Below are 1,153,433 nucleotides of genomic sequence, written 5' to 3'. Positions count from 1 at the left end.
AGAGGATTTATACATATATAATTACAGTATACCACTGCTGCTATATGCACTATACACAGACCAATATTACCAAAATTACTACTATCCAAGGCCAAAATGATCCTGCTACACAATGTCCTCTACCATCACCACCACACAGTGAGTCCATATATGAGAGAAAACCCCGCAGGGTAAAAGACCATCAAAGGAGTCCAGGGAGTATAAAATCTATCATATTTATTCAGCAATAGAAGAATAGGATGATGGGGGAAGGGACACAACACATATGTGATTGTTAGACATGTAAGCGAAAAAAAGCAAGGCACGCAAGAAAGGGGCCATTCCAGGTATAATGGCTGTCTATAGTATCATCATGGGTGTACTAAAATATCCCAAAATAGACACCGCATATATTCCACTGGGGGCAACAGTCATCATATGCAGGTGCATCTCACTAAATTAGAATATCATCCAAAAGTTAATTTATTTGAGTTCTTCAATACAAAAAGTGAAACTCCTATATTATATAGAGTCATTACAAACAGAGAGATCTATTTCACGTGTTTATTTCTGTTATTGTTGACGATTATGGCTTACAGCCAATGAAAACACTAAAGTCATTATCTCAGTAAATTAGAATAATTACCAAAAACACCTGCAACGGCTTCCTAAGTGTTTAAAAATGTCCCATAGTCTGTTTCAGTAGGCTCCACAATCATGGGGAAGACTGCTGACTTGACACATGCCAAGAAGGCAGTCATTGACACCATCCACAAGGTCCCAGAGTTCCAATTTTCCTTTGGAATTCAAGGTCCCAGAGTCTGGAGGAAGAGTGAATAGGCCACAATCCAAGCTGCTTGAGGTCTAGTGTGAAGTTTCCACAATCAGTGATGGTTTGGGGGGCCATGTCATCTGCTGGTGTAGGTCCACTGTGCTTTATCAAGACCAAAGTCAGCGCAGCTGTCTACCAGGAAATTTTACAGCACTTCATGCTTCCCTCTGCCGACAAGCTTTTTGGAGATGGAAATTTCATTCTCCAGCAGGACTTGGCACCTGTCCACACTGCCAAAAGTACCAATACCTGGTTTACACAACAGTATCACTGTGCTTGATTGGCCAGCAAATTCACCTGAACTTAACCCCATAGAGAAACTATGGGGTATTGTCAAGAGGAAGATGAGAGACACCAGACCCAACAATGCTGTCGAGCTGAAGGCTGCTATCAAAGCAACCTGGGCTTCCATAACACCTCAGCAGTGCCACAGGCTGATCGCCTCCATGCCACATTGCCGCATTGATGCAGAAATTGATGCAAAAGGAGCCCCAACCAAGTATTGAGTGCATTTACTGAACAAACATTTCAGTATGCCAACATTTCGGATTTTAAAAACATTTTTTAAGCTGATGTTATAAAGTATTTTAATTTACTGAGATAATGACTTTTGTGATTTCATTGGCTGTAAGCCATAATCAGTGGCGTACCGCCAATGGTGGCAGGCCACACCACTGCTATGGGGCCCATGAGCCTCGGGGGAGCGAGGAGGATAGGTGAGTATTGGTGGGGTGGGAGGTTGCGGTGGCGGAGGAGCGGGCACATGCAGTAGCGGCTGCTGTAGCTACCACGTGTGCCCGCTGCTAAAGGGACATGAATATTCCCTCTTCTCCACTTCCATGGGCGTGGAGAAGAGGGAATATTCATTCTCTTTAGTAGCGGACACGGAGGAGCGCTGAGCCGTGGCTCCAGCTTACAGTGCCCGCTACTAAAGAGAATGCATATTCACGCTTGTCAACGCTCATAGTCCCGACGTGGAGAGGAGTGAATATGCCGGCAGCAGCACCAGCTCACCTCGGCAACTGGGAGCGCGCGCTGCTCAGATACCAACATGAGCTGCTGGCAGACAGAAGACAGCAGCTCTGGAGCAGAGGTGAGGAAGGAAGGTGAGTATAAGTGTTTATTTTTTTTGTGTGCAGTGATGGGGCCACACATACTAGGACTGAGGGATGAGGAGGCCATACATACCAGGATTGGGGGATGAGGGGGCCACACATACCAGGATTGGAGGATGAGGGAGCCACACATACCAGGATTGGGGGATGAGGGGGCCACACATACCATTCCTGACCCCATTTCTGGCGATCGGATATTTCCCTGGATCTCGTGTATCCTGCTGCATATTGCTGTATATAACATAGGCTTACGTTATGTGAACAATGGCCAAATAGCTGTTGGCTGAGAACTCGTCCTAAAAGATAAAATCTGCGATGGAGGTTCCTAATACGGCTTCCAACGAAGATGTGAAATCATCCAAATGTGTATAAGAACTAGCGAGTGATAAAGGAGACAATGGCTGGTAGGTAATAAGTCATTACCTGTCTGCCAATATCTTCTTCTGGAAGACTTCAAGATATCATGTATTACATATTACATATTATTTTGAAAGCGAACCATGTAATACCACATGTGTCCTGGAGAGGCCACTACGTCCAGCCAAAAACACCTGATTGCTGAGGGTGTTCACTGCCAGACCCCCGACTATCAACTGATCGCCTGCAAGTCCTCATTTGGGGACAGGAGTTGTTCACACTTGGCATATTTTGTGATTCATGAGGGGAGGACAGTAGCCGGATATAGACTTTTTCTATAAAGTCAGATTAAAGGGGTTTTCAGGAATGTTTTTATGTAATATATAGGAGGTTCCCAGTGGTAGAGAAAACACACAGAGCTTTACTTTCTCCTGCTGCTCCAGCTCTGGATCTTCAGCGCTTCCTGTGGTCTATTGTGACAGGCTGCAGGGCTGATAGCTCAACTTCAGCACACATCATGGCTGCAAGCCAATCACTGAGCTTAGAAGCTCTGTCAGCATGGCCACTGAGCCAAGTGATTGGCTGCAGAGCTGCAGTCATGATGTCACCCTTGAAGCCAGTGACTAAAGATCAGCGGCAGCGGTGAAGTGCTGGAGCTGGAGCAGGAGGTAGTAAAGCTTCATCTGTTCTACTTAAGTGACGATTTATAGGATTTATATTTAAGTGATGAAAAGAAAAATTCAGAAATTTGTAAAAAAAACTTGCTCGTGTCGCCACTTTCCGAGATCCGAAAGCCGCGGCGTTTTCATGTTTCGGGAATGGGGCTGCGTGAGTTCTGTTTTTTGCACCACAAATTGATGGTTATATTGATATCATTTTGGGATATATACAATATTTTGATTGCCTATTATTATTTATTTTTTTCTTGTTGCAACGACTGAAAATCTGTAATTCTGGCATTTTATGTAATGTTCTAGTTACGCCGTTTACTAAATGGATTAATTTATTTTTTATTTTGATGGATCTGACTTTTACAAACGCAGCGATACCAAATATGTGTATTTTTTAAATGTTTTATATTTCTTAATTTTTAATGGGAAAACTGGGATGATTTGAACTTTTATACTTTTTTCATTTTTTTTTTACTTTTCACTGTATTTGTTAGTCTCTTTAGGGGGCTTGAACCTGCAATCATCTGATTGCTTGTGCTATATATAGCAGAAATCACGGTCTCCTATGAACACTAGCAACAGGCTGGCTGTCACAGGAATACAGTGATGACAGACAGTGTGCAGTGATGGGGCCCCACATACCAGGATTGGGGGGTGAGGAGGCCCCACATACCAGGATTGGGGGATGAGGGGGCAATGCATACCAGGATTAGGGGTTGAGGGGGCCACACATACCAGGATTGGGGGATGAGAAGGCCACACATACCAGGATTGGGGGATGAGGAGGCCACACATACCAGGATTGGGGGATGAGGAGGCCACACATACCAGGATTGGGGGATGAGGAGGCCACACATACCAGGATTGGGGGATGAGGAGGCCACACATACCAGGATTGGGGGATGAGGAGGCCACACATACCAAGATTGGGGGATGAGGAGGCCACAGATACCAAGATTGGGGGATGAGGAGGCCACAGATACCAAGATTGGGGGATGAGGAGGCCACACATACCAGGATTGGGGGATGAGGAGGCCACACATACCAGGATTGGGGGATGAGGAGGTCACACATACCAGGATTGGGGGATGAGGAGGCCACACATACCAGGATTGGGGGATGAGGGGGCCACGCTTACCAGGATTGGGGGATGAGGGGGGGCACGCATATCAGGATTGGGGGATGAGGGGTGCCATGCATACCAGGATTGGGGATGAGGGGGGCCATATATACCAGGAATGGGGGATGAAGAGGCCATGCATACCAAGATTGGTGGATGAAAAGGCCATACATACCAGGATTGGGGGATGAGGAGACCATTCATATTAGGATTGGGGGATGAGGAGACCATGCATACCAGGATTAGGGTATGAGGGGGGTCCATGCATGCCAGGATTGGGGGATGAGGGGTGCTATGCATACCAGGACTGATGGATGAGGGGTGGCCATGCATACCAGGATTGGGGGATGAGGGGGGCCATGCATACCAGGATTGGGGGATGAGGGGGGCCATATGTACCAGGATTGGGGGATGAGGGGTGCCATACATACCAGGATTGGTGATGAGGGAGCCATACATACCAGGATGGTGAAATTTTCCAGTAGCTGCTGCATTTCCCACCCTAGGCTTATACTCAACTCAATACGTTTTCCCAGTTTTTTTGTGGTAAAATTAGGGGCCTCGGCTTATACTCGAGTCGTCTTATTTAAAACATACGGTATTTTAAAATCAGTGAGTACGTGGTGCCCATAATACTGCAGGACTGTGTGGTGCATTATACTATATGGGGGCTGCATTTTACCCTTTGGGGTGTGAAATATACTGTATGGAGGACTATGGGGAGTGCATTATATTCTATCGAGGACCATGGGAAGTTCATTATACTATATGGAGGATTATGGGGGGTGCATTATACTATATGGAGGATTATGGGGGGTGCATTATACTGTATGGAGGATTTTGGAGGGTGCATTATACTATATGGAGGATTATGGGTAGCATATTATACTATATGGAAGTCTATGTGGGGCCATTATGATATTTCGAGGGCTATGTGGGGGGCCGTTATACTGTATGAAAGCAATTATACGGTGTGAAGGTTTGTGTGGGGTCCATCGTACTGTTTGGAGGGCTGTGTGGGGCCATTATACTGTTTGGAGGGCTAGTGTGGGCCATTATACTGTATGTAGGCCCATTATACTGTATGGAGGGCTGTGTGGGAGTCACAGTTGGGGGAATCATACTGTGTTAGGGTCACCATACTTTGCCTTGGGAGTTGAAGTGAGGTACAATAAGGTCATTATACTGTTCATGTAGAGGCTAATGTGGAGGAATGCACCATGGGGGTATCATACTGTGTTTGGGGGGCACTTTTATTGGCATCATACTTCATGGGGGCAATGAAAGAGGGATCTAGGACTTCAGTAGGAGGAAAATGAGAAAAACGAAGTAAAGGCTGGAAAGTTGTGAGATCGGCTCTTCTGTGACACAGACAAATATTTATTTATTTTTTTGGTGGGGGGGGTCCAATTAGAGCTTCTGCTATGGGGCCTCATGATTTCTATGTGCGCCCCTGGCCATAATCATCAATATTAACAGAAATAAACACTTGAAATAGATCACTTTGATTGTAATGACTTTATATAATATGAGTTTCATTTTCAGCATTGAAGAACTAAAATAAATAAACTTTTTGATGATATTCTAATTTAGTGAGATGCACCTGTATATATAAGGGGTGTGGGTGCCATCATACTATAAGGGGCTATGGGAGTCATCATGCTATATATAAGGGGCAGTGGGGCCATCATATTATATAAAATGGGGAGTGGGTGCCAGAATACAGTTTATAAGGGGCTGTGGGGCCATCATACAGTATAAAGGGAGCTGTAAGGGCCATAATATAGTGTACAAGTGGGTATGGGGGCCATCATACAGTATATATTGGGCTGCGGGGGCCATCATACAGTATAAAGGGAGCTGTAGGGGCCATAATATAGTGTACAAGTGGGTGTGGGGGCCATCATACAGTATATATTGGGCTGCGGGGGCCATCATACAGTATAAAGGGAGCTGTAAGGGCCATAATATAGTGTACAAGTGGGTATGGGGGCCATCATACAGTTTATAAGGGGCTGTGGGGCCATCATACAGTATAAAGGGAGCTGTAAGGGCCATAATATAGTGTACAAGTGGGTATGGGGGCCATCATACAGTATATATTGGGCTGTGGGGGCCATCATACAGTATAAAGGGAGCTGTAAGGGCCATAATATAGTGTACAAGTGGGTATGGGGGCCATCATACAGTATATATTGGGCTGCGGGGGCCATCATACAGTATAAAGGGAGCTGTAAGGGCCATAATATAGTGTACAAGTGGGTATGGGGGCCATCATACAGTTTATAAGGGGCTGTGGGGCCATCATACAGTATAAAGGGAGCTGTAGGGGCCATAATATAGTGTACAAGTGGGTGTGGGGGCCATCATACAGTATATATTGGGCTGCGGGGGCCATCATACAGTACTGTATATATGGGGCTGTGAGGGCCATTTTACAGGATATAGGGAGTTGTAGGAACCATTATGCCAGTTATAAGGAGTTGTAGAGACCATCATACAGTGCATAGGGAGCTGTGGGGACCATTATGCAGTGCATAGGGAGCTATGGGGACCATCAGACAATGCATATGGAGCTGTGGGTACCATCATACAGTGCATAGGGAGCTGTGAGGACCATTATGCAGTGCATAGGGAGCTGTGGAGACCATCATACAGTGCATAGGGAGCTGTGGGGACATTATGCCGTGCATAGGGAGCTGTGGGGACCATTATGCAGTGCATAGGGAGCTGTGGGGACCATTATGCAGTGCACAGGGAGCTGTGGGGACATTATGCAATGCATAGGGAGCTGTGGAGACCATCATACAGTGCATAGGGAGCTGTGGGGACCATTATGCAGTGCATAGTGAGCTGTGAGGACCATTATGCAGTGCATAGGGAGCTGTAGGGACATTATGCCGTGCATAGGGAGCTGTGGGGACCATTATGCAGTGCATAGGGAGCTGTGGGGACCATTATGCAGTGCATAGGGAGCTGTGGGGACCATCATATAGTGCATAGGGAGCTGTGGGGACCATCATACAGTGCATAAGGAGCTGTGGGGACCATTATGCAGTGCATAGGGAGCTGTGGGGACCATCATATAGTGCATAGGGAGCTGTGGGGACCATCATACAGTGCATAGGGAGCTGTGGGGACATTATGCCGTGCATAGGGAGCTGTGGGGACCATTATGCAGTGCATAGGCAGCTGTGGGGACCATTATGCAGTGCATAGGGAGCTGTGGGGACATTATGCCGTGCATAGGGAGCTGTGGGGACCATTATGCAGTGCATAGGGAGCTGTGGAGACCATCATACAGTGCATAGGGAGCTGTGGGGACCATTATGCAGTGCATAGGGAGCTGTGAGGACCATTATGCAGTGCATAGGGAGCTGTGGGGACATTATGCCGTGCATAGGGAGCTGTGGGGACCATTATGCAGTGCATAGGGAGCTGTGGGGACCATTACGGAGTGCATAGGGAGCTGTGGGGACCATTATGCAGTGCATAGGGAGTTGTGGGGACCATCATACAGAGTGTAGGGAGCTGTGGGGACTATCATACAGTACATAAGGAGCTGTGAGGACCATCATACAGTGTATAAGGAGCTGCGGGGACCATCATACAGTGCGTAGAGAGCTGTGGGGACCATCAGACAATGCATAGGGAGCTGTGGAGACCATCATACAGTGCCTAATGAGCTGTGGGGACCATCATACAGTGCATAGGGAGATGTGGGGACCATCATACAGGGCATAGGGAGCTGTGGGGACCATTATGCAGTGCATAGGGAGCTGTGGGGACCATCATACCGAGCGTAGGGAGCTGCGGGGACCATCATACAGTACATAAGGAGCCGTGGGGACCATCATACTGTGTATAAGGAGCCGTGGGGACCATCATTCAGTGCATAAGGAGCTGCGGGGACCATCATACAATGCATAGGGAGCTGTGGAGACCATCATACAATGCATATGGAGCTGTGAAGACCATCATACAGTGCATAGGGCACTGTGGGGACCATCATACAGAGTGTAGAGAGCTGTGGGGACCATCATACAGAGCATAGGGAGCTGTGGGGACCATCATACAGAGCATAGGGAGCTGTGGGGACCATCATACAGTGTCTAGGGAGCTGTGGGGACCCTCATACAGTATCTATGGAGCTGTGGGGACAATCATACAGTGTGTAGGAAGCTGTGGGGACCATCATACAGTGTCTAAGGAGCTGTGGGGACCATCGGACAGTATCTAAGGAGCTGTGGGGACCATCATACAGTGTGTAGGGAGCTGTGGGGACCATCATACAGAACGTAGGGAGCTGTGGGGACCATGATACCAGTGCATATGGAGCTGTCTGTACCATCATACAGTGCATAGAGAGCTGTGGGGACCATCATACAGTGCATAGGGAGCTGTGGGGACCATCATACAGGGCATAGGGAGCTGTGGGGACCATCATACAGGGTATAGGGACCTATGGGGATCATCATACAGTGCGTAGGGAGCTGTGGGGATCATCATGCAGTGTCTAGGGAACTGTGGGGACCCTCATACAGTATCTATGGACCTGTGGGGACAATCATACTGTGTGTAGGAAGCTGTGGGGACCATCATACAGTGTCTAAGGAGCTGTGGGGACCATCGTACGGTATCTAAGGAGCTGTGGGGACCATCATACAGTGCGTAGGGAGCTGTGGGGATCATCATACAGTGCGTAGGGAGCTGTGGGGACAATCATACAGTGTCTAGGGAGCTGTGGGGACCATCATGCAGTGTATAGAGATCTGTGGGGAACATCATACAGTGCATAGGGAGCTGTGGGGACCATCATACAGTGTGTAGTGAGCTGTGGGACTATCATACAATATACAGGGTGCTATGGGGGCACTCAGGACATTATTTCTTTTAAATGGGTGCATCATCAGAAATTTCTTCTTTCACCTCCCAGAAATCATCGTCCATAGTCTTGAAGAAGAACTTTGTAGTTGGGTGTAGTTTGATTGTGGCTTTAAGGGGGCATTATTACTTAAAGGGGATACTCAACGGTATTTGTTGCTTGGAGGGAACACTTCAGATATTGAAACTTTCATAAGAGCATATCTGGCATTATTACTTGCAAGGTAGCACAGTGGGGTCTTTACTACTTTCTATGGGACGCTATTATTTTTATAGGTCCCCTCTATCTGGCACACAGTCTTTGTAGCATTATTTGGTGGAGGGTAATCATAGTAATGACATAATTTTTGAAGTATTGAGGTTCCTATTCCACGTCGGAAGAGCAGGCAGCATGGGGAGGTTGTGCAGGGTGGGAATAGATGGGGACGGTGCTGGAAATGTGAGAAGTCAGATGGTCTTTGTACAGTGTGTTTTTTATGTAGAGGCAATGGTCATATCATAATACTATGTACTCACTGTGTAGTGTTGATGGTAGAGGACATTGTGTAGCGGGATTATTATTGCCTTGTATAGAAGTAATTTTGGGAATATTGGTCTTTCAGTTGTGTATTTTAGGTTAGCAACAATGGTGTACTGTAATTATATATGTATAGGTCCTCTTTTAAGTGGCGGGGAGGTTGTATGGGGAAACACCTACTTTGGGGCTTTGGCCCCTGATCTTTTAGGACCCTAGCAACGTCCCGGCATACAAGGGATATCGGGCACAAAGTGTCCTGGACGTTTCCTTTACAGTATGAAGCATTTTCCACACAGTATCCTTCCTCTGTAATATACTCCAGGACTGGTGAGGCGCACTGTCGCTCCCTATTTCACCATAACTCGGCCTCAGCACTGCAGTGCTGATCAGCAGGTCTGCTTACTTGTTCTCCGGTTTCGCGCACTATGTCTTCCACTACTGGCGCCCTTGAACCCTTGCACTCGTGACTCCCACTAGTACATCATATTCAGTGCTGCTTTGGGGTCCGTAACTCGGCGTCTAATCCAAGGACCCTTCTCTGTAAGGCCACTCTGTCGCATCGGTCCAAAATAGTCAGGCGCACTTCATGGCCGCCTCATATAGAATGAATGGAGCAGCATTTTAGCATGCGGACCACCGTTCCAATCTAAAGGGGATGAAGGTTCCTGTAGATTGGAGCTTGTTTTCATTGGACAACCCCTTTAATTTTTCACACTGTTTCTGCATTTAAGTCTATTTTTTGGTAAATATTCGATGACCTGGTGTAATTTGTGATGTGTTGATGTTCACCTGAGGTTGTATTGACCTCATTTTATAACTTCTAAGGACCAGACTTTTTTAATATATCCTGAATAGAACACAATAGAATAGTATGGAAAACATTATTGTGTTCTTCACAATTCAAGGCAACGTGTCCTTATGAGATCTTTTTCTTGAAGGTATATGGCCCTCAGGTTCTTTATCACCATGCAATCTGAAGAGCCAACTTAGACTAAGAGTGGCCGCCACTGGGCATACACCATGGTGCAGCAAGGGCTAGCAATCTGTCCCTCCAATTGTGTGGGTACTTATTGCTTAGGGAATGTCAGTCCAATTCTTCTTTTTAAGAGGGTTCACTGTCTGTGCATCTCTGTGCCCGAAGAATATTAACCTGGTGTTACTGTATTACTGCTGTTCCAAGTGGCCTGCACATGGTTCTCTTAGAGACAGGACCCTCGTTTAAACCCAAGTAGACTTGAATTGGAAAGGCCACTGGTCTGGACCAGGACTCTGGTTGTGGACGGTGATGGCGGCATGCACGGTTTCTATGTACGTGTCTGTGTGTGGTCAGAAAAGAATTTCGGTGGTGGCCTAATAACTGCAAGGAGCGACGGAGGTGTTGGACAAAGGTAAACGAGTGGCTGCAGAACGGTTGGTAAATGTGGCCACTTCATGGGAATATTGGCCACTGATGACTGAGGCCTCCCTCCTGGTTTGGTCCTGGAGCCCCCCGGCCACTTGTTGAACATCTTTCCTGTTTTTTACTGTTACACAAGACCCTGTGTCTCCTGTATTCTGCGGCTGCGTCCCGTTCTTCAGTCTTCTTTCTGTAGCATGGTGTGTACGACGTCCTGGATACAATGTTACTGCTCCATCACAGACTGAACCCCAGAACAATTGTCATGGAATTTGGTACCAGAGTTCTCTCTGTGTATGGAGCCCCCATATTTTGTGATTACTCTTATCATTCTCACTGTGTAAGATGAAATCCAGGAAAAAAACACAAAACAATATATATATAATTAATTTTTTTATTGAAATAGCAATAAGCAACATTGTAATGAAAATATTACTGGCCCTTTAAGAAATTAAACTATGGTCACAGTCACTCTCAGATTGGCCCCGGTGGAGACCACAAAACGAGCTGCGGTCATTGGGGACCACCTGAGAGTCATTGGGACCCAAAGATCCAGAAGAAGGCAAAGAAACCCCCCAAAAGAATTCTGATTCAGGGGGGAAAAAAATTCCTTCCTGACCCCATTTCTGGCGATCGGATATTTCCCTGGATCTCGTGTATCCTGCTGCATATTGCTGTATATAACATAGGCTTACGTCATGTGAACAATGGCCAAATAGCTGTTGGCTGAGAACTCGTCCTGTATGATAAAATCTGCGATGGAGGTTCCTAATACGGCTTCCAACGAAGATGTGACATCATCCAAATGTGTATAAGAACTAGCGAGTGATAAAGGAGACAATGGCTGGTAGGTAATAAGTCATTACCTGTCTGCCAATATCTTCTTCTGGAAGACTTCAAGATATCATGTATTACATATTACATATTATTCTGAAAGAGCACCATGTAATACCACATGTGTCCTGGAGAGGCCGCTACGTCCAGCAAAACACAGCTGATTGCTGAGGGGGTTCACTGCCAGACCCCCGACTATCAACTGATCGCCTGCAAGTCCTCATTTGGGGGCAGGAGTTGTTCACACTTGGCATATTTTGTGATTCATGAGGGGAGGACAGTAGCCGGATATAGACTTTTTCTATAAAGTCAGATTAAAGGGGTTTTCAGGAATGTTTTTATGTAATATATAGGAGGTTCCCAGTGGTAGAGAAAACACACAGAGCTTTACTTTCTCCTGCTGCTCCAGCTCTGGATCTTCAGCGCTGCCTGTGCTCTATTGTGACAGGCTGCAGGGGTGATGGCTCAACTTCAGCACACATCATTGCTGCAGCCAATCACTGAGCTTAGAAGCTCTGTCAGCGTGGCCCACTGAGCCAAGTGATTGGCTGCAGAGCTGCAGTCATGATGTCACCCTTGAAACCAGTGACTAAAGATCAGCGGCAGCGGTGAAGTGCTGGAGCTGGAGCAGGAGGTAGTAAAGCTTCATCTGTTCTACTTAAGTGACGATTTATAGGATTTATATTTAAGTGATGAAAAAAAATTCAGAAATTTGTAAAAATAATTTGCTTGTGTCGCCACTTTCCGAGATCTGAAAGCCGCGGCGTTTTCATGTTTCGGGAATGGGGCTGCGTGAGGGCTGGTGTTTTGCACCACAAACTGATGGTTATATTGATATCATTTTGGGGTATATACAATGTTTTGATTGTCTGTTATTATATATTTTTTCTTGTTGCAACGACTGAAAATCTGTAATTCTGGCATTTTATGTAATGTTCTAGTTACGCCGTTTACTAAATGGATTAATTTATTTTATATTTTGATGGATCTGACTTTTACAGATGCAGCGATACCAAATATGTGTATTGTTTAAATGTTTTATATTTCTTAATTTTTAATGGGGGGAAAACTGGGATGATTTGAACTTTTATACTTTTTTAATTTTTTGTTACTTTTCACTGTATTTGTTCGTCTCTTTAGGGGGCTTGAACCTGCGATCATCTGATTGCTTGTGCTATATACAGCATTGCTATATATAGCAGAGATCACGGTCTCCTATGAACACTAGCAACAGGCTGGCTGTCACAGGAATCCAGTGATGACAGACACAGGGATCTTCAGTGATCAAGTCACGGGTGCGCCAATGAAGAGATGGAATGGTACACCCCCTGCTGGCGCACATTAAATGCCGCTGTCACACACTGATAGCAAGATTTAATAGGCTAACTGTCGTGGGCAGAGCTCCGCTCAACCTGCGACTGTTAGAGGCATATGATTGCTGAATAACACAGCCATCATCTGCCGAGAAAGATGCAGACTCGGCGTGTGAGCCTGCAAGAAATGCGGGGAGCAGAATTATGACGGATATAGTCCTTCATAAGTTAAGATGCATTTCTTAGTTAAAGAGTGACCGTCATTAACTGTATTTTCTAGACTATATGACGCACTTAACAACAAAAAATCTTGCTCAGTATTGTGTGCGTCCTATAGACCAGAAGCAGCGTCCTATCAAGTATGCTTATCATGTGTCTGGCACCTGCCGGAGCAGATTTCAGCTGATCGTGGGGGTGCCAGGTGTCAGACCCTCCGATCTCATACTGATCAGCTATCTTACAGATAGGTCATCAATTCTTAAGTCCCAAATAACCCTTTAAGGGGACTGGGAATGAAATCACCACCAAGGCACCAACAGAATAATAAATATGTCCTTGTATAAACTGTTGGTTCATTATAAGCTCATTGTCTACACAATGCAGAAATGAATGATTTATACAGGGGCATCTTTATAAACTCATTACACAGTGGTATTTCACAATGGTGGTGGTTTAGGGGCCTGAAATGAAGTGATGGGTTACCTTTAATACATACATGAACATTCACACACATACACACTCACTTCAACACACACATACATACACACACAGACACAAATACACACTCACCTCTATACACATACAATAAACACACGTGCACACACCCCTTCAGTGCTGCAGTGCTCAGTACACAAACACACAGACCGTTAGTCCAGGGACACACAAACCATCACACAGCCACCCCTTTATTGAAGGGGTCACAGATACACATCCCTTTGGTACTGAGGTCACACAAACAGACACCAACACACACCTTCAGTGCTGGAGCCACACACACAGCCCTTCAGTGCTGCATTTCAGGGGACATGTACACATGTGCCAAACACACGTGCACACACACCTTCAGTGCTGCAGTGTTGAAGACAGAAACACACTCCCCATTAGAGCAGGGACACACAAACCATCACACAGCCACCCCTTTATTGATGGGGCCATAGAGACACACCCCTTCATTGCTGGGTTCACAGACACACATCCCTTTGGTGCTGAGGTCACACAAACAGACACAGACACACACCTTCAGTGCTGGGGCCACAGACACAGCCCTTCAGTGCTGCATTTCAGGGGACATCTACACGTGTGCCAAACACACGTGCGTACACCCCTTCAGTGCTGCAGTGTTGAGGAAACAAGCACACACCCCATTAGTGCAGGGACACGCAAACCATCACACAGCCTCCCGGTTATTGATGGGGCCATAGAGACACACATCTTTATTGCTGGGGTCACAGACACACATCCCTTTGGTGCTGAGGTCACACAAACAGACACATGCACACACCTTCAGTGCTGGGGCCACACACACAGCCCTTCAGTGCTGCATTTCAGGGGACATGTACACGTGTGCCAAACACACGTGCACACACCCCTTCAGTGCTGCCGTGTTGAGGAAACAAGCACACACCCCATTAATGCAGGGACACGCAAACCATCACACAGCCTCCCGGTTATTGATGGGGCCATAGAGACACACATCTTTATTGCTGGGGTCACAGACACACATCCCTTTGGTGCTGAGGTCACACAAACAGACACAGACACACACTTTCAGTGCTGGGGCCACACACACAGCCCTTCAGTGCTACATTTCTGGAGACATGTACATGTGTGCCAAACACACGTGCACACTCCCCTTCAGTGCTGCAGTGTTGAGGACACAAACACACACCCCATTAGTGCAGGGACACACAAACCATCACACAGCCACCCCTTTATTAATGGGGCCATAGAGACACAGCCCTTCATTGCTGGGGTCACAGACACACATCCCTTTGATGCTGAGGTCACACAAACAGACACAGACACACACCTTCAGTGCTGGGGCCACACACACAGCCCTTCAGTGCTGCATTTCAGGGAACATGTACACGTGTGCCAAACACACGTGCACACACCCCTTCAGTGTTGCAGTGTTGAGGAAACAAGCACACACCCCATTAGTGCAGGGACACGCAAACCATCACACAGCCACCCCTTTATTGATGGGGCCATAGAGACACACATCTTTATTGCTGGGGTCACAGACACACATCCTTTGGTGCTGAGGTCACATAAACAGACACACACTTTCAGTGCTGGGGCCACACACACAGCCCTTAAGTGCTGCATTTCTGGAGACATGTACATGTGTGCCAAACACACGTGCACACTCCCCTTCAGTGCTGCAGTGTTGAGGACACAAACACACACCCCATTAGTGCAGGGACACACAAACCATCACACAGCCACCCCTTTATTGATGGGGCCGTAGAGACACAACCCCTTCATTGCTGGGGTCACAGACACACATCCCTTTGGTGCTGAGGTCACACAAACAGACACACACCTTCAGTGCTGGGGCCACCCACACAGTCCTTCAGTGCTGCATTTCAGGGGATATGTACACGTGTGCCAAACACACGTGCACACACCCCTTTAGTGCTGCGGTGTTGAGGAAACAAGCACACACCTCATTAGTGCAGGGACACGCAAACCATCACACAGCCTCCCCGTTATTGGTGGGGCCATAGAGACACACATCTTTATTGCTGGGGTAACAGACACGCATCCCTTTGGTGCTGAGGTCACACAAACAGACACAGACACACACCTTCAGTGCTGGGGCCACATACACAGCCCTTCAGTGCTGCATTTCAGGGGACATTTACACGTGTGCCAAACACACGTGCACACACCCCTTCAGTGCTGCAGTGTTGAGGACACAAACACACACCCCATTAGTGCAGGGACACACAAACCATCACATATCCACCCCTTTATTGATGGGGTCACAGAGACACCCCTTCATTTCTGGGGTCACAGACACGCATCCTTTTGGTGCTGAGGTCACACAAACAGACACAGACACACACCTTCCGTGCTGGGGCCACACACACAGCCCTTAAGTGCTGCATTTCTGGAGACATGTACATGTGTGCCAAACACACGTGCACATACCCCTTCAGTGCTCCAGTGTTGAGGACACAAACACACACCCCATTAGTGCAGTGACACACAAACCATCACACAGCCTCCCCTTTATTGATGGGGCCATAGAGACACAAACCCTTCATTGCTGGGGTCGCAGACACACACCCCTTTGGTGCTGAGGTCACACAAACAGACACACACCTTCAGTGCTGGGGCCACCCACACAGTCCTTCAGTGCTGCATTTCAGGGGACATGTACACGTGTGCCAAACACACGTGCACACACCCCTTTAGTGCTGCGGTGTTGAGGAAACAAGCACACACCTCAGTAGTGCAGGGACATGCAAACCATCACACAGCCTCCCCGTTATTGATGGGGCCATAGAGACACACATCTTTATTGCTGGGGTCACAGACACACATCCCTTTGGTGCTGAGGTCACACAAACAGACACAGACACACACCTTCAGTGCTGGGCCACATGCACAGCCCTTCAGTGCTGCATTTCAGGGAACATGTACACGTGTGCCAAACACACGTGCACACACCCCTTCAGTGCGGCAGTGTTGAGGACACAAACACACACCCCATTAGTGCAGGGACACACAAACCATCACATATCCACCCCTTTATTGATGGGGTCACAGAGACACCCCTTCATTTCTGGGGTCACAGACACACATCCTTTTGGTGCTGAGGTCACACAAACAGACACAGACACACACCTTCCGTGCTGGGGCCACACACACAGCCCTTCAGTGCTGCATTTCTGGAGACATGTACATGTGTGCCAAACACACGTGCACACAACCCTTCAGTGCTGCAGTGTTGAGGACACAATACACACCCCATTAGTGCAGGGGCACACAAAACATCACACAGCCACCCCTTTATTAATGGGGCCATAGAGACACAGCCCTTCATTGCTGGGGTCACAGACACACATCCCTTTGGTGCTGAGGTCACACAAACAGACACAGACACACACCTTCAGTGCTGGGGCCACACACACAGCCCTTCAGTGCTGCATTTCAGGGAACATGTACACGTGTGCCAAACACACGTGCACACACCCCTTCAGTGTTGCAGTGATGAGGAAACAAGCACACACCCCATTAGTGCAGGGACACATAAACCATCACACAGCCACCCTGTTATTGATGGGGCCATAAAGACACACATCTTTATTGCTGGGGTCACAGACACACATCCCTTTGGTGCTGATGTCACACAAACAGACACAGACACAGACTTTCAGTGCTGGGGCCACACACACAGCCCTTAAGTGCTGCATTTCTGGAGACATGTACATGTGTGCCAAACACACGTGCACACACCCCTTCAGTGCTGCAGTGTTGAGGACACAAGCACACACCCCATTAGTGCAGGGACACACAAACCATCACACATCCACCCCTTTATTGATGGGGTCACAGAGACACCCCTTCATTTCTGGGGTCACAGACACACATCCCTTTGGTGCTGAGGTCACACAAACAGACACACACCTTCAGTGCTGGGGCCACCCACACAGTCCTTCAGTGCTGCATTTCAGGGGACATGTACACGTGTGCCAAACACACGTGCACACACCCCTTTAGTGCTGCGGTGTTGAGGAAACAAGCACACACCTCCTTAGTGCAGGGACACGCAAACCATCACACAGCCTCCCCTTTATTGATGGGGCTATAGAGACACACATCTTTATTGCTGGGGTCACAGACACACATCCCTTTGGTGCTGAGGTCACACAAACAGACACAGACACACACCTTCAGTGCTGGGGCCACATGCACAGCCCTTCAGTGCTGCATTTCAGGGAACATGTACACGTGTGCCAAACACACGTGCACACACCCCTTCAGTGCTGCAGTGTTGAGGACACAAACACACACCCCATTAGTGCAGGGACACACAAACCATCACACATCCACCCCTTTATTGATGGGGTCACAGAGACACCCCTTCATTTCTGGGGTCACAGACACACATCCCTTTGGTGCTGAGGTCACACAAACAGACACAAACACACACCTTCAGTGCTGGGGCCACACACACAGCCCTTCAGTGCTACATTTCTGGAGACATATACATGTGTGCCAAACACACGTGCACACTCCCCTTCAGTGCTGCAGTGTTGAGGACACAAACACACACCCCATTAGTGCAGGGACACACAAACCATCACACAGCCACCCCTTTATTAATGGGGCCATAGAGACACAGCCCTTCATTGCTGGGGTCACAGACACACATCCCTTTGGTGCTGAGGTCACACAAACAGACACAGACACACACCTTCAGTGCTGGGGCCACCCACACAGTCCTTCAGTGCTGCATTTCAGGGGATATGTACACTTGTGCCAAACACACGTGCACACACCCCTTTAGTGCTGCGGTGTTGAGGAAACAAGCACACACCTATTAGTGCAGGGACACGCAAACCATCACACAGCCTCCCCGTTATTGATGGGGCTATAGAGACACACATCTTTATTGCTGGGGTCACAGACACACATCCCTTTGGTGCTGAGGTCACACAAACAGACACAGACACACACCTTCAGTGCTGGGGCCACATGCACAGCCCTTCAGTGCTGCATTTCAGGGAACATGTACACGTGTGCCAAACACACGTGCACACACCCCTTCAGTGCTGCAGTGTTGAGGACACAAACACACACCCCATTAGTGCAGGGACACACAAACCATCACACAGCCACCCCTTTATTAATGGGGCCATAGAGACACAGCCCTTCATTGCTGGGGTCACAGACACACATCCCTTTGGTGCTGAGGTCACACAAACAGACACAGACACACACCTTCAGTGCTGGGGCCACACACACAGCCCTTCAGTGCTGCATTTCAGGGGACATATACACGTGTGCCAAACACACGTGCACACACCCCTTTAGTGCTGCGGTGTTGAGTAAACAAGCACACACCCCATTAGTGCAGGGACACACAAACCATCACACAGCCACCCCGTTATTGATGGGGCCATAGAGACACACATCTTTATTGCTGGGGTCACAGACACACATCCCTTTGGTGCTGAGGTCACACAAACAGACACAGACACACACCTTCAGTGCTGGGGCCACACACACAGCCCTTAAGTGCTGCATTTCTGGAGACATGTACATGTGTGCCAAACACACGTGCACACACCCCTTCAGTGCTGCAGTGCTGAGGACACAAACACACACCCCATTAGTGCAGGGACACACAAACCATCACACAGCCACCCCTTTATTGATGGGGCCATAGAGACACAACCCCTCCATTGCTGGGGTCACAGACACACATCCCTTTGGTGCGGAGGTCACACAAACAGACACACACCTTCAGTGCTGGGGCCACCCACACAGTCCTTCAGTGCTGCATTTCAGGGGATATGTACACGTGTGCCAAACACACGTGCACACACCCCTTTAGTGCTGCGGTGTTGAGTAAACAAGCACACACCCCATTAGTGCAGGGACACACAAACCATCACACAGCCACCCCGTTATTGATGGAGCCATAGAGACACACATCTTTATTGCTGGGGTCACAGACACACATCCCTTTGGTGCTGAGGTCACACAAACAGACACAGACACACACCTTCAGTGCTGGGGCCACACACACAGCCCTTCAGTGCTGCATTTCAGGGGACAAGTACACGTGTGCCAAACACACGTGCACACACCCCTTTAGTGCTGCGGTGTTGAGTAAACAAGCACACACCCCATTAGTGCAGGGACACACAAACCATCACACAGCCACCCCGTTATTGATGGGGCCATAGACACACACATCTTTATTGCTGGGGTCACAGACACACATCCCTTTGGTGCTGAGGTCACACAAACAGACACAGACACACACCTTCAGTGCTGGGGCCACACACACAGCCCTTAAGTGCTGCATTTCTGGAGACATGTACATGTGTGCCAAACACACGTGCACACACCCCTTCAGTGCTGCAGTGCTGAAGACACAAACAAACACCCCATTAGTGCAGGGACACACAAACCATCACACAGCCACCCCTTTATTGATGGGGCCATAGAGACACAACCCCTCCATTGCTGGGGTCACAGACACACATCCCTTTGGTGCGGAGGTCACACAAACAGACACACACCTTCAGTGCTGGGACCACACACACAGTCCTTCAGTGCTGCATTTCAGGGGATATGTACACGTGTGCCAAACACACGTGCACACACCCCTTTAGTGCTGCGGTGTTGAGTAAACAAGCACACACCCCATTAGTGCAGGGACACACAAACCATCACACATGCACCCCTTTATTGATGGGGTCACAGAGACACCCCTTCATTTCTGGGGTCACAGACACACATCCCTTTGGTGCTGAGATCACACAAACAGACACAGACACACACCTTCAGTGCTGGGGCCACACACACAGCCCTTCAGTGCTACATTTCTGAAGACATGTACATGTGTGCCAAACACACGTGCACACTCCCCTTCAGTGCTGCAGTGTTGAGGACACAAACACACACCCCATTAGTGCAGGGACACACAAACCATCACACAGCCACCCCTTTATTAATGGGGCCATAGAGACACAGCCCTTCATTGCTGGGGTCACAGACACACATCCCTTTGGTGCTGAGGTCACACAAACAGAAACAGACACACACCTTCAGTGCTGGAGCCACACACACAGCCCTTCAGTGCTGCATTTCAGGGGAGATTTACACGTGTACCAAACACACGTGCACACACCCCTTCAGTGTTGCAGTGTTGAGGAAACAACCACACACCCCATTAGTGCAGGGACACGCAAACCATCACACAGCCTCCCCGTTATTGATGGGGCCATAGAGACGCACATCTTTATTGCTGGGGTCACAGACACACATCCCTTTAGTGCTGAGGTCAAACAAACAGACACACACCTTCAGTGCTGGGCCACACACACAGCCCTTAAGTGCTGCATTTCAGGGGAAATGTACACATGTGCCAAACACACGTGCACACACCCCTTCAGTGCTGCAGTGTTGAGGACACAAACACGCACCCCATTAGTGCAGGGACACACAAACCATCACACATGCACCCCTTTATTGATGGGGTCACAGAGACACCCCTTCATTTCTGGGGTCACAGACACACATCCCTTTGGTGCTGAGATCACACAAACAGACACAGACACACACCTTCAGTGCTGGGGCCACACACACAGCCCTTCAGTGCTACATTTCAGGGGAAATGTACACGTGTGCCAAACACACGTGCACACACCCCTTCAGTGCTGCAATGTTGAGGACACAAACACACACCCCATTAGTGCAGGGACACACAAACCATCACACAGCCACCCCTTTATTGATGGGGCCATAGAGACACAACCCCTTCATTGCTGGGGTCACAGACACACATCCCTTTGGTGCTGAGGTCACACAAACAGACACACACCTTCAGTGCTGGGGCCACCCACACAGCCCTTCAGTGCTGCATTTCAGGGGAGATGTACACGTGTGCCAAACACACTTGCACACACCCCTTCAGTGTTGCAGTGTTGAGGACACAAGCACACACCCCATTAGTGCAGGGACACACAAACCATCACACATGCACCCCTTTATTGATGGGGTCACAGAGACACCCCTTCATTTCTGGGGTCACAGACACACATCCCTTTGGTGCTGAGATCACACAAACAGACACAGACACACACCTTCAGTGCTGGGGCCACACACACAGCCCTTCAGTGCTACATTTCTGAAGACATGTACATGTGTGCCAAACACACGTGCACACTCCCCTTCAGTGCTGCAGTGTTGAGGACACAAACACACACCCCATTAGTGCAGGGACACACAAACCATCACACAGCCACCCCTTTATTAATGGGGCCATAGAGACACAGCCCTTCATTGCTGCGGTCGCAGACACACATCCCTTTGGTGCTGAGGTCACACAAACAGACACAGACACACACCTTCAGTGCTGGAGCCACACACACAGCCCTTCAGTGCTGCATTTCAGGGGAGATGTACACGTGTGCCAAACACACGTGCACACACCCCTTCAGTGTTGCAGTGTTGAGGAAACAAGCACACACCCCATTAGTGCAGGGACACGCAAACCATCACACAGCCTCCCCGTTATTGATGGGGCCCTAGAGACGCACATCTTTATTGCTGGGGTCACAGACACACATCCCTTTAGTGCTGAGGTCAAACAAACAGACACAGACACACACCTTCAGTGCTGGGCCACACACACAGCCCTTCAGTGCTGCATTTCAGGGGACATGTACACATGTGCCAAACACACGTGCACACACCCGTTCAGTGCTGCAGTGTTGAGGACACAAACACACACCCCATTAGTGCAGGGACACACAAACCATCACACAGCCACCCCTTTATTAATGGGGCCATAGAGACACAACCCTTTCATTGCTGGGGTCACGGACACACATCCCTTTGGTGCTGAGGTCACACAAACAGACACACACCTTCAGTGCTGGGGCCACCCACACAGCCCTTCAGTGCTGCATTTCAGGGGACATGTACACATGTGCCAACACACGTGCACACACCCCTTCAGTGCTGCAATGTTGAGGAAACAAGCACACACCCCATTAGTGCAGGGACACGCAAACCATCACACAGCCTCCCCGTTATTGATGGGGCCATAGAGACACACATCTTTATTGCTGGGGTCACAGACACACATCCCTTTGGTGCTGAGGTCACACAAACAGACACAGTCACACACCTTCAGTGCTGGGGCCACACACACATCCCTTCAGTGCTGCATTTCAGGGACATGTACACATGTGCCAAACACACGTGCACACACCCCTTTAGTGCTGCGGTGTTGAGAAAACAAGCACACACCCCATTAGTGCAGGGACACAAACCATCACACATGCACCCCTTTATTGATGGGGTCACAGAGACACCCCTTCATTTCTGGGGTCACAGACACACATCCCTTTGGTGCTGAGGTCACACAAGCAGACACAGACACTCACCTTCAGTGCTGGGGCTACACACACAGCTCTTCAGTGCTACATTTCTGGAGACATGTACATGTGTGCCAAACACACGTGCACACTCCCCTTCAGTGCTGCAGTGTTGAGGACACAAACACACACCCCATTAGTGCAGGGACACACAAACCATCACACAGCCACCCCTTTATTAATGGGGCCATAGAGACACAGCCCTTCATTGCTGGGGTCACAGACACACATCCCTTTGGTGCTGAGGTCACACAAACAGACACAGACACACACCTTCAGTGCTGGAGCCACACACACAGCCCTTCAGTGCTGCATTTCAGGGGAGATGTACACGTGTGCCAAACACACGTGCACACACCCCTTCAGTGCTGCAGTGTTGAGGAAACAAGCACACACCCCATTAGTGCAGGGACACGCAAACCATCACACAGCCTCCCCGTTATTGATGGGGCCATAGAGACACACATCTTTATTGCTGGGGTCACAGACACACATCCCTTTGGTGCTGAGGTCACACAAACAGACACAGTCACACACCTTCAGTGCTGGGGCCACACACACATCCCTTCAGTGCTGCATTTCAGGGACATGTACACATGTGCCAAACACACGTGCACACACCCCTTCAGTGCTGCAGTGTTGAGGACACAAACACACACCCCATTAGTGCAGGGACACACAAACCATCACACAGCCACCCCTTTATTGGTGGGGTCATAGGCACACATCCCTTTATTGGTGGGGTCAGAGACACACATCCCTTTATTGGTGGGATCACAGACACACATCCTTTTAGTGCTGGGGTCACAGACACACTTCCCTTTAGATCTGGGGTCACACAAACCTTCAATGCTGTGCCTACACACACAGTCACATGCACGCACACCTACCTTCTTGCTGAATCCCAAAAAGTCTACTCACTTGATAATTGCCAGACGTATGATAGTTACTCCACAGATCTCAGAACAGCCTTGAGGAAGGTCAGGAAGAAAGAAAACAATGCAGCTAATAATCATCTGGAAATATCATGGGGATGAGGACACAGTCCATACAGCACACACTGCAGATCTCTTCCTGATCCTACTCTGCTGTTTGTGCTGTGACACAATGCTGTGCAGCCAGTCCTCCTCCCTTTCCGATGTCACCCGATCCCCAGCGTTCAGTGATGAGCTACTTACCTGGACTGGTCCTCTTCAAGCTGTGACACAAGATGGCTCAGGAATAGAACTTTGTACATTCTGTAGCAGTTATGATGTCATGTGAGGTCTATGATGTCATGTTCTCGGTGCTGTCATGTGCTTTGTGATGTCATCATAACGGACACTGCTGTTTTATGTATCAAGTTTACACTTCAGGAAATAAATTACTAAACAAAAAAGTCACAGACTGCAAATATCCCACAGCCCCATGTTATAATTCATGACAGCTATTTAAAAGAACCTTTATTTTAATCCATATAATCTACTGCTATATGAAAAACACTCGAGACCTGAACTGGAATTTTAATTGTCGTGCATGCAGCATGTAAGAGCATGTTCACACATGGCCACAAGCCAGAAAAAAAACGAAGACAGAAATACAATACACAAACACCCTGCAGTAAATAAATAAATCGCAATAGTGCATGAAAATAATAAAGCGTACTTAGTTAACATAATTTTGATTGAAATAATGCGAAAGCCATCCCGCCTCGTCACGGCGACCCTTATGGGACAGTCCTAACTCTAATATTTAAAACTTTACCGATGGCTTTCACATTATTTTGATCACAATTCTGTTAACTAAGTCCCCTTTGTTATTTTCATGCACTATTGCGGTTTATTTTACTGCAGGGGATTTGTGTATTGTGTTTCTGTCTTTGTCTTCTACTGCTATGTGAGTTACAGGAAAACACTGGACTAAAATCACTGACTGCGGTGGAATCCCCAATAAAATGTACATTTTATTTCCTTAAATAACATTTTCCTATACACACCTTACCTAATAACCGTGACATTTTGTGGAGCGTGCCAAATATTACCCTCCATTTAAAGTCTGCCAGCTGTGTTTTCTTGAACCTATTCACACTTGGTCGCAGACCAATACCACACTACAAGGCCCGTGCCTAAAACCGTGGTCATCAGACGTGATCCCATATTACTGCCGTAAACATCCTGAAATTTTTGGGAACTGTCAAATATTATACTCCATTTAACCCCTTTAAAGCATGGGGCGTAATAGTACGCACTAGGCTATCACCCCCGGTTCAGTGAGGGCTCCGGCGCTGAGCCCCCACTGAACCGGGCACATGTCGGCTGATTTATACAGCCGACATGTGCCCCCAACAGCCGCGGGTGGAATCGCAATCCACCCGCGGCTGTTAACATGTTAAATGCCGCTGTCAATCTCTGACAGCGGCATTTAACAGCGCTGCGCCGGAAGCGCATCACTTACCCCGCCCATCGGTGACCCCGTCACGTAATCGCGGGTCACTGATGGGTGGGCATGACAACTCTGGGTCTGCAGCAGACCCCAGTGATTGTCATGTACTGACGCCATGAGCGCCACCTAGTGGTCGGCGCTCATAGCACAGGAGCATTTCTGCTACATAGAGCTGATCTGCTCATCACCTCTATGTAGCAGAGGTGATTGGACAGTTGCTGCTTCTAGTCTCCTAATGAGACTATAGAAGCAAGCAAAAAGTGTAAAAAAAAAATGTTTTTGAAAATATTAAAAAAAAATAAAAAATATATAAAAGTTTAAATCACCCCCCTTTCGTCCCATTCAAAATAAAATTCTAAAAATACCACCCACATACACATATTTGGTATCGCCGTGTTCAGAATCGCCCGATCTATCAATATAAAAAAGAATTAATCCGATCGGTAAACGGCGTAACGAGAAAAAAATTCTAAACGCCAGAATTATGTTTTTTGGTCGCCGCAACATTGCAATAAAATGCAATAACGGGTGATCAAAACATCGGATCTACCCCAAAATGGTATCAATAAAAACTTCAGCTCGGTGTGCAAAAAATAAACCCGGTCCCAGATCCCGAAAAATGGAGACGCTACGGGTCTTGTAAAATTGCGCCATTTTATTTTTTTAATTATGGCACTTTGCAAAGCACTTCATTAGTTTCTTTGGCGTCATATCCATAAAATGATGATATTAAAGTGGCCTCCAGACCCTGCTTTTCCCCAGTGCAGGAGCGTTGCTGGGGTCCTAAGAGATCAGGGACCCCAGCCCCAAAGTACATGTTTCCCCATATAACCTCCCTGCCACTTAAAAGAGGATTTATACATATATAATTACAGTACACCACTGTTACTAATCTAAAATACACTATACAAAGACCAATATTCCCAAAATTACTACTATACAAGGCCAAAATGATCCTGCTACACAATGTCCTCTACCATCACCACCACACAGTGACTCCATATATGAAAGAAAACCCCGCAGGGTAAAAGACCATCAAAGGAGTCCAGGGAGTATAAAATCTATCATATCTATTCAGCAATAGAAGAATAGGATGATGGGGGAAGGGACACAACACATATGTGATTGTTAGACATGTAAGCAAAAAAGGCAAGGCACGCAAGGAAGGGGCCATTCCAGGTATAATGGCTGTCTATAGTATCATCATGGGTATACTAAAATATCCCAAAATAGACACCGCACATATTCCACTGGGGGCAACAGTCATCATATGCAGGTGCATCTCACTAAATTAGAATATCATCAAAAAGTTAATTTATTTGAGTTCTTCAATACAAAAAGTGAAACTCCTATATTATATAGAGTCATTACAGACACAGAGATCTATTTCAAGTGTTTATTTCTTTTAATGTTGACGATTATGGCTTACAGCCAATGAAAACACAAAAGTCATTATCTCAGTAAATTAGAATAATTAACATAAAACACCTGCAACGGCTTCCTAAGTGTTTAAAAATGTCCCATAGTCTGTTTCAGTAGGCTCCACAATCATGGGGAAAACTGCTGACTTGACAAATGCCAAGAAGGCAGTCATTGACACCATCCACAAGGTCCCAGAGTTCCAATTTTCCTTTGGAAATCAAGGTCCCAGAGTCTGGAGGAAGAGTGGAGAGGCCACAATCCAAGCTGCTTGAGGTCTAGATTGAAGTTTCCACAATCACTGATGGTTTGGGGAGCCATGTCATCTGCTGGTGTAGGTCCACTGTGTTTTATCAACACCAAAGTCAGCGCAGCTGTCTACCAGGAAATTTTACAGCACTTCATGCTTCCCTCTGCTGACAAGCTTTTTGTAGATGGAAATGTCATTCTCCAGCAGGACTTGGCACCTGTCCACACGGCCAAAAGTACCAATACCTGGTTTACACACAACAGTATCACTGTGCTTGATTGGCAGCAAACTCGCCTGACCTTAACCCCATAGAGAATCTATTATAGAGAAACTATGGGGTATTGTCAAGAGGAAGATAAGAGACACCAAACCAACAAAGCAGACAAGCTGAAGGCTGTCATCAAAACAACCTGGGCTTCCATAACACCTCAGCAGTGCCACAGGCTGATCGCCTCCATGCCACGCCGCATTGATGCAGTAATTGATGCAAAAGGAGCCTGACCAAGTATTGAGTGCATTTACTAAACACACATTTCAGTAGGCCAACATTTCGGATTTTAAAAACATTTTTCAAGCTGATGTTATAAAGTATTTTAATTTACTGAGATAATGACTTTTGTGATTTCATTGGCTATAAGCCATAATGAGTGGCGTACCGCCAATGATGGCAGGCCACACCACTGCTATGGGGCCCGTGAGCCTCGGGGGAGCGAGGAGGATAGGTGAGTATTGGGGGGTGGGAGGTTCCTGCGGCGGAGGAGCAGGCACACTCAGTAGCGGCTGCTGTAGCTACCACGTGTGCCCGCTGCTAAAGGGACATGAATATTACCTCTTCTCCACTTCCATGGGCGTGGAGAAGAGGGAATATTCATTCTCTTTAGTAGCGGGCACGGAGGAGCGCTGAGCCGTTCACCTGTTGGCATATTCACTCCTCTCCACGCCGGGACTATGAGCATTGACAAGCGTGAATATGCATTCTCTTTAGTAGCAGGCACTGTAAGCAGGAGCCACGGCTCAGCGCTCCTCCGTGCCCGCTACTAAAGAGAATGAATATTCCCTCTTCTCCACGCCCATGGAAGTGGAGAAGAGGTAATATTCATGTCCCTTTAGCAGCGGGCACACGTGGTAGCTACAGCAGCCGCTACTGAGTGTGCCCGCTCCTCCGCCGCCGCAACCTCCCACCCCCCAATACTCACCTATCCTCCTCGCTCCCCCGAGGCTCACGTGCTACATAGCAGTGGTGGGGCCTGAGGGTGTTCACTGCCAGATCCCCGACTATCAACTGATCGCCTGCAAGTCCTCATTTGGGGACAGAAGTTGTTCACACTTGGCATATTTTGTGATTCATGAGGGGAGGACAGTAGCCGGATATAGACTTTTTCTATAAAGTCAGATTAAAGGGGTTTTCAGGAATGAGGGGTGCCATATGTACCAGGATTGGGGGATGAGGGGTGCCATACACACCAGGATTGGTGATGAGGGAGCCATACATACCAGGATAGGGGGATGAGGGGGCCACACATAACAGGATTGGGGGATGAGGGGTACCATATGTACCAGGATTGAGGGATGAGGGGTGCCATACATACCAGGATTGGTGATGATGGAGCCATACATACCAGGATGGTGACATTTTACAGTAGCTGCTGCATTTCCTACCCTTGGCTTATACTCCACTCAATACGTTTTCCCAGTTTTTTTGTGGTAAAATTAGGGGCCTCAGCTTATACTCGGGTTGTCTTATTTAAAACATACGGTATTTTAAAATCAGTGAGTATGTGGTGCCCATAATACTGCCGGACTGTGTGGTGCATTATACTATAGGAGTGCTGCATTTTACCCTTTGGGGTGTGAAATATACTGTATGGAGGACTATGGGGAGTGCATTATACTATATGGAGGATTATGGGGGGTGCATTATACTATATGGAGGATTTTGGAGGGTGCATTATACTATATGGAGGATTATGGGTGGCATATTATACTATATGGAAGTCTATGTGGGGTCATTATGATATTTTGAGGGCTATGTGGGGGGCCGTTATACTGTATGAAAGCAATTATACGGTGTGAAGGTTTGTGTGGGGTCCATCATACTGTTTGGAGGGCTAGTGTGGGCCATTATACTGTATGTAGGCCCATTATACTGTATGGAGGGCTGTGTGGGAGTTACAGTTGGGGGAATCATACTGTGTTAGGGTCACCATACTTTGCCTTGGGAGTTGAAGTGGGGTACAATAAGGTCATTATACTGTTCATGTAGAGGCTAATGTGGAGGAATGCACCATGGGGTATCATACTGTGTTTGGGGGGCACTTTTATTGGCATCATACTTCATGGGGGCAATGAAAGAGGGATCTAGGACTTCAGTAGGAGGAAAATTAGAAAAACGAAGTAAAGGCTGGAAAGTTGTGAGATCGGCTCTTCTGTGACACAGACAAATATTTCTTTATTTTTTTGGTGGGGGGGTCCAATTAGAGCTTCTGCTATGGGGCGTCATGATTTCTATGTGCGCCCCTGGCCATAATCATCAACATTAACAGAAATAAACACTTGAAATAGATCACTTTGATTGTAATGACTTTATAGAATATATGAGTTTCATTTTCACCATTGAAGAACTAAAATAAATAAACTTTTTAATGATATTCTAATTTAGTGAGATGCACCTGTATATATAAGGGGTGTGAGTGTCATCATACTATAAGGGGCTATGAGAGTCATCATGCTATATATAAGGGGCAGTGGGGCCAGCATATTATATAAAATGGGGAGTGGGTGCCAGAATACAGTTTATAAGGGGCTGTGGGGCCATCATACAGTATAAAGGGAGCTGTAAGGGCCATAATATAGTGTACAAGTGGGTGTGGGGGCCATCATACAGTATATATTGGGCTGCGGGGGCCATCATACAGTACTGTATATATGGGGCTGTGAGGGCCATTATACAGGATATAGGTAGTTGTAGGGACAATCATGCCAGTTATAAGGAGTTATAGAGACCATCATACAGTGCATAGGGAGCTGTGGGGACCATCAGACAATGCATAGGGAGCTGTGGAGACCATCATACAGTGCATAGGTAGCTTTGGGGACCATTATGCAGTGCATAGGGAGCGTGGGGACCATTATGCAGTGCATAGGGAGATGTGGGGACCTTTATACAGGGCAAAGGGAGCTGTGGGGACCATTATGCAGTGCATAGGGAGCTGTGGGGACCATTATGCAGTGCATAGGGAGCTGTGGGGACCATTATGCAGTGCATAGGGAGCTGTGGGGACCATTATGCAGTGCGTAGGCAGCTGTGGGGACCATTATGCAGTGCATATGGAGCTGTGGGGACCATTATGCAGTGCATAGGGAGTTGTAGGGACCATCATACAGAGCGTAGGGAGCTGTGGGGAGTATCATACAGTACTTAAGGAGCCGTGGGGACCATCATACAGTGTATAAGGAGCCGTGGGGACCATCATACAGTGTATAAGGAGCCGTGGGGACCATCATACAGTGTATAAGGAGCCGTGAGGACCATCATACAGTGCATAAGGAGCTGCAGGGACCATCATACAATGCGTAGAGAGCTGTGGGGACCATCAGAAAATGCATAGGGAGCTGTGGAAACCATCATACAGTGCCTGAGGAGCTGTGGGGACCATCATACAGTGCATAGGGAGATGTGGGGACCATCATACCGAGCGTAGGGAGCTGCGGGGACCATCATACAGTACATAAGGAGCCATGGGGACCATCATACAGTGTATAAGGAGCCATGGGAACCATCATTCAGTGCATGAGGAGCTGCAGGGACCATCATACAGTGCGTAGAGAGCTATGAGGACAATCATACAATGCATAGGGAGCTGTGGAGACCATCATACAATGCATAGGGAGCTGTGGAGACCATCATACAGTGCATAGGGCACTGTGGGGACCATCATACAGAGCATAGGGAGCTGTGGGGACCATCATACAGAGCATAGGGAGCTGTGGGGACCATCATACAGTGTCTAGGGAGCTGTGGGGACACTCATACAGTATCTAAGGAGCTGTGGGGACCATCATACAGTGTGTAGGGAGCTGTGGGGACCATCATACAGTGTATAGGGAAGTATGAGGACCATCATACAGTATCTAAGGAGCAAGGAGCTGTGGGGACCATCATACAGTGCATAGTGAGCTGTGGGGACCATCATACAGAGCGTAGATAGCTGTGGGGACCATCATACAGTGCATAGGGAGCTGTGGGTTCCATAATACAGAGCTTAGATAGCTGTGGGGACCATCATACAGTGCATAGGGAGCTGTGGGTTCCATCATACAGAGCATAGGGAGCTGTGGGGACCCTCATACAGAGCATAGAGAGCTGTGGGGACCATTATGCAATGCATAGGGAGCTGTGGGGACCATCATACAGTGCATGGGGGAGCTGTGGGGATCATCATACAGTGTCTAGGGAGCTGTGGGGACCATCGTACAGTGTCTAAGGAGCTGTGGGGACCATCATACAGTGTCTAGGGAGCTGTGGGGACCATCATACAGTGTATAGGGAGCTGTGGGGACCATCATACAGAGCGTAGGGAGCTGTGGGGACCATGATACAGTGCATATGGAACTGTGGGTACCATCATACAGGGCATAGGGAGCTGTGGGGACCATTATGCAGTGCATACGGAGCTGTGGGGACCATCATACAGGGCATAGGGAGCTGTGGGGACCATTATGCAGTGCATACGGAGCTGTGGGGACCAATATGCAGTGCATACGGAGCTGTGGGGACCATCATTCAGTGCGTAGGGAGCTGTGGGGACCATCATACCGTGCATAGGGAGCTGTGGGGACCATCATACAGTGTGTAGTGAGCTGTTGGACTATCATACAATATACAGGGTGCTATGGGGGCACTAAGGACATTATTTATTTTAAATGGGTGCATCATCAGAAATTTCTTCTTTCACCTCCCAGAAATCATCGTCCATAGACTTGAAGAAGAACTTTGTAGTTGGGTGTAGTTTGATTGTGGATTTAAGGGGGCATTATTACTTAAAGGGGATACTCAACGGTATTTGTTGCTTGGAGGGAACACTTCAGATATTGAAACTTTCATAAGAGCATATCTGGCATTATTACTTGCTAGGCAGCACAGTGGGGTCTTTACTACTTTCTATGGGACGCTATTATTTTTATAGGTCCCCTCTATCTGGCACACAGTCTTTGTAGCATTAATTGGTGGAGGGTAATCATAGTAATGACATAATTTTTGAAGTATTGAGGTTCCTATTCCACGTGGGAAGAGCTGGCAGCATGGGGAGGTTGTGCAGGGTGGGAATAGATGGGGATGGTGCTGGAAATGTGAGAAGCCAGATGGTCTTTGTACAGTGTGTTTTTTTATGTAGAGGCAATGGTCATATCATAATACTATGTACTCACTGTGTAGTGTTGATGGTAGAGGGCATTGTGTAGCAGGATTATTATTGCCTTGTGTAGAAGTAATTTTGGGAATATTGGTCTTTCAGTTGTGTATTTTAAGTTAGCAACAATGGTGTACTGTAATTATATATGTATAGGTCCTCTTTTAAGTGGCGGGGAGGTTGTATGGGGAAACACCTACTTTGGGGCTTTGGCCCTTGATCTTTTAGGACCCTAGCAACGTCCCGGCATACAAGGGATATCGGGGGGCACAAAGTGTTCTGGACGTTTCCTTTACAGTATGAAGCATTTTCCACACAGTATCCTTCCTCTGTAATATACTCCAGGACTGGTGAGGCGCACTGTCGCTCCCTGTTTCGCCATAACTCGGCCTCAGCACTGCAGTGCTGATCAGCAGGTCTGCTTACTTGTTCTTCGGTTTCGCGCACTATGTCTTCCACTACTGGCGCCCATGAACCCTTGCACTCGTGACTTCCACTAGTACATGGGTCTCAAACTCGATAGAGTAAATGGGCCGCACTTAAAAAAAATTGTAAGCTGGCGGGCCGCATTCCTTTCAAATTTAATACAGTACAAAATTATTGTTAAACAATTATCTATTTGAACTACTATAACAATTCTCCATTACGTTACTATAATACTGCTAGGTTTAAACTTAACGGAAATTTGCCGGCTTACTCCACCTGCTTATTTTAACAATCCAGTTTTCCACTTCAAGTGTCGCAGAATTCAATCTGGCTGCTCAGTTGGCAGCATTTGCCAGATACGAGAATGTCAAGATTGGGCTTGAAATCATTAGTGTCGGCCAATCGCAATGTTGCACGAAGATGTTCATCTGTAAGTCTTGACCATAATGCTGATTTGTTAAGCTTCATTGAAGAGAAAAACTGTTCTTATACAGTACAGACCAAAAGTTTGGACACACCTTCTCATTTAAAGATTTTTCTATATTTTCATGACTATGAAAATTGTACATTCACACTGAAGGCATCTAAACTATGAATTAACACATGTGGAATTATATACTTAACAAAAAAGTGTGAAACAACTGAAAATATGTCTTATATTCTAGGTTCTTCTAAGTAGCCACCTTTTGCTTTGATGACTGCTTTGCACACTCTTGGCATTCTCTTGATGAGCTTCAAGAGGTAGTCACCGGAAATGGTTTTCACTTCACAGGTGTGCCCTGTCAGGTTTAATAAGTGGGATTTCTTGCCTTATAAATGGGGTTGGGACCATCAGTTGTGTTGTGCAGAAGTCTGGTGGATACACAGCTGATAGTCCTACTGAATAAACTGTTAGAATTTGTATTATGGCAAGAAAAAAGCAGCTAAGTAAAGAAAAACGAGTGGCCATCATTACTTTAAGAAATGAAGATCAGACAGTCCGAAAAATTGGGAAAACTTTGAAAGTGTCCCCGAGTGCAGTTGCTAAAACCATCAAGCGCTACAAAGAAACTGGCTCACATGAGGACCGCCCCAGGAAAGGAAGACCAAGAGTTACCTCTGCTTCTGAGGATAAGTTTATCCGAGTCACCAGCCTCAGAAATCGCAGGTTAACAGCAGCTCAGATTAGAGACCAGGTCAATGCCACACAGAGTTCTAGCAGCAGACACATCTCTACAACAACTGTTAAGGGCAGACTTTGTGCAGCAGGCCTTCATGGTAAAATAGCTGCTAGGAACCCACTGCTAAGGACAGGCAACAAGCAGAAGAGACTTGTTTGGGCTAAAGTACACAAGGAATGGATATTAGACCAGTAGAAATCTGTGCTTTGGTCTGATGAGTCCAAATTTGAGATCTTTGGTTCCAACCACCGTGTCTTTGTGCGACTCAGAAAAGGTGAACGGATGGACTCTACATGCTTGGTTCCCACCGTGAAGCATGGAGGAGGAGGTGTGATGGTGTGGGGGTGCTTTGCTGGTGAGACTGTTGGGGATTTATTCAAAATTGAAGGCATACTGAACCAGCATGGCTACGACAGCATCTTGCAGCGGCATGCTATTCCATGCAGTTTGCGTTTAGTTGGACCATCATTTATTTTTCAACAGGACAATGACCCCAAACACACCTCCAGGCGGTCTAAGGGCTATTTGACCAAGAAGGAGAGTGATGGGGTGCTACGTCAGATCACCTGGCCTCCACAGTCACCAGACCTGAACCCAATTGAGATGGTTTGGGGTGAGCTGGACCACAGAGTGAAGGCAAAAGGGCCAACAAGTGCTAAGCATCTCTGGGAACTCCTTCAAGATTGTTGGAAGACCATTTCCGGTGACTACCTCTTGAAGCTCATCAAGAGAATGCCAAGAGTGTGCAAAGCGGTCATCAAAGCAAAAGGTGGCTACTTTGAAGAACCTAGAATATAAGACATATTTTCAGTTGTTTCACACTTTTTTGTTAAGTATATAATTCCACATGTGTTAATTCATAGTTTTGATGCCTTCAGTGTGAATGTACAATTTTCAAAGTCATGAAAATACAGAAAAATCTTTAAATGAGAAGGTGTGTCCAAACTTTTCGTCTGTACTGTACGTATGTACTTCCGAACATGGCCATGATCCTGGCAGCGGCTTTAAGAAGATTTGGAAATTTTTCTCGTGCGACAAACCTATAGCTATCTGGAACAGCAATGTCCATATACTTCTGTTTAAGAACAGCGTCGCATTGCAAGTCCACAATCTCCATCTGCAGATCTTCTGAAACACAAGCAATGTCTACCGCAAACGGAGTGGCAAAGAGTGTAAATTCAGCTTCAAGATCCTGAAACCCATGAAAACGTCTATCAAACTCTTGTAGTAACTGAGAAATTATATTGGAAGAGTAGTTCAAGCGTTCTGGTTCAGCTCGTACCAGCGACTGCATAGCTGAGAAATGAGGCAAATTGCCTGACTGCAGCTGCTGGGCCACAAAGACAGCTACATCTGATTGCTTTTATACCAGCAATCATCATTGTAATCATCTGCTTTGGGCCCTGGAGCTTCAGGTTGAGTGCGTTGAGGTGTTCTGTGACATCTGTTAGAAACACTAAGTCAGATAGAAAAGCTGGGAAGGAAAGTTGGAAAGCGTCTTTATCTTTCAGCGCCATAAAAATCTATCTCCTGTCTCAAAGCAAAAAATCTTTCCAACCCTCTTCACCGACTCAACCATCTGACCTCGGTATGCTACAGCAAGTCTCCATATTCACTGTCCAGATCAGACAGGAATGAAGTGAACGGCCTATGGTTAAGACCTCTTGCCCGTATAAAGTTACCAGTCTTAAGCACAAAGTCCATAACTTCTTTCATTTGTACACTTTTTCCGCACAGCGCCCCCTGATGCAGAATGCAGTGTATAGCACTGAAAGGACCTGACAATGAACGCTGGCCTCGTTTTGCTTTCAATAATCTGACAACACCAATGTTTTCAGGACACATTGCTGGTGCCCCATCCGCTACCACAGACACCAGTTTATCCCATGGCGGTCCTGCTGGGTTAATACAACCTTCAAGCTCTTTAAAAATGTCCCGACCGGTCGTTGTCCCTTTCATTGGTAATAAATCCAATAATTCCTCGGTTATGTTTAGGTTTTCATCAACCCCACGAATGAACACAGCACAGTATGGAGTATCTGTTACCTTCAGTAAATGGTCGTGAATGATTTGCTCTCATGTTACTGAGTAACTCGCTTCTCCAGAAGCTTCACTTGACCCGTTAATACTTGGGAAGAAGTTTGGCTGTTTTTGAAGAGACGCTTTCAGCTGCTGAAGCTTTTCCTCTCTGTTTGCCAGACATTGCTCCATACTGTCCTCCATGCTACGTCATGTAATGACGATGCACATTGTAGTCCTTAAGCTGCGACAAACTGAAGACAAATCAGACTCTGGGCTCTCTCTCCGACCTCTGTGACAAAATATAAGTTTTCCCACTTTTCCTGAAATATTCGTTTTTCCTCAGCAATCTTGCGCTTTTTTGATGACGATGCCATTTATGATGTTAAACAGGTGCTCTGTGTATTGAAAAATATGTCTGTTAGCAACTCCGTCCTGCTCCCATAGAAATGCATCATAGTCCGTGGGCGTATGCAGAGTACGGACTATAATGGTGCTGGCAGAGCGAACATGTGCTCTGTCGTGCATCGTCTACTTGAGGCCGACACTCGGACATAGTAGACTGTGTCCAGTAGGTGTATACACCCGAAAATGATGCAGGACAGAGCACACGTTGACTCTGTCAGCACCATTATATATTCTATGGCCTCGTCGGCACATACGTCCAAATCCCATTTTATATTGGTTCGGACATAAGCCCCGACGGGACCGACGAACATGGGGAAGAACACACTGTGAAAGGGGCCTCAGCAATATATGAGGCTGCTGTGTTCTGCCCATACATTGCTTAGTTCACTGCCAGAGCAGTTTTCAGCTGATAAAGGGGTGTGCCGGGCGCCCGCACCCCACTGATCTCATATCACTGGTTTATTCAATGAAGTGGCCATTTAATCATTAAAGGGGTTGTCAGACAATTTTATTTTGATGGCCTATCATTAGGACAGGTGATGGATATCTGATCAGTGGGATGCAACATCCAGCTCCCCCCACTGATCAGCAGTTCCCGGTGCCCGTGGTATGTGCTCACTTGCGGAGCGGAACTACACAGCTCTATCAACTGCTTAGTGGCCACGGCTGGGCCCTTCATATCCACTCTTATTGAATAGGCGTAGATTTGCATTACCCAGTTGCAGCCATTATAAAGGATAGCCCATCAATATAAAAGCAATGGACAATCCCTTTAAGTCCTGCAGAATCTCTTTATGTAGTTTCTCACCATAGCAATGCCATACATGTCAATATTAAAGAGAACCTGTAATGTCAGAAAACGCTATTTACCTGGAGATATAGAGTCAATCTGCAGGTAAATATCTTTACAATGCTACATGGCCGTCTTACTGTAAGTGCAGCTACCAGGATAGAATTAACTTATTTCCTCCCGGGAGCTATGGGCTTTCAGTCATAGGAGAAGTTACATTCATGGCTCACAGCACTGCTCACTATACTGTAAGCACGCCCCAGAACTTTTGATTTTCTCCGCACAGATGCGCTGCACACTGAGCTGGCAACCCAAGTGCTAGAGCGTGCTTACAGCAACTACTCATAGTGTAGTAAGCCGGCTTAAGCAACTCCTTGCATGACTGAAAGCCGATGGCTCTTGAAAGAAATATAGTTCAGTTTCCCAGTAGCTGAACTTTTAGTAAAGCTGCCAGGAAACGTTGTAACACTATTTACCTGCAGATTATTCCTTTATCTGACGTTTTCAGCTATACCATTTTTGGTATATGGCTTTTTGATAATTTTTTATTCTACTTTCTGTCAGTATGATGGAAAAGCTACATTTTTCACATGTCAGTATCTCCAGTGCTGGAGACATTGATACACGTAGACCCATTCAAATGAATTGGTCTGTGCACATCTCAGTGTGTTTCCACAGACCGTGTGTCCATGTGCTCCACATACTGATATGGTAGTTTTTTTGCAGATGCACGGTCCGCAAAATGTACCACACGAATGACATCCGTGTGACACATACCGATGCCTGGGAATCAGCGCTACAGTTAGCGCTGTTCCCAAATGCTGGGTGCTGAATGCTGCCCTCATCATGGTTCCCTGCTGGCGCTGCGATCAGCACTAGCAGGGACAATGATGACGGTAGTAGTGTCTGATCTCGCAGTGTCCACCTATAAAAATAATAAAATCCATATACTCACCTCTCCTAGGTGTCCCCCGCTGTAATCCTCTGACCGATGCTGCCAAGGAGCAGGAGAGAATGAGCTGCGCTCAGTGAGTGACAGGACACGGTTTCTGAGCTCAGCTCTGGAGCCACACATTCTCCCCGGCTCCTCGGTATCAGAGGATTACAGCGGGGGACACCTAGGAGAGGTGAGTATATGGATTTTATTGTTTTATTCTTAGTTTTACACAGGGACACAGTGGGAGCAGACACTACCACTACCCTCATCCTTGTCCCTGCTGGTGCTGATTGCAGCGCAGACAAGGAATCATGATGAGGGCAGCATTCAGCACCCGGCGCTTGGGAACAGCACTAGCTGTACGCTGATTCCCTGATGCCGGTATGCGTGATCCTGATGCAGCAAATGGGCCGCACACGGATGCAACATGTAAAACGGATATCTCCAGTAACGGAAATATATTTGAAACCGGCCTAAAAAACAGGTTTTGTGGCGTTTTTTGGTGGAGATTATAGGAATCTACAGTACGTTTACTAAAGTCAGTTTTATTCACCAAAAAAACTGCAAAATCAGTGTTTTCCCACTTTCATATTGCTATGGGTGAAAAACGCTGCAAAAACGCTTTTGTTCAATGTCCCCGTTGGGGCATACGTTCAAACCCTACAAGAAAACGGGATACGGATATTTGTGCCTACAGGGCCATAGACTGTAATGATGCCGGCAGAGCAAACGTGTGCTCTGCATAATTTTTTAGGGAGTGCACGCCTACAGGAGGCGGACACTCAGACATAATAGACACTTTCGAAAATGATGCCAGCAGAACGCACGTTCGCTCTGTCGGCACCATTACAGTATATGGCCCCATAGGCACATATGTCTGAATCCCGTTTTGTGGGGGGGTCCGGACGTATGCCCCGACGGGGACATTGAGTATAATGTGAAAGCACAGTAAGCCAGGGATATGGTACAGATTTATACCACAAATGTGTACTTTTTTTTTTCACTTTCAAGTTTAGTAGCAGAATATTTTTATTTCATATTTTATTTAGATTTTTTTTATGTAGCTTTTAACTTTTACTTTATAGTCACTAATCTAATATCCTGCAATACTTCTGTACTGCAGAATATTAGGTCTGTCTGTCTTATATTGACAGTTCGCATGTAGGACCCTGCATATTCCTGGCCCCAAAGATGGCTGACCTAAAGCCATTACTTGGCCTCAGGTTACCATAGGATTAAGAGTAAGCCCCTCCCCTGAAATAGCCATCTAAATTCCGCTGTCACAATTGATGGCGGTATCTAAAGGGTTAAACGGCCGCGATCGGTGTTAATACCAATCGTGGCCGTTAAAGTAGGTTGTCAGCTGTGATGTACAGCTTACCTCAGCGGATGATAGTGTCGGCTCTGCATGTGAGCCGGCGCTATCATCTTGCTGTATACGTACAACCACAGCGTATGTCACCTGCAACATCCAGCAATGGGGGGGAAAGTCACGCCTCCCCTCTCTGTCCACTGGCGTGATGTCATTGTAGCACCCCGAGGACTCGGCTGCTACAGGAGTGTTGCACCTCGAACCAGAGGTGTGATATTCCACTCCCGGGTAAGGATGGAGTGTGGAGCGGGGCTCAGTTAGCTGCATACACTACACTCACCCCATTTCCGGGGGACAGATCAACGGTACTCCCACCAGATAGATGTGCAGGTACGACAGCGTCTGTCCCTGGCTGGAGTGGGGAGGGGGGAGGAATATCCCAGTGGTGTAGGAGCAGACAGGGGAGGGACTCTGGGCATAGGTAGGAGCCCATTGGGTGATGGTCACCTGGGCTCGGGTGTCAGAAGGGAGTATAATAGGTGGGCACCATCTTAGATCAGGGTCCAGTCCGAGTCAGTTCAGAGAGGAGCTCAGCCAGAGAGGGCTGACAGGGAGCTGTGGCTCAGTCCGGGCACAGCTCCAGAACCAGGCCTGAAGTGGAAGCCTGAAGCCGAGAGAGAGAGAAGTAAGAGGGAGAAGGAACAGAAACACCAGGAAAGGCCCAGAGACGCAAGAGAGGAGGGAACCCTAAGATCCCACGAGATAACGGGTGAAGGGTTGGCAGAGCAGGGTACCGGAACCCGAATTGGTGGAGGCGACTAATCCTCAGCCAAAACCGGAGGTCGTGGTCAAGTCTTGGCGCGACCCCTCACCATATCCACCAGGAAGGCATACCATATAGGGTCAGGGAAACCGGGAAAGGTTTCGCCACCAGAAGGCCCGAGGGAGCTGGACAAAGGTGGGTCCCTGGTGGGGACGGCCAGAGAAAGGAAAGAGAGGGGAGCCCTGAACCACACTCCGGAATTGCCTGGGAGTTGACCGAGTCCCTCCCCTGGTGAACGCAGCACGGCTCGGGTGGTCACTCTTGGCCGAAGTGACCGGAGCAACAACTGTGAGTAAAGCTTTGGAAACTGCACTTCAAGCCTCTGTGTTTCATCGCCGCACCTGCACCATCAGTACTGGGACACCCACACCATCACTCCCATCATCATCTCCACAATAGCTGCCCTGAGGCAATACTCCTCCCGTGGGGAGTCATCCCACTCTCAGCTGCACAAATAACATCAGCCTCAACGGTCTGCAGTGCAGCGGCGGTCCCCACTGACCGCAATCCACGGGTGGCGTAGTCGAACTCTATAACATCTTATCCTAAGTTCTGCCACTTGGTTTGACACCCTGGGCACGGACCGGGTCACCGCCACGAGGACTACTACCCCTATCAGATCCGGCTCCGGGTATTCCCCGCATGCGCAACGCTGCCCAACATGGCCCAGGGGGCGCGTCAACTTTGGCGTAGTCGGCAGGATTCCGTGCCCGCAACCACCGGGTACTGCGTGCCTGAAGAAAAGTTCACATGTACCGTAAGAAGAAGCCTCCCGCCAATTCCAGAGGATTCCCGCCATCGGGCGCCAGGTCGGGTCGTTTCCCGCCGTTTACCCGCCATCTGCAGCCTTTGCCCGCCATCCGCGGAGTTTCCCGCCATCAGGAGACGATTCCCGCCATCTGAGACGGTTTCCCGGCCTGGCAGAGCGGACGCCATTATGGGCGTGCCAGAGGGCGGCAAGAGACCACCTCCCATCGTGGGCATGGCCCCAGAATGGCGCCAAAAGCGGAGACCGCCCCCATCAGCCGAGACTATAACAATGGAGATGTCCATCAGAGTGGGGGGACTGCCCCTGAAACTGACTGTCACTAAGTTGCCCCGGGACCACTCCCAATGGGGGCGGATAGGGAACAAAACTGAGGGGCTGGGTGCGGCCTGGAGGAGTCTGGACGGACCGCACCCGGGAATGGAGGAAGCGTCCAGCAGTGCCAACACCGTGGTCCGGAGCCTGCTGCAGGCCGCACCGCCAGCCAGCCTAGTGGAGATCCTGGCACAGCTCCCCAGAGATCCGGAGCGTGCGCAGGCTGCGCTGGAGGACTTGGACCGGAGGATGGTCCGGGCACAGCAGGATGCGCTGGCCGAGTGGAGAAGGGAGATGGCCCGGCAGGCTGGGATCCGCCAGCAGGAGGCGCCACCTGCAACAAGGAGCATGTCCGCCTCTGAGGATGGTACAGGAAGGACGAAGGCCGGAGACGACGCCGCGGAGGGAGCTGCAAGGATGGAAGCAGGTAATGGGGACGTCATTACCCCGAGCCCAGTAGCCGTAAGCCTGCCCCAGCTCCCCGTCGCAGAGCCCGAAGTCCTACTCACCGCGCCCGTTGCCGCACCGCCACTGCTCCCAACTAGGCCTCAAGCGGCAGGAGCCGCGGTCACGCCCTCTTCCGCGCCACGCCCCTTGACCCTGAGCGCGGCGAAGCAGGAAGTGCCACCGGCCTGGTCGCAAGGCCGAGTACCCCCGGGCGCCGCGGTCCCCACCGCGCCCTCTGCCTCCACAGTGCCACCCCTGGGCGCAGATCTCTTCGCGCAGCATACTAGCCCGGACGGGCTGCCCTTCGAGTGGCCACTGGAGTACGTCAACCCCCGGCTCTGGAGAGAACGGCCCCTGTGTGAGCCCCTGATTCCGGCTCCGGCGCCCGCCAAAATTGTTCCGCTCCCGTTAGAGGACGCCCAATTTGAATGGGATCCGACCGGTGAGAACCTCATGGGGTTCACCCAGGAGACCCGGGCGGACGCAGCCCGGCGTGAGGAGTTCTGCCGTCAACAGCTGGAGGTCTTTGGAAAAGAACGGCGAGAGAGGCGGATCCGCGAGGAACAGCTGCAGGCCCGAAGCGCGGAACAGAAGCGCAGGGCCCGACAAGACCCCCGAACAGCCCACGGTCCCCGCACCGACGGGACCGTAATAAAGTTCCAGTTAGAGCATGGCTGGGGTTTTATCCGGGACCACCGAACTCCCGGCGACGTCTTTGTTACCCGCAGGGATGTCGAGAGCCACCTACCTGAAGGACACCGTGGACGTGATCTCTACCCAGGTGACGTGGTCACCTTCACCCGGCATGAGTGTGCCAAAGGACCGTACGCCCTTCACGTACACCGGCTAACTGAGGAGGAGTTGCAGTATGAGGAAAGCCAAGAGGACCCGGACGGGTCTGAAGACTACCCTCAGGAGGGAGCACGGAGAGGACATAGCTACTGAAGGGAAGTAGCGTGAACGAAGGACTGTATATAGTTACCCGTTAGGGTACCCGACCTGCTGCCAATTGAACTGTGGTCCCCGTTGGGACTGTTTTGAAACTGTTGACTGGTTTGCCCTAATCCCTAACCAGGCTGAGGACTGTGAGCAGCCATTCCCCTATCCCCACTGGCCGAGGACTGAGAGCGGCCATCCTGTAAATAGTTGCGCTTCCTTAAGCGCCCCTTACTGGTTTTATAAGAACTGTTTTTCTACCGTGGAATTAGTGACTGTTGCACTTTACCTGGTCACAAGTTGCACCGTGGCCAGAGATGCAGAATATGTTTTGAAAATGTTTACTTGAAAATGTCTTATATGTGAGTGCACTTTAAAAATTTTGTATGTCTAAATTGCTTTATTCTTTTCCAGCCCGAGGACGTGCTGTGATTTACCAGGGGGGAATGTAGCACCCCGAGGACTCGGCTGCTACAGGAGTGTTGCACCTCGAACCAGAGGTGTGACATTCCACTCCCGAGTAAGGATGGAGTGTGGAGCGGGGCTCAGTTAGCTGCATACACTACACTCACCCCATTTCCGGGGGACAGATCAACGGTACTCCCACCAGATAGATGTGCAGGTACGACAGCGTCTGTCCCTGGCTGGAGTGGGGAGGGGGGAGGAATATCCCAGTGGTGTAGGAGCAGACAGGGGAGGGACTCTGGGCATAGGTAGGAGCCCATTGGGTGCTGGTCACCTGGGCTCGGGTGTCAGAAGGGAGTATAATAGGTGGGCACCATCTTAGATCAGGGTCCAGTCCGAGTCAGTTCAGAGAGGAGCTCAGCCAGAGAGGGCTGACAGGGAGCTGTGGCTCAGTCCAATGTTTTACGTGCACCCATACAAGTCTATGGGTGCACGTAAAACATTGGACTGCACTCGGATGTCATCCAAGTGCAGTCCGATGAACACTCACAGAGACTATGGAGAAGATGGAGAAATTAAGTTCTCCATCTTCTCCATATCTGTGCTGCGAGAGAATCGGATCACACTCAGTTGAAGCTCTGACAGAGTTTGAGCCGAGTGTCATTAGCATAATTGGCCCTATTCTCTTGCATGAGAGAATATATGGCTTAGTGAGTGGACCCTAAAACTGAATAGTAGTGACGGACAGGCACCTCACAAGCGGGATCCATGTAGCTCTCAGATGTCATGTAGGTAGGGCTTCATTCCATGGGGTAGGGCTTAATTTCAAGGTATATAAAAAAATGGACTTCAAATAAAAATTAAATGAACACAAAAAACACTAATTGAATTATTTTTTTCGTATTTATGTTTGCAGCCCCTTTAAAAACCCTTTGAGGACCAAGGCACATATATGTCCCATAGTTTTAAACTGGAAAAAAATTTGATTGAATAAAATTTAAGGTCCTCAAAGGTTTAAGTAGGTCATAAATTCATATGGATACTTGCTCATACAATTGCACATGCCAAAAGATGAAGAAGAACAGAATCAAAAATATGACATTAAGTGGAGCACTTACAGGTATTCAAGGTGAAAGACACCAGCAAAGGCATCGTCTCGAATGACAGTAAATGAGTTAGAATTCAGCAAGCTGAAAATGAAGACAGCAGGTTAGAAGCGAACCAGAGTTTATGGTGCTCAGAATTAGTCAAGCAGAATTTATTGACTGCTCTTGCAAAGCACTGAGACTCCCGCAGTGTATAGATGGCGCCGTGCGGCCTCCCGCTGTGTATAGATGGCGCCGTGCGGCCTCCCGCTGTGTATAGATGGCGCCGTGCGGCCTCCCGCTGTGTATAGATAGCACTGTATAGATGGCTACGTGCGGCCTCCTGCTGAGTATACGTGTATAGATGGCTACGTGCGGCCTCCTGCTGAGTATAGATGCCGCATGGCGCTCCCCCCAGAGACAGCAGGAGACCGCACAGCGCCATCTATACTCAGCGGGAGACCGCACGTAGCCATCTATACACAGCAGAAGGCCGCACGGCGACATCTATACTCAGCGGGGGGCCGCACGTAGCCATCTATACACAGCGGGGGGCGCACGTAGCCATCTATACACAGCGGGGGGCCGCACGTAGCCATCTATACACAGCGGGGGGGCGCACGTAGCCATCTATACACAGCAGGAGGCTGCACGGCGCCGTCTATAAACAGCGGAGGGCCGCATGCAGTCATACACACACACAAACATATACAGACACGCATAAACACATTTGAAACACAAAAATACATACAAACAGACATCACACAATGACATCTGCCCACACACACACACACACAAACAGACAGACATCACACACACACACACCTGCCCACACACACAGGCCAGCACAGGGAAGTTAACTGCTGCAGTGCTGGCCTGGCCGATGAAGTAGCGGCGGCCGCTGCTGGGGGAGCGGTCCAGGCCCCCCCCTCCCGCCACTGCTACCGCTATGTGCCACGGCGGCCCGCACACATAATAAGGGCAATCCGGCATTAGACACCACGCCTGGAGCCGCGGGCCCCCTGCAGGCTCGGGGCCCCGGGCGGTCTCCCTCCAGGCTCGGGGCCCCGGGCGGTCTCCCTGATTGCCCTCATTATAATCCGCCTATGCAGCCACCAGTGAGCGGGGGCGCCATTATCGTCCCCTAGGGTGCCAACCTCCGCAGCTAGGCAGTATAAGCTTTGTTTAGGTAGGGGATCGGGTAAGGTAGTGACTATCAATTATTCAGCAGCATTATTGTTTACATCTGTTTATATACATCCACAGAAAGCCATTGAGCTTGTAATTTTGCTAGTATATATATATATATATATATATATATATATATATATATATAATAATGTTGTTAGTCCAGTTTTCAATGCATATATGTAAAAAAGGTTTAAGATTTCATTTTAGAGGGGTTTTCCCACAGTATTGTCCCCTACACACACACCCCACCGACTACCCCACAGCTAATGAATAAATACTCACTTAGCCCCATTCTTGGTGCAGATACTAATGAACCCAGGACCTATGAGATATTTGCCACACAATAGGTAGCAGGGCTGTATCATCCATAGTGGCAGCCCTTGTGGCCGCTATGGTGCCCATGAATTGAGACGGCTCAGCACCGAGCATGCTCTCCCTACCCATCATCACAATTTCAGTGATATCCACTTTCCCATGGTGGGGATACCAGTGAATAGAATAGTAAATCAGGGAGTTGAAAGCTCGCCGATTCGCCATTCAGCCTTCACCTGTGAGTCCGAGATGTAGTGATGGCGTCACTACATCACACCTGTAGTACGAAGCCTCAGTACTACTCACACTGCACAGACTGGAGAAGCGCAGCTCAGGAACAGAGTTGGTTGAGTAGTGTGTGTTGTTTTTGTTTTGTTTTTTTATACCAGTAATTGTGGGGGCATCATTCTGTCTGGGAGCCCTCATTCTGGGCTAGATTGGCACACATGAGAACAATTTCCTGGTGAGGAGTCAGATCAGGGATAAGTAAGTGAGTTCAGTCAGTTCATTCAGTCCATCTGGTTGCAGACTTGAATTGATATGGTGTTGTGTGCAGGAGGGAGACATCAAATAGTATGTTCTGAAGGAAAGCAAAGATATAATGGCAGTGTGAATCTGGATTCCAGGCAGGGAGCATAGTGGAGGCAAAGAGCCAGATAAGGTCCTTAACTCGGGCCAGGAGGCCTACTTAGATGGTACAGAACTTTGCCCTGAGTGGACAGTAGGACTAATTGAAGGAGATTAAGTTAAGGAAGGATTCCATATCTTAAGCAAACAATTGTCTATACTAGAGAGGAAGCCACAGTATGGAGAACTGAAGATCCAGTGACCTAGAAAGGAGTGTGTGGCCCTCATCGAATGGACTTTCACATTACTAGTGAGGAGTCGTACCGATGCACCTCAGCCAGCGAGGTCCTCACAAATCAACTGGGAGCTGAGAGTAGGTCTGAGGGCCTATAGCGACACATCTCAACCTGTATGGTCCCCACAAGGGATGATGGGCCTTCCCATAATAGTTTACTGGACTGTTGTAGCTTGTAACAAAGTTATGTACCGCTACATGTAACCGTAAATTTCCTGACTCTGCATAATGCAGAAGAAGCATTCATAAAGTGTTGAAAAGTTTAGTTTTGAACTTTGGTCTCCCTCATTCATCTCCATACTGTCTGGTCAGTGCCTGCCAAGTACAAAAGCAGCATGCGGTCTGCAGAGTTGGAGATATGACAAATATATATGTGTGTGTGTGTCTGTGTATATACACTGCTCAAAAAAATAAAGGGAACACTCAAATAACACATCTAAGATCTGAATGAATGAAATATTCTCATTGAATACTTTGTTCTGTATAAAGTTGAATGTGCTGACAACAAAATCACACAAAAATCATCAATGGAAATCAAATTTATTAACCAATGGAGGCCTGGATTTGGAGTCACCCCCAAAATTAATGTGAAAAAACACACTACAGGCTGATCCAACTTTGATGTAATGTCCTTAAAACAAGTCAAAATGAGGCTCAGTATTGTGTGTGGCCTCCACGTGCCTGTATGACCTCCCTACAACGCCTGGGCATGCTCCTGATGAGGTTGCGGATGGTGGGATTTCCTCCCAGAGCTGGACTAAAGCATCCGCCAACTCCTGTACAGTCTGTGGTGCAACGTGACGTTGGTGGATGGAGCGAGACATGATGTCCCAGATATGCACAATCGGATTCAGGTCTGGGGAACGGGCGGGCCAGTCCATAGCTTCAATGCCTTCATCTTGCAGGAACTGCTGACACACTCCAGCCACATGAGGTCTAGCATTGTCCTGCATTAGGAGGAACCCAGGGCCAACCGCACCAGCATATGGTCTCACAAGGGGTCTGAGGATCTCATCTCGGTACCTAATGGCAGTCAGGCTACCTCTGGCGAGCATATGGAGGGCTGTGCGGCCCTCCAAAGAAATGCCACCCCCACACCATTACTGACCCACTGCCAAAACGGTCATGCTGAAGGATGTTGCAGGCAGCAGATCGCTCTCCACGGCGTCTCCAGACTCTGTCACGTCTGTCACATGTACTCAGTGTGAACCTGCTTTCATCTGTGAAGAGCGCCAGTGGCGACTTTGCCAATCCTGGTGTTCTGTGGCAAATGCCAAGTGTCCTGCACGGTTTTGGGCTGTGAGCACAATCCCCATCTGTGGACGTCGGGCCCTCATACCACCCTCATGGAGTCAGTTTCTAACCGTTTGTGCAGACACATGCACATTTGTGGCCTGCTGGAGGTCATTTTGCAGGGCTCTGGCAGTGCTCCTCCTGTTCCTCCTTGCACAAAGGCGGGGGTACTGGTCCTGCTGCTGGGTTGTTGCCCTCCTACGGCCCCCTCCATGTCTCCTGGTGAACTGGCCGGGCTCCTTTATTGAGGGTGTCTTGATAGAACATTTTTCAAGATGATAATGCATCCTGCCATAGAGCAAAAACTGTGAAAACATTCCTTGAAAGAAGACACATAAGGTCAATGTCATATCCTGCAAATAGTCCGGATCTCAATCCAATTGAAAATCTTTGGTGGAAGTTGAAGAAAATGGTCCATGACAAGGCTCCAACCTGCAAAGCTGATCTGGCAAGAGCAATCAGAGAAAGTTGGAGCCAGATTGATGAAGAGTACTGTTTGTCACTCATTAAGTCCATGCCTCAGAGACTGCAAGCTGTTATTAAAGCCAGAGGTGGTGCAACAAAATACTAGTGATGTATTGGAGTGTTCTTTTGTGTGTTTGTTTTTCATGATTCCATAATTTTTTCCTCAGAATTGAGTGATTCCATAATTTTTTTTCCCTCTGCTTGGTCTGACAACATCCGGGTCACCAGACAGCAGGAAGATTTTTTGGTCATGCTCAGTACATGACCAAACTATCTTCTCACTGTGCAGCGCTGACAGCCTGTATAGAACAGGGATGGTGCTCCATTCCTGTGCTATGCTGGCGATCAGAATAAAAAAAGTGAAAGTCTCATAGTGGGGCAAAGTAAACAAATAAAAAACTGTCAGAAAGTGAAAAAATTTTTTTAAAAAATTGTAAAAATATAAGAAAAAAAAAAATAATAATCCACCAAAAATAAAAAATAGAATGTACCCATCAATAAATATTATTATGAAAATAAAAAAAAACAATAAAAGTACACATATTTTGTATCGCCGCGTCCGGAACGACCTGACCTATAAAATTGTCCCACTAGTTAACCCCTTCAGTGAACACGGTAAAAAAAATAAATAAAGCATTGTTTTTTGCTTCATTTTTTATTATCATACCGCCAAACAAAAAATGGAATAACACGCGATCAAAAAGACGAATATAAATAAAAATGGTACCGCTGAAAACGTCATCTTGTCCTGCAAAAAACAAGCCGCCATACAGCTCCATCATCCGAAAAATCAAAAAGTTATGGCTCTCAGAATAAAGCGATGCAAAAAAATATTTTTTTTCTATAAAATAGCTTTTATTGTGTAAAAGCACCAAAACATAGAAAAACGATATAAATGTGGTACCGCTGTAAACGTACTGACCCGAAGAATAAAGCTACCTCATCAATTTTACCACACGCGGCGTAGAATAAAAAAAAAAAAAAAAAAAACAATTCCTGAATTGTTGGTTTTTGTTTATTCTGCCTCCCAAAAGCTGGAATAGAAAGCGATCAAAACATGTCACGTGCCTGAAAATGATACCAATAACAACGTCAAGTCATCCCGCAAAAATCAAGCTGTTACATGACTGTCTGCCAAAATATGGAAAAATTATAGCTCTCAAAATATGGCGATGCAAATACTAGATTTTACAAAATATGTGTCTTTTAGTGTGTGACAGCTGTCAATCATAAAAACCCGATATGATTCTGGTATCTCTATAGTCGCACCGACCCGAAGAATAAGGTTGTCTAATCACTTATACCGCACTAGGAACGGCGTAAAAAATAAACGCTAGGGCTGGGGTTGGGGTTAGGGTTGTTTTTTTAAAAAAAAAAAAAAAAAAAAAGAGATGATGATATGGTTACTAGTGTTGAACGCAAGTGCTCGCTACTTGAGTTTGCATCGGGTGCTCGGGTATGGATTGAGTATTGCGGGTGCTCGAGTCTCCGCCCCATATGCTTCGCGGCCAAAAAAACCTCGCGGGGATTGCCTGCCATGCACGAGCGATCCCCGCATGTTTTTTTTGGAGTGTCTAATAACCGTGAAGCATGCGAGCGGGGACTCGAGCATGTCACTCGAGCATGCACGATACATGGTGCATACCCATGTACCTGATGTAGACTCAAGTAGTGAGCACTTGCGCTCAAGACTAATGACAACTTATTCAATATGATGACCTAATGTCATCAAATTCTGTGTTGTACCTCTGGGTTCAAAATGTTCACTATACCCCTTGATAAAATCCTTGAGGGGTGTAGTTTCCAAAATGGGGTCACTTGTTGGGTGTTTCCACTATTTAGGCACATCAGGGGCTCTCCAAACGCGACATGGCGTCCGCTCTCGATTCCAGCCGATTTTGCGTTCAAAAAGTCACACAGTGCTCCTTCCCTTCTGAACTCTGCCGTGCGCCCAAACACTGTATTTTCCCCACATATGGGGTATTGGCGTACTCAGGAGAAATTGCACAAAAGTTTTTGGGGTCTATTTTTTCCTGTTACCCTTGTGAAAATAAAAAAATTGGGGCTAAAACATCATTTTTGCGGAAAAATTTTTTTTTATTTTCACGGCTCCATGTTATAAACTTCTGTGAAGCACCTGGGGGTTCAAGGTGCTCACCACACATCTAGATAAGTTCCCTGAGGGGTCTAGTTTCCAAAATGGTGTCACTTGCGGGGGGTTTCCACTGTTTAGGCACATCAGGGGCACTTCCGCTAATTATTCAAGCAAATTTTACAATCAAAAAGTCAAATGGCGCTCCTTCCCTTCCGAACCCTGCCGCGCGCCCAAACAGTGGTTTTCCCCAACATATGGGGGTATTTTCTAACTCAGGAGAAATTGCACAACAAACTGCATGGTGCAATTTCTCCTGTTACCCTTATGAAAATGCAAAAGTGGGGGCTGAAAAAACATTTTTGTGGAAAGAATGTGAAAATTTTATTTTCACGGCTCCATATTATAAACTTCTGTGAAGCACCTGGGGGTTCAAGGTGCTCACCACACATCTAGATAAGTTCCCTGAGGGGTCTAGTTTCCAAAATGCTGTCACTTGCGGGGGGTTTCCACTGTTTAGGCACATCAGGGGCTCCCCAAACACAACATGGCGTCCGCTAATTATTCAAGCAAATTTTACATTCAAAAAGTCAAATGACGCTCCTTCCCTTCCGAACCCTGCTATGCGCCCAAACAGTGGTTTTTCCCCACATATGGGGTATCTGCATGCTCAGGGTAAATTGCACAACAAATTTTGGGGTCCATTTTTTCCTGTTACCCCTGCAAAAATAAAAAAAAAATGGGTCTAAAGTAACATTTTTGAGAAAAAAGTTAAATATTCCTGTGAAGCACCTGAAGGGATAATAAAGTTTTTGAATGTGGTTTTGAGCACCTTGAGGGGTGCAGTTTTTAGAATGGTGTCACTTTTGGGTATTTTCTGTCATAAAGACCCCTCAAAGTGACTTTACATATGATGTGGTCCCTAAAAAAATGGTTTTGTAAATTTTGTTGGAAAAATCAGAAATCTCTGGTCAACTTTTAACCCTTCTTTTTGGTTCCAAAATTGTGCTGATGTAAAGTAGACATGTGGGAAATGTTATTTATTAATTATTTTGTGTGACATATCTCTCTTATTTAAGGGCATAAAAATTCAAATTTTGAAAATTGCAAAATTTTCTAAATTTTCGCCAAATTTCCGTTTTTTTCACAAATAAACACAAGTGATATCGAAGAAATTTTTACCACAATCATGAAGTACAATATGTCACGAAAAAATAATCTCAGAATCAGGGGGATCCTTTGAAGCGTTCCAGAGTAATTACCTCATAAAGTGACAGTGGTCCGAATTGTAAAAATTGGCCTGGTCATTAACGTGCAAACCACCTCGGGTTGTAAAGGGGTTAAAAATGATGATAATCCTAATTGACCTAAAACTGGAAAGGTTTATTCTGATTTCATGTCAGATATTGAGTAAAACATGCAGATGTGTCTTTTTACATAGTGTCTGGAAACTTCTGGTTTCAAATGTATAAATCCAGGGGTGGGTTAAGGATAGCCAGACCCCGGGCAGTTCAGACTGTGTGGACCCCCGACGGGTCACGTGACGGGTCATCATATACCTGAAACAGATTATTTCTGAAAAAAATAGCTGCTGAGTGAAACTATAACCAAAAAAAACATCAATTAATATAAAATTTACCTACAGTTAAAAGATAGTTTAAGCCATAGTATTGAACAGACCAATTGTAATATGTAACAAGTCTCTTTCCAATTGTCACAAGCTTTTCATATCGATAGTGCAGCACAAACACAGAATACTGTAGAAAACATTTACAGTATCACATTTCCATTACAATAGAAACATCAGTCATTATACCAATAATAAAGTGTCAAATGTATAATGTAAAATAAATCTATATATATTTCATAAAGCTGCCAGGACCATAAACTGTAGAAAGTGTCCTCTCACTAAGCCTAAGCTCAAGCACACCAGATTGTTTGGGGTTTGTTGCTTGTTACATTTTATAGGTTAATTTGACCTTCAACCAAGGGGACTTCGTAGAGATTTGTCTCTGGAAGCGTTACCCTTTTCCCCTGTATGATGCTGACCAATCATAAACTGGAGGCAACATGGAGGGAAAAGAAGAAAACACCCCCAGATTAGGTAAGACCTGACCTTTTCTGTGTAATAGAAGACTTGTGTTTGAAGCACCACTCCAGGAACTTCGTTTAGTTGCACCATTCCAGCACTGAAATAATAAAAAACCAAAACACTAGACCGTAGCTTTAACCAGGTCACAAAACTCTCACTAGCGGTGATTACTGTGCAGGGGAGGAGAGCGGAGGTGTGTGATTCCATGTACTGCTCTGTATCTATCCCAGGCTGTGTGGAATAATGTCCTGGGACCTGGGGTAAACGCTGAGCGCTGTATGTGACACGTGCTGATCGGACACTGCAGCTCTCATCTCAGTCCTGTCCTGCTGCTGTGAGACTAGAGCTGTAGTGTGCGATCAGCATTTATCCCAGGTACCGGGAAGTTATTCCCCAAAGCCTGGGACGGATGCAGAGCAGTATATGGAATCTCACATCTCTGCATAGTAATCACTGGAAGTGAGATTTTTTTTAACTAGTTAGTAGTGTTGAGCCACCCCCGTAGTGTTCGGGTTCGGTTCGGTTCGTCGAACACCGGGATGTTCGAGGAACTGTTCGTCGAACTGTTCGTCGAACACCTTAGAACACCGTCGAACACCGTTAAAACCAATGGCAGGCAAACAAAAACACATAGAAACACATAGAAAACACCTGCAAAGGTGTCCAAAAGCTGACAAACTGCTCAGAAGACACTCTCTTTAAAAAAGCCGGCCGGCAAATTCAGCAGCGGCATACACCGGTACCCGACAATTTAGACAAGAAGGAATAGAGCATCACACATAGATTAGATAGATAGAAACATGTCAGTCACACATATAAGAAGCACAGTGACAGTGTTGGTTACTGCACTTGTCATTTAGTGTAAAGGATTTATTAAAAAAAATATTAGTGTTTTCATGCACCGTCTCTTTAAAAAAGCCGGCCGGCAATTCAGCATCTGTACCCGACAATTTAGAACAGAAAGAATAGAGCTTCACACATAGATTAGATAGATAGAAACATGTCAGTCACATATATAATAAGTACAGTGACAGTGTTGCTTACTGTACTTGTCATTTAGTGTAAAGGATTTATTTAAAAAAATAATAGTGTTTTCATGCACTGTCTCTTTAAAAAAGCCGGCCGGCAATTCAGCAGCGGTACCCGACAATTTAGAACAGAAAGATAGAGCATCACACATAGATTAGATAGATAGAAACATGTCAGTCACATATATATGAAGTACAGTGATAGTGTTGGTTACTGTACTTGTCATTTAGTATTAAAATAAAGGATTTATTATTAAAAAAATTGGCGTGGGGTTCCCCTTAATTTTAGGCTCTAGCGGAGGTTAAGCAGACGGCTGGGGCAGATGTTTGAAGCCTGGGAAGGGGGTAATACCCACGGAGCTTCCCAGGCTACTAATATCAGCCCCCAGCTGAATACATAGCCTTTACTAGCTATTAAAATGGGGGACCCCCCCAAAAAAATGACGTGGGGTCCCCCCTAATTTAATAGCTAGCAAAGGCTAGGCAGACAGCTGGGGGCTGATATTAATAGCCCAGGAAGGGAGCCATGAATATTGGCCCCCTCCCAGGCTAGAAACACCAGCCGTCAGCCGCCCCAGAAATGGCGCATTCATAGGATGCGCCAATTCTGGCACTTAGCCTCGCTCTTCCACGCTGCCCTGGTGCGGTGGCAGGGGGTAATAGGGTTGGGGTTGATGTCAGCTTATAATGCCAGCTGACATCAAGCCCAGGTTAGTAATGGAGAGGCGTCTATAAGACACCCCCATTACTAACCCCATAGTCAAAGTTAAAAAAAACACAAACACCCAGAATAAAGTCCTTTAATTGAAATAAAGACACAGTCCTTTATTGTTCTAAATTAAACCATACTTACCGTCACGCCCATTCCAGCTGAAGCCAACGATCTCCTGCAATAAAAGAAAAATAATAAAGCAACCTCATCCTTACCTTTCCATGGTTCCCACGACAGCTTCAGCTCTGCTACATCGAGATGACAGGCTGGACCGCAGCAGAACGCTGCCATCCAGCCTGTCATCCCGCAGACACTGAGAAGCGCAGGCTTGCTTGCGCTGCTCAGCGTCTCTCTGTGACGACATCCAGATGAGCCGAGTTCATGTCCAATGAACTCGGCTCACCTCATTCACGTCACTGACAGCGTGGGAAAATTCTCACGCTGAAGCGCTGATTGCAGGAGAATTTTCCCACGCTGTCAGTGACGTGCAGGAGGTGAGCTGAGTTCATTGGACATGAGCTCACCTCATGCACATCACTGACAGCGTGGGAGAATTCTCCTGCACTCAGCACTTCAGCGTGAGAATTTTCCCACGCTGTCAGTGACGTGCATGAGGTGAGCCGAGTTCATTGGACATGACCTCGGCTCATCTGGATGCCGTCACAGCGAGACAGTGAGGAGCGCAAGCATGCCTGCGCTTCTCAGTGTCTGCGGGATGACAGACTGGATGGCAGCGTTCTGCTGCGGTCCAGCCAGTCATCTCGATGTAGCAGAGCTGAAGCTGTCGTGGGAACCATGGAAAGGTAAGGATGAGGTTGGTTTATTATTTTTCTTTTATTGCAGGAGATCGTTGGCTTCAGCTGGAATGGGTGTGATGGTAAGTATGGTTTAATTTAGAACAATAAAGAATTGTGTCTTTATTTCAATTAAAGGACTTTATTCTGGGTGTTGTGTTTTTTTTAAATACTTTACTAGAAATTCATGGCGGTCATGTCTAATACTGGCGTGACCCCATGAATTTTGGGCTTGGGGCCAGCTGATAATACCAAGCTGGCCCTAACCCCTTTATTACCCAGTGAGCCACCGCACCAGGGCCCTGGATGAGTTGGGTACAGCGCCAGAAGATGGCGCTTCTATGAACGCGCCATTTTCCGGGGTGGCTGCGGACTGCAATTTGTAGCGGGGGGGGGCCCAGAAAGCTTGGGCCTCCCTGCGCTGCAGATTCCAGCCCCCAGCTGCCTAGTTGTACCTGGCTGGACACAAAAATAGGGCGAAGCCCCACGTACTTTTTTTTTAATTATTTCATGAAATTCATGAAATAATTAAGAAAAAAAGGCCTTCCCTATATTGTTGTGTCCGGCCAGGTACAAATAGGCAGCTGGTGGTTGGGGGCAGCCCGTTCCTGCCTGCTGTACCTGGCTGGACACAAATATTGTGCGAAGCCCCACTTCAATTTTTTTTAATTATTTCATGAAATTCATGAAATAATTAAGAAAAAAAGGGCTTCCCTATATTGTTGTGTCCGGCCAGGTACAAATAGGCAGCTGGTGGATGGGGGCAGCCCGTTCCTGCCTGCTGTACCTGGCTGGACACAAATATAGTGCGAAGCCCCACTTAAATTTTTTTAAATTATTTCAGGAAATTCATGAAATAATTTTAAAAAAATTGATGTGGGGCTTCGCACTATATTTGTGTCCAGCCAGGTACAGCAGGCAGGAACGGGCTGCCCCCAACCACCAGCTGCCTATTTGTACCTGGCCGGACACAACAATATAGGGAAGCCCTTTTTTCTTAATTATTTCATGAAATAATTTAAAGAAAATTGACGTGGGGCTTCGCCCTGTTTTTGTGTCCAGCCAGGTACAACTAGGCAGCTGGGGGCTGGAATCCGCAGCGCAGGGAGGCCCAAGCTTTCTGGGCCACCCCCGCTGCAAATTGCAGTCCGCAGCCACCCCGGAAAATGGCGCGTTCATAGAAGCGCCATCTTCTGGCGCTGTACCCAACTCATCCAGGGCCCTGATGCGGTGGCTCACTGGGTAATAAAGGGGTTAGGGCCAGCTTGGCATTATCAGCTGGCCCTAAGCCCGAAATTCATGGGGTCACGCCAATATTAGACATGACCACCATGAATTTCTAGTAAAGAATTTAAAAAAAACACAACACCCAGAAAAAAGTCCTTTAATTGAAATAAACACACAATTCTTTATTGTTCTAAATTAAACCATACTTACCATCACGCCCATTCCAGCTGAAGCCAACGATCTCCTGAAATAAAAGAAAAATAATAAAGCAACATCATCCTTACCTTTCCATGGTTCCCATGACAGCTTCAGCTCTGCTACATCGAGATGACAGGCTGGACCGCAGCAGAACGCTGCCATCCAGTCTGTCATCCCGCAGACACTGAGAAGCGCAGGCTTGCTTGCGCTCCACAGTGTCTCTCTGTGAGGGCATCCAGATGAGCCGAGTTAATGTCCAATGAACTCGGCTCACCTCATGCACGTCACTGACAGCGTGGGAAAATTCTCCTGCACTCAGCGCTTCAGCGTGGGAGAATTCTCACACTGAAGCGCTGAGTGCAGGAGAATTCTCCCACGCTGTCAGTGACGTGCAGGAGGTGAGCTGAGTTCATTGGACATGAGCTCACCTTATGCACGTCACTGACAGCGTGGGAAAATTCTCCTGCACTCAGCGCTTCAGCTTGAGAATTTTCCCACGCTGTCAGTGACGTGCATGAGGTGAGCCGAGTTCATTGGACATGAACTCGGCTCATCTGGATGTCGTCACAGAGAGACGCTGAGCAGCGCAAGCAAGCCTGCGCTTCTCAGTGTCTGCGGGATGAGAGGCTGGATGGCAGCGTTCTGCTGCGGTCCAGCCTGTCATCTCGATGTAGCAGAGCTGAAGCTGTCGTGGGAACCATGGAAAGGTAAGGATGAGGTTGCTTTATTATTTTTCTTTTATTGCAGGAGATCGTTGGCTTCAGCTGGAATGGGCGTGACGGTAAGTATGGTTTAATTTAGAACAATAAAGGACTGTGTCTTTATTTCAATTAAAGGACTTTATTCTGGGTGTTTGTGTTTTTTTTAACTTTGACTATGGGGTTAGTAATGGGGGTGTCTTATAGACGCCTCTCCATTACTAACCTGGGCTTGATGTCAGCTGGCATTATAAGCTGACATCAACCCCAACCCTATTACCCCCTGCCACCGCACCAGGGCAGCGTGGAAGAGCGAGGCTAAGTGCCAGAATTGGCGCATCCTATGAATGCGCCATTTCTGGGGCGGCTGACGGCTGGTGTTTCTAGCCTGGGAGGGGGCCAATATTCATGGCTCCCTTCCTGGGCTATTAATATCAGCCCCCAGCTGTCTGCCTAGCCTTTGCTAGCTATTAAATTAGGGGGGACCCCACGTCATTTTTTTTGGGGGGTCCCCCATTTTAATAGCTAGTAAAGGCTATGTATTCAGCTGGGGGCTGATATTAGTAGCCTGGGAAGCTCCGTGGGTATTACCCCCTTCCCAGGCTTCAAACATCTGCCCCAGCCGTCTGCTTAACCTCCGCTAGAGCCTAAAATTAAGGGGAACCCCACGCCAATTTTTTTAATAATAAATCCTTTATTTTAATACTAAATGACAAGTACAGTAACCAACACTATCACTGTACTTCATATATATGTGACTGACATGTTTCTATCTATCTAATCTATGTGTGAAGCTCTATTCTGTCTGTTATAAATTGTCGGGTACAGATGCTGAATTGCCGGCCGGCTTTCTTAAAGAGACGGTGCATGAAAACACTATTATTTTTTTTGATAAATCCTTTACGCTAAATGACAAGTACAGTAAGCAACACTGTCACTGTACTTCGTATATATGTGGCTGACATGTTTATATCTATCTAATCTATGTGTGAAGCTCTATTCTTTCGGTTCTAAATTGTCGGGTACAGGTGTATGCCGCTGCTGAATTGCCGGCTTTTCATGTTTCACTGTTGGCACTGTTCCCATCGATTTGGGCAATCACTGTAATGCCACAACCACCATGGCTGTGGCATTACAGTGAGTGGCAAACAATCCATGCAGGACACGCTTTTGGTGTACGAACAGTTATCGAACATAACCTCGAACAGCCGAATTTTTTGCAAATCGTTCGGGTTCGTCGAACAACTCGAACACCGCCCAAAACAGCTCGAATTTGAGATTGGCGAACAGTTCTAGTCGAACACCGCTCATCTCTACTAGTTAGACATGTGTATTATATCAGATACAGAGAAAGCCAGTTCTGATATTCTCTGGGGGTGTGCTCCTTATCCTCTGCATGACACCTCCTGCATATTATTGGACAACGTCATCCAGGGGAAAAGTAAACGCCCCCTTAGTTGAAGGGGAAATTGGCATAAAGTTTACAAGTTAATATCTCTGCAATGGAGATGAGAAATGAAAGAAACCATGTATTATTCATATCTTCAGACACTTGAATGTAAAGTAACTAGTTCCTCTTTAACCCCTTAAGCCCCGCGGGTGGTTTGCACGTTAATGACCGGGCCAATTTTTACAATTCTGACCACTGTCACTTTATGAGGTAATTACTCTGGAACGCTTCAACGGATCCCCCTGATTCTGAGATTGTTTTTTCGTGACATATTGTACTTCATGATTGTGGAAAAATTTCTTCGATATCACTTGCGTTTATTTGTGAAAAAAACGGAAATTTGGCGAAAATTTTGAAAATTTTGCAATTTTCAAAATTTGAATTTTTAAGCCCTGAAATCAGAGCGATACGTCACACAAAAGAGTTAATAAATAACATTTCCCACATGTCTACTTTACATCAGCACAATTTTGGAACCAAAATTTTTTTTGGTTAGGGAGCTATAAGGGTTAAAAGTTGACCAGCGATTTCTCATTTTTCCAACAAAATTTACAAAACCATTTTTTTAGGGACCACATCACATTTGAAGTCACTTTGAGAGGTCTTTATGACAGAAAATACCCAAAAGTGACACCATTCTAAAAACTGCACCCCTCAAGGTGCTCAAAACCACATTCAAGAACTTTATTAACCCTTCAGGTGCTTCATAGGAATTTTTTGAATGTGGAAGAAAAAAATGAACATTTAACTTTTTTCACAAAAATGTTACTTTAGACCCAATTTTTTTTATTTTCACAGGGGTAACAAGAAAAAATGGACCGCAAAATTTGTTGTGCAATTTCCCCTGGGCATGCAGATACCCAATATTTGGGGAAAAAACACTGTTTGGGCGCACTGTAGGGCTCAGAAGGGAAGGAGCGCCATTTGACTTTTTGATTGTAAAATTTGCTTGAATAATTAGCAGACACCATGTTGCGTTTAGAGAGCCCCTGTGTGCCCAAGCATTGGAGCTCCCCCACAAGTGACCCCATTTTGGAAACTAGACCCCCCAAGGCACCTATCTAGATGCATAGTGAGCAGTTGCAACCCCCAGGTGCTTCACAAATTGATTCGTAAAAATGAAAAAGTGAAAAAAAAAAAACACTTTTTCATTGTTACGAATCAATTTGTGAAGCACCTAGGGGTTCCAAGTGCTCACTATGCATCTAGATAGGTGCCTTGGGTGGTCTAGTTTCCAAAATGGGGTCACTTGTGGGGGAGCTCCAATGTTTGGGCACACAGGGACTCTCTAAATGCAACATGGTATCCGCTAACAAATTGAATGGAAAATCGGCTCAAATTGTTAGCGGACACCACATTGCGTTTGGAGAGCCCCTCTGTGCCCAAACTTTGGAGCTCCCCCACAAGTGACCCCATTTTGGAAACTAGACCCCCCAAGGCACCTTTCTAGATGCAGTGAGCACTTGGAACCCCCAGGTGCTTCACAAATTGATTCATAAAAATGAAAAAGTGTTTTTTTTTTCACTTTTTCATTTTTACTAATCAATTTGTGAAGCACCTGGGGGTTCCAAGTGCTCACTATGCATCTAGATAGGTGCCTTGGGGGGTCTAGTTTCCAAAATGGGGTCACTTGTGGGGGAGCTCCAATGTTTGGGCACACAGGGGCTCTCCAAACGCAACATGGCGTCCGCTAACAATTTGAGCCGATTTTCCATTCAATTTGTTAGCGGACACCATGTCGCGTTTGGAGAGCCCGTGATGTGCCTAAACAGTGGAGCTCCCCCACAAGTGTCCCCATTTTGGAAACTATACCCCTCAAGGATTTTATTAAGGTGTATAGTGAACATTTTGAACCCAGAGGTACGGCACAGAATTTGTTTACATTAGGTCATCATATTGAATAAGTTGTCATTATTCTTGAGCGCAAGTGCTCGCTACTTGAGTTTGCATCAGGTACTCAGGTATGCACCATGTACAGCGTGTGCTCGAGTGACATGCTAGAGTCCCTGCTCCGCATGTTTCACGGTTATTAGACACCCAAAAAAAAACATGCGGGGATCGCTCGTGCATGGCAGGCAATCCCCGTAAAGTTTTTTGGCCGCGAAGCATATGGGGCAGAGACTCGAGCATGTCACTCAAATACCCACGATACTCAATGCATACCAGAGCACCCGATGCAAACTCAAGTAGCGAGCACTTGCTCTCAACACTAGTCGCCATATCGTCATCTTTTTTTCTTACTTTTGAAAAAAATCCCAACCCCAGCCCTAGCCCCAGCACAACCCTAGCCCCAGCACAACCCTAGCCCTAACCCTAGCCCAATCCTAACCCAAGAGTTTATTTTTGACGCCGTTCCTTGTGCGGTATAAGTGATTAGACGACTTTATTCTTCGGGTCGGTGTGATTACAGCAATGCCAGAATCATATGGGGTTTTTATGACTGACAGCTGTCACACACTAAAAGACGCATTTTTTGTAAAATCTAGTTTTTTCATCGCCATATTTTGAGAGCTATAATTTTTCCAGATTTTGGCAGACAGTCATGTGACGGCTCGTTTTTTGCGGGATGACTGGACGTTGTTATTGGTGCCATTTTCACGCACGTGACATTTTTTGATCGCTTTCTATTCCGATTTTTGGGAGGCAGAATAAACAAAAACCAACAATTCAGGAATTGTTGTTTTTTTTTTGTTTTTATTCTGTTCCGCGTGTGGTAAAATTGATGAGGTAGCTTTATTCTTCGGGTCAGTACGTTTACAGTGGTACCACATTTGTATCATTTTTGTATGTTTTGGCGCTTATACACAATAAAAGCTATTTTATAGAAAAAAATATTTTTTAGTATCGCTTTATTCTGAGAGCTATAACTTTTTTATTTTTCGGCTGATGGAGCTGTATGGCGGCTTGTTTTTTGCGGGACGAGATGATGTTTTCAGCGGTATCATTTTTATTTATATGCGTCTTTTTGATCGCGTGTTATTCCACTTTTTGTTTGGCGGTATGGTGATAAAGCATTGTTTTTTGCTTCGGTTTTTTTTTTTTTTACCGTGTTCACTGAAGGGGTTAACTAGTAGGACAGTTTTATAGGTCAGGTTGTTCCGGACGCGGCGATACCAAATATGTGTACTTTTATTGTTTTTTTTTTATAATAATATTTATTGATGGGTACATTATATTTTTATTTTTGGTGTATTATTTTTTTTATTTTTTTTATAATATTTTTGCACATTTTTTTTTTTTTTTTTCCACTTTCACACAGTTTATACACTTTATTACTTTGTCCCACTCTGGGACTTTCACTTTTTCGCTCTCCTAGGAGCACCTGCTTGCTTTCTGCCAGCCTGCCTGGAGATCCTGCCGTCACTTGCCGTGACCTCCTGCCTGTCTACCCAGAGACTGTCCCCGTCACTTGCCGTGACTACCTGCCTGTCTACCCAGAGACTGTCCCCGTCACTTGCCGTGACCACCTGCCTGTCTACCCAGAGACTGTCCCCGTCACTTGTCGTGACCACCTGCCTGTCTACCCAGAGACTGTCCCCGTCACTTGTCGTGACCACCTGCCTGTCTACCCAGAGACTGTCCCCGTCACTTGCCGTGACCACCTGCCTGCTTACCCAGAGACTGTCCCCGTCACTTGCTATGGCTACCTGCCTGCCTTCCCTGGGAGTCACCCGCTTCCTTACAAGGACTTCCCCTTCGTATTACAGCTCAGAGGTTCCACCTCACGGCCCCGTTACAACAACTTTATATCTTTTATCTGTTGCAGCATACTCAAGAAATCAGTTTTGTAACTGGGCAATATGATAACTAGTGGGTGAGTGGTCTGGTGGGCGTTGTTTTCCTTAGACTAATTGTTGCACAGTTCCACTAATCATGTCATCATGCCATGTGGGTTTGAGTGACATTATTTGCAAGAGCGGTGCCACTAACAGCTCTTTGTAAATGTCAGCATCCCTGATAATGCACAATAAGCCAGGTGTCTACCTTGGCTTCATGGGAACACTGAGCATGCCGGGTATGCAGCACGGACGCAGGACACAGCCAGCTGCGGAATTTGCAGAGAACCGTCTTTGAAGGCTGGTTGTGTCCTGTCATCATTGCCTGCAGTTAATACACTGTGCCCCGATAAAGTTGGGGTGCATACGCCTGGCTGACTGCGCAATGTCAAAGAGCCAGTGCTAACAACGCTCTTCTAAATAATGTGACTCATGCTCACAGGGGTACAACGTGATTAGTGGGACAATTAGTCTGGGAAAACAACACCCCCACAACTAGTCCCCCACTACTTATCAAATTGCAAGCCCTGTTAAAAAACTGATTTTATGCATAGGCAGCAATTAATAAGCCCCAAAAAAAGCCTTGTAAGAAAGGTATAAAGGTATCAATAAATACGTGGTTACAGATTGGAGATCCTGACCGATTCCCTTTAAAGTTAAAATTTCTTGGAAATTAATAGACATGAATAATAGTGATGGGCGAGCACTAAAATGCTCGGGTACTCGTTGCTCGGGTCGAGCACATTGGAATACTCGGGTGCTCGACCCGAGCAATGAGCCCAATGTAAGTCTATGGGAAACTTGAGCATTTTTTAGGCGGCTCCCCCCAGCGCTCTGCAGAGGGCCTAAAAATTGCCCAAATCGATGGGAACAGTGCTCAAATAACAAGGGAACAGCATGGAGAAGACCCCTGGAAGCATTTCTGACTCCCATGTCACTGCTGTCAACAATGTTGTCAGAAGGTATTACGCCACTTTTACGGACTCACAATAAAACATATAAAAACGAAACCAAAATGGATTTTCCTGGGAAATATGTTAAGGAACATCCTTTCCAGGGTAATGACTTGTATATAAGGCAAAATAAATAACCATAAACAAAAATACTCCTCCACACCATAGGCTATGTTCACACGTAGCGTTTTTGATGCGTTTTTGCACTTTTGTATTGCTTTCAACCTTGACATATGCATTCACCAGTAAATGTCATTTTAACATTTTACAACATTATCTGGCCATGTGGTGTGTGAGACATGATCAGACACATCCTGTTTCATTTATGAAGGAGGGACTCTGAAAGTCACAAAGCCTATTTTTATAGGGCCATCAGGCGGCCTTTACTATTCTTAAAGGGCCAGCAGTCGGCCCTCACTATTCTTAGAGAGCCATCAGCCGGCTATGCTTTGTTTTTCCCATTACTAAAGAGTGGGTCTCCTATAATGTTATTGCATATGCAGTGAGTGGCAGGGCTGCCTAAAATTTGGACGCACACCAATACCCCTTTGAAAATTTGGATGCACCCCAATACCCCTTTGAAGCAACTTAGAGGAGGGCCTCCTGAAAACAATGTTCCCATTATTAGGAAGTGTGTCTCCCATACTGTTTACCTATGCAATGAATGCAAGGGTTGTCAAAAATTTGGAGGCAATCCAATGCCCCTTGGAAGAGACATGGAGGTCAGAGGGCCTCCTCAAAACAATGTTCCCATTATTAGGAAGTGGGTTTCCCATTGTGTTTGCCTATGCAGTGAATGCAAGGGCTGCCAAAAATTGGGAAGCACTCCAATGCCTCTTGAAAGAGACGCGGAGGAGGGCCTCATACAAAATGTTCCCATTAGAATGGAGCGGGTCTCCTATACTTGTAATGCCCATGCACTAAGTGTATGAGTGTATGGGCTGACAAACATTTACCCCTGGGGGGTATACATGAACATACTGTATAAAAAAAATTTTTTTACAGGCATCATAAACACCCTTTAAAAAAATTGGGTGGGTGTTGCATCACGGACCACGGTCACCCAGGTGATATGTGGTGGAGAAGGAGGAGAACAAGAGCAAATAGCCAAAATCAGGAAGCGTATACCCATGTGTGGGTGTGAAAAGGTGCATGGGAATCCACCTACCAAAAAAAGACACTGGATTTGAGTTTATGTTACGCTGCTATCATTCGGTGATGTTGAGAAGTCTGGTCCAATCCAGCCCTTGTTCATTTTTATAAGAGTCAGCCTGTCAGCATTTTCAGTTGACAGGCGGATGCGCTTATCAGTTATAATTCCACCAGAGGCACTAAAAACACACTCTGATAAAACGCTAGCGGCAGGCAGGCCAGGACCTCCAAGGCGTAGAGAGCCAGTTCATTCCACGTGTCCAGCTTGGATACTCAATAATTATAAGGCACAGAGGAATCACGGAGGACGTTGGTACAGTCGGCAAGGTACTTCCTCAGCATCTTCCCAAACTTTGCACTCCTTCTGATAGTAACCAGCGCCTCAGGGCCTGTGCGATGGGAGGGGCTGAGAAAACTCTCCCAGAACTTTGAAAGTGTTCCCCTGCCTCTGTTGGAGTTGTGTCTCTCTCGACTGTACTCCTTGGTTGTCCAACGAACTGTGACCTCTGCCGCAAGCGTTTTCAGATCGGAATTTTTTTAATAGTTCCGCAACAAGGGCCTTCTGGTACTGTCCCATTTTTGTAGACCTGTCCGCCTCAGGAATAAGAGATATAAAGTTCTCCTTGTAGCGTGGGTCTAGAAGTGTCACCCACCAGTAATCACTGTCACCAAAAATTTTGAGAACGCGAGGGTTACGGGAAAGGCAGCATAACATAAACTCAGCCATGCGTGCCAGATTGCTAACAGGCAAGACTTCCATGTCCTCACCAAGAGGACAACTGACCATGCTCTCCTCCTCCTCCTCCCTGTCCTCAGGCCATCCACGCTGAACAGACGGTATGACAGTTGTAAAGGTAGTACCGTCTATAGCGCATGAAACTAGCTCCTGTTCTTCCTCCTCCTTTTCCTCATTGTCACCCAATCGACGTTGGGACGAGATGAGGCTGGGCTGTGTGTAATCACCCTGTATGGTTCCTTGCTCCATCTTATCGTGCTTCGCCTGCAATGCATCCTCTTTGATTGTGAGCAGAGAGCGTTTCAGAAGACAGAGAAGTGGGATGGTGAAGCTAATTATGGCATCATTGCGCTCACCATCTTGGTGGAGTCCTCAAAGTTTTGGAGGATGGTACAGATGTCTGACATCCTTGTCCACTCCTGAGGTCTTATGCGTGGAGTCTGAACTGAATACCGACGGCCTTGTTGATGCAGGTAGTCAACAACTGCCCTCTTTTCCTCACAAATCTTTCCCAACATCTGCAGTGTAGAGTTCCAATGCGTTAGGACATCACACACCAATAAGTGAGCCGGAAGCTGCAAACACTGCTGAAGCACAGCAAGGGTGGCGGAAGCTGTAGCCGACTTTCTAAAATGGGCACACAGGCGGCGTACTTTGACAAGCAGATCCGGCAGCTCCGGGTAGCTTTTGAGAAACCGCTGAAACACGAGGTTAAGCACATGGGCCAGGAATGGTACATTGCCTCGCCTCAGAGCCGCCACCAGGTTCCGGCCATTGTCACATACGACCATGCCTGGCTGTAGGTTCAGCGGTGTCAGCCACAGATCTGCCTGCTCTTTCAGAGCTGTCCACAACTCTTCAGCATTGTGCGGTTTGTCACCTAAGCATATTAGCTTCAGCACAGCCTGTTGCTGCTTGGCCGAGGCAGTGCTTCCAGCTTGTGACTGATGTGGTCATTTCGGAGATGGAGGCTGAAGAGTAGGAGGAGGCTGAGGTGCAGGAGCAGTAGACTGTGGGGGCAACCCTGATTGACCTAGGGCCCACAATCCTCGGTGTCGGATGTGTTCCCTCCCAAGGTCTGGCTGGGTCCTGGCTTCCACTATGTTAACCCAGTGTGCCGTCAGCGACATGTACTGTCCCTGCCCACAAGCACTTTTCCACGTGTCCGTGGTTAGGTGGACTTTCCCTGTATCTGCATTGTTGAGGGCACTGCTAATGTTGTGGGACACATGCTTGTGGGGACTGCACACTGGGAAAAATAGTGGCGGCTGGGGACTGAGTACCGAGGGACTGCCACTGCAATCAGGTTGCGGAAAGCTTCCATCTCCATGAGCCTAAAAGGCAACATTTCGAGCGCAAGCAATCATGAAATGTGGGAATTTAGTTGGCTGCGTATTTGCGCTTACATACCAAGGACTGGGGTATGGACAACTGAACGCTGCGCTGGGACAAGGACATACTTGCTGATGGTGCTAGTTGAGAGTGTGCAACGACAGGTGCAGCGCAGGAGGCATCTTCGCATGGCATGCGCCATGGGCAGGGGATAGGCTTGCACGCACAACAGCAGAAGCAGTGGTGTCACCTGCAGACACTGTTCCTGGACCCTGGGATTCGGTCCACAATGTCGGGTGCTTTGCTGCCATGTGCCTGATCATGCTGGTGGTGGTCAGGCTGGTAGTTTTGCTACCCCTGCTGATGCTGGCCAGGCAGGTGGTGCAAATGGCCTTTTTGGGGTTATCGGCAGAGTATTTAAAAAACAACCAGTCTCGGGAAGACTTAACAGTTGTACTGGCAACTTCAGTCGTGTTGGTGTTACGGGGAACGGTTGCTCGCCTTCTGTCTGTGGTCACCACACTGCTGTTTCCTGCCTGTTGGGGTGCTCTGCCTCCCTCCTCCTGTGTGCTGCTGTCCTTGCTCTGCATGTCCTCCTGCCAGGTTAGGTCAGTTACTATATCATTCACCACCTTGTCTTCCTCTTCCGCACCCTGGTCTTCCTCCTGACTTTCTGGCAATTGTGTCTCATCATCATCCACCTCTTGTGACACTTTCCCACCGTCACCTTCGTATGACCGTGGCTGCTCAAATATTTGGGCATTGCTACATGCGATCTCCTTTTGCCCCGCTTAAAGAGGACCAGATGAGACGTCCGAATCTATAAATGGAAAAGTGAACAGCTCTTCGGCGTGTCCAAGTGTGGGATCAGTTGTCTCTGGGCACTCGGCATGGTGGGAGGAAGGAGGTTCAGGGTGAGGAATATGCGGTCCAGACTCACAGCTACTGAGACTTGACCGTGTGGAAGACAGGGTGGTGATGGTGGTGGTGGCTTAGTGAAGGAAGCATTATTTGCTATCCAACCAATAGCCTTTTCACACTGCTCTGTGTTCAATAGTGGTGTATTGCGGTCCCCTATTAATTGGGACAGGAAGGTCGAGCGAGAAGATGTGGGTGTTTGTTGTGGCACAATTTCACGTTGCCCATGGCCTCGGCATGCACCATCACGTCCAGTTCCCCGTCCCTTCTCACGTGCCTTGCCCATTTTAAATGGAGGACAATATCTTCCACGCTCACTACAAATGGCTGAATTTGGAACAAACTTATATGTGATCTGTGTGATGAACAAACCACAGTTTTAAATTGCTGGCCTGTAGGTAACTATTTTTAACAGCGTCGACCTCGTGTCAATAAGTTCACTGACACACTGCAACAAAATTTCAATGGAGGCCAAATATGGCAGTATTTTCAGCACAATTATATGTGATCCATGTGACGGACAAACTACAGTTTTAAATAGCTGGATTTTTAGCGCTTTAATATGGAAAGGACCTGGCTGTATTCTGCAGTGCCAACAAGCAAATGGCGCAGATAAACGGTGTTCTCTGGATTGCTTTTTAAGCAAATAATCAGGATTAAGATAAAAAATAAATTATTCCTGGCCCCTGATACCTGGGCCTATTTCTACAAATATCTGTAAAAGCACCAGCAGACAGAACTGGAACTCTTTTTTATTATAAAATTACAAAAACACAGATACACAACACAAATACAAACATTATACAATAAGAAACAAAAGCCCCAGCAAAACACAGCCCCAAATCCCCAAAATTATGTAGAGTCCAATAAATTAACGTACGACACAGAAATGTCCACACAAAAATGTCTCTGTAGGAGACCCCCCAGCAAGGGAAGACCCTAACACACCCTCTTCCTGCCCTGAAGTATACTAGACCCCCAACACTCTTCCACTCACACTTGCACATTTACACCTAACCCCCTAAAAAGGAAAACTAAAAAACTGGCCCATCGCCCAAAATCAAAATATAGGCCACCTGGCCAAAACTTAACCCACTCTACAACACACATTTTTTTTTTTTTTTTTTTTTTTTAACACCCAAGGTCCCACGAAAGTCTGTGGCCTTATCACAGCAAGGTAACCACGAAAGTTTGTGGCCTACACAAAAAGGTCCTTTTGCCTTTTCTGGCATCCCGCAGGACGTCCAAATTTCCACACAAAAACACCCCAACACCTACCCCCCACCCAACCTAAACTAACCCCCCCACACGCACAATACACATACATAATTTATATACAGTACACAACACAACACTAACAATAATACACAACATAATAACAATATAACAAAGACTAACCATATACCTACATGACATAACAACTTAACCATAAGACCTCTAACCATGTACCAAAAGATCAGACCCAAGTTCAGTGCTTCCAAGCCCTATATTCACATTCTGATACTGTAAAACAAAAAACTACAAATGTGAGGGGAGCAGCCCACCACCAGGAAACTGGAGACTACCGAGGCTCTCACCCTAATCTAACACACAAACAGCCTGTCCCTCCCTATTAAAGAAAAAGAAAAACCTGTCCCTACCGCCCTACCAATCTTTCCCTACCTGTCCCTACCTGTCCCTCTCTGACCCTCACTACCAACCTAATGCTAACTACCTATCCCTAAAGACTGTCCCTGTCTGTCCCTCCCTGACCCTACACATCTATCTGACCCTACAAATAAATATAAAATATAGAAAGGGACTAAACTAACCCTATCACAGACACACAATCCCTAACTCTCTCTAGGGCACATTAAATGAGAACCCCCTCCATAGAAGGGAAGCCCTCCCTGCACCCAGCCTCTCGTACTCCAGCGAGCGCACTTTTGCCAGGTCACCCAGGATGTTCCTAATCACCTCTTCCCGTGGGAGGACTTTCTGCTGGGTGGACACTAAACACCGTGCGTTCCACGTGTAAAACCTAGTCACTAAGCTAACTAAGAAAACAGTGCCCCGATCTCGGCCACCAAGGGATCTGAATGCCCCATAGGCCCACTCCGCATAGGAAAGGCCTGCCAGCCTGGGCCAGCCAATGGAAGCACCCACCCCCTTGCAGACCTCTGTATTAAAAGGACACTGAAGCAGAAAGTGCTCCATGCTTTCAAGCATGCCGCCACACTCCTCGCGGGGACAATCCCGGTCATCAGAGTTCCTGTACTTCAGGTTGTCCCTCACATACAGTCTCCCATGGAAGCAGCGCCAAGCCAAGTCCCAAAACTTCAAGGGGATCCGCTTAGAGTTTAATAACCCGAGCCCCACCTCCAGATCCCGGCTTGGGCAATCCTTGAGGGCCAGGGGCTTCCGGAAGTGGGACAACAGAACCCTATTGTCAAGTAACCTCCTTGACAAGGTCCTGATCTCCCACACTCCCAGACCCCACCGGCGGATCACCTTCACAACCAGGGTAGCATAAGCCGGAAGATGCCCATGAGGCGTGCGAAGGTCCTTCACCCGTCCTCCTGTCTCCCATTGCTGGAAGAAAGGCCGAAACCACCCCCTACAGGAGAATACCCATGGAGGAGCTCTCTAACCAGAGGTTGGCGATGTTTGCCTTAAGAAAGGTGTTTACTAGAAACACCACTGGGTTGACCATACCCAACCCTCCTAGTCTCCTCGTGCGGTACGTGACCTCCCTCTTGATCAGGTTCAGCCTATTCCCCCATAATAGTTGGAAGAACAGGCTGTAGACCCGTGTCCAAAGAGGTTCTGGCAAGATGCAGACGCTGCCCAGGTATATTAATAAAGGGAGCAAATACCCCTTGGCCAGGTTAACCCTTTCCCTCAGGGTCAAGGACCAACCTTTCCACTGATCCACCTTCTGGGCGGCAATCTTTAGTCTGCCCTCCCAGTTTTGCTGGGGATAGTCCCCCGGGCCGAAACTGATGCCTAAAATTTTTGCTGTGGCCTGAGGCCCTGGAAGGGTGTCCGGGAGATCAAAACTTGGATCTCCCCCTCCCAGCCAGAGACTCTCACACTTATCCCGGTTGATCATGGACCCAGATGCCACAGAGTAGCGCTCAACGTCAGACATGACCCAGTCTGCCTCCTCTCTCGAGGATACAAAAAGGGAAACGTCGTCGGCGTACGCCACTACCCTCAAGGTGGCCTCTGGCTCCGCCTGGTCCATCCCGACTCCCACCAACAGTCCGCGCTCCACTCTCCTTAAAAAGGGGTCGATTGCGAACACGTATAACAGTGGGCTCAGAGGACAGCCCTGGCGGATACCAGACTTCACCGCAAAAGGGTGTCCGACCCAACCGTTCACGAGCGGAAAAGTCTCTGCCCCATTGTATAACACTCTCAACCAATCAACAAACCTCCCGGGCAGACCGTACCTCAGAAGGACGGACCAGAGGTACTCATGGTTAACCCGGTCAAAGGCCTTCGCATGATCTAAGGACAGCAAGTACCCCTTCCAGTGACCTGCCCTGCCCTGCTCCACTGCCTCCCGGACACCGAGCACAGCACTAAAAGTACTGCGGCCTGGAACAGAGCAGTGCTGGGCCCCCGAAAGGAGCCGGGGTGCAAACTTCACCAACCGATTAAAAAGTACCTTTGCCAGAACCTTTCGGTCCGTATTGAGAAGCGCTATGGGACGCCAATTCTCAATACGGGACGAGTCTTTACCCTTCGACAGAATAATCAGGGCGGACTTCCTCATTGAACCGGGCAGAATGTCCGAGGAGAGACATTTATTAAAAACCTCAGTCATGAGGGGGACCAAAGAGTCCTTAAAAGTCCTGTAAAACTCGGATGTTAAGCCATCCGGACCGGGCGATTTTTTGGGCCGGAGCCCATCAATGCCTCGTCTCACTTCCTCTTCCCTGATTGCTTCTGCCAAAACATGAAGAGAGGGGTCATCCCCTGGCTCAGGGATGGTTTCAGCCAGGAAAGCCGACATCTCATCCCGATCTGGATCCCTCCTTCCCAAGAGGTGCGAGTAGAAGGATCTGACCACCTCCAGGATCCCTGATTTGGATCTGTTCAGGGAACCCGTACTGTCGATCAGTCCTGTTACCATCTTGCGACTCACTGACATCCTGCAGTTCCTGTAGGGGTCGGGCGAGCGGTACCTCCCGAAATCCCTCTCAAAAACTAAGGATGTGTGCCTATCATACTGGCACCCCTTGAGCAAGGCCTTCACCCTGGAGATTTCCTCACGGTCCCCTCCAGTCGAGACGAGCTGCTCGAGTTTCCTCCCCAGCTCCCGATACAGGCGGTACCTGTTCAGGCCTCTGAGGCTCGAGAGCTGACGGAAGAACCCCGCAACCCTTCTTTTGAAGATCTCCCACCACTCAGACTTACTGCTACAGAGACCCAAGAGAGGTACCTGGCTCTGAAGAAATTCCTCAAAGGATTGTCTTACATCCGCTTCTTCCAACAGGGACGAATTCAGCTTCCATAGGCCTCTCCCTATCCGGGGAGTCTCTGTAACATTCAAGGAAAAGAAAAGAAAACAGTGATCGGAGAATTCCACCTCAACAGCGGACACTGCAGAAGAGACGGCTTCCTCCTTTAAAAAAAACCTATCTATCCTAGACCTACAACTACCCCTATGAAAGGTGAAACCCCCGTGACCTGGGGTGTGCCGGATGTGGACATCCACCAGGCGAGCTTCGCTTGCTGTGCTATTAAGAGTATTACTATCAAAAGCCAGCCTTCGGTCTCCGGGGCCTCCCCTATCACGGGATCTAGTTATAGTATTAAAGTCCCCACCGAAGACCACCTGCCGGCTGGTAAAAAGATAGGGCTTGATCTTCAGGAAGAGACATTTACGGTCCCACCTTGACTGTGGACCATAGATGTTAATGAGCCGGAGCTCCTGTCCCCCCATGAAGACGTCAAGGACCAAGCACCTCCCCATTTCTACCTCGATCACCCGTCTGCATTCCACCGAAGCGGCCTTAAAAAGGACCGCTACCCCGCTATACGGCTCGGCCGCAAGAGACCAGTATGAGGGCCCGCACCTCCACTCCCTCCTTGCTTTGTAAATGGCCCCCATGTCCGTTAGTCTGGTCTCCTGCAAAAATAAAATGTCAGCCTCAACTCGGTTGAAAAAATCAAAGGCCATAAATCTGGCCGTATCTGACTTTATACTGGCGACATTAATCAACGCCAGAGTCAACGGGGTAGGTTCCGCCATCATGGGTGATTGAGTTAGACGGCCTTCTTTTTCACCGCACCCCTCGATTTACTTTTTTCACCCTCAGAGGAGGAGCCAGACTCTCCCCTCCTCTTTAGTGACACCGAGGTGTCCATAGCACCCGTCACCACCTTCCCAGTACCGGGTTCCTCACCCATGGACCCCAGAGCAGTCCCCCCCCCAGAGGAAAGTGAGCCCTCCGGAGGACGGACCCCGCCGCTCCCTGAAGGCACCTCAGATGTTACCGCCGGTCCCTCACCCCCGACCTCCGACACAGCAGAGTCATCGAGGGCATGGAACCGGTTGGAGAGGGGGATCAGAGGGGAGCCAGTGAGCCCTTCCGTAGGCACCTTAGTGGCCAGGGGGGGGCCTTAGATGTTTTTGCCCCCTTTCGGTTCCTCCTCCGACTCTTACTGGTCTTACTGTCACCTTTTGTTTTAGGCTGCTCCACCACCTCCTCGTCCAGACTTTCATACTGGGAGGAGTCATCAGAAGCAGCCACCTCCTCCCTCTCCATCCTCCTGATCTCCTCGTTCACCGCCTCCTCCCCCAGGGCCTCAGGGGCACCGGCTGCCGCTTCCGAGGAGGGTACAGACATCACCCCAGTCGCCTGGGGCTTATCCTGCCCCCTACCCCCACGGCGCCTCACCTGATGCCACTGGCGGGCAGATGTATTGGCCACGCCTTCCTTCACTGGCCCCTCAGCCCCTCTCCCGCCCCCACCTCCAGCATCAGCAGAAGATGAACCGCCAGGGACTCCCCCATGGCTCACCCCTGCCTGACCAGAGATGGCGTTAGAAAAGGAGCGGGGGCAGCGGCTGTACGGGTGACCTAGGTCACCACACAGGTGACACCTAATGTCACCACAGGCCGCGGCAAGATGACCTACCCCGCCACACAAGGCACATTTCTGTACCTTGCAGCCCGCGCTGAAGTGGCGGGGATCACCGCACCTGTGGCAGACCTTCGGCTGCCCCTGGTAAAAGATCAGGATCCTGTCCCTCCCCAGAAATGCTGAGGAGGGGATGTGGGTGACAGTACCGCCTGAGACCTTCAACCTCATCATGAAGGTCCAGCCCCCTGACCAAATGCCAAACTCGTCCCTGTTCTTTTTTGGGACGTCCGTGACCTCCCCATAGCGGGAAAGCCACGTCATAATATCGACCCCAGAGAGTGACTCGTTATTTGTCAAAACGGTCACCCTCTTTACGCCATTTTGGCGAGACACCGCCTGCACGGCAAAGTCTCGCCAGCCGGGCTCCCCCTTCACCAGTTCAAAATTCGACCAGAAAAGCTCTAGGCCCTCCGGCCGAACAAAACTGATGTCGAAGATGGGGGTACCAAAAGGATGAATCAGGGCAAAGATGTCAGTCGCCCTGAAGTTCATCTTCAGGAGGAGCTCCACGACCCTCGATCTTGGCGGGCACGCTTCACTGCCCCTCCACCGAAGACGGACCACATTCCTCCTGGCCACCCCCTGCCCGGCTGTCGGGAGGGACCACACTGTCTCCCCCTCCCTTTTATCTTGGAAGGCGGCCAAGCCATGTCTATCCAGCCAAAAGGCCAAGTCTACCGCTCTTCCCTCTACCTCGATCGTCCGTTCTCCCTTTTTGAGGGCCTCGAGGAAACGGCGCCGCAAGTCACCATCCCTGAGGTCCAGAGGTGAGGAAGGCCGCCCTGAAGATCCCGAGCCCCCAGCTACTACCCCCGCAAAACTCCGGGGACCAGCAACCGGGGGGGCAGATGGACCAGCCCCACCCCCACTACCAACAGACACACCATTCTTACTCCCTTCCACAGACACCTCAACACTTGTATCTTCAATCACAGCCACATCCATACCCACGCTATCCCCATCCACGTCAATAGTCACACCCCTCGCCCCACTCTCACTCACATGCACACTGGGGTCACAGTTTTTTTTTTTTCTGTAAACATTTTTTCCCTGCAGCAGCACTGCCGCCACCTGCTGGCAGCACCTTCCCTGCCGGGGGGTTTTGGGAACCTGGTGCTGCTGCCATTTTTGCCGGCGTCCCTGCCCCAGATAAGCCCGTGGGCACAGAGGACACCGACAGGCAGGCACCTCCTCCGTTGTCTGCCGCAGCCGTGGCACCACTGCTCCCAGCAGTAGCAGCTGCCGGCGCTAAGCCCCGCCCCTTTTCGTGTGGAGCCACGCCCATTTGGGTGGGGTTTGTCCGTGAGGCCACGCCCCCCGCACCAGGCAGCACGGTGGGGGCCCCAGAGGCCACTCCCACCGGTGCCGTGGGTGACTGGGAGACCAAGCCCCCCGCACCAGGCAGCACAGTGGGGGCCTCAGAGGCCACTCCCACCGGTGCATTGGGTGACAGGGAGGCCACGCCCCCCGCACCAGGCAGCACAGTGGGGGCCCCAGAGGCCACTCCCACCGGTGCCGTGGATGACAGGGAGGCCACACCCCCCACACCAGGCAGCACGGTGGGGGCCCCAGAGGCCACTCCCACTGGTGCCGTGGACGGCTGGGAGGCCACGCCCCCCGAAGCCGGCCGCGCCGGGACCCCCGAAGCCGACCCGGAACTGGGTCTACTCACAGGGGACCCTGGACCAGCGGCACCAGCTCTCAGGGGCATAGCACCCCCTACCGTCACACCCTTCACCACAAACAGCCTAGCCACCCCAGCTCCGGCGGCCGGCCCCAGGCTAGGCCACTCCCCCTCGGCACCCACCGGCGGTGGAGCCCCTCGCGCCGACCCATTACTGGGCCCCTGCGCAGGGGGCCCCAACCTCGCGGCGGACTTTGCCAGGGGAGCAAGCCCCACCTTTCCTTTATGAGCCGGCTCTGCCGGAGCCGCAGGCCCTGCGCCCTTCACCTTACCAGGTCTCTGGGTCCCTGAAAGTGATCCAGATTTAGCGGATCCGTGCGTGAGGGACCCAGACACCCCAGCACACGCCGCCGGAGATGCGGCCCCGGCTGTCGGTGCGCCGCCAGCAGAGCAGGAGACAGCGGCAGATGTACAAGCCGCCCCCCGGCACGCCAGCAGGCGCACCAGGTGCCAGGCCAGACCTCCCTTTTACAGGGGATCCAGCCTGAGCACCACCACAGATCACACCCACCGTCGGGCCGCCCTCCGTGCCATGCTCCATATCAGACACCCCTGACGCACTGCCTCCATTACCACAAACAGAGACAGCGCTCTGCGTGCCATGGCCTATAGTCTCCCCGCTCCCTCGCTGTGGACCCACAACAGAGTCCAAGCCGGGGTGGGTAGCGGGTGCCGCACAACGGGACAGGGGGGCCCCAGAGAGGGGGACATACACAAACTTGTGTGCAACAGTTGTTTTCCTCCTCTTTTTTTTTGCTTTCCTCTTCATCCCCCTCACGGGTGCCTCATCATCGCAGATCTCATCCCCGAACGTAAGCTGACCAAAACGTACCGGGGACTCGATCTGCTGGATCTGCTGCATGATAAGGCAGCCCCCCTCACTGCTACTGCTCCCATCCTCCTCATCCTCCCCCTCGCTCCCGCTGCCCTCTGAAGGGCTAGAATCCGACGGGAGAGCCATCTGCTCAGGGGCTATCCCGCTATGCGATGCCTGGAGATCACTTACCAGGCCACCAGGCGGTGGGTAGGGTGCAGCCTCCTCCACGCATACCTCTTCCTCCTCCTCCACCGCCTGGCTGGGGCCCTGCGACCCCTCCAGAGCCCCACCGGTCATGGCTCTGAACCGGTTATCGTTTTCCAGTTTCTCCCGAAAGGGTCCACTGCCCGCCAAGATGGTGCTCCTGCGGTCCTCCAGGTCTTGAATGGCCCGCTTGATCTTCCGGACCGCGGCGGATAACTCAGGCTTCTTACTGCCAGAGGCCCTCACGGACCTCTCCTGAGCCACCCTCAACTCCCCCCAGAGGGAACTTACCTTCTTTGTGGCGTCCTCATACTCGCAGAGGTGCGCATGTATACGGGAGGCATAGGTGACGGTTGCCTCCCTCGACGCCTTGGTACCCCAATCAGGGGGCACCGCTGCAGCACCTCCGCTCGTACTCGACCTACCTCCAGAGGGAGGAGCCGCCGTGGTCGTAGCCTCGGGGGTCCTCCGGGTCCTCATGCTGGAACCCCTGCTGTCTTGGCCAGATCTTGTAGCCTTAGCCGGCTTGGTGTTCCTCCCACCCCCCGCCAGCTTGGACCGGGAGGTGGGAGCCGGGGGTCCAGCCCCGGAGGCCAGTCCCACTATGAGCCTTCTTTCCTGGGAAGGGGGCAGACAAAAAGTCCCAGATGGAAAAAAAAAACCTCCCTTCCCAGGAGCTCTCTCCAAACGCAGCACACAGTCCAGGAAGCACACTGCACACAGCTCACTGCAGGCTCCGCCTCCACCACTTCCTGTAAGAAGCTGCAACAGGCAGAACTGGAGCCCTTTTATTATAAAAATATAAAACAAACCATAAAAACATACTATACAAAGAACCAAGACACAAACCCCAACGAAACACAAACAAGTCCAAAATTATAATGTCCAGTATAAATTATAAAGCAAAGCAAAAATGTCCTACAATGTTCATAGAACATAAAGTCCATTTCCCAAAATCCCCCCAGCAAGGGAAGACCTTAACCTTTTTTTTAAACAAGCAAAATATCCCCTTCCAACATTCACTCACATTCATACCCATACATTTATACTTAACCCTCAAAAAAAAAAAAAACTGGCCCACTGCCATAAAACTAAACAAATAGGCCACCTGGCCGAAAACGTAATACACAGCAACACAGCAAACTATTTTTTTTTTTTTTTTCCAAAATATTTTTAATTTTTTTTTTTTTTTCCTTTTTATCCCTTCTCCCTTTTTTCCCCTTTCCTTTCCCACCACCATTTTAACACCCAAGGTCCCACGAAAGTCTGTGGCCTTATCACAACAAGGTCCCACTAAAGTTTGTGGCCTTTTCACACATCAAAAAGGTCCTTTTGCCTTTACTGGCATCCCGCAGGACGTCCAAAATTTCATACACAAAGAAACCACCACAACCCCTCCCCCCTCCCCCCTAAAGCCCCCCACCCAACCTAAACTAACCCCCCCACACACACACATCATAACACACATACCACATAATATACATACAATAAACGAAATGCATTTTTTTTTTTTTTTAACATAACAGTACAATACACAACATAACAATATATCTACGAAACATAACAATCTTAAACCAAAATCAGACCCAAGTTTGGTGCTTTCAAGCCCCATGCTCCGGTTTCCAATATCTCAAAAACAAAAAACTACACGTGAGGGTAACAGCCCACCACCAGGAAACTGGAGACTACAGAGGCTCTCATCCTAATCTAACACACAACATCCTGTCCCTCCCTATTAAAGAAAAAGAAAAACCTGTCCCTACCACCCTACCAATCTTTCCCTACCTGTCCCTACCTGTCTCTCTCTGACCCTCACTACCAACCTAATACTAACTACCTGTCCCTAAGACTGTCCCTATCTGTCCCTACACATCTATCTGACCCTACAAATAAATATAAATATAAAATATAGAAAGGGACTAAACTAACCCTATCACAGACACACAATCCCTAACTCTCCCTAGGGCACATTAAATGAGAACCCCCTCCATAGAAGGGAAGCCCTCCCTGCACCCAGCCTCTCATACTCCAGCGAGCGCACTTTTGCCAGGTCACCCAGGATATTCCTAATCACCTCTTCCCGGGGGGAGGACTTTCTGCTGGGTGGACACTAAACACCGTGCATTCCACGTGTAAAACCTAGTCACTAAACTAACTAAGAAGACAGTGCCCCGATCTCGGCCACCAAGGGACCTGAATGCCCCATAGGCCCACTCCGCATAGGAAAGGCCTGCCAGCCTAGGCCAGCCAATGGAAGCACCCACCCTACTGTAGACCTCTGTATTAAAGGGACATTGAAGCAGGAAGTGCTCCATGCTTTCAAGCATGCCGCCACACTCCTCGCGGGGACAATCCCGGTCATCAGAGTTCCTGTACTTCAGGTTGCCCCTCACATACAGTCTCCCATGGAAGCAGCGCCAAGTCAAGTCCCAAAACTTCAAGGGGATCCGCTTAGAGTTTAATAACCCGAGCCCCACCTCCAGATCCCGGCTTGGGCAATCCTTGAGGGCCACGGGCTTCTAGAAGTGGGTCAACAGAACCTTATTGTCAAGTAACCTCCTTGACAAGGTCCTGATCTCCCACACTCCCAGACCCCACCGGCGGATCGCCTTCACAACCAGGGTAGCATAAGCCGGAAGATGCCCATGAGGCGTGCGAAGGTCCTTCACCCGCCCTCCTGTCTCCCATTCCTGGAAGAAAGGCCGAAACCACCCCCTACAGGAGAATACCCACGGAGGAGCCCTCTCTAACCAGAGGTTGGCGATGTTTGCCTTAAGAAAGGTGTTTACTAGAAACACCACCGGGTTGACCATACCCAACCCTCCTAGTCTCCTCGTGCGGTACGTGACCTCCCTCTTGATCAGGTTCAGCCTATTCCCCCATAATAGTTGGAAGAACAGGCTGTAGACCCGTGTCCAAAGAGGTTCTGGCAAGATGCAGACGCTGCCCAGGTATATTAATAAAGGGAGCAAATACCCCTTGGCCAGGTTAACCCTTTCCCTCAGGGTCAAGGACCAACCCTTCCACTGATCCACCTTCTGGGCGGCAATCCTAAGTCTGCCCTCCCAGTTTTGCTGGGGATAGTCCCCCGGGCCGAAACTGATGCCTAAAATTTTTGCTGTGGCCTGAGGCCCTGGAAGGGTGTCCGGGAGATCGAAACTTGGATCTCCCCCTCCCAGCCAGAGACTCTCACACTTATCCCGGTTGATCATGGACCCAGAAGCCACCGAGTAGCGCTCAACTTCAGACATGACCCAGTCCGCCTCCTCTCTCGAGGATACAAAGAGGGAAACGTCGTCGGCGTACGCCACTACCCTCAAGGTGGCCTCTGGCTCCGCCCGGTCCATCCCGACTCCCACCAACGGTCCGCGTTCCACTCTCCTTAAAAAGGGGTCGATCGCGAACACGTATAACAGTGGGCTCAGAGGACAGCCCTGGCGGACACCAGACCTCACCTCAAAAGGGGGTCCGACCCAACCGTTCACAAGCGGAAAAGTCTCTGCCCCATTGTATAATACTCTCAACCAATCAACAAACCTCCCGGGCAGACCGTACCTCAGAAGGACGGACCAGAGGTACTCATGGTTAACCCGGTCAAAGGCCTTCGCCTGGTCTAAGGACAGCAAGTACCCCTTCCAGAGACCTGCCCTGCCCTGCTCCACTGCCTCTCGGACACCGAGCACAGCACTAAAAGTACTGCGGCCTGGAACAGAGCAGTGCTGGGCCCCCGAAAGGAGCCGGGGTGCAAACTTCACCAATCGATTGAAAAGCACCTTTGCCAGAACCTTTCGGTCCGTATTGAGAAGCGCTATGGGACGCCAATTCTCAATACGGGACGAGTCTTTACCCTTTGACAGGATAATCAGGGCGGACTTCCTCATTGAACCGGGAAGAATGTCCAAGGAGAGACATTCATTAAAAACCTCAGTCATGAGGGGGACCAAAGAGTCCCTAAAAGTCCTGTAAAACTCGGATGTTAAGCCATCCGGACCGGGCGATTTTTTGGGCCGGAGCCCATCAATGGCCCGTCTCACTTCCTCTTCCCTGATTGCTTCTGCCAAACCATGAAGAGAGGGGTCATCCCCTGGTTCAGGGATGGTTTCAGCCAGGAAAGCCGACATCTCATCCCGATCTGGATCCCTCCTTCCCAAGAGATGCGAGTAGAAGGATCTGACCACCTCCAGGATCCCTGATTTGGATCTGTTCAGGGAACCCGTACTGTCGATCAGTCCTGCTACCATCTTGCAACTCACTGACATCCTGCAGTTCCTGTAGGGGTCGGGCGAGCGGTACCTCCCGAAATCCCTCTCAAAAACTAAGGATGTGTGCCTATCATACTGGCACCCCTTGAGCAAGGCCTTCACCCTGGAGATTTCCTCACGGTCCCCTCCAGTCGAGACGAGCTGCTCGAGTTTCCTCCCCAGCTCCCGATACAGGCGGTACCTGTTCAGGCCTCTGAGGCTCGAAAGCTGACGGAAGAACCCCGCAACCCTTGTTTTGAAGATCTCCCACCACTCAGACTTACTGCTACAGAGACCCAAGAGAGGCACCTGGCTCTGAAGAAATTCCTCAAAGGATTGTCTCACATCCGCTTCTTCCAACAGGGACGAATTCAGCTTCCATAGGCCTCTCCCTATCCGGGGAGTCTCTGCAACATTCAAAGAAAAGGAAATGAAACAGTGATCGGAGAATTCCACCTCAACAGCGGACACTGCAGAAGAGACGGCTTCCTCCTTTAAAAAAAACCTATCTATCCTAGACCTACAACTACCCCTATGAAAGGTGAAACCCCCGTGACCTGGGGTGTGCCGGATGTGGACATCCACCAGGCGAGCTTCGCTTGCTATGCTGTTAAGGGTATTACTATCAAAAGCCAGCCTTCGGTCTCCGGGGCCTCCCCTATCGCGGGATCTGGTTATAGTATTAAAGTCCCCACCGAAGACCACCTGCCGGCTGGTAAAAAGATAGGGCTTGATCTTCAGGAAGAGACATTTACGGTCCCACTCTGACTGTGGACCATAGATGTTAATGAGCCGGAGCTCCTGTCCCCCCATGAAGACGTCAAGGACCAAGCACCTCCCCATTTCTACCTCGATCACCCGTCTGCATTCCACCGAAGCGGCCTTAAAAAGGACCGCTACCCCGCTATACGGCTCGGCCGCAAGAGACCAGTATGAGGGCCCGCACCTCCACTCCCTCCTTGCTTTGTAAATGGCCCCCATGTCCATTAGTCTGGTCTCCTGCAAAAATAAAATGTCAGCCTCAACTCGGTTGAAAAAATCAAAGGCCATAAATCTGGCCGCATCTGACTTTATACTGGCGACATTAATCGACGCCAGAGTCAACGGGGTAGGTTCCGCCATCATGGGTGATTGAGTTAGACGGCCTTCTTTTTAACCGCACCCCTCAATTTACCTTTTTCACCCTCAGAGGAGGAGCCAGACTCTCCCCTCCTCTTTAGTGACACCAAGGTGTCCATAGCACCCGTCACCACCTTCCCAGTCTTACCGGGTTCCTCACCCCTGGACCCCAGGGCAGTCCCCCCCCCCAGAGGAAAGTGAGCCCTCCGGAGGACGGACCCCGCCGCTCCCTGAAGGCACCTCAGATGTTACCGCCGGTCCCTCACCCCCGACCTCCGACACAGCAGAGTCATCGAGGGCATGGAACCGGTTGGAGAGGGGGATCAGAGGGGAGCCGGTGAGCCCTTCCGTAGGCACCTTAGTGGCCAGGGGGGGGGCCTTAGATGTTTTTGCCCCTTTTCGGTTCCTCCTCCGACTCTTACTGGTCTTATTGTCACCTTTTGTTTTAGGCTGCTCCACCACCTCCTCGTCCAGACTTTCATACTGGGAGGAGTCATCAGAAGCAGCCACCTCCTCCCTCTCCATCCTCCTGATCTCCTCGCTCACCGCCTCCTCCCCCAGGGCCTCAGGGGCACCGGCTGCCGCTTCCGAGGAGGGTACAGACATCACCCCAGTCGCCTGGGGCTTATCCTGCCCCCTACCCCCACGGCGCCTCACCTGATGCCACTGGTGGGCAGATGTACTGGCCACGCCTTCCTTCACCGGCCCCTCAGCTCCTCTCCCGCCCCCACCTCCGGCTCCAGCAGAGGATGCACCGCTGGGGACCCCCCCATGGCTCTCCCCCGCCTGACCAGAGATGGTGTTAGAAAAGGAGCGGGGGCAGCGGCTGTACGGGTGACCTAGGTCACCACACAGGTGACACCTAATGTCACCACAGGCCGCGGCAAGATGACCTACCCCGCCACACAAGGCACATTTCTGCACCTTGCAGCCCGCGCTGAAGTGGCGGGGATCACCGCACCTGTGGCAGACCTTTGGTTGCCCCTGGTAGAAGATCAGGATCCTGTCCCTCCCCAGGAATGCTGAGGAGGGGATGTGGGTGACAGTACCGCCTGAGACCTTCAACCTCATCATGAAGGTCCAGCCCCCTGACCAGATGCCAAACTCGTCCCTGTTCTTTTTTGGGACGTCCGTGACCTCCCCATAGCGGGAAAGCCACGTCATAATATCGACCCCAGAGAGCGACTCGTTATTAGTTAAAACGGTCACTCTCTTTACTCCATTTTGGCGAGACACCGCCTGCACGGCAAAGTCTCGCCAGCCGGGCTCCCCCTTCACCAGTTCAAAATTCGACCAAAAAAGCTCTAGGCCCTCCGGCCGAACAAAACTGATGTTGAAGATGGGGGTACCAAAAGGATGGATCAGGGCAAAGATGTCAGTCGCCCTGAAGTTCATCTTCAGGAGGAGCTCCACGACCCTTGCTCTTGGCGGGCACGCTTCACTGCCCCTCCACCGAAGACGAACTACATTCCTCCTGGCCACCCCCTGCCCGGCTGTCGGGAGGGACCACGCTGTCTCCCCCTCCTTTTTATCTTGGAAGGCGGCCAGGCCATGTCTATCTAGCCAAAAGGCCAGGTCCACCTCTCTTCCCTCTACCTGGATCGTCCGTTCTCCCTTCTTGAGGGCCTCCAGGAAACGGCGTCGCAAGTCACCGTCCCTGAGGTCCAGAGGTGAGGAAGCCCCCCGAGAAGACCCCGAGGCCCCGGCTACTACCCCCGCAAAACTCCGGGGACCAGCAGCCGGGGGGGCAGATGGACCAGCCCCACCCCCACTAGCAACAGACACACCAGCACTCGCTTCCTCCACCACAGACACATCCATACCGACAGTCGCCCCACTCCCACTCACATGCACACTGGGGTCACAGTTGTTTTTTTTCTCCACACACTTTCTGCCAGCAGGTTTTCCAACAGCATTACTACTGCTGCCACCTGCTGGCAGCACCTTCCCTGCCGGGGGGTTTTGGGAGCCTGGTGCTGCAGCTATTTTTGCCGGCGCCCCTGCCCCAGATAAGCCCGTGGGCACAGAGGACACTGGCAGGCAGGCACCACCTTCATTTTTAGCCACAGCTGTGGCACTACTGCTCCCAGCAGCTGCCGGCGCTAAGCCCCGCCCCTTTTCGGGTGAAGCCACGCCCACTTGTGCTGGATTTACCCGCGAGGACACGCCCCCTGCACCAGGCAGCACAGTGGGGGGCCCAGAGGCCACTCCCACTGGTGCCGTGGGTGACAGGGAGGCCACGCCCCCTGCACCAGGAAGCACAGTGGGGGCCTCAGAGGCCACTCCCACCGGCGCCTTGGATGACAGAGAGGCCACACCCCCCGCACCAGGCAGCACGGTGGGGGCCCCAGAGGCCACTCCCACCGGTGCCGTGGATGACAGGGAGGCCACGCCCCCCACACCAGGCAGCACGGCGGGGGCCCCAGAGGCCACTCCCACCGGTGCCTTTGGTGACAGGGAGGCCACGCCCCCCGCACCAGGCAGCACGGTGGGGGCCCCAGAGGCCACTCCTACTGGCGCCGTGGACGGCTGGGAGGCCACGCCCCCCGAAGCCGGACGCGCTGGGACCCCCGAAACCGACCCGGAACCGGGTCTACTCACAGGGGCCCCTGGACCAGCGGCACCAGCTCTCAGGGGCATAGCACCCCCTACCGTCACACCCTTTACGACAAAAAGCCTGGCCACCCCAGCTCCGGCGGCCGGCCCCAGGCTAGGCCACTCCCCCTCCGGCACCCAGCGGCGGTGGAGCCCCCCGCGCTGACCCATTACTGGGCCCCTGCGCAGGGGGCCCCGACCTCGCCACGGATTTTGCCAGGGGAGCAAGCCCCACCTTTCCTTTATGAGCCGGCTCTGCCGGAGCGGCAGGCCCCGCGCCCTTCACCTTACCAGGTCTCTGGGTCCCTGAAAGTGATCCAGATTTAGTGGATCCGCGCGTGAGGGACCCAGAAACCCCAGCACACGCCGCCGGAGATGCGGCCCCGGCTGTCGGTGCGCCGCCAGCAGAGCAGGAGGCAGCGGCAGATGTACAAGCCGCCCCCTGCACGCCAGCAGGCGCACCAGGTGCCAGGCCAGACCTCCCTTTTACAGGGGATCCAGCCTGAGCACCACCATAGATCACACCCACCGTCGGGCCGCCCTCCGTGCCATGCTCCATATCAGACACCTCCGCCCCACTGCCTCCATTACCACAAACAGAGACAGCGCTCCGCATGCCATGGCCTATATTCTCCCCGCTCCCTCGCTGTGGACCCACAACAGAGTCCAAGCCGGGGTGGGTAGCGGGTGCCGCACAACGGGACAGGGAGGCCCCAGAGAGGGGGACATACACAAATTTGTGCGCAACAGTTGTTTTTCTCTTTTTTTTTTGCTTTTCTCTTCATCCCCCTCACGGGTGCCTCATCCTCGCAGATCTCATCCCCGAACGTAAGCTGACCAAAACGTACCGGGGACTCGATCTGCTGGATCTGCTGCATGATAAGGCAGCCCCCCTCACTGCTACTGCTCCCATCCTCCTCATCCTCCCCCTCGCTCCCGCTGCCCTCTGAAGGGCTAGAATCCGACGGGAGAGCCATCTGCTCAGGGGCTATCCCGCTATGCGATGCCTGGAGATCACTTACCAGGCCACCAGGCGGCAGGTAGGGTGCAGCCTCCTCCACGCATACCTCTTCCTCCACCACCGCCTGGCTGGGGCCCTGCGACCCCTCCAGAGCCCCACCGGTCATGGCTCTGAACCGGCTATCATTCTGCAACTTTTCCTTAAAGGGTCCGCTGCCCGCCATGATGGTGCTCCTGCGGTCCTCCAGGTCTTGTATGGCCCACTTGATCTTCCGGACCGCGGCGAATAGCTCAGGCTTCTTACTGCCAGAGGCCCTCTCGGACCTCTCCTGAGCCACCCTCAACTCCCCCCAGAGGGAACTTAGCTTTTTTGTAGCGTCCTCATATTCACAGAGGTGCGCATGTATACGGGAGGCATAGGTGACGGTTGCCTCCCTCGCCGCCTTGGTACCCCAATCAGGGGGCACCGCTGCAGCACCTCCGCTAGTACTCGACCTACCTCCGGAGGGAGGAGCCGCCGCGGTCGCAGCCTCGGGGGTCCTCCGGGTCCTCATGCTGGAACCCCTGCTGTCTTGGCCAGATCTTGTCGCCTTAGCCGGCTTGGTGTTCCTCCCACCCCCCGCCAGCTTGGACCGGGAGGTGGGAGCCGGGGGCCCAGCCCCGGAGGCTAGTCCCACTATGAGCCTTTTTTCCTGGGAAGGGGGCAGACAAAAAGTCCCAGATGACAAGAAAAAAAAAACCTCCCTTCCCAGGAGCTCTCTCCACAGCAGCCAAACAGTCCAGGAAGCACACTCAGCACAGCTCGCTGCAGGCTCCACCTCCACCACTTCCTGAAACAAGCTGCAGCAGGCTGAACTGGAGCTCTTTTATTATAAAAGTACAAAAACACATATACAAAACACAAAAACCAAACCACAGATACAATTATACAACAAACAAACAACTAACAACCAACAAAACCCCAGCAAGACATAACCTAAAATCTGAAATTATACAAGTCCAACAAAAAAATAATATGTGACGACACAAAGTCCAAGTCCTCCAGCAGACTCTCTAGGAGACCCCCCAGCAAGGGAAGACCCTACCATACCTCCAGGGTGCGCCCTAAAACGCACCCGACCCCCAGCATACACAACATCCATACCTGCACATTCATACCTAACCCCCTAACAAAAAAGGAAAACTAAATAACTGGCCCATCGCCAAAAATAAAGAAATAGGCCACCTGGCCGAAAATTTAATGCACAACAACCCTATTTTTATTATTTTTTTTTTTTTTTTTTTTTTTCCCACCACCATTTTTTAACACCCAAGGTCCCACGAAAGTCTGTGGCCTTATCACAGCATCTCTTTTTAGGTCCCACGAAAGTTTGTGGCCCACAAATAACGGGTCCTTTTTCCCGCATCCCGTAGGACGTCCATTCTCCCAAAAACCCCTCCCCCTCCCCCCCTGAAACCCCCCACCCAACCAACACTAATCCCCCCGTGCGCAAATTACACATACATACAATACACAAAACTATACATGTATATACAGTACTCAACATAACCAAAGCAAACACAACATAACAATAGCACAATAAACAAATGACCATAACCATGAACAAAAGTCAGACCCAAGTTCAGTACTTGCAAGCCCTATATTCGGGTTTCCAATACCGTAAAACAAAAAACTATAATGTGAGGGGAGCAGCCCACCACCAGGAAACTGGAGACTACCGAGGTTCTCACCCTAATCTAGCACACAAACACCCTGTCCCTCCCTATTAAAGAAAAAGAAAAACCTGTCCCTACCGCCCTACCAATCTATCCCTACCTGTCCCTCTCTGACCCTCACTACCAACCTAATGCTAACTACCTATCCCTAAAGACTGTCCCTACCTGTCCCTCCCTGACCCTACACATCCATCTGACCCTACAAATAAATATAAAATATAGAAAGGACTAAACTAACCCTATCACAGACACACATACCCTAACTCTCCCTAGGGCACATTAAATGAGAACCCCCTCCATAGAAGGGAAGCCCTCCCTGCACCCAGCCTCTCATACTCCAGCGAGCGCACTTTTGCCAGGTCACCCAGGATGTTCCTAATCACCTCTTCCCGGGGGAGGACTTTATGCTGGGTGGACACTAAACACCGTTCATTCCACGTGTAAAACCTAGTCACTAAACTAACTAAGACGACAGTGCCCCGATCTCGGCCACCAAGGGACCTGAATGCCCCATAGGCCCACTCCGCATAGGAAAGGCCTGCCAGCCTAGGCCAGCCAATGGAAGCACCCACCCTATTGTAGACCTCTGTATTAAAGGGACATTGAAGCAGGAAGTGCTCCATGCTTTCAAGCATGCCGCCACACTCCTCGCGGGGACAATCCCGGTCATCAGAGTTCCTGTACTTCAGGTTGCCCCTCACATACAGTCTCCCATGGAAGCAGCGCCAAGTCAAGTCCCAAAACTTCAAGGGGATCCGCTTAGAGTTTAATAACCCGAGCCCCACCTCCAGATCCCGGCTTGGGCAATCCTTGAGGGCCAGGGGCTTCTGGAAGTGGGTCAACAGAACCCTATTGTCAAGTAACCTCCTTGACAAGGTCCTGATCTCCCACACTCCCAGACCCCACCGGCGGATCACCTCCACAACCAGGGTAGCATAAGCCGGAAGATGCCCATGAGGCGTGCGAAGGTCCTTCACCCGCCCTCCTGTCTCCCATTCCTGGAAGAAAGGCCGAAACCACCCCCTACAGGAGAATACCCACGGAGGAGCCCTCTCTAACCAGAGGTTGGCGATGTTTGCCTTAAGAAAGGTGTTTACTAGAAACACCACAGGGTTGACCATACCCAACCCTCCTAGTCTCCTCGTGCGGTACGTGACCTCCCTCTTGATCAGGTTCAGCCTATTCCCCCATAATAGTTGGAAGAACAGGCTGTAGACCCGTGTCCAAAGAGGTTCTGGCAAGATGCAGACGCTGCCCAGGTATATTAATAATGGGAGCAAATACCCTTTGGCCAGGTTAACCCTTTCCCTCAGGGTCAAGGACCAACCCTTCCACTGATCCACCTTCTGGGCGGCAATCTTAAGTCTGCCCTCCCAGTTTTGCTGGGGATAGTCCCCCGGGCCGAAACTGATGCCTAAAATTTTTGCTGTGGCCTGAGGCCCTGGAAGGGTGTCCGGGAGATCGAAACTTGGATCTCCCCCTCCCAGCCAGAGACTCTCACACTTATCCCGGTTGATCATGGACCCAGAAGCCACCGAGTAGCGCTCAATTTCAGACATGACCCAGTCCGCCTCCTCTCTCGAGGATACAAAGAGGGAAACGTCGTCGGCGTACGCCACTACCCTCAAGGTGGCCTCTGGCTCCGCCCGGTCCATCCCGACTCCCACCAACGGTCCGCGTTCCACTCTCCTTAAAAAGGGGTCGATCGCGAACACGTATAACAGTGGGCTCAGAGGACAGCCCTGGCGGACACCAGACCTCACCTCAAAAGGGGGTCCGACCCAACCGTTCACAAGCGGAAAAGTCTCTGCCCCATTGTATAATACTCTCAACCAATCAACAAACCTCCCGGGCAGACCGTACCTCAGAAGGACGGACCAGAGGTACTCATGGTTTACCCGGTCAAAGGCCTTCGCCTGGTCTAAGGACAGCAAGTACCCCTTCCAGAGACCTGCCCTGCCCTGCTCCACTGCCTCTCGGACACCGAGCACAGCACTAAAAGTACTGCGGCCTGGAACAGAGCAGTGCTGGGCCCCCGAAAGGAGCCGGGGTGCAAACTTCACCAACCGATTGAAAAGCACCTTTGCCAGAACCTTTCGGTCCGTATTGAGAAGCGCTATGGGACGCCAATTCTCAATACGGGACGAGTCTTTACCCTTTGACAGGATAATCAGGGCGGACTTCCTCATTGAACCGGGAAGAATGTCCGAGGAGAGACATTCATTAAAAACCTCAGTCATGAGGGGGACCAAAGAGTCCCTAAAAGTCCTGTAAAACTCGGATGTTAAACCATTCGGACCGGGCGATTTTTTGGGCCGGAGCCCATCAATGGCCCGTCTCACTTCCTCTTCCCTGATTGCTTCTGCCAAACCATGAAGAGAGGGGTCATCCCCTGGTTCAGGGATGGTTTCAGCCAGGAAAGCCGACATCTCATCCCGATCTGGATCCCTCCTTCCCAAGAGATGCGAGTAGAAGGATCTGACCACCTCCAGGATCCCTGATTTGGATCTGTTCAGGGAACCCGTACTGTCGATCAGTCCTGCTACCATCTTGCAACTCACTGACATCCTGCAGTTCCTGTAGGGGTCGGGCGAGCGGTACCTCCCGAAATCCCTCTCAAAAACTAAGGATGTGTACCTATCATACTGGCACCCCTTGAGCAAGGCCTTCACCCTGGAGATTTCCTCACGGTCCCCTCCAGTCGAGACGAGCTGCTCGAATTTCCTCCCCAGCTCCCGATACAGGTGGTACCTGTTCAGGCCTCTGAGGCTCGAAAGCTGACGGAAGAACCCCGCAACCCTTGTTTTGAAGATCTCCCACCACTCAGACTTACTGCTACAGAGACCCAAGAGAGGCACCTGGCTCTGAAGAAATTCCTCAAAGGATTGTCTCACATCCGCTTCTTCCAACAGGGACGAATTCAGCTTCCATAGGCCTCTCCCTATCCGGGGAGTCTCTGCAACATTCAAAGAAAAGGAAATGAAACAGTGATCGGAGAATTCCACCTCAACAGCGGACACTGCAGAAGAGACGGCTTCCTCCTTTAAAAAAAACCTATCTTTCCTAGACCTACAACTACCCCTATGAAAGGTGAAACCCCCGTGACCTGGGGTGTGCCGGATGTGGACATCCACCAGGCGAGCTTCGCTTGCTATGCTGTTAAGGGTATTACTATCAAATGCCAGCCTTCGGTCTCCGGGGCCTCCCCTATCACGGGATCTGGTTATAGTATTAAAGTCCCCACCGAAGACCACCTGCCGGCTGGTAAAAAGATAGGGCTTGATCTTCAGGAAGAGACATTTACGGTCCCACTCTGACTGTGGACCATAGATGTTAATGAGCCGGAGCTCCTGTCCCCCCATGAAGACGTCAAGGACCAAGCACCTCCCCATTTCTACCTCGATCACCCGTCTGCATTCCACCAAAGCGGCCTTAAAAAGGACCGCTACCCCGCTATACGGCTCGGCCGCAAGAGACCAGTATGAGGGCCCGCACCTCCACTCCCTCCTTGCTTTGTAAATGGCCCCTATGTCCGTTAGTCTGGTCTCCTGCAAAAATAAAATGTCAGCCTCAACTCGGTTGAAAAAATCAAAGGCCATAAATCTGGCCGCATCTGACTTTATACTGGCGACATTAATCAACGCCAGAGTCAACGGGGTAGGTTCCGCCATCATGGGTGATTGAGTTAGACGGCCTTCTTTTTAACCGCACCCCTCAATTTACCTTTTTCACCCTCAGAGGAGGAGCCAGACTCTCCCCTCCTCTTTAGTGACACCGAGGTGTCCATAGCACCCGTCACCACCTTCCCAGTCTTACCGGGTTCCTCACCCCTGGACCCCAGGGCAGTCCCCCCCCCAGAGGAAAGTGAGCCCTCCGGAGGACGGACCCCGCCGCTCCCTGAAGGCACCTCAGATGTTACCGCCGGTCCCTCACCCCCGACCTCCGACACAGCAGAGTCATCGAGGGCATGGAACCGGTTGGAGAGGGGGATCAGAGGGGAGCCGGTGAGCCCTTCCGTAGGCACCTTAGTGGCCAGGGGGGGGGCCTTAGATGTTTTTGCCCCTTTTCGGTTCCTCCTCCGACTCTTACTGGTCTTATTGTCACCTTTTGTTTTAGGCTGCTCCACCACCTCCTCGTCCAGACTTTCATACTGGGAGGAGTCATCAGAAGCAGCCACCTCCTCCCTCTCCATCCTCCTGATCTCCTCGCTCACCGCCTCCTCCCCCAGGGCCTCAGGGGCACCGGCTGCCGCTTCCGAGGAGGGTACAGACATCACCCCAGTCGCCTGGGGCTTATCCTGCCCCCTACCCCCACGGCGCCTCACCTGATGCCACTGGTGGGCAGATGTACTGGCCACGCCTTCCTTCACCGGCCCCTCAGCTCCTCTCCCGCCCCCACCTCCGGCTCCAGCAGAGGATGCACCGCTGGGGACCCCCCCATGGCTCTCCCCCGCCTGACCAGAGATGGTGTTAGAAAAGGAGCGGGGGCAGCGGCTGTACAGGTGACCTAGGTCACCACACAGGTGACACCTAATGTCACCACAGGCCGCGGCAAGATGACCTACCCCGCCACACAAGGCACATTTCTGCACCTTGCAGCCCGCGCTGAAGTGGCGGGGATCACCGCACCTGTGGCAGACCTTTGGTTGCCCCTGGTAGAAGATCAGGATCCTGTCCCTCCCCAGGAATGCTGAGGAGGGGATGTGGGTGACAGTACCGCCTGAGACCTTCAACCTCATCATGAAGGTCCAGCCCCCTGACCAGATGCCAAACTCGTCCCTGTTCTTTTTTGGGACGTCCGTGACCTCCCCATAGCGGGAAAGCCACGTCATAATATCGACCCCAGAGAGCGACTCGTTATTAGTTAGAACGGTCACTCTCTTTACTCCATTTTGGCGAGACACCGCCTGCACGGCAAAGTCTCGCCAGCCGGGCTCCCCCTTCACCAGTTCAAAATTCGACCAAAAAAGCTCTAGGCCCTCCGGCCGAACAAAACTGATGTCGAAGATGGGGGTACCAAAAGGATGGATCAGGGCAAAGATGTCAGTCGCCCTGAAGTTCATCTTCAGGAGGAGCTCCACGACCCTTGCTCTTGGCGGGCACGCTTCACTGCCCCTCCACCGAAGACGAACTACATTCCTCCTGGCCACCCCCTGCCCGGCTGTCGGGAGGGACCACGCTGTCTCCCCCTCCTTTTTATCTTGGAAGGCGGCCAGGCCATGTCTATCTAGCCAAAAGGCCAGGTCCACCTCTCTTCCCTCTACCTGGATCGTCCGTTCTCCCTTCTTGAGGGCCTCCAGGAAACGGCGTCGCAAGTCACCGTCCCTGAGGTCCAGAGGTGAGGAAGCCCCCCGAGAAGACCCCGAGGCCCCGGCTACTACCCCCGCAAAACTCCGGGGACCAGCAGCCGGGGGGGCAGATGGACCAGCCCCACCCCCACTCCCCCCACTAGCAACAGACACACCAGCACTCGCTTCCTCCACCACAGACACATCCATACCGACAGTCACCCCACTCCCACTCACATGCACACTGGTGTCACAGTTGTTTTTCTTCTCCACACACTTTCTGCCAGCAGGTTTTTCAACAGCATTACTACTGCTGCCACCTGCTGGCAGCACCTTCCCTGCCGGGGGGTTTTGGGAGCCTGGTGCTGCAGCTATTTTTGCCGGCGCCCCTGCCCCAGATAAGCCCGTGGGCACAGAGGACACCGGCAGGCAGGCACCACCTCCATTTTTAGCCACAGCTGTGGCACTACTGCTCCCAGCAGCTGCCGGCGCTAAGCCCCGCCCATTTTCGGGTGAAGCCACGCCCACTTGTGCGGGATTTACCCGTGAGGACACGCCCCCTGCACCAGGCAGCACAGTGGGGGCCCCAGAGGCCACTCCCACTGGTGCCGTGGGTGACAGGGAGGCCACGCCCCCCGCACCAGGCAGCACAGTGGGGGCCCCAGAGGCCACTCCCACCGGTGCCGTGGATGACAGGGAGGCCACGCCCCCCACACCAGGCAGCACAGTGGGGGCCCCGGAGGCCACTCCCACCGGTGCCGTGGGTGACAGGGAGGCCACGCCCCCCGCACCAGGCAGCACAGTGGGGGCCCCAGAGGCCACTCCCACCGGTGCCGTGGATGACAGGGAGGCCACGCCCCCCGCACCAGGCAGCACAGTGGGGGCCCCAGAGGCCACTCCTACTGGCGCCGTGGACAGCTGGGAGGCCACACCCCCCGAAGCCGGCCGCGCAGGGACCCCCGAAGCCGACCCGGAGCCGGGTCTACTCACAGGGGCCCCTGGACCAGCGGCACCAGCTCTCAGGGGCATAGCACCCCCTACCGTCACACCCGTTGCCACAAAAAGCCTGGCCACCCCAGCTCCGGCGGTCGGCCCCAGGCTAGGCCACTCCCCCTCGGCACCCAGCGGCGGTGGAGCCCCCCGCACTGACCCATTACTGGGCCCCTGCGCAGGGGGCCCCGACCTCGCCACGGATTTTGCCAGGGGAGCAAGCTCCACCTTTCCTTTATGAGCCGGCTCTGCCGGAGCGGCAGGCCCCGCGCCCTTCACCTTACCAGGTCTCTGGGTCCCTGAAAGTGATCCAGATTTAGTGGATCCGCGCGTGAGGGACCCAGAAACCCCAGCACACGCCGCCGGAGATGCGGCCCCGGCTGTCGGTGCGCCGCCAGCAGAGCAGGAGGCAGCGGCAGATGTACAAGCCGCCCCCCGCACGCCAGCAGGCGCACCAGGTGCCAGGCCAGACCTCCCTTTTACAGGGGATCCAGCCTGAGCACCACCATAGATCACACCCACCGTCGGGCCGCCCTCCGTGCCATGCTCCATATCAGACATCTTGGACCCACTGCCTCCATTACCACAAACAGGGGCAGCGCTCTGCGTGCCATGGCCTATAGTCTCCCCGCTCCCTCGCTGTGGACCCACAACAGAGTCCAAGCCGGGGTGGGTGGCGGGTGCCGCACAACGGGACAGGGGGGCCCCAGAGAGGGGGACATACACAAACTTGTGCGCAACAGTTGTTTTTCTCTTTTTTTTTGCTTTTCTCTTCATCCCCCTCACGGGTGCCTCATCCTCGCAGATCTCATCCCCGAACGTAAGCTGACCAAAACGTACCGGGGACTCGATCTGCTGGATCTGCTGCATGATAAGGCAGCCCCCCTCACTGCTACTGCTCCCATCCTCCTCATCCTCCCCCTCGCTCCCGCTGCCCTCTGAAGGGCTAGAATCAGACGGGAGAGCCATCTGCTCAGGGGCTATCCCGCTATGCGATGCCTGGAGATCACTTACCAGGCCACCAGGCGGTGGGTAGGGTGCGACCTCCTCCACGCATACCTCTTCTTCCTCCTCCTCCACCGCCTGGCCGGGGCCCTGCGACCCCTCCAGAGCCCCACCGGTCATGGCTCTGAACCGGTCATCATTAAGCAGCTTCTCCATGAAGGGTCCACTTCCTGCCAGTATGGTGCTCCTGCGGTCTTCCAGGTCTTGAATGGCCCGCTTGATCTTCCGGACCGCGGCGGATAGCTCAGGCTTCTTACTGCCAGAGGCCCTCACGGACCTCTCCTGAGCCACCCTCAACTCCCCCCAGAGGGAACTTAGCTTCTTTGTGGCGTCCTCATACTCGCAGAGGTGCGCATGTATACGGGAGGCATAGGTGACGGTTGCCTCCCTCGACGCCTTGGTACCCCAATCAGGGGGCACCGCTGCAGCACCTCCGCTCGTACTCGACCTACCTCCGGAGGGAGGAGCCGCCGCGGTCGTAGCCTCGGGGGTCCTCCGGGTCCTCATGCTGGAACCCCTGCTGCCTTGGCCAGATCTTGTAGCCTTAGCCGGCTTGGTGTTCCTCCCACCCCCCGCCAGCTTGGACCGGGAGGTGGGAGCCGGGGGCCCAGCCCCGGAGGCCAGTCCCACTCTGAGCCCTCTTTCCTGGGAAGGGGGCAGACAAAAAGTCCCAGATAGAAAAAAAAAAAAAACCTCCCTTCCCAGGAGCTCTCTCCAAACACAGCCAAACAGTCCAGGAAGCACACGGCACACAGCTCACTGCAGGCTCCACCTCCACCACTTCCTGAATGAAGCTGCAGCAGGCTGAACTGGAGCTCTTTTATTATAAAAATATAAAACAAACCATAAAAACACACTACACAAATAACCAAGACACAAACCCCAACGAAACACAAACAAATCCAAAATTATAATGTCCAGTATAAATTATAAAGCAAAGCAAAAATGTCCTACAATGTTCATAACATAAAGTCCATTTCCCAAAACCCCCCCAGCAAGGGAAGACCTTAAACCTTTTTTTCCAAAAATATCCCCTTCCAACATTCACTCCACATTCATACCTAAACCCCAAAAACAAAACAACAAACTGGCCCACTGCCAAAAACAAAGAAATAGGCCACCTGGCCGAAACAAAACTTAATACACAGCAAAACCTTTTTTTTGTAGTTTTTTATATTATTTTTTTTTTTTATTTTATTTTTTTTTTTCCCCACCACCATTTTTTAACACCCAAGGTCCCACGAAAGTCTGTGGCCTTATCACAGCATCTCTTTTTAGGTCCCACGAAAGTTTGTGGCCCACAAATAACGGGTCCTTTTTCCCGCATCCCGTAGGACGTCCATTCTCCCAAAAAACCCTCCCCCTCCCCCCCTGAAACCCACCACCCAACCTACACTAACCCCCCCGTGCGCAAATTACACATACATACAATACACAAAACTATACATGTATATACAGTACTCAACATAACCAAAGCAAACACAACATAACAATAGCACAATATAAACAAATGACCATAACCATGAACAAAAGTCAGACCCAAGTTCAGTACTTGCAAGCCCTATATTCGGGTTTCCAATACCGTAAAACAAAAACCTATCGTGTGAGGGGAGCAGCCCACCACCAGGAAACTGGAGACTACCGAGGTTCTCACCCTAATCTAGCACACAAACACCCTGTCCCTCCCTATTAAAGAAAAAGAAAAACCTGTCCCTACCGCCCTACCAATCTATCCCTACCTGTCCCTACCTGTCCCTCTCTGACCCTCACTACCAACCTAATGCTAACTACCTATCCCTAAAGACTGTCCCTACCTGTCCCTCCCTGACCCTACACATCCATCTGACCCTACAAATAAATATAAAATATAGAAAGGACTAAACTAACCCTATCACAGACACACATACCCTAACTCTCCCTAGGGCACATTAAATGAGAACCCCCTCCATAGAAGGGAAGCCCTCCCTGCACCCAGCCTCTCATACCCCAGCGAGCGCACTTTTGCCAGGTCACCCAGGATGTTCCTAATCACCTCTTCCCGGGGGAGGACTTTATGCTGGGTGGACACTAAACACCGTGCATTCCACGTGTAAAACCTAGTCACTAAACTAACTAAGAAGACAGTGCCCCGATCTCGGCCACCAAGGGACCTGAATGCCCCATAGGCCCACTCCGCATAGGAAAGGCCTGCCAGCCTAGGCCAGCCAATGGAAGCACCCACCCTACTGTAGACCTCTGTATTAAAGGGACATTGAAGCAGGAAGTGCTCCATGCTTTCAAGCATGCCGCCACACTCCTCGCGGGGACAATCCCGGTCATCAGAGTTCCTGTACTTCAGGTTGCCCCTCACATACAGTCTCCCATGGAAGCAGCGCCAAGTCAAGTCCCAAAACTTCAAGGGGATCCGCTTAGAGTTTAATAACCCGAGCCCCACCTCCAGATCCCGGCTTGGGCAATCCTTGAGGGCCAGGGGCTTCTGGAAGTGGGTCAACAGAACCCTATTGTCAAGTAACCTCCTTGACAAGGTCCTGATCTCCCACACTCCCAGACCCCACCGGCGGATCGCCTTCACAACCAGGGTAGCATAAGCCGGAAGATGCCCATGAGGCGTGCGAAGGTCCTTCACCCGCCCTCCTGTCTCCCATTCCTGGAAGAAAGGCCGAAACCACCCCCTACAGGAGAATACCCACGGAGGAGCCCTCTCTAACCAGAGGTTGGCGATGTTTGCCTTAAGAAAGGTGTTTACTAGAAACACCACCGGGTTGACCATACCCAACCCTCCTAGTCTCCTCGTGCGGTACGTGACCTCCCTCTTGATCAGGTTCAGCCTATTCCCCCATAATAGTTGGAAGAACAGGCTGTAGACCCGTGTCCAAAGAGGTTCTGGCAAGATGCAGACGCTGCCCAGGTATATTAATAAAGGGAGCAAATACCCCTTGGCCAGGTTAACCCTTTCCCTCAGGGTCAAGGACCAACCCTTCCACTGATCCACCTTCTGGGCGGCAATCTTAAGTCTGCCCTCCCAGTTTTGCTGGGGATAGTCCCCCGGGCCGAAACTGATGCCTAAAATTTTTGCTGTGGCCTGAGGCCCTGGAAGGGTGTCCGGGAGATCGAAACTTGGATCTCCCCCTCCCAGCCAGAGACTCTCACACTTATCCCGGTTGATCATGGACCCAGAAGCCACCGAGTAGCGCTCAACTTCAGACATGACCCAGTCCGCCTCCTCTCTCGAGGATACAAAGAGGGAAACGTCGTCGGCGTACGCCACTACCCTCAAGGTGGCCTCTGGCTCCGCCCGGTCCATCCCGACTCCCACCAACGGTCCGCGTTCCACTCTCCTTAAAAAGGGGTCGATCGCGAACACGTATAACAGTGGGCTCAGAGGACAGCCCTGGCGGACACCAGACCTCACCTCAAAAGGGGGTCCGACCCAACCGTTCACAAGCGGAAAAGTCTCTGCCCCATTGTATAATACTCTCAACCAATCAACAAACCTCCCGGGCAGACCGTACCTCAGAAGGACGGACCAGAGGTACTCATGGTTAACCCGGTCAAAGGCCTTCGCCTGGTCTAAGGACAGCAAGTACCCCTTCCAGAGACCTGCCCTGCCCTGCTCCACTGCCTCTCGGACACCGAGCACAGCACTAAAAGTACTGCGGCCTGGAACAGAGCAGTGCTGGGCCCCCGAAAGGAGCCGGGGTGCAAACTTCACCAACCGATTGAAAAGCACCTTTGCCAGAACCTTTCGGTCCATATTGAGAAGCGCTATGGGACGCCAATTCTCAATACGGGACGAGTCTTTACCCTTTGACAGGATAATCAGGGCGGACTTCCTCATTGAACCGGGAAGAATGTCCGAGGAGAGACATTCATTAAAAACCTCAGTCATGAGGGGGACCAAAGAGTCCCTAAAAGTCCTGTAAAACTCGGATGTTAAGCCATCCGGACCGGGCGATTTTTTGGGCCGGAGCCCATCAATGGCCCGTCTCACTTCCTCTTCCCTGATTGCTTCTGCCAAACCATGAAGAGAGGGGTCATCCCCTGGTTCAGGGATGGTTTCAGCCAGGAAAGCCGACATCTCATCCCGATCTGGATCCCTCCTTCCCAAGAGATGCGAGTAGAAGGATCTGACCACCTCCAGGATCCCTGATTTGGATCTGTTCAGGGAACCTGTACTGTCGATCAGTCCTGTTACCATCTTGCAACTCACTGACATCCTGCAGTTCCTGTAGGGGTCGGGCGAGCGGTACCTCCCGAAATCCCTCTCAAAAACTAAGGATGTGTGCCTATCATACTGGCACCCCTTGAGCAAGGCTTTCACCCTGGAGATTTCCTCACGGTCCCCTCCAGTCGAGACGAGCTGCTCGAGTTTCCTCCCCAGCTCCCGATACAGGCGGTACCTGTTCAGGCCTCTGAGGCTCGAAAGCTGACGGAAGAACCCCGCAACCCTTGTTTTGAAGATCTCCCACCACTCAGACTTACTGCTACAGAGACCCAAGAGAGGTACCTGGCTCTGAAGAAATTCCTCAAAGGATTGTCTTACATCCGCTTCTTCCAACAGGGACGAATTCAGCTTCCATAGGCCTCTCCCTATCCGGGGAGTCTCTGCAACATTCAAAGAAAAGGAAATGAAACAGTGATCGGAGAATTCCACCTCAACAGCGGACACTGCAGAAGAGACGGCTTCCTCCTTTAAAAAAAACCTATCTATCCTAGACCTACAACTACCCCTATGAAAGGTGAAACCCCCGTGACCTGGGGTATGCCGGATGTGGACATCCACCAGGCGAGCTTCGCTTGCTATGCTGTTAAGGGTATTACTATCAAAAGCCAGCCTTTGGTCTCCGGGGCCTCCCCTATCACGGGGTCTAGTTATAGTATTAAAGTCCCCACCGAAGACCACCTGCCGGCTGGTAAAAAGATAGGGCTTGATCTTCAGGAAGAGACATTTACGGTCCCACTCTGACTGTGGACCATAGATGTTAATGAGCCGGAGCTCCTGTCCCCCCATGAAGACGTCAAGGACCAAGCACCTCCCCATTTCTACCTCGATCACCCGTCTGCATTCCACCGAAGCGGCCTTAAAAAGGACCGCTACCCCGCTATACGGCTCGGCCGCAAGAGACCAGTATGAGGGCCCACACCTCCACTCCCTCCTTGCTTTGTAAATGGCCCCCATATCCGTTAGTCTGGTCTCCTGCAAAAATAAAATGTCAGCCTCAACTCGGTTGAAAAAATCAAAGGCCATAAATCTGGCCGCATCTGACTTTATACTGGCGACATTAATCGACGCCAGAGTCAACGGGGTAGGTTCCGCCATCATGGGTGATTGAGTTAGACGGCCTTCTTTTTAACCGCACCCCTCAATTTATCTTTTTCACCCTCAGAGGAGGAGCCAGACTCTCCCCTCCTCTTTAGTGACACCGAGGTGTCCATAGCACCCGTCACCACCTTCCCAGTCTTACCGGGTTCCTCACCCCTGGACCCCAGGGCAGTCCCCCCCCCCAGAGGAAAGTGAGCCCTCCGGAGGACGGACCCCGCCGCTCCCTGAAGGCACCTCAGATGTTACCGCCGGTCCCTCACCCCCGACCTCCGACACAGCAGAGTCATCGAGGGCATGGAACCGGTTGGAGAGGGGGATCAGAGGGGAGCCGGTGAGCCCTTCCGTAGGCACCTTAGTGGCCAGGGGGGGGGCCTTAGATGTTTTTGCCCCTTTTCGGTTCCTCCTCCGACTCTTACTGGTCTTATTGTCACCTTTTGTTTTAGGCTGCTCCACCACCTCCTCGTCCAGACTTTCATACTGGGAGGAGTCATCAGAAGCAGCCACCTCCTCCCTCTCCATCCTCCTGATCTCCTCGCTCACCGCCTCCTCCCCCAGGGCCTCAGGGGCACCGGCTGCCGCTTCCGAGGAGGGTACAGACATCACCCCGGTCGCCTGGGGCTTATCCTGCCCCCTACCCCCACGGCGCCTCACCTGATGCCACTGGTGGGCAGATGTACTGGCCACGCCTTCCTTCACCGGCCCCTCAGCTCCTCTCCCGCCCCCACCTCCGGCTCCAGCAGAGGATGCACCACTGGGGACCCCCCCATGGCTCTCCCCCGCCTGACCAGAGATGGTGTTAGAAAAGGAGCGGGGGCAGCGGCTGTACGGGTGACCTAGGTCACCACACAGGTGACACCTAATGTCACCACAGGCCGCGGCAAGATGACCTACCCCGCCACACAAGGCACATTTCTGCACCTTGCAGCCCGCGCTGAAGTGGCGGGGATCACCGCACCTGTGGCAGACCTTTGGTTGCCCCTGGTAGAAGATCAGGATCCTGTCCCTCCCCAGGAATGCTGAGGAGGGGATGTGGGTGACAGTACCGCCTGAGACCTTCAACCTCATCATGAAGGTCCAGCCCCCTGACCAGATGCCAAACTCGTCCCTGTTCTTTTTTGGGACGTCCGTGACCTCCCCATAGCGGGAAAGCCACGTCATAATATCGACCCCAGAGAGCGACTCGTTATTAGTTAGAACGGTCACTCTCTTTACTCCATTTTGGCGAGACACCGCCTGCACGGCAAAGTCTCGCCAGCCGGGCTCCCCCTTCACCAGTTCAAAATTCGACCAAAAAAGCTCTAGGCCCTCCGGCCGAACAAAACTGATGTCGAAGATGGGGGTACCAAAAGGATGGATCAGGGCAAATATGTCAGTCGCCCTGAAGTTCATCTTCAGGAGGAGCTCCACGACCCTTGCTCTTGGCGGGCACGCTTCACTGCCCCTCCACCGAAGACGAACTACATTCCTCCTGGCCACCCCCTGCCCGGCTGTCGGGAGGGACCACGCTGTCTCCCCCTCCTTTTTATCTTGGAAGGCGGCCAGGCCATGTCTATCTAGCCAAAAGGCCAGGTCCACCTCTCTTCCCTCTACCTGGATCGTCCGTTCTCCCTTCTTGAGGGCCTCCAGGAAACGGCGTCGCAAGTCACCGTCCCTGAGGTCCAGAGGTGAGGAAGCCCCCCGAGAAGACCCCGAGGCCCCGGCTACTACCCCCGCAAAACTCCGGGGACCAGCAGCCGGGGGGGCAGATGGACCAGCCCCACCCCCACTCCCCCCACTAGCAACAGACACACCAGCACTCGCTTCCTCCACCACAGACACATCCATACCGACAGTCACCCCACTTGCCCCACTCCCACTCACATGCACACTGGGGTCACAGTTGTTTTTCTTCTCCACACACTTTCTGCCAGCAGGTTTTTCAACAGCATTACTACTGCTGCCACCTGCTGGCAGCACCTTCCCTGCCGGGGGGTTTTGGGAGCCTGGTGCTGCAGCTATTTTTGCCGGCGCCCCTGCCCCAGATAAGCCCGTGGGCACAGAGGACACCGGCAGGCAGGCACCACCTCCATTTTTAGCCACAGCTGTGGCACTACTGCTCCCAGCAGCTGCCGGCGCTAAGCCCCGCCCATTTTCGGGTGAAGCCACGCCCACTTGTGCGGGATTTACCCGTGAGGACACGCCCCCTGCACCAGGCAGCACAGTGGGGGGCCCAGAGGCCACTCCCACTGGTGCCGTGGGTGACAGGGAGGCCACGCCCCCCGCACCAGGCAGCACAGTGGGGGCCCCAGAGGCCACTCCCACCGGTGCCGTGGATGACAGGGAGGCCACGCCCCCCACACCAGGCAGCACAGTGGGGGCCCCGGAGGCCACTCCCACCGGTGCCGTGGGTGACAGGGAGGCCACGCCCCCCGCACCAGGCAGCACAGTGGGGGCCCCAGAGGCCACTCCCACCGGTGCCGTGGATGACAGGGAGGCCACGCCCCCCGCACCAGGCAGCACAGTGGGGGCCCCAGAGGCCACTCCTACTGGCGCCGTGGACAGCTGGGAGGCCACACCCCCCGAAGCCGGCCGCGCAGGGACCCCCGAAGCCGACCCGGAGCCGGGTCTACTCACAGGGGCCCCTGGACCAGCGGCACCAGCTCTCAGGGGCATAGCACCCCCTACCGTCACACCCGTTGCCACAAAAAGCCTGGCCACCCCAGCTCCGGCGGTCGGCCCCAGGCTAGGCCACTCCCCCTCGGCACCCAGCGGCGGTGGAGCCCCCCGCACTGACCCATTACTGGGCCCCTGCGCAGGGGGCCCCGACCTCGCCACGGATTTTGCCAGGGGAGCAAGCTCCACCTTTCCTTTATGAGCCGGCTCTGCCGGAGCGGCAGGCCCCGCGCCCTTCACCTTACCAGGTCTCTGGGTCCCTGAAAGTGATCCAGATTTAGTGGATCCGCGCGTGAGGGACCCAGAAACCCCAGCACACGCCGCCGGAGATGCGGCCCCGGCTGTCGGTGCGCCGCCAGCAGAGCAGGAGGCAGCGGCAGATGTACAAGCCGCCCCCCGCACGCCAGCAGGCGCACCAGGTGCCAGGCCAGACCTCCCTTTTACAGGGGATCCAGCCTGAGCACCACCATAGATCACACCCACCGTCGGGCCGCCCTCCGTGCCATGCTCCATATCAGACATCTTGGACCCACTGCCTCCATTACCACAAACAGGGGCAGCGCTCTGCGTGCCATGGCCTATAGTCTCCCCGCTCCCTCGCTGTGGACCCACAACAGAGTCCAAGCCGGGGTGGGTGGCGGGTGCCGCACAACGGGACAGGGGGGCCCCAGAGAGGGGGACATACACAAACTTGTGCGCAACAGTTGTTTTTCTCTTTTTTTTTGCTTTTCTCTTCATCCCCCTCACGGGTGCCTCATCCTCGCAGATCTCATCCCCGAACGTAAGCTGACCAAAACGTACCGGGGACTCGATCTGCTGGATCTGCTGCATGATAAGGCAGCCCCCCTCACTGCTACTGCTCCCATCCTCCTCATCCTCCCCCTCGCTCCCGCTGCCCTCTGAAGGGCTAGAATCAGACGGGAGAGCCATCTGCTCAGGGGCTATCCCGCTATGCGATGCCTGGAGATCACTTACCAGGCCACCAGGCGGTGGGTAGGGTGCGACCTCCTCCACGCATACCTCTTCTTCCTCCTCCTCCACCGCCTGGCCGGGGCCCTGCGACCCCTCCAGAGCCCCACCGGTCATGGCTCTGAACCGGTCATCATTAAGCAGCTTCTCCATGAAGGGTCCACTTCCTGCCAGTATGGTGCTCCTGCGGTCTTCCAGGTCTTGAATGGCCCGCTTGATCTTCCGGACCGCGGCGGATAGCTCAGGCTTCTTACTGCCAGAGGCCCTCACGGACCTCTCCTGAGCCACCCTCAACTCCCCCCAGAGGGAACTTAGCTTCTTTGTGGCGTCCTCATACTCGCAGAGGTGCGCATGTATACGGGAGGCATAGGTGACGGTTGCCTCCCTCGACGCCTTGGTACCCCAATCAGGGGGCACCGCTGCAGCACCTCCGCTCGTACTCGACCTACCTCCGGAGGGAGGAGCCGCCGCGGTCGTAGCCTCGGGGGTCCTCCGGGTCCTCATGCTGGAACCCCTGCTGCCTTGGCCAGATCTTGTAGCCTTAGCCGGCTTGGTGTTCCTCCCACCCCCCGCCAGCTTGGACCGGGAGGTGGGAGCCGGGGGCCCAGCCCCGGAGGCCAGTCCCACTCTGAGCCCTCTTTCCTGGGAAGGGGGCAGACAAAAAGTCCCAGATAGAAAAAAAAAAAAAACCTCCCTTCCCAGGAGCTCTCTCCAAACACAGCCAAACAGTCCAGGAAGCACACGGCACACAGCTCACTGCAGGCTCCACCTCCACCACTTCCTGAATGAAGCTGCAGCAGGCTGAACTGGAGCTCTTTTATTATAAAAATATAAAACAAACCATAAAAACACACTACACAAATAACCAAGACACAAACCCCAACGAAACACAAACAAATCCAAAATTATAATGTCCAGTATAAATTATAAAGCAAAGCAAAAATGTCCTACAATGTTCATAACATAAAGTCCATTTCCCAAAACCCCCCCAGCAAGGGAAGACCTTAAACCTTTTTTTCCAAAAATATCCCCTTCCAACATTCACTCCACATTCATACCTAAACCCCAAAAACAAAACAACAAACTGGCCCACTGCCAAAAACAAAGAAATAGGCCACCTGGCCGAAACAAAACTTAATACACAGCAAAACCTTTTTTTTGTAGTTTTTTATATTATTTTTTTTTTTATTTTTTTTTTCCCCACCACCATTTTTTAAAACACCCAAGGTCCCACGAAAGTCTGTGGCCTTATCACAGCATCTCTTTTTAGGTCCCACGAAAGTTTGTGGCCCACAAATAACGGGTCCTTTTTCCCGCATCCCGTAGGACGTCCATTCTCCCAAAAACCCCTCCCCCTCCCCCCCTGAAACCCCCCACCCAACCTACACTAACCCCCCCGTGCGCAAATTACACATACATACAATACACAAAACTATACATGTATATACAGTACTCAACATAATCAAAGCAAACACAACATAACAATAGCACAATATAAACAAATGACCATAACCATGAACAAAAGTCAGACCCAAGTTCAGTACTTGCAAGCCCTATATTCGGGTTTCCAATACCGTAAAACAAAAAACTATAGTGTGAGGGGAGCAGCCCACCACCAGGAAACTGGAGACTACCGAGGTTCTCACCCTAATCTAGCACACAAACACCCTGTCCCTCCCTATTAAAGAAAAAGAAAAACCTGTCCCTACCGCCCTACCAATCTATCCCTACCTGTCCCTCTCTGACCCTCACTACCAACCTAATGCTAACTACCTATCCCTAAAGACTGTCCCTACCTGTCCCTCCCTGACCCTACACATCCATCTGACCCTACAAATAAATATAAAATATAGAAAGGACTAAACTAACCCTATCACAGACACACATACCCTAACTCTCCCTAGGGCACATTAAATGAGAACCCCCTCCATAGAAGGGAAGCCCTCCCTGCACCCAGCCTCTCATACCCCAGCGAGCGCACTTTTGCCAGGTCACCCAGGATGTTCCTAATCACCTCTTCCCGGGGGAGGACTTTATGCTGGGTGGACACTAAACACCGTGCATTCCACGTGTAAAACCTAGTCACTAAACTAACTAAGAAGACAGTGCCCCGATCTCGGCCACCAAGGGACCTGAATGCCCCATAGGCCCACTCCGCATAGGAAAGGCCTGCCAGCCTAGGCCAGCCAATGGAAGCACCCACCCTACTGTAGACCTCTGTATTAAAGGGACATTGAAGCAGGAAGTGCTCCATGCTTTCAAGCATGCCGCCACACTCCTCGCGGGGACAATCCCGGTCATCAGAGTTCCTGTACTTCAGGTTGCCCCTCACATACAGTCTCCCATGGAAGCAGCGCCAAGTCAAGTCCCAAAACTTCAAGGGGATCCGCTTAGAGTTTAATAACCCGAGCCCCACCTCCAGATCCCGGCTTGGGCAATCCTTGAGGGCCAGGGGCTTCTGGAAGTGGGTCAACAGAACCCTATTGTCAAGTAACCTCCTTGACAAGGTCCTGATCTCCCACACTCCCAGACCCCACCGGCGGATCGCCTTCACAACCAGGGTAGCATAAGCCGGAAGATGCCCATGAGGCGTGCGAAGGTCCTTCACCCGCCCTCCTGTCTCCCATTCCTGGAAGAAAGGCCGAAACCACCCCCTACAGGAGAATACCCACGGAGGAGCCCTCTCTAACCAGAGGTTGGCGATGTTTGCCTTAAGAAAGGTGTTTACTAGAAACACCACCGGGTTGACCATACCCAACCCTCCTAGTCTCCTCGTGCGGTACGTGACCTCCCTCTTGATCAGGTTCAGCCTATTCCCCCATAATAGTTGGAAGAACAGGCTGTAGACCCGTGTCCAAAGAGGTTCTGGCAAGATGCAGACGCTGCCCAGGTATATTAATAAAGGGAGCAAATACCCCTTGGCCAGGTTAACCCTTTCCCTCAGGGTCAAGGACCAACCCTTCCACTGATCCACCTTCTGGGCGGCAATCTTAAGTCTGCCCTCCCAGTTTTGCTGGGGATAGTCCCCCGGGCCGAAACTGATGCCTAAAATTTTTGCTGTGGCCTGAGGCCCTGGAAGGGTGTCCGGGAGATCGAAACTTGGATCTCCCCCTCCCAGCCAGAGACTCTCACACTTATCCCGGTTGATCATGGACCCAGAAGCCACCGAGTAGCGCTCAACTTCAGACATGACCCAGTCCGCCTCCTCTCTCGAGGATACAAAGAGGGAAACGTCGTCGGCGTACGCCACTACCCTCAAGGTGGCCTCTGGCTCCGCCCGGTCCATCCCGACTCCCACCAACGGTCCGTGTTCCACTCTCCTTAAAAAGGGGTCGATCGCGAACACGTATAACAGTGGGCTCAGAGGACAGCCCTGGCGGACACCAGACCTCACCTCAAAAGGGGGTCCGACCCAACCGTTCACAAGCGGAAAAGTCTCTGCCCCATTGTATAATACTCTCAACCAATCAACAAACCTCCCGGGCAGACCGTACCTCAGAAGGACGGACCAGAGGTACTCATGGTTAACCCGGTCAAAGGCCTTCGCCTGGTCTAAGGACAGCAAGTACCCCTTCCAGAGACCTGCCCTGCCCTGCTCCACTGCCTCTCGGACACCGAGCACAGCACTAAAAGTACTGCGGCCTGGAACAGAGCAGTGCTGGGCCCCCGAAAGGAGCCGGGGTGCAAACTTCACCAATCGATTGAAAAGCACCTTTGCCAGAACCTTTCGGTCCGTATTGAGAAGCGCTATGGGACGCCAATTCTCAATACGGGACGAGTCTTTACCCTTTGACAGGATAATCAGGGCGGACTTCCTCATTGAACCGGGAAGAATGTCCAAGGAGAGACATTCATTAAAAACCTCAGTCATGAGGGGGACCAAAGAGTCCCTAAAAGTCCTGTAAAACTCGGATGTTAAGCCATCCGGACCGGGCGATTTTTTGGGCCGGAGCCCATCAATGGCCCGTCTCACTTCCTCTTCCCTGATTGCTTCTGCCAAACCATGAAGAGAGGGGTCATCCCCTGGTTCAGGGATGGTTTCAGCCAGGAAAGCCGACATCTCATCCCGATCTGGATCCCTCCTTCCCAAGAGATGCGAGTAGAAGGATCTGACCACCTCCAGGATCCCTGATTTGGATCTGTTCAGGGAACCTGTACTGTCGATCAGTCCTGTTACCATCTTGCAACTCACTGACATCCTGCAGTTCCTGTAGGGGTCGGGCGAGCGGTACCTCCCGAAATCCCTCTCAAAAACTAAGGATGTGTGCCTATCATACTGGCACCCCTTGAGCAAGGCCTTCACCCTGGAGATTTCTTCACGGTCCCCTCCAGTCGAGACGAGCTGCTCGAGTTTCCTCCCCAGCTCCCGATACAGGCGGTACCTGTTCAGGCCTCTGAGGCTCGAAAGCTGACGGAAGAACCCCGCAACCCTTGTTTTGAAGATCTCCCACCACTCAGACTTACTGCTACAGAGACCCAAGAGAGGTACCTGGCTCTGAAGAAATTCCTCAAAGGATTGTCTTACATCCGCTTCTTCCAACAGGGACGAATTCAGCTTCCATAGGCCTCTCCCTATCCGGGGAGTCTCTGCAACATTCAAAGAAAAGGAAATGAAACAGTGATCGGAGAATTCCACCTCAACAGCGGACACTGCAGAAGAGACGGCTTCCTCCTTTAAAAAAAACCTATCTATCCTAGACCTACAACTACCCCTATGAAAGGTGAAACCCCCGTGACCTGGGGTATGCCGGATGTGGACATCCACCAGGCGAGCTTCGCTTGCTATGCTGTTAAGGGTATTACTATCAAAAGCCAGCCTTTGGTCTCCGGGGCCTCCCCTATCACGGGGTCTAGTTATAGTATTAAAGTCCCCACCGAAGACCACCTGCCGGCTGGTAAAAAGATAGGGCTTGATCTTCAGGAAGAGACATTTACGGTCCCACTCTGACTGTGGACCATAGATGTTAATGAGCCGGAGCTCCTGTCCCCCCATGAAGACGTCAAGGACCAAGCACCTCCCCATTTCTACCTCGATCACCCGTCTGCATTCCACCGAAGCGGCCTTAAAAAGGACCGCTACCCCGCTATACGGCTCGGCCGCAAGAGACCAGTATGAGGGCCCACACCTCCACTCCCTCCTTGCTTTGTAAATGGCCCCCATATCCGTTAGTCTGGTCTCCTGCAAAAATAAAATGTCAGCCTCAACTCGGTTGAAAAAATCAAAGGCCATAAATCTGGCCGCATCTGACTTTATACTGGCGACATTAATCGACGCCAGAGTCAACGGGGTAGGTTCCGCCATCATGGGTGATTGAGTTAGACGGCCTTCTTTTTAACCGCACCCCTCAATTTATCTTTTTCACCCTCAGAGGAGGAGCCAGACTCTCCCCTCCTCTTTAGTGACACCGAGGTGTCCATAGCACCCGTCACCACCTTCCCAGTCTTACCGGGTTCCTCACCCCTGGACCCCAGGGCAGTCCCCCCCCCCAGAGGAAAGTGAGCCCTCCGGAGGACGGACCCCGCCGCTCCCTGAAGGCACCTCAGATGTTACCGCCGGTCCCTCACCCCCGACCTCCGACACAGCAGAGTCATCGAGGGCATGGAACCGGTTGGAGAGGGGGATCAGAGGGGAGCCGGTGAGCCCTTCCGTAGGCACCTTAGTGGCCAGGGGGGGGGCCTTAGATGTTTTTTGCCCCTTTTCGGTTCCTCCTCCGACTCTTACTGGTCTTATTGTCACCTTTTGTTTTAGGCTGCTCCACCACCTCCTCGTCCAGACTTTCATACTGGGAGGAGTCATCAGAAGCAGCCACCTCCTCCCTCTCCATCCTCCTGATCTCCTCGCTCACCGCCTCCTCCCCCAGGGCCTCAGGGGCACCGGCTGCCGCTTCCGAGGAGGGTACAGACATCACCCCGGTCGCCTGGGGCTTATCCTGCCCCCTACCCCCACGGCGCCTCACCTGATGCCACTGGTGGGCAGATGTACTGGCCACGCCTTCCTTCACCGGCCCCTCAGCTCCTCTCCCGCCCCCACCTCCGGCTCCAGCAGAGGATGCACCACTGGGGACCCCCCCCATGGCTCTCCCCCGCCTGACCAGAGATGGTGTTAGAAAAGGAGCGGGGGCAGCGGCTGTACGGGTGACCTAGGTCACCACACAGGTGACACCTAATGTCACCACAGGCCGCGGCAAGATGACCTACCCCGCCACACAAGGCACATTTCTGCACCTTGCAGCCCGCGCTGAAGTGGCGGGGATCACCGCACCTGTGGCAGACCTTTGGTTGCCCCTGGTAGAAGATCAGGATCCTGTCCCTCCCCAGGAATGCTGAGGAGGGGATGTGGGTGACAGTACCGCCTGAGACCTTCAACCTCATCATGAAGGTCCAGCCCCCTGACCAGATGCCAAACTCGTCCCTGTTCTTTTTTGGGACGTCCGTGACCTCCCCATAGCGGGAAAGCCACGTCATAATATCGACCCCAGAGAGCGACTCGTTATTAGTTAGAACGGTCACTCTCTTTACTCCATTTTGGCGAGACACCGCCTGCACGGCAAAGTCTCGCCAGCCGGGCTCCCCCTTCACCAGTTCAAAATTCGACCAAAAAAGCTCTAGGCCCTCCGGCCGAACAAAACTGATGTCGAAGATGGGGGTACCAAAAGGATGGATCAGGGCAAATATGTCAGTCGCCCTGAAGTTCATCTTCAGGAGGAGCTCCACGACCCTTGCTCTTGGCGGGCACGCTTCACTGCCCCTCCACCGAAGACGAACTACATTCCTCCTGGCCACCCCCTGCCCGGCTGTCGGGAGGGACCACGCTGTCTCCCCCTCCTTTTTATCTTGGAAGGCGGCCAGGCCATGTCTATCTAGCCAAAAGGCCAGGTCCACCTCTCTTCCCTCTACCTGGATCGTCCGTTCTCCCTTCTTGAGGGCCTCCAGGAAACGGCGTCGCAAGTCACCGTCCCTGAGGTCCAGAGGTGAGGAAGCCCCCCGAGAAGACCCCGAGGCCCCGGCTACTACCCCCGCAAAACTCCGGGGACCAGCAGCCGGGGGGGCAGATGGACCAGCCCCACCCCCACTCCCCCCACTAGCAACAGACACACCAGCACTCGCTTTCTCCACCACAGACACATCCATACCGACAGTCACCCCACTCCCACTCACATGCACACTGGTGTCACAGTTGTTTTTCTTCTCCACACACTTTCTGCCAGCAGGTTTTTCAACAGCATTACTACTGCTGCCACCTGCTGGCAGCACCTTCCCTGCCGGGGGGTTTTGGGAGCCTGGTGCTGCAGCTATTTTTGCCGGCGCCCCTGCCCCAGATAAGCCCGTGGGCACAGAGGACACCGGCAGGCAGGCACCACCTCCATTTTTAGCCACAGCTGTGGCACTACTGCTCCCAGCAGCTGCCGGCGCTAAGCCCCGCCCATTTTCGGGTGAAGCCACGCCCACTTGTGCGGGATTTACCCGTGAGGACACGCCCCCTGCACCAGGCAGCACAGTGGGGGCCCCAGAGGCCACTCCCACTGGTGCCGTGGGTGACAGGGAGGCCACGCCCCCCGCACCAGGCAGCACAGTGGGGGCCCCAGAGGCCACTCCCACCGGTGCCGTGGGTGACAGGGAGGCCACGCCCCCCGCACCAGGCAGCACAGTGGGGGCCCCAGAGGCCACTCCCACCGGTGCCGTGGATGACAGGGAGGCCACGCCCCCCGCACCAGGCAGCACAGTGGGGGCCCCAGAGGCCACTCCTACTGGCGCCGTGGACAGCTGGGAGGCCACACCCCCCGAAGCCGGCCGCGCAGGGACCCCCGAAGCCGACCCGGAGCCGGGTCTACTCACAGGGGCCCCTGGACCAGCGGCACCAGCTCTCAGGGGCATAGCACCCCCTACCGTCACACCCGTTGCCACAAAAAGCCTGGCCACCCCAGCTCCGGCGGTCGGCCCCAGGCTAGGCCACTCCCCCTCGGCACCCAGCGGCGGTGGAGCCCCCCGCGCTGACCCATTACTGGGCCCCTGCGCAGGGGGCCCCGACCTCGCCACGGATTTTGCCAGGGGAGCAAGCTCCACCTTTCCTTTATGAGCCGGCTCTGCCGGAGCGGCAGGCCCCGCGCCCTTCACCTTACCAGGTCTCTGGGTCCCTGAAAGTGATCCAGATTTAGTGGATCCGCGCGTGAGGGACCCAGAAACCCCAGCACACGCCGCCGGAGATGCGGCCCCGGCTGTCGGTGCGCCGCCAGCAGAGCAGGAGGCAGCGGCAGATGTACAAGCCGCCCCCCGCACGCCAGCAGGCGCACCAGGTGCCAGGCCAGACCTCCCTTTTACAGGGGATCCAGCCTGAGCACCACCATAGATCACACCCACCGTCGGGCCGCCCTCCGTGCCATGCTCCATATCAGACATCTTGGACCCACTGCCTCCATTACCACAAACAGGGGCAGCGCTCTGCGTGCCATGGCCTATAGTCTCCCCGCTCCCTCGCTGTGGACCCACAACAGAGTCCAAGCCGGGGTGGGTGGCGGGTGCCGCACAACGGGACAGGGGGGCCCCAGAGAGGGGGACATACACAAACTTGTGCGCAACAGTTGTTTTTCTCTTTTTTTTTGCTTTTCTCTTCATCCCCCTCACGGGTGCCTCATCCTCGCAGATCTCATCCCCGAACGTAAGCTGACCAAAACGTACCGGGGACTCGATCTGCTGGATCTGCTGCATGATAAGGCAGCCCCCCTCACTGCTACTGCTCCCATCCTCCTCATCCTCCCCCTCGCTCCCGCTGCCCTCTGAAGGGCTAGAATCAGACGGGAGAGCCATCTGCTCAGGGGCTATCCCGCTATGCGATGCCTGGAGATCACTTACCAGGCCACCAGGCGGTGGGTAGGGTGCGACCTCCTCCACGCATACCTCTTCTTCCTCCTCCTCCACCGCCTGGCCGGGGCCCTGCGACCCCTCCAGAGCCCCACCGGTCATGGCTCTGAACCGGTCATCATTAAGCAGCTTCTCCATGAAGGGTCCACTTCCTGCCAGTATGGTGCTCCTGCGGTCTTCCAGGTCTTGAATGGCCCGCTTGATCTTCCGGACCGCGGCGGATAGCTCAGGCTTCTTACTGCCAGAGGCCCTCACGGACCTCTCCTGAGCCACCCTCAACTCCCCCCAGAGGGAACTTAGCTTCTTTGTGGCGTCCTCATACTCGCAGAGGTGCGCATGTATACGGGAGGCATAGGTGACGGTTGCCTCCCTCGACGCCTTGGTACCCCAATCAGGGGGCACCGCTGCAGCACCTCCGCTCGTACTCGACCTACCTCCGGAGGGAGGAGCCGCCGCGGTCGTAGCCTCGGGGGTCCTCCGGGTCCTCATGCTGGAACCCCTGCTGCCTTGGCCAGATCTTGTAGCCTTAGCCGGCTTGGTGTTCCTCCCACCCCCCGCCAACTTGGACCGGGAGGTGGGAGCCGGGGGCCCAGCCCCGGAGGCCAGTCCCACTCTGAGCCCTCTTTCCTGGGAAGGGGGCAGACAAAAAGTCCCAGATAGAAAAAAAAAAAAAACCTCCCTTCCCAGGAGCTCTCTCCAAACACAGCCAAACAGTCCAGGAAGCACACGGCACACAGCTCACTGCAGGCTCCACCTCCACCACTTCCTGAATGAAGCTGCAGCAGGCTGAACTGGAGCTCTTTTATTATAAAAATATAAAACAAACCATAAAAACACACACTACACAAAGAACCAAGACACAAACCCCAACGAAACACAAACAAGTCCAAAATTATAATGTCCAGTATAAATTATAAAGCAAAGCAAAAATGTCCTACAATGTTCATAGAACATAAAGTCCATTTCCCAAAATCCCCCCAGCAAGGGAAGACCTTAACCCTTTTTTTCCAAAAATATCCCCTTCCAACATTCACTCCACATTCATACCTAAACCCCCAAAACAAAACAACAAACTGGCCCACTGCCAAAAACAAAGAAATAGGCCACCTGGCCGAAACAAAACTTAATACACAGCAAATCTTTTTTTTGTAGTTTTTTTATATTATTTTTTTTTTTTTTTCCTTTTCTCCCCACCACCATTTTTTAAAACACCCAAGGTCCCACGAAAGTTTGTGGCCTTAACACAGCAAGCCACGAAAGTTTGTGGCCATCAAAATCACAAATAACGGGTCCTTTTTCCCGCATCCCGTAGGACGTCCATTTTCCCAAAACCCCTCCCCCCTCCCCCCTGAAACCCCCCACCCAACCTACACTAAACCCCCCACCCATACAATACACAAAACTATACACGTATATACATTACACAACATAACCAAAGCAAACACAACATAACAATAGCACAATATTAACAACTGACCATAAACATGAACCAAAAGTCAGACCCAAGTTCAGTGCTTGCAAGCCCTATATTCGGGTTTCCAATGCCGTAAAACAAAAAACTATAATGTGAGGGGAGCAGCCCACCACCAGGAAACTGGAGACTACAGAGGCTCTCACCCTAATCTAACACACAAACAGCCTGTCCCTCCCTATTAAAGAAAAAGAAAAACCTGTCCCTACCGCCCTACCAATCTTTCCCTACCTGTCCCTACCTGTCCCTCTCTGACCCTCACTACCAACCTAATGCTAACTACCTATCCCTAAAGACTGTCCCTACCTGTCCCTCCCTGACCCTACACATCCACCTGACCCTACAAATAAATATAAAATATAGAAAGGACTAAACTAACCCTATCACAGACACACATACCCTAACTCTCCCTAGGGCACATTAAATGAGAACCCCCTCCATAGAAGGGAAGCCCTCCCTGCACCCAGCCTCTCATACTCCAGCGAGCGCACTTTTGCCAGGCCACCCAGGATGTTCCTAATCACCTCTTCCCGGGGGAGGACTTTATGCTGGGTGGACACTAAACACCGTGCATTCCACGTGTAAAACCTAGTCACTAAACTAACTAAGAAGACAGTGCCCCGATCTCGGCCACCAAGGGACCTGAATGCCCCATAGGCCCACTCCGCATAGGAAAGGCCTGCCAGCCTAGGCCAGCCAATGGAAGCACCCACCCTACTGTAGACCTCTGTATTAAAGGGACATTGAAGCAGGAAGTGCTCCATGCTTTCAAGCATGCCGCCACACTCCTCGCGGGGACAATCCCGGTCATCAGAGTTCCTGTACTTCAGGTTGCCCCTCACATACAGTCTCCCATGGAAGCAGCGCCAAGTCAAGTCCCAAAACTTCAAGGGGATCCGCTTAGAGTTTAATAACCCGAGCCCCACCTCCAGATCCCGGCTTGGGCAATCCTTGAGGGCCAGGGGCTTCTGGAAGTGGGTCAACAGAACCCTATTGTCAAGTAACCTCCTTGACAAGGTCCTGATCTCCCACACTCCCAGACCCCACCGGCGGATCGCCTTCACAACCAGGGTAGCATAAGCCGGAAGATGCCCATGAGGCGTGCGAAGGTCCTTCACCCGCCCTCCTGTCTCCCATTCCTGGAAGAAAGGCCGAAACCACCCCCTACAGGAGAATACCCACGGAGGAGCCCTCTCTAACCAGAGGTTGGCGATGTTTGCCTTAAGAAAGGTGTTTACTAGAAACACCACCGGGTTGACCATACCCAACCCTCCTAGTCTCCTCGTGCGGTACGTGACCTCCCTCTTGATCAGGTTCAGCCTATTCCCCCATAATAGTTGGAAGAACAGGCTGTAGACCCGTGTCCAAAGAGGTTCTGGCAAGATGCAGACGCTGCCCAGGTATATTAATAAAGGGAGCAAATACCCCTTGGCCAGGTTAACCCTTTCCCTCAGGGTCAAGGACCAACCCTTCCACTGATCCACCTTCTGGGCGGCAATCTTAAGTCTGCCCTCCCAGTTTTGCTGGGGATAGTCCCCCGGGCCGAAACTGATGCCTAAAATTTTTGCTGTGGCCTGAGGCCCTGGAAGGGTGTCCGGGAGATCGAAACTTGGATCTCCCCCTCCCAGCCAGAGACTCTCACACTTATCCCGGTTGATCATGGACCCAGAAGCCACCGAGTAGCGCTCAACTTCAGACATGACCCAGTCCGCCTCCTCTCTCGAGGATACAAAGAGGGAAACGTCGTCGGCGTACGCCACTACCCTCAAGGTGGCCTCTGGCTCCGCCCGGTCCATCCCGACTCCCACCAACGGTCCGCGTTCCACTCTCCTTAAAAAGGGGTCGATCGCGAACACGTATAACAGTGGGCTCAGAGGACAGCCCTGGCGGACACCAGACCTCACCTCAAAAGGGGGTCCGACCCAACCGTTCACAAGCGGAAAAGTCTCTGCCCCATTGTATAATACTCTCAACCAATCAACAAACCTCCCGGGCAGACCGTACCTCAGAAGGACGGACCAGAGGTACTCATGGTTAACCCGGTCAAAGGCCTTCGCCTGGTCTAAGGACAGCAAGTACCCCTTCCAGAGACCTGCCCTGCCCTGCTCCACTGCCTCTCGGACACCGAGCACAGCACTAAAAGTACTGCGGCCTGGAACAGAGCAGTGCTGGGCCCCCGAAAGGAGCCGGGGTGCAAACTTCACCAATCGATTGAAAAGCACCTTTGCCAGAACCTTTCGGTCCGTATTGAGAAGCGCTATGGGACGCCAATTCTCAATACGGGACGAGTCTTTACCCTTTGACAGGATAATCAGGGCGGACTTCCTCATTGAACCGGGAAGAATGTCCGAGGAGAGACATTCATTAAAAACCTCAGTCATGAGGGGGACCAAAGAGTCCCTAAAAGTCCTGTAAAACTCGGATGTTAAGCCATCCGGACCGGGCGATTTTTTGGGCCGGAGCCCATCAATGGCCCGTCTCACTTCCTCTTCCCTGATTGCTTCTGCCAAACCATGAAGAGAGGGGTCATCCCCTGGTTCAGGGATGGTTTCAGCCAGGAAAGCCGACATCTCATCCCGATCTGGATCCCTCCTTCCCAAGAGATGCGAGTAGAAGGATCTGACCACCTCCAGGATCCCTGATTTGGATCTGTTCAGGGAACCTGTACTGTCGATCAGTCCTGTTACCATCTTGCAACTCACTGACATCCTGCAGTTCCTGTATGGGTCGGGCGAGCGGTACCTCCCGAAATCCCTCTCAAAAACTAAGGATGTGTGCCTATCATACTGGCACCCCTTGAGCAAGGCCTTCACCCTGGAGATTTCCTCACGGTCCCCTCCAGTCGAGACGAGCTGCTCGAGTTTCCTCCCCAGCTCCCGATACAGGCGGTACCTGTTCAGGCCTCTGAGGCTCGAAAGCTGACGGAAGAACCCCGCAACCCTTGTTTTGAAGATCTCCCACCACTCAGACTTACTGCTACAGAGACCCAAGAGAGGTACCTGGCTCTGAAGAAATTCCTCAAAGGATTGTCTCACATCCGCTTCTTCCAACAGGGACGAATTCAGCTTCCATAGGCCTCTCCCTATCCGGGGAGTCTCTGCAACATTCAAAGAAAAGGAAATGAAACAGTGATCGGAGAATTCCACCTCAACAGCGGACACTGCAGAAGAGACGGCTTCCTCCTTTAAAAAAAACCTATCTATCCTAGACCTACAACTACCCCTATGAAAGGTGAAACCCCCGTGACCTGGGGTATGCCGGATGTGGACATCCACCAGGCGAGCTTCGCTTGCTATGCTGTTAAGGGTATTACTATCAAAAGCCAGCCTTCGGTCTCCGGGGCCTCCCCTATCACGGGGTCTAGTTATAGTATTAAAGTCCCCACCGAAGACCACCTGCCGGCTGGTAAAAAGATAGGGCTTGATCTTCAGGAAGAGACATTTACGGTCCCACTCTGACTGTGGACCATAGATGTTAATGAGCCGGAGCTCCTGTCCCCCCATGAAGACGTCAAGGACCAAGCACCTCCCCATTTCTACCTCGATCACCCGTCTGCATTCCACCGAAGAGGCCTTAAAAAGCACCGCTACCCCGCTATACGGCTCGGCCGCAAGAGACCAGTATGAGGGCCCACACCTCCACTCCCTCCTTGCTTTGTAAATGGCCCCCATGTCCGTTAGTCTGGTCTCCTGCAAAAATAAAATGTCAGCCTCAACTCGGTTGAAAAAATCAAAGGCCATAAATCTGGCCGCATCTGACTTTATACTGGCGACATTAATCGACGCCAGAGTCAACGGGGTAGGTTCCGCCATCATGGGTGATTGAGTTAGACGGCCTTCTTTTTGACCGTACCCCCAGATTTTTTGTGCTCACCTTCAGAGGAGGAGCCAGACTATCCCCTCCTCTTTAGTGACACCGAGGTGTCCATAGCACCCGTCACCACCTTCCCAGTACCGGGTTCCTCACCCCTGGACCCCAGAGCAGTCCCCCCCCCAGAGGAAAGTGAGCCCTCCGGAGGACGGACCCCGCCGCTCCCTGAAGGCACCTCAGATGTTACCGCCGGTCCCTCACCCCCGACCTCCGACACAGCAGAGTCATCGAGGGCATGGAACCGGTTGGAGAGGGGGATCAGAGGGGAGCCGGTGAGCCCTTCCGTAGGCACCTTAGTGGCCAGGGGGGGGGCCTTAGATGTTTTTGCCCCCTTTCGGTTCCTCCTCCGACTCTTACTGGTCTTATTGTCACCTTTTGTTTTAGGCTGCTCCACCACCTCCTCGTCCAGACTTTCATACTGGGAGGAGTCATCAGAAGCAGCCACCTCCTCCCTCTCCATCCTCCTGATCTCCTCGCTCACCGCCTCCTCCCCCAGGGCCTCAGGGGCACCGGCTGCCGCTTCCGAGGAGGGTACAGACATCACCCCGGTCGCCTGGGGCTTATCCTGCCCCCTACCCCCACGGCGCCTCACCTGATGCCACTGGTGGGCAGATGTACTGGCCACGCCTTCCTTCACCGGCCCCTCAGCTCCTCTCCCGCCCCCACCTCCGGCTCCAGCAGAGGATGCACCGCTGGGGACCCCCCCATGGCTCTCCCCCGCCTGACCAGAGATGGTGTTAGAAAAGGAGCGGGGGCAGCGGCTGTACGGGTGACCTAGGTCACCACACAGGTGACACCTAATGTCACCACAGGCCGCGGCAAGATGACCTACCCCGCCACACAAGGCACATTTCTGCACCTTGCAGCCCGCGCTGAAGTGGCGGGGATCACCGCACCTGTGGCAGACCTTTGGTTGCCCCTGGTAGAAGATCAGGATCCTGTCCCTCCCCAGGAATGCTGAGGAGGGGATGTGGGTGACAGTACCGCCTGAGACCTTCAACCTCATCATGAAGGTCCAGCCCCCTGACCAGATGCCAAACTCGTCCCTGTTCTTTTTTGGGACGTCCGTGACCTCCCCATAGCGGGAAAGCCACGTCATAATATCGACCCCAGAGAGCGACTCGTTATTAGTTAGAACGGTCACTCTCTTTACTCCATTTTGGCGAGACACCGCCTGCACGGCAAAGTCTCGCCAGCCGGGCTCCCCCTTCACCAGTTCAAAATTCGACCAAAAAAGCTCTAGGCCCTCCGGCCGAACAAAACTGATGTCGAAGATGGGGGTACCAAAAGGATGGATCAGGGCAAATATGTCAGTCGCCCTGAAGTTCATCTTCAGGAGGAGCTCCACGACCCTTGCTCTTGGCGGGCACGCTTCACTGCCCCTCCACCGAAGACGAACTACATTCCTCCTGGCCACCCCCTGCCCGGCTGTCGGGAGGGACCACGCTGTCTCCCCCTCCTTTTTATCTTGGAAGGCGGCCAGGCCATGTCTATCTAGCCAAAAGGCCAGGTCCACCCCTCTTCCCTCTACCTGGATCGTCCGTTCTCCCTTCTTGAGGGCCTCCAGGAAACGGCGTCGCAAGTCACCGTCCCTGAGGTCCAGAGGTGAGGAAGCCCCCCGAGAAGACCCCGAGGCCCCGGCTACTACCCCCGCAAAACTCCGGGGACCAGCAGCCGGGGGGGCAGATGGACCAGCCCCACCCCCACTCCCCCCACTAGCAACAGACACACCAGCACTCGCTTCCTCCACCACAGACACATCCATACCGACAGTCACCCCACTTGCCCCACTCCCACTCACATGCACACTGGGGTCACAGTTGTTTTTCTTCTCCACACACTTTCTGCCAGCAGGTTTTTCAACAGCATTACTACTGCTGCCACCTGCTGGCAGCACCTTCCCTGCCGGGGGGTTTTGGGAGCCTGGTGCTGCAGCTATTTTTGCCGGCGCCCCTGCCCCAGATAAGCCCGTGGGCACAGAGGACACCGGCAGGCAGGCACCACCTCCATTTTTAGCCACAGCTGTGGCACTACTGCTCCCAGCAGCTGCCGGCGCTAAGCCCCGCCCATTTTCGGGTGAAGCCACGCCCACTTGTGCGGGATTTACCCGTGAGGACACGCCCCCTGCACCAGGCAGCACAGTGGGGGCCCCAGAGGCCACTCCCACTGGTGCCGTGGGTGACAGGGAGGCCACGCCCCCCGCACCAGGCAGCACAGTGGGGGCCCCAGAGGCCACTCCCACCGGTGCCGTGGATGACAGGGAGGCCACGCCCCCCACACCAGGCAGCACAGTGGGGGCCCCGGAGGCCACTCCCACCGGTGCCGTGGGTGACAGGGAGGCCACGCCCCCCGCACCAGGCAGCACAGTGGGGGCCCCAGAGGCCACTCCCACCGGTGCCGTGGATGACAGGGAGGCCACGCCCCCCACATCAGGCAGCACAGTGGGGGCCACTCCTACTGGCGCCGTGGACAGCTGGGGGGCCACACCCCCCGAAGCCGGCCGCGCAGGGACCCCCGAAGCCGACCCGGGTCTACTCACAGGGGCCCCTGGACCAGCGGCACCAGCTCTCAGGGGCATAGCACCCCCTACCGTCACACCTTTCACCACAAAAAGCCTGGCCACCCCAGCTCCGGCGGTCGGCCCCAGGCTAGGCCACTCCCCCTCGGCACCCAGCGGCGGTGGAGCCCCCCGCGCTGACCCATTACTGGGCCCCTGCGCAGGGGGCCCCGACCTCGCCACGGATTTTGCCAGGGGAGCAAGCCCCACCTTTCCTTTATGAGCCGGCTCTGCCGGAGCGGCAGGCCCCGCGCCCTTCACCTTACCAGGTCTCTGGGTCCCTGAAAGTGATCCAGATTTAGTGGATCCGCGCGTGAGGGACCCAGAAACCCCAGCACACGCCGCCGGAGATGCGGCCCCGGCTGTCGGTGCTCCGCCAGCAGAGCAGGAGGCAGCGGCAGATGTACAAGCCGCCCCCCGCACGCCAGCAGGCGCACCAGGTGCCAGGCCAGACCTCCCTTTTACAGGGGATCCAGCCTGAGCACCACCATAGATCACACCCACCGTCGGGCCGCCCTCCGCGCCATGCTCCATATCAGACACCTTGGACCCACTGCCTCCATTACCACAAACAGGGGCAGCGCTCTGCGTGCCATGGCCTATGTTCTCCCCGCTCCCTCGCTGTGGACCCACAACAGAGTCCAAGCCGGGGTGGGTGGCGGGTGCCGCACAACGGGACAGGGGGGCCCCAGAGAGGGGGACATACACAAACTTGTGCGCAACAGTTGTTTTTCTCTTTTTTTTTGCTTTTCTCTTCATCCCCCTCACGGGTGCCTCATCCTCGCAGATCTCATCCCCGAACGTAAGCTGACCAAAACGTACCGGGGACTCGATCTGCTGGATCTGCTGCATGATAAGGCAGCCCCCCTCACTGCTACTGCTCCCATCCTCCTCATCCTCCCCCTCGCTCCCGCTGCCCTCTGAAGGGCTAGAATCAGACGGGAGAGCCATCTGCTCAGGGGCTATCCCGCTATGCGATGCCTGGAGATCACTTACCAGGCCACCAGGCGGTGGGTAGGGTGCGACCTCCTCCACGCATACCTCTTCTTCCTCCTCCTCCACCGCCTGGCCGGGGCCCTGCGACCCCTCCAGAGCCCCACCGGTCATGGCTCTGAACCGGTCATCATTAAGCAGCTTCTCCATGAAGGGTCCACTTCCTGCCAGTATGGTGCTCCTGCGGTCTTCCAGGTCTTGAATGGCCCGCTTGATCTTCCGGACCGCGGCGGATAGCTCAGGCTTCTTACTGCCAGAGGCCCTCACGGACCTCTCCTGAGCCACCCTCAACTCCCCCCAGAGGGAACTTAGCTTCTTTGTGGCGTCCTCATACTCGCAGAGGTGCGCATGTATACGGGAGGCATAGGTGACGGTTGCCTCCCTCGACGCCTTGGTACCCCAATCAGGGGGCACCGCTGCAGCACCTCCGCTCGTACTCGACCTACCTCCGGAGGGAGGAGCCGCCGCGGTCATAGCCTCGGGGGTCCTCCGGGTCCTCATGCTGGAACCCCTGCTGTCTTGGCCAGATCTTGCAGCCTTAGCCGGCTTGGTGTTCCTCCCACCCCCCGCCAGCTTGGACCGGGAGGTGGGAGCCTGGGGCCCAGCCCCGGAGGCCAGTCCCACTCTGAGCCTTTTTTCCTGGGAAGGGGGCAGACAAAAAGTCCCAGATAGAAAAAAAAACCTCCCTTCCCAGGAGCTCTCTCCACAGCAGCCAAACAGTCCAGGAAGCACACGGCACACAGCTCACTGCAGGCTCCACCTCCACCACTTCCTGAAAGAAGCTGCAGCAGGCTGAACTGGAGCTCTTTTATTATAAAAGTACAAAAACACATATACAAAACACAAAAACCAAACCACAGATACAATTATACAACAAACAAACAACTAACAACCAACAAAACCCCAGCAAGACATAACCTAAAATCTGAAATTATATAGAGTCCAACAAAGAAATATATGACGACACAAAGTTCAAGTCCTCCAGCAGACTCTGTAGGAGACCCCCCAGCAAGGGAAGACCCTACCATAACTCCAGGGTGCGCCCTAAAACGCACCCGACCCCCAGCATACACAACATCCATACCTGCACATTCATACCCAACCCCCTAACAAAAAAGGAAAACTAAATAACTGGCCCACTGCCAAAAACAAAGAAATAGGCCACCTGGCCGAAACAAAACTTAATGCACAGCAAACCTTTTTTTTGTAGTTTTTTATATTTTTTTTTTTTTTTTTTTCCCCCACCACCATTTTTTAACACCCAAGGTCCCACGAGAGTCTGTGGCCTTATCACAACAAGCCCCACTAAAGTTTGTGGCCATTTCACACACAAAAAGGTCCCTTTGCCTCTTCCGGCATCCCGCAGGACGTCCACATTTTTCACAAAACCACCGCAAACCCCTCCCCCCTCCCCCCTAAAGCCCCCCACCCAACCTAAACTAACCCCCCCACACACACAATACACATACATTATTTATATACAACACAACATAACGATGTAACAACAACTAACCAAATCATCATGACATAACAACTTAACCGTAAGACTACTAAACATGAACCAAAGGATCAGACCCAAGTTCAGTGCTTGCAAGCCCTATATTCAGATTCTGAACCGTAAAACAAAAAACTACAAATGTGAGGGGAGCAGCCCACCACCAGGAAACTGGAGACTACAGAGGCTCTCACCCTGCTCTAACACACAAACAGCCTGTCCCTCCCTATTAAAGAAAAAGAAAAACCTGTCCCTACCGCCCTACCAATCTTTCCCTACCTGTCCCTACCTGTCCCTCTCTGACCCTCACTACCAACCTAATGCTAACTACCTATCCCTAAAGACTGTCCCTACCTGTCCCTCCCTGACCCTACACATCCATCTGACCCTACAAATAAATATAAAATATAGAAAGGACTAAACTAACCCTATCACAGACACACATACCCTAACTCTCCCTAGGGCACATTAAATGAGAACCCCCTCCATAGAAGGGAAGCCCTCCCTGCACCCAGCCTCTCATACTCCAGCGAGCGCACTTTTGCCAGGTCACCCAGGATGTTCCTAATCACCTCTTCCCGGGGGAGGACTTTATGCTGGGTGGACACTAAACACCGTGCGTTCCACGTGTAAAACCTAGTCACTAAACTAACTAAGAAGACAGTGCCCCGATCTCGGCCACCAAGGGATCTGAATGCCCCATAGGCCCACTCCGCATAGGAAAGGCCTGCCAGCCTAGGCCAGCCAATGGAAGCACCCACCCTACTGTAGACCTCTGTATTAAAGGGACATTGAAGCAGGAAGTGCTCCATGCTTTCAAGCATGCCGCCACACTCCTCGCGGGGACAATCCCGGTCATCAGAGTTCCTGTACTTCAGGTTGCCCCTCACATACAGTCTCCCATGGAAGCAGCGCCAAGTCAAGTCCCAAAACTTCAAGGGGATCCGCTTAGAGTTTAATAACCCGAGCCCCACCTCCAGATCCCGGCTTGGGCAATCCTTGAGGGCCAGGGGCTTCTGGAAGTGGGTCAACAGAACCCTATTGTCAAGTAACCTCCTTGACAAGGTCCTGATCTCCCACACTCCCAGACCCCACCGGCGGATCGCCTTCACAACCAGGGTAGCATAAGCCGGAAGATGCCCATGAGGCGTGCGAAGGTCCTTCACCCGCCCTCCTGTCTCCCATTCCTGGAAGAAAGGCCGAAACCACCCCCTACAGGAGAATACCCACGGAGGAGCCCTCTCTAACCAGAGGTTGGCGATGTTTGCCTTAAGAAAGGTGTTTACTAGAAACACCACCGGGTTGACCATACCCAACCCTCCTAGTCTCCTCGTGCGGTACGTGACCTCCCTCTTGATCAGGTTCAGCCTATTCCCCCATAATAGTTGGAAGAACAGGCTGTAGACCCGTGTCCAAAGAGGTTCTGGCAAGATGCAGACGCTGCCCAGGTATATTAATAAAGGGAGCAAATACCCCTTGGCCAGGTTAACCCTTTCCCTCAGGGTCAAGGACCAACCCTTCCACTGATCCACCTTCTGGGCGGCAATCTTAAGTCTGCCCTCCCAGTTTTGCTGGGGATAGTCCCCCGGGCCGAAACTGATGCCTAAAATTTTTGCTGTGGCCTGAGGCCCTGGAAGGGTGTCCGGGAGATCGAAACTTGGATCTCCCCCTCCCAGCCAGAGACTCTCACACTTATCCCGGTTGATCATGGACCCAGAAGCCACCGAGTAGCGCTCAACTTCAGACATGACCCAGTCCGCCTCCTCTCTCGAGGATACAAAGAGGGAAACGTCGTCGGCGTACGCCACTACCCTCAAGGTGGCCTCTGGCTCCGCCCGGTCCATCCCGACTCCCACCAACGGTCCGCGTTCCACTCTCCTTAAAAAGGGGTCGATCGCGAACACGTATAACAGTGGGCTCAGAGGACAGCCCTGGCGGACACCAGACCTCACCTCAAAAGGGGGTCCGACCCAACCGTTCACAAGCGGAAAAGTCTCTGCCCCATTGTATAATACTCTCAACCAATCAACAAACCTCCCGGGCAGACCGTACCTCAGAAGGACGGACCAGAGGTACTCATGGTTAACCCGGTCAAAGGCCTTCGCCTGGTCTAAGGACAGCAAGTACCCCTTCCAGAGACCTGCCCTGCCCTGCTCCACTGCCTCTCGGACACCGAGCACAGCACTAAAAGTACTGCGGCCTGGAACAGAGCAGTGCTGGGCCCCCGAAAGGAGCCGGGGTGCAAACTTCACCAATCGATTGAAAAGCACCTTTGCCAGAACCTTTCGGTCCGTATTGAGAAGCGCTATGGGACGCCAATTCTCAATACGGGACGAGTCTTTACCCTTTGACAGGATAATCAGGGCGGACTTCCTCATTGAACCGGGAAGAATGTCCGAGGAGAGACATTCATTAAAAACCTCAGTCATGAGGGGGACCAAAGAGTCCCTAAAAGTCCTGTAAAACTCGGATGTTAAGCCATCCGGACCGGGCGATTTTTTGGGCCGGAGCCCATCAATGGCCCGTCTCACTTCCTCTTCCCTGATTGCTTCTGCCAAACCATGAAGAGAGGGGTCATCCCCTGGTTCAGGGATGGTTTCAGCCAGGAAAGCCGACATCTCATCCCGATCTGGATCCCTCCTTCCCAAGAGATGCGAGTAGAAGGATCTGACCACCTCCAGGATCCCTGATTTGGATCTGTTCAGGGAACCTGTACTGTCGATCAGTCCTGTTACCATCTTGCAACTCACTGACATCCTGCAGTTCCTGTATGGGTCGGGCGAGCGGTACCTCCCGAAATCCCTCTCAAAAACTAAGGATGTGTGCCTATCATACTGGCACCCCTTGAGCAAGGCCTTCACCCTGGAGATTTCCTCACGGTCCCCTCCAGTCGAGACGAGCTGCTCGAGTTTCCTCCCCAGCTCCCGATACAGGCGGTACCTGTTCAGGCCTCTGAGGCTCGAAAGCTGACGGAAGAACCCCGCAACCCTTGTTTTGAAGATCTCCCACCACTCAGACTTACTGCTACAGAGACCCAAGAGAGGTACCTGGCTCTGAAGAAATTCCTCAAAGGATTGTCTCACATCCGCTTCTTCCAACAGGGACGAATTCAGCTTCCATAGGCCTCTCCCTATCCGGGGAGTCTCTGCAACATTCAAAGAAAAGGAAATGAAACAGTGATCGGAGAATTCCACCTCAACAGCGGACACTGCAGAAGAGACGGCTTCCTCCTTTAAAAAAAACCTATCTATCCTAGACCTACAACTACCCCTATGAAAGGTGAAACCCCCGTGACCTGGGGTATGCCGGATGTGGACATCCACCAGGCGAGCTTCGCTTGCTATGCTGTTAAGGGTATTACTATCAAAAGCCAGCCTTCGGTCTCCGGGGCCTCCCCTATCACGGGGTCTAGTTATAGTATTAAAGTCCCCACCGAAGACCACCTGCCGGCTGGTAAAAAGATAGGGCTTGATCTTCAGGAAGAGACATTTACGGTCCCACTCTGACTGTGGACCATAGATGTTAATGAGCCGGAGCTCCTGTCCCCCCATGAAGACGTCAAGGACCAAGCACCTCCCCATTTCTACCTCGATCACCCGTCTGCATTCCACCGAAGAGGCCTTAAAAAGCACCGCTACCCCGCTATACGGCTCGGCCGCAAGAGACCAGTATGAGGGCCCACACCTCCACTCCCTCCTTGCTTTGTAAATGGCCCCCATGTCCGTTAGTCTGGTCTCCTGCAAAAATAAAATGTCAGCCTCAACTCGGTTGAAAAAATCAAAGGCCATAAATCTGGCCGCATCTGACTTTATACTGGCGACATTAATCGACGCCAGAGTCAACGGGGTAGGTTCCGCCATCATGGGTGATTGAGTTAGACGGCCTTCTTTTTGACCGTACCCCCAGATTTTTTGTGCTCACCTTCAGAGGAGGAGCCAGACTCTCCCCTCCTCTTTAGTGACACCGAGGTGTCCATAGCACCCGTCACCACCTTCCCAGTACCGGGTTCCTCACCCCTGGACCCCAGAGCAGTCCCCCCCCCAGAGGAAAGTGAGCCCTCCGGAGGACGGACCCCGCCGCTCCCTGAAGGCACCTCAGATGTTACCGCCGGTCCCTCACCCCCGACCTCCGACACAGCAGAGTCATCGAGGGCATGGAACCGGTTGGAGAGGGGGATCAGAGGGGAGCCGGTGAGCCCTTCCGTAGGCACCTTAGTGGCCAGGGGGGGGGCCTTAGATGTTTTTGCCCCCTTTCGGTTCCTCCTCCGACTCTTACTGGTCTTATTGTCACCTTTTGTTTTAGGCTGCTCCACCACCTCCTCGTCCAGACTTTCATACTGGGAGGAGTCATCAGAAGCAGCCACCTCCTCCCTCTCCATCCTCCTGATCTCCTCGCTCACCGCCTCCTCCCCCAGGGCCTCAGGGGCACCGGCTGCCGCTTCCGAGGAGGGTACAGACATCACCCCGGTCGCCTGGGGCTTATCCTGCCCCCTACCCCCACGGCGCCTCACCTGATGCCACTGGTGGGCAGATGTACTGGCCACGCCTTCCTTCACCGGCCCCTCAGCTCCTCTCCCGCCCCCACCTCCGGCTCCAGCAGAGGATGCACCGCTGGGGACCCCCCCATGGCTCTCCCCCGCCTGACCAGAGATGGTGTTAGAAAAGGAGCGGGGGCAGCGGCTGTACGGGTGACCTAGGTCACCACACAGGTGACACCTAATGTCACCACAGGCCGCGGCAAGATGACCTACCCCGCCACACAAGGCACATTTCTGCACCTTGCAGCCCGCGCTGAAGTGGCGGGGATCACCGCACCTGTGGCAGACCTTTGGTTGCCCCTGGTAGAAGATCAGGATCCTGTCCCTCCCCAGGAATGCTGAGGAGGGGATGTGGGTGACAGTACCGCCTGAGACCTTCAACCTCATCATGAAGGTCCAGCCCCCTGACCAGATGCCAAACTCGTCCCTGTTCTTTTTTGGGACGTCCGTGACCTCCCCATAGCGGGAAAGCCACGTCATAATATCGACCCCAGAGAGCGACTCGTTATTAGTTAGAACGGTCACTCTCTTTACTCCATTTTGGCGAGACACCGCCTGCACGGCAAAGTCTCGCCAGCCGGGCTCCCCCTTCACCAGTTCAAAATTCGACCAAAAAAGCTCTAGGCCCTCCGGCCGAACAAAACTGATGTCGAAGATGGGGGTACCAAAAGGATGGATCAGGGCAAATATGTCAGTCGCCCTGAAGTTCATCTTCAGGAGGAGCTCCACGACCCTTGCTCTTGGCGGGCACGCTTCACTGCCCCTCCACCGAAGACGAACTACATTCCTCCTGGCCACCCCCTGCCCGGCTGTCGGGAGGGACCACGCTGTCTCCCCCTCCTTTTTATCTTGGAAGGCGGCCAGGCCATGTCTATCTAGCCAAAAGGCCAGGTCCACCCCTCTTCCCTCTACCTGGATCGTCCGTTCTCCCTTCTTGAGGGCCTCCAGGAAACGGCGTCGCAAGTCACCGTCCCTGAGGTCCAGAGGTGAGGAAGCCCCCCGAGAAGACCCCGAGGCCCCGGCTACTACCCCCGCAAAACTCCGGGGACCAGCAGCCGGGGGGGCAGATGGACCAGCCCCACCCCCACTCCCCCCACTAGCAACAGACACACCAGCACTCGCTTCCTCCACCACAGACACATCCATACCGACAGTCACCCCACTTGCCCCACTCCCACTCACATGCACACTGGGGTCACAGTTGTTTTTCTTCTCCACACACTTTCTGCCAGCAGGTTTTTCAACAGCATTACTACTGCTGCCACCTGCTGGCAGCACCTTCCCTGCCGGGGGGTTTTGGGAGCCTGGTGCTGCAGCTATTTTTGCCGGCGCCCCTGCCCCAGATAAGCCCGTGGGCACAGAGGACACCGGCAGGCAGGCACCACCTCCATTTTTAGCCACAGCTGTGGCACTACTGCTCCCAGCAGCTGCCGGCGCTAAGCCCCGCCCATTTTCGGGTGAAGCCACGCCCACTTGTGCGGGATTTACCCGTGAGGACACGCCCCCTGCACCAGGCAGCACAGTGGGGGCCCCAGAGGCCACTCCCACTGGTGCCGTGGGTGACAGGGAGGCCACGCCCCCCGCACCAGGCAGCACAGTGGGGGCCCCAGAGGCCACTCCCACCGGTGCCGTGGATGACAGGGAGGCCACGCCCCCCACACCAGGCAGCACAGTGGGGGCCCCGGAGGCCACTCCCACCGGTGCCGTGGGTGACAGGGAGGCCACGCCCCCCGCACCAGGCAGCACAGTGGGGGCCCCAGAGGCCACTCCCACCGGTGCCGTGGATGACAGGGAGGCCACGCCCCCCACATCAGGCAGCACAGTGGGGGCCACTCCTACTGGCGCCGTGGACAGCTGGGGGGCCACACCCCCCGAAGCCGGCCGCGCAGGGACCCCCGAAGCCGACCCGGGTCTACTCACAGGGGCCCCTGGACCAGCGGCACCAGCTCTCAGGGGCATAGCACCCCCTACCGTCACACCTTTCACCACAAAAAGCCTGGCCACCCCAGCTCCGGCGGTCGGCCCCAGGCTAGGCCACTCCCCCTCGGCACCCAGCGGCGGTGGAGCCCCCCGCGCTGACCCATTACTGGGCCCCTGCGCAGGGGGCCCCGACCTCGCCACGGATTTTGCCAGGGGAGCAAGCCCCACCTTTCCTTTATGAGCCGGCTCTGCCGGAGCGGCAGGCCCCGCGCCCTTCACCTTACCAGGTCTCTGGGTCCCTGAAAGTGATCCAGATTTAGTGGATCCGCGCGTGAGGGACCCAGAAACCCCAGCACACGCCGCCGGAGATGCGGCCCCGGCTGTCGGTGCTCCGCCAGCAGAGCAGGAGGCAGCGGCAGATGTACAAGCCGCCCCCCGCACGCCAGCAGGCGCACCAGGTGCCAGGCCAGACCTCCCTTTTACAGGGGATCCAGCCTGAGCACCACCATAGATCACACCCACCGTCGGGCCGCCCTCCGCGCCATGCTCCATATCAGACACCTTGGACCCACTGCCTCCATTACCACAAACAGGGGCAGCGCTCTGCGTGCCATGGCCTATGTTCTCCCCGCTCCCTCGCTGTGGACCCACAACAGAGTCCAAGCCGGGGTGGGTGGCGGGTGCCGCACAACGGGACAGGGGGGCCCCAGAGAGGGGGACATACACAAACTTGTGCGCAACAGTTGTTTTTCTCTTTTTTTTTGCTTTTCTCTTCATCCCCCTCACGGGTGCCTCATCCTCGCAGATCTCATCCCCGAACGTAAGCTGACCAAAACGTACCGGGGACTCGATCTGCTGGATCTGCTGCATGATAAGGCAGCCCCCCTCACTGCTACTGCTCCCATCCTCCTCATCCTCCCCCTCGCTCCCGCTGCCCTCTGAAGGGCTAGAATCAGACGGGAGAGCCATCTGCTCAGGGGCTATCCCGCTATGCGATGCCTGGAGATCACTTACCAGGCCACCAGGCGGTGGGTAGGGTGCGACCTCCTCCACGCATACCTCTTCTTCCTCCTCCTCCACCGCCTGGCCGGGGCCCTGCGACCCCTCCAGAGCCCCACCGGTCATGGCTCTGAACCGGTCATCATTAAGCAGCTTCTCCATGAAGGGTCCACTTCCTGCCAGTATGGTGCTCCTGCGGTCTTCCAGGTCTTGAATGGCCCGCTTGATCTTCCGGACCGCGGCGGATAGCTCAGGCTTCTTACTGCCAGAGGCCCTCACGGACCTCTCCTGAGCCACCCTCAACTCCCCCCAGAGGGAACTTAGCTTCTTTGTGGCGTCCTCATACTCGCAGAGGTGCGCATGTATACGGGAGGCATAGGTGACGGTTGCCTCCCTCGACGCCTTGGTACCCCAATCAGGGGGCACCGCTGCAGCACCTCCGCTCGTACTCGACCTACCTCCGGAGGGAGGAGCCGCCGCGGTCATAGCCTCGGGGGTCCTCCGGGTCCTCATGCTGGAACCCCTGCTGTCTTGGCCAGATCTTGCAGCCTTAGCCGGCTTGGTGTTCCTCCCACCCCCCGCCAGCTTGGACCGGGAGGTGGGAGCCTGGGGCCCAGCCCCGGAGGCCAGTCCCACTCTGAGCCTTTTTTCCTGGGAAGGGGGCAGACAAAAAGTCCCAGATAGAAAAAAAAACCTCCCTTCCCAGGAGCTCTCTCCACAGCAGCCAAACAGTCCAGGAAGCACACGGCACACAGCTCACTGCAGGCTCCACCTCCACCACTTCCTGAAAGAAGCTGCAGCAGGCTGAACTGGAGCTCTTTTATTATAAAAGTACAAAAACACATATACAAAACACAAAAACCAAACCACAGATACAATTATACAACAAACAAACAACTAACAACCAACAAAACCCCAGCAAGACATAACCTAAAATCTGAAATTATATAGAGTCCAACAAAGAAATATATGACGACACAAAGTTCAAGTCCTCCAGCAGACTCTGTAGGAGACCCCCCAGCAAGGGAAGACCCTACCATAACTCCAGGGTGCGCCCTAAAACGCACCCGACCCCCAGCATACACAACATCCATACCTGCACATTCATACCTAACCCCCTAACAAAAAAGGAAAACTAAATAACTGGCCCACTGCCAAAAACAAAGAAATAGGCCACCTGGCCGAAACAAAACTTAATGCACAGCAAACCTTTTTTTTGTAGTTTTTTATTTTTTATTTTTTTTATTTTTTTTTTTTTTCCCCCACCACCATTTTTTAACACCCAAGGTCCCACGAGAGTCTGTGGCCTTATCACAACAAGCCCCACTAAAGTTTGTGGCCATTTCACACACAAAAAGGTCCCTTTGCCTCTTCCGGCATCCCGCAGGACGTCCACATTTTTCACAAAACCACCGCAAACCCCTCCCCCCTCCCCCCTAAAGACCCCCACCCAACCTAAACTAACCCCCCCACACACACAATACACATACATTATTTATATACAACACAACATAACGATGTAACAACAACTAACCAAATCATCATGACATAACAACTTAACCGATTTTTTAAGACTACTAAACATGAACCAAAGGATCAGACCCAAGTTCAGTGCTTGCAAGCCCTATATTCAGATTCTGAACCGTAAAACAAAAAACTACAAATGTGAGGGGAGCAGCCCACCACCAGGAAACTGGAGACTACAGAGGCTCTCACCCTGCTCTAACACACAAACAGCCTGTCCCTCCCTATTAAAGAAAAAGAAAAACCTGTCCCTACCGCCCTACCAATCTTTCCCTACCTGTCCCTACCTGTCCCTCTCTGACCCTCACTACCAACCTAATGCTAACTACCTATCCCTAAAGACTGTCCCTACCTGTCCCTCCCTGACCCTACACATCCATCTGACCCTACAAATAAATATAAAATATAGAAAGGACTAAACTAACCCTATCACAGACACACATACCCTAACTCTCCCTAGGGCACATTAAATGAGAACCCCCTCCATAGAAGGGAAGCCCTCCCTGCACCCAGCCTCTCATACTCCAGCGAGCGCACTTTTGCCAGGTCACCCAGGATGTTCCTAATCACCTCTTCCCGGGGGAGGACTTTATGCTGGGTGGACACTAAACACCGTGCGTTCCACGTGTAAAACCTAGTCACTAAACTAACTAAGAAGACAGTGCCCCGATCTCGGCCACCAAGGGATCTGAATGCCCCATAGGCCCACTCCGCATAGGAAAGGCCTGCCAGCCTAGGCCAGCCAATGGAAGCACCCACCCTACTGTAGACCTCTGTATTAAAGGGACATTGAAGCAGGAAGTGCTCCATGCTTTCAAGCATGCCGCCACACTCCTCGCGGGGACAATCCCGGTCATCAGAGTTCCTGTACTTCAGGTTGCCCCTCACATACAGTCTCCCATGGAAGCAGCGCCAAGTCAAGTCCCAAAACTTCAAGGGGATCCGCTTAGAGTTTAATAACCCGAGCCCCACCTCCAGATCCCGGCTTGGGCAATCCTTGAGGGCCAGGGGCTTCTGGAAGTGGGTCAACAGAACCCTATTGTCAAGTAACCTCCTTGACAAGGTCCTGATCTCCCACACTCCCAGACCCCACCGGCGGATCGCCTTCACAACCAGGGTAGCATAAGCCGGAAGATGCCCATGAGGCGTGCGAAGGTCCTTCACCCGCCCTCCTGTCTCCCATTCCTGGAAGAAAGGCCGAAACCACCCCCTACAGGAGAATACCCACGGAGGAGCCCTCTCTAACCAGAGGTTGGCGATGTTTGCCTTAAGAAAGGTGTTTACTAGAAACACCACCGGGTTGACCATACCCAACCCTCCTAGTCTCCTCGTGCGGTACGTGACCTCCCTCTTGATCAGGTTCAGCCTATTCCCCCATAATAGTTGGAAGAACAGGCTGTAGACCCGTGTCCAAAGAGGTTCTGGCAAGATGCAGACGCTGCCCAGGTATATTAATAAAGGGAGCAAATACCCCTTGGCCAGGTTAACCCTTTCCCTCAGGGTCAAGGACCAACCCTTCCACTGATCCACCTTCTGGGCGGCAATCTTAAGTCTGCCCTCCCAGTTTTGCTGGGGATAGTCCCCCGGGCCGAAACTGATGCCTAAAATTTTTGCTGTGGCCTGAGGCCCTGGAAGGGTGTCCGGGAGATCGAAACTTGGATCTCCCCCTCCCAGCCAGAGACTCTCACACTTATCCCGGTTGATCATGGACCCAGAAGCCACCGAGTAGCGCTCAACTTCAGACATGACCCAGTCCGCCTCCTCTCTCGAGGATACAAAGAGGGAAACGTCGTCGGCGTACGCCACTACCCTCAAGGTGGCCTCTGGCTCCGCCCGGTCCATCCCGACTCCCACCAACGGTCCGCGTTCCACTCTCCTTAAAAAGGGGTCGATCGCGAACACGTATAACAGTGGGCTCAGAGGACAGCCCTGGCGGACACCAGACCTCACCTCAAAAGGGGGTCCGACCCAACCGTTCACAAGCGGAAAAGTCTCTGCCCCATTGTATAATACTCTCAACCAATCAACAAACCTCCCGGGCAGACCGTACCTCAGAAGGACGGACCAGAGGTACTCATGGTTAACCCGGTCAAAGGCCTTCGCTTGGTCTAAGGACAGCAAGTACCCCTTCCAGAGACCTGCCCTGCCCTGCTCCACTGCCTCCCGGACACCGAGCACAGCACTAAAAGTACTGCGGCCTGGAACAGAGCAGTGCTGGGCCCCCGAAAGGAGCCGGGGTGCAAACTTCACCAACCGATTGAAAAGCACCTTTGCCAGAACCTTTCGGTCCGTATTGAGAAGCGCTATGGGACGCCAATTCTCAATACGGGACGAGTCTTTACCCTTTGACAGGATAATCAGGGCGGACTTCCTCATTGAACCGGGAAGAATGTCCGAGGAAAGACATTCATTAAAAACCTCAGTCATGAGGGGGACCAAAGAGTCCCTAAAAGTCCTGTAAAACTCGGATGTTAAGCCATCCGGACCGGGCGATTTTTTGGGCCGGAGCCCATCAATGGCCCGTCTCACTTCCTCTTCCCTGATTGCTTCTGCCAAACCATGAAGAGAGGGGTCATCCCCTGGTTCAGGGATGGTTTCAGCCAGGAAAGCCGACATCTCATCCCGATCTGGATCCCTCCTTCCCAAGAGATGCGAGTAGAAGGATCTGACCACCTCCAGGATCCCTGATTTGGATCTGTTCAGGGAACCCGTACTGTTGATCAGTCCTGTTACCATCTTGCAACTCACTGACATCCTGCAGTTCCTGTAGGGGTCGGGCGAGCGGTACCTCCCGAAATCCCTCTCAAAAACTAAGGATGTGTGCCTATCATACTGGCACCCCCTGAGCAAGGCCTTCACCCTGGAGATTTCCTCACGGTCCCCTCCAGTCGAGACGAGCTGCTCGAGTTTCCTCCCCAGCTCCCGATACAGGCGGTACCTGTTCAGGCCTCTGAGGCTCGAAAGCTGACGGAAGAACCCCGCAACCCTTGTTTTGAAGATCTCCCACCACTCAGACTTACTGCTACAGAGACCCAAGAGAGGTACCTGGCTCTGAAGAAATTCCTCAAAGGATTGTCTCACATCCGCTTCTTCCAACAGGGACGAATTCAGCTTCCATAGGCCTCTCCCTATCCGGGGAGTCTCTGCAACATTCAAAGAAAAGGAAATGAAACAGTGATCGGAGAATTCCACCTCAACAGCGGACACTGCAGAAGAGACGGCTTCCTCCTTTAAAAAAAACCTATCTATCCTAGACCTACAACTACCCCTATGAAAGGTGAAACCCCCGTGACCTGGGGTGTGCCGGATGTGGACATCCACCAGGCGAGCTTCGCTTGCTATGCTGTTGAGGGTATTACTATCAAAAGCCAGCCTTCGGTCTCCGGGGCCTCCCCTATCACGGGGTCTAGTTATAGTATTAAAGTCCCCACCGAAGACCACCTGCCGGCTGGTAAAAAGATAGGGCTTGATCTTCAGGAAGAGACATTTACGGTCCCACTCTGACTGTGGACCATAGATGTTAATGAGCCGGAGCTCCTGTCCCCCCATGAAGACGTCAAGGACCAAGCATCTCCCCATTTCTACCTCGATCACCCGTCTGCATTCCACCGAAGCGGCCTTAAAAAGGACCGCTACCCCGCTATACGGCTCGGCCGCAAGAGACCAGTATGAGGGCCCGCACCTCCACTCCCTCCTTGCTTTGTAAATGGCCCCCATGTCTGTTAGTCTGGTCTCCTGCAAAAATAAAATGTCAGCCTCAACTCGGTTGAAAAAATCAAAGGCCATAAATCTGGCCGCATCTGACTTTATACTGGCGACATTAATCGACGCCAGAGTCAACGGGGTAGGTTCCGCCATCATGGGTGATTGAGTTAGACGGCCTTCTTTTTAACCGCACCCCTCAATTTACCTTTTTCACCCTCAGAGGAGGAGCCAGACTCTCCCCTCCTCTTTAGTGACACCGAGGTGTCCATAGCACCCGTCACCACCTTCCCAGTACCGGGTTCCTCACCCCTGGACCCCAGGGCAGTCCCCCCCCCAGAGGAAAGTGAGCCCTCCGGAGGACGGACCCCGCCGCTCCCTGAAGGCACCTCAGATGTTACTGCCGGTCCCTCACCCCCGACCTCCGACACAGCAGAGTCATCGAGGGCATGGAACCGGTTGGAGAGGGGGATCAGAGGGGAGCCGGTGAGCCCTTCCGTAGGCACCTTAGTGGCCAGGGGGGGGGCCTTAGATGTTTTTGCCCCTTTTCGTTTCCTCCTCCGACTCTTACTGGTCTTATTGTCACCTTTTGTTTTAGGCTGCTCCACCACCTCCTCGTCCAGACTTTCATACTGGGAGGAGTCATCAGAAGCAGCCACCTCCTCCCTCTCCATCTTCCTGATCTCCTCGCTCACCGCCTCCTCCCCCAGGGCCTCAGGGGCACCGGCTGCCGCTTCCGAGGAGGGTACAGACATCACCCCAGTCGCCTGGGGCTTATCCTGCCCCCTACCCCCACGGCGCCTCACCTGATGCCACTGGTGGGCAGATGTACTGGCCACGCCTTCCTTCACCGACCCCTCAGCTCCTCTCCCGCCCCCACCTCCGGCTCCAGCAGAGGATGCACCGCTGGGGACCCCCCCATGGCTCTCCCCCGCCTGACCAGAGATGGTGTTAGAAAAGGAGCGGGGGCAGCGGCTGTACGGGTGACCTAGGTCACCACACAGGTGACACCTAATGTCACCACAGGCCGCGGCAAGATGACCTACCCCGCCACACAAGGCACATTTCTGCACCTTGCAGCCCGCGCTGAAGTGGCGGGGATCACCGCACCTGTGGCAGACCTTTGGTTGCCCCTGGTAGAAGATCAGGATCCTGTCCCTCCCCAGGAATGCTGAGGAGGGGATGTGGGTGACAGTACCGCCTGAGACCTTCAACCTCATCATGAAGGTCCAGCCCCCTGACCAGATGCCAAACTCGTCCCTGTTCTTTTTTGGGACGTCCGTGACCTCCCCATAGCGGGAAAGCCACGTCATAATATCGACCCCAGAGAGTGACTCGTTATTAGTTAGAACGGTCACTCTCTTTACTCCATTTTGGCGAGACACCGCCTGCACGGCAAAGTCTCGCCAGCCGGGCTCCCCCTTCACCAGTTCAAAATTCGACCAAAAAAGCTCTAGGCCCTCCGGCCGAACAAAACTGATGTCGAAGATGGGGGTACCAAAAGGATGGATCAGGGCAAAGATGTCAGTCGCCCTGAAGTTCATCTTCAGGAGGAGCTCCACGACCCTTGCTCTTGGCGGGCACGCTTCACTGCCCCTCCACCGAAGACGAACTACATTCCTCCTGGCCACCCCCTGCCCGGCTGTCGGGAGGGACCACGCTGTCTCCCCCTCCTTTTTATCTTGGAAGGCGGCCAGGCCATGCCTATCTAGCCAAAAGGCCAGGTCCACCTCTCTTCCCTCTACCTGGATCGTCCGTTCTCCCTTCTTGAGGGCCTCCAGGAAACGGCGTCGCAAGTCACCATCCCTGAGGTCCAGAGGTGAGGAAGCCCCCCGAGAAGACCCCGAGGCCCCGGCTACTACCCCCGCAAAACTCCGGGGACCAGCAGCCGGGGGGGCAGATGGACCAGCCCCACCCCCACTCCCCCCACTAGCAACAGACACACCAGCACTCGCTTCCTCCACCACAGACACATCCATACCGACAGTGACCCCACTTGCCCCACTCCCACTCACATGCACACTGGGGTCACAGTTATTTCTTTTCTCCACACACTTTCTGCCAGCAGGTTTTCCACCAGCATTACTACTGCTGCCACCTGCTGGCAGCACCTTCCCTGCCGGGGGGTTTTGGGAGCCTGGTGCTGCAGCTATTTTTGCCGGCGCCCCTGCCCCAGATAAGCCCGTGGGCACAGAGGACACCGGCAGGCAGGCACCACCTCCATTTTTAGCCACAACTGTGGCACCACTGCTCCCAGCAGCTTCCGGCGCTAAGCCCCGCCCCTTTTCGGGTGAAGCCACGCCCACTTGTGCGGGATTTACCCGCGAGGCCACGCCCCCCGCACCAGGCAGCACAGTGGGGGCCCCAGAGGCCACTCCCACCGGTGCCGTGGATGACAGGGAGGCCACGCCCCCCACACCAGGCAGCACGGTGGGGGCCCCGGAGGCCACTCCCACCGGTGCCGTGGGTGACAGGGAGGCCACGCCCCCCGCACCAGGCAGCACAGTGGGGGCCCCAGAGGCCACTCCCACCGGTGCCGTGGATGACAGGGAGGCCACGCCCCCCACACCAGGCAGCACGGCGGGGGCCCCAGAGGCCACTCCCACCGGTGCCTTTGGTGACAGGGAGGCCACGCCCCCCGCACCAGGCAGCACGGTGGGGGCCCCAGAGGCCACTCCCACTGGCGCTGTGGACGGCTGGGAGGCCACACCCCCCGAAGCCGGCCGCGCAGGGACCCCCGAAGCTGACCCGGAGCCGGGTCTACTCACAGGGGCCCCTGGACCAGCGGCACCAGCTCTCAGGGGCATAGCACCCCCTACCGTCACACCCGTTGCCACAAAAAGCCTGGCCACCCCAGCTCCGGTGGCCGGCCCCAGGCTAGGCCACTCCCCCTCGGCACCCAGCGGCGGTGGAGCCCCCCGCGCTGACCCATTACTGGGCCCCTGCGCAGGGGGCCCCGACCTCGCCACGGATTTTGCCAGGGGAGCAAGCCCCACCTTTCGTTTATGAGCCGGCTCTGCCGGAGCCGCAGGCCCCGCGCCCTTCACCTTACCAGGTCTCTGGGTCCCTGAAAGTGATCCAGATTTAGTGGATCCGTGCGTGAGGGACCCAGACACCCCAGCACACGCCGCCGGAGATGCGGCCCCGGCTGTCGGTGCACCGCCGGCAGCGCAGGAGGCAGCGGCGGATGTACACGCCGCCCCCCGCACGCCAGCAGGCGCACCAGGTGCCAGGCCAGACCCCCCTTTTACAGGGGATCCAGCCCGAGCACCTCCACTGATGACTCCCACCATCGGGCCGCCCTCCGCGCCATGCTCCATATCAGACACCTTGGACCCACTGCCTCCATTACCACAAACAGAGGCAGCGCTCTGCGTGCCATGGCCTATGTTCTCCCCGCTCCCTCGCTGTGGACCCACAACAGAGTCCAAGCCGGGGTGGGTAGCGGGTGCCGCACAACGGGACAGGGGGGCCCCAGAGAGGGGGACATACACAAATTTGTGTGCAACAGTTGTTTTTCTCTTTTTTTTTGCTTTTCTCTTCATCCCCCTCACGGGTGCCTCATCCTCGCAGATCTCATCCCCGAACGTAAGCTGACCAAAACGTATCGGGGACTCGATCTGCTGGATCTGCTGCATGATAAGGCAGCCCCCCTCACTGCTACTGCTCCCATCCTCCTCATCCTCCCCCTCGCTCCCGCTGCCCTCTGAAGGGCTAGAATCAGACGGGAGAGCCATCTGCTCAGGGGCTATCCCGCTATGCGATGCCTGGAGATCACTTACCAGGCCACCAGGCGGTGGGTAGGGTGCGACCTCCTCCACGCATACCTCTTCTTCCTCCTCCTCCACCGCCTGGCCGGGGCCCTGCGACCCCTCCAGAGCCCCACCGGTCATGGCTCTGAACCGGCTATCATTCTGCAGCTTTTCCTTAAATGGTCCGCTGCCCGCCATGATGGTGTTCCTGCGGTCCTCCAGGTCCTGTATGGCCCGCTTGATCTTCCGGACCGCGGCGGATAGCTCAGGCTTCTTACTGCCAGAGGCCCTCACGGACCTCTCCTGAGCCACCCTCAACTCCCCCCAGAGGGAACTTAGCTTCTTTGTGGCGTCCTCATACTCGCAGAGGTGTGCATGTATACGGGAGGCATAGGTGACGGTTGCCTCCCTCGACGCCTTGGTACCCCAATCAGGGGGCACCGCTGCAGCACCTCCGCTCATACTCGACCCACCTCCGGAGGGAGGAGCCGCCGCGGTCGCAGCCTCGGGGGTCCTCCGGGTCCTCATGCTGGAACCCCTGCCGTCTTGGCCAGATCTTGTAGCCTTAGCCGGCTTGGTGTTCCTCCCACCCCCCGCCAGCTTGGACCGGGAGGTGGGAGCCGGGGGCCCAGCCCCGGAGGCCAGTCCCACTCTGAGCCCTCTTTCCTGGGAAGGGGGCAGACAAAAAGTCCCAGATAGAAAAAAAAAACCTCCCTTCCCAGGAGCTCTCTCCACAGCAGCCAAACAGTCCAGGAAGCACACGGCACACAGCTCACTGCAGGCTCCACCTCCACCACTTCCTGAAAGAAGCTGCAGCAGGCTGAACTGGAGCTCTTTTATTATAAAAGTACAAAAACACATATACAAAACACAAAAACCAAACCACAGATACAATTATACAACAAACAAACAACTAACAACCAACAAAACCCCAGCAAGACATAACCTAAAATCTGAAATTATATAGAGTCCAACAAAGAAATATAAGACGACACAAAGTTCAAGTCCTCCAGCAGACTCTGTAGGAGACCCCCCAGCAAGGGAAGACCCTACCATAACTCCAGGGTGCGCCCTAAAACGCACCCGACCCCCAGCATACACAACATCCATACCTGCACATTCATACCTAACCCCCTAACAAAAAAGGAAAACTAAATAACTGGCCCACTGCCAAAAACAAAGAAATAGGCCACCTGGCCGAAACAAAACTTAATGCACAGCAAACCTTTTTTTTGTAGTTTTTTATATTTTTTTTTTTTTTTTTTTTTTTTCCCCCACCACCATTTTTTAACACCCAAGGTCCCACGAGAGTCTGTGGCCTTATCACAACAAGCCCCACTAAAGTTTGTGGCCATTTCACACACAAAAAGGTCCCTTTGCCTCTTCCGGCATCCCGCAGGACGTCCACATTTTTCACAAAACCACCGCAAACCCCTCCCCCCTCCCCCCTAAAGCCCCCCACCCAACCTAAACTAACCCCCCCACACACACAATACACATACATTATTTATATACAACACAACATAACGATGTAACAACAACTAACCAAATCATCATGACATAACAACTTAACCGTAAGACTACTAAACATGAACCAAAGGATCAGACCCAAGTTCAGTGCTTGCAAGCCCTATATTCAGATTCTGAACCGTAAAACAAAAAACTACAAATGTGAGGGGAGCAGCCCACCACCAGGAAACTGGAGACTACAGAGGCTCTCACCCTGCTCTAACACACAAACAGCCTGTCCCTCCCTATTAAAGAAAAAGAAAAACCTGTCCCTACCGCCCTACCAATCTTTCCCTACCTGTCCCTACCTGTCCCTCTCTGACCCTCACTACCAACCTAATGCTAACTACCTATCCCTAAAGACTGTCCCTACCTGTCCCTCCCTGACCCTACACATCCATCTGACCCTACAAATAAATATAAAATATAGAAAGGACTAAACTAACCCTATCACAGACACACATACCCTAACTCTCCCTAGGGCACATTAAATGAGAACCCCCTCCATAGAAGGGAAGCCCTCCCTGCACCCAGCCTCTCATACTCCAGCGAGCGCACTTTTGCCAGGTCACCCAGGATGTTCCTAATCACCTCTTCCCGGGGGAGGACTTTATGCTGGGTGGACACTAAACACCGTGCGTTCCACGTGTAAAACCTAGTCACTAAACTAACTAAGAAGACAGTGCCCCGATCTCGGCCACCAAGGGATCTGAATGCCCCATAGGCCCACTCCGCATAGGAAAGGCCTGCCAGCCTAGGCCAGCCAATGGAAGCACCCACCCTACTGTAGACCTCTGTATTAAAGGGACATTGAAGCAGGAAGTGCTCCATGCTTTCAAGCATGCCGCCACACTCCTCGCGGGGACAATCCCGGTCATCAGAGTTCCTGTACTTCAGGTTGCCCCTCACATACAGTCTCCCATGGAAGCAGCGCCAAGTCAAGTCCCAAAACTTCAAGGGGATCCGCTTAGAGTTTAATAACCCGAGCCCCACCTCCAGATCCCGGCTTGGGCAATCCTTGAGGGCCAGGGGCTTCTGGAAGTGGGTCAACAGAACCCTATTGTCAAGTAACCTCCTTGACAAGGTCCTGATCTCCCACACTCCCAGACCCCACCGGCGGATCGCCTTCACAACCAGGGTAGCATAAGCCGGAAGATGCCCATGAGGCGTGCGAAGGTCCTTCACCCGCCCTCCTGTCTCCCATTCCTGGAAGAAAGGCCGAAACCACCCCCTACAGGAGAATACCCACGGAGGAGCCCTCTCTAACCAGAGGTTGGCGATGTTTGCCTTAAGAAAGGTGTTTACTAGAAACACCACCGGGTTGACCATACCCAACCCTCCTAGTCTCCTCGTGCGGTACGTGACCTCCCTCTTGATCAGGTTCAGCCTATTCCCCCATAATAGTTGGAAGAACAGGCTGTAGACCCGTGTCCAAAGAGGTTCTGGCAAGATGCAGACGCTGCCCAGGTATATTAATAAAGGGAGCAAATACCCCTTGGCCAGGTTAACCCTTTCCCTCAGGGTCAAGGACCAACCCTTCCACTGATCCACCTTCTGGGCGGCAATCTTAAGTCTGCCCTCCCAGTTTTGCTGGGGATAGTCCCCCGGGCCGAAACTGATGCCTAAAATTTTTGCTGTGGCCTGAGGCCCTGGAAGGGTGTCCGGGAGATCGAAACTTGGATCTCCCCCTCCCAGCCAGAGACTCTCACACTTATCCCGGTTGATCATGGACCCAGAAGCCACCGAGTAGCGCTCAACTTCAGACATGACCCAGTCCGCCTCCTCTCTCGAGGATACAAAGAGGGAAACGTCGTCGGCGTACGCCACTACCCTCAAGGTGGCCTCTGGCTCCGCCCGGTCCATCCCGACTCCCACCAACGGTCCGCGTTCCACTCTCCTTAAAAAGGGGTCGATCGCGAACACGTATAACAGTGGGCTCAGAGGACAGCCCTGGCGGACACCAGACCTCACCTCAAAAGGGGGTCCGACCCAACCGTTCACAAGCGGAAAAGTCTCTGCCCCATTGTATAATACTCTCAACCAATCAACAAACCTCCCGGGCAGACCGTACCTCAGAAGGACGGACCAGAGGTACTCATGGTTAACCCGGTCAAAGGCCTTCGCTTGGTCTAAGGACAGCAAGTACCCCTTCCAGAGACCTGCCCTGCCCTGCTCCACTGCCTCCCGGACACCGAGCACAGCACTAAAAGTACTGCGGCCTGGAACAGAGCAGTGCTGGGCCCCCGAAAGGAGCCGGGGTGCAAACTTCACCAACCGATTGAAAAGCACCTTTGCCAGAACCTTTCGGTCCGTATTGAGAAGCGCTATGGGACGCCAATTCTCAATACGGGACGAGTCTTTACCCTTTGACAGGATAATCAGGGCGGACTTCCTCATTGAACCGGGAAGAATGTCCGAGGAAAGACATTCATTAAAAACCTCAGTCATGAGGGGGACCAAAGAGTCCCTAAAAGTCCTGTAAAACTCGGATGTTAAGCCATCCGGACCGGGCGATTTTTTGGGCCGGAGCCCATCAATGGCCCGTCTCACTTCCTCTTCCCTGATTGCTTCTGCCAAACCATGAAGAGAGGGGTCATCCCCTGGTTCAGGGATGGTTTCAGCCAGGAAAGCCGACATCTCATCCCGATCTGGATCCCTCCTTCCCAAGAGATGCGAGTAGAAGGATCTGACCACCTCCAGGATCCCTGATTTGGATCTGTTCAGGGAACCCGTACTGTCGATCAGTCCTGTTACCATCTTGCAACTCACTGACATCCTGCAGTTCCTGTAGGGGTCGGGCGAGCGGTACCTCCCGAAATCCCTCTCAAAAACTAAGGATGTGTGCCTATCATACTGGCACCCCTTGAGCAAGGCCTTCACCCTGGAGATTTCCTCACGGTCCCCTCCAGTCGAGACGAGCTGCTCGAGTTTCCTCCCCAGCTCCCGATACAGGCGGTACCTGTTCAGGCCTCTGAGGCTCGAAAGCTGACGGAAGAACCCCGCAACCCTTGTTTTGAAGATCTCCCACCACTCAGACTTACTGCTACAGAGACCCAAGAGAGGTACCTGGCTCTGAAGAAATTCCTCAAAGGATTGTCTCACATCCGCTTCTTCCAACAGGGACGAATTCAGCTTCCATAGGCCTCTCCCTATCCGGGGAGTCTCTGCAACATTCAAAGAAAAGGAAATGAAACAGTGATCGGAGAATTCCACCTCAACAGCGGACACTGCAGAAGAGACGGCTTCCTCCTTTAAAAAAAACCTATCTATCCTAGACCTACAACTACCCCTATGAAAGGTGAAACCCCCGTGACCTGGGGTGTGCCGGATGTGGACATCCACCAGGCGAGCTTCGCTTGCTATGCTGTTGAGGGTATTACTATCAAAAGCCAGCCTTCGGTCTCCGGGGCCTCCCCTATCACGGGGTCTAGTTATAGTATTAAAGTCCCCACCGAAGACCACCTGCCGGCTGGTAAAAAGATAGGGCTTGATCTTCAGGAAGAGACATTTACGGTCCCACTCTGACTGTGGACCATAGATGTTAATGAGCCGGAGCTCCTGTCCCCCCATGAAGACGTCAAGGACCAAGCACCTCCCCATTTCTACCTCGATCACCCGTCTGCATTCCACCGAAGCGGCCTTAAAAAGGACCGCTACCCCGCTATACGGCTCGGCCGCAAGAGACCAGTATGAGGGCCCGCACCTCCACTCCCTCCTTGCTTTGTAAATGGCCCCCATGTCTGTTAGTCTGGTCTCCTGCAAAAATAAAATGTCAGCCTCAACTCGGTTGAAAAAATCAAAGGCCATAAATCTGGCCGCATCTGACTTTATACTGGCGACATTAATCGACGCCAGAGTCAACGGGGTAGGTTCCGCCATCATGGGTGATTGAGTTAGACGGCCTTCTTTTTAACCGCACCCCTCAATTTACCTTTTTCACCCTCAGAGGAGGAGCCAGACTCTCCCCTCCTCTTTAGTGACACCGAGGTGTCCATAGCACCCGTCACCACCTTCCCAGTACCGGGTTCCTCACCCCTGGACCCCAGGGCAGTCCCCCCCCCAGAGGAAAGTGAGCCCTCCGGAGGACGGACCCCGCCGCTCCCTGAAGGCACCTCAGATGTTACTGCCGGTCCCTCACCCCCGACCTCCGACACAGCAGAGTCATCGAGGGCATGGAACCGGTTGGAGAGGGGGATCAGAGGGGAGCCGGTGAGCCCTTCCGTAGGCACCTTAGTGGCCAGGGGGGGGGCCTTAGATGTTTTTGCCCCTTTTCGTTTCCTCCTCCGACTCTTACTGGTCTTATTGTCACCTTTTGTTTTAGGCTGCTCCACCACCTCCTCGTCCAGACTTTCATACTGGGAGGAGTCATCAGAAGCAGCCACCTCCTCCCTCTCCATCCTCCTGATCTCCTCGCTCACCGCCTCCTCCCCCAGGGCCTCAGGGGCACCGGCTGCCGCTTCCGAGGAGGGTACAGACATCACCCCAGTCGCCTGGGGCTTATCCTGCCCCCTACCCCCACGGCGCCTCACCTGATGCCACTGGTGGGCAGATGTACTGGCCACGCCTTCCTTCACCGACCCCTCAGCTCCTCTCCCGCCCCCACCTCCGGCTCCAGCAGAGGATGCACCGCTGGGGACCCCCCCATGGCTCTCCCCCGCCTGACCAGAGATGGTGTTAGAAAAGGAGCGGGGGCAGCGGCTGTACGGGTGACCTAGGTCACCACACAGGTGACACCTAATGTCACCACAGGCCGCGGCAAGATGACCTACCCCGCCACACAAGGCACATTTCTGCACCTTGCAGCCCGCGCTGAAGTGGCGGGGATCACCGCACCTGTGGCAGACCTTTGGTTGCCCCTGGTAGAAGATCAGGATCCTGTCCCTCCCCAGGAATGCTGAGGAGGGGATGTGGGTGACAGTACCGCCTGAGACCTTCAACCTCATCATGAAGGTCCAGCCCCCTGACCAGATGCCAAACTCGTCCCTGTTCTTTTTTGGGACGTCCGTGACCTCCCCATAGCGGGAAAGCCACGTCATAATATCAACCCCAGAGAGTGACTCGTTATTAGTTAGAACGGTCACTCTTTTTACTCCATTTTGGCGAGACACCGCCTGCACGGCAAAGTCTCGCCAGCCGGGCTCCCCCTTCACCAGTTCAAAATTCGACCAAAAAAGCTCTAGGCCCTCCGGCCGAACAAAACTGATGTCGAAGATGGGGGTACCAAAAGGATGGATCAGGGCAAAGATGTCAGTCGCCCTGAAGTTCATCTTCAGGAGGAGCTCCACGACCCTTGCTCTTGGCGGGCACGCTTCACTGCCCCTCCACCGAAGACGAACTACATTCCTCCTGGCCACCCCCTGCCCGGCTGTCGGGAGGGACCACGCTGTCTCCCCCTCCTTTTTATCTTGGAAGGCGGCCAGGCCATGCCTATCTAGCCAAAAGGCCAGGTCCACCTCTCTTCCCTCTACCTGGATCGTCCGTTCTCCCTTCTTGAGGGCCTCCAGGAAACGGCGTCGCAAGTCACCATCCCTGAGGTCCAGAGGTGAGGAAGCCCCCCGAGAAGACCCCGAGGCCCCGGCTACTACCCCCGCAAAACTCCGGGGACCAGCAGCCGGGGGGGCAGATGGACCAGCCCCACCCCCACTCCCCCCACTAGCAACAGACACACCAGCACTCGCTTCCTCCACCACAGACACATCCATACCGACAGTGACCCCACTTGCCCCACTCCCACTCACATGCACACTGGGGTCACAGTTATTTCTTTTCTCCACACACTTTCTGCCAGCAGGTTTTCCACCAGCATTACTACTGCTGCCACCTGCTGGCAGCACCTTCCCTGCCGGGGGGTTTTGGGAGCCTGGTGCTGCAGCTATTTTTGCCGGCGCCCCTGCCCCAGATAAGCCCGTGGGCACAGAGGACACCGGCAGGCAGGCACCACCTCCATTTTTAGCCACAACTGTGGCACCACTGCTCCCAGCAGCTGCCGGCGCTAAGCCCCGCCCCTTTTCGGGTGAAGCCACGCCCACTTGTGCGGGATTTACCCGCGAGGCCACGCCCCCCGCACCAGGCAGCACAGTGGGGGCCCCAGAGGCCACTCCCACCGGTGCCGTGGATGACAGGGAGGCCACGCCCCCCACACCAGGCAGCACGGTGGGGGCCCCGGAGGCCACTCCCACCGGTGCAGTGGGTGACAGGGAGGCCACGCCCCCCGCACCAGGCAGCACAGTGGGGGCCCCAGAGGCCACTCCCACCGGTGCCGTGGATGACAGGGAGGCCACGCCCCCCACACCAGGCAGCACGGCGGGGGCCCCAGAGGCCACTCCCACCGGTGCCTTTGGTGACAGGGAGGCCACGCCCCCCGCACCAGGCAGCACGGTGGGGGCCCCAGAGGCCACTCCCACTGGCGCTGTGGACGGCTGGGAGGCCACACACCCCGAAGCCGGCCGCGCAGGGACCCCCGAAGCTGACCCGGAGCCGGGTCTACTCACAGGGGCCCCTGGACCAGCGGCACCAGCTCTCAGGGGCATAGCACCCCCTACCGTCACACCCGTTGCCACAAAAAGCCTGGCCACCCCAGCTCCGGTGGCCGGCCCCAGGCTAGGCCACTCCCCCTCGGCACCCAGCGGCGGTGGAGCCCCCCGCGCTGACCCATTACTGGGCCCCTGCGCAGGGGGCCCCGACCTCGCCACGGATTTTGCCAGGGGAGCAAGCCCCACCTTTCGTTTATGAGCCGGCTCTGCCGGAGCCGCAGGCCCCGCGCCCTTCACCTTACCAGGTCTCTGGGTCCCTGAAAGTGATCCAGATTTAGTGGATCCGTGCGTGAGGGACCCAGACACCCCAGCACACGCCGCCGGAGATGCGGCCCCGGCTGTCGGTGCGCCGCCAGCAGAGCAGGAGGCAGCGGCAGATGTACAAGCCGCCCCCTGCACGCCAGCAGGCGCACCAGGTGCCAGGCCAGACCTCCCTTTTACAGGGGATCCAGCCTGAGCACCACCACAGATCACACCCACCGTCGGGCCGCCCTCCGCGCCATGCTCCATATCAGACACCTTGGACCCACTGCCTCCATTACCACAAACAGAGGCAGCGCTCTGCGTGCCATGGCCTATGTTCTCCCCGCTCCCTCGCTGTGGACCCACAACAGAGTCCAAGCCGGGGTGGGTGGCGGGTGCCGCACAACGGGACAGGGGGGCCCCAGAGAGGGGGACAAACACAAACTTGTGCGCAACAGTTGTTTTTCTCTTTTTTTTTGCTTTTCTCTTCATCCCCCTCACGGGTGCCTCATCCTCGCAGATCTCATCCCCGAACGTAAGCTGACCAAAACGTACCGGGGACTCGATCTGCTGGATCTGCTGCATGATAAGGCAGCCCCCCTCACTGCTACTGCTCCCATCCTCCTCATCCTCCCCCTCGCTCCCGCTGCCCTCTGAAGGGCTAGAATCAGACGGGAGAGCCATCTGCTCAGGGGCTATCCCGCTATGCGATGCCTGGAGATCACTTACCAGGCCACCAGGCGGTGGGTAGGGTGCAGCCTCCTCCACGCATACCTCTTCTTCCTCCTCCTCCACCGCCTGGCTGGGGCCCTGCGACCCCTCCAGAGCCCCACCGGTCATGGCTCTGAACCGGTCATCATTAAGCAGCTTCTCCATGAAGGGTCCACTTCCTGCCAGTATGGTGCTCCTGCGGTCTTCCAGGTCTTGAATGGCCCGCTTGATCTTCCGGACCGCGGCGGATAGCTCAGGCTTCTTACTGCCAGAGGCCCTCACGGACCTCTCCTGAGCCACCCTCAACTCCCCCCAGAGGGAACTTAGCTTCTTTGTGGCGTCCTCATACTCGCAGAGGTGCGCATGTATACGGGAGGCATAGGTGACGGTTGCCTCCCTCGACGCCTTGGTACCCCAATCAGGGGGCACCGCTGCAGCACCTCCGCTCGTACTCGACCCACCTCCGGAGGGAGGAGCCGCCGCGGTCATAGCCTCGGGGGTCCTCCGGGTCCTCATGCTGGAACCCCTGCTGCCTTGGCCAGATCTTGTTGCCTTAGCCGGCTTGGTGTTTCTCCCACCCCCCGCCAGCTTGGACCGGGAGGTGGGAGCCGGGGGCCCAGCCCCGGAGGCCAGTCCCACCACAAGCTTTCCTTCCTGGGAAGGGGGCAGACAAAAAGTCCCAGATGGAAGAAAAAAAAACCTCCCTTCCCAGGAGCTCTCTCCACAGCAGCCAAACAGTCCAGGAAGCACACTGCACTCAGCTCGCTGCAGGCTCCACCTCCACCACTTCCTGAATGAAGCTGCAGCAGGCTGAACTGGAATGGAGCCTCTTGCTATGTGCACTGCAGTCTGCTATATACCCTGCCTGCCTGCTTAGCATGGCGGTGCCAGGTCTGATATAGACCTGATGACGCTGTGCGGCCAGCCAATCACTGTAATGCAGCAACCAACATGGCTGCGGCATTACAGTGTGTGGCAGAAAATCCCTGCATGTTGATTGGCAATATAAAGAGCGCCAAACATGCAGGGAGGGGACTCGATCTCCCGCCGAGCAACCCCGGAAAGTGTCACAAGAGCAGTGAGATGCTCGGGCATGCACCGAGCAGTAGCGAGCATGCTCGCTCATCACTAGTTACGGTTCATTACAACATTCCACTCTAAAGCGACAGAATTACGTGACTGTCTTATCAAATCATGGCCCATCTTAATGGCTGACCCCATATTGGCAAAATATCTACCAGAGAGACAGCAAATCACCTTCAGAAAGGTAAAAAATCTCAAATGTATGTGTACCATGTGGTAGATGTGTGGCGTGTCCTAATGTCGAACATGCTAACTCTTTCACAGATTCCCAGGGCTCTAGGACCTATTACATCACCAAACCGATAACTTGTACTTCTAAAGTGGTGGTCTATTATGTGACATGCCTGTGTCCTAAAATCTATGTAAGGCTCACAACAAGACAACTTAAGACAACAATACGTGAACACGTCCTAGGTATTGAAGCGGAGGTAAATGAAACTGATATTTCTACGTTAAAAACTATTCCCAAGCATTTTAGAATACACCATAAGTGTGACGCATCTAAACTTAAAGTTCAGGGTATTGACATGATCACCACTAATATTAGGGAAGGTAGAGTGAGTCAACTATTGGCCCAGAAAGAGAGCAGATGGATTTGGACTTTAAAAACACTCCATCCATTGGGCTTGAACGAAAATATTAGTTATGCCCCATTTCTCTGATCACCTATATCCACATTGTTTTAGCTATATTGTCTTACCTTTTTATCTAGTATGGTTGGGTAATTTTTTTGTATTTTAATGTTTTTCTATTTCTTTAGTGTTCCTCCATGAGAGTTCGTCGTCTTTTTCTACCAAATATTCATAAAGGCATTACATGGTGATTGGCATGTTTGTATACGTGATATCTCCATTTCTATCTGTGAATGATGTTGAGGACTTCCATTCTGCTATTGGATAACATGGACATAATTGCTGGCGCTGTATGGTCTCTCAAGATCTGTAACTTTTTTCTGTGTGCGCATTTTTTGTCCATACAGTTATTATTGTATATCTTTCGCTTTATAGATCAATATTTTGAGAGATATTTTCTTATATCTTATTATGCATTTATACTATGATCTCATATAATCATGTTATACTTCATGCTTTTCTTAAAGATATACTTTATTTGTTTTGTCATGGCCAATTAACTTCTCTGACTTATATATAATTGTCTATCGCCTATACCCCTTAGATATATATATACATTTGGGATGTGCAATTATTGACAGTTTACCCCATTATGCTTTTTTTCTCTCCGGTTGTATTTGACTATATATGTCTGTGGACTGGGTGGTACGCATGGCTTCACTGTTCTCTGTGGTGTCCTCACTGGCCGTATCAATATGTGCTCCATGACGCGTGGTCATGTGGTTCCCCACGTGCCTGCGGCGTCATGGATCACATGACACGGTTGCCGTGGATGTAGCGGTGATTGCCATGCGTCATGCCACACCCTCCCTACACCCATTGGCGGAGAGACTACACCCCTCCTTTTCTATTGGCTCAAGGGTTTCTAAACCCTACCCACCTTCATTGACGCCACCCCCTGACGAAGGCAGCCGTGCCGAAACGCGCATTAGGGTGAGTGCCATTGAGGAGCGTGTTCACATCCACTGTGGCTGTAAGTATTCTATAGGATTCATGCTACGCTCTTTTTGCTGCCGTTTTTTAATCTTTTTTCCTACTTAGGTGCATTTTCTAGGCTTTAATATGTATTAGGATATACTTTTACCCTGTAGCCTAAGGGCTCAGGGCACTGATACCACTTATAAAGATCTGCTCGCCCCGGTATGAGCTATCTATATTAGTACCTATATATAGACAGCGGTATGACTAACCTCTTATATAGCAACTGCTTCTGACCTACCTCATAAGCACCTGCACTTTTATGGAATGCTTCACTGCATTTTAACAATATAATCTTATTTTTTGGCAGCCCAATTATGTATTTACATCAGAAAAGAATCATGTTAATTTGTCTCATGCTCCTCATTAGTGCTCCTCCATTGTTTTACTATTAAGTGTTTCTGCAGTTAATATTTTTTCCTGTATAAATTATAATTAATACAATTTTGTAATTTTTTCACTATTATATGGGACTCTGACTTGAAGTTTTTTCCTCTTGTTTCTTATGTATGGAGGACTATGTGAGGCCCATTATACTGTATACTGGATGGTCCACGACTTTGTCAAAGTTTTTCATTTTGTCCCTCTGCATGTTTTGAGCTTTACATCCCTGATGTAAAGTCAGTATGGGTAATGTACATGGAAATGGCAATAATGGAAAGCTGCTAACTGGACTTTGCTACAAGCCTCCTAATATAGCTGAACACGTAGAGGATGATATGCTGCAACATAATAGAAAGGGAACAAAAACAAGTCATGGTCAAAAGTGTTGGATCCCTTGAAATTGTTCCAGAAAATGAAGTAATTCTCCCAGAAAATTATTGAAATTACACGTTTTGTTATACTCGTTTATTTCCTTTGCATGTATTGGAACAACACAAGAAAACAGAGAAAAAAAGGCAAATTGAACATAATTTCACACAAAATAGGCCGGACAAAATTGTTGACACCTTGCCAAAATTGTGGGTAAACAACTTTATTTCAAGCATGTGAAGCTTGTTCAAACACAATTGTGGCAAGTAACAGGTGTGGGCAACATGAAAATCATAACTAAAATCAAATAAAAAAGGGAGAAGCTGACTCAATCTTTGCATTGTGTGCATATGTGTGCCACACTAAGCATGGAGAAAACAGAAAAAATCTCTTCAACAAGGGTAAACTAGATAATTAGTACGCTGTTGTGGCGCTTTCTGGTTAAAACATTTCCCACAATCTGAACATGAAAAAGACTTCGCCCCTGTTTGGGTTCTCTGGAGCTTATCAATATCAGATTTCTGGTTAAGACATTTTCCATATTCTGAACATGGAAAATTCTTCTCCCCTGTGTGAGTTCTCAGATGTTTGATAAGAGTTGATTTCTCTGTAAAACATTTCCCACATTCTGAATTATGTGTGAGTTTTGTGATGTTTAATAAGATTTGATTTTGCTGTAAAATATTTCCCACATTCTGAACATGAAAATGGCTTCTCCCCTGTGTGAGTTCTCTGATGTTGGAAAAGATTTGATTTCTTTGCAAAACATTTCCCACATTCTGAACATGAAAATGGCTTCTCTCCTGTGTGAGTTCTCTGATGGTTGATAAGAGTTGATTTCACTGTAAAACATTTTCCACATTCTGAACATGGAAAAGGCTTCTCCACTGTGTGCGTTCTCTGGTGCTTAAGAAAACTAGATTTCAGGTTAAAACATTTTCCACATTCTGAACATGGAAAAGGCTTTTCCCCTGTGTGAGTTGTCTGATGTTTGATAAGAGTAGATTTCTCAGTAAAACATTTCCCACATTCTGAACATGGAAAAGGCTTGTCCCCTGTGTGAGTTCTCTGATGTTTGATAAGATTTGATTTCACTGTAAAATATTTACCACATTCTGAACATGAAAATGGCTTCTCTCCTGTGTGAGTTCTCTGATGGTTGATAAGAGTTGATTTCTCTGTAAAACATTTCCCACATTCTGAACATGGAAAAGGCTTGTCCCCTGTGTGAGTTCTCTGATGTTGGAAAAGATTTGATTTCTTTGCAAAACATTTCCCACATTCTGAACATGAAAATGGCTTCTCTCCTGTGTGAGTTCTCTGATGGTTGATAAGAGTTGATTTCTCTGTAAAACATTTTCCACATTCCGAACATGGAAAAGGCTTGTCCCCTGTATGGGTTCTCTGATGTTTGAAAAGATTTGATTTCTGTACAAAACATTTCCCACAATCTGAACATGAAAAAGGCTTCTCCATTGTGTGAGTTCGCTGGTGCACAACAAGACATGATTTGTTGTTAAAACATTTCCCACAATCTGAACAGGAAAAAGGCTTCTCGCCTGTGTGGGTTCTCCAGTGGCTATCAAGATGCCATTTCTGGTTAAAACACTTCCCACATTCTGAACATGAATAAGGCTTCTCACCTGTTTGAGTTCTCTGGTGCTTAAAAAAATTTGATTTGTGGTTAAAAAATTTCCCACATTCTGAACATGAAAATGGCTTCTCCCCTGTGTGAGTTCTCTGTTGTTTGATAAGAGTTGATTTCTCTGTAAAACATTTCCCACATTCTGAACAGGAAAAAGGCTTCTCTCCTGTGTGAGTTATCTGGTGCCTAACAATACTTGATTTTTGATTAAAACATCTCCCATACTTGGAGCAGGAAAATCTATTCTTCGCTGTGTGAATTTTTTGATGTTTAAGAAAAGACTTTTTGAGAGGAAAACTATTTCCATATTCTGAACGTGAAAATGTCTTCTTTGCATTAGAAGCAGTTTGTTTTTTAATGCTTATTTTGTGACTTTGATTTTCCTTAGTAGTTGGTAATGTATCAGAAGACAGGACCTGTTTCAAAGGATCAGATGACAGATCTTTGCTGTGAAGGGATGATGGTAAATCTGGAGAAATGTCATTCACTTCAATTTTATCCTGTGGGATCTGAAAATTATCTGATTTGAAAATCGAAGATGTCAGCTGTCCCTCTGATCTCCTGGTACAGTCATCTGTCAAGAATAAAACCAATTATTATTTTTTAATAAAAATTTTTTGAATTTTATATTTTTGAACATTTCTACTTAAACTGTCTGTAAAAAATGCAAACTATATAAAAAAAAATCACTTATTCACCAGGACAATGACTATCTAATGGAAAACCTCATTGCATGAACCAGTGGAGCGTGGTGTTCAACTGTTTGTTCATTCTGCCTCCCAAATATGGAGTTAAAGGCGCAGGCTCTGTCCAGCCACTAAGATTAGAGGGTTGCTGGTACCTGTAGTACCATCGAGTCTGGCAGTATGGGTGTGTGTGCTGTCCAGCTGGAGTAATCTGCTCCTTGCTTCAGCCATTTGGAAAGCACCGCACTCTACTAAAGCTGGAAGCATATTGCCGGAAGCTGCCAGATACAGCCTTGTTCTCCTCTGGTTCAGTCCTCTGTGATCAGCTCCCGGCTTGTGTATTTGTTTCCTGTTGTGACCTCGGCCCGTTTACTGACTACTCTTGTGTCTTCTGATTTTGTATTTTCTCTGCCCTCCTGGTTCTGACCCGGCTACCTGACTATTCTTCTTCCCATGTCACTCCACCGAATAGCAGGTAACACCGTGGCCCAAGCCTCGGGATCTCTGTGTAGGTTCAGATCCATGTAGAGGGGTTAAAGGGTGATGAGCAAAGTAATTTATGAAATCTATAAAAGGGGTAGATAAGACAAGCCTGTTCGTGGTGGCCATCTTTTGAGCTTCCAGGTGACCAAGACCAGCTCCCCCAATACATTGTGTCTGCAAACTATTCCAGCAAAATCTGCATTCCTAATAGCTTAAAGGCGCTTCGTCCCTTCTTATCCTGCCATGTGCCCAGACAGTAGTGTACAACCGTATATAGGGGATTGTCAGATTCAAGAGAAGTTGGAAAATAATTTGTAAGATCCATTTGTTTCCTATTATCCTTTGTGAAGAATTCCAAAGTTATCACCGCATAAAGTGACACACGTCAGATTTAAAAAATGGGGCCTGATTATAAACATAATACTGGCTGCAGGAAGGGGTTAAATCAGAGGATTACTGAAGTCAAAAACTGTGATTATACACAATAAAACATCTACTGAAATGATCAAACTCAACAGTCTTCATCAGAGAAAAATGAGTAACTAGTGGTGAAACCTCTCTGGGGTAATTGGAGTATGGGGCTCGGTGGCTCTTGGCAATCTAAACTATAGTAAGGGACAATATTTTCTGTCAGATGAGTGTCAAGAAGAAATATTAGACATTTAAAGTGAACTTTTTTATAATAGTGCAGAGCTGAGGGGTCTTAAATTTAGATCTCGGGCATTTGGAAGAGGCAATGGAGACCTTTTTGAAAGACTACCAGGGAGTTACAGAGTCAAATAAGTGAGGCAGGCCAATCCCACCACAATCAAACTATCATACAGAATGAACTTGTGAAAAAAAGGAAAGAATATATAAACACTAGATGGTGGCCCGATTCAAACGCATTGGGTATTCTAGAATATGTATGTGGCCGACCGGGCGCGACTAATAAGGGAAGCAGCATTTAAATGGGTTGTGCACTACTTTAAATTAACCCCCAAATGTATCCCTCCAGGGCCCTTAATGAATTTTGTCATTACGTCATGTTGTCAATACTGCTTGTGACAACATCGCTGACCACGCACAGCCAGCACGTAATTCCTCCGGCTGCAGCCGGCTCTTGCTTCCGCTTACATCACGACTATTTGGGGCTGTAGCCAGGGGTCTCCTGTTCCGCGTACCACGGTGAATGATGGGGTGTGGGCGGGGTTGTCCCCCATCGTGTCACACCCAGCATCCACTGCGCGCTTTGTCAATGAATGCGTGTGCGGTGAATGCCGGGTGTGACGGGATGGGGGATAACCCCGGCCACAGCCCATCACTCATCGTGGAACGCGAAACAGGAGACTGCTTGGCGGCAGCTGCAAATAGTCGTGACATAAGCGGAAGCAAGAGCCGGCTGCAGCCGGGGGTCACATGCTGCCTGTGCGCGGTGACCCGAGTATAAGCAGAGACCCCGAATTTTACAACAAAAAACTGGGAAAATTTATTGACTTGAGTATAAGCCTAGGGTGGGAAATGCAGCAGCTACCGATAAATTTCTATATCCCGCGGCCGGACCAATCAGCGACGCGGGATTTCCTGGACAGAAGGACAGACAGACAGGATAAGACGATTATATACATGAGATGTAACATCCCCAACAACAACGTGTGTATGAGGGGAGAAATCCAACACTAAACTGGAGTTGAACTTGTTTATGGCGGACCATTGGAGCTACTGTGAGTCCTGACCAGAGTAGAGAAAGTATTAGCGCCCCCATTTCAGGAGAGATTGTGCAGTTATCTGAATTTCTTAGGATTGAAAACATAATATAGTTTCTGATTAGTGTTGAGCGAATTTGTTCGGCATTTCAAATTCGGGTTCGTGTTCGGGCGCGTCTGATTTTTTGGCGTGAACAGGCCGGAACCCCGAAAACAAACCCAAATTTGAAATGCCGAACAAATTCGCTCAATACTATTTATGATGTGGAGTGAATCCATGAAACCAGGGCTGGAGCCAACACATCTCCTGCAGGCGTGAATAAATGTATATTACAGCCATCAGCCACGCACAGCTTAGAGATATATCATGGCACAGGTGTAATGTTTTTTGTATAGTTTATCACAATCCTGTTTGAAGTTAGTTGGTTTTAAAAGAAACAGAACAGTCAGGATAAAGGGAAACTCTGGTGTTATTGTACAGAAATTCACACTTGGCCCTCACTGCACATTTAATGTTGTAGATCATAAAAGTGAAGTTTGGCCAGAAAGACTGGACCTGGTCTTGTAGGGACCATATGAGGACATTCAGGAGCACAGAAGGGAGAGAAGGTAGATTCATCCAATAAGATATCAGGAATCTAAGAAGCCAACAGCATCATTACCCTCCGCTTTCTCTTACAGACCCATCATAATATTTTTCTTCAACTGATTTTCTTATTTGTCAGCACATTCTACGTACACTGTCATTTGGATTTGTAGTTTACAGATCTGGGCAAGTAACGGTCAGCGTCTCCTAATCCCAGGGGGTAGGTGGATCCTCCAGTTTGTAAATTCTATAGAAAAGGGCTTTCACAATTACACAACGTAATTTGAACATTTTCGCACGGAGGAGAATGTTGTGGTCTAGCGGCAAAATGGTGATCACACGATTGTGATACGGCCGGACTACATGACTGATAAAGCAGCCACAGCCAGTGACCGAGAAGAGTCTGTGACTTCTCAGAATTTAGTGGTTACTACTCACCTGGGTAGTCATATGTAGGAATCTCCTCTTTACACCGCTCATCACCCCTCACATATGTCTCTGTCGTATTAATATGGGTCAGATCTTCACCCTGAAACAAATATTGTAAAAGTCACAGACAGATGGAAAAGTCACCTCTATGATCAGCTCTATCCTGCCATCTCCACCTTTCTCATTACACAAGTATAAAACATATAATACAGGTGGATAAAACAAGACTGAGCACAAGACCTTCACAGCCGTCTACACATCATAGGGGAGATCTCATGACATCTTATCTCCATCTACCTGATGATCCTGAGGAACATTGGGATCTTCTTGTTTACAGTCCTGTGGAAGAAGAGGACGGGGACATCTCTCTGGTGTTGTCCTCTTACTGGATAGATCTGGAGGAAACACATGCAGGGACTGAATTCATTCTTTACATACAGATAATTATAGGCCGTGTGTATTTAGTCCTGTCTATTACCTGGAGATGTGAGGGGCTGGTGAACCTCCATCATGACGTCCTTGTACAGATCTTTGTGTCCTTCTAAATACTCCCACTCCTCCATGGAGAAATAGACGGCGACATCCTGACACCTTATAGGAACCTGACACATACAATGATACCATCATATCCCCGATCCCTTCATAGTGTTACTGTATAATGTCCCAGCAGTGTCACCTCTCCAGTCAGCAGCTCAATCATCTTGTAGGTGAGTTCTAGGATCTTCTGGTCATTGATGTCCTCATGTATGAAGGGATGAGATGGAGGTCCCGTGATTAATCTCTGGTTATGGAGAGACACATTAATAAATCTCACTCCAGACATTTCCAGAGTCCTCACCTCTCCAGTTCTGTCCATCTGATATTCCCATAGATAAGAATGATGTAATGTGACGTCATCAGAATCTCTCACCTCTCCAGTAAGACGGAAGAGGATCTCTAGGGTGAGGTGTAATATAGTCTCCCCAATCTTGTCCATCATTTTCCTGGATAAATCACGATCTTCACTGAGAGGATCCGGTATTTTAGAGATCTGAATAAGAAAAAGATAAGCTGATGGAACATCATAAAAATCCTGTGTAATAATACAATTGCTGGAGATAATAAGGGGAAACATATGAGGAGATTTATTATTTTCCAGCATTTAGTTTTTTCTTTACATCTAATAATAAAACCTTTATATTTTAGGCCACAGACAACAAACAGTTTCTTCCTCGGAGACTGCAGCTGAACACGTTTCTCATAGACTCATCTTCCATAATGCTAATTCTCGTCTCATTTTCCGACACTGGAATTGGAATTAGCAATACTGCAGGAGAAATTTATTTCACGTGACATGAGAAATAACTACTTTATGATGAGGCAACATCTTCTACTACGGATCTAAAACCATATTTGGCCACAGTCCATCACTGACTACATCACCACCGGCCGTCTATATGAATGTTTCCCGTCTTCCCCGAACTGTAATCTTCTATCACGTTAGATCTCATATCTGATTCACACACAGAAGTTTGAGGCTTTTATAAAAGCTGTTTTGTTTGCACAAACACCGCGGACAGAAATGATTTGATACTAAAGTCTACATGTATAGTGTATTATGGGGTTTATTTCTGGCCTTAGGCTTTCCTATATTACAAGAAAACCCCCAGAAAAAAAGCAGATATTAAAATGTTTCAAAAGAAAATTGTCAGAAACAATTCTTGTAAAAAGAAAAAACATGCAAAAAGCAGAAGACCCATGTTGTCATTTTTTTAACAAGTTAAACATTTGTTTTTGGTTTTATGTGAATTCTTTTGGGCACCAGAACATTGATGTACACCGCAGGGATGGCACAGGTGTGGCTGCAATAAAATCCCTGGCAGTTTAACCACTTGCTCCTGCAAAAAGCAAACATGGCATCTAAGAAGGTGTGACAGAGTTCGTCTGAATTCCCCTCCTCCCCCAAGTGCTCAATAGTATGGGGCTGACTCGTTCCTACAATACTTAAATGCCTAATAATGGTTTCTGGGCCTGCAATGTACAAAAGTCTATTAGGCCGGGCCAGAGGCAGCATTCCATAAGTTACCTTTTAACGCCTCCATAAACATTAGACTAAAGTTGCATGGAAGCACAGATTTTTGTCGACTATATAATGTATTTGAGGGCCTCCCTACCGATGCAGTCAGTCATACAAATCACAGGAAAGCTGGAATATTTATGTATGGGGGAGTCTCTGGAGAGATAGCCGTCTGCCAAATGACAGTTCAGCCAACACTTATCTCATGTGTATGGGGCCGTTGGTATTACACTGACAGGCAGGGATAATACACGTCACTACAGTAGTACCGTGCATCACCGGAGCGATCAGAGGCTTCTGTGTTTACAAAAAAGGTTTAAAAAAAAGCTTTAAAGTGAAAATATCACAGTTTTAGCAAAAATAAATATTTGTCACTATAGGGAAAACATCATATAATGGTAAAATGGAGTCGAAGGTCAGCTCACTGTTTATTCAATGTACCTTGTCTGAAGATCACCGCATGGAGCCGACCTGGTCAGGGATTGTGAAGACCCGGGGTCTTCCGTGGGCGTAACGTTACTCAAACAACACAGGGTGAGGGTAAAACAGCGTGGCAATACTTTATTGAACCACAAAGCGGACAATAAAGACACAGAATAGTCCCAGCAAATACCCAAGATGGTACAACATTACATAGTCTCACCCTTAATTCTCCACCCACCTGGGACAGAAGAGCTGTGACTTTGGAGACTTCCAGGCTGACTACCTCCACCAGTGGCCCCCCACTTCTGGCGGGCCCCCACAGAGAGAAGGTAGCGGCAAGCTTAGGAAGCCAACAGTCCATCGAGGTACAAGACCAGGAGACCCGATGGTCCCATCCTGGCCTCTCCGAGAGTTTTTATGGGGCCAGGCGACCGGTGGGTCCCTCCTAGCAACCCCAAAACAACATATCCATGAGGCCAAGTGACTTTTTCGTCCTCTCCTGGACTCCCCAAAAGTATCCATGGTCTCTCTGATGGTTAATGGAGCAGATCTGAATCTTTCTAGTCAGGGCCAATACCCTTAGACTAGAATCATGTAGAATGCAAATCTGTGTCTCTTTAGATGACATGCAATCCATCTACTTTCCTGAAGGATGTCTCCCATTCTCCTTCTGATGTTCCTTGATTCTCTGTCCCAAGTCTCATTCTGTCTACAGCACTACAGACATCTTTGTTTATATTCACATCTGTGTGAGGTCATCAGGCCCAGGTAAAAGAGGTAAAGGTGCAGGGATCACCTATCATTGTTTGAGCTAATCTATTTACATAGTTGGTATCACAGGGGCTGTTGTAACTAAACTTTCAGCTGACTTAGTACAATTTGTCATTAGCATAGTAAACATGATTGTTTCCAAACGAATAGAATTCAGCATTCAGGGTTATACAAATACTATGACCTTTTTTGATCAGCAAGAGAAATACAAATACATTTGTAAGTCAACACAACACGATAGTGTATTTCTCTTGACTTAACAAATCTAATCGTCTGGCTTATTAAGATTTTATTCTGTATCTTCACAGGGACATTTCAAGTAGAGAAAGGAGGAGAGATCGATTCTCCAGCATTGTCTATATTGTTAAAACCTCACATTTTTTTGCAAATTCATAAAAACTGTTGTGATGGCATACCACCAAGTGCCCACATACCAAACCAATGCTTACTCCTGATTTGCAACATGTGAGTCTCTGTGATACTTTTATATCCTTCCATTTGGAACGCCTGAATTTCTGTTGATTACAGAGTACTTCTCAGACAATTTAACCCTGTATTGTATGGAAGAAAATGATAATACATGTGAGGAGCTGCCCACTTACTAAAGACTATGATACTTTTCCAGCACGGACCACCATTTTCGTCAATATTATTATTGTGTGTTATTAGTGATTTACTTGTTATGTTTTATATAGTTCTGCATACTTGTCAGTATATAAGATTCACTTGTAAAATATCCTGGCAAAATGTCCAGCATTTCACTAATCTCAGGAGTCCATTGTTTCAGCAACCAATAATCTCATTAGGTGAGTGTAGATTGTAGACACAGTGGAGCCGTCACCACAGGGGTCTTACAAGCAGTCTCAGATGAAGGCTTCTAGAATATTCTTCATTGCTTTAGCGAACAGTAAATGCTTAAGGGAAAGGGTGTCATCACTTCTGAGCTGGGAGGGGGCTGACCCCAGAGAAGGAGAGGAGAGACATGTTTTAGTTTTGGGAGTTGGTGGAAGGATGCCGGAGGGTTAGGATTTGTGGCTGTGGACCTGGATCTGATGGATGGCTTACGGAGTGTTGAAGATCTGTTATCAACTAAAGTGGATAAACGTGCTTCAGTTGTGGATATGACATTAGGATTTAAACTTCATTGAAGAACTGCTGCTACTGGATATCTGTGCTTTCATCTGTTGTCTAGAGGATCATGGACTGTGGCTACAGACTATACTGGCTGGAGATACGAAATCTGTGGGCCAACCAAAAGATGGGAGACAGTGGGCATCGCCTGATACAAAGCCAGGGGAACTACTGATCCCAGGTTGAGAACTTAAGGACTGAGAGAACTGTATTTTGGGCCATTTACCTGGAATTGCTGCATTACCATGGCTGTGATTAATAAAATATTGTTGCATCGTTAACCTGCCTAGGTGATTACTTACAACCCACAACCTCAGATCTCTACAATACACAAATACAACTCATGCATGAGACATTCAATAAAATCACTGGAAATTAAAGACAAATACAATTAATTGTACTGTAATATTAATCCTGTCTGATGTCCATTCCCTGTGGGGCTCTAGTTTGTAATTTAAATATCCAATATGACTTTCTATTTAAGATTTTTCTTTTCATATCTCCACCTCTTAATGGTTTATAAGACTTTTCTATTCCTAATATCTGAAGGATCTGATATCCCCTTTATGTTTTTGTTAAAAGCATCTTGAAACCACAGACAGGTTTAATGTTGTGGGATTGATTACGTCAGATAAATGTCTTCTAATACATGTTTATACATATAGCGGATCTGACGTGCATCCCACGTATTGTAGTTAACTCTCTATTAAATAGATGACCCCTATAGTGCTACAATTGATGAAATTGTGTATTGCAAATTGCTGTCCCGTTAGGTTTTCTTCAAATATGTCGGCTTTCTTAAGATAGTTGCATGCTTTACAGGATATATATCCACATTTTAAAAAATCCTTAGGCTGTGTACCCACTATGCGTTTTTCAAGCGCTTTTGATGTGGATTTTCGGCAGCGTGAACGCTTGCAAAACACTTGTTAATCCGTGCCCCATGATCCCCAATGAAAATCTGCATGTTTTGTGCCCATGCTGCAGAATTTTCCACAGTGGATTTTCCTTGCGGGCTAATCCGCAGCATGTCCATTATTTGTGCATTTCTGCTTGCGGATTTGATGTCCCAATGCACTTGAAAAACGCAAGTCAAATCCGCATGTAAAAACTCTGCAAAAATGCGTGTAAAATCAGCAAGCATTTTTGACTGCCAAGACCATGCAGAAATGCTGCAGAAATTTTCTGCTTCATTTCTGCATCGTGGGCACATACCCTTTGGCTATGTGCCCACGATGCAGAAAAGCTCCAGATTTTTCCTAAGCGTTTCTGCATCTCCGTGGCAGAAAAAACGCATGAGGATTGTACATGTGTTTTTCCGGCCAGGGACAAGCAGAAGTGAAGCATTTTTGCATGCATTTCTGCATGCGGGTTATCAAGCGCTTTCCAAGCGATTTTAGCATCATTTGGAAAGTGCTTGACAACTTGCAAAGGGCATGGTTTTATATAGTACCGGACATTCAGTGTCTCCCACTCACACACCACCTCTTCATCTCGCCCCCTATCTGTCGGTGTCCCCCAAGGTTCAGTTCTAGGACCCCTGCTCTTCTCCATCTACACCTTAGGCCTAGGACAGCTCATAGAGTCTCATGGGTTTCATTATCACCTCTATGCCGATGACACACAGATCTACCTCTCTGGACCCGATATCACCTCCTTATTAACCAAAATCCCACAATGTCTGTCTGCTATTTCATCCTTCTTCTCTGCCAGATTTCTAAAACTTAACATGGACAAAACAGAATTCATCATCTTTCCGCCATCTCATTCAACCCTCCCAACTGACCTATCTATCAACGTCAATGGCTGCCCACTCTCCCCAGTCCCTCAAGCTCGCTGCCTTGGGGTAACCCTGGACTCGGAACTCTCCTTCAAACCACATATCCAAGCCCTTTCCACTTCCTGCCGACTCCAACTCAAAAATATCTCCCGGATCCGCACATTCCTAAACCATGAATCTGCAAAAACACTAGTGCACGCCCTCATCATCTCCCGCCTTGACTACTGCAACCTCCTGCTCTGTGGCCTCCCCTCTAACACTCTCGCACCCCTCCAATCTATCATAAACTCTGCTGCTCGACTAATCCACCTATCCCCCCGCTATTCCCCGGCCTCTCCTCTCTGTCAATCTCTTCACTGGCTCCCCATTGCTCAGAGACTCCAGTTCAAAACCCTAACCATGACATACAAAGCCATTCACAACCTGTCTCCTCCATATATCTCCGACCTAGTCTCCCGTTACATACCTGCACGCAACCTCCGATCCTCACAAGATCTCCTTCTCTACTCCCCTATTATCTCCTCCTCTCACAACCGTATACAAGATTTCTCCTGTGCTTCCGCCCTACTCTGGAACTCTCTACCCCAGCGTATCAGACTCTGGCCTACCATGGAAACCTTCAAAAGGAACCTGAAGACCCACCTCTTCCGACAAGCCTACCACCTGCAGTAACCACCGCTCCACCATACCGCTGCACGACCAGCTCTACCCTCACCTACTGTATCCTCACCCATCCCTCGTAGATTGTGAGCCCTCGCGGGCAGGGTCCTCGCTCCTCCTGTACCAGTCGCTGTCACATTGTGTTCAAGATTATTGTAATTGTTCTTGTATTATACCCCCTTTTTCACATGTAAAGCGCCATGGAATAAATGGCACTATAATAATAAATAAATAAATAATAATAATAACAGTATGACAGTAAAAGAGTGGTAAAAAATAAATAATATACTTACCTTCTGATGGCCCCCGGTCTCCTTATCCGATCAGTCTTGGCTTGCCGGCAGCTCACGGTGGACTAAAAGGACCTGCCATGACGTCATTTAGTCATGTGACGGGTCACACGTCTGCCGATGTCACATGACTAAATGACGTCATGGCAGGACCTTTTTAGACCATCGCGAGCTGCCGGCAAGCCAGGACGGATTGCTATGGAGACCGGGGGCCATCAGAAGGTAAATATAATGTATATTTTTTATTTTATTCTTTTTTTTACAGGTACTATGGTACCCAGGTCTGGAGGAGAGTCTCCTCTTCTCCAAACACGGGTACCATCCGCACATTGAACCGCATGGTATTCGCATCCGCAGATGCAGTGATGCGGATGTCATGCGGTCCAATGTAAGTCAATGGCGGCGAAAACGCAGCGATTCCGCAAAATAATTGGTAGGGCTGCGGATTTTTCCGCAATGATAATCCGCAGCGGAAATTTCCGCAGCATGTGCACAGCACATGCGGATTATCTTCGGGGAACATGGCAGACCTTATACCAAGCGTTTTTTAAACGTTTCTGCAGCGGAACTGCCGCTACGGAAACGCTAAAAATGCGCATAGTGGGCACATAGCCTTATAGGATAACCAAGTTACATTGCGTTTGATATTTGTTTCTTGAAAAAAACTCAGTGAAAGTTTTCTGCCTAGTGTAGAAGACTTTTGGGATACAAAACTCAAACAAAATATGCAAAAAAAAATCAAAAAAACTAAGTTTGAAAGAGATATCAAAGACTACGAGTCAAATTCAATTTACACATGGAAATTAAACAAACCAAGAGCTACTGTTTTGAAATACAGGTCACACAATAAATTCAAAGGAAATAGAGGAGAGCGGAGGTCAGCTTCACAAATCCCAATGTGTCCATGGGTTCCTCTAATTATAATTCTCTGAGGACTAATCTGATGCATCAGTGGGATCAACTAAAGACACATGGAACAAAAATAAATTCTCAAGTACTCCCCAAAATTCAGCACAAAACAACGGAGAGGGGGGGAAGAAAGCACAAACGTGCCGGGACATGTGCGTTTCATGCTGGAGTGCATCACGGTCTCCTATCTGCGAATGCGCATGTCCGGAAGCATGCGTTCCACACCGGAGCGCATATGGTATTGGATTGCATTTCACCAATGTAACGGGTCTGGGAGGCGGAACCTCTGAGCTACTATACAAGGGGGCGGTCCTTGTAAGGGAGCGGGTGGCGACCAGGGAAGACGGGTAGGCAGTCACAGCAGGTGACCGGGACAGTCTCTGGGTGAACGGGCAGGAGGTCACGGCAAGTGACCGGGACAGTCTCTGGGTAAACGGGCAGCAGGTCACAGCAAGTGACCGGGGCAGTCTCTGGGTGAACGGGCAGGAGGTCACAGCAAGTGACCGGGGCAGTCTCTGGGTGAACGGGCAGGAGGTCACAGCAAGTGACCGGGGCAGTCTCTGGGTGAACGGGCAGGAGGTCACAGCAAGTGACCGGGACAGTCTCTGAGTATAGGGTAGGTACGACCTGTGACGGCTGAGCCTCCAGGTAGGCTAGCAGGCGGATGACAGATGAGTGCTCCCAGGTGAGCAGGCGAGAGTCTCTGGAAAAGCAGGTGGTCACAGCACGTGACGGCAGAGCCTCCAGGTAGGCAGGCAGGCAGGTAGCGGAGGAGCGCTCCCAGGTGAGCGGGCAAGAGTCTCTGGAATAGCAGGTGGTCACAGCACGTGACGGCGGAGCCTCCTGGTAGGCAAGCAGGCAGGTAGCGGAGGAGCGCTCCCAGGTGAGCGGGCAAGAGTCTCTGGAATAGCAGGTGGTCACAGCACGTGACGGCGGAGCCTCCAGGCAGGCTAGCAGGCAGGTAGCAGAGGAGCGCTCCCAGGTGAACGGGCAAGAGTCTCTGGAATAGCAGGTGATCACAGCACGTGACGGCGGAGCCTCCAGGCAGGCTAGCAGGCAGGTAGCAGAGGAGCGCTCCCAGGTGAGCGGGCAAGCTGGTCCATAGACAGACTGACAGGAGTAGGAAGGCAGACCGTCGGACCTCAGGCTAGCAAGCAGGTAGCAGGAATATCAGGCAGGAAACAGACAGCAAACTGGCAGGACTCTGGCAGGAATCAGGCAGGTAACTGGCAGGTAACTGGCAACGGGACCTGAGGGCTGAAGCAGAGTAGTGAACAGTGCAACAACATTGCTCGGGCACCTCCATTTTGGAGGAGGTGCCTTATATATGGTGAAGTCCTCCGGCCATTGGCCGGGGACTCCTTAGGACGGCGCGCGCGGCCCCTTTAAGAGGGAGGGAGAGCGCGCGCGCCCTAAGCACAGTGGCCGGGAAGGAGCGCGCGCTGCCAGCAGAGCGGGAGGAGGACGCCGGGCACGGAGCAGGGAGGTGAGGGGAACAGCATCCCTGCCTAGCAGAGGGCAGGGACGCCGGCGCTACAGTACCCCCCCCTTTAGGCCCCCCCTTTTTTAGGCCAGACAGAAATTTAGCAAGGATAAGAGGGGCATGGATGTTCTCCCGGGGCTCCCACGTTCTCTCCTCAGGACCAAACCCCTTCCAATCTACTAGAAAAAAGGTCTTTCCTCTTACCCTTTTGGTGGCAAGAATGTTCTCTACCTCAAACTCGTCCTCAGCAGAAACCGGAGCAGGAGGCGTACCTGTAGACTTGGAAAAAGAGTTAAGTACCACAGGTTTGAGGAGAGATACATGGAAGGAGTTAGGGATCCGTAAGTTGGCCGGGAGTTTCAATTTATAGGCCACCGGGTTGATCTGGCTGATGACCTCCAGGGGGCCGATGAACCGAGGCCCTAACTTGTAAGAAGGTATCTTGAGTCGGACATATTTAGATGAGAGCCAGACTTTATCTCCGGGACGAAATTGTGGAGGATCCAGGCGTTTTTTGTCAGCGTGTCTTTTCATCCGTTCGGACGACTGAAGGAGTGCGGATCGGGTACTCTCCCAAATGGAGGAAAATTTGCTAACGAGAGATTCCGCAGCCGGGTTATCCACAGAGGTGGAGACAGGAAAAGGAATCCGAGGATGCTGACCGAAGACTACAAAAAACGGGGATTTGGAGGAGGATTCGCTCTCGTGATTGTTATAAGAGAACTCGGCCCATGGTAGGAGATCCACCCAGTCTGAATGATGGGCATTAACGAAGTGCCGGAGGTAACTGGTCAGGTTCTGATTGATCCGCTCCACTTGACCATTGGACTGTGGGTGGTAAGCGGAAGAGAAGTCCAGGGTAACATCTAGCAGTTTACAAATGGCTCTCCAGAAGCGTGAGGTGAACTGTACCCCACGATCCGACACGATATGGAGGGGCAGGCCATGAAGACGAAAGATGTGATGAATAAAGTCTTTAGCTAGCTCGGGAGCAGATGGGAGGGCTGGCAGGGGAACGAAATGAGCCATCTTGGAGAAGCGGTCAGCAACCACCCAAATGACCGTACAACCGGCAGAGACTGGGAGGTCAGTTATAAAGTCCATAGCTATCTGACCGGCATGGCCAGCCAGTTTAGACGAGTGACCCCAGTGAAGGATCTTCTCCCGATCAGGTACTGATACGAACGTCTTTCCGGGAGGGAGACGATTTAGACTCACGGGAGCCACCTGCATTACTCTGGCGGGATCGATGATGTGTTTCGGATCTTCCTCGAGATCAGACACCAGAAAGGATCGAGACAGGGCGTCCGCCTTGACGTTTTTGTCAGCCGGGCGAAAATGAAGAACAAAATCAAAGCGAGCAAAAAACAAGGACCACCGGGCTTGGCGCGGGTTAAGTCTCTGGGCATGCTGGAGGTAAGCCAAGTTCTTGTGGTCAGTGTAAATTATTACCGGGTGAAGAGCCCCCTCGAGCAGGTAACGCCACTCCTCCAATGCCAGTTTGATGGCCAATAACTCTCGGTCTCCTATGGAATAATTGCGCTCTGAGGAGGAAAAGAGTTTAGAGAAGAAGCCGCAAGTTACCATCCTCCCGGAAGATGATTTTTGAGTAAGTACCGCTCCGGCTCCAGAGGAGGAGGCGTCAACTTCCAGGAAGAACTGCTTGTTGCCGTCCGGGCGATGCAGCACCGGGGCGGAAGAGAAGGCCTGTTTTAAGGAAAGAAAGGCCTCCTCTGCTTCGGGCGGCCACTCTTTGGGATTAGTACCCTTACGGGTGAGCGCGGAAATTGGGGCAGTCCGGGAAGAGAAGTGTGGTATGAAGAGGCGGTAGTAGTTGGCGAAGCCCAGGAACCGCTGAATGGCCTTCAACCCCTCCGGTCGAGGCCATTTCTCGATGGCAGACAGTTTCTCTGGATCCATTCGTAGGCCGGTCTGAGAAATAATGTAGCCCAAAAACGGAAGCGAGGTCTGCTCAAAGAGGCACTTCTCGTATTTAGCGAAGAGGTGATTCTGCCTGAGCAGGACCTGACGAACGTCCCTCCGGTGAGTCTGGAGATCCGGAGAGAAGACCAAGATGTCGTCCAGGTACACCACTACGCAGGAGTAGAGAAGGTCCCGGAAGAGGTCATTGACCAACTCTTGAAAGACAGCAGGAGCGTTACAGAGACCAAAGGGCATTACCAGATATTCATAGTGGCCGTCCCGGGTGTTGAATGCCGTCTTCCATTCATCCCCCTAACGGATACGAACCAGGTTGTACGCCCCACGGAGGTCCAGTTTGGTGAAGATTCTAGCCCCTCTCAGACGATCAAATAACTCCGGAATGAGCGGAAGGGGGTACTTATTCTTCACCGTGATCTGGTTAAGGCCTCTATAGTCTATACAGGGACGGAGAGAGCCGTCCTTCTTTTTTACGAAGAAGAAGCCTGCTCCCGCCGGGGAGGTAGATTTCCGGATGAATCCCCTGGCCAGATTCTCCTCAATATATTCGGACATCGACCGGGTCTCAGCAGCGGATAATGGATAAATACGCCCACGGGGAGGAGTAGTACCGGGTAACAAGTCGATAGGGCAGTCGTATGGTCTATGAGGGGGTAGTGTCTCTGCTTCCTTCTTATTAAAGACATCAGCATAAGACCAATAAGGAATCGGAAGTCCAGGTAGATTAGCTGGGGTAGGAGAAGGACGGACGGGATGGACGGGAACCAGACAGGTCTTATGGCAGTCCTGTCCCCAGCGAAGGACTTCTCTGGTCTGCCAGTCAAGCACGGGTGCATGTCTCTGGAGCCAAGGTAGACCTAGCAAGAGGGCATGAGAGAGTCCAGGCAGAACATGAAAGGAGATACTCTCAGAATGCAGCATTCCCACCTGCAGAGTAATGGATTCGGTGATGAGTTGGATGGGGCGTGGTAAGAGGCCCCCATCCACGGCAGCAACAGACAAGGGTACAGCCAGAGGTTTGGTGGGGATGCGGTATTTCTCTACCAGGGACTGTGAAATAAGATTTCCGGCTGCTCCAGAGTCCAGTTGGGCTAGTTCGAAATAACGGTTCTCCCCGCAGACGATTGAAACTGACAGCAGCAGAGATGGAGAGGATTTATTCTTGTCTAGGTCGACCTCTCTGAGCGAACCTAGACACAGGCGTTTCCCGACCTCTCTGGGCAGGCACGGATCCGGTGCTCCTTACTGCCACAGTAGAAGCAGCTCCCCTCGGCACGGCGTAAGTCCTGACGGGTTTTGACCATCTTGGTCTGGTCGACCTGCATAGGCTCAGGAGAATGTACCTGGGGAGAGACGGAGGGAGTGACGGGTTTCTGAAAAGTAGGAGCTAGACGTGGAAACCTCCTCTCTCGGGTGACCTCTTTGGCACGCTCCTGGAACCGTAGGTCAATCCGGGTGGCAAGAGATATTAGGTCATCGAGAGTGGTAGGAACGTCCCGACCGGCAAGTTCATCTTTAATATGGCCGGACAGACCCTCCCAGAAGACGGATACCAGAGCATCGTTATCCCAGGCCAGCTCCGAGGCAAGGGTACGGAACCGTATGGCATATTGGCCCACGGTGAGACTTCCCTGACGGAGGCGTAGCAGAGATGATGCGGATGAGGTCTTCCGTCCGGGTTCGTCGAAGAGTTTCCGGAAAGCCGTGAGGAAGGCAGGCAAGTCGGACACCAGGGGGTCTCCTCTCTCCCATAGAGGATTTAGCCAGGCCAGGGCCTCCCCGGTGAGATGGGACATGATGAAGGCAATTTTGGCCCGGTCGGAGTTAAACTGGTGGGACAATAGTTCAAAGTGCAGGGTGCACTGATTAATGAAGCCCCGAGCCTGGGCGGAGTCGCCTCCGAAGCGAGGAGGTGCAGAAAGCCGGGGTCCGGGGTAGGATACCATGGTATTGGTGGGCAGCGGAGCTGCCGGGTTGCGAGTCATGGCACTGGCGGTGGTTGCTGGTGGAGCAGTCAGAGTGTCCAGGCGAGAATTGACATTCCGTAGGTGACCCAGGATGGACTCCTGTTGGGACCTCTGACGGGACAGTTCATGACAGAGGTCCGAGAGCGAGGGAGCTTGGGTGCCACCGGGTTCCATGGCCCGAGCAAACTGTAACGGGTCTGGGAGGCGTAACCTCTGAGCTACTATACAAGGGGGCGGTCCTTGTAAGGGAGCGGGTGGCGACCAGGGAAGACGGGTAGGCAGTCACAGCAGGTGACCGGGACAGTCTCTGGGTAAACGGGCAGGAGGTCACAGCAAGTGACTGGGGCAGTCTCTGGGTAAACGGGCAGGAGGTCACAGCAAGTGACCGGGGCAGTCTCTGGGTAAACGGGCAGGAGGTCACAGCAAGTGACTGGGGCAGTCTCTGGGTGAACGGGCAGGAGGTCACAGCAAGTGACCGGGGCAGTCTCTGGGTGAACGGGCAGGAGGTCACAGCAAGTGACCGGGACAGTCTCTGAGTATAGGGTAGGTACGACCTGTGACGGCTGAGCCTCCAGGTAGGCTAGCAGGCGGATGACAGATGAGTGCTCCCAGGTGAGCAGGCGAGAGTCTCTGGAAAATCAGGTGGTCACAGCACGTGACGGCAGAGCCTCCAGGTAGGCAGGCAGGCAGGTAGCGGAGGAGCGCTCCCAGGTGAGCGGGCAAGAGTCTCTGGAATAGCAGGTGGTCACAGCACGTGACGGCGGAGCCTCCTGGTAGGCAAGCAGGCAGGTAGCGGAGGAGCGCTCCCAGGTGAGCGGGCAAGAGTCTCTGGAATAGCAGGTGGCCACAGCACGTGACGGCCGAGCCTCCAGGCAGGCTAGCAGGCAGGTAGCAGAGGAGCGCTCCCAGGTGAACGGGCAAGAGTCTCTGGAATAGCAGGTGATCACAGCACGTGACGGCGGAGCCTCCAGGCAGGCTAGCAGGCAGGTAGCAGAGGAGCGCTCCCAGGTGAGCGGGCAAGCTGGTCCATAGACAGACTGACAGGAGTAGGAAGGCAGACCGTCGGACCTCAGGCTAGCAAGCAGGTAGCAGGAATATCAGGCAGGAAACAGACAGCAAACTGGCAGGACTCTGGCAGGAATCAGGCAGGTAACTGGCAGGTAACTGGCAACGGGACCTGAGGGCTGAAGCAGAGTAGTGAACAGTGCAACAACATTGCTCGGGCACCTCCATTTTGGAGGAGGTGCCTTATATATGGTGAAGTCCTCCGGCCATTGGCCGGGGACTCCTTAGGACGGCGCGCGCGGCCCCTTTAAGAGGGAGGGAGAGCGCGCGCGCGCGCCCTAAGCACGGTGGCCGGGAAGGAGCGCGCGCTGCCAGCAGAGCGGGAGGAGGACGCCGGGCACGGAGCAGGGAGGTGAGGGGAACAGCGTCCCTGCCTAGCAGAGGGCAGGGACGCCGGCGCTACAACCAACATAGAAAAATCCTATCTCTGAGATCAGAGTCATGGGAGACTAAAAACAAGTATTGCACATCCTTCAATCATGCAATAGGCATGTAGATGTACTTTATCACTACAAAAAATATGGGATGATGGCCCACAGTATATTCCTAAATGGTCAAATTTGACCTCTATTGCACAATTAGAGATGCACAAGGAACACCACACTTGTTAATTATGAAATAGTATAAGTGGAATAAGCTCAGACACAATATGTGAACCCCATTCACAGTGAACTGACTAGCAATGGGTAGAGTATACAATCTAAAAATATAATCCAGAATGGGACTGTATTCACACTAAACAGGTATAGGAAATTTGCTCATTGATTCCCTTAGGGGCCAGTGAATCAAGCCTAAAAATCCACTTTCTTTTTTGAGGATACATCTATTGATATCACCCTCTCTCACATTGGATTTAACCACCACAATGATACAAAAGGAGATGTCTCCGGTTTCACCACAATATACACTGTTCTTGTATCTCACTAATGGGATCTACCGACCATGGCGTATATCGCCCAAATGCTCCCCTACTCTCCTCCTAGACACCCTCTTGATCTTGTCTACATATTCAAGGGGGCGGGTGCATGTGGCCATATATACAAGTTCTGAGGTTTTACAGTGGGAATAATCCCACTGGAAAAATGTTTTAACCATGGAGGAACTTGAGAAAGATTTACATGGTCTCATCCAATTACATGTTCAACATTCTCCAGATCTAATGAAACCACAGATTCTTCTATCTAGCCAAGTCCCCTTGGGTGCAGGTGTGCAACCCTTTCTGACCAACCCTTTCTGAAAGTTATTGTGGTAGTAGATCCCACTGCACCCCTCAGGTCAGAGTCAACCACAAGTATATCCCAGTGTTTTCTGAGGATATGAAAGATACAGTAACTCTGATTGTCGTAAGTTTTTCTTATTCGTGTTGTCCAATCTTTTTCTTGGTCTCTTGGATTGGTATAGGGGAGTGTCTGTCTCTCCCCTTTTTCTGCAAACGATGATATGGAATCCAAAATGTACCACAAGTACCCTTCATCCCTTAATCTGTTGTTCAGGTCTATTGCCTGTATATTAAAATCTGTGACAATCGAGCAGTACCTTCTCAACCATAAAAATTGGCCCTTGGGTTTTCCTCTTTTTATGGGGATGGGGGTGGTGGTTATCCCACTTCAATAGTTTATTAGTGCTTGAAGGTTATGGTAGATGAGGGTCCCATTACAATCTTTCTTGATCAGTACATACAGGAAAGGCAACTGGTAATAATTGGTGTTGGTCTGCTCCTTTAAACAAAATGTACTTTTCAGGTTATATCCTCAGTACCCTCACTTTTCTTCCCTTCTTTTGAGGCCCACACAGTCAGACTCTACCACCCCTTCTCCCTGCGAGTGGCGGTTGTGTATCGCCCTTCGGGCCCCTCCCGTCAGTTTGTGGATCACTTTGCCACTTGGCTTCCAAACTTTCTATCCTATGACATCCCCACCCTCATCATGGGAGACTTTAACATCCCAATAGGCGATTCCCTCTCCCCATCTGCCACTCATTTTTTATCGCTAACTTGCTTCTTCGGCCTTTCACAGCTTACTAATTCTCCTACACATGAAGATGGAAAAACTCTTGACCTGATCTTCGCCCGGCTCTGTTCAATACATGACTTTACTAACTCTTCTCTTCCGCTCTGTGATCACAACTTTCTTTCATTCTCTGTCAAGAACTGTCACCCTGCTCAAGACACCCCCACTTTCCACACTTATAGAAATATACATGCCATTAACGCCCAGAAATTTATGAAAATGTTGCAATCATCATTGGCCCCAATCTCCTCCCTCTCATGCCCTGACTCAGCACTGAAACATTATAACGAAACATTGCAATGAGCCCTGGATGAAGGCGCACCTCCTACACAGAGAACAACTCGGCACAGACGGCGACAACCCTGGAACACGGTGCAAACACGTTTTCTCCAGTGGGGCTCCAGGTGTGCCGAACGGCTGTGGACAAAATCTAATCTGGCCGAAGATTTCCTCCATTATAAATTTATGCTTAAAACCTATAACTCCGCCCTTCACCTCTCCAAACAAACCTACTTTAACAACCTCATCATCTCATGGTCCAATAATCCTAAACACCTGTTTGACACTTTTCACTCTCTCCTTAATCAAACAGCACAGTCCCCAACCACCAACCTCAGCACTGACGATCTGGCCAATTATTTCAAAGAAAACATTGACCATATCCGATAGGAAATTTTCTGTCAATCCCCAAATGTTATGCATGCTCCTTCCTCCTGTTAGGATCTGCAACATAAACTAAGGAAAGATAGGGGAAAGCTGTCCCTACAGTAAGACTAAGCTGAATCCCTACGATGTAGCGGGTGGGGGCATCATACAAACTGCATAAGGGGCATAATGGGGGCATTACACTGTGTGGGGGCATCATACAAACTGCATAAGGGGCATAATGGGGGCTTTATACTGTGTCGGGGCATCATACATACTGCATAAGGGGCATTACACTGTAGGGGCATCATACATCCTGCATAAGGGGCATAATGGGGGCATTACACTGTGTGGGGGCATCATACATCCTGCATAAGGGGCATAATGGGGGCATTACACTGTGTGGGGGCATCACACATCCTGCATAAGGGGCATAATGGGGGCATTAAACTGTGTGGGGCATCATACATACTGCATAAGGGGCATAATGGGGGCATTACACTGTGTGGGGGCATCATACATACTGCATAAGGGGCATAATGGGGGCATTACACTGTGTGGGGGCATCATACATCCTGCATAAGGGGCATAATGGGGGCATTACACTGTGTGGGGGCATCATACATCCTGCATAAGGGGCATAATGGGGGCATTACACTGTGTGGGGGCATCATACATCCTGCATAAGGGGCATAATGGGGGCATTACACTGTGTGGGGGCATCATACATCCTGCATAAGGGGCATAATGGGGGCATTACACTGTGTGGGGGCATCATACATCCTGCATAAGGGGCATAATGGGGGCATTACACTGTGTGGGGCATCATACATACTACATAAGGGGCATAATGGGGGCATTACACTGTGTGGGGCATCATACATACTGCATAAGGGGCATAATGGGGGCATTACACTGTGTGGGGGCATCATACATCCTGCATAAGGGGCATAATGGGGGCATTACACTGTGGGGTCAGTAAAGGGGTCCTGTACTATGAGAACAATACGTTTCCTCCCTTCCTGTCTCCATAGTTGGGTCGTATGTATCTATTACAGGAAACAGAACAAAAACCTTATGATTCTTATAAAGGGGCAACACAAGAACCCCAAAGAGTCTCCGTGCTGAAGGGGTTAATGCCCCCTGCGCCCAGTAATGGGGGTCTCCACATACCTCCACCTGCAGAGCCGCCACCACATATATGGCTGCTCTGTGCGCACAGGAGCTGTGATGAGGTCACAGGAGGGGAGGAGTCAGGGGTCACATGATCAGGGGCCTCAGTGGATGCAGGACTCTGCTGTGCTGGTTGTCATGGTGCTGGATGAGCTGAAGTTTATGTGTGGGGTCAGGAGGGGTTTACAGTGTGGATGTAGCAGAGCCGCGTGTGTACGAGGTGTACGGAGCAGAGCCGCGTGTGTACGAGGTGTACGGAGCAGAGCCGTGTGTGTACGAGGTGTACGGAGCGGAGCCGCGCGTGTACGAGGTGTACGGAGCAGAGCCGCGTGTGTACGAGGTGTACGGAGCGGAGCCGTGTGTGTACGAGGCGTACGGAGCAGAGCCGCGTGTGTACGAAGTGTACGGAGCGGAGCCGTGTGTGTACGAGGCGTACGGAGCGGAGCCGCGTGTGTACGAGGTGTACGGAGCGGAGCCGCGTGTGTACGAGGTGTACGAAGCGGAGCCGCGTGTGTACGAGGTGTACGAAGCAGAGCCGCGTGTGTACGAGGTGTATGGAGCGGAGCCGCGTGTGTACGAGGGGTACGGAGCGGAGCCGCGTGTGTACGAGGTGTACGGAGCGAAGCCGTGTGTGTACGAAGTGTACGGAGCAGAGCCGCGTGTGTACGAGGCGTACGGAGCAGAGCCGCGTGTGTACGAGGTGTACGGAGCGGAGCCGCGTGTGTACGAGGCGTACGGAGCGGAGCCGCGTGTGTACGAGGTGTACGGAGCAGAGCCGTGCATGTACGAGGTGTACGGAGCGGAGCCGTGCATGTACGAGGTGTACGGAGCGGAGCCGTGCATGTACGAGGTGTACGGAGCGGAGCCGTGTGTCTACGAGGTGTACGGAGCGGAGTCGTGCGTCTACGAGGTGTACGGAGCAGATCCGCGTGTGTACTAGGTGTACGGAGTGGAGCCGTGCGTGTACGAGGTGTACGGAGCAGATCCGCGTGTGTGCAAGGTGTATGGAGCAGAGCCGTGTGTGTACGAGGTGTATGGAGCAGATTCGCGCGTGTACGAGGTGTACGGAGTGGAGCCGTGTGTGCACGAGGTTTTTCCCCTCATATCTTTACCATTTGGCGGTGTGACAATAATATTACATTTGTTCACCCACCATGCCGGCAGGTCCTATATTAGGCAGCTCCACCCACCGCTCAGTGCTGAATGTTGGTTCCTGGGCAGTTCACTCTGCTAGTGTCCAGTTTGTTGCTCCTGTTATACCTCGGACTCGTGTCTCTGACTCTTCCACTAGCTGCTGTGGTCCTGGGGACTACCATTGAGTAGTACCCGATGTCTACCAGCAGCCCATCCTATCCTCTCCACCAGAGGCTCTAGTGAAGACCTGGTAGACACCTAGTTATGCCCCTCCAGGGTAAGCCCGGCCCGTGGCCCTGTGGGTCAACATCCACCAGCGTTACACCAAGTAACCGTGTGTACAATTACGGTGGCACAGCCTAATCATAGGTATAGGGAAACCTCCGCAGATGACCGCGCTGTTACTGAAAATCCCTATACAAAGATTAAGGCCACATTCACATGTTCAGTATTTGGTCAGTATTTTACAATAAAAATTTGTAAGCTAAAACCTATTCTTTATAGTTCATCTCTCTTTGCAAATCCCTTCACTGGCTCCCAATTGCTCAGCGTATCCAGTTCAATCTACTATCACTGACCTACAAAGCCATTCATAACCTTTCTCCTCCGTTCATCTCTGAACTAATCTCCGAATATATTCCCTCACGTAATCTCCGGTCCTCCCAAGACCTCCTTTTCTCCTCCACACTTACTCGTTCCTCACCCAATCGCCTCCAAGACTTCTCCCGAATATCCCCCATCTTCTGGAATTCTGTGCCTCGACACGTCCGATTATCTGCCACATTCGGATCCTTCAGATGGAACCTGAAGACCCATCTCTTCAAGAAATCTTACAACCTGCAATGACCACGCTGCTGCCTCACCACCACTAGAGCTGCTGCAACCCCCCAACCTACTGCCTCCTTCCCCACCATCCTATAAATGTAAGCCTGCAAGGGCAGGGTCCTCTTCCCTCTGTACCAGTCTATCATTGTTAGATCATTTACTGTAAGTGATATCTGTATTTTGTGTGTAACTCTTTCTCATGTACAGCACCTTGGAATCAATGGTGCTATATAAATAAATAATATTTCAGTCTGATTTTCCTGGATATTTAAGACCACTGAAGCGGACCCGTATACACATTAATCTACTTATCCCTCTTATTCTATTGTTTTTTATGCATATAAGAATTGTTCTTGGGTACACACTTAATATATGTTTGCATGTGTAACTTTAGGTACATATTCTATATATATGTGTACAGTTATTATATTTCACATTGCACTTTATTTTTCATGCACCTTATTCATAGACAACTAATTCTGTCATATGTGCTTTTGTGTATATATGTACATTTGTATTCTATATAGAGACAATTCTGAATGCATTTTATTTGTATAGGTATTTCATGTATGTACACTAATCATGTTTTCCATACATTTACACATTCACTCACAAAATTATAACCTTTCACATAACTTTAACACTTTTTTGTTTTACGATTCACTTTCTACACAACGTATGTGTTATTGTATATGTGTATATGGGAATTCTTGTATTTATAATTTTCATAACCTCTGTAAAACAATTGTTCTTAATTCATTATGTCTCCATGTATATATTTGTTGGTTTATTTACCATCCTTTTTCTGACCCCGGACCTTTCTTTATATTATCTGCACGTTCCTGGGACTGTGCGCATGAGTCTTTCGGACCCACTGGCGGTGTCACTTGCATCTATCTGAGCCTGGAGCGGATCACGTGACTGGCTCCCGATCATGTGACTCATCATGAGGTCGTGAACACACTCACGTCATCTACACCAGCCCCTCGGATGACTTGGCCTCGGGGTTTTGGATTGGCTACATGGACCGCTCATGTTCCGGGTTCAATTTAATATATCACTGTCCCCACCTTCACACTAATCGAACATCCCGAGTAAGTCAGAAAGAAGCCGCAGCCCTGGCTTCCTGTTGATGTTCAATCAATTCAAAGATGGGGAGAGTGAAGCTGATTGGGCACAGGGCTCGTGGGATGTAACAAGCCTATGTGAGCCCCGGGAACGTAAGTGCTGACACCACTGGAACAGCAGAGGCATGGAACGTGAGATTGAGTGCTTTTATTTATTTTTTTTAATTTAATTTGTTTTATTAAACAATTTTATAAACAATTACACATTGCATTTGGTAATAGAAAACATCCAGAGACATCACATCAACACAGATTTACATCTCTTACATCGATGAGAACACATTAAAATAAACTGGTCGGATGGGTTATCGCATGCATATAAATAATTTCTTTGCCCTGTGGATGTCGCATCTTCTGGATTTATATAAAAAGGAGAAAAAAAAGGGTATTTTCCTAATTAGGACACAATCCAAACTTTGAACCCTCAACCACAACTTATCAAACTTGTGCTGTCTTTATCCTTTCCCTGCTCAAATTGACTCTCATCATAATATATATGGATCTAAATGTCTGCCCCTATAAGCAACCTCTTTATCACTTATAACTTGTAGTTTTCTATTTGTTCTCACATCCATTTCAAATTTACTCTCCCAGCTCAAACCCTTCGCCTAAGTAGAGACCGTAAGACATGAAGAATTCCAATAGTCCCATATTTTGGAAAATTTTAATGGACAACCTCTGTTTTGGTATACTATCTTTTCGAATGGGATGATGGAGTTAACCAGTGCGATCCAAGATGGCGATGTTGGCTGTGTATTGCCCATCCATCTCAGTGCCAAAAATAAGGCTTCTCTCAAAAAAATCTTACTATAATGATCCCAGGCATCATCCTCCATTACACCCAAAAGGCAAATCAATCAATCACATGGAATTGGGATGGATACTAAGGAAGATAATAAAGAGGTTACTTCCTGCCAGAAGGACCTAATAATGGAGCAATCCCAAATTAAATGAACAAAGTCAGCATCTATGATATGACATCGTAAACATTCTGAATAAGAGGAACGCCCCATTTGATATAGTCTGAGGGGTGTGAGGTATGACTGATGAGTAATATACAGCTGAATCAGCTTCTTATTGACGGGAGACAAAGGACAGGAACTCCAAAACTACCTCCTATTCCTCCTCCCCCATATTCGGAATTAGAAGTCTCCACTTATTTTTTGTAAAGGGTTCTGATCTAAGCCTGTTGATAGCAAGTATGTATACAAGCTGGATATAAGACCTTGTGGACCTTGAGATTTAAGTATTACTATTAAGGGAAATGAGGAAATAGTTTGATTTCTAAATTTTGTAAGTGAGATCTGAGCCCAGTTCTAAGTTATTGGTACCTGAAGAATTGAGATCTTGGAACCTTGAATTTATTTTGCACCTGTTCAAATGACATCAGACCCCACTAGCTTTCCAAAAGGGGGCAGATGGATGTTCCACTAATGTCGCAAAGTACGGATTCACCCATATAGGTATTTCAGCTATAACATGTGTAAAGTCAATTCTTTTCTTTGCCTGTTTCCATACCGTTCTCGCCAATGTATGTGTAACGGGTCTGGGAGGCGGAACCTCTGAGCTACTATACAAGGGGGCGGACCTTGTAAGGGAGCGGGTGGCAACCAGGGATGACGGGCAGGCAGTCACAGCAGGTGACCGGGACAGTCTCTGCGAGAACGGGCTGGAGGTCACGGCAAGTGACCGGGCAGTCTCTAGATGAACGGGCAGGGGGTCACGGCAAGTGATCGGGGCAGTCTCTGGAAGAACGGGCAGGGAGTTACGGCAAGCGACCGGGGCAGTCTCTGGGTAAAGGGTAGGTACGACCTGTGATGGCAGAGCCTCCGGGTAGGCTAGCAGGCAGGTGGTAGATGTGTGCTCCCAGGTGAGCAAGCGAGAGTCTCTGGAATGGTAGGTGGTCACAACACGTGACGGCGAAGCCTCCAGGTAGGCTAGCAGGCAGGTAACAGGTGGGCGCTCCCAGGTGAGCGGGCAGGAGTCTCTGGAAAGGCAGATGGTCACAGCACGTGACGGCGGAGCCTCCAGGTAGGCAAGCAGGCAGGTAACTGATGTGCGCTCCCAGGTGAGCGGGCAAGCTGGTCCATAGACAGACTGACAGGAGTTGGAAGGCAGACCGTCGGACCTCAGGCTAGCAGGCAGGTAGCAGACGTGCGCTCCCGGGTGAGCGGGCAAGCTGGTCCTTAGACAGACTGACTGGAGTTGGAAGGCAGACCGTCGGACCTCAGGCTGGCAGGCAGGTGACTGGATATCAGGCAGGACAAAGACAGCAAGCTGGCAGGAATCTGGCAGGTAACTGGCAACGGGACCTGAGGGCTGAAGCACAGGTGAGACACAGTGCAAACAACATTGCTCGGGCACCTCCATTTTGGAGGAGGTGCCTTTTATATGGGAGGTCCTCCGGCAATTGGCCGGGGACTCCTTAGGACGGCGCGCGCGGTCCCTTTAAGAGAGGGGGAGCGCGCGCACGCGCGCCCTAAGCACACTGCCGGGGAAGGAGCGCGTGCCGGAAGCAGCGGGGAGAGCGGCGCTGGAGGACGCCGTGCCAGGAGCGGGGAGGTGAGAGGGACGGCGTCTCTGCCTAGAACGGGGCAGAGACGCCGATGCTACAGTACCCCCCCCCTTTAGGCCCCCTCTTTTTTTGGCCAGAAAGAAATTTTTCAAGGAGAAGCGGGGCGTTGATGTTCTCCCTGGGTTCCCAAGTTCTCTCCTCAGGACCAAACCCCCTCCAATCTACCAGAAAAAAGGTTTTTCCTCTTACCCTCTTGGAGGCCAGAATACTCTCTACCTCAAAGATGTCATCAGCGGAAACCGGAGCAGGAGGGACACCTGGATTTTTGGAAAAAGAGTTAAAGACAACGGGTTTGAGGAGAGACACGTGGAAGGAGTTGGGGATCCGTAGGGTGGCCGGGAGTTTTAATTTGTAGGCCACAGGGTTAATTTGCCTGAGGACTTCGAAGGGACCGATGAATCGAGGACCCAACTTGTAGGAGGGTATTTTGAGCCGCACATGTTTGGATGAGAGCCAAACCTTGTCTCCCGGACGGAATTGGGGCGGATCCAGACGTCTCTTATCAGCATATCTTTTCATCCGCTCAGAGGAGAGAAGAAGAGCGGACCTGGTGCTCTCCCAAATAGTAGAAAATTCGCTGACTAGAGACTCCGCAGCAGGGTTGTCCACAGAAACGGAGACAGGAAGTGGAATCCGGAGATGTTGGCCACCAACTATAAAGAACGGGGATTTGCAAGAGGACTCGCTCTCATGGTTGTTATAAGAGAACTCGGCCCACGGTAGGAGATCCACCCAGTCCGAGTGGTGAGCATCCACGAAGTGCCGGAGGTAGCTGGACAAGATCTGATTGATCCGCTCCACTTGACCATTGGACTGAGGGTGGTAAGCGGAGGAGAAATCCAGGGTAATGTCCAGCAGCTTACAAGTGGCTCTCCAGAAACGAGAGGTGAACTGAACCCCACGATCCGACACGATGTGGAGGGGCAGACCATGGAGACGGAAGATGTGGCGGATAAAGTCTTTAGCCAACTCGGGTGCAGACGGAAGACCAGGCAGGGGAATAAAGTGGGCCATCTTAGAAAAACGGTCAGCGACAACCCAAATGACGGTACAACCGGCAGAAACTGGAAGATCGGTGATAAAGTCCATAGCGATGTGTTGCCAAGGAGCAGCAGGTACGGGAAGGGGCAGGAGATGGCCGGCAGGTAGATGTCGGGGAACTTTGTTACGGGCACAGGATGAACAGGCCGCGACGAAGTCTACCACGTCCTTACGTAGGGTAGGCCACCAGTAATGCCGGGCAATAAGTTGAAAGGTCTTCTTTTGGCCAGCATGGCCAGCTAGTTTAGAAGAATGTCCCCAGCGAAGAACCCTCTCCCGATCTGGCACAGCTATGAACGTCTTACCGGGTGGAAGACGAGTTAGATCCAAGGGGGCCACATTCATCACCTTGGAGGAGTCGATGATGTGCGTAGGTTCCTCCTCTTGATCGGAGGACAGGAAGGACCGAGACAAGGCATCAGCTTTGACGTTCTTGTCCGCCGGACAGAAATGAAGAGTGAAGTCGAAGCGGGCAAAAAACAACAACCACCGGGCCTGGCGAGGATTGAGCCTCTGGGCATTTTGGAGATATGCCAGGTTTTTGTGATCCGTGTAGATAATTACCGGGTAAAGAGCCCCTTCAAGCAGATAGCGCCACTCTCCTAGTGCCAATTTGATGGCTAGCAATTCCCGGTCTCCAATGGAGTAGTTGCGCTCCGACGAGGAGAAGATTTTGGAGAAGAAGCCGCACGTTACCATTCTCCCGGTAGAAGACTTCTGGGTGAGCACCGCTCCGGCTCCGGAGGAGGAAGCATCAACCTCCAGGTAGAATTGTTTATTACAGTCCGGACGGTGCAGGACGGGAGCAGAGGCGAAGGCTTTTTTTAGGGAAAGGAAGGCCTCCTCGGCTTCAGGCGACCATATCCTGGGGTTAGCCCCCTTACGGGTAAGTGCAGATATGGGAGCAGTCCGAGACGAGAAGTGTGGGATGAAAAGACGATAATAATTAGCGAAGCCCAGGAATCGCTGTATCGCCTTCAAACCTTCAGGACGAGGCCATTTTAGAACGGAAGAGAGCTTCTCGGGATCCATTTGCAGACCTGTTTGGGAGATGACATAGCCCAAGAACGGAAGGGAGGTCTGATCGAAGAGGCACTTCTCGTATTTGGCGTAAAGGTGGTTCTGCCGAAGCCTAAGCAGGACCTGACGAACATCCCTCCGGTGTGTGGGGAGATCCGGAGAGAAGACCAAGATATCGTCCAGGTATACCACTACGCAGGAGTACAGGAGGTCACGGAAGATGTCATTGACTAGTTCCTGAAAGACCGCGGGAGCATTACAGAGACCGAAGGGCATCACAAGGTACTCGTAGTGACCGTCCCGGGTATTGAATGCCGTCTTCCACTCGTCTCCTTGACGGATACGGACCAGATTATACGCTCCTCGAAGATCCAGCTTGGAGAAGATCCTGGCGCCCTTGAGCCGGTCAAACAATTCGGAGATGAGTGGCAGGGGATATTTGTTTTTTACCGTGATGAGATTGAGTCCTCTGTAGTCAATACAGGGACGTAGCGAGCCGTCTTTCTTTTTGGCAAAGAAGAATCCGGCTCCAGCCGGGGAGGTAGATTTTCGGATAAATCCCCTAGCCAGATTCTCTTCAATGTACTCAGACATGGCTCGGGTCTCGGCTGCAGATAACGGGTAGATACGCCCACGGGGAGGAGTGGTGCCAGGTACCAGGTCGATCGGGCAATCGTATGGCCTATGGGGTGGCAACGTCTCAGCTTCCTTCTTACCGAAGACATCCGCATAGGGCCAGTAGGGAGCCGGGAGACCAGGTAAGTTAGCTGGAGTAGGCTGAGGGCGAAGTGGACGGACTGGAACCAGGCAGGTCCTATGGCAGTCAGGGCCCCATCGGAGTACTTCACCGGACCGCCAGTTCAATACGGGTTCATGTGTCTGGAGCCAAGGTAGACCTAGCAACAAGGAGTGAGAAAGTCCGGACAGCACATGGAATGAGATCTCCTCAGAGTGCAGCATTCCCACCTGTAGGGTTATAGGTTCGGTGACGAGCAGGATGGTCTCCGAGAGAAGTCTTCCATCCACGGAGGCAACTGACAATGGCTCAGCCAGGGACTTGGTGGGAATATGGTATCTCTCTACCAGAGACTGGGCGATGAGGTTTCCAGCAGCTCCAGAATCCAGATGGGCGAGTTCAAAGAGACGGTTTTCTCCCCAAGCAATAGAGACCGGTAAGGTCAGAGACGGAGAGGACTTACTTTTGTCTAGGACGACCTCTCCGAGTGGTCCTAGACACTGGCGTTTCCCGGCTTTTCCGGGCAGGAACGGATGAAGTGCTTCTTACTGCCACAATAGAAACAGCTTCCCTCGGCTCGGCGAGATTCTTGGCGAGAACCGACCATCTTGGTCTGGTCGACCTGCATAGGCTCAGGAGAGACGGAGGGAGCGACGGGTTGCTGAAAAGTAGGAGCTAGGCGTGGAAACCTCCTCTCACGGGTGACCTCTTGGGCACGCTCCTGGAACCGCAGGTCAATCCGGGTGGCAAGAGTTATCAGGTCATCGAGGGTGGTAGGAATGTCCCGACCGGCAAGTTCATCTTTAATACGGCCGGACAGACCCTCCCAGAAGACGGAAACCAGAGCGTCATTATCGCAGGCCAGCTCCGAGGCAAGGGTACGGAACCGTATGGCATGTTGGCCCACGGTGAGGCTTCCCTGACGGAGGCGTAGCAGTGACGATGCGGATGAGGTCTTCCGTCCGGGTTCGTCGAAGACTTTCCGGAAAGCCGTGAGAAAAGCAGGCAAGTTGGACACCAGGGGGTCTCCTCTCTCCCATAGAGGATTTAGCCAGGCCAGGGCCTCCCCGGTGAGATGGGACATGATGAATGCAATTTTGGCTCGGTCGGAGTTAAACTGGTGGGACAATAGTTCAAAGTGCAGGGTGCACTGATTTATGAAGGCCCGAGCCTGGGCGGAGTCGCCTCCGAAGCGAGGAGGTGCAGAAAGCCGGGGTCCGGGGTAGGATATCATGGTATTAGTGGGCAGCGGAGCTGCCGGATTGCGAGACATGGCACTGGCGGAGGTTGCTGGTGGAGCAGTCAGAGTGTCCAGGCGAGTATTGACATTCCGCAGGTGACTCCTGTTGGGACCTTTGACGGGACAGTTCATGACACAGGTCCGAGAGCGAGGGGGCTTGGGTGCCACCGGGTTCCATGGCCCGAGCAAACTGTAACGGGTCTGGGAGGCGGAACCTCTGAGCTACTATACAAGGGGGCGGACCTTGTAAGGGAGCGGGTGGCAACCAGGGATGACGGGCAGGCAGTCACAGCAGGTGACCGGGACAGTCTCTGCGAGAACGGGCTGGAGGTCACGGCAAGTGACCGGGCAGTCTCTAGATGAACGGGCAGGGGGTCACGGCAAGTGATCGGGGCAGTCTCTGGAAGAACGGGCAGGGAGTTACGGCAAGCGACCGGGGCAGTCTCTGGGTAAAGGGTAGGTACGACCTGTGATGGCAGAGCCTCCGGGTAGGCTAGCAGGCAGGTGGTAGATGTGTGCTCCCAGGTGAGCAAGCGAGAGTCTCTGGAATGGTAGGTGGTCACAACACGTGACGGCGAAGCCTCCAGGTAGGCTAGCAGGCAGGTAACAGGTGGGCGCTCCCAGGTGAGCGGGCAGGAGTCTCTGGAAAGGCAGATGGTCACAGCACGTGACGGCGGAGCCTCCAGGTAGGCAAGCAGGCAGGTAACTGATGTGCGCTCCCAGGTGAGCGGGCAAGCTGGTCCATAGACAGACTGACAGGAGTTGGAAGGCAGACCGTCGGACCTTAGGCTAGCAGGCAGGTAGCAGACGTGCGCTCCCGGGTGAGCGGGCAAGCTGGTCCTTAGACAGACTGACTGGAGTTGGAAGGCAGACCGTCGGACCTCAGGCTGGCAGGCAGGTGACTGGATCTCAGGCAGGACAAAGACAGCAAGCTGGCAGGAATCTGGCAGGTAACTGGCAACGGGACCTGAGGGCTGAAGCACAGGTGAGACACAGTGCAAACAACATTGCTCGGGCACCTCCATTTTGGAGGAGGTGCCTTTTATATGGGAGGTCCTCCGGCAATTGGCCGGGGACTCCTTAGGACGGCGCGCGCGGTCCCTTTAAGAGAGGGGGAGCGCGCGCGTGCGCGCCCTAAGCACACTGCCGGGGAAGGAGCGCGCGCCGGAAGCAGCGGGGAGAGCGGCGCTGGAGGACGCCGTGCCAGGAGCGGGGAGGTGAGAGGGACGGCGTCTCTGCCTAGAACGGGGCAGAGACGCCGATGCTACAGTATGTAGGGGTAACAACTTAATGGTAGTCGATTTATTAAATTCTAAAAAACCCAGTAAACAACCTGTGCCTAAAACATGTGGCAAGTGGTTCTCAGAATTCGGTAACTGGGAGTCAGGCATCCAACTACGCATCGCTTTTACTTGACCTGCTAAATAATATAGATGGAAGTCAGGCAGAGCTGCACCTCCCATATCTTTAGGCCTTTGAAGGGTAGATAACCTGAGTTTAGGTCTGGAGTTCCCGCAAATAAATGTGGACATCAAAGAGTTAAGAGATGTGAAGAATTTTTTAGGGACCGGTACTGCACTATGTTGTAATATATAATTAAATTTAGGGAGGAAGATCATCTTAATTAAGTTAATCCTTCCTGACACTTATAGAGGTAATCTCCCCCACAAGGAAAATTTACATTTAGCGTATTCTAATAAAGGGAGAGTATTACTCGCGAGGTCCTCTCTATCATTTCTAACAATCATAATTCCCAAGTATTTGAAACATGACACTACAGGTAAAGGAGATAACACTTCCAAATCAGTATTCGGAGTGGGCAACAGAGACATAACAGAAGACTTATCCCAATTTATAAAGAGACCCGAATATTTACTAAATTTATCAATAGTAGATATAACATATGGAAGAGTATCTTTAACCTTGTCCATAAAAATTATCATGTCATCTGCATATAAACCAATTTTATCAGTTCTGTCTGCAATTGTAATTCCACTAATATCTTCAGATGATCGTATTCTAATTGCCAATGCTTCAGTTGCCTGAGCGAATAGAGCCGGAGACAAAGGGCATCCCTGGCGGGTTCCCCTTTCCAATGAAAAAGATGTGGAGGATAAATTATTTATCACTATTTTAGCTTTGGGGGCCGCATACAATATTTGAATCCAGGCCCGAAATTTAGGGCCAAAACCAAATTTCTCTAGACAAGCAATTAAAAATGGCCACTCCAACAAGTCAAAAGCCTTGGTGGCATCCAGTGAAGCCAAGGCCCAATCATTTCCTGGTATCAGAGAGCTATATTGAGTTATTGATTGTACCCTTCTAATGTTAATAGAAGTATTTTTTCCTGGCATAAAGCCTGTTTGGTCTGGGTGGACAACTGATAGTATCACCTTATTAAGTCTCAAAGCTAGAATTTTTGTAAGAATTTTGTAATCCACATTTAATAGTGAAATAGGGCGATATGATCCACACATCAGAGGATCCTTCCCCTCCTTTTTAAGAACAATAATATTGGCATCATAAAAGGATTCAGGCAAGGAACCACGTTGCATCGCCTCTGAGAAAGTCTTTAAAAGGTGCGGCATCAAGACCTTTTGGTATCTATGGTAGAGTTCTAGTGGTAGGCCATCAGGACCCGGAGCTTTACTCAAAGCCATATCTGCCAGGGCTGCATTTATTTCATCTAAAGTGATATCTGGATCTAAAAGGGATTGCTGTGTGACACTTAATTTGGGAAAATCAAGATCTGCCAAATAAGTGAGACATTCCAATTTATTATGGGCACTTTGGGATTTATATAATGATTTATAAAAGTTATGAAAGCCACTTAGAATATCTTCTGCCGCAGTGACTATCTGGCCCCCTAATGTTCAAATCCTAAGAATAGCGCTAGAGTCTTTATGTTTGCGGACCATAAAGGCCAACAACTTACTTGATTGGTTCCCCAATTCAAAATATGATTGTCTAGTGAAGAATAGTTTACATTTAGATTTAGTGTCAACGTTTTGTGTATCCAACCTATAGGAGTGTAGCCAGTTTACTCTATTCACATCAGACAGGTCTGAAACATAAGTCTTTTCAGCTTCCTTTAACCTATGTTCAAACTCGGTATCAACCTGTGAAGTCGTTCTCTTGATGTAAGAGATAGCGGAGGAGAGGCATCCTCTAAGGTATGCCTTCAGTGTATCCCAAAAAATCTTAATGTTCCTTGGCAAAGGATGTACTTCCACCAAACAGTCTATTTGATCCGGTATTCTATCATCAGGACCAATTAATTTTAACCAAAAGGGATTAAGTGCCCATGTGGGTCTGTCTCGTACCTGGTCAAATTTAAGCGTTAGTATCACCAGACTATGGTCTGAGATCCCTTTTACCCCATGCTCAATACTATGTACCCACATTGCGGTATTACTAGAACTGAAAATATAATCTAATCGTGATAACATAGATTTGGTTGAGGGATGACATGTGTATTCTTTAGTTCCGGGGTGATGTAATCTCCACAAGTCTATCCAACCAATACTCTCCATATAGGTTGAAAACAAATTAGAAGATGGTGTTATTGTCGTTCTGGTGTTGTCACCAATTCTCAATCTATGTAAATTTTCGTCCATAATCAGGTTGAAATCCCCCATACACAATACCTGAGCATCCGGGTAGTTTAGTGCGAAGCTTACTGACTTTTGGACAACTATTAGACTAGCAAGAGGTGTGTTTCATATACATAGTATTACATACTCTCTGGAATCAATTATAGGATTTATAAAAACTAATCATCCCTCTGAATCTCTGCGGGCCTCCCTAACCTCCCAACTAATGGCCTTGTGGATTAAAAGCGAAACTCCTTTTGAATAGCTTGTATGGTAAGAGTGTATTGACCATTGCAGCCAGGGTTTATTTAGCCAACTAGCTGACTCTCTAGTGAGGTCTGTTTCGACTAAAGCCAGTATATGTGGCTGGTAATTTTTAATTTGCGAGAATACTTTAACCCTCTTCTTAAGGGATTTAAGACCTCTTATATTCCATGTCATACATTTCAGTTGTGACGCCATGTATCTAATATAAGAAAGATGAAAATAGTTATGAGAGGTAGAAACAAGAGGCCATTGAATTATTACTGCTCATAATCATTATTTCCCTTATGACGTATCTAATCATTTCCACCCAATTTAAATATTTATGGGGCTCACCAGGTTGATTTATCGCCTCTGTAAGAGCCAACAGATCATATTGCATGGAGACAAAGCAAAAAGAACTGATCACTTTGACAGCATTCAACTTGTAAACAACAATCCTAAACACAACCAAAACAAGAAGTAAACTTAAACATTTCTTATGCCGCTTCCTTTCCAGGAATACCAACACTGATCCCAGTGTGAGGTATTATGTTGTCTTTGATGATGCAAAGTCTGAACTCCCTCATATGTAAAAGGTGTATCAAATTACATCAAACCCAATATTCAATATAGGAACAGCGGCACAAAGGGTGTCGGTCACCCTTTTCCAGGCTCTGGGTGCAATTGGAGCCACTCCAACGCTTCCTCCGGGGTAGCAAAGAAAGTAGTAGAGTTTCCAGAAACAATTCGGAGATGAGCAGGATAAGCCATTGCATAGATAATTCCTTTGTCTTTAAAAGTTTCTTCTTTACATCCATAAATTGGGCTCTCTGTTTTTGTAGTTCCACAGAAAATTCAGGGAAAATAGAAATTGCAGAATTGTTGTATTTAATAGAGCCTTTTTGTTATGCTAATCTCAGGATGGTATCTCTGTCCTTAGAATTCAACAGTCTAGCAACAAGGGGTCTAGGAGGGGGAGGGGGAGGTTGCTGGAACTCTGTGGGCCCTTTCCACAGCAAAGACCGGGGAGTATTCATCTCCTAGGGTAGATTTTCCAAATAGATTTCAGGATGCTGACCCTCTGTTCGTTCTGGTAGGCCAATAATTTGTATATTATTTCTTCGCATTCGATTTTCTAGGTCATCAGCTTTTTGGCGCCAGGCGTTTATGGATCCAGCCACTTTGGTCAACTTACTAACAATAGGTGGCAGTTTATCTTTCAGTTCTGATACCCTTGTCCCAGCCTCAGTGACACGTTTCTTCATAGTTTGCATGTCTTGGCGGAGTAGGCCCACATCTGAAAGAACCTCCTCTATCTTTCCGGTCAGAGAGTTCTTGCAAGTGGATATAGCTTCTAAAAGTTGGTCAGCAACTTGCTTCAAAGTCATTTCTTCGTGTCACTCCCTCTCCTCCTCATCAAATACATGACTCTTACGTTGATCCGTTGTTTTATTTGACAAGGATGTTGGCCCCTTCCTCAATCGAGAATTTTCCTGGGGGTCACCTCTGGCAAAGTCTTTCAATTTATCTGCTATACTAGAGTTTTTCCCTCGGATCATTTTGTAACGTTATAGGCAGAATATATTGTATTATGTTTACTCCAGTTGTATATTATGCAGATTTATTATGTAGAGGTCAGCGTCTGGACAATGCTGCCACCTGGTATCTTTACTGCAGCGGGGCCTCAGTAATATCTTTTATAAATTATATGCCGGTTTCAGTAGAAAACATATGTTCTTTCCAATAATAAAAGTTGGAGGAAATAGTGGTTTCTGGTTGCTTTGTATATTGTTTCAGTCACTCTGTGTACCATATATGAATGCAAGGGACTAAATATAGGCTGAGTGTCTCATGCCCCAGGGCTTACGCTTCCCCTTGCAGAGTTACGATGTGGCTGCTGTGTTTCCCTCCTTCAGATATTCCAATGGCCCCTAGACAGGCCGCGGGATCGGGGGTTGTCTGGTACACTCACCGCTGCACCTCTCCAGAAGCCCGTCGCTCCTCAGGCCTTTCAGAGGGAGACCGACTGCCAGCATATATTTTCAGTGGCGCCTGTGAGCTGCACCACGTGCAGAACCCTCAAGATGGCTGCCGCTCCTCAGAGAGTTTACTCTGTCGGGGTCCACAGAGCACGCCGGACCGGAGCCCTCTCTGTAGCAGCTCCTCAGAAGCCCAGTCGCTCCCCGCTTCTCCGGAGCTATGCTGCAGGGCACAGAAATGAAAATCAGGGTCTGGTGAGTATAGGATTATGAGCCGGATAGCGGGAGCTCAGATCTCCTGCGTCCTCTCAGCTCCTCAGCATCGCCACGCCCCGAGTGCTTTTATTTTTAATAAGGACAAACACGAGAAATGACAAGGGGTTGTCCTAGTAGTGCTCAACCTCTTTAACAAGAAAAAAATTTCAACTAAAACATTTCTAACATTCTGAACAAGAAAGAGGCTTCTTCCCTTTGTGAGTTCTCTGATGTTTATTAAGAGTTGATTTCCATGTAAAACATTTCCCACATTCTGAACAGGAAAAAGGCATCTCCTGTGTGTGAGTTCTCTGGTGCTTAACCAAATCTGATTTCTGGTTAAAACATTTCCCACATTCTAAACAGGAAAAAGGCTTCTCCCCTGTGTGAATTCTCTGGTGCTTAACCAGAGCTGATTTCTGGTTAAAACATTTCTCACATTCTGAACATGAAAAAGGCTTCTCCCCTGTGTGAGTTCTTTGGTGACTAACAAGATTCCATTTCAGGCTAAAACTTTTCCCACATTCGGAACAGGGAAAAGGTTTCTCCCCTGTGTGGCTTCTCTGGTGGATAACAAAATCTGATTTCTGGCTAAAACATTTCTCACATTCCAAACAGGAAAAAGGCTTCTCCCCTGTGTGAATTCTCTGGTGCTTAACAAAACTTGATTTCTGTGTGAAATATTTCCTACATTCTGAACAGGAAAATGGCTTCTCCCCTGTGTGAAGTCTCTGGTGACCATCAAGATTAGATTTCTGGTTATAACATTTCCCACACTTGGAACAAGAAAATCCATTCTCTGCTGCGTGAATTTTTTGATATTTAAAAAAAGACTTTTCAAGGGAAAAACTATCTCCATATTCTGAAAGTGAAAATGGCTTCTTTGCTTTAACATCAGTGTGTTTTTTAACGCTTATTTTGTGACTTTGACTTTCCTTAGTAGTCAGTAATGAATCAGAAGACAGGACCTGTTTCAAAGGATCAGATGATAGCTCTTTGCTGTGAAGGGATGATGGTAAATCTGGAGTAATGGCATTCATTTCAGTTGTATCCTGTGGGATCTCAAGATCATCTGATTTAAAAATTGAAGATGTCAGCTGTCCCTCTGATCTCCTGGTACAGGCATCTGTCAAGAATAAAACAAATTATTAGTTTTGAATAAAATATCCTTGAATTTAATTTTTTTTAATTTCTACTTAAACTGTCCGTAAAAATGGAAAGTTATGTAAAATATTGAATTATTCACCAGGACAATGACAGTTCGCAGTCTAATAGTAAACTTAATAGCATGAACCAGAAAAGCGTTTTGTTCAACTGTTTGTTCATTCTGCCTCCGAAATATGGAATAAAAAGCCACAAAACAATGTTATGTAGGCAAAAATAATACCAATAAACACTTCTACTCATCTCACAAAAAGCAAGTCCCTACTCAGGTCCATCATCTGTCAGTGGAAAAACAGAGGTTTCCACATCATTAGTGGCTCCAGGGCTCTTGAAAAGCAACATGGCTTCCATAAACTAATCCAGCACTATCCGCTCTCCCAAAGTTAAATCTCCCCCTCGCTTCTGAGCCTTGCAGTGTGCCGAGACCACATTTAGCATCCATGTGTTTAGCATTACTATAGTGAGAAGACACCACTTAATTTACGGAGTGTGTCTCCTGGAGCACAATCTGGGCACTATGTGTTGGGGAATAAAATGGCAAATGTGCAATTTTCACTCTCCAACATCCATTGCGTGATAATTTCTAGAAAGTGGCTGTGGAGCCGAAATAGTCACTACTCCCATAGATAAATTCACTGTGTCCCATATCCTCTGGGATCTGCTCCTGCGACGTCTGCTTCTGTCACCAGGAGCCACCTTATTCATTCTGCAGGCAGCGCTGGTGATGGAGGAGATGTCAGAACCAGAAGCCCTGGACAGTGCAGGCTCTGTCCAGCCACTAAGATTAGGGTGCCTGGAACCAGTAGTACCATCCAGTCTGGCAGTATGGGTGTTTGTGCTGTCCAGCTGGAGTAATCTGCTCCCTACTTCAGCCAACTGGAGAGCACCGCACCCTACTAAAGGTGGAAGCATATTGACGGGAGCTGGCAGATGCAGCCTTGTTCTCCTCTGGTTCAGTCCTCTGTGCTCAGCTTGAGTATTTGTTTTCTGTTGTGACCGCGGCCTGTTTACTGACTACTTTTGTGTCTTCTGATTTTGTATTTTCTCTCCCCTCCTGGTTCTGGCCCGGCTACCTGACTATTCTTGTTCTCATCTCACACCACTGAACAGCAAGTAACACCGTGGCCCAAGGGTCTCTGTGTAAGTCCAGATCCATGTAGAGGGGTTAAAGGGTGATGAGCAAGGGAATCCCTGGGATCTGGAAAACAGAGTAGATAGTGCCAAGCCTGTTCGTGGTAGCCATCTTTTGAGCTGCCAGGTGACCACGAACAGTGCCCCAATACATTGTGTCTGCCAACTATTTCAGCAAGATCTGCATTCAGATAGTTAAATGTCGCTCCTTCCCTTCTTAACCTGCCATGTGCCCAGACAGTAGTGTATAACCGTATATTGGGTATTGTCAGATTCAAGAGAAGTTAGAAAATAATCTGTAAGGTCCATTTGTTTCATATTATCCTTTGTGAAGTTATCACCTCATAAAAGAGACACAAGTCAGATCTGAAAAATGGGCTGATTAGGAACACAAAATTGGCTGTGGGAAGTGATTAAATCAGAGTATTTTGGGCACTAACCGCTGTAGTCAAAAACTGTGGAGTATAGTCAATAACACATCTACTGAAATAATCAAAATCAACAGTCTTTATCAGTAAAAAATTAGTAACTAGTGGAGAAACCTCTCTGGGGTAATTAGAGTATGTGGCTCGGTGGCTCTTGGCAATCTAAACTATCGTAAGGGCCAATATTTTCTGTCAGCTGAGATTGAAGAAGAAATATTAGAAATTCAAAGAGAACTTTTTCTAATAGTGCAGAGATGAGGTGTCTTAAATTTAGATTTTGAGCATTTGGAAGAGGCAATGGAGACCAGACCTTCTTTTAAATACCAAAAGGGAGTTACAGACTCACAAAAGGGAGGGCGGTCGATCCCACAACAATCAACCTATCATACAGAATAAACCTGTAAAAAAGACATAGAATAAAAAAAATATGTTACATCCTCAACAACAACGTATATATAAGGGAGAGCTCCAACACTAAACCGAAGTTGCATTCGTTTATGGTGGACCATGAGAGCTACTATGAGTCCTGACCAGAAGAGTAGAGAAAGTATTAGTGCTCCCCATTTCAGGAGAGATTGTGCAGTAATCTGAATTCCTTAGGATTGAAAACATAATGTAATTTATGACGTGGAGTGAATCCATGAAACCAGGGCTTGAAAGCTTGTTTGTAAGAACACCAACACAAGAGGTATTTGATGCCAATGTCTCCATTTGCAGTGTTTTTTTCCCTCTGGATATGTTTTTTTTGGGGCCTTTTCCCTTAGGCTTCCATATATTACATGAAAAACACCAAAAAAACCAGATGATAGAATGTTACAAAAACAAAATTAAGAATGGCGGTACTTTGGGAACATTTTACAGTGTGTGGGGGCCAAAAAAAGGGCAGCATACTATGTGGGCAATACGTTTTTCATAGTTGGGTCGTATGTATCTATCAGTGGAACAAAAACAAAACCATTGTGATTCTTATAAAGGTGGCAACACAAAAACACCCTAAATATAAGATTTTTAAAACAACCTCACAATTTGTGAATCTTAAGGGTAAATCGCTATCTAACCATTTGATTATAGCAGATACTATTAAGCTAAAGTATCTAAACAGACTTTCTTTCAAATCCATAAAGGGGCACTTTTTCATGTTTGTCATGCCAGAACTGTTCAAGGATTAAAGGTAATAGTTTTCCCACCAATTAGAAGGGATACCTGTGGATATTGGTGTTTTTTTACCTGCTAAGGTATATGCCCACGATCAGGAAATAGCAGTGTTTTGGAAGTAGCGTATACTCGCTCCATCCAAAACACTGTTGTACTCATGCAGTTAAATCCGCATGTGTTCAGTGAACCATGTGGATTTAACACATCCAATACATTCTGTTGTGAAAATTTCTGTTGCGGAGATGAGAGTTTCTGCAACAGAAATTGACATGCTGATGCTTGTAAACCCGCGCCGTGGGTGAGTTTACGCAGCGTCAAATACATGTAGAACGCAGAGTTTTGGACGCAGCGCAGGTGAGCTGCATCCAAAACGCTATTCCTGATCGTGGGCACATACCTTTACAGTTCTGGTGTGATTTACTCGATAAAGTGCCTTGTGGTAAAGTGGATGTTGGGCAAACAGAACTATTAATTAAAATCAGACTGAACGAACATCGCTCCTCTATTCGGCTCTATGAATCTTGGATGAAATCCACTGTGGCCCCTGCAAGAAAAAGAATGAAGAAGAGCAGAAGTTTCGTGAGACCACTGTGGCCAGACATTTCTCGGAGATGGTGATAAAAGTTCTGATCTCCAATGGTCGGTGTTAGAAGAAATGACCGCAGCAGATTCACAGTCACAACACAGTAAACTTCTACAGAGACGTGTCCTGAATTTACTCCCTGGAATCACTTTCTCCCAAAGGGTTAAATGACATCTGTAACTTCATGGTCTTTCTATGAAGCTTCTTCTCTGAACTTTATTCCTCTGTTCTCTGCTGTATTTATATTACTCTCCGGAATTAGGAATGTATTAAGTCCTATAGAAACTGCTGAGACATAATCATCTCTAATTCTGTGTTCCCAGGATTATTCTTGTGGGAATCGGCTGCGATATCTCCTGTGCAATATATTTCTAGTATTAACAGGTTAGAATCCTGTAAATCAATGGACGGTGGTGGTTGTTTGTTTCTTGTGTCATGTATTATCTTTATGGAACATATGTGTATTGGTTCTGACATTCGGGATCTTCTTGTCATGAGACAATCACTATATAAGGAACACCCAAGGGATAGGACGCCAGCTTTTAAAAGGCGTCCAACCCCGAAACATTGCAACAGGTGCGTTTTCCCACAACTTTCTTTCCATGATGTCTCTATGAAACGTTGCTTATGCCTACAGCTGATGTACAGCTCCCGGTCAGGCTGCACTCAGCGAGACATACGAGACGTCAGTAATTTAACCAAAATCACCGCTCCCACAGAGCGCAGCCTGACCGGGAGCGACCTCTGAAACTTCGTTCTATGATGAGGCTCCATAGCTTGTACTATAGAATCGGTGGACATCGTGGACTACATCGAAACTGCGGGGATAATAATAATAATAACTGGTGAATGAGGGACTGGCTCTTGTCTTTATTGAATTCTCTCTTTTTATGTCGTTCAGGTTGCCATTTGTGGACTATGTCGGAATCCTTGGACTACCTCGGACCAGCAAGGCTTTTTTTTAATTAATAAATTGGTGAACCAGGCAGTGTTTTTCGTGTGTTTTTTTTTTTTTTTAGCTTACTGGGTTAGTAATGGGGGTGTCGGATAGATGTCTCTCCAATACTAACCCCTGGGATTGAGGCCAGCTGACATAAACCCCCAAAAATATTATGCCAAATGCCAATGCACCAGGATAATCGGCAAGAGCCTGGCAAAGTGCTGGGAAGGGCCATCATATTCATGGACCTTCCTAGCCAGATAATATCAGCTCCCAGGTGTCTGTTTTACCTTGGCCGGTTATCAAAAATATGTTTCTAAATTCATTATTTATTTAATAGGTTTAAAAAAAAAGGTTAAAGGGGTTTTCCCACGAACAAAAGCTCATTTAAAAAATTGTCTGTGTCTGACCTTGTACGGAGCATACCACATCTCCTGGGCGGGGGAGGAAGGAAAGACTATACAGACATTATAACAGGGGATCGCAGAGGATTCATTTTGGAAGGTAAAACATTTCACTGCCTGTTTTTAAACAATATTTTACCTCACAAAATGAATCCTCTGCGATCCCCTGCTGTAATGTCTGTATAGTCTTTTCCTTCCTCCCCCGCCCAGGAGATGTGGTATGCTCCATACACGGTCAGACACAGACAATTTTTTAAATGAACTTTCGCTTGTGGGAAAACCCCTTTAAATTCACATGAAAGGCACTAAATGTTACAACTCTATAATATTTAGGGCTGGGGGCCATTAATCTAAGCTCTCCCTCCTATAACAACCGCGTCCCCGGGTCTTCTATAAGATCCAATGCGGCCGGCCAGTCACAGTAATGCCAGTAGCCAACATGGCTACCACATTACCGTGTATGGCGGCCAATCCTTGTGTTTAGTGGCTGACAGCTGTGAAACATATGAGGCTCGAGCACCGGCGATACTCGATCCAGTAATGGAGAGATAATCACTACTATCTACATTACTGTGCTGGGGCTAGGAGATGAATAATGGCGTTGTGTGAGGACTTCTCTGGGCTTCTGTCCTTCATCCTGCAGTCGTCTGAATGGATCTAATGTGGACGGGAACCAGCTAAGCCGCATTCTGTCCACAGCTGTTACCTCACTGTTCACACCACACAGAGACCCCAAAAGAGTCTCCGTGCTGAAGGGGTTAATGCCCCCTGTGCCCAGTAATGGGGGATCTCCACATACCTCCACCTGCAGAGCCGCCACCACATATATGGCTGCTCTGTGCGCACAGGAGCTGTGATGAGGTCACAGGAGGGGAGGAGTCAGGGGTCACATGATCAGGGGCCTCAGTGGATGCAGGACTCTGCTGTGCTGGTTGTCATGGTGCTGGATGAGCTGAAGTTTATGTGTGGGGTCAGGAGGGGTTTACAGTGTGGATGTAGCAGAGCCGCGTGTGTACGAGGTGTACGGAGCAGAGCCGCGTGTGTACGAGGTGTACGGAGCAGAGCCGCGTGTGTACGAGGTGTACGGAGCGGAGCCGCGTGTGTACGAGGTGTACGGAGCGGAGCCGCGTGTGTACGAGGTGTACGGAGCGGAGCCGCGTGTGTACGAGGTGTACGGAGCAGAGCCGCGTGTGTACGAGGTGTACGGAGCAGAGCCGCGTGTGTACGAGGTGTGCGGAGCAGAGCCGCGTGTGTACGAGGTGTGCGGAGCAGAGCCGCGTGTGTACGAGGTGTGCGGAGCAGAGCCACGTGTGCAAGAGGAGCTCTGGAGCGGAGCTGTGTGTGTATACCTGGATGGGGGACCATATATACCAACATGGGAATCATATATATCAGGATGGGGGATATTAGTATAGAATTGGGGTACATTAACCCTATAACAGTGTCAGCAGCAGACCTCCCCCATAACAGGGCATCATATGGTATATCTCAGAGGCACACAGACAATTAATGGATGACTCCACATATGTTCCTTTGCCGGATGATCCTACTAATAAATATAAAATTCAACTCCGTATGTTTTTCAGAAAAAGGTTGAAAAATACTGGTACTATATACTCAAAGTGCACAAATCCTTAACCTCACCTCCTGGCAGTCCGATAATCTCTGGGATTGGTTCTGTAATGGAACCACTGTCAAAATATCTCGACTGGCTGCTGAGACCATTGTTAACAAATATTCCACCATATCTAAAAGACTCTGGTGAATTCCTGAAGACTTTATATGACACTGAATGACAGGAGAATTTTATTTTAACATTGATAGAATTCCCCCCAAAAAAAGGCAATTGAATGTACATTAAAACCCCTCTCTAACATTGTCAGCAATAGTACGTCCCTGTGTCCTGAGCCTATTGGACTACTGCTATTACGCACCATGTGATCACGCACGCACACAAGCTGTGCAGGGCGATCGCTGCCGGTGCTGTGTGCCAGGAGCGGTGCCAACCCGCTCTTGGCACATTAACCCCCGAAATGCTGCGATTGAAGTCGATTACGGCATTCCAGGAGCAAGGGGAGGTAAGCACGTCCCTCTTATCTTCTCTCCGGCATCTCGCGCTGTCTGTGCTGGCTCCCGGTAGTTGCCATGGTGACTTGATGTCTGAGTCACCAGGCATCAGGAACGTACTTTGATCATGCGCAGTGCTCAATCAAAGTAACTTCTGCATGCAGGCTGAGAGCCTGTATAGCATAGAGATGCAGCTGCAGCATCTCTATGTTATACTAGTGATCAGCCTGCAAAAAAGTGAAAGTCCCATAGTGGGACAAAGTGTAAAAGAAAAAGAGTGTCAAAAAGTGGGGAAAAAATAAGTAAAAAAAAATTGTAAAAATATATATGAAAAAATAATCCAAAAATATATATATATACACTGTACCCTTAAATTAAATATTATTATGAAAAAAAGAAAAGCAACAATATAAGCACACGTATTTGGAATTGCCGCGTCCGGAACAACCTGAGCTATAAAACTGTCCCACAAGTTAACCCCTTTAGTGAACACGGGAAAAAAAATAAAATAAAATGAAGCAAAAAACAATGCTTTATCATCATTCCGCCAAACAAAAAATAGAATAAAGCGTGGTCAAAAAGACAAATGTAAATAAAAATGGTACCGCTGACAACTTCATCTTGTCCCACAAAAAAACAAGCAGCCATACAGCTCCATCAGGTGAAAAATAAAAAAGTTATAGCTCTCAGAATAAAGCGATGCAAAAAAAAATATTTTTCTATAAAATTATGTAAAGGCGCCAAAACATAAAAAAATATATATAAATGTAGTATCACTGTAAATGTACTGACCCGAAGAATAAAGCTACCTTATCAATCTTACCACACGCAGAACGGCATAAAAAAAAAATCCTGAATTGTTGGTTTCTGTTTATTCTGCCTCCAAAAAATCGGAATAGAAAGTGAACAAAAAAGGTCATTTAATAAAAACGTCAACTCGTCCTGCAAAAAACAAGCCCTTACATGACTGTCAGCCGAAATATGGAAAAATGATTGCAAAAACTAGTCTTTGCAATAAAAGCTTCTTTTAGTGTGTGACCGCTGCCAAACATAAAAACCCGATATGAATCTGGTATCGCTGTAATCGCACCGACCCGTAAAATAAAGTAGTCTAATTACTTAGACGACTAAATACCGCATGAGAAACAGCATAAAAAATAAACTTTAGGGTTGTACTTGGGTAAAGCTTATATTAGGGTTGGGATTTTTTCAAAAGTAAAGAAAAAAAAATGACGATATGTCGACTAGTGTTGTGCACAAGTGCTCGCTACTTGAGTTTGCATCGGGTGCTCGGGTATGCTCCGAGTATGGTGGGTGCTCGAGTGAGATGCTCCGCAGCTGTTATACAGCCAAAAAAACACGCGGGGATTGCCTGCCATGCACGAGTGATCCTTGCATGTTTTTTTTGGGTGTCCAATAACCGTGAAACATGTGGGGCAGGGACTCGAGCATATCACTTGAGCACCAGCGATACATGGTGCATACCCGATTACCCTATGCAAACTCAAGTAGCAAGCACTTGCACTCAAGACTAATGACAACTAATTCAATATGATGACCTAATGTTATCAAATTCTGTGTCGTACCTCTGGGTTCAAAATGTTCACTATACCCCTTAATAAAAATCCATGAGGGGTGTAGTTTCCAAAATGGGGTCACTTTTGGGGGGTTTCCACTGTTTAGGCATATCAGTGGTTCCCCCAACACGACATGGCGCCTGCTCTTGATTTCAGCCAATTTTGCGTTCAAAAAGTCACACAGTGCTCCTTCCATACTGAACCCTGCCAAGTGCCCAAACACTGTATTTTCCCCACATATGGAGTATCGGCATACTCAGGAGAAATTGCACAACAGTGTTTGGGGTCCATTTTCTCCTCTTACCCTTGTAAAAATAAAAAAATTGTGGCTAAAAGATCATTTTTGTGGAAAAAGTTAGATTTTTTTATTTTCAAGGCTTTACGTTATAAACTTCGGTGAAGCACCTGGGGGTTCAGGGTGCTCACCACACATCTAGAGAAGTTCCCTGAGGTGTCTAGTTTTCAAAATGGGGTCAGTTATTTAGGCACATCAGTGGCTCCCAGGACGCGACATGGCGTCTGCTAATTATTCAAACAAATTTTACATTCAAAAAGTCAAATAGCGCTCCTTCCCTACCGAACCCTGCTGTGTGCCCAAACATTTTTTTTTCCCCACATATGGGGTATCTGCGTGCTCAGGAGAAATTGAACAACAAACTTTGGGGTCCATTTTTGCCTGTTACCGTTGCGAAAAAAAAAAAAAATTGGAGTCTAAAGTAACATTTTTGCGAAAAAAGTTATATGTTCATATTTCTTCCACATTCCAAAAACTCTTGTGAGGCACCTGAAGGGTTAATAAACTTCTTGAATGTGGTTTTGAGCACCTTGAGGGGTGCAGTTTTTAGAATGGTGGCACTTTTGGGTATTTTCTGTCATAAAAGCCCCTTAAAGTCGCTTCAAAAATGATGTGGTCCCTAAAAAAAATGGTTTTGTAAATTTTGCTGCAAAAATGAGAAATCGCTGGTGAAATTTTAACCCTTATAACTTCTTAACAAAAAAAAGTAGACAGTATAAAGTAGACATGTGGGAAATGTTATGTCAAACAAAATAGTTAATAAATATCTCTCTCTAACTTAAGGCCATGATAATTCAAATTTTGAAAATTGCAAAAATTTTTGCCAAAATTCAATTTTTTCACAAATAAAGCAAGAAATTTTAACACTATCATGAAGTACAATATGTCACGAAAAAATAAATCTCAGAATCAGTGAGATCCGTTGAAGCGTTACAGAGCTATTACATCATAAAGTGACAGTGGTCAGAATTGTAAAAATTGGCCTGGTCATTAACGTGCAAACTGCCCTCGGGGGTAAAGGGGTTAAACAATGCAGGTGAAAATAAGGAATATAGTGACTTTGTAAGTGAAGCTTTGGGTTTTGTTTTATCCCATAAAACGTTTAAATTTCTGGACAAGTGGTTCCTTCAGCAGGTTGGAACCGCAATGGGTACCCCTGTGGCATGTGTTTTTGCCAACTTATTCTTGGCTTTTTTTGAAGATAAATATGTCACCACTACCTCAAACCCATATATTAGACCAGTGTTTCCCAAACCCCATCCTCACGGACCCCCACAGGTCATGTTTTCAGGATCTCCTTAGTATTGCACAGGTGAGAGAATTCCTGATGCCTTGATGATACTTCAATCACCTGTGTAATACTAAGGAGATCCTGAAAACATGACCTGTGGGGGGACGTGAGGATTGGGTTTGGGAAACACTGTATTAGACACATTCGTGCGTATCTCCAGTATGTAGATGATGTGTTTATTGGATGGGTGGGCACTAATGCAGGTTTTTTTTCTTTTGTTCCCTATCTGAATTAAAATTAATGTTCAAAACATGAAATTTGCTGCAAATTGTGGGGGAACTCATTAGAATATTTCAATATCAAAATAAACATACAGGAAGGAAAAATAGTTACAGAAATGTATAAAAAAAACACTGCAACAAATTTGCTGTTACATTATAACTGTGCACATCCACAGCACACAAAGAGATGGCTCCTTACAGTCAATTCCTGAGATTAAGAAAGATCAATAACAATGATGACACATTTTCCAGACAAGCAAATGAACTCAAAAATAAATTTTCTTAGTCAATGATATCCATTACCCCTACTAAATGAACAGACAGAGTCAGTAAAAAAAAATCAAAAAGATTTATTAAAACAGAAAGATAAGAAAAAGCAGAGCACAGTAGAGAGGTTAACTTTAACTGTCAAACACAAAGCAATGGATAAGGTGATCCATACAGCTATAAGACAAAACGGACACCTGATAGAAAGCGACAAAGAGCTAAACGAGAAGCCAATAATAAACTCCTATTTTCATGTAGAAGTAGTAAATTGGGAGATTTAATAGTCAGAAACAGAACTGAACACAATACAGGTAACTGGCTAGAGACACTTCAGATGCGGCAGCTGCTCGTTCTGCCACCTGCAGATCAGATAAAAGCTTCTGCTTAGGACCATTGACCTGACATGTGAAGGACTTTGTGTCATGTAGAACTAAGCATGTGGTATACGTCATCTCCCCATGTAAATTCTATAACAAAGGTAAAACTATATGACCTTTTTCCGATTTAGAGAACATTATCGCTCTATAATCACTGGAAAGGGAGCTTCTCCACTTAGAAGACACATGCATGATTATCATAATGCTGATCCGAAGTGTTTTGCTGGAATAAAAAAGGTCAAGGTACCTCCACAATTTGGAAATCTTCATGTGTTATTATTAAAACAAGAAGCAAGGTTGATTCTTAATTCTGCAGCCCAGGGTAAGGTAATAGGACCCCTAACACATCCCCCCACCTAGGTTGGTCAGGTATCATGTTCTGATGACCACTTCCATTAAAATTGTTACCTTTTTCCCCAAAAAATACCAGAACTTAAATATGTGGTGTACTTTAGGGCTGAGGCTTAATAGTGATTGCAATTTCAGAGTTAGAGTCCCTGGGTTACCGCAACAGAGAGGGGCCAGAAGACTGCGGTGCCTGGTTTCATGTACTTCTGCACTGGTTAAAAGTACTTCACCATCATATTCAAAAGTGCAGTTTTTTTCCTTGCTAGCAGTGCAAGGGTTAATCTGTTCAGTTGAAGCACCTGGAGCTTTCCTACCTGGATTGTCTCAGCTGTTCAGTGTTGGCCACTGCTATATAAACTCACCTCTGACACTTAGGTAATGCCAATGTTAGTTCTTACTGCCTTGGTTCTGGAGTTGTCAGTAGTAGTGGATAACTGCTTTAAGAAGATACAATTTTCAGTTAAAACATTTCCAACATTCTGAACATGAAAAAGGCTTCTCCCCTGTGTGAGTTCTCTGATGTTTATTAAAAGTTGATTCCGTGTAAAACATTTCCCACATTAATTACATGAAAAAGGCCTCTTCACTGTGTGGGTTGTCTGGTGACTAAGAAGGCTTGTTTTCTTCACAAAACATTTTCCACATTCTGAACATGAAAATGGCTTCTCCCCTGTGTGAATTCTCTGGTGTCTATTAAGATGCGCTTTCAGTTTAAAACATTTTCCACATTCCAAACATGAAAATGGCTTCTCCCCTGTGTGACTTTTCTGGTGCGTAACAAGATCTGATTTATGGTTAAAACATTTCCCACATTCTGAACATGAAAATGGCTTCTCCCCTGTGTGAATTATTTGGTGACTTAAAAGATATGATTTGTTCACAAAACTTTTTCCACATTCTAAACAGGAAAATGGTTTCTCCCCTGTGTGACTTTTCTGGTGCTTAACCAAAGCTGATTTCTGGTTAAAACATTTACCACATTCTGAACATGAAAATGGCTTCTCCCCTGTGTGAATTATTTGGTGACTTAAAAGATATGATTTTCTCACAAAACTTTTTCCACATTCTAAACAGGAAAATGGTTTCTCCCCTGTGTGAAGTCTCTGGTGTGTAACAAGACTTGATTTATGGTTAAAATATTTCCCACATTCTGAACAGGAAAAAGGCTTCTCCCCTGTGTGAGTTCTCTGGTGCTTAACGAAATCTGATTTCTGGTTAAAACATTTCCCACACTTGGAACATGCAAAGCTATTCTCTGTCGTATGAATTTTTTGATGTTTAAGAATACATTTTTTGAGGGGAAAATTATTTCCACATTCTGAATGTGAAAATGGCTTCTTTGCTTTAGGAGCAGTTTGTTTTTTAATGCTTATTTTGTGACTTTGATTTTCCTTAGTAGTCGGTAATGAATCAGAAGACAGGACATGTTTCAAATGATCAGATGACAGATCTTTGCTGTGAAGGGATGATGGTATATCTGGAGTAATGGCATTCACTTCAATTGTATCCTGTGGGATCTCAAGATCATCTGATTTAAAAATTGAAGATGTCAGCTGTCCCTCTGATCTCCTGGTACAGTCATCTGCCAAGAAAAAAAACAATTATTATTTTAGAATAAAATATCCTTGAATTGTATATTTTTGAACATTTCTACTTAAACTGTCTGTAAAAATGGCAAGTTATGTAAAATATTGAATTATTCATCAAGACAATGACAGTTCACAGTCTAATAGAAAACCTCATAGGATGAACCAGTAGAGCGAGGTGTTCAACTGTTTGTTCATTTTGCCTCCCAAATATGGAATAAAAAGCCATCAAACAATGTTATGTAGGCGAAAATAATACCAATAAAAACTTCTACTCATCTCAAAAAAAAACAAGCCCCCACTCAGGTCCATCATGTGTCAGTGGAAAACCAAAAGGTTTCTACACCATTAGTGGCTCAAAGGCTTTTGAAAGGTAACATGGCTTCCATAACCCAATCCAGCAATATCCGCTCTCCCAAATTGAAATCTCCCCCTCGCTTCTGAGCCTTGCAGTGCGCCCAAACCACATTTATCATCCATGTATTCGGCATTACTATAGTGAGAAGAACCCACTTAATTTACGGTGTGTGTCTCCTGGAGCACAATCTGGGCACTATGTGTTGGGTAATAAAATGGTATATTTGCAATTTTCTTTCTCCAACATCCACTGCGTGCTAATTTCAGGAAAGTGCCTGTGGAGTCAAAATAGTCACTACTCCTATAGATTATATCACTGAGGGTTATAATTTCCAAAATGGAGTCACTTATGTGGATTTCTACTGCTCTCGTTTTCAGCAATTTTGTTATTTTAGGGCTTCTGCAAAAGGCATCTCCCATTTTCTCTGGGATCTGCTCCTGCGACATCTGCCTCTGTCACCTTATTCATTCTGCAGGCGGCGCTGGTAATGGAGGAGACATCAGAACCAGAAGCTCTGGGAGATCGAGGTTCTCTCCAGCCCTTGGCTCTGACCCGGCTACATGACTATTCTTCTTCCCATCTCACACCAAAGAACAGCAGGTAACACCATGGCCCAAGCCTAGGGGTGCAAGTCCAGATCTATGTAGAGGGGTAAAGGGTGATGGGCAAGGCAATCCCTATTTTGGACACTAACTAGTGGAGTCAAAAAGTGTGAGTATAGACAATGACACATCTATTGAAATGATCAAACTCAACAGTCTTCATCAGTAAATAGTAACTAGTGGTGAAACCTCTCAGGGGTAATTAGAGTATGGGGCTTGGTGGCTCTTAGCTATCTAAAGTATCGTAAGGGCATTTGGAAGAGAAAATGGAGACCTTTTTTTTTTTTTAAAGACTACCAGGGAGTTACAGACTCACATAAGTGAGGCAGGCCGATCCCACCACAATCAAACTATCACACAGAATTAAGCTGTAAAGAAAGATATGGGATAAAAAAATGTTACATCTCCAACAAAATTTTATGTATGGGGGGAGAACACCAACACTAAACCGGACTTTATTCATTTATGGTGGACCACTGGAGCTACTATGAGTCCTGACCAGAAGAAAAGAGAAAGTATTAGCGCCCCCATTTCAGGAGAGATTGTGCACTAATCTGAATTCCTTAGGATTGAAAACATAATGGAATTTATGACGTGGAGTGTTGTCCTCTTACTGGATAGATCTGGAGGAAACACATACAGGGACTGAATTCATTCTTTACATACAGATAATTATAGGCCGTGTGTATTTAGTCCTATTACCTGGTGATGTGAGGGGCTGGGGAACCTCCATCTTGATGTCCTTGTACAGATATTTGTGTTCTTCTATATACTCCCACTCCTCCATGGAGAAATAAACAGCGACATCCTGACACCTTATAGGAACCTGACACATACAATGATACCGTCATCCCCCAATCCCTTCATAGCGTTACTGTATAATGTCCCAGCAGTGTCACCTCTCCAGACAGCAGCTCAATCATCTTGTAGGTGAGTTCTAGGATCTTCTGGTCATTGATGTCCTTATGTATCAGGGAGTGTGGTGGAGGCCCCGTGATTGGGCTCAGGGGTCTTCCCCATCCCTCAGACACAGGGTCCTGACAGCGCTCACTAGAGGTCTTCTTTACTACTGTATAATCCTGATTATGGAGAGACACATTAATAAATCTCACTACAGACATTTCCAGAGTCCTCACCTCTCCAGTTCTGTCCATCTGTTATTCCCATAGATAAGAATGATGTAATGTGATGTCATCAGAATCTCTCACCTCTCCAGTAAGTCGGAAGAGGATCTCTAGGGTGAGGTGTAATATCCTCTCCGCCATCTTGTCTCTGTCCATCTCGATCTTTGATGGGAGAATCAGGAAAATTCTCTTACATAGAAGATATTCACTGAGAATATCTGATATTGACCTGACAAGAAGAAAATGAGCCGATGTAATATCATAAAAATCCTGTGTAATATTACAATTACTGGAGATAATAAGGGAAACATGAGGAGATTGATTATTTTACAGTATTTAGTTTTCTGCTTTACATCTAGTAATAAAACCTATATATTTTAGGCCACAGACAACAAGTAGTTTCTTCCTCAGAGTCTGCAGCTGAACACGTTTCTCATAAACTCATCTTCCATAAAGCTAATTCTCGTCCCATTTACCGACACTGGAATCAGCATTAGTAATACTGCAGGAGATATTCATAACATGTAACATAAGAAATAACTACTTCATGAGGAGGACAACAGGTTCATCATCTACTACGGCTCTAGAAAAATATTTGGCCAGAGTCCATCATTGACTACATCTCCACCGGCCGTCTATATGAATGTTTCCCGTCTTCCCCGGACTGTAATCTTATGTCACGTTAGATCTCATGTCTGATTCACACACAGAAGTTTGATGCTTTTATATATAATTTCACAAGCCCCTACATATAATAAACTTGCACCCTTTAGTGCCTTTCATGTGGCACTAAAGGGTGTTTACCCTAATAAATAAATGAAAAAAAAACCACGTGGGGTCCCCCACTATTTTTCGCAACCAGGCAAGGTGAAGCAGACAGCTGCGGGCTGATATCAGGCTCAGAACGATCCTGGTTATTGACCCTATCCAGCCTGAAAATACGCACTTTTCCCACCTCTTCTCTATTGCCCTGGTGCGGTGGCAATTGGGGTAATGATAGTTGAGGTTGATGTCAGCTGTGAATTGTCAAAAAACACATTTGGCATCAAGCCCTGGGGTTAGTAATGGAGAAAAAAATACACAGACATAAAAAAAAATTATTTGAAGAAAGACTCCCCGACACTCTTCCTGGTTCACCAATTTATTTTTGAAAAAAACAATGCAGGTCCGACGTAGTCCATGGCGTTCCCACGCTGATCCCTGAATCCAACATCCAAAGGCTATGGAGCCTTGTTCAGAAGACGACGCTCCATAGGCCGTAGCAGCAGCCACTCTGGGGCCCACTGCGTTCCACAAGACCTGGCGGCTCTGATGAGCAGTGACCTCAGTAACTACACCGCTCTTCAGAGTCACCGAGTCCTCAGTATAATGGCGCCATACAGTGTCCCACACTATAATGTGCCCCACAGTCTAATGCCCCCCCGATACAGTGCCCCACAGTGTAATGGCCCCCCGATACAGTGCTCCACACTATAATGTGCCCCACAGTATCATGACCCCATACAGTGCCCCAGTGTCTAATGGCCCCCCATACAGTGCCCCAGTGTCTAATGGCCCCCCATACAGTGCCCCCGTGTCTAATGCCCCCCCATACAGTGCCCCACTGTCTAATGCCCCCCCATACAGTGCCCCACAGTCTAATGGCCCCATATAATGCCCCACAGTATAATGCCCCCCCATATAGTGCAGCAACCCAGCATAATGGTCCCATATAGTGCACCACAGTATAATGGCCACATACAGTACCCACAGTATAATGGTCCCATATAGTGCATCCTGGTATATGGCCCGTGACATTACAAATATATGGGGGCACACAGGGGACATTACTAATATATGGGGACACACAGGGGACATTACTAATATATGGAGGCACACAGGGAACATTACTATTATATGGGGGCACACAGGGAACATTACTAATATATGGGGGCACACAGGCGACATTACTAATATATGGGGCACACAGGGGACAATAATATATGGGGGCACACAGGCAACATTATTAATATATGGGGGCACACAGGCTACATTACTAATATATGGGGGCTCACAGGGGACATTACTAATATATGGGGGCACACAGGCGACATTACTAATATATGGGGGCACACAGGGGGCAGTAATACTATTTCGGACACATAGAAGGAGTTCTGGCCGCTGCAGGTGAATAGGGGAATATTATCTTGTGGGGTCACAGGGGGAGAAGGGAGAATTATTACAGTGGCCGGTACAGAGGGGAGGACATTACTGTCTGGAGGCAAAGAGGAAACAGCAATCACTGGACAGACACAGATAGGAATCGCAGGTGTGAATAAGGACTATAGTGAGAGCGATAATAATGTGTACAGCGCTGTGGAGTATGGCGGCGATATAGAAGGAAGAGGAATAATCCACAGAGAATAACGCAGAGTCTGCACAGACCTGCACCTGCTGAGCCGCACACCGGAACAGAAGGAGCCACCTGGGAAACAGGCAGGATAGACAGTAAAGCCAAGTCGGCTAAAGGACCTCTGCTGACGTCATACCCATGTGAGCATGCAATCTGATGATGTCACCAGAAGGGGCGGGGCCTCATGCTCCATTGTAGGAGGATTTTGTAGGTTTGGATCTGCCTGGGAAAGGAGGGGATCCTTTTATTTGCATGGGGCTGCGTGCTGGGGGTCTGTGTGGGGAAGGAGGAAGCGCTGTTACTTGCTTGGTGCTCGGGGTCCCGTGTCTTCCCCCTCCCCCTTTGCCGTGTCTCCCCCCCCCTTCTTTGCCATATTTCCACCCCTTCTTTGCCGTGTCTCCCCCCCCTTCTTTGCTGTGTCTACCCCCCTTCTCTGCCGTGTCTGCCCCCCTTGTTTGCCGAGTCTTCCCCCCCTTCTTTGCCGTGTCTCCCCCCCTTCTTTGCCGTGTCTTCCTCCCCTTCTTTTCTGTGTCTCTCCCCCCTTCTTTGCCGTGTCTCCCCCCTTCTTTGCTGTGTCTTCCCCCCTCTTCTTTGCCGTGTCTTCCCCCCTCTTCTTTGCCGTGTCCCCCCCTTCTTTGCCGTGTCCCCCCCCTTCTTTGCCGTGTCTCCCCCCCTTCTTTGCCATGTCTCCCCCCCTCTCTTTCTGTACTCTCTTGATGCTTTTCTATTGATTTTTTCTGCGCCATCCTAGGAGGCGTTATCTGTGTTATGGGGCCCACTCACGTTCCCTTACTTCTGACCAGTTGCCTTTTTTTTTCTAGGCTCTGATCAACCTCCACTGGCTTCTGCTCCAGGGGTGCAGGTAGTTTCCAGGTAGTCTCTCAAAATAAGGCTTTTATCGCAACTACAGAGTGGGCCATTTATAGGGATACACCTAAATTAAATGGGAATGGTTGGTTATATCAACTTCATGTTGTGTTGGATTGTCAATGCAACCCTCTTCTCCCACTCTTGACACAATGATAGCAACACTGCAGAAGAAATGCTACCACAGGCTTCCAGTATCTGTTGTTTCAGATGCTGCACATCTCGTATCTTGATGGTATGGTGTGGTATATGGGGTACAAAGATAGTGGGACCATTCTTCATCAATGTAAACCTCAATGCCATTGGATATCTGAAATTGCTACTTGATGATGTGTTGCCCTCTTTATGCACTGAAGATGGCACGTTCCCTAAGTTTTTCCAACAAGATGGTGCACCACCACATTATGGGTGTCAGGTCCGAGCATTCCTAGATGAACAGTTTCCTAGAAAGTGGATTGGTCATCGTGGGCCAGTTGAATGGCCACCAAGGTCTCCTGATCTGACCCCCTTAGACTTATCTTTGGGGTCATCTGAGGGCAACTGTCTATGCTGTGAGGATACAATATGCAACGGATACTGGAAGCCTGTGCTAGCATTTCTTCTGCGCTGTTGCTATCAGTGTGTCAAGAGTGGGAGAAGAGGGTTGCATTGACAATCCAACACAATGGGCAGCACTTTGAACACATTTTATAAGTGGTCATAAACTTGTAAAAAAAATTAAGGAAAGCCAAGCACACCATTGTTGTTCTTATGAAATTCTCAATAAGTTTTATGTGTCACATGACCCTCTTCCCATTAAAAAAAATAAAGTTGGATCCAAAATGGCCTACTTCAAAATGGCCACCATGGTCACCACCCATCTGGAACAGTTTTCCCCCTCCCATATACTAATGTGCCACAAACAGGAAGTTGATATCACCAACCATTCCCATCTAATTTAGGTGTATCCATATAAATGGCCCACCCTGTAGATTGCAAATTTTGTTCTGCCTATAGGGTGCCATGATACTCCAACCTACCCCACCCAGCTTGGGGTCAGTGGGTGATGGGGGTTGGAGAGTGGGATTTATCTCCCCTCAAGCAGTTTTCACAGTGTTTATTTTCCTGGGCTCCTGCCGGTGCTGGCATTGCTGCGGGCTCTCTTGCAGTCTCTTGTCTCCTATCCTTGCACTATTCCTTTCCTCTGCAAACATCCAGACAGAAGACCCAGGTGCCTTCTGTCGCCATTGCCATTTGGGGACACCGTGTGGTTTCACAGCTCCAGAATCTTTTCTGGTTAGCAATATGCGCCCTCCTGGGCCTATTTTCAGTTTTTCCAGGCACCCTGTCATCTTGCAAAGAGCCCCACAGGCAGCCTCCTGTGGTCATTTCAGCTTAGGGGGGGGGGGCGTCTCTCCTTCAGGGAGATCTGGATGGCTCATAGGGACACCACCGCCCTGATCCTGGTATATCTCGGGGTTACAAGATGGAATGCCCTCTAGTGGCCGGGTGTATACTCACGCTCTTGTGTCGGCTAATATATCCAACCAGAAAGGAATTTTATGGTAAATACAGAAAACACATTTTTCAACAATTTTTACAACTAAAGTGCTGTGGACTCGGGCACAAAAGGTTTTTGTTTTCATTGGCCCTAATGTACAACTTGGCTTTATTCTACGTATTGTTTAGTAAAGTTCATTGTTCTACATTTGTTTGTATAAATATATTTATATCTGTCTCCTTTTTGTTAGAATTATTTATACAAGTGTTTTAATAAAACAGTTTGAAAACGTCCGCGGGCAAAACATGGGGGGCGAAATGTACGGGGGCGAATATTCCTGGGGGCGAAATGTGCGAGGGCGAAATGTACCTGGGGTGAACAGATGGGGCGAACTGCTGGGGGCGAAACTTCCTATAACCGACTTAAATATGAGTGCCTGAGGAAAGGGTCTGAATACTTATAATAATGTGATATTTCAGTTGTCCTTTTTTAATATATTTGCAAAAATTTCTACATTTCTGTTTTCTTTCAGTCAAGATGGGGTGCAGAGTGGACTTTAATGAGAAAAAAATTAACTTTTTAGAATTTACCAACTGGCTGCAATGAAACAAAGAGTGAAAAATTTAAAGGGGTCTGAATACTTTCCGTACCCACTGTAAATACGATTCAGCAGAGGCAGGGGAACACCGTCGAAGGTCTGGAAGAGTTTTCTCAGACCCACTCATCTCACAGGCCTTGATGCGCGGGGTACTCTCACAATGAGGGATAATTTTTCGAAGATGCTGAAGGAGTAACTTGACAACCGTACCAACGTCCTCCGTTATTCCTCCGTGCCTTATAATTATAATTATTATCCAAGCTGGACACGTGGTATGAACTGGCTCTCTACGCCTTGGAGGTCCTGGCCTGCCCTGCCGCTAGCGTTTTTGTCACGCTTCCTAATAATGGGAACATTTTTTTTTACTGAGGCCCTCCTCTATGACTCTTCAAATGGGTATTGGGATGCGTTCAAATTTTTTTTCAGCTCTTGCAGTCACTGCATAGGCAATAACAGTATAGGAAACACACTTCCTAATAATAGGAACATTTTTTTTTACTGAGGCCCTCCTCTATGTGTCTCTAAATTGGTATTGGGGTTTTTCCAAAATTTATGCAGCCGTTGCAGTCACTGCATACGCAATAACTTTAGAGCAGAACCGCTCCTTTGTAATGGGAACATTTTGTTACTGAGGTCTTCCTCTATGTCTTTTCAAAGGGGTATTGGAGTGTGTCTTAATTTTTGGCAGCCCTTGAAGTCACTGCATTTGCCATAACAGTATAGGAGAACCGCTCCTTAATAATGGGAACAACAAAGCATAGGCAGATGCTGGCCCTCTAACATTAGTGAGGGCTGACTGCTGGCCCTTTAACAATAGTAAGGGCCGCCTGATGGCCCTATAAAAAATAGGCTTTGTGACTTTCAGAATCCCTCCTTCATAAATGAAACAGGATGTGTCTGATCATGTGTCACAAACCACAAGGCCAGATAAGGTAGTAAAATGTTAAAATGACTGAAGATATTCAAGGTAATCCCATGTCAATCACTGTGCACTGTTGGCAGGATTACAGAGATCTCCATGTACAGTGAAATTTGACACTGCAGCTTGCAAAGGAGGGGGCCGACAAGCGTGAGAAATCCCCCAGCAACTGCAGGAGGCGGGCCCTTCCCCCCACGCCATGTGATTCTTTGTTCAAGAAACATAAATCAACAGCGAATTATGGGAAGACGATACATCCGAGTGATACACAAAATGGATTTTTGGAAACCTAAAAGAATGGAGAATCTCACCATTCCTTTCTTCACCGCCCAGCAAGCAAGGAAAGGGAGATATGCAGCACAGCCTTTCAGAAGCCCCTAGGACCACTTTGTTTGGTCTCCACGAGTAGCAGAAGCGATTCCTTAAGACCATCCAGTAAAGAGGTTTTGGGAGTCTCTTCGCTAAGAGCAACCAGGGGAGGAGATTTGGGCGTAGCCACAAAGCCGGATTGGGAGTCAGCCAGAGGGGTTAAGTACTCCAGGAACCCTGACATGACATGTGGGAAAAGTCCATCCACTAAGCGAGGGCACACAGCCTTCCATGTGGCAGCCCTCCCACACAAGCCAGGCCATTCCATCTAAACTGGTAATTGACTCAAGTTCTGCTTATACTTGTTGTACCATACTTTTGTACTTGGGCTGTTCTTTTATCTCGATCCACGAACCTTACGTCTGTTGTTCGGTCCAATGAACATGCTACCGGGCTGGTTTCTAGACAGATATAAGTCCGTTACAGAATATCAAATAGAAACTTGTGGCAGCTCTACCAGGCCGACAAGGCTCTACTTCACTGGAGTAGTGAAAGAGCCTCTCAGGGGCTTGAGCGAGTGTGGTGCCATGTCAGTGGCTGAGTGGAACACCTTTTCTCACTCCCTGGTGCCTCTCTGTACCCATGTGTACAGGGGGTGACTGTATAGAACTGTACCAATCTGACCTTAAGCATCCTTGAGGGGGGTGCAGAACGTCATGTAGGTGCAACGGGTAGATCCGTATGACGTGCTCCATCTGGCGTAGTGTGACATCAGGCGGGTGGCGGATCCATTATAAGTGGTGGCAACAGCGAGATTCTGTGGGGTCTCCCTGCTGCCGTTTCTTCACAATAACATTTACCAGTAAATGTATTTTTCACAGTTGAAAGCAATGCAAAAGTGCAAAAACGCTACGTGTGAACATAGCCAAAGGAGTGGAAGAGCATTTTTGTTTTTGGTTATTTATTTTACCTTATATACAAGTCATTACCCTGGAAAAGATGTTCTTTAACATTTTTCCCAAGAAAATCCATTTTGGCTTCGTTTTTGTATGTTTTATTGTGAGCCCGCAAAAGTGGCATTAATATTCTGACAAAATTGTTCACAGCAGTGACCTAGGAGTCAGAGATGCTTCCAGGGTCTTCCCCATGCTATTCTCATGTCATTTCAGCACTTTTTAGGCCCTCTGCAGACCTCCAGGAAGGGGGGAGGGGCGCCGGAAAAATGCTCAAGTTTCCCATAGACTTACATTGGGCTCGTTACTCGGACCGAAAGCTCGAGCATTCCAATTTGCTCGACCCGAGCATTTTAGTGCTCATTCATCACTAATCCGGACGTGTGAAAGAGGCCTAATTCTGTAACAGAGATAAAAATTCCCCATTTTTCCAAGCAGTGTGAGTCGGACATTCACTGATCAGCAAGTTATCACCTGTCTCTTGGATCGGTGATAACTTGTTTTCACTACACAAACTGTTTAAGGCCCATAAACACCCAATCCCTACAATCCTATGGTTGAAAGCTGTCTCATGACTATCATAAGGAGTGCTTAGCCAAATGTTCTTGTGCTCTCTATTAGAGAGCAGGTGTCGAGTTCCACTGGTGGCAGCTTATCTTCAGAGAGAACAAGAAGTTCAACTACTGGAATTCCAACGCGCCGGATCTTTCTCTCCCCTGACATCAATTATCAAGGAAGAGGCGGGAAGCCCCAATACCCGTCAGATTGTTGGCTGATTCTGCCAACTTTAGCTTTATCCCGAAGTGCCTAAGCAAGAAGAAATACGAATATACGGCCAAAAAATATACTAAAAAATATCTTTATTGGAAAAATATATATATAGATAAATAATCACAACATCATTACAGGTTATGGTGGCACGACATATGTCAAAAGACATTACACAGAGATAAATAAAACATACTTAAAAACAACTACCAGGTGTCACCACAGAATACAGATATCGCATGCCTCATATATCATTATGGACTATAGCCATATCAATTAGGGTAATCATATCTGGAAACTGATGAATGGCTACCATAGTTATCACTAACACAACCAAGGGGTTATCCTTGACAAAGGCAGGAGTGCCGAAACGCGCGTCGGGGAGCCACACAGCGTGCAGTCTCGATCCCAATACAAAGGTGAATCATATCTCTGATGTGTTATTTCCTTCTTTTGTTATTTTCTTATAATTTATATATATAATGAAGGTGTATATCTTTAGGTGGTTGTGTTAGTGATAACTATGGTAGCCATTCATCAGTTTCCAGATATGATTACCCTAATTGATATGGCTATAGTCCATAATGATATATGAGGCATGCGATACCTGTATTCTGTGGTGACACCTGGTGGTTGTTTTTAAGTATGTTTTATTTATCTCTGTGTAATGTCTTTTGACATATGTCGTGCCACCATAACCTGTAATGATGTTGTGATTATTTATCTATATATATATTTTTCCAATAAAGATATTTTTTAGTATATTTTTTGGCCGTATATTCGTATTTCTTCTTGCTTAGGCACTTCGGGATATATGTTATTTATACGAATATATATATGTTATTTATATGAATGGCCCTAGATACATAGTCCTCTGAATAGGTTCTAATATGGAGATACTTGTTATCTCCTTTATATATGTGTATGGTAACCTATTTTTCGGTTCTAATCTTTCTCCCAACTTTAGCTTTATGTGTATGGAAGCCTTAGTGTAATCTGTATAAGGACTGATTCAGACGTCCATGCATCTCGGTCTGACCTCAGAATGCAATGCATGGACTTGCCAAGGCTCTGCCACCCAGAGTGTGACAGCCTCATAGAAATACATGAAGCCTCATGCTTGGGTCAGGAGACCCGAGGCCAGTACATGCATTGCATTCCGAGATGTGTATGGATGTCTGAATGAGCCATGATAGACAGTACTGTGTGCACACAAATCATGAACCTCAGTGCAGAAACTCTGAACTAGTCATCTCTGTAGTGAGAACGCTACAATGGACATCCTTATTCTGTTCTGTGTGCCAGAAATCTTGAACCTCAGTGCAGCAACTCCAATCTAGTCATCTCTGTAGTGAGCAAATCTCAATAAAAAAAAAAAACAAGTTGAGCCTATAGTAAGTAAATAATTTGTAATAGCACACTATTTATTTACATACAGCCCCTGGCAAAAATTATGGAATCACCGGGCTCGGAGTATGTTCATTCAGTTGTTTAATGTTGTTGAAAAAAAGCAGATCACAGATATGGCACAAAACTAAAGTCATTTTAAATGGCAACTTTAGGGCTTTAAGAAACACTAAAAGAAATCAAGATAAAAAATGTGGTACTCAGTAAGGGTAATTTTTTTCACAGCAAGCAGAGGGAAAAAATTATGGAATCACCCTGTAAATTTTCATTTCCAAAACTAACACCTACATCAAATTAGATCTGCTCATTAGTCTGCATCTAAAAAGGAGTGATCACACCTTGGAGAGCTGTTGCACCAAGTGGACTGACATGAATCATGGCTCCAACATGAGAGATGTCAATTGAAACAAATAAGAGGATTATCAAACTCTTAAAAGAAGGTAAATCATCACGCAATGTTGCAAAAGATGTTGGTTGTTCACAGTCAGCTGTGTCTAAAATCTGGACCAAATACAAACAACATGGAAAGGTTGTTAAAGGCAAACATACTGGTAGACCAAGGAAGACATCAAAGCGTCAAGACCGGAAACTTAAAGCACTATGTCTCCAAAACAGGAAATGCACAACAAAACAAATGAGGAACGTGTGGGAGGAAACTGGAGTCAATGTCTGTGACCGAACTGTAAGAAACCGCCTAAAGGAAATAGGATTTACATAAAGAAAAGCTAAACAAAAGCCATCATTAACACCTAAACAGAAAAAAACAAGGTTACAATGGGCTAAGGAAAAGCAATCGTGGACTGTGGATGACTGGATGAAAGTCATATTCAGTGATGAATCGCGAATCTGCATTGGGCAAGGTGATGATGCTGGAACTTTTGTTTGGTGCCGTTCCAATGAGATTTATAAAGATGACTGCATGAAGAGAACATGCAAATTTCCACAGTCATTGATGATATGGGGCTGCATGTCAGGTAAAGGCACTGGGGAGATGGTTGTCATTACATCTTCAATAAATGCCCAAGTTTACATTGATATTTTGGATAGTTTTCTTATCCCGTCAATTGAAAGGATGTTTGGGGATGATGACATCATTTTTCAAGATGACAATGCATCCTAGAGCAAATACTGTGAAAACATTCCTTGAAAGAAGACACATAAGGTCAATGTCATGGCCTGCAAATAGTCCGGATCTCAATCCAATTGAAAATCTTTGGTGGAAGTTGAAGAAAATGGTCCATGACAAGGCTCCAACTTGCAAAGCTGATCTGGCAACAGCAATCAGAGAAAGTTGGAGCCAGATTGATGAAGAGTACTGTTTGTCACTCATTAAGTCCATGCCTCAGAGACTGGAAGCTGTTATTAAAGCCAGAGGTGATGCAACAAAATACTAGTGATGTATTTGAGTATTCTTTTGTGTGTTTGTTTTTCATGATTCCATAATTTTTTCCCTCTACTTGGTGTGAAAAAAATTACCCTTACTGAGTACCACATTTTTTATCTTGATTTCTTTTAGTGTTTCTTAAAGCCCTAAAGTTGCCATTTGAAATTTCTTTAGTTTTGTGCCATGTCTGTGATCGGCTTTTTTTCAACAACACTAAACAACTGAATGAACATCCTCCGAGCCCGGTGATTCCACCATTTTTGCCAGGGGTTGTAGTTACATAGGATGATAAAAGACCTAGGTCCATCAAGTCCAACCTTTATCCAAGAATTTAACATTTTTGTCACTAAATACGGTATATGCTTAATTTTTTTTATCTTGTGTTTTCTCTCTGGACTGGCCATAGTGTGAACGTGTTCTTACACTTTCCACATATATCAATTTACACTTCAGCTCATTTACTTGGTTTTCTGTAGTGAGTCAGCTAGAATAGAGTTGTTGCACGGAGGACGTCCTTATACTCCAGTAACCCTGTACATTTCTGTACTAACTTACATTGTTTTTCTGTTGTAAATTCTGATGATTGTCGGCTGCGCTCCGTTACGCTTTTCCCTGTAAAGCTCCGTCTACTATTAAAAACGGTGGTGCTGTCGGTCAGCACTGGTCTACATTCGTAAAAAGTTGAATTTTGGACAAACTGAACAATCAGCACTGAGTGTAATTATTTGTATAATAAAATTGCTAGTTTTATTTATCACAAAAAAATACATTTTGCTAATTTTTTTGGCTGAATCGAAATACATTAAAAATATAAAATGGTATTAGGCGGTGTGCCCACTATGCGTTTTTTAAGTGTTTCCACAGCGGCAAGGCCTGCCATGTTCCCCAATGATAATCCGCATGAGCTGTGCACATGCTGTGGAAATTTCCGCTGCGGATTATCATTGTGGAAAAAAACGCAGCACTACCAATTAATTTGCGGAAGCGTTGCGTTTTTGCCGCCATTGACTTGCATGGGAACGCTTGGATTCCGCATCACTGGATCTGTACATGCGGAACCCAAGCGTTTCAATGTGCGGATGGTACCCGGGTCTGGAGAAGAGGAGACTCTCCTCTGGACGCGGGTACCGTAGAACAGTGGTCCCCAACCTTTTTTGCACCAGGGACCGGCTTGAAGCAAGATCATTTTTCCATGGCCCAGCAAGGAGGGGGTGGGGTGGGCGGGGCTTTGGTCATATAGGGGCGGGGTAATGGAGGGATTTGGAGTTTAGTGCATACTTATCATATAGTGTAGACCAGGTCCCCGCCAGGAGCTATGCCAGGAGCCCCACATAATGTGCTGTGCCAGGAGCCGCATCACTGAGGCCCCATCACGCCCTGCAGCAGGACAGGGCAGCTGTCCTGACAGCTGCTGTTCAGCTGCATTTACTTCATCCCAGGGGCGGACACAGACTGTAGTGGGCCCCTGTGCAAGAAATTTTGGGGGGCCCCCCCCGCCCTTCATAAGGCAACAAAGTTATGTAAACATAACCCCCCCATGTGCAGCTCACCCCCCGTGCATCTCTCATCCCCCTCCGTGCATCTCTCATCCCCCTCCGTGCATCTCTCACCCCCCCGTGCATCTCTCATCCACCCCCCGTGCATCTCTCATCCACCCCCCGTGCACTCGTAGATTGTGAGCCCTCGCGGGCAGGGTCCTCGCTCCGCCTGTACCAGTCGCTGTCACATTGTGTTCAAGATTATTGAAATTGTTCTTGTATTATACCCCCTTTTTCACATGTAAAGCGCCATGGAATAAATAGCGCTATAATAATAAATAATAATAATAATAATAATCTCTCACCCCCTCGTGCATCTCTCATCCACCCCCCGTGCATCTCTCATCCCCTCCGTGCATCTCTCATCCCCCCCGTGCATCTCTCATCCCCCCCGTGCATCTCTCACCCCCCCGTGCATCTCTCCCCTCCCCCCATGTGCATCTCTCATCTCTCCCCTCCCCCCATGTGCATCTCTCATCTCTCCCCTCCCCCCCATGTGCATCTCTCATATCTCCCCTCCCCCCCATGTGCATCTCTCCCCTGCCCCCCATGTGCATCTCTCCCCTGCCCCCCATGTGCATCTCTCATCTCTCCCCTATCCCCATGTGCATCTCTCATCTCTCCCCTCCCCCCCATGTGCATCTCTCATCTCTCTCCTCCCCCATGTGCATCTCTCATCTCTCCCCTCCCCCATGTGCATCTCTCCCCTCCCCCATGTGCATCTCTCATCTCTCCTCTCCCCCCCATGTGCATCTCTCATCTCTCCCCTCCCCCATGTGCATCTCTCATCTCTCCCCTCCCCCATGTGCATCTCTCATCTCTCCCCTCCCCCCCATGTGGATCTCTCATCTCTCCCCTCCCCTCCCCCATGTGCATCTCTCATCTCTCCCCTCCCCCCATGTGCATCTCCCATTCCCCCCACTCCTAGTTAATTGTATTTAAAAAAAAATAAAACTTGTTATACTTACCCCCATGCGATCCCTGCAGAATCCTGGCGCTCGTCCAAATCGCTGACACCAGGTTCTCCTGCCTTCCGGTCATGTGACGGCGCCGTCACATGACCGGAAGTCAGAGGAATTATGAGATGTCCTGGACCCGGCGCTTTGCATGGGGCCGGGGGCCCCATGAGGAGAGAGACGCACAAGAGGGGGCTCCGAGGGGGCTCCTACCGGCCGGGCCCCATACTGGAGTCAGGGCAGTCATGCCCTGATGGCGGCCCTGCCGGAGGCTGGAGGGGCCCCCTCTCCCTCGGGGCCCCCGTTCAATGAACTGGCTGCAAGGGCGGTAGTTCCGCCCCTGCCTAGTCCCTATATCCTAGTTATGTACAGCATAATTCCCTATATCCTAGTCCCTATATCCCAGTTATGTACAGCATAATTCCCTATATCCTAGTCCCTATATCCCAGTTATGTACAGCATAATTCCCTATATCCTAGTTCCTATATCCCAGTTATGTACAGCATAATTCCCTATATCCTAGTCCCTATATCCCAGTTATGTACAGCATAATTCCCTATATCCTAGTTCCTATATCCCAGTTATGTACAGCATAATTCCCTATATCCTAGTCCCTATATCCCAGTTATGTACAGCATAATTCCCTATATCCTAGTCCCTATATCCTAGTTATGTACAGCATAATTCCCTATATCCTAGTCCCTATATCCCAGTTATGTACTGCATAATTCCCTATATCCTAGTCCCTATATCCCAGTTATGTACAGCATAATTCCCTATATCCTAGTCCCTATATCCCAGTTATGTACAGCATAATTCCCTATATCCTAGTCCCTATATCCCAGTTATGTACAGCATAATTCCCTATATCCTAGTCCCTATATCCTAGTTATGTACAGCATAATTCCGTATATCCAAGTCCCTATATCCTAGTTATGTACCACATAATTCCCTGTATCCTAGTCCCTATATCCTAGTTATGTACAGCATAATTCCCTATATCCTAGACCCTATATTCCAGTTATGTACTGCATAATTCCCTATATCCTAGTCCCTATATCCCAGTTATGTACAGCATAATTCCCTATATCCAAGTCCCTATATCCTAGTTATGTACTGCATAATTCCCTATGTCTTAGCCCCTGTATCCTAGTTATGTACAGCATAATTCCCTATATCCTAGTCCCTATATCCCAGTAATGTACAGCATAATTCCCTATATCCTAGTCCCTATATCCCAGTTATGTACTGCATAATTCCCTATATCCTAGTCCCTATATTCCAGTTATGTATAGCATAATTCCCTATATCCTAGCTATGTACTGCATAATTCCCTATATCCTAGTCCCTATATCCCAGTTATGTACAGCATAATTCCCTATATCCTAGTCCCTATATCCTAGTTATGTACTGCATAATTCCCTATATCCTAGTCCCTATATCCCAGTTATGTACTGCATAATTCCCTATATCCTAGACCCTATATCCCAGTTATGTACAGTATATTTCTCTATATATTAGTCCCTATATCCCAGTTATGTACTGCATAAATCCCTATATCCTAGTCCCTATATCCTAGTTATGTACAGCATAATTCCCTACATCCTAGTCCCTATATTCCAGTTATGTACAGCATAATTCCCTATATCCTAGTCCCTATATCCTAGTTATGTACTGCATAATTCCCTATATCCTAGTCCCTATATCCCAGTTATGTACAGCATAATTCCCTATATCCTAGACCCTATATCCCAGTTATGTACAGTATATTTCTCTATATATTAGTCCCTATATCCCAGTTATGTACTGCATAAATCCCTATATCCTAGTCCCTATATCCTAGTTATGTACAGCATAATTCCCTACATCCTAGTCCCTATATTCCAGTTATGTACAGCATAATTCCCTATATCCAAGTCCCTATATCCTAGTTATGTACTGCATAATTCCCTATATCTTAGCCCCTGTATCCTAGTTATGTATTGCATAATTCCCTATAACCTAGTCCCTATATCCCAGTTATGTACTGCATAATTCCCTATATCCTAGTTATGTACAGCATAATTCCCTATATCTTAGCCCCTGTATCCTAGTTATGTATTGCATAATTCCCTATATCCTAGTCCCTATATCCCAGTTATGTACAGCATAATTCCCTATATCCTAGTCCCTATATTCTAGTTATGTACAGCATAATTCCCTATATCCTAGTCCCTATATCCCAGTTATGTACAGCATAATTCCCTATATCCTAGTCCCTATATCCCAGTTATGTACAGCATAATTCCCTATATCCTAGTCCCTATATTCTAGTTATGTACAGCATAATTCCCTATATCCTAGTCCCTATATTCTAGTTATGTACTGCATAATTCCCTATATCCTAGTCCCTATATCCCAGTTATGTACAGCATAATTCCCTATATCCTAGTCCCTATATCCCAGTTATGTACAGCATAATTCCCTATATCCTAGTCCCCATATCCCAGTTATGTACAGCATAATTCCCTATATCCTAGTCCCCATATCCCAGTTATGTACTGCATAATTCCCTATATCCTAGTTCCTATATCCCAGTTATGTACAGCATAATTCCCTATATCCTAGTCACTATATCCCAGTTATGTACAGCATAATTCCCTATATCCTAGTCCCTATATCCCAGTTATGTACAGCATAATTCCCTATATTCTAGTCCCTATATCCCAGTTATGTACAGCATAATTCCCTATATCCTAGTCCCTATATCCCAGTTATGTACAGCATAATTCCCTATATCCTAGCCCCTATATCCTAGTTATGTACAGCATAATCCCCTATATCCTAGTCCCTATATCCCAGTTATGTACAGTATAATTCCCTATATCCTAGTCCCTATATCCCAGTTATGTACAGCATAATTCCCTATATCCTAGTCCCTATATCCCAGTTATGTACAGTATAATTCCCTATATCCTAGTCCCTATATCCCAGTTATGTACAGTATAATTCCCTATATCCTAGTCCCTATATCCCAGTTATGTACAGTATAATTCCCTATATCCTAGTCCCTATATCCCAGTTATGTACTGCATAATTCCCTATATCCTAGTCCCTATATCCGAGTTATGTACAGCATAATTCCCTATATCCTAGTCCCTATATCCCAGTTATGTACAGCATAATTCCCTATATTCTAGTCCCTATATCCCAGTTATGTACAGCATAATTCCCTATATCCTAGTCCCTATATCCCAGTTATGTACAGCATAATTCCCTATATCCTAGCCCCTATATCCTAGTTATGTACAGCATAATCCCCTATATCCTAGTCCCTATATCCCAGTTATGTACAGTATAATTCCCTATATCCTAGTCCCTATATCCCAGTTATGTACAGCATAATTCCCTATATCCTAGTCCCTATATCCCAGTTATGTACAGTATAATTCCCTATATCCTAGTCCCTATATCCCAGTTATGTACAGTATAATTCCCTATATCCTAGTTCCTATATCCCAGTTATGTACAGCATAATTCCCTATATCCTAGTCCCTATATCCCAGTTATGTACAACATAATTCCCTATATCCCAGTCCCTATATCCCAGTTATATACTGCATAATTCCCTATATCCTAGTCCCTATATCCTAGTTATATACAGCATAATTCCCTATATCCTAGTCCCTATATCCTAGTTATGTACAGCATAATTCCCTATATCCTAGTCCCTATATCCCAGTTATGTACAGCATAATTCCCTATATCCTAGTCCCTATATCCCAGTTATGTACTGCATAATTCCCTATATCCTAGTCCCTATATCCCAGTTATGTACAGCATAATTCCCTATATCCTAGTCCCTATATCCCAGTTATGTACAGTATATTTCTCTATATCTTAGTCCCTATATCCCAGTTATGTACTGCATTAATCCCTATATCCTAGTCCCTATATCCTAGTTATGTACAGCATAATTCCCTATATCCTAGTCCCTATATCCTAGTTATGTACAGCATAATTCCCTATATCCTAGTCCCTGTATCCTAGTTATGTACAGCATAATTCCCTATATCCTAGTCCCTATATCCTAGTTATGTACAGCATAATTCCCTACATCCTAGTCCCTATATTCCAGTTATGTACAGCATAATTCCCTATATCCAAGTCCCTATATCCTAGTTATGTACTGCATAATTCCCTATATCTTAGCCCCTGTATCCTAGTTATGTATTGCATAATTCCCTATAACCTAGTCCCTATATCCCAGTTATGTACTGCATAATTCCCTATATCCTAGTTATGTACAGCATAATTCCCTATATCTTAGCCCCTGTATCCTAGTTATGTATTGCATAATTCCCTATATCCTAGTCCCTATATCCCAGTTATGTACAGCATAATTCCCTATATCCTAGTCCCTATATTCTAGTTATGTACAGCATAATTCCCTATATCCTAGTCCCTATATCCCAGTTATGTACAGCATAATTCCCTATATCCTAGTCCCTATATCCCAGTTATGTACAGCATAATTCCCTATATCCTAGTCCCTATATTCTAGTTATGTACAGCATAATTCCCTATATCCTAGTCCCTATATTCTAGTTATGTACTGCATAATTCCCTATATCCTAGTCCCTATATCCCAGTTATGTACAGCATAATTCCCTATATCCTAGTCCCTATATCCCAGTTATGTACAGCATAATTCCCTATATCCTAGTCCCCATATCCCAGTTATGTACAGCATAATTCCCTATATCCTAGTCCCCATATCCCAGTTATGTACTGCATAATTCCCTATATCCTAGTTCCTATATCCCAGTTATGTACAGCATAATTCCCTATATCCTAGTCACTATATCCCAGTTATGTACAGCATAATTCCCTATATCCTAGTCCCTATATCCCAGTTATGTACAGCATAATTCCCTATATTCTAGTCCCTATATCCCAGTTATGTACAGCATAATTCCCTATATCCTAGTCCCTATATCCCAGTTATGTACAGCATAATTCCCTATATCCTAGCCCCTATATCCTAGTTATGTACAGCATAATCCCCTATATCCTAGTCCCTATATCCCAGTTATGTACAGTATAATTCCCTATATCCTAGTCCCTATATCCCAGTTATGTACAGCATAATTCCCTATATCCTAGTCCCTATATCCCAGTTATGTACAGTATAATTCCCTATATCCTAGTCCCTATATCCCAGTTATGTACAGTATAATTCCCTATATCCTAGTCCCTATATCCCAGTTATGTACAGTATAATTCCCTATATCCTAGTCCCTATATCCCAGTTATGTACTGCATAATTCCCTATATCCTAGTCCCTATATCCGAGTTATGTACAGCATAATTCCCTATATCCTAGTCCCTATATCCCAGTTATGTACAGCATAATTCCCTATATTCTAGTCCCTATATCCCAGTTATGTACAGCATAATTCCCTATATCCTAGTCCCTATATCCCAGTTATGTACAGCATAATTCCCTATATCCTAGCCCCTATATCCTAGTTATGTACAGCATAATCCCCTATATCCTAGTCCCTATATCCCAGTTATGTACAGTATAATTCCCTATATCCTAGTCCCTATATCCCAGTTATGTACAGCATAATTCCCTATATCCTAGTCCCTATATCCCAGTTATGTACAGTATAATTCCCTATATCCTAGTCCCTATATCCCAGTTATGTACAGTATAATTCCCTATATCCTAGTTCCTATATCCCAGTTATGTACAGCATAATTCCCTATATCCTAGTCCCTATATCCCAGTTATGTACAACATAATTCCCTATATCCCAGTCCCTATATCCCAGTTATATACTGCATAATTCCCTATATCCTAGTCCCTATATCCTAGTTATATACAGCATAATTCCCTATATCCTAGTCCCTATATCCTAGTTATGTACAGCATAATTCCCTATATCCTAGTCCCTATATCCCAGTTATGTACAGCATAATTCCCTATATCCTAGTCCCTATATCCCAGTTATGTACTGCATAATTCCCTATATCCTAGTCCCTATATCCCAGTTATGTACAGCATAATTCCCTATATCCTAGTCCCTATATCCCAGTTATGTACAGTATATTTCTCTATATCTTAGTCCCTATATCCCAGTTATGTACTGCATTAATCCCTATATCCTAGTCCCTATATCCTAGTTATGTACAGCATAATTCCCTATATCCTAGTCCCTATATCCTAGTTATGTACAGCATAATTCCCTATATCCTAGTCCCTGTATCCTAGTTATGTACAGCATAATTCCCTATATCCTAGTCCCTATATCCCAGTTATGTATTGCATAGTTCCCTATATCCTAGTCCCTATATCCCAGTAATGTACAGCATAATTCCCTATATCCTAGTCCCTATATCCCAGTTATGTACAGCATAATTCCCTATATCCTAGTCCCTATATCCCAGTTATGTATAGCATAATTCCCTATATCCTAGCTATGTACTGCATAATTCCCTATATCCTAGTCCCTATATCCCAGTTATGTACAGCATAATTCCCTGTATCCTAGTCCCTATATCCTAGTTATGTACAGCATAATTCCCTATATCCAAGTCCCTATATCCTAGTTATGTACCACATAATTCCCTATATCCTAGTCCCTATATCCTAGTTATGTACAGCATAATTCCCTATATCCTAGTCCCTATATTCCAGTTATGTACAGCATAATTCCCTATATCCTAGTTCCTATATCCCAGTTATGTACAGCATAATTCCCTATATCCTAGTTCCTATATCCCAGTTATGTACAGCATAATTCCCTATATCCTAGTCCCTATATCCCAGTTATGTACAGCATAATTCCCTATATCCTAGTTCCTATATCCCAGTTATGTACAGCATAATTCCCTATATCCAAGTCCCTATATCCTAGTTATGTACTGCATAATTCCCTATATCCTAGTCCCTATATCCCAGTTATGTACAACATAATTCCCTATATCCTAGTCCCTATATCCCAGTTATGTACTGCATAATTCACTATATCCTAGTCCCTATATCCGAGTTATGTACAGCATAATTCCCTATATCCTAGTCCCTATATCCCAGTTATGTACAGCATAATTCCCTATATCCTAGTCCCTATATCCCAGTTATGTACAGCATAATTCCCTATATCCTAGTCCCTATATCCCAGTTATGTACAGCATAATTCCCTATATCCTAGCCCCTATATCCTAGTTATGTACAGCATAATCCCCTATCTCCTAGTCCCTATATCCCAGTTATGTACAGTATAATTCCCTATATCCTAGTCCCTATATCCCAGTTATGTACAGCATAATTCCCTATATCCTAGTCTCTATATCCCAGTTATGTACAGCATCATAATTCCCTATATCCTAGTTCCTATATCCCAGTTATGTACAGCATAATTCCCTATATCTTAGTCCCTATATCCCAGTTATGTACAGCATAATTCCCTATATCCTAGTCCCTATATCCCAGTTATGTACAGCATAATTCCCTATATCCCAGTCCCTATATCCCAGTTATGTACCGCATAATTCCCTATATCCTAGTCCCTATATCCTAGTTATATACAGCATAATTCCCTATATCCTAGTCCCTATATCCCAGTTATGTACAGCATAATTCCCTATATCCTAGTCCCTATATCCCAGTTATGTACTGCATAATTCCCTATATCCTAGTCCCTATATCCCAGTTATGTACAGCATAATTCCCTATATCCTAGTCCCTATATCCCAGTTATGTACAGCATAATTCCATATATCCCAGTCCCTATATCCCAGTTATGTACTGCATAATTCCCTATATCCTAGTCCCTATATCCTAGTTATGTACAGCAGAATTCCCTATATCCTAGTCCCTATATCCCAGTTATGTACAGCATAATTCACTATATCCTAGTCCCTATATCCCAGTTATGTACAGCATAATTCCCTGTATCCTAGTCCCTATATCCCAGTTATGTACAGCATAATTCCCTATATCCTAGTCCCTATATCCCAGTTATGTACAGCATAATTCCCTATATCACAGTCGCTATATCCCAGTTATGTACAGCATAATTCCCTATATCCTAGTCCCTATATCCCAGTTATGTACAGCATAATTCCCTATATCCTAGTCCCTATATCCCAGTTATGTACAGCATAATTCACTATATCCTAGTCCCTATATCCCAGTTATGTACTGCATAATTCCCTGTATCCTAGTCCCCATATCCCAGTTATGTACAGCATAATTCCCTATATCCTAGTCCCTATATCCCAGTTATGTACAGTATATTTCTCTATATCTTAGTCCCTATATCCCAGTTATGTACTGCATAAATCCCTATATCCTAGTCCCTATATCCTAGTTATATACAGCATAATTCCCTATACCCTAGTCCCTATATCCCAGTTATGTACAGCATAATTCCCTATATCCTAGTCCCTATATTCTAGTTATGTACAGCATAATTCACTATATCCTAGTCCCTATATCCGAGTTATGTACTGCATAATTCCCTATATCCTAGTCCCTATATCCCAGTTATGTACAGCATAATTCCCTATATCCTAGTCCCTATATCCCAGTTATGTACAGCATAATTCCCTATATCCTAGTCCCTATATCCCAGTTATGTACAGCATAATTCCCTATATCCTAGTCCCTATATCCCAGTTATGTACAGCATAATTCCCTATATCCTAGCCCCTATATCCTAGTTATGTACAGCATAATTCCCTATATCCTAGTCCCTATATCCCAGTTATGTACAGCATAATTCCCTATATCCTAGTCCCTATATTCTAGTTATGTACAGCATAATTCACTATATCCTAGTCCCTATATCCGAGTTATGTACAGCATAATTCCCTATATCCTAGTCCCTATATCCCAGTTATGTACAGCATAATTCCCTATATCCTAGTCCCTATATCCCAGTTATGTACAGCATAATTCCCTATATCCTAGTCCCTATATCCCAGTTATGTACAGCATAATTCCCTATATCCTAGTCCCTATATCCCAGTTATGTACAGCATAATTCCCTATATCCTAGCCCCTATATCCTAGTTATGTACAGCATAATTCCCTATATCCTAGTCCCTATATCCCAGTTATGTACAGTATAATTCCCTATATCCTAGTCCCTATATCCCAGTTATGTACAGCATAATTCCCTATATCCTAGTCTCTATATCCCAGTTATGTACAGCATCATAATTCCCTATATCCTAGTTCCTATATCCCAATTATGTACAGCATAATTCCCTATATCCTAGTCCCTATATCCCAGTTATGTACAGCATAATTCCCTATATCCTAGTCCCTATATCCCAGTTATGTACAGCATAATTCCCTATATCCCAGTCCCTATATCCCAGTTATGTACTGCATAATTCCCTATATCCTAGTCCCTATATCCTAGTTATATACAGCATAATTCCCTATATCCTAGTCCCTATATCCCAGTTATGTACAGTATAATTCCCTATATCCTAGTCCCTATATCCCAGTTATGTACAGCATAATTCCCTATATCCTAGTCTCTATATCCCAGTTATGTACAGCATCATAATTCCCTATATCCTAGTTCCTATATCCCAGTTATGTACTGCATAATTCCCTATATCCTAGTCCCTATATCCCAGTTATGTACAGCATAGTTCCCTATATCCTAGTCCCTATATCCCAGTTATGTACAGCATAATTCCCTATATCCTAGTCCCTATATCCCAGTTATGTACAGCATAATTCCCTATATCCCAGTCCCTATATCCCAGTTATGTACAGCATAATTCCCTATATCCTAGTCCCTATATCCTAGTTATATACAGCATAATTCCCTATATCCTAGTCCCTATATCCCAGTTATGTACAGCATAATTCCCTATATCCTAGTCCCTATATCCCAGTTATGTACAGCATAATTCACTATATCCTAGTCCCTATATCCCAGTTATGTACAGCATAATTCCCTATATCCTAGTCCCTATATCCCAGTTATGTACAGCATAATTCCCTATATCCTAGTCCCTATATCCCAGTTATGTACAGCATAATTCCCTATATCCCAGTTATGTACTGCATAATTCCCTATATCCTAGTCCCTATATCCCAGTTATGTACAGTATATTTCTCTATATCTTAGTCCCTATATCCCAGTTATGTACTGCATAAATCCCTATATCCTAGTCCCTATATCCTAGTTATGTACAGCATAATTCCCTATATCCTAGTCCCTATATCCCAGTTATGTACAGCATAATTCCCTATATCCTAGTCCCTATATCCCAGATATGTACAGCATAATTCCCTATATCCTAGTTCCTATATCCCACTTATGTACAGCATAATTGCCTATATCATAGTCCCTATATCCATAGTTATGTACAGCATAATTCCCTATATCCTAGCCCCTGTATCCCAGTTATGAACAGCATAATTCCCTATATCCTAGTTATGTACAGCATAATTCCCTATATCCTAGCCCCTGTATCCCAGTTATGAACAGCATAATTCCCTATATCCTAGTTATGTACAGTATAATTCCCTATATCCTAGTCCCTATATCCTAGTTATGTACTGCATAATTTCCTATATCCTAGTCCCTATATCCTAGTTATGTACTGCATAATTCCCCATATCCTAGTCCCTCTATCCCAGTTATGTACTGCATAATTCCCTATATCCTAGTTATGTACAGTATAATTCCCTATATCCTAGTCCCTATATCCTAGTTATGTACAGTATAATTCCCTATATCCTAGTCCCTATATCCTAGTTATGTACTGCATAATTCCCTATATCCTAGTCCCTATATCCTAGTTATGTACAGCATAATTCCCCATATCCTAGTCCCTATATCCCATTTATGTACAGCATAATTCCCTATATCCTAGTCCCTATATCCCAGTAATGTACTGCATAATTCCCTATATCCTAGCCCCTGTATCCTAGTTATGTACAGCATAATTCCCTATATCCTAGTCCCTATATCCCAGTTATGTATTGCATAGTTCCCTATATCCTAGTCCCTATATCCCAGTAATGTACAGTATAATTCCCTATATCCTAGCCCCTATATCCCAGTAATGTACTGCATAATTCCCTATATCCTAGCCCCTATATCCTAGTTATGTACTGCATAATTCCCTATATCCTAGTCCCTATATCCCAGTTATGAACAGCATAATTCCCTATATCCTAGTTATGTACAGCATAATTCCCTATATCCTAGCCCCTGTATCCCAGTTATGAACAGCATAATTCCCTATATCCTAGTTATGTACAGTATAATTCCCTATATCCTAGTCCCTATATCCTAGTTATGTACTGCATAATTTCCTATATCCTAGTCCCTATATCCTAGTTATGTACAGCATAATTCCCTATATCCTAGCCCCTATATCCTAGTTATGTACTGCATAATTCCCCATATCCTAGTCCCTCTATCCCAGTTATGTACTGCATAATTCCCCATATCCTAGTCCCTATATCCCATTTATGTACAGCATAATTCCCTATATCCTAGTCCCTATATCCCAGTAATGTACTGCATAATTCCCTATATCCTAGCCCCTGTATCCTAGTTATGTACAGCATAATTCCCTATATCCTAGTCCCTATATCCCAGTAATGTACTGCATAATTCCCTATATCCTAGCCCCTGTATCCTAGTTATGTACAGCATAATTCCCTATATCCTAGTCCCTATATCCCAGTTATGTATTGCATAGTTCCCTATATCCTAGTCCCTATATCCCAGTAATGTACAGTATAATTCCCTATATCCTAGCCCCTATATCCCAGTAATGTACTGCATAATTCCCTGTATCCTAGCCCCTATATCCTAGTTATGTACTGCATAATTCCCTATATCCTAGTCCCTATATCCCAGTAATGTACTGCATAATTCCCTATATCCTAGTCCCTATATCCCAGTAATGTACTGCATAATTCCCTATATCCTAGTCCCTATATCCTAGTTATGTACAGCATAATTCCCTGTATCCTAGTCCCTATATCCCAGTTATGTACAGTATAATTCCCTATATCCTAGTCCCTATATCCTAGTTATGTACAGCATAATTCCCTATATCCTAGCTATGTACTGCATAATTCCCTATATCCTAGTCCCTATATCCCAGTTATGTACAGCATAATTCCCTATATCCAAGTCCCTATATCCTAGTTATGTACCGCATAATTCCCTATATCCTAGTCCCTATATCCCAGTTATGTATAGCATAATTCCCTATATCCTAGCCCCTGTATCCCAGTTATGAACAGCATAATTCCCTATATCCTAGTTATGTACAGCATAATTCCCTATATCCTAGTCCCTATATCCCAGTTATGAACAGCATAATTCCCTATATCCTAGTCCCTATATCCCAGTTATGTACAGCATAATTCCCTATATCCTAGTCCCTATATCCTAGTTATGTACAGCATAATTCCCTATATCCTAGTCCCTATATCCTAGTTATGTACTGCATAATTTCCTATATCCTAGTCCCTCTATCCAAGTTATGTACAGCATAATTCCCTATATCCTAGTCCCTATATCCCAGTTATGTACAGCATAATTCCCTATATCCTAGCCCCTGTATCCTAGTTATGTACAGCATAATTCCCTATATCCTAGTCCCTATATCCTAGTTATGTACTGCATAATTTCCTATATCCTAGTCCCTATATCCCAGTTATGTACAGCATAATTCCCTATATCCTAGACCCTATATCCCAGTAATGTACTGCATAATTCCCTATATCCTAGCCCCTGTATCCTAGTTATGTACAGCATAATTCCCTATATCCTAGTCCCTATATCCCAGTTATGTATTGCATAGTTCCCTATATCCGAGTCCCTATATCCCAGTAATGTACTGCATAATTCCCTATATCCTAGCCCCTGTATCCTAGTTATGTACAGCATAATTCCCTATATCCTAGTCCCTATATCCCAGTTATGTACTGCATAATTCCCTATATCCTAGTCCCTTTATCCCAGTAATGTACTGCATAATTCCCTATATTCTAGTCCCTATATCCTAGTTATGTACAGCATAATTCCTTATATCCTAGTCCCTATATCCCAGTTATGTACAGCATAATTACCTATATCCTAGTCCCTATATCCCAGTTATGTACTGCATAATTCCCTATATCCTAGTCCCTATATCCCAGTAATTTACTGCATAATTCCCTATATCCTAGTCCCTATATCCCAGTTATGTACAGCATAATTCCCTATATCCTAGTCCCTATATCCCAGTTATGTACAGCATAATTCCCTATATCCTAGTCCCTATATCCTAGTTATGTACAGCATAATTCCCTATATCCAAGTCCCTATATCCTAGTTATGTACCGCGTAATTCCCTATATCCTAGTCCCTATATCCTAGTTATGTACAGCATAATTCCCTATATCCAAGTCCCTATATCCTAGTTATGTACCGCATAATTCCCTATATCCTAGTCCCTATATCCCAGTTATGTATAGCATAATTCCCTATATCCTAGCCCCTGTATCCCAGTTATGAACAGCATAATTCCCTATATCCTAGTTATGTACAGCATAATTCCCTATATCCTAGTCCCTATATCCCAGTTATGAACAGCATAATTCCCTATATCCTAGTCCCTATATCCCAGTTATGTACAGCATAATTCCCTATATCCTAGTCCCTATATCCTAGTTATGTACAGCATAATTCCCTATATCCTAGTCCCTATATCCTAGTTATGTACTGCATAATTTCCTATATCCTAGTCCCTCTATCCAAGTTATGTACAGCATAATTCCCTATATCGTAGTCCCTATATCCCAGTTATGTACAGCATAATTCCCTATATCCTAGCCCCTGTATCCTAGTTATGTACAGCATAATTCCCTATATCCTAGTCCCTATATCCTAGTTATGTACTGCATAATTTCCTATATCCTAGTCCCTATATCCCAGTTATGTACAGCATAATTCCCTATATCCTAGACCCTATATCCCAGTAATGTACTGCATAATTCCCTATATCCTAGCCCCTGTATCCTAGTTATGTACAGCATAATTCCCTATATCCTAGTCCCTATATCCCAGTTATGTATTGCATAGTTCCCTATATCCGAGTCCCTATATCCCAGTAATGTACTGCATAATTCCCTATATCCTAGCCCCTGTATCCTAGTTATGTACAGCATAATTCCCTATATCCTAGTCCCTATATCCCAGTTATGTACTGCATAATTCCCTATATCCTAGTCCCTATATCCCAGTAATGTACTGCATAATTCCCTATATCCTAGTCCCTATATCCTAGTTATGTACAGCATAATTCCTTATATCCTAGTCCCTATATCCCAGTTATGTACAGCATAATTCCCTATATCCTAGTCCCTATATCCCAGTTATGTACTGCATAATTCCCTATATCCTAGTCCCTATATCCCAGTAATTTACTGCATAATTCCCTATATCCTAGTCCCTATATCCCAGTTATGTACAGCATAATTCCCTATATCCTAGTCCCTATATCCCAGTTATGTACAGCATAATTCCCTATATCCTAGTCCCTATATCCTAGTTATGTACAGCATAATTCCCTATATCCAAGTCCCTATATCCTAGTTATGTACCGCGTAATTCCCTATATCCTAGTCCCTATATCCTAGTTATGTACAGCATAATTCCCTATATCCTAGTCCCTATATCCCAGTTATGTACAGCATAATTCCCTATATCCTAGTCCCTATATCCCAGTTATGTACTGCATAATTCCCTATATCCTAGTCCCTATATCCCAGTTATGTATTGCATAATTCCCTATATCCTAGTTCCTATATCCCAGTTATGTACAGCATAATTCCCTATATCCTAGTCCCTATATCCCAGTTATGTATTGCATAGTTCCCTATATCCTAGTCCCTATATCCCAGTAATGTACTGCATAATTCCCTATATCCTAGCCCCTGTATCCTAGTTATGTACAGCATAATTCCCTATATCCTAGTTCCTATATCCAAGTTATGTACTGCATAATTCCCTATATCCTAGTCCCTATATCCCAGTTATGTACTGCATAATTCCCTATATCCTAGTTCCTATATCCCAGTTATGTACAGTATATTTCCCTATATCCTAGTCCCTATATCCCAGTTATGTACAGCATAATTCCCTATATCCTAGTCCCTATATCCCAGTTATGTATAGAATAATTCCTTATATCCTAGCTATGTAGTGCATAATTCCCTATATCCTAGTCCCTATATCCCAGTTATGTACAGCATAATTCCCTATATCCTAGTCCCTATATCCTAGTTATGTACAGCATAATTCCCTATATCCTAGTCCCTATATCCTAGTTATGTACAGCATAATTTTCTATATCCAAGTCCCTATATCCTAGTTATGTACCGCATAATTCCCTATATCCTAGTCCCTATATCCTAGTTATGTACAGCATAATTCCCTATATCCTAGTCCCTATATCCCAGTTATGTATAGAATAATTCCTTATATCCTAGCTATGTAGTGCATAATTCCCTATATCCTAGTCCCTATATCCCAGTTATGTACAGCATAATTCCCTATATCCTAGTCCCTATATCCTAGTTATGTACAGCATAATTCCCTATATCCTAGTCCCTATATCCTAGTTATGTACAGCATAATTTTCTATATCCAAGTCCCTATATCCTAGTTATGTACCGCATAATTCCCTATATCCTAGTCCCTATATCCTAGTTATGTACAGCATAATTCCCTATATCCTAGTCCCTATATCCCAGTTATGTACAGTATATTTCCCTATATCCTAGTCCCTATATCCCAGTTATGTACAGCATAATTCCCTATATCCTAGTTATGTACAGCATAATTCCCTATATCCTAGTCCCTATATCCCAGTTATGTCCAGCATAATTCCCTATATCCTAGTTCCTATATCCCAGTTATGTACAGTATATTTCCCTATATCCTAGTCCCTATATCCCAGTTATGTACAGCATAATTCCCTATATCCTAGTCCCTATATCCCAGTTATGTACAGCATAATTCCCTATATCCTAGTCCCTATATCCCAGTTATGTACTGCATAATTCCCTATATCCTAGTCCCTATATCCCAGTTATGTACAGCATAATTCCCTATATCCTAGTCCCTATATCCTAGTTATGTGCTGCATAATTCATAATATATCCCAGTTATGTACAGTATAATTTCCTATATCCTAGTCCCAATATTCCAGTTATGTACTGCATAATTCCCTATATCCTAGTTATGTACAGCATAATTCCCTATATCCTAATCCCCATATCCCAGTTATGTAGAGCATAATTCCCTATATCCTAGTTCCTATATTCCAGTTATGTACAGTATATTTCCCTATATCCTAGTCCCTATATCCTAGTTATGTACAGCATAATTCCCTATATCCTAGTCCCTATATCCCAATTATGTACAGCATAATTCCCTATATCCTAGTCCCTATATCCCAGTTATGTACAGCATAATTCCCTATATCCTAGTCCCTATATCCCAGTTATGTACAGCATAATTCCCTATATCCTAGTCCCTATATCCCAGTTATGTACAGCATAATTCCCTATATCCTAGTCCCTATATCCCAATTATGTACAGCATAATTCCCTATATCCTAGTCCCTATATCCTAGTTATGTACAGCATAATTCCCTATATCCTAGTCCCTATATCCCAATTATGTACAGCATAATTCCCTATATCCTAGTCCCTATATCCCAGTTATGTACAGCATAATTCCCTATATCCTAGTCCCTATATCCCAGTTATGTACAGCATAATTCCCTATATCCTAGTCCCTATATCCTAGTTATGTGCTGCATAATTTCCTATATCCCAGTTATGTACAGCATAATACCCTCTATCCCAGTCCCTATATCCCAGTTATGTACAGCATAATTCCCTATATCCTAGTCCCTATATCCCAGTTATGTACAGCATAATTCCCTATATCCTAGTCCCTATATCCTAGCTATGTACAGCATAATTCCCTATATCCTAGTCCCTATATCCCAGTTATGTACAGCATAATTCCCTATATCCTAGTCCCTATATCCTAGCTATGCAGAGCATAATTCCATATATCCTAGTCCCTATATCCTAGTTATGTACAGCATAATTCCCTATATCCTAGTTATGTACAGCATAATTCCCTATATCCTAGTCCCTATATCCCAGTTATGTGCAGCATAATTCCCTATATCCTAGTCCCTATATCCCAGTTATGTGCAGCATAATTCCCTATATCCTAGTCCCTATATCCTTGTTATGTACAGCATAATTCCCTATATCCTAGCCCCTGTATCCTAGTTATGTACAGCATAATTCCCTATATCCTAGTCCCTATATCCCAGTTATGTGCAGCATAATTCCCTATATCCTAGTCCCTATATCCTAGTTATGTACAGCATAATTCCCTATATCCTAGTCCCTATATCCCAGTTATGTACTGCATAATTCCCTATATCCTAGTCCCTATATCCCAGTTATGTACAGCATAATTACCTATATCCTAGTCCCTATATCCCAGTTATGTACAGCATAATTCCCTATATCCTAGTCCCTATATCACAGTTATGTACTGCATAATTCCCTATATCCTAGTCCCTATATCCCAGTTATGTACAGCATAATTCCCTATATCCTAGTCCCTATATCCCAGTTATGTGCAGCATAATTCCCTATATCCTAGTCCCTATATCCCAGTTATGTGCAGCATAATTCCCTATATCCTAGTCCCTATATCCTAGTTATGTACAGCATATTTCCCTATATCCTAATCCCTATATCCTAGTTATGTACAGCATAATTCCCTATATCCTAGTCCCTATATCCTAGTTATGTACTGCATAATTCCCTACATCCTAGTCCCTATATCCCAGTTATGTACTCCATATTTCCCTATATCCTAGTCCCTATATCCCAGTTATGTACAGCATAATTCCCTATATCCTAGTCCCTATATCCTAGTTATGTACAGCATAATTCCCTATATCCTAGTCCCTATATCCCAGTTATGCGCAGCATAATTCCCTATATCCTAGTCCCTATATCCCAGTTATATGCAGCATAATTCCCTATATCCTAGTCCCTATATCCCAGTTATGTACAGCATAATTCCCTATATCCGAGTCCCTATATCCCAGTTATGTACAGCATAATTCCCTATATCCTAGTCCCTATATCCCAGTTATGTACAGCATAATTCCCTATATCTTAGTCCCTATATCCTAGTTATGTACAGCATAGTTCCCTATATCCTAGTCCCTATATCCCAGTTATGTACAGCATAATTCCCTATATCCTAGTCCCTATATCCCAGTTATGTACAGCATAATTCCCTATATCCTAGTCCCTATATCCCAGTTATGTACAGCATAATTCCCTATATCCTAGTCCCTATATCCCAGTTATGTACAGCATAATTCCCTATATCCTAGTCCTTATATCCCAGTTATGTACAGCATAATTCCCTATATCCTAGTCCCTATATCCCAGTTATGTACAGCATAATTCCCTATATCCTAGTCCCTATATCCCAGTTATGTACAGCATAATTCCCTATATCCTAGTCCCTATATCCCAGTTATGTACAGCATAATTCCCTATATCCGAGTCCCTATATCCCAGTTATGTACAGCATAATTCCCTATATCCTAGTCCCTATATCCCAGTTATGTACAGCATAATTCCCTATATCTTAGTCCCTATATCCTAGTTATGTACAGCATAGTTCCCTATATCCTAGTCCCTATATCCCAGTTATGTACAGCATAATTCCCTATATCCTAGTCCCTATATCCCAGTTATGTACAGCATAATTCCCTATATCCTAGTCCCTATATCCCAGTTATGTACAGCATAATTCCCTATATCCTAGTCCCTATATCCCAGTTATGTACAGCATAATTCCCTATATCCTAGTCCTTATATCCCAGTTATGTACAGCATAATTCCCTATATCCTAGTCCCTATATCCCAGTTATGTACAGCATAATTCCCTATATCCTAGTCCCTATATCCCAGTTATGTACAGCATAATTCCCTATATCCTAGTCCCTATATCCTAGTTATGTGCTGCATAATTTCCTATATCCCAGTTATGTACAGCATAATACCCTCTATCCCAGTCCCTATATCCCAGTTATGTACAGCATAATTCCCTATATCCTAGTCCCTATATCCCAGTTATGTACAGCATAATTCCCTATATCCTAGTCCCTATATCCTAGCTATGTACAGCATAATTCCCTATATCCTAGTCCCTATATCCCAGTTATGTACAGCATAATTCCCTATATCCTAGTCCCTATATCCTAGCTATGCAGAGCATAATTCCATATATCCTAGTCCCTATATCCTAGTTATGTACAGCATAATTCCCTATATCCTAGTTATGTACAGCATAATTCCCTATATCCTAGTCCCTATATCCCAGTTATGTGCAGCATAATTCCCTATATCCTAGTCCCTATATCCCAGTTATGTGCAGCATAATTCCCTATATCCTAGTCCCTATATCCTTGTTATGTACAGCATAATTCCCTATATCCTAGCCCCTGTATCCTAGTTATGTACAGCATAATTCCCTATATCCTAGTCCCTATATCCCAGTTATGTGCAGCATAATTCCCTATATCCTAGTCCCTATATCCTAGTTATGTACAGCATAATTCCCTATATCCTAGTCCCTATATCCCAGTTATGTACTGCATAATTCCCTATATCCTAGTCCCTATATCCCAGTTATGTACAGCATAATTCCCTATATCCTAGTCCCTATATCCCAGTTATGTACAGCATAATTCCCTATATCCTAGCTATGTACTGCATAATTCCCTATATCCTAGTCCCTATATCCCAGTTATGTACAGCATAATTCCCTATATCCAAGTCCCTATATCCTTGTTATGTACTGCATAATTCCCTATATCCTAGTCCCTATATCCTAGTTATGTACAGCATAATTCCCTATATGCAAGTCCCTATATCCCAGTTATGTACAGCATAATTCCCTATATCCTAGTCCCTATATCCTAGTTATCTACAGCATAATTCCCTATATCCAAGTCCCTATATCCTAGTTATGTACTGCATAATTCCCTATATCTTAGCCCCTGTATCCTAGTTATGCACTGCATAATTCCCTATATCCTAGTCCCTATATCCCAGTTAAGTACTGCATAATTCCCTATATCCTAGTCCCTATATCCCAGTTATGTACAGCATAATTCCCTATATCCTAGTCCCTATATCCCAGTTATGTACTGCATAATTCCCTATATCCTAGTCCCTATGTCCTAGTTATGTACAGCATAATTCCCTATATCCTAGTCCCTATATGCCAGTTATGTACTGCATAATTCCCTATATCCTAGTCCCTATATCCCAGTTATGTACAGCATAATTCCCTATATCCTAGTCCCTATATCCTAGTTATGTACCGCATAATTCCCTATATCCTAGTCCCTATATCCTAGTTATGTACCGCATAATTCCCTATATCCTAGTCCCTATATCCCAGTTATGTACTGCATAATTCCCCATATCCTAGTCCCTATATCCCAGTTATGTACAGCATAATTCCCTATATCCTAGTCCCTATATCCTAGTTATGTACCGCATAATTCCCTATATCCTAGTCCCTATATCCTAGTTATGTACAGCATAATTCCCTATATCCTAGTCCCTATATTACAGTTATGTACTGCATAATTCCCTATATCCTAGTCCCTATATCCCAGTTATGTACAGCATAATTCCCTATATCCTAGTCCCTATATCCCAGTTATGTACAGCATAATTCACTATATCCTAGTCCCTATATCCCAGTTATGTACTGCATAATTCCCTATATCCTAGTCCCTATATCCCAGTTATGTACAGTATATTTCCCTATATCCTAGTCCCTATATCCCAGTTATGTACTGCATAATTCCCTATATCCTAGTCCCTATATCCTAGTTATGTACAGCATAATTCCCTATATCCTAGTCCCTATATCCCAGTTATGTACAGCATAATTCCCTATATCCTAGTCCCTATATCCCAGTTATGTACAGCATAATTCCCTATATCCCAGTTATGTACTGCATAATTCCCTATATCCTAGTCCCTATATCCCAGTTATGTACAGCATAATTCCCTATATCCTAGTTATGTACAGCATAATTCCCTATATCCTAGTCCCTATATCCCAGTTATGTACAGCATAATTCCCTATATCCTAGTCCCTATATCCCAGTTATGTACAGCATAATTCCCTATATCCTAGTCCCTATATCCCAGTTATGTACAGCATAATTCCCTATATCCCAGTTATGTACTGCATAATTCCCTATATCCTAGTCCCTATATCCCAGTTATGTACAGCATAATTCCCTATATCCTAGTTATGTACAGCATAATTCCCTATATCCTAGTCCCTATATCCCAGTTATGTACAGCATAATTCCCTATATCCTAGTCCCTATATTCCAGTTTTGTACAGCATAATTCCCTATATCCCAGTTATGTACTGCATAATTCCCTATATCCTAGTCCCTATATCCTAGTTATGTACAGCATAATTCCCTATATCCTAGTCCCTATATCCCAGTTATGTACTGCATAATTCCCTATATCCTAGTTCCTATATCCCAGTTATGTACAGCATAATTCCCTATATCCTAGTCCCTATATCCCAGTTATGTACTGCATGATTCCCCATATCCTAGTCCCTATATCCCAGTTATGTACAGCATAATTCCCTATATCCTAGTCCCTATATCCTAGTTATGTACTGCATAATTCCCTGTATCCTAGTCCCTATATCCTAGTTATGTACAGCATAATTCCCTATATCCTAGTCCCTATATCCCAGTTATGTACTGCATAATTCCCTATATCCTAGTCCCTATATCCTAGTTATGTACTGCATAATTCCCTATATCCTAGATCCTATATCCCAGTTATGTACAGCATAATACCCTATATCCTAGTCCCTATATCCCAGTTATGTACTGCATAATTCCCTATATCCTAGTCCCTATATCCTAGTTATGTACAGCATAATTCCCTATATCCTAGTCCCTATATCCTAGTTATGTACTGCATAATTCCCTGTATCCTAGTCCCTATATCCCAGTTATGTACAGCATAATTGCCTATATCCTAGTCCCTATATCCTAGTTATGTACAGCATAATTCCCTATATCCTAGTCCCTATATCCCAGTTATGTACTGCATAATTCCCTATATCCTAGTTCCTATATCCCAGTTATGTACAGCATAATTCCCTATATCCTAGTTCCTATATCCCAGTTATGTACAGCATAATTCCCTATATCCTAGTCCCTATATCCTAGTTATGTACAGCATAATTCCCTATATCCTAGTCCCTATATCCCAGTTATGTACAGCATAATTCCCTATATCCTAGTTCCTATATCCCAGTTATGTACAGCATAATTCCCTATATCCTAGTCCCTATATCCTAGTTATGCACAGCATAATTCCCTATATCCTAGTCCCTATATCCTAGTTATGTACAGCATAATTCCCTATATCCTAGTCCCTATATCCCAGTTATGTACAGCATAATTCCCTATATCCTAGACCCTATATCCCAGTAATGTACAGCATAATTCCCTATATCCTAGCCCCTGTATCCTAGTTATGTACAGCATAATTCCCTATATCCTAGTCCCTATATCCCAATTATGTATTGCATAGTTCCCTATATCCTAGTCCCTATATCCCAGTAATGTACAGCATAATTCCCTATATCCTAGTTCCTATATCCCAGTTATGTACAGCATAATTCCCTATATCCTAGCTATGTACTGCATAATTCCCTATATCCTAGACCCTATATCCTAGTTATGTACAGCATAATTCCCTATATCCTAGTCCCTATATCCTAGTTATGTACTGCATAATTCCCTATATCCTAGTCCCTATATCCCAGTTATGTACAGCATAATTCCCTATATCCTAATCCCTATATCCTAGTTATGTACAGCATAATTCCCTATATCCAAGTCCCTATATCCTAGTTATGTACCGCATAATTCCCTATATCCTAGTCCCTATATCCTAGTTATGTACAGCATAATTCCCTATATCCTAGTCCCTATATTCCAGTTATGTACTGCATAATTCCCTATATCCTAGTCCCTATATCCCAGTTATGTACAGCATAATTCCCTATATCCTAGTTCCTATATCCCAGTTATGTACAGCATAATTCCCTATATCCAAGTCCCTATATCCCAGTTATGTACAGCATAATTCCCTATATCCAAGTCCCTATATCCTAGTTATGTACTGCATAATTCCCTATATCTTAGCCCCTGTATCCTAGTTATATATTGCATAATTCCCTATATCCTAGTCCCTATAGTCCAGTTATGTACTGCATAATTCCCTATATCCTAGTCCCTATATCCCAGTTATGTACAGCATAATTCCCTATATCCTAGTCCCTATATCCCAGTTATGTACTGCATAATTCCCTATATCCTAGTCCCTATATCCCAGTTATGTACAGCATAATTCCCTATATCCTAGTCCCTATATCCCAGTTATGTACAGCATAATTCCCTATATCCTAGTCCCTATATCCCAGTTATGTACAGCATAATTCCCTATATCCTAGTCCCTATATCCTAGTTATGTACAGCATAATTCCCTATATCCTAGTCCCTATATCCCAGTTATGTACTGCATAATTCCCTATATCCTAGTCCCTATATCCCAGTTATGTACAGCATAATTTCCTATATCCTAGTCCCTATATCCCAGTTATGTACTGCATAATTCCCTATATCCTAGCTATGTACTGCATAATTCCCTATATCCTAGTCCCTATATCCCAGTTATGTACAGCATAATTCCCTATATCCAAGTCCCTATATCCTTGTTATGTACAGCATAATTCCCTATATGCAAATCCCTATATCCTAATGCACAGCATAATTCCCTATATCCTAGTCCCTATATCCTAGTTATGTACAGCATAATTCCCTATATGCAAGTCCCTATATCCCAGTTATGTACAGCATAATTCCCTATATCCTAGTCCCTATATCCTAGTTATCTACAGCATAATTCCCTATATCCAAGTCCCTATATCCTAGTTATGTACTGCATAATTCCCTATATCTTAGCCCCTGTATCCTAGTTATGCACTGCATAATTCCCTATATCCTAGTCCCTATATCCCAGTTATGTACAGCATAATTCCCTATATCCTAGTCCCTATATCCCAGTTATGTACTACATAATTCCCTATATCCTAGTTCCTATATCCCAGTTATGTACTGCATAATTCCCTATATCCTAGTCCCTATATCCTAGTTATGTACAGCATAATTCCCTATATCCTAGTCCCTATATGCCAGTTATGTACTGCATAATTCCCTATATCCTAGTCCCTATATCCCAGTTATGTACAGCATAATTCCCTATATCCTAGTCCCTATATCCTAGTTATGTACCGCATAATTCCCTATATCCTAGTCCCTATATCCTAGTTATGTACCGCATAATTCCCTATATCCTAGTCCCTATATCCCAGTTATGTACTGCATAATTCCCTATATCCTAGTCCCTATATCCTAGTTATGTACCGCATAATTCCCTATATCCTAGTCCCTATATCCTAGTTATGTACAGCATAATTCCCTATATCCAAGTCCCTATATCCTAGTTATGTACTGCATAATTCCCTATATCCTAGTCCCTATATCCCAGTTATGTACAGCATAATTCCCTATATCCTAGTCCCTATATTACAGTTATGTACTGCATAATTCCCTATATCCTAGTCCCTATATCCCAGTTATGTACAGCATAATTCCCTATATCCTAGTCCCTATATCCCAGTTATGTACAGCATAATTCCCTATATCTTAATCCCTATATCCTAGTTATGTACAGCATAATTCCCTATATCCAAGTCCCTATATCCTAGTTATGTACCGCATAATTCCCTATATCCTAATCCCTATATCCTAGTTATGTACAGCATAATTCCCTATATCCAAGTCCCTATATCCTAGTTATGTACTGCATAATTCCCTATATCTTAGCCCCTATATCCCAGTTATGTACAGCATAATTCCCTATATCCTAGTCCCTATATCCCAGTTATGTACAGCATAATTCCCTATATCCTAGTCCCTATATCCCAGTTATGTACTGCATAATTCCCTATATCCTAGTCCCTATATCCCAGTTATGTACAGCATAATTCCCTATATCCTAGTCCCTATATCCCAGTTATGTACAGCATAATTCCCTATATCCTAGTCCCTATATCCCAGTTATGTACAGCATAATTCCCTATATCCTAGTCCCTATATCCTAGTTATGTACAGCATAATTCCCTATATCCTAGTCCCTATATCCCAGTTATGTACTGCATAATTCCCTATATCCTAGTCTCTATATCCCAGTTATGTACAGCATAATTTCCTATATCCTAGTCCCTATATCCCAGTTATGTACAGCATAATTCCCTATATCCTAGTCCCTATATCCTAGCTATGTACTGCATAATTCCCTAAATCCTAGTCCCTATATCCTAGTTATGTACTGCATAATTCCCTATATCTTAGCCCCTGTATCCTAGTTATGTATTGCATAATTCCCTATATCCTAGTCCCTATAGTCCAGTTATGTACTGCATAATTCCCTATATCCTAGTCCCTATATCCCAGTTATGTACAGCATAATTCCCTATATCCTAGTCCCTATATCCCAGTTATGTACTGCATAATTCCCTATATCCTAGTCCCTATATCCCAGTTATGTACAGCATAATTTCCTATATCCTAGTCCCTATATCCCAGTTATGTACAGCATAATTCCCTATATCCTAGTCCCTATATCCTAGCTATGTACTGCATAATTCCCTATATCCTAGTCCCTATATCCCAGTTATTTATAGCATAATTCCCTATATCCTAGCTATGTACTGCATAATTCCCTATATCCTAGTCCCTATATCCCAGTTATGTACAGCATAATTCCCTATATCCAAGTCCCTATATCCTTGTTATGTACAGCATAATTCCCTATATGCAAATCCCTATATCCTAATGCACAGCATAATTCCCTATATCCTAGTCCCTATATCCTAGTTATGTGCAGCATAATTCCCTATATGCAAGTCCCTATATCCCAGTTATGTACAGCATAATTCCCTATATCCTAGTCCCTATATCCTAGTTATCTACAGCATAATTCCCTATATCCAAGTCCCTATATCCTAGTTATGTACTGCATAATTCCCTATATCTTAGCCCCTGTATCCTAGTTATGCACTGCATAATTCCCTATATCCTAGTCCCTATATCCCAGTTAAGTACTGCATAATTCCCTATATCCTAGTCCCTATATCCCAGTTATGTACAGCATAATTCCCTATATCCTAGTCCCTATATCCCAGTTATGTACTGCATAATTCCCTATATCCTAGTTCCTATATCCCAGTTATGTACTGCATAATTCCCTATATCCTAGTCCCTATATCCTAGTTATGTACAGCATAATTCCCTATATCCTAGTCCCTATATGCCAGTTATGTACTGCATAATTCCCTATATCCTAGTCCCTATATCCCAGTTATGTACAGCATAATTCCCTATATCCTAGTCCCTATATCCTAGTTATGTACCGCATAATTCCCTATATCCTAGTCCCTATATCCTAGTTATGTACCGCATAATTCCCTATATCCTAGTCCCTATATCCTAGTTATATACCGCATAATTCCCTATATCCTAGTCCCTATATCCCAGTTATGTACAGCATAATTCCCTATATCCTAGTCCCTATATCCTAGTTATGTACCGCATAATTCCCTATATCCTAGTCCCTATATCCTAGTTATGTACAGCATAATTCCCTATATCCTAGTCCCTATATTACAGTTATGTACAGCATAATTCCCTATATCCTAGTCCCTATATCCCAGTTATGTACAGCATAATTCACTATATCCTAGTCCCTATATCCCAGTTATGTACTGCATAATTCCCTATATCCTAGTCCCAATATCCCAATTATGTACAGTATATTTCCCTATATCCTAGTCGATATATCCCAGTTATGTACTGCATAATTCCCTATATCCTAGTCCCTATATCCTAGTTATGTACAGCATAATTCCCTATATCCTAGTCCCTATATCCCAGTTATGTACAGCATAATTCCCTATATCCTAGTCCCTATATCCCAGTTATGTACAGCATAATTCCCTATATCCCAGTTATGTACTGCATAATTCCCTATATCCTAGTCCCTATATCCCAGTTATGTACAGCATAATTCCCTATATCCTAGTCCCTATATCCCAGTTATGTACTGCATAATTCCCTATATCCTAGTCCCTATATCCCAGTTATGTACAGCATAATTCCCTATATCCTATTCCCTATATCCCAGTTATGTACAGCATAATTCCCTATATCCTAGTCCCTATATCCCAGTTATGTACAGCATAATTCCCTATATCCTAGTCCCTATATCCTAGTTATGTACAGCATAATTCCCTATATCCTAGTCCCTATATCCCAGTTATGTACTGCATAATTCCCTATATCCTAGTCTCTATATCCCAGTTATGTACAGCATAATTTCCTATATCCTAGTCCCTATATCCCAGTTATGTACAGCATAATTCCCTATATCCTAGTCCCTATATCCTAGCTATGTACTGCATAATTCCCTAAATCCTAGTCCCTATATCCTAGTTATGTACTGCATAATTCCCTATATCTTAGCCCCTGTATCCTAGTTATGTACAGCATAATTCCCTATATCCTAGTCCCTATAGTCCAGTTATGTACTGCATAATTCCCTATATCCTAGTCCCTATATCCCAGTTATGTACAGCATAATTCCCTATATCCTAGTCCCTATATCCCAGTTATGTACTGCATAATTCCCTATATCCTAGTCCCTATATCCCAGTTATGTACAGCATAATTTCCTATATCCTAGTCCCTATATCCCAGTTATGTACAGCATAATTCCCTATATCCTAGTCCCTATATCCTAGCTATGTACTGCATAATTCCCTATATCCTAGTCCCTATATCCCAGTTATTTATAGCATAATTCCCTATATCCTAGCTATGTACTGCATAATTCCCTATATCCTAGTCCCTATATCCCAGTTATGTACAGCATAATTCCCTATATCCAAGTCCCTATATCCTTGTTATGTACAGCATAATTCCCTATATGCAAATCCCTATATCCTAATGCACAGCATAATTCCCTATATCCTAGTCCCTATATCCTAGTTATGTGCAGCATAATTCCCTATATGCAAGTCCCTATATCCCAGTTATGTACAGCATAATTCCCTATATCCTAGTCCCTATATCCTAGTTATCTACAGCATAATTCCCTATATCCAAGTCCCTATATCCTAGTTATGTACTGCATAATTCCCTATATCTTAGCCCCTGTATCCTAGTTATGCACTGCATAATTCCCTATATCCTAGTCCCTATATCCCAGTTAAGTACTGCATAATTCCCTATATCCTAGTCCCTATATCCCAGTTATGTACAGCATAATTCCCTATATCCTAGTCCCTATATCCCAGTTATGTACTGCATAATTCCCTATATCCTAGTTCCTATATCCCAGTTATGTACTGCATAATTCCCTATATCCTAGTCCCTATATCCTAGTTATGTACAGCATAATTCCCTATATCCTAGTCCCTATATGCCAGTTATGTACTGCATAATTCCCTATATCCTAGTCCCTATATCCCAGTTATGTACAGCATAATTCCCTATATCCTAGTCCCTATATCCTAGTTATGTACCGCATAATTCCCTATATCCTAGTCCCTATATCCTAGTTATGTACCGCATAATTCCCTATATCCTAGTCCCTATATCCTAGTTATATACCGCATAATTCCCTATATCCTAGTCCCTATATCCCAGTTATGTACAGCATAATTCCCTATATCCTAGTCCCTATATCCTAGTTATGTACCGCATAATTCCCTATATCCTAGTCCCTATATCCTAGTTATGTACAGCATAATTCCCTATATCCTAGTCCCTATATTACAGTTATGTACAGCATAATTCCCTATATCCTAGTCCCTATATCCCAGTTATGTACAGCATAATTCACTATATCCTAGTCCCTATATCCCAGTTATGTACTGCATAATTCCCTATATCCTAGTCCCAATATCCCAATTATGTACAGTATATTTCCCTATATCCTAGTCGATATATCCCAGTTATGTACTGCATAATTCCCTATATCCTAGTCCCTATATCCTAGTTATGTACAGCATAATTCCCTATATCCTAGTCCCTATATCCCAGTTATGTACAGCATAATTCCCTATATCCTAGTCCCTATATCCCAGTTATGTACAGCATAATTCCCTATATCCCAGTTATGTACTGCATAATTCCCTATATCCTAGTCCCTATATCCCAGTTATGTACAGCATAATTCCCTATATCCTAGTCCCTATATCCCAGTTATGTACAGCATAACTCCCTATATCCCAGTTATGTACTGCATAATTCCCTATATCCTAGTCCCTATATCCCAGTTATGTACTGCATAATTCCCTATATCCTAGTCCCTATATCCCAGTTATGTACTGCATAATTCCCCATATCCTAGTCCCTATATCACAGTTATGTACAGCATAATTCCCTATATCCTAGTCCCTATATCCTAGTTATGTACAGCATAATTCCCTATATCGTAGTCCCTATATCCTAGTTATGTACTGCATAATTCCCTATATCCTAGTCCCTATATCCTAGTTATGTACAGCATAATTGCCTATATCCTAGTCCCTATATCCTAGTTATGTACAGCATAATTCCCTATATCCTAGTCCCTATATCCCAGTTATGTACAGCATAATTCCCTATATCCTAGTCCCTATATCCTAGTTATGTACAGCATAATTCCCTATATCCTAGTCCCTATATCCTAGTTATGTACAGCATAATTCCCTATATCCTAGTCCCTATATCCCAGTTATGTACTGCATAATTCCCTATATCCTAGTTCCTATATCCCAGTTATGTACAGCATAATTCCCTATATCCTAGTCCCTATATCCTAGTTATGTACAGCATAATTCCCTATATCCTAGTCCTTATATCCCAGTTATGTACAGTATAATTCCCTATATCCTAGTCCCTATATCCTAGTTATGTACAGCATAATTCCCTATATCCTAGTCCCTATATCCCAGTTATGTACAGCATAATTCCCTATATCCTAGTCCCTATATCCCAGTAATGTACAGCATAATTCCCTATATCCTAGCCCCTGTATCCTAGTTATGTACAGCATAATTCCCTATATCCTAGTCCCTATATCCCAATTATGTATTGCATAGTTCCCTATATCCTAGTCCCTATATCCCAGTAATGTACAGCGTAATTCCCTATATCCTAGTTCCTATATCCCAGTTATGTACAGCATAATTCCCTATATCCTAGCTATGTACTGCATAATTCCCTATATCCTAGTCCCTATATCCCAGTCATGTATAGCATAATTCCCTATATCCTAGTCCCTATATCCTAGTTATGTACAGCATAATTCCCTATATCCTAGTCCCTATATCCTAGTTATGTACTGCATAATTCCCTATATCCTAGTCCCTATATCCCAGTTATGTACAGCATAATTCCCTATATCCTAGTCCCTATATCCTAGTTATGTACAGCATAATTCCCTATATCCTAGTCCCTATATTCCAGTTATGTACTGCATAATTCCCTATATCCTAGTCCCTATATCCCAGTTATGTACAGCATAATTCCCTATATCCTAGTTCCTATATCCCAGTTATGTACAGCATAATTCCCTATATCCTAGTCCCTATATCCTAGTTATGTACAGCATAATTCCCTATATCCTAGTCCCTATATCCCAGTTATGTACTGCATAATTCCCTATATCCTAGTTCCTATATCCCAGTTATGTACAGCATAATTCCCTATATCCTAGTCCCTATATCCTAGTTATGTACAGCATAATTCCCTATATCCTAGTCCTTATATCCCAGTTATGTACAGTATAATTCCCTATATCCTAGTCCCTATATCCTAGTTATGTACAGCATAATTCCCTATATCCTAGTCCCTATATCCCAGTTATGTACAGCATAATTCCCTATATCCTAGTCCCTATATCCCAGTAATGTACAGCATAATTCCCTATATCCTAGCCCCTGTATCCTAGTTATGTACAGCATAATTCCCTATATCCTAGTCCCTATATCCCAATTATGTATTGCATAGTTCCCTATATCCTAGTCCCTATATCCCAGTAATGTACAGCGTAATTCCCTATATCCTAGTTCCTATATCCCAGTTATGTACAGCATAATTCCCTATATCCTAGCTATGTACTGCATAATTCCCTATATCCTAGTCCCTATATCCCAGTCATGTATAGCATAATTCCCTATATCCTAGTCCCTATATCCTAGTTATGTACAGCATAATTCCCTATATCCTAGTCCCTATATCCTAGTTATGTACTGCATAATTCCCTATATCCTAGTCCCTATATCCCAGTTATGTACAGCATAATTCCCTATATCCTAGTCCCTATATCCTAGTTATGTACAGCATAATTCCCTATATCCTAGTCCCTATATTCCAGTTATGTACTGCATAATTCCCTATATCCTAGTCCCTATATCCCAGTTATGTACAGCATAATTCCCTATATCCTAGTTCCTATATCCCAGTTATGTACAGCATAATTCCCTATATCCAAGTCCCTATATCCCAGTTATGTACTGCATAATTCCCTATATCCTAGTCCCTATATCCTAGTTATGTACAGCATAATTCCCTATATCCTAGTCCCTATATCCTAGTTATGTACTGCATAATTCCCTATATCTTAGCCCCTGTATCCTAGTTATGTATTGCATAATTCCCTATATCCTAGTCCCTATATCCCAGTTATGTACTGCATAATTCCCTATATCCTAGTCCCTATATCCCAGTTATGTACAGCATAATTCCCTATATCTTAGCCCCTGTATCCTAGTTATGTATTGCATAATTCCCTATATCCTAGTCCCTATATCCCAGTTATGTACTGCATAATTCCCTATATCCTAGTCCCTATATCCCAATTATGTACAGCATAATTCCCTATATCCTTGTCCCTATATCCTAGTTATGTACTGCATAATTCCCTATATCCTAGTTCCTATATCCCAGTTATGTACAGCATAATTCCCTATATCCTAGTCCCTATATCCCAGTTATGTACTGCATAATTCCCTATATCCTAGTCCCTATATCCTAGTTATGTACTGCATAATTCCCTATATCCTAGTTCCTATATCCCAGTTATGTACTGCATAATTCCCTATATCCTAGTCCCTATATCCCAGTTATGTACAGCATAATTCCCTATATCCTAGTCCCTATATCCCAGTTATGTACAGCATAATTCCCTATATCCCAGTTATGTACTGCATAATTCCCTATATCCTAGTCCCTATATCCCAGTTATGTACTGCATAATTCCCTATATCCTAGTTCCTATATTCCAGTTATGTACTGCATAATTCCCTATATCCTAGTCCCTATATCCCAGTTATGTACTGCATAATTCCCCATATCCTAGTCCCTATATCCCAGTTATGTACAGCATAATTCCCTATATCCTAGTCCCTATATCCTAGTTATGTACTGCATAATTCCCTGTATCCTAGTCCCTATATCCTAGTTATGTACAGCATAATTGCCTATATCCTAGTCCCTATATCCTAGTTATGTACAGCATAATTCCCTATATCCTAGTCCCTATATCCCAGTTATGTACTGCATAATTCCCTATATCCTAGTCCCTATATCCTAGTTATGTACTGCATAATTCCCTATATCCTAGTTCCTATATCCCAGTTATGCACAGCATAATTCCCTATATCCTAGTCCCTATATCCCAGTTATGTACTGCATAATTCCCTATATCCTAGTCCCTATATCCTAGTTATGTACAGCATAATTCCCTATATCCTAGTCCCTATATCCTAGTTATGTACAGCATAATTCCCTGTATCCTAGTCCCTATATCCCAGTTATGTACAGCATAATTGCCTATATCCTAGTCCCTATATCCCAGTTATGTACTGCATAATTCCCTGTATCCTAGTCCCTATATCCCAGTTATGTACAGCATAATTGCCTATATCCTAGTCCCTATATCCTAGTTATGTACAGCATAATTCCCTATATCCTAGTCCCTATATCCCAGTTATGTACTGCATAATTCCCTGTATCCTAGTCCCTATATCCTAGTTATGTACAGCATAATTCCCTGTATCCTAGTCCCTATATCCTAGTTATGTACAGCATAATTCCCTGTATCCTAGTCCCTATATCCCAGTTATGTACTGCATAATTCCCTGTATCCTAGTCCCTATATCCCAGTTATGTACAGCATAATTGCCTATATCCTAGTCCCTATATCCTAGTTATGTACAGCATAATTCCCTATATCCTAGTCCCTATATCCTAGTTATGTACTGCATAATTCCCTATATCCTAGTCCCTATATCCCAGTTATGTACTGCATAATTCCCTGTATCCTAGTCCCTATATCCCAGTTATGTACAGCATAATTGCCTATATCCTAGTCCCTATATCCTAGTTATGTACAGCATAATTCCCTATATCCTAGTCCCTATATCCCAGTTATGTACTGCATAATTCCCTGTATCCTAGTCCCTATATCCCAGTTATGTACAGCATAATTCCCTATATCCTAGTCCCTATATCCTAGTTATGTACAGCATAATTCCCTATATCCTAGTCCCTATATCCCAGTTATGTACTGCATAATTCCCTATATCCTAGTTCCTATATCCCAGTTATGTACAGCATAATTCCCTATATCCTAGTTCCTATATCCCAGTTATGTACAGCATAATTCCCTATATCCTAGTCCCTATATCCTAGTTATGCACAGCATAATTCCCTATATCCTAGTCCCTATATCCTAGTTATGTACAGCATAATTCCCTATATCCTAGTCCCTATATCCCAGTTATGTACAGCATAATTCCCTATATCCTAGTTCCTATATCCCAGTTATGTACAGCATAATTCCCTATATCCTAGTCCCTATATCCTAGTTATGCACAGCATAATTCCCTATATCCTAGTCCCTATATCCTAGTTATGTACAGCATAATTCCCTATATCCTAGTTCCTATATCCCAGTTATGTACAGCATAATTCCCTATATCCTAGTCCCTATATCCCAGTAATGTACAGCATAATTCCCTATATCCTAGCCCCTGTATCCTAGTTATGTACAGCATAATTCCCTATATCCTAGTCCTTATATCCCAATTATGTATTGCATAGTTCCCTATATCCTAGTCCCTATATCCCAGTAATGTACAGCATAATTCCCTATATCCTAGTTCCTATATCCCAGTTATGTACAGCATAATTCCCTATATCCTAGCTATGTACTGCATAATTCCCTATATCCTAGTCCCTATATCCTAGTTATGTACTGCATAATTCCCTATATCCTAGACCCTATATCCCAGTCATGTATAGCATAATTCCCTATATCCTAGCCCCTGTATCCTAGTTATGTACAGCATAATTCCCTATATCCTAGACCCTATATCCCAGTCATGTATAGCATAATTCCCTATATCCTAGTCCCTATATCCTAGTTATGTACAGCATAATTCCCTATATCCTAGTCCCTATATCCTAGTTATGTACTGCATAACTCCCTATATCCTAGTCCCTATATCCCAGTTATGTACAGCATAATTCCCTATATCCTAATCCCTATATCCTAGTTATGTACAGCATAATTCCCTATATCCAAGTTCCTATATCCTAGTTATGTACCGCATAATTCCCTATATCCTAGTCCCTATATCCTAGTTATGTACAGCATAATTCCCTATATCCTAGTCCCTATATACTAGTTATGTACAGCATAATTCCCTATATCCTAGTCCCTATATTCCAGTTATGTACTGCATAATTCCCTATATCCTAGTCCCTATATCCCAGTTATGTACAGCATAATTCCCTATATCCTAGTCCCTATATCCCAGTTATGTACAGCATAATTCCCAATATCCTAGTTCCTATATCCCAGTTATGTACAGCATAATTCCCTATATCCAAGTCCCTATATCCCAGTTATGTACAGCATAATTCCCTATATCCAAGTCCCTATATCCTAGTTATGTACTGCATAATTCCCTATATCTTAGCCCCTGTATCCTAGTTATGTATTGCATAATTCCCTATATCCTAGTCCCTATAGTCCAGTTATGTACTGCATAATTCCCTATATCCTAGTCCCTATATCCCAGTTATGTACAGCATAATTCCCTATATCCTAGTCCCTATATCCCAGTTATGTACTGCATAATTCCCTATATCCTATTCCCTATATCCCAGTTATGTATAGCATAATTCCCTATATCCTAGTCCCTATATCCCAGTTATGTACAGCATAATTCCCTATATCCTAGTCCCTATATCCCAGTTATGTACAGCATAATTCCCTATATCCTAGACCCTATATCCTAGTTATGTACAGCATAATTCCCTATATCCTAGTCCCTATATCCCAGTTATGTACTGCATAATTCCCTATATCCTAGTCCCTATATCCTAGCTATGTACTGCATAATTGCCTAAATCCTAGTCCCTATATCCCAGTTATGTACAGCATAATTCCCTATATCCTAGCTATGTACTGCATAATTCCCTATATCCTAGTCCCTATATCCCAGTTATGTACAGCATAATTCCCTATATCCAAGTCCCTATATCCTTGTTATGTACAGCATAATTCCCTATATGCAAATCCCTATATCCTAATGCACAGCATAATTCCCTATATCCTAGTCCCTATATCCTAGTTATGTACAGCATAATTCCCTATATGCAAGTCCCTATATCCCAGTTATGTACAGCATAATTCCCTATATCCTAGACCCTATATCCTAGTTATCTACAGCATAATTCCCTATATCCAAGTCCCTATATCCTAGTTATGTACTGCATAATTCCCTATATCTTAGCCCCTGTATCCTAGTTATGCACTGCATAATTCCCTATATCCTAGTCCCTATATCCCAGTTATGTACAGCATAATTCCCTATATCCTAGTCCCTATATCCCAGTTATGTACTGCATAATTCCCTATATCCTAGTTCCTATATCCCAGTTATGTACTGCATAATTCCCTATATCCTAGTCCCTATATCCTAGTTATGTACAGCATAATTCCCTATATCCTAGTCCCTATATGCCAGTTATGTACTGCATAATTCCCTATATCCTAGTCCCTATATCCCAGTTATGTACAGCATAATTCCCTATATCCTAGTCCCTATATCCTAGTTATGTACCGCATAATTCCCTATATCCTAGTCCCTATATCCTTGTTATGTACCGCATAATTCCCTATATCCTAGTCCCTATATCCCAGTTATGTACTGCATAATTCCCCATATCCTAGTCCCTATATCCCAGTTATGTACAGCATAATTCCCTATATCCTAGTCCCTATATCCTAGTTATGTACCGCATAATTCCCTATATCCTAGTCCCTATATCCCAGTTATGTACAGCATAATTCCCTATATCCTAGTTCCTATATCCCAGTTATGTACAGCATAATTCCCTATATCCTAGTCCCTATATCCTAGTTATGTACCGCATAATTCCCTATATCCTAGTCCCTATATCCTAGTTATGTACAGCATAATTCAATATATCCTAGTCCCTATATTACAGTTATGTACTGCATAATTCCCTATATCCTAGTCCCTATATCCCAGTTATGTACAGCATAATTCCCTATATCCTAGTCCCTATATCCCAGTTATGTACAGCATAATTCCCTATATCCTAATCCCTATATCCTAGTTATGTACAGCATAATTCCCTATATCCTAGTCCTTATATCCCAGTTATGTACAGCATAATTCACTATATCCTAGTCCCTATATCCCAGTTATGTACAGCATAATTCCCTATATCCTAATCCCTATATCCTAGTTATGTACAGCATAATTCCCTATATCCGAGTCCTTATATCCCAGTTATGTACAGCATAATTCACTATATCCTAGTCCCTATATCCCAGTTATGTACAGCATAATTCCCTATATCCTAGTCCCTATATCCTAGTTATGTACAGCATAATTCCCTATATCCAAGTCCCTATATCCTAGTTATGTACCGCATAATTCCCTATATCCTAGTCCCTATATCCTAGTTATGTACAGCATAATTCCCTATATCCTAGTCCCTATATTCCAGTTATGTACTGCATAATTCCCTATATCCTAGTCCCTATATCCCAGTTATGTACAGCATAATTCCCTATATCCTAGTTCCTATATCCCAGTTATGTACAGCATAATTCCCTATATCCAAGTCCCTATATCCCAGTTATGTACAGCATAATTCCCTATATCCAAGTCCCTATATCCTAGTTATGTACTGCATAATTCCCTATATCTTAGCCCCTATATCCTAGTTATGTACAGCATAATTCCCTATATCCTAGTCCCTATATTCCAGTTATGTACTGCATAATTCCCTATATCCTAGTCCCTATATCCCAGTTATGTACAGCATAATTCCCTATATCCTAGTCCCTATATCCCAGTTATGTACAGCATAATTCCCTATATCCTAGTCCCTATATCCCAGTTATGTACTGCATAATTCCCTATATCCTAGTCCCTATATCCCAGTTATGTACAGCATAATTCCCTATATCCTAGTCCCTATATCCCAGTTATGTACAGCATAATTCCCTATATCCTAGTCCCTATATCCCAGTTATGTACAGCATAATTCCCTATATCCTAGTCCCTATATCCTAGTTATGTACAGCATAATTCCCTATATCCTAGTCCCTATATCCCAGTTATGTACTGCATAATTCCCTATATCCTAGTCCCTATATCCCAGTTATGTACAGCATAATTTCCTATATCCTAGTCCCTATATCCAATTTATGTACAGCATAATTCCCTATATCCTAGTCCCTATATCCTAGCTATGTACTGCATAATTCCCTAAATCCTAGTCACTATATCCTAGTTATGTACTGCATAATTCCCTATATCTTAGCCCCTGTATCCTAGTTATGTATTGCATAATTCCCTATATCCTAGTCCCTATAGTCCAGTTATGTACTGCATAATTCCCTATATCCTAGTCCCTATATCCCAGTTATGTACAGCATAATTCCCTATATCCTAGTCCCTATATCCCAGTTATGTACTGCATAATTCCCTATATCCTAGTCCCTATATCCCAGTTATGTACAGCATAATTTCCTATATCCTAGTCCCTATATCCCAGTTATGTACAGCATAATTCCCTATATCCTAGTCCCTATATCCTAGTTATGTACAGCATAATTCCCTATATCCTAGTCCCTATATCCCAGTTATGTACAGCATAATTCCCTATATCCTAGTCCCTATATCCCAGTAATGTACAGCATAATTCCCTATATCCTAGCCCCTGTATCCTAGTTATGTACAGCATAATTCCCTATATCCTAGTCCCTATATCCCAATTATATATTGCATAGTTCCCTATATCCTAGTCCCTATATCCCAGTAATGTACAGCGTAATTCCCTATATCCTAGTTCCTATATCCCAGTTATGTACAGCATAATTCCCTATATCCTAGCTATGTACTGCATAATTCCCTATATCCTAGTCCCTATATCCCAGTCATGTATAGCATAATTCCCTATATCCTAGTCCCTATATGCTAGTTATGTACAGCATAATTCCCTATATCCTAGTCCCTATATCCTAGTTATGTACTGCATAATTCCCTATATCCTAGTTCCTATATCCCAGTTATGTACAGCATAATTCCCTATATCCTAGCTATGTACTGCATAATTCCCTATATCCTAGTCCCTATATCCCAGTCATGTATAGCATAATTCCCTATATCCTAGTCCCTATATGCTAGTTATGTACAGCATAATTCCCTATATCCTAGTCCCTATATCCCAGTTATGTACAGCATAATTCCCTATATCCTAGTCCCTATATCCCAGTTATGTACAGCATAATTCCCTATATCCTAGTCCCTATATCCTAGTTATCTACAGCATAATTCCCTATATCCTAGTCCCTATATGCCAGTTATGTACTGCATAATTCCCTATATCCTAGTCCCTATATCCCAGTTATGTACAGCATAATTCCCTATATCCTAGTCCCTATATCCTAGTTATGTACCGCATAATTCCCTATATCCTAGTCCCTATATCCTAGTTATGTACCGCATAATTCCCTATATCCTAGTCCCTATATCCCAGTTATGTACTGCATAATTCCCCATATCCTAGTCACTATATCCCAGTTATGTACAGCATAATTCCCTATATCCTAGTCCCTATATCCTAGTTATGTACCGCATAATTCCCTATATCCTAGTCCCTATATCCTAGTTATGTACAGCATAATTCCCTATATCCTAGTCCCTATATTACAGTTATGTACTGCATAATTCCCTATATCCTAGTCCCTATATCCCAGTTATGTACAGCATAATTCCCTATATCCTAGTCCCTATATCCCAGTTATGTACAGCATAATTCCCTATATCCTAATCCCTATATCCTAGTTATGTACAGCATAATTCCCTATATCCAAGTCCCTATATCCTAGTTATGTACCGCATAATTCCCTATATCCTAGTCCCTATATCCTAGTTATGTACAGCATAATTCCCTATATCCTAGTCCCTATATTCCAGTTATGTACTGCATAATTCCCTATATCCTAGTCCCTATATCCCAGTTATGTACAGCATAATTCCCTATATCCTAGTTCCTATATCCCAGTTATGTACAGCATAATTCCCTATATCCAAGTCCCTATATCCCAGTTATGTACAGCATAATTCCCTATATCCAAGTCCCTATATCCTAGTTATGTACTGCATAATTCCCTATATCTTAGCCCCTATATCCTAGTTATGTACAGCATAATTCCCTATATCCTAGTCCCTATATTCCACTTATGTACTGCATAATTCCCTATATCCTAGTCCCTATATCCCAGTTATGTACAGCATAATTCCCTATATCCTAGTCCCTATATCCCAGTTATGTACAGCATAATTCCCTATATCCTAGTCCCTATATCCCAGTTATGTACTGCATAATTCCCTATATCCTAGTCCCTATATCCCAGTTATGTACAGCATAATTCCCTATATCCTAGTCCCTATATCCCAGTTATGTACAGCATAATTCCCTATATCCTAGTCCCTATATCCCAGTTATGTACAGCATAATTCCCTATATCCTAGTCCCTATATCCTAGTTATGTACAGCATAATTCCCTATATCCTAGTCCCTATATCCCAGTTATGTACTGCATAATTCCCTATATCCTAGTCCCTATATCCCAGTTATGTACAGCATAATTTCCTATATCCTAGTCCCTATATCCAATTTATGTACAGCATAATTCCCTATATCCTAGTCCCTATATCCCAGTTATGTACAGCATAATTCCCTATATCCTAGTCCCTATATCCTAGTTATGTACTGCATAATTCCCTATATCTTAGCCCCTATATCCTAGTTATGTACTGCATAATTCCCTAAATCCTAGTCCCTATATCCTAGTTATGTACTGCATAATTCCCTATATCTTAGTCCCTATATCCTAGTTATGTACTGCATAATTCCCTAAATCCTAGTCCCTATATCCTAGTTATGTACTGCATAATTCCCTATATCTTAGCCCCTGTATCCTAGTTATGTATTGCATAATTCCCTATATCCTAGTCCCTATAGTCCAGTTATGTACTGCATAATTCCCTATATCCTAGTCCCTATATCCCAGTTATGTAAAGCATAATTCCCTATATCCTAGTCCCTATATCCCAGTTATGTACTGCATAATTCCCTATATCCTAGTCCCTATATCCCAGTTATGTACAGCATAATTTCCTATATCCTAGTCCCTATATCCCAGTTATGTACAGCATAATTCCCTATATCCTAGTCCCTATATCCTAGTTATGTACAGCATAATTCCCTATATCCTAGTCCCTATATCCCAGTTATGTACAGCATAATTCCCTATATCCTAGTCCCTATATCCCAGTAATGTACAGCATAATTCCCTATATCCTAGTCCCTATATCCCAATTATGTATTGCATAGTTCCCTATATCCTAGTCCCTATATCCCAGTAATGTACAGCGTAATTCCCTATATCCTAGTTCCTATATCCCAGTTATGTACAGCATAATTCCCTATATCCTAGCTATGTACTGCATAATTCCCTATATCCTAGTCCCTATATCCCAGTCATGTATAGCATAATTCCCTATATCCTAGTCCCTATATGCTAGTTATGTACAGCATAATTCCCTATATCCTAGTCCCTATATCCTAGTTATGTACAGCATAATTCCCTATATCCTAGTCCCTATATCCCAGTTATGTACAGCATAATTCCCTATATCCTAGTCCCTATATCCTAGTTATGTACAGCATAATTCCCTATATCCTAGTCCCTATATTCCAGTTATGTACTGCATAATTCCCTATATCCTAGTCCCTATATCCCAGTTATGTACAGCATAATTCCCTATATCCTAGTTCCTATATCCCAGTTATGTACAGCATAATTCCCTATATCCAAGTCCCTATATCCCAGTTATGTACTGCATAATTCCCTATATCCTAGTCCCTATATCCTAGTTATGTACAGCATAATTCCCTATATCCTAGTCCCTATATCCTAGTTATGTACTGCATAATTCCCTATATCTTAGCCCCTGTATCCTAGTTATGTATTGCATAATTCCCTATATCCTAGTCCCTATATCCCAGTTATGTACTGCATAATTCCCTATATCCTAGTCCCTATATCCCAGTTATGTACAGCATAATTCCCTATATCCTAGTCCCTATATCCTAGTTATGTACTGCATAATTCCCTATATCTTAGCCCCTGTATCCTAGTTATGTACTGCATAATTCCCTATATCCTAGTCCCTATATCCCAGTTATGTACTGCATAATTCCCTATATCCTAGTCCCTATATCCCAGTTATGTACAGCATAATTCCCTATATCCTAGTCCCTATATCCCAGTTATGTACTGCATAATTCCCTATATCCTAGTCCCTATATCCCAGTTATGTACAGCACAATTCCCTATATCCTAGTTCCTATATCCCAGTTATGTACTGCATAATTTCCTATATCCTAGTCATTATATCCCAGTTATGTACAGCATAATTCCCTATATCCTAGTCCCTATATCCCAGTTATGTACAGTATAATTCCCTATATCCTAGTCCCTATATCCCAGTTATGTACAGCATAATTCCCTATATCCTAGTCCCTATATCCCAGTTATGTACAGCATAATTCCCTATATACCAGTCCCTATATCCTAGTTATGTACAGCATAATTCCCTATATCCTAGTTCCTATATCCCAGTTATGTACTGCATAATTCCCTATATACCAGTCCCTATATCCTAGTTATGTACAGCATAATTCCCTATATCCTAGTCCCTATATCCCAGTTATGTACAGCATAATTTCCTATATCCTAGTCCCTATATCCCAGTTATGTACAGCATAATTCCCTATATCCTAGTCCCTATATCCCAGCTATGTACTGCATAATTCCCTAAATCCTAGTCCCTATATCCCAGTTATGTACAGCATAATTCCCTATATCCTAGCTATGTACTGCATAATTCCCTATATCCTAGTCCCTATATCCCAGTTATGTATAGCATAATTCCCTATATCCTAGCTATGTACTGCATAATTCCCTATATCCTAGTCCCTATATCCCAGTTATGTATAGCATAATTCCCTATATCCTAGCTATGTACTGCATAATTCCCTATATCCAAGTCCCTATATCCTTGTTATGTACAGCATAATTCCCTATATGCAAATCCCTATATCCTAATGCACAGCATAATTCCCTATATCCTAGTCCCTATATCCTAGTTATGTACAGCATAATTCCCTATATGCAAGTCCCTATATCCCAGTTATGTACAGCATAATTCCCTATATCCTAGTCACTGTATCCTAGTTATGTACTGCATAATTCCCTATATCCTAGTTATCTACAGCATAATTCCCTATATCCAAGTCCCTATATCCTAGTTATGTACTGCATAATTCCCTATATCTTAGCCCCTGTATCCTAGTTATGCACTGCATAATTCCCTATATCCTAGTCCCTATATCCCAGTTAAGTACTGCATAATTCCCTATATCCTAGTCCCTATATCCCAGTTATGTACAGCATAATTCCCTATATCCTAGTCCCTATATCCCAGTTATGTACTGCATAATTCCCTATATCCTAGTTCCTATATCCCAGTTATGTACTGCATAATTCCCTATATCCTAGTCCCTATATCCTAGTTATGTACAGCATAATTCCCTATATCCTAGTCCCTATATGCCAGTTATGTACTGCATAATTCCCTATATCCTAGTCCCTATATCCCAGTTATGTACTGCATAATTCCCTATATCCTAGTCCCTATATCCTAGTTATGTACAGCATAATTCCCTATATCCTAGTCCCTATATGCCAGTTATGTACTGCATAATTCCCTATATCCTAGTCCCTATATCCTAGTTATGTACCGCATAATTCCCTATATCCTAGTCCCTATATCCTAGTTATGTACCGCATAATTCCCTATATCCTAGTCCCTATATCCCAGTTATGTACTGCATAATTCCCCATGTCCTAGTCCCTATATCCCAGTTATGTACAGCATAATTCCCTATATCCTAGTCCCTATATCCTAGTTATGTACCGCATAATTCCCTATATCCTAGTCCCTATATCCTAGTTATGTACAGCATAATTCCCTATATCCTAGTCCCTATATTACAGTTATGTACTGCATAATTCCCTATATCCTAGTCCCTATATCCCAGTTATGTACAGCATAATTCCCTATATCCTAGTCCCTATATTCCAGTTATGTACAGCATAATTCACTATATCCTAGTCCCTATATCCCAGTTATGTACTGCATAATTCCCTATATCCTAGTCCCTATATCCCAGTTATGTACAGTATATTTTCCTATATCCTAGTCCCTATATCCCAGTTATGTACAGCATAATTCCCTATATCCTAGTCCCTATATCCCAGTTATGTACTGCATAATTCCCTATATCCTAGTCCCTATATCCCAGTTATGTACAGTATATTTTCCTATATCCTAGTCCCTATATCCCAGTTATGTACAGCATAATTCCCTATATCCTAGTCCCTATATCCCAGTTATGTACAGCATAATTCCCTATATCCTAGTCCCTATATCCCAGTTATGTACTGCATAATTCCCTATATCCTCGTTCCTATATCCCAGTTATGTACAGCATAATTCCCTATATCCTAGTCCCTATATACCAGTTATGTACAGCATAATTCCCCATATCCTAGTCCCTATATCCCAGTTATGTACAGCATAATTCCCTATATCCTAGTCCCTATATCCCAGTTATGTACAGCATAATTCCCTATATCCTAGTCCCTATATCCTAGTTATGTACAGCATAATTGCCTATATCCTAGTCCCTATATCCTAGTTATGTACAGCATAATTCCCTATATCCTAGTCCCTATATCCCAGTTATGTACTGCATAATTCCCTATATCCTAGTTCCTATATCCCAGTTATGTACAGCATAATTCCCTATATTCTAGTCCCTATATCCTAGTTATGTACAGCATAATTCCCTATATCCTAGTTCCTATATCCCAGTTATGTACAGCATAATTCCCTATATTCTAGTCCCTATATCCTAGTTATGTACAGCATAATTCCCTATATCCTAGTCCCTATATCCTAGTTATGTACAGCATAATTCCCTATATCCTAGTTCCTATATCCCAGTTATGTACAGCATAATTCCCTATATCCTAGTCCCTATATCCTAGTTATGTACAGCATAATTCCCTATATCCTAGTCCCTATATCCTAGTTATGTACAGCATAATTCCCTATATCCTAGTTCCTATATCCCAGTTATGTACAGCATAATTCCCTATATCCTAGTCCCTATATCCCAGTTATGTACTGCATAATTCCCTATATCCTAGTCCCTATATCCTAGTTATGTACAGCATAATTCCCTATATCCTAGTTCCTATATCCCAGTTATGTACAGCATAATTCCCTATATCCTAGTCCCTATATCCTAGTTATGTACAGCATAATTCCCTATATCCTAGTCCCTATATCCCAGTTATGTACAGCATAATTCCCTATATCCTAGTCCCTATATCCCAGTAATGTACAGCATAATTCCCTATATCCTAGCCCCTGTATCCTAGTTATGTACAGCATAATTCCCTATATCCTAGTCCCTATATCCCAATTATGTATTGCATAGTTCCCTATATCCTAGTCCCTATATCCCAGTAATGTACAGCATAATTCCCTATATCCTAGTTCCTATATCCCAGTTATGTACAGCATAATTCCCTATATCCTAGTTCCTATATCCCAGTTATGTACAGCATAATTCCCTATATCCTAGTCCCTATATCCCAGTCATGTATAGCATAATTCCCTATATCCTAGTCCCTATATCCCAGTTATGTACAGCATAATTCCCTATATCCTAGTTCCTATATCCCAGTTATGTACTGCATAATTCCCTATATCCTAGTCCCTATATCCCAGTCATGTATAGCATAATTCCCTATATCCTAGTCCCTATATCCTAGTTATGTACAGCATAATTCCCTATATCCTAGTCCCTATATCCTAGTTATGTACTGCATAATTCCCTATATCCTAGTCCCTATATCCCAGTTATGTACAGCATAATTCCCTATATCCTAGTCCCTATATCCTAGTTATGTACAGCATAATTCCCTATATCCTAGTCCCTATATCCCAGTTATGTACAGCATAATTCCCTATATCCTAGTCCCTATATCCTAGTTATGCACTGCATAATTCCCTATATCCTAGTCCCTATATCCCAGTTATGTACAGCATAATTCCCTATATCCTAGTCCCTATATCCTAGTTATGTACTGCATAATTCCCTATATCCAAGTCCCTATATCCTAGTTATGTACCGCATAATTCCCTATATCCTAGTCCCTATATCCTAGTTATGTACAGCATAATTCCCTATATCCTAGTCCCTATATTCCAGTTATGTACTGCATAATTCCCTATATCCTAGTCCCTATATCCCAGTTATGTACAGCATAATTCCCTATATCCTAGTTCCTATATCCAAGTTATGTACAGCATAATTCCCTATATCCAAATCCCTATATCCCAGTTATGTACAGCATAATTCCCTATATCCAAGTCCCTATATCCTAGTTATGTACAGCATAATTCCCTATATCTTAGCCCCTGTATCCTAGTTATGTATTGCATAATTCCCTATATCCTAGTCCCTATATCCCAGTTATGTACTGCATAATTCCCTATATCCAAGTCCCTATATCCTAGTTATGTACTGCATAATTCCCTATATCTTAGTCCCTATATCCTAGTTATGTACAGCATAATTCCCTATATCCTAGTCCCTATATCCCAGTTATGTACAGCATAATTCCCTATATCCTAGTCCCTATATCCTAGTTATGCACTGCATAATTCCCTATATCCTAGTCCCTATATCCCAGTTATGTACAGCATAATTCCCTATATCCTAGTCCCTATATCCTAGTTATGTACAGCATAATTCCCTATATCCAAGTCCCTATATCCTAGTTATGTACCGCATAATTCCCTATATCCTAGTCCCTATATCCTAGTTATGTACAGCATAATTCCCTATATCCTAGTCCCTATATTCCAGTTATGTACTGCATAATTCCCTATATCCTAGTCCCTATATCCCAGTTATGTACAGCATAATTCCCTATATCCTAGTTCCTATATCCAAGTTATGTACAGCATAATTCCCTATATCCAAATCCCTATATCCCAGTTATGTACAGCATAATTCCCTATATCCAAGTCCCTATATCCTAGTTATGTACAGCATAATTCCCTATATCTTAGCCCCTGTATCCTAGTTATGTATTGCATAATTCCCTATATCCTAGTCCCTATATCCCAGTTATGTACTGCATAATTCCCTATATCCAAGTCACTATATCCTAGTTATGTACTGCATAATTCCCTATATCTTAGCCCCTGTATCCTAGTTATGTATTGCATAATTCCCTATATCCTAGTCCCTATATCCCAGTTATGTACTGCATAATTCCCTATATCCTAGTCCCTATATCCCAGTTATGTACAGCATAATTCCCTATATCCTAGTCCCTATATCCCAGTTATGTATTGCATAATTCCCTATATCCTAGTTCCTATATCCCAGTTATGTACTGCATAATTTCCTATATCCTAGTCCCTATATCCCAGTTATGTACAGCATAATTCCCTATATCCTAGTTCCTATATCCCACTTATGTACAGCATAATTCCCTATATCCTAGTCCCTATATCCCAGTTATGTACAGCATAATTCCCTATATCCTAGTCCCTATATCCCAGTTATGTATTGCATAGTTTCATATATCCTAGTCCCTATATCCCAGTAATGTACTGCATAATTCCTTATATCCTAGCCCCTGTATCCTAGTTATGTACAGCATAATTCCCTATATCCTAGTTCCTATATCCCAGTTATGTACTGCATAATTCCCTATATCCTAGTCCCTATATTCCAGTTATGTACTGCATAATTCCCTATATCCTAGTCCCTATATCCCAGTTATGTATTGCATAATTCCCTATATCCTAGTTCCTATATCCCAGTTATGTACAGCATAATTCCCTATATCCTAGTCCCTATATCCTAGTTATGTACAGCATAATTCCCTATATCCAAGTCCCTATATCCTAGTTATGTACCGCGTAATTCCCTATATCCTAGTCCCTATATCCTAGTTATGTACAGCATAATTCCCTATATCCTAGTCCCTATATCCCAGTTATGTACAGCATAATTCCCTATATCCTAGTCCCTATATTCCAGTTATGTACAGCATAATTCCCTATATCCTAGTCCCTATACCCCAGTTATGTACAGCATAATTCCCTATATCCTAGTCCCTATATCCCAGTTATGTACAGCATAATTCCCTATATCCTAGTCCCTATATCCCAGTTATGTATTGCATAATTCCCTATATCCTAGTTCCTATATCCCAGTTATGTACAGCATAATTCCCTATATCCTAGTCCCTATATCCCAGTTATGTACAGCATAATTCCCTATATCCTAGTCCCTATATCCCAGTTATGTATTGCATAGTTTCCTATATCCTAGTCCCTATATCCCAGTAATGTACTGCATAATTCCTTATATCCTAGCCCCTGTATCCTAGTTATGTACAGCATAATTCCCTATATCCTAGTTCCTATATCCCAGTTATGTATTGCATAATTCCCTATATCCTAGTCCCTATATCCCAGTAATGTACTGCATAATTCCTTATATCCTAGCCCCTGTATCCTAGTTATGTACAGCATAATTCCCTATTTCCTAGTCACTATATCCCAGTTATGTATTGCATAATTCCCTATATCCTAGTCCCTATATCCCAGTAATGTACTGCATAATTCCTTATATCCTAGCCCCTGTATCCTAGTTATGTACAGCATAATTCCCTATATCCTAGTCCCTATATCCCAGTTATGTACAGCATAATTCCCTATATCCTAGTCCCTATATTCCAGTTATGTACTGCATAATTCCCTATATCCTAGTCCCTATATCCCAGTTATGTACAGCATAATTCCCTATATCCTAGTTCCTATATCCCACTTATGTACAGCATAAATCCTTATATCCTAGTCCCTATATTCCAGTTATGTACTGCATAATTCCCTATATCCTAGTCCCTATATCCCAGTTATGTATTGCATAATTCCCTATATCCTAGTTCCTATATCCCAGTTATGTACAGCATAATTCCCTATATCCTAGTCCCTATATCCCAGTTATGTACAGCATAATTCCCTATATCCTAGTCCCTATATCCCAGTTATGTATTGCATAATTCCCTATATCCTAGTTCCTATATCCCAGTTATCTACAGCATAATTCCCTATATCCTAGTCCCTATATCCCAGTTATGTACAGCATAATTCCCTATATCCTAGTCCCTATATCCCAGTTATGTATTGCATAGTTCCCTATATCCTAGTCCCTATATCCCAGTAATGTACTGCATAATTCCTTATATCCTAGCCCCTGTATCCTCGTTATGTACTGCATAATTCCCTCTATCCTAGTCCCTATATCCCAGTTATGTACAGCATAATTCCCTATATCCTAGTCCCTATATCCCAGTTATGTATTGCATAATTCCCTATATCCTAGTTCCTATATCCCAGTTATCTACAGCATAATTCCCTATATCCTAGTCCCTATATCCCAGTTATGTACAGCATAATTCCCTATATCCTAGTTCCTATATCCCAGTTATGTATTGCATAATTCCCTATATCCTAGTCCCTATATCCCAGTAATGTACTGCATAATTCCTTATATCCTAGTCCCTATATCCTAGTTATGTACAGCATAATTCCCTATTTCCTAGTCCCTATATCCCAGTTATGTATTGCATAATTCCCTATATCCTAGTCCCTATATCCCAGTAATGTACTGCATAATTCCTTATATCCTAGCCCCTGTATCCTAGTTATGTACAGCATAATTCCCTATATCCTAGTCCCTATATCCCAGTTATGTACAGCATAATTCCCTATATCCTAGTCCCTATATTCCAGTTATGTACTGCATAATTCCCTATATCCTAGTCCCTATATCCCAGTTATGTACAGCATAATTCCCTATATCCTAGTTCCTATATCCCACTTATGTACAGCATAAATCCTTATATCCTAGTCCCTATATTCCAGTTATGTACTGCATAATTCCCTATATCCTAGTCCCTATATCCCAGTTATGTATTGCATAATTCCCTATATCCTAGTTCCTATATCCCAGTTATGTACAGCATAATTCCCCATATCCTAGCTATGTACTGCATAATTCCCTATATCCTAGTCCCTATATCCCAGTTATGTACAGCATAATTCCCTATATCCTAGTCCCTATACCCCAGTTATGTACAGCATAATTCCCTATATCCTAGTCCCTATATCCCAGTTATGTACAGCATAATTCCCTATATCCTAGTCCCTATATCCCAGTTATGTATTGCATAATTCCCTATATCCTAGTTCCTATATCCCAGTTATCTACAGCATAATTCCCTATATCCTAGTCCCTATATCCCAGTTATGTACAGCATAATTCCCTATATCCTAGTCCCTATATCCCAGTTATGTATTGCATAGTTCCCTATATCCTAGTCCCTATATCCCAGTAATGTACTGCATAATTCCTTATATCCTAGCCCCTGTATCCTCGTTATGTACTGCATAATTCCCTATATCCTAGTCCCTATATCCCAGCTATGTACAGCATAATTCCCTATATCCTAGTCCCTATACCCCAGTTATGTACAGCATAATTCCCTATATCCTAGTCCCTATATCCCAGTTATGTACAGCATAATTCCCTATATCCTAGTCCCTATATCCCAGTTATGTACAGCATAATTCCCTATATCCTAGTTCCTATATCCCAGTTATGTACAGCATAATTCCCTATATCCTAGTCCCTATATCCCAGTTATGTACAGCATAATTCCCTATATCCTAGTCCCTATATCCCAGTTATGTATTGCATAGTTCCCTATATCCTAGTCCCTATATCCCAGTAATGTACTGCATAATTCCTTATATCCTAGCCCCTGTATCCTAGTTATGTACAGCATAATTCCCTATATCCTAGTCCCTATATCCCAGTTATGTACAGCATAATTCCCTATATCCTAGTCCCTATATCCCAGTTATGTATTGCATAGTTCCCTATATCCTAGTTCCTATATCCCAGTTATGTACTGCATAATTCCCTATATCCTAGTCCCTATATTCCAATTATGTACTGCATAATTCCCTATATCCTAGTCCCTATATCCCAGTTATGTACTGCATAATTCCCTATATCCTAGTTCCTATATCCCAGTTATGTACAGTATATTTCCCTATATCCTAGTCCCTATATCCCAGTTATGTACAGCATAATTCCCTATATCCTAGTTATGTACAGCATAATTCCCTATATCCTAGTCCCTATATCCCAGTTATGTATAGAATAATTTCTTATATCCTAGTCCCTATATCCTAGTTATGTACAGCATAATTCCCTATATCCAAGTCCCTATATCCTAGTTATGTACCGCATAATTCCCTATATCCTAGTCCCTATATCCTAGTTATATACAGCATAATTCCCTATATCCTAGTCCCTATATTCCAGTTATGTACTGCATAATTCCCTATATCCTAGTCCCTATATCCCAGTTATGTACAGCATAATTCCCTATATCCTAGTCCCTATATTCTAGTTATGTACAGCATAATTCCCTATATCCAAGTCCCTATATCCTAGTTATGTACCGCATAATTCCCTATATCCTAGTCCCTATATCCTAGTTATGTACACCATAATTCCCTATATCCTAGTCCCTATATTCCAGTTATGTACTGCATAATTCCCTATATCCTAGTCCCTATATCCCAGTTATGTACTGCATAATTCCCTATATCCTAGTTCCTATATCCCAGTTATGTACAGTATATTTCCCTATATCCTAGTCCCTATATCCCAGTTATGTACAGCATAATTCCCTATATCCTAGTTATGTACAGCATAATTCCCTATATCCTAGTCTCTATATCCCAGTTATGTCCAGCATAATTCCCTATATCCTAGTTCCTATATCCCAGTTATGTACAGTATATTTCCCTATATCCTAGTCCCTATATCCCAGTTATGTACAGCATAATTCCCTATATCCTAGTCCCTATATCCCAGTTATGTACTGCATAATTCCCTATATCCTAGTCCCTATATCCCAGTTATGTACAGCATAATTCCCTATATCCAAGTCCCTATATCCCAGTTATGTGCTGCATAATTCATAATATATCCCAGTTATGTACAGTATAATTTCCTATATCCTAGTTATGTACAGCATAATTCCCTATATCCTAGTCCCTATATCCCAGTTATGTACTGCATAATTCCCTATATCCTAGTTCCTATATCCCAGTTATGTACAGCATAATTCCCTATATCCTAGTCCCTATATCCTAGTTATGTACAGCATAATTTCCTATATCCTAGTCCCTATACCCCAGTTATGTACAGCATAATTCCCTATATCCTAGTCCCTATATCCCAATTATGTACAGCATAATTCCCTATATCCTAGTCCCTATATCCCAGTTATGTACAGCATAATTCCCTATATCCTAGTCCCTATATCCCAGTTATGTACAGCATAATTCCCTATATCCTAGTCCCTATATCCTAGTTATGTGCTGCATAATTTCCTATATCCCAGTTATGTACAGCATAATACCCTCTATCCCAGTCCCTATATCCCAGTTATGTACAGCATAATTCCCTATATCCTAGTCCCTATATCCCAGTTATGTGCAGCATAATTCCCTATATCCTAGTCCCTATATCCCAGTTATGTACAGCATAATTCCCTATATCCTAGTCCCTATATCTTAGTTATGTACAGCATAATTCCCTATATCCTAGTCCCTATATCCCTGTTATGTACAGCATAATTCCCTATATCCTAGTCCCTATATACTAGCTATGCAGAGCATAATTCCATATATCCTAGTCCCTATATCCTAGTTATGTACAGCATAATTCCCTATATCCTAGTTATGTACAGCATAATTCCCTATATCCTAGTCCCTATATCCCAGTTATGTGCAGCATAATTCCCTATATCCTAGTCCCTATATCCCAGTTATGTACAGCATAATTCCCTATATCATAGTCCCTATATCCCAGTTATATACAGCATAATTCCCTATATCCTAGCCCCGGTATCCTAGTTATGTACAGCATAATTCCCTATATCCTAGTCCCTATATCCCAGTTATGTGCAGCATAATTCCCTATATCCTAGTCCCTATATCCTTGTTATGTACAGCATAATTCCCTATATCCTAGTCCCTATATCCCAGTTATGTACAGCATAATTCCCTATATCCTAGCCCCTGTATCCTAGTTATGTACAGCATAATTCCCTATATCCTAGTCCCTATATCCCAGTTATGTGCAGCATAATTCCCTATATCCTAGTCCCTATATCCTAGTTATGTACAGCATAATTCCCTATATCCTAGTCCCTATATCCCAGTTATGTACTGCATAATTCCCTATATCCTAGTCCCTATATCCCAGTTATGTACAGCATAATTCCCTATATCCTAGTCCCTATATCCCAGTTATGTACTGCATAATTCCCTATATCCTAGTCCCTATATCCCAGTTATGTACAGCATATTTCCCTATATCCTAGTCCCTATATCCCAGTTATGTACAGCATAATTCCCTATATCCTAGTCCCTATATCCCAGTTATGTGCAGCATAATTCCCTATATCCTAGTCCCTATATCCCAGTTATGTGCAGCATAATTCCCTATATCCTAGTCCCTATATCCTAGTTATGTACAGCATAATTCCCTATATCCTAATCCCTATATCCTAGTTATGTACAGCATAATTCCTTATATCCTAGTCCCTATATCCCAGTTATGTACAGCATAATTCCCTATATCCTAGTCCCTATATCCCAGTTATGTACAGCATAATTCCCTATATCCTAGTCCCTATATCCTAGTTATGTACAGCATAATTCCCTATATCCTAGTCCCTATATCCCAGTTATGTGCAGCATAATTCCCTATATCCTAGTCCCTATATCCTAGTTATGTACAGCATAATTCCCTATATCCTAATCCCTATATCCTAGTTATGTACAGCATAATTCCTTATATCCTAGTCCCTATATCCCAGTTATGTACAGCATAATTCCCTATATCCTAGTCCCTATATCCCAGTTATGTACAGCATAATTCCCTATATCCTAGTCCCTATATCCTAGTTATGTACAGCATAATTCCCTATATCCTAGTCCCTATATCGCAGTTATGTACAGCATAATTCCCTATATCCGAGTCCCTATATCCCAGTTATGTACAGCATAATTCCCTATATCCTAGTCCCTATATCCCAGTTATGTACAGCATAATTCCCTATATCCTAGTTATGTACAGCATAATTCCCTATATCCTAGTCTCTATATCCCAGTTATGTCCAGCATAATTCCCTATATCCTAGTTCCTATATCCCAGTTATGTACAGTATATTTCCCTATATCCTAGTCCCTATATCCCAGTTATGTACAGCATAATTCCCTATATCCTAGTCCCTATATCCCAGTTATGTACAGCATAATTCCCTATATCCTAGTCCCTATATCCTAGTTATGTACAGCATAATTCCCTATATCCTAGTCCCTATATCCCAGTTATGTACTGCATAATTCCCTATATCCTAGTTCCTATATCCCAGTTATGTACAGCATAATTCCCTATATCCTAGTCCCTATATCCTAGTTATGTACAGCATAATTTCCTATATCCTAGTCCCTATACCCCAGTTATGTACAGCATAATTCCCTATATCCTAGTCCCTATATCCCAATTATGTACAGCATAATTCCCTATATCCTAGTCCCTATATCCCAGTTATGTACAGCATAATTCCCTATATCCTAGTCCCTATATCCCAGTTATGTACAGCATAATTCCCTATATCCTAGTCCCTATATCCTAGTTATGTGCTGCATAATTTCCTATATCCCAGTTATGGACAGCATAATACCCTCTATCCCAGTCCCTATATCCCAGTTATGTACAGCATAATTCCCTATATCCTAGTCCCTATATCCCAGTTATGTGCAGCATAATTCCCTATATCCTAGTCCCTATATCCCAGTTATGTACAGCATAATTCCCTATATCCTAGTCCCTATATCTTAGTTATGTACAGCATAATTCCCTATATCCTAGTCCCTATATCCCTGTTATGTACAGCATAATTCCCTATATCCTAGTCCCTATATACTAGCTATGCAGAGCATAATTCCATATATCCTAGTCCCTATATCCTAGTTATGTACAGCATAATTCCCTATATCCTAGTTATGTACAGCATAATTCCCTATATCCTAGTCCCTATATCCCAGTTATGTGCAGCATAATTCCCTATATCCTAGTCCCTATATCCCAGTTATGTACAGCATAATTCCCTATATCATAGTCCCTATATCCCAGTTATATACAGCATAATTCCCTATATCCTAGCCCCGGTATCCTAGTTATGTACAGCATAATTCCCTATATCCTAGTCCCTATATCCCAGTTATGTGCAGCATAATTCCCTATATCCTAGTCCCTATATCCTTGTTATGTACAGCATAATTCCCTATATCCTAGTCCCTATATCCCAGTTATGTACAGCATAATTCCCTATATCCTAGTCCCTATATCCTAGTTATGTACAGCATAATTCCCTATATCCTAGTCCCTATATCCCAGTTATGTGCAGCATAATTCCCTATATCCTAGTCCCTATATCCTTGTTATGTACAGCATAATTCCCTATATCCTAATCCCTATATCCTAGTTATGTACAGCATAATTCCTTATATCCTAGTCCCTATATCCCAGTTATGTACAGCATAATTCCCTATATCCTAGTCCCTATATCCCAGTTATGTACAGCATAATTCCCTATATCCTAGTCCCTATATCCTAGTTATGTACAGCATAATTCCCTATATCCTAGTCCCTATATCCCAGTTATGTACAGCATAATTCCCTATATCCGAGTCCCTATATCCCAGTTATGTACAGCATAATTCCCTATATCCTAGTCCCTATATCCCAGTTATGTACAGCATAATTCCCTATATCTTAGTCCCTATATACTAGTTATGTACAGCATAATTCCCTATATCCTAGTCCCTATATCCCAGTTATGTACAGCATAATTCCCTATATCCTAGTCCCTATATCCTAGTTATGTACAGCATAATTCCCTATATCCTAGTCCCTATATCCTAGTTATGTACAGCATAATTCCCTATATCCTAGTCCCTATATCCTAGTTATGTACAGCATAATTCAGTATATCCTAATCCCTATATCCTAGTTATGTACAGCATAATTCCCTATATCCTAGTTCCTATATCCCAGTTATGTACAGCATAATTCCCTATATCCTAGTCCCTATATCCCAGTTATGTACAGCATAATTCCCTATATCCTAGTCCCTATATCCTAGATATGTATAGCATAATTCCCTATATCCTAGTCCCTATATCCCAGTTATGTACAGCATAATTCCCTATATCCGAGTCCCTATATCCCAGTTATGTACAGCATAATTCCCTATATCCTAGTCCCTATATCCCAGTAATGTACAGCATAATTCCCTATATCTTAGTCCCTATATCCTAGTTATGTACAGCATAATTCCCTATATCCTAGTCCCTATATCCCAGTTATGTACAGCATAATTCCCTATACCCTAGCCCCTGTATTCTAGTTATGTACTGCATAATTCCCTATATCCTAGTCCCTATATCCCAGTTATGTACAGCATAATTCCCTATATCCGAGTCCCTATATCCCAGTTATGTACAGCATAATTCCCTATATCCTAGTCCCTATATCCCAGTTATGTACAGCATAATTCCCTATATCCTAGTCCCTATATCCCAGTTATGTACAGCATAATTCCCTATATCCTAGTCCCTATATCCCAGTTATGTACAGCATAATTCCCTATATCCTAGTCCTTATATCCCAGTTATGTACAGCATAATTCCCTATATCCTAGTCCCTATATCCCAGTTATGTACAGCATAATTCCCTATATCCTAGTCCTTATATCCCAGTTATGTACAGCATAATTCCCTATATCCTAGTCCCTATATCCCAGTTATGTACAGCATAATTCCCTATATCCTAGTCCCTATATCCCAGTTATGTACAGCATAATTCCCTATATCCTAGTCCCTATATCCCAGTTATGTACAGCATAATTCCCTATATCCTAGTCCTTATATCCCAGTTATGTACAGCATAATTCCCTATATCCTAGTCCCTATATCCCAGTTATGTACAGCATAATTCCCTATATCCTAGTCCTTATATCCCAGTTATGTACAGCATAATTCCCTATATCCTAGTCCCTATAACCCAGTTATGTACAGCATAATTCCCTATATCCTAGTCCCTATATCCCAGTTATGTACAGCATAATTCCCTATATCCTAGTCCCTATATCCCAGTTATGTACAGCATAATTCCCTATATCCTAGTCCTTATATCCCAGTTATGTACAGCATAATTCCCTATATCCTAGTCCCTATATCCCAGTTATGTACAGCATAATTCCCTATATCCTAGTCCTTATATCCCAGTTATGTACAGCATAATTCCCTATATCCTAGTCCCTATATCCCAGTTATGTACAGCATAATTCCCTATATCCTAGTCCTTATATCCCAGTTATGTACAGCATAATTCCCTATATCCTAGTCCCTATATCCCAGTTATGTACAGCATAATTCCCTATATCCTAGTCCCTATATCCCAGTTATGTACAGCATAATTCCCTATATCCTAGTCCCTATATCCCAGTTATGTACAGCATAATTCCCTATATCCTAGTCCATATATCCCAGTTATGTACTGCATAATTCCCTATATCCTAGTCCCTATATCCCAGTTATGTACAGCATAATTCCCTATATCCTAGTCCCTATATCTCAGTTATGTACAGCATAATTCCCTATATTCTAGTCCCTATATCCCAGTTATGTACAGCATAATTCCCTATATCCTAGTCCTTATATCCCAGTTATGTACAGCATAATTCCCTATATCCTAGTCCCTATATCCCAGTTATGTACAGCATAATTCCCTATATCCTAGTCCCTATATCCTAGTTATGTACTGCATAATTCCCTATATCCTAGTCCCTATATCCCAGTTATGTACAGCATAATTCCCTATATCCTAGTCCCTATATCCCAGTTATGTACTGCATAATTCCCTATATCCTAGTCCCTATATCCCAGTTATGTACAGCATAATTCCCTATATCCTAGTCCCTATATCCTAGTTATGTACAGCATAATTCCCTATATCCTAGTCCCTATATCCCAGTTATGTACAGCATAATTCCCTATATCCTAGTCCCTATATCCCAGTTATGTACAGCATAATTCCCTATATCCTAGTCCCTATATCCCAGTTATGTACAGCATAATTCCCTATATCCTAGTCCCTATATCCCAGTTATGTACTGCATAATTCCTTATATCCTAGTCCCTATATCCTAGTTATGTACAGCATAATTCCCTATATCCTAGTCCCTATATCCCAGTTATGTACAGCATAATTCCCTATATCCTAGTCCCTATATCCCAGTTATGTACAGCATAATTCCCTATATCCTAGTCCCTGTATCCCAGTTATGTACTGCATAATTCCCTATATCCAAGTCCCTATATCCTAGTTATGTACTGCATAATTCCCTATACCCTAGCCCCTGTATCCTAGTTATGTACAGCATAATTCCCTATATCCTAGTCCCTGTATCCCAGTTATGTACTGCATAATTCCCTATATCCAAGTCCCTATATCCTAGTTATGTACTGCATAATTCCCTATATCCTAGTCCCTATATCCTAGTTATGTACTGCATAATTCCCTATATCCTAGCTATGTACTGCATAATTCCCTATATCCTAGTCCCTGTATCCTAGTTATGTACAGCATAATTCCCCATATCCTAGTCCCTGTATCCTAGTTATGTACAGCATAATTCCCTATATCCTAGTCACTGTATCCTAGTTATGTACCGCATAATTCCCTATATCCTAGCTATGTACTGCATAATTCCCTATATCCTAGTCCCTATATCCCAGTTATGTACTGCATAATTCCCTATATCCTAGTCCCTATATCCTAGTTATGTACTGCATAATTCCCTATATCCTAGTCCCTGTATCCCAGTTATGTACTGCATAATTCCCTATATCCTAGTCCCTATATCCTAGTTATGTACTGCATAATTCCCTATATCCTAGCTATGTACTGCATAATTCCCTATATCCTAGTCCCTGTATCCTAGTTATGTACAGCATAATTCCCCATATCCTAGTCCCTGTATCCTAGTTATGTACAGCATAATTCCCTATATCCTAGTCCCTGTATCCCAGTTATGTACAGCATAATTCCCTATATCCTAGTCCCTGTATCCCAGTTATGTACAGCATAATTCCCTATATCCTAGTCCCTATATCCTAGTTATGTATAGCATAATTCCCTATATCCTAGTCCCTGTATCCTAGTTATGTACAGCATAATTCCCTATATCCTAGTCCCTGTATCCTAGTTATGTACAGCATAATTCCCTATATCCTAGTCCCTATATCCTAGTTATGTACAGCATAATTCCCTATATCCTAGTCCCTGTATCCTAGTTATGTACAGCATAATTCCCTATATCCTAGTCCCTGTATCCCAGTTATGTACAGCATAATTCCCTAAATCCTAGTCCCTGTATCCTAGTTATGTACAGCATAATTCCCTATATCCTAGTCCCTGTATCCTAGTTATGTACAGCATAATTCCCTATATCCTAGTCCCTGTATCCTAGTTATGTACAGCATAATTCCCCATATCCTAGTCCCTGTATCCTAGTTATGTACAGCATAATTCCCTATATCCTAGTCCCTGTATCCCAGTTATGTACAGCATAATTCCCTATATCCTAGTCCCTGTATCCCAGTTATGTACAGCATAATTCCCTATATCCTAGTCCCTATATCCTAGTTATGTACAGCATAATTCCCTATATCCTAGTCCCTGTATCCTAGTTATGTACAGCATAATTCCCTATATCCTAGTCCCTGTATCCTAGTTATGTACAGCATAATTCCCTATATCCTAGTCCCTATATCCTAGTTATGTACAGCATAATTCCCTATATCCTAGTCCCTGTATCCTAGTTATGTACAGCATAATTCCCTATATCCTAGTCCCTGTATCCCAGTTATGTACAGCATAATTCCCTATATCCTAGTCCCTGTATCCTAGTTATGTACAGCATAATTCCCTATATCCTAGTCCCTGTATCCTAGTTATGTACAGCATAATTCCCTATATCCTAGTCCCTGTATCCTAGTTATGTACAGCATAATTCCCTATATCCTAGTCCCTGTATCCCAGTTATGTACAGCATAATTCCCTATATCCTAGTCCCTATATCCCAGTTATGTACAGCATAATTCCCTATATCCAAGTCCCTATATCCTTGTTATGTACAGCATAATTCCCTATATGCAAATCCCTATATCCTAATGCACAGCATAATTCCCTATATCCTAGTCCCTATATCCCAGTTATGTACAGCATAATTCCCTATATCCTAGTCCCTATATCCCAGTTATGTACTGCATAATTCCCTATATCCTAGTCCCTATATCCTAGTTATGTACAGCATAATTCCCTATATCCTAGTCCCTATATCCTAGTTATGTACTGCATAATTCCCTATATCCTAGTCCCTATATCCTAGTTATGTACAGCATAATTCCCTATATCCTAGTCCCTGTATCCTAGTTATGTACAGCATAATTCCCTATATCCTAGTCCCTGTATCCTAGTTATGTACAGCATAATTCCCTATATCCTAGTCCCTATATCCTTGTTATGTACAGCATAATTCCCTATATCCTAGTCCCTGTATCCTAGTTATGTACAGCATAATTCCCTATATACTAGTCCCTATATCCTAGTTATGTACAGCATAATTCCCTATATCCTATTCCCTGTATCCCAGTTATGTACAGCATAATTCCCTATATCCTAGTCCCTATATCCCAGTTATGTACAGCATAATTCCCTATATCCAAGTCCCTATATCCTAGTTATGTACAGCATAATTCCCTATATCCTAGTCCCTGTATCCCAGTTATGTACAGCATAATTCCCTATATCCTAGTCACTGTATCCTAGTTATGTACAGCATAATTCCCTATATACTAGTCCCTATATCCTAGTTATGTACAGCATAATTCCCTATATCCTAGTCCCTGTATCCCAGTTATGTACAGCATAATTCCCTATATCCTAGTCCCTATATCCCAGTTATGTACAGCATAATTCCCTATATCCAAGTCCCTATATCCTAGTTATGTACAGCATAATTCCCTATATCCTAGTCCCTATATCCCAGTTATGTACAGCATAATTCCCTATATCCTAGTCCCTATATCCCAGTTATGTACAGCATAATTCCCTATATCCAAGTCCCTATATCCCAGTTATGTACAGCATAATTCCCTATATCCTAGTCCCTATATCCCAGTTATGTACAGCATAATTCCCTATATCCTAGTCCCTATATCCTAGTTATGTACAGCATAATTCCCTATATACTAGTCCCTATATCCTAGTTATGTACAGCATAATTCCCTATATCCTAGTCCCTGTATCCCAGTTATGTACTGCATAATTCCCTATATCCTAGTCCCTATATCCCAGTTATGTACAGCATAATTCCCTATATCCTAGTCCCTATATCCTATTTATGTACAGCATAATTCCCTATATCCAAGTCCCTATATCCTAGTTATGTACCGCATAATTCCCTATATCCTAGTCCCTATATCCTAGTTATGTACAGCATAATTCCCTATATCCTAGTCCCTATATCCTAGTTATGTACAGTATATTTCCCTATATCCTAGTCCCTATATTCCAGTTATGTACTGCATAATTCCCTATATCCTAGTCCCTATATCCCAGTTATGTACAGCATAATTCCCTATATCCTAGTTCCTATATCCCAGTTATGTACAGCATAATTCCCTATATCCAAGTCCCTATATCCCAGTTATGTACTGCATAATTCCCTATATCCTAGTCCCTATATCCTAGTTATGTACAGCATAATTCCCTATATCCTAGTCCCTATATCCTAGTTATGTACTGCATAATTCCCTATATCTTAGCCCCTGTATCCTAGTTATGTACTGCATAATTCCCTATATCCTAGTCCCTATATCCCAGTTATGTACTGCATAATTCCCTATATCCTAGTCCCTATATCCCAGTTATGTACAGCATAATTCCCTATATCCTACTCCCTATATCCCAGTTATGTACAGCATAATTCCCTATATCCTAGTCCCTATATCCTAGTTATGTACAGCATAATTCCCTATATCTTAGCCCCTGTATCCTAGTTATGTATTGTATAATTCCCTATATCCTAGTCCCTATATCCCAGTTATGTACTGCATAATTCCCTATATCCTAGTTCCTATATCCCAGTTATGTACAGCATAATTCCCTATATCCTAGTCCCTATATCCCAGTTATGTACTGCATAATTCCCTATATCCTAGTCCCTATATCCCAGTTATGTACAGCATAATTCCCTATATCCTAGTTCCTATATCCCAGTTATGTACTGCATAATTCCCTATATCCTAGTCCCTATATCCTAGTTATGTACAGCATAATTCCCTATATCCTAGTCCCTATATCCCAGTTATGTACTGCATAATTCCCTATATCCTAGTCCCTATATCCCAGTTATGTACAGCATAATTCCCTATATCCTAGTCCCTATATCCTAGTTATGTACTGCATAATTCCCTATATCCTAGTCCCTATATCCTAGTTATGTACTGCATAATTCCCTATATCCTAGTCCCTATATCCTAGTTATATACTGCATAATTCCCTATATCCTAGTCCCTATATCCCAGTTATGTACTGCATAATTCCCTATATCCTAGTCCCTATATCCCAGTTATGTACAGCATAATTCCCTATATCCTAGTCCCTATATCCCAGTTATGTACAGCATAATTCCCTATATCCTAGTCCCTATATCCCAGTTATGTACTGCATAATTCCCTATATCCTAGTCCCTATATCCCAGTTATGTATAGCATAATTCCCTATATCCTAGCTATGTACTGCATAATTCCCTATATCCTAGTCCCTATATCCCAGTTATGTACAGCATAATTCCCTATATCCAAGTCCCTATATCCTTGTTATGTACAGCATAATTCCCTATATGCAAATCCCTATATCCTAATGCACAGCATAATTCCCTATATCCTAGTCCCTATATCCTAGTTATGTACAGCATAATTCCCTATATGCAAGTCCCTATATCCCAGTTATGTACAGCATAATTCCCTATATCCTAGTCCCTATATCCTAGTTATCTACAGCATAATTCCCTATATCCAAGTCCCTATATCCTAGTTATGTACTGCATAATTGCCTATATCTTAGCCCCTGTATCCTAGTTATGCACTGCATAATTCCCTATATCCTAGTCCCTATATCCTAGTTATGTACAGCATAATTCCCTATATCCTAGTCCCTATATCCCAGTTATGTACAGCATAATTCCCTATATCTTAGTCCCTATATCCCAGTTAAGTACTGCATAATTCCCTATATCCTAGTCCCTATATCCCAGTTATGTACAGCATAATTCCCTATATCCTAGTCCCTATATCCCAGTTATGTACTGCATAATTCCCTATATCCTAGTTCCTATATCCCAGTTATGTACTGCATAATTCCCTATATCCTAGTCCCTATATCCTAGTTATGTACAGCATAATTCCCTATATCCTAGTCCCTATTTGCCAGTTATGTACTGCATAATTCCCTATATCCTAGTCCCTATATCCCAGTTATGTACAGCATAATTCCCTATATCCTAGTCCCTATATGCCAGTTATGTACTGCATAATTCCCTATATCCTAGTCCCTATATCCCAGTTATGTACAGCATAATTCCCTATATCCTAGTCCCTATATCCCAGTTATGTACAGCATAATTCCCTATATCCTAGTCCCTGTATCCCAGTTATGTACTGCATAATTCCCTATATCCAAGTCCCTATATCCTAGTTATGTACAGCATAATTCCCTATATCCTAGTCCCTATATCCCAGTTATGTACAGCATAATTCCCTATATCCTAGTCACTGTATCCTAGTTATGTACAGCATAATTCCCTATATCCTAGTCCGTGTATCCTAGTTATGTACAGCATAATTCCCTATATCCTAGTCCCTATATCCTAGTTATGTACTGCATAATTCCCTATATCCTAGCTATGTACTGCATAATTCCCTATATCCTAGTCCCTGTATCCTAGTTATGTACTGCATAATTCCCTATATCCTAGTCCCTGTATCCCAGTTATGTACAGCATAATTCCCTATATCCTAGTCACTGTATCCTAGTTATGTACAGCATAATTCCCTATATCCTAGTCCCTATATCCTAGTTATGTACAGCATAATTCCCTATATCCTAGTCCCTATATCCTAGTTATGTACTGCATAATTCCCTATATCCTAGTCCCTATATCCTTGTTATGTACAGCATAATTCCCTATATCCTAGTCCCTATATCCTTGTTATGTACAGCATAATTCCCTATATCCTAGTCCCTATATCCTAGTTATGTACAGCATAATTTCCTATATGCAAATCCCTATATCCTAATGCACAGCATAATTCCCTATATCCTAGTCCCTATATCCTAGTTATGTACAGCATAATTCCCTATATGCAAGTCCCTATATCCCAGTTATGTACAGCATAATTCCCTATATCCTAGTCCCTATATCCTAGTTATCTACAGCATAATTCCCTATATCCAAGTCCCTATATCCTAGTTATGTACAGCATAATTCCCTATATCCTAGTCCCTATATCCCAGTTAAGTACTGCATAATTCCCTATATCCTAGTCCCTATATCCTAGTTATGTACAGCATAATTCCCTATATCCTAGTCCCTATATCCTAGTTATGTACTGCATAATTCCCTATATCCTAGTCCCTATATGCCAGTTATGTACTGCATAATTCCCTATATCCTAGTCCCTATATCCCAGTTTTGTACAGCATAATTCCCTATATCCTAGTCCCTATATCCTAGTTATGTACAGCATAATTCCCTATATCCTAGTCCCTATATCCTAGTTATGTACTGCATAATTCCCTATATCCTAGTCCCTATATGCCAGTTATGTACTGCATAATTCCCTATATCCTAGTCCCTATATCCCAGTTATGTACAGCATAATTCCCTATATCCTAGTCCCTATATCCTAGTTATGTACCGCATAATTCCCTATATCCTAGTCCCTATATCCTAGTTATGTACCGCATAATTCCCTATATCCTAGTCCCTATATCCCAGTTATGTACAGCATAATTCCCTATATCCTAGTCCCTATATCCTAGTTATGTACAGCATAATTCCCTATATCCTAGTCCCTATATCCTAGTTATGTACAGCATAATTCCCTATATCCTAGTCCCTATATTACAGTTATGTACTGCATAATTCCCTATATCCTAGTCCCTATATCCCAGTTATGTACTGCATAATTCCCTATATCCTAGTCCCTATATCCCAGTTATGTACAGCATAATTCACTATATCCTAGTCCCTATATCCCAGTTATGTACTGCATAATTCCCTATATCCTAGTCCCTATATCCCAGTTATATACTGCATAATTCCCTATATCCTAGTCCCTATATCCTAGTTATGTACAGCATAATTCCCTATATCCTAGTCCCTATATCCCAGTTATGTACAGCATAATTCCCTATATCCTAGTCCCTATATCCCAGTTATGTACTGCATAATTCCCTATATCCTAGTCCCTATATCCTAGTTATGTACAGCATAATTCCCTATATCCTAGTCCCTATATCCCAGTTATGTACTGCATAATTCCCTATATCCTAGTTCCTATATCCCAGTTATGTACAGCATAATTCCCTATATCCTAGTCCCTATATCCCAGTTATGTACTACATAATTCCCTATATCCTAGTCCCTATATCCCAGTTATGTACAGCATAATTCCCTATATCCTAGTCCCTATATCCTAGTTATGTACTGCATAATTCCCTATATCCTAGTCCCTATATCCTAGTTATGTACAGCATAATTGCCTATATCCTAGTCCCTATATCCTAGTTATGTACAGCATAATTCCCTATATCCTAGTCCCTATATCCCAGTTATATACAGCATAATTCCCTATATCCTAGTCCCTATATCCCAGTTATGTACAGCATAATTCCCTATATCCTAGTTCCTATATCCCAGTTATGTACAGCATAATTCCCTATATCCTAGTCCCTATATCCTAGTTATGTACAGCATAATTCCCTATATCCTAGTTCCTATATCCCAGTTATGTACAGCATAATTCCCTATATCCTAGTCCCTATATCCTAGTTATGTACAGCATAATTCCCTATATCCTAGTCCCTATATCCCAGTTATGTACAGCATAATTCCCTATATCCTATTCCCTATATCCCAGTAATGTACAGCATAATTCCCTATATCCTAGCCCCTGTATCCTAGTTATGTACAGCATAATTCCCTATATCCTAGTCCCTATATCCCAATTATGTATTGCATAGTTCCCTATATCCTAGTCCCTATATCCCAGTAATGTACAGCATAATTCCCTATATCCTAGTTCCTATATCCCAGTTATGTACAGCATAATTCCCTATATCCTAGCTATGTACTGCATAATTCCCTATATCCTAGTCCCTATATCCCAGTCATGTATAGCATAATTCCCTATATCCTAGTCCCTATATCCTAGTTATGTACAGCATAATTCCCTATATCCTAGTCCCTATATCCTAGTTATGTACTGCATAATTCCCTATATCCTAGTCCCTATATCCCAGTTATGTACAGCATAATTCCCTATATCCTAGTCCCTATATCCCAGTTATGTACAGCATAATTCCCTATATCCAAGTCCCTATATCCTAGTTATGTACTGCATAATTCCCTATATCTTAGCCCCTGTATCCTAGTTATGTACAGCATAATTCCCTATATCCTAGTCCCTATATCCCAGTTATGTACTGCATAATTCCCTATATCCTAGTCCCTATATCCCAGTTATGTACTGCATAATTCCCTATATCCTAGTCCCTATATCCCAGTTATGTACAGCATAATTCCCTATATCCTAGTTCCTATATCCCAGTTATGTACTGCATAATTTCCTATATCCTAGTCACTATATCCCAGTTATGTACAGCATAATTCCCTATATCCTAGTCCCTATATCCCAGTTATGTACTGCATAACTCCCTATATCCTAGTCCCTATATCCCAGTTATGTACAGCATAATTCCCTATATCCTAGTCCCTATATCCCAGTTATGTACAGTATAATTCCCTACATCCTAGTCCCTATATCCCAGTTATGTACAGCATAATTCCCTATATCCTAGTCCCTATATCCCAGTTATGTACAGTATAATTCCCTACATCCTAGTCCCTATATCCCAGTTATGTACAGCATAATTCCCTATATCCTAGTCCCTATATCCCAGTTATGTACAGCATAATTCCCTATATCCTAGTCCCTATATCCCAGTTATGTACTGCATAATTCCCTATATCCAAGTCCCTATATCCTAGTTATGTACTGCATAATTCCCTATACCCTAGCCCCTGTATCCTAGTTATGTACTGCATAATTCCCTATATCCTAGTCCCTATATCCTAGTTATGTACTGCATAATTCCCTATATCCTAGTCCCTATATCCCAATTATGTACAGCATAATTCCCTATATCCTAGTTCCTATATCCCAGTTATGTACAGCATAATTCCCTATATCCTAGTCCCTATATCCTAGTTATGTACTGCATAATTCCCTATATCCTAGTCCCTATATCCTAGTTATGTACTGCATAATTCCCTATATCCTAGTCCCTATATCCCAGTTATGTACAGCATAATTCCCTATATCCTAGTCCCTATATCCTAGTTATGTACTGCATAATTCCCTATATCCTAGTCCCTATATTCCAGTTATGTACAGCATAATTCCCTATATCCTAGTCCATATATCCTAGTTATGTACTGCATAATTCCCTATATCCTAGTCCCTATATCCCAGTTATGTACAGCATAATTCCCTATATCCTAGTCCCTATATCCCAGTTATGTACAGCATAATTCCCTATATCCTAGTCCCTATATCCCAGTTATGTACAGCATAATTCCCTATATCCTAGTCCCTATATCCCAGTTATGTACAGCATAATTCCCTATATCCTAGTCCCTATATCCCAGTTATGTACAGCATAATTCCCTATATCCTAGTCCCTATATCCCAGTTATGTACAGCATAATTCCCTATAACCTAGTCCCTATATCCCAGTTATGTACTGCATAATTCCCTATATCCTAGTCCCTATATTCCAGTTATGTACAGCATAATTCCCTATATCCTAGTCCCTATATCCTAGTTATGTACAGCATAATTCCCTATATCCTAGTCCCTATATCCCAGTTATGTACTGCATAATTCCCTATATCCTAGTCCCTATATCCCAGTTATGTACTGCATAATTCCCTATATCCTAGTCCCTATATCCCAGTTATGTACAGCATAATTCCCTATATCCTAGTCCCTATATCCCAGTTATGTACAGCATAATTCCCTATATCCTAGTCCCTATATCCTAGTTATGTACTGCATAATTCCCTATATCCTAGTCCCTATATCCTAGTTATGTACTGCATAATTCCCTATATCCTAGTCCCTATATCCCAGTTATGTACAGCATAATTCCCTATATCCTAGTCCCTATATCCTAGTTATGTACTGCATAATTCCCTATATCCTAGTCCCTATATCCTAGTTATGTACTGCATAATTCCCTATATCCTAGTCCCTATATCCCAGTTATGTACAGCATAATTCCCTATATCCTAGTCCCTATATCCCAGTTATGTACAGCATAATTCCCTATATCCTAGTCCCTATATCCTAGTTATGTACTGCATAATTCCCTATATCCTAGTCCCTATATTCCAGTTATGTACAGCATAATTCCCTATATCCTAGTCCCTATATCCTAGTTATGTACTGCATAATTCCCTATATCCTAGTCCCTATATCCCAGTTATGTACAGCATAATTCCCTATATCCTAGTTCCTATATCCCAGTTATGTACTGCATAATTCCCTATATCCTAGTCACTATATCCCAGTTATGTACAGCATAATTCCCTATATCCTAGTCCCTATATCCCAGTTATGTACAGTATAATTCCCTACATCCTAGTCCCTATATCCCAGTTATGTACAGCATAATTCCCTATATCCTAGTCCCTATATCCCAGTTATGTACAGCATAATTCCCTATATCCTAGCCCCTATATCCTAGTTATGTACAGCATAATCCCCTATATCCTAGTCCCTATATCCCAGTTATGTACAGTATAATTCCCTATATCCTAGTCCCTATATCCCAGTTATGTACAGCATAATTCCCTATATCCTAGTCTCTATATCCCAGTTATGTACAGCATAATTCCCTATATCCTAGTCCCTATATCCTAGTTATATACAGCATAATTCCCTATATCCTAGTCCCTATATCCTAGTTATGTACAGCATAATTCCCTATATCCTAGTTCCTATATCCCAGTTATGTACAGCATAATTCCCTATATCCTAGTCCCTATATCCCAGTTATGTACTACATAATTCCCTATATCCTAGTCCCTATATCCCAGTTATGTACAGCATAATTCCCTATATCCTAGTCCCTATATCCTAGTTATGTACTGCATAATTCCCTATATCCTAGTCCCTATATCCTAGTTATCTACAGCATAATTGCCTATATCCTAGTCCCTATATCCTAGTTATGTACAGCATAATTCCCTATATCCTAGTCCCTATATCCCAGTTATATACAGCATAATTCCCTATATCCTAGTCCCTATATCCCAGTTATGTACAGCATAATTCCCTATATCCTAGTTCCTATATCCCAGTTATGTACAGCATAATTCCCTATATCCTAGTCCCTATATCCTAGTTATGTACAGCATAATTCCCTATATCCTAGTTCCTATATCCCAGTTATGTACAGCATAATTCCCTATATCCTAGTCCCTATATCCTAGTTATGTACAGCATAATTCCCTATATCCTAGTCCCTATATCCCAGTTATGTACAGCATAATTCCCTATATCCTATTCCCTATATCCCAGTAATGTACAGCATAATTCCCTATATCCTAGCCCCTGTATCCTAGTTATGTACAGCATAATTCCCTATATCCTAGTCCCTATATCCCAATTATGTATTGCATAGTTCCCTATATCCTAGTCCCTATATCCCAGTAATGTACAGCATAATTCCCTATATCCTAGTTCCTATATCCCAGTTATGTACAGCATAATTCCCTATATCCTAGCTATGTACTGCATAATTCCCTATATCCTAGTCCCTATATCCCAGTCATGTATAGCATAATTCCCTATATCCTAGTCCCTATATCCTAGTTATGTACAGCATAATTCCCTATATCCTAGTCCCTATATCCTAGTTATGTACTGCATAATTCCCTATATCCTAGTCCCTATATCCCAGTTATGTACAGCATAATTCCCTATATCCTAGTCCCTATATCCCAGTTATGTACAGCATAATTCCCTATATCCAAGTCCCTATATCCTAGTTATGTACTGCATAATTCCCTATATCTTAGCCCCTGTATCCTAGTTATGTACAGCATAATTCCCTATATCCTAGTCCCTATATCCCAGTTATGTACTGCATAATTCCCTATATCCTAGTCCCTATATCCCAGTTATGTACTGCATAATTCCCTATATCCTAGTCCCTATATCCCAGTTATGTACAGCATAATTCCCTATATCCTAGTTCCTATATCCCAGTTATGTACTGCATAATTTCCTATATCCTAGTCACTATATCCCAGTTATGTACAGCATAATTCCCTATATCCTAGTCCCTATATCCCAGTTATGTACTGCATAATTCCCTATATCCTAGTCCCTATATCCCAGTTATGTACAGCATAATTCCCTATATCCTAGTCCCTATATCCCAGTTATGTACAGCATAATTCCCTATATCCTAGCCCCTATATCCTAGTTATGTACAGCATAATCCCCTATATCCTAGTCCCTATATCCCAGTTATGTACAGTATAATTCCCTATATCCTAGTCCCTATATCCCAGTTATGTAGAGCATAATTCCCTATATCCTAGTCTCTATATCCCAGTTATGTACAGCATAATTCCCTATATCCTAGTCCCTATATCCTAGTTATATACAGCATAATTCCCTATATCCTAGTCCCTATATCCTAGTTATGTACAGCATAATTCCCTATATCCTAGTCCCTATATCCCAGTTATGTACTGCATAGTTCCCTATATCCTAGTCCCTATATCCCAGTTATGTACAGCATAATTCCCTATATCCCAGTTATGTACTGCATAATTCCCTATATCCTAGTCCCTATATCCCAGTTATGTACAGTATATTTCCCTATATCCTAGTCCCTATATCCCAGTTATGTACTGCATAATTCCCTATATCCTAGTCCCTATATCCCAGTTATGTACAGCATAATTCCCTATATCCTAGTCCCTATATCCCAGTTATGTACAGCATAATTCCCTATATCCTAGTTCCTATATCCCAGTTATGTACTGCATAATTCCCTATATCCTAGTCCCTATATCCTAGTTATGTACAGCATAATTCCCTCTATCCTAGTCCCTATATCTCAGTTATGTACAGCATAATTCCCTCTATCCTAGTCCCTATATCCCAGTTATGTACAGCATAATTGCCTATATCATAGTCCCTATATCCATAGTTATGTACAGCATAATTCCCTATATCCTAGTCCCTATATCCCAGTTATGTACAGCATAATTCCCTATATCCTAGTCCCTATATCCTAGTTATGTACAGCATAATTCCCTATATCCTAGTCCCTATATCCCAGTTATGTACAGCATAATTCCCTATATCCCAGTCCCTATATCCTAGTTATGTACAGCATAATTCCCTATATCCTAGTCCCTATATCCCAGTTATGTACAGCATAATTCCCTATATCCTAGTCCCTATATCCTAGTTATGTACAGCATAATTCCCTATATCCTAGTCCCTATATCCCAGTTATGTACAGCATAATTCCCTATATCCTAGTTATGTACAGCATAATTCCCTATATCCTAGTCCCTATATCCCAGTTAAGAACAGCATAATTCCCTGTATCCTAGTCCCTATATCCCAGTTATGTACAGCATAATTGCCTATATCCTAGTCCCTATATCCTAGTTATGTACAGCATAATTCCCTATATCCTAGTCCCTATATCCTAGTTATGTACTGCATAATTTCCTATATCCTAGTCCCTCTATCCCAGTTATGAACTGCATAATTCCCCATATCCTAGTCCCTATATCCCAGTAATGTACTGCATAATTCCCTATATCCTAGCCCCTGTATCCTAGTTATGTACAGCATAATTCCCTATATCCTAGTCCCTATATCCTAGTTATGTACAGCATAATTCCCTATATCCTAGTCCCTATATCCCAGTTATGTACAGCATAATTCCCTATATCCCAGTTATGTACTGCATAATTCCCTATATCCTAGTCCCTATATCCCAGTTATGTACAGCATAATTCCCTATATCCTAGTCCCTATATCCCAGTAATGTACTGCATAATTCCCTATATCCTAGTCCCTATATCCCAGTAATGTACTGCATAATTCCCTATATCCTAGTCCCTATATCCCAGTTATGTACTGCATAATTCCCTATATCCTAGCCCCTGTATCCTAGTTATGTACAGCATAATTCCCTATATCCTAGTTCCTATATCCCAGTTATGTACAGTATAATTCCCTATATCCTAGTCCCTATATCCCAGTTATGTACTGCATAATTCCCTATATCCTAGTCCCTATATCCCAGTAATGTACAGCATAATTCCCTATATCCTAGTCCCTATATCCTAGTTATGTACAGCATAATTCCCTATATCCTAGTCCCTATATCCCAGTTATTTATAGCATAATTCCCTATATCCTAGCTATGTACTGCATAATTCCCTATATCCTAGTCCCTATATCCCAGTTATGTGCAGCATAATTCCCTATATCCTAGTCCCTATATCCTTGTTATGTACAGCATAATTCCCTATATCCTAGTCCCTATATCCCAGTTATGTACAGCATAATTCCCTATATCCTAGCCCCTGTATCCTAGTTATGTACAGCATATTCCCTATATCCTAGTCCCTATATCCCAGTTATGTGCAGCATAATTCCCTATATCCTAGTCCCTATATCCTAGTTATGTACAGCATAATTCCCTATATCCTAGTCCCTATATCCCAGTTATGTACTGCATAATTCCCTATATCCTAGTCCCTATATCCCAGTTATGTACAGCATAATTCCCTATATCCTAGTCCCTATATCCCAGTTATGTACAGCATAATTCCCTATATCCTAGTCCCTATATCACAGTTATGTACTGCATAATTCCCTATATCCTAGTCCCTATATCCCAGTTATGTACAGCATAATTCCCTATATCCTAGTCCCTATATCCCAGTTATGTGCAGCATAATTCCCTATATCCTAGTCCCTATATCCCAGTTATGTGCAGCATAATTCCCTATATCCTAGTCCCTATATCCTAGTTATGTACAGCATAATTCCCTATATCCTAATCCCTATATCCTAGTTATGTACAGCATAATTCCCTATATCCTAGTCCCTATATCCCAGTTATGTACAGCATAATTCCCTATATCCTAGTCCCTATATCCCAGTTATGTACAGCATAATTCCCTATATCCTAGTCCCTATATCCTAGTTATGTACAGCATAATTCCCTATATCCTAATCCCTATATCCTAGTTATGTACAGCATAATTCCCTATATCCTAGTCCCTATATCCTAGTTATGTACTGCATAATTCCCTACATCCTAGTCCCTATATCCCAGTTATGTGCAGCATAATTCCCTATATCCTAATCCCTATATCCCAGTTATATGCAGCATAATTCCCTATATCCTAGTCCCTATATCCCAGTTATGTACAGCATAATTCCCTATATCCGAGTCCCTATATCCCAGTTATGTACAGCATAATTCCCTATATCCTAGTCCCTATATCCCAGTTATGTACAGCATAATTCCCTATATCTTAGTCCCTATATCCTAGTTATGTACAGCATAATTCCCTATATCCTAGTCCCTATATCCCAGTTTTGTACAGCATAATTCCCTATATCCTAGTCCCTATATCCTAGTTATGTACAGCATAATTCCCTATACCCTAGCCCCTGTATCCTAGTTATATACAGCATAATTCCCTATATCCGAGTCCCTATATCCCAGTTATGTACAGCATAATTCCCTATATCCTAGTCCCTATATCCCAGTTATGTACAGCATAATTCCCTATATCTTAGTCCCTATATCCTAGTTATGTACAGCATAATTCCCTATATCCTAGTCCCTATATCTCAGTTATGTACAGCATAATTCCCTATATCCTAGTCCCTATATCCCAGTTATGTACAGCATAATTCCCTATATCCTAGTCCCTATATCCCAGTTATGTACAGCATAATTCCCTATATCCTAGTCCCTATATCCCAGTTATGTACAGCATAATTCCCTATATCCTAGTCCCTATATCCCAGTTATGTACAGTATATTTCCCTATATCCTAGTCCCTATATCCCAGTTATGTACTGCATAATTCCCTATATCCTAGTCCCTATATCCCAGTTATGTACAGCATAATTCCCTATATCCTAGTCCCTATATCCCAGTTAAGTACAGCATAATTCCCTATATCCTAGTTCCTATATCCCAGTTATGTACTGCATAATTCCCTATATCCTAGTCCCTATATCCTAGTTATGTACAGCATAATTCCCTATATCCTAGTCCCTATATCCCAGTTATGTACAGCATAATTCCCTATATCCTAGTTCCTATATCCCAGTTATGTACTGCATAATTCCCTATATCCTAGTCCCTATATCCTAGTTATGTACAGCATAATTCCCTATATCCTAGTCCCTATATCCCAGTTATGTACAGCATAATTCCCTATATCCTAGTCCCTATATCCTAGTTATGTACAGCATAATTCCCTATATCCTAGTCCCTATATCCCAGTTATGTACAGCATAATTCCCTATATCCCAGTCCCTATATCCTAGTTATGTACAGCATAATTCCCTATATCCTAGTCCCTATATCCTAGTTATGTACTGCATAATTCCCTATATCCTAGTCCCTATATCCCAGTTATGTACAGCATAATTCCCTATATCCTAGTCCCTATATCCTAGTTATGTACAGCATAATTCCCTTTATCCAAGTCCCTATATCCTAGTTATGTACAGCATAATTCCCTATATCCTAGTCCCTATATCCCAGTTATGTACAGCATAATTCCCTATATCCTAGCCCCTGTATCCCAGTTATGAACAGCATAATTCCCTATATCCTAGTTATGTACAGCATAATTCACTATATCCTAGTCCCTATATCCCAGTTAAGAACAGCATAATTCCCTATATCCTAGTCCCTATATCCCAGTTATGTACAGCATAATTCCCTATATCCTAGTCCCTATATCCTAGTTATGTACAGCATAATTCCCTATATCCTAGTCCCTATATCCTAGTTATGTACTGCATAATTTCCTATATCCTAGTCCCTCTATCCCAGTTATGAACTGCATAATTCCCCATATCCTAGTCCCTATATCCCAGTTATGTACAGCATAATTCCCTATATCCTAGCCCCTGTATCCTAGTTATGTACAGCATAATTCCCTATATCCTAGTCCCTATATCCTAGTTATATACAGCATAATTCCCTATATCCTAGTCCCTATATCCTAGTTATGTACTGCATAATTTCCTATATCCTAGTCCCTATATCCCAGTTATGTACAGCATAATTCCCTATATCCTAGTCCCTATATCCCAGTAATGTACTGCATAATTCCCTATATCCTAATCCCTATATCCCAGTAATGTACTGCATAATTCCCTATATCCTAGTCCCTATATCCCAGTTATGTACTGCATAATTCCCTATATCCTAGCCCCTGTATCCTAGTTATGTACAGCATAATTCCCTATATCCTAGTCCCTATATCCCAGTTATGTACAGCATAATTCCCTATATCCTAGTCCCTATATCCCAGTTATGTACTGCATAATTCCCTATATCCTAGTCCCTATATCCCAGTAATGTACTGCATAATTCCCTATATCCTAGTCCCTATATCCTAGTTATGTACAGCATAATTCCCTATATCCTAGTCCCTATATCCCAGTTATTTATAGCATAATTCCCTATATCCTAGCTATGTACTGCATAATTCCCTATATCCTAGTCCCTATATCCCAGTTATGTGCAGCATAATTCCCTATATCCTAGTCCCTATATCCTTGTTATGTACAGCATAATTCCCTATATCCTAGTCCCTATATACCAGTAATGTACTGCATAATTCCCTATATCCTAGGCCCTGTATCCTAGTTATGTACAGCATAATTCCCTATATCCTAGTCCCTATATCCCAGTTATGTGCAGCATAATTCCCTATATCCTAGTCCCTGTATCCTAGTTATGTACAGCATAATTCCCTATATCCTAGTCCCTATATCCCAGTTATGTGCAGCATAATTCCCTATATCCTAGTCCCTATATCCCAGTTATGTACAGCATAATTCCCTATATCCTAGTCCCTATATCCCAGTTATGTACAGCATAATTCCCTATATCCAAGTCCCTATATCCTAGTTATGTACTGCATAATTCCCTATATCCTAGCCCCGGTATCCTAGTTATGTACTGCATAATTCCCTATATCCTAGTCCCTATATCCCAGTTATGTACTGCATAATTCCCTATATCCAAGTCCCTATATCCTAGTTATGTACTGCATAATTCCCTATATCCTAGCCCCGGTATCCTAGTTATGTATTGCATAATTCTCTATATCCTAGTCCCTATATCCTAGTTATGTACTGCATAATTCCCTATATCCTAGTCCCTATATCCCAGTTATGTATTGCATAATTCCCTATATCCTAGTCCCTATATCCCAGTAATGTACTGCATAATTCCCTATATCCTAGCCCCTGTATCCTAGTTATGTACAGCATAATTCCCTATATCCTAGTCCCTGTATCCTAGTTATGTACAGCATAATTCCCTATATCCTAGTCCTTATATCCTAGTTATGTACAGCATAATTCCCTATATCCTAGTCCCTATATCCCAGTTATGTGCAGCATAATTCCCTATATCCTAGTCCCTGTATCCTAGTTATGTACAGCATAATTCCCTATATCCTAGTCCCTGTATCCTAGTTATGTACAGCATAATTCCCTATATCCTAGTCCCTATTAGAGATGAGCGTTGTTCTACTCGAACTGTTCGCCAATCTCAAATTCGAGCTGTTTTGGGCGGTGTTCGAGCCGTTCGGCGAACACGAACGATTTGAGAAAAATTCGGCTGTTCGAGGTTATGTTCGATAACTGTTCGTGCACCAAAATCATAACTGGATTTTTTCAGTAATGATGAAAATTAATGTTAATACGCAGTTTGAGTGTACAGCGGGGCGGGGGGAGGGGCAGGGGATGGATCTCTGCAGGAACAATGAAGATCTCCATTTTTTTTTCTCTTTCCCGCATTTACAGTGGGGAGGTGCAATCTGTCAGCCTATCAGCAGCGCACACACGGAGCGAAGTGCTTTTTTTCACACAAGCAAGGGCATGTGTCATTGGCAGTGTATGTCACATGTCCTTGCCCTATAAGACCCAGCCATTTTCCCCGTCGCCACCATTTTCTCACTGCTGCAGCTGCAGTTTTTGCCAGGCAGGTCTGTGCCAGTGCTGTGCAAGTTTTTTTCACAGCATTTGGCTGAATCTAGCAAAGCTAATCCATTTTGGCCTATTGCAGAGTGTGTTAGTCAGTGGAGTAGCCTATCTGTGTTGCAAGATATAACACCTGTGTATAGAATACCAATTTTTTTTTTCTGCACCTAGTGAAGTAAAATCTTTTGGGCATAGCATCATTCTATTAGTCCATCTATACTGACCTCCATCAGGCTGCAAATTAAAAATAATATTTATCTGCATCTAGCTCTGAAAAAATATGTGGCCTTCTAGCAGTGTGTGGGACTTGTTCTATTAGTCCATCTATACTGACCTCCATCAGGTTGCAAATTAAAAATAATATTTATCTGCATCTAGCTCTGAAAAAATATTGGGCTTCTAGCTGTGTGTGGGACTTGTTCTATTAGTCCATCTATGCTGACCTCCATCAGGTTGCAAACTGAATATATTTTTTTTCTGCATCTAGCTCTGAAAAAATATTTGGGCTTCTAGCAGTGTGTGGGACTTGTTCTATTAGTCCATCTATACTGACCTCCATCAGGTTGCAAATTAAAAATAATTTTTATCTGCATCTAGCTCTGAAAAAATATTTGGCCTTCTAGCAGTGTGTGGGACTTGTTCTATTAGTCCATCTATACTGACCTGCATCAGGTTGCAAATTAAAAATAATTTATATCTGCATCTAGCTCTGAAAAAATATTTGGGCTTCTAGCAGCGTGTGGGACTTGTTCTATTAGTCCATCTATACTGACCTCCATCAGGTTGCAAATTCAAAATAATTTTTTGTCTGCATCTAGCTCTGAAAAAATATTTGGCCTTCTAGCAGTGTGTGGGACTTTCTCTATTAGTCCATCTATACTGACCTCCATCAGGTTGCAAATTAAAAATAATTTTTATCTGCATCTAGCTCTGAAAAAATATTTGGCCTTCTAGCAGTGTGTGGGACTTGTTCTATTAGTCCATCTATACTGACCTCCATCAGGTTGCAAATTAAAAATAATTTTTTGTCTGCATCTAGCTCTGAAAAAATATTTGGCCTTCTAGCAGTGTGTGGGACTTTCTCTATTAGTCCATCTATACTGACCTACATCAGGTTGCAAACTGAATATATTTTTTTTCTGCATCTACCTCTGAAAAAATATTTGGGCTTCTAGCTGTGTGTGGGACTTGTTCTATTAGTCCATCTATACTGACCTCCATCAGGTTGCAAACTGAATATAATTTTTTTCTGCATCTACCTCTGAAAAAATATTTGGCCTTCTAGCAGTGTGTGGGACTTGTTCTATTAGTCCATCTATACTGACCTCCATCAGGCTGCAAATTAAAAATAATTTTTATCTGCATCTACCTCTGAAAAAATATTTGGCCTTCTAGCTGTGTGTGGGACTTGTTCTATTAGTCCATCTATACTGACCTCCATCAGGTTGCAAACTGAATATAATTTTTTTCAGCATCTACCTCTGAAAAAATATTTGGGCTTCTAGCTGTGTGTAGGACTTGTTCTATTAGTCCATCTATACTGACCTCCATCAGGTTGCAAACTGAATACCATTTTTTCTGCATCTACCTCTGAAAAAATATTTGGGCTTCTAGCTGTGTGTGGGACTTGTTCTATTAGTCCATCTATACTGACCTCCATCAGGTTGCAAATTGAATATATTTTTTTCTGCATCTAACCCAGCCAATAGTTTTGGCCTAATACCACAGTTTGGCCACTCAGCTCTGCTCGGTTCCCATCCATTGTTTTTTTGTGCAAACAACTCCAGAGTTGTGAATTAGTTAACCACCAAAATGAGTGGAAAAAGGCCTGCTGCTGGTGGAAAGGGGAATAGGCATGTTGGGAAGGGGAAAAAAGGTTGTGTCCGTGGGGTAGGTGTTAAAGCAACAGTAACATCTGCAGAAGAAAGACCATCTTCCAGCCAAACTAAAATGTCTACTTCTTTTAGCGGACAATGTGATAAGATCCCTTTCTTACGGCCACGCCAATCGCTACAAATTCCAGATGAGGCACAAAAACAGCAGGTGCTTCAACGGATATCAAGTGCTCCTTTAAGTGGGCTCTCCTCCACATCAACTTCAACATCACAAATACTCCAGTCCTCAAAGGTGTCACCCCAATCGCACTTGCTTCCTCACAGCTCCCAAATCACCAGCTGCCCGTCTGAGTATGAGGTAGAACAGATGGTTGAGTCTGCAGAGCTGTTTACTCATACTATAGCCTGGGAATCAAAGGTCGACTCCAGCGCTTCTGTGAATCCAGACGAGGAAATGATCTGCACTGATGCCCAGAATCTTTATGAGTCGGATCCAGGACCAGACGCAGAAGGTTCTGACCATAATGTAGACCCTCATTCCCAAACTGTAACTCCTGTTGGTGGAGACAATGAGGAAGACGATGATGAGACTCAAATACCTGATTGGAGCGACAACTTTAGTTTTTTGTCAGGGCAGGAACAGGTTGGCTCTGAGGACGACGGGTGTGATAACGCACAGGGTGATGATGATGAGGTTGGAGATCCCACTTACTGTCAACCCACAGTCAGCCAAGAGATGAGGTCAGCAGAGGAGGTGGAGGAAGATGCTAGTGACGACGAGGTCAGGTTGCGCCTTCCTGGACAGAGACGTAGTACTGGAAGCACGTCAACAACTGCATCCTCAAACACAACTCTGCCTCTCACCACAAGTCGTGGTGGCTCTTCAGGTCGCATGGGTGCTAAGCCTTGCATAGCCTGGGCATTTTTTCAGATCGATAAAGATGACCCAACTCGTGTTATCTGTAACATTTGTCAGCAAAAGCTAAGTAGAGGCCAAAAAGTACATAGTTTGAGTACTTCATGCATGAACCGGCACATGGACATGAAGCATAAGTTGCAGTGGGAAGCTCAGTGTGCTACAATGTGGCCTAGCCGGCCGGGCCAACCACCGTCTGCCATATCTTGTGCATCCGCGGCCTCTTCATCCTCTGTGACTGGGGGGACAGCAGTCACACCTGTTTTGGGGCGCAGACCTGCCACCTCTTTACCCGCAACAGCCAGCGTGATTGGCAGGTCATCATTTTCTTTGGAGGTGGTAACACCAGCTGGTGTTGAGCGCTGTCCGACATCGATAGCACCACCTTTGGATCAAGGCAACCTAACATGTTCGCCTGCATCTTCCTCACAGACCGGCAGTTTGCCGGGGACACCCTTATCAACCCCGTCTAAGCACAATAGCCAGCCCTCGGTCCCTCAGATGTGGACAAGTAAAAGACCATTTCCTCCTAGCCATGAGAAAGCTAAGAGGTTGAATTTCACCATCTGCAAGCTCTTGGCTACAGAAATGCTGCCTTTCCGCCTGGTGGACACAGAGGATTTTCGAGACCTTATGTCCGTCGCAGTGCCCCAGTACCAGATGCCCAGTCGGCACTACTTCTCAAAGAAAGGTGTGCCTGCGCTCCACCAGCATGTCGCACACAACATCACCGCTTCTTTGAGAAACTCTGTGTGTGACAGGGTGCATTTCACCACAGACACTTGGACGAGTAGGCATGGACAGGGGCGTTACATGTCGCTGACTGGGCACTGGGTAACTATGGTGACAGCAGGACAAGGGGCTGCTGTCCAAGTCTTGCCGTCCCCACGAGTTGTGCGTCAATCCTCTTTATGTCAAAGTTCCTCCACTGCTTCTGCCTCCTCAACCTCCTCTCAGTCTTCCACCTGCACCCAAAGCCTGTCTGGTCATGCCACAAGCTTTCTAACTGCGCAGAAGGGATCCTGCACACCTCCTTACTATGCTGGCAGTAGGGCTCAACATCATCAGGCGGTTTTTACTTTGAAATGTCTGGGAAATGTGAGTCACACAGCTGAGGAGTTGTGGTCAGCTCTGGAGAACCAATTTCATGAATGGTTGTCTCCACTGGACCTGAAACCAGGGAAGGCCGTGTGCGACAATGCTGCAAACCTGGGTGCGGCCCTTCGCCGGGGCAATGTCACACACGTGCCTTGTATGGCTCACGTGTTGAACCTGGTTGTCCAGCAATTTTTAGCCCACTATCCCAGACTAGATGGCCTTCTGCAGAGGGCACGGTCGCTGTGTGCTCACTTCCGCCGTTCGCATCCCGCAGCTCAGCGACTTACATCTCTACAGAAGTCGTTGGGCCTGCCACTTCACCGGCTAAAATGCGATGTGCCTACCCGTGGAATTCAACTCTGCACATGTTGCAGCGACTGTGGCAGCACCGACAAGCCCTGGTGCAATACGTTCTGATGTATAGCCTGGGCCAACGAGATCCAGAGGTGGGGCAAATCACGCTGGAGGAGTGGTCTCAGATCAGGGACCTATGCACCCTTCTGCACAGTTTTGAAATGGCGACGAAGATGTTTAGTGCTGACGATGCCATTATCAGCATGACTATTCCGGTGATTTACATGCTGGAGCACATGTTAAACAGAATTCGGAGTCAGATGGTGGCACAAGAGGAGGTGGAGGAAGTAGAGGAGGAGGAGTTGTATGCGGAAGGGCTAACATCTGCAAGGTCCAGACGGTCGGCTGCACCAAGGCGGCAGGCATGTGAGGGTGGGGGAGATGGTTTTACCAGGGCGCATGGTAGCAGCCAAACTAGTGAGGAAGGTGCAGGAGCCCAGGAAGAAGTGGAGGACGAACTGATGGAAGACTCATCAGATGAGGGAGACCTTGATCACATTTCTGTTGTGTGAGGTTGGGGGGAGAGGAGAGAGGAAGGAAGCATGATTGTTACCTCGCCACCAACACAACAGGGACTTGGTGCTCCTGGATGTGCAACACACATGAGTGCCTTCTTGCTGCACTACCTGCAACATGACCCTCGAATTGTGAGAATTAGAAATAATCCTGACTACTGGGTTGCCACACTGTTAGATCCCCGGTACAAAAGTAAATTTGCCGAAATTATTCCTGCCATAGAAAGGGATGCACGCATGCAGGAGTATCAGCAGAGACTGTTGCAGAATCTTACATGTGCTTTTCCACAAAACACCAGTGGTGCACGTAGTGAATCTCACAGTTCCAACTTGCCAACCGTGGGACCGTCAAGTGTTCAGCACTCAAACCGTAACAGAACCACAGTATCTGCTGGTAACATCAATTTTGCGGAATCATTTCACCACTTTTTTAGCCCATCCTTTGCAAGGCCACAGGAGACAAGAAGTCTGACACATAGTCAACGCCTAGAGACGATGGTACAGGAGTATCTCCAAGTAAACATTGAAGCCATGACTGTGTCACTGGACCCTTGCTCTTTTTGGGCTTCCAATCTGGATAAATGGCCGGAGCTAGCCACTTACGCCTTGGAGATCTTGTCATGCCCCGCAGCCAGCGTTCTGTCTGAACGTGTGTTCAGCGCTGCTGGTGGTGTGCTGACAGATAAGCGCACGCGGCTCTCCACTGATAATGTAGACAGACTCACGTTCATAAAGATGAACAAATCATGGATCCGAAACGACTTTTCTACCCCTGTGTCATCCTGGGGAGAGTAAAAGCTTGATGATTGGTTAAAATCACCCTACCAACCGTTTTAAGCTTTCAAATTACTAATCATGTTTATCTGTATCTTGGCTGGAAAATAATTTGGGCTTTGTAGCAGTGTGCAGCACTGATTCTATTAGGCCATCTATAATAAGCTCCACCAGATTTAAAATTACTAATCATGTTTATCTGTATCTTGACTGGAAAATAATTTGGGCTTTGTAGCAGTGTGCAGCACTGATCCTATTAGGCCATCTATACTAAGCTCCACCAGATTTAAAATTAATAATAATTTTTAGCTGCATCTAGCCCGGAAAATAATTTTGGGGCTCCGAGATGCGCAAGACACATAAGTGCCTTCTTGCTGCACTACCTGCAACATGACCCTCATATTGTCAGAATTCGAAGTAATCATGACTACTGGGTTGCCACACTCTTAGATCCCCCAAACTTTTCGATCAACCTTTTCATTTTAATAAAGACCAAAAAAATGGTCATTTTTGAAATTATAAGCATTAGCAGGTTATTAGAAACTGAAATCAAACAGTTTTCAACTCAAAACTTTATTCTAGGTGATGTTACATTTTCACATAGGACCCCTTGTTCGAAAGGAGCTTCTGAACTCTCTCGTCCATTGAATTTGTCAGGTTTTGGATGGTTTCTGCTTCAATTGTTTTGCATGAGGACAGAATACCCTCCCAGAGCTGTTGCTTAGATGTGAACTGCCTCCCGCCATCATAGACACTCCTTTTGATGATGCTCCAGAGGTTCTGAATGGGGTAGAGGTCAGGGGAGCATGGGGGTCACACCATAAGTTTGTCCCCTTTTATGCCCATATCAGCCAGAGATGCAGATGTTTTATGTGCAGCATGAGATGGTGCATTATCATGCAAAAAAATGATCTTGCTGTGAAATACACGGTTCTTCTTCTTGAACCATGGCAGGAAGTGCTGTTTGAGAAAATCCGCATACATTATGGAGTTCATCTTTAGCACCTTCAGGGATCCTAAAGGGGCCGACAATCTCTCTCCCCATGATTCCAGCCCAAAACATTACTCCACCTCCTCCTTGTTGGCGCTGTAGCCGTGTTTGCGTGGGGTGTCCATCAACCAGCCATCCTCCACTCCATCCATCTGGACTATCGAGCACTGCACGGCACTCATCCGTGAACAAAACAGTTTTGAAATCAGTCTTCATGTAATGTTTGGCCCACTGGAGCCGTTTCTGCTTGTGTGAAGTGGATAGAGGAGGTCGACAGGATGGCATATGCACAGCTGCAAACCTCTGAAGGACCCTGCATCTTGTTGTTCGGGGGACGTTGGAGCCACCAGCAGCTTCAAAAACTTGTCTGCTGCTATGACAAGGCTTTTTTGCCGCTGCTCTTTTAACCTGACGTAGTTGCCTGTAGGAAAGAGTCCTCAATTTGCCCTTATCAGCACGCACACGTGTGTACTGTGAATCAGCTACATACTTCTTGATTGCCAAGACACTTCATCCTGATCATCGCACAATGTTGATTGTAGTCATGCCTTGACCTACTAAACACTCCACAATTTGTTGCTTCTCAGCAGCCGACACATCCTTTTTCTTTCCCATTTTGGCAGAAAATGTAGGCTGCTTAATAATGTGAGACAGCCTTCTTAAGTAGTCTTGCCTTTCATTGGACACACCTGCCAAACTAATTAGCACAGGTGTCTGCAATTGCTTACAGTGATATAAAGAGCCCTGACACACATCACCATCAATGAGTTTAACTGACAAACAAACAAATTCTTCCCTTATCACTCCTAAACACTTTTTGCATAATAATTTGGAACACAGTGTACATGTGCTTTTCCACAAAACACCAGTGGTTCACGTAGTGAATCTTACAGTTCTAACTTGCCAACCGTGGTCTGTATGGAGTTGTTCAATAAAGGGCCCAAAATTAAGATAACATAGATGGGAGAGGTCTCTATGAATAGGAATTCCTAAGTATTTGATACCCTGTGAGGGCCAGGCAAAGGGAAAGTTGGACTGGATGGAATCCTATATGGATTTGGGGAGGGAGACATCGAGGGCCTCAGACTTCGCTGCATTGATTTTAAAATTTGACCATGTAACAAAGTGATCTATTTCAGCCATAACAGCAGGGATGGATATATGTGATTGAGTGATATATACTAGGACATCATCAGCAAATAGAGAGCACTTGTACTCGGTGCCTCTCACCTCAATCCACCTAATATTGGGGTTATGGCGAATTGATGAGAGCAGGTGCTCCGTCACTAGGATGTATAAGAGAGGGGACAGAGGACATCCCTGCCTTGTCCCATTGGTGATTGTGAAAGGTGATGAAAATGTTCTGATGCACCCCCTGGGCCTTGGGACACCCGGAGCCGGACCCTTTTTGGTGGATGCTGGTGGTTGTAGTCTTCGTGGCGGCGACCCGGTTCCGTGGCTCAGGGTGGTCAAACCAGTGGCGGAACTATTTATGTGGTTTTGATGTTTAAATGTCCGACTACGCCACCCGTGGATTGCGGTCAGAGTGAACCGCCGCTACAGGGCAGACCGCTGAGGCTGGTGTTGTGGGTGCAGCAGAGCGTAGCATAACTCCCCACGGGAGGAGTATAGCCTCAGGGCAGTGTATGCGGAGGATGGGGGTGATGGTGCAGGGCAGCAGCAGTAACGACACGGAGTCAGTGATGCAGTCCAGGGCCTTTACTCACAGTTCTTATTATCCAGACCACATCTGCAGGTAACGGCTGCCCACGTCGTACTGTGCTCACCAGGTGAGGGGCTCAGACAACTCCCAGATAACTTTGGAGCGCTTCACAGGACCCCCTTTGTGTGTCCTTTGTCTGGCCTTTCTTACCAACCCTTCTGTCCGGCTGCCTCGGGCCTTCTCTTGGTAAACTTGGCGCCAGTTTCCCTGACCCTATGTGGTGCCTTCCTAGCGGGTGTAGCGAGGGGCTGCGCCACATAAAATGTCACAGCCTCCGGTTTCTAGCTGAGGGTCGTTTCCTGCCTCCACTAGTTTCGGGGACCGGTCTCCCCCTTTGGCCTGACCCCTCCACGCAGGTGGATTCGGGCGTGCGGTGGTGACTCGCCCGTCCGCACCCCTGGGATCCCTTCATTCCTCGTTCCTGGAGCCTTCTCCGCTCCTCTTCCTTCCTTCTCCCTCTTCCAGGCCTGGGCCTCTGTTACTAGGCCCGCCACCGGAGCAGAGCTCATGCAGAGCCCCTGCTCCCTGCCACTTCTGCTCAGACTTCTCTGCACTGAACTAAGATGGTGCCCACCTTTTATACTCCCTTCTCAATGCACCCAGAAACTACTTCCTCCCTGCTCCTGCACTACAGGGTTCCCCTTCCTCAGTGTTCCCTCCCCCCACTCCAGCCAGGGACAGGGACTGTCGTGCCCATCTCAGAGGCATATTGGTCGCCCTGGCCCACGGCAATGTGGTGTAATGCATGCAGGTGTCGGGTCCTGATCCACACTCCATCCTTACCTGAGAGTGAGATATCACACCTCTGGGTGAGGTGCAATACCTCTGTAGCAACCGAGCCCTCAGGGTGCTACAGTTCCATTTATCTTCAGCCTAGGTGACGTATTGCGATACAGGGCCGTGATTTTGGCTATAAAAGGGTACCCTAGACCCGTACCCCAAGCTTTTTAAGAGAATCATATATGGCGTGCCAGGAGACTCTATGGAATGCTTTCTCAGCATCCAACGAGAGTATCTAATTACAAATTTTTAACTGCATCTAGCCCAGGAAATACTTTGTGCCTAGTAGCAGTGTCTGCTAGTCAGCGGATTATCCCGGCTGTTAAGCAAGCTACACCACCTGTAGTTTGGACACTTAATTTTTTCAAAGGAAATGCTTCGGGACCACGGGATACTCAGTGAAGAGCATCAGGTGGCACCCCAAGGCATAGGGGCTGGGACTGGCAGTAGGATGCCTTGCGGTGGACAGCCGAGCTCGATCCTTATAAAAGCTTTTTAACTGCAGCAGCTTTAGTGGACGCTACTGGAGCTGGAATTACGCGGCTGCTGGCAGGAGACTTGCCCTCCAATAGATCCTTGTAAATGGATTTAAAGTGTATTCATTCAAATTAGAGAGACAATTTAAATTAAAAAGCTTAGAGCTGCCTCCACCACAGGGGGGCTCGCTCGACCCACCAGCGGACAGGCACCAGTATTGGGAGAGGGGGGCTGGCCGTCAGGGTTCACCGCGGCTCTGGCACAAACCCGGCGACACGGAGGTGGCACGGGCAGGAGCGGACTGAACGTGTCGGCTTCTCACTTTTTGGATTTTAGAAGGGCATGACATGCCTATATCTGTGTCTCCCCCTCCTTTTACTCCTCCACCTCTTTTCTTTTCGCATGACTATATGTACTTGTCACTTTTCCATGTGTTAGTTGTGTCTTCTGAGCAGTTTGTCAGCTTTTGGACACCTTTGAAGGTGTTTTCTATGTGTTTCTATGTGTTTTTGTTTGCCTGCCATTGGTTTTAACGGTGTTCGAAGGTGTTCGACGAACAGTTCGACGAACAGTTCGGCGAACACATGGGTGTTCGACGAACCGAACTCGAACACTACGGGGGTGGCTCAACACTAGTCCCTATATCCCAGTAATGTATTGCATAATTCCCTATATCCTAGCCCCTGTATCCTAGTTATGTACAGCATAATTCCCTATATCCTAGTCCCTATATCCCAGTTATGTACTGCATAATTCCCTATATCCTAGTCCCTATATCCCAGTTATGTACAGCATAATTCCCTATATCCTAGTCCCTATATCCTAGTTATGTACAGCATAATTCCCTATATCCTAGTCCCTATATCCCAGTTATGTACTGCATAATTCCCTATATCCTAGTCCCTATATCCCAGTTATGTACAGCATAATTTCCTATATCCTAGTCCCTATATCCCAGTTATGTACAGCATAATTCCCTATATCCTAGTCCCTATATCCTAGCTATGTACTGCATAATTCCCTAAATCCTAGTCCCTATATCCCAGTTATGTACTGCATAATTCCCTATATCCTAGCTATGTACTGCATAATTCCCTATATCCTAGTCCCTATATCCCAGTTATGTACAGCATAATTCCCTATATCCTAGTCCCTATATCCTTGTTATGTACTGCATAATTCCCTATATCCTAGTCCCTATATCCTAGTTATGTACAGCATAATTCCCTATATGCAAGTCCCTATATCCCAGTTATGTACAGCATAATTCCCTATATCCTAGTCCCTATATCCTAGTTATCTACAGCATAATTCCCTATATCCAAGTCCCTATATCCTAGTTATGTACTGCATAATTCCCTATATCTTAGCCCCTGTATCCTAGTTATGCACTGCATAATTCCCTATATCCTAGTCCCTATATCCCAGTTAAGTACTGCATAATTCCCTATATCCTAGTCCCTATATCCCAGTTATGTACAGCATAATTCCCTATATCCTAGTCCCTATATCCCAGTTATGTACTGCATAATTCCCTATATCCTAGTTCCTATATCCCAGTTATGTACTGCATAATTCCCTATATCCTAGTCCCTATATCCTAGTTATGTACAGCATAATTCCCTATATCCTAGTCCCTATATGCCAGTTATGTACTGCATAATTCCCTATATCCTAGTCCCTATATCCCAGTTATGTACAGCATAATTCCCTATATCCTAGTCCCTATATCCTAGTTATGTACCGCATAATTCCCTATATCCTAGTCCCTATATCCTAGTTATGTACCGCATAATTCCCTATATCCTAGTCCCTATATCCCAGTTATGTACTGCATAATTCCCCATATCCTAGTCCCTATATCCCAGTTATGTACAGCATAATTCCCTATATCCTAGTCCCTATATCCTAGTTATGTACCGCATAATTCCCTATATCCTAGTCCCTATATCCTAGTTATGTACAGCATAATTCCCTATATCCTAGTCCCTATATTACAGTTATGTACTGCATAATTCCCTATATCCTAGTCCCTATATCCCAGTTATGTACAGCATAATTCCCTATATCCTAGTCCCTATATCCCAGTTATGTACAGCATAATTCACTATATCCTAGTCCCTATATCCCAGTTATGTACTGGATAATTCCCTATATCCTAGTCCCTATATCCCAGTTATGTACAGTATATTTCCCTATATCCTAGTCCCTATATCCCAGTTATGTACTGCATAATTCCCTATATCCTAGTCCCTATATCCCAGTTATGTACAGCATAATTCCCTATATCCTAGTCCCTATATCCCAGTTATGTACAGCATAATTCCCTATATCCCAGTTATGTACTGCATAATTCCCTATATCCTAGTCCCTATATCCCAGTTATGTACTGCATAATTCCCTATATCCTAGTCCCTATATCCCAGTTATGTACAGCATAATTCCCTATATCCTAGTCCCTATATCCTAGCTATGTACTGCATAATTCCCTAAATCCTAGTCCCTATATCCCAGTTATGTACAGCATAATTCCCTATATCCTAGCTATGTACTGAATAATTCCCTATATCCTAGTCCCTATATCCCAGTTATGTATAGCATAATTCCCTATATCCTAGCTATGTACTGCATAATTCCCTATATCCTAGTCCCTATATCCCAGTTATGTACAGCATAATTCCCTATATCCAAGTCCCTATATCCTAGTTATGTACAGCATAATTCCCTATATCCTAGTCCCTATATCCTAGTTATGTACAGCATAATTCCCTATATGCAAGTCCCTATATCCCAGTTATGTACAGCATAATTCCCTATATCCTAGTCCCTATATCCTAGTTATCTACAGCATAATTCCCTATATCCAAGTCCCTATATCCTAGTTATGTACTGCATAATTCCCTATATCTTAGCCCCTGTATCCTAGTTATGTACAGCATAATTCCCTATATCCTAGTCCCTATATCCCAGTTAAGTACTGCATAATTCCCTATATCCTAGTCCCTATATCCCAGTTATGTACAGCATAATTCCCTATATCCTAGTCCCTATATGCCAGTTATGTACTGCATAATTCCCTATATCCTAGTCCCTATATCCCAGTTATGTACAGCATAATTCCCTATATCCTAGTCCCTATATCCTAGTTATGTACCGCATAATTCCCTATATCCTAGTCCCTATATCCTAGTTATGTACCGCATAATTCCCTATATCCTAGTCCCTATATCCCAGTTATGTACTGCATAATTCCCCATATCCTAGTCCCTATATCCCAGTTATGTACAGCATAATTCCCTATATCCTAGTCCCTATATCCTAGTTATGTACCGCATAATTCCCTATATCCTAGTCCCTATATCCTAGTTATGTACAGCATAATTCCCTATATCCTAGTCCCTATATTACAGTTATGTACTGCATAATTCCCTATATCCTAGTCCCTATATCCCAGTTATGTACAGCATAATTCCCTATATCCTAGTCCCTATATCCCAGTTATGTACAGCATAATTCACTATATCCTAGTCCCTATATCCCAGTTATGTACTGCATAATTCCCTATATCCTAGTCCCTATATCCCAGTTATGTACAGTATATTTCCCTATATCCTAGTCCCTATATCCCAGTTATGTACTGCATAATTCCCTATATCCTAGTCCCTATATCCCAGTTATGTACAGCATAATTCCCTATATCCTAGTCCCTATATCCCAGTTATGTACAGCATAATTCCCTATATCCCAGTTATGTACTGCATAATTCCCTATATCCTAGTCCCTATATCCCAGTTATGTACTGCATAATTCCCTATATCCTAGTTCCTATATCCCAGTTATGTACAGCATAATTCCCTATATCCTAGTCCCTATATCCCAGTTATGTACTGCATAATTCCCCATATCCTAGTCCCTATATCCCAGTTATGTACAGCATAATTCCCTATATCCTAGTCCCTATATCCTAGTTACGTACCGCATAATTCCCTATATCCTAGTCCCTATATCCTAGTTATGTACAGCATAATTCCCTATATCCTAGTCCCTATATTACAGTTATGTACTGCATAATTCCCTATATCCTAGTCCCTATATCCCAGTTATGTACTGCATAATTCCCTATATCCTATTCCCTATATCCCAGTTATGTACAGCATAATTCACTATATCCTAGTCCCTATATCCCAGTTATGTACTGCATAATTCCCTATATCCTAGTCCCTATATCCCAGTTATGTACAGTATATTTCCCTATATCCTAGTCCTTATATACCAGTTATGTACAGCATAATTCCCTATATCCTAGTCCCTATATCCTAGTTATGTACAGCATAATTCCCTATATCCTAGTCCCTATATCCTAGTTATGTACAGCATAATTCCCTATATCCTAGTCCCTATATCCCAGTTATGTACAGCATAATTCCCTATATCCTAGTCCCTATATCCCAGTTATGTACTGCATAATTCCCTATATCCTAGTCCCTATATCCCAGTTATGTACTGCATAATTCCCTATATCCTAGTTCCTATATCCCAGTTATGTTCAGCATAATTCCCTATATCCTAGTCCCTATATCCCAGTTATGTACTGCATAATTCCCCATATCCTAGTCCCTATATCCCAGTTATGTACAGCATAATTCCCTATATCCTAGTCCCTATATCCTAGTTATGTACAGCATAATTCCCTATATCCTAGTCCCTATATCCTAGTTATGTACTGCATAATTCCCTATATCCTAGTCCTTATATCCTAGTTATGTACAGCATAATTGCCTATATCCTAGTCCCTATATCCTAGTTATGTACAGCATAAATCCCTATATCCTAGTCCCTATATCCCAGTTATGTACTGCATAATTCCCTATATCCTAGTTCCTATATCCCAGTTATGTACTGCATAATTCCCTATATCCTAGTCCCTATATCCTAGTTATGTACAGAATAATTCCCTATATCCTAGTCCCTATATCCCAGTTATGTACAGCATAATTCCCTATATCCTAGTTCCTATATCCCAGTTATGTACAGCATAATTCCCTATATCCTAGTCCCTATATCCTAGTTATGTACAGCATAATTCCCTATATCCTAGTCCCTATATCCTAGTTATGTACAGCATAATTCCCTATATCCTAGTTCCTATATCCCAGTTATGTACAGCATAATTCCCTATATCCTAGTCCCTATATCCTAGTTATGTACAGCATAATTCCCTATATCCTAGTCCCTATATCCTAGTTATGTACAGCATAATTCCCTATATCCTAGTCCCTATATCCCAATTATGTACAGCATAATTCCCTATATCCTAGTCCCTATATCCCAGTAATGTACAGCATAATTCCCTATATCCTAGCCCCTGTATCCTAGTTATGTACAGCATAATTCCCTATATCCTAGTCCCTATATCCCAATTATGTATTGCATAGTTCCCTATATCCTAGTCCCTATATCCCAGTAATGTACAGCATAATTCCCTATATCCTAGTCCCTATATCCCAGTCATGTATAGCATAATTCCCTATATCCTAGTCCCTATATCCTAGTTATGTACAGCATAATTCCCTATATCCTAGTCCCTATATCCTAGTTATGTACTGCATAATTCCCTATATCCTAGTCCCTATATCCCAGTTATGTACAGCATAATTCCCTATATCCTAGTCCCTATATCCTAGTTATGTACTGCATAATTCCCTATATCCTAGTGCCTATATCCCAGTTATGTACTGCATAATTCCCTATATCCTAGTCCCTATATCCCAGTTATGTACAGCATAATTCCCTATATCCTAGCTATGTACTGCATAATTCCCTATATCCTAGTCCCTATATCCCAGTTATGTACAGCATAATTCCCTATATACTAGTTCCTATATCCCAGTTATGTACAGCATAATTCCCTATATCCAAGTCCCTATATCCCAGTTATGTACAGCATAATTCCCTATATCCAAGTCCCTATATCCTAGTTATGTACTGCATAATTCCCTATATCTTAGCCCCTGTATCCTAGTTATGTACAGCATAATTCCCTATATCCTAGTCCCTATATCCCAGTTATGTACTGCATAATTCCCTATATCCTAGTCCCTATATCCCAGTTATGTACCGCATAATTCCCTATATCCTAGTCCCTATATCCCAGTTATGTACAGCATAATTCCCTATATCCTAGTCCCTATATCCCAGTTATGTACTGCATAATTCCCTATATCCTAGTCCCTATATCCCAGTTATGTACAGCATAATTACCTATATCCTAGTTCCTATATCCCAGTTATGTACTGCATAATTTCCTATATCCTAGTCACTATATCCCAGTTATGTACAGCATAATTCCCTATATCCTAGTCCCTATATCCCAGTAATGTACAGCATAATTCCCTATATCCTAGTCCCTATATCCCAGTCATGTATAGCATAATTCCCTATATCCTAGTCCCTATATCCTAGTTATGTACAGCATAATTCCCTATATCCTAGTCCCTATATCCTAGTTATGTACTGCATAATTCCCTATATCCTAGTCCCTATATCCCAGTTATGTACAGCATAATTCCCTATATCCTAGTCCCTATATCCTAGTTATGTACTGCATAATTCCCTATATCCTAGTCCCTATATCCTAGTTATGTACAGCATAATTCCCTATATCCTAGTCCCTATATCCTAGTTATGTACTGCATAATTCCCTATATCCTAGTCCCTATATCCCAGTTATGTACAGCATAATTCCCTATATCCTAGTCCCTATATCCTAGTTATGTACTGCATAATTCCCTATATCCTAGTGCCTATATCCCAGTTATGTACAACATAATTCCCTATATCCAAGTCCCTATATCCTAGTTATGTACCGCATAATTCCCTATATCCTAGTCCCTATATCCTAGTTATGTACAGCATAATTCCCTAAATCCTAGTCCCTATATTCCAGTTATGTACTGCATAATTCCCTATATCCTAGTCCCTATATCCCAGTTATGTACAGCATAATTCCCTATATCCTAGCTATGTACTGCATAATTCCCTATATCCTAGTCCCTATATCCCAGTTATGTACAGCATAATTCCCTATATACTAGTTCCTATATCCCAGTTATGTACAGCATAATTCCCTATATCCAAGTCCCTATATCCCAGTTATGTACAGCATAATTCCCTATATCCAAGTCCCTATATCCTAGTTATGTACTGCATAATTCCCTATATCTTAGCCCCTGTATCCTAGTTATGTACAGCATAATTCCCTATATCCTAGTCCCTATATCCCAGTTATGTACTGCATAATTCCCTATATCCTAGTCCCTATATCCCAGTTATGTACCGCATAATTCCCTATATCCTAGTCCCTATATCCCAGTTATGTACAGCATAATTCCCTATATCCTAGTCCCTATATCCCAGTTATGTACTGCATAATTCCCTATATCCTAGTCCCTATATCCCAGTTATGTACAGCATAATTACCTATATCCTAGTTCCTATATCCCAGTTATGTACTGCATAATTTCCTATATCCTAGTCACTATATCCCAGTTATGTACAGCATAATTCCCTATATCCTAGTCCCTATATCCCAGTTATGTACAGTATAATTCCCTATATCCTAGTCCCTATATCCCAGTTATGTACAGCATAATTCCCTATATCCTAGTCCCTATATCCCAGTTATGTACAGCATAATTCCCTATATCCTAGTCCCTATATCCTAGTTATGTGCTGCATAATTTCCTATATCCCAGTTATGTACAGCATAATTCCCTATATCCTAGTCCCTATATCCCAGTTATGTACAGCATAATTCCCTATATCCTAGTCCCTATATCCTAGCTATGTACTGCATAATTCCCTAAATCCTAGTCCCTATATCCCAGTTATGTACAGCATAATTCCCTATATCCTAGCTATGTACTGCATAATTCCCTATATCCTAGTCCCTATATCCTAGTTATGTGCTGCATAATTTCCTATATCCCAGTTATATACAGCATAATTCCCTATATCCTAGTCCCTATATCCCAGTTATGTACAGCATAATTCCCTATATCCTAGTCCCTATATCCTAGCTATGTACTGCATAATTCCCTAAATCCTAGTCCCTATATCCCAGTTATGTACAGCATAATTCCCTATATCCTAGCTATGTACAGCATAATTCCCTATACCCTAGTCCCTATATCCTTGTTATGTACAGCATAATTCCCTATATGCAAATCCCTATATCCTAATGCACAGCATAATTCCCTATATCCTAGTCCCTATATCCTAGTTATGTACTGCATAATTCCCTATATCCTAGTCCCTATATCCTAGTTATGTACAGCATAATTCCCTATATGCAAGTCCCTATATCCCAGTTATGTACAGCATAATTCCCTATATCCTAGTCCCTATATCCTAGTTATGTACAGCATAATTCCCTATATGCAAGTCCCTATATCCCAGTTATGTACAGCATAATTCCCTATATCCTAGTCCCTATATCCTAGTTATCTACAGCATAATTCCCTATATCCAAGTCCCTATATCCTAGTTATGTACTGCATAATTCCCTATATCTTAGCCCCTGTATCCTAGTTATGCACTGCATAATTTCCTATATCTTAGTCCCTATATCCCAGTTAAGTACTGCATTATTCCCTATATCCTAGTCCCTATATCCCAGTTATGTACAGCATAATTCCCTATATCCTAGTCCCTATATCCCAGTTATGTACTGCATAATTCCCTATATCCTAGTTCCTATATCCCAGTTATGTACTGCATAATTCCCTATATCCTAGTCCCTATATCCTAGTTATGTACAGCATAATTCCCTATATCCTAGTCCCTATATGCCAGTTATGTACAGCATAATTCCCTATATCCTAGTCCCTATATCCTAGTTATGTACCGCATAATTCCCTATATCCTAGTCCCTATATCCCAGTTATGTACTGCATAATTCCCCATATCCTAGTCCCTATATCCCAGTTATGTACAGCATAATTCCCTATATCCTAGTCCCTATATCCTAGTTATGTACCGCATAATTCCCTATATCCTAGTCCCTATATCCTAGTTATGTACCGCATAATTCCCTATATCCTAGTCCCTATATTACAGTTATGTACTGCATAATTCCCTATATCCTAGTCCCTATATCCCAGTTATGTACAGCATAATTCACTATATCCTAGTCCCTATATCCTAGTTATGTACCGCATAATTCCCTATATCCTAGTCCCTATATCCTAGTTATGTACCGCATAATTCCCTATATCCTAGTCCCTATATCCCAGTTATGTACAGCATAATTCACTATATCCTAGTCCCTATATCCCAGTTATGTACAGCATAATTCCCTATATCCTAGTCCCTATATTACAGTTATGTACTGCATAATTCCCTATATCCTAGTCCCTATATCCCAGTTATGTACAGCATAATTCACTATATCCTAGTCCCTATATCCTAGTTATGTACCGCATAATTCCCTATATCCTAGTCCCTATATCCTAGTTATGTACCGCATAATTCCCTATATCCTAGTCCCTATATCCCAGTTATGTACAGCATAATTCACTATATCCTAGTCCCTATATCCCAGTTATGTACAGCATAATTCCCTATATCCTAGTCCCTATATTACAGTTATGTACTGCATAATTCCCTATATCCTAGTCCCTATATCCCAGTTATGTACAGCATAATTCCCTATATCCTAGTCCCTATATTACAGTTATGTACTGCATAATTCCCTATATCCTAGTCCCTATATCCCAGTTATGTACAGCATAATTCCCTATATCCTAGTCCCTATATCCCAGTTATGTACAGCATAATTCACTATATCCTAGTCCCTATATCCTAGTTATGTACCGCATAATTCCCTATATCCTAGTCCCTATATCCTAGTTATGTACTGCATAATTCCCTATATCCTAGTCCCTATATCCCAGTTATGTACTGCATAATTCCCTATATCCTAGTCCCTATATCCTAGTTATGTACCGCATAATTCCCTATATCCTAGTCCCTATATCCTAGTTATGTACCGCATAATTCCCTATATCCTAGTCCCTATATCCCAGTTATGTACTGCATAATTCCCCATATCCTAGTCCCTATATCCCAGTTATGTACAGCATAATTCCCTATATCCTAGTCCCTATATCCTAGTTATGTACCGCATAATTCCCTATATCCTAGTCCCTATATCCTAGTTATGTACAGCATAATTCCCTATATCCTAGTCCCTATATCCCAGTTATGTACTGCATAATTCCCTATATCCTAGTCCCTATATCCCAGTTATGTACAGTATATTTCCCTATATCCTAGTCCCTATATCCCAGTTATGTACTGCATAATTCCCTATATCCTAGTCCCTATATCCTAGTTATGTACAGCATAATTCCCTATATCCTAGTCCCTATATCCCAGTTATGTACAGCATAATTCCCTATATCCTAGTCCCTATATCCCAGTTATGTACAGCATAATTCCCTATATCCCAGTTATGTACTGCATAATTCCCTATATCCTAGTCTCTATATCCTAGTTATGTACAGCATAATTTCCTATATCCTAGTCCCTATATCCCAGTTATGTACTGCATAATTCCCTATATCCTAGTTCCTATAACCCAGTTATGTACAGCATAATTCCCTATATCCTAGTCCCTATATCCCAGTTATGTACTGCATAATTCCCCATATCCTAGTCCCTATATCCCAGTTATGTACAGCATAATTCCCTATATCCTAGTCCCTATATCCTAGTTATGTACAGCATAATTCCCTATATCCTAGTCCCTATATCCTAGTTATGTACTGCATAATTCCCTATATCCTAGTCCCTATATCCTAGTTATGTACAGCATAATTCCCTATATCCTAGTCCCTATATCCTAGTTATGTACAGCATAATTCCCTATATCCTAGTCCCTATATCCTAGTTATGTACAGCATAATTCCCTATATCCTAGTCCCTATATCCCAGTTATGTACAGCATAATTCCCTATATCCTAGTCCCTATATCCTAGTTACGTACAGCATAATTCCCTATATCCTAGTCCCTATATCCCAGTTATGTACAGCATAATTCCCTATATCCTAGTTCCTATATCCCAGTTATGTACAGCATAATTCCCTATATCCTAGTCCCTATATCCCAGTTATGTACTGCATAATTCCCTATATCCTAGTTCCTATATCCCAGTTATGTACTGCATAATTCCCTATATCCTAGTTCCTATATCCCAGTTATGTACTGCATAATTCCCTATATCCTAGTCCCTATATCCTAGTTATGTACAGCATAATTCCCTATATCCTAGTCCCTATATCCCAGTTATGTACAGCATAATTCCCTATATCCTAGTCCCTATATCCCAGTTATGTACAGCATAATTCCCTATATCCTAGTCCCTATATCCTAGTTATGTACAGCATAATTCCCTATATCCTAGTCCCTATATCCCAGTTATGTACAGCATAATTCCCTATATCCTAGTCCCTATATCCTAGTTATGTACAGCATAATTCCCTATATCCTAGTCCCTATATCCTAGTTATGTACAGCATAATTCCCTATATCCTAGTCCCTATATCCCAGTTATGTACTGCATAATTCCCTATATCCTAGTTCCTATATCCCAGTTATGTACAGCATAATTCCCTATATCCTAGTCCCTATATCCTAGTTATGTACAGCATAATTCCCTATATCCTAGTCCTTATATCCCAGTTATGTACAGTATAATTCCCTATATCCTAGTCCCTATATCCTAGTTATGTACAGCATAATTCCCTATATCCTAGTCCCTATATCCTAGTTATGTACAGCATAATTCCCTATATCCTAGTTCCTATATCCCAGTTATGTACAGCATAATTCCCTATATCCTAGTCCCTATATCCTAGTTATGTACAGCATAATTCCCTATATCCTAGTACCTATATCCCAGTTATGTACAGCATAATTCCCTATATCCTAGTCCCTATATCCCAGTAATGTACAGCATAATTCCCTATATCCTAGTCCCTATATCCCAGTTATGTACAGCATAATTCCCTATATCCTAGTCCCTATATCCTAGTTATGTACAGCATAATTCCCTATATCCTAGTCCCTATATCCCATTTATGTATTGCATAGTTCCTTATATCCTAGTCCCTATATCCCAGTAATGTACAGCATAATTCCCTATATCCTAGTTCCTATATCCCAGTTATGTACAGCATAATTCCCTATATCCTAGTCCCTATATCCTAGTTATGTACTGCATAATTCCCTATATCCTAGCTATGTACTGCATAATTCCCTATATCCTAGTCCCTATATCCCAGTCATGTATAGCATAATTCCCTATATCCTAGTCCCTATATCCTAGTTATGTACAGCATAATTCCCTATATCCTAGTCCCTATATCCTAGTTATGTACTGCATAATTCCCTATATCCTAGTCCCTATATCCCAGTTATGTACAGCATAATTCCCTATATCCTAGTCCCTATATCCTAGTTATGTACAGCATAATTCCCTATATCCAAGTCCCTATATCCTAGTTATGTACCGCATAATTCCCTATATCCTAGTCCCTATATCCCAGTTATGTACTGCATAATTCCCTATATCCTAGTCCCTATATCCCAGTTATGTACAGCATAATTCCCTATATCCTAGTCCCTATATCCTAGTTATGTACAGCATAATTCCCTATATCCTAGTCCCTATATCCCAGTTATGTACTGCATAATTCCCTATATCCTAGTCCCTATATCCCAGTTATGTACAGCATAATTTCCTATATCCTAGTCCCTATATCCCAGTTATGTACAGCATAATTCCCTATATCCTAGTCCCTATATCCTAGTTATGTACAGCATAATTCCTTATATCCTAGTCCCTATATCCTAGCTATGTACAGCATAATTCCCTAAATCCTAGTCCCTATATCCCAGTTATGTACAGCATAATTCCCTATATCCTAGTCCCTATATCCCAGTTATGTATAGCATAATTCCCTATATCCTAGCTATGTACTGCATAATTCCCTATATACTAGTCCCTATATCCCAGTTATGTAAAGCATGATTCCCTATATCCTAGTCCCTATATCCTAGTTAAGTACAGCATAATTCCCTATATCCTAGTCCCTATATCCTAGCTATGTACAGCATAATTCCCTAAATCCTAGTCCCTATATCCCAGTTATGTACAGCATAATTCCCTATATCCTAGCTATGTACTGCATAATTCCCTATATACTAGTCCCTATATCCCAGTTATGTACAGCATAATTCCCTATATCCTAGTCCCTATATCCTAGTTATCTACAGCATAATTCCCTATATCCTAGCTATGTACTGCATAATTCCCTATATCCTAGTCCCTATATCCCAGTTATGTATAGCATAATTCCCTATATCCTAGCTATGTGCTGCATAATTCCCTATATACTAGTCCCTATATCCCAGTTATGTACAGCATAATTCCCTATATCCTAGTCCATATATCCTAGTTATCTACAGCATAATTCCCTATATCCTAGTCCATATATCCCAGTTAAGTACTGCATAATTCCCTATATCCTAGTCCCTATATCCCAGTTATGTACAGCATAATTCCCTATATCCTAGTCCCTATATCCCAGTTATGTACTGCATAATTCCCTATATCCTAGTTCCTATATCCCAGTTATGTACTGCATAATTCCCTATATCCTAGTCCCTATATCCTAGTTATGTACAGCATAATTCCCTATATCCTAGTCCCTATATGCCAGCTATGTACTGCATAATTCCCTATATCCTAGTCCCTATATCCCAGTTATGTACAGCATAATTCCCTATATCCTAGTCCCTATATCCTAGTTATGTACCGCATAATTCCCTATATCCTAGTCCCTATATCCTAGTTATGTACCGCATAATTCCCTATATCCTAGTCCCTATATCCCAGTTATGTACTGCATAATTCCCCATATCCTAGTCCCTATATCCCAGTTATGTACAGCATAATTCCCTATATCCTAGTCCCTATATCCTAGTTATGTACCGCATAATTCCCTATATCCTAGTCCCTATATCCTAGTTATGTACAGCATAATTCCCTATATCCTAGTCCCTATATTACAGTTATGTACTGCATAATTCCCTATATCCTAGTCCCTATATCCCAGTTATGTACAGCATAATTCCCTATATCCTAGTCCCTATATCCCAGTTATGTACAGCATAATTCACTATATCCTAGTCCCTATATCCCAGTTATGTACTGCATAATTCCCTATATCCTAGTCCCTATATCCCAGTTATGTACAGTATATTTCCCTATATCCTAGTCCCTATATCCCAGTTATGTACAGTATATTTCCCTATATCCTAGTCCCTATATCCCAGTTATGTACTGCATAATTCCCTATATCCTAGTCCCTATATCCCAGTTATGTACAGCATAATTCCCTATATCGTAGTCCCTATATCCCAGTTATGTACAGCATAATTGCCTATATCCCAGTTATGTACTGCATAATTCCCTATATCCTAGTCCCTATATCCCAGTTATGTACTGCATAATTCCCTATATCCTAGTCCCTATATCCCAGTTATGTACTGCATAATTCCCCATATCCTAGTCCCTATATCCCAGTTATGTACAGCATAATTCCCTATATCCTAGTCCCTATATCCTAGTTATGTACAGCATAATTCCCTATATCATAGTCCCTATATCCTAGTTATGTACTGCATAATTCCCTATATCCTAGTCCCTATATCCTAGTTATGTACAGCATAATTACCTATATCCTAGTCCCTATATCCTAGTTATGTACAGCATAATTCCCTATATCCTAGTTCCTATATCCCAGTTATGTACAGCATAATTCCCTATATCCTAGTTCCTATATCCTAGTTATGTACAGCATAATTCCTTATATCCTAGTTCCTATATCCCAGTTATGTACTGCATAATTACCTATATCCTAGTCCCTATATCCTAGTTATGTACAGCATAATTCCCTATATCCTAGTCCCTATATCCCAGTTATGTACAGCATAATTCCCTATATCCTAGTCCCTATATCCTAGTTATGTACAGCATAATTGCCTATATCCTAGTTCCTATATCCCAGTTATGTACAGCATAATTCCCTATATCCTAGTCCCTATATCCTAGTTATGTACAGCATAATTCCCTATATCCTAGTCCCTATATCCCAGTTATGTACAGCATAATTCCCTATATCCTAGTTCCTATATCCCAGTTATGTACAGCATAATTCCCTATATCCTAGTCCCTATATCCTAGTTATGTACAGCATAATTACCTATATCCTAGTCCCTATATCCTAGTTATGTACAGCATAATTCCCTATATCCTAGTCCCTATATCCCAGTTATGTACAGCATAATTACCTATATCCTAGTCCCTATATCCCAGTTATGTACAGCATAATTCCCTATATCCTAGTCCCTATATCCTAGTTATGTACAGCATAATTACCTATATCCTAGTCCCTATATCCTAGTTATGTACAGCATAATTCCCTATATCCTAGTTCCTAAATCCCAGTTATGTACAGCATAATTCCCTATATCCTAGTCCCTATATCCTAGTTATGTACAGCATAATTCCCTATATCCTAGTCCCTATATCCTAGTTATGTACCGCATAATTCCCTATATCCTAGTCCCTATATCCCAGTTATGTACTGCATAATTCCCCATATCCTAGTCCCTATATCCCAGTTATGTACAGCATAATTCCCTATATCCTAGTCCCTATATCCTAGTTATGTACCGCATAATTCCCTATATCCTAGTCCCTATATCCTAGTTATGTACAGCATAATTCCCTATATCCTAGTCCCTATATTACAGTTATGTACTGCATAATTCCCTATATCCTAGTCCCTATATCCCAGTTATGTACAGCATAATTCCCTATATCCTAGTCCCTATATCCCAGTTATATACAGCATAATTCACTATATCCTAGTCCCTATATCCCAGTTATGTACTGCATAATTCCCTATATCCTAGTCCCTATATCCCAGTTATGTACAGTATATTTCCCTATATCCTAGTCCCTATATCCCAGTTATGTACTGCATAATTCCCTATATCCTAGTCCCTATATCCTAGTTATGTACAGCATAATTCCCTATATCCTAGTCCCTATATCCCAGTTATGTACAGCATAATTCCCTATATCGTAGTCCGTATATCCCAGTTATGTACAGCATAATTGCCTATATCCCAGTTATGTACTGCATAATTCCCTATATCCTAGTCCCTATATCCCAGTTATGTACTGCATAATTCCCTATATCCTAGTTCCAATATCCCAGTTATGTACAGCATAATTCCCTATATCCTAGTCCCTATATCCCAGTTATGTACTGCATAATTCCCCATATCCTAGTCCCTATATCCCAGTTATGTACAGCATAATTCCCTATATCCTAGTCCCTATATCCCAGTTATGTACAGCATAATTCCCTATATCCTAGTTCCAATATCCTAGTTATGTACAGCATAATTCCCTATATCCTAGTCCCTATATCCTAGTTATGTACTGCATAATTCCCTATATCCTAGTCCCTATATCCTAGTTATGTACAGCATAATTGCCTATATCCTAGTCCCTATATCCCAGTTATGTACAGCATAATTCCCTATATCCTAGTCCCTATATCCTAGTTATGTACAGCATAATTGCCTATATCCTAGTCCCTATATCCCAGTTATGTACAGCATAATTGCCTATATCCTAGTCCCTATATCCCAGTTATGTACAGCATAATTCCTTATATCCTAGTTCCTATATCCCAGTTATGTACAGCATAATTGCCTATATCCTAGTCCCTATATCCCAGTTATGTACAGCATAATTCCCTATATCCTAGTCCCTATATCCCAGTTATGTACAGCATAATTCCCTATATCCTAGTCCCTATATCCTAGTTATGTACAGCATAATTGCCTATATCCTAGTCCCTATATCCCAGTTATGTACAGCATAATTCCTTATATCCTAGTTCCTATATCCCAGTTATGTACTGCATAATTACCTATATCCTAGTCCCTATATCCTAGTTATGTACAGCATAATTCCCTATATCCTAGTCCCTATATCCCAGTTATGTACAGCATAATTCCCTATATCCTAGTCCCTATATCCTAGTTATGTACAGCATAATTGCCTATATCCTAGTTCCTATATCCCAGTTATGTACAGCATAATTCCCTATATCCTAGTCCCTATATCCTAGTTATGTACAGCATAATTCCCTATATCCTAGTCCCTATATCCCAGTTATGTACAGCATAATTCCCTATATCCTAGTCCCTATATCCTAGTTATGTACTGCATAATTACCTATATCCTAGTCCCTATATCCTAGTTATGTACAGCATAATTCCCTATATCCTAGTCCCTATATCCCAGTTATGTACAGCATAATTCCCTATATCCTAGTCCCTATATCCTAGTTATGTACAGCATAATTGCCTATATCCTAGTCCCTAGATCCCAGTTATGTACAGCATAATTCCTTATATCCTAGTTCCTATATCCCAGTTATGTACTGCATAATTCCCTATATCCTAGTCCCTATATCCTAGTTATGTACAGCATAATTCCCTATATCCTAGTCCCTATATCCTAGTTATGTACAGCATAATTCCCTATATCCTAGTCCCTATATCCCAGTTATGTACAGCATAATTCCCTATATCCTAGTTCCTATATCCCAGTTATGTACAGCATAATTCCCTATATCCTAGTCCCTATATCCTAGTTATGTACAGCATAATTACCTATATCCTAGTCCCTATATCCTAGTTATGTACAGCATAATTCCCTATATCCTAGTCCCTATATCCCAGTTATGTACAGCATAATTACCTATATCCTAGTCCCTATATCCCAGTTATGTACAGCATAATTCCCTATATCCTAGTCCCTATATCCTAGTTATGTACAGCATAATTCCCTATATCCTAGTTCCTATATCCTAGTTATGTACAGCATAATTCCCTATATCCTAGTCCCTATATCTTAGTTATGTACAGCATAATTACCTATATCCTAGTCCCTATATCCCAGTTATGTACTGCATAATTGCCTATATCCTAGTCCCTATATCCCAGTTATGTACTGCATAATTCCCTATATCCTAGTCCCTATATCCCAGTTATGTACAGTATAATTACCTATATCCTAGTCCCTATATCCTAGTTATGTACAGCATAATTCCCTATATCCTAGTCCCTATATCCCAGTTATGTACAGCATAATTCCCTATATCCTAGTCCCTATATCCTAGTTATGTACAGCATAATTGCCTATATCCTAGTTCCTATATTCCAGTTATGTACAGCATAATTCCCTATATCCTAGTCCCTATATCCTAGTTATGTACAGCATAATTCCCTATATCCTAGTCCCTATATCCTAGTTATGTACAGCATAATTCCCTATATCCTAGTCCCTATATCCTAGTTATGTACAGCATAATTCCCTATATCCTAGTCCCTATATCCCAGTTATGTACTGCATAATTTCCTATATCCTAGTCCCTATATCCCAGTTATGTACTGCATAATTCCCTATATCCTAGTCCCTATATCCCAGTTATGTACAGCATAATTCCCTATATCCTAGTCCCTATATCCCAGTTATGAACTGCATATATCCCTATATCCTAGTCCCTATATCCCAGTTATGTACAGCATAATTCCCTATATCCTAGCCCCAATATCCTAGTTATGTACAGCATAATCCCCTATATCCTAGTCCCTATATCCCAGTTATGTACAGCATAATTCCCTATATCCTAGTCCCTATATCCCAGTTATGTACAGCATAATTCCCTATATCCTAGTCTCTATATCCCAGTTATGTACAGCATAATTCCCTATATCCTAGTCTCTATATCCTAGTTATGTACAGCATAATTCCCTATATCCTAGTCCCTATATCCCAGCTATGTACAGTATATTTCCCTATATCCTAGTCCCTATATCCTAGTTATATACAGCATAATTCCCTATATCCTAGTCCCTATATCCTAGTTATGTACAGCATAATTCCCTATATCCTAGTCTCTATATCCTAGTTATATACAGCATAATTCCCTATATCCTAGTCCCTATATCCTAGTTATGTACAGCATAATTCCCTATATCCTAGTCCCTATATCCCAGCTATGTACAGTATATTTCCCTATATCCTAGTCCCTATATCCCAGTTATGTACTGCATAATTCCCTATATCCTAGTCCCTATATCCCAGTTATGTACAGCATAATTCCCTATATCCTAGTCCCTATATCCTAGTTATATACAGCATAATTCCCTATATCCTAGTCCCTATATCCTAGTTATATACAGCATAATTCCCTATATCCTAGTCCCTATATCCCAGTTATGTACAGCATAATTCCCTATATCCTAGTCTCTATATCCCAGTTATGTACAGCATAATTCCCTATATCCTAGTCCCTATATCCTAGTTATATACAGCATAATTCCCTATATCCTAGTCCCTATATCCCAGTTATGTACAGCATAATTCCCTATATCCTAGTCCCTATATCCCAGTTATGTACAGCATAATTCCCTATATCCCAGTTATGTACTGCATAATTCCCTATATCCTAGTCCCTATATCCCAGCTATGTACAGTATATTTCCCTATATCCTAGTCCCTATATCCCAGTTATGTACTGCATAATTCCCTATATCCTAGTCCCTATATCCCAGTTATGTACAGCATAATTCCCTATATCCTAGTCCCTATATCCCAGTTATGTACAGCATAATTCCCTATATCCTAGTCCCTATATCCCAGTTATGTACTGCATAATTCCCTATATCCTAGTCCCTATATCCCAGTTATTTACAGCATAATTCCCTATATCCTAGTTCCTATATCCCAGTTATGTACTGCATAATTCCCTATATCCTAGTCCCTATATCCCAGTTATGTACAGCATAATTCCCTATATCCTAGTACCTATATCCCAGTTATGTACAGCATAATTCCCTATATCCTAGTCCCTATATCCTAGTTATGTACAGCATAATTCCCTATATCCTAGTCCCTATATCTCAGTTATGTACAGCATAATTCCCTATATCCTAGTCCCTATATCCCAGTTATGTACAGCATAATTGCCTATATCCTAGTCCCTATATCCCAGTTATGTACTGCATAATTCCCTATATCCTAGTCCCTATATCCCAGTTATGTACAGCATAATTCCCTATATCCTAGTACCTATATCCCAGTTATGTACAGCATAATTCCCTATATCCTAGTCCCTATATCCTAGTTATGTACAGCATAATTCCCTATATCCTAGTCCCTATATCCCATTTATGTACAGCATAATTCCCTATATCCTAGTCCCTATATCCCAGTAATGTACTGCATAATTCCCTATATCCTAGCCCCTGTATCCTAGTTATGTACAGCATAATTCCCTAAATCCTAGTCCCTATATCCCAGTTATGTATTGCATAATTCCCTATATCCTAGTCCCTATATCTCAGTTATGTACAGCATAATTCCCTGTATCCTAGACCCTATATCCCAGTTATGTACAGCATAATTCCCTATATCCTAGTCCCTATATCCCAGTTAAGTACAGCATAATTCCCTATATCCAAGTCCCTATATCCTAGTTATGTACTGCATAATTCCCTATATCCTAGTCCCTATATCCCAGTTATGTACAGCATAATTCCCTATATCCTAGTCCCTATATCCCAGTTATGTACAGCATAATTCCCTATCTCCTAGTCCCTATATCCTAGTTATGTACAGCATAATTCCATATATCCTAGTCCCTATATCCCAGTTATGTACAGCATAATTCCCTATATCCTAGTCCCTATATCCAAGTTATGTACAGCATAATTGCCTATATCATAGTCCCTATATCCATAGTTATGTACAGCATAATTCCCTATATCCTAGTCCCTATATCCCAGTTATGTACAGCATAATTCCCTATATCCTAGTCCCTATATCCCAGTTATGTACAGCATAATTCCCTACATTCTAGTCCCTATATCCTAGTTATGTACAGCATAATTCCCTATATCCTAGTCCCTATATCCTAGTTATGTACTGCATAATTCCCTACATTCTAGTCCCTATATCCTAGTTATGTACAGCATAATTCCCTACATTCTAGTCCCTATATCCTAGTTATGTACAGCATAATTCCCTATATCCTAGTCCCTATATCCTAGTTATGTACTGCATAATTCCCTATATCCTAGTCCCTATATCCCAGTTATGTACTGCATAATTCCCCATATCCTAGTCCCTATATCCCATTTATGTACAGCATAATTCCCTATATCCTAGTCCCTATATCCCAGAAATGTACTGCATAATTCCCTATATCCTAGCCCCTGTATCCTAGTTATGTACTGCATAATTCCCTAAATCCTGGTCCTTATATCCCAGTTATGTGCAGCATAATTCCCTATATCCTAGTCCCTATATCCCAGTTATTTACAGCATAATTCCCTATATCCTAGTTCCTATATCCCAGTTATGTACTGCATAATTCCCTATATCCTAGTCCCTATATCCCAGTTATGTACAGCATAATTCCCTATATCCTAGTACCTATATCCCAGTTATGTACAGCATAATTCCCTATATCCTAGTCCCTATATCCTAGTTATGTACAGCATAATTCCCTATATCCTAGTCCCTATATCTCAGTTATGTACAGCATAATTCCCTGTATCCTAGTCCCTATATCCCAGTTATGTACAGCATAATTGCCTATATCCTAGTCCCTATATCCCAGTTATGTACTGCATAATTCCCTATATCCTAGTCCCTATATCCCAGTTATGTACAGCATAATTCCCTATATCCTAGTACCTATATCCCAGTTATGTACAGCATAATTCCCTATATCCTAGTCCCTATATCCTAGTTATGTACAGCATAATTCCCTATATCCTAGTCCCTATATCCCATTTATGTACAGCATAATTCCCTATATCCTAGTCCCTATATCCCAGTAATGTACTGCATAATTCCCTATATCCTAGCCCCTGTATCCTAGTTATGTACAGCATAATTCCCTAAATCCTAGTCCCTATATCCCAGTTATGTATTGCATAATTCCCTATATCCTAGTCCCTATATCTCAGTTATGTACAGCATAATTCCCTGTATCCTAGACCCTATATCCCAGTTATGTACAGCATAATTCCCTATATCCTAGTCCCTATATCCCAGTTAAGTACAGCATAATTCCCTATATCCAAGTCCCTATATCCTAGTTATGTACTGCATAATTCCCTATATCCTAGTCCCTATATCCCAGTTATGTACAGCATAATTCCCTATATCCTAGTCCCTATATCCCAGTTATGTACAGCATAATTCCCTATCTCCTAGTCCCTATATCCTAGTTATGTACAGCATAATTCCATATATCCTAGTCCCTATATCCCAGTTATGTACAGCATAATTCCCTATATCCTAGTCCCTATATCCAAGTTATGTACAGCATAATTGCCTATATCATAGTCCCTATATCCATAGTTATGTACAGCATAATTCCCTATATCCTAGTCCCTATATCCCAGTTATGTACAGCATAATTCCCTATATCCTAGTCCCTATATCCCAGTTATGTACAGCATAATTCCCTACATTCTAGTCCCTATATCCTAGTTATGTACAGCATAATTCCCTATATCCTAGTCCCTATATCCCAGTAATGTACTGCATAATTCCCTATATCCTAGCCCCTGTATCCTAGTTATGTACAGCATAATTCCCTAAATCCTGGTCCTTATATCCCAGTTATGTGCAGCATAATTCCCTATATCCTAGTCCCTATATCCTAGTAATGTACTGCATAATTCCCTATATCCTAGTCCCTATATCCCAGTTATGTACAGCATAATTCTCTATATCCTAGTCCCTATATTCCAGTTATGTACTGCATAATTCCCTATATCCTAGTCCCTATATCCCAGTTATGTACAGCATAATTCCCTATATCCTAGTCCCTATATCCTAGTTATGTACAGCATAATTCCCTATATCCTAGTCCCTATATTCCAGTTATGTACTGCATAATTCCCTATATCCTAGTCCCTATATCCCAGTTATGTACAGCATAATTCTCTATATCCTAGTCCCTATATTCCAGTTATGTACTGCATAATTCCCTATATCCTAGTCCCTATATCCCAGTTATGTACAGCATACTTCTCTATATCCTAGTCCCTATATTCCAGTTATGTACTGCATAATTCCCTATATCCTAGTCCCTATATCCTAGTTATGTACAGCATAATTCCCTATACCCTAGCCCCTGTATCCTAGTTATGTACAGCATAATTCCCTATATCCTAGTCCCTTTATCCCAGTTATGTACAGCATAATTCTCTATATCCTAGTCCCTATATCCTAGTTATGTACAGCATAATTCCCTATACCCTAGCCCCTGTATCCTAGTTATGTACAGCACAATTCCCTATATCCTAGTCCCTATATCCCAGTTATGTATAGCATAATTCCCTATATCCTAGTCCCTATATCCCAGTTATGTACAGCATAATTCCCTATATCCTAGTCCCTATATCCCAGTTATGTACAGCATAATTCCCTATATCCAAGTCCCTATATCCTAGTTATGTACTGCATAATTCCCTATATCCTAGTCCCTATATCCCAGTTATGAACAGCATAATTCCCTATATCCTAGTCCCTATATCCCAGTTATGTACAGCATAATTGCCTATATCCTAGCCCCTATATCCCAGTTATGTACAGCATAATTCCCTATATCCTAGTCCCTATATCCATAGTTATGTACAGCATAATTCCCTATATCCTAGTCCCTATATCCTAGTTATGTACAGCATAATTCCCTATATCCTAGTCCCTATATCCCAGTTATGTACAGCTTAATTCCCTATATCCTAGCCCCGGTATCCTAGTTATGTACAGCATAATTCCCTATATCCTAGTCCCTATATCCTAGTTATGTACAGCATAATTCCCTATATCCAAGTCCCTATATCCCAGTTATGTACAGCATAATTCCCTATATCCTAGTCCCTATATCCCAGTAATGTACTGCATAATTCCCTATATCCTAGCCCCTGTATCCTATTTATGTACAGCATAATTCCCTAAATCCTGGTCCTTATATCCCAGTTATGTACAGCATAATTCCCTATATCCTAGTCCCTATATCCCAGTTATGTACAGCATAATTCCCTATATCCTAGTCCCTCTATCCCAGTTATGTACTGCATAATTCCCCATATCCTAGTCCCTATATCCCATTTATTTACAGCATAATTCCCTATATCCTAGTCCCTATATCCCAGTAATGTACTGCATAATTCCCTATATCCTAGCCCCTGTATCCTAGTTATGTACAGCATAATTCCCTAAATCCTGGTCCTTATATCCCAGTTATGTACAAAATAATTCCCTATATCCTAGTCCCTATATCCCAGTTATGTACTGCATAATTCCCTATATCCTAGTCCCTATATCCCAGTTATGTACTGCATAATTCCCTATATCCTAGTTCCTATATCCCAGTTATGTACAGCATAATTCCCTATATCCTAGTCCCTATATCCCAGTAATGTACTGCATAATTCCCTATATCCTAGCCCCTGTATCCTATTTATGTACAGCATAATTCCCTAAATCCTGGTCCTTATATCCCAGTTATGTACAGCATAATTCCCTATATCCTAGTTCCTATATCCCAGTTATGTACAGCATAATTCCCTATATCCTAGTCCCTCTATCTCAGTTATGTACTGCATAATTCCCCATATCCTAGTCCCTATATCCCATTTATTTCCAGCATAATTCCCTATATCCTAGTCCCTATATCCCAGTAATGTACTGCATAATTCCCTATATCCTAGCCCCTGTATCCCAGTTATGTACAGCATAATTCCCTAAATCCTGGTCCTTATATCCCAGTTATGTACAAAATAATTCCCTATATCCTAGTCCCTATATCCCAGTTATGTACAGCATAATTCCCTAAATCCTGGTCCTTATATCCCAGTTATGTACAAAATAATTCCCTATATCCTAGTCCCTATATCCCAGTTATGTACTGCATAATTCCCTATATCCTAGTCCCTATATCCCAGTTATGTACTGCATAATTCCCTATATCCTAGTTCCTATATCCCAGTTATGTACAGCATAATTCCCTATATCCTAGTTCCTATATCCCAGTTATGTACAGCATAATTCCCTATATCCTAGTTCCTATATCCCAGTTATGTACAGCATAATTCCCTATATCCTAGTTCCTATATCCCAGTTATGTACAGCATAATTCCCTATATCCTAGTTCCTATATCCCAGTTATGTACAGCATAATTCCCTATATCCTAGTTTCTATATCCAAGTTATGTACAGCATAATTGCCTATATCATAGTCCCTATATCCATAGTTATGTACAGCATAATTCCCTATATCCTAGTTCCTATATCCCAGTTATGTACAGCATAATTCCCTATATTCTAGTTCCTATATCCAAGTTATGTACAGCATAATTGCCTATATCATAGTCCCTATATCCATAGTTATGTACAGCATAATTCCCTATATCCTAGCCCCTGTATCCTAGTTATGAACAGCATAATTCCCTATATCCTAGTCCCTATATCCCAGTTATGTACAGCATAATTCCCTATATCCTAGTCCCTATATCCCAGTTATGTACAGCATAATTCCCTATATCCTAGTCCCTATATCCTAGTTATGTACAGCATCATTCCCTATATACTAGTCCCTATATCCTAGTTATGTACAGCATAATTCCCTATATCCTAGTCCCTATATCCCAGTTATGTACAGCATAATTCCCTATATCCTAGTCCATATATCCCAGTTATGAACAGCATAATTCCCTATATCCTAGTCCCTATATCCCAGTTATGAACAGCATAATTCCCTATATCCTAGTACCTATATCCCAGTTATGTACAGCATAATTCCCTATATCCTAGTCCCTATATCCCAGTTATGTACTGCATAATTCCCTATATCCTAGTTCCTATATCCCAGTTATGTACAGCATAATTCCCTATAACCTAGTCCCTCTATCCCAGTTATGTACTGCATAATTCCCCATATCCTAGTCCCTATATCCCAGTTATGTACAGCATAATTCCCTATATCCTAGTCCCTATATCCCAGTTATGTACTGCATAATTCCCTATATCCTAGTCCCTATATCCCAGTTATGTACAGCATAATTCCCTATATCCTAGTCCCTATATCCCAGTTATGTACAGCATAATTCCCTATATCCTAGTCCCTATATCCCAGTTATGTACTGCATAATTCCCTATATCCTAGCCCCTGTATCCTAGTTATGTACAGCATAATTCCCTAAATCCTAGTCCCTATATCCCAGTTATGTATTGCATAATTCCCTATATCCTAGTCCCTATATCCTAGTAATGTACTGCATAATTCCCTATATCCTAGCCCCTGTATCCTAGTTATGTACAGCATAATTCCCTATATCCTAGTCCCTATATCCCAGTTATGTACTGCATAATTCCCTATATCCTAGTCCCTATATCCCAGTTATGTACAGCATAATTCCCTATATCCTAGCTATGTACTGCATAATTCCCTATATCCTAGTCCCTATATCCCAGTTATGTATAGCATAATTCCCTATATCCTAGCTATGTACTGCATAATTCCCTATATCCTAGCCCCTGTATCCTAGTTATGTACAGCATAATTCCCTATATCCTAGTCCCTATATCCCAGTTATGTACTGCATAATTCCCTATATCCTAGTCCCTATATCCCAGTTATGTACAGCATAATTCCCTATATCCTAGCTATGTACAGCATAATTCCCTATATCCTAGTCCCTATATCCCAGTTATGTACAGCATAATTCCCTATATCCTAGTCCCTATATCCTAGTTATGTACTGCATAATTCCCTATATCCTAGTCCCTATATCCAAGTTATGTACAGCATAATTGCCTATATCATAGTCCCTATATCCATAGTTATGTACAGCATAATTCCCTATATCCTAGTCCCTATATCCCAGTTATGTACAGCATAATTCCCTATATCCTAGTCCCTATATCCCAGTTATGTACAGCATAATTCCCTATATTCTAGTCTGTAGCGCTGGCGTCCCTGCCCTCTGCTAGGCAGGGACGCTGCTCCCCTCACCGCTCTGCTCCGTGCCCGGCGTCCTCTCCCCGCTCTGCTGTCAGCGCGCGCTCCTTCCCGGCGTCCTCCTCCCGCTCTGCTCTCAGCGCGCGCTCCTTCCCGGCCCCTGTGCTTAGGGCGCGCGCGCGCGCGCTCCCCTCCTCTTAAAGGGGCCGCGCGCGCCGTCCTAAGGAGTCCCCGGCCAATGGCCGGAGGACTTCATCATATATAAGGCACCTCCTCCAAAATGGAGGTGCCCGAGCAATGTTGTTTGCACCTGTGTCTCACCTGTGCTTCAGCCCTCAGGTCCCGTTGCCAGTTACCTGCCAGTTTCCTGCCAGTTTCCTGCTAGTTACCTGCCTGATTCCTGCCTGAATACTTGTTACCTGTCTGCCAGTCTGAGGTCCGACGGTCTGCCTTACTACTCCTGTCAGTCTGTCTAAAGGACCAGCCTGCCCGCTCACCTGGGAGCGCATATCAGCTACCTGCCTGCTTGCCTGAGGTCCGACGGTCTGCCTTACTACTCCGGTCAGTCTGTCTATGGACCAGCTTGCCCGCTCACCTGGGAGCGCTTCTCCGTTATCTGCCTGCTTGCCAGCCCGGAGGCTCCGTTGTCACGTGCTGTGACCACCAGCTATCTCAGAGACTCTTGCCCGCTCACCTGGGAGCGCATCTCCGTTACCTGCCTGCTTGCCAGCCCGGAGGTCCCGTTGTCACGTGCGGTGACCACCAGCTATTCCAGAGACTCTTGCCCGCTCACCTGGGAGCGCTTCTCCGTTACCTACCTGCCTGCCAGCCCGGAGGTTCCGCCGTCACGTGCCGTGACCACCTGCTATTCCAGAGACTCTCGCTTGCTCACCTGGGAGCACACATCTACCATCTGCCTGCTAGCCTACCCGGAGGCTCCGCCATCACAGGTCGTACCTACCCCTTACCCAGAGACTGCCCTGATCACTTGCCGTAACTCCCTGTCCGTTCACCCAGAGACTGCCACCCGCTCCCTTACAAGGGCCGCCCCCTTGTATAGTAGCTCAGAGGTTCCGCCTCCCGGACCCGTTACAGTTTGCTCGGGCCATGGAACCCGGTGGCACCCAAGCTCCCTCGCTCTCGGACCTCTGTCTTGAACTGTCCCGTCAGAGGTCCCAACAGGAGGCCATCCTGGGTCACCTGCGGAATGTTAATACTCGCCTGAACACTCTGTCTGATCCACCAACAACCTCCGCCAGTGCCATATCTTGCAATCCGGCAGCTCCGCTGCCCACTAATACTATGGTATCCTACCCCGGACCCCGGCTTTCTGCACCTCCTCGCTTCGGAGGTGACCCCGTCCAGGCTCGGGGCTTCATAAATCAGTGCACCCTGCACTTTGAACTTTTGTCCCATCAGTTTAATTCCGACCGGGCCAAAATTGCCTTTATCATGTCCCATCTCACCGGGGAGGCCCTGGCCTGGCTAAATCCTCTATGGGAGAGAGGAGACCCCCTGGTGTCCAACTTGCCTGCTTTTCTCTCGGCTTTCCGGAAAGTCTTCGACGAACCCGGACGGAAGACCTCATCCGCATCCTCTCTGCTACGCCTCCGTCAGGAGGGTCTCACTGTGGGCCAATATGCCATACGGTTCCGCACCCTTGCCTCGGAGCTGGCCTGGGATAACGACGCTCTGGTATCCGTCTTCTGGGAGGGTCTGTCCGGTCGTATTAAAGATGAACTTGCTGGTCGGGACATTCCTACCTCTCTCGATGATCTAATAACCCTTGCCACCCGGATTGACCTACGGTTCCAGGAGCGTGCCAAAGAGGTCACCCGTGAGAGAAGGATTCCACGTTTAGCTCCTACTTTCCAGAAACCCGTCATTCCCTCCATCTCTCCCCAGGTACACTCTCCTGAGCCTATGCAGGTCGACCAGACCAAGATGGTCAAAACCCGTCAGGACTCACGCCGTGCCGAGGGGAGCTGCTTCTACTGTGGCAGTAAGGAGCACCGGATCCGTGCCTGCCCGGAGAGGTCGGGAAATGCCTGTGTCTAGGTTCGCTCAGAGAGGTCCACCTAGACAAGAATAAATCCTCTCCATCCCTGCTGTTGTCAGTTTCGATCATCTACGGGGAGAACCGTTATTTCGAACTAGCCCAACTTGACTCTGGAGCAGCCGGGAACCTTATTTCACAGTCCCTGGTTGAGAAATACCGCATCCCCACCAAACCTCTGGCTGTACCCTTGTCTGTCGCTGCCGTGGATGGGGGCCTCTTACCTCGCCCCATTCAACTCATCACCGAATCCATTACCCTGCAGGTGGGAATGCTGCATTCTGAAAGTATCTCCTTTCATGTTCTGCCTGGACTCTCTCACGCCCTCTTGCTAGGTCTGCCCTGGCTCCAGAGACATGCACCCGTGCTAGACTGGCAAACCGGAGAGGTCCTTCGCTGGGGACAAGACTGTCATAAAACCTGCCTGGTTCCCGTCCATCCCGTCCGTCCCTCTCCTACCCCAGCTAATCTACCTGGACTTCCGATTCCTTATTGGTCTTATGCAGATGTCTTTAATAAAAAGGAGGCAGAGACATTACCACCACATAGACCATACGACTGTCCCATCGATCTGCTACCCGGTACTACTCCTCCCCGTGGGCGTATCTATCCTTTATCCGCTGCTGAGACCCGGTCAATGTCCGAATATATTGAGGAGAATCTGGCCAGAGGATTCATCCGGAAATCTACCTCCCCGGCGGGAGCAGGCTTCTTTTTCGTCAAAAAGAAGGACGGCTCTCTCCGTCCCTGTATAGACTATAGAGGCCTAAACCTGATCACGGTGAAGAATAAGTACCCCCTTCCGCTCATTCCAGAATTATTTGATCGCCTGAGGGGGGCTAGGATCTTCACCAAACTGGACCTTCGTGGGGCGTACAACCTGGTTCGTATTCGTCAGGGGGATGAATGGAAGACGGCATTCAACACCTGGGACGGCCACTATGAATACCTGGTAATGCCCTTTGGTCTCTGTAACGCTCCTGCCGTCTTTCAAGAGTTGGTCAATGACATCTTCCGGGACCTTCTCTACTCCTGCGTAGTGGTGTACCTGGACGACATCTTGGTCTTCTCTCCGGATCTCCAGACTCACCGGAGGGACGTTCGTCAGGTCCTGCTCAGGCTAAGGCAGAACCATCTCTACGCTAAATTTGAGAAGTGCCTCTTTGAGCAGACCTCGCTTCCGTTTCTGGGCTACATTATCTCTCAGACCGGCCTACAAATGGATCCTGAGAAACTGTCTGCCATCGAGAAATGGCCCCGACCGGAGGGGTTGAAGGCCATTCAGCGATTCCTGGGCTTCGCCAACTACTACCGCCTCTTCATACCACACTTCTCTTCCCGGACGGCCCCAATTTCTGCGCTCACCCGTAAAGGTACTAATCCCAAAGAGTGGCCACCCGAAGCAGAGGAGGCCTTTCTTTCCCTTAAACAGGCCTTCTCTTCCGCCCCGGTGCTGCATCGCCCAGATGGCAACAAACAGTTCTTCCTGGAAGTTGACGCCTCCTCCTCTGGAGCCGGAGCGGTACTTACTCAAAAATCATCTTCCGGGAGGATGGTAACTTGTGGCTTCTTCTCTAAACTCTTCTCCTCCTCTGAGCGCAACTATTCCATAGGAGACCGAGAGTTATTGGCCATCAAACTGGCATTGGAGGAGTGGCGTTACCTGCTCGAGGGGGCTCTTCACCCGGTAATAATTTACACTGACCACAAGAACTTGGCTTACCTCCAGCATGCCCAGAGACTTAACCCGCGCCAAGCCCGGTGGTCCTTGTTTTTTGCTCGTTTTGATTTTGTCCTTCATTTTCGCCCGGCTGACAAAAACGTCAAGGCGGACGCCTTGTCTCGGTCCTTTCTGGTGTCTGATCTCGAGGAGGATCCGAAACATATCATCGATCCCGCCAGAGTAATGCAGGTGGCTCCCGTGAGTCTAAATCGTCTTCCTCCTGGTAAGACGTTCGTACCAGTACCTGATCGGGAGAAGATCCTACACTGGGGTCATTCGTCTAAACTAGCTGGCCACGCCGGTCAGAAAAAGACCCTCCAGCTTATTACCCGGCACTACTGGTGGCCTAACCTGCACAAGGATGTAATAGACTTTGTTTCTGCCTGTGTGTCCTGCGCCCGCAACAAAGTTCCGAGACACCTGCCGGCCGGCCGCCTCCTACCTCTGCCAGTACCTGCTGCCCCCTGGCAGCATATAGCGATGGACTTCATTACTGATCTACCCGTCTCTGCCGGTTGTACGGTCATTTGGGTGGTCGCTGACCGCTTCTCCAAGATGGCTCACTTCATTCCACTGCCAGGTCTTCCGTCTGCACCCGAGCTGGCTAAAGACTTTATCCGCCACATCTTCCGTCTTCATGGCCTGCCCCGTCACATCGTGTCGGATCGTGGGGTACAGTTCACTTCCCGTTTCTGGAGAGCCACTTGTAAATTGCTGGACGTCACCCTGGACTTCTCCTCCGCTTACCACCCACAGTCTAATGGTCAAGTGGAGCGGATCAATCAGAACCTGACCAGTTACCTTCGGCACTTCGTTAATGCCCACCATTCTGACTGGGTGGATCTCCTGCCATGGGCCGAATTCTCGTACAACAATCACGAGAGCGAGTCTTCCTCCAAATCCCCGTTTTTTGTAGTCTACGGTCAGCATCCTCGGATCCCGTTTCCCGTCTCCACCTCGGCGGACAATCCGGCTGCGGAATCTCTTGTTAACAAATTTTCCTCCATATGGGAGAGTACCCGGTCCGCACTCCTTCTGTCATCCGAGCGTATGAAAAGACACGCTGACAAAAAACGTCTGGACCCTCCTCAATTCCGCCCTGGGGATAAAGTCTGGCTCTCGTCCAAATATGTCCGGCTCAAGATCCCTTCCTATAAGTTAGGGCCTCGGTTCATCGGCCCACTGGAGGTCATCAGTCAGATCAACCCGGTGGCCTATAAATTGAAACTCCCGGCCAACTTACGGATCCCTAACTCCTTCCATGTGTCTCTCCTCAAACCTGTGGTGCTTAACTCTTTTTCCAAGTCTACAGGTACGCCTCCTGCTCCGGTTTCTGCTGAGGACGAGTTTGAGGTAGAGAACATTCTTGCCACCAAAAGGGTAAGAGGAAAGACCTTTTTTCTGGTAGATTGGAAGGGGTTTGGTCCTGAGGAGAGAACGTGGGAGCCCCGGGAGAACATCCATGCCCCTCTCATCCTAGCTAAATTTCTGTCTGGCCTAAAAAAGGGGGGGCCTAAAGGGGGGGGTACTGTAGCGCTGGCGTCCCTGCCCTCTGCTAGGCAGGGACGCTGCTCCCCTCACCGCTCTGCTCCGTGCCCGGCGTCCTCTCCCCGCTCTGCTGTCAGCGCGCGCTCCTTCCCGGCGTCCTCCTCCCGCTCTGCTCTCAGCGCGCGCTCCTTCCCGGCCCCTGTGCTTAGGGCGCGCGCGCGCGCGCTCCCCTCCTCTTAAAGGGGCCGCGCGCGCCGTCCTAAGGAGTCCCCGGCCAATGGCCGGAGGACTTCATCATATATAAGGCACCTCCTCCAAAATGGAGGTGCCCGAGCAATGTTGTTTGCACCTGTGTCTCACCTGTGCTTCAGCCCTCAGGTCCCGTTGCCAGTTACCTGCCAGTTTCCTGCCAGTTTCCTGCTAGTTACCTGCCTGATTCCTGCCTGAATACTTGTTACCTGTCTGCCAGTCTGAGGTCCGACGGTCTGCCTTACTACTCCTGTCAGTCTGTCTAAAGGACCAGCCTGCCCGCTCACCTGGGAGCGCATATCAGCTACCTGCCTGCTTGCCTGAGGTCCGACGGTCTGCCTTACTACTCCGGTCAGTCTGTCTATGGACCAGCTTGCCCGCTCACCTGGGAGCGCTTCTCCGTTATCTGCCTGCTTGCCAGCCCGGAGGCTCCGTTGTCACGTGCTGTGACCACCAGCTATCTCAGAGACTCTTGCCCGCTCACCTGGGAGCGCATCTCCGTTACCTGCCTGCTTGCCAGCCCGGAGGTCCCGTTGTCACGTGCGGTGACCACCAGCTATTCCAGAGACTCTTGCCCGCTCACCTGGGAGCGCTTCTCCGTTACCTACCTGCCTGCCAGCCCGGAGGTTCCGCCGTCACGTGCCGTGACCACCTGCTATTCCAGAGACTCTCGCTTGCTCACCTGGGAGCACACATCTACCATCTGCCTGCTAGCCTACCCGGAGGCTCCGCCATCACAGGTCGTACCTACCCCTTACCCAGAGACTGCCCTGATCACTTGCCGTAACTCCCTGTCCGTTCACCCAGAGACTGCCACCCGCTCCCTTACAAGGGCCGCCCCCTTGTATAGTAGCTCAGAGGTTCCGCCTCCCGGACCCGTTACAGTTTGCTCGGGCCATGGAACCCGGTGGCACCCAAGCTCCCTCGCTCTCGGACCTCTGTCTTGAACTGTCCCGTCAGAGGTCCCAACAGGAGGCCATCCTGGGTCACCTGCGGAATGTTAATACTCGCCTGAACACTCTGTCTGATCCACCAACAACCTCCGCCAGTGCCATATCTTGCAATCCGGCAGCTCCGCTGCCCACTAATACTATGGTATCCTACCCCGGACCCCGGCTTTCTGCACCTCCTCGCTTCGGAGGTGACCCCGTCCAGGCTCGGGGCTTCATAAATCAGTGCACCCTGCACTTTGAACTTTTGTCCCATCAGTTTAATTCCGACCGGGCCAAAATTGCCTTTATCATGTCCCATCTCACCGGGGAGGCCCTGGCCTGGCTAAATCCTCTATGGGAGAGAGGAGACCCCCTGGTGTCCAACTTGCCTGCTTTTCTCTCGGCTTTCCGGAAAGTCTTCGACGAACCCGGACGGAAGACCTCATCCGCATCCTCTCTGCTACGCCTCCGTCAGGAGGGTCTCACTGTGGGCCAATATGCCATACGGTTCCGCACCCTTGCCTCGGAGCTGGCCTGGGATAACGACGCTCTGGTATCCGTCTTCTGGGAGGGTCTGTCCGGTCGTATTAAAGATGAACTTGCTGGTCGGGACATTCCTACCTCTCTCGATGATCTAATAACCCTTGCCACCCGGATTGACCTACGGTTCCAGGAGCGTGCCAAAGAGGTCACCCGTGAGAGAAGGATTCCACGTTTAGCTCCTACTTTCCAGAAACCCGTCATTCCCTCCATCTCTCCCCAGGTACACTCTCCTGAGCCTATGCAGGTCGACCAGACCAAGATGGTCAAAACCCGTCAGGACTCACGCCGTGCCGAGGGGAGCTGCTTCTACTGTGGCAGTAAGGAGCACCGGATCCGTGCCTGCCCGGAGAGGTCGGGAAATGCCTGTGTCTAGGTTCGCTCAGAGAGGTCCACCTAGACAAGAATAAATCCTCTCCATCCCTGCTGTTGTCAGTTTCGATCATCTACGGGGAGAACCGTTATTTCGAACTAGCCCAACTTGACTCTGGAGCAGCCGGGAACCTTATTTCACAGTCCCTGGTTGAGAAATACCGCATCCCCACCAAACCTCTGGCTGTACCCTTGTCTGTCGCTGCCGTGGATGGGGGCCTCTTACCTCGCCCCATTCAACTCATCACCGAATCCATTACCCTGCAGGTGGGAATGCTGCATTCTGAAAGTATCTCCTTTCATGTTCTGCCTGGACTCTCTCACGCCCTCTTGCTAGGTCTGCCCTGGCTCCAGAGACATGCACCCGTGCTAGACTGGCAAACCGGAGAGGTCCTTCGCTGGGGACAAGACTGTCATAAAACCTGCCTGGTTCCCGTCCATCCCGTCCGTCCCTCTCCTACCCCAGCTAATCTACCTGGACTTCCGATTCCTTATTGGTCTTATGCAGATGTCTTTAATAAAAAGGAGGCAGAGACATTACCACCACATAGACCATACGACTGTCCCATCGATCTGCTACCCGGTACTACTCCTCCCCGTGGGCGTATCTATCCTTTATCCGCTGCTGAGACCCGGTCAATGTCCGAATATATTGAGGAGAATCTGGCCAGAGGATTCATCCGGAAATCTACCTCCCCGGCGGGAGCAGGCTTCTTTTTCGTCAAAAAGAAGGACGGCTCTCTCCGTCCCTGTATAGACTATAGAGGCCTAAACCTGATCACGGTGAAGAATAAGTACCCCCTTCCGCTCATTCCAGAATTATTTGATCGCCTGAGGGGGGCTAGGATCTTCACCAAACTGGACCTTCGTGGGGCGTACAACCTGGTTCGTATTCGTCAGGGGGATGAATGGAAGACGGCATTCAACACCTGGGACGGCCACTATGAATACCTGGTAATGCCCTTTGGTCTCTGTAACGCTCCTGCCGTCTTTCAAGAGTTGGTCAATGACATCTTCCGGGACCTTCTCTACTCCTGCGTAGTGGTGTACCTGGACGACATCTTGGTCTTCTCTCCGGATCTCCAGACTCACCGGAGGGACGTTCGTCAGGTCCTGCTCAGGCTAAGGCAGAACCATCTCTACGCTAAATTTGAGAAGTGCCTCTTTGAGCAGACCTCGCTTCCGTTTCTGGGCTACATTATCTCTCAGACCGGCCTACAAATGGATCCTGAGAAACTGTCTGCCATCGAGAAATGGCCCCGACCGGAGGGGTTGAAGGCCATTCAGCGATTCCTGGGCTTCGCCAACTACTACCGCCTCTTCATACCACACTTCTCTTCCCGGACGGCCCCAATTTCTGCGCTCACCCGTAAAGGTACTAATCCCAAAGAGTGGCCACCCGAAGCAGAGGAGGCCTTTCTTTCCCTTAAACAGGCCTTCTCTTCCGCCCCGGTGCTGCATCGCCCAGATGGCAACAAACAGTTCTTCCTGGAAGTTGACGCCTCCTCCTCTGGAGCCGGAGCGGTACTTACTCAAAAATCATCTTCCGGGAGGATGGTAACTTGTGGCTTCTTCTCTAAACTCTTCTCCTCCTCTGAGCGCAACTATTCCATAGGAGACCGAGAGTTATTGGCCATCAAACTGGCATTGGAGGAGTGGCGTTACCTGCTCGAGGGGGCTCTTCACCCGGTAATAATTTACACTGACCACAAGAACTTGGCTTACCTCCAGCATGCCCAGAGACTTAACCCGCGCCAAGCCCGGTGGTCCTTGTTTTTTGCTCGTTTTGATTTTGTCCTTCATTTTCGCCCGGCTGACAAAAACGTCAAGGCGGACGCCTTGTCTCGGTCCTTTCTGGTGTCTGATCTCGAGGAGGATCCGAAACATATCATCGATCCCGCCAGAGTAATGCAGGTGGCTCCCGTGAGTCTAAATCGTCTTCCTCCTGGTAAGACGTTCGTACCAGTACCTGATCGGGAGAAGATCCTACACTGGGGTCATTCGTCTAAACTAGCTGGCCACGCCGGTCAGAAAAAGACCCTCCAGCTTATTACCCGGCACTACTGGTGGCCTAACCTGCACAAGGATGTAATAGACTTTGTTTCTGCCTGTGTGTCCTGCGCCCGCAACAAAGTTCCGAGACACCTGCCGGCCGGCCGCCTCCTACCTCTGCCAGTACCTGCTGCCCCCTGGCAGCATATAGCGATGGACTTCATTACTGATCTACCCGTCTCTGCCGGTTGTACGGTCATTTGGGTGGTCGCTGACCGCTTCTCCAAGATGGCTCACTTCATTCCACTGCCAGGTCTTCCGTCTGCACCCGAGCTGGCTAAAGACTTTATCCGCCACATCTTCCGTCTTCATGGCCTGCCCCGTCACATCGTGTCGGATCGTGGGGTACAGTTCACTTCCCGTTTCTGGAGAGCCACTTGTAAATTGCTGGACGTCACCCTGGACTTCTCCTCCGCTTACCACCCACAGTCTAATGGTCAAGTGGAGCGGATCAATCAGAACCTGACCAGTTACCTTCGGCACTTCGTTAATGCCCACCATTCTGACTGGGTGGATCTCCTGCCATGGGCCGAATTCTCGTACAACAATCACGAGAGCGAGTCTTCCTCCAAATCCCCGTTTTTTGTAGTCTACGGTCAGCATCCTCGGATCCCGTTTCCCGTCTCCACCTCGGCGGACAATCCGGCTGCGGAATCTCTTGTTAACAAATTTTCCTCCATATGGGAGAGTACCCGGTCCGCACTCCTTCTGTCATCCGAGCGTATGAAAAGACACGCTGACAAAAAACGTCTGGACCCTCCTCAATTCCGCCCTGGGGATAAAGTCTGGCTCTCGTCCAAATATGTCCGGCTCAAGATCCCTTCCTATAAGTTAGGGCCTCGGTTCATCGGCCCACTGGAGGTCATCAGTCAGATCAACCCGGTGGCCTATAAATTGAAACTCCCGGCCAACTTACGGATCCCTAACTCCTTCCATGTGTCTCTCCTCAAACCTGTGGTGCTTAACTCTTTTTCCAAGTCTACAGGTACGCCTCCTGCTCCGGTTTCTGCTGAGGACGAGTTTGAGGTAGAGAACATTCTTGCCACCAAAAGGGTAAGAGGAAAGACCTTTTTTCTGGTAGATTGGAAGGGGTTTGGTCCTGAGGAGAGAACGTGGGAGCCCCGGGAGAACATCCATGCCCCTCTCATCCTAGCTAAATTTCTGTCTGGCCTAAAAAAGGGGGGGCCTAAAGGGGGGGGTACTGTAGCGCTGGCGTCCCTGCCCTCTGCTAGGCAGGGACGCTGCTCCCCTCACCGCTCTGCTCCGTGCCCGGCGTCCTCTCCCCGCTCTGCTGTCAGCGCGCGCTCCTTCCCGGCGTCCTCCTCCCGCTCTGCTCTCAGCGCGCGCTCCTTCCCGGCCCCTGTGCTTAGGGCGCGCGCGCGCGCGCTCCCCTCCTCTTAAAGGGGCCGCGCGCGCCGTCCTAAGGAGTCCCCGGCCAATGGCCGGAGGACTTCATCATATATAAGGCACCTCCTCCAAAATGGAGGTGCCCGAGCAATGTTGTTTGCACCTGTGTCTCACCTGTGCTTCAGCCCTCAGGTCCCGTTGCCAGTTACCTGCCAGTTTCCTGCCAGTTTCCTGCTAGTTACCTGCCTGATTCCTGCCTGAATACTTGTTACCTGTCTGCCAGTCTGAGGTCCGACGGTCTGCCTTACTACTCCTGTCAGTCTGTCTAAAGGACCAGCCTGCCCGCTCACCTGGGAGCGCATATCAGCTACCTGCCTGCTTGCCTGAGGTCCGACGGTCTGCCTTACTACTCCGGTCAGTCTGTCTATGGACCAGCTTGCCCGCTCACCTGGGAGCGCTTCTCCGTTATCTGCCTGCTTGCCAGCCCGGAGGCTCCGTTGTCACGTGCTGTGACCACCAGCTATCTCAGAGACTCTTGCCCGCTCACCTGGGAGCGCATCTCCGTTACCTGCCTGCTTGCCAGCCCGGAGGTCCCGTTGTCACGTGCGGTGACCACCAGCTATTCCAGAGACTCTTGCCCGCTCACCTGGGAGCGCTTCTCCGTTACCTACCTGCCTGCCAGCCCGGAGGTTCCGCCGTCACGTGCCGTGACCACCTGCTATTCCAGAGACTCTCGCTTGCTCACCTGGGAGCACACATCTACCATCTGCCTGCTAGCCTACCCGGAGGCTCCGCCATCACAGGTCGTACCTACCCCTTACCCAGAGACTGCCCTGATCACTTGCCGTAACTCCCTGTCCGTTCACCCAGAGACTGCCACCCGCTCCCTTACAAGGGCCGCCCCCTTGTATAGTAGCTCAGAGGTTCCGCCTCCCGGACCCGTTACATAGTCCCTATATCCTAGTTAAGTACAGCATAATTCCCTATATCCTAGTCCCTATATCCTAGTTATGTACTGCATAATTCCCTATATCCTAGTCCCTCTATCCCAGTTATGTACTGCATAATTCCCCATATCCTAGTCCCTATATCCCATTTATGTACAGCATAATTCCCTATATCCTAGTCCCTATATCCCAGTAATGTACTGCATAATTCCCTATATCCTAGCCCCTGTAAACTAGTTATGTACAGCATAATTCCCTAAATCCTGGTCCTTATATCCCAGTTATGTGCAGCATAATTCCCTATATCCTAGTCCCTATATCCTAGTAATGTACTGCATAATTCCCTATATCCTAGCCCCTGTATCCTAGTTATGTACAGCATGATTCCCTATATCCTAGTCCCTATATCCTAGTTATGTACAGCATAATTCCCTATATCCTAGTCCCTATATCCCAGTTATGTACAGCATAATTCCCTATATCCTAGTCCCTATATCCTAGTTATGTACAGCATAATTCCCTATATCCTAGTCCCTATATTCCAGTTATGTACTGCATAATTCCCTATATCCTAGTCCCTATATCCCAGTTATGTACAGCATAATTCCCTATATCCTAGTCCCTATATCCTAGTTATGTACAGCATAATTCCCTATATCCTAGTCCCTATATTCCAGTTATGTACTGCATAATTCCCTATATCCTAGTCCCTATATCCCAGTTATGTACAGCATAATTCTCTATATTCTAGTCCCTATATTCCAGTTATGTACTGCATAATTCCCTATATCCTAGTCCCTATATCCTAGTTATGTACAGCATAATTCCCTATACCCTAGCCCCTGTATCCTAGTTATGTACAGCATAATTCCCTATATCCTAGTCCCTTTATCCCAGTTATGTACAGCATAATTCCCTATATCCTAGTCCCTATATCCTAGTTATGTACAGCATAATTCCCTATACCCTAGCCCCTGTATCCTAGTTATGTACAGCACAATTCCCTATATCCTAGTCCCTATATCCCAGTTATGTATAGCATAATTCCCTATATCCTAGTCCCTATATCCCAGTTATGTACAGCATAATTCCCTATATCCAAGTCCCTATATCCTAGTTATGTACTGCATAATTCCCTATATCCTAGTCCCTATATCCCAGTTATGAACAGCATAATTCCCTATATCCTAGTCCCTATATCCCAGTTATGTACAGCATAATTGCCTATATCCTAGCCCCTATATCTCAGTTATGTACAGCATAATTCCCTATATCCTAGTCCCTATATCCATAGTTATGTACAGCATAATTCCCTATATCCTAGTCCCTATATCCTAGTTATGTACAGCATAATTCCCTATATCCTAGTCCCTATATCCCAGTTATGTACAGCATAATTCCCTATATCCTAGCCCCGGTATCCTAGTTATGTACAGCATAATTCCCTATATCCTAGTCCCTATATCCTAGTTATGTACAGCATAATTCCCTATATCCAAGTCCCTATATCCCAGTTATGTACAGCATAATTCCCTATATCCTAGTCCCTATATCCCAGTAATGTACTGCATAATTCCCTATATCCTAGCCCCTGTATCCTATTTATGTACAGCATAATTCCCTAAATCCTGGTCCTTATATCCCAGTTATGTACAGCATAATTCCCTATATCCTAGTCCCTATATCCCAGTTATGTACAGCATAATTATCTATATCCTAGTCCCTCTATCCCAGTTATGTACTGCATAATTCCCCATATCCTAGTCCCTATATCCCATTTATTTACAGCATAATTCCCTATATCCTAGTCCCTATATCCCAGTAATGTACTGCATAATTCCCTATATCCTAGCCCCTGTATCCTAGTTATGTACAGCATAATTCCCTAAATCCTGGTCCTTATATCCCAGTTATGTACAAAATAATTCCCTATATCCTAGTCCCTATATCCCAGTTATGTACTGCATAATTCCCTATATCCTAGTCCCTATATCCCAGTTATGTACTGCATAATTCCCTATATCCTAGTTCCTATATCCCAGTTATGTACAGCATAATTCCCTATATCCTAGTCCCTATATCCCAGTAATGTACTGCATAATTCCCTATATCCTAGCCCCTGTATCCTATTTATGTACAGCATAATTCCCTAAATCCTGGTCCTTATATCCCAGTTATGTACAAAATAATTCCCTATATCCTAGTCCCTATATCCCAGTTATGTACTGCATAATTCCCTATATCCTAGTCCCTATATCCCAGTTATGTACAGCATAATTCCCTAAATCCTGGTCCTTATATCCCAGTTATGTACAAAATAATTCCCTATATCCTAGTCCCTATATCCCAGTTATGTACTGCATAATTCCCTATATCCTAGTCCCTATATCCCAGTTATGTACAGCATAATTCCCTAAATCCTGGTCCTTATATCCCAGTTATGTACAAAATAATTCCCTATATCCTAGTCCCTATATCCCAGTTATGTACTGCATAATTCCCTATATCCTAGTCCCTATATCCCAGTTATGTACTGCATAATTCCCTATATCCTAGTTCCTATATCCCAGTTATGTACAGCATAATTCCCTATATCCTAGTTCCTATATCCCAGTTATGTACAGCATAATTCCCTATATCCTAGTTCCTATATCCCAGTTATGTACAGCATAATTCCCTATATCCTAGTTCCTATATCCAAGTTATGTACAGCATAATTGCCTATATCATAGTCCCTATATCCATAGTTATGTACAGCATAATTCCCTATATCCTAGTTCCTATATCCCAGTTATGTACAGCATAATTCCCTATATCCTAGTTCCTATATCCAAGTTATGTACAGCATAATTCCCTATATCCTAGTTCCTATATCCAAGTTATGTACAGCATAATTGCCTATATCATAGTCCCTATATCCATAGTTATGTACAGCATAATTCCCTATATCCTAGCCCCTGTATCCTAGTTATGAACAGCATAATTCCCTATATCCTAGTCCCTATATCCCAGTTATGTACGGCATAATTCCCTATATCCTAGTCCCTATATCCCAGTTATGTACAGCATAATTCCCTATATCCTAGTCCCTATATCCTAGTTATGTACAGCATCATTCCCTATATACTAGTCCCTATATCCTAGTTATGTACAGCATAATTCCCTATATCCTAGTCCCTATATCCCAGTTATGTACAGCATAATTCCCTATATCCTAGTCCATATATCCCAGTTATGAACAGCATAATTCCCTATATCCTAGTCCCTATATCCCAGTTATGAACAGCATAATTCCCTATATCCTAGTACCTATATCCCAGTTATGTACAGCATAATTCCCTATATCCTAGTCCCTATATCCCAGTTATGTACTGCATAATTCCCTATATCCTAGTTCCTATATCCCAGTTATGTACAGCATAATTCCCTATAACCTAGTCCCTCTATCCCAGTTATGTACTGCATAATTCCCCATATCCTAGTCCCTATATCCCAGTTATGTACAGCATAATTCCCTATATCCTAGTCCCTATATCCCAGTTATGTACTGCATAATTCCCTATATCCTAGTCCCTATATCCCAGTTATGTACAGCATAATTCCCTATATCCTAGTCCCTATATCCCAGTTATGTACAGCATAATTCCCTATATCCTAGTCCCTATATCCCAGTTATGTACTGCATAATTCCCTATATCCTAGCCCCTGTATCCTAGTTATGTACAGCATAATTCCCTAAATCCTAGTCCCTATATCCCAGTTATGTATTGCATAATTCCCTATATCCTAGTCCCTATATCCTAGTAATGTACTGCATAATTCCCTATATCCTAGCCCCTGTATCCTAGTTATGTACAGCATAATTCCCTATATCCTAGTCCCTATATCCCAGTTATGTACAGCATAATTCCCTATATCCTAGCTATGTACTGCATAATTCCCTATATCCTAGTCCCTATATCCCAGTTATGTATAGCATAATTCCCTATATCCTAGCTATGTACTGCATAATTCCCTATATCCTAGTCCCTATATCCCAGTTATGTACAGCATAATTCCCTATATCCTAGTCCCTATATCCTAGTTATGTACTGCATAATTCCCTATTTCCTAGTCCCTATATCCCAGTTATGTACAGCATAATTCCTTATATCCAAGTCCCTATATCCTAGTTATGTACCGCATAATTCCCTATATCCTAGTCCCTATATCCTAGTTATGTACAGCATAATTCCCTATATCCTAGTCCCTATATTCCAGTTATGTACTGCATAATTCCCTATATCCTAGTCCCTATATCCCAGTTATGTACAGCATAATTCCCTATATCCTAGTCTCTATATCCCAGTTATGTACAGCATAATTCCCTATATCCTAGTCCCTATATCCCAGTTATGTACAGCATAATTCCCTATATCCTAGTCCCTATATCCCAGTTATGTACAGCATAATTCCCTATATCCTAGTCCCTATATCCCAGTTATGTATTGCATAGTTCCCTATATCCTAGTCCCTATATCCCAGTAATGTACAGCATAATTCCCTATATCCTAGTCCCTATATCCCAGTTATGTACTGCATAATTCCCTATATCCTAGCCCCTGTATCCTAGTTATGTACAGCATAATTCCCTATATCCTAGTTCCTATATCCCAGTTATGTACTGCATAATTCCCTATATCCTAGTCCCTATATCCCAGTTATGCACAGCATAATTCCCTATATCCTAGTCCCTATATCCCAGTTATGTACTGCATAATTCCCTATATCCTAGTTCCTATATCCCAGTTATGTACAGCATAATTCCCTATATCCTAGTCCCTATATCCCAGTTATGTACAGCATAATTCCCTATATCCTAGTCCCTATATCCCAGTTATGTATTGCATAGTTCCCTATATCCTAGTCCCTATATCCCAGTAATGTACAGCATAATTCCCTATATCCTAGTCCCTATATCCCAGTTATGTACTGCATAATTCCCTATATCCTAGCCCCTGTATCCTAGTTATGTACAGCATAATTCCCTATATCCTAATCCCTATATCCTAGTTATGTACAGCATAATTCCCTATATCCTAGCTGTGTACTGCATAATTCCCTATATCCTAGTCCCTATATCTCAGTTATGTACAGCATAATTCCCTATATCCTAGTCCCTATATCCTAGTTATGTACTGCATAATTCCCTATTTCCTAGTCCCTATATCCCAGTTATGTACAGCATAATTCCTTATATCCAAGTCCCTATATCCTAGTTATGTACCGCATAATTCCCTATATCCTAGTCCCTATATCCTAGTTATGTACAGCATAATTCCCTATATCCTAGTCCCTATATTCCAGTTATGTACTGCATAATTCCCTATATCCTAGTCCCTATATCCCAGTTATGTACAGCATAATTCCCTATATCCTAGTCCCTATATCCCAGTTATGTATAGCATAATTCCCTATATCCTAGCTATGTACTGCATAATTCCCTATATCCTAGTCCCTATATCCCAGTTATGTACAGCATAATTCCCTATATCCTAGTCCCTATATCCTAGTTATGTACTGCATAATTCCCTATTTCCTAGTCCCTATATCCCATTTATGTACAGCATAATTCCTTATATCCAAGTCCCTATATCCTAGTTATGTACCGCATAATTCCCTATATCCTAGTCCCTATATCCTAGTTATGTACAGCATAATTCCCTATATCCTAGTCCCTATATTCCAGTTATGTACTGCATAATTCCCTATATCCTAGTCCCTATATCCCAGTTATGTACAGCATAATTCCCTATATCCTAGTCCCTATATCCCAGTTATGTACAGCATAATTCCCTATATCCTAGTCCCTATATCCCAGTTATGTACAGCATAATTCCCTATATCCTAGTCCCTATATCCTAGTTATGTACAGCATAATTCCCTATATCCAAGTCCCTATATCCTAGTTATGTACCGCATAATTCCCTATATCCTAGTCCCTATATCCTAGTTATGTACAGCATAATTCCCTATATCCTAGTCCCTATATCCCAGTTATGTACTGCATAATTCCCTATATCTTAGTCCCTATATCCCAGTTATGTACAGCATAATTCCCTATATCCTAGTCCCTATATCCCAGTTATGTACAGCATAATTCCCTATATCCTAGTCCCTATATCCCAGTTATGTACTGCATAATTCCCTATATCCTAGTTCCTATATCCCAGTTATGTACAGCATAATTCCCTATATCCTAGTCCCTATATCCCAGTTATGTACAGCATAATTCCCTATATCCTAGTCCCTATATCCCAGTTATGTATTGCATAGTTCCCTATATCCTAGTCCCTATATCCCAGTAATGTACAGCATAATTCCCTATATCCTAGTCCCTATATCCCAGTTATGTACTGCATAATTCCCTATATCCTAGCCCCTGTATCCTAGTTATGTACAGCATAATTCTCTATATCCTAGTTCCTATATCCCAGTTATGTACTGCATAATTCCCTATATCCTAGTCCCTATATCCCAGTTATGTACAGCATAATTCCCTATATCCTAGTCCCTATATCCCAGTTATGTACTGCATAATTCCCTATATCCTAGTTCCTATATCCCAGTTATGTACAGCATAATTCCCTATATCCTAGTCCCTATATCCCAGTTATGTACAGCATAATTCCCTATATCCTAGTCCCTATATCCCAGTTATGTATTGCATAGTTCCCTATATCCTAGTCCCTATATCCCAGTAATGTACAGCATAATTCCCTATATCCTAGTCCCTATATCCCAGTTATGTACTGCATAATTCCCTATATCCTAGCCCCTGTATCCTAGTTATGTACAGCATAATTTCCTATATCCTAATCCCTATATCCTAGTTATGTACAGCATAATTCCCTATATCCTAGCTATGTACTGCATAATTCCCTTTATCCTAGTCCCTATATCCCAGTTATGTATAGCATAATTCCTTATATCCTAGCTATGTAGTGCATAATTCCCTATATCCTAGTCCCTATATCCCAGTTATGTACAGCATAATTCCCTATATCCTATTCCCTATATCCTAGTTATGTACCGCATAATTCCCTATATCCTAGTCCCTATATCCTAGTTATGTACAGCATAATTCCCTATATCCTAGTCCCTATATTCCAGTTATGTAATGCATAATTCCCTATATCCTAGTTATGTACTGCATAATTCCCTATATCCAAGTCCCTATATCCTAGTTATGTACCGCATAATTCCCTATATCCTAGTCCCTATATCCTAGTTATGTACAGCATAATTCCCTATATCCTAGTCCCTATATTCCAGTTATGTACTGCATAATTCCCTATATCCTAGTCCCTATATCCCAGTTATGTACAGTATAATTCCCTATATCCTAGTCCCTATATCCTAGTTATGTACAGCATAATTCCCTATATCCTAGTCCCTATATTCCAGTTATGTACTGCATAATTCCCTATATCCTAGTCCCTATATCCTAGTTATGTACAGCATAATTCCCTATATCCTAGTCCCTATATCCTAGTTATGTACAGCATAATTCCCTATATCCTAGTCCCTATATCCTAGTTATGTACAGCATAATTCCCTATATCCTAGTCCCTATATTCCAGTTATGTACAGCATAATTGCCTATATCCTAGTCCCTATATCCCAGTTATGTACAGCATAATTGCCTATATCCTAGTCCCTATATCCCAGTTATGTACAGCATAATTCCCTATATCCTAGTCCCTATATCCCAGTTATGTACAGCATAATTCCCTATATCCTAGTCCCTATATCCCAGTTATGTACAGCATAATTCCCTATATCCTAGTCCCTATATCCCAGTTATGTACAGCATAATTCCCTATATCCTAGTCCCTATATCCTAGTTATGTAGAGCATAATTCCCTATATCCAAGTCCCTATATCCTAGTTATGTACCGCATAATTCCCTATATCCTAGTCCCTATATCCTAGTTATGTACAGCATAATTCCCTATATCCTAGTCCCTATATCCCAGTTATGTACTGCATAATTCCCTATATCCTAGTCCCTATATCCCAGTTATGTACAGCATAATTCCCTATATCCTAGTCCCTATATCCCAGTTATGTACAGCATAATTCAATATATCCTAGTCCCTATATCCCAGTTATGTACTGCATAATTCCCTATATCCTAGTTCCTATATCCCAGTTATGTACAGCATAATTCCCTATATCCTAGTCCCTATATCCCAGTTATGTACAGCATAATTCCCTATATCCTAGTCCCTATATCCCAGTTATGTATTGCATAGTTCCCTATATCCTAGTCCCTATATCCCAGTAATGTACAGCATAATTCCCTATATCCTAGTCCCTATATCCCAGTTATGTACTGCATAATTCCCTATATCCTAGCCCCTGTATTCTAGTTATGTACAGCATAATTCCCTATATCCTAGTTCCTATATCCCAGTTATGTACTGCATAATTCCGTATATCCTAGTCCCTATATCCCAGTTATGCACAGCATAATTCCCTATATCCTAGTCCCTATATCCCAGTTATGTACTGCATAATTCCCTATATCCTAGTTCCTATATCCCAGTTATGTACAGCATAATTCCCTTTATCCTAGTCCCTATATCCCAGTTATGTACAGCATAATTCCCTGTATCCTAGTCCCTATATCCCAGTTATGTATTGCATAGTTCCCTATATCCTAGTCCCTATATCCCAGTAATGTACAGCATAATTCCCTATATCCTAGTCCCTATATCCCAGTTATGTACTGCATAATTCCCTATATCCTAGCCCCTGTATCCTAGTTATGTACAGCATAATTCCCTATATCCTAATCCCTATATCCTAGTTATGTACAGCATAATTCCCTATATCCTAGCTATGTACTGCATAATTCCCTATATCCTAGTCCCTATATCCCAGTTATGTACAGCATAATTCCCTATATCCTAGTCCCTATATCCTAGTTATGTACTGCATAATTCCCTATTTCCTAGTCCCTATATCCCAGTTATGTACAGCATAATTCCTTATATCCAAGTCCCTATATCCTAGTTATGTACCGCATAATTCCCTATATCCTAGTCCCTATATCCTAGTTATGTACAGCATAATTCCCTATATCCTAGTCCCTATATTCCAGTTATGTACTGCATAATTCCCTATATCCTAGTCCCTATATCCCAGTTATGTACAGCATAATTCCCTATATCCTAGTCCCTATATCCCAGTTATGTACAGCATAATTCCCTATATCCTAGTCCCTATATCCCAGTTATGTACAGCATAATTCCCTATATCCTAGTCCCTATATCCTAGTTATGTACAGCATAATTCCCTATATCCAAGTCCCTATATCCTAGTTATGTACCGCATAATTCCCTATATCCTAGTCCCTATATCCTAGTTATGTACAGCATAATTCCCTATATCCTAGTCCCTATATCCCAGTTATGTACTGCATAATTCCCTATATCCTAGTCCCTATATCCCAGTTATGTACAGCATAATTCCCTATATCCTAGTCCCTATATCCCAGTTATGTACAGCATAATTCCCTATATCCTAGTCCCTATATCCCAGTTATGTACTGCATAATTCCCTATATCCTAGTTCCTATATCCCAGTTATGTACAGCATAATTCCCTATATCCTAGTCCCTATATCCCAGTTATGTACAGCATAATTCCCTATATCCTAGTCCCTATATCCCAGTTATGTATTGCATAGTTCCCTATATCCTAGTCCCTATATCCCAGTAATGTACAGCATAATTCCCTATATCCTAGTCCCTATATCCCAGTTATGTACTGCATAATTCCCTATATCCTAGCCCCTGTATCCTAGTTATGTACAGCATAATTCTCTATATCCTAGTTCCTATATCCCAGTTATGTACTGCATAATTCCCTATATCCTAGTCCCTATATCCCAGTTATGTACAGCATAATTCCCTATATCCTAGTCCCTATATCCCAGTTATGTACTGCATAATTCCCTATATCCTAGTTCCTATATCCCAGTTATGTACAGCATAATTCCCTATATCCTAGTCCCTATATCCCAGTTATGTACAGCATAATTCCCTATATCCTAGTCCCTATATCCCAGTTATGTATTGCATAGTTCCCTATATCCTAGTCCCTATATCCCAGTAATGTACAGCATAATTCCCTATATCCTAGTCCCTATATCCCAGTTATGTACTGCATAATTCCCTATATCCTAGCCCCTGTATAATAGTTATGTACAGCATAATTCCCTATATCCTAATCCCTATATCCTAGTTATGTACAGCATAATTCCCTATATCCTAGCTATGTACTGCATAATTCCCTATATCCTAGTCCCTATATCCCAGTTATGTATAGCATAATTCCTTATATCCTAGCTATGTAGTGCATAATTCCCTATATCCTAGTCCCTATATCCCAGTTATGTACAGCATAATTCCCTATATCCTAGTCCCTATATCCTAGTTATGTACCGCATAATTCCCTATATCCTAGTCCCTATATCCTAGTTATGTACAGCATAATTCCCTATATCCTAGTCCCTATATTCCAGTTATGTACTGCATAATTCCCTATATCCTAGTCCCTATATCCTAGTTATGTACAGCATAATTCCCTATATCCTAGTCCCTATATCCTAGTTATGTACAGCATAATTCCCTATATCCTAGTCCCTATATCCTAGTTATGTACAGCATAATTCCCTATATCCTAGTCCCTATATTCCAGTTATGTACTGCATAATTCCCTATATCCTAGTCCCTATATCCCAGTTATGTACTGCATAATTCCCTATATCCAAGTCCCTATATCCTAGTTATGTACCGCATAATTCCCTATATCCTAGTCCCTATATCCTAGTTATGTACAGCATAATTCCCTATATCCTAGTCCCTATATTCCAGTTATGTACTGCATAATTCCCTATATCCTAGTCCCTATATCCCAGTTATGTACAGTATAATTCCCTATATCCTAGTCCCTATATCCTAGTTATGTACAGCATAATTCCCTATATCCTAGTCCCTATATTCCAGTTATGTACTGCATAATTCCCTATATCCTAGTCCCTATATCCTAGTTATGTACAGCATAATTCCCTATATCCTAGTCCCTATATCCTAGTTATGTACAGCATAATTCCCTATATCCTAGTCCCTATATCCTAGTTATGTACAGCATAATTCCCTATATCCTAGTCCCTATATTCCAGTTATGTACAGCATAATTGCCTATATCCTAGTCCCTATATCCCAGTTATGTACAGCATAATTCCCTATATCCTAGTCCCTATATCCCAGTTATGTATAGCATAATTCCCTATATCCTAGCTATGTACTGCATAATTCCCTATATCCTAGTCCCTATATCCCAGTTATGTACAGCATAATTCCCTATATCCTAGTCCCTATATCCTAGTTATGTACTGCATAATTCCCTATTTCCTAGTCCCTATATCCCAGTTATGTACAGCATAATTCCTTATATCCAAGTCCCTATATCCTAGTTATGTACCGCATAATTCCCTATATCCTAGTCCCTATATCCTAGTTATGTACAGCATAATTCCCTATATCCTAGTCCCTATATTCCAGTTATGTACTGCATAATTCCCTATATCCTAGTCCCTATATCCCAGTTATGCACAGCATAATTCCCTATATCCTAGTCCCTATATCCCAGTTATGTACAGCATAATTCCCTATATCCTAGTCCCTATATCCTAGTTATGTACAGCATAATTCCCTATATCCTAGTCCCTATATCCCAGTTATGTACTGCATAATTCCCTATATCCTAGTCCCTATATCCCAGTTATGTACAGCATAATTCCCTATATCCTAGTCCCTATATCCCAGTTATGTACAGCATAATTCCCTATATCCTAGTCCCTATATCCCAGTTATGTACTGCATAATTCCCTATATCCTAGTTCCTATATCCCAGTTATGTACAGCATAATTCCCTATATCCTAGTCCCTATATCCCAGTTATGTACAGCATAATTCCCTATATCCTAGTCCCTATATCCCAGTTATGTATTGCATAGTTCCCTATATCCTAGTCCCTATATCCCAGTAATGTACAGCATAATTCCCTATATCCTAGTCCCTATATCCCAGTTATGTACTGCATAATTCCCTATATCCTAGCCCCTGTATCCTAGTTATGTACAGCATAATTCTCTATATCCTAGTTCCTATATCCCAGTTATGTACTGCATAATTCCCTATATCCTAGTCCCTATATCCCAGTTATGTACAGCATAATTCCCTATATCCTAGTCCCTATATCCCAGTTATGTACTGCATAATTCCCTATATCCTAGTTCCTATATCCCAGTTATGTACAGCATAATTCCCTATATCCTAGTCCCTATATCCCAGTTATGTACAGCATAATTCCCTATATCCTAGTCCCTATATCCCAGTTATGTATTGCATAGTTCCCTATATCCTAGTCCCTATATCCCAGTAATGTACAGCATAATTCCCTATATCCTAGTCCCTATATCCCAGTTATGTACTGCATAATTCCCTATATCCTAGCCCCTGTATCCTAGTTATGTACAGCATAATTCCCTATATCCTAATCCCTATATCCTAGTTATGTACAGCATAATTCCCTATATCCTAGCTATGTACTGCATAATTCCCTATATCCTAGTCCCTATATCCCAGTTATGTATAGCATAATTCCTTATATCCTAGCTATGTAGTGCATAATTCCCTATATCCTAGTCCCTATATCCCAGTTATGTACAGCATAATTCCCTATATCCTAGTCCCTATATCCTAGTTATGTACCGCATAATTCCCTATATCCTAGTCCCTATATCCTAGTTATGTACAGCATAATTCCCTATATCCTAGTCCCTATATTCCAGTTATGTACTGCATAATTCCCTATATCCTAGTCCCTATATCCTAGTTATGTACAGCATAATTCCCTATATCCTAGTCCCTATATCCTAGTTATGTACAGCATAATTCCCTATATCCTAGTCCCTATATCCTAGTTATGTACAGCATAATTCCCTATATCCTAGTCCCTATATTCCAGTTATGTACTGCATAATTCCCTATATCCTAGTCCCTATATCCCAGTTATGTACTGCATAATTCCCTATATCCAAGTCCCTATATCCTAGTTATGTACCGCATAATTCCCTATATCCTAGTCCCTATATCCTAGTTATGTACAGCATAATTCCCTATATCCTAGTCCCTATATTCCAGTTATGTACTGCATAATTCCCTATATCCTAGTCCCTATATCCCAGTTATGTACAGTATAATTCCCTATATCCTAGTCCCTATATCCTAGTTATGTACAGCATAATTCCCTATATCCTAGTCCCTATATTCCAGTTATGTACTGCATAATTCCCTATATCCTAGTCCCTATATCCTAGTTATGTACAGCATAATTCCCTATATCCTAGTCCCTATATCCTAGTTATGTACAGCATAATTCCCTATATCCTAGTCCCTATATCCTAGTTATGTACAGCATAATTCCCTATATCCTAGTCCCTATATTCCAGTTATGTACAGCATAATTGCCTATATCCTAGTCCCTATATCCCAGTTATGTACAGCATAATTGCCTATATCCTAGTCCCTATATCCCAGTTATGTACAGCATAATTCCCTATATCCTAGCCCCTGTATCCTAGTTATGAACAGCATAATTCCCTATATCCTAGTCCCTATATCCCAGTTATGTACAGCATAATTCCCTATATCCTAGTCCCTATATCCCAGTTATGTACAGCAGAATTCCCTATATCCTAGTCCCTATATCCTAGTTATGTACAGCATAATTCCCTATATCCTAGTCCCTATATCCTAGTTATGTTCTGCATAATTCCTTATATCCTAATTCCTATATCCCAGTTATGTACAGCATAATTCCCTATATCCTAGTCCCTATATCCCAGTTATGTACAGCATAATTCCCTATATCCTAGTCCCTATATCCTAGTTATGTACAGCATAATTCCCTATATCCTAGTCCCTATATCCCAGTTATGTACAGCATAATTCCCTATATCCTAGTCCCTATATCCCAGTTATGTACAGCATAATTCCCTATATCCTAGTCCCTGTATCCTAGTTATGTACTGCATAATTCCCTATATCCTAGTCCCTATATCCCTGTTATGTACAGCATAATTCCCTATATCCTAGTCCCTATATCCTAGTTATGTACAGCATAATTCCCTATATCCTAGTCCCTATATCCCAGTTATGTACAGCATAATTCCCTATGTCCTAGTCCCTATATCCTAGTTATGTACAGCATAATTCCCTATATCCTAGTCCCTATATTCCAGTTATGTACTGCATAATTCCCTATATCCTAGTCCCTATATCCTAGTTATGTACAGCATAATTCCCTATATCCTAGTCCCTATATCCCAGTTATGTACAGCATAATTCCCTATATCCTAGTCCCTGTATCCCAGTTATGTACAGCATAATTCCCTATATCCTAGTCCCTGTATCCCAGTTATGTACAGCATAATTCCCTATATCCTAGTCCCTGTATCCCAGTTATGTACAGCATAATTCCCTATATCCTAGTCCCTGTATCCCAGTTATGTACAGCATAATTCCCTATATCCTAGTCCCTGTATCCCAGTTATGTACAGCATAATTCCCTATATCCTAGTCCCTATATCCCAGTTATGTACAGCATAATTCCCTATATCCTAGTCCCTATATCCCAGTTATGTACAGCATAATTCCCTATATCCTAGTCCCTATATCCCAGTTATGTACAGCATAATTCCCTATATCCTAGTTCCTATATCCCAGTTATGTACTGCATAATTCCCTATATCCTAGTCCCTATATCCCAGTTATGTACAGCATAATTGCCTATATCCTAGTCCCTATATCCCAGTTATGTACAGCATAATTCCCTATATCCTAGCCCCTGTATCCTAGTTATGAACAGCATAATTCCCTATATCCTAGTCCCTATATCCCAGTTATGTACAGCATAATTCCCTATATCCTAGTCCCTATATCCCAGTTATGTACAGCATAATTCCCTATATCCTAGTCCCTATATCCCAGTTATGTACAGCATAATTCCCTATATCCTAGCTATGTACTGCATAATTCCCTATATCCTAGTCCCTATATCCCAGTTATGTACAGCATAATTCCCTATATCCTAGTCCCTATATCCTAGTTATGTACTGCATAATTCCCTATTTCCTAGTCCCTATATCCCAGTTATGTACAGCATAATTCCTTATATCCAAGTCCCTATATCCTAGTTATGTACCGCATAATTCCCTATATCCTAGTCCCTATACCCTAGTTATGTACAGCATAATTCCCTATATCCTAGTCCCTATATTCCAGTTATGTACTGCATAATTCCCTATATCCTAGTCCCTATATCCCAGTTATGTACAGCATAATTCCCTATATCCTAGTCTCTATATCCCAGTTATGTACAGCATAATTCCCTATATCCTAGTCCCTATATCCCAGTTATGTACAGCATAATTCCCTATATCCTAGTCCCTATATCCCAGTTATGTACAGCATAATTCCCTATATCCTAGTCCCTATATCCCAGTTATGTATTGCATAGTTCCCTATATCCTAGTCCCTATATCCCAGTAATGTACAGCATAATTCCCTATATCCTAGTCCCTATATCCCAGTTATGTACTGCATAATTCCCTATATCCTAGCCCCTGTATCCTAGTTATGTACAGCATAATTCCCTATATCCTAGTCCCTATATCCCAGTTATGCACAGCATAATTCCCTATATCCTAGTCCCTATATCCCAGTTATGTACTGCATAATTCCCTATATCCTAGTTCCTATATCCCAGTTATGTACAGCATAATTCCCTATATCCTAGTCCCTATATCCCAGTTATGTACAGCATAATTCCCTATATCCTAGTCCCTATATCCCAGTTATGTATTGCATAGTTCCCTATATCCTAGTCCCTATATCCCAGTAATGTACAGCATAATTCCCTATATCCTAGTCCCTATATCCCAGTTATGTACTGCATAATTCCCTATATCCTAGCCCCTGTATCCTAGTTATGTACAGCATAATTCCCTATATCCTAATCCCTATATCCTAGTTATGTACAGCATAATTCCCTATATCCTAGCTATGTACTGCATAATTCCCTATATCCTAGTCCCTATATCTCAGTTATGTACAGCATAATTCCCTATATCCTAGTCCCTATATCCTAGTTATGTACTGCATAATTCCCTATTTCCTAGTCCCTATATCCCAGTTATGTACAGCATAATTCCTTATATCCAAGTCCCTATATCCTAGTTATGTACCGCATAATTCCCTATATCCTAGTCCCTATATCCTAGTTATGTACAGCATAATTCCCTATATCCTAGTCCCTATATTCCAGTTATGTACTGCATAATTCCCTATATCCTAGTCCCTATATCCCAGTTATGTACAGCATAATTCCCTATATCCTAGTCCCTATATCCCAGTTATGTATAGCATAATTCCCTATATCCTAGCTATGTACTGCATAATTCCCTATATCCTAGTCCCTATATCCCAGTTATGTACAGCATAATTCCCTATATCCTAGTCCCTATATCCCAGTTATGTATAGCATAATTCCCTATATCCTAGCTATGTACTGCATAATTCCCTATATCCTAGTCCCTATATCCCAGTTATGTACAGCATAATTCCCTATTTCCTAGTCCCTATATCCCAGTTATGTACAGCATAATTCCTTATATCCAAGTCCCTATATCCTAGTTATGTACCGCATAATTCCCTATATCCTAGTCCCTATATCCTAGTTATGTACAGCATAATTCCCTATATCCTAGTCCCTATATTCCAGTTATGTACTGCATAATTCCCTATATCCTAGTCCCTATATCCCAGTTATGTACAGCATAATTCCCTATATCCTAGTCCCTATATCCCAGTTATGTACAGCATAATTCCCTATATCCTAGTCCCTATATCCCAGTTATGTACAGCATAATTCCCTATATCCTAGTCCCTATATCCTAGTTATGTACAGCATAATTCCCTATATCCAAGTCCCTATATCCTAGTTATGTACCGCATAATTCCCTATATCCTAGTCCCTATATCCTAGTTATGTACAGCATAATTCCCTATATCCTAGTCCCTATATCCCAGTTATGTACTGCATAATTCCCTATATCTTAGTCCCTATATCCCAGTTATGTACAGCATAATTCCCTATATCCTAGTCCCTATATCCCAGTTATGTACAGCATAATTCCCTATATCCTAGTCCCTATATCCCAGTTATGTACTGCATAATTCCCTATATCCTAGTTCCTATATCCCAGTTATGTACAGCATAATTCCCTATATCCTAGTCCCTATATCCCAGTTATGTACAGCATAATTCCCTATATCCTAGTCCCTATATCCCAGTTATGTATTGCATAGTTCCCTATATCCTAGTCCCTATATCCCAGTAATGTACAGCATAATTCCCTATATCCTAGTCCCTATATCCCAGTTATGTACTGCATAATTCCCTATATCCTAGCCCCTGTATCCTAGTTATGTACAGCATAATTCTCTATATCCTAGTTCCTATATCCCAGTTATGTACTGCATAATTCCCTATATCCTAGTCCCTATATCCCAGTTATGTACAGCATAATTCCCTATATCCTAGTCCCTATATCCCAGTTATGTACTGCATAATTCCCTATATCCTAGTTCCTATATCCCAGTTATGTATAGCATAATTCCTTATATCCTAGCTATGTAGTGCATAATTCCCTATATCCTAGTCCCTATATCCCAGTTATGTACAGCATAATTCCCTATATCCTAATCCCTATATCCTAGTTATGTACAGCATAATTCCCTATATCCTAGCTATGTACTGCATAATTCCCTTTATCCTAGTCCCTATATCCCAGTTATGTATAGCATAATTCCTTATATCCTAGCTATGTAGTGCATAATTCCCTATATCCTAGTCCCTATATCCCAGTTATGTACTGCATAATTCCCTATATCCTAGTTCCTATATCCCAGTTATGTATAGCATAATTCCTTATATCCTAGCTATGTAGTGCATAATTCCCTATATCCTAGTCCCTATATCCCAGTTATGTACAGCATAATTCCCTATATCCTAATCCCTATATCCTAGTTATGTACAGCATAATTCCCTATATCCTAGCTATGTACTGCATAATTCCCTATATCCTAGTCCCTGTATCCTAGTGATGTACAGCATAATTCCCTATATCCTAATCCCTATATCCTAGTTATGTACAGCATAATTCCCTATATCCTAGCTATGTACTGCATAATTCCCTTTATCCTAGTCCCTATATCCCAGTTATGTATAGCATAATTCCTTATATCCTAGCTATGTAGTGCATAATTCCCTATATCCTAGTCCCTATATCCCAGTTATGTACAGCATAATTCCCTATATCCTAGTGCCTATATCCTAGTTATGTACCGCATAATTCCCTATATCCTAGTCCCTATATCCTAGTTATGTACAGCATAATTCCCTATATCCTAGTCCCTATATTCCAGTTATGTACTGCATAATTCCCTATATCCTAGTCCCTATATCCTAGTTATGTACAGCATAATTCCCTATATCCTAGTCCCTATATCCTAGTTATGTACAGCATAATTCCCTATATCCTAGTCCCTATATCCTAGTTATGTACAGCATAATTCCCTATATCCTAGTCCCTATATTCCAGTTATGTAATGCATAATTCCCTATATCCTAGTCCCTATATCCCAGTTATGTACTGCATAATTCCCTATATCCAAGTCCCTATTTCCTAGTTATGTACCGCATAATTCCCTATATCCTAGTCCCTATATCCTAGTTATGTACAGCATAATTCCCTATATCCTAGTCCCTATATTCCAGTTATGTACTGCATAATTCCCTATATCCTAGTCCCTATATCCCAGTTATGTACAGTATAATTCCCTATATCCTAGTCCCTATATCCTAGTTATGTACAGCATAATTCCCTATATCCTAGTCCCTATATTCCAGTTATGTACTGCATAATTCCCTATATCCTAGTCCCTATATCCTAGTTATGTACAGCATAATTCCCTATATCCTAGTCCCTATATCCTAGTTATGTACAGCATAATTCCCTATATCCTAGTCCCTATATCCTAGTTATGTACAGCATAATTCCCTATATTCTAGTCCCTATATTCCAGTTATGTACAGCATAATTGCCTATATCCTAGTCCCTATATCCCAGTTATGTACAGCATAATTGCCTATATCCTAGTCCCTATATCCCAGTTATGTACAGCATAATTCCCTATATCCTAGTCCCTATATCCCAGTTATGTACAGCATAATTCCCTATATCCTAGTCCCTATATCCCAGTTATGTACTGCATAATTCCCTATATCCTAGTTCCTATATCCCAGTTATGTACAGCATAATTCCCTATATCCTAGTCCCTATATCCCAGTTATGTACAGCATAATTCCCTATATCCTAGTCCCTATATCCCAGTTATGTATTGCATAGTTCCCTATATCCTAGTCCCTATATCCCAGTAATGTACAGCATAATTCAGTATATCCTAGTCCCTATATCCCAGTTATGTACTGCATAATTCCCTATATCCTAGCCCCTGTATCCTAGTTATGTACAGCATAATTCCCTATATCCTAGTTCCTATATCCCAGTTATGTACTGCATAATTCCGTATATCCTAGTCCCTATATCCCAGTTATGCACAGCATAATTCCCTATATCCTAGTCCCTATATCCCAGTTATGTACTGCATAATTCCCTATATCCTAGTTCCTATATCCCAGTTATGTACAGCATAATTCCCTATATCCTAGTCCCTATATCCCAGTTATGTACAGCATAATTCCCTATATCCTAGTCCCTATATCCCAGTTATGTATTGCATAGTTCCCTATATCCTAGTCCCTATATCCCAGTAATGTACAGCATAATTCCCTATATCCTAGTCCCTATATCCCAGTTATGTACTGCATAATTCCCTATATCCTAGTCCCTATATCCCAGTTATGTACAGCATAATTCCCTATATCCTAGTCCCTGTATCCTAGTTATGTACAGCATAATTCCCTATATCCTAATCCCTATATCCTAGTTATGTACAGCATAATTCCCTATATCCTAGCTATGTACTGCATAATTCCCTATATCCTAGTCCCTATATCCCAGTTATGTACAGCATAATTCCCTATATCCTAGTCCCTATATCCTAGTTATGTACTGCATAATTCCCTATTTCCTAGTCCCTATATCCCAGTTATGTACAGCATAATTCCTTATATCCAAGTCCCTATATCCTAGTTATGTACCGCATAATTCCCTATATCCTAGTCCCTATATCCTAGTTATGTACAGCATAATTCCCTATATCCTAGTCCCTATATTCCAGTTATGTACTGCATAATTCCCTATATCCTAGTCCCTATATCCCAGTTATGTACAGCATAATTCCCTATATCCTAGTCCCTATATCCCAGTTATGTATAGCATAATTCCCTATATCCTAGCTATGTACTGCATAATTCCCTATATCCTAGTCCCTATATCCCAGTTATGTACAGCATAATTCCCTATATCCTAGTCCCTATATCCTAGTTATGTACTGCATAATTCCCTATTTCCTAGTCCCTATATCCCAGTTATGTACAGCATAATTCCTTATATCCAAGTCCCTATATCCTAGTTATGTACCGCATAATTCCCTATATCCTAGTCCCTATATCCTAGTTATGTACAGCATAATTCCCTATATCCTAGTCCCTATATTCCAGTTATGTACTGCATAATTCCCTATATCCTAGTCCCTATATCCCAGTTATGTACAGCATAATTCCCTATATCCTAGTCCCTATATCCCAGTTATGTACAGCATAATTCCCTATATCCTAGTCCCTATATCCCAGTTATGTACAGCATAATTCCCTATATCCTAGTCCCTATATCCTAGTTATGTACAGCATAATTCCCTATATCCAAGTCCCTATATCCTAGTTATGTACCGCATAATTCCCTATATCCTAGTCCCTATATCCTAGTTATGTACAGCATAATTCCCTATATCCTAGTCCCTATATCCCAGTTATGTACTGCATAATTCCCTATATCCTAGTCCCTATATCCCAGTTATGTACAGCATAATTCCCTATATCCTAGTCCCTATATCCCAGTTATGTACAGCATAATTCCCTATATCCTAGTCCCTATATCCCAGTTATGTATTGCATAATTCCCTATATCCTAGTTCCTATATCCCAGTTATGTACAGCATAATTCCCTATATCCTAGTCCCTATATCCCAGTTATGTACAGCATAATTCCCTATATCCTAGTCCCTATATCCCAGTTATGTATTGCATAGTTCCCTATATCCTAGTCCCTATATCCCAGTAATGTACAGCATAATTCCCTATATCCTAGTCCCTATATCCCAGTTATGTACTGCATAATTCCCTATATCCTAGCCCCTGTATCCTAGTTATGTACAGCATAATTCTCTATATCCTAGTTCCTATATCCCAGTTATGTACTGCATAATTCCCTATATCCTAGTCCCTATATCCCAGTTATGTACAGCATAATTCCCTATATCCTAGTCCCTATATCCCAGTTATGTACTGCATAATTCCCTATATCCTAGTTCCTATATCCCAGTTATGTACAGCATAATTCCCTATATCCTAGTCCCTATATCCCAGTTATGTACAGCATAATTCCCTATATCCTAGTCCCTATATCCCAGTTATGTATTGCATAGTTCCCTATATCCTAGTCCCTATATCCCAGTAATGTACAGCATAATTCCCTATATCCTAGTCCCTATATCCCAGTTATGTACAGCATAATTCCCTATATCCTAGTCCCTATATCCCAGTTATGTACAGCATAATTCCCTATATCCTAGTCCCTGTATCCCAGTTATGTACAGCATAATTCCCTATATCCTAGTCCCTGTATCCCAGTTATGTACAGCATAATTCCCTATATCCTAGTCCCTGTATCCCAGTTATGTACAGCATAATTCCCTATATCCTAGTCCCTATATCCCAGTTATGTACAGCATAATTCCCTATATCCTAGTCCCTATATCCCAGTTATGTACAGCATAATTCCCTATATCCTAGTCCCTATATCCCAGTTATGTACAGCATAATTCCCTATATCCTAGTTCCTATATCCCAGTTATGTACTGCATAATTCCCTATATCCTAGTCCCTATATCCCAGTTATGTACAGCATAATTGCCTATATCCTAGTCCCTATATCCCAGTTATGTACAGCATAATTCCCTATATCCTAGCCCCTGTATCCTAGTTATGAACAGCATAATTCCCTATATCCTAGTCCCTATATCCCAGTTATGTACAGCATAATTCCCTATATCCTAGTCCCTATATCCCAGTTATGTACAGCATAATTCCCTATATCCTAGTTCCTATATTCCAGTTATGTACTGCATAATTCCCTATATCCTAGTCCCTATATCCCAGTTATGTACAGCATAATTGCCTATATCCTAGTCCCTATATCCCAGTTATGTACAGCATAATTCCCTATATCCTAGTCCCTATATCCTAGTTATGTTCTGCATAATTCCTTATATCCTAGTTCTTATATCCCAGTTATGTTCAGCATAATTCCCTATATCCTAGTCCCTATATCCCAGTTATGTACAGCATAATTCCCTATATCCTAGTCCCTATATCCCAGTTATATACAGCATAATTCCCTATATCCTAGTCCCTATATCCCAGTTATGTACAGCATAATTCCCTATATCCTAGTCCCTATATCCCAGTTATGTACAGCATAATTCCCTATATCCTAGTCCCTATATCCTAGTTATGTACAGCATAATTCCCTATATCCTAGTCCCTCTATCCCAGTTATGTACAGCATAATTCCCTATATCCTAGTCCCTATATCCCAGTTATGTACAGCATAATTCCCTATATCCTAGTCCCTATATCCCAGTTATGTACAGCATAATTCCCTATATCCTAGTCCCTATATCCCTGTTATGTACAGCATAATTCCCTATATCCTAGTCCCTATATCCTAGTTATGTACAGCATAATTCCCTATATCCTAGTCCCTATATCCCAGTTATGTACAGCATAATTCCCTATATCCTAGTTCCTATATCCCAGTTATGTACAGCATAATTCCCTATATCCTAGTCCCTATATCCCAGTTATGTACAGCATAATTCCCTATATCCTAGTCCCTATATCCTAGTTATGTACAGCATAATTCCCTATATCCTAGTCCCTATATCCCAGTCATGTACAGCATAATTCCCTATATCCTAGTCCCTATATCCTAGTTATGTACAGCATAATTCCCTATATCCTAGTCCCTCTATCCCAGTTATGTACAGCATAATTCCCTATATCCTAGTCCCTATATCCCAGTTATGTACAGCATAATTCCCTATATCCTAGTCCCTATATCCCAGTTATGTACAGCATAATTCCCTATATCCTAGTCCCTATATCCCTGTTATGTACAGCATAATTCCCTATATCCTAGTCCCTATATCCTAGTTATGTACAGCATAATTCCCTATATCCTAGTCCCTATATCCCAGTTATGTACAGCATAATTCCCTATATCCTAGTCCCTATATCCCAGTTATGTACAGCATAATTCCCTATATCCTAGTCCCTATATCCCAGTTATGTACAGCATAATTCCCTATATCCTAGTCCCTATATCCCTGTTATGTACAGCATAATTCCCTATATCCTAGTCCCTATATCCTAGTTATGTACAGCATAATTCCCTATATCCTAGTCCCTATATCCCAGTTATGTACAGCATAATTCCCTATATCCTAGTCCCTATATCCTAGTTATGTACAGCATAATTCCCTATATCCTAGTCCCTATATCCCAGTTATGTACAGCATAATTCCCTATATCCTAGTCCCTATATCCCAGTTATGTACAGCATAATTCCCTATATCCTAGTCCCTATATCCCTGTTATGTACAGCATAATTCCCTATATCCTAGTCCCTATATCCTAGTTATGTACAGCATAATTCCCTATATCCTAGTCCCTATATCCCAGTTATGTACAGCATAATTCCCTATATCCTAGTCCCTATATCCCAGTTATGTACAGCATAATTCCCTATATCCTAGTCCCTATATCCCAGTTATGTACAGCATAATTCCCTATATCCTAGTCCCTATATCCCTGTTATGTACAGCATAATTCCCTATATCCTAGTCCCTATATCCTAGTTATGTACAGCATAATTCCCTATATCCTAGTCCCTATATCCCAGTTATGTACAGCATAATTCCCTATATCCTAGTCCCTATATCCCAGTTATGTACAGCATAATTCCCTATATCCTAGTCCCTATGTCCCAGTTATGTACAGCATAATTCCCTATATCCTAGTCCCTATATCCTAGTTATGTACAGCATAATTCCCTATATTCTAGTCCCTATATCCTAGTTATGTACAGCATAATTCCCTATATCCTAGTCCCTATATCCTAGTTATGTACCGCATAATTCCCTATATCCTAGTCATTATATCCTAGTTATGTACAGCATAATTCCCTATATCCTAGTCCCTATATTCCAGTTATGTACAGCATAATTCCCTATATCATAGTCCCTATATTCCAGTTATGTACAGCATAATTCCCTATATCCTAGTCCCTATATCCCAGTTATGTACAGCATAATTCCCTATATCTTAGTCCCTATATCCCAGTTATGTACTGCATAATTCCCTATATCCTAGTCCCTATATCCCAGTTATGTACTGCATAATTCCCTATATCCTAGTCCCTATATCCCAGTTATGTACAGCATAATTCCCTATATCCTAGTCCCTATATCCCAGTTATGTACAGCATAATTCCCTATATCTTAGTCCCTATATCCCAGTTATGTACTGCATAATTCCCTATATCCTAGTCCCTATATTCCAGTTATGTACAGCATAATTCCCTATATCCTAGTCCCTATATCCCAGTTATGTACAGCATAATTCCCTATATCCTAGTCCCTATATCCCAGTTATGTACAGCATAATTCCCTATATCCTAGTCCCTATATCCCAGTTATGTACAGCATAATTCCCTATATCCTAGTCCCTATATCCTAGTTATGTACAGCATAATTCCCTATATTCTAGTCCCTATATCCTAGTTATGTACAGCATAATTCCCTATATCCTAGTCCCTATATCCTAGTTATGTACCGCATAATACCCTATATCCTAGTCATTATATCCTAGTTATGTACAGCATAATTCCCTATATCCTAGTCCCTATATTCCAGTTATGTACAGCATAATTCCCTATATCATAGTCCCTATATTCCAGTTATGTACAGCATAATTCCCTATATCCTAGTCCCTATATCCCAGTTATGTACAGCATAATTCCCTATATCTTAGTCCCTATATCCCAGTTATGTACTGCATAATTCCCTATATCCTAGTCCCTATATCCCAGTTATGTACTGCATAATTCCCTATATCCTAGTCCCTATATCCCAGTTATGTACAGCATAATTCCCTATATCCTAGTCCCTATATCCCAGTTATGTACAGCATAATTCCCTATATCCTAGTCCCTATATCCCAGTTATGTACAGCATAATTCCCTATATCCTAGTCCCTATATCCCAGTTATGTACTGCATAATTCCCTATATCCTAGTCCCTATATCCCAGTTATGTACTGCATAATTCCCTATATCCTAGTTCCTATATCCCAGTTATGTATTGCATAGTTCCCTACATCCTAGTCCCTATATCCCAGTTATGTACTGCATAATTCCCTATATCCTAGTCCCTATATCCCAGTTATGTATTGCATAGTTCCCTATATCCTAGTCCCTATATCCCAGTAATGTACAGCATAATTCCCTATATCCCAGTCCCTATATCCTAGTTATGTATTGCATAGTTCCCTATATCCTAGTCCCTATATCCCAGTTATGTACTGCATAATTCCCTATATCCTAGTCCCTATATCCCAGTAATGTACAGCATAATTCCCTATATCCCAGTCCCTATATCCTAGTTATGTACAGCATAATTCCCTATATCCTAGTCCCTATATCCTAGCTATGTATTGCATAGTTCCCTATATCCTAGTCCCTATATCCCAGTTATGTACTGCATAATTCCCTATATCCTAGTCCCTATATCCCAGTAATGTACAGCATAATTCCCTATATCCCAGTCCCTATATCCTAGTTATGTACAGCATAATTCCCTATATCCTAGTTCCTATATCCCAGTTATGTATTGCATAGTTCCCTATATCCTAGTCCCTATATCCCAGTTATGTACTGCATAATTCCCTATATCCTAGTCCCTATATCCCAGTTATGTACAGCATAATTCCCTATATCCTAGTCCCTATATCCTAGTTATGTACAGCATAATTCCCTATATCCTAGCCCCTGTATCCCAGTTATGTACAGCATAATTCCCTATATCCTAGTCCCTATATCCTAGTTATGTACAGCATAATTCCCTATATCCAAGTCCCTATATCCTAGCTATGTACCGCATAATTCCCTATATCCTAGTCCCTATATCCTAGTTATGTACAGCATAATTCCCTATATCCTAGTCCCTATATTCCAGTTATGTACTGCATAATTCCCTATATCCTAGTTCCTATATCCCAGTTATGTACAGTATATTTCCCTATATCCTAGTCCCTATATCCCAGTTATGTACAGAATAATTCCCGATATCCTAGTCCCTATATCCCAGTTATGTACAGCATAATTTCCTATATCCTAGTCCCTATATTCCAGTTATGTACTGCATAATTCCCTATATCCTAGTCCCTATATCCCAGTTATGTACAGCATAATTCCCTATATCCTAGTCCCTATATCCTAGTTATGTACAGCATAATTCCCTATATCCTAGTTCCTATATCCCAGTTATGTACAGTATATTTCCCTATATCCTAGTCCCTATACCCCAGTTATGTACAGCATAATTCCCTATATCCTAGTCCCTATATCCCAATTATGTACAGCATAATTCCCTATATCCTATTCCCTATATCCCAGTTATGTACAGCATAATTCCCTATATCCTAGTCCCTATATCCCAGTTATGTACAGCATAATTCCCTATATCCCAGTTATGTACAGCATAATTCCCTATATCCTAGTCCCTATATCCTAGTTATGTACAGCATAATTCCCTATATCCTAGTTATGTACAGCATAATTCCCTATATCCTAGTCCCTATATCCCAGTTATGTACAGCATAATTCCCTATATCCTAGTCCCTATATCCCAGTTATGTACAGCATAATTCCCTATATCCTAGTCCCTATATCCCAGTTATGTACAGCATAATTCCCTATATCCTAGTCCCTATATCCCAGTTATGTACAGCATAATTCCCTATATCCCAGTTATGTATAGCATAATTCCCTATATCCCAGTTATGTACAGCATAATTCCCTATATCCTAGTCCCTATATCCTAGTTATGTACAGCATAATTCCCTATATCCTAGTTATGTACAGCATAATTCCCTATATCCTAGTCCCTATATCCCAGTTATGTACAGCATAATTCCCTATATCCTAGTCCCTATATCCCAGTTATGTACAGCATAATTCCCTATATCCTAGTCCCTATATCCCAGTTATGTACAGCATAATTCCCTATATCCTAGTCCCTATATCCCAGTTATGTGCAGCATAATTCCCTATATCCTAGTCCCTATATCCCAGTTATGTACAGCATAATTCCCTAGTCCCTATATCCTAGTTATGTACAGCATAATTCCCTATATCCTAGTCCCTATATCCTAGTTATGTACATCATAATTCCCTACATCCTAGTCCCTATATCCCAGTTATGTGCAGCATAATTCCCTACATCCTAGTCCCTATATCCCAGTTATGTGCAGCATAATTCCCTACATCCTAGTCCCTATATCCCAGTTATGTACAGCATAATTCCCTATATCCTAGTCCCTATATCCCAGTTATGTACAGCATAATTCCCTATATCCTAGCCCCGGTATCCTAGTTATGTACAGCATAATTCCCTATATCCTAGTCCCTATATCCCAGTTATGTGCAGCATAATTCCCTATATCCTAGTCCCTATATCCTAGTTATGTACAGCATAATTCCCTATATCCTAGTCCCTATATCCCAGTTATGTACAGCATAATTCCCTATATCCTAGCCCCTGTATCCTAGTTATGTACAGCATAATTCCCTATATCCTAGTCCCCATATCCCAGTTATGTGCAGCATAATTCCCTATATCCTAGTCCCTATATCCTAGTTATGTACAGCATAATTTCCTATTTCCTAGTCCCTATATCCCAGTTATGTACAGCATAATTCCCTATATCCTAGTCCCTATATCCCAGTTATGTGCAGCATAATTCCCTATATCCTAGTCCCTATATCCCAGTTATGTGCAGCATAATTCCCTATATCCTAGTCCCTATATCCCAGTTATGTACAGCATAATTCCCTATATCCTAGTCCCTATATCCCAGTTATGTACAGCATAATTCCCTTTATCCTAGTCCCTATATCCTAGTTATGTACAGCATAATTCCCTATATCCTAATCCCTATATCCTAGTTATGTACAGCATAATTCCCTACATCCTAGTCCCTATATCCCAGTTATGTACAGCATAATTCCCTATATCCTAGTCCCTATATCCTAGTTATGTACAGCATAATTCCCTTTATCCTAGTCCCTATATCCTAGTTATGTACAGCATAATTCCCTATATCCTAGTCCCTATATCCCAGTTATGTACAGCATAATTCCCTATATCCTAGTCCCTATATCCCAGTTATGTACAGCATAATTCCCTATATCCCAGTTATGTACAGCATAATTTCCTATATCCTAGTCCCTATATCCCAGTTATGTACAGCATAATTCCCTATATCCTAGTCCCTATATCCCAGTTATGTACAGCATAATTCCCTATATCCCAGTTATGTACAGCATAATTCCCTATATCCTAGTCCCTATATCCCAGTTATGTACAGCATAATTCCCTATATCCTAGTCCCTATATCCCAGTTATGTACAGCATAATTCCCTATATCCCAGTTATGTACAGCATAATTCCCTATATCCTAGTCCCTATATCCCAGTTATGTACAGCATAATTCCCTATATCCCAGTTATGTACAGCATAATTCCCTATATCCTAGTCCCTATATCCCAGCTATGTACAGCATAATTCCCTATATCCTAGTCCCTATATCCCAGTTATGTACAGCATAATTCCCTATATCCCAGTTATGTACAGCATAATTCCCTATATCCTAGTCCCTATATCCTAGTTATGTACAGCATAATTCCCTATATCCTAGTCTAGGACAAATAAAAATCTTAATACTGAATGATCAGAACGCACGGAATAAGATTGGACTGAGGACTGGTCCCCAAGAATTATAATAAATAATTGATATACAACCATCAATATAGAAGCACAAGCACTTTAGTAGTTATGGGTTATTTAACCCTTCACTGAAAGAATTCCACTATCCATTACTGTGTGTTTTTAAAGTGTGTGTCCTTCCGTTATATCTAGTAAGTGAAATAAAAGTTCTGTTTTATTTTTAGGTCTATATTCGGGATCTCTATTGGCCTTTGGCAATCTGTGTGTGTATTCAGTAAACCCTAAGCTGACCTCTGAACAGATTTTGTTAGTGTATGGATAAAATCAATGTCAACCCTACAATTCACAGCCACTTCACATAATGTCCGCTTTTATAATGGATATAACTGTTTGTGTCAACTTTTTAAAAAAAGATTTTCGTACATATGGACCATTCCTTAATAAACACATTTATATCCAAAAAATTAATATTTACAAAATCATATAGGGGTGAGAAGGAAATACCCCAATTATTAGAAATTATGTAGCTAATAAAGGATTGCATGTTATTGTTACAATTGTCCCATATAAAGAAAGGGTCATCAATGAAGCTTTTATATAAAGTTATATACTTTTTCCATTTATTATTTTGAATAAAAATCTCCTCAAATACCCCTATGAATAGATTTGCGTAGGTTGGTGCGACCTTTGAACCCATCGCAGTGCCTCGCGTCTGATGGTAATGTTCACCTTCAAATGTAAAATAATTATTTTTTTAAATAAAGGATAGCCCTGTGTAGATGAAGGATTTGTCTACTGGACAATCTGACATCGGTCAAATATTTTTTGAAACATGTCAATCCGATATCATTTAATATATTTGAATATAAAGATGATACATCTAAATGTGAGAAAACCATAATTCGGCTCCCATTGTATCTCTTGTAGAAGTTGAATTAGTTGTGTAGAATCGTTTAGATCGTTAGGTAATTTTGACACATGATCCTGCATTATTTTGTCAATATATTCTGACAGATTGATAGTCAGAGATCCAATGCCTGATATTATAGGTCTTCCAGGGGGATTGGTAAGACTCTAATGGATTTTTGGAAGGTGATAAAAGAAGGGAGTAGTGGGATTTTTGATTAAGAGAAACGTTTTTTCTTTTAGATTTAATATATTTTCCTCCATTGCTCTGTTGATCAAACTATTATTTATTGGCATCACTTTAGGTAAAGGGCCTGAAGGAATTGTCTGATAGGATTCCACATCTGATATCATCCTGTATGCTTCTCTGCAATAATCTGTGCAGTCATTATTACATAAGGATTGTAGGGCTTTTTTTCTCAGATATTGAAATTTTTTTTTTGTGGTGGGCCTCTTCTAATTGTAAGTTCTTTTAATTTATCAAGAATTATATCATGGAAGGTGCTAATGTGATGTTCCTTACTCTCGATCGGATAAAAATGGGATTTTGTTTTTACGTTCACTTGAAATTGTAAATCAGTTTGTAATGAAGATAAAACAGGCAGTTCTCTCACTTTATTTATTGTAAAATGTTTTTTTTTAATCAGTCATTTTCCTCATAAATACCTGAAGATTTAAAAAAAGATCAAAGTCTTTGGGTTTGTTTGTGGGATAAAAGGAAAGTTATTTTGATAACATCATTTGATAAAAGGTAGTCCAACAGATTAAAATATTTGTGGTTATTATTGTTTGGGGCTTGGGGTAGGTTTATTTTCCCTCTTTTCTTCCTCCTCATGTTCCTCTAGTAGGTTTTTTCTTTCCCCAGGTTTGGGGGAGAAGTATTGGTTAATTGCCCTTTCTTGGGAAACACAGCCGGGGTAAAAAAGGTACCAGACCTTTAGTCCCAGTTGTGGTATTGTCCACTATAATAGTATTGCTTGCTTTTTTAGTAGAGGAAACAATGTATTGAGAGGTCCAGAAGTGGAGTAGAAATGGGATCTGAGAATTTGATTAGAGCAAGAGATTCAATTTCATTAGGTGGAATTAGACTTTTATTTAATTTATTGCCCTTGTCTCAGTTTTATTTTTACTTACACAAGCACTTTCCCTTTCTTCATTTATTCTATTTGTAGTCTAATGTTGTCTAGATGTTTTGTTGCATTAAGAACCAAAATGAAGGTAGAGGTTTTCCATTCAGAAGATGGAAGTATTGTATTTGAATTTTGTATAGGAGGAGAGTTTGTCAAATTTGTTCTCCTATTCATAGTACTTTTTTTAGATTCAACTGTTGCAATTGATAGAGGTTCAATTCTATTTGGTAGGCCTTTCTCAATTATTTTGTTATTTGTTATCTTCGGTTCGATCTTATTATTTTCATTTTTTTTAAATATTTTTTTTTTATTTGTATCAATACATTCATTAGCCTTGTCCTTTAGTTGCATAAGTAGATTTATTCATTTTTTGATTTATTCATTATTGGCTCATGTTCCAATTGTAATATGGATGTGATAGTGTTAGAAATTTTTTTATATTATGGATGAGATTCAAACCTTAACAGGTCCTTGTGAAAAAACAGCTTTTTATCTTAATCAGCCAGAAGTCTACATTTGTTAAGCCAAGAAAAATCCACTATTCTGTTTGTGTTGACTTGTCAATGTATGTGTATTTCTGTGGCTGGTCAAGAAGGACATACGATTATTAGTATAAAGCTGAATGTTAATGTCTCTTTTTTTTTTAAACAATGATGTTTGTTACTATGCTAATTGCATATTGTACTAAAGCCATCTAGATGTTGATTTACAAGAGCCCCCTGCTATACCAACTATATAAATTGATTAAATGCTCAAACAATGAGACATGAGCCCTGTGGAATAATACCCTCCCTAATCCTTGACCTGTACATGCGTACGTGAATAGTTACAACTGTAACTATTTAGGGGACATATGCCTCTGTAGCAGTGAGAATTGAAAGAGAGAATCAAAAATCAGTCACAGTCTTCTGGGCATCAGCTTGGTAGCACGGCTCAATCCATAGAGACACAGATTTGGATTCTACACGATTCCGGCCTAAGGATGTACAGCCCTGACTGGAAGGATACGGATCTGCTCCATTGACCATCAGAGAACCCATGAATACATTTGGGGAGACCAGGTTGGGACAATGAAGTCACCTGGCCCCATTGATATGTTATTTGGGGTTGCCAGGTGGGACCTTCTGGTCGCCTGGAACCCATGGAAACTCTCGGAGAGGCCAGGGTGGGACTCTTGGGTCTCCTGGACTTGTACCTCAATGGACTGTCAGCTTCCTAGGCTTGCTGCTACCTCCTTTCTGTGGGCGCCCACCAAAAGTGGTGGCCACTGGTTGAGGTAGTTGACCCTGGAAGTCCCAAAATTACAGTTCTATCCACGACGGGTCAGCGGAAGGAAAGACTGTGTAATGTTGTACCACCTTGGGTATTTGCTTTGACTGTTCTGGTTAATGTCCGTTTGGTGGTTCAATAAAATATTGCCACGCTCATTTACCCTCACACTGTGTTGTCTGAGTAGTATTATGCCAACGGAAGACCCCAGGTCTTCAGTCCTTAGCTAAAGATATAAAACTTTTTCAGTTGCAGTTTCATACAATTGTGTTCTCTTTTTATGTAAACATGTTAACATAATGTGCAGACAATTATTTAAATTAGAGTCCCATTCAAGTGTAAACTTATTGTCATTAGGAAATGTTTGTAGAACTGTCCATGTCCATAATGGATCCTCCTGTTTGTCTAATAATTTGTAACATGAGCCGTTCCCTTGATAATAGAGAAATTTGTGGATAATTAGTGCTGCTGGTTTATTGAAGACGTCAATTCAGAAAGGTTTATTAAATATAATTATTGAATATGGAACGTGCAGATCTCTCAGATGTTTTTGATATCAATGAATCTGGCTCTATGTTTCTGCACTTCTATAGAATAATCTGTAAAGATCTAGATTTTGGACCCACTGATTGTTACATCTGGGTGATGCCTTGCCTGTCGCAGGATAATATCTTTGTCCCGGTAGTGTAAAACTTTAGCCAGCACAGGTCTTCGTGGAAGCCCAGGAGGAAGATGAGCACTCTATGAGCTCGTTCTACAGCTTATAGAGGGTTAAGGTTTCAAGCCTGATTATTAATTTCAGCCAGTTTTCAAAGAATTCAGTAGGAAAGGAGCCTTCTATTTTTTTCAGTCACACCAATAAGTGGTATATCATTGAGCCTTGACCTATTTTCAAGATCATCGGTTTCTGCCAGCAGTGCTGATATTTTCTGTTCTGCAAGCCTGTTCTCATTGCTTGCATCAGCTATCTGGTCCTCAATGGCACCGACTTAGCCTTCCACTGCCCCGGCTCTATTTTCTGCAGTTTCTGTCATATACCTGCTATCTCATCTTTAAGACCACCAAAATGTACATTGAAAGCAGAGAGAGAATTTACAATGTACCACTGCAATGAAAACATCTTTTAAAGTAGGTTCCTCAGGTACCTGTATGTCCCATTGGCGCAGATTAGGCCGTGGGGCAGTGAGTATTGTGCTACATGCAAATTTGTGGTCTTTTCATCCCCTTCAAAGCAGCTGCCTCTCCCATCTCCTGCACACCCAACTCCTTCACTTGGAGCCCATGCACAGGTGTGGGGTAGCTGTTATAAGAAGGCCACTGTCACCTGCTGACACCTGTGTTTCTGTGCAGGCAAATTGCTACAGCCTAGCCACCACTTCCCTCCTCCTAGTCTCCCCTGCTCAATCTGTCTCTAGCGTGACAACCATGGTGTCATCTTGGAGCGGAGAGCCTGCTTCTCCCGAAGTCTTTATGTGGCTTTTCCTGGTCATTTTTTTCCCTTGGAGCAAAGTACTTCCACACTCAGACAGTTAACTAGTAGATGTATGCCGATTTTTAGGATGGTCGTCAAGTATTATATTGGATAAATAGCTAGATGCTCGGCAGGAGTTCCTACATCTGCTTGTTTACATATGTCGTCAGGGTTGTTGCCCAAAAGTACTGCTACTTTCTGTGTGAGTGGGATAGTCGTGCAAGAAAATATTGCTACAAAAAAAGGGACTGGCCTCTCCAACATTCACTTCTGCAAGGGAGTAAACTGTCCTGCATTCAGAAGTTGAGGATCCACCTAGGCAATGGTGGTAACAAAATCTTATCAAGTTGGGCCTAATGAAGAACTTTGTAAAGGCTATGGATAAAAATGTAAAAGCATTAATGCATCTGATTGATAACTTTCCAAGGTTAAGTGAAGCAAATATAAAAGAAGGAGTCTTTACTGGACTTCAGATTCGTACGCTTCTTCAAGATGAGGAGTTTCTTCATTTGTTCCAGGGCAAGAAAAAGGCTGTATGGTTTACATTTGCAGTAACTAACTTTTTGAGAAACTCAAGAGTAGATACAGTAACTATGAAGAGTTGGTGTTATTTCTACTCAAAACATGTAAGGATCTTGGCTTTAACATGTCCTTAATGATTCATTTCTTATATTCTAGACTTTTCTTCTACCAAACTGTGGAGTAGTGAGAGACGAGGATGGTGAGAAATGTAACCAAGATATTGCAGCTATGGAGAAAAGATATAAAGGGAAATTAAATCCATCAATGCTTGCAGATTACTGTTGCATAATTTTAAGAGATGATCTGATACAGGAGTACAAGAAACAAGCAAAAAACAGTTGTCACTGAATAAGGACTAATTTTGTAGTGCAATTTCTGTAACTGTTTAAAATTCGCAATAGGGTTTACACAGGTTTTAGTTATTTGAATTGTTTCTAAGTTTTCTCTAAATAAATATCAGAAAATTGGCATAACAAAATATTCTGCATCTGTATATTTACAAGAATAATAATGTTTCAAAGTACTGGAACCTTTAGTCATTAAATTATATGTAGCAGTAAAAGGAAAACTCGTTGTCCAATTTGAATTCAGGAGGTCAAACTCATTAAGAAATGGCACAGTTCATAACGGAACCTGACAACTTTTAAAAATATGTAAAACAGTGTTACATGATCTGAAAGGTCCATAAGCTAGGTTCTTCAGCTGCTCAGTCAGGACGTCCAGCCTCTGTACAGGTCCCAGTACCTTCCTCTCCTCTTCTGCACCAATCAGTTAGATAAGTGTGGGGCTTGAGAAGAGAGCAGTTCTCTCACTGATCAGGAAGGACACTGTCTCATTGTTCTCAGTCACAGGAAGCTACCTTCAGTCTATAGGACACACTCACATATTAGCACAATTTTTTCTTGCTAAAAGTGTGTCTTTTCAAGTAAAACATTTTCCACATTAAGGATATAAAAAAGACTTCTCCCCGATGTGACTTCTCTGATGTCTATCAAGATAAGCTTTCCGGTGAAAACATTTCCCACATTCTGAACAGGAAAAAGGCTTCTCCCCTGTGTGCATTCTCTGGTGCTTAACAAGACTTGATTTCCTTGTAAAATATTTCTCACATTCTGAACATGAAAAAGGATTTTCCCCTCTGTGAGTTCTTTGATGTGTAACAAAATCTAATTTCTGGTTAAAACATTTCCCACATTCTAAACATGAAAAAGGCTTCTCCCCTGTGTGAGTTCTCTGATGTGTAACAAGATATGATTTCATTGTAAAACATTTCCCACATTCTGAACATGAAAAAGGCTTCTCCCCTGTGTGAGTTCTCTGATGTGTAACAAGATGTGATTTCTGGTTAAAACATTTCCCACATTCTGAACAGGAAAAAGGCTTCTCTCCTGTGTGAGTTCTCTGGTGCGTAACAAGACTTGATTTCCCCGTAAAACATTTCCCACATTCTGAACATGAAAAAGGTTTTTCCCCTGTGTGAGTTCTTTGATGTGTAACAAGACCTAATTTCTGGTTAAAACATTTCCCACATTCTGAACATGAAAAAGGCTTCTCCCCTGTGTGAATTCTCTTGTGCTTAACAAGACTTGATTTCTCTGTAAAATATTTCCCACAATCTGAACATGAAAAAGGCTTCTCTCCTGTGTGAGTTCTCTTGTGCTTAACAAGACTTGATTTCACTGTAAAACATTTCCCACATTCTGAACAGAAAAAAGGCTTCTCCCCTGTGTGAGTTCTCTGATGTGTAACAAGATCTGATTTCTTGATAAAAGATTTCCCACATTCTGAACATGAAAAAGGCATCTTCCCTGTGTGAGTTCTCTGATGTATATCAAGTGTCGCTTTCTGGAAAAAACATTTCCCACATTCTGAACAGGAAAAAGCCTTCTCCCCTGTGTGAATTCTCCAGTGCTTAACGAGATTTGATTTCACTGTAAAACATTTCCCACATTCTGAACATGAAAAAGGCTTCTCTCCTGTGTGAGTTCTCCGGTGATTAACAAGACTTGATTTCACTGTAAAACATTTCCCACATTCTGAACATGAAAAAGGTTTTTCCCCTGTGTGAGTTCTTTGATGTGTAACAAGATGTGATTTCTTGTTAAAACATTTCCCACATTCTGAACATGAAAAACGCATCTTCCCTGTGTGAGTTCTCTGGTGACTAAGAAGACTTGCTTTCATGTTAAAACATTTCATACACTTGAAACAAGAAAATCTATTCTTTGCTGTGTGAATTTTTTGATGTTTAAGAAAAAGCTCTTTGAGGGGAAAACTATTTCCATATTCTGACCATGCAAATGGCTTCTTAGCTTTAGGAGCAGTTCGTTTTTTAATGCTTAGTTTGTGACTTTGATTTTCCTTAGTAGTCGGTAATGAATCAGAAGATAGGACCTGTTTCAAAGGATCAGATGACACATCTTTGCTGTAAAGGGATGATGGTATATTTGGAGTAATAGCATTCCCTTCAATTGTATCCTGTGAGATCTCCAGCTCATCTGATTTGAAAATTGAAGATGTCAGCTGTCCCTCTGATCTCCTAGTACAGTCATCTGCCAAGTAAAAAAAATATATTTGAATAAAATATTCTTGAAATTTATATTTTTGAACATTTCTAAACTGTTGGTACAAATGGCAAGTTATGTAAAAATATTGAATTATTCACCAAGACAATGATAGTTCACAGTCTAATAGAAAACCTCATAGCATGATCCAGTAGAGTTTGGTGTTCAACTGTTTGTTCATTCTGCCTCCCAAATATCAAATATGCGAAAATTATACCAATAAAAATTTCTACTCATATCACAAAAAACAAGCCTCCACTCAGGTCCATCATCTATCAACGGAAAAACAGAGGTTTCCACATCATTAGTGGCTCAAAAACTCTTGAAAAGCAACATGGCTTCCATAAACCAATCCAGCAAAATCCGCTCTTCCAAAGTCAAGTATGCTTCCTACTTAACTCAAATGGAAAGCACCACACCCTACTAAAGCTCATGCATAATGCCGGAAGCTGCCTGATACAGCCTTGTTCTCCGCTGGTTAAGTCTTCTGTGTTCAGCTCCCGTGTTGTGTATTTTCTTCTTCGTTTCTTCTTGTGATCCCAGCCCATTTACTGACTACTATTGTGTCTTCTGATTTTGTATTTTCTCTGCCCTCCTGGTTCTGATCAGGCCACCTGACTATTCTTCTTGTCATCTCACACCACAGAACAGCAGGCAACACCAAGTCCAAGCCTAGGGGTCTTTGTGTAAGTACAGATCCATGTACACTGTGTGCAGAATTATTAGGCAAGTTGTATTTTAGAGGATTATTTTTATTATTGATCAACAACTATGTTCTCAATCAACCCAAAAGACTCAAATATCCAAGCTTAATATTTTTGGAAGATGGAGTGTTTTTTTTTTTTAGATTTGGCTATCTTAGGAGAATATCTGTTTGTGCAGGTAACCATTACTGTGCAGAATTATTAGGCAACTTAATAAAAACCAAATCTAATCCCATCTCACTTGTTTATTTTCACCAGGTAAACCAATATCAGTGCACAAAATTTAGAAATAAACATTTCTGACATGCAAAAACAAAAACCAAAAAAATTAGTGATCAGTATAGCCACTTTTCTTTATGATGACACTCAACAGCCTTCCATCCACAGATTCTGTCAGTTGCTTTATCTGTTTTCGATCAACATTGCGTGCAGCAGCCACCACAGCCTCCCAGACACTGTACTGAGAGATGTACTGTTTTCCCTCCCTGTAGATCTCACATTTTATGATGGACCACAGGTTCTCTATGGGGTTCAGATCAGGTGAACAAGGGGGCCATGTCATTATTTTTTCTTCTTTTAGACCTTTACTGGCCAGCCACGCTGTGGAGTAGTTGGATGCATGTGATGGAGCATTGTCCTGCATGAAAATCATGTTTTTCTTGAACAATACCGACTTCTTCCTGTACCACTGCTTGAAGAAGTTGTCTTCCAGAAGCTGGCAGTAGGTCTGGGAGGTGAGCTTCACTCCATCCTCAACCCGAAAAGGTCCCACAAGTTCATCTTTAATACTAGCCCATACCAGTACCCCACCTCCACCTTGCTGGCATCTGAGTCGGAGTGGAGCTCTCTGCCCTTTATTGGTCAACCCTCTGGCCCATCCATCTGGCCCATCAAGAGTCACCCTCATTTCATCAGTCCATAAAACCTTTGAAAAATCAGTCTTAAGATATTTCTTGGCCCATTCTTGACATTTTATCTTATGTTTCTTGTTCAAAGGTGGTCATTTTTCAGCCTTCCTTATCTTGGCCATGTCCCCGAGTATCGCAAACCTTGTGCTTTTTGATACTCCAGTAACATTGCAGCTCTGATATATGGCAAAACTGGTGGAGAATGGCATCTTGGCAGCTTCACGCTTGATTTTCCTCAATTCATGGGCAGTTATTTTGCGCCTTTTTTGGCCAACACACTTCTTGCGACCCTGTTGGCTATTTGCCATGAAACGCTTGATTGTTCGGTGATCACGCTTCAAAAGTTTTGAAATTTCAAGACTGCTGCATCCCTCTGCAAGACATCTCACAATTTTGGACTTTTTAGAGCCCGTCAAATCTCTCTTCTGATCCATTTTGCCAAAGGAAAGGAAGTTGCCTAATAATTAAGCACACCTTATATATAGGGTGTTGATGTCATTAGACAACACCCCTCTTCATTACAGAGATGCACATCACCAGATTTACTTAATTAGTAGTTGGCTCTCAAGCCTATGCAGCTTGTAGTAGGACAACATGTATAAAAAGTATCATGTGATCAAAATACGCATTTGCTTAATAATTCTGCACACGGTGTAGAGGGGTTAAAGGGTGATGGGCAAAACTTTGACTATAGACAATAACACATCTAATGAGAAGATCAAAAAAAAGAGTAACTAGTGGTGAAACCTCTCCGGGATAATTAGAGTATGCTTCTTGATAGCTCCTGGCAATTTAAACTATAGTAAGGGCCAATATTTTATGTCAAATGAGTCTCAAAAAGAAATATACATTTAATGAGAACTTTTTATAATAGTGCAGAGCTGAGGTGTCTTAAATTTAGATCTCAGGCATTTGGAAGAGACAATAGAGACCTTTTTGGAAAGACTATCAGGGAATTACAGAGTTAAGTGAGGCAGGCCGATCCCACCACAATCAAACTATCATACAGAATGAACCTGTAAAAAAAAAAGACAGAATAAAAAAAAACACATTACATCCCCAACAGGAATGCATGTTTGTGGGGGAGGGGGGGGACTCCAACACTAAACCGGAGTTGCACTTATTTATGGTAGACCGTTGGAGCTACTATGAGTCCTGACCAGAAGAGTAGAGAAAGTATTAGTGCCCCCATTTTAGGATAAATTGTATCTAAATTCTTTAGGATTGATAATATTATTTATGACGTGGAGTGAATCCATGAAACCAGGGCTCGAGTCATGCCAACACATCTCCTGCAGGCGTGAATATATGTATATTACAGCCATCAGCCACGCACAGCTTAGAGATATATCATGGCACAGGTGTAATGTTTTTGTATACTTTATCTATTGGAAGTAATTTGGTTTAAAAAGAAATAGAAAAGTAAGGGTAACGGGAAACTCTGTTATTATACAGAAATTCACACTTGGCCCTCACTGCACATTTAATGTTGTCGATCATAAAAGTGAGGTTTGGTCATAAAGACTGGACCTGGTCTTGTAGGGACCATATGAGCACATTCAGCAGCACAGAAGGGAGAGACGGTAGATTCATCCAATAAGATAACAGGAATCTAGGAAGCCAACAGCATCATTACCCTCCGCTTTCTCTTACAGGCCCATCATAATATTTTTCTTCAAGTGATTTTTGTAACTTGTCAGCACATTCTACGTACACTGTTATTTGGATTGGTAGCTTACAAATCTGGGCAGGTAAGAGTCAGGATCTTCCAATTTCAGTTGGTAGGTGGATCTTCCAGGTTGTAAGCTCTATAGAAAAGGAGATTCAATATCCAAAGTCATTTGAGGAGTTTCAATGTCCAAAGTCATTTGAGGAGTTTCAATGTCCAAAGTCATTTGAGGAGTTTCAATGTCCAAAGTCATTTGAACAGTTTTAGGTGGAGGACAATGTTTTGGTCTAGATGCAAAATGGTGATTACGCAATTGTGATCCAGCTGGACTCTTTGACCGGTAAACCAGCCACAGCCGGTGACGGAGAAGAATCAGTGACTTCTCTGCATTTAGTAGTTACTACTCACCTGGGTAGCCATATGTAGGAATCTCCTCTTTACACCGCTCATCGCCCCTCACATATGTCTCTGTAGTATTAATATGGGTCAGATCTTCACCCTGAAACAAATGTTGTAAAAGTCACAGACAGATGGAGAAGTCACATCTATGATCAGTAGTGAAGAGCGAGTACCGTAATATTCGTAATCGCTATAATCGTAACGAGCACTTTGTAATAATCGCTCCGAATAGCGAGTACAAGGTAAGTCAATGGGAAATGTGAGTAATTTTCTGATAGACCCTAAAAAGTGGTCTGGGGGCCTGAGGAAAAGGCTGATGGATGGGAAAGTGATGAAACAGAATGAGAAGAGCCTGGAGAATGAGCCTGCATGCATTTCTGACTCACATATGGTTTCTGGGAATAAGTTTGTTGCAGTGTTACGCCACTTTTACAGACACACAAGAACAACTAGCAAACCTAACCTAAATTGCATTTAACAGGCCAAAAAGGTTAAGAAACAGTTTTCCTGCACAATCACTTGTATATAAGGCTAAATAAACCAGAGAAACCAAAAAATATCCCTTTTAGCCTTTGTTCACACATACTGTTGCGGCTTTTTTTCACCTTTTACAATTGAGAGGGTCCTGATACATTTTGTAGGTCCCTCTGTCATACATCATTTTTAGTTCACTATTCCCCAGCACTTTACAAGCACAGCAAGAACGTACTAGTAGGTATGTTGATCTTTGACCTGAGAGGCCTCAGGTGGCTCTGTAACATGCGTTTTGGAGGGACAGCTGTTCCTTAGACATTTGGGCGGTCCCTCCATCATTGACACTCAGATAGTGGAATACATATTCAATAGCAGTTTACAATGTGCCCATTGTAGCGTTGGGCTTGACCCTCCTCCTCCTCCACCACCAGCATGTGATACTGTGGCCCTAAATTCAAATGTTCAGAGGCCCTGCAGGAGGCAGGAATTTTGTGAGAGCCCTCGTGTGGCCCTGTAACATACATTTTGAAGTGCCCTCCTGTAGAGATTTTGGAGGTCCCTCGTGTACATCTGAGAGTGCCCTCACTTACTCATATTGTAAGGCCCTCACTGTATTATTTAACTCATTTAGGGGCAGAAACTACAGAGAAAAAGTCAAGAGACATGGAGTACTAGAAGGTAGCAGTGAGTACGGCCTGCGATCCTCAGGTATGGCTGAACTCAGTGAACTGGAAAAATAAAGCTGCACTAGTCAACTGGATGACGAGCTCAAATATATCACTTGTGCAAGTCAATGGACAAAGGATATATTAGTGCCCCAACTCCAGGATGGGTTGGAGAAGCTTCTCCAAATGGCTCAGAGATTTTGATGGTCAATATTTCCCAGATTATATAGGCAGAGAAGACTTCTTGATATTGTACTACTTGGTCCAGTGCAGAATGTGCATTGTATTTCCAAAAATTACTCCTGGGGGCTGTGTCATAAGTGCAGGGAGATTCCTTGACAAGGGCCTCCCTTGTCAAACATTATCTACGATGGAGTACTGTAGTAGTTGTGGCCCTCAATTCAAATTTTCAGAGGGCCATCAGTCGGTCATCAACAGTCAGTGTAAATTTCTATTGAATATGTATCCCCTGTCTCAGTCACAATGTGGCACAAGCCAGGCATGTTTTTTGCCAAATAGGTTGACTGACAGTACATTTCTATTGAATATGTATTATCTACGAAAAAAGACAATTACCCATTAAAAATTTACTTTTAATTTAAACACACTAAAATAATGTACTCAATAGTACAGTTGGGACAAACTAACATATAAGAAAGGAGACATAGAGGGATATAAAGATGAAAAAGGAATAGAAATAGTGTCAGCTAGGCCGTAAATAATACGCTATAAGGGATAATAAACAAATCCCTTTCTGGCAGTGGAGTATATCAGCCCCCAATATTCAAATAGTGCCCCCACTGTACCCACGGCTATCCTTCACCTAGTCCCCAAGGAACCTTAATAATGCTATTCAACGAGTACACATATGAATTTTGCAAACAGCGTCCTCAGTAGCGTATTCAGCAAATATTCAATAATGACATCAATGGCATATAGAAAGCTAAATGTCCACAGTAATACTAACACCCCAAAAAGTCAAAAAAAAATTGAGGCGTATGGAAATGTAGTCCACCAGCATGCAGAGTCATGCAAGACCCCAAAAAAAAAAAAAAAAGGCCAATTAAATCTTGAAAAAAAATATAAAGTCCAGAGATTTTTCAAAAAGCCATATCAGATGACCAGTGTAAAGCAAAATAATAGTCCAGTAATCACCAAAACAGTTACAGGAAATCTAAACGATATTAGAGGTGCTGATGGATACAAAGATGACAATGTCCCAAATAAAGAAAATCCAATGAGAAAAAAACGCTGCTAGTCAGAAAAAAACACGTATACATGTAATAAAAATCAATGACTTATCTTGTTGCATCCAAGAAGTGTTTAGGCTGGTGTAAAGTCAAGTTCCACTTGTTGATCCAAAAATATTCAGTTTGTAGAGATCAAATTCAACGATGCGATCACCAGAGGAAAGAGTTAACATATATCCAAAAAGACATCAGGCTTCACTTCAATATGAAAATATACCAATGGATCAAATGTTCCCATAATCTCTACGCGTTTCGCCCCCCCTCCTTGAATGTGGGGCTCATCAGGGGAAAAAAAGAAAGTTTAAATGAGGGATAGGGTGCATCGATAATAAATGCTACCAAACCGGAATGCAGTCACAGTATTACTGTGGACATTTAGCTTTCTATATGCCATTGATGTCATTATTGGATATTTGCTGAATACGCTACTGAGGACGCTGTTTGTCAAATTCATATGTGTACTCGTTGAATTGCATTAGTAAGGTTCCTTGGGGACTAGGTGAAGGATAGCCGTGGGTACAGTGGGGGCACTATTTGAATATTGGGGGCTGATATACTCCACTGCCAGAAAGGGATTAGTCTATTATCCCTTATAGCGTATTATTTACGGCCTAGCTGACACTATTTCTATTCCTTTTTCACCTTTATATCCCTCTATGTCTCCTTTCTTATATGTTAGTTTGTCCCAACTGTACTATTGAGTACATTATTTTAGTGTGTTTAAATTAAAAGTTAATTTTTAATGGGTAATTGTCTTTTTTGGTAGATAATCTTTACTTACCCTCCTTCCAACGTATGTTGGTTATTTTCTGGTATTTGGTATTGAATATGTATTCCAAATCTCAGTCACAATGTGGCACAACCTGTGACAAGGGCCTCCATCCTCCAATGACAAATATTAGTTTGGTAGGACCACTGTACATTACAGATTTGTCCACTGCACTATGTGCATAGGGTTTGTAAAAATTAGCCCAATGGGCTGAGTCATGGTTGACACAAGAAGCCACCATCCCAAGGGTCTCCAATCACAAATAGTAGTTAGGCTGGAGTAGGAATACTGTCCTGGTTTGTCCACTGTACAATGTGCATAGTATGTAAAAATTAGCCCTATGGGCTGAGTCATGATTGACGATGGAAGGAATCTTGTTTTATGGGAAGGGGGTGACGTTAACAGCAGTAGCATGAATCTGCATTTTTGGTGAATTTAGGTTGGCTAGCTGTCATCTGGAGGGATTACAAAACTGTGGATATATCCAGTCCTTACTGAATTTAATCAGAGTAAGTCTGTCTGCATTTTCCGTGGAGAGGCGTGTGCGCCTATCAGTGATGATTGCCCCAGTGGAACTGAAAACACGCTCAGACACCACACTAGCAGCCGGGCAGGCCAGCACCTCCAAGGCATATAAAGAGAGGTCGGGCCAAGTGTTCAGCTTAGACACCCAATAATTAAAGGGAACTGAAGCGTCAGAAAGGACACACGTATGGTCACTTAAAGTAACCCTTGACCATGTTCTGCAACTTATCCCTCCTAGGCATTTTTATAGGCAGATAGCCCTTGCTGTTTTGCTGGTATATTGAAAATTGCCCAATTTGGGCACATTTTCCCCCCTCCTCCGTTGGAGCTGGTGTTCGTGTCTCTCCCCATTATCCTTTGGTGTTGAAAAGAGCTGGTACCTCTGCTACCAGCATTATCTGAGGGTGATGTTTTCAGCAACTGATCTACAACGGCCCTCTTAAACGATTCCATTGTACAAGCCCTGGCAAAAATTATGGAATCACCGGGCTCGGAGGATGTTCATTCAGTTGTTTAATGTTGTTGAAAAAAAGGAGATCACAGACATGGCACAAAACTAAAGTAATTTCAAATGGCAACTTTAGGGCTTTAAGAAACACTAAAAGAAATCAAGATTAAAAATGTGGTACCCAGTAAGAGTAATTTTTTTCAGACCAAGCAGAGGGAAAAAATTATGAAATCACTCAATTCTGAGGAAAAAAATATGGAATCACCCTGTAAATTATAATTTCCAAAACTAACAACTGCATCAAATTAGATCTGCTCGTTAGTCTGCATCTAAAAAGGAGTGATCACACCTTGGAGAGCTGTTGCACCAAGTGAACTGACATGAATCATGGCTCCAACATGAGAGATGTCAATTGAAACAAATGGGTGGATTGGACAACCTTTCAGGGTAGGATCTGGTGTCCGTCAGGGCTGTCCTCTTAGCCCTTTGCTTTATGCCTTTGCAATTGATCCCTTCCCATCTTGAGGGTAGTGGCCTAAGCAGACGATGTCACCGTCTTTGTTTCTTCGCAAGATGAGGCAATGGTGGTGATGTCAGAAGAGGAGCGCTACTCGGAGGCATCCGGGTCCAAGGTTAACCAGGATAAGTGTGAAAGTCTATGGCTGGGAGGCGGAGATCCCGCGTTTGATCTTCCGGACACCCTCCCCGAACCCCAAGAACACGCCAAAGTCCTGGGCACTGAATTCGGCCAGGGTGATTACCTCATGAAAAACTGGGAAGGCAGAATCAAAGGTGTCGCCCAAAGAGTGGACCAATGGAAGGGTTGGTCTTTGAGCCTGAGGGAAAGGGTTGGCCTGTGCAAAGCTTTCCTGCTCCCCTTGCTAATCTACCTGGGCAGCGTCTGTGTCTTGCCAGAGCCTCTCTGGACACGGGTCTACAGTCTGTTCTTCCAGATGATATAGGGGAATAGACTGAACCTAGTCAAGCGGGAGGTCACTTACCGCACGAGGAGACTAGGGTGGTTGGATATGGTGAACCCGTCGTGTTCCTAGTGAACACCTTCTTGAAAGTTAACGTGGCAAACCTCTGGAAAGAGAGGGCTCCTCCATGGGTATTATCCTGCAAGGGATGGTTTCAGCCATCAATCTTCAGGGGGAAGATTGAAAGATCTTCACACACTGCATGGGCATCTCCCAGCTTATGTTACCCCGGTTCTGAAAATGATCCACCGGTGGGATCTGGGAATGTGGGAGGTGAGGTCCCTCCCGAGGAAACTCCTCGATAGGAGGGTCTTGCTTTCTCATTTCCCACCGTTGGGATCTGGAGGTTGGGGGGAGTTTGTTAAATTCTAGCAGGATCCCCAAGAAGTACTGGAACTTGACTTGGCGCTGCTTCCAAGGTAAGCTGTGTGTAAGGGGCAATTTGAAGTACAGGAGCTCAGAGGACAGGAATTGCCCCCGTGCAGCTTGTGCTAACATGCTGAAAGCATGGAGCACTTCCTTCTTCATTGTCCCTTTAATACAGAGGTGTACAACAGGGTGGGAGCTTCCATTGGTTGGCCATGGCTGGCTACTCTATCCTATGCCAGGTGGGCCTATGGAGCGTTCGGAGACCTTGGGAGAAGGGACCGAACCACTTTATTCATACTAAGTGTAGTGGTCAGGTATTTCACGTGGAAAGCACGAGTTTTAGTTTCGACGCAGAGTAAAATCCTAAGTGCAAATGAAGTTTGTAGGAACATCCTAGGTGACCTGGTGAAGGCACGTTCTCTGGAGTATGAAAGACTGGCTGACGGGAGGGTGGCCCGTCTCTGGAGGGGCTTTTCCTTCAGGGTGCCTTAGTCTGGTAGTACTCCTATATCCAGGTGGTGGGCTGATGTCTTTTGTTTTGTATTTATGTCTCCTGAATAGGTTTGCAAGCATCGAACTTGAGCCTTGGACGGTGAGCATGTAGGTTGCCTTTGTCCTGGCCTCTGCTTAACTTGGCATGGCAGATGCTACAGACTACAATGTTTTTCTCTGAAGGACTTTCAGAAAAAAAAATTCCACACAGCAGCTGAACGCCCCCTTGCCCTGACTTGGCGCACAGCGGCAGTGCTCTTGGGAACAGTTGACCCAGTTCTCACTCTGGGCAAACCACAACTCCTTGGTGCCTGTTTTGGTGCTACATATCCATCTTCCTCTGTGTTGCTGTCATGGCTATGCATGCCAACGGTCCAGGTCGGATCAGTGGACTCATAACCGACTACCTCGTCTTCCATCTCATCCTCCTTCCCAGTTGACATTGTAGGCTGACCTGATAGCAACTGTGTCTCATCATCATCAGCCTCCACCTCTGGAGAAAAAAAATGATGTTCCGCCAAGAGTCTTTCTTCTGGCCATAGGTCCTCAAATACATAAGCATAAACGCACGCCACCTCTTCTTGTCCCTCTTCAATGCTGCACAGTGATAGTTCAGAGCCAACCAAAGGATACGTACTAAACAGATCCTCAGAGTGGCCAAGCTTGGGGTCATATGTCTCCTGTGACTGAAAATTGTTGGAGGAAGGAGAACCAGCTTCAGGATTGGATGGGCCAGCCTTCTGTGTATCCACAGTAGACTGTGTGGTCGTGGAAGATTTGTTGCTGCTTGACAAATGCGTAGAGGCCTTGTCTTCTATCCAAGACAGAATCTGCTCTCGCTCTTCTGGCTTCCACACACGTTTACGTTCCAGACCGGGAAATTTTTCCAGGAACATAGTGGATGCATCAAGATTCTTCTGACCTGAAACAGACTGAGTGCCTTCTTGCGCACCACTGACACGTCCCTTAACAACAGTCTTTTTTGGCATTTTGGGCTTTGTTGACAGATTTTCAGATGTTGATGGCACAAGTCAAGCTAGCTGTCACAGCCAAAATAGTGGTTAAAATGGCCTGGTGCGTGCTTTGTAGCAGGCAGTAGGAAATGTTTGGACTACTGCTTAGTGTAGGGCACAAAACGCTTTTTTAAGTGGACTAATATGGACAGAAAGCAGGCACTGACCCCTAAAACAGCAGGGAAAATAGACCGGTGCTAAAAAAAAAAAAAAGGCAGCACAAAATGCTACTTCTGTGTGTGCTGGAAAAATATTGCTTTGCCTCTGACAAGAGCCGTTTTTATATGGACACTGGAAGAAAGCTACCTATTACACTCCCTACCTAATACACAATCTCTCCCTCCTTGTACTCTGACTTTGTTGTCTGTCTTCAACTCTGAAAAGAGCTCTTTTTTGGTGGTATTATGGAGCTAGTGAGCGGCTCCTTTAAACACAGAACTAGTATACACTGCAGGTAGCATTTAAAAGGGCTTTTGTTTTATCAAGAGGCCTAAACACTCTCCCTAGCAGCTCAGCAATCTCTCCCTATGCTTATCGAATGCAGGCACCAGACGCAATGTGCACAAAATGGCAGCGGCAGGGCTTAAATAGACCCTATGACGCTGGGCGGCCAGCCAATCACAGTAATGCCACAACCAAGATGTCTGAGGCATTACTGTGATTGGTTAAGAAGCCCAGCATGTTTAGTGGCTGCAAAGGAGGCGCCAAAACTACAGGGTGGGACATTCGAATATAGCGAGGCGATTACACAAATACTTGCAGAATAACGAGTAACCCGAATACCGTACTATCCGTACGAATAGTAACAAATACACTCGCTCATCACTAATGATCAGCTCTAATCCTGCCATCTCCACCATTCTCATTACAAAAGTATAAATCATATAATTCTGGTGGATAAAACAAGACCGAACACAAGACCTTCACAGCCGTATACACATCACGGGAGAAATCTCATGACACCTTCTCTCCATGTACCTGATAATCCTGAGGAATATTGGGATCTTCTTGTTTACAGTCCTGTGGAAGAAGAGGACGTGGACATCTCTCTGGTGTTGTCCTCTTACTGGATAGATCTGGAGGAAACACATACAGGGACGGAATTCATTCTCTACATACAGATAATTATAGGCCGTGTGTATTTAGTCCTGTCTATTACCTGGAGATGTGAGGGGCTGGGGAACTTCCATCATGACATCCTTGTACAGATCTTTGTGTCCTTCTAAATACTCCCACTCCTCCATGGAAAAATAGACAGCGACACCCTGACATCTTATAGGAACCTGACACATACAATGATACAGTCATCCCCCAATCCCTTCATAGCGTTACTGTATAATGTCCCAGCATTCCCAGCAGTGTCACCTCTCCAGTCAGCAGCACAATCATCTTGTAGGCGAGTTCTAGGATCTTCTGGTCATTGATGTTCTCATGTACCAAGTGATGAGGTGGAGGCCCCGTGATTGGGCTCAGGGGTCTTCTCCATCTGTCAGACACAGGGGCCTGGCAGCGCTCACTAGAGGTCTTCTTCACTACTGTGTAATCCTGGTTATGGAGAGACACATTAATAAATCTCGCTACAGACATTTCCAGAGTCCTCACCTCTCCAATTCTGTCCATTTGTTATTCCCATAGATAAGAATGATGTAATGTGACGTCATCAGAATCTCTCACCTCTCCAGTAAGCCGGAAGAGGATCTCTAGGGTGAGGTGTAGTATCCTCTCTGTCATCTTGTCTCTGTCCATATCCATCTTTGATGGGTAAATCAGGAAAGTTCTCTTATATAGAAGATCTTCACTGAGAGGATCCGATATTGTAGAGACCTGAATGAGAAGTTGAGCAGATGTAACGTCATAAAAATCCTGTGTAATAATACAATTATTGGAGATAATAAGGGAAACATATGAGGAGATATATTATTTTACAGTATTTAGTTTTCTTCTTTACATCTACTAATAAAGCCTATATATTTTAGGCCACAGACAACAAGCAGTTTCTTCCTCAGAATCTGCAAGTGAATACCTTTCTCATAGACCCACCTTCCATAAAGCTAATTCTCATCTCATTTACCGACACTGGAATCGGCATTATCTATACTGCAGGAGATATTCATTACACGTGACATGAGAAATAACTACTTTATGATGAGGACGAAATTTTCATCGTCTACTACGGCTGTAGAAACATATTTGGCCAGAGTCCGTCACTGACTACATCTCCACCGGCCGTCTATATGAATGTTTCCAGTCTTCCCCGGACTGTAATCTTCTATCATGTTAGATCTCAGGTCTGATTCACACTCAGAAGTTTGAGGCATTAATAAAAGCTTGTTTGTAAGAACACAAAGACAGGAGTTATTTGATACCAAAGTTTCCATGTACAGTGTTTTATAGGGTTTATTTCTGGCCTTAGGTTTTCCTATAATACAAGAAAAACTCCATAAAAAAAGCAGATATTAAAATCAGAAAAAAGGAGGAATGACCCAGTGTATCAGGCTATAAACTTGAATAAAACAAAGCTTTTATTGAGCCATTAAAAAATGCTGCTACCACCATAATAAGTCTTAGTGCACACAAGGATCACAGCTGTCTCGACCTATGCGTTTTGACGCGCAGTCTTAATCATGGTCTGTCTGAACTGTGGACTAGTGAGCATATAAAGGTAGGTTGTAATTAAAGATAATAGTTATGTGCTCACTAGTCTCTGTGGTCAGTATGATTAGCATAGACAGAAGTGAAATAAAAACGTTAGCGACACATTATTACCCTCTAAAATTAATATCATTAACATGTAGAAAAAATGCAAATATTTGTGATTCAAATAGAGAATAAATATAAAAACTAGCGATATACCATGTCCAAGGTGTAAACAAAACTGTCACTAATATTGTAGCATTAGATCCTGCCTGAGATTCAATCCAAAGGGTACTCGGGTTTCTAACATAAAAATCCAATATGGTTCCCTATTTAGCAGTTTGCGTCTATGGTCTCCCCCCCGGATAGGTCTATACACTCTTTCTATGCCTTGAAATTTCAGTGCTGAAACTTCCCATTTATGGAACGTTCGGAAATGTGTTGACGCTGCTGAAATATTTGTGGCCAAAGGATTAACCGCATCAGATATGTGTCCTCTAACCCGTAGTATTAAAGGGCCGGTAGTACAACCAATGTATGGGATCTTACATGTAATACATTCAACAAGGTATATAAGCCAGAGTGTGCTGCAATTAATAAAGTCATGTATTTTGTATATACGATTATTATGCAGTGAGGTAAAAGTATCCTTTGTCACTGTGTGTGAACACGCTGTACAGCGGCTCGCTCCGCATTTGAAAAAAACACTAAGGTTCAACCAGGTAGTAGATTGAGAATGCCTATGCTCCTCACTCAGGAAAAGACTGGGGGACAGGATGGTACCACAGCCACAAACCCAATATCCTTGGTAAGAATTTTATTAAGCCCGGATCCTGGTGTAACATTGTATGTATTTCTTTATAATGGACACCACTTTGTTATACTGCGGACTATAAGTTGTAGAGAATGTTACACTAGAAGTTTCACATCCCAAATCATTTTTCCGCTCCTTATTTTTGAAAAGATCCTTACGTTCTAGGCTCGATACCATTTTGTATGATTTTATAACATTCCAATCAGGATAACCTTTTTTTGCCAATCTGTCATAAACTTCTCTGGCTTCCATATCAAACGCAGTATTATCTGTACAATTTTGTTTCGCCCTAATTAATTCCCCATATGGAATATTGCGCTTGATATGCAGCGGGTGGTAAGAATTGGCCTGCAGAATACTGTTACTGGCAGTCTCCTTTCTATAGGGTGTGATTTTTACTGTATTGAGATATTTGTCACCGTTCAATTTAAAATCCAAAAAAATGTATTTCTCTAGAATCAAAACAATGTGTGAATCTCAAATTGAAATCAATGTTTTTGAGATTTTCTGCAACTTTCATCACCTCCTCCCTGTGTGCCTCCCCACATCAGGAGGTCGTCGATAAATCGACCGTACCATATGATTTTTGGGCTGTAAATATTGCTCTCATTGGAAATGTGTTGCTCCTCCCATTTGGACATTAACCCCTTCACCCCCGAAGGTGGTTTGCACGTTAATGACCAGGCCAGTTTTTACAATTCTGACCACTGTCACTTTATGAGGTAATTACTCTGGAACGCTTCAATGAATCCCCTGATTCTGAGATTGTTTTTTCGTGACATATTGTACTTCATGATTGTGGTAAAATTTCTTCGATATCACTTGCGTTTATTTGTGAAAAAAACAGAAATTTGGCGAAAATTTTGCAATTTTCAAAATTTTAATTTTTATGCCCTTAAAGCAGAGAGATATCTCACACAAAAGAGTTAATAAATAACATTTACCACATGTCTACTTTACATCAGCACAATTTTGGAACCAAAATTTTTTTTTGTTAGGGAGCTATAAGGGTTAAAAGTTGACCAGCGATTTCTCATTTTTCCAACAAAATTTACAAAACCATTTTTTTTTAGGGACCACATCACATTTGAAGTCACTTGGAGAGGTCTTTATGACAGAAAATACCCAAAAGTGATGCCATTCTAAAAACTGCACCCATCAAGGTACTCAAAACCACATTCAAGAACTTTATTAACCCTTCAGGTGCTTCATAGGAATTTTTGGAATGTGGAAGAAAAAAAATGAACATTTAACTTTTTTCACAAAAATGTTACTTTAGACCCAATTTTTTTTATTTTCGCAGGGGTAACAAGAAAAAATGGACCCCAAAATTTGTTGTGCAATTTCCCCTGGGCACGCAGATACCCCATATGTGGGGAAAAACCACTGTTTGGGTGCACGGCTGGGCTCGGAAGGGAAGAGCACCATTTGACTTTTTGATTGTAAAATTTGCTTGAATAATTAGCGGATGCCATGTTGAGTTTGGAGAGCCCTGTGTGCCTAAACATTGGAGCTCCCCCACAAGTGACCCCATTTTGGAAACTAGACCCCCCAATGCACCTATGTAGATGCATAGTGAGCACTTGGAACCCCCAAGTGCTTCACAAATTGATTCGTAAAAATGAAAAAGTGGAGAAAAAAACACTTTATTTTTACGGATTAATTTGTGAAGCACCTGGGGGTTCCAAGTGCTCAATATGCATCTAGATAGGTGCCTTGGGGGGTCTAGTTTCCAAAATGTGGTCACTGGTGGGGGAGCTCCAATGTTTAGGCACACAGGGGCTCTCCAAACGCGAAATGGTGTCTGCTAACAAATTGAATTGGAAAATCGGCTCAAATTGTTAGCGAACACCATGTCGCGTTTGGAGAGCCCCTGTGTGCCTAAACAGTGGAAACCCCCCACAAGTGACCCCATTTTGGAAACTAGACCCCTCAAGGATTTTCAAGGTGTATAGTGAACATTTTGAACCCAGAGGTACGACACAGAATTTGATAACATTAGGTCATCATATTGAATAAGTTGTCATTAGTCTTGAGCTCAAGTGCTCGCTACTTGAGTTTGCATCAGGTACTCGGGTATGCACCATGTACTGCGTGTGCTCGAGTGACATGCTCGAGTCCCTGCCCCGCATGTTTCACGGTTATTAGACACCCAAAAAAAAACATGCGGGGATCGCTCGTGCATGGCAGGCAATCCCCGCAAAAATTTTTTGGCCGCGAAGCATATGGGGCGGAGACTCGAGCATGTCACTCGACCACCAGCGATACTCAATGCATACTCAATGCACCCGATGCAAACTCAAGTAGCGAGCACTTGCGCTCAACACTAGTCGCGATATCGTCATCTTTTTTTCTTACTTTTGAAAAAAATCCCAACCCCATCACAAACCTAACCCCAACCTCAACCCTAGCACAACCCTAACCCGAGAGTTTATTTTTTTACACCGTTGCTCGTGCGGTATAAGTGATTAGACGACTTTATTCTTCGGGTCGGTGCGATTACAGCGATACCAGAATCATATGGGGGTTTTATGATTGACAGCTGTTACACACTAAAAGATGCATTTTTTGTAAAATCTAGTTTTTGCATTGCCATATTTTGAGAGCTATAATTTTTCCATATTTTGGCAGACAGAGTCATGTGATGGCTTGTTTTTTTGTGAGATGAGTTGACGTTTTTATTGGTGCCATTTTCAGGCACGTGACATTTTTTGATCGCTTTCTATTCCGATTTTTGGGAGGCAGAATAAACAAAAAACAACAATTCAGGATTTTTTTTTTTTAATTAATTCTGTTCCGCATGTGGTAAAATTGATAAGGTAGCTTTATTCTTTGGGTCAGTACGTTTACAGCGGTACCACATTTATATAGTTTTTCTATGTTTTGCACTTTTACATAATAAAAGCAATTTTATAGAAAAAATTATTTTTTAGCATCGCTTTATTCTGAGAGCTGTAACTTTTATTTTTCGGCTGATGGAGCTGTATGGCAGCTTGTTTTTTGCGGGACGAGATGACGTTTTCAGCGGTACCATTTTTATTTATATTCGTCTTTTTGATTGCGTGTTATTCCATTTTTTGTTTGGCATTATGGTGATAAAGCATTGTTTTTGCTTAGTTTTTTTTTTTTTTTTTTACCGTGTTCATTGAAGGGGTTAACTAGTGGGACAGTTTTATAGGTCAGGTCGTTCCGGACGCGGCGATACCAAATATGTGTACTTTTATTGTTTTTTTTTCAGAATAATATTTATTGATGGGTACATTATATTTTTATTTTTGGTGGATTATTTTTTTTAAAATATTTTTACAATTTTTTTTTTTTCACTTTGACAGTTTTTTTTTATTTTTTTACTTTGTCCCACTATGGGACTTTCACTTTTTTAACTCTGATCGCCTGCACAGCACAGGGATGGAGCACCATCCCTGTGCCATGCAGGCGGTCAGCGCTGGACAGGGAGAAGATAGTTTGGAAATGCTCTGTGCATGTCCAAAAACTCTTCCTGCTGTCTGGTGACCCGGATGTTGTTATGACGACATCAGGTCGTCAAGGCAACATCCGGCCTCCAGCGCTGTCTGCCGCGGCTTCCAGGAAGAGGAGGTGAGTATACCGATCACCTCCCCTTAGCCACGGCAATGTTGCGATCGACTTCGATCGCAGCATTGCGGGGCTTAATGTGCCGGGAGCGGTACGGGACCGCTCCCTGCACATAGTACTGGGTGTCAGCAGTGACAATCAGCTGACAACCGGCGGCGATCGCGCCCCCACCACTTGTGTGCGGGCGAAATCGCCAGGGCGTATTAATACGTATCTGGTCCATAAGTCCCAGGGCACAGATACGTACTAATACGCCCTATGTCGTAAAGGGGTTAATCCAATGATGACAAAAATTTGCTAACCATACTTACTCCCCTCCTTTGTAAAAAAAAAAAAAAAAAAAAAATTGATTGTCAAAGCAGAAATAATTATGATCCAGAAGAAATTTGACATGATAATGAAATCTTTTATTTCTACTGTATACGTGCTATAGGTATCCAAGTGATAGCTCAGGCTAGTTAATGCTCCACTGTGTGGTATGGATGGATATAGAGCTACACAAGTGGTCAAAATCATTGATACCCCTCGTTTAATGAAAGAAAAACCCACAATGGTCACAGAAATACCTTGAATCTGACAAAAGTAATAATAAATTAAAAATCTTAGAAAATGAACAAATGAAAGTCAGACATTGCATCTCAACCCTGCTTCCACAGAATTAAAAAAAAAATGTAACTCATGAAATAGGCCTGGACAGAAATGATGGTTCTTCTTAACTTACTATTTTGTTGAACAACCTTTTGAGGCAATCACTGCAATCAAACGATTCCTGTAACTGTCAATGAGACTTCTGCACCTCTCGACAGGTATTTTGACCCACTCCTCATGAGCAAACTTCTCCAGTTGTCTCATGGTTGAAGGTTGCCTTTTCCAGACGGCATGTTTCAGCTCTTTCCAAAGATGCTCAATAGGATTTAGGTCAGGGCTCATACAAGGCCACTTCAGAACAGTCCAATGTTTTCCTCTTAGCCATTCTTGGGTGTTTTTAGCTGTCTGTTTTGGGTCATTATCCTGTTGCAAGACCCATGGCCTGCGACTGAGACCAAGCTTTCTGACACTGGGCAGCACATTGCTCTCTAGAATCTCTTGATAGTCTTGAGATATCATTGTACCCTGCACAGATCCAAGACACCCTGTGCTAGATGCAGCAAAGCAGCCCCAGAACACAACAGAGCCTCCACCATGTTTCATAGTAGGGACAGTGTTCTTTTCTTGATATGCTTCATTTTTCTGTCTGTGAACATAGAGCTGATGTGCCTTGGCAAAAACTTCCATTTTTGTCTCATCTGTCCATAGGACATTCTCCCAGAAGCTTTGTCGTTTATCAACATGTAGATTGGCAAATTCCAGTCTGGCTTTTTTATTTTTTTTTTCCAACAATGATGTTCTCCTTGGTCCTCTCCCATGAAGTCCACTTTGGATCAAACAATGACGGATGGTGCGATCTAACACTGATGTTCCTGTAGCATCAGCGTCTCTGCCCCCTGCCAGGCAGAGACGCCGTCCCACTCACCTCCATGCTCCCCGCGCTTCCCGCTCTGCCTTCTCCAGCGCTCCCCGGGCACTGTGCTTAGGGCGTGCACGCGAGCTCCCTCCCTCTTAAAGGGGCCGCGCGCGCCGTCCTAAGGCGTCCCCGGCCAATTGCCGTGGGTCCTCCCATATATTAGGCACATCCTCCAAAATGGAGGTGCCTGAGCAAAGTTGTCGAACAGTGTTTCTGACCTCTGCTTCAGCCCTCAGGTCCCGCTGCTAGCCTGACTTCCTGTCCTGCCTGCCTGTTACCTGCCAGTTATCTGCCTGTTACCTGCCGTGCCTGCCAGCCCGCTCACCTGGGAGCACTGGCCTGTTACCTGCCTGTTACCTGCCGTGCCAGCCAGCCCGCTCACCCGGGAGCACTCGCCTGTTACCTGCCGTGCCTGCTAGCCAGCTCACCTGGGAGCACTGGCCTGTTACCTGCCGTGCCAGCCAGCCCACTCACCTGGGAGCACTCACCTGTTACCTGCCTGTTACCTGACAGCCTACCTAGAGGCTCCTGCCCGTCTCTTGCCATGACCACCTGACAGCCTACCTAGAGGCTCCTGCCTGTCACTTGCCGTGACCACCTGACAGCCTACCTGGAGGCTCCCGCCTGTCACCTGCCGTGTCTGCCAGTCCATCCACCAGGACCACTCATCAGCCTGCGCGCTGTGCCCATCTGCTATATCGGTCAGTCCCAGCCATCTGACACGTGGGAGTCACCTGCTCTCTTACAAGGTTGTCCCCAGAGTAGCACCTGGTCCCTCTGCTCGGTCCCTCCCTGGTCACGGAGTCGTTAGCCGCCGTACAACCTAGGTCGGTCCGAGCTGATACTTAGTCACTCCCCTCTGGGTCCCTTCTTGAACCGCAGCACAGAGGTTCCACCACCCGGACCCGTAACAGTTCCTTGAGCTTGAAGTTCACCTTTAATCTCTTTAGAAGTTATCCTGGGCTCTTTTGTTACCATTCGTATTATCCGTCTCTTTGATTTGATTTTCCTCCTACGGCCATGTCCAGGGAGGTTGGCTACAGTCCCATGGATCTTAAATTTCTGAATAATATGTGCAACTGTAGTCACAGAAACATCAAGCTGCTTGGAGATGGTCTTATAACCTTTACCTTTAAAATGCTTTTCTATAATTTTCTTTCTAATCTCCTGAGACTACTTTTTCTTTTGCTTCCTCCAGTCCATGTTGAGTGTGTTAGAACCCTCCTACGGCCATGTCCAGGGAGGTTGGCTACAGTCCCATGGATCTTAAATTTCTGAATAATATGTGCAATTGTAGTCACAGAAACATCAAGCTGCTTGGAGATGGTCTTATAACCTTTACCTTTAAAATGCTTTTCTATAATTTTCTTTCTAATCTCCTGAGACTACTTTTTCTTTTGCTTCCTCCAGTCCATGTTGAGTGTGTTAGAACCCTCCTGTTAGTTTTGCCATCTTGTGTTTTGCGGTCACGTGACCATCTGCCTATATATTCCAGCTCCGCCCTTCTGGCTTTGCTGGACTTCAGTGTTGTCTTGACTGTCTTTCTAGCCAGGTGCTTCGGTGCCTATCTCTGTCAGTTCGCTTGGTCCTCTGGGACCTCTAGTACTTTTTGTCAGTTTGTCTTTTTGCTCTGCAACAACTTCTGTTAGGAGGTGTCCCATTTTTGTCCCAGTCCTTAGTTCTTTTAGGGACCCCTCCCTTAATTCTATAGGTCTCCGTTCAGACTAGCCGAGGACGAAGGTGGGTCTGTTGCTACATCGTAGGGATTCAGCTTAGTCTTACTGTAGGGACAGCTTTCCCTTATCTTTCCTTAGTTTATGTTGCAGATCATAACAGAGTGTGGTACACACCATGTCACCAAACAGCACAGTGAATATCTGTAGCCCCATATACAGGTCCACTGACTGATTACAAGATTGTAGACACCTGTGATGCTAATTAGTGGACACAACTTGATTTAACATGTCCCTTTTGTCACATTATTTTCTGGGGTACCATATTTTCTGTCCAGGCCTATTTCATGAGTTTATTTTTTTTCAAAATTCTGTGGAAGCAGGGTTGACTTTCATTTGTTCATTTTCATAGGTTTTTAATTTATCATTACTTTTGTCAAATTCAAGTTATTTCTGTGACCATTGTGGGTTTTTCTTTCATTAAACGAGGGGTACCAACAATTTTGACCACGTGTGTATAACATCGCATGATAGCCAGTGATAATTTTCTTGCTATAGAAAAATCTGCAAATACAGTAGCCACAAATTTAGTTGAAGATAGAAATCTATCCACGCACCCAGTCTCTCTCCCATAGAACCTAAGCCCGCTACTATTGGTCTGAGTGGTGGTGAAAATAAGTTTTTGTGGATCTTAGGAAATTAATGATATATAGGTATAATATCCCCATCAATGATCCCCTCTCCCAATCTGCCTCTCATCTACTTTCTCTAACCTCCTCATTTGGCCTCTCACAATTTACTAATTCTCCTACCCATGAAGACGGGAATACTCTGGACCTGTTTTTTTCCCGTCTCTGCTCGCTGCATGACTTTACTAACTCCCCTCTCCCGCTCTCGGACCACAACCTTCTTTCCTTCTCTGTCAAGAACAGTCTCTTCACCCGGGACATCCCCACTTACCACACTTACAATAGAAACACATGTACCATTAATACCCAGCAGCTTATGGGCAATCTCCACACATCTTTAGCCCCCATCTCCTCCCTTTCCTGAAGAGTGCCCTAGATGAAGCAGCACCTTCTACACACAGAAAGACCCAACACAGACACAGACAACGGCAGCTCTGGCACACAATGCAAACACGCTTTCTTCAGCGTTGCTCTAGGTGCGCTGAGCGTCAGTGGAGAAAATCTCTTTTAGCAGAGGACTTCATCCACTATAAATTCATGCTCAAAACCTATAACTCTGCCCTTCATCTGGCCAAACAATCCTACTTCACCACTCTCATCACTTCCCTGTCCAACAATCCAAAATGACTTTTTGAAACCTTAAACTCCCTCCTGAGCCCTAAAGCACAGACCCCCACCACCAACCTCAGCGGGGAGGACCTGGCCACTTATTTCCTAGAAAAAATCAACCACATCCATCAGGATATCTCAGCCCAATCTCCTCAGTGCCTGGATCCCCTTCCCTGCCACACTTCAAGCTCACTAGCCATCTTTGAGCCTGTTACAGAAGAAGAAGTTACCCAGCTCCTCATTTCTTCTCGACCTACAACCTGCAACAGTGACCCCATTCCTTCACATCTCCTGTAGTCTCTCTCACCAGTGGTCACCACTCACCTGACTAAAATATTTAACCTCTCTCTTTCTTCAGGTATCTTTCCCTCCTCATTTAAACATGCCATCATAACCCCTTTACTTAAAAAGCCATTCCTGGACCAGAACTGCACTGCTAACTACAGACCTGTCTCTAATCTTCCTTTCATCTCTAAACTCCTGGAACACTTGGTTCACTCCCGTCTAATCCGCTATCTCTCAGATAACTCTCTCCTCGACCCTCTACAATATGGTTTCCGCTCCTTACACTCCACTGAAACTGCCCTCACTAAAGTCTCTAATGATCTACTAACAGCCAATTCCAAAGGTCACTACTCCCTGCTGATTCTCCTGGATCTCTCCACCGCATTTGACACTTTGGATCACCAGCTCCTCCTCACTATGTTCCGCTCTATAGGCCTCAAAGATAAAGTTCTCTCCTAGTCTCCTCCTACCTCTCTGACCGCTTCTACACTGTATCTTTTGACGGCTCCTCTTCCTCTCCTCGTCCCCCTACTATCGGAGCTCCGCAGGGCTCAGTCCTAGGCCCCCTCCTCTTCTCTCTATACACTGCCCCTATTGGACAAACAATCAGAAGATTTGGGTTCCAGTATCATCTCTATGCTGACGACACCCAACTATACACCTCTTCATCTGACATCACCCCTACCCTAATACAAAATACCAAGGATTGTCTGTTCGCTGTCTCTAACATCATGTCCTCCCTCTATCTTAAACTGAATCTCTCTAAAACTGAACTTCTTGTGTTTCTCCCCTCTACTAACCCAACTCTACCTAACATCGAAATTACCTTGGAGGGTTCAACCATAACTCCCAAGCAGCACGCCCGCTGCCTTGGGGTCATATTCAACACTTTCCTTTACTGCGCCAGTTCTCTGGAATGCACTACCCCAGGCGATCTGATTGATGCCTAGCCCCCATATCTTCAAGCGCGCTTTAAAAACCCATCTCTTTAAACAAGCCTACCACCTTAACTACTCAGTAAATTAACTTTCCCCTGTTCCTTCCTTCTAAATATCATTCAGAATCTGTTCCCTACTCTTCATCTGTCTCCACAGCCTCCATGCACAAGATAACTGCACTCGGTACTCGAGTATTGCACTTAAACATACAGGCTGATGACCGGATCATACAGCTTTATATGAAAATCCCTATTTATTATAATTGCCACATCTGAAATACTGAGCACTTTTCACCTATTGTGTCCCCCCATTTCCTTGTAGAATGTAAGCTTGTGAGCAGGGACCTCACTCCTAATGTAACTGTTTAAACTGTCCTCAAATTGCACTGAATTTATTGTCTGTACATGTCCCCACTTAATTGTAAAGTGCTGCGGAATTTGTTGGCACTATATAAATAAAAAATTATTACTACTACTACTACTACTACTACTACTACTACTACTATTATTATTATTATTATTATTATTATTAAAGGTTGTTCCACAAAGAGCTGTTCCACCAGTTTTTTTTATCCAAGGCTCCTGTACTCAAACCTTCTTGTAGCAATATATATAATTCCATATTGAGGTCTCTGGTTAGTTCCAAATACACATCAGTGTTTCGTGTTTCTTAAATCAATCAAATTGCGCTTGAGCTAAATAGATTTTAATACCACTATTGTGCCCCACTTGTCTGCTTGACGCACTGTCAAATTCATATTAGTTTTGAGTTCCCTCAGGGCAATTTTTTCTTTTCTAGTTAAATTGTTATTTTTATTTCCTTTATGAGTGATTTCATTTTTTTAGAGAAACCAAATCCTTTTCAGTAAGATCCTGAAAGTGGTCTAAAACCATGGAACGTGGTTGAAGTGGATTAAAGGATGGATTTCCCTTATAAAACAGACTATTCAGAGAGGTATCAGATTTCATAGATTCCCTCTCCAATGATTTCAATTATAATAACACCTTTTGTTCTGAAAAAGATTTGTTAGGAGTAATATCAGAATTAACTGTTGCAACATCAGTAATATTTTCAACATCATTATCAGAGCTATCAAAATGACATTTCACAGTAAGGGTCCGCGCCAGTCTATTAACATCCAAAATTGCTCTAAATACATCAAACTCATTGGTAGGGGGAAAACTTAAAAGTGATAATTGTTCCTCTGATAACACAAAACTGGTCAAATTCCAAGTCGGTAGCTCTAATTGCGGTGGTTTCTGTTCCGGGTGGTATATCTGTTTCCTCTTGTGTTTGCGGCCTCCCTTCCTCCATTTTTTGGCATGCTAGTAGATGTATTTTGCTGGATACTTCTGCTGGTCATAAATTGCTGATTTTCACTTGCCGAGCTTACTGAGGAATCTGAATATTCATCTGATGTAGAAAAGGTAGAAGAAAAATCTGTAGAAACAGCCATACCCTTGAAAATGACGTTGGCAGGTTTTGTTGTATGTTTGTAGGGACGTTTTTTTAGAATAGAAAATGGAGCTTTATTCCAATCATACACTTTGTTCTGTAAGTAATCCACACTATCAATTTGAATTTCGTTTTTTTAATGTTCATAATAAAATCTTCCATCATCGCTAAATTAGCTTTCAGTTTGTCATTATGGCTAGTGAAATCCTTGTGCACAAATTTTTCCAATGAAGATTGGATACTTTTTATTACTGTTTTACTTTTTGTAAGTTCGAGCTCCTCATATTTCAGGATTACCGTATTTTTCAGACTATAAGATGCACTTTTTTCCTCCAAAATTTTGGAGGAAAATGGGGGGTGTCTTATAGTCCGAATGTTGGGGGGGGTGTATATATATATATATGGTGGCTATGGTGGGGAGCGGTAGCGGTGGAGGAGCGGGGCACAGGAGGCAGCAGCCACCTGCTGCAGCGTACACTGTCCCCACTGCTAAAGAAAATTAATATTCACTGCTCCCCACGCCCTTCTTAATAGCGGTACACAGCGTAGCCGCGCTGCGGCTCCTGCTGCTGCCAGAATCGCCTGTGCCCGCTGTTAAAGGGCATGAATATTCAACCTCTCTCCACGTCCATGGGGACAGGGTGAATATTTATGCCCTTTAATAAGCGGGCACACGCGATAGCCCGGCAACAGCAGGAGCCGCAGCGCTGCTATGCTGTGTGCTGGCTATGAAGGAGAGTGAAGTCACTGCTCCCCGCGCGGGGAGCAGTGACTTCCGTCAGCTGATCTCTCCTTGTGAGCCGCGCATGGTATTGACGCCATGCGCGGCTCACATGGAGAGATCAGTGCGGGCAGACAGGACGCAGCGCTGGAGGAGAGAAGAGAGGTGAGTAAGAGTGTTTACTTATTTTTTTTTATGTGCAGCATGATGGGGATTAGGGGGACCATGTATACTAGGATAAGGATGAGGGGGCCATGCATACCAGGATAGGGATTAGGGGTGCCATGCATACCAGGATAAGGATGAGGGGTGCCATGCATACCAGGATAAGGATGAGGGGTGCCATGCATACCAGGATAGGGATTAGGGGTGCCATGCGTACCAGGATAAGGATGAGGGGTGTCATGCATACCAGGACAGGGATAAGGTGTGCCATGCATGCCAGGATAAGGATGAGTGGTGCCATGCATGCCAGGATAAGGATGAGGGGTGCTATGCATACCAGGATAAGGATGAGGGGTGCCATGCATACCAGGATGGAGGGGTGCCATGCATACCAGGATGGAGGGGTGCCATGCATACCAGGATGAGAGGTGCCATGCATACCAGGATGAGGGGTGCCATGCATACCAGGATGAGGGGTGCCATGCATACCAGGATGAGGGGTGCCATGCATACCAGGATAAGGGGTGCCATGCATACCAGGATAAGGATGAAGGGTGCCATGCATACCAGGAATGGATGAGGGGTGCCATGCATACCAGGACAGGGATGAGGGGTGCCATGCATACCAGGATGGGGGGGTTCCATGCATACCAGGATGGAGGGACGCCAGGCATACCAAGATGGGGATGGGGACCACGTATAAAAGGAAGGGGGGGGCATATATACCAGGAAGGAGGATATTGTCAGAATTGGGGGACATTACCCCTATACCAGTGTCAGCAGAAGACCCCCTCCCTCTTAAAAGTGCATCATGAGCAAATTTTTTGCTTAATTTTTTTATTATTATTTTCCTCTTCTAAAACGTAGGTGCGTCTTATGGTCCGTTGCGTCTTATAGTCCAAAAAATACGGTAATCCCATCAACTTCAATGAACAATCGCTAAGGATGCAGTTCCACTCTGCTTGAAATGTCTCATCATACCGGCCTGTGGCCACTTATTTTAGCCTTAATCCCCTTGGTATCATCTCCTTTTTCACATACATTTCCAGAGTTGTAAAATCCCAGCAGATTTTTAATTCTTGAGATTTTTAAATCTCAGGCAGGAGATAATGCTACAATATTAATGACAGTTTTGTTTACACCTTGGACATGGTATAGCGCTAGTTTTTATATTTACTCTATATTTGTATCACAAATATTTTTTTTTTCTACAAGTTAATGATATTAATTTTAGAGGGTAATAATATGTGTCACTAACGTTTTTATTTCACTATTGTCTATGCTAATCATACTGACCTTAGAGACTAGTGAGCACATAACTATTATCTTTAATTACAACCTACCTTTATATGCGCACTAGTCCACAGTTCAGACAGACCATGATTAAGACTGCACGTCGAAAAGAGCAGGTCGAGACAGCTGTGATCCTTGTGTGCACTAAGGGTATGTGCACACGATGCAGAAATGCTCAGGATTTTTTCCTGAGCGTTTCTGCATCTCTCTGGCAGGAAAAAACGCATGCGGATTGTACATGCGGTTTCCTGCCAGGGACATGCGGAAATGAAGCGGTCTTCACTTTCATTTCCGCATGCGGGTTGACAAGCGCTTCCCAAGCGATTTTAGCATCACTTGGAAAGTGCTTGTCAACTTCACACTATATAAATCCATGCAGCCGGCATGGATTTATATAGTGTGTGAATGTCAAAAAATAAAAAATAAATCTATACTTTACCCTCTGATGGCCCCCGGTGTCCGGCTTCATCGGTCCCGGCTGCCGGCAGTGAAGACTTTAGGACCTTCCGACGTCAGCGTCACGTGACCCGGTCACATGACTCTGACGTCAGCGAAGGTCCTTCTTCATTCAACCGCGAAGTGCCCGGGAAGCCGGCAGGACGCAGCGCGGGCCGTCAGAAGGTGAGAATATATATATTTTTTATTTTATTCTTTTTTTTTAATGGTACCTGGGTCTGGATGAGAGTCCTCTCATCCACACCCGGGTACCATCCGCACATTAGACCGCATGAAAAGCGCATCAACATATACAGTGATGCGGATTCCCTGCGGTCTAATGCAAGTCAATGGCGGCAAAAGAGCAGCGTTTCCGCAAAATTAATTGACATGCTGCGAATTTTTGACCGCAGCGTTTACGCTGCGGAAAAATCCGCATCATGGGCACAGCACATGCGGATTTCCATTGGGGAACATTGCTTCCCTTCTACCATGCGTTTTTCATGCGTTTCCGCGGCGTTTACGCAACTGCAAAAACGCCGCGGAAACGCATGAAAAACGCATCGTGTGAACTCAGCCTAAGACTTATTATGGTGATAGCAGCATTTTTTAATGGCTCAATAAAAGCTATGTTTAATTCAAGTTCATAGCCTGATACCCTGGATTGTTCCTCCTATTTTCTGATTCATAAACCAGGCTGCCCTGGCTGGATCCGAGCGAGGCTGAGACTGCACCATACCCCAAAGGTCCCACACCGCTCCCGGCACATTAACCCCCTCAATGCTAAAACGCAAAAATATAATGTACCCATCAAAAAATATTATTATGAAAAAAAAAAAAAAAAACAATAAAAGTACACATATTTGGTATCGCCGCGTCTGGAACGACTTGACCTATAGAACTGTCCCACTAGTTAACCCCTTTAGTGAACACGGTAAAAAAAAAAACAAAGCAAAAAACAATGCTTTATCATCATACTGCCAAACAAAAAATGGAATAACATGCGATCAAAAAGACGAATATAAATAAAAATGGTACCGCTGAAAAGGTCCCGCAAAAAACAAGCTGCCATACAGCTCCATCAGCCAAAAAATAAAAAAGTTCTAGCTCTCAGAATAAAGCGATGCAAAAAAATATTTTTTTTTATAAAATAGCTTTTATTGTGTAAAAGCGCCAAAACATAGAAAAACGATATAAATGTGGTATCGCTGCAATGTACTAACCCGAAGAATAAAGCTACCTTATCAATTTTACCAAACGGAACAGCATAAAAAAAAACAAAAAAACATAAAAACAATTCCGGAATTGCTGGTTTTTGTTTATTCTGCCTCCCAACAATCGGAATAGAAAGCAATCAAAAAATGTCAAGTGACTGAAAATGTTACCAATAAAAATGTCAACTCGTCCTGCAAAATACAAGCCGTCACATGACTCTGTCAGGCCAAAATATGGAAAAATGATAGCTCTCAAAATATGGCGATGCAAAAACTAGATTTTACAAAAAAATGCGTCTTTTAGTGTGTGACAGCTGTCAATCAAAAAAACCTGATATGATTCTGGTATCGCTGTAATCGCACCGACCCGAAGAATAAAGTCGTCTAATCACTTATACCACACAAGGAACGGTGAAAAAAAATAAACTCTCGGGTTAGGGTTGGGGTTAGGGTTAGACTAGGCGAGGGTTAGGGTTGGGCTTGGGTTAGGATTTTTTTCAAAAGTAAAAAAAAAGATGACGATATGGCGACTAGTGTTGAGCGCAAGTGCTCGCCCCTTGAGTTTTCATCGGGTGCTCGGGCATGCACTGAGTATTGCGGGTGCTCGAGTGACATGCTCGAGTCTCCGCCCAATATGCTTCGTGGCCAAAAAAAAACTTGCGGGGATTGCCTGCCATGCACGAGCGACCCCCGCATGTTTTTTTTTGGGTGTCTAATGACCGTGAAACATGCGGGCGGGGACTCAAGCATGTCACTCGAGCACCCGTGATACATGGTGAATACCTGAGTACCCGATGCAAACTCAAGTAGCGAGCTCTTGCACTCAAGACTAATGACAACTTATTCAATATGATGACCTAATGTTATCAAATTCTGTGTCGTACCTCTGGGTTCGAAATGTTCACTATACCCCTTGATAAAATCCTTGAGGGGTTTAGTTTCCAAAATGGGGTCACTTGTGGGGGGGTTTCCACTATTTAGGCACATCAGGGGTTCTCCAAACACGACATAAAATCCGCTCTCAATTCCAGCCAATTTTGCGTTCAAAAAGCCACACAGTGCTCCTTCCCTTCTGAACTCTGCCGTGCGCCCAAACACAGTATTTTCCCCACATATGGGGTACTGGCATACTCAGGAGAAATTGCACAACAGTTTTTGGGGTCCATTTTCTCCTCTTACCCTTGTGAAAATAAAAAAATTGAGGCTAAAACATAATTTTTGAGGAAAAAGTTGGATTTTTTTTATTTTCACAACTCCATGTTATGAACTTCAATAAAGCACTTGGGGGTTCAGGGTGCTCACCGCACATCTAGATAAGTTCCCTGAGGGGTCTAGTTTCCAAAATGGTGTCACTTGTGGGGGGTTTCCACTGTTTAGGTACATCAGGGGCTCTCCAATCGCAACATGGTGTCCGCTAATTATTCAAGCAAATTTTACAATCAAAAAGTCAAATGGCGCTCCTTCCCTTCCGAACCCTGCCGTGCTCCCAAACAGTGTTTTTCCCCAAGTATGGGGTATCAGCGTGCTCAGGGGAAATAGCACAACAAATTGTGGGGTCCATTTTTTCCTGTTACCCCTGCGAAAATAAAAAAAAATTGGGTCTAAAGTAACATTTTTGTGAAAAAAGTTAAATGTTCATTTTTTTCTTCCACATTCCAAAAATTCCTGTGAAGCACCTGAAGGGTTAATAAAGTTTTTAGAATGGTATACAGAAGAGAAAAGGGCATAGGGCAAACAAAGACCATGCACTCCCAAATGTAATGCAAAATATGTATAGGATTAGTACCTAGGATAGTCGCAGCCACTGAGTAGGCGGACGCCCCGACGTGCGTTTCGCACCTGCTTCTTCCTGGGGGGCGTGTGTTTTAGTCCAATGTATATGGAGGCATTAAAAAGTAACTTATTGGACGTTGCTTAATAGACTTTCGTACATTGCAGGTCCAGACACCATTATTAGGCATTTAATTATTGTAGTAACTAGGCAGCCCCAGACTATTGAGTACTTGGGGAGGAGGGGAATTGAGCCGAACTCTGTCAAACATTCTTAGATGCCATGTTTGCATTTGACAGCAGCAAGTGGTTAAACTGCCTGGGTTGGTGGTATACCTTAGGCTTTCCTGACGAAGCTGCTGGTGAGCAGCGACACGTGTTGGGTCCACTCACTTTGTAGGTAAACTATATGCATTGATCCTATATATAATGCTTTCATCTGCCAAGGTCACGTTTTTACCGCAAATATTGACTGTTTATTAATATATTGATCCAGTGGTCAGTGACCTAAGGTATTGTTTTCTATCTGGACTCAATAAATACTTGACTTTTCACAGTACCTACAAAGTTTAGAGGTTTTCTGCATTGCTGGGTTATTTTCCCATACCTCTTGTATCTGAATATTTTCTACACAGGTTTTGTTTTAAGTGTTTTTAAAAAAACTTGGTTGTTTGTGTATTGTTGATGTATTATTAATAAAAACTTTTTGATATTTTGCATTACATTTGGGAGTGCATGGTCTTTGTTTGCCCTATGCCCTTTTCTCTTCTGTATACCAATTGATTCCCAGCGTGGGTTTACAGTAGCACCCCTTTGTTAAAAACAAAAAATGTTTTTATAGCTAATCATTGAGCAGTGCCCGCTAAATGTGTTGTGTGTTTTTAGAATGGTGTCACTTTTGGGTATTTTCCGTCATAAAGGCCCCTCAAAGTGACTTCAAATGTGATGTGGTCCCTAAAAAAATGGTTTTATAAATTTTGTTGGAAAAATGAGAAATCGCTGGTCAACTTTTAACCCTTATAGCTCCCTAATAAAAAAAAAATTTGTTTCCAAAATTGTGCTGATGTAAAGTAGACATGTGGGAAATGTTATTTATTAACTATTTTGTGTGACATATCTCTCTGATTTAAGGGCATAAAAATTCAAATTTTGAAAATTGCTAAATTTTCGCCAAATTTCCGTTTTTTTCACAAATAAACGCAAGTGATATAGAAGAAATTTTACCACAATCATGAAGTACAATATGTCACAAAAAAAACAATCTCAGAATCAGGGGGATCCGTTGAAGCGTTCCAGAGTAATTACCTCATAAAGTGACAGTGGTAAGAATTGTAAAAATTGGCCCGGGCATTAACGTGCAAACCACCCTCGGGGGTAAAGGGGTTAAAACAAATGTTTAACATGTTAAAAAGTAACTCTTTTGAGCACCAGAACAGATCTACACCGCAGGGATGGCACAGGTACAGCTGCTACACCAACCCTGGCAGTTTAACCACATGCTTATGTCAAATGCAAACATGGAATCCAAGAATGTTTGGCAGAGTTCGGCTCAATTCCCCTCCTCCCCAAGTACTCAATAGTATGGGGCTGCCTAGTTACTACAATAATTAAATGCCTAATAATGGTGTCTGGGCCTGCAATGCACGAAAGTCTATTAAGCAACGTCCAATAAGTTACTTTTTCCATATACATTTGGACTAAAACACACTCCCCCAGGAAGAAGCAAGTGCGAAACGCGCGTCGGGGGCTTCCGCCTACCCAGTGGCTGCGACTATCCTAGGTACTAATCCTATACATATATCTATGCTCTTATATATTTATATGGTAGTTCTCTTAACCCCTTCAGCTTTTTAGCTGGTACGTCTATTGCACGCAAGGCACTTTATGCATTTATTTATATGCTGTATTATAAGCATTTACTTATTAATATATACATATTCCTTATAGATTTAATTCTGTTTTTTTGTTACTTAAACTACTCTAGTAGTACATGATCTATTGAACTGGTACCATTGTGGGTCTAATTAATTTTTATATATTTCATTGCACTAGGAATATGTTGTAAGAGAACCACGTTATATACTATCCACTTGGTTGGTACACTATGATTATTATTTTTATATCACATGAATTTTTGTAATTGTGACATACTCAGGAGTACCAGTTTTAATTTATTCTGGGTGAGGAGTGACTCTCTCTTGTATCTCCTCTTGAATTTTAATATATTTTTGTCTTTGTAAACTTCGATTAATAAAAATGTAATTTGCCAGTACCCATTTAATGTACTGGTATGTGGTCAAATATAAGCACATTAGACTAAAGTTGCATGAAAGCACTAATTTCGGGGGTTTGGTTGACTATATAATGTATTTGGGGGCCTCCTGACAGATGATGTCAGGGCAGAAAAGGATTTGGCATTCAGAGGCTAATCCGTTTGTTCTTCCTGTAGATAATCCTCCGCTAGAAGAGTCAAAGGGACCCTCATACAGATCACAGGAAAGCTGGAATATTTGTGTGTATGGGGGAGTCGGGAGAGATAGCCGTCTGCCCAATGACCATTCAGCCAACACTTAACTCATGTGTATGGGGCCATTAGTATTACATGACAAGCAGTGATGATACACTGCACTACAATAGTACAGTGCATTATCTGAGCAATTAGAGGCTTGTATGTTTTATGATCGCACAAAGGAGAGTTGTTTAACCCCTTAGAGCCAATTTAGACCTTATTGACCAAGCCAAATTTTACAATTCTGACCAGTGTCACTTTATGAGGCAATATCTCTGGAACGCTTCAACGGATCCTACTAATTCAAAGATTGTTTTTAGCGACATATTGTACTTCACGATAGTGGTAAAATTTATTCAATATGACTTAAATTTATTTGTGAAAAAAAATGGAAATTTGGCGAAAATTTTGCAATTTTCAAACTTTGAATTCTTATGCCCTTAAATCAGAGTTATGTCACATGCTTCACAAGAACTGAAGCAACGTGGAAGGAAAAAATAAACATTTAACTTTTTTCACATAAATTAAACTTCAGACCCAAATTTTTTTATTTTCACAAGGGTAATAATAGAAAATGGACCACAAAATGTGTTGTGCAATTTCTTCTGAGCATGCCGATATCCCATATGTGGGGGAAAACCACTGTCTAGGCACACGGCAGGGCTTGGAAGGGAAGGTCGTCATATGGAAAATTTGAATTTTTTTTTCACGAAAATATTGTTTTAGCCTCAAATTTGTAATTTTCACAATGGATAATAGGTAAAATGGACACCATAATTTGTTACGCAATTTCTCCCGAACGCGATGATACTGCATATGTGGTCAAAAATTTCTGTCTGGGCGCATGACAGGGTTAGGAAAGGAAAGAGAACTATTTGTTTGGAATAAATTGTGAATGTGGCATTTGGAAAGCACCTGACATGAGAAAACAGCAGAAACAATCCCCCAGGTGACCCCATATTTGAAGCTTCACTGCCTAAGGAATTCATCTAGGGGAGTAGTGAGTATTTTGAACTCATAGGTGCCTCACAGAATTTTATAACACTGAAACATGGAAATATGACATTTTAGTGGTAAAAATATAATTATTGTATTTGCTGAAAATTTTCAGGTACACAAGGGTGAATAGGTGAAACTGAACCCCATAATTTATTGCACACTTTCTTCCGAACGCGGTGATGCCCCATATGTCGTCAGAAATTACTTTTAGGCCACACGTCAGGGCTGAAAAGGAAGGAGCGCTATTTGGCTTTTGGAGCACAGATTTTGCTAGAATAGTTTACGGGCGACATTTTTGGAGCTCTGAAGGTGTTAGAACAGCAGAAAAACCCCAAAAGTAACCCCATTGTAGAAATTGCACCTCTCAATGAATTCATCTACGGCTGCAGTGACTATTTTGTAACATCCATGCCAGGCTTTTTTTCTTTAGAATTGCAAAACTGCCAGATTAGTGCCCACACATTGTGCCCACATACAGTGTAGTGCCCCCATATATTGTAGTGCCCCCATACATTGTTCCCAGCTTGTGCTTCTGGCGATACGCAGCCCGTAAACCGTCAAGTGCTCTCTTCCCACTATAACTGTTAGAACCTTGCTGTTAGGTTTTTTTTCCTTTGCTGGTCACATGACCTTGTTGGCCTATTTAATCCTGCTCCGCCCTTCTGGCTTTGCTGGACTTCATTGTATATCTACTTTCTAGCTAGCCTGTGCTCTGTATCTAACTCTGTTAGTTTGCTTGGTCTACGGACCTCTAGGTTCTATCTATTTTGTTTGTTCGTCTGTCTGCTGCTATTTCTGTTAGGAGGTGTCCCATATTCCTCCCAGTCCTTAGTACTTGTAGGGATTCCCTCCCCAAATCTATAGGTCTCCGTACAGACTAGATTAGGACTTTAGCAGGTCTGATCGCAGGATCAGGTTCCCTGTTACATCGTAGGGATTCAGCTGAGTCTTATAGTAGGGACAGATCTCCTCTCTTTCCTTAGCTTTGGTAGCAGAACATAACAGTAAGTCCAGCCTGTAAATTCTCTAAGGAAAGATTTTTTTTTGTTCCATCATGGTGTCGGTTCAGGATTTGGCTAAACACCTGCAGGGACTCTCTCTGGAAGTGGCCGAGCTCCGTCAGCACGTGAGTAACTGTTCTGGAGCATATTTCTTGGAGCCTAAGGTATGTTTGCCGGATTTATTTTTTGGTGAACATCGAGAATTTTTTTCATTTAAAAATGCTTGCTTATTGTATTTTCGTTTGAGACCCAAGTCCTCTGGGGATGAATCCCAGCGCGTAGGGTTCATAATGTCACTTTTGCGCAAAGAGCCTCAGGAGTGGGCCTTTTCTTTGCAACCTAGTGATACATGCTTCAGATCAGTGGATAGTTTTTTTTCTGCTTTAGGACTATTATATGATGATCCTGACCGTGTGGCATCAGCTGAGACTGAGTTGAGACGTTTAAAACAAGGATCAGGTAATATGGAAAAATATTGTACACATTTTCGTCGTTGGTCCACTCAAACAGGGTGGAACGATTCTGCTCTGAAAAGTCTATTTCTTGCTGGGCTCAGTGAAAAGGTTAAAGACCTGCTAATTGCTTATCCTACACCTGAGGATTTGCAACAGGCTATGCAATTAGCTATACGGGTGGACAGAAGACTGCGTGCTAGGGTTAATGAGAGCAAATCCTCTGCTATGTCAGTTTCTGGTTATGATAATGTGTGTACTAACAGTGGTGAACCGATGGAGATTGGATCGGTGGCACCTCGCTCTCAAGAAAAACACCGTCGTTTTTCAGAAGGCTTGTGTTTCTATTGTGGAAAATCTGGTCATTTGATTAAAGGCTGTGAGCTTCGTATGAAGAAAGAAAAAAAAATGGTCAGTCACGCCCGTATTGCCTGTTTAAATTCCAAGGGTATATTTTTAGCTGCTTCCACGATTGCTCAGGAAAAATTAATGGAATTTCGGGTGTTTGTTGATTGCGGGTCTACACTGAATGTTATTGATGGGGGATTCGTGGAAAAACTCAATTTAAAACCTGAACCTTTATCATCCCCCATTGCTGTGGTTTCTGTGGATGGCTCCCCTTTGAAGAATATTACTCTCAAGGTCAGTGAATTTCCTCTCACTATTAATGGTGTTCACCATGAGAAATTGGATTTGGTAGTGTTGAATAACTTGCCTTCTCCAGTAATATTGGGTTTGCCCTGGTTAAAATTTCACAATCCTGTACTGGATTGGTCTACCAGTGAAATTAAATCCTGGAGCCATAAATGTTATGACAAGTGTTGTAACGGGCGTATTGCAGCTTTGGATAGGGGAGAATTGCCTGTTCCTATTCAGGATTTTTGGAGAGTTTTTTCTGAGAAAGAATCGCAGGTTTTGCCTCCCCATAGAGACTATGATTGTTCTATTGAATTTGTCCCTGGAGCGACTCTTCCTAAAAGTCGTTTATTTAACCTTACTATTCCTGAGAGGAAGGCTTTGGAGGAATACATACAGACAAGTTTGGCCGCCGGTCACATTAGGCCCTCTAAGTCTCCTGTGGCGGTTGGATTTTTTTTTGTAAAAAAAAAAGGACGGCGGTTTACGTCCTTGTCTGGATTTTCGTGAGATTAACAAAATTACGGTACGCAATCCTTACCCACTGCCATTGATTCCTGATCTGTTTAACCAGTTATTGGGGGCCAAGTGGTTCTCTAAAATTGACCTTAAGGGGGCATACAATCTGTTGCGCATGAAGGAGGGTGATGAATGGAAGACTGCTTTTAACACTCCTGTGGGTCATTTTGAGAATCTGGTTATGCCTTTTGGTCTTACTAATGCTCCTGCATTTTTTCAGAATCTGATTAATGACATCCTTAGACCTTTGATCGGTAAAAATGTGGTTGTGTATTTGGATGACATTTTGATTTATTCGCCAGATCTGGAGTCTCATTGGCGGAGCGTGCGTGAGGTATTACAGTTATTAATGGACAATTCGCTTTTTGCTAAGCTGGAGAAATGTGAGTTCGCTGTACAGAGAATTAGTTTTTTGGGCTACATTATCTCCAGCAAAGGTTTTGAGATGGATCCGGTTAAGGTTCAGGCTGTGCAGGAATGGCCTAGGCCTATTGGTTTGAAATCAATACAGAGGTTTTTGGGTTTCGCCAATTACTATAGAAAATTCATAAAAAATTTTTCTAGTATTGTCAAACCTCTGACTGATCTCACCAGGAAAGGTGCTGATGCGGTTCAGTGGTCTTCTGAGGCCATTGAAGCTTTTGTGTATCTCAAGGAGAGGTTCACCTCTGCTCCCATCCTTATGCAGCCTGATGTTACTAGGCCGTTTTTGGTTGAGGTTGATGCTTCCTCTGTGGGGGTTGGCGCAGTATTGTCTCAGGATAACGGGGAAGGATTACATCCCTGTGCATTTTTTTCAAAAAAATTTTCGGAGACTGAATTGAATTACGATATTGGTAATCGGGAATTATTGGCTATTAAACTCGCATTTGAACACTGGCGCCACTTCTTGGAAGGTGCGGAATTTCCCGTTCAGGTTCTTACGGATCATAAAAATCTGATATATCTTGACGCTGCCAAGCGCCTGAATGCCCGTCAGGCTAGGTGGGCACTGTTTTTCTCGCGGTTTAATTTCTCCGTTACTTACATCCCTGGTACTAAGAATGTTAAGGCGGATGCCTTGTCTCGCAGTTTTTCTCCCATAGTCGGTGCTGAGAAAGAGGAAAACATTTTACAAGAAGGTGTTGTGATAGCTGCTTTAGACTCCGTTTTGGAAGATGAGATTCTTAAAGCTCAGGAGAATGCCCCATCTAACACTCCTCATGGGAGGTTGTTTGTGCCTGGGACCTTTAGGAGAGATTTGTTTGTTGAGTGTCACGAATCTCGGTTGGCAGGTCATCCCGGAATCTCTGAGACCAAGAGACTGGTGGGTCGCAGTTTTTGGTGGCCTGGATGGCAGAAGGAAGTCATTAAGTGGGTGCGCCAATGTACTATATGTGCTAGATCTAAGTCCTCACATACTCCTGCTGCGGGGTTGCTTTGTCCTTTGGAGGTCCCCAGTGCTCCTTGGACACATTTGGCTATGGACTTTATAACTGACCTTCCCCCCTCTGAGGGTTTTACTGTCATCTGGGTGGTCGTGGACCGTTTTAGCAAGATGTGTCACTTGGTTCCCTTCGTCAAACTGCCCTGCGCTAAAACTCTCGCTAAGGCCTTTGTCAAGGAAATTGTCAGACTTCATGGCGTTCCTACTGACATTGTTTCTGATAGGGGTCCTCAGTTCGTGGCTCGTTTTTGGCGTGCCTTTTGTGACAGGTTGGGAATTCATTTGTCGTTTTCGTCCGGATATCATCCTGAATCTAATGGCCAGACAGAAAGGAAAAACCAGGATGTTGAGCAGTTCTTGCGTTGTTTTGTGGCAGACAATCAAGAGGGGTGGTCTGAGTTTCTGCCACTTGCCGAATTTGCTCTGAACAATCATACATCTTCTTCTGCTGGTTGTTCGCCTTTTTTTTGTTGTTCTGGGAGACATCCGTCGTTTGGGTCGTTCTCCAAGTTGGGATCTGCCGTGCCTGAGGAGGAGAATTTTTCCGGTGATTTGGAAAGAGTTTGGACGGATGTGCGTGGTAATCTTCAGGAGGCCAACAGAAAATCTAAAGACTACTTTGATAGGAAACGACAGGAGGTTTTGTTCGCTGTTGGTGACATGGTTTGGTTGTCCTCTAGGAATCTGCGGTTGAGGATTCCTTCTAAGAAATTGGGTCCCAAGTTTGTAGGGCCCTTTAAGGTGCTTCAGGTTGTCAACCAATCTGCTGTTAGGTTGGAGGTTCCTACCTCCTGGAGAATTAATCCGGTCTTTCATGTCTCTCTGTTAAAAAAAGCTGTTGTGTCGGATGGTGACGCCTCTGCCTCTGTTCCTCCGGTGGTGGAGGACGGGGAATATGAAATTTCTCGCATCCTTGACTCTAGACGGTATAGAGGTAGTTTGCAGTATCTTGTGGCCTGGAAAGGTTTCGGACCCGAGGATAACTCTTGGGTGAGGTCAGATGATGTTTCCGCGTCCAGACTTATCAGAGCGTTTCACAGGAGATTTCCTGATAAGCCTGGTCCTAGGGGATCCGGAGGATCCTCTTAGAAGGGGGGGTACTGTTAGAACCTTGCTGTTAGGTTTTTTTTCCTTTGCTGGTCACATGACCTTGTTGGCCTATTTAATCCTGCTCCGCCCTTCTGGCTTTGCTGGACTTCATTGTATATCTACTTTCTAGCTAGCCTGTGCTCTGTATCTAACTCTGTTAGTTTGCTTGGTCTACGGACCTCTAGGTTCTATCTATTTTGTTTGTTCGTCTGTCTGCTGCTATTTCTGTTAGGAGGTGTCCCATATTCCTCCCAGTCCTTAGTACTTGTAGGGATTCCCTCCCCAAATCTATAGGTCTCCGTACAGACTAGATTAGGACTTTAGCAGGTCTGATCGCAGGATCAGGTTCCCTGTTACATCGTAGGGATTCAGCTGAGTCTTATAGTAGGGACAGATCTCCTCTCTTTCCTTAGCTTTGGTAGCAGAACATAACAATAACAATGCCAAACATATGGCCGCTTATAGTGGTTTAGGCACAATGGGGTTCAGAAGGAGGGACATTTGGATTTGGGAGAGCAGAATTCACTGGATTTAATTCGAGGGGGAAGAGAGACATGTCGCTTTTCAGTTTGTTCTACCAGTAACGTGGGAACCCCATATAGTTTCAGTGACAGATGACGGACCAGAGTCTGTTTTTTTGGGGATAAATTAGGGGGTTTTATTGGTAACATTTTGGGACGCATAATATCTTTTGATCGCTTCCAGAATAAGGCTGGAATCACATTCTTGTGTTAAACGCTGAGAACTTACCGCAGGGTTTCCGTGTAAATTCCACAAAAATGCGATACAGGCGAAACCCCCAATAGACCCACCCACCATAACGACGCAGATGGAGACACTTTGGGCTCCGTTTGGCATCTGCTCCGGTGGTCTCCATCTTTTTAGGCGTGCAAAGATCTGGGGTTGCCCACACTTGTGCGCTAAAAAGACGTCCTAAATAATGGGACACCCTGGATCAGAGACCAGTCCAAAGTGACTCCATCAGCCTCATAAGTAAGTGGGTCCGTCTGGGGTTTTGTCGGAATCACGGTATTCAGGAATTAACACGGAAACCTAGACGTAAGCTCTCAGTGGAGAGCGCAGGATAAATGTGAGTTAAGCTTTATTCCGATTTTTGTAAGGTAGAATGAACAAATAGACAGCAGTACAAGAATAGTCCTTATTTTTATTTTTTCGCCGTTTTCCGTGTGGTAAAAGTGATAAGGCAGATTATTCTTCGGGTCGGTGCGATTACAGCGATACCAGATTTATATATACTGTATATATACTGTATATTTTTTAAGCTTTTGCTGCCATCACACAGTAAAAATGTTTTTTTTTTTTTTTTTTTTATAAAATACTAGGTTTTTTTGTAGCTATGTTATGCGTGATCCCACTGTACCATGAACCGAGGAGTGCCTGGAGGGCCGTAACTAAGTATCAACCCGATCCAACCAAGGTTGCACGGCGGCTAACAACTCCGTGAACCAAGGAGGAACCGAGCAGAGGGACCAGGTGCGACTCCAGGTCAGACCCCGATCACAGCTGTTGACCTACACCGGGGAATGCAGGAATGGGCAGGTTAGGCTGGCATGCAGACAGGCGGGCACTGGCAGGCACGGCTGGAGGGCAGACGGGAAGATACTGACAAGCACGGCTGGTATGCAGACAGGGGGGTACTGGCGAGCACGGCTGGAGTGCAGACAGGGAGGCACTAGCAGGTTGGAGCCCAGGCTGGATAGAGGCCAGTACAGACTGGGAGACTGGAGCAGAGCCAGGTAGAGCAGAGAGGAACTGCCGAAGCCGTGGGCTAGGTAGAGCGGAGAGGAACTGCCGGAGCGGTGAGCTAGGCAGAGCAGAGGGGAACCGCCGGAGCGGTGAGCAAAGCAGAGTAGAGCGAAACCGCAGGAGCGGTGAACAAGGCAGAGCAGAGAGAAGCCGCCGGAGCGGTGGGTAAGTCAGAGAAGAGAAGCCGCCGGAGCGGTGGGCAAGTCAGAGCAGAGAGAAACCGCCGGAGCGGTGGGCAAGTCAGAGCAGAGAGAAACCGCCGGAGCGGTGGGCAAGTCAGAGCGGCGCGAAACCACAAGTGCGGTGGACAAGGCGGAGAGGACAGGGCTATGTTCACGTGGAACAGACTGGAAAATACAGGAAGATACGGAGGAAGGGAAAAGGGACAAGCAGAACCAGATACACACAAGGTACATGCTAGGAAGTAGTGAGTGGACACAAAACTCACAAACAGAAGTACAGAGACAACGAGTAGGAGTTAGGTGCAGGGTTAGACAATGCAGGAAAAGGGAAGGTACGGACATAGAGAAAAACAGATAACAGGCTAAGGTACAGTTCAGACAGGAACTGCTACTGCAAGAGATACAGGAGAAAGTCTGGTATACGGCCCCCAGAATGGCGGACAAACAGGCTAGGGTACAGTTCAGACAGGAACTGCTACTGCAAGAGATACAAGAGCAAGTCTGGGTATATGGCCCCCAGAATGGCGGACAAACAGGCTAGGGTACAGTTCAGACAGGAACTGCTACTGCAAGAGATACAGGAGCGAGTCTGGGAGTACAGCTCCCAGAGTAGCGAAAACAGACTAGAAGACAGAGGTGACAGGACAGGACAGGACCTGGCAATACAGTATGCAAAGACAAACTGAGTGAAGGTGTTGCTCAGGCACCTCCTTCTGGGTGGAGGGGGTTTAAATATCCAGTGACTGACAGCAATAGGCAGGAGACGCATTAGGGGTGTGCCCACAGCAGCTATAAGAATCAGGAAGTAACCGGGGGGGCCGCTGCCCTAAGCAGACAGTCAAGATGTAAGCACACAGCATGATCTGGAACACGGTTTGCAGGCTGGACTGAAGGGTAAGATTGCGGTCTTGCATGGTGGGAGGTGGTGCACCATGCAAGCATGCCGCCAGGGATGTTACAGCTATATTCTGAGAGCTGTAAATTTAATTTTTTTGCCGAATGAGCTATTTTAGGGCTAGTTTTTTGCAGTTTGGCGTTTTCACTTTTACCATTTTTTTACATAACTTTTTGATTGCTTTTAATTCACTTTTTTGTGAGTCAGTATGATGAAAAAGCAAAGTTTTTGGCTTTTTTTTATGGTGTTTGCCAAACGGAATAAATAATGTGCCAGTTTTATAGAGCGGGCCGTTCCGGACGCGGCGATACCAATTTTATGTGTACTTTTTTGTTTACTTTTGTTTTATCACAAACGCTGTGTTTTGAATGGTGAAACAGCTTTTGTGACGTGTGCGTTTTTTTCTTTTTTCACTGTGGGACATGTATAATTTTTATTTTTATCACTGGTCTCATACACTGCAGTACTCGTGTAGTGTAGTCAGCTTATAGCTGGATCTCAAAGGCCACCGTACCCTGGGGTCATCACATGACCTCAGGGTACCATTGTAACCATCGTGATCGGCAATTTTCATCGCGGGGGTCTCATGGTTACAAAGGGGGTCTTGTGACCCCCTTGCAACAACTTAAATACTGCTGTCGCAATTGACAGCTGTATTTAAGGGTTTAATCGGCCCTGAACGGTTGCAAAACCGTCCGGGGCCGATACTTCAGGGTGCCAGCTGTCACATACAGCTGACACCCACGCGAATTGCCACCGCCGGGTGGCAATATTCCTTTATTCCCAATTGCAGTTTTAAAACGGCAATGAGGGAATAAAGCCCCTTAATGACAGCCGTTTTAATGCGTATTGGCGTTCATTAAGGGGTTAAAATAAAAGTTCTAAAAGAGGTGCCTAAACAGTGGAAACATACCACAAGTGACACCATCTTGGAAACAAGACCGCTCAAGGAATATTTAGATGTGTGGTGAACACCTTGAACCCCCAGGTGCTTCACAGAAGTTTATAACGTAGAGCTGTGAAAATGAAATGTCTATTTTTTTCTACAAAAATGATCTTTTAGTCCCAAATTTTTTATTATCACAAGGGTAACATGAAAAAATGGACCTCAAAAGTTGTTGTGCAATTTCTCCTGAGTTCACCAATATACAATGAGTGGTCGAAAACTACCTTTGAGGCACAGTGCAAAACTCAGAAGGGAAGAAGCGCCATTTTGGAGTTCAAATTTTGCTGGAATGGTTTGAGTATGCCATGTCACATTGGCAGAGCCCCTGAGGTGCCAAAACAGCAGAATCCCCCATAAGTGACCCCATTTTACAAACTACACCTCTCAATGAATTCATCTAAGGGTGCAGTTATCATATTGACACCACAGGTATATCACAGAATTTTATACCATTGGGCAGTGAAGGAAAAAATAATTACATTTTTACCACAAATATTTTGTTTTAGCCCCAGATTTTACATTTTCGCATGGGGAAATTGGTAAAAAAAAAAAAAATGGCATCAAAATGTGTCACACAATTTCTGCTGAACGTGGCAATACCTCATATGTGGCTGTACAGTACGGCTTAGCCACACAGTGAGACTTGGGAGGGACAGAGAGCTATTTGCCTGCTGGAGGGCAGATTGCCCTAAAATAGTTTGCGGACTCCATATACAGAGCCCCTAAGTGCTAGAAGGGCAGAATCCCCCCTCAAGTGACCCCATTTTGGAAATCATACCCCTACCAAACATGTGGACGCTAAATGAGGTTAAGACACACGGTGGTACTCAGAAGGGAGGGGGGATTTGGGAGTGCAGAATTTGCTGAATTTCTTTTGGCGAGGGGAAAGGGGCGAGAAGCCATTTTGCTTTTCCAGAGCCTTTGTATTACCAGTAACGTGGAAGCTCCCTATAATTCCATTAACACATGACGTACCTGAGTGGGGGCTTTTTATGTGAAGCTTTAATTGGGAATATTTTACATAACATTTTGGATCACATTTATCCAGCGCTCTACGCTGAGCACTTACTTTGGGGTTTCCATCTAAATCTCAGAATGATGTGATTCAGATGAAATCCCCGAGAGATCCATTCACTATAATGAGATGAGGCAGCAGAGTTACTCTGGACTCCGTCTGGGGAATTACTGTATTTTTTTTCTATTCAGCATTGTCCTTCTTTTCAGAGGTGCACAAAACTGTGACTGACTGTGCTTTTATCTACGGCTAAAAAGAAGGACACCACCGAATCATAGGTCAGACGCCGTCCACAGTGCCGCCATCTGCCTCATTACAGGGAATCTTCCACTGGGGGTTCTGTCTTAATTAGTGTTGAGCGAGTATGTTCTGGTCCGAGTATGCTTGGGCCGAGCTCCGAGTATTTACAGCTGCTCGGTGAAATGGTTGAATCGCTCCCGTGTGCATGATTTGCAACTGTTTGACAGCTTTATTACATGTGAGGAATGTGTAAGAAATAGACATTCCTTACATGTACTAAAACTGTCAAACAGTTGCAAATCATGCACATGGGAGCGATTCAACCATATCACCGAGCAGCTGTAAATACTCGGAGAAAGGGTTAATAGAACATACTAGCTCAACACTAGTCTTAATCATTTATTTCAGAGATTTACACGGAAACCCCGGTGTAAGCGCTCAGCGCAAAGTGCAGGATAAATGTGTGACTGAGCCTTACTGCGATCTTTGGGAGGCAGAATGAACAAATCAACAGCAGGTGCATAATTGGTTTTATTTGTTTTTTACGCTGTTCCTTGTGCACTGTAAGTAGGCGACTTTATTCTTTGGTCGGTGCGATTACAGTGATACCAGACTTATATTGGGTTTTATGATTGGCTGCTGTCACACACTAGAAAAATGTTTTTTTTTTAAAAACTAGTCTTTGCATTGCCATATTTTGATAGCTATAATTTTTCCATATTTCTGCCGACAGAGTCATGTAGGGGCTTGTTTTTTGCGGGGCAAGTTGACGTTTTTATTGGTAAAATTTTCGGTCAAATTACATTTTTTTGATTGCTTTCTATTCTGATTTTTGGGTAGGCAGAATGAACTAAAACCAGCAATTCAGGAATTGTTTTTTTTTGTCATTACTTGTGTGGTAAAATTGATAAGGCAGCTTTATTCTTCGGGTCAGTACGATTATAGAGATACCTCATTTATGTAATTTTTTTATGTTTTTGCGCTTTTACATAATTATTTTTTCTATAAAAGTTTTTATCTTGACATCGCTGTATGCTGAGAGCTGTAACTTTTTAATCTTTCGGCTATATGGAAGCTTGATTTTTACGGGACAAGATGACGTTTTCAGCAATACCATTTTTATTTACATCTGTCTTTTTGATTGCGTTTTATTCCACTTTTTTCCAGCAGTATGATGAAAAGGCATTTACGCTATTCACTCAAGGGGTTAACTAGTGTGACACTGGTCATTCTAGACAAGGCGATACCAAATATGTTTACTTTTTTTTTTTTTTTACATAAAAATGTGTATTTATTAGTGTAATATATTTTACTATTATTTTTTAACATTTTTTTTACAATTTTTTTTTTACTTAGTCCCGATATGGTAATTTTTTCACAGGTATAATGTATTGCCCCTGTGAAATAAGGGGCATAATGGGGGCATTACACTCTGTAGGGGCATCATACATACTGCATAAGGGGCATAATGGGGACATTAAACTGTGTGGGGGGCATCATACATACTGCATAAGAGGTATAATGGGGGCATTACACTGTGGGGGACATCATACATCCTGCATAAGGGGCATAATGGGGGCATTACACTGTGGGGGACATCATACATCCTGCATAAGGGGCATAATGGGGGCATTACACTGTGGGGGACATCATACATTCTGCATAAGGGGCATAATGGGGGCATTACACTGTGTGGGGGGCATCATACATCCTGCATAAGGGGCATAATGGGGGCATTACACTGTGTGGGGGCATCATACATCCTGCATAAGGGGCATTACACTGTGTGGGGGAATAAGACATATTACATAAGGGGCATAATACATACTGCATAAGGGGCATAATGGGAGCATTACACTGTGTGGGGGGCATAATACATACTATATAAGGGGAATAATGGGGGCATTACACTGTGTGGGGGCATCATACATCCTGCATAAGGGGCATAATGGGGGCATTACACTGTGGGGGGGGGCATCATACATACTGCATAAGAGGCATAATGGGGGCATTAGGGGGGCATAATACATACTACATAAGGGGAATAATGGGGGCATTACACTGTGTGGGGGCATCCTACATCCTGCATAAGGGGCATAATGGGGGCATTACACTGGGGGGGGGGCATCATACATACTGCATAAGAGGCATAATGGGGGCATTACACTGTGGGGGACATCATACATTCTGCATAAGGGGCATAATGGGGGCATTACACTGTGTGGGGGGCATCATACATCCTGCATAAGGGGCATAATGGGGGCATTACACTGTGTGGGGGCATCATACATCCTGCATAAGGGGCATAATGGGGGCATTACACTGTGTGGGGGCATCATACATCCTGCATAAGGGGCATAATGGGGGCATTACACTGTGTGGGGGCATCATACATCCTGCATAAGGGGCATAATGGGGGCATTACACTGTGTGGGGGCATCATATATCCTGCATAAGGGGCATAATGGGGGCATTACACAGTGTGGGGGCATCATACATCCTGCATAAGGAGTATAATGGGGGCATTACACTGTGTGGGGGCATCATACATACTGCATAAGGGGCATAATGGGGGTATTACACTGTGTGGGGGCATCATACATCCTGCATAAGGTGTATAATGGGGGCATTACACTGTGTGGGTGGCATCATACATCCTGCATAAGGGGCATAATGGGGGCATTACACTGAGTGGGGGATCATACATACTGCATAAGGGGCATAATGGGGGCATTACACTGAGTGGGGGATCATATATACTGCATAAGGGGCATAATGGGGCATTACACTGTGGGGGCATCATAAATCCTGCATAAGGGGCATAATGGGGGCATCATACATACTGCATAAGGGGCATAATGGGGGCATTACACTGTGTGGGGGCATCATACATCCTGCATAAGGGGCATAATGGGGGCATTACACTGTGTGGGGGCATCATATATCCTGCATAAGGGGCATAATGGGGGCATTACACAGTGTGGGGGCATCATACATCCTGCATAAGGGGTATAATGGGGGCATTACACTGTGTGGGGGCATCATACATACTGCATAAGGGGCATAATGGGGGCATTACACTGTGTGGGGGCATCATACATCCAGCATAAGTGGTATAATGGGGGCATTACACTGTGTGGGTGGCATCATACATCCTGCATAAGGGGCATAATGGGGGCATTACACTGAGTGGGGGATCATACATACTGCATAAGGGGCATAATGGGGCATTACACTGTGGGGGCATCATACATCCTGCATAAGGGGCATAATGGGGGCATTACATTGTGTGGGGGCATCATACATACTGCATAAGGGGCATAATGGGGGCATCATACATCCTGTATAAGGGGCATAATGGGGGCATTACACTGTGGGGGGGCATCATACCTACTGCATAAGGGGCATAATGGGGCATTACACTGTGGGGGCATCATACATCCTGCATAAGGGGCATAATGGGGGCATTACACTGTGTGGGGGGCATCATACATACTGCATAAGGGGCATAATGGGGGCATTACACTGTGTGGGGGCATCATACATCCTGTATAAGGGGCATAATGGGGGCATTACACTGTGTGGGGGCATCATACATCCTGCATAAGGGGCATAATGGGGGCATTACACTGTGGGGCCAGTAAAGGGGTCCTGTACTATGAGAACAATACGTTTCCTCCATTCCTGTCTCCATAGTTGGGTTGTATGTATCTATTACAGGAAACAGAACAAAAACCTTATGATTCTTATAAAGGGGCAACACAAGACCCCAAAAGAGTCTCCGTGCTGAAGGGGTTAATGCCCCCTGCGCCCAGTAATGGGGGCTCCACATACCTCCACCTGCAGAACAGCCACCACATATATGGCTGCTCTGTGCGCACAGGAGCTGTGATGAGGTCACAGGAGGGGAGGAGTCAGTGGTCACATGATCAGGGGCCTCAGTGGATGCAGGACTCTGCTGTGCTGGTTGTCATGGTGCTGGATGAGCTGAAGTTTATGTGTGGGGTCAGGAGGGGTTTACAGTGTGAATGTAGCAGAGCCGTGTGTGTACGAGGTGTACGGAGCAGAGCCGCGTGTGTACGAGGCTTACGGAGCAGAGCCGCGTGTGTACGAGGTGTACGGAGCGGAGCCGCGTGTGTACGAGGTGTACGGAGCTGAGCCGCGTGTGTACGAGGGGTACGGAGCAGAGCCGCATGTGTACAAGGTGTACGGAGCGGAGCCGCGCGTGTACGAGGGGTACGGAGCGGAGCCGCGCGTGTACGAGGCGTACGGAGCGGAGCCGCGCGTATACGAGGCGTACGGAGCGGAGCCTCGCGTGTAAGAGGCGTACGGAGCGGAGCCGCGTGTGTACGAGGTGTACGGAGCAGAGCCGCGTGTGTACGAGGTGTACGGAGCAGAGCCGCGTGTGTACGAGGTGTACGGAGCGGAGCCGCGTGTACGAGGTGTACGGAACAGAGCCGCGTGTGTACGGAGCAGAGCCACATCTGTACGAGGTGTACATAGCGGAGCCGCGTGTACGAGGTGTACGGAGCAGAGCCGCGTGTGTACGGAGCAGAGCCACGTGTGTACGAGGTGTACGGAGCGGAGCCGCGCGTGTACGAGGTGTACGGAGCGGAGCCGCGTGTGTACGAGGTGTACGAAGCGGAGCCGCGTGTGTACGAGGTGTACGGAGCGGAGCCGCGTGTGTACGAGGTGTACGGAGCGGAGCCGCGTGTATACGAGGTGTACGGAGCGGAGCCGCGTGTATACGAGGTGTACGGAGCGGAGCCGCGCGTGTAAGAGGGGTACGGAGCGGAGCCGCGTGTGTACGAGGTGTACGGAGCGGAGCCGCGGGTGTACGGAGTGGAGCCAGGCTTGTACGAGGCGTGAAGAACGGAGCCGTGTATGTACGAGGCATACGGAGTGGAGCCGCTTGTGTACAAGGTGTACGGAGCAGAGCCTCGTGTGTACGACGTGTATGGAGCAGAACTGCGTGTGTACGAGGTGTATGGAGCAGAGCCGCGTGTGTACGAGGTGTATGGAGCAGAGACGCGTGTGTACGGAGTGGAGCCGGGCTTGTACGAGGCGTGAAGAACGGAGCCGTGTATGTACGAGGCGTACGGAGTGGAGCCATGCGTGTACGAGGTATACGGCGCCGTGTGTGTACGAGGTGTACGGAGCAGAGCCGTGTGTGTAGGCCGGGTAAGGAGTGGAGCCGTGTGTGTACAAGGTGTACGGAGCGGAGCCTTGTAAGGCATGTAAGGACCAGTGCTGTGTGTGTACGAGATGTATGTAGCAGAGCCGTGTTTGTACGTAGCGGAGCCGTGTGTGTGCGAGGTGTACGAAGTGGAGCCGCGTGTGTACGATGTGTAAGGAGCAGAGCCGCGTATGTACAACGTGTAAGGAGCAGATCCGCACGTGTACGAGGGGTACGGAGCGGAGCTACACGTGTGCGAGGGGTACGGAGCAGAGTCGCACATGTGCAAGGCATACGCAGCGGAGCCATGTGTGTACGAGGTGTACGTAACGGATTTGTGTGTATATGACATGTACGGAGCAGAGTCATTTGTGTGCGACGTCTACAGAGTGGAGCCGTGTGTGTGCAACGTTTACGGACCCGACCCATGTGTATAGGAGGTGTATGGAGCGGAGTCGTGTGTCTGCGACTTGTACAGAGCGGAGCCGCATGTGTACAACGTGTACAGACCGGAGTTATGTGTATAGGAGGTGCACGGAGCAGAGTTGTGTGTGTACGAGGTGTACAGAGCGGATCCGTGTGTGTGCAACGTTTACGGACCGAACCCATGTGTATATGAGGTATATGGAGCTTAGCCGTGTGTGTGTGACGTGTGTACAGAGCGGAGCTGTGTGTCTGCGACTTGTACAGAGCGGAGCCGCATGTGTACAACGTGTACAGACCGGATCGATGTGTATAGGAGGTGCACAGAGCTGTGTGTGTACGAGGTGTACAGAGCGGAGCCGTGTGTGTGTGACGTGTATGGAGCAGAGCCATGTATGTACAACGTGTACGGAGCGGAGCCTTGTGTGTACGAAGTGTATAGAGCAGAGCTGTTCGTGTACAACGTGTTCAGAGCAAAGGCGTGCTTGTGTGATGACAGCCTTTCTTGTTAATTAAGCCAGACGTGTTTGTTTGGTGGGTCAAGAGACATAGGCCATTGTTATATGAGCCTGAACGTTGACTCTTGAGTTGATGTTGTTGCAGCATATTGTGTTGCTATGTTTGGAGGACAGGGTCGCAGAGTCATTGAATAATTGATGTTTGCTAATATGTTGATTACCCATTGTATAAGTCCATGTAGCTTGTTGACCTGCAAACAGTGAGGCTGCGTGCCCACGATGCAGATTTAATGCGTTTCCGCGGCACCATTTCCACTGTGAAAACGCATTAAAAACGCATGTTAAGTTGTCTGCCATGTTTCCCAATGATAATCCGCATGTGCTGTGCACATGCTGTGGAAATTCCCTCTGCGGATTATCATTGCGGAAAAATCTGCAGCACAACCATTAGTTTTGCGGAATCGCGGGGTTTTAGTCACCATTGACTTGCATTGGACCACATAATATCCGCATGACTACACGTGCACATGCGGATATTATGCGATTCAATGCACGGATGGTACCTGGGTTTGGAGAAGAGGAGATCTTCTGATGGACCCCACTCTGCTCCCGGTGTCGCTGCTGGCTCTGTGGCGGGTACCGGTAATGTAAAAGAACCTTCCATGACGTCAGCGGTCATGTGACGGGTCACGCAACCGCTGACGTCGGCGGTCGCGTGACCTGTCACATGACCACTGATGTCATGGAAGGTCCTTTTACATTACGGGCACCTGCCACAGAGCCAGTAGCGATGCAGGGAGCAGACCGAGGCCGCCGGAAAGGTGAGTATAAGTTTTTTACGTTCTAATTCTTTTTTTTTTTAATATCATGTTGGTCACTGTGAGGAGCTGCCCACTTACTAAAGACTATGATACTTTGTCAGCAATGTACCACCATTTTTGTCAATATTATTATTGTGTTTTATTAGTGATTTACTTGTTATGTTTTATATAGTTCTGCTAACTTGTCAGTATGTGCACTAGTAAAATGTCCAGCATTCCACTAATCTGTATCTCAGGAGTATCTAACCATTGTTCCAACAGCCAATAATCTCATTATGTGCGTGTAGATTGTAGACACAGTGGAACCGTCACCACACATGCAGTCTCAGATGATGGCTCCTAGAATATTCTTCATTGTTTTTAGCGAACAGTAAATGCTTAAGGGGGAGGGTGATCACGTCTGACCTGGGAGGGGACTGATCCCAGTGAAAGAACGGAGAGTCATGTTTTAGGAAGAGTTGGTGGAAGGATGCCGGAGGGTTAGGATTTGTGGCTGTGAACCTGGAGCTGTTGGATGGATGACTTACGGAGTGTTGAAGATCTGTTATCAACTAAAGTGGATAAACGTGCTTCAGTTGTGGATATGTCATTTGGATTTAAACTTTATTGAAGGACTGCTGCTACTGGATACCTGTGCTTTCATTGTTTTATCTGTCATCTGTCATTTATCATCAATAAAAATGAAAAAAGCATATACAGAATGGGAGGAATAGAGCTAAGCAACAGTACATGTGAAAAAGACTTAGGTATACTAATAGATCATAGACTGAACATGAGTCAACAGTGTGATGCAGCAGCAAAAAAGGCAAATACAATTCTGGGATGTATTAACAGAAGCATACAGTCTAGATCACGTGAAGTCATTATCGGTCTTTACTCCTCTTTGGTCAGACCTCATCTGGAATACTGTGTACAGTTTTGGGCACCACATTTTAAAAAAGACATAGACAAACTGGAGCAAGTTCAGAGAAGAGCGACCAGAATGGTGACTGGTCTGCAAACTATGTCCTATGAGGAACGGTTGCAGGATTTGGGAATGTTTAGCTTGCAAAAAAGAAGATTGAGAGGAGACTTAATAGCTATCTACAAATATGTCAAGGGCTGTCACATTGTAGAAGGATCGTCTTTATTCTCATTTGCACAAGGAAAGACTAGAAGCAATGGGATGAAACTAAATGGGAGGAGACACAGATTAGATATTAGAAAAAACTTTTTGACAGTTAGGGTGATTAATGAGTGGAACAGGCTGCCACGAGAGGTGGTGAGTTCCCCTTCAATGGACGTCTTCAAACAGAGGCTGGACAGACATCTGTCTGAGATGATCTAGTGAATCCTGCTTTGAGCAGGGGGTTGGACCAGATGACCCAGGAGGTCCCTTCCAACTCTACCATTCTATGATTCTATGATTCATCTGGAGGATTGTGGACTGTGGTTACAGACTATACTGGCTGGAGATACGAAATCTGTGGGCCAACCAAAAGTTGGGAGACAGTGGGTATCACCTGATGCAAAACAAGTGGAACTACTGATCCCAGGTTGAGAACTTAAGGACTGAGAGAACTGTATTTTGGCCATTTACTTGGAATTGCTGCATTACCATGGAGGTGATTAATAAAATATTGCTACATTGTTAACCTGCCTAGGTGATTACAACCCACAACCTCAGATCTCTACAGTCACACAATATAAATCCATGCCGGTTGCATGGATTTATATTGTGTGACCAACTTTCAAGCACTTATCCAAGTGATGCTAAAAACGCTTGACAAACGCTTGTCCCTGGCAGAAAAAAACACATGTAAAATTCGTATGCGTTTTTTCTGCCGGGGAGATGCAGAAACGCTCAGGAAAAATCCGGAGCATTTCTGCATCGTGGGCACATAGCCTGAAGGACAAACTATGCAGATTGATTAAATACTCAACAATGAGAGATGACCTCATCTCACCTTCCGCCTGACCTGTGGATGATGGCTTGAAGGACAGTTGTGCATTATAAAAGGAGGCTCTGCCTCTGTTGCAGGAAAGACTCCACAGGATTTCAGCTTAGGGAACCACAGCTCCAGCTTGAGGAATACATTGGAGGTGCATTGACCATTGCTGAACCCTCAGAGATGTTTTGAAAAATCCATGTTGGGACAATCCGGTCGCGTGGCCACATACTTCACTGCACTCGGTTAGCTCCCTAAGATTGTCGTTACCTCCTCTCTGTGGGTGCCCACCAAAAGCTATGTGCTGCTGTTGGGGGTAATCGGCCTTGAAGCACCGAAGTCACAGCTGCTCTAATCCCCGCGAGTCAGCAGAAGGGTGAGATTCTGTAATTTGCACCATTTTGTGTATTTGTTCAGACTGTTTTATGTGTTATTGTCTGTTGAAGGTTTTCTAAAGTATTGCCACACTGTTTTACCCTTACCCTGTGTTGTCTGAGTAGTGTTCTGCCAGGGGAAAGGAGAGCGGGCATTGAGTGGGATGAACCCTGGTCCATGCTATCTTGGACCAGCAGACAAGAGCACCCACTTACCCACGTGTCTCCACAACTTGTATGCAGCAGAGCCATGCGTATATGGAGTGGAGCCGTCTGTGTACAACGTGTACAGAGCGGAGCTGTCTGTGTGCAAAATGTACGGAGCAGATACACATGTGTTCAGAGCGGAGCCCAAGTGTATGACGTGTTCAGAGCGGAGCCGCGAGTGTACGACATGTTCGGAACAGAGCCGTGTGTGTGCGACGTGTTCGGAGCTGAGCCATGTGTGTACACAGCAGAGCCATACATGTACGCAGTGGAGCCTTGTGTGTATACAGCAAGGCCCAAAAGAGAAGGAGCATCGTCTGACTTTTTGAACGCAAAATTGGCTGGATTTGAGAGTGGAAGTCATGTCGCCTTTGGAGAGCCCCTGATGTGCCTAAACAGTGAAAAAAAAAACACAAGTTATCTAGATGTGTAGTGAGTACCTTGAACCCCTAGATGCTTTACAGAAATTTATAACATTGAGCCCTGAAAATAAAAAAATTGAATTTTTTCCACAAAAATGTTTTTTAGCCCAAATGTTTTTATTTCAACAAGGGTAAAAAAAAGAAAATGGACAGCAAAAACTATTGTGCAATTTCCCCTGAGTATGCTGATACCCCAAGTGTGGTGGAAAACTACTGTTTGGGCGCAAGGCAGGACTTGGAAGGGAAGGAGTGACGGTTTGGAGCGCAGATTGTGATGGAAAGGTCTACATGCATCATGTCGTGTGGAAAGTCCCTGATGTGCCTAAACAGTGGAAATCCCCCACAAGTGACCCTATTTTGGAAACTACACCCCTCAAGGAATTATCTAGAGCAGGGGTCCTCAAACTTTTTAAACAGGGGGCCAGTTCACTGTCCCTCAGACCATTGGTGGGCCGGAATATAGTTTTTAAAAAAAACTATGAACAAAGTCCTATGCACACTGCACATATCTTATTTTGAAGTAAAAAAACAATACAGGAACAAATACAATATTTAAAATGAAGAACAAGTAAAGTTAAATCAACCTGTCACATAAATGTCCCCAATAGGCAGGTAAATGTCCCCAATAGGCAGCATAGGTCCTCAATAGGCAGGTACATGTCCCCAATAGGCAGCATAGTTCCCCAATAGGCAGGTACATGTCCCCAATAGGCAGCATAGTTCCCCAATAGGCAAGTTAAATGTCCCCAATAGGCAGCATAGGTCCCCAAGGGTAAGGTAAATGTCCCCAATAGGCAGGTAAATGTCCCCAATAGGCAGCATAGGTCCTCAATGGGCAGGTAAATGTCCCCAATAGGCAGCATAGGCCCTCAATAGGCAGGCTGTTCCCCCCCCTTATAATGCCCCATGCAGGCTGTTCCCCCCCTTATAATGCCCCATGCAGGCTGTTCCCCCCTTATAATGCCCCATGCTGGCTGTTCCCCCCCTTATAATGCCCCATGCAGAATGTCCCTTTCTCCCACCATATAATGCCCCATGCAGGATATCACTCCCCTGTCTTTATAATGCCCCATTCAGGATGTCACACCCCCATATAATGCCCTATGCTGGATGTCACTCCCCTGTCATTATAATGCCCCATTCAGGATGTCACCCCCCATATAATGCCCCATGCGGCATGTCACTCCCCCATATAATGCCCCATGCAGCATGTCACTCCCCCATATAATGCCCCATGCAGCATGTCACTCCCCCATATAATGCCCCATGCAGCATGTCACTCCCCCATATAATGCCACATTCAGTATGTCACTACCCCATATAATGCCCCATGCAGCATGTTACTCCCCCATATAATGCCACATTCAGTATGTCACTACCCCATATAATGCCCCATGCAGCATGTCACTCCCCCATATAATGCCCCATGCAGCATGTCACTCCCCCATATAATGCCCCATGCAGCATGTCACTCCCCCATATAATGCCCTATGCAGCATGTCACTCCCCCATATTATGCCCCATGCAGGAGGTCACACCCATATAATGCCCCATGCAGCATGTCACTCCCCCATATAATGCCCCATGCAGCTTGTCACTCCCCCATATAATGCCCCATGCAGGCTGTTCCCCCCATATAATGCCCCATGCAGCATGTCACTCCCCCATATAATGCCCCATGCAGCATGTCACTCCCCCATATTATGCCCCATGCAGGCTGTTCTCCCCATATAATGCCCCATGCAGCATGTCACTCCCCCATATAATGCCCCATGCAGGCTGTTCCCCCCATATAATGCCCCATGCAGCATGTCACTCCCCCATATAATGCCCCATGCAGCATGTCACTCCCCCATATTATGCCCCATGCAGGCTGTTCCCCCCATATAATGCCCCATGCAGCATGTCACTCCCCCATATTATGCCCCATACGGGATGTCACCCACCCCCATATAATGCCCCATGCAGCATGTCACTCCCCCATATTATGCAGCATGTCACTCCCCCATATAATGCCCCATGCAGCATGTCACTCCCCCATATAATGTCCCATGCAGCATGTCACTCCCCCATATTATGCCCCATGCAGGATGTCACCCACCCCCATATAATGCCCCATGCAGGATGTCACTCCCCCATATTATGCCCCATGCAGGATGTCACCCCCCCATATAATGCCCCATGCCTCCATACATAAAAAAAATCCAATACTCACCTCACTTCTCACCTGCTGCCGCTGCTCGGGTCTGGACTCCAGTGTCGCTGGCGTCTTCCCGCTCTGCGCTGCCTGTGACGGCACTCGGGAGGGCGCGGTGTAAAGATGTCACCGCACCCTCTGACCTGAGACGTCACAGGGAGCGCACAGCAGGAAGACAGCGGATCTGCAGAGGCACGGGGAGAGGTAAGTATTCGGCTGCCAGGGCCCTGAGCAAGCGGGGGGAAGGGCAGGCGCTGACACCGGTCTCCTCCTCCCACAGCCCGGCGGGCCAGATAAAAATAGTAGTTTAAGGACCCCTGTAGTTTGAGGACCCCTGATCTAGAGGCATAGTTTTATAATAATTATTTTTTAAATCAAATGCTTTTTATTGATTTTTATTAAGATTTTCACAAAGGTAAAAATAAAATTAGACAAACATTGGAGAAACACAGTTCTCCACCCCCTAACCCTAAGAAGCATTAAACATGAGTTATTTATACATCCTGGCTCTGCAAAACCAGCATAAGTAGATGAACAAATATTTGAACATAGTAACAATAGTCAATCCAATTACATATACCGTATTTTTCAGACTATAAGACGCACCGGACAATAAGACGCACCCCAAATTTTGGGGTGGAAAATAGGAAAAAAATATTTTTTATAAGATGGGGGTCCGTCTTATAGTCTGAATAGGTAGCTTACCTGGGGGGCGTTGGAGCGAGGGTCACAGGAGGCAGGGTCCTTCAGGAAGCCTGGCGGAAGTGGATGAATGCTGCGGACCCTGGATGCGAGAAGTTGGTGCTCCAGCAGCGGGGAGGTGTGGTGGTGGTGGAGCAGGATCGCAGGGCCCTCCGTTCCCTCCCTCAGAAACATGGCGGCTGCAGCAGAAGAGGTGAGATGCTGCGGGGCCGGTGCCTGTAGTGGGGCCTAGGGCCTGTGGTGGGGCCTGGGCCAGTGGTGGGGGCCTGGGGCCTGTGGTGGGGGTTGGGGCCTGTGGTGGGGCCTGTGCTGGGGCTGGAGCTTGGCTGGGGCCTGTAGTATGGGGCCGGGTCCCGGGCCTGTGAGCGGCGTGTGCAGCGGTGCGGCAGAGCAGTGGTGGGTGCTGCGGTGCGGCTTTCCGGTAGCCGTGGCCATCTTCATGAAGCTGTGATCCACAGAAAAATGGTCCCCCGAGTTCCCAGATGGCGCATGCGCCGGCTCGGGCGGCCATTTTCCTGTAGATCACTGTGCTCCCACCGCCACTCTGCCTCGCTGCCGCAGCGCCGCACAACCGCTCTGCCTCGCCGCCGCACCCATCGCTGCTCTGCTGCATCGGCCCTGCTGCCGCACCCACCAACGCAAGTAAATGTTAAGGTTCGGACCATAAGACGCACCCCCCATTTTCCTCCTAAATTTGGGGGGGGGGTGCGACTTATGGTCCGAAAAATACGGTAACTTGGGGAAGTACTAATAACATTTTTTATTAATTTTCAAAGACGTTTAATTTACAGGGCATCATATACAGTGGGTACGGAAAATATTCAGACCCCTTTAAATTTTTCACTCTTTGTTTCATTGCAACCATTTTGTAAATTCTAAACAAGTTCATTTTTTTCTCATTGAAGTACACTCTGCACCCCATATTGACTGAAAAAAAACAGAAATGTACAAATTTTTGCAAATTTATTAAAAAAGAAAGACTGAAATATCACATGTTCATAAGTATTCGGACCCTTTGCTCAGACACTCATATTTAAGTCACATGCTGTCCATTTCCTTGTGATCCTCCTTGAGATGGTTCTACTCCTTCATTGGAGTTTAGCTGTGTTTAATTAAACAGATAGGACTTGATTTTAAAAGGCACACACCTGTCTATATAAGACCTCACAGCTAACAGTGCATGTCAGACCAAATGAGAATCATCAGCTCAAAGGAACTGCCCAAGGAGCTCAGAGACAGAATTGTGGCAAGGCACAGATCTGGCCAAGGTTACAAAGAATTTCTGCATTACTCAAGGTTTCTAAGAGCACAATGGCCTCCATAATCCTTAAATGGAAGAAGTTTGGGACCACCAGAAGTCTTTCTAGACCTGGCCATCCAGCGAAACTGAGCAATCGTGGGAGAAGAGCCTTGGTGAGAGAGGTAAAGAAGAACCCCAAGATCACTGTGGCTGAGATCCAAAAATGCAGTAGGGAGATGGGAGAAATTTCCACAAAATCAACTATCACTGCATCCCTCCACCAGTCTGGCCTTTATGGCAGAGTGGCCCGACGGAAGCCTCTCCTCAGTGCAAGACTTATGAAAGCCTGCATAGAGTTTGCTCAAAAATACATGAAGGACTCCCAGACTATGAGAAATAAGATTCTCTGGTCTGATGAGACAAAGATAGAACTTTTTGGTGATAATTCTAAGTGGTATGTGTGTAGAAAACCAGGCACTGCTCATCACCTGTCCAATACAATCCCAAAAGTGAAACATGATGATGGCAGCATCATGCTATGGGGGTGTTTTCAGCTGCAGGGACAGGACGACTGGTTGCAATTGAAGGAAACATGAATGCAGCCAAGTACAGAGATAAAAAACCAAGCAATGTGAACTGAGGTCTAAGATGGTACACATGCAAGAAATAGGAGCATGTTCACACTAGCAAAAAGAAGCAAAACCTACAAAAGACAAAAAATATATCTCATACCCTACCATCATTATATATAAATGTAAAGCAAAGTTGCATATTAAATATAGGGTACTTAGTGAACTATTTTTGATCAAAAAAAGTATACAAGCCGTCCCACCAGCGACAAGGTGACCCTAAATTGGGACGGTACCTACACTGTCTATATTAAAAACCTTACTGTATATCAAAGTTGAAGTAATGCATATAAAAGGGTAGACAAATAGGACCGGGTCCCAACTCTAGACCACCTAGGCCCGTGATAAGCTACATATATACTAATCAGCTCAACAAAGGGGATGCCACACCCTTAATTTGCAAACAAGACAAAAAAACAAGCAATGTGAACTGAGGTCTAAGATGGTACACATGCAAGAAATAGGAGCAAGTACAGAGATATCCTGGATGAAAACCTCTTCCAGAGTGCTCTGGACCTCAGACTTGGCCGAAGGTTCATCTTCCAACAAGACAATGACCCTAAACACACAGCTAAAATAACAAAGGAGTGGCTTCAGAACAACTCTGTGACCATTCTTGACTGTCCCAGCCAGAGCCCTGACCTAAACCCAATTGAGCATCCCTGGAGAGACCTGAAAATGGCTGTCCACCAACGTTCACCATCCAACCTGACAGAACTGGAGAGGATCTGCAAGGAAGAATGGCAGAGGATCCCCAAATCCAGGTGTGAAAAACTTGTTGCACCATTCCCAAGAAGACTCATGGCTGTACTAGCTTAAAAGGGTGCTTCTACTCAATACTGAGCAGAGGGTCTGAATACTTATGACCACGTGATATTTCAATTTTTCTTTTTTAATAAATTTGCAAAAATTGCTACATTTCTGTTTTTTTTCAGTCAAGATGGGGTGCAGAGTGTAGTTTAATGAGAAAAAAAAATGAACTTTTTAGAATTTACCAAATGGCTGCAATGAAACAAAGAGTGAAAAATTTAAAGGGGTCTGAATACTGTCCGTACCCGCTGTAAATGTGGCGCCCCTGAGGGTGCGGTCGCCACAGAAGTACTGCATCTCTCTAATGAGGTGTGGTATCTCCCTTCGAGGTAAGGATGGTGCTGCTGTCAGGACCCCACCTCTGCATTCACTACTACACTACTCCCACCTGTAGGGGGGGCTAAATTGCACTAGGGTGCTGCCCCAGCCGGGATAAGTGGAGATGGGGGAACCAAAAGATAGGGGGAACCTAGTAGTGGGTGAGGGTGGAGGACACACTTAAGGTTACACGTACTAAATTTATATATAAAGGCCAGCCATCTTAAGTTCAAGGTCTTTGATTGTGATCTTCATCACTGAACGTGGCTTTCCGGGTGGAACCTGCAGTTGATAGGGACATGGTCCTCTTACTCTGGCCTTGAGTCGAGGAGCGGGCGAGAGTTAACGGTTGTCTCTACCCGGTCAAGGTCCTTACTTCAGAAGGCCTGGAGGGGAGCAAAGTAGGAGAGCTCCACATGCAAAAGGATCCCAGGGAATACGGACGGAGCGGCATACGCCACCTGTACTCTCCATTCTGGCCTAGTCAGAGGGACTCCTGCTGCAAGAGGGATACCGGCCCCCGATATCTGACTCTGTCACTTTACGTCTCAGTCAGAGAAGCCCGGAGGCTAAGTGGATCCCATCGGGTGACGGACGGAATGGAGTTGCCGCCGTACCCTAGTTCTGTGCATTGTCCAGAGGGAGACCCGGACTTTCTACACACACGGACAGGAGAGGACTTAGTAAGAAGTCTAGGAACACTCTGGTGCGGGGACCTGGCTAAGTACCTGAGTTACTCGGAGGTTGTCGGACCCCCGGTCCTGGTGGCCGCAGAGCGCCGTGAGGAGCAGGGAGAAGCCTTGCCGCTGTACTCTCTACCGTGAGTAAAGACTTGGAAGACTACCCCTATGGCCTCCGGACTCTTATTATCGCACCTCACCGCACAGCACCAGAACCAGACACTACTACTCCCTCCATCCACATCTTCTGCCCTGAGGCCTAGCTCCGCCTGTGGGGAGTTATACCAACGCCGGCTGCCTATTCATCCAGCCTCAGAGGACTGCTGCAGCGCTGGTGGCTCATCACCAGACACCACAGGTGGCGTAGTCAAAACCACTCGAATCACTGTCCACCCGTCACCGTCCCTCCTAGCCCCCTTATTTTCGTGTGACAACCCTGGGCACGGACCGGGCCTAGGCCGCGACTACCTCCACCTAACACAGTGGCCCGGCTCCGAGTACCCCAACTCTCAGGGTAGGGCTAGCGAGAGGGGAAGGAGAGCCGAAACAACATCCCCGTCTGTCCCTCCATTTCCCCGTGGAGTCGCACATAAAAGTAACTCAAAGCAAGCCGAGGCAAAATCTCCTCAGTTCCCTGGATGTCAAACCAGAGCCATCAATCCATAGTCCCCATATCTTGTCCAATTTAGAGATAGCATCTCTTTTTAGGTATATGTGTTTTTCCAAATTTACTAGCCAGTTAACTTTATCAATAAATTCTGATTTCATAGGCTCCTGATCTGCTATCCATTTTTGGGTAATCAATTTTCTTGCCATATATAACATACGTGCCGCCGCAATTTTGCCATACTCATCAGTAGTCAGATCTTCAACATATCCCAGTATACATACTAATGGTGAAAGCTCTACGTCAATTGAATAAACCCTGTTAATCATTGTTACAGCACTCTTCCAAAAGGACAATTCCACATCATATGAAGCATATCTGCTACGTTAATTTTGCATCTAGGACAGTGGGGACTTGAATAAAATCCTATGTTAAATAAGAATTGAGGTGTCCTGTATACCTGGTGCATCACATATATATGGGATAATCTATGGGATTCACTTAAAGACAGTTGTGGAACTCTTTCCACTATATCTGACCAGTGATTTTCCTCTATGGGTCCCATTGCACTCTCCCATTTCTCTTTTGCTCATATAGGCGGGTTTGTCAATATAATGTATAAAAGAATGTTATAAAGTAATGAGATCAGTCCACGAGAACTGGGTAGGTTAGTTATTCTCTGTATTATTGAGTTTCGGGGTACCCCTCCTTCCAAAACAATGCTTTCTGCCCGATCTGCTTTCCTAAATTGTAAGTATTTATATAATTCAGAGTGAGGTAACCCATATTCGTTTTGCAGCTGTGACAATTCCTTAATCACATCACCTATTAGCGCTTGATTAAGTCTGTTTAAACCCTTGGCGCTCCAGGAGCCAAATCCCACCAGATGATATAGACTTGGAAACCATGGAGTGTTCCATAATGAAGTAAATTGCGAAACACCTATTCCTTGTAATTTTTTCACCGTCCCCCAAAGTTTGTGACATAACAGTGTGGCGCCCCTGAGGGTTCAGCCGCCACAGGGGTACTGCACCTCAGAACGGGGTGTGGTATCTCCTCTCCTAGGTAAGGATGGAGTACCACACAGGACCCCACCACACACTCAACACTACACCACTCCAGTTCTGAAGGGGGCCTAAAGCACCATAGTGCTGCCCCGGGCCTGAATGGAGGAGTTGGGGGGAACCAAAGTTAGAGGGAATCATGTAGTGAGTGAGGGTGGAGGAAGCATTTACCTAAGCACTTTATTAGAATTGTATATAACTGGAGGCCATCTTAAAAACAAGGTCTTTGGTCGTGGGTTTTCGGGACGGCAAGTCAGCACAAGGCTGCGGCCGGCTGAGAGTCCACGGTCCCCGGTCTCAGGCCTCGAGATGGGGGGTCGTGGCCGAGTTGTAACTGGCTCTGTCCCCGGTCAGGGTCCAACCAAGAAGGCCCAGGAGGGGAGCAGAGGAGATAGGCTCCACAGGCAAAAGGATCTCAGGGGGTGCGGACGGAGCGGAGTCGCCACCTGCATACCTTATTCTGGCCCAGCCAGAGAGACCCTGCCGCAAGAGGGGGTACCGGTCCCCGATTATCTGACTTTGCACTTTATGTCTCTGTCGGAAAAGTCCGGAGGCTTATGTGGATCCCAGGGGGACACGGACGGAGCGGAGTCGCCACCTGTATGCCCTAATCTGAGTTTATCCAGAGGGACCCGGCCTTACGTCACGTTCTCACCACAAGTCACCAAAACGGGCACCCAGTCGGTCCGGGAGCTACCCGTTACCCTTAAAGGACATCGCAGTACTCGTACAGGACTCAGTAGGGGACACAAGGCCAGAGAAGTAGTACAAGAGAGGAACACACTAGAGCGGGGGGGTCCTGTCAAGTGCTCCTGAACTACCTGGAGTGTGCTGAACCCCACCCTGGCGGCCGCAGCTCGCCGTGTAACAGCAGAGAGAAGCTCTGAGCTGAGTAACCACCACAGTGAGTAAAGACTTGGATGACTTCAACTACTGCCTCTGTCTGTTATTTCCTCCGCGGCTCTGCGCCCGCCAACGCTCTACTCGACACCCTCTTTTCCTACACTGCCCTGAGGCCCTGCTCCCCCTGTGGGGAGCCGCACCAACTAAGCTGCCTGAACACCGGCCTCAGAGGACTGCCGCAGCGCTGGTGATCCTCACCAGAATCTACAGGTGGCGTCACGAACATTTCCCTACCCCATATAAACTTTCCCCCCTTGCTTCTTTTAAGAGCGACCCCAGGGTACGGGCCCGGGAGCCGACCACCGCGACATCCCCCAAGGTCAGGCAACAACAAGACCTGGGCGCCGAGTCGTCCCCATCCCCTGGGCGCGTCAACAGCATAGTCGGTATTTTGCCTCCAAGTGTCCCATATTTATGCTCCTCCAATACCTCATAGAGTTTATCTTATTGGAAATAATGCTGTAGCAACATACGCTGAGCTCCTCCTCCCCCAGGATCGTCCCATCCCCGAATATGTTGAAGCTGAGATGTCACATAATATTCCCATGGATTAGGAACCCCAAGCCCTCCCATTGTTTTGTTTCTTTGCAATGTTTACAGTTTAATTCTCGGAGTCTGTTTGCCCCATATTAATTTTCTAAACTCCTGACTGACTTTAAAGAAAAACCTCCGATTTATTCATATTGGGGAGTTGTGTAGAACATACAGTAACTGTGGCATCCAGATCATTTTGACCAGGTTAGCACGGCCCACAACCGACAACGGTAACTTAGACCATGCTCCTAGTTTACCTCTAAATTTAATAAAAACTGGATCAAGATTCAACTTCTCATAATCATTTATTTTTGCCGATATATTGATGCCTACATATTTAAACTCCGATACCCCTTGTAAACCAGAGTTAATGTAGTGGGAAGCATTCTCATCTGTATTATCCAATGGAAGTATGACTGATTTGCTTCAGTTTATCTTCAGAGTATTTTCCAAATGTTTCTATCGTTTCCATTGCTATAGGAAGGGACTCAGAAGTTTTAACCAAAAATAATACAGTGTCATCAGCGTATAACGCGACCTTCTCTTCACTATTCCCTCTATGAAACCCAACTATTCCTAGATGCTCCCTGATAACTGATGCCAGGGGTTCAATGGCCAATGCAAAGAACAGGGGCGACAATGGGCATCCCTGCCGCATACCTCTACTCAGTCCAAAAGCCGGGGAGAGGTGTCCATTTACCCGTATTCTAGCCATCGGCCTACCATACAGCAATTTAACCCATGAAATAAAACTAGGTCCTATACCAAACTTTACCAACACCGCCCATAAATATTCCCACTCAACAGAATCGAATGCCTTAGTGGTGTCCAGAGAACATACTGCCCTGTCCCTATCACCATCCACCGGCAACTGAAGATTAAGAAACAATCTCCGGATATTTACAGCTGTGGATCTAGCCCGCATGAAGCCTGACTGGTCAGTATGAATAACTGTAGAAATTACTGTATTCAATCTAGATGCCAGAACCTTCGCAATAATTTTAACATCAGTTGACAATAAAGATATGAGTCTATATGAGTCAGGGATTAAAGGGACCTCGCTTAGGTATGACTACTATCACCTCCTCTTGCATTGAATTGGGTAGGGTTCCCCGCCTCCTCGAAGTTAGCCAGTAAGTGGGGAAGTAGAATATTTCCAAATTTCTTATATATTTCTGTGGGAAGCCCATCTAGTCCTGGCGATTTGTTCTTAGCCATAGAGGCTACTGCCAGTTGTAACTTCTCAAGCTGTAGTGGTCTTTTTAAAAATTCTTGATCTTTACCACTGAATGTCGGTAGTTTGATTTCCCTCAAGTAGGATAAGGTTTGTTCTCTATTAAATTGCAGTTTGGATGTATATAAATCTTTATAAAATTCTAGCAGGTTGTTTGAGATCTGGTAAGTCTGGTTTACTACCACTCCTTCCCTGTCCTTCAAAGCACCAATAAAAGAACTCCCCATCTGGGCTCTTGCTATCATGGCCAGTAAGTGTCCTACCTTCTCCCCCTCCTCAAAGAAGTGTGTCTGGGCAAACAAGCTTTCTTCTTTACATCTAGTAATAAAACCTACATATTTTAGGCCACAGACAACAAGCCGTTTCTTCCTCGGAGTCTGCAGCTGAATACGTTTCTCATAGACTCATTTTCCTTATTGCTAATTCTCGTCTCATTTACTGACACTGGAATCGGCATTAGCAATACTGCAGGAGATATTCATTACACGTGACATGAGAAGTAACTACTTCATGATGAGGATGACATCTTCATCTTCTACTACAGCTCTAGAAACATATTTGATCAGAGTCCGTCACTGACCACATCACCACTGACTATCTGTATGAATGTTTCTGGCCTTAGGCTTTCCTATATTACAAGAGAGAAACACCAGAAAAAAAGCAGAAATTGAAATGTTTCAAAAAAAAATTGGCACCAACAATTTTTGGAAAAAGAAAAAAACATGCAAAAAGCATAAGACACATTCTGTTATTTTTTAAATAACAAAAAAATTAACTCTTTTGGGAACCCTAACATTGATGTAGACCGCAAGGATGGCATAAGTGTGGCTGCAACAAGAACCCTGACAGTCTAACCACTTGCTGCTGTCATCTGCAAGCATGGTATCTAAGAAGGTTTGACAGAGTTCGGCTGTATGCGGCCGTTAGCATTACACTGACAGGCAGTGATAATACATGGCACTACAGTAGTACAGTGCATCATCTGAGCAATCAGAGGCTTGTATGTTGTATGATCGCACTAAGGAGAGTTGTTTCAAAAAGTTTAAAGAAAGGTTTAACATGAACAATAATATCAGTTATTATTAATATCAGTTTTAGCAACAAGAAATATTCGTCACTATAGGGAAAACAGACTCACTGCACAATGTTAGTAAATCATGTCCTTAACAACTTTATTATACTCCATTATCCTATACACAGTGGCATAGATAGAAATCACAGGTTCCTCAGGAACAGCTGAAAAGGGAAAAAAAAAGTATTTATTTATTTATTTTACTCACTTACAGTACAGACCAAAAGTTTGGACACACCTTCTCATTTAAAGATTTTTCTGTATTTTCATGACTTTGAAAATTATACATTCACACTGAAGGCATGAAAACAATGAATTAACACATATGGAATTATATACTTAACAAAAAAGTATGAAACAACTGAAAATATGTCTTATATTCTAGATTCTTCAACGTAGCCACCTTTTGCTTTGATGACTGCTTTGCACACTCTTGGCATTCTCTTGATGAGCTTCAAGAAGTAGTCACCGGAAATGGTTTTCACTTCACAGGTGTGCCCTGTCAGGTTTAATAAGTGGGATTTCTTGCCTTATAAATGGGGTTGGGACCATCAGTTGTGTTGTGCAGAATTCAGGTGGATACACAGCTGATAGTCCTACTGAACAGACTGTTAGAATTTGTATTATGGCAAGAAAAAAGAAGATTAGTAAAGAAAAACAAGTGGCCATCATTACTTTAAGAAATGAAGGTCAGTCAGTCCGAAAAATTGGGCAAACTTTGAATGTGTCCCCAAGTGCAGTTGCAAAAACTATCAAGCGCTACAAAGAAACTGGCTCACATGAGGACCACCCCAGGAAAGGAAGACCAAGAGTCACCTCTGCTTCTGAGGATAAGTTTATCCGAGTCACCAGCCTCAGAAATCACAGGTTAACAGCAGCTCAGATTAGAGACCAGGTCAATGCCACACAGAGTTCTAGCAGCAGACACATCTCTTTAGCAACTGTTAAGAGGAGACTTTGTGCAGCAGGCCTTCATGGTAAAATAGCTGCTAGGAAACTACTGCTAAGGACAGGCAACAAGCAGAAGAGACTTGTTTGGGCTAAAGAACACAAGGAATGGACATTAGACCAGTGGAAATTTGTGCTTTGGTCTGATGAGTCCAAATTTGAGATCTTTGGTTCCAACCACCGTGTCTTTGTGCGACGCAGAAAAGGTGAACGGATGGACTCTACATGCCTGGTTCCCACTGTGAAGCATGGAGGAGGAGGTGTGATGGTGTGGGGTGCTTTTCTGGTGACACTGTTGGGGATTTATTCAAAATTGAAGGCATACTGAACCAGCATGGCTACCACAGCATCTTGCAGCGGCATGCTATTCCATCCGGTTTGCGTTTAGTTGGACCATCATTTATTTTTCAACAGGACAATGACCCCAAACACACCTCCAGGCTGTGTAAGGGCTATGTGACCAAGAAGGAGAGCGATGGGGTGCTACGCCAGATGACCTGGCCTCCACAGTCACCAACCTGAACCCAATCGAGATGGTTTGGGGTGAGCTGAACCGCAGAGTGAGGGCAAAAGGGCCAACAAGTGCTAAGCATCTCTGGGAAATCCTTCAAGATAGTTGGAAGACTATTTCCGGTGACTACCTCTTGAAGCTCATCATGAGAATGCCAAGAATGTGCAAAGCAGTCATCAAAGCAAAAGGTGGCTACTTTGAAGAACCTAGAATATAAGACATATTTTCAGTTGTTTCACACTTTTTTGTTAAGTATATAATTCCACATGTGTTAATTCATAGTTTTGATGCCTTCAGTGTGAATGTACAATTTTCAAAGTCATGAAAATACAGAAAAATCTTTAAATGAGAAGGTGTGTCCAAACTTTTGGTCTGTACTGTATATAGCACCATTAATTCCACAGCGCTTCACAGACAATATCGGCACTCTCATATATACAGGTGCTTCTCTCAAAATTAGAATATCATCAAAATATTAATTTATTTCAGTTCTTCAATACAAAAAGTGAAACTTATATTATATAGTGTCATTACAAACAGAGTGATCTATTTCAAGTGTTTATTTCTGTTAATGTTGATGATTATGGCTTACAGACAATGAAAACACAAAAGTCATTATCTCAGTAAATTAGAATCATTAACAAAAACACCTGTAAATGCTTCCTAAGCATTTTAAAAAGTCCCTTAGTCTGTTTCAATAGGCTCCACAATCATGGGAAAGACTGCTGACTTGACAGATGTCCAGAAGGCAGTCATTGACACACTCTACAAGGAGGGTAAGCCACAAAAGGTCATTGCTAAAGAAGCTGGCTGTTCACAAAGTGCAGTATCCAAGTAAACTAATGGAAAGTTGAGTGGAAGGAAAAAGTGTGGTAGAAAAGGGTTCACAAGCAACCGGGATAATCGCAGCCTTGAAAGGATTGTTAAGAAAAGGCCATTCAAAAATTTGGGGGAGATTCACAAGGAGTGGACTACTGCTGGAGTCATTGCTTCAAGAGCCACCACACACAGACGTATCCAGGACATGGGCTACAAGTGACGCATTCCTTGTGTCAAGCCACTCATGACCAATAGACAATTCCAGAAGCGTCTTACCTGGGCCAAGAAGAAAAAGACCTAGACTGTTGCTCAGTGGTGTTGTTTTCAGATGAAAGTAAATTTTGCATTTCATTTGGAAATCAAGGTCCCAGACAGAGTCTGGAGGAAGAATGGAGAGGCCACAATCCAAGCTGCTTGAGGTCTAGTGTGAAGTTTCCACAATCAGTGATGGTTTGAGGAGCCATGTCATCTGCTGGTGTAGGGCCACTGTGTTTTATCAAGACCAAAGTCAGTGCAGCCGTCTACCAGGAAATTTTAGAGCACTTCATGCTTCCCTCTGCCCACAAGCTTTTTGGAGATGGACATTTCATTCTCCAGCAGGACTTGACACCTGTACACACTGCCAAAAGTACCAATACCTGGTTTAAAAAGAACAGTATCACTGTGCTTGATTGGCCAGCAAACTCGCCTGTCCTTAACATTATAGAGAATCTATTATAGAGAATCTGTGGGGTATTGTCAAGAGGAAGATGAGAGACACCAGACCCAACAATGCAGACGAGCTGAAGGCTGCTATCAAAGCTACCTGGGCTTACATAACACCTCAGCAGTGGCATAGGCTGATCGCCTCCATGCCACATTGCCACATTGATGCAAAAGGAGCCCCGACCAAGTATTGAGTGCATTTACTAAACATACATTTCAGTAGGCCAACATTTCAGATTTTAAAATCATTTTTCAAGCTGTTGTTATAAAGTATTCTAATTTACTGAGATAATGAGTTTTGCGGTTTCATTGTCTGTAAGCCATAATCATCAACATTAACAGAAATAAACACTTGAAATAGATCACTCTGTTTGTAATGACTCTATATAATATATGAGTTTCACTTTTTGTACTGAAGAACTGAAATAAATTAACTTTTTAATGATATTCTAATTTTGTGAGAAGCACCTATATATATTATATATATTGTGAAGCAACAGGCATTACTTTAATGGTCCAGTGTATGTTTTGGCCGACCAGGTACCTCCCCCTCAGCTGACTGGTCACATGACTGTGACATCACACAGGTCCTTCTGCACACAGAAGGCCTGCACACTTGACTGTGACATCAGCTCAGGTCCTATGTGTGTGTGTGTGTATTGGAGGATATAAAAACCCTGGTAATTTGAGACAGGTGTGATAGGCGTGAGGCCTGTTCCCCGTGTGCGGGACACCATTCGTGTGAGGCCTAGTGAGGCCGAGTGAAGCCTGGCAGCCTGAAAGGTCGAGCCTGGATCCTGTGTGTGGATGCTAGTGGCCTTGCAGGGAAAGCCGGCTTGGTGAAGAGTCCTGAAAGGAGCAGGCTGGATGTCAAGTGTGAAAGACATACCAGTAGCCTTTGAGGGTACGAGGACTGGAGACCCCCATCTGGGAAAGCCGGCTTGGTGAAGAGTCCTGAAAGGCAGAGGCTGGATGTTGGCTGTGTAAGCATACCAGTAGCCTTAGAGGGAGCGACGGCTAGAGACCCCCATCTGGGAAGCCGCAAAGCCACAGTGGTGGCAAACCAAATGGACTGAAGCACCTAAAAAACCCGGCAAAGGTAAAATACTGCGTTATATGGACATTGCTATATTATTACCTTGCTGAAGGCTGTACCTGGAGCCAAGTGGGCCTGTCTGCCACTTGGGGCTCGTGGACATTATATGTGTGAACTGCGGTTTATGATAAAATAATAAACTGCTGAATTGAGAAATACCAGAAAGACATTGCATGTATGCTTTAATTGACCCGGTGCAGCGCGTATCCCCCAGTATGATGACTAGCGCTACCTTACAATATATATATCTATAATATAACACTGCAAGCGTCCCTCTGTCTGAAGCCTCTGCATACCAGGATTAGGGATGAGGGGTGCCATGCATACCAGGATTGGGGATGAGGGGTGCCATGCATACAGGATTGGGGATGAGGGTGCCATGCATACCAGGATTAGGGATGAGGAGTGCCATGCATACCAGGATTGGGGATGAGGGCAGCACATAACAGGATGGAGGAACAGGATTGGGGAGCACAAATACCAGGATGGGGGCAGCACATACCAGCATGGGAGACCATATACCAATAAAAATGCTCGGCACCCGGGCGGAGAATGGGCTCAATAGCTTATATATATATATATATATATATATATATATATATATATATATATACTGTTGAGGGAGGGAAATAACCCTTCACGGTTGACCAAGTGAGTGTCAAATTATTATGTTGATTGCGCAATCCACAGAAAACCAAACGGAGGCAATGCTCTGTATGGGAGGATTCAAAGAATCTCTGATCCCGTTTATTTTGCTTAGCATTTTATATTGTTTTGAGTTTATCAATAGTCAATCACAATCCCCTACAGCCTTACTACCATACTACAGTACTACAGGCTAACCAATGTTAGTGCAATTATTACAGAAACACATATATGGTCATATTATCAGCGTTAGTTCGAAGCACGCTGGAAATTTACAAGGTCAATCCTGGCCTAGACTAGTTTGATAACAGGAGCAGGTGTCTGAACAGAATGTTCTCTTGAGAAAAAGTTAGTGTGAGAAAGTTCCAAGTAAAGCATGAGAAAAGATGGAAAGAATGTATGTTATGCAAGGAGTGATAATAACATGATTTTGAAACAAGCTTTCCCAGGGTCATGTTTTGAGCCTGAGGGACATTGGTCTTCACTCAACTAGTGCCCTTGTTACCAATCGAGGCTGTCGCGGCATGTCCATTCCCCCTTGCTAGTTGATATAATCATAAAGTTCTGATCTTCAGATGTGAGGTTGGTTGGGGCATGCGGGTAAAGGTCATCATTCCCTTGTCATCCAGGTCCTCAATGCTGGTTACATGTGGGAGGTCCGTGTACAGTAGCACTGGATGTCGGTTAACAGCGTCCTCCTTGCTCTCTGATGACTGGCAGGTTTTCCTCATGCAAAATGAGATACAAAAAAAGACTAGTTTTAGTAAGACATATATTAACAAGATGCAAGCAGCAATATGCAACACTCCTTGTAGTATTCCAGCAATCCATCCACCAATCCCTTTAAACCAATTAGCAGGATTCAAAAAGGAGAATGTATCAGACCACCAACTGTCTTTGGTCAATTCGTTTTGTTTGTTATATTCTTCCCTGAGTTCCTTAATGTCTTCCATTTTAGTCTTTAACCGTATGGTAGAGTCGGGGTCAATATAGTGACAACAGGCTGGGCCTATAACCTGACACATCCCTCCTTGAGCTGCTGTCAAATAGTCCAGCACTAAAGTATGTTGATTAGCTACTATAATAAGTTGATTCTGCACTGCAACAGTAGTATTAATTACTTCCAAAATATTTCAAATCTGGTCATCTAAGTAGTCAGTGTCTTCCACTAACTTGTCCCACATTTGTGTTACCATAGGGTAGAGGAAGACAGTACTGGCTATCTTATTGGGTATACTCATTTTTACTAAATGAGGTCTTCCTGATGGGCGTGGGGTGTTGTCCTTAGCACGTTTATAGATGGTATGGAGAGGGATGGCTCTCATATCTACTTTACTATGGGGAATAAGATAAGTGGCTTGAGTTAGGCGGGCCAACGTACAAGTCCCCCCTACTCCGACTGGGAGCCATTTATATGCATTATTCCCACAGACCCAATATGTGGCTGATGGCAAATCCCATAAAGCGGAGTGCTGTAATACTAATTTATGTACCAAATCGAAAAAAACGGTGTTATTTGATAACATACACCATGCGGACATTTGTCTCAGGGGCTACAATATCCAACATCCAGATTGCCACATGTTGGATCACTAGGCTTATATTCAGAAAATTCATGTTTTACTGCTGTTGAGGTTGTCAGGAGCACTTGGTATGGCCCGTCATACAATGGTTCTAGTCCGTGCTTCCGAACATGCTTCTTCACATACACGTAATCTCCAGGTTTGAGGGTATGACAACCTTCTGCATCAGCTGGATCTGGAATAGAAGATGATACTAGCGCATGGGTGTTAGTCAAGGCTTTGGCAAGCTGAATCACATATTGCACAACATGATCTGTTTCTTCTGACAACTGTTGTGGGGTAAATCTAGCTATGGCTGGTTGTGACCCAAATAGTATCTCATAGGGTGACAGTTTGTGTTTCCCTATGGGGGTAGTCTGTATGTGATACAGTGCAATGGGAAGGAGCTCAGGCCACTGAGCCGTAGTCTCCTGCATCATTTTGGTTAATTGCCCTTTCAGTGTGCCATTCAATCTCTCCACCAGGCCACTTGACTGTGGATGGAAAGGAGTATGTAACGCTACTGTTGATCCGATCATGGTAAGTATTTCTTGATATACGCATGAGGAAAAGGCTGGTCCTTGATCACTTTCGATGAGTTCTGGGACTCCATACCGGCAAACAACTTCAGAGACCAGCTTCCCCCACTAGAACAAGTGGAGTTGACTCCGCAGTAATTTGTTCCAGACAATCATGCGGTGGAGCCTCTTTCCCCTCTCCTTCAGGTGCAGGCAGGAGGGTGGCTGGGTTGATGGTGGTGCACCGGTGTAATTTAACATTTTCTGGCAAAATCAACGAACACTGCAGCTGCAGGTGTCTCTGTGTGGACAGATGTTTAGGTTGCTGTAAAGCCAGAACAGCCGCAATATCGTGTGGGACATAAATGTGAGTCTCATGTCCAAGGATGATATCCACCGTCTTCTCAAGTAACTGCTGTGTGGCGTGAACCTCTCGTAGACAGCTGGGGGAGGCCCTGGCTACCGGGTCCAGATGCGCTGAGTAATACCCGACTGGGTGCTGCTTTGTACAGTGTCTCTGCGTGAGTACTCTGGCTGCATGTCCTCCTGTCTCAGAGACATACAAATGGAAAGGTTGAGCATAGTCCGGATTTCCAAGGTCAGGGGCTGTCATTATCCTTGATTTTAGTTGCTCAAAGGCTTGTTGCTGTTAGAACCCTTCTGTTAGTCTTTTTTCTATTTTGTTGGTCACATGACTTTCTGCCTATTTAATCCAGCTCCACCCTTCTGGCCTTGCTGGACTTCAGTGTTACATTTATTCTTAAGCTAGCCAGGTGCCTTGTACCTAACTCTGTAGTTTGCTTGGTCCTTGGACCACTAGTACTTTTTGTTTGTTTGTCTTTGCTCTGCTACAATTTCTGCTAGGAGGTGTCCAACTATATCCCAGTCCTTAGTTCTTGTAGGGACCCCTCCCTTGTATCTATAGGTCTGTGTTCAGACTAGCCGAGGACTTAGGCGGGTCTGTTCACAAGGAACAGGTCCCCCGCTGCATCGTAGGAAATCAGCTAAGTCCTATTGTAGGGACAGTCTTCCGATCTTTCCTTAGTGCTTGTAGCAGTTCATAACAGTTGCAGCAGTTCTTGGTGGTCCTAGTTGTTTACATCAGCCAGAGTGTCTTCTTTTAATGCATCATATAGGGACTGTATCAGACGTGAGGCGTCTGGGATCCATTGTCTGCAATATGTACATAGTCCAAGGAACCGTTGCAGCTCTATGGGATCTTTTGGGAATGGTAGCAGGTAGATGGCCGTCTTCCTTTCTTCTGTGAGATGTCTGGCACCCTGAGTAAGGCAGTGACCTAAGAAGACCACTTGACCAAGGCAAAAATGAAGTTTCGAGGCTGAGACTCGACAATTCAGTTTTGCTAGATGCTTGAGGAGGCTAACACCGGCCCTGATGGACATTTTGTCCGTGGGGGCACACAAAAGAAGATCATCCACATATTGTAATAGCACTGCCTCAGAGTTGTCCAGCTGCCACGGCAGCAGACAGCTAGACATGTTCTTTGCAAACTGATTAGAGCTATTCTGCGCACCCTGCGGCATCACTGTTCAAGTCAATTGTCTGACCTGATATGTAAATGCAAACAAAAGCTGACAGTCTTTGTGTAGTGGAATGCTAAAAAAAATCGTTTGCTAAATCAATTACTGTAAACCAGACAACGTGTATGTGCATCTATTAGAAACTTAAGGATATATGACCATCTAGAGAATTAGTTTACATCACCATAATGATCTGTCACACACTGATCATGATGATCTTCCTCATACACATTCTGGGTGTAGTGTGTATTGCGGCCTGTATTCCGGGTGTGCCAAGATGGCCGCCACCAGAAGGAAGCATACCACAGGAAGGGTGCGTTCCACTGGGAAGGAGCACACCCACTGACATCTGGTCAGAGGCCGGAGGTGATGCAATGGGTGTAGCAACATGGCCGCTGCATGGTGAGGATGGGGCACTAGGAGTGGCTTGGGTAGTAGCAAGGGGTGGGCCTCCTGGACGGGGTGCGTGACATGCAACACAATAATCTGCTGACAATGGATTCTGATGGCCACAATTAGAACATTCCCAACAATTCATTGCACCGCTATTATCGGAGAGCAGTATCTTTGTAACACACATAACATAACGTCTTTCCCTTATTATCTGTATTTTCTTCCTCCATTCACCCTTTCCCGACAAATTCTCTGCTGTTCTGTACCAAGCCAAAGCTATTTGCAACAATCCTTTATCTTCTAACTTGCCCTTTCTCTTCTTCATAATTAACCGGCCCTTATCTGGTAGCTTGCATGTTTTAGTTAACTGTTTAAGTTTCTGTACATAACTTTTTTCCCTTCTTTCGATAAACTAAGCGCAGCCTTTTTTCACATCAGCTGCATTTTGTAGCACAAAACAGTCACAGTCACTACTATTACAGTGCTAGATAATTCTCCCTTCTTGACATAAAAATAATTAAAACAACCAGGCTTCGTCTCCTCCTCTGCGAGCGAGACGGCGGATGGCAGGCTGAAGTCTCCCTCTCACAGGAAAATTTAACACCTTAAACACTTTTAGTGCATTCTTAAATGATCTTTTCTCTTTTCGACCGATCGTGATATTCATCACATTCTCCCCCTCCTCTCTCTCTTTTTCCTCCTCTCTCTCTTTTTCCTCCTCTCTCTCTTTCACCTCCTGTCTCTCTCTCACCTCCTGTCTCTCTCACCTGTCGCGACTGAAACTAATGTTCAGTCTCCTAAGGATTTTTGTCAGAAGTTGAGAAAGATTCACACAATATTCACTTGTCAATCCGAGGTGATACTGCTTTAAAAGTAAATAATATCAGACCCTTAATGGGACTACACCCCTTATAGTCTCACCTTTGACTATATCCAACCAAGACGTCCGGAGATACTGCAAACAACCACACACCACGTGGAAACCACGCCAAACGGTCAGTGTCACTAGTAAAGATCTTGTGCACTTACTGTGGCTTTTTGTGGGGGATGATCAGTCCCAATTCCAGTGGGGGAGGCTGAAGGCAAGTCTCTCTTTGTGGACGTCCAGAGGTGGTGGGGCGTCCCTGGTTAGGGATCCGAGTCACGGCACCAGCTGTTGAGGGAGGGCAATAACCCTTCACGGTTGACCAAGTGACCAAGTCAAATTATTATGTTGATTGCGCAATCCACAGAAAACCAAACGAAGGCAATGGGAGGATTCAAAGAATCTCTGATCCCATTTATTTTGCTTAGCATTTTATATTGTTTTGAGTTTATCAATAGCCAATCACAATCCCCTACAGCCATACTACCATACTACAGTACCACAGGCTAACCAATGTTAGCGCAATTATTACGGAAACACATATATGGTCATATTATCATCGTTAGTTCGAAGCACGCTGGAAATTTACAAGGTCAATCCTGGCCTAGACTAGTTTGATAACAGGAGCAGGTGTCTGAACAAAATGTTCTCTTGAGAAAAAGTTAGTGGAAGTCACTGACTACGTAGATGACCAGATTTGGAATATTTTGGAAGTAATGTTGCAGTGCAGAATCAACTTATTATAGTAGTTAATCAACATCCTTTAGTGCTGGACTATTTGACAGCAGCTCAAGGAGGGATGTGTCAGGTTATAGGCCCAGCCTGTTGTCACTATATTGACCCCGACTCTACCATACGGTTAAAGACTAAAATGGAAGACATTAAGGAACTCAGGGAAGAATATAACAAACATAACAAATTGACCAAAGACAGTTGGTGGTCTGATACATTCTCCTTTTTGAATCCTGCTAATTGGTTTAAAGGGATTGGTGGATGGATTGCTGGAATACTACAAGGAGTGTTGCATATTGCTGCTTGCATCTTGGTAATATATGTCTTACTAAAACTAGTCTTTTATTGTATCCCATTTTGCATGAGGAAAACCTGCCAGTCATCAGAGAGCAAGGAGGACGCTGTTAACCGACATCCAGTGCTACTGTACACGGACCTCCCACATGTAACCAGCATTGAGGACCTGGATGACAAGGGAATGATGACCTTTACCCGCATGCCCCAACCAACCTCACGTCTGAAGATCAGAACTTTATGATTATATCAATTAACAAGGGGGGATGGACATGCCGCGACAGCCTCGATTGGTAACAAGGGCACTAGTTGAGTGAAGACTAATGTCCCTCAGGCTCAAAACATGACCCTGGGAAAGCACCTCTATTGTTGATAATAACATAATTTTTAGGGGGGAATGTAAAGGACATATTAATATTCATGCTATCCAAGTGTAAAGGACATATTGGAGTTGCTATAGCATGAATATCATTTTGTCTGCTTGTTTCAAAATCATGTTATTATCACTCCTTGCATAACATACATTCTTTCCATCTTTTCTCATGCTTTACATGGAACTTTCTGACACTAACTTTTTCTCAAGAGAACATTTTGTTCAGACACCTGCTCCTGTTATCAAACTAGTCTAGGCCAGGATTGACCTTGTAAATTTCCAGCGAGCTTCGAACTAACGATGATAATATGACCATATATATGTTTTCGTAATAATTGCACTAACATTGGTTAGCCTGTAGTACTATAGTATGGTAGTATGTCTGTAGGGGATTGTGATTGGCTATTGATAAACTCAAAACAAAATAAAATGCTAAGCAAAATAAACGGGATCAGAGATTCTTTGAATCCTCCCATACAGAGCGTTGCCTCCGTTTGGTTTTCTGTGGATTGCGCAATCAACATAATAATTTGACACTCACTTGGTCAACCGTGAAGGGTTATTGTCCTCCATCGACAATATATATATATATATATATATATATATATATATATATATACAGTACAGACCAAAAGTTTGGACACACCTTCTCATTTAAAGATTTTTCTGTATTTTCATGACTTTGAATATTCTACATTCACACTGAAGGCATCAAAACTATGAATTAACACAAATCTTGTTACATAAGATTTGGTTCAAGAAGCACATTAAGTAGAATGAGGTGTACTTTGGTTGGAATTCAACTGACATTGGAATGGAATGGCTGTCAGAAATGTAGAGATGGGGATTTTTAGAAAACTGTGCAGTGGTCTCTTAATTTTTGCCAGAGCTGTATATCCAGCTGAACTAACAGTACTTCTGAGGACTAATCCAGATGCATATATTCAGTGGTGATAGCAGGAGTTAGGCAGGCAGTGTATGTGGCAGACTACAGTGCAGGATGCAGCACAAGAGGGTCCATTGAACGTTCTGTTAGTATGGGTATTCCACAACATATACAGTACAGACCAAAAGTTTGGACACACCTTCTCATTTCGGTTGCCACCCTCACACATGCCAAAGCTCACACAATCAACAGACAACCCTGGCACACCAGCCTAACTAAAGAACTGCGACGGGCCTCCAGGGTTGCTGAGCATAGATGGAAAAGGTCCCACTCCAATGAGCACTTCATCGCATACAAACAGTCCCTCACTACCTTCAAGTCCACACTCACTGCAGCAAAACAAACATACTTCTCATCTCTCATATCCTCCCTGTCTCACAACCCCAAACAACTATTCAACACCTTCAATTCTCTCCTGCGTCCCCCAGTGCCTCCTCCCTCTCCTCTTATTTCAGCCGAAGACTTTGCCTCATTCTTCAAGCAGAAGATTGACACCATCAGAAAAAGCTTTTGCCTAAAGCCCCCACAGCCCCTTCCCACACCTACTCAATCCTCCTCCTCCAAAACCACCTTCTTCACCATTACAGAAGATCAACTTTCCTCTTTACTCTCCAAATCACACCTCACCACCTGTAAACTTGACCCAATCCCCTCCCACCTCATCCCAAACCTTACCACTATCTTCATCCCACCCCTAGCCCACCTCTTCAACCTGTCACTAACAACTGGTGTCTTCCCCTCATGCTTCAAACATGCCTCAATCACACCCATCCTCAAAAAGCCCTCCCTTGACCCATCCTCTCTGACTAGCTATCGCCCCATATCACTTCTCCCCTATGCCTCAAAACTACTGGAACAACACGTCCATTCTGAGCTGTCCTCCCACCTCTCCTCCTGCTCCCTCTTCGACCGCCTACAATCTGGTTTCCGACCGCACCATTCTACTGAAACTGCACTGACTAAAGTCACCAACGACCTACTAACTGCCAAATCTAAGCGACACTACTCTGTCCTCCTCCTCCTAGACCAGTCATCTGCCTTCAACACAGTCGACCATTCCCTCTTACTACAAACTCTCTCATCTCTCGGCATCACAGACTTGGCCCTATCCTGGATCTCCTCATACCCAACAGACAGGACATTCAGTGTCTCCCACTCACACCACCTCCTCATCTCGCCCCCTATCTGTCGGTGTCCCCCCAGGTTCAGTTCTAGGACCCCTGCTCTTCTCCATCTACACCTTAGACCTGGGACAGCTCATAGAGTCTCATGGCTTTCATTATCACCTCTATGCTGATGACACACAGATCTACCTCTCTGGACCCAATAACACCTCCTTACTAACCAAAATCGCACAATGTCTGTCTGCTATTTCATCCTTCTTCTCTGCTAGATTTCTAAAACTTAACATGGACAAAACAAAATTCATCATCTTTCCACCATCTCATTCACCCCCCCCAACTGACCTATCTATCAACATCAATGGCTGTCCACTCTCCCCAGTCACTCAAGCTCGCTGCCTTGGGGTAACCCTGGACTATAAACTCTCCTTCAAACCACATATCCAAGCCCTTTCCACTTCCTGCCGACTCCAACTTAAAAATATCTCCCGGATCCACACATTCCTCAAACATGAATCTGCATAAAAACTAGTGCACGCCCTCATCATCTTCCGCCTTGACTACTGCAACCTCCTGCTCTGTGGCCTCCCTTCCAATACTCTCACACCGCTCCAATCCATCCTAAACTCTGCTGCCCGACCTAATCCACCTGTCCCCCTGCTATTCCCCGACCTCCCCTCACTGTCAATCTCTTCACTAGCTCCCCATTGCTCAGAGACTCCAGTTCAAAACGCTACCCATGGCATACAAAGCCATTCACAACCTGTCTCCTCCATATATCTCTGACCTAGTCTCCCGCATGCAACCTTTGATCCTCACAAGATCTCCTTCTCTACTCCCCTCTTATCTCCTCCTCCCACAATCACATACAAGAATTCTCCCGTGCTTCCCCCCTACTCTGGAACTCTCTACCCCAACACATCAGACTCTCGTCGACTGTGGAAAGCTTCAAAAGGAGCCTGAAGACCCACCTCTTCAGACAAGCCTACAACCTGCAGTAACCACCACTGCACGACCCACTCTACCCTCACCTACTGTATCCTCACCCATTCCTTGTAGATTGTGAGCCCTCACGGGCAGGGTCCTCTCTCCTCCTGTACCAGTAACTGTCACATTGTGTTCAAGATTATTGTAATTGTTCTTGTATGTATACCCCTTTTTCACATGTAAAGCATCATGGAATAAATGGTGCTATAATAATAAATAATAATAATAATTTAAAGATTTTTATGTATCTTCATGACTATGAAAATTGTACATTCACACTGAAGGCATCAAAACTATGAATTAACACATGTGGAATTATATACTTAACAAAAAAATGTGAAACAACTGAAAAGATGTCTTATATTCTAGGTTCTTCAAAGTAGCCACCTTTTGCTTTGATGATTGCTTTGCACACTCTTGGCATTCTCTTGATGAGCTTCAAGAGGTAGTCACGGGAAATGGTTTTCACTTCACAGGTGTGCCTTGTCAGGTTTAATAAGTGGGATTTCTTGCCTTATAAATGGGGTTGGGACCATCAGTTGTGTTGTGCAGAAGTCTGGTGGATACACAGCTGATAGTCCTACTGAATAGACTGTTAGAATTTGTATTATGGCAAGAAAAAAGCAGCTAAGTAAAGAAAAACGAGTGGCCATCATTACTTTAAGAAATTAAGGTCAGTCAGTCCGAAAAATTGGGAAAACTTTGAAAGTGTCCCCAAGTGCAGTTGCAAAAACCATGAAGTGCTACAAAGAAACTGGCTCACATGAGGACCACCCCAGGAAAGGAAGACCAAGAGTCACCTCTGCTTCTGAGGATAAGTTTATCCGAGTCACCAGCCTCAGAAATCGCAGGTTAACAGCAGCTCAGATTAGAGACCAGGTCAATGCCACACAGAGTTCTAGCAGCAGACACATCTCTTCAACAACTGTCAAGAGGAGACTTTGTGCAGCAGGCCTTCATGGTAAAATAGCTGCTAGGAAACCACTGCTAAGGACAGGCAACAAGCAGAAGAGACTTGTTTGGGCTAAAGAACACAAGGAATGGACATTAGACCAGTGGAAATCTGTGCTTTGGTCTGATGAGTCCAAATTTGAGATCTTTGGTTCCAACCACCGTGTGTTAGAACCTTGCTGTTAGGTTTTTTTTCCTTTGCTGGTCACATGACCTTGTTGGCCTATTTAATCCTGCTCCGCCCTTCTGGCTTTGCTGGACTTCATTGTATATCTACTTTCTAGCTAGCCTGTGCTCTGTATCTAACTCTGTTAGTTTGCTTGGTCTACGGACCTCTAGGTTCTATCTATTTTGTTTGTTCGTCTGTCTGCTACTATTTCTGTTAGGAGGTGTCCCATATTCCTCCCAGTCCTTAGTACTTGTAGGGATTCCCTCCCCAAATCTATAGGTCTCCGTACAGACTAGATTAGGACTTTAGCAGGTCTGATCGCAGGATCAGGTTCCCTGTTACATCGTAGGGATTCAGCTGAGTCCTATAGTAGGGACAGATCTCCTCTCTTTCCTTAGCTTTGGTAGCAGAACATAACAGTAAGTCCAGCCTGTAAATTCTCTAAGGAAAGATTTTTTTTTGTTCCATCATGGTGTCGGTTCAGGATTTGGCTAAACACCTGCAGGGACTCTCTCTGGAAGTGGCCGAGCTCCGTCAGCACGTGAGTAACTGTCCTGGAGCATATTTCTTGGAGCCTAAGGTATGTTTGCCGGATTTATTTTTTGGTGAACATCGAGAATTTTTTTCATTTAAAAATGCTTGCTTATTGTATTTTCGTTTGAGACCCAAGTCCTCTGGGGATGAATCCCAGCGCGTAGGGTTCATAATGTCACTTTTGCGCAAAGAGCCTCAGGAGTGGGCCTTTTCTTTGCAACCTAGTGATACATGCTTCAGATCAGTGGATAGTTTTTTTTCTGCTTTAGGACTATTATATGATGATCCTGACCGTGTGGCATCAGCTGAGACTGAGTTGAGACGTTTAAAACAAGGATCAGGTAATATGGAAAAATATTGTACACATTTTCGTCGTTGGTCCACTCAAACAGGGTGGAACGATTCTGCTCTGAAAAGTCTATTTCTTGCTGGGCTCAGTGAAAAGGTTAAAGACCTGCTAATTGCTTATCCTACACCTGAGGATTTGCAACAGGCTATGCAATTAGCTATATGGGTGGACAGAAGACTGCGTGCTAGGGTTAATGAGAGCAAATCCTCTGCTATGTCAGTTTCTGGTTATGATAATGTGTGTACTAACAGTGGTGAACCGATGGAGATTGGATCGGTGGCACCTCGCTCTCAAGAAAAACACCGTCGTTTTTCAGAAGGCTTGTGTTTCTATTGCGGGAAATCTGGTCATTTGATTAAAGGCTGTGAGCTTCGTATGAAGAAAGAAAAAAAAATGGTCAGTCACGCCCGTATTGCCTGTTTAAATTCCAAGGGTATATTTTTAGCTGCTTCCACGATTGCTCAGGAAAAATTAATGGAATTTCGGGTGTTTGTTGATTGCGGGTCTACACTGAATGTTATTGATGGGGGATTCGTGGAAAAACTCAATTTAAAACCTGAACCTTTATCATCCCCCATTGCTGTGGTTTCTGTGGATGGCTCCCCTTTGAAGAATATTACTCTCAAGGTCAGTGAATTTCCTCTCACTATTAATGGTGTTCACCATGAGAAATTGGATTTGGTAGTGTTGAATAACTTGCCTTCTCCAGTAATATTGGGTTTGCCCTGGTTAAAATTTCACAATCCTGTACTGGATTGGTCTACCAGTGAAATTAAATCCTGGAGCCATAAATGTTATGACAAGTGTTGTAACGGGCGTATTGCAGCTTTGGATAGGGGAGAATTGCCTGTTCCTATTCAGGATTTTTGGAGAGTTTTTTCTGAGAAAGAATCGCAGGTTTTGCCTCCCCATTGAGACTATGATTGTTCTATTGAATTTGTCCCTGGAGCGACTCTTCCTAAAAGTCGTTTATTTAACCTTACTATTCCTGAGAGGAAGGCTTTGGAGGAATACATACAGACAAGTTTGGCCGCCGGTCACATTAGGCCCTCTAAGTCTCCTGTGGCGGTTGGATTTTTTTTTGTAAAAAAAAAGGACGGCGGTTTACGTCCTTGTCTGGATTTTCGTGAGATTAACAAAATTACGGTACGCAATCCTTACCCACTGCCATTGATTCCTGATCTGTTTAACCAGTTATTGGGGGCCAAGTGGTTCTCTAAAATTGACCTTAAGGGGGCATACAATCTGTTGCGCATGAAGGAGGGTGATGAATGGAAGACTGCTTTTAACACTCCTGTGGGTCATTTTGAGAATCTGGTTATGCCTTTTGGTCTTACTAATGCTCCTGCATTTTTTCAGAATCTGATTAATGACATCCTTAGACCTTTGATCGGTAAAAATGTGGTTGTGTATTTGGATGACATTTTGATTTATTCGCCAGATCTGGAGTCTCATTGGCGGAGCGTGCGTGAGGTATTACAGTTATTAATGGACAATTCGCTTTTTGCTAAGCTGGAGAAATGTGAGTTCGCTGTACAGAGAATTAGTTTTTTGGGCTACATTATCTCCAGCAAAGGTTTTGAGATGGATCCGGTTAAGGTTCAGGCTGTGCAGGAATGGCCTAGGCCTATTGGTTTGAAATCAATACAGAGGTTTTTGGGTTTCGCCAATTACTATAGAAAATTCATAAAAAATTTTTCTAGTATTGTCAAACCTCTGACTGATCTCACCAGGAAAGGTGCTGATGCGGTTCAGTGGTCTTCTGAGGCCATTGAAGCTTTTGTGTATCTCAAGGAGAGGTTCACCTCTGCTCCCATCCTTATGCAGCCTGATGTTACTAGGCCGTTTTTGGTTGAGGTTGATGCTTCCTCTGTGGGGGTTGGCGCAGTATTGTCTCAGGATAACGGGGATGGATTACATCCCTGTGCATTTTTTTCAAAAAAATTTTCGGAGACTGAATTGAATTACGATATTGGTAATCGGGAATTATTGGCTATTAAACTCGCATTTGAACACTGGCGCCACTTCTTGGAAGGTGCGGAATTTCCCGTTCAGGTTCTTACGGATCATAAAAATCTGATATATCTTGACGCTGCCAAGCGCCTGAATGCCCGTCAGGCTAGGTGGGCACTGTTTTTCTCGCGGTTTAATTTCTCCGTTACTTACATCCCTGGTACTAAGAATGTTAAGGCGGATGCCTTGTCTCGCAGTTTTTCTCCCATAGTCGGTGCTGAGAAAGAGGAAAACATTTTACAAGAAGGTGTTGTGATAGCTGCTTTAGACTCCGTTTTGGAAGATGAGATTCTTAAAGCTCAGGAGAATGCCCCATCTAACACTCCTCATGGGAGGTTGTTTGTGCCTGGGACCTTTAGGAGAGATTTGTTTGTTGAGTGTCACGAATCTCGGTTGGCAGGTCATCCCGGAATCTCTGAGACCAAGAGACTGGTGGGTCGCAGTTTTTGGTGGCCTGGATGGCAGAAGGAAGTCATTAAGTGGGTGCGCCAATGTACTATATGTGCTAGATCTAAGTCCTCACATACTCCTGCTGCGGGGTTGCTTTGTCCTTTGGAGGTCCCCAGTGCTCCTTGGACACATTTGGCTATGGACTTTATAACTGACCTTCCCCCCTCTGAGGGTTTTACTGTCATCTGGGTGGTCGTGGACCGTTTTAGCAAGATGTGTCACTTGGTTCCCTTCGTCAAACTGCCCTGCGCTAAAACTCTCGCTAAGGCCTTTGTCAAGGAAATTGTCAGACTTCATGGCGTTCCTACTGACATTGTTTCTGATAGGGGTCCTCAGTTCGTGGCTCGTTTTTGGCGTGCCTTTTGTGACAGGTTGGGAATTCATTTGTCGTTTTCGTCCGGATATCATCCTGAATCTAATGGCCAGACAGAAAGGAAAAACCAGGATGTTGAGCAGTTCTTGCGTTGTTTTGTGGCAGACAATCAAGAGGGGTGGTCTGAGTTTCTGCCACTTGCCGAATTTGCTCTGAACAATCATACATCTTCTTCTGCTGGTTGTTCGCCTTTTTTTTGTTGTTCTGGGAGACATCCGTCGTTTGGGTCGTTCTCCAAGTTGGGATCTGCCGTGCCTGAGGAGGAGAATTTTTCCGGTGATTTGGAAAGAGTTTGGACGGATGTGCGTGGTAATCTTCAGGAGGCCAACAGAAAATCTAAAGACTACTTTGATAGGAAACGACAGGAGGTTTTGTTCGCTGTTGGTGACATGGTTTGGTTGTCCTCTAGGAATCTGCGGTTGAGGATTCCTTCTAAGAAATTGGGTCCCAAGTTTGTAGGGCCCTTTAAGGTGCTTCAGGTTGTCAACCAATCTGCTGTTAGGTTGGAGGTTCCTACCTCCTGGAGAATTAATCCGGTCTTTCATGTCTCTCTGTTAAAAAAAGCTGTTGTGTCGGATGGTGACGCCTCTGCCTCTGTTCCTCCGGTGGTGGAGGACGGGGAATATGAAATTTCTCGCATCCTTGACTCTAGACGGTATAGAGGTAGTTTGCAGTATCTTGTGGCCTGGAAAGGTTTCGGACCCGAGGATAACTCTTGGGTGAGGTCAGATGATGTTTCTGCGTCCAGACTTATCAGAGCGTTTCACAGGAGATTTCCTGATAAGCCTGGTCCTAGGGGATCCGGAGGATCCTCTTAGAAGGGGGGGTACTGTTAGAACCTTGCTGTTAGGTTTTTTTTCCTTTGCTGGTCACATGACCTTGTTGGCCTATTTAATCCTGCTCCGCCCTTCTGGCTTTGCTGGACTTCATTGTATATCTACTTTCTAGCTAGCCTGTGCTCTGTATCTAACTCTGTTAGTTTGCTTGGTCTACGGACCTCTAGGTTCTATCTATTTTGTTTGTTCGTCTGTCTGCTACTATTTCTGTTAGGAGGTGTCCCATATTCCTCCCAGTCCTTAGTACTTGTAGGGATTCCCTCCCCAAATCTATAGGTCTCCGTACAGACTAGATTAGGACTTTAGCAGGTCTGATCGCAGGATCAGGTTCCCTGTTACATCGTAGGGATTCAGCTGAGTCCTATAGTAGGGACAGATCTCCTCTCTTTCCTTAGCTTTGGTAGCAGAACATAACACCGTGTCTTTGTGCGACGCAGAAAAGGTGAATCGATGGACTCTACATGCCTGGTTCCCACCGTGAAGCATGGATGAGGAGGTGTTATGGTGTGGGGGTGCTTTGCTGGTGACCCTGTTGGGGATTTATTCAAAATTGAAGGCATACTGAATCAGCATGGCTACTACAGCATCTTGCAGCAGCATGCTATTCAATCTGGTTTGCGTTTAATTGGACCATAATTTATTTTTCAACAGGACAATGACCCCAAACACACCTCCAGGCTGTGTAAGGGCTATTTGACCAAGAAAGAGAGTGATGGGGTGCTATGCCAGATGACCTGGCCTCCACAGTCACCAGACCTGAACCCAATCGAGATGGATTGGGGTGAGCTGGACCACAGAGTGAAGGCAAAAGGGCCAACAAGTGCTAAGCATCTCTGGGAACTCCTTCAAGATAGTTGGAAGACCATTTCCGGTGACTACCTCTTGAAGCTCATCAACAGAATGCCAAGAGTGTGTAAATCAGTCATCAAAGCAAAAAGTGGCTACTTTGAAGAACCTAGAATATAAGACATATTGTAGCATCGGCGTCTCTGCCCCGTACTAGGCAGAGACGCCGTCCCTCTCACCTCCCCGCTCCTGGCGCGGCGTCCTCCAGCGCTTCTCTCCCCGCTGCTTCCGGCACGCGCTCCTTCCGCGGCAGTGTGCTTAGGGCGCGCGCGCGCGCTCCCCCGTTCTTATAGGGACCACGCGCGCCGTCCTAAGGAGTCCCCGGCCAATTGCCGGAGGACTTCCCATTTATAAGGCACCTCCTCCAAAATGGAGGTGCCCGAGCTATGTTGTTTGCACTGTGTCTCACCTGTGCTTCAGCCCTCAGGTTCCGCTGCTAGCCTGACTTCTCGTCCTGCCTGCCAGCCTGTTACTTGCCTTGTCCGTCAGACCGCTCACCTGGGAGCGTCTACTACTTACCTGCCTTGTCTGCCAGTCCGCTCACCTGGGAGCGTCCTTCAGTTACCTGCCTGTTACCTGCCTCGTCAGTCAGACCGCTCACCTGGGAGCGTACACCAGTTACTTGCCTGTTACCTGCCTTGTCTGCTGACTGCTCACCTGGGAGCGTCCACCAGTCACCTGCCTGTCTCCTGCCTCGTCTGTCAGACTGCTCACCTGGGAGCGTCCACCAGTTACCTGCCTGTTTCCTGCTGTCTCCGTCTGCCCGCTCACCTGGGAGCGCCCGCCAGCTACCTGTCAGGTACCCGCCTCGCCTGTCTACCCAGAGACTGCCCCGGTCACTTGCCGTGACCACCTGCCTATCTACCCAGAGACTGCCCCCGTCACTTGCCGTGACCACCTGCCTGTCTACTCAGAGACTGCCCCCGTCACTTGCCGTGACCACCTGCCTGTCTTCCCAGAGACTGTCCCCGTCACCTGCCGAGACCACCTGCCCGCTTACCCAGAGAGTGTCCCCGTCACTTGCTGTGACTACCTGCTTGCCCTCCCTGGGAGTCACCCGCTTCCTTACAAGGACTTCCCCCTTGTATTGCAGCTCAGAAGTTCCACCTCCCGGACCCGTAACAGTTAGCTCGGGCCATGGAACCCGGTGGCACCCAAGCTCCCTCGCTCTCTGACCTATACCATGAAGTCTCCCATCAGAGATCCCAGCAGGAGTCCATCCTGAACCACCTGCGGAATGTCAACTCCCGCCTGGACACACTGACTGCTCCACCAGCAACCACCGCTAGTGTCACGACTCGCACCCCGGCAGCGCCGTTGCCAACCAATACCATGGCATCCTGTCCCGGACCCCAGCTGTCTGCACCTCCTCGCTTCGGAGGCGACCCTGCTCAAGCTCGGGGCTTCATAAACCAGTGCACCCTGCACTTTGAACTCTTGGCTCACCAGTTTATCTCCGACCGGGCCAAAGTGGCATTCATCATGTCCCATCTCACTGGGGAGGCACTGGCATGGCTTAACCCCCTGTGGGAGAGAGGGGATCCCCTGGTGTCCGACCTGTCGTCTTTCCTCACTGCTTTCCGGAGAGTCTTCGATGAACCGGGACGAAAGACCTCATCTGCCTCCTCTTTGCTACGTCTCCGTCAAGGGAGTCTCACTGTGGGCCAATATGCCATACGTTTTCACCCTCGCTTCTGAGCTTGCCTGGGATAATGAGGCCCTGGTGTCCATCTTCTGAGAGGGTCTTTCCGGTCGGATTAAAGATGAGCTCGCCGGTCGGGATACCACCCTGGATGACCTGGTGTCACTGGCTACCCGGATTGACATCCAGTTTCAAGAACGCTCCAAAGAAACCACCCGTGAGAGAAGGTTTCCCCGCCTAGCTCCTACTTTCCAGAAACCTGTCTCCTCTTCTGTCACTCCCCGGGCGCACTCACCCGAGCCCATGCAGATCGACCAGACCAAGATGGTCAAATCTCGCCAAGAGTCTCGCCGAGCCGAGGGGAGCTGCTTCTATTGTGGTAGTAAGGAGCACCTGATTAGTTCCTGCCCGGAGAGGCCGGGAAACTCCAGTGTCTAGGACCGCTCGGAGAGGTCGCCCTAGACAAAAATAAATCCCCTCCAACCCTGACATTGTCTGTATCTATCTCCTGGGGAGAGAACCGTCACTTTGAACTCGCCCACCTGGATTCTGGATCCGCTGGAAACCTCATCTCCCAGTCCCTGGTTGAGAAATACCGTATTCCCACCAAGTCTCTGGCTGAACCTTTGTCGGTCGCCTCTGTGGATGGAAGACTCCTTCCGGTGACCATCCTGCTTGCCACGGAACCCATAACCCTGCAGGTGGGAATGCTGCACTCTGAGGTAATCTCCTTCCATGTGTTGCCCGGACTCTCCCACTCCCTATTGCTAGGTCTACCTTGGCTCCAGACACATGAACCCGTGTTGAACTGGCATTCCGGTGAAGTACTCCAGTGGGGGCCGGACTGCCATAAGACCTGCCTGGTTCCGGTTCGTTCAGTTCGTCCTCCACCTACCCCAGCTAATTTACCCGGTCTTCCGGCTCCTTACTGGACCTATGCTGACGTCTTTGGTAAGAAGGAAGCAGAGACATTGCCACCTCATAGGCCATATGATTGCCCGATCGACTTGGTACCTGGCGCCACTCCACCCCGTGGGCGTATTTATCCGTTGTCTGCGGCCGAAACCCGGGCCATGTCTGAGTACATAGAGGAGAATCTGGCCAGGGGATTCATCTGGAAGTCTACTTCCCCGGCTGGAGCCGGATTCTTCTTTGTCAAAAAAAAGGATGGCTCGCTACGCCCCTGTATTGACTATAGAGGACTCAATCAGATCACGGTTAAAAATAAATACCCCCTTCCGCTCATCTCTGAGTTATTTGATCGCCTTAAAGGCGCCAGGATCTTTTCCAAGCTGGATCTACGTGGAGCGTATAACCTGGTCCGTATCCGTCAGGGAGACGAGTGGAAAACGGCATTTAATACCCGAGACGGACACTATGAGTACCGTGTGATGCCCTTCGGTCTCTGCAATGCTCCCGCCGTCTTCCAAGAACTGGTCAACGACATCTTCCGTGACCTTCTTTACTCCTGCGTGGTGGTATACCTGGACGACATCTTGGTCTTCTCTCTGGATCTTCCCTCACACCGGAGGGATGTTCGTCAGGTCCTGCTGAGGCTCAGGCAGAACCACCTCTATGCTAAATACGAGAAGTGCCTTTTTGAGCAGACCTCTCTTCCATTCCTGGGCTATGTTATCTCCCAGACAGGTTTGCGAATGGATCCCGAGAAGCTCTCTGCTGTCCTAAAGTGGCCCCGTCCGGAGGGCTTGAAGGCGATACAGCGATTCCTGGGCTTCGCTAATTACTATCGTCTCTTCATTCCTCACTTCTCGTCTCGGACTGCGCCCATATCTGCGCTCACCCGTAAGGGAGCAAATCCCAAGGTATGGCCACCCGAAGCTTTTTGGGTGAGAGTCATTATTGATTGGTAACACTTCTAGACCCATGCTACAAGGAGAAATTTCTGTCTCTTATTCCCGCAAAGGACAGACCTAATAAATAGGGCATTACAAGAAGGTCCTTGTTGTGGAATTATTAAAAAAATTCCCATCTGAAAACGCTGGCAGCAGAGGTCACAGTTCGTTGGACAACCAAGAAGTACAGACGAGAGAGACACAAATGCAATCCAGCAGAGGCAGGGGAACACTGTCAAAGTTCTGGGACAGTTTTCTCAGACTCTCCCATCGCACACGACCTGAGGCGCGGAGTTCTCTCCCAAGGAGGGAAAAGTTTCGGAAAATGCTGAGGGAGTACCTTGCCAACCGTACTAATGTCCTCCATGATTCCTCTGTGCCTTATAATTATTGGGTATCCAAGCTGGACACATGGCATGAACTGGCTCTCTACGCCTTGGAGGTCCTGGCCTGCCCTGCCGCTAGCGTTTTGTCAGAGCGGGTTTTTAGTGCCGCTGGTGGGATTATAACTGATAGGCGCATCCGCCTGTCAACTGAAAATGCTGACAGGCTGACTCTTAAGATTGAGCAAGGGCTGGATTGGGCCAGACTTCTCAACACCAAAGAATGATAGCAGCATAACATAAACTCAAATACAGTGTCTTTTTTTGGGGAGGTCTAACTCTATTCCCATGCACTTCTGTCTTCACACCCAGACATGGGTATACGCTTCCTGATTTTGTCTATTTGCTCTTGTCCTCCTCCTTCTCCGCATCCTCATTCTCCACCACCATATGTACCATATCAACATATCTACGTCTTTTGCAAGGGACATTGGAGTTCCTCCAAATTTTGGGCAGCCGTTGCTTCACTGCATAGGCAAACAGTATGAGAGACCCACTTCCTAATAATGGGAACATTGTTTTCAGGAGGTCCTCTGACGTCTACATCTCTTGCAAGGAACTGTGGTCCAGCTCTATGTGTCTTTAAATTGTTAGTAGGGTTTTTCCTAAATTTTGGCAGCCGTTGCACTCACTGCATACCCTATAACTGAATAGCAGACCGTCTCCTTTCTAATGAGAACATGTTGTACTCGTTACTGTGGCCCAGCTGTATGTGTCTTTAAATTGTTAGTGGGGTTTTTCCTAAATTTTGGCAGCCGTTGGACTCACTGCATACCCTATAACTGAATAGCAGACCCTCTCCTTTCTAATAGGAACATGCCATTACTGTGGCTCAGCTCTATGTGTGTTTAAATTGTTAGTATGGCTTTTCCTAAATTTTGGCAGCCGTTGCACTCACTGCATACCCTATAACTGAATAGCAGACCTCTCCTTTCTAATGGGAACATGTCATTACTGTGGCCCAGTTCTATGTGTCTTTAAATTGTTAGTAGGGTTTTTCCTAAATTTTGAAAGCCGTTGGACTTACTGCATACCCTATAACTGAATAGCAGACCCTCTCCTTTCTAATGGGAACATGTCATTATTGTGGCCCAGTTCTATGTGTCTTTAACTTGTTAGTAGGGTTTTTCCTAAATTTTGACAGCCGTTGGACTCACTGTATACCCTATAATTGAATAGCAGACCCTCTCCTTTCTAATGGGAACATGTCATTATTGTAGCCCAGTTCTATGTGTCTTTAAATTGTTAGTAGGGTTTTTCCTAAATTTTGACAGCCATTGGACTCACTGCATACCCTATAACTGATGAACAAACAGTGGCCCACCATATGAAGCTGACCGGACCACGGTATCTGGTCAAGATTGCCAGATACTGGGCCGATTGTTGCCTACTCATATAGCAATTATTTTGAAAAAGGAGAAGCAATGAGTTTTGCGGCATAAAAAACATGATTTTATTAAGTGGAATTTATATGATAACAAATACAGTAATTTTTTAAATCAGATCCCTGAGAGGACCCGCTTCAATTCCACATTCAATCATGAGTGGGGGACTATGAGGTGGATCCTCTCCCGACTCTGGAATATTCTCAACACGGAGCTCTCCCTTAGGGATATGATGGGTGACTACCCATTGATGACGGCTAGACGAGCCAACAATCTTGGGGACCTTCTTGTCTCCAGTCACTATGTCCCTCCTCCATCTAATCCCTTTGGGTCACGCGGTCCCACGGTGGATCCTTTCCCTGCGGTCACTGTGTGGCTTGCGCCAATGTCCTTCGCTGTACGTCTTTCACTTCATCTGACGGTTCCCGCACTTTTAAAATCTCAAAATTAATATCATGTAGCACAACCCATGTGGTGTACTACGCCACATGTGGTTGTAATAAGATATACGTTGGACTAACCACCAGAGAAATGAGAGTTAGAGCGCGGGAACATGTACAGGACATTGATGCAGCCAAATCAGTGATGGACCCACGGGAGCTCAAAACATTACCACGCCACTTTAAAGCAGTTCATAACTGCGATCCACGTACCTTGCGAGTAGGTGGCATAGATGTGGTACATTTGGGTTCCTGAGACGGTAACGTTAAACAATGTCTGGCGCAAAAAGAGGCCAGATGGATCACCATCCTATAATCTGGCTTGTGATGCTCTCCCGCTGCTCCCTTGTCCGGAGTTCCATCTGGTCATGATGATGTTTTAGTTTGTAGTTTTTATTCTCTTTGTTTTTAATTTTTTCACATATTTATCCTTTTTGATTCTTATAGATATAGTGTCTTCACACCAACAAGCTTTGAGTGCCTTACCTTGGCCCATATATGGACTCTGGGATACGCTGCATCCAATCTCGAGGAGATTCTGGAGAAGTCTCACTCTCTGTGACTAATTTGATATACATGTGAAATTGCTGTATTTTTTATATTCTTATCACATGTGTCTACCTCATATGATTACCTCCTGTGTGCCCCTGCGCAGGGTGGCATATTTGGAGACTTTTTGTGGTTGGGGATCATTTATTGATTATGGGGGTGACACGCCTGGGTTCCTTTTGATGTTTACTTAATAGATGTATAGATGTATAGACAAATTGTGCCTTCTGAAAAATCATTTCTACAATAGAACTGGCGTGTCTCACCTGGCCCCCTTTCTCCCCTTCCCTCTTTTTCTCTTGTGCACCTCTGCATTTGATCCCCCTCTCCTGTATACACCATGAATGGGCAGTTGTTATCCCGTATACTTACCATAGAGTTGTGCGCTTGTGCCGTGGTCCCCTGCACTCCCGTGCCCGTGCCCGGCTGTCTCAATGTCCCTGGCCCACCCCTGGGGGCAGGCCAACAGGTGCGCTCCCGTACGTGCGCCTGGGACATGACGGCTTGGGTGCTTGCGTCGGGGGGGCGGGGCTCCGGGCGCACGCGCCATCTTACTCCAATGGGCTTCCCTGCCCCTCGTGATCACATGATGGGTCAGGGGCGTACTTATAGCAGGTCCTTCAGGCGCTCCAATACATGCGCCTCTTGAAAAAGTCTGGCGAAACGCGCGTCGGGGCGCGTCATCTTCATCATCACCTGTGCTGGGGGGTCCAATTGATCTGGGGGCTTTGCGGACAGTGAATTTGGGTGAGTGATATATGTGATTCTGCTCTGACTTATGTGGGGTGGGATGAACTGCGAGTGGGACTGCTCATACACTTTGCTTTAACCCCTTACTATTTGCATCAAGCAGTTTAGTATTCAGTAATGGTTCCTGTTACTATTTCTCTGATGTTTGTCCCTATGCTCACCCCTAACATATGTGTGTAGCTATCTACACCCATGTAGTCCGTTTGCCCCATTACCCATGTGATCCCCTGATACCTGGCACCATGCACTTTATTCCCCTTGTGTTGTGAATTATTTAAAAAAATACTGTATTTGTTATCATGTAAATTCCACTTAATAAAATCATGTTTTTTATGCCACAAAACTCATTGTTTCTCCTTTTTCAAAATACCTTATAACTGAATAGCAGACCCTCTCCTTTCTAATGAGAACATGTCATTACTGTGGCCCAAATCTATGTATATTTAAATTGTTAGTGGGGTTTTTCCCAAATTTTGGCAGTCACAGCATGGGCATTACTACTATAGGAGACCCGCTCTTTTATAACGGGAACATATTTTTTACTGAGACCCTCCTCTATGTCTCTTCAAAGGGGTATTGGGTTGCGTCCAAATTTTTTGCAGCCCTTGCAGTCACTGCATATGCAATAACAGTATAGGAGACCCACTCGTTAATAATGGAAACAACAAAGCATAACCGGCTGATGGCTCTCTAACAATAGCGAGGGCCGACTGCTGGCCCTTTAAGAATGGAAAGGGCCGCCTGATGGCCCTATAAAAATAGGCTTAGCGACTTTCAGAGTCCCTCCATCATAAATGAAACATGATGTGTCTGATGATGTGTCACACACCACATGGCCAGATAAGATTGTAAAATGTTAAAATGACATTTCCTGGTGAATGCATTCGTCTTGGTTGAAAGCAATGCAAAAGTGAAAAAACTCATCAAAAATGCAACGTGTGAACATAGCCCAAGGTGTGGAGGAGCATTTTGGATTTTGTATATTTGTTTCGCCTTATATACAAGTCATTACCCTGGAAAGGATGTTGTGACATGCATAAGTAGAGCTGTTGCTTCAAAAGCATCCAGCAACAATTAGAAGTAATGCAAGAACAGGATACACAAAGTGTTTTTCTCCAGAAGCATCCAGAAACTATAGGGGTTAACACAGCCACAGGAGACAGGGATTGTTTTAGCAGAGCCCCAGGAGGATTGTGGGGAAGTTGTTTACTGTCTGGCTTCAGCCAAAGGGAGAAGTGGTGTGTGTGATCAGTATCTCACAAAAGTGCAGGAAAGAGAACAGGATTCAAGTCCAGGGTGAAGCTCAACACAGGTCAGATACCCTGCACTGTTAGTTCAGGAAGTCTATCATTGGGCAGGAAGATAAGGACTGGAATGAATCCTGTCATAGGGATCATCTCTCTCATCAAACCCTCCCCACCTCCATCTCCATGCAGGATAAAAAATGCTGTGCACTATTGTGTCCTTGTGAAGGAAAAACCTGTGGTTGTGTATCCATAGAAGTGTGCTGTAAAGAGATCTAATCTTTGCTGAATTATGCTACTGAAGAGACTGACGTTGCTGTGCCTGCTTTAATAGACTGTACTGTGGTGAAGCCTCTTCCTTCAAAGAGTTAAATGGTACTGACCGTACTTGATTAAACTCCACTGTTCAACTGTTTATGAAGACTCTTGTCAGATGTGTCTGGTCAGCAATTGAATCTATCGTGTGCCTGAGAGAAACTGCAGCCTATGGTCGCCCTGGGTAACAGTTCCCCCAGGATTCCAACAAATTCATGAAACCTGTCTCGCCCTATCTGAACCTAGTGGCGTGCGTGTAACAATGTTCCTTAACATATTTTCCAGGAAAATCCATTTTGATTTGTTTTTTTATGTTTTATTGTGAGTCCGTAAAAGTGGCGTAATACCTCTGACAACATTGTTGACAGCAGTGACTTGGGAGTCCGAAATGGTTCCAGGGGTCTTCCCCAGGCTGTTCCCATGTCATTTGAGCACTGTTCCCATTGATTTGGGCAATTTTTAGGCCCTGTGCAGATCGCCAGGGGGAGCCGCCGGAAAAATGCTTGAGTTTCCCATAGGCTTACATTAGGCTTGTTACTCGGACTGAGCACTCGAGCATTCCAATTTGCTCGACTCGAACAATGAGTACCCGAGCATTTTTGTGCTCGCTAATCACTAGATTTTATCATTACTTAGAGACCAAACATAGCATAGCTGTTGTCAGTTATCTTTTCACTGTTGATTAATGGCTCATCGGCAGGTATCACAGATAGGAAATAATATGCATATTGTCCCCCAATTTGCCCTGCCGCTAAAAATATATGTCTAGCACAATCAAATTTATAGAAATTCCCATATTCCATATTTTCTTTTGGTGCCTTAGTGTCCAGCAATTATGTGTGGATGAAAGGAATGTGCACCTGTGAAGTACAATGCTATTTCTAAAGAGTGTAAGATATTCCCTCTGATCTTTAACAAGCCGTTTCCTATCTAATCAATAGGTACTCTTGATCTATAAGCAATACACATCCTCGTTCAATCACCTGGCCCATGTATTAAGCCGTGTCTATGCGTCAACACATTTCTCTATGGTTTTCCAAAGCTGTTGCGACTTCAGGGCATACAGGGCCGAATACCCCCACCAGTGGCATCCTGCTTTTGGCAGGCACCCACAGAGAGGAGGTAATGACAAGCTTAGGAAGCTGACAGACCATTGAGATACTTGACCAGGTGACCGGAGGGTCCCAAACTGGCTTCTCCGTACGTATCCATGGATTCCAGGTGACCGGAGGGTCCCAAGCTGTCTACCCAAAGCATCTCCATGGTAACAGGTGACAGGACCCAACCTGGTTTTACCCAAATGTATTCCTGGGGATCAGGTGACCGGAGCGGAACAATCCTAGCTTCCTCAAACGTATCCATGGGTTCAGGGATATCCAATGGAGCAGATCTGTGTTCTTCCAGCTGAGGCCGTGGTCCCCTAAGCTAACATCTTGTAGAAAGTCAAATCTGTGTCCCTCTTGATGGAGCCATGTTGTCCTAGCTGTTGCACTGGCAGTTCACTCTGATTCTTCTTGCAGAATGATAGTAATCCCATTTTATACTTACATCTGTGACTCGGGTCATCATCCATAGGTTAGGGGGGAGGTAGGATGCATTTAACTCTCATTGTTTGTGCATTCAATCAATCTGCATAGTTCCCTCTTCTCTGTTTTGCTGTCAACAAGTCACAGAGCCCACACAATGGTCAATCAACATATTTAGCAAACATCCATTGTTCAATGACCCTGCGTCATTGTCTTGAATAGCAGACAATAAGTTGCAGTAAATATCACCTCAAGTGTCAACATCCGGGCTCATACAAACAATAGTCTATGCTTCTTGACAAAAAAAACCCGCATAAATTCAAAAGACAACATAAAGATAATACCTTATGTCTCCTGGCCTACTGAATTTATGTCTGGATAATTAAGATTAAATGCTGTGTCATCACATACCATATTATGTGTTTAGGGGGCAATACTGTGGGAAAAGCCCTCTAAAGTAAAATCTTAAATCTTTATTAAATATATGTATAAAAAACTGAACAACATACATATATACTTAAAGGGGTACGCCCCCTCACATCCGTCTGCAGTCTGATGTGAGGGGACGTGGCCTGCTCTCAGATTCTAGTAACAGCCCCCTGATGATAATGGCTCCCTGTGTGCAGCACGAGGCGAGGAGGCATGCCCTGCTCCCGGCTAGTAGCCCTACTAGAATCTGCTAGCAGACGCACCCCTCACCTCGTGCTGCAGACAGGGGGCCATTATTAGGGGGCTGGCGTGACAGAAGCTAGTTTTCACTGCACTGCTCACCCCTCATTACATTACAGGGACATTATAGCAAGGTGCAGCTTTGTACTATTATCAGCCAGTCTAACAGCTGTTTCTCTGCAGAGTACAGGGGGCATGCCATGCCTCCTCTCCGCAGGCTGGCTGTTGCTTACAGGGGGGAGCAGCACTTAGCATACGTCCCAACTTTTTAAGAACAGAAAGAGAGATACATTATGTGGTGCGCGTAATGCGTCACTGCAAATCTTGGCCACGCCCCTGGCCACACCCAACCCACGCCCATTTACCATTTCTTTCTCCCCTGGCAGGAGGAGATGTCAGAGGGGCGCTGGTAAAGAGGGGCATTCAGCAGATGTCCCGAGACTGCAGGGCATAGACCCAAATCCAGGACTGTCGGTTGTATCTGTGACAATTGGGACTAGAGATGAGTGAATGGATTCCTGGGTCTCTGGTTCAGCGTGCAGAACAGTGGTACCTGGCAGATGGATAGGAGACTGTGAATCTTTAACCTTCCGGCGTCCTCGGCAGCTTTTGATCACCCAGGGCAGCGCAATATCATCTGTGCGTCCTGCTCTTCTCTAGTTGGGACCTGTGGATTATTTTTTGTTCCCTCATTCACAGTCGGACCCTTCAGAACTTTCTCATCTTTATGTAGCTTCACTATACGACATCCGGCTTTTTGTGTCTGTAAGGCCGTGTTCACATGTTGCAGAAATACTGTGTTTTTTGCTTTCTGCAGGATCTGCACAAAACTCCACAATAAGAATCAAAGCTTTTCTGTACTGTTAAAAAGCGTTAAAACCTCTGCTTCATATCTGCCCCAAAATCGCATCAAACAAAAAGGAAAATGCATAAAAGAAACGCAGCAAAGACGCTGTAATCAGAGAAGATTGTTACTGCGTTGTATGGTGCGGACACCTGCAGAAAAAAAGCAGCAGAAAGAACGCAGAATTTGCGCTACATGTGAACATGGCCTCAGCATTACCGTTTTATTACATTTTTATGGATTTAATAAAGAAAAATATAAATGACGCCATTTTTTTTTACATCCTTCACCGATCCCCGTAAATAATCTGATCACTGTGTTGTGTGGGTCATTACGATTACAGGAACTCCAAATATGTCCTTGTTATTTGCTGATTTGTGATGTTTATTATTTAAAAATAAATGCATTAAAAATAACTTTTTTTTCATTATCAAGTGTTTTTCATTATTATTTTTTTAGTAATTTTATAAGATGAAAAAATCTCTTAGGGTATGTGCACCCTATCAGGAGCTGCCGCGGGTTTGATGCTGCGTGTTTTTGCAGCGTCAAACCCGCAGCATCCGGCTGTTACAGCATAGTGGATGGATTTCTAGAAATCCCATGCCCACTATGCGTCTCTGTACACTCGCAGAAATTGACATGTGGCGCGTTCTTCCAAACCGCAGCATGTCAATGTCTCTTGCAGATCCGCATGCGGGCTTTCTCCATAGATCTAACATCTATGACAAAGGTTCGCAGGTGAAAAAAAAAATAAAAATGGCGTCGCTCATTTGCATATTGAGAGAAGCTGCCGGCGGCTATTCCGCAGTGTCGGGGCCACAGGCTGGTACGCATCGTGGGCACATACCCTGATTCTCCCTGTAGAATAAAAATCCATACATTGTACACAGCAGTGTATTTCTATCAGTTCTATCAGCCTAGTCATAGTCTGCAGTACAGATCAAGTACATGAAATCCTCCTTATTACACCACTGGAGCTTGAGGCTCAGCACAACAAAGCTCCCATCTATCTGTAATATGAAGGTTGTGCGTTCAAGACCTTAGTAGACACTAAAAAAAATTTTTTTAATTGCTTAGTATTTTTAACACTTTTAGGCTACATTACCACAATCAGTGTTATTCTCGCTGCGTCCAAAGCACTGCGTTCTAATCACGCAGGTAAATCCGCAAGTGTTCACTGAACCATGTGGAGTTACCGCATTCAATATGATTCTATTGTGAAAATTTCATAGAATCACCAGTGGCTGCCCCTCAAAAGCCCTAGTTAACCCTGATATATTTGTATATAAAGAAAATACACTGATAAATTAAATAGGACCAGATACGGGTCATGGTATATATAGTGGGGAAAATAACTATTTGATACACTGCCGATTTTGCAAGTTTTCACACTTAAAAAGAATGGAGAGGTCTGTGATTTTTATCATAGGTGCACTTCAACTGTGAGAGACAGAATCTAAAAATAAAAAACAGAAAAATCACACTGTATGATTTTTAAAAAATTAAATTGCATTTTATTGCATGAAATAAGTATTTGATTACCTACCAACTAGCAAGAATTCTTGCTCTCAAAGACCTGTTAGTTTTTCTTTAAGAAGACCTCCTACTCTGCACTCATTACCTATTAATATTAGTATTAATTGCAATTGCACCTGTTTGAGCTCATTACCTGTATAAAAGACACCTGTCCACACACTCAATCACACTCCTACCTCTCCAACATTGCCAAGATCAAAGAGCTGTCTAAGGACACCAGGGACAAAATTGTAAACCTGAACAAGGTTGGGATATGATATCGGATAACAGGCAAGCAGCTTGGTGATGTAACGGGTCCGGGAGGCGGAACCTCTGAGCTATTATACAAGGGGGCGGCCCTTGTAAGGGAGCGGGTGGCAGTCTCTGGGTGAACGGACAGGGAGTTACGGCAAGTGATCAGGGCAGTCTCTGGGTAACGGGTAGGTACGACCTGTGATGGCAGAGCCTCCGGGTAGGCTAGCAGGCAGATGGTAGATGTGTGCTCCCAGGTGAGCAAGCGAGAGTCTCTGGAATAGCAGGTGGTCACGGCACGTGACGGCGGAACCTCCGGGCTGGCAAGTAGGCAGGTAACGGAGATGCGCTCCCAGGTGAGCGGGCAAGAGTCTCTGAGATAGCTGGTGGTCACAGCACGTGACAACGGAGCCTCCGGGCTGGCAAGCAGGCAGATAACGGAGAAGCGCTCCCAGGTGAGCGGGCAAGCTGGTCCATAGACAGACTGACCGGAGTAGTAAGGCAGACCGTCGGACCTCAGACTAGCAGACAGGTAACAAGTATTCAGGCAGGAATCAGGCAGGTAACTAGCAGGAAACTGGCAGGAAACTGGCAGGTAACTGGCAACGGGACCTGAGGGCTGAAGCACAGGTGAGACACAGGTGCAAACAACATTGCTCGGGCACCTCCATTTTGGAGGAGGTGCCTTATATATGATGAAGTCCTCCGGCCATTGGCCGGGGACTCCTTAGGACGGCGCGCGCGGTCCCTTTAAGAGGAGGGGAGCGCGCGCGCGCGCGCCCTAAGCACAGGGGCCGGGAAGGAGCGCGCGCTGAGAGCAGAGCGGGAGGAGGACGCCGGGAAGGAGCGCGCGCTGACAGCAGAGCGGGGAGAGGACGCCGGGCACGGAGCAGAGCGGTGAGGGGAGCAGCGTCCCTGCCTAGCAGAGGGCAGGGACGCCAGCGCTACAGTACCCCCCCCTTTAGGCCCCCCCTTTTTTAGGCCAGACAGAAATTTAGCTAGGATGAGAGGGGCATGGATGTTCTCCCGGGGCTCCCACGTTCTCTCCTCAGGACCAAACCCCTTCCAATCTACCAGAAAAAAGGTCTTTCCTCTTACCCTTTTGGTGGCAAGAATGTTCTCTACCTCAAACTCGTCCTCAGCAGAAACCGGAGCAGGAGGCGTACCTGTAGACTTGGAAAAAGAGTTAAGCACTACAGGTTTGAGGAGAGACACATGGAAGGAGTTAGGGATCCGTAAGTTGGCCGGGAGTTTCAATTTATAGGCCACCGGGTTGATCTGACTGATGACCTCCAGTGGGCCGATGAACCGAGGCCCTAACTTATAGGAAGGGATCTTGAGCCGGACATATTTGGACGAGAGCCAGACTTTATCCCCAGGGCGGAATAGAGGAGGGTCCAGACGTTTTTTGTCAGCGTGTCTTTTCATACGCTCGGATGACAGAAGGAGTGCGGACCGGGTACTCTCCCATATGGAGGAAAATTTGTTAACAAGAGATTCCGCAGCCGGATTGTCCGCCGAGGTGGAGACGGGAAACGGGATCCGAGGATGCTGACCGTAGACTACAAAAAACGGGGATTTGGAGGAAGACTCGCTCTCGTGATTGTTGTACGAGAATTCGGCCCATGGCAGGAGATCCACCCAGTCAGAATGGTGGGCATTAACGAAGTGCCGAAGGTAACTGGTCAGGTTCTGATTGATCCGCTCCACTTGACCATTAGACTGTGGGTGGTAAGCGGAGGAGAAGTCCAGGGTGACGTCCAGCAATTTACAAGTGGCTCTCCAGAAACGGGAAGTGAACTGTACCCCACGATCCGACACGATGTGACGGGGCAGGCCATGAAGACGGAAGATGTGGCGGATAAAGTCTTTAGCCAGCTCGGGTGCAGACGGAAGACCTGGCAGTGGAATGAAGTGAGCCATCTTGGAGAAGCGGTCAGCGACCACCCAAATGACCGTACAACCGGCAGAGACGGGTAGATCAGTAATGAAGTCCATCGCTATATGCTGCCAGGGGGCAGCAGGTACTGGCAGAGGTAGGAGGCGGCCGGCCGGCAGGTGTCTCGGAACTTTGTTGCGGGCGCAGGACACACAGGCAGAAACAAAGTCTATTACATCCTTGTGCAGGTTAGGCCACCAGTAGTGCCGGGTAATAAGCTGGAGGGTCTTTTTCTGACCGGCGTGGCCGGCTAGTTTAGACGAATGACCCCAGTGTAGGATCTTCTCCCGATCAGGTACTGGTACGAACGTCTTACCAGGAGGAAGACGATTTAGACTCACGGGAGCCACCTGCATTACTCTGGCGGGATCGATGATATGTTTCGGATCCTCCTCGAGATCAGACACCAGAAAGGACCGAGACAAGGCGTCCGCCTTGACGTTTTTGTCAGCCGGGCGAAAATGAAGGACAAAATCAAAACGAGCAAAAAACAAGGACCACCGGGCTTGGCGCGGGTTAAGTCTCTGGGCATGCTGGAGGTAAGCCAAGTTCTTGTGGTCAGTGTAAATTATTACCGGGTGAAGAGCCCCCTCGAGCAGGTAACGCCACTCCTCCAATGCCAGTTTGATGGCCAATAACTCTCGGTCTCCTATGGAATAGTTGCGCTCAGAGGAGGAGAAGAGTTTAGAGAAGAAGCCACAAGTTACCATCCTCCCGGAAGATGATTTTTGAGTAAGTACCGCTCCGACTCCAGAGGAGGAGGCGTCAACTTCCAGGAAGAACTGTTTGTTGCCATCTGGGCGATGCAGCACCGGGGCGGAAGAGAAGGCCTGTTTAAGGGAAAGAAAGGCCTCCTCTGCTTCGGGTGGCCACTCTTTGGGATTAGTACCTTTACGGGTGAGCGCAGAAATTGGGGCCGTCCGGGAAGAGAAGTGTGGTATGAAGAGGCGGTAGTAGTTGGCGAAGCCCAGGAATCGCTGAATGGCCTTCAACCCCTCCGGTCGGGGCCATTTCTCGATGGCAGACAGTTTCTCAGGATCCATTTGTAGGCCGGTCTGAGAGATAATGTAGCCCAGAAACGGAAGCGAGGTCTGCTCAAAGAGGCACTTCTCAAATTTAGCGTAGAGATGGTTCTGCCTTAGCCTGAGCAGGACCTGACGAACGTCCCTCCGGTGAGTCTGGAGATCCGGAGAGAAGACCAAGATGTCGTCCAGGTACACCACTACGCAGGAGTAGAGAAGGTCCCGGAAGATGTCATTGACCAACTCTTGAAAGACGGCAGGAGCGTTACAGAGACCAAAGGGCATTACCAGGTATTCATAGTGGCCGTCCCGGGTGTTGAATGCCGTCTTCCATTCATCCCCCTGACGAATACGAACCAGGTTGTACGCCCCACGAAGGTCCAGTTTGGTGAAGATCCTAGCCCCCCTCAGGCGATCAAATAATTCTGGAATGAGCGGAAGGGGGTACTTATTCTTCACCGTGATCAGGTTTAGGCCTCTATAGTCTATACAGGGACGGAGAGAGCCGTCCTTCTTTTTGACGAAAAAGAAGCCTGCTCCCGCCGGGGAGGTAGATTTCCGGATGAATCCTCTGGCCAGATTCTCCTCAATATATTCGGACATTGACCGGGTCTCAGCAGCGGATAAAGGATAGATACGCCCACGGGGAGGAGTAGTACCGGGTAGCAGATCGATGGGACAGTCGTATGGTCTATGTGGTGGTAATGTCTCTGCCTCCTTTTTATTAAAGACATCTGCATAAGACCAATAAGGAATCGGAAGTCCAGGTAGATTAGCTGGGGTAGGAGAGGGACGGACGGGATGGACGGGAACCAGGCAGGTTTTATGACAGTCTTGTCCCCAGCGAAGGACCTCTCCGGTTTGCCAGTCTAGCACGGGTGCATGTCTCTGGAGCCAGGGCAGACCTAGCAAGAGGGCGTGAGAGAGTCCAGGCAGAACATGAAAGGAGATACTTTCAGAATGCAGCATTCCCACCTGCAGGGTAATGGATTCGGTGATGAGTTGAATGGGGCGAGGTAAGAGGCCCCCATCCACGGCAGCGACAGACAAGGGTACAGCCAGAGGTTTGGTAGGGATGCGGTATTTCTCAACCAGGGACTGTGAAATAAAGTTCCCGGCTGCTCCAGAGTCAAGTTGGGCTAGTTCGAAATAACGGTTCTCCCCGTAGATGATCGAAACTGACAACAGCAGGGATGGAGAGGATTTATTCTTGTCTAGGTGGACCTCTCTGAGCGAACCTAGACACAGGCGTTTCCCGACCTCTCCGGGCAGGCACGGATCCGGTGCTCCTTACTGCCACAGTAGAAGCAGCTCCCCTCGGCACGGCGTGAGTCCTGACGGGTTTTGACCATCTTGGTCTGGTCGACCTGCATAGGCTCAGGAGAGTGTACCTGGGGAGAGATGGAGGGAATGACGGGTTTCTGGGAAGTAGGAGCTAAACGTGGAATCCTTTTCTCACGGGTGACCTCTTTGGCACGCTCCTGGAACCGTAGGTCAATCCGGGTGGCAAGGGTTATTAGATCATCGAGAGAGATAGGAATGTCCCGACCAGCAAGTTCATCTTTAATACGATCGGACAGACCCTCCCAGAAGACGGATACCAGAGCGTCGTTATCCCAGGCCAGCTCCGAGGCAAGGGTGCGGAACCGTATGGCATATTGGCCCACGGTGAGACCCTCCTGACGGAGGCGTAGCAGAGAGGATGCGGATGAGGTCTTCCGTCCGGGTTCGTCGAAGACTTTCCGGAAAGCCGAGAGAAAAGCAGGCAAGTTGGACACCAGGGGGTCTCCTCTCTCCCATAGAGGATTTAGCCAGGCCAGGGCCTCCCCGGTGAGATGGGACATGATAAAGGCAATTTTGGCCCGGTCGGAATTAAACTGATGGGACAAAAGTTCAAAGTGCAGGGTGCACTGATTTATGAAGCCCCGAGCCTGGACGGGGTCGCCTCCGAAGCGAGGAGGTGCAGAAAGCCGGGGTCCGGGGTAGGATACCATAGTATTAGTGGGCAGCGGAGCTGCCGGATTGCAAGATATGGCACTGGCGGAGGTTGTTGGTGGATCAGACAGGGTGTTCAGGCGAGTATTAACATTCCGCAGATGACCCAGGATGGCCTCCTGTTGGGACTTCTGACGGGACAGTTCAAGACAGAGGTCCGAGAGCGAGGGAGCTTGGGTGCCACCGGGTTCCATGGCCCGAGCAAACTGTAACGGGTCCGGGAGGCGGAACCTCTGAGCTATTATACAAGGGGGCGGCCCTTGTAAGGGAGCGGGTGGCAGTCTCTGGGTGAACGGACAGGGAGTTACGGCAAGTGATCAGGGCAGTCTCTGGGTAACGGGTAGGTACGACCTGTGATGGCAGAGCCTCCGGGTAGGCTAGCAGGCAGATGGTAGATATGTGCTCCCAGGTGAGCAAGCGAGAGTCTCTGGAATAGCAGGTGGTCACGGCACGTGACGGCGGGACCTCCGGGCTGGCAAGTAGGCAGGTAACGGAGATGCGCTCCCAGGTGAGCGGGCAAGAGTCTCTGAGATAGCTGGTGGTCACAGCACGTGACAACGGAGCCTCCGGGCTGGCAAGCAGGCAGATAACGGAGAAGCGCTCCCAGGTGAGCGGGCAAGCTGGTCCATAGACAGACTGACCGGAGTAGTAAGGCAGACCGTCGGACCTCAGGCAAGCAGGCAGGTAGCTGATATGCGCTCCCAGGTGAGCGGGCAGGCTGGTCCTTTAGACAGACTGACAGGAGTAGTAAGGCAGACCGTCGGACCTCAGACTAGCAGACAGGTAACAAGTATTCAGGCAGGAATCAGGCAGGTAACTAGCAGGAAACTGGCAGGAAACTGGCAGGTAACTGGCAACGGGACCTGAGGGCTGAAGCACAGGTGAGACACAGGTGCAAACAACATTGCTCGGGCACCTCCATTTTGGAGGAGGTGCCTTATATATGATGAAGTCCTCCGGCCATTGGCCGGGGACTCCTTAGGACGGCGCGCGCGGTCCCTTTAAGAGGAGGGGAGCGCGCGCGCGCGCGCCCTAAGCACAGGGGCCGGGAAGGAGCGCGCGCTGAGAGCAGAGCGGGAGGAGGACGCCGGGAAGGAGCGCGCGCTGACAGCAGAGCGGGGAGAGGACGCCGGGCACGGAGCAGAGCGGTGAGGGGAGCAGCGTCCCTGCCTAGCAGAGGGCAGGGACGCCAGCGCTACAGGTGAAAAGGCAACAACTGTTGGCACAATTATTAGAAAATGGAAATAACACAAAATGACTGTCAGTATTCCTCGGTCTGTTGCTCCATCCAAGATCTCGCCTGTGGGGTAAGGCTGATTTTGAGAAAAGTCAGTAATCAGCTCAGAACTACACGGGAGAACCCGGTCAATGACTTAAAGAGAGCTGGGACCACAGTCTCAAACATTACTGTTAGTAACACACTATGCCATCATTAGAATCCTACAGGGCACGTAAAGTCACTTGCTCATGGCAGCATATGTCCAGGCCCTTTTGAAGTTCACCAATGACCATTTGGATGATTCAGGAGAAGGTCATGTCATCAGATGAGACCAAAATAGAACTTTTTGGTATCAACTCCACTTGCCGTGTTTGGAAGAAGGCGTATGGATACAACCCCAAGAACACCATCCCAAACATGAAGCATGGTGGGGGAAACATCATACTTTCAGGGTGTTTTTCTGCAAAGGGTACAGGATGACTGCACCGTATTGAAGGGAGGATGGATGGGATCATACAGTATATCGAGAGATTTTGGCCAACAACCTCCTTCCCTCAGTAAGAGCATTGAAGATGGGTCATAGCTGGGTCTTCCAGCATGACAAACACCCAAAACACACAGCCAGGGCAACTAAGGAGTGGCTATGTAATAATCATTTCAAGGTCCTGGAGTGGCCTAGTCAGTCTCCAGACCTGAACCCAATAGAAAATCTTTGGAGGGAGCTGAAACTCAATATTGCCCAGCGACAGCCCCGAAACCTGAAAAATCTGGAGAAGATCTGTATGGAGAAGTGGGCCAAAATCCCTGCTGCAGTGTGTGCAAACCTGGTCAAGAACTACAGGAAACGTCTGACCTCTGTAACTAAGGTTTCTGTACTAAATATTAAGTTCTGTTTTTCTATTGTATTAAATATTTATTTCATGCAATAAAATGCAAATTAATTATGTAAAAATCATATAATGTGATTTTCTGTTTTTTATTATTAGATTCTGTCTCTCACAGTTGAAGTTTACCTACGATAAAGATTACAGATCTCTCCATTCTTCGTAGGTGGGGAAGCTTGCAAAATCATTAGTGTATCAAATACTAAGTTTCCCCACTGTATAAAGGAAAGGATATGGTACTCATCAGAGAATGTTTCAATAATCTGCCTCAACGAGTTTCCCCAACAGCTTCATCAGGAGCTTTGATACAGGGATGATAATTCATGATGTTCAGCATAGTGTGCCTAATAGCCAGGTGTCCATGTTTAACCTCTTTGCGCCAGAGCCTGTTTTCGCCTTCGTGACCAGGCCAAATTTTTCAATTCTGACCAGTCACTTTATGAGGTAATAGCTCTGGAATGCTTCAACGGATCCCCCTGAATCTGAGACTGTTTTTTTGTGACATCTTGTACTTCATGATAGTGGTAAAATTTCTTCGATATCACTTGCGTTTATTTGTGAAAAAATCAGAAATTTGGTGAAAATTTTGCAATTTTCAAACTTTGAATTTTTATGCCCTTAAATCAGAGAGATATGTCACACAAAATAGTTAATAAATAACATTTCCCACATGTCTACTTTACACCAGCACAATTTTGGAACCAACATTGTTTTTTGTTAGGAAACTATAAGGGTTAAAAGTTGACCAGCGATTTCTCATTTTTCCAACAAAATTTACAAAAACATTTTTTTAGGGACCACATCTTATTTGAAGTGACTTTGAGGGGCCTTTATGACAGAAAATACCCAAAAGTGACACCATTCTAAAAACTGGACTCCTCAAGGTGCTCAAAACCACATTCAAGAAGTTTATTAACCCTTCAGGTGCTTCACGGGAATTTTTGGAATGTCGAATAAAGCAATGAACATTTAACTTTTTTTCACAAAAATGTTACTTTTGACCCAATTTTTTTTATTTTCACAAGGGTAACAGGAAAAAATGGACTACACAATTTGTAGTGCAATTTCTTCTGAGCACGCTGATACCCCATATGTGAGGGAAAACCACTGTTTGGGCGCACGGCAGGGTTCGGAAGGGAAGGAGCGCCATTAGACTTTTTGAATGTAAAATTTGCTTGAATAATTAGCGGATGCCGTGTTGCGTTTGGAGAGCTCCTGATGTGCCTAAACAGTGGAACCCCCCCCCAGGTGACACCATTTTGGAAACTAGACCCCTTAGGGAACTTATCTAGATGTGTGGTGAGCACCTTGCACCCCCAGGTGCTTCACAGAAGTTTATAATATTGAGCCGTAAAAATAAAATTTTTACATTTTTCCCACAAAAATGTTTTTCATCCCTTAATTTTGCATTATCATAAGGATAACAGGAGAAATTGCACCATGAAACTTGTTGTGCAATTTCTCCTGAGTACGCCCATACCCCATATGTGGGGGAAAACCACTGCTTTGGTGTACGGCAGGGTTCGGAAGAGAAAGGAGCGCTATGTTGTCTGGGATAGGTGGCAGACACCATGTCACATTTGAAGAGTCGCTGACATGCCGAAACAGCAGAAACCCCCACAAGTGACCCCATTTTGTAAACTACACCTCTCAAGGAATTCATCTAGGTAGGTAGATATTTTTTTTTAAATTTTAAATTTATACCATTGGGCAGTGAAGAAAACTTAATTGTATTTTTACCACAAAAAAATGTTTTACCCTCAGATTTTACATTTTCACACAGGGCAATGGGTAAAAATGGTGCCAAAATGTGTCACACAATTTCTTCTAAAAGTGGCAATACCCCATATGTGGCTGTATCGTACCGCTCAGCCATACGGCGAGATCTGGGGGGGACGAAGCGCTATTTGACAATTGGAGAACAAATTATTGTAGAATAGGCATTTGGATTTGGGAGCACAACATTTTCTGAATTTCTTTTGGGGGGCAAGGGCCATTTCGCTTTTCCAGAGCCTTTCTGCTACCAGTAACTTGGAAGTCCCTTATATTTTTAACAGATGACAGACCTGAGTGGGGACTAGCTTTTTTTGAGGACTGAGTTGAAGCTTTTATTGGGAACATTTTACGTAACATTTATCCGGCGCTCTAGGCTGAGCACTTACATCGGGGTTTCCATCTAAATTTTCAAGTGATGTAATTCAGATGAAACCCCTGCGGGATCCATTCACTATAATGAGGCAGCAGAGTTACTCTGGACTCCGTCTGGCCTCTGTTTAGCAGTGTCCTTTTTTTCAGAAGTGCACAAAACTGTGGCCAACCGCACTTTTATGCACGCCTAAAACAAATGACACCGTGGGATCCCAGGCCAGACGGCATCCACAGTGGCCTATATCTGCCTCATTACAGGGAATCTTCCGTCATGGGCTCCGTCTGAATCACGTATTTCAGAGATTTACACGGAAACTCTGGTGTAAGTGTTCAGCGCTGAGCGCAGGATAAATGTGAGCAGAGCCTTACAGCGATCTTTGGGAGACATAATAAACAAATCAGTAGCAGGTGAAGAATTGGTTTTATTTATTTTTTACGCCGCTCCTAGTGTGATATAACTGATTAGATTACTTTATTCTTTGGGTCGGTGCGATTACAGAGATACCAGATTTATATCGGGTTTTTATGGCTGACAGCTGTCACACACTAAGAGACGCTTTTTTTTGCAAAATCTAGTTTTCACATCGCCATATTTTGAGAGCTATAATTTTTCCATATTTCGGCCGACAGAGTCATGTGATGGCTTGTTTTTTGCGGGACGAGTTGACGTTTTTATTGGTACCATTTTTGGGTACATGACATTTTTTGATCGCTTGCTATTCCGTTTTTTGGGAGGTAAAATTGACAAAAACCAACAATTCAGGAATTGTTTTTTGAGGTTTGTTTTATGCCGTTCTGCGTGTGGTAAAACTGATAAGTCAGCGTTATTCTTTGGGTCAGTACGTTTACAGTGATACTACACTTACTGTATATTTTTTTATGTTTTGGCGCTTTTACACAATAAAACAATTTTATAGAAAAAAAATTTTTTTGCATCGCTTTATTCTGAGAGCTATAACTTTTTTATTTTTCGGCTGATGGAGCTGTATGGCGGCTTTTTTTTTGCAGAACAAGATGATGTTTTCAGCGGTACCATTTTTGTTTCCATGTTGCTTTTTGATCGCATTTTTTTCCACTTTTTGTTTGGCAATATGATGAAAAAGCATAGTTTTTTGCCCCGTTTTTTATTTATTTTTATAACGGTGTGCACAGAAGGAGTTAATTAGTGTGACAGTTTTATAGATCGGGTTGTTTCAGATGCGGCGATACCAAATATATGTACTTTTTTTGTTTTTGCATAAATATACGGATTTATTGGTTTAATATTTTAGTTATTTATTTTTATTTATTTTGTGATTTTTTTTAACAGTTTGAAAACATTTTTTAGACTTTTTTTTACACTTTTACTTAGTCCCTGTATGGGACATTAATTTGTATTTTTCTAATCACTGTTCTCATGCAATGCAATAGACATGTATTGCATTGCATGAGAACTTTGCTGACAGTTTCACACTGTCTGTCTCCTGCTTGACTCAGCTTCAGGCTGAGCCTAGCAGGACACCATATATGGCAGATACGGAGGCGGTCATGTGACCTCCGGCTGCCATAACAATGGCAGGTCCTGGAAGACATCACCAGAAGATCGTGAGAGGAGAGGGGGTCGTCCACTTACCTCTCCGACGGCCCCCTCTCCTCTCACGATCTTCTAAATGCCGTGATCGCTATAGATCATGGCATATAGAAGATAGCAAAGGGTTAACATCATTGGGACCTGATCCAATCAGGTCCCGATGATGTCCCCTGTCAGAACTGTCGCTCTGAACCGCAACCGCAGTACTTGCAGGACCCTGGGGGTCCTCAGGGCTGTGGGACCACCGACCGTTCATAAACGTCGGCGCTGCACAGAGCCCAGGCATCGCCGACGTTTATGTACAGTGGGCGGTCAGGAAGCGGTTAAGAGATCAGCATCCAGACATCCGGAGTGTTATCTCATGGTCTCAAAGAAAACTCACCATGTCATAGTCTCTGTTCAAACCTTTTGGGTCTAGAGTTTGAAGTAAGAAAATCCAAAATGCCCCACGTTTCTTCAACTGTTTAATTATGTTTTGTCCCCTTCTGAGGGGTGGTGGCACGGGTGTGTCAAGGTTGACAGACAGTCATACGGTGTCCGGCTGTAGAAGGTCGTTGCATTTGGCCTTACAAACATCTCCCTAATCCTTTTAGGATTCCTCTCTCTTTAGAACCCAGAGGTGATCCTCCCCTTGCTTGGGGATTATACCTTTCCCTTTAGGACCCTGAGGTATCCTCACCTTTCTGCTGTTAATCAACACTTTCTTGCCGTGTCCTTAAATACACGCAGAACCTCAGAGAGTTGCTGGTGATAGCGTGTTTTTACATATTCAGTCCTGAGATTCTAGTAGTCGACTAGAATTCCCTTGGAGTTCCTTCGTGGATTGTTGCCGTGCTTTCTTCTGTGTCATCTTGGAGCTAAGTGTATTCCTCTGTTTGTTTCCCCTGTGTGTTCTTTAGTTTGTAGTGGGGCTGACTTAGTGCTCACCCCTCCCACTCCCTACCTAGGGCCTAGCCTTAGGGTCAGCTAGGGACAGGTGTCCTGCTTGGCGATAGATGCAGAAGCAATTTAGGGTCTATAGGGGAGTCACGGTTTGTCGTTAGATCTCCCTTTCTCTATTTGTAGGGCTCCCTCCCATTTTCCCATCGTTATACGCTGGGTTCTCCCCATTCCTGGGGTGACAGATATGCAGGAAAGAGGTTTATTAGTCAACAGTCACAGTGGTTTGTCCTGATGAAGAAGTTTTGAACTTCGAAACGCGTTGACTAATAAACCGCTTACCTGGATATCATTCTATTCTTCAATACCGGCAGTGCAGAATTAACCCTAATATTCTAATTACTTGTTTTCCACGCCTCGTGTCCACAGCAGCCTTGAGCCTTTTAGTGGCTGTGGATACGCAACCACACCAGGTGAGTACCGTTGCCTTTCGTCTCCCCTTTGCTACTCGGATAAAACCCTATTTGTGCTTTATTGTTATTCCAGTTTTCCTATTTATAAAAATCAGACCGGTATTTGATTTGCATGTAATCGATTCACTCATCTTTGCTGACAAGTGACTTGTTCACAGTCACTGCATTTGGGTTAACCACATCTTGGTATCATGTAACATACTGATGACAGATCATGAAATTTACATTTACATTGAACAATTTACTGCCAACAATTTTTTTTCCTCGCATAAATGAAGAGCAATGATCATTTTTATACAAATCCCAAAGGTTTAAGACCTGTTTACACAGTTATGCCTAACAAGTACTCATTAGCAAAGACTCCAAAGACCTACTGATAGGGAATTTAGATTGTGAGTCCCAATGGGGATAGCGATGATAATGTATGTAAAGTGCTGCGGAATATGTTGGCGCTATATAAAAATAAAGATTATTATTCGCATTTGAACTATAATTATTATCTGCACGTCTAAATGGACCATAAATGTGGATATACTGTAGCTAAAAATGAATCGGACTCCTGTTATAGGGAACTTCTATGTGTCTGGAAGTCATGTAGAAATCTTTATTCTCTATTGTTAGTACAATAAAGGTCCATTTTCATTGTCCAACCAGTGGCACAATACAACTGCCGATCAGATAACTTTTACAGATCTGCAGTTATTTGCCGGTTTACACAGACAGACAGCAGTAAATGATGTGCACGGAGCGATCTGTAGTAAATCCCTCAGTGCACATAGTGTGGGCGGCCATAGTTCTCGGCAGTGTGAGCCCTGTCTATACAGGACAATGCACGGCTGAGAATGCGGAAGAAATCATTCCACCCAGTGAATGTTCAGCAAACTGTTTATATGGCAAGATAATAATGAAGAGGGCATTTTTAACAATGCTCATTCATGATTATCTTGCAGTGTAAATGTCCCTTAAAGAGGTTTTCCCACGAACAAAAGTTAATTTTAATCAATAGCTGTGTCTGACCGTGTACGGAACATGGTCTGATCATACCACATCTCCTGGGCAGGGGAGGAAGGAAAAGAGTATACAGACATTACAGCAGGGGAGGACGCAGGAGAGTATACAGACATTACAGCATGGGATTGCAGCTGATTCTTTCTTTGAATAAAACATTGTTTAAAAACAGGCAGGGAAATGTTTTACCTCACAAAAAGAATCAGCTGTGATCCCCTGCTGTAATGTCTGTATACTCTTTTGCTTCCTCCCCTGCCCAGGAGCTGTGGTATGATCAGACCATGTTCTGTACACGGTCAGACACAGCCATTACACAGGGGAACATTTATAAGATTATCTCAGCACAGGAACATTTTTAAACACATACAATTGTGGAACTTATTAGTAGTCCAAGGTCTATTGATTAAAATCAACTTTCCTTCATCGGAAAACCCCTTTAAGTAATTTATTGAATGTATACAATGCATTTAGTTGCAGCTGCACCAATACCTCACTACTTTTTCAGATATCTGTATGAAAAATAGTTTGATTTTCATCCATAAAAAACTACAATTTTTCACGTGTATGTCTATTTTTGTCATCAATATCAAATATATTAATTTACACATCAAAAAGCTAAAAAATTACGCAAGGCCACAGTTTTCTCTGTTAATAAATGCAATGGATTCGTGAACAACAGATGCCATACATATTGTGTCCATATGTCATTTTACACACCCATTGAGTTTAATAGGCAAGCCTGATCCAAAAATGGATCCGAGTATTGCATCTGCAGTGATCAAGGTTACATATGTCTGAACATTAACTTGCAACGGTCTGTGTGTGGTACATTGGTATATTCATTGTGTGCCAAACTGTTTGCAAATGGAAATCCATTTATCTGAACAGACCCTAAGACTCATTCCTTTTACCAAGGCATTTTGTCCTATTACCAAGACTCTGATGAAGTCAGACCAGCAACAGCTTATTAACATTTAAGCCATTTACAACTTGCTGTTCCTTCATGGACAACACTAACAGGTAAGCGTATCACAAACTCAACCTTCTAAAGATTTTATTAATATGGTGCTGTGGCAAGCTCTTTTTTTGTTAAAGTTTTTAGTTCAATCATAGTTGATACTAAATGTGAGCTGTAAAATCAGCATACCCTTTTTTACCGTGAAGAAGCTATATTGTGGTATACTTTATTGTGATATACTTTAAGGATGATTGCATTTTTTAAAATTCAAATTCGCCAGGTTTCATACCCATTTTTACCATGGAAAAGCTATATTGTGACATACATTAGTAGCTATTAAACCCGTTCTATGCACAGATGGGGAGCATTTTTATTGGTATATGCTCATCATAATGTGTGGGGGGCTGTGGTAACCATCATACTATTTAGGGGGCTGAGGTGACCATCATAATGTGAGGGGGGACTATAGTCACGAACATACTGTGTGTGGGGGGCTAGGGTGACCATTACTGTGTGGGGATTGCAAGGCCATCATGCTGTGTAGGTGCAGGAATGTGGGAACATCATTCTGTATGGGGCCATTTTTGTGGGCATTTATCTATGGGGGCTCATAGAAGGGATATCATAATGGACAAGAACCCTTAGGGGCTTCAGTATGGGCGAAATAACTGTAAGTGCCGCAGTACATTGTACAGTGGGTATGGAAAGTATTCAGACCCCTTTAAATTTTTCTCTTTGTTTCATTGCAGCCATTTGATAAATTCTAAAAAGTTCATTTTTTTCTCATTAAAGTACACTCTGCACCCCATCTTGACTGAAAAAAAAGCCCAGAAATGTAGAAATGTTTGCAAATTTATTAAAAAAGAAAAACTGAAATATCACATGGTCATAAGTATTCAGACCCTTTGCTCAGACACTCATATTTAAGTCACATGCTGTCCATTTCCTTCTGATCCCCCTTGAGATGGTTCTACTCCTTTATTGGAGTCCAGCTGTGTTTAATTAAACTGATAGGACTTGATTTGGAAAGACACACACCTGTCTATATAGGACCTCACAGCTCACATGTCAGACCAAATGAGAATCATGAGCTCAAAGGAACTGCCCAAGGAGCTCAGAGACAGAATTGTGGCAAGGAACAGATATGGCCAAGGTTACAAAAGAATTTCTGCATTACTCAAGGTTCCTAAGAGCACAGTGGCCTCCATAATCCTTAAATGGAAGAAGTTTGGGACCACCAGAAGTCTTCCTAGACCTGGCCATCCAGCCAAACTAAGCAATCGTGGGAGAAGAGCCTTGATGAGAGAGGTAAAGAAGAAACCCAAGATCACTGTGGCTGAGCTCCAGAGATGCACTAGGGAGATAGGAGAAAGTTCCACAAAGTCAACTATCACTGCAGCCCTCCACCAGTCGGGCCTTTATGGCAGAGTGGCCAGACGGAAGCCTCTCCTCAATGCAAGACATATGAAAGCCCGCATAGAGTTTGCTCAAAAACATATGAAGGACTCCCAGACTATGAGAAATAAGATTCTCTGGTCTGATGAGACAAAGATAGAACTTTTTGGTGACAATTCTAAGTGGTATGTGTGGAAAAAAACAGGCACTCCTCATCACCTGCCCAATAGAATCTCAACAGTGAAACATAGTGGTGGCAGCATCATGCTATGGGGGTGTTTTTCAGCTGCAGGGACAGGACGACTGGTTGCAATTGAAGGAAACATGAATGCGGCCAAGTACAGAGATATCCTGGATGAAAACCTCTTCCAGAGTGCTCTGGACCTCAGACTTGGCCGAAGGTTCACCTTCCAACAAGACAATGACCCTAAGCACACAGCTAAAATAACAAAGGAGTGGCTTCAGTACAACTCTGTGACCATTCTTGACTGGCCCAGCCAGAGCCCTGACCTAAACCCAATTGAGCATCTTTGGAGAGGCCTGAAAATGGCTGTCCACCATCGTTCACCATCCAACCTGACAGAACTGGAGAGGATCTGCAAGGAAGAATGGCAGAGGACCCCCAAATTCAGGTGTGAAAAACTTGTTACATCATTCCCAAAAAGACTCATGGCTGTACTAACTCAAAAGGGTGCTTCTACTCAATACTGGGCAAAGGGTCTGAATATTTATGACCATGTGATATTTCAGTTTTTCTTTTTTAATAAATTTGCAAAAATTTCTACATTTCTGTTTTTTTCAGTCAAGATGGGGTGCAGAGTGTACTTTAATGAGAAAAAAAATGAACTTTTTAGAATTTACCAAATGGCTGCAATGAAACAAAGAGTGAAAAATTTAAAGGGGTCTGAATACTTTCCATACCCACTGTATGTAACATATACATTCAACCTAAATATGAAATTACACATAGTATCTATAGGTGGTGCTATAACACTGTTGAGGGAGGGCAGCAATGACCCTTCACGGTTGACCAAGTGAATGTCAAATTATTATGTTACAAGGTTGATTGCAATCAGGGGACGGAGACAGAGCTCTGTATGGGAGGATTCGGAGAATCTCTAATCCCGTTTATTTTACTTAGCATTATATATTGTTTTGAGTATATCAATAGCCAATCACCTACAGCCATACTACAGGCTTAAACCAATGTTAGTACAATTATTACGGAAACACACATATGGTCATATTATCGTTAGTTCGGCACATGATGGAAAGTTACAAGGTTATACAACCCGACTCAGACTAGTTAGATAACAGGAGCAGGGTATTTCATAGAATATTCTTGAGAGAAAAGGTTCTTGTGAGAAAATTGCATGTGAAGAAGGAGAAAAGAATAAAAGAATGTATGCTATGCAAGGAGTAATAATAACATGATTTTAGAAGCAAGCAATCAAAAAATGACGTAACTATAAAAGTAACTATAGCATGAATATCGATATGTCCTTTACATTTCCCCCCTAAAAATTATGTTATTATTAACAATAGAAGTGCTTTCCCAGGGTCATGGTTTGAGTCTGAGGGACATTGGTCTTCACTCAATTAGTGCCCTTGTCACCAATTGAGGCCGTCTCGGCATGTCCATTCCCCCTTGTCCTTTGATATAATCATAAAGCTCTGATCTTCAGACGTGAGGTTGGTCGGGGTGTGCGGGTGAGGAGTCCTGAGGAGATAATTTGCATATTTCCACTGCATTTTGGGGTAAGTGAAGAGTCTCCGCGAGCTCAAAGAACACTGGATTTTGGCTGTTGGAGCTGAAAAGAGGACATCGGTAAACCAGGGGAGGAGTCCTGAGGAGATAATTTGCATATTTCCACTGCATTTTGGGGTAAGTGAAGAGTCTCCGCGAGCTCAAAGAACACTGGATTTTGGCTGTTGGAGCTGAAAAGAGGACATCGGTAAACCAGGGGAGGAGTCCTGAGGAGATAATTTGCATTTTGAAGCTTTTTTTTTAAGCTTTTTTCACTGTTTTCAGAACATTAACAATAAGAACATGGAAGAGTCCAGGAGCCATTTGGTGAGCTGCATATCCTGCTACATGTTCACAGACTTGCCAGTGGAAAAGCCAAACTTCACATGCCAGAAATGCAAGCTTGTGTCCCTGTTGGAGGAAAAGTTGCGAAATCTAGAAGAGAGGTTAACTACCTTGAAAATCATTAAGGAAGGTGAAGAGTTCTTAGACAGAGCAGAATTATCTCTTCATGATTCAGAAAGAGAAGAAATTCGAACTGCACCTGACGAAACAGAGGAATGGAAGCATGTGACCCAGAGAAGCAGGAGGATCGAGAGGCAGCCAGCATCCATACTGCTCAGGAACCAGTACCAGGCTCTCACGCAGGAGAACCTTGAAGAAATACAGCAAGATAAGACTTTGCCAGCAATGAATAACCTTGTAAGTCCTCAGAATCCTCCTGGATGGAGAAAGAAGAATGTTGTGAAGAAAAAACGAAGAGTGGTGGTCATGGGGGATTCCCTGTTAAGAGGAACAGAGGCCGCTATCTGCAGACCAGACATAACCTCAAGAGAAATGTGCTGTCTTCCTGGAGCAAAAATTAAAGATGTGTCTGACAGGATATCAAGACTCTTCAGACCTACAGATCACTACCCATTCCTGCTAATACATGTGGGGACAAATGACACCGCAAGAAAGGACCTGGAAACCATCTGCAGTGACTTTGAAGACTTAGGCAAGAAAGTGAAAGAATTGGGAGCGCAGGTGGTCTTCTCATCCATCCTCCCAGTGGATGGCCATGGAACAATGAGGTGGAATAAGATTCTACAGGTGAACAACTGGCTACGTCGATGGTGCCGTCAACAAGGATTTGGATTTCTGGATCATGGGATGAATTACCTATACGATGGACTACTTGCTAGAGATGGGGTGCACCTTACGAAGACTGGAAAACATGTATTTGGAAGTCGCCTTGCTACACTCATCAGGAGAGCTTTAAACTAGAACAATGTGGGAAGGGAAGCAAAAGGCCAGAAAAAGCCATACAGCTGACAAATACTATTGAGATCTCTGCTACTGGAAGTGGAAAGAAAGAACAAAGACAAAAAAATCTAAATAAAAATATGGGAGGAAGAGAAACCAATCACAAACTAAAATGTTTTTATACAAATGCACAAAGCATGGGCAACAAACAAGGAGAATTGGAACTACTAATGCAGGAAAAGAAATATGATGTCATTGGAATCACTGAAACTTGGTGGGACGATACACATGATTGGAATAAAAGGCTAAAAGGATACAACTTATTTGCAAGAAACAGAATTGATAAACGAGGAGGAGGTGTCGCATTGTATGTTAGAAAAGCATATATCTGCACAGAGATTGAAGCTTCAGAGACTGGGAGTTCTGTGGAAACTGTTTGGGTAAGAATACAAGGAGAGAACAACGGAAAGGACACCATTGTAGGCATTTACTACAGGCCACCTGGGCAAGCTGAAGATATGGATGAACTCTTTATGTATCAAATGACCAAGTTCTCAAAAAAATATGACGTAGTGGTCATGGGAGATTTCAACTATCCAGACATTTGTTGGGAATCTCTCTCAACTAAAACTAACAGGTCAAGCAAATTCTTATCCTCTCTTGCTGACAACTTTATCTTCCAAAAGGTAGGGGAGAAAACAAGGGGATCTGCTACTTTGGATCTAATCCTTATAAACAGGGAGGAAATGGTTGAGGAGGTAAAGGTGGCTGGGACCCTAGGAGGCAGCGATCATGCTATTATAGAATTTTGGATAACTAGAGGAGGAAGACATGTGAAGACTCAAACTTCAAGGTTAGATTTTAGAAAGGCAGATTTTAAGAGACTCAGAAAGAGAATAGGAGGGATCCAATGGCTGGATGTCCTTAAGGACAAAAATGTCCAGGAAGGATGGGAAATTTTTAAAAATGAGATTCTCAAAGCACAATCGTTAACAATCCCGAAAAGTAGGAAGAATGGGAAGCATTTAAGGAAACCAGGATGGATGAACACAGAACTTAAACACATGCTAAAAAGAAAGAAAGAAATGTTTATTAAATGGAAAGAGGGAGGCATATCTAAAGAAGATTATAATGCAGTCTGCAGATCCTGCAGGGCACGTATCAGGTTAGCTAAAGCTGACAATGAATTAAGGCTTGCAAGAGATGTCAAAAGCAATAAAAAAGGATTTTGGGGGTATGTCAAAAGTAAAAGAAAAGTCAAAGATGCTATAGGATTTTTACAGGATGAAAATGGAGAAATGGTAAGAGAGGATGTTGAGAAGGCCGAACTTTTTAATTCCTATTTTGCATCTGTTTTCTCTCAGAAAGAAAATGTAACATCAACTGATTTTCACTGTCCTTTTAAAGGAATAGAAGAATCCAAGTTATCTGTAAACAGAAAGATTGTGAGGGAATATTTAGCTAACATAAATGAGTTCAAGTCTCCAGGTCCAGATGAATTACACCCCAGAGTACTGAAGGAGATCGTAGAAGAAATTTTAGAACCACTCTCCATAATCTTTGAAAATTCTTGGAGAACAGGAGAAGTCCCAGAAGACTGGAGAAGAGCAAATGTTGTTCCTATCTTCAAAAAGGGGAAGAAGGTGGACCCAGGGAACTATAGGCCGGTGAGTCTGACTTCTATACCAGGAAAGATCTTTGAACAAATTATTAAACATCATGTATGTAAGTACCTGGATAAGAATGAAGTGATTAACCAGAGTCAGCATGGGTTTGTAACTAACAAGTCATGTCAGACTAACTTAATTTCCTTCTATGACAGAATCACTGACTGGGTGGATCAGGGAAATGCTGTAGATATAGTATATCTTGACTTCAGCAAAGCATTTGACAAAGTATCTCACACCATCCTTATTGAAAAAATGACCAAGTATGCAATGGACCAGGCAACTGTTAGGTGGATTCATAACTGGCTTAGTGATCGGACTCAAAGGGTGGTTGTAAATGGCTTCACATCCAGCTGGATGAATGTCTCAAGTGGGGTACCACAGGGCTCTGTCCTGGGACCTGTATTGTTCAACATCTTCATCAATGATTTAGATGAAGGAATTGAGGGTAAACTGATTAAATTTGCTGATGACACAAAGCTAGGAGGGATAGCTAATACTAGAGAAGAGAGAGAGAGGATTCAAAAAGACCTAAATAAACTGGAGCAGTGGGCAGCAACCAACAGAATGGTTTTTAACAGGGAAAAATGCATAGTACAACATCTGGGCAATAAAAATGAAAAAAGCATATACAGAATGGGAGGAATGGAGCTAAGCAACAGTACATGTGAAAAAGACTTAGGTATACTAATAGATCATAGACTGAACATGAGTCAACAGTGTGATGCAGCAGCAAAAAAGGCAAATACAATTCTGGGATGTATTAACAGAAGCATACAGTCTAGATCACGTGAAGTCATTATCGGTCTTTACTCCTCTTTGGTCAGACCTCATCTGGAATACTGTGTACAGTTTTGGGCACCACATTTTAAAAAAGACATAGACAAACTGGAACAAGTTCAGAGAAGAGCGACCAGAATGGTGACTGGTCTGCAAACCATGTCCTATGAGGAACGGTTGCAGGATTTGGGAATGTTTAGCTTGCAAAAAAGAAGACTGAGAGGAGACTTAATAGCTGTCTACAAATATGTCAAGGGCTGTCACATTGTAGAAGGATCATCTTTATTCTCATTTGCACAGGGAAAGACTAGAAGCAACGGGATGAAACTAAATGGGAGGAGACACAGATTAGATATTAGAAAAAACTTTTTGACAGTTAGGGTGATTAATGAGTGGAACAGGCTGCCACGAGAGGTGGTGAGTTCTCCTTCACTGGACGTCTTCAAACAGAGGCTGGACAGACATCTGTCTGAGATGATTTAGTGAATCCTGCTTTGAGCAGGGGGTTGGACCAGATGACCCAGGAGGTCCCTTCCAACTCTACCATTCTATGATTCTATGATTCTATGGTCATCATTCCCTTGCCGTCCAAGTCCTCAATTCTGGTTACATCTGGAATGTCCGTGTATAGTAGCACTGGATGTTGTTTGACAGCATTCTCCTTGCTCTCTGATGACTGGCAGGTTTTCCTCATGCAAATTGGGATACAAAAAAAGACTAGTTTTAGTAAGACCTACATTAACAAGATGCAAGCAGCAATATGCAACACTCCTTGTAATATTCCAGCAATCCATCCACCAATCCCTTTAAACCAATTAGTAGGATTTAAAAAGGAGAACGTGTCAGACCACCAACTGTCTTTGGTCAATTCGTTATGTTTGTTATATTCTTCCCTGAGTTTCCTAATGTCTTCCATTTTAGTCTTTAACCGTATGGTAGAATCGGGGTCAATATAGTGACAACAGGCTGGGCCTATTGTAATAGTGGGGAAGGGCGTAGCCTTCCCTTGGTACTGAGGTAGTTAAAGGAAGTGTTCCTAAGTCAGACCTCCTCCAACTGTGGTAGACCAAGCTAAGGGGGTTGGCTTTGGTGGTCCAGTTAATAGAGTAAAGGGGGAACTTAGTGCTCTTATCAAGCCTAGAGGGATATAGAGCTTGTTCCTGGTATAGTTCCTTCTGGGCTGTAGTACCTGAAAACAGCCACAAGATGCCACTGTTCTGGTTGCAGACGTCAGGTTGAGTCTCCCAGCAGAGTCATAGACAGTGATGGGTTAAAGTTCTGTGATGACAGCTCACCGAGGGTGGGCATATTAGGAAAGTCTCTGTTTTAATTTCCAGAATCAGGAAGTGATTGAGTAGTACGAGTTGAGACCTCAAGTTGTTCAGACAGCCTGATTATAGTGGCTGCTAGGGTAGACGGGAGCTCCGTACCCTCAGACAGTGGGATCCCAGCGTGCAAGTCTCCCCACACAAGAGCACGAGTCCTGTCCGCCAGCCCGGTGAAACTCATCAAAGTGTAGTGAGGACACGGGGCACTTCTAGTCTGCAGGAAGCAGAGGAAGCTAAATAGGACTCCAGGCTAAGACGTGGGGGAGAGATATCGGATCCAAGTCACTGTCAATACAGAGGAGTCTCTTGGGCCAGGGATTATAGCCACAGAGATGCTCCGCTTAAAGAGGGAACCAGGGCTGAAGCAGTTAACAGCGCCTGTGAGAGAGATGATTGCCTGTCGGGCCTTATCCATTATATCTGACTGTAAATATTCCTCTTCCCCAAGTAAAGTCCAAGTTCTGGTTAAGAACCTCGTGTCCTCTGAAATTATTGCTGCCCTGGTCCCAGAAGAAAATTACCTGGAGACAGCTGCGATCGGATGGCTTGAAATAAGTGAAGAGCACTACATACACAGCCACACTTCAGAGGGAGGACACGTATTGTCTGTAGGGTGCCATAGCGAGAGGGGGCTACAGCTCGCCCACGACTACCTCGCTGGGGCACCTTACATTATAACCTGACACATCCCTCCTTGAGCTGCTGTCAAATAGTCCAGCACTAAAGTATGTTGATTGGCCACTATAATAAGTTTATTCTGCACCGCAACAGTAGTATTAATTACTTCCAATACACTCCAATTCTGGTCATCTAAGTAGTCAATGACTTCCACTAATTTATCCCACATTTGTGTTACCATAGGGTAGAGGAAGACAGTTCTGGCTATCTTATCGGGTATACTCATTTGTACTAAATGAGGTCTTCCTGATGGGCGTGGGGTGTTGTCCTTGGCACGTTTATAAATGGTATGAAGAGGGATGGCTCTCATATCTACTTCACTATGGGGAATAAGATAAGTGGCTGGTGTTAGCCGGGCCAACGTACAAGTCCCCCCTACTCCAACTGGGAGCCATTTATATGCATTATTCCCACAGACCTAATATGTGGCGGATGGCAGATCACATAAAGCAGAGTGCTGTAATACTAATTTATCTACCAAATCGATAAAAACGGTGTTATTTGATAACATACACCATGAAGGCATTTGTCCCAGGGGGCTACAATATCCAACATCCGGATTGCCACATGTTGGATCACTAGGCTTATATTCAGAAGATTCATTGCAAGGGATGTTACCAGATATTTTATAACATTTGTCAGTGGTACCTTTTATAAACAGATTTGCATGTACCCATGAGTGATTATGAATGTATCTTTCCAACAATGACGGTTTAAAAGCATCTGCCGTACTAGAGGTAGCATTAAAACTGATTTGTAGACCTTCAGTTGGTATGAAGCCTAAATTAGTCAAGGAGGACTTGTTTCTGGGAACCCATTTGTTTCCTTTAAGGGCAAGAAATTGTAGGTGTCTACTGGTGGCAGTAAGATTTCCTTGCCACCAGGGGAGATCCACCCACCCAACTACTGGTATACCTACAGTGGTGTTCCATAATCTACTAAACTTAGTAGCGTTATTAGCAAGGGCGTCGCTACAATTGGGCCAGTTTAATAATTCCTGCAGAGTGACTGGGACCGCCAGAAAAGGCATACTAGTGGCTGAAACTGGTGAGTGAGTATATATCCAACAGTCACTGATCTGGTTGTTCTCTAATTGACCCAATTATTGTACCAAAATCTGGTGGTAAGTAATGAACTTGTTATTAAAAGGGTCAGTACTCTGTTGTAGGCTATTCCAGGTATTGACTAGTCTAACCACGCATATTATCATAAAACATCTCAGGATGGTTGACGTTTGCAGTGTGAAGCATGGATCCATGTTGACTTCCCTTCAAGTTTTACTGCTGTTGAGGTTGTAAGGAGCACTTGGTATGGTCCGTCAAACAATGGTTCTAGTCCGTGTTTCCGAACATGCTTCTTCACATACACATAATCTCCGGGCTTGAGGGTATGACAACATTCTGCATCAGCTGGATCTGGAATAGAAGATGATACTAACGCATGGGTGTTAGTTAGTGCTTTGGCAAGCTGAATCACATACTGTACAACATAATCCGTTTCCTCTGACAATTGTTGTGGGGTAAATCGAGCTATAGCTAGTTGCGACCGAAATAGTATCTCATAGGGTGACAATTTATGTTTCCCTATGGGGGTGGTTTGGAACAGCATCCCCCGTGATTCCTCTGTGCCATACAACTATAGGATATGTGGACATGTGGCATCAACTGTTTCTCTACGCCTTGGAGGTGATGGCCTTTCTTGCCACTAGGGTTTTGTCAGGGTTTTTTAGTGCAGCTGGGGCATAATAACTGATAGGTGCATCCTTCTGTCAAATGAAAAGGCTGACAGGTTGACTCTTATCAAAATGAACAAGATCTAGATTGGCCCAGGCTTCTCAACCCCACCGGATGACAGCAGCGGAACATAAATCCAATTAAAATGTTCCTTTTTTTCTGATGTATTCCCATACACCCCTTTTCCACTCAAACAAGTGTATACGGTTCATGGTTTATTATTTTCCGTGTCCTCCTCATCTACCATATCAACAGGGTGTTCGTGAGACCCTCGCTCTTATTTTTTACAGGGTGTGTATGATGCCCTCCATCATCATTTTGAGAAGCCTATCTCTAAAAATCTCTTACACGCACACATATACAGTGCCTACAAGTAGTATTCAACCCCCTGCAGATTTAGCTGGTTGACACATGCGGAATTAACTTGGCATTGTGACATTTGTACTGTAGATCAGCCTGGAAGTGGGAAATGCACTGCAGCAAACTTTTTTTTTTTTTTTTAAACGTTAAAAGTTAATTCAGAGTGTCATTTATTAATCAACCCCTCAAACCACAAGAATTCTGTTTGGTCCCCCTAAAGTATTAAGAAGTAGTTCAGGCACCAAGAATAATGAGCTTCACATGTGTGGATTAAAGATCTCTTTTGCCAGCCTTTTCTGACTATTTAAGACCCTCCCCAAACTTGTGAACAGCACTCAGACATGGTCAACATGGGAAAGACAAAGGAGCATTCCAAGGCCGTCAGAGACAAGTTCGTGGAGGGTCACAAGGCTGGCAAGGGGTACAAAACCCTTTCCAAGGAGTTGGGCCTACCTGTCTCCACTGTTGGGAGCATCATCCGTAAGTGGAAGGCTTATGGAACTACTGTTAGCCTTCCACGGCTTGGACAGCCTTTGAAAGTGTCCTCCCGTGCCGAGGCCAGGCTTGTCTGAAGAGTCAATGTCTAACCCAAGGACAACAAGGAAGGAGCTCCAGGAAGATCTCATGGCAGTGGGGACATTGGTTTCAGTCAATACCATAAGTAACGTACTCCACCGCAATGGTCTCCGTTCCAGACGAGCCCGTAAGGTACCTTTACTATCAAAGCGTCATGTCAAGGCTCGTCTACAGTTTGCTCATGATCACTTGGAGGACTCTGAGACAGACTGGTTCAAGGTTCTATGGTCTGATGAGACCAAGATCGAGATCTTTGGTGCCAACCACACACGTGACGTTTGGAGACTGGATGGCACTGCATACGACCCCAAGAATACCATCCCTACAGTCAAGCATGGTGGTGGCAGCATCATGCTGTGGGGCTGTTTCTCAGCCAAGTGGCCTGGCCATCTGATCCGCATCCATGGGAAGATGGATAGCACGGCCTACCTGGAGATTTTGGCCAAGAACCTCCGCTCCTCCATCATGGATCTTAAGATGGGTCGTAATTTCATCTTCCAACAAGACAACGACCCAAAGCACACAGCCAAGAAAACCAAGGCCTGGTTCAAGAGGGAAAAAGTCAAGGTGCTGGAGTGGCCTAGTCAGTCTCCTGACCTTAACCCAATTGAAAACTTGTGGAAGGTGCTCAAGAATAAAGTCCACATGAGACACCCAAAGATCCTAGATAACTTAGAGAAGATCTGCATGGAGGAGTGGGCCAAGATAACTCCACAGACCTGTGTCGGCCTGATCAGGTCTTATAAAAGACGATTATTAGCTGTAATTGCAAACAAGGGTTATTCCACAAAATATTAAACATAGGGGTTGTATAATAATTGACCCACACTTTTATGTTTAAAATTTAATAAAATTCAACTGAGCAACATAACTTTTTGGTTTGTAAGATTTATGCTTCTGTTCATAAAACCTACTCTCGTTTGCAGTTTGAAGGCTCTAACTTATTTGCATCTTATCAAACCAGCTAAATCTGCAGGGGGTTGAATACTACTTGTAGGCACTGTATGTGTATAATTCCCAGGGGGAAATGTTTTTCAGCCCTTGCACTTAGTGAATAGGCTTTACCAATCTAGGAGTCCCACTCCTTTCAACTGGGAAACAAATGTTTTCTGAGGCCCTCCTCTACGTCTCTTCTAAGGCATATTGAAGTCCCTCCTTCTAATTTTTGACCGCCCTTGCACTTAGTGCATATGCTTTATGACTCGGGAGTCCCACTATCTAACAATTTTAACAGAATGTTCTATGAGCTCTTTTTATGTCTAATACAGGGTGTATCGGAGATCCTTTTCCTTCTTATTTTTGGCAGTTCTTAATAGGGAAAAGAAAATATGTAGCCTGAAAAGGACTTTTGTTTTAGGTTGCTGCAGCAGTAAATATTGTAGTGCGCGGGTGTTCACAATGTGGGGTAATGAGGCAATGACCCAAGGAAAGTTCAACTTAAATGTCTTTATTTGCAAAAACTCACAACTTAAATGCAAATGATATCCTCCGGATTGCAGCTGGGTGGTCCAAACAGCCCGTGTACACTGGTTGACGTGGGCGACTGCAGCGCTCTTTTCCTCTGAGGTGCGCCAGTTACGTTGCCTTCACAGGCCTGTGTTATGCCTTCACACAGGCTTGCAGTGCAAAGAGCCTCCTGCACTGGAACTAGCAAACAAACTACTGACATTCCCAAACCTTTGCTGCAGGTTTTTAAATGAAAACTGTCGACGTGAGCCACTTGAAAGACCAGGATTTAATCAAGGTCTATACTAGAGAAGAAGCCACAGTGTCACTAAAGTGGGACACAAGTTCTCCTACTGAGAGCTGAAGATGCTGTGCCACTGCAAGGTGTGTGTGGCCCTCATCGAATGGACTTTGAGAGCACAAGTAACGAGTCGTACCAATGCACCTCAGCCAATGAGGTCCTCACAAATCAACTGGGAATTGCTCTGAGGGGCCGTAGTGACACATCTCGACCCATATGGTCCCCACAAGGTATGATGGGCCTTCCCACATTTTTTTTTTGCTGGCTGTCGTAGCTTGTAAAAAAAAGTTATGTACCACCACATGTAACCGGAAACTTCCTGACTCTGCATAATGCAGGAGAAGCATTCATAAAGTGTTGTGCCTGCTATCTGAAGTGTATAACTCTCATCAAGTTGTTGTTAAGTAAAGAAAAGTTTATTTTTGGACTTTGGTCTCCCTCATTCGTCTCCACTCCATCCGGTCCGGGCCTGCCAAGTACAACAGCAGCATGTGGTCTGTAGAGTCGGGGAATATGACTCCATTATATATATATATATATAATTTTTTTTTTTCTCCCTTAGAGGTCGGGGGGGGCAATAACAGCTATTGCTGTGGGACCTGTGATTTCTATCTACACCACTGTGTATAGGATAATAGAGTATAATAAAGTTGTTATGGACGAGACTTAAATTACATTTTGCAGTGACTCTGTTTTCCCTATAGTGACGGATATTTCTTGTTGCTAAAACTTTTATATTGTTTTTTCACTTTTAACCTTTAACTAAACTTTTTTAAACAATTCTGATTAGTGCGATCATACAACATACAAGCATTTGATTGCTCCGGTGATGCACTGTACTACTGTAGTGCTGTGTATCATCACTGTGTGGTCACTGCATTCTGAGTCTTCTATCCTTTGGATTACGATATCGGAGAGAGAGTGAGACACAGGACAGGATGTGTGTCAAACAAGCTGTAAACTTTATTACAAAGCATGGGTTTTATATCCACCCTGAAGGCAGGAAACAGATTTACCATATATGGTTTGATTATATAATTTTAGCACACAAAGACTAACTTCTATTCTCGTGCTTGTGTTGAAACATTCAATCGGACACATTGAATTAGACACATTAAATCAGATACATTCTGATGACTGGCAAGGACGCATTATTGATTTAAGAAGGAACATTCATAGCTGGTGTTTTTCTTTTGACCTAAAGTAACTTTCAGACTTATATAGCATAGATGGGGCTTTTGACTTGAGGGGCCTCATCTTCTGCTATAACAACTGCCTGTCAGTGTAATATTAACGACCCCATACACATGAGATAAGTGTTGGCTGAATGGTCATTTGGCAGACGGCTATCTCTCATAACTCCCCTATACACACAAATGTTCAAATTTCCTATGGTCTGTATAATAGAGTCGGCTGCAGACTCCTCTACAGGAAGAGCAAACGGATTAGTCTCTGAAATTCAGGATGCCAAATCCTTCTCTGCCCTGACATCATAGATCGGAAGGCCCCCAAATAAATGATATAGTCGACCAACCCCCCCGAAATCAGTGCTTTCATGCAACTTTAGTCTAATGTGAATAGGGGGCGATAAAAGGTAACTTATTGGAAGCTGTCTCTGGTCCGGCATAGTAGACTTTCATACATTGCAGGCCCAGACACCATTATTAGGCATTTAAGTATCATAGTAACTAAGTAGCCCCATACAATCGAGTACTTGGGGGAGGAGGGGCATTTAGTTGAATTCTGTCAAACCTTATTAGATGCCATGTTTGCATTTGACAGCAGCAAGTGGTTAAACTACCAGGGTTTTTGTTGCTGCCGCACCTGTGCCATCCCTGCAGTGAAAATCTATGTTCTGGTGCCCAAAAGAGTTCATTTTTTTTACAACAAATGTTTAACGTGTTAAAAAATAACAAAATGTGTTCTTTGGTTTTTGCATGTTCTTTTCTTTTTACAAGAATTGTTGATGCCAATAATATCTACTTTTTTCTGGTGTTTCTCTTGTAATATAGGAAAGCCTAAGGCCAGAAATAAACCCCATAAAACACTGTGCATGTAGACTTTGGTATCAAATCATTTCTGCCCTCGGTGTTTGTGCAAACAAATAAGCTTTATAAATGCCTGAAACTTCTGTGTGTGAATCAGACATCAGATCTAAAGTGATAGAAGATTTCAGTCCGGTGAAGACGGGAAACATTCATATAGACGACCGGTGGTGATGTAGTCAGTGACGGACTCTGGCTAACTATGTTTCTAGAGCCGTAGTAGACGATGAAGATGTCGTCCTCATCATGAAGTAATTACTTCTCATGTCGTGTAATGAATATCTCCTGCAGTATTGCTAATCCAGTGTCCATAAAAGAGACGAGATGTAAAGAAGAAAACTAAATACTGTAAAATAATAAATCTCCTCATATGTTTCCCTCATTGTCTCCAGTAATTGTATTATTACACAGGATTTTTATGATGTTACATAGGCTCATCTTCTTCTCATTTAGGTCTCTACCATATCAGATCCTCTCAGTGAAGATCTTCTATATAAGAGAATTTTCCTTATTTACCCATCAAATATGGATATGGACAGAGACAAGATGGCGGAGAGGATATTACACCTCACCCTAGAGATCCTCTTCCGTCTTACTGGAGAGGTGAGAGATTCTGATGACCTCACATTACATCATTCTTATCTATGGGAATAACAGATGGACAGAACTGGAGAGGTGAGGACTCTGGAAATGTCTGTAGTGAGATTTATTAATGTGTCTCTCCATAACCAGGATTACACAGTAGTGAAGAAGACCTCTAGTGGGCGCTGTCAGGACCCTGTGTCTGAGGGAAGGGAGAGACCTCTGAGCCCAATCACGGGGCCTCCATCTCACCCCCTGATACATGAGGACATCAATGACCAGAAGATCCTAGAACTTACCTGCAAGATGATTGAGCTGCTGACTGGAGAGGTGACACAGCTGGGACTGCTGGGACATTATACAGTAACGCTATGAAAGGATCGGGGGATGACGGTATCATTGTATGTGTCAGGTTCCTGTAAGGTGTCAGGATGTCGCTGTCTATTTCTCCATGGAAGTATTTAGAAGGACACAAAGATCTGTACAAGGACGTCATGGAGGTTCCCCAGCCCCTGACATCATCAGGTAATAGACAGGACTAAATACACACGGCCTATAATTATCTGTATGTAAAGAATGAATTCAGCCCCTGTATGTGTTTCCTCCAGTTCTATCCAGTAAGAGGACAACACCAGAGAGATGTCCCCATCCTCTTCTTCCACAGGACTGTAAACAAGAAGATCCCAATGTTCCTCAGGATCATCAGGTAGATGGAGATAAGGTGTCATGAGATCTCCCCTATGATGTGTAGATGGCTGTGAAGGTCTTGTGCTCAGTCTTGTTTTATCCACCAGTATTATATGTTTTATACTTGTGTAATGAGAACGGTGGAGATGGCAGGATTAGAGCTGATCATAGATGGGACTTCTCCATCTGTCTGTGATTCTTACAATATTTGTTTCAGGGTGAAGATCTGACCCATATTAATACTACAGAGACATATGTGAGGGGTGATGAGCGGTGTAAAGAGGAGATTCCTACATATAACCGACCAGGTGAGTAGTAACCACTAAATGCAGAAAAGTCACAGATTCTTCCCAGTCACCGGCTGTGGCTGCTTTATCGGTCGTGTAGACTCATAGAAGAACAAAGCGATCAAGATCACCCAAAAGAATGTTTCTCAATATAAAAAACAAATTTTATTGTATAAATATAAAATGCAAAATGCAATACACATGCTTGACAGAAATTGTGTAAATACATACACTATAAAAAATCCATCGTAATGTAGGACCGACGCGGTCCGTTCTGTGAGAATCACAACAGCTCAGTGGCCATGTGCACTATCATTAAGTGACCCACCTAGCCATACTAGAGTCCAAGTAAATATACGAGCATAGAAGTTAAAGTTGTCCAGGAAAATAATACTGGTCTATGGTAAACAGTTCATTGAATAGTCACCAAATTGTTAGGCATCAAACTATCCACAAGAGATAGATGTATGGACAATTAATTCATACCTGGACACAGGACCTTATGGTGTGAGAGCTCACAGAAGGGCCACGCGTCCACCCCAACGTGCGTTTCGGCGCTGCCTTCTTCAGGGGGCGTAAACCATCTCAGGAGGTGTGTCTCTTTAAATGATAGCCCAGCCAACGAGTGACGATGGGAGGACCATGGGTGACGCATGTAGCGTCGCGGTTGCCAGGTCGACCCGTAACGTCGGCGTCATGCGGCGGATCACGCGGAAGTCACGTGGGCCCATGTGACTCCGCAGGTCCTTGCAGGTGGACACCAAAGACCACAGGGCGCTGTGCCAGCCCGCGAAGCACATGCGTACAGGTCCTATCGGCCCCAAACACTATCCCAGTGCTCAAAGAATGCAATGCATAACCACATAAACGGCATACCCCCCAATGTTACATGTCACCTTTACCACAACTCATACAATGCGATCTGAAGGTCAGTTTAGCAATACTGGGCTCCAGGGTACTGCCATCGGGGCAGCATTTTCCCCGGCTTATGCTAATCTTTTCCTGGGGCTGTGGGAGAGGGACCTCTCCCTGCTGGATCGGCGGGCATCAATGGACTGCGTCCCTCTGTGGACGCGGTACATTGATGACATCCTGCTGATCTGGCAGGGCACTGTTGAAGCTTTATTTGAGTTCATGGAATCCTTCAATAAGAATGATATGAACATTTTTATCACATATACGTGGGATAGAAATGTAATTAATTTCTTAGATGTGACCCTTACCAGGGATCGAAATAATTTCTTACAGACTAGTATCTATAGGAAAGACACTTCCACAAATATGCTACTCCATGCGACATCCTCTCATCCCCCTCATATGATTCAGGCTGTACCAACAGGCCAATTCCTACGTTTGCTTAGGATTTGCTCTGATGACATAGAATTTGTTAGACAGTCAGAACACCTGAAAAATAGATTCTACGAGAGGGGCTACAGCAAACGCATTGTAAAAAGAGCATATCATCGTGCCAAATACTCTAGTCGACATGAATTATTATATAAAAAAAGAGCCCCAAGATGGAGGACAAAGTGAGATTTATAACAAATTACCATGGGCAGTTTGGACGTATGAGGGAATGCTTGACCAAGTCGTGGCCAATTTTATTGACAGATCCCACGCTGTCAAAAATTCTTCCTGATCGTCCATCTATCACTGTACGGCGCTCCAAAAATCTACGGGACCAATTAATACATAGTCATTACCAGACTGAATCCGTGACTACAATTTTGGGTGCCTCAAGTCCTGTGTGTGGAAGTTTTCCTTGCGGTCGATGTGTTGCCTGCCCTAATGTGGAAAGAGTGAATACTTTCACTAATGCAGCTGGCACTAAGACGGATTTTGGTAAGACCTTGCCTGTAAAATCCTTTTCAGCGAAGGAAGGAAGGGAGACACAGTCATTACTAGTGAGGGAGACACAGTCATTACTAGTGGGTAGGCGGAGCCCACATAGGATAGAACACCTCAGATTAAAAAAGAGTGTTGTCCGGCCCCTCCAGCTTGGGCTCCTCCTACTCCAGCTCCCCAGTCCGTACACAAGCTAAGGAAGAGCAAATATCACCAGCGGAGCAACATAACCCCTTCTGAAGAACTTCAGAGAAAAAACAAGAGACAGGTTATGCATATAACAGAAAAACCACACAGTCCCAGGTACTACTCACTGGACCTGACCACTGCGATGAGCTGGCAATGCTGGAACAGAGCCTTAGCGTGCCGACCTCAGCCCAGATAATCGCTATCAGAGAAGGGTCACGCTGCATCTGAAAACACAACAACACACTTCTGCCATGGGAGGGAGCTGTGTCTCCCTTCCTTCCTTCGCTGAAAAGGATTTTACAGGTAAGGTCTTACCAAAATCCGTCTTTCAGCAGCAGATGGAAGGAAGGGAGACACAGTCATTACTAGTGGGACGTCCCAAAGCAGTCCAAAAATTAAGGGTGGGAAAAAACCAACAGAGGCAGAATCCCAACAACCTAGAAAAATGCGCAACTAGCGCTAAATACAAGTTAACGATAACTTAAACTACAGCCGCCTGCAGGACCCTACGTCCTAAGGCTGCATCAGCGGAAGCACTGACGTCCACCTTATAAAACTTTGTAAAAGTGTGGACGGAGCGCCAGGTAGCCGCCCGGCAGAGTTGAGCTGCCGAGGCCCCTTGATGAAAAGCCCACGATGAACCCACAGCTCTCGTGGAGTGAGCTCGAATCTTAATTGGACAAGATTAGCCCTTGAGTCGGTAAGCCTCTAAAATGGCCGACCGAATCCATCGAGCTATAGTGTCCTTGGAAGCTCGTTGACCACGCCGACGACCTGCTGGAATCACAAACAGAGAGTCCGATTTCTGAAAACCTTGAGTAATAGACAAATAGAACTTCAAAGCCCGCACTAAATCCAATGAGTGCAAGGCCCGTTCCTTCGCATTCCTCGGTTCCGGACAGAGCGAGGGCAACATAATATCCTGGTTAACATGAAATTGTGACACCACCTTAGGTAGAAAGTCGCCCCGTGTGCGAAGCACCACGCGATCCGGGAGAAACTCCAGAAAAGGAGGCGAGCAAGAAAGAGCCGCCAGTTCAGAAACCCTTCTCAAAGAGGTGACTGCCACTAAAAAGGCAACCTTCCAAGAAAGCAAAGAAAGGCTAACGGAGTCCATAGGCTCAAAAGGCCCATGTTGAAGAGCCTCCAAGACCAGATTGAGCCGCCAAGGGGACACAAGCGCCTTCCGCGGCGGAAACTGACGGGTTACCCCGCGAAAAAAGGAACGAACGTCCCTACGCGAGGCGATAGCCTTCCGAAACAGCAAGGACAAAGCAGAAACCTGACCCCTCAGAGTGCTAACTGCCAAACCCTTGTCCAGGCCATACTGCAAAAAGGCCAACAAATTGGGAATGGAAAAAATCCTCGGGTTCCTTGAAGAACCCGAACACCATGAAAAGAAGGCCTCCCAAGTCTTGTGATAGATCCTAGTAGTGGCAGGACCCCTGGCAGCTCGCAGAGTGGCAATGACTTCGGCTGAAAAACCTTGACGAGTCAAGATTTCGGTCTCAAGAGCCACGCCGTCAAACGCAGAGACTTCAGGTCCGGATGACGAACGGGCCCTTGGGTTAACAGGTCCGGGCGAAGAGGGAGAGGAAGTGGAGGCACAGCCAGAAGCGACACCAGCGTCGAGAACCACGTCCTCCTTGGCCAGTCTGGGGCTACTAACATAGCCGGGACTCTTTCCAGTCTGATCCGACGCAACACCAGAGGAAGTAAGGATATCGGCGGGAACACATAGATTAGCTCGAATTGGTCCCACGGAGCCACCAGAGCATCCACCGCCACAGCCTTCGGGTCCTTGTACCTGGACATGAACGTCGGTAACTTGGTGTTGAACCTTGATGCCATCAAATCCACTTGAGGAGTTCCCCAACGGGAGCACAGCTGTGCAAAAATTTCTGGGTGAAGACTCCATTCTCCGGGATCCACCTTCTCGCGACTGAGGAGAATGAGCATTTGGAGAGTCCTGGAATGAAATTGGGCAAACGGAAGTGCCTCCATTGACGCCACCATCAAACCCAAAAGGCGCATACACCTTCGAAGGTGCTTGCTTGTCTGGAGGCAGGGACACCACTGCTCGTACCGTGTCGAAATGCATCCCCAAAAACAGGATTGACTGCGACGGTTCCAGAGACGACTTCTTCCAATTGACCAGCCACCCGAAGTCCTCCAGTAGCTGAAGGGATAGATTGCGAGCCGTCACCGCCTCCTCCTTTGAGGACGCCACAATCAAAAGGTCGTCCAGGTAGGGAAGAACCGTAACCCCCTATCTTCGAAGGATCGCCATGAGAGGTGCCAGAATTTTTGTAAAAACTCTGGGCGCCGAGGCCAACCCGAATGGTAGGGCCACAAACTGGAAATGGTCCTGACCTATGGTAAAACGAAGGAAGCGTTGGTGGGCCCTTCCGACGGGAACATGCAAATAAGCGTCGCGAATGTCGATTGACACCAAAAAGTCGTTCTGCGACAGGGCCGCCACAACCGAGCGAAGCGACTCCATGCGGAATTTCCGGGTGCGGACATGCCGATTCAATCTTTTGAGATCCAGAATGGGGCGAAATTTGTCCTCCTTTTTGGGGACCACAAAGAGGTTTGAATAAAACCCTCTTCCCCGGTCCTCCGGCGGAACCGGTACCACCACACCATTCTGCAGAAGGGAATCGACCTCCTGCCGTAGAGCGGCAACTAGCTCGGGCTCTGACGGAATGCGAGATCGGCAAAACCTGTCCGGGGGTCGAGAAAGAAACTCTATGAAGTAGCCTGCTGACACAACCTGCGTCACCCAGGCGTCCGAAACGCGGGACGCCCAAGTCGATTCGAATTGGAGCAGGCGACCCCCCACTCGAGAGCCCTCGAGTGAAAACCTGGCGTCAGTCCGCCTTAGCGGGCTTTTTGTCAGCTTCCCGCTTGTCTTGACGGAAGCTCTGTTTCCAGGGAGTGCGGGATTTCTGAGAAGCCTTTTTTCCTGAAAAAGAGGGACGACCCGATCCCCAAGAGGGCTGACCGGACCGTCCCCTGGACCGAAAGGGCCGCCGACTACTACCGGCACTAGGCCTGCCCGACGCAGAAGCCACAGTTCTTCGCTGTGGTAAGGCCGCTTCTTTTGCCTTTGCCTTGACAATCAGCTCCGTGAGGTCAGATCCAAATAACTGACCACCCTTGTAAGCTAAAGATAGCAAACCTTGCTTGGAAACCGCGTCCCCGGTCCACTGTCTGAGCCACAGTGCTCTTCTGACTGTGACCGCCGAGGATTGCGCCCTGGACAGCAGTGACGCGGTATCCAAACCTGCATCACTGCCATATCGGGCCGCATCCTCCAAAAACTTGAAAAGCCCATCTACCTCGGATAGCGGGGATCCATCCTGCCACGCCGTCCGTAGACGGTCCAACCAGCTTAGGGAAGCTTTACAAGCACACATGGATCCTATCACCGCTCTGAATCCATGACCCGCGGCTTCGTAGATGGATTTCGCCGCCATCTCCGTTTTTCTGTCCAGCGGATCCTGCAGACTCGCCTTCCCTTTAACAGGCAGTAATGAGGATTTGCTAAGCTGGGATAAAGGGACATCCACTTCAGGAGAAGGAATCCAATTATCAATCAACTCCGTGGAACACGGATACAGTGCCTCAAAAAACCGTGTCCCCTGAAAACGTTTATCTGGACACAGGCGTTCCTTCTCCACTGCCCCATTAAGCTCATCCAGAGATGGTAATGCCAAGCGCGACCTATGCGACTCCTGAAACATCCGGGCCGACTTACCAGGACGTCTAGTTACCTCCTCCGGAAACTGTAACGCCTCCCTCATGGCTCCAATAAAAGCCTCTGCACGGCCCAAAAAAGAGGCAGAGTGCCCCTGCCGATCCTCCTTATCCGAATCGGACATCTCCCCATCTGAGCTTGAAGGGGAACCCTCCATAACAGAGATCTCCGAGTCGCTGCGCGGGGAGGGCAGTACCGGCCTGTGGCGCTTCCTGCCATGAGAGGATCTAGCTGACACCCAATAACCTAGAAGGTCATCAATAGAACGAGTGAGGGCCTCCATTTTGACCACTGCCCCATCACCGAAACCCCCGACCGCTGCGCTTGACGCCGTCGAGGACTCCTGCGTGTCAGACACGCGAGACTGATCCTGTAGCGGACCTGGGAGACGGTCTGCACCTCCTGGACCCTGATCTGACATGCCCTCACACAGTATATGGCAGGTTAAACCTGTCAGTAAGTAGGACAGTGTGGTTTCTTAAAAGAAAGCTGAAGGGTTAAAGCTCTTAAAGAGAGAGCTACCCCAGCTGACCCCCAATTAAGGGATAACCGCCTAATAAGGGGTTAATGTCGCAGACTCCCCACAACCTCTGTAAATGAAAAGGATGTGCGAGCCCCAGACAAAAAAAGGAACCTCTATATGAGGTAATAGCTGCAGGACAGCACAGTCTGCCACCTTATTGTGCCTCAGAAAGGTGCCCTGCGCTGAGGGGGTGAGGGGTTAAGCTTCTGCTCTGACAGGCAGAAGCGACTCACCCAGCTGGCCACGGTGCAGTGTTCCTTCGGTCTGTCGGGAGGAGAGGAGAGTGAGGAGCCCGATGGAAGCCGTTTAGTAATGGCCGCCGCGCTGTGAGGAGAGAGAAGCCGGAAGAGGAGGGGCAGGAGAAAGCGCGCGCTCAGAGCGCTTCCTGCCCGCGAAAGACCGGGAAGGCGCGAAGCCACGCCCCCCGCCGGCTTCAAAAAAAGCGCGCGCGACTCCTCCGCTCTCCGCTCCTGCCCCGCTTCCATGTCCTGCAGGCATCCACCTGCGGACAAAAAAACACAAGTCACCACCTGAATACATGTAGCAGCGGCTGCTGCAGCAGCCGCTGAAGCACTCAAAACACATTAACATGCTGAGTACTCACCCAGCTGAGCGCCACAGGGACCCCCAGGAATTTGTGGCGCTGTGCCCAAGCTTCCCCCCAGGGCGGAGAACGCAGTGACCCCAGATGCGCGGTTTGCGTCCCCGCCAGGGAAGCATCCCTCATCCTCCGGGGCCGGCAGGGTTCTGCAGGGACCTCTCTCAAAGGGTAATGCAGATCCGCCAAGGGAGGGGTGGGGGTCCAGCAGCGCTGAGACCCCTGAGACCTCAAGACCACGGGGGTCCAAGTCTCTGTCCGATAAAAATAAAAAAATTTTCTGAGGAGCTGCTTCCAGCAGCGACCATCCTCTGTGACCTCAAATTTTAGACTGGGGAGCTGGAGTAGGAGGAGCCCAAGCTGGAGGGGCCGGACAACACTCTTTTTTAATCTGAGGTGTTCTATCCTATGTGGGCTCCGCCTACCCACTAGTAATGACTGTGTCTCCCTCACTAGTAATGACTGTGTCTCCCTTCCTTCCATCTGCTGCTGAAAGATATATGGAATCAGGAGCCGCATCACCTGTACCTCACGCTATGTCATCTATTATGCCACTTGTCCTTGTGGACTAATTTATATTGGCCTAACTACGCACCAACTGAAAGTGAGAGTAAGGGAAAATGTGTTGGGTATTTTGGCAGCCACCGACTGCGTGGACACTTCCACACTCAGGACAATACCAAGACACTTCAAGCTATGTCATGGCTGTGATAGTTCCCTATTAAATATTAGAGGGATTGATTCACTTAAGTATAGAATTCGTGGAGGAAAACTTAGTCAACGTTTAGCTCAATTAGGGTCACGATGGATTTGGAATTTAGGTACGGTACATCCAAATGGATTGAACGAGAACCTCAATTTTGTCCCTTTTCTCTGATCGCTCTCTGCCTGCAACATACATCTATATTGTTTTTAAATTGTTCTTAATTTTGATTTTATTTTTCACAGCGTGTATCCATCTATATTTGTTGCTAAATCTTCTTGGGATGGATGTGGCCTAGTTACATCTCTTCTGATGCCCTTTATATTCGACCATGGGTGGAGAGGAAAATTCACTTGATCCAGGAATGACAAGTGCCTTACTGTGCATCGATTGGTTTCCTGACCCGTTGATACTGTGATTTTTTTGTACCCATTGTATGAGAGCTTATCCATTGCAGTTTGGCCATGTGTCTTATGTAGTGCAGGGGGTGTCCACGTCGGGTCATGTACGGACTCATTTGGGGTTTTGTAGTGCCCAGCGTGGACACCTCCTGTCCATGATATTTTGTCTATATTGGTGGGTGCACACACGTTCCCCTATAGGGACACTTACATTCTTGTGGGATGTAGTGCAAGCCTATATATATATTTTGGACCCCATAGTGACTGCTTTACATGTATGGATGGTTTAGGTGTGAGGACTGTAGTGGTTGTGATGTATGTCATTTTTATTATATGTGAGCTATTGTCTGTACACTGATATGTTAACTATCTATATTTATGTGAATGAAGACATTATAAAGTATGTACATGTTGTCATTGGGTTGGTTAATGTATGAAACTTTTCTATTAATTATAACATATCTGATATATTGTGTTGTATATGATAATGTATTACTATCCAGATCTAAATGTATTGCTAAACTGACCTTCAGACCGCATTGTATGAGTTGTGGTAAAGGTGACATGTAACATTGGGGGGTATGCCGTTTATGTGGTTATGCATTGCATTCTTTGAGCACTGGGATAGTGTTTGGGGCTGATAGGACCTGTACGCATGCGCTTCGCGGGCTGGCACAGCGCCCCGTGGTCTTCGGCGTCTACCTGCAAGGACCTGCGGAGTCACATGGGCCCACGTGACTTCCGCGTGATCCGCCGCTTGACACCGACGTCACGGGTCGACCCGGCAACCGCGACGCTACATGCGTCACCCATGGTCCTCCCATCTTCACCCATTGGCTGGGCTATCATTTAAAGAGACACACCTCCTGAGATGCTTTACGCCACCTGAAGAAGGCAGCGCGTTGGGGTGGACGTGTGGCCCTTCTTTGTGCTCCCACACCATATGGTTCTGTGTCCAGGTATGAATTAATTGTCCATACATCTATCTCTTGTGGATAGTTTGATGCCTAACTATTTGGTGACTATTCAATGAACTGTTTACCATAGACCAGTATTATTTTCCTGGACAACTTTAACTTCTTTGCTCGTACATTTACTTGGACTCTAGTATGGCTAGGTGGGTCACTTAATGATAGTGCACATGGCCACTGAGCTATTGTGATTCTCACAGAACGGACCGTGTCGGTCCTACATTACGATGGATTTTTTATAGTGTATGTATTTGCACCATTTCTGTCAAGCATGTGTATTGCATTTTGCATTTTATATTTATACAATAAAATTTGCTTTTTATATTGAGAAACATTCTTTTGGGTGATCTTGATCGCTTTGTTCTTCTATGAGTCTTTATGGGTGGCGATTAGTGTTGAGCATTCTGATACTGAAATATCGGGTATCGACCGATATTCGCTGTATCGGAGTTCAGATACTGAGTTCCGATACTTTTACAATATCGAATACCGGAATCGGAAGTTCCCATAATGCCTGCGCTCTGCAGTGTCTCTCAAGGATGACAAGCTGGATGTCAGCGCTCAGTTGCGATCCAGCCTGTCATCAGAAAGCCATCCCAGCGTGGGAGAATTCTGCTGCTCAAGCGCTGTTCACAGTGAAACATGAAAAGCCGGCAATTCAGCAGCGGCATACACCGGTACCCGACAATTTAGAACAGAAAGATAGAGCATCACACATAGATTAGATAGATAGAAACATGTCAGTCACATATATAAGAAGTACAGTCACAGTGTTGGTTACTGTACTTGTCATTTAGTGTTAAAGGATTTATTAAAAAAAATAATAGTGTTTTCATGCACCGTCTCTTTAAAAAAGCCAGCCGGCAATTCAGCATAGGTACCCGACAATTTGGAACAGAAAGATAGTGCATCACACATAGATTAGATAGATAGAAACATGTCAGTCACATATATAATAAGTACAGTGATAGTGTTGGTTACTGTTCTTGTCATTTAGTGTTAAAATAAAGGATTTCTTAAAAAAAAAAATTGGCGTGGGGTTCCCCGTAATTTTAGTCTCTAGCGGAGGTTAAGCAGACGGCTGGGGCAGATGTTTGAAGCCTGGGAAGGGGGTAATACCCACGGAGCTTCCCAGGCTACTAATATCAGCCCCCAGCTGAATACCTAGCCTTTACTAGCTATTAAAATGGGGGACCCCCCCCAAAAAATGACATGGGGTCCCCCCTATTTTAATAGCTAGCAAAGGCTAGGCAGACAGCTGGGGGCTGATATTAACAGCCCAGGAAGGGTGCCATGAATATTGGCCCCCTCCCAGGCTAGAAACACCAGCCGTCAGCTGCCCCAGAAATGGCGCATCCAATTCTGGCACTTAGCCTCGCTCTTCCCACTGCCCTGTAGCGGTGGCAGTGCGGTAATAGGGCTGGGGTTGATGTCAGCTTATAATGTCAGCTGACATCAAGCCCAGATTAGTAATGGAGAGGCGTCTATAAGACACCCCCATTACTAACCCCATAGTCAAAGTTAAAAAAAACCACAGACACCCAGAATAAAGTCCTTTAATTGAAATAAAGACACAATTCTTTATTGTTCTAAATTAAACCATACTTACTGTATCGCCCATTCCAGCTGAAGCCAACGATCTCCTGCAATAAAAGTAAAATAATAAACCAACATCATCCTTACCTTTCCATGGTTCCCAGGACAGCTCCAGCTCTGCTACATCGAGATGACAGGCTGGATCGCTGCAGAAAGCTGCCATCCAGCTTGTCATGCTGCAGACACTGAGAAGAGCAGGCATGCTTGCGCTCCTCAGTGTTTGGCTGTGACGGCATCCAGATGAGCCGAGGTCATGTACAATGAACTCAGCTCACCTCATGCACGTCACTGACAGCGTGGGAAAATTCTCCTGCGCATGTGGTAAGCGTGAGAGAATTCTCCTGCGCTGATGGCAAGCGCAGGATAATTTTCCCATGCTGTCAGTGACGTGCATGAGGTGAGCTGAGTTCATTGTACATGACCTCGGCTCATCTGGATGCCGTCACAGCCTGACACTGAGGAGCGCAAGCAAGCCTGCACTTCTCAGTATCTGCGGGATGACAGGCTGGATGGCAGCTTTCTGCTGCGATCCAGTCTGTCATATGAATGTAGCAGAGCTGGAGCCGTCCTGGGAACCATAGAGAGGTAAGGATGATGTTGCTTTATTATTTTACTTTTATTGCAGGAGATCTTTGGCTTCAGCTGGAATGGGCGTGACGGTAAGTATGGTTTAATTTAGAACATTAAAAAATTGTGTGTTTATTTCAATTAAAGGACTTTATTCTGGGTGTTGTGTTTTTTTAAATACTTTACTAGAAATTCATGGCGGTCATGTCTAATATTGGCGTGACCCCATGAATTTCGGGCTTAGGGCCAGCTGATAATACCAAGCTGGCCCTAACCCCTTTATTACCCAGTGAGCCACCGCACCAGGGCCCTGGATGAGTTGGGTACAGCGCCAGAAGATGGCGCTTCTATGAACGCGCCATTTTCCGGGGTGGCTGCGGAATGAAATTTGCAGCGGGGGGTGGGACCAGAAATCTTGGGCCTCCCTGCGCTGCGGATTCCAGCCCCCAGCTGCCTAATTGTACCTGGCTGGACACTAAAATAGGGCGATGCCCCACGTTTTGTTTTTTTTTAATTATTTCATGAAATTCATGAAATAATTTAAAAAAAAAGGGCTTCCCTATATTGTTGTGTCCGGCCAGGTACAAATAGGCAGCTGGTGGTTGGGGGCAGCACGTTCCTGCCTTCTGTACCTGGCTGGACACAAAAATAGGGCAGAGCCCCACGTCAATTTTTTTTTCATTATTTCATGAATTTCATGAAATAATTAAAAAAAAAAATACGTGGGGCTTCGCCCTATTTTTGTATCCAGCCAGGTACAGCAAGCAGGAACGGGCTGCCCCCAACCACCAGCTGCCTATTTGTACCTGGCTGGAAACAAAAATACAGGGAAGCCCTTTTTTTAATTATTTCATGAATTTCATGAAATATTAATAAAAAAAGGGCTTCCCTATATTGTTGTGTCTGGCCAGGTACAAATAGGCAGCTGAATTTCATGAAATAATTAAAAAAAAAAAATACGTGGGGCTTCTCCCTATTTCTGTGTCCAGCCAGGTACAACTAGGCAGCTGGGGGCTGGAATCCGCAGCGCAGGGAGGCCCAAGCTTTCTGCCCCCCCTGCTGCAAATTGCAGTCCGGAGCCACCCCATAAAATGGCGCTTCTATGAACGCGCCATCTTCTGGCGCTGTACCCAACTCATCCAGGGCCCTGGTGCAGTGGCTCACTGGGTAATAAAGGGGTTAGGGCCAGCTTGGTATTATCAGCTGTCCCTAAGCCCGAAATTCATGGGGTCACGCCAATATTAGACATGACCGCCATGAATTTCTAGTAAAGTATTTAAAAAAACACAACACCCAGAATAAAGTCCTTTAATTGAAATTAAAAAATTGTGTTTATGTTCTAAATTAAACCATACTTACCGTCACGCCCATTCCAGCTGAAGCCAACGATCTCCTGCAATAAAAGTAAAATAATAAACCAACATCATCCTTACCTCTCCATGGTTCCCAGGACGGCTCCAGCTCTGCTACATCGAGATGACAGGCTGGATCGCAGCCGAAAGCTGCCATCCAGCCTGACATGCCGCAGACACTGAGAAGCGCAGGCATGCTTGCGCTCATCCGTGTCTGGATGTGTCTTTATTTCAATTAAAGGACTTTATTCTGGGTGTTGTGTTTTTTTGTAACTTTGACTATGGGGTTAGTAATGGGGGTGTCTTATAGACGCCTCTCCATTACTAACCTGGGCTTGATGTCAGCTGGCATTATAAGCTGACATCAACCCCAGCCCTATTACCGCACTGCCACCGCACCAGGGCAGTGGGAAGAGCGAGGCTAAGTGCCAGAATTGGCGCATCCTATGGATGCGCCATTTCTGGGGCGGCTGACGGCTGGTGTTTCTAGCCTGGGAGGGGGCCAATATTCATAGCACCCTTCCTGGGCTATTAATATCAGCCCCCAGCTGTCTGCCTAGCCTTTGCTAGCTATTAAAATAGGGGGGACCCCACGTCATTTTTTTTGGGGGGTCCCCCATTTTAATAGCTAGTAAAGGCTAGGTATTCAGCTGAGGGCTGATATTAGTAGCCTGGGAAGCTCCGTGGGTATTACCCCCTTCCCAGGCTTCAAATATCTGCCCCAGCCGTCTGCTTAACCTCTGCTAGAGACTAAAATTAGGGGGACCCCCACGCCAATTTTTTTTCTATAAATCCTTTATTTTAACACTAAATGACAAGTACAGTAATCAACACTGTCACTGTACTTCATATATATGTGACTGACATGTTTCTATCTATCTAATCTGTGTGATTCTCTATTCTTTCTATTCTAAATAGTCGGGTACCGCTGCTGAATTGCCGGCCGGCTTTTTTAAAGAGACGGTGCATGAAAACACTAATATTTTTTTTAATAAATCCTTTACACTAAATGACAAGTACAGTAAGCAACACTGTCACTGTACTTCATATATATGTGACTGACATGTTTCTATCTATGTAATCTATGTGTGAAGCTCTATTCTTTCTGTTATAAATTGTCGGGTACCGGTGTATGCCGCTGCTGAATTGCCGGCTTTTCATGTTTCACTGTGCACTGTTCCCATCGATTTGGGCAACCACCTCCCCCAATACATTCTACATTATTGTTAGTTGTTTTCCTTCATGTAGAATTAACCTACAAGGAAAGAAAGGGTTTATTTTCATTCCGATATTTGTGTCCCATTGACTTGCATTGGTTTCCGGTATCGGAATCGGCGATGTCCAATACTTTTTGGGAATCGGCCCGATCCCATCCGATCCGATATTTCCTGATGTCGGAAGGTATCGCTCAACACTACTGGTGAGATCAGTCAAGGACAATCCTCAGACCACCTCCAGAGAGCTCCAGCATCAACTTGCTGCAGATGGTGTCACTGTGCATCGGTCAACTATACAACGCACTTTGCACAAGGAGAAGCTGTATGGGAGAGTGATGCGAAAGAAGCCGTTTCGGCAAGCACGCCACAAGCAGAGTCGGCTGAGGTATGCAAAAGCACATTTGGAGAAGCCAATTTCTTTTTGGAAGAAGGTCCTGTGGACTGATGAAACCAAGATTGAGTTGTTTGGTCATACAAAAAGGCGTTATGCGTGGCGGTAAAAAAACACAGCATTCCAAGAAAAACACTTGCTACCCACAGTAAAATTTGGTGGAGGTTCCATCATGCTTTGGGGCTGTGTGGCAAATGCCGGCACCAGGAATCTTGTTAAAGTTGAGGGACGCATGGATTCCACTCAGTATCAGCAGATTCTTGACAATAATGTTCAAGAATCAGTGACAAAGTTGAAGTTACGCAGGGGATGGATCTTTCAGCAAGACAATGATCCAAAACACCGCTCCAAATCTACTCAGGTATTCATGCAGAGGAACAATTACAATGTTCTGGAATGGCCATCCCAGTCCCAAGACCTGAATATCATTGAACATCTGTGGGATCATTTGAAGAGGGCTGTCCATGCTCGGCGACCATCAAACTTTACTGAACTGGAATTGTTTTGTAAAGAGGAATGGTCAAAAATACCTTCATCCAGGATCCAGGAACTCATTAAAAGCTACAGGAAGCGACTAGAGGCTGTTATTTTTGCAAAAGGAGGATCTACTAAATATTAATGTCACTTTTCTGGTGAGGTGCCCAAACTTATGCACCTGTCAAATTTTGTTTGAATGCAGATTGAACATTTTCTGTTAGTACAATAAACCTCATTTCAAGGCAGAAACATTACTGTGTCCAACAGTTATTACATATATCAAACTGAAATAGCTGTTGCAAAAACACCAATTTTTATAAAACAATAAGCTTAAGATTAATAGGGGTGCCCAAACGTTTTCATATAACTGTACATAGAAATCATGTGGCCCAATAACAGAAGTTCTAATTGAGCCGCCCCACCCAAAAAAAACCTACCTCCCCATGGTCCTCCTCACAATATAATGCACCCCCTTATGGTCCCCTATACCAGTATAATGTGCCCCCCAAGATCCTCTATACAATATAATGCACCCCCATGGTCCCCCACACAATATAATGCGCCCACCATGATCCTCCACCCAGTATAATGCACTCCCCATGGTCCTCCAAACAATATAATGCACCCCCCATGGTCCTCTATACAAGTATAATGCACTCCCCATGGTCCTCCACACAATATAATGCACCCCCCATGGTCCTCTATACAAGTATAATGCACTCCCCATGGTCCTCCACACAATATAATGCACCCCTCATGGTCCTCTATACAAGAATAATGTACCCCCATAGACCTCCATATAGTTTAATGCACCCCCATGGTCCCCCACACAATATAATGCGCCCGCCATGATCCTGCATACAGTATAATGCACCCCCATGGTCCTCCACACAGTATAATGCACTCCCCATGGTCCTCCACATAATATAATGCACCCCCCATACTGTATTATGGCCACTGGTCCCTGATTTTAAAAAAATTAATACAGTACTCACCTCTCCTGGTTCCACCCAGTGCTCCAGTCTCCTCAGCGTGCATTGTGAAGCGCCGGGCATCTCAGGGCAACGGGCACCATGTGTTGGCGTCATCGCAACCGCTGCTCTAAGATGTCAGACGACGAGGAAGAATTATGGGGTGGAAGTGACTGCTGACCCTCCCTCCTCCATCATCATTGCTTGCACTGGTCCCCCCCCTCCGGCCATCAGCGCGAGCAATGATGATGGAGGAGGGAGTGTCAGTTGACGCTTCCACCCCCATCATTCTGTGTGGGCGGTTGGCCAGGAAGTACGGGTGCTGATGGGCGGAGGTGGGGCCCCGTGCGGGGAGGGCCCAGTGTGGTGCGCCCCCCTCCCCGGTTCACGTCCCCATAGCAGTGATGGCCTGCCTCCATTGGCGGTACGCCACTGTGTGTGTATGGGATGTTTGGCTTGAGATGAGAAGGCTATGGGGCTCTCGTGCTGGACATGGGGAGGCTATGGGGGTCTCATGCTGGACATGGGGAGGCTATTGGAGTTTCATGTTGGACAAAACTATATGCCAAAAGAAAGATAAAGAAGGTGGGGTGTAAAGTCAAATAGTAACCAAAGCAAAAAAACCAAACAAACTTAAAATAACTTTTAATAGATAAATCTAAAAGTACCCTTATCAATATACATAAAGACACAACCCAGGCTATCCCTAGAATTCCCTATTGGACTCGTGGCCTTCTTAGCAGCGGAGGTTGACACCCTAGCGAATGGATTTGGTGTCCCCTCTCCACGTCAGCTCTCCCTTAACCCTTTTTACCCTTAAACAGACATACACATACACAAAAAAGTCATCAAAGATTGAAGGATACCGGCAGTCGTGTTACTGCCCACCTCCGCCCATCAGCACCCGTACTGCCTGGCCGACCACATGCACAGAATGATGGAGGTGGATGCGTCTGCTGACGCTCCCTCCTCCAAGCAGTATATAATACATCAGTCAAGCAAAAAAGCAAAAACAAGGGAAATGCAAAAATAAATATAGTGCACTGATATGGACAACTAAGTCAAATGTACCAATAAGTGATTACGTTGATAGGATGTAAAAGTATTAGCTCAAAAAGCCGTTCTAGACAAATAAAGTGCAGCAGTGCTGATAATTCGGGGCAAGGAGAGGACAATAATATGCCCCTACTGTAATGAGAAGCCCATATGTTCAGTCGCAAGAAATAGACAACAATTTTTCATGCTGGACATGGAGAGGCTATGTGGGGCTCATGCTGGACATGGGGAGGCTATGTGGGGGCTTATACTGTATATAGAGAGGCTATGTGGGCCTCATTCTGTAAATGGGAGGCTATGTGGAGCTCATGCTGTATATGGGGAAGCTATGTGGGACTCATGCTGTATATAGAGGCTATGTGGGGCTCATGCTGTATATGTGGAGGCTATGTGGGGCTCATGCTGTATATAGAGGTTATGTGGGGCTCATGCTGTATATGTGGAGGCTATGTGGGCATCATGCTGGACATGGAGAGGCTATGTGGGGCTCATGCTGGACATGGGGAGGCTATGTGGGGGCTTATACTGTATATAGACAGGCTATGTGGAGCTCAAGCTGTATATGGGGAAGCTATGTGGGACTCATGCTGTATATAGAGGTTATGTGGAGCTCATGCTGTATATGGGGAAGCTATGTGGGTCTCATGCTGTATATGTGGAGGCTATGTGGGGCTCATGCTGTATATAGAGAGACTATGTGGGGCTCATGCTCTATATAGGGAAGCTATGTGGGGCTCATGCTGTATATAGGGAGGCTATGTGGGGCTCATGGTGTATATAGGAAGGCTATGTGGGGCTCATGCTATATATAGGGAGCCTATGTGGGGCTCTTAAGGTTTATAGGGGCTGTGTGTGGGCTCTTAGGGTATATAGGGGGCTCATATGTTATATAGAAGGGGAAATATTTATATATATACACGGTATATAGGGGGAAATAAGCATACTTAATTCTGTTCAATATTAAGTGTTACAATTAATATTAATATAAAATAATTAGAATTAATATGTTAATATTAATATTTAGTAAAATCAATTATAAACCCTCCATAGACTTTATTATACATGATTACATTGAATAGCACTGGCTGCAGGGCTTGTCCTAAGCACATTCTAGAATGTTGTGACATCACAAGATCTTCACCATCGTCACCGCTGCCTGGATATTATGACATCATGAGGAATATATAAGCAACCGCTCACCCGGAGCTCCTTTGAGAGTTTATAGTAGGCGTTCAGAGTGAGTAAGTGTTTCTTCTACTCCTGGTCTGTCCGTATTATTTCCCATTTTCTGTCTATATACGTTTCTGATTTCTTATGACAAGCTTCATCTACTCCCCAATTCTCATTTCCCATACATTTTTAATGAGAAAGCCTTATATTTATTAATTAGCTCGTTATGGCAATATTTACTATTGATACAATTGGTTTTTCAGATCAGGCTATTCATAAGGAAACCTCTCTATTTCTTCAATTCAGGATTTTGCAGTTATTTAGATTTGAAAAATATCGAGCAAAAATCGAAGCTCAATTTATGTACCGGTAAGTCCTAAATAAGAAAAGTCATGTAATTCAGAACAGTGATTGTAATGCTGCCTCTATAAGTATATATAATAATGAATTTCTGTTTTCTGATGTCCGTTCTTTACGCACGGCAAATGCCCGGACCAGTCAGGCCAGGACGATTACGACGACACCAAACTTGTATTTTTTCATTTAAAGTGGTGAAAAAAAATTAGCAAAAATTAGCTTGAGTCTGCATTTTTGAATACTCGTAACATTTTAATTTGTTGTGGATGGAGCTGTGTGAGGACTTGTGTTTTGCATGGTGACCTGATGGTTTTATTGATACTATTTTGGGGTAGCTTCAACGCTTTGATCGCTTCTTAATGCATTTTTTGTGGAATTGTAGCAATCAAAAACCTGCAATTTTGCCATTTTGATTTCTTCTTTGCTTTACAGTTTTTACAGATTGGGTCAATTAATTTTATATTTTCATAGATTGGACTTTTCTGAACACGTTGATACCAAATATGTGTATTTTTTCTTTTTTTTCTTTCTTTAATGTTAACTGGAGAAGAGGGGGTGTGATTTGAACTTTTTTTTACTTTTTTAAACACGTTTTTCTTCACTTCTTTCTCTATTTGTTAGTCCTCTTAGGGGACTTGAATCTGCGATTGTCTGATCTCTTATGCCACATACAGCAGTATTCCGGTATATAGTAAAAATCACTGTCTTCTATGACGCCCAACCACAGGCAGAACGTCACAGGAGAGAGAAAAGTTTTTATATTCTATGGAGCTAGTAACCTGTCAGGTTTGGGGTGAATTGTGGATCACACTCACCCATTGACTGACTATTAGGAAAAACTTGGGAAATTTCCATCAGCTTTTTTATTTTTTCATACAAAGATAAATGGATGACATACTGATGGTAAAAATGGACACATGGACCAAAAAAAAAAAAAAAGATGAAAATCGGAAGCTGCACACTAATGAAAATTAGATTGTTTGGTTTTGTGCAGATGAGAAAAAAAATCACGTGTGAATATGGACTAAAAATAAGTCGCCCAACTGAGTGACTTTTATTAAATACTTCAGTAAATCTAATTCTAAACTATTGTTTGTGTTTTCAGATGCAAGTGTAAATCACAGGTAAAAGTCCTTCCTCTCACTGTACAGTGGTGTGGTGCGCACAGGGCCGGTTTTAGACAAAGTGGGCTCTGGGCAAAAGTTTAAAGAGGGACCCCCAATGTTCACATATTGCAGCATCACACAGAAACATTTCAGTTGTATTCACATGTGCTGAGTTCAGGCCGTTAAACGAGCGCGATCAACAATATTGAAGTCGTTCAACCATTGTTTCCCGGCCTCTTTACACCGACTGAGGAAGAACGATGGACACAATCACTGATAGATCAATCTGTCCCCATACAGTATCATGTTATCAGCAGCATATCTGAACTTTTCCCTGAGCGATGTGCTGCAGAGAACAATGATTTTTGTACCGGCATAAACAATCCAGTCACTGAATGAATAGGCAGCATTTTGATTGTTTAGTGTAATGCACAACCCATAGTCCTCCATATAGTATAATGCACAGCCCACAGTCCTCCATATAGTATAATGCACTCCCCATAGTACTCCACATAGTATAATACACTCCATAGTCCTCCATATAGTATAATGCACAGCCCATAGTCCTCCATATAGTATAATGCACAGCCCATAGTCCTCCATATAGTATAATGCACAGCCCATAGTACTCCACATAGTATAATACACCCCATAGTCCTCCGCATAGTATAATACACTCCATAGTCCTCCATATAGTATAATGCACAGCCCATAGTCCTCCATATAGTATAATGCACAGCCCATAGTCCTCCACATAGTATAATACACTCCCCATAGTACTCCACATAGTATAATGCACTCCCCATAGTCCTCCGCATAGTATAATACACTCCATAGTCCTCCGCATAGTATAATGCACAGCCCATAGTACTCCACATAGTATAATACACTCCCCAAAGTCCTCGGCATAGTATAATACACTCCCCATAGTCCTCCTCATAGTATAATACACTCCCCATAGTCCTCAGCATAGTATAATACACTCCCCATAGTCCTCCGCATAGTATAATGCACAGCCCATAGTACTCCACATAGTATAATACACTCCCCATAGTACTACACATAGCATAATGCACTCCCCATAGTCCTCCATATAGTATAATGCACAGCCCATAGTACTCCACATAGTATAATACACTCCCCATAGTCCTCCGCATAGTATAATACACTCCATAGTCCTCCGTATAGTATAATGCACAGCCCATATTCCTCCATATAGTATAATACACCCCATAGTCCTCCGCATAGTATAATACACTCCATAGCCCTCCGTATAGTATAATACATTCCATAGTCCTCCATATAGTATAATACACCCCATAGTCCTCCATATAGTATAATACACTCCATAGTCCTCCATATAGTATAATGCACAGCCCATAGTCCTCCATATAGTATCATACACAGCCCATAGTCCTCCATATAGTATAATGCACAGCCCATAGTACTCCACATAGTATAATACACTCCCCATAGTACTCCACATAGTATAATGCACTCCCCATAGTCCTCCGTATAGTATAATACACCCCATAGTCCTCCGCATAGTATAATACACTCCATAGTCCTCCATATAGTATAATGCACAGCCCATAGTACTCCACATAGTATAATACACTCCCCATAGTACTACACATAGCATAATGCACTCCCCATAGTCCTCCATATAGTATAATGCACAGCCCATAGTACTCCACATAGTATAATACACTCCCCATAGTCCTCCGCATAGTATAATACACTCCATAGTCCTCCGTATAGTATAATGCACAGCCCATATTCCTCCATATAGTATAATACACCCCATAGTCCTCCGCATAGTATAATACACTCCATAGCCCTCCGTATAGTATAATACATTCCATAGTCCTCCATATAGTATAATACACCCCATAGTCCTCCATATAGTATAATACACTCCATAGTCCTCCATATAGTATAATGCACAGCCCATAGTCCTCCATATAGTATCATACACAGCCCATAGTCCTCCATATAGTATAATGCACAGCCCATAGTACTCCACATAGTATAATACACTCCCCATAGTACTCCACATAGTATAATGCACTCCCCATAGTCCTCCGTATAGTATAATACACCCCATAGTCCTCCGCATAGTATAATACACTCCATAGTCCTCCATATAGTATAATGCACAGCCCATAGTACTCCACATAGTATAATACACTCCCCATAGTACTACACATAGCATAATGCACTCCCCATAGTCCTCCATATAGTATAATGCACAGCCCATAGTACTCCACATAGTATAATACACTCCCCATAGTCCTCCGCATAGTATAATACACTCCATAGTCCTCCATATAGTATAATACACCCCATAGTCCTCCATAGAGTATAATACACCCCATAATCCTCCATATAGTATAATACATTCCATAGTCCTCCATATAGTATAATACACTCCATAGTCCTCCATATAGTATAATACACTCCATAGTCCTCCATATAGTATAATGCACAGCCCATAGTCCTCCATATAGTATAATGCACAGCCCATAGTACTCCACATAGTATAATGCACAGCCCATAGTACTCCACATAGTATAATACACTCCCCATAGTACTCCACATAGTATAATGCACCCCATAGTCCTCCATATAGTATAATACACAGCCCATAGTACTCCACATAGTATAATGCACTCCCCATAGTCCTCCATATAGTATAATACACAGCCCATAGGCCTCCATACAGTATAATGCACAACCCATAGTCCTCCATATAGTATAATACACTCCCCATAGTCCTCAATATAGTATAATGCATCCCATAGTCCTCCATATAGTATAATACACTCCCCATAGTCCTCAATATAGTATAATGCATCCCATAGTCCTTCGTATACTATAATGCATTCCACATAGTCCTCCATACAGTATAATGCAGCCCCATATAGTACATATATAGTACACTGCAGCCCAATAGTGTACACTGCAGCCCAGTAGAGTACACTGCTGCCCCACAGAGTACAATGCCGCCCCACAGAGTACAATGCCGCCCCACAGGGTACAATGCCGCCCCACAGGGTACAATGCCGCCCCACAGGGTACAATGCCGCCCCACAGGGTACAATGCCGCCCCACAGGGTACAATGCCGCCCCACAGGGTACAATGCCACCCCACAGGGTACAATGCCACCCCACAGGGTACAATGCCGCCCCATAGAGTTCAGTGCTGCCCCATACAATATAGTACAGCCCCATACAGTATAATGGCGCTCCAAAAAGTATAATGCCATCCCATAGAGTACAATGCCGCCCCATAGAGTACAATGCCGCCCCATAGAGTACAATGTCGCCCCATAGAGTACAATGTCGCCCCATAGAGTACAATGTCGCCCCATAGAGTACAAAGTCGCCCCATAGAGTACAATGCCGCCCCATACAGTACAATGCCGCCCCACACAGTACAATACTGCCCCACCATAGAGTATAATGCCGCCCCATTGAGTATAATGCAGCCCCATAGGGTACAATTCAGCCCCATAGAATATAATACAGCCTCATACAGTACAATGCCACCCCACCATAAAGTATAATGCAGTCACATAGAGTATAATGCTGCCCAATAGAGTATGATGCCGCCACATAGCATAGCATACAATGCAGACCTATAGAGTACAATTCTGCCCCATAAAGTATAAACCAGCCACCCCATAGAGTATAATGCAGCCACTCCAAAGAGTATAATTCAAACCCCCTCAGGGCATAATGCAGCTACCCCATAGAGTATAATGCAGGCCCATAGAGTACAATGCCGCCACATAGAGTACAATGCCACCCCACCTGAAAGCATAATGCAGCCCCATAGAGTAGAATGCTGCCCCAGAGAATACAATGCTGCCCCATAGAGTACAATGCTACCCCATAGAGTACAATGCTGCCCCATAGAGTACAATGCTGCCCCATAGATTATAATGATGCCCCATAGAGTATAATGCCGCTGCATAGCATAAAATGCAGACCCATAGAGAACAATGGCGCCCCATATAGTACAATGCTGCCCCATAGAGTATAATGCTGCTCCATAGAGTACAATGCAGCCCCATAGAATATAATACAGCTTCATACAGTATAATGCCTCCCAACCATAAAGTATAATGCAGCCACAGAGTATGATGCCGCCACATAGAGTATAATGCAGGCCACCCCATAGAGTATAATGCAGGCCACCCCATAGAGTATAATGCAGGCCACCCCATAGAGTATAATGCAGGCCACCCCATAGAGTACAATGCCGCCCCATAGGGTACAATGCCAACCCATAGGGTACAATGCCAACCCATACAATATAATGTTACCCCATAGAATGCCATAGAGTACAATGCAGCCCCATAGAGTACAATGCCGCCCCATAGAGTACAATGCCGCCCCATAGGGTACAATGCCGCCCCATACAATATAATGTTACCCCATAGAATGCCATAGAGTACAATGCAGCCCCATAGAGTACAATGCTGCCCTACAGAGTATAATGCCACCCCATAGAGTATAATGCCGCCCCATAGAGTATAATGCCGCCCCATAGAGTATAATGCCGCCCCATAGGGTACAATGCTGCCCCATAGGGTACAATGCCGCCCTCATAGAGTATAATACAACTAACCGATAGCTAATAATGCAGCCCATCCCATAGAGTACAATGCAGCCCCACAGACTACAATGCTGCCCCAAAGAGTACAATGCTGCCCCACAGAGTACAATGCTGCCCCACAGAGTACAATGCTGCCCCACAGAGTACAATGCTGCCCCACAGAGTACAATGCTGCCGCTTAGCGTATGATGCTTCCGCATAGCATACAATGCAGACTTATAGAGTACAATGCCACCCCATAGTGTATAATTCTACCCCATAGAGTATAATATAGCCACCCCAAAGAGTATAATGCAGCCCCCCCTCATAGAGCAAAAAGCAGCTACCCCATAGCGTATAATTCAGGCCATCCCATAGATTACAGTGCATCCACATAGAGTACAGTGCAGCCCCATAGAGTACAATTCCGCCCCATAGAGTACAATTCCGCCATATAGAGCATAATACAGCCCCATACAGTATAATGCCGCCCCACCATAGAATACAATGCAGCCCCATAGAGTACAATGCAGCCCCATAGAGTACAATGCAGCCCCGTAGAGTACAATGCAGCCCCGTAGAGTACAATGCAGCCCCGTAGAGTACAATGCAGCCCCGTAGAGTACAATGCAGCCCCGTAGAGTACAATGCAGCCCCGTAGAGTACAATGCAGCCCCGTAGAGTACAATGCAGCCCCATAGAGTACAATGCAGCCCCATAGAGTATAATACAGCCCCATAGAGTACAATACCGCCCCATAGAGTACAATACCGCCCCATAGAGTATAATACCGCCCCACAGAGTATAATGTTGCCCCATAGAGTATATTGCCGCCCCATAGAGTACAATGCAGACCTATAGGGTATAATACAGCCCCACACAGTATATTGCCATCCCACCATAAAGTATAATGCAGCCCCATAGTGTATAATCCAGCCCCACAGAGTATAATGCTGCCCCATAGAGTATAATGCCGCCGCATAGTGTACAATGCAGACCCATAGAGTACAATGCCGCCCCACAAAGTATATATCCGTCCCATAGAATACAATGCTGCCCCATAGAGTACAATGCCGCCCCACAGAGTATAATGCCGCCCCAAAGAGTATAATGCCGCCTCATAGAGTATAATGCCGCCTCATAGAGTACAATGCAGCCCCATACAGTATAATGCAGCCCCACAGTGTATAATCCAGCCCCACAGAGTACAATGCAGCCCCAAAGAGTATAATGCAGCCCCCCTCATAGAGCACAATGCAGCTCCTCAAAGAGTATAATGCAGGCCATCCCACAGATTACAGTGCCTCGCCATAGAGTACTGTGCAGCCCCATAGAGAACAATGCAGCCCCATAGAGTACAATTACGCCATATAGAGTATAATACAGCCCCATACAGAATAATGCCGCCCCATAGGGTACAATGCAGCCCCCTAGAGTAAACTGCGGCCCCATAGAGTATAATACAGCCCCATACTATATAATGTCGTTCCACCATAGAGTACAATGCCGCCCCATAGAGTATAATGCCGCCCCATAGAGTACAATGCAGCCCCATAGAGTACAATGCAGCCCCACAGGGTACAATGCAGCCCCACAGGGTATAATACAGCCCCATAGGGTATATTACAGCCCCATAGGGTATAATGCTGCCCCACAGATTATAATGCTGCCCCATAGAGTACAATACTGCCCCATAGAGTAAACTGCGGCCCCATAGAGTATAATACAGCCCCATACTATATAATGTCGTTCCACCATAGAGTACAATGCCGCCCCATAGAGTATAATGCCGCCCCATAGAGTACAATGCAGCCCCATAGAGTACAATGCAGCCCCACAGGGTACAATGCAGCCCCACAGGGTATAATACAGCCCCACAGGGTATAATGCTGCCCCACAGATTATAATGCTGCCCCATAGAGTACAATACTGCCCCATAGAGTACAATGCCGCCCCACAGAGTATAAATCCGTCCCATAGAATACAATGCAGCTCCATAGAGTACAAAGCCGCCCCATAGAGTACAATGCAGCCCCATACAGTATATTGCCATCCCACCATAAAGTATAATGCTGCCCCATAGTGTATAATTCAGCCCCACAGAGTATAATTCCGCCCCACAGAGTACAATGCAGCCCCATAGAAAACAATGCTGCCTCAGAGAGTACAATGCCGCCCCATACAGTATAATGCCGCCGTATATCATACAATGCCGCCCCATAGAGTATAATGCCACCGCATAGAGTATAATGCCGCCCCATAGAGCATAATGCAGCCCCACATAGAGTATAAATCAGCCCCCCTCATAGAGTATAATGCAGCTACCCCATAGAGTATAATGCAGGCCATCCCTTAGAGTAAAACACAGCCACAGAGTATAATGCTGCCCCATAGAGTACAATGCAGCCCCATAGAGTACATTGCAGCCCCATAGAGTATAATACAGCCCCACAGTATATAATGGTTTCGCAGAGCGCACAATTTACCACCCTTTTACCACCTTGCAGCAAGATTTAACCTGTTTACTACCTGGCAGCAAGATTTAACCCTTTTTTTTACCTAGCAGCAAGATTTAACACTTACCACCTGGCAGCAAGATTGAACCCTTTTTTCTACCTGGCAGCAAGATTTAACCCGTTTACCAACTGGCAGCAAGATTTAACCCTTTTACCACCTGGCAGCAAGATTTAACCCTTTTAACACATGGCAGCAAGATTTAACCCTTTTTTCTACCTGGCAGCAAGATTTAACCCGTTTACCACCTGGCAGCAAGATTTAACCCTTTTACCACCTGGCAGCAAGATTTAACCCGCAAACTACCTGGCAGCAAGATTTAAGCTGTTTACCACCTGGCAGCAAGATTTAACCCTTTTACCACCTGGCAGCAAAATTTAACCCGTTTACTACCTGGCAGCAAGATTTAAGCCGTTAACCACCTGGCAGCAAGATTTATCAACTTTTTTCCACTTGGCAACAAGATGTAACCCTTTTTTTTTTTCCACGCGACAGTAAGATTTAACCTTTTTTTCCCACCTGGTAGCAAGATTTAATCCTTTTTTTCCCACCTGGCAGCAAGATTTAACCCCTTTTTTCACCTGGCAGCAAGATTTAACCCTTTTACAACCTGGCAGCAAGACCAGATTTAATGCTTTTAGCACCTGGCAGCAAGATTTAACCCTTTTACCACCTGGCAGCAAGATTTAACCCGTTTACTACCTGGCAGCAAGATTTAAGCCGTTTACCACCTGGCAAGCAAGATTTAACCCCTTTTTTCCACCTGGTAGCAAGATTTAACCCTTTTACCCCCTGACAGCAAGATTTAACCCCTTTTTTCCACCTGGCAGCAAGATGTAACCCTTTTTTTTTTCCACGCGACAGTAAGATTTAACCTTTTTTTCCCACCTGGTAGCAAGATTTAATCCTTTTTTTCCCACCTGGCAGCAAGATTTAACCCCTTTTTTCACCTGGCAGCAAGATTTAACCCTTTTACAACCTGGCAGCAAGACCAGATTTAATGCTTTTAGCACCTGGCAGCAAGATTTAACCCTTTTACCACCTGGCAGCAAGATTTAACCCGTTTACTACCTGGCAGCAAGATTTAAGCCGTTTACCACCTGGCAAGCAAGATTTAACCCCTTTTTTCCACCTGGTAGCAAGATTTAACCCTTTTACCCCCTGGCAGCAAGATTTAACCCTTTTACCACCTGGCAGCAAGATTTATCCCCTTTTTTCCACCTGGCAGCAAGATGTAACCCTTTTTTTTCCCACGAGACAGTAAGATTTAACCCTTTTTTTTTTCCACCTGGCAGCAAGATTTAACCCATTTTCTCCACCTGGCAGCAAGATTTAACCCTTTTACCACCTGGCAGCAAGATTTATCCCCTTTTTTCCACCTGACAGCAAGATGTAACCCTTTTTTTTTCCACGCGACAGTAAGATTTAACCCTTTTACAACCTGGCAGCAAGACAATATTTAATGCTTTTAGTACCTGGCAGCAAGATTTGACCCGTTTACTACCTGGCAGCAAGATTTAACCCTTTTACCCCCTGACAGCAAGATGTAACCCTTTTTCCCACCTGGCAGCAAGATTTAACCCTTTTACCACCTGGCAGCAAGATTTAACCCGTTTACTACCTGGCAGCAAGATTTAACCCATTTACTACCTGGCAGCAAGATTTAAGCTGTTTACCACCTGGCAGCAAGATTTAACCCGCTTACCACCTGGCAGCAAGATTTAACCCGTTTACTATCTGGCAGCAAGATTTAATCCTTTTTTTTCCACCTGGCAGCAAGATTTAACCTCTTTTTTTTCACGTGGCAGCAAGATTTAACCCTTTTACCACCTGGCAGCAAGATTTAGCAACTTTTTTCCACCTGGCAGCAAGATGTAACCCTTTTTTTTTTCACGCGACAGTAAGATTTAACCCTTTTTTTCCCACCTGGTAGCAAGATTTAACCCCTTTTAAAACCTGGCAGCAAGACAAGATTTAATGCTTTTAGCACCTGGCAGCAAGATTTAAGCCTTTTACCACCTGGTAGCAAGATTTAACCCGTTTACTCCCTGGCAGCAAGATTTAAGCCTTTTACCACTTGGCAAGCAAGATTTAACCCCTTTTTTCCACCTGGCAGCAAAATTTAACCCTTTTACCACCTGGCAGCAAGATTTAACCCCTTTTTTCCACCTGGCAGCAAGATTTAACCCTTTTATCACCTGGCAGCAAGATTTATCCCCTTTTTTCCACCTGGCAGCAAGATGTAACCCTTTTTTTTTTTCCACGCGACAGTAAGATTTAACCCCTTTTTTTCCCACCTGGCAGCAAAATTTAACCCTTTTACCACCTGGCAGCAAGATTTAACCCCTTTTTTCCACCTGGCAGCAAGATTTAACCCTTTTATCACCTGGCAGCAAGATTTATCCCCTTTTTTCCACCTGGCAGCAAGATGTAACCCTTTTTTTTTTCCACGCGACAGTAAGATTTAACCCTTTTTTTTCCCACCTGGCAGCAAGATTTAACCCCTTTTTTCCACCTGGCAGCAAGATTTAACCCGTTTACTACCTGGCAGCAAGATTTAAGCCGTTTACCAACGGGCAAGCAAGATTTAACCTATTTACTACCTGGCAGCAAGATTTAAGCCGTGTACTACCTGGCAGCAAGATTTAACCCTTTTACCAAATGGCAGCAAGATTTAACCCGTTTACTACCTGGCAGAAAGATTTAACCCGTTTACCACCTGGCAGCAAGATTTAACCCTTTTTTCTACCTGGCAGCAAGATTTAACCGTTTTACCACCTGGCAGCAAGATTTAACCCTTTTTTCTACGTGGCAGCAAGATTTAAGCCGCTTACCACCTGGCAGCAAGATTTAACCCTTTTACCACCTGGCAGCAAGATTTAACCCTTTTACCACCTGGCAGCAAGATTTAACCCTTTTAACACATGGCAGCAAGATTTAACCCTTTTTTCTACCTGGCAGCAAGATTTAACCCGTTTACCACCTGGCAGCAAGATTTAACCCTTTTACCACCTGGCAGCAAGATTTAACCCGCAAACTACCTGGCAGCAAGATTTAAGCTGTTTACCACCTGGCAGCAAGATTTAACCCGTTTACCACCTGGCAGCAAGATTTAACCCTTTTTTCTACCTGGCAGCAAGATTTAATCCTTTTTTTCCACCTGGCAGCAAGATTTAACCCTTTTTTTCCACCTGGCAGCAAGATTTAACCCCTTTTTCCACCTGGCAGCAAGATTTAACCCCTTTTTTCCACCTGGCAGCAAGATTTAACCCGTTTACTACCTGGCAGCAAGATTTAAGCCGTTTACCAACTGGCAAGCAAGATTTAACCTGTTTACCAACTGGCAAGCAAGATTTAACCTGTTTACTAACTGGCAGCAAGATTTAAGCAGTTTACTACCTGGCAGCAAGATTTAACCCGTTTACCACCTGGCAGCAAGATTTAACCCTTTTACCACCTGGCAGCAAGATTTAACCCTTTTTTCTACCTGGCAGCAAGATTTAAGCCGCTTACCACATGGCAGCAAGATTTAACCCTTTTACCACCTGGCAGCAAGATTTAACCCTTTTACCACCTGGCAGCAAGATTTAACCCGTTTACTACCTGGCAGCAATATTTAAGCTGTTTACCACCTGGCAGCAAGATTTAACCAGCTTACCACCTGGCAGCAAGATTTAACCCGTTTACTACCTGGCAGCAAGATTTAACGCTTTTTTCTACCTGGCAGCAAGATTTAAGCCGCTTACCACCTGGCAGCAAGATTTAACCCGTTTACCACATGGCAGCAAGATTTAACCCTTTTACCACCTGGCAGCAAGATTTAACCCTTTTTTCTACGTGGCAGCAAGATTTAACCCGTTTACCACCTGGCAGCAAGATTTAACCCCTTTTTTCCACCTGGCAGCAAGATGTAACCCTTTTATTCCCACCTGGTAGCAAGATGTAACCCTTTTTTTCCCACCTGGTAGCAAGATTTAATCCTTTTTTTCCACCTGGCAGCAAGATTTAACCCCTTTTTCCACCTGGCAGCAAGATTTAACCCCTTTTTTCCACCTGGCAGCAAGATTTAACCCTTTTTTTCCACCTGGCAGCAAGATTTAACCCTTTTACAACCTGGCAGCAAGACAAGATGTAATGCTTTTAGCACCTGGCAGCAAGATTTAACCCGTTTACTACCTGGCAGCAAGATTTAAGCTGTTTACCACCTGGCAGCAAGATTTAACCCGCTTACCACCTGGCAGCAAGATTTAACCCGTTTACTATCTGGCAGCAAGATTTAATCCTTTTTTTTCCACCTGGCAGCAAGATTTAACCTCTTTTTTTCACGTGGCAGCAAGATTTAACCCTTTTACCACCTGGCAGCAAGATTTAACCCGTTTACTATCTGGCAGCAAGATTTAAGCCGTTTACCACCTGGCAGCAAGATTTAATCCTTTTTTTTCCACCTGGCAGCAAGATTTAACCCTTTTACCACCTGGCAGCAAGATTTAGCAACTTTTTTCCACCTGGCAGCAAGATGTAACCCTTTTTTTTTTTCACGCGACAGTAAGATTTAACCCTTTTTTTCCCACCTGGTAGCAAGATTTAACCCCTTTTTTCCACCTTGCAGCAAGATTTAACCCCTTTTAAAACCTGGCAGTAAGACAAGATTTAATGCTTTTAGCACCTGGCAGCAAGATTTAAGCCTTTTACCACCTGGTAGCAAGATTTAACCCGTTTACTCCCTGGCAGCAAGATTTAAGCCTTTTACCACCTGGCAAGCAAGATTTAACCCCTTTTTTCCACCTGGCAGCAAAATTTAACCCTTTTACCACCTGGCAGCAAGATTTAACCCCTTTTTTCCACCTGGCAGCAAGATTTAACCCTTTTATCACCTGGCAGCAAGATTTATCCCCTTTTTTCCACCTGGCAGCAAGATGTAACCCTTTTTTTTTCCACGCGACAGTAAGATTTAACCCTTTTTTTTCCCACCTGGCAGCAAGATTTAACCCCTTTTTTCCACCTGGCAGCAAGATGTAACCCTTTTTTTTTTTCCACGCGACAGTAAGATTTAACCCTTTTTTTTCCCACCTGGCAGCAAGATTTAACCCGTTTACTACCTGGCAGCAAGATTTAAGCCGTTTATCACCTGGCAAGCAAGATTTCACCCTTTTTTCTACCTGGCAGCAAGATTTAAGCCGTTTACCACCTGGCAGCAAGATTTATCCCGTTTATCACCTGACAAGCAAGATTTAACCCTTTTACCACCTGGCAGCAAGATTTAACCCGTTTACTACCTGGCAGCAAGATTTAAGCCATTTACCAACGGGCAAGCAAGATTTAACCTATTTACTACCTGGCAGCAAGATTTAAGCCGTTTACTACCTGGCAGCAAGATTTAACCCTTTTACCAAATGGCAGCAAGATTTAACCCGTTTACTACCTGGCAGCAAGATTTAGCCCGTTTACCACCTGGCAGCAAGATTTAACCCTTTTTTCTACCTGCGCAGCAAGATTTAACCCTTTTACCACCTGGCAGCAAGATTTAACCCTTTTTTCTACGTGGCAGCAAGATTTAACCCGTTTACCACCTGGCAGCAAGATTTAACCCGTTTATCACCTGGCAAGCAAGATTTCACCCTTTTTTCTACCTGGCAGCAAGATTTAAGCCGTTTACCACCTGGCAGCAAGATTTATCCCGTTTATCACCTGACAAGCAAGATTTAACCATTTTACCACCTGGCAGCAAGATTTAACCCTTTACCACCTGGCAGCAAGATTTAATTCGTTTACTACCTGGCAGCAAGGTTTAAGCCGTTTACCACCTGGCAGCAAGATTTAACTCGTTTACCACCTGGCAAGCAAGATTTAACCCTGTTTTCTACCTGGCAGCAAGATTTAAGCCGTTTACCACTTGGCAGCAAGATTTAACCCTTTTACCACCTGGCAAGCAAGATTTAACCCGTTTACTACCTGTCAGCAAGATTTAAGCCGTTTACCACCTGGCAGCAAGATTTAAGCCGTTTACCACCTGGCAGCAAGATTTAACCCTTTTTTCTACCTGGCAGCAAGATTTAAGCCGTTTACCACCTGGCAGCAAGATTTAATCCTATTTTTTCCACTTGGCAGCAAGATTTAACCCCTTATTTCCACCTGACAGCAAGATTTAACCCGTTTACCACCTGGCAGCAAGCTTTAACCCTTTTACCACCTGGCAGCAAGATTTAACCCTTTTTTTCCACCTGGCAGCAAGATTTAACCTTTTTAGCACCTGGCAACAAACCAAAAGGTTGTTCAACCAATTATATTTTTGTAATTTTGTAAACACCACAATAAATTGATTTTTGACCTTTTGTTACTCTTTAATTTCACTTGGCAGTGCCACCACCGATCACTACACCTTACGCCCTATCCACAATGTTGATAGTCATCACATGTCCCCTACATTACCAAGGGGTAATGTTTACGGTGGCAGAAACTTCTACTGGACCTATGCTGACGCCAGTGCCCACTTCAATTGGATGTGCACCTGGACAGCTGAAGTGTGTTACGGTGCAGAGACACATTGAGTTCCTGCACCGCAATACACATCACCGGCCAATCAGAAGCCTGCAGCTCACAGGCATAGACGTTGCATGGCAGTGACGTTAGCCTACACACACAGTCTAGCCTATGCTGGGGCTACACGATGTTTGGTCACAACATAGGTCAAGCTGCCAAACTTCGGTCTATGCCGCTGCTACATGTTAGCGTGATGCAGGTGAGTAGGGTTACATTACGACCCCTGCGGTGATGTGACAAGTTCTGATTTTTTTTATCTGCTTGCTGCATTATGTAGGGTGGACGTAATGTGACCCTACTCACTTTATTTCTGCTGCCATGTCATGTAGCAGCATTTTACAATGTTTATGGTGCACAACCTGCACTATGACCAAAATCACTGAGTAACCAGCATCAATAAATAATAGTGTAATGTATAGCTGAATAAAAAGAGTCACAGGACTCCATAGGAATCGGATCAGGGTCATGCAAAGATATTCAGCCGTTCAAGAAAGAGTGTGCCCTTGTATTAAGTGCCACATACATTCAAGATGATGAGTCTGAATACCAGCCGAAGAAGGTTGCAAGTTTTCCAATAGATCCTGCTGATCAATTGGTTGAGTTTGTATAATATATGAAGCATGTATGCAGTTATTGTTTTACATATAAAAAACGTAATCATATGAATAAAGATTGTTATAGATAAATATTTATTTATAGTGATATACGGCAATAAAATGGCAGCACTCCAGACGTGAAATAGTGAAGAAAACTGATCATTACTCACCCATGTATGCAGGGCTGCCACCAGGAATTTCAGGGCCCCATACTGGCAAAATTTTCGGGTCCCCTTGAGACTCTGCCCGGGTTCCACCCCAGCTCCACCTCTATCCCTCGAACCTTCTACAGTCCAACTGCCAACTCTTGGAAAAACTCCACTCCACACATTACCAGTTCCCAGTGAACACCAGATCACACACATAGCCATCAGCTTTTGTTTTGGCCAAAAGATTTTTACCACGATAAGGTAGACTCTTCTGGCCGGGCCCTACTCTACTCTAACCTATTTAAAAAAAATTAAAATATCCAATACTCTTTTTAGGTATATTTTTATTTATTTTTCTTTAAGGGAATGTGTCATATACATTTTTTAAAATGACCAAAAATACCTCATACAAGAGACAAATACCACCACACCATGACCACACCACATATAACCACCACATAGTGATCAAATAATACCACATACCAGAAACAAATACCGTCACACCATGACCAGACCACATATTACCACTTCATAGTGGACAAATAATACCACATACAAGGAACAAAAACTGCCACACCATAACCAGACCACATATTACCACCACATTGTCACCGAATAATACCACATACAAGGGACAAATACCGCCACACCACGACTGGATCACATATTACCACCACATAGTGACCGAATACTACAATACTGATCATTAATAAAAAAAAACACAATATTACCATAAGTGCCATTATACACGGGAGCTCTGTACATGGTACAATGTATAATGTAAGTGTACAGGTAATATAGTGATCACCAGTGACATTATACACAGGAGCCCTGTACATGGTATACAGTGTATAGTGTCAGTGTACATGTAATACCCTGTATGTATGTGCGACGGTTTGTCTCTTCACACTGTGAGCCTTTTTCAAGCCATGAACATTCACTGTGCATAAGCAAGGTATATATAGGTTACACCCCATAATCAGTGATTAATCACTATACATCAGGAAAACATAGTGCATATGTATACAGTGTAGTAATATCAATCTCCTCATGTGTCAGTATGTATATAACAATAATTCATTTTTATTCTGTGCCAGTTGACAGGTCATTGCTAAAGAAGCTGGCTGTTCACAGAGTGCTGTATCCAAGCATATTAACGGAAATTTGAGTGGAAGGAAAAAGTGTGGTAGAAAAAGGTGCACAAGCAACCGGGATAACCGCAGCCTTGAAAGGATTGCTAAGAAAAGGCCATTCAAAAATTTGGGGGAGATTCACAAGGAGTGGACTGCTGCTGAAGTAATTGATTCAAGAGCCACCACACACAGACATATACAGGGCATGGGCTACAAGTGTCGCGCTCCTTGTGTCAAGCCACTCATGACCAATAGACAACGGCAGAAGCGTCTTACCTGAGCCAAGGAATAAAGGACCTGGACTGATGCTCAGTGGCCCAAGGTGTTGTTTTCAGATGAAAGTAAATTCTGCATTTCATTTGGAAATCAAGGTCCCAGAGTCTGGAGGAAGAGTGGAGAGGCCACAATCCAAGCTGCTGGAGGTCTAGTGTGAAGTTTCCACAATCAGTGATGGTTTGGGGGGCCATGTCATCTGCTGGTGGAGGTCCACTGTGTTTTATCAAGACCAAAGTCAGTTCAGCCGTCTACCAGGACATTTTAGAGCACTTCATGCTTCCCTCTGACGACAAGCTTTTTGGAGATGGAAATGTCATTCTCCAGCAGGACTTGGCACCTCTCCACACTGCCAAAAGTACCAATGCCTGGTTTAAAAACAACAGTATCACTGGGCTTGATTGGCCAGCAAACTCGCCTGACCTTAACCCCAGCGAATCTATGGGGCATGGTCAAGAGGAAGATGAGAGACACCAGACCCAACAATGCAGACGAGCTGAAGGCTGCTATCAAAGCCACCTGGGCTTCCATAACACCTCAGCAGTGCCACAGGCTGATCGCCTCCATGCCACGCCGCATTGATGCAGTAATTGATGCAAAAGGAGCTCCGACCAAGTATTGAGGGCATTTACTGAACATACATTTCAGTAGGCCAACATTTCGGATTTTAAAAACATTTTTCAAGCTGTTGTTATAAAGTATTCTAATTTACTGAGATAATGACTTTTGTGTTTTCATTGACTGTAAGCCATAATCATCAACATTAACAGAAATAAACACTTGAAATAGATCACTGTTTGTAATGACTCAATATAATATATGAGTTTCACTTTTTGTATTGAAGAACTGAAATTAAGTCTTTGATGATATTCTAATTTTGTGAGAAGCACCTGTATATGTAACATAATATTACATGGTGCACTTTCTTTTCCTTTACATACCAGGTTCTGAACATAACAGGACGCTATATAATAAAGAAAGGAGCCATACATAGCTAGAGAGGGTGCTACGTAATAAGGGACGGCGCCATACATAGCTAGAGAGGGTGCTACGTAATAAGGGACGGCGCCATACATAGCTAGAGAGGATGCTACGTAATAAGGGACGGCGCCATACATAGCTAGAGAGGATGCTACGTAATAAGGCACAGCGCCATACATACCTAGAGAGGGTGCTACATAATAAGAGGCGTTTTTTGTCCACATGGGCATTTGGCACTGAGCACTTTAAACCTCTGCATCCTTGGTAAGATGGCTCCTCTTATAATATTGAGCGAAGGGAACATTTGGGTGGTCTTATTGTCTATGATGATGTGATTCTACATACTGTCTGTTCTGCTACAACTGTTCCTTGAGTCAGCCTCTTGCCTTAAAGGTCCCCACTGCATTATTTTGATACCTGACATCCCCATGTGGGGTTATTATTGTGTCTCTGCATATTATCCTGTGCTACTATCCCCTGGATTCTTTGTGTGTTCCCCATTTTCTAGTGCTATTAATTGCTATGATTACTTTGACATAATCATGTAAAGTTTTGATATGTAATAAAATAATACTCTTGATATGAATCACTCTTTTTCCTCTTTTGTTGTTATATTGTGTTAGGAGTGGAATTTATGCTGACCGTATATTATTGCACACGGTTTATCAGCTATGTTTCTATGTATTTACATAGGGCTTTTGTCTGTTTGATAATAAGGGACGGCACCATACATACCTAGAGAGGATGCTACGTAATAAGGGAAGGCACCATACATAGCTAGAGAGGATGCTACGTAATAAGGGAAGGCACCATACATTGCTAGAGAGGATGCTACGTAATAAGTGACAGCGCCATACATACCTAGAGAGGGTGCTGCGTAATAAGGGACAGCACCATACATACCTAGAGAGGATGCTACGTAATAAGGGAAGGCACCATACATTGCTAGAGAGAATGCTACGTAATAAGGGACAGCACCATACATACCTAGAGAGGATGCTACGTAATAAGGGAAGGCACCATACATTGCTAGAGAGAATGCTACGTAATAAGGGACAGCACCATACATACCTAGAGAGGATGCTACGTAATAAGGGAAGGCACCATACATTGCTAGAGAGAATGCTACGTAATAAGGGACAGCACCATACATAGCTAGAGAGGGTGCTACGTAATAAGGGAAGGCACCATACATAACTAGAGAGGATGCTACATAAGGGAAGGCACCATACATACCTAGAGCGGATGATACGTAATAAGGGAAGGCACCATACATACCTAGAGCGGATGATACGTAATAAGGGACGGCACCATACATACCTAGAGAGGGTGCTACGTAAGAAGGGAAGGCACCACACATACCTAGAGAGGATGCTACGTAAGAAGGGAAGGCACCACACATAGCTAGAGAGGATGCTACGTAATAAGGGAAGGCACCACACATACCTAGAGAGGATGCTACGTAAGAAGGGAAGGCACCACACATACCTAGAGAGGATGCTACGTAAGAAGGGAAGGCACCACACATACCTAGAGAGGATGCTACGTAATAAGGGAAGGCACCATACATAGCTAGAGAGGATGCTACACAATAAGGGACGGCACCATACATAGCTAGAGAGGATGCTACGTAATAAGGGAAGGCGCCACACATTGCTAGAGAGGATGCTACGTAATAAGGGACAGCGCCATACATAACTAGAGAGGATGCTACATAAGGGAAGGCACCATACATACCTAGAGCGGATGATACGTAATAAGGGAAGGCACCATACATACCTAGAGCGGATGATACGTAATAAGGGACGGCACCATACATACCTAGAGAGGATGCTACGTAATAAGGGAAGGCACCATACATAGCTAGAGAGGATGCTACACAATAAGGGACGGCACCATACATAGCTAGAGAGGATGCTACGTAATAAGGGAAGGCGCCACACATTGCTAGAGAGGATGCTACGTAATAAGGGACAGCGCCATACATAACTAGAGAGGATGCTACATAAGGGAAGGCACCATACATACCTAGAGCGGATGATACGTAATAAGGGAAGGCACCATACATAGCTAGAGAGGGTGCTACGTAATAAGGGACAGCACCATACATACTTAGGGAGAGTGCTACCTAATAAGGTACGGCGCCCTAGATAGCTAGAGAGGATGCTACATAAAAACGGGCAGCATCATACATAGCTAGAAAGGATGTTATGTAATAAGGGACGGCACCATACATAGCTAGAGAGGGTGCTACGTAATAAGTGACAGCGCCAAATACACCTAGAGAGGATGGTGTGTAATAAGGGATGGCGCCATACATTGCTAGAGAAGGTGCTACGTAATAAGGCACAGTACCATACATAGCTAGAGCGGATGCTACCTAATAAGGGAAGGCACCATACTTACCTAGAGAGGGTGCTACGTAATAAGGGAAGGCGCCCTACATAGCTAGAGAGGATGCTACGTAATAAGGGACAGCACTATACATAGCTAGAAAGGATGTTACCTAATAAGGGACGACGCCATATGACTCGCCCCCTGGGCCGTGGGGCACTCGGATCCGGGCAATAGGGAGACGATGGGGGTAGTAGTGGCGACCCGGTTCCGTGGCTCAGGGTGGTCAGGCCAATGGTAGTCTGCTATGTTCTGCTGATAATGTCCGACTACGCCACCCGTGGATTTGCGGTTATTAGGAACCGCCGCTGCATGCAGACCGCTGGGGCTGATGAGGTGTGCAGCTAGGGTAATGTGTCTCCCCACGGGAAGAGTGCGGCCCCAGGGCAGTATAGTGGATGGTGGGAGTGATGGTAGTGAGAGTCCCAGTGCTGATAGTGCTGGAGGAGCAAGGAGCACACAGACAACAGGTTGCAGTCCAGGGTCTTTACTAAACAAGAAAACTGACCCACAAACAGTCCCAGCTAAGAGGGGACCTGGATGTCTGAGAGCAACGGGGAAATTGGCCCTGGTCAGGGTGAGGGTGTAGGCCTACCGTGCTTTCTGCGCTCCTTCTGGCTATCTCCTCCTTATAGGGTAACAGCCCATGTTTCCGAGCTTTCCGTGTATTCTCGCCTGTATGGCCTGCGACGTGGGTTCCTTTCTGCTCCCCGCCTTGTACGGCTTTATTGGTCCCTTCGGTTGTGGCAGGGCCTCCAGGCTTCTTAGGCCAAGGAATGTACAGTCCCTTGCGGACTGGTTATCTGCTGGGGGATGTGGAATCCTTCCAGCCTCAGACACCAAAGTCTGGTAAAATTAAGTCTTTTCTCTGCCAAGACAGGCTCACTTCGCCTCTTGTCTCTGGCTTGTGGCTATCCTCCTGCCACACTTCCTCTTAGGTGCAATACAACTGTCCCTCTCTGCTCTGGGACCTGAATCCTCCAATAGGTCGTCCAGTTCTCTCTAACCCTGCCCTCAGTACCAGCTTTTATAGGGGCAGCCAGCTCCCCCTACTGGCCTGAGACAGGAGGCATTGCATACTAATGTTCCCCTGACTAGAGAACCTCCCCCTTGCTCTCAGACACAGCTTTAATTACACTTGTGGCATCCAGGTAGGGTGACACATTCCCCCCTAGTGAAATTTAGTACTCCAGGACTAAACAGTAAACAAAGACAATATTCATAACAATAAAACATTAATAGACAGACGACGCACAAATTGAGTTCTTTAGGTCACGGTGTGGCCTGTGACCGGGTGTCCATATCACCAAAAACAACGGGAGCCTTAACCAGGTGGGGGTCTGTCCTACCCCAAGTCCTTCACAGTCTTAGTTCATTCCTGGGTTAGGCTCAGAACGCAGTCCACACAAGGTCCCGGTTATAAAAGTCCATAACCTTTGAGTCCTTACGGTAGCTGCAAGAAACTGAAACACACTATTAATAAACATGCAGGTAACTTGGCAAACAATTCAACATTTGGCAACAAGGTTATTTACAATTTAGTGCATCCTATATTCTCCAGCGAGCGGGTATCTGTCCCTTTGTGCTCCTGGCTGACCTGCGTAGCCCACTGTCTGGTGGTGGACCAACCTGGCTTTCCCCACTAGCGTTAGGGGTACAGCCAGGGCCGGCTTCAGGTTTTTCTGGGCCCCGGGCAAAAGAGTCTCAGTGGGCCCCTTTAACACATACCACGATTCATGATGCAGAGATATGGGGGAGAATATATATATATATATATATATATATATATATATATATATATATATATATAGTACAATGCAAAGATTTCACTTCTTACATTACATGAGTGATATCTATTGTAAATTCCACAATAGCTCAGAAACCGGTGAATCGCTCCACACAGAAGACTGGCCCCTATATAAGGCCCCATACGGAATACTGGCCCCCATATAACGCTTCATACGGAATACTGGCCCCCATACAAGGCCCCATACGGAATACTGGCCCCCATATAACGCTTCATACGGAATACTGGCCACCATATAAGGCTCCATACGGAATACTGGCCCCCATATAATGCTTCATACGGAATACTGGCCCCCATATAAGGCTCCATACGGAATACTGGTCCCCTTATAAGGCTCCATACGGAATACTGGCCCCCATATAAGGCTCCATACGGAATACTGGCCCCCATATAAGGCTCCATACGGAATACTGGCCCCCATATAAGGCTCCATACGGAATACTGGCCCCCATATAAGGCTCCATACGGAATACTGGGCCCCATATAAGGCTCCATACGGAATACTGGCCCCCATATAAGGCCCCATATGGAATACTGGCCCCCATATAAGGCTCCATACGGAATGCTGGCCCCCATATAAGGCTCCATACAGAATACTGGCCCCCATATAACGCTCCATACAGGATACTGGCCCCCATATAACGCTCCATACAGAATACTGGTCCCCTTATAAAACTCCATACAGGATACTGGCCCCCATATAACTCTCCATACAGGATACCGGTCCCCTTATAACGCTCCATACAGGATACTGGCCCCCATATAATGCTGCATGCAGGCTGTTACCCCCCACATAATGCCCCATACAGGCTGTCCCCCCTTATAATGCTCCATGCAGGCTGTTACCCCCAACATAATGCCCCATACAGCCCCCCCCTTTTAATGCTCCATGCAGGCTCTTACCCCCCACATAATGCCCCATACAGGCTGCCCCCCCCCTTATAATGCTCCATGCAGGCTGTTCCCTCCCCACATAATGCACTATGCAGGCTGCCCCCCCCCCTTTATAATGCCCCATGCAGGCTGTTCCCCACCTTATAATGCCCCATGCAGGATGTCACCCCCCCTTTCTTTATAATGCCCCATGCAGGATGTCCAGTCCCCCCTCTCTTTATAATGCTCCATGGAGGATGCCACCCCCCCCCCCCTTCCCCTTTATACTGCCCCATGCCTCCATACATTAAAAAAAAAAAATCAAATACTCACCTTCCTTCTCCTCACCTGCTGCCGCTGCTCTGGTCTGGACTCCAGCGACGCCGGTATCTTCCCGCTCTGCGCTCCCTGTGACGGCTCAGGGGAGGGCGCGGTGTAAAGACGTCACCGCGCCCTCTGACCTGAGACGTCACAGGGAGCGCAGAGCAGGAAGACAGCTGATCTGCGGAGGCACGGGGAGAGGTAAGTATCCAGCTGCCGGGGCCCTGAGCAAGCGGCGGGGAAGGGCGGGCGCTGACACCGCTCTCCTCCGCCCATAGCCCAGCGGGGTGCGCGACCGCCAGTGGGCCCCTCTGCCTGCTCAGGGCCCCGGCATTTGCCCGGGTGCGCCGGGTGCTGACGCCGGCCCTGGGTACAGCTACCAGCTGGGTGTACAGGTAGGGCAGGCAGCTGTCTGCGGGTTCTTTGGCTTACCGCAGGCATGGCAGGCTCACTGTCAGCAGAGGGTTGACTCTCCTGGGCTGCTGGTACAGGCTCTTCTGCCTCTGGAACCGCTTGCTCCTCTTCACCTTCCAGCTCTGGTGTTGGTTGTTGCTGTGCCGGTTGCAGGAAATGCAGGACAGGTACCACTATGGCATCATTTATGCGAGTCCAGGACTGAGGGAACTCTCCGAGAACGGTGCTGATCATTTCTTCCTTGTCCTCTGCGGGTTCAAGGTCACTCTGATCCTCTTCTGCACTACGGAGTTGCTCGGGGCATCTTTTGAGGTGGTCTCTGGAGACGACACTAGTGGTTTCTCCTCCGTCCTTGGTGATTACGCACACCTTTGGGTTGTCGTGGTCAGACTGCAGTACGGTGTAGGGTTCCCTTTCCCACTGGTCGTCCAACTTATGTAGCCTTCTCTTCCGCTTCAGGACCTGCTCACCAGGTTCTAGGGGACCAGCAGGGGCGTGTTGATTGAAGAGTTTTTCTTGCCTCTCTCTCACCTGGGCCAGGCTCTTCTCCACACTCTCCTGTACCTTCTTGTGCTGCAGTTGCCTTTCCGTATCCCAGTCCGCATCCGGGGAGGTGTCCTCAGGTATTAGGACTCCCATCTCCAGGTCTACGGGCAGCTTACCAGGTCTAGCTCGCATCAGGTAAGCCGGGGTGCAGTTTGTAGCATTCACCGGGATATTGTTGTATAGGTCTATCAGGTCCGGCAGTTTTTCTGGCCACAGGCTGCGTTCCTCCAGGGGCAACGTCTTCAGGAGATCAATGACTATATTGTTCATCTTCTCACACATCCCGTTGGTTTGGGGGTGGTAAGGCGTTGTACGAATCTTCTTACAGCCATAGAGGTTGCAGAACTCCTGGAAGATTTCAGCCTCGAACGCTGGACCCTGGTCTGTCAGGACCTGTTCCGGATACCCGTGTGGATGGCAGAAGTATTGCTGGAAGGCTCTGGCCGCTGTTTGGGCTGTCAAGTCCTTTACCGGGACCACCACTAGAAAACGGGAATAGTGGTCCACGATTGTCAGGGCGTAGATGTATCCGGACCGGCTTGGAGCCAATTTGACGTGGTCCAGAGCTACCAGCTCAATAGGCTGCGTGGTGACGATGGGCCTCAAGGGTGTCTTCTGGCTGGTGCGGTCCTTCCTCCTGAGGTGACAAGGGCCACAGTCTCTGCACCATTTTTCTACAGCTCCTCTCATGCCGACCCAAAAGAACCTTCCTCTTAGTAGGAACTCCAGTTTCTTCCAACCGAAGTGTCCCGCTCTGTCATGGTAAGCCCCCAGGACCATAGCTGCATCTCGCCTTGGGACCACGACTTGCCAGGTCAGCTCGTGCGTCCGGTGGTTGACAATCCTTCTGCACAACTTGCCTTCGTAGAGGAACAGCTTGCTCTTCTCCTTCCATAGCTGCTTGGCTTCCTCTGGGGCATCTGGATCTAGGCGGGCGTCTTCCCGGGTCAGCAGATCTTTCACCAGGCGGACTGCAGGGTCACTATCTTGGGTCTCGGCACAGCTGTGGTGAGGTAGGGGATTCATCATCACAGTTGTTAGATCCTCCTCCTTCACGCGGTGAGAGTGTTGAGCGGCTCCATACCGGTGAAACGCGGGGAGTTCTACCTCCTCCAGCTCTTCTGGGTCTTCGTCACCTTCAGGTAAGTGAGGCATCCTTGATAGGGCGTCCGCGTTGGTTTTGCCTGCCCGGTACTTGATCACGAAGTCATAGTTGGAGAGACGGGCCATCCACCGCTGTTCCAGGGCACCCAGTCTTGCATTGTCCAGGTGTGTCAACGGGTTGTTGTCCGTGTACACGGTGAACTTTGCGGAGGCCAGGTAATGCTTGAAGCGTTCCGTCACGGCCCACACCACCGCCAAGAATTCTAGCTTGAAGGAGCTGTAATTCTCCGGGTTCCTCTCGGTGGGCCTCAGCTTCCGACTGGCGTATGCGATCACCCGTTCTCTGCCCTGTTGGTTTTGGGACAGTACGGCTCCCAGTCCCACATTACTGGCATCTGTGTGGAGAATGAAAGGCTGGCCGTAATCAGGGTAGGCCAGGATCTCATCCCCTGTGAGGGCCATCTTTAGCTGGCGGAAGGACTCCTCTTCCGGTTTATCCCACTTGAAGGGTGGCTTTTGACTCCTGGACTTAGACTGTCCGATCAGGAGGTCCTGCATAGGAGCTGCCATCTTAGTGAACCCGGGGATGAACCTTCGGTAGTAGCCTACCAATCCGAGAAACTGTCTCACCTCTTTGATTTTCGAGGGGCTTGGCCAGCTCTTGATTGCCGTGACCTTGTCAGGGTCTGGGGCCACTCCTGCCGCACTTACCACGTGCCCTAGGTACTGGACCTTTGGTTTCAGCAGGTGACACTTCGATGGTTTTACCTTCAGGCCATAGCCTGCCAGGGCTTCGAACACCTCGGCCAGGTGCTTTAGGTGGTCCTCGTAGGTCTTCGAATAGACGATCACGTCGTCCAGGTAAAGGAGGACCGTCTCGAAGTTTCGGTGCCCTAGACAGCATTCCATCAGCCGCTGGAAGGTCCCTGGTGCGTTGCAGAGCCCGAAAGGCATACAGTTGAACTCACTCAGTCCCATCGGGGTGGTGAAGGCGGTCTTCTCCTTGTCAGCCTCTGCCACAGGAACCTGCCAGTACCCGCTAGTAAGGTCCAAAGTAGAAAAGAAGTTAGCAGATTTTAGTGCGGCTAAAGACTCTTCTATTCTAGGCAGCGGATATGCGTCTTTGTGAGTGATACGGTTGATTTGTCTATAGTCCACGCACATTCTCATGGTGCCGTCTTTCTTTTTCACCAGTACCAAGGGGGCTGCCCAGGGGCTACAGCTATCTCTAATAACCCCAGCTTCTTTCATCTCTCTTAGCATGCCCTTGGCGTTCTGATAATGTGCAGGGGGTACAGGTCGGTGTCTTTCTTTTATCGGTGGGTGGCTCCCTGTGGGGATGTGGTGTTCTATCCCTTTTACTCTGCCGAAGTCTAGCGGGTGCTTACTAAAGACTCTCTCGTACTCCTGTACCACCCGGTAGACTCCTTGTTTTTGGTGCAGGGGAGTGGAGTCAGCACCCACGTGGAGTTTCTGGCACCAGTCCTCCTTTTGTTTCTGGGAGCCATTACCCTCCGCCTGTGGAGATGGAGGCAAGGGTTCCACGGCCCTGATAGCTTTGTGTTCGACGACAAACAGTTTGGCGAGTGTAGCGTACCTGGGTAAGTGTACTTCCCTCTCCCCAATGTTGAGGATGCGGACGGGCACCCTCCCATGACGGACATCAACCACCCCCCGGGCTGTCAAAATGGTGGGCCTGCTGTCTGAGTACACGGGTTCTACCATGGCTTGGTAGTCTCTACCTCTCAACCCGATTGCAGTCCGACACCAGATCATCATTTCACTTTTGGGAGGCATGGAAATGGGGAATGGATCACTGAGTCTTACGCTACCGATCTCACCACCAGACAGTTCTACCTGCTGCCGTCTCATCAGGGCTTTTGTCTCCTTGTTGAGGACCCTCTGTTGGCTGGAACTAGCATTCACCGCCACCTGTTGTAGAATTACAATTACCTCTGAAAGACAATTTTCAATTATGTTAGTACCCACAGTTATTTTAGGGTGACTTTCATGACGGTCAATGTCCACAATAATCACTCCCTGTGCCGGTAGTTCAACTTTACCAATTTTAATGGTCATCTCCTTGAACCCCATCTGCGGCACGGGTAAGCCATTACTGGCGATGATGCTCAAGTTACTGTCTGGATACCGTGTGATATCAGCATCAGTCCAATACTGCTTAAAAAGTACATAAGGGATTGTGGTTACTTGCGACCCAGTATCCAGCAAGGCACTCATGGGGATACCGTCCAGCACCACGGGTAAAACCGGGCGCCCCCCAACGTACTTATCACGCCAATTATAAGGGCCTGGTGATCTTATGCCTGGGGGTCGGCCCTCTGCCCCAGGTTGGACCCGTTTAAATTACAGTACCTGGAAATGTGTCCGGGCTGGTTGCATCGACGGCAAATGGGCTGTCCATCCTCTGCGTAGCGGTCTGTGGGCCTCCCTCGGAACGACGCTTTCCTCCTCTGTCGATGCCACGGGACATCCTCCGGACTTGAAGCCAGCTCGATGGGTCTTGATGGGTCCACTTGCAACGCCTGGACGGTCCTGGTCAACGCCGCGACGCTCCTGGTCAGCTCCTGGACTTGGTGGTGCAGGCCTTTCGATGGGGCTTGGTTCAGGGCCTGTGCATCAGCCTCCATGGAGTCCATAGAGGAGGGCGCCGCCTCCTGGTGGTAGGTGATAGCAGGGCGCCGGGGGTTTATAGCGCCACTGGTTGCAGATTCACGGAGCACCCTTATGGCCCTGTCCTTAAATTGGGCAAAGGTCAGGTCGGGGTTCTGAAAGAACATGAGGCGCAGTTGGGCCCTGTGGGCGCTAGACAGCAGACCCTCTATGAATTGTTCTGTTAGCAGTTTATCCGTTTCCTGCACACTGCCAGGGTCAGTTTGTTGAATAGCCCTCAAGGCTTCCTGCAGATTTAGGGCATAGTCTCTGATGCTGTCCTGTGCCCGCTGCCTACATCCATAGAACCTCATTTTAATCTCAGCGGAGGTACGTGTATCAAAGGTACCCCGCAGCCGGGCCAGAATACCCTTCACAGTCCTTTTCTCCTCAGTGGGCCATGACTTTACCTCCCTTTGGGCTGCGCCAGTTAACTGCCCTGTCAATATGCTGACCTTCTGCTCCTCTGTCAGGGGGTAAACCTGGAACAAACTGTACAGCCTTTCTTTAAAGTCAGTTAGGGCATGGGGCTCCCCTGAGTATTTGGGCAGCCAGGCCACTCCAGGGATGTAGGGCAGGGAAAAGGGCATCACCGCTGCTGCAGCTGCGTTGGTGGTAATGGGCGCCTCTGTGTCCGACATCTTCCTCCCCCCTAGTTAAGCGTGGCCTACCTTCCGACGATCCTCTTCTGTAGGCCGCGGCTCCGCTGCTGCTGCTATGGACGAGGACCTGGCGTCGCGTCCTGATGACGTCAGCGTCGCTCTCTCTCCCTTCCAGGACCTTGCGCAGCGTCTGTGCGTGGGGCGGAGCTTCGGATCTCGCGCGGTTTTGACGTCCACGCCCCTCTTCTTCCCGCGCGGCGTCCTGAACATGGCGTCCGATGGCGGGAAGCAGCTGCGGATGGCGGGAAGACGGCGGGAAACGGTCCAAGATGGCGTCTGATGGCGGGAATCGGCTCCGGATGGCGGGAAACGACTCCACAGGTAAGTTACAAAAGTCTTTTTCAGGCACGCAGTACCCGGTGATTGCGGGCACGAAATCCTGCCGACTACGTCAAAGCTGACTCGCCCCCTGGGCCGTGGGGCACTCGGATCCGGGCAATAGGGAGACGATGGGGGTAGTAGTGGCGACCCGGTTCTGTGGCTCAGGGTGGTCAGGCCAATGGTAGTCTGCTATGTTCTGCTGATAATGTCCGACTACGCCACCCGTGGATTTGCGGTTATTAGGAACCGCCGCTGCATGCAGACCGCTGGGGCTGATGAGGTGTGCAGCTAGGGTAATGTGTCTCCCCACGGGAAGAGTGCGGCCCCAGGGCAGTATAATGGATGGTGGGAGTGATGGTAGTGAGAGTCCCAGTGCTGATAGTGCTGGAGGAGCAAGGAGCACACAGACAACAGGTTGCAGTCCAGGGTCTTTACTAAACAAGAAAACTGACCCACAAACAGTCCCAGCTAGGAGGGGACCTGGATGTCTGAGAGCAACGGGGAAATTGGCCCTGGTCAGGGTGAGGGTGTAGGCCTACTGTGCTTTCTGCGCTCCTTCTGGCTATCTCCTCCTTATAGGGTAACAGCCCACGTTTCCGAGCTTTCCGTGTATTCTCGCCTGTATGGCCTGCGACGTGGGTTCCTTTCTGCTCCCCGCCTTGTACGGCTTTATTGGTCCCTTCGGTTGTGGCAGGGCTTCCAGGCTTCTTAGGTAAGGAATGTACAGTCCCTTGCGGACTGGTTATCTGCTGGGGGATGTGGAATCCTTCCAGCCTCAGACACCAAAGTCTGGTAAAATTAAGTCTTTTCTCTGCCAAGACAGGCTCACTTCGCCTCTTGTCTCTGGCTTGTGGCTCTCCTCCTGCCACACTTCCTCTTAGGTGCAACACAACTGTCCCTCTCTGCTCTGGGACCTGAATCCTCCGATAGGTCGTCCAGTTTTCTCTAACCCTGCCCTCAGTACCAGCTTTTAAAGGGGCAGCCAGCTCCCCCTACTGGCCTGAGACAGGAGGCATTGCATGATAATGTTCCCCTGACTAGAGAACCTCCCCCTTGCTCTCAGACACAGCTTTAATTACACTTGTGGCATCCAGGTCAGGGTGACACACCATACATAGCTAGAGAGGTTGCTACGTAATAAGTGACAGCGCCATACATACTTAGAGAGAATGCTACGTAATTAGGGACGGCGCCATACATAGCTAGAAAGGATGTTATGTAATAAGGAACGGCACCATCCATAGCTAGAGAGGGTGCTACATAATAAGTGACAGCGCCATACATACCTAGAGAGGGTGCTGTGTAATAAGAGAAGGCACCATACATAGCTAGAGAGGGTGCTACGTAATAATTGACAGCGCCAAACATTCCTAGAGAGGGTGCTACATAATAAGTGACAGCGCCATACATACCTAGAGAGGGTGCTGCGTAATAAGAGAGGGCACCATACATAGGTAGTGAGGATGCTATGTAATAAGGGAAGGTGCCATACATAGTGTGACAGGGTCACTGGAATGATATATGAGGGGAGGTATGTGTCGCACAGGTTGCTAGCCAATGTGAACTGAAACCAATGAACTTTCCGCCGGCATGTTATATGCTGGTGGGTTAACTCTCTTAAAGGGCGTGGTTTTAGGGGAATGACAGTGATGGGAGGGATGTCATTCCCCATACCTCCACCTCAGGGTGTGGCTGAGGATCCTTTAAAAGTTCTGTCCTGTTTTTTTTTTCTGTGAGTTGTGTTTGGAGAGGCAAGGTCTCCAGACTGGACAGCCATAGCTCAGGAGGGAGCTGAAGGCTGGACATAACCGGTGTGTGCGACCCGCACACACATATATGGACTGTGCTATAGTTTATCTTTTGTTTTTGTGGTTTAGCCAAGTAAGGCTGTATTTATTTTGCTGGAGTGCAGAGCTTTATGCTGATAATGTGGCACCCCAGGGGTCTGGTTGCCACAGTGATAGAAATATCATGTCTGAGAGCAAGTGGGAGGTTCCCTTGAACATGCAACACCTCCTGTCCCAGACCAGATAGGGGAGGAACCTGCCCTATATAAACTGGATCTGGGGCGGGGTTAGAGCAGAGAAAGCAGAGGGAGAGTAAAGAACAAGCAGACACAGGAAAAGCAACAGCTAGGAGCTCTGTAGGAGCAGGAGCTGAGTGCCAGGGACTGGAAGCAGATATTGCTCATCCTGGCTGAAGACACTACGACCGGACAACGGAGTCCGAGGCTGTGAGGATCTCTAAGTCCAGCAGCAGAAACCAGCCGGCAGAGGATTCCAGGTCCTCTGGCCATAGGAAGCCTGGAGGCTCAGTCACACACACAAGGGACCGGTACCGCCATCGAGGAGCGGAAGCTACCAGAGGGTCCAAGTCACCAGCCATACGGATGAGCACCACACGGTATACTCAGGGACGTGGGCTACTTCCACTCGCTTACAGCAAGGTAGCCAGGAAGAGTGCAGATAGACGGGGAGGCCTACAACTCCAACTGGCCAGGGGAACTCCTGTTTGTTCACAGACTGACCAGGCCCCTTATGCTAGCCAGTACTCCCGGGAGGGTCTGCCTTATCATGATCAGTAAAGACCCTGAACTGCACTGCAAAGACTCTGAGTCGTTCCTGCTTCACCCGTGCACCATCACTCCCATCATCCACACTCACTGCCCTGAGGCTATACTCCTCCCGTGGGGAGTTATCCCATCCTCTGCTGCGCACACCACACCAGCCTCAGCGGTCTGCCTCGCAGCGGCGGTACACCCTGACCGCAATCCACGGGTGGCGTAGTCGGACATTAAATCATAAAAAACGCTATAAAAGACGGCCACTGGTCTGACCACCCTGAGCCACGGGACCGGGTCACCGCCACGGAGACTACAACCCTCAGAGACCCGGCTCCGGGTAACCCACACACGTGCATACACGGCCCAGGGGGCACGTCACTAATAAAGCCTGCAAAGAAAACCCAGGTTCCTGAGTCTACTTCCGGAAGTGGCCGAGCGAGTCGTCCTACCACAGTTGGTGCGAGAGTGCGTGCAAGATTCCAGGAACATGTGTACCTGCCACAGAGACCAGTGGATGTCCTGGGTGAAGGCCGCCAGCCAGCCAGAGAAGTCCGGGAGCATGGAGGAGCTCATTAAGCACCTGGCCCAAAGCCAGCAGAGCATACAGCAGACCCAGCAGAGCATGCAGCAGACCCAGCAGAGCATGCAGCACAGAGAGCAGCTACAGCAGCAACGGGAGCAGCAGCAGGAGACAAATAAACTCCTGATACAGCAAATCCAGCAGCAGGGACAGATGGAGCTCCTAACAGCGGAGATCCTGACTGTTTTTGAAAGGGTGGAGGAATGGGAGAGATTCCCTCAGGAGCAGTGGGCGGAGGTTCTGGCGCCATATTTGACCGGGAAGCCGCAGAAGGCCTATTATAATCTGACTTTACAAGACGCAAAGGAGTACGCAAAATTAAAAAACGAGATATTGGCACGCTCAGGAGCGACTGTCTGTCAGAGCACAATGGGTCCACCACTGGTCGTATGCTGGCGACAAACCTCCACGCTCACAGATGTTCGACTTGTTACATCTAGTCCAGAAATGGCTGCAGCCAGAGTCTTCCACTCCTGCCCAGATGGTTGAGCGTGTGGTGATGGACAGGTTCATCCATTCCCTACCCAGGCCGGTGCAGATCTGGGTTGCCCAGGGCGACCCTCTGAATGCGGACGACCTTGTTGGCCTGGTAGAGAGGTACCAAGTGGTCGAAAAAACCCTAGGGAAACCCGATATAATCACCTCCCCCTCCTGGAGTGCCCAAAAGGGGGCGGGTTCACCACGAAAGGGGGTCAGAGCCACAACTGGGGGGCGTCCCACTTCCACTGAAGGTGCCGCAAGGACTGTTGTTAAGGATGTGATCTGTTGGTGGTGTCGCAATCCGGGACACGTAGCCGCCCAGTGTCATACGTCTGCTGAGCCAATGGACTGCAGCCTAGGCAGACGATGTTCATACTATGCTTACCCAGCCTGCAGTGTGGACTGTCAACCCAGCGAGGGGCCGCAGGCATGTGCCGTATCCGTTAACGGAGTGATGGTCCTGGGGCTGTTGGACTCTGGGAGTCTGGTAACCTTAATCAGTGCCACTGATCCCTACCAAATCTGTGGACATAAGCTGCATACATGGGGACGCCAAGAACTACCCGGTGGCCAGAGTGACAGTTGGAACAGACTGTGGCGCCCAATCCCACGAGGTCGGGGTGGTCAAGGACCTGATACATCCCGTCATTTTGGGGCGCAATTTCCCCTTGTTCTGGGACTTGTGGGGGAAGGGATCCAGACCGAGTCCCGTGGAAAAAAGCCAGGAACCTAGATAAATAACCTGGTCGACATCGGAAGTGGATGAGTTCCCACTATGTGTACTTGTCGGCGACAAGGACGAGACGGTGTCTGAGGTGGCCGACCTCCCTGAATTAGAGGTGCCTGGGTCAGCTCAGGTTCGGGACTTGACCTTGAAAGGGGCATGGGATAATGTTACTGTTTGTAATGGTGTTGCTCAAGAGCCGGGTGCGGACATCAGGTACCCACACTTTGCAGTTCAGGAGGAGCTATTATACCGGGTGACCAAACTAAAAAGTGAAGAGGTAGTGGAACAGCTGTTAGGTTCCAGGCTCATACCGTCAGAGGATATTAAACATGGCACACTCACATATTCTGGGGGGAGCAAGGAGAGAATTATAAGGAGGTTTTATTGGCCAGGATGTCATCGGGAAATCTTAAACTATTGTTGGTCCTGCCCCACCTGCCAGATAACCGCGCCCACCTCCCACTTCCGTAGTCCATTAGTTCCACTACCTATCATAGATGTTCCCTTTGAGAGGATTGCCATGGACCTTGTGGGTCCCTTAGTTAAATCGGCCCGGGGCCACCAATACATCCTGGTGGTCATGGACTATGCGACCCGGTACCCCGAAGCAGTACCCCTAAGGAACTCGTCCAGTAAAGTATAGCCCGAGAGCTAGTTCATATTTTTGCTCGGACAGGTCTGCCAAAAGACATTTTGACAGACCAGTGAATCCACTTCATGAGCAAGGTGATGAAGGAGCTATGCAGAGTCCTTCAGATAAACTGAGGTCTGAATCTAGGCTATCATCCGCAGACGGACGGCTTAGTGGAACGCTTCAATAAGACTTTAAAGGCGATGCTCAGGAAGGTCGTTTAAAAGGATGGGCGAGACTGGGACTACCAGCTCCCATTTCTGCTTTTCTCTGTCAGAGAAGTTCCTCAAGCCTCCACTGGCTTCTCTCCATTTTAGCTTCTGTATGGACGGCATCCAAGAGATCTCCTAGACATCGCCAAGGAAACCTGGGAGGCCGAGGTCACGCCCCACCGGAGCATCATCGAACATGTCGCCCAGTTACAGGAGAGAATGGCGAAGGTGATGCCCATCGTGAAGGAACATCTCCTCCAGGCGCAGGAAGCCCAGGCGAGGGTGTATAACCTGTCGGCAAGGCTGAGACAGTTCTAACCTGGGGATCGCGTCCTGGTTCTTATTCCCACCGTTGAAAGTAAGTTTCTGACCAAGTGGCAAGGCCCATATGAGGTGGTGGAGAAGCTCGGTGAAGTGAACTACAGAGTCCACCAACCTGGCCGAAGAAAGACACACCAGGTGTACTATGTAAACCTGCTCAAGCCGTGGCGAGATCGGGAGCCCGTGGGAACTCCTTGCCTGGGAGCTACTCCCGAAGACCAGGAGGAAGATGTCACGATAGCGGAGACCCTTTCGCCAGCCCAGAAGCAACAGTGTCGAGAACTGCTCCAGCAGAATCGGGACCTGTTCTCAGAGTTGCCGGGGCATACCCAGGTAGTAGAACATGATGTGCTAACAGAGCCGCATATAAGGGTGAACCTGAAGCCATACAGGATTCCTGAAGCATGCCGGTAGGTGATCTTGGCTGAAGTGAAGAGGATGTTAGACCTCCGTGTGATAGAGGAGTCAAAGAGTGGATGGTTGAGCCCCATCGTCCTCGTGTCAAAACCCAACGGAGAGTGGAGGTTTTGTAATGATTACCGCCGGCTGAATGAGGTGTCTAAGTGTGACGCGTACCCGATGCCCCGCGTCGATGAACTCATCGAGAGGCTTGGACCAGCAAGGTATATCACCACTCTGGACCTGACGAAGGGCTACTGGCAGATCCCCATGTCCCAGACGGCCAAAGAGAAGACAGCTTTCTCAACACCTGATCGGTGCTTCCAATACACTCGGATGCCGTTCGGACAACAGGGGGCCCCAGCCACCTTCCAGAGGGCTATGGATCGGATCCTAGCCCCACATAAGAGGTATGCCACAGCCTACCTTGACGACATTGTAGTCTTTAGCCCAGACTGGGAAAGTCATCTACCTAAACTACAGGCCGTTCTGGATGCTCTAAGAAAGGCGGGATTTAAAATAAATCCAAAAAAATGCGCCGTTGGAAAAGAGGAGGCCAAGTACTTGGGCTATGTCATCGGGAGAGGCGAAATAAAGCCGCAAGTTAATAAAGTGGAGGCAATCCAGACCTGGCCGAAACCGCTCTCCCAGAAGCAAGGGAGAGCATTCCTGGGAATGGTGGGATATTACCGGAGGTTTATCCCAAATTTTGCCATGATGGCCGCGTCACTGACGGATCTCCTAAAAGGCACCAGATCAACTATGGTGAAGTGGACGGAGGAAAAAGAGACTGCGTTTCAACAATTGAAGTCAGCACTGTGTAAACAGCCTGTCCTGGTCGCACCAGACTTCAAGAAAGAGTTTGTGGTCCAGACAGACGCTTCAGGGGTTGGTCTAGGAGCCGTACTCTCTCAAGAGATAAATGGAGAAGAACATCCCATTCTCTATCTGAGCCGGAAGCTTTCGTACTGCGAGAAAAACTACGCAATAGTAGTAAAAGAGTGTCTAGCCATAAAATGGGCCGTAGACACACTAAGATATTACCTATTAGGCCGGAAGTTTAAGTTGGCATCAGACCATGCCCCGTTGAGGTGGTTGAGGGAAAAGAGGGGTAAAAATGCCAGGGTAACTAGATGGTTCCTAGCTCTTCAGGACTTCAACTTTCACGTAGAGCATAGGCCTGGGAAGTTACATGGGAACGCTGATGCCCTTTCTAGAATTCCCTGTCTGGTATCGGAAGGTGCCCAAACCCCCGGCTTTGGGCAGAGGGGGGGAATATGTGACAGGGTCACTGGAATGATATATGAGGGGAGGTATGTGTCGCAGAGGTTGCTAGCCTGTGTGAACTGAAACCAATGAACTTTCTGCTGGCATGTTATATGCTGGTGGGTTAACTCTCTTAAAGGGCGTGGTTTTAGGGGAATGACAGTGATGGGAGGGACGTCATTCCCCATACCTCCACCTCAGGGTGTGGCTGAGGATCGTTTAAAAGTTCTGTCCTGTTTTTTTTTTCTGTGAGTTGTGTTTGGAGAGGCAAGGTCTCCAGACTGGACAGCCATAGCTCAGGAGGGAGCTGAAGGCTGGACATAACCGATGTGTGCAACCCGCACACACATATATGGACTGTGCTATAGTTTATCTTTTGTAGCCAAGTAAGGCTGTATTTATTTTGCTGGAGTGCAGAGCTTTATGCTGCTAATAAAGCCTGCAAAGAAAACCTGGGTTCCTGAGTCTACTTCCGGAAGTGACCGAGCGAGTCGTCCTACCACAATAGGTAGAGAGGATGCTACATAATAAGGGACAGCACCATACATAGCCAGAGAGGGTGCTACGCAATAAGTGACAGCGCCATACATAGCTAGAGAGGGTGTTACGTAATAAGGGACGGCGCTATACATAACTAGAGAGGATGCTACATAATAAGGGATGGCACCATACATAGCTAGAGAGGGTGTTGCGTAATAAGGGACGGCGCCATACGCAGTTAGAGCGAATGCTACGTAATATGTGTCAGAACCATACATACCTAGAAAGGGTGCTATGTAATAAGGGATGGCGCCATACATTGCTAGAGAGAATGCTGCGTAATATGGGACAGCACCATACATAGCTAGAAAGGATGTTACGCAATAAGGGAAGGTGCCATACATAGGTAGAGAGGATGCTACATAATAAGGGACGGCACCATACATAGCTAGAGAGGGTACTACTTAATAAGGGACGGCGCCATACATAGAGCGAATGCTACGTAATATGTATCAGCACCATACATACCTAGAGAAGATGCCACTTAATAAGGGAAGACCATACATAGCTAGAGAGGATGCTATGTAATAACGGAAGGCACCATACATAGCTACAGTAGAGAGGGTGCTACGTAATAAGTGACAGCGCCATACATACCTAGAGAGGATGCTACGTAATAAGTGACAGCGCCATACATACCTAGAGAGGATGCTACGTAATAAGGGATGGCGCCATACATAGCTAGAGAGGATGCTATTTAATAAGGGAAGGCACCATACATAGCTAGAGAGGGTGCTACGTAATAAGTGACGGCATCATACATAGCTAGAGAAGGTGCTACGTAATAAGGGAAGGTGCTATACATAACTAGAGAGGATGTTACGTAATAAGGGACGGCGCATAACTAGAGAGGATGCTATATAATAAGGGAAGGCACCATACATAGCTAGACAGGGTGCTACGTAATAAGTGACAGTGCCATACATACCTAGAGATGATGCTACCTGATAAGGGATGGCGCCATACATAGCTAGAAAGGATGTTATATAATAAGGGACGGCACCATCCATAGCTAGAGAGGGTGCTGCGTAATAACAGAAGGCACCATACATAGGTAGAGAGGATGGTATGTAATAAGGGAAGGTGCCATACATAGGTAGAGAGGATGCTACATAATAAGGGACGGCCCCATATATACCTAGAGAGGATGCTACATAATAAGGGACGGCACCATGCATAGCTAGATAGGGTACTATGTAATAAGGGACGGCACCATACATAGAGCGAATGCTACGTAATATGTATCAGCACCATACATACCTAGAGAAGATGCTACGTAATAAGGGAAGGCGCCACACATAGGTAGAGAGGATGCTACATAATAAGGGACGGCCCCATATATACCTAGAGAGGATGCTACATAATAAGGGACGGCACCATGCATAGCTAGATAGGGTACTATGTAATAAGGGACGGCACCATACATAGAGCGAATGCTACGTAATATGTATCAGCACCATACATACCTAGAGAAGATGCTACGTAATAAGGGAAGGCGCCACACATAGGTAGAGAGGATGCTACGTAATAAGGGACAGCGCCATACATAGCCAGAGAGGGTGCTACGTAATAAGTGACAGCGCCATACATACCTAGAGAGGATGCTACGTAATAAGGGACGGCGCTATACATAACTAGAGAGGATGCTACATAATAAGGGATGGCACCATAAATAGCTAGAGAGGATGTTACGTAATAAGGGACGGCACCATACATAGCTAGAGAGGATGCTATGTAATAAGGGAAGGCACCATACATAGCTAGAGAGGGTGCTACGTAATAATTGACAGCGCCATAAATACCTAGAGAGGATACTACGTAATAAGGGATGGCGCCATACATAGCTAGAGAGGATGCTATGTAATAAGGGAAGGCACCATACATAGCTAGAGAGGGTGCTACGTAATAAGGGACGGCGCCATACATAGCTAGAGAGGATGCTACATAATAAGGGATGGTGCCATACATAACTAGAGAGGGTGCTACGTAATAAGTGACAGGGCCAAACATACGTAGAGAGGATGCTACATAATAAGGGATGACGCCATACATAACTAGGGAGGGTGCTGCGTAATAAGGGACGGCGCCATACATAGCTAGAGAGGATGCTACGTAATAAGGGAAGGCGCCCTACATAGCTAGAGAGGATGCTGCGTAATAAGGGACAGCACCATACATACCTAGAGAGAATGATACGTAATAAGGGAAGGCACCATACATAGCTAGAGAGGATGCTACGTAATAAGAGACAGTGCCAAAGATACCTAGAGATGATGCTACGTAATAAGAGACAGTGCCAAAGATACCTAGAGATGATGCTACGTAATAAGGGACAGTGCCAAAGATACCTAGAGATGATGCTACGTAATAAGAGACAGTGCCAAAGATACCTAGAGATGATGCTACGTAATAAGGGATGGAGCCATTCATAGCTAGAGAGGGTGCTACGTAATAAGGGATGGAGCCATTCATAGCTAGAGAGGGTGCTACGTAATAAGGGATGGAGCCATTCATAGCTAGAGAGGGTGCTACGTAATAAGGGAAGGCTCCATACATACCTAGAGAGAGTTCTACCTAATAAGGGACGGCGCCGTAGATAGCTAGAGAGGATGCTACATAAAAACGGACAGCATCATACATAGCTAGAAAGGATGTTATGTAATAAGGGAAGGCACCATACATAGCTAAAGAGGGTGCTACGTAAGAAGTGACAGCGCCAAACATACCTAGAGAGGATGGTACGTAATAAGGGATGGCGCCATTCATAACTAGAGAGCAGGGCCTGCTCCAGGTTTTTCTGGGCCCTGGACGAAAGAGTCTCAGTGGGACCACGATTCATGATGCAGAGATACAGCAGAGAAATAAATATATATAGTACAATGCAAAGATTTCACTTCTTACATTACATGAGTGATATCTATAGTAAATTCCACAATAGCTCAGAAACCGGCAAATCGCGCCACACTGTATACTGGCCCCCATATAACGCCCCACACGGAATACTGGCCCCCATATAAGGCCCCATACGGAAAACTGGCCCCCATATAAGGCCCCATACGGAATACTGGCCCCCATATAAGGCCCCATACGGAATACTGGCCCCCATATAAGGGCCCCATACGGAATACTGGCCCCCATATAAGGCCCCATATGGAATACTGGTCCCCATATAAGGCTCCATACGAAATACTGGCCCCCATATAAGGCTCCATACGGAATACTGGCCCCCATATAAGGCTCCATACGGAATACTGGCCCCCGTATAAGGCTCCATACAGAATACTGGCCCCATATAAGGCTCCATACGGAATACTGGCCCCCATATAAGGCTCCATACAGGATACTGCTCCCCTTATAAAGCTCCATACAGGATACTGGCCCCCATATAATGCTCCATGCAGGCTGTTACCCCCCACACAATGCCCCATACAGGCTGTCCCCCCCCCTTATAATGCTCCATGCAGGCTGTTACCCCCCACATAATGCCCCATACAGGCTGTGCCCCCCCTTATAATGCTCAATGCAGGCTCTTCCCCCCACATAAAGCACTATGCATGCTGTCCCCCCCCCCTTATAATGCCCCATGCAGGCTGTTCCCCCCCTTATAATGCCCCATGCAGGCTGTCACCCCTCCTTTTTATAATGCCCCATGCAGGATGTCACCCCCCCTCTTTATAATGCCTCATGCAGGATGTCACCCCCCTCTCTTTATAATGCCCCATGCAGGATGTCACCCCCTCTCTTTATAATGCCCCATGCAGGATGTCACCACCCTCTCTTTATAATGCCCCATGCAGGATGTCACCACCCTCTCTTTATAATGTCCCATGCTGGATGTCACCCCCTCTCTTTATAATGCCCCATGCAGGATGTCACCCCCCTCTCTTTATAATGCCCCATGCAGGATGTCACCCCCCCCCTCTTTATAATGCCCCATGCAGGATGTACCCCCCCTCTTTATAATGCCCCATGCAGGATGTCACCCCCCCTCTTTATAATGCCCCATGCAGGCTGTCACCCCCTCTCTCTATAATGCCCCATGCAGGATGTCACCCCCTCTCTCTATAATGCCCCATGCAGGCTGTCACCCCCTCTCTCTGTAATGCCCCATGCAGGATGTCACCCCCTCTCTTCATAAGGCCCCATGCAGGATGTCACCCCCCCTCTCTTTATAAGGCCCCATGCAGGATGTCACCCCTAATATAATGCCCCATGCCTCCATACATTAAAAAAAAAAATCAAATACTCACCTCACTCCTTCTCACCTGCTGCAGCTGCTCGGGTCCGGACTCCAGCGTCGCCGGTATCTTCCCGCTCTGCGCTCCCTGTGACGGCTCAGGGGAGAGCGCGGTGGAAAGACGTCACCGCACCCTCTGACCTGAGAAGTCACAGGGAGCGCAGAGCAGGAAGACAGCGGATCTGCGGAGGCACGGGGAGAGGTAAGTATCTGGCTGCCGGGGCCCTGAGCAAGTGGGGGGGAGCAGGCGCTGACACCGCTCTCCTCCGCCCTTAGCCCGGCCGGGTGCACGACCGCCAGTGGGCCCCTCTGCCTGCTCAGGGCCTCGACACTTGCCCGGGTGCGCCGGGTGCTGACGCGGGCCATGCTAGAGAGGGTGATACGTAATAAGGGAAGGCGCCCTACATAGCTAGAGAGGATGCTACGTAATGAGGGACGACGCCATACATAGCTAGAGAGGTTGCTACGTAATAAGTGACAGCGCCATACATACTTAGAGAGGATGCTACGTAATTAGGGACGGCGCCATACATAGCTAGAGAGGGTGCTACATAATAAGTGACAGCGCCATACATACCTAGAGAGGGTGCTGCGTAATAAGAGAAGGCGCCATACATAGCTAGAAAGGATGCTATGTAATAAGGGAAGGTGCCATACATAGGTAGAGAGGATGCTACATAATAAGGGACGGCCCCATACATACCTAGAGAGGATGATACATAATAAGGGACGGCACCATACATAGCTAGAGAGGGTATTATGTAATAAGGGACGGCGCCATACATAGAGCGAATGCTACGTAATATTTATCAGCACCATACATACCTAGAGAAGATGCTACGTAATAAGTGACAGCGCCATACATACCTAGAGAGGATGCTACGTAATAAAGGAAGGCGCCACACATAGGTAGAGAGGATGCTATGTAATAAGGGACGGCCCCATACATAGCCAGAGAGGGTGCTACGTAATAAGCGACAGCGCCATACATAGCTAGAGAGGGTGCTATGTAATAAGGGACGGCACCTTACATAGCTAGAGAGGGTACTATGTAATAAGGGACGGTGCCATACATAGAGCGAATGCTACGTAATATGTATCAGCACCATACATACCTAGAGAAGATGCTACTTAATAAGTGACAGCGCCATACATACCTAGAGAGGATGCTACGTAATAAGGGACGGCGCTATACATAAGTAGAGAGGATGCTACATAATAAGGGACGGCGCCATACATAGCTAGAGAGGATGTTACGTAATAAGGGACGGCACCATACATAGCTAGAGAGGATGCTATGTAATAACGGAAGGCACCATACATAGCTACAGTAGAGAGGGTGCTACGTAATAAGTGACAGCGCCATACATACCTAGAGAGGATGCTACGTAATAAGGGATGGCGCCATACATAGCTAGAGAGGATGCTATTTAATAAGGGAAGGCACAATACATAGCTAGAGAGGGTGCTACGTAATAAGTGACAGCGCCAAACATACCTAGAGAGGGTGCTACGTAATAAGGGATGGCGCCATACATAGCTAGAGAGGGTGCTACGTAATAAGTGACAGCACCAAACATACGTAGAGAGGATGCTACATAATAAGGGATGGCGCCATACATAACTAGAGAGGGTGCTACGTAATAAGGGACGGCGCCATACATAGCTAGAGAGGATGCTACGTAATAAGGGACAGCACCATACATACCTAGAGAGGATGATACGTAATAAGGGAAGGCACCATACATACCTAGAGAGAGTTCTACCTAATAAGGGACGGCGCCGTAGATAGCTAGAGAGGATGCTACATAAAAACGGGCAGCATCATACATAGCTAGAAAGGATGTTATGTAATAAGGGACGGCACCATTCATAGCTAGAGAGGGTGCTACATAATAAGTGACAGCGCCATACATACCTAGAGAGGGTGCTACGTAATAAGGGAAGGCATCATACATAGGTAGAGAGGATGCTACATAATAATGGACGGCGCCATACATACCTAGAGAGGGTACTACGTAATAAGGGAAGGCATCATACATAGGTAGAGAGGGTGCTACGTAATAAGGGACGGAGCCATACATACAGTACCTAGAGAGGATGTTATGTAATAAGGGAAGGCACCATACATAGGTAGAGAGAATGCTACACAATAAGGGACGGCGCCATACATAGCTAGAGAGGGTACTACGTAATAAAGGACGGCGCCATACATAGAGCGAATGCTATGTAATATGTGTAAGCACCATACATACCTAGAGAAGATGCTACGAAATCAGGGACAGCGCCATACGTACCTAGAGAGGATGCTACATAATAAGGGAAGGCGCCATACATAGGTAGAGAGGATGCTACATAATAAGGGAAGGCGCCATACATAGCTAGAGAGGATGCTACGTAATAAGGGACAGCACCATACATACCTAGAGAGGATGATACGTAATAAGGGAAGGCACCATACATACCTAGAGAGAGTTCTACCTAATAAGGGACGGCGCCCTAGATAGCTAGAGAGGATGCTACATAAAAACGGGCAGCATCATACATAGCTAGAAAGGATGTTATGTAATAAGGGACGGCACCATACATAGCTAGAGTGGGTACTACGTAATAAGGGAAGGCACCATACATAGCAAGAGAGGGTGCTACATAATAAGGGACAGCACCATACATAGCTAGAGAGAATGCTACGTAATAAGGGATGGCATCATACATAGCTAGAAAGGATGTTATGTAATAAGGGACGGCACCATACATAGGTAGAGAGGGTGCTACAGAATAATGGACGGCGCCATACATACCTAGAGAGGGTACTACGTAATAAGGGAAGGCATCATACATAGGTAGAGAGGATGCTACACAATAAGGGACGGCGCCATACATAGCTAGAGAGGGTACTACATAATAAGGGACGGCGCCATACATAGAGCGAATGCTATGTAATATGTGTAAGCACCATACATACCTAGAGAAGATGCTAAGTAATCAGTGACAGCGTCATACGTACCTAGAGAGGATGCTACACAATAAGGGACGGCGCCATACATAGCTAGAGAGGGTACTACGTAATAAGGGACGGCGCCATAGAATCATAGAATGGTAGAGTTGGAAGGGACCTCCTGGGTCATCTGGTCCAACCCCCTGCTCAAAGCAGGATTCACTAGATCATCTCAGACAGATGTCTGTCCAGCCTCTGTTTGAAGACGTCCATTGAAGGGGAACTCACCACCTCTCGTGGCAGCCTGTTCCACTCATTAATCACCCTAACTGTCAAAAAGTTTTTTCTAATATCTAATCTGTGTCTCCTCCCATTTAGTTTCATCCCATTGCTTCTAGTCTTTCCTTGTGCAAATGAGAATAAAGATGATCCTTCTACAATGTGACAGCCCTTGACATATTTGTAGACAGCTATTAAGTCTCCTCTCAGTCTTCTTTTTTGCAAGCTAAACATTCCCAAATCCTGCAACCGTTCCTCATAGGACATGGTTTGCAGACCAGTCACCATTCTGGTCGCTCTTCTCTGAACTTGCTCCAGTTTGTCTATGTCTTTTTTAAAATGTGGTGCCCAAAACTGTACACAGTATTCCAGATGAGGTCTGACCAAAGAGGAGTAAAGACCGATAATGACTTCACGTGATCTAGACTGTATGCTTCTGCTAATACATCCCAGAATTGTATTTGCCTTTTTTGCTGCTGCATCACACTGTTGACTCATGTTCAGTCTATGATCTATTAGTATACCTAAGTCTTTTTCACATGTACTGTTGCTTAGCTCTATTCCTCCCATTCTGTATATGCTTTTTTCATTTTTATTGCCCAGATGTAGTACTTTGCATTTTTCCCTGTTAAAAACCATTCTGTTGGTTGCTGCCCACTGCTCCAGTTTATTTAGGTCTTTTTGAATCCTCTCTCTCTCTTCTCTAGTATTAGCTATCCCTCCTAGCTTTGTGTCATCAGCAAATTTAATCAGCTTACCCTCAATTCCTTCATCTAAATCATTGATAAAGATGTTGAACAATACAGGTCCCAGGACGGAGCCCTGTGGTACCCCACTTGAGACATTCATCCAGCTGGATGTGAAGCCATTTACAACCACCCTTTGAGTCCGATCACTAAGCCAGTTATGAATCCACCTAACAGTTGCCTGGTCCATTGCATACTTGGTCATTTTTTCAATAAGGATGGTGTGAGATACTTTGTCAAATGCTTTGCTGAAGTCAAGATATACTATATCTACAGCATTTCCCTGATCCACCCAGTCAGTGATTCTGTCATAGAAGGAAATTAAGTTAGTCTGACATGACTTGTTAGTTACAAACCCATGCTGACTCTGGTTAATCACTTCATTCTTATCCATGTACTTACATACATGTTGTTTAATAATTTGTTCAAAGATCTTTCCTGGTATAGAAGTCAGACTCACCGGCCTATAGTTCCCTGGGTCCACCTTCTTCCCCTTTTTGAAGATAGGAACAACATTTGCTCTTCTCCAGTCTTCTGGGACTTCTCCTGTTCTCCAAGAATTTTCAAAGATTATGGAGAGTGGTTCTAAAATTTCTTCTACGATCTCCTTCAGTACTCTGGGGTGTAATTCATCTGGACCTGGAGACTTGAACTCATTTATGTTAGCTAAATATTCCCTCACAATCTTTCTGTTTACAGATAACTTGGATTCCTCTATTCCTTTAAAAGGACAGTGAAGATCAGTTGATGTTACATTTTCTTTCTGAGAGAAAACAGATGCAAAATAGGAATTAAAAAGTTTGGCCTTCTCAACATCCTCTCTTACCATTTCTCCATTTTCATCCTGTAAAAATCCTATAGCATCTTTGACTTTTCTTTTACTTTTGACATACCCCCAAAATCCTTTTTTATTGCTTTTGACATCTCTTGCAAGCCTTAATTCATTGTCAGCTTTAGCTAACCTGATATGTGCCCTGCAGGATCTGCAGACTGCATTATAATCTTCTTTAGATATGCCTCCCTCTTTCCATTTAATAAACATTTCTTTCTTTCTTTTTAGCATGTGTTTAAGTTCTGTGTTCATCCATCCTGGTTTCCTTAAAAGCTTCCCATTCTTCCTACTTTTCGGGATTGTTAACGATTGTGCTTTGAGAATCTCATTTTTAAAAATTTCCCATCCTTCCTGGACATTTTTGTCCTTAAGGACATCCAGCCATTGGATCCCTCCTATTCTCTTTCTGAGTCTCTTAAAATCTGCCTTTCTAAAATCTAACCTTGAAGTTTGAGTCTTCACATGTCTTCCTCCTCTAGTTATCCAAAATTCTATAATAGCATGATCGCTGCCTCCTAGGGTCCCAGCCACCTTTACCTCCTCAACCATTTCCTCCCTGTTTATAAGGATTAGATCCAAAGTAGCAGATCCCCTTGTTTTCTCCCCTACCTTTTGGAAGATAAAGTTGTCAGCAAGAGAGGATAAGAATTTGCTTGACCTGTTAGTTTTACTTGAGAGAGATTCCCAACAAATGTCTGGATAGTTGAAATCTCCCATGACCACTACGTCATATTTTTTGGAGAACTTGGTCATTTGATACATAAAGAGTTCATCCATATCTTCAGCTTGCCCAGGTGGCCTGTAGTAAATGCCTACAATGGTGTCCTTTCCGTTGTTCTCTCCTTGTATTCTTACCCAAACAGTTTCCACAGAACTCCCAGTCTCTGAAGCTTCAATCTCTGTGCAGATATACGCTTTTCTAACATACAATGCAACACCTCCTCCTCGTTTATCAAGTCTGTTTCTTGCAAATAAGTTGTATCCTTTTAGCCTTTTATTCCAATCATGTGTATCGTCCCACCAAGTTTCAGTGATTCCAATGACATCATATTTCTTTTCCTGCATTAGTAGTTCCAATTCTCCTTGTTTGTTGCCCATGCTTTGTGCATTTGTATAAAAACATTTTAGTTTGTGATTGGTTTCTCTTCCTCCCATATTTTTATTATTTAGATTTTTTTGTCTTTGTTCTTCCATTCCACTTCCAGTAGCAGAGATCTCAATAGTATTTGTCAGCTGTATGGCTTTTTCTGGCCTTTTGCTTCCCTTCCCACATTGTTCTAGTTTAAAGCTCTTCTGATGAGTGTAGCAAGGCGACTTCCAAATACATGTTTTCCAGTCTTCGTAAGGTGCACCCCATCTCTAGCAAGTAGTCCATCGTATAGGTAATTCATTCCATGATACAGAAATCCAAATCCTTGCTGACGGCACCATCGACGTAGCCAGTTGTTCACCTGTAGAATCTTATTCCACCTCATTGTTCCATGGTCATCCACTGGGAGGATGGATGAGAAGACCACCTGCGCTCCCAATTCTTTCACTTTCTTGCCTAAGTCTTCAAAGTTACTGCAGATGGTTTCCAGGTCCTTTCTTGCAGTGTCATTTGTCCCCACATGTATTAGCAGGAATGGGTAGTGATCTGTAGGTCTGATCTGTAGGTTCTGTACTGATCTGTAGTGATCTGTAGGTTCCTTGAGCTTGAAGTTCACCTTTAATCTCTTTAAAAGTTTTCCTGGGCTCTTTTGTTACCATTCGTATTATATCCGTCTCTTTGATTTGTCATAAATTTTCCTCCTGGGGCCACATCCAGGGAGGTTGGCTACAGTCCCATGGATCTTAAATTTCTAAATAATATGTGCAACTCCAGTCACAGGAACATCAAGCTGCTTGGAGATGGTCTTATAACCTTTACCTTTAACATGCTTGTCTATAATTTTCTTTCTAATCTCCTGAGACAACTCGTTCTTTTGCTTCCTCTAGTCCATGTTGAGTGTGGTACACACCATGTCACCAAACAGCGCAGTGATTATCTGTAGCCCTATATACAGGCCCACTGACTGATTACAAGATTGTAGACACCTGTGATGATAATTAGTGGACACAACTTGATTTAACATGTCCCTTTGTCACATTATTTTCAGGGGTGCCATCATTTCTGTCCAGGCCTATTTCATGAGTTTAATTTTTTTTTTAATTCTGTGGAAGCAGAAAAGCAATGACTGACTTTCATTTGTTAGTTTTCAAAGATTTTTAATTTATTATTACTTTTGTCAGATTCAAGTTATTTCTGTGACCGTTGTGGGTTTTTCTTTCATTAAACGAGGGGTACCAACAATTTTGACCACGTGTGTATATTGATACAACAACAATGATAGAATACAAAGCATGTGGCTTGGAAACTGCTGTTCTCATGATTGTGCTGCATTCAAGCAGCATTGTGATTATATCAATAGTGAACATTACACGACGATCATATAGTAAAGTCCCCACACACCAATTGTTTATTTAATTCTCCTAAAAAAACTGATAGGTTATGTGTACATAAGTCTCTGAATCATAATGGGGATAATTTGGGAAGTCTGGGGAACCTGACATGATCGAGAGGAGATGAGTTTAATGACAAACATAGGAAAACATCGTGTCGGCATAACCTGCATTTTCTTACATCATAAGACACAATACGTATATCCACATCATTGGTTTTTTCCTTTAAAAAAATATTCCATATAAACAGCACGTAATTGACAAAGTTGTATCCTTTTTTTGTAGTAGACATAAATATATTTAAAACGCACATATACTGTATGTGCAGACCTTATCATACACTGCTCAAAAAAATAAAGGGAACACTGAAATAACACATCCTAGATCTGAATGAATGAAATATTCTCATTGAATACTTTGTTCTGTACAAAGTTGAATGTGCTGACAACAAAATCACACAAAAATCATCAATGGAAATCAGATTTATTAACCAATGGAGGGCTGGATTTGGAGTCACCCCCAAAATTAAAGTGGACAAACACACTACAGGCTGATCCAACTTTGATGTAATGTCCTTAAAACAAGTCAAAATGAGGTTCAGTATTGTGTGTGGCCTCCACGTGCCTGTATGACCTCCCTACAACGCCTGGGCATGCTCCTGATGAGGCTGAGTATTGTGTGTGGCCTCCACGTGCCTGTATGACCTCCCTACAATGCCTGGGCATGCTCCTGATGAGGCTGAGTATTGTGTGTGGCCTCCACGTGCCTGTATGACCTCCCTACAACGCCTGGGCATGCTCCTGATGAGGTTGCGGATGGTCTCCTGTGGGATCTCCTCCCAGACCTGGACTAAAGCATCCGCCAACTCCTGGACAGTCTGTGGTGCAACATGACGTTGGTGGATGGAGCGAGACATGATGTCCAAGATGTGCTCCATTGGATTCAGGTCTGGGGAACGGGCGGGCCAGTCCATAGCTTCAATGCCTTCATCTTGTAGGAAGTGCTGACACACTCCAGCCACATGAGGTCTGGCATTGTCCTGCATTAGGAGGAACCCAGGGCCAACCGCACCAGCATATGGTCTCACAAGGGGTCTGAGGATCTCATCTCGGTACCTAATGCAGTCAGGCTACCTCTGGCGAGCACATGGAGGGCTGTGTGGCCCTCCAAAGAAATGCCACTCTACCCCATTACTGACCCACTGCCAAACCGATCATGCTGAAGGATGTTGCAGGCAGCAGATCGCTCTCCACGGTGTCTCCAGACTCTGTCACGTCTCTCACATGTGCTCAGTGTGAGCCCTCTTTGATCTGTGAAGAGCACAGGGCGCCAGTGGCGACTTTGCCAATCCTGGTGTTCTGTGGCAAATGCCAAGCGTCCTGCACAGTGTTGGGCTGTGACCACAACCCCCATCTGTGGACGTCGGGCCCTCATACCACCCTCATGGAGTCGGTTTCTAACCGTTTGTGCAGACACATGCACATTTGTGGCCTGCTGGAGGTCATTTTGCAGGGCTCTGGCAGTGTTCCTCCTGTTTCTCCTTGCACAAAGGCGGAGGTAGCGTTCCTGCTGCTGGGTTGTTGCCCTCCTACAGCCCCCTCCATGTCTCCTGGTGTACTGGCCTCTCTCCTGGTAGCGCCTCCAGGCTCTGGACACTACGCTGACAGACACAGCAAACCTTCTTGCCGCAGCTCACATTGATGTGCCATCCTGGATGAGCTGCACTACCTGAGCAACTTCTGTGGGTTGTAGAGTCCGTCTTATGCTACCAAGAGTGTGAAAGCACAATCAACATTCAAAAGTGACCAAAACATCAGCCAGAAAGCATTGGTACTGAGATGTGGTCTGTGGTCCCCACCTGCTGAACCACTCCTTTATTGAGGGTGTCTTGATAATTGCCAATAATTTCCATCTATTGTCTATTCCATTTGCACAACAGCATGTGAAATTGATTGTCAATCAGTGTTGCTTCCTAAGTGGACAGTTTGATTTCACAGAAGTTTGATTTACTTGGAGTTATATTCTGTTGTTTAAGTGTTCCCTTTATTTTTTTGAGCAGTGTATATATATATATATATATATATATATATATATATATATATATAAATCATACATATATGCAGACCTTATCCATACATACACCCACATATAGACAGGCTTACAGTATATGTAACCACACAGAGAGTCAGCACTTGTGAGGTAGCCAACAGGCAGATGCCCCCTTGCTCAGGCAAGCCCTGCGGTAATAGTAATACACCCGCCACCCCCAATTGCCATAGACCATAATAATGCTCAACTTTGTTCCCCTCCAAAGTTATTGTGCTCAATAATACTAAAGGTTCATTTAGATGTCTGTGCAATGTATGGACTGGCCGTGGGTCTCTCCTGACCTGAGCATGACGACTTCATAGAAGTTTATGTAGCTCCATGGTGAAGTCCTGGTGATAAGAAACAGGGAAGGGTCAATGGAATCTTCCCACCTGGTGGAGTTGAGACGGTCAGGCACAACTGTGCAAAGAGAAGTAGCACAATGGTATTCCTCTTATAGACTGCTTCTCCACTGTTCAAGTTGACAGAAGGAGGCAAAAAAATGAGGAAAAAAAAGCTTTATGATGACCCGAGGAAGATATCAGATCGATTTTGAAACACATTGCTATCTTTTAATATGTTTTTTGTTTTTCTACCCTTTCTCATCCTTGTCTTCAGCATAACAGCGCCCACCATAAATCTTCCTAGTCAGGTCACAGTCCAGAGTCAGAATTCCAAGGTCAGCGTGTGTCAAGGCAAAAAGGGTAATACAAACGGGTAGTCAATAGGGAAAGCCAGGGTCTGGCAACAGAATACCAGAATGTCTAAATTCAGAGCACAAAGCACAGAGGGAACAGACCACATTGAGCTGAAAGCTACAACTGGCAGCTATCTGAGACTGACAGCTCAGGTAAGTAGCAGGTTAATCACTAGGAACAGGGAACACTTTACACACCTGAAGGAAACTCAGCATCTCCCAATCTCAGATTGGACGGCTGAGCTGTCAATCAAAGTACTGACAGCTCAGCACGTCCCTGCACTAGATTAGATGACTGAGCTGTCAGTCACTGCGTCCAAGACACATTGAGCGGAGGAATCGTGACAGACACAATATCAAATACACTGCAGGACACAACAGTCCCCATGATAAAGTCGGAGTCAGCACAGGTGCAAAATAGATGAAACAACCACTCACACCGTCGGTTCATGGAGGGGCGGCTGCGCAGTATTATAAGTGTGCATGGATAAGGCCGATATAGGGCGCCAGTCACACAGATAAGTGTGGTATATAGTGTCTGGCCTATAACCTAATAGAGATGCTCACCACACACTAAACACTTGTACACGCTCCATCCTGCCGGGTACAGTGGAGTCCTGCATCCACTGAGGCCCCTGATCATGTGACCCCTGACTCCTCCCCTCCTGTGACCTCATCACAGCTCCTGTGCGCACAGAGCAGCCATATATGTGGTGGCGGCTCTGCAGGTGGAGGTATGTGGAGATTCCCCATTATTCTCTATATAGCCACCATACTCCGCAGCGCTGTACACACATTACTATCACAGTCCCCATTGGGGCTCACACCCTCTATAGACTTTATTCACACATTGCAATTGCATTAATTAAATTAGATTTCTACATTTGTGTGACCTCCCAACTGTTAGAGAAGATAAAGAGGGATAGATTGTACATCATGACATCTTAGGTCACGTCCATAACCATTCCTCTAACCCCTAACACCACCCATTACCATTTGATTCTACCTTGAAAACATAAAGTAAATGGACAACCCCTTTAAGGCCTCACTCTCACTTGCAATTAAATTGGTTGAATGCAATCCGATAAAAAATCAGATTGCATTCGGACCAATTTAATCCCATGTTTCTGTGCTCAGTTGCGTTTTTTCTTACAGCACCGATCAGATTGCGATTGGGCTGGAAAACAATCTCAGCATACTGCGATTGCGTGCTGGAATCGGATCACACGCACCCATATAATCTATGGGTGCGTGTGAAACATCGCACTGCACTCGGATAACACCCGAGTGCAGTGCGATACCCACCGATGCCAGCAGCAGAGGAGATGGAGAAATTGATTTCTACGTCCCCTCCGCAGCTATGCCGTGATCCTCTTCATGAGAGAGGATCGCAGCATGGAGCACTGACATTCGGCTCCCGCTCGCCGCAGAGCAGGAGCCGAATGTCATTAGCATATCACATCCGATGCTCTCGCAACGGATGCCATACGCTAGTGGGACCCCAGACTAAGGCTGTGTTTACTGCTAAATCCGTCCGTTGTTCTGTTACTTTGTAGGAATAGAGCAATGGAAAACAGACTGGAGATGGATTCACCATTAGATGCCCAGGAGTGGAGTTCGACTGTCACCACTGACTATAATGAGCTCCGTCAACTTTCTGTCAAGATTCCTATCATATTTCTCACCTAAGTTGTTCTTGTTCTTATAAATCCACTCTCAGGCCGTCTCCTCGGTGTTCCTCTCTATCCTCAGACCATCTCCTCTGCATTTTCTTGTTGGTCTCCTCAACGCTCCTCTTTACTCTCAGCCCATCTCCTCAGCACTGAGGCCATCTCCTCCATGTTCCTCTCTGCTATCAGGCCATCTCCTTGGGCTCCTCTCTGCACTCAGGCCATCTCCTCCATGTTCCTCTCTGCTATCAGGCCATCTCCTTGGGCTCCTCTCTGCTCTCAGGCCATCTCCTCAGTGCTCCTTTCTGCTCTCAGGTCATCTCCTCAGCGCTCCTCTCTGCTCTCAGGCCATCTAAGCGCTCCTCTCTGCTCTCAGGTCATCTAAGCGCTCCTCTCTGCTCTCAGGCCATCTTCTCAGCGCTCCTTTCTGCTTTCACCCCATCTCCTCAGCTCTCTTCTTTACTCTCAGGCCATCTTCTCAGCGCTCCTCTTTACTCTCAGGCCATCTCCTCAGTTCTCCTCTCTGCTCTCAGGCCATCTCCTCAGCGCTCCTCTTTACTCTCAGGCCATCTCCTCAGTTCTCCTCTCTGCTGTCACTCCATCTCTTCAGCACTGCTCTCAGGCCATCTCCTCAGTTCTCCTCTCTGCTGTCACTCCATCTCTTCAGCACTGCTCTCAGGCCATCTCCTCAGCGATCCTCTCTGCTCTCAGGCCATCTCTTCAGCGCTCCTGTCTGCTCTCAGGCCATCTCTTAGCGCTCCTGTCTGCTCTCGGGCCATCTCCTCAGTGATCCTCTCTGCTCTCAGGCCGTCTCCTCAGTGCTTCCCTCTGCTCCCAGGTTGTCTCCTCAGCGCTCCTGTCTCCTCTCAGGCCATCTCGTCATTGCTCCTCTTTGAAACTCCCCGGCGATCCTCTATCCTCAGGCAATCCCCTCAGTGCTTTTCTCTGCTCTCAGGCCATCTCTTCAGTGATCCCCTCTGCCCTAAGTCTGTCCCCTCATCACTTTTCTATGCTCCCAGGTAGTCTCCTCAGCTCTTCTCTCTAAATAAGCTGTCTCCTCAGTGTCCCTCTCTTCTCTCAGGCTGCCTCATTCGCGCTCCTCTCTACGCTCAGGCTGTCTCTTCAGCGCTACTCTCTACACTCATGCTGTCTCCTCAGCTCTATGCTCAGGCTGTCTCCCCAGTGCTCCTTTCTACCCTCAGGTTGTCTCTTCAGTGCGCCTCTCTGCTCTCAGGCTATCTCCTCAGCGCTCCTCTCTGTATTTGGGCCATCTCCTTTCTTCTCTGCTCTCTAGCTGCCTCCTTAGTGCTCATATCTAACCTCAGGCCATCCCCTCAACATTCCTCTCCACTTTCAGGCTGTCTTCTCAGCCCTCCTTTCTACCCACAGGCTGTCTCCTCAGCTCTCTTCTGTACCCTCAAGACATCTCCTCACCATTCCTCTTTGACGTCAGGCCATCTTATTGGCATTCCTCTCTGCAATCAGGCTGCCTTCTCAGCGTTCCTCTCTTCCCTCAGACCTTCTCCTCAGCGTTCCTCTCTGCTCTCAGGCCATCTCATCATTATTCCTGTGTCCTCAGACTAGGGCTCATTACAACTTTGAACACCACAATGTGCCCTGTACCAGCAGAGAAGAGGTTTCCACTTTTAGTGTTCTGAACACAATCTACGAGCCTGTGTAACAAATACTACAATCAGCATTACTCACCTTCCCCTGCTCCAGTGCCGGCTCTCTGCTGCTGCTCGGGTCTTCTTTATAGGCTGCAGTGGTGATGTCATGTCTTTAGCGTGTGTGACAACCGCAGCCAGTCACTGAGCTCAACGGTTTATACTGAATAAATTGGCATCAGTTCTGAGATCAGTGGTTGACTGCAGCGGTCTAATGCGCTATAGTTATGATGTCACCTGGGCTGAAAATTTAGTATTTTAACAATTTTTTCATGTCGCCATTTTCTGAGACCCGTAACTATTTTCATTCTTCCATCGATGGACTGGTTTCAATAATTATTTCTTGTTTTCTTCGTTTTTGTTGATACAATTTTGGAGGAAATATGACATTTTAATAGCTTTTTATTACATTTTAATGTGGAATTGTGGTGATCAAAACCATTTTTCCTAGTGTTTTGAATTTATACCACATGGGAAAAAATATTTCAAAATTGTATTAATTCAGGCAGTTACGTGCATGGCAATACCGAATAATGTTTTCAATGTATTACATTTTGCTATTTACTTGGCAGGGGTGATATAAACTAAATTATTGTTTGTGTTTTTTTATATTTTGTCGTTTTTATATATATATTTTTCATTACTCTCCTTGTCCTGCCCGAATTTTTCTCCACTTCCACATAGTGCTATAACCATCTATAGTGCCCTATAAAGTAATAGCCCCCCTCTCAGTGCCATATACAGTAATGATCCTCATATTTGTTACCCCCATAGTTTTAGTGCCCCACACCACTAATAGGGTCGTTCTTCTCTTTTGCTGTAATCTATAGGATATGGTTGTAATCATTTATTTTTTGTAACACCAGAACTTAACACCTGAGCATGCACTGCACCCTCCTAGGTGCCACCATACCAGTGTTTCTTTATGTATTACCATATAAAACAGTGCACCCCTAAGACACATTGAAAGAACTGAGAGATTTAAACTTGCTTATAACATATAATGACAATGGAGACAAGCTTCAGAATATTACCCAACTATTTTCACTTTTTGGCTTTGTCAGGGGTGAGATGTGGAGTCCACGTTCTATGGATTGAGGGATGATTCCTGAACATTGCACCCATAGCTTATAGCAGTGGAGAATAAAAAATAGTTTTCTTGATCACTTTGAAACATACACTGTCTGCGCAATTATTAGGCAAGTGAATATTTTGACCATAACGTCATTTTTATGCAGATTTTCCAAATGCAAGCTATATAAACATTTGTTTATTGGATGAAGTAGACCAGGTGTTGTGTAGAATTATTAGGCAGCTTCTTTTCCTCAGGCAAAATGGGCCAAAAAGAGTTTTAACTGATTATAAAATCTCAAAAATGGTTAAAAGTCTTACAGAGGGATGCAGCACTCCTTAACCACTTCGCACCAGAGCCTGTTTTTGCCTTCGTGACCGGGCCAATTTTTTCAATTCTGACCACTGTCACTTTATGAAGTAATTACTCTGGAACGCTTCAACGGATCACCCTGATTCTGAGAATGTTTTTTCGTGACATATTGTACTTCATGATAGTGGTAAAATTTCTTCGATATCACTTGCGTTTATTTTTGAAAAAATCGGAAATTTGGCGAAAATTTAGAAAATTTTGCAATTTTCAAACTTTTAATTTTCATGCCCTTAAATCAGAGAGATATGTCACACAAAATAGTTAATAAATAACATTTCCCCCATGTCTACTTTACATTAGCACAATTTTGGAACCAAAATTTTTTTTTGTCAGGGAGCTATAAGGGTTAAAAGTTGACCAGTGATTTCTCATTTTTCCAACAAAATTTGCAAAAACATTTTTTTAGGGACCACATCATACTTGAAGTCACTTTGAGGGGTCTTTATGACAGAAAATACCCAAAAGTGACACCATTCTAAAAACTGCACCCCTCAAGGTGCTCAAAACCACATTCAAGAACTTTATTAAACCTTCAGGTGCTTCACAGGAAATTTTGGAATGTGGAAGAAAAAAATTAACATTTAACTTTTTTCACAAAAATGTTACTTTAGACCCAATTTTTTTTATTTTCACAGGGGTAACAGGAAAAAATGGACCGCAAAATTTTTTTGTGCAATTTCTCTTGAGCGCGCTGATACCCCATATGTGAGGGAAAACCACTGTTTGGGCGCACTGCAGGGTTCGGAAGGGAAGGAGCGCCATTAGACTTTTTGAATGTAAAATTTGTTTGAATAATTAGCAGACGCCATGTTGCGTTTGGAGAGCCCCTGATGTGCCTAAACAGTGGAAACCCCCCACAAGTGACACCATTTTGGAGACTAGACCCCTTAGGGAACTTATCTAGATGTGTGGTGAGCACCTTGAACCCCAAGGTACTTCACAGAAGTTTATAATATTGAGCTGTAAAAATAAAATTTTCACATTTTTCCCACAAAAACATTTTTCATCCCTTAATTTTGCATTATCATAAGGGTAATAGCATAAATTGCACCATGAAATTTGTTGTGCAATTTCTCCTGAACGCGTTGATACCCCATATGTGGAGGCAAACCACTGTTTGGGCGCACTGCAGGGTTTGAAAGGGAAGGAGCGCCATTTGACTTTTTGAATGTAAAATTTGTTTGAATAATTAGCGGACGCCATGTTGCATTTGGGGAGCCCCTGATGTGCCTAAACAGTGGAAACCCCCCACAAGTGACACCATTTTGGAAACTAGACCCCTTAGGGAACTTATCTAGATGTGTGGTGAGCACCTTGAACCCCAAGGTGCTTCACAGAAGTTTATAATATTGAGCTGTAAAAATAAAATTTTCACATTTTTCCCACAAAAACATTTTTCATCCCTTAATTTTGCATTATCATAAGGGTAATAGCATAAATTGCACCATGAAATTTGTTGTGCAATTTCTCCTGAACACGCCAATACCCCATATGTGGAGGCAAACCACTGTTTGGGCGCACGGCAGGGTTTGAAAGGGAAGGAGCGCCATTTGACTTTTTGAATGTAAAATTTGTTTGAATAATTAGCAGATGCCATGTCGCATTTGGGGAGCCCCTAATGTGCCTAAACAGTGGAAACCCCCCACAAGTGCCACCATTTTGGAAACTAGACCCCTTAGGGAACTTATCTAGATGTGTGGTGAGCACCTTGCACCCCCAGCTGCTTCACAGAAGTTTATAATATTGAGCCATAAAAATAAAATTTTCACATTTTTCCCATAAAAAATGTTTTTCATTCCCTAATTTTGCATTATCATAAGGGTAACAGGATAAATTGCACCATGAAATTTGTTGTGCAATTTCTCCTGAGTACGCCGATACCCCATATGTGGGGGAAAACCACTGATTTGGTGTACGGCAGGGTTCGGAAGAGAAAGGAGCGCTATGTTGGCTGGGATAGGCAGCAGACACCATGTCACATTTGAAGAGTCGCTGACATGCCGAAACAGCAGAAACCCCCACAAGTGACCGCATTTTGTAAACTACACCTCTCAAGGAATTCATCTAGGGAAGTAGTGAGTATTTTTTAATTTTTTAATTTATACCATTGGGCAGTGAAAAAAGCATAATTATATTTTTACCACAAAAAAATGTTTTACCCTCAGATTTTACATTTTCACACCGGGCAATGGGTAAAAATGGTGCCGAAATGTGTCACACAATTTCTTCTAATAGTGGCAATACCCCATATGTGGCTGTATCGTACCGCTCAGCCATACAGCGAGATCTGGGGGGGACGGAGAGCTATTTGACAATTGGAGAACAAATTATTGTAGAATAGGCATTTGGATTTGGGAGCACAAAATTTTCTGAATTACTTTTGGGGGGCAAGGGCCATTTAGCTTTTCCAGAGCCTTTCTGCTACCAGTAACTTGGAAGTCCCTTATATTTTTAACAAATGACGGACCTGAGTGGGGACTAGCTTTTTTTGAGGACTGAGTTGAAGCTTTTATTGGGAACATTTTACGCAACATTTATCCGGCGCTCTAGGCTGAGCACTTACATTGGGGTTTCCATCTAAATTTCCAAGTGATGTAATTCAGATGAAACCCCTGCGGGATCCATTCACTGTAATGAGGCAGCAGAGTTACTCTGGACTCCTTCTGGCCCCTGTTTAGCGGTGTCCTTTTTTTCTGAAGTGCACAAAACTGTGGCCAACCGCACTTTTATGCACGCCTAAAACAAATGACACCGTGGGATCACAGGCCGGACGGCATCCACAGTGGCCTATATCTGCCTCATTACAGGGAATCTTCCGTCATGGCTTCCGTCTGAATCACGTATTTCAGAGATTTACACGGAAACTCTGGTGTAAGTGCTCAGCGCAGAACGCAGGATAAATGTGAGCAGAGCCTTACTGCGATCTTTGGGAGACATAATAAACAAATCTGTAGCTGGTGAAGAATTGGTTTTATTTATTTTTTACGCCGTTCCCCGTGCGGTATAAGTGATGAGATTACTTTATTCTTCGGGTCGGTGCGATTACAGAGATACCAGATTTATATCGTGTTTTTATGACTGACAGCTGTCACACACTAAGAGACGCTTTTTTTTGCAAAATCTAGTTTTTGCATCGCCATATTTTGAGAGCTATAATTTTTCCATATTTCGTCCAACAGAGTCATGTGACAGCTTGTTTTTTGCGGGACGAGTTGACATTTTTATTGGTACCATTTTTGGGTACGTGACATTTTTTGATCGCTTTCTATTCCGTTTTTTGGGAGGTAAAATTAACAAAAACCAACAATTCAGGAATTGTTTTTTGAGGTTTTTTTTTATGCCGTTCTGCGTGTGGTAAAAGTGATCAGGCAGCGTTATTCTTCGGGTCAGTACGTTTACAGGGATACTACACTTACTGTATATTTATCGGTCGACCATGACAGCACCACGAGAGAGGGAATCCGCCCACCAAGGACAGGAAACCTACAGGCTTAAAAGGGGGCGGCCCTCCCTCTCGCCTCAGCTTCCAAAAATACCTTAGAGTGGCCTTGGTCATAGGGGATGAAATCAGATATTTCCAATTTGCGGCCTTGCCATTCGGTCTCGCTATAGCCCCTAGAATATTTACGAAGGTGATAGCGGAGGTGATGGCTCATGTATGGGAACATAATGTGTTAATTATCCCTTACTTAGATGATTTTTTGATCATTGGAGACTCAGCCTCTCAATGTGTCTCCCATCTTAAATTGGTCTCCTCTATTCTGGAAGGCCTGGGCTGGATCCTAAATCTGGAGAAATCCAGGGTAGTCCCTTCGAGAGTACAGCAGTTCCTAGGTATCATGCTAGACTCAGACCTCCAGATGTGTTTCCTTCCAGAAGCCAAAAAACAGAAGGTCATAAGGCTGGTGGAAGGAGCTCTTGCGAACCCGGTCATGTCCCTTAGGGCTGCAATGTCCTTACTTGGTACCCTGATATCTTGTCTGCCGGGGGTAATGTGGGCACAATACCACTCCAGAGTTTTACAGTGGGACGTCCTACAGAATGAGGTCTCGTTACATGGGCACTTGGAGATACTTATGTTCCTATCTCCCCGGTCTATTGACTCTCTACAGTGGTGGGTGAATTTAGAAAGCTTGTCTCGAGGAGTTCCCTGGGTGGTCAGAATATCTGAAATAATTACAACTGACGCAAGTCTACATGGATGGGGAGCTCACTTGGGGGATATGATTGCCCAGGGGTTCTGGTCGGATGCTGAGAGAGCTCTTTCCTCTAATACTAGGGAACTACTGGCAGTTGATAGGGCTGTTAATCATTTCTTACCATTCCTTCACAATAAGAACATTAGGATCCTGTCCGATAATAATATAGCAGTAGCTTATATTAACCATCAGGGGGGTACTCGTGCTGGATCGCTAATGAGAGTGGCGGATCATCTCTTTCAGATCTCGGAACACCATCTCCTCTCTTTAACAGCCCTCCACATCAAAGGGAAAGAAAATTCAAAGGCAGACTTCTTAAGCCGTCATTTTTTAAGGCAAGGCGAATGGGAACTAAAACAGGACATTTTTTCCCTATTAGTCCGGAAATGGAGTCTTCCGGTGGTGGATCTCTTCGCCACAAAGCAAAACCGGAAGACAAAGGTTTTTTGGTCCCTAGATCCGAGAGAAAGGCCCCTGACAGTAGACGCTCTCCAAATCCCTTGGAACTTCAGTCTGGCCTATGCCTTCCCACCGTTAAACCTTCTGCCTATGGTGCTAAGAAAGATCAGAGAGGACAAGGCAAGGGTCCTCTTGATCGCCCCCTTTTGGCCCAAAAGACCCTGGTTCTCATGCCTGAGGAACATGTCCATCTCGGACCCTTGGGTCCTGCCCGACGTTCCAGATCTCCTCAGCCAGGGTCCAGTGCTCCATCCGCGAGCTCCGGGCCTCCACTTGACGGCGTGGAATTTGAGAGGTCCCTGCTAGAACTAAAAGGTTTTTCCCAGAGTCTAGTATCTACTTTATTACGTAGTAGAAAGCCTGTCACTACCAAAATTTATGCAAAAGTTTGGAACAAGTTTTTATCTTTTTCTAAATCTTCAGTGGATAAGGGAGCGCCAATTGGGAAGATTTTAGAGTTCCTACAAAGGGGCTTCGTCTGACCTCACATTTGGGAGAAGGGTGCTCCAAGCCGTGGTCCCTCCCTAGAATCTTCATCTCTGCAATTCTCTCATGGTGCTGTCATGGTCGACCGATAAAGAGATTAGTTACTTACCGGTAACGGGATTTCTCGGAGACCATGACAGCACCCTTATATTCCCTCCCTTCACCCCTTTTTGGGAGCACTTCTTATCTGTTTTCATTCTTTATTCTCACACATTGATGTTGTAAGAAAATGTATATACTGTTTGTTTCATGATTATGTTGCTATGTCTACTAACCGGGCGGTCCTCTCAATGCTCTGTAATTCAAACTGAGGCGAGAAGGAGGGCCGCCCCCTTTTAAGCCTGTAGGTTTCCTGTCCTTGGTGGGCGGATTCCCTCTCTCGTGGTGCTGTCATGGTCTCCGAGAAATCCCGTTACCGGTAAGTAACTAATCTCTTTTTTTTATGTTTTGGCGCTTTTACACAATAAAACAATTTTATAGAAAAAATATTTTTTTTGCATTGCTTTATTCTGAGCGCTATAACTTTTTTATTTTTCGGCTGATGGAGCTGTATGGCGGCTTTTTTTTTGCGGAACAAGAAGACGTTTTCAGCGGTACCATTTTTATTTCCATTTTGCTTTTTGATCGCATTTTTTTCCACTTTTTGTTTGGCGATATGATGAAAAAGCATATTTTTTTGCTCCGTTTTTTATTTATTTTTATTACGGTGTGCACAGAAGGAGTTAATTAGTGTGACAGTTTTATAGATCGGGTTGTTTCGGACGCGGCGATACCAAATATGTGTACTTTTTTTGGTTTTGCATCAATATACGGATTTATTGGTTTAATATTTTTTATTTATTTTTAGTTATTTTGTGATTTTTTTTTAACCGTTTAAAAACATTTTTTTTTTACATTTTTACTTAGTCCCTGTATGAGACATTAATTTTTATTTTTCTGATCACTAATCTCATGTAATGTAATAGACATATATTACATTACATGAGATCTTTGCTGACTGCTTCACAGTCAGTGTGTTCTGCCAGGCTTCAGCTGCAGGCTGAGCCAGGCAGGACACCATATATGGCAGATCTGGAGGTGGTCATGTGACCTACAGCTGCCATAGCAACGCCAGGTCCTGGAAGGTATAAGGGGGCCGTCGGAGAGGTAAGTGGACGACCCCCTCTCCTCCTGCTGTCTTCTATATGCCGCGATCACTATAGATCGCGGCATATAGAAGACAGCAAAGGGTTAACATCACTGGGACCTGATCCAATCAGGTCCCGATGATGTTCCCTGTCAGAGCTAATGCTCTGCACCGGAATCGCAGCGCTTGCAGGACCCTGGGGGTCCTGAGCGCTGCGAGACCACCCACCGTTTTTAAACGTCGGCGCTGCACAGAGCCCAGAAAGCGCCGACGTTTATCTACAGTGGGCCGTCGCGAAGCGGTTAAATTGCTCAGATATTGGGTGTGATCACACAACCTTCAAAAGTCTACAGGGTCACAAAAGAAAAAAAAAATAGCATTAACTGCTAAAGATTTCAGGAGACTCAAACTTGAAGCGACCAGGAAGATATTATCCTCTTGAGCTGTCATATTCCAGAACTGCCGCCTCTCTGGATGCCCAGAAGTACAAGGTGTTCGGTGCTCAGAGACAAGGCCGAGGCTGAATACCGAACACCACTGAACAAGACTCAAGAAAAAACTTGGCCAAGAAATATCTGAAGACAGATTTTTCAAAGGTTTTATGGACTGATGAGAGTGACTCTTGACAGACCAGATGGATGGGCCCGTGGCTGGATAAGTAATGGGCACAGACCTCGACTTCGACTCAGACATTAGCGAGGTGGAGATGGGCACTGCTATAGGCTGGTATTATTACAGGTGAGCTTGTTGGACCTTTTCTTTCCAGAACTTAACGTGGAAATAAATAAACCATTAACATATTTTATTGGCTGTACAAAGACTGTTGCGTTCTTTATATTATTAAATTACCGTATTTTTTGGACTATAAGACGCACTTTATTCCTCAAAAATTTTGGAGGAAAGTGGGGGGTGCGTCTTATAGTCCAACATACATAAATACTGTGGCTGTGTGTGGTGGGGGATGTGGGGGGAGCGACAGCGGCAGAGAAGCAGGGCACTGGATGCAGCAGCCGCCTGCTGTAGCCTACACTGTGCCCGCTACTAAAGAAAATGAATATTCACTGCTCCCCACGCCCATGGGCATGGGGAGTAGTGAATATTTATTTTCCTTAATAGCGGCACACTGTGCCTGCAGTGTGGCTCCTGGTATGTATGGCACCCTTCATCCCTATAAGTATGGTCCCCCTCATCCCTCTTCTTGGTATGTATGGTACCCTTCATCCCTGTATGTATAGCCTCCCCCCTCATCCTGGTATGCTTGGCACCCCCTGATCCCCATCACGCTGCACACAAAAAATAAACAATCACACTCCCCTCCTCTCTCCTCCAGCGCTGCATCCCGCTCTGCTGCCGACAGGATTCTCACTGTGTGAGCTGCACATGGCGTCCCTGACATGCGCCCTCACACAGTGATCTGCTGTGCCGAAATAGTCACTGCTCCCCACGCCAGGACTGTGTGCGTGGTGAGCAATGACCATTCATTCTCCTTAATAGCGTGCACACTGTAACTTCAGCGCATCTCCTGCTGCCGCTCTGCCATGCATGCCAGGATGGTGGATTGGGGTGCCATGCATACTAGGATGGTGGATTAGGGTGCTATGCTTACCAGGATTTTGGATTGGGGTGCTATGCATACCAGGATGGGGATAGGGGCCACTTATTACAGGAAGAAGGGGGCCATATATACCAGGATGGAGGATATTAACAGAATTGGGGGACATTACCCCTATAACAGTGTCAGCAGCAGACCCCCTCCCACTTAACAGAGCATAATGACCACATTTTTTGCTTAATTTGTTTTTTTTTATCTTCCTCCTTTAAAACCTAGGTGCGTCTTATGGTCCAGTGCGTCTTATAGTCCGAAAAATACGGTATCTGACTTATTTTATAACTTTCGTAATCCCAACTGATAACACATAGGTATCTCTATCTGACCTCAACATGTATGAAGTGCTCTACCACATTATTGCTTTATACCAGCATCACAATGCTATTAATTTTTTTATTACACAGAATTTTATATATTTTACACCAACTCATCTTCAATTCACTCAGATTCCCACAATATGAGATACTAACAATTTATCTATATAATTTTCCTAGAGAAGAATGGATAGAGACAAAAAGAAGATGGCGGAGAGGATATTACACCTCACCCTAGAGATCCTCTTCCGGCTTACTGGAGAGGTGAGAGGTTCTGATGACGTCACATTACATCATTCTTATATATGGGAATAACAGATGGACAGAACTGGAGAGGTGAGGACTCTGGAAATGTCTGGAGGGAGATTTATTAATGTGTCTCTCCATAACCAGAGATTAATCATGGGGCCTCCATCTCACCCCCTGATACATGAGGACATCAATGACCAGAAGATCCTAGAACTCACCTACAAGATGATTGAGCTGCTGACTGGAGAGGTGACACTGCTGGGAATGCTGGGACTTTATACAGTAATGCTATGAAGGGATCGAGGGGATGACGGTATCATTGTATGTGTCAGGTTCCTATAAGATGTCAGGATGTCGCCGTCTATTTCTCCATGGAGGAGTGGGAGTATTTAGAAAGACAAAAAGATCTGTACAAGGACGTCATGATGGAGGTTCCCCAGCCCCTCACATCTCCAGGTAATAGACAGGACTAAATACACACGGCCTATAATTATCTGTATGTAAAGAATGAATTCAGCCCCTGTATGTGTTTCCTCCAGATCGATCCAGTAAGAGGACAACACCAGAGAGATGTCCCCATCCTCTTCTTCCACAGGACTGTAAACAAGAAGATCCCAATGTTCCTCAGGTAGATACAGAGAAGATGTCATGAGATGTCTCCTATGATGTGTAGACGGCTGTAAAGGTCTTGTGCTCAGTCTTGTTTTATCCACCAGTATTATGTTTTATATTTGTGTAATGAGAACGGTGGAGATGACAGGATTAGAGCTGATCATAGAGGTGACTTCTCCATCTGTTTTTGACTTTTATAATATTTGTTTCAGGGTGAAGATCTGATCCATATTAATACTACAGAGACATATGTGAGGGGTGATGAGCGGTGTAAAGAGGAGATTCCTACATATGACTACCCAGGTGAGTAGTAACCACTGAATACAGAGAAGTCACAGATTCTTCTCAGTCACCGGCTGTGGCTGCTTTATCGGTGGTGTAGTCCGGCAATATCACAATCGTGTGATCACCATTTTGCCGCTCTACCACAACATTCTCCTCCATCCAAAAATGTTCACATTACTTTGTGTGATTGTGAAAGACATTTTCTGTAGAACTTACAACCTGGAGGATCCACCTACCCCCTGGGATTAAAAGACTCTGTCCGTTACCTGCCCAGATCTGTAAACTGCAAAGCCAAATGTCAGCATACGTAGAATGTGCTGACAAGTGAGAAAATCACTTGAAGAAAAATTATGATGGACCTCTTAGAGGAAGCGAAGGGTAATGATGATGTTGGCTTACTAGGTGCCTGATATCTTATTAGATGAATCCACCTTCTGTGCTGCTGAATGTTCTCATATGGTCTCTACAAGACCAGGTCCAGTCTTTCTGACCAAACTTCACTTTTATGAGATACAACATTAAATGTGCAGTGAGGGCCAAGTGTGAATTTCTGTATAATAACAACAGAGTTTCCCTTTATGCTGAGTTTTCAAACCAACTAACTTCAAACAGAATTGTGATATCCTATACAGAAAACATTACACCTGTGCCATGATATATCTCTAAGCTGTGCATGGCTGATGGGTGTAATATACATTTATTCACGCCTGCAGGAGATGTGTTGGCATGGCTCGAGCCCTGGTTTCATGGATTCACCCCACGTCATAAATTACATTGTTTTTGATCCCAAAGGAGTTCAGATTACTGCACAATCTCTCCTGAAATGGGGGCGCTAATACTTTCTCTACTCTTCTGGTCCGGACTCATAGTAGCTCCAATGGTCCACCATAAATTAATGCGTTTAGTGAGTTTAGAGTTGGAGCTCTCCTTACATATGTTATTGTTGGGGATGTAACATATCTTTTAATCTGTCTTTTTTTTACAGGTTCATTTTGTATGATAGTTTGATTGTGGTGGGATTGGCCTGCCTCACTTATGTGTCTCTGTAACGCCCTGGTAGTCTTTCAAAGAAGGTCTCCATTGCCTCTTCCCAATGCCCGAGGTCTAAATTTAAGACCCCTCAGCTCTGCACTATTTTAAAAAGTTCTCCTTGAAAGTCTAATATTTCTTCTTGAAACTCATCTGACAGAAAATATTGTCCCTTACGATAGTTTAGATTCCCAAGAGCCCCCGAGCCCCATACTCTAATTACCCCAGAGAGGTTTCACCACAAGTTATTCATTTTTCTCTGATGAAGACTGTTGAGTTTGATCATTTCAGTAGATGTGTTATTGTCTATAGTCACAGTTTTTGACTTCAGTAGTTAGTGCCCAAAATTCTCTGATTTAATCTCTTCCTGCAGCCAGTTTTCTGTTCCTAATCAGGACCCATTTTTTAAATCTGACATGTGTCACTTTATCTGGTGATAGCTTTGGAATTCTTCACAAAGGATAATGGGAAACAAATGGACCTTATAAATTATTTTCCAACTTCTTTTGAACCCGACAATACCCTATATTCGTTTGTACACTACTGTCTGGGTACATAGCACGGATAAGGAGGGAAGGAGCGCCATTTAGCTATTTGAATGCAGATCTTGCTGGAATAGTTTGCAGACACAATGTATTGGGGGAACTGTTTATGATCACCTGGCAGCTCAAAACATGGCCACCACGAATAGGCTTGGCTCTATCTACTCCATTTTCCAGATCCCAGGGATTGCCTTTCTCATCACCCTTTAACCCCAAGAAGAATAGTCAGGTAGCCGGGTCATAACCAAGAGGGCAGAGAAAATACAAAATCAGAAGACACAAGAGTAGTCAGTAAACGGGCCGAGGTCACAACAGGAAACAAATACACAAGCTGAGAGCTGAGCACAGAGGACTGAACCAGAGGATAACAAGGCTGTATCTGGCAGCTCCGGCAATATTCTTCAAGCTTTAGTAGGGTGTGGTGCTTTCCAGTTGGCTGAAGCAGGGAGCAGATTACTCCAGCTGGACAGCACACGCACCCATACTGCCAGACTGGATGGTACTACAGGTCCCAGGGACCCTAATCTTAGTGGCTGGACAGAGCCTGTGCCACCCAGAGCTTTTGGTTCCGACATCTCCTCCATCATCAACACCACCTGCAGAATGAATAAGGCGGTGCCTGGTGACAGAAGGAGACATCGGGGGAGCAGATCCCAGAGGAGATGGGACACATCATTTATAGAATCCCTAATATAACAAAATGGCAGAAAACCAGAGCAGTAGAAATCCCCATAAAGTGTCTCCATTTTGGAAATTATAACCCTTAGTAAATTTATCTATAGGCGTAGTGATTATCTTGACTCCACAGGCACTTTCCGGAAATTGGCACGCAATGGATGTTGGAGAGTGAAAATTGCACTTTGGCCATTTTATTACCCAACACATAGTGCCCAGATTGTGCTTCAGGAGACACACACAGTAAATGAAGTGGGTACTTGTCACTATAGTAATGCCAAATACATGGATGCTTGTGACAACACCGCTTTTCTTCTTAATTATGCCAAACATGATTTCTGATTTCCAAGAGCAATATAGCTTTTTATTTTTATGTTGACTTTTTTAACCTGTGTTCTTCTTTGGTTGATTAACACAGACTATTGTTTGAATAATACTGAATGTTAACACTTGAGTTGAGATGTACTGCAACTTGTTGTCTGCAAATCTTGCAAGATAGGGACATGGAGCAATACTGTTTGATAATATACTAATTTCATATTATACCAGCCCAGCGAATTGTTGATTTGTCGAGCAATGGAGGACAAACTATGCAAGTTGATTAAATGCTCAAACAATGAGTCATGAGCTTCTTCCACCTTCATCCCTAACCCTAACCCTTGACCTGTGAATGATGGTTGCAAAGACAATTGTGATCTATAAAAAGGGGGTCTCTGCCTCTATTTGGTGTCATTCTACAGCATGTCAGCTTAGGGGACTTCGGTCCCAGCTGGAGGAATACAGATCGGCTCCATTGACCATTGCTGAACCCTCAGAGACGTATTGAAGAATCCAGGTAGGAACAAACAGTTCACCTGGCCGCAGACCTCACTGCTCTCGGTTAGTTTCCTAAGCTTGTCGTTACCTCCTCTCTTTGGGGGCCAGCCAAAAGCGGGGGACCACTGGTGCCGGTAGTTGGCTCTGGAAGCCCCAAAATCGCAGCTGTTCTATCCCAGGCGTGCCAGCGGAAGGGTGAGGACTCTGTAATTTGCACCATCTTGGGTACTTGCTGGGACTGTTTTACCTGTTTATTGTTAGAACCCTCCTGTTTGTTTTTGTTTCTATCTTGTGTTTTGCGGTCACGTGACCATCTTCCTATATATTCCAGCTCCGCCCTTCTGGCTTTGCTGGACTTCAGTGTTGTTTTGACTGTCTCTCTAGCCAGGTGCTTTTGTGCCTATCTATCTCTAGTTTGCTTGGTCCTCTGGACCTCTAGTACTTTTGTCAGTTTATCTTTTGCTCTGCAACAACTTCTGTTAGGAGGTGTCCCATTTTTGTCCCAGTCCTTAGTTCTTTTAGGGACCCCTCCCTTTCTCTATAGGTCTCCGTTCAGACTAGCCGAGGACGAAGGCGGGTCTGTTCTCAAGGAACAGGTTGCCGCTACAATGTAGGGACTCAGCTTAGTCTTATTGTAGGGACAGCTCTCCCCTTCTTTCCCTAGTTTATGTTGCAGATCATAACAGTAAGTCCAGCCCAAACAAAAACCTTAAGGAAAGAAATCCGGGGATCAGTATGGTTTCTGTTCAAGATTTGGCTCAACGCCTGCAGGGATTGTCTCTGGAGTTGTCCGAGCTCCGGAAACACGGGAGTAGCTGTCCTGGGGCGCATTTTGTCGAACCCAAGGTAGGACTCCCTGATATTTTTTATGATAAACAACAAGATTTTTTTTCCTTTAAAAATGCTTGTTTATTATATTTTCGTTTGAGACCAAGGTCCTCTGGGAATGAATCACAGCGCATTTTGTTTATCATGTCACTTTTGCACAAGGAACCACAGGGGTGGGCCTTTTCTCTCCAACCTAATGATCCGTGTTTTAGGTCAGTGGAGGATTTTTTTTCTGCTATGGGGCTATTGTATGACGATCCTGATCGAGTCTCATCTGCTGAGACAGAACTGAGGCGTTTGAATCAGGGGTCAGGTGATGTTGAAAATTATTGTACACACTTCAGAAGGTGGTCCTCAGAAGTGAAATGGAATGATTCGGTGTTAAAATGTTTTTTTCTTGCTGGTCTAAGTGAAAGGGTTAAGGATCTGCTGATTGCATTTCCCGCACCTGAAACCTTGGAGGAAGCCATGCAATTAGCTATACGTGTGGACAGGAGACTGCGTGCCAGGGTTGATGATGAAAAAATTCCTGCAATGGCAGCTCCTAGTCCCCAGAGGGTCTGCTCGGACGGCGGAGAACCGATGGAGTTTGGGGTGATGTCACTTCGCTCTCAGGAAAGAGACCGCAGGTTTTCCAAGGGATTGTGTTTTTATTGTGGTAAAACTGACCATTTAATTAAGAACTGTGAGCTTTGTTTAAGTAAAGAAAAAAAAAAGGTCAGTTACGCCCGTATTGCTTGTTTGAGCTCTAAGGGAGTATTTCTTTCAGGGAGTACCTCATTGCAGGAAGATTTGATTGAATTTCAGGTATTTGTGGATTGTGGTTCAACACTTAATGTGATTGATAAGGGTTTTTTGGAAAAACTTAAATTGGAATCCAAACCTTTGTCATCACCTATTTCTGTGATTGCAATTGATAACACTCCTTCGAAACGTATTACTCGCAAGGTTGCTGCATTTCCCCTCACTATCAATGGCATTCACCAAGAAAATTTGGATTTGGTGGTATTAAATAATTTACCCTCTCCAGTCGTTTTAGGTTTGCCTTGGTTAAAACTGCACAATCCTTTACTGGACTGGTCTACTAATGAGATTAAGTCTTGGAGTCCTAAGTGCTATGATAAGTGTAATGGTCGCATTGCGGTTGTGGAAAAAGGGGAATTACCTGTACCTATTCAGGATTTTTGGAAGTTTTTTTCAGAGGAGGAGTCGCAAGTTTTACCTCCTCATAGGGACTATGATTGCACCATTGAGTTTGTTCCTGGAGCTACTCTTCCCAAGAGTCTCTTATTTAATCTGACTATCCCTGAAAGAAAGGCCTTGGAGGAATACATACAGACGAGCTTGGCTGCTGGTCATATTAGACCTTCTAAGTCGCCTGGTGCCGTTGGATTTTTCTTTTTGCTAAAAAAAAGGACGGCGGTTTACGTCCATGTCTGGACTTTCGTGAAATTAATAAGATTACCGTACGCAATTCCTACCCATTGCCGTTAATTCCTGACTTGTTTAACCAGTTAGTGGGGGCCAAGTGGTTCTCTAAAATTGATCTCCGGGGGGCATACAATTTGTTACGAATGAAGGAGGGTGATGAATGGAAAACTGATTTTAACACTCCGGTAGGTCATTTTGAGAATCTGGTGATGCCTTTTGGTCTTACCAATGCACCCGCGTTTTTTCAGAACCTTATTAATGACATCCTGAGACCTTTGATTGGTAAGAATGTGGTTGTGTATTTGGATGACATTCTGATTTATTCACCAGATCTGGAGTCTCATTGGCAGAATGTACGTGAAGTTTTGCAGTTATTGAGTGATAATTCACTCTTTGCTAAGCTGGAGAAATGTGAGTTTGCTGTGCAGAGAATTAGTTTTTTGGGCTACATTATCTCCAGCGAGGGCTTTGAGATGGACCCGGTGAAGGTTCAGGCTGTGCAGAATTGGCCTAGACCTATTGGTTTGAAACCAATACAGAGATTTTTGGGTTTCGCCAATTATTACAGGAAATTCATTAAGAATTTTTCTATAATTGTTAAGCCGCTGACCGATCTCACCAGGAAAGGTGCGAATACGGTCCAGTGGACTACTGAGGCCATTGAAGCTTTTGTGTATCTCAAGGAGAGGTTCAGTTCTGCCCCTATCCTTATGCAGCCTGATGAGACCAAGCCTTTTTTGGTCGAGGTGGAGGCTTCTTCGGTGGGGCTCGGTGCAGTTTTGTCGCAGGAGAACAAGGATGGAGTACATCCCTGTGCTTTTTTTTTGAAAAAAATTTCAGAGACCGAACTTAATTACGATGTTGGTAATCAGGAATTGCTGGCTATTAAATTCGCGTTTGAACATTGGTGTCATTTCTTGGAAGGTGCTAGATTTCCTATTCAGGTTTTCACAGATCATAAGAATTTGATCTATCTGGATGCTGCCAAACGCTTGAATGCCCGTCAAGCTAGGTGGGCACTTTTTTTTTCTCGGTTTAATTTTTCTGTTACCTATATCCCTGGTACTAAGAATGTTAAAGGTGATGCTTTTCTCCCATGGTTGGTACCGAGGAGGAGGAGAGCATTTTACAGGAAGGAGTTGTGGTAGCAGCATTGGACTCCGTTTTGGAAGATGGGATTCTGAAAGCCCAAGAGGATGCCCTATCTAACACTCCTCATGGGAGGTTGTTTGTGCCTAGAACCTTTAGGAGAGAGTTGTTTGTGGAGTATTATGAGTCTCGGTTGGCAGGTCATCCAGGAATTTCTGAGACTAAGAGACTTATCAGTCGCAGGTTTTGGTGGCCTGGGTGGCAGAAGGAAGTCATCAAGTGGGTACGTCAATGTACGGTGTGTGCTGGGTCAAAGACTTCACATACCCCTGCTGCGGGGTTGCTTTGCCCTCTGGTGGTTCCTAGTGCGCCTTGGACGCATCTGGCAATGGATTTTATTACTGACCTTCCTGTGTCCGAGGGTTTCACTGTCATCTGGGTGGTCGTGGACCGTTTTAGCAAGATGTGTCATTTGGTTCCATTCATTAAGCTACCCTGCGCTAAGACACTCGCTAAGGCGTTTGTTAAGGAAATTGTCAGGCTCCATGGCGTTCCCACTGACATTGTTTCTGATAGGGGACCTCAGTTTGTGGCTCGCTTTTGGCGTGCTTTTTGTGACAGGTTGGGAGTCCATTTGTCATTTTCGTCTGGTTATCATCCTGAGTCTAATGGACAGACTGAAAGAAAGAACCAGGATGTTGAACAGTTTTTGCGTTGTTTTATGGCGGACAATCAAGAGGGGTGGTCTGAGTTTCTGCCACTCTCAGAATTTGCTCTTAACAACCATACATCCTCCTCTGCTGGGTGTTCTCCTTTTTTTTGTTGTACTGGGAGACATCCGTCTTTTGGTTCGTTCTCCAAATTGGGGTCGGCGGTGCCGGAGGAGGAGAATTTTTCCGGTGATTTGGAGAGAGTTTGGACTAATGTACGTTGTAACCTTCAAGAGGCTAACAAAAAGTCCAAGAAGTATTTTAACAGGAAACGTAAAGAGGTTTTGTTTACTGTGGGTGACATGGTTTGGTTGTCCTCAAAGAATCTGCGTTTGAGGATTCCCTCTAAAAAATTGGGTCCGAAGTTTGTGGGGCCATTTAAGGTGCTTCAGGTGGTTAACCAGTCTGCTGTTAGGTTGGAGGTTCCCACCTCCTGGAAGATTAATCCTGTGTTTCATGTTTCCTTGTTGAAAAAGGCTGATGTATCGGATAGGGAGGCCACTGTCAGAGTTCCTCCGGTGGTGGAAGACGGCGAATATGAAATTTCTCGTATCCTGAATTCCAGAGGGCATAGAGGGAGATTGCAGTATCTCGTCGCTTGGAATGGTTTCGGTCCTGAGGATAACTCCTGGGTAAAGGCAGATGATGTCTCTGCCCCTAGACTTGTCAGAGCTTTCCACAGGAGATTTCCGGATAGGCCTGGAGGATCTGGAGGATCCTCATAAAAGAGGGGGGTACTGTTAGAACCCTCCTGTTTGTTTTTGTTTCTATCTTGTGTTTTGCGGTCACTTGACCATCTTCCTATATATTCCAGCTCCGCCCTTCTGGCTTTGCTGGACTTCAGTGTTGTTTTGACTGTCTCTCTAGCCAAGTGCTTTTGTGCCTATCTATCTCTAGTTTGTTTGGTCCTCTGGGACCTCTAGTACTTTTGTCAGTTTATCTTTTGCTCTGCAACAACTTCTGTTAGGAGGTGTCCCATTTTTGTCCCAGTCCTTAGTTCTTTTAGGGACCCCTCCCTTTCTCTATAGGTCTCCGTTCAGACTAGCCGAGGACGAAGGCGGGTCTGTTCTCAAGGAACAGATTGCCCGCTACAACGTAAGGACTCAGCTTAGTCTTAATGTAGGGACCGCTCTCCCCTTCTTTCCCTAGTTTATGTTGCAGATCATAACATTTATTGTCCGCTTTGTGGTTCAATAAACTATTACCACACTGTTTTACCTGCACCCTGTGTTGTCTGAGTAGTATTACGCCCACGGAAGACCCGGTGTCTTCACAATGTTAAATATGGTTTGGGCACACTGCAAGGCTCAGAAGCGAAGGGAAGATTTGACTTTGGGAGAGCGGATTTTGCTGGATTGGTTTATGGATGAGTAGAAGTTTTTATTGGTATCATTTTTGCCTACATAATAATTTTTGATGGCTTCTTATTCCATATTTTGGAGGCAGAATGAAAAAACAGTTGAACACCACGTTATACTGGTTCATCCTATGAGGTTTTCTATTATACTGTGACTGTCATTCTATCAATAACTTGCCATTTCTACAGACACTTTAAGTAGAAATGTTCAAAAATTACATTTCAAGGATATTTTATTCAAAAATAATTGTTTCTTATTGTTAACAGACAAAGTAGCATTCTGTAATGCTAAGTATGTAAATATGAAGTATGAAATATGACTAGCATTACTGCTGTAGAAAATAGAAATAAATGAGAAATTGTAGCACATAAATTGGCCAATTCATGTGTACCTGACAGCTGCGGTAAGGTGTTTCTTGATGTCAGGACCCTACCAATGTGAATACCTCTCTAAGGGACATCCGTCTGCTTATGTGTGGGAAAGTAAGATTTTCTACAGCAGTAATGCTATTCATATTTCATATGTCATATTTACATACTTAGCGTTACAGAGTGCTACTTTGTTTGTTAATTGTATATGGAGGTAGCTTCTCCTAGTAAGCACCTGTTCACACCTATTTCTTGTATTGGAAGTGCCGTTAGAAACAGAAAAAACTATGTTTAAGCTTTGACTGAGCACTCCACCTCTATGCCGCAGGTGGTTTTAATTGCAGTAAGATCTTGCTTTCCCACACATAAGCAGACGGATGTCCCTTAGAGAGGTATTCACATTGGTAGGATCCTGACATCGAGAAACGCCTTACCGCGCCTGTCAGGTACACATGAATTGGCCAATTTATGCGCTAAGATTTCTCATTTATTTTTATTTTCTACAGCAGTAATGCTACTCATATTTCATACTTCATATTTACATACTTAGCGTTACAAAGTTCTACTTTGTTTGTTAATTGTATATGGAGGTATCTTCTCCTAGTAAGCAACTGTTCACACCTATTTCTTGTATTGGAAGTGCCGTCAGTTTTTTCTGTTTCTATGTTTTTTATTCTTGGCAGATGACTGTACCAGGAGATCAAAGGGACAGCTGACATCTTCAATTTTTAAATCAGATGATCTTCAGATTCCACGGGATACAATTGAAGTGAATGCCATTACTCCAGATATACCATCATCCCTTCACAGCAAAGATCTATCATCTAATCCTATGAAACAGGTCCTGTCTTCTGATTCATTACCGACTACTAAGGAAAATCAAAATAAAAAAATAAGCATTACAAAATGTACTGCTCCTAACACAAAGAAGTCATTTTCATGTTCAGAAAATAGGAATAGTTTTATCCTTGAAAAGTCTATTCTTAAGCATCAAAAATTACACACAGCTTACAACAGATTTTTTTGTTCCAAATGTGGGAGATGTTTTAACCAGAAATCAGACTTTGTCAAGCACCAGAGAATTCACACAGGGGAGAAGCCTTTTTCATGTTCAGAATGTGGGAAATGTTTTAACCAGAAAGTGCATCTTGATCGCCACCAGAGAACCCACACAGGGAAGAAGCCTTTTTCATGTTCAGAATGTGGGAAATGTTTTAACCGGAAATCAGACTTTGTCAGGCACCAGAGAATTCACACAGGGGAGAAGCCTTTTTCATGTTCAGAATGTGGGAAATGTTTTAACCAGAAATCAGACTTTGTCAGGCACCAGAGAATTCACACAGGGGAGAAGCCTTTTTCATGTTCAGAATGTGGGAAATGTTTTAACCAGAAATCAGACTTTGTCAGGCACCAGAGAATTCACACAGGGGAGAAGCCTTTTTCATGTTCAGAATGTGGGAAATGTTTTAACCAGAAATCAGACTTTGTCAAGCACCAGAGAAATCACACAGGGGAGAAGCCTTTTTCATGTTCAGAAAGTGGGAAATGTTTTAACCAGAAATCAGACTTTGTCAAGCACCAGATAAATCACACAGGGGAGAAGCCTTTTTCATGCTCAGAATGTGGGAAATGTTTTAACCAGAAATCAGACTTTGTCAAGCACCAGAGAATTCACACAGGGGAGAAGCCTTTTTCCTGTTCAGAATGTGGGAAATGTTTTAACCAGAAAGCACATCTTGAAAACCACCAGAGAACCCACACAGGGGAGAAGCCTTTTTCATGTTCAGAATGTGGGAAATGTTTTAACCAGAAATCAGATTTTGTCAAGCACCAGAGAATTCACACAGGGGAGAAGCCTTTTTCATGTTCAGAATGCGGGAAATGTTTTAACCGGAAAGACTATCTTGATGGCCACCAGAGAATCCACACAGGGGAGAAGCCTTTTTCCTGCTCAGAATGTGGGAAATATTTTAACCATAGATGGATTTTTGTTGTACACCAAAGAACTCACACAGGGGAGAAACCTTTTTCATGTTCAGAATGTGGGAAATGTTTTAACCATAAATCAGATTTGATTAGGCACCAGAGAATTCACACAGGGAAGAAGCCTTTTTCCTGTTCAGAATGTGAAAAATGTTTTACTTGGAAAGCACATCTTCATAACCACCAGAGAACTCACACAGGGGAGAAGCCTTTTTCATGTTCAGAATGTGGAAAATGTTTTACCCAGAAATCAGTTCTTGTTAGACACCAGAGAATTCACACAGGGGAGAAGCCATTTTCATGTTCAGAATGTGGGAAATGTTTTAACCAAAAATCAGATTTGATTAAGCACCAGGGAACCCACACAGGGGAGAAGCCTTTTTCCCGTTCTTTATATTTTTAATCCAAAAAATTTTCATTGAGCTTTTTTTCATTAGTTTTTTTGATAAAACAAGAAACCAGTACGTACAATAATAAAATAACATACCATAGGGATGACATACATGCATCTCTCCTATATATCCTTTCAGGTGGCCCATTACCGTCTGATAACTTTCAGTTACTATATCTTACAATTAACATTCCACATTCTTGAAATCTCTTATATAGCCATAATATTGTAATAAACATTATAATCCTATACACATATAGGTGGGCTATATTACCCATACCACATGTTAAGGAATTCCAATGAAACATTAGACCTCGCCAATACCCCCATTACCACCCATAAATCAAATAGTCTCTCCAACAATAACCCTCTTGATGGCATTCTAGGTGTATCCAACCATAATCCGATAATATTATTTATCTTATTTTTGAGTTCACTCATTTCTGGAGGTGAGGGAGTAATCCATTTGGATGCTATATGTTTCCTAGCTTGAAATAAAATACGTGAAATCCCTATTGAAATTGGGTCAAATTCCATATCATCTTCTAAAATACCTAATAGGCATTTTTTGGGTCTGGTTGAATATCTATTTTATATACCCTCTTTATAATAGACAAAAAACTCCTTTCCAGTATTTACCTAACTCCCGGCATTCCCATAGTGTATGTAATATTTGAGGTCTACCTATGATGTCAATTACAGGCCTCTCTCATCTTTTTAAATGGGAGAACTTGCACAATTCGTGGCTGATTATCGTATTTTTCGGACCATAAGACGCACTTTTTTTCCCCCCAATATTTGGGAGGAAAATGGGGGGTGCGTCTTATGGTCCGAACCTTACCTGCGGTGGTGGTAAAGTGGGATCGCAGGGCACTCCAGGAACGCGGCGGTGGCGTCGTCGTCAGCGGCAGCAGAGATGAGCGGCTGGGGCAAGCAACTGTGCCTGGCTGGTACTGGGGCTGGCGCCGGTGTCGGGCTGTGAGCGGTGTGCGGCCTGAGAAGATTTTTGATGTGCGTGGCCAACTTCCTAGAGCTGTGATCTACAGGAAAATGGCCACCGGAGCTACCGGTCCGCGCATGCGGCGGCTCGGGCGGCCATTTTCCTGTAGATCACAGCTCTAGGAAGTTGGCCGCGCACACCGGAAACCTGCTCAGGCCGCACGCCGCTCACAGCCCGGCGCCAGCCCCAGTACCAGCCAGGCACAGTTGCTGGCTCCAGCCGCTCACCTCTACTGCCGCTGACGACGCCACCGCCGCTACTTCCACCGCGTTCCTGGAGGGCCCTGCGATCCCACTTTACCACCACCGCAGGTAACGTTCGGACCATAAGACGCACCCCCCATTTTCCTCCCAAATATTGGGGGAAAAAAGTGCGTCTTATGGTCCGAAAAATACGGTAATCAGCCACGAATTGTGCAAGTTCTCCCACTTAAAAAGATGAGAGAGGCCTGTAATTGACATCATAGGTAGACCTCAAATATGAGAGACAAAATGAGGGAACAAATACTGAAAATCACATTGTCTGATTTGGAAAGAAATTTTTTTCAAATTTGGGTGGAAAATAAGTGTATGGTCAATTACAAAAGTTCATCTCCATACTTTGTTATATATCCTTTGTTGGCAATGCCAGAGGTCAAACGTTTTCTGTAAGTCTTCACAATTTTGGCACACACTGTTGATAGTATGTTGGCCCATTCCTCCATGCAGATCTTCTCTAGAGCAGTGATGTTTTGTGGCTGTCGCTGGGCAACAAGGACTTTCAACTCCCTCCAAAGCTTTTTATAAGGTTTAGATCTGGAGACTGGCTAGGCCACTCCAGGACCTTGAAATGCTTCTTACGAAGCCACTCCTTCGTTGCCCTGGCGGTGTGCTTGGAATTATTGTCATGCTGAAAGACCCAGCCCCGTTTCATCTTCAATGCCCTTGCTAATGGAAGGAGGTTTGGACTCAAAATCTCACGATACATGGCCCCATTCATTCTTTCATGTACACGGCCCCAAAGCATGATGTTGCCACCCCCGTGCTCACAGTAGGTATGGTATTCTTTGGATGCAACTCAGCATTCTTTCTCCTCCAAATACGACAAGTTGTGTTTCTACCAAACAGTTCTACTTTGGTTACATCTGACTATATGACATTCTCCCAATACTCTTCTGAATCATCCAAATGTTCTCTAGCAAACTTCAAACGGGCCCGGACATGTAATGACTTAAGCAGGGGGACACGTCTGGCACTGCAGGATCTGAGTCCCTGGCAGCTTAGTGTGTTACTTATGGTAGCCTGTGTAACGTTGGTCCCAGCTCTCTGCAGGTCATTCACTAAGTCCCCCCATGTGGTTCTGGGATTTTTGTTCACCATTCTTGAGATCATTTTGATCCCACGGGGTGAGATCTTGTGTGGAGCCCCCGATCGAGGGAGATTATCAGTGGTCTTGTATGTCTTCCATTTTCTAATTATCGCTCCCACAGTTGATTTCTTCACACCAAGCTTCTTGCCTATTGCAGATTCAGTCTTCCCAGCCTGGTGCAGGGCTACAATTTTGTTTCTGGTGTCCTTCAACAGCTCTTTGGTCTTCACCATAGTGGAGTTTCGAGTGTGACTGTGGACAGGTGTCTTTTAAACTGATAACAGGTTCAAATAGGTGCCAGTACAACAGGTAATGAGTGGAGGACAGAGGAGTCTCTTAAAGAAGAAGTTACAGGTCTGTGAGCCAGAAATCTTGCTTGTTTGTAATTGACCAAATACTTATTTTCCACCAAAATTTGAAAAAAATTTCTTTCTAAATCAGACAATATAATTTTCAAGATTTGTTTTCTCATTTTGTCTCTCATAGTTGAGGTCTACCGATTATGTAAATTACAGGCCTCTCTCATCTTTTTAAGTGGGAGACCTTGCACAATTGGTGGCTGACTAAATACTTTTTTTCCCCACTGTATATTAGTGCATTAGGAATCGCCAAAACACCAGATTCCTTGTGTCACTTTATAGTTATTCAAATTTTATCCTAGCCGATTTCTTTTTCCATATAAGAGAACGAAACTTGGTGTGAATTTTCTGAAAATGGGAGTTATGGATCCAAATAGGGGCATTATGCAGAATGTATAAGAGTTGGGGCATCAATATAATTTTTAATAAGTTCCCTCTTCCTACAGCTGATAATGGTAATCTCCACCACACATCTATTTTCTTTTTATAGTTTTCCAGAAGATATAGATTCAGTACAATGTAATCCTGAGATCTTTTTGTTATACTTATACCAAGGTATTAGAATTTCTCAACTGTTTGTATTCGTGTATGTTCTAATATGCTCGAATTAGGGATATCCTCACATGGTGGAATAACCGACTTATCCCAATTAATGGACAGGCCTGACCATTCACCAAACTCTCCAATAATGTTTAGAATAGGATCAATAGTCTTCTGGATATCACCTACTGTACATATATAACTGTTTGTGTATTATACAATCACTGTATTTTATGTAGTGTGGTCTCCCGCTTCTGAGGTGCCACCATGTAACCAATTGTTTGTGAAATAAAGGTTTTTGACCAAACTCATGTTTGGTGTTTCTGCTTTGGGTTCCTGATTATTCCCAAATGGTCTGTCATTCATATCCTAGTGTAGATATGTCACCATCTTATTGGTACTAGACAATTGTTTGATACGTAGATCCTTTCCTTTGGTTTAATATATATTATTTGCTTCGTTCAATTTTTGTTGTGTTAACCCCTTTACTCCCGAACGTGATTTGCACGTTAATGACCAGGCCAATTTTTACAATTCTGACCACTGTCACTTTATGATGTAATAACTCTGGAACGCTTCAACGGATCTCACTGATTCTGAGATTATTTTTTTGTGACATATTGCACTTCAAGATAGTGTTAAAATTTCTTCGATGAGACTTGCGGTACTTTGTGAAAAAATCTGAAATTTGGCGAAATTTGAATTTTCATGCTCTTAAATCAGATAGAGATGTCACACAAAATAGTTAATAAATAACATTTCCCACATGTCTACTTTACATCAGCACAATTTTTGAACCAAAATTTTTTTTTGTTAAGAAGTTATAAGGGTTAAAAGTTGACCAGCGATTTCTCATTTTTCCAACATAATTTAAAAAAAACTTTTTTTAGGGACTACATCACATTTGAAGTGACTTTGAGGAGCCTTTGTGACCGAAAATACCCAGAAGTGACACCTTTCAGGTGCTTCACAGGACGTTTTGGAATGTGGAAGAAAACAATAAACATTTAACTTTTTTTCACAAAAATGTTACTTTAGAAAAAACATTTTTTTATTTTTGCACTAAGTATCGTGGGTGCTCGAGTGACATGCTCGAGTCCCTGCCCCGCATGTTTCACGGTTGTTAAACACCCAAAAAAAACATGCGGGGATTGCTCGTGTATGGCTGGCATCCCACATGCGGGGTGGAGACTTGAGTATGTCACCCGAGCACCCACGATACTCGGAGCAAACCCAAGCACCCGATGCAAACTCAAGTAGCGAACACTTGCGCTCAACACTAGTCGCCATATCCTCATCATTTTTTTTCTTTACTTTTGAAAAAATACCAACCCTAACACAACCCTAACCTTAACACAACCTCAATCCTAACCCCAACCCTAACCCTACCCCAAGGGATCCATTCACTATAAAGAGGCAGCAGAGTTACTTCAGAAAACTGTGGCTAACGGCACTTTTATGCACATCTAATTAAAAGACAGACACCGTGTGATCACAGGCCAGACTGCATCCACGGTGCCTCCATCTGACTCATTACAGGGAGTCTTCCGCCGGGGGTTCCATCTGAATCACGTATTTCAGAGATTTACAAAGAAACCCCGGTGTAAGCCCTCAGTGCAGAACGCAGGATAAATGTGAGCCAAGCCTTACTTTGATCTTTGGGAGGCAGAATGAACAAATCAGCAGCAGGTGAAGAATTAATTTTATTCATTTTTTTATGTCGTTCCTCATGTGGTATAAGTGATTAGACTACTTTATTCTTTGGGTCGGTGCGATTACAGTGATACCAGATTTATATTGGGTTTTTATGTTTGGCTGCTGTCACACACTAAAATACACTTATTTTTGCAAAGACTAGTTTTTGCATCGCCATATTTTGATAGCTATAATTTTTCCATATTTCGACCGACAAAGTCATGTAAAGGTTTATTTTTTGCAGGACAACTTGACGTTTTTATTGGTGCCATTTTCGGGCACGTGACATTGTTTGATCACTTTCTATTGCAATTTTTGGGAGGCAGAATAAACAAAAACCAACAGTTCAGGAATGATTTTTTTTATGCTGTTCCACATGTAGGGTGACACCACTGAATTTAAATTCTTGGTGATATTGGACGTTTTTTGATATATGAATTATTTCTGTCATTACAGAGTGTCCAAGTAAAAAATGTTTGATTAAATTCAAATGGATCTTAAAGCCAGAGAACTGGTCTGGCAATCTAAGGCTATAGAAATTTTTTAAAAAGGTAGTAAATGTGGTTTTAGTGACACCTCCACCTCAAATAAAGAAACCATACGTCATTACAAAAATCTATTATTCAAGAAAACCAAACTTTGATGGACCAAAACTTCACTTGAGAATTATCTAGATCAAAAAATAATTCCTAGGAGTCTGAGAATCCAGCTTTTTCCCACTTTTGAACTTGAAGATGAAACCCTTGTTAGTAAATGGATCACAGTAGCAACTACATGTTCCATTTTGTTCATTAAGGTCATAGTGGACAAAAATACCTCCCTATTGGTGGAAATAGATAATGAGATTGAAAAAAATAGAAAAAGTCATGCATAAAGATATGTCAATTGAGAATCTTCAAAAATGCCATAAAGATATTGAGAAGGACTTGGAAAAATGTGAACATAATCTAAGTCAAGGCAAATTGAAAAAATTCGCCAGAGATCAGGCGGATTATGAATCCAATAAAGTATACAGATGGCAATTCAAGAAATTGTATAGAAAAACAACCTAGACGCGAAGTATATCCTCAAATTCACATCAACAGCAGAAAGCACATCATCCAATAGGGACCAGGATGGACCGGATGGTGCCAGTTATAGTGGGCAGAAAACGAGATATTTTGATAAGAAAAAGAAATTTGGAGCACCTACTCATGGAGGAGGTTGAAACCAAAGGAATGATAAACTTACGGTGATTAATCTCTTGACCTATATTCTCACTGAGGCACAAATAAATGTGTTAGAAAAATGATTAACCTTTTCTCCGTCTCAACCCTTAGACCCATTTCTAGCAATCAGAGATGTTCATTTCTTCGCCAGAAAACTTATATTGAAAAAACTTCATCATAAAACCAACAATGAAGAAATTTTTACCACTAAAGAAGAAATTGAGGCTTTACAATCCCTAGCAGAAGAAAACACGACTATTGCAGCAGAGGTAAGTACTTTCCCCATACAACTTTTCAATAAATCCGAAACATTTTCAGCTCTAAATTTAGGGTCCAGCAGTTGACATTTTCACCAAACTTGTATCAGCAGAAATTGAGCAACTTAACACTAAAAAAACTTACTCAAATTTGAGCAATGCAGATGGAACAGCATTAAAAGAAATGCAAGATTGGAAAGATGTTGTATTTAAGGGGGCAGATAAAGGTGGTAACTTAGTTATCTGGCCTAATACTGTGCATGAAAAACAGGCATATAAATTGTTGAATGATACCAACAGTTATTGGAAATTACCAGCTAAACCTATGTCGGCCTTTCAGATGGAATTGATCAACTTCTAGAGAGAGCTCAGAAAGAAGAAATGATCCCTAAAAAAATGGTCGATGTGATCAAAGAACTAAATCTCAGATGGCCAACTCTACATCTAATTCCGAAAATTCATAAGGATCCAATGGATCCCCCTGGAAGACCCATTGCAGCGGGCATTGGAGGCCTTTGTGAGGTAATTGGGCAAACCATTGATTATTTTTAAAACCTCTGGTAACCACTTTACCGTCTTATATTAAAGACACCACAGCGGCTTTACGGAGATTAGACAACATGCATCTGACTGAGAACATGATTATGGTAACAGCAGATATTGAATCTCTGTACTCTCCATTAGGCATACCGACGGGCTAACTGCAGTTGCGTGGTTTCTGAGAAGGAGTAACATTGAATCTGACATGGCGGAACTAATTTTGATTCTCCTTGATTTCATTTTAACCCATAACTGTTTCATTTTTAATAATAAAGTGCATTTAACACTACAAGTGTAATGCAGGTGCCGGAATGCAACGCACAGAGACACAAGGCGAGAACAGTCAGAAATGTTTGTAAACAGTTTTATACAACAGGTATACTGAAACAAGGGATTAGCAACAAGGGTAATGAACAGTGGTTTGAAATATCAGAAAAATATGAAATTTCTCAAAATAAGGCGCAGTCTCTTAAAATAAGGCGCAGTCTCTTAAAGTAAGGCGCAGTCTCTTAAAATAAGGCGCAGTCTCTTAAAGTAAGGTGATGCCCTCAAGCATGAGAAGCACCACACAAGTTCTTTAACCGTGAATTTGGCTCTAGCGGGGGTCACCGGTTATTCCCGCTAGGCCGTGAGTCTCTTTCCGGATGAATTCAATTAAATCACATTGTGCTACTTTAGCCCCAACCGTCCCCCTCCCAACCTGAGTACTTAAACCCAATTGTCCCCGATACCGTGGGTGAGCAGTGGAAGTGACGGCCCTGCTCACATATGCAGCTCCTCTCTGCTTGGTTGTTGGGGGCAGTCTCTCGAGCCTTGGATAGGGGGGTCCAGGCCTCATCTGTCGGCGGCCGACGTCGGGTTCCGCGAACTCACTCAGCACAGCGATCAGGTTCCTAGTATCCTCAGCAGGCACAGCACTCGAGTCACAACTGTGAGGGATCCGGAGCTCTTTTACCGGTGCCCGGCTGGAGCACCTCTCAGGCCTCTGGATTTGGCCTGTCACACGGGGTTTCTCAGGACGCAGGGAGCACGTCTGCTCCTCTCTGCTGCTTGGCGCCAAAGACCCCTCAGGTTTGGCGCGCTGGCCTCTTATCTCTCTGAACTCCTTCCTGGAAGTCACCTGATCGGGTCCAGCCTCTGAATCTCTCCTGCCTGCAACTTCCTTTGTGTATTTTGGTTCCGCTTGACTGTCTCTGGCCAGTAGATGGCAGTCTCGCTCCATCTTTGAAACGTCATGTTGAAGTTCTGTTACAAGCTTTTTAGCTCGTTCTACATTCCTCCCTCCTTTTTGCTCGCCAGTCCTCGGGCGAGTGGACTCCTCGCAGAATTGATGTCTCCTTCCAGGCAGTGCAAGCTCAGACAGGAGTTGGGCACACTCCTGCGTTTTATGTTGGATTCGAGACCAGATAAACTCTTCCTGAGCATACCGGTTAGGAGGAATTCCGGCATTAGCCCGCTCAGTTCTGCGGGGCTCTTCTTGCGGAGGAGACTCCGGGAGATCCGAGGAATCAACTACTGGGGATTGCAAATCATTTCCTGACTCATTCTGACTTCCACTCGGGAGTGGCACCAACGGTTCTGACGGGCCCAACTGCATTGTGGCCCACCCTTCTTCATCCCCCAAGGTTCCTGTATGTGGCACTTCAGCCAACACGTCTGAGGGCCCAGCCCTGTTACAGACTTCTGCTTCAGAGGAGCAAGGTCGCAACATATTACGGTGCAACACCCTGGATGTCGCGGTGTCATCCCCTTCGGGCCTAACCTCGTAGACGGGGTTGTCTGGGTGAACCTTCTTCACCACCCGATATGGTATTGCCTCCCAACGATGGTCCAGCTTACTCCCAAATCGTTTAGCCCTCACCAGCACTTGGTCTCCTGGCTGAAGCGATCCACCTGTGGTCGGGGGCCGAACTGCATGCTCTACTTCCTGAAACTTCTGAGCAACCAGTCTTCTCACGGTATGGAGTCGACGCTGGTGTTCTCGAATCCAGGTACTTGGGCCACTGCCCGGACCGGGGTCTTCTGAGTCTAGCTTCAGTTCGGTGATTTCTCGGCCACTTCTTCCAAACAGCAACATGTAGGGGGTGTAGCCGGTGGTTGCATGAACTCGATTATTATACACCCACACCAGCTCGGACACGAATTCGGGCCACTTCATCTTTTTGTCCGCTTCCAGTGTTCGCAACATTTGCAACAGGGTTCGGTTAAAGCGCTCGCAAGCCCCGTTCCCTTGCGGGTGGTAGGGCGTTGTCCGGGAACGGTCGATCCCATAGATGCGGTATAGCTCATCCATCACTCGTCCTTGGAAGCAGGCCCCCTGGTCAGAATGTATTCGCTTCGGGCACCCATAAATCCGGATGAAATCTTGACAGATGGCCTTGGCTGCGGCTTCTGCCGTCTGATCTTTAGTGGGCGTCACTACTGCAAACTTGGTGAAGTGATCAGTCATGACTAAACAGTGTCCATAACCGTTGTATGAAGTTCCTACCATCAAGTAGTCAATCATCAAGACTTCCAAGGGGGCAGAAGTTCGGATGGTCTGAATGGGAGCTCTTTGCTCCGGGGGCTTGTTCAACTCACACTGGCGACATGTTCGGCAGACCCCCTCGACTTCTTGTCGCAGTTGAGGCCAATACACCAGCCGTTGCAACCACCGGAAGGTCTTTTCTACTCCGAAGTGAGCACCTCTTCTATGAGCTTCTTGGGCTAGCTGTGTTACTAGTGCTCCTGGAACTACCACTTGCCAGGTAACATCAAACTCTCGAGGCAGCTGGATTCTTCGGCATAGCAAGCCATCCTTCAGGAGGAGCCTCTCCCACTGGCCTAGGATTTGTAGGGTAGTTGGAAGTGAAGCGGCTCTGGTTTCCTGGTCGGGTCTCTGATTAAGGGCGACCCATTCTCTCAACTTTGCTAGCTCCGGGTCGGATTGCTGCAGATGTATCCATTCGTCTCTTGAACGTCCCAGAATCTGAGTGGGCCTCGGCTCCCCTCTGGTCTCTTGGGCGTCGACCACAGCAGCGGCGAACTGACTGAAATCCGGGATCTCGTCGCCTTCGAGCTCCTCATCTCTGTCCTTCTTCGGCCCCGCCTGAGTGACCCGGGACAGGGCATCTGCATGTGTGTTCAGGGCCTTGGACCGATAGGCGATTTTATACTGGAATTTGGACATCCTTGCGACCCACCGCTGTTCTAACGCGCCCAGTTTGGCGTTCTCCAAGTGGGCCAAAGGGTTGTTATCTGTCCGCACTTGCACTTCTGACCCTGACAGGTACTCAGCAAACTTCTCGGTCATGGCCCACACCAGTGCCAGTAGCTCCAGCTTAAACGAACTGTAGTTGTTCGGATTCTTCTCCGTATCTCGGAGTGACCTGCTGGCATACGCGATCACTCGCTCTTTCCCTCCTTGTACTTGAGCCAGCACTGCTCCCAGCCCATGCAAGCTTCCATCAGTATAGAACATGAACGGCTGTGAAAAGTCAGCGTAGGCCAGAATCGGGGCATCTGTTAGCGCCATTTTCAATGCTCGGAATGCCTCTTCTTGTCGTGGGCCCCACTGAATGGGCTGCCGCTTGGCTCCCCCGGCTGTTCCTCTCAGCAATTCATTGAGCGGGTTCGCAATCTTAGCGAAGTCTTTAATGAATCTGCGGTAGTATCCAGCGAGCCCCAGGAATGCCCTTAGTTCCCTTAGATTGGCGGGCGTGGGCCACTTCTGCACGGCAGCTACTTTCTCCGCAGTGGGGTGCACCCCTGCACTGGACACAGTGTGCCCCAGATATTCAATTTCTCGTTTGAAGAGACGACACTTACGAGGCTTAATTTTCAGGCCGTGCCTTTGTAGCCGTTCTAACACTTGTTCCAATCGGCGGAGATGATCCTCAAACGTTGCGGAATAGATAATTATATCGTCCAGATATATTAAAGTGGCTTCAAAGTTGAGGTCCCCCAAGCATCTCTCCATCAGCCGTTGGAAGGTTCCTGGTGCATTTGTTAGTCCGAACGGCATTCGATTGAACTCAAACAGGCCCATAGGGAGAACAAAAGCTGTCTTCGGACGATCCTTCTCAGCTACTGGGACCTGCCAATAGCCACTGGCCAGGTCGAGGGAGGAGAAGAATTTGGCGCTCCCTAGTGCAGATAGAGACTCTTCGATTCGGGGGAGTGGATAGGAGTCCCGTACTGTACAGGCATTCAGCTTCCGATAGTCTACGCAGAATCTCAGGGTACCGTCCTTCTTTCGGACCAGCACGATCGGAGCCGCCCAGGGGCTCTGGCTTTCACGGATCACACCGTTCCGCAACATGTGGGCCAATAGCTCTTTCACCTCCTGGTACATTTGAGGCGGGATCTGCCGATATCTCTCTCGGATGGGAGCAGTATTTCCGGTGGGTATTTCGTGCTGAATGTCCCGAGTGCACCCGAAATCATCTTCATGCTGTGCAAACACTCCCTGATATCGCTGTAGAAGTTGTTCGATCTGCCTCACTTGTCCAGCAGAAAACTCAGTCAGGTTAGCTTCCATTTCTTCCAGGAGGTGGCGTCCAGCCAACGGTTCTCTTCCATGTTCCTGGCTATTGAGGGACACCTCTAGGGTCCATGGCTTTCCTTCCACAGGTGCCAGCCCTATAGCGTCAGCTCTAGTAAGGGCCTCCGGCATTACGCACACTCGCGCCACCTCTTGTCGGGGCAACAACTGTAAACTGGTGCCACTTAAATTGATGCAGCGCACGGGTACTCGACCGTGCCGCACGGTGGCCAGAGTTCGAGCAATCAGGAGTCCAGAGGGCGCTTCTTCTCCCTCCATTGGTTCAACTTGAATGTCCACGCCCTCTAAGGACACATGTGCCAGCACCGGCAAAGTGAGTACAGTCTGTCCCACCGGCAGTGTTATTGTGGCTTCGGGCGGTATCGATACCTTACCAAGGTACTGGGAGGTAGTGGGCAACTTTTGAATCTGACTGACCCGCACGAGGTGCTGGAACACTCTCTTGTTAGCTGGGTCTCGAGTGGCGCGGGTCCAGTTGTTTTTGCTACAGCCCTCAGCCAGGAACTGTCTGACTTCTTTCAGCACATTCATGCCCAGGGTTACAATGGGCCCATCGCCTCCGGGCCCGGTGGTCAGTACAATCCCTTTTCGACCGAGGTCCTTTCCACATGCCCGCACAGACATCCATACTACTCCCGCTACTGGGATAGGTAGTTGATTAGCCGCCACCAGTTTGACAGTGGGTTCCCGGCAGGAACGAGCGACTTCAGGAAAGTGACTTTGGAAGTACGTCTCAGGCATAGTGGTCACTTGAGACCCGGTGTCCATCAAACAACGGATCCGCTGCCCATTGAATTCAGCCCAGATAATGGGCCTCTCGGAGACAATGTCTTCAGAGCTCCCTCTTCTACTCTCTGAAGCTCGAGACCCCACGGTATGCTCCACAACCGTGGGGCATTTTAGTTTAACAGCTGTCCCCTCCTCCTCCTTTCTCGGTTGGGACAGTCTTTGGAGATATGCCCCCTACCTCCGCAGGTCCAGCACTCCGGTCCTCGTTCTGCCGATAGGTCGGGTACATGTCGTGCTGGGGCCAGATAGGAACGTCTTTCTCGTTCTGGTCTCCGTCCGCGTTGAGCAGTACGGTCCGTCGGCAAGGGGGCAGTAGGAGTCTTCCTAATAGAATTCAGCTCACCCCGAATGTCTCGAATTTCCTGACGTATTTCCCGTACCCAATCAGGCTCTTGGTTGGTGAATCCAGGAGCAATTGCCTCATGACTTCTAACTGTGGCTTTGAGAACAGGAACTTCTCTCTCCAGGACTCTAGCTTCAGCCCCTACCTCCAGGAAGCCCATATCAGGGCTCAATCGCAGCCGCTCCTTCAGGATCTGCCTCAGGGAAGGGTCTTTCAAGCCAGCAATCAGTTGGTCACGCAACACCTCATCCAATGGTCCCAGTCCTCGGTTCCCATCTCGAGTTTTCTTAGTGATATGGGCCGTCACTTCCTGTAATGCATTAACATACTGATTTACTGTCTCATTTTCCCCTTGGACCCGCTGAAACAACCGTAAGCGCAAGTGTCCCAAATCTGTAGTGTCACCGTGCATGTCCTCTAGAATTTTTATCACTTTATCCACGGTGTCACGGTCCCCAGGTGGGCGGTACATCACAGTCTGTCGGGCCTCTCCATCAAGGGTTAGGAGGGCCAACTCCGCCTGGGCTAGAGGGTCAAGGGGATACATACGTAGCATACTTTTCAGTCTTTCTGCCCAGTCCCAAAGTGACATGCCATCCCCTGTAAACTTGGGAAGATGGCTGAGCATAGCCCCCAGGGGTATATGGCTCCGGCCGGACCCAGCCATAGACTGATCCGCCATCTCTGCGTCTGAATGTTGCATCCTGCCAACTACGCCAAATGTAATGCAGGTGCCGGAATGCAACGCACAGAGACACAAGGCGAGAACAGTCAGAAATGTTTGTAAACAGTTGTATACAACAGGTATACTGAAACAAGGGATTAGCAACAAGGGTAATGAACAGTGGTTTGAAATATCAGAAAAATACGAAATTTCTCAAAATAAGGCGCAGTCTCTTAAAATAAGGCGCAGTCTCTTAAAGTAAGGTGATGCCCTCAAGCATGAGAAGCACCACACAAGTTCTTTAACCGTGAATTTGGCCCTAGCGGGGGTCACCGGTTATTCCCGCTAGGCCGTGAGTCTCTTTCCGGATGAATTCAATTAAATCACGTTGTGCTACTTTAGCCCCAACCGTCCCCCTCCCAACCTGAGTACTTAAACCCAATTGTCCCCGGTACCGTGGGTGAGCAGTGGAAGTGACGGCCCTGCTCACGTATGCAGCTCCTCTCTGCTTGGCTGTTGGGGGCAGTCTCTCGAGCCTTGGATAGGGGGGTCCAGGCCTCGTCTGTCGGCGGCCGACGTCGGGTTCCGCGAACTCACTTAGCACAGCGATCAGGTTCCTAGTATCCTCAGCAGGCACAGCACTCGAGTCACAACTGTGAGGGATCCGGAGCTCTTTTACCGGTGCCCGGCTGGAGCACCTCTCAGGCCTCTGGATTTGGCCTGTCACACGGGGTTTCTCAGGACGCAGGGAGCACGTCTGCTCCTCTCTGCTGCTTGGCGCCAAAGACCCCTCAGGTTTGGCGCGCTGGCCTCTTATCTCTCTGAACTCCTTCCTGGAAGTCACCTGATCGGGTCCAGCCTCTGAATCTCTCCTGCCTGCAACTTCCTTTGTGTATTTTGGTTCCGCTTGACTGTCTCTGGCCAGTAGATGGCAGTCTCGCTCCATCCTTGAAACGTCATGTTGAAGTTCTGTTACAAGCTTTTTAGCTCGTTCTACACAAGGAACAGCTACGGGGGTCACATGTGCCACTTCATACGTGAACTTATTTTCAGCAGCAGAAGGGAAGGAAGGGAGACACAGATTCTCTACTTCGTGGGTAGGCGGAGCCCCATAGGATAGTCACCTCAGATTGGAAAATGACGACCGGCCCCTCCAGTATATAGGCTCCTCCTACTCCCATGTTCATCAGTCTTTTTATCTGAGGTCTCAGAGGATAGTCGCTGCTTCGGCAGCTACTCAGAAGAGTTTGTTATTTTATATCCAGCGAGTCCTGGACCCCCCGTGGTCTAGAGGTCTCTAGGGGTCTCGGCGCTGCTGAGACCCCTGACCCTCCCCTGGCAGCTCTGTGTACACCTTGAGGAGGTGCCCACTTATGCCTGCCGGCCCCAGGGGATACAGGGCACTCCCTGGCGGAGGCGCACACCACACATCTGAGAGGGTCCCTGCGTGCTCCGCCATAGGGGGGAGCAAAGGGCCATGGCGCCACACATCCCTGAGGATCCCTGTGGCGTTCAGCCGGGTAAGTGCTCTTTGGTCTAAAGAGTATCTTTGACGGCTACGGCAAGTGTACTGCCTGTGTGTTTCTTGTCTATTTCAGACACTGCCTTGACTGGGGAGCAGAGACGGAGGTTGCTTCCTGCCTTCATTGAGGCAGGAAGCTCCCTGTATTTGCGCGCGTTTCCTTGCTTTTATTGACTTGCTTACTGCCTTCATAGAGGTAGTTTTCTGCCCTCGTTTTTTGAATAAGCGCGGGCTTTGGCGGGGGCGTGGCTTAGCGTCTCCTGGCTTCCTGCCGTCATTACTTAGACAGGAAGTGCTTGGTTGAGCACGCGCTGGCAGTCCCTGCTTCTCCCTCCGGCGTCCAGCGGCACCTCCTGCTCTCTGCTCCCCGTCCGTCCACACACTCAGGAGGAGCGGTCGCCGCAGTACCGGTGAATCCCCTCTGCCTCCGGCAGAGGTTCGTTGTCAATGCTGTCACTTCGGCGACCTATTAGGAGTCCTCGTGAGCACTGCCGCTTTCCCTCCTAAAGCTATTTACTTCACTGACCTTTTTAGGCAGCGTAGTATTATAGTTGCTGTGATGTTAACCCCTTCTGAAAAAGTGGAGCTTTAGGGGAAACACATGGTGTTTAAGGGAGTTTCCCCCTATTGATTTTTTGCTCGGCTTTCTGGGGTAGCTCTTTTCTAAGGGTGAGCTTTAACCCCTCAGAGCCTGACACATATGTGGCACCCCAGGGGTCTGGTTTCCACAGTAATAGCAGTATTACGTCTGTGAGCAGGTGGGAGGTCTCCTGGGCAGGAATCCTAAGCATGCCACACCTCCTGCCCAGTCCTGGGAGGGGAAGAACTTCCCCTACATAAACTGGGGCTGAGGCAGGGTTAGGGAGAGGAGTTCCAGACAGAGACGGAGTCTGGTCTGGACACGCAGAAACAGGGACAGATAGACATCAGGAGCTCTGTAGGAGCCAAGGAGAAGCGCCAGGGGCTGGAGCTGTGCAGAGCTCGCCCTGGGAGAAGGTACTAAAACCGGACACAGGAGTCCGAGGCTGTGGGGACTAAGATATACCCAGCAGCAGAATCCATCCGGCAGGGGATTCCAGGTCCTCTGGCCATAAAAGCCCGGAGGCTCAGTCACAATGAAGGGACCAGCACCGCCATCCCGGAGCGGAGGCTAACAGGAGGCCCCAGGTCACCAGCCATACGGGTGAGCACCACACGGTATACCCAGGGACGTGGGCTACTTGTAACCGCCGAAAGCAGGGTAGCCAGGAAGGGTACAGACTAACGGGAAGGCCTACAACTCCACCTGGCCAGGGGAACTCCGGCTTACTCGCAGACTAACCAGGCCCCAACTACTAGCCAGTACTCCCGGGGGAATTTGCCTTGTACCATCAGTAAAGGCCCTGAACTGTACCCTCGCGTCTCCGTGCTTCCTTGTCGCACCGTTAGTGCTGGGACATCCACACCATCACACCCAACATCACCCACATCCGCTGCCCTGAGGCCATACCTCTCCCGTTGGGGGTTATATCAACATTGCTGCACACCTATACTACCGGCCTCAGCGGTCTGCCCTGCAGCGGCGGTTTCATAACCGCATTCAACGGGTGGCGTAGTCGGACACTAATACCATCATACCAATAACTGCCACTTAGTTTGACCACCCTGGGCGCGGACCGGGTCACCGCCACACGAAGACTACTACCCCCATCGGATCCGGCTCCGGGTATCCCCCGCGCGCACGCGCGCCGCACTACAGCACTGGCCCAGGGGGTGAGTCAACTTTGGCGTAGTTGGCAGGATTACGTGCCCGCAACCACCGGGTACTGCGTGTCTGAAAAAAGAGACTTTTATACTTACCTGTGGTGAAGTTTCCCGCCGTCCGGAGTCGTTTCCCGCCATCTGGAGCCGATTCCCGCCATCCGACGCCATCTTCTGCCTTCTTCCCGCCATCCGTGGAGTTTTCCCGCCATTGGACGCCATCCTGAGGGCGCCGCGCGGGAAGAAGAGGGGCGTGGACTCCGAAAGCCCGCGAGAACTGAAGCCCCGCCTCACGTCCGGACGTTGCGTAAGGTCCTGGAAGGAGCCCAGCAGACGCCGACGTCACAGGAGCGCGACGGAAGGTCCTCAACCCTGACAATCCACTGCGGAGCCGCGGCCTACGGAAGAGGATCATCGCAAGGTAGGCCACGGTCCACTAGGGGGGAGGAGGATGTCGGATACGGAGGAGAGCTTCACCGCCACAGCCGCCGCCAGCGCCACCGCTGCTGCGGTCATGCCTTTCACCATGCCCTATATCCCGGGGGCAGCCTGGCTACCCCAGTACTCAGGGGAGTCACATACCCTAAATGACTTCAGAGAAAGGCTGGATAGCCTCTTCCAGGTGTATCCCCTCAAGGAGGCGCAAAAAGTGAGCATCCTGGTGGCCCAATTAATCGGGGCAGCCCAAAGGGAGGTAAAGTCCTGGCCACCTGGGAGGAAGAGGACTGTCAGAGACATACTAACCCGGCTGAAAGACACATTTGACACCCGCACCTCAGCCGAAATAAAACTAAGATTTTATGGGTGCAAACAACGGGCACATGAGAGTATAAGAGACTATGCTCTAAACCTACAAGAGGCCCTGAGAGCCATTAAGCAGGCAGACCCTGACAGCGTGGGAAATGAAGATAAGCTGTTGACTGAACAATTCATTGAGGGTCTACTGTGCAATGCCCACCGGACCCAGTTGCGGGCAATGGCCTTACAGGACCCTGACCTGGACTTTGCACAGTTCAAGGACAGAGCCATCCGGGTGCTCCGAGAACCGGCACCAGGTGGCGCTGTGACCCACAGGCGCCCTGCTATCACTTATCACCAGGAGACGGCGCCTTTGTCTGCAGGGCCTGTGGGAGCTGATGCGCAGGCTTTAAACAGTGACCCGGCTACAGACCTGCACCATCAGGTCCAAGAGCTAACTAAAAGCGTTGCCGCGCTAACCCGAACTGTGCAGTCTTTACAGGTTTCTACTGCAGGGAAGATCCAGCTGGCATCCGGACCGGAGGACATCCCGTGGCGCCGACCAAGGAGGACCCCACCGGCCAGAGGAAGACCCAGCGATCGATACAACGAGGACGGACGACCTATTTGCCGCCGCTGCAATCAACCCGGACATGTGGCAAGGTACTGTCATTTAAACGGGCACAACCTGGGGTAGAGGGCCAACCCCCAGGCATAAGACCATCAGGCCCATCAAACTGGTGTGATAAATACGTAGGGGGACGTCCAATCTTGCCTGTGGTACTGGATGGCATTCCTATGAGTGCCCTACTAGACACTGGGTCACAGGTCACCACCATCCCGTACGTGCTCTTCAAGCAGTACTGGAATGATTCGGACATAACCCGCTACCCAGACGACGACCTGAGTATCATCGCCAGCAATGGTCAGCCCGTGCCGCAGGTGGGATTCAAGGAGGTGACCATTAAAATCGGTAAAGTCGAACTGGCGGCACAAGGACTGATTATAGTGGACATAGACCGTCATGAGAGTCACCCTAGAATCACCCTGGGAACCAATGTAATTGAAAATGGTCTTGCAGAGGTGATTCTCATTTTACAGCAGGTTGCCAAGAACGCCAGTTCCGGCCAGCAGCGTGTGCTCCAAAAAGAGATCCGGGCACTGATGAAGCGGCAACAGGTGGAACTATCTGGTGGTGAGATAGGTAGCGTGAGAATGTGTGACCCGTTCCCCATTGCCATGCCCCCAAAAAGTGAGATGATGATTTGGTGCCGGGCAGCTATTGGTCTAAGAGGTAGAGACTACCAAGCAATGGTAGAACCCGTCTACTCAGACAGTAGGCCCATCATTTTGACAGCACGGGGGGTGGTCGATGTACGCCATGGGAGGGTGCCCGTTCGCATCATAAATATCGGTGAGAGAGAAGTACACCTGCCCCGGTATGCCACGCTAGCTAAATTGTTCACCATAAACCAGAATTCTGTACAGGCCGTGGAACCCTTGCTTCCATCTCAACCAGAGGAAGGTAACGGCTCTAAGAAACCAGTGGAGGACTGGTGTCAGCAACTACATCTGGGTACTGACTCCACTCCCTCACACCAGAAACAAGGAGTCTATCGGGTGGTTCAAGAGTACGAGAGAGTGTTTAGTAAACACCCGTTAGACTTCGGGCGAGTAAAGGGGGTAGAACACCACATCCCCACGGGAGACCATCCTCCCATAAAGGAGAGATACCGACCCGTACCCCCTGCACACTACCAACACGCCAAGGGGATGCTTAGAGACATGAAGGAGGCTGGGGTAATCAGGGACAGCTGTAGCCCCTGGGCAGCTCCACTAGTCTTAGTGAAAAAGAAGGACAACACTATGAGAATGTGTGTAGACTACAGGAAGGTCAACCGTATCACACACAAAGATGCGTACCCGTTACCAAGGATAGAAGAGTCCTTAGCTGCATTAAAATCTGCTAACTTCTTCTCTACTTTGAATCTCACTAGCGGGTACTGGCAGGTTCCTGTAGCAGAGGCAGACCGAGAGAAGACCGCATTCACCACCCCGATGGGTCTCAGCGAATTTAACTGTATGCCGTTCGGGCTCTGCAACGCACCAGGAACCTTCCAACGGTTGATGGAATGCTGTCTGGGACACCGGAACTTCGAGACGGTCCTGTTATACCTGGACGATGTCATCGTCTATTCCAAGACCTACGAGGACCACCTGAAACACCTGGCAGAAGTGTTCGAAGCTCTGGCAAACTACGGCCTAAAGGTGAAACCCTCCAAGTGTCACCTCCTGAAACCAAAGGTGCAATACCTGGGACACGTGGTGAGTGCTGACGGAGTGGCTCCTGACCCTGATAAGATCACCGTGATTAAGGACTGGCCAAGACCCTCCAGCATAAAGGAAGTGCGGCAGTTCCTCGGGTTGGTAGGCTACTACCGAAGATTCATTCCCGGTTTCACCAAAATGGCAGCCCCTATGCAGGACCTCCTGATAGGTCAATCTCGAAAAGCCAAAAACCAGAAGCCGCCCTTCAGGTGGGAAAAGCTGGAAGAGGAGTCCTTTTGCCAGCTGAAGATGGCCCTCACGGGGGATGAAATCCTGGCATATCCAGACTACAGCCAGCCCTTTATCCTCCACACGGACGCAAGTAACATCGGGCTAGGAGCCGTGCTGTCCCAGATCCAGCAAGGAAAAGAACGAGTAATCGCTTATGCTAGCCGAAAGCTACGACCCACCGAGAGGAACCCTGAGAATTATAGCTCATTCAAGCTGGAGTTCCTGGCAGTAGTGTGGGCAGTGACCGAACGTTTCAAGCATTACCTTGCCTCCTCCAAATTCATCGTGTACACGGATAACAACCCGTTGACACACCTGGACACTGCAAGGCTCGGTGCTCTGGAACAGAGATGGATGGCTCGCCTGTCCAACTTTGAATTCACCATCAAATACCGGGCAGGACGCTCAAATGCCAACGCGGATGCCCTGTCTAGAATGCCGAACTTACCGGACGTAGGGGAAGATCCAGAAGATCTGGAAGAAGTTGAGCTCCCTGCGTTCCACCGTCATGGGATTACCCTGTATTCCCACCGTGTGAAGGACAGACGCTCCGCGACGTTCAATCCCTTGCCCCACTACAACTGGGCGGAGACGCAAGACAGTGATCCTGCAGTCCGTCTGGTGAAGGAAATGCTGACCCAAGCCGATGCCAGTCTGGACCCAGACGCCCCAGAGGAGACTAAGCAACTGTGGAAGGAGAAAAGTAGGCTGTTCCTCTACAGGGAGAAGTTGTGCCGGAGAATGGTTAACTCTCGAACACATGAGTTGACCTGGCAGGTAGTGGTCCCCAGACGAGACGCGGCTATGATTCTGGAGGCGTACCACAACGGAGCAGGACATTTCGGGTGGAAGAAGCTGGAGTTCTTATTGCGTGAACGGTTCTACTGGGTAGGCATGAGAGGAGCCATCGAGAGGTGATGCAGAGACTGTGGACCGTGCCACCTAAGAAGGAAGGACCGTGCCAGTCAGAAGACTCCCTTGCAGCCCATCATCACCCGACAGCCACTGGAACTGGTAGCCCTGGACCATGTGAAACTGGCTCCAAGCAGATCTGGGTATGTCTACGCCCTCACAATCGTAGATCATTACTCCCGGTTCCTGGTGGTGGTCCCGGTCAAGGACTTAACGGCTCAAACAGCAGCTAGAGCCTTCCAGCAGCACTTCTGCCGTCCACACGGGTACCCGGACCAAGTGCTGACAGACCAAGGGCCAGCCTTCGAAGCGGAAGTCTTCCAGGAGTTCTGCAACCTGTATGGCTGCACGAAGATAAGAACAACGCCCTATCACCCACAGACTAATGGACTCTGCGAGAAGATGAACCAGGTGGTGATAGACCTCCTGAAAACATTGCCCCTGGAAGAACGCAGTCTGTGGCCTGAGAAGCTGCCTGATCTGGTGGACCTATACAACCACATCCCTGTAGGTTCTACCAACTGTACCCCGGCTTACCTAATGAGAGCGAGGCCTGGTAAGCTGCCTATCGACCTGGATATGGGAGTCCTGACGCCCGAGGACACCTCGCCAGAGGCAGACTGGGATACAGGACGGCAGCAGCAGTATCGGAAAGTGCAGGAGAGCGTGGAGCGAAGTCTGTCTCAAGCTAGAGAAAGGCAAGAGAGGGCTTATAATCAGTATGCTCCCGCTGTTCCCCTGGTACCTGGAGAGCAGGTCTTGAAGAGGAAAAGACGGCTCCACAAGTTGGACGACCAGTGGGAGAAGGACCCGTACACCGTACTGCCATCAAGCCATGAGAACCCAAAGATTTGCGTGATCAGTAAGGATGGAGGAGAAACCACAGCCGTTGTCTCCAGAGACCACCTGAAGAAGTGTCCCGAGCAGCTGCAAAACCCTGAAGAAGAAGATCAAGAAAACCCTCGACCCGCAGAGGAAAGGGAAGAAATGATCAGGACTGTACTCGGAGACTTCCCCCGGTCTTGGACACAAGTAAACGGTGCTGTCGTGGTACCCGTCCTCACCTTTCTCCAGCCGGTCCCGCAAGTGCCTACAGAGGAACCAGTAGAGCTGGAAAAGCAGCCGGCCCAAGAGGCAGAAGAGTCCACACCAGCAGTACAGAAGGATCAACCCTCTGCTAGTAGTGAGCCTGCCGTGCCCCTAGTGAGCCAAAGAGTGCGCAGAAAGCTGCCCAGCCTGCCCATAACACCTCCTACACCCTGTAGTGCAGGACCAGTTAGTGAGCTCCGTAGGTCCACTAGGGTTACCAGAGGCCAGATGCCCGTATGTTGGAGAATCTAAGTTGGCTAGTTGCTTTAACTATTTTATGTTTACCTGTTTTGTTGTAGCCGTTGCTAATTATGTTTTTCAGTTACAGATTTCTTTATATGGACTGACAGGTTATGGACAGTGAGTAACCGGAACTCTGTTGTAAATATGTTTGGAGCGTAACCCAGGAATGGACTAAAGACTGTTAAAGACTCGGGGCAGGACAGACCCCTACCTGGTTACGGCTCCCTGTTCTTTGGTGAAATGGACACCCTTATTGCTTCCCGGTTACGGACACGCCGTGACCATCTCATGTATTTAATTGCTATTGTTTATACCCTGTTATGTTTTGAAAAAAAAATAAAAAATATGTTTAGTCCGGGAGTACTAAATTTCACTAGGGGGGAATGTGGCACCCCAGGGGTCTGGTTTCCACAGTAATAGCAGTATTACGTCTGTGAGCAGGTGGGAGGTCTCCTGGGCAGGAATCCTAAGCATGCCACACCTCCTGCCCAGTCCTGGGAGGGGAAGAACTTCCCCTACATAAACTGGGGCTGAGGCAGGGTTAGGGAGAGGAGTTCCAGACAGAGACGGAGTCTGGTCTGGACACGCAGAAACAGGGACAGATAGACATCAGGAGCTCTGTAGGAGCCAAGGAGAAGCGCCAGGGGCTGGAGCTGTGCAGAGCTCGCCCTGGGAGAAGGTACTAAAACCGGACACAGGAGTCCGAGGCTGTGGGGACTAAGATATACCCAGCAGCAGAATCCATCCGGCAGGGGATTCCAGGTCCTCTGGCCATAAAAGCCCGGAGGCTCAGTCACAACGAAGGGACCAGCACCGCCATCCCGGAGCGGAGGCTAACAGGAGGCCCCAGGTCACCAGCCATACGGGTGAGCACCACACGGTATACCCAGGGACGTGGGCTACTTGTAACCGCCGAAAGCAGGGTAGCCAGGAAGGGTACAGACTAACGGGAAGGCCTACAACTCCACCTGGCCAGGGGAACTCCGGCTTACTCGCAGACTAACCAGGCCCCAACTACTAGCCAGTACTCCCGGGGGAATTTGCCTTGTACCATCAGTAAAGGCCCTGAACTGTACCCTCGCGTCTCCGTGCTTCCTTGTCGCACCGTTAGTGCTGGGACATCCACACCATCACACCCAACATCACCCACATCCGCTGCCCTGAGGCCATACCTCTCCCGTTGGGGGTTATATCAACATTGCTGCACACCTATACTACCGGCCTCAGCGGTCTGCCCTGCAGCGGCGGTTTCATAACCGCATTCAACAGGTGGCGTAGTCGGACACTAATACCATCATACCAATAACTGCCACTTAGTTTGACCACCCTGGGCGCGGACCGGGTCACCGCCACACGAAGACTACTACCCCCATCGGATCCGGCTCCGGGTATCCCCCGCGCGCACGCGCGCCGCACTACAGCACTGGCCCAGGGGGTGAGTCACATATATATATAAAAAATAAAAAAAAAAGAGTGAGTTTTGAAAACAGGCTGTGCAGCTTTCACACTTTTTTGCCATCCTTGTTGTACATCCTGGCATCTGGTGTGGGTGGTATGTCGGATCAGGGGCCTGGGAGTGCGGATCGGTCTCCTGATCCGTTTCAGGTTCAGTCGCACGCCTCTGATACACTCAGGCCTTCTACTACATCAAGTTCAACGCTCAGTGATGTTAAAGTGGAGACGCTCACTCGCTCCATTGATAGTCTCTCTAGTCTCCTGGGACAGTGGGTGTCAGCTAGATCACACCCAATGCCACGAGGTAAAAAGCGCCGCAAGACTATGGTGGCGTTGTCTCCCTCGCAGAGCGCATCAGAGGCTTCGGATTCACCAACAGATTCGGTTGATGAAATTTCTGAGTCCGAAGAGGAGGATCAACAGGATCGCTCTGTTTCTCTTTCAGGTCGTGTAGATGGGCTTATTAAGGACATGCGGGAAGTATTAGAGCTGTCTGAAGAGCCGACAAGACCGTCTAGGTCGGCCCGTCTGTATCAGAAGACGCGCCGTGTTCGTTCTACATTACCTGCGCATGAGGAACTTAACGAAGCGGTGGAGAAGGAGCGTCAGTGTCCGGATAAACGCTTCTGAGGAACGCGTTTTTTTGATGCCCTATATCCCTGTGCCAAGGAGATGGTTATTAATTGGGTTCCCTCTCCTGAGGTGGATATATCTCTGTCTCAGCTGACCAAGTCTTCCCTGCTTCCTGTTAAAGGGAGAGCCAATCTTCAGGATCCTTTGGACAGAAGATCGGAGTCAGCGGCGAAATCCATCTATGAAGCCGCAGGTCATGGTTTCCAAGCGGCCTTGGGGGCCATGTGGGCCGGTGAGGATTCTCTGCGGTGGTTGGATCAGCTGCGTGCGGCGTGGCAGGATGGGACTTTGCGTTCAGAAGTGGAAAAGCTTTTTCAGCGAATGGAAGAAGCTATGTGTTATGGCAGAGATGCAGTACTGGACACTGCTTCAATTCTGTCCAGGGCTCAGGCTTCGGCAGTCACGATTAGAAGAGCTCTGTGGCTTAAACAGTGGACCGGAGATGCGGTATCCAAACAGGGATTGCTTAGTCTGGCATATAAGGGCGGTCAGCTCTTTGGTTCAGATCTTTCGGAACTAATTGCCAAAGCTAAAGCTAAGGATGTTACTCTGCCTGGGAAAAAGGCAGTGGCATCCACAGCCAGCAGGACAGGGCCCGGCAGAGGTCTTCGGTCCTTTCGGGCCAGGGGACGATTCAGTCAGCCTTCTTGGAGATTGGGTCATCCCTCATCCTCCGGCAGATCCGCCCAGAAATCTCGTACTCCCTGGAAGCAACGGTCCCGTCAGGACAGACGAGAGGTTGATAAAAAGTCCGCTAAGGCTGACTGACGCCAGGGATCCCCCCGAGGGCTTTCGGGTGGGAGGTCGTCTGCTACAATTCGGGTCGATCTGGGCATCCCACATAGCAGATGCCTGGGTGACACGGGTTATGTCGGCAGGCTATTTCATAGAGTTTCATTCTCTACCTCCAGACAGGTTTCGTCTGACGGGCATTCCGTCCGTGCCAAGACTGGCTGCCGCACTGTTTCAGGAGGTCGACTCTCTCCTACAGCAGAGTGTGGTGGTTCAGGTTCCTCCGGAAGACCAGGGAAAGGGTTTTTATTCCAACCTTTTTGTGGTCCCCAAAAAGGAGGACAAGTTTCGTCCGGTGCTGGATCTCAGGGATTTGAATATTTACGTCCAGACACGGAAGTTCCGCATGGAGTCTCTCCGATCGGTGATAGCGACCCTGTCGCAGTACGATTTCTTGGTGTCGATAGACATCCGCGACGCCTATTTGCATATCCCTATCGGCAGGGCTCACCAGTGTTTCTTGCGTTTCGCTATAGGTCAAGCCCATTACCAGTTTGTGGCCCTACCCTTCGGGTTGGCCTCAGCTCCCAGGGTTTTTACAAAAATTCTGGCTCCTCTCATGGCGCTTCTTCGAAGACAGGGGGTTACGATCGTCCCCTACCTGGACGACCTGTTCATAGTGTCACCCACAGCAGAGGAGGCAATAACGGCTCGCGATCTCTCCCTTCAGTGCCTGATGGACGTCAGGTGGCTGATCAATTGGAAGAAATAGTCATTGGAGCCAGCACAGTCCATTCTTTTCCTGGGGATGCAGTTCGATACAGTTCGGGCAGTTGTGTCCCTGCCTCCTGTCAAACAGATGAACCTTCGTCTTCTGGTCCAGGCTATGAGGTCGGCGCTGTCAATGTCCCTTCGGGAATGCATGCGCCTTCTGGGTCAAATGGTGGCAACTATGGAAGCAGTACCGTTTGCACAATTTCATTCCCGGGATCTCCAAGACCTTATTCTGACCCATTAGGATCGATCACTAACTTCTCTGGATCGCTCGGTCATTATCTCCCGCAGGGTGCGAGAGTCTCTTGGATGGTGGTTACGTCCGGAGACTCTATCCGTGGGGAAATCCTTCCTTCCCCCGAGATGGTCGGTGGTGACAACCGATGCCAGCCGGACAGGCTGGGGGGGAGTTTGGAACGACCTCTGGATTCAGGGGGTCTGGTCGCCAAAGGAGTCGTCTCTCCTGATCAACATTTTGGAGTTGAGAGCAATATTTCTCTGCCTCCAACATTGGACGGTCTTATTGAGCGGTCTACCGGTCCGGATCCAGTCGGACAATGCTACGGCTGTCGTGTACATCAACCACCAAGGCGGGACGAGGAGTTCCAGTCTCATGTCGGAGGTCTCTCGGATCCTGGTCTGGGCCGAGTCCAAAGTTCCAGCAATTTCTGCAATTCACATTCCAGGGGTGTTGAATATCTCGGCGGACTTCCTCAGTCGCGAGCAAGTGGACCCTGGGGAATGGAGTCTCCATCCAGAAGTGTTTTCTCTGCTGTGTTCCCGTTGGGGGACTCCTCAGGTGGACTTGATGGCATCCAGGCTGAACGCCAGGGTTCCGACGTTCATGTCCAGGTACAGGGACCCGGAGGCAGTGGCGGTGGATGCTCTAGTGGCCCCGTGGGGTCAGTTCAAGCTGATCTATGCGTTTCCGTCGATATCCTTACTGCCTCTGGTGATCCGACGGATCAAACTCGAAGGGGTATCAATAATTCTGATAGCACCAGACTGGCCGCGGAGGACATGGTATTCGACGCTGGTGTCTCTTCAGGCGGCACCTCCGTTTCCGCTACCCCTTCGCCCGGACTTGCTCACTCAGGGGCCCATTCGTCATCCGGACCTGAGGTCCCTTCGTTTGACGGCGTGGCTCTTGAGACCGAGATCTTGACCCGTCGCGGTTTTTCGCCCGAGGTCATTGCTACCTTGCGGGCGGCCCGGAGTACAGCTACGTCCAGGATTTATCACAGAACTTGGGAGTCTTTCTATTCATGGTGTTCTGGATCCTCAAGAAACCCGAGTGTTTTTTCCATCCCCAACTTCTTGGCTTTTCTGCAATCTAGTCTGGCCAGGGGTTTGGCAGTAAGTACGGTGCGGGGACAGGCTTCTGCTCTTTCCGCACTTTTTAGGAAGGCTATTGCCTCTCGCAGGGATGTGCGTTCTTTTTTTCGCGGAATCGCACGTCAGTTTCCGCCACGGAGGGCAGTTGTGGCTCCATGGCGGCTTAATCTAGTCCTGGAAGCCCTTCAGCATAGGCCTTTTGAGCCTATGGATTCTGCTAAACTTTTACTACTTTCTTGGAAGGTGGCCTTCTTGGTGGCAGTCACCTCTTTGAGAAGGGTATCGGAATTGGCTGCACTTTCTTGCTTACCTCCTTTTCTGGAATTTTTTCCGGATCGCGTGGTGCTTCGTACTCGTGAAGATTTTTTGCCTAAGGTAGTGTCACAATTCCACATTAATCAGGACATTGTGTTGCCTTCGCTTTGTCCAGGACCTAAGAATCCAAGGGAGCGGGCCTTGCACTCGTTGGACTTAGTGCGGGCATTGAAGTTCTATCTTACGATCACTCAAGGTTTTCGGAAGTCGGACTCTCTTTTTGTAATTCCGGCAGGTCGTCGGCGTGGTCAACGTGCTTCCAAAGACACGATAGCTCGGTGGATCCGTTCAGCTATCCTGGAAGCGTACCGGCTCAAGGGCGAGCCTTGTCCGGTTAAGGTTAAAGCTCATTCCACGAGAGCCATTGGCTCATCGTGGGCTTTTCGTCAGGGGGCCTCGGCAGCGCAGCTCTGCCGGGCGGCCACCTGGCGCTCCGTTCACACCTTTACTAAGTTTTATAAGGTGGACATAAGTGCTTCAGCCGATGCGGCCCTGGGACGCAGGGTCCTGCAGGCGGCGGTAATTTAAGTTATCCCTTTACTTAGTTTTCCATTATTTAGCGCGGTTTGCGCTCTTGCCTAGGTTTTGGGGTATGGAAGCTTCTGCCTCTATTTCCCACCCTTAAGTAGGTACTGCTTTAGGACGTCCCACGAAGTAGAGAATCTGTGTCTCCCTTCCTTCCCTTCTGCTGCTGAAAGACGGATTTTGGTAAGAACTTACCTGTAAAATCCTTTTCAGCGAAGGAAGGAAGGGAGACACAGCACCCTCCCAGGGCAGAAGTGTGTTGTTGTGTTTCTAGATGCAGCGCGTCTCCTTCCTGATGTCGATCTTCTGGACTGGGTTTAGCGCTCTACGGCTCTCCTTCCAGTTTCGCCAGCTCTACACAGTTGTCAGGTCCAATGGGGTATGCCTAAGACTGTGTGTTTCTATTACATAACCTGTTTTCTCTCATTTCTGAAATTTCAGAGGGGGATATGTTGTTCTGCTGGTTGGTCTGCTCTTCCTTAGCTTGTGTACGGACTGATGAACATGGGAGTAGGAGGAGCCTATATACTGGAGGGGCCGGTCGCCATTTTCCAATCTGAGGTGACTATCCTATGGGGCTCCGCCTACCCACGAAGTAGAGAATCTGTGTCTCCCTTCCTTCCTTCGCTGAAAAGGATTTTACAGGTAAGTTCTTACAAAAATCCGTCTTTTAGGGGCATGGGGGCATTTTTTTGGACGACTTGATACCGGGCATAGAAAATATACATCACTAGATGTGTTTTATTGACGATGTGTGGTTTATTTGGGAAGGGTCATTGTCCACCCTGAATGAAGTAATGTCCAGACTCAACAACAAGTAATTTAATTTAAAACTTTACTTTTATAACAGGTCGAGATGTGGAGTTTCTTTAAAACAAAATCCACACTGAATCAGAGGGAAATTTGTCAACGGAAGATTACAGAAAGAGTACTGCTAAAAATTCATTACTTCATGCCAGTTCATCTCATCCTAGTTCTACCATTAGGGGAATCCAGTAGGCCAGTTTTTACGGATTAAAAGAATTTGTTCTGGAGAGAAAGCCTTTGAGGAAAAATCAAGAGATCTACGATGTAGATTCCAGGCGAGAGGTTAAAGTCGGAGAAAAATTAACCAAGGCTATTTAAGAGCTAAGAAAATTTCTAGAAACTAACTATTGTACCAAAATCAGAAAGTTAAGGATAGTGACATGGACAAAACCAGGTACGATTGATTGCTAACTATAGTAACCAATGGTTTGAATTTTTAGTAATTATTAAAAAACATTGGGGAGTACTACAAGTTGATCCCGTTCTGAAGTATTGCTTACCTGCAAATCCTGCAATAACAGCACGAGGTTACAAGAACTTGAGAGACCTACTAGTACACAGCCAAAATGAGGGGGATCAGAGGAAAAAGAGTGAGACGTGGATGGCAACCAAAGGCTTTTTTCCTTGTGGCAGATGCAAAGCCTGTCCAATATTGTTAAAACTAAACAATTCCAAAATGCAGATGGCACTAGGGTATATGATATTCGGCACCATCTCACATGTAGTTCTAAATGGGTAATCTGCCATGCTCTCTGTCCCTGCGGAAATTTTTTTTATAGGCCTCACTACGAGAGAACTTTGAACATGTATCAGAAAGCATATAAGAGATATAGAAAAATCAAATATGGAAGAAGACATTGAGAATTTAAAGACATTACACTTCCGCATGTGTCATAACGGGGATGCCAGTTTACTAAAAGTTAAAGGCATTGATCAGGTACATCTGGGTTCGAGAGGGGGCAATATTAAGAGGATACCGGCCAAGTAGAAAGTAAGTGGATTTTTCGACTAGGGACCTTGGCACCATCTGGGTTAAACAAAAGTTTTGGTTTTGGTTCATTTTTGTAAGGGTGGAGGCATTGTAACTTAATGATGTTATTTTTATGGTTTTTAATATGTTTTTAATTATGATTTTAATTATATCTTTTCTATACTACAATAGGATAATAATAATAATTCTTACCTGTCTCCCTGTGCCTCCTCCCTTCTATTCACACCTGGTTTCTTTCATGTGTAATTAGCTAAGAGGTATACATTTAGAGGGCCTTGTCTCTGACCATGCAATGTCTCTGAGCAGTTATCCTAAGTAGCAGTTTCCAAAGTAGCTGACAGAAATGTGCCAGAAATGAGGCCAGAAGTGACCAGAAGGTACAAGTAACTATTTATTAAATGTGCTTAGTTTCTCCTTCTCATTCACACTTAAACCTTCATTATGCTTACATATGCCCTTACTGTCTTTGCACCACTAATCCTTACTCTCCTTCGCTATCCCTAAACCCCAGCACCCTCTAACCAAATAATCATCTTTCCTTCCCTCTTACCTCCCCACATGACCTCATCTGCAGGCCTGCTCCTTAACCTTAGATCTATCCTACCAAAACACAAAACAAGCCGGACACTTTCCTTCTCCCACCTGCTCTCCCTCTCTCTGCTTCTCCTCACTGCAGGTGACATTTCTCCCAAATCCTGGACCCCCACAACTTACATTTCCCACCAATTCCCCCTTGTATCACTTCTAACCAACTGCAAACTACCGCAACCTCTCCTACGTAAAACCCGTGCCCCTGACACCCACCCCCATGCTCCCTCTCTCTGGAGCACTCTGAAACGCCCACTCTGTCTGCAACAAGCTCCATTTTGTCCACGACCTCTTTACCTCTTGTCACCTCTCCTTCCTGGACATCACAGAGATATGGTTGACACCCTCCAACACTGCCTCCCCTGCCGCGCTGTGTTACGGTGTCCTCCATTTCACCCACACTCCTCGCCCTGGTAACAGACATGGTGGAGGAGTGAGTCTTCTCCTTTCTACCAACTGCACCTTTAATCCCATCTCACCACTATCCTCCCTTATTCTCCCTTCTTTTGAAGTCCACTCTGTCCGCATCTACTCTCCCTCCAACCTGTCATATACCAACCTCCGGGCCCGGTCACTGCCTATATTGACCAATTCTCCACCTGGCTTCTTTACTTTCTCTCTGCTGACATTCCCACAATCATCCTGGGCGATTTCAACATCCCCACTGACACTCGCCAGTGAACAGCATCCAAACTCCTGTCGCTTACTTCATCCTTTGGAATTACTTAGTGGTCCCCCTTAGGCACCCACACAGACGGACACACACTAGACCTCATCTTCACCCGACTCTGCTCCCTATCTAACCTCACAACCTCCCCGTATCCCTATCTGACTACCATCTACTCACTTTCTCATCCCTGTCCTTCTCACCTGTCACCCATGTCCAGAAACTAGCACACGTCCGCAGAAACCTTGCACATCTAGACACTCACACTCTCTTACTCTATTCTACCACTGACATCCATATCTTCACTCCACGACACAGAGAACGCCACTGCTTTCTACAATGCCACTCTTGTCGCTTGGTCGCCCCTCTTGTCTATGGCAGAGCGCGACGGGTTAATAGGCAACCCTGGCACAACAACTTCACTAAACAGCTTTGGCAAGGGTCGAGGGTTGCGGAGCAGCGTTGGAAGAAAACACATTCACAAGATGACTTCACTGCATTTAAACAAGCAACATTTGCATTCAAATCAGCCCTCGCCTCTGTTAAAAAGGCCTACTTCACAACCCTCATATCTTTCTTATCCTACAACCGCAATTATTCAACACTTTCAACTCTCTCCTCCGCCCTCCACTGCCCCCTCTGACCTCCATCATCTCTGCTGAGGAGTTTGCCACACACTTCAAAAACAAGATTGACCAAACACGGCAAGACTTTACTGTCCGACCACCACAACCCCTTTGTTTCTTAGACCATTGCCCTTCCCCCATGACCTCCCTTTCCAACATCACGGAAGGAGACCTGATTCATCTCCTCTCCAAATCACACCTCACCACTTGTGCTCTCGACCTCATCCCATCACACCTCCTCCCCAACCTCACCCCCACACTCATCCCATCCCTAACCCATCTCTTCAACCTATCACTAACTTCTGGTACCTTCCCCGCTGCCTTCAAACATGCCACAATCATGCCCATCCTCAAAAAGCCATCCCTAGACCCAACTGCTTTGTCCAGATACCGCCTGATATCGCTGCTCCCATTTGCCTCCAAACTGCTTGAGCAACACGTTGACGCTGAACTTTCCTCTCTCTTCTCATCTAACTCTCCCTTTGACAACCAACAATCTGGCTTCTGACCCCACCGTTAAACCGAAACTGCCCATACCAAAGTTACTAATGACTTACTTACAGCTAAAGCTAACAGACAATTCTCTGTACTCCTTCTTCTTGACCTGTCCTCTGCCTTTGACACAGTTGACCACTGCCTCCTACTACAGATCCTCTCTTCCTTTGGTGTCAAAGGCTTTGCCCTATCTTGGAACTCCTCATACCTTTCTAACCGCACATTTAGCATCTCCCACTCCCACACTACCTCCTCATCCCGCTCCCTCTCTGTTGGAGTCCCTCAAGGCTCTGTCCTAGGACCCCTATTCTTCTCCATCTATACCCTTGGCTTGGGACAGCTCGTAAAATCTCATGGCTTCCAGTACCATCTGTATGCTGATGACACCCAGATCTACCTCTCTGGCCCAGATGTCACATCTCTGCTGTCCAAAATCAAAACATGTCTATCAGCCATATCCTCCTTCTTCTCCTCCCGCTTCCTCAAGCTCAATGTGGACAAAACTGAACTCATCATCTTTCCCCCATCTCGCATATCTTCCCCACCTGATCTTTCTATCACAGTAAATGACATCACACTTTCCCCTGTACCGGCAGTCTGCTACCTCGGAGTAACTCTTGACTCTGCCCTGTCCTTCAAACCCCACAACCAAGATCTCGCCACCTCCTGTCACCTCCAGCTCAAAAATATTTCCAGAATCTGTCCTTTCCTCAACCCTCAATCTACTAAGCATCATCTCCCGCCTAGACTACTGCAACATCCTCCTCTGTGGCCTACCTGCTAACACTCTTGCACCCCTCCAGTCCATCCTTAACTCTGCTGCGCGATTAGTTCATCTCTCACCTCGCTACTCCTCTGCTACCCCCCTTTGCAAATCCCTTCACTGGCTCCCAATTGCCCAGCGTATCCAGTTCAAACTACTAACACTGACATAGAAAGCCATCCATAACCTTTCTCCTCCATACATCTCTGAACTAATCCTCTCGATATATTCCCTTATGTAATCTCTGGTCCTCCCAAGACCTCCTTCTCTCCTTCACACTTATTCGTTCCTCACCCAATCGCCTCCAAGATTTCTTCCGAATATCTCTCATCCTATGAAATTCTGTGCTTCAACACATCCGATTAGCCTCCACATTTGGATCCTTCAGACGAAACCTGAAAAACTCTCTCTTCAAACAAACTTACAGCCTGCCATGACCTTGCTTGCTGCCACCTCAACAACACCGGAGCTACTGCAACCCCCCCAACCTACTGCCTCCTTCCCCGTTCCTGTAGAATGTAAGCCCGCAAGGGCAGGGTCCTCTTCCCTCTGTACCAGTCTATCATTGTTAGTTCATTTACTGTAAGTGATATCTGTATTTGGTATGTAACCCCTTCTTATGGTCAGCACCAAGGAATCAATGGTGCTATATAAATAATAATAATAGTGCCTAGCACTAGGAAGTGACTGCCTTTATGCTGTCTATCCGGTGAGCACGCCGGTATGCTGATAAGTTTAACTCATTAATATTCATTTAACAAACGTAATATGCAGACAACATAGAACACATATATACAGTTATATGAAAAAGTTTGGGCACCCCTATTAATCTTAAGCTTAATGTTTTATAAAAATTGATGTTTTTGCAACAGCTATTTCAGTTTGATATATGTAATAACTGTTGGACACAGTAATGTTTCTGCCTTGAAATGAGGTTTATTGTACTAACAGAAAATGTGCAATCTGCATTCAAACAAAATTTGACAGGTGCATAAGTATGGGCACCCTTATCATTTTCTTGTTTTAAATACTCCTACCTACTTTTTACTGACTTACTAAAGCACTTTTTTTGGTTTTGTAACCTCATTGAGCTTTGAACTTCATAGCCAGGTGTATGCAATCATGAGAAAAGCTACTTAAAGTGGCCACTTGCAAGTTGTTCTCCTGTTTGAATCTCCTCTGAAGAGTGGCATCATGGGCTCCTCAAAACAACTGTCTAATGATCTGAAAACAAAGATTATTCAACATAGCTGTTCAGGGGAAGGATACAAAAAGCTGTCTCAGAGATTTAACCTGTCAGTTTCCACTGTGAGGAACATAGTAAAGAAATGGAAGAACACAGGGACAGTTCTTGTTAAGGCCAGAAGTGGCAGGCCAAGAAAAACATCAGAAAGGCAGAAAAGAAGAATGGTGAGATCAGTCAAGGACAATCCTCAGACCACCTCCAGAGAGCTGCAGCATCAACTTGCTGCAGATGGTGTCACTGTGCATCGGTCAACTATACAATGCACTTTGCACAAGGAGAAGCTGTATGGGAGAGTGATGCGAAAGAAGCCGTTTCTGCAAGCACGCCACAAACAGAGTCGGCTGAGGTATGCAAAAGCACATTTGGAGAAGCCAATTTCTTTTTGGAAGAAGGTCCTGTGGACTGATGAAACCAAGATTGAGTTGTTTGGTCATACAAAAAGGCGTTATGCATGGCGGCAAAAAAACACAGCATTCCAAGAAAAACACTTGCTACCCACAGTAAAATTTGGTGGAGGTTCCATCATGCTTTGGGGCTGTGTGGCCAATGCCGGCACCGGGAATCTTGTTAAAGTTGAGGGACGCATGGATTCCACTCAGTATCAGCAGATTCTTGACAATAATGTTCAAGAATCAGTGACAAAGTTGAAGTTACGCAGGGGATGGATCTTTCATCAAGACAATGATCCAAAACACCGCTCCAAATCTACTCAGGCATTCATGTAGAGGAACAATTACAATGTTCTGGAATGGCCATCCCAGTCCCCAGACCTGAATATCATTGAACATCTGTGGGATCATTAGGGAGGGCTGTCCATGCTCGGCGAACATCAAACTTAACTGAACTGGAATTGTTGTGTAAAGAGGAATGGTCAAAAATACTTTCATCCAGGATCCAGGAAATCATAAAAAGCTACAGGAAGCGACTAGAGGCTGTTATTTTTGCAAAAGCAGGATCTACTAAATATTAATGTCACTTTTCTGGTGAGGTGCCCATACTTATGCACCTGTCAAATTTTGTTTGAATGCAGATTGCACATTTTCTGTTAGTACAATAAACCTCATTTCAAGGCAGAAACATTACTGTGTCCAACAGTTATTACATATATCAAACTGAAATAGCTGTTGCAAAACACCAATTTTTATAAAACATTAAGCTTCAGATTAATAGGGGTGCCCAAACTTTTTCATATAACTGTAAAAGTAAGCAGACATTGGCTAGTTTAAAGTGCACCTGTCAGCAGGATTGTGCAAGCTAAAGTACATACACTGTCAGGTGGGCGACATTACACTGATTGACATGATTCCTTTGCTAAGCAATGTGAACTGAGGTCTAAGATGGTAGACATGCAAGAAATAGGAGCATGTTCACACTAGCAAAAAGAAGCAAAACCTACAAAAGACAAAAATATATCTCATACCCTACCATCATTATATATAAATGTAAAGCAAAGTTGCATAATAAATATAGGGTACTTAGTGAACTATTTTTGATCAAAAAAAGTATACAAGCCGTCCCACCAGCGGCAAGGCGACCCTAAATTGGGACGGTACCTATACTGCCTATATTAAAAACCTTACTGTATATCAAAGTTGAAGTAATGCATATAAAAGGGTAGACAAATAGGACCGGGTCCCAACTCCAGACCACCCAGGCCCGTGGTAAGCTACATATATACTAATCAGCTCAACAAAGGGGATGCCACACCCTTAAATTGCACAGAATGCAAACAAGACAAAAAACCAAGCAATGTGAACTGAGGTCTAAGATGGTAGACATGCAAGAAATAGGAGCATGTTCACACTAGCAAAAAGAAGCAAAACCTACAAAAGACAGAAATATATCTCATACCCTACCATCATTATATATAAATGTAAAGCAAAGTTGCATAATAAATATAGGGTACTTAGTGAACTATTTTTGATCAAAAAAAGTATACAAGCCGTCCCACCAGCGGCAAGGTGACCCTAAATTGGGACGGTACCTATACTGCCTATATTAAAAACCTTACTGTATATCAAAGTTGAAGTAATGCATATAAAAGGGTAGACAAATAGGACCGGGTCCCAACTCCAGACCACCCAGGCCCGTGGTAAGCTACATATATACTAATCAGCTCAACAAAGGGGATGCCACACCCTTAAATTGCACAGAATGCAAACAAGACAAAAAACCAAGCAATGTGAACTGAGGTCTAAGATGGTAGACATGCAAGAAATAGGAGCATGTTCACACTAGCAAAAAGAAGCAAAACCTACAAAAGACAAAAATATATCTCATACCCTACCATCATTATATATAAATGTAAAGCAAAGTTGCATAATAAATATAGGGTACTTAGTGAACTATTTTTGATCAAAAAAAGTATACAAGCCGTCCCACCAGCGGCAAGGTGACCCTAAATTGGGACGGTACCTATACTGCCTATATTAAAAACCTTACTGTATATCAAAGTTGAAGTAATGCATATAAAAGGGTAGACAAATAGGACCGAGTCCCAACTCCAGACCACCCAGGCCCGTGGTAAGCTACATATATACTAATCAGCTCAACAAAGGGGATGCCACACCCTTAAATTGCACAGAATGCAAACAAGACAAAAAACCAAGCAATGTGAACTGAGGTCTAAGATGGTAGACATGCAAGAAATAGGAGCATGTTCACACTAGCAAAAAGAAGCAAAACCTACAAAAGACAAAAATATATCTCATACCCTACCATCATTATATATAAATGTAAAGCAAAGTTGCATAATAAATATAGGGTACTTAGTGAACTATTTTTGATCAAAAAAAGTATACAAGCCGTCCCACCAGCGGCAAGGTGACCCTAAATTGGGACGGTACCTATACTGCCTATATTAAAAACCTTACTGTATATCAAAGTTGAAGTAATGCATATAAAAGGGTAGACAAATAGGACCGGGTCCCAACTCCAGACCACCTAGGCCCGTGGTAAGCTACATATATACTAATCAGCTCAACAAAGGGGATGCCACACCCTTAAATTGCACAGAATGCAAACAAGACAAAAAACCAAGCAATGTGAACTGAGGTCTAAGATGGTAGACATGCAAGAAATAGGAGCATGTTCACACTAGCAAAAAGAAGCAAAACCTACAAAAGACAAAAATATATCTCATACCCTACCATCATTATATATAAATGTAAAGCAAAGTTGCATAATAAATATAGGGTACTTAGTGAACTCTTTTTGATCAAAAAAAGTATACAAGCCGTCCCACCAGCGGCAAGGTGACCCTAAATTGGGACGGTACCTATACTGCCTATATTAAAAACCTTACTGTATATCAAAGTTGAAGTAATGCCAACCAGATTTAAATTAAAAAAATCTGTGTGTGTCAGTTCTTAATGGAAAGTAAACTTTAAGTTAAATGGGTTGCAATTGAAATAATCACATTTTGTACAGCAGATACATCGGAATTCCATATGATGATCATATCATCGATGTATCTGCCGCACCACCATATAAAGTCTCTATATGGATTGTCCACGCAGTACACATACGCCTCCTACCACCAGCTCATAACTAAGTTGGCTAAAGAGGGAGAGAATTTTGCCCCCATTGAAATTCCATTGATTTGCATGTAATATGTTTCATTAAACAAAAAATAATTGTTTCGTATGAGCAAATGTACAACATCCAAAACAAAATTGTAAATCTGTTGAAAAATTACTGTATTTTTTCATGTGAAAATTTAGAGCATAAAGAACTATTTTGTGGGGGATCGATGTATACAGTGAGAAGCTATCCAAGAAAAATTTGGACCACTCCTTCACTGTGTCTTTTACCGGCTCATCTTCCTCTCCCCTTCCCCTTATTGTCGGGGTCCCTCAAGGATCAGTCCTAGGCCCCCCTTCTGTTCTCTTTGTACACCGCTGATGACACCAATTATACACCTCTTCTCCGGACATCACCCCTGCATTATTACAAAATACCAGTGATTGTCTTTCAGCTGTCTCTAACACTATGTTCTCCCTCTATCTAAAATTGAATCTGTCAAAAACTGAACTACTCATATTTCCTCCCTACACTAACCTACCTGTGCCCGATATCGCCATCTCCGTTTGTGGCTCCACCATTACTCCCCAGCAACAAGTCCACTGTCTTGGGGTCACACTCAATTCAGATCTTTCCTTCACTCCTCACATCAAATCAATCACTCGCTTGTGTCATCTACACCTCAAAAACATCTCTAGAATCAGAACTTTTCTTACTTTTGACTTGGCAAAAACTCTTACTGTAGCTCTTATTCATTCTCGTCTGGACTATTGCAACTCTTTACTAATTGGGCTCCCTCTTTCTAAACTTTCCCCTCTCCAATCCATCCTGAATGCAGCAGCCAGGATCATATTCCTCACCAACCGATACACCGATGCCTCTTCCCTGTGCCAGTCATTGCACTGGTTGCCAATCCAATACTGAGTTCAATATAAACTTTTCACTCTTACCCACAAAGCTCTCCACAATTCAGCACCGCCCTACATCTCCTCCCTCATCTCAGTCTACCACCCTCCCCGTGCCCCCTGTTCTGCCAATAACTTAAAGCTAAAATCCTCCTTAATCCGAACCTCCCACTCCTGTCTCCAAGATTTCTCCATTCTTTGGAATGCACTACCCAGGACAATTCGATTAATTCCCAATACCCACAGATTTAAGCGTGCCGTAAAAACCCATTTGTTTAGACTGGCCTATCGCATTAACACACTTGTCTAACTGTCCCAGTTAGGCCAATATCAAAATTTTCTTCAAAATCATGTTCATACCATCCATGCACTGATTAGCCTCTGTCTCTACTAGTGTTGAGCCACCCCCGTAGTGTTCGAGTTCGGTTCGGTTTGTCGAACACCCGTATGTTCGCCGAACTGTTCGTCGAACACCTTCGAACACCGTTAAAACCAATGGCAGGCAAGCAAAAACCCATAGAAACACATAGAAAACACATAGAAAACACTTCAAAGGTGTCCAAAAGCTGAAAAACCGCTCAGAAGACACAACTAACACATGGAAAAGTGACAAGTACCTATAGTCATGCGAAAAGAAAGGAGGTGGAGGAGTAAAAGGAGGGGGAGACACAGATATAGGCATGTCATGCCCTTCTAAACTCAAGAAAGGCTGGAGTAAAAATGTAAAATCAGCCTACCAACACCCAGACGTCGTGACAAGAAAATTAAAAAAAGAAATATCTTTAGGTAGAATGGCGGTTCCATTCAGAACACTTTCCTTACAAGGCGTAGTGGTATCCCCGTTGTGAGTTGTGCAAAAAACGGAACCCAATACATTCGGACTAATCCACCATTTGTCATATCCAAGGGGCAGGTCCGTAAACGACAACATCGATGCGGAACCAAGTACAGTAGTATATACTGTACATCCTTTGACAAGGCAATCAGGCGGATCAAGAAGTTGGGAAGGAGCACCCTAATGGCCAAAACAGACATTGATCCGGTTACTTACTACCTGTGCCTCCGAATAGTGTCCACCTATTGGGCTGCTTCTGGGAAGGAGCATACTATATAGATCGCTGTTTGCCCATGGGGTGCTCCAGATCCTGCTCACTATTTGAGGCATTTAGTTGCTTCCTCGAATGGGTTGTAATGGACGTTTCTAAGGGGGCACATATTATCCATTACCTCGACAACTTCTTATGCCTGGGCCCAAAAGATTCGCCACAGTGTGAATACGCGCGGTAGTCCACCTGTGAGAAGGAGAGAGCTGGAGGGAGAGCGGACACCACAGAGCCGAGGGGTTAGATGGAGAACGGAAGAAGGAAAGAGGGCGAGGGAGGTAAGGGAGTACAGTGGAAGGCCGACCTGAGCTCCCCCACATTCCTGCTGGGCGGGGAACAGCCCTGGGAAGAAAAGCCGCTTGCGCATCCCTTTGAGGTTACGGGCACGAGCGGGCAGAATGACTACGCTGGAGTGCCAAGCCGACACGGCCAGTCCGTTCCTGCCCGTGTGACCTCCGTGTCGCCGGGTTTGTGCCAGAGCCGCGGTGGACCCTGACGGCCAGCCCCCCTCTCCCATTACTGGTGCCTGTCCGCTGGTGGGTCGAGCCCCCCCCCGTGGTGGGGGGATAACATCTGCAGAAGAAAGACCATCTTCCAGCCAAACTAAGATGTCTACTTCTTTTCGTGGACAATGTGATACGATCCCTTTCTTACGGACACGCCCATCGCTACAAATTCCAGATGAGGCACAAAAACAGCAGGTGCTTCAACGGATATCAAGTGCTCCTTCAAGTGGGCTCTCCTCCACCTCAACTTCAACATCACAAATACTCCAGTCCTCAGAGGTGTCACCCCAATAACACTTGCTTCCTCACAGCTCCCAAATCTCCAGCTGCCCTTCTGAATATGGGGTAACACAGATGGTTGAGTCTGCAGAGCTGTTTACTCATACTATAGCCTGGGAAACGGAGGTCTGCTCCAGAGCTTCTGTTAATCCAGACGAGGAAATGATCTGCACTGATGCCCAGAATCTTTATAAGTCGGATCCAGGACCAGATGAAGAAGGTTCTGAGCATAATGTAGACCCTCGTTCCCAAACTGTAACTCCTGTTGGTGGAGACAATGATGAAGACTATGATGAGACTCAAATACCTGATTGGAGCGACAACTTGACTTTTCGGTCAGGGCAGGAAGAGGTTGGCTCTGAGGACGACGGGTGTGAGAACACACAGGGTGATGATGACGAGGTTGGAGATCCCACTTACTGTCAACCCACAGTCAGCCAGTCGATGAGGTCAGCAGAGGAGGTGGAGGAGGATGTGACTAGCCCAGGGGATGGGGATGACTCTGTACCCAGGCCTTTGCCTGGTCTTGGGGATGTCGCGGTGGTCGGCTCCCGGGCCCGTACCCTGGGGTCACTCTTTAAAAGGGTGGATAATTGTTAATTTTATAAGAGTTCGTGACGCCACCTGTGGTATCTGGTGAGAAGCACCAGCTCTGCAGCAGTCCACAGAGGCCGGTGATAAGGCAGCTCGATGGTATAGCTCCCCACAGGTGGAGCTAGGCCTCAGAAAAGCGTATGCAGGGGGAATGCAGGACAGGTGAGACCCAGCTGGGTCAGAGCAAGAACGGGAACGGACACGGTAGTCACTTCAGTACCTTTTACTGGTGGAAATTCAGGCACATCCCGGAGCTGTAGGGTGAAGGGTGTATATCAGGATCCTCCCCAATGAGCGGATGTAGGGCCTCCTGTTTCTTGCCTCTGCGTAGTAAGTTTCTGACCTGCCTGGAGCTAGGCCTAACTTTGTCTCTGTCCTGCGCTGGCTGACCTTGTGGTAGGGCCTTGTCTTGGAGTTCACGCTCCCAGTATGCGGGGCCTAAGCGTCTCCTGGCTCTGTTACGTATCAGCACCTTAGCGATCCTGGGACTTGTAGTTCTCCAGGGATTCCGGTTATGTCTTACTGGGTCATAGAGATCCCGGTAAGCTCGGATCCGGTGTCCGGTAAATGTTTCGGGGTGAGCTGGTTAAGCTCCTCTGCCCCCTATGTACTAACTCTCCACTCGCCTTTGGCCTACTCGGGCCCTCACTAGGCTATACACACTAACTGCAGCTTGCCACGCTTCACCGATCTTATGGCGCCGGCACACCTTAAGCTCTAACCGGGCTCCCTGAATCTAGCTAGCAGGAGCCTCGTGCTCCACTGCTGAATTATTAACTGAGTTCTCTAGACTAGACTGAGCTCCACTGCAGACTGACCTCTCTTAGGCTTCTCTACTGCAGGAACTCTTCAGAGGAACTGAACTGCCTAGCTCCACCTTCCCTATTTATATCCCTAACGGGCTCCCTCTGCTGGTCTGAGGTGAAAGGTGGAGATGTGTGAATGTTTATGGGGGCCTCTTGTGGAGGATTCCATCAATGCACTCTTCTAGGATCAGGGATACCAAGCGCAGCTGGGCGTCACAGATGCTATTGACGACGAGGTTAGGTTGTGCCTTCCTGGACAGAGACGGAGTACTGGAAGCACGTCAACAACTGCATCCTCAACCACAACTCTGCCTCTGACCACAAGTCGTACTGGCTCTTCAGGTCGCATGGGCTCTAAGCCTTGCATAGCCTGGGCATTTTTTCAGATCGATAAGGATGACCCAACTCGTGTTATCTGTAATATTTGTTACCAAAAGCTAAGTAGAGGCCCAAAAATCCATAGTTTGAGTACGTCATGCATGAACCGTCACATGGATATGAAGCATAAGTTGCAGTGGGAAGCTCACTGTGCTACAATGCGGCCTAGTGGGCCGGGCCAACCACCGTCTGCCCCATCTTGTGCATCCGCGGCCTCTTCATCCTCTGTGACTGGGGGGACAGCAGTCACACATGTTTTTGGACGCAGACCTGCCACCTCTTTACCCGCAACAGCCAGTGTGATTGGCAGGTCATCAGTTCATTTGGAAGTGGAAACACCAGCTGGTGTTGAGCCCTCTCCGACATCGAGAGCACCACCTTTGGATCAAGGCAACCTAACATGTCCGCCTGCATCGTCCTCACAGACCGGCAGTTTGCCGGGGACACCCTACTCAACCCCGTCTAATCACAACAGCCAGCCCTCGGTCCCTCAGATGTGGACAAGTAAAAGACCATTTCCTCCTAGCCATGACAAAGCTAAGAGGTTGAATTTCACCATCTGCAAGCTGTTGGCTACAGAAATGCTGCCTTTCCGCCTGGTGGACACAGAGGATTTTCGAGACCTTATGTCCATCGCAGTGCCCCAGTACCAGATGCCCAGTCGGCACTACTTCTCAAAGAAAGGTGTCGCACACAACATCACCGCTTCTTTGAGAAACTCTGTGTGTGATGGGGTGCATTTCACCACAGACACTTGGACGAGTAGGCATGGACAGGGGCGTTACATGTCGCTGACTGGGCACTGGGTAACTATGGTGACAGCAGGACAAGGGGCTGCTGTCCAAGTCTTGCCGTCCCCACGAGTTGTACATCAATCCTCTTTATCTAGAAGTTCCCCCACTGCTTCTGCCTCCTCAACCTCCTCTCGGTCCTCCACCTGCACCCGAAACCTGTCTGGTAATGCCACTCGCTTTCTAACTGCGCAGAAGGAATCCTGCACACTTCCTTACTATGCTGCAGCAGGGCTCAACGGCATCAGGTGGTGTTTACTTTGAAATGTCAGGGAAATGTGAGTCACACAGCTGAGGAGTTGTGGTCTGCTCTGGAGACCCAGTTTCATGAATGGTTGTCTCCACTGGACCTGCAACCAGGGAACGCCGTGTGCGACAATGCTGCAAACCTGGGTGCGGCCCTTCGCCGGGGCAATGTCACACACGTGCCTTCTATGGCTCACGTGTTGAACCTGGTTGTCCAGCAATTTTTAGCCCACTATCCCGGACTAGATGGCCTTCTGCAGAGGGCACGGTCACTGTGTGCTCACTTCCGCCGTTCGCATCCCGCAGCTCAACGACTTACATCTCTACAGAAGTCGTTGGGCCTGCCAGTTCACCGGCTGAAATGCGATGTGCCGACACGGTGGAATTCAACTCTGCACATGTTGCAGCGACTGTGGCAGCACCGACAAGCCCTGGTGCAATACGTTCTGACGTATAGCCTGGGCCAATGAGATCCAGAGGTGGGGCAAATGACGCTGCAGGAGTGGTCTCAGATCAGGGACCTATGAAGTTGACGCGCCCCCTGAGCCGTGGGGTACCCGGAGCCTGGCCGGTAGACGCTGGGGGTTGTAGTCACTGTGGCGGTGACCCGGTCCGTGACTAGGGCGGTCAATCCAAGGGTAATTTGTATATATGGGTTATATAATGTCCGACTACGCCTCTACGCCAAAGGGGCCGCCGCTGCGGAACAGTCCTCTGAAGCTGGTGGTTTTGCAGCAATGGTATTACTACTCCCCACAGGAAGAGTGTAGCTTCAGGGCAGTGTGGGTGGATGATGGTGGTTGTAGTGCAGGGAGTCAGTATGAACACAGAGTCCGTGTGATGCAGTCCCAAGATCTTTACTCACAGTTGTTGCAGTCCAGATTACAGGTACCAGAGCAATCTCCCTCGTCGTGCTGTGCGTACTCAGTGAGGGGCTCAGTCCACCCCCAGATAGCTCCAGAGTACTTAACAGGACCCCCTTCTGTGTGTCCTTTCTCTGGCCTTCTCCCTGCACCTCACACCCAGTGACACTTCTATCCGGTATCCTCGGGCCTTGGCGGGCGACGTGTGTTCCATCCCCTGGGTCCTATGTGGCTACCTTCTTAGTGAGACTGGTGTGGACTTTGGCCTGCAGTACATGAAATGCTGCAGCCTCCAGTTTCTAGTTGAGCCTTGCTGTTTCTCCGCTAGTTGAGGGACCGGTTCCCCTTATCTGGCCTGACCCCTCTACCTCCTGGTAGCAGCGGGCGTACGGGTGGCCTTCTGCACGGCCCATACCCCTAGGGTCACTTCGGTTCCTGGAGCCTTCCTGCTCCCACTCCTCTCTTCTCTCCTTCAGTCCTGGGCCTCCCAGGCTAGGCCCGCCTCCGGGGCAGAGCTCATGCAGAGCCTCTGCTCCTGTCACTTCTTCTCCTCTGACTGGCTTGCTCTTTCTAAGATGGCTTCCTATTTATACTCTCCCTGTCATGTGCTCTCCTAAGCTGCTTTCTCCACCCACACCCACTACATAGGACCCTCCTGCCAGCTAGGGACCTGGGACTGTGCTCTCCCTTAGGAGCAATCTCACCCTACCCCCACTGCGGGTATGTGTTGGATGCAGGTGTTAGGGTCCCGAGCCATTCTCCTTCCTTACCTGAGGGTGAGAAACCACACCTCTGGGTGAGATGCAGTACCTCTGTGGCGACTGAACCCTCAGGGGCGCCACACACCCTTCTGCACAGTTTTGAAATGGCGACGAAGATGTTTAGTGCTGACGATGCCATTATCAGCATGACTATTCCTGTGATTTACATGCTGTAGCACACGTTAAGCAGAATTCAGAGTCAGGTGGTGGGACAAGAGGAGGTGGAGCAAGTAGAGGAGGAGTCGTATGCGGAAGGGATAACATCTCCAAGGTCCAGACGGTCGGCAGCACCAAGGCGGCAGGCATGGGAGGGCGGGGGAGAGGGATTAACCAGGGCGCATGGTAGCAGCCAAACTGTTGAGGAAGGTGCAGGAGCCGAGGAAGAAGTGGAGGACGAACTGGCGATGGGCATGTAAGACTCATCAGATGAGGGAGACCTTGATCACATTTCTGTTGTGTGAGGTTGGGGGGAGAGGGCAGAGGAAGGAAGCATGATTCTTATGTAATGCAGGTGCCGGAATGCAACGCACAGAGACACAAGGCGAGAACAGTCAGAAATGTTTGTAAACAGTTTTATACAACAGGTATACTGAAACAAGGGATTAGCAACAAGGGTAATGAACAGTGGTTTGAAATATCAGAAAAATACGAAATTTCTCAAAATAAGGCGCAGTCTCTTAAAATAAGGCGCAGTCTCTTAAAGTAAGGCACAGTCTCTTAAAGTAAGGCGCAGTCTCTTAAAATAAGGCGCAGTCTCTTAAAGTAAGGTGATGCCCTCAAGCATGAGAAGCACCACACAAGTTCTTTAACCGTGAATTTGGCCCTAGCGGGGGTCACCGGTTATTCCCGCTAGGCCGTGAGTCTCTTTCCGGATGAATTCAATTAAATCACGTTGTGCTACTTTAGCCCCAACCGTCCCCCTCCCAACCTGAGTACTTAAACCCAATTGTCCCCGATACCGTGGGTGAGCAGTGGATGTGACTGCCCTGCTCACGTATGCAGCTCCTCTCTGCTTGGCTGTTGGGGGCAGTCTCTCGAGCCTTGGATAGGGGGGTCCAGGCCTCGTCTGTCGGCGGCCGACGTCGGGTTCCGCGAACTCACTCAGCACAGCGATCAGGTTCCTAGTATCCTCAGCAGGCACAGCACTCGAGTCACAACTGTGAGGGATCCGGAGCTCTTTTACCGGTGCCCGGCTGGAGCACCTCTCAGGCCTCTGGATTTGGCCTATCACACGGGGTTTCTCAGGACGCAGGGAGCACGTCTGCTCCTCTCTGCTGCTTGGCGCCAAAGACCCCTCAGGTTTGGCGCGCTGGCCTCTTATCTCTCTGAACTCCTTCCTGGAAGTCACCTGATCGGGTCCAGCCTCTGAATCTCCCCTGCCTGCAACTTCCTTTGTGTATTTTGGTTCCGCTTGACTGTCTCTGGCCAGTAGATGGCAGTCTCGCTCCATCCTTGAAACGTCATGTTGAAGTTCTGTTACAAGCTTTTTAGCTCGTTCTACATTCCTCCCTCCTTTTTGCTCGCCAGTCCTCGGGCGAGTGGACTCCTCGCAGAATTGATGTCTCCTTCCAGGCAGTGCAAGCTCAGACAGGAGTTGAGCACACTCCTGCGTTTTCTGTTGGATTCGAGACCAGATAAACTCTTCCTGAGCATACCGGTTAGGAGGAATTCCGGCATTAGCCCGCTCAGTTCTGCGGGGCTCTTCTTGCGGAGGAGACTCCGGGAGATCCGAGGAATCAACTACTGGGGATTGCAAATCATTTCCTGACTCATTCTGACTTCCACTCGGGAGTGGCACCAACGGTTCTGACGGGCCCAACTGCATTGTGGCCCACCCTTCTTCATCCCCCAAGGTTCCTGTATGTGGCACTTCAGCCAACACGTCTGAGGGCCCAGCCCTGTTACAGACTTCTGCTTCAGAGGAGCAAGGTCGCAACATATTACGGTGCAACACCCTGGATGTCCCGGTGTCATCCCCTTCGGGCCTAACCTCGTAGACGGGGTTGTCTGGGTGAACCTTCTTCACCACTCGATATGGTATTGCCTCCCAACGATGGTCCAGCTTACTCCCAAATCGTTTAGCCCTCACCAGCACTCGGTCTCCTGGCTGAAGCGATCCACCTTTGGTCGGGGGCCGAACTGCATGCTCTACTTCCTGAAACTTCTGAGCAACCAGTCTTCTCACTGAATGGAGCTGACGCCGGTGTTCTCGAATCCAGGTACTTGGGCTACCGCCCGGGCCGGGGTCTTCTGACTCTAGCTCCAGTTCGGTGATTTCTCGGCCACTTCTTCCAAACAGCAACATGTAGGGGGTGTAGCCGGTGGTTGCATGAACTCGATTATTATACACCCACACCAGCTCGGACACGAATTCGGGCCACTTCATCTTTTTGTCCGCTTCCAGTGTTCGCAACATTTGCAACAGGGTTCGGTGAAAGCGCTCGCAAGCCCCGTTCCCTTGCGGGTGGTAGGGCGTTGTCCGGGAACGGTCGATCTCATAGATGCGGTATAGCTCATCCATCACTCGTCCTTGGAAGCAGGCCCCCTGGTCAGAATGTATTCGCTTCGGGCACCCATAAATCCGGATGAAATCTTGACAGATGGCCTTGGCTGCGGCTTCTGCCGTCTGATCTTTAGTGGGCGTCACTACTGCAAACTTGGTGAAGTGATCAGTCATGACTAAACAGTGTCCATAACCGTTGTATGAAGTTCCTACCATCAAGTAGTCAATCATCAAGACTTCCAAGGGGGCAGAAGTTCGGATGGTCTGAATGGGAGCTCTTTGCTCCGGGGGCTTGTTCAACTCACACTGGCGACATGTTCGGCAGACCCCCTCGACTTCTTGTCGCAGTTGAGGCCAATACACCAGCCGTTGCAACCACCGGAAGGTCTTTTCTACTCCGAAGTGAGCACCTCTTCTATGAGCTTCTTGGGCTAGCTGTGTTACTAGTGCTCCTGGAACTACCACTTGCCAGGTAACATCAAACTCTCGAGGCAGCTGGATTCTTCGGCATAGCAAGCCATCCTTCAGGAGGAGCCTCTCCCACTGGCCTAGGATTTGTAGGGTAGTTGGAAGTGAAGCGGCTCTGGTTTCCTGGTCGGGTCTCTGATTAAGGGCGACCCATTCTCTCAACTTTGCTTGCTCCGGGTCGGATTGCTGCAGATGTATCCATTCGTCTCTTGAACGTCCCAGAATCTGAGTGGGCCTCGGCTCCCCTCTGGTCTCTTGGGCGTCGACCACAGCAGCGGCGAACTGGCTGAAATCCGGGATCTCGTCGCCTTCGAGCTCCTCATCTCTATCCTTCTTCGGCCCCGCCTGAGTGACCCGGGACAGGGCATCTGCATGTGTGTTCAGGGCCTTGGACCGATAGGCGATTTTATACTGGAATTTGGACATCCTTGCGACCCACCGCTGTTCTAACGCGCCCAGTTTGGCGTTCTCCAAGTGGGCCAAAGGGTTGTTATCTGTCCGCACTTGCACTTCTGACCCTGACAGGTACTCAGCAAACTTCTCGGTCATGGCCCACACCAGTGCTAGTAGCTCCAGCTTAAACGAACTGTAGTTGTCCGGATTCTTCTCCGTATCTCGGAGTGACCTGCTGGCATACGCGATCACTCGCTCTTTCCCTCCTTGTACTTGAGCCAGCACTGCTCCCAGCCCATGCAAGCTTCCATCAGTGTACAACATGAACGGCTGCGAAAAGTCAGCGTAGGCCAGAATCGGGGCATCTGTTAGCACCATTTTCAATGCTCGGAATGCCTCTTCTTGTCGTGGGCCCCACTGAATGGGCTGCCGCTTGGCTCCCCCGGCTGTTCCTCTCAGCAATTCATTGAGCGGGTTCGCAATCTTAGCGAAGTCTTTAATGAATCTGCGGTAGTATCCAGCGAGCCCCAGGAATGCCCTTAGTTCCCTTAGATTGGTGGGCGTGGGCCACTTCTGCACGGAAGCTACTTTCTCCGCAGTGGGGTGCACCCCTGCACTGGACACAGTGTGCCCCAGATATTCAATTTCTCATTTGAAGAGACGACACTTACGAGGCTTAATTTTCAGGCCGTGCCTTTGTAGCCGTTCTAACACTTGTTCCAATCGGCGGAGATGATCCTCAAACGTTGCGGAATAGATAATTATATCGTCCAGATATATTAAAGTGGCTTCAAAGTTGAGGTCCCCCAAGCATCTCTCCATCAGCCGTTGGAACGTTCCTGGCGCATTTGTTAGTCCGAACGGCATTCGATTGAACTCAAACAGGCCCATAGGGAGAACAAAAGCTGTCTTCGGACGATCCTTCTCAGCTACTGGGACCTGCCAATAGCCACTGGCCAGGTCGAGGGAGGAGAAGAATTTGGCGCTCCCTAGTGCAGATAGAGACTCTTCGATTCGGGGGAGTGGATAGGAGTCCCGTACTGTACAGGCATTCAGCTTCCGATAGTCTACGCAGAATCTCAGGGTACCGTCCTTCTTTCGGACCAGCACGATCGGAGCCGCCCAGGGGCTCTGGCTTTCACGGATCACACCGTTCCGCAACATGTGGGCCAATAGCTCTTTCACCTCCTGGTACATTTGAGGCGGGATCTGCCGATATCTCTCTCGGATGGGAGCAGTATTTCCAGTGGGTATTTCGTGCTGAATGTCCCGAGTGCACCCGAAATCATCTTCATGCTGTGCAAACACTCCCTGATATCGCTGTAGAAGTTGTTCGATCTGCCTCACTTGTCCAGCAGAAAACTCAGTCAGGTTAGCTTCCATTTCTTCCAGGAGGTGGCGTCCAGCCAACGGTTCTCTTCCATGTTCCTGGCTATTGAGGGACACCTCTAGGGTCCATGGTTTTCCTTCCACAGGTGCCAGCCCTATAGCGTCAGCTCTAGTAAGGGCCTCCGGCATTACGCACACTCGCGCCACCTCTTGTCGGGGCAACAACTGTAAACTGGTGCCACTTAAATTGATGCAGCGCACGGGTACTCGACCGTGCCGCACGGTGGCCAGAGTTCGAGCAATCAGGAGTCCAGAGGGCGCTTCTTCTCCCTCCATTGGTTCAACTTGAATGTCCACGCCCTCTAAGGACACATGTGCCAGCACCGGCAAAGTGAGTACAGTCTGTTCCACCGGCAGTGTTATTGTGGCTTCGGGCGGTATCGATACCTTACCAAGGTACTGGGAGGTAGTGGGCAACTTTTGAATCTGACTGACCCGCACGAGGTGCTGGAACACTCTCTTGTTAGCTGGGTCTCGAGTGGCGCGGGTCCAGTTGTTTTTGCTACAGCCCTCAGCCAGGAACTGTCCGACTTCTTTCAGCACATTCATGCCCAGGGTTACAATGGGCCCATCGCCTCCGGGCCCGGTGGTCAGTACAATCCCTTTTCGACCGAGGTCCTTTCCACATGCCCGCACAGACATCCATACTACTCCCGCTACTGGGATAGGTAGTTGATTAGCCGCCACCAGTTTGACAGTGGGTTCCCGGCAGGAACGAGCGACTTCAGGAAAGTGACTTTGGAAGTACTTCTCAGGCATAGTGGTCACTTGAGACCCGGTGTCCATCAAACAACGGATCCGCTGCCCACTGAATTCAGCCCAGATAATGGGCCTCTCGGAGACAATGTCTTCAGAGCTCCCTCTTCTACTCTCTGAAGCTCGAGACCACACGGTAGGCTCCACAACCGTGGGGCATTTTAGTTTAACGGCTGTCCCCTCCTCCTCCTTTCTCGGTTGGGACAGTCTTTGGAGATATGCCCCCTACCTCCGCAGGTCCAGCACTCCGGTCCTCGTTCTGCCGATAGGTCGGGTACATGTCGTGCTGGGGCCGGATAGGAACGTCTTTCTCGTTCTGGTCTCTGTCCGCGTTGAGCAGTACGGTCCGTCGGCAAGGGGGCAGTAGGAGTCTTCCTAATAGAATTCAGCTCACCCCGAATGTCTCGAATTTCCTGACGTATTTCCCGTACCCAATCAGGCTCTTGGTTGGTGAATCCAGGAGCAATTGCCTCATGACTTCTAACTGTGGCTTTGAGAACAGGAACTTCTCTCTCCAGGACTCTAGCTTCAGCGCCTACCTCCAGGAAGCCCATATCAGGGCTCAATCGCAGCCGCTCCTTCAGGATCTGCCTCAGGGAAGGGTCTTTCAAGCCAGCAATCAGTTGGTCACGCAACACCTCATCCAATGGTCCCAGTCCTCGGTTCCCATCTCGAGTTTTCTTAGTGATATGGGCCGTCACTTCCTGTAATGCATTAACATACTGATTTACTGTCTCATTTTCCCCTTGGACCCGCTGAAACAACCGTAAGCGCAAGTGTCCCAAATCTGTAGTGTCACCGTGCATGTCCTCTAGAATTTTTATCACTTTATCCACGGTGTCACGGTCCCCAGGTGGGCGGTACATCACAGTCTGTCGGGCCTCTCCATCAAGGGTTAGGAGGGCCAACTCCGCCTGGGCTAGAGGGTCAAGGGGATACATACGTAGCATACTTCTCAGTCTTTCTGCCCAGTCCCAAAGTGACATGCCATCCCCTGTAAACTTGGGAAGATGGCTGAGCATAGCCCCCAGGGGTATATGGCTCCGGCCGGACCCAGCCATAGACTGATCCGCCATCTCTGCGTCTGAATGTTGCATCCTGCCGACTACGCCAAATGTAATGCAGGTGCCGGAATGCAACGCACAGAGACACAAGGCGAGAACAGTCAGAAATGTTTGTAAACAGTTTTATACAACAGGTATACTGAAACAAGGGATTAGCAACAAGGGTAATGAACAGTGGTTTGAAATATCAGAAAAATACGAAATTTCTCAAAATAAGGCGCAGTCTCTTAAAATAAGGCGCAGTCTCTTAAAGTAAGGCGCAGTCTCTTAAAGTAAGGCGCAGTCTCTTAAAATAAGGCGCAGTCTCTTAAAGTAAGGTGATGCCCTCAAGCATGAGAAGCACCACACAAGTTCTTTAACCGTGAATTTGGCCCTAGCGGGGGTCACCGGTTATTCCCGCTAGGCCGTGAGTCTCTTTCCGGACGAATTCAATTAAATCACGTTGTGCTACTTTAGCCCCAACCGTCCCCCTCCCAACCTGAGTACTTAAACCCAATTGTCCCCGGTACCGTGGGTGAGCAGTGGATGTGACTGCCCTGCTCACGTATGCAGCTCCTCTCTGCTTGGCTGTTGGGGGCAGTCTCTCGAGCCTTGGATAGGGGGGTCCAGGCCTCGTCTGTCGGCGGCCGACGTCGGGTTCCGCGAACTCACTCAGCACAGCGATCAGGTTCCTAGTATCCTCAGCAGGCACAGCACTCGAGTCACAACTGTGAGGGATCCGGAGCTCTTTTACCGGTGCCCGGCTGGAGCACCTCTCAGGCCTCTGGATTTGGCCTATCACACGGGGTTTCTCAGGACGCAGGGAGCACGTCTGCTCCTCTCTGCTGCTTGGCGCCAAAGACCCCTCAGGTTTGGCGCGCTGGCCTCTTATCTCTCTGAACTCCTTCCTGGAAGTCACCTGATCGGGTCCAGCCTCTGAATCTCCCCTGCCTGCAACTTCCTTTGTGTATTTTGGTTCCGCTTGACTGTCTCTGGCCAGTAGATGGCAGTCTCGCTCCATCCTTGAAACGTCATGTTGAAGTTCTGTTACAAGCTTTTTAGCTCGTTCTACACTTACCTCGCTACCAACACAACAAGGACTTGGACCTCCTGGATGCGCAAGACACATGAGTGCCTTCTTGCTGCACTACCTGCAACATGACCCTTGGATTGTCAGAATTCGAAGTAATCCCGACTACTGGGTTGCCACACTCTTAGATCCCCGGTACAAAAGTAAATTTGCCGAAATAATTCCTGCCATAGAAAGGGATTCACGCATGCAGGAGTATCAGCAGAGGCTGTTGCAGAATCTTACATATTCTTTTCCACAAAACACCAGTGGTGCACGCAGTGAATCTCACAGTTCTAACTTGCAAACCGTGGGACTGTCGAGTCTTCATCACTCAAACCGTAACAGTAACACATTATCTGCTGGTAACAGCAATTTTGTGGAATCGTTTCACCACTTTTTTAGACCATTCTTTGCAAGGCCACAGGAGACAAGAAGTCTGACACATAGTCAACGCCTAGAGAGGATGGTACAGGAGTATCTCCAAGTGAACATCGAAGCCATGACTGTGTCACTGGACCCTTGCTCATTTTGGGATTCCAATCTGGAAAAATGTCCGGAGCTCGCCACTCACGCCTGGGAGATCTTGTCATGCCCTGCAGCCAGCGTTCTCTCTGAACATGTGTTCAGCGCTGCTGGTGGTATGCTGAAAGATAAGCGCACGCGGCTGTCCACTGAGAATGTAGACAGACTCACGTTCATAAAGATGAACAAATCATGGATCCGCAAGGACTTTTCTACCCCTGTGTCATCCTGGGGAGAGTAAAAGCTTGAGGATTTGGTAAAATCACCTCACCAACCGTTTTAAGCAACTCTGGGGCAATTGATGCCACTTAAGTGGTGCCTGTGCCACAATTTTTGGAAAAAATGGAGACTCTTTTTGGAGTCCCCTTGCTGTGTTTTACGTGACGTTGGCATCGTCAATTCCAGGTGGGTTGGGTCGCCCCCCCCTTTTAACTGTAAGAAACTACATACACTATGGCTTGGGGTAACACAGATGGTTGAGTCTGAAGAGCTGTTTACTCAGAGGTCTGATCCAAAGCTTCAGTGTCTGCTAGTCAGCGTAGAATTTTTAACTGCATCTAGCCTAGGCAATACTTTGGGCATAGTAGCCCAGCTGCGAAGCAAGCTGCACCGCCTGTGTATCTAATAAGAATTTTTAAATGCATCTAGCCTAGGCAGACTGTGGGGACCCCCAACCAAACCCAGATGCTCAGCCCCCCTACCGCCCCCCTTTCCTTGACAATACAATAATGTAACTCTTACAACTGGATGGGTGAGGATCGGTCACAGCTTTATTAACCCTGGGTCTCCACACCGGCAAGTTGGCCAACAAGTGTAACTCTCCAACATGTCCTTTCTATTTCCAGGCCACGGAGGATCCTGCGTACTCTGCAGGACTCTGCAGGACTCTGACCCCCATCCATCACTCTTAATGCTTGTTCCACTCCGTCCTGGAGTCCTGACAGGAATATGTCCAGTCCAATATCCATTAAGTGAACACCATCGGGCCATATGAGGCCTGCTTTATCTCCTTCCAGTTGTCGGTGTTTTATCACTACACCGCCTCTGTCTCTTCTAAATTTTGCCATCCGAATATTTATTACCCGCCTTGTCCGTTCAATGGCCGTGATGTCTCGCGCACCTTGCCATACCGCTATCGGCACAATCTCTGACCATACTATAGTTAGTTTTGTGAAAAATTCTCTAAAGCTTTCAGTGTCTAGTTTCATTATTGCCATTAGTTATGCGCTCTTGTGATGACCTAGGTCGTTTCCCCCGGCCTGTATAACTAAGATGACCGGACCTCTTGCCTCTCTCCCTACCTTGATTACCTCCATTAGTACCTGTGGCCATAGCAGGCCTCTAATACCTAATTCGCTTATGCACATCGCCCCGAAGAAGGCGATCGCAAATGCAGTAGACAGTAGTATTGCTTCAAATTGTGAGTGTCATGTTAATGGTGTTAGGGCTATGATATGAGAAATAAGTTTTAGTGACATGGGACGAGACGTCTACACTCCTGACTTGGCTGACCCCTTTTCCACCCTTTTATGGATTGTCTGATGATTAATCTCTTTGTCACATCTCCCCAATTCAGTAGTTGGAAGTGAAATGCTACTCCAGTCAGACACCGCTGCGCTGACGCCCCTGATATGCCCCTCATCATTAGCTGGTGGATAAATTCTATGGTGACTTGTAATCTGGCTTGTTCACATTGGTCAACCCGTCTGCCTGCTACTAGCCGTGTCCACTCTTCCCATGCCTTACCGTATGCCTGCCACATCGACGGGGCAACTGATGCTCTGATTAATGGCATCAACTGTTCGCCACTAGATCCCATAGGGAGGGTGGGCAACTGTTGCCCGATGGGTGGGCATTGGGGAGGAGCTCTGTGAAAATCTGCCAATTGAATTGTTATAAAGCGTTAGCAGCAGCTTTAGACCCCTCAGCATAGTGGCTAGCGCGGACCCATACATTGTGTTTTAGGCACAGGAATGCTAGCCGGCGTAGTAGGCCTAGCACTGGGAGAGACGATGATGCCATCTTATTAATGCAGTGCGCTAGGCTGGTGTTTTTTGTTATGAAGCGTATATTTTTGTTAGCCAGGCGCGCGCCCCATATTTCTATTGCTACCACTATTGGGAAGAAAAACTATTTTCCGGGCTAGATGCAGCTAAAAATTATTATTCATTTCAAAGCTGGTGGAGCTTAGTATAGATGGCCTAATAGAATGAGTACCACACACTGCTATTATGCCCAAAATTATTTTACAGGCAAGATGCAGCTAAAAATTATTATTAATTTCAAAGCTGGTGAAGCTTGGTATAGATGGACTAATACAATGAGTACCACACACTACTACTATGCCCAAAATTATTTTCCAGGCCTGATGCAGCTAAAAATTATTATTAATTTCAAAGCTTGTGGCGCTTGGTATAGATGGCCTAATACAATGAGTACCACACACTACTACTATGCCCAAAATTATTTTCCAGGCAAGATGCAGCTAAAAATTATTATTAATTTTAAAACTGGTGGAGCTTGGTATAGATGGCCTAATACAATGAATCCCACACACTGCTACTATGCCCAAAATTATTTTCCAGGCAAGATGCAGCTAAAAATTATTAGTAATTTGAAAGCTGGTGGAGCTTAGTATAGATGGCCTAAAAGAATGAGTACCACACACTGCTAATATGACCAAAATTATTTTCCAGGAAAGATGCAGCTAAAAATTATTATAAATTTCAAAACTGGTGGAGCTTGGTATAGATGGCCTAACAATGAGTACCACACACTGCTACTATGCCCAAAATTATTTTCCAGGCAAGATGCAGCTAAAAATTATTAGTAAAATGAAAGCTGGTGGAGCTTAGTATAGATGGCCTAATACAATGAGTACCACAAACTGCTGATATGCCCAAAATTATTTTACAGGCAAGATGCAGCTAAAAATTATTATTAATTTCAAAGCTGGTGGAGCTTGGTATAGATGGCCTAATACAATGAGTACCACACACTGCTACTATGCCCAAAATTATTTTACAGCAAGATGCAGCTAAAAATTATTAGTAATTTGAAAGCTGGTGGAGCTTAGTATAGATGGCCTAATAGAATGAGTACCACACACTGCTAATATGCCCAAAATTATATTACAGCCAAGATGCAGCTAAAAATTATTATTAATTTCAAAGCTGGTGGAGCTTGGTATAGATGGCCTAATACAATGAGTACCACACAAAACTACTATGCCCAAAATTATTTTCCATGCAAGATGCAGCTAAAAATTATTATTAATTTCAAAGCTGGTGAAGCTTGGTATAGATGGCCTAATACAATGAGTACCACACACTGCTACTATGCCCAAAATTATTTTCCAGGCCTGATGCAGCTAAAAATTATTAGTAATTTGAAAGCTGGTGGAGCTTAGTATAGATGGCCTAATAGAATGAGTACCACACACTGCTAATATGCCCAAAATTATTTTACAGGCAAGATGCAGCTAAAAATTATTAGTAATTTGAAAGCTGGTGGAGCTTAGTATAGATGGCCTAAAAGAATGAGTACCACACACTGCTAATATGCCCAAAATTATTTTCCAGGCAAGATGCAGCTAAAAATTATTATTAATTTCAAAGCTGATGGCGCTTGGTATAGATGGCCTAATACAATGAGTACCACACACTACTACTATGCCCAAAATTATTTTCCAGGTAAGATGCAGCTAAAAATTATTATTAATTTCAAAACTGGTGGAGCTTGGTATAGATGGCCTAACAATGAGTACCACACACTGCTACTATGCCCAAAATTATTTTCCAGGCAAGATGCAGCTAAAAATTATTAGTAATTTGAAAGCTGGTGGAGCTTAGTATAGATGGCCTAATAGAATGAGTACCACACACTGCTAATATGCCCAAAATTATTTTCCAGGCAAGATGCAGCTAAAAATTATTAGTAATTTGAAAGCTGGTGGAGCTTAGTATAGATGGCCTAATACAATGAGTACCACACACTGCTGATATGCCCAAAATTATTTTACAGGCAAGATGCAGCTAAAAATTATTATTAATATCAAAGCTGGTGGAGCTTGGTATAGATGGCCTAATACAATGAGTACCACACACTGCTACTATGCCCAAAATTATTTTACAGCAAGATGCAGCTAAAAATTATTAGTAATTTGAAAGCTGGTGGAGCTTAGTATAGATGGCCTAATAGAATGAGTACCACACACTGCTAATATGACCAAAATTATATTACAGCCAAGATGCAGCTAAAAATTATTATTCATTTCAAAGCTGGTGGAGCTTGGTATAGATGGCCTAATACAATGAGTACCACACAAAACTACTATGCCCAAAATTATTTTCCAGGCAAGATGCAGCTAAAAATTATTAGTAATTTGAAAGCTGATGGATCTTAGTATAGATGGCCTAATAGAATGAGTACCACACACTGCTAATATGCCCAAAATTATTTTCCAGGCAAAATGCAGCTAAAAATTATTATTAATTTCAAAGCTGGTGGAGCTTGGTATAGATGGCCTAATCCAATGAGTACCACACACTACTACTATGCCCAAAATTATTTTCCAGGCAAGATGCAGCTAAAAATTATTATTAATTTCAAAGCTGGTGGAGCTTGGTATAGATGGCCTAATAGATTGAGTACCACACACTGCTACAGGCCCTAAAGGTTTTATTTGGCTAGGTGCAGTAAAAAATTTGTATTACGTACACAGGTGGTGTAGCTTGCAACACAGGTAGGCTACTCCACTGACTAACACACACTGCAAGAGGCCAAAAAGGATTTGCTTATCTAGATTTAGCCAAATGCTGTGAAAAACACTTGCACAGCACTAAAACAGACCTGCCTGGCAAAAAGTGATAGGAACTGATGTAACCTAGCCCTCAAAAGCCCTGGAATTACAACTAGTCACTACTCCCAACCTATCTGTCGATTTAAGAGCACAGACCTGCCTGCTAAAAGTGCTACGAACTGCTGTAACCTAGCCCTCAAAAGGGCTGCAATTACAAACTAGTCCCTACTCCCTAAACCTTTCTGTCTACTTAAGAGAAAATTTGCTTGCAATTCAGTTACACAATATAGCGCTAACAGCAGCAGCAGTGCCGTCTAACACTCAGCTGCAGCAGTGAGAAAATGGTGGCGACGGGGAAAATGGCTTGGTCTTATAGGGCAAGGACATGTGACATACACTGCCAATGACACATGCCCTTGTTTGTGTGAAAAAAAGCACTTTGCTCCGTGTGTGCGCTGCTGATAGGCTGACAGATTGCACCTCCCCACTGTAAATGCGGGAAAGAGAAAAAAAAATGGAGATCTTCATTATTTATGCAGAGATCCATCCCCTGCCCCTCCCCCCACCCCGCTGTACACTCAAACTGCGTATTAACATTAATTTTCACCATTACTGAGAAAAAATCCAGTTATGATTTTGGTGCACGAACAGTTATCGAACATAACCTCGAACAGCCGGATTTTTTTCAAATCGTTCGGGTTCCTCGAACGGCTCGAACACCGCCCAAAACAGCTCGAATTTGAGATTGGCGAACAGTTCGATTTGAACACTTCTCATCTCTAGTCTCTACTGTACACACACTGGCTGGCGACCAGTTCATGTAGTGTTATATACTTACCCTATTTAGCATATTATGGCTGTATTATACAACATATGTATATGTTACCTTTTGTGTCTCCCCTATTTCCTTATAGACTGTAAGCTTGCGAGCAGGGCCCTCACTCCTTTTAATATCTGAGTTTTGCTTATTTGGTAATGTCTTTTTGTCTGTTCAAGCTCCCCCCCTAAAATTGTAAAATGCTGCGGAATATGTTGGCGCTATAAAATAAATATTATTATTATTATGGTTGTCATATGATGTCACTCATGGCCTGCAACATGTCAGTACTACCCTGAAGGAAACCAGGTGCCCTCTGGATGAGGGGTTGGAGGAGCCGGGTAACCCACTCCCCCAGCCCCTCACCCAGAGAGCCAATGTCAGACACGATTGGTCTCATGGGGCGTGGATTTATTCCTCTATGGGTTTTGGGCATACAATATTGGCATGACAGGAGTTTCTATTTTGAGATACTCCATTTCTTTCTTTGAAAAAAACGTAAACTGAAATCTTGTTCCAACAAAGTAAAAAGTTTAGTTTTAACAGACTGAGTTGGATTACCTGATAAACGCCTGTACACATTATTGTCAAACAGCATATCTTCAACCCAGTTCACATGATCCTTTTATCCGTGACAACCACTGATCCTCCTATGTCTGAGGTTTTGATAAGTTGGTATTGGTTCTGAGTTGTTGTAGGGCGCACTGTAAACTGGGTTGGATATTGCTGGTATAAATTCATCCATCTTGGATTTTTTCAGAAAGCGTCTTCAGCTCTGATTCTCTTATTTTGTAATCGATCCATAGCTGGTTTGCGTTTTTGTACTGGATATAAATTTGGATTTGGTACACTAATGACATCTTGTTGAGATTATCAGCAGTACTGTTATGAGTATTTTCTTTTTTCCAAGCAGAACAGTGAAAGTTGCTCCGTAAAGCGTAAAGACCTGAAGGCGTTTTCTGGATTCAATTCACCACAATGTACATTAATTCAATCGTCAGAATGCTTTCTAAGAGGGATATTCCTGATGGATTTGTTGACATCACAAATTGTGGAAAAAAGGTCGAAATTGTAAGTGGGTACACAGTTCATACCATATGACGAGAGTCTGTGTTAGTCATCAGTTAAGGCTGTAGTAGATAAGTTACAGGGAATCTGTCACCCTCTGGGACTTATCTGACCTCTAAAATGGTGTAAAGGTGATAGAAATTTAAATCTATACCTACCTGTACGCCTCATATTAGCGGTCTTGTTCTAGTAATAAAAAAACATTTCACAGCAAGTTTCTGATGCGTTCCCGTCCCGGGGCCCGCAAGAAATCCTTTCTCCTGCGTGAATTACAATGTCCCCCCCCTGCACGTCCGTGCCCTCTGACGTGCAGTTGCCGCAACCAAATCCAGCGCCTGCGCACTTCTTCTTTCACCCAAGGTGCACTTCTTCCTGCCATCTATGTTCACTGTACTGCAGGGATCTTGTGCGCAGGCGCCATGAAGTCAGAGTGACTCGTTAAATGGCGCCTACGTATTATTACGACATGGCGATCGCGATCGCATAGAGGCTGTGGGGGCGCGATCACGCCCTATGGGAAAAGGTAGTTGAACTGTATAACACAGAAAAGGGATACAAAAAAATATCCAAGGAATTAATAATGCCAGTCAGCAGCGTTCAAAATGTGATTAACAAATGAAAAATCAGGGGCTCTGTAAAAACCAAACCACGGTCTGGTAAACCAACAAAAATTTCGGACACAATTGCCAGGAAAATTGTTCGAGATGCGAAGAAAAACCCACAAATAGCATCAGCTGAAATTCAGGAGTCACTGAAAACTAGCAGTGTGGCTGTTTCAAGATGCACAATAAGGAAGCACTTGAAGAAAAATGGGCTGCATGGTCGAGTCGCCAGAAGAAAGCCATTACTGCACAAATGACACAAAGCATCTCGTCTACAATACGCCAAACTGCACAGAGACAAGCCTCAAAACTTCTGGGACAAGGTAATTTGGAGTGATGAGACCAAAATTGAACTTTTTGGCCACAACCATAAACGTTACATTTGGAGAGAGGTCAACAAGGCCTATGATGAATAGGAACACCATTCCTACAGTAAAGCACGGAGAATGCCAAGAGTGTGCAAAGCAGTCATCAAAGCAAAAGGTGGCTACTTTGAAGAACCTAGAATATAAGACATATTTTCAGTTGTTTCACACTTTTTTGTTAAGTATATAATTCCACATGTGTTAATTCATAGTTTTGATGCCTTCAGTGTGAATGTACAATTTTCATAGTCATGAAAATACAGAAAAATCTTAAAATGAGAAGGTGTGTCCAAACTTTTGGTCTGTACTGTATATTGTACCCATAAATAAATATTTTTTATGAGAAAAAAATATAGAAAAAGTACACACATTTGGAATCGTCGCGTCCAGAACGACCCGACCTATAAAACTGTCCCACTAGTTAACACCTTCAGCGAACATCGTAAAAAAAATACTAAAAAAACAAGGTACGGACTGTGGCCTGAGGCTTTATGTGAGCTCCCACTCATAATCCTGTAATCCCAGCCTGTACCGACTAAAAGATTTATACCGCTAATCCTACCTCCTAACACACTCCGCTACCTGTGAGGAGTTGATATCGGGGGTCCCCGAGGAGACTGACCCGTCAAAAGAGAAGCACTGGCAAGGAGGACAGCCAGTCCAACATGGCGCCGGCCGAAGAAGCACAACAGGGGAGATAAGATGTCGGAGGCCGCATCTCATCTGAGACGCTTTGCCCGTGTGACTAAGGCAGCCGTAGAGGATTCTCTTTTAGGCTGCGTGCACACGATGCGTTTTTCATGCGTTTCCGCTGCGGAATTTCCGCAGCGGAAACACATCAAAAACGCATGGTAATCCGCACCCCATGGTCCCCAATGGCATTCCGCAATGTTAATGCACATGCTGCGGATTTTTCCGCAGCGTTTCTGCAGCGCTCATAAATCCGCAGCATGTTCATTAATTTTGCGGAATTGCCGCCATTGACTTGCATTGAGACGCACAGAATCCGTGTCTGTACATTTGTACAAGCGGATAATATGCGTTTCAATGTGCGGATGGTACCCAGTTCTGGAGGAGAGAAGACTCTCATCCAGACCTGGGTACCATTGTACCTGTAAAAAAAAGAACAAAATAATAAAGTTTATATTCACCTGTCCGGCGGCCCCTGCAGCGCTTCTCATTCCAGGACCTGAGATGACGTCTCGGTCATGTGACCGCAGGCTGTCTCGCGAGATGCCGGCAACCTGGAAGAAGCCAGGAAGGAGCGCGACAGCTCACGCGGCGGGGCATTGGAGGTGAGTATAGCTTTATTTTTTTATTTTTACGGTCACACTGTATAAATCCATGCCGTTTGCATGGATTTATACAGTGTGACCTAGTTGTCAAGCACTTTCCAAGTGATGCTATCGCCTGGAAAGTGCTTGTCAGTCCGCATGCGGAAACACATGCGTTAACGCATGTGGGTACGCATGTGAATCCGCATGTATTCTGCAGGAAAAACACATGCACAATCTGCATGCGTTTTTTCTGCCAGGGAGATGCAGAAATGCTGCAGAAATTTTCTGCTTCATTTCTGCATCGTGGACACATAGCCTAAGGTCAGCCGGGGGAGGAACAGGAGGAGCAGGGAGAACCGTGTGCTCCTGATAAAGAGCAAATGATGCAGCAAAAATATTCAGCAGCAACTGTCCTGGGCATAAAGTGAAGGAATTTACTTGGTGCCGGCAGTAAACCTAGAGCATACCACAGACCAGGAACCCACCATGAGGGATGTGCTAACTGTGGTCAATATGTCCAACAAGTCCCTGCAAAGGGCGTTTGAAAGAATTAAAGAAACAGAGGGCAGAATTAGTAATATTGAGGATCAATTGTCTCCTATGCAAAGGATATGAAAACATACAAGCAAAATCTGATTACCCTGCTTAATAAAACAGATGATTGGAGAAGAGACCCTGTAGAAAAAATCTACTCCTATAAGGAGTCCCAGAAAGAGCTGAAGGCAAAAACCCAGTTGAATATATGGCGACCTGGCTCAGGGATGTGTTTGGAAGAGAGGTTCTGTCTCCCATGTTGGCAATAGAGCGTGCTCATAGGGTGCCTTTCAGACCCCCTCCACCAGGAGCTCCGCCAAGGCCCTTTGTATTGAAGTTACTGCACTATAGAGACACAATCCTTCGCAAAGCACGTGACTGTCCTAACTTATCCATTGAAAAGACCAAGGTGGCCATCTTTCCTGACTTCTCTGCTGAAGTGCAGAAACGCAGAGCACAATTTACACCTGTAAAGAAAAGGCTGCGAGACTTACTACTCCCATATTCTGTGATGTATCCGGCACACCTGAGGATCGTTGTCTCAGGAAAGGTGCTCATCCATGAATCTCCCCGGGAAACTACACAATGGCTGGACATCAGCGAAGCTAAATTTAAAGTGGATAAATCCGGACCTCCATAATCATCAACACTTTTGCTTTGGTGGCTTTTGAATCTTGATGCCATTTGATATGGACAGCGGGAATCTCTAAAAAGGATTTGAAGAAGAGCTTTTCTTTTTAGGTCAGGCTTTGGACTTATAAAAGCTTCCAATCTCTCCTCCGGGGAGAAATGTCTGTGATGTTTGATTGATTGTATTGCAATGTTAGAAGTTATTTATGTTATGTGTTAAAAAGGGGTACATGCAAAAAAAGAAGGGAGGGTGGAGGAACAGCTCAAAACGGTCTACTGGTTATTCTGTTTCCCTGCGCACATATGGCTGAGCTTGTAAATACTATAGCGTGAATTGTGCGGGGCATGGGAGAACCAACTAAGAGGTGGCTGTATATACTTGGTTATATCAATACAAGCCAGCTATTGTCTGCTTGTTAGAAACACATTTGACCCATGAAACAAAACAAATTCATAGGTCGTGGATAGGCCATGTTTTTCATTCAGTATTTTCTTCTCATGCCAGAGCGGTATCTGTTTTGATTTATAAATCAATCCCATTTAAATGTCTTAAAACTGTCATGGATACTGAAGGACGGTATATTGGTATATTAGGCTATATATACGGAAACAAATAATTTTGGTAGCTTTATATAAACCCCCTCCATTTATAAGGATAATTATTAAAAAAAATATTATACTTTACATTGGAATTTCCTACGACTCCAGTTTTGTTGGTTGGAGATTTCAATAATTATTTCCACCCACATTGGGATAGACTACATATGGGTAACATCCCTGACCCGGCCTCCTCTACGGGGATGGCTAGATTATTTTCAGAAATTGGGTATGTGGATATTTGGAGACAGAGAAATCCCTCAATTAGACAATATTCATGCTACTCAATGTCACACCATTCCTTGTCAAGGACTGACTTGGCAATTGGAACAGAATCTCTGAATCCGTTAATTCACAAAGTAAAATATTTTCACAGGGGAATCTTAGACCATTCTCCGATATGTGCGCAATTGAGAACAGGGGGAATAGAGGGGGCAATGAAATGCCCGTGATGATTGAACCATATTGGCTAATGTTGGTGGGTAATTCTTTAAAATAGGATCTGATATAATTTTTTTAAATAAACGAGGGATCAACATCAAAAATCAAGATGGATAAGTGGATTCAGAAATTTCATTTAAGCCCGAATCAGACATTACAATTTGAACACATTAGACGCTCTATCCTGAGTCATCTGAAAGACACCTCCCTAGAAATTACTACTAATGACTTTGATTGCTTAGTGAGGGCCACGAGGACTTCATCATCTATCTCTTCCTTATACAATGCAATGAGGGATGTGATGTTGGGAGTAAATCCTGACATTTTTTTCAAACACTGGGAAAAAATTTTTAAATGATCAAGACATTGGAGTTAAGATAAGAGAAGGTTGGGGAAAAACCTGTAAAGCAATAACTAATGAGATGTGGAGGGAAACCCAATTTAAGATCATTCATAAAGCAAGATACGCCTTTGATCTCCCCAAAATGCCCCTTAAAAGTGATAGAATTACTTATTGTCCTAAATGTAAAACCCCTTCTACGGACTTATCACATGGGCTTTGGCTGTGTCCAAAACTACGCATCTTCTGGGGGCTATTCTAGATTGCATTAAAGAAATGTGGAACTTTAAAACACAACTCCCTCTTACGATGATATTGTTTCACTACTGGCCTAGAGATAAAACAAAAGAAGGAAGGTCTCCATTTAAGATCCCCCCATTATTCTATGTTTTGGTTCTATTGGCAAAGCGTATGTTACTAGGCTGCTGGTTGGAACCTTCAATCCCGACTTTACAGGATTTCATCTCACAATTAAAAAATCCATTATATCTAGAAAGAATAAAAGCAGGAAAAAATAAGAAACTCACGAGCAAATACTTTGTGAAATGGAAAAACTTTTATTGGAAAACACTGTAATCACGAAGAAATCACATATTGTAACGTCGTTTGTTAACTCCGTTTGGTATCACACTGAGACATTGAGAGGGTCCCTAAGAAAACTCCTACAAGACCCAACAGTTGATTCTGCAAATATTGTTTGATACATACGAATCTATTGGGAAAAGTAATAGATATTAGAACTCATAATGAGAAACCAACTTGCATAAAGGTGTGAAATGGTTACAGAAAGATTAATAATGAATAGCATGTAGATCAGGGAAAGGAAGGAGGATGAGAATAAGAACAAATTAGAAAGGAAGGATTGGTCTATGTCACAACGTATGGCTGAAAGCTCAAGAATCAACAGCAAGACCCATCTGGATTGATTTTTTCTTGTGTTTGGATGTGTTTTGATTTATCTTTACAAAAATACTAATAAAATATGTTTAAAAAATAATAATAATACTATGGGATGCCATGAAGGCCTATGGTACAGGAACACTTATAAGAGATATTATTAGATATAAAGCTAAAACTAAAGAATTCACACAAGATTTCCAAAACGGGGTACAACAGGCTGAGGTGCAATACATCCTAAACCCATCAGCTGGTAATGGCCGGGAGTAAGAGGCAGCTCAGAGATTATTTCATGATCATCTTATCTCTAAGGCGGAAAACAAGCAGTTCTTTACAAAGAAAAATATTTTGAACAGGGGGAAAGTGTGAGGCATCTTCTTTCTAGCGTAGATAAATCACAGGAGGGTCCATCTTATGTCGCGGAAAATGGAGACACCACATCAGGAAACAATGTGCTAAATGCCTTTCATACTTACTATTCTAATATTTATGAATCAAGATTTAGAGGAAATGAGGATGAACTTGGATTGTTTCTTGAAAATATAAAATTACCTAAGTTTGAAGAGGAAAGTAGCTCCTAGGAAATCCACTGACAATGTCTGATCTTGAGGATGCATTACAGTCCCTTGGTAATGAAAAGGCACCGGCTCTGATGGACTGCCATGTGAGTTTTTTAAAAAATATAAGGATCTCCTAATCCCTAAACTATTAGATACTTTTAATGAAGCAATAGAATCGGGTCACATGCCAAAATCTACGAATGAGGCAATTGTAGTGGTCCTTTTGAAACCAGGGAAAGACCTGCTGTCATATCGTCCCATTTTTCTTCTATCGGTAGACACTAAAATTATTGCAAAGGCCTGGCAAATAGATTATTTCACATTATTACAGAGATTATTCATCAGGATCAATCAGGCTTTGTGCAAAACTGGTCCACAGCAATGAATTTATTATAAGGCTTTTTTTTTTGAATATTCAGAAATCAGATGTAATAATAGGACATAAAGCTATTCTTTCTCTCTCTATGCGGCTAAAGCATTTGATGGCGTAGAATGGATATACCTGTGGGAGGTTCTGAAAAGGTTTGGGGTGGGTCCCAAATTCCTATCATACATACAGGTTTTGTACTCTGGACCTCAGACTAAAATAAGAACTAACGGTCTCTTATCTGCTACAATCACGTTGGGGAGGGGCACACGACAGGGATGCCCCCTGTCCCCTCCTTCTCGCGATGGCCATTGAACCTTTGGCCTGTATGTTGAGTGCTAGTCCGGATATTGTAGGCTTTAAATATGGTATCTTAGATGAATGATTTTCACTCTATGCTGACGATTTACTGATATATATACAGTTGAAACCAGAAGTATACACTATATAAAAAGACACACATGCATACTTTTCTCAATATCTGACATTAGTGATGAGCGAGCATGCTTGTTTAACTCTTTAAACGAGCATGCTCGGGTACACGCCGAGTAGTTTCGGCGTGCTCGGCATTTCAGTTGAAGCAACCGCGTCTGCATGTGTCGCGGCTGTTACACAGCTGTGACATATGTGGGGATTGCCTGTTTGTTAGGCAATCCCTTGATGTGTCACACACGTATAACAGCAGCGGATGATGGCGGAAGCTGGTAAGATTGTGTCAATATCCACCATGAAACGAGTACTGTATCAACATGGGCTGAAAGGCCACTCTGCCAGGAAGAAGCCATTACTAGAAAAGAAACATAAAAAAGGCAGATTAATGTTTGCAAATGCACACAGGAACACAGACCTTAATTTTTGGAGACATGTCCTGTGGTCTGATGAAACTAAAATTGAACATTTTGGGCACAATGACTATTGTTGCATTTGGAAGAAAAAGGAAGAAGCTTGGATGCCTAAGAACACCATCCCAACTGTGAAACACGGGGGTGTCAGCATCATGTTGTGGGTTTGTTTTGCTGCAGGAGGGACTGATGCACATCACAAAATAGATGGTAGCATGAGAAAAGAAGATTATGTGGCAATACTGAAGCAACATCTGAAGACACCAGCCAGGAAGTTAAAGCTTGGGCGGAAATGGGTCTTCCAAATGGACAATGACCCGAAGCATACTGCCAAAATGGTAACAAAGTGGCTTAAGGATAGCAAAGTCAATGTTTTAGAGTGCCCATCACAAAGCCCTGATCTCAATCCTATTGAAGATTTATGAGCAAAGCTGAAAAAGCAGGTGCGAGCAAGGCGACCTATAAACCTGGATCAGTTACAGCAGTTTTGTCAGGAAGAATGGGCCCAAATTCCGACCAACTATTGTGAGAAGCTTGTGGAAGGATATCCCAAAAGTTTGACCCAAGTCATTCAGTTTAAGGGCAATGGCACCAAATACTAATGAAATGTATGTAAACTTTTGACTTTGCAGTAAATTATAAAAATTCCTTAAAACATTCTTTCTCTCTCATTATTCTGGCATTTGGCAAATATTATAAATTATGGTAATCCTAATTCACCTAAAACGGGAAAGGCTTATTCTGATTTCATGTCAGATATTGAGAAAAACATGCACATGTGTATTTTTATATAGTGTATGGAAACTTCTGGTTTCTACTATAGGTGATATCCAGAAGTCTATTGATCCTATTCTGAACATTATTGGTGAGTTTGGTGAATGGTCAGGACTGTCCATTATTTGGGATAAGTCGGTTATTCTACCATTTGAGGATATCCCTAATTCGAGCATATTAGAACATACACGAATACAAATACAGTTATATGAAAAAGTTTGGGCACCCCTATCAATCTTAAGCTTAATGTTTTATAAAAATTGGTCTTTTTGCAACAGCTATTTCAGTTTGATATATGTAATAACTGTTGGACACAGTAATGTTTCTGCCTTGAAATGAGGTTTATTGTACTAACAGAAAATGTGCAATCTGCATTCAAACAAAATTTGACAGGTGCATAAGTATGGGCACCCTTATCATTTTCTTGTTTTAAATACTCCTACCTACTTTTTACTGACTTACTAAAGCACTTTTTTTGGTTTTGTAACCTCATTGAGCTTTGAACTTCATAGCCAGGTGTATGCAATCATGAGAAAAGCTACTTAAAGTGGCCACTTGCAAGTTGTTCTCCTGTTTGAATCTCCTCTGAAGAGTGGCATCATGGGCTCCTCAAAACAACTGTCAAATGATCTGAAAACAAAGATTATTCAACATAGTTGTTCAGGGGAAGGATACAAAAAGCTGTCTCAGCAATTTAACCTGTCAGTTTCCACTGTGAGGAACATAGTAAGGAAATGGAAGAACACAGGGACAGTTCTTGTTAAGGCCAGAAGTGGCAGGCCAAGAAAAACATCAGAAAGGCAGAGAAGAAGAATGGTGAGATCAGTCAAGGACAATCCTCAGACCACCTCCAGAGAGCTGCAGCATCAACTTGCTGCAGATGGTGTCACTGTGCATCGGTCAACTATACAACGCACTTTGCACAAGGAGAAGCTGTATGGGAGAGTGATGCGAAAGAAGCCGTTTCTGCAAGCACGCCACAAACAGAGTCGGCTGAGGTATGCAAAAGCACATTTGGAGAAGCCAATTTCTTTTTGGAAGAAGGTCCTGTGGACTGATGAAACCAAGATTGAGTTGTTTGGTCATACAAAAAGGCGTTATGCTTGGCGGCAAAAAAACTCAGCATTCCAAGAAAAACACTTGCTACCCACAGTAAAATTTGGTGGAGGTTCCATCATGCTTTGGGGCTGTGTGGCCAATGCCGGCACCGGGAATCTTGTTAAAGTTGAGGAACGCATGGATTCCACTCAGTATCAGCAGATTCTTGACAATAATGTTCAAGAATCAGTGATAAAGTTTAACTTACGCAGGGGATGGATCTTTCAGCAAGACAATGATCCAAAACACCGCTCCAAATCTACTCAGGCATTCATGCAGAGGAACAATTACAATGTTCTGGAATGGCCATCCCAGTCCCCAGACCTAAATATCATTGAACATCTGTGGGATCATTTGAAGAGGGCTGTCCATGCTCGGCGACCATCAAACTTAACTGAACTGGAATTGTTTTGTAAAGAGGAATGGTCAAAAATACCTTCATCCAGGATCCAGGAAATCATTAAAAGCTACAGGAAGCGACTAGAGGCTGTTATTTTTGCAAAAGGAGGATCTACTAAATATTAATGTCACTTTTCTGGTGAGGTGCCCATACTTATGCACCTGTCAAATTTTGTTTGAATGCAGATTGCACATTTTCTGTTAGTACAATAAACCTCATTTCAAGGCAGAAACATTACTGTGTCCAACAGTTATTACACATATCAAACTGAAATAGCTGTTGCAAAAAGACCAATTTTTATAAAACATTAAGCTTAAGATTAATAGGGGTGCCCAAACTTTTTCATATAACTGTAGTTGAGAAATTCTAATACCGAGTATAAATATAACAAAAAGATCTCCGGATTACATTGCACTGATTCTATATCTTCTGGAAAAGCTTAAAAAGAAAATCGATGCGTGGTGGAGATTACCATTATCAGCTGTAGGAAGAGGGAACTTATTAAAAATTATATTGGTACATTCTGCATAATGCCCCTATTTGGATCCATAATTCCCATTTTCAGAAAATTCATAGCAAGTTTCGTTCTCTTATATGGAAAAATAAATCGTCTAGGATAAAATGTGAATATCTACAAAGTGACAAGGAATCTGGTGGATTGGCGATTCCTAATGCACTAATATATTATATGGCAGTGCAATTGGAACATTTGGGTGGGTGGCATAGCGCTGAAAACCCAAATAGTATTAAGGGGTTAATTACCTCAGGACACCGTGGAATATTCCTATTCATATAGCGGAACTGAATGACCTCGCACACAAGAAATCACTATACCCTACACTTGCTCTACTCTACAAGGTCTGGGATAGGGGTAAAGATATAATGGAAATAGGAGACTGCAATGAATCTACACCTATATGGTTTAATAATAAATATGCAGAGGTCTATAAATTAGAGGGATTCCGGAGTTGGGTGGATAAAGGAATATATACGATATAAAACATATATACGATATAAAACACATTGTGTGAAGGGATACTTAAGTCCTTTAATCAATTAAAGGGGGGATTTGGGATGACAAATAAACAATTGTATAAATATCTACAGTTTCGGCATTCATTTAATGCACAATCAAGATGGACGCCCTTTTGGGTAGAAAATAATACTTTTGTTAAGTTGGTATTAGAGAAGGGAAATACTAAGGGTCGTATTTCTGATATTTACTGAATTCTTCTTGATAATTATTTAAAAATATTTCCTTCTCCAGCTAGACAAAAATGGATGGAGATATAGGTCCAATTTCTGAGGATCAATGGGGAGTGGGATTAGAACTGGTACCCCAGTTATCTTTACATGAGGCGCAGAGATTTTCCCAGATCATATTAATACATAGGAAATATAAGACGCCTCGATTCCTATGTAACATAGGATACCGGACTGCTGCTGAATGTCCAAGATGTAACATGGATGCTGCGGGCCTATTACATACGCTATGGGAATGCCGGGAGTTAGGCAAATACTGGAAAGGAGTTCTGTCTATTATAAAGAGGGTATATAAAATAGATATTCAACCAGACCCAAAAAATGCCTATAATAAGAAGCCACCAAACAATGTTATGTAGGCAAAAATGATACCAATAAGAACTTCTACTCATCCCACAAAAAAACAAGCCCCCACTCAAGTCAAACAGAGGATTCCACATTATTAGATTCTTGTAACGGGTCCGGGAGGCGGAACCTCTGAGCTACTATACAAGGGGGCGGCCCTTGTAAGGGAGCGGGTGGCAGTCTCTGGGTGAACGGACAGGGAGTTACGGCAAGTGATCAGGGCAGTCTCTGGGTAAGGGGTAGGTACGACCTGTGATGGCAGAGCCTCCGGGTAGGCTAGCAGGCAGATGGTAGATGTGTGCTCCCAGGTGAGCAAGCGAGAGTCTCTGGAATAGCTGGTGGTCACCGCACGTGACAACGGGACCTCCGGGCTGGCAAGCAGGCAGGTAACGGAGATGCGCTCCCAGGTGAGCGGGCAAGAGTCTCTGAGATAGCTGGTGGTCACAGCACGTGACAACGGAGCCTCCGGGCTGGCAAGCAGGCAGATAACGGAGAAGCGCTCCCAGGTGAGCGGGCAAGCTGGTCCATAGACAGACTGACCGGAGTAGTAAGGCAGACCGTCGGACCTCAGGCAAGCAGGCAGGTAGCTGATATGCGCTCCCAGGTGAGCGGGCAGGCTGGTCCTTTAGACAGACTGACAGGAGTAGTAAGGCAGACCGTCGGACCTCAGGCTGGCAGACAGGTAACAAGTATTCAGGCAGGAATCAAGCAGGTAACTAGCAGGAAACTGGCAGGAAACTGGCAGGTAACTGGCAGGTAACTGGCAACGGGACCTGAGGGCTGAAGCACAGGTGAGACACAGGTGCAAACAACATTGCTCGGGCACCTCCATTTTGGAGGAGGTGCCTTTTATATGATGAAGTCCTCCGGCCATTGGCCGGGGACTCTTTAGGGCGGCACGCGCGACCCCTTTAAGAGGAGGGGAGCGCGCGCGCGCGCGCCCTAAGCACAGGGGCCGGGAAGGAGCGCGCGCCGAGAGCAGAGCAGGAGGAGGACGCCGGGACGGAGCGCGCGCTGACAGCAGAGCGGGGAGAGGACGCCGGACAGGAGCGCGCGCTGACAGCAGAGCGGGGAGAGGACGCCGGGCACGGAGCAGAGCGGTGAGGGGAGCAGCGTCCCTGCCTAGCAGAGGGCAGGGACGCCAGCGCTACAGTACCCCCCCCTTTAGGCCCCCCCTTTTTTAGGCCAGACAGAAATTTAGCTAGGATGAGAGGGGCATGGATGTTCTCCCGGGGCTCCCACGTTCTCTCCTCAGGACCAAACCCCCTCCAATCTACCAGAAAAAAGGTCTTTCCTTTTACCCTTTTGCTGGCAAGAATGTTCTCTACCTCAAACTTGTCCTCAGCAGAAACCAGAGCAGGAGGCGTACCTGTAGACTTAGAAAAAGAGTTAAGTACCACAGGTTTGAGGAGAGATACATGGAAGGAGTTAGGGATCCGTAAGTTGGCCGGGAGTTTCAATTTATAGGCTACCGGGTTGATCTGACCGATGACCACCAGTGGGCCGATGAACCGAGACCCTAACTTATAGGAAGGGATCTTGAGTCGGACATATTTGGACGAGAGCCAGACTTTATCCCCAGGACGGAATTGAGGAGGGTCCATCGCTAAATGCTGCCAGGGGGCAGCAGGTACTGGCAGAGGAAGAAGGCGGCCGGCCGACAGGTGTCTCGGAACTTTGTTGCGGGCGCAGGACACACAGGCAGAAACAAAGTCCATAACATCCTTGTGCAGGTTAGGCCACCAGTAGTGTCGGGTAATAAGCTGGAGGGTCTTTTTCCGACCGGCGTGGTCAGCTAGTTTAGATGAATGACCCCAGTGTAGGATTCTCTCCCGATCAGGTACCGATACGAACGTCTTACCAGGAGGGAGACAATTTAGACTCACGGGAGCCACCTGCATTACTCTGGCGGGATCGATGGGGCAGTCACATGGTCTATGAGGTGGTGATGTCTCTGCCTCCTCCTTAACAAAGACATCAGCACTAGACCAATAAGGAGTCGGAAGTCCAGGTAGATTAGCTGGGATAGGAGAGGGACGGACGGAATGGACGGGAACCAGGCAGGTTTTATGACAGGCCTGTCCCCAGTGAAGGACTTCTCCGGTTTGCCAGTCAAGCACGGGTGCATGTCTCTGGAGCCAAGGCAGACCTAGCAAGAGGGCGTGAGGGAGACCAGGCAGAACGTGAAAGGAGATACTCTCTGAATGCAGCATTCCCACCTGCAGAGTAATGGATTCGGTGATGAATTGGATGGGGCGAGGTAAGAGGCCCCCATCCACGGCAACAACAGACAAGGGTACAGCCAGAGGTTTGGTGGGGATGCGGAACTTCTCCACCAGGGACTGTGAAATAAGATTTCCGGCTGCTCCAGAGTCAAGTTGGGCTAGTTCGGAATAACGATTCTCCCCGCAGATGATTGAGACTGACAACAGCAGGGATGGAGAGGATTTATTTTTGTCTAGATCGACCCCTCTGAGTGAACCTAGATACAGGCGTTCTCCCGACCTCTCCGGGCAGGCACGGATCAGATGCTCCTTACTGCCACAGTAGAAGCAGCTCCCCTCGGCACGGCGGAAATCCTGACGGGATTTGACCATCTTGGTCTGGTCGACCTGCATAGGCTCAGGAGAGTGTACCTGTGGAGAAACGGAAGGAATGACGGGTTCCTGGAAAGTAGGAGCTAGACGTGGAATCCTTCTCTCACGGGTGACCTCTTTGGCACGCTCCTGGAACCGTAGGTCAATCCGGGTGGCAAGGGTTATTAGATCATCGAGAGTGGTAGGAATGTCCCGACCAGCAAGTTCATCTTTAATACGGCCGGACAGACCCTCCCAGAAGACGGATACCAGGGCTTCGTTATCCCAGGCCAGCTCCGAGGCAAGGGTACGGAACCGTATGGCATATTGGCCCACGGTGAGGCTTCCCTGTCGGAGGCGAAGCAGAGAAGATGCGGATGAGGTCCTCCGTCCGGGTTCGTCGAAGGCTTTCCGGAAAGCCATGAGAAAGGCAGGCAAGTCGGACACCAGGGGATCTCCTCTCTCCCATAGAGGATTTAGCCAGGCCAGGGCCTCCCCGGTGAGATGGGACATGATAAAGGCAATTTTGGCTCGGTCGGAGTTAAACTGGTGGGATAATAGTTCAAAATGCAGGGTGCACTGATTTATGAAGCCCCGAGCCAGGACGGAGTCGCCTCCGAAGCGAGGAGGTGCAGAGAGCCGGGGTCCGGAAAAGGATACCATGGTACTGGCGGAGGTTGTTGGTGGATCAGACAGAGTGTTCAGGCGAGTATTAACATTCCGCAGGTGACCCAGGATGGTCTCCTGTTGGGACCTCTGACGGGACAGTTCAAGACAGAGGTCCGAGAGCGAGGGAGCTTGGGTGCCACCTGGTTCCATGGCCCGAGCAAACTGTAACGGGTCCGGGAGGCGGAACCTCTGAGCTACTATACAAGGGGGCGGCCCTTGTAAGGGAGCGGGTGGCAGTCTCTGGGTGAACGGACAGGGAGTTACGGCAAGTGATCAGGGCAGTCTCTGGGTAAGGGGTAGGTACGACCTGTGATGGCAGAGCCTCCGGGTAGGCTAGCAGGCAGATGGTAGATGTGTGCTCCCAGGTGAGCAAGCGAGAGTCTCTGGAATAGCTGGTGGTCACCGCACGTGACAACGGGACCTCCGGGCTGGCAAGCAGGCAGGTAACGGAGATGCGCTCCCAGGTGAGCGGGCAAGAGTCTCTGAGATAGCTGGTGGTCACAGCACGTGACAACGGAGCCTCCGGGCTGGCAAGCAGGCAGATAACGGAGAAGCGCTCCCAGGTGAGCGGGCAAGCTGGTCCATAGACAGACTGACCGGAGTAGTAAGGCAGACCGTCGGACCTCAGGCAAGCAGGCAGGTAGCTGATATGCGCTCCCAGGTGAGCGGGCAGGCTGGTCCTTTAGACAGACTGACAGGAGTAGTAAGGCAGACCGTCGGACCTCAGGCTGGCAGACAGGTAACAAGTATTCAGGCAGGAATCAAGCAGGTAACTAGCAGGAAACTGGCAGGAAACTGGCAGGTAACTGGCAGGTAACTGGCAACGGGACCTGAGGGCTGAAGCACAGGTGAGACACAGGTGCAAACAACATTGCTCGGGCACCTCCATTTTGGAGGAGGTGCCTTTTATATGATGAAGTCCTCCGGCCATTGGCCGGGGACTCTTTAGGGCGGCACGCGCGACCCCTTTAAGAGGAGGGGAGCGCGCGCGCGCGCGCCCTAAGCACAGGGGCCGGGAAGGAGCGCGCGCCGAGAGCAGAGCAGGAGGAGGACGCCGGGACGGAGCGCGCGCTGACAGCAGAGCGGGGAGAGGACGCCGGACAGGAGCGCGCGCTGACAGCAGAGCGGGGAGAGGACGCCGGGCACGGAGCAGAGCGGTGAGGGGAGCAGCGTCCCTGCCTAGCAGAGGGCAGGGACGCCAGCGCTACAATTCTCAAAGGCTCTTAAGAATCAACATGGCTTCCATAAACCAATTCGAGCAAAATCCGCTTTTCCGAAGTTAAATCTGCCCCTCGCTTCTGATCCTTGCAGTGCGCCCAAACCACATTTATCATCCATGTATTTGGCATTACTATAGTGAGAAGAACCCACTTAATTTACGGTGTGGGTCTCCTGGAGCACAATCTGGGCACTATGTGTTGGGTAAAAAAGCGACCAATGTGCAATTTTTACTCTCCAACATCCATTGTGTGATAATTTTCAAAAAGTGCCTGTGGAGTCAAAATAATCACTGCTATGGATTAATTCACTGAGGGTTATAATTTCCAAAATGGAGTCACTTTATGGGGATTTCTACTGCTCTGGTTTTCTGACATTTTGTCATATTAGGGCTTCTCCAAATAGTGGGTCCCATCTCCTCTGGGATCTGCTCCTGCGACGTCTGCTTCTCTCACCAGAAGCCGCTTTATTCATCCTGCAGGTGGCGCTGGTGATGGAGGAGACATCAGAACCAGAAGCTCTGGGCGGCGCAGGCTCTGTCCAGCCACTAAGATTAGGGTTGCTGGGACCAGTAGTACCATCCAGTCTGGCACTATGGGTGTGTCTGCTGTCCAGCTGAACTAATCTGCTCCCTGCTTCAGCCAATTGGAAAGCACCGCACCCTACTAAAGCTGGAAGCATATTGCTGGAAGCTGCCAGATACAGCCTTGTTCTCCTCTGGTTCAGTCCTCTGTGCTCAGCTCCCGGCTTGTGTATTTGTTTCCTGTTGTGACCTCGGCCCGTTTACTGACTACTCTTGTGTCTTCTGATTTTGTATTTTCTCTGCCCTCCTGGTTCTGACCCGGCTACCTGACTATTCTTCTTCTCATGTCACACCACAGAACAGCAGGTAACACCATGGCCCAAGCCTAGGGGTCTCTGTGTAAGTCCAGATCCATGTAGAGGTGTTAAATAAGTGATGAGCAAGGCAAACCCTGGGATCTGGAAAATGGAGTAGATAGCGCCAAACCTGTTTGCGGTAGCCATCTTTTGAGCTGCCAGGTGACCATGAACAGTGTCCCCAATACATTGTGTCTGCAAACTATTCCAGCAAATTCTGCATTCTTAATAGCTAAATGTCGCTCCTTCCCTTCTTAACCTGCCATGTGCCCAGATAGTAGGGTACAACCGTATATAGGGGATTGTCAGATTCAAGAGAAGTTGGAAAACAATTTGTAAGGTGTATTTGTTTCCTATTATCCTTTGTGAAGAATTCCAAAGTTATCACCACATAAAGTGACACGTTAGATTAGAAAAATGGGGCCTGATTAGGAACACAAAACTGGCAGCAGGAAGGGGTTAAATCAGAGTATTTTGGGCACTAACTACTGTAGTCAAAAACTGTGAGTATAGAGAATAACATCTACTGAAATGATCAAACTCAACAGTCTTTTTCAGTAAAAAATGAGTAACTAGTGGTGAAACCTCTCTGGGGTAATTGGAGTATGGGGCTCGGTGGCTCTTGACAATCTAAACTATCGTAAGGGACAATATTTTCTGTCAGATGAGTTTCAAGAAGAAATATTAGACATTTAAAAATAACTTTTTATAGTAGTGCAGAGCTGAGGTGTCTTACATTTAGATCTCTGGCATTTGGAAAAAGCAATGGAGACCTATTTTCAAAGACTATCAGGGAGTTAAGAGTCTCACAAAAGTGAGGCAGGCCGATCCCACCACAGCCTGTCAAAAAAAATATTTTTTTATTCTAGGTTAGATCCCCAACAACAACGTATGTTTGGGGGGAGACCTCCAACACTAAACTGGAGTTTAGAGAAAGTATTAGCGCCCCCATTTCAGGAGAGATTGTGCGGTAATCTGAATTCCTTAGGACTGAAAACATAATGGAATTTATGACGTGGAGTGAATCCATGAAACCAGGGCTCGAGCCATGCCAACACATCTCCTGCAGGAAGCCAACAGCATCATTACCCTCCGCTTTCTCTTACAGGCCCATCATAATATTTTTCTTCAAGTGATTTTCTAATTTGTCAGCACATTCTATATACGCTGTCATTTGGCTTTGTAGTTTAGAGACCTGGGTAGGTAATGGTCAGCATCATCTAATCCCAGGGGGTAGGTGGATCCTCCAGGTTGTACGTTCTATAGAAAAGGGCTTTCACAATTTACAAAGTCACTTGAACATTTTCAGATGGAGGCGAATGTTATACTCCAGTGGCAAAATGGTGATCACACGATTGTGATACGGCCGGACTACACCACCGATAAAGCAGCCACAGCCGGTGACTGAGAAGAATCTGTGACTTCTCTACATTTAGTGGTTACTACTCACCTGGGTAGTCATATGTAGGAATCTCCTCTTTACACCGCTCATCACCCCTCACATACAGTGCCTACAAGTAGTATTCAACCCCCTGCAGATTTAGCTGGTTTGATAAGATGCAAATAAGTTAGAGCCTTCAAACTGCAAACGAGAGTAGGTTTTATGAACAGAAGCATAAATCTTACAAACCAAAAAGTTATGTTGCTCAGTTGAATTTTATTAAATTTTAAACATAAAAGTGTGGGTCAATTATTATACAACCCCTATGTTTAATATTTTGTGGAATAACCCTTGTTTGCAATTACAGCTAATAATCGTCTTTTATAAGACCTGATCAGGCCGGCGCAGGTCTGTGGAGTTATCTTGGCCCACTCCTCCATGCAGATCTTCTCCAAGTTATCTAGGTTCTTTGGGTGTCTCATGTGGACTTTATTCTTGAGCTCCTTCCACAAGTTTTCAATTGGGTTAAGGTCAGGAGACTGACTAGGCCACTCCAACACCTTGACTTTTTCCCTCTTGAACCAGGCCTTGGTTTTCTTGGCTGTGTGCTTTGGGTCGTTGTCTTGTTGGAAGATGAAATTACGACCCATCTTAAGATCCTTGATGGAGGAGGGGAGGTTCTTGGCCAAAATCTCCAGGTAGGCCGTGCTATCCATCTTCCCATGGATGCGGACCAGATGGCCAGGCCCCTTGGCTGAGAAACAGCCCTACAGCATGATGCTGCCACCACCATGCTTGACTGTAGGGATGGTATTCTTGGGGTCGTATGCAGTGCCATCCAGTCTCCAAACGTCACGTGTGTGGTTGGCACCAAAGATCTCGATCTTGGTCTCATCAGACCATAGAACCTTGAACCAGTCTGTCTCAAAGTCCTCCAAGTGATCATGAGCAAACTGTAGACGAGCCTTGACATGACGCTTTGAAAGTAAAGGTACCTTACGGGCTCGTCTGGAACGGAGACCATTGCGGTGGAGTACGTTACTTATGGTATTGACTGAAACCAATGTCCCCACTGCCATGAGATCTTCCCGGAGCTCCTTCCTTGTTGTCCTTGGGTTAGCCTTGACTCTTCGGACAAGCCTGGCCTCGGCACGGGAGGACACTTTCAAAGGCTGTCCAGACCGTGGAAGGCTAACAATAGTTCCATAAGCCTTCCACTTACGGATGATGCTCCCTACAGTGGAGACAGGTAGGTCCAACTCCTTGGAAAGGGTTTTGTACCCCTTGCCAGCCTTGTGACCCTCCATGATCTTGTCTCTGATGGCCTTGGAATGCTCCTTTGTCTTTCCCATGTTGACCATGTCTGAGTGCTGTTCACAAGTTTGGGGAGGGTCTTAAATAGTCAGAAAAGGCTGGCAAAAGAGATCTTTAATCCACACATGTGAAGCTCATTATTCTTGGTGCCTGAACTACTTCTTAATACTTTAGGGGGACCAAACAGAATTCTTGTGGTTTGAGGGGTTGAATAACAAATGACACTCTGAATTAACTTTTAACGTTTTAAAAAAAACAAACAAACAAACAAACAAAAAAAACAATATTTGCAGCAGTGCATTTCCCACTTCCAGGCTGATCTACAGTACAAATGTCACAATGCCAAGTTAATTCCGCATGTGTCAACCAGCTAAATCTGCAGGGGGTTGAATACTACTTGTAGGCACTGTAGGTCTCTGTAGTATTAATATGGGTCAGATCTTCACCCTGAAACAAATATTGTAAAAGTCACAGACAGATGGAGGAGTCACATCTACAACCCCTGGCAAAAATTATGGAATCACCGGGCTCGGAGGATGTTCATTCAGTTGTTTAATGTTGTTGAAAAAAAGCAGATCACAGACACGGCACAAAACTAAAGTTATTTCAAATGGCAACTTTAGGGCTTTAAGAAGCACTAAAAGAAATCAAGATTAAAAATGTGGTGCTCAGTAAGGGTAATTTTTTTCAGACCAAGCAGAGGGAAAAAATTATGGAATCACTCAATTCTGAGAAAAATTATGGAATCATGAAAAACAAATACACAAAAGAACACTCCCATACATCACTAGTATTTTGTTGCACCACCTCTGGCTTTAATAACAGCTTGCAGTCTCTGAGGCATGAACTTAATGAGTGACAAACAGTACTCTTCATCAATCTGACTTCAACTTTCTCTGATTGCTGTTGCCAGATCAGCTTTGCAGGTTGGAGCCTTGTCATGGACCATTTTCTTCAACTTCCACCAAAGATTTTCAATTGGATTGAGATCCGGACTATTTGCAGGCCATGACATTGACCTTATGTGTCTTATTTCATGGAATGTTTTCACAGTTTTTGCTCTATGGCAGGATGCATTATCATCTTGAAAAATGATGTCATCATCCCCAAACATCCTTTCAATTGATGGGATGAGAAAACTGTCCAAAATATCAATGTAAACTTGGGCATTTATTGAAGATGTAATGACAGCCATCTCCCCAGTGCCTTTACATGACATGCAGCCCCATATCATCAATAACTGTGGAAATTTGAATGTTCTCTTCATGCAGTCATCTTTATAAATCTCATTGGAACGGCACAAAACAAAAGTTCCAGTATCATCACCTTGCCCAATGCAGATTCGCGATTCATCACTGAATATGACTTTCATCCAGTCATCCACAGTCCATGATTGCTTTTCCTTAGCCCATTGTAACCTTGTTTTTTTCTGTTTAGGTGTTAATGATGGCTTTTGTTTAGCTTTTCTGTATGTAAATCCCATTACCTTTAGGCGGTTTCTTACAGTTCGGTCACAGACATTGACTCCAGTTTCCTCCCATTCATTCCTCATTTGTTTTGTTGTGCATTTCCTGTTTTGAAGACATATTGCTTTAAGTTTCCGGTCTTGACACTTTGATGTCTTCCTTGGTCTACCAGTATGTTTGCTTTTAACAACCTTCCCATGTTATCTGGACCAAATACAAACTTTAGATACAGCTGACTGTGAACAACCAACATCTTTTGCAACATTGCGCGATGATTTACCTCCTTTTAAGAGTTTGATAATCTTCTCCTTTGTTTCAATTGACATCTCTCGTGTTGGAGCCATGATTCATGTCAGTCCACTTGGTTCAACAGCTCTCCAAGGTGTGATCACTCCTTTTTAGATGCAGACTAACGAGCAGATCTAATTTGATGCAGGTGTTAGTTTGGGAAATTAAAATTGACAGGGTGATTCCATAATTTTTTCCTCAGAATTGAGTGATTCCATAATTTTTTCCCTCTGCTTGGTCTAAAAAAAAATGACCCTTACTGAGTACCACATTTTTAATCTTGATTTCCTTTAGTGTTTCTTAAAGCCCTAAAGTTGCCATTTGAAATGACTTTAGTTTTGTGCCATGTCTGTGATCTGCTTTTTTTCAACAACATTAAACAACTGAGTGAACATCCTCTGAGCCCGGTGATTCCATAATTTTTGCCAGGGGTTGTATGATCAGCTCTAATCCTGCCATATCCACCGTTCTCATTACACAAGTATAAAACATATAATACTGGTTGATAAAACAAGACTGAAAACAAGACCTTCAAAGCCGTCTAAACATCATAGGGGAGATCTCATGACACCTTCTCTCCATCTACCTGATGAGCCTGAGGAAAATTGGGATCTTCTTGTTTACAGTCATGTGGAAGATGACGGGGACATCTCTCTGGTGCTGTCCTCTTACTGGATAGATCTGGTGGAAACACATACAGGACTGAATTCATTCTTTACATACAGATAATTATAGGCCATGTGTATTTAGTCCTGTCTATTACCTGGTGATGTGAGGGGCTGGGGAACCTCCATCATGACGTCCTTGTACAGATCTTTGTGTCCTTCTAAATATACCCACTCTTCCATGGAGAAATAGACAGTGAAGTCTTGACACCTTATAGGGACCTGACACAAACAATGATACCATCATCCCCCCGATCCCTTCATAGCATTACTGTATAAGGTCCCAGCATTCCCAGCAGTGTCACCTCTCCAGTCAGAAGCTCAATCATCTTGTAGGTGAGTTCTAGAATCTTCTGGTCATTGATGTCCTCATGTATCAGGGGGTGAGGTGGAGGACCCATGATTGAGCTCAAGGGTCTTCCCCATCCCTCAGACACAGGGGCCTGACAGCGCTCACTAGAGGTCTTCTTCACTACTTTGTAATCCTGGTTATGGAGAGACACATTAATAAATTTCACTACAGACATTTCCAGAGTCCTCACCTCTCCAGTTCTGTCCATCCGTTATTCCCATAGATAAGAATGATGTAATGTGACGTCATCAGAATCTCTCACCTCTCCAGTAAGCCGGAAGAGGATCTCTAGGGTGAGGTGTAATATCCTCTCCGCCATCTTGTCCCTGTCCATATCCATCCTTGATTGGTAAATGTGGAAAACTCTTTTCTATAGTAGATCTTCACTGAGAGGATCCGATATTGTAGAGACCTTAATGAGAAGAAGATGAGCCTATGTAACATCATAAAAATCCTGTGTAATAATACAATTACTGGAGAAAATAAAGGAAACATATGAGGAGATTTATTATTTTAAAGAATTTAGCTTTCTTCTTTATATATGCTAATAAAACCTATATATTTTAGGCCACAGACAACAAGCAGTTTCTTCCTTGGAGTCTGTAGCTGAATACGTTTCTCATAGACTCATCTTCCGTATTGCCAATTCTCATCTCATTTACCAACACTGGAATCGGCATTAGCAATACTGCAGGAGATATTCATTACACGTGACATGAGAAATAACTACTTCATGATGAGGACGACATCTTCATCTTCTACTACGGCTCTAGAAACATATTCGGCCAGAGTCCGTCACTGACTACATCTCCACCGGCCGTCTATATGAACGTTTCCTGTCTTCCCCGGACTGTAATCTTATATCATGTTACATCTCATTTCTGATTTACACACAGAAGTTTGAGGATTTTATAAAAGATTTTTTATTTGCACAAACAGGGCAGACAGAAATGATTTGATGCCAAAGTCTCCATGTACAGTGTTTTATGGGGTTTATTTCTGGCCTTATATTACAAGAAAAACACCAGAAAAAAAGATATTAAAATGTTTCAAAAGAAAATTGGCACCATCAGTTCATGTAACAATAAAAAAAAACATGCAAAACGCATAAGATACATTTTGTTATTTTTTAATACGTTAAACATTTGTTTTTTAAAAAAATAACTCTTTTGAGCATCAGGACATAGATGTACGTCGCAGGGATCGCACAGGTGTGGCTGCACAAAACCCTGGCAGCTTACCCACTTGCTGCTGTCAAAAGCAAACATGGCATCTAAGAGGGTTTGGTAGAATTCAGCTCAATGCCCCTTCCCCCAAGTACTCGATAGCAGGGGGCTGCCTAGTTACTACGATACTTAAATGCCTAATAATGGTGTCTGGGCCTGTAATGTACGAATGTCTATTAGGCCAGGCCAGAGGCAGCGTCCAATAAGTTACCTTTTAATGCCCCCAGACACATTAGCCTAAAGTTGATGAAAGCACTAATTTCGGTGGTTTGTTCAACAATATAATGTATTTGGGGGCCTCCTGACAGATTATGCCAGGGCAGAGAAGGATTTGGCATACTGAATTTCATAGGCTAATCCGTTTGTTCTTCCTGTAGATAATCCTCCGCTAGAGGAATCTGGAGGCGACCCTCATACAGTTCACAGGAAAGCTGGAATATTTGTGTGTATGGGGGAGTCAGGAGAGATAGCCGTCTGCCAAATGACCGCTCAGCCACCACTTATCTCATGTGTATGGGGCCGTTAGTATTACATGACAAGCAGTGATAGTACACAGCACTACAGTAGTACAGTGCATTACCGGAGCCTTCAGTGGCTTGTATTGCTGTATGATCGCACTAAGCAGAGTTGTTTAAAAAAAAGGTTTAATGTGAAAAAAATAAATAAATCAGTTTTGGCATTTTGGAGTCATATTTCCTGACTCTGCAGACCGCATGCTACCGATGTACTTGACAGGCCAGGTCCAGATGGTATTACTCACTGCACAATGTTAGTTAAGTCACGTCCATAACAACTTCATAATACACTATTATCCTTTACACATCTTGTACACAGTGGTGTAGATAGAAATCACAGGTCCCACAGCAATAGCTGTAATTGGGCCCCTCAACCCCAAAAGGAAAAAAATATATATATGTATTTGGCATATCTCTTGACTCTGCAGATCGCATGCTGTCATTGTACTTGGCAGGCCAGGACCAGATGGTATGGAGATGAATGAGGGAGACCAAAGTCCAAAAATCAAAAAACTTTTCTTTACTTAACAAGAACTTGATGAGAAGCATATACATCAGATAGCAGGCACAACACTTTATGAATGCTTCTTCTACACTATGCAGAGTCAAGATTTTCCGGTTACATGTGGTGGCACATAAGTTTTGTTACAAGCTACAACAGTCCAGAAAATCATTATGGGAAGGCCCATCATCACCTGTGGGGACTATATAGGGCGAGACGTGTCGCTATGGCCCCTCATAGTTAGGGTATGTGCACACGATCAGGAGCCGCTGCGGGTTTGACGCTGCATACTAATGCAGTGTCAAACAAGCAGCGGAGAGATGTTACAGCATAGTGGATGGGATTTGTAGAAATCCCATGTCCACTATGAGTCTCCGTGCACCTGCGGATCACCCGCGGACATGGACATGCGGCACATCTTTCCAGACCGCAGCATATCAATTTCTCATGTGGAGTCGCTAGTCTCCACATGAGAAATTAGATCACTACAATGTATTGAATGCAGTGAATACACATGGTTCAATGAACACATGGGGATTCACCTGCGTTCATATAACGCAGTGCTTTGGATGCATCATAAAGTATACTGCGTCCAAAGAGCTGCCTGTCCGGATCGTGTGCACATTCCTTTACTGTTAGCTCCCTGTTTATTTGTGAGGACCTCACTGGCTGAGGTGCATTGGTACAACTCCTCACTGATACTCTCAAAGTTCATCTGATGAGGGCCACACACTTCTTGTTGAAGCATTGCATCTTCAGCTCTCCGTAGGAGAACTGGTGTCCCAGTTTGGCAACACTGTAGCTTCCTGTCTACTATAGACAATTGTTTCCATAAATTCTATTTGTCTAAGATAAGGAATCCTTCCTTAACTTAATCCCTTTTAATTAGGTCTTCTGCTTCCTCAGTGCAAAGTTCTGTACCGTTTAAGTAGGCCTCCTGGCCTGAGCGAAGGACCTCATCCTGCTGCTCACCTTAGTGAAGTTTTCTTCCCTTAATTAGGCCTATTGGTCTTCTGTTCCCACTCGGCAGAGTTCCGAACCGTTTAAGTAGGCCTCCTGGCCAGAGCTATGCCCCCTGCATGTAATCTGGATTCCCACTGCCAATCTTTGCTTTCCTTCAGAAAGTACTATCTGATGTCTTCCTCCTGGCACACAATATGATATCAATTAAAAAAAAAAAGACAGAAACAATACACAAATACCCTGAAATAAATAAATAAACCGCAATAGTGCATAAAAGTAATAAAGGGTACTTAGTTAACATAATTTTGATCAAAATAATGCGAAAGCCATCCCGTCTCATCACGGCGACCCTTATGAGACAGTCCTAACTCTAATATTAAAAACCTTACCATTTGTTAAGTGACATACATGTGGATAAGGGCTGAGAGACTGAACCACTAATGGACACAGAGACATGGGAAGCAAGATGAAATAGACTTTCCAGCTCAGGCAAAGGGTGACCACACACTTATATGCACTTGTGCACATTAGACTGAAAAAACCTGAAGGACTGAACTGGAATGTAAATTGGTGTGTATGCAGCATGTAAGAGGATGTTCACACATGGCCACCAAACAGACAAAAACAAAGACAGAAACATGTAAGAGAATGAGAAGTCCTAATATTCTGAACAGCCATGTTAAACCTAGCAGCCATCTTGTTCAGAAGTTTGAGCTAATGAGATGCATTTCCTGTGCGTCCTAGTCACAAGGGAATCATAAAATGATGTCAGTGCCATTAGCAGGTATGGTTAGTATACACAAAGGTTAATAGCAACAGCTGCAGGTCAATGTAAGAGTAAATAAGTAGTGTTACATACATAGTTACATAGTTTATAAGGCCGAAAAAAGACAAGCGCCCATCCAGTTCAGCCTATTTCTTGTGCACTGCAGCTATTCCGCAGCGTTGATCCAGGGGAAGGCAACAAAAAACCATGTGGTATAGGCCAATTTACATCATTGAGGAAAAATTCACTTCCCGACACCAATCTGGCAGTCAGATTAAATCCCTGGATTAATTAACTATCACTAAGCATAAGATGTAATTTTATTGCTCTCAAGAAAGGCGTCCTGGCCTCTCTTGAACTCATTAAGTGAGTTGGACATCACCACTTCCTCTCCCAGAGAGTTCCAGAGTCTCACGGCTCTTACCGTAAAGAATCCCCTTCTATGCTGGTGCAGGAACCTCCTTTCCTCCAGACGCATAGTGTGCCCCCTCGTCTTTGTCACCATCCTTGGTATAAACAGGTCATGGGAGAGATCTCTGTACTGCCCCCTGATGTATTTATACATGTTTATGAGGTCTCCCCTAAGCCCTCTCTTTTCCAACGTAAATAGGCCTAATTTTGACAACCTCTCTGGGTATTCTAGTCCCTCCATTCCCTTTATTACCTTAGTCGCCCTCCTTTGTACCCGCTCTAGCTCCAATATGTCTTTCCTGAGCACCGGAGCCCAGAACTGTGCACAATATTCTAAGTGCGGCCTTACCAGCGCTTTATACAGAGGAAGAACAATGTTCTCATCATATGCCCCTATTCCTCTTCTGATGCATGCCATGACTCTATTTGCCTTCGCAGCTGCTGCCTGACACTGAGCACTGCAATTTAATTTGCTATTAACCAAGACGCCCAGGTCCTTCTCCATGTCAGATTTCCCCAAAGGTTTCCCATTTAATATGTATGGGTGACTGCTGTTTTTCTTTCCCATGTGCATGACCTTACATTTATCGGCATTGAACCCCATTTGCCATTTTTTGGCCCAATTCCTTAGGGTAGTAAATAATGTCCTTGTAATTGTGGTATGGAAATTAGGACAATACAGTTGGCAATATGTCGAGAATTATTAGGAAACTGTCATTACTAGTGTTGAGCATTCCGATACTGAAATATCGGGTATCGGCCGATATTCGCGGTATCGGAATTCCGATACTTAATTCCGATACTTTTACAATATCGAATACCGGAATCGGAAGTTCCCATAATGCCTGCGCTCTGCAGTGTCTCTGAACGATGACAAGCTGGATGGCAGCACTCAGCTGAGATCCAGCCTGTCATCAGAATGCCATCCCAGCGTGAGAGAATTCTCCTGATTGTTTAAACAATCACACAGCCCCATACTGCTTCCCCGCAGCCTCCCACCCCGATCCTCCGCTCCCCTCGCCACCTCCCATCCTGATCGTAAGTTAAGACCGGGCGGGGAGCGCAGCACCAAGGAGCGGGGAGCGAAGGACCCGGGCGGGGAAGCCGGCAGTGAAAAGACTTCACCGCCGGCTTTCCCGTTCTGTGCTGCGCTTTCCCGCCGGTTATTTCAAATGAACAGCTGAGGTATCAGGTGATGCCGATCAGCTGTTCATTTGAAGTCGCCGCGGTGCCCTCGGAGGGTTCATGTGAGTTCATGCTTGACTGCATTGCATGAACTCACATGAACTTTCCCACGGCCGCACAGGTCAGCCTCACCTCCCAGACCATCAGCCCGTCATGATTAGTGTGTGTGGGTGTCTGTGCGTGTGTCTGCGAGTGTGTGTGCGATGTCTGCGGGGGTGTGCGCGGTGTCTGTGCGATGTCTGCGAGTGTGTGCGGTGTCTGTGCGATGTCTGCGAGTGTGTGCGGGTGTGCGCGGTGTCTGTGTGATGTCTGCGAGTGTGTGCGGGTGTGCGCGGTGTCTGCGGGTGTGTGTGCGCGGTGTCTGTGCGATGTCTGGGCGTGTGTGCGGGTGTGTGCGGTGTCTGTGCGATGTCTGGGGGTGTGTGCGGGTGTGCGCTGTGTCTGTGCGATGTCTGAGGGTGTGTGCGTGCAGGCAGACATAGGCCGATGTGACACTACTACTCCCATCGGCCTATGTCTGTCCCCCGTCCACTCGTGCCAGCAGGATCAGCTCGATGGGAGCAGTAGTTCCCATCAGCCTGATCCTGCTATTTAAATTGACCCATGGTCCCCAATAAATTTTAAATACATGTCATTGGTGGCCAGTGGTTACCTACAGTAAATTAGTTTATACATTACCTGTCCCTGCCGATCGCCACCTAAAATAAAGTAAAAAATAAAAAACTACACCTATACTCACCTAATTCCCCGAAGCCATCGATCTCCTGTAATAAAATATAAAATAATAAACCACAACCTTATCCTTACCCCTCCGTAGTAGTCCACGAGTGTCCCACGAAGATCTCCAGTTCAGAGGAGCCACATAGAATGTGACCGCTCTGAACAGCCGCCGCCGCTAGAATGACGGGGCCGTAAAGCAGCCCCGTCATTGCATAAGCGGGTTCACCGGAGTTCAGGCAGCGCTGCTCCGGTTAGCTGCTTTACAGCCCTGCTGTATCGTGAGAAATTCCCACGGTACAGCAGTGCCGTAAAGGAGGTCTCCGGAGCTGCGCTGCCTGAATGCACTCCGGTGACCTCAGTCAGTGGCTCCCGCTGCCGGGAGCGGACGTGTTCCCGGCAGCGTGAGCTTACAGCAGCCATGCACAGCTGTCACCATCTCCAGATGTGACAGCTGTGCATGGGAGATCAGCGCAGGAACGTGGACAGGTAACTATTTTTTTTTTTAGTAAACTAAGAATTAAATAAAATGGTGTGTTTTATTTCAAATAAATTATTTTTTTCTGGGTGTAGTGTGTGTTTTTTCTTTTTAACACTTTGTAGGTTAGTAATGGGGGTGTCTTATAGACGCCCATCATTACTAACCTGGGCTTCATGGCAGCTGGCGCTGAAATGAACCCCAGCCCTATTACCCCCTGCCACCGCACCAGGGCAGCGTGGAAGAGCGAGGCTAAGTGCCATTTCTGGGGCGGCTGACGGCTGGTGTTTCTAGCCAGGGAGGGGGTCAATATTCATGGCACCCTTCCTGAGCTATTAATATCAGCCCCCAGCTGTCTGCCTAGCCTTTGCTAGCTATTAAAATAGGGGGGACCCCACGTCATTTTTTTGGGGGGGTCCCCCATTTTAATAGCTAGTAAAGGCTAGGTATTCAGCTGGAGGCTGATATTAGTAGTCTGGGAAGCTCCGTGGGTATTACCCCCTTCCCAGGCTTCAAACATCTGCCCCAGCCGTCTGCTTAACCTCCGCTAGAGACTAAAATTATGGGGGATCCCACGCCAATTTTTTTTTAAATAAATCCTTTATTTTAACACTAAATGACATTTGAGGAGTTAATAAAGATGCAGTCCCTAAATTATTATTTATTTTTTAATTAATTTTTCCCAAAAATGTTGACGTGGGCTTTGCCATATTTTTGTATGCCAGCCAGGTACAGCATCCAGCTTCTATGAACGCGCCATTTTCCGGGGTGGCTGCGGACTGCAATTTGCAGCGGGGGGGGGGGCAGAAAGCTTGGGTCTCCCTGCCCTGCAGATTCCATCCCCCAGCTGCCTAGTTGTACCTGGCTGGACACAAAAATAGGGAGAAGCCCCACGTATTTTTTTTTTAATTATTTCATGAAATTCATGAAATAATAAAGAAAAAAAGGGCTTCCCTATATTGTTGTGTCCGGCCAGGTACAAATAGGCAGCTGGTGGATGGGGGCAGCCCGTTCCTGCCTGCTGTACCTGGCTGGACACAAATATAGTGCGAAGCCCCACGTCAATTTTTTTTTAATTATTTCAGGAAATTCATGAAATAATTAAAAAAAAATTGATGTGGGGCTTCGCCCTATATTTGTGTCCAGCCAGGTACAGCAGGCAGGAACGGGCTGCCCCCAACCACCAGCTGCCTATTTGTACCTGGCCGGACACAACAATATAGGGAAGCCCTTTTTTTCTTAATTATTTCATGAATTTCATGAAATAATTAAAAAAAAAAATACGTGGGGCTTCGCCCTGTTTTTGTGTCCAGCCAGGTACAACTAGGCAGCTGGGGGCTGGAATCTGCAGCGCAGGGAGACCCAAGCTTTCTGGGCCCCACCCGCTGCAAATTGCAGTTCGCAGCCGCCCCGGAAAATGGCGCGTTCATAGAAGCGCCATCTTCTGGCGCTGTACCCAACTCATCCAGGGCCCTGGTGCGGTGGCTCACTGGGTAATAAAGGGGTTAAGGCCAGCTTGGCATTATCAGCTGGCCCTAAGCCCGAAATTCATGGGGTCACGCCAATATTAGACATGACCACCATGAATTTCTAGTAAAGTATTTTAAAAAAACACAACACCCAGAATAAAGTCCTTTAATTGAAATAAAGACACAATTCTTTATTGTTCTAAATTAAACTATACTTACCATCACGCCCATTCCAGCTGAAGCCAACGATCTCCTGCAATAAAAGAAAAATAATAAAGCAACCTTATCCTTACCTTTCCATGGTTCCCAGGACAGCTCCAGCTCTGCTACATCGAGATGACAGGTTGGACCGCAGCAGAACGCTGCCATCCAGCCTGTCATCCCGCGGACACTGAGAAGAGCAGGCTTGCTTGCGCTCCTCAGTGTCTCTCTGTGACGGCATCCAGATGAGCCGAGGTCATGTCCAATGAACTCGGCTCACCTCATGCACGTCACTGACAGCGTGGGAAAATTCTCCTGCACTCAGCGCTTCAGCGTGAGAATTCTCCCACGCTGTCAGTGACGTGCATGAGGTGAGCTGAGTTCATTGGACATGACCTCACCTCATGCACGTCACTGACAGCGTGGGAGAATTTTCCTGCACTCAGCGCTTCAGCGTGAGAATTTTCCCACGCTGTCAGTGACGTGCATGAGGTGAGCTGAGTTCATTGGACATGACCTCACCTCATGCATGTCACTGACAGCGTGGGAAAATTCTCACGCTGAAGCGCTGAGTGCAGGAGAATTCTCCCACGCTGTCAGTGACGTGCCTGAGGTGGGCCGATTTCATTGTCGGCTCATCTGGATGCCGTCACAGAGAGACGCTGAGGAGCGCAAGCATGCCTGGATGCGCCATTTCTGGGGCGGCTGACGGCTGGTGTTTCTAGCCTGGGAGGGGGTCAATATTCATGGCTCCCTTCCTGGGCTATTAATATCAGCCCCCAGCTGTCTGCCTAGCCTTTGCTAGCTATTAAATTAGGGGGGACCCCACGTCATTTTTTTTGGGGGGGTCCCCCATTTTAATAGCTAGTAAAGGCTATGTATTCAGCTGGGGGCTGATATTAGTAGCCTGGGAAGCTCCGTGGGTATTACCCCCTTCCCAGGCTTCAAACATCTGCCCCAGCTGTCTGCTTAACCTCCGCTAGAGACTAAAATTAAGGGGAACCTCACGCCAATTTTTTTTTAAATAAATCCTTTATTTTAACACTAAATGACAAGTACAGTAATCAACACTGTCACTGTACTTCATATATATGTGACTGACATGTTTCTATCTATCTAATCTATGTGTGATTCTCTATTCCTTCTATTCTAAATTGTCGGGTACAGATGCTGAATTGCCGGCCGGCTTTCTTAAAGAGACGGTGCATGAAAACACTATTATTTTTTTAAATAAATCCTTTACACTAAATGACAAGTACAGTAACCAACACTGTCACTGTACTTCATATATATGTGACTGACATGTTTCTATCTATCTAATCTATGTGTGAAGCTCTATTCTGTCTGTCATAAATTGTCGGGTACCGCTGCTGAATTGCCGGCCGGCTTTTTTAAAGAGACGGTGCATGAAAACACTATTATTTTTTTTAATAAATCCTTTACACTAAATGACAAGTACAGTAAGCAACACTGTCACTGTACTTCATATATATGTGACTGACATGTTTCTATCTATCTAATCTATGTGTGGTGCTCTATTCTTTCTGTTGTAAATTGTCGGGTACCGGTGTATGCCGCTGATGAATTGCTGGCTTTTCGCATAATACATTCTACATTATTCTTAGTTGTTTTACTTCATGTAGAATTAACCTACAAGGAAAGAAAGGGTTTATTTTCATTCCGATATTAGTGTCCCATTGACTTGCATTGGTTTCCGGTATCGGAATCGGCGATATCCGATACTTTTTGAGTATCGGTCCGATCCGATACGATATTTCCTGATATCGGAAGGTATCGCTCAACACTAGTCATTACTTAAGTAACGACATGAGAATTTATAGATTCTAATGGAGTTTGGTAAAAATACTCATAAATATTGTCATGTTGCATTATCACATTGGTGTTCTAAAATGCACGTCCTCCCTGCAGTATGATGTTATCATGTATAAGCCTTTTGCCGCAATATGTAGTTCCTTTGTTTAAGCTATGCATAAAAAGGCTCTGATACTGTTGTTCAGGGCCATTCTATCGCCAGTCTACAGGCAGTCCATGAAAGTCCATCGCCAAGGCAGTCCACCGCCAAGGCCACACCATCGCCAGACCGAAGCCACACCATGGCCAGACCATCGCCAGATATCCTAATGCTGTGTCGCTCGTCTAGACACCTGCGCGTGTCAAGTATATTCTCCCTGCCTGCTTTCTGAACTGTTCTGCCACGTACCTCTGAATAAACTTCATTCTCTGCTTTGAAGAAATTGTCTACACTGTTTTCTCGGCTCTTCCAGCTCTCAGTAAGGATTTTCTTACAAAACACAAATACCCTGAAATAAATAAATAAACAAAGAAACAAACCGCAATAGTGCATGAAAATAATAAAGGGTACTCAGTTAACATAATTTTTGACCAAAATAATGTGAAAGCCATCCCGCCTCGTCGTAGCGACCCTTATGGTACAGTCCTTACTCTAATATTAAAAACCTTACCATTTGTCAAGTGACATACATGTAGATAAGGGCTGAGAGACTGAACCAAAACAGTGGACACAGAGACATGGGAAGCAAGGTGAAATAGACTTTCCAGCTCAGGCAAAGAGTGGCCACACCCTTATATGCACTTGTGCACATTACACATAAGGCTTTCGCATTATTTTGATCAAAATTATGTTAACTAAGTACCCTTTATTATTTTCATGCACTATTGTGGTTTATTTATTTATTTCAGGGTATTTGTGTATTGTGTTTCTGTCTTTTTTTCTGGTTAGTGGCCATGTGTGAACATGCTCTTACATGCTGCATGTACACCAATTTACATTCCAGTTCAGTCCTTCAGGTTTTTTCAGTCTAATGTGCACAAGTGCATATAAGGTTGTGGCCACCCTTTGCTTGAGCTGGAAAGTCTATTTCATCTTGCTTCCCATGTCTCTGTGTCCATTAGTGGTTCAGTCTCTCAGCCCTTATCCACATGTATAGCACTTTACTTGGGCTACATCTAGGAAAAGGTCTTAATAACTTTCTGAGTGACTTACCATACTCTGCATCTGGTCCTCTTTTTAATATTTGTGTGAGTCTATTTGTTCTTTGTTGAAATTAATAAAGGTTTACACATTTTATTCTATTGGGCATTGGCGTCCCTGTTTGTAGGTTTTTCCTTCAGAGAGACCAATGGTCTGTATTTCTCACCTACTTACCCCTATCTGACTCATCACAAGGGAATTGTTCTCCTGTGTGCCCATCTAGCTCAGTATGATGGTCTCACACAGTATGATACTATTATTAGTATCAGACTTGGATACTAATAATAAAAATAATAAACAGTATATTATTATTCTATAGGTGAGTATTGCTGTACTTTATTGGGGCACTTTATTAGCTCCTTCCCAGAGCATAGGTAGTCAGAGATCGTTCCAACTTGTACATTCATCTTCATGGCACATGGAAACATTCCCCATGTATAAATCCCACAGACAATCATCCCTTATTTTTGCACTTTGACCTCAATTCCAGCCCTGAACAACTAGCAATCAGCGAGCGTCAGTCACTATTCATGTGGATGACGAGTTCTTGTTGATCTATTGCTTCTTGCCCCTTCAATACATTTTATTATAAATGTCTATTACCTACAGAGGCTCAAGAATCCACACAGAAGGGTTAACTCCTATTCTAGCAATTCCTCACACGGCTGATACGTTGTGCTGCTCTCCTTGTAGCTCCCGGTATATTGTCTCTTTGTTACTCAGCCGCTAAGCTGCATCCGCCAATCACAGATACTGAGATGCAGATATCTCCTGCTGAGCTCCAGGTGAGCACTGTGTCCCCCCATATTGTACTACAGTATTCACATTGGGGTATCCGGGGTCTATGTTACTGAGATACAGATATCTCCTGCTGAGCTCCAGGTGAGCACTGTGTCCCCCCATATTGTACTACATTATTCACATTGAGGTATCCGGGGGTCTATGTTACTGAGATGTAGATATCCCCTGCTGAGCTCCAGGTGAGCACTGTGTCCCCCCCATATTGTACTACATTATTCACATTGAGGTATCCGGGGGTCTATGTTACTGAGATGCAGATATCTCCTGCTGAGCTCCAGGTGATCACTGTGTCCCCCCATATTGTACTACAGTATTCACATTGAGGTATCCGGGGTCTATGTTACAGAGATGCAGATATCTCCTGCTGAGCTCCAGGTGATCACTGTGTCCCCCCATATTGTACTACAGTATTCACATTGGGGTATCCGGGGTCTATGTTACTGAGATGCAGATATCTCCTGCTGAGCTCCAGGTGAGCACTGTGTCCCCCCATATTGTACTACAGTATTCACATTGAGGTATCCGGGGGTCTTTATTACTGAGATGCAGATATCTCCTGCTGAGCTCCAGGTGAGCACTGTGTCCCCCCATATTGTACTACATTATTCACATTGAGGTATCCGGGGGTCTATGTTACTGAGATGCAGATATCTCCTGCTGAGCTCCAGGTGATCACTGTGTCCCCCCATATTGTACTACAGTATTCACATGGAGGTATCCAGGGTCTATGTTACTGAGATGCAGATATCTCCTGCTGAGCTCCAGGTGATCACTGTGTCCCCCATATTGTACTACAGTATTCAGATTGAGGTATCTGGGGGTCTATGTTACTGAGATGCAGATATCTCCTGCTGAGCTCCAGGCGATCACTGTGTCCCCCCATATTGTACTACAGTATTCACATTGGGGTATCCGGGGTCTATGTTACTGAGATGCAGATATCTCCTGCTGAGCTCCAGGTGATCACTGTGTCCCCCATATTGTACTACAGTATTCAGATTGAGGTATCTGGGGGTCTATGTTACTGAGATGCAGATATCTCCTGCTGAGCTCCAGGTGATCACTGTGTCCCCCCATATTGTACTACAGTATTCACATTGAGGTATCCGGGGGTCTATGTTACTGAGATGCAGATATCTCCTGCTGAGCTCCAGGTGATCACTGTGTCCCCCATATTATACTACAGTATTCACATGGAGGTATCCAGGGTCTATGTTACTGAGATGCAGATATCTCCTGCTGAGCTCCAGGTGATCACTGTGACCCCCCATATTGTACTACAGTATTCACATTGAGGTGTCCGGGGGTTTTTATTACTGAGCTCGCTGACCTGTGCTCAGTCTCCTCAGCGTGTTTCACCCATTGTCACATCAGGAGGTTTTTGTTATTACTCAGAAGTCAATAATCTGCTATAACATTATTCATTCAGCACCGAACTCTGACCCCCGGCTACGATGTGAGGGGCGCGGGGGGCACTGACGCCGGACATTTATAGAGAGACCCCCCGCCTCATCTCTGTGAGGAGCATTCACTCCGGCCTCAGGTAACTGCCCTACATCTCCATGGTTTATAGGCTGCGGATTACGGATTCTCCACTGTCCTCTCATCCTGCAGCCATCTGACTGTATCTAATGTGAACGGGAACCAGCTAAGCCGCATTCTGTCCACAGCTGTTACCTCACTGTTCACACCACACAGAGACCCCAAAAGAGTCTCCGTGCTGAAGGGGTTAATGCCCCCTGCGGCCAGTAATGGGGTCTCCACATACCTCCACCTGCAGAGCCGCCACCACATATATGGCTGCTCTGTGCGCCCAGGAGCTGTGATGAGGTCACAGGAGGGGAGGAGTCAGGGGTCACATGATCAGGGGCCTCAGTGGATGCAGGACTCTGCTGTGCTGGTTGTCATGGTGCTGGATGAGCTGAAGTTTATGTGTGGGGTCAGGAGGGGTTTACAGTGTGGATGTAGCAGAGCCGCGTGTGTACGAGGTGTACGGAGCAGAGCCGCGTGTGTACGAGGTGTACGGAGCAGAGCCGCGTGTGTACGAGGTGTACGGAGCAGAGCCGCGTGTGTACGAGGTGTACGGAGCAGAGCCGCGCGTGTACGAGGCGTATGGAGCAGAGCCGCGTGTGTACGAGGTGTACGGAGCGGAGCCGCGCGTGTACGAGGCGTACGGAGCGGAGCCGCGCGTGTACGAGGCGTACGGAGCGGAGCCGCGCGTGTAGGAGGCGTACGGAGCGGAGCCGCGCGTGTAGGAGGCGTACGGAGCGGAGCCGCGCGTGTAGGAGGCGTACGGAGCGGAGCCGCGCGTGTAGGAGGCGTACGGAGCGGAGCCGCGCGTGTAGGAGGCGTACGGAGCGGAGCCGCGCGTGTAGGAGGCGTACGGAGCGCAGCCGCGCGTGTAGGAGGCGTACGGAGCGGAGCCGCGCGTGTAGGAGACGTACGGAGCGGAGCCGCGCGTGTAGGAGGCGTACGGAGCGGAGCCGCGCGTGTAGGAGGCGTACGGAGCGGAGCCGCGCGTGTAGGAGGCGTACGGAGCGGAGCCGCGTGTGTACGGAGCCGCGTGTGGACGAGGCGTACGGAGCGCAGCCGTGTGTACGAGGTGTACGGAGTGGAGCCAGGCGTGTACGAGGTGTACGGAGCGTAGCCACATGTGTACGGAGCGGAATCGCGTGCGTTTGTACAAGGTGTACGGCGTTCAGCTGTGTGTACAGAGCGGAGTCGGGTGTACGGAGCAGAGCCGTGTGTGTACGAGGTGTACGGAGCGGAGCCGTGTGTGTGTACGAGGTGTACGGAGCGGAGCCGCGTGTGTACAAGGTGTATGGAGCGGAGCCGCGCGTGTACGGAGCAGAGCCGCGCGTGTACGAGGTGTACGGAGTGGAGCCGCGCGTGTACGAGGTGTACGGAGCGGAGCCGCACGTGCACGAGGTGTACGGAGCGAAGCGGCGCGTGTACGAGGTGTACGGAGCGAAGCCGCGCGTGTACGAGGTGTACGGAGCGAAGCCGCGCGTGTACGAAGTGTACGGAGCGGAGCCGTGTGTGTACGAGGTGTACGGAGTTCAGCCGTGTATACAGGGCAGAGCCGTGTGTTCAAGGTGTACCGAGTGCAGCCGTGTGTACAGAGCGGAGTCGGGTGTACGGAGCAGAGCCGTGTGTGTACGAGGTGTACGGAGTGGAGCCGTGTGTGTGTGTACGAGGTGTACGGAGCGGAGCCGCATGTGTGTACGGAGCGGAGTCGCATGTGTGTACGGAGCAGAGCCGTGTGTGTGTACGAGGTGTACGGAGCGGATACGCGTATGTGCGAGGCGTGCGGAGCGGAGCCGCGCGTGTATGAAGCGTGCGGAGCCGTGTGTGTATACCTCCCAACTTTTGAAGAATAGAAAGAAGGACGGATGTTGAGGCAAATTTTAGCCATGCCATTTACCATTTCTTTCTCCCCTGGCAGGAGGAGTTGTCATAGGGGCGCTGGTAGTGAGGGACATTCAGCAGAGGAGCCGGGTAGAATGACTCGCTCCAGCGAGCTGTTCCGGAGCTGCGCTCATTGAGTGGCAGGACACCGCTCCTGAGCGCAGCTCCGTGGCCCGTTGGAGTGGCTCATTCTCCTCGGCTCCTCAGCGTCAGCGGTCAGACGATTACAGCGGGGGACATCTCTGGACAGGTGACTATATGAATTTTATTATTTTAATTTTATTTTTACACTGGTGGACACTGGGGGAGCAGACCCTACTACCCTCATCATTGTCCCTGCTGGTGCTGATCCCAGTGTCGGCAGGAACTATGATGAGGGCAGTGTTCAGCACCCGGCGCTTGGGAACAGCACAAACTGTAGCGTTGATTCCCAGGCGCCGATACGTGTTACACTGATAACACACAGATGTCATCCATGTGGGACGTTTTGCGGACCGTGCATGTGCAAAAAATGGACATGTCAGCTTGTGGAGCACACATCCCATGAAAACACACTGACATGTGCGCAGACCCATAGATTTGAATGGGTCTACGTGTGGAAACTGTCACCACACGTACTAGAAACACGGAAGTGTGAAAGAGGCCTTAGATAGCAAAAAATCCCAAACCAGAAAGAGTACAAATATCAAATGCAAATGCATACAGTATAGACCTGACAGGGATAATGCTAAGTGATTAGGATCAGTGTCCGTGTAGTGAACAAGTGAGGCATAGATGCAACATTGGTATGGGAGCCTAGGGATATGAATGGCAAATGCCTATAGGTATAATCAGAGGGTAATCTAGAGGTGACACTTGTATGTAAGGCTGAGCGTAGTAATCCTGGATGGTGGAAGTAGTCACCAGCTGCATCCCCTCACCCCGACGCGCGTTTTACCGCCAGCTTCTTCCGGGGGCGTGTCAGAGTGAGGGATGACTCAAATATTTAAATTCAAAGGTGGCCAATGGGAGTCCCAGAGTGCCCGACTCATGTGAGACTTAATGGATGCATGACGCTGTTGTGCCAGCTTCTCCGAATGGGAATCTTCCTTCCGGCGCCCAATGACCGCAAGCGTGGAACACAAGCGGGTCATGTGATGAGCATCATCAGAAGTCCTGGAGGCATCGAAAGCGGCCCATGCACACTGTCTCTGTGATGCAGATTGATGCGGATTGAAATCAATGGATTACTAAGGGTCGTGTAGATGAAATGATGCAATAATACAAAAAGGAGAACTCAATAGGAAACGATGTAGGTGTATGATGAATTATAGATTATGAAATGATGAGTTATGAATATATTAGAATAATTTAAGGGGGGCCATGTTGCAGGGAAAATGATGCACAATGATACACTGAGGGGATTATATCTAATGAGAAACGTGATGATGTGTAATAAATCACTGTGTAAATATGAAAAATAAAGAATAAATAAAGCTGCCTAGCCTCTCACTGGTGGAAAGTGAATACACTGATGAGTGTGGTGAAAGTGAAGATGCTAATTAACCCCTTAAGCCCCGGAGCATTTTTCGTTTTTGCATTTTCGTTTTTGCTCCCCTTGTTCCCAGAGCCATAGCGTTTTTATTTTTTGGTCAATATGGCCATGTGAGGGCTTATTTTTTGCGGGACGAGTTGTACTTTTCAACGCCATTACTAGTTTTATCATATCCTGTACGGGAAAACAGGAAAAAAATTCCAAGTGCGGTAAAATTGCAAAAAAAGTGCAATACCCCAGTTGTTTTTTATTTATTTTTTTTACCATGTTCACTGAATGCTAAAACTGACCTGCCCTTCTTATTCTACAGGTCATTACGAGTTCATAGACACCAAACATGTATAGGTTCTTTTATATTTAAGTGGTGAAAAAAAATTCCAAAATTTGGTAAAAAAAAAAATAAAAAAATAGCGCCATTTTCTAAGACCCGTAGCGTCTCCATTTTTCGTGATCTGGGGCTGGTTGATGGCTTATTTTTTGCGTGCCAGGCTGACGTTTTTATTGATAACATTTGGGGTAGATCCGATGTTTTGATCGCCCGTTATTGCATTTTATTGCAATTTTGCGGCGACCAAAAAACGTAATTCTGGCGTTTAGAATTTTTTTCTCGCTACGCCGTTTACCGATCGGAATAATTCTTTTTTTATTTTGATAGATCGGGCGATTCTGAACGCGGCGATACCAAATATGTGTATGTGGGTTTTTTTTTTATATATTTTATTTTGAATGGGGCGAAAGGGGGGTGATTTAAACTTTTATATTTTTTTATTTTTTTTTATATTTTTAAAAACTTTTTTTTTTTACTTTTTGCATGCTTCTATAGTCTCCATAGGAGACTAGAAGCAGCAACTGTCCGATCGCCTCTGCTACATACAGGGGACCAGCAGATCCCCTGCATGCAGCAGAAATGGTCCTGTGCTATGAGCGCCGACCACTAGGTGGCGCTCATAGCGACAAGATCATGACAACCACAGGCGTCTGCTGCAGACCCTGGGTTGTCATGCACGCCCATCGGCGACCCGCGATCACGTGACGGGGTCGCCGGTGGGCGGGGCTTATGACGCGCTACCCGGAAGCGCGCGTTAAATGCTGCTGTCGGAGATTGACAGCAGCATTTAACTGGTTAACAGCCGCGGGTGGATCGCGATTCCACCCGCGGCTGTTGCGGGCACATGTCAGCTGTAAGAATCAGCTGACATGTGCTCGGTTCAGTGAGGGCTCAGCGCCGGAGCCCTCACTGAACCGGCGGTACGCAGATATGCGTACTAATACGTCCCCGGTAAGTAAGGGGTTAAAGTTATATGAATGGGCAGGCACCAGTGCCGGTGGCAGGAAAGAGTAGGAAAGGATAAGAATGAAATTATGAAAATGCCCTTTAAAGTTACAGTTATATGAAAAAGTTTGGGCACCCCTATTAATCTTAAGCTTAATGTTTTATAAAAATTGGTGTTTTTGCAACAGCTATTTCAGTTTGATATATGTAATAACTGTTGGACACAGTAATGTTTCTGCCTTGAAATGAGGTTTATTGTACTAACATTCAAACAAAATTTACAAGATAAAGTGACATGTGCTGGGGAACAGCGTATCAATATAAAATAATCAATATAGGGCAAGTGAGCACATAATTGCGGGTATATATGTATCTAATGGACATCATGATTAAAAATATATAAAAAATCATAGTAAGAGATCTAAGATAAACTAATGTTTACATGTCTAAGTCAGTAATATGTAAAAATTAATCATGCCCCAAAAGGGGCAAGAAGGCCTGATATATTAGGCCTAAGATGTTAACAAGACATAATAAAATCATGATGATTGTAGGACAGAAGGTAGCTACCCGCCTAAAAGCTACCTATAAAATGCCCGTCTAGGTGAATTAATTAAGACAATAAGGAAACAATGAGATCAAATGATATACATAAAGTGGGGCCCAACTTCTGGTTTCAACTGTATCTGTGTGAATAAAGTTCTATGTACAGTTGAAACCAGAAGTTTCCATACACTATATAAAAAGACACATATGATGTTTTTCTCAATATCTGACACGAAATCAGAATAAACCTTTCCCGTTTTAAGTCAATTAGGATTGCCATAATTTTTAATATTTGTCAAATGGCAGAAAAATTAGGAAGCGAGAATGTTTTATCGCATTTTTATTACTGCAAAGTTAATTAGAGACACACTTGTGGATGTATTTTAATGCCCACCTGAAACACACTGCTTCTTTGTGTAGCATCATGGGAAAGTCTAAAGAAATAAGCAAAGATACCAGGAAGGGAATTGTGGACTTGCACAAGTCTGGCTCATCCATGGGTACAATTTCAAGATACCTGAAGGTGCTTCGTTCATCTGTACAAACAATTATACACAAGTACAAACAAGATGGGAATGTCCAGCCATCATACCGCTCAGAAAGGAGATGGGTTCTGTGTCCCAGAGATGAACATGCTTTGGTCCGACATGTACATATCAACCCAAGGACCAAAGCAAAAGACCTTGTGAAGATGATGGCGGAAGCTGGTAAGATTGTGTCAATATCCAGAGTGAAATGAGTACTGTATCAACATAGGCTGAAAAGCCACTCTGCCACTCTGCCATGTATCAACATGGCCAGGAAGAAGCCATTACTGCAAAAGAAACATAAAAAAGCCAGATTAATGTTTGCAAATCTGCACAGTAACAAAGACCTTAAAGAAGATGTCCAGTACTTTTTACTATGGCCCAAATGTCCCCCAATGTATTTACCCTGTTCAGATAAAAGTTTTTGTAAATACCTTTCTTTGTCCTTCTGGCCGCTCACGTGACGCCCGGCTGCAGCCAGCTCTGACATCCACTGATGTCACGTCAAATTCTGGCTGCAGCCGGGCGTGACTCAGTGCTGCGTTCCACAGTGAGTGATGGGCTGTGGGCGGGGTTACCCCGCGCGTCACACCCAGCATCCACCGCTCTCTTTCCCTCTCCTCATTGGGAAAGCACGCAGTGGATGCTGGGTGTGACCCGCGGGGTAACCCTGCCCATAGGCCCGGCATCCAAAGCGGGGACCGTGTCACTGATGTCTCGCCTCACTTGACGTGACATCAGTAGAAGGAAGAGCTGGCTGAAGTTGGGGGTCACGCGATGCTTGTGAGCGGCCAGCGATAGCGCCGCTCACAGGCCAGAAGGACAACGAAAGGTATTTACAAAAACCCTTATCTTAACAGGGTAAATACATTTGTGCCATAGTAAAAAGTACTGGACAACTCCTTTAATTTTTGGAAACATGTCCTGTGGTCTGAAGAAACTAAAATAGAACTTTTTGGGCTTAATGACCATCGTTACGTTTGGAGGAAAAAGAGAGAAGCTTGGAAGCATAAGAACACCATCCCAACTGTAAAACGGGGGTGGCAGCATCATGTTGTAGATTTTTTTTGCTGCAGGAGGGACTGGTGAACTTCACAAAATAGATGATATCATGAGAAAAGAAGATTATGTGGCAATACTTGTTACGGATCCGGGTGGTGGAACCTCTGTGCCGCTGTGCAAGGAGGGGCGTAACTAAGTATCAACTCAGACCGACCCTGGTCATACGGCGGCTAACGACTCCGTGACCAGGGAGGGACCGAGCAGAGGGACCAGGTACTACTCTGGGGATGACCTTGTAAGAGAGCAGGTGGCTCCCACGGGTCAGAAGACTGGGGCTGACCGGTATAGCGGATGGACACAACAAGCAGGCAGAAGTCTCTGGATAGTTGACAGGTGGTCACGGCACGTGACGGCAGAGCAGGTTAAAGTCTCTAGGTTAACAGACAGGTAGTCACGGCAAGTGACAGCAGGAGCCTCCAGGTAGGCTACGGCAAGTGACGGCCAAGCAGTCTGAAGTCTCTAGGTTAGCAGGCGGGTGGTCACGGCAAGTGATGGCAGAGCCTCCAGGTAGGCTAGCAGGTAACAGGCCGGTAACAGGCGAGTGCTCCCAGGTAAGCGGGCTAGAAGGCACGGCAGGCAGGTAACTGGCAGGTGCTTCCTGGTAAGCAGGCGGACTTGCCCATAGACAGACTGGCGGGTAGAACGGAAGGCAGTGTAAGGATCTGAGTCATGTGTCTGTTCTGTCCGGTTTCTGCCCTTGTCCAAGATGGAGCTGTATGTACCTGTTCTATTTGGTTCTGCCCTTGTCCAAAATGGAATTGACAGCCTCGGGGTCCATCTTGTTTCCTGTCTGATATCTCCTGCTTCCTGTGTGCTATATATATATAAAGAGACTCCGGCCAACTATACTTTGCTTGTGTATCTTGTATCTTACCTGCTGCCAAGCTTGAAGGACTTGCATCTTGCCTGTTGCTTCTCTACACTGGGATTCCCCACCTGTTACCTGCCTGCCGTTTATCTGGACTTTCATCTGTGTGCAAAGACCCGCTCTGCATCCACCTGCAGTTCAGCCTGCTCCCTGCAAGGAGCCTTATCCGGGCTCAGGATCCTGTGGACTGTGCACCTGGGACATCTAACGGTTTGTACTGACATCACAACCGTTTTCCATAGACTGTTTAACTGATCTCCCACCTGTTACCTGCCTGCCGTTTATCTGGACTTTCATCTGTGTGCAAAGACCCACTCTGCATCCACCTGCAGTTCAGCCTGCTCCCTGCAAGGAGCCTGGTCCGGGCACTGGATCCTGTGGACTGTGCACCTGGGACATCTATCGGTTTGTACTGATATTACAACCGTTTTCCATAGACTGGTTACTGATTGCTTATTGCCTATTCCTGCCTGCTATAACATATGCTTGCCTGCTGCAATATACCCTGTTAATACAAAAATATCGTGTTTGTCTTCATTCCGACCCACGCTATCGATCTCCACAAGTATATAGTTGACAGGCAGACTGTCGGGCTGGAGAGTAGTCAGACTGGCGGACTGGAACAGTAGTCAGGCTGGCAACTGGACCTGAGGGCTGAAGCAGAAGTAAGTATGCTGTGCATCAACTTTTGCCCGGGCACCTCCATTTTGGAGGAGGAGCCTTATATATGGGAGGACCCTCGGCTATTGGCCGGGGACTCTTTAGGACGGCGCGCGTGGCCCTTTTAAGAGAGAGGGAGCGCGTGTTTGTCTTCATTCCGACCCACGCTATCGATCTCCACAAGTATTAAGTATATAGTTGACAGAATACACAAGCCTCAAAAGAATGGAGTTCGCTGGGTCAGATACTGTGGACGTGTGTCTAAAGAAAATATGCTCATATATCACAGGACTTCATGGGGACCTGCAGGCTACTAAAACAAAACTTGCAGCAATAGAGACTCAAATGACTCATAATGCTAATGTGGCCGACTCGTCCATCCACGCATTAGCAAATCGCCTGTCAACTCATGAGACTGCAGCTCCGGTTCCAGTAGCAATGCCAACTCCGGCTCCGGCTTTCCCTAAACTCCCGCCATTCAGGTTTGGTGGAGAAAAATTCCGTGGGTTTTTAAATCAGTGTCAACTGTATTTTTCTTCACAGGCAGCTCACTTCCCAACTGAACGAGCGAAAGTATTAACCATGATAATGCTGTTAACTAACAAAGCTCTTGCCTGGGCAAATCCTCTGATTGAAACTGATGATATGTGTTTAAATTCACTGGAAGACTTTATTTCTGCAATGGGTCAAATGTTTGGTGACCCCAATCGGAGTGCCACAGCAGAAGCCGCATTATTAACACTCCAACAGGGAAAGCGCTCTGTCGTAGAATATGCAATGGAGTTTCGGAGGTGGGTGCTGGACACTACGTGGTGCGATTCGGCAAGACATGCAGTGCTTAGGAGGGGTTTATCCGCTGCAATTAAGGATGAGCTGGCATGGGGGGAGTCACCTGTTGCCCTGGGAGACTTTATCAATCATTGTATTCGGATAGATGTTCGTCTCACAGAACGTCGGCAAGAGAGATGGGCGGATGCTAATCGGAAGAACTTACTATCTTTTTCTCCTCCCTCCAGAGAAACTCAGAATAAGTCCTCTCTTCAGGTGGAGTCGGAACCTATGCAGGTGGATGCAATTCAAAGAACTCGTCCTGACGCACGCAAGGAACATCGTTTCAGAGAAAATTTATGCTTCTATTGCGGAAAATCTGGTCACTTTATTTCAAATTGTCCCAGTAAAATTCGCAGGACTACAGCTGCAGTGATCGAATACGATGTCTCAGACGATGCCTCAGTAATTTCTCATCAAAGTCCTCCTCGGGATAAAGAAACCGACCAGGATTACGATTTCTCCGACTGTGCTTCTGAAACCTCTTCACCCGTGAATGCAGCCGTTCTTTCAGTAGGCTCCACTACTTCGGCCTCGGAGAGCTCTAAGAAAAATTCACACTGTTACATTCCTCTCAAGATAAAGATTCAGTCCGGCTGGGTTACTAGTTCTGCTATGGTTGACTCTGGAGCCAGTGGTAATTTCATGGACATCGCATTCGCTAAAAAACACGGTATACGTTCACAGAGGAGAATCGGACCGGTATTAATGGAGACCGTGGATGGGTCCCCGTTAGCATCTGGGCCTGTTGACCATGAAACAGCAGCATTGAAGGTTCGTATGGGGGCGGACCATGCAGAAAGACTGTCGTTTTTGCTGATCTCTTCTCCCCACTTTCCTGTAATCTTAGGCTTACCGTGGCTACAATTACAAAACCCTACTATCAACTGGGCAACAAAGGAATTGCAGTTTCCAGAACGGCAGATGTCTTCCAGGAAATCAGCTTTAATTGGGTCAGCATGTGTAAGTGATCTAAAACTACCTATGGAATATCAAGATTTTACAGATGTATGTGATAAAAAAAAAACGCGGACAAGCTGCCACCACACCGGCAGTATGATTGCCCCATAGAACTCTTACCTGGCGCCGCGATTCCGTTCGGTAGCATTTATCCTCTGGCCGGACCTGAACTAAAAGCTCTCAAAGAGTATATCGATGAGAATTTAACTAAGGGGTTTATACGACCATCTTCCTCTCCAGCTGGTGCCCCAATCTTCTTCGTGAAATAGAAGGATGGCTCACTTCGACCATGTATCGATTATCGTGAGCTCAACAAAATTACGGTCAGAAATTCTTAACCACTTCCACTAATTCCTGAATTACTTGAGAGGATACGACATGCCAAAATCTTCACAAAATTAGACCTTCGTGGAGCATACAATATAGTACGGATTCGCCCTGGTGACGAATGGAAAACAGCTTTCCAGTCACGTTACGGACATTTTGAGTACCTTGTTATGCCTTTCGGACTTCGTAATGCACCGGCTACCTTTCAACACTTGGCAAATGATATATTTAGAGACATACTCGATATTTTTGTTGTGGTTTATTTGGATGACATTTTAATTTTTTCCAGCAACTTTGAGGATCATCAGCGGCATGTGAGAATGGTGTTGGATCGTCTACGGCAAAATCAGTTGTGCATCAAGTTGGAGAAATGTGAGTTTCACAAGTCGGAAATTCAATTTTTGGGGTATGTTATTTCTCCTCAGGGTCTCAGCATGGATTCAAGCAAGACTCAAGCCATTCAGGAGTGGCCAATTCCCAATACACTAAAGGAGGTGCAACGATTTATTGGATTCGCCAATTTCTACAGACGGTTCATTAAAATTTTTTCGGAGATTGTCTCACCCATTACCCAACTGACAAGGAAAAAGACGCTGTTGGTCTGGTCGCCACAAGCGCAGACAGCATTTGACAGGTTGAAGTCTAAATTCACATCAGCTCCCATTCTCATACATCCGGACCCGGATCGAGCCTTCATAGTGGAAGTAGATGCCTCGGACTGTGCTATAGGGGCTGTACTTTCACAGAGAACAGGTGAGAAAGATCTTTTGCATCCATGTGCTTTTCTTTCACAGAAGTTATCACCTGCAGAGAGAAACTACGACGTTGGAAACAAAGAATTGTTGGCCATTATAACGGCATTTAAAGAATGGAGACATTTGCTACAAGGGGCATCCCAACAAATTGTCGTACTTACGGACCATCGTAACCTTGAATTCATGAGGTCGGCAAGGTGTCTAAAACCCAGACAGGCTCGGTGGAATCTTTTTCTTAATCAGTTTGATTTTATTATTTCCTATAGGCCGGGTTCTCGTAATGGGAAAGCAGATGTATTATCCAGAATTCATTCAGTTGATATAAACCCGGCTGCACCTCCAAGAACCATACTCTCGAAAGACAACTTTATAGGTCTGTTACACAATCAAGATCTATTAACAGCTATCAGGGAGGCGTACGCTGCAGACCCGTTCCTGATTCAACCGTCCAGCCAGGTAAATCTAACCTTGAAAAATAGACTTTGGTTCCAGGGACAACGCCTGTATATTCCGGAAACGGTTACATTAAGGGTGCTAAAATTAATGCATGACTCTAAGATTGCTGGTCATAGAGGAGTTCAGAAGACTCAAGAATTCTTATCTCGCTTCTTCTGGTGGCCAACTTATCGGAAAGACGTTCAGCATTACGTCTCATCTTGCGAGGTATGTGCAAGATCAATGGTTCCTCGCTCCTCACCTACCGGACTGTTGCAACCCCTTTCTATTCCATCCCGTCCCTGGGGGTCTATTTCAATGGATTTTATTGTTGAGTTGCCTATGTCAAAAGGAAAGAACACTATCCTAGTAGTAGTTGACCGCTTAACCAAGGCTGCTCATTTCATTCCCTGTACCGGCTTACCAACAGCGAAACAGACAGCGGATCTTATTTTGCAAGAGGTTTTTCGCCTACATGGAGTTCCTGATGAAGTGATATCAGATCGAGGAGTCCAATTTACTTCAAGATTTTGGCGAAGCTTTTGTGCAGCTCTGGACATTAAGGTAAATCTGTCATCTGCTTTTCATCCGCAGTCTAACGGTCAAACGGAACGGACAAACCAGACATTGGAGCAGTATCTGCGTTGTTACGTGTGTCATCTGCAGGATGATTGGGTAAACTTACTTCCGATGGCCGAATTCACGTATAATAATTCACAGAGTGCGTCCACCAAACAGTCTCTGTTTTTTGCTAACAAGGGGTATCATCCCAGCATTCTTCCACGGTTTCCAACAGATACAGCCGTACCCGCAGTAGCCGATCGGATTACTCTTCTTCGGCAAAATCTAGAGGTCTTAAAAGAAACGCTGGCTACAGCTCAAGAAAGATATAAGAAGGCAGCAGATAAGTTCCGCAAGTCAGCACCAACATACAAGGTAGGAGACATGGTTTGGCTTTCAACAAAGAACTTAAAACTAAGAACTCCAACGTCTAAATTGGGGCAGAAGTATGTTGGGCCATACAAAATCGGTAAATTGGTAAGCCCTGTAGCCTGTCTACTCAAGTTGCCAAAATCTTTGAAAGTACACCCTGTTTTTCATGTCTCTCTGCTCAAACCGGTAGTACCAAATCCTTTTTCCGGACGCATACCTGTTCCACCCGATCCAGTTGTTATTGACGGACAAGAGGAATTCATCGTGGAGGGGATCATCGATTCTCGCATTTATAGAGGACGGCTCCAGTACCTAGTGAAATGGCAAGGCTATCCATCGGAGGAGAATTCTTGGGAACCTCGGGAGAACATCCACGCTACTCGTTTGATTAAACTGTTCCACAGCAGATATCCCAACAAACCGGCTCCAAGGTTGTCCGGAGGACACCCTTTAAGGGGGGTGTAATGTAAGGATCTGAGTCATGTGTCTGTTCTGTCCGGTTTCTGCCCTTGTCCAAGATGGAGCTGTATGTACATGTTCTGTTTGGTTCTGCCCTTGTCCAAAATGGAATTGACAGCCTCGGGGGCCATCTTGTTTCCTGTCTGATATCTCCTGCTTCCTGTGTGCTATATATATAAAGAGACTCCGGCCAATTATACTTTGCTTGTGTATCTTGTATCTTACCTGCTGCCAAGCTTGAAGGACTTGCATCTTGCCTGTTGCTTCTCTACACTGGGATTCCCCACCTGTTACCTGCCTGCCGTTTATCTGGACTTTCATCTGTGTGCAAAGACCCGCTCTGCATCCACCTGCAGTTCAGCCTGCTCCCTGCAAGGAGCCTGGTCCGGGCTCAGGATCCTGTGGACTGTGCACCTGGGACATCTAACGATTTGTACTGACATCACAACCGTTTTCCATAGACTGTTTAACTGATCTCCCACCTGTTACCTGCCTGCCGTTTATCTGGACTTTCATCTGTGTGCAAAGACCCACTCTGCATCCACCTGCAGTTCAGCCTGCTCCCTGCAAGGAGCCTGGTCCGGGCACTGGATCCTGTGGACTGTGCACCTGGGACATCTCTCGGTTTGTACTGATATTACAACCGTTTTCCATAGACTGGTTACTGATTGCTTATTGCCTATTCCTGCCTGCTATAACATATGCTTGTCTGCTGCAATATACCCTGTTAATACAAAAATATCGTGTTTGTCTTCATTCCGACCCACGCTATCGATCTCCACAAGTATATAGTTGACAGGCAGACTGTCGGGCTGGAGAGTAGTCAGACTGGCGGACTGGAACAGTAGTCAGGCTGGCAACTGGACCTGAGGGCTGAAGCAGAGGTAAGTATGCTGTGCATCAACTTTTGCCTGGGCACCTCCATTTTGGAGGAGGAGCCTTATATATGGGAGGACCCTCGGCTATTGGCCGGGGACTCTTTAGGACGGCGCGCGTGGCCCCTTTAAGAGAGAGGGAGTGCGCGCGCACCCTAAGCACAGTGCCCGGGAAGCTGCGCGCGCCGGCAGCAGCAGGAAGAGGAGCGCAGGAGGATGCCGCGCAGTGAGCGGGGAGGTGAGAGGGACGGCGTCTCTGCCTGGCAGGAGGCTGAGACGCCAATGCTACAATACTGAAGCAACATCTTAAGACATCAGCCAGGAAGTTAAAGCTTGGGCGGAAATGGGTCTTCCAAATGGACAATGACCCGAAGCATACTGCCAGAGAGTGGCTTAAGAATAACAAAGTCAATGTTTTGGAGTGGCCATCACAAAGTCCTGATCTAAATCCTATTGAAAATTTATGGGGAAAGCTGAAAAGGCTGCGAGCAAGGCGACCTACAAACCTGGATCAGTTACACCAGTTATGTCAGGAGGAATGGGCCCAAATTCCAACCAACTATTGAGAGAAGCTTGTGGAAGGATATCCCAAACGCTTGACCCAAGTCATTCAGTTTAAGAGCAATGGTACCAAATACTAATGAAATGTATGGAAACTTTTCACTTTGCAGTAAGTAATAAAAATTCCTTAAAACATTCTCTCTCTCTCTCATTATTCTGGCATTTGGCAAATATTAAAATTTATGGTAATCCTAATTGACCTAAAACCGGAAAGGTTTATTCTGATTTCATGTCAGATAGTGAGAAAAACATGCATGTGTGTCTTTTTATATAGTGTATGTAAACTTCTGGTTTCAACTGTACTTGAACTTTATGTCCATATCTATATATAGATATATATGTGTGTGTGTGTGTGTGTGTATATATATACATATATATATATATATATATATATATATACTACAGACCAAAAGTTTGGACACACCTTCTCATTTAAAGATTTTTCTTTACTTTCATGACTATGAAAATTGTATATTCGCACTGAAGGCATCAAAACTATGAATTAACACATGTGGAATTATATACTTAACAAAAAAGTGTGAAACAACTGAAAATATGTCTTATATTCTAGGTTCTTCAAAGTAGCCACCTTTTGCTTTGATGACTGCTTTGCACACTCTTGGCATTCTCTTGATGAGCTTCAAGAGGTAGTCACCGGAAATGGTTTTCACTTCACAGGTGTGCCCTGTCAGGTTTAATAAGTGGGATTTCTTGCCTTATAAATGGGGTTGGGACCATCAGTTGTGTTGTGCAGAAGTCTGGTGGATACACAGCTGATAATCCTACTGAATAGACTGTTAGAATTTGTATTATGGCAAGAAAAAAGCAGCTAAGGAAAGAAAAACGAGTGGCCATCATTACTTTAAGAAATGAAGGTCAGTCAGTGCGAAAAATTGGGAAAACTTTGAAAGTGTCCCCAAGTGCAGTTGCAAAAACCATCAAGTGCTACAAAGAAACTGGCTCACGTGAGGACCGCCCCAAGAAAGGAAGACCAAGAGTCACCTCTGCTTCTTAAGATGTTTATCTGAGTCACCAGCCTCAGAAATGGCAGGTTAACAGCAGCTCAGATTAGAGACCAGGTCAATGCCACACAGAGTTCTAGCAGCAGACACATCTCTTCAACAACTGTTAAGAGGAGACTTTGTGCAGCAGGCCTTCATGGTAAAATAGCTGCTAGGAAACCACTGCTAAGGACAGGCAACAAGTAGAAGAGACTATTTTGGGCTAAAGAACACAAGGAATGGACATTAGACCAGTGGAAATCTGTGCTTTGGTCTGATGAGTCCAAATTTGAGATCTTTGGTTCCAACCACCGTGTCTTTGTGCGACGCAGAAAAGGTGAACGGATGGACTCTACATGCCTGGTTCCCACCGTGAAGCATGGAGGAGGAGGTGTGATGGTGTGGGGGTGCTTTGCTGGTGACACTTTTGGAGATTTATTCAAAATTGAAGGCATACTGAACCAGCATGCAAGTATATAATTCCACATGTGTTAATTCATAGTTTTGATGCCTTCAGTGTGAATGTACAATTTTCATAGTCATGAAAATAGAGAAAAATCTTTAAATGAGAAGGTGTGTCCAAACTTTTGGTCTGTACTGTATATAGTTGAATATTTATATATATATATATCTATGTGAGGACACAGCATTTCTTCTTAATTCTGCCAAATGCAGTTAGTAGTGGGCACAGGGACAGGAGCTATTGTCGCTGACTCTAGTTGTAGATGTAAATAATTGTTGGAATCTTGAATGGCTGCTGTGTACAGATTATAGCGCCCCCTACAGCTTATTGTCCTGCTGTCCTCGTGGAACAAAGGCACAGGATAACTGACAGATTGATCATTGTTAGTTTTGCTGTCTACCTGTTGTATTAGTGAGTTCAAGGTTGTTCTGCAAATATTGAAGGTCAAACTATGAACACTTCGACAATGAGAGATGACTTTCTCCCAATCCTGTAGAAAAAAATGCCTGAATACGAGGTGTGACCTAGAAAAGTAGGATCTGCCTCTTTTCCCACACACTCTACAGCAAGCCACCGACCAGCTGGAGGAACACAGATCTGCTCCACTGACCATCACTGAACCCTCAAAGACGCTGGAGAATCCAGGTTGGGACAATCAGGTCACCTGGCCACGTACCTCACTGCACTCACTCAGCTTCCTAAGCTTGCCACTACCTCGTCTCTGGTTGCCGGCCAATAGATGGGGTAGTCAGCCCTGGATGCTCCAAAGTCACAGCCCTGGATGCTCAGAGCCAGTGGAAAGGTGAGACTATGTCATGTGCACCATCTTTTGTACTTGCTGGGGCTGTACTGTATGTGACTGGCTGGTGTTGGTGCAATAAATTATTGCCGCACTGTGTTACCCTCACTCTGTCTGGTCTGAGTAGTGTCTGGCCCACGGGAAAGGAGATCGGGCGTTCAATGGAATGAGCCCTGGTCCATATGATTTTCTAAAGATGAGACCACCCACTGACCCTCGTGTCTCCACTCTATCTATCTATTAGATTTCAAAATGTTTATGAATTTCTCTAGAAAAATATTTAGATTTGAGAGTCCTCAGTGGTTGATACCTTTTAATGGCTAACTGAAAAGATGGTAACAAATTGCAAGCTTTCAAGACTACTCAGCTCTCTTCATCAGGCTAGTATACCACAAAATCTGAAGAGTCACATATTTATACACAATAAGGGTATGTGCACACGATGCAGAAATGAAGCAGAAAATTTCTGCATCATTTCTGCATCTCCCTGGCAGAAAAAACGCATGCGGATTGTACATGTGTTTTTCCTGCGTAATACATGCGGATTCACATGCGTTTCCGCATGCGGATTGACAAGCGCTTTCCAGGCGATTTTAGCATCACTTGGAAAGTGCTTGACAACTAGGTCACACTATATAAATCCATGCAACCGGCATGGATTTATATAGTGTGACCGTATAAGAATGTTTAAAAATAAAAAAATAAAGGTACACTTATCTTCTGATGCCCCGACGTGTGCTGCCTCATTCGTTCCTGGCTTGTTCCTGGCTGCCGGGATATCGCGAGACACTGCACTGAAGGGCCTGCGGTCACATGACTGTGACGTCACCGAAGGTCCTTCAGTCTTGCACGCGAGCAGAGGGAAGGAGACCGGGGGCCGTCAGAAGGTGAATATATCTTTATTTTTTATTTTATTCTTGTTTTTACAGTTTCTATGGTACCTGGGTGTGGAGGAGGGTCTCCTGTCCTCCACACCCGGGTACCATCCGCACATTAGAACGCGCCAATAACGCAAGTACAAATGCAGTCTTGCGGAATTGGCGCGTTATAATGCAAGTCAATGGCGGCAAAAACGCCGCGTTTCCGCAAAATTAATGGACATGCTGCGGATATTTGAGCGCAGCATAAACGCTGCGGAAAAATCCGCAGCATGGGCACAGCACATGCGGATTATCATTGGGGAACATTGTTGCCCTTCTACCATGCGTTTTTAATGCATTTCCGCAGCCGCAGAAACGCTGTGGAAACGCATAAAAAACGCATCGTGTGCACACAGCCTAAGACACACAAATTATGCAATAGGTAAGACAGGTGATGAAAAGCAGAGTTATTATTAAAGAGATAAACAGTTCTGGCTATAAATATTTTTGTAGATAAGGAGTGTGAAGGTTTTATTGTCCTGTGTCCAGTGTTGTGATGACCTCACAGGTCTGAGTCTGAGGAGCACATTCCTTAGTTGATGTAGAATGACATAAATCCATGCGACACATTCATTCCTGTTCTGAAAGTGTTAAAGGTCACCATCAGTTTATATTCTGAGATTCTTCTTTTTCTTTGAGATTTGAAGTTACCTTTTAATACCAGTAATTTCATGGCTTTTGTGCTGTGATCAGGGGAACAAAAATGCTTGGCTACAGGCAGATCTATTCTTTTTTCTTTTATTGTGTGGCGATGATGATTTTTGCCCTGTCTCCCCTACATACAGACCCCCAGCTGGACATTTGGTACATATAATTAAGTACACTACATTAGATGTGATACAGCTGAACGTACCTGGGATCTTATAGTCCTGATGTGAATTGGGGATCTTCATCTTGTCTGTGGTCGTTATAAAAGGACAGGTTTTGCATTTTTTCTGGTTGCAAGGAAAGGTTCCTGTAGCTGGTGGAGATGACAGGGAGCTTCTGACTTTGTCAGGAAAACTTGGTCAGACCTTGCAGCCCTCTGGCGCCCCCTTATCCTGCTGGTTAAACACAGTATTGACCGAGGATAAGCAACAGGGCGCAGCTGCTCTCATTTATGTCGACTATTGTGGCACGTGATGTGACTGGACGTATATATACCACCAGTTCCTTGAATTTCTCTATAAAATGATCTATGACAATGATTATATAATGTACATTGTGGACCATTCAGCCTCAGATGCAGAGTGTGAACATTGCCAAAAATCTATATTGCACATTTAACTGAAATAAATGATACAATTCATCAGAAATGTTAACCATTTAGACGCTTTTCCAAAGTTCCGGATAAATATGAACAAAATGTAAATGTTGATTCATAAGCCGTGAATTCAGCGGGTCAGTCCTGAGGGAATTTACATCCCATGTAGGAATTCAGAGGATCTGGGAAGGGATTTTGCGACAAATGAACAACACCGGATGGAATGGGCCCAGATAACCCGGCACCCAGGCTGGAATAGATCCATAAGCTGGTTTTCTTCGATGCCGATATGAAAGAAATAAAAACAAATATTTTCTAACACTTTTCTATTTTTTTTATAATTATTTGATATTAACCCCTTTACTACCTTGGGTCAGGCCCCTGTGACGTGCCGGGGAGGAGGGGGGATATGGAAATGAAGCTAATAGGCGGGGATTTCTTCGCGTTCCCCAGACGTGAAGCTTGCCAAAACTAATTTAATAAAAAGCTATTACACAGCAAGTAGACCTCTAATATGGGACATACAGGTGAGTATAGATTCACACTTCTATCACCTGTATCCCCATATTAGAGGTCAGATAGGTCCCAGGGGGTGACAGATTCCCTGTAACATGTTAACTGCCATGGGTGGACTCCACCTGTGGCTGTTAGGGGCACATGACAGCTGTACTGATCAGCTGTCATGTCCCTGGAAAGGTGCGGTGTCATCACCGAAGTCCACACGCTTCGCACACGCGCAGTTCCACATGCGTCGTACACACGCGGCTCCTCTCCGTGCACCTCGTACACGCTTCTCCGTACACCTCGTACACACGCGGCTCCGCTCCCTACACCTCGTACACACGCGGCTCCGCTCCGTACACCTCGTACACACGCGGCTCCGCTCCCTACACCTCGTACACACGCGGCTCCGCTCCCTACACCTCGTACACACGCGGCTCCGCTCCCTACACCTCGTACACACGCGGCTCTGCTCCGTACACACGCGGCTCTGCTCCGTACACCTCGTACACACACGGCTCCGCTCCGTACACCTCGTACACGCACGGCTCCGCTCCGTACACCTCGTACACGCGCGGCTCTGCTCCGTACACCTCGTACACACACGGCTCTGCTCCGTACACCTCGTACACACGCGGCTCTGCTCCGTACACCTCGTACACACGCGGCTCTGCTACATCCACACTGTAAACCCCTCCTGACCCCACACATAAACTTCAGCTCATCCAGCACCATGACAACCAGCACAGCAGAGTCCTGCATCCACGGAGGCCCCTGATCATGTGACCCCTGACTCCTCCCCTCCTGTGACCTCATCACAGCTCCTGTGCGCACAGAGCAGCCATATATGTGGTGGCGGCTCTGCAGGTGGAGGTATGTGGAGACCCCCGTTACTGGGCGCAGGGGGCATTAACCCCTTCTGCACGGAGACTCTTTTGGGGTCTTGTGTTGCCCCTTTATAAGAATCATATGGTTTTTGTTCTGTCTCCTGTAATAGATACATACGACCCAACTATGGAGACAGGAAGGGAGGAAACGTATTGTTCTCATAGTACAGGACCCCTTTACTGGCCCCACAGTGTAATGCCCCCAATATGCCCCTTATGCAGGATGTATGATGCCCCCACACAGTGTAATGCCCCCATTATGCCCCTTATGCAGTATGTATGATGCCCCCACACAGTGTAATGCCCCCATTATGCCCCTTATGCAGGATGTATGATGCCCCCACACAGTGTAATGCCCCCATTATGCCCCTTGTGCAGGATGTATGATGCCCCCACACAGTGTAATGCCCCTATTATGCCCCTTGTGCAAGATGTATGATGCCCCCACACAGTGTAATGCCCCCATTATGCCCCTTATGCTGGATGTATGATGCCCCCCACAGTGTAATGCCCCCATTATGCCCCTTATGCAGGATGTATGATGCCCCCCCACAGTGTAATGCCCCCATTATGCCCCTTATGCAGGATGTATGATGCCTCCACACAGTGTAATGCCCCCATTATGCCCCCTATGCAGGATGTATGATGCCCCCCCACAGTGTAATGCCCCCATTATGCCCCTTATGCAGGATGTATGATGCCCCCCCACAGTGTAATGCCCCCATTTTGCCCCTTATGCAGGATGTATGATGCCCCCACACAGTGTAATGCCCCCATTATGCCCCTTATGCAGTATGTATGATGCCCCCACACAGTGTAATGCCCCCATTATGACTCTTATGCAGTATGGATGATGCCCCCACAGTATAATGTTCCCACAGTACCGCCTGAGATCCTGCAGTTGGAATAAGTCCTGAGGTTTTACTGTTGGAATAAAACCTCTGGAACATGGTTTTCCCTTTTTCTGCTCCCCTACATAAATACTCTTGATATCGAGGCTTTGTACAATAATATACCGCATGAGGATGGTATCAGAGGAGTAAGACATTTCTTGAAATGGAGATCAGTAGAGTGTAGCAGACATAATGACTTCATGGAGGATCTTATAAAATTCACTCTTACACATAACTTCTTTCTTTTTGATAGGAAGTACTTCCCCCGAGCTCAGCGGTACTGTGATGGGGAGCCTCTGTGCCCCCTTGTATGCTAACCTTTTTCCTGGGCTGGTGGGAGGAAACCACAATATGCAGAGATGATCATAAGTGGTGACATCCATATATTGGGGTGTGGTATAGATATATTGACAAAATTTTTATCATCTGATCAGGGACGAGTGAACAGTTTCTTGAATTTGTCAGGAAACTCAACATCAATAGAGTGGGCCTGAGATTTACAACGGAGTTTAGTTATAACCCCTTGCCTTTCCTGGATGTACTAATCAAGAAAGAACTGGATGTGACCCTAGGGACATTCATCTACCATAAACCTACAAGCACTAATAAACTATTGAAGTGGGATAGCCACCACCCCATCTCCCTGAAAAAAAGAATACTCAAGGGCAAATTTTTATGGTCGAGAAGGACGTGTTCAAATGTCACATTTTAATATACAGACAATAGACATGAACACAAGATTAATGCAAAAGGTTACCCACAGTACATTTTGGATTTCGCACGATTGTGTACAGAAAAACGGGAGAGACAGACTCTTCTCCATACCTAACCAAGAGACCAAGAAAAAGATGGGATAACACGAGTAATAGGAACTGAGTAACCAAATCTTTAATATCTTAACAAAACACTAGGATGTACTTGTGGCCGACCTGGACCTGAAGGGAGCTGTGGGACCTATTCCCACAATAACTTCCAGAAAGAGTCGGTCAATTAGGGACTATTTAGTGCATAGTGTCTATAAAAAACCTGCACGCAAGGGGACTTGGCTGGATAGAAGAATCTGTAGTTTTTTTTAGATGTGGAGAATGTTGTACATGTAATTGGATGAGTGCATATAAATCTTTCTCGAGTTCCTCCGCCGGTAAAACCTTTTTCCAGAGGGATTAATCCAACTGTAAAACCTCAGGATGGGTATATATGGCCATATGCACCTGCTCCCTAGATAATGTAGGCAACAAGACCAAGACGGGATCTATGAGGAGGGTGGGGGAGCATTTGACCAATATACGCCATGGTCGGGACACCCCATTATCGAGACACATGAACAGTGTACATGTTACATAGTTACATAGTTTATAAGGCCGAAAAAAGACAAGCGTCCATCCAGTTCAGCCTATTTCTTGTGCACTGCAGCTATTCCGCAGCGTTGATCCAGGGGAAGGCAAAAAAAAACCATGCAGTATAGGCCAATTTACATCATTGAGGAAAAATTCACTTCCCGACTCCAATCTGGCAGTCAGATTAAATCCCTGGATTAATTAACTATCACTAAGCATAAGATGTAATTTTATTGTTCTCAAGAAAGGCGTCCAGGCCTCTCTTGAACTCATTAAGTGAGTTGGACATCACCACTTCCTCTCCCAGAGAGTTCCAGAGTCTCACGGCTCTGACCGTAAAGAATCCCCTTCTATGCTGGTGCAGGAACCTCCTTTCCTCCAGACGCATAGTGTGCCCCCTCGTCTTTGTCACCATCCTTGGTATAAACAGATCATGGGAGAGATCTCTGTACTGCCCCCTGATGTATTTATACATGTTTATGAGGTCTCCCCTAAGCCTTCTCTTTTCCAACGTAAATAGGTCTAATTTTGACAACCTCTCTGGGTATTCTAGTCCCTCCATTCCCTTTATTACCTTAGTCGCCCTCCTTTGTACCCTCTCTAGCTCCAATATGTCTTTCCTGAGCACCGGAGCCAGTGTACAGTGAAACCGAAGACATCTCCAATTGCATCATTGAGGTGGTTAAACCCAATGTAAGAGGAGTTGGTCACAATAGATGTATCCTCAAAAAGGAAAGTGAGTGGGTCTCCTGACTGTATTCACTAGTCCCGAAGGGACTCAATGAGCAAATTTCATATGCCTGTTTTGTGTGAATACAGCCCCATCCTGGATTACATTTTTGGATTTTATACTCTACCCATTGCTACTCAGTTCCCTGTGAATGGGGTTCACATTTTGTTGTACTTTATCGAGATATATTCTACATTTACTATATAGTAATTAACAAGTATGATGATCCTTGTGTATCTCTAATTATGCAATAGGGTTCAAATTTGACCATTTAGGAATATACTGTGGGCCATCATCCAATATTTTTTGTAGTGATGAAGTAGATCTAAAAGCCTATTGCATGATGTGAGGCTGTGCAATATGTGACGCTGAGTCACTTTTCACGGCCAGGCCATGAGAAGGAATAGTCAAGGAGTCCGAAGTCAAAAGCCAGGAGGGTACGTCATAAACCGAGGGAAGAGGCAAAGGCATAGTCAGGTAACAGTCCATTGGTCAGAATACCAGAAGGATAGCGGATCAGAGCAGAAGGGGTCAGGCATCAGAAGATCAATACACAGAACACTAAGGCACAGAGCCACAAACCTCACACTACGTGAATGTATGTCTGGCAGAAAAAGCCCAGTTAAGTAGCCTGGCAGTCACCTGGAATAATGAACACCTGAAGATAGCCGGTGCCTCCCAGTCTCAGATTGGACAGCCGAGCTGTCAATAAACACACTGACTGCTTCAGCACGCCCCTGTACCTGACTGGATGACCGAGCTGTCAATCAAAGTACCGACAGCTTCAGCATGCCCCTGTACATGATTGGACGGCTGAGCTGTCAGTAACTGCATCCCGGACACAGTGAGGGGTGGAACCGTGACCCAATACTTGTTTTTAATCTCCCATGATGCTGATCTCAGAGACAGGACTTTTCTATATTGGTGGAATGCAATACAAATTCATTATGCACTTCGGCGTAGAACATATACTTCTGGACATGGGCAGTCACAGATAGGAGACTGGGATGCTCTTCAGAGTGGAACGCACACATCCAGGCATACGTAATCTCCGACAATGTTCCTAGATATGCTCTGGTGTGTAACACATAACTACGGACATGCGCAGTCACGGATATGAGTGGAGCGGCAGCAATCAGTTTATCTGGAGTTTCAATTAAAGCGCGTCACTTCCGGACATGCACACTAGGGGATGGACATTATCGAACCTCTAGCGCATGAGAATTAACGCAGGCGCAGTACATTATTGTAGACAGACTCCATTCTATATACACTATGTCAATTCACCTCTAGGAATGGGAATGAGCCTCCTAGCCTGGGGAGGGGTTTTGGATGAAGTTGAATATTTAAACATGGACACCTGGCTATTAGGCACACTCCTGAAGATGATGTGTGTTCAGATGTTTTAGCTGCCTTTGATTCAGCCTGTCTCATCTGTTTCCCTTCAAGCCAGGACTTGCGTTTTTTATTTGTCTCAGCTATCTAATAATTGAATCTACACATATAAAGCATACAGTGTATCACTTCCTCACAGTAAGACTCTTCTAGTTGTCCATAGCAACCAATCAGTGCTCAGCTTTCATTTTACCTCAGCAGCTTCATTGTTGAAAGCTACAATCTGGTTGCTATAGCCAACCAAAAAGATCTTACTGTGAGGCAATTCTCAAAAATGAGGCCCCAGTTACCTCTGCAACAGCCGTTGCTATAATTACAGACTTTAGACCAACTTATCAGGTTTCCCCCCCTTGCGACTATATGGTTGCTGCACCTTTAAGAGTGACTCCTTGGATGCAGTCTCTAACTCTTTGAGACCCTTTGGGCAAAAACTGTGGTTTGGCATTTGTGGCACCCCAGTGGTCCAGTTGCCACTGTGGCCTTGCCTCCCTCACAGGGGGTAATGCCATGCCTGGTTTACCAGTATACAACACTTTCCTGGCTCCAAACCAGAAAGGGGAGCTCCTCCCCTTCAAATTGGAATCTGGAGGCGGGGTTAGAAAGAGTTAGTGGAGAGGAGTTGGAGACAGGAGAGCGACGAGGAAGGACCTGGGGAAGGGAGCTGTGTACAAGCTCGCCCCAGAAGAGAGAAGCGCAAAGGAACCGGACACCGGAGTCCGTGGTTGTGGGGCACTGAAGGCCCAGCAGCCGAATCCGGAGGGCAGGAGACTGCAGGTCTCCTGGCCCCACCAGATGCCCGGCGGCACAGCAGCACCATAGGGCACAGCACCGCCACGTGGGAGCGACACTTAAGGAAGGCCCGAGCTGTCTGCCATACGGGTAAGGAAGAGACGTTTTACTCAGGGACAAGGGCCGCAGCATAGCTTCAAGTAGCAGGGCCAAAGAGAATAGCGCAGAGGGAAGGCCTACAACTCTACATGGCGAGGTGGATCCCCAACTTGCTTCCAGGCCGCCTGGACCTCTACTACCAGCTAGTACCCGTGCCCCGGTCTGCCTAACTACCGCAAGTAAAGATAAAAGGAAACCGCCATTAAGCTGTGGACTGGTCATTATCTGCGGTATCACCTGCATTACACCGTATCAACAACATCCACCTCCACAATTCTACATATACTGCCCTGGAGCTTAGCTCTGCCTGTGGAGAGCTGAACCAACTCTGCTGTGTGACCATCAGCTCCAGAGGATCTGCACCGCAGCGGCGGCCCCATATAGCCGCATACCACAGGTGGCGTCACGAACATTATCTCTAAAAACTTTATTTCCCCTTTTACTTTCCCTTTAATTGACCGCCCTGGGTCACGGACCAGGTCACTGCCACCGTGACATCCCCAGCACCAACCGGCCCGTCTACTGAGTACCCCACGGCCCAGGGGGTGCATCACATTAAACACACAGACACCCATTTTTTTCTTTATTTCTATAGAGCCTAAATTCTGGGGACAAATCTTGTCAAGGTGAACAATTTTTAGGTTTCATGTTTGCAGTATTTTTAGTCTGATGTTAAAGACGGCAGCGCAAAATTTCACTCAAACCAGATGAAAAATGTTTTGTATTCTATGGGCTCCACACACAGATTTACTGCTTTATATATGTAGATATAAAGAAGAAAGCTAAATAGTGTAAAATAATAAATCTCATATGTTTCCCTTATTACCTCCAATAATTGTATTATTACACAGGATTTTTATGATGTTACATCTGCTCATCTTCGTCTCATTAGGGTCTTTACAATATTGGATCCTCTCAGCGAAGATCTCCTATATAAGAGAATTTTCCTTTTTGATCCATCAAAGATGGATATGGACAGAGACAAGATGGCGGAGAGGATATTACACCTCACCCTGGAGATCCTCTTCCGGCTTACTGGAGAGGTGAGAGATTCTGATGACGTCACATTACATCATTCTTATCTATGGGAATAACAGATGGACAGAACTGGAGAGGTGAGGACTCTGGAAATGTCTGGAGGGAGATTTATTAATGTGTCTCTCCATAACCAGGATTACACAGTAGTGAAGAAGACCTCTAGTGAGCGCTGTCAGGACCCTGTGTCTGAGGGATGGAGAAGACCCCTGAGCCCAATCACGAGACCTCCACCTCACCCCCTGATACATGAGGACATCAATGACCAGAAGATCCTAGAACTCACCTACAAGATGATTGAGCTGCTGACTGGAGAGGTGACACTGCTGGGAATGCTGGGACATTATACAGTAACACTATGAAGGGATCGGGGGGTGACGGTATCATTTTATATGTCAGGTTCCTATAAGGTGTCAGGATGTCGCTGTCTATTTCTCCATGGAGGAGTGGGAGTATTTAGAAGGACCCAAAGATCTGTACAAGGATGTCATGGAGGTTCCCCAGCCCCTCACATCATCAGGTAATAGACAGGACAAAATACACACGGCCTATAATTATTTGTATGGAAAGAATGAATTCAGTCCCTGTATGTGTTTCCTCCAGATCTATCCAGTAAGAGGACAACACCAGAGAGATGTCCCCGTTCTCTTCTTCCACAGGACTGTAAACAAGAAGATCCCAATGTTCCTCAGGATCATCAGGTAGATGGAGAGAAGGTGTCAGGAGATCTTCCCTATGATGTGTAGACGGCTGTGAAAGTCTTGTTTTATCCACCAGTATTACAGTTATATGAAAAAGTTTGGGCACCCCTATTAATCTTAAGCTTAATGTTTTATAAAAATTAGTGTTTTTGCAACAGCTATTTCAGTTTGATATATGTAATAACTGTTGGACACAGTAATGTTTCTGCCTTGAAATGAGGTTTATTGTACTAACAGAAAATGTGCAATCTGCATTCAAACAAAATTTGACAGGTGCATATAACTGTATATGCTCTATATTTGTGTCATGAGAATGGTGGAGATGGCAGGATTAGAGCTGATCATAGATATGACTTCTTATCTGTTTGTGACTATTACAATATTTGTTTCAGGGTGAAGATCTGACCCATATTAGTACTACAGAGACATATGTAAGGGGTGATGAGTGGTGTAAAGAGGAGATTCCTACATATGACCATCCAGGTGAGTAGTAACCACTAAATACAGAAAATAACAGCGTACGTAGAATGAGCTGAAAAGTTAAAAATCACTTGATAAAAAATTATCATGATGGGCCTTTAAGAGAAAGCGGAGGGTAATGATGCTGTTGGCTTCTTAGAACCCTGATATCTTATTGGATGAATCTACATACTCCATTCTGTGCTGCTGAATAAGCTCATATGGTCCCTACAAGACCAGGTCCGGTCTTTGCGGCCAAACTTGGCTGTAATATACATTTATTCACGCCTGCAGGAGATGTGTTGGCATGGCTTGAGCCCTGGTTTCATGGATTCACTCCACGTCATAAAGTACATTGTTTTCAGTCCCAAGGAATTCGGATTAGCACAATCTCTCCTGAAATGGGGGCACTAATACTTTCTCTACTCTCCTGAACCGAACTTATAGTAGCTCCAATGGTCCATACTACATGAGTGCATCTACGGTTTAGTGTTGTAGTTCTCTGCCGATACATACGTTCTTGATGTGGGTGAAACATGTTTTTTTTTATTCTATGTCTATTTGTTTACAGTTTTTCCTTTTGTATGATTTGTGGTGGGATTTGCCTGCCTCACTTACAGTTAGGTCCATATATATTTGGACAGAGACAACATTTTTCTAATTTTGGTTCTAGACATTACCACATTGAATTTTAAACAAAACAATTCAGATGCAGTTGAAGTTCAGACTTTCAGCTTTCATTTGAGGGTATCCACATCAAAATTGGATGAAGGGTTTAGGAGTTGCAGCTCCTTAACATGTGCCACCCTATTTTTAAAGGGAACAAAAGTAATTGGACAGATTTAATAATTGTAAATAAAATGTTCATTTCTAGTACTTGGTTGAAAACCCTTTGTTGGCAATGACGGCCTGAAGTCTTAAACTCATGGACATCATCAGACGCTGTGTTTCCTCCTTTTTAATGCTCTGCAGGCCTTCACTGCGGTGGTTTTCAGTTGCTGTTTGTTTGTGGGCCTTTCTGTCTGAAGTTTAGTCTTTAACAAGTGAAATGCATGCTAAATTGGGTTGAGATCAGGTGACTGACTTGGCCTTTCAAGAATATTCCACTTCTTTGCTTTAATAAACTCCTGGGTTGCTTTGGCTTTATGTTTTGGGTCATTGGTCGTCGTTTCATACTACAGATGGACAATCAGTTTGGCTGTATTTGGCTGGATCTGAGCACACAGTATGGCTCTGAATACATCAGAATTCATTCGGCTGCTTCTGTCCTGTGTCACATCATCAATAAACACTAGTGACCCAGTGCCACTGGCAGCCATGCATGCCCAAGCCATCACACTGCCTCCGGTGTGTTTTACAGATGATGTGGTATGCTTTGGATCATGAGCTGTACCACGCCTTCGCCATACTTTTCTCTTTCCATCATTCTGGTAGAGGTTGATCTTGGTTTCATCTGTCCAAAGAATGTTCTTCCAGAACTGTGCTGACTTTTTTAGATGTTTTTTAGCAAAGTCCAGTCTAGCCTTTTTATTCTTGATGCTTATGAGTTGCTTGCACCGTGCAGTGAACCCTCTGTATTTACTTTCATGCAGTCTTCTCTTTATGGTAGATTTGGATATTGATATGCCTACCTCCTGGAGAGTGTTGTTCACTTGGTTGGCTGTTGTGAAGGGGTTTCTCTTCACCATGGAATTTTCTGCAATCATCCACCACTCTTGTCTTCCGTGGGCGCCCAGGTCTTTTTGCATTGATGAGTTCACCAGTGCTTTCTGTCTTTCTCAGGATGTACCAAACTGTAGATTTTGCCACTCCTAATATTGTAGCAATTTCTCGGATGGTTTTTTTCTGTTTTTTCAGCTTAAGGATGGCTTGTTTCACCTGCATGGAGAGCTCCTTTGACCACATGTTTACTTCACAGCAAAACCTTCCAAATGCAAGCACCACACCTCAAATCAACTCCAGGCCTTTTATCTGCTTAATTGAGAATGACATAACAAAGGGATTGCCCACACCTGTCCATGAAATAGCCTTGGAGTCAATTGTCCAATTACTTTTGATCCCTTTAAAAACAGGGTGGCACATGTTAAGGAGTTGAAACTCCTAAACCCTTCATCCAGTTTTAATGTGGATACCATCAAATGAAAGCTGAAAGTCTGAACTTCAACTGCATCTGAATTGTTTTGTTTAAAATTCCTTGTGGTAATGTCTAGAACCAAAATTAGAAAAATGTTGTCTCTGTCCAAATATATATGGACCTAACTGTATGTGAGTCTGCAAGTCCCTGATAGTCTTTAAAAAAAGGTCTCCATTGACTCTTCCAAATGCCTGAGATCTAAATTTAAGACACCTCAGCTCTGCACTATTATAAAAAGTTCTATTTAGATGTCTAATATTTCTTCTTGAAACTAATCTGATAGAAAATATTGGCATTTTTTGATAATTTAGATTGCCAAGAGCCCCCGAGCCCCATTACCCCAGAGAGGTTTCACCACTAGTTACTCATCTCAATTTTTTTTTGCTGATGAAGACTGTTGAGTTTTTATTCATTTCAGTAGATGTGTTATTGTCTTTAGTCACAGTTTTGCCCATCAACATTTAATACCTCTACGTGGATATGGACTTACACAGAGACCCCTAGGCTTGGGCCACTGTGTTACCTTCTGTTCTGTGGAGTGAGATGGGAAGAATAGTCAGATAGCCGGGTGAGAATGAGGAGGGCAGAGAAAATACAAAATCAGAAGTCACAAGAGTAGTCATTCAACGTGCCGGGGTCACAACAAGAAACAAATACACAAGCCGGGAGCTGAGCACAGAGGACTGAACCAGAGGAGAACAAGGCTGTATCTGGCAGCTTCCAGCAATATGCTTCCAGCTTTAGTAGGGTGCGGTGCTTTCCAGTTGGCTGAAGCAGGGAGCAGATTACTCCAGCTGGACAGCACACACACCCATACTGCAAGACTGGATGGTACTACTGGTCCCAGGCTCCCAAATCTTAGTGTCTGGACAGATCCTGCGTTGCCCAGAGCTTCTGGTTCTGACGTCTCTTCCATCACCAGCGCCACCTGCAGAATGAATAAGGCGACTCCTGGTGAGAGAAGCAGACGTCGCAGGAGCAGATCCCAGAGGAGATGGGACACACCATTTGCAGAAGCCCTAATATGACAAAATGGTAGTAAATGAGAGCAATAAAAATCCCCATTGTGGAGATTATAACCCTCAATGAATAGTAGTGACTATTATGACTTCACAGCCACTTTACAGAAATTTGTGCACAGTGGATGTTGGAGAGTGAAAATTGCAAATATACCATTTCATTACCCAACACATAGTGCCCAGATTGTGCTCCAGGAGACACACACCGTAAATTAAGTGGGTTCTTCTCACTATAATAATGCCAAATACATGGATGCTAAATGTGGTTTGGGCGCGCTGCAAGGCTCAGAAGTGAGGGGGAGACTATACTTTGGGAGAGTGGATATTTCTGGATTGGTTTATGGGTACATGTTGCTTTTCAAGAGCTTTTGAGCCACTAATAATGGGGAAACCTCTGTTTTTCCATTGACAGATGATGGACCTGAGTGGGGACTTGTTTTTTTTTAGATGAGTAACAGTTTTTATTAGTATTATTTTTGCCTTCATAATATTGTTTGGTGGTTTTTTATTCCATGTTTGGGAGGCAGGATGAACAAACAATTGAACACTACGCTCCACTGGTTCATCCTATGATGTTTTCTATTAGGCCGGAGTCACACCAGCGTATGGTATCTGATACAAGAGCATCAGATGTGATATGCTATTGACCTTCGGCTCCTGCTCTTCAGCGATCAGGAGCCGAGTGTCCTGCTACTGTGCTGCGATTTTCTTGCATGAGATGATCGCAGCACAGGTGCAGAAGAGATGGAGAAAGTATTTTCTCCATCTCCTCCATGGTATGACCCGGCGTATATCGGACTGCACTGGGTTGACATCCGTGTGCAGTCCGTTGTTTCACTTCCACCCATAGACTTGTATGGGTGCGAATGAATCGAGTATCGCTGCTAATCACAGCATACTGCGATTGTCTTCTCATGTCGAATCAGCATGAGTAAATAATCGCTGATCTGAGCTGGCCGATATAATAACACTGGGCCGAGTGCTATGCGATGTTTTATTGCATAGCACTCGGCCATGTTATACAGTAGTGTTACTCCGGCCTTATACTGTGAACTGTCATTGTCTTGGTGAATAATTCAATATTTTTACATAACTTGGCATTTCTACTGACAGTTTAAGTAGAAATGTTCAAAAATATAAAATTCGAGGATATTTTATTCAAAAATAATAATTGGTTTTATTCTTGGCAGATGACTGTACCAGGAGATCAGAGGGACAGCTGACATCTTCAATTTTTAAATTAGTTGAGCTTGAGATCCCACAGGATACAACTAAAGTGAATGCCACTACTGCAGATATACCATCATCCCTTCACAGCAAAGATCTGTCATCTGATCCTATGAAACAGGTCCTGTCTTCTGATTCATTACCGACTACTAAGGAAAATCAAAGTCACAAAATAAGCATTAAAAAACAAACTACTGGTAAAGCTAAGAAGCCATTTTCACAATCAGAATATGGAAATAGTTTTCCCCTCGAAAAGTCTTTTCTTAAACATCCAAAAATTCACACAACGAAGAAAATATTTTCTTGTTCCACGTGTGGAAAATGTTTTAACCACAAATTAGGTCTTGTTAAACACCAGAGAAGTCACACAGAGGAAAAGCCATTTTCATGGTCAGAATGTAGGAAATATTTTAAGCAGAAATGGAATATTGTTATACACCAAAGAATGTACACAGGGGAAAAGCCTTTTTCATGTTCAGAATGTGGTAAATATTTTACATGGAAATCAAATTTGTTTCAGCACCAAAGAATTCACACAGGAGAGAAGCCTTTTTCATGTTCAGAATGTGGGAAATTTTTTACCCGGAAAGCGAATCTTGATATCCACCAGAGAACCCACACAGGGGAGAAGCCATTTTCCTGTTCAGAATGTTTAAAATGTTTTAATTTTAAATCGCTTCTTGATAGACACCAGAGAACCCACACAGGGGAGAAGCCTTTTTCTTGTTCAGAATGTGGAAAATGTTTTAACCAGAAATCAGATCTTGTTATTCACCAGAGAACTCACACAGGGGAGAAGCCATTTTCATGTTCAGAATGTGGGAAATATTTTACATGGAAATCAAATTTGGTTCAGCACCAGAGAACTCACAGAGGAGAGAAGCCTTTTTTCATGTTCAGAATGTGGGAAATGTTTTAACCAAATTTCAACTTTGCTTGACCACCAGAGAACTCACACAAGCAAAAAGCCTTTTTCATGTTCAAAATGTGGGAAATGTTTTATCCATAAATCAGCTTTGGTTAAGCACCAGAGAGCTCATACAGAGGAGACGCCTTTTTCCTGTTCAAAATGTGGAAAATGTTTTACCCGAAAAGCGCATCTTGATATCCACAAAAAAACCCACACAGGAGATAAGCCTTTTTCCTGTTCAGAATGTGGAAAATGTTTTAATTTTAAATCGTTTCTTGATAGACACCAGAGAACCCACACAGGGGAGAAACCTTTTTCCTGTTCAGAATGTGGAAAATGTTTTAATCAGAAATCAGATCTTGTTATTCACCATAGGACTCACACAGGGGAGAAGCCTTTTTCATGTTCAGAATGTGGGCAATATTTTACATGGAAATCAAATTTGGTTCAGCACCAGAGAAGTCACACAGGAGAGAAGCCTTTTTCCTGTTCAGAATGTTGGAAATGTTTTGTAAAGAAATCTTCTCTTCTTAGTCACCAAAGAATTCACACAGGGGAGAAGCCTTTTCCATGTTCGTAATGTGGGGAATGTTTTACACAGAATTCATCTCTTAATAAACTTTAAAGAAATCACACAGGGGAAAAGCCTTTTTCATGTTCAGAATGTTGGAACTGTTTTAACTCTTCTGTTCCTAGGGTACATGTGAAGTTGTTACATCACATGAGCCCTGCGCCCAATCAGCTTCATTCGGCTTCACTGTCCCCTTCTTCGGACGTATTGAACATCAACAAGAAGCCAGGGCTGCTGCTGCTTTCTGATTTCCTCTTATTGTTCGATGTGTCCAAAGGTGGGGACAGTGATGCCAGCGTGAATGGCCGCAGAGCTCAGATGACATAAAAATGTCACATAAGCCTCGGAAACGCAAGTGCTCACACCACTGAAACTGCACAGGCATGGGACGTTTGTATAATTGTTTTCATTTTAACAGGACCAAATATGAGGAATGAGAAGGGGTTGTCTAAGAGTAAAGATGTGCGGTTGTGGATGTTAATAATCACCTAGGCAGGTTATCGATGCAATTAGTTTTATTCCTTCCGGCCATGGTGAACAGCAATTCCAGGTAAATGTCCAACAGGCAATTCTCTTAGTCCTAGAGTTCCAACCTGTGATCAGTAGTTCCACTGCCCCGTACCAGGTGATACCCACTGTCCCCCAAGTTTTGGTTGGCCCACAGCTTTTTGTATCTCCCGCCGGTATATTGGCAGTCACAGCATATGCTCCTTTGGATGATGGATATCACAACCGCAGCCCGTGATTCCACCCAGCTCTCCGTCCGACTAGCAATGAATCTTCCCTTTCTCCTGCACAGGGTTCAGCCCCCTGAATCGGCAGAAGAGCTCACCCCTCCCTCCCCCAGCTAATTGTGCCTTAGTGGAGATATTTTCTCAGGTGGAACCCTCCCCTGGTTTTGCATGTGAGACTACCTGTGGTGACGGAGAGAACAATGGCCCAAGGTCTTGGAGCTATGGTCACTGAATGGAATAGATACCGGAGGTTGAACTGATGAGCAAACAAATCACTAACAAAACACAGCAAGCAAATTTCTAACAAAATACAAAATTAAGATTGATGAAAAGGGGTGCTCAGTGCTGGAAAAGTATTTAGAAAGCGGCCAGGTCCTCACACTAAGTACTGGACAACCTCTTTGAAGATCAAAAATTCCACACAGAGAGAAGCCATTATCGTACCTAAAGTGTGAAAAAAGAATTACCGGAACATCGTATTTTGTTGACCATCAAAAATAACTCAGACGAGGAGAAAATATATGTTATTGACAAATTGTACAAAAACATATAACAGACAAGCATATAATTAGATGAGAAAGGGAAATTACTTTAAAACTTTTTTTTTGACTATAAGACACACTTTTACCAAGAAAAAAATCTTGCTAATAAGTGAGTGCATCTTATCGACAGTGTCCTTCCAGATCACTGAGAGAACTGCTCTTCCACCTCCAGCCCCACACTTATCTAACTGATTGGTGCAGACCAGGAGAGGAAAGTAGCGGGATCTGCACAGAGGCTGCATGTCCTGAGTTAGCAGCTGAAGAACCTTCTACTTGACTAGCTCAAGGACCTTCCAGATCATGTAATCAAATCACATCACCTGGAAGAAACTGCAAAACGGGGTAATGTATATACAGTATATGTGTATGCAAATGTGCATATGTAACAGAGGTGTGTGTGTATATAAATGTGCATATATAGCAGAGCTGAGTGTGCATGTACTGTCCATGCAGCAGTGTTATGTGCTTGCCTGACTGTCTATGCAAATGCTGGAGCTCATCCCATTGATTGCCCGTACTCCTTTCCTGTGGGCATAACACTACTCAGACAATGCAGGGTGAGGGTACCACACTCCGGTAAGAATTTATTAGTCACCAATGGTTAACAGCATATGGTATTAGGTATTCAGTGGCGCTGGTAGGTATGCCTCTTTGAACCTGCTGCAAGTAAGACAACTTACCACAAGTGGTCAGGGAATGTTAGAATAATATGCTTATGAACTTGCGCTCAATGGAGGCATATACAAAAGTGGGGTGACACTCGAGTTAATTAAACATAAGACAATTTATTAAGAAAAAATGATAAAAATAGGTCTTTTTGATAAAATTAGTTAAATAATTTAAAAAGGAGGGATGAGGTGATGCGTCATATGGGGTATAGTTGGATGGGTGGCAGGCGTTCTTCTCTGTTGAGGAAATACTTGGCACGTTGTAGGACGAGTTTGCACCTGGTTAAAAAGCGGATAAGTATTAAGTGAAAGGGAGGGGAGTTTGGTAAACAGTTCTTAGGGAGTGTATTATTGGAAGCTACAAACACGAAACGCGCGTTAGGGGCACTCTGGACCACTTGTCCTGACCTTGGGTAATTATAATTGATTTGATGGTTATTGATGTACTTTAACCAACACATATACTGTTTTGTTAGGTATTTTCTATTCATGTTTATGGCAGGGTTTCCTTTGGTTTAAATCCTATGACAGGATGATAAGCATCTGTTATTAGCATTGGTGATGGTGTGACATTTGTTCACTCTAACACAGTGGAACTATACAGAATTTAGTATTTATATGTGATACATATTTTTTTGATGCCCTGTTGTGTCTACCTGCTGTCTATGCGATATATCAATACTTACCCACTGCAATAAGTATATAGTGTCTGTGATTTCCCAGATATATCTACACTTACCTCTTGTTAAATTTGTCATACAATATATATGCCCCCTAGGTCAGGTTTATATTCTTGGTACAACTTATTTTTCGGTATTTAATATTTTTATTATTTCTGCTCAATACAATTTCTTATATTGTATCTCTATTTGGCTGTATACTCCTAATTTCTTCTATGTAGGATTTATGCTTGATACATAGGAGGGCCTTTGATTTATTGGTCTTATATCGGTACCTTTGCAACCATATTGTTCAAGATATACTGATGGTATTGATTACAGAAAAAATTCCAAACTACTGAAGGTTCCAGTGAGTGCTGTTGCAGCAATAATCTGGTAGTTGAAAGAACATCATTTCACCATAAACCTGACACAGCCAGATTTCAGACCGAAGAGTGAAACAAATTATCCTAAAAATTGTCCAAGAGCCAACTATTATCTGAGGAAAGCTACAGGAGGACCTGGAATCAGGAGGTAAAATTGTTTCAAAGAAAACTATAAGTGATGCACTCTAGCTCCATTTCTGAACAAAAAGCATGTTCAAGCATGTTTAACCCCTTAAGCCCCGAGGGTGGTTGGCACGTTAATGACCAGGCCAATTTTTACAATTCTGACCACTGTCACTTTATGAGGTAATTACTCTGGAACGCTTCAACAGATCCCCCTGATTCTGAGACTGTTTTTTCGTGACATATTGTACTTCATGATTGTGGAAAAATTTCTTCGATATCACTTGCGTTTATCTGAGAAAAAAATGGAAATTTGGCGAAAATGTTGAAAATTTTGCAATTTTCAAAATTAGAATTTTTATGCCCTGAAATCAGAGAGATATGTCACACAAAAGAGTTAATAAATAACATTTCCCACATGTCTACTTTACATCAGCACAATTTTGGAACCAAAATTTTTTTTGTTAGGGAGCTATAAGGGTTAAAAGTTGAGCAGCGATTTCTCATTTTTCCAACAAAATTTACAAAACCATTTTTTTAGGGACCACGTCACATTTGAAGTCACTTTGAGAGGTCTTTATGACAGAAAATACTCAAAAGTGACACCATTCTAAAAACTGCACCCCTCAAGGTGCTCAAAACCACATTCAATACCTTTATTAACCCTTCAGGTGCTTCATAGGAATTTTTTGAATGTGGAAGAAAAAAATGAACATTTAACTTTTTTCACAAAAATGTTTCTTTAGACCCAATTTTTTTTATTTTCACAGGGGTAACAAGAAAAAATGGACCCCAAAATTTGTTGTGCAATTTCCCCTGGGCACGCAGATACCCAATATGTGGGGAAAAAACACTGTTTGGGCGCACGGCAGGGCTCGGAAGGGAAGGAGCGCCATTTGACTTTTTGATTGTAAAATTTGCTTGAATAATTAGCGGATGCCATGTTGTGTTTGGAGAGCCCCTGTGTGCCCAAACTTTGGAGCTCCCCCACAAGTGACCCCATTTTGGAAACTAGACCCCCCCAAGGCACCTATCTAGATGCATAGTGAGCACTTGGAACCCCCAGGTGCTTCACAAATTGATTCGAAAAAATGAAAAAAAAAACCTTTTTCATTTTTATGAATCAATTTGTGAAGCACCTGGGGGTTCCAACTGCTCACTATGCATCTAGATAGGTGCCTTGGGGGGTCTAGTTTCCAAAATGGGGTCACTTGTGGGGGAGCTCCAATGTTTGGGCACACAGACTCTCCAAATGCAACATGGTAACCGCTAACAAATTGAAGGGAAAATCGGCTCAAATTGTTAGCGGACACCATGTTGCGTTTGGAGAGCCCCTCTGTGCCCAAACTTTGGAGCTCCCCCACAAGTGACCCCATTTTGGAAACTAGACCCCCAAGGCACCTTTCTAGATGCATAGTGAGCACTTGGAACCCCCAGGTGCTTCACAAATTGATTCGTAAAAATGAAAAAGTGAAAGAAAAACCACTTTTTCATTTTTATGAATCAATTTGTGAAGCACCTGGGGGTTCCAAGTGCTCATTATGCATCTAGCTAGGTGCCTTGGGGGGTCTAGTTTCCAAAATGGGGTCACTTGTGGGGGAGCTCCAAAGTTTGGGCACAGAGGGGCTCTCCAAACGCAACATGGTGTCCGCTAACAATTTGAGCCGATTTTCCCTTCAATTTGTTAGCTAGGTGCCTTGGGGGGTCTAGTTTCCAAAATGGGGTCACTTGTGGGGGAGCTCCAATGTTTGAGCACACAGGGACTCTCCAAATGCAACATGGTATCCGCTAACAAAGTGAATGGAAAATCGGCTCAAATTGTTAGCGGACACCATGTTGCGTTTGGATAGCCCCTGTGTGCCCAAACTTTGGAGCTCCCCCACAAGTGACCCCATTTTAGAAACTAGACCCCCCACAGCACCTATCTAGATGCATAGTGAGCACTTGGAACCCCCAGGTGCTTCACAAATTGATTCGTAAAAATGAAAAAGTGAAAAAAAAAACACTTTTTTATTTTTATGAATCAATTTGTGAAGCACCTGGGGTTCCAAGTGCTCACTATGCATCTAGATAGGTGCCTTGGGGGTCTAGTTTCCAAAATGGGGTCACTTGTGGGGGAGCTCCAATGTTTGGGCACACAGGGACTCTCCAAATGCAACATGATATCCGCTAACAAATTGCCGGCTCAAATTGTTAGCGGACACCATGTTGCGTTTGGAGAGCCCCTGTGTGCCCAAACTTTGAATCTCCCCCACAAGTGACCCCATTTTGGAAACTAGACCCCCCAAGGCACCTATCAGGATGCAAAGTGAGCACTTGGAACCCCCAGGTGCTTCACAAATTGATTCATAAAAATAAAAAAGTGTTTTTTTTTTCACTTTTTCATTTTTACGAATCAATTTGTGAAGCACCTGGGGGTTCCAAGTGCTCACTATGCATCTAGATAGGTGCCGTGGGGGGTCTAGTTTCTAAAATGGGGTCACTTGTGGGGGAGCTCCAAAGTTTGGGCACACAGGGGCTATCCAAACGCAACATGGTGTCCGCTAACAATTTGAGCCGATTTTCCATTCACTTTGTTAGCGGATACCATGTTGCATTTGGAGAGTCCCTGTGTGCTCAAACATTGGAGCTCCCCCACAAGTGACCCCATTTTGGAAACTAGACCCCCCAAGGCACCTATCTAGATGCATAGTGAGCACTTGGAACCCCCAGGTGCTTCACAAATTGATTCATAAAAATGAAAAAGTGTTTTTTTTTTTCACTTTTTCATTTTTATGAATCAATTTGTGAAGCACCTGGGGGTTCCAAGTGCTCACTATGCATCTAGATAGGTGCCTTGGGGGGTCTAGTTTCCAAAATGGGGTCACTTGTGGGGGAGCTCCAATGTTTGGGCGCACAGGGGCTCTCCAAACGCAACATGGCGTGCGCTAACAATTTGAGCCGATTTTCCATTCAATTTGTTAGTGGACACCATGTCGCGTTTGGAGAGCTCGTGATGTGCCTAAACAGTGGAGCTCCCCCACAAGTGACCCCATTTTGGAAACTATACCCCTCAAGGATTTTATTAAGGTGTATAGTGAACATTTTGAACCCAGAGGTACGACACAGAATTTGTTTACATTACGTCATCATATTGAATAAGTTGTCATTAGTCTTGAGCGCAAGTGCTCGCTACTTGAGTTTGCATCGGGTACTCAGGTATGCACCATGTACAGCGTGTGCTCGAGTGACATGCTCGAGTTCCTGCTCCGCATGTTTCACGGTTATTAGACACCCAAAAAAAAAAACATGCGGGGATCGCTCGTGCATGGCAGGCAATCCCCGTAAAGTTTTTTTGGCCGCGAAGCATATGGGGCAGAGACTCGAGCATGTCACTCAAATACCCACAATACTCAATACATACCAGAGCACCCGATGCAAACTCAAGTAGCGAGCACTTGCGCTCAACACTATTCGCCATATCGTCATCTTTTTTTCTTACTTTTGAAAAAAATCCCAACCCCATCACAACCCTAGCCCTAACCCTAGTATAACCCTAACCATAGCACAACCCTAGCCCCAGCACAACCCTAGCCCCAAACCCAGCCCTAACCCTAGCCCAATCCTAACCCAAGAGTTTATTTTTGACGCCGTTCCTTGTGCGGTATAAGTGATTAGATGACTTTATTCTTCGGGTCGGTGTGATTACAGCAATGCCAGAATCATATGGGGTTTTTATGACTGACAGCTGTCACACACTAAAAGACGCATTTTTTGTAAAATCTAGTTTTTGCATCGCCATATTTTGAGAGCTATAATTTTTCCAGATTTTGGCAGACAGTCATGTGACGGCTCGTTTTTTGCGGGATGACTTGACGTTGTTATTGGTGCCATTTTCAGGCACGTGACATTTTTTGATCGCTTTCTATTCCGATTTTTGGGAGGCAGAATAAACAAAAACCAACAATTCAGGAATTGTTTTTTTTTTTTATTTATTCTGTTCCGCGTGTGGTAAAATTGATGAGGTAGCGTTATTCTTCGGGTCAGTACGTTTACAGCGGTACCACATTTATATTGTTTTTTCTATGTTTTGCACTTTTACATAATAAAAGCAATTTTATAGAAAAAAATATTTTTTAGCATCGCTTTATTCTGAGAGCTATAACTTTTTTATTTTTCGGCTGATGGAGCTGTATGTCGGCTTGTTTTTTGCGGGACGAGATGACGTTTTCAGCGGTACCATTTTTATTTACATGCGTCATTTTGATCACCTTTTATTCCACTTTTTGTTTGGCGGTATGGTGATAAAGCATTGTTTTTTGCTTCGTTTTTTTTTTTTTTTTTTTTACAGTGTTCACTGAAGGGGTTAACTAGTGGGACATTTTATAGGTCAGGTTGTTCCGGACGCGGCGATACCAAATATGTGTACTTTTATTGTTTTTTTTTTTTTTTTAATAATAATATTTATTGATGGGTACATTATATTTTTATTTTTGGTGGATTATTTTTTTTTTATATTTTTGCAATTTTTTTTTTTTTTTTTTCACTTACAGACAGTTTATACACTTTATTACTTTGTCCCACTCTGGGACTTTCACTTTTTTTTCTCTGATCGCCTGCATGGCACAGGAATGCAGCACCATCCCTGAGCCATGCAGGCTGTCAGCGGTGCACATTGAGAAGATTGTTTGGAGATGCACTGCGCATGTCCAAACAATCTTCCTGCTGTCTGGTGACCCGGATGTTGTCATGACGACATCGGGTCGTCATGGCAACACCCGGGAAGCCTTTGCAGACTGCGCTGGAAGCCGGAAGAGGAGGTGAGTATCGCCGATCACCTCCCCTTGCCCCCGCAATGCCGCGATCGACTTCGATAGACTTCGATCGCAGCATCGCGGGGGTTAATGTGCTGGGAGCGGTGCAGGACCGCTCCCTGCACATAGTATCGGGTATCAGCTGTGACAATCAGCTGACACCCGGCGGCGATCGCGCCCGCACAGCCTGTGTGCGCGCGTGATCGCCATGACGTACTAATACGGGTCTGGCTCTTAAGTCCCAGGGCACAGACGCGTATTAGTACGTCAGATGTTGTTAAGGGGTTAAAGTTTGTTCAACAACATGTGGACAAGAATGTGAATTACATAGTCTGATCAGATGAGACCAAAAGTGAACTCTTTGGATGCCATAATACACTTCAAGTTTTGACACTAAAAGGCACTGCATATCACCCCCAAAACAACATACCAACAGTGAAGTTTGGAGGTGGGAGCATCATGGTGTGGGGCAGTTTTTCAGCATACGGCACTAGCAAACTTTGTATAAATGAAGGAAGGATGAATGCACAAATATACAGAAACATTTGTGATAAAAAATCAGCCATCTTCCAGGATGATGAACATGAATCTAGGGTTTACATTTCAGCAAGATAATGATCCCAAACACACAGTCAAGGAAACTCTGAAAAAAAGCTGGTAGAATGACCCCGCCAATCACCTGACCTGAATTCAATAGAAAATGTATGGAAGAAACTAAAGGCCAGAGTTCATAGAAGAAGCCCATGGGACCTTAGGATTTGAAGAGCGTTTGTGTTGAAGAATTGTCCAAAATCACGCTTGAGTAATGCATGCTACTAGTTTCTCCATACAGGAGGCATCTTCAAGCTGTCATCACCAACAAAGGCTTTTGTACGAAGTATTACTTTTATTTTATTTTTCATGATTACACATAATTAAATTTATGGCTATCTATGATTGGATTTCTTTACCTGTGTGGATTAGATGGGTTGTTACCGACAACTGGTGAAAATTTCATGTCAATAGAACGTTTAGATAGTTAGGTCCAAAAAATATTTGGACAGTGACATAAGTTTTGGAATTTTAGCAGTTTACCAAAAGATATTCAAGATAAAATTATATAATCAATCTGGGCTTATAGTGCCAACTTTCAGCTTTAATTTGAAGGTATTAACATCCTAATTGGAGTAAAGGTTTAGAAATTACAGCTCTGTTATATGGAGCCGCCTCTTTTGGTCAATTCTCAAAAGCTCTTTCATTGGCTGTATGGGCTCTTCTCTCATTAATCCATCATCAATGAAGCAAGTAAAAGGTCTTGAGCTGATTCCAGGTGTGGCTTTTGTATTTGGAAGCTGTTGCTATGAACCCATAACACAGAAAGATGCTCTCAATGGAAGTGAAAAGATCAAATCACCAAAGGGATTGCAGAAATGTTAGGAGTGACCAAATCAACAGTTTGATACATTCTGCAAAAAAAAGTGCACTGTTGAGCTTGGAAACTCAAAAAGTTGTGGACGTCCACTGAACAAAAACAGTGGTGGCTGATTGAATAATTCTTTCCATGGTGAAGAAAAGCCCCTTTACAATATCAACCTAAAGCCCCCGTCTCACATAGCGATATCGCTAGCGAGATTGCTGCTGTGTCACGGTTTTGGTGACGCAACAGCGACCTCACCAGCGATGTCGCTATGTGTGACACTTTGCAGCGATCAGGCCCCTGCTGTGAGGTTGCTGATCGCTGCAAAGTATCCTGAACCATTTTTTGGTCGTTGGCCTCCCGCTGGCCAGCACACATCGCTGTGTGTGACCAGCGGGACCAACAATCAGGCTGGTATCCATGGTAAACAGCGGGTTACTAAGTGCGCGCGTGCCCCTAGTAACACGATGTTTACCATGGATACCAGCCTGATCGTTGGTCCCGCTGGTCACACACAGCGATGTGTGCTGGCCAGCGGGACCAACGATCAGGCTGGTATCCATGGTAAACATCGGGTCACTAGGGGCACGCGCGCACTTAGTAACCCGCTGTTTACCATGGATACCACTCTGCTACGGTGCGCGGGAGGTTACCGTTCACCTTAGCAGAGTCGTATCCATGATAAACATCTGGTTACTAAGTGCGCGTATGCCCCTAGTAACCCGATGTTTACCATAGTTACCAGCCTGCTTCTGGACATCGTGGACGATATCGCTGCTTCCCTCATCGCTGGTGAGCCTGTCTGTTTGACAGCTCACCAGCGATGTATTAGCGATGCAGCAACGATCCCTGACAGGTCGTATCGTTGTCGGGATCGCTGCTGCATCGCTTAGTGTGACGGGGCCTTAAGTGATGAACACTGTCCAGGAAGTAGGTGTTTTTTAGTGTCTAGGTCCAACATAAAAGAGAAGACTTCAAGAGAGAGCAAATACAGAGGGTTCACCACAAGGTGCAAAGCATTAATGAGCCTTAAAAATACAAAGGCTAGATTAGACAATATGAGGCGGGTGTGTAGTACCGTGCCACGGCCACTACCAGAAGACAGCTAGCTCCGCAAGTGAGTATTTCTGGACGGCAACAATAAGTGATCGGCAGGGGAGTCGGGTGTTTGACCCCAACCCATCAAACATCGATGACCTATCCTAAGGATAGATCATCAATGAAAAAGTAGTGGACAACCTCTTTTAGTTGCCCCATTACTTTTGAGCCCTCGAAATGAAGAGGCTTTGTAGACCAATGGATGCAATTCCTAAACGTTTCACAGGGTATTTTTGTTCAACCCCTTTTTTTGTATCATTTTAAATCCAAATTAGTGGCTTGCGGAGCTTAAATCACGAATATTCAGTCACATTCCAAATACTTCTGGACCTAACTGTATTCATATATTTTCTAATGATGAGCAAGCATGCTTGCCACTGCTCGATACTTAATAGATCATCGCGGTGCTCGGATTTTCAATCAAATATCTCTGGTGCCATAGTTCCTGCCCCACATGTTTCGCGGATGTTAGACAACCATTAAACACACAGGGATTGCCTGCCTTACACGGTAATGCCGTGTTGCCATGTTGGCTACTTGAATTACTGTGATTGGCCGGCCGCATTCCTTCATCTGGTTTTATACTCGAACAAGTAATGAGCGCACCCCGATGACTGATTAAGTATCGAGCAATGGCGAGCACGCTCGCTCATCACTAATATTTACAATACATGGACAGATATTGCATCTCTCATACACGCGCGGCTCCGCTCCGTACACCTCATACACACGCGGCTCTGCTCTGTACACCACGTACACGTGGCTCCGCTCCGTACACGCGCGGCTCCGCTCCGTACACCTCGTACACGCGCGGCTCCGCTCCGTACACCTCATACACACGCGGCTCCGTTCTGTACACCTTGTACACGTGCGGCTCCACTCCGTACATGTGCGGCTCCGCTCCGTATGCCTCGTACACGCGCGGCTCCGCTCCATACACCTCGTACACACGTTGCTCCGCTCCGACACCTCGTACACGCGGCTCCGCTCCGTACACCTCGTACACACGCGGCTCCGTTCCGTACACCTCTTACACACGCAGCTCTGCTCCGTACACCTCGTACACACGCGGCTCTGCTCCGTACACCTCGTACACGCGCGGCTCCGCTCCGTACACCTCGTACACGCGCGGCTCCGCTCCGTACACCTCGTACACGCGCGGCTCCGCTCCGTACACCTCGTACACGCGCGGCTCCGCTCCGTACACCTCGTACACGCGCGGCTCCGCTCCGTACACCTCGTACACGCGCGGCTCCGCTCCGTACACCTCGTACACGCGCGGCTCCGCTCCGTACACCTCGTACACACGCGGCTCCGCTCCGTACACCTCGTACCCGCGCGGCTCTGCTCCGTACACACGCGGCTCTGCTCCGTACACCTCGTACACACACGGCTCTGCTCCGTACACCTCGTACACACACGGCTCCGCTCCGTACACCTCGTACACACGCGGCTCTGCTCCGTACACCTCGTACACACGCGGCTCTGCTCCGTACACCTCGTACACACACGGCTCTGCTACATCCACACTGTAAACCCCTCCTGACCCCACACATAAACTTCAGCTCATCCAGCACCATGACAACCAGCACAGCAGAGTCCTGCATCCACTGAGGCCCCTGATCATGTGACCCCTGACTCCTCCCCTCCTGTGACCTCATCACAGCTCCTGGGCGCACAGAGCAGCCATATATGTGGTGGCGGCTCTGCAGGTGGAGGTATGTGGAGACCCCATTACTGGGCGCAGGGGGCATTAACCCCTTCAGCACGGAGACTCTTTTGGGGGTCTTGTGTTGCCCCTTTATAAGAATCATAAGGTTTTTGTTCTGTTTCCTGTAATAGATACATACGACCCAACTATGGAGACAGGAAGGTGGAAACGTATTGTTCTCATAGTACAGGACCCCTTTACTGGCCCCACAGTGTAATGCCCCCATTATGCCCCTTATGCAGGATGTATGATGCCCCCACAGTGTAATGCCCCCATTATGCCACTTATGCAGTATGTATGATGCTCCACACAGTGTAATGCCCCCATTATGCCCCTTATGCAGGATGTATGATGCCCCCCACACAGTATAATGCCCCCATTGTGCCCCTTATGCAGGATGTATGATGCCCCCACAGTGTAATGCCCCCATTATACCCCTTATGCAGGATGTATGATGCCCCCACACAGTGTAATGCCCCCATTATGCCCCTTATGCAGTATGTATGATGCCCCCACACAGTGTAATGCCCCCATTATGCCCCTTATGCAAGATGTATGATGCCCCCACACAGTGTAATGCCCCCATTATGCCCCTTATGCAGGATGTATGATGCCCCCACACAGTTTAATGCCCCAATTATGCCCCTTATGCACGATGTATGATGCCCCCCACACAGTTTAATGCCCCAATTATGCCCCTTATTTAGTATGTATGATGCCCCCCACACAATGTAATGTTCCCCCAGTACCGCTTGAGGTTTTACAGTTGGAATAATCCCTCTGGAAAATGGTTTTCCCTCTGCCTGCTCCCCTCCATGTAGACCCTCGAGCATGTATACATGCATGTAGGGGAGCAGGCCTTACTAGATATTGAGGCTTTGTACAGTAATATTCCGCATGAGGATGATATCAGAGGAGTAAGACATTTCTTGAAATCAAGATCAATAGAGTGTAGCAGACATAATGACTTCATCGAGGATCTTCTAAAATTCCCTCTTACTCAAAACTTCTTTCTTTTTGACAGGAAGTACTTCCACCAGCTCAGGGGTACTGCGATGGGGAGCCCCTGTACCTCCTTGTATGCTAACCTATTCCTGGACTGGTGGGAAGAAACCATAATATTCAGGGATGATCATAAAGTGGTGGCATCCATATATTGGGGTACAGTATAGATATATTGACTACATTTTTATCATCTGGTCAGGGACGAGTGAACAGTTTCTTGAATTTGTCAGGGAACTCAACATCAATAGAGTGGGCCTGAGATTTACATCTGATTTTTTTTTACCAGTTTCCTTTCCAGGATGTATTAATTTAGAAATAACAGGATTGGACCCTAGGGACACTCTACCATAAACCTACAAGCACTAATAAACTATTGAAGTGGGATAGCCACCACCTCATCCCCTAAAAAAGGAAAACCCAATGGGTCAATTTTTACGGTTGAGAACTAACTGTACTAATGTCACAGATTCTAATATACAGCGAATATACATGAACACCAGATTCAGGGATAAGGGTTACCCACAGTACATTTTGGATTCCACACAATCGTTTGCAGAAAAACGAGAGAGATAGAAACCCCTCCATACCAGACCATGAGACCAAGAAAAAGATGGTGTTTTAAAACCTCACCTTGCCACCCCGCCTGACGTTACTATTACAAATATCAAAGAAGACTGACCGTCACTATCAAAATAGAAAACTGGTGTGTACAGGTGCTTACTAAGAGTAGCCATCTCCATATATAACAATCAAATAAAGTAGTACTCTGTAACGCTAAGTATGCAAATATGAAAAATATGAAATTTGAATTGCATTACTGCTGTAGAAAGTAGAAATAACTGAGAAATCTTAGTGCTTAAATTGGCCAATTCATGTGTACCCGGCAGCCATGATAAGGAGTTTCTCTTTGCCAGGGCCTAAATAGTGTGAATCCTCTCTTGGGCCGGTTTCACATGTCCTTATATTTCCGGGACCGGAAAAACTGGTACCTGAGATATCCGTGTGTCCGTCTGTGGCAACCGTGTGCCGCCTGTGTGCAGCATCAGGATCACACGGACCGGCGCCTGGGAATCAGCGCTACAGTTAGCACTGTCCCCAAGCGCCGGGTGCTGAACACTGACTCATCCTGGTTCCCTGCACAAAGAAGACTGACCGTCCCTGCACCTCCTCATCTTCCATCTCCAAATTGTCGTCCATATCAGTGACAAACTGGAAGCACTGCCTCAGTGAAGCGGCAACAGGTTCTGTTGAAACTCTTTTCTTAAGGTGACAAACAGCACACCACTGCAGAGTTGTTGAAAGGTCTAACAGACCAGGCAGATCTGTGGCTCTCGCCACTGAACCTACAACCAGGTATGGTTGTGTGTGATAATGGTCTTAACCTGGTGGTGGCTCTGAAACTTGGCAAGCTCGTATACGCTCCATGCCTGGCCCACGTGCTCAACTTAATGGTTCAGCGTTTTCTGAAACCTACCCAGATTTGCCTGAGCTACTTGTGACGGTACACCGCATGTGCGCCCATTTCCGCAAGGCAGCCAAAGCTGTTGCCGGACTGGCAGTGCTGCAGCAGCTTTCAAGTTCGTGCTTACAGACTGTTGTGCAACGTGACCACGCACTGGAACTCCATATTACATGTGTTGGCAAAGCTTTGTGAGCAGAAGAAAGTTGTAGTTGAATACCAGCTACATCATGCTCGGCCTCCGCGCATAACAACCGAGAAGTAGGCATGGATGTCTGACATCTGTGAGATTATACCAAACTTTGAGGAATCGACAAAGAGGGTGAGTGGCAAAGATGCCATAATCAGGGTAACCAATCCGCTTCTGTGTCTACTCAAACACTCGCTGCTCACAATTATAGAGGAAGCTTTGCATGTGAACCAGGAGGAGATGGAGGAAGAATGAAGACAGGGTAATACTACCAAGCCCAGCCTCATGTCAACTTCTCTGGATGGGATGATAATGAGGAGGAGGAACAGGAGATGATTGCCTATGCTACAGAGGGTGCTAGCCACACCAGATTCATCCTATCTGTTTAGCGTGAATGGGGTGAAGAGGAGGAGGAGAGCGAGGAGGAAAAGGAGGAGATGGATAGTAGTCCTCCTGGTGAGGACAGGGAAGTCTGTTGGGAATCTGGCACACATGGCTGACTTTATGTCCCGCTGCTTTCCCGTGACGCTTGCGTTGCACGAAGTTTAGCCAACACTGATTACTGGTTGTTCACTCTTCTTGACCTATTCTACAAGCAGAACTTTCAATCTCTCCTTCCTGCAATGGAGAGGGCTAGTAAAATGGTGCAATACCAGAAGTCCCTAGTTGAACAATTAGTACAAAAATTACCATCTGACAACACTGGCAGCAGAGGTCATAGATCCTTGGACAACCGAGGAGCAGAGATGAAGGAGACTCAAACCAGGTCACACAGAGGCAGGGGGAGACTATCAAAGGTCTGGGACAGTTTCATTAGACCCTCCCAGTGCCCTAATGCACGGGATACTCTAACAAGGAGGAAAACGTTTTGGAACAGCATCCCCCATGATTCCTCTGTGCCATACAACTATAGGATATCCGAACTGGGCATGTGGCATCAACTGTTTCTCTACGCCTTGGAGGTGATGGCCTGTCCTGACACTAGGGTTTTGTCAGAGTGGGTTTTTAGTGCCGCTGGGGCATAATAACTGATAGGTGCATCCTTCTGTCAAATGAAAAGGCTGACAGGTTGACTCATATCAAAATGAACAAGATCTAGATTGGCACAGGCTTTTCAACCCCACCGGATGACACTAGCAGAACATAAATCCAATTAAAATGTTCCTTTTTTTCTGGTGCATTCCCATACACCCCTTTTCCACTCAAACAAGTGTATACGGTTCATGGTTTATTATTTTCCGTGTCCTCCTCCTTATCCACCATATCAACAGGGTGATCGTGAGACCCTCGCTCTTATTTTTTTTACAGGGTGTGTATGATGCCCTTCGTCATCATTTTGAGAGGCCTACCTCTAAAAATCTCTTACACGCACACATATCTATGTGTATAATCCCCAGGGGGAAATGTTTTTCAGCCCTTGCACTTAGTGAATATGCTTTACCAATCTAGGAGTCCCACTCCTTTCAACTGGAATACAAATGTTTTCTGAGGCCCTCCTCTACGTCTCTTCTAAGCCATATTGAAATCCCTCCTTCTAATTTTTGGCTGCCCTTGCACTATCTAACAATTTTAACAGAATGTGTATGAGGACCTTTTTATGTCTAATACAGGGTATATCAGAGATCCTTCTCCTTCTTATTTTTGGCAGTTCTTAATAGGGAAAAGAAAATATGTAGCCTGAAAAGGACTTTTGTTTTAGGTTGTTGCAGCAGTAAATATTGTAGTGCGGCAGTGTTCACAATGTGCGGTAATGAGGCAGTGACCCAAGGAAAGTTCAACTTAAATGTCTTTATTTGCAAAAACTCACAATTTAAATGCAAATGATGTCCTCCGGATTGCAGCTGGGTGGTCCAAACGCCCGTGTAAACTGGTTGACGTGGGCGACTGCAGCGCTGTTTTCCTCTGAGGTGCGCCAGTAACATTGCCTTCACAGGCCTGTGTTATACCTTCACACAGGCTTGCAGTGCACAGAGTCTCCTGCACTGGAGCTAGCAAACAAACCACTGACATTCCCAAACCTTTGCTGCAGGTTTTTAAATGAAAACTGTTGACATGAGCCACTTGTAAGACTCGGGCTGGAGGGAGTGATCCACCCCACTTCCATCCTGTAGATCACTCCAAAAATAAAAGCCCATGTCGGGTTTTCTTAACCCAACTTCTTAAGCTTGACCTAGTCCAAACTTACTTTTATTTTGCACTACAACCATAGCTATGTCTGTGATTGCAATGCACTCTAGCGGGTTCAATAACCTTCTATGAGAATGCTGGGGGATACATACCATCTCTTGCATATGATCCTCCTCACTGCCTCACAATGGACTTTACCAGTCTAGGAGACACACTCCATACAAATGGGAAAAATTTCAGAAATCTCATGCATACTATTCCTTTTTTTTCCTGACATGGAAGACTGCTGCATTTTTGAAACAAGCAACATGTCAATTCTTTTAGCATTTTTCCAGCGTTTGTGCTGCATTTTTTCAAAATTGAAAGCAATGAGAAAGTGCAAAATGCAGTAAAAATGCTACGGGTGAACATAGCCTAAGGAGTGGAGGAGGCGGTTTTTTTTTCTCTTTTTATTTTTGCCGCTATGGTGCCCATAAATTGAGAAGGCTCGTGCGGCTCAGCACCAGACACCATCTCTTTTCCCTTCATCACAATTTCAACGATCTCCACATTCCCACGATAGTGATGCAATTGAAAAAAATAGTAAATCAGGGAGTCGAAAACTCGCTGACACACCAATCAGCCTTTGCCTGTGAGTCTGAGACTCCGTGCACTGCAGGCACAATGACGTCACACCTGTAGGGCCTCAGTACTCACACTGTAAACAGTACTGTGTTGTTTTTTTTAAATATCAGGAATAGTGGGGGCATCATATTACGTGAAGGACTGTGGGGGCTCTCATACTGAGTGGGCGGCTGGTGGGGCTATTATACTGAGTGTGGGTCTGTGGTGGACTGTAAGGGCCTCCATACAGGGTGGGGGTCCTCATTTTGTGTAGCAGGCTGTTGTTGCCATAATACTGTGCGAGGTCCTGTGGGGGCCATCATACTGTGTGGGAGCCCTCATTCTGAGCTACATGGGCACACAGGAGAACAATTTTCTTGGTGATGAGTCAGATAGAGATAAGTAAGTGAGAAATGCAGACCTTTAGTCTATCTGGTTGCAAACTTAAATTTATATGGTGCTGTGTGTCAGGAGGGAGATATCAGATCTGATCCGATCTGAAGGAAAGCAAAGATTTAATGGCAATGTGAATCCAAATTCCAGGCAGGGAGCATAGCCGAGACAAAGAGCAGGGCGAGGTCCTTATCTCAGGCCAGGAGGCCTACTTGAACGGTATGGAAGGTCTAATTAAAGGGGATTAAGTTAAGGAAGGATTCCTTATCTTAGGCCAGGATTTAATCAAGGTCTATACTAGAGAAGAAGCCACAGTGTCTCTAAAGTGGGACGCAAGTTCTCCTACTGAAAGCTGAAGAAGCTGTGCCACTGCAAGGTGTGTGTGGCCCTCATCGAATGGACTTTGAGAGCACAAGTAACGAGTCGTACCAATGCACCTCAACCAATGAGGTCCTCACAAATCAACTGGGAGTTGCTCTGAGGGGCCATAGTGACACATCTCGACCGGTAAGGTCCCCACAGGGTATGAAGTGCCTTCCCACATTTTTTTCTTGCTGGCTGTCATAGCTTGTACAAACAAGTTATGTACCACCACATGTAACTGGAAAGTTCCTGACTCTGCATAATGCAGGAGAAGCATTCATAAAGTGTTGTGCCTGCTATCTGATGTATATAACTCTCATCAGGTTCTTGTTAAAGAAAAGTTTATTTTTAGACTTTGGTCTCCTGCATTCGACTCCACTCCAACTGGTCCGGACCTGCCAAGTACAACAGCAGCATGTGGTCTGTAGAGTCGGGGAATATGACTCGACTAAATATATTATATATAATGTATATACCGTATATATATAATATATATATTGTAATGCAGCTTCTTGCTGCATTGCTAAAATGTCCAGGGGGTGTGTTCTGGCTGACCATTTACCTCCCCCTCAGGTGACTGATCACATGAGTGTGACATCATCACAGGTCCTGTGTGCACAAAAGGATATATAAATCCTGGTGGTTTTGAAACAGTAGAGAGTGAGAGGCCTGGTGATGCCTGGAAGGCAGAGGCTGTATCCCTGTGTCCCGGATACCAGTAGCCTTGGAAGGCAAGAGGCTTGGTAGGCCTGGAGTGATGCCTGGAAGGCAGAGGCTGTATCCCTGTGTCCCAGATACCAGTAGCCTTGGAAGGCAATCGGCTTGGTAGGCAAGAGGCCTGCAAGGCGGAGGCTGGATCCCTGTGTGTGTGGGGGGGATACCGGTAGCCTTGGAAGGCACGCCACCTGGAGACTAAGTCTGGGGAGCCTTAAAGTCACAGCTGTGGCAGAACAGAGCTGATAGAAGCAGCTGAGACGCGGCAAAGGTAAATCGGCGCTATAAATGAATATTGTTGCTGTACCTTGCTGAAGTCTGTATTTGAAGTCAAGCAGGCATAGCTGCCACTGGAAAGGCTCTAGGATACATGTGTAACATTCCTGCGAGCTACTAAGATGGACTGTGTTCTAAGCGGTTTATGATGTGTAATAAACTGCTGAACTTCATATTACCGGAAAATGTTGCATGTGTGCTTTAATTGACCTGGTGAAGTGAGTGCCCCCAGCATGATGAATAGCGCTACCTTACAATATATATACAGTACAGACCAAAAGTTTGGACACACCTTTTCAATTAAAGATTTTTCTTGAAGGAGTTCCCAGAGATGCTTAGAACTTGTTGGCCCTCTTGCCTTCACTCTGCGGTCCAGCTCACCCCTAACCATCTCGATTGGCTTCAGGTCTGGTGACTGTGGAGGCCAGGTCATCTGGCGTAGCACCCCATCACTCTCCTTCTTGTTCAAATAGTCCCCCTTACTCAGCCTGGAGGTGTGTTTGGGGTCATTGTCCTGTTGAAAAATAAATGATGGTCCAACTAAACGCAAATCGGATTGAATAGCAAGCCGCTGCAAGATGCTGTGGTAGCCATGCTGGTTCAGTATGCCTTCAATTTTGAATAAATCCCCAACAGTGTCACCAGCAAAGCACCCCCACACCATCACACCTCCTCCTCCATGCTTCAGATATATATATATATATATATATATATATATATATATATATATATATATATATAAATATTCAACTATATACAGTACAGACCAAAAGTTTGGACACACCTTCTCATTTAAAGATTTTTCTCTATTTTCATGACTATGAAAATTGTACATTCACACTGAAGGCATCAAAACTATGAATTAACACATGTGGAATTATATACTTGCATGCTGGTTCAGTATGCCTTCAATTTTGAATAAATCTCCCAACAGTGTCACCAGCAAAGCACCCCCACACCATCACACCTCCTTCTCCATGCTTCACGGTGGGAACCAGGCATGTTGAGTCTATCCGTTCACCTTTTCTGCGTCGCACAAAGACACGGTGGTTGGAACCAAAGATCTCAAATTTGGACTCATCAGACCAAAGCACAGATTTCCACTGGTCTAATGTCCATTCCTTGTGTTCTTTAGCCCAAACAAGTCTCTTCTGCTTGTTGCCTGTCCTTAGCAGTGGTTTCCTAGCAGCTATTTTACCATGAAGGCCAGCTGCACAAAGTCTCCTCTTAACAGTTGTTGTAGAGATGTGTCTGCTGCTAGAACTCTGTGTGGCATTGACCTGGTCTCTAATCTGAGCTGCTGTTAACCTGCGATTTCTGAGGCTGGTGACCTTGGATAAACTTATCCTCAGAAGCAGAGGTGACTCTTGGTCTTCCTTTCCTGGGGTGGTCCTCATGTGAGCCAGTTTTGTAGCGCTTGATGGTTTTTGCTGCTGCACTTGGGGACACTTTCAAAGTTTTCCCAATTTTTCGCACTGACTGACCCTCATTTCTTAAAGTAATGATGGCCACTCGTTTTTCCTTACTTAGCTGCTTTTTTTTTGCTGTAATACAAATTCTAACAGTGTATTCAGTGGGACTATCAGCTGTGTATCCACCAGACTTCTGCACAACATAACTGATGGTCCCAACCCAATTTATAAGGCAAGAAATCCCACTTATTAAACCTGACAGGGCACACCTGTGAAGTGAAAACCATTTCCGGTGACTACCTCTTGAAGCTCATCAAGAGAATGCCAAGAGTGTGCAAAGCAGTCATCAAAGCAAAAGGTGGCTACTTTGAAGAACCTAGAATATAAGACATATTTTCAGTTGTTTCACACTTTTTTGTTAAGTATATAATTCCACATGTGTTAATTCATAGTTTTGATGCCTTCATTGTGAATGTACAATTTTCATAGTCATGAAAATACAGAAAAATCTTTAAATGAGAAGGTGTGTCCAAACTTTTGGTCTTTACTGTGTATATATATATATATATATATATATATATATATATATATATATATATATATATATATATATATATATATATATATATATATATATATATATATATATATATATATATATATATATATATATAATTTTTTTTTTTTTTTTTTTTTTTTTTTTTTTTTCTCCCTTAGAGGTCGGGGAGCCCAATAACATCTATTGCTGTTTGACCTGTGATTTCTATCTACGCCACTGTGTATAGGATAATAGAGTATATTAAAGTTGTTATGGACGAGACTTAACCACTTCGGACCAGAGCCTGTTTTTGCCTTCGTGACCGGGCCAATTTTTTCAATTCTGACCACTGTCACTTTATGATGTAATTACTCTGGAACGCTTCAACGGATTCCCCTGATTCTGAGATTGTTTTTTCGTGACATCAGGATAGTGGTAAAATGTCTTCGATATCACTTGCGTTTATTTGTGAAAAAATCGGAAATTTGGCGAAAATTTTGAAAATTTTGCAATTTTCAAACTTTGAATTTTCATGCCCTTAAATCAGAGAGATATGTCACACAAAATAGTTAATAAATAACATTTCCCACATGTTTACTTTACATCAGCACAATTTTGGAACCCCAATTTTTTTTTGTTAGGGAGCTATAAGGGTTAAAAGTTGACCAGCGATTTCTCATTTTTCCAACAAAATTTACAAAAACATTTTTTTAGGGACCACATCATATTTGAAGTCACTTTGAGGGGTCTTTATGACAGAAAATACCCAAGTGACACCATTCTAAAAACTGCACCCCTCAAGGTGCTCAAAACCACATTCAAGAACTTTATTAACCCTTCAGGTGCTTCACAGGAATTTTTGGAATGTGGAAGAAAAAAATTAACATTTAACCTTTTTCACAAAAATGTTACTTTAGACCCATTTTTTTTTATTTTCACAGGGGTAACAGGAAAAAATGGACCCCAAAATTTTTGTGCAATTTCTTTTGAGCGCGCTGATACCCCATATGTGGAGGCACACCACTGTTTGGGCGCACGGCAGGGTTTGGAAGGGAAGGAGCGCCATTTGACTTTTTGAATGTAAAATTTGTTTGAATAATTAGCGGACGCCATGTTGCATTTGGGGGGCCCCTAATGTGCCTAAACAGTGGAAACCCCCCACAAGTGACACCATTTTGGAAACTAGACCCCTTAGGGAACTTATCTAGATGTGTGGTGAGCACCTTGCACCCCCAGGTGCTTCACAGAAGTTTATAATATTGAGCCATAAAAATACAATTTTCACATTTTTCCCACAAAAAATGTTTTTCATTCCCTAATTTTGCATTATCATAAGGGTAACAGGAGAAATTGCACCATGAAATTTGTTGTGCAATTTCTCCTGAGTACGCCGATACCCCATATGTGGGGGAAAACCACTGCTTTGGTGTACGGCAGGGTTCGGAAGAGAAAGGAGAGCTATGTTGGCTGGGATAGGTTGCAGACACCATGTCACATTTGAAGAGTCGCTGACATGCCGAAACAGCAGAAACCCCCACAAGTGACCCCATTTTGTAAACTACACCTCTCAAGGAATTCATCTAGGGAAGTAGTGAGTATTTTTAAATTTATACCATTGGGCAGTGAAAAAAGCATAATTATATTTTTACCGCAAAAAAATGTTTTACCCTCAGATTTTACATTTTCACACAGGGCAATGGGTAAAAATGGTGCCGAAATGTGTCACACAATTTCTTCTAAAAGTGGCAATACCCCATATGTGGCTGTATCGTACCGCTCAGCCATACGGCGAGATCTGGGGGGGACGGAGCGCTATTTGACAATTGGAGAACAAATTATTGTAGAATAGGCATTTGGATTTGGGAGCACAAAATTTTATGAATTTCTTTTGGGGGGCAAGCGCCATTTCGCTTTTCCAGAGCCTTTCTGCTACCAGTAACTTGGAAGTCCCTTATATTTTTAACAGATGACGGACCTGAGTGGGGACTAGCTTTTTTTGAGGACTGAGTTGAAGCTTTTATTGGGAACATTTTACCTAACATTTATCCGGCGCTCTAGGCTGAGCACTTACTTCGGGGTTTCCATCTAAATTTCCAAGTGATCTAATTCAGATGAAACCCCTGCGGGATCCATTCACTGTAATGAGGCAGCAGAGTTACTCTGGACTCCGTCTGGCCTCTGTTTAGCGGTGTCCTTTTTTTCAGAAGTGCACAAAACTGTGGCCAACCACACTTTTATGCACGCCTAAAACAAATGACACCGTGGGATCACAGGCCAGACGGCATTCACAGTGACCTATATCTGCCTCATTACAGGGAATCTTCCGTCATGGGTTCCGTCTGAATCACTTATTTCAGAGATTTACACGGAAACTCTGGCGTAAGTGCTCAGCGCAGAGCACAGGATAAATGTGAGCAGAGCATTACTGCGATCTTTGGGAGACATAATAAACAAATCAGTAGCAGGTGAAGAATTGGTTTTATTTATTTTTTACGCCGTTCCTCGTGTAATATAACTGATTAGATTACTTTATTCTTCGGGTCGGTGCGATTACAGAGATACCAGATTTATATCGGGTTTTTATGACTGACAGCTGTCACACACTAAGAGACACTTTTTTTTTTGCAAAATCTAGTTTTTGCATCGCCATATTTTGAGAGCTATAATTTTTCCATATTTCGGCCGACAGAGTCATGTCACGGCTTGTTTTTTGCGGGACGAGTTGACATTTTTATTGGGTACGTGACATCTTTTGATCGCTTTCTATTCCGTTTTTTGGGAGGTAAAATTAACAAAAGCCAATAATTCAGGAATTGTTCTTTGAGGGTTTTTTTTATGCCGTCCTGCATGTGGTAAAAGTGATCAGGCAGCGTTATTCTTCGGGTCAGTACGTTTACAGCGATACTACACTTACTGTATATTTTTTTTTTATGTTTTAGCGCTTTTACACAATAAAACAATTTTATAGAAAAAATATTTTTTTTGCATTGCTTTATTCTGAGCGCTATAACTTTTTTATTTTTCGGCTGATGGAGGTGTATGGCGGCTTTTTTTTTGCGGAACAAGATGACGTTTTCAGCGGTACCATTTTTATTTCCATTTTGCTTTTTGATCGCATTTTTTTCCACTTTTTGTTTGGCGATATGAGGAAAAAGCATAGTTTTTTGCTCCGTTTATTATTTATTTTTATTACGGTGTGCACAGAAGGAGTTAATTAGTGTGACAGGTTTATAGCTCGGGTTGTTTCGGACGCGGCGATACCAAATATGTATACTTTTTTTATTTTTGCATAAACATACGGATTTATCGGTTTAATATTTTATTTATTTATTTTGTTGTTTTTTTTTTAACAGTTTGAAAACATTTTTTTTTATTTTTTTTACATTTTTACTTAGTCCCTGTATGGGACAATAATTTTTATTTTTCTGATCACTGATCTCATGTAATGTAATAGACATATATTACATTACATGAGATCTTCACTGACTGTTTCACAGTCAGAGTCTCCTGCCTGGCTTCAGAAGCAGGCTGAGCCAGGCAGGACACCATATATGGCAGAGCTGGAGGCGGTCATGTGACCTCCAGCTGCCATAGCAACCCAAGGTCCTGGAAGGTATCAGGGGTCTTCGGAGAGGTAAGTATACCACCCCCTCTCCTCCTGCTGTCTTCTATATGTCTCGATCACTATAGATTGTGGCATATAGAAGACAGCAAAGGGTTAACATCACTGGGACCTGATCCAATCAGGTCCCGATGATGTTCCCTGTCAGAGCTATCGCTCTGCACCGCTCCTGCAGCGCTTGCAGGACCCTGGGGGTCCTGAGCGCTGCGGGACCACCCACCGTTTTTAAACGTCCGTGCTGCACGGGTGGTCGGGAAGCGGTTAACTAACATTGTGCAGTGACTCTGTTTTCCGTATAGTGATGGATATTTTTTGTTGCTAAATCTTTTATATTGTTTTTTCACTTTTAACCTTTTACTAAACTTTTTTAAACAATTCTGATTAGTGCGATCATACAACATACAAGCCTCTGATTGCTCTGGTGCTGCACTGTACTACTGTAGTGCTGTGTATCATCACTGCCTGTCAGTGTAATACTAATTACCCCATACACATGAGTTAAGTGTTGGCTGAATGGTCATTTGGCAGATGGCTATCTCTCCTAACTCCCCTATACACACAAATGTTCAAGCTATGGTTGGTATAAGAGAGTCTGCTCCAGACTCCTCTACAGGAAGAGCAAACGGATTAGTCTCTGAAATTCACGATGCCAAATCCTTCTCTGCCCTGACATCATAGGTCAGAAGGCCCCAAATAAATTATATAGTCCACCAAACCTCCCAAAAATCAGTGCTTTCATGCAACTTTAGTCTAATGTGAATAGGGGGCGATAAAAGGTAACTTATTGGAAGCTGTCTCTGGCCCGGCATAGTAGACTTTCATACATTGCAGGCCCAGACACCATTATTAGGCATTTAAGTATTGTAGTAACTAAGTAGCTCCATATAATCGAGTACTTGGGGGAGGAGGGGCATTTAGCCCATCTGTGTCAAACCTTATTAGATGCCATGTTTGCTTTTGACAGCAGCAAGTGGTTAAACTACCAGGGTTTTTATTACAGCCGCACCTGTGCCATCCCTGCGGTGAACATCTATGTTCTGGTGCCCAAAAGAGTTAATTTTTTTTACAACAAATGTTTAACGTGTTAAAAAATAACAAAATATGTTCTTTGGTATTTGCATGTTTTTTTCTTTTTACAAGAATTGTTGGTGCCAATAATATCTACTTTTTTCTGGTGTTTTTCTTGTAATATAGGAAAGCCTAATGCTAGAAATAAACCCCATAATACACTGTACATGGAGACTTTGTTATCAAATCATTTCTGCCCTCGGTGTTTGTGCAAACAAAACAGCTTTATAAATGCCTCAAACTTCTGTGTGTGAATCAGACATGAGATCTAACGTGATAGAAGATTACAGTCCGGGGAAGACGGGAAACATTCATATAGACGGCCGGTGGAGATGTAGTCAGTGACGGACTGTGGCTAACTATGTTTTAGAGCCGTAGTAGAAGATGTTTTCCTTATTATGAAGTAGTTATTTCCATGTCACGTGTAATAAATATCTCCTGCAGTATTGCTAATGCCGATTCCAGTGTCGGTAAATGAGACGAGAATTAGCTTTATGGAAGATGAGTCTATGAGAAACATGTTCAGCTGCAGACTCCGAGGAAGAAACTGCTTGTTGTCTGTGGCCTAAAATATAAAGGTTTTATTACTAGATGTAAAGAAAAAATGAAATACTGTAAAATAATAAATCTCCTCATATGTTTCCCTTATTATCTCCAGTAATTGTATTATTACACAGGATTTTTATGATGTTCCATCGGCTCATCTTCTTCTCATTTAGGTCTCTACAATATTGAATCCTCTCAATGAAGATCTTCTATATAAGAGAATTTTCCTGATTTACCCATCAAGGATGGGTATGGACAGAGACAAGATGGCGGAGAGGATATTACACCTCACCCTAGAGATCCTCTTCCGGCTTACTGGAGAGGTGAGAGATTCTGATGACGTCACATTACATCATTCTTATCTATGGAAATAACAGATGGACAGAACTGGAGAGGTGAGGACTCTGGAAATGTCTGTAGTGAGATTTATTAATGTGTCTCTCTATAACCAGGATTACACAGTAGTGAAGACCTCTAGTGAGCGCTGTCAGGACCCGGTGTCTGAGGGATGGGGAAGACCCCTGAGCCTAATCACTGGGCCTCCACCTCACCCTCTGATACATGAGGACATTAATGACCAGAAGATCCTAGAACTCACCTACAAGATGATTGAGCTGCTGACTGGAGAGGTGACACTGCTGGGAATGCTGGGACATTATACAGTAACGCTATGAAGGGATCGGGGGAATGACGGTATCATTGTATGTGTCAGGTTCCTATAAGGTGTCAGGATGTTTCCGTCTATTTCTCCATGGAGGAGTGGGTGTATTTAGAAGGACACAAAGATCTGTACAAGGACATCATGATGGAGGTTCCCCAGCCCCTCACATCACCAGGTAATAGACAGGACTAAATACACACAACCTATAATTATCTGTATGTAAAGAATGAATTCAGTCCCTGTATGTGTTTCCTCCAGATCTATCCAGTAAGAGGACAACACCAGAGAGATGTCCCCGTCCTCTTCTTCCACAGGACTGTAAACAAGAAGATCCCAATGTTCCTCAGGATCATCAGGTAGATGGAGAGAAGGTGTCATGAGATCTCCCCTATGATGTGTAGACGGCTGTGAAGGTCTTGTGTTCAGTCTTGTTTTATCCACCAGTATTATATGTTTTATACTTGTGTAATGAGAACGGTGGAGATGGCTGGATTAGAGCTGATCATAGATGGGACTTCTCCTTCTGTCTGTGACTTTTACAATATTTGTTTCAGGGTGAAGATCTGACCCATATTAATACTACAGAGACATATGTGAGGGGTGAAGATCAGTGTACAGAGGAGATTCCTACATATGACTACCCAGGTGAGTAGTAACCACTAAATGCAGAGAAGTCACAGATTCTTCCCAGTCACCGGCTGTGGCTGCTTTATTGGTCGTGTAGTCCGGTCATATCACAATCGTGTGATCACCATTTTGCCGCTAGAGCATAGCATTCTCCCCTAGTTACTCATTTTTCTGATGGAGACTGTTGAGTTTGATCATTTCAGTAGATGTGTTATTGTCTATAGTCACAGTTTTTTACTACAGTAGTTAGTGCCCAAAATACTGATTTAACCCCTTCCTGCAGCCAGATTTGTGTTCCTAATCAGGGCCCATTTTTCAAATCGTGTGTCACTTTATGTGGTGATAACTTTGGAATTCTTCACAAAGGATAATAGGAAACAAATGGACCTTACAAATTATTTTCAAACTTCTCTTGAATCCGACAATCCCCTATATACGGTTGTACACTACTGTCTGGGCACATGGCAGGTTAAGAAGGGAAGGAGCGCCATTTAGCTATTTGAATGCAGATCTTGCTGGAATAGTTTACAGACACAATGTATTGGGAGCACTGTTCATGGTCACATGGCAGCTGAAAAGATGGCTACCATCTACTCCGGAGCTATCTACTCCGTTTTCCAGATCCCAGGGATTGTCTTGCTCATCACTTATTTAACCCCTCTACATGGATCTGGAGTTACACAGAGACCCCTAGGCTTGCGCCTCGGTGTTACCTGCTATTCTGTGGAGTGAGATGGAAAGAAGAATAGTCAGGTAGCCGGGTCAGAACCAGGAGGGCAGAGAAAATACAAAATCAGAAGACACAAGAGTAGTCAGTAAACAGGCCGAGGTCACAAGAGGAAACAAATACACAAGCCGGGAGCTGAGCACAGAGGACTGAACCAGAGGAGGACAAGGCTGTATCTGGCAGCTTCCAGCAATATGCTTCCAGCTTTAGTAGGGTGTGGTGCTTTCCAAATGGCTGAAGCAGGGAGCAGATTACTCCAGCTGGACAGCACACACACCCATACTGCCAGACAGGATGGTACTACAGGTCCCAGGCACCCAAATCATAGTGGCTGGACAGAGCCTGTGCCGCCCAGAGCTTCTGGTTCTTACGCCGCCTCCATTACCAGCGCCGCCTGCAGGATGAATAAGTCATTGCCTGATGATAGAAACAGACGTCACAGGAGCAGATCCCAGAGGAGATGGGACCCACCATTTGCAGAAGCCCTTATATGTCACAATGTCAGAAAACCAGGGCTGTAGAAATCCCCATAAAGTGACTCCATTTTGGAAATTATAACCCTCAGTGAATTAATCTATAGGAGTAGTGACTATTTTGACTCCACAGCCAATTTCCTGGAAATTAGCACGCAGTGGATTTTGGTGAGTGAAAATTGCAAATACGAGGGTCAGTCAATAAGTAATGCCTCCTATTTTTTCTCCTTTTAATTGGCAAGAAATTCAAATGCAATTAGATAGGTTGAAAACCACAACATTAACGATTAATTTGTCACTTTTCAATATAAACTCCATCCATTTCCACAGTCTTTGTTTAACAAGGGCATGTATTCCAGCATGGTAAAAAGCATGGTCTTGCTTCCTAAGCCATTGACGCACGGACTTTTTCACGGCCTCCTCAAACTCAAAGTGAATCCCACGGTGAGCTTCTTTTAGCAGCCCGAACAGATGGAAGGTCACCACGAATGATGTCATCGACTCGCTGAATGTTGCTTGGAGTCACTGCAGTTACTGGCCTGCCACTCCGCATTTTGTCAGTCAACGGTGATGGCCCTTCAGCTGTGTTACAGCGACAAACCCATCGTCTAACAGTACTGACATCCACTGTTGCATCACCGTACACATTTTTCAGTCTCTCATGAATTTGAATGAGCGTTTCACCTTCTGCATGCAAGAATTCAATCACAGAACGTTGTCTAATACGAACATCGATGTCAGCCATTTTGCAAGCAGATTCAGTCCTGCCACCTGTTGGTGCAGGAAGTTGCAATTGCTGTGGATTGGAGAAGAAGGTTTGAGGAACTGTGCCAAATTCGAATATTTAACATAACTACCTTATTTAAGGAGAAAAAAAATAAGAGGCATTACTTAATGACTGACCCTCGTATATTAATTTATTACCCAACACATAGTGCCCAGATTGTGCTCCAGGAGACACACACCGTAAATTAAGTGGGTTCTTCTCACTATAGTAATGCCAAATACATGGAGGCTAAATGTGGTTTGGGTGCACTGCAAGGCTCAGAAGCTGAGGGGAGATTTGACTTTGGGAGAGTGGATATTGCTGGATTGGTTTATGGAAGCCATGTTGTTTTTCAAGAGCCTTTGAGCCACTAATAATATGAAAACATCTGTTTTTCCACTGATAGATGATGGACCTGAGTGGAGACTTGTTTTTTGTGAAATGAATTGAAGTTTTTATTGGTATTATTATCACTTACATAACATTGGTATGAAATGGAATGTAAAATTCAAGGATATTATATTAAAAAATAATATTTTTTTTATTCTTAGCAGATGACTGTATCAGGAGATCAGAGGGACAGCTGACATCTTCAATTTTTAAATCAAATGATCTTGAGATTACACAGTATACAATTGAAGTAAATACCATTACTCCAGATATACCATCATCCCTTCACAGCAAAGATCTGTCATCTGATCCTTTGAAACAGGTCCTGTCCTCTGATTCATTACCGACTACTAAGGAAAAAAAGAGTCACAAAATAAGCATTAAAAAACGAACTGCTCCTAAAGCAAAAAAGCCATCTTCACATTCAAAACCTGGAAATAGTTTTCCCCTCAAAAAGTCTCTTCTTAAACATCAAAAAATTCACACAGCAGAGACTAGATTTTCTTGTTCCAAGTGTGGGAAATGTTTTAACCATAAATCATATCTTGTTTGTCATGAGAGAACTCACACACAGGAGAAGCCATTTTCATGTTCAGAATGTGGGAAATGTTTTAACCGGAAATCAGATCTTGTTAGGCACCAAAGAATTCACACAGGGGAGAAGCTTTTTTCATGTTCGGAATGTGGGAAATGTATTAACCAGAAATCAGATTTTGTTAAGCACCAAAGAACCCACACAGGAGAGAAGCCTTTTTCATGTTCAGAATGTGGGAAAAGTTTTAACCGGAAAGCAAATCTTACTAGCCACCTCAGAATTCACACAGGGGAGAAGCCTTTTTCATGTTCAAAATGTGGGAAATGTTTTAACCGGAAAGCGAGTCTAGATATCCACAAGACAACCCACACAGGGGTGATGCCTTTTTCATGTTCAGAATGTGAGAAATGTTTTAACCAGAAATCAGATTTTGTTAGTCACCAGAGAACTCACACAGGGGTGATGCCTTTTTCCTGTTCAGAATGTGGGAAATGTTTTGTGAAGAAATCATCTCTTCTTAGTCACCAAAGAATTCACACAGGGGAGAAGCCTTTTTCATGTTTAGAATGTGGGAAATGTTTTGTAGAGAAATCAAATCTTAATAAACATCAGAGAACCCACAAAGGGGAGAAGCCTTTTTCATGTTCAGAATGTGGGAAATGCTTTAACAGGAAAGCGCATCTTGAAAGCCACCAGAGAACCCACATAGGGGATAAGCCTTTTTCATGTTCAGAATGTGGGAAATGTTTTGTTGAGAAATCAAATTTTAATAAACATCAGAGAAGCCACATAGGGGAGAAGCCTTTTTCATGTTCAGAATGTGGGAAATGCTTTAACCGGAAAGGGCATCTTGATAGCCACCAGAGAACTCACAGAGGGGAGAAGCCTTTTTCATGTCCAGAATGTGGGAAATGCTATAACCAGAAAGAGCATCTTGATAGACACCAGAGAACCCACACAGGGGAGAAGCCTTTTTCCTGTCAAAAGTGTGGCAAATGTTTTGTACAGAAATCATCTCTTCTTAGTCACCAAAGAAATCACACAGGGGAGAAGCCTTTATCATGTTCTTAATGTTGAATATGTTGGAAATCAACTCTTAATAAAAATCAGAGAAGTCACACCGGGGGGAAGCCTTTTTCATATTCAAAATGTTGGATATTTTTAACCGAAAATTATATCTCCTTAAAGGGGTTGTCCACTACTAAAGCAGCCCCTTGTCATTCCTCATGTTTGGCCTGGTTAAAATAGCACTTATACTCACCGTTCCGGCGCTGTTCCTGCGTGGTCATCACTCGCATTTTCGGGGCTTGTTAGGTTGTTACATCACTGGAGCCCTGCGCCCAATCAGCGCCGGATTCACTGTCCCCTTTTTCAGACTTATTGAACATCAACAGGAAGCCAGGAGTGCGGCTGCTCTCTGACTTCCTCTTGATGTTCAATTTGTCCAACTGTGGAGACAGTGACGCCAGTGCTGATTGGGCATAGGGCTCACATGAGCCCAGGGAATGCAAGTGCTGACAATGCTGGAATGGCGCCGGCATGGGAGATTAGTTTGTGTTTTCACAGAAGAAAACCTGTATGTGTTTGAAAATGTGCATATTGCTCCCCCATCTTAATTAAACAGACGTGATAGAATTCTAATAATCCTTCTACACTGATTGGGGACAGTTCATCAGCATTTCTTTACGCGCAGACACTAATGTCTTCCTTGCAAATAAACTCCACATGTAATTGATGAGAACCGACTCATATCCATTGCATCCACACATGTCGTCCTCCACACCCTGTGGTTCCTGTGTTAAATCCAATATAGTGTTGGTGGCTTGGTATTCAATCCGTTGAAGCTGGCACAGTTCCTGTAGTTGCCATTTCTTGTTGCGACTATGCATCCACTCTGGTACTCTTCCCAAGGCGTAGCTTCTGGGGTTGGACATGGTAGCATCTGAAACCTGCTATGTATGCCTCACCTATGGTCTCCTGGGTCTGTCTATATTCCTTCCTGGTTGTGGAACCTTTGAACGGTGTCTACAACCACTAGTCCCCTGCAGCTCCCCTGGATCGGCCGGGCTGAGTAGTATCCCACCGCTGCCACCAAATGTGAAGACACGGGGTCTTCCATGGACATAATACTACTCAGACATCATAGAGTCAAGCAATATGGCAATACTTTATTTAACCAAAAACAATAAACATATAGAACAGTCCCAGCAATGACCCAAGATGGTGCAAAATTACACAGTCTGGCCCCTGCGCTTAGCCTTCCAGGACCAACTACCTCAACCCCGCACCCCGCTTTGGTTGGACACCCACAGAAAGGAAGTAGCTGCAAGCTTAGGAAGCTGATAGTCCATTCAAGTAAGTGGCCAGGAAATCCGAGGATCCTACCCTGGCTTCTCCGAACATATCCATGGAACCAGGTGACTGGATGGTACCAACCTGGCTTTCTCCGAGTGTACCATGGGTTCCAGTTGACCAAAGGGTCCCACCTGGCAACCCCAAGAAACATATCTGTAGCATCGGCGTCTCTGCCTCGTACTAGGCAGAGACGCCGTCCCTCTCACCTCCCCACTCCTGGCGCGGCGCCCTCCAGCGCTTCTCTCCCTGCTGCTTCAGGCACGCGCTCCTTCCCCGGCAGTGTGCTTAGGGCGCGCGCGCTCCCCCGCTCTTAAAGGGACCGCGCGCGCCGTCCTAAGGAGTCCTCGGCCAATTGCCGGAGGACCTCCCATTTATAAGGCACCTCCTCCAAAATGGAGGTACCCGAGCAATGTTGTTTGCACTGTGTCTCACCTGTGCTTCAGCCCTCAGGTTCCGCTGCTAGCCTGACTTCTCGTCCTGCCTGCCAGCCTGTTACTTACCTGCCTTGTCCGTCAGACCGCTCACCTGGGAGCGTCTCCTACTTACCTGCCTTGTCCGTCAGACCGCTCACCTGGGAGCGTCTCCTACTTACCTGCCTTGTCTGCCAGTCCGCTCACCTGGGAGCGTCCTTCAGTTACCTGCCTGTTACCTGCCTCGTCAGTCAGACCGCTCACCTGGGAGCGTACACCAGTTACTTGCCTGTTACCTGCCTTGTCTGCTGACTGCTCACCTCCTGGGAACTGTTAGAACCTTGTTCTTAGGTTTTTTCCTTTGCTGGTCACTTGACCTTGTTGGCCTATTTAATCCTGCTCCGCCCTTCTGGCTTTGCTGGACTTCATTGTTTAACTACTTTCTAGCTAGCCTGTGCTCTGTATCTAACTCTGTTAGTTTGCTTGGTCTACGGACCTCTATGTTCTATATATTTTGTTTGTTCGTCTGTCTGCTACTATTTCTGTTAGGAGGTGTCCCATTTTCCTCCCAGTCCTTAGTACTTGTAGGGATTCCTTCCCCACATCTATAGGTCTCCGTACAGACTAGCTTAGGACTTTAGCAGGTCTGATCGCAGGATCAGGTCCCCTGTTACATCGTAGGGATTAAGCTGAGTTCTATCGTAGGGACAGATCTCCTCTCTTTCCTTAGCGCTGGTAGCAGAACATAACAGTAAGTCCAGCCCAGCAAATGCTCTAAGGAAAGATTTTTTCTGTTCCATCATGGTGTCGGTTCTGGATTTGGCTAAACACCTGCAGGGACACTCTTTGGAGGTGACTGAGCTCCGTCAACACGTGAGTAACTGTCCTGGAGCACATTTCTTGGAGCCTAAGGTACGTTTGCCGGATTTATTTTTTGGTGAACACCGAGAATTTTTTTCATTTAAAAATGCTTGCTTATTGTATTTTCGTTTGAGACCCAAGTCCTCTGGGGATGATTCCCAGCGCATAGGGTTTATAATGTCACTTTTGCGCAAAGAGCCTCAGGAGTGGGCCTTTTCTTTGCAACCTAGTGATACATGCTTCAGTTCAGTGGATAGTTTTTTTTCTGCTTTGGGGCTATTATATGATGATCCTGACCGTGTCTCATCAGCTGAGACTGAGTTAAGACGTTTGAGACAGGGATCAGGTAATGTGGAAAAATATTGTACTCATTTCCGTCGATGGTCTACTCAAACAGGGTGGAACGATTCTGCTCTGAAAAGTCTATTTCTTGCTGGGCTCAGTGAAAGGGTTAAAGACCTGCTAATTGCTTATCCTACACCTGAAGATTTGCAACAGGCTATGCAATTAGCTATACGGGTGGATAGGAGACTGCGTGCAAGGGTTAATGAGAGCAAATCCTCTGCTATGTCAGTTTCTGGTTATGAGAATGTGTGTACTAACAGTGGTGAATCGATGGAGATTGGAGCGATGGCACCTCGCTCTCAAGAAAAAGATCGCAGATTTTCTGAAGGCTTGTGTTTCTATTGCGGAAAATCTGGTCATTTAATTAAAGACTGTGAGCTTCGTATCAAGAAAGAAAAAAAAATGGTCAGTCATGCCCGTATTGCCTGTTTAAATTCCAAGGGTGTATTTTTAGCTGCTTCCACGATTGCTCAGGAAAAATTAATGGAATTTCGGGTGTTTGTTGATTGTGGGTCTACTCTGAATGTTATTGATGGGGGATTCTTGGAAAGACTCAATTTAAAACCCGAACCTTTATCATCCCCCATTGCTGTGGTTTCTGTGGATGGTTCCCCTTTGAAGAATATTACTCTCAAGGTCTGTGAATTTCCTCTCACTATTAATGGTGTTCACCATGAGAAATTGGATTTGGTAGTGTTGAATAACTTGCCTTCTCCAGTAATATTGGGATTGCCCTGGTTAAAATTTCACAATCCTGTACTGGATTGGTCTACCAGTGAAATTAAATCCTGGAGCCATAAATGTTATGACAAGTGTTGTAACGGGCGTATTGCAGCTTTGGATAGGGGGGAATTGCCTGTTCCTATTCAGGATTTTTGGAGAGTTTTTTCTGAGAAGGAATCGCAGGTTTTGCCTCCCCATAGAGACTATGATTGTTCTATTGAATTTGTCCCTGGAGCGACTCTTCCTAAAAGTCGTTTATTTAACCTTACTATTCCTGAGAGAAAGGCTTTGGAGGAATACATACAGACAAGTTTGGCCGCCGGTCACATTAGGCCCTCTAAGTCTCCTGTGGCGGTTGGATTTTTTTTTGGAAAAAAAAAGGACGGCGGTTTACGTCCTTGTCTGGATTTTCGTGAGATTAACAAAATTACTGTACGCAATCCTTACCCACTGCCATTGATTCCTGATCTGTTTAACCAGTTAATGGGGGCCAAGTGGTTCTCTAAAATCGACCTTAAGGGGGCATACAATCTGTTGCGCATGAAGGAGGGTGACGAATGGAAGACTGCTTTTAACACTCCTGTGGGTCATTTTGAGAATCTGGTTATGCCTTTTGGTCTTACTAATGCTCCTGCATTTTTTCAGAATCTTATTAATGACATCCTTAGACCTTTGATCGGCAAAAATGTGGTTGTGTATTTGGATGACATTTTGATTTATTCGCCGGATCTGGAGTCTCATTGGCGGAGCGTACGTGAGGTATTACAGTTATTAATGGACAATTCGCTTTTTGCTAAGCTGGAGAAATGTGAGTTCGCTGTACAGAGAATTAGTTTTTTGGGCTACATTATCTCCAGCGAAGGTTTTGAGATGGACCCGGTTAAAGTTCAAGCTGTACAGGAATGGCCTAGGCCTATTGGTTTGAAATCGATACAGAGGTTTTTGGGTTTCGCCAATTATTACAGAAAATTCATAAAAAATTTTTCTAGTATTGTCAAACCTCTGACCGATCTCACCAGGAAAGGTGCTGATGCGGTTCAGTGGTCTTCTGAGGCCATTGAAGCTTTTGTGTATCTCAAGGAGAGGTTCACCTCTGCTCCCATCTTTATGCAGCCTGATGTGACTAAGCCGTTTTTGGTTGAGGTTGATGCTTCCTCTGTGGGGGTTGGCGCAGTATTGTCTCAGGATAACGGGGATGGATTACATCCCTGTGCCTTTTTTTCAAAAAATTTTTCGGAGACTGAACTGAATTACGATATTGGTAATCGGGAATTATTGGCTATTAAACTCGCATTTGAACACTGGCGCCACTTCTTGGAAGGTGCGGAATTTCCCGTTCAGGTTCTTACGGATCATAAAAATCTGATATATCTTGATGCTGCCAAGCGCCTGAATGCCCGTCAGGCTAGGTGGGCACTGTTTTTCTCGCGGTTTAATTTCTCCGTTACTTACATCCCTGGTACTAAGAATGTTAAGGCGGATGCCTTGTCTCGCAGTTTTTCTCCCATAGTCGGTGCTGAGAAAGAGGAGAACATTTTACAAGAAGGTGTTGTGATAGCTGATTGGACTCTGTTTTGGAAGATGAGATTCTTAAAGCACAGGAGAATGCCCCATCTAACACTCCTCATGGGAGGTTGTTTGTGCCTGGGACCTTTAGGAGAGATTTGTTTGTTGAGTGTCACGAATCTCGGTTGGCAGGTCATCCCGGAATCTCTGAGACCAAGAGACTGGTGGGTCGCAGTTTTTGGTGGCCTGGATGGCAGAAGGAAGTCATTAAGTGGGTACGTCAATGTACTATATGTGCTAGATCTAAGTCCTCACATACTCCTGCTGCGGGGTTGCTTTGTCCTTTGGAGGCTCTCAGTGCTCCTTGGACACATTTGGCTATGGACTTTATAACTGACCTTCCCCCCTCTGAGGGTTTTACTGTCATCTGGGTGGTCGTGGACCGTTTTAGCAAGATGTGTCACTTGGTTCCCTTCGTCAAACTGCCCTGCGCTAAAACTCTCGCTAAGGCCTTTGTCAAGGAAATTGTCAGACTTCATGGCGTTCCTACTGACATTGTTTCTGATAGAGGTCCTCAGTTCGTGGCTCGTTTTTGGCGTGCCTTTTGTGACAGGTTGGGAGTTCATTTGTCGTTCTCGTCAGGATATCATCCTGAATCTAATGGCCAGACAGAAAGGAAAAACCAGGATGTTGAGCAGTTCTTGCGTTGTTTTGTGGCAGACAATCAAGAGGGGTGGTCTGAGTTTCTGCCACTTGCTGAATTTGCTCTGAACAATCATACATCTTCTTCTGCTGGTTGTTCGCCTTTTTTTTGTTGTTCTGGGAGACATCCGTCGTTTGGGTCGTTCTCCAAGTTGGGATCTGCCGTGCCTGAGGAGGAGAATTTTTCCGGTGATTTGGAGAGAGTTTGGACGGATGTGCGTGGTAATCTTCAGGAGGCCAACAGAAAATCTAAAGACTACTTTGATAGGAAACGACAGGAGGTTTTGTTCGCTGTTGGTGACATGGTTTGGTTGTCCTCTAGGAATCTGCGGTTGAGGATTCCTTCTAAGAAATTGGGTCCCAAGTTTGTAGGGCCCTTTAAGGTGCTTCAGGTTGTCAACCAATCTGCTGTTAGGTTGGAGGTTCCTACCTCCTGGAGAATTAATCCGGTATTTCATGTCTCTCTGTTGAAAAAAGCTGTTGTATCGGATTGTGACGCCTCTGCCTCTGTTCCTCCGGTGGTGGAGGACGGGGAATATGAAATTTCTCGCATCCTTAACTCTAGACAGTATAGAGGTAGTTTGCAGTATCTTGTGGCCTGGAAAGGTTTCGGACCCGAGGATAACTCTTGGGTGAGGTCGGATGATGTTTCCGCGTCCAGACTTATCAGAGCGTTTCACAGGAGATTTCCTGATAAGCCTGGTCCTAGGGGATCCGGAGGATCCTCTTAGAAGGGGGGGTACTGTTAGAACCTTGTTCTTAGGTTTTTTCCTTTGCTGGTCACTTGACCTTGTTGGCCTATTTAATCCTGCTCCGCCCTTCTGGCTTTGCTGGACTTCATTGTTTAGCTACTTTCTAGCTAGCCTGTGCTCTGTATCTAACTCTGTTAGTTTGCTTGGTCTACGGACCTCTATGTTCTATATATTTTGTTTGTTCGTCTGTCTGCTACTATTTCTGTTAGGAGGTGTCCCATTTTCCTCCCAGTCCTTAGTACTTGTAGGGATTCCTTCCCCACATCTATAGGTCTACGTACAGACTAGCTTAGGACTTTAGCAGGTCTGATCGCAGGATCAGGTCCCCTGTTACATCGTAGGGATTAAGCTGAGTTCTATCGTAGGGACAGATCTCCTCTCTTTCCTTAGCTCTGGTAGCAGAACATAACAGGAGCGTCCACCAGTCACCTGCCTGTCTCCTGCCTCGTCTGTCAGACTGCTCACCTGGGAGCGTCCACCAGTTACCTGCCTGTTACCTACTGTCTCCGTCCGCCTGCTCACCTGGGAGTGCCCGCCAGCTACCTGTCAGGTACCCGCCTCGCCTGTCTACCCAGAGACTGTCCCGGTCACTTGCTGTGACCACCTGCCTATCTACCCAGAGACTGCCCCGGTTACTTGCCGTGACCACGATGCCCATCTATCCAGAGACTGCCCCCGTCACTTGCCGTGACCAACTGCCTGTCTACCCAGAGACTGCCCCCGTCACTTGCCGTGACCACCTGCCTATCTACCCAGAGACTGCCCCGGTCACTTGCCGTGACCACCTGCCTGTCTTCCCAGAGACTGTCCCTGTCACCTGCTGTGACCACTTGCCCGCTTACCCAGAGACTGTCCCCGTCACTTGCTGTGACTACCTGCTTGCCCTCCCTGGGAGTCACCCGCTTCCTTACAAGGACTTCCCCCTTGTATTGCAGCTCAGAGGTTCCACCTCCCAGACCCGTTACAGTTTGCTCGGGCCATGGAACCCGGTGGCACCCAAGCTCCCTCGCTCTCGGACCTATGTCATGAACTGTCCCGTCAGAGGTCCCAACAGGAGTCCATCCTAAGTCACCTGCGGAATGTCAACTCTCGCCTGGACACTCTGCTCCACCAGCAACCACCGCTAGTGTCATGACTCGCAACCCGGCAGCGCCGCTGCCCACCAATACCATGGCATCCTGTCCCGGACCCCGGCTGTCTGCACCTCCTCGCTTCGGAGGCGACCCCGCTCAAGCTCGGGGCTTCATAAACCAGTGCACCCTGCACTTTGAACTCTTGACTCACCAGTTTATCTCCAACCGGGCCAAAGTGGCATTCATCATGTCCCATCTCACTGGGGAGGCACTGGCATGGCTTAACCCCCTGTGGGAGAGAGGGGATCCCCTGGTGTCCGACCTGTCGTCTTTCCTCATTGCTTTCCGGAGAGTCTTCGATGAACCGGGACGAAAGACCTCACCTGCCTCCTCTTTGCTACGTCTCCGTCAAGGGAGTCTCACCGTGAGCCAATATGCCATACGGTTCCGCACCCTCGCTTCTGAGCTTGCCTGGGATAATGAGGCCCTGGTGTCCGTCTTCTGGGAGGGTCTTTCCGGTCGGATTAAAGATGAGCTCGCCGGTCGGGATATTCCTACCACCCTGGATGACCTGGTGTCGCTGGCTACCCGGATTGACATCCGGTTTCAGGAACGCACCAAAGAGACCACCCGTGAGAGAAGGTTTCCCCGCCTAGCTCCTACTTTCCAGAAACCTGTCTCCTCTTCTGTCACTCCCCGGGCGTACTCACCCGAGCCCATGCAGATCGACCTGACCAAGGTGGTCAAATCTCGCCAAGAGTCTCGCCGAGCCGAGGGGAGCTGCTTCTATTGTGGCAGTAAGGAGCACCTGATTCGTTCCTGCCCGGAGAGGCCGGGAAACTCCAGTGTCTAGGACCGCTCGGAGAGGTCGCCCTAGACAAAAATAAATCCTCTCCAACCCTGACTTTGTCTGTATCTATCTCCTGAGGAGAGAACCGTCACTTTGAACTCGCCCACCTGGATTCTGGATCCGCTGGAAACCTCATCTCCCAGTCTCTGGTTGAGAAATACCGTATTCCCACCAAGTCTCTGGCTGAACCCTTGTCGGTCGCCTCAGTGGATGGAAGACTCCTTCCGGTGACCATCCTGCTCGCCACGGAACCCATAACCCTGCAGGTGGAAATGCTACACTCTGAGGTAATCTCCTTCCATGTGTTGCCCGGACTCTTCCACTCCCTATTGCTAGGTCTACCTTGGCTCCAGACACATGAACCCGTGTTGAACTGGCATTCCGGTGAAGTACTCCGGTGGGGGCCGGACTGCCATAAGACCTGCCTGGTTCCAGTTCGTCCGGTTCGTCCTCCACCTACCCCAGCTAATTTACCCGGTCTTCCGGCTCCTTACTGGACCTATGCTGACGTCTTTGGTAAGAAGGAGGCAGAGACATTGCCACCTCATAGGCCATATGATTGCCCGATCGACCTGGTACCTGGCGCCACTCCACCCCGTGGGCGTATTTATCTGTTGTCTGCGGCCGAAACCCGGGCCATGTCTGAGTACATAGAGGAGAATCTGGCCAGGGGATTCATCCGGAAGTCTACTTCCCCGGCTGGAGCCGGATTCTTCTTTGTCAAGAAAAAGGATGGCTCGCTACGCCCCTGTATTGACTATAGAGGACTCAATCAGATCACGGTTAAAAATAAATACCCCCTTCCGCTCATCTCTGAGTTATTTGATCGCCTTAAAAGCGCCAGGATCTTTTCCAAGCTGGATCTACGTGGAGCGTATAACCTGGTCCGTATCCGTCAGGGAGACGAGTGGAAAACGGCATTTAATACCCGTGACGGACACTGAGTACCGTGTGATGCCCTTCGGTCTCTGCAATGCTCCCGCCGTCTTCCAGGAACTGGTCAACGACATCTTCCGTGACCTTCTTTACTCCTGCGTGGTGGTATACCTGGACGACATCTTGGTCTTCTCTCCGGATCTTCCCTCACACCGGAGGGATGTTCGTCAGGTCCTGCTGAGGCTCAGGCAGAACCACCTCTATGCTAAATACGAGAAGTGCCTTTTTGAGCAGACCTCTCTTCCATTCCTGGGCTATGTTATCTCCCAGACAGGTTTGCGAATGGATCCCGAGAAGCTCTCTGCTGTTCTAAAGTGGCCCCGTCCGGAGGGCTTGAAGGCGATACAGCGATTCCTGGGCTTCGCTAATTACTATCGTCTCTTCATTCCTCACTTCTCGTCTCGGACTGCGCCCATATCTGCGCTCACCCGTAAGGGAGCAAATCCCAAGGTATGGCCACCCGAAGCTGAGGAGGCCTTCCTTTCCCTGAAGCAAGCCTTCTCCTCTGCCCCTGTGCTGCACCGTCCGGACTGCAACAAACAGTTCTACCTGGAGGTTGATGCTTCCTCCTCTGGAGCCGGAGCGGTGCTCACCCAAAAGTCTTCTTCCGGGAGAATGGTAACCTGCGGCTTCTTCTCTAAAATCTTCTCCTCCTCTGAGCGCAATTACTCCATTGGAGACCGAGAACTGTTAGCTGTTAAATTGGCACTGGAGGAGTGGCGTTACCTGCTTGAAGGGGCTCTATACCCGGTGATCATCTACACGGATCACAAAAACCTGGCATATCTCCAAAATGCCCAGAGACTTAATCCACGTCAGGCCCGGTGGTCTTTGTTTTTTGCCCGCTTCGATTTCATTCTTCATTTCCGCCCGGCGGACAAGATTGTCAAAGCTGATGCCTTGTCCCGATCCTTCCTGTCCTCCGACCAAGAGGAGGAGCCTATGCACATTATCGACCCCTCCAAGGTAATGAATGTGGCCCCCCTGGATTTGACTCGTCTTCCACCCGGCAAGACGTTCGTGGCGCCTCCTGACCGTGAGAAGGTTCTTCACTGGGGTCATTCTTCTAAACTTGCTGGCCATGCCGGCCAAAAAAAGACCTTCCTACTCATTTCCCGGCATTACTGGTGGCCTACCCTGCGTAAGGATGTGGTAGACTTCGTCTCTGCTTGTTCATCTTGTGGCCGCAACAAGGTTCCCAGACACTTACCAGCTGGTCATCTCCTGCCGCTTCCCATACCTGTTGCCCCGTGGCAACACATCGCTATGGACTTCATTACCGATCTTCCTGTCTCTGCCGGGTGTACTGTCATTTGGGTGGTCGCGGACTGCTTTTCTAAAATGGCCCACTTCATTCCCCTGCCTGGTCTTCCGTCTGCACCTGAGCTGGCTAAGGACTTTATCCGCCATATCTTCCGTCTTCATGGCCTACCCCTCCACATCGTATCGGATCGAGGGGTTCAGTTTACCTCGCGCTTCTGGAGAGCCACATGTAAACTGCTGGACGTCACCCTGGACTTCTCCTCCGCTTACCACCCTCAGTCCAATGGTCAAGTGGAGCGGATCAATCAGATCCTTACCAGCTATCTCCGGCACTTTGTTAATGCCCACCATTCTGATTGGGTGGACCTCCTCCCTTGGGCCGAGTTCTCTTACAATAACCACGAGAGCGAGTCCTCTTCCAAATCCCCGTTCTTTGTTGTCTATGGCCAGCACCCCCGGATTCCGTTTCCCGTCTCCGCCTCTGTGGACAACCCTGCCGCGCAGTCTCTTGTCAGCGAGTTTTCTACCATTTAGGAGAGTACCAGGTCCGCTCTTCTTCTGTCCTCCGAGCGGATGAAGAGATATGCTGATAAGAGACGTCTGGATCCGCCTCAATTCCGTCCGGGAGACAAGGTTTGGCTCTCCTCCAAACATGTACGGCTCAAGATACCCTCCTACAAGTTATTTCCTCCCTTCATCGGCCCATTCGAAATCCTCAGGCAAATTAATCCAGTGGCCTACAAATTAAATCTCCCGGCCACCTTATGGATTCCTAACTCCTTCCATGTATCTCTCCTCAAACCCGTTGTCTTTAACTCTTTTTCCAATAATCCAGGTGCCTCTCCTGCTCCGGTTTCCGCTGATGACGTCTTTGAGGTAGAGAGTATTCTGGCCTCCAAGAGGGTAAGAGGAAAGACCTTTTTTCTGGTAGATTGGAGGGGGTTTGGTCCTGAGGAGACAATTTGGGAGCCCAGGGAAAACATCAACGCCCCGCTTCTCCCTCTCACCTCCCTCTCACCTCCCCACTCCTGGCGCGGCGTCCTCCAGCGCTTCTCTCCCCGCTGCTTCCGGCACACGCTCCTTCCCCGGCAGTGTGCTTAGGGCGCGCGCGCGGTCCCTTTAAGAGCGGGGGAGCACGCGCGCGCCCTAAGCACACTGCCGGGGAAGGAGCGTGTGCCGGAAGCAGCGGGGAGAGAAGCGCTGGAGGACGCTGCGCCAGGAGTGGGGAGGTGAGAGGGACGGCGTCTCTGCCTAGTACGGGGCAGAGACGCTGATGCTACAGTACCCCCCCCTTTAGGCCCCCTCTTTTTTTGGCCAGAAAGAAATTTTTCAAGGAGAAGCGTCCTAAGGAGTCCCCGGCCAATTGCCGGAGGACCTCCCATTTATAAGGCACCTCCTCCAAAATGGAGATGCCCGAGCAATGTTGTTTGCACTGTGTCTCACCTGTGCTTCAGCCCTCAGGTTCCGCTGCTAGCCTGACTTCTCGTCCTGCCTGCCAGCCTGTTACTTACCTGCCTTGTCCGTCAGACCGCTCACCTGGGAGCGTCTCCTACTTACCTGCCTTGTCCGTCAGACCGCTCACCTGGGAGCGTCTCCTACTTACCTGCCTTGTCTGCCTGTCCGCTCACCTGGGAGCGTCCTTCAGTTACCTGCCTGTTACCTGCCTCGTCAGTCAGACCGCTCACCTGGGAGCGTACACCAGTTACTTGCCTGTTACCTGCCTTGTCTGCTGACTGCTCACCTGGAAGCGTCCACCAGTCACCTGCCTGTCTCCTGCCTCGTCTGTCAGACTGCTCACCTGGGAGCGTCCACCAGTTACCTGCCTGTTACCTACTGTCTCCGTCAGCCAGCTCACCTGGGTGCGCCCGCCAGCTACCTGTCAGGTACCCGCCTCGCCTGTCTACCCAGAGACTGTCCCGGTCACTTGCTGTGACCACCTGCCTATCTCCCCAGAGACTGCCCCGGTCACTTGCCGTGACCACCTGCCCATCTATCCAGAGACTGCCCTCGTCACTTGCCGTGACCAACTGCCTGTCTACCCAGAGACTGCCCCCGTCACTTGCCGTGACCACCTGCCTATCTACCCAGAGACTGCCCCGGTCACTTGCCGTGACCACCTGCCTGTCTTCCCAGAGACTGTCCCTGTTACCTGCTGTGACCACTTGCCCGCTTACCCAGAGACTGTCCCCGTCACTTGCTGTGACTACCTGCTTGCCCTCCCTGGGAGTCACCCGCTTCCTTACAAGGACTTCCCCCTTGTATTGCAGCTCAGAGGTTCCACCTCCCAGACCCGTTACAATATCCATGGGACCAGGTGACCTCATTGTCCCAACCTGCTTTCCCCAAATGTATCCATGGGTTCTGTGATCGTCAATGGCGCAGATCTGTATCCCTTTCAGCTGAGCCGGGGTCCTCCTAAGCTAACATCCTGTATCCCGCTTGATCGAGCCATGTGTCCTGCATGCTGTCCTAAAGAGTCTCTCAATCTACTTGCAGCATGACAGAAATCCCTTTTTATATTTAAATCTGTGGCTCATTCACAGGTATGGGGGGAAGGTGGCAAAGGCTTAGGTTTCATTATTTGAGCATTTAATCGATTTGCATAGTTTGTCCTCTGTTTTGCGAGTCAACAAGCCACAGGGCTCACACAATAGTTAATCAACATATATAGCAAAATTGTTCAAAGACCATACATCTCTGTCTCACAAAATTATCAGGGAATAAGTTGCAGTAAATATCAACTTAAGTGTCAACATTCAGATAATATGACAAAGTCTCCTGACTTACTGAAAATAGACGTCTGAATAATTAAGATTAAACTCTGTGTTACAGCAAATGTGCATATGTAGCAGAGCTGTGTGTGTATGTAAATGTGCTTATGTAGCAAATCTGTGTGTATGTAAATGTGCATATGTTGCAGAGCTTTGAATGTATGTAAATGTGCATATCTAGCCGAGCTGTTAATGTATGTAAATGTGCTTATGTTGCAGAGCTGTGAATGTATGTAAATTTGTGTATATAGCAGAGCTGAGTGCATGCATTGTCTATTCAGCAGTGTTGCGTGTGTATATATGTGCGCTGTAGAGTGTTCATTAATGTTCTTGCTGTGAACCTATATGTGAATAAAACACATGGTGCAGAGAAACACTAACAATAGATCTACTAGTTCCATATTCTACCCTAGTACATTAAAATGTGTAATATTCACCCCTCCACTTTACACCAGCAAGGAAAATTTAATTAGTAGAAAAAATATTTTTCCTTTTTTCTGCAGTCTTAACCTTGGATGTGTCTTATGATTAGGTGTGTTTTATAGTCTGCAAAGTATAGTATATTAGAATTAAAAATATATGCAGTTACTAATATCTTTAATCCAAAAAGCTATATTCAATGTGCATTCAATATTTCACATTGTTATACAGTGGGTGAAATAAGTATTGAACACGTTGTCAAGTACACACTTCTCAACATGTGACGTGGGGTGTGCCTGCAAGGGTTAATTCATCTCCTCACACTCAACCCAACACTCAACCTCTGTTCTAGGCTATAAAATGAGCGTAAATAACACCCCGACTTGGTCCGCACACCCCGGTTACAGAACACGATGCCACCACTCATCAAACCCCAGGTGATAAGTCCCCTAAATACAGTGGGTACGGAAAGTATTCAGACCCCTTTAAATTTTTCACTCTGTTTCATTGCAGCCATTTGGTAAATTCTAAAAAGTTCATTTTTTTCTCATTAAAGTACACTCTGCACCCCATCTTGACTGAAAAAAAACAGAAATGTAGACATTTTTGCAAATTTATTAAAAAAGAAACACTGAAATATCACATGGTCATAAGTATTCAGACCCTTTGCTCAGACACTCATATTTAAGTAACATGCTGTCCATTTCCTTGTGATCCTCCTTGAGATGGTTCTACTCCTTCATTGGAGTCCAGCTGTGTTTAATTAAACTGATAGGACTTGATTTGGAAAGGCACACACCTGTCTATATAAGACCTCACAGCTCACAGTGCATGTCAGACCAAATGAGAATCATGAGCTCAAAGGAACTGCCCAAGGAGCTCAGAGACAGAATTGTGGCAAGGCACAGATCTGGCCAAGGTTACAAAAGAATTTTTGCATCACTCAAGGTTCCTAAGAGCACACTGGCCTCCATAATCCTTAAATGGAAGAAGTTTGGGACCATCAGAAGTCTTCCTAGACGTGGCCATCCAGCCAAACTGAGCAATCATGGAAGAAGAGCCTTGGTGAGAGAGGTAAAGAAGAACCCCAAGATCACTGTGACTGAGCTCCAGAGATGCATTGGGGAGATGGGAGAAAGTTCCACAAAGTCAACTATTACTGCAGCCCTCCACCAGTCGGGCCTTTATGGCAGAGTGGCCCGACGGAAGCCTTTCAATAGTGCAAGACATGAAAGCCCGCATAGAGTTTGCTCAAGAACACATGAAGGACTCCCAGACTATGAGAAATAAGATTCTCTGGTCTGATGAGATGAAGATAGAATTATCACCAAAAAGTTCTAAGCGGTATGCGCGGAGAAAACAAGGCACTGCTCATCACCTGCCCAATAAAATCCCAACAGTGTAACATGGTGGTGGCAGCATCATGCTATGGTGGTGTTTTTTAGCTGCACGGACCAGACGACTGGTTGCAATTGAAGGAAACATGAATGCGGCCAAGTACAGAGATATCCTGAATGAAAACCTCTTCCAGAGTGCTCTGGACCTTAGACTTGGCTAAAGGTTCACCTTCCAACAAGACAATGACCCTAAGCACACAGCTAAAATAACAAAGGAGTGGCTTCAGAACAACTTTTTGACCATTCTTGACTGGCCCAGCCAGAGCCCTGACCTAAACCCAATTGAGGATCTCTGGAGACCTGAAAATGGCTGTCCACCAACGTTCACCATCCAACCTGACGGAACTGGAGAGGATCTGCAAGGAAGAATGGCAGAGGATCCCCAAATCCAGGTGTGAAAAACTTGTTGCATCATTCCCAAGAAGAATCATGGCTGTACTAGCTCAAAAGGGGGCTTCTACGCAATACTGAGCAAAGGGTCTGAATACTTATGACCATGTGATATTTCAGTTTTTCTTTTTTAATAAATTTGCAAAAAATTCTACATTTCTGTTTATTTTCTGTCAAGATGGGGTGCAGAGTATATTTTAATGAGAAAAAATGAACTTTTTAGAATTTACCAAACGGCTGCAATGAAACAAAGAGTGAAAAAATTTAAAGGGGTCTGAATACTTTCCGTACCCACTGTATGTTAGTGTCAGACAATCAAAAAGGCCACACACTCTCTGAAAGGCTATGGATTCTTTAAAGCATACAAGGATCAAACCTATTAAAGATTTTAAGCTTTAATATAAAAATATACAGTGTTTACAAATAAAGGTATAAAAAGGTAAAAATAAAACCACACAAATATGCAAAACAGCTATAAAATAAAAAGGGATAAATAACAGAATGCCTTAATGTTTACATCTACAATTAAGTTCTATTTCCTTGAGGGAAGGGGAATGAATTATGAATCAGACCGGCACATCAGGCCCTCACATGTGAGCAACTTTCTTTTGTGCAACCCATCTTTTATATGCCTGGTCCTGGGCTCATGTTTCCTGGACGGACTGGATTAGAATATTACAATTGCTGGTCTGTGACTGGATCCTGGGCTAATTTAGGGGCAAGCACTTTGCATTTTAAATAGTTTGTGTCTCAGTATTCTTCCAGGAGACCCCACTATGGTTCTGAGTTCCAGCAATAAGAGTAGGCAGACATTGTCTTTGTGTAGAGACGGTCATGTGGATGCTAACTTAACTAGTTATTTTACTGCTGTTCTACATTTCCTTTACAATGATAAGTTTCCTTCACACGCATTTCACCAATTTTGTAACTAAATATATTTCTAAATGTGCTATTGACATGAAATTCTCACCAGAATGTCACACAAGAAAGATCTCATCATGGGTAAAACCAGTGAGCTGTCTCAAGACCTATGCAACTTTATTGTTGCAAAACATACTGATGGCATTGGTTACAGAAGAATTTATAAACTACTGAAGGTCCCAGTGATCACTGTTGCATCAATTATCCGGTAGTTGAAAAAACATAATTTCAGCATAATTGGCCATAACCAGGTTTCAGACAGTTTTAGAAAGAGGAGTGAAAAGAATTATACAAAAATTGTCCAAGAGCCAAGGATTACATGAGGAGAGCAGCAGAAAGACCTGGAATCAGCAGGTACAATTTTTTTCAAAGAAAACTATACTCCTCCTTCATGGCCTGTATGTACGCTCACCACTCAAGACTCCATTGCTCAACAAAAAGTATGTTTAAGCGTGTTTTAAAGTTTGCTGAACAACATTTAGACAAGAATGTGAAATACTGGGAGAAAAAAGTCTGGTCAGATGAGACCAAAATTGAACTCTTTGGATGCCGTATTACACACCATGTTTGGTGACCGAAAGGCACTGCATGTCACCACCAAAACTCCATAGCCACATTGAAGTTTGGAAGTGGGAATATCATGATGTGGGGCTGTTTTTCAGCATACGGCAAACTTTATATCATTGAAGGAAGGATGAATGGACAAATGTACCGAGGCATTCTTGATAAAAATCTGCTGTCATCTACCAACATGATGAAGATGAAATGAGGGTTTACATTTCAGCAAGACAATGATTCCAAACACACAGCCAAGTAAACTTTCAATAGGTTTCAGATTAAAAAAAATAAAGCTGCTACAATGACCATATTAGAGGTCTCAAATCTCCCAGTGGGTGACAGATTCCCTTTAAAGTGGCGAGTCTCAACTTTAATTTAAGGGTAGTCACATCCTAATTGGAGTAAAGGTTTAGGAATCACAGCTCTTTAAAACCCCTTTGCAACCTATGACGTCTTAGTACGTCATAGGCTACCTCCCCCGCTTCAGTGAGGGCTGAGCCCGCACTGAACCGAGCACATGTCAGCTGATTCTTATAGCTGACGTGCCCGCAACAGCCGCGGGTGGAATCGCGATCCACCCGCGGCTGTTAACATGTTAAATGCCGCTGTCAATCTCCAACAGCGGCATTTAACGCGCGCTTCCGGGAAACGCGTCCTAAGCCCCGCCCATCGGCAACCCCGTCATGTGATCGCGGGTCACCGATGGGTGGGCATGACATCCCAGAGTCTGCAGCAGACGCCTGTGGTTGTCATGCGCTGGTCGCTATGAGCGCCACCTAGTGGTCGGCGCTCATAGCACAGGACCAATTCTGCTATATGCAGGGGATCTGCTGATCCACTGTATGTAGCAGAGGCGATCAGATAGTTGCTGCTTCTAGTCTCCTACGGAGACTATAGAAGCATGCATAAAGTGAAAAAAAAAGTTTTTAAAAATATAATTTTTCTTTTAAAAAAATAAAAGTTTAAATCACCCCCCTTTCGCCCCATTCAAAATAAAATATTAAAAAAAAAAACCTACATACACATATTTGGTATCGCCGCGTTCAGAATCGCCCGATCTATCAATATAAAAAAAGAATTAATCCAAACGGTAAACGGCGTAACGAGAAAAAAATTCTAAACGCCAGAATTACGTTTTTTGGTCGCCGCAAAATTGCAATAAAATGCAATAACGGGTGATTAAAACATCGGATCTACCCCAAAATGTTATCAATAAAAACGTCAGCCCGGCGCGCAAAAAATAAGCCCTCACCCGGCCCCAGATCCCGAAAAATGGAGACGCTACAGGTCTTAGAAAATGGTGCTATTTTTTTTTTTTTACCAAATTTTGGAATTTTTTTCACCACTTAAATATAAAAGAACCCATACATGTTTGGTGTCTACGAACTCGTAATGACCTGTAGAATAATAATGGCCGGTCAGTTTTAGCATTCAGTGAACGTGGTAAAAAAAATAAATAAAAAACAACTGTGGTATTGCACTTTTTTTGCAATTTCACCGCACTTGGAATTTTTTTCCCGTTTTCCTGTACATGATATGGTAAAACTAGTAACGGCGTTGAAAAGTACAACTCGTCCCGCAAAAAATAAGCCCTCACATGGCCATATTGACCAAAAAATAAAAACACTATGGCTCTGGGAACAAGGGGAGCAAAAAACGAAAACGCAAAAAAGGAAAATGCTCTGGTCCTTAAGGGGTTAATATGGAGCTGCCTCTTTTTCAAGGGACCAAAAGTAATTGGACAATTATCGCAAAAGCTCTTTGACTGGCTGTATGGGCTCTTCCCTCATTAATCCATCATCAATGAAGCAGATAAAAGGTCTGGAGCTGATTCCAGGTGTAGCTTTTGTATTTGTAAGCTGTTGGTGTGAACCCATAACACAGAATGAAAGGTGTGGACTCACTGAAGAAAACAGTGGTGGATGATTGCAGAATCCTTTCCATGGTGAAGAAAATCCCCTTCACAATATCAACCTAAGTGCAGAACACTTTCCGGGAAGTATGTCTTTCAGTGTCTACATCTGCCATAAAAGATGAGACTTTATGAGAGCAAATAAAGAAGATTCACCACAAGGTACAAACCATTAATCAGGCTTAAAAATACAAATACCAGATTAGACTTTGCTAAAAAAAACATCTAAATAAGTCAGTCCAGTTCTGGAAAAGCATTTTTGGGACAGATGAAACCAAGATCAACCTGTACCAGAATGATGGGAAGAAGAAAGTATGAAGAAGGCTTGGAATGTCTCATAATTCAAAGCACAGCACATCCTCTGTAACATATGGTGGAGGCGGTGTGATGGTGCGGGCTTGCATGGCTTCCAATGGTGCTGGGTCACTAGTGTTTATTGATGATGTGATTGAAGACAGAAGCAGCCGGATGAATTCTGAAGTGTACAAGGTGATACTTTCTGCTTAGATTCAACCAAGTGCAGTAAGGTTGATTGGATGGTGCTTCACAGTACAGATGGACAATGACTCAAAACATAGTGCAAAAGCAAAGAAGTAGAATATTCTGCAATGGCCAAGTCAGTCACCAGAGCTGAACCCCATCGAGCTGCATTTACAGGCTTAAAGAAGTTGTCCACTACTTGGACAACTCCTTGTCATACCCTACACTTGGTCCGGATAAAATAAAAAAAGCTAATACTCGCCTCCGTGATGTCGAGACTCGCAGTCCCAGGGCTCTCGTGCGGTTGTTGTGACACGTGAGCCAGGCCCCGAATCATAGCTGGCGTCACTATCCCTGCCTTTGTACGAATTAAACATGAAGAGGAAGTCAGAGATCAGCTGCAGACCGGACTTTCTCTTTATGTTCAGTTCGACAGAAAGCGGGGGGATAGTGACACCAGCGTGTTTGATGACGTCCACGGCTTCCAGACTTCAGGCAGTAATTACAGCAAAGGATTCTCTACAAAGTATTAAACATGAACATTTTATTTATGGTAACGTTCATTTGTCCAATTACTTTTGAGCTCCTGAAATGAGGAGGCTTTGTAGAAAAATGATTGCAGTAACTAAATGTTTAACAAGATATATTTGTTCAACCCCTTTAATTAAACCTGAAAGTCTCCACTTTAATTGCATCTCAGTTGTTTCATTTTAAATCCAGATTAGTGGCCTGCAGAGCTGAAATCACAAAGATTCACTGTCCAAATATTTCTGGACCTAACTGTATTCATATATTTACACTATATGGACAAATATTGCATCTCTTGCCCCCAAAATAAACCCAAAATGTTCTCCTGCCCCTTTTCCTAACTCACAATCCCAAAATAGACAAGGACATTCGGAGTTGCCAATCCTCCCTCTTGTAGACTTCAGGAGATAAAGCATCTTCAGCCTCGGCTCTTTACTTCTCCTACAACCAACATGGGGAGAAAACGAAACACTTTTTTTTAACCAGTTATTTTTTATTCTAGTTTTTTTTTTATGAAGGGGAATTACAAAAAAATGTCCCCAATCCCCTTTCCCTTCTCCCAATCCATAATGCTGGGGTAAGATTATCTCTCCAGAGACCCCTGTACAGGAATATTAGGGCTCCAGCGACATCACATCTATTATACAGAGAATAGCGCTATCTCCATAGCTCTGTACACAAGGACATAGAGATCAGACAAGGTCCTCATATTCAGGCAGCTTCTATTTTACTCCAACCCTCTTTATAAGAACAAGATCAGAGTCTCATTATACCGAGCAGAGAAGCTCCAGGGACAAAGACCCCGTCTGCTCCTAACACGCCGGGGGCCCGGAGTATCCAGCCACGGGGCCCGGATTCTCTCATTTGTGGCCCCAGCGTTTCTTGTAGAATAAATCCCTTTCTCATCCAGTCCTGTAGTAATGACTTTATCAGGTTTTGTAGGAGGGTTCGTCTGACTCCATCTTATGTCATCAATATCTGTGCGAGAAACAAGAGACGTCCGAGCGCAGTTTTACCGAGTGTCCAGTGTCAGTTCTTCTACAGTCTGATAAAGAGCCGCGGTGTCTCGACCGAACCTGGGAGTATACAGCTGTATACAGCATACACACGGCTCCGCTCCGTACACACGGCTCCGTACACACACGGCTCCGTACACACACGGCTCCGCTCCGTACACACACGACTCTGTACACACACGTCTCCACTCTGTACACCTCATACACGTGCAGCTCCGTAAACCTCGTACACACGTGGCTCCGCTCCACACAGGGCTCCGCTCCATACAAAGATGACTCCACTATGTAGATACATGGCTCTGGTCTGTATACAAACCGCTCTGTACACACGGCTCCAATCTCTGTACACGTACGGCTAAGCTCCGTAAACAGTGTACACACGCGGCTCCGCTCCGTACACCTCGTACACGCGCGGCTCCGCTCCGTACACGCGCGGCTCCGCTCCGTACACCTCGTACACGCGCGGCTCCGCTCCGTACACCTAGTACACGCGCGGCTCCGCTCTGTACGCCTCGTACACACGCGGCTCCGCTCCGTACGCCTCGTACACACGCGGCTCCGCTCCGTACGCCTCGTACACGCGAGGCTCCGCTCCGTACACCTCGTACACGCGCGGCTCCGCTCCGTACACCTCGTACACGCGCGGCTCCCCTCCGTACACCTCGTACACACGCGGCTCCGCTCCGTACACCTCGTACACACGCGGCTCCGCTCCGTACACCTCGTACACACGCGACTCCGCTCCGTACACCTCGTACACACGAGGCTCCGCTCCGTACACCTCGTACACACGCGGCTCTGCTCCGTACACCTCGTACACACGCGGCTCTGCTCCGTACAACTCGTACACACGCGGCTCTGCTCCGTACACCTCGTACACGCGCGGCTCTGCTCCGTACACCTCGTACACGCGCGGCTCTGCTCCGTACACCTCGTACACGCGCGGCTCCGCTCCGTACACCTCGTACACGCGCGGCTCCGTACACCTCGTACACACGAGGCTCTGCTCCGTATACCTCGTACACACGGCTCCGCTCCGTACACCTCGTACACGCGCGGCTCCGCTTCGTACACACGCGGCTCCTCTCCATACACCTCGCACACACGCGGCTCCGCTCCGTACACCTCGTACACACACGGCTCTGCTCCGTACGCCTCGTACACACGCGGCTCTGCTCCGTACACCTCGTACACACGCAGCTCCGCTCCGTACACCTCGTACACACACGGCTCCGCTCCGTACACACGCGGCTCTGCTCCGTACACCTCGTACACACGCGGCTCCGCTCCGTACACCTCGTACACACGCGGCTCTGCTCCGTACACCTCGTACACACGCGGCTCCGCTCCGTACACCTCGTACACACGCGGCTCTGCTCCGTACACCTCGTACACGCGGCTCTGCTCCATACACCTCGTACACACGCGCAGGGCCGGCGTCAGCACCCGGCGCACCCGGGCAAATGCTGGGGCCCACTGGCGGTCGTGCACCCCGCTGGGCTATGGGCGGAGGAGAGCGGTGTCAGCGCCCGCCCTTCTCCGCCGCTTGCTCAGGGCCCCGGCAGCTGGATACTTACCTCTCCCCGTGCCTCCGCAGATCAGCTGTCTTCCTGCTCTGCGCTCCCTGTGACGTCACAGGGAGCGCTGAGCGGGAAGACGCTGACAACGCTGGAGTTCGGACCCGAGCAGCGGGCAGCGGGCAGCAGGTAGCAGGTGAGGAGAAGGGAGGTGAGTATTTGATTTTTTTTTTTTAATGTATGGAGGCATGGGGCAGTATAAAGAGAAGGGGGGGGCATCCTGCATGAGGCATTATAAAGAGGGGGGGTGACATCCTGCATGGGGCATTATAAAGAGAGGGGGGGGGCATCCTGCATGAGGCATTATAAAGAGGGGGGGGGGACAGCCTGTATGGGGCATTATAAGGTGGGGAACAGCCTGCATAGTGAATTATAAGGGGGGGGGGGGGGCAGCCTGTATGGGGCATTATGTGGGGGGTAACAGCCTGCATGGAGCATTATAAGTGGGGGGACAGCCTGTATGGGGCATTATGTGGGGGGTAACAGCCTGCATGCAGCATTATATGGGGGCCAGTATCCTGTATGGAGCGTTAAAAGGGGACCGGTATCCTGTATGGAGCGTTATAAGGGGACCGGTATCCTGTATGGAGCGTTATATGGGGGCCAGTATCCTGTATGGAGTTTTAAAAGGGGACCAGTATCCTGTATGGAGCGTTATATGGGGACCGGTATCCTGTATGGAGTGTTATATGGGGGCCAGTATCCTGTATGGAGTTTTATAAGGGGACCAGTATCCTGTATGGAGCGTTATATGGGGGCCAGTATCCTGTATGGAGCTTTATAAGGGGACCAGTATCCTGTATGGAGCGTTATATGGGGGCTAGTATTCTGTACGGAGCCTTATATGGGGGCCAGTATTCCGTATGGAGCCTTATATGGGGGCCAGTATTCCGTATGGAGCCTTATATGGGGGCCAGTATTCCATATGGAGCCTTATATGGGGGCCAGTATTCCGCATGGAGCCTTATATGGGGGCCAGTATTCTGCATGGAGCCTTATATGGGGGCCAGTATTCCGCATGGAGCCTTATATGGGGGCCAGTATTCCGCATGGGGCCTTATATGGGGGTCAGTATTCCGCATGGAGCCTTATATGGGGGCCAGTATTCCGTATGGGGCCTTATATGGGGGCCAGTATTCCATATGGAGCCTTATATGGGGGTCAGTATTCCGCATGGAGCCTTATATGGGGGCCAGTATTCCGTATGGGGCCTTATATGGGGGCCAGTATTCCTTATGGGGCCTTATATGGGGGCCAGTATTCCGTAAGGGGCCTTATATGGGGGCCAGTATTCCGTACGGAGCCTTATATGGGGGCCAGTATTCTGTACGGAGCCTTATATGGGGGCCAGTATTCCGTATGGAGCCTTATATGGGGGCCAGTATTCCGCATGGAGCCTTATATGGGGGCCAGTATTCCGCATGGAGCCTTATATGGGGGCCAGTATTCCGCATGGAGCCTTATATGGGGGCCAGTATTCCGCATGGAGCCTTATATGGGGGCCAGTATTCCGCATGGAGCCTTATATGGGGGTCAGTATTCCGCATGGAGCCTTATATGGGGGCCAGTATTCCGTATGGGGCCTTATATGGGGGCCAGTATTCCTTATGGGGCCTTATATGGGGGCCAGTATTCCGCATGGAGCCTTATATGGGGGTCAGTATTCCGCATGGAGCCTTATATGGGGGCCAGTATTCCGTATGGGGCCTTATATGGGGGCCAGTATTCCGTATGGGGCCTTATATGGGGGCCAGTATTCCGTATGGGGCCTTATATGGGGGCCAGTATTCCGTATGGGGCCTTATATGGGGGCCAGTATTCTGTATGGAGCGTTATATGGGGGACAGTATTCTGTGTGGAGCGATTCACCGGTTTCTGAGCTATTGTGGAATTTACAATAGATATCGCTCATGTAATGTAAGAAGTGAAATCATTGCATTGTACTATATATATATATTTCTCCGCCGTATCTCTGCATCATGAATCATGGTATGTGTTAAAGGGGCCCACTGAGACTCTTTCGCCCGGGGCCCAGAAAAACCTGGAGCCGGCCCTGCACACGCGGCTCTGCTCCGTACACCTCGTACACACGCGGCTTTGCTCCGTACACCTCGTACACACGCGGCTCCGCTCCGTACACCTCGTACACACGCGGCTCCGCTCCGTACACCTCGTACACACGCGGCTCTGCTCCGTACACCTCGTACACACGCGGCTCTGCTCCGTACACACGCGGCTCCGCTCCGTACACCTCGTACACACGCGGCTCCGCTCCGTACACCTCGTGCACACCCTGCTCCGCTCCGTACACCTCGTACACACGCGGCTCTGCTCCGTACACACGCGGCTCCGCTCCGTACACCTCGTACACACGCGGCTCCGCTCCGTACACCTCGTGCACACCCTGCTCCGCTCCGTACACCTCGTACACACGCGGCTCCGCTCCGTACACCTCGTACACACGCGGCTCCGCTCCGTACACCTCGTACACACGCGACACTGCTCCGTACACCTCGTACACACGCGGCTCCGCTCCGTACACCTCGTACACACGCGGCTCTGCTCCGTACACCTCGTACACACGCGGCTCCGCTCCGTACACCTCGTACACACGCGGCTCCGCTCCGTACACCGGGTACACACGCGGCTCTGCTCCGTACACCTCGTACACACGGCTCCGCTCCGTACACCTCGTACACACGCGGCTCTGCTCCGTACGCCTCGTACACACGCGGCTCCGCTCCGTACACCTCGTACACACGCGGCTCCGCTCCGTACACCTCGTACACGCGCGGATCCGCTCCGTACACCTCGTACACGCGCGGCTCCGCTCCGCACACCTCGTACACGCGCGGCTCCGCTCCGTACACCTCGTACACGCGCGGCTCCGCTCCGTACACCTCGTACATACGCGGCTCTGCTCTGTACACCTCGTACATACGCGGCTCTGCTCCGTACACCTCGTACACATGCGGCTCCGCTCCGTACACCTCGTACACACGCGGCTCTGCTCCGTACACCTCGTACACACGCGGCTCTGCTACATCCACACTGTAAACCCCTCCTGACCCCACACATAAACTTCAGCTCATCCAGCACCATGACAACCAGCACAGCAGAGTCCTGCATCCACTGAGGCCCCTGATCATGTGACTCCTGACTCCTCCCCTCCTGTGACCTCATCACAGCTCCTGTGCGCACAGAGCAGCCATATATGTGGTGGCGGCTCTGCAGGTGGAGGTATGTGGAGACCCCATTACTGGGCGCAGGGGGCATTAACCCCTTCAGCACGGAGACTCTTTTGGGGTCTTGTGTTGCCCCTTTATAAGAATGATAAGGTTTTTGTTCTGTTTCCTGTAATAGATACATACGACCCAACTATGGAGACAGGAAGGGAGGAAACGTATTGTTCTCATAGTACAGGACCCCTTTACTGCCCCCACAGTGTAATGCCCCCATTATGCCCCTTATGCAGGATGTATGATGCCCCCCACAGTGTAATGCCCCCATTATGCCCCTTATACAGTATGTGTGATGCCCCCACACAGTGTAATGCCCCCATTATGCCCCTTATACAGGATGTATGATGCCCCCACACAGTGTAATGCCCCCATTATGCCCCTTATACAGGATGTATGATGCCCCCCACAGTGTAATGCCCCCATTATGCCCCTTATGCAGGATGTATGATGCCCCCCCCCACAGTGTAATGCCCACATTATGCCCCTTATACAGGATGTATGATGCCCCCACACAGTGTAATGCCCCCATTATGCCCCTTATACAGGATGTATGATGCCCCCACACAGTGTAATGCCCCCATTATGCCCCTTATACAGGATGTATGATGCCCCCACACAGTGTAATGCCCCCATTATGCCCCTTATGCCGGATGTATGATGCCCCCCACACAGTGTAATGCCCCCATTATGCCCCTTATACAGGATGTATGATGCCCCCACAGTGTAATGCCCCCATTATGCCCCTTATACAGGATGTATGATGCCCCCACAGTGTAATGCCCCCATTATGCTCCTTATGCAGTATGTATGATGCCCCCCACAGTGTAATGCCCCCATTATGCCCCTTATACAGGATGTATGATGCCCCCACAGTGTAATGCCCCCATTATGCCCCTTATACAGGATGTATGATGCCCCACACAGTGTAATGCCCCCATTATGCCCCTTATGCAGTATGTATGATGCCCCACACAGTGTAATGCCCCCATTATGCCCCTTATGCAGTATGTATGATGCCCCCACAGTGTAATGCCCCTTATGCAGGATGTATGCTGCCCCACACAGTGTAATGCCCCCATTATGCCCCTTATGCAAGATGTATGATGCCCCCACAGTGTAATGCCCCCATTATGCCCCTTATGCAGGATATATGATGCCCCCCACAGTGTAATGCCCCCATTATGCCCCTTATGCAGGATGTATGATGCCCCCACAGTGTAATGCCCCTATTATGCCCCTTATGCAGGATGTATGATGCCCCCCACAGTGTAATGCCCCCATTATGCCCCTTATGCAGGATGTATGATGCCCCCATAGTGTAATGCCCCTTATGCAGGATGTATGATGCCCCACACAGTGTAATGCCCCTTATGCAGGATGTATGATGCCCCCACACAGTGTAATGCCCCCATTATGTCCCTTATGCAGTATGTATGATGCCCCCACACAGTGTAATGCCCCCATTATGCCCCTTATGCAGGATGTATGATGCCCCCACACAGTGTAATGCCCCCATTATGTCCCTTATGCAGTATGTATGATGCCCCCACACAGTGTAATGCCCCCATTATGTCCCTTATGCAGTATGCATGATGGCCCCACAGTGTAATGCCCCTTATGCAGGATGTGTGATGCCCCCACACAGTGTAATGCCCCCATTATGCCCCTTATGCAGGATGTATGATGCCCCACACAGTGTAATGCCCCCATTATGCCCCTTATGCAGGATGTATGATGCCCCCCACACAGTGTAATGCCCCTATTATGCCCCTTATGCAGGATATATGATGCCCAAACACAGTGTAATGCCCCTATTACACCCCTTATGCAGTATGTATGATGCCCCCACACAGTGTAATACCCCCATTATGTCCCTTATGCAGTATGCATGATGCCCTTACACAGTGTAATGCCCCCATTATGCCCCTTATGCAGTAGGTATGATGCCCCCACACAGTGTAATGCCCCCATTATGCTCCCTATGCAGTATGTATGATGCCCCCACACAGTGTAATGCCCCTATTATACCCCTTATGCAGTATGTATGATGCCCCCACACAGTGTAATGCCCCCATTATGTCCCTTATGCAGTATGTATGATGCCCCCACACAGTGTAATGCCCCTATTATACCCCTTATGCAGTATGTATGATGCCCCCACACAGTGTAATGCCCCCATTATGTCCCTTATTCTTTATGCATGATGCCCCCACACAGTGTAATGTTCCCTCAGTACCGCCTGAGGTCCTGCACTTGGAATGATTCCTCTGGAAAATGGTTTTCCCTCTGCCTGCTCCCCTCCATGTAGACCCTCGAGCATGTATACATACATGTAGGGGAGCAGGCCTTACTAGATATTGAGGCTTTGTACAGTAATATACCGCATGAGGATGGTATCAGAGGAGTAAGACGTTTCTTGAAATCAAGATCAATAGAGTGTAGCAGACCTAATGTCTTCATGGAGGATCTTCTAAAATTCACTCTTAGGCTGCGTGCACACGATGCGTTTTTCATGCGTTTATGCTGCGGAATTTCCGCAGCGGAAACGCATCAAAAAAGCATGGTAATCCGCACCCCATGGTCCCCAGTGGCATTCCGCAATGTCAATGCACATGCTGCTGCTTTTTCCGCAGCGTTTCTGCAGCGCAAATAAATCCGCAGCATGTTCATTAATTTTGCGGAAGCGCAGCGGTAGCGCTGCCATTGACTTGCATTGAGACGCATAGAATCCGCGTCTGTACATTTCTACAAGCGAATTCTATGCGTCTCTATGTGCGGATGGTACCCAGGTCTGGAGGAGAGAAGACTCTCGTCCAGACCTGGGTACCATTGTACCTGTAAAAAAAGAATAAAATAAAAAATAAAGTTTATATTCACCTGTCCGGCGGCTTCTCTCTGCTTGCCGGCAGCGCTTCTCCTTCCAGGACCTGAGATGACGTCACGGTCATGTGACCGCAGGCTGTCTCGCGATGTGCCGGCAACCTGGAAGAAGCCAGGACGAGCGTGACAGCACACGCCGGGGCATCGGGGGTGAGTATAGCTTTATTTTTTTTATTTTTACGGTCACACTATATAAATCCATGCCTTTTGCATGGATTTATACAGTGTGACCTAGTTGTCAAGCACTTTCCCAGTGATGCTATCGCCTGGAAAGTGCTTGTCAGTCCGCATGCGGAAACACATGCGTTAACGCATGTGAATCCGCATGTATTCTGCAGGAAAAACGCATGCACAATCTGCATGCGTTTTTTCTGCCAGGGAGATGCAGAAATGCTGCAGAAATTTTCTGCTTCATTTCTGCATCGTGGGCACATAGCCTTACTCATAACTTCTTTCTTTTTGACAGGAAATACTTCCACCAGCTCAGGGGTAGTGCGATGTGGAGCCCCTGTGTCCCCTCGTATGATAACCTCTTCCTGGGCTGGTGGGAGGAAACCACAATATTCAGGGATGATCATAAGTGGTGACATCCATATATTTGGGTACAGTATAGATATATTGACCACATTTTTATCATCTGGTCGGGGACGAGTGAACAATTTTTTTTTAATTTTTCAGGGAGCTCTACATCAATAGCGATGGCCTTAGATTTACATCTGAGTTTAATTATTACCAGTTGCCTTTCTTGGATGTACTAATCTAGAAATAACAGGATGGGACCCTAGGGACACTCAACTACCATAAACCTACAAGCACTAATAAACTATTGAAGTGGGATAGCCACCACCCCATCCCACTGAAAAAGGCAATACCCAATGGCCAATTTTTACAGTTGAGAAGGAACTGTTCTAATGTCACAGATTTTAATATACAGACAATAGACATGAACACCAGATTCATGGAAAAAGGTACCCACAGTACATTTTGGATTCCGCACGATCGTTTACAGAAAAACAGGAGAGACAAACATTCCTCCATACCTAACCAAGAGACCAAGAAAAAGATGGGATAACACTGGTAATAGGAACTGAGTAACTGTATCTTTAATATCCTCCGAAAACACTAGGATGTACTTGTGGCCGACCCGGACCTGAGGGTGCTGTGGGATCTACTCCCACAATAACTTTCAGAATTGGTCAGTCAATTAGGGACCATTTAGTGCATAGTGTCTATAAAAAACCAAGGGGACATGGCTAGATAGAAGAATCTTTGGTTTCTTCAGATGTGGAGAATGTTTTTTCTGTAATTGGATGAGACATATAAATCTTGTTCCTCCACTGGTAAAACCATTGTTCAGAGGGATTATTCCAACTGTAAAACCTCGGGACTTGTATATATGGCCACATGCACCTGCCCCTAGATTATGTAGGCAAGGTCAAGAGGGAATCTAGGAGTAAGGTGGGGTAGCATCTGGGCGATATATGCCATGGTCACGACACCCCATTAGCGAGGCACATGAACAGTGTACATCGAGGTGAAGCCGGAGACATCTCCTTTTGTATTATTGAGGTGGTTAAACCCAATGTGAGAGGAGGTGATCACAATAGATGTATCCTCAAAAAGGAAAGTGAGTGGATTTCCAGATTGGATTCACTAGACCCTAAGGGACTGAATGAGCAAATTTCCTATGCTTGTTTGTGTGAATACAACCCCATTTTGGGTTACATTTTTGGATTTTATACTCTATTCATTGCTACTCTCATTGTTCATTCATTGTTCCCTGTAAATAGGGTTCACATATTGTTTTACTTCATGAAGAGATCTGAGCTTCTATATCAGAATTATTTCTTATCAGTTATATCCCATGTATACTATTTACACTGTGTGCAGAATTATTAGGCAAATGAGTATTTTGATCACATGATACTTTTTATACATGTTGTCCTACTCCAAGCTGCATAGGCTTGAGAGACAACTACCAATTAAGTAAATCTGGTGATGTGCATCTCTGTAATGAGGAGGGGTGTTGACTAATGACATCAACACCCTATATAAGGTGTGCTTAATTATTAGGCAACTTCCTTTCTTTTGGCAAAATGGGTCAGAAGAGAGATTTGACGGGCTCTGAAAAGTCCAAAATTGTGAGATGTCTTGCAGAGGGATGCAGCAGTCTTGAAATTTCCAAACTTTTGAAGCGTGATCAACGAACAATCAAGCGTTTCATGGCAAATAGCCAACAGGGTCCCAAGAAGCGTGTTGGCCAAGAAAGGCGCAAAATAACTGCCCATGAATTGAGGAAAATCAAGCGTGAAGCTGCCAAGATGCCATTCGCCACCAGTTTTGCCATATTTCAGAGCTGCAACGTTACTGGAGTATCGAAAAGCTCAAGGTATTCGATACTAAGGGACATGGCCAAGGTAAGGAAGGCTGAAAAACGACCACCTTTGAACAAGAAACATAAGATAAAACGTCAAGAATGGGCCAAGAAATATCTTAAGACTGATTTTTCAAAGGTTTTATGAACTGATGAAATGAGAGTGACTCTTGATGGGCCAAATGGATGGGCCAGAGGCTGGATCAGTAAAGGGCAGAGAGCTCCACTCCGACTCAGACCCCAGCAAGGTGTAGGTGGGGTAATGGTATGGGCTGGTATCATCAAAGATGAACTTGTGGGACCTTTTCAGGTTGAGGATGGAGTGAAGCTCAACTCCCAGACCTACTGCCAGTTTCTGGAAGACAACTTCTTCAAGCAGTGGTACAGGAAGAAGTCGGTATCGTTCAAGAAAAACATGATTTTCATGCTGGACAATGCTCCATCACATGCATCCAACTACTCCACAGCGTGGCTGGCCAGTAAAGGTCTAAAAGAAGAAAAAATAATGACATGGCCCCCTTGTTCACCTGATCTGAACCCCATAGAGAACCTGTGGTCCATCATAAAATGTGAGATCTACAGGGAGGGAAAACAGTACACCTCTCGGAACAGTGTCTGGGAGGCTGTGGTGGCTGCTGCACGCAATGTTGATTGAAAACAGATCAAGCAACTGACAGAATCTATGGATGGAAGGCTGTTGAGTGTCATCATAAAGAAAGGTGGCTATATTGATCACTAATTTTTGGGGGTTTTGTTTTTGCATGTCAGAAATGTTTATTTCTAAATTTTGTGCACTGATATTGGTTTCCCTGGTGAAAATAAACAAGTGAGATGGGATTATATTTGGTTTTTATTAAGTTGCCTAATAATTCTGCACAGTAATAGTTAACTGCACAAACAAATATCCTCCTAAGATAGCCAAATCTAAAAAAAAAACACTCCAACTTCCAAAAATATTAAGCTTGGATATTTATAAGTCTTTTGGGTTGATTGAGAACATAGTTGTTGATCAATAATAAAAATAATCCTCGAAAATACAACTTGCCTAATAATTCTGCATGCAGTGTAGTAACTAACAAGTGTGGTGATCCTTGTTTATCTCTAATTATGCAATAGGGGTCAAATTTGACCATTTAGGAATATACTGTGGGCCATCATCCCATATTTTTTGTAGTGACAAAGTAGATCTACATGACTATTGCATGATGGGAGGATGTGCAATACTTGTGTATAATCTCCCATGAAGCTAATCTCAGAGACAGGACTTTTCTATATTGGAATGCAATCCAAATTCATTATGCGCTTCAGCGTGCAACTCATACTTATGGACATTCACAGTCTCAGAATGATCCTAGATGTGCTCCGGCGTGTAACACAACTACGGGCATACGCAGTCCCGGGTACTACTGGCACGGTAGGAATCAGTTTATCTGGCTTTTCAGTGTAAAGCGCGTCACTTCCGGACATGCACACTAGGGGATGGACATTATCGGACCTCTAGCTCATGAGAAGTAGCGCAAGCGCAGTACATTATTGTAGACAGACTCCATTCTATATACAGTGAGTACGGAAAGTATTCAGACCCCTTTAAATTTTTCTCACCCTTTGTTTCATTGCAACCATTTAATAAATTCTAAAAAGTTAATTTTTTTTTTCTCATTAAAGTACACTCTGCACCCCATCTTGACTGAAAAAAAACAGAAATGTAGAACGCTTTGCAAATTTATTAAAGAAAAACTGAAATATCACATGGTCATAAGTATTCAGACCCTTTGCTCAGTATTGAGTAGAAGCACCCTTTTGAGCTAGTACAGCCATGAGTCTTCTTGGGATTGATGCAACAAGTTTTTGACACCTGGATTTGGGGATCCTCTGCAATTCTTCCTTGCAGATCCTCTCCAGTTCCGTCAGGTTGGATGGTGAACATGGGTGGACAGCCATTTTCAGGTCTCTCCAGAGATGCTCAATTGGGTTTAGGTCAGGGCTCTGGCTGGGCCAGTCAAGAATGGTCATAGAGTTGTTATGAAGCCACTCCTTTGTTATTTTAGCTGTGTGCTTAGGGTCATTGTCTTGTTGGAAGGTGAACCTTCGGCCAAGTCTGAGGTCCAGAGCACTCTGGAAGAGGTTTTCATCCAGGATATCTCTGTACTTGGCCGCATTCATGTTTCTTTCAATTGCAACCAGTCGTCCTGTCCCTGCAGCTGATAAACACCCCCATAGCATGATGCTGCCACCACCATGTTTCACTGTTGGGATTGTATTGGGTAGGTGATGAGCAGTGCCTAGTTTTCTCCACACATACCGCTTAGAATTATCACCAGAAAGTTCTATCTTCATCTCATCAGACCAGAGTATCTTATTTCTCATAGTCTGGGAGAACTTCATGTGTTTTAGAGCAAACTCTATGCGGGCTTTCATATGTCTTGCACTGAGGAGAGGCTTCCGTTGGGCCACTCTGCCATAAAGGCCCGACTGGTGGAGAGCTGCAGTGATAGTTGACTTTGTGGAAATTTCTCCCATCTCCCTACTGCATCTCTGGAGCTCAGCCACAGTGATTTTGGGGTTATTCTTTACCTCTCTCACCAAGGCTCTTCTCCAGCGATTGCTCAGTTTGGCTGAACGGCCAGGTCTAGGAAGACTTCTGATGGTCCCAAACTTCTTCCATTTAATGATTATGGAGGCCACTGTAAACCTTGAGTAATGCAGAAATTCTTTTGTAACCTTGGCCGGATCTGTGCCTTGCCACAATTCTGTCTCTGAGCTCCTTGGACAGTTCCTTTGAGCTCATGATTCTCATTTGGTCTGACATGCACTGTGATCTGTGAGGTCTTATATAGACAGGTGTGTGCCTTTCCAAATCAAGTCCTATCAGTTCAATTAAACACAGTTGGACTCCAATGAAGGAGTAGAACCATCTCAAGGAGGATCACAAGGAAATGGACAGCATGTGACTTAAATATGATTGTCTGTGCAAAGGGTCTGAATACTTATGACCATGTGATATTTCAGTTTTTCTTTAATAAATTTAAAAAAAAATCTACATTTGTTTTTTTCAGTCAAGAAGGGGTGCAAAGTGTACTTTAATGAGAAAAAAATGAACTTTTTAGAATTTACCAAATGGCTGCAATGAAACAGAGTGAACAATTTAAAGGGGTCTGAATACTTTCCATACCCACTGTAAAGCGGTGCTGCACGTAGTGGCTTAGAGGAATGCGGTGTCCACCGCTAGTTCCTGGTGGTGCTGTGTGCGTTGTTAGGGGCAGGATGGTATCTAAAGGCGGGGGGCGGGAATAGTGAGGGCGGCTGACCAATCGCCGGCAATCCCACAGGGCTGTGTAGTGTGAACTCCGGAAGTGCACGTGTGACGTCACCGGAAGTGACTCGCTGCTCCCAGGAAGCTGTGCGTTCAACAGGCCAGTGTAAATGCGTTTCAGTGAGCCGGAAGTTTGAGGGAGAGAGAACGTGCGTTCCACCAGTATAGAGCATAAGACCCCATGGGCAGGAGCCAGAGCCTTTGATGGAGTGGTGAAGGATCCAGGAGAGGGGACAAGAATGTGCCAGAGAGGAATAATCTTCAATAAAGGAGACAATATATGAGTAGGATATGGAGATCAAAACATGTATATTATTGACCTATTCAAATTGAAGACCACATTTCCAAGCGTAAAATACATTTCAACATAGGGTCACATAAGATCCCTGGGTGACAAGTTTCTTTATACCAATTGTCCAATGAGAACCAAACTCCAAATATAAAAAAACCTTATAGAAAGGCAGTAGGTCATAGTCCCTATTAAGGCTTTTCGGTGAAAAGCACCGTGATGGGTACCAATGTGGCCCCCCCATATGCAAATTGCTTCATGTCATCTTTCGAGAATCAGGTGGTCTACTCTAATCCGCTTTTTCAAGAACATTCCATTCTCTGGGAACGTTTCATAGATGACATCTTTTGCATATGAGAGGGTCCCTTAGAATCCTTAGAGGTTTTTCTCCACACTTAACTCCGCATAGCCAGATTTGAGCTTCACCATGACATATGATTCAAGCAGTGTTAGTTTCCAAGGATCAAGGATACACAGGGCCACCTAACAACTGACCTCTATTCCAAGCCCACCGATCGCAATGGCCTATTACACTTTTCTAACAATCATCCAAGGTCGTTGAAGAAATCTATACCTACATCACAATTTCAGAGGGTCAAACAGATAGTGTCCAGTGACACTATCCGCAATCAGAGGTTACAAGAAATGATGACCAAATTCATTGAACGAGGCTATCCACCTAGCTTCTTGCATCCCCAGGCGTTGAATTCCAGAACTGATCGTCCAAACACTAAGGACAGAATCCCCTTCGTTCACACGTTCCACCCCTTCGCCTACATCTTACATAAAACCATTAGGAAACACTAGAACATCTTACAAACCAGCTATCCCACGATCCCTGCGTTCCAACAACCCCCTTCCTACCGTGTTTTAAGAGAGCAACCAATATTAGAGACTCTCTGGTATGTACCGATTTGGGCACAGCGCACCAATGTCCTAAACAACGGTTCTTCCAGAATCCCAAAATGGATTCAAAGCACAAGTCCACAATTCTGTGCAAAAACCTAATGTTACCCATTCCCCAACACTTTATCACGGCAGGACATAGTATTTCTCAATTCAAATACCAGGTATTGGAACAAGTTTTGACACCACGTCGGAGGGGGCGACCAAGTGAGCCTTCTCAAACGTAGAGAAGCCTTCTGGATTCATGAATTACAGTCCTTAGAGCCGAAAGACCTTAATAGGGACTGTGACCTACTGGCTTTTTATATAAGGTTTTTTTATGTTTGGAGTTTGGTTCTCAATGAACAATTGGTATAGAGAAACTTGTCACCCAGGGATCTTATGTGACCCCATGTTGAAATGTATTTTACGTTTTTAAATGTGGTCTTCAATTTGAATAGGTCAATAATATACATGTTTTGATCTCCATATCCTACTCAAATATTGTCTCCTTTATTGCAGATTATTCCTCTCTGGACACTCTTGGCCCCTCTCCTGGATCCTTCTCAACTCCAACAAAGGCTCTGGCTCATGCCCATTGGGGGCTCTATATTGGTGTAACGCACGTTCTCTCTCCCTGGCACTCAAACTTCCAGCTCACTGGAACGCGTTTACACCGGCCTGTGGAACGCACAGCTTCCTGGGAGCAGCGTGTCACTTCCGGTGACGTCACACGTGCACTTCCGGAGTTCACACTACACAGCACTGCGGGATTGGCCGCGATTGGTCAGCCGCCCTCACTATTCCCGCCCCCCACCTTTAGAAACCATCCTACCCCTGAAAACGCGCACAGTACCAGGAACTAGCGGTGGACACCGCGTTCCTCTAAGCCACTACGTGCAGTACCAACTTATAACCAGGAACTAGGGGTCACAGGTATGCTACATCCAGCTCTATTCTGTCTATCTCTGCCTCCACAGTCCCTCTCAGCTGATAACTCTGAGTCTGCCACTTTCTGCTCTTTTCTGCAGACCCAAGCAACCAGTGTCACTATATCTCCACACTTTTGAATTCCTACCTTTGAATACCATCCAGCAGTCTAGTAGGTGTCAGCTCGCTTCAATTTTTATATATACTTGCTCTATACTATGATGTTGTATCCGTATTAATGAGGTTTGATGAAATATTATACACTGTTTGACAGCATGTTTATTGTTCAGGTTAAGCAAGAGATATTATCATGTTATTGCACAATGATCCATTTGTATATGCTTTTTTAATTTTATTATTTATTATTATTCTTCTATTTATTGTTTTGTTCTTTGTGCTATTTCCAACAGTTACTGATGAAGGTCAGATCGACCTAAACGCTAACTTTTGTTTTTGGACTGCATTAAAAAAATTGAACCATTGAATGCCGAGGTTATTCTCCATTCCAGTGTCAGAAAATGCGACGAGAATTAGCTTTATGGAAGATGAGTCTATGAGAAACGTATTCGGCTGCGTGCCCACGTTGCGTATTACAGGCGTATATGCTGCGGAATTTCCGCAGCGTAACCGCTTGTAAAACGCATGTATATCCGCACCCCATGGTCCCCAATGGCATTCCGCAATGTCAATGCCCATGCTGCGGATTTTTCCGCAGCGTATATGCTGCGGTCAAAAATCCGCAGCATGTTCGTTAATTTTGCGGAAGCGCAGCGGAATCAATGTGCGGATGGTACCCAAGTCTGGATGAGAGGAGACTCTCATCCAGACCTGGGTACCAAAGAACCTGTAAAAAAAAGAAAAAATAAAGTTTATACTTATCTTCTGATGTCTTCCCGGTGTTTTCCCGCCGTCGCGCTGTTGTGTGAAGGACCTGCCACGTCATTGAGTCATGTGACCCATCACATGACTCAATGACGTCACCGCAGGTCCTGCACACAACAGCATGAGCCGCTCAAGACTCCGGACGGGGCAGAGAATGCATCGGAAAGTGAGTATAAACTTTATTTTTTTTATTTTTTACCATTCTGATTCTTTTTTTTTTAACTATTACTTGGTCACACTATATAAATCCATGCCGGTTGCATGGATTTATATAGTGTGAACAAGTTGTCAAGCACTTTTCCAAGTGATGCTTAAATCACTTGGAGAAGTGCTTGATAACCCGCATGCGGAAATGCATGCAAAGACACTGCAAAGACGCCTCACAAACGCTTCTACCTGGCGGGAAAACCGCATGTAAAATCCGCATGCGATTTTCCCGCCTGGGAGAAGCGTAAAAAATATGCTTCAGTTCCGCAACGTGGGCACTTAGCCTTCAGCTGCCGACTCCGAGGAAGAAACTGCTTGTTGTCTGTGGCCTAAAATATAAAGGTTTTATTACTAGATGTAAAGTAAAAAACTAAGTGATGTGAAATAATAAATCTCCTTATATGTTTCCTCTCATTATCTCCAATAGATGTATTATTACACAGGATTTTTATGATGTTCCATCAACTTATCTTCTTCTCATTCAGGTCTCTACAATATCGGATCCTCTCAGTGAAGATCTTCTATATATGAACATTTTCCTGATTTACTCATCAAAGATGGATATGGATAGAGACAAGATGGCAGAGAGGATATTACACCTCACCCTAGAGATCCTCTTCCGGCTTACTGGAGAGGTGAGAGATTCTGATGACGTCACATTACATCATTCTTATCTATGGGAATAACAGATGGACAGAACTGGAGAGGTGAGGACTCTGGAAATGTCTGTAGTGAGATTTATTAATGTGTCTCTCCATAACCAGAGATTAATCACGGGGCCTCCACCTCACCCCCTGATACATGAGGACATCAATGACCAGAAGATCCTAGAACTCACCTACAAGATGATTGAGCTGCTGACTGGAGAGGTGACACTGCTGGGAATGCTGGGACATTATACAGTAACGCTATGGAGGGATCGAGGGGATGATGGTATCATTGTATGTGTCAGGTTCCTATAAGGTGTCAGGATGTCGCCGTCTATTTTTCCATGGAGGAGTGGGAGTATTTAGAAGGACACAAAGATCTGTACAGGGACTTTATGATGGAGGTTCCCCAGCCCCTCACATCACCAGGTAATAGGACTAAATACACACTGCCTATAATTATCTGTATGTAAAGAATGAATACAGTCCCTGTATGTGTTTCCTCCAGATCTATCCAGTAAGAGGAGAACACCAGAGAGATGTCCCCGTCCTCTTCTTCCACAGGACTGTAAACAAGAAGATCCCAATGTTCCTCAGGATCATCAGGTAGATGGAGAGAAGGTGTCATGAGATCTCCCCTATGATGTGTAGACGGCTGTGACGGTTTTGTATTCAGTCTTGTTTTATCCACCATTATTATGTTTTATATTTGTGTAATGAGAACGGTGGAGATGGCAGGATTAGAGCTGATCATAGATGTGACTTCTCCATCTGTCTTTGACTTTTATAATATTTGTTTCAGGGTGAAGATCTGACCAATAGTAATACTACAGAGACATATGTGAGGGGTGATGAGCGGTGTAAAGAGGAGATTCCTACATATGACTACCCAGGTGAGTAGTAACCACTAAATGCACAGAAGTCACAGATTCTTCTCAGTCACCGGCTGTGGCTGCTTTATCAGTGGTGTAGTCCGGCTGTATCACAATTTTGTGAGCACCATTTTGCCTCTAGACCACAACATTCTCCTCCATCTGAAAATGTTCAGATTACTTTGGGAAATTATGAAAGCCCTTTTCTATAGAATTTACAACCCGGAGGATCCACCTACCCCCTGAGATTAGATGATGCTGACCGTTACTTGCCCAGATCTGTAAACTACAAAGCCAAATGACAGCATACGTAGAATGTGCTGACAAGTGAGAAAATCACTTGAAGAAAAATATTATGATGGGCCTGTAAGAGAAAGCGGAGGGTAATGATGCTGTTGGCTTCCTAGAACCCTGATATCTTAATGGATGAATCTACCTTCTCTCCCTTCTGTGCTGCTGAATGTGCTCATATGGTCCCTACAAGACCAGGTCCAGTCTTTCTGGCCAAACTTCACTTTTATGATCGACATTAAATTTGCAGTGAGGGCCAAGTGTGAATTTCTGTACAATAACAGCAGTGTTTCCCTTTATCCTGACTGTTCAATTTATTTTAAAACCGACTAACTTCAAACAGGATTGTGATAAACTATACAGAAAACATTACACCTGTGCCATGATATATCTCTAAGCTGTGCGTGGCTGATGGCTGTAATATACATTTATTCACGCCTGCAGGAGATGTGTTGGCTCCAGCCCTGGTTTCATGGATTCACTCCACGTCATAAATTCCATTATGTTTTCATCCTAAGAAATTCAGATTACTGCACAATCTCTCCTGAAATGGGGGCGCTAATACTTTCTCTACTCTTCTGGTCAGGATTCATAGTAGCTCCAATGGTCCACCATAAATAAGTGCCACTCCAGTTTAGTGTTGGATTTCTCCCTTCATACATACGTTGTTGTTGGGGATGTTACATGTTTTTATATTCTTTCTTTTTTTTTACAGGTTCATTCTCTATGATAGTTTCATTGTAGTGGGATTGGCTTTCCTCATTTATGTGACTCTGTAACTCCCTGGTAGTCTTTCAAAAAGGTCTCCATTACCTCTTCCAAATGCCCGAGATCTAAATTTAAGACGCCTCATCTCTGCAGTATTATAAAAAGTTCTCTTTGAATGTCTAATATTTCTTCTTGAAACTAATCTGACAGAAAATATTGTCCCTTACTATAGTTTAGATTGCCAAGAGCCCCCGAGCCCCATACTTTAATTACTCCCATTACCAGCGCTGCCTGCAGAATGAATAAGGCATCTCCTGGTGACAGAAACAGATTCACAGGATCAGATCCCAGAGGAGATGGGACCCACCATTTGCAGAAGCCCTAATATGACAAAATGTCAGAAAACCAGGGCAGTAGAATTCCCCATAAAGTGACTTCATTTTGGAAATTACAACTCTCAGTGAATTAATCTATAGGAGTAGTGACTATTTTGACTACACAGGCACTTTCCGAAAATTAGTCCTGGATGTTGGAGAGTAAAAATTACAGATTGGCCATTTTATTATCCAACACATAGTGCCCAGATTGTGCTCCAGGAGACACACACCTTAAATTAAGTGGGCTCTTCTCACTATAGTAATGCCAAATACATAGATGCTAAATGTGTTTTGGACGCACTGCAAGGCTCAGAAGCGAGGGGGAGATTTGACTTCGGAAAAGCAGATATTGCTGGATTGGTTTATGGAAGCCATGCTGATTATCAAGAGCCTTTGAGCCACTAATAATGTGGGAACCTCTGTTTTTCCATTGACAGATGATGGACCTGAGTGGGGGCTTGTTTTTTGTGGGATGAGTAGAAGTTTTTATTTGTATCATTTTTGCCTACATAACATTGTTTGATGGCTTCTTATTCCATATTTTGGAGGCAGAATGAACAGTTGGACACCACGCTCTACTGGTTAATCCTATGAGGTTTTCTATTAGACTGTGAACTGTCATTCTGTCAATAACTTCCCATTTCTACAGACATTTTAAGCACAATTAACACAAGAATCCCATAGAAAAATAAATAAAGATTGCATACCACTTCTTAATCAATCTAAACAAACACAAATCTAAAAAATAGAGGAATATTTAAAATATTTTTAATCCTCTATTTTTTAGATTTGTGTCTCATAAAATAGATTTTTAAACTTGAGCATATATCTCTTCATTTCCCTGGATTAGCATGTAGCCCAGTGATCTGTTTGTTTAGACATTTTAAGTAGAAATGTTCAAAAATACAAATTTCAAGGATATTTTATTCAAAATTAATAATTGTTTTTTTTTTCTTGGCAGATGATTGTGCCAGAAGATCAGAGGGACAGGAGATTTTTAAATCTGATGATCTTGAGATCCCACAGGATACAATTGAAGTGAATGCCATTACTCCAGATATACCCTCATCCCTTCACAGCAGACATCAATCATCTGATCCTATGAAACAGGTCCTGTCTTCTGATTCATTACCAACTACTAAGGAAAATCAAAGTCACAAAATAAGCATTAAAAAACGAACTGCTCCTAAAGCAAAGAAGACATTTTCAGGTTCAGAATATGGAAATATTTTTACCCTCTCAAAGTCTATTCTTAAACATCAAAAATTACACACAGCGGACAATAGATTTTCTTGTTCCATATGTGGGAGATGTTTTAACCAGAAATCAGATTTTAATATACACCAGAGAACTCACACAGGGGAGAAGCCTTTTTCATGTTCAGAATGTGGGAAATGTTTCAACCGGAAAGCACGTCTTAATATCCACCAGAGAACCCACACAGGAGAGAAGCCTTTTTCATGTTCAGAATGTGGGTTATGTTTCAACCAGAAAGCACATCTTAATAACCACCAGAGAACCCACACAGGGGAGAAGCCTTTTTCCTGTTCAGAATGTGGGAAATGTTTTAACCAGAGATCAGATTTGATTAATCACCAGAGAATTCACACAGGGGTGAAGCCTTTTTCATGTTCAGAATGTGGGAAATGTTTTAACCAGAAATCACATCTTGTTAAACACCAGAGAACTCACACAGGGGAGAAGCCTTTTTCATGTTCAGAATGTGGGAAATGTTTTAAACAGAAATCGCATCTTATCCTACACCAGAGAAGTCACACAGGGGATAAGCCTTTTTCATGCTCAGAATGTGGGAAATGTTTTAACCAGAGATCAGGTTTGATTAATCACCAGAGAATTCACACAGGGGAGAAGCCTTTTTCATGTTCAGAATGTGGGAAATGTTTTAACCATAAATCACATCTTGTTAAACACCAGAGAACTCACACAGGGGAGAAGCCTTTTTCATGTTCAGAATGTGGGAAATGTTTTATACAGCAATCAAATCTTATCAACCATCACAGAACTCACACAGGGGAGAAGCCTTTTTCATGTTCAGAATGTGGGAAATGTTTTAACTATAAATCAACTTTGGTTAAGCACCAGAGAACCCACACAGAGTAGAAGCCTTTTTCCTATTCTTTTTTTTTTCAATTCAATAAATTTGAGATTTTTTTCATTGGTTTCTTTTTGACAAATCAAGAAACCAGTACATACAATAATAAAATAACATACCATAAGGATGACATACATGCATCTCTCCTGTATATCCTTTCAGCTTGCCCATTACCATCTGATAACTTGCAGTTACTATATCTTACAATTAACATTCCACATTCTTGAAATTTCTTATATAACCATAATATTGTAATAAACATTATAATCCTATACACATATAGGTGTGCTATATTACCAATGTCACATGTTAAGGAATTCCAATACACATTACAATGAAACATTAGACCTCGCCAATACCACCTTCCCCCATAAGTCATTGTCTCTCCAACAATAACCCCCTTGATGGCATTCCAGGTGTATCCAACCAAAAGCCCCATATTTTCTCAAATGTATTCATTGAATTTAATTTTTTACATAACACTTTTTCTAATCTGATAATATTATTTATCCTATTTTTGAGTTCACTCATTTCTGGAGGTGAGGGGTTAATCCATTTGGATGCAATATGTTTCCTAGCTTGAAATAAAATATGTGAAATCCCTTTTGAAATTGGGTCAAATTTCATATCATCCTCTAATATACCTAATAGGCATTTTTTGGGTCTGGTTGAATATCTATTTTATATACCCTCTGTATAATAAACAGAACTCCTTTCCAGTATTTACCTAACTCCCGGCATTCCCATAGCGTATGTAATAGGCCCGCATCATCCATTTTACGTCTTGGACATTCAGCAGCAGTCCGGTATCCTATGTTACATAGGAAATATCAGACACCTAGATTCCTATGTATTAATTAGTGTTGAGCCACCCCCCTAGTGTTCGGGTTCGGTTCGTCGAACACCGGGATGTTTGTGGAACTGTTCGTCGAACACTGTCGAGCACCGTTAAAACCAATGGCAGGCAAATAAACATACATAGAAAACACCTTCAAAGGTGTCCAAAAGCTGACAAACTGCTCAGAAGACACTCTCTTTAAAAAAGCCGGCCGGCAATTCAGCATCGGTACCCGACAATTTAGAACAGAAAGAATAGAGCATCACACATAGATTAGATAGATAGAAACATGTCAGTCACATATATAAGAAGTACAGTGATAGTGTTGATTACTGTACTTGTCATTTAGTGTTAAAATAAAGTCTCTAGTGGAGGTTAAGCAGACGGTTGGGGCAGATGTTTGAAGCCTGGGAAGGGGGTAATACACACGGAGCTTCCCAGGCTACTAATATCAGCCCCCAGCTGAATACCTAGCCTTTACTAGCTATTAAAATGGGGGACCCCCAAAAAAATGACGTGGGGTCCCCCCTATTTTAATAGCTAACAAAGGCTAGGCAGACAGCTGGGGGCTGATATTAATAGCCCAGGAAGGGTGCCATGAATATTGGCCCCCTCCCAGGCTAGAAACACCAGCCGTCAGCCGCCCCAGAAATGGCGCATCCATAGGCAGCTGGTGGTTGGGGGCAGCCCGTTCCTGCCTGCTGTACCTGGCTGGACACAAAAATAGGGCGAAGCCCCACGTCAATTTTTTTTTTTTATTATTTCATGAAATTGACGTGGGGCTTCGCCCTATTTTTGTATGCAGCAGGTAGGAACGGGCTGCCCCCAACCACCAGCTGCCTATTTTTACCTGGCCGGACACAACAATATAGGGAAGCCCTTTTTTTATAATTATTTCATGAAATAATTTAAAAAAAAAAAAAAAAAATACGTGGGGCTTCGCCCTATTTTTGTGTCCAGCCAGGTACAACTAAGCAGCTGGGGGCTGGAATCTGCAGCGCAGGGAGGCCCAAGCTTTCTGCCCCCCCCGCTGCAAATTGCAGTCCGCAGCCACCCCAGAAAATAGCGCGTTCATAGAAGCGCCATCTTCTGGCCCTGTACCCAACTCATCCAGGGCCCTGGTGCGGTGGCTCACTGGGTAATAAAGGGGTTAGGGCCAGCTTGGTATTATCAGCTGGCCCTAAGCCCGAAATTCATGGGGTCACGCCAATATTAGACATGACCGCCTTGAATTTCTAGTAAAGTATTTAAAAAAAACACAACACCCAGAAAAAAAGTCCTTTAATTGAAATAAACACTTAATTTTTTAATGTTCTAAATTAAACCATACTTACCATCACGCCCATTCCAGCTGAAGCCAACGATCTCCTGCAATAAAAGAAAAATAATAAAGCAACATCATCCTTTTTTTAAATCAAATAGGTTTTTATTGAACATATTTCAAATATACAATAATTTCAAAAGCATCGCATTTTTTAAACAAAAAGGTAATGTAAATGGGAAACACAAACCCCTTTATAATCCCTTCCCCCCCCACACCCTTTTCCGACAGCAACCCTTCCCTTATGTTGTATTATATTGAAAGGTAAAGTGAAATATAATGAAGTCCCATGCCACTAAAGAACTCTCCTATTAGACCGTTATGATAAAAAAGACAAAACCCGAAGGTGTATTCCTGAAATGTCCGTTTATACTTCCTTATTCATGTTTGGACTCTGTATTCTTAGATTCCTTTGTATTGTATCCAAGGTTCCCATACTTTTTCAAATGTTTTTTGCTTTCCTCTTTTCCCATATATTCTTCTTTCCATTTGTATGGTGAATTCTATTTGTCTAAAAAATTCTTCCTCGGAGGGAGGATCAGCCCCAATCCAGTTTCTCGCTATATCTTTCCTAGCACAATAAAGTATTCTAGCAATAGCTATTTTTATATTTTTGTCAGCTAATATTTCTTCTACATAACCCAGCAAGCATGTTATAGGGTCTCCTGGGACTTCGCAACTATACGTTTCATCAATTGCAGCAAGGACCCCAGACCAAAACCTTAATAGTCTAGGTCATTCCCGCATCATGTGGAATATGCCCGTCTCCCCTCCCCCACATCTTGGGCATTTTGAGTCGCCCCTTAGTCCCATTTTATGCATAATTAGCAGAGATCTATAGACTCTGTGGATTCCATAAATATGAGACAATCTTGCAGGTTCGCTCATTGAGAGTATAGGTATGTATTCCAGTATGTTTTCCCAAATGTCGTCCCTTATTAGACCAATCTCTTCTTCCCATTTACTTTTAGATCTTATTGGAAACTCCAGTAAATAGGTATGCATCAAGTCCCTATACGTGTTCGAAATTACTCCCCTAGTTGTTCCCTCCTGACAAATATATTCCAAAACTAGATCTGTTTCCACTATCATACGTTTTTTAGTTCCTTGGGACTTGATTGCATGATTAATCTGTCTATAATGATACCATTCTGAGTTTGGCAGCGAAAACTCACTCTGTAGCTGCGAGAAGGGTTTGACACTTTTCCCCTCCATAATTTGATACATGTATTTAATTCCTTTATCTATCCATTCTCTCATGACATCAATCTTTTGCATTTCTGGGAGGTTATTATTATTCCATATAGGGGTAAATTTAGTTAGGCCCTTTATTCCTCTGACTCTCTGTACCATATTCCAGATTTTATATATAAGTTCCACTGTAGGCTCCCCCCCCCCCCCCCCTCTATTCATGTCTCCTCCCTCCAAACCCTCTAGTATTTGTCTTTCTCCCATGGAATATTCCAAGATTCTTTTTGTAGATCCGCCAGATCCAAGACATGACCATCCCCTAAAGTGTTGACTCTGTGCTGCTAGATAATAAATCTCTGGGTTCGGCAGCGCCAGTCCACCCTCCTCCTTAGGTCGTTGGAGAGTTTCCAATTTTATTCTTGCCTGCTTCTTTCCCCATACCAGAGCTCTAATCATTACATTTAGGGATTTAAATCTCTTTTTAGATATCCAGACGGGGGCATTATGCAGGATATATAACAACTTAGGCATCAAAATCATCTTAAATAAATTTATTCTCCCCACCACCGTTAAATGTAATTTATTCTATATATCTATTTTGGTTTTCAATTTTTGAAGCAGTGGCGATAAATTAATGTTGAGATAATCTGATATCGGTATAGATATTTGTATTCCTAAGTATTTAAACTCTTTTTTTTTTAACCTGAAAATTATCAACTTTCCTTTTCCCATTTGTCAGATCCGCTTCTTGATCTACTTTAAACAATACTGATTTGGACCAGTTAATCTTCAGCCCCGATATCTTCCCAAACCTTTCAATTATCTGCATGGCGTGGCTCAATGAGTCATCTGAATCGCTCAAAAATAGCAAAATATCATCTGCATACACAGCAATTTTTTCATCCAGCACTCCATACTTGAATCCCAGGACTTCCCTCGTCTCCCTGATAAGTGCAGCCAAAGGTTCAATTGCCATGGCAAAAAGAAGCGGCGACAGTGGACACCCCTGTCTGGTTCCTCTATCCAAATGGAATGTAGGCGATACTGCTCCGTTAACTCTTATCCTGGCAACAGGTTGGGAATATAATAATTGTACCCATTCAATAAACCTTGGTCCGAGGCCAAATTTTTGCATAACTATCCACAGATATTCCAATTGTACACTATCAAACGCCTTTTGGGCGTCCAGTGAGGTGATTATTCTACGACCTGGATTATCGGGTTTTAATTGGAGGTTAAGATATAATCTTCTTATGTTAGCAGTGGATCTGAGAAAAAAGATTGTTACATCTTTAAAGGGAATGAGGTGTGCAGAGTTCCTCTTTCTCCTTTCTTGGTAATTTTTGTGTACATTTGGAAACAGTTTTATTAAAAGACAACTAGGTGTATCTCTTGTCCTTTGAGTGAAGTTTAGACCATAAAGATATATGAGGGATTTTCTTCTCTCTTTTTTTTTTCCTTTTCCTTTTTTTTTCTGATTATGTTAATCAACTGTGTATTGCAATCCAGAATGGAAACGGAGGAAGAAAGAGAAAAGGAAAAAAAGAAACAAAAAAAACAACTTGTTTTACAGATTCACTTTCACTTCTCAGGGGGATATAAAGAGAGTCAGATCAAGGCGGGAACCCCCTGCAATACCAACCACTCACTGGACTAAGTGGGAGCAAAGTTGTCTCAGTCAAGTAACAGTATTCTTTGGGGACAGATTGTTCTTGTTGGCTGATATGAGGGGGTAGTGGTGTAGCAGAGACAGCCTGCAGTGTCAGGGAAAGGAAAAAAATGGCTGCTGCGTACTCAGCAGTATCCTTCCGCCAAGTTTATACTGGGTCACTCAGCCCCCACTTACGTCCACCTCTCCGGTCCCGGACTCAGATCTCCCACTCCACGGCCCGCTGAGCTCCCTCCTCTCACCGGTGATCTGGGGTAGAGCTGGACATCAAATTGCTGAGGGAAGGAAGGCTGGATGACGAGCTGCCGCCGCGTCTAGATCCCTCCGCCGAGCCTCCACATGTGCGCCTGGCACCCACCGGGGAGTCTCTGGTCTCGACCAACTCACCGGTCCTCGTCAGGCTTCAGATGCCCCCTTGCTCCGGGCCCTCTTCTGAATCCCGAGGTGAGTCGATCGGGGAAGTCTGATGAGGACTTGGAAGCAGGCCGGAGGGAGAGGGAGGGAGGAAAAAAGTCCGCAGCTCCTGTCAGCTCTGGATCTCAGGCCTTCCTCAGGGAATAAAAAGATTTCTCCAGCCTCTGGGCAGTTGGATCTTCCGGGGGAGCGATCAATACGATCTGAGGGGCTTGGGTTTGGCAGATGGGGTATTTTTCTGTGGCAATGAGCACCTACACCTAAAGCCTTAGAAGTAAGGCTATTTCCCAGGAGCTTGTGAGACGTGCGTCCTTTCAGCTCAGGGATCAGGCCATGCCCCCCTAAACACCTCATTGAACGTGCTATCAACAACACGAAAAATAGTGACCAAGAAACCATAATTAATAAAAACATGGAGAATAATTAGAGTGCCAATTTTGAATTTCATTTTATCACCACCTTTAATAACCATCATAAAAACAATGGTGAAATCATCCAAAATCACTGGCACATTTTGCTGAACAACCCAATACTGGGAAAATCATTGCTTAGAAATCCAGCATTTCAGAAACTTTTTATCATCCAAAAAATTAAAGAACAGAGTAAAGATCAATTAAAGAACCATGTTGTCCCAACAGAATCACAAATGTAATGTGAGAAATTGTGTTGCCAGACGATTTGCCATGGTCTCTACTCATTTACCCTCAACCCCACAGGAGAAATATTCCCTATTAAAAGCCCCATGTCATGTTCCACTAGTTTATTTATGTAATCATATGCTCATGTCATAAATTATATGTGGGTAGGATGACCCAACCTCTACACAAAAGACTCAACTCAAACCAATCCAATATCCAAAAAGGTTTTCTTAAACATGGGCTATCACGTCACTGCACCTTTCAACATAATAAAGAATTTAAACATTTTCGGATCTTTCCCATAGAGCAAATTCCTCCATATATTCAAAACTGCATTGAACAATTAAATTGGAAAGAAATGTTTTGGATCTACAAACTTAACACCTTCACCCCTAATGGTCTTAATGAAATCACAGATGTGTTCCTTTAATAATTTTTATTCCGACTTAACAGTTAACTAATTCATCGAGATTTTAACATGATTAATAATATTCCAGGATTAACGAATGACAGATTCTCTTTTAATCAATTATCTAATTTTCATAATTCATATATACAAAAAGCTCATATTCGATTGGCTGCATATTCAACACAATGTTTTGGTATAATTGTATATATTTTAAATATAGATTAAAGATTAGCACATAGCCCTTCACTTAGTACAGTTTGTCGCAAACATGTGACCATAATCTATTACTAACATCTCAGCACACATGAAATGCTTTCCAATACACATTGTAAGCGTTTGATCCATTCTCCTTAGTTTAATGCATCTTATTATATGACGCCGCTCACTCATTTTCCCTTCATTTCTTCTTGTTTTCTCACATCCACCATCCTGTTTTACCTGACAACCTTCTTTGTACTGCTGCTTGCCTCTGACCCGGAGCGCTTGTCGACCGGAATCCTCTGGTGCGGCTTGGGAGATCAGCCGACGTTCCTGTGTGTTATACTATTCATCTTATTTAAACCGAAGTGTGTATCAACTTACTTTAGAGTCCACCTTCTCCCCCTCACTCATCTAATCATCAGGCGTATCTGACATTTCCTTTTGTCAGATATGCCATTCAGCTCCCACACTAGAAGCTCTCCTTTGGTAATGATCACAAGCTCTATTTGGAGCACCAGAAAAGCCACACTCGAAAACCACTAAGCACACACTGATTATTTCTCCCCACCTACTGGTTAACTGTAACGGGTCTGGGAGGCGGAACCTCTGAGCTACTATACAAGGGGGCGGTCCTTGTAAGGGAGCGGGTGGCGACCAGGGAAGACGGGCAGGCAGTCACAGCAGGTGACCGGGACAGTCTCTGAATGAACGGGCAGGAGGTCACGGCAAGTGACCGGGACAGTCTCTGGGTGAACGGGCAGATGGTCACGGCAAATGACCGGGGCAGTCTCTGGGTAAAGGGTTGGTACGATCTGTGGCGGCTGATGGTAGACGTGAGCTCCCAGGTGAGCAGGCGAGAGTCTCTGGATAAACGGGTGGTCACAGCATGTGACGGCGGAGCCTCCAGGAAGACCAACAGACAGGCGGCAGATGAGCGCTCCCAGGTGAGCGGGCAGAAGTCTCTGGACAGGCGGGTGGTCACAGCACGTGACGGCAGAGCCTCCAGGTAGGCTAGCAGACAGGCAGCAGATGAGCGCTCCCAGGTGAGCGGGCAGGAGTCACTGGACAGGCAGGTGGTCACAGCACGTGACGGCAGAGCCTCCAGGTAGGCTAGCAGGCAGGTAGCAGATGTGCGCTCCCAGGTGAGCGGGCAAGCTGGTCCATAGACAGACTGACAAGAGTTGGAAGGCAGACCGTCGGACCTCAGGCAATCAGGCAGGTAGTTGATGTGCGCTCCCAGGTGAGCGGGCAAGCTGGTCCTTAGACAGACTGACAGGAGTAGTAAGGCAGACCGTCGGACCTCAGGCTAGCAGGCAGGTAGCAGGAAAATCAGGCAGGAAACAGACAGCAAACTGGCAGGACTCTGGCAGGAATCAGGCAGGTAACTGGCAACGGGACCTGAGGGCTGAAGCAGAGTAGAACAGTGCAACAACATTGCTCGGGCGCCTCCATTTTGGAGGAGGTGCCTTTTATATGGGAGGTCCTCCGGCAATTGGCCGGGGACTCCTTAGGACGGCGCGCGCGGTCCCTGTAAGAGAGGGGGAGCGCGCGCGCGCGCGCCCTAAGCACACTGCCGGGGAAGGAGCGCGTGCCGGAAGCAGCGGGGAGAGCAGCGCTGGAAGACGCCGCGCCAGGAGCGGGGAGGTGAGAGGGACGGCGTCTCTGCCTAGAACGGCCGATGCTACATTAACATTATATTCTCTTTTTTAAGAATTATTTTTCTAATGTCATATAGAATAATTGTGCCAAATATTGTTAGAGACTAAGTACAAACCATTGGGATATCATTCCCCTTTTTCCCCCTTTCATAATGAACCAATTTTGCAGCTCTATGCTGATCATTGAAACTCTTGGGTGGCCTTCAGCACTGTTAAACCACATTCATACTCCAATAAATCAATTGAGCACCAGTTCCCACCCCATTTATGAATACACTCATAACAATTTTTTTTTTTTTACACTAATGGTATGAAATTAATTTTTTAGTTGTTTTTATTAATACACGATATTATGTTTTAATGCAATTAATATATTCAATATTTTTCTGTCTTTAATACTTCAACCAACCTCTTTTTCATGGACTTACATATGAAATTGACACATCATGTGTCCCTGTTTGGTGTTTTTTTTTCTCCAAAAAGACCGCATATAAAACTGCTCAAGTTACACATGGTACCTATTAAGTTATGTCCTGAGGAAGTTGTGTTTGACTTTGAAAAGCGTTGACTTTTAACTAGTGATGAGCGAACGCGTTCGCCACTACTCGGTACTCGCCCGAGCATCATGGTGCTCGACAAGCTCGGCTCAGGCGGGAACTCGAGGCCTCTCCCTGCATGTTTGGCGCTCTTTAGAGAGCCAATGAACATGCAGGGATTGCCTGCCATGCACTGTAATGCCGTAGCCATGTTGGTTGTGGGCATTACAGTGATTGGCTGGCCGCACAGCGTCATCAGGTGTATATCAGACCTGGCGCCGCCATCATAGTCACTCCGGATCAGACAGTGTAGGGAGCTGCTACTGTGTCAGGGAGAGATTTGCTTGTGTATTAGGTAGTGTAGGGATAAACAACGTACATTACACATATCCATCTCAACAAACAGTCCTCCTGAGGACTAATCCATCTGCAGAGATATCAGGCAGGCAGTGTATACAGGCAGGCAGGCAGTGTATATAGCAGACTGCAGTGCATATAGCACAAGAGGCTCCATTCCAATTCTGCCTTCTGCTGCTGTTAGATTTTTCTATACAGAGGCCCAGGTCTCAGGGGCCAGGAATAATTTTTTTTGCATCCTAATCCTCATTATTTCTTAAAAACCAATCCAGAGAACATGTTTTATCTGCGCCATTTGCTTGTTGGCACTGCAGAATACAGCCAGGTCCTTTCCAAATTACAGCGCTAAAAATCCATCTATTTAAAACTGTGTTTTCTCCGTCACACGGATCACATATACGTTGTCAGAAAATACTGCCATTTCTGGCCTCCATTAAAAAAAAATTTCAGTGTGTCAGTGAAGCAATTGACACCAGATTTCTGTTTAAAATAGTTACCGTATTTTTCAGACTATAAGACGCACCGGACCATAAGACGCACCTAGGTTTTAGAGGAGGAAAAAAAAAAAATGTAAGCAAAAAATGTGGTCATGATGCACTTTTAAGGGGGAGGGGGTCTTCTGCTGACACTGGTATAGGGGTAATGTCCCTAAATTCTGACAATATCCCCCATCCTGGTATATATGCCCCCCCTTCCTTTAATACGTGGTCCCCATCCCCATCCTGGTATGCCTGGCACCCCTCCATCCTGGTATGCATTGCACCCCTTATCCCCAATCCTGGTATGCATGGCACCCCTCATCCCCAATCCTGGTATGCATGGCTCCCTCATCCTTATCCTGGTATGCATGGCACCCCTCATCCCAAATCCTGGTATGCATGGCACAGTAATCCCCATCCTGGTATGCATGGCACCCCTCATCCCTGTCCTGGTATGCATGGCACCCCTCATCCCCAATCCTGGTATGCATGGCACCCCTCATCCCTATCCTGGTATGCATGGCACCCCTCATCCCTGTCCTGGTATGCATGGCACCCCTCATCCCTGTCCTGGTATGCATGGCACCCCTCATCCCTGTCCTGGTATGCATGGTCCCCTCATCTTTATCATGTTATGCATGGCACCCCTCATCCCTGTCCTGATATGCATGGTACCCCTCATCCCTATCCTGGTATACATGGCACCCTCATCCCTGTCCTGGTGTGCATGGCCCCTCAGCTTTATCCTAGTATGCATGGTCCCCCTAATCCCCATGAAGCTGCACATAAAAAAAACACTCATACTTACCTTTCCTCTCTCCTCCAGCGCTGCGTCCTGTCTGCCTGCACTGATCTCTCCATGTGAGTAGCGCATGACGTCACTGCCATAGGCGGCTCACAAGGAGAGATCAGCTGCCGAAAGTCAGTGCTCCCCACACCGGGACTGTGTGCACGGGGAGCAGTGACTTCATGCTGCTTAATAGCCGGCACACAGCGGAGTGCAGCGCGGCTCCTGCTGCCGGGCGAACGCGTGTGCCCGCTTATTAAAGGGCATGAATATTCACCCCTCTCCACTCCCATGGGCGTGGAGAGAGGTTGAATATTCATGCCCTTTAACAGTGGGCACAGGCGATTCCGGCAGCAGCAGGAGCCGCAGCGCGGCTACACTGTGTGCCGCTATTAAAGAGCATGAATATTCACTGCTCCCCATGCCCATTGGGTGAATATTCATTTTCTTAAGCAGCGGGGACAGTGTAGGCTGCAGCGGGTAGCTGCTGCCTCCTGTGCCCCGCTCCTCCACCGATACCGCTCACCCCACACCCCGTATATATATACACCACCCCAACATTCGGACTATAAGACGCACCCCCCATTTTCCTCCAAAATTTTGGAGAAAAAGTGCGTCTTATAGTCCGAAAAATACGGTACCTACAGGCCAGGTATTTAAATCTGTGTTTTCTCCGTCACACGGCTCACATATACCTTGTCAGAAAATACTGCCATTTCTGGCCTCCATTAAAAATTTCCTTTAGTGTGTCATTGAAGCAATTCACCGCAGTTTGCTGTTCAAACTACTTACCTACAGGCCAGGTATTTAAAACTCTGTTTTCTCTATCACACGGATCACATTTAAGTTTGCTCCAAACTCAGTCATATGTAGTGAGCGTGGAAGATACTGTCCTCCATTTAAAATGGGCAAGGCACGTGGCAAGGGACGGGGAACTGGACGTGATGGTAATGGTGCATGCAGAGGCAGAGGACAAGGCCGTGGGCAAGCCGAAATTGTGCCACAACAAACACCCACATCTTCTCGTCTGACCTTCCTGTCCCAATTTCTAGGGGACCGCAGCACACCACTATTGAACCCAGAGCAGTGTCAAAAGGTTGTTGGTTGGATAGCGGATAATGCTTCCAGTCAATTAGCCACCACCACCACCCTGTCTTCCACACGGTCAAGTCTCAGTAGCCGTGAGCCTGGACGGCATATTCCTCACCCTGATCCTCCTTCCTCCCACCATGCCGAGTACCCAGAGACAACTGATCCCACACTTGGACACTCTGAAGAGCTGTTCACTTTTCCATTTATAGATTTGGGCCTCTCGCCCGATCCACTTGAAGCGGGGCAAGAAGAGATCGCGTGTAGCGATGCCCAAATATTTGAGCAGCCACGGTCACACGAAGGCGACAGTGGGAAACTGTCACAAGAGATGGACAATGATGAGACACAATTGCCAGAAAGTCAGGAGGACCAGGGTGCGGAAGTGAAAGACGAGGTGGTGGATGATATAGTAACTGACCCAACTTGGCAGGATGACATGCAGAGCGAGAATAGCAGCACACAGGGGGAGGGAGGCAGAGCACCCCAACAGGCAGGAAGAAGTAGTGTGGTGGCCGCAGACAGAAGGCAGGCAACCGTTCCCCGTAACACCAAAACAAAGGAAGTTGTCAGTACAGCTGTTAGGTCTTCCCGAGTCTGGTTGTTTTTTAAAGACTCTGCCGATAACCCCAAAAAGGCCATTTGCACCACCTCCCAAGCCAGCATCAGCATGGGTGGCAAAACGACCAGCCTGACCTCCACCAGCATGATCAGGCACATGGCAGCAAAGCACCCAACTTTGTGGGCCGAACCCCAGGGTCCAGGAACAGTGTCTGCGGGTGGCACCATTGCTTCTTCCGCTGTTGTGCATGCAAGCCAATCCCCTGTCCGTGGTGCATGCGAAGACGCCTCCTGCCCTGCACCTGTCGTTGCACACTCTCAAGTAGAAGCATCAGGAAACATGTCCATGTCCTTGTCCCAGCGCAGAGTTCAGTTGTCCATACCCCAGTCCTTGGAACGCAAGCGCAAATATGCAGCCAACGCCCCACAGGCCACACTACTAAATTCTCACATTTCACGACTGCTTGCGCTCGAAATGTTGCCTTTTAGGCTGGTGGACACGGAAGCATTCCGCAACCTGATGGCGGCGGCCGTCCCTCGGTACTCGGTCCCCAGCTGCCACCATTTCTCCCGGTGTGTGGTCCCCACATTACACAAGCACGTGTTCCAAAATATTAGCCGTGCTCTCAACAATGCAGTTACCGGTAAAGTCCACCTAACCACGGACACATGGACAAGTGCTTGTGGGCAGGGATGGCATATCTCACTGACGGCATACTGGGTTAACATAGTGGAAGCCGGGACCCAGTCAGACCTTGTGACGGAACACGTCCTCCCGACGCCAAGGATTGCGGGCCCTAGGTCAATCAGGGTTTCCCCCATGGTCTACAGCTCCTGCACCTCATCCTCCTCCTCCTCTTCAGCCTCCATCTCCGAAATTACCACATCAGTCACAAGCTGGAAACACTGCTGCACTGCCTCGGCCAAGCGGCAACAGGCTGTGCTGAAGATAATATGCTTAGGTGAAAAACCGCACAATGCTGAATAGTTGTGGAGAGCTCTGAAAGAGCAGGCATATCTGGGGCTCACACCGCTGAACCTACAGCCAGGCATGGTCGTGTGTGACAATGGCCGGAACCTGGTGGCGGCTCTGAGGGGAGGCGAGCTCACACACGTACCATGCCTGGCCCATGCGCTTAACCTCGTGGTTCAGCGGTTTCTCAAATCCTACCCGGAGCTGCCGGATCTGCTTGTTAAAGTACGCCGCCTGTGTGCCTATTTTAGAAAGTCAGCTACAGCTTCCGCCGCCCTTGCAGTGTTTCAGCAGCGCTTGCAGCTTCCGGCTCACAGACTGGTGTGTGATGTCCCCACGTGTAGGAACTCTACACTGCAGATGTTGGGAAGGATTTGTGAGCAGAAGAGGGCAGTTGTTGAGTACCAGCATCAACAAGGCCATCGGTATTCAGTTCAGACTCTACACATAAGACCTCAGGAGTGGATATGGATGTCATACATATGTACCATCCTCCAAAACTTTGAGGACTCCACCAAGATGGTGAGTGGCGATGACGCCATAATTAGCATCACCATCCCTCTTCTCTGTCTTCTGAAATGCTCTCTGCTCACAATCAAAGAGGATGCATTGCAGGCGGAGCACGATGAGATGGAGCAAGGAACCATACAGGGTGATTACACACAGCCAAGCCTCATCTCATCCCAACGTGGATTGGGTGACAATGAGGAACAGGAGGAGGAGGAGGAAGGACAGGAGCTAGTTTCATGCACTATAGACGCTACTACTTGCACAGCTGTCATACCTTCTGTTCAGCGTGGATGGCCAGAGGACAGAGAGGAGGAGGAGGAGGAGAGCATGGTCAGTCATCCTCTTGGTGAGGACACGGAAGTCTTGCCTGTTAGTAGTCTGGCACATATGGCTGAGTTTATGTTACGCTGCCTTTCCCATGACCCTCACGTTCTCAAAATTTTGGGTGACAGTCATTACTGGTTGGTGACACTTATAGACCCACGCTACAAGGAGAACTTTCTCCTCTCTTATTCCTGAGGCGGACAGGTGTACAAAAATGGGGCACTAACAGAAGGCCCTTGTTGCGGAACTATTAAAAAAATGCCCATCTGAAAACGCTGGCGGCAGAGGGCACACTTAGTTGGACAACCAAGGAGTACAGGCGAGAGAGACACAACTTCAATCCAGCAGAGGCAGGGGAACACTGTCAAAGTTCTGGGCGAGTTTTCTCAGACCCTCCCATTGGACAGCCCCTGAGGCACGGGGTACTCTCACAAGGAGTACAAAGCTTGGGAAGATGGTGAGGGAGTACCTTGCCGACCATACCAACGTCCTCCGTTATTCCGCTGTGCCTTATAATTATTGGGTATCCAAGCTGGATACGTGGAATGAACTGGCTCTCTAAGCGTAGGAGGTCCTGGCCTGTCCTGCCGCCAGCAATTTATCAGAGCGGGTTTTTAGTGCTGCTGGTGGAATTATAACTGATAAGCGCATCCGCCTGTCAACTGAAAATGCTGACAGGCTGACTCTTATAAAAATGAACAAGGGCTGGATTGGGCCAGACTTCTCAACACCACCGAATGATAGCAGCGTAACATAAACTCAAATCCAGTGTCTTTTCTTGGGAGGTGTATTCCCATGCACCTTTTCACACCCACTCATGGGTATACGCTTCCTGATTTTGGCTATTTGCTCTTGTCCTCCTCCTTCTCCTCATCCTCCACCACCATATCACCAGGGTGACCGTGGTCTGTGATGCAACACCCACATAATTTTTTTAAAGGGTTTTTATGATGCCCGTAAATTTTTTTTATATACAGTATGTTCATGTATACCCCCCCCAGGGGTAAATGTTTGTCAGCCCATACACTTAGTGCATGGGCATTACAAGTATAGGAGGCCCGCTCCTTTCTAATGGGAACATTTTTTTATGAGGCCCTCCTCCATGTCTCTTCCAAGGTGCATTGAAGTGCCTCAAAATTTTTGGCAGCCCTTGCATTCACTGCATAGGCCAACACTATAGGAGGCTCTCTCCTTTCTAATGGGAATTTGTCATTACTGTGGCCCTGCTATATGTGTCTTTAAATTCTTAGTGGGGTTTTTCCTGAAATTGGTCAGCCGTTGGACTCACTGCATACCCTATAACTGTATAGCAGACTCTCTCCTTTCTAATGGGAAAATGTCGTACCTTGTTACTGTGGCCCTGCTCTGTGTGTCTTTAAATTCTTAGTGGGGTTTTTCCTAAAATTGGTCAGCCGTTGGACTCACTGCATACCCTATAACTGTATAGCAGACCCTCTCCTTTGTAATGGGAACATGTCGTACCTTGTTACTGTGGCCTTGCTCCATGTGTCTTTAAATTCTTAGTGGGGTTTTTCCTAAAATTGGTCAGCCGTTGGACTCACTGCATACCCTATAACTGTATAGCAGACTCTCTCCTTTCTAATGGGAACATGTCGTACTTGTTACTGTGGCCCTGCTCCTTGTGTCTTTAAATTCTTAGTGGGGTTTTTCCTAAAATTGGTCAGCCGTTGGACTCACTGCATACCCTATAACTGTATAGCAGACTATCTCCTTTCTAATGGGAATTTGTCATCACTGTGGCCCTGCTCCATGTGTCTTTAAATTCTTAGTGGTGTTTTTACTAAAATTGGTCAGACGTTGGACTCACTGCATACCGTATTACTGTATAGCAGACTATCTCCTTTCTAATGGGAATTTGTCATCACTGTGGTCCTGCTCCATGTGTCTTTAAATTCTTAGTGAGGTTTTTCCCAAATTTTGGCAGCCCTTGCAGTCACAGCATGGGCATTACCACTATAGGAGACCCGCTCCTTTATAATGAGAACATTTTTTTTACTGAGACCCTCCTCTATGTCTCTTCAAAGGGGTATTGGGTTGCGTCCAAATTTTTAGCAGCCCTTGCAGTCACTGGATACGCAATAGCAGTATATTAGACCCACTTGTTAATAATGGGAACAACAAAGCATAGCCGGCTGATGTCTCTCTAACAATAGCTAGGGCCGACTGCTGGCCTTTTAAGAATAGTAAGGGCCGTCTGATGTCCCTATAAAAATAGGCTTTATGACTTTCAGAGTCCCTCTATCATAAATAAAACAGGATGTGTCTGATGATGTGTCACACACCACATTGCCAGATAAGGTTGTAAAATGTTAAAATGACATTTCCCGGTGAATAAATTGTCTTAAAAAAAAACGTAAAAAAAACAAAACAATAGGATCTTTCTTTAGTATAAAAAACAGCGTCACCAATTTAACAACAATGTAATCACATTGTTCAGCTCATGCACCTCTTCCTCCATCTCCGAAATGACCACATCCGTCACAAGCTGACAGCACTGCCTTGGCCAAGCGGCAACAAGCTGTGCTGAAGCTAACATGCTTAATTGAGAAACTGCCCAGCGCTGCAGAGTTGTTGAAAGCTGTAACACAGCAGCCTGATCTGTGGCTATCACCGCTGAACATACAGCCAGGCATGGTCGTGTGTGACAATGGGCGGAACCTGGTGACGGAGAAATGACAGCCGGGGTAGATACGGTTTCCCTCTATGCTAGTCCTTTCACCGAGCTAAAGAATATGGCTGTGGTGAAATACAACTCCCACTGAGAAGCTGTTTTAGATTGAAAAACATTGTGCCCACCAGAGGATTTGATTCTGAGGGCTAACCTTTCTCCCCCGCTCAAGAGCCCCATAGCAGCTGCAAAGTTAGCGCTATCATGAACTCTCCTGAGGTAGAAGCCAAAGCATACCAGAGGATTCTCTGGTGGGACCGTCCAACCCAGCCAAGAAGCAGTCCTGGCTTAGAAAAGTGTGTGGAAAGGTTCCTGGACACTCTATGGCTGCTTTTTTACTGAGGAGAAAACACACACAAACACGGGAGAGCATACAAAGTCCTTGCAGATGTTGTCCTTGCTGGGATTTGAACCCATGATCCCAGTGCTGCAAGTCTTCACTGCTAACCACTGATCCAATGTGCTGCCGTTCACCCTCTAATATCTAACAGGCTGGAGAAACTTGAACCTACTGCCACTCTATCTTCAGCTCCTTTGTGAGAAAATGTATTTGGGCAGCCACTCAGTCTACCAAATAAAATTCCTGAAAAGGAAATTGGAGATGGCTTCGCTACTGGTACTGGGGGCAGTGCTAATACCACAGTGTCGTACCATAGTTTGCTGGAAATATTCCAGGCTGGTAGGAGGCAAGCAAATTACCACAGAAAAGTACCAGCAGTAATGTTCAGGGACCAGCGCTTGTAGAAGACGAAGACAACACCGGGAGAAATAGTGACGGCTGGGGACCGAGTATGGACACGAGGCATGTGGTTGTGAAAAGCTTCCGCCTAAAAGGCCACATTTCAAGTGAAAGCAGCTTTACAGGACTTCCTGTGAGAAATGACACGCAGGGTAGATAGGGTTTCCCTCTATGCCAGTCCTTTCACCAAGCTAAATACAACTGTCAGCAAAAAAAGTTGTGGACTGGCTCCGTACCGTCCCTGGCCACATTCACCTGTCCACTTGTTTGTGGTTAGGCGGTCCTTCCTATAAGTGCACTGGGGAGGGCACGGGTAATGTTGTGGGACCCGTGCTAGTGGAAGGCGGAGTCAATACCGGGAAATATAGGGCGGCTGGGGACAGAGTATGGACACCCGGCTGTCGCCAGCATGAGGTTATGAAAAGCTTCCGCCTCCACGAGCCTAAAAGGCCACATTTCAAGTGCCAGCAGCTGTCAAAAATTTGGCAGTATAGTATTGCAGCCTGTGGGTGGGTGGCTGCCTGCATACTTGCACTTGCATTCCAAGGAATGGGGTAGGGACAACTGAACGCTGCAGTGGGACAAGGACGTGGACGGTGATTGTTGCAAGTCCGCAATGACAGGTTCGCATGCGCCAAGGATCACTTATTATGGACACACTTTTAGGCAGTGACCTGGGAGTCAGAGATGCTTCCAGAGATGCTTCCCCATGGTGTTCCCATGTCTTTTCAGCACTGTATGCATGTGTGTGATGATGTGTCACACACCACATGGCCACATAAGGTTGCAAAATGTTAAAATGAAATTTCCTGGTGAATGCATTTGTCTTGGTTGAAAGCAAAAAAGCATCAAAAACGCTACGTGTGAGCATAGCCCAAGGTGTGGAGGAGTATTTTTGTTTTTGGTTATTTATTTTGCCTTCTATACAAGTCATTACCCTGGAAAGGATGTTCCTTAACATATTTCCCAGGAAAATCCATTTTGGTTTTGTTTTTGTATGTTTTATGGTGAGTCCGTAAAAGTGCCTTAATACTCTGACAACGATGTTGACAGCAGTTATCTGGGAGTCAGAAATGCTTCCAGGGGTCTTCCCCATGCTGTCCCCATGTCATTTGAGCACTGTTCCCATCGATTTGGGCAATTTTTAGGCCCTCTGCAGACCGCCGGGGGTAGCAGCCTGAAAAATGCTCGAGTTTCCCATAGACTTACATTGGGCTCATTGCTCGGGAAGAGCACCCGAGTATTCCAATTTGCTCGACCCGAGCAACGAGTACCCGAGCATTTTAGTGCTCGCTCATCACTACCCAACACCCCTGCTTTCCTCACAACGGCCTCTCTTACGTTGAAAAAAATGTATGTGACAGATAATGTCCCTTGGACGCTCAGGATCTGGGCCATGATTGCCTAATGTACGGTGCGCCCTGTCAGTCTTCAGCTCCTTATCAATAGGGTCACCAAGGATATTATTGAATAATGTCTATAGTGTTGGCATGATCGCTTGTGCATTGATGCTTTCAGGTATACACCTTATCCGGATATTATTGTGATTTTCTTGGTCATCAACCATATTAATCAGATCGTTTATTTGCTGCCTGTGAAGATCGAGTGTTTGTTTCTGAGCATTTTGATGGCCCACAACTTGCACGACATCATCCTCTAATCTCTGTACCTTGTCAGTAAGCTGTGACAGGCTAGAAGTGAGGGGACGTATTTCAGTTTTTTATGTGGTCTCCAGCGTTTGTATATATTGCTCTATCTATTGTTTAGTAGGGATAGACGCACAATATGAAATAAAAAATCAATTATAGCGTTCTCCATATCAGAATCCCCTGTGGCTCAGGGTGGGGAGTAAATTTCCCTGTGAAGCAAGCACTGCTCAGTGTGTGGGCTTTGGTGAGAGTACAGGGAGATTTGTGGAGCTGTTTTCCTGTGAGGCCTACATTGAGAGAAGTTGGCGCAGGACTTACAGGCCTGAGCTGTCTGGCATCATGAGGGTTAAGACTGCTTCCTTTTCTAAGCTGAGATGAGGCAGTAATAGCTCCAGAGCAGAATGATAAGACTTTCAATAAGAAACACTGCATACGAGACATGCTGACGGAGGTGGAGGACCTCAGACTAACCTCGGATCTCTTCCTCCTTTCCCATATCGTAAGTCATGTTTGAGGCTGTAAATTGCTTATAATTCCCCCAGGAACACAGTCTGAAGAGAGTGCTCTCAGTGTGTGCATTCTCTCAGTGCTATGTCCATGCCATGGCCTTCCTGTTGATGTTCAATACGTCCAACGGCGGCGTTGATTGGGAGCAGGATTGTGTGATGTAACAACCTTATGTGAGCCCCGGGAACGCGAGTTGTGACACCAATGGAACGGCACCAGAACGGGAGGTGCGTATGAGTGTTTTTATTTTAACAATGCCAAACATGAGGAATGAGAAGGAGTTGTCCTAGTAGTGGACAACCTCTTTATGAAGATACAATTTTCAGTTAAAAATGAAAAAGGCTTCTCCCCTGTGTGACTTCTCTGAAGTTTATTAAGAGTTGATTTCCATGTAAAACATTTCCCACATTAAGAACATGAAAATGGCTTCTCGTCTGTGTGAGCACTTTGGTGACTAAGAAGTGATGATTTCTTCACAAAACATTTCCCACATTCTGAACAGAAAAAAGACTTCTCCCCTGTGTGAGTTCTCTGGTGCTTAATAAAATCTGAATTATCGTTAAAACATTTCCCACATTCTTAACAGGAAAAAGGCTTCTCCCCTGTGTGAGTTCTCTGGTGCTTAATCAAAGCTGATTTCTGGCTAAAACTTTTCCCACATTCTGAACAGGAAAAAGGCTTCTCCCCTGTGTGAGTTCTCTGGTGCTTAATCAAAGCTGATTTCTGGCTAAAACTTTTCCCACATTCTGAACAGGAAAAAGGTTTCTCCCCTGTGTGAGTTCTCTGGTGCTTATCCAAATCTGATTTCTGGCTAAAACATTTTCCACATTCTGAACAGGAAAAAGGCTTCTTCCCTGTGTGAGTTATATAATGTCTGATAAAACTTGACTTCAATGTGAAATATTTTCCACAATCTGAACAAGAAAATGGCTTCTCTCCTGTGTGAATTGTCTGATGGTTATCAAGATGCACTTTCTGTTTAAAACATTTCCCACATTCTGAACAGGAAAAAGGCTTCTCCTCTGTGTGAGTTCGGTGATGTCTGATTAAACTTGAATTATTTGTAAAACATTTTCCACATTCTGAACAAGTAAATGGCTTCTTCTGCTTGTGACTTCTCTGGTGATTAACAAGATTTGATTTCTGGTTAAAACATTTCCCACACTTAAAACAAAAAAATCTATTCTCTGCTGTGTGAATTCTTTGATGTTTAAGAAAAGACTTTTCAAGGAAAAAACTATTTCCACATTCTGAACATGAAAATGGCTTCTTAGCTTTAGGAGCAGCTGGCTTTTTAATGCTTATTTTGTGACTTTGATTTTCCTTAGTAGTCGGTAATGAATCAGAAGACAGGACCTGTTTCATAGGATCAGATGACAGATCTTTGCTGTGAAGGGATGATGGTATATCTGGAGTAATGGCATTCACTTCAATTGTATCCTGTGGGATCTCAAGATCAACAGATTTAAAAATTTAAGATGTCAGCTGTCCCTCTGATCTCCTGGTACAGTCATCTGCCAAGAATAAAACCAATTATTATTTATGAATAAAATATCCTTAAAATTTATATTGTTGAATATTTCTACTTAAACTCTCCGTAAAAATTTACTTTATGTAAAAGTATCATTATTTACCAAGAAAACATATCACAGAAAAAATCAGCCTTAGGGTATGTGCACACGATGCAGAAATGCTCAGGATTTTTTCCTGAGCATTTCTGCATCTCCCTGGCAGGAAAAAACGCATGCGGATTGTACATGCGGTTTCCTGCCAGGGACATGCGGAAATGAAGCGGTCTTCACTTTCATTTCCGCATGCGGGTTGACAAGCGCTTCCCAAGCGATTTTAGCATCACTTGGAAAGTGCTTGTCAACTTCACACTATATAAATCCATGCAGCCGGCATGGATTTATATAGTGTGTGAATGTCAAAAAATAAAAAATAAATATATACTTTACCCTCTGATGGCCCCCGGTGTGCTGCTTCGCTCGGTCCCGGCTACCGGCAGTGAAGACTGAAGGACCTGCCGACGTCAGCGTCACGTGACCCGTCACATGACTCTGACGTCAGCGAAGGTCCTTCTTCATTCAACCGCGAAGTGCGGGGAACCAAGCAGGAGTGCTGCGCGGGCCGTCAGAAGGTAAGTATATATATATTTTTTATTTTATTCTTTTTTTTTTTAATGGTACCTGAGTCTGGATGAGAGTCCTCTCATCCACACCCGGGTACCATCCGCACATTAGACCGCATGAAAAGCACATCAACATATACAGTGATGCGGATTCCATGCGGTCTAATGCAAGTCAATGGCGCCAAAAAAGCAGCTTTTCCGCAAAATTAATTGACATGCTGCGGATTTTTGAGCGCAGCGTTTATGCTGCGGAAAAATCCTCATCATGGGCACAGCACATGCGGATTTCAATTGGGGAACATTGCTGCCCTTCTACTATGCGTTTTTCATGCGTTTCCGCGGCGTTTACGCAACTGCAAAAACGCCGCGGAAACGTATGAAAAACGCATCGTGTGAACTCAGCATCACTTAGCATCACTTGGAAAGTGCTTGTGACAACTAGGTCACACTATATAAATCCATGCAAACTGCATGGATTTATATAGTGTGACCCGAGAGAGTGGTTAAAAATAAAAAAATAAATATATACTTACCCTCCGATGGCCCGCGCTGGCTTGCTTTGCTCGGTGCCGGCAGCGATGGATTGAAAGACCTGCCGACGTCAGCGTCGCGTGACCCGTCACATAACTCTGACGTCAGAGCAGGTCCTTCAATCCACTGCAAAGTGCCGGGAAGCAAGTAGGAGCGCAGCGCGGGCCGCCAGAAGGTAAATATACATTTATTTTTTACTTTACTCTTTTTTTACAGATTTTTTAATGGTACCTGGGTGTGGATGAGACTCTCCTCTCCTCTACACCCGGGTACCATCCGCACATTAGAACGCGCCAATTACGCAAGTACAGATGCAGTCTTGCGGAATTGGCGCGTTCTAATGCAAGTAAATGGCGGCGAAAACGCAGCATTTCCGCAAAATAATTGGTAGTGCTGCGTTTTTTTCCGCAATGATAATCCGCAGCGGAAATTTCCGTAGCATGTGTACAGCACATGTGGATTATCATTGGGGAACATTGCTGCCCTTCTACCATGCGTTTTTAATGCGTTTCCGCAGCTGCAAAAACGCTGCAGAAACGCATTAAAAATGCATCGTGGGCACACAGCCTTACTAACACCAAATCAGATAACAAATGCATTAGCATTTTAGTGTTGGTTGGGTGTGCTGGGGTGTCTGTCCATGTGGGGTGCACTTATATAGTGCTGGGCAGCTCTCCTGATCTAATAGTATGAGCATCATCAATAGGCTACGCCAGACACTGTGCATCACACCTACCTGTGTGACTGGCATCCTAAACAAGCTTCATCTGTGTGCATCTTTAATACTAGGCAACCACCCCCTCCATGAATTGGTAGGTTTGTGAGTGGTTGCTCCACCAGTATTTTGCACCAGCGCTGCCCCCCCCCCCCCCTTTATCATGGGGGTCTGCGGCATCCTGCTAGTGCATTTGTTATATGATTTGGTGTTAGTAAGGCTGTATCTTTTTCTGTGATTTTTTTTTTGTCCTATGTTAGCCGTCATTATTCACCAGGACAATAACAGTTCACAGTCTAATAGAAAACCTCATAGGATGAACCAGTGGATCGTAGTGTTCAACTGTTTGTTACTTCTGTCTCCTAAATATGGAATAAAAAGCCACCAAACAATGTTATGTAGGTGAAAATAATATCAATAAAACTTCTACTAATCTCACAAAAAACAAGTCCCCACTCAGGTCCATCATCTGTCAATGGAAAACCAGAGGCTTCCACATTATTAGTGGCTCAAAGGCTCTTGAAAAGCAACATGGCTTCCATAAACCAATCCAGCAATATCCACTCTCCCAAAGTCAGATCTCCCCCTCACTTCTGAGCCTTGCAGTGTGCCCAAACCACACTCAGCATCCATGTATTTGACATTACTATAGTGAGAAGAACCCACTTAATTGATGGTGTGTGTCTCCTGGAGCACAATCTGGGCACTATGTGTTGGGTAATGAAATTATATATTTGCAATTTTCACTCTCCAACATCCACTGTGTGCTAATTTCCGGAAAGTGCCTGTGGAGTCAAAATAGTCACTACTCCTATAAATTATTTCACTGAGGGTTATAATTTCCAAAATGGAGTCACTTTATGGGGTTTTCTACTGCTCTGGTTTTCTGCAATTTGGTCACATTAGGGATTCTGCAAAAGGTGTGTCCCATCTCCTCTGGGATCTGCTCCTGCAACGTCAGCTTCTCTCGCCAGGAGCCGCCTTATTCATCCTGCAGGCGGCGCTGGTGATGGAGGAGACATAGGAGCCAGAAGCTCTGGGCGGCACAGGCTCTGTCCAGCCACTAAGATTAGGTTGCCTGGGACCTGTAGTACCATCCAGTCTGGCAGTATGGGGGTGTGTGCTGGCCAGCTGGAGTAATCTGCTCCCTACTTCAGCCATTTGGAAAGCACCACACCCTACTAAAGCTGGAAGCATATTGCCGGAAGCTGCCAGATCCAGCCTTGTTCTCCTCTGGTTCAGTCCTCTGTGCTCAGCTCCCGGCTTGTGTATTTGTTTCTGTTGTGACCTCGGCCCGTTTACTGACTACTCTTGTGTCTTCTGATTTTGTATTTTCTCTGCCCTCCTGGTTCTGACCCGGCTACCTGACTATTCTTCTTCCCATCTCACTCCACAGAACACCAGGTAACACCATGTTCCAAGCTTAGGGGGGTCTCTGTCTATGTCCAGATCCATGTAGAGGGGTTAAAGAATGATGAGCCAAGAAATCCTTGGGATCTGGAAAATGGAGTACCGTATATTCCGGCGTATAAGACGACCTGGTGTATAAGACGACCCCCCTACTTTCCTGTTAAAATATAGAGTTTAGGATATATTCACCGTATAAGACTACCCCTTTTCCAACGCATACCAAACACCGGTAAAAATTAAAAAAAAACAGATTTGAATTTAACATGGTCCTTTTTTTAATTTAAATTCTTATGACATGCAGGTATATAGCAGGAAAACTGTCACTCATAAACATATTAAAATAGGGGGGACCCCACGTCATTTTTTGGGGGGGTCCCCCATTCTAATAGCTAGTAAAGGCTAGGTATTCAGCTGGGGGCTGATATTAGTAGCCTGGGAAGCTCCGTGGGTATTACCCCCTTCCCAGACTTCAAACATCTGCCCCAGCCGTCTGCTTAACCTCCGCTAGAGACTATAATGATGGTGGATCCCACGCCAATTTTCTTTTTAAGAAATCCTTTATTTTAACACTAAATGACAATTGAGGGGTTAATAAAGATGCAGTCCCTAAATTATTATTAATTTTGTAATTAATTTTTCCCAAAAATGTTGACGTGGGCTTCGCCATATTTTTGTGTCCAGCCAGGTACAGCAGGCAGGAACGGGCTGCCCCCAACCACCAGCTGCCTATTTGTACCTGGCCGGACACAACAATATAGGGAAGCCCTTTTTTTTTTAATTATTTCATGAAATAATTAAAAAAAAAAAGACGTGGGGCTTCGCCCTATTTTTGTGTCCAGCCAGGTACAACTAAGCAGCTGGGGGCTGGAATCTGCAGCGCAGGGAGGCCCAAGCTTTCTGGCCCCCCCCGCTGCAAATTGCAGTCCGCAGCCACCCCGGAAAATGGCGCGTTCATAGAAGCGCCATCTTCTGGCGCTGTACCCAACTCATCCAGGGCCCTGGTGCGGTGGCTCACTGGGTAATAAAGGGGTTAGGGCCAGCTTGGCATTATCAGCTGGCCCTAAGCCCGAAATTCATGGGGTCACGCCAATATTAGACATGACCGCCATGAATTTCTAGTAAAGTAATTAAAAAAAACACAAACACCCAGAATAAAGTCCTTTAATTGAAATAAAGACACAATTTTTTAATGTTCTAAATTAAACCATACTTACCATCACGCCCATTCCAGCTGAAGCCAACGATCTCCTGCAATAAAAGTAAAATAATAAAGCAACCTCATCCTTACTTCTCCATGGTTCCCAGGACCGGTCCAGCTCTGCTACATTCACATGACAGGCTGCACCGCAGCAGAACGCTGCCGTTCAGCTTGCCATGCGGCAGACACTGAGAAGCGCAGGCATGCTTGTGCTCCTCAGTGTCTGACTGTGACGGCATCCAGATGAGCCGAGATCATGTCCAATGAACTCGGCTCACCTCATGCACGTCACTGACAGCGTGGGAAAATTCTCCTGCTCCCCGCATGCGCAGTAGAAGTTTCCCACGCTGTCAGTGACGGACGTCCAGGAGGTGAGCTGAGTTCATTGTCGGCTCATCTGGATGCCGTCACAGCCAGACACTGCAGAGCGCAAGCATGCCTGCGCTTCTCAGTATCTGTGGGATGACAGGCTGGATGGCAGCGTTCTGCTGCGGTCCAGCCTGTCATGTGAATGTAGCAGAGCTGGATCGATCCTGGGAACCATGGAGAGGTAAGGATGAGGTTGCTTTATTATTTTACTTTTATTGCAGGAGATCGTTTGCTTCAGCTGGAATGGGCGTGATGGTAAGTATGGTTTAATTTAGAACAATAAAGAATTGTGTGTTTATTTCAATTAAAGGACTTTATTCTGGGTGTTTGTGTTTTTTTTAACTTTGACTATGGGGTTAGTAATGGGGGTGTCTTATAGACGCCTCTCCATTACTAACCTGGGCTTGATGTCAGCTGGCATTATAAGCTGACATCAACCCCAGCCCTATTACCCCCTGCCACCGCACCAGGGCAGCGTGGAAGAGCGAGGCTAAGTGCCAGAATTGGCGCATCCTATGGATGCGCCATTTCTGGGGCGGCTGACGGCTGGTGTTTCTAGCCTGGGAGGGGGCCAATATTCATGGCTCCCTTCCTGGGCTATTAATATCAGCCCCCAGCTGTCTGCCTAGCCTTTGCTAGCTATTAAATTAGGGGGGACCCCACGTCATTTTTTTTGGGGGGTCCCCCATTTTAATAGCCAGTAAAGGCTAAGTATTCAGCTGGGGGCTGATATTAGTAGCCTGGGAAGCTCCGTGGGTATTACCCCCTTCCCAGGCTTCAAACATCTGCCCCAGCTGTCTGCTTAACCTCCGCTAGAGACTAAAATTAAGGGGAACCCCACGCCAATTTTTTTTTAAATAAATCCGTTATTTTAACACTAGATGACAAGTACAGTAACCAGCACTGTCACTGTACTTCTTATATATGTGACTGACATGTTTCTATCTATCTAATCTATGTGTGATGCTCTATCTTTCTGTTATAAATTGTCGGGTACAGATGCTGAATTGCCGGCCGGCTTTTTTAAAGAGACGGTGCATGAAAACACTAATATTTGTTTTAATAAATCCTTTACACTAAATGACAAGTACAGTAAGCAATACTGTCACTGTACTTCATATATATGTGACTGACATGTTTCTATCTATCTAATCTATGTGTGATGCTCTATTCTTTCTATTCTAAATTGTCGGGTGCCGGCTTATGCCGCTGCTGAATTGCCGGCTTTTCATATATTGTCACAGAAGCGATGCGAACTTCCCTGCTCCGGACACAGCGCACCGTTTCTGTGACAAGTGAAAACTGTCGGCACAGAAGTCCTGCGCTGTGTCCGGAGCTGGGAATACGCAGCGATGTGTCAGTTTCAGCACAGAAGCGCTGACTGTCTGGACCTACCGCCGCCGTATTTTAACTCCCTCCACCTTATATTAACTCCGACATGGCAGGGATACGGCCACGGCAGCTTATTAACACCCCCAGAGTATCCCCGCATGTCAATTTCTGAAAGTTCAAAAGCATTACCGGCGTATAAGACCCCCCCAGACTAGACAGAAGATTTTTCAGTCTTCAAAAGTCGTCTTATACGCCGGAATATACGGTAGATAGCTACTAGTGTTGAGCCACCCCCGTAGTGTTCGAGTTCGGTTCGTCGAACACCCGTGTGTTCGCCGAACTGTTCGTCGAACTGTTCGTCGAACACCTTCGAACACCGTTAAAACCAATGGCAGGCAAACAAAAACACATAGAAACACACAGAAAACACCTTCAAAGGTGTCCAAAAGCTGACAAACTGCTCAGAAGACACAACTAACACATGGAAAAGTGACAAGTACATATAGTCATGCGAAAAGAAAAGAGGTGGAGGAGTAAAAGGAGGGGGAGACACAGATATAGGCATGTCATGCCCTTCTAAAATCCAAAAAGTGAGAAGCCGACACGTTCAGTCCGCTCCTGCCCGTGCCACCTCCGTGTCGCCGGGTTTGTGCCAGAGCCGCGGTGAACCCTGACGGCCAGCCCCCCTCTCCCAATACTGGTGCCTGTCCGCTGGTGGGTCGAGCGAGCCCCCCTGTGGTGGAGGCAGCTCTAAGCTTTTTAATTTAAATTGTCTCTCTAATTTGAATAAATACACTTTAAATCCATTTACAAGGATCTATTGGAGGGCAAGTCTCATGCCAGCAGCCGTGTAATTCCAGCTCCAGTAGCGTCCACTAAAGCTGCTGCAGTTAAAAAGCTTTTATAAGGATCGAGCTCGACTGTCCACCGCAAGGCATCCTACTGCCAGTCCGAGCCCCTATGCCTTGGGGTGCCTCCTGATGCTCTTCACTGAGTATCCCGTGGTCCCGAAGCATTTCCTTTGAAAAAATGAAGTGTCCAAACTACAGGTGGTGTAGCTTGCTTAACAGCCGGGATAATCTGCTGACTAGCAGACCCTGCTACTAGGCACAAAGTATTTCCTGGGCTAGATGCAGTTAAAAATTTGTAATTAGATACTCTCGTTGGATGCTGAGAAAGCATTCCATAGAGTCTCCTGGCACGCCATATATGATTCTCTTAAAAAGCTTGGGGTAGGGGTCTAGGGGACCCTTTTATAGCCAAAATCACGGCCCTGTATCGCAATACGTCACCTAGGCTGAAGATAAATGGAACTGTAGCACCCTGAGGGCTCGGTTGCTACAGAGGTATTGCACCTCACCCAGAGGTGTGATATCTCACTCTCAGGTAAGGATGTAGTGTGGATCAGGACCCGACACCTGCATGCATTACACCACATTGCCGTGGGGCAGGGCGACCAATATGCCCCTGAGATGGGCACGACAGTCCCTGTCCCTGGCTGGAGTGGGGGGAGGGAACACCGAGGAAGGGGAACCCTGTAGTGCAGGAGCAGGGAGGAAGCAGTTCCTGGGTGCATTGAGAAGGGAGTATAAAAGGTGGGCACCATCTTAGTTCAGTGCAGAGAAGTCTGAGCAGAAGTGGCAGGGAGCAGGGGCTCTGCATGAGCTCTGCTCCGGAGGCGGGCCTAGTAACAGAGGCCCAGGCCTGGAAGAGGGAGAAGGAAGGAAGAGGAGCGGAGAAGGCTCCAGGAACGAGGAACGAAGGGATCTCAGGGGTGCGGACGGGCGAGTCGCCACCGCACGCCCGAATCCACCTGCGTGGAGGGGTCAGGCCAAAGGGGAAGACCGGTCCCTGAAACTAGTGGAGGCAGGAAACGACCCTCAGCTAGAAACAGGAGGCTGTGACATTTTATGTGGCGCAGCCCCTCGCTACACCCGCTAGGAAGGCACCACATAGGGTCAGGGAAACTGGCGCCAAGTTTACCAAGAGGAGGCCCGAGGCAGCCGGACAGAAGGGTTGGTAAGAAAGGCCAGACAAAGGACACACAAAGGGGGTCCTGTGAAGCACTCCAAAGTTATCTGGGAGTTGTCTGAGCCCCTCACCTGGTGAGCACAGTACGACGTGGGCAGCCGTTACCTGCAGACGTGGTCTGGATAATAAGAACTGTGAGTAAAGGCCCTGGACTGCATCACTGACTCTGTGTCATTACTGCTGCTGCCCTGCATCATCAACCCCATCCTCCGCATACACTGCCCTGAGGCTATACTCCTCCCGTGGGGAGTTATGCTGCGCTCTGCTGCACCCACAACACCAGCCTCAGCGGTCTGCCCTGGAGCGGCGGTTCACTCTGACCGCAATCCACGGGTGGCGTAGTCGGACATTTAAACATCAAAACCACATAAATAGTTCCGCCACTGGTTTGACCGCCCTGAGCCACGGAACCGGGTTGCCGCCACGGAGACTACAACCACCAGCATCCACCAAAAAGGGTCCGGCTCCGAGTGTCCCAAGGCCCAGGGGGCGCGTCAGAACATTTTCATCACCTTTCACAATCACCAATGGGACAAGGCAGGGATGTTCTCTGTCCCCTCTCTTATACATCCTAGTGACGGAGCACCTGCTCTCATCAATTCGCCATAACCCCAATATTAGGTGGATTGAGGTGGGAGGCACCGAGTACAAGTGCTCTCTATTTGCTGATGATGTCCTAGTATATATCACTCAATCACATATATCCATCCCTGCTGTTATGGCTGAAATAGATCACTTTGTTACATGGTCAAATTTTAAAATCAATGCAGCGAAGTCTGAGGCCCTCGATGTCTCCCTCCCCAAATCCATATAGGATTCCATCCAGTCCAACTTTCCCTTTGCCTGGCCCTCACAGGGTATCAAATACTTAGGAATTCCTATTCATAGAGACCTCTCCCATCTATGTTATCTTAATTTTGGGCCCTTTATTGAACAACTCCATACAGACCACGGTTGGCAAGTTAGAACTGTAAGATTCACTACGTGAACCACTGGTATTTTGTGGAAAAGCACATGTACACTGTGTTCCAAATTATTATGCAAAAAGTGTTTAGGAGTGATAAGGGAAGAATTTGTTTGTTTGTCAGTTAAACTCATTGATGGTGATGTGTGTCAGGGCTCTTTATATCACTGTAAGCAATTGCAGACACCTGTGCTAATTAGTTTGGCAGGTGTGTCCAATGAAAGGCAAGACTACTTAAGAAGGCTGTCTCACATTATTAAGCAGCCTACATTTTCTGCCAAAATGGGAAAGAAAAAGGATGTGTCGGCTGCTGAGAAGCAACAAATTGTGGAGTGTTTAGGTCAAGGCATGGCTACAATCAACATTGTGCGATGATCAGGATGAAGTGTCTTGGCAATCAAGAAGTATGTAGCTGATTCACAGTACACACGTGTGCGTGCTGATAAGGGCAAATTGAGGACTCTTTCCTACAGGCAATTACGTCAGGCTGAAAGAGCAGCGGCAAAAAAGCCTTGTCATAGCAGCAGACAAGTTTTTGAAGCTGCTTGTGCCTCCAACGTCCCCCGAACAACAAGATGCAGGGTCCTTCAGAGGTTTGCAGCTGTGCATACGCCATCCTGTCGACCTCCTCTATCCACTTCACACAAGCAGAAACGGCTCCAGTGGGCCAAACATTACATGAAGACTGATTTCAAAACTGTTTTGTTCACGGATGAGTGCCGTGCAGCGCTCGATGGTCCAGATGGATGGAGTGGAGGATGGCTGGTTGATGGACACCCCACGCAAACACGGCTACAGCGCCAACAAGGAGGAGGTGGAGTAATGTTTTGGGCTGGAATCATGGGGAGAGAGATTGTCGGCCCCTTTAGGATCCCTGAAGGCGCTAAAGATGAACTCCATAATGTATGTGGATTTTCTCAAACAGCACTTCCTGCCATGGTTCAAGAAGAAGAACCGTGTATTTCACAGCAAGATCATTTTTCTGCATGATAATGCACCATCTCATGCTGCACATAAAACATCTGCATCTCTGGCTGATATGGGCATAAAAGGGGACAAACTTATGGTGTGACCCCCATGCTCCCCTGACCTCTACCCCATTCAGAACCTTTGGAGCATCATTAAAAGGAGTGTCTATGATGGCGGGAGGCAGTTCACATCTAAGCAACAGCTCTGGGAGGGTATTCTGTCCTCATGCAAAACAATTGAAGCAGAAACCATCCAAAACCTGACAAATTCAATGGACGAGAGAGTTCAGAAGCTCCTTTCGAACAAGGGGTCCTATGTGAAAATGTAACATCACCTAGAATAAAGTTTTGAGTTGAAAACTGTTTGATTTCAGTTTCTAACAACCTGCTAATGCTTATAATTTCAAAAATGACCATTTTTTTGGTCTTTATTAAAATGAAAAGGTTGATCGAAAAGTTTGGGGGATCTAAGACTGTGGCAACCCAGTAGTCATGATTACTTCGAATTCTGACAATATGAGGGTCATGCTGCAGGTAGTGCAGCAAGAAGGCACTTATGTGTCTTGCGCATCTCGGAGCCCCAAAATTATTTTCCGGGCTAGATGCAGCTAAAAATTATTATTAATTTTAAATCTGGTGAAGCTTTAGTATAGATGGCCTAATAGGATCAGTGCTGCACACTGCTACAAAGCCCAAATTATTTTCCAGTCAAGATACAGATAAACATGATTAGTAATTTTAAATCTGGTGGAGCTTATTATAGATGGCCTAATAGAATCAGTGCTGCACACTGCTACAAAGCCCAAATTATTTTCCAGCCAAGATACAGATAAACATGATTAGTAATTTGAAAGCTTAAAACGGTTGGTAGGGTGATTTTAACCAATCATCAAGCTTTTACTCTCCCCAGGATGACACAGGGGTAGAAAAGTCGTTTCGGATCCATGATTTGTTCATCTTTATGAACGTGAGTCTGTCTACATTATCAGTGGAGAGCCGCGTGCGCTTATCTGTCAGCACACCACCAGCAGCGCTGAACACACGTTCAGACAGAACGCTGGCTGCGGGGCATGACAAGATCTCCGAGGCGTAAGTGGCTAGCTCCGGCCATTTATCCAGATTGGAAGCCCAAAAAGAGCAAGGGTCCAGTGACACAGTCATGGCTTCAATGTTTACTTGGAGATACTCCTGTACCATCGTCTCTAGGCGTTGACTATGTGTCAGACTTCTTGTCTCCTGTGGCCTTGCAAAGGATGGGCTAAAAAAGTGGTGAAATTATTCCGCAAAATTGATGTTACCAGCAGATACTGTGGTTCTGTTACGGTTTGAGTGCTGAACACTTGACGGTCCCACGGTTGGCAAGTTGGAACTGTGAGATTCACTACGTGCACCACTGGTATTTTGTGGAAAAGCACATGTAAGATTCTGCAACGGTCTCTGCTGATACTCCTGCATGCGTGCATCCCTTTCTATGGCAGGAATAATTTCTGCAAATTTACTTTTGTACCGGGGATCTAACAGTGTGGCAACCCAGTAGTCAGGATTATTTCTAATTCTCACAATTCGAGGGTCATGTTGCAGGTAGTGCAGCAAGAAGGCACTCATGTGTGTTGCGCATCCAGGAGCACCAAGTCCCTGTTGTGTTGGTGGCGAGGTAACAATCATGCTTCCTTCCTCTGTCCTCTCCCCCCAACCTCGCACAACAGAAATGTGATCAAGGTCTCCCTCATCTGATGAGTCTTCCATCAGTTCGTCCTCCACTTCTTCCTGGGCTCCTGCACCTTCCTCACTAGTTTGGCTGCTACCATGCGCCCTGGTAAAACCATCTCCCCCACCCTCACATGCCTGCCGCCTTGGTGCTGCCGACCGTCTGGACCTTGCAGATGTTAGCCCTTCCGCATACAACTCCTCCTCCTCTACTTCCTCCACCTCCTCTTGTGCCACCACCTGACTCCGAATTCTGTTTAACATGTGCTCCAGCATGTAAATCACCGGAATAGTCATACTGATAATGGCATCGTCAGCACTAAACATCTTCGTCGCCATTTCAAAACTGTGCAGAAGGGTGCATAGGTCTCTGATCTGAGACCACTCCTCCAGCGTGATTTGCCCCACCTCTGGATCTCGTTGGCCCAGGCTATACGTCAGAACGTATTGCACCAGGGCTTGTCGGTGCTGCCACAGTCGCTGCAACATGTGCAGAGTTGAATTCCACCGGGTAGGCACATCGCATTTTAGCCGGTGAAGTGGCAGGCCCAATGACTTCTGTAGAGATGTAAGTCGCTGAGCTGCGGGATGCGAACGGCGGAAGTGAGCACACAGCGACCGTGCCCTCTGCAGAAGGCCATCTAGTCTGGGATAGTGGGCTAAAAATTGCTGGACAACCAGGTTCAACACGTGAGCCATACAAGGCACGTGTGTGACATTGCCCCGGCGAAGGGCCGCACCCAGGTTTGCAGCATTGTCGCACACGGCCTTCCCTGGTTTCAGGTCCAGTGGAGACAGCCATTCATGAAATTGGTTCTCCAGAGCTGACCACAACTCCTCAGCTGTGTGACTCACATTTCCCAGACATTTCAATGTAAAAACCGCCTGATGACGTTGAGCCCTACTGCCAGCATAGTAAGGAGGTGTGCAGGATCCCTTCTGCGCAGTTAGAAAGCTTGTGGCATGACCAGACAGGCTTTGGGTGCAGGTGGAAGACCGAGAGGAGGTTGAGGAGGCAGAAGCAGTGGAGGAACTTTGACATAAAGAGGATTGACGCACAACTCGTGGGGGCGGCAAGACTTGGACAGCAGCCCCTTGTCCTGCTGTCACCATAGTTACCCAGTGCCCAGTCAGCGACATGTAACGCCCCTGTCCATGCCTACTCGTCCAAGTGTCTGTGGTGAAATGCACCCTGTCACACACAGAGTTTCTCAAAGAAGCGGTGATGTTGTGTGCGACATGCTGGTGGAGCGCAGGCACACCTTTCTTTGAGAAGTAGTGCCGACTGGGCATCTGGTACTGGGGCACTGCGACGGACATAAGGTCTCGAAAATCCTCTGTGTCCACCAGGCGGAAAGGCAGCATTTCTGTAGCCAAGAGCTTGCAGATGGTGAAATTCAACCTCTTAGCTTTCTCATGGCTAGGAGGAAATGGTCTTTTACTTGTCCACATCTGAGGGACCGAGGGCTGGCTATTGTGCTTAGACGGGGTTGATAAGGGTGTCCCCGGCAAACTGCCGGTCTGTGAGGAAGATGCAGGCGGACATGTTAGGTTGCCTTGATCCAAAGGTGGTGCTATCGATGTCGGACAGCGCTCAACACCAGCTGGTGTTACCACCTCCAAAGAAAATGATGACCTGCCAATCACGCTGGCTGTTGCGGGTAAAGAGGTGGCAGGTCTGTGCCCCAAAACAGGTGTGACTGCTGTCCCCCCAGTCACAGAGGATGAAGAGGCCGCGGATGCACAAGATATGGCAGACGGTGGTTGGCCCGGCCGGCTAGGCCGCATTGTAGCACACTGAGCTTCCCACTGCAACTTATGCTTCATGTCCATGTGCCAGTTCATGCATGAAGTACTCAAACTATGTATTTTTTGGCCTCTACTTAGCTTTTGCTGACAAATGTTACAGATAACACGAGTTGGGTCATCTTTATCGATCTGAAAAAATGCCCAGGCTATGCAAGGCTTAGCACCCATGCGACCTGAAGAGCCACCACGACTTGTGGTGAGAGGCAGAGTTGTGTTTGAGGATGCAGTTGTTGACGTGCTTCCAGTACTACGTCTCTGTCCAGGAAGGCGCAACCTGACCTCGTCGTCACTAGCATCTTCCTCCACCTCCTCTGCTGACCTCATCTCTTGGCTGACTGTGGGTTGACAGTAAGTGGGATCTCCAACCTCATCATCATCACCCTGTGCGTTATCACACCCGTCGTCCTCAGAGCCAACCTGTTCCTGCCCTGACAAAAAACTAAAGTTGTCGCTCCAATCAGGTATTTGAGTCTTATCATCGTCTTCCTCATTGTCTCCACCAACAGGAGTTACAGTTTGGGAATGAGGGTCTACATTATGGTCAGAACCTTCTGCGTCTGGTCCTGGATCTGACTCATAAAGATTCTGGGCATCAGTGCAGATCATTTCCTCGTCTGGATTCACAGAAGCGCTGGAGTCGACCTCTGATTCCCAGGCTATAGTATGAGTAAACAGCTCTGCAGACTCAACCATCTGTTCTACCTCATACTCAGACGGGCAGCTGGAGATTTGGGAGCTGTGAGGAAGCAAGTGCGATTGGGGTGACACCTTTGAGGACTGGAGTATTTGTGATGTTGAAGTTGATGTGGAGGAGAGCCCACTTAAAGGAGCACTTGATATCCGTTGAAGCACCTGCTGTTTTTGTGCCTCATCTGGAATTTGTAGCGATTGGCGTGGCCGTAAGAAAGGGATCTTATCACATTGTCCGCTAAAAGAAGTAGACATTTTAGTGTGGCTGGAAGATGGTCTTTCTTCTGCAGATGTTACTGTTGCTTTAACACCTACCCCACGGACACAACCTTTTTTCCCCTTCCCAACACGCCTATTCCCCTTTCCACCAGCAGCAGGCCTTTTTCCACTCATTTTGGTGGTTAACTAATTAACAACTCTGGAGTTGTTTGCACAAAAAAACAATGGATGGGAACCGAGCAGAGCTGAGTGGCCAAACTGTGGTATTAGGCCAAAACTATTGGCTGGGTTAGATGCAGAAAAAAATTATATTCAATTTGCAACCTGATGGAGGTCAGTATAGATGGACTAATAGAGAAAGTCCCACACACTGCTAGAAGGCCAAATATTTTTTCAGAGCTAGATGCAGATAAAAATTATTTTTAATTTGCAACCTGATGGAGGTCAGTATAGATGGACTAATAGAGAAAGTCCCACACACTGCTAGAAGGCCAAATATTTTTTCAGAGCTAGATGCAGATAAAAATTATTTTTAATTTGCAACCTGATGGAGGTCAGTATAGATGGACTAATAGAGAAAGTCCCACACACTGCTAGAAGGCCAAATATTTTTTCAGAGGTAGATGCAGAAAAAAATATATTCAGTTTGCAACCTGATGGAGGTCAGTATAGATGGACTAATACAACAAGTCCCACACACAGCTAGAAGCCCAATATTTTTTCAGAGGTAGATGCAGAAAAAAATATATTCAGTTTGCAACCTGATGGAGGTCTGTATAGATGGATTAATAGAACAAGTCCCACACACAGCTAGAAGCCCCATAATTTTTCAGAGGTAGATGCAGAAAAAAATATATTCAGTTTGCAACCTGATGGAGGTCAGTATAGATGGACTAATACAACAAGTCCCACACACAGCTAGAAGCCCAATATTTTTTCAGAGGTAGATGCAGAAAAAAATATATTCAGTTTGCAACCTGATGGAGGTCTGTATAGATGGATTAATAGAACAAGTCCCACACACAGCTAGAAGCCCAATATCTTTTCAGAGGTAGATGCAGAAAAAAATATATTCAGTTTGCAACCTGATGGAGGTCTGTATAGATGGATTAATAGAACAAGTCCCACACACAGCTAGAAGCCCAATATTTTTTCAGAGGTAGATGCAGAAAAAAATATATTCAGTTTGCAACCTGATGGAGGTCTGTATAGATGGATTAATAGAACAAGTCCCACACACAGCTAGAAGCCCAATATTTTTTCAGAGGTAGATGCAGAAAAAAATATATTCAGTTTGCAACCTGATGGAGGTCAGTATAGATGGACTAATACAACAAGTCCCACACACAGCTAGAAGCCCAATATTTTTTCAGAGGTAGATGCAGAAAAAAATATATTCAGTTTGCAACCTGATGGAGGTCTGTATAGATGGACTAATACAACAAGTCCCACACACAGCTAGAAGCCCAATATTTTTTCAGAGGTAGATGCAGAAAAAAATATATTCAGTTTGCAACCTGATGGAGGTCAGTATAGATGGATTAATACAACAAGTCCCACACACAGCTAGAAGCCCAATATTTTTTCAGAGGTAGATGCAGAAAAAAATATATTCAGTTTGCAACCTGATGGAGGTCTGTATAGATGGATTAATAGAACAAGTCCCACACACAGCTAGAAGCCCAATATTTTTTCAGAGGTAGATGCAGAAAAAAATATATGCAGTTTGCAACCTGATGGAGGTCAGTATAGATGGACTAATACAACAAGTCCCACACACAGCTAGAAGCCCAATATTTTTTCAGAGCTAGATGCAGAAAAAAATTATATTCAATTTGCAACCTGATGGAGGTCAGTATAGATGGACTAATAGAATGATGCTATGCCCAAAAGATTTTACTTCACTAGGTGCAGTAAAAAAATTGGTATTCTATACACAGGTGGTATATCTTGCAACACAGATAGGCTACTCCACTGACTAACACACTCTGCAATAGGCCAAAAAGGATTAGCTTTGCTAGATTCAGCCAAATGCTGTGAAAAAAACTTGCACAGCACTGGCACAGACCTGCCTGGCAAAAACTGATAGGAACTGATGTAACCTAGTCCTGAAAAGGACTCCAATTACAATTAGTCTTTACTCCCACAATCTATCTATTTAAGAGCACAGACCTGCCTGATAAAAGTCGTAGGAAATGCTGTAACCTAGTCCTTAAAAGGACTGCAATCACAACTATTCCCTACTCCCAAGCTATCTGTAGATTTGTGCGAAAATTGGCTTGAAATTAACAAGGTATAGCGCACACAGCAACAGCGGTGCCGTCTAACACGCAGCTGCAGCAGTGAGAAAATGGTGGCGACGGGGAAAATGGCTTGGTCTTATAGGGCAAGGACATGTGACATACACTGCCAATGACACATGCCCTTGCTTGTGTGAAAAAAAGCACTTCGCTCCGTGTGTGCGCTGCTGATAGGCTGACAGACTGCACCTCCCCACTGTAAATGCGGGAAAGAGAAAAAAAAAATGGAGATCTTCATTGTTCCTGCAGAGATCCATCCCCTGCCCCTCCCCCCACCCCGCTGTACACTCAAACTGCGTATTAACTAGAGATGAGCGTTGTTCTACTCGAACTGTTCGCCAATCTCAAATTCGAGCTGTTTTGGGCGGTGTTCGAGCCGTTCGGCGAACACGAACAATTTGAGAAAAATTCGGCTGTTCGAGGTTATGTTCGATAACTGTTCGTGCACCAAAATCATAACTGGATTTTTTCTCAGTAATGATGAAAATTAATGTTAATACGCAGTTTGAGTTTTTTCAGAGGTACAAAAGTAAATTTGCCGAAATTATTCCTGCCATAGAAAGGGATGCACGCATGCAGGAGTATCAGCAGAGACTGTTGCAGAATCTTACATGTGCTTTTCCACAAAACACCAGTGGTGCACGTAGTGAATCTCACAGTTCCAACTTGCCAACCGTGGGACCGTCAAGTGTTCAGCACTCAAACCGTAACAGAACCACAGTATCTGCTGGTAACATCAATTTTGCGGAATCATTTCACCACTTTTTTAGCCCATCCTTTGCAAGGCCACAGGAGACAAGAAGTCTGACACATAGTCAACGCCTAGAGACGATGGTACAGGAGTATCTCCAAGTAAACATTGAAGCCACGACTGTGTCACTGGAGCCTTGCTCTTTTTGGGCTTCCAATCTGGATAAATGGCCGGAGCTAGCCACTTACGCCTTGGAGATCTTATCATGCCCCGCAGCCAGCGTTCTGTCTGAACGTGTGTTCAGCGATGCTGGTGGTGTGCTGTCAGATAAGCGCACGCGGCTCTCCACTGATAATGTAGACAGACTCACGTTCATAAAGATGAACAAATCATGGATCCGAAACGACTTTTCTACCCCTGTGTCATCCTGGGGAGAGTAAAAGCTTGATGATTGGTTAAAATCACCCTACCAACCGTTTTAAGCTTTCAAATTACTAATCATGTTTATCTGTATCTTGACTGGAAAATAATTTGGGCTTTGTAGCAGTGTGCAGCACTGATCCTATTAGGCCATCTATAATAAGCTCCACCAGATTTAAAATTAAAAATAATTTTTAGCTGCATCTAGCCCGGAAAATAATTTTGGGGCTCCGAGATGCGCAAGACACATAAGTGCCTACTTGCTGCACTACCTGCAGCATGACCCTCATATTGTCAGAATTCGAAGTAATCATGACTACTGGGTTGCCACACTCTTAGATCCCCCAAACTTTTCGATCAACCTTTTCATTTTAATAAAGACCAAAAAAATGGTCATTTTTGAAATTATAAGCATTAGCAGGTTGTTAGAAACTGAAATCAAACAGTTTTCAACTCAAAACTTTATTCTAGGTGATGTTACATTTTCACATAGGACCCCTTGTTCGAAAGGAGCTTCTGAACTCTCTCGTCCATTGAATTTGTCAGGTTTTGGATGGTTTCTGCTTCAATTGTTTTGCATGAGGACAGAATACCCTCCCAGAGCTGTTGCTTAGATGTGAACTGCCTCCCGCCATCATAGACACTCCTTTTAATGATGCTCCAAAGGTTCTGAATGGGGTAGAGGTCAGGGGAGCATGGGGGTCACACCATAAGTTTGTCCCCTTTTATGCCCATATCAGCCAGAGATGCAGATGTTTTATGTGCAGCATGAGATGGTGCATTATCATGCAGAAAAATGATCTTGCTGTGAAATACACGGTTCTTCTTCTTGAACCATGGCAGGAAGTGCTGTTTGAGAAAATCCACATACATTATGGAGTTCATCTTTAGCGCCTTCAGGGATCCTAAAGGGGCCGACAATCTCTCTCCCCATGATTCCAGCCCAAAACATTACTCCACCTCCTCCTTGTTGGCGCTGTAGCCGTGTTTGCGTGGGGTGTCCATCAACCAGCCATCCTCCACTCCATCCATCTGGACCATCGAGCGCTGCACGGCACTCATCCATGAACAAAACAGTTTTGAAATCAGTCTTCATGTAATGTTTGGCCCACTGGAGCCGTTTCTGCTTGTGTGAAGTGGATAGAGGAGGTCGACAGGATGGCGTATGCACAGCTGCAAACCTCTGAAGGACCCTGCATCTTGTTGTTCGGGGGACGTTGGAGGCACAAGCAGCTTCAAAAACTTGTCTGCTGCTATGACAAGGCTTTTTTGCCGCTGCTCTTTCAACCTGACGTAATTGCCTGTAGGAAAGAGTCCTCAATTTGCCCTTATCAGCACGCACACGTGTGTACTGTGAATCAGCTACATACTTCTTGATTGCCAAGACACTTCATCCTGATCATCGCACAATGTTGATTGTAGTCATACCTTGACCTAAACACTCCACAATTTGTTGCTTCTCAGCAGCCGACACATCCTTTTTCTTTCCCATTTTGGCAGAAAATGTAGGCTGCTTAATAATGTGAGAGAGCCTTCTTAAGTAGTCTTGCCTTTCATTGGACACACCTGCCAAACTAATTAGCACAGGTGTCTGCAATTGCTTACAGTGATATAAAGAGCCCTGACACACATCACCATCAATGAGTTTAACTGACAAACAAACAAATTCTTCCCTTATCACTCCTAAACACTTTTTGCATAATAATTTGGAACGCAGTGTACATGTGCTTTTCCACAAAACACCAGTGGTTCACGTAGTGAATCTTACAGTTCTAACTTGCCAACCGTGGTCTGTATGGAGTTGTTCAATAAAGGGCCCAAAATTAAGATAACATAGATGGGAGAGGTCTCTATGAATAGGAATTCCTAAGTATTTGATACCCTGTGAGGGCCAGGCAAAGGGAAAGTTGGACTGGATGGAATCCTATATGGATTTAGGGAGGGAGACATCGAGGGCCTCAGACTTCGCTGCATTGATTTTAAAATTTTACCATGTAACAAAGTGATCTATTTCAGCCATAACAGCAGGGATGGATATATGTGATTGAGTGATATATACTAGGACATCATCAGCAAATAGAGAGCACTTGTACTCGGTGCCTCCCACCTCAATCCACCTAATATTGGGGTTATGGCGAATTGATGAGAGCAGGTGCTCCGTCACTAGGATGTATAAGAGAGGGGACAGAGGACATCCCTGCCTTGTCCCATTGGTGATTGTGAAAGGTGATGAAAATGTTCTGACGCACCCCCTGGGCCTTGGGACACCCGGAGCCGGACCCTTTTTGGTGGATGCTGGTGGTTGTAGTCTTCGTGGCGGCGACCCGGTTCCGTGGCTCAGGGCGGTCAAACCAGTGGCGGAACTATTTATGTGGTTTTGATGTTTAAATGTCCGACTACGCCACCCGTGGATTGCGGTCAGAGTGAACCGCCGCTACAGGGCAGACCGCTGAGGCTGGTGTTGTGGGTGCAGCAGAGCGTAGCATAACTCCCCACGGGAGGAGTATAGCCTCAGGGCAGTGTATGCGGAGGATGGGGGTGATGGTGCAGGGCAGCAGCAGTAACGACACGGAGTCAGTGATGCAGTCCAGGGCCTTTACTCACAGTTCTTATTATCCAGACCACGTCTGCAGGTAACGGCTGCCCACGTCGTACTGTGCTCACCAGGTGAGGGGCTCAGACAACTCCCAGATAACTTTGGAGCACTTCACAGGACCCCCTTTGTGTGTCCTTTGTCTGGCCTTTCTTACCAACCCTTCTGTCCGGCTGCCTCGGGCCTCCTCTTGGTAAACTTGGCGCCAGTTTCCCTGACCCTATGTGGTGCCTTCCTAGCGGGTATAGCGAGGGGCTGCGCCACATAAAATGTCAGAGCCTCCGGTTTCTAGCTGAGGGTCGTTTCCTGCCTCCACTAGTTCGGGGACCGGTCTCCCCCTTTGGCCTGACCCCTCCACGCAGGTGGATTCGGGCGTGCGGTGGCGACTCGCCCGTCCGCACCCCTGGGATCCCTTCATTCCTCGTTCCTGGAGCCTTCTCCGCTCCTCTTCCTTCCTTCTCCCTCTTCCAGGCCTGGGCCTCTGTTACTAGGCCCGCCTCCGGAGCAGAGTTCATGCAGAGCCCCTGCTCCCTGCCACTTCTGCTCAGACTTCTCTGCACTGAACTAAGATGGTGCCCACCTTTTATACTCCCTTCTCAATGCACCCAGGAACTGCTTCCTCCCTGCTCCTGCACTACAGGGTTCCCCTTCCTCAGTGTTCCCTCCCCCCACTCCAGCCAGGGACAGGGACTGTCGTGCCCATCTCAGGGGCATATTGGTCGCCCTGCCCCACGGCAATGTGGTGTAATGCATGCAGGTGTCGGGTCCTGATCCACACTCCATCCTTACCTGAGAGTGAGATATCACACCTCTGGGTGAGGTGCAATACGTCTGTAGCAACCGAGCCCTCAGGGTGCTACAGTTCCATTTATCTTCAGCCTAGGTGACGTATTGCGATACAGGGCCGTGATTTTGGCTATAAAAGGGTCCCCTAGACCCCTACCCCAAGCTTTTTAAGAGAATCATATATGGCGTGCCAGGAGACTCTATGGAATGCTTTCTCAGCATCCAATGAGAGTATCTAATTACAAATTTTTAACTGCATCTAGCCCAGGAAATACTTTGTGCCTAGTAGCAGTGTCTGCTAGTCAGCGGATTATCCCGGCTGTTAAGCAAGCTACACCACCTGTAGTTTAGACACTTCATTTTTTCAAAGGAAATGCTTCGGGACCATGGGATACTTAGTGAAGAGCATCAGGAGGCACCCCAAGGCATAGGGGCTGGGACTGGCAGTAGGATGCCTTGCGGTGGACAGCCGAGCTCGATCCTTATAAAAGCTTTTTAACTGCAGCAGCTTTAGTGGACGCTACTGGAGCTGGAATTACCGCGGCTGCTGGCATGAGACTTGCCCTCCAATAGATCCTTGTAAATGGATTTAAAGTGTATTCATTCAAATTAGAGAGACAATTTAAATTAAAAAGCTTAGAGCTGCCTCCACCACAGGGGGGCTCGCTCGACCCACCAGCGGACAGGCACCAGTATTGGGAGAGGGGGGCTGGCCGTCAGGGTTCACCGCGGCTCTGGCACAAACCCGGCGACACGGAGGTGGCACGGGCAGGAGCGGACTGGCCGTGTCGGCTTCTCACTTTTTGGATTTTAGAAGGGCATGACATGCCTATATCTGTGTCTCCCCCTCCTTTTACTCCTCCACCTCTTTTATTTTCGCATGACTATATGTACTTGTCACTTTTCCATGTGTTAGTTATGTCTTCTGAGCAGTTTGTCAGCTTTTGGACACCTTTGAAGGTGTTTTCTATGTGTTTCTATGTGTTTTTGTTTGCCTGCCATTGGTTTTAACGGTGTTCGAAGGTGTTCGACGAACAGTTCGACGAACAGTTCGGCGAACACACGGGTGTTCGACGAACCGAACCGAACTTGAACACTACGGGGGTGGCTCAACACTAGTATTAACATTAATTTTCATCATTACTGAGAAAAAATCCAGTTATGATTTTGGTGCACGAACAGTTATCGAACATAACCTCGAACAGCCGAATTTTTCTCAAATTGTTCGTGTTCGCCGAACGGCTCGAACACCGCCCAAAACAGCTCGAATTTGAGATTAGCGAACAGTTCGAGTAGAACAACGCTCATCTCTAATAGCTACCACGAACAGGCTTGGCGCTATCTTTTGAGCTGCCAGGTGACCACGAAGAGCGCCCCCAATGCATTGTGTCTGCAAACTATTCTAGCAAGATCTGCATTCAAATATCTAAATGTCGCTCCTTCCCTTCTTAACCTGCCATGTGCCCAGACAGTAGTGTACAACCGTATATAGGGTATTGTCGGATTCAAGAGAAGTTGGAAAATAATTTGTAAGGTCCATTTGTTTCCTATTATCCTTTGTGAAGAATTCCAAAGTTATCGCCACATAAAGTGACACACGTCAGATTTGAAAAATGGGGTCTGGTTTAGGAACAGAAAACTGGCTGCAGGAAGTGGTTAAATTAGAGTATTTTGGGCACTAACTACTATAGTCAAAAACTGTGAGTATAGACAATAACTCATCTACTGAAATGACCAAAGTCGACTGTCTTCATCAGCAAAAAATGAGTAACTAGTGAAGAAAGTTATGCTCTAGCAGCAAAATGCTGATCACACCATTGTGATACGGCTGGACTACCCCACCGATAAAGCAGCCACAGCCGGTGATTGAAAAGAATCTGTGACTTCACTGCATTTAGTGGTTACTACTCACCTGGGTAGTCATATGTAGGAATCTCCTCTTTACACCGCTCATCACCCCTCACATATGTCTCTGTAGTATTAATATGGGTCAGATCTTCACCCTGAAACAAATATTGTACAAGTCACAGACAGATGGAGAAGTCCCATCTATGATCAGCTCTAATCCTGCCATCTCCACCGTTCTCATTACACAAGTATAAAACATATAATACTGGTGGATAAAACAAGACTGAGCACAAGACCTTCACAGACATCTACACATCATAGGGGAGATCTCATGACACCTTCTCTCCATCTACCTGATGATCCTGAGGAACATTGGGATCTTCTTGTTTACAGTCCTGTGGAAAAAGAGGACGGGGACATCTCTCTGGTGTTGTCCTCTTACTGGATAGATCTGGAGGAAACACATACAGGGACTGAATTCATTCTTGACATACAGATAATTATAGGCCGTGTGTATTTAGTCCTGTCTATTATCTGGTGATGTGAGGGGCTGGGGAACCTCCATCATGACGTCCCTGTACAGATCTTTGTGTCCTTCTAAATACTCCCACTCCTCCATGGAGAAATAGACAGTGACATCCTGACACCTTATAGGAACCTGACACATACAATGATATCGTCATCCCCCCGATCCTTTCATAGCGTTACTGTATAATGTTCAAGAATTCCCAGCAGTGTCACCTCTCCAGTCAGCAGCTCAATCATTTTGAAGATGAGTTCTAGGATCTTCTGGTCATTGATGTCCTCATGTATCAGGGGGTGAGGTGGGGGACCCGTGATTGGGTCCTGACAGCACTCTCTAGAGGTCTTCTTCACTACTGTGTAATCCTGGTTATGGAGAGACACATTAATACATCTCACTACAGACATTTCCACTGTCCTCACCTCTCCAGTTCTGTTCATCTGTTATTCCCATAGATATGAACGATGTAATGAGACGTCATCAGAATCTCTCACCTCTCCAGTAAGCCGGAAGAGTATTTCAAGGGTGAGGTGTAATATCCTCTCCGCCATCTTGTCTCTGTCCATATCCATCTTTGATGGGTAAATTTGGGTAAAAATGGGTAAACTTAGAGAATTCGATATTGTAGAGACCTGAATGAGAAGATGAGTCGATGTAACATCATAAAAATCCGGTGTAATAATACAATTACTGGAGATAATTAGGGAAACATATGAGGAGATATATTATTTTACAGTATTTAGTTTTCTACTTTACATCTAGTAATAAAACATATATTTTAGGCCACACACAACAAGCAGTTTCTTCCTTGGAGTCTGTAGCTTAAGACTCTTCTCATAGAGTGCACAGGAGAGTTAATCCGGATTTAGGCTTAAATTTCACTACCGACATATTCACCAAAGTCCTCTTGATGCTAGAAGAAAGATGCAAGTGTATCAATAGTAAAACTCTAATAGAATTTGGTTTTCCAGCACTATTTTGACCATCCTTTGATGTTATGGACAAAGATATTCTGCGAAACAAAAGTTATGATTTGGAAAGGTTGAAAGAATTTGTCACATTAAATAAGCCTCTTTTGGTTGATAACCAAAGATCGGCGTATTTGGCAATAACGGATCAGATTTTACGTGGAAATGGGAGACTGTTTTTCCTTGATGGACCAGGAGGTATCGGTAAAATATTCTTAATTAATTTGCTGCTCACAGAAATTTGTTCAAATAACATTGCTGTGGCCGATGCCTCGTCTGGGATTGCGACCACTCGTCTAGATGGAGGACGCACGGCTCATTCAGCACTAGGATTGCCCTTGAATCTAGCGCTCTTGGAAACTCTTGTCTGTAATAACACTAAGGGCTCAGGGAAAGCTAAAGAATTACAGACTTGCAAATTAATTGTTTGGGAGGAATGTACCATGGCGCACAAGAAAGCTGTTGAGGCCCTCGATCGCACCTTGAAAGATCTGCAGGGATCCAATCTCTTAATGGGGGAAATTGTACTTTTTACAGGTGACTTCTGCCAAACGTTACCTTTTCTTAAGGGAGCAACGCCAGCAGACGAGCTGAATGCCTGTTTAATATCTTCTCATCTATGGAGACATATGCAAAACCTACAAGAAACAAAGTGATCATAAACCCTGCTGTAACTAAATAAGTAAAAAAGCTAAAGTGCATTTAAATAACATAGAGTTCTTAGTGAACACAGTTTTTGATCAAAAAAGCATAACAGCCATCCCACCATGGCAAGGTGACCCTTTTCAGGATGGAGACATATTAAGAAGCTACTCCGACTACTAATATACGGGTTCTCTTGATGGGAAATTCTACTGTGGACAAATTTACACCCCACCTACTATGCCTCAGAAACGACAGGTTCCCTACAGATTCCACTACCGGCTTAATCTCCTTCCCGGAAAACTTTTACAAAATGGCGTCCTCAGTACTGGAGGTTATTAACCAAGTTTTCTCCGATATTTGTAACAATTTTAACAACCATCAGTCGCTTTGTGAATGCGCAATTCACCAGCCCAGGGGAATGGGGATAACTCGGTACCCGGGCCTTTAGCCTGGCCTTTAGGGATGTCGCGGTGGTCGGCTCCCGGGCCCGTACCCTGGGGTCACTCCTTAAAAAGGGGTTGATTTTATAAAAGAATGAGTTCGTGACGCCACCTGTGGCTTCTGGTGAAGATCACCAGCGCTGCACAGTCCACTGAGGCTGATGATAAGGCAGCTTGATGGTATAGCTCCCCACAGGTGGAGCTGGGCCTCAGGGCAGTATAGGAACGGGGATGCAGGACAAAGAGACTCTGCCGGGCCAGAACAAGAACAGGGACGGACATGGTTCTGGCTTCTGCGTAGTAAGTTTCTGACCTGCCTGGAGCTAGGCCTAACTTTGTCTCTGTCCTGCGCTGGCTGACCTTGTGGTAGGGCCTTCTCTTGGAGTGCATGCTCCCAACTTACGGGGCCTATGTGTCTCCTGGCTCTTGTACGTATCAGCACTTTAGCGATCCTGGGACTTGTAGTCCTCCAGGGATTCTGGTTTATCTTACTGGGTCGTGGAGATCCCGGCAAGCTTCGGACCCGGTGTCCGGTAACTACTTCTTCTTTGGGGTGAGCTAGTTAAGCTCCTCTGCCCCCTATGAACTAACTCTCTACTCTTCGCCTTCGGCCTACTCGGACCCTCAATAGGCTACTCACACTAACGGCAGCGTGCCACGTTTCACCGATCTTATGGCGCCGGCACACCTAAAGCTCACTATTCTGAGCTACGACTCAACCGGGCTCAACTCTGTATTCAGACTTGCACAAACTGAACTCTCCAGAGGAATTGCTGAGTCACTGAGCTCCACTGCAGACTGACCTGTTTCTGTGTCTCGCTCTGCAGGAACTCATCAACAGACTGAGCTGCCTGGCTCCACCTTCCCTTATATATCTCCCTAACGGGCTCCCTCTGGTGGTCTGAGGTGGAAGGTGGAGATGGGTGAATGGTTATGGGGGCCTCTTGTGGAGGACTCCTTCAATACACCCTTCTAGGATCTGTGATACCAAGCACAGCTGGGCTTCACATTCCCCCCTAGTTAAACTCAGCACTCCCGGACTGAAGTACATTTTATAAAACAGTAACAATAGGAACATAAGCAATACTAGAACATTCTTCCCTTTATGGGAGGCACGAATCTTAAACGTTACATAACCAAAATAAATACAGAGTGTCCTCAGAATCCAAGGCTCCTGTGGTGAGGTTCCCATACAGGATGTCCATCCCACAAGGTAGAGTACTTTGGTAGTTTTTGAGGGACCTGTCCTAAACCCTCTACGTAGGCCCTGGGATGGCTGCAGGGCATGAAGATCCTGAATTGGACCTCGAAACGATCCACTCCAGACAGGTTTTCCTTCTGAGGTCACCTAATGGGCACTCCAGGGAGCGCAATTATATACAATAAGAGTTTTTATGGGCTGCACACAGTCCTCAGCCACGCAGATCATTATGCAAATAAAGAATTAATGAGAAAAAAGCACAAATTGATAAGCATGCATGAAATTATACAACTATGCAATACATCACAATTTAATACTCAATACCCCAGGGGTAACTATCTACACTCTCTGAAATTTTGCTACTTTACTCAGTATACCTAGCAGGAGGTTTACCTCTTGTGCTGCGCACTGATCTGCGTAGTGCAGTAGGTGGTGGGGTGTCAGTGTCTATATCCTCAGTTACTCTACCAGTTCTATGCATGACCATGTTGTAAAACTGTCTTAACCTCTCTACCTTAACTGCCTTAATCAAGTCTACCATTGGCTGGGCCCTCTTGCTCCGCTCCTGCCGGGGATCTTTCATCCGGGGATACTTCTTGAGCTGGCTCTTCTACAACACTTACAGGTTCAACTTGCTGTGGAGGGTTTTCTGGCTGTTCATAGAATTCATAGAATTGGAGTACTGGAATAATTACTGCACCTCCTATTTGAGGCCAATCAGCAGGGAAGTCTCCTAGGTCAGTGTGGATCACTGTTTCTTTAGGTTCTTCCTTGGTTGTGAGAGGCACTTCATCTTGGGGTTTCAGTACGTCTGGACACAACTTTAAGTGGTCCCTGGACACTGTAGCAGTTGTTTTTCCTCCATCACGACTGATTATGCATGTCTTTTAGCTGTCAAATCTTGACGGTAGCACAGTGTAAGGGTCGTTTTCCCACTGGTCATCAAGTTTGTGGTTGCGTCTTTTCCTTTTTAGCACTGTTTCACCAGGTGTGCAAGGTTCTGCTGGTGCGTCTTTGTTGTAGTGCATTTCCTGCTTTTCTCTCACCCGAGTAAGACTGTCCTTGACACAAGCTTGTACCCTTCTGTACTGCTTTTGTCTGGTGGTGTCCCAGTCCTCAGTGGTCATATCAGCTTCAGGTTCAACAACACCAAGCTCCAAATCCATGAGCAGCTTTCCTGGCCTTGCCCACATGAGATATGCCGGAGTGCAGTTGGTGGAACTGACTGGTATATGATTAAACAGATCCACTAAATCAGGTAGTAGGTCTGGCCACTGGTTTCTCTCCTCAAGTGGTATGGTCTTTAGCAGGTCGATGATGATGTTGTTCATCTTTTCGCAGAAACCGTTGGTTTGTGGGTGGTAAGGTGTAGTTCTTATCTTTTTACACCCGTACAGATGGCAGAACTCTTTGAACAATTCAGCCTCAAAGGCCGGGCCTTGGTCAGTCAATACTTGCTCAGGATATCCATGGGGTCTGCAGAAGTACACTTGGAACGTCTTTGCTGCTGTCTCTGCTGTCAGGTCTTTGACAGGGGCGACCACCAGGAAACGTGAGTAATGATCCACCATAGTCAAAGCATAGGAGTACCCTGACCTGCTGGGGGAGAGCTTGAGATGGTCAAGGGCCACGATCTCCAGAGGTCGAGTCGTCTTAATCGGTTGCAGGGGTGCTTTCTGGCTGCTGAAGTCTTTTCTTCTTAGGCTACAGGGTCCACAGTCCCGGCACCACCTTTCAATGGAGCTGCGCATTCCTACCCAGTAAAATCGACATTTCAGCAGGGTCTCTAGCTTTTTCCAGCCAAAGTGCCCCGCCTGATCATGGTAGGCCTCTAATACCATCTGGATGTCTGTCTTCGGGACCACTATCTGCCATACCATCTCATGGGTTCTTGGATTAACGTACCTCCGGCACAGCTTCTCACGGTAGATAAACAGCCGGCTTCTCTCGTTCCACAGCTGCTTTGCTTGCAGAGACGCATCTTTCTCCAGGGAGGCACCTTCTTGGGTTATCAGCTGTTTAATGTGGCTGACAACTGGGTCGCTGTCCTGGGTCTCTTTCCAGCTGTGATGAGGCAGGGGGTTTAACGTCTTTTCACGCGGCTTCCTGGAGGCTCGTTGCTCATGGATCATCCCATTCTGGTGAAAGGCAGGTAGCTCTATCTCTTCCAGGTCATCCACTTCTTCTGTGTCTGACTGGTGAGGCATCCTAGACAGGGCATCGGCGTTGGCGTTCTTGCGGTCTGCCCGGTATTTAATTGTAAATTGGTAGTTTGACAGCCGAGCCATCCATCGTTGTTCCAGAGCCCCCAACTTAGCTGTTTCAAGATGGGTCAAGGGGTTGTTATCAGTAAAGGCAGTGAACTTGCTGGAAGCCAGATAGTGCTTGAATCTTTCAGTGATGGCCCAAACCAAGGCCAGGAACTCCAACTTGAAGCTGCTATAGTTCTCTGGGTTCCTCTCAGTCGGACGGAGCTTCCTGCTTGCATATGTGATGACTTTCTCTTGGCCATTCTGTTTCTGATTTAGCACAGCTCCCAGACCTTTGTTGCTGGCATCTGTATACAGCAGGAACGGTTGACTGTAGTCAGGGTAGGCTAGGATCTTATCACCTGTCAGGATCTCCTTCATTTCTTGAAATTACTCCGCTTGCTCCTTACCCCAGTGGAATGGGGGATTTTTGCCTTTAGGGGACTGCCCTACCAGGAGGTCTTGCAGAGGAGCTGCTTTCTTTTTGTAGTCCCTTACGAACCTCCGGTAGTATCCGACTAGTCCCAAGAACTGACGCACCTCCTTGAGGTTCTTTGGCTCCGGCTACTTCTGGATGGCTGTGACTTTCTCCGGGTCTGGTGCTACCCCTTCTGGACTGACAATGTGCCCCAGGTACTGTACCTTCCTCTTGAGCAGATGGCACTTTGAGGGCTTCAAATTCATCCTGTACCGGGACAGTGACCCAAATACCTCTGCCAGGTGTTTCAAGTGGTCCTCGTACGTTCTGGAGTACACAATTACGTCCTCCAGGTAAAGTAACACAGTCTCGAAATTGCGGTGTCCCAGGCAGCACTCCATCAATCTCTGGAACGTTCCGGGGGCATTGCAGAGTCCAAATGGCATACTGTTGAACTCGCAGATTCCCTTCGGGGTGGTGAAGGCCGTCTTCTCCCGATCCTCCTCAGCCACAGTGACTTGGCAGTACCCACTAGTGAGGTCAAGGGTAGAAAAGTAATTTGCAGACTTCAAGGCAGCTAGGGACTCCTCTATGCGTGGCAAAGGGTATGCATCTTTATGTGTAATGCGATTTACTTGACGGTAATCTACACACATTTTCGTGCTCCCGTCCTTTTTCCTAACCAGCACTAGGGGAGCCGCCCAGGAACTACAACTATCCCTAATTACTCCCGCCTTCCTCATGTCATGCAGCATTTCTTTTGCCTTCTGGTAGTGAGCTGGGGGTATAGGCCTATAGCGCTCTTTGATTGGGGAATGGTTGCCTGTGGGGATATGATGTTGAACCCCCTTAATCCTCCCGAAGTCTAGTGGATGTTTACTGAACACCTGCGAGTATTCTTGAACCACCCGGTGTACACCCTGTTTTTGATGGGCAGGAGTGGTGTCTGTCCCAATGTGGAGCTGTTGACACAAATCCTCCACCTGGGTTGCAGGGTCATTATCCTCTACTTCATCTGGTGAGGTTAAGGACTCCGCCTCATGGATGCAGTTATTATTGACAGCATGTAATTTGGCAACAGTGGCATAACGTGGCAGTTTGACCTCATCTTCCCCTAGGTTAAGAAGACGGACAGGCACCCTCCCATTACATACATCTACCACTCCCCTGGCAGTTAAGAGCGTGGGTCTATGCTCAGAGCAAAGGGGTTCTACTACCGCCTGGTAGCTCTGTCCTCTAAGACCTATGGCAGCTCTACACCAGATGAGCATCTCACTCATTGGGGGAACGACAATGGGCATTGGGTCTGTTACCCTCACGTTACCAATTTCACCATCTGTTAACTTTACTTGCTGTTGATACGTCAGGACGCGGATCTCTCTCTGCAGTGCCCTCCTCTGTCTCGGTCTGGCAGTGTCAGCGATCTGTTGGAGCAAGAACACAACCTCTCCCAAACAGTTACCAACAACATTAGTGCCTAGTACCATATATGGGTTGCTGTCATCAGGGTTAGTCTCCACTACAATAAGTCCCTGGTCCTTCAGCTCCACTCTCCCCACCTTTACAGTCACATTCTTAACCCCGAGTAGGTTAAGGGGGAGTCCATTTGAAGCATATACTGACAAATTTGGAGCTGACGGACGTAGATCGTCCATGGACCAGAACCTCTTGTAGAGGACTTCAGGCATGATGGTTACCTGAGATCCTGTGTGCAGCAGGGCATGCATCGGGATCCCGTCCAACACAATGGACAGGAAAGGTCTTCCTCCGACGAACCCGTTATACCAGTCTGATGGGCCTGGTGAGTCTACTCCTCGGTGGCGGCCCTCGGACCCAGGGTTTTCCCATTTAAAGGACAATTCTGAGCGATGTGTCCGGTCTTACGGCATCGGTAGCAGATTGGTTCCCTCGGCGGGCGGCGCTGGTCACTGGTCCTTGGCGAGGGTGGTGTTGGCCTCCTCCTTCTCCGCATCCAGGGGACATCCTCAGGGCTGTCGGCTAGTAGGTGTCACGCTGTCTCAGCGTACAGGGGGGTCAGGGATCAGATCTGACCCTAGACGGGGGCCCTGACTAATCCCTCAACCTGTAGGTACTGTTAATGGTACAGAGGTCCAGGCCGCCAGCGTAACCCTAAACTCCTGAATATCCCTGAACCTAAGTAATCTAGTCCTGAGAAGGACCCCAATCACAACAATGGGGAACAGGATAGAAAATGCCCAAAACACAGTACTAGACAAACGAGACAGTACAAGGGGAAAACCAAAAACCACCTTGCATACAAAAACTAACACCACAATTACAGAGGGAACAACAACAGGTTAGGAGATAAATGATAAAGGGAGGAAGGGAACAAACCACACCGCATGCTCCTCGCTCCGAACTCCACCAAACAACGATCCACTCTGAAGGTCTGCAAGAAATGCTTTCACCGACAACTTCCCTATCAGACCAGCAGGTATTTGAAGGAATCCCAATACTGCAGCATTAACTGCAGCTGGGCGAGGCTGAGCCTCGTCAAGCACAGAGAGAGAGAATTAACTCCCTCACAACCAAAAAACACAAAGCACCAAAAACTCAGCTGCGAGAAGTCAGGCTGTGTAGTCTCGACGATCTTCGTGGCGACACACCCATGACAGCAGGATCTTCCCTCCTTCCTCGGGCTCCGTCCGCAGCTGCAGAGCACTCAGCACAGTGGTCAGGGTTTTGCTCAACTGACTGTCCAGTTCTTTAGGGGACGTTGCAGGGACTTTAGCTTCAGCAGTCACTGGGGAAAAGGTGGGTGTTGCAGGCACTGGAGTAGCCCCACCCTGGTAACGTTGGATGGCATTTGTTTCCAGGGGCTGCAGTCCCTTTATAGCCATGTCCTTTAGATTGTCAAAGGTGGCATCTGGATGATCCAGGGACCACCAACGCACAGTCCTGCTTTCATCTGGAGACTTCAGTCCCCGGACAAACTGTTCCTTCAGAATTCTGTTCTCATTCTCAATGCTGGTTGGACTAACCTGGTTCAGAGCCCGCAGGGCCCCCTGAAGACGCCAGGCGTAGTCCCGAACATTGTCCTCTGGTTGTTGGGAACAGCTGTAGAACCTCATCCGGAGGTCCGCCTCAGTAAGGTCCTCAAATACAGTCTGTAGTTTTTGGAATATGGCGAACACTGTCTCCCGGTCTGTGGCTGACCATGTTTCCACTTCCCGTTCCGCAGCACCGGTCAGTTGTCCTAATACAACGGCAGCTCTTTGTTTGCCGGTCATAGAGTACATGTCCAAAATACCACATATCTTCCGTTTGAATCCAGACAGGGTATCTGGTTTGCCGTTGTACTGTGGGAGCCACTTTGCTCCAGGAATGTACGGTAAAGTCATAGGAATTACAGGTGTTACAGGCGCTGCTGGTGGAGCGGCGGATTCGGCCTGCCCATTATCGGGCGCGGGCTGAACTTCAGGGACGTTGACCGGTAGGTCGGCGTTCTGCTGTTCGACGGACATCTTAGCACCCCCTAGTTAACCGTGGCCTACCTTCTGGTTTTTCTTCCGGTAGGCCGCAGCTTTGCAGGTGACGGTTGCCTTCAGGACCTTGCGTCGCTTGCGTCCTACGTCATTCAGCGACGCTCCGTACAGGACCTGGCGCTTCCTGATTTGACGTCGAGGCGTGGGGCGTGTCCGGGACTTCGCGCTCTTTTGCAGGTACGCCCCTTACTTTCCCGCGGTTACGCCCTTCTTCTCGCTCAACGGCCCAACAATGGCGGCTATCTTCACCACAACTTTACGTACACCGTTCAAAATAAAGGCGCACAGTACCCGGTGGCAATGGGCAAAACACGGCGTCGTTGCAGCGGGCACGCAATCCTGTTCGTGACGCCATGAGGAGATGACAAGCCCAGGGGAATGGGGATAACTCGGTACCCGGGCCTTTAGCCTGGCCTTTAGGGATGTCGCGGTGGTCGGTTCCCGGGCCCGTACCCTGGGGTCACTCCTTAAAAAGGGGTTGATTTTATAAAAGAATGAGTTCGTGACGCCACCTGTGGCTTCTGGTGAAGATCACCAGTGCTGCGCAGTCCACTGAGGCTGATGATAAGGCAGCTTGATGGTATAGCTCCCCACAGGTGGAGCTGGGCCTCAGGGCAGTATAAGAACGGGGATGCAGGACAAAGTCTCCGCCGGGCCAAAGCAAGAACAGGGACGGACATGATAGTCACTTCAGTACCTTTTACTGGTGGAATTTCAGGCACTCCCCGGAGCACTGAAGGGTGAAGGGTGTATGTCCGGATCCTCCCCAATGAGCAGGTTTTGGGCCTCCTGGTTCTGGCTTCTGCGTAGTAAGTTTCTGACCTGCCTGGAGCTAGGCCTAACTTTGTCTCTGTCCTGCACTGGCTGACCTTGTGGTAGGGCCTTCTCTTGGAGTGCACGCTCCCGACTTACGGGGCCTATGTGTCTCCTGGCTCTTGTATGTATCAGCACTTTAGCGATCCTGGGACTTGTAGTCCTCCAGGGATTCCGGTTTATCTTACTGGGTCGTGGAGATCCCGGTAAGCTTCGGACCCGGTGTCCGGTAACTACTGCTTCTTCGGGGTGAACTAGTTAAGCTCCTCTGCCCCCTATGAACTAACTTTCTACTCTTCGCCTTCGGCCTACTCGGACCCTCAATAGGCTACTCACACTAACGGCAGCGTGCCGCGTTTCACCGATCTTATGGCGCCGGCACACCTAAAGCTCACTATTCTGAGCTACGACTCAACCGGGCTCAACTCTGTATTCAGGCTTGCACTAACTGAACTCTCCAGAGGAATTGCTGAGTCACTGAGCTCCACTGCAGACTGACCTGTTTCTGTGTCTCGATCTGCAGGAACTCATCAACAGACTGAGCTGCCTGTCTCCACCTTCGCTTATATATCTCCCTAACGGGCTCCCTCTGGTGGTCTGAGGTGGAAGGTGGAGATGTGTGAATGGTTATGGGGGCCTCTTGTGGAGGAATCCTTCAATACACCCTTCTAGGATCTGTGATACCGAGCACAGCTGGGCTTCACACAATCCTAGGCCGTAAACGGAGGGGAGCCGCGTGTGTATGAGGCGTACCGAGCGGAGTCGCCTGTGTACGAGGCGTACCGAGCTGAGCAGCGTGTGTACGAGGCGTACCGAGCGGAGCCGCGTTTCACTTCAGGAAAGCCGTGGACACTCCAGGAAAGCCGTGGACCCTTCAGGAAAGCTGTGGACTGCTCTTGTAAGGGCAGGAGTCATGGGGCATGTAGGGTTACGGTACTGACCTATATGGCAGAATAGAGCTAATTGCTCCGGTCTCTACCCTTCCCAGTCCTGAGGAGGATTCTGTCCTTTGTTTGCCTTGGATGAGGAGGAACTTCCTATTCACTCAGTGGATCTTCCATCCTGATTTGTTGACTGTAAAAAAATACTTCTTTCTGTATTTTTTCCTATCGAGGACTTCTTATCAGATGTGATTAATCAAAGACTATATTCTTATGAAAAAAATGTATAGATTTATTCTTGGATTGTCCATTAAAAAGAATGATTGCAGTAATTATATATAATAGTAAATGGTTACAGAGTGATTGTCCATTTGTCCATAATTAGCTTAATAGTTGAGATTCACCCATCTTCCCCTGGGATCCTGGATGGTAGATTGCGTCTATCTGTGTCCAGCACGTGTGTCAGTATGACACCATGTGTCCGTTGGACCTACATCAGCAGCTGTTTCACACACAGATCCTCGTTCAGTGTCCTGTGGAATGGCCAGCGCCCCCCTGTCTCTAACATGGGCTTTTATAGGCCCCCCCATAACACCTGTTCTTCTGTATATGGCACTGAACTAAAAATACACAAATATTACGTCATCTAGAAACCCTAGCATGATGGCTAATTCAATCTTATGCAATGTATGATACAGATTTCAGAATAAAATGAATATCCGTAATTAGAATTTAACATTGACATTTCCTCCTATACTTCATATGCATTATATGTGACCACTGTCATTTTCAGGCATTTGTATGACGTTTTTCTTCCAGGTCTATCTCCATTTACAGATATATTGTCCACCACTATAGCGCTCTGTTCATTTAAATCTATATTTATGAGAAACAGAGGTGTTCTTATTTTTATACTACTGTAGTAGTTTTTATACACTTTAATCAAAAGTTATGTTTTATTATTGTTCTCACCTTGCTGCTATATACCTCAAGCAAGTTATTGGTAGATTTGGAAAGAACAAAGGATGTGGGTGTGGGGCACGTAAGGCCATTGATGTAGGCAAGTCCTTCTATAACAAAGCCACGGAAGAAAAATATGTCATCAGATCATTCATAAATTGCAGAAGTAAAGGGGTCATCTATAAAGCCACATGCGTCTGTGATTTGGAATATGAAGGACTTTTTTTTATAGAAGGACTTGCTCGTGTGCGTGCTGTTATTTTGAGTCATGCGTTCCGGCAGTATGCCGATCATTGATGCACCGGAAATGACGCGTCGCGATGTCACGTTGCAGAATAATGCGTTCCAATAAGAGGAAATGACGTTGTGGTGTTCAGAAATGAAGGGTTTTGCTTGGTACTTTTGAATTATTTAAGGGGGACCGGGAAACAGGTCACTATTACACAGGAGGAGACTTGAAGACCTACATAACTGAATGGTTTAATTCCCTGGTGAATCCCACACAGGGAAGAAAAGTTTCATGAAAATAAGGACACCCTTACCTGGTTCCTTAACAGGATGATAGTTAGACATTTGTCTTTGCTCCCATTCATGTGGATCTGAAAAGGATCTGATGCCTGAGAATTAACTACTAGAATTGGGAGAGACAGTTCCTTTTTTCTCACGTATATGATGGCATGTGGGACACGTTGTTTGGATCGGTATATCTACCCATTGTGTTCAGAGGCATTGCTTGAGATTTGTTAATGTATATGTAATACCTCTCTGTGCTGTGACATTCACACCTGCCCACCTGTGGTTTATATCTATATATATCTATATATATATCTTGTTTGTGTCTCTATTTTAATTCTGATATTTTAATGAATTAAATTAAATGCTATCTTCTAATTTATGTCCTTTGTATAAACCTATATTATATTCATCTGGGAAAGTACCTTTTCTGTTTTCTACCTTTACAAACTGATTACGCTATTGCTTGATCACATTATAAGTGACCTGCTTTATCTCCCTCTTCACAATATTGCATCTTGTGAAACATCTTCTTCCTTCCTGCAGCTGCAATGTTCCCTGATTCCTCATGTCCTGAGCGGCTTTCAGCCTGTTTTGCGCAGCCGGCGTTGGATCTGTAATCATCGCATTCTCCGCATCTCCCAATTCCTGAAACACCAATTGATCCTGCTGCTTAGTCCGGGATTCAGCTGCTGAGATTTCTGTTATATATATTCCTCTAAGGTCGGCCTTCATGGCTTCCCATACATAGAAAATAGAAGTTGTATTTTTATTAATCACAAGATTCTCCTTTAGTTTCCCATCAATTTTCCCCTTAAGGTCTATAACTTGCAACCAAAAGGGGTTAATTTCCCTGTGGGTCTGTACTGCATTGGGGGATTAAGCTTAGGGACACACAGAGGAGAATGATGGGATAGCGCTCTGGGCAGGAGCTGATGTCAGATATAAGACCCTGCATCCGTTCATTTCCAAGAGACAAATCCATTCTCCACAAAGAGGAGAATGTGGACGAGAAGCAGGAGTATTGGTATACATTAGGATGACCGGCTCTCCAAAGAGCAATTATGACTGTCTCCTTAAGTGACCAAAAGGGATACAATTGCCTTTTACCCTCTTAGCTTCATGTCTCCCTCTATCCCAGAGAGAGTCCGGTATATTATTAATGTCCCCTATTATAATATAGGGGGGTGTGCGAGAAACCATCAATAATAGAGAGAATTTTGTGTATGATTCTACTGGAATATGGTGGTGGTATGTAGATAGAGATTAGTAATAGAGACTTAGTAATAACTTACAGAACAAACATCCGTACTGACCCTCTGTATCTATTTATCACTATAAGACCCTCACATTGTGCACTAGGGTGTACTAATATACTGACTCCCCGAGAGTATGGAGAGCGCGTGGAGTGATAGTCGCCTGTAACCACTTCTCGTTTAGTAGGTGAAGTTTTTGAAGAGGTAAGATGTGCTTCTTGCAGGAAAATCAGAGCAAGTTTTTCCATCTGAAGATACTGAAAGATCACCTGTCTTTTAAAACTAGAAGAAAGACCCCTTACATTCCCGCTATTGCCACGGACCCCGCCATATATAATCAAATAGATAAACGGAGGCTCAGTCACTGTTGAATGTATGGGAGAATCCCACCTACAACTTAAGTCTCCTTGGAGGATGATTCAACCCCACTTAGACATAAAACAGTGATATAATCATAATAGAACCTGAGGAAAACAACATTTGTAAAGAACTGTCCAACAAGCAGGGACACACTTCTTCCCATACACTCGCGGATCACTGTGTTTCTGAAGAATTGGGGTTTGTACCACAGGATCTTCAACTTGTAACATCCCGAATTTGATCCCGGTGTATTTGCCTCTCATTCATATCCAGCCAGTGAAGGACTTCTTTTGAATCTTGAATAAAGCGCACAGAACCTCCGGCTACCACCCTTAATTTGGCAGGGAATATCATTGACTATAGAACATGCAAATCTCTCAGATGTTTTTTGATATCAAGGAATCTGTCTCTTTGTTTCTGTACTTCTATAGAGTAATCTGGAAAGATTGAGATTTTGGATCCATTAATTATTAGATCTGGGTGATCCCTTGCCTGCCGCAGGATAATATCTCTGTTCTGATAGTGTAACGTTTTAGCCAGCGCAGGTCTTTGTGGAAGCCCAGGAGGAAGAGGACGGGTTGGCGCCCTATGAGCTCATTCTACAGCCTATAGGGGGGTTAAGGTTTCAGGCCCAATTTTTAATTTCCTCCAGTTTTCAAAGAATTCAATAGGAGAGGAGCCTTCTATTTTTTTTCAGGCACATCAATAAGTGGTATATTATTGCATCTTGATCTATTTTCAAGGTCATCTGTTTCTGCCAGCCATGCTGATATTTGCTGTTCTACAAGCCTGTTCTCCTTGCTCATATCGGCTATCTGATCCTCAGTGGCGCTGACTCTGTCTTCCACTGCCCCTGCTGTTTTGTATTCTCTGCAGTTTGCGACGTATATCTGCTATCTCATCGTTAAGACCACCAAACTGTACATTCAAAACATAGAGGATTTACATGTATGTCATCTTTGTGAAGATTAGGCTGTGGGGCAGTGAGTACTGTGCCACATGCAGTTTCGCTGACTTTTCACCCCTTCAGTAATGCAGCTGCTTCTCCCATCTCCTCTTCACCCCACTCCTCTGCTCCAGAGCCCATGGACAATTACGGGGTAGCTGCTATAAGAAGGTCACCGTCACCTGCTGAGACCTGTGTTTCTGTGCAGGCAAATCACTCCAGCCTGACCAGCACTATCCTCCTCCTTGTCTCCCCTGCTCAATCTGTCCCCTGCGTGACAACCGTGGTGTCATCTTGGAGCTGAGAGCCGCTTCTCCTGCAGTCTTTCTGTGGCTTTCCCTGGTCATTTTTTTCTCCTGGAGCAAAGTACCTCCACACTCAGCAAGATATGACACAGTTCTCTATATTTTCCATCTCTTGGGAGGGCACTATATGGAGATTGCTTATTATATATAAATACGAAAAAAAACTACAAAAAACTAAGTCTCTTTATTACTCACAGGATACTAAGGCTGGAACGCTATTAGCCAATAGAGTAAAAACCCAAGCGATTAAAGCTAAAATTCCCTTTCTCAAGAAAAGCCTGAATCAATCATAACTGTTCATAACTCCATTCCCATAGGTGGAGAAGAGTGAATATTCATTCTCTTTAGTAGCAGGCACACGTGTTCAACGAGCAGCAGCAGCCAGCTACAGCTACTGCCTGTGCCCCGCTCCTCCGCCGCCGTCCCCCCCTCCACAGTCAAAATGTATTATCCGAGCTATAAGATACACCCCCCACTTTCCTCCAAAACTTTGGAGGAAAAAAGTGTGTCTTGTAGTCCAAAAAATATGGTACCTTTTAGGTACAGTGCAAAGGTCAGAAGGGAAGAAGCACCATATTGAAGTTCAGATTTTGTTGTACTGGTTTGAGGGTACCATGTCACTTTGGCAGAGCCGCTGAAGTGCCAGAACAGCAGACCCATCCCCATAAGAGACCCCATTTTACAAACTAAACTTATTAATGAATTCCTCTAGGGGTGCAATGATCAAATTGACACCACAGGTGGGTCACAGAATTTATACCATTGGGCAGTGAAAAAAAAAAAATTAAATTTTTACCACCAAAATTTAGTGTTAGCTCCAGATTTTACATTTTCACAAGGGGAAATGACAAAAATGGCACCAAAATTTGTCCCACAATTTCTGGTGAATGTAAAAATACCCCATATGTGGCTGTACAGTACTGCTTAGCCATACCGAGACTTGGGAGAGGCGGACCGCTATTTTTCTACTGGAACGCAGATTTTCCTAGAATAGTTTGTGGACTCCATATACAGAGCCCCTTACTGCTAGAAAAGCAGAATCCCCCCTCAAATGACCCTATTTTGGAAATGATACCCCTTTTGGGAATTTATCTACAGGTGTAGTGACGATTTTGACTCAATGGGTGTTTTCCAGAAACAGGCAGCAGTGGATATTGCTGAGTGAAAACTGCAAACTGCCATTGTATTCCCCAGCACGTTGTAGTGCCCAGTACTTTGTATTGCCCATACATTGTGCCCAGCTCGTGCTGCTGGAGACATGCACCCTTAAATTAAGCGGGTTGTCATCACTACAGAAATGACAAACATATGGGAGCTAAATGTGATTTAGGCACACTGGGGCTCAGAAGGGAGGTGGGTACTTGGATTTGAGAGCGCAGAATTTGCTGAACTTCTTTTGCGGGGAGTGAGGAGCCATAGTCCTCTTCCAGAGCCTTTGTACTACCAATAACGTGGAAGCCACCTATATTTCCATTGACAGATGACGGACCTGAGTGGGCACTTGCTTTTTTGTGGATTGATTTGAAGCTTTTTTTGGGAACATTTTACATAACATTTGGGATCACATTTATCCTGCGCTCTACACTGAGCACTTATATCGGGGTTTCCATGTAAATCTCCAAGAGGTGTGATTCAAATGAAACCCAGAGGGACCCATTTACTAAAAGGAGGCAACAGAGTTACTCTGGCCTCTGCTCAGTGGTGTCCTTCTTTTCAGAAGTGCATAAAACTGTGGCAGACTTCGCTTTTATGCACACCTAAAAAGACGGACACCGCCGGATCACAGGCCAGACGGTGTCCTCAATGCCTCCATCTGCCTCATTGTAGGGAATCTTCTGCCAGGGGTTCTGTTTGAATCACGTATTTCAGAGATTTACACAGAAACCCCGGGTGTAAGCCCTTAGCGCTGAGTGCAGGATAGATGTGTGTGGAGCCTTACTAAGATCTTTGGGAGGCAAAATGAACAAATCAGCAGCAGCAGTGTGCTGTCACACACTAAAAGACGCTTTTTATTGTAAAAATTACGTTTTGCATTGCCATATTTTGAGAACTATAATTTTTCCATATTTCTGCCGACAGAGTAATGTAAGGGCTTGTTTTTTGCAGGACAAGTTGACATTTTTATTGTACCATTTTCGTACACATGACATTTTTTGATCGCTTACTATTCTGACTTTTGGGAGGCAGAATGAACAAAAAACAGCAATTAAGTAGTTGTTTTTTTTATGCCGTTCAGGTCGTGGTAAAATTAATACGGCAGCTTTGTTCTTCGAGTCGGTACGATTACAGTGATACAACATTTATATCTTTTTTTTATGTTTTGACTCTTTTACACAATACAAACTATTTTATAGATAAAATATATTTTTGCATCACTTTATTCTGAGAGCTGTAACTGTTTTATTTTTAGGCTAAGGGAGCTATATCACGACTTATTTTGCCGGACAAGATGATGTTTTCAGCGATACCATTTTTCTTTACATTCGTCTTTTTGATGGCGTTTTACTCCACTTTTTCTTGATCGCAGCATTTAGGGGTTAAAGTACTGGGAGTGGTGTGGGCACTGCTCCTGTCACTGAGTGCCAGGTGTCAGCTGTCAGAATTAGTTGACACCCAGAGGCAATCATGCGTGCACAGTACCTACCGACCTGAACGTATGGATACATCCAAGGTCGTAAAGGGTTAAGAACCATCTGAGATAGACTTAGACACTAACAAAAAAAGAAGAATATCAGTTACACTAACTAAAACCACAGATAGACTAAACAAAAAAAGGAAAAACAACCTTAAAGACAAGGAAGACAAATAAGAGGTCAATTATGTGACCTACTCAATCTGAGAGGCAGAAAACAGGATCTCAGTGGAGAGTATTTTGTCAATGCCGAGGTAGGCCAAATACATGCCTAGGTCACCTCAGCCGTCTTTTCCTTTTTTCTGGAAGGGACAGTTTGCCAGTCATTCTCCCTGCAACGTGGGTTCAAATTTTGCTCTTGAGGATGATCTGGGATGTTGAGGTCCCTTCGTCTCAGTAAGTCTCTACCCTCTTCGTATGTTGTGATGGAGTGCCAGGCATTGCTGTGGTTAATGGGGAGATATAAGGGGAAGCCCCATCTGTAAATGATCAAGTTCTCCCTGAGACTAGAGGTAATGGGGACAGATTCCTGCAAAAGCGAAGGCTAGTAGAGGACACATCAGAGAAAATCTTCATTTGGTTGAAGGTTTTGGGGAGTTACACTTTCTTTCTTGAGCAGAAGAGCAGGTACTCTTTAACATGAAAGAAGTGGATTCTGGTTAGGACATCACGTGGAGCAGTCTCTGGAAGGTGTTTAGGGCACGGGACCCTAAGGCTTTGTCAATAATCATATCATGGCTGGAGCAGTCTGGTTATCATACCTGGGTAATGGAACAGTGCTGGAGCTATATTAATAGGACAGGTACTGAGGTAGTTGCTAAATATGGGCACGGGCTGCCAGTGCACTGCAGTCAAGGGGCAATCTTCTTCAGCTTCCAAGTCATGCCCCCCTCACTGTCAAATTTTAATTCAGAAGGTCAAAATCATTAAGAAATGGCTCATTTCATAACTAAACCTGACAACTTTTGAAAATATGTAAAACAATGTTACATGATCTGAAAGATCCTTGAGCTAGTCGAGTGGAAGGTCCTTCAGCTGCTCACTCAGGACATGCAACCTCTGATGGTCCCGGTTCCTTCCTTTCCTGCACTGCACCAATCAGTTACATAAGTGTTGGGGCTAGAGGAGAGAGAGCAGTTCTCTCAGTGATCAGAAAGGACAATGTCTCAGCATTCTCCACTATCACAGGAAGCTGCCTCCAGTCTATAACACCCAATCACTTATTAGCAAGATTTGTTTCTTGCTAAAAGTGTATTTTATAGGCCAAAAACTACGGTAAGTTCTAAGGTAATTTCCCTTTCTCATTTAATTATAAGATTGTGCAAAAACATATAACAATTTGTCAATAACATACATAGTTTCTTCCCATTTGAGTTAATTTTTGATGGTCAACAAAATCCGATTTTCCAGTAATTAATTTTTCACACTCTAGGTATGATAATGACTTATTTCTCTGTGGGATTTTTGATGTTTAAAAGGTTTGAACAACCCCTTCTCATTCCTCTTGTTTGGTCCCATAAAAATAAAAACACTTATACAAATCTCCCATGTCAGTGCTGACAGCGGTGTCGGTACTTGCGTTCTCAGTGCCCATGTGAGGTTGTTACGTCATGTAAGCCCTGCGCCCAATCAGCGCTGGCGTCACTGTCCCCACTTTCAGACAAATCAAACCTCATGACGAAGTCAGATAGCAGCCGTAGCTCTGGCTTCATGTTGATGTTTAATACGTCCGAAGGTGGTGACAGTGAAGCCGGCACTGATTCGTGTGAGTCCCAGGAACGTGAGTCCCGACACTGCTGGAACAGCGACAGCACGGGATCTGAGTATTAGTGTTTTTATTTAATCAAGGCAAACATGAGGAATGACAAGGGGTTGTTGTCGTAGTGGATAACCCCTTTAAGAAGATACAATTTTCAGTTAAAACATTCCAACATTCTGAACATTAAAAAATATTCTCCCCTGTGTGACTTCTCTGAAGTTTATTAAGAATTGTTTTCCCAAGTAAAAAATTTCTCAAATTAAGAAAATAAAAATGGTTTTTACCCTGTGTGACTTCTCTGGTGACTAAGAAGAGATTTATTCACAAAACATTTTACACATTCTGAACAGGAGAAAGGCTTTTACCCTGTGTGAGTTCTCTGGTGCCTAACAAAATTTGATTTCTGTGTAAAACATTTCCCACATTTTGAACATGAAAAACATTTCTCCCCTGTGTGAATTCTCTGATGTTTGATAAGACTTGATTTATCTGCAAAATATTTCCCACATTCTGAGCATGAAAAAGGCTTCTCCCCTGTGTGAGTTCTCTGATGTTGAATAAGACATGATTTCTCTGTAAAACATTTCCCACATTCTGAACATGAAAAACGCTTCTCCCCTGTGTGAGTTCTCTGATGTCTGGTAAGACTTGGCTTCTCTGTAAAACATTTCCCACATTCTGAACATAAAAAAGGCTTCTCCCCTGTGTGAGTTCTCTGATGTTTGATAAGACTTGATTTATCTACAAAACATTTCCCACATTCTGAACATGAAAAACGCTTCTCCCCTGTGTGAATTTTCTGATGGCCAAGAAGATGCGCTTTCCGGTTAAAACATTTCCCACATTCGGAACATGAAAACGGCTTCTCCCCTGTGTGACTTCTCTTGTGAGTAACAAGATATGATTTCCAAAAAAAACATTTCCCACATTCTGAACATGAAAATGGCTTTTCCCCTTTGTGAGTTCTCTGGTGACTAACAAGGTCTGATTTCTCTTTAAAACATTTCTCACACTTGGAACAAGAAAATATATTCTCCGCTGTGTGAAAATGTTGATGTTTTAGAAAAGACTTTTGGAGGGGAAAACTATTTCCATATTTTGAACATGAAAATGGCTCATTTGCTTTAGGAGCAATTTGTTTTTTATTGCTTATTTTGTGACTTCGGTTTTCCTTAGTAGTCGGTAATGAATCAGAAGACAGGACCTGTTTCAAAAGATCAGATGACAGATCTTTGCTATGAAGGGATGATGGTATATCTAGAGTAATGGCATTCACTTCAATTGTATCTTGTGGGATCTCAAGATCATCCGATTTGAAAATTGAAGATGTCAGCGGTCTCTCTGAACTCCAGGTACAGTCATCTGCCAAGAATAAAACCAATTATTATTTTTGAATAAAAAAGGCTTGAATTTTATATTTTTGAACATTTCTACTTAAATTATCCATATCCTGTGCTGGGCTGATTGCAAGCACTACAAGTCAAAAAACAACCAGCGAGGCTGCCGAGCATGAAGAGGCTGGATTGAGCGTCCCAGAGGCTGCAGTTAAGTACAAAGGCGGCAGTAAAGTACATAGTTAAACGCAATAATATAGTTTAACACCAGAGCATAGTTTGGTGTTTTCCTTACTAACCTTCTATTTGTTTTTCTGCTTTTACTTGTATTGTTTATCCCCATATAGTATGTGCTCCATGGGCAATGCTACCAGGTGTGTGTCTTGTGAGATGTATGCATGCTTTGAACAGCTGTTTGAGGGTGAAAATGTCTGCGCTCGATGTCAACGAGTTACATGTTTGGAAGCCCAGATACCGGATCTAAATGTGCAGCTAGCGACACTCAGGAGCATTGCAAACCTGGACAGGAGTTTAGAGTTCACTGAGCTTGTACTGATTGGGGCCAGTGATATGGAGGAGGGTGGAGGTGGGGAAGATCAGGATAGAGAAGTACGTAGCTGGGTAAATGTTACAAGAAGGAGTAGAGGGAAAAGTGCCAGGGAGCCCAGTCCTGATCTGGCACAACCTAGTAAATATGCCTGTTTGGCTGATATTAGGATTGCTATCCCAGGACTGGGATCACTGCAGCAGGACGCTCCTAGCAACCAGGAAGACGTCTGTCGTACAGTGCTGGCCAAAAGTATTGGCACACCTGCAATTCTGTCAGATAATACTCAGTTTCTTCCTGAAAATGATTGCAATCACAAATTCTTTGGTATTATTCTCTTCATTTAATTTGCTTGCAAGGAAAAAACACAAAAGAGAATGAAACAAAAATCAAATCATTGATAATTTCACACAAAATCCCAAAAAAGGGCCGGACAAAAGTATTGGCACCCTCAGCCTAATACTTGGTTGCACAACCTTTAGCCAAAATAACTGCGAACAACCGCTTCCGGTAACCATCAATGAGTTTCTTACAATGCTCTGCTGGAATTGTAGACCATTCTTCTTTGGCAAACTGCTCCAGGTCCCTGATATTTGAAGGGTGCCTTCTCCAAATTGCCATTCTGAGATCTCTCCACAGGTGTTCTATGGGATTTAGGTCTGGACTCATTGCTGGCCACCTTAGAAGTCTCCAGTGCTTTCTCTAAAACCATTTTATAGTGCTTTTGGAAGTGTGTTTTGGGTCATTGTCCTGCTGGAAGACCCATGACCTCTGAGGGAGATCCAGCTTTCTCACACTGGGCCCTACATTATGCTGCAAAATTTGTTGGTAGTCTTCAGACTTCATAATGCCATGCACACGGTCAAGCAGTCCAGTGCCAGAGGCAGCAAAGCAACCCCAAAACATCAGGAAACCTCCGCCATGTTTGACTGTAGGGACCGTGTTCTTTTCTTTGAATGCCTCTTTTTTTTTCCTGTACACTCTATGTTCATGCTTTTTCCCAAAAAGCTCTACTTTTGTCTCATCTGACCAGAGAACATTCTTCCAAAACGTTTTAGGCTTTCTCAGGTAAGTTTTGGCAAACTCCAGCCTGGATTTTTTATGTCTCGGGGTAAGAAGTGGGGTCTTCCTGGGTATCCTACCATACAGTCCCTTTTCATTCAGACGTCGACGGATAGTACGGGCTGACACTGTTTTACCCTCGGACTGCAGGGCAGCTTGAACTTGTTTGGATGTTAGTCGAGGTTCTTTATCCACCATCTGCACAATCTTGCATTGAAATCTCTCGTCAATTTTTCTTTTCCGTCCACATCTAGGGAGGTTAGCCACAGTGCCATGGGCTTTAAACTTCTTGATGACACTGCGCATGGAAGACACAGGAACATTCAGGTCTTTGGAGATGGACTTGTAGCCTTGAGATTGCTCATGCTTCCTCACAATTTGGTTTCTCAAGTCCTCAGACAGTTCTTTGGTCTTCTTTCTTTTCTCCATGCTCAATGTGGTACACACAAGGACACAGGACAGAGGTTGAGTCAATTTTAATCCATGTTAACTGGCTGCAAGTGTGATTTAGTTATTGCCAACACCTGTTAGGTGCCACAGGTAAGTTACAGGTGCTGTTAATTACACGAATTAGAGGAGCATCACATGATTTTTCAAAGGGTGCCAATACTTTTGTCCACCACCTTTTTTAGGTTTGGTGTGGAATTATATCCAATTTGGCTTTAGGACAATTCTTTTTGTGTTTTTTTCATTGAAGACAAATTAAATGAAGAGAATAATACCAAAGAATTTGTGATTGCAATCATTTTCAGGAAGAAACTGAGTATTATCTGACAGAATTGCAGGGGTGCCAATACTTTTGGCCAGCACTGTAGGAAGGAGGGTAATAGGAATGCAGCAAAGACCAGACAGATGTTGGTGGTAGGAGACTCTATAATTAGGCGGACAGACGGAGTCATCTGCCGCCGAGACCGTGAATGCCGAACAGTGTGTTGTCTGCTGGTTGCTCGGGTTCAACATATTGCGGATCGGATACACAGATTGCTGGGTGGGTTTGGGCAAAACCCAGCAGTCATGGTACATATCGGTACTAATGACAAAGTTAGAGGGAGGTGGAAGGTCCTTTAAAATTATTACAGGGAACTAGGAGAGAAGCTGAAGGCCAGGACCTCCAAGGTGGTGTTTTCAGAAATACTGTCGGTGTCACGAGCGTCACTAGACAGACATCGGGAGCTTAGGGAGATAAATAAGTGGCTTAGACATTGGTGCAGGAAGGAAGGGATTGGTTTCATGGAGACCTGGGCCGACCTTCTCACCAGTCCGGTGAGAGGGGGCAGGTGGATGCTGGTTGACTTCAGTAATAATGTCTTTTACAATTAGATTTTTGCCCTAGTTTTTACTCAATATTTATTCCTGTACAAAGGACCTTTTTGAATGAATTAAATTTAATGTAATTGACTCCTGGATGAAATGTAATCATGTTATTTTGAAAAAGAGGTGATGTTTTGATTAAAAATGACTATGAATTATATATAATCATATGAAATAATCATGTTCAAAAGGGGATACTTAAAGGGACTATGAACTATATGTAATCATCAGACTAATCATTTGTTACTAAATATTTTAGTGACATATCTGCACATCCTGTATATGTTAATTCTGATAGATATATATCACTTGCACTTTATATTTATATAATTATATACATATTCCCTTTATTATATCCCATTATGGCTAATAAGTAATACATCATACATACTCCCCTGTATGCGTTACCCCCTGATCCCCTCATTTGAGCTTCATTTTTATCTTATTTGTATTGTTGTATGTTTTTTGTCTATGTCTGTGCCCTTTTGTGTTTTTATTACATTAATTGCTATCAAATAAAAAATATTTTTATATGACTTTTTTGTCCAGTGAATATCGTTTTGTTGGTTTATTGATCTTGTGTTTAGATATTGTGAATTTATTTTCTTGGTAACTCTGAGAAACTCCTTCTGTTTTGTAGGATTTATTCTACTGTAGGGAAGGGCCGCATCTCAATGGGGTGGGAGCAGCTATGCTGGGGGAAAAAATGGTCAGACGGATGGAGGAGCTTTTAAACTAGGATCTGGGGGGAGGGAGGGTATGCGTGCTTATAAGGGGATAGATAGACTAGACCAGGGATCTCAAACTCAGCTGGGCATATGGGCCGCACATGGAAAAACATTTAATTTGGGGGGCTGCATTATTTGCATGACAAAGTGACATTTTTAGTGATATCATTTTATTTTATATACACCTTTTGAACTGGTCCTCATCTTGCAGACATGGTCTCCCATCCAGGTTCCCCATATTGCAGACATGGTCTCCCATCCAGGTTCCCCATATTGCAGACATGGTCTCCCATCCAGGTCCTTCATATTGCAGACATGGTCTCCCATCCAGGTCCTTCATATTGCAGACATGGTCTCCCATCCAGGTCCCCCATATTGCAGACATGGTCTCCCATCCAGGTCCCCCATATTGCAGACATAGTCTCCCATCCAGGTCCCCCGTATTGCAGACATGGTCTCCCATCCAGGTCCCCCATATTGCAGACATGATCTCCCATCCAGGTCCCCCATATTGCAGACGTGGTCTCCCATCCAGGTCCCCCATATTGCAGACGTGGTCTCCCATCCAGGTTCCCCATATTGCAGACGTGGTCTCCCATCCAGGTCCCCCATATTGCAGACGTGGTCTCCCATCCAGGTCCCCCATATTGCAGACGTGGTCTCCCATCCAGGTCCCCCATATTGCAGACGTGGTCTCCCATCCAGGTTCCCCATATTGCAGACGTGGTCTCCCATCCAGGTCCCCCATATTGCAGACGTGGTCTCCCATCCAGGTCCCCCATATTGCAGACATGGTCCTCATATTGCAGACATGGTCTCCCATCCAAGTCCCCCATATTGCAGACATGGTCCCCCATCCAGGTCCCCCATATTGCAGACATGGTCCCCCATATTGCAGACATGGTTCCCATATTGCAGACATGGTCTCCCATCCAGGTCCCCCATATTGCAGACATGGTCCCCCATATTGCAGACATGGTCCTCCATCCTGGTTCTTATCTTGCAGACATGTACCCCATCCAGGTCCCCCCCATACTGCGCACAGGGTCCATCCGTCCCCCATACTGCGCTAAGGGTCCCCATCCCCCCATACTGCGCTAAGGTTCCCGTCCCCCCATACTGCGCTCAGGGTCCCCGTCCCCCCATACTGCGCTCAGGGTCCCCGTCCCCCCATACTGCGCTCAAGGTCCCAGTCCCCCCATACTGCGCTCAGGGTCCCAGTCCCCCCATACTGCGCACAGGGTCCCGTCCCCCCATACTGCGCACAGGGTCCCCGCCCCCCCAGCCGTGATCGTTACGGGGTCTATGTGCCTGCAGCCCGCAAGAAGCAGCCGGAGGGGCAACATGCGGCCCGTGTGTTTGAGACCCCGGGACTAGACAGAGAGAGTGGGACAGCAGGGGCAATAGAGCATCTAGGGTGGGGCTAGGATATGCAAGGCATGTAGGGAGCTGAGTAGGAGTAGCAAATGTGCTAATTGTATTAAATGTCTGCTGGCAAATGCAAGAAGTCTCGCAAACAAAATGGCTGAACTGGAGACTCTTATGTCGGTCATGGAATATGATGTGGTGGGCATTACGGAAACTTGGCTGGATGAAAGCCATGACTGGGTGACAAACATGGAGGGATACATTACATTTAGAAAGGACAGGAAAGACAAAAAAGGTGGAGGGGTGTGTATTTTCGTAAGATCCAACTTAAAACGTGTTCAATGATAACATGGATGGAAGCTGCGACAATGTAGAGTCAATTTGGGTAAATGTACATGGGGATGGCAATAATGGAAAGCTGCTAAGTGGAGTTTGTTACAAGCCTCCTAATATAGCTGAACTGGTAGAGGACAAAATGATGGAACAAATTAAAAATGCAGCAAATAATAATAGGGTCCTTAATATGGGGGATTTTAACTATCCAGACATTCAATGGGACACAGAATCTTCCAGATGTGTTAAAAGCTGAAAATTCTTATCCACAGTCCAGGACAATTACCTCTCTCAGCTAGTAGATGAACCAACCAGGGGAGGTAATCTGCTGGATCTGGTGCTGTCATATAGACCAGATACCATTTCAGATCTACAGGTCCGGGAGCATTTGGGATAAGTTTCAATGTAATATTCAATAAAACATTTCTAAAAGGAAATGCAAAAACCTGAAACTTTAGGAAAGCTGATTTCAACAAATTAAGGGAAGAGCTTAATTGTGTAGACTGGGACCATATCATGGTAACTGGGGATAGATACCGAACGTAAATGGGGCATGTTTAAGGAAATACTTTGGACTTTGCAAAGGCATTCAATACTGTATCACATAACAGCCTTATACTGAAGCTACAGAAGAAAGGACTTAGATGGGTAAGGAATTGGCTAAATGATAGGAAACAAAGGGTCGTCATAAATGGCACATTCTCTAAATGGGATATAGTCAGCAGTGGGGTGCCGCAGGGATCTGTGCTAGGACCAATTCTCTTTAACCTCTTTATTAATGACCTGGGGGATGGGATTGTGAGTAAAACATCAGTTTTTGCTGACGATATCAAACTATGTAGGATATTGAAATCTGATCTTGACATTATGATATTGCAGAATGATCTGGATAAGATGACTGAATGGACAAACACTTGGCAAATGAGGTTTAATGTAGATAAATGTAGTGTAATGCACACAGGATGGAGTAATCCTATGGCTACATATACATTAAATGGGAGTATACTCGGGACTACAGAACAGGAGAAGGATTTGGGTATTCTGGTTACAAGTACTCAATGTCAAGCAGCTGCCGCAAAAGCAAACAACATTTTAGGGTGTATAAAAAGAGAAATAAAATCCTGCGATCCCAACATATTGTTACCCCTTTATAAATCACTGGTGAGGCCACATCTGGAATATGGAATCCAGTTTTGGGCTTCACATTTTAAAAGGGATATTCAGAAGTTAGAGTCAGTTCAAAGGTGGTAACTAGATTATTACAAGGGATGGAGGCCTCTCATATGATGAGAGGTTGGAAAAGTTGAGCTTGTTTAGCTTAGAAAAACGACGGATCTCATTGACATGTATAAATATATGTGTGGTCAGTACAAAGATCTAGCACATGACTTATTCCTTCCAAAGACTAAGGACCAGGGGGCAATCATTACTGGTGGAAGAAAGGCGATTCCGGCACCTAAACAGAAAAGGGTTCTTTACAGTCAGAGCAGTCAGACTGAGGAATGCCCTACTACAGGAGGTAGTAATGGCCGACACTATAACAGCTTTCAAAAAAGGGCTGGATGATTTCCTTGATACACATAACATTGTGGGCTAGAGTTAAATTAGACAAAATGTTACACCTATAAAAGTACATTTGATGCAGGGTTCTTGTACTGATCGCCTTTCTCGGCGTCAAGAAGAAGGAATTTTTCCCCATGATGCAAATTGGCTGAATGTATCCTGGGTTTTTTGCCTTCTTCTGGATCAAAAGATTTAGGTACAGGGATTTTAGTAATACCATAACAGTAATACAAAAAATAAAACTAATTAAAAATTATTTATGGTTATTTGTAATTGTAATAGTGCAGTAATAATAAAAATGGTAATTCATTTGTGAAGCCTAGTTCCAGTAAGTTAGTATAGTGTTGGTATGGGGAGTACAATTGGGGGAGAAAGGTTGAACTTGATGGATCTAGGTCTTTATTCAACCTACGTTACTACGTTACTATGTTACACTATCTGACTTCCAAACAAGAACCCATCTATCTAGCCAATATCTCTCAGTACACGGGCGCACACTCAGCAGCGTCTGTGTCCTTCAGTAACATGGATAAAATGGCGCTGAGGGAACTTGGCCGGTTTTTATATCGAGAGGAAATGTGATTTCAGCAGCGAATTGCAGAAGCCCTTGTATCTGGACACTGTGGATGCTTCCTGCGCTCTGACTGGCTAGCCGCGCATTCCTGACTTAAAGTTACCGGCTACAGGAAAAAATAAATAAATAAAAAAATTACAAGCGCACTACTGATCTGACCTGATTTGAGCTATCACCAGCCCCCCCCACTCATCTGCCACGTCCCCCCGCTCATCATAAACAAGCACTATGCTAGCTAAACTGATCAAAACGCTGTAGTTGCCCCGCAATCACGTTCCCGCATTTATTCCCTGATTTTGCCGATTATTTCCAAATTTAAGAAATTTTGCTTGCACTTCCGATCATGAATCCGAATGTGCCACATTCGTGTCGAATTGAGGCTGTGTGCCCACAATGCGTTTTTCAAGCGTTTTCGCTGCGGAATTTCTGCTGCGGAAACGCTTGAAAAACGCTTGGTAATACGTGCCCCATGGTCCCCAATGACAATCCGCATGTTCTGTGCCCATGCTGCGGAATTTTCCGCAGCGGATTTTATGCGCGGAAAAATCCGCAGCATGCCCATTATTTTTGCGTTTACGCATGCGGAATTGCCTACTCAATGCATTAGAAAAACGCATGGCAATTCCGCATGTCAAAAACACTTCAAAACCGCGTGTTAAATTCCCCACACGTTTTTTCTGACAAGGAGATGCAGAAATTAAGCAGAAATTTTCCGCTTCATTTCTGCATCGTGGGCATATAGCCTTAAGTCGTAAGATCTGATTTCGAATAAATTCGCTATTCACTACTTACCATGCTGCTAGCCTATTGTCCTGTAGCTGATCCCAGCCTTGTGCAGGTCTACAATTTTGTCCCTGGTGTCCTTAGACATCTCTTTGGTCTTGGCCATGGGGGAGAGATTGGAGTGTGATTGATTGAGTGTGTGGACAGGTGTCTTTTATACAGGTAATGAGTTCAAACAGGTGCATTTAATACAGGTAATGAGTGCAGAGTAGGAGGGCTTCTTAAAGAAAAACTAACAGGTCTGTGAGAGAACAGAATTCTTGCTGGTTGGTAGGTGATCAAATATTTATTTAATGCAATAAAATACAATTTAATTATTTAAAAATCATACAATGTGATTTTCTGGATTTTTTTTAAGATTCTGTCTCTCACAGGTGAAGTGTACCTACGATAAACTTGCAAAATCAGCAGTGTATCAAATACTTATTTTCCCCACAGTAGCAGCAGCTATGGACGTCCATCACGATAGCTTCATCCTCATCGCTAATGCTATAATATGAGAAGTTCAGCTAACAGGCTCTAATGATTGGCATTATCTAGGAGACTGTCTATTGTACTATATGATTGCTGAAAAGATTAGGGATAAAGCAAGAGAATCTCTCAATATCCTATAACTGCTGCTATAAGCACAAGATAAGAGAAACTGCCAATGTGTCGGCTTCATGAATTTTAAAGCTTACCACGGTGAATTTATTCACAGTTCTCCTGAATAAATTGTTCTGTTAGATAGAAACGGTAGGAAGATCTATTATCCTGATTAAACAAACATAATTGATATATATTGCAATAATCTTGAGTGACAAACTCTTTACTACTAATATCCTAGCTGACTTTCAGTTCTGGGACCATTGAGTCAATAATTTTTACATTTTGCTACTATATTTCTAGTTTTAATCGTGAAAAAATAAAAGTTAATTTTTACCATTTACTCCAATTGGATTAGCCTGTGAAATTTGGAAATATAAGTTTTGGAGATATATAATAATTTGTCAGAGCAGTGAATGGATTTACAGATCTGGGCAGTTAAAGGTCAGCATCTCCTAATCCCAGGGGGGAGGTGGATCCTCCAGGTTGTAAGTTCTATAGAAAAGGGCTTTCATAATTCACAAAGTCATTTGAACAGTTTTTGGTGGAAGAGAATGTTGTACTTTAATGGAAAAATGGTGATCACACGACCTATAAAGCAGCCACAGCCGGTGACTGAGAAGAATCTGTGACTTTTCTACCTTTAGTGGTTACTACTCACCTGGGTGGTCATATGTAGGAATCCCCTCTTTACACCGCTCATCACCCCTTACATATGTCTCTGTAGTATTAATATGGGTCAGATCTTCACCCTGAAACAAATATTGTAAAAGTCACAAACAGATAAGAAGTCCCATCTATGATCAGCTCTAATCCTGCCATCTCCTCCGATCTCATTACACAAGTATAAAACATATAATACTGGTGGATAAAACAAGACTGAGCACAAGACCTTCCAAGCCGTCTACACATCATAGGGGGAGATCTCATGACACCTTCTCTCCATCTACCTGATGATCCTGAGGAACATTGGGATCTTCTTGTTTACAGTCATGTGGAAGAAAAGGACGGGGACATCTCTCTGGTGTTGTCCTCTTACTGGATCGATCTGGAGGAAACACATACAAGGACTGAATTCATTCTTTACATACAGATAATTATAGTCCGTGTGTATTTAGTCCTGTCTATTACCTGGTGATGTGAGGGGCTGGGGAACCTCCATCATGACGTCCTTGTACAGATCTTTGTGTCCTTCTAAATACTCCCACTCCTCCATGGAGAAATAGACGGCGACATCCTGACACCTTATAGGAACCTGACACATATAATGATACCGTCATCCCCCCGATCCCTCCATAGCACTACTGTATAATGTCCCAGCATTCCCAGCAGTGTCACCTCTCCAGTCAGCAGCTCAATCATCTTGTAGGTGAGCTCTAGGATCTTCTGGTCATTGATGTCCTCATGTATCAGGGGGTGAGGTGGAGGCCCAGTGATTGGGCTCAGGGGTCTTCCCCATCCCTCAGACACAGGTGCCTGACAGCGCTCACTATAGGTCTTCTTCACTACTGTATAATCCTGGTAATGGAGAGACACATTAATAAATCTCACTCCAGACATTTCCAGAGTCCTCACCTCTCCAGTTCTGTCCATCTGTTATTCCCATAGATAAGAATGATGTAATGTGACGTCATCAGAATCTCTCACCTCTCCAGTAAGCCGGAAGAGGATCTCTAGAGTGAGGTGTAATATCCTCTCCGCCATCTTGTCTCTGTCCATAACCATCCTTGATGGGTAAATCAGGAAAATTCTCTTATATAGAAGATATTCACTGAGAGGGTCCGATATTGTAGAGACCTGAATGAGAAGAAGATGAGACGATGTAACATTATAAAAATCCTGCGTGATAATACAATTACTGGAGATAATAAGGGAAACATATGAGGAGGTATATTATTTTACAGTATCTAGTTTTCTTCTTTACATCTAGTAATAAAACCTATATATTTTAGACATCAGACCACAAGCAGTTTCTTCCTTGGAGTCTGTAGCTGAATATGTTTCTCATAGACTCATCTTCCATAACGCTAATTCGCGTCTCATTTAAATCTTTATGACAACCCAAAACATCCAAATAACCCTGATCAAAAGTTCACATACCCTGGTGATTTTGGCCTGATAACATGCACAGAATTTGACACAAATGGGTTTGAATGGCAACTAAAGGTAACATCCTCACCTGTAACCTGTGTGCTTGTAATCAGTGTGTGTGCATAAAAGCTGAGTGAGTTTCTGGGATCCAGACAGACTCTTGCATCTGTCATCCAGCCACTGACGTTTCTGGATTGTGAGTGAAAAGAATTGTCAACGGATCTACGAGAAAAGGTAGTTGAACTATATAACACAAGAAAGGGATACAAAAAAAAATAGCCAAGGAATTGATAATGCCAGTCAGCAGCATTCAAACTATGAATAACAAATGGAAAATAAGGGGCTCTGTAAAAACCAAACCATGGTCAGGCAGACCAACAAAAATTTCAGCCACAACTGCCAGGAAAATTGTTTGGGATTCAAAGAAAAACCCACAAATAACATCAGCTGTAATTCATGACTCTATGAAAACTAGCGGGGTGGCTGTTTCAAGATGCACAATAAGGAGGCAATTAAAGAAAAATGGGTGCATGGTCGCCAGAAGAAAGCCATTACTGCGCAAATGCCACAAAGCATCTCGCCTACAATACGCCAAACAGCACAGAGACAAGTCTCAAAACTTCTGGAACAAGGTAATTTGGAGTGATGAGACCAAAATTGAACTTTTTGGCCACAACCATAAACATTACATTTAGATAGAGGTCAACAAGGCCTATGATGAAAGGAACACCATTCCTACTGTAAAGCACGGAGGTGGATTGCTTATGTTTTGGGATTGTGCGAGCTACAAAGGCACAGGAAACTTGGTAAAAGTTGAAGGAAAGATGAATGCAGCACGTTATCAGCAAATACTGGAGGCAAATTTGCACTCATCAGCCCGGAAGCTGCGCATGGGACGTACTTGGACGTTCCAACATGACAAGTGATTTTGATGAGTGATTCTGACAAGTGATTTTAACGAGTGATTCTGACAAGTGATTTTGACGAGTGATTCTGACAAGTGATTTTGACGAGTGATTCTGACGAGTGATTCTGACAAGTGATTTTGACGAGTGATTTTGACGAGTGATTCTGACAAGTGATTTTGACGAGTGATTCTGACAAGTGATTTTGACAAATGATTCTGACGAGTGATTCTGACAAGTGATTTTGATGAGTGATTCTGACAAGTGATTTTGATGAGTGATTCTGACAAGTGATTTTGATGAGTGATTCTGACAAGTGATTTTGACGAGTGATTCTGACAAGTGATTTTGACGAGTGATTCTGACAAGTGACTTTGACAACTGTAATAATAATAATAAAAAAAAATTAACTGTTCGCTGTTGGGACTTAACCCCAAAATTCTGTGTCCCAAAGCCAGTGCACTAACCACTGAACTATAAACTCAGCTGTAAAAATATAGGAGTTCTATTTGGTTACATTATTTTCAGTGCACACTTGTCTAAAACTCATTGGGACTTATGCACAGACTGAAAGCAAGCCAAATTCAAATGATATTTAATTTTGATGTGTGAGTCTGATGTGTGACTTACTTCAAACTTCAGAATCATAATGACTTTTAGTCATCCTGAGTATTTTCATGGTTGATCTCATAAGACAAGAAAAGGTATCAGTTAGTATCACTTGACTGGATAGCACAATAGTAAGGCACCAGTCTCTAAAGCTGCAGTGTTAGATTTCAAATCCTGATAGGAATAAGATTTTTTTTTTATTATTATTACTATGGCTATTTCGCACACAAACTACAGGGGTGTTTTACTTTTAATATCTGACACTCAGATTGTCATCCTGATGTGTTAACAGTTTCAGACACGCTGTCTATTTGCATGGTAAATTACATAGCCAAAGTAAATTGGGAGTTTGTAGCCAGTTCTTTGGTGGAAGGAAATAAAAATTTACAATAAAGACATTTTATCACTAGACCCCTTTAAGAAATTATGCAAATATAAAGCCACTTGGAAATATATATGCTGTAAATTAGTGCCTCCCAATTTAGTTTGGCTATGTAATTTACCATGCAAATAGACAGTGTATAATAGATCTCTCTGTCTGTAATGACTCTATATAATAGATCCCTCTGTGTGTAATGACTCTATATAATAGATCCCTCTGTGTGTAATGACTCTATATAATAGATCCCTCTGTGTGTAATGACTCTATATAATAGATCCCTCTGTGTGTAATGACTCTATATAATAGATCCCTGTGTAATGACTCTATATAATAGATCCCTCTGTGTGTAAAGACTCTATATAATAGATCCCTCTGTGTGTAATGACTCTATATAATAGATCCCTCTGTGTGTAATGACTCTATATAATAGATCCCTCTGTGTGTAATGACTCTATATAATAGATCCCTCTGTGTGTAATGACTCTATATAATAGACCCCTCGGTGTGTAATGACTCTATATAATAGATCTCTCTGTGTGTAATGACTCTATATAATAGATCTCTCTGTGTGTAATGACTCTATATAATAGATCCCTCTGTGTGTAATGAGGCTCTATAATAGATCCCTCTGTGTGTAATGACTCTATATAATAGATCCCTCTGTGTGTAATGACTCTATATAATAGATCCCTGTGTGTAATGACTTTATATAATAGATCCCTCTGTGTGTAATGACTCTATATAATAGATCCCTCTGTGTGTAATGACTATCTAATAGATCCCTCTGTGTGTAATGACTCTATATAATAGATCCCTCTGTGTGTAATGACTCTATCTAATAGATCCCTCTGTGTGTAATGACTCTATATAATAGATCTCTGTCTGTAATGCCTCTATATAATAGATCCCTCTGTGTGTAATGACTCTATATAATAGATCCCTCTGTGTGTAATGACTCTATATAATAGATCCCTCTGTGTGTAATGACTCTATATAATAGATCCCTCTGTGTGTAATGACTCTATATAATAGATCCCTCTGTGTGTAATGACTCTATATAATAGACCCCTCGGTGTGTAATGACTCTATATAATAGATCTCTCTGTGTGTAATGACTCTATATAATAGATCCCTCTGTGTGTAATGACTCTATATAATAGATCACTCTGTGTGTAATGACTCTAAATAATAAATCCCTCTGTGTGTAATGACTCTATATAATAGATCCCTCTGTGTGTAATGAGGCTCTATAATAGATCTCTCTGTGTGTAATGACTCTATATAATAGATCCCTCTGTGTGTAATGACTCTATATAATAGATCCCTGTGTGTAATGACTTTATATAATAGATCCCTCTGTGTGTAATGACTCTATATAATAGATCCCTCTGTGTGTAATGACTCTATATAATAGATCCCTCTGTGTGTAATGACTCTATATAATAGATCTCTCTGTCTGGAATGCCTCTATATAATAGACCCCTCGGTGTGTAATGACTCTATATAATAGATCTCTCTGTGTGTAATGACTCTATATAATAGATCCCTCTGTGTGTAATGACTCTATATAATAGATCACTCTGTGTGTAATGACTCTATATAATAAATCACTCTGTGTGTAATGACTCTATATAATAGATCCCTCTGTGTGTAATGAGGCTCTATAATAGATCCCTCTGTGTGTAATGACTCTATATAATAGATCCCTCTGTGTGTAATGACTCTATATAATAGATCCCTCTGTGTGTAATGACTCTATATAATAGATCCCTGTGTGTAATGACTTTATATAATAGATCCCTCTGTGTGTAATGACTCTATATAATAGATCCCTCAGTGTGTAATGACTCTATATAATAGATCCCTCTGTGTGTAATGACTCTATATAATAGATCCCTCTGTGTGTAATGACTCTATATAATAGATCCCTCTGTGTGTAATGACTCTATATAATAGATCCCTCTGTGTGTAATGACTCTATATAATAGATCCCTCTGTGTGTAATGACTCTATATAATAGATCCCTCTGTGTTAATTACTCTATATAATAGATCCCTCTGTGTGTAATGACTCTATATAATAGATCCCTCTGTGTGTAATGACTCTATATAATAGATCCCTCTGTGTTAATTACTCTATATAATAGATCCCTGTGTGTAAAGACTCTATATAATAGATCCCTCTGTGTGTAATGAGGCTCTATAATAGATCCCTCTGTGTGTAATGACTCTATATAATAGATCCCTCTGTGTGTAATGACTCTATATAATAGATCCCTGTGTGTAATGACTTTATATAATAGATCCCTCTGTGTGTAATGACTCTATATAATAGATCCCTCTGTGTGTAATGACTCTATATAATAGATCCCTCTGTGTGTAATGACTTTATATAATAGATCCCTCTGTGTGTAATGACTCTATATAATAGATCCCTCTGTGTGTAATGACTCTATATAATAGATCTCTCTGTCTGGAATGCCTCTATATAATAGATCCCTCTGTGTGTAATGACTCTATATAATAGATCCCTGTGTGTAATGACTCTATATAATAGACCCCTCGGTGTGTAATGACTCTATATAATAGATCTCTCTGTGTGTAATGACTCTATATAATAGATCCCTCTGTGTGTAATGACTCTATATAATAGATCACTCTGTGTGTAATGACTCTATATAATAAATCCCTCTGTGTGTAATGACTCTATATAATAGATCCCTCTGTGTGTAATGAGGCTCTATAATAGATCCCTCTGTGTGTAATGACTCTATATAATAGATCCCTCTGTGTGTAATGACTCTATATAATAGATCCCTGTGTGTAATGACTTTATATAATAGATCCCTCTGTGTGTAATGACTATATAATAGATCCCTCAGTGTGTAATGACTCTATATAATAGATCCCTCTGTGTGTAATGACTCTATATAATAGATCACTCTGTGTGTAATGACTCTATATAATAGATCCCTCTGTGTGTAATGACTCTATATAATAGATCCCTCTGTGTGTAATGACTCTATATAATAGATCCCTCTGTGTGTAAAGACTCTATATAATAGATCCCTCTGATAGATCCCTGTGTGTAATGATTCTATATAATAGATCCCTCTGTGTGTAATGACTCTATATAATAGATCGCTCTGTGTGTAATGACTCTATATAATAGATCCCTGTGTGTAATGACTCTATATAATAGATCCCTCTGTGTGTAATGACTCTATATAATAGATCGCTTTGTGTGTAATGACTCTATATAATAGATCCCTCTGTGTGTAATGACTCTATATAATAGATCCCTCTGTGTGTAATGACTCTATATAATAGATCCCTCTGTGTGTAATGACTCTATATAATAGATCCCTCTGCGTGTAATGACTCTATATAATAGACCCCTCTGTGTGTAATGACTCTATATAATAGACCCCTCTGTGTGTAATGACTCTATATAATAGATCTCTCTGTGTGTAATGACTCTATATAATAGATTCCTCTGTATGTAATGACTATATAATAGATCCCTCTGCGTGTAATGACTCTATATAATAGATCCCTCTGTGTGTAATGACTGTATATAATAGATCCCTGTGTGTAATGACTCTATATAATAGATCCCTCTGTGTGTAATGACTCTATATAATAGATCACTCTGTATGTAATGACTCTATATAATAGATCCCTCTGCGTGTAATGACTCTATATAATAGATCCCTCTGTGTAATGACTGTATATAATAGATCCCTCTGTGTGTAATGACTCTATATAATAGATCCCTCTGTGTAATGACTCTATATAATAGATCACTCTGTGTGTAATGACTCTATATAATAGATCCCTCTGTGTGTAATGACTCTATATAATAGATCCCTCTGTGTGTAATGACTCTATATAATAGATCCCTCTGTGTGTAATGACTCTATATAATAGATCACTCTGTATGTAATGACTCTATATAATAGATCCCTCTGTGTGTAATGACTCTATATAATAGATCCCTATGTGTGTAATGACTCTATATAATAGATCCCTCTGTGTGTAATGACTCTATATAATAGATCCCTCTGTGTAATGACTCTATATAATAGATCACTCTGTGTGTAATGACTCTATATAATAGATCCCTCTGTGTGTAATGACTCTATATAATATAGGAGTTTCACTTTTTGTATTGAAGAACTGAAATAAACTAACTTTTTGATGATATTCTAATTTAGTGAGAAACGCTTGTAGCACTGGTGTGTGCATATGAATAAAGGAAACGGCTGTATACATGTGTATATAAGACTGGTAACATATATATAATGGTGATTGTGTCCTTCTGTCCGAAGCCTGCACTATTTGTTTCCAGAGTCAGCGCATGTGCATGCCGCATTACGGCGCCGCTTTATTGAAGATATTGAGTGTGCGAATTCGCAGACACAGTGTCTTCAATACAATGACACCGGAGGGTATTACAGAGCACAAACTTGCCGGGTCCATGTGCCACAATACACGCTGCCGGCCAATCAAGGGCCAGCAGTGACGGTGGCGTGCATGTGACTGGGCGCATCGCAGTGATGTCGTTCACCCCCGTTGCTTGGACACTGAAGTCAGCTACAGTCTTCAGAAGACGACGATGCCCTGCAGGGGAGCGGGGGAGAGGCGAGTAGGATGCGGAGATTGTTCAGGTTGGGAATAGATGGGGACGGTGGTGAGGAGTCAGATGTGTCTGTGCTGTAATCTCCGCAGACGAGTCCTGGCTGGAGAAGTCACAATGTCTTTCTGAGAAAGATGGAAAAGTGAACGACTCCATCAGAAAGAACATCAGCTGTGATTATCTGCAACTGTGCTGTATAGTCTATAAGTCCTGCAGGACCGGTATCTACCACTAGATGTCACCGTATGGCGGGAATAGTGAGGGACTTTGTGGAGATTTTTCTTTCAGTTACAGCGCGGTCATCTCCAGTAATAGGCTGCACCAGCATAGTGTGATCAGGGGTTACCAGTAAGGGACCACTCAGATACTGCGCCCCCCGGAGCTGAACACCTAGCTACACCTGTGCAAGTGTTCACACCACACAGAGCCCCCAAAAGAGTCTCCGTGCTGAAGGGGTTAATGCCCCCTGCGCCCAGTAATGGGGTCTCCACATACCTCCACCTGCAGAGCCGCCACCACATATATAGCTGCTCTGTGCGCACAGGAGCAGTGATGAGGTCACAGGAGGGGAGGAGTCAGGGGTCACATGATCAGGGGCCTCAGTGGGTGCAGGACTCTGCTGTGCTGGTTGTCATGGTGCTGGATGAGCTGAAGTTTATGTGTGGGGTCAGGAGGGGTTTACAGTGTGGATGTAGCAGAGCCGCGTGTGTACGAGGTGTACGGAGCAGAGCCGCGTGTGTACGAGGTGTACGGAGCAGAGCCTTGTGTGTACGAGGTGTACGAAGCAGAGCCGCGTGTGTACGAGGTGTACGGAGCGGAGCCGCGCGTGTACGAGGTGTACGGAGCAGAGCCGTGTGTGTACGTGGTGTACGGAGCAGAGCCTTGTGTGTACGAGGTGTACGGAGCAGAGCCGTGTGTGTACGAGGTGTACGGAGCAGAGCCGTGTGTGTAAGAGGTGTACGGAGCAGAGCCGTGTGTACGAGGTGTACGGAGCGGAGCCGCGTGTGTACGAGGTGTACGGAGCAGAGCCGTGTGTGTAAGAGGTGTACGGAGCAGAGCCGTGTGTACGAGGTGTACGGAGCGGAGCCGCGTGTGTACGAGGCGTACGGAGCGGAGCCGTGTGTGTACGAGGCGTACGGAGCGGAGCCGCGTGTGTACGAGGTGTACGGAGCAGAGCCGCGTGTACGAGGTGTACGGAGCAGAGCCGTGTGTGTACGAGGTGTACGGAGCAGAGCCGTGTGTACGAGGTGTACGGAGCGGAGCCGCGTGTACGAGGTGTACGGAGCGGAGCCGCGTGTGTACGAGGTGTACGGAGCGGAGCCGCGTGTGTACGAGGTGTACGGAGCAGAGCCGCGTGTGTACGAGGTGTACGGAGCAGAGCCGCGTGTGTACGAGGTGTACGGAGCAGAGCCGCGTGTGTACGAGGTGTACGGAGCAGAGCCGCGTGTGTACGAGGTGTACGGAGCAGAGCCGCGTGTGTACGAGGTGTACGGAGCAGAGCCGCGTGTGTACGAGGTGTACGGAGCAGAGCCGCGTGTGTACGAGGTGTACGGAGCAGAGCCGCGTGTGTACGAGGTGTACGGAGCAGAGCCGCGTGTGTACGAGGTGTACGGAGCAGAGCCGCGTGTGTACGAGGTGTACGGAGCAGAGCCGCGTGTGTACGAGGTGTACGGAGCAGAGCCGCGTGTGTACGAGGTGTACGGAGCAGAGCCGCGTGTGTACGAGGTGTACGGAGCAGAGCCGCGTGTGTACGGAGCAGAGCCGCGTGTGTACGAGGTGTACGGAGCAGAGCCGCGTGTGTACGAGGTGTACGGAGCAGAGCCGTGTGTACGAGGTGTACGGAGCAGAGCCGTGTGTACGGAGCAGAGCCGCGTGTGTACGAGGTGTACGGAGCAGAGCCGCGTGTGTACGAGGTGTACGGAGCAGAGCCGCGTGTGTACGAGGTGTACGGAGCGGAGCCGCGTGTGTACGAGGTGTACGGAGCGGAGCCGCGTGTGTACGAGGCGTACGGAGCGGAGCCGCGCGTGTACGAGGCGTACGGAGCGGAGCCGCGCGTGTACGAGGCGTACGGAGCGGAGCCGCGCGTGTACGAGGCGTACGGAGCGGAGCCGCGCGTGTACGAGGCGTACGGAGCGGAGCCGCGCGTGTACGAGGCGTACGGAGCGGAGCCGCGCGTGTACGAGGCGTACGGAGCGGAGCCGCGCGTGTACGAGGCGTACGGAGCGGAGCCGCGCGTGTACGAGGCGTACGGAGCGGAGCCGCGCGTGTACGAGGCGTACGGAGCGGAGCCGCGCGTGTACGAGGCGTACGGAGCGGAGCCGCGCGTGTACGAGGCGTACGGAGCGGAGCCGCGCGTGTACGAGGCGTACGGAGCGGAGCCGCGCGTGTACGAGGCGTACGGAGCGGAGCCGCGCGTGTACGAGGCGTACGGAGCGGAGCCGGGCGTGTACGAGGCGTACGGAGCGGAGCCGCGCGTGTACGAGGCGTACGGAGCGGAGCCGCGCGTGTACGAGGCGTACGGAGCGGAGCCGCGCGTGTACGAGGCGTACGGAGCGGAGCCGCGCGTGTACGAGGCGTACGGAGCGGAGCCGCGCGTGTACGAGGCGTACGGAGCGGAGCCGCGCGTGTACGAGGCGTACGGAGCGGAGCCTGGTGTGTACGAGGCGTGCGGAGCGGAGCCGCGTGTGTACGAGGCGTACGGAGCGGAGCCGTGTGTACGAGGCGTACGGAGCGGAGCCGCGTGTGTACGAGGTGTACGGAGCGGAGCCGTGTGTACGGAGCGGAGCCGCGCGTGTACGAGGTGTACGGAGCAGAGCGGTGTGTGTACGAGGGGTACGGAGCGGAGCCGCGTGTGTACGAGGTGTACGGAGCGGAGCCGCGTGTGTACGAGGTGTACGGAGCGGAGCCGCGCGTGTACGAGGTGTACGGAGCGGAGCCGCGCGTGTACGAGGTGTACGGAGCGGAGCCGCGCGTGTACGAGGTGTACGGAGCGGAGCCGCGCGTGTACGAGGTGTACGGAGCGGAGCCGCGCGTGTACGAGGTGTACGGAGCGGAGCCGCGCGTGTACGAGGCGTGCGGAGCCGCGCGTGTACGAGGCGTACGGAGCGGAGCCGCGCGTGTACGAGGCGTACGGAGCGGAGCCGCGCGTGTACGAGGCGTACGGAGCGGAGCCGCGCGTGTACGAGGCGTACGGAGCGGAGCCGCGCGTGTACGAGGCGTGTGGAGCGGAGCCTGGTGTGTACGAGGCGTGTGGAGCGGAGCCTGGTGTGTACGAGGCGTGCGGAGCGGAGCAGCGCGTGTACGAGGCGTGCGGAGCGGAGCAGCGCGTGTACGCGGCGTACGGAGCGGAGCCGGGCGTGTACGCAGCGTACGGAGCGGAGCCGTGTGTGTACGAGGTGTACGGAGCGGAGCCGGGTGTGTATGAGGCGTGCGGAGCAGATGCTGCCCCTCTCCAGGAGCGATCACAGCAGCACGACCTGAGACGTTCTTGTTCTACACAGACTGTCCTGACAGAACACGGCTCGTCAGGACGTAGCCCCGACCTCCAGCGACAGCCGGACAGTCCCATTGGATCGGGGACGGTTGGGAGGTTTCTGTATATAAGTTGTGTGTGATAATTGTAGATTTACTAATGTCTTAGCATAAAAGGATGTACCTGAGTGTTTGTGCCGGGGTCCACATGCATGGAGGGGTTGAGGCTTTGCTGGCTGTATTATGCAGACGGCATCTGCCTGTAACAGTAGTAACCAGAAACTACTAGAAACTCTGCACCAAAATGAAGCAAATCCTTATTCTGGGGACTTCGCCTTGTACGTAACACCCCCGGATCCGGTACAAGCCGGGCAGATGTTCTCATTCATGTCATTTTCTGCTGAAGGTTTTGCGGTTTTCTGGAAACTATAAGAAAGAAAAAGCGTAAAACAATATTTGTTTCTGCTGCATTGACATAAGTACAATCTTTCATTACATATAAATCTATTACACGTCGGGTCAATGCTGTAACGAAAACAAAAATAATAACCTTACTTTGATTTTTTCCCCCATTTTTCAATACTTTATGTGCTAAATTGAATGTTGTCATTCCAAAGAACAACTAGTCCCACAAAACACAAGCCCTCCGTCTATGTGAATGAAAAAACAAAGTTAGATTTTTTGGGAAAAAGGGAGGAAAAAAACAAAAAATTGCTCTTGTCAGAATAATGTAATTGCTATATATATATATATATATTTAAAATTGAATAATTTTACCCCAAAATTGTGATCTCTGATAATATTATCATTCTTCATGCGAGATTAATCATTAGTCTGTAGATAAATCCAAACATCTGGAAGATGTAGAACAATATTTCTGTGATTCTCTTCTGCCAGGATAAGCGCCTCCTTTCTGTCCTTTCTGTGATGGAGAAAACGCTTGAAAGATTCAGAAAGTCCGATGAGTTTTTGGAGCTTATTGTAAAGGGTCTTAATGACGACCTGGGAAAGAAACCACCAGAAACAAAGGATCCAACCAGGTAAGTTCTAATGATCCCATCTGATAAAATGATCGGCTTTATTTCCATGGGATCGTTCTGTAGCAGAGATGGGACCTGCAGCATTTTGATCCTGAACTTCACTATGTATAGATGTAGCAAAGCTTAATGTGACAATTCACACAGCGCATTGATAAATTGTCTCAGAAGGTTAGCTCTCATAATAGAATTAACATCACTTATAGTGGAACTAAACTTACAATTTATTTTCAGAATTGTGAAAATTATGGCACTTTGCAAAGCACTTCATTAGTTTCTTTGGCGTCATATCCGTAAAATGATCATATTAAAGTGGTCTCCAGACCCTGCTTTTCCCCAGTGCAGGAGCGTTGCTGGGGTCCTAAGAGATCAGGGACCCCAGCCCCAAAGTACATGTTTCCCCATATAACCTCCCTGCCACTTAAAAGAGGATTTATACATATATAATTACAGTATACCACTGTTACTAATCTAAAATACACTATACAAAGACCAATATTCCCAAAATTACTACTATACAAGGCCAAAATGATCCTGCTACACAATGTCCTCTACCATCACCACCACACAGCGAGTCCATATATGAAAGAAAACCCCGCAGGGTAAAAGACCATCAAAGGAGTCCAGGGAGTATAAAATCTATCATATTTATTCAGCAATAGAAGAATAGGATGATGGGGGAAGGGACACAACACATATGTGATTGTTAGACATGTAAGCCAAAAAAAAGCAAGGCACGCAAGGAAGGGGTCATTCCAGGTATAATGGCTGTCTATAGTATCATCATGAGTATACTAAAATATCCCAAAATAGACACCGCATATATTCCACTGGGGGCAACAGTCATCATATGCAGGTGCATCTCACTAAATTACAATATCATCAAAAAGTTAATTTATTTCAGTTCTTCAATACAAAAAGTGAAACTCATATATTATATAGAGTCATTACAGACAGAGTGATATATTTCTAGTGTTTATTTCTGTTAATGTAGAGGATTATGGCTTACAGCCAATGAAAACACTAAAGTTATTATCTCAGTAAATTAGAATAATGAACAAAAAACACCTGCAACGGCTTCCTAAGTGTTTAAAAATGTCACATAGTCTGTTTCAGTAGGCTCCACAATCATGGGGAAGACTGCTGACTTGACAAATGCCAAGAAGGCAGTCATTGACACCATCCATAAGGTCCCAGAGTTCCAATTTTCCTTTGGAAATCAAGGTCCCAGAGTCTGGAGGAAGAGTGGAGAGGCCACAATCCAAGCTGCTGGAGGTCTAGTGTGAAGTTTCCACAATTAGTGATGGCTTGGAGAGCCATGTCATCTGCTGGTGGAGGTCCACTGTGTTTTATCAACACCTAAGTCAGCGCAGCCGTCTACCAGGAAATTTTACAGCACTTCATGCTTCCCTCTGCCGAGAAGCTTTTTGGAGATGGAAATTTCATTCTCCAGCAGGACTTGGCACCTGTCCACACTGCCAAAAGTACCAATACCTGGTTTACACACAACTGTATCACTGTGCTTAATTGGTCAGCAAACTCAAATGACCTTAACCCCATAGAGAATCTATTATAGAGAATCTATGGGGTATTGTCAAGATGAAGATAAGAGACACCAAACCCAACAAAGCAGACCAGCTGAAGGCTGCTATCAAAGCCACCTGGGCTTCCATAACACCTCAGCAGTGCCACAGGCTGATCGCCTCCATGCCACGCCGCATTGATGCAGTAATTGATGCAAAAGGAGCCCTGACCAAGTATTGAGTGCATTTACTAAACATACATTTCAGTAGGCCAACATTTCGGATTTTAAAAACATTTTTCAGGCTGATGTTATAAAGTATTCTAATTTACTGAGATAATGACTTTTGTGATTTCATTGGCTGTAAGCCATAATCAGTGACGTACCGCCAATGGTGGCAGGCCACACCACTGCTATGGGGCCCGTGAGCCTCGGGGGAGCGAGGAGGATAGGTGAGTATTGGGGGGGGGGGTGGCAGGCTGCGGCGGCGGAGGAGCGGGTACACGCAGTAGCGGCTGCTGTAGCTACCACGTGTGCCCGCTGCTAAAGGGACATGAATATTCCCTCTTCTCCACTTCCATGGGCGTGGAGAAGAGGGAATATTCATTCTCTTTAGTAGCGGGCACAGAGGAGCGCTGAGCCGTGGCTCCTGCTTACAGTGCCCGCTACTAAAGAGAATGCATATTCACGCTTGTCAACGCTCATAGTCCCAGTGTGGAGAGGAGTGAATATGCCGGCAGCAGCAGCAGCTCACCTCGACAACTGAGAGCGCGCGCTGCTCAGATACCAACATGAACTGCTGGCAGACAGAAGACAGCAGCTCTGGAGCAGAGGTGAGGAAGGAAGGTGAGTATAAGTGTTTATTTTTTGTGTGTGCAGTGATGGAGCCACACATACCAGGATTGGGGGATGAGAAGGCCATACATACCAGGATTGGGGGATGAGAAGGCCACACATACCATTCCTGACCCCATTTCTGGCGATTGGATATTTCCCTGGATCTCGTGTATCCTGCTGCATATCGCTGTATATAACATAGGCTTACGTCATGTGAACAATGGCCAAATAGCTGATGGCTGAGAACTCGTCCTGTATGATAAAATCTGCGATGGAGGTCCCTAATACGGCTTCCAATGAAGATGTGAAATCATCCAAATGTGTATAAGAACTAGCGAGTGATAAAGGAGACAATGGCTGGTAGGTAATAAGTCATTACCTGTCTGCCAATATCTTCTTCTGGAAGACTTCAAGATATCATGTATTACATATTACATATTATTTTGAAAGCGAACCATGTAATACCACATGTGTCCTGGAGAGGCCACTACGTCCAGCAAAACACAGCTGATTGCTGAGGGGGTTCACTGCCAGACCCCCGACTATCAACTGATCGCCTGCAAGTCCTCATTTGGGGACAGGAGTTGTTCACACTTGGCATATTTTGTGATTCATGAGGGGAGGACAGTAGCCGGATATAGACTTTTTCTATAAAGTCAGATTAAAGGGGTTTTCAGGAATGTTTTTATGTAATATATAGGAGGTTCCCAGTGGTAGAGAAAACACACAGAGCTTTACTTTCTCCTGCTGCTCCAGCTCTGGATCTTCAGCGCTTCCTGTGCTCTATTGTGACTGGCTGCAGGGGTGATGGCTCAACTTCAGCATACATCATTGCTGCAGCCAATCACTGAGCTTAGAAGCTCTGTCAGCGTGGGCCACTGAGCCAAGTGATTGACTGCAGAGCTGCAGTCATGATGTCACCCTTGAAGCCAATGACTAAAGATCAGCGGCAGCGGTGAAGTGCTGGAGCTGGAGCAGGAGGTAGTAAAGCTTCATCTCTTCTACTTAAGTGACGATTTATAGGATTTATATTTAAGTGATGAAAAAAAAATTCTGAAATTTGTAAAAAAAAATAATAAAAATAATTTGCTTGTGTTGCCACTTTCCGAGATCCGAAAGCCGCGGCGTTTTCATTTTTCGGGAATGGGGCTGCGTGAGGGCTAGTTTTTTGCACCACAAAGTGATGGTTATATTGATATCATTTTGGGGTATATACAATGTTTTGATTGTCTGTTATTTTATATTTTTTTCTTGTTGCAACGACTGAAAATCTGTAATTCTGGCATTTTATGTAATGTTCTAGTTACGCCGTATACTAAATGGATTAATTTATTTTAGATTTTGATGGATCTGACTTTTACAAACGCAGCGATACCAAATATGTGTATTTTTTAAATGTTTTATATTTCTTAATTTTTAATGGGGGGAAAACTGGGATGATTTGAACTTTTATGCTTTTTTCATTTTTTTTTACTTTTCACTGTATTTGTTCGTCTCTTTAGGGGGCTTGAACCTGCAATCATCTGATTGCTTGTGCTATATACAGCATTGCTATATATAGCAGAAATCACGGTCTGCTATGAACACTAGCAACAGGCTGGCTGTCACAGGAATACAGTGATGACAGACAGTGTGCAGTGATGGGGCCACACATACCAGGATTGGGGGGGTGAGGAGGCCCCACATACCAGGATTGGGGGATGAGGAGGCCACACATACCAAGATTGGGGGATGAGGAGGCCACAGATACCAAGATTGGTGGATGAGGAGGCCATACATACCAGGATTGGGGGGATGAGGGGGCCACACATACCAGGGGATTGGGGAATGAGAAGGCCACACATACCAGGATTGGGGGATGAGGAGGCCACACATACCAGGATTGGGGGATGAGGAGGCCATACATACCAGGATTGGGGGATGAGGAGGCCACACATACCAAGATTGGGGGATGAGGAGGCCACAGATACCAAGATTTGTGGATGAGGAGGCCATACATACCAGGATTGGGGGATGAGGGGGCCATGCATACCAGGATTGGGGGATGAGGGGTGCCATATGTACCAGGACTGGGGGATGAGGGGTGCCATACATACCAGGATGGTGAAATTTTCCAGTAGCTGCTGCATTTCCTACCCTAGGCTTATACTCAACTCAATACGTTTTCCCAGTTTTTTTGTGGTAAAATTAGGGGCCTCGGCTTATACTCGGGTCGTCTTATTTAAAACATACGGTATTTTAAAATCAGTGAGTACGTGGTGCCCATAATACTGCAGGACTGTGTGGTGCATTATACTATATGGGGGCTGCATTTTACCCTTTGGGGTGTGAAATATACTGTATGGAGGACTATGGGGAGTGCATTATATTCTATCGAGGACCCTGGGAAGTTCATTATACTATATGGAGGATTGTGGGGGGTGCATTATACTATATGGAGGATTTTGGAGGGTGCATTATACTATATGGAGGATTATGGGTGGCATATTATACTATATGGAAGTCTATGTGGGGCCATTATGATATTTTGAGGGCTATGTGGGGGGCCGTTATACTGTATGAAAGCAATTATACGGTGTGAAGGTTTGTGTGGGGTCTATTATACTGTTTGGAGGGCTGTGTGGGGCCATTATACTGTTTGGAGGGCTAGTGTGGGCCATTATACTGTATGTAGGCCCATTATACTGTATGGAGGGCTGTGTGGGAGTCACAGTTGGGGGAATCATACTGTGTTAGGGTCACCATACTTTGCCTTGGGAGTTGAAGTGGGGTACAATAAGGTCATTATACTGTTCATGTAGAGGCTAATGTGAAGGAATGCACCATGGGGGTATCATACTGTGTTTGGGGGCACTTTTATTGGCATCATACTTCATGGGGGCAATGAAAGAGGAATCTAGGACTTCAGTAGGAGGAAAATTAGAAAAGCGAAGTAAAGGCTGGAAAGTTGTGAGATCGGCTCTTCTGTGACACAGACAAATATTCATTTATTTTTTTGGTGGGGGGGTCCAATTAGAGCTTCTGCTATGGGGCCTCATGATTTCTATGTGCGCCCCTGGCCATAATCATCAACATTAACAGAAATAAACACGTGAAATAGATCACTTTGATTGTAATGACTCTATATAATATATGAGTTTCATTTTCAGCATTGAAGAACTAAAATAAATAAACTTTTTGATGATATTCTAATTTAGTGAGATGCACCTGTATATATAAGGGGTGTGGGTGTCATCATGCTATAAGGGGCTATGGGAGTCATCATGCTATATATAAGGGGCAGTGGGGCCATCATATTATATAAAATGGGGAGTGGGTGCCAGAATACAGTTTATAAGGGGCTGTGGGGACATCATACAGTATAAAGGGAGCTGTAGGGGCCATAATATAGTGTACAAGTGGGTGTGGGGGCCATCATACAGTATATATTGGGCTGCGGGGGCCATCATACAGTACTGTATATATGGGGCTGTGAGGGCCATTATACAGGATATAGGTTATTGTAGGGACCATCATGCCAGTTATAAGGAGTTATAGAGACCTTCATACAGTGCATAGGGAGCTGTGGGGACCATCAGACAATGCATAGGGAGCTGTGTAGACCATCATACAATACATAGGGAGCTGTGTAGACCATCATACAGTGCATAGGGAGCTGTGGGGACCATTATGCAGTGCATAGGGAGCTGTGGGGACCATTATGCAGTGCATAGGGAGATGTGGGGACCATCATACAGGGCATAGGGAGCTGTGGGGACTATCATACAGAGCATAGGGAGCTGTAGGGACCATTATGCAATGCATAGGGAACTATGGGGACCATCATACAGTGCATGGGGGAACTGTGGGGACCATCATACAGTGTCTAGGGATCTGTGGGGACCATCGTGCAGTATCTAAGGAGCTGTGGGGACCATCATACAGTGTGTAGGGAGCTGTGGGGACCATCCTACAGTGTATAGGGAGCTGTGGGGACCATCATACAGAGTGTAGGGAGCTGTGGGGACCATGATATCAGTGCATATGGAGCTGTGGGTACCATCATACAGTGCATAGGGATCTGTGGGGACCATCATACAGTGCATAGGGAGCTGTGGGGACCATCATACAGAGCGTAGGGAGCTGTGGGGACCATGATACAGTGCATATGGAACTGTGGGTACCATCATACAGGGCATAGGAAGCTGTGGGGACCATGATACCAGTGCATACGGAGCTGTGGGGACCATCATACAGGGTATAGGGAGCTATGGGGATCATTATACAGTGCGTAGGGAGCTGTGGGGACCATCATACAGTGTGTAGGGATCTGTGGGGACCATCATACAGTGCATAGGGAGCTGTGGGGACCATCATACAGTGTGTAGTGAGCTGTGGGACTATCATACAATATACCGGGTGCTATGGGGGCACTCAGGACATTATTTCTTTTAAATGGGTGCATCATCAGAAATTTATTCTTTTCCCACCCCGAAATCATCGTCCATAGACTTGAAGAAGAACTTTGTAGTTGGGTGTAGTTTGATTGTGTCTTTAAGGGGGCATTATTACTTAAAGGGGATACTCAACGGTATTTGTTGCTTGGAGGGAACACTTCAGATATTGAAACTTTCATAAGAGCATATCTGGCATTATTACTTGCTAGGTAGCACAGTGGGGTCTTTACTACTTTCTATGGGACTCTATTATTTTTATAGGTCCCTTCTATCTGGCACACAGTCTTTGTAGCATTAATTGGTGGAGGGTAATCATAGTAATGACATAATTTTTGAAGTATTGAGGTTCCTATTCCACGTCGGAAGAGCAGGCAGCATGGGGAGGTTGTGCAGGGTGGGAATAGATGGGGACGGTGCTGGAAATGTGAGAAGTCAGATGGTCTTTGTACAGTGTGTTTTTTATGTAGATGCAATGGTTATATCATAATACTATGTACTCACTGTGTAGTGTTGATGGTAGAGGGCATTGTGTAGCGGGATTATTATTTCCTTGTATAGAAGTAATTTTGGGAATATTGGTCTTTCAGTTGTGTATTTTAGGTTAGCAACAATGGTGTACTGTAATTATATATGTATAGGTCCTCTTTTAAGTGGCGGGGAGGTTGTATGGGGAAACACCTACTTTGGGGCTTTGGCCCCTGATCTTTTAGGACCCTAGCAACGTCCCGACATACAAGGGATATCGGGGGGCACAAAGTGTTCTGGAGGTTTCCTTTACAGTATGAAGCATTTTCCACACAGTATCCTTCCTCTGTAATATACTCCAGGACTGGTGAGGCGCACTGTCGCTCCCTATTTCACCATAACTCGGCCTCAGCACTGCAGTGCTGATCAGCAGGTCTGCTTACTTGTTCTTCGGTTTCGCGCACTATGTCTTCCACTACTGGCGCCCTTGAACCCTTGCACTGGTGACTCCCACTAGTACATCATATTCAGTGCTGCTTTGGGGTCCGTAACTCGGCGTCCAATCCAAGGACCCTTCTCTGTAAGGCCACTCTGTCTCATCTGTCCAAAAAAGTCGGGCGCACTTCATGGCCGCCTCATATAGAATGAATGGAGCAGCATTTTAGCATGCGGACCACCGTTCCAATCTAAAGGGGATGACGGTTCCTGTAGATTGGAGCTTGTTTTCATTGGACAACCCCTTTAATCTTTCACACACTGTTTCTGCATTTCAGTCTATTTTTTGGTAAATATTCGATGACCTGGTGTAATTTGTGATGTGTTGTTCTTCACCTGAGGTTGTATTGACCTCATTTTATAACTTCTAAGGACCAGACTTTTTTTTAATGTATCCTGAATAGAACACAATAGAATTGTATGGAAAACATTATTGTGTTCTTCACAATTCAAGGCGACGTGTCCTTATGAGATCTTTTTCTTGAAGGTATATGGCCCTCAGGTTCTTTATCACCATGCAATCTGAAGAGCCAACTTAGACTAAGAGTGGCCACCACTGGGCATACACCATGGTGCAGCAAGGGCTAGCAATCTGTCCCTCCAATTGTGTGGGTACTTATTGCTTAGGGAATGTCAGTCCAATTCTTCTTTTTAAGAGGGTTCACTGTCTGGGCATCTCTGAGCCCGAAGAATATTAACCAGGTGTTACTGTATTACTGCTGTTCCAAGTGGCAAGCACATGGTTCTCTTAGAGACAGGACCCTTGTTTAAACCCAAGTAGACTTGAATTGGAAAGGCCACTGGTCTGGACCAGGACTCTGGTTGTGTCCGGTGATGGCGGCATGCACGGTTTCTATGTACGTGTCTGTGTGTAGTCAGAAAAGCATTTCAGTAGTGGCCTAATAACTGCAAGGACCGACGGAGGTGTTGGACAAAGGTAACGAGTGGCTGCAGAACGGTTGGTAAATGTGGCCACTTCATGCGAATATTGGCCACTGATGACTGAGGCCTCCCTCCTGGTTTGGTCCTGGAGACCCCCGGCCACTTGTTGAACATCTTTCCTGTTTTTTCCTGTTACACAAGACCCTGTGTCTCCTGTATTCTGCAGCTGCGTCCCGTTCTTCAGTCTTCTCTCTGTAGCATGGTGTGTATGACGTCCTGGATACAATGTTACTGCTCCATCACAGACTGAACCCCAGAACAATTGTCATGGAATTTGGTACCAGAGTTCTCTCTGTGTATGGAGCCCCCATATTTTGTGATTACTCTTATCATTCTCACTGTGTAAGGTGAAAACCAAGAAAAAAACACACAAAACAATATATATATATATAAAATAAATTTTTTTATTGAAATAGCAATAAGCAACATTGTAATGAAAATATTACTGGTCCTTTAAGAAATTAAACTATGGTCACAGTCACTCTCAGATTGGCCCCGGTGGAGACCACAAAACGAGCTGCGGTCATTGGGGACCACCTGAGAGTCATTGGGACCCAAAGATCCAGAAGAAGGCAAAGAAACCCCCCCAAAAGAATTCTGATTCAGGGGGGAAAAAAATTCCTTCCTGACCCCATTTCTGGCGATCGGATGTTTCCCTGGATCTCGTGTATCCTGCTGCATATTGCTGTATATAACATAGGCTTACGTCATGTGAACAATGGCCAAATAGCTGTTGGCTGAGAACTCGTCCTGTATGATAAAATCTGCGATGGAGGTTCCTAATACGGCTTCCAACGAAGATGTGACATCATCCAAATGTGTATAAGAACTAGCGAGTGATAAAGGAGACAATGGCTGGTAGGTAATAAGTCATTACCTGTCTGCCAATATCTTCTTCTGGAAGACTTCAAGATATCATGTATTACATATTACATATTATTGTGAAAGAGCACCATGTAATACCACATGTGTCCTGGAGAGGCCACTACGTCCAGCAAAACACAGCTGATTGCTGAGGGGGTTCACTGCCAGACCCCCGACTATCAACTGATCGCCTGCAAGTCCTCATTTGGGGGCAGGAGTTGTTCACACTTGGCATATTTTGTGATTCATGAGGGGAGGACAGTAGCCGGATATAGACTTTTTCTATAAAGTCAGATTAAAGGGGTTTTCAGGAATGTTTTTATGTAATATATAGGAGGGTCCCAGTGGTAGAGAAAACACACAGAGCTTTACTTTCTCCTGCTGCTCCAGCTCTGGATCTTCAGCGCTTCCTGTGCTCTATTGTGACAGGCTGCAGGGGTGATGGCTCAACTTCAGCACACATCATTGCTGCAGCCAATCACTGAGCTTAGAAGCTCTGTCAGCATGGTCCACTGAGCCAAGTGATCGGCTGCAGAGCTGCAGTCATGATGTCACCCTTGAAGCCAGTGACTAAAGATCAGCGGCAGCGGTGAAGTGCTGGAACTGGAGCAGGAGGTAGTAAAGCTTCATCTCTTCTACGTAAGTGACGATTTATAGGATTTATATTTAAGTGATGAAAAATAATTTGCTTGTGTCGCCACTTTCCGAGATCTGAAAGCCGCGGCGTTTCCATGTTTCGGGAATGGGGCTGCGTGAGGGATAGTTTTTTGCACCACAGACTGATGGTTATATTGATATCATTTTGGGGTATATACAATGTTTTGATTGTCTGTTATTATATATTTTTTTCTTGTTGCAATGACTGAAAATCTGTAATTCTGGCATTTTATGTAATGTTCTAGTTACGCCGTTTACTAAATGGATTAATTTATTTTATATTTTGATGGATCTGACTTTTACAAACGCAGCGATACCAAATATGTGTATTGTTTAAATGTTTTATATTTCTTAATTTTTAATGGGGGGAAAACTGGGATGATTTGAACTTTTATACTTTTTTAATTTTTTTTACTTTTCACTGTATTTGTTCATCTCTTTAGGGGGCTTGAACCTGCAATCATCTGATTGCTTGTGCTATATACAGCATTGCTATATATAGCAGAAATCACGGTCTCCTATGAACACTAGCAACAGGCTGGCTGTCACAGGAATCCAGTGATGACAGACACAGGGATCTTCAGTGATCAAGTCACGGGTGCGCCAATGAAGAGATGGAATGGTGCACCCCCTGCTGGCGCACATTAAATGCCACTGTCACACACTGATAGCAAGATTTAATAGGCTAACTGTCGTGGGCAGAGCTCCGCTCAACCTGCGACTGTTAGAGGCATATGATTGCTGAATAACACAGCCATCATCTGCCGAGAAAGATGCAGACTCGGCGTGTGAGCCTGCAAGAAATGCGGGGAGCAGAATTATGACGGATATAGTCCTTCATAAGTTAAGATGCATTTCTTAGTTAAAGAGTGACCGTCATTAACTGTATTTTCTAGACTATATGACGCACTTTTTAACAACAAAAAATCTTGCTCAGTATTGTGTGCGTCCTATAGACCAGAAGCAGCGTCCTATCAAGTATGCTTATCATGTGTCTGGCACCTGCCGGAGCAGATTTCAGCTGATCGTGGGGGTGCCAGGTGTCAGACCCCCCGATCTCATACTGATGAGCTATCTTACAGATAGGTCATCAATTCATAAGTCCCAAATAACCCTTTAAGGGGACTGGGAATGAAATCACCACCAAGGCACCAACAGAATAATAAATATGTCCTTGTATAAACTGTTGGTTCATTATAAGCTCATTGTCTACACAATGCAGAAATGAATGATTTATACAGGGGCATCTTTATAAACTCATTACACAGTGGTATTTCACAATGGTGGTGGTTTAGGGGCCTGAAATGAAGTGATGGGTTACCTTTAATACATACATGAACATTCACACACATACACACTCACTTCAACACACACATACATACACACACAAACACACAGACACAAATACACACTCACCTCTATGCACATAAAATAAACACACGTGCACACACCCCTTCAGTGCTGCAGTGCTCAGTACACAAACACACAGACCGTTAGTCCAGGGACACACAAACCATCACACAGCCACCCCTTTATTGAAGGGGTCACAGATACACACCCCTTCAGTGCTGGGGTCACAGACACACATCCCTTTGGTACTGAGGTCACACAAACAGACACCAACACACACCTTCAGTGCTGGAGCCACACACACAGCCCTTCAGTGCTGCATTTCAGGGGACATGTACACATGTGCCAAACACACGTGCACACACACCTTCAGTGCTGCAGTGTTGAAGACAGAAACACACTCCCCATTAGAGCAGGGACACACAAACCATCACACAGCCACCCCTTTATTGATGGGGCCATAGAGACACACCCCTTCATTGCTGGGTTCACAGACACACATCCCTTTGGTGCTGAGGTCACACAAACAGACACAGGCACACACCTTCAGTGCTGGGGCCACAGACACAGCCCTTCAGTGCTGCATTTCAGGGGACATGTACACGTGTGCCAAACACACGTGCGTACACCCCTTCAGTGCTGCAGTGTTGAGGAAACAAGCACACACCCCATTAGTGCAGGGACACGCAAACCATCACACAGCCTCCCGGTTATTGATGGGGCCATAGAGACACACATCTTTATTGCTGGGGTCACAGACACACATCCCTTTGGTGCTGAGGTCACACAAACAGACACATGCACACACCTTCAGTGCTGGGGCCACACACACAGCCCTTCAGTGCTGCATTTCAGGGGACATGTACACGTGTGCCAAACACACGTGCACACACCCCTTCAGTGCTGCAGTGTTGAGGAAACAAGCACACACCCCATTAGTGCAGGGACACGCAAACCATCACACAGCCTCCCGGTTATTGATGGGGCCATAGAGACACACATCTTTATTGCTGGGGTCACAGACACACATCCCTTTGGTGCTGAGGTCACACAAACAGACACAGACACACACTTTCAGTGCTGGGGCCACACACACAGCCCTTCAGTGCTACATTTCTGGAGACATGTACATGTGTGCCAAACACACGTGCACACTCCCCTTCAGTGCTGCAGTGTTGAGGACACAAACACACACCCCATTAGTGCAGGGACACACAAACCATCACACAGCCACCCCTTTATTAATGGGGCCATAGAGACACAGCCCTTCATTGCTGGGGTCACAGACACACATCCCTTTGATGCTGAGGTCACACAAACAGACACAGACACACACCTTCAGTGCTGGGGCCACACACACAGCCCTTCAGTGCTGCATTTCAGGGAACATGTACACGTGTGCCAAACACACGTGCACACACCCCTTCAGTGTTGCAGTGTTGAGGAAACAAGCACACACCCCATTAGTGCAGGGACACGCAAACCATCACACAACCACCCCTTTATTGATGGGGCCATAGAGACACACATCTTTATTGCTGGGGTCACAGACACACATCCTTTGGTGCTGAGGTCACATAAACAGACACACACTTTCAGTGCTGGGGCCACACACACAGCCCTTAAGTGCTGCATTTCTGGAGACATGTACATGTGTGCCAAACACACGTGCACACTCCCCTTCAGTGCTGCAGTGTTGAGGACACAAACACACACCCCATTAGTGCAGGGACACACAAACCATCACACAGCCACCCCTTTATTGATGGGGCCATAGAGACACAACCCCTTCATTGCTGGGGTCACAGACACACATCCCTTTGGTGCTGAGGTCACACAAACAGACACACACCTTCAGTGCTGGGGCCACCAACACAGTCCTTCAGTGCTGCATTTCAGGGGACATGTACACGTGTGCCAAACACACGTGCACACACCCCTTTAGTGCTGCGGTGTTGAGGAAACAAGCACACACCTCATTAGTGCAGGGACACGCAAACCATCACACAGCCTCCCCGTTATTGGTGGGGCCATAGAGACACACATCTTTATTGCTGGGGTAACAGACACGCATCCCTTTGGTGCTGAGGTCACACAAACAGACACAGACACACACCTTCAGTGCTGGGGCCACATACACAGCCCTTCAGTGCTGCATTTCAGGGGACATTTACACGTGTGCCAAACACACGTGCACACACCCCTTCAGTGCTGCAGTGTTGAGGACACAAACACACACCCCATTAGTGCAGGGACACACAAACCATCACATATCCACCCCTTTATTGATGGGGTCACAGAGACACCCCTTCATTTCTGGGGTCACAGACACACATCCTTTTGGTGCTGAGGTCACACAAACAGACACAGACATACACCTTCCGTGCTGGGGCCACACACACAGCCCTTCAGTGCTGCATTTCTGGAGACATGTACATGTGTGCCAAACACGCGTGCACACAACCCTTCAGTGCTGCAGTGTTGAGGACACAATGCACACCCCATTAGTGCAGGGTCACACAAACCATCACACAGCCACCCCTTTATTAATGGGGCCATAGAGACACAGCCCTTCATTGCTGGGGTCACAGACACACATCCCTTTGGTGCTGAGGTCACACAAACAGACACAGACACACACCTTCAGTGCTGGGGCCACACACACAGCCCTTCAGTGCTGCATTTCAGGGAACATGTACACGTGTGCCAAACACACGTGCACACACCCCTTCAGTGTTGCAGTGATGAGTAAACAAGCACACACCCCATTAGTGCAGGGACACATAAACCATCACACAGCCACCCCGTTATTGATGGGGCCATAAAGACACACATCTTTATTGCTGGGGTCACAGACACACATCCCTTTGCTGCTGATGTCACACAAACAGACACAGACTTTCAGTGCTGGTGCCACACACACAGCCCTTAAGTGCTGCATTTCTGGAGACATGTACATGTGTGCCAAACACACGTGCACATATCCCTTCAGTGCTGCAGTGTTGAGGACACAAACACACACCCCATTAGTGCAGGGACACACAAACCATCACACAGCCTCCCCTTTATTGATGGGGCCATAGAGACACAACCCCTTCATTGCTGGGGTCGCAGACACACATCCCTTTGGTGCTGAGGTCACACAAACAGACACACACCTTCAGTGCTGGGGCCACCCACACAGTCCTTCAGTGCTGCATTTCAGGGGACATGTACACGTGTGCCAAACACACGTGCACACACCCCTTTAGTGCTGCGGTGTTGAGGAAACAAGCACACACCTCATTAGTGCAGGGACATGCAAACCATCACACAGCCTCCCCGTTATTGATGGGGCCATAGAGACACACATCTTTATTGCTGGGGTCACAGACACACATCCCTTTGGTGCTGAGGTCACACAAACAGACACAGACACACACCTTCAGTGCTGGGGCCACATGCACAGCCCTTCAGTGCTGCATTTCAGGGAACATGTACACGTGTGCCAAACACACGTGCACACACCCCTTCAGTGCTGCAGTGTTGAGGACACAAACACACACCCCATTAGTGCAGGGACACACAAACCATCACATATCCACCCCTTTATTGATGGGGTCACAGAGACACCCCTTCATTTCTGGGGTCACAGACACACATCCTTTTGGTGCTGAGGTCACACAAACAGACACAGACACACACCTTCCGTGCTGGGGCCACACACACAGCCCTTCAGTGCTGCATTTCTGGAGACATGTACATGTGTGCCAAACACACGTGCACACAACCCTTCAGTGCTGCAGTGTTGAGGACACAATACACACCCCATTAGTGCAGGGGCACACAAACCATCACACAGCCACCCCTTTATTAATGGGGCCATAGAGACACAGCCCTTCATTGCTGGGGTCACAGACACACATCCCTTTGGTGCTGAGGTCACACAAACAGACACAGACACACACCTTCAGTGCTGGGGCCACACACACAGCCCTTCAGTGCTGCATTTCAGGGAACATGTACACGTGTGCCAAACACACGTGCACACACCCCTTCATTGTTGCAGTGATGAGGAAACAAGCACACACCCCATTAGTGCAGGGACACATAAACCATCACACAGCCACCCCGTTATTGATGGGGCCATAAAGACACACATCTTTATTGCTGGGGTCACAGACACACATCCCTTTGGTGCTGATGTCACACAAACAGACACAGACACAGACTTTCAGTGCTGGGGCCACACACACAGCCCTTAAGTGCTGCATTTCTGGAGACATGTACATGTGTGCCAAACACACGTGCACATACCCCTTCAGTGCTGCAGTGTTGAGGACACAAACACACACCCCATTAGTGCAGGGACACACAAACCATCACACAGCCACCCCTTTATTGATGGGGCCATAGAGACACAACCCCTTCATTGCTGGGGTCGCAGACACACATCCCTTTGGTGCTGAGGTCACACAAACAGACACACACCTTCAGTGCTGGGGCCACCCACACAGTCCTTCAGTGCTGCATTTCAGGGGACATGTACACGTGTGCCAAACACACGTGCACACACCCCTTTAGTGCTGCGGTGTTGAGGAAACAAGCACACACCTCAATAGTGCAGGGACATGCAAACCATCACACAGCCTCCCCGTTATTGATGGGGCCATAGAGACACACATCTTTATTGCTGGGGTCACAGACACACATCCCTTTGGTGCTGAGGTCACACAAACAGACACAGACACACACCTTCAGTGCTGGGGCCACATACACAGACCTTCAGTGCTGCATTTCAGGGGAAATGTACACGTGTGCCAAACACACGTGCACACACCCCTTCAGTGCTGCAGTGTTGAGGACACAAGCACACACCCCATTAGTGCAGGGACACACAAACCATCACACATCCACCCCTTTATTGATGGGGTCACAGAGACACCCCTTCATTTCTGGGGTCACAGACACACATCCCTTTGGTGCTGAGGTCACACAAACAGACACAGACACACACCTTCAGTGCTCGGGCCACACACACAGCCCTTCAGTGCTAGATTTCTGGAGACATGTACATGTGTGCCAAACACACGTGCACACTCCCCTTCAGTGCTGCAGAGTTGAGGACACAAACACACACCCCATTAGTGCAGGGACACACAAACCATCACACAGCCACCCCTTTATTAATGGGGCCATAGAGACACAGCCCTTCATTGCTGGGGTCACAGACACACATCCCTTTGGTGCTGAGGTCACACAAACAGACACAGACACACACCTTCAGTGCTGGGGCCACACACACAGCCCTTCAGTGCTGCATTTCTGGAGACATGTACATGTGTGCCAAACACACGTGCACACACCCCTTCAGTGCTGCAGTGTTGAGGACACAAACACACACCCCATTAGTGCAGGGACACACAAACCATCACACAGCCACCCCTTTATTGATGGGGCCATAGAGACACAACCCCTTCATTGCTGGGGTCACAGACACACATCCCTTTGGTGCTGAGGTCACACAAACAGACACACACCTTCAGTGCTGGGGCCACCCACACAGTCCTTCAGTGCTGCATTTCAGGGGACATGTACACGTGTGCCAAACACACGTGCACACACCCCTTTAGTGCTGCGGTGTTGAGGAAACAAGCACACACCTCATTAGTGCAGGGACACGCAAACCATCACACAGCCTCCCCGTTATTGATGGGGCCATAGAGACACAGCCCTTCATTGCTGGGGTCACAGACACACATCCCTTTGGTGCTGAGGTCACACAGACACACACCTTCAGTGCTGGGGCCACACACACAGCCCTTCAGTGCTGAATTTCAGGGAACATGTACACGTGTGCCAAACACACGTGCACACACCCCTTTAGTGCTGCGGTGTTGAGGAAACAAGCACACACCTCCTTAGTGCAGGGACACGCAAACCATCACACAGCCTCCCCTTTATTGATGGGGCTATAGAGACACACATCTTTATTGCTGGGGTCACAGACACACATCCCTTTGGTGCTGAGGTCACACAAACAGACACAGACACACACCTTCAGTGCTGGGGCCACATGCACAGCCCTTCAGTGCTGCATTTCAGGGAACATGTACACGTGTGCCAAACACACGTGCACACACCCCTTCAGTGCTGCAGTGTTGAGGACACAAACACACCCCATTAGTGCAGGGACACACAAACCATCACACATCCACCCCTTTTTTGATGGGGTCACAGAGACACCCCTTCATTTCTGGGGTCACAGACACACATCCCTTTGGTGCTGAGGTCACACAAACAGACACAAACACACACCTTCAGTGCTGGGGCCACACACACAGCCCTTCAGTGCTACATTTCTGGAGACATATACATGTGTGCCAAACACACGTGCACACTCCCCTTCAGTGCTGCAGTGTTGAGGACACAAACACACACCCCATTAGTGCAGGGACACACAAACCATCACACAGCCGCCCCTTTATTAATGGGGCCATAGAGACACAGCCCTTCATTGCTGGGGTCACAGACACACATCCCTTTGGTGCTGAGGTCACACAAACAGACACAGACACACACCTTCAGTGCTGGGGCCACACACACAGCCCTTCAGTGCTGCATTTCAGGGAACATGTACACGTGTGCCAAACACACGTGCACACACCCCTTCAGTGTTGCAGTGATGAGGAAACAAGCACACACCCCATTAGTGCAGGGACACACAAACCATCGCACAGCCACCCCTTTATTGATGGGGCCATAGAGACACACATCTTTATTGCTGGGGTCACAGACACACATCCCTTTGGTGCTGAGGTCACACAAACAGACACACACCTTCAGTGCTGGGGCCACCCACACAGTCCTTCAGTGCTGCATTTCAGGGGATATGTACACGTGTGCCAAACACACGTGCACACACCCCTTTAGTGCTGCGGTGTTGAGGAAACAAGCACACACCTATTAGTGCAGGGACACGCAAACCATCACACAGCCTCCCCGTTATTGATGGGGCTATAGAGACACACATCTTTATTGCTGGGGTCACAGACACACATCCCTTTGGTGCTGAGGTCACACAAACAGACACAGACACACACCTTCAGTGCTGGGGCCACATGCACAGCCCTTCAGTGCTGCATTTCAGGGAACATGTACACGTGTGCCAAACACACGTGCACACACCCCTTCAGTGCTGCAGTGTTGAGGACACAAACACACACCCCATTAGTGCAGGGACACACAAACCATCACACAGCCACCCCTTTATTAATGGGGCCATAGAGACACAGCCCTTCTTTGCTGGGGTCACAGACACACATCCCTTTGGTGCTGAGGTCACACAAACAGACAGAGACACACACCTTCAGTGCTGGGGCCACACACACAGCCCTTCAGTGCTGCATTTCAGGGGACATGTACACGTGTGCCAAACACACGTGCACACACCCCTTTAGTGCTGCGGTGTTGAGTAAACAAGCACACACCCCATTAGTGTAGGGACACACAAACCATCACACAGCCACCCCGTTATTGATGGGGCCATAGAGACACACATCTTTATTGCTGGGGTCACAGACACACATCCCTTTGGTGCTGAGGTCACACAAACAGACACAGACACACACTTTCCGTGCTGGGGCCACACACACAGCCCTTAAGTGCTGCATTTCTGGAGACATGTACATGTGTGCCAAACACACGTGCACACACCCCTTCAGTGCTGCAGTGCTGAGGACACAAACACACACCCCATTAGTGCAGGGACACACAAACCATCACACAGCCACCCCTTTATTGATGGGGCCATAGAGACACAACCCCTCCATTGCTGGGGTCACAGACACACATCCCTTTGGTGCTGAGGTCACACAAACAGACACACACCTTCAGTGCTGGGGCCACCCACACAGTCCTTCAGTGCTGCATTTCAGGGGATATGTACACGTGTGCCAAACACACGTGCACACACCCCTTTAGTGCTGCGGTGTTGAGGACACAAACACACACCCCATTAGTGCAGGGACACACAAACCATCAAACATGCACCCCTTTATTGATGGGGTCACAGAGACACCCCTTCATTTCTGGGGTCACAGACACACATCCCTTTGGTGTTGAGGTCACACAAACAGACACAGACACACACCTTCAGTGCTGGGGCCACACACACAGCCCTTCAGTGCTGCATTTCAGGTAACATGTACACGTGTGCCAAACACACGTGCACACACCCCTTGTTGCAGTGATGAGGAAACAAGCACACACCCCATTAGTGCAGGGACACACAAACCATCACACAGCCACCCCGTTATTGATGGGGCCATAGAGACACACATCTTTATTGCTGGGGTCACAGACACACATCCCTTTGGTGCTGAGGTCACACAAACAGACACACACCTTCAGTGCTGGGACCACACACACAGTCCTTCAGTGCTGCATTTCAGGGGATATGTACACGTGTGCCAAACACACGTGCACACACCCCTTTAGTGCTGCGGTGTTGAGGACACAAACACGCACCCCATTAGTGCACGGACACACAAACCATCACACATGCACCCCTTTATTGATGGGGTCAAAGAGACACCCCTTCATTTCTGGGGTCACAGACACACATCCCTTTGGTGCTGAGATCACACAAACAGACACAGACACACACCTTCAGTGCTGGGGCCACACACACAGCCCTTCAGTGCTACATTTCTGGAGACATGTACATGTGTGCCAAACACACGTGCACACTCCCCTTCAGTGCTGCAGTGTTGAGGACACAAACACACACCCCATTAGTGCAGGGACACACAAACCATCACACAGCCACCCCTTTATTAATGGGGCCATAGAGACACAGCCCTTCATTGCTGGGGTCACAGACACACATCCCTTTGGTGCTGAGGTCACACAAACAGAAACAGACACACACCTTCAGTGCTGGAGCCACACACACAGCCCTTCAGTGCTGCATTTCAGGGGAGATGTACACGTGTGCCAAACACACGTGCACACACCCCTTCAGTGTTGCAGTGTTGAGGAAACAACCACACACCCCATTAGTGCAGGGACACGCAAACCATCACACAGCCTCCCCGTTATTGATGGGGCCATAGAGACGCACATCTTTATTGCTGGGGTCACAGACACACATCCCTTTAGTGCTGAGGTCAAACAAACAGACACAGACACACACCTTCAGTGCTGGGCCACACACACAGCCCTTCAGTGCTGCATTTCAGGGGACATGTACACATGTGCCAAACACACGTGCACACACCCCTTCAGTGCTGCAGTGTTGAGGACACAAACAAACACCCCATTAGTGCAGGGACACACAAACCATCACACAGCCACCCCTTTATTGATGGGGCCATAGAGACACAACCCCTTCATTGCCGGGGTCACAGACACACATCCCTTTGGTGCTGAGGTCACACAAACAGACACAGACACACACCTTCAGTGCTGGGGCCACACACACAGCCCTTCAGTGCTAGATTTCTGGAGACATGTACATGTGTGCCAAACACACGTGCACACTCCCCTTCAGTGCTGCAGAGTTGAGGACACAAACACACACCCCATTAGTGCAGGGACACACAAACCATCACACAGCCACCCCTTTATTAATGGGGCCATAGAGACACAGCCCTTCATTGCTGGGGTCACAGACACACATCCCTTTGGTGCTGAGGTCACACAAACAGACACAGACACACACCTTCAGTGCTGGGGCCACACACACAGCCCTTCAGTGCTGCATTTCTGGAGACATGTACATGTGTGCCAAACACACGTGCACACACCCCTTCAGTGCTGCAGTGTTGAGGACACAAACACACACCCCATTAGTGCAGGGACACACAAACCATCACACAGCCACCCCTTTATTGATGGGGCCATAGAGACACAACCCCTTCATTGCTGGGGTCACAGACACACATCCCTTTGGTGCTGAGGTCACACAAACAGACACACACCTTCAGTGCTGGGGCCACCCAGACAGTCCTTCAGTGCTGCATTTCAGGGGACATGTACACGTGTGCCAAACACACGTGCACACACCCCTTTAGTGCTGCGGTGTTGAGGAAACAAGCACACACCTCATTAGTGCAGGGACACGCAAACCATCACACAGCCTCCCCGTTATTGATGGGGCCATAGAGACACAGCCCTTCATTGCTGGGGTCACAGACACACATCCCTTTGGTGCTGAGGTCACACAGACACACACCTTCAGTGCTGGGGCCACACACACAGCCCTTCAGTGCTGAATTTCAGGGAACATGTACACGTGTGCCAAACACACGTGCACACACCCCTTTAGTGCTGCGGTGTTGAGGAAACAAGCACACACCTCCTTAGTGCAGGGACACGCAAACCATCACACAGCCTCCCCTTTATTGATGGGGCTATAGAGACACACATCTTTATTGCTGGGGTCACAGACACACATCCCTTTGGTGCTGAGGTCACATAAACAGACACAGACACACACCTTCAGTGCTGGGGCCACATGCACAGCCCTTCAGTGCTGCATTTCAGGGAACATGTACACGTGTGCCAAACACACGTGCACACACCCCTTCAGTGCTGCAGTGTTGAGGACACAAACACACACCCCATTAGTGCAGGGACACACAAACCATCACACATCCACCCCTTTATTGATGGGGTCACAGAGACACCCCTTCATTTCTGGGGTCACAGACACACATCCCTTTGGTGCTGAGGTCACACAAACAGACACAAACACACACCTTCAGTGCTGGGGCCACACACACAGCCCTTCAGTGCTACATTTCTGGAGACATATACATGTGTGCCAAACACACGTGCACACTCCCCTTCAGTGCTGCAGTGTTGAGGACACAAACACACACCCCATTAGTGCAGGGACACACAAACCATCACACAGCCGCCCCTTTATTAATGGGGCCATAGAGACACAGCCCTTCATTGCTGGGGTCACAGACACACATCCCTTTGGTGCTGAGGTCACACAAACAGACACAGACACACACCTTCAGTGCTGGGGCCACACACACAGCCCTTCAGTGCTGCATTTCAGGGAACATGTACACGTGTGCCAAACACACGTGCACACACCCCTTCAGTGTTGCAGTGATGAGGAAACAAGCACACACCCCATTAGTGCAGGGACACACAAACCATCGCACAGCCACCCCTTTATTGATGGGGCCATAGAGACACACATCTTTATTGCTGGGGTCACAGACACACATCCCTTTGGTGCTGAGGTCACACAAACAGACACACACCTTCAGTGCTGGGGCCACCCACACAGTCCTTCAGTGCTGCATTTCAGGGGATATGTACACGTGTGCCAAACACACGTGCACACACCCCTTTAGTGCTGCGGTGTTGAGGAAACAAGCACACACCTATTAGTGCAGGGACACGCAAACCATCACACAGCCTCCCCGTTATTGATGGGGCTATAGAGACACACATCTTTATTGCTGGGGTCACAGACACACATCCCTTTGGTGCTGAGGTCACACAAACAGACACAGACACACACCTTCAGTGCTGGGGCCACATGCACAGCCCTTCAGTGCTGCATTTCAGGGAACATGTACACGTGTGCCAAACACACGTGCACACACCCCTTCAGTGCTGCAGTGTTGAGGACACAAACACACACCCCATTAGTGCAGGGACACACAAACCATCACACAGCCACCCCTTTATTAATGGGGCCATAGAGACACAGCCCTTCTTTGCTGGGGTCACAGACACACATCCCTTTGGTGCTGAGGTCACACAAACAGACAGAGACACACACCTTCAGTGCTGGGGCCACACACACAGCCCTTCAGTGCTGCATTTCAGGGGACATGTACACGTGTGCCAAACACACGTGCACACACCCCTTTAGTGCTGCGGTGTTGAGTAAACAAGCACACACCCCATTAGTGCAGGGACACACAAACCATCACACAGCCACCCCGTTATTGATGGGGCCATAGAGACACACATCTTTTTTGCTGGGGTCACAGACACACATCCCTTTGGTGCTGAGGTCACACAAACAGACACAGACACACACTTTCCGTGCTGGGGCCACACACACAGCCCTTAAGTGCTGCATTTCTGGAGACATGTACATGTGTGCCAAACATACGTGCACACACCCCTTCAGTGCTGCAGTGCTGAGGACACAAACACACACCCCATTAGTGCAGGGACACACAAACCATCACACAGCCACCCCTTTATTGATGGGGCCATAGAGACACAACCCCTCCATTGCTGGGGTCACAGACACACATCCCTTTGGTGCGGAGGTCACACAAACAGACACACACCTTCAGTGCTGGGGCCACCCACACAGTCCTTCAGTGCTGCATTTCAGGGGATATGTACACGTGTGCCAAACACACGTGCACACACCCCTTTAGTGCTGCGGTGTTGAGGACACAAACACACACCCCATTAGTGCAGGGACACACAAACCATCAAACATGCACCCCTTTATTGATGGGGTCACAGAGACACCCCTTCATTTCTGGGGTCACAGACACACATTCCTTTGGTGTTGAGGTCACACAAACAGACACAGACACACACCTTCAGTGCTGGGGCCACACACACAGCCCTTCAGTGCTGCATTTCAGGTAACATGTACACGTGTGCCAAACACACGTGCACACACCCCTTGTTGCAGTGATGAGGAAACAAGCACACACCCCATTAGTGCAGGGACACACAAACCATCACACAGCCACCCCGTTATTGATGGGGCCATAGAGACACACATCTTTATTGCTGGGGTCACAGACACACATCCCTTTGGTGCTGAGGTCACACAAACAGACACACACCTTCAGTGCTGGGACCACACACACAGTCCTTCAGTGCTGCATTTCAGGGGATATGTACACGTGTGCCAAACACACGTGCACACACCCCTTTAGTGCTGCGGTGTTGAGGACACAAACACGCACCCCATTAGTGCACGGACACACAAACCATCACACATGCACCCCTTTATTGATGGGGTCACAGAGACACCCCTTCATTTCTGGGGTCACAGACACACATCCCTTTGGTGCTGAGATCACACAAACAGACACAGACACACACCTTCAGTGCTGGGGCCACACACACAGCCCTTCAGTGCTACATTTCTGGAGACATGTACATGTGTGCCAAACACACGTGCACACTCCCCTTCAGTGCTGCAGTGTTGAGGACACAAACACACACCCCATTAGTGCAGGGACACACAAACCATCACACAGCCACCCCTTTATTAATGGGGCCATAGAGACACAGCCCTTCATTGCTGGGGTCACAGACACACATCCCTTTGGTGCTGAGGTCACACAAACAGAAACAGACACACACCTTCAGTGCTGGAGCCACACACACAGCCCTTCAGTGCTGCATTTCAGGGGAGATGTACACGTGTGCCAAACACACGTGCACACACCCCTTCAGTGTTGCAGTGTTGAGGAAACAACCACACACCCCATTAGTGCAGGGACACGCAAACCATCACACAGCCTCCCCGTTATTGATGGGGCCATAGAGACGCACATCTTTATTGCTGGGGTCACAGACACACATCCCTTTAGTGCTGAGGTCAAACAAACAGACACAGACACACACCTTCAGTGCTGGGCCACACACACAGCCCTTCAGTGCTGCATTTCAGGGGACATGTACACATGTGCCAAACACACGTGCACACACCCCTTCAGTGCTGCAGTGTTGAGGACACAAACAAACACCCCATTAGTGCAGGGACACACAAACCATCACACAGCCACCCCTTTATTGATGGGGCCATAGAGACACAACCCCTTCATTGCCGGGGTCACAGACACACATCCCTTTGGTGCTGAGGTCACACAGACAGACACAAACCTTCAGTGCTGGGGCCACCCACACAGCCCTTCAGTGCTGCATTTCAGGGGAAATATACACGTGTGCCAAACACACGTGCACACACCCCTTCAGTGTTGCAGTGTTGAGGAAACAAGCACACACGCCATTAGTGCAGGGACACGCAAACCATCACACAGCCTCCCCGTTATTGATGGGGCCATAGAGACACACATCTTTATTGCTGGGGTCACAGACACACATCTCTTTGGTGCTGAGGTCACACAAACAGACACAGACACACACCTTCATTGCTGGGGCCACATACACAGCCCTTCAGTTCTGCATTTCAGGGGAAATGTACACGTGTGCCAAACACACGTGCACACACCCCTTCAGTGCTGCAGTGTTGAGGACACAAACACACACCCCATTAGTGCAGGGACACACAAACCATCACACAGCCACCCCTTTATTGATGGGGCCATAGAGACACAACCCCTTCATTGCTGGGGTCACAGACACACATCCCTTTGGTGCTGAGGTCACACAAACAGAAACACACCTTCAGTGCTGGGGCCACCCACACAGCCCTTCAGTGCTGCATTCCAGGGGAAATATACACGTGTGCCAAACACACGTGCACACACCCCTTCAGTGCTGCAGTGTTGAGGAAACAAGCACACACCCCATTAGTGCAGGGACACGCAAACCATCACACAGCCTCCCCGTTATTGATGGGGCCATAGAGACACACATCTTTATTGCTGGAGTCACAGACACACATCCCTTTGGTGCTGAGGTCACACAAACAGACACAGACACACACCTTCAGTGCTGGAGCCACACACACAGCCCTTCAGTGCTGCATTTCAGGGGAGATGTACACGTGTGCCAAACACACGTGCACACACCCCTTCAGTGTTGCAGTGTTGAGGACACAAACACACACCCCATTAGTGCAGGGACACACAAACCATCACATATGCACCCCTTTATTGATGCGATCACAGAGACACCCCTTCATTTCTGGGGTCACAGACACACATCCCTTTGGTGCTGAGGTCACACAAAGAGACACAGACACACACCTTCAGTGCTGGGGCCACACAAACAGCCCTTCAGTGCTACATTTCTGGAGACATGTACATGTGTGCCAAACACACGTGCACACTCCCCTTCAGTGCTGCAGTGTTGAGGACACAAACACACACCCCATTAGTGCAGGGACACACAAACCATCACACAGCCACCCCTTTATTAATGGGGCCATAGAGACACAGCCCTTCATTGCTGGGGTCACAGACACACATCCCTTTGGTGCTGAGGTCACACAAACAGACACAGACACACACCTTCAGTGCTGGAGCCACACACACAGCCCTTCAGTGCTGCATTTCAGGGGAGATGTACACGTGTGCCAAACACACTTGCACACACCCCTTCAGTGTTGCAGTGTTGAGGACACAAGCACACACCCCATTAGTGCAGGGACACACAAACCATCACACATGCACCCCTTTATTGATGGGGTCACAGAGACACCCCTTCATTTCTGGGGTCACAGACACACATCCCTTTGGTGCTGAGGTCACACAAACAGACACAGACACACACCTTCAGTGCTGGGGCCACACACACAGCCCTTCAGTGCTACATTTCTGGAGACATGTATATGTGTGCCAAACACACGTGCACACTCCCCTTCAGTGCTGCAGTGTTGAGGACACAAACACACACCCCATTAGTGCAGGGACACACAAACCATCACACAGCCACCCCTTTATTAATGGGGCCATAGAGACACAGCCCTTCATTGCTGCGGTCACAGACACACATCCCTTTGGTGCTGAGGTCACACAAACAGACACAGACACACACCTTCAGTGCTGGAGCCACACACACAGCCCTTCAGTGCTGCATTTCAGGGGAGATGTACACGTGTGCCAAACACACGTGCACACACCCCTTCAGTGTTGCAGTGTTGAGGAAACAAGCACACACCCCATTAGTGCAGGGACACGCAAACCATCACACAGCCACCCCTTTATTAATGGGGCCATAGAGACACAACCCCTTCATTGCTGGGGTCACGGACACACATCCCTTTGGTGCTGAGGTCACACAAACAGACACACACCTTCAGTGCTGGGGCCACCCACACAGCCCTTCAGTGCTGCATTTCAGGGGAAATATACACGTGTGCCAAACACACGTGCACACACCCCTTCAGTGCTGCAGTGTTGAGGAAACAAGCACACACCCCATTAGTGCAGGGACACGCAAACCATCACACAGCCTCCCCGTTATTGATGGGGCCATAGAGACACACATCTTTATTGCTGGGGTCACAGACACACATCCCTTTGGTGCTGAGGTCACACAAACAGACACAGTCACACACCTTCAGTGCTGGGGCCACACACACATCCCTTCAGTGCTGCATTTCAGGGACATGTACACATGTGCCAAACACACGTGCACACACCCCTTTAGTGCTGCGGTGTTGAGAAAACAAGCACACACCCCATTAGTGCAGGGACACACAAACCATCACACATGCACCCCTTTATTGATGGGGTCACAGAGACACCCCTTCATTTCTGGGGTCACAGACACACATCCCTTTGGTGCTGAGGTCACACAAACAGACACAGACACTCACCTTCAGTGCTGGGGCCACACACACAGCCCTTCAGTGCTACATTTCTGGAGACATGTACATGTGTGCCAAACACACGTGCACACTCCCCTTCAGTGCTGCAGTGTTGAGGACACAAACACACACCCCATTAGTGCAGGGACACACAAACCATCACACAGCCACCCCTTTATTGATGGGGCCATAGAGACACAGCCCTTCATTGCTGGGGTCACAGACACACATCCCTTTGGTGCTGAGGTCACACAAACAGACACAGACACACACCTTCAGTGCTGGAGCCACACACACAGCCCTTCAGTGCTGCATTTCAGGGGAGATGTACACGTGTGCCAAACACACGTGCACACACCCCTTCAGTGCTGCAGTGTTGAGGAAACAAGCACACACCCCATTAGTGCAGGGACACGCAAACCATCACACAGCCTCCCCGTTATTGATGGGGCCATAGAGACACACATCTTTATTGCTGGGGTCACAGACACACATCCCTTTGGTGCTGAGGTCACACAAACAGACACAGTCACACACCTTCAGTGCTGGGGCCACACACACATCCCTTCAGTGCTGCATTTCAGGGACATGTACACATGTGCCAAACACACGTGCACACACCCCTTCAGTGCTGCAGTGTTGAGGACACAAACACACACCCCATTAGTGCAGGGACACACAAACCATCACACAGCCACCCCTTTATTGGTGGGGTCATAGGCACACATCCCTTTATTGGTGGGGTCAGAGACACACATCCCTTTATTGGTGGGATCACAGACACACATCCTTTTAGTGCTGGGGTCACAGACACACATGCCTTTATTGGTGGGGTCACAGACACACATCCTTTTAGTGCTGGGGTCACAGACACACTTCCCTTTAGATCTGGGGTCACACAAACCTTTAATGCTGTGCCTACACACACACTCACATGCACGCACACCTACCTTCTTGCTGAATCCCAAAAAGTCTACTCACTTGATAATTGCCAGACGTATGATAGTTACTCCACAGATCTCAGAACAGCCTTGAGGAAGGTCAGGAAGAAAGAAAACAATGCAGCTAATAATCATCTGGAAATATCATGGGGATGAGGACACAGTCCATACAGCACACACTGCAGATCTCTTCCTGATCCTACTCTGCTGTTTGTGCTGTGACACAATGCTGTGCAGCCAGTCCTCCTCCCTTTCCGATGTGACCCGATCCCCAGCGTTCAGTGATGAGCTACTTACCTGGACTGGTCCTCTTCAAGCTGTGACACAAGATGGCTCAGGAATAGAACTTTGTACATTCTGTAGCAGTTATGATGTCATGTGAGGTCTATGATGTCATGTTCTCGGTGCTGTCATGTGCTTTGTGATGTCATCATAACGGACACTGCTGTTTTATGTATCAAGTTTACACTTCAGGAAATAAATTACTAAACAAAAAAGTCACAGACTGCAAATATCCCACAGCCCCATGTTATAATTCATGACAGCTATTTAAATGAACCTTTATTTTAATCCATATAACCTACTGCTATATGAAAAACACTCGAGACCTGAACTGGAATTTTAATTGTCGTGCATGCAGCATGTAAGAGCATGTTCACACATGGCCACTAACCAGAAAAAAACTAAGACAGAAATACAATACACAAACACCCTGCAATAAATAAATAAATCGCAATAGTGCATGAAAATAATAAAGCGTACTTAGTTAACATAATTTTGATTGAAATAATGCGAAAGCCATCCCGTGTCGTCACGGCGACCCTTATGGGACAGTCCTAACTCTAATATTTAAAACTTTACCGATGGCTTTCACATTATTTTGATCACAATTCTGTTAACTAAGTCCCCTTTGTTATTTTCATGCACTATTGCGGTTTATTTTACTGCAGGGGATTTGTGTATTGTGTTTCTGTCTTTGTCTTCTACTGCTATGTGAGTTACAGGAAAACACTGGACTAAAATCACTGACTGTGGTGGAATCCCCAATAAAATGTACATTTTATTTCCTTAAATAACATTTTCCTATACACACCTTACCTAATAATCGTGACATTTTGTGGAGCGTGCCAAATACTACTCTCCATTTAAAGTCTGCCAGCTGTGTTTTCTTGAACCTATTCACACTTGGTCGCAGACCAATACCACACTACAAGGCCAGTGCCTAAAAACGTGGTCATCAGACGTGATCCCATATTACTGCCGTAAACATCCTGAAATTTTTGGGAACTGTCAAATATTATACTCCATTTAACCCCTTTAAAGCATGGGGCGTAATAGTACGCACTAGGCTATCACCCCCGGTTCAGTGAGGGCTCCGGCGCTGAGCCCCCACTGAACCGGGCACATGTCGGCTGATTTATACAGCTGACATGTGCCCCCAACAGCCGCGGGTGGAATCGCAATCCACCCGCGGCTGTTAACATGTTAAATGCCGCTGTCAATCTCTGACAGCGGCATTTAACAGCGCTGCGCCGGAAGCGCATCACTTACCCCGCCCATCGGTGACCCCGTCACGTAATCGCGGGTCACTGATGGGTGGGCATAACAACTCTGGGTCTGCAGCAGACCCCAGTGATTGTCATGTACTGACGCTATGAGCGCCACCTAGTGGTCGGCGCTCATAGCACAGGAGCATTTCTGCTACATAGAGCTGATCTGCTCATCACCTCTATGTAGCAGAGGTGATTGGACAGTTGCTACTTCTAGTCTCCTAATGAGACTATAGAAGCAAGCAAAAAGTGTAAAAAAAAAATGTTTTTGAAAATATTAAAAAAAAATAAAAAATATATAAAAGTTTAAATCACCCCCCTTTCGTCCCATTCAAAATAAAATTCTAAAAATACCACCCACATACACATATTTGGTATCGCCGTGTTCAGAATCGCCCGATCTATCAATATAAAAAAAGAATTAATCCGATCGGTAAACGGCGTAACGAGAAAAAAATTCTAAACGCCAGAATTATGTTTTTTGGTCGCCGCAACATTGCAATAAAATGCAATAACGGGTGATCAAAACATCGGATCTACCCCAAAATGGTATCAATAAAAACTTCAGCTCGGTGTGCAAAAAATAAACCCGGTCCCAGATCCCGAAAAATGGAGACGCTACGGGTCTTGTAAAATTGCGCCATTTTATTTTTTTAATTATGGCACTTTGCAAAGCACTTCATTAGTTTCTTTGGCGTCATATCCATAAAATGATGATATTAAAGTGGCCTCCAGACCCTGCTTTTCCCCAGTGCAGGAGCGTTGCTGGGGTCCTAAGAGATCAGGGACCCCAGCCCCAAAGTACATGTTTCCCCATATAACCTCCCTGCCACTTAAAAGAGGATTTATACATATATAATTACAGTATACCACTGTTACTAATCTAAAATACACTATACAAAGACCAATATTACCAAAATTACTACTATACAAGGCCAAAATGATCCTGCTACACAATGTCCTCTACCATCACCACCACACAGTGACTCCATATATGAAAGAAAACCCCGCAGGGTAAAAGACCATCAAAGGAGTCCAGGGAGAATAAAATCTATCATATTTATTCAGCAATAGAAAAATAGGATGATGGAGGAAGGGACACAACACATATGTGATTGTTAGACATGTAAGCAAAAAAAAGCAAGGCACGCAAGGAAGGGGCCATTCCAGGTATAATGGCTGTCTATAGTATCATCATGGGTATACTAAAATATCCCAAAATAGACACCGCACATATTCCACTGGGGGCAACAGTCATCATATGCAGGTGCATCTCACTAAATTAGAATATCATCAAAAAGTTAATTTATTTGAGTTCTTCAATACAAAAAGTGAAACTCCTATATTATATAGAGTCATTACAGGCAGAGAGATCTATTTCAAGTGTTTATTTCTTTTAATGTTGACGATTATGGCTTACAGCCAATGAAAACACTAAAGTCATTATCTCAGTAAATTAGAATAATTAACATAAAACACCTGCAACGGCTTCCTAAGTGTTTAAAAATGTCCCATAGTCTGTTTCAGTAGGCTCCACAATCATGGGGAAAACTGCTGACTTGACAAATGCCAAGAAGGCAGTCATTGACACCATCCACAAGGTCCCAGAGTTCCAATTTTCCTTTGGAAATCAAGGTCCCAGAGTCTGGAGGAAGAGTGGAGAGGCCACAATCCAAGCTGCTTGAGGTCTAAGGTGAAGTTTCCACAATCACTGATGGTTTGGGGGGCCATGTCATCTGCTGGTGTAGGTCCACTGTGTTTTATCAACACCAAAGTCAGCGCAGCTGTCTACCAGGAAATTTTACAGCACTTCATGCTTCCCTCTGCTGACAAGCTTTTTGTAGATGGAAATTTCATTCTCCAGCAGGACTTGGCCCCTGTCCACACTGCCAAAAGTACCAATACCTGGTTTACACAACAGTATCACTGTGCTTGATTGGTCAGCAAACTCACATGACCTTAACTCCATAGAGAATCTATTATAGAGAATCTATGGGGTATTGTCAAGAGGAAGATAAGAGACACCAAACCAACAAAGCAGACGAGCTGAAGGCTGCTATCAAAGCCACCTGGGCTTCCATAATACCTCAGCGGTGCCACAGGCTGATCTACTCCATGCCACGCCGCATTGATGCAGTAATTGATGCAAAAGGAGCCTGACCAAGTATTGAGTGCATTTACTGAACACACATTTCAGTAGCCCAACATTTCGGATTTTAAAAACATTTTTCAAGCTGATGTTATAAAGTATTTTAATTTACTGAGATAATGACTTTTGTGATTTCATTGGCTATAAGCCATAATGAGTGGCGTACCGCCAATGATGGCAGGCCACACCACTGCTATGGGGCCCGTGAGCCTCGGGGGAGCGAGGAGGATAGGTGAGTATTGGGGGGTGGGAGGTTCCGGCGGCGGAGGAGCAGGCACACTCAGTAGCGGCTGCTGTAGCTACCACGTGTGCCCGCTGCTAAAGGGACATGAATATTACCTCTTCTCCACTTCCATGGGCGTGGAGAAGAGGGAATATTCATTCTCTTTAGTAGCGGGCACGGAGGAGCGCTGAGCCGTTCACCTGTTGGCATATACACTCCTCTCCACGCCGGGACTATGAGCATTGACAAGCGTGAATATGCATTCTCTTTAGTAGCAGGCACTGTAAGCAGGAGCCACGGCTCAGCGCTCCTCCGTGCCCGCTACTAAAGAGAATGAATATTCCCTCTTCTCCACGCCCATGGAAGTGGAGAAGAGGTAATATTCATGTCCCTTTAGCAGCGGGCACACGTGGTAGCTACAGCAGCCGCTACTGAGTGTGCCCGCTCCTCCGCCGCCGCAACCTCCCACCCCCCAATACTCACCTATCCTCCTCGCTCCCCCGAGGCTCACGTGCTACATAGCAGTGGTGTGGCCTGAGGGTGTTCACTGCCAGATCCCTGACTATCAACTGATCGCCTGCAAGTCCTCATTTGGGGACAGAAGTTGTTCACACTTGGCATATTTTGTGATTCATGAGGGGAGGACAGTAGCCGGATATAGACTTTTTCTATAAAGTCAGATTAAAGGGGTTTTCAGGAATGAGGGGTGCCATATGTACCAGGATTGGGGGATGAGGGGTGCCATACACACCAGGATTGGTGATGAGGGAGCCATACATACCAGGATTGGGGGATGAGGGGGCCACACATAACAGGATTGGGGGATGAGGGGTACCATATGTACCAGGATTGAGGGATGAGGGGTGCCATACATACCAGGATTAGTGATGATGGAGCCATACATACCAGGATGGTGACATTTTACAGTAGCTGCTGCATTTCCTACCCTAGGCTTATACTCAACTCAATACGTTTTCCCAGTTTTTTTGTGGTAAAATTAGGGGCCTCAGCTTATACTCGGGTCGTCTTATTTAAAACATGGTATTTTAAAATCAGTGAGTATGTGGTGCCCATAATACTGCAGGACTGTGTGGTGCATTATACTATATGAGGGCTGCATTTTACCCTTTGGGGTGTGAAATATACTGTATGGAGGACTATGGGGAGTGCATTATACTATATGGAGGATTATGGGGGGTGCATTATACTATATGGAGGATTTTGGAGGGTGCATTATACTATATGGAGGATTATGGGTGGCATATTGTACTATATGGAAGTCTATGTGGGGTCATTATGATATTTTGAGGGCTATGTGGGGGGCCGTTATACTGTATGAAAGCAATTATACGGTGTGAAGGTTTGTGTGGGGTCCATCATACTGTTTGGAGGGCTAGTGTGGGCCATTATACTGTATGTAGGCCCATTATACTGTATGGAGGGCTGTGTGGGGCCATTATACTGTTTGGAGGGCTAGTGTGGGCCATTATACTGTATGTAGGCCCATTATACTGTATGGAGGGCTGTGTGGGAGTCACAGTTGGGGGAATCATACAGTGTTAGGGTCACCATACTTTGCCTTGGGAGTTGAAGTGGGGTACAATAAGGTCATTATACTGTTCATGTAGAGGCTAATGTGGAGGAATGCACCATGGGGTATCATACTGTGTTTGGGGGGCACTTTTATTGGCATCATACTTCATGGGGGCAATGAAAGAGGGATCTAGGACTTCAGTAGGAGGAACATTAGAAAAGCGAAGTAAAGGCTGGAAAGTTGTGAGATCGGCTCTTCTGTGACACAGACAAATATTCATTTATTTTTTTGGTGGGGGGGTCCAATTAGAGCTTCTGCTATGGGGCCTCATGATTTCTATGTGCGCCCCTGGCCATAATCATCAACATTAACAGAAATAAACACTTGAAATAGATCACTTTGATTGTAATGACTTTATAGAATATATGAGTTTCATTTTCACCATTGAAGAACTAAAATAAATAAACTTTTTAATGATATTCTAATTTAGTGAGATGCACCTGTATATATAAGGGGTGTGAGTGTCATCATACTATAAGGGGCTATGAGAGTCATCATGCTATATATAAGGGGCAGTGGGGCCATCATATTATATAAAATGGGGAGTGGGTGCCAGAATACAGTTTATAAGGGGCCGTGGGGCCATCATACAGTATAAAGGGAGCTGTAAGGGCCATAATATAGTGTACAAGTGGGTATGGGGGCCATCATACAGTATATATTGGGCTGCGGGGGCCATCATACAGTACTGTATATATGGGGCTGTGAGGGCCATTATACAGGATATAGGTAGTTGTAGGGACAATCATGCCAGTTATAAGGAGTTATAGAGACCATCATACAGTGCATAGGGAGCTGTGGGGACCATCAGACAATGCATAGGGAGCTGTGGAGACCATCATACAGTGCATAGGGAGCTTTGGGGACCATTATGCAGTGCATAGGGAGCGTGGGGACCATTATGCAGTGCATAGGGAGATGTGGGGACCTTTATACAGGGCAAAGGGAGCTGTGGGGACCATTATGCAGTGCATAGGGAGCTGTGGGGACCATTATGCAGTGCATAGGGAGCTGTGGGGACCATTATGCAGTGCATAGGGAGCTGTGGGGACCATTATGCAGTGCGTAGGCAGCTGTGGGGACCATTATGCAGTGCATATGGAGCTGTGGGGACCATTATGCAGTGCATAGGGAGTTGTGGGGACCATCATACAGAGCGTAGGGAGCTGTGGGGAGTATCATACAGTACTTAAGGAGCCGTGGGGACCATCATACAGTGTATAAGGAGCCGTGGGGACCATCATACAGTGTATAAGGAGCCGTGGGGACCATCATACAGTGTATAAGGAGCCGTGAGGACCATCATACAGTGCATAAGGAGCTGCAGGGACCATCATACAATGCGTAGAGAGCTGTGGGGACCATCAGAAAATGCATAGGGAGCTGTGGAAACCATCATACAGTGCCTGAGGAGCTGTGGGGACCATCATACAGTGCATAGGGAGATGTGGGGACCATCATACCGAGCGTAGGGAGCTGCGGGGACCATCATACAGTACATAAGGAGCCATGGGGACCATCATACAGTGTATAAGGAGCCATGGGGACCATCATTCAGTGCATGAGGAGCTGCGGGGACCATCATACAGTGCGTAGAGAGCTATGAGGACAATCATACAATGCATAGGGAGCTGTGGAGACCATCATACAATGCATAGGGAGCTGTGAAGACCATCATACAGTGCATAGGGCACTGTGGGGACCATCATACAGAGCATAGGGAGCTGTGGGGACCATCATACAGAGCATAGGGAGCTGTGGGGACCATCATACAGTGTCTAGGGAGCTGTGGGGACACTCATACAGTATCTAAGGAGCTGTGGGGACCATCATACAGTGTGTAGGGAGCTGTGGGGACCATCATACAGTGTATAGGGTAGTATGAGGACCATCATACAGTATCTAAGGAGCAAGGAGCTGTGGGGACCTTCATACAGTGCATAGTGAGCTGTGGGGACCATCATACAGAGCGTAGATAGCTGTGGGGACCATCATACAGTGCATAGGGAGCTGTGGAGACCATCATACAATGCATAGGGAGCTGTGAAGACCATCATACAGTGTATAAGGAGCCATGGGGGCCATCATTCAGTGCATGAGGAGCTGCGGGGACCATCATACAGTGCGTAGAGAGCTATGAGGACAATCATACAATGCATAGGGAGCTGTGGAGACCATCATACAATGCATAGGGAGCTGTGAAGACCATCATACAGTGCATAGGGCACTGTGGGGACCATCATACAGAGCATAGGGAGCTGTGGGGACCATCATACAGAGCATAGGGAGCTGTGGGGACCATCATACAGTGTATAGGGAAGTATGAGGACCATCATACAGTATCTAAGGAGCAAGGAGCTGTGGGGACCATCATACAGTGCATAGTGAGCTGTGGGGACCATCATACAGAGCGTAGATAGCTGTGGGGACCATCATACAGTGCATAGGGAGCTGTGGGTTCCATAATACAGAGCTTAGATAGCTGTGGGGACCATCATACAGTGCATAGGGAGCTGTGGGTTCCATCATACAGAGCATAGGGAGCTGTGGGGACCCTCATACAGAGCATAGAGAGCTGTGGGGACCATTATGCAATGCATAGGGAGCTGTGGGGACCATCATACAGTGCATGGGGGAGCTGTGGGGATCATCATACAGTGTCTAGGGAGCTGTGGGGACCATCGTACAGTGTCTAAGGAGCTGTGGGGACCATCATACAGTGTCTAGGGAGCTGTGGGGACCATCATACAGTGTATAGGGAGCTGTGGGGACCATCATACAGAGCGTAGGGAGCTGTGGGGACCATGATACCAGTGCATATGGAGCTGTGGGTACCATCATACAGTGCATAGGGAGCTGTGGGGACCATCATACAGTGCATAGGGAGCTGTGGGGACCATGATACAGTGCATATGGAACTGTGGGTACCATCATACAGGGCATAGGGAGCTGTGGGGACCATTATGCAGTGCATACGGAGCTGTGGGGACCATCATACAGGGTATAGGGAGCTGTGGGGACCATGATACAGTGCATCAGTGCATATGGAACTGTGGGTACCATCATACAGGGCATAGGGAGCTGTGGGGACCATTATGCAGTGCATACGGAGCTGTGGGGACCATTATGCAGTGCATACGGAGCTGTGGGGACCATCATACAGTGCGTAGGGAGCTGTGGGGACCATCATACAGTGCATAGGGAGCTGTGGGGACCATCATACAGTGTGTAGTGAGCTGTTGGACTATTATACAATATACAGGGTGCTATGGGGGCACTAAGGACATTATTTATTTTAAATGGGTGCATCATCAGAAATTTCTTCTTTCACCTCCCAGAAATCATCGTCCATAGACTTGAAGAAGAACTTTGTAGTTGGGTGTAGTTTGATTGTGGATTTAAGGGGGCATTATTACTTAAAGGGGATTCTCAACGGTATTTGTTGCTTGGAGGGAACACTTCAGATATTGAAACTTTCATAAGAGCATATCTGGCATTATTACTTGCTAGGCAGCACAGTGGGGTCTTTACTACTTTCTATGGGACACTATTATTTTTATAGGTCCCCTCTATCTGGCACACAGTCTTTGTAGCATTAATTGGTGGAGGGTAATCATAGTAATGACATAATTTTTGAAGTATTGAGGTTCCTATTCCACGTCGGAAGAGCAGGCAGCATGGGGAGGTTGTGCAGGGTGGGAATAGAAATGTGAGAAGTCAGATGGTCTTTGTACAGGGTGTTATTTATGTAGAGGCAATGGTCATATCATAATACTATGTACTCACTGTGTAGTGTTGATGGTAGAGGGCATTGTGTAGCGGGATTATTATTGCATTGTGTAGAAGTAATTTTGGGAATATTGGTCTTTCAGTTGTGTATTTTAAGTTAGCAACAATGGTGTACTGTAATTATATATCTATAGGTCCTCTTTTAAGTGGCGGGGAGGTTGTATGGGGAAACACCTACTTTGGGGCTTTGGCCCCTGATCTTTTAGGACCCTAGCAACGTCCCGGCATACAAGGGATATCGGGGGGCACAAAGTGTTCTGGAGGTTTCCTTTACAGTATGAAGCATTTTCCACACAGTATCCTTCCTGTGTAATATACTCCAGGACTGGTGAGGCGCACTGTCGCTCCCTATTTCACCATAACTCGGCCTCCGCACTGCAGTGCTGATCAGCAGGTCTGCTTACTTGTTCTTCGGTTTCGCGCACTATGTCTTCCACTACTGGCGCCCATGAACCCTTGCACTCGTGACTTCCACTAGTACATGGGTCTCAAACTCGATAGAGTAAATGGGCCGCACTTAAAAAAAATTGTAAGCTGGCGGGCCGCATTCCTTTCAAATTTAATACAGTACAAAATTATTGTTAAACAATTATCTATTTGAACTACTATAACAATTCTCCATTACGTTACTATAATTCTGCTAGGTTTAAACTTAACGGAAATTTGCCGGCTTACTCCACATGCTTATTTTAACAATCCAGTTTTCCACTTCAAGTGTCGCAGAATTCAGTCTGGCTGCTCAGTTGGCAGCATTTGCCAGATACGAGAATGTCAAGATTGGGCTTGAAATCATGAGTGTCGGCCAATCGCAATGTTGCACGAAGATGTTCATCTGTAAGTCTTGACCATAATGCTGATTTGTTAAGCTTCATTGAAGAGAAAAACTGTTCTTATACAGTACAGACCAAAAGTTTGAACACACCTTCTCATTTAAAGATTTTTCTATATTTTCATAACTATGAAAATTGTACATTCACACTGAAGGCATCTAAACTATGAATTAACACATGTGGAATTATATACTTAACAAAAAAGTGTGAAACAACTGAAAATATGTCTTATATTCTAGGTTCTTCTAAGTAGCCACCTTTTGCTTTGATGACTGCTTTGCACACTCTTGGCATTCTCTTGATGAGCTTCAAGAGGTAGTCACCGGAAATGGTTTTCACTTCACAGGTGTGCCCTGTCAGGTTTAATAAGTGGGATTTCTTGCCTTATAAATGGGGTTGGGACCATCAGTTGTGTTGTGCAGAAGTCTGGTGGATACACAGCTGATAGTCCTACTGAATAAACTGTTAGAATTTGTATTATGGCAAGAAAAAAGCAGCTAAGTAAAGAAAAACGAGTGGCCATCATTACTTTAAGAAATGAAGATCAGACAGTCCGAAAAATTGGGAAAACTTTGAAAGTGTCCCCGAGTGCAGTTGCTAAAACCATCAAGCGCTACAAAGAAACTGGCTCACATGAGGACCGCCCCAGGAAAGGAAGACCAAGAGTTACCTCTGCTTCTGAGGATAAGTTTATCCGAGTCACCAGCCTCAGAAATCGCAGGTTAACAGCAGCTCAGATTAGAGACCAGGTCAATGCCACACAGAGTTCTAGCAGCAGACACATCTCTACAACAACTGTTAAGAGCAGACTTTGTGCAGCAGGCCTTCATGGTAAAATAGCTTCTAGGAACCCACTGCTAAGGACAGGCAACAAGCAGAAGAGACTTGTTTGGGCTAAAGTACACAAGGAATGGACATTAGACCAGTAGAAATCTGTGCTTTGGTCTGATAAGTCCAAATTTGAGATCTTTGGTTCCAACCACCGTGTCTTTGTGCGACTCAGAAAAGGTGAACGGATGGACTCTACATGCTTGGTTCCCACCGTGAAGCATGGAGGAGGAGGTGTGATGGTGTGGGGGTGCTTTGCTAGTGAGACTGTTGGGGATTTATTCAAAATTGAAGGCATACTGAACCAGCATGGCTACGACAGCATCTTGCAGCGGCATGCTATTCCATGCAGTTTGCGTTTAGTTGGACCATCATTTATTTTTCAACAGGACAATGACCCCAAACACACCTCCAGGCTGTGTAAGGGCTATTTGACCAAGAAGGAGAGTGATGGGGTGCTACGTCAGATCACCTGGCCTCCACAGTCACCAGACCTGAACCCAATTGAGATGGTTTGGGGTGAGCTGGACCACAGAGTGAAGGCAAAAGGGCCAACAAGTGCTAAGCATCTCTGGGAACTCCTTCAAGATTGTTGGAAGACCATTTCCGGTGACTACCTCTTGAAGCTCATCAAGAGAATGCCAAGAGTGTGCAAAGCAGTCATCAAAGCAAAAGGTGGCTACTTTGAAGAACCTAGAATATAAGACATATTTTCAGTTGTTTCACACTTTTTTGTTAAGTATATAATTCCACATGTGTTAATTCATAGTTTTGATGCCTTCAGAGTGAATGTACAATTTTCAAAGTCATGAAAATACAGAAAAATCTTTAAATGAGAAGGTGTGTCCAAACTTTTCGTCTGTACTGTACGTATGTACTTCTGAACATGGCCATGATCCTGGCAGCGGCTTTAAGAAGATTTGGAAATTTTTCTCGTGCGACAAACCAATAGAGATCTGGAACAGCAATGTCCATATACTTCTGTTTAAGAACAGCGTCGCATTGCAAGTCCACAATCTCCATCTGCAGATCTTCTGAAACACAAGCAATGTCTACCGCAAACGGAGTGGCAAAGAGTGTAAATTCAGCTTCAAGATCCTGAAACCCATGAAAACGTCTATCAAACTCTTGTAGTAACTGAGAAATTATATTGGAAGAGTAGTTCAAGCGTTCGGGTTCCGCTCGTACCAGCGACTGCACAGCTGAGAAATGAGCCAAATTGCCAGACTGCAGCTGCTGGGCCACATAGACAGCTACATCTGATTGCTTTTATACCAGCAATCATCATTGTAATCATCTGCTTTGGGCCCTGGAGCTTCAGGTTGAGTGCGTTGAGGTGTTCTGTGACATCTGTTAGAAACACTAAGTCAAATAGAAAAGCTGGGAAGGAAAGTTGGAAAGCGTCTTTATCTTTCAGCGCCATAAAAATCTATCTCCTGTCTCAAAGCAAAAAATCTTTCCAACCCTCTTCACCGACTCAACCATCTGACCTCGGTATGCTACAGCAAGTCTCCATATTCACTGTCCATATCAGACAGGAATGAAGTGAACGGCCTATGGTTAAGACCTCTTGCCCGTATAAAGTTACCAGTCTTAAGCACAAAGTCCATAACTTCTTTCATTTGTACACTTTTTCCACACAGCGCCCCCTGATGCAGAATGCAGTGTATAGCACTGAAAGGACCTGACAATGAACGCTGGCTTCATTTTGCTTTCAATAATCCCACAACACCAATGTTTTCAGGACACATTGCTGGTGCCCCATCCGCTACCACAGACACCAGTTTATCCCATGGCAGTCCTGCTGGGTTAATACAACCTTCAAGCTCTTTAAAAATGTCCCGACCGGTCGTTGTGCCTTTCATTGGTAATAAATCCAATAATTCCTCGGTTATGTTTAGGTTTTCATCAACCCCACGAATGAACACAGCACAGTATGGAGTATCTGTTACCCTCAGTAAATGGTCGTGAATGATTTGCTCTCATGTTACTGAGTAACTCGCTTTTCCAGAAGCTTCACTTGACCCGTTAATACTTGGGAAGAAGTTTCGCTCTTTTTGAAGAGACGCTTTCATCTGCTGAAGCTTTTCCTCTCTGTTTGTCAGACATTGCTCCATACTGTCCTCCATGCTGCGTCATGTAATGACGACGCACATTGTAGTCCTTAAGCTGCGACAAATGAAGACAAATCAGACTCCGGGCTCTCTCCGACCTCTGTGACAAAATATAAGTTTTCCCACTTTTCCTGAAATATTCGTTTTTCATCAGCAATCTTGCGCTTTTTTGATGACGATGCCATTTATGATGTTAAACAGGTGCTCTGTGTATTGAAAAATATGTCTGTTAGCAACTCCGTCCTGCTCCCATAGAAATGCATCATAGTCTGCGGGCGTATGCAGAGTACGGACTATAATGGTGCTGGCCGAGTGAACATGCGCTCTGTCGTGCATCGCCTACTTGAGGCAGACACTCGGACATAGTAGACTTCGTCCAGTAGGTGTATACTCCCGAAAATGATGCAGGACAGAGCACACGTTGACTCTGTCAGCACCATTATATATTCTATGATCCTCGTTGGCACATATGTCCAAATCCCATTTTATATTGGTTCGGACATAAGCCCCGACGGGACCAACACACATGGGCAAGAACACAATGTGAAAGGGGCGTCAGCAATATATGAGGCTGCTGTGTTCTGCCCATACATTGCTTAGTTCACTGCCAGAGCAGTTTTCAACTGATAAAGGGGTGTGCCGGGCGCCCGCACCCCACTGATTTCATATCACTGATTTATTCAATGAAGTGGCCATTTAATCATTAAAGGGGTTGTCAGACAATTTTATTTTGATGGCCTATCATTAGAACAGGTGATCGATATCTGATCGGTGGGATGCAACATCCAGCTCCCCCCACTGATCAGCAGTTCCCGGTGCCTGTGGTATGTGCTCACTTGCGGAGCTGAACTTCACAGCTCCATCAACTGCATAGTGGGCACGGCTGGGCACTTCATATCCACTCTTATTGAGGCGTAGATTTGCATTACCCAGTTGCAGCCATTATAAAGGATAGGCCATCAATATAAAAGCAATGGACAATCCCTTTAAGTCCTGCAGAATCTCTTTATGTAGCTTCTCACCATAGCAATGCCATACATGTCAATATTAAAGAGAACCTGTAATGTCAGAAAACGCTATTTACCTGGAGATATAGAGTCAATCTGCAGGTAAATATCTTCACAATGCTACATGGCCGTCTTACTGTAAGTGCAGCTACCAGGAAAGAATTAACTTATTTCCTCCCGGGAGCTATGGGCTTTCAGTCATAGAAGTTACATTCATCGCTCACAGCACTGCTCACTATACTGTAAGCACGCCCCAGAACTTTTGATTTTCTCCGCACAGATGCGCTGCACACTGAGCTGGCAACCCAAGTGCTGGAGCGTGCTTACAGCAACTACTCATAGTGTAGTAAACAGGCTTAAGGAACTCCTTGCATGACTGAAAGCCGATGGCTCTTGAAAGAAATATAGTTCAGTTTCCCAGTAGCTGAACTTTTAGTAAAGCTGCCAGGAAACGTCGTAACACTATTTACCTGCAGATTATTCCTGTATCTGACATTTTCAGCTATACCATTTTTGGTATATGGCTTTTTGATAATTTTTTATTCTACTTTCTGTCAGTATGATGGAAAAGCTACATTTTTGGTGCATTTATTATTTTTTATTCATCATAAGGCTATGATCACACATTACGTTTTTGCAGTGTTTTTTTCTGCAACCAAAATTTGCTCTTGCTTATAAGTGCTCTTTCACATGTCAGTATCTCCAATGCTGGAGACATTGATACAGGTAGACCCATTCAAATGAATTGGTCTGTGCACATCTCAGTGTGTTTCCACAGACCGTGTGTCCATGTGCTCCACATACTGACATGTCTGTTTTTTTGCAGATGCACGGTCCGCAAAATGTACCACACGGATGACATCCATGTGTCATCCGTGTGACACGGACCGGTGCCTGGGAATCAGCGCTACAGTTAACGCTGTTCCCAAGCGCTGGGTGCTGAATGCTGCCCTCATCATGGTTCCCTGCCGGCGCTGCGATCAGCACCAGCAGGGACAATGATGACGGTAGTAGTGTCTGATCTCTCAGTTTCCAACTATAAAAATAATAAAATCCATATACTCACCTCTCCTAGGTGTCCCCCGCTGTAATCCTCCGACCAATGCTGCCAAGGAGCAGGGGAGAATGAGCGGCTCCGGAGCTGCGCTCAGTGAGTAACAGGACACGGCTTCTGAGCTCAGCTCTGGAGCCACTCATTCTCCCCGACTCCTCGGTATCAAAGGATTACAGCGGGGGACACCTAGGAGAGGTGAGTATATGGATTTTATTGTTTTATTCTTAGTTTTACACAGGGACACAGTGGGAGCAGACACTACCACTACCCTCATCCTTGTCCCTGCTGGTGCTGATTGCAGCGCAGGCAAGGAATCATGATGAGGGCTAGCTGTACGCTGATTCCCTGGTGCCGGTATGTGTGATCCTGATGCAGCACATGGGTCGCACACGGATGCAACATGTAAAACGGATATCTCCGGTAACGGAAATATATGTGAAACCGGCCTAAAAAACAGGTTTTGTGGCGTTTTTTGGTGGAGATTATAGGAATCTACAGTACTTTTAATAAAGTCAGTTTTATTCACCAAAAAACTGCAAAATCAGTGTTTTCCCACTTTCTTATTGCTATGGGTGACAAACGCTGCAAAAATGCTTTTGTTCAATGTCCCCGTTGGGGCATACGTTCGAACCCTACAAGAAAACGGTATACGGATATTTGTGCCTACAGGGCCATAGACTGTAATGATGCCGGCAGAGCAAACGTGCGCTCTGCCTGATTTTCTGGAGTGCACGCCTACAGGAGGCGGACACTCAGACATAATAGACTGCATCTGAATGTGCGCTTCCAGTATGTGTACACTTCCGAAAATGATGCCAGCAGAATGCACGTTCGCTCTGTCGGCACCATTACAGTATATGGCCCCATAGGCACATATGTCTGAATCCCGTTTTGTGGGGGGGTCCGGACGTATGCTCCGATGGGGACATTGAGTATAATGTGAAAGCACAGTAAGCCAGGGATATGGTACAGATTTATACCACAAATGTGTACTTTTTTTTTTTTTCACTTTCAAGTTTAGTAGCAAAATACTTTTATTTCATATTTTATTTAGATTCTTTTTATGTAGCTTTTAACTATTACTTTATAGTAACTGATCTAATATCCTGCAATACTTCTGTACTGCAGAATATTAGGTCTGTCTGTCTGTCTTATATTGACAGTTCACATGTAGGACCCTGCATTTTCCAGGCCCCAAAGATGGCTAACCTAAAGCCATTACTTGGCCTCAGGTTACCATAGGCTTAAGAGTAAGCCCCTCCCCTGAAATAGCCATCTACACTGTGTTCCAAATTATTATGCAAATAATATTTTCTCTGATTTTCCCAAATTACCTATATGAATTGCAGTCATTGTAATTTTCCAGTCAAATAACTATTAGAGTACAATTGAAAGGTTTTTGTACAAACTGCCTATGATAACAGTATATTTAAAAAAAAACAAAAAAAACCTCAAACTGCACTCAAAATGCATGTTCCAAATTATTATGCACAGCCGAGTTTTCAACCTTTTCATTTTAATAAAGAATAAAAAATGGTCATTTTTTAAATTATAAGCATTACAGGTTATTACAAACTGAAATCAAACAGTTTTCAACTCAAAACTTTATTCTAGGTGATGTTACATTTGCACATAGGACCCCTTGTTCGAAAGGAGCTTCTGAACTCTCTCGTCCATTGAATTTGTCAGGTTTTGGATGGTTTCTGCTTTAATTGTTTTGCATGAGGACAGAATACCCTCCCAGAGCTGTTGCTTAGATGTGAACTGCCTCCCGCCATCATAGACACTCCTTCTGATGATGCTCCAGAGGTTCTCAATGGGGTTGCGGTCAGGGGAGCATGGGTGCCACACCATAAGTTTGTCCCCTTTTATGCCCATAGCAGCCAGAGATGCAGATGTGTTATGTGCAGCATGAGACAGGGCATTATCATGCATGAAAATGATCTTGCTGCGGAATGCACGGTTCTTCTTCTTGAACCATGGAAGGAAGTGCTGTTTGAGAAACTCCACATACATTATGGAGTTCATCTTTACCCCTTCAGGGATCCTAAAGGGGCCGACAATCTCTCTCCCCATGATTCCAGCCCAAAACATTACTCCACCTCCTTCTTGTTAGCGCCGTAGCCGTGTTTACATGGGGTGTCCACAGCCATCCTCCACTCCATCCATCTGGACCATTGAGATCATTTCATGCATGATAATGCATTAAATGAATCAGAAATACACTCTATACATTGTTAATGTGGTAAATGAATATTCTAGCTGCAAACGTCTTGTTTTTATTACAATATCTACATAGGTGTATAGTGGCCCATTTCCAACAACGACCACTCCAGTGTTTTAATGGTACATTGTGTTTGCTAACTGTGTAAGAAGGCTTATGGATGTTTAGAAAACCCTAGAAAACCCTTGCACAAGTATGTTAGCCCAGCTGAAAACAGTTTGGCTGATTTGAGAAGCTATAAAATTGACCTTCCTTTGAGCTAGTTGAGAATCTGGAGCATTACATTTGTTTGTTCTATGAAACTGTCAAAATGGCCAGAAACTCGACAGTCTATTCTTGTTCTTACAAATAAAGGCTATTCCATGCGAGAAGTTGCCAAGAAACTGAAGATTTCCTACAACAGTGTGTACTACTCCCTTCAGAGGAGAGCACAAACAGGCTCTAACCAGAGTAGAAAGAGAAGTGGGAAGCCCCTCTGTACAACTGAGCAACAAGACAAGTACATTAGAGTCTCTAGTTTGAGAAATCGACGCCTCACAGCTCCTCAACTGGCAGCTTCATTAAATAGTACACACAAAATGCCAGTGTCAACGTCTACAGTGAAGAGGTGACTCCGGGATGCTGGCCTTCAGGGCAAAGTGGCAAAGAAAAAGCCATATCTGACACTGGCTAATGAAAGGAAAAGATTACTATGGGCAAAAGAACACAGACATTGGACAGAGGAAGATTGGAAAAAAGTTTTACGGGCAGAAGAATCAAAGTTTGAGGTGTTTGGATCACACAGAAGAACATTTGTGAGATGTAGAACAACTGAAAAGATGCTGGAAGAGTGCCTAAAGTCATCTGTCGAGCATGGTGGAGGTAATATGATGGTCTGAGGTTGCTTTGTGTAACATACCTGGCGGCGTCCTTGCATGGTGGTCCATCTCCCACTGTGCAAGAGGGCGCACTTGATCTCCTGTCCAGAATGTCTCTCTGGCTTCCCTCCATGCTGTCTGTTTGTGTCTGTTTCTGCTGCTTAAGGGCGGCGCCCGATCACTTCCTGCCTTTTGTACCTGCTGTGGGTCACACCCCTTGTGCGTCCTCAGCCTATTGCTGTCTGTCACTTGGTATATAGCTCAGCAGCTCCCTTCTATCCCTGCCTGAGCATAGTGTTTCCTTCAGTGTGTGCTTGCACTCTGAAGGTGCCAGGTCCCGTCTCTTGTCTCCTGCTTTTTGTATCAGTTCCCGTGTCTGAACTGAGTCCTGTATGTCTCCTGCTTTGCGGTATCAGCTCCCGTGTCTGAACTGAGTCCTTTCTGTGTTATCTTGTCTGACCTGTCTGAACTCGCTCCTAGCCTGTTCCTCTCGCCTTCTAGTGGCCGATTTCCTAGACCCGCTCCTGTGTCTGGTCTGTCCTGTCTGAACACGCTCCTTGCCTGTTCGTTCCGCCTTTTAGTGGCCGATTTCCTAGACCCGCTCCTGTGTCTGGTCTGTCCTGTCTGAACACGCTCCTTGCCTGTTCGTTCCGCCTTCTAGTGGCCGATTTCCTAGACCCGCTCCTGCGTCTGGTCTGTCCTGTCTGAACACGCTCCTTGCCTGTTCGTTCCGCCTCTCTGGGGGCCGTATTCCCAGACCCGCTCCTGTATCCCTCTGCAGTGTCGGTCTCCTCCGTACACTCAGTTCCAGTCTGAACTCTCTCCTGTCCTTTACCTGTTTTGCCTCTATGTCCGTTCCCTTCCTTTTTCTGCAGAGTCTGAACTCGTACCTAACTCCTGCTTGTTGTCTCTGCAAGTACTGTGTGAGTATCTGGCTCTGTCTTTCCCTTCCTGTCTGTTCCGTGTGTACAGAGCCCTGTCCTCCCTTCTCAGCCTTGTCTGCACTCTAGCTGTGCTTGCCTGTAACCCTCTGCCTGTATTGTTCCTGAGTCCCGGTGTGTACGGGGTCCTATCCCGCCTGTGTTCCTACCTGCTAGTGCCTCCCTGTCTGCACTCTAGCTGTGCTTGCCTTTACCCCCCTGCCTGCATACCCGCCTGCCTGCATACCAGTCGTGCCTGCCTATACCCTCCAGTCTGTGTGCCAGCCTACCAGCCTGTTCCTGTATTCCCCTGTGTGGGTCAACAGCCGTGTCCGGGGTCTGTCCTGGAGTAGCACCTGGTCCCTCTGCTCGGTTCCTCCTTGGTGCACTGGCGTCGTATGCCGTCGTGCGACCCTGGTCGGATCGGGTGAATACTTAGTCACGCCCCTCCAGGCATTCACTCTCCGGCACGGTCCAGTGGAATCACTACCAATCACACGCACACGCCGCTTAGCCCGGGCGTGTGCATAACAGCATGCTCAGGCCATGGTTCCCGTTGAGCCCCACGGCCTTCGCTCTCTGAGAAGTTTTCCAGCGAATACATGCATTAAAATAAATAAATAAATTTTTTTTTCCTTAGCTGAGTTCCAGGCGAATTACGCACCGTCCAGATGGATCTATCAGCTCTCGTTCCTGCGGATCCGCCACGTTACTATGGGGATCCAAGACAGTGTCGTGCATTTGTGGAGCAATGCATGCTACACTTTAAGGCCTACCCTCTCTATTTTCCTTCCGATTGGGCTAAAGTGGCCTTTATGATTGACTACCTAGCGGGTGATGCCTTGAAATGGGTCACCCCCCTATGGGAAGCATGGGATCCTGTCATCCTTGACCTGCAGGCCTTCCTGGTGGCCTTTCGTATGGTCTTCGAGGACCCTAACTCTGAAGCCCCTGCTGAAGCTTCACTTCCCAATATCCCGGAGCAGCCCCGACGGGTAATGTGTGTGGGTAGCGCAATAGTCCTCCAGCCCAATGAGACTACTGCCCACCCAGAATCCTCACAGGGTGACTACGCTTTCCGGAATACTTCTCTCAACCTCAAGAGGCAGTCCAGACGTGCTAGACTTAGAGGCAAGCCGTCACGCCAGGGTCTGTCCTCCCTGAGACCTCCTGACCCCAACCTTGAAGTCCCTACTGAAGCTTCATCTCCCTGTATCCCGGAGAAACCCCAATGGGTAATGTGCGTGGGTAGTGCACCAGTTCTCCTGGCTGAAGAGACTTCTGCCCATCCAGACTCCACACAGGAGAACTTCCTGCACCCGGCATCAGATGCTTCTCTCTCTTTAACCGGTGTGCATGTCCAAGGATGCTCCAAAGCTGTGGTTACCTCAGAGTCTGTGCACCTCTACTACCTGGCGGAGGATCCCCTGTTGCCTCCTGAACCCTCCGGGATACCACTCGATGACAAATGGAGAGAGACTTCTCTACACCCGGTACACAATACTTTGTCCGCTTCGTCCTGTGAGCCTGACAATGGGTACCCCAAAGTGGTAGTTACCTCCGAGTCTCTACACCCCTCCGACCAGGCGGAGGATCTCCAGTTGTCTCCTGAACCCTTCGGGGTGCTACCTGGTAGCGAAAGGACAGAGACTCTCCTATACTCTGTACCTGATACCTCGCTCGCTTCGTCCAGTGAGTCCAACCTAGTGTACTCCGAAGCAGAGGTTACTCCTGAGTCTCTACACCCCTCCGACCAGGCGGAGGACCTCCAGTTGTGTTCAGAATCCTTCGGGGTGCCACCTGGTGGTGAATGGACAGAGACTTTCCTATACTCTGTACCTGATACCTCGCTCGCTTCGTCCAGTGAGTCCAACCTAGTGTACTCCGAAGCAGAGGTTACTCCTGAGTCTCTACACCCCTCCGACCAGGCGGAGGACCTCCAGTTGTGTTCAGAATCCTTCGGGGTGCCACCTGGTGGTGAATGGACAGAGACTTTCCTATATCCTGTACCTGATACCTCGCTCGCTTCGTCCAGTGAGTCCGACCTAGTGTACTCCGAAGCAGAGGTTACTCCCGAGTCTCTACACCCCTCCGACCAGGCGGAGGACCTCCAGTTGTGTTCAGAACCCTTCGGGGTGCCACCTGGTGGTGAATGGACAGAGACTTTCCTATACTCGGTACCCGATACCTCGCCTGCTTCCTCCAGTGAGTCTGACCTAGTGTACTCTGAAGCAGTTGTTTTCTCTGAGCCTCTGCACTCTTCTGACCCGGCGGAGGACCTCCAGTTGTTTCCTGAATCCTCCGGGATACCACCAGATAACAAAGAGACAGTGACTTTTCCTCATTATGTACCTGATAACCCGTCTATTTTTTCCTGTGAGCTTGACAAGATGTACCTCGAAGCAGAGATTACCCTCAAGTCTCTGTCCCCCTCCAACCCAGTGAACGACTGGTCCTCGAATTCCCTGCGGAAGATTCTGGCAGGCCTGAAGAAGAGGGGGCGTAAGGGGGGAGGTACTGTAACATACCTGGCGGCGTCCTTGCATGGTGGTCCATCTCCCACTGTGCAAGAGGGCGCACTTGATCTCCTGTCCAGAATGTCTCTCTGGCTTCCCTCCATGCTGTCTGTTTGTGTCTGTTTCTGCTGCTTAAGGGCGGCGCCCGATCACTTCCTGCCTTTTGTACCTGCTGTGGGTCACACCCCTTGTGCGTCCTCAGCCTATTGCTGTCTGTCACTTGGTATATAGCTCAGCAGCTCCCTTCTATCCCTGCCTGAGCATAGTGTTTCCTTCAGTGTGTGCTTGCACTCTGAAGGTGCCAGGTCCCGTCTCTTGTCTCCTGCTTTTTGTATCAGTTCCCGTGTCTGAACTGAGTCCTGTATGTCTCCTGCTTTGCAGTATCAGCTCCCGTGTCTGAACTGAGTCCTTTCTGTGTTATCTTGTCTGACCTGTCTGAACTCGCTCCTAGCCTGTTCCTCTCGCCTTCTAGTGGCCGATTTCCTAGACCCGCTCCTGTGTCTGGTCTGTCCTGTCTGAACACGCTCCTTGCCTGTTCGTTCCGCCTTTTAGTGGCCGATTTCCTAGACCCGCTCCTGTGTCTGGTCTGTCCTGTCTGAACACGCTCCTTGCCTGTTCGTTCCGCCTTCTAGTGGCCGATTTCCTAGACCCGCTCCTGCGTCTGGTCTGTCCTGTCTGAACACGCTCCTTGCCTGTTCGTTCCGCCTCTCTGGGGGCCGTATTCCCAGACCCGCTCCTGTATCCCTCTGCAGTGTCGGTCTCCTCCGTACACTCAGTTCCAGTCTGAACTCTCTCCTGTCCTTTACCTGTTTTGCCTCTATGTCCGTTCCCTTCCTTTTTCTGCAGAGTCTGAACTCGTACCTAACTCCTGCTTGTTGTCTCTGCAAGTACTGTGTGAGTATCTGGCTCTGTCTTTCCCTTCCTGTCTGTTCCGTGTGTACAGAGCCCTGTCCTCCCTTCTCAGCCTTGTCTGCACTCTAGCTGTGCTTGCCTGTAACCCTCTGCCTGTATTGTTCCTGAGTCCCGGTGTGTACGGGGTCCTATCCCGCCTGTGTTCCTACCTGCTAGTGCCTCCCTGTCTGCACTCTAGCTGTGCTTGCCTTTACCCCCCTGCCTGCATACCCGCCTGCCTGCATACCAGTCGTGCCTGCCTATACCCTCCAGTCTGTGTGCCAGCCTACCAGCCTGTTCCTGTATTCCCCTGTGTGGGTCAACAGCCGTGTCCGGGGTCTGTCCTGGAGTAGCACCTGGTCCCTCTGCTCGGTTCCTCCTTGGTGCACTGGCGTCGTATGCCGTCGTGCGACCCTGGTCGGATCGGGTGAATACTTAGTCACGCCCCTCCAGGCATTCACTCTCCGGCACGGTCCAGTGGAATCACTACCAATCACACGCACACGCCGCTTAGCCCGGGCGTGTGCATAACACTTTGGTGCTGTGAGAGATTTGTACAAGGTAAATAGGCTATCACTCCATTTTGCAACGCCATGCCATACCCTGTGGACAGCGCTTGATTGGAGCCAATTTCATCCTACAACAGGACAATGACCCAAAGCACACCTCCAAATTATACATGGACTATTTAGGGAAGAAGCAGGCAGCTGGTATTCTATCTGTAATGGAGTGGCCAGCGCAGTCACCAGATCTCAACCCCATTGAGCTGTTGTGGGAGCAGCTTGACCGTATGGTACGCAAAAAGTGTCCATCAAGCCAATCCAACTTGTGGGAGGGGCTTCAGGAAGCATGGGGGGAAATTTCTCAAGATTGTCTCAGCAAATTAACAGCTAGAATGACAAAGGTCTGCAATGCTGGAATTGCTGCAAAGGGAGGATTCTGTGACGAAAGCAAAGTTTGAAGGAGAAAATTATTCTTTCAAATAAAAATCATTATTTCTAACCTTCTCAATGTCTGGACTATATTTTCTAATCATTTTTCAACTCATTTGGTAAATAAAAGTATGAGTTTTCATGGAAAACACAAAATTGACTGGGTGACCCCAAACTTTTGAACGGTAGTGTACATCTATAGATATAGACATAAAGTTCAAAGGAAAACACAGTTTGAGGTATAAATTTCCACAATAAAACAAGTGTTGTGTGCATAAAGTCTTATTGTGAAGGATGTGTCCTTGTTAATCTCTGAATCTCTGAGACTATTGGAGCAGAATCATAGAATCATAGAATGGTAGAGTTGGAAGGGACCTCCTGGGTCATCTGGTCCAACCCCCTGCTCAAAGCAGGATTCACTAGATCATCTCAGACAGATGTCTGTCCAGCCTCTGTTTGAAGACGTCCATTGAAGGGGAACTCACCACCTCTCGTGGCAGCCTGTTCCACTCATTAATCACCCTAACTGTCAAAAAGTTTTTTCTAATATCTAATCTGTGTCTCCTCCCATTTAGTTTCATCCCATTGCTTCTAGTCTTTCCTTGTGCAAATGAGAATAAAGATGATCCTTCTACAATGTGACAGCCCTTGACATATTTGTAGACAGCTATTAAGTCTCCTCTCAGTCTTCTTTTTTGCAAGCTAAACATTCCCAAATCCTGAAACCGTTCCTCATAGGACATGGTTTGCAGACCGGTCACCATTCTGGTCGCTCTTCTCTGAACTTGCTCCAGTTTGTCTATGTCTTTTTTAAAATGTGGTGCCCAAAACTGTACACAGTATTCCAGATGAGGTCTGACCAAAGAGGGGTAAAGACCGATAATGACTTCACGTGATCTAGACTGTATGCTTCTGTTAATACATCCCAGAATTGTATTTGCCTTTTTTGCTGCTGCATCACACTGTTGACTCATGTTCAGTCTATGATCTATTAGTATACCTAAGTCTTTTTCACATGTACTGTTGCTTAGCTCTATTCCTCCCATTCTGTATATGCTTTTTTCATTTTTATTGCCCAGATGTAGTACTTTGCATTTTTCCCTGTTAAAAACCATTCTGTTGGTTGCTGCCCACTGCTCCAGTTTATTTAGGTCTTTTTGAATCCTCTCTCTCTCTTCTCTAGTATTAGCTATCCCTCCTAGCTTTGTGTCATCAGCAAATTTAATCAGTTTACCCTCAATTCCTTCATCTAAATCATTGATAAAGATGTTGAACAATACAGGTCCCAGGACGGAGCCCTGTGGTACCCCACTTGAGAACAGAAGCTTCAGGCCGGAGTCACACTACACGGAGACAAAATTGTCCCAATCCTCACTGATGAGAGTCGCACGAGTGTTCTTCGTATGGTAATCCATGTGTAATGCGATTGCAATGCAATAATGTGATAGATTGTCACCCATCATCAGTATGCAACGCTTTTTTTTCTCTGCAACTAATTCTCCAATCATTTACAGGACCATTTACAGTGTTCTGTGCTACAGAATGATGATAATGTGTCCATAAAAATCGGATGCCACATGGATGGTCTGTGTGGTGTCCAATTGTTTCTCGCACCCATAGGCTTGTATTCATAGGCGGATTATAATGAGGGCAATCCGGGCGACCGCCCGGGGCCCCGAGCCTCCAGAGGGCCCGCGGCTCCGGGCGGGGTGTCTATGTCCGGATTGCCCTCATTATATGTGCGGGCCACCGCCGCGGCACATACCGGCAGCAGTGGCGGGAGGGGGGGTCCGGGCCAGACCACTCCCCCAGCAGCGGCGCACGGCCGCTACTTCTTCATCGGCCGGGCCAGCACTGCAGCAGTTAACTTCCTTGTGCTGGCCCGGCCGCGTCACTGCTAGGAGACACGGCCCTGTGCGCGGCCATGTCTCCTAGCTGTGACGTCACACGGTGCGCGCCCGGCCTGCACTGCTACTTACCACCGGAGAGGAGCAGGAGCCAGGAGGACTGGAGCCAGGAGAACTGGATCCGAGCCTGGGGATGGTGTGTGTGTGTGTGTGTGTGTGTGTGTGTGTGTATATATGTATGTGTGTGTGTGTTTATGTATGTATGTAAGTGTGTGTGTTGTAAGGCAGCGCTAGTCATCATACTGGGGTTACTTGCTTCGCTGCGTCAATCAATGCACACGTGCAATGTCTTTACGTATTTTCTCACAATGCTGCAGTTTATTACTTCATAAGCCACAGTTCGCCGGGTCCAACTCCGTGGCACGCCGACACACATTAACACAATGTTCATGAGCCAAGTGGCACACAGGCCCACTTGCTCCAGGTTACAGCTTACAGCAAGGTAAAAATAGCAATGTTCATATCACAATGTCCATATAGCACGGGGTATTACCTTTGCCGGGTTTAGCTGTCTCAGTCCATTACGCTTGCCACCACTGTGGCTTTGTGGCTTCCCAGGTAGGGGTCTCTAGCCGTCGTCCCCTCAAAGGCCACTGACATCCACACAGGATCCAGGCTCTGCCTTTCATGACTCTTACTCAAGCCGGCTCTCCCTCAACGGCCACTGACATCCACACAGGATCCAGGCTCGACCTTCCAGGTGCCAGGCTTCACTCCAAAGCCGCTGCCTTCCAAGGCCACTAGCATCCGCACAGGATCCAGTCTTTGCCTTTCAGGCTGCCAGGCTTCACTCGGCCTCACTAGGCCTCTCACAAACGGTGTCCCACTCACAAGGAGCACAGGCCTCACGCCTTACACCGAACACCTGTCTCAAATTAAGCAGGGTTTATATATGCATCCTGTGCACACACACACTCACTGATAGGACCTTGCTGATGTCACAGTCATGTGATCAGACAGACATTCTGTGCACGCAGGACCTGTGCTATGTCACAGTCATGTGACCAGTCAGTTAAAGGGGAAGGTACATGGTTAGGTAAAACACATCCTGGACCATTTACAGTAATGCTAGCAAGCTGCTGCATTACATATCCCCCCCTCTGTTCAAACTTGTGGGGTTGAACACATAATATACACAATAACATTATAACCCCCAGCTCACATAGAGACCATGTACTTTACAATTGTGCTACTCAGCCCCTGGAACCTTAGTCAATGACATTAGCCCATTCCTTAGGGACCTACCATTTGTCACTGTCACTGACTTCGTCAGGTCACCTTTCCGGGTCGTAACCTTGTCAGGTCTTCCCCGCTCCCAGCGGTCAGTCATAATCTTGTCAGACCTCCCCCGCTCCCAGCAGTCAGTCGTAACCTTGTCAGGTCTTCCCCGCTCCCAGCGGTCAGTCATAATCTTGTCAGACCTCCCCCGTTCCCAGCGGTCAGTCATACAGCGGTGTGACTCACATGCCCTGGTATCTAAGGTCCGGTTCGAGTCCGTAATGTCCCGTCCTCTATTGGGTCGTTTGTATGGGCCTTTCAAACCTGAGTTACTGGAGGTCTCACTACCTCTAAACCCACGCCCACTACTCTCAGGACATCTTGAAAGGTCCCTAACTCCAGCTATAGCTGTTCTGTTATTTAGGGGGCCCTTTCTCTGTCTGGTCTCGTAATTTCTAGACGGCTGCCATCTTCTGTTACTCAGATGATGCTGTCTATCCACTCGCAGTCTAGCGAGATTCAACTGTTCTACCTCTCACAGGTAGGTCACTCGGTACTCCAACAGCATGCGCATATATCCCAGGCTTTCTTCTGTACCTACAGCGGAGAATGATACCATGCCGTCTTCGTCTGGTTTCCAGTCCTGACGATCACGTGGACTGCTTACTTTCACCACACCAGACTTCTTGACCATCATCTGCATGGCTTGACCATTTCTCCCAATGAGCTTCCTCACCAAAACATGCGGCACCCGGACGACCTCTTCACGCATACTGTGAGCTTTCCTCATCAACTCCAGTTGTCTAACGGCTTGTTCCGTCTTCAACCTGAGAAACCGTTTCGTGCGAATACATCGCCAGTGCATGTCACTTAGGATAGCCACCCTCTTCACTGTGACTTCGGTCGTGGACAAGACCACCAGCTGTTTAGCTTCTGAGGTCAAGTACACCTTACAGGCTCCCACGGCCTTCTTAAACTCCTCATGCACGGACTCACGGGTGCATTCTTCCCTCAAATCCTCAGGTACATCTACGAGGCACTTTTACCGAGACGTTTCGGTCTCACCAGTGGTTTCCAGATGACCAACCAGCTCAGGTTTCAGGGACAACTGACCTCCAGCTTCTTCACCCTGTATGCTTCTCCTGAGCTGACTCACAGCTACAAATTCACGAATTTTCGTCTTGACCACTTCCATCTCATATTTATCTGTGGTTAACACTCTCTTAGCTCTCCTCAGGTCCACCTTCTCATGGTATAAGGGAGTGGGTGCAACGTGTTCGCCCTTTTCCTTCTCCAAGAAGGCCTTGTTCACTGAGTGATACTTTGTCAGGCGACTTTTGAGCCCGGAAACTTCTTCCTCTAGCTCCGCCACTCGCCTCTCAGCGGCCCGTCTCTGAAGCTCTTCCTCCTTCAACTGCTCTTCCAGCTGCAGAGTTCTCTCAGACCTCACCGTCTCCAATGCGCCCACTCGGCTCTCAATAGCTAGTCTCTCACGCTTCTCTTGCATCCACTGGGTTTGTAGCAACTCCTTGAGCTGCTTGATCTCGGCTCCGACATCCACCGAACCCTCCGAGCCCACATCACTCGAGGGGGTATCTGCTTCATACCTCCCATCACCAGCGGTCAACTCCTGGCCCTGGTCTGTGGCTTTTCCGATGGACTCCTCCATCCTCTCTCGCTCAGCTTCCATCTTGCTGACTGTTTCCTTAAGGTACGTCTCCGCCTTCTGGAGAGTATCACAGGACTTCTGTAGCTCCTTCACCTGAGCTTCCAGATCTAGGGTCTCTCCCCGGAGACCAACATTCTCCTCACGGGTGTCTTGCAGAGTGGTCTCAGCCACTTGGCGCACTTGCTCTGCACCCGCCTTATCCTCCTCTAGTTTTTTCTTCACCTTGAGGAGATCCTCATAATCTCTCTTACTCTGTTGCAGTTCACTACTGCGTTCACCACACTCCTTCTTGGAGTCACACAGCTCCTGGTTGAGCTGTTTGTGCAGTCGTTCTAGGATTTGTTCACGTCCAGAAACACCATCCTGCTGCGCCTCCTTCTCAAGCTTCAACTGCAAAACCTCTTCCTTGATTTTGTGGTGGTCCTCCTTAATTGCGTAGAACATTTCCTTCCAATGGTTAATTTCCGCGTTGCTTCCCTCCACGTCTCACTGCCAGTTCCTCATAACCTGGTATATTTTCTGCTGTTCAGACTCCAGGTTCAGCTGGTCTGCGGACACGTTCCCCAGGTTTTCACATAACTGCTGCACGTCACTCTGACACTGTTGCCTGATAGGCTCCAGCTCTTGGTCATGACTGGCCACCTTCTCTTTCAGGGCGGTCAGATCCTGATCCGTCAGTCTCAGTACCGTACCGGAGGTTGCTACTGGCAACGTCATCTCCTCTTCTACCTCTACAGGAGGACCCACACTTGAAGCAAAGGCACACAGTACTACATTCTCTTTATTTTCATTTTCAGCGAGGACTACCGGAGCAACCTTTTTGTGGACCTTGCGCCGTCGACGACGAGAGGGGGACTCTCTCCCCTCGTCTAGCCCCTCCTGACTGAACTCACTTTTTACTTTCATAGTGTCACAGTCAGCTACGGGGCCTGTGTCACTCCCCATGGTGTTGTGGACTAACAGGTCACCTCCCACTTTGACGTCACCCCCTTCTACTGGAGTTACCCCGTTATCAACGGTCACATTGTCATTTTTAGGAGGTACCAACCCACAACCAGTAACAATTTTCAGTTTTCTACACTCCACACTCTTGTGAAAATCCGTAGCTTTTTTAGACTCCGCCCCCTTTTTAAGAACCACACCGGCAGGGTAATTTTTACACAAAAAATCAGCAGTAATCTTAGGACTCAGTTCACAACATCTCTTACCACCTCCCCGGGCACTCTGCGACAACGATGGCGCCCCTGGAGAGTTCATAGAATGGTCCACTGCCGCCATTCCATATGGTGCCCACAGCTCCTGTGGTTCCTGCACCATGTCCAGTTTCATGTCCAGTAGACGTTTCTCAAATACCTGCTCCGGTTTTAACAGGCACTTTAATCGCTCAATAGCTTCAGACCCAGTTGCTGCTCCTTTCACAGCCATTTTTATCTGCTCCTGCATTTCCTCAGGACACTATTCACACACCGCTCTCCCCGTAAAAAATCTTCGTGGCCCCGCCGAGCTACAGCAAACCAGATTTGAGTGCGACGCCAATCTTCGCAACCCCGCCGAGTTGCCGCAAGATGCTTTAATCCACACTCGTCCTGAGCCGTTGCCCCTAGCAACCGGGCTGCAGTTGCCCCTAGCAACCGGGTTGCAGTTGCCCGCATCCTCGAACCATATGTAAGGCAGCGCTAGTCATCATACTGGGGTTACTCGCTTCGCTGCGTCAATCAATGCACACGTGCAATGTCTTTACGTATTTTCTCACAATGCTGCAGTTTATTACTTCATAAGCCACAGTTCGCCGGGTCCAACTCCGTGGCACGCCGACACACATTAACACAATGTTCATGAGCCAAGTGGCACACAGGCCCACTTGCTCCAGGTTACAGCTTACGGCAAGGTAAAAATAGCAATGTTCATATCACAATGTCCATATAGCACGGGGTATTGCCTTTGCCGGGTTTAGCTGTCTCAGTCCATTACGCTTGCCACCACTGTGGCTTCCCAGGTAGGGGTCTCTAGCCGTCGTCCCCTCAAAGGCCACTGACATCCACACAGGATCCAGGCTCTGCCTTTCAGGACTCTTACTCAAGCCGGCTCTCCCTCAACGGCCACTGACATCCACACAGGATCCAGGCTCGACCTTCCAGGTACCAGGCTTCACTCCAAAGCCGCTGCCTTCCAAGGCCACTAGCATCCGCACAGGATCCAGTCTTTGCCTTTCAGGCTGCCAGGCTTCACTCGGCCTCACTAGGCCTCTCACAAACGGTGTCCCACTCACACGGAGCACAGGCCTCACGCCTCACACCGAACACCTGTCTCAAATTAAGCAGGGTTTATATATGCATCCTGTGCACACACACACACACACTGATAGGACCTTGCTGATGTCACAGTCATGTGATCAGACAGACATTCTGTGCACGCAGGACCTGTGCTATGTCACAGTCATGTGACCAGTCAGTTAAAGGGGAAGGTACATGGTTAGGTAAAACACATCCTGGACCATTTACAGTAATGCTAGCAAGCTGCTGCATTACAGTGTGTATATGTATGTATGTGTGTGTGTGTATATGTATGTATGTATGTGTGTGTATATGTATGTATGTGTGTGTGTGTGTGTGTGTGTGTGTGCAGGCAGATATCATTGTGTGATGTTTGTTTATATGTATTTTTGTGTTTCAAATGTGTTTATTCGTGTATGTATATCTGTATATGTTTGTGTGTGTGTGCGACTGCATGCGGCCTCCTCCTGAGTATAGATGGCACCGTGCGGCCTCCTGCTGTTTCTGGGGTGGGGTGGGGGGGCGCCGTGCGGCCTCCCACTGTGTATAGATGGCACCGTGCGGCCTCCCGCTGTGTATAGATGGCGCCGCGCGGCCCCCTGCTGTGTATAGATGGCGCCGTGCGGACCCCTGCTGTGTATAGATGGCGCCGTGCGGCCCCCTGCTGTGTATAGATGGCGCCGTGCGGACCCCTGCTGTGTATAGATGGTGCCGTGCGGCCCCCTGCTGTGTATAGATGGCTACGTGCGGCCTCCTGCTGAGTATAGATGGCGCCGTGCGGTCTCCTGCTGTCTCTGGGGGGGCACCGTGCGGCCTCCTGCTGAGTATAGATGGTGCCGTGCGGTCTCCTGCTGTCTCTGGGGGGGGCGCCGTGCGGCCTCCCGCTGTGTATAGATGGCACCGTACTGCTCCCTGCTGAGTATAGGTGGCACCGTGCGGTCTCCTGCTGTCTCTGGGGGGGCGCCGTGTGGCCTCCTGCTGAGTATAGATGGCGCCGTGCGGTCTCCTGCTGTCTCTGGGGGGGGCGCCGTGCGGCCTCCCGCTGTGTATAGATGGCACTGTGCGGCCTCCCACTGTGTATAGATGGCTACATGTGCTCAATATTGAGTCATACAATTAATGTAAGGCTATGTGCCCACGATACAGAAATGTTCCGGATTTTTTTTAGCGTTTCTGCATCTCCCTGGCAGAAAAAACGCATGCGGATTGTACATGCGGATTGTACATGCGGATTTTACATGCGGATTGTACATTCGTTTTTCCTGCCAGGGACAAGCGGAAGTGAAGCGTTCTTCACATGCATTTCCGCATGCGGGTTGACAAGCGATTTTAGCATCACTTGGAAAGTGCTTGACAACTGGCAATCAGCATGGATTTATATAGTGTGACCGTAAAAGAATGGTAAAAAATAAAAAATATATACTTACCTTCTGATGGCCTGCCGACGTCAGCGGTCGCATGACCCGTCACATGACTAAATGACGTCACAGCAGGTCCTTTTCAGACCATCGCGAGCTGCCGGCAAGCCAGGACACATGGGATAAAGACACCGGGGGCCATCAGAAGGTAAGTAGAATATTTTTTTTTTATTTTATTCTTTTTTTACAGGTTCTATGGTACCCGGGTCCGGAGGAGAGTCTCCTGTCCTCCGCACCCGGGTACCATCCGCACATTGAAACGCATGGATTACGCATCTACAGATGCAGTGATGCGGATTCCATGCGTTCTAATGCAAGTCAATGGCGGCGAGAACGCAGCGCTTCCGCAAAATAATTGGTAATGCTGCGGATTTTTCCGCAATGATAATCCGCAGCGGAAATTTCCGCAGCATGTACACAGCACATGGGGATTATCATTGGGGAACATGGCAGACCTTTTACCAAGCGTTTTTTAAGCATTTCCGCAGCGGAATTGCCGCTGCAGAAACGCTTAAGAAACGCATAGTGGGCACACAGCCTAAAAAAAAAATATTATAGTTAATATTCTGCCAAATTAATTTCACGTGAACTATCACAGGGAATCATGTGACATGTCACGTTGTTATGCACACGCCCGGGCTAAGCGGCGTGTGCGTGTGATTGTAGTGATTCCACTGGACCGTGCCGGAGAGTGAATGCCTGGAGGGGCGTGACTAAGTATTCACCCGATCCGACCAGGGTCGCACGACGGCATACGACGCCAGTGCACCAAGGAGGAACCGAGCAGAGGGACCAGGTGCTACTCCAGGACAGACCCCGGACACGGCTGTTGACCCACACAGGGGAATACAGGAACAGGCTGGTAGGCTGGCACACAGACTGGTGGGTATAAGCAGGCACGACTGGTATGCAGGCAGGCGGGTATGCAGGCAGGGGGGTAAAGGCAAGCACAGCTAGAGTGCAGACAGGGAGGCACTAGCAGGTAGGAACACAGGCGGGATAGGACCCAGTACACACCGGGACTCAGGAACAATACAGGCAGAGGGTTACAGGCAAGCACAGCTAGGGTGCAGACAAGGCTGAGCAGGGAGGACAGGGCTCTGTTCACACGGAACAGACAGGAAGGGAAAGACAGAGCCAGATACTCACACAGTACTTGCAGAGACAACAAGCAGGAGTTAGGTACGAGTTCAGACTCTGCAGAAAAAGGAAGGGAACGGACATAGAGGCAAAACAGGTAAAGGACAGGAGAGAGTTCAGACTGGAACTGAGTGTACGGAGGAGACCGACACTGCAGAGGGATACAGGAGCGGGTCTGGGAATACGGCCCCCAGAGAGGCGGAACGAACAGGCAAGGAGCGTGTTCAGACAGGACAGACCAGACGCAGGAGCGGGTCTAGAAAATCGGCCACTAAAAGGCGGAACGAACAGGCAAGGAGCGTGTTCAGACAGGACAGACCAGAGAACACAAAAAGGACACAGTTCAGACACGGGAGCTGATACCGCAAAGCAGGAGACATACAGGACTCAGATCAGACACGGGAGCTGATACCGCAAAGCAGGAGACATACAGGACACAGTTCAGACACGGGAGCTGATACCGCAAAGCAGGAGACATACAGGACTCAGTTCAGACACGGGAGCTGATACCGCAAAGCAGGAGACATACAGGACACAGTTCAGACACGGGAGCTGATACCGCAAAGCAGGAGACATACAGGACTCAGTTCAGACACGGGAACTGATAGAAAAAGCAGGAGACAAGAGACGGGACCTGGCACCTTCAGAGTGCAAGCACACACTGAAGGAAACACTATGCTCAGGCAGGGATAGAAGGGAGCTGCTGAGCTATATACCAAGTGACAGACAGCAATAGGCTGAGGACGCACAAGGGGTGTGACCCACAGCAGGTACAAAAGGCAGGAAGTGATCGGGCGCCGCCCTTAAGCAGCAGAAACAGACACAAACAGACAGCATGGAGGGAAGCCAGAGAGACATTCTGGACAGGAGATCAAGTGCGCCCTCTTGCACAGTGGGAGATGGACCACCATGCAAGGACGCCGCCAGGTATGTTACAGTACCTCCCCCCTTACGCCCCCTCTTCTTCAGGCCTGCCAGAATCTTCCGCAGGGAATTCGAGGGCCAGTCGTTCACTGGGTTGGAGGGGGACAGAGACTTAAGGGTAATCTCTGCTTCGAGGTACATCTTGTCAAGCTCACAGGAAGAAATAGACGGGTTATCAGGTACATAATGAGGAAAAGTCACTGTCTCTTTGTTATCTGGTGGTATCCTGGAGGATTCAGGAAACAACTGGAGGTCCTCCGCCGGATCAGAAGAGTGCAGAGGCTCAGAGAAAACAACTGCTTCAGAGTACACTAGGTCGGACTCACTGGAGGAAGCAGGCGAGGTATCGGGTACCGAGTATAGGAAAGTCTCTGTCCATTCACCACCAGGTGGCACCCCGAAGGGTTCTGGAGACAGCTGGCGGTCCTCCGCCTGGTCAGAGGGGTGTAGAGACTCACGGGTAACCTCTGCTTCAGAGTACACTAGGTCGGACTCACTGGAGGAAGCAGGCGAGGTATCGGGTACCGAGTATAGGAAAGTCTCTGTCCATTCACCACCAGGTGGCACCCCGAAGGGTTCTGGAGACAACTGGAGGTCCTCCGCCTGGTCGGAGGGGTGTAGAGACTCGGGAGTAACCTCTGCTTCGGAGTACACTAGGTCGGACTCACTGGACGAAGCGAGCGAGGTATCAGGTACAGGATATAGGAAAGTCTCTGTCCATTCACCACCAGGTGGCACCCCGAAGGATTCTGAACACAACTGGAGGTCCTCCGCCTGGTCGGAGGGGTGTAGAGACTCAGGAGTAACCTCTGCTTCGGAGTACACTAGGTTGGACTCACTGGACGAAGCGAGCGAGGTATCAGGTACAGAGTATAGGAGAGTCTCTGTCCTTTCGCTACCAGGTAGCACCCCGAAGGGTTCAGGAGACAACTGGAGATCCTCCGCCTGGTCGGAGGGGTGTAGAGACTCGGAGGTAACTACCACTTTGGGGTACCCATTGTCAGGCTCACAGGACGAAGCGGACAAAGTATTGTGTACCGGGTGTAGAGAAGTCTCTCTCCATTTGTCATCGAGTGGTATCCCGGAGGGTTCAGGAGGCAACAGGGGATCCTCCGCCAGGTAGTAGAGGTGCACAGACTCTGAGGTAACCACAGCTTTGGAGCATCCTTGGACATGCACACCGGTTAAAGAGAGAGAAGCATCTGATGCCGGGTGCAGGAAGTTCCCCTGTGTGGAGTCTGGATGGGCAGAAGTCTCTTCAGCCAGGAGAACTGGTGCACTACCCACGCACATTACCCATTGGGGTTTCTCCGGGATACAGGGAGATGAAGCTTCAGTAGGGACTTCAAGGTTGGGGTCAGGAGGTCTCAGGGAGGACAGACCCTGGCGTGACGGCTTGCCTCTAAGTCTAGCACGTCTGGACTGCCTCTGGAGGTTGAGAGAAGTATTCCGGAAAGCGTAGTCACCCTGTGAGGATTCTGGGTGGGCAGTAGTCTCATTGGGCTGGAGGACTATTGCGCTACCCACACACATTACCCGTCGGGGCTGCTCCGGGATATTGGGAAGTGAAGCTTCAGCAGGGGCTTCAGAGTTAGGGTCCTCAAAGACCATACGAAAGGCCACCAGGAAGGCCTGCAGGTCAAGGATGACAGGATCCCATGCTTCCCATAGGGGAGTGACCCATTTCAAGGCATCACCCGCTAGGTAGTCAATCATAAAGGCCACTTTAGCCCAATCGGAAGGAAAATAGAGAGGGTAGGCCTTAAAGTGTAGCATGCATTGCTCCACAAATGCACGACACTGTCTTGGATCCCCATAGTAACGTGGCGGATCCGCAGGAACGAGAGCTGATAGATCCATCTGGACGGGTGCGTAATTCGCCTGGAACTCAGCTAAAGGGGGAAAAAAATTTATTTATTTATTTTAATGCATGTATTCGCTGGAAAAACTTCTCAAAGAGCGAAGGCCGTGGGGCTCAACGGGAACCATGGCCTGAGCATGCTGTTATGCACACGCCCGGGCTAAGCGGCGTGTGCGTGTGATTGTAGTGATTCCACTGGACCGTGCCGGAGAGTGAATGCCTGGAGGGGCGTGACTAAGTATTCACCCGATCCGACCAGGGTCGCACGACGGTATACGACGCCAGTGCACAAAGGAGGAACCGAGCAGAGGGACCAGGTGCTACTCCAGGACAGACCCCGGACACGGCTGTTGACCCACACAGGGGAATACAGGAACAGGCTGGTAGGCTGGCACACAGACTGGTGGGTATAAGCAGGCACGACTGGTATGCAGGCAGGCGGGTATGCAGGCAGGGGGGTAAAGGCAAGCACAGCTAGAGTGCAGACAGGGAGGCACTAGCAGGTAGGAACACAGGCGGGATAGGACCCAGTACACACCGGGACTCAGGAACAATACAGGCAGAGGGTTACAGGCAAGCACAGCTAGGGTGCAGACAAGGCTGAGCAGGGAGGACAGGGCTCTGTTCACACGGAACAGACAGGAAGGGAAAGACAGAGCCAGATACTCACACAGTACTTGCAGAGACAACAAGCAGGAGTTAGGTACGAGTTCAGACTCTGCAGAAAAAGGAAGGGAACGGACATAGAGGCAAAACAGGTAAAGGACAGGAGAGAGTTCAGACTGGAACTGAGTGTACGGAGGAGACCGACACTGCAGAGGGATACAGGAGCGGGTCTGGGAATACGGCCCCCAGAGAGGCGGAACGAACAGGCAAGGAGCGTGTTCAGACAGGACAGACCAGACGCAGGAGCGGGTCTAGGAAATCGGCCACTAAAAGGCGGAACGAACAGGCAAGGAGCGTGTTCAGACAGGACAGACCAGAGAACACAAAAAGGACACAGTTCAGACACGGGAGCTGATACCGCAAAGCAGGAGACATACAGGACTCAGATCAGACACGGGAGCTGATACCGCAAAGCAGGAGACATACAGGACACAGTTCAGACACGGGAGCTGATACCGCAAAGCAGGAGACATACAGGACTCAGTTCAGACACGGGAGCTGATACCGCAAAGCAGGAGACATACAGGACACAGTTCAGACACGGGAGCTGATACCGCAAAGCAGGAGACATACAGGACTCAGTTCAGACACGGGAACTGATAGAAAAAGCAGGAGACAAGAGACGGGACCTGGCACCTTCAGAGTGCAAGCACACACTGAAGGAAACACTATGCTCAGGCAGGGATAGAAGGGAGCTGCTGAGCTATATACCAAGTGACAGACAGCAATAGGCTGAGGACGCACAAGGGGTGTGACCCACAGCAGGTACAAAAGGCAGGAAGTGATCGGGCGCCGCCCTTAAGCAGCAGAAACAGACACAAACAGACAGCATGGAGGGAAGCCAGAGAGACATTCTGGACAGGAGATCAAGTGCGCCCTCTTGCACAATGGGAGATGGACCACCATGCAAGGACGCCGCCAGGTATGTTACACATGTGATAAATCAGGTGTGTGTGTGTGTTGGTGGGGGGGGTGTCTGGGGGGGGGGGGCCGCGCCTTCTAAACTGCCCGGGGCCCTTACTACTCTTAATCCACCCCTGCTTGTATTAGCAAGTCTTGCGCGATATACGCCTGCAATCACAGCACGCACTCCGAATACGCCTGAGAAACAAAACGGTGATCTGAGCTGCCCCATAGAATAACACTGGGCCGAGTGCTGTGCGATGTTTTATGTGTTATACGGTAGTGTGACTCCGGCCTTACCTGACATATCTGCTTCTAGAAGGATGTGACATGGAAGGAGGAAGAGCAGCAGAATCCTGTAGTTGTGGATGAAGGACTTGTACAGGCAACCAGCTAAACACTGATAAAGAGAACAAGTAATGGGAGCATCTCTCCAGGGAAAGTTGCCGACAATGTCTGACTGTATTCACACAGATACAGAAGACTTTATTCACACACATATAGATGACTTTATTCACACAGATACAGAGGACTTTATTCACACAGGTGCAGAGGACTTTATTCACACAGATACAGAGGACTTTATTCACACAGATAAGGAGGACTTTATTCACACAGATACAGTTGTGCTCAAAAGTTTACATACCCTGTAGAATTTTTGCTTTCTTGGCCTTGTTTCAGAGAATATGAATAACAAAAAAAAAATTTCTCCACTCATGGTTATTGGTTGGGTGAAGCCATTTATTGTCAAACTACTGTGTTTTCTCTTTTTAAATCTTAAAGACAACCAAAAACATCCAAATGACTCTGATAAAAAGTTCACATACCCCAGTTCTTAATACAGTGCATTGTCCCCTCTAACATTAATGACATCATGAAGTCTTTTGTGGTAGTTGTGGATGAGGTTCTTTATTCTCTCAGATGGTAAAGCTGCCCATTCTTCTTGGCTAAAAGCCTCCAGTTCCTGTAAATTCCTGGGCTGTCTAGCACGAACTGCGCTCTTGAGATCTCCCCAGAAACCCTCAATGATATTGAGGTCAGTAGACTGAGATGGCCACTCCAGAACCTTCTATTTGTTCTGCTGTAGCCAATGACAGGTCGACTTGGCCTTGTGTTTTGGGTCGTTGTCATGTTGGAACGTCCAAGTACATTCCATGCGCAGCTTCCGGGCTGATGAGTGCAAATTTGCCTCCAGTATTTGCTGATAACGTGCTGCATTCATCTTTCCTTCAACTTTTACCAAGGTTCCTGTGCCTTTGTAGCTCATACATCCCCAAAACATGTGATCCACCTCCGTGCTTTACTGTAGGAATGGTGTTCCTTTCATCATAGGCCTTGTTGACCTCTGTCCAAATGTAACGTTTATGGTTGTGGCCAAAAAGTTCAATTTTGGTCTCATCACTCCAAATTACCTTGTTCCAGAAGTTTTGAGGCTTGTCTCTGTGCGGTTTGGCATATTGTATGCGAGATACTTTGTTGCATTTGCGCAGTAATGGCTTTCTCCTGGCAACTCGACCATGCAGCCCATTTTTCTTCAAGTGCCTCCTTATTGTGCATCTTGGAACAGCCACAGCGCTAGTTTTCAGAGACTCCTGAATTTCAGCTGATGTTATTTCTGGGTTTTTCTTTGCATCCAGAACAATTTTCCCGGCAGTTGTGACCGAAATTTTCGTTGGTCTACCTGACCGTGATTTGGTTTTTACAGAGCCCCTGATTTTCCATTTGTTAATCACATTTTGAACGCTGCTGACTGGCATTATCAATTCCTTGGATACCTTTTTGTATCCCTTTCCTGTGTAATACAGTTCAACTACCTTTTCCCGTAGATCTGTTCACAATTCTTTTGCCTTCCCCATGACTCACAATCCAGAAATGTCAGTGGCTGGATGAAAGATGCAAGAATCTGTCTGGATCCCAGATACCCACTCAGCTTTTATGCACACACATTGATTACAAGCAAAAAGGTCACAGGTGAGGATGTTACCTTTAGTAGCCATTCAAATCCATTTGTGTCAAATTCTGTGTATGTTATCAGGCCAAAATCACCAGGGTATACGATGTCTGCTATTTCAACTTTCTTCTCTGCTAGATACCTAAAACTCAATATGGATAAAACTAAATTCATCATCTTTCAACCATCTCGCTCAACCCCCCATCTGACCTATCCATCAAAGTCAATGGCTAGAGGGTAGAGACCATAGACACATACTGCTAAATAGGGAATCATATTGAATTTTTATGTTAGAAACCCGAGTACCCTTTGGATTGAATCTCAGGTAGGATCTAATACTACAATATTAATAACAGTTATGTTTACAGCTTCGACATGGTATATCGTTCGTTTTTATATTTATTCTGTATTTGTATCACAATATTTTTATTTTTTCTACATGCCAATAATACTATCTCCCGCATCCGCGCATTCCTCAGCAAACACTCTGCAAAAACACTAGTGCATGCCCTCATCATCTCCCGCCTTGACTACTGCAACCTCCTGCTCTGTAGCCTCCCTTCCAACATTCTCGCGCCCCTCCAATCTATCCTAAACTCTGTGACTTAGCCTCCTGGTACTTACCTGCACGCAACCTCCGATCCTCACAAGATCTCCTTCCCTACTCCCCTCTTATCTCCTCTTCCCAACAATTGCATGCAAGATTTCTCCTGTGCATCTGTAGCGCCCCGAGGGTTCGGCCGCTACAGGGGTATTGCACCTCAACCAGAGGTGTGGTATTCCACTCCTGGGTCAGGATGGAGTATGGACCAGGGCTCATTTAGCTGCACACATATACACTCTTCATGTCCGGGGGACAGCTCTACGGTGCTCCCATTAGTATGCAGGCACGACTGACTATGTCCCTGGCTGGAGTGGGGAGGGGGGGAACCCTAGTGATGTGGGAGCAGATAGGGGCTGGTTTCTGGGCATAGGAAGGAGCTCATTGGATGCAGGTCACCTGAGCTCAGATACGGAGGAGGTATAAAAGGTGGGCACCATCTTGGAATTCAGTTCAGTCTGTGAGGAGAAGACAGGGAGCAGAGGCTCTGCAGGAGCTCTGCTCCAGAGCCAGGCCCAGGGACACGGGCAGGGCACGAGAGGGAGAGAAAGAAAAGGAACAGAACAGAAAGGCCCAGAAACACGAAGGTAGAAGGAACCCTAAGGACCCAGGAGATTACGGGTGACGGGTCAGGCAAGGAAAGGGTACCGGATCCCAAGTTGGTGGAGGCAAATAATCCTCAGCCAAGAATCGGAGGTCGTGATCATTTAATGGTGCGACCCCTCGCTAAACCTACTAGGAAGGTACCACATAGGGCCAGGGAAGCTGGCGCCAAGTTCTCCCAGAGAAGGCCGGAGGCAGCTGGACAGAAGTTTGGTCACTGGTGGGGCATGGCCAGAGAAAGGATAGAAGGGTGTTCTGTGCCATGCTCCTGAATTGCCTGGGGGTTGACCGAGCCCCTCACCTGGTGGACGCAGCACGGCTTGGGCGGTCACTACCTGTACAGAAGTGGCTTGGAGTATACGAACTGTGAGTAAAAGACCCTGGACTGCAACACATTGTCTTTGTGTTTCTTACCTCGCCAGCACTAACGGTACAGGGACGCCCTGCACCACCACAACCCCCACCATGTACGCTCACTGCCCTGAGGCTACACTCCTCCCGTGGGGAGTTGAACTATTCCCTGCTGCACCCACAACACCAGCCTCAGCGGTCTGCTCTGCAGCGGCGGTTCACTCTGACCGCAATCCACGGGTGGCATAGTCGGACATTACAAAATATATAGAAGACTGCCACTGGTCTGACCACCCTGAGCCACGGGACTGGGTTGCCTCTACTACCCCCATCAGCACCGTACACTAGAAGGCCGGTTCCGAGTACCCCACGGCCCAGGGGGCGAGTCACATCTAATTAGCATTTGGTACCATTGCCCTTAAACTAAATGACTTGGGTCAAACGTTTGGGATATCCTTCCACAAGCTTCTCACAATAGCTGGTTGGAATTTGGGCCCATTCCTCCTGACAAAACTGGTGTAACTGATCCAGGTTTGTAGGTCGCCTTACTAGCACCTGCCTTTTCAGCTTTGCCCATAAATTTTCAATAGGATTGAGATCAGGGCTTTGGGTCATTGTCTATTTGGAAGACCCATTCACGCTCAAGCTTTAACTTCCTGGCTGATGTCTTGAGATGTTGCTTCAGTATTGCCACATACTCTTCTTTTCTCATTCTATCATCTATTTTGTGAAGTGCACCAGTCCCTCCTGCAGCAAAATAACCCCACAGCATGATGCTGCCACCTCCGTGTTTCACAGTTGGGATGGTGTTCTTAGGCTTCCAAGCTTCTCCCTTTTTCCTCCAAATGTAACGAAGGTCGTTATGCCCAAAAATTCTATTTTAGTTTGATCAGACCACAGAACATGTCTCCAAAAAATAAAGTTGTCCAGCACTTTTCACTGTGGCCCAAATATCCCGCAATGTATTTACCCTGTTCAGATAAGGGTTTTTGTAAGGGTTTTGCTCACAGGCATCATGTGACCCCCGGTTGCATCCGGCTCTTCCTTCCACTGATGTCACATCAAGTGAGGCACGATATCAGTGACGTGGTCCCCGCAATGGATGCTGGGCTGTGGGCAGGGTTACCCCACACGTCACACCCAGCATCCACCGCGCGCTTTCCCAATGAATGAGGAGAGGGAAATCATGCGGTAGATGCTGGGTGTGACACACTGGGTAACCCTGCCCACAGCCCATCACTCACTGTGGAGCGCAGAACTGAGTCAAGCCCGGAACTTGACGTGACATCAGAGGTCAACAAGGCCTATGAAGGACAACAAAGGATATTTACAAAAACCCTTATCTGAACAGGGTAATTATATTGGGGGGCATTTGAGCCATAGTAAAAAGTACTTGCCAACTTCTTTTAGGTCTTTGTTCCTGTGTGTATTTGCAAACATTAATCTGGCCTTTTTTATGTTTCTTTTGGAGTAATGGCTTTTTCCTGGCTCCGCTCCCTACACCTCATACACACACGGCTCCGTACACCTCGTACACGCGCGGCTCCACTCCGTACACCTCCTGCTCTGCTCCGTACACCTCGTACACACACTGCTCTGCTCCGTACACCTCGTACACACGCGGCTCTGCTCTGTACACCTCATACACACGCGGCTCCGCTCCGTATACCTCGTACACACACGGCTCCGCTCCGTACACCTCGTACACACACTGCTCTGCTCCGTACACCTCGTACACACGCGGCTCTGCTCTGTACACCTCGTACACACACGGCTCCGCTCCGTACACCTCGTACACGCGCGGCTCCGCTCCGTACACCTCGTACATACACGGCCCTGCTTCGTACACCTCGTACACACGCGGCTCCGCTCCGTACCCCTCGTACACGCGCGGTTCCGCTCTGAACACCTCGTACACACGCGGCTCTGCTCCGTTCACCTCATACACGCGCAGCTCCGCTCCATACACCTCGTACATACACGGCTCCGCTCCGTACACCTCTTACACACACAGCTCCACTCCGTACACCTCGTACACGAGCGGCTCCGCTCCGAACACCTCGTACACACGCGGCTCTGCTCCGTACACCTCGTACATGCGCGGCTCCGCTCCGAACACCTCGTACAGGCATACCTCCCAACTCGTGAAGATCAGAAACAGGAAAATTTTGGCCACGCCTCTGGCCACAACCCAATCGACACCCATTTACTAGTATCTTTTTCCGCTGGCAGGAGCAGTTGTCAGAGGGGCGCTAATAGCGAGGGAAATTCAGCCAGATGGCCGAGACTGCAGTGTGTAGACCCAAATCCAGGACTGTCCACTGTATTCCGGACAGTTGGGACTAGAGATGAGCGGATGGATTCCTGAGTCTCTGGTCCAGTGTCCAGGTCAGTGCTACCTGTGGACGGGAGACCGTGAGTCTCTTATCTTTCAGGGCAGCGCAACGTCATCTGTGCGTCCTGCTCATCTCTCGTTGGGACCTGAGGATTAGTTTTTGTTCCCTCATTCACAAGCGGAGTCGCAATGATTTCATTAGAGCTGGTGGCTCAGCAGGGGCCGCTGTGGCTATAATGTATTAAGGTTGTGGATTCAAGACCCAGGGACTCCCAGAAAAATATATATTTTTGTAATTGTTCACAAATTTTCTACTTTTGTTTAGAGGGTCAAAAAATCATTTTCTTCACCTCAGTATACAGGCACCATAAAAATACATTGCTATATACAATGTATTTCTATGGAGATGCATACTCAGCTTCTGTACTGTCTGTGCTTTTTTGACTCTACAATGCATTGCCTGCAATCTAGAGTTAAGTTAACGAAATCCTCCTCTGTTCACCATTGAGAGCTGTAGCTCAGTGGTTAGAGATAAAGCCTCTGACTACTGAGATGTAGGTCTGAGTCCCAGCAGAGGCCACAGCAGGCAAAGGAAGAGGGGAGTGTAATATAATGTAATTTATTCACTGACCAGTGAGTGGCCTGCCCCCAAGGAGGAAGAGCTACACCCCAACACCAGAGAGGTGAGTATAAATAGAACCGTAGTGACAGGACAGTCCTGCAGAATACGGGACGGTTGGGAGCTATGCGTACACACTCTGTGCTCCTCGTACACACGGCTCTGCTCCGTAAGCCTCGTACACATGTGGCTCCGCTCCGTACACCTTGTACACGCGCAGCTCTGCTTCGTACACCTTGTACACACGCTGCTCTGCTCCGTACACCTCGTAAACACGCTGCTCCGCTCCGTACACCTCGTACACACACGGCTCTGCTCCGTACACCTCGTACACACACGGCTCTGCTCCGTACACCTCGTACACGCGCGGCTCCGCTCCGTACACCTCGTACACGCGCGGCTCCGCTCCGTACACCTCGTACACGCGCGGCTCCGCTCCGTACACCTCGTACACGCGCGGCTCCGCTCCGTACACCTCGTACACGCGCGGCTCTGCTCCGTACACCTCGTACACACGTGGCTCCGCTCCGTACACCTCGTACACACGTGGCTCCGCTCCGTACACCTCGTACACACGTGGCTCCGCTCCGTACACCTCGTACACACGCGGCTCCGCTCCGTACACCTCGTACACACGCGGCTCCGCTCCGTACACCTCGTACACACGCGGCTCCGCTCCGTACACCTCGTACACACGCGGCTCCGCTCCGTACACCTCGTACACACGCGGCTCTGCTCCGTACACACGCGGCTCTGCTCCGTACACCTCGTACACACGCGGCTCCGCTCCGCACACCTCGTACACACGCGGCTCCGCTCCGCACACCTCGTACACACGCGGCTCTGCTCCGTACACCTCGTACACACACGGCTCTGCTCCGTACACCTCGTACACACACGGCTCCGCTCCGTACACCTCGTACACACGCGACTCCGCTCCGTACACCTCGTACACACGCGACTCCGCTCCGTACACCTCGTACACACGCGGCTCTGCTCCGTACACCTCGTACACACGCGGCTCTGCTCCGTACTCGTACACACACGGCTCCGCTCCGTACACCTCGTACACACACGGCTCTGCTCCGTACACCTCGTACACACACGGCTCCGCTCCGTACACCTCGTACACGCGCGGCTCCGCTCCGTACACCTCGTACACGCGCGGCTCTGCTCCGTACACCTCGTACACACGTGGCTCCGCTCCGTACACCTCGTACACACGTGGCTCTGCTCCGTACACCTCGTACACACGCGGCTCTGCTACATCCACACTGTAAACCCCTCCTGACCCCACACATAAACTTCAGCTCATCCAGCACCATGACAACCAGCACAGCAGAGTCCTGCATCCACTGAGGCCCCTGATCATGTGACCCCTGACTCCTCCCCTCCTGTGACCTCATCACAGCTCCTGTGCGCACAGAGCAGCCATATATGTGGTGGCGGCTCTGCAGGTGGAGGTATGTGGAGACCCCGTTACTGGGCGCAGGGGGCATTAACCCCTTCAGCACGGAGACTCTTTTGGGGTCTTGTGTTGCCCCTTTTTAAGAATCATAAGGTTTTTCTGTTTCCTGTAATAGATACATACGACCCAACTATGGAGACAGGAAGGGAGGAAACGTATTGTTCTCAGAGTACAGGACCCCTTTACTGGCCCCACAGTGTAATGCCCCCATTATGCCTCTTATGCAGGATGTATGATGCACCCACACAGTGTAATGCCCCCATTATGCCCCTTATGCAGGATGTATGTATGATCCCCCCACACAGTGTAATGCCCCCATTATGCCCCTTATGCAATATGTAAGATGCCCCCACACAGTGTAATGCCCCCATTATGCCCCTTATGCAGGATGTATGTATGATGCCCCCCACAGTGTAATGCCCCCATTATGCCCCTTATGCAGTATGTAAGATGCCCCCACACAGTGTAATGCCCCCATTATGCCCCTTATGCAGGATGTATGATGCCCCCACAGTGTAATGCCCCCATTATGCCCCTTATGCAGGATGTATGTATGATGCCCCCCACAGTGTAATGCCCCCATTATGCCCCTTATGCAGTATGTAAGATGCCCCCACACAGTGTAATGCCCCCATTATGCCCCTTATGCAGGATGTATGTATGATCCCCCCACACAGTGTAATGCCCCCATTATGCCCCTTATGCAATATGTAAGATGCCCCCACACAGTGTAATGCCCCCATTATGCCCCTTATGCAGGATGTATGTATGATGCCCCCCACAGTGTAATGCCCCCATTATGCCCCTTATGCAGTATGTAAGATGCCCCCACACAGTGTAATGCCCCCATTATGCCCCTTATGCAGGATGTATGTATGATGCCCCCCACAGTGTAATGCCCCCATTATGCCCCTTATGCAGTATGTAAGATGCCCCCACACAGTGTAATGCCCCCATTATGCCCCTTATGCAGGATGTATGATGCCCCCACACAGTGTAATGCCCCCATTATGCCCCTTATGCAGGATGTATGTATGATGCCCCCCACAGTGTAATGCCCCCATTATGTCCCTTATGCAGGATGTATGATGCCCCCACACAGTGTAATGCCCCCATTATGCCCCTTATGCAGGATGTATGATGCCCCCACACAGTGTAATGCCCCCATTATGCCCCTTATGCAGAATGTATGATGCCCCCACACAGTGTAATGCCCCCATTATGCCCCTTATGCAGGATGTATGTATGATGCCCCCCACAGTGTAATGCCCCCATTATGTCCCTTATGCAGGATGTATGATGCCCCCACACAGTGTAATGCCCCCATTATGCCCCTTATGCAGGATGTATGATGCCCCCACACAGTGTAATGCCCCCATTATGCCCCTTATGCAGAATGTATGATGCCCCCACACAGTGTAATGCCCCTTATGCAGGATGTATGATGCCCCCACACAGTGTTATGCCCCTTATACAGTATGTATGATGCCCCCACACAGTGTAATGCCCCCATTATGCCCCTTATGCAGGATGTATGATGCCCCCCACAGTGTAATGCCCCCATTATGCCCCTTATGCAGTATGTATGATGCCCCCACACAGTGTAATGTTCCCCCAGTACCACCTGAGGTTTTACAGTTGGAATAATCCTTCTGGAATTGGTTTTCCCTTTGGCTGCTCCCCTACATCTATACTCTCGAGCATGTATACATGCATGTAGGGGAGCAGGCCTTACTAGATATCGAGGCTTTGTACAGTAATATACCGCATGAGGATGGTATCAGAGGAGTAAGACATTTCTTGAAATTGTGATCAATAGAGTGTAGCAGACTTAATGACTTCATGGAGGATCTTCTAAAATTGACTCTTACTCATAACTTCTTTCTTTTTGACAGGAAATACTTCCACCAGCTCAGGGGTACTGCGATGGGGAGCCCTTGTGCCCCGTCGTATGCTAAATTATTCCTGGACTGGTGGGAGGAATCCACAATATTCAGGGATGATCATAAGTGATGGCAGCCATATATTGGGGTATGGTATAGATATATTGACAACATTTTTATCATCTGGTCAGGGACGAGTGAACAATTTATTGAATTTGTCAGAGAACTCATCAATAGAGTCGGCCTGAGATTTACATTGGAGGTTAATTATAACCCTTTGCCTTTCCTGGATGTACTAATGAAGAAAAAACTGGATGGGACCCTAGGGACACTCATCTACCATAAACCTTCAAGCATTAATGGTCTATTTATGGTCTATGAAAGTGGGATAGCCACCACTCCCTCCTCCTAAAAAAAGGAATTCCCAAGAGCCAATTTTTATTGTTGAGAAGGAACTGTTCTAATGTCACAGATTTTAATATACAGGCAATAGACATGAAAACCAGATTCAGGGAAAAGGGTACTCCTGGTACATTTTGGATTCCTCATGATAGTTTGCAGAAAAGCGGGAGAGACAGACACTCCTCCATACCTAACCAAGACACCAAGAAAAAGATGGCATAACACGAGTAATAGGAAGTTATGACAATAAGAGTGACCACTTCTTTAATATCCTCAGAAAACACTGGGATATACTTGTGGCCGACCCAGACCTGAGGGTGCTGTGTGATCTACTCCCACAATAACTTCCAGAAAGGGTCAGTACAATTAGGGGCCGTTTAGTGAATAGTTTCTACTAAAAACCTGCACTCAAGTGGACTTGGCTGGATAGAAGAGTCTGCGGTTTCTTTAGATGTGGAGAATGTTGCACATGTAATTGCATGAGACCATGTAAATCTTTCTTGAATTTCTCCATGGGTAATACCTTTTTTAAGGGATTATTGCAACTGTAAAACTTCAGGACTTATATATGGCCACATGCACCTGCCCCCTAGATTATGTAGGCACGACTTAGAGGGAGTCTGGAAGGAGAGTGGGGGAGCATTTGGTCGATATATATGCAATGGTTGGGACACCTCATTAGCGAGACACCTGAACAGTATACATCGAGGTGAAACCGGAGACCTTCTTTTGTATCATTGAGGTGTTTAAGCCCAATTTGAGAGGTAGTGATCACAACAGATGTATCCTCAAAAAAGGAAAATGAGTGGATTTCCATACTGAATCCAATAGCCCCTAAGGGACTCAATAAGCAAAATTTCCTATGCCTGTTTTGTATGAATACAGTTCCATTCTGGATTACATTTTTGGATTTTATACTCTACCCATTGCTACTCAGTTCCCTGTGAATGGGGTTCACATATAGTTGTACTTCATCGAGATATCTGAGCTAGTGATGGGCTAGCCCTAAAATGCTCGGGTGCCCGATGATCGGGTCAAGCACATTGGAATGCTCAGGTGCCCGACCTGAGCAACGAGCCCAATGTACACTGTGCAGAATTATTAGGCAAGTTGTATTTTAGAGGATTATTTTTATTATTGATCAACAACTATGTTCTCAATCAACCGAAAAGACTCATAAATATCCAAGCTTAATATTTTTGGAAGTTGGAGTGTTTTTTTTTTTAGATTTAGCTATTTTAGGAGGATATCTGTTTATGCAGGTAACTATTAGGCTATGTGCCCACGATGTAGAAATGAAGCAGAAAATTTCTGCAGCATTTCTGCATCTCCCTGGCAGAAAAAACGCATGCAGATTGACGAGCGCTTTCCAGGCGATAGCATCACTTGGAAAGTGCTTGACAACTAGGTCACACTGTATAAATCCATGCAAATAGCATGGATTTATACAGTGTGAACCGTAAAAATTAAAACAAATAAAACTATACTCACCCCCGAAGCCCCGGCGTGGCTGCAGCGCTCGTTCCTGTCTGCTTCCTGGATGCCGGCATATCGCGAGACAGAGCGGTGAAGGACCTGCGGTCACATGACTGTGACGTCACCGCAGGTCCTTCAGCGATGCCGGCATTCAGAGAGAAGCCTTCGGAAAGGTGAGTATAAACTTTATTTGTTATTTTATTCCTTTTTCACAGGTACAATGGTACCCAGGTCTGGATGAGAGTCATCTCTCCTCCAGAACTGGGTACCATCCGCACATAGAGACGCATAGAAGCCGCTTGTACAAATGTACAGTCGCGTTTTCTATGTGTCTCAATGCAAGTCAATGGCGGGAGTTCCGCTGCGCTTCCGCAAAATTAAATGACATGCTGCGGATTTTTGTACGCAGCATAAATGCTGCGGAAAAATCCGCAGCATGTGCATAGAACATGCGGAATCCCCTTGGGGACCATGGGGTGCGGATTACCTAGCGTTTCACAAGCATTTATGCTGCGGAAATTCCGCAGCATAAACGCTTGAAAAACGCTATGTGGGCACCCAGCCTTACTGTGCAGAATTATTAGGCAACTTAATAAAAACCAAATATAATCCCATCTCACTTGTTTATTTTCACCAGGTAAACCAATATCAGTGCACAAAATTTAGAAATAAACATTTCTGACATGCAAAAACAAAAGCCAAAAAAATTAGTGATCAATATAGCAACCTTTCTTTATGATGACACTCAACAGCCTTCCTTTCATAGATTCTGTCAGTTGCTTGATCTGTTTTCGATCAACATTGCGTGCAGCAGTCACCACAGCCTCCCAGACACTGTTCCGAGAGGTGTACTGTTTTCCCTTCCTGTAGGTCTCACATTTTATGATGGACCACAGGTTCTCTATGGCGTTCAGATCAGGTGAACAAGGCAGCCATGTCATTATTTTTTCTTCTTTTAGACCTTTACTGGCCAGCCACGCTGTGGAGTAGTTGGATGCATGTGATGGAGCATTGTCCTGCATGAAAATCATGTTTTTCCTGAACGATACCGACTTCTTACTTACCACTGCTTGAAGAAGTTGTCTTCCAGAAACTGGCAGTAGGTCTGGGAGTTGAGCTTCACTCCATCCTCAACCCTAAAAGGTCCCACAAGTTCATCTTTGATGATACCAGCCCATACCAGTACCCCACCTCCACCTTGCTGGCGTCTGAGTCGGAGTGGAGCTCTCTGCCCTTTATTGATCCAGGCTCTGGCCCATCAAGAGTCACTCTCATTTCATCAGTCCATAAAACCTTTGAAAAATCAGTCTTAAGATATTTCTTGACCTATTCTTGACGTTTTATCTTATGTTTCTTGTTCAAAGGTGGTCGTTTTTCAGCCTTCCTTACCTTGGCCATGTCCCTGAGTATCGCACACCTTGTGCTTTTTGATACTCCAGTAACGTTGCAGCTCTGAAATATGGCAAAACGGGTGGCGAATGGCATCTTGGCAGCTTCACGCTTGATTTTCCTCAATTCATGGACAGTTATTTTGCGCCTTTTTTGGCAACACGCTTCTTGCGACCCTGTTGGCTATTTGCCATGAAACGCTTGATTGTTCTCTGATCACGCTTCAAAAGTTTGGAAATTTCAAGACTACTGCATCCCTCTGCAAGACATCTCACAATTTTGGACCTTTCAGAGCCCGTCAAATCTCTCTTCTGACCCATTTTGCCAACGGAAAGGAAGTTAACTAATAATTAAGCACACCTTATATAGAGTGTTGATGTCATTAGTCAACACCCCTCCTCATTACAGAGATGCTCATCACCAGATTTACTTAATTGGTAGTTGGCTCTCAAGCCTATGCAGCTTAGAGTAGGACAACATGTATAAAAAGTATCATGTGATCAAAATACTCATTTGCCTAATAATTCTGCACGCGGTGTAAGTCTATGGGAAACTCGAGCTTTTTTCCAGTGTCTCCCCAAGAGGGACTAAAAATTGCCAAAATCGATGGGAACAGTGCTCAAATGGCATGGGAAGACCCCTGGAAGCATTTCTGACACCCAGGTCACTGCTGTCAACAATGTTGTCAGAGTTATTACGCCACTTTTACGGACTCACAATAAAACATACAAAAACAAAATGGATTTTCCTGGGATTTATGTTAATGAACATCCTTTCCAGGGTAATGACTTGTATATAAGGCAAAATAAATAACCAAAAACAAAAATACTCCTCCACCTTATAGGCTATCTTTCACACGTAGTGCTTTTGAATCGTGACAAATGCTTTCACCAGGAAATGTCATTTTAACATTTTACAACCTTATCTGGCCATGTGGTGTGTGAGACATGATCAGACACATCCTGTTTCATTTATGAAGGAGGGACTCTGAAAGTCACAAAGCCTATTTTTATAGGGCCATCAGGCGACCTTTACTATTCTTAAAGGGCCAGCAATCGGCCCTCACTATTCTTAGAGAACCATTAGCCGGCTATGCTTTGTTGTTCCCATTACTAAAGAGTGGGTCTCCTATACTGTTATTGCATATGCAGTGAGTGGCAGGGCTGCCCAAAATTTGGACGCACCCCAATATCCCTTTGAAAATTTGGACGCACCCCAATACCCCTTTGAAGAGACTTAGAGGAGGGCCTCCTGAAAACAATGCTCCCATTATTAGAAAGTTGGTCTCCCATTGTGTTTGCCTATGTAGTGAATGCAAGGGTTTTCAAAAATTTGGAGGCACTCCAATGCCCCTTGGAAGAAACGTGGAGGTCAGAGGGCCTCCTGAAAACAATGTTCCCATTATTAGGAAGTGGGTCTTCCATTGTGTTTGCCTATGCAGTGAATGCAAGGGTTGACAAAAATTTGGAGGCACTTCAATGCCCCTTGGAAGAGACATGGAGGTCAGAGGACCTCCTGAAAACAATGCTCCCATTATTAGAAAGTGAGTCTTCCCTTGTGTTTGCCCATGCAGTGAATGCAAAGGTTGCCAAAAATTTGGAGGCACTCCAATGCCCCTTGGAAGAGATGTGGAGGTCAAAGGGCCTCCTGAAAACAATGATCCCATTATTAGGAAGTGGGTCTTCCATTGCGTTTGCCTATGCAGTGAATGCAAGGGTTGCCAAAAATTTGGAGGCACTCCAATGCCCTTTGGAAGAGATGTGGAGGAGGGCCTCATAAAAAAATGTTACCATTAGAAAGGAGCAGGTCTCCTATACTTGTAATGCCCATGTACTAAGTGTATGGGCTGACAAACATTTATCCCTGGGGGGTTTACATGAACATACTGTATAAAAAAATTTTTTTACGGGCATCATAAACACCCTTCAAAAAAAATTATGTGGGTGTTGCATCACGGACCACGCTCACCCTGGTAATATGTTGGTGGAGGATGAGGATAAGGAGGAGGACAAGAGCAAATAGCCCAAATCAGGAAGCGTATACCCATGTGTGGGTGTGAAGAGGTGCATAGGAATGCATCTCCCAAAAAAGACACTGGATTTGAGTTTATGTTACGCTGCTATCATTCGGTGGTGTTGAGAAGTCTGGCCCAATCCAGCCCTTGTTCATTTTTATAAGAGTCAGCCTGTCAGCATTTTCAGTTGTCAGGCGGATGCGCTTATCAGTTATAATTCCACCAGAGGCACTAAAAACCCTCTCAGATAAAATGCTACAGTGGTGGCCAAAAGTATTGGCACCCCTGCAATTCTGTCAGATAATACTCAGCTTCTTCCTGAAAATGATTGCAATCACATTCTTTGGTATTATTATCTTCATTTAATTTGTCTTCTATGAAAAAACACAAAAAGAATTGTCCTAAAGCCAAATTGGATACAATTCCACACCAAACCTAAAAAAGGGGTGGACAAAAGTATTGGCACTGTTTGAAAAATCATGTGATGCTTCTCTAATTCATGTAATTAACAGCACCTGTAACTTACCTGTGGCACCTAACAGGTGTTGGCAATAACTAAATCACACTTGCAGCCAGTTAACATGGATTAAAGTTGACTCAACCTCTGTCCTGTGTCCTTGTGTGTACCACATTGAGCATGGAGAAAAGAAAGAAGACCAAAGAACTGTCTGAGGACTTGAGAAACCAAATTGTGAGGAAGCATGAGCAATCTCAAGTCTACAAGTCCATCTCCAAAGACCTGAATGTTCCTGTGTCTTCCGTGCGCAGTGTCATCAAGAAGTTTAAAGCCCATGGCACTGTGGCTAACCTCCCTAGATGTGGACGGAAAAGAAAAATTGACGAGAAATTTCAACGCAAGATTGTGCGGATGGTGGATAAAGAACCTCGACTAACATCCAAACAAGTTCAAGCTGCCCTGCAGTCCGAGGGTACAACAGTGTCAACCCGTACTATCCGTCGGCATCTGAATGAAAAGGGACTGTATGGTAGGATACCCAGGAAGACCCCACTTCTTACCCCGAGACATAAAAAAAGCCAGGCTGGAGTTTGCCAAAACTTACCTGAGAAAGCCTAAAATGTTTTGGAAGAATTTTCTCTGGTCAGATGAGACAAAAGTAGAGCTTTTTGGCAAAAAGAATCAACATAGAGTGTACAGGAAAAAATAAGAGGCATTCAAAGAAAAGAACACGGTCCCTAACAGTCAAAAATGGCGGAGGTTCCCTGATGTTTTGTGGTTGCTTAGCTGCCTCTGGCACTGGACTGCTTGACCGTGTGCATGGCATTATGAATTCTGAAGACTACCAACATATTTTGCAGCATGTAGGGCCCAGTGTGAGAAAGCTGGGTCTCCCTCAGAGGTCATGGGTCTTCCAGCAGGACAATGACCCAAAACACACTTCCAAAAGCACTATAAAATGGTTTGAGAGAAAGCACTGGAGACTTCTAAGGTGGCCAGCAATGAGTCCAGACCTGAATCCCATAGAACACCTGTGGAGAGATCTCAAAATGGCAGTTTGGAGAAGGCACCCTTCAAATATCAGGGACCTGGAGCAGTTTGCCAAAGAAGAATGGTCTACAATTCCAGCAGAGCATTGTAAGAAACTCATTGATGGTTACCGGAAGCGGTTGTTCGCAGTTATTTTGGCTAAAGGTTGTGCAACCAAGTATTAGGCTGAGGGTGCCAATACTTTTGTCTGGCCCATTTTTGGAGTTTTGTGTGAAATGATCAATGATTTGATTTTTGCTTCATTCTCTTTTGTGTTTTTTCCTTGCAAGCAAATTAAATGAAGATAATAAGACCAAAGAATTTGTGATTGCAATCATTTTCAGGAAGAAACTGAGTATTATCTGACAGAATTGAAGGGGTGCCAATACTTTTGGCCACCACTGTAGCTCCAAGACGAAGAGAGCCATTTCATTTCACATAAGCAGCTTGGATGCCCAATAATAATAAGGCACAGAGGAATCACAGAGGACGTTGGTACGGTCGGCAAGGTACTCCCTCAGCATCTTCCCAAACTTTGCACCCCTTGTGAAAGTACCCCACGCCTCAGGGCCTGTGCGATGGGATGGGCTGAGAAAATTTTCCCAGAACTTTTACAGTGTTCCCCTGCCTCTGCTGGATTGGAGTTGTGTCTCTCTCACCTGTAGTCCTTGGTTGTCCAACGAACTGTGACCTCTGCCGTCATCGTTTTCAGATGGGAATTTTTTTAATAGTTCCGCAACAAGGGCCTTCTGGTACTGCCACATTTTTGTAGACCTGTCCGCCTCAGGAATAAGAGATATAAAGTTCTCCTTGTAGCGTGGGTCTGGAAGTGTCACCAACCAGTAATGACTGTCACACAAAATTTTGAGAACGCGAGGGTCATGGGAAAGGCAACGTAAAATAAACTCAGCCATGCGTGCCAGACTGCTAACAGGCAAGACTTCCGTGTCCTCACCAAGAGGACGACTGACCATGCTCTCCACCTCCTCCTTGTGGGGGCAACCCTGATTGACCTAAAGGCCGCAATCTTAGGCGTCGGGAGGACGTGTTCCATCCCAAGGTCCGACTGGGTCCCGGCTTCCACTATGTTAACCCAGTGTGCCGTCAGCAAGATGTACCGTTCCCTGCCCACGAGCACTTGTCCATGTGTCCCTGGTTAGGAGTACTTTCACGGTAACTGCATTATTGAGGGCACGGCTAATGTTTTGGGACACGTGCTTATGTAATGCGGGGACAGCACGCCGGGAGAAATAGTGGCGGCTGGGGACCTAGGGACGGCCACCGCCATCAGATTGCTGAATGCTTCTGTCTCCATGAGCCTAAAAGGCAACATTTCGAACGCAAACAGTCACGAAATGTGGGAATTTAGTAGAGTGGCCTGTGGGGCGTTGGCTGCGTATTTGCTCTTGCGTTTTAAGGACTGGGGTATGCACAACTGAACGCTGCACTGGTACAAGGATGTGGACATGCTTCCTGACCCTGCTACTTGAGAGTGTGCAATTACAGGTGCAGGGCAGGAGGCATCTTCGCATGCACCATGGACAGGTGCTTTGCTGCCATGTGCCTGATCATGGTGGTGGTGGTCAGGCTGGTAGTTTTGCCATCCCTGATGCTGATGCTGGCCTGGTAGGTGGTGCAAATGGCCTTTGTGTGGTTATCGGCAGAGTCTTTAAAAAACAACCAGACTCGGGAAGACCTAACAGTTGTACTGGCAACTTCCTTCGTGTTGGTGTTACGGTGAACGTTTGCCTGCCTTCTGTCTGCGGCCACCACACTACTTCTTCCTGCCTGTTGGCATGCTCTGCCTCCCTCCCCCTGTGTCCTGCTGTCCTCGCTCTTCCACTTCCGCACCCTGGTCCTCCTTTTGAATTTCTGGCAATTGTGTCTCCTCATCGTCCACCTCTTGTGACACTTGTCGCCTTCGTGTGACCGTGGCTGCTCAAATATTTGGGCATCGCTACATGTGATCTCCTCTTGCCCCTCTCAAGTGGACTGGGCAAGAGACCCGAATCTATAAATGGAAAAGTGAACAGCTCTTCGGAGTGTCCAAGTGTGGGATCTGTTGTCTCCAGGCACTCTGCATTATCTGCTATTCAACCAACCTTTTGACACTGCTCTGGGTTCAATAGTGGTGTGCTGCGGTCCCCTAGGCATTGGTACAGGAAGGACAGGCGAGAAGATATGGGTGTTTGTTGTGGCACAATTTCAGCTTGCCCACGGCCTCGGCCTCTGCATGCACCATCACCATTACGCCCAGTTCCCCGTCCCTTGCCACGGGCCTTGCCCATTTTAAATGGAGGCCAATATCTTCCACACTCACTACAAATGGCTGAATTTGGAGCGAAGTTATATGTGATCTATGTGACGGAGAAACCACAGTTTTAAATACCTGGCCTGTAGGTAACTATTTTAAACAGCAAACCGGTGTCAAACACTTCGCTGACACACTGAAACAAATTTTTAATGGAGGCCAGAAATGGTAGTATTTTCTGAAAACGTATATATGATCCGTGTGACGGAGAAAATACAGTTTTAAATAGCTGGATTTTTAGCACTGTATTATTGAAAGGACCTGGCTGTATTCTGCAGTGCCAACAAGCAAATGTCGCAGAAAAACTGTGTTCTCTGGATTGTTTTTTAAGCAAATAATGAGGATTAAGATCCAAAAAAAAAGTATTCCTGGCCCCTGAGACCTGGGCCTTTGTATAGAAATATCTAACAGCAGCAGAAGGCAGAATTGGAATGGAGCCTCTTGTGCTATATGCACTGCAGTCTGCTATATACACTGCCTGCCTGCCTATGTACACTGCCTGCCTGATATCTCTGAAGATGGATTAGTCCTCACGACTGTTTGTTGAGATGCATATGTTTGGATCTGTTCTACCTACACTACCTAATAAACAAGCGAATCTCTCCCTAGCTCAGCAGTACCTCTCCCTACTCTGCCTGATTGCGGAGTAGACTGACGAGTACAGCGGCGCCAGGTCTGATATAGACCTGATGACGCTGTGCGGCCAGCCAATCACTGTAATGCCACAACCAACATGGCTGCGGCATTACAGTGAGTGATAAGCTATCCCTGCATGTTCATTGGCTCTGTAAAGAGAGCCAAACATGCAGGGAGGGGACCCGAGCATCCGCCCGAGCATCTCGCAAGTACTCAGCGAGCTCCAAGCATCTCGAGTACTGAGATGCTCGGGCGAGTACCGAGTACTTGCGAGTATGCTCGCTCATCACTAATCTGAGCTTCTATATCAGAATTGTGTTATCAGTTATTTCCCACATATACTATTTAGTAATTAACAAGTGTGGTGATCCTTTTGTGTCTCTAATTATGTATTAGTGGTCAAATTTGACCATTTAGGAATATACTATGGGCTATTGTAGATGGAAGTGACCCAAAGTGTACATATACTGTATATACAGTGTGGAAAATAAGTATTTGACATACTATTTTGCCAGTTTTCCCACCTACAAAGAATGGAGAGGTCTCTAATATTTATTGTAGGTACACATCAACTGTGGAAGAATCTAAAAATAAAAAACAGAATATCACATTGTATGATTTTTAAATAATTAAATTACATTTTATTGCATGAAATAAGTAATTGATCATCTACCAACCTGCAAGAATTCTGGCTCTCACAGACCTGTTAATTTTTCCTTAAGAAGCCCTCCTACTCTTCTCTTCTTACCTATATTAATTGCTCCTTTGTTACATGTATAAAAGACACCTGTCCACACACTCAATCAATCAGACTCCAACCTCTCCCCCATGGCCAAGACCAAAGAGCTATGTAAGGACACCAGGGACAAAATTGTAGACCTACACAAGGCTGAGATGGGCTACAGGACAATTCGCGAGCAGCTTGGTGAGAGGGCAACAATTGTTGGCACAATTATTAGTGATGCGCGAACGTGCTCGGATAAGGGGTTATCCAAGCATGCTTTGGTGCTAACTGAGTATCTTTGGCGTACTCTAAAAACATGTTCGCATTACCATGACTTCATGTCTCGTGGCTGTTAGACATCCAAAACATATGCAGGGATTGCCTGTTTGTTAGGCAATCCCTGTATGTGTTGTAGGTGTCTAACAGCCATGAGACATGCAGCCACGGCGAAACAAACATATTTTTTTAGCATGTAGATTATTTATTATCAGAAAATGGAACAAATACAAGATGACTGTCAATCTTCCTCAGCCTGAGGCTCCATGCTACATTTCGCCTCGTGCGGTAAGGATGATTCTGAGAAAGGTCTGGAATTCGTCCAGAACTACATGGTAGGACCTGGTCAATCATCTGAAGAGAGCTGGGAACACAGTAACAAACATTACCGTTAGTAACACACCATGATGTCATGGATTAAAATCCTGCAGGGCACCCAAGGTTCCCCTGCTCACACCAGCACATGTCCAGGCCTGTTTGAAGTTCGGCAGTGACCATCTGGATGATCCAGAGGAGGCATGGGAGAAGGTCATGTGTATCAGATGAGACCAAATAGAACTTTTTGGAATCAACTCCCCTCGCCGTGTTTGGAAGAAGAAGGATGAGTACAACCCCAAGAATACCGTTGCAACTGTGAAGCATGGTGGGGGGAAACATCATACTTTGCGGGTGCTTTTCTGCAAAGAGGATAGGAAGACTGCACCTTATTAAAGGGAGGATGGGGTCATGTATCTCGAGATTTTGCCCAACAACCTAATTCCCTCAGTAAGAGTATTGAAGATGGGTCGTAGCTGGGTCTTCCAGCATGACAATGACCTTAAACACACAGACAGGGCAACTATGGAGTGGCTCCGTAAGAAGCATTTCAAAGTCCTGGACTGGCCTAGCCAGTCTCGAGACCTGAACCCAATAGAAAATCTTTGGAGGCAACTGAAAATGTTGTGCATCGACAGCCCCGAAACCAAAAAGATCTGGAGCAGATCTGTATGGAGGAGTGGGCCAAAATCCCTGCTGCAGTGTGTGCAAAGCTGGCCAAGAACTACAGGAAACGTCTAACCACTCTAATTGCCAACAAAGGTTTCTGTACCAAATATTAATTTCGGTTTTTCTTTTCTATCAAATTCTTATTTCATGCAATAAAATGCAAATTAATTATGTAATAACCATACAATGTGATTTTCTGGATTTTTTTTCAAGATTCTGCCTCTCACAGTTGAAGTCTACCTGCGATAAAAATTACAGACCTCTCCATTCTTTGTAGGTGGGAAAGCTTGCAAAATCCGCAGAGTATCAAATACTTAATTTCCACTCTGTATGTATGTTGGTGTGTGTGTTGCTGTGGTAGCCCTTTCAAGAAGAGCTAATTTGGATTAAGATATATTATCTCTAAATCTGCCATTTTTGTTCAAATGAAATAAATACGATGCATTGGAGAAAGAAAATAACACACAGCCAGTGTCTGAGTGTATAATTCTTGTCTGCTCTCAGAGCACAAGCAACACGTATGGACAAATTCACAAATAAATGTGGTCTCCGACTGGGAAGGAGGTTACATCCATGCATGTAAAGGACATATGTATACAAAATAAAAGGACACCTGTGCCAGAAATTCATAACCCCATTGACATAGCTGAAGCATTTCGTTGCTGTTATAGCTCGCTGTATAATATTCATGGACAATACCACGACATGCCACCTAATATTCTTGAAACAAAATATGGACACTGCTTTTCCTTCCAGACAGACCCCTGAGCAGGATTTACTAGACAAAGCTTTCACTGAACAAGAGATAGGAGAGGCCAATAAATCATTCCCTATCGGGAAGAGCCCTGGGCCAGATGGATTCAATAATAGATTTTATAAGATATTTGTACCCATGTTATTACCATTTTAGCCGAAGAGCTCAATAATATCTCAGAAGACTCCCCTCCTTTGCCCCCAATCAGTTAAGAGTCATATAATGGTTTTTCTCAAAGCCTGGAAAAGAACCAAATGCCTGCCCTAATATTCATCCAATATCATTCATTAATGTAGATGTCAAAATATTCTCTAAAATAATTGCACCATGGCTCTCCCACTACCTACCCTCAATTGTTAGCAGCAATCAGGTTGGCTGCATTAAAGGTAGAGAGGCTCGTGATAATACGGATAAAACATTGTTAATTTCACATGCAAAAAAAAACCAGGGGATCCCAATGTGCCTTGTTTTTGTCAACACTGAAAAGGCGTTCAACAGAGTGCACTGGACTTTCTTGAAGAGCATATTGCCACAGATTGAGTTGAGCTCTTTCTTGTTATCTAAAATTCTATCCTTCACTGACCCTAAAGTGATAGGGTAACCGGCCTTCTATCTGACACATTTTCTATTAAAAAGGGGACGAGACAAGCGTGTCCCTTATCACCTCTGCTATACACATTGATGATGGAACATTTAGCTGTAGAATTACATAAAATTCCTGATATTAGTGGAGTTACTATAGGCTCACACAGCGTCGGACTGGAGTACATTGGGCCCACCAGAGAAAATCATTCTTGGGGCCCACTACGTAGCTACATAGAAATAAATATAAGACCTCCAATTGTGTGGTAACACGCTAATATCAGGGTATAATATAAGATAGTACACTTCTTATTGTTATAGAAAGAGATGGCGCCCACATTTTGGTGCAAACTCAATGATAAATGTCCCCTGATGTGTAATAACAGCTAAACCAATGTTTTATAGCACCAGCGTAGTGGATGGGATTTTATGACATCTCATCCATACGCTGAGAAAATCCAGAGCGTGAATTAACCGATGCTGCGGATATTCACCACCGACTTCATCCTTTGCAATACAAAAGGATCAAGTCAGGCTACATTCCCACAGAGTGAAGCCGCTGCGGCCCGACACTGCAGTGGAGTCGCAGCACTTCCGCCCTCATTATGCTAATGAGCAGCGCCATTTTTTTTTTCTCCTGTGGACTTTCCTAATAGATGTTAGTCTATTGGGAAAGTCCACATGTGGACCCGCAAGAGAAATTGACATGCTGTGGATCTGAAAGACGTGCCACTTGTCAGAATCCGCGGGTGATCCGCAGCCTGAGATGCACACATAGTGGACATGGGATTTCTAGAAATCCCATCCACTATGCTTTAACATCTGGCCACTGCAGTTTTGACACTGCATAAACACACAGTTTCAAAACCGCAGAGAATCCTGAACGTGGGAACATAGCCTCAGTGGTAAAGGTGAACCAGCAGTAAAGACAACAATATCTGCACTATATCTGTGTGGATATTACCGCTGTTAATTTGCTATGGGTTTTCCATTGTAGAAATTCTGCAGCAAATGCATAATGTGAATGTATCCACTAATAGTGGTGGGGGCCCTAAATCACTTATGTATGGCGTTATTAGTGATATAAAAAAAGAGCTTTCCCTTACTTAAATCTCTCTGCCACATTTAAGGCCATAACTTCTTATCAAGGGCCTCACTTTGCTAGTAACTTTTAGTAAGACTTTTAGTAAGTCAGGGGTGATACAGGGAGAGGGGACTAAGTCAGTCATGGGTGATACAGGGAGAAGGGGCTAAGTCAGTCAGGGGTGATACAGGGAGAGGGGGCTAAGTCTGTCTGAGGTGATAAAGGGAGAGAGGTCACATGGGTTGATACAAGAAAGGGGTCGCAGTCAGAGGTGATACAGGGAGAGGGGGCTCAGGTCAGGGATGATACAGGGAGAGGAGGTGCAGTCAGGGGTGATACAGGGAGAGGGGGCTCAGGTCAGGGGTGATACAGGGAGAGAAGGTGCAGTCAGGGTGATACGAGGAGAGGGGGCTCAGGTCAGGGGTGATAAGGGGAGAGGGGGCTCAGGTCAGGGGTAATACGGGGGATGAGGATCAGTTAGGGGGTGCAGTCAGGTGTGATACAGGGAGGGGGTGCAGCCAGGGGTGATATGGAGGGAAAAGCCTCAGTCAGAGGGGATAAGGGAATGGGGTGCACCGTGCAGTCAGTCAGTTGTGAAAGGGGCGATGAGGGAATATGGCCCCCATTCATCCTTAAGTAACTTAACCCCTTCCCCTCTATCATCCCTGACTAAAGGCCCCCCCATTTGTATTTACTCACTGTTAGGCTGGCAGGGGGGACCTCCTTCAATCATTGCCAGCAGCTGTAAGGCTGCGTGCCCACTATGCGTTTTTCAAGCGTTTTTGCCGCGGAATTTCCGCAGCGAAAACGCTTGATAATACATGCCCCATGGTCCCCAATGAGAATCCGCATGTGCTGTGCACATGCTGCGGAAATTTCCGATGCGGGTATCATTGCGGAAAAATACGCAGCATGTCCATTATTTTTGCGGACACGCAGCGTAATTGCCGCCATTGACTTGCATTGAAATGCTTAACATCCGTATGTATACATGTATACATGCGGATGTTAATGCGGTTCAATGTGTGGATGGTACCCGGGGCTGGAGAAGAGGAGACTCTCACCTCCAGACCCAGGTACCATGGTACCTGTAAAAAAAAGAATTTAAAATAAAAAATAAATATTTATTTACATAGAATTATATAGAAGGTTTGCTGTGTCTGTTAACGTAGTGTCCAGAGGCTGGAGGCGCTACCAGGAGACAGGCCAGTACACCAGGAGACGTGGAGGGAGCCATAGGAGGGCAACAACCCAGCAGCAGAACTGTTACCTCCTCCTTTGTGCAAGGAGGAACAGGAGGAGCACTGCCAGAGCCCTGCAAAATGACCTCCAGCAGGCCACAAATGTGCATGTGTCTGCACAAACGGTTAGAAACCAACTCCATGAGGGTGGAATGAGGGCCCGTCGTCCATATATGGGGGTTGTGCTCACAGCCAAACACAATGCAGGATGCTTGGCATTTGCCACAGATCACCAGGATTGGCAAAGTCGCCACTGGCGCCCTGTGCTTTTCACACATGAAAGCAGGTTCACACTGAGCACATGTGACAGAGTCTGGAGACGCCGTGGAGAGCGATCTGCAGCCTGCAACATCCTTCAGCATGAACGGTTTGGCAGTGGGTCAGTAATGGTGTGGGGTGGCATTTCTTTGGAGGGCCGCACAGCCCTCCATGTGCTCGCCAGAGGTAGCCTGACTGCCATTAGGTACAGAGATGAGATCCTCACACCCCTTGTGAGACCATATGCTGGTGCGCTTGGCCCTGGGTTCCTCCTAATGCAGGACAATGGCAGATCTCATGTGGTTGGAGTGTGTCAGCAGTTCCTGCAAGATGAAGGCATTGAAGCTATGGACTGGCCCGCCCTTTCCCTAGACCTGAATCCGATTGAGCACATCTGGGACATCATGTCTCGTTCCATCCACCAACGTCACGTTGCAGCACAGACTGTCCAGGAGTTGGCGGATGCTTTAGTCCAGGTCTGGGAGGAGATCCCACAGGAGACCATCCGCAACCTCATCAGGAGCATGCCCAGGCATTGTAGGGAGGTCATACAGGCACGTGGAGGCCACACACAATACTGAGCCTCATTTTGACTTGTTTTAAGGACATTACATTAACCTTGGATCAGCCTGTAGTGTGTTTTTCCACTTTAATTTTGGGGGTGACTCCAAATCCAGGCCTCCATTGGTTAATACATTTGATTTCCATTAATGATTTATGTGTGATTTTGTTGTCAGCACATTCAACTTTGTACAGAACAAAGTATTCAATGAGAATATTTCATTCATTCAGATCTAGGATGTGTTATTTGAGTGTTCCCTTTATTTTTTTGAGCAGTGTATATAGGTTTTATTACTAGATGTAAAGAAGAAAACTAAATACTGTAAAATAATAAATCTCCTCATATGTTTCCCCTTATTATCTCCAGTAATTGTATTATTACTGTTATGCACACGCCCGGACTGACTGGGGTGTGCTTGATTAGTGATCCCACTGTACCATGAACCGAGGAGTGCCTGGAGGGGCGTAACTAAGTATCAACCCGATCCGACCAAGGTCGCATGGCAGCTCAGTCGACTCCGTGCACCAGGGAGGAACCGAGCAGAAGGACCAGGTGCTACTCCAGGTCAGACCCCGGACATCGCTGTTGGAATGCAGGAACTGGGGAATGCAGGAACAGGCAGGTTAGGCTGGCATACAGACAGGTGGGTATTGGCAGGCACAGTTGGTATGCAGACAGGTGGGTACTGGTAAGCACGGCTGGTATGCCGACAGGGAGGTACTGGCAGGCACGGCTGGCGTGCAGATAGGGAGGCACTAGCAGGTTGGAGCGCAGGCTGGATAGGGTCCAGTACAGACTGGGATACAGGAACAGAGCCGCAGATGCGGTAGACAAGCAGAGTAAAGCGAAACCGCCGGAGCGGAGGACAAGGCAGAGCAGAGCGAAACCGCCGGAGCGGTGGACAAAGCAGAGCAGAGAGGAACCGCTGGTTCGGTGAGCAAGCAGAGCAGAGCGAAACCGCCGGAGTGGTGGACCAGGCAGAGCTGAAAGAAACCACTAGTGCGGTGAGCAAGCAGACAGAGCGAAACCGCAGGTGCGGTGGACAAGGTAGAGCAGAGCAAAACCGCCGGAGCGGTGGACAAGGCAGAGCAGAGAGAAACCGCTGGTGCGGTGAGCAAGCAGACAGAGCGAAACCGCAGGTGCGCTGGACAAGGTAGAGCAGAGCGAAACCGCTGGAGCGGTGGACAAGCAGAGCAGAGAAGAACCACCGGAGCGGTGGACAAGGGGGAGCAGAGCGAAACCGCAGGAGCGGTGGACAAGCAGAGCAGGACAGGGCTGAAGGTGCAGGCAGAGAGGACTGGGCTCTGTTCACATGGAACAGACAGGAAAATACAGGAAGACGGTTAGAACACAGGAGGTAGATATGGAGGAAGGGAAAAGGGACAAGCAGAACCAGATACACACAAGGTACTTACAACGAAGTAGCGAGTGGACTCTAAAGTCACAAACAGAAGTAGAGAGACAACGAGTTGGAGCTAGGTGCAGGTTCAGACACTGCAGAAAAAGGGAAGGTACGGATATAGAAATAAACAGACAACAGGCTAGGAGATAGTTCAGACAGGAACTGACACTGGAACGAAGTCACAGGTAACAGGCCTGGGAATACAGCCCCCAGGATGGCGGAAACAGACAAGATGAGAACAGGACCTGGCAACTCAGAGGCGAAGGAGCACACTGATTGTTAGTGTTGCTCAGGCACCACCTTCAGGGTGGAGGGGGTTTAAATATCCAGTGACTCACAGCAATAGGCTGGGGATGCATTAGGAGCGCGCCCACAGCAGCTATAAGAATCAGGAAGCAACCGGGCCGCCGCCCTAAGCAGTCAGACAAGGGACAAGCACACAGCATGAACTGGAGCAAGGTTTGCAGGCTGGACTGATGGGTAAGATTGCGGTCTTGCATAGTGGGAGGTGGTGCACTATGCAAGCACGCCACCAGGGATGTTACAATTACACAGGATTTTTATGATGTTACATCGGCTCATCTTCTCATTCAGGTCTCTACAATATCAGATCAGTGAAGATCTTCTATATAAGAGAATTTTCCTGATTTTATCCATCAAGGATGGATATGGACAGAGACAAGATGGTGGAGAGGATGTTACACCTCACCCTAGAGATCCTCTTCCGGCTTACTGGAGAGGTGAGAGATTCTGATGACGTTACATTACATCATTCTTATCTATGGGAATAACAGATGGACAGAACTGGAGAGGTGAGGACTCTGGAAATGTCTAGAGTGAGATGTATTAATGTGTCTCTCCATAACCAGGATTACACAGTAGTGAAGAAGACCTCTAGTGAGCGCTGTCAGGCCCCTGTGTCTGAGGGACGGGGAAGACCCCTGAGCCCAATCACAGGGCCTCCACCTCACCCCCTGATACATGAGGACATCAGTGACCAGAAGATCCTAGAACTCGCCTACAAGATGATTGAGCTGCTGACTGGAGAGGTGACACTGCTGGGAATGCTGGGACATTATACAGTAACGCTATGAAGGGATCGGGGGGATGATGGTATCATTGTATGTGTCAGGTTCTTATAAGGTGTCAGGATGTCGCTGTCTATTTCTCCATGGAGGAGTGGGAGTATTTAGAAGGACACAAAGATCTGTACAAGGACGTCATGATGGAGGTTCCCCAGCCCCTCACATCACCAGGTAATAGACAGGACTAAATACACACGGCCTATAATTATCTGTATGTAAAGAACGAATTCAGTCCATGAATTTTCTTTCCTCCAGTTCTATCCAGTAAGAGGACAACACCAGAGAGATGTCCCCGTCCTCTTCTTCGACAGGACTGTAAACAAGAAGATCCCAATGCTCCTCAGGATCATCAGGTAGATGGAGAGAAGGTGTCATGAGATTTCCCCTATGATGTGTAGACGGCTGTGAAGGTCTTGTGCTCAGTCTTGTTTTATCCACCAGTATTATATGTTTTATACTTGTGTAATGAGAACGGTGGAGATGGCAAGATTAGAGCTGATCATAGATGGGACTTCTCGATCTGTCTGTGACTTTTACGATATTTGTTTCAGGGTGAAGATCTGACCCATATTAATACTACAGAGACATATGTGAGGGGTGTTGAGTGGTGTAAAGAGGAGATTCCTACATATGGCTGGCCAGGTGAGTAGTGACCACTAAATACAGAGAAGTCATTGATTCTTCTCAGTCACCGGCTGTGGTTGCTTTATCAGTAGTGTAGTCCGACCTTATCACAATCGTGTGATCTCCATTTTGCCGCTAGATCACAACATTCTCCTCCACCCAAAACTGTTGAAATGACTTTGGGTATTGAAAACCCTTTTCTATAGAACTTGCAACCAGGAAGATCCACCTCCCCCTGGGATCTCAAATTTGGACTCATTAGACCAAAGCACAGATTTCCACTGGTCTAATGTCCATTCCTTGTGTTCTTTAGCCCAAACAAGTCTCTTCTGCTTGTTGCTTGTCCTTAGCAGTGGTTTCCTAGCAGCTATTTTACCATGAAGGCCTGCTGCACAAAGTCTCCTCTTAACAGTTGTTGAAGAGATGTGTCGGCTGCTAGAACGCTGTGTGGCATTGACCTGGTCTCTAATCTGAGCTGCTGTTAACCTGCGATTTCCAAGGCTGGTGACTTGGATAAACTTATCCTCAGAAGCAGAGGTGACTCTTGGTCTTCCTTTCCTGGGGCGGTCCTCATGTGAGCCAGTCTCTTTGTAGCGCTTGATGGTTTTTGCAACTGCACTTGGGGACACTTTCAAAGTTTTCCAAATTTTTCAGACTGACTGACCTTTGTTTTTTAAAGTAATGATGGCCACTCGTTTTTCTTTACTTAGCTGCTTTTTTCTTGCCATAATACAAATTCTAACAGTCAATTCAGTAGGACTATCAGCTGTGTATCTACCAGACTTCTGCACAACACATCTGATGGTCCCAAGCACATTTATAAGGCAAGAAATTTCACTTATTAAACCTGACAGAGCACACCTGTGAAGTGAAAACCATTTCCGGTGACTACCTCTTGAAGCTCATCAAGAGAATGCCAAGAGTGTGCAAAGCAGTCATCAAAGCAAAAGGTAGCTACTTTGAAGAACCTAGAATATAAGACATATTTTCAGTTGTTTCACACTTTTTTGTTATGTATATAATTCCACATGTGTTAATTCATAGTTTTGATGCCTTCAGTGTGAATGTACAATTTTCATAGTCATGAAAATACAGAAAAATGTTTAAATTTAGAGAAGGTGTGTCCAAACTTTTGGTCTGTACTGTATACCCGTGCCTTCGGAGATGAGTATATGGTGCGTATATATTCATAGAAGAGGCCTACAAAAGACATTCCTCTCAACACTATATACATCCAATCCCATCTTACATTGTCAAAAGCTTTTTCAGCATCTATTGCAGGTAAAGCTGGTGTTTCTCTCGTCCTTGGGTTAAAATTTATCTTGTCAAGTGTCAATAGTACTTTTCTAATGTTTATCGTGGCCGGTCTACCCTTGATGAAACCTGACTGTGTGCGTGATATTAGCTTTGGCATGATGGTGGCCAATCTATCTGCCATTATCTTGGAGAGTATTTTGTCAACATTTCTGAGAGAAATCGGTCTGTATGAGCCCGGGCCCATTGGGTCTTTTCCTGGTTTATGTAATAATTTGATATAGGCCATGACGCTTGAATTAATCATTCCTTTTCCCTCCAGTATGTCATTAAATAGATCTGTTAAAAGAGGGGCTATGTCTTCTATTAGCGTTTTGTAGAATTCACTTGTGTATTCATCTGAGCCTTGTGCTTTGCTGTTGTGGAGTTTTTTGATGGTGGTTATTTTCTCTTCTAGTGTGATTTTGGCGTTTAGGTGTTGTTTAAACTCATCTGTCAGTTTTGGTAGTTTAACCCTTTCTAGTAAAGTGCTATTTCCAAACTTTTCAGTAGAGGTGTTGCTATACAGATCTCTGTAAAAGGATCCTAGTCTTTCTGTTATTTTCCTGGGATGTTACCCTTCGAGTCCTTCAAACATTGGGGGCCTTGTACTGTTAACTTATTTCTCACCAGATTCGCCATCATTTTCCCTGATTTATTTCCATATTTGGATAAGTTAATTTCGAGATCCCGCTGGTATAATTGTTCCCTTTTTTCCACCCACACGATCTTTGTTCCTTCAACCACTTTTCCCTGTTATGTTTATTCATACTGGTTTGAAATTTGGTGTAGGCATCTCTAAGTTTCTCAGAGGCCTCCTCGAATTTTTTTTGAGTGTTTCTTTTTTTGCCACAGACATATGACATTATTCTGCCTCTTGTTACTGCTTTTACCATTTCCCATAGTCATTTATTATTTTCCCTATTCTCTTCGTTATCTATTAGAAAATCTGACCACTAATCCTTTTACTCTTAGGGTGAAGCCTTCATCATCTTTCAATAAGGAGGAGTATCTCCATAAAAAATCTGAACCTTTTGGCGTGTATCAGCTATATCTAACAGTATCAATGCATGATCAGATATTACTATGTTTTGCATCTGGGTCTCCTCTACCCTTCTTAGTATGTTTGCCGATATGAGAAAATAATCTATTCTGGATAGCGAGCCACACGCATGCGAATAGTGAGTGGACTCCCTATTCTGAGGGTGTAGTAGTCTCCATGCATCACCTAACCCCGTAGACAAACAAAATGGGTAAAACTCTATCCTGTCTTTTGGCGGTTTTGGTCGCCTTTTGATAGTTCTTCCTGTCCTCCTCAACATTGACCACCTAACTTAGAGCACCTCCCACTATTCTATTTGTGCCCAGGTCTGCTATTACCGTTTTCTCCAGTTGATGGAAGAAGATTTTATTATTTGTATTTGGTGCATAGACATTGTATAAGCTATACGTTTCTCCCCTACAGGTAATGACAGAATATGAAGTCTACCGTCTTCTCCCACATAAGTTTCACTCATCTGCCCATTTATATTTTTATTCATTAATGTGAGCACCCCTGCTTTCTTATCAACCGATGATGCCCCGAAAACTTTACCCACCCACATTTTTTTCATTCTCCGGAAATCTTTTTTTTCTAAATGGGTTTCTTGGAGTAGAGCTACATCTGGCTTCAGGCGTTTCAGGTGACAAAGAATCATCATACGCTCTTGCGGAGAGCGTATCCTTTTAACATTCCATGAAATTATTCTCATAATTTTTTCCAACATTTTTTTGGGTTACCTTTTCCCCCAAGTGTCTGGTTTTTCTCCCCCATTTTTTCCCTTTTCTCCCCCTTTCCCTGCTTTCAGCTGCAACTGTTCAAGTGAGATAACGTGTGTAGATGAACCGCTCCAGGATTGTATTTTATTATAGATCCCTACAAACAAAACTTGGCTTTTTTAAACTCTAAACATGAACCAAACTTGATGACCATGTTAATAAATGACCCTAAGCTTATATACAGTATTTTAAGCTTCTTTGACTTCACTTCTTCCTGGTCAAATCTCCCTCACCACGGCACCTCCTGTATCATTTTATTTATTTATCTATCACCCCCTTTTTTTTGCCACATTTTCCTTTCAGATTGTTCCTATAGCCCCTCTTTTCAAATTATACCCTTATTATTGTCTCCCCCCCTCCCCCAGACTCGTCCAACATATTACATGAAAATACAAAACATTCAGTACCCTCCTACCAGTTAGCCCTTAATGGATATTACTGGGGAGAGACCAAGATCTGGATGAGGCAAGGTGGTGAGACACTTGGAGGGTATATGTGAGGAATATCACAGAGTCTTATATAATCAACGTCCTGAGTAGACTCCCATATCTTTCCCCAAGAGTGCTTTTACTCACTGTCCCAACAGTTCTTTCTTTTCATGGGGTTTTTGATCTCCTGTCTTGCCTCTGCTTTCTCGGTGAATTTGATGAGGAGGGGGGTGATCACCCGATGTCTTCTTCAGGTGTTCCTTGCGACTCTCTAGGATCTGTTCTTCGTGCATAGGGGCTGTCCTGTTGTTGTAGATTCAAGATGTTATCCATGAACGCTTCCGCTGCTTTCGGATCTGTGAAGGGTCTGGAGGATCCATCCCACAGTCTTATATGAAGAATTGCTGGATATCTTAATTGAAAACGTATATTTTTGCTAAATAAGACTGAAAAGATTAAAGCAAAGGATCTGCGTTGTCTGGTTACTTCAGCTGAAAAGTCTTCAAATAGTGGAAGTTTTACCCCTCGGACCAACAGGGGCTGTCTGAGGCGGCGATATTTCTATATAATGTCATTTTTATCAGAAAAATCAAGATACTTTACTATTACTTGTCTTGGTCTTTTATTGTCCCCTTTCTCCATATTTCCTGGTGGACCAATGCGGTGCACCCTTTCAGATTTGCGTCCTGTTGTGATGTCCGGTGCTTTGGGTATGTCTATTTCACAGAGTTTTTTCAGCTCTTCATAGGGGAATGTCTCTGGCAGTCCCACTATTCCGAGATTACTCCTTCTGGATCTGTTCTTCAGGTTGTCTATTCAGTCTCTCAATACAACATTTTCTCTTGTAAGTCTAGCCAGACTCTCTTGATCAGTGTGCGCATCGTCCTCTATTGCAGATATCCTTGTTTCTATTCTGTTTATTTACTCAGTGGCCTCATGTAGCTGTTCCTGCATTGCCTGCAGTGCCTGTGTCACTGATTATTTCAAGGTATGTAATATCTCAGGTAATAGTTTATAGGCCACCTCCGAGGCCAGTCTCTTATAGTCCAATCCCAGTACCTGGGTGTCTCTGTTACCATCAGTGCCAGTGTTCATGTGCGTCTCCAGCCTGCTTTCCTCTGCAGTGGCGCGAGTGTCTGCATGTACCAGCACCATGACACCTCCCTGAAAGCGCGGGCTGTCTTGTTTTTGGCATTGCTGCGCAGTAGATATCATTCCATGTAGGTGGGACGCGTGCCCCACCGTTCAGTCTTCCTGACTTGCCTGGTTACGGAGCCTATCGCCGCTATTTGTAGCCGGTACTTTAGTAAGGTCTGTGGAGGTGCCGGGAGCTCAGGAGTCATCCTCCCTACATTACCAGCGCTGGAACCAGAAGTCCTCAATTTTGCATTTCTTTTGGAAATCAAGATCCTAGAGTCTGGAGGAAGAGTGGACAGGCCACTATCCAAGCTGCTTGAGGTCTAGTGTGAAGTCAGTGATGGTTGGGGAGCCATCTCTTCTGCTGGTGTAGGTTCAATGTGTTTTATCAAGACCAAAGTCAGCGCAGCCGTCTACCAGGACATTTTACAGCACTTCATGCTTTCCTCTGCAGACAAGCTTTTTGGAGATGGAAATTTCATTCTCCAGCAGGACTTGGCACCTGTCCACACTGCCAAAAGTACCAATACCTGGTTTAAAAACAACAGTATCACGGTGCTTGATTGGCCAGCAAACTCGCCTGACCTTAACCCCATAAAGAATCAATGGGGTATTGTCAAGAGGAAGACGAGAGACACCAGACCCAACAATGGAGACGAGCTGAAGTCTGTTATCAAAGCCACCTGGCCTTCCATAACACCTCAGCAGTGCCACAGGCTGATTGCCTCCATGCACATTGATGCAGTAATTGATGCAAAAGGAGCCCCAACCAAGTATTGAGTGCATTTACTGAACATACATTTCATTAGGTCAACATTTCGGATTTTAAAATCATTTTTCAAGCTGGTGCTATAAAGTATTCTAATTTACTGAGATAATGACTTTTGTGTTTTCATTGGCTGTAAGCCATAGTCATCAACATTAACAGAAATAAACACTTGAAATAGATCACTCTATTTGTAATGACTCTATATACTATGAGTTTCACTTTTTGTATTGAAGAACTGAAATAAATTAACTTTTTGATGATATTCTAATTTAGTGAGATGCACCTGTATAAAACCAAGAGGCTTGGTTTTTATGACAGAAAATGTGTTGGTATTAATACAAACCGTATTGGAATCCCAAGGCTTTTCATTTCCGGAGCCCAGCCCGCCTAAACGTGTCAGCTTCCATTTTTACCATTATACCTCTGGAAGAACCTTTCCTCCAGCCACGGGGCAGCAGCAGCGGCTTTTTATGTTCTTATAGGTGTTGTGCCTACACACAACAGCCTTAGGTTAGTGCTATCATCGATTATAACCTATCCCTAACCAGGCGGAATTGCCCTATTTTGTATGCGCTTCTGTCCCTCTCCAGAGCTTTTCAGTCTATAGCAAAAGTGACTATTTTGATTCCACAGCCACTTTCTGGAAATTATCAAGAAGTGCATGTTGGAGAGTGAAAATTGCAAATGTGTCATTTTATTACCCAACACATAGTGCTCAGATTGTGCTCCAGGAGACACACACCGTAAATTAAGTGGGTTCTTCTCACAATAGTAATTCCAAATACATGGATGCTGAGTATGGTTTGGTCACACTGCAAGGCTCAGAAGCGAGGGGGAGATTTGACTTTGGGAGAGCGGATATTGCTGGATGGGTTTATGGAAGCCATGTTGCTTTTCAAGAGCCTTTATTAGACTATGAACTGTCATTGTCTTGGTGAATAATGTAATTTTTTAAAGAACATGCATTTTAAGGAGTGTTTGTAGAAATGTTCAAAAATATAAATTTTAAAGATATTTTATTTAAAATTAATAATTGTTTTTTTTCTTAGCAGATGATTATACCAGGAGAGCAGAGGGACAGCTGACAACTTCAATTTTTAAATCAGATGATCTCGAGATCCCACAGGATACAACTGAAGTGAATGCCATTACTACAGATATAACATCATCCCTTCACAGCAAAGATCTATCATCTGATCCTTTGAAACAGATCCTGTCTTCTGATTCATTATCAATTACTAAGGAAAATCAAAGTCACAAAATAAGCATTAAAAAACAAACTGCTTCTAAAGCAAAGAAGCCATTTTCACTTTCAGAACCTAGAAAAAGTTTTCCCCTCGAAAAATCTTTCCTTAAATATCAAAAAATTCACACAGCGGAGAATAGATTTTCTTGTTCCAAGTGTGGGAAATGTTTTAACCAGATATCAGATCTTGTTTCTCACCAGAGAATTCACACAGGGGAGAAGCCTTTTTCATGTTTAGAATGTGGGAAATGTTTTAACCGGAAAGCGCATCTTGATTGCCACCAGAGAACTCACACAGGGGAGAAGCCTTTTTCCTGTTCAGAATGTGGGAAATGTTTTAACCAGAAATCAAATTTTATGAAACATCAGAATACTCACACAGGGGAGAAGCCATTTTCCTGTTCAGATTGTGGGAAATGTTTTAATCAGAAATTAGATTTTGTTACTCACCAGAGAACTCACACAGGGGAGAAGCCTTTTTCATGTTCAGAATGTGGGAAATGTTTTAACCGGAAAGCGCATCTTAATAACCACCAGAGAATTCACACAGGGGAGAAGCCTTTTTCATGTTCAGAATGTGGGAAATGTTTTACAGAGAAATCAAGTCTTATGAAACATCAGAATACTCACACAGGGGAGAAGCCATTTTCCTGTTCAGACTGTGGGAAGTGTTTTAATCAGAAATGTTTTAACCGGAAAGCACATCTTATTAACCACCAGAGAATTCACACAGGGGAGAAGCCTTTTTCCTGTTCAGAATGTGGGAAATGTTTTAATCAGAAATCAGATTTTGTTAAGCACCAGAGAATACACACAGGGGAGAAGCCTTTTTCATGTTCAGAATGTGGGAAATATTTTAAACAGAAAGCTCATCTTGTTATCCACCAGAGAACTCACACAGGGAAGAAGCCTTTTTCCTGTTCAGAATGTGGGAAATGTTTTAACCAGAAATCAAATGTTGTTATACACCTAAGAACCCACACAGGGAAGAAGCCCTTTTCCTGTTCAGAATGTGGGAAATGTTTTACAGAGAAATCAAGTCTTATCAAACATCAGGGAACTCACACAGAGAAGAAGCCCCTTTTTCCAGCTTAGAATGTGGAAAATGTTTGACCAGAAATCCGATTTGGTTAAACACCAGAGAACCCACATAGCTGAGAAGCCTTTTCCATGTTCAAAATGTGGGAGATGTTTTGTGAATAAATAATCTCTTCTTGGTCACCAGAGAACTCATACTGGGGAGAAATCTTTTTCAAGTTCAGAATGTTGGAAATGTTTTAACCGAAAATTGTATCTTCATAAAGGGGTTGTTCACTACTAGGACAACTCCTTCTCATTCCTCATGTTTGGCCTTGTTAAAATAAAAACACTCATACGCACCTCCCGTTCTGGCACTGTTCCATTGGTGTCACAACTTGCTTTCCCGGGGCTCACATAAAGTTGTTACATCACACAAGCTCTGTGCCCAATCAACGCCGCCTTCACTGTCCTCGCCTTTGGATGTATTGAACATCAACAGGAGGGACATAGCCTGGACATAGCACCAAGAGAATGCACACATTGAAAGCACTCTCGTCAGACTGTGTTCCTGGGGGAATTATAAGCAATTTACAGCCTCCAACATGACTTTCGATATGGGAAAGAAAGAAGAGATCAGAGGTTAGTCTGAGGTCCTCCACCTCTGTCAGCATGCCTGGTATGCCGCGTTTCTTATGGAAGGTCTTATCTTCCTGCTCCGGAGCTATTACTGCCTCACCTCAGCATGGAAAAAAAGCAGTCTAAACCCTCATGATGCCAGACAGCTCCAGCCTGTAAGTCCTGCAGCAATTTCTCTCTTAATGTCGGCCTCACAAGAAAACAGCTCCACAAATCTCCCTGTACGCTCACCAAAGCCCCCACTGTGCAGTGCTTGCTTCACAGGGACATTTACCTCCCAGCCACAGGTTATTCTGATGTGGGGAACAACATAACTTATTTGTATATCAGATTGTATCTATCCCTACTAAAGAAGATATGGAGCAATATATTCAGAGGCTGGAGACCACATACAATACTGAAACACGTCCCCTCACTTCTATCCTGTCACAGCTTACTGACAAGGTACAGAGATTAGAGGATAATGTCGTCCAGGTTAGAGGCCATCAAAATGCTCAGAAACTAACACTGGATCTTCACAGGCAGTAAATAAACCATCTGTTTAATATGGTTGATGATCAAGAAAATCACAATAATATCTGGATAAGGGGTATACCTGAAAGCATCAATGCACAAGCGATTATGCCAACACTGCGATCATTATTCAATAATATCCTTGGTGATCCTATTGATAAGGAGGTGGAGATTTATAAGGCGCACCGTACATTAGGCAATCATGGCCCAGATCCTGAGCGTCCAAGGGACATTACCTGTCGCATACATTTTTTCAATGTAAAAGAGGCCATTGTGAGGAAAGCAGAGGAGTTGGGTCCTGGTGATTTCAATGGAAAACGCATATAATTGCTCACATATCTATCCTGAATGACACTTGCTAAAAGAAGGGTATTGAAACCACTACTTGATGCCCTCTGGGAAAATGGCCTGATGTACTCCTGGGGCTACCCATTCTAGCTGTAAATTTTCAAAGATCCAAGCAACATGAGACCTATTTGTGATGTCCTGGACATTCCATATATCTGACTGGCCACCTGCTCCACCATTGCCACAGAGAGTTCCAGCACGTCGCAGAAGGCGTTCAGTGGATCAGGAACTTGATGGTGATGCAGCCAGATGGAAAAGGAACCTGCCAATCATATGAGCTCCTGAAATGAATCTAGTCTTCCTTGATGAGAGAGACAGTTTTCAGATGATTACTTATTTCTTTAAGCATATAATTAGATACAGTTGTGCACAAAAGTTTACATACCCCGGCAGAATTTTTGCTTTCTTGGCCTTGTCTCAGAGAATATGAATGATAGCAAAAAACCTTTTTCTCCACTCATGGCTATTGGTTGGATGAAGCCATTTATTGTCAAACTACTGTGTTTTCTCTTTTTTAAATCTTAATGACAACCAAAAACATCCAAATGACCCTGATCAAAAGTTCACATACCCCAGTTCTTAATACCGTGTATTGCCCCCTTTAACATCAATGACAGCTTGAAGTCTTTTGTGGTAGTTGTGGATGAGGTTTTTTATTTCCTCAGATGGTAAAGCTGCCCATTCTTCTTGGCAAAAAGCCTGCAGTTCCTGTAAATTCTTGGGCTGTCTAGCATGAATTGCGCGCTTGAGATCTCCCCAGAGTGACTCAATGATATTGAGGTCAGGAGACTGAGATGGCCACTCCAGAACCTTCACTTTGTTCTGCTGTAGCCAATGACAGGTCGACTTGGCCTTGTGTTTTGGATGGTTGTCATGTTGAAACGTCCAAGTACATCCCATGTGCAGCTTCCGGGCTGATGAGTGAAAATTTATCTTCAGTATTTGCTGATAACGTGCTGCATTCATCTTTCCTTCAACTTTTACCAAGTTTCCTGTGCCTTTGTAGTTCACACATCCCCAAAACATCAGCGATCCACCTCTGTGCTTTACAGTAGGAAAGGTGTTCCTTTCATCATAGGCCTTCTTGACCTCTCTCCAAATGTAACGTTTATGGTTGTGGCCAAAAAGTTAAATTTTGGTCTCATCACTCCAAATTGCCTTGTTCCAGAAGTTTTGAGGCTTCTTTGGCGTATTCTAGGTGAGATACTTTGTGGCATTTGCGCAGTAATGGCTTTCTTCTGACGACTCATCCATGCAGCCCATTTTTCTTCACGTGCCTCCTTATTGTGCATCTTGAAACAGCCACACCGCTAGTTTTCAGAGAGTCCTGAATTTCAGATGATGTTATTTGTGGGTTTTTCTTTGCATCCAGAACAATTTTCCTTGCCGTTGTGGCTGAAATCTTTGTTCGTCTACCTTTGCTGTGTTATACAGTTCAACTACCTTTTTCCATAGATCCGTTGAAAATTCTTTTGCTTTCCCCATGACTCACAATCCAGAAATGTCAGTGCACACACACTGATTACAAGCAAACAGGTCACAGGTGAGGATGTTAATTCTGCTGGGGTATGTAAACTTTTGAGCAGAACTGTACCATTGCTACAGCAGTGGATACAAAAGGTCTAATATCCCTTATTTATAGGCAGTTACTGGCCCTATAGTTGGATAAATATCCTTTGATAGTTAAGACAAAATGGGAGGAGGATGTGGGTCCCTTATCTGAGGAGCAATGGGGGAAAATACTGAAATGACACCGAAACTTTCATTGTCGGAGTCACAAAGATTGTCCCGAATTCTTCTGATTCATAGGGTATATAGATCCCCAAGTATTTTATTTAAAATTGAAATACAAACGGATGACGCATGTCTTAGATGTGATCAAAATGACGTCCACCTGATGCATATGACGTGGGAATGTGTAAATATTGGCGACTACTGGAATGGGGTGATCGCTCTTGTACTATCTGTATTTGGGATACAACTTCAGTTGGAACCTAAAATCTGTATCCTAGGACTCCTGGGAGAAGACGTAGATCCAGACTCCCATATGGCAGTAGCTAGCTCAAGAATATTATTCCAAGCCAGAAAGTTGTTGGCACTACATTGGATAGACAATTCTCCCCCAACGATAACAGAACTAAAATCCAGGATAAATAACACTCTATGCTTGGAAAGGGGATCTTATATTAAAGGAACGCTCTCAAGAAATCTATACACATATGGGAGCAATGGTTAATTACCCCAGGTATTGCTTCAGAAAACCTTCTCAGAAATACTATACTGGACCATTTGTACATTTCCTTATAGTAAACCAGGAATTTATATCCTTATACCTAAGGTGTCAGCTAATAATAATTGTCTCAGTCCACACAATTGCCCCTTCTTAGATATATTCTTTTTCTTTTGATGTCCCAATAGGGAAAAAAATAAGCCGTCCGGAAGTATTCAGATATTTATGTACAAATGTAAAATTACTATTCCAAAACATTGTACTATAGAGCGATATTGGGATTTATATCATTGTAAACCGGTTCTTGTATTGTTTACTGGTTTTTCTTTCTTTTTATTTTTTTTGTCACAAAGTTTATTTAAAAAAAAACAAAATGTTGGTTTTTCTTTGTTTTGTTAAATAAAAATGATCTGATTGAAAAAAAGAAATGAGGGAAGGTCTTTACTAGATCAAACGTATACAAAATGCCAAGATCACATGTGAAGGTTCTCGTATGAATTCACAGATAAATGTGGTCTCTCATTGACAAGAAGGTTACATCCTGCAATGCAAAGGACATATGTAACCAAAATAAAAGGATCACCAAGACTATAAATTCATAGCCCCACTGACATAGCGGAAGCATTTTGTTGCCATTGTAGCTCGCTATATAATATTCATGGACAACACCACGACATGCCGCCTAATATTCTTGAAACAAAAATTTATAAATATATTAAGGACACTGCCGTTCCTTCCTTACAGACCCCTGAGCAGGAGATACTAGACTAAGCTTTCACTGAACAGGAGATATGAGAGGTCAATAAATCATTCCCTATCGGGAAGAGCCCTGGGCCAGATGGATTCAATAATAGATTTTGTAACATGTTTGCACCTCTGTGATTACCATTTTTAGCCAAAGTGGTCAATAATATCTCAGAAGACTCCCCGTTTTGCCCCCCAATCACTTAAGGCTCATATAATGGTTTCATCAAAGCCTGGAAAAGAACTAAATGCCTGCCCTAATATTCTTCCAATATCATTAAATAATGTAGACGTCAAAATATTCTCTAAAGTGATTACAACACGGCTCTCCCACTGTCTACCCTCAATTGTTAGCAACGATCAGGGCAGAGAAGCTCGTGATAATACAAATAAAACATTGTTAATTTCACATGCAATAAACAGGGGATCCCAATGTGCCTTGTTTCTGCCTACACTAAAGAAGCGTTCAACACAGTGCATTGGTCTTTCTTGAAGAGCACCCTACCACAAATTAGGTTGGACTCTTTCTTGTTATCTAAAATTCTATCCTTCTACACTGACCCTAAAGCGATAGGGTAAACGGCCTACTATCTGACACATTTTCTATTAAAAAGGGGACGAGACAAGATTGTCCCTTATCACCTCTCATATACACATTGGTGATGGAACATTTCGCGGTAGCATTACATACAAATCCAGATATTAGTGGAGTTACTATAGGCTCACATCACTATAAACTAGCTCTATGCGCAGATGAGCTGTTGCTCTATGTTTCAAACCCAGTGATCTCATTTCTCTCTGTAATAAAGGAATTATAACTCGGCCATGAAAGCAATTTTAAAGTCAACTACTCTAAAACAGAGGCCATGAACATAACTTTTAACCCTGAACTGACACAATAACTAATTTCTAATTTCCCCTTTAAGTGGCAGAAAGACACAATTAAGTACCTGGGTATACAAATTCTGGGGAACTTGGATGATCTGTATATTTTAAATTATATCCCCCATCCTTGAACAAATGGTTAAAAATCGAATGAATTATAACTTGAAACCCTTGTCCTGGTCTGGTTGTATTAGTGTGATCAAAATGGACATTTTACCAGATCTTCTTTATATATTTCAGACCTTTCCGGTCTGCGTTCCTCAGACCTTTTTCTCCCGTCTCAACAATTCTAACAGCAAGTTTGTATGGGAAACACCGAGGCCTAGGATACGTGTTACAATATTGTGAAGAAACAGGAGGGAGGGTTAGGGAGCTGCAACGCAGAATCCAAACAGGGTGAAGATAGTCCACTGAAGGGTGCCGGTCCCGCTGGTGAGCACAGACATATGAAGAAAACGAAAAGGAGAAAATCAGCACTCCAACAGGTAAAATATGAGAAAAATGTATTGGATCATTTAAAAAAAAAAAAAAAATGTAAAATTCTTATGCGTTTATGGCGCTAGGGTAGCAGATGAGAAAAGGACAATGAAGTCATATATATATATATACAGGCACAATGGAGACACATGACACGAAATGAGAAATCAATTAGACATGCAAAAGGTGTGAAGAAAATCCCGGCCACAGTTCACATTGAAGGCAACGAGATCAAATACAGACAAGATGATCATTGCAAGCGTCACACAACAAGCCAGAAATGCAAAACACCATGATGGTGAAAAATAAGATAGAATTAGACCTCATACTCTTATTCATGCATATCCGTATCCCCCTCTGTATATAAACTGTTTATTGCAGGACATTTGTGTGAAGACCACCGGTGTTAGCTGCCAGGAGATTATCCCATATAGGAACACAACACCGGGATTAAGTGTACAGGTGTGAGATCACAGGGTCAGAACATCACAAATGCCATCAACTATAGCAACGGAAGGTGGGAGGATATACTGATTATAGAGGGACAGGAACATGTATACATGAGATGGATGATAGATTCAGTATAGAGCATCGCAATAACAATGTCCAATAAACAGAGAAAACGCATCAGTGTCTAAATTGTGAATAGAAATATTGTTCTTATCGATCTGACACACGTAAAAATATAATATAAAATAATATGCACAATAACCAATATGGAGAAACTATAAACCTATAACAATGAACATATAAAGGGGAAAAAAATATGCAAATCAAAACTGATTACATAGTAGAAGATTTACAAGGAAATCCACCCGCATCTGATCTGGTGCAAAGTATAATATCCTGGCAAAGGATCATAGAGCCGCAGATATACCGAGCATTATCTGTCATATCAACAGGAGGCAAATAGATGCATCATTGTAAAACAGACAAGAACAAGTACAGAACACTGGTGAGATTACTGTGGAGCATTGTAATGGCGAATCAGATTACTGTGGAGCATTGTAATGGCGAATCAGATTACTGTGGAGCATTGTAATGGCGAATCAGATTACTGTGGAGCATTGTAATGGCGAATCAGATTATTGTGGAGCATTGTAATGGCGAATCAGATTACTGTGGAGCATTGTAATGGCGAATCAGATTAGATGGAGCGTACAAATCCATGATATCCAAGAGCTGGATGTATAACAGATCAATGGCAATGGGAGACGTGTGCATAGAGTCTGATGGAGAACCTGATCGTGAGGCTATAGATGGAGCAAGCATTTCTATCTGTATCAACGAAAAACAGGTAATTACATTATAATAAAACTCACAAAAACAAATATCTGATGCAGAACTAAATCGTGAAGCTGTGGATGTAGCGGGAATTTCTATCTGTATCAACGAAAAACAAATCATTGGATTATATTGCGAAAAAACTGACAAAAATAAATATATGAGAAATGGAAGATAAATAAGCTGCAGAACATTGCAATGGAAATACTCAGTCATTGCTGAAAAATCTATAAGATATTTGCATCATTTATGTGCGTTCTGCGAAGATGAATCAGCGATGATAGCGCAATATACAGAAAGGAAAATAAGTACACCGGCAAATAATAACCGGAAAAACAAAATAAATTCAGAAAACCTGGAATGTCACCATATAGATGTCTGCTGGGAATAAACCAGTATGAATTTCATCAATAGATGTAAAACAGGTCATTGCGAAAATTCATTACCCGAAGGGTATTTAGTATTTTCACGTCAGATCCAGAAGGCTTCACGCATATTAAGGGGTTTCTGTCTGTTTCCACCCCTTACCGGATAATTAACTTTTTCAAGACCAAAGAAAGAACAATGTGTGAGATCATTATTCTGTATGGACACAATGTTTTGATGCCCCGGAGTATGTGCTATTAGAACTGTTGATATATGAAATCTGCTCCGGTGCTCTCTATGAATCCTACCAATTTGTATAAAACAATGTTGTCCACTATTCTGGAGGAAGGCATTTATTTGTCGGTGTTTAATAACAAAATTCAGCGCTGGCTGTTACCTGATTATCCCATTTTTCATGGGCTCCCCAAAACACACAAGGGTATCTCCCCCCCACCCTTCGCCCTATTATCTCGGGTATGGGTTCATTGAATGAGAATTTAAGCCAATGGCTGGTGAACATTTGTATCCTCTGGTTATTCAAACACCAGGCTATGTGAAAGATACTACGTCTGTCCTGAGGGTTTTTGACAGGTTTGTGTGGCAGGAAGAATATAGGTTTGTCACCAGTAATGTTGTCAACCTGTATTCCTCCATCCCTCACGCATTGGCCATCATTGCTGTTCAACACCATTTAAATAAATATAGTGGATATTCTGTGAATTTAAAAAGGTTCATTATAACATAAAATATTTGTTGTCCCACAACAATTTTATGTTTGATTCTAAATATTATTTACAAGTATTGGGAGCCCCCATGGGCTCCAAATTCTCACCATCTTTGGCTTTTCTGTACATGTCGTGGTGGGAAGAAATCTACATTTTTTCTGATGATAATCCATTTTTTTAGCACATTTATTTGTTTGGTAGATATGCTGATGATGTACTTTTGGTATGGAGAGGTGACCCCCAGTTAGTGTCACAATTTGTTTTGTATTTGAATTCTTATTCCTTAAATTTAAAATTCACTGTCAGTGAACCTTTGATTTCCACTCCATTTCTGGATATTTTCCTGACAGGGATAGTAACATCTCATAAAGTGGACACCACACTCTATAGAAAACCTTTGTCAGGCAACACATTACAGTAATGTGTCTTCCAATTCTCAACTTACTCTATACAGTTCGCAGAGATGACTCAGTATAGGTGGAGGGAAGCACTCCCGATGCCGTTCAGCGAATGTGACCCGTGCTACACAAAATATGTAACTTCCAACATAAGTGCTGATCCATCCTCTGTGGATTCTTTTATGCCTAAGTGAGACCTGCCCATATACCCCCTGTGATGACATCACGGGGGCTAGTCTCCAGCCTTCATATTTTTATTAGATATCTTTTTTTTTGCAATAACTTATCGTGGGTTGATCGTAGAGGCCCGAAAGTGATACCATATTTTCCGTTATGATTTTACCTTTCTCCAGAGACCACACACGGTATAGCTGCCGTCTTCTATTTTGTAACTTTTGCGCCACAGCTCCCTAGAGGGGCTTACAGCGACGGTTAAATATCCATATTGTTCCTTAGCGGACCCTGCCACCCAAAATATAGGCCCCATTATTATCGGACATATGGAACTTTAGTTATTTCATATCGGCTTTTGGCCGTCTGCTGGCCTTTGTTACATTCCCTTTCAAGCACTGGGAATACAACCTTCTCAGTTAGCTGTAAATCTATCACAAGCCTGTGTTAATTGGGTTTGGTAGCAGCTTTTGGGCCAGCATTTGCTTGCAAGGCCCTTCTCATGTGTGTGTTGATTTGCATAGAGATCACTGGCCAAAGTGTCAGCTCTTCTCCCATGGACAATTACTATAGGGGAGGAGAGAAGAAGAGTCTGAGAGAGAGACTTCTTAATATCTATGACAGGGGAGAAGAAAAAGATTTTCAATACTTCCATGACAATCTGTTTTTCATTGATACAGATAGAAATGCTTGCTATACCTATAGCCTCACGATCAGGTTTTCCATCAGACTCTATGCAGACGTCTCCCATTGCCATTGATCTGTTATACATTCAGCTCTTGGATATCATGGATTTGTACATTCCATCTAATCTGATTCACCATTGCAATGTTCTACATTAATCTCACCAGTGTTTTGTACATACTTGTTTTGTCTGTTTTACAATGATGCATCTATTTGCCTCCCGTTGATATGACTGATAATGCTCGGTATATCTGCGGCTCTATGATCCTTTGCCAGGATATTATACTTTGCACCAGATCAGATGCGGGTATATTTCCTAACATCGGTGGTTTTCACACGAATTTCCTGCAATAAACAGTTTATATACAGGGTGGGATACAAATATGCATGAACAAGAGTATGAGGTTTAATTCTATGTTCCTTGTATGTAGTATTATTTGGTCACTATCTGGTGGTAATATGTGGTCTGGTCATGGTGTGGTGGTATTTGCTCCTTGTATGTAGTATTATTTGGTCACTATGTGGTGATAATATGTGGTCTAGTCATGGTGTGTCAGTATTCTTTGTATGTGGTATTATTTGGTCACTTTGTGGTGGTAATATGTAGTCCGGCCATGGTGTGACGGTTTTTGTCCCTTTGTATGTGATATTATTTGAAAAAATGTATGTGACACATTCCCTTAAAGAAAAATAAAGAAAAATATACCTAAATAGAGTACTGGATATTTTAAGAAATGTTTAATAGGTTAGAGTAGAGTAGGGCCCGGACAGAAGAGTTTACCTTGTCGTGGCGGCGGCTTACAAAATCTTTTGGCCAAACAAAAGCTGCTGCTATGTATGTGATATGGTGTTCCATGGGAACTGTTAGGGTATGTGCACATGGACAGGAGCCACTGTGGGTTTGACACTGCGTGCTTATGCAGCATCAAACCTGCAGCGGCCAGGTGTTACAGCATAATGGATAGGATTTCTAGAAATCCCATGTCCACTATGGGACTCTGTGCACCTATGGATCACCTACGGAAACTGACATGCGTCGCGTCTTTCAGACCCGCAACATGTCAATTTGTCTTGCGGGTCCACATGTGGACTTTCTCCACAGAATAACATTTATGAAGAAACTCCGCATGTACAAAAAAACAAATCGCGCCACTCAATTGCATAAAATGAGGGCAGAAGCCGCACGGCTATCCCGCAGCTTCGGGGCCACAGGTGTCTCCTGAGCGTGGGCACATACACTTAATGTGTGATTGATAAGGATGTGGTGCAGAAATGGAGTTTTTCCAAGAGTGGGCGGTGTGACTGTGGAAGGTTCGAGGAGTCGAGGTGGAGCTGGGGTGGAGCCTGGGCGGAGCCTCAAGGGTGCCCGAAATGTTTTTGCCAGTATGGGGTCTGAAATTACTGGTGGCAGCCCTGCACACATATACATGCACTCATATACTAATCTTTTATGATATTAAGGTCTTCTGGAGAGGGCTGTAGAGCCCACTGTGGAGGAGGGGACACAGCAGGCAGGACTGATTTCAGCTTTCTGCCCCTGCGTGCTGTCCGATGCTGTGGACTCTCCTCCCCCCTCTTTGAGGAAATGCTGCTGGCAAAAGAACAGCAGGAGGCAGAAGACCCCCTGTTACTCCCTGCAGGAGGACAGACACAGCAGCCAATGAGCGCTCTCATCAGTCTGATGGGGAAGTATTCATTGGCCAGCAGCCTCTCTCCTGCATGACACGCCCCATTTTTCAATGCCCGCACTCTGCCCAGGGTATCAAAAATCATTATGGGTGGACAGGGTTAAGCAGCATCAGCCCTCAGTCAAGGGGCCCCATAGCAGCTACGTGGTCTACTGCCTGAGCACTACGCCCCTTCCTGCATGGGCCCCCCTCCACCTCTGGGCCCGGGTGCATCGGCGGTGTGTCCACCCCTGGCTGAACCCCTCGCTGCGGCTCTGAGCAAATGTAATATTATTTACACACAACCGAGTGGTAAAGAAATCAGTGAGACACCTGCGGGATAACAGCGTAAGAACGCCCATTACACCCTCAGATGACTTCCCTCGTGGGTACAGTGTCCGAAATGGGGTCACTTTAGGGGGTCGTATGTTCTTCACACCTCGAGGGCTTTGCTATTGGCCGCTCCGTACACCTCATATACAAGCAGCTCCGCTCCGTACACCTCGTACACACAGCTCCGCTCCGTAAGCCCCGTACACGCGCGGCTCAGCTCCGTAAGCCCCGTACACGCGCGGCTCAGCTTCGTACGCCCCGTACATGCGCGGCTCAGCTCCGTACGCCCCGTACACGCGCGGCTCAGCTCCGTACGCCCCGTACACGCGCGGCTCAGCTCCGTACGCCCCGTACACGCGCGGCTCAGCTCCGTACGCCCCGTACACGCGCGGCTCAGCTCCGTACGCCCCGTACACGCGCGGCTCAGCTCCGTACACCTCGTACACGCACGGCTCAGCTCCGTACGCCCCGTACACGCAAGGCTCCGCTCCGTACACCTCGTACACGCACGGCTCTGCTCCGTACACCTCGTACACACGCGCGGCTCCGCTCCGTACACCTCGTACACGCACGGCTCTGCTCAGTATACCTCGTAAACGCGCGGCTCCGCTCCGTACACACTAGGCTCCGCTCCGTACACCTCGTACACGCACGACTCCGCTCCGAACACCTCGTACACACACGGCTCTGCTCCGTACGCCTCGTACACACACGGCTCTGCTCCGTACGCCTCGTACACACACGGCTCTGCTCCGTACGCCTCGTACACACACGGCTCTGCTCTGTACGCCTCGTACACACACGGCTCTGCTCTGTACGCCTCGTACACACGCGGTTCTGCTCTGTATACCTCGTTCATGCGCGGCTCCGCTCCATACACACTAGGCTCCGCTCCGTACACCTTGTACACACAGGGCTCTGCTTCGTACGCCTCGTACAAACGCGGCTCTGCTCAGTACACCACGTACACACGCGGCTCTGCTCTGTACACCTCGTACACGCGCGTCTCTGCTCCGTACACCTCGTACACGCGTGGCTCTGCTCCGTACACCTCGTACACGCGTGGCTCCGCTCCGTACACACTAGGCTCCGCTCCGTACACACTAGGCTCCGCTCCGTATACCTCGTACACGCACGGCTCCGCTCCGTACACCTCGTACACACATGGCGCTGCTCCGTACGCCTCGTACACACACAGCTCTGCTCCGTACACCATGTACACAAGCGGCTCTGCTCAGTATACCTCGTACATGCACGGCTCCGATCCGTACACCTCGTACACACACGGCTCTGCTCCGTACGCCTCGTACACACGCGGCTCTGCTCCATACACCTCGTACACACACGGCTCTGCTCAGTGCACCTCGTACATGCACGGCTCCGCTCCGTACACCTCGTACACACATGGCTCAGGTCCGTACGCCTCGTACACACGCGGCTCCGCTCCGTACCCCTCGTACACGCGCGGCTCCGCTCCGTACACCTCGTACACACGCGGCTCCGCTCCGTACACCTCGTACATACACGGCTCTGCTCCGTACGCCTCGTACACACGCGGCTCTGCTCCGTACACCTCGTACACACGCGGCTCTGCTCAGTATACCTCGTACATGCGTGGCTCCGCTCCGTACACACTAGGCTCCGCTCTGTACACCTCGTACACGCACGGCTCCGCTCCGAACACCTCGTACACACACGGCTCTGCTCCGTACGCCTCGTACACACACGGCTCTGCTCCGTACACACGCGGCTCTGCTCCGTACACCTCGTACACACGTGGCTCCGCTCCGTACACCTCGTACACACACGGCTCCGCTCCGTACACCTCGTACACGCTCGGCTCCGCTCCGTACACCTCGTACACGCTCGGCTCCGCTCCGTACACCTCGTACACGCTCGGCTCCGCTCCGTACACCTCGTACACGCGGCTCCGCTCCGTACACCTCGTACACACGCGGCTCCGCTCCGTATGCCTCGTACACACGCGGCTCCGCTCCGTACGCCTCGTACACACGCGGCTCCGCTCCGTACGCCTCGTACACGCGCGGCTCCGCTCCGTACACCTCGTACACTCGCGGCTCCGCTCCGTACACCTCGTACACACACGGCTCTGCTCCGTACGCCTCGTACACACGCGGCTCTGCTCCGTACACCTCGTACACACGCGGCTCTGCTCCGTACACCTCGTACACACGCGGCTCTGCTCAGTATACCTCGTAAACGCGCGGCTCCGCTCCGTACACACTAGGCTCCGCTCCGTACACCTCGTACACGCACGGCTCCGCTCCGAACACCTCGTACACACACGGCTCTGCTCCGTACGCCTCGTAAACACACACGGCTCTGCTCCGTACGCCTCGTACACACATGGCTCTGCTCCGTACACCTCGTACATGCGGCTCTGCTTCGTACACCTCGTACACACGCGGCTCTGCTCCGTACACTTCGTACACACGTGGCTCTGCTCCGTACACCTTGTACACACGCGGCTCCGCTCCGTACACCTCGTACACGCACGGCTCCGTTCCGTACACCTCGTACACGCTCGGCTCCGCTCCGTACACCTCGTACACACATGGCTCCGCTCCGTACACCTCGTACACACGCGGCTCCGCTCCGTACACCTCGTACACACACGGCTCCGCTCCGTACACCTCGTACACACGCAGCTCCGCTCCGTACACCTCGTACACACGCAGCTCTGCTCCGTACACCTCGAACACACGCGGCTCCGCTCCGTACGCCTCGTACACACGCGGCTCCGTACACCTCGTACACGCGCGGCTCCGCTCCGTACGCCTCGTACACGCGCGGCTCTGCTCCGTACACCTCGTACACACGCGGCTCCGCTCCGTACACCTCGTACACACGCGGCTCCGCTCCGTACACCTCGTACACACGCAGCTCCGCTCCGTACACCTCGTACACACGCAGCTCTGCTCCGTACACCTCGAACACACGCGGCTCCGCTCCGTACGCCTCGTACACACGCGGCTCCGTACACCTCGTACACGCGCGGCTCCGCTCCGTACGCCTCGTACACGCGCGGCTCTGCTCCGTACACCTCGTACACACGCGGCTCCGCTCCGTACACCTCGTACACGCGCGGCTCCGCTCCGAACACCTCATACACACGCGACTCCGCTACGTACACCTCGTACACACGCGGCTCCGCTCCGTACACCTCGTACACACGCGGCTCTGCTCCGTACACCTCGTACACACGCGGCTCCGCTCCGTACACCTCGTACATGCGCGGCTCTGCTCCGTACACCTCGTACACACGCGGCTCTGCTCCGTACACCTCGTACACACGCGGCTCCGCTCCGTACACCTTGTACACACGCGGCTCCGCTCCGTACACCTCGTACACACACGGCTCCGCTCCGTATACCTCGTACAAGCGCGGCTCCGCTCCGTACACCTCGTACACGCACGGCTCTGCTCCGTTCGCCTCGTACAAACGCGGCTCTGCTTCGTACACCTCGTACACACGCGGCTCTGCTCAGCATACCTCGTACACGCGCGGCTCCGCTCCGTACACATTAGGCTCCGCTCCGTACGCCTCGTACACACACGGCTCTGCTCTGTACGCCTCGTACACACGCGGTTCTGCTCTGTATACCTCGTTCATGCGCGGCTCGGCTCCATACACACTAGGCTCCGCTCCGTACACCTTGTACACACAGGGCTCTGCTTCGTACGCCTCGTACAAACGCGGCTCTGCTCAGTACACCACGTACACACGCGGCTCTGCTCTGTACACCTCGTACACGCGCGTCTCTGCTCCGTACACCTCGTACACGCGTGGCTCTGCTCCGTACACCTCGTACACGCGTGGCTCCGCTCCGTACACACTAGGCTCCGCTCCGTATACCTCGTACACGCACGGCTCCGCTCCGTACACCTCGTACACACATGGCGCTGCTCCGTACGCCTCGTACACACACAGCTCTGCTCCGTATACCATGTACACAAGCGGCTCTGCTCAGTATACCTCGTACATGCACGGCTCCGATCCGTACACCTCGTACACACACGGCTCTGCTCCGTACGCCTCGTACACACGCGGCTCTGCTCCATACACCTCGTACACACACGGCTCTGCTCAGTGCACCTCGTACATGCACGGCTCCGCTCCGTACACCTCGTACACACATGGCTCAGGTCCGTACGCCTCGTACACACGCGGCTCCGCTCCGTACCCCTCGTACACGCGCGGTTCCGCTCCGTACACCTCGTACACACGCGGCTCCGCTCCGTACACCTCGTACATACACGGCTCTGCTCCGTACGCCTCGTACACACGCGGCTCTGCTCCGTACACCTCGTACACACGCGGCTCTGCTCAGTATACCTCGTACATGCGTGGCTCCGCTCCGTACACACTAGGCTCCGCTCTGTACACCTCGTACACGCACGGCTCCGCTCCGAACACCTCGTACACACACGGCTCTGCTCCGTACGCCTCGTACACACACGGCTCTGCTCCGTACACACGCGGCTCTGCTCCGTACACCTCGTACACACGTGGCTCCGCTCCGTACACCTCGTACACACACGGCTCCGCTCCGTACACCTCGTACACGCTCGGCTCCGCTCCGTACACCTCGTACACGCTCGGCTCCGCTCCGTACACCTCGTACACGCGGCTCCGCTCCGTACACCTCGTACACACGCGGCTCCGCTCCGTATGCCTCGTACACACGCGGCTCCGCTCCGTACGCCTCGTACACACGCGGCTCCGCTCCGTACGCCTCGTACACGCGCGGCTCCGCTCCGTACACCTCGTACACTCGCGGCTCCGCTCCGTACACCTCGTACACACACGGCTCTGCTCCGTACGCCTCGTACACACGCGGCTCTGCTCCGTACGCCTCGTACACACGCGGCTCTGCTCCGTACACCTCGTACACACGCGGCTCTGCTCAGTATACCTCGTAAACGCGCGGCTCCGCTCCGTACACCTCGTACACGCACGGCTCCGCTCCGAACACCTCGTACACACACGGCTCTGCTCCGTACGCCTCGTAAACACACACGGCTCTGCTCCGTACGCCTCGTACACACACGGCTCTGCTTCGTACACCTCGTACACACGCGGCTCTGCTCCGTACACTTCGTACACACGCGGCTCTGCTCCGTACACCTTGTACACACGCGGCTCCGCTCCGTACACCTCGTACACGCACGGCTCCGTTCCGTACACCTCGTACACGCTCGGCTCCGCTCCGTACACCTCGTACACACATGGCTCCGCTCCGTACACCTCGTACACACGCGGCTCCGCTCCGTACACCTCGTACACACACGGCTCCGCTCCGTACACCTCGTACACACGCAGCTCCGCTCCGTACACCTCGTACACACGCAGGTCTGCTCCGTACACCTCGAACACACGCGGCTCCGCTCCGTACGCCTCGTACACGCGCGGCTCTGCTCCGTACACCTCGTACACACGCGGCTCTGCTCCGTACACACGCGGCTCTGCTCCGTACACCTCGTACACACGTGGCTCCGCTCCGTACACACGCGGCTCTGCTCCGTACACCTCGTACACACGTGGCTCCGCTCCGTACACCTCGTACACACACGGCTCCGCTCCGTACACCTCGTACACGCTCGGCTCCGCTCCGTACACCTCGTACACGCTCGGCTCCGCTCCGTACACCTCGTACACGCGGCTCCGCTCCGTACACCTCGTACACACGCGGCTCCGCTCCGTATGCCTCGTACACACGCGGCTCCGCTCCGTACGCCTCGTACACACGCGGCTCCGCTCCGTACGCCTCGTACACGCGCGGCTCCGCTCCGTACACCTCGTACACTCGCGGCTCCGCTCCGTACACCTCGTACACACACGGCTCTGCTCCGTACGCCTCGTACACACGCGGCTCTGCTCCGTACACCTCGTACACACGCGGCTCTGCTCCGTACACCTCGTACACACGCGGCTCTGCTCAGTATACCTCGTAAACGCGCGGCTCCGCTCCGTACACACTAGGCTCCGCTCCGTACACCTCGTACACGCACGGCTCCGCTCCGAACACCTCGTACACACACGGCTCTGCTCCGTACGCCTCGTAAACACACACGGCTCTGCTCCGTACGCCTCGTACACACACGGCTCTGCTCCGTACACCTCGTACATGCGGCTCTGCTTCGTACACCTCGTACACACGCGGCTCTGCTCCGTACACTTCGTACACACGCGGCTCTGCTCCGTACACCTTGTACACACGCGGCTCCGCTCCGTACACCTCGTACACGCACGGCTCCGTTCCGTACACCTCGTACACGCTCGGCTCCGCTCCGTACACCTCGTACACACATGGCTCCGCTCCGTACACCTCGTACACACGCGGCTCCGCTCCGTACACCTCGTACACACACGGCTCCGCTCCGTACACCTCGTACACACGCAGCTCCGCTCCGTACACCTCGTACACACGCAGGTCTGCTCCGTACACCTCGAACACACGCGGCTCCGCTCCGTACGCCTCGTACACGCGCGGCTCTGCTCCGTACACCTCGTACACACGCGGCTCCGCTCCGTACACCTCGTACACACGCGGCTCCGCTCCGTACACCTCGTACACACACGGCTCCGCTCCGTACACCTCGTACACACGCAGCTCCGCTCCGTACACCTCGTACACACGCATCTCTGCTCCGTACACCTCGAACACACGCGGCTCCGCTCCGTACGCCTCGTACACACGCGGCTCCGTACACCTCGTACACGCGCGGCTCCGCTCCGTACGCCTCGTACACACGCGGCTCCGCTCCGTACACCTCGTACACGCGCGGCTCCGCTCCGAACACCTCATACACACGCGACTCCGCTACGTACACCTCGTACACGCGCGGCTCCGCTCCGTACACCTCGTACACACGCGGCTCTGCTCCGTACACCTCGTACACACGCGGCTCCGCTCCGTACACCTCGTACATGCGCGGCTCTGCTCCGTACACCTCGTACACACGCGGCTCTGCTCCGTACACCTCGTACACACGCGGCTCCGCTCCGTACACCTTGTACACACGCGGCTCCGCTCCGTACACCTCGTACACACACGGCTCCGCTCCGTATACCTCGTACAAGCGCGGCTCCGCTCCGTACACCTCGTACACGCACGGCTCTGCTCCGTTCGCCTCGTACAAACGCGGCTCTGCTTCGTACACCTCGTACACACGCGGCTCTGCTCAGCATACCTCGTACACGCGCGGCTCCGCTCCGTACACATTAGGCTCCGCTCCGTACACCTCGTACACGCACGGCTCCGAACACCTCGTACACACACGGCTCTCTCCGTACGTCTCGCACACACACGGCTCTGCTCCGTACGCCTCGTACACACACGGCTCTGCTCCGTACGCCTCGTATACACACGGCTCTGCTCTGTACGCCTCGTATACACGCGGCTCTGCTCCGTATACCTCGTTCATGCGCGGCTCCGCTCCGTACACACTAGGCTCCGCTCCGTACACCTTGTACGCACACGGCTCTGCTCCGTACGCCTCGTACAAATGCGGCTCTGCTCCGTACACCTCGTACACACGCGGCTCCGCTCCGTACACCTCGTACACGCTCGGCTCCGCTCCGTACACCTCGTACACACGCGGCTCCGCTCCATACACCTCGTACACGCGCGGCTCAGCTCCGTACGCCCCGTACACGCGCGGCTCAGCTAAGTACGCCCCGTACACGCGCGGCTCAGCTCCGTACACCCCGTACACGCGCGGCTCAGCTAAGTACGCCGCGTACACGCGCGGCTCAGCTCCGTACGCCCCGTACACGCGCGGCTCAGCTCCGTACGCCCAGTACACGCGCGGCTCAGCTCCGTACGCCCCGTACACGCGCGGATCAGCTCCGTACGCCCCGTACACGCGCGGCTCAGCTCCGTACGCCCCGTAAACGCGCGGCTCAGCTCCGTACGCCCCGTACACGCGCGGCTCAGCTCCGTACACCTCGTACACGCACGGCTCAGCTCCGTACGCCCCGTACACGCAAGGCTCCGCTCCGTACACCTCGTACACGCACGGCTCAACTCCGTACGCCTCGTACACACGCGGCTCTGCTCCGTACACCTCGTACACACGCGCGGCTCCGCTCCGTACACACTAGGCTCCGATCCGTACACCTCGTACACGCACGGCTCTGCTCAGTATACCTCGTAAACGCGCGGCTCCGCTCCGTACACACTAGGCTCCGCTCCGTACACTTCGTACACGCACGGCTCCGCTCCGAACACCTCGTACACACACGGCTCTGCTCCGTACGCCTCGTACACACACGGCTCTGCTCCGTACGCCTCGTACACACACGGCTCTGCTCCGTACGCCTCGTACACACACGGCTCTGCTCCGTACGCCTCGTACACACACGGCTCTGCTCTGCACGCCTCGTACACACACGGCTCTGCTCTGTACGCCTCGTACACACACGGCTCTGCTCCGTACGCCTCGTACACACACGGCTCTGCTCCGTACGCCTCGTACACACACGGCTCTGCTCTGTACGCCTCGTACACACGCGGCTCTGCTCCGTATACCTCGTTCATGCGCGGCTCCGCTCCATACACACTAGGCTCCGCTCCGTACACCTTGTACACACACGGCTCTGCTTCGTACACCTCGTACAAACGCGGCTCTGCTCAGTACACCACGTACACACGCGGCTCTGCTCCGTACACCTCGTACACCTCGTACATGCGTGGCTCTGCTCCGTACACCTCGTACACGCGTGGCTCCGCTCCGTACACACTAGGCTCCGCTCCGTATACCTCGTACACGCACGGCTCCGCTCCGTACGCCTCGTACACACATGGCGCTGCTCCGTACGCCTCGTACACACACAGCTCTACTCCGTACGCCTCGTACACGCGCGGCTCTGCTCCGTACGCCTCGTACACGCTCGGCTCTGCTCCGTACACCTCGTACACTCTCGGCTCTGCTCCGTACGCCTCGTACACGCGCGGCTCTGCTCCGTACGCCTCGTACACGCGCGGCTCTGCTCCGTACGCCTCGTACACGCGCGGCTCTGCTCCGTACGCCTCGTACACGCGCGGCTCCGCTCCGTACGCCTCGTACACGCGCGGCTCCGCTCCGTACGCCTCGTACACGCTCGGCTCCGCTCCGTACGCCTCCTACACGCGCGGCTCCGCTCCGTACGCCTCCTACACGCGCGGCTCCGCTCCGTACGCCTCGTACACGCGCGGCTCCGCTCCGTACGCCTCGTACACGCGCGGCTCCGCTCCGTACGCCTCGTACACGCGCGGCTCCGCTCCGTACGCCTCGTACACGCGCGGCTCCGCTCCGTACGCCTCGTACACGCGCGGCTCCGCGCCGTACGCCTCGTACACTCGCGGCTCCGCTTCGTACGCCTCGTACACACGCGGCTCCGCTCCGTACGCCTCGTACACACGCGGCTCTGCTCCGTACACCTCGTACACACACGGCTCTGCTCCGTACACCTCGTACACACGCGGCTCTGCTCCATACACCTCGTACACACACGGCTCTGCTCCGTACGCCTCGTACACACGCGGCTCTGCTCCGTACGCCTCGTACACACGCGGCTCTGCTCCGTACACCTCGTACACACGCGCGGCTCCGCTCCGTACACACTAGGCTCCGATCCGTACACCTCGTACACGCACGGCTCTGCTCAGTATACCTCGTAAACGCGCGGCTCCGCTCCGTACACACTAGGCTCCGCTCCGTACACTTCGTACACGCACGGCTCCGCTCCGTACACCTCGTACACACACGGCTCTGCTCCGTACGCCTCGTACACACACGGCTCTGCTCCGTACGCCTCGTACACACACGGCTCTGCTCCGTACGCCTCGTACACACACGGCTCTGCTCTGTACGCCTCGTACACACACGGCTCTGCTCTGTACGCCTCGTACACACACGGCTCTGCTCCGTACGCCTCGTACACACACGGCTCTGCTCCGTACGCCTCGTACACACACGGCTCTGCTCTGTACGCCTCGTACACACGCGGCTCTGCTCCGTATACCTCGTTCATGCGCGGCTCCGCTCCATACACACTAGGCTCCGCTCCGTACACCTTGTACACACACGGCTCTGCTTCGTACGCCTCGTACAAACGCGGCTCTGCTCAGTACACCACGTACACACGCGGCTCTGCTCCGTACACCTCGTACACGCGCGGCTCTGCTCCGTACACCTCGTACATGCGTGGCTCTGTTCCGTACACCTCGTACACGCGTGGCTCCGCTCCGTACACACTAGGCTCCGCTCCGTATACTTCGTACACGCACGGCTCCGCTCCGTACGCCTCGTACACACATGGCGCTGCTCCGTACGCCTCGTACACACACGGCTCTACTCCGTACGCCTCGTACACGCGCGGCTCTGCTCCGTACGCCTCGTACACGCGCGGCTCTGCTCCGTACGCCTCGTACACGCTCGGCTCTGCTCCGTACGCCTCGTACACGCGCGGCTCTGCTCCGTACACCTTGTACACACGCGGCTCCGCTCCGTACACCTCGTACAGGCACGGCTTCGTTCCGTACACCTCGTACACGCTCGGCTCCGCTCCGTACACCTCGTACACACATGGCTCCGCTCCGTACACCTCGTACTCACGCGGCTCCGCTCCGTACACCTAGTACACACACGGCTCCGCTCCGTACACCTCGTACACACGCAGCTCCGCTCCGTACACCTCGTACACACGCAGCTCTGCTCCGTACACCTCGAACACACGCGGCTCCGCTCCGTACGCCTCGTACACACGCGGCTCCGTACACCTCGTACACGCGCGGCTCCGCTCCGTACACCTCGTACACACGCGGCTCTGCTCCGTACACCTCGTACACACGCGGCTCTGCTCAGTATACCTCGTACACGCGCGGCTCCGCTCCGTACACACTAGGCTCCGCTCCGTACACCTTGTACACGCACGGCTCCGCTCCGAACACCTCGTACACACACGGCTCTGCTCCGTACGCCTCGTAAACACACACGGCTCTGCTCCGTACGCCTCGTACACACACGGGTCTGCTCCGTACACCTCGTACACCCGGCTCCGCTCCGTACACCTTGTACACACGCGGCTCCGCTCCGTACACCTCGTACACACACGGCTCCGCTCCGTATACCTCGTACACGCGCGGCTGCGCTCCGTACACCTCGTACACGCACGGCTCTGCTCCGTACGCCTCGTACAAACGCGGCTCTGCTCCGTACACCTCGTACACACGCGGCTCTGCTCAGCATACCTCGTACACGCGCGGCTCCGCTCCGTACACATTATGCTCCGCTCCGTACACCTCGTACACGCACGGCTCCGAACACCTCGTACACACACGGCTCTGCTCCGTACGTCTCGCACACACACGGCTCTGCTCCGTACGCCTCGTACACACACGGCTCCGAACACCTCGTACACACACGGCTCTGCTCCGTACGTCTCGCACACACACGGCTCTGCTCCGTACGCCTCGTACACACACGGCTCTGCTCCGTACGCCTCGTACTCACACGGCTCTGCTCTGTACGCCTCGTACACACACGGCTCCGCTCCGTACGCCTCGTACACACGCGGATCTGCTCCGTACACCTCGTACACACACGGCTCTGCTCCGTACACCTCGTACACACGCGGCTCTGCTCCGTACACCTCGTACATACACGGCTCTGCTCCGTACGCCTCGAACACACGCGGCTCTGCTCCGTACGCCTCGTACACACGCGGCTCTGCTCAGTATACCTCGTACACGCGCGGCTCCGCTCCATACACACTAGGCTCCGCTCTGTACACCTCGTACACGCACGGCTCCGCTCCGAACACCTCGTACACACACGGCTCTGCTCCGTACGCCTCGTACACACACGGCTCTGCTCCGTACACCTCGTACACGCGGCTCTGCTTCGTACACCTCGTACACACGCGGCTCTGCTCCGTACACCTCGTACACACGTGGCTCCGCTCCGTACACCTCGTACACACACGGCTCCGCTTCGTACACCTCGTACACGCTCGGCTCCGCTCCGTACACCTCGTACACGCTCGGCTCCGCTCCGTACACCTCGTACACACGCGGCTCCGCTCCGTACGCCTCGTACACGCGCGGCTCCGCTCCGTACACCTCGTACACTCGCGACTCCGCTCCGTACACCTCGTACACACACGGCTCTGCTCCGTACGCGTCGTACACACGCGGCTCTGCTCCGTACACCTCGTACACACGCGGCTCTGCTCAGTATACCTCGTACACGCGCGGCTCCGCTCCGTACACACTAAGCTCCGCTCCGTACACCTCGTACACGCACGGCTCCGCTCCGAACACCTCGTACACACACGGCTCTGCTCCGTACGCCTCGTAAACACACACGGCTCTGCTCCGTACGCCTCGTACACACACGGCTCTGCTCCGTACACCTCGTAAACGCGGCTCTGCTTCGTACACCTCGTACACACGCGTTCTGCTCCGTACACTTCGTACACACGCGGCTCTGCTCCGTACACCTCGTACACACACGGCTCCGCTCCGTACACCTCGTACACACGCAGCTCCGCTCCGTACACCTCGTACACACGCAGCTCTGCTCCGTACACCTCGAACACACGCGGCTCCGTACACCTCGTACACGCGCGGCTCCGCTCCGTACACCTCGTACATACGCGGCTCTGCTCCGTACACCTCGTACACACGCGGCTCTGCTCAGTATACCTCGTACACGCGCGGCTCCGCTCCGTACACCTTGTACACGCACCGCTCCGCTCCGAACACCTCGTACACACACGGCTCTGCTCCGTACGCCTCGTAAACACACACGGCTCTGCTCCGTACGCCTCGTACAGACACGGCTCTGCTCCGTACACCTCGTACACCCGGCTCCGCTCCATACACCTTGTACACACGCAGCTCCGCTCCGTACACCTCGTACACACACGGCTCCGCTCCGTATACCTCGTACACGCGCGGCTCCGCTCCGTACACCTCGTACACGCACGGCTCTGCTCCGTACGCCTCGTACAAACGCGGCTCTGCTCCGTACACCTCGTACACACGCGGCTCTGCTCAGCATACCTCGTACACGCGCGGCTCCGCTCCGTACACATTAGGCTCCGCTCCGCACACCTCGTACACGCATGGCTCCCAACACCTCGTACACACACGGCTCTGCTCCGTACGTCTCGCACACACACACGGCTCTGCTCCGTACGCCTCGTACACACACGGCTCTGCTCCGTACGCCTCGCACACACACGGCTCTGCTCCGTACACCTCGTACACGCACGGCTCTGCTCCGTACGCCTCGTACACACACGGCTCTGCTATGTACGCCTCGTACACACGCGGCTCTGCTCCGTATACCTCGTTCATGCGCGGCTCCGCTCCGTAAACACTAGGCTCCGCTCCGTACACCTTGTACGCACACGGCTCTGCTCCGTACGCCTCGTACACGCGGCTCTGCTTCGTACACCTCGTACACACGAGGCTCTGCTCCGTACACTTCGTACACATGCGGCTCTGCTCCGTACACCTTGTACACACACGGCTCTGCTCCGTACGTCTCGCACACACACGGCTCTGCTCCGTACGCCTCGTACACACACGGCTCTGCTCCGTACGCCTCGCACACACACGGCTCTGCTCCGTACACCTCGTACACGCACGGCTCTGCTCCGTACGCCTCGTACACACACGGCTCTGCTATGTACGCCTCGTACACACGCGGCTCTGCTCCGTATACCTCGTTCATGCGCGGCTCCGCTCCGTAAACACTAGGCTCCGCTCCGTACACCTTGTACGCACACGGCTCTGCTCCGTACGCCTCGTACACGCGGCTCTGCTTCGTACACCTCGTACACACGAGGCTCTGCTCCGTACACTTCGTACACATGCGGCTCTGCTCCGTACACCTTGTACACACGCGGCTCTGCTCCGTACACCTCGTACACGCGCGGCTACGCTCCGTACACCTCGTACACACGCGGCTCTGCTCCGTACACCTCGTACACACACGGCTCCGCCCCGTATACCTCGTACACACGCGGCTCCGCTCCGTATACCTCGTACACACGCAGCTCCTCTCCGTACACCTCGTACACACGCAGCTCTGCTCCGTACACCTCGTACACACGCGGCTCTGCTCCGTACACCTCGTACACGCTCAGCTCTGCTCCCTACACCTCGTACACGCTCGGCTCCGCTCCGTACACCACGTACACACGCAGCTCTGCTCCGTACGCCTCGTACACGCTCGGCTCCGCTCCGTACGCCTCGTACACGCTCGGCTCCGCTCCGTACGCCTCGTACACGCTCGACTCTGCTCCGTACACCTCGTACACACGCGGCTCTGCTCCGTACACCTCGTACACGCTCGGCTCTGCTCCGTATACCTCGTACACGCTCGGCTCCGCTCCGTACACCACGTACACGCGCGGCTCTGCTCCGTACACCTCGTACACGCGCGGCTCTGCTCCGTACGCCTCGTACACGCTCGGCTCTGCTCCGTACGCCTCGTACACGCTCGGCTCTGCTCCGTACGCCTCGTACACGCTCGGCTCCGCTCCGTACGCCTCGTACACACGCGGCTCAGCTCCGTACGCCTCGTACACACGCGGCTCCGCTCCGTACGCCTCGTACACGCGCGGCTCCGCTCCGTACGCCTCGTACACACGCGGCTCCGCTCCGTACACCTCGGACACGCGCGGCTCCGCTCCGTACACCTCGTACACTTGCGGCTCCGCTCCGTACACCTCGTACACACGGCTCTGCTCCGTACGCCTCGTACACACGCGACTCTGCTCCGTACGCCTCGTACACACGCGGCTCTGCTCAGTATACCTCGTACACGCGCGGCTATGCTCAGTATACCTCGTACACGCGCGGCTCCGCTCCGTACACCTTGTACACTCGCGGCTCCGCTCTGTACACCTCGTACACACACGGCTCTGCTCCGTACGCCTCGTACACACGCGGCTCTGCTCCGTACACCTCGTACACACGCGGCTCTGCTCCGTACACCTCGTACACACGCGGCTCTGCTCAGTATACCTCGTACACGCGTGGCTCCGCTCCGTACACACTAGGCTCCGCTCTATACACCTCGTACACGCACGGCTCCGCTGCGAACACCTCGTACACACACGGCTCTGCTCCGTACGCCTCGTACACACACGGCTCTGCTCCGTACGCCTCGTACACACACGGCTCTGCTTCGTACACCTCGTACACGCGGCTCTGCTTCGTACACCTCGTACACACGCGGCTCTGCTCAGTATACCTCGTACACGCGTGGCTCCGCTCCGTACACACTAGGCTCCGCTCCGTACACCTCGTACACGCACGGCTCCGCTCCGAACACCTCGTACACACACGGCTCTGCTCCGTACGCCTCGTACACACACGGCTCTGCTCCGTACGCCTCGTACACACACGGCTCTGCTTCGTACACCTCGTACACGCGGCTCTGCTTCGTACACCTCGTACACACGCGGCTCTGCTCCGTACACCTCGTACACACGCGGCTCTGCTCCGTACACCTCGTACACACGCGGCTCTGCTCCGTACACCTCGTACACGCGCGGCTCCGCTCCGTACACACTAAGCTCCGCTCCGTACACCTCGTACACGCACGGCTCCGCTCCGAACACCTCGTACACGCGCGGCTCCGCTCCATACACACTAGGCTCCGCTCTGTACACCTCGTACACGCACGGCTCCGCTCCGAACACCTCGTACACACACGGCTCTGCTCCGTACGCCTCGTACACACACGGCTCTGCTCCGTACACACACGGCTCTGCTCCGTACACCTCGTACACGCGGCTCTGCTTCGTACACCTCGTACACACGCGGCTCTGCTCCGTACACCTCGTACACACGTGGCTCCGCTCCGTACACCTCGTACACACACGGCTCCGCTTCGTACACCTCGTACACGCTCGGCTCCGCTCCGTACACCTCGTACACGCTCGGCTCCGCTCCGTACACCTCGTACACACGCGGCTCCGCTCCGTACGCCTCGTACACGCGCGGCTCCGCTCCGTACACCTCGTACACTCGCGACTCCGCTCCGTACACCTCGTACACACACGGCTCTGCTCCGTACGCGTCGTACACACGCGGCTCTGCTCCGTACACCTCGTACACACGCGGCTCTGCTCAGTATACCTCGTACACGCGCGGGTCCGCTCCGTACACACTAAGCTCCGCTCCGTACACCTCGTACACGCACGGCTCCGCTCCGAACACCTCGTACACACACGGCTCTGCTCCGTACGCCTCGTAAACACACACGGCTCTGCTCCGTACGCCTCGTACACACACGGCTCTGCTCCGTACACCTCGTAAACGCGGCTCTGCTTCGTACACCTCGTACACACGCGTTCTGCTCCGTACACTTCGTACACACGCGGCTCTGCTCCGTACACCTCGTACACACACGGCTCCGCTCCGTACACCTCGTACACACGCAGCTCCGCTCCGTACACCTCGTACACACGCAGCTCTGCTCCGTACACCTCGAACACACGCGGCTCCGTACACCTCGTACACGCGCGGCTCCGCTCCGTACACCTCGTACATACGCGGCTCTGCTCCGTACACCTCGTACACACGCGGCTCTGCTCAGTATACCTCGTACACGCGCGGCTCCGCTCCGTACACCTCGTACACGCACGGCTCCGCTCCGAACACCTCGTACACACACGGCTCTGCTCCGTACGCCTCGTACACACACGGCTCTGCTCCGTACACCTCGTAGACGCGGCTCTGCTTCGTACACCTCGTACACACGCGGCTCTGCTCCGTACACTTAGTACAAACGAGGCTCTGCTCCGTACACTTCGTACACACGAGGCTCTGCTCCGTACACCTTGAACACACGCGGCTCCGCTCCGTACACCTCGTACACGCACGGTTTCGCTCCGTACACCTCGTACACGCTCGGCTCCGCTCCGTACACCTCGTACACACATGGCTCCGCTCCGTACACCTCGTACACACGCGGCTCCGCTCCGTACACCTCGTACACACGCGGCTCCGCTCCGTACACCTCGTACACACACACGGCTCCGCTCCGTATACCTCGTACACACGCAGCTCCGCTCCGTACACCTCGTACTCACGCGGCTCCGCTCCGTACTCCTCGTACACACGCGGCTCCGCTCCGTGCGCCTCGTACACGCGCGGCTCTGCTCCGTACATCTCGTACACACGCAGCTCCGCTCCGTACACCTCGTACACACGCGGCTCTGCTCCGTACACCTCGTACACACGCGGCTCCGCTCCGTACACCTTGTACACACGCGGCTCTGCTCTGTACACCTCGTACACACACTGCTCCGCTCCGTACGCCTCGCACACACACGGCTCTGCTCCGTACACCTCGTACACGCACGGCTCTGCTCCGTACGCCTCGTACACACACGGCTCTGCTCTGTACGCCTCGTACACACGCGGCTCTGCTCCGTATACCTCGATCATGCGCGGCTCCGCTCCGTACACACTAGGCTCCGCTCCGTACACCTTGTACGCACACGGCTCTGCTCCGTACGCCTCGTACAAACGCGGCTCTGCTCCGTACACCTCGTACACACGCGGCTCCGCTCCGTACACCTCGTACACACGTGGCTCCGCTCCGTACACCTCGTAGACACGCGGCTCCGCTCCGTACACCTCGTACACGCGCGGCTCTGCTCCGTACACCTCGTACACGCTCGGTTCTGCTCCGTACACCTCATACACGCTCGGCTCTGCTCCGTACACCTCGTACACGCTCGGCTCTGCTCCGTACACCTCGTACACGCTCGGTTCTGCTCCGTGCGCCTCGTACACCCGCGGCTCCGCTCCCTACGCCTCGTACACGCACGGCTCCGCTCCGTACGCCTCGTACACGCACGGCTCCGCTCCGTACGCCTCGTACACGCACGGCTCCGCTCCGTACGCCTCGTACACGCGCGGCTCCGCTCCGTACGCCTCGTACACGCGCGGCTCCGCTCCGTACACCTCGTACACACGCGGCTCTGCTCCGTACACCTCGTACACACGCGGCTCTGCTCCGTACACCTCGTACACGTGCGGCTCTGCTCCGTACACCTCGTACACGTGCGGCTCTGCTCCGTACACCTCGTACACGCGCGGCTCTGCTCCGTACACCTCGTACACACGCGGCTCTGCTCCGTACACCTCGTACACACGCGGCTCTGCTCCGTACACCTCGTACACGCGCGGCTCCGCTCCGTACACACTAAGCTCCGCTCCGTACACCTCGTACACGCACGGCTCCGCTCCGAACACCTCGTACACGCGCGGCTCCGCTCCATACACACTAGGCTCCGCTCTGTACACCTCGTACACGCACGGCTCCGCTCCGAACACCTCGTACACACACGGCTCTGCTCCGTACGCCTCGTACACACACGGCTCTGCTCCGTACACACACGGCTCTGCTCCGTACACCTCGTACACGCGGCTCTGCTTCGTACACCTCGTACACACGCGGCTCTGCTCCGTACACCTCGTACACACGTGGCTCCGCTCCGTACACCTCGTACACACACGGCTCCGCTTCGTACACCTCGTACACGCTCGGCTCCGCTCCGTACACCTCGTACACGCTCGGCTCCGCTCCGTACACCTCGTACACACGCGGCTCCGCTCCGTACGCCTCGTACACGCGCGGCTCCGCTCCGTACACCTCGTACACTCGCGACTCCGCTCCGTACACCTCGTACACACACGGCTCTGCTCCGTACGCGTCGTACACACGCGGCTCTGCTCCGTACACCTCGTACACACGCGGCTCTGCTCAGTATACCTCGTACACGCGCGGGTCCGCTCCGTACACACTAAGCTCCGCTCCGTACACCTCGTACACGCACGGCTCCGCTCCGAACACCTCGTACACACACGGCTCTGCTCCGTACGCCTCGTAAACACACACGGCTCTGCTCCGTACGCCTCGTACACACACGGCTCTGCTCCGTACACCTCGTAAACGCGGCTCTGCTTCGTACACCTCGTACACACGCGTTCTGCTCCGTACACTTCGTACACACGCGGCTCTGCTCCGTACACCTCGTACACACACGGCTCCGCTCCGTACACCTCGTACACACGCAGCTCCGCTCCGTACACCTCGTACACACGCAGCTCTGCTCCGTACACCTCGAACACACGCGGCTCCGTACACCTCGTACACGCGCGGCTCCGCTCCGTACACCTCGTACATACGCGGCTCTGCTCCGTACACCTCGTACACACGCGGCTCTGCTCAGTATACCTCGTACACGCGCGGCTCCGCTCCGTACACCTTGTACACGCACCGCTCCGCTCCGAACACCTCGTACACACACGGCTCTGCTCCGTACGCCTCGTAAACACACACGGCTCTGCTCCGTACGCCTCGTACAGACACGGCTCTGCTCCGTACACCTCGTACACCCGGCTCCGCTCCATACACCTTGTACACACGCGGCTCCGCTCCGTACACCTCGTACACACACGGCTCCGCTCCGTATACCTCGTACACGCGCGGCTCCGCTCCGTACACCTCGTACACGCACGGCTCTGCTCCGTACGCCTCGTACAAACGCGGCTCTGCTCCGTACACCTCGTACACACGCGGCTCTGCTCAGCATACCTCGTACACGCGCGGCTCCGCTCCGTACACATTAGGCTCCGCTCCGCACACCTCGTACACGCATGGCTCCCAACACCTCGTACACACACGGCTCTGCTCCGTACGTCTCGCACACACACGGCTCTGCTCCGTACGTCTCGTACACACACGGCTCTGCTCCGTACGCCTCGCACACACACGGCTCTGCTCCGTACACCTCGTACACGCACGGCTCTGCTCCGTACGCCTCGTACACACACGGCTCTGCTATGTACGCCTCGTACACACGCGGCTCTGCTCCGTATACCTCGTTCATGCGCGGCTCCGCTCCGTAAACACTAGGCTCCGCTCCGTACACCTTGTACGCACACGGCTCTGCTCCGTACGCCTCGTACACGCGGCTCTGCTTCGTACACCTCGTACACACGAGGCTCTGCTCCGTACACTTCGTACACATGCGGCTCTGCTCCGTACACCTTGTACACACGCGGCTCTGCTCCGTACACCTCGTACACACGCGGCTCTGCTCCGTACACCTCGTACACACACGGCTCCGCTCCGTATACCTCGTACACACGCGGCTCCGCTCCGTATACCTCGTACACACGCAGCTCCTCTCCGTACACCTCGTACACACGCAGCTCTGCTCCGTACACCTCGTACACACGCGGCTCTGCTCCGTACACCTCGTACACGCTCAGCTCTGCTCCCTACACCTCGTACACGCTCGGCTCCGCTCCGTACACCACGTACACACGCAGCTCTGCTCCGTACGCCTCGTACACGCTCGGCTCCGCTCCGTACGCCTCGTACACGCTCGGCTCCGCTCCGTACGCCTCGTACACGCTCGACTCTGCTCCGTACACCTCGTACACACGCGGCTCTGCTCCGTACACCTCGTACACGCTCGGCTCTGCTCCGTATACCTCGTACACGCTCGGCTCCGCTCCGTACACCACGTACACGCGCGGCTCTGCTCCGTACACCTCGTACACGCGCGGCTCTGCTCCGTACGCCTCGTACACGCTCGGCTCTGCTCCGTACGCCTCGTACACGCTCGGCTCTGCTCCGTACGCCTCGTACACGCTCGGCTCCGCTCCGTACGCCTCGTACACACGCGGCTCAGCTCCGTACGCCTCGTACACACGCGGCTCCGCTCCGTACGCCTCGTACACGCGCGGCTCCGCTCCGTACGCCTCGTACACACGCGGCTCCGCTCCGTACACCTCGTACACGCGCGGCTCCGCTCCGTACACCTCGTACACGCGCGGCTCCGCTCCGTACACCTCGTACACACGGCTCTGCTCCGTACGCCTCGTACACACGCGACTCTGCTCCGTACGCCTCGTACACACGCGGCTCTGCTCAGTATACCTCGTACACGCGCGGCTCTGCTCAGTATACCTCGTACACGCGCGGCTCCGCTCCGTACACCTTGTACACTCGCGGCTCCGCTCCGTACACCTCGTACACACACGGCTCTGCTCCGTACGCCTCGTACACACGCGGCTCTGCTCCGTACACCTCGTACACACGCGGCTCTGCTCCGTACACCTCGTACACACGCGGCTCTGCTCAGTATACCTCGTACACGCGTGGCTCCGCTCCGTACACACTAGGCTCCGCTCCATACACCTCGTACACGCACGGCTCCGCTGCGAACACCTCGTACACACACGGCTCTGCTCCGTACGCCTCGTACACACACGGCTCTGCTCCGTACGCCTCGTACACACACGGCTCTGCTTCGTACACCTCGTACACGCGGCTCTGCTTCGTACACCTCGTACACACGCGGCTCTGCTCAGTATACCTCGTACACGCGTGGCTTCGCTCCGTACACACTAGGCTCCGCTCCGTACACCTCGTACACGCACGGCTCCGCTCCGAACACCTCGTACACACACGGCTCTGCTCCGTACGCCTCGTACACACACGGCTCTGCTCCGTACGCCTCGTACACACACGGCTCTGCTTCGTACACCTCGTACACGCGGCTCTGCTTCGTACACCTCGTACACACGCGGCTCTGCTCCGTACACTTCGTACACACGCGGCTCTGCTCCGTACACCTTGTACACACGCGGCTCCGCTCCTTACACCTCGTACACGCACGGCTCCGCTCCGTACACCTCGTACACGCTCGGCTCCGCTCCGTACACCTCGTACACACATGGCTCCGCTCTGTACACCTCGTACACACGGGGCTCCGCTCCGTACACCTCGTACACGCACGGCTCCGCTCCGTACACCTCGTACACGCTCGGCTCCGCTCCGTACACCTCGTACACACATGGCTCCGCTCTGTACACCTCGTACACACACGGCTCCACTCCGTACACCTCGTACACACGCGGCTCCGCTCTGTACGGCTCGTACACTCGCGGCTCCGCTTCGTACGCCTCGTACACGCGCGGCTCCGCTCCGTACGCCTCGTACACTCGCGGCTCCGCTCCGTACGCCTCGTACACTCGCGGCTCCGCTCCGTACACCTCGTACACACGCGGCTCTGCTCCGTACGCCTCGTACACACGCGGCTCTGCTCCGTACACCTCGTACCCACGCGGCTCTGCTCCGTACACCTCGTACACACGCGGCTCTGCTCCGTACACCTCGTACACACGCGGCTCTGCTCAGTATACCTCGTACACGCGTGGCTCCGCTCCGTACACACTAGGCTCCGCTCCATACACCTCGTACACGCACGGCTCCGCTGCGAACACCTCGTACACACACGGCTCTGCTCCGTACGCCTCGTACACACACGGCTCTGCTCCGTACGCCTCGTACACACACGGCTCTGCTTCGTACACCTCGTACACGCGGCTCTGCTTCGTACACCTCGTACACACGCGGCTCTGCTCAGTATACCTCGTACACGCGTGGCTTCGCTCCGTACACACTAGGCTCCGCTCCGTACACCTCGTACACGCACGGCTCCGCTCCGAACACCTCGTACACACACGGCTCTGCTCCGTACGCCTCGTACACACACGGCTCTGCTCCGTACGCCTCGTACACACACGGCTCTGCTTCGTACACCTCGTACACGCGGCTCTGCTTCGTACACCTCGTACACACGCGGCTCTGCTCCGTACACTTCGTACACACGCGGCTCTGCTCCGTACACCTTGTACACACGCGGCTCCGCTCCTTACACCTCGTACACGCACGGCTCCGCTCCGTACACCTCGTACACGCTCGGCTCCGCTCCGTACACCTCGTACACACATGGCTCCGCTCTGTACACCTCGTACACACGGGGCTCCGCTCCGTACACCTCGTACACGCACGGCTCCGCTCCGTACACCTCGTACACGCTCGGCTCCGCTCCGTACACCTCGTACACACATGGCTCCGCTCTGTACACCTCGTACACACACGGCTCCACTCCGTACACCTCGTACACACGCGGCTCCGCTCTGTACGGCTCGTACACTCGCGGCTCCGCTTCGTACGCCTCGTACACGCGCGGCTCCGCTCCGTACGCCTCGTACACTCGCGGCTCCGCTCCGTACGCCTCGTACACTCGCGGCTCCGCTCAGTACACCTCGTACACACGCGGCTCTGCTCCGTACGCCTCGTACACACGCGGCTCTGCTCCGTACACCTCGTACCCACGCGGCTCTGCTCCGTACACCTCGTACACGCGCGGGTCCGCTCCGTACACACTAGGCTCCGCTCCGTACACCTCGTACACGCACGGCTCCGCTCCGAACACCTCGTACACACACGGCTCTGCTCCGTACGCCTCGTACACACACGGCTCTGCTCCGTACACCTCGTAGACGCGGCTCTGCTTCGTACACCTCGTACACACGCGGCTCTGCTCCGTACACTTAGTACAAACGAGGCTCTGCTCCGTACACTTCGTACACACGAGGCTCTGCTCCGTACACCTTGAACACACGCGGCTCCGCTCCGTACACCTCGTACACGCACGGTTTCGCTCCGTACACCTCGTACACGCTCGGCTCCGCTCCGTACACCTCGTACACACATGGCTCCGCTCCGTACACCTCGTACACACGCGGCTCCGCTCCGTACACCTCGTACACACGCGGCTCCGCTCCGTACACCTCGTACACACACACGGCTCCGCTCCGTATACCTCGTACACACGCAGCTCCGCTCCGTACACCTCGTACTCACGCGGCTCCGCTCCGTACGCCTCGTACACACGCGGCTCCGCTCCGTGCGCCTCGTACACGCGCGGCTCTGCTCCGTACATCTCGTACACACGCAGCTCCGCTCCGTACACCTCGTACACACGCGGCTCTGCTCCGTACACCTCGTACACACGCGGCTCCGCTCCGTACACCTTGTACACACGCGGCTCTGCTCTGTACACCTCGTACACACACTGCTCCGCTCCGTACGCCTCGCACACACACGGCTCTGCTCCGTACACCTCGTACACGCACGGCTCTGCTCCATACGCCTCGTACACACACGGCTCTGCTCTGTACGCCTCGTACACACGCGGCTCTGCTCCGTATACCTCGATCATGCGCGGCTCCGCTCCGTACACACTAGGCTCCGCTCCGTACACCTTGTACGCACACGGCTCTGCTCCGTACGCCTCGTACAAACGCGGCTCTGCTCCGTACACCTCGTACACACGCGGCTCCGCTCCGTACACCTCGTACACACGTGGCTCCGCTCCGTACACCTCGTAGACACGCGGCTCCGCTCCGTACACCTCGTACACGCGCGGCTCTGCTCCGTACACCTCGTACACGCTCGGTTCTGCTCCGTACACCTCGTACACGCTCGGCTCTGCTCCGTACACCTCGTACACGCTCGGCTTTGCTCCGCACACCTCGTACACGCTCGGCTCCGCTCCGTACACCTCGTACACGCTCGGCTCCGCTCCGTACACCACGTACACGCGCGGCTCCGCTCCGTACACCTCGTACACACGCGGCTCTGCTCCGTACACCTCGTACACACGCGGCTCTGCTCCGTACACCTCGTACACGTGCGGCTCTGCTCCGTACACCTCGTACACGTGCGGCTCTGCTCCGTACACCTCGTACACGTGCGGCTCTGCTCCGTACACCTCGTACACGCGCGGCTCTGCTCCGTACACCTCGTACACGCGCGGCTCTGCTCCGTACACCTCGTACACGCGCGGCTCTGCTCCGTACACCTCGTACACGCGCGGCTCTGCTCCGTACACCTCGTACACGCGCGGCTCTGCTCCGTACACCTCGTACACGTGCGGCTCTGCTCCGTACACCTCGTACACGTGCGGCTCTGCTCCGTACACCTCGTACACGCGCGGCTCTGCTCCGTACACCTCGTACACGCGCGGTTCTGCTCCGTACACCTCGTACACGCGCGGCTCTGCTCCGTACACCTCGTACACGCGCGGCTCTGCTCCGTACACCTCGTACACGCGCGGCTCTGCTCCGTACACCTCGTACACGCGCGGCTACGCTCCGTACACCTCGTACACGCGCGGCTACGCTCCGTACACCTCGTACACGCGCGGCTCTGCTCCGTACACCTCGTACACGCGAGGCTCTGCTCCGTACACCTCGTACACGCGCGGCTCTGCTCCGTACACCTCGTACACGTGCGGCTCTGCTCCGTACACCTCGTACACGCGCGGCTCTGCTCCGTACACCTCGTACACGCGCGGCTCTGCTCCGTACACCACGTACACGCGCGGCTCTGCTCCGTACACCTCGTACACGCGCGGCTCTGCTCCGTACACCTCGTACACGCACGGTTCTGCTCCGTACACCTCGTACACGCGCGGCTCTGCTCCGTACACCTCGTACACGCGCGGCTCTGCTCCGTACACCTCGTACACGCGCGGCTACGCTCCGTACACCTCGTACACGCGCGGCTCTGCTCCGTACACCTCGTACACACGCGGCTCTGCTCCGTACACCTCGTACACGCGAGGCTCTGCTCCGTACACCTCGTACACGCGCGGCTCTGCTCCGTACACCTCGTACACGCGCGGCTCTGCTCCGTACACCTCGTACACGCGCGGCTCTGCTCAGTATACCTCGTACACGCGCGGCTCCGCTCCGTACACCTCGTACACTCGCGGCTCCGCTCCGTACACCTCGTACACACACGGCTCTGCTCCGTATGCCTCGTACACACGCGGCTCTGCTCCGTACACCTCGTACACACGCGGCTCTGCTCCGTACACCTCGTACACACGCGGCTCTGCTCAGTATACCTCGTACACGCGTGGCTCCGCTCCGTACACACTAGGCTCCACTCCATACACCTCGTACACGCACGGCTCCGCTGCGAACACCTCGTACACACACGGCTCTGCTCCGTACGCCTCGTACACACACGGCTCTGCTCCGTACGCCTCGTACACACACGGCTCTGCTTCGTACACCTCGTACACGCGGTTCTGCTTCGTACACCTCGTACACACGCGGCTCTGCTCAGTATACCTCGTACACGCGTGGCTCCGCTCCGTACACACTAGGCTCCGCTCCGTACACCTCGTACACGCACGCCTCCGCTCCGAACACCTCGTACACGCACGGCTCCGCTCCGAACGCCTCGTACACACACGGCTCTGCTCCGTACGCCTCGTACACACACGGCTCTGCTTCGTACACCTCGTACACGCGGCTCTGCTTCGTACACCTCGTACACACGCGGCTCTGCTCCGTACACTTCGTACACACGCGGCTCTGCTCCGTACACCTTGTACACACGCGGCTCCGCTCCGTACACCTCGTACACGCACGGCTCCGCTCCGTACACCTCGTACACGCTCGGCTCCGCTCCGTACACCTCGTACACACATGGCTCCGCTCTGTACACCTCGTACACGCGCGGCTCCGCTCCGTACACCTCGTACACGCACGGCTCCGCTCCGTACACCTCGTACACGCTCGGCTCCGCTCCGTACACCTCGTACACACATGGCTCCGCTCTGTACACCTCGTACACACGCGGCTCCGCTCCGTACACCTCGTACACACGCGGCTCCGCTCTGTACGGCTCGTACACTCGCGGCTCCGCTTCGTACGCCTCGTACACGCGCGGCTCCGCTCCGTACGCCTCGTACACTCGCAGCTCCGCTCCGTACACCTCGTACACACGCGGCTCTGCTCCGTACGCCTCGTACACACGCGGCTCTGCTCCGTACACCTCGTACACACGCGGCTCTGCTCCGTACACCTCGTACACGCGCGGGTCCGCTCCGTACACACTAGGCTCCGCTCCGTACACCTCGTACACGCACGGCTCCGCTCCGAACACCTCGTACACACACGGCTCTGCTCCCTACGCCTCGTACACACACGGCTCTGCTCCGTACGCCTCGTACACACACGGCTCTGCTCCGTACACCTCGTAGACGCGGCTCTGCTCCGTACACCTCGTACACGCGCGGCTCTGCTCCGTACACCTCGTACACGCGCGGCTCTGCTCCGTACACCTCGTACACGCGCGGCTCTGCTCCGTACACCTCGTACACGCGCGGCTCTGCTCCGTACACCTCGTACACGCGCGGCTCTGCTCCGTACACCTCGTACACGCGCGGCTCTGCTCCGTACACCTCGTACACGCGCGGCTCCGCTCCGTACACCTCGTACACACATGGCTCCGCTCTGCTCCGTACGCCTCGTACACGCTCGGCTCTGCTCCGTACGCCTCGTACACGCTCGGCTCTGCTCCGTACGCCTCGTACACACGCGGCTCAGCTCCGTACGCCTCGTACACACGCGGCTCCGCTCCGTACGCCTCGTACACGCGCGGCTCCGCTCCGTACGCCTCGTACACGCGCGGCTCCGCTCCGTACGCCTCGTACACACGCGGCTCCGCTCCGTACACCTCGTACACGCGCGGCTCCGCTCCGTACACCTCGTACACTTGCGGCTCCGCTCCGTACACCTCGTACACACGGCTCTGCTCCGTACGCCTCGTACACACGCGACTCTGCTCCATACGCCTCGTACACACGCGGCTCTGCTCAGTATACCTCGTACACGCGCGGCTCTGCTCAGTATACCTCGTACACGCGCGGCTCCGCTCCGTACACCTCGTACACTCGCGGCTCCGCTCCGTACACCTCATACACACACGGCTCTGCTCCGTACGCCTCGTACACACGCGGCTCTGCTCCGTACACCTCGTACACACGCGGCTCTGCTCCGTACACCTCGTACACACGCGGCTCTGCTCAGTATACCTCGTACACGCGTGGCTCCGCTCCGTACACACTAGGCTCCACTCCATACACCTCGTACACGCACGGCTCCGCTGCGAACACCTCGTACACACACGGCTCTGCTCCGTACGCCTCGTACACACACGGCTCTGCTCCGTACGCCTCGTACACACACGGCTCTGCTTCGTACACCTCGTACACGCGGCTCTGCTTCGTACACCTCGTACACACGCGGCTCTGCTCAGTATACCTCGTACACGCGTGGCTCCGCTCCGTACACACTAGGCTCCGCTCCGTACACCTCGTACACGCACGGCTCCGCTCCGAACACCTCGTACACGCACGGCTCCGCTCCGAACACCTCGTACACACACGGCTCTGCTCCGTACGCCTCGTACACACACGGCTCTGCTCCGTACGCCTCGTACACACACGGCTCTGCTTCGTACACCTCGTACACGCGGCTCTGCTTCGTACACCTCGTACACACGCGGCTCTGCTCCGTACACTTCGTACACAGGCGGCTCTGCTCCGTACACCTTGTACACACGCGGCTCCGCTCCGTACACCTCGTACACGCACGGCTCCGCTCCGTACACCTCGTACACGCTCGGCTCCGCTCCGTACACCTCGTACACACATGGCTCCGCTCTGTACACCTCGTACACACGCGGCTCCGCTCCGTACACCTCGTACACGCACGGCTCCGCTCCGTACACCTCGTACACGCACGGCTCCGCTCCGTACACCTCGTACACACATGGCTCCGCTCTGTACACCTCGTACACACGCGGCTCCGCTCCGTACACCTCGTACACACGCGGCTCCGCTCTGTACGGCTCGTACACTCGCGGCTCCGCTTCGTACGCCTCGTACACGCGCGGCTCCGCTCCGTACGCCTCGTACACTCGCAGCTCCGCTCCGTACACCTCGTACACACGCGGCTCTGCTCCGTACGCCTCGTACACACGCGGCTCTGCTCCGTACACCTCGTACACACGCGGCTCTGCTCCGTACACCTCGTACACGCACGGGTCCGCTCCGTACACACTAGGCTCCGCTCCGTACACCTCGTACACGCACGGCTCCGCTCCGAACACCTCGTACACACACGGCTCTGCTCCGTACGCCTCGTACACACACGGCTCTGCTCCGTACGCCTCGTACACACACGGCTCTGCTCCGTACACCTCGTAGTCGCGGCTCTGCTTCGTACACCTCGTACACACGCGGCTCTGCTCCGTACACTTAGTACAAACGAGGCTCTGCTCCGTACACTTCGTACATACGAGGCTCTGCTCCGTACACCTTGTACACACGCGGCTCCGCTCCGTACACCTCGTACACGCACGGCTCCGCTCCGTACACCTCGTACACGCTCGGCTCCGCTCCGTACACCTCGTACACACACGGCTCCGCTCCGTACACCTCGTACACACGCGGCTCCGCTCCGTACACCTCGTACACACACGGTTCCGCTCCGTATACCTCGTACACACGCAGCTCCGCTCCGTACACCTCGTACACACGCAGCTCCGCTCCGTACACCTCGTACACACGCAGCTCTGCTCCGTACACCTCGTACACACGCGGCTCCGCTCCGTACGCCTCGTACACACGCGGCTCCGCTCCGTGCGCCTTGTACACGCGCGGCTCTGCTCCGTACATCTCGTACACACGCAGCTCCGCTCCGTACACTTCGTACACACGCGGCTCTGCTCCGTACACCTCGTACACACGCGGCTCCGCTCCGTACACCTTGTACACACGCGGCTCTGCTCCGTACACCTCGTACACACACTGCTCCGCTCCGTACGCCTCGCACACACACGGCTCTGCTCCGTACACCTCGTACACGCACGGCTCTGCTCCGTACGCCTCGTACACACACGGCTCTGCTCTGTACGCCTCGTACACACGCGGATCTGCTCCGTATACCTCGTTCATGCGCGGCTCCGCTCCGTACACACTAGGCTCCGCTCCGTACACCTTGTACGCACACGGCTCTGCTCCGTACGCCTCGTACAAACGCGGCTCTGCTCCGTACACCTCGTACAAACGCGGCTCTGCTCCGTACACCTCGTACACACGCGGCTCCGCTCCGTACACCTCGTAGACACGCGGCTCTGCTCCGTACACCTCGTACACGCTCGGCTCTGCTCCGTACACCTCGTACACGCTCGGCTCTGCTCCGTACACCTCGTACACGTTCGGCTCTGCTCCGTACACCTCGTACACGCTCGGCTCCGCTCCGTACGCCTCGTACACGCACGGCTCCGCTCCATACGCCTCGTACACGCTCGGCTCCGCTCCGTACGCCTCGTACACGCTCGGCTCTGCTCCGTACGCCTCGTACACGCTCGGCTCTGCTCCGTACGCCTCGTACACCCGCGGCTCTGCTCCGTACGCCTCGTACACCCGCGGCTCTGCTCCGTACGCCTCGTACACCCGCGGCTCCGCTCCCTATGCCTCGTACACGCGCGGCTCCGCTCCCTACGCCTCGTACAAGCGCGGCTCCGCTCCCTACGCCTCGTAAACGCGCGGCTCCGCTCCCTACGCCTCATACACGCGCGGCTCCGCTCCGTACGCCTCGTACACGCACGGCTCCGCTCCGTACACCTCGTACACACGCGGCTCTGCTCCGTACACCTCGTACACACGCGGCTCTGCTCCGTACACCTCGTACACACGCGGCTCTGCTCCGTACACCTCGTACACACGCGGCTCTGCTCCGTACACCTCGTACACGCGCGGCTACGCTCCGTACACCTCGTACACACGCGGCTCCGCTCCGTACACCTCGTACACACGCGGCTCCGCTCCGTACACCTCGTACACACGCGGCTCCGCTTCGTACACACGCGGCTCCGCTCCGTACACCTCGTACACACACGGCTCCGCTCCGTACACCTCGTACACACACGGCTCCGCTCCGTACACCTCGTACACACACGGCTCTGCTCCGTACAGTTCGTACACACGGCTCCGCTCCGTACACCTCGTACACACGCGGCTCTGCTCCGTACACCTCGTACACACGCGGCTCTGCTCCGTACACCTCGTACACGCGCGGCTCTGCTCCGTACATCTCGTACACGCGCGGCTCTGCTCCGTACACCTCGTACACACGTGGCTCTGCTCCGTACACCTCGTACACACGCGGCTCTGCTCCGTACACCTCGTACACACGCGACTCTGCTCCGTACACCTCGTACACACGCGGCTCTGCTCAGTATACCTCGTCACACGCGCGGCTGCGCTCCGTACACACTAGGCTCCGCTCCGTACACCTCGTACACACACGGCTCTGCTCCGTACGCCTCGTACACACACGGCTCTGCTCCGTACGCCTCGTACACACACGGCTCTGCTCCGTACACCTCGTACACGCGGCTCTGCTTCGTACACCTCGTACACACGCGGCTCTGCTCCGTACACTTCGTACACGCACGGCTCCGCTCCGTACACCTCGTACACGCTCGGATCCGCTCCGTACACCTCGTACACACATGGCTCCGCTCCGTACACCTCGTACACACGCGACTCTGCTCCGTACGCCTCGTACACACACGGCTCCGCTCCTTATACATCGTACACACGCGGCTCCGCTCCGTATACCTCGTACACACGGCTCTGCTCCGTACGCCTCGTACACACGCGACTCTGCTCCGTACGCCTCGTACACACGCGGCTCTGCTCAGTATACCTCGTACACGCGCGGCTCTGCTCAGTATACCTCGTACACCTCGTACACTTGCGGCTCCGCTCCGTACACCTCGTACACACACGGCTCTGCTCCGTACGCCTCGTACACACGCGGCTCTGCTCCGTACACCTCGTACACACGCGGCTCTGCTCAGTATACCTCGTACACGCGTGGCTCCGCTCCGTACACACTAGGCTCCGCTCCATACACCTCGTACACGTACGGCTCCGCTGCGAACACCTCGTACACGCGCGGCTCCGCTCCGTACGCCTCGTACACGCGCGGCTCCGCTCCGTACGCCTCGTACACGCGCGGCTCCGCTCCGTACGCCTCGTACACGCGCGGCTCCGCTCCGTACGCCTCGTACACGCGCGGCTCCGCTCCGTACGCCTCGTACACGCGCGGCTCCGCTCCGTACGCCTCGTACACTCGCGGCTCCGCTCCGTACGCCTCGTACACACACGGCTCCGCTCCGTACGCCTCGTAGACGCGGCTCTGCTCCGTACACCTCGTACACACGCGGCTCTGCTCCGTACACCTCGTACACACGCGGCTCTGCTCCGTACACCTCGTACACACGCGGCTCTGCTCCGTACACCTCGTACACACGCGGCTCTGCTCCGTACACCTCGTACACACGCGGCTCTGCTCAGTATACCTCGTACACGCGCGGCTCCGCTCCGTACACACTAGGCTCCGCTCCGTACACCTCGTACACACACGGCTATTCTCCGTACGCCTCGTACACACACGGCTCTGCTCCGTACGCCTTGTACACACACGGCTCTGCTCCGTACACCTCGTACACGCGGCTCTGCTTCGTACACCTCGTACACACGCGGCTCTGCTCCGTACACTTCGTACACATGCGGCTCTGCTCCGTACACCTTGTACACACGCGGCTCTGCTCCGTACACCTCGTACACGCACGGCTCCGCTCCGTACACCTCGTACACGCTCGGATCCGCTCCGTACACCTCGTACACACATGGCTCCGCTCCGTACACCTCGTACACACGCGGCTCCGCTCCGTATACCTCGTACACACACGGCTCCGCTCCGTATACCTCGTACACACGCGGCTCCGCTCCGTATACCTCGTACACACGCAGCTCCTCTCCGTACACCTCGTACACACGCAGCTCTGCTCCGTACACCTCGTACACGCTCAGCTCTGCTCCCTACACCTCGTACACCACGTACACACGCAGCTCTGCTCCGTACGCCTCGTACACGCGCGGCTCCGCTCCGTACGCCTCGTACACGCTCGACTCCGCTCCGTACACCTCGTACACACGCTGCTCTGCTCCGTACACCTCGTACACGCTCGGCTCTGCTCCGTACACCTCGTACACGCTCGGCTCCGCTCCGTACACCACGTACACGCGCGGCTCTACTCCGTACACCTCGTACACGCGCGGCTCTGCTCCGTACGCCTCGTACACGCTCGGCTCTGCTCCGTACACCTCGTACACACGCGACTCTGCTCCGTACACCTCGTACACACGCGGCTCTGCTCAGTATACCTCGTACACGCGCGGCTCCGCTCCGTACACACTAGGCTCCGCTCCGTACACCTCGTACACACACGGCTCTGCTCCGTACGCCTCGTACACACACGGCTCTGCTCCGTACGCCTCGTACACACACGGCTCTGCTCCGTACACCTCGTACACGCGGCTCTGCTTCGTACACCTCGTACACACGCGGCTCTGCTCCGTACACTTCGTACACGCACGGCTCCGCTCCGTACACCTCGTACACGCTCGGATCCGCTCCGTACACCTCGTACACACATGGCTCCGCTCCGTACACCTCGTACACACGCGACTCTGCTCCGTACACCTCGTACACACACTGCTCCGCTCCGTACGCCTCGCACACGCACGGCTCTGCTCCGTACACCTCGTACACGCACGGCTCTGCTCCGTACGCCTCGTACACACACGGCTCTGCTCTGTACGCCTCGTACACACGCGGATCTGCTCCGTATACCTCGTTCATGCGCGGCTCCGCTCCGTACACACTAGGCTCCGCTCCGTACACCTTGTACGCACACGGCTCTGCTCCGTACGCCTCGTACAAACGCGGCTCTGCTCCGTACACCTCGTACACGCACGGCTCTGCTCCGTACGCCTCGTACACACACGGCTCTGCTCTGTACGCCTCGTACACACGCGGATCTGCTCCGTATACCTCGTTCATGCGCGGCTCCGCTCCGTACACACTAGGCTCCGCTCCGTACACCTTGTACGCACACGGCTCTGCTCCGTACGCCTCGTACAAACGCGGCTCTGCTCCGTACACCTCGTACACCCGCGGCTCCGCTCCCTACGCCTCGTACACGCGCGGCTCCGCTCCCTACGCCTCGTACACGCGCGGCTCCGCTCCGTACGCCTCGTACACGCGCGGCTCCGCTCCGTACGCCTCGTACACGCGCGGCTCTGCTCCGTACACCTCGTACACGCGCGGCTCTGCTCCGTACACCTCGTACACACGCGGCTCTGCTCCGTACACCTCGTACACACGCGGCTCTGCTCCGTACACCTTGTACACACGCGGCTCTGCTCCGTACACCTCGTACACGCGCGGCTCTGCTCCGTACACCTCGTACACACGCGGCTCTGCTCCGTACACCTCGTACACACGCGGCTCCGCTCCGTACACCTCGTACACACGCGGCTCCGCTTCGTACACACGCGGCTCCGCTCCGTACACCTCGTACACACACGGCTCCGCTCCGTACACCTCGTACACACACGGCTCTGCTCCGTACACCTCGTACACACACGGCTCTGCTCCGTACAGTTCGTACACACGGCTCCGCTCCGTACACCTCGTACACACGCTGCTCTGCTCCGTACACCTCGTACACACGCGGCTCTGCTCCGTACACCTCGTACACACGCGGCTCTGCTCCGTACACCTCGTACACGCGCGGCTCTGCTCCGTACATCTCGTACACGCGCGGCTCTGCTCCGTACACCTCGTACACACGCGGCTCTGCTCCGTACACCTCGTACACACGCGGCTCTGCTCCGTACACCTCGTACACACGCGACTCTGCTCCGTACACCTCGTACACACGCGGCTCTGCTCAGTATACCTCGTACACGCGCGGCTCCGCTCCGTACACACTAGGCTCCGCTCCGTACACCTCGTACACACACGGCTCTGCTCCGTACGCCTCGTACACACACGGCTCTGCTCCGTACGCCTCGTACACACACGGCTCTGCTCCGTACACCTCGTACACGCGGCTCTGCTTCGTACACCTCGTACACACGCGGCTCTGCTCCGTACACTTCGTACACGCACGGCTCCGCTCCGTACACCTCGTACACGCGCGGCTACGCTCCGTACACCTCGTACACACGCGGCTCCGCTCCGTACACCTCGTACACACGCGGCTCCGCTCCGTACACCTCGTACACACGCGGCTCCGCTCCTTATACCTCGTACACACGCGGCTCCGCTCCGTATACCTCGTACACACGGCTCTGCTCCGTACGCCTCGTACACACGCGACTCTGCTCCGTACGCCTCGTACACACGCGGCTCTGCTCAGTATACCTCGTACACGCGCGGCTCTGCTCAGTATACCTCGTACACGTGCGGCTCCGCTCCGTACACCTCGTACACTCGCGGCTCCGCTCCGTACACCTCGTACACACACGGCCCTGCTCCGTACGCCTCGTACACACGCGGCTCTGCTCCGTACACCTCGTACACACGCGGCTCTGCTCCGTACACCTCGTACACACGCGGCTCTGCTCAGTATACCTCGTACACGCGTGGCTCCGCTCCGTACACACTAGGCTCCGCTCCATACACCTCGTACACGTACGGCTCCGCTGCGAACACCTCGTACACACACGGCTCTGCTCCGTACGCCTCGTACACACACGGCTCTGCTCCGTACGCCTCGTACACACACGGCTCTGCTTCGTACACCTCGTACACGCGGCTCTGCTTCGTACACCTCGTACACACGCAGCTCTGCTCAGTATACCTCGTACACGCGTGGCTCCGCTCCGTACACACTAGGCTCCGCTCCGTACACCTCGTACACGCACGGCTCCGCTCCGAACACCTCGTACACACACGGCTCTGCTCCGTACGCCTCGTACACACACGGCTCTGCTCCGTACGCCTCGTACACACACAGCTCTGCTTCGTACACCTCGTACACGCGGCTCTGCTTCGTACACCTCGTACACACGCGGCTCTGCTCCGTACACTTCGTACACACGCGGCTCTGCTCCGTACACCTTGTACACACGCGGCTCCGCTCCGTACACCTCGTACACGCACGGCTCCGCTCCGTACACCTCGTACACGCTCGGCTCCGCTCCGTACACCTCGTACACACATGGCTCCGCTCTGTACACCTCGTACACACGCGGCTCCGCTCCGTACACCTCGTACACGCACGGCTCCGCTCCGTACACCTCGTACACACACGGCTCCGCTCTGTACACCTCGTACACACGCGGCTCCGCTACGTACACCTCGTACACACGCGGCTCCGCTCCGTACGCCTCGTACACTCGCGGCTCCGCTCCGTACGCCTCGTACACGCGCGGCTCCGCTCTGTACGCCTCGTACACTCGCGGCTCCGCTCCGTACACCTCGTACACACACGGCTCTGCTCCGTACGCCTCGTACACACGCGGCTCTGCTCCGTACGCCTCGTACACACGCGGCTCTGCTCCGTACACCTCGTACACGCGCGGGTCCGCTCCGTACACACTAGGCTCCGCTCCGTACACCTCGTACACGCACGGCTCCTCTCCGAACACCTCGTACACACACGGCTCTGCTCCGTACGCCTCGTACACACACGGCTCTGCTCCGTACGCCTCGTACACACACGGCTCTGCTCCGTACACCTCGTACACGCTCGGCTCTGCTCCGTACACCTCGTACACGCTCGGCTCTGCTCCGTACACCTCGTACACGCTCGGCTCTGCTCCGTACACCTCGTACACGCTCGGCTCCGCTACGTACATGCGCGGCTCCGCTCCGTACGCCTCGTACACGCACGGCTCCGCTCCGTACGCCTCGTACACGCTCGGCTCCGCTCCGTACGCCTCGTACACGCTCGGCTCCGCTCCGTACGCCTCGTACACGCTCGGCTCCGCTCCGTACGCCTCGTACACGCTCGGCTCCGCTCCGTACGCCTCGTACACGCTCGGCTCCGCTCCGTACGCCTCGTACACCCGCGGCTCCGCTCCGTACGCCTCGTACACGCGCGGCTCCGCTCCGTACACCTCGTACACGCGCGGCTCCGCTCCGTACACCTCGTACACGCGCGGCTCCGCTCCGTACACCTCGTACACGCTCGGCTCTGCTCCGTACACCTCGTACACGCTCGGCTCTGCTCCGTACACCTCGTACACGCTCGGCTCTGCTCCGTACACCTCGTACACGCTCGGCTCCGCTACGTACATGCGCGGCTCCGCTCCGTACGCCTCGTACGCGCACGGCTCCGCTCCGTACGCCTCGTACGCGCTCGGCTCCGCTCCGTACGCCTCGTACGCGCTCGGCTCCGCTCCGTACGCCTCGTACGCGCTCGGCTCCGCTCCGTACGCCTCGTACGCGCTCGGCTCCGCTCCGTACGCCTCGTACGCGCTCGGCTCCGCTCCGTACGCCTCGTACGCGCTCGGCTCCGCTCCGTACGCCTCGTACGCCCGCGGCTCCGCTCCCTACGCCTCGTACGCGCGCGGCTCCGCTCCCTACGCCTCGTACGCGCGCGGCTCCGCTCCCTACGCCTCGTACGCGCGCGGCTCCGCTCCCTACGCCTCGTACGCGCGCGGCTCCGCTCCCTACGCCTCGTACGCGCGCGGCTCCGCTCCCTACGCCTCGTACGCGCGCGGCTCCGCTCCCTACGCCTCGTACGCGCGCGGCTCCGCTCCCTACGCCTCGTACGCGCGCGGCTCCGCTCCCTACGCCTCGTACGCGCGCGGCTCCGCTCCGTACGCCTCGTACGCGCGCGGCTCCGCTCCTTACACCTCGTACGCGCGCGGCTCCGCTCCTTACACCTCGTACGCGCGCGGCTCCGCTCCTTACACCTCGTACGCGCGCGGCTCCGCTCCGTACACCTCGTACGCGCGCGGCTCCGCTCCGTACACCTCGTACGCGCGCGGCTCCGCTCCGTACACCTCGTACGCGCGCGGCTCCGCTCCGTACACCTCGTACGCGCGCGGCTCCGCTCCGTACACCTCGTACGCGCTCGGCTCCGCTCCGTACACCTCGTACGCGCTCGGCTCCGCTCCGTACACCTCGTACGCGCTCGGCTCCGCTCCGTACACCTCGTACGCGCTCGGCTCCGCTCCGTACACCTCGTACGCGCTCGGCTCCGCTCCGTACACCTCGTACGCGCTCGGCTCCGCTCCGTACACCTCGTACGCGCGCGGCTCCGCTCCGTACACCTCGTACGCGCGCGGCTCCGCTCCGTACACCTCGTACGCGCGCGGCTCCGCTCCGTACACCTCGTACGCGCGCGGCTCCGCTCCGTACACCTCGTACGCGCGCGGCTCCGCTCCGTACACCTCGTACGCGCGCGGCTCCGCTCCGTACACCTCGTACGCACGCGGCTCCGCTCCGTACACCTCGTACGCACGCGGCTCCGCTCCGTACACCTCGTACGCACGCGGCTCCGCTCCGTACACCTCGTACGCACGCGGCTCCGCTCCGTACACCTCGTACGCACGCGGCTCCGCTCCGTACACCTCGTACGCACGCGGCTCCGCTCCGTACAACTCGTACACACGCGGCTATGCTCCGTACACCTCGTACACGCGCGGCTTCGCTTCGTACACGCGCGGCTCTGCTCCGTACACCTCGTACACACGCGGCTCTGCTCCGTACACCTCGTACACATGCGGCTCTGCTCCGTACACCTCGTACACACGCGGCTCTGCTCCGTACACCTCGTACACACGCGGCTCTGCTACATCCACACTGTAAACCCCTCCTGACCCCACACATAAACTTCAGCTCATCCAGCACCATGAGAACCAGCACAGCAGAGTCCTGCATCCACTGAGGCCCCTGATCATGTGACCCCTGACTCCTCCCCTCTTGTGACCTCATCACAGCTCCTGTGCGCACAGGGCAGCCATATATGTGGTGGCGGCTCTGCAGGTGGAGGTATGTGGAGACCCCATTACTGGGCACAGGGGGCATTAACCCCTTCAGCACGGAGACTCTTTTGGGGTCTTGTGTTGCCCCTTTATAAGAATCATGAGGTTTTTGTTCTGTTTCCTGTAATAGATACATACGACCCAACTATGGAGACAGGAAGGGAGGAAACGTATTGTTCTCATAGTACAGGACCCCTTTACTGGCCCCACAGTGTAATGCCCCTATTATGCCCCTTATGCAGGATGTATGATGCCCCCACACAGTGTAGTGCCCCCATTATGCCCCTTATGCAGTATGTATGATGCCCCCCACACAGTGTAATGCCCCCATTATGCCCCTTATGCAGGATGTATGATGCCCCCACACAGTGTAATGCCCCCATTATGCCCCTTATGCAGTATGTATGATGCCCCCACACAGTGTAATGCCCCCATTATGCCCCTTATGCAGTATGTATGATGCCCCCCACACAATGTAATTCCCTCTTTTTGCCCCTTATGCAGGATGTATGATGCCCCCACACAGTGTAATGCCCCCATTATGCCCCTTATGCAGTATGTATGATGCCCCCACACAGTGTAATGCCCCCATTATGCCCCTTATGCAGTATGTATGATGCCCCCCACACAATGTAATTCCCTCTTTTTGCCCCTTATGCAGGATGTATGATGCCCCCACACAGTGTAATGCCCCCATTATGCCCCTTATGCAGTATATATGATACCACCACACAGTGTAATGCCCCCATTATGCCCCTTATCCAGTGTGTATGATGCCCCCACACAGTGTAATGCCCCCATTATGCCCCTTATGCAGGATGTATGATGCCCCCACACAGTGTAATGCCCCCATTATGCCCCTTATGCAGGATGTATGATGCCCCCACACAGTGTAATGCCCCCATTATGCCCCTTATGCAGTATGTATGATGCCCCCCACACAATGTAATGCCCTCATTATGCCCCTTATGCAGGATGTATGATGCCCCCACACAGTGTAATGCCCCCATTATGCCCCTTATGCAGTATATATGATACCCCCACACAGTGTAATGCCCCCATTATGCCCCTTATCCAGTGTGTATGATGCCCCCACACAGTGTAATGCCCCCATTATGCCCCTTATGCAGGATGTATGATGCCCCCACACAGTGTAATTCCCCCATTATGCCCCTTATGCAGGATGTATGATGCCCCCACACAGTGTAATGCCCCCATTATGCCCCTTATGCAGTATATATGATACCACCACACAGTGTAATGCCCCTTACCCAGTGTGTATGATGCCCCCACACAGTGTAATGCCCCCATTATGCCCCTTATGCAGGATGTATGATGCCCCCACACAGTGTAATGCCCCCATTATGCCCCTTATGCAGTATATATGATACCCCCACACAGTGTAATGCCCCCATTATGCCCCTTATCCAGTGTGTATGATGCCCCCACACAGTGTAATGCCCCCATTATGCCCCTTATGCAGGATGTATGATGCCCCCACACAGTGTAACGCCCCCATTATGCCCCTTATGCAGGATGTACGATGCCCCCACACAGTGTAATGTACCCACAGTACCGCCTGAGGTCATACAGTTAGAATAGGTCCTGAGGTTTTACAGCTGGAATAATCCCTCTGGAATTGGTTTTACCTTTGCCTGCTCTCCTATATGTATACCCTCGAGCATGTATATGACGCGCCACCTCGGTCGTGGGGTACTCTCTGCCCGTCCGGTCGTTGCTAGGGGAGATGTCACAGTGGCGGTGACCCAGTCCGTGACCCAGGGCAATAAAAAGGTGATAATTTACAGGGGATTTATAGTTTTTATATAAATGTTCATGACGCCACCTGTGGTATGCGGCTAAAGGGAGCTGCCGCTGCGGAGCAGGTCCTCTGGAGCTGTTGTTAATGCAGCAGAGTTGGTTTAGCTCTCCACAGGTAGACCTTAGCTCCAGGGCTGTGCTGAGATGTTATAGATGTTGCAATTGTGGTGCCGTGTAGTGCAGGGGGTGATGGCGCAGCAATTATTTCTCAGAGACAGTGGGGTGCAGTCTTCAGGGTTTACTCACAGTTGTTAAGTTCCTCAGGTTACACTTTCCAGATTACAACCACCCACGTCGTGCTGCGTTCACCAGGCAGGGGTTCAGCAATCCCTCAGGTATTTCAAGAGTGCCTGACAGGACCCCGTTCTATATGTCCTTCTCAGCCGTCTTCCTGCGCTGGTGTGTGACCCACTACTCGGCAGCGTCAGCCCTCCCTGGGAAAAGGTGTACTCGGACGGCGGGCCGGTGTTTGTAGGGGTGGATGCAGTCGCGGCCTTGGCCCTGTCCGTGCCCTGGGCGCACACATTAAAAATATGGGCTTTAGTGGAAGAGTGGTTATTTGTCGACTACGCCACCTGTGGTTTCTGGTGAGGACCACGAGCGCTGCAGTAGTCCTCTAAGGCAGAGGTCCCCAACCGCCGGTCCGCGGACCAGGACCGGGCCGTTGGGGTTTTTCAGCCGGTCCGCGGGGAGAGGTGGCCCCTCCAGCCTCCAGCAGGGCCGCCATCAGGGCATGACTGCCCTGACTCCAGTATGGGGCCCGGCCGGTAGGAGCCCCCTCGGAGCCCCCCCTCTTGTGCGTCTCTCTCCTCATGGGGCCCCCGGCCGCATGCTAAGCGCCGGGTCCGGGACATCTTAGCGCTGCGCTGCTGCGGCAGCACCTTCATGATTCCCCTGACTTCCGGTCATGTGACGGCGCCGTCACATGGCCGGAAGTCAGGAGAACCTGGTGTCAGCGATTTGGACGAGCGCCAGGATTCTGCAGGGATCGCATGGGGGTAAGTATAACAAGTTTTATTTTTTTTTAAATACAATTAACTAGGAGTGGGGGGAATGGGAGATGCACATGGGGGGAGGGGAGAGATGAGAGATCCACATGGGGGGGAGGGGAGAGATGAGAGATGCACATGGGGGAGGGGAGAGATGAGAGATGCACATGGGGGGGAGGGGAGAGATGAGAGATGCACATGGGGGAGGGGAGAGATGAGAGATGCACATGGGGGGAGGGGAGAGATGAGAGATGCACATGGGGGGAGGGGAGAGATGAGAGATGCACATGGGAGGGAGGGGAGAGATGAGAGATGCACGGGGGGGATGAGAGATGCACGGGGGGGATGAGAGATGCACGGGGGGTGGATGAGAGATGCACGGGGGGGTGAGAGATGCACGGGGGGTGAGAGATGCACGGGGGGGATGAGAGATGCACGGGGGGGATGAGAGATGCACGGGGGGGATGAGAGATGCACGGGGGGTGGATGAGAGATGCACGGGGGGGGTGAGAGATGCACGGGGGGGATGAGAGATGCACGGAGGGGATGAGAGATGCACGGGGGGTGGATGAGAGATGCACGGAGGGGGATGAGAGATGCACGGGGGTGAGCTGCACATGGGGGGGTGAGAGATGCACGGGGGGGATGAGAGATGCACGGGGGGGGGATGAGAGATGCACGGGGGGTGGATGAGAGATGCACGGAGGGGGATGAGAGATGCACGGAGGGGGATGAGAGATGCACGGAGGGGGATGAGAGATGCACGGGGGTGAGCTGCACATGGGGGGGTGAGAGATGCACATGGGGGGGTTATGTTTACATAACTTTGTTGCCTTATGAAGGGCGGGGGGGGCCCCCAAAAATTTCTTGCACAGGGGCCCACTACAGTCTGTGTCCGCCCCTGGGATGAAGTAAATGCAGCTGAACAGCAGCTGTCAGGACAGCTGCCCTGTCCTGCTGCAGGGCGTGATGGGGCCTCAGTGATGCGGCTCCTGGCACAGCATATTATGTGGGGCTCCTGGCATAGCTCCTGGCGGGGACCTGGTCTACACTATATGATAAGTATGCACTAAACTCCAAATCCCTCCATTACCCCGCCCCCATATGACCAAAGCCCCGCCCACCCCACCCCCTCCTTGCTGGGCCATGGAAAAATGATCTTGCTTCAAGCCGGTCCCTGGTGCAAAAAAGGTTGGGGACCACTGCTCTAAGGCCGGTGTTTTGGCAGCCAGGATGTTATAGCTCCCCGCAGGTGGAGCTAGGCCTCAGGGCAGGGTAGAAGAAGTGCAGTGCAGAGGAATGGTGGTCGAGGTGCCGCGCAGAAATGAAAGAGAAGAGGCGGTGTATGAAGTCATCCAGGTTTTTACTCATGGTAGACTTGTTTTCAGCCACAAAGCTTCTCTTTGTTCCTCACGGCATACTGCGGCCACCAGGATGGGGTTCAGCACACTCCGGGTAGCTCGGCTGCACCAGACAAGACCCCTGCACCGGAATGTTCCTCTCTCCTACTGTACTAGAACCGCCTCGTGCCCCATTAAAGTCCCGTACAGGTACTGCAATGTCCGTTGAAGGTGACTTCTAGCACCCGGACCGCCTAAGTCCTTTATTGGTGACTGGAGTGTAAACATTGCTCAAGGCTGGGGTCCCTCTGGATAGACGCAGATTAAAGGAATACAGGTGGTGACTCCACTCCGTCCGTATTCCCCCTGGGATCCACTGCAGCCTCCGGACTTTTCTGACAGAGACATGGAGTACAAAGTCAGATAATCGGGGACCGGTACCCCCTTTTGCGGCAGGAGTCTCTCTGACCCAGTCAGAACAAGGGTAGCCGGTGGCGACTCCGCTCCGTCAGCACCCGTTGAGATCCTTTCGCCTGCGGAGCTCTTCTCCTCTGCTCCCCTCCTAGGCCCTCTTACTTGGACAGAGCTTGCTGTAACTCAATTCTGCCCAAGTCCCCAATCTCAAGGCCTGAGACTGGGCATCGCAGCCTCCCGAGGCATCTGCAGCTTGTACTGTCTGGCTCCTCCAGGGAACTGCGACCAAAGACCCTGTATTAAAGATGGACTCCATATTTATATGTATCCATTGGTGTAACCGTAAAGTGCTCCCTCCATCCTCACTCACTAAGATTCCCCCTACTTTTGGTTCCCCCCCATACTCCTCCATTCAGGACCGGGGCAGCACATTGTGCTCTAAACCCCCTTCAGAATGGGAGTGTGTAGTGTTGGATGTGTGGTGGGGTCCGGTGTGGTGCTCCATCCTTACCTCGGAGAGGAAGTACCACACCTCTTTCCATGAGGTGCAGTACACCTGTGGCGACTGAACCCTCAGGGGTGCCACACTGGCGCTCACCCTCCTTGCCCTGAGCCTCGCCAATGTCCCAAGCCGGTATCCTCGGATCTTTCTGGGCAACCTGGAGTTCCCTGGATCCTATGTGGTTACCTTTTTGGCGACTTGAGTGCGGATGTGGCAACTGCACCCTGAATGTACAGAAGCCTCCGGTTTCTAGTTGAACTTTGTAATTGTCACTAGTTAGGGGCCGGTGCCCTCTGCGGCTCGATCCCTCCACCGCCTGGCAGATTCGGGCGTACGGGTGGCCTCCAGCACTGCCCGTACCCCTGGGATCCCTTCCTCGTTCCTGGAGCCTTCCTCCTGCTCCTCTCCTCCTCATTCTGTCCTGGACCTCTCTCTAGGCCCTCCTCCCGAGCCGAGCACCTGCAGAGCTCCTGCTCCCAACTCTTCCTCTCAGACTGCTCTGACTGACTGACCTGTCCTTTCAAGATGGCTTCACTCTATATACTGTCCTAACAAGTGCTCTTCTGAACTTCTTCCTCCACCCACACCCACTACATGGTTCCCCCTACTTTGGTCCCCCCCACTCCAGCCAGGGACAGGGCTCAGCAGGAAGCGCGATGCATCTTGCCCCTCCTGCTGGTCTGGAGTAGTGTAGTGTTGGATGCAAGTGTTTGGGTCCTGAGCAGCACTCTATCCTTACCTGAGAGTGAGATACCACACCTCTGGGTGAGATGCAGTACCTCTGTGGCGACTGAACTCGCAGGGGCGCCACATATACATGCATGTAGGGGAGCAGGCCTTACTAGATATCGAGGCTTTGTACAGTAATATACCGCATGAGGATGGTATCAGAGGAGTAAGACATTTATTGAAATCGAGATCAATGGAGTGTACCAGACATAATGACTTCATGGAGAATCTTCTAAAATTCACTCTTACTCATTACGTATTGCTTTTTGACAGGAAGTACTTCCACCAGCTATGGGGTACTGCTAACCTATTCCTGGGCTGGTGGGAGGAATCCACAATATTCAGGGATGATCATAAGTGATGACATCCATATATTGGGGTATGATACAAATATATTGACTACATTTTTCATCATCTGGTCAGGGACGAGTGAACAATGTTTTGAATTTGTCAGGGAACTCAATATCCATAGAGTTGGCCTGGGATTTATATCAGAGTTTAATTATTATCAGTTGCCTTTCTTGGATGTACTAATCAAGAAAGATTGGGATGGGACCCTAAGAACACACATCTACCATAAACCTTCAAGCACTAATAAACTATTGAAGTGGGATAACCACCAACCCATCTCCATAAAAAGAGGAATACCCAGGGGCCAATTTTTATGGTTGAGAGGGTACTGCTCTAATGTCACAGATTTTAATATACAGGCAATAGACCTGAACATCAGATTCAGGGAAAAAGGGTACTCATGGAACATTTTGGATTTCACGTCGTTTGCAGAAAAATGGGAGAGCCAAACGCTCCTCCATACCAATCCATGAGACCAAGAAAAATATTGGTCTACATGAGTAAGAAAAACTTATGACAGAGTGACTGTATCTTTCATATCCTCAGAAAACACTGGGATATACTTGTGACTATCCCGGACCTGAGGGTGCTGTGGGATCTATTCCTACAATAACTTTCAGAAAGGGTTGGTCCATTAGGGACCATTTAGTGCATAATTTCTATAAAAAACCTGCACCCAAGGGGACTTGGCTAGATAGAGGAATCTGCGGTTTCTTTAGATTTGAAGGACATTGTACATGTAATTGGATGAGACCATGTAAATGTTTCTTGAGCTCCTCCATGGTTGAAATCTTTTTTCCAGTGGGATTATTCCAACTGTAAAACCTCAGGACTAGTATATATGGTCACATGCACCTGCCCCCTAGATTATGTAGGCAAGATCAAGAGGGAGTCTAGGAGGAGGGTGGGGGGCATTTGGGTGATATATGCCATGGTTGGGAAACCCCATTAGCGAGAGACATGAACAGTGTACATTGCGGTGAAACCGGAGACATCTCCTTTTGTATCATTGTGGTTGTTAAACCCAATGTGAGAGGAGAAGATCACAATAGATGTATCCTCAAAAAAGAAAGTGAGTGGATTGTTAGGGGCCAGTGAATCCAGTCTAAGGGACTCAATGAGAAAATTTCCTATGCCTGTTTAGTGTGAATACAGACCCATTCTGGATTATATTTTTGGATTGTATACTCTACCCATTGCTACTTGGTTCCCTGTGAATGGGGTTTACATATTGTTGTACTTCATCGAGATATCTGAGCTTCTATATCTGAATTATTACTTATCAATTATATTCCACTTATACTATTTCATAATTAACAAGTGTGGTAATCCTTGTGTATCTCTAATTGTGCAATAGAGGGGAAATTTAACCATTTAGGAATATACTGAGGGCCATCATCCCATATTTTTTGTAGTGATAAAGTAGATCTACATGCTTATTGCATGATGGGAGAATGTGCAATACTTGTTTTTAGTTTCCCATGACGCTGATCTCAGAGATAGAAAAATCCTATGTTGGTGGAATGCAATCCAAAACCATTATGCGCTCTGGTGTGGAACGCATGCTTCCGATGACTGTGATGCACTCCGGCATGGAACGCACGTATCCGGGCACGTTTGTGCTTTCTGCCCGCCCGTTGTTTTGTGCTGAATTGTGGGGAATACTTGAGAATTTATTTTTGTTCTGTCTTTAGTTGATCCCACTGATACATCAGATTAGTCCTCAGAGAATTATAATTAGAGGAACCCATGGACACATTAGGATATGTGAAGCTGACCTCTGCTCTCCTCTATTTCCTTTGAATTTATTGTGTGACCTGTATTTCAAAACAGTAGCTCTTGGTTTGTTTCATTTCCATGTGTAAATTGAATTTGACTCGTAGTCTTTGATATCTCTTTCAAACTTAGTTTTTTTGATGTCTGAGATCCATCCTCCAGACTTTGTAAATTCTTTTGCATATTTTGAGTTTTGTATCCATAAAGGCTTCTACACTAGGCGGAATACTTTCAACTAGTTATTTTCAAGAAACAAATATCAAACGCAATGTGACTTGGTTATCCTATAAGTTTTTTTTTTAAATGTGGACATACATCCTGTAAAGCGTGCAACTATGTTTATAAAACCGACACATTTGAAGAAAACCTAATGGAACAGCAATTTGCAATACACAATTTCATCAATTGTAACACTATAGGGGTCATCTATTTAATAGAGTGTATAGAGAGTTAACTACAATATGTGGGATGCACGTCAGGTCCGCAAAAAACTATATTAGCAGACAATTATCCGACGCCATCAATCCCACAACATTAAACGTGTCTGTGGTTTCAAGACACTTTTTTCACAAAAACATAACGCGGGTGCTCGGGTTCAACATATTGCGGATCGGATAGACAGATTGCTGGGTGGAGCTGGGGAAAACCCACTGTTCATGGTACACATTGGTACTAATGACAAAGTTAGAGGGAGGTGGAAGGTCCTTAAAAATGAGTACAGGGAAGCTGAAGACCAGGACCTCAAAGGTGGTGTTTTCACAAATACTGCCGGTGCCACCTGCATCACTAGAAACACGTCGGGAGCTTAGAGAGATAAATCAGTGGCTTAGAAATTAGTGCAGGAAGGAAGGGTTTGGGCTCATGGAGAACTGTGCCGATTTCGCGGTTGGCTACAGGCTCTACGGTAGGGATGGGTTACATCTCAATAGGGGAAGGTGCAGCTTTGCTGGGGGAAAAAATGGTCAGACGGATGGGGGAGCTTTTAAACTAAGATCTGGGGGGAGGGTAGTCATGCTTATAAGGGGTTAGATAGACTAGACAGAGTGGGAGAGTAGGGGCTGTGGAGGATCTAGGGGGAGCTGGGATAAGCAAGGAAAGTAAGGAGTTGAGTAGGAGTAGGAAATTTGCTAATTGTATTAAATGTCTACTAGCAAATGCAAGAAGTCTCGCAAACAAAATGGCTGAACTGGAGACTCTTATGTCAGTCACAGAATACGATGTGGTGGGTATTACAGAAACCTGGTTGGATGAAAGCCATGACTGGGTGACAAATATAGAGGGATACACTACATTTAGAAAGGACAGGAAAGACAAAAATGGTGGAGGGATGTGTATTTTCGTAAGATCCAACTTAAAAACTGTGCTCAATGACAACATTGGGAGAAGCTGCGACAATGTAGAGTCAATTTGGGTAAATGTACATGGGGATGGCAATACTGGAAAGCTGCTAAGTGGAGTTTGTTACAAGCCTCCTAATATAGCTGAACTTCTAGAGGACGAAATATTGGAACAAATTAAAAATGCAGCAAATAATAATAGGGTCCTTATTATGGGGGATTTTAACTATACAGATTTCCAATGGGACATAGAATCTTCCAGTTGTACTAAAAGCTACAAATTCTTATCCACAGTTCAGGACAATTACCTCTCTTAGTTGGTAGATGAACCAACCAGGGGAGGTAATCTGCTGGATCTGGTGCTGTCAAATAGACCAGATACAATTTCAGATCTATAGGTCCGGGAGCATCTGGGAAACAGCGACCATAATATGATAAGTTTCAATGTAATATTTAATAAAACATTTCAAAACGAAAATGCTAAAACCTGGAACTTTAGGAAAGCCTTTCAACAAATAAAGGGAAGAGCTTAATTGTGTAGACTGGGACCATATCATGGTAACTGGGGATACCGAATATAAATGGGGCATGTTTAAGGAAATATTACTAGATTCCTGTAGAAAATTTATACCCTGGAATAAAAAGGAACCAGGAATAAAAAGAAACCATTATCGATAAATAAGACAGTACAAATTTTAATAAGACAAAAACAAAGGGCATTCAAAATCTTGAAGGCCAAGAATATAGAAATAGCATTTCAGTAGTATAAAGACCTAAATAAGAAATGTAAAAAGAAATCAACCTAGCAAAATTATCTACAGAGAAACAAATTGACAGGGACATTAAATTCCCAAAAATGTTATACATACATCAATGCCAAAAAGAGTAAATCAGATGGTATTGGCCCCTTAAAAGACAATAATAACAAGATAATTATAGAGGACAAAGAAAAGGCTGAGATATTAAGCAGACACTTTTCATACGTGTTCACCTTCAAACAGTCTGTTTCAGGGTTCTTTCAAGAGGGCAAAAATCAAAGTTCACCTCCTAATATAACTAGTTTAACACAAAAGAAGTACACCTGCGTCTGAGCAAATTAAACATTGTCAAATCCCCTGGACCAGATGGTATTCATCCACGGATACTGAGGGAATTGAGCTCAGTAATTGACAAACCGCTGCATCTCGTATTCTTAGACACTCTTGTAACAGGGGTAGTGCCACAGGATTGGAGGATAGCTAATGTGGTACCGATATTTAAGAAAGGTAAGAAGGTGGATCCAGGTAACTACCGTCCAGTAAGTCTGACATCAGTAGTGTGCATAGTTTTTGAGGGCATCATAAGGGATGACCTGCAGAGAATAATATAATAAATGATAATCAGCACGGATTCATGAAAAATAGGTTGTGTCTAACCAACATGTTGGGGTTCTATGAGGGGATAAGTGCAAATCTGGATGTTGGTAATGCGGCTGATGTGATTTACCTGGACTTTGCAAAGGCATTTGATACTGTATCACATATACTGAAGCTACAGAAGCAATGACTTGGGGGAACTATATGTAGATGGGTGAGGAATTGGCTAAATGATAGGAAACAAAGAGTCGTCATAAATGGTACAGTCTCTAAATAGGACATAGTCAGCAGTGGGGTGCTACAGGGATCTGTGCTAGGACCAATTCTCTTTAACCTCTTTATTAATGACCTTGGGGATGGGATTGAGAGTTAAGTGTCAGTTTTTGCTGACGACACCAAACTATGTAGGATATTAAAATCTGATCTTGACATTACGATATTGCAGAACGATCTGGATAAGATGACTGAATGGGCAAACACTTGGCAGATGAGGTTTAATGTAGATAAATGTAGAGTAATGCACCTAGGATGTAGTAATCCTAATGCTGCATATACATTAAGTGGGAGTATACTCGGGACTACAGAACAGGAGAAGGATTTGGGTATTCTAGTTACAAGTAAGCTGAGCAGCAGTGCTCAATGTCAAGCAGCAGCCGCAAAAGCAAACAAGATTTTAGGGTGTATAAAAAGAGAAATAAAATCCTGCAATCCCAACGTATTGTTACCCCTTTATAAATCACTGGTGAGGCCACATCTGGAATATGGGATCCAGTTTTGGGCTCCACATTTTAAAAAGGATATTCAGAAGTTAGAGTCAGTTCAAAGGCAGCAACTAGATTATTATATACAGTGCTGGCCAAATGTATGGGCACCCCTGCAATTCTGTCAGATAATACTCAGTTTCTTCCTGAAAATGATTGCAATCACAAATTCTTTGCTCTTATTCTCTTTATTTAATTTGCTTGCAAGGAAAAAACACAAAAGAGAATGAAGCAAAAATCAAATCATTGATCATTTCACACAAAACTCCAAAAAAGGGCCGGACAAAAGTATTGGCACCCTCAGCCTAATACTTGGTTGCACAACCTTTAGCCAAAATAACTGCGAACAACCGCTTCCGGCAACCATCAATGAGTTTCTTACAATGCTCTGCTGGAATTGTAGACCACTCTTCTTTGGCAAACTGCTCCAGGTCCCTGATATTTGAAGGGTGCCTTCTCCAAACTGCCATTTTGAGACTCTCCACAGGTGTTCTATGGGATTTAGGTCTGGACTCATTGCTGGCCACCTTAGAAGTCTCCAGTGCTTTCCCTAAAACCATTTTATAGTGCTTTTGGAAGTGTGTTTTGGGTCATTGTCCTGCTGGAAGACCCATGACCTCTGAGGGATACCCAGCTTTCTCACACTGGGCCCTACATTATGCTGCAAAATGTTTTGGTAGTCTTCAGACTTCATAATGCCATGCACACGGTCAAGCAGTCCAGTGCCAGAGGCAGCAAAGCAACCCCAAAACATCAGGGAACCTCCGCCATGTTTGACTGTAGGGACCGTGTTCTTTTCTTTGAATGCCTCTTTTTTTTTCCTGTACACTCTATGTTGATGCTTTTTCCCAAAAAGCTCTACTTTTGTCTCATCTGACCAGAGAACATTCTTCCAAAACGTTTTAGGCTTTCTCAGGTAAGTTTTGGCAAACTCCAGCCTGGCTTTTTTATGTCTCAGGGTAAGAAGTGGGGTCTTCCTGGGTATCCTACCATACAGTCCCTTTTCATTCAGACGTCGACGGATAGTACGGGTTGACACTGTTGTACCCTCGGACTGCAGGGCAGCTTGAACTTGTTTGGATGTTAGTCGAGGTTCTTTATCCACCATCCGCACAATCTTGCGTTGAAAACTCTCGTCAATTTTTCTTTTCCGTCCACATCTAGGGAGGTTAGCCACAGTGCCATGGGCTTTAAACTTCTTGATGACACTGCGCATGGAAGACACAGGAACATTCAGGTCTTTGGAGATGGACTTGTAGCCTTGAGATTGCTCATGCTTCCTCACAATTTGGTTTCTCAAGTCCTCAGACAGTTCTTTGGTCTTCTTTCTTTTCTCCATGCTCAATGTGGTACACACAAGGACACAGGACAGAGGTTGAGTCAACTTTAATCCATGTTAACTGGCTGCAAGTGTGATTTAGTTATTGCCAACACCTGTTAGGTGCCACAGGTAAGTTACAGGTGCTGTTAATTACACGAATTAGAGAAGCATCACCTGATTTTTCAAAGGGTGCCAATACTTTTGTCCACCCCCCTTTCTTAGGTTTGGTGTGGAATTATATCCAATTTGGCTTTAGGACAATTCTTTTTGTGTTTTTTTCATTGAAGACAAATTAAATGAAGAGAATAATACCAAAGAATTTCTGATTGCAATCATTTTCAGGAAGAAACTGAGTATTATCTGACAGAATTGCAGGGGTGCCAATACTTTTGGCCAGCACTGTAGGATGGTAGACCTCTCATATGATGAGAGGTTGAAAAAGTTGAGCTTGTTTAGCTTAGAAAAACGACGCCTCAGAGGGGATCTCATCTACAGGTATAAATATATGTGTGGTCAGTACAAAGGTCTAGCACATGACTTATTCCTTCCAAAAATATCAAATAATTTGGTCCAGAATCTGATAAATTAGTCAGAGACCAAATTTAATTCAGCAAACATTAAATTTTTATTAATAAAATACACAGACACAAAATAGAAAAGAGATAAAAAGCACCTCCATGCTATGAGGGATCAACCACTGCATATATATGCCTAATATTATATGTATATGGTATAAAATTAATACTATACTTCCATAAAGTGCTAAAGTGCAAGCTGTGAGTTAAAGATATCCTAACAGTGCAAAATGCAAAACATGGTGTAACAAGATGATAAACATACCACAGAGCAGCTATATTGCTGGCACCAAGGTTGTGCAGCGTCCTTGGGGTTGAGGGATGCTGCACAACCTTGGTGCCTGCAATATAGCTGCTCTTTGATATCATTCTGCATGGACAGCCACCAAAAAAGTCTGGCAATGGCTTTCCATGTAGCAGTAACCCCAGGATGACCACTTAAGACGGAATCATGAAATTCTTGTAACACACACAATCTTAGGTACACAGGCACAAATGATTTAGATCCTGGAGTGTCCGGAGAAGCCAATGATTGGGCGTTATGGATCTCCTTTTCCAATTCTGAGGTTACCATAGAAACTACAATACCCTGAGGAATTATGGAGGATGGAGGTACTGGAGGTGAAACTGAATTGAGACTACGAGATAATGCGTCAGCTTTCACATTCTTAGACCCCGGTCTGAATGTAATGCCTCTGCGGGAGTTTATCTTTTAGCTGATTCAATGTAAGCTAGATTCTTCTGATCAGTGACCACAGTAACTGGATGAACCGCTCCTCCAAAAAATGCCTCCATTCCTCAAAGGCTAATTTTACAGAAAGTAACTCACGATTCCCAACATCATAACTTCTTTCCGCCGGCGAAAATTTTTTAGACAAAAAAGCCCATGGACGCAAGTTAGTCAGAGTTTTGGACCCCTGCGACAAAACCGCCCCCACTCCGACCTCCGAAGCATCCACCTCTACAATGAATGGCTCTTTGAGATCCGGTTAGATCAGAATGGGAAGAGACATGAAACACTCTTTTCATGTTTCAAAAGCCCTGATAGCACTCTGTGACCACACCTTGAGATTTGCCCCCTTACATGTAAGGTCAGTAAGAGGTTACACAATCTGAGAAAACCCCTTGATAAATTTCTTATAATAGTTGGCGAATCCCACAAAATGCTCCAAAGGCTTGAGATCACAAAGCTGAACCCAGTCAATTATGGCCTGTACCTTCCAAAAACACATTTCTCTAATTTAGCACACAAAGAGTTCTCCCTTAATCTTTGTAACACAACAGGGACATGTGCATTTAATAACCCAAATGGCATGACAAGTAGTGTTGAGCTAACTTGTTTGGCATTTAAAATTTGTGTTCGTGTGCAGGGTCCCGACTTGTTCGCGCCAAAAAATTGGCTCCGAAATGCTGAACAAATTCGCTCAACACTAATGACAAGGTTTTCAAACAGACCCTCAGACCTTAAAAACGCTGTTTTCCACTAATCACCCTCCCGGATGCGTATCAAATTGTAAGCCCCTCTAAGATCAAGTTTATAGAACACCATGGCCCCCAGAAGCTGATTATATAGGTTGTGGATGAGTGGAAGTGGGTACGTATTTTTAACCATGATTTTGTTGAGTTCTCGGAAATCAAGGCAAGGACGGAGACCCCCATCTTTCTTTTATACATAGAAAAAAGCAGCAGCTACCAGAGAGGAGGAAGGACAGATATGACCCTTCCGTAAACTTTTGTTAGCATATTCTTGCCCATTCAGACCCAGACAAATTGTAAAGGAGAGCTTTAGGCAATTTGGCACAAGGAATAAGATCAATAGCACAATCATAAGGATGATGGGGAGGTAGTATCTCCGTCTCTTTCTCCAAGAACACATCTCCAAAGTCCTTCAGGTACCCCGGCAGACCCTTCAGACTAGAGGAGCATATTTGTACAGTTTTTAGCGATTTCTTGCAACAATTAGGGCCACATTTAACAATCTCCCTCTGACACCAATCAATAACAGGATTGTGAATCTGCAACCATGGAAGCCCTAGTACCAACCCAACAGGTAAATTATCCAACACAAAACATGAGAAGGATTCAAAGTGGAGTGCTCCCACTTGAAGCGTGAAATCCACTGTTACCTTCTTGATCAAATTCCTAGATAATGGTGTCTTGTCAAGGGCGAAGATTTGCATGGGTCTTTCTAAACTAACTGTCCCTAACCCTAACTTCCGAACCAGTCCCGAATCAATAAAGTTAGCAGCAGACCCACAGTCAATGAAAGCCAATGTTGATAACACCTGGTTCTCAAAGCATAACACTGTATTTATCAGTACTTTAGAAGAAAAAGGTACCTGGGAGTCTGGGTGACCTCCTCGGCCATCACCCACACTCAGACGTTCTCCTGATGGTTTGCTAGCCTGAGGGCGAGTAGGGCAATTCTTGAGAAAATGTCCAGAGAGACCACAGTACAGGCAGTCTGAGATCTTGTCTACGTCTACAACACGAAGATTGGCAACTTTAATCTCCAATGGCTCCACCTCCGGTAAATGGACCTGCTCCGGGGATATATAATGGGCAGCTTGGTGTTCCTCATGTCTCTCATGGATTCTACAGTCCATTCGTATGGCCTGGGTCATGGCTTCCGCCAGGGAACAAGGAGCTTCATGGAGGACCAGGGCGTCCTTAAGGGTTTTGGAAAGGCCTTTGTGGAACTGGCACCTGAGACCTGCATTGTTCCACAGAACTGCAGTGGACCACTGCCAGAACTCAGTACAGTAGTCCTCAGCTGTGCGACGCCTTGAACCAGGTTTATGATCTTAGCCTCAGGGACCTGGATCCTCTTGGGTTCGTCATATGTCAGTCCTAAACTGTCAAAGAAGGTGTCAACAGAAAACCGTTCTGGGGCTTGTGGGGACAAGGAAAATGCCCAGGTCTGAGGGCACCCTTGCAGAAGGGACAGGATTATTCCCACCTGCTGGAACTCTTCCCCTGACGATCAGGGGCGCAGGGTAAAAAATAACCTACAGCTCTCCCTGAAGACCCTAAACTGGTCTTTCTCTCCAGAAAATTTATCAGCGAGGTCTAATACAGATTCCGGAGAGACCAACTGTACATCAGAGGGTACTAACGTCACAGCCACTGCCGACAGCTTCAGCACGCCCCTGTACAAGCGGAGCAAAACCGCAGGTGCGGTGAACAAGCAGAGCAGAGCAAAACCGCAGGTGCGGTGAACAAGCAGAGTGGAGCACAACCGCAGGTGCGGTGTACAAGCGGAGCAAAACCGCAGCAGGTGCGGTGAACAAGCAGAGCGGAGCAATACCGCAGGTGCGGTGAACAAGCAGAGCGGAGCAAAACCGCAGGTGCGGTGAACAAGCAGAGCGGAGCACAACCGCAGGTGCAGTGAACAAGCACAGCGGAGCACAACCACAGGTGCGGTGAACAAGCAGAGCGGAGCACAACCGCAGGTGCAGTGAACAAGCACAGCGGAGCACAACCACAGGTGCGGTGAACAAGCAGAGCTGAGCAAAACCGCAGGTGCGGTGAACAAGCAGAGCGGAGCAAAACCGTAGGTGCGGTGAACAAGCAGAGCGGAGCAAAACCGCAGGTGCGGTGAACAAGCAGAGCGGAGCAAAACCGCAGGCCCGGTGAACAAGCAGAGCGGAGTAAAACTGCAGGCGCGGTGAACAAGCAGAGCAAAACCGCAGGCACGGTGAACAAGCAGAGCAGAACAGAACCGCAGGTGCGGTAGACAAGCGGAGCAGAGCGTAACCACCGGAGCGATGAACAAGCAGAACAGAGCAGAAGGTGAAGGCAGACAGGACAGGGCTCTGTTCACATGGAACAGACTGGAAAATACAGGAAGATGGTTAGAACACAGGAGGTAGATATGGAGGCAGGGAAAGGGGACAAGCAGAACCAGATACACACAAGGTACTTACAATGAAGTAGCGAGTGGACACAAAACTCACAAACAGAAGTACTGAAGTTGGAGTTAGGTGCAGGTTCAGACACTGCAGGCAAAGGGAAGGTACGGACATAGATATAAGTAACGGGCTAGGACACTGTTCAGACAGGAACTGAACCGGGAAGAAGCCTGGGAACTCAGCCCCCAGGGTGGCGGAAACAGACTAGAAGTCAGAGATACAGGTAGTGGCCCTGCGTACTCGGCCCCCAGGGTGGCGGAAACCGACTAGAAGTCACGGGTACAGGAAAAGGCCCTGGATACTCAGCCCCCAGGGTGGCAGACAGACTAGAGTCAGGACAGGACCTGGTACCTCAGTTGCAAAAGACAAACTGAGTGAAAGTGTTGCTCAGGCACCTCCTACTGGGTGGAGGGGGTTTAAGTATCCAGTGACTCACAGCAATAGGCTGGGGACGCATTAGGACTGTGCACACAGTAGCTATAAGAAACAAGCAGAAAGCCACGCCGACGCCCTAAGCAATCAGACAAGAGACATGGACACAGCAGGTAATGGAGCAAAGAGTGCAGCATGGACTGACAGGTAAGATTGCGGTCTTGCATGGTGGGAGGTGGTGCACCATGCAAGCACGCCACCAGGGATGTTTCAACCATATTGGACCACCGAGCTGTCAATCAAAGTACCGACAGCTCCAGCACGCCCCTGTACAAGATTGGACAGCTGAGCAGTCAGTAACTGCATCCCAGACACAGTGAGGGGTGAAACTGTGACAATTATCATTTTCTTCCATACAGTACAGGGTCAAATTGTCTGAGAAGTACTCAGTAATCAATGGACACCCAAGTGTTTGAAAGGGAAGGATATAAAAGTATCACAGAGACTCACATGTTGCCAACCATGAATAAGCATTGGTTTCATATGTGGGCACTTGGTGGTATGCCATCACAACATCACAACAGTTTTTATGAATTTACAATAAATGTGAGGTTTTAACAATATAGACAATGCTGGAGAATCCATCTCTCCTCCTTTCTCTACTTGAAATGTCCCTGACCAGGGCGGTTCCATGGGGTGATCTTCAGACAAAGTGCATTGAATAAACAGTGAGCTTACCTCCCTCTTCATTTTCCCATTATATGCATGTTTTCCCTATAGTGACGAATATTTATTTTTGCTAAAACTGTGATAGTTTCACTTTAAAACTTTTTTTAAACCTTTTTTATAAACTTTTTTAAACAACTCTCATTAGTGCGATCATACAACATACAAGCCTTTTATTTCTCAGGTGATGCACTGTACTACTGTTGTGCCATGTATTATCACTTGTCAGTGTAATAGTAACGGCCCCATACAGATGAGATACATTTTGGCTGAACGGTCATTTGGCAGATGGCTATCTCTCCTGACTCCCCCATACTCACAAATATTCCAGCTTTCCTGTGGTCTGTATGACTGACTGCATTTGTCGTCAACCAAAACCCCCAAAATCAGTGCTTTCATGCAACTTTAGTCTAATATTTAAGGGTGGCGTTAAAAAGTAACTTATTGGACTCTGCCTCTGGCCTGGCCTGGCCTAATAGACTTTCGTACATTGCAGGCCCAGAAACCATTATTAAGCATTTAAGTATTGTAGGAACTAGGCAGCCCCATACTATTGAGCATTTGGGGAAGAAGGGGCATTGGGCCGAACTCTGTCTACTTAGATGCCATGTTTGCTTTTTGCAGGAGCAAGTGGTTAAGCTGCCAGGGATTTTGTTGCAGCCGCATCTGTGCCATCCTTGCTGTGTACATGTATGTTCTGGTGCCCAAAAGAGTTCATATAAAAACAAAAACCCCAAAAAATGTTTAACGTGTTAAGAAATAATAACATGTGTTTTCTGCTTTTTGCATGTTTTTTCTTTTTACAAGAATTGTTGGTGACAATTTTCTTTTGAAACATTTTAATATCTGCTTTTTTTTTTTTCTCTTGTAATATTGGAAAGCCTAAGGCCAGAAATAAACTTCATAATACACTGTACACGTAGACTTTGGTATCAAATAATTGCTGTCCGCGGTGTTTGTGCAATCAAAACAGCTTTTATAAAAGCTTCAAACTTCTGTGTGTGAATCAGACATGAGCTGTAACTTGATAGAAGATTACAGTCTGGGGAAGATGGGAAACATTCATACAGACAGCCGGTGGTGATGTGTTCAATGACGGTTTGTGGCTAAATATGTTTTTAGAGCTGTAGTAGAAGATGTTGCCTCATCATGTAGTTATTTCTCATGTCACGTGTAATGAATATCTCCTGCAGTATTGCTGATGCCAATTCCAGTGTCGGAAAATGAGACGAGAATTAGTGGTATGGAAGATAAGTCTATGAGAAACGTATTCAGCTGCAGACTCCGAGGAAGAAATTGCTTGTTGTCTGTGGCCTAAAATATAAAGGTTTTATTACTAGATGTAAAGAAGAAAACTAAATACTGTAAAATAATAAATATCCTTATATGTTTCCCCTCATTATCTCCAATAGTTGTATTATACCAACAGGATTTTTATCTTCTACTCATTCAGGTATCTACAACACCGAATCCTCTCAGTGGAGATCTTCTATATAAGAATATTTTCCTGATTTATCCATCGAAGATGGATATGGACAGGGACAAGATGGCGGAGAGGATATTACACCTCACCCTAGAGATCCTCTTCCGGCTTACTGGAGAGGTGAGAGATTCTGATGACGTCACATCATTCTTATCTATGGGAATAACAGATGAACAGAACTGGAGAGGTGAGGACTCTGGAAATGTCTGTAGTGAGATTTATTAATGTGTCTCTCCATAACCAGGATTACACAGTAGTGAAGAAGACCTAGTGAGTGCTGTCAGGACCCTGTGTCTGAGGGATGGGGAAAACCCCTGAGACTAATCACGGGGCCTCCACCTCACCCCATGATACATGAGGATATCAATGACCAGAAGATCCTAGAACTCACCTACAAGATGATTGAGCTTCTGATTGGAGAGGTGACATTACTGGGAATGCTGGGACATTATACAGTAACGCTAAGAAGGGATCGGGGAGATGACGGTATCAATGTATGTGTCAGGTTCCTATAAGGTGTCAGGATGTCGCCGTCTATTTCTCCATGGAGGAGTGGGAGTATTTAGAAGGACACAAAGATCTGTACAGGGACGTCATGATGGAGATTCCCCAGCCTCTCACAACACCAGGTAAATGACAGGACTAAATACACACGGTCTACAATTATCTGTATGAAAATAATTAATTCAGTCCCTGTATGTGTTTCCTCCAGATCGATCCAGTAAGAGGACAACACCAGAGAGATGGCCCTGTCCTCTTCTTCCACAGGACTGTAAACAAGAAGATCCCAATGTTCCTCAGGATCATCAGGTAGATGGAGAGAAGGTGTCATGAGATCTCCCCTATGATGTGTAGACGGCTGTGAAGGTTTTGTGCTCAGTCTTGTTTTATCCACCAGTATTTATATTTGTGTAATGAGAACGGTGGAGATGACGGGATTAGAGCGGATCATAGATGGGACTTCTCCATCTGACTTTTATAATATTTGTTCCAGAGTGAAGATCAGACCCATATTAATACTACAGAGACAAATGTGACGGGTGATAAGCGCTGTAAAGAAGAGATTCCTACATATGACCACCCAGGTGAGTAGTAACCACTAAATGCAAAGAAGTTACAGATTCTTCTCAGTCACCCGCTGTGGCGGCTTTATCGGTGGTGTAGTTCGGCCGTATCACAATCGTGTGATCACCATTTTGCCGCTCGACCACAACATTCTCCTTTATCTGAAAATGTTCAAATTACTTTGTGAAATCGTGAAAGCCCTTTTCTATAGAACTTACAACCTGGAGGATCTACCTACCCCCTGGGATTAGAAGACACTGTTCGTTACCTGCCCAAATCTGTAAACTACAAAGCCAAATGACAGCGTATGTAGAATGTGCTGACAAGTTAGAAAATCACTTGAAGAAAAATATTATGATGGGTCTGTAAGAGAAAGTGGAGGGTAATGATGCTGTTGGCTTCCTAGATCCCTGATATCTTATTGGATGAATCTACCTTCTCTCCCCTCTGTGCTGCTGAATGTCCTCATATGGTACCTACAAGACACTGTACAATAACAACAGTTTCCCTTTATCCTGACTTTTCAATTTCTTTTAAAACCAACTAACTTCAAACAGGATAGCGATAACCTACACAGAAAACATTACACCTGAGCCATGATATATCTCTAAGCTGTGCGTGGCTAATGGCTGTAATATACATTTATTCACGCCTGCAGGAGATGTGTTGGCATGGCTCGAACCCTGGTTTCATGGATTCACTCCACGTCATAAATTCCATTATGTTTTCAATCCTAAGGAATTCAGATTACTGCACAATCTCTCTTGAAATGGGGTCGCTAATACTTTCTCTACTCTTCTGGTCAGAATTCATCGTAGCTCCAATGGTTTATCATAAATGAGTGCAACTCCAGTTTAGTGTTGGATTTCTCCCTTCATACATACGTTGTGTTAGATCCCTCCTGTTTGTTTTTTCCATCTTGTGTTTTGCTGTCACGTGACCATCTGCCTTTATATTCCAACTCCGCCCTTTTGGCTGTGGTGGACTTCATTGTTTTTTGACTGTTTTGCTGGCCAGGTGCTTCTGTGCCTATCTCTATCAGTTTGCTTGGTCCTTTTGGGACCTCTAGTACCTTTTTGTCAGTTTATCTTTTTGTGTTCTGCAACAACTTTCTCTGTTCAGGAGGTGTCCCATTTTTGTTCCAGTCCTTAGTTCTTTTAGGGACCCCTTACCTTTATTCTATAGGTCTCCATTCAGACTAGCCTAGGACTAAGGCGGGTCCGTTCGCTAGGAACAGGCAGCCCGCTATATCGTAGGGATTCAGCTTAGTCTTATTGTAGGGAAAGCTTTCCCCTTCTTTCCTTAGTACTTGTTGCAGATCATAACACGTTGTTGTTGGGGATGTTACATGTTTTTATATTCTTTCTTTTTTTTACAGGCTCATTCTGTATGATAGTTTCATTGTATTGGGATCGGCCTTCCTCACTTATGTGACTCTGTAACTCCCTGGTAGCCTTTCAAAAAGATCTCCATTGCCTCTTCCAAATGCCCGAGATCTAAATTTAAGACAACTCAGCTCTGCACTATTCTAAAAAATTGTCTTTGAATGTCTAATATTTCTTCTTGAAACTCATCTGACAGAAAATATTGTCCCTTACGATAGTTTAGATTGCCGAGAGCCACCGAGCCCCATACTCTAATTACTCCCATCACCAGCGCCGCCTGCAGAATGATTAAGGCGGCTCCTGGTGACAGAAGCAGACGTCGCAGGACCAGATCCCAGAGGAGATGGGACACACCATTTGCTGAAGCCCTAATATTACAAAATGTCAGAAAACTAGGGCAGTAGAAATCCCCATAAAGTGACTTTATTTTGGAAATTACAACCTCAGTGAATTAATCTATAGGAGTAGTAGGCACTTTCCGAAAATTAGCACTGGATGCTGGAGCATAAAAATTGCATATTGGCCATTTGATTACCCAACACATAGTGCCCAGATTGTGCTCCAGGACACATACACTGTAAATTAAGTGGGTTCTTCTCACTATAGTAATGCCAAATACATGGATGCTGAATGTGGTTTGGGCACACTGCAAGGCTCAGAAGCGATGGTGAGATTTGACTTCGGAAAAGCAGATGTTGCTGGATTGGTTTATGGAAACCATGTTCCATATTTTGGAGGCTAAAAGAACAAACAGTTGGACACCACGCTCTACTGGTTCATCCTATGAGGTTTTCTATTAGACTGTGAACTATCATTCTATCAATAACTTGCCATTTCTACAGACATTTTAAGTACAATTAACACAAGAATCCCATAGAAAAATAAATAAAGATTGCATACCACTTCTAAATCAGTCTAAACAAACAGATCCCTGGGCTACATGCTAGTCCAGGAAAATGAAGAGATATATGCTCAAGTTTAAATATTCCTCTATTTTTTAGATTTGTGTGTAATAAAATAGATTTTTAAACTTGAGCATATATCTCTTCATTTCCCTGGATTACCATATAGCCCAGGGATGTGTTTGTTTAGACATTTTAAGTAGAAATGTTCAAAAATATAAATTTCAAGGATATTTTATTCAAAATGAATAATTGTTTTTTTTCTTGGCAGATGACTGTACCAGGAGATCAGAGGGACAGGAGATTTTTAAATCGAATGATCTTGAGATCCCACAGGATACAATTGAAGTGAATGCCATTACTTCAGATATACCATCATCCCTTCAAAGCAAAGATCTATCATCTAATTCTATGAAACACATCCTGTCTTCTGATTCATTACCAACTACTAAGGAAAATCAAAATAAAATAAGCATTAAAAAACGAACTGCTCCTAAAGCAAAGAAATCCTTTTCACTTTCAGAAAATGGAAATAGTTTTACTTTCGAGAAGTCTATTCTTAAACATCAAAAAAAACACTCAGCGGACAATAGATTTTTTTGCTCCAAATGTGGAAAATGTTTTAATCAGAAATCAGTTTTTGTTAATCACCAGAGAACTCACACAGGGGAGAAGCCTTTTTCATGTTCAGAATGTGGGAAATGTTTTAACCGGAAAGCGCATCTTAATAACCACCAGAGAACTCACACAGGGGAGAAGCCATTTGTCTGTTTAGAGTGTGGGAAATGTTTTAGCCAGAAATCAGATTTGATTAAGCACCACAGAACCCATACAGGGAACAAGCCTTTTTCATGTTCAGAATGTGGGAAATGTTTTAACCAGAAAGCACATCTTAATAGCCACAAGAGAACCCACACAGGGAAGAAGCCTTTTTCATGTTCAGAGTGTGGGAAATGTTTTAACCAGAAAGCGCATCTTAATAGCCACCAGAGAATTCACACAGGGGAGAAGCCTTTTTTCTGTTCAGAATGTGGGAAATGTTTTATCCAGAAATCAGATCTTTTTAGACACAAGAGAACTCACACAGGGGAGAAGCCCTTTTCATGCTCAGAATGTGGGAAATGTTTTAATCGTAAAATGATTCTTGATAGCCACAAGAGAACTCACACAGGGGAGTAGCCTTTTTCTTGTTCAGAATGTGGAAATGTTTTAATCATAGAATGATTCTTGAAAGTCACAAGAGAACCCACACAGGGAGAAGCCCTTTTCCTGTTCAGAATGTGGGAAATGTTTTACAAGGAAATCAAGTTTGATTAAGCACCAGAGAACCTACACAGGGGAGAAGCCCTTTTCCTGTTCAGAATGTGGGAAATGTTTTAACCAAAAATCAGTTTTGGTTACGCACCAGAGAACCCACACAGGGGAGAGGCCATTTTTATGTTCAGAATTTGGGAAATGTTTTAACCATATATCACATCTTAATAAACACCAGAGAACCCACACAGGGGAGAAGCCTTTTTCATGTTCAGAATGTGGGAAATGTTTTAACCGGAAAGCGCATCTTAATAACCACCAGAGAACTCACACAGAGGAGAAGCCATTTGTCTGTTTAGAGTGTGGGAAATGTTTTAGCCAGAAATCCGATTTGATTAAGCACCACAGAACCCACACAGGGGAGAAGCCTTTTTCATGTTCAGAATGTGGGAAATGTTTTAACCAGAAATCAGGTTTGGTTAAGCACCAGAGAACTTACACAGGGGAGAAGCCTTTTTCCTATTCTTTTTTTTTAATCCAATAAATTTTTATAGAGATTTTTTCATTAAGTTTTTTTTTGACAAAACATCCCAATCCTGGTATGCACGGCACCCCATCCCTCATCCTGGTATGCATGGCTGCCTCATCACCAATCCTGGTATGCATGGCACCACTCATCCATCCCCAATCCTGCCATGCATGGCACCCCATCCCTCATCCTGGTATGCATGGCACCCCATCCCTCATCCTGGTATGCATGGCAACTTTTATCCCAAATCTGGTATACATGGCACCCCTCATCCCAATCTTAGTATGCATGGCTCCCTCATCCCCAATCCTGGAGTGTATGGCACCCCATCCCTCATCCTGGTATGTATGGTACCCTTTATCGCTATCCTGGTATGCATTGCACCCCACATGCCCCAATCCTGGTATGCATGGCACCCCATCCCTCATCCTGGTATGTTTGGTACCCCTCATCCCTATCCTGATATGTATGGTACCCCTCATCCTGGTATGCATGGCACCCCATCCCTCATTCTGGTATGAATGGCACCCCATCCCACATCCTGATATGCATGGTACCCCGCATCCCTATCCTGGTATGCATGGTACCCCTCATCTCTATTCTGATATGTATGGCCCCCCTCAACCCCATCCTGGTATGTATAGTGGGCACAATGTACTGGACACTACAACGTAGTGGTCACTTCAACGGCAGTTTGAAATTTTCACTCAGCAACATCCAATGCTGCTTGTTTCTGGAAAACACCCATTTGTCCCTACACCTGTAGGTAAATTCCCAAAGGGGTATAGTTTCCAAAATGGGGTCACTTGAGGGTGGATTCTGTTTTTCTTGCACTTAGGGGCTCTGTATAGAAGAAATTGTGTGACACATTTCGGCACCATATTTACCCATTGCCCTGTGTGAAAATGTAAAATATGAGGCTTAAACATTTTTTTTGTGGTAAAAAATATAATTATTTTTTCTTCACTGCCAATGGTATGACTTTAAAAATGTAAAAATACTCACTACTTCCCTAGATAAATTCCTTGAGAGGTATAGTTTACAAAATGGGGTCACTTGTGGGGGTTCCTGCTGTTTCGGCATGTCAGCGACTCTTCAAATGTGACACGGTGTCTGCAACCTATCCCAGCCAACATAGCACTCCTTTCTTTTCCAAGCCCTGCCGTGCGCCAAAGCGGTAGTTTTCCACCACATTTGGGGTATCGGCATACTCAGGAGAAATTGCACAACAGTTTTTGGGGTGCATTTTCTCCTCTTACCCTTGTAAAAATAAAAAATTTGGGGCTAAAAGATCATTTATGTGGAAAGAGTGCTCACCACACATCTAGATAAGTTCCTTGAGGGGTCTAGTTTCCAGAATGGTGTCACTTGTGGGGGGGGTTCCTCTGTTTAGGCACATCAGGAGCTCCCCTAATGCGACATGGCGTCCGTTAATTATTCAAGCAAATTTTACATTCAAAAAGTCAAATGGCGCTCCTTCCCTTCCGAACCCTGCCGTGCGCCCAAACAGTGGTTTTCCCTCATATATAGGATATCGGTGCACTCAGGAGAAATTGCACAACAAATTTCATGGTGCAATTTCTCCCATTACTATTATGATAATGCAAATTGGTGACTGAAAAAACATTTTTGTGGGAAAAATGTGAAAATTTTATTTTTACGGCTCAATATTATAAACTTCTGTGAAGCACCTGGGTGTTCAAGGTGCTCACCACACATCTAGATAAGTTCCCTGAGGAGCAAAAAGTCAAATGGCGCTCCTTCCCTACCGATTCTTGCCGTGCACCCAAACAGTGGTTTTCCCTCACATGGGGTATTGGTGTGCTCAGGAGAAATTGTACTACAAATTGGTAGTCCATTTTTCCTGTTACCCATGCGAAAATAAAAAAAATTGTGTCTAAAGTAACATTTGTGTGAAAAAAAGTTAAATGTTCATTGTTTTCTTCCACATTCCAAAAATTCCTGTGAAGCACCTAAATGGTTAATAAACTTCTTAAATGTGGTTTTGAGCACCTTGAGGGGTGAAGTTGTTAGAATGGTGTCAACTTTTGGGTATTTTCTGTCATAAAGGCCTCTCAAAGTCCCTTCAAATAAGATGTGGTCCCTGAAAAAATGGTTTTGTAAATTTTGTTGGAAAAATGAGAAATCAGTTGTTAACTTTTAACCCTTATAACTTCCTAATAAAAAAAAATTGGTGCTGATGTAAAGTAGACATGTGGTAAATGTTATTTATTAACTATTTTGTGTGACATATCTCTCTGATTTATGGGCATGAAAATTCAAAGTTTGAAAATTGCTAAATTTTCGCCAAATTTCAGATTTTTTCACAAATAAACGCAAGTCATATCGAAGAAATTTTGCCACTATCATGAAGTACAAGATGTCACGAAAAAACAGTCTCAGAATCAGGGGAATCGGTTGAAGAGTTCCAGAGCTATTACCTCATAAAGTGACAGTGGTCAGAATTGAAAAAATTGGCCCGGTCACGAAGGCGAAAACCGGCTCTGGCGCGAAAGGGTTAAACTTTTCCAGAAGAAGATACAGATTCAGTGGAATGTAATCCGGAGTTCTTTTTGTTATTCTTGTACCCGGTATTTGAATTTCTCAACCGTTTGTATTCGTGTATGTTCTAAAATGCTCAAATTAGGGATATCATCAAATGGTAGAATAACCGACTTACCTCAATTAATGGACAGTCCTGACCAGGTGTTCACCTACTGCTGGTGCAGCCGATGCCACTGCACCGGGGCCCGACGGTGCAGGGGGGCCCTTGCCGGGCGGCTGATAATGAGGGTAATCTGGCCTGCTTCTCGGAGCCCCATGGCCAGATTGCCATCATCATATGTGGTGGGCATGGAGCGATCCCTGCAGCTCCGCTGCTGACAGGAGGAAAATGGCAGCAGAGCTGCAGAGATCCGTTTTCTGCTTCCTGCCCTGTGCTTCCTCCCTGACACAGGCCCGCGCTGCTTGATGACGTCATCATTTGGTGCGAGCCTGTGTGTCAGGGAGGAAGTTACCGGAGACGAGGAGGTGCAGGGGAGCGAGCTGAGGTAAGTTGTGTTTTTTATTTTTTTAACAAACTGGGGAAGCTGGGGAGAGCATTGAGGGGAGGCTGGGGTAAGCAATGAAAGGGGGCAGGGGAGAGCAATGAGAGGAGGCTGGGGAGAGCAATGAGAGAAGGCTGGGGAAAGCAATGAGGGGCTGGAAAGAGCAATGAGGGAAGGCTGGGGAGAACAATGACAGGAGGCTGGGGAGACCAATGAGAGGAGGCTGGGGAGAGCAATGAGAGAAGGCTGTGGAGAGCAATGGGAAGAGGCTGGGGAGAGCAATGAGAGAAGGCTGGGGAGAGCAATGCTGGGGCTGGGGAGAGCAATGATGGGGATGGAGGGAGAGAGCAATGATGGGGGTGCTGGGAGAGAGCAATGACGGGGGTTTCACTTTGCTTGTACTGTAAAGTCTTGTATATTTTCCATGTGCACATAGCCTTACAGTTAATTGGGGAGAGTCACAGAGACTGAATAATTAATATTATTGGCCGGTGGAGATTATAGTTAATGGGGGGGCACAGTGCTGCTTATCACTTTATATTTTCATTACTAAGTGGCTAATAGTATATTAATGGGGGGGTACATATCTGTATTCAGGAGCGCAGTGCGGGGGAGACATGTATGTATACAATATATGTGACCTTGTTATTTTCTAGGCTGGAGAGCATCATGACAAGACTAATCGTGGCTGGGAGATGTCGACATGAAGGTCTGACCAGATGGAGAAGAAGCAGCAGAAACCGACTCTGATCACGTCAGCGGTAAGTGCCTGGATGTAAATATTATTCTGTATCTGCACTGTGTGACTAGGCGTGATCTTAAAATCCCTTAGGCAGCATTTTCACATTTGTGTGAAATGTTCGTGTGCTGCCAGATTTTTTTATCGGATGGTCCATGGACTCGTACAGTTTTATAGATCCATTCACACATCCATGAAAATCACGTATCTGAGAATGAGATCTGTGAGGGTCAGAGAATGTCCTGTTCTGGTGCAATTTTGAGGATTAGAATAGGACATGCTTAATGCATCTGTAATCATTGCTCTGGAGGGAGGGAGGGCTTGGCTTCTATCTGTGTACATATGCTTTTGCATGGGCAGCCATTTTAGGGGGTCTCGTGTGTACACGGTAGTGTGGTTCAAACAGTATTTTTTTCTTTTTTTCAAATGTTCCATGTATGCTCACTGTATGCTATTTTTTATTTCAGATGTCTTACAATAGCGAGGAATTTGTCCGTGAACTAATCGAGATGTATTGGTCCCTGCCCTGCCTTTGGCAGATTAAGTCTGCCAAGTACAGTAACCGAAATAAAAAAAGGGAGGCATATGGGAAACTAGTTGCTCTCTTTAAGCAGCATAATCCCTGCGAGAAGGTGGATGAGACTGTTGTTCGGAAAAAGATCCAGGGTCTTCGCACAGTCTATAAAAAAGAGCTGGACAAGGTGGAGAAGTCAATGAAGTCTGGTGCCGGCACAGATGAGGTTTATGTGCCCTCGTTATGGTACTATGACTTGCTTGGCTTCACCCGTGACCAGGAGCTGCTGCGCACAATGGTATCTTCGATGCGGCAGACCCTTGATCAAGACCCTGTGATCCCGACTGACACCCCTGTTGGAGATGTAAGTAGCTTCTTTGCTTGCTTCCCTGTAAATAGCATTTAAACTTGGTATGTACATGCCATAGTTGAATAGAAAATATTAACTGTTTTACCTGCTTAATTCTGCAGTTTACAAAAGTTATCCCTTCCAGTTCAGATAAGTACACTCCTTTACTATTTTCACCCCACTCACTTCTCATATTGTTGAATGCCATTTCATATCCTGTACAGCTAGTGCCTCCCCACACATTTGTTTCCAGTGCACGTTTACCCATGCTGGTCATGATATATCCAATGCCAACACATTTCTGTGGTGTGGTACTGGATGTTGTAAAATAATTTTTGGGTTTAGCTTTAACATTAATTTTCTGTTCCCGCAGCAACATCAGTAAGATCTGTCAACCACAACAAGTGATGACATCCTGGGCGATGAACCTAGCCTGGCGGAGGCTACTGAGGAGTCGAGTGAAGACCCTGCACCCTCAACTCAGCTACTATACCTCGGCGAATAATCAATTCACATAAGAGAAAGGCCACCTTGTCGCCATCACCAGAGCTAGTCTCTTTGGCAAAGCAAATTTTAAGCCAGCAGACCAACACCGGCATGGACAGCTTTGCCAACTTCGCCGCTGATCGACTTCAGAAGCTGGATGACACACAGAGGATCCATGCCGAAAGGGTCATTTTCGAGCTTTAATTAAAGCGGCAGCCGGTCAACTGGATGAAACGTTAACTGTACATAGTAGGATCGACCGTGATCCTTGTGCAAGGCAGTCATGGACCCAAATGCCGGAGCTACTGCGTAGCACACCAGTACGACGGATTGTACCTCAGCAAAACCTGCCACTTGCCACCCCCCACCCCCCCACAATATCCCAGGTTTCCTCATTCTTTCCTTGAAGAACTATCTTCTCCACCCAGGCAAGGATTTTTGAATGCAGAAAACCAATATCAAGATCTTTAGTGACATTTTACTTTTAGGGTTTAAGTAAAATGTTTAAATTGTTAAGTTATTGTTTATTTAATAGTTAATTTAATTGTTTATTTATTAAAATATTTGTTTGTAATAAAAATGTTTTTTGGATTAAAACTTGCAGCCTGCTTTACTGAATTCAGCATATAGTTATTAGCAGGTCTACTAGGCGGGGTAATGGGCAGGGTGCATCTATACAGATGAATAGATATAATGGGTGTGAGTGATGAAACATGTTATTTGTTTGTAACAAAGCTTACACAACAGTGGATATAAACTTTAACGTTTTTTATAAAAACAAAATAAATATAACAACAACAAAAAACAAAAATATAGTAACAACAAAAAACAAAAAAGTTAGTGGCTGCCGCGCCGCTGTTGGGCCGCCACAAACCTTGCCAGCATCACTCCGTGCTGTTGGACTGCTTCTGCTAGTGTCCGCTGTGACGCCAGGAGGTCATCTAATGTAGGGATTTCTACGGAGGGAATGGTAAAACTTAAGACGAATAATTCTGTACATTCATCTAATTAACAGGTACATGTTTGTTATTTAACACTTACGGTTTTCGGTTTGCTCAGGTGATGATGAGCTGATGGACCACCGGGATCCTCTGGCATCACCGGCTAGGGAAAGACACAACACTTCATAGTACATGACAGCCCTATACTTTCCAAGTTGTATGGACCTTATATTATGTGAAAGTATTACCGGAAGTCAAAGCTACACCCATATCACGGAGTGATGTTGGCGAGCCTGTAGGTGACTCCTGCTGGGGCTCCGGGTCAGCAGGTGACTCCTGCTGGGGCTCTGGGTCAGCAGGTGACTCCTGCTGGGGCTCTGGGTCAGCAGGTGACTCCTGCTGGGGCTCTGGGTCAGCAGGTGACTCCTGCTGGGGCTCTGGGTCAGCAGGTGACTCCTGCTGGGGCTTCGGGTCAGCAGGCGACTCCTGCTGGGGCTTCGGGTCAGCAGGGGACTCCTGCTGGGGCTGCGGGTCAGCAGGGGACTCCTGCTGGGGCTCTGGGTCAGCAGGGGACTCCTGCTGGGGCTCCGGGTCAGCAGGTGACTCCTGCTGGGGCTCTGGGTCAGCAGGTGACTCCTGCTGGGGCTCCGGGTCTGCAGGTGCTGGAGAAAAAATAACTTATTACATACCTGAGGTACTGAACTGTAATTACAGTTGTAACCAATGTGCTGCCATATACTGTGCTAACCTATGTTAACACCACTCACCACGATGGGGCAGGGTCTGTGACCGGATGCTGGTGATGCGGTCACTAGATCTGAACCTCAGATCCGCCAGCTTCTTTCGGATCTGGGTAGTGGAGCGCTGAACCCCAAATCTTTGGGCCAGGCCCCGACTTATCCTCCGCAGCACCGCCTGCTTATGGAGCACTGGATGTCCTGGGTGCTCATGGCACTCATAGTCCCTGGCATCCAGCTCTGCTATCAGGTAGCGCACCTCTGCATCCCCCCATGGAGTTGCCCGTTTCCTGGCCACCATCCGTGCCTCATCTTGACGCTGAGCTTCCTCAACCAGCAATGCAGCAGACACAACAGCACACTGCACATTGTTCATGATGCTGCAAACTGAAAAATATAAAATGAAAACATGAGAAAAGTTTTAAAAAAAATAAAGCAATAAATGCATTCCATTCCGTTAGCGCGCATGCCAGAAAACATGCTGTACGGGTGTGCGCACACGAGACCCCCTAAAGTGGCTGCCCATGCAAAAGCATATGTACACAGATAGAAGCCAAGCCCTCCCTCCCTCCAGAGCAATGATAGCAGATAATTAGTAGGTGTCCTATAAATTAAGAAGGTAATGGGAACGCATTTGAGACCCCAAACGATACTTATCGTGCACAGAGATAGATGTCAGAAGAACCGTTGAAGAATCGATGTGGAGCGCAGCCCAGAGAACTCTACTACAAGCTGCAATCCACCACGCAGTCAGGAACAAAGGATGGAAGCGCTACTATGTTCCCTTCTGTTTAAGACAAGGCCGCCCAATCAGAACGCAGTAGCGACCACCAATCGGAGTTGAGGGGTGCGGAAAAGGCAACGCAAATGCACGCCTATGTGTCTCAATTCTGAGTCGCTTACTAGGTCGTTGGTAAGGTGTCAAACGCACAGATGCATGCTACCCAGCGGGATTTCAACGATCAAAAAAAGGTCCAGACCTTTCCGACACGACCAGCGATTTCACAGCAGGGGCCTGGTCGCTGCTACGTGTCACTCTAAGCGAGATCGCTACTGAGGTCGCAGTTGCGTCACAGAACTTGTGACTCAGCAGCGATCTCGCTAGCGATCTCACTTAGTGTGACGGTGCCTTTAGGCAGTGGGGCAGAGAATGTTGTGCCACATGCAGTTTTTCTGTCTTTTCGCCCCTTCATTAATGTGGCTGCCTCTCCCATATCCTCCTCACCCGACTCCTCTGCTCCGGAGCCCATGCACAGCTATGGGGTAGCTGCTATAAGAAGATCATTGTCACCTGCTGAGACCTGTGTTTCTGTGGGGGCAAATTGCTCCAGCCTGACCACCACTTCCCTCCTCCTCATCTCCCCTGCTCAATCTGTCTCCAGATTACCTTAACCATGGTGTCATCTTGGAGCTGAGAGCCTGCTTCTCCCACCATCTTTCTGTAGCTTTTCCTTGTCATTTTTATCCCCCGCAGCAAAGTACCTACACACTAAACAAGATATCCGGTAGATGAATGGCGATTTTCAGGATGATATCCAGGTCCTATATCAGATACATAGCTAGATGTTCTGCAGGACCTCCTCCATCTCCTTATTCTCACATGCCGTCAAGGTGGTTCTCCTTTTACTTGGTCTCCAAGGTGGATAAACAAAGTACTGCTGCTTTCTGTGTGAATGGGATAGTCTTGCAAGAGAATATCACTACTATAACAGAGACTGGCCTCCCTGACATTCACTTCAGCCAGGGAGTAAAAATGTCCTGCATCCAGAGGTTGTTGACCCACCTAAGATTTTTTTACCACCATTGCATATCACATTGGGCCTAATGAAGAACAATGTAAAGGCAATGGATAAAAATGTAAAGACATTCAAATATCTCATTGACAAATTTACAAGGTTAAGTGAAGCAAAAAAAAAGATAGGAGTCTTTATTGGACCTCAGATTTGTAAGCTTCTTCAAGATGAGGAGTTTCCCTGTTTGTTGCAGTGCAAGGAAAAGGCTCCATGGGTAGCATTCACATCAGTGGTAACAACTTTTTGGGGAAACTCAAGAGTAAATAACTATGAAGAGTTGGTGGAAAATCGCCTCAAAACATATAGGAATCTTGGCTGTAACAAGTCATTAAAGATTATACATTTGCATCTAAACTTCGCAGTGAGCGACGAGTGATAGATTTCACTAAAATACTGCGGCTATGGAGAAAAGATATCAAGGAAAATGGAATCCATCAATGCTTCCAGATTACTGTTGGACAATTGCTGCAGGGTGTTACCTAACCTACTAAGCATAGTATTAGATTGTGTCATAATTGGTAGCAGATGAGGAATGTTGCTCACCTTATGGGGTTATGCATACAGGCACAACTCCAGGATAATATATAATCTGTATTAATACTTGATAGCGGTCTGCTGCCACCTTGATATACCATGGAGGATCCTCCAAAAGGTTCTAACATTAATTTGGCAGGTAACGTTCCTCAGTTTCTGAAGCTACTTCCCCTTATCGGGTGGATGAGTGGGTTGCAGACACAATGCGGGATTTGGGAACATTTTCAACACTTATCAGTGAGTTCATTTCCAAACAAATAGCATTTTTCCAAACAATTGGACAATAAACCACTCTAACACACAGCTTAGTGAAATATAATGTGGATATAAAAGGAAGTATGTTCCTGCACGCCATTTGGTAATAAATTAGGACACAAAAAATAGGAATGTATTTTAATATAACACGGATCCTGTTTATATAAAAATTAAAAAAAAAATATAAAAAAAAATGTATAAAAAATAAGTAAAAAAAAAAGAAGAATGGCACAATACCACCTGCCCCATATATAGAAATGTTGTTTACCTAAGGCTAAGTGCCCACGATGCAGAAATGCTGCAAATTTTTTTCGCTTCACCCTGGCAGGAAAAACAAATGCGGTTTTTACATGTGCTTTTCCTGCCAGGTAGAAGCGTTTGTGAAAAGTTTTTGCATGCGTTTCCGCATGCGGATTGACAAGCGCTTTCCAGGCGATTTTAGCATCACTTGGAAAGTGCTTGACAACTTGGTCACACTATATAAATCCATGCAACCGGCATGGATTTATATAGTGTGACCAAGTAAATAGTTAAAAAAAAAGAATAAGAATGATAAAAAAATAAAAATAAAGATTATACTTACCTTCCGATGTCCCCCGGTGTTTTCTCCGCTCCGTCCGGTCTATTGTATGGGTCGCGGTGGTGAGAAGGACCTGTGGTGACGTCATTGAGTCATGTGACAGGTCACGTGACCTGTCACATGACTAAATGACGTCGTGGCAGGTCCTTCACACCACCGCGATACCATTGGGCAGTGAAGAAAACATAATTATATTTTTACCTCAAAAAAATGTTTTACCCTCGGATTTTACATTTTCACACAGGGCAATGGGTAAAAATGGTGCCGAAATGTGTCACACAATTTCTTCTAAAAGTGGCAATACCCCATATGTGGCTGTATCGTACCACTTAGCCATACGGCGAGATCTGGGGGGGACGGGGCGCTATTTGACAATTGGAGAACAAATTATTGTAGAATAGGCATTTGGATTTGGGAGCACAAAATTTTCTGAATTTCTTTAGGGGGGCAAGGGCCATTTCGCTTTTCCAGAGCCTTTCTGCTACCAGTAACTTGGAAGTCCCTTATATTTTTAACAGATGACGGACCTGAGTGGGGACTAGCTTTTTTTGAGGACCGAGTTGAAGCTTTTATTGGGAACATTTTACGTAACATTTATCCGGCGCTCTAGGCTGAGCACTTACATCGGGGTTTCCATCTAAATTTCCAAGTGATGTAATTCATATGAAACCCCTGCAATACGCGTCAGTGCCCTGGGCTTTAAGAGCATGACCCGTATTAGTACGTCATCGCGCGCGCACACAGGCTGTGCGGGTGCGATCGCCGCCAGGTGTCAGCTGATTGTCACAGCTGACACCCGGTACTATGTGCAGGGAGCGGTGCCGCACCGCTCCCAGCACATTAACCCCCGCAATGCTGCGATCGAAGTTGATCGCAGCATTGCGGAGGCAAGGGGAGGTGATCGGTATACTCATCTCCTCTTCCGGCCTCCAGCGCTGTCTGCCGCGGCTTCCCGGGTGTTGCCATGACGACCCAATGTCGTCATGACAACATCCGGGTCACCAGACAGCAGTAAGATTGTTTGGACATGCGCAGTGCATCTCCAAACTATCTTCTCCCTGTCCAGCGCTGACTGCCTGCATGGCTCAGGGATGGTGCTCCATCCCTATGCTGTGCAGGCGATCAGAATAAAAAAAGTGAAAGTCCCACAGTGGGACGAAGTAAAAAAGTGTAAAAACTCCCAGAAAGTGAAAAAAAAATAGTAAAAATATTTAAAAAAAAAATAAAAAAAATAATCCACTAAAAATAAAAATATAATGTACCCATCAATAAATATTATTATGAAAAAAAAAAAAACAAACAATAAAAGTACACATATTTGGTATTGCCGCGTCCATAACGACCTGGCCTGGCCCACTAGTTAACCCCTTCAGTGAACACGGTAAAAAAAAAAAAAAAAACAGAGCAAAAAACAAAGCTTTATCATCATACCGCCAAACAAAAAATGGAATAACACGCGATCAAAAAGACAAATATAAATAAAAATGGTACCGCTGAAAACGTCATCTTGTCCCGCAAAAAACAAGCCGCCATACAGCTCCATCATCCGAAAAATCAAAAAGTTACAGCTTTCAGAATAAAGCAATGCAAAAAAATAATTTTTTCTATAAAATAGCTTTTATTGTGTAAAAGTGCCAAAACATAAAAAACTATATAAATGTGGTACCGATGTAAACGTACTGACCAGAAGAATAACGCTACCTTATCAATTTTACCACACGCGGAACAGAATAAAAAAAAAAAAAAAAAAAACATTCCTGAATTGTTGCTTTTTTGTTTATTCTGCCTCCCAAAAGCTGGAATAGAAAGCGATCAAAATACGTCACATGCCTGAAAATGGCACCAATAAAAATGTCAACTCATCCTGCAAAAAACAAGCCATCAAATGACTGTCGGCCAAAATATGGCGATGCAAAAACTAGATTTTACAAAATGTGTCTTTTAGTGTGTGACAGATGTGAATCATAAAAACCCAATATGATTCTGGTATCGCTGTAATCGCACCGACCCGAAGAATAAAGTAATCTCATCACTTATACCGCACGAGGAACGGCGTAAAAAATAAACGAACGCTAGGGCTGGGGTAGGGGTTGTGCTAATGTTAGGGTTGGGGTTGTTTTTTTTTTTCAAAAGTAAAAAAAAAAAAAAAAAAAAAAAAAAAAGATGACGATATGGCAACTAGTGTTGAGAGCAAGTGCTCGCTACTTGAGTTTGTATCGGGTGCTCGGGTATGCACTGAGCATCGCGGGTGATCGAGTCTCTGCCCCATATGCTTCGCGACCAAAAAAAACCTCGCGTGGATTGCCTGCCATGCACGAGCGATCCCCGCATGTTTTTTTTAGGGTGTCTAATAACCGTGAAACATGTGGGTGGGGACTCGAGCATTTCACTTGAGCACCCGTGATACATGGTGCATACCTGAGTACCCGATGCAAACTCAAGTAGCGAGCACTTGCGCTCAAAAGTAATGACAACTTATTCAATATGATGACCTAATGTTATCAAATTCTGTGTCGTACCTCTGGGTTCAAAATGTTCACTATACCCCTTAATAAAATCCTTGAGGGGTATAGTTTCCAAAATGGGGTTACTTGTGGGGGAGCTCCACTGTTTAGGCACATCAGGGGCTCTCCAAACGCAACATGGTGTCCGCTAACAAATTGAATGGAAAATCGGCTCAAATTGTTAGCGGACACCATGTTGCGTTTGGAGAGCTCCTGATGTGCCTAAACAGTGGAGCTCCCCCACAAGTGACCCCATTTTGGAAACTAGACCCCCCAAGGCACCTATCTAGATGCATAGTGAGAACTTGGAACCCCTAGGTGCTTCACAAATTGATTCGGAAAAATGAAAAAGTATTTTTTTTTCCACTTTTTAATTTTTACGAATCAATTTGTGAAGCACCTGAGGGTTCCAAGTGCTCACTATGCATCTAGAAATGTGCCTTGGGGGGTCTAGTTTCCAAAATGGGGTCACTTGTGGGGGAGCTCCACTGTTTAGGCACATCAGGGGCTCTCCAAACGCAACATGGTGTCCGCTAACAATTTGAGCCGATTTTCCATTCAATTTGTTAGAGGACACCATGTTGCGTTTGGAGAGCCCCTGATGTGCCTAAACAGTGGAGCTCCCCCACAAGTGACCCCATTTTGGAAACTAGACCCCCCAAGGCACCTATCTAGATGCATAGTGAGCACTTGGAACCCTCAGGTGCTTCACAAATTGATTAGTAAAAATGAAAAATTGGAAAAAAAAAAACTTTTTCAATCACTTTGTGAAGCACCTAGGGTTCCAAGTGCTCACTATGCATCTAGATAGGTGCCTTGGGGGGTCTAGTTTCAAGCAAATTTTACAATCAAAAAGTCAAATGGCGCTCCTTCCCTTCCGAGCCCTGCCGTGCGCCCAAACAGTGGTTTTTCCCCACATATGGGGTATCTGTGTGCCCAGGGGAAATTGCACAACAAATTTTGGGGTCCATTTTTTCCTGTTACCCCTGCGAAAATAAAAAAAATTGGGTCTAAAGTAACATTTTTGTGAAAAAAGTTAAATGTTCATTTTTTTCTTCCACATCCCAAAAATTCCTGTGAAGCACCTGAAGGGTTAATAAAGTTCTTGAATGTGGTTTTGAGCACCTTGAGGGGTGCAGTTTTTAGAATGGTGTCACTTTTGGGTATTTTCTGTCATAAAGACCTCTCAAAGTCACTTCAAATGTGATGTGGTCCCTAAAAAAATAGGTTTTGTAAATTTTGTTGGAAAAATTAGAAATCGCTGGTCAACTTTTAACCCTTATAGCTCCCTAACAAAAAAAAATTTTGGTTCCAAAATTGTGCTGATGTAAAGTAGACATGTGGGAAATGTTATTTATTAACTATTTTGTGTGACATATCTCTCTGATTTAAGGGCATAAAAGTTCAAATTTAATTCGCTGAGGTTATAATATCAAAAATGGAGTCACTTTATGGGGATTTCTACTGCTCTGGTTTTCTGCCATTTTGTCACATTAGGGCTTCTGCAAATGGTGGGTCCCATCTCCTCTGGGACCTGCTCCAGCGACGTCTTCTTCTCTCACCAGGAGCCTTATTCATTCTGTAGGCTGCGCTGGTGATGGAGGAGATGTCAGAACTAGAAGCTCTGGGTGGCGCAGGCTCTGTCCAGCCACTAAGATTAGGGTGCCTGGTACCTGTAGTACTATCCAGTCTGGCAGTATGGGTGTGTGCTGTCCAACTGGATTAATCTGCTCCCTGCTTCAGCCAATTGGAAAGCACCGCACCCTACTAAAGCTGGAAGCATATTGCCGGAAGCTGCCAGATACAGCCTTGTTCTCCTCTGGTTCAGTCCTCTGTGCTCAGCTCCCGGCTTGTGTATTTGTTTCCTGTTGTGATCTCGGCCCGTTTACTGACTACTCTTGTGTCTTCTGATTTTGTATTTTCTCTGCCCTCCTGGTTCTGACCCGGCTACCTGACTATTCTTCTTGTCATCTTACACCACAGAACATTAGATAACACCGTGGCCCAAGCCTAGGGGGTCTCTGTGTAAGTCCAGATCCATGTAGAGGGGTTAAAGGGTGATGAGCAAGGCAATTCGTGGGATCTGGAAAATGAAGTAGATAGTGCCAAGCCTGTTTGTGGGGGCCATCTTTTGAACTGCCAGGTGACCATGAACAGTGCCCCCAATACATTGTGCCTGCAAACTATTCAAGCAAGATCTGCATTCAAATAGCTAAATGGCGCTTCTTCCCTTCTTAACCTGCCATGTGCCCAGACAGTAGTGTACAACCATATATAGGGGATTGTCGGATTCAAGAGAAGTTGGTAAATAATTTGTAAGGTCCATTTGTTTCCTATTATCATTTGAGAAGAATTCCAAAGTTATCACCACATAAAGTGACACGCGTCAGATTTGAAAAATGGGGCCTAATTAGGAACACAAAACTGGCTGCGGAAAGGGGTTGAATCAGAGTATTTGGGGAACTAACTACTGTAGTTAAAAACTGTGACTGTAGACAATATCACATCTACTGAAATGATCAAACTCAACACTTCATCAGTAAAAAATTAGTAACTAGTGGTGAAACCTCTCTGTGGTAATTAGAGTATGGGGCTCGACGGCTCTTGGCAATCTAAACTATCGTAAGGGACAATATTTTCTGTCAGATGAGTTTCAGGCTGTGTGCCCACGTAGTGTTTTTCAAGCGTTTATGCTGCGGAATTTCCGCAGCGTAAACGCTTGTGAAACGCTAGGTCATCCGCACCCCATGGTCCCCAAGGGGATTCCGCAACTTCTATGCACATGCTGCGGATTTTTCCGCAGCGTTTATGCTGCGTTCAAAAATCCGCAGCATGTTCATTCTTTTTACGTTTCCGCAAGCAGAATTGCTATTTCCAATGCATTAAAAAACGCAAGGCAATTCCGCATGTGGAAATCGCGCGATAAACGCGTGTGGAATTCCGCATGCGTTTTTACTTGCAGAAATGAAGCAGAAATTTTCTGCTTCATTTCTGCAACGTGGGCACATAGCCTCAAGAAGAAATATTAGACATTCAAAGAGAACTTTTTATAATACTGTAGAGCTGAGGTGTCTTAAATTTAGCCCTCGGGCATTGGGAAGACGTAATGGAGACCTTCTTTTAAAGACTACCAGGGAGTTACAGACTCACATAATTGAGGCAGGCCAATCCCACCACAATCAAACTATCATACAAAATGACAATAAAGAAAAAACATCCTCAACAAGAACATATGTATGAAGGGAGAGCTCCAACACTAAACTGGAGTTGCACTCAACCATTGCATGAGCTGGACCATTGGAGCTACCATGAGTCCTGACCAGAAGAGTAGAGAAAGTATTAGCGCCCCCATTTCAGGAGAGATTGTGCAGTAATCTGAATTCCTTAGAATAAAAAACAAAACATAATGTAATTTATGACGTGGAGTGATTCCATGAAACCAGGGCTCGAGCCAACACATCTCCTGCAGGTGTGAATAAATGTATATTACAGCCATCAGCCAGGCACAGCTTAGAGATATATCATGGCACAGATGTAATGTTTTTTATAATAATAATTTTTATTTTTATATAGCGCCAACATATTCCACAGCGCTTTACAGACATTATCATCGCTGTCCCCAATGGGGCTCATAATCTAAATTCCCTATCAATATGGTCTTTGGAGTGGGGAGGAAACTGGAGAACAAGGAGGAAACCCACGCAAACACAGGGAGAACATACAAACTCCTTGCAGATTTTGTCCTTGGTGGGACTCGAACCCGGGACCACAGCGCTGCAAGGCCACTGTGCTGCCCTTTTTATTTTTTATGAAGTCTTATCACAATCCTCTTTGAAGTTAGTCAGTTTTAAAAGAAATTGAAAAGTATAAAGGGAAACTCTGTTGTTATTGTGCAGAAAATCACAATTGGCCCTCACTGCACATTTAATGTTGTCGATCATAAAAGTAAAGTTTGGTCAGAAAGACTGGACCTGGTCTTGTAGGGACCATATGAGAACATTCAGCAGCACAGAAAGGACTTTCAATGCCCAAAGTCATTTGAACAGTTTTGCTTTGGGTGGAGGAGAAAGTTTTGGTTTAGAAGCAAAATGGTGATCACACGATTGTGATACGGCCGGACTACACCACCGATAAAGCAGCGACAGCCTGTGACTGAGAAGAATCTGTGACTTCTCTGTATTCAGTGGTTACTACTCACCTGGACGGTTATCTGTAGGAATATCCTCTTTACACCGCTCATCACCCCTCACATATGTCTCTGTAGTATTAATATGGGTCAGATCTTCACCCTGAAACAAATATTGTAAAAGTCACAGACAGATGGAGAAGTCACATCTATGATCAGCTCTAATCCTGCCATCTCCACCGTCCTCATTACACAAGTATAAAACATATAATACTGGTGGATAAAACAAGACTCAACACAAAAGTTTCACGGCCGTATACACATCATAGGGGAGATCTCATGACACCTTCTCTCCATCTACCTGATGATCCTGAGGAACACTGGGATCTTCTTGTTTACAGTCCTGTGGAAGAAGAGGACGGGGATATCTCTCTGGTGTTGTCCTCTTACTGGATAGATCTGGAGGAAACACATACCGGGACTGAATTCATTCTTTACATACAGATAATTATAGGCCGTGTGTATTCAGTCCTGTCTATTACCTGGTGATGTGAGGGGCTGGGGAACCTCCATCATGACGTCCTTGTACAGATCTTTGCGTCCTTCTAAATACTCCCACTCCTCCATGGAGAAATAGACAGCGACATCCTGACACCTTATAGGAACCTGACACATACAATGATACTGTCATCCCCCCGATCCTTTCATAGCATTACTGTATAATGTCCCAGCATTCCCAGCAGTGTCACCTCTCCAGTCAGCAGCTCAATCATCTTGTAGGCGAGTTCTAGGATCTTCTGGTCATTGATGTCCTCATGTATCAGGGGGTGAGATGGAGGCCCCGTGATTGGGCTCAGGGGTCTTCCCCATCCCTCAGACACAGGGTCCTGACAGCGCTCACTAGAGGTCTTCTTCACTACTGTGTAATCCTGGTTATGGAGAGACACATTAATAAATCTCACTCCAGACATTTCCAGAGTCCTCACCTATCCAGTTCTGTCCATCTGTTATTCCCATAGATAAGAATGATGTAATGTGACGTCATCAGAATCTCTCACCTCTCCAGTAAGCCGGAAGAGGATCTCTAGGGTGAGGTGTAATATCCTCTCCGCCATCTTGTCTCTGTCCATATCCATCTTTGATGGGATAATCAGCAAAATTCTCTTAATATAGAAGATCTTCACTGAGAGGATCTGATATTGTAGAGACCTGAATGAGAAGATGATGAGCCGATGTAACATCATAAAAATCCTGTGTAATAATACAATTACTGGAGATAATAAGGGAAACATTTGAGGAGATTTATGTTTTACAGTATTTAGTTTTCGGCTTTACATCTAGTAATAAAACCTATATATTTTAGGCCACAGACAACAAGCAGTTTCTTCTTGGAGTCTGTAGCTGAAAACTTTTTTCACAAGATGGTGGTTTGATGGCTTTACGCGATGGTTGTTTGTTCTCGGCCCGACCCTTTCACAACTCCTGTTTCCTGGTTTAATCGCAAGAGAAACACATAATGAGAACCTGGCTTACACCTCTGGGTTTTCACAAATGCGGCATTGATAAATGTCCACCATGTAAATATGCCGAACACAAGAAATAGATTTAATCACATTAAATAAAAACATTTCATTAAACAATTTATGTGGACGGGAACCAGATAAGCCGCATTTTGTCCACAGCTATTACGTCACTGTTCACACCACACAGACCCCCTAAAAGAGTCTCCGTGTAATGGGGGATCTCCACATACCTCCACCTGCAGAGCCACCACCACATATATGGCTGCTCTGTGCGCACAGGACCTGTGATGAGGTCACAGGAGGGGAGGAGTCAGGGGTCACATGATCAGGGGCCTCAGCGGATGCACAGTGTGAACTGTGCTTCTCCTGTACAGTGATATCCGGAGTGAAGGTGCTACATGGAGACGTCTCCACAGTCAGTGACATTTCCGGCATTATTTGCCCCTCACTACTGGCACAATGACCCCGCTCCGCCATGGACACTTCTCCGGCCAATTGGCGGCAGATTTAAAATAAGTACGCCACCGTCGGGAGACATATTCTAGAATACCCGATGCGTTAGAATCGGGCCACCATCTAGTATGTTATAAATGTGCACCCTTTAGAGCCTTTCATGTGGAACTAAAGGGTGTTTAGCCTAATAAATAATTAAAAAAAACGACATGGGGTCCCCTTATTTTTGTAGCCAGCAAAGGAAAAGCAGACAGCTGAGATCTGATATTATCAGATTGGGAAGGTCTCTGGTTATTGGTCCCTCCTCAACCTAAAATTACCTACGATTATGTCTTTTTGTCTTTGCTCTTCCTGATTGCCCTCATGCGTTGACAATCGGTGTAAAGTGTCTTGGGATTGATGTAAGCTGTAGTTTGTCAAAAATCACAGCTGGCATCAGGCCCTAGTGTTAGTAATGGAGATGTGTCTATCAGACAACCCCATTACTGACCTAGTAAGTGTTAAATAGTTAATTATGGATATTCATTTTGTTCTTAAATCTGAGTTCTATACATCAGCCATCGTGTCTAGTTGACATGCTCTATTTGTGTGTGTATTTTTAGTTCATTACCATATGTAGAACAGGTGTGCCATACGACTGGCTATAAAAGCCCATGGTGCAGAAAGGGGGGTCTCTCTCTCGCTCTTCCCATTCCACAGAACACAGAAGAAGGATCTGTATGCTGAGGAAGCTGCTGACATGTAGGCCCGGACACGTGCTGGACAAAGATGTGATTTACCAGCCAGGATCCAAGGAAAGATGGGTGAATCTCAACAATTAAGCTAATTATGGACAAATGGACAATTACTTTATAACTAATTATTGTATGTACCTGCTGCAATCTGATTCTTTTTAATGGACAATCCAAGAATAAATCGATACTTTTTTTATAAGAATATCGTGATATTGATACTTTGAGAAGTCCTCAGTAGAAAAAATAATACAGAAATGAGTATTATTTAACACTTATGAAAAATATTCCCCACATCCTGCATTGAACTACTGTACCCAATGTATTATATATTTTAGGAGTTGGAGTCGGTCCATTTTATAGCGACTTCAACTTCGACTCCGCCTCGTACACGCGCGGCTCCACTCCGTACACCTCGTACACGCGCTGCTCCGCTCCGTACGCCTCGTACACGCGCGACTCCGCTCCGTACGCCTCGTACACGCGCGGCTCCACTCTGTACGGCTCATATACGCGCGGATCCGCTCCGTAGGCCTGATACACGCGCGGCTCCGCTCCGTACATCTCGCACACACGCGGCTCCGCTCCGTACGCCTCGTACACGCTCCGTACGCCTCGTACGCGCGCGGCTCCGCTCCATACACCTCGTACACACGCGGCTTCGCTCCGTACACCTCGTACACACGCGGCTCTGCTCCGTACACCTCGTATACACGCGGCTCCGCTCCGTACGCCTCGTACACGCGCGGCTCCGCTCCGTACGCCTCGTACACGCGCGGCTCCGCACGCCTCGTACACGCGCGGCTCCGCTCCGTACGCCTCGTACACACGCGGCTCCGCTCCGTACGCCTCGTACACACGCGGCTCCGCTCCGTACGCCTCGTACACACGCGGCTCCGCTCCGTACGCCTCGTACACACGCGGCTCCGCTCCGTACGCCTCGTACACACGCGGCTCCGCTCCGTACGCCTCGTACACACGCGGCTCCGCTCCGTACACCTCGTACACACGCGGCTCCGCTCCGTACACCTCGTACACACGCGGCTCTGCTCCGTACGCCTCGTACACACGCGGCTCTGCTACATCCACACTGTAAACCCCTCCAGACCCCACACATAAACTTCAGCTCATCCAGCACCATGACAACCAGCACAGCAGAGTCCTGCATCCACTGAGGCCCCTGATCATGTGACCCCTGACTCCTCCCCTCCTGTGACCTCATCACAGCTCCTGTGCGCACAGAGCAGCCATATATGTGGTGGCGGCTCTGCAGGTGGAGGTATGTGGAGATTCCCCATTATTCTCTATTATTTCTTCCTCTTCCTTCTATGTCGCCTCCATACTCTGCAGCGCTGTACACACATTGTTATCACCGTCCCCATCGGGCCTCACTCTCTCCTTAGTCTTTCTTCACACGTGTTCACATTTGCCGCCTTCTCCATCTGTGTAATGATGGTTTTCATCCATTTTTAGGAATATTTAACCCCTTGGCATCGGGTGATTTAAAGATTTTGTGCTTTAGAACTGAATTCACTTTAAAATGCACTGAAAAAAGAGAAAACCCTTCATGAAATGTCCGGTGTGAATGAGCGGCGATGTTTTCCTCCCGGTCGGTGCGATACCGAAATTAAGAAGAATTTATTATTATTTATTGGTTAAAATAAAATTCTGAATTTGGGGAAGAAGGGGAAGGATTTATAATGTTTATTGTTTTTATATATATTTTTATAGATTTTCAGTTATTCCCCATTCGGCCCCTGCGCATCCCCCCTCCCACCTCCATAGGGCTATAACCATCCATGGGGGCCTAGATCCAGGGGCTAGCTGGCACATTATATCCCGGGGTTACAAGCCCTAGCCCATGAGAAGCGGTCCGTCCCTAATGGCCACCATCCACATTGGACTATAGTGAGGTGAATCGATGGGATCCGCCAGCAGTCTAATGTGTATGGGCGCTTTCCTATTCCTATGAAGAAGATGATGTTGGAGAGAAAAGGATCCGAAGCTTTGGATTTCCGGAGGCCGATTCTTTTGTTCTCAGGGAGATAAGCGAATGCCGGAGCAGCTCTCTCATAGAGAACACAGAAGCTCGGAGCAGAGACCAATGTTCTAGTGTATGGGGGAGTCACGGAAGATAGATTTTGGATGTATCTGATGTGTTTGGGGCCTTTATCTATTTTCCTTTGGCTGCCTTATAAAGGTAACTGAGTTATTAGACTTTAAAGCAGCCACTATTAACCCCTTGATGAAATATGAAGTACTAGGTATGTCAAATGCTAGCTCCCTGACATTCATGCAGGCTCGTAAGACAAGCCCGCGTGTTTGCCAGCAGATGATGGCTGTGATAATCAGCCATCATCTGACCCACTGTTAAATGCCGCTGTTAATCTGTGACAGTGGCATTTACAGCGCGTCAACAAGGGGGCGCACTGTTCTAACTGTTCATCGGCCCTCCCCCGATGCGATCGTGTAACACCGATGGGTCGTCGTGACAGCCAAGGGTCAGCTGAAGACCCTGTGCCTGTCATGACAGTACTCTTGTGAAAGCCAACCTGTGACCTGTGCCTGCCATTGATAGGAGACTTATCATTTATGATTTTTGCTATACACAGCAATACTGTGGCATTGCTGTATATAGCTCAAGCGATCAGATGATCTCAGGGGGAATAAAACATTTTTTAAAATATTTATGTGTGTGTGTGTTCAAATCACACCCCTTTTTGCCTAATTAAAAATTAGGAAATAAAAAACAACAACACCTATTTGGTTGATATCGCTACGTTCGTAAAAATCAGATCAAGATATAAAATAAATAAATCCAATCTTGACTGAAAAAAAACAGAAATGTAGAAATTTTTGCAAATTTATTAAAAAAGAAAAACTGAAATATCACATGGTCATAAGTATTCAAACCCTTTGCTCAGTATTGAGTAGAAGCCCCCTTTTGAGCTAGTACAGCCATGAGTCTTCTTGGGAATGTTGCAACAAGTTTTTCACACCTGGATTTGGGGATCCTCTGCCATTCTTCCTTGCAGATCCTCTCCAGTCTCGTCAGGTTGGATGGTGAACGTTGGTCGACAGCCATTTTCAGATCTCTCCAGAGATGCTCAATTGGGTTTAGGTCAGGGCTCTGGCTGGGCCAGTCAGGAATGGTCACAGAATTGTTCTGAAGCCACTCCTTTGTTATCTTAGCTGTGTGCTTAGGGTCATTGTCTTGTTTGGAAGGTTAACCTTCGGCCAAGTCTGAGGTCCATAGCACTCTGGAAGAGGTTTTCATCCAGGATATCTCTGTACTTGGCCGCACTCATATTTCCTTCAATTGCAACCATTCGCCCTGTCCCTGCAGCTGAAAAACACTCTCATAGCATGATGCTGCCACAACCATGTTTCACTGTTGGAATAGTATTGGACAGTGATGAGCAGTGCCTGGTGTTCTCCACACATACCGCTTAGAATTATCACAAAAAAGTTCTATCTTCGTCTCATCAGACCAGAGAATCTTATTTCTCATAGTTTGGGAGTCCGTCATATGTTTTTGAGCAAACTCTATGCGGGCATTCATAAGTCTTGCACTGAGGAGAGGCTTCCGTTGGACCACTCTGCCATAAAGGCCCGACTGGTGGAGGGCTTCAGTGATAGTTGACTTTGTGGAACTTTCTCCTATCTCCATACAGCATCTCTGGAGCTGGCTCTTTTCCCACGATTGCTCAGCTTCGCTGGACGGCCAGGTCTAGGAAGACTTTTGGTGGTCCCAAACTTCTTCCATTTAAGGATTATGGAGGCCACTGTGCTATTAGTAACCTTGAGTAATGCAGAAATTGTTTTGTAACCTTGGCCAGATCTGTGCCTTGCCACAATTCTGTCTCTGAGCTCCTTGGGCAGTTCCTTTGAGCTCATGATTCTCATTTGGTCTGACATGCACTGTGAGCTGTGAGGTCTTATATAGACAGGTGTGTGCCTTTCCAAATCAAGTCCTATCAGTTTAATTAAACACAGCTGGACTCCAATGAAGTAGTAGAACCATCTCAAGGAGGATCACAAGGAAATGGACAGCATGTGACTTAAATATGAGTGTCTGAGCAAAGGGTCTGAATACTTATGACCTTGTGATATTTCAGTTTTTCTTTTATAATTTGCAAAAATTCTACATTGCTGTTTTTTTCAGTCAAGATGGGGTGCAGAGTGTACTTTAATGAGAAAAAAAATGAACTTTTTTGAATTTACCAAATGGCTGCAATGAAACAAAGAGTGAAAAATGTAAAGGGGTCTGAATACTTTCCGTACTGACTGTATATATTGTATCAGAGAAAACTTACCGCATAGAAATAATAACAGATCCATACTCGCTATGTAGATACAGTAACACAATCAAGCTTGCTACATTGATACCACAACAATTGTATAATAAAAAGCGTGTGGCTTGGAAACTGCTGTTCTAATTGTGCTGCATTCAAGCAGCATTGTGATAACAATAGTGAACATTACACGAGGGTCTTAGTAAAGTCCCCACACACCAATTATTTTTTAATTCACCTAAAAAAACCTGATAGGAAGGTTGTGTGTCCATAAGTCTCTGAATCATAATGGGGATTATTTGGGAAGTCTGGGGAACCTGACATGATCGAGAGGAGATGAGTTTAATGACAAACATATGAAAACATCATGTCTGCATAACCTGTGATTTCTTACATCATAAGACACAATATGTATATCCACATCATTCCATATAAACAGCACATAATTGACAAAGTTGTATCCTTTTTTGTAGTAGACACATAAATATATAAAAGCACATATAGTGTATGTGCAGATCTTATCATACATACACCCACATATAGACAGGCTTACAGTATATGTAACAACATAGAGAGTCAGCACTTGTGAGGGAGCCAGCAGGCAGATGCCTCCTTGCCCATCCCAGCCCTGCGGTAATAGTAATACACCCCAACCCTCCCCAATTACCATAGACAATAATAATGCTCAACTTTGTTCCCCTCCACAGTTATTGTGCTCAACAATACTAAGGGCTCATTTAGACGTCTGTGCAATGTATGACCGTGGATCTCCTGACCTGAGCATGACGACTTCATAGAAGTATATACAGCTCCATGGTGAAGTCCCGGTGATAAGAAACAGGGAAGGGTCGATGCAATGTTCCCACCACCTGGTGGAGTTGAGCCGGTCAGGCTCAACTGTGATGAGAGAAGTAGCACAATGGTATTCCTCATACAGACTGCTTCTCCACTGTTGAAGTCAACAGAAGGAGACAAAAAATGAGGAAAAAAAGCTTTATGATGGTCCTAGGAAGATGTCAGATCGATTTTGAAACACATTGCTATCTTTTAATATGTTTGTTGTTTTTCTACACCTTCTCATCCTTGTCTTCAGCATGACAGCGCCCACCATAAAGCTTCTTTTCTCATTTTTTACCTCACAATTATAGAAATATATGAGGCTGTCACGCTCCGGTCAGGAGACTCGCGGCCAGCCCATGCATTGTAGTCTGTACTTGGACATTAGAATGAGCTGTAACGAGGTTGTTTTTATCCTCTTTGCTGTAATGTATAGGACACAGTTCAGACTGAACTTTCGTCAGTCCTCATAGAGCAGAGACGCTTAGCATGTGATACCAATAGAGCTCACAGTATTAGAAATATTTATTTTTTCTCCCACCACATATTCAAAAAACCTCATGGAAAAAAGGCGGCCATATTTACCAAAACCAAGATGCTGTTACACTGACTCACTTCTCACGGACAAGCCGCGAGTCAGGATAGTCAAGGAGTTCGAGGTCAACAGCCAGGAGAGTACATTATAAAAAGAGGGAAGATACAAAGGCCTAGTCAGGTCACAGTCCAGAGTCAGAATTCCAAGGTCAGCATGTGTCAAGGCAAAAGGGGTAATACAAACTGGAAGTCAATAGGGAAAGCCAGGGTCCAGCAACAGAAGATCAGAATGTCTGAATTCAGAGCATAAAGCGCAGAGGGAACAGACCACATTGAGCTGAAAGCTACTACCAGCAGCTATCGGGGACTTACAGCTCGGCTAAGTAGCTGGGTAATTACTAGAAACAGGGAACACCTGAAGTAAACTCAGCACCTCCCAGTCTCAGATTGGGCGGCTGAGCTGTCAATCAAAGTACCGACAGCTCAGCACGTCCCTGCACTAGATTGGATGACTGAGCTGTCACTCACTGCATCCAAGACACACTGAGCGGAGGAATCGTGACAGACACAATATCAACTACACTGCAGGACACAACAGTCCCCATGATAAAGGCGGAGGCAGCACAGGTGCAAAATAGATGAAACAACCACTTACACCGACTGTTCATGGAAGGGCGGCTGCGTAGTATTATCTGTGTGACTGGTGCCCTATATCGGCCTTATCCATCTGCACTTATAAGTGTGGTACATAGTGTCTGGCCTATAACCTAATAGAGACGCTCACCACACACTTAACACTTATACAGGCTCCATCCTGCAGGGTACAGCAGAGTCCTGTATACACTGAGACCCCTGATCATGTGACCCCTGACTCCTCCCCTCCTGTGACCTCATCACAGGTCCTGTGCGCACAGAACAGCCATTTATGTGGTGGCGGCTCTGCAGGTGGAGGTATGTGGAGATTCCCCATTATTTTCTATATCGCCTCCATACTCCGCAGCATGTACACACATTAATATCACCATCCCCATTGGGGCTCACACTCTCTATAGACTTTATTCACACATTGCATTTTGCAGCTACAAAAACAATTAGATTTTTACATTTGTCTGACCTCCCAACTGTCAGGGAATATAAAGAGGGATAGATTGTACATCATGACATCTTAGTCCACGTCCATAACCATTCCTCCAACCCCTAACACCACCCATTACCATTTAATTCTACCCTGAACACATAAAGTAAATGGACGACCCCTTTACACTTAAGCCGTCTCCTCGGTGTTCCTTTCTATCCTCAGACCATCTCCTCTGCATTTCTTGTCGGTCTTCTCAGCGCTCCTCTTTACTCTCAGGCCATCTCCTCAGCACTCCTCTTTACTCTCAGGCCATCCCCTCAGCGCTCCTCTTTACTCAGGCCATCTCCTCAGCGCTCCTCTTTACTCTCAGGCCATCTCCTCAGTGCTCCTCTTTACTCTCAGGCCATCCCCTCAGCGCTCCTCTTTACTCAGGCCATCTCCTCAGCGCTCCTCTTTACTCTCAGGCCATCTCCTCAGTGCTCCTCTTTACTCTCAGGCCATCTCCTCAGTGCTCCTCTTTACTCTCAGGCCATCTCCTCAGCGCTCCTCTTTACTCTCAGGCCATCTCCTCAGCGCTCCTCTTTATTCTCGGGCCATCTCCTCAGCGCTCCTCTTTACTCTCAGGCCATCGCCTCAGCGCTCCTCTTTAATCTCAGGCCATCTCCTCAGCGCTCCTCTTTAATCTCAGGCCATCTCCTCAGCGCTCCTCTTTAATCTCAGGCCGTCTCCTCAGCGCTCCTCTTTACTCTCAGGCCATCTCCTCAGCATTCCTCTTCACTCTCAGGCCTTCTCATCAGCGCTCCTCTTTACTCTCAGGCCGTCTCCTCAGCGCTCCTCTTTACTCTCAGGCCATCTCCTCAGCACTCCTCTTTACTCTCAGGCCATCTCCTCAGCGCTCCTCTTTACTCTCAGGCTATCTCCTCAGCGCTCCTCTTTACTCTCAGGCCATCTCCTCAGCGCTCCTCTTTACTCTCAGGCCATCTCCTCAGCGCTCCTCTTTATTCTCATCTGGTCTCCTCAGTGCTTCTCTCTACACTCAGGCCATCTCATCAGCACTCCTCTTTACTCTCAGGCCATCTCCTCAGTTCTCCTCTTTACTCTCAAGCCATCTCCTCAGCGCTCCTCTTTACTCTCAGGCTATCTCCTCAGTGCTCCTCTTTACTCTCAGGCCATCTCCTCAGCGCTCCTCTTTACTCAGGCCATCTCCTCAGCGCTCCTCTTTACTCTCAGGCCATCTCCTCAGCGCTTCTCTTTACTCTCAGGCCATCTCCTCAGCACTCCTCTTTACTCTCAGGCCATCTCCTCGGCGCTCCTCTTTACTCTCAGGCCATCTCCTCGGCGCTCCTCTTTACTCTCAGGCCATCTCCTCGGCGCTCCTCTTTACGCTCAGGCCATCTCCTCGGCGCTCCTCTTTACTATCAGGCCATCTCCTTAGCGCTCCTCTTTACTCAGGCCATCTCCTCAGCGCTCTCCTTTACTCTCAGGCCATCTCCTCAGCGCTCCTCTTTACTCTCAGGCCATCTCCTCGGCGCTCCTCTTTACACTCAGGCCATCTCCTCGGCGCTCCTCTTTACTATCAGGCCATCTCCTTAGCGCTCCTCTTTACTCAGGCCATCTCCTCAGCGCTCTCCTTTACTCTCAGGCCATCTCCTCAGCGCTCCTCTTTACTCTCAGGCCATCTCCTCGGCGCTCCTCTTTACTATCAGGCCAATCTCCTTAGCGCTCTCCTTTACTCTCAGGCCATCTCCTCAGCGCTCTCCTTTACTCTCAGGCCATCTCCTCAGCGCTCCTCTTTATGCTCAGGCCATCTCCTCGGCGCTCCTCTTTACTCAGGCCATCTCCTCGGCGCTCCTCTTTACTCTCAGGCCATCTCCTCGGCGCTCTTCTTTACGCTCAGGCCATCTCCTCAGCGCTCCTCTTTACGCTCAGGCCATCTCCTCGGCGCTCCTCTTTACTCTCAGGCCATCTCCTCGGCGCTCTTCTTTACGCTCAGGCCATCTCCTTAGCGCTCCTCTTTACTCAGGCCATCTCCTCAGCGCTCTCCTTTACTCTCAGGCCATCTCCTCAGCGCTCTCCTTTACTCTCAGGCCATCTCCTCAGCACTCCTCTTTACTCTCAGGCCATCTCCTCGGGACTCCTCTCTGCCCTCAGTCTGTCTCCTCATCGCTTTTCTATGCTCCCAAGCAGTCTCCTCAGTGCTTCTCTCTACACATAGGCTGTCTCCTCAGTGTTCCTCTCTGCTCTCAAGCTGCCTCCTTTGCACTCATCTCTAACCTCAGGCTGTCTTCTTACCACTCATCTCTTCCTTCAGGCTGTCTCCTGAGTGCTTCTCTCTATCCTCAGGCTGTCTCCTCAGCGCTCCTCTTTACCCTCAGGTCATCTCTTCAGCGCTTCTCTCTGCTTTCAGAACCTCTACTTTGTGCTCTGCTCTCAGGCCGTCTCCTCAGTGCTCCTCTCTGTATTCGGGCCATCTCCTTTCTTCTCTGCTCTCTGGATACCTCCTTAGTGCTCATATCTAACCTCAGGCCATCCCCTCAACACTCTTCTCCACTTTACGGCTGTCTCCTCAGCGCTCCTCTCTTCCCTCAGACCATCTCCTCAGCATTCCTCTCTTCCCTCAGACCTTCTCCTCAGCGTTCCTCTCTGCTCTCAGGCCATCTCAACATTATTCCTGTCTGAGGTTCATTACAACTCTGAACATCACAATGTGCCCTGTACCAGCAGAGGAGTATCATAGAAGAGGTTTCCCCTTTCAATCTTCTGTACACAATCTACGAGTCTGTGTAACAAATACTATAATCAGCATTACTCACCTTCCCCTGCTCCAGTGCCGGCTCTCTGCTGCTCGGGTCTTCTTTATAGGCTGCAGTGGTGATGTCATGTCTTTAGCGTGTGTGACAACTGCAGCCAATCACTGAGCTCAACTGTTCATACTGAATATATTGGCATCAGTTCTGAGATCAGTGGTTGACTGCAGCGGTCTAATGCTCTACAGGTGTGATGTCACCAGGGCGGAAAATTTAGTATCTAACAATTTTTCCGTGTCGCCATTTTCTGAGACCTGTAACTATTTTCATTCTGATTTTCGATGAACCGTTTCAATGATTATTTATTGTTTTCTTCTTTTTGTTGATACAATTTTGGAGGAAATATGACATTTTAGTAGCTTTTTATTACATTTTTATGTGGAATTGTGGTGGCCAAAAACATTATTCCTAGTTTTTCACCATATGCGAAAAAATATTTCAAAATGTTATTAATTCAGGCAGTTATGTACATGGCAATACCGAATATTTTTTTAATGTACTGGGTAGCACGGTGGCTCAGTGGTTAGCACTGCAGCTTTGCAGCGCTGGGGTCCTGGGTTCAAATCCCACCAAGTACAACATCTGCAAGGAGTTTGTATGTTCTCTCCGTGTTTGCGTGGGTTTCCTCCGGGTTCTCCAGTTTCCTCCCACACTCCAAAGACAACTGATAGGGAATTGAGATTGTGAGCCCTGATGGGGACAGCAATAATTATGTATGTAAAGAGCTGCGGAATATGTTCGCGCTATATAAAAGTAAAGATTCTTATTATTATTATGTATTACATTTTGCTATTTACTTTGGGGGGGCAGAATCATATAAACATTTATTGCTTGTGTTTTTTTATATTTTGTCTTATACAGTACAGACCAAAAGTATGGACACACCTTCTCATTTAAAGATTTTTCTGTATTTTCATGACTATGAAAATTGTACATTCACACTGAAGGCATCAAAACTATGAATTAACACATGTGGAATTATATACTTAACAAAAAAGTGTGAAACAGCTGAAAATATGTCTTATATTCTAGGTTCTTCAAAGTAGCCAACTTTTGCTTTGATGACTGCTTTGCACACTCTTCGCATTCTCTTGATGAGCTTCAAGAGGTAGTCACCGGAAATGGTCTTCCAGCAATCTTGAAGGAGTTCCCAGAGATGCTTAGCACTTGTTGGCCCTTTTGCCTTCACTCTGCGGTCCAGCTCACCCCAAACCATCTCGATTGGGTTCAGGTCTGGTGACTGTGGAGGCCAGGTCATCTGGCGTAGCACCCCATCACTCTCCTTCTTGATCAAATAGCCCTTACACAGCCTGGGGGTGTGTTTGGGGTCATTGTCCTGTTGAAAAATAAATGATGGTCCAACTAAACGCAAACCGGATGGAATAGCATGCCGCTACAAGATGCTGTGGTAGCCATGCTTGTTCAGTATGCCTTCAATTTTGAATAAATCCCCAACAGTGTCACCAGCAAAGCACCCCCACACCATCACACTTCTTCCTCCATGCTCCACGGTGGGAACCAGGCATGTAGAGTCCATCTGTTCACCTTTTCTGCGACGCAGAAAAGGTGAACGGATGGACTCTACATGCCTGGTTCCAACCGTGAAGCATGGAGTAGGAGGTGTGATGGTGTGACCATCATTTATTTTTCAACAGGACAATGACCCCAAACACACCTCCAGGCTGTGTAAGGGCTATTTGACCAAGAAGGAGAGTGATGGGGTGCTACGCCAGATGACCTGGCCTCCACAGTCACCAGACCTGAACCCAATCGAGATGGTTTGGGGTGAGCTGGACCGCAGAGTGAAGGCAAAAGGGCCAACTAGTGCTAAGCATCTCTGGGAACTCCTTCAAGATTGTTGGAAGACCATTTCCAGTGACTACCTCTTGAAGCTCACCAAGAGAATGCCAAGAGTGTGCAAAGCAGTCATCAAAGCAAAAGGTGGCTACTTTTGAAGAACCTAGAATATAAGACATATTTTCAGTTGTTTCACACTTTTTTGTTAAGTATATAATTCCACATGTGTTAGTTCATAGTTTTGATGCCTTCAGTGTGAATGTACAATTTTCATAGTCATGAAAACACAGAAAAATCTTTAAATGAGAAGGTGTGTCCAAACCTTTGGTCTGTACTATATATAATATAATTATATATATATATATATATATATATATATATATATATATATATATATATATATATATATATATATATATATATATGGGCAGAGGAAGTGGGGGGTTAGGTAAGGTTGCAGCTGGACACGTTGTGGATGAGGGGAGGTATGTGTCCTCGAGGTACCAAGCTTCGGTGATGTAGGACCCGGAGAAGCAGGCTCCAGCACACATAGTGCTGAGAGGGAGTTAATGGGCCCGGATTAAAGGGCTGGGTTTTATGAGCAGCTGAAAGAGCTGGGGGATCAGCTGCTCACTTACCTCCAGTCCAGGTCTTGGAAGGCCTGATTTAAGACAGCTGCGCCTGTCTCAGTGTGCTGTGTGTTGTGCAATGTGAGCAGACCTTGCATGTGCTGCTCAGAGTCTGCTGGAGGCAGAGAAAAGCATCTGCATTTAAACGGCTGAGGCCGTGCTCTATATGGACCTGCTATTTTATGTTTTGTTCTGTTATACCTTTTTGGAACCTGAAAGAGGCTGTGATATTTTTGTCTCCTGCCTGGTTTATGGACATTTAATAAACCACCAGTTTGTTTGAACCTATGGACTGCATCCCTGTGTGAACCAGCGCCTACCGTAGAGCTGACCCCTCACAATAAATAAATATATATATATTTTTTTTTTCATTACTCTCCTTAGGTGTCCTGCCTATTTTTCCCACTTACACATAGTGCTATAACCATCTATAGTGCCCTATAAAGTAATAGCCCCCCCCTTCTCATTGCCTTATACAGTAATGATCCTCATCTTTGTTACCCCATAGTTTTAGTGCCCCACACCACTAATAGGTTTCTTCTCCTCTTTTGCTGTATTCTACAGGATATGGTTGTAATCATTTATTTTTTGTAACACCTGAGCATTCACTTCACCGTGCTAGGTGCCACCATGCCAGTGTTTCTTTTTGTATTGCCATAAAAAAACAGTGCACCCCTAATACGCATTGAAATAACTGAGAGATTTAAACTTGCTTATAACATATCATAATCACAATGGAGACAAGCGTCAGAATATTGCCCAACTATTTTCACTTTTTGGCTTTGTCAGGGGTGAGATGTGGAATCCACGTTCTATGGATTGAGGGATGATTCCTGAACATTGCACCCATAGCTTATAGCAGGTGAGAATAAAAAATAGTTTTCTTGATCACTTTGAAACATACTGTAACGGGTCTGGGAGGCGGAACCTCTGAGCTACTATACAAGGGGGCGGTCCTTGTAAGGGAGCGGGTGGCGACCAGGGTAGACGGGCAGGCAGTCACAGCAGGTGACCGGGACAGTCTCTGAATGAACGGACAGGAGGTCACAGCAAGTGACCGGGACAGTCTCTGGATGAACGGGCAGGAGGTCACGGCAAGTGACCGGGGCAGTCTCTGGATGAACGGGCAGGAGGTCACGGCAAGTGACCGGGGCAGTCTCTGGGTAAGGATAGGTACGACCTGTGGCGGCAGATGATAGACGTGAGCTCCCAGGTGAGCAGTCGAGAGTCTCTGGATAAACGGGTGGTCACAGCATGTGACGGCGGAGCCTCCAGGAAGACCAACAGACAGGTAGCAGATGAGCGCTCCCAGGTGAGCGGGCAGGAGTCTCTGGACAGGCGGGTGGTCACAGCACGTGACGGCAGAGCCTCCTGGTAGGCTAGCAGACAGGCAGCAGATGAGCACTCCCAGGTGAGCGGGCAAGCTGGTCCTTAGACAGACTGACAGGAGTTGGAAGGCAGACCGTCGGACCTCAGGCAAGCAGGCAGGTAGAAGATGTGCGCTCCCAGGTGAGCGGGCAAGCTGGTCCTTAGACAGACTGACAGGAGTTGGAAGGCAGACCGTCGGACCTCAGGCTAGCAGGCAGGTAGCAGGATAACAGGCAGGAATTAGACAGCAGACTGGCAGGAATTGGGCAGGTATCTGGCAGGTAACTGGCAACGGGACCTGAGGGCTGAAGCAGAGTAGTGAACAGTGCTACAACATTGCTCGGGCACCTCCATTTTGGAGGAGGTGCCTTTTATATGGGAGGTCCTCCGGCAATTGGCCGGGGACTCCTTAGGACAGCGCGCGCGGTCCTTTTAAGAGAGGGGGAGCGCGCGCGCCCTAAGCACACTGCCGGGGAAGGAGCCCGTGCCGGAAGCAGCGGGGAGAGAAGCGCTGGAGGACGCCGCGCCAGGAGCGGGGAGGTGAGAGGGACGGCGTCTCTGCCTAGAACGGGGCAGAGACGCCGGTGCTACAGTACCCCCCTCTTTAGGCCCCCTCTTTTTTTGGCCAGAAAGAAATTTCTCAAGGAGAAGCGGGGCGTTGATGTTCTCCCTGGTTTCCCAAGTTCTCTCCTCTGGACCAAACCCCTTCCAATCTACCAGAAAAAAGGTTTTTCCTCTTACCCTCTTGGAGGCCAGAATACTCTCTACCTCAAAGATGTCATCAGCGGAAACCGGAGCAGGAGGGGCACCTGGATTTTTGGAAAAAAAGTTAAAGACAACGGGTTTGAGGAGAGATACGTGGAAGGAGTTGGGGATCCGTAGGGTGGCCGGGAGTTTTAATTTGTAGGCCACAGGGTTAATTTGCCTGAGGACTTCGAAGGGGCCGATGAATCGAGGACCCAACTTGTAGGAGGGTACTTTGAGCCGCACATGTTTGGATGAGAGCCAAACCTTGTCTCCCGGACGGAATTGGGGCGGATCCAGACGTCTCTTATCAGCATATCTCTTCATCCGCTCAGAGGAGAGAAGAAGAGCGGACCTGGTGCTCTCCCAAATAGTAGAAAATTCGCTGACAAGAGACTCCGCAGCAGGGTTGTCCACAGAAACGGAGACAGGAAGTGGAATCCGGGGATGTTGGCCACCGACTATAAAGAACGGGGATTTGGAAGAGGACTCGCTCTCATGGTTGTTATAAGAGAACTCGGCCCATGGTACGAGATCCACCCAGTCCGAGTGGTGAGCATCAACGAAGTGCCGGAGGTAGCTGGTCAAGATCTGATTGATCCGCTCCACTTGACCATTGGACTGAGGGTGGTAAGCGGAGGAGAAATCCAGGGTAATGTCCAGCAGCTTACATGTGGCTCTCCAGAAGCGAGAGGTGAACTGAACCCCACGATCCGACACGATGTGGAGGGGCAGACCATGGAGACGGAAGATGTGGCGGATAAAGTCTTTAGCCAGCTCGGGTGCAGACGGAAGACCAGGCAGGGGAATGAAGTGGGCCATCTTAGAAAAACGGTCAGCGACAACCCAAATGACAGTACAACCGGCAGAAACTGGAAGGTCGGTGATAAAGTCCATAGCGATGTGTTGCCAAGGAGCAGCAGGTATGGGAAGGGGCAGGAGATGGCCGGCAGGTAGATGTCGGGGAACTTTGTTACGGGCACAGGATGAACAGGCCGCGACGAAGTCTACCACGTCCTTACGCAGGGTAGGCCACCAGTAATGCCGGGTAATGAGTTGGAAGGTCTTCTTTTGGCCAGCATGGCCAGCTAGTTTAGAAGAATGTCCCCAGCGAAGAACCCTCTCCCAATCTGGCACAGCTAAGAACGTCTTACCGGGTGGAAGACGAGTCAGATCCAAGGGGGCCACATTCATCACCTTGGAGGAGTCGATGATGTGCGTAGGTTCCTCCTCTTGATCGGAGGACAGGAAGGACCGGGACAAGGCATCAGCTTTGACGTTCTTGTCCGCCGGACGGAAATGAAGAATGAAGTCGAAGCGGGCAAAAAACAACGACCACCGGGCCTGGCGAGGATTGAGTCTCTGGGCATTTTGGAGATATGCCAGGTTTTTGTGATCCGTGTAGATAATTACCGGGTAGAGAGCCCCTTCAAGCAGATAGCGCCACTCTCCCAGTGCCAATTTGATGGCTAGCAATTCACGGTCTCCTATGGAGTAGTTGCGCTCTGACGAGGAGAAGATTTTGGAGAAGAAGCCGCACGTTACCATTCTCCCGGTAGAAGACTTCTGGGTGAGCACCGCTCCGGCTCCGGAGGAGGAGGCATCAACCTCCAGGTAGAATTGTTTATTACAGTCCGGACGGTGCAGGGCGGGAGCAGAGGCGAAGGCTTTCTTTAGGGAAAGGAAGGCCTCCTCGGCTTCAGGCGACCATGTCCTGGGGTTAGCCCCCTTACGGGTAAGTGCAGATATGGGAGCAGTCCGAGACGAGAAGTGTGGGATGAAAAGACGATAGTAATTAGCGAAGCCCAGGAATCGCTGTATCGCCTTCAAACCTTCAGGACGAGGCCATTTTAGAACGGAAGAGAGCTTCTCGGGATCCATTTGCAGACCTATTTGGGAGATGACATAGCCCAAGAACGGAAGGGAGGTCTGATCGAAGAGACACTTCTCGTATTTGGCATAAAGGTGGTTCTGCCGAAGCCTAAGCAGGACCTGACGAACATCCCTCCGGTGTGTGGGGAGATCCGGAGAGAAGACCAAGATATCGTCCAGGTATACCACTACGCAGCAGTACAGGAGGTCACGGAAGATGTCGTTGACTAGTTCCTGAAAGACCGCGGGAGCATTACAGAGACCGAAGGGCATCACAAGGTACTCGTAGTGACCGTCCCGGGTATTGAATGCCGTCTTCCACTCGTCTCCTTGACGGATACGGACCAGATTATACGCTCCTCGTAGATCCAGCTTGGAGAAGATCCTGGCGCCCTTTAGACGGTCAAACAATTCGGAGATGAGTGGCAGGGGATATTTGTTTTTTACCGTGATGAGATTGAGTCCTCTGTAGTCAATACAGGGACGTAGCGAGCCGTCTTTCTTTTTGACAAAGAAGAATCCGGCTCCAGCCGGGGAGGTAGATTTTCGGATAAATCCCCTAGCCAGATTCTCTTCAATGTACTCAGACATGGCTCGGGTCTCGGCTGCAGACAACGGGTAGATACGCCCACGGGGAGGAGTGGTGCCAGGTACCAGGTCGATCGGGCAATCGTATGGCCTATGGGGTGGCAACGTCTCAGCTTCCTTCTTACCGAAGACGTCCGCATAGGGCCAGTAGGGAGCCGGGAGACCAGGTAAGTTAGCTGGAGTAGGCTGAGGGCGAAGTGGATGGACCGGGACCAGGCAGGTCCTATGGCAGTCAGGACCCCATCGGAGTACTTCACCGGACCGCCAGTTCAATACGGGTTCATGTGTCTGGAGCCAAGGTAGACCTAGCAACAGGGAGTGAGAAAGTCCGGACAGCACATGGAATGAGATCTCCTCAGAGTGCAGCATTCCCACCTGCAGGGTTATGGGTTCAGTGACGAGCAGGATGGTCTCCGAGAGAAGTCTTCCATCCACGGAGGCGACTGACAATGGTTCAGCCAGGGACTTGGTGGGAATATGGTATCTCTCTACCAGAGACTGGGAGATGAGATTTCCAGCAGCTCCAGAATCCAGATGGGCGAGTTCAAAGAGACGGTTCTCTCCCCAAGCAATAGAGATCGGTAAGGTCAGAGACGGAGAGGGCTTACTTTTGTCTAGGACGACCTCTCCGAGTGGTCCTAGACACTGGCGTTTCCCGGTTTTTCCGGGCAGGAACGGATGAAGTGCTTCATACTGCCACAATAGAAACAGCTTCCCTCGGCTCGGCGAGATTCTCGGCGAGAACCGATCATCTTGGTCTGGTCGACCTGCATAGGCTCAGGAGAGTGTACCTGAGGAGAGACGGAGGGAGTGACGGGTTTCTGAAAAGTAGGAGCTAGACGTGGAAACCTCCTCTCACGGGTGACCTCTTTGGCACGCTCCTGGAACCGCAGGTCAATCCGGGTGGCAAGAGTTATTAGGTCATCGAGAGTGGTAGGAATGTCCCGACCGGCAAGTTCATCTTTAATACGGCCGGACAGACCCTCCCAGAAGACGGAAACCAGAGCGTCATTATCCCAGGCCAGCTCCGAAGCAAGGGTACGGAACCGTATGGCATATTGGCCCACGGTGAGACTTCCCTGATGGAGGCGTAGCAGAGATGATGCAGATGAGGTCTTCCGTCCGGGTTCGTCGAAGACTTTCCGGAAAGCCGTGAGAAAGGCAGGCAAGTCGGACACCAGAGGGTCTCATCTCTCCCATAGAGGATTTAGCCAGGCCAGGGCCTCCCCGGTGAGATGGGACATGATGAAGGCAATTTTGGCCCGGTCGGAGTTAAACTGGTGAGACAGGAGTTCAAAGTGCAGGGTGCACTGATTTATGAAGCCCCGAGCCTGGGCGGAGTCGCCTCCGAAACGAGGAGGTGCAGAAAGCCGGGGTCCGGGGTAGGATACCATGTTATTAGTGGGCAGTGGAGCTGCCGGATTGCGAGTCATGGCACTGGCGGTGGTTGCAGGCAGAGCAGTCAGAGTGTCCAGGCGAGAATTGACATTCCGCAGGTGACCCAGGATGGACTCCTGTTGGGACCTCTGACGGGACAGTTCATGACACAGGTCCGAGAGCGAGGGAGCTTGGGTGCCACCGGGTTCCATGGCCCGAGCAAACTGTAACGGGTCTGGGAGGCGGAACCTCTGAGCTACTATACAAGGGGGCGGTCCTTGTAAGGGAGCGGGTGGCGACCAGGATAGACGGGCAGGCAGTCACAGCAGGTGACCGGGACAGTCTCTGAATGAACGGACAGGAGGTCACAGCAAGTGACCGGGACAGTCTCTGGATGAACGGGCAGGAGGTCACGGCAAGTGACCGGGGCAGTCTCTGGATGAACGGGCAGGAGGATGGACTCTACATGCCTGGTTCCAACCGTGAAGCATGGAGTAGGAGGTGTGATGGTGTGACGGTGCTTTGTTGGTGACACTGTTGGGGATTTATTCAAAATTGAAGGCATACTGAACCAGCATAGCTACCACAGCATCTTGCAGCGGCATGCCATTCCATCCGATTTGCGTTTAGTTGGACCATCATTTATTTTTCAACAGGACAATGACCCCAAACACACCTCCAGGCTGTGTAAGGGCTATTTGACCAAGAGGGAGAGTGATGGGGTGCTACGCCAGATGTCCTGGCCTCCTCAGTCACCAGATCTGAATCCAATCGAGATGGTTTGGGGTGAGCTGGACCGCAGAGTGAAGGCAAAAGGGCCAACTAGTGCTAAGCATCTCTGGGAACTCCTTCAAGATTGTTGGAAGACCATTTCCAGTGACTACCTCTTGAAGCTCACCAAGAGAATGCCAAGAGTGTGCAAAGCAGTCATCAAAGCAAAAGGTGGCTACTTTTGAAGAACCTAGAATATAAGACATATTTTCAGTTGTTTCACACTTTTTTGTTAAGTATATAATTCCACATGTGTTAGTTCATAGTTTTGATGCCTTCAGTGTGAATGTACAATTTTCATAGTCATGAAAATACAGAAAAATCTTTAAATGAGAAGGTGTGTCCAAACCTTTGGTCTGTACTATATATAATATAATATAATATATATATATGGGCAGAGGAAGTGGGGGGTTAGGTAAGGTTGCAGCTGGACACGTTGTGGATGAGGGGAGGTATGTGTCCTCGAGGTACCAAGCTTCGGTGATGTAGGACCCGGAGAAGCAGGCTCCAGCACACATAGTGCTGAGAGGGAGTTAATGGGCCCGGATTAAAGGGCTGGGTTTTATGAGCAGCTGAAAGAGCTGGGGGATCAGCTGCTCACTTACCTCCAGTCCAGGTCTTGGAAGGCCTGATTTAAGACAGCTGCGCCTGTCTCAGTGTGCTGTGTGTTGTGCAAGGTGAGCAGACCTTGCATGTGCTGCTCAGAGTCTGCTGGAGGCAGAGAAAAGCATCTGCATTTAAACGGCTGAGGCCGTGCTCTATATGGACCTGCTATTTTATGTTTTGTTCTGTTATACCTTTTTGGAACCTGAAAGAGGCTGTGATATTTTTGTCTCCTGCCTGGTTTATGGACATTTAATAAACCACCAGTTTGTTTGAACCTATGGACTGCATCCCTGTGTGAACCAGCGCCTACCGTAGAGCTGACCCCTCACAATAAATAAATATATATATATTTTTTTTTTCATTACTCTCCTTAGGTGTCCTGCCTATTTTTCCCACTTACACATAGTGCTATAACCATCTATAGTGCCCTATAAAGTAATAGCCCCCCCCCTTCTCATTGCCTTATACAGTAATGATCCTCATCTTTGTTACCCCATAGTTTTAGTGCCCCACACCACTAATAGGTTTCTTCTCCTCTTTTGCTGTATTCTACAGGATATGGTTGTAATCATTTATTTTTTGTAACACCTGAGCATTCACTTCACCGTGCTAGGTGCCACCATGCCAGTGTTTCTTTTTGTATTGCCATGAAAAAACAGTGCACCCCTAATACACATTAACATAACTGAGAGATTTAAACTTGCTTATAACATATCATAATCACAATGGAGACAAGCGTCAGAATATTGCCCAACTATTTTCACTTTTTGGCTTTGTCAGGGGTGAGATGTGGAATCCACGTTCTATGGATTGAGGGATGATTCCTGAACATTGCACCCATAGCTTATAGCAGGTGAGAATAAAAAATAGTTTTCTTGATCACTTTGAAACATACTGTAACGGGTCTGGGAGGCGGAACCTCTGAGCTACTATACAAGGGGGCGGTCCTTGTAAGGGAGCGGGTGGCGACCAGGGTAGACGGGCAGGCAGTCACAGCAGGTGACCGGGACAGTCTCTGAATGAACGGACAGGAGGTCACAGCAAGTGACCGGGACAGTCTCTGGATGAACGGGCAGGAGGTCACGGCAAGTGACCGGGGCAGTCTCTGGATGAACGGGCAGGAGGTCACGGCAAGTGACCGGGGCAGTCTCTGGGTAAGGATAGGTACGACCTGTGGCGGCAGATGATAGACGTGAGCTCCCAGGTGAGCAGTCGAGAGTCTCTGGATAAACGGGTGGTCACAGCATGTGACGGCGGAGCCTCCAGGAAGACCAACAGACAGGTAGCAGATGAGCGCTCCCAGGTGAGCGGGCAGGAGTCTCTGGACAGGCGGGTGGTCACAGCACGTGACGGCAGAGCCTCCTGGTAGGCTAGCAGACAGGCAGCAGATGAGCGCTCCCAGGTGAGCGGGCAAGCTGGTCCTTAGACAGACTGACAGGAGTTGGAAGGCAGACCGTCGGACCTCAGGCAAGCAGGCAGGTAGAAGATGTGCGCTCCCAGGTGAGCGGGCAAGCTGGTCCTTAGACAGACTGACAGGAGTTGGAAGGCAGACCGTCGGACCTCAGGCTAGCAGGCAGGTAGCAGGATATCAGGCAGGAATTAGACAGCAGACTGACAGGAATCTGGCAGGTATCTGGCAGGTAACTGGCAACGGGACCTGAGGGCTGAAGCAGAGTAGTGAACAGTGCTACAACATTGCTCGGGCACCTCCATTTTGGAGGAGGTGCCTTTTATATGGGAGGTCCTCCGGCAATTGGCCGGGGACTCCTTAGGACGGCGCGCGCAGTCCCTTTAAGAGAGGGGGAGCGCGCGCGCGCGCCCTAAGCACACTGCCGGGGAAGGAGCGCGTGCCGGAAGCAGCGGGGAGAGAAGCGCTGGAGGACGCCGCGCCAGCAGCGGGGAGGTGAGAGGGACGGCGTCTCTGCCTAGAACGGGGCATAGACGCCGGTGCTACACATACACTGTGTGCGCAATTATTAGGCAAGTGAATATTTTGACCATATGATCATTTTTATGTAGATTTTCCAAATACAAGCGGTATAAACTTAAATGTTTAGTGGATGAAGTAGATCAGGTGATGTGTATTGTAATGAGGGGTGTGTGGCCTATGGATATTGAAACCCTTTATCAGGGGTGTACAATTATTAGGCAGCTTATTTTTCTCCGGCAAAATGGGCCAAAAACTGTTTTAACTGACTATAAAAACTCAAAAATAGTTAAGTCTTACAGAGTGATGCAGCACTCCTTAAATTGCTCAGATATTGGGTGTGATCACAGAACCTTCAAAAGTGTATAGGGTCACAAAAGGAAAAAAAGAATAGCATTAGCTGCAAAAGATTTCAGAAGACTCAAATGTGAAGCAACCAGGAAGATATTATCCTCTTGTGCTGTCATATTCCAGAACTGCAGCCTCCCTGGAGGCCCAGAAGTGCAAGATGTTCAGTGCTCAGAGACAAGGCTGAGGCTGAATACCGACCACCACTGAATAAGACACAAGAGAAAGACTTGGCCAAGAAATAGCGGAAGACAGATTTTTCAAAGGTTTTATGGACTGATGATAGTGACTTTTGACGGACCAGATGGATGGGCCCGTGGCTGGATCAGTAATGGGCACAGACCTCGACTTCGACTCAGATGCTACCGACGTGGAGGTGGGAACTGCTATGGGCTGGTATTATTACAGATGAGCTAGTTGGACCTATTCAAGTTGAAGATAGATGCAAAATCAACTCCCAAACCTTCTGCCAATTTTTAGAAGACACTTTCTTTAAACAGAGGTACAGAAAAAATCTTCATCTTTAAAAAAAAACAGGATTGTTCTGCAGGACAATGCTCAATCGCAGCATCAAAGTCTTCACTGCTCAGTACCTGGAAAGGTCTTAAAGATGAAAGACTAATGACATGACTTTTTCCTCTCTGGACCTAAACCTTCCTGAGAACTTTCGAGCTTTTCTTAAACTCGAGATTTATGGTGAAGGAGAACAGTCCCCTCTCTGATCAGTGTCTGGGACTATGGTTGGTGCTGCCCACAAAGATGAACGTCAACAAAGTAAGAAACGAATGGACTCCATGGATGGATGGCTTATCACTGGTGTTGAGAAGAATGGTGGCTATATTGGTCACTGATATATATTTATTAAATGTCAGAAATGTATACTATAACAGATGAAAATAAACAATTAAGATGGAAAATTTACATTTTTCATATAGTTGCATAATAATTCTGGACACAGAGATATTCTGCTAAGACAACACCTCACTTTTACTTTCTTAAATATTCAGGTTTCAGGTTTATTACCCTTTGGATTGACCAACAACACTGGAGATGTTAAGGCTGTGTGCCCACAATGCGTTTTTTAAGCGTTTCCGCAGTGGCAAAAACGCTGCAGAAACACTTAAAAAACGCATGGTAGAAGGCCTGCCATGTTCCCAAATGATAATCCGCATGTGCTGTGCACATGCTGCAGAAATTTCCGCTGCGGATTATCATTGCGGAATAAAATGCAGCACTACCAATTATTTTGCGGAAGTGCTGCGTTTTCGCCGCCATTGACTTGCACTGGAATGCATGTATTCCGCTTCACTAGATAAGCACATGCGTTCAATGTGCGGATGGTACCCGGGTGTGGAGGACAGAAAAAAAAAAAAAAAGAATAAAATAAAAAATAAATGTTATACTTACCTTCTGACGGCCCCCGCTGTGCTCGTCCTCCCATGCCGGCAACTCACGGTGGACTGGAGGACCTGCGCTGACGTCATAGTCATGTGACGGCAGGTCCTTCAGTGTACCGCGATCTGCCTGCAGCCAGGATGGAGCGAAGCAAAATAGGATATGGACAATGCAGATTGTGCAAAAAGAATATAGTTTATTCAGCCGTCCTTTTAATAGTCAAAAAAATTGCTATACACAAACATATACCATCCTTTAGTTATTCATAGTCCAAGAATATTGTGATCAAGCATTCACTCTCAGGTAAGGATGGAGTGCTGCCCGGGACCCTAACACCTGCATCCAACACACCACTCCAGGCCAGCCGGGGGGGGTGCAAGATGTCTCTGGTTCTTGCTGAGCCACTTCCCTTGGCTGGAGTGGAGGGGAACCAAGTGAGGGGGAACCATGTAGTGGGTGTGGGTGGAGGACGTAGATTATGGGAGCACTTCAGTAGCTGTATAAAAAGGGGAGCCATCTTAGAAAGACAGTTCAGTCAGAGGAGGAGAGTGTGTGGAGCAGAGGCTCTGCAGGAGCTCTGCTCCAGAGCGGGCCTAGTGAGAGGCCCAGGACTGAGAGAGAAGAAAGAGAGAGAGGGAAGAGGAGCGGGAGCAGGAGAAAGGCTCCAGGAACAGAAGAAGGGATCCTAGGGGTACGGGAAGTGCTGGAGGCCACCCGTACGCCCGAATCTGCCAGGCGGTGAAGGAATCAAGCCGCAGAGGGGACCGGCCCCTTAACTAGTGGAGAACTACAAGGCTCAGCTAGGAACCGGAGGCTGCTATACTTGCAATGTGCACTGGCCCCATCCGCAATTATATCGCCGAGAAGGGGGCCACAGAGGGTCCAGGGGACTGCAGGTCGCCCAACAAGACCCGAAGCTACTGGATTGGGACACTGATTGTGAGGCGCAGGGCAGGAGGGTGAGAGCCAGTGCAGGAAGACAACTGAGAAAGGCACACAGAAGGGGGTCCTGTTAAGTGCTCCTGAATTATCTGGGGGATTGCTGAACCCCTGCTTGGTGAACGCAGCGCGACGTGGGAGGCTGTAAGCTGGACAGTGCAACCTGAGGAACTTAAGAACTGTGAGTAAACTTGGAAGACTGCACCCCACTGTCTCTGTGATTATTGCCTTGCACCATCACCCCCTGCACTACAGCGCCCAGCATAACCTATAACATCAACACTGCCCAGGAACTAAGCTCTACCTGTGGAGAGCCACACCATCCCTGCTGCAGTAACATCAGAGGACCTGCTCCACAGCGGCAGCTCTCTTTAGCCGCATACCACAGGTGGCGTCACGAACTTTGTACATAAATCCCCTGTAAATATTCCCTTATTGAATGACCACCCTGGGTCACGGACCGGGTCACCGCCACTGTGACATCTCTCATAGCAACAACTGGCCCGGCATCGAGTACCCCACGTCAATAGCACATCGGTATCTCTGTATGACCTGAAGATGTATGAAGTGCTCTACCACATTATTGCTTTATACCGGCATCACAATGCTATTAATTATTTTTATTACACAGAATTTTATATATTTTAAACCAACTCATCTTCAATCCACTCAGATTCCCACAATATGAGATACTAATAATTTATCTATATAATTTTCCTATAGAAGAATGGATAGAGACAGAAAGAAGATGGTGGAGAGGATATTACACCTCACCCTAGAGATCCTCTTCCGGCTTACTGGAGAGGTGAGAGATTCTGATGACGTCACATTACATCATTCTTGTCTATGGGAATAACAGATGGACAGAACTGGAGAGGTGAGGACCCTGGAAATGTCTGTAGTGAGATTTATTAATGTGTCTCTCCATAACCAGGATTACACAGTAGTGAAGAAGACCTCTAGTGGGCGCTGTCAGGACCATGTGTCTGAGGGATGGGAAAGACCCCTAAGCCCAATCACGGGGCTTCCATCTCACCACCTGATACATGAGGACATCAATGACCAGAAGATCCTAGAACTCACCTACAAGATGATTGAGCTGCTGACTGGAGAGGTGACACTGCTGGGAATGCTGGGACATTATACAGTAACGTTATGGAGGGATCGGGGGGTGACGGTATCATTGTATGTGTCAGGTTCCTATCAGGTGTCAGGATGTCGCTGTCTATTTCTCCATGGAGGAGTGGGAGTATTTAGAAGAACACAAAGATCTATACAAGGACGTCATGATGGAGGTTCCCCAGCCCCTCACATCACCAGGTAATAGACAGGACTAAATACACACGGCCTATAATTATCTGTATGTAAAGAATGAATTCAGTCCCTGAATGTGTTTCCTCCAGATCTATCCGGTAAGAGGACAACACCAGAGAGATGTCCCCATCCTCTTCTTCCACAGGACTGTAAACAAGAAGACCCCAATGTTCCTCAGGATCATCAGGTAGATGGATTGAAGGTGTCATGAGATCTCCCCTATGATGTGTAGACAGCTGTGAAGGTCTTGTGTTCAGTCTTGTTTTATCCACCAGTATTATGTGTTTTATACTTGTGTAATGAGAACAGTGGAGATGGCAGGATTAGAGCTGATCATAGATGTGACTTCTCCGTCTGTGACTTTTACAATATTTGTTTCAGGGTGAACATATGACCCATATTAATACTACAGAGACATATGTGAGGGGTGATGAGTGGTGTAAAGAGGAGATTCCTACATATGACTACCCAGGTGAGTAGTAACCACTAAATACAGAGAAGTCACAGATTCTTCTCAGTCACCGGCTGTGGTTGCTTTATCGGTGGTGTAGTCCAGCCTTGTTATAATCGTGTGATCACCATTTTACCTCTAGACCACAACATTTTCCGCCATCCAAAAATGTTCACATTACTTTGTGTAATTGTGAAAGAACTTTTCTGTAGAACTTACAACCTGGAGGATCCACCTACCCCCTGGGTTTAGTAAACGCTGACCATTACCTGCCCAGATCTGTAAACTACAAAGCCAAATGACAGCATAGGTAGAATGTGCTGACAAGTGAGAAAATTACTTGAAGAAAAATTATGATGGACCTGTAAGAGAAAGCGGAGGGTAATGATGCTGTTGGCTTCCTAGAACCCTGATATCTTCTTGGATGAATCTACCTTCTCTCCCTTCTGTGCTGCTGAATGTGCTCATATGGTCCCTACAAGACCAGGTCCAGTCTTTCTGACCAAACTTCACTTTTATGATCGACAACATTAAATGTGCAGTGAGGCCAAGTGTGAATTTCTGTCCAATAACAACAGAGTTTCCCTTTATCCTGAGTTTTCAATTTCTTTTCAAACCGACTAACTTCAAACAGGATTGTGATAAACTATACAGAAAACATTACACCTGTGCCATGATATATCTCTAAGCTGTGCGTGGCTGATGGCTGTAATATACATTTATTCACGCCTGCAGGAGATGTGTTGGCATGGCTCCAGCCCTGGTTTCATGGATTCACTCAACGTCATAAATTCCATTATGTTTTCAGTCCTAAGGAATTCAGATTACTGCACAATCTCTCCTGAAATGGGGGCGCTAATACTTTCTTTACTCTTCTGCTCAGGACTCATAGTAGCTCCAGTGGTCCACCATAAATGAGTGCGACTCCGGTTTAGATCTGAAGTTCTCTCCCCTGATAAATACGTTGTTGTTAGGGATGTAACATATCTTTTATTCTGTATTTTTTTCCATGTTCATTTTGTATGATAGCTTTATTGTGGTGGGATTGGCCTGACTCACTTATGTTTCTCTGTAACTCCTTGTTAGTCTTTAAAAGTAGGTCTCCATTACCTCTTCCCAATGCCCGAGGTCTAAATTTAAGACACCTCAGCTCTGCACTATTATGAAAAGTTCTCTTTCAATGTCTAATATTTTTTCTTGAAAGTCATCTGACAGAAAATATTGGCCCTTATCATAGTTTAAATAATGAAGAACCACCGAGTCCCATACTATAATTCCCAATACCCACAGTTTCAAGTGGACCCTAAAAACCCATTTCATTGGACTGGCGTATCGCCTCCACACACTATCTGTCCATCCCAGTTGTCCGTCCCAGTTTTCCCCCATATTAAAATCTTCTTCAATTTCAGGATCATACCAACCATGCGCTTAATAGCCTCGGTCAGGACTGCACACATACTGGCAGGCGACCAGTCCATGTATTATTTATCCTATTTAGTATATTAAGGCTGCATTATACAATATATGTACATTCTACCTTTTGTGTCTCCCCCATTTCCTCATAGACTATAAGCTTGCGAGCAGGGCCCTCACTCCTTTCGATATGAGATATGCTTATTTTGTATTGTTGTATAAGTCCCCCCTAAAATTTGTAAAGTGCTGCGGAATATGTTGGCGCTATAAAAATAAACATTATTATTATTATTACCTCAGAGACGTTTCACCACTAGTTAATCATTTTTTACTGATGAAGACTTGAGTTTGATCATTTCAGTAGATGTGTTATTATCTATAGTCAGTTTTTGACTACAGTAGTTAGTGTCCAAAATACTCTGATTTAACCCCTTACTGCAGCCAGTTTTCTGTTGCTAATCAGGACCCATTTTCAATTCTGACGTGTGTCACTTTGTGGTGATAACTTTGGAATTCTTCTCAAATGATAATAGGAAACAAATGGACCTTACAAATTATTTTCCACCTTTTCTTGAATCCAACAATCCCCTATATACGGTTGTACACTACTGTCTGGGCACATGGCAGGTTAAGAAGGGGAGGAGCGACATTTAGCTATTTGAATGCAGATCTTGCTGGGATAGTGTGCAGACACAATGTATTGGGGGCGCTGTTCATGGTCACCTGGCAGCTCAAAAGATGGCTACCACGAACAGGCTTGGCGCTATCTACTCCATTTTCCAGATCCCAGGGATTGCCTTTCTCATCACCATTTAACACCACTACATGGATCTGTTCTTACACAGAGTCCCCTAGGCTTGGGCCATGGAGTTACCTGCTGTTCTGTGGAGTGAGATGGGAAGAAGAATAGTCAGGTAGCCGGGTCAGAACCAGGAGGACAGAGAAAATACAAAATCAGAAGACAAGAGTAGTCAGTAAACGGGCCGAGGTCACAACAGGAAACAAATACACAAGCCGGGAGCTGAGCACATAGGACTGAACCAGAGGAGAACAAGGCTGTATCTGGCAGCTTCCGGCAATATGCTTCCAGCTTTAGTAGGGTGTGGTGCTTTCCAGTTGGCTGAAGCAGGGAGCAGATTACTCCAGCTGGACAGCACACACACCCATACTGCCAGACTGGATGGTAATACAGGTCCCAGGCACCCTAATCTTAGTGGCTGGACAGAACCAGCGCCACCCAGAGCTTCTGACGTCTCCTCCATCACCAGCGCCGCCTGCAGGATGAATAAGGCGGCGCCTGGTGACAGAAGCAGATGTCCCAGGAGCAGGTCCCAGAGGAGATGGGACCCACCATTTACAGAAACCTTAATATGACAAAATGTCAGAAAACCAGAGCAATAGAAATCACCATAAATTGACTTCATTTTGGAAATTATAACCGTGAGTGAATTAATTTATAGGAGTAGCGATTATATTGACTTCAGGCACCTTCTGGAAATTAGCACGCAGTGGATGGTGGAGAGTGAAAATTGCAAATATACTATTTTAATACCCAACACATAGTGTCCAGATTGTGCTCCAGGAGACACACAGCGTAAATTAAGTGGGTTCTTCTCACTATAGTAATGCCAAATACATGGATGATAAATGTGGTTTGGGCACACTGCAAGGCTCAGAACGAGCGGGAGATTTGACTTTGGCAGAGCGAATATTGCTGGATTGGTTTATTGATGAGTAGAAGTTTTTATTGGTATCATTTTTGCCTACATAACATTTTTTGGTGGCTTCTTATTCCATATTTTGGAGGCTGAATGAACAAACAGTTCAACACTACGCTCCACTGGTTTATTCTATGAGGTTTTCTATTAGACTGTGAACTGTCATTCTGTCAATAACTTGTCATTGCTACCGACAATTTTAAGTAGAAATGGTAAAAAATATAAATTTCAAGGATATTTTATTCAAAGTTAATAATTGTTTTTTTTTCTTGGCAGACGACTGTACCAGGAGATCAGAGGGACAGGAGATTTTTAAATCGGATGATCTTGAGATCCCACAGGATACAATTGAAGTGAATATCATTACTCCAGGTTTACCATCATCCCTTCACAGCAAAGATCTGTCATCTGATCCTATGAAACAGGTCCTATCTTCTGATTCATTTCCGACTACTAAGGAAAGTCAAAATAAAAAAATAAGCATTAAAAAACGAGCTGCTCCTAAAGCAAAGAAGACATTTTCAGAAAATGGAAATAGTTTTACCCTCGAAAAGTCTATTCTTAAACATCAAAAAATTCACACAGTGGACAATAGATTTTTTTGTTCCAAATGTGGGAGATGTTTTAAACAGAAATCAGATTTTGTGAAGCACCAGAAAACCCACACAGGGGAGAAGCCTTTTTCATGTTCAGAATGTGGGAAATATTTTAACCATAAAACAAGTCTTGTTACACACCAGAGACTTCACACAGGGGAGAAGCCTTTTTCCTGTTCAGAATATGGGAAATGTTTAAACCAGAAATCAGCTTTGGTTAAGCACCAGAGAACTCACACAGGAGAGAAGCCTTTTTCATGTTCAGAATGTGGAAAATATTTTAATCGTAAAATGATTCTTGATAGCCACAAGAGAACTCACACAGGGGAGAAGCCTTTTTCATGTTCAGAATGTGGGAAATGTTTTAACCAGAAATCAGCTGTTGTTATACACCTGAGAACCCACACAGGGGAGAAGCCTTTTTCATGTTCAGAATGTGGGAAATGTTTTAGCCATAAATCAGTTTTGGTTAACCACCAGAGAACCCACACAGGGGAGAAGCCTTTTTCTTGTTCAGAATGTGGGAAATGTTTTAACAATAAATCGGTTTTGGTTAATCACCAGAGAACCCACACAGGGGAGTAGCCTTTTTCATGTTCAGAATGTGGGAAATGTTGTAACCAGAAATCAGATTTGATTAACCACCAGAGAACCCACACAGGGGAGAAGCCTTTTTCATGTTCAGAATGTGGGAAATGTTTTAACCATAAATCAGATTTTATTAAGCACCAGAGAACTCACACAGGGGAGAAGCCTTTTTCATGTTCAGAATGTGGGAAATGTTTTAACCATAAATCAGCTTTGGTTAATCACCAGAGAACCCACACAGGTGAGAAGCCTTTTTCATGTTCAGAATGTGGGAAATGTTGTAACCAGAAATCAGATTTGATTAAGCACCAGAGAACCCACACAGGGGAGAAGCCTTTTTCATGTTCAGAATGTGGGAAATGTTTTAATCAGAAATCAGCTTTGGTTAATCACCAGAGAACTCACACAGGGGAGAAGCCTTTTTCCTAATCTTTTTCTTTTTAATCCAATACATTTGAGATTTTTTTCATTAGCTTTTTTTTTTTTTACAAAACAAGAAACCAGTTCATACAATAATAAAATAACATACAATAGGGATGACATACATGCATCTCTCCTGTATATCCTTTCAGCTTGCCCATTACCGTCTGATAACTTTCAGTCACTATATCTTACAATTAACATTCCACATTCTTGAAATCTCTTATATAACCATAGTATTGTAATAAACATTATAATCCTATACACATATAGGTGTGCTATATTACCCATACCACATGTATATTGGAATTCCTTTACATTACAATGAAACATTAGACCTCGCCAATACTTCTCCCAAAAGTCATTGTCTCTCCAACAATAACCCCCTTGATGGCATTCCAGGTTTATCCAACCATAAGCCCCATATTTTCTCAAACGTATTCATTCAGTTATGTTTTTTATATACCCCTTTTTCTAATCTGATAATATTATTTATCCTATTTTTGAGTTCACTAATTTCTGGAGGTGAGGGGTGCAATCCATTTGGATGCAATATGTTTCCCAGCTTGAAATAAAATATGCAGCATTTGAAACAACGGATACTGGAAGCCTGTGCTAGCATTTCTTCTGCGGTGTTGCTGTCAGTGTGTCAAGAGTGGGATAAGAGGGTTGCATTGACATTCCAACACAATGGGCAGCACTTTGAACACATTTTATAAGTGGTCATAAACTTGTAAAAAATTCATGAAAGAATAAAGTTATGTTAAAAGCAAGCTCAACATTGTTTTTCTTATGAAATTATCAATAAGTTTGATGTGTCACATGACCCTCTTCCCATTGAAAAAAATAAAGTTGGATCCAAAATGGCAGAATTCAAAATGGCCGCCATGGTCACCACCCATCTGGAAAAGTTTTCCCCCTCCCATATACTAATGTGCCACAAACAGGAGGTTGATATCACCAACCATTCCCATTAAATTTAGGTGTATCCAAATAAATGGCCCACCCTGTATATATCAGTAAATCGTCAGCATAGAGTGAAACTCGTTCATCTAAGAAACCATATTTAAAGCCTACAATATCCGGACTAGCACTCAACATACAGGCCACAAGTTCAATGGCCATCGCGGAAAGGAGGGGAGACAGGGGGCATCCCTGCCGTGTGCCCCTCCCCAACGTGATTGTAGCAGATAAGAGACCGTTAGTTCTTATTTTAGTCTGAGGTCCCGAGTACAAAACCTGTATGTATGATAGGAATTTGGGACCTACCCCAAACCTTTTCAGAACCTCCAAACAGGTATTTCCATTCTACGCCATTGAATACTTTAGCTGCGTCGAGAGAAAGAAAGAAAGAATAGCTTTATGTCCTATTATTACATCTGATTTCTGAATATTCAAAAAAAACCTTCGTAAATTTATTGCTGTGGACCAGTTTGGCATAAAGCCTGATTGATCCTGATGAATAATCTCTGTAATAATGTGAAATAATCTATTTGCCAGGGCCTTTGCAATAATTTTAGTGTCTACCGATAGAAGAAAAATGGGACGATATGACAGCATAGATTTTGGCATGTGACCAGATTCTAAAGCTTCATTAAAAGTATCTAATAGTTTAGGGATTAGGAGATCCTTATATTCTTACATAGCAGTCGATCAGAGCCGGGTGCCTTTTCATAGGCAAGGGACTGTAATGCATCCTCAAGATCAGGCATTGTCAGTGGGTTTCCTAGGTAGGAGCTACTTTCCTCTTTAAACTTAGGTAATTTTATATCCTCAAGAAACAATCCAAGTTCGTCCTCATTTCCTCTAAATCTTGATTCATAAATACTAGAATAGTAAGTATGAAAGGCATTTAGCACATTATTGTTTCCTGTTGTGGTGTCTCCATTTTTCGTGACATAAGATGGACCCTCCTGTGATTTATCTACGGTAGAGAGAAGATGCCTCACACTTTCCCCCTGTTCAAAATATTTTTGCTTTGTAAAGAACTGCTTGTTTTCCACCTTAGAGATAAAGTGATCATGAAATAATCTCTGAGCTGCCTCTTACTCCCGCCCATTACCATCTGACGGGTTTAGGGTGTATTAAACCTCAGCCTGTTGTACCCCATTTTGGAGATCTTGTGTGAATTCTTTAATTTTAGCTTTGTATCTAATAATATCTCTTATAAGTGTTCCTCTACCATAGGCCTTCATGGTATCCCATAGTATTATTATTATTATTATTTTTTTTTTAACATTTTATTGGTTTTATTGTAAAGATCATACAAAACACATCCAAACATAAACACAAGAAGAAATCAATCCAAATGGGTCTTGCTGTTGATTCTTGAGCTTTCAGCCATATGTTGTGACATAGACCAATCCTTCCTTTCTAATTTGTTCTTATTCTCATCCTCCTTCCTTTCCCTGATCTACATGCTATTGATTATTAATCTTTGTCTAACCATTTCACACCTTTATGCAAGTTGGTTTCTCATTATGTTCTAATATCTGTTACTTTTCCCAATAGATTCTTATGTATCAAACAATATTTGCAGAACAAGAATACAAAAAGACTTAGGTATACTAATAGATCATAGACTGAACATGAGTCAACAGTGTGATTCAGCAGCAAAAAAGGCAATTACAGTTCTGGGATGTATTAGCAGAAGCATACAGTCTAGATCACGTGAAGTCATTATCGCACTTTACTCCTCTTTGGTCAGACCTCATCTGGAATACTGTGTCCAGTTTTGGGCACCACATTTTAAAAAAGACATTGACAAACTGGAGCAAGTTCAGAGAAGAGCGACCAAAATGGTGACCGGTCTGCAAACCATGTCCTTTGAGGAGCGGTTACAGGATTTGGGAATGTTTAGCTTGCAAAAAAAAAGACTGCGAGGAGACTTAATATCTGTCTACAAATATGTCAAGGGCTGTCACATTGTAGAAGGATCATCTTTATTCTCATTTGCACAAGGAAAGACTAGAAGCAATGGGAGGAAACTGAATGGGAGGAGACACAGATTAGATATTAGAAAAAACTTTTAAACAGTGAGGGTGATCAATGAGTGGAACAGGCTGCCACGAGAGGTGGTGAGTTCTTCAATGGACGTCTTCAAACAGAGGCTGGACAGACATCTGTCTGAGATGATTTAGTTAATCCTGCTATGAGCAGGGGGTTGGACCAGATGACCTAGGAGGTCCCTTCCAACTCTACCATTCTATGATTCTATGAATCATCTGTTGGGTCTTGTAGGAGCTTTCCTGGGGACCCTCTCAATGTCTCAGTGTGATACCAAACAGAGTTAACAAACGACGTTACAATATGTGATTTCTTCTTGATTACAGTGTTTTCCAATAAAAGTTTTCCATTTAACAAAGTATTTGCTCGTGAGTTTCTTATTTTTTTCTGCTTCTATTCTTTCTAAATATAATAGATTTTTTAATTGTAAGGTGAAATCCTGTAAAGTCGGGATTGAAGGTTCTAACTAGCAGCCTAGTAACATACGGTTTGCCAATAGAACCAAAACATAGAATAATGGAGGGATCTTAAACGGAGAACTTCCTTCTTTTGTTTTCTCTCTAGGCCAGTAGTGAAACAATATCATCGTAAGAGGGAGTTGTGTTTTAAAGTTCCACATTTCTTTAATGCAATCTAGAATAGCCCCCAGAAGATGCGTAGTTTTGGACACAGCCAAAAGTCCATGTAACAAGTCCGTAGAAGGGGTTTTACATTTAGGACAATAAGTAATTCTATCAGGTTTAATGTGCGTTTTGGGGAGATCAATGGCGTATCTTGCTTTATGAATGATCTTAAAACGGGTTTCCCTCCACATCTCATTACTTATTGCTTTACTGTTTTTCCCCAACCCTTTCTTATCTTAACTTCAATGTCTTGATCATTAAATTGTTTCTCCCAGTGTTTGAAAAAAAATTCAGTATTTACTCCCAACATCACATCCCTCATTGCATTGTATAAGAGAGAGATAGATGATGACGTCCTCGTGGCCCTCACTAAGCAATCAAAGTCATTAGTAGTAATTTCTAGGGAGGTGTCTTTCAGGTGACTCAGGATAGAGTGTCTAATTTGTTTCAATTGTAATGTCTGATTCGGGCTTAGATGAAATTTCTCAATCCACTCATCCATCTTGATTTTTGATGTTGATCCCTCGTTTATTTAAAAAAATTCTATGATATCCTCTTTTAAAGAATTACCCACCAACATTAGCCAATATGGATTCAGTCGTCACGGGCATTTCATTGCCCCCTCTATTCCTCTGTTCTCAATTGCGCACATATCGGAGAATGGTCTGAGATTCCCCTGGGTAACTATTTCACTTCATGAATTAACGGGTTCAGAGACTCTGTTCCAATTGCCAAGTCAATCCTTGACAAGGAATGGTGTGACATTGAGTATCATGAATATTGTCTAATTGATTTCTCTGTCTCCAAATATCCACATACCCAATTTCTGAAAATAATCTAGGCATCCCCGTAGAGGAGGCCGAGTCCAGGGTCGGTCTGGCCTGGCGGGAAATCGGGAAATCTCCCGGTGGGCCCCGACATGAGAGTGAGAAAATTGGTGGCGGGGGCCCTTTAAAAGTGTGAGCCCTTTAAAAGCGCGGCTGAATCAAATGTAGTGTCGCGCGCACGGCACATTCATTAGTGACAGCGGGCCTGCAGTGATGTGCATGCAGCATACTTACCACGTGACTCTCTGACACTAAGAGGATGGACTCTTTCTGGGCGGTGACACGCACCGCGCTCTGCTTTCCCGCTGGCTGGCAGACTGTGGTGTGGTGTCAGGTGACACTGACGCCGCTATCTTCTGGCTTGTGATACGCCGCTCCCGCGCTCTGCTTTGCTTTCTCTCTGCTCCGGGGCCGTCCTATGATACGCCGGCGCCACCGAACCCAACGTCTCGCTCTGCTCTCCCTGCTCCCGGGCTTCTCATACGGTCCCATCCCGGCTCCATATCTGCTCTGGCCTGCTCCCCTGTAGTAATACCGGCTCCTGACCAGGTGGTGGCACCGGAGCACCGCCCCCTTCTCTCCTGCTCTGACTCTGGGCTTTTTAATACCGGCTCCGGGGCTGGATATGTGGAATGTGGCCTGGCCTGGAATTGGAAACAAGGCTGCAGGCCTACAGCTGTCACTGCTTCAATTTCATGTCAAGAGCACCGTGCCAAATAGTAAATAACGTTTCTATGGGTGAGTTATATGACTGTGTGTGTGTGTGTGTGTACAGTGTGTGTATATGCCTGTGTGTGTACAGTGTGTGTGTGTACAGTGTGTATATGCCTGTGTGTGTATATGCCTGCGTGTGTGTGTGTATATGCCTGCGTGTGTGTGTATATGCCTGCGTGTGTGTGTGTGTGTATATGCCTGCGTGTGTATATGCCTGCGTGTGTGTGTCTGTATATGCCTGCGTGTGTGTGTCTGTATATGCCTGCGTGTGTGTGTGTGTATATGCCTGCGTGTGTGTGTCTGTATATGCCTGCATGTGTGTGTGTACAGTGTGTGTATATGCCTGTGTGTGTACAGTGTGTGTGTACAGTGTGTATATGCCTGTGTGTGTATATGCCTGCGTGTGTGTGTGTATATGCCTGCGTGTGTGTGTATATGCCTGCGTGTGTGTATATGCCTGTGTGTGTGAGTGTATATGCCTGCGTGTGTGTGTGTATATGTCTGCGTGTGTGTGTATATGCCTGCATGTGTGTGTGTGTGTGTACAGTGTGTGTATATGCCTGTGTGTGTACAGTGTGTGTGTGTGTACAGTGTGTATGCCTGTGTGTGTACAGTGTGTGTGTGTACAGTGTGTATATGCCTGTGTGTGTATATATGCCAGTGTGTGTGTATATGCCAGTGTGTGTATATGCCTGCGTGTGTGTGTGTATATGCCTGCGTGTGTATATATGCCTGCATGTGTGTGTGTGTGTGTGTACAGTGTGTGTATATGCCTGTGTGTACAGTGTGTGTGTGTACAGTGTGTATATGCCTGTGTGTTTATATATGCCAGTGTGTGTGTATATGCCTGCGTGTGTGTGTGTGTATATGCCTGTGTGTGTACAGTGTGTGTGTACAGTGTGTATATGCCTGTGTGTGTACAGTGTGTGTGTGTACAGTGTGTATATGCCTGTGTGTGTACAGTGTGTGTGTGTACAGTGTGTATATGCCTGTGTGTGTATATATGCCAGTGTGTGTGTATATGCCTGCCTGCGTGTGTGTGTATATGCCTGCGTGTGTGTGTGTGTATATGCCTGCGTGTGTGTGTGTATATGCCTGTGTGTGTATATATGCCTGCGTGTGTGTGTGTGTGTGTACAGTGTGTGTATATGCCTGTGTGTGTACAGTGTGTGTGTGTACAGTGTGTGTGTACAGTGTGTATATGCCTGTGTGTGTACAGTGTGTGTGTGTACAGTGTGTATATGCCTGTGTGTGTATATATGCCAGTGTGTGTGTGTATATGCCAGTGTGTGTGTGTATGCCTGCCTGCGTGTGTGTGTGTATATGCCTGCGTGTGTGTGTATATGCCTGCGTGTGTGTGTGTATATGCCTGTGTGTATATATGCCTGCGTGTGTGTGTGTGTGTGTACAGTGTGTGTATATGCCTGTGTGTGTACAGTGTGTATATGTCTGTGTGTGTATATGCCTGCGTGTGTGAGTGTATATGCCTGCGTGTGTGTGTGTATATGCCTGCGTGTGTGTGTGTATATGCCTGCGTGTGTGTGTGTGTGTATATGCCTGCATGTGTGTGTATATGCCTGCATGTGTGTGTGTATATGCTTGCATGTGTGTGTGTGTGTACAGTGTGTGTATATGCCTGTGTGTGTACAGTGTGTGTGTGTACAGTGTGTATATGCCTGTGTGTGTACAGTGTGTATATGCCTGTGTGTGTATATATGCCAGTGTGTGTGTATATGCCAGTGTGTGTATATGCCTGCGTGTGTGTGTGTATATGCCTGCGTGTGTATATATGCCTGCATGTGTGTGTGTGTGTGTGTGTACAGTGTGTGTATATGCCTGTGTGTACAGTGTGTGTGTGTACAGTGTGTATATGCCTGTGTGTTTATATATGCCAGTGTGTGTGTATATGCCTGCGTGTGTGTGTGTATATGCCTGCGTGTGTGTATATGCCTGCGTGTGTGTGTCTGTATATGCCTGCATGTGTGTGTGTATATGCCTGCATGTGTGTGTGTGTGTGTGTACAGTGTGTATATGCCTGTGTGTGTGTATATGCCTGCGTGTGTGTGTATATGCCTGCGTGTGTGTGTGTGTGTGTATATGCCTGCGTGTGTGTGTGTATATGCCTGCGTGTGTGTGTATATGCCTGCGTGTGTGTGTGTATATGCCAGTGTGTGTGTGTATATGCCTGCGTGTGTGTGTATATGCCTGCCTGTGTGTGTATATGTCTGCCTGCGTGTGTGTGTGTGTATATATGCCTGTGTGTGTATATGCCTGCGTTTGTGTGTGTGTGTATATGCCTGCGTGTGTGTGTATATGCCTGCGTGTGTATATATGCCTGCCTGTGTGCATATATGCCTGCGTGTGTACAGTGTGTGCGTATATGCCTGCGTGTGTACAGTGTGTGTGTATGTATTTGAGTGCCTGCATGTCTACGTGTGTATATGTGTCTTCACACGTGTGTGCGTACTTCCCTGCGTGTCTGCATTTTTGTGTGTGATTGTCTGAGTGTGTCGGAGCATGACTGCGTGTGCATTTCTGTGTGTGCTTGCCTGCGTGTGTACGTGTCCCCATTTCTGTGAGTGTGTATCTGCGTGTGTATATTAGGGCTCTTTCACGTGTCCTGATATTTAAGGGACTGGAGATATCCGTGTCCACCTGTGTGTCATCCGTGTGACACGTACCGGCGCTTGGCAATCAGTGTACAGTTAGCGCTGTTCCCAAGAGCCGGGTGCTGAGCGTTGCCCTCATCATAGATCCCTGCCGGTGCTGTGATCAGCAGCAGCAGGGTCAATGATGAGAGTAGTAGTCTACTCCCGCCGTGTCCAACTGTAAAAATAGGAATAAAATTAAAAAATCCTTATACTCACCTCTCCTAAGTGTCACCCACTGTAATCCGTGCGAGCGCTCACGCCGAGGAAAACAACTCCTGCAGCGAGCGGGCCCCGGAGCTGTGCTCAGTGATTGACAGGGCACCCCTTGTTGAGCGCAGCTCCGGGGCCCGCGCGCTGCAGGAGTCATTCTCCTTGGCATGAGCGCTCGCACGGATTACAGCGGGTGACACTTAGGAGAGGTGAGTATAAGGATTTTTTTTATTTTATTCCTATTTTTACAGTTGGACACAGCGGGAGTAGACTACTACTCTCATCATTGACCCTGCTGTTGCTGATCGCAGCGCCGGCAGGGATCTATGATGAGAGCAGCGTTCAGCACCCAGTGCTTGGGAAGAGCGCTGTCATCAGTGTGTGGGACGTTTTGCAGGAGGTGCAGCAGGTAAAAACATTCATTTGAATGGGTCTGCATGTACCAATGTCTCTGGTACGTGTGGAAACTGTCATCGCATGTACTGACGTGTGAAAGAGCCCTTAGTATGTGTCTGTGTGCACTTGTTTTCGTGTGTGTAAGCGCGCTTCTGCATGTCTGTGTGCTCTTCCGAAGATTTATTATATTTGGGGAGAGATGGGAGAGAAATTTTAGGAGACAGAATGGGGAGATGTGTGAAATAACTAGGGGAGGTGTGGGAATGGGTGCGGGAACAGAATGGGGAACGGGGATGTATGAGGAAACAGTACGGAGAGTGGGGGAATAGTGTGAGGAGACAGTATGGCGGGAGAAAAGTGTGAGGTGACACAGCACAGAGACTAGGTAGTGTGGGGGAAGGTATGGAGATGCGGCAGTATGGGGGAAACAGTGTGAGGGCACAGAAAGGGGGGAACAGTATGCTGAGGAGGGGGGAGTGTGATGAAGGGGCACAGTATAGAGACTGGGCAGTATAGGGGGGACACAGTGTGAGAGGACAATGTGAAGAGGGGGCCCAGTATGGTAAGGAGAGGACAGTGTGGAGAGCAGGTACCATAAGAGGGGTAGAGTGTATGTCATGTTTTGTGCAGGGAGCATTGTAAGAGTTAGGTTTATTCAGGGGCTCAGTGTAGATATTTTTATTCAGGAGCATTATGACTCTGCTATCTTTAAGGGCATCGTGTCGGGATGTGCTGCAGAAGACCGGAGAAGATGGAAGTCTGCAGAGACGAGCTGTGGATGAGAAAAGTCCTCAAGGGGTCTGGACAAGATGGAGACGAAAAGAAAGAGAACGACTCTAATCAGAGAAGACATCTCAGGTAAGATACCTGGATGTAAATGTTCATTTGTGATCCTGCCTGTGTCTCATCAGTACTGTGGTTCCTGTATGGTCCGCAGTCTGATGATGACTGATAGCAACTCCCAGTATCTCTATTGTTAATAACATACTGGGAGTTGTAGGTTTATGCGATACAAAGATATATGGGTCTGACCTGACATTACAAATGATGGTGGTTCTGATGATGTATTCATGTACTGATGTGTTTGTGCACACCTACGTATCTGGAATAATATGTATTTTTGTAAGATGCGTGTATGTAACTGTGCATTGTGGTGTGTAATAGCATTCATATGCTTGAGGCACCTTTACTAAATCTATTAAGTCTCTTTCACATGTGTAAGGGAATTCCATTTGTCTTTCCACATTTAGGAACAGACAAGTGAAATTTGCTAACCTTGTCATAACTGTCACCATTGGGATGTGCTTGTATGGAGCGGGTTCAGGAGCTGAGCCTGCTCCATACCGGGCAGATGTCGGCTGTGTTACATAGCCGGCATCTGCCTGTAACAGCAGTGATCAGAGCTCGTCTTGATTGCTGCTGTTTTGAGTATTTAAGTGCCCTTGTCAATCACTGACAGCGGCATTTAGATAGCACAATGGCCGGTGCATGCAGTCACCTGTTCCCTTCAGCCCCCTGTGACGCAGTTGCAGGTTCCTGATGGGTTGCCAGTATTGCTGAGTGAGCGTGGTCGGATAAGAGACATTACAGTCACCACGAACTACAAAGTGAGCGTGCTGCAATAACTTCCGGCACTTTGATTGTGACACTTCCATGGAGCCCAACCTCAGGCTGAGCTTCATTGAATGACTAACATGGTAGCTGCACCTGGCAACTAGTGCTGAGTGAGTTTGGTCGGATAAGGTGTGATCCCAGCATGCTCGGGTGTTATCCGAGTATCTTGTAGTGCTCTGCTAATATGCTCGAGTCCCCGGGGTAGCATGTTTTGCGGTGATAGACAGAAGCAACACATGCAGGGATTACCTAACAAACAGGCAATTCCTGCATGTATTGCGTCTGTCTACCTCCGTAAAACATGCTACCCCGAGGACTCGAGCATAGTAGCAGAGCACTACAAGATACTTGGATAACACCCGAGCATGCTGGGATCACACCTTATCCAACCACGTTCGCTCAGCACTAGTTGCCAGGTGCTGCTACAATGTTAGTCATTCAATGAAGCTCAGCCTGAGGTTGGGCTCCATGGAAGATGTCACAATCAAGGTGCCGGACATTATTGCAGCACCCTCACCGACCCTATGACAGGAAGCGAGTGGCGGCAGGGAGAATAAAATGTAATTTTCTCCGTGTAGCCAATGCTTTTCCAATAAGCCATCTAACCAGGCTTTACACCCTATTTACCTGCAGATTACCCCTATATCTGCAGATAAATAGCATTTTTCAAGGTGACAAGTTACCATTAAAGGGACTCTGGCAGTACGGAATGACTGTTCGAAGAAAGTCCTGCCGCTTGGTGCTCCACAGCGCGGCCAAACATGTAATTATAGTACATTATAGAAAAACATAACAAGTAATAAAACCGTTTAGGTGGGCTGTAGTGTGGGCCCCTAGAGTCAGTTCCCCTGGTGGGCCCTAGGCACCCCAGTCCGACCCTGATTGTACTGATTCTATATCTTCTTCTGGAAAAGTTTTAAAGGAAAATAGATGCGTGGTGGAGATTACCATTATCAGCTGTAGGAAGAGGGAACTTATTAAAAATTATATTGATGCCCCAACTCTTATACATTCTGCATAATGCCCCTATTTGTATCCATAATTCCCATTTTCAGAAAATTCATAGCAAGTTTCGTTCTCTTATATGGAAAAAAAATTGTCTAGGATAAAATTTGAATAACTAGGAATCTGGTGGATTGGCGACTCCTAATGCACTGGTATATAGTGGGGAAAAAAGTATTTAGTCAGCCATCAATTGTGCTTCCATTTAAAAAGATGAGAGAGGCCTGTAATTGACATCATCGGTAGACCTCAACTATGAGAGACAAAATAAGAAAACAAATCCTGAAAATAAATTGTCTGATTTAGAAAGAATTTTTTTTTCAAATTTTGGTGTAAAATAAGTATTTGGTACATTACAAACAAGCAAGATTTCTGGCTCTCACAGACCTGTAACTTCTTCTTTAAGAGGCTCCTCTGTCCTCCACTCATTACCTGTAGAACTGGCACCTGTTTGAACTTGTTATCAGTATAAAAGACACCTGTCCGCAACCTCAAACAGTCACACTCCAAACTCCACTATGGTGAAGACCAAAGAGCTGTCGAAGGACACCAGAAACAAAATTGTAGCCCTGCACCAGGCTGGGAAAACGGAATCTGCAATAGGCAAGCAGCTTGGTGTGAAGAAATCAACTATGGGAGCAATAATACAAGACCACTGATAATCTTCCTTGATCTGGGGCTCCACACAAGATCTCACCCCGTGGGGTCAAAATCATCTCAAGAATGGTGAGCAAAAATAGCAGAACCGCATGGGGGGGACCTAGTGAATGACCTTCAGAGAGCTGGGACCAACGTTACACAGGCTACCATAGGTAACACACTACACAGCCAGGGACTCAGATCCTGCAGTGCCAGACGTGTCCCCCTGCTTAAGCCATTACATGTCTAGGCCCGTCTGAAGTTTCCTAGAGAGCATTTGGATGATCCAGAAGAGCATTGGGAGAATGTCATATGGTCAGATGAAACCAAAGTAGAACTGTTTGGTAGAAACACAACTCGTCGTGTTTGGAGGAGAAATAATGCTGAGTTGCATCCAAAGAATACCATACCTACTGTGAAGCATGGGGGTGGCAACATCATGCTTTGGGGCTGTTTCTCTGCCAAGGGACCAGGACGACTGATCCGTGTACATGAAAGAATGAATGGGGCCATGTATCATGAGATTTTAAGTGCAAACCTCCTTCCATCAGCATGGACATTGAAGATGAAACGTGGCTGGGTCTTTCAGCATGACAATGATCCCAAGCACACCGCCAGGGCAATGAAGGAGTGGCTTCGCAAGAAGCATTTCAAGGTCCTGGTGTGGCCTAGCAAGTCTCCAGATCTAAACCCTATAGAAAACCTTTGGAGGAAGTTGAAAGACCGTGTTGCCCAGCGACAGCCCCAAAATATCACTGCTCTAGAGGAAATCTGCATGGACGAATGGGCCAACATACCAGCAACAGACGTCATTTTCAGGATTTGTTTTCTCATTTTGACTCTCATAGTTGAGGTCTACCTATGATGTCAATTACAGGCCTCTCTCATCTTTTTAAGTGGGAGAATTTGCACAATTTGGTGGCTGACTAAATACTTTTTTCCCCCATTGTATTATATGGCAGCGGAATTGCAACATTTGGGTGGGTGGCAAAGCGCTGCAAACCCAAATAGTATTAAGCGGTTAATTACCTCAGGAACACCGTGGAATATTCCTATTCATATAGTGGAACTGAATGACCTCGCACACAAGAAATCACTATACCCTACACTTGCTCTACTCTACAAGGTCTGGGATAGGGGTAAAGATATAATGGAAATAGGAGACTGCAATGAATCTACACCTATATGGTTTAATAATAAATATGCAGAGTTCTATAAATTAGAGGGATTTCGGAGTTGGGAGGATAAAGGAATATATACAATATAAAACATATTGTCTGAAGGGAAACTTAAGTCCTTTGGTCAATTAAAGGGGAAATTTGGGTTGACAAACAATTCTATAAATATTTACAGTTTCGGCATTCATTTAATGCACAATCAAGATGGACTCCCTTTTGGGTAGAAAACACCAAGGTTACTTACCGGTAGCTGGTTTTTCCTGAGCCCATGACAGCACACCTGGAGAGAGGGATCCGCCCCACCAAGGACAGGAAACGGTCTGAAATAAAAGGGCGGTACCTCTCCCTCGCTTCAGTTGTTTACAGAGCATTGAGAGGACCTCCCAAAGAGGTTAGGCATAAAACCATCACCTACAATATATATACATATATATAACACCCAAAACAGTGCACACCAGGGTGTGAGAAACAGAAAAAATAGGGAGGGAAACTACGGGTGCTGTCATGGGCTCAGGAAAAAACAGCTACTGGTAAGTAACCTAGGTGCTTTCCCCTCACCCATGACAGCACACCTGGAGAGAATTTTGGAGAATTATGAGCACCCTAGGGAGGGACCACCACCTGAAGTACCCTTCTCCCAAAGGTAAGGTCAGAGGAGGACAGATCCAACCGATAGTGTTTAAAGAAGGTGGATGGTGTAGACCAAGTAGCAGCTCTACATATCTGATCGATTGAGACGTCTGCCCTTTCCGCCCAGGAGGTTGCGACGGCTCTGGTGGAATGAGCCCTGACATTGTCCGGGGCCGGAACTCCTGTGGACGTATATGCTAGACAATTGGCCTCCCTAAGCCACCTAGAAATGGTACCCTTGGACACCCCATGACCTTTCCTATTCCCCTGAAAGGCCAGGAACAAGGAATGGTCCTATCTCCATACACTAGTCATGTTAATGTACTGTAGTAGTGATCTTCTAACATCTAGGTTATGGAATCTAACTTCCCCTGGGTTTTTAGGATTGCTGCAAAACGAGGGAAACACAATCTCCTGGTTACAGTGAAATCTAGATACCACTTTGGGAAGGTATGCTGGATCTGGACGCAAGGTGACCCTATCATCATAAATTTGTGTGTAGGGAGGATTAACCGAAAGGGCCTGCAGGTCACCCACCCTACGAGCAGACGTTAAGGCCACTAAGAGGATGGTTTTAAGGGTGAGGATCTTTGGAGAGACATCCTGTAGGGGTTCGAACGGGTCACTGGTAAGTGCGTTCAAGACCAAATTCAGGTCCCAGGAAGGAACTCTTAGGGACCGAACCGGTCTGGCTCTGGCACAGGACTTGATAAACCTCGAGACCCACCTGTTCCCCGCCAAGTTACAATTATAGAGCGCCCCCAATGCCGACACCTGAACTTTAAGAGTCCCCGTGGCTAGACCTAGGTCGCGCCCCTTTTGCAGAAGCTCCAGGATTCCCCTGATTGGAGGCTTGTCTGATAACGGGGTATCTATAAATTCTAGGAATTTACTCCAGACTCGGTTATAAATTTTAGTCGTTATTGGTTTCCTACTACCCAGCAAGGTAGAGACTAACCATGGTGAAAACCTCTTGCTACTTAGTAGTGACCTCTCAAATTCCACGCCGCAAGATGGAAACCTCTGCCTTGGGCGTGGAATACTAGTTCCTGAATGAGAAGGTCCGGCCTCTCTGGTAGAACCCAGGGATCTGAAATCAACATTAGTCGAAGCAGGGAGAACCAAGGCCTCTTGGGCCAAAAAGGGGCTATAAGAAATACCCTTGCGCCTTCCTCCTGAATCTTCCTCACCACTACTGGAACCATTACTAACGGGGGAAAGGCATAGGCCTTCCTGAACTTCCAAGGGATCTGGAGGGCATCCACGGCATGGGGACTTTCTGCTGGATTTAAGGAACAGAATCTGTCTACCTTCCTGTTTGCTCTTGTGGCGAACAGGTCTATGTCTGGCTGCCCCCATAACTGGACAATCTGTTGGAAGACCTCCGGGTTTAAGCTCCATTCCCCCTGTCTTAGGGTATGGCGGCTGAGAAAATCTGCCTTTACGTTTTCTACCCCCTTTATGTGAAGGGCACTGAGGGATGGGAGGTGTTGCTCTGCCAGATAAAGGATTCTGTCTGCCACAGCCATCAGAGAGCGTGATCTTGTTCCCCCCTGATGATTCACATAGGCTACTGATGTCCGGTTGTCGGACCTGACCTGGACGTGGTGACCCTGAATGTGAGGAAGGAAGCCTATGAGGGATCTCTCTACTGCCCAAAGCTCTTTTATGTTTGAGGATGCCCCCATCTCATGGTATGTCCAGTGACCCTGTATTGAGAGCTCTGCCAGATGACCCCCCATCCGGAATTGCTCGCATCGGTCGTACTCACCCGATCTACTGGTCTGGACCACTGTACGCCTGAGGTCAGATTTCCCCTGTCTGTCCAACATGAAAGGGAATCTACAGCTTCTGGGGAGAGAGAGAACTTGCTTTCTAAATGCCCGTTGAAGGACCTCTGCGCTGACACGACCTCCCACTGAAGAAGTCTCATATGCCCCTGAGCCCATTTGACTGCTGGGAGACAGGCCGTCATAGAGCCCAGGAGGGACATTGCCTCTCTTAGGGACATCACTGGAGATCGCATGGCTTTCAAGACTAAAACGAGCAATTTGTGGACCTTGTCTTCTGGGAGGAAGCAGGCTTGGAAATGAGAGTCTAGGATTAGACCTAGGAAGGTCTGAGCCCTTGAGGGGGTTAGTTTTGACTTTTGGGAATTTACCAACCACCCTAGCTGATGCAACACAGTCGTGACTTCTAGAAGTTGACTGGAGCAGTGGACTTCTGATTTCCCTACTATTAAGAAATCGTCTAAACAGGGCACGATCACTACGTTCTTGATTCGTAGAAAGGCTGTTACTTCCGCTATTAGTTTTGTAAATATTCTCGGGGCTATGGAGAGGCCGAAGGGTAGGGCTGCAAACTGAAAATGCCTCTGCTCTTCCTGAATGAATTGGGACGTGATAATAAGCGTCCTTCAAGTCTATTACTGCCATAAAGCAATTGTGGTGTAAGAGCTTCACTGCCGAGCTCACTGACTCCATCTTGAAGGTCTGGTTTTCTATTAACTGGTTCAGACTCCTGAGGTTGATGATGGACCTTAGGGACCCGTTGTTTTTTTTTTTTTTATCATGAACAGAGGGGAATAGAATCCCTTCCCTCGTTGTGGTATCGGCACTTCGAGAAGGACTCATTTCCTTACTAGCTCTAATATTTCTGCTTCCAGTATTATCTGTTCTTCCTGGGGGAACGACAAAGGTCCGACAAGGGATCTGGCTGAACCGTATCTTCAGGCCACCAATTACAATGTTCAAAATCCAGGGGTTTGCTGTAATTGCTTTCCAAGCTGGAAAAAAGTGAGAAAGCCTCCCCCCAACCTCCGGCTTGGCGTCATTGGGAGGATCTCTTTGTATTTGAGGAAGATCCCCCAAACATATAGCCCGACTCCTTTTTGGACTTGGTCTCCCATCTTCTCCTGTCTCCTGGAGGGCGACCCTGATTAAATTTCCTCCTCCGAAAACCAAACCTTTTTGAGTCCCCTGAAAATCCTGGGAACGCTTTGTTTTTATCGCCCGCCTTTGCTAAAAGGTCTTCCAACTTATGGCCAAACAGGAGTCTACCATCACACGGGAGGGAACACAATTTATGCTTTGACTGTAGGTCGCCTGGGCAACCTTTGAGCCACAAGGCCCGTCTGGCAGCATTAGATAGACCTGCTACTCTTGCCGAAAGCCTGACAGAGTCTGCTGAAGAGTCCGCCAGGAAGGCCGATGCTGCCTGCATTAGGGGTAGATTTGAAAGGATTCTATCCCTAGAGACCTTTTTATCCTTAAGTTGGTCCTCCAACTGTTGGAGCCACACCATTAGGGATCTTGCCACACAGGTGCCCGCTACCGCTGGCTTCAGGCCTCCTGCTGCAGCTTCCCAAGTATGACGCAGAAAAGAGTCAGCCTTTTTATCAAGGGCATCTTTTAGGATGCCTGAGTCCTCCAAGGGCAGGGAAGATTTTTTGGACGACCTGGCTACAGTCCCGTCAACTTTGGGGATCTTATCCCAAGGCTCAGAGTCCTTCTCTTCGAAGGGGTACCTTCTTTTAGAGAAGGAGGGTAAGGCCCCTGATCTTTCTGGTCTCTTCCACTCTCGGTCAATGAGGCCCTGAATTTTAGTGTTTACCGGAAAGGAGCGTCTCTTTTTTTCTCCAAGGCCCGCAAACATAACGTCTTCCCGGGATTTGGATGCTTTCTCCTCCCCCCGACCCATGGTTGATCTGACTGCTCTAACCAGTCTGTCCGTACTCTCAATGGGGAAACAGGGTCTACTGTTATCCGATGAGGAAGAGGATGATGAATCACTCAGCCACAGATCCTCGGACTGGGAGGAATCAGAGTTGGAGGAGACATCTCTATGGGATCTTTTCTTCCCTCTAAGCAACCCCTTAAGGGACCCCTGAACCTCTGCGTGGACTATAGATTTCAAATTAGATGCGAAATCCAGGGAATTTTCCGCTACAGTTTTAGCAACGCAGTTCGGGCAAAGCGGCTTTTGCCAATCTATGGGAAGGGAAGTTTGGCATAGGGCACATATTCTGTGCTTTTGCTTGGAACTACTCTTCTTAGGCCCCTATAAAAGGAAGCACATAAGAGACTTCCCATAACTAAAAGGTGACATTCACGAAGATCACTCACCCCTGGAAGTCACAAACGGGTACCGGATTCGGAGGCTGTAGCGGAACTGATGATTCCTTTCTGGATGGACCAAAGGCGCTTGACACCTTGCTCCTGCGGCTGCCACTGCGATTGCTCGAGCGGCTGTCAGTGTGAGAGGCATCCCTCTGCTTCTTCCGTTGCTGAGGGGGGGGGTTAGCTGCTGCTCTTGGCTATCCTGGTCAGCCATGCTTCAGAAGCGTACCACGCTTCCAGGATAACCCCCCCTCCTAAAATAGGGCCATCCAGCACCTCCTCCGGTTCATGGGCCCTCCCCCCTTCCCAAGCCGGAGCTCCATCGAAAAAAAACGGCCTGGAATGCTTCACAGGGCGCCGCCATCTTGGATCGGGCGCCGCCCCCTGACGTCATCTGGCACGCCTCTCCCAGCGCCGTGACGTCAGGCGTGTCATACCCGGAAGTTACTGCGCGGCCGGCAGAAGCCGCAGGGGGAGGTCTACGGGAGGACGGAGCCTGCCTCACCGCGTGCGCCCACTCGGACGCAGGACCCCAGGGGAGCTGCGGACGGCACTTCTGGAGACTGGAAGCTGGTGCACAGGCCAGTGCCCGCTCTTCCACACTGGAACAGCCCCAGGTAAGTCTTCTTTCTTCCAGACAGGTTCCCCATCAAGGACAGGAAACCAACTGAAGATAGGGAGAGGTACCGCCCTTTTATTTCAGACAGTTTCCTGTCCTTGGTGGGGCGGATCCCTCTGTCCAGGTGTGCTGTCATGGGTGAGAGGAAAATAATACTTTTGTTAAGTTGGTATTAGAGAAGGGAAATACTAAGGGTCGTATTTATGATATTTACTGAGTCCTTCTAGATAATTATTTAAAAATATTTCCTTCTCCAGCTAGACAAAAATGGATGGAAGATATAGGTCCAATTTCTGAGGATCAATGGAGAGCGGTATTAGAACTGGTACCCCAATTATCTGTAAATGAGACACAGAGATTTTCCCAGATCATATTAATACATAGGAAATATAAGACGCCTAGATTCCTATGTAACATAGGATACCGGACTGCTGCTGAACGTCCAAGATGTAACATGGATGCTGCGGGCCTATTACATCCGCTATGGGAATGCCGGGAGTTAGGTAAATACTGGAAAGGAGTTCTGTCTATTATAAAGAGGGTATATAAAATAGATATTCAACCAGACCCAAAAAATGCCTATTAGGTATATTAGAGGATGATATGGAATTTAACCCAATTTCAATAGGGATTTCACATATTTTATTTCAAGCTAGGAAACATATTGCATCCAAATGTATTAACCCCTCACCTCCAGAAATTAGTGAACTCAAAAATAGGATAAATAATATTATCAGATTAGAAAAAGGGGTATATAAAAAACAAAACTCAATGAATAAATTTGAGAAAATATACGGCTTATGGTTGGATACACCTGGAATGCCATCAAGGGGGTTATTGTTGGAGAGACAATGACTTATAGGGGAGGTGGGGGTATTGGCGAGGTCTAATGTTTCATTGAAATGTATATTGGAATTCCCTAACGTGGTATGGGTAATATAGCAAACCTATATGTGTATAGGATTATAATGTTTACTAGATGGTGGCCCGATTCTAATGCATCGGGTATTCTAGAATAGGTATGCGGCCGACCGGGCGCAATCAGCAGAGCTGTGTTTAAACTTTGCGCCAAAATCGCTGATTGGTCGAGGCCGGCAACCGTGACCAATCAGCAAAGCGGTGTTAAAATTTGGCGCCTAAATCGCAGATTGGTCACGGCCGGCGGTCGCGACTAATCAGCAGAGCGGTATTTAAATTTGGCGCCAATAATGGTGATTGGTCACGGCAGAGACCAATCAGCAGAGCGGTGTTTAAATTTGGCACTAATAATGCTGATTATTCGCGACAGGTAACCGCGACCAATCAGCAGAGCGGTGTTTAAATTTGGCGCCAATTTCTCAGCTTGGTCGCGGCCGGCCACTGCGACCAATCAGCGGAGCGGTGTTTAAATTTGGCGCCAATATGGCTGATTGGTCACGGCCGGTGGTTGCGACTAATTAGCAGAGCGAGATTTGAATTTGGCGCCAATAATGATGATTGGTCGCAGCCGGCGACCGCGACGAATCAGCAGAGCGGTGTTTAAATTTCGCGCCAATATTGCTGATTGGTCGCGGCCATCGACCGCTACCAATCAGCAGAGCGGGGTTTAAATTTTGTGCCAATACTGCTGATTGGTCGTGGCCGGCGACCGCAACCAATCAGCAGAGCGGGGTTTACATTTGGCGCCAAAATTGCTGATTGGCGCGTCCGGCGGGTGCGAGCAATTAGCAGAGCGGGGTTTAAATTTGGCCCCAATACTGCTGATTTGTCGCGGCCGGCGACCGCGACCAATCAGCAGAGCGTTGTTTAAATTTGACACAAAAAAAGCAGATTGGTCGCGGCCGGTGGTTGCGACCAATCAGCAGAGTGAGGTTTAAATTTGGCGCCAATACTGCTGATTGGTCACGGCCGACAACCGCGACCAATCAGCAGAGCGGTGTTGAAATTTTGCGGAAATACTGCTGATTGATCTCGGCCAGCGACCGCGATCAATCAGCACAGCGGTGTTTAAATTTGGTGCCAAAATCGCTGATTGGTCGCGGCTGGCGGCCTCGACCAATCAGCAGAGCGGTGTTTAAATTTGGCGCCAATCTCGCTGATTGTTCACGGCTGGCGGCTGCGACCAATCAGCGAGCTTGGCGCCAAATTTAACCAACGCTCTGCTCATTGGTCGCGGACGCCAGACGCGTCCAATCAGCGAGATTGGCGCAAAATTTAAGCAACGCTCTGCTGATTGATCGCGGTCGCTGGCCGAGATCAATCAGCAGTATTGGCGCAAAATTTAAACACCGCTCTGCTGATTGGTCGCGGTTGTCGGCCGTGACCAATCAGCAGTATTGGTGGCAAATTTAAACCCCGCTCTGCTGATTGTTCGTGGCTGGCGAACAATATTACAAGAAATAACAAGAACAAGAAATATTCCTCTATTTCTTAGATTTGTGTCTAATAAAATAGATTTTTAAACTTGAGCATATATCTCTTCATTTTCCTGGACTAGCATGTAGCCCAGGGATGTGTTTGTTTAGATTGATTTAGAAGTGGTATGCAATCTTTATTTATTTTTCTATGGGATTCTTGTGTTAATTGTACTTAAAATGCCTGTAGGAATGGCAAGTTATTGACAGAATGACAGTTCACAGTCTAATAGAAAACCTCATAGGATGAACCAGTAGAGCGTGGTGTCCAACTGTTTCTTCATTCTGCCTCCAAAATATGGAATAAGAAGCCATCAAACAATGTTATGTAGGTGAAATAATACCAATAAAAACTTCTAGTCATCCCACAAAAAACAAGCCCCCACTCAAGTCCATCATCTGTCAATGGAAAACAGAGCCTTCCACATTATTAGTGGCTCAAAGGCTCTTGAAAAGCAACATGGCTTCCATAACCCAATCCAGCAATATCCACTCTCCCGAAGTCAGATCTCCCCCTCACTTCTGAGCCTTGCAGTGCGCCCAAACCACATTTAACATCCATGTACTTGACATTACTATAGTGAGAAGAACCCACTTAATTGATGGTGTGTGTCTCCTGGAGCACAATCTGGGCACTATGTGTTGAGCAATAAAATGGCATATTTGTAATTTTCACTCTCCAACATCCACTGCGTGCTAATTTCTGGAAAGTGCCTGTGGGGTCAAAATAGTCACTACTCCTATAGATTATTTCACTGAGGGTTATAATTTCCAAAATGGAGTCACTTTATAGGGATTTATACTGCTCTGGTTTTCTGACATTTTGTTATATTAGGGCTTCAGCAAAAGGTGTGTCCAATCTCCTCTGGGATCCGCTCCTGCGATGTCTGCTTCTGTCACCAGGAGCCGCCTTATTCATCCTGCAGGTGGCGCTGGTGATGGAGGAGATGTCAGAACCAGAAGCTCTGGGTGGTGCAGGCTCTGTCCAGCCACTAAGATTAGGGTGCCTGGGACCAGTAGTACTATCCAGTCTGGCAGTATGGGTGTGTGTGCTATCCAGCTGGAGTAATCTGCTCCCTGCTTCAGCCATTTGGAGAGCACCACACCCTACTAAAGCTGGAAGCATATTGCCGGAAGCTGCCAGATACAGCCTTGTTCTCCTCTGGTTCAGTCCTCTGCGCTCAGCTCCCGGCTTCTGTATTTGTTTCCTGTTGTGACCCCGGCCCATTTACTGACTACTCTTGTGTCTTCTGATTTGGTATTTTCTCTGCCCTCTTGGTTCTGACCCGGCTATCTGACTATTCTTCTTCCCATCTCACTCCACAGAACAGCAGGTAACACCGTGGCCCAAGCCTAGGGGGTCTCTGTGTAAGTCCAGATCCATGTAGAGGGGTTAAAGGGTGATGAGCAAAGTAATTTATGAAATCTGTAAACGGGGTAGATAAGGCAAGCCTGTTCATGGTGGCCATCTTTCAAGCTTCCAGGTGACCATAAACAGCGCCCCCAATACATTGTGTCTGCAAACAGCAAGATCTGCATTCGAATAGCTAAATGGCACTCCTTCCCTTCTTAACCTGCCATGTGCCCAGACAGTAGTGTACAACCATATATAGGGTATTGTCAGATTCAAAAGAAGTTGGAAAATAATTTGTAAGGTCCATTTGTTTCCTATTATCCTTTGTGAAGAATTTCAAAGTTATCACCATATAAAGTGACACACGTCAGATTTGAAAAATGACCCTGATTAGGAACACAAAACTGGCTGCGGGAAGAGTTTAAATCAGAGGATTATTGAAGTCAAAAACTGTGAGTATAGACAATAACACATCTACTGAAACGATCAAACTGAACAGTCTTCATCAGACAAAAATGAGTAACTAGTGGAGAAACCTCTCTGGGGTAATTGGAGTATGGGGCTCGGTGGCTCTTGGCAATCTAAACTATTATAAGGGACAATATTTTCTGTCAGATGAGTGTCAAGAAGAAATATTAGACGTTCAAAGAGAACTTTTTATAATAGTGCAGAGCTGAAGCGTCTTAAATTTAGATCTCGGACATTTGGAAGAGGCAATGGAGACCTTTCTGAAAGACTATCAGGGAGTTACATAAGTGAGGCCGGCCGATCCCACCACAATGAAATTATTATACAGAATGAACTTGTGAAAAAAGAAAGAATATAAAAACATGTAACATCCCCAACAACAATGTATGTATGAAGGGAGAAATCCAACACTAAACTGGAGTCACACTCATTTATGGTGGACCATTGGAGCTACTATGAGTCCTGACCAGGAGAGTAGAGAAAGTATTAGTGGCCCCATTTCAGGAGAGATTGTGCAGTAATCTGAATTTCTTAGGATGAAAACATAATGGATTTATGACGTTGAGTGAATCCATGAAACCAGGGCTGGAGCCACCACATCTCCTGCAGGCGTGAATAAATGTATATTACAGCCATCAGCCACGCACAGCTTAGAGATATATCATGGCACAGGTGTAATGTTTTCTGTATAGTTTATCACAATCCTGTTTGAAGTTAGTCGGTTTTAAAAGATATTGAAAAGTCAGGATAAAGGGAAACTCTGTTGTTATTGTACAGAAATTCACACTTGGCCCTCACTGCACATTTAATGTTGTAGATCATAAAAGTGAAGTTTGGCCAGAAAGACTGGACCAGGTCTTGTAGGGACCATATGAGCACCTTCAGCAGCACAGAAGGGAGAGAAGGTAGATTCATCCAATAAGATATCAGGGATCTAGGAAGCCAACAGCATCATTACCCCCCGCTTTCTCTTACAGGCCCATCATAATATTTTTCTTCAAGTTATTTTCTAACTTGTCAGCACATTCTATGTACACTGTCATTAGGCTTTGTAGTTTACAGATCTGGGCAGGTAACAGTCAGGGTCTACTAATCCTAGGGGGTAGGTGGATGCTCCAGATTGTAAGTTCTATAGAAAAGGGCTTTCACAATTTCCCAAAGTAAATTGAATATTTTTGGACAGAGGAGAATGTTGTGGTCTAGTGGCAAAATGGTGATCACACAATTGTGATACGGCTGGACTACACCACCGATAAAGCAGCCACAGACAGGGACTGAGAAGAATCTGTGACCTCTATGCATATAGTGGTTACTACTCACCTGGGCGGTTATCTGTAGGAATCTCCTCCTTACACCGCTCATCACCCCTTACATATGTCTCTGTAGTATTAATATGGGTCAGATTTTCAACCTGAAATAAATATTATAAAAGTCAAAGACAGATGGAGAAGTCACATGTATGATCGGCTCTAGTCCTGTTATCTCCACCATTCTCACTACACAAATATAAATCATAATACTGGTGGATAAAACAAGACTGAACAAAAAACCTTTACAGCCGTCTACACATCATAGGGGAAATCTCATGACATCTTCTCTGTATCTACCTGATGATCCTGAGGAACATTGGGATCTTCTTGTTTACAGTCCTGTGGAAGTAGAGGACGGGGATATCTCTCTGGTGTTGTCCTCTTACTGGATAGATCTGAAGGAAACACATAAAGGGACTGAATTCGTTCTTTACATACAGATAATTATAGGCCGTGTGTATTTAGTCCTGTCTATTACCTGGTGATGTGAGGGACTGGGGAACCTCCATCATGACGTCCTTGTACAGATCTTTGTGTCCTTCTAAATACTCCCACTCCTCCA

The 1,153,433-nt window shown here is 46.4% G+C and overlaps 11 protein-coding genes, 1 long non-coding RNA gene and 1 pseudogene across 20 annotated transcripts; 6 read left to right on the top strand and 7 right to left on the bottom strand.

Annotated features, from left to right (window-relative positions):
- Positions 1–35,132: 35,132 nt before the first annotated feature.
- On the bottom strand, positions 35,133–94,808 carry LOC141176216 (uncharacterized). Its single transcript, XR_012253103.1, has 3 exons — positions 94,521–94,808; positions 44,509–44,580; positions 35,133–36,649 (listed from the first exon to the last, which is right to left on the bottom strand). It is a non-coding gene; the product is annotated as an uncharacterized lncRNA (long non-coding RNA).
- Positions 94,809–151,732: 56,924 nt separating this feature from the next.
- Positions 151,733–175,468, bottom strand: LOC141176063 (uncharacterized). The gene is made up of 7 exons (XM_073660046.1): positions 175,394–175,468; positions 158,001–158,120; positions 157,767–157,871; positions 157,569–157,692; positions 157,388–157,485; positions 157,100–157,190; positions 151,733–153,795 (listed from the first exon to the last, which is right to left on the bottom strand). The coding sequence occupies exons 2-7, from the start codon at positions 158,067–158,069 to the stop codon at positions 152,210–152,212; spliced, it is 2,073 nt and encodes a 690-aa protein (XP_073516147.1). The 5' UTR covers positions 158,070–158,120; positions 175,394–175,468; the 3' UTR covers positions 151,733–152,209.
- Positions 175,469–188,580: 13,112 nt separating this feature from the next.
- On the bottom strand, positions 188,581–203,253 carry LOC141176186 (uncharacterized). Its single transcript, XM_073660181.1, has 3 exons — positions 203,178–203,253; positions 198,611–198,754; positions 188,581–192,290 (listed from the first exon to the last, which is right to left on the bottom strand). The coding sequence occupies exons 1-3, from the start codon at positions 203,251–203,253 to the stop codon at positions 191,347–191,349; spliced, it is 1,164 nt and encodes a 387-aa protein (XP_073516282.1). The 3' UTR covers positions 188,581–191,346.
- LOC141176185 (uncharacterized) lies at positions 203,005–687,491 on the bottom strand (the record flags this gene model as incomplete). Its single annotated transcript, XM_073660180.1, has 2 exons — positions 203,005–204,991; positions 687,440–687,491. Coding segments are annotated over 2 exons (1,074 nt in total), but the record flags the coding sequence as incomplete, so codon positions are not given.
- Positions 381,907–432,396, bottom strand: LOC141176062 (uncharacterized). The gene is made up of 7 exons (XM_073660045.1): positions 432,318–432,396; positions 396,689–396,838; positions 396,380–396,559; positions 396,174–396,297; positions 395,993–396,090; positions 388,039–388,129; positions 381,907–384,337 (listed from the first exon to the last, which is right to left on the bottom strand). Exons 2-7 carry the CDS (start codon positions 396,764–396,766, stop codon positions 382,728–382,730), a joined length of 2,181 nt encoding a protein of 726 aa, XP_073516146.1. The 5' UTR covers positions 396,767–396,838; positions 432,318–432,396; the 3' UTR covers positions 381,907–382,727.
- On the top strand, positions 585,002–610,429 carry LOC141176061 (uncharacterized). Its single transcript, XM_073660044.1, has 7 exons — positions 585,002–585,083; positions 597,504–597,587; positions 597,717–597,821; positions 597,905–598,028; positions 598,112–598,200; positions 598,397–598,487; positions 607,999–610,429. The coding sequence occupies exons 2-7, from the start codon at positions 597,510–597,512 to the stop codon at positions 609,699–609,701; spliced, it is 2,190 nt and encodes a 729-aa protein (XP_073516145.1). The 5' UTR covers positions 585,002–585,083; positions 597,504–597,509; the 3' UTR covers positions 609,702–610,429.
- Positions 684,634–705,552, bottom strand: LOC141176067 (gastrula zinc finger protein XlCGF66.1-like). 3 transcript variants are annotated; one of them, XM_073660050.1, is made up of 8 exons: positions 705,471–705,552; positions 702,110–702,209; positions 694,671–694,843; positions 691,718–691,867; positions 691,409–691,588; positions 691,202–691,325; positions 691,025–691,119; positions 684,634–689,131 (listed from the first exon to the last, which is right to left on the bottom strand). In XM_073660050.1, the coding sequence occupies exons 4-8, from the start codon at positions 691,793–691,795 to the stop codon at positions 689,078–689,080; spliced, it is 531 nt and encodes a 176-aa protein (XP_073516151.1). In that variant the 5' UTR covers positions 691,796–691,867; positions 694,671–694,843; positions 702,110–702,209; positions 705,471–705,552; the 3' UTR covers positions 684,634–689,077. The 3 variants fall into 3 exon arrangements, with proteins under 3 accessions (XP_073516151.1, XP_073516153.1, XP_073516152.1); XM_073660052.1 differs by lacking the exon at positions 702,110–702,209 and having other exon boundaries at positions 705,471–705,537; XM_073660051.1 differs by lacking the exon at positions 705,471–705,552 and having other exon boundaries at positions 702,110–702,451.
- A 17,235-nt stretch (positions 705,553–722,787) lies between these two features.
- LOC141176065 (uncharacterized) lies at positions 722,788–738,296 on the top strand. Of its 2 annotated transcripts, none has more exons than XM_073660048.1 (7): positions 722,788–722,863; positions 731,663–731,813; positions 731,943–732,122; positions 732,205–732,325; positions 732,409–732,506; positions 732,899–732,989; positions 737,309–738,296. In XM_073660048.1, the coding sequence occupies exons 1-7, from the start codon at positions 722,790–722,792 to the stop codon at positions 738,262–738,264; spliced, it is 1,671 nt and encodes a 556-aa protein (XP_073516149.1). In that variant the 5' UTR covers positions 722,788–722,789; the 3' UTR covers positions 738,265–738,296. The 2 variants fall into 2 exon arrangements, with proteins under 2 accessions (XP_073516149.1, XP_073516150.1); XM_073660049.1 differs by lacking the exon at positions 722,788–722,863 and adding an exon at positions 725,413–725,513.
- A 25,298-nt stretch (positions 738,297–763,594) lies between these two features.
- Positions 763,595–771,166, top strand: LOC141176064 (uncharacterized). Its single transcript, XM_073660047.1, has 7 exons — positions 763,595–763,650; positions 765,426–765,575; positions 765,705–765,881; positions 765,965–766,088; positions 766,172–766,269; positions 766,468–766,558; positions 769,058–771,166. The coding sequence occupies exons 2-7, from the start codon at positions 765,498–765,500 to the stop codon at positions 770,500–770,502; spliced, it is 2,013 nt and encodes a 670-aa protein (XP_073516148.1). The 5' UTR covers positions 763,595–763,650; positions 765,426–765,497; the 3' UTR covers positions 770,503–771,166.
- A 25,164-nt stretch (positions 771,167–796,330) lies between these two features.
- On the top strand, positions 796,331–814,438 carry LOC141176058 (uncharacterized). Of its 2 annotated transcripts, XM_073660042.1 has the most exons (9): positions 796,349–796,417; positions 806,683–807,096; positions 807,192–807,262; positions 808,665–808,814; positions 808,944–809,048; positions 809,132–809,255; positions 809,335–809,432; positions 809,629–809,719; positions 812,036–814,438. In XM_073660042.1, exons 4-9 carry the CDS (start codon positions 808,707–808,709, stop codon positions 813,193–813,195), a joined length of 1,686 nt encoding a protein of 561 aa, XP_073516143.1. In that variant the 5' UTR covers positions 796,349–796,417; positions 806,683–807,096; positions 807,192–807,262; positions 808,665–808,706; the 3' UTR covers positions 813,196–814,438. The 2 variants fall into 2 exon arrangements, with proteins under 2 accessions (XP_073516144.1, XP_073516143.1); XM_073660043.1 differs by lacking the exons at positions 806,683–807,096; positions 807,192–807,262 and having other exon boundaries at positions 796,331–796,417.
- Positions 814,439–877,380: 62,942 nt separating this feature from the next.
- LOC141176184 (uncharacterized) lies at positions 877,381–889,561 on the bottom strand. The gene is made up of 5 exons (XM_073660179.1): positions 889,340–889,561; positions 889,133–889,256; positions 888,952–889,049; positions 888,663–888,753; positions 877,381–879,175 (listed from the first exon to the last, which is right to left on the bottom strand). The coding sequence occupies exons 1-5, from the start codon at positions 889,559–889,561 to the stop codon at positions 878,175–878,177; spliced, it is 1,536 nt and encodes a 511-aa protein (XP_073516280.1). The 3' UTR covers positions 877,381–878,174.
- Positions 889,562–975,422: 85,861 nt separating this feature from the next.
- LOC141176057 (uncharacterized) lies at positions 975,423–1,005,800 on the top strand. 5 transcript variants are annotated; one of them, XM_073660041.1, is made up of 8 exons: positions 975,431–975,515; positions 993,949–994,146; positions 995,579–995,724; positions 995,854–996,033; positions 996,117–996,240; positions 996,325–996,422; positions 996,621–996,711; positions 1,003,191–1,005,800. In XM_073660041.1, the coding sequence occupies exons 3-8, from the start codon at positions 995,647–995,649 to the stop codon at positions 1,004,477–1,004,479; spliced, it is 1,860 nt and encodes a 619-aa protein (XP_073516142.1). In that variant the 5' UTR covers positions 975,431–975,515; positions 993,949–994,146; positions 995,579–995,646; the 3' UTR covers positions 1,004,480–1,005,800. The 5 variants fall into 5 exon arrangements, with proteins under 5 accessions (XP_073516141.1, XP_073516142.1, XP_073516138.1 ...); XM_073660037.1 differs by having other exon boundaries at positions 1,003,188–1,005,800; XM_073660039.1 differs by having other exon boundaries at positions 993,949–995,464; positions 1,003,188–1,005,800.
- A 48,615-nt stretch (positions 1,005,801–1,054,415) lies between these two features.
- LOC141176060 (uncharacterized) lies at positions 1,054,416–1,129,911 on the top strand (annotated as a pseudogene).
- Positions 1,129,912–1,153,433: the final 23,522 nt, after the last annotated feature.

Source organism: Phyllobates terribilis, unplaced genomic scaffold (genome assembly GCF_046119375.1).
Source record: "Phyllobates terribilis strain yellow unplaced genomic scaffold, ASM4611937v1 Scaffold_17__1_contigs__length_24005725, whole genome shotgun sequence".
Classification (NCBI taxonomy): domain Eukaryota; kingdom Metazoa; phylum Chordata; class Amphibia; order Anura; family Dendrobatidae; genus Phyllobates; species Phyllobates terribilis.
This window is presented reverse-complemented; position numbering and strand designations above follow the sequence as displayed.

Coding starts and splice junctions, on each gene's coding strand:
- LOC141176063 (XM_073660046.1), bottom strand. CDS start 158,069: ATGATGGACAAGATTGGGGAGACTATATTACACCTCACCCTAGAGATC. Junction 157,872..158,000: donor TCTTCCGTCTTACTGGAGAG/GTGAGAGATTCT, acceptor CTCCATAACCAG/AGATTAATCACGGGACCTCC. Junction 157,191..157,387: donor ATGTTCCTCAGGATCATCAG/GTAGATGGAGAT, acceptor TATTTGTTTCAG/GGTGAAGATCTGACCCATAT.
- LOC141176186 (XM_073660181.1), bottom strand. CDS start 203,253: ATGCATGTGTCTTCTAAGTGGAGAAGCTCCCTTTCCAGTGATTATAGA. Junction 198,755..203,177: donor GTTCTCTAAATCGGAAAAAG/GTCATATAGTTT, acceptor CCTGTCATTCAG/TGTCATATAAAGTCTTCAGG. Junction 192,291..198,610: donor GATTATCGGACTGCCAGGAG/GTGAGGTTAAGG, acceptor TATTCTTGACAG/ATGCCTGTACCAGGAGATCA.
- LOC141176062 (XM_073660045.1), bottom strand. CDS start 396,766: ATGGATATGGACAGAGACAAGATGACAGAGAGGATACTACACCTCACC. Junction 396,560..396,688: donor TCTTCCGGCTTACTGGAGAG/GTGAGAGATTCT, acceptor CTCCATAACCAG/GATTACACAGTAGTGAAGAA. Junction 388,130..395,992: donor ATATTCCTCAGGATTATCAG/GTACATGGAGAG, acceptor CATTTGTTTCAG/GGTGAAGATCTGACCCATAT.
- LOC141176061 (XM_073660044.1), top strand. CDS start 597,510: ATGGATAGAGACAAAAAGAAGATGGCGGAGAGGATATTACACCTCACC. Junction 597,822..597,904: donor TTGAGCTGCTGACTGGAGAG/GTGACACTGCTG, acceptor TGTATGTGTCAG/GTTCCTATAAGATGTCAGGA. Junction 598,029..598,111: donor CCAGCCCCTCACATCTCCAG/GTAATAGACAGG, acceptor TGTTTCCTCCAG/ATCGATCCAGTAAGAGGACA.
- LOC141176067 (XM_073660050.1), bottom strand. CDS start 691,795: ATGGATATGGACAGGGACAAGATGGCGGAGAGGATATTACACCTCACC. Junction 691,326..691,408: donor TTGAGCTTCTGACTGGAGAG/GTGACACTGCTG, acceptor TGTTTGTGTCAG/GTCCCTATAAGGTGTCAAGA. Junction 691,120..691,201: donor CCAGCCCCTCACATCACCAG/GTAATAGACAGG, acceptor TGTTTCCACCAG/ATCTATCCAGTAAGAGGACA.
- LOC141176065 (XM_073660048.1), top strand. CDS start 722,790: ATGACTGTGACGTCACCGAAGGTCCTTCAGTCTTGCACGCGAGCAGAG. Junction 732,123..732,204: donor TTGAGCTGCTGACTGGAGAG/GTGACACTGCTG, acceptor TTTATATGTCAG/GTTCCTATAAGGTGTCAGGA. Junction 732,990..737,308: donor TCCTACATATGACCATCCAG/GTGAGTAGTAAC, acceptor TATTCTTGGCAG/ATGACTGTACCAGGAGATCA.
- LOC141176064 (XM_073660047.1), top strand. CDS start 765,498: ATGGGTATGGACAGAGACAAGATGGCGGAGAGGATATTACACCTCACC. Junction 765,576..765,704: donor TCTTCCGGCTTACTGGAGAG/GTGAGAGATTCT, acceptor CTCTATAACCAG/GATTACACAGTAGTGAAGAC. Junction 765,882..765,964: donor TTGAGCTGCTGACTGGAGAG/GTGACACTGCTG, acceptor TGTATGTGTCAG/GTTCCTATAAGGTGTCAGGA.
- LOC141176058 (XM_073660043.1), top strand. CDS start 808,707: ATGAACATTTTCCTGATTTACTCATCAAAGATGGATATGGATAGAGAC. Junction 809,049..809,131: donor TTGAGCTGCTGACTGGAGAG/GTGACACTGCTG, acceptor TGTATGTGTCAG/GTTCCTATAAGGTGTCAGGA. Junction 809,433..809,628: donor ATGTTCCTCAGGATCATCAG/GTAGATGGAGAG, acceptor TATTTGTTTCAG/GGTGAAGATCTGACCAATAG.
- LOC141176184 (XM_073660179.1), bottom strand. CDS start 889,561: ATGTCTGGAGTGAGATTTATTAATGTGTCTCTCCATTACCAGGATTAT. Junction 889,050..889,132: donor CCAGCCCCTCACATCACCAG/GTAATAGACAGG, acceptor TGTTTCCTCCAG/ATCGATCCAGTAAGAGGACA. Junction 888,754..888,951: donor ATGTTCCTCAGGATCATCAG/GTAGATGGAGAG, acceptor TATTTGTTTCAG/GGTGAAGATCTGACCCATAT.
- LOC141176057 (XM_073660040.1), top strand. CDS start 995,647: ATGGATATGGACAGAGACAAGATGGTGGAGAGGATGTTACACCTCACC. Junction 996,034..996,116: donor TTGAGCTGCTGACTGGAGAG/GTGACACTGCTG, acceptor TGTATGTGTCAG/GTTCTTATAAGGTGTCAGGA. Junction 996,241..996,324: donor CCAGCCCCTCACATCACCAG/GTAATAGACAGG, acceptor TCTTTCCTCCAG/TTCTATCCAGTAAGAGGACA.